The 1,038,695-nt window shown below is 40.9% G+C and overlaps 8 protein-coding genes, 1 long non-coding RNA gene and 1 pseudogene across 16 annotated transcripts in view; 5 read left to right on the top strand and 5 right to left on the bottom strand.

Annotated features, from left to right (window-relative positions):
• Positions 1-9,300, top strand: part of robo4 (roundabout, axon guidance receptor, homolog 4 (Drosophila)) — a 42,117-nt gene extending 32,817 nt beyond the window's left edge. For both annotated transcript variants that reach the window (XM_049591490.1, XM_049591491.1), the window contains exons 17-19: positions 764-988; positions 1,219-1,568; positions 8,321-9,300. In XM_049591490.1, the coding sequence (XP_049447447.1) occupies positions 764-988; positions 1,219-1,568; positions 8,321-8,502 (757 nt within the window). In that variant the 3' untranslated portion in view covers positions 8,503-9,300. The remainder of the gene's footprint in view (positions 1-763; positions 989-1,218; positions 1,569-8,320) is intronic.
• A 14,012-nt stretch (positions 9,301-23,312) lies between these two features.
• On the bottom strand, positions 23,313-143,578 carry robo3 (roundabout, axon guidance receptor, homolog 3 (Drosophila)). Of its 2 annotated transcripts, none has more exons than XM_049591472.1 (27): positions 143,002-143,578; positions 122,668-122,994; positions 89,522-89,679; positions 87,756-87,876; positions 86,483-86,621; positions 84,595-84,722; positions 67,280-67,404; positions 62,187-62,358; positions 57,122-57,327; positions 48,301-48,382; positions 45,922-46,090; positions 42,728-42,894; positions 42,474-42,595; positions 42,116-42,332; positions 41,379-41,503; positions 40,578-40,761; positions 38,579-38,827; positions 38,182-38,221; positions 37,837-37,976; positions 37,380-37,661; positions 35,496-35,643; positions 34,739-34,957; positions 33,111-33,310; positions 32,794-32,901; positions 31,791-31,958; positions 30,922-31,064; positions 23,313-24,162 (listed from the first exon to the last, which is right to left on the bottom strand). In XM_049591472.1, exons 1-27 carry the CDS (start codon positions 143,063-143,065, stop codon positions 24,151-24,153), a joined length of 4,215 nt encoding a protein of 1,404 aa, XP_049447429.1. In that variant the 5' UTR covers positions 143,066-143,578; the 3' UTR covers positions 23,313-24,150. The 2 variants fall into 2 exon arrangements, with proteins under 2 accessions (XP_049447429.1, XP_049447430.1); XM_049591473.1 differs by having other exon boundaries at positions 23,314-24,162; positions 33,111-33,307.
• Positions 143,579-277,780: 134,202 nt separating this feature from the next.
• Positions 277,781-289,395, top strand: LOC125897974 (myb/SANT-like DNA-binding domain-containing protein 2). The gene is made up of 4 exons (XM_049591540.1): positions 277,781-278,464; positions 282,669-282,924; positions 283,014-283,077; positions 284,979-289,395. Exons 1-4 carry the CDS (start codon positions 278,033-278,035, stop codon positions 285,901-285,903), a joined length of 1,677 nt encoding a protein of 558 aa, XP_049447497.1. The 5' UTR covers positions 277,781-278,032; the 3' UTR covers positions 285,904-289,395.
• Positions 289,396-303,276: 13,881 nt separating this feature from the next.
• On the top strand, positions 303,277-395,307 carry esama (endothelial cell adhesion molecule a). The gene is made up of 7 exons (XM_049591564.1): positions 303,277-303,724; positions 382,120-382,271; positions 384,657-384,858; positions 385,016-385,171; positions 388,713-388,835; positions 389,074-389,212; positions 390,693-395,307. Exons 1-7 carry the CDS (start codon positions 303,655-303,657, stop codon positions 391,228-391,230), a joined length of 1,380 nt encoding a protein of 459 aa, XP_049447521.1. The 5' UTR covers positions 303,277-303,654; the 3' UTR covers positions 391,231-395,307.
• Positions 395,308-398,220: 2,913 nt separating this feature from the next.
• Positions 398,221-419,373, bottom strand: fez1 (fasciculation and elongation protein zeta 1 (zygin I)). Its single transcript, XM_049591576.1, has 10 exons — positions 419,104-419,373; positions 415,369-415,723; positions 410,445-410,532; positions 409,602-409,688; positions 408,424-408,589; positions 404,555-404,859; positions 403,744-403,824; positions 399,796-399,871; positions 399,625-399,690; positions 398,221-399,277 (listed from the first exon to the last, which is right to left on the bottom strand). The coding sequence occupies exons 2-10, from the start codon at positions 415,692-415,694 to the stop codon at positions 399,261-399,263; spliced, it is 1,212 nt and encodes a 403-aa protein (XP_049447533.1). The 5' UTR covers positions 415,695-415,723; positions 419,104-419,373; the 3' UTR covers positions 398,221-399,260.
• An 8,709-nt stretch (positions 419,374-428,082) lies between these two features.
• cfap58 (cilia and flagella associated protein 58) lies at positions 428,083-455,943 on the bottom strand. 2 transcript variants are annotated; one of them, XM_049591508.1, is made up of 18 exons: positions 455,850-455,943; positions 455,076-455,345; positions 454,734-454,882; positions 454,494-454,644; positions 453,947-454,141; positions 452,902-453,039; positions 451,115-451,274; positions 447,876-447,958; positions 444,391-444,582; positions 444,074-444,235; positions 442,250-442,396; positions 439,827-439,967; positions 439,518-439,741; positions 437,366-437,474; positions 437,053-437,157; positions 433,541-433,660; positions 432,364-432,488; positions 428,083-432,197 (listed from the first exon to the last, which is right to left on the bottom strand). In XM_049591508.1, exons 1-18 carry the CDS (start codon positions 455,853-455,855, stop codon positions 432,086-432,088), a joined length of 2,589 nt encoding a protein of 862 aa, XP_049447465.1. In that variant the 5' UTR covers positions 455,856-455,943; the 3' UTR covers positions 428,083-432,085. The 2 variants fall into 2 exon arrangements, with proteins under 2 accessions (XP_049447465.1, XP_049447466.1); XM_049591509.1 differs by having other exon boundaries at positions 432,182-432,272.
• Positions 455,944-462,871: 6,928 nt separating this feature from the next.
• LOC125897946 (protein turtle homolog B-like) lies at positions 462,872-753,776 on the bottom strand. Of its 4 annotated transcripts, none has more exons than XM_049591468.1 (21): positions 753,507-753,776; positions 662,523-662,714; positions 631,427-631,573; positions 609,345-609,496; positions 602,696-602,813; positions 568,931-569,072; positions 558,342-558,487; positions 538,827-538,969; positions 538,449-538,589; positions 538,200-538,316; positions 537,486-537,636; positions 526,740-526,863; positions 519,981-520,156; positions 514,406-514,632; positions 509,619-509,703; positions 501,985-502,149; positions 501,141-501,186; positions 494,372-494,458; positions 486,077-487,714; positions 480,815-480,942; positions 462,872-475,023 (listed from the first exon to the last, which is right to left on the bottom strand). In XM_049591468.1, exons 1-21 carry the CDS (start codon positions 753,568-753,570, stop codon positions 474,809-474,811), a joined length of 4,404 nt encoding a protein of 1,467 aa, XP_049447425.1. In that variant the 5' UTR covers positions 753,571-753,776; the 3' UTR covers positions 462,872-474,808. The 4 variants fall into 4 exon arrangements, with proteins under 4 accessions (XP_049447425.1, XP_049447426.1, XP_049447427.1 ...); XM_049591469.1 differs by having other exon boundaries at positions 526,752-526,863; XM_049591470.1 differs by lacking the exon at positions 494,372-494,458.
• A 67,974-nt stretch (positions 753,777-821,750) lies between these two features.
• Positions 821,751-878,204, top strand: LOC125898584 (uncharacterized; annotated as a pseudogene).
• Positions 878,205-931,531: 53,327 nt separating this feature from the next.
• On the bottom strand, positions 931,532-946,104 carry LOC125898038 (uncharacterized). 2 transcript variants are annotated; one of them, XR_007450560.1, is made up of 6 exons: positions 945,411-946,104; positions 944,071-944,103; positions 943,918-943,966; positions 942,949-943,120; positions 932,923-933,112; positions 931,532-932,496 (listed from the first exon to the last, which is right to left on the bottom strand). It is a non-coding gene; the product is annotated as an uncharacterized LOC125898038 (long non-coding RNA). The 2 variants fall into 2 exon arrangements; XR_007450559.1 differs by lacking the exon at positions 943,918-943,966.
• Positions 946,105-958,579: 12,475 nt separating this feature from the next.
• Positions 958,580-1,014,748, top strand: LOC125897999 (junctional adhesion molecule 3B-like). The gene is made up of 9 exons (XM_049591586.1): positions 958,580-958,777; positions 1,001,122-1,001,190; positions 1,001,284-1,001,397; positions 1,001,489-1,001,641; positions 1,002,227-1,002,429; positions 1,004,519-1,004,618; positions 1,006,736-1,006,865; positions 1,006,976-1,007,030; positions 1,008,588-1,014,748. The coding sequence occupies exons 1-9, from the start codon at positions 958,582-958,584 to the stop codon at positions 1,008,621-1,008,623; spliced, it is 1,056 nt and encodes a 351-aa protein (XP_049447543.1). The 5' UTR covers positions 958,580-958,581; the 3' UTR covers positions 1,008,624-1,014,748.
• The last annotated feature ends 23,947 nt before the right edge of the window (positions 1,014,749-1,038,695 follow it).

Here is a 1,038,695-nt window from a genome sequence, read left to right as displayed (position 1 = left end):
TTTTTGTTAAGTACATAACTCCACATGTAGTTTGTTTATAGCTTAACATTAGCTTTTGACTTCTGGAGATTATATTTACGCTTCAATAATCATGAAAGTGGTGTTCATTTGTGAAGATTGTGCAGAACAAAACATTTAAGTATCATAAACGTTTGTATGCCACAGAGCTTATTTTCCACAATAAATCAAAATCCGATGGAAAAATCCCATAGGCTTTTTGATGAGGGAACCAGGGCAATGCTAACTTCTGTGTTGGCCTACAGAGAAACATCATGCCTTGTGTCTGCATGTTAAGCATAGAGCTAGAGCCAGGAGGTGATTAGCTTAGCTTAACATAAAGACTGGAAGCAGCTAGCCGAGCTCTGTCTAAAGGTAATGAAAGCTCCTGATGACTGATAATAAACTTGTAAAACCACAACTTGTGTTGACATTTGTGTACAGAATAAACAAATAAGATATGATATATCTATTCATGAGCTTTGGGGGTGCTGGTAGACTTGATCACCTTAAAACAGAGCCAGTCTTCAGTTAGGTTGGGCATAAAATCCTTGTAAAAGGTCTTTATGTTAAGCTCAGTTAACTAGCTGCTGTCTGAAGCTTTTTATTTCGACTAGGCAAGTAAACAGCTAAGTGTATTTCCAGAATTTTGTTCCATGCCTAAATGCTGGCATGAAAGGGGACACATTCATGATTCTCATCATTTAAGAGAAAAAAAAAGAAGACAGAAAAAGTCTTACATACCTTTCTCTTTAATTTTCCTCAGCTCCAGTCGTTCTACAAAGTTAACAGTGGACATGGGCTCTCTGCAGTCAGTGTGTGCTGCGTCAGGCCACCGTGGGAAACCAGGACCCTCCACTAACAACAGCAGTTTCCCTTCCTACAGCCACCTGTCTACATCATATTCAATGAATGATGAACAGGGTGGCACATTGACAGCACAGGAAGCCACCCAGTATCTGGAGCTCAGCCCTAAACCTGAGAGATGCAGGTGAGGATACAGGGGGGACAGGTCCAGCCAGTACAGCTGGCTTTTATTCAGTTGATCCTAGTTGATCCTGGATCTTGGTACATTTTTGTAGAAAATGTCTGGTGTTTTAGAAGGAACATCAGTCATTATTGTACAGATGTTAACGTTAATACAACATATTGTGCTTCCCTAGCCAGTTTAGTTGATGCTGTATGTAGTCATGTGATCATGCCACCGCTGTCTGTCAGCAGCGCCCTGCCTCAACAGCATCCGTCCCTGCCAAACCCGTTCTCCCCCACCCTGGGCTATATCTGTGGGACTGGCCTCTCCACTCAGCTGGAGGATGACTCCACCATCGATGACCCTGAGGTGCCACCAATCGGCTTGCGACATGCCCGCCTCCAGAGCACACCTTCCTCCTGCTACAGTGAATGGGACAGCTCACTGTGGAACACCTGGAGCTCAGCAATGGACAGCAACATGGCCAGCGCTCGCACCAGCCTCATCAGCTCGGTGGACAGCTGCTATACTAATGACAGCGCCAACTTTGCCTGCTTGCTGGCTGCGGCAGCAGATACCATGAGTGGGGCCTCTTTGTCAGGTAAGAAGAGGAGGAAATGTTTTGGATTACTGACTGATGCTCATTGCAAACACACAGTGGTTCCACAACAAAGCAAGTTAAACATTATTTGGGTTGGGAGAAATATGTTTTTTCTGCTTTTCTATTCTGGTTATCATGTTGTGGCCCCTTAGATTGGTCTTGCAGTAGTTGGGGGCCACTGCTTTTAGACAGTGTGTAACTTGAAAGTGTCAAAAACAACACAAAAGAATGGCTTAGAAAAAGATAAAGTCGACAGATTGCTCTCTATTTTCAAACGTAGATCAAAATCTTGTGTTGGGTGTTCATGGAGAATGGGAAAGAACAGGGTACACAGGAAGGCAATCCAGGCACTCCAAAAATTACAGAAATCAAGGAAGGAAGGAAGTATTAAAAAGCCTTTATTGTGGTGGCTGAACCAGCATGTTATGACCACTGCAGGTCTTTGCCAGTGCTTTAAAAACATACAACAAAGGTATGGCCCCGCCTATACGGTAGCAAGAGCCAATAGTAGGCCTTTACATGACTCAGATAAGGACATGACAGATGAAACAAATAGAAAATAATGAAAAAATTACTTACTTACTTACTTACTTACTCCTCTTCGTCCCCAATGGGACATAAGGCTTCAATGAGCACTCTCCATTGCATTCGGTCCCTGGCAGCATGTTGGGCCTCTCCCCATGACAGGTTCATCTGTTCCAGCTCTTGTGTCACAGTTCTGCGCCAGGTGGTTTTGGGCCTCCCAGGTTTTCTTTTGCCTGGTGGTGTCCTATCTTAAGGCAACTTTTGTGATGTGGTCCTGCTCCATCCTCAACACATGTCCTAGCCTTCTCAGGTGTCTGTGCGTAATCTCCTTGGTGATGTTCTGGCTTCTCGTTTTCTTGTACAGTTCATTGTTGGAGATCTTATTAGGCCAAAAGATCTGGCATATTTGTCGGAGGCATCCATTATGGAACACTTTCATTCTCCTCATGTCTGTTTTGACAACTCGCCAGCTCTCTGAACTGTACAGCAGAACAGACTTTACATAGCTGTTATATAGGAGCATCTTCGTTTTAAGGCTGTATTTTTTTGATCTCCAGATGGGACGGAGTTGGGAGAAGGTACCCTGAGCCTTTGCCAGCCTTGCTTTGATGTCTTTTGATGCCCTGCTGTCCTTGAAAAAATAACCAGTTAATAAAGAACACAGAGTACCCTGACATAAGATACCCAGAAAACATATATATAAATATATACACACACATCTTTATGTATAGGCTGTGAGAAAAATGGTGAAGCCTACAGCAAACAGAGGCAAATCACAAAAACTCATTTGAAGTCTATATCCTCATTATGACCTGTTAAAGAATTATTAGAGCTGATGATTTAATAGCTAACGAAGACCTCAGGAGACTTTGGTAGATCACACACAGTATTAAATGAAGATTCTGTCGAGAAGAATCACAGCTCAACATACAGTTACATACAGAGTGTAACACAGTGAATGCCATCCAGAGATTCTGAGGGTGTCCTTGCCCAGTTCTTGCATTTAACCCAAACAGAATCCCCTTTGTTGCTCCACGTTCCCAAATATGGTTATTCTGTACTGATCTATGGCTTTGTGAAGTTTTCTATTGGTTACTTACTTTAAAGGGAAATTTCGTTTTATTTCAACCTGTCTCCTATCGTCCTAAATTTGTTTCAAGTGACTAGTGACATAAAAATAATAGTTAGCATGTTAGCCGTTAGCCTGGATACAGCCGGGGCGCATAGTAGCGTCAGACCTGTTAAAACGTATGTGAATGGGCATACTTGTCAGAGAGCACATATAGAAAACGACATGTAAACATGTTGTCTTACCTTACCGGTGTGCTGCCATGTTTGTTTACCATTTAGCTCTGCTTTCCAAAGCGCGACCGAAATATCGGGAGAACAAGCAGCAATCTCATACCGTGCCTGAAATCTCGGGAGAACAGGCAGCAACAGCTGGAAGGCAGAACCGGACAATAGCCTGAAAAGTTCATTCATTTATTTTATGAACGATTTATAGAATAATGGCTGACTTTTTGCCAGACTTCGACTTTGTGGAGGAGGAATTTGATTTTGCAGAGTTTGATGGCTGCCCTTATTTATTTGAGCCAAAATACACTGACGAAGAGCTTTGTGAAATTGAAGAACGGAGGAGGAGAGAGAGAGAGGCGCAACAGGTAGAGGACGAGAGAGGAGGAATGGCTCCTGCAAGGCTGCGTAGCTGTGGAGATTGGTGGTGTACCTGTGAATGCTGTGCCCCAGTGCCCACAGAAGAGGAATGCCTCTGTTGCAAGGAATGGGACCGGTTGCAGCCTTATTTTCAAGGTCTGGATTTGACCGAGGACGAGACACCTCCACCTGGAGTAGTATCCAGCTGGGCTTTATCTAGAGCTCGTGAGATATATTTCGGCTGTGCTTTGGAAAGCAGAGCTAAATGGTAAACAAACATGGCAGCACACCGGTAAGGTAAGACAACACGTTTACGTGTCGTTTTCTATATGTTCTCTGACATTTATCCTAACGATATGAGGCGGTCTTTGTGGAAAAAAAGCTTGTTTAGTGGACTAACTTTGCACTTGAAGTATGCCCGTTCACTTACTTTCAACAGGTCGCTACTGACGCTACTATGTGCTGTATCTAGGCTAACAGCTAACATGCTAACTATTATTTTTATGTCACTAGTCACTTAGTCTCGTTCAGCAGATCTTTCTCAAGAAAAGAAAGGTCTGGCAGGGCCAACTCTCACTTTGAGATTGGAGAAAAAAACGCCCTGGATGCTTGTATTTCTTAACTTTCTTTTGCCCTTGCAAAAATATCGCTGGGGGGAAACAGATTTTGGTGTAACACGGCCACAAAAATATCGCCTACAGGACGCGAACCATGGCAGAAAAATGGCTACATCCCCGCAAGATCAAACACAGCAAAATTAGTAAAGGACGTGTTGAAAACGGTTTAAAACTGCTACACAACCGGAGGTGGAAGGGCGGGATTTCAGCGGGTGGCTCGTTCCGCCCAATGAGAGGCTGATCTATGCAGTGAACTTCCGCTGTTTCAAGTGACTATTAATCACTTGAAACAAATTTAGGACGATAGGAGACAGGTTGAAATAAACCGAAATTTCCCTTTAAACAACAAGCCTGCTCACCTGGCTGGCTCTTAATCCCCTTGACTGTTTCTTACGAAATGCACATATTTAAAAAGAGACTCTTGTCTGTTGAGCCTTGAGCATAGGGCAGTCTCCTTTACCCTTAACCTTGGGAGCTATGGCAACAAAGCCGACTAGACACCCTTATCTGGGCAGCTATACCCCTTCTGCCACAACTGGGAGGCGACGGATGGTGTGCATTCATAACAAAGGTCAATATCCTGACCTCGACCGCTGTTACCTGAAGCATAGCTGTCATCCATTTCCAATCGCATATTTATGCTCAGCAATGTAATCTCTCCAGCATCTTTTTGTACAGCCCATGTAGAGAAAGCCTTCCACACATGGACAAGTGAGGTGGTTTATAACAAAAGTAGTGCTGCAATTAATAAAATCAGTTAGTTTATAAATTCTGTTTGTATTATCATCAACAAAATGTTCAGTTTACACAATGTTGTCACAGTGACAGCAATGCATACATTTTAAAGTGCCATACGGTTTGGATAACCAAGAGCCTTTTTTGTCTGCTGGAAGATGCAAATGCATAAGCCTGTCCCTAAGTGTCGGGGCGCATCTTAACAAAAATATAGGGAGTTCAGGAAAGACTCTACTCAACAAAGTATCACTCTCAATAATGGGATAATTATTTATAACAATGCATTTGATTTGTTCAGAATGTGTATTGTATGTGGTGATAAAGAATGGACAAGACTGACTTGTAGGCTTCTGTCTGATGTTTTTTTTTGAAGAAGTGTATCACACTCAGGCGACTGTGCTCTGTCAAAAGCATACTGAACCACTCTGGGTTTGTAAGATATGTTTGAAAACCTATTGGGCATAGCCTCAGCCTTTTCAATGAAAGTCTTCACCACAAATACGTCATACGCTTTGGAACTGGCCATATGGGATGTTTTGTCTGAGTTGCATGTCACTGTCCCTCAGCCCCCTTAAAGATAGTCAGGTCCAAATATATTAATACGGTGCTTGAGAGTATTCAACAACACAAATGAATGGCTAATGATAAACATCCTCCTCAGACTGATGATCCCAGGCTGTTGTGTTTATTGCATTTCTCCACTAGATGGCGTCCTCTGTTTATGAACGATCACGTGGTAATATGCAGTCCTGTAGTCAGACTAGTGACATCCAGGAAATCTGTCAAATATGAAACTCATGACACAAGTTAATTTTGATGTTTTAGATTCTAAATCTGTAAAGAAGAAAAATAATATCTTTTTGGAGGTTAGAGACAGAGAGTGTGTCCACATATATGCCACTGTGTGTCAGTGGTTGTGCATGTGGCTGTTGCTGTGAGACACAAAGACATTAAGTCTAATTTCTTAGGTGTCACCAGGCAATTACTTAGGACCTTTCAGCAGATTAAACCCCCCCCCCCCCCCCCAATCACCTCATCAGTCACTCTGCTGTCCCTCTCAGCTCTATTCCATTTGCTAAACTCACTTTTGGCTGTTTTCAGTCTCAGCTTTGTTCACACGTACAACTGTGTGATGTAAAAAACAGACTTGTGTTTTCTGTGCAGTTTATAATGCAGTCTCACAGTGGCTGATAATAAACTTTAATAATATTGGAAGCCTCAGATCAGGTGAAACTACACCAAACTTGCTAACCGAGAGCTTTGCTCATTTTTCGTCTTTAAGATTTGGAGAATCATGTGTATCAAATAGAAAATTAGGTCAGTCAAACATGTGATTCTATGTCAAGAGGGCCTTTGAGGCAAATATGTTTTTCAGGGCTCCTATGGATCCTTACAAAGTCTGAAAAGGCATTGAATTTATTAATCTAAAAGTAAGGCCTTGAATAGTATTAAGATATCTTAAATCCATCTTTCATAAGTCTTAAAAATACTTCAGCTTAGGAGGTAGGATTTTATCGATGAACTTATTTCTAACGTTGTATTGTAAAATTTCAAAATCATTGGTGGAATCTATTTATTTTATATATAACATATCAAATGCCATTCACATTAACGTAATGCTGATCAGGATAGTGAACCAACAACAATCGTATTTTGCCTCTGGCCGGGATGCTCAGTGCACAGAATGCACTGTCTGCTAGCTAGCTGTCGCTGTATTTAATAAAAATTGCCTATTTGTAGTCTGTTCATTGTTTTTTTTAAGTTAACATCCAGTAAATGCTGCATACAGATTATATGAAAATTACAAAAACAGTACAGAATTCTCAAATACAGGCACATAAAGAACAATAGTACATGAACACCAGACGTTACGTTACCTTATGTGCTGTGCAAATGTGGTATTTTGCTGTAATAACACTGAAATTTCCTGGGGAATGTCCTCACAAGAAGCAGAAGATCATTTTTGCCTAATCCTGTATATATCAACCTAAAATAAAACACGTAATAGCTAGAACATCCATTCTTCTTACAGCAGAAAGCTGCAAGGCTTCTGTCTTCTGTGTCATCACATCATAGTGATGTCATTGTGCCACGTTGTGAGTCATGCGTTTTCATGTGGTTTTGCACCACTTGTAACATGGCATCAGAGGAACAAGGTTCACCTTTTCACTCTGCTCATGTAAATGAGCATGTCTCAAAAACCCAATAATGTACATAGTTCAAATAACTTTTGGAGTATTAAGAAATATTTTGTTTATGCCTCTACCTTTAAAAATCTTTTGGATCAATATGCTTTGTGTTTTTATTTTGTAAAATCTTGTGAAAAATGTCAGATTTTTGTGTTTTTTATGACACAATTTTAATACTTTTAGCAATTAATATGGTTTATTGACTGACATAATCTTTTGTCTTAGGTTGTACAGATTTTAGGGATATAAAGCATTTGAAGATACTCCAAGAAGGGACTTCACAAAAAGCAAAAATAACAATGTAGCCACAGATGGACTATCTCTGTCGCAGAGTTCAAAGGGTCAAATCTAACTTGTCTAACTCTAACTAAGCTGTAGGTACTCTGTTGTTTTTCTTCTCAGGGTGTGTTCACAATGGCCTCTGATATTCTCATTGAATACAAGTTGCTTCATCAGCAAAGGGGCAGTCAGAAAAATATTCAGCTTCTCATTTACCATTTAGCTCTCCACACTAAGGCTTATTGTGGTCATGTAAAGACCTGGCTTGAAGGACAGAAACAGTGTGGACTAATCATGTGAAAACAGTGGAGCAGCAGGGACAGGCTTGTTTTAGATTTGGGCACAGTGCAATATGCACTTTCACACTCTCACATGAATTGGCAGAGCCTCTATAGCATGATCCCTTCAGCTTGGAATAAACTGTTATTATTCCTGGACTGCTACACTTTCTGAGGTCTTTGAAATATAATAGTACCTTTAGAATCCAGAATGTGGCTGCAGTGAATTGGCAATGTTTGTTTTGGTGCCTCAAACATATTAGAATAGTTTTATTTTCAGTGACAGACAGCTGCTTCAAAGAAGCTTCTAAATTTGCTTTTCCTCAGAGAATCAGCGTGAAAGGTGTTCCTCAGAGGTCTTGAAATGTTTACTTCTTCTGTTAGCTTCTCCACAGGCAAAAAGGTTTCTGTTTTAATATAATCCCTCCACTTGATATTGAAATACATGTCAACATGTCGTCCTCTCTTGTGTTTAGACTTCTCTCCACCGGCCTCCCCCCTCAGCACCTTGTATCCGTCATTTCGTGCAGACGGCGACTCGTACGGCGAGCTGGAGCCTGTTCCTGCATGGGACTGGAGCATGGCGTGGGTGGAAGAAATGGAGGCTCAGTACAGAGCTCACTATCCTGGCAGAAACACCAAACCCTTTGACACTTAGGGGACTCTGCCAGGAAGGTAAAAGATACAACGTAACTAAATTTTTAAAAACTTCAGAAACACCTCTCAGCAGTGCCAGATCTGCAGGACAAGACGGGACAGACATGACACTGAAACAGTTACTGGTGTTGGAGAGTTCTGGAATTTTGAGGTCTGAATAATTCAGGGTTTGATGTGTAGCGATTTCCCTGTCAGGAAAAGGTAAATATCTGGATCTGAAAAATAATTGGAGCCAACGCCTTGATGTTTCAGATGCCTCTGCTCGTAGATGCATGCCTGTTGTTTGTCTGTAATAGTTTTCCCAGTTTACCTCAGGGCCGTCCAGCTACTATTTTGCATCCTTCAAATGACTTCCATTGAGATTCTAAAGTTTTCTTCCCTCTCTGTATCCTTCCCGCTCATTAGAGAATAGGATAATGAGATACTTCCCTCGGGATCTTCTCACCCAGTGTATTTTGAAAAGGCCAGAGAGACACAGAGACAGGATTCGAGACAGTGAGAAAGCAGTCATTAGGCAGAAGAAATACAGCACCAGGGTTTTCCTCACAGCACATGTTTGTTTCTTATTTTTTCATGTTTGTTGCAAAATTTTATTAGGGCTGAAGTCCTACCAAATAGAGCTTCACTTAGGGATTCTGTACAGACTGTTTTACTGATCAAGTGTATATATACAGCATATTCAACAAATGTTATTTAAAGAATTTAAAACATTCCAAATCATTTACTGTCTTCCTAATTGTTTGGTGATTTCTTTTATATTTTGGGAATTTTTTTAGATTTTTTTTTTTTTTTTTTTAAACTTGATACACTCGTTCATTTTTCAAGGTGAGACACCCCAGGTGAAAACATAGTTCACCCATACACTGATCAATTTTGAGTTGAGATTTTTGGCTATTTTGCTTCTTTAAGATGTTGTCTTGTAGACTTGTGAAAAGAAAATGTCCAAAATACACATTTAGATGTTTATATTAGTTCAAGACTGTGTTCTGTCATGCAAAAAGCATATATTTAATTAGATAATGCCCCATTTAAAGCATATTTAAACATAAAATTTCTGAAAACTTGTAAAATAAAAAAAATATATATTTTTATATAGATAATTAACTGGGGAAGATTAATGGTGAAATCTTTGTTATAATTTTGACTCTTACATCCACCAAGCTCTCCAGTTTGATTCCTGTTTACATTCTGAAGGTCTTTATGGAGGGGTTTGTTCACATATCATTCACAGCCTGATTTACAACATTTTATTCCTAAAAACATGGCAAAAATAGATTTTTTTATGGATGTTGACAGTATTTTCTGCTGAATAATGTAAAAATTAAGATATCCAAAATTCTCTCTGTATAAACCTTGAATCTGTGTCAACAATAATTTTACACCTGGCTCTATCCAATGTTCAGATTTTTGTTTTGAAAATATGTGAACATAACGTTTCTGAAAAACCTTTCTTACAAGAATTGTCTTAATGGAAGTAACCAACTGGGGAAGATTTATGTACATATCTTAGTTAAAATTCTACTTGTTTTATTTTTGTCTAAAAATGTATGAAATTTTATAGTCTTCTCCAAGCCCAAAATCTCCACTTCAGAAACACTTACATACACAAAATTTTCCAATTTTATTCCTATCTATATTCTTTTTACAGAGAGGCTTGTTCAAATATCATTCATAACCTGATGTAAAGATCATTTTATTCCTAAAAGCATGTGGATTTATTTATGGCTGTTGGCAGTAGTTTCTGATTTATGAATTGATAAAAAGAGATATCAAAAATTCCCTCTGTAAAAACCTTAAAATGTAATAGAGGGGGGGATGACATGCAGCAAAGGGTGGCAAGCCAGAGTCAAACTCGCAACCGCTGCAGCGAGGCATCATCTCTGTACATGGGGTGCGGCACTATCCACTAAGCTACCGACGCCCCAAATTTGAGACAACTTGATATACAAATAATAATTGTCCTATTGCAAGTAATCAGCAGGTGGGGTTTCATGAGGGTATCTATTCGTTAAAAATGTTAGCCTATTTGCCTGGGGTGTCTCCCTTTAATGTTACAAAAAAGTTTGCATCAGACAAAACATTATTTTTAAAAAGTTGTTTGGTTCACAGTTAATTGAACTAACGTGAGGTTTGCCCTCTAAATAACTTAAATTTTAGTAAAAGAGTATTTCAAAAGTTAAAGTGTTGTATGCATGGTGATGATTTTATATATATATATATACATATATATATATATATATATATATATTTAGAAAATCGCTAATTGTAGTGTAATCAAGGTTTTTCTTTTTATATACGAATTTGCATTTTATTATGTCCACATTAAAGTTGTGTTTTATAGTTTTTAATAAATTCTTTGAATTAATTGAAATCTTTTACAGAAAGTTTTACATTTTGCAAGAACTTTACATTTGGAATGTGTCCCAGCTGATCTGTGAAGTCAAAGTTGCTGCCATGTTTCACATTGTACTCAAAAATGTTTGACTGAAGCTAAAATTATTATTTTCCCTTGTGACACTGATGTCGTCTTTTATGTTATCCTCTCAAATTAAAAATATCTTCATACATACTTCCGATGATAGCTGGACCAAGTTTTATTTTGAAAGATCTACCATGCAGGATGTATTTGCAGTTTCTCGTGGAGGGTTTTTCACCTTGCAATTTTAATTCAGTTCAATTTAATTTTATATATGAAGCCCCATATCACAAATCACAATTTGCCTTAGAGGGCTTTACAGCATATTACATCTCTCTGTCTTCGGACCCTCACAGCAGATAAGGAAAAACTCCCCCAAAAAACCCTTTAATAGGGAAAAATGGTAGAAACCTAAAAAAAGAGCAACTGAGGAGGGATCCCTCTTCCAGGATGGACAGACGTGCAATAGATGTCGTACAGAATAGGTCAACATCGTAAAATTGCAGTAATTCATATGACAAAGTGATACATAGAAGGAGAGAGACAGATACACAGCTATGACAGTAATATCAGCAACTATAATGATAATAGAAATATGAATAAAAATATCAGTTTCAGTATATAATAGTATATTATATGTATATATTACTATATGATAGTTTATGTGTGTGACAGTAATAGTAGTAGTTGACGTATGACTAATAATAACAGCAGTAGGCTAGTAGTAGGCATCAGGCAGGACTACGGCAGCAGCACAACCACAATCCATGATTCAGGTGCAACCTCGATCTGAGGGAACCTCTGAAACATTGGAGCACAAAGACTCCGGGGTAAAAGCTGAGTTAGTGACATGCAGAATAGAACATGAATAGAGAGAACTCAGTGTATCATAAGAAGACTCTCTGCAGACAAGACCTATATCAGAGTACCTAGGGGCTGGTCCAAGGCAAGCCTGAGCCAGCCCTAACTATAAGCTTTATCAAAGAGAAAAGTCTTAAATCTACTCTCAAATCTGGATATGGTGTCTGCCTCCTGGACCAAACTGGAAGATGGTTCTACAGAAGAGGAGCCTGATTTAGTGCTTCAATATTTGAGTTTGCCAGTAGTTTACAGTAGTCACTGTGGATGAAGTGAAGTTAAGGAAGTGAAGTATCTTTGCATTACACACTGTCCCTCTGTGGCCTGTGGGCAGGATTTCCATCGACCCCTGCTGTTTTTAATGGCTATGTGGAGCAGGGAAGTGATGTTTAGAACTCATCTGTTTAGCTTGATTAACCAAGACAAACAATGCTGCTGTACCTGATAATGGCTGCTAATTACAAACCCATTGGAGAGAATAATTAAACCTTAATCTATGTTTATACAGAAACAGGAAGTGGGATTTTTAACTCTGTAACTCAATGTTACCTCATTAAAAGAAAACCTAAGATTCCATGCTGTTTCTCCCTGTTTAAAGTAGATTATTGCAAACACTTCTGACTTTTTATCTCAGTCAAACTTTGCCTGAGTTGAGTATTAAGAAGAAAATGCTGTAAGGCCTGGTAGATATTCTAATATGTATCTAATCTAATATGATTTCCTCAATGGCTTTATGTTCAGGATGAGTGTTTGTCATGCGGCCGCAAAGCACAACACGCTCTTTTCAAAGTAATCCATGTCTTGTCTCTAGGTTGCCGGGTTCAAATGAGAGTGGGAATGTTGAGCTAAGAAGTGCTTTGCTGTCTGTTTCATTTATAAGCTGCACAGGAGCAGTCGTGCCGGGATCACAATCTATGTGTGGAGTATTAAAAAAAGAAAAGAAAAAACAGCCCATAATTACCAGAGCTGAAACAACAAAACACACACAAAAAAACACATCGGGATGTGAGTTACCAGGGTCAGTTATTTTTTCTTTTCAAAGGAGCAGCAGGTTTGTTTCTCTGCAAAAACATGAAAGAAGGAAGGCAGAGCTTTTTTCATGTCTCTCCTCTTTTTGAATTCCATTTTGAAGATTAATCAGCCACTATTCATTTGCAGTTATTGTCAGATAAAGTCAAGCAGACTGCAATTAGAAGAAGAGTCAATGCAGGCTAAAAACAAATAATGTTTTTAATACAAAACAGCTTTTCTAGCACAAAAAATAAGCATTAAACTGTGTTGAACTATCACACCATGTCACATTTACAATCTATAAGCAATGCAGCAAGTACTATTTCTGTGTGTGTGTGTGTGTGTGTGTGTGTGTGTGTGTGTGTGTGTGTGTGTGCATACTGGACTGCCAAAGAGATTATCCATCATCTGTCTCCTCCACTAAAGGCCATATGTTTCTACACGAAGCCTCCAGCTCCTCTGAGCAGCACACACATTCTCACTGATGGACTAGACCACACGCTACGAGGCTCACACAGTAATGAATCAAACACTACTGTATGTCTGCTTGTCTTATTAGTTCATGTGTGCACACACACATGCTCACACACCACCCGTGGGATTTGTGCATCACAGAATTTGGTGTATGCCAAAATACCAGCTTTATATAGCATGTCAGCAAACCAATGACCCATATTAGACATGGCCTGAAACCATGGACACACTGCGCACACACACATGGACACATACAAATGTAGATTAACTGTCTTCTCTGTAGTCTGTTATGTTACCATGCTAAGTCCAGACACAGGCAGCAGTGAGTGAGTATAATTAGCTGAATTTCTTGCTTTATAATATACCTGCCAGTCCAACATCAAGGGACATGATCGGGTCATCAAAGTAGACCCTTATTGGCTCTTTCTACATCATTTATGTGTGACCTGTTTGTGTTAAATCATGTAGCAGTTTTACAGGATTACATTTCCATCGTCAGGTTGTCATAGTTCAAACCTCCAGCAATTAATTTCAATTCAGTTACTTTACAGGCACCACTATTTATCCAACACGGTGAAACTTTATTGATCTGTGGGGAAATGAGGTTAGTTTTGCAACCACAAAAGTGATAGGATTCTACAGGGAATCAAAGCAAATAGAATATAAGAACACAAATAGAATATAACACAAGGAGGAACTAGATGGAGATGCAGTAGCACCACATCAGTTAGTGTGATTACAGGAGCTGACAGTTCAGGTGGCAGTGATGCGCTCACATTGATTGACAGCAGTGTTTTACTATGGTGTCGCATACTAAAGTGGTAATCATTCAGTTAACTGGAAATCAATAGCACCCGTATGGGTGATCTGTTTCAATATTGCTCTGTCAGTCACACAAGGCCAGTTGACTGCTCCAACACACACACACACACACTTGTGTGTCTTGCACATTAGCACATTTATTGGGAGACATGACTACTGGTCATCTTGGCCAATAAGATGTTAAGCATTTTGTTTCAGCCTATTGTCACTGTCCTGTGAAAACCATTTATGTCCAAAATGTCAACTTTTCACAAGGTATGGAAATCAGATCATTAGATAATGTGTAGATTTTTTTTTATGTTATGACTGCTCCTTTGTTTCACCCTAATCTTGTAGTTTTTAACTAGGGACTACTTGTTTCTCCACTTGTTCCTGGATAAACTGATGCTATTTATTCCCACTCAAGCAGACCCCAGATCCACTTTGTTTGAACTAATCCAACAGCATCCAAAAAAGTTGCATGAGAGAACCAGAAAGACCTACCCTTTTGTCACTGAGCACCAGTTGGAAAAAAATGATTTCCAAAAATTAATTTTAGTCATGTCAAAAACTATGCAGTGGTCAAATTAAAGGCAGAGACGCAACAACCTCCAACTTTGTTTAACATTTGAAGGTGCACAAAGAATGGCAGTTGAGGCTAATATTACATTGTCAGTGAACTAATGCTTAGTCAGTGTTATTACATCATGGTTAAAATGGCTTTATATTTGGTAAAGAGCACATTTTGACTCAAAACCCAGAACATTAGGGCACTTAACTTGGGACCTGTCAGTCTTGACTTTAGACTTGAATTGGGACTTGTGTGCAAAGACTTTAGACTTACTTGTGACCTGCATTACAGCCCTTTTTACACAGAGATTGTACAATAGATCCGCTACGAAGTCCCTTCTTTATGCCGCCTCTGTATTTTTACAGGGAACCAAATGACCGCAGCAACTTGCTGTTCCCTTGTGTGATTATGGACAGCATCCCGGCATCGCCTAGTCAATAAATGTGTGATGGGCATGACGTGTAATACAACGATGTCAGCCTCTAGTGTGATATATATCACACACGCCAGCAGTGCTTTGTACCTGTTATATGGTGGCTGATCTCGTCCTCTGTTCGGAGGGTAAGGAGCTCCCAGACTTCACTGTTATTTCAGTTTGCTACATTTATGGCTACTGTTATGGCTCTGAGTTAGCCGCTAGCTGCTATCAGCTACTCTTTTAATCTCCTGCAGTGGGTCGCCCTCATAACACATTGGCTAAACTTCACATCAGTGCCGCCCACAATCCCGTTCTGCTGACTTTCCCTTTTATACAGTCAAGGATGTATAAAAGAAGGATCTCAAAGTCAAGGATGCTTCCTTAGTAGGACAGGTCCTTCCAAGTCAGGTTCCACAAAGGCTAGGCAAGACTCCTTCCTAACATTTGGTGAATGCGCATTGGAACAGACTGGCAAGTGCCCAGGTTTGTGTCATTGAAGAGGCCCTCCCTTAAAGTCTTCTGCAAATGCTTGTTGGCATTTCATGCCTGCTGAGGATACACACATACATCCTTGAAAATTCTCTGAGGGAAGAATTCGGTCCTTGGTAGATTTTGAAGGATCCTGACACTGAAACAGTCCTTTGGCAGGATTTGATCACATAGCCTTTTTGAAATTTAGCTGTTTGAGGAGCTTTTTTGACTTTGAGAAGAACCAGGTGTTTCAGCACTGTTACCACGTCCATTTCTGGCTCAGGGGCAAGACAAGACTGTCCCCCCACAATTGTGCGTTATAGAGATTGGCGATGCAGCATAACTGCAATATTCAGGCAGTAAAGGACTCGTGACTCGGTCCCACCTCTGCTATTTGCTGTCTGGATAAAGCTAATGCCTCACTGTCAGTCGACATGCTAAAGTATTAGCATGGAGTAATATTTAAGCTGACCTGGTCTGTTCACCCAATGTTGTACATGAAACATGCTGTCTGTTGAACAATTACATCTTTAAAAATATATGTTAATACAAAATAGATGAGTTCAGTATTGATCATTTTATAACATCACTTGAAGGTTGAATGTTTTTTTTTATCCTGCAAGCAACTAAATCATTTACCTTCTACACTCTCTGACCCTGCTGCCTACATAATGGCTTCATTTAAGCTTCTCTATGTATGCATCACATCAGCCAAAAAGTCACCAACATCCATCTCAGCTGTCACAGGGAAAATTAACATGGAAATTGGTGTGTTGCATTTTGGAATGAGGGAACAGGGCTTTAAATGACACCATCCCCTCCCTTTCATCCTTCCTTTTCTGTCTCTGTCTCTTTTCTCTCCTCTCAGGCTGGCGGCCTTCTTCCTTTAGCCCCGGTGGGCGTTATGGCCCTGACACTAGCCTAATGAATGAGCGAGGTGATTTATAGCTGAGGGAGAGGGAGGAGAAGGGAGGGATGGAGGGGCGAGGGAAGTTGAGGGGGGTGTGGAAAGGGTAAGGGGTTTTGGGTCACGCTGTAGAAGGTCAGTAACGTAAATCTTCTCATCGCCTTCTCTGCTGTCCTTTGCTCTTGTTTGTTTTTTAATTCCACAGGCTCATAAAAGCTAACAACCTGTTAACATAATATGCATAATAATCTCTGTAAGGACATGTAAGGACATGTGACGTCCTTGCCAAGACAGAAACTACTTAGTGATGGGAAAATAGTTTAAAAAAAAAACTTTTAGGTTCTGCAAGTAACAAACAGAACAAGAAAACTACGTTCACATTAGTGGAAGATGCAGTCTATCTGAACATCTTAAATATGGCCTACCCAAAATGTTTTTCACCTCCTGGGATGATTGTAGCAGCAGTTCCAATCAACCCATTCACTGGATGTCTGATAAGCCATCTTTAGTCCTTTTAGAAAATAAATTGGTGCTTTTCAAAATCCATCCAATTTCTATCTTTTGGCCTAAAATCAATTCAATGAACAGATAAGTCATTCAGTAGTGATCATTTATTAGAAATGTCTGTCCATGCAATGAATTAATGAAGTGAACATCTGTCAGGGGCTCAAGGATATAGCTGTGATACACTGGAATAATTAATCTTTACTCAACTAAAGGTGCATAACAACAATGTGAAAGAACACTCAAATACTACCAGTAAAAATCCTGCCTTCAGGTAAAAGCACATGCTGATAACAGAAAAGTATTATCAGCAAAGTGAAAGCAGTGGTTCTGCGGGCAAAATGTCCTCTGTGAGTGATATATTATAAAATAAGATGTTATTAAATTTTATATACTGATGCATCAATACATAAGCAGCATTTTACTGTTTATAACTGCTCAAGGTGAAGCTAGTTGGAACTACTTTATATGCAGTTAGCTGTAATCCAGGTGTGGTCAGATTATGAGACAGTGGGCACCTGGGCACAGACAAGAAAAAGGCCCCACCACATCTCCTACACAGGAGCAAGACACACAGACTCTGTGATGGTTGTGTGTCTCTTTGAGGTAATTTTGTCTTTTTTGGTCATTTTATGTTGCTTTGTAGACAGTTAGGTTTTTTTTTTAACTCTTTCATGTCTGATTAATTTTGTGTCTTTTTTGTCTCACTTTATAGTAATTTTGTGTCTCTTTCTAGATGTTTTGTGGAGCTTTGTAGTCATTGTGTGTCTTTTCGTAGTCTTTTGTGTCTCTTTGAGGCAATTTTGTGTATTTTTTGGTTGTTTTGTTTCACTGTTTAGTCATTTTGTGCCTCTTTGTGGTTGTTTTGTGTTGCTTTGTAGTCATTATGTATCTTTCTGTAGTCTTTTGAGTCTCTTTGAGGTCGTTTTGTATGTGTTTTGGTCATTACAAGCTGCTTTGTGCCCCTTTATGTTAATTTTGTGCCTTTTAGTTGTTTTTGTGTATGTTTATAGTCATTTCATGTCTCTTTGTGGTTTTGTCTTTTATTGTAGTAATTTTGTGTCTTTTTGTAGTCTTGTGTGTCTCTAAGGTAATTTTGTGCCTCTTTGTGGTTGTTTTGTGTTTCACTGTAGTAAGTTTGTGTTGCTTTTTAGTCACTGTGTGTCTTTTTGTGCTCTTTTATGTCTCTGAGTTATTTTGTGTCTTTTTTGTCTCACTTTGTATTAATTTTGTGTCTCTTTCTAGATGTTTTGTGTTGCTTTGTATTAATTGTGCATCTTTTTGTTGTCTTTTGTGTCTCCTTGACGCAATTTTGTCTTTTTTGGTCATTTTGTGTGGCTTCGAAGTAATTTTGTGTCACTCTGTGTCTGTTTTTGATCGTTTTTGTGTTCATGTGTAGTCGTTTTGTGTCTTTTTGAGTTAGTTTGTGTCTTCTTTTTCTTTTTTTTTTCCCTTTGTAGTCATTTTGTGTCTCTTTTCGGACACACTGTTATTTTGTATCTGCTGTCAAATTGCTCACCTAAGCACAAACAATGTTTTCTGATCCGACACCCTGAAGTGACTGCTGCCACACCTATTGATCAACAATATACATGCTCTCTCATGCAAATACTGTATTGTAATGCATGTTAACATGTATTAATGGATAAAGCTTGAAATATTCCATATTTTTCTTACTGTCAAGTAATCCCATTTATAGACCAAAAGCAATGATATTTTACTTCTGAAATCCAGTTTACAAGTCATTTCATTTCAAATGTACCTCATCTGCCGTGGTTCTCTAATATATTTAATTTATTAAGTTCTTTGAAATCAGCTCTGAGCAGTTCTCCATCAAAGTCAGGTTGTGGAACTTGATTTTATTAAAATCCTCACATACAATGGCATTAATTTAAAAGAGCATTTTTCCCCACTCTGTACCTCGTTCAATTGAATCCAAATTATATGTCTTTTTAGTGCTGGTTAGACTATAAATGGTAGTATCAGACCTTAAAAAAACATGCCATTCAAATACCGCTACATTCATCAGGGTTCTCTCTACATCTTACATGTCTTTTGATTTGTTTTTTTATGTGTTTATGCTGCCACCTCCACCGTCTCCATCTGCGGACTGCCACAGAGCTGTGCTGCAGCATCTTATCATGCTCCTTTCAGTTGATCACAGAGCACTGAGAGGAGAAATACACCCTGGGCTATTCATGTATCTGTGTAGCTGAGTGTGTTGTCTGGGCCTGAGAGTTAGTGACTTTGTGGATGCCAAGACACAGCGAGCATCTGTAGAGCACCAGAGGGTAATGCATGCCTTGTCTCAGGTGGACAGCGGGAGGGAGTGTGTGTTGCACTTTCAGAGTAGAGAGCCTGGCAATTTCATGCTCCTTGGCGCGTACAGCACTCACCCAGGTGCAATGCACTGTGAAGCTGGAGGAAGAATGGGGCATTAGGAGATTAAGAAGCAAACACAACTTCTCCAATAAGGCAGCTTTTTATTTATTTATTTAGGGGTGACATGAAAGTATGGTCAAGGAGTTGAAGGTTTTAAGAAGTTTAGATGCTGAATGTTTTAGATTTGGTTCAGCAGTTTGCACCAACACACACGCGAACACAGTTAAGAGCCCTCATCTTACGGATAAGTTATATGACTTCCTGTGTATCAGAAGAATCTCAGATTTGATTCTACCACATAGATTTGGACAAATATCCCAAGAATGGACAGAGAACCAAAGACATTAGTGTTTTAAATTCCGCTGTTTATGCATGCATGTCTTTCAAATTTACACCTAAATTCATGAGACTGATGATTCTCATATGACTGCCATTTGTCTTGGTCCAGACCTTGGAATCTGCCCAGACCACTGAGTTGACTTATTCGTCTGGCATTGTGACATAAAACAGTGGTTTCTCAGTCGAAATTAAAAAACGCCTAGTGAGTGCTACAGGGGGCCTAATGATGTTGTCATGCAACCAGTGAGGGGTAAAAACAACAATGGCGAGTGCTATAGACAAGATAGACGCTGCTAATGAGGCTGGTCTAAACCAATGGGCCTAATTCACCAATATACTGTATGTGTAGAAACATTCTTACTCTGCACATAAAATAATTATGCCCACAAAATTACCATCGGATTCATGATGTTATCACCATGCATATGTTGGTGAATCAGGATCATTCTAAACTGACAGGAGCATACCCGCAATCTGCCATCAGCTTAATGCCAAGCACCCATTTCTCTCTATCAGGAAATAAGTTTGCCTAGATATGTGTCATGGAGAAAATGGTGAAGTTGTTTCTATGCACATATGAATGCCCTGACACACCAACATCAGACTGACAGCTAGTGTCTGACAGTGCTGTCTGCTGAAGGTATGGACTGTAATATCTTCCAGCAAGGTTAGATGTGCCACCTTAACAGCTGCTTTAATATTTTTAATATACCCTTCATACCTATTAATAGCCTACCAATTAACAAGTTGGCTACCAATGAACATTTGCGCAATTTCTACGCAATAAAAACTGAGAGACTCCATCCAGCTCTGATGTTGATGTCGCCATGTTGTTACCGGCTTCTTCTTCTGTTATGCATTTTTATGCTATTCGACATGTGCAGAGCACCTAGGCCAATTTGGGTACGATTGACTGTATAAATGCAGGAGTAATTTGACTTCCAATTGCATTATCTGGTTGTGATCGTCTGAATGTGAGAAATTTAATTTGGTGCAATTTCAGTCATACTTACATGTTCACATGTATTTTAAAAATCCAGTTTTAGTCAGACTAACACAATAATTCGATTTTCTCTAATGTCATGTAAACGTTATTAGTGTCATTGTCAACAAGGTCAGAGAGATGAAAACGTGAGAAGATGGAGGTGGTGATAATAAAGATGATGATAGCAAAAGGTGAATATAAGGTGGTCTCTCGTGACGTCAGGCAGGCAGAAAAGGGGAGGGAGAAGCCAGGCTCTGTGCTGGGCTCTCTGTCCTTTCTCTTGGCTGTAGCGGGGGGCTTTTCTGGCAGAGAATTACAGTGTGGAGAGTCAAGGAGCTGGTACATTTTCCAGGGGAGATGCGTGTGGCTTGTGTCGCCACACAGCTGGTGTGTCCCGGCTGTCAGAAGCTGACTAGTGCTCTGTTGGGGGCTCGGGCTTGGTCAGGCTTGGGCTCCATATTTTATGTGATGATCTTGGACAGGCTAGGTCGGGCTTAACCTTAACTGGGTTAGTTTGGTTCAGTTTGTAATTTCTTTGGCCCGTTGAGAACTTAAATATTTGTGTGTACACACTGGTTGTGAATAAGGCCCAATGTCTCCAGGGGGATAAACTGGCAGGAACTGAAAATAATATAATAATTATGTTGTTTGTAGAATCTTTGTGTTTTCATTACCTTCGAATGAGCTGGAGTCTGCCGTGTTACACTGCCATGTTTCTACAATAGCCCAGATCAGACAAGCCAAACACTGGCTCTAGAAAGGACTGTTTGCGTTGTTGTGTTGTCATGTTGGCCAACATAGTTAGTATCCCCTTTGCAATGAGCAGTGTAGGCAAAACATCTATTTCTTAACATGAAACTACTCAGTGTTTTTATGTGCTAGTAGCTGCGGATAGCTTAGCTACCCTGAAAAACCTCTTGAATGTCTGGATCTTAAGTTATCAGAGAAAAAAGGTGAGCACACATCAGCAGGTGCTAGATTAGCTCTACTTTGATGAGTCTAGCAGTGTTGGAAAAACACTGATTTGTAACCTGAAACTATTCTGTATTTTTACCTATTTTGATCACCTGGTCCATTTGTTTTAGAGAGGAAGAGACCTCTGTAGATAATTTGACTCCTGGTGAAAACCTCTCGAAACTAGAATAAATTTCAGCTGGTTGCAATCTGCACTCTTCGCTGCTAGAATACACTAAATCCCCTTAAATCTTTCACACTGGACATTTAAAACGTCTGGGAAACAGGTATGTTGGCATGTATGGACTTAAAATGATGTTAGATTCAGACAGATACACTGGTCTCTAGTCTAGTCTAGTTAGAATAAATCAAATCCCCCTCTACCAAATCAGTTAGACTGCATGCATGTCCTAACTGTGTCCTCCTCTGGAAAACTGCTTTCCAAATGACAGTTTCTGAAGTCCCTTCAGGAGCTGATGGCAAATTATATCCGTCTATTTTTCTAAAAGTAAATTGGCTGTGAAACAAAAAACACTAATCTAATGTTAGGATTACAAGACTAATGTTTATCAAACTTCAAACTTCTGACCATACTCCAAATTCTCCATGCAACACCCAATTTCAAAAATATACTGTAGTGTCCTTGAATTGAAAACAGCAGCAGACTGTTTATGGCCTCCATCCTGTTGCTTCAAGTAGAGCAGCCCACAATGCATTGCTGACTACAATACCAAACCGTTCCACATGTATCCGGTATTCAGACTCATCTCGCGTGACCTTGAATTTGTTAATAAGCCTTTGTTTATCTCTCATACCGCCACAGTAAACAAATAATCTAAAAAAAAAAACAACCATTCTTGATGATCTGAAGAAATCAGGGTCAACATTCAACAACAGCAAAACTATATCAATATATCCTTTTATGAACCCTCACACAACTCATGCAGTATAATCCAAGTCTCCTTTATCCAATGCACATGCATTTTCATTATAACCTCACTATATAAAACACTTCTGTCTGACTAGTGCGCCCTGAGCATGCCTGTGCACGTGTGTGTGCGAACTTCGCATGAGCAGAGTTCAAATGCACATCGGTCATGTGCCAGACTGCTTGTACTGATGTGTTTTAAATTGTAAGATTTTAGTGGAAATGCATGTGTTTGGGAAGTACTAGTCCTACGACTGGATAATACTGGAAAAATATCAGAAACTGTAATATCCTTTGATTCACTGAAACCTGGCTAAATCCTGGACAGCACCATTCAACCAGGAAGCTCTTTATCTATCTGCAAATCTGACAGAGCAGAGGAATCTAGCGAGACAAGAGGAGGAGGCATGTTCTTTACAGTGAATAAGGACTGGTGTGACGGTGAGAATATGAGGGTGCTGTCTTGTTCCTGCCATGGATCACTGCTATACGCTGTTCAGAGGTGGCTGTAGTGCAGTGCCATGTTCAGGAACATGTGGCCATATTGTTGAGCTGATGGGATCACCTTTCACTGGAGTTGTGCCTTGTATAACTCTGTGTTACAAATAATTGATTGATTGATTGACTGATTGATTGAAAGTCACAGAAGGAAACAGACATGACTGACAAAACATGGAGTAAATTGAAAATTCACAGCCCAGAGACCAAGCAGCATATCTGTCAAACTACACTTCTAAAAGCTGCTTCAGGAAATGAGTGAAGGCTTAGATCAGCAAATGTATTTTATTGTACATTTACAAAACAACAAGAGTACAAAAAGTCAGTCCACAGACATTTTTTTGTTTGTTTTGGAAGGAGTATATGCAAATTTTATCTCACAACTGCAGCAAACAGTCCCTCAGACGATGAGTGGAGGGGACGAGGGAAGAGCGGGGGGGTTACAATCAAACTTTTATAAAGCCTGTCTGTCTGCTGGCACAACGTTTTGCTGCAGAGAAACCAAAGGAAACATAGAAAAGTATGACATTCTTAGCGGACTAGATGGGTGCAGGGATCCCGGTGGGAAAGCGCTCAGGCTGGGGCGTCCTTCCGGGAGCGAGAACCCACTCATTTTGGCTTTTCTGACCGCCCCTCTCGACCAGCAAACACACTTTGTGCTTCATATTTTCTGTTGTTTTGCCATCACAACAAGAGAGTGCAACAGTAGTTAATGCTTTTTCCAAAAAGTATACATTTTGACAAAAAGGTTGGCACATTCAAGAAGACATGAGCTTTTTTATAATAACAGACTTTTTTTTACATTTTTTTTTTTTTTTTTTTTTTTTTTTTTTTTTAATCCTCATAAATACAATATACGTCTCTTTCCCTGTATCCAGAGCCCACAAAAGAACAGTACAGACACAGGTATTTACAAATCAAGGGAGAGGAATGAACTCGATTGCTCATAAATAATCATAGTAATACCAAAAAACATGATGTAAAGTCCGTTGTTGCTTTCTTTCACAGCAATGACACAGAGTCAAATGTCCTGAAACACAAAACTTTTTCTCTTGTCCGGCTCAGTGTGTCCATGGTGGAAGGATGGTGGTTGATGGAGGCATCGAAGGTACACTGACAGTCACTGGTCTTCTTATCTCATTTCCTGCGGAGAGTGAAATATTTTAACACCAATAAAAAGTCAAACTGTTACATAAAACATGGTGTGATAAGTTTTGATTTTGATCAGTCAAGGCAGTTGTCAGCTCATCATAGTTATTATATGACAGGTAGCAATAAGCTGGGAGCAGATAGCAATAGAAGACTCATTCTGGGCATGGTTTTGAATCACAATTGGTCAGTTTTGTCAAGAGTGAGTCAAGACTGCTTTGTCATCAGGTGAGGACTTCAATCACCATTTCCCAATGACGATAATACACTTTGTCTCCCAAAACAGCATTTATAGGCTTTGACACACCAAGCCGACTGTCGGCCATTGGTCAGTATCAGGCTGTCAGTGAGCACCTGTTGCCCTAGATTTTGCAGTCTGACCTGCACCGTTGGCCCTCGTTGGCCCATGTCTGTTTTTTTTTTTTTTTTTTTTTTTTTGCCCGATACCTAATGTTGAATCTGCTTTAGAGCTGATGGAGCCTGTCGGTGAATAAAATCATTCTGATTGGCAGTTCAGCTCAGAGCACGAGAAAAGAAATGGAAATGAGGAAAGTAAACAAAAGGTTAAAGTCAAGACGGAGTGAAATTGAATCAAACTTGTCACATAAGGTAACATTATTTTTTTTTGTCGCTGAAGTTTTCAGCAGAAACAGTTCGTAATTGTTTGCGCTATTGTTTACTAGCACACAGTAAGTATAATTTCTTCTTTCAATGTCATGTTGAGTTTTTAATGTGCTAACTGGCTAACTAGTGTCCGGATTCAGTCCTGTCAGTCCTCTGATTTCCCCTTTTCAATGACCAAGACTACCGCCCCCTGCTGGTGTGGAGAGTTATTTCCTCTCTTAAGGGGTAGAAGGTACGTGCTGGTAGGCAGTTGGCTGTAGTCTTTGCAGTGTGTTCATGTGCAACTTTTTGGGCGAGACACAGGTGATGTAAAAATGACTGAATGATGACTTGATGTTGATTTTGCATTTTTGGACTTTAAGATTAACTGCACGCTGTTTACTGCTTCTTAACAGTAGCTTTTCACGGTGTTCCTGGGATGCTCAAATAATTTAAAGTAATGTGGTGTATTTCTGTAAGCTATGCTATATATCAAATAAACCTGAATTACTAATTTTAAATGTCAAAAAGAAATGCTTTATACTTGGAATCAATCAATGTGAAACTAAAGTTGTGGAGTAAACAGTCTCTCTGCCTTTTATAATTCATGTTCCTTGAGTATATAAACCGATATTTTGATATGGGAGCTGTTGTTAAATGCAGACCCCTATGAATTCAATTCTTCAAGAATTTCTTTGTTTTTTGATTCTTTGTTTACTGTGGAGGCATGTGAGAACAACAAAGTTTTGTATTGCCTACCAGTGATTCTATATTTGATATGCCCCCTCTGTACACATGTGTATTATGTCCCCAGCCTCAGAGCTGATGTAACAGAGCCATGGATGCAACAACCGCCTGGTTGTCCGCCTGGGTCAAAGGGCAAAGATAGCAGTCAGCAGCACCACAGGAAGACGGGGTAACCTAATCCAGGCTTCCTGTAGAAACACCTAAACTTTACTGCAGAGCTTTCATGTCCCCAGCAAGGCGTGAAAAGGCCAGTAAGGGTCAGTTGGGGGGTGAGGTGTTCCTTACTGCTCCACAGGGGGGTGACCCAAGAGGCACGAGATATAAGGGAGCTCTATGTGTGTATGTGTTGAGAGCAAGTGAAAAGAGCAATTGTGTCTGAGTGTGTCACTTTTACAATATGCCTTGCTACATTCCCATGTCAGATGTGTGTTGAGGTCAGCGTGGATTGACCCGTGACAGGGCCATCCTTTCTCTCTCTCCACACACAGGCAGCTTTATGATGACGCCTCAGGTTACATGCATTAAACTTAACAACTCCAGCACTAAAGGAAAGCATCAAAGCTTCTACACTGTCCATTTCTCATAAACCCACCCTTATGAAGGCCAACTTAGTTTAGTTTCCTTACCTCTCAAAGTAAAGTCTAATGGTTTGCTTATAACCTCTTTGGTAGTTGCTCTGTGGCAATTTAACTTTGGAGGATCCTCTTGCCCAAAAGTAAACTAAAAGCAGTGGTGCAAGTAACTACATTTATTAACTAACTAGTAACTAATAAACTCTGATTTTTATACTACTATAACTTTTTATACTACTTCTGTCCAGTGAAAACCATGTCCCAGTTTGGAGATTCTGAATTTGATATTTTGTGATAAACTGAGGGATTAAGTCTTCTTTATGGGTTTAAATCTTCCTATTTCTGAAGATCAGTAAAATATTTTAAAAGGCTTCCCAGCTGGCCACCAATGCTGTTAGATGTTGAAATTTGATTGTATTTAGGTTTCTTTATATTAAATTCAGACAAGTTATTGTTCTTGGCCCCAAACACCTCAGAAACTCTCGATGTAAAGATATAGTTTCTCTAGATGGCACTGCTTTGGACTCTAGTCTTCGGAGTAATATTCAATCAAGATTTGTCTTTTACTTTTCATTTAAAACAAACCTCACGGACTGCACTTTTTCATCTGCATAATATTGTGAAAATTAGGCCTATCCTGACCCGAAAAGATGCAGAAAAATTGGTCCACGCTTTTGTTACCTCAAGGCTGGATTACTGTAACTCTCTATTATCAGGTAGCTCTAGTAAGTCCTTAAAAACTCTCCAGCTAATTCAGAATGCAGCAGCACGTGTACTAACAGGAACTAAGAAACGAGATCATATTTCTCCTGTTTTAGCTTCTCTGCACTGGCTCCCTGTAAAATCCAGAATTGAATTTAAAATCCTACTGTTAACTTATAAAGCTCTAAATGGTCAAGCTCCGTCATATCTTAGTGAGCTCATAGTGCCATATTATCCCACCAGAACACTGCGCTCTGAGAACGCAGGGTTACTCGTGGTCCCTAAAGTCTCCAAAAGTAGATCAGGAGCCAGAGCCTTCAGCTATCAGGTTCCTCTCCTGTGGAATCATCTTCCTGTTATGGTCCGGGAGCCAGACACCGTCTCCACATTTAAGACTAGACTTAAGACTTTCCTCTTTGATAAAGGTTATAGTTAGGGCTGGCTCAGGCTTGCCTTGTACCAGCCCCTAGTTAGGCTGACTTAGGCCTAGTCTGCCGGAGGACCCCTCTATAATACACCGGGCACCTTCTCTCCTTTTCTCTCTCTCTCTCTCTCTCTCTCATGTCCTGTTACTGCATCTTGCTAACTCGGCCATACTGCATGTCACTAACTCGGCTTCTTCTCCGGAGCCTTTGTGCTCCACTGTCTCTCAGGTTAACTTGTATCACAGCGGTGCCTGGATAGTGTGACGTGTGTGGTTATGCTGCTGCCGTGGTCCTGCCAGATGCCTCCTGCTGCTGCTGTTATCATTAGTCATACTTCTACTGTTATTATACACATATGATGATTGTCACATATGTATACTATCAGATATTAATATATACTTTCAACATATTGTACCACAGTAGCAGAATCATAATTATAATATTATTACTTTCATTAATGTTGTTGTAAGGTACTGTCATTACCATCTGTCCTGCATCTCTCTCTGTCTCTGTCTCTCTTTCTGTCTCATTGTGTCATATGGATTACTGTTAGTTCATTATGTTGATCTGTTCTGTACGACATCTATTGCACGTCTGTCCGTCCTGGAAGAGGGATCCCTCCTCAGTTGCTCTTCCTGAGGTTTCTAGCATTTTTTTTCCCCCCGTTAAAGGTTTTTTTTTGGTGAGTTTTTCCTTATCCACTGTGAGGGTCCTAAGGACAGAGGGATGTCGTATGCTGTAAAGCCCTGTGAGGCAAATTGTGATTTGTGATATTGGGCTTTATAAATAAAACTGATTGACTGAATTGATACTACTGTAAGGAACCTTGGTGTAATATTTGATAAAAATTTTACTTTTAACTCCCATATAAAACAAACTTCAAGGTCTGCGTTTTTTCACCTGTGTAATATTGCAAAAAACAGGCATATCCTTTCTTGAAAAAAGACACAAAAAAATTGGTCCTGCATTTGTTATCTCTAGGTTAGATTACTACAATGCCCAATAATCAAGTTGTTCGAACAAGTCTTTAAAAAGTCAATCAATCTCAACTTATCTGATCCAGAATGCTACAGCACGTGTACTGATGGGAACAAGTAAAGAGATCATAATTCTCTTGTTTTAGGTTCTCTGCACTGGCTCCCTGTAAAATCCTGATTTGAATTTGATTAATTTAATTTTTCCTTCTCCTCACTTACAATGCTCTACATGGGCAGGCTCCGTCATCTCTTAGAGAGCACTGCACTCTAAGAATGCAGGGTTCCTACAGTGTCCAAAAGTAGAACGGGAGCCAGAGGCTTCAGCTATCAGGTTCCTCTTCTGTGGAATCATCTTCCTGTTTTGGTTCAGGAGGCAGACACTTAGGCAGAATTTATACTTCTGCGTTGAATCGATGCCGTAGCCACAGCGTAAGCTCTGAAAAATGGGTAACAGTCTCCACATTTAAGACTAGACTTAAGACTGTCCTTTTTGATAACGATTATAGTTAGCGCTGGCTCAGGCTTGCCTTGAACCAGCCCCTAGTTAGGCTGATACAGGCCTGGTCTGCCAGGGGACCTCCTATGATTCACTGAGCCCCTCCTCTCTTTCTCTCGCTCTCAGATTCTGAAAAGTTGGTTCTTTTTTATTTGCTAACATTAATGTCCCATTACTGCATGTCACTAACTCGGCTTCTTCTCTGGAGCCTTTTTGGTCCCCTGTCTTGCAGGTTTCCTCGTATCACAGCGACGCCTGGATCGTGGGTCGTGGTTGCACTGCTGCCGTGGTCCTGCCTGATGCCTCCTTCTACTGCTGTCATTATTAGTCATATATCAACTATTTATACACATGTGATTATTATTGTCACATACATTTACTGTCATATATTAATATATACATATCACATACATACTACCAAAATACTATCATTATTATAATAATACTACTATCATTATAATAATATTATTACTAAAATTAATGTTATTGTAGCTATTGTCCGCTGTGCATCTCTCTCTCTCTCTCTCTCTCTCTCTCTCTCTCTCAATGTATCACTTTGTCATACGGATTACTGCAGTTTTATTATGTTGATCTGTTCTGTACACACCACATCTATTGCACGTCTGTCCATCCTGGAGGAGGGATCCCTCCTCAGTTGCTCTTCACTTGCTACCATTTTTCCCTATTAAAGGGTTTTTTGGGGGAGATTTTCCTTATCAGCTGTGAGGGTCAGAAGACAGAGGGATGTCGTATGGTGTAAAGCCCTGTGAGGCAAATTGTGATTTGTGATATTGGGCTTTATGGATAAGATTGAATTAAACTGAATTGAATTGAATTGAATTAAATTGATTTGAATTGAATAGAATAGAATTGAATTGAATTTGGATGACTAAATTCAATGTCGGTACATCTAATGCCAATGTAATTTTGATGTAGAATACTGACAAAAGGTGATGTTGATATTTTTTAGTGTTAAATTGTGTTGCTATGTAACCAAAATGAATGTCTTTCAAATGCCAACATCATCTTGATGAAGAACTACATTAAGTCAAAAGATATGGAGAATGAAATCAAACATCTGCAAAACTTTATGCTGCTAATGTCCACACAACCTGAAATTCTAATGCATTATACATTTAAGATATTGTCAGCCCGATTTTCATCCCAACCAAAATTTGTCTGTCTGATGTAAACATCTGTCTTACATCATAAAGACGTCTGGTGCCAGACGGTTTTTGAATTATTACTTGTGATAGGGTATTTTCAGTGTGGTGTTGATACTTTTACTTTGTAAAAGCTCTGAATAAAATGAGTAAATCTAATTAAAAGATGGATAATCATGAATAAATGCTAAAAACAAAAAATGGGACATTGACATTGAAATAACATTACAGAGATAATATGCAATAAAGCAACTATAAAATGGAATGAAAATTGAAACATGAAACAGAAAATGTAAAAGCTTAAACAGAGAATTTCCTTTCCCAGTTTTCTTCTTTGTTAAAATTTAATAATAGCCTGATTATCATTAAAAGCAGGATAAGATACTACCCTCTGAGCCATAGTTGCACAAAGTAATTTGGACAACTTTCTATGCTTTCTATCAGCTACTACCTCTGTCTACCTACAGTAATGCTGAGGGACATGTCAAATACATGTACGTTTTTCCTCGCTCGTGTGAAATACCCACAGAGCTTTCCATTCGGCTGGCACAGCTTGCTCTGCCATAAAAGACACCAGCTCCTCACTAGGGAGCCTGCAGGGGGTGCATTTAAAGGAGCGCTCCCACAGTGAAGTGAGGCCTCAGAAGTACACTCTAGAGAAAGCGGTGGGCGTGCACGCTTAACATTGTTTCTTACTGTAAAGCCTATCCTGGGTAGACAGTAATGGTAGATCTGTATGTATGAACCTAAGAGCATGTTGCTGTGAATGTGTGTGTGTGTGTGTGTGTGTGTGTGGGGGGGGGGGGGGGGGGGGCAACAAGGGAATGTAGAAGCTCTTTTCATGCGCCTGCACGTATAAGATTATGTGTGTTTTATGGAGCGCGAGTAATGATATGTAGATAAAACTAAACCACAGGAACCTCTCCATGGCAGGAACAGTCTTTGTTCCAGCACTCATAAATATCTAAAAGCATCAATTATTAAAACCATTTGAGGTGAAAAGAGAACATTTTTCCCATGCATAAAACCGCAGTGAAATTATAAAATCATTAGTGTCGCTGTATCTTACCTCGTTGTGTTTCCTGGCCGAGTTGAGCCCTCGGGAGCCTGTGGAGCCTCTGGACGAGGAGCTTCCTGTGGTCGAACAGTTACTGGACATCTGACTCCTGGAGAGGTAACCGGCCTTACTGCTGTATGGCATCATCTCCTCATCTGAGGAGGCAATAGTAACAGAGACAAGATGGGGTTAAAAGAGAGGGATTTTAGTTTATAAGGCAGTACAGTCTCTTAGTAGGAAAAGAAAGGTTAATAAATATCTTATCCAGTGATATATCTGCTGGAGAAATGACCATTTAAAACTGCTCTAGGCAAGATTTTTCTTTGCTAAAACCCCTATAAATTCCTTCCATTTGTCCATATTTAACTCTGGTGTTTAGTATGGTTATTAGCTGTAACTGTTCTTCACAGAAGGAGGTAAATCAAAAGCCAAAATTTAGAATTTTCTCTTAAAGACCTGTGATTTCCTGCACCAGGGAGGCATCATGTTGCAGGATTTCTGGATTTCTAGACCACTGCATGTGTTTTATTTATGGCACCACAGCTGCATGTTATAAATGTTATAAAGTCATTCATAAGGAATGACCTGGCAACCAGTCATGGACACAAGTCTTTGTCCCGTTTACTCTACTGTGTAGCACTGGAGGAGAGAATACTGCAGTGCAGTAGGAGGGCATGAATGTGGAAAATGCTACATATGAGCACAGTTACAACACTGCAGAATATTACTCAACTTCAGTGAAATATAAATGTGTTGTCTATTTACTCCATTTCTGATTTCTAGTGAAATATTTCAGGATGAACATTCACTCCTTGTGCTAAATTAGCTTTTGCTATCCTTAAACTAAAGTCTGACTGAAATACTGCAAAATATTGTCTCACTGTCAATGTGTCTTTGTCCCGAGCCTTTCCGTTGGTGGCTGCTGCTGCTGTATTCAGTCCTCTCCAGGGAGGACAGAGCGCTGTTCACCACATTGCTGGCCTCCATGCACTCCTGGGGCCCCTGCAACCTGTCCTCTCCTGGGGGCGGCTCTGGAGGTGGGGGAAGGTCTAAACAGAGAGAAGAGGAGGGAAAAACACCCATAATGAATATCTGAGTTAAGGATATAAGGAAAAGATTTTGTGCTTCTTTTTCATTCAATGCAAGTTCATCTTAATGTCAGGTTCATGTTATGTAATAGCCTTACATGGCTTTCAGAAGGAGAATGAGAGCATTTTGTTTTTGTTTTCCTGTGCATAACTGAGTGAACCCGAGAGGCTCATATCAGCCCAGTTTTCCTTTAAAAGCACAGGGGCACGTTTAAGTTAACGCTGACTTCCTGCTTGTTAAAATGTATGATGCACGTGCAGCCATGTGCTGGTGAACTGGTTTCAAGGTTACTTTATTCATAATGCAACGCAATGTAAGATCATTATCATTCCCAATCTGTTTGTAAAGGGGGTTATCTGGTACACATATGGTGTGTGAAGTCAGTGTATCTGAAAGCTAAGATTTTAAATCAAATCCATGTATATAACCAGGGCCGGTAGTTTCACATTACATCTTTGCACCAGTATTCAATGACAGATAGTATCATAGAATATCTGTTTATGTGCTGGATTATTATTGACAAACTGACTAAGAGCATTAAATAGTTACAGAAAATAACTGTGGACTTGATTTTGTAATTGGTAGTATAGCTGCATATTCAGATACTGGAACTATTTGATACCCTGCGACAGTGTCATTGTCACATTCATGCAAAATAATACCTTTATTTCTGAACTCTTTTGTGTATGTTCAGTAACACTGAACATTTGAGAAAATGTCAAAAATGAAAAACAGAAATGCAGCTGTTATTGTTCCCCTGTCCATGAAGTGGAATCCAAACTAAAATCCACTCACCTCCTTGTACATCTCTTCTGTAAGCTGAACTCTTAGAGACCTTTTTCTTCACTCGTGATTTTTGGTTGGGAGGAGTGCATGTATCTGCTGGGGATGAGCGACTGTGCACTGTATGAGGGAAGGGAAAAACAATCAGACAGTGTTTTTTGATCCATACTCAGACACTGAGCTTTTGATATACTCAATGCATATGGATTAGTGAGTCAACACAGTTGCATACATGAATGTTCAGCTTTAATAATCTTGTTTGCTAATGTGCCTTTGTGTGTTACGTGCAGGCTGGTATGTGGAGCACATGGCGCTGCCAGTCACTTTACCGGGTGTAGTTGCACTGCCGCTGTCTTCATTCAGAGCTGGCCCCTGGCTGTGGAGGCAGCGATGGGCAGGACTTTGGCACTGCAGCGTGCCAACCTCTGATGAGCCGTGATGCTGTTGGCCAGAGAGGTTGGGGTTGGACTGGGTGAGCAGTGGGCTTGGCGCCTGGGGAACTGGCACTGGACCGCAGGGTAACCTTCTGCTATGGGAAGTAAGGGCAACGTGTTACTGGAGAGAACAAATCCATGGAGTCTGAAGCTCAATCATTGGGTTTAGAGGTGAGGGTTATGAAAAAAAAAGCAAATTGTGTCTGTTAATGTTTTGCCTGTCTTCTCCTGTTATGAGTTTATCTGCATCATTGTTTTTTATTTGGATAACTGAAGGTCTGACAAGGGATTAGCCATTTGGCTAACAATGGGCAATGTGCATTATTGCTGTTAAAACATTCAATTACTGGCAGTGATATAGTATTTGTTGAATATGTAAAAATGGTTGTGGTTGATGTGTGAAAATGTGACAGTCATGTTTTATGAAAAAAAGGTTTTCAGCTTAATTCAAGTGCATTTGTTCCTGCTCCAGGCTAAAGTTGTCTAAAGTTCATTTTTTCTTCGCATGAGCTGACCCTGTTCTTCAAGAGCACCTGCATTTTTCTTGAGTTTCATATGATAAAGACAGTCCTCAAATACCACTACCTCGTTCACGATAAATAAAAGTATGTTTTGGACACATAGGTTTGTCTGCATTCAGTGAGGTTAAGTTAGCGACCCTGTTCTTCTTGACCTTCATGCAATTCTCTTACTACAGATTGTGGTGTATTCTGAGGACGCTGGACAAGTTAGTTGCATTGCTTTGCAGCACAGACACGTCTCATACACTCTCAATCCAAATAATTCCAAACAAAAGATGATGCTCTGTAGAGCAGGGCTGGCTTTTCGCCTTCTGCTCCAGACATCTAATTTAAGTTTTTCCCGTCTGCTATACAGTTGATTGCATACTACTCTTCTACGCTACAACTGGAATGCAGCCGTAACACTCTCGCTGTTAGTTTAGGAAGTGCTTGATTTGATATGCAGCAGAGTTTTAAATGAGTGGAGAACGCATTTAAATTACAATATTGCAGTCAATCACGTTCATTCAGTTGTAGGAAGCCAAATTCTGGATCGAGATTAATATTCGGTTAACTGAACAGCCGTAGCAGCTACAGTGTCAAAATATATTGCTAAAGTGAGACATATTACTATACACTTAGTATCTACAATTTGCTTATATTAGCCCCTAAGCTACTGGTCATACCAGACCAAGGAAGGGTGTAGTGGCAAAACCGCTGAGTGTATTGAGGTGTTGACTGATTGATCTGAACTAAATAACAATAATTGTCATGCTGTTGCATTATATTGTTAGTAAAGAAAGTGTCCTTCTGTTAACTGAGCAGTGGACAGTAAAAACTCAAAGGAAAAACATGAGGATTATCAACAACATAAATTTCCTTCAACAAAGCAGAAAAGGAGGTTTGTATTCAGTAAAGCAGATGATAGTGTGTTTGTTCAGGAGCTCAGGGTCATGAGTTGTTGTGGATTCATGTATGAACACGGCCATTAGCTACCAGTCAACACCAAGCCCGTTCAAATACCGTGACAGCTGCTGGCCGTCTGCTTGGTTAAGGCGGGGGAGGTCATGGGGTGCTCGGGTCTCCTCGTGAGGCGACGGGGTGAGCGTAGCCGTCGACTGGTGACTGTATGAGGTGGCTGGAGAGGAAGCGTTGTTTCTCTGTGGGGGAGAGGGTCCACCTTCACAGCCCTCCATCAGGTAGGTCCTCTCTGGGAGAGGAGGACACCACTCCTCATCCGAGCTACACAGACAAAGAGGAGTGTTACAGCCAAATGATACAGTGTAAGACATGTAGCTGGGTTTTATCTTCATGGGCTCTTAAAAGACATTGTTAAGGGACCTGTTGTCTCACTGGTGCCTTCAGTTCCAGCAATCTATGAGGCTACTTAAACATTAATACTGTTCTTTCAGGCTCGACTGAAGTAAGAAGGCCTTGCCGTTGGCAAAACTGCAGGAGGCTAAGTTTCCACTTGGGTGGGATGCTGCTATGAGCGTCATACTGAATGATAGTTTGCTCTGAGGTTGCAGAGAGCAACTGTTAAAGAGGAACACAGCAAATTGTGTTTTAAGGGTGGGGAAAACAGCTTAATCACTAAAGCAATTGACCAAGGCCAAGGTAATTGAGTTGTTAAAGCCAGAGGCATAAGAGCCACGTTGGGTTCGATACTTAATGTGCCTGTTAAAGCTGACGGTAAGTCTAAATGATGGTGAAGCAGTGTAATACTAATTTATAGAGATGTGTGTGGGTGTGAAAGAGAGTGTGTGGGAGTCTGACTCACCCTATGTCCATGTCCTCGTGCTCTGGGGGCTGCTCGTCCGTCTCACACTGTTCAAGCTCTCCAATTGGGGGAGGTGGTGGCAACGCCTCCATCCAGGTAAGAGACGGGGTCTTGACAGCTTTACCCATGGCCTTCTGCTTGGGCTTACCTATAAAACCAACAGACAAACACAATGATTCACTTGAAAAAGATACTTTGTCACATTGGGATGATATGTCATGAGCAGAACTGACAGATGGCACACACATGACACATATCCCAGAAGGCCTGTGGTTGAAAGATATTAATAGAGGTATGAGAGTAGAGCATGGGACACTAAATTTGTAAAAGAGCTTTTGTCTTTGACACTTCACAAAGATTTTTTTTCCCTGAGGTGCAGCAGTGGTGCTAAGTCAAGTTAAGTTTAGGTCAGAATACAATCAGATTGATGGAATATTTTCGTATAAAAAAGAAAAAACAAACAAACAAAAAAAAGTCCAGTAATAAAAAAAATCAGACCTGACTGATTATTTTATCTTTGGGTGGAAAAATTCACCATTTCATGAAGCCCAAGATGCCATCTTCAAACTGCTTGTTTATTCTAACAACAACTGAGAACCTTAAAATATTCAGTTTAATATCACACACAACAAAGAAAAGCAGTAAGTCCTCATAACTGAAATACTGAAACTATGTAAATATTGGTGTTTTTGCTTGAAAAATGAGTTGAAAATAGTCGCATGATAATTTTTTTGTTGCTTGACAAAAATATATCATAACCCTTTCCTTCACAAATTTGTTTAAATCTCTGTTAGTGAGTGCTTTGCCAACATAATCCATAATCCATCCACCCGACAGGAGTGGCAAATAAAGATGCTGATTACTACACAGGTGTGCCTTGGCATGGTCACAATAAAAGACTATATAAAATGTTCAGTTATATCACCAAACACAATGCTACAGTTTTTAGGGAGCATTTAATTGACATGCTGACTGCAGGACTGCCCTGAGCTGTTGCAACTGAACTGAACTCAACTGAACTGAACTGAACTGAATGTTCATTTCACTATCATTAGCTGTCTTTAATGTAGTTTTTCAGAAATTTGGCAGTACATCCCACCAACCTTACAACCACAGAACACACCAACCCAGGATCTCTACATTTAGTTTGTTCAAACCAACTGTAGCATCAGATGTCCAAGTGGCTTGCTTTAGGCAATATTACAGCTGAAGAAGCCAAATGTGGAGGACCTGGGCTGTAGTTATACATGGCTTGTGGTAAGTGAGGACAGTTGGATGTACTGCCAAATCTCTGAAACATCACTGGAGACATCTTATGGTTGTGAAATTAACATTCAGTTTGCAGGCTGCAGCTCTGGTGGACACCCCTGCAGTCATATAAAATCTATAACAGATATCTGCATGTGAATGTAGAATCCATAGGCAACAATACAGATTTTGGTACTGGAGGTGGGGCTGTTTCCGTTTGTAGTCAGAGTGGTAATGATCAATCATGTTTGAGTGGCAGGTAAACAGTCCCCGTTGAGAGGCGGCACACATTGGCCTATTGTTTGATGATGATTTAGCTTTATATTAGCTTTATATTCATTCATTTTCATTCATATGCATATATCTACTCGTAGAGATTAGCTGAAATAAGTGGCAAGCAGAAGAGGAAGCCTTGGCCTAGATATCTGCTTGCTACAATAGATCTCCTGAAATATTGGCCATTGCTATGATTGGTCAGTAGAGCTGATGCGTCTAGAGGTAGAATGGGGATGGAGAGGATTGGGAATGCAAACTGGTACCAATCAATGCATTGCTTTACAAACAAGCACTGCTGGTAAGAAATGCTGCAAGAAATGTCTATACTGAACAAAGACAGAGAGGAGTCGCCTTCCTCACCGTTGCAGCGGTCTGGCTGGGCGTACTGAGCTCCAGAGGGCCCTGGCTGGGTGATCCAGTGTCCATCATCCTGCTGCTCGCCACTGTGGGCCGGCGCCTGCATCTGGTTGGTAAAAGGCATGATGGAGGTGGAGGCATAGGGAGCTGTAGAGTTGTGCTGGGCGTAGGTAAAGCTGTGCAGGTCTTCACTGGTCGCATCAATGGTGCTGTAGATGGGACCTTCAGTGGAGCCACCCATGCTGTACTTCTCTGTCTGATTCAGGTAGTTGGAGATACCAGCTTCTACACAAGCATGGAGGTAATATTTAGCACAGCTTTCTTGCTTTGTTGTGAGTCTATCAGCTCTCTTTTGTCATAGTAAATACCACTACTTATCACTGTACTCAATGATGCCTTAACTTAATAAGAAAATCTGCCACAACAGCTATTATATAAGCACAATAGAACACAAGCCTACCATTGTAATATCTCTCAGCTGTGTCGTGATTGGTGGTGCAGCAGTTAACTGCCTCTTTACCACTGTGGACCAAGTTGGTAGTGGGCCAAGAGTCTGCCAGCCATGGATAGTTGCCCATGTTGCCTCCCAGCACGCCGGGTCTACAGAGACATTCTGGCATTAATTTAGGACATGGTGGAACACAGTGCAACAGCAACAACTGCCTAGATGGAAAAACAGCATGAACAGTAAATAGAAAGCTGGATATACAGTAAGAAACATTTGCAAAAATCAGTCCAGCTTAAAAAAGAGGAGAACACAGCTTCACAGAGGATAAAAATATCTTGTGGGGTATAATTTAATTACCTTCCATTGATCCCTGTTCCCTCGCCATGAGGGAAACCAACTGCAGAAGACAGAGAGAAAGAGAGAGTGATGAGAGGGGCGTACTTTTTGTGGCCTACTTTGCTTTCGCTTTGTCTTTTTGTTGAGTCAAGACAATGCTTATATTATCTGAGATCAGCTGTTCTCATTTCCACAGAAATGTGCAAATGTAAATGGCAACTATTTTTGCTGGTCATTTTTCCTTTTCAAATTTAATCCAACTTCCCTCAAATTTATTTAAATAAATGCCTTTGGCTGCAGTCTAAATGCCATTTTAGGTCATTCCCATGACTTCTGCCATAAGTGCAAGGTATCATACCAGAGAGCAGACACAGAGAGCCTCAGGTCAACATTTTACATCTTAATCATTCTCCCTGACCTGCTGGAGTATAGGCGAAGGAGGCAGTGTAGTGGCTCAGCTCCTTCCTCTTCTTGCGTCGGCAGTAGATCCAGACGCTGAAGCCCATAAGGATGACCCAGCAGGCTCCGCCGATGCCCGCGATGAACGCTGGCTGCTTGACCACATCGGTGATCTGCTCAGCCAGACTCACGCTGCTCTCCTCACCGCTGTCGCTGGGGCCACTGCCGCCTCCACTGCTTGGCACGGAGGGCTGTTCAGCAGGCAGCTCTGGGTTAAAACAGATAGGAGGAGGGCAAAATAAGATATCATAATAAAAACTGATTGTTGCCCTGTTGTTTCCATCCAATGTATTTCATACTGTAAAGCTTAAATGTTTTTAAAGCCAAACAGAGAACCCAATAAAAACCTAACTATGTATATACAGTAATAGCAGCCTTATAATACATGGAGGAGGCTAGAGCTGTTGGGAAATGATACAAAGCCTACAGTACTTAGCACAGAGGTGCTTTGAGCCACATGCTAATGTCAGCATGACAACACAGTCAAAATGCCAATGTAATGTCATGTAATGACAACTGTGAGCATAGTAATGATTGCTGATTAGCACTATGCTCAAAGTACAGCCGAGGCTGATGGGAATGATATTACCTGTGCAGGGATTTGGTCATAAACCAAAGTATTGGACAAACTCAAATTTTGACCTGATGATGATATTATAGCAATTAGTTTAGACTCCTAAAATGAAAAGTCCAGATGTGTGTACAAAATTTCATGGTAATCCATCAGATAGTTGAGATATTACAGTCTGGACCAAAGTGTTGGACCAACTGGCCAACGGGCAGACAAACCCATCCATTGGGCTACACTGTGAGCATTGCTAAAAACTGAACCAGTCTGTCTCCCAACTCATCAAATACTGAAGCTTGGTCTGCGGCACTCTGCATTGCATACCAACACACACAAGGTACCTATTAACAGCAGCACAAGACACACTGGGTGGCATTTTTGACACTCAGAACAACTGCTGTATTATAAAGAGCAAAAAAAAAAAAAAAAAATCCACATAGGGTGGGCGGGTTAAACAACCTCAGGACTTTCACCTGGGAGATTGCTGTTCCTGTCCCATGTGAAACCAAAAGTCAATTGAGTTATTTAATAACAACGTAGTGTGCTAGTATGTGCAGCATACTATGCTTGTGACATATTTAGAGACGTATGTGACGTATGACATGTTAAGTTACATTACAATAGTAACAAACATACTTATTTGAAGCCCAACCATGATGTTTTTTTTTATCAAACCTTACTATGTGCTTTGTTGCCTTAACTTAAGAAAGTAAACCTAACAACTATTTTTTTGTCCACATTCAAATTGTATCTTGAAAATAGCCTGTGGATTTAACAAGCTGTACATTTCCTGTGAAAAGATTTTAAAAGATATTTATTTTTAATAGCCACAACACATGTAACAAGTATAAACTGATGCTCAAGGGCATCATGTGTTTGACATGTGGGCCAAGCATCAGTATTTGACAAGTAAAAATAAAAATACAAAAATTAAAAAAATGTTGCCATAATTTTTAAAGTACCAGGATTTCCACACAATTTCATGGCCAAAATCTCAAAACTTCTCCATGACGTTTTAAGGACCTACAGTATTTTTTTCTTGCCAAATTTGTTCGGCATTTTTCAGACATATCAGATTCAGTCTGATATGTGCGATGGTACACAAGTCATCCGCATCAAAGCATATTAAAGCTATGCTACATTGTCAGCTACAGAAAATAAATGTGCCATTGTGTTATTTTACGTAGAAAGTTATCCATGGAAAATCCACGCTAAAATTCCACGACTTTCCAAAACCTTAAATGATTTTTAATAATTCTATGACGTTTCCAGGCAATGAAGTAAATAATCTGCCCGTTCTAACTTTCTTGCAAAAATAAAGTTTGTCTCTAGTACATCTCCATCTTGACCTAATCTTATTTTACAGCTATTTTTGTCATGGTGGACTTACTGATGAGGACAGACACTGGCTGACTGCGGGCGCCCACGCCAGCGCTGGTCACCGCCGCCACCTCCACCTGGTAAAGCACACCAGGCATCAGACCTTTCAGTGCTGTAGACAAGGTGTTCCCATCCACTGTCCTGTTGATGTAGTAGCGTGTCTGGTTGTCACTGCCGCTGCCCACACACCAAATCTGTTGGGATACACAAAGTTGGTAGTGAATTTGATATACAGCTCAGTTCAGTTTCTGCTTTGTTTTTGTGACACTTGGATTCTTATCAGTCTTTTCCGGACAGCTAAGAGTGTACTGGCATTTTCATTTACTGATGAAATAGCCAATCATAGGCTGTAATACTTCAGCAGTTGAATCAGTTGATATTCCTGTGTTGAATGTACAGTAGTCACTGAACTTGACCACTATCCAGTGCGCTCTACTCTACGTTTGAAGTCTTAAAAACAGCCTGAGGATTTTTCTTTCCCCTTGACAAGGTTTTATCTCTGCAAGTTCACTGAATGAACAAAATATAAGGGTCATCTAGAGACTGAAGTGCAACCTCTTGTGACTTTCCAGAATCCTCCAATAACCCACAGCTTTCTTATTTCTGATTAGTACAAATTTAATTAAGGAATTCTTAGCATTCTTAACATTTTGTACGTGAAGTGCAAGATTTGTATGAAATGAAGCTCCTTGCGTGCTGTAGCAGGAGTGTTTTTTTCCTATGTGTTTTGGTGCTTGTTGCCTTCAGCTAAGACACAGTGACATTGCTTGCATGTCACACATGTGGCATGACTCAGCTGAGGTGTGTTTACCCTGTACTCCTGGATGATGCCGTTCTGCATCTCACTGGGTGGAGGCTCCCAGGAGACGCTGATGCTGGAGCTGTTGCTTAGCTTCACTGTTACCACTGTAACTGCTCTGGGTGGGGCGCTGGGGACTGTGAGAGGTGGGAAAAAGCATTCATGTTATTTCATCAACATAATTATAGACTGGAGTGATCATTAACAAGGGAGACCAAAACATTTAAACTGAAAAATCAAATAGCTAAAGGCGATAAAAGTGAGGATGCATAAAACACAAGTCAAGAAACATAAAAGTGAGCTGTAGCAGGAGGAGAAATTAAGTTCTGAATGCTTTAAAAAGTTCATAATGTAATTTTTTTTTTTGCCAGACTAAGCTCTTCACGCAGGTCGATCCGAAGTCTACAAGTGCTGATGGCAAAAAAAGTCTTCTCTCTTGTTTTTAATCTAGAGTTTGGATCAACTAATATAAACCTGCTGAGAACCTCAGGCTGCAAAAATTGCAGTGTGCAGCGGCTGAATTTAATGAAAATAGGGATCAATATAAACGAACCCAAATTGTGGAGGATATAAAATTAACCTCAAAATGAGATAACATTAGGAGATTCATGTGGTGTCAGACAGGCTAATGAACAGCTATTTTCAAGGCCCCACAATGTCAAAGCAAACCTAGATTAGTTTATTAAAAGAAGTTTTCTTTGAATCTTTTTGAGGTGCAGACGTGTTTCAGAAGTCACCAGATTTATTACCCTCTTCTGGGGTTCGAACCAGTAACGTTCGGCTGTCCTTGCCCTGGAATTCATCGAAATAGGGACGGATCTTTATCTCGTACTCGGTTCCTTTGAGCAGGCTGGTGAGTACAGTGCTGCGTTCGGAGGGGGAGTTGATGTCCTGGAGGAGCCAATTTCCCCCACTGGGTCGGTAGAAGAGACGGTAGCCCTGGACGTACTGAGACTGACGGTCAACCTTGATGAATTGAGGGTGACATAGGGGAAAATTAGAAAATTGTGGGAGAGAGGAGAGATGGAGATAGGGTGAAAGAGTTAATTTCTCCATTCCCTTAGTCTGCTTCCCTAAAAAAACAAAGATCCACAAAGAGCCACTCACAGTCCAGGACACTCGGATGGAAGCTGTTGTTAGCGTGACAGGCTCTTGCAGCTGGACGGCCACCTCTCCCAGCTCTCTCTGCACTTGCCTGTGGTCCACTCCCTGACCCGTAGGACTCACATCTAAGAGAAACACAAGTATTCACTTCTCTTCAGAGTGCTGCTGCCAATGCATTAGCACACACAGCTGTGGTGTTTTTCACCATTCCAGATAAGAGTCATGTTTTATTTGGTGTGAGAGAGATGCAGACTGACCTTGCGTTCTGACAGGCTCAGAGATGGGGCTGGGGTCGCTCAGGCCATAGGCGTTGACAGCTCGGACAATGAACAGGTAGATGGTGTTGGGGAGAAGGCCGGTAATTGTGTGTGTTTCCATCTTGACCATGTCGGCTACAGTCTGCCATGTGCTGCCTGCTGATTGGCTGTGAAAGGATAGAAGGAAAAACTGATGTTCAGTTTCAGATGCAGTATGATATTGTGAGCTGTAATCTATGATGACACAGGTACTAACTTGGCATGTCAGCTTTCATTGTGCCTTACATGGAGTTTCACAGCTGCTGCTCGCTGGTACAATGAAACCTCCTGCACATCAAAATGTTTCCTGTGACAGAATCTATGTACATGTCAATTACAGTATGTCATGTACAATTGTTACAATAGTTTCCAATTTGCTGGAGAGTTAAAGCGTATAGCCTATACCTATCCTTACAGTATAATCAGGAAGAGGATACTTCACCAATTTTCAACCAGCTGTTTATCATAACAGTGTGGGTATTTTGGGAACCTTTAAATAAAGACAGGTGTGCTGAAGTGAGTTTGGAGCACGTGGTAACAGTCTTTCACCACTGTGTATTTAGGTCATCTTAGCTTTACTGTTTGGTGAAGTCGTTTAACACCCTATTGATAAAACTAAGCAGTGTTGATCGAATATATACCAAGGTTCTGAAAAGAAAATGTTTTCAAACACATATTCTAGTGTTCGTTTAGTTGCAAGAGTTTGCGAACAGGAATTGGGCATCATACTCTTTTCTAAACTGTGAAAACAGAGGCTGAAAAATCTGGGATCAAACGGTAAAACTAAGCAGCGCTGATCAAATATAAACCAAGAATCTGTTACTGCCTTGCTGATTTCTCACCTCAGATGTTTCCAAAAAGATATTTTAGTCCACTGTTTAACTGTAATAAGAGATCATTTGTTATAGTGGCCGAAACATTGGTTTTGGATGGGCAACTTGCATTACATCATTCATCAACAGGAGTGTTAATTGGCCCCGGTGCAGCACAGTGCATTTTGGTAGTTGTATGTTTTCTACCTCAAAGGCGAATGCCACAGCCCTTTTTCTCTGTTTCTCTGGTCATGTGTGTTTCTACAGCAGAGACCCAGTTTTATGAAAAGACCATCTTTCCTGCAGTGAAAAGTTTCTTTAGTATCAAGAGTAAAAGTATTTAATGCAGATATGAGACTGTTATGCTAGTAGATAGTATAGTATGATATAATTATTATATCATTATCATATCGTTATTATTACTTATGCATTACTGTGTAAGCAGAATTTTAGTCTTGTAGTTGGTTGAGGTGGAGAACAATATTTGCCTCTGAGATAGCACAAACAGAAAATACTATAAGTGATACAAGTACCTCAAATTTGAACTTAGTAGCAGAAGTAAATGCACTTAGTGACATTTCACCACTGACAGAGAGCACACTACAGACTGAGTGTGTCTGCACAAGTTCCTTACTGCATCGAGGACTGCCTCGCGATGCTGATTTGATGTGAAGCTACCAATGCATGAGAAGATCTCCAGGCAATAGCGCGATCTATTTTTGGCTTCCTCTAATATGTCTTATCTGGTAAACAAAAGCAGATGTGAGCAAAGTCACTCAGTACAGAGAAGTTTGTGCTCACTAGAAGATCTCCAAATGATACAATTTGCTGTCCTGATGAATAATGTAATGAGGCTTGTAAGAAGGCACAGCTGCCAGCAGGAAATGAGGGCATGTTCTTAGCCTTGTGGCACTCCCCCAGATGCATTATCCCACCACCCCTCAACCCCGTTCCTCCGTCTTCCTGTCTCTCCCCTTCTTTTTGTGAATTTACTGTCACCTTGGCAGAGCAGCAGTCACAAAGGCCTCCCCAACCATTTGTTTGACACTTTTAGATTTTCCCCAAGGGTATTGTGGGGGGTGTGAGGTGAACTAGCTCCAGTGCTGAACTGCACAATTAGACCAAAGAGGAAAACTCATGAATACTCATCTCTTGTGTGTATGAGTGCATGCTGCCCTGTGCCAGGGCTACATTCAAGGTAACTTTGTGGAGGAGATGCTCAGAGGGAGTTCACACAATCACATACAAGGCTGTGGCCCCCGAAAAGAGAAAATGAATGCGGTCTCACCAAGAGACTGGAAAGTCTGCCTTTGTACATTAAATGAACACTATTACACATTGCATATGCGCGCGCACACACACACACACACACACACACACACACGCACACACACACACATGCACACCCCGACTCTTACTCTTCCCTGTGCTCCTACAAACAAACCTTAGCACCTCAGGCAAGGAAATGTTATTGCAAACATCCCAGCGGCCCCCTTCAGCAGCTTTATAAAGAATCAGTTTGCGTTACTTGGAAACGCTCTGCCGCTGCCATGGGCCACGGTGGACGTCTGGATCTGATTAAGCTCTGCCGGTGCTCCCTTCTTTATCGAATTGGAAGGACACATTTCCCCATAACGCTGCCTATCTTCATCTGGAGGCCTCCTTCCATCAGTGGAGCCACCCATCCTGCTCGGCTAAATCTACTTTTCCCCTAATTAATCCAAGGTGGATTTCCTCTCAAGTGGCAGTACCTGAAAGTTTTTGCTTAGGTGCATTCAGGCTCATGAGTGTGCAGACTAGCCATGAAGGACAAGAAATAGTCCTTCCACATGTCTGTCACTATGAACTGTGTGCACAATTTGACTAGTTATGTTATCCACTGACAAGCTGCTATACCTGGCTAAAAAAACTGAAATGAAATGGTACATTCCTTGTGCATATCCATTAAATTGCTCTGTTTGAGTTTTTCTTCTTCCCAAGGTCTAATCATAATTAATAAATGCTGTAGCTCGACTTTAAAGGACTGCAAACCATTAAAGAATTTCATTAGTCTGGAATTCAGTGGAGGGTTCTTAGTGTCCCAAAATGGAAAGGTTTTCTGTTCTGCCAAGACCAATACTTTGACGTTAAATTGTCAAATTTTAGGATACTCAATACATGAAGAATACAGCCTTGACTTCTAAATTAAGAAGAGGAATGATTTGTGACAAAATGATTTGCAGAAAAAGCAGCAAAGGGTCCCTGACTGATACAGCGTCAATGACCGTGAAAATGAGGGAAAGTGTGTGTCCGTACATGTCATTGCACCTGCCTTTGATGGAGCTTAGATTCTGTGAAACTCACCTGAAGGCCTCAATGATGTAGGAGGTGACGGCGGCTCCTCCCTCATGGGCGTTGGGCTGCCAGGTCAGAGAGACACTGTTCTTGGACACGTCTGTGACTATGGGTTTGTGTGGTGGACCTGGTAACTGGAAGGGCTCAGTGGCCTGAGCTACTGATGGGTCTGCACTCTCTGGGTGGTGAGGGAGCAGAGGAGGAGACAGAGACGGAGGCAGGAGAGAGGTGGAAGAGAAATAAAAGCGGAGGGAGGAGGGGAGTGCACATTTGATTAGAACTGCAACATCCGCCTTTATCATTAACGTTTCAGAATGTCCTCTGTGTAATCCCACTAATGTTGACTGAACATTTGCATCAGTGCTGCTGCAGGCTGACTTCCTCACTTCTAACAGACTTTACAATTTTGCTTTTCACTACAACTATTGGATCTTAATTAACCATTATGACGCTAATAGTCAAATAACAAATAAAGGTGTCATCAGAGCAGCTTGTTAAGTCTTTACGCCTTCATTTAATGCCACTAATGAATTCTCTACCGCCTGAAATATTTTATGTACTAATGCCTGATGGGTTGTGGAAGAAATATAAACGTACATAGCCCCACAAAGCAGTGTGTGCTTTGAGGTGCAGCAGCAGCTGACTGTATCTTACAATGATATCTTGAGTGAGGGCATCAGCATGTTTTAACCTTTATTTATCCCCAAAAGGTGCTCTTTGTCAACAACGTGCTTCATGTTTATGCATACATTCATATAGAGAGCTGCAGGAATGAGTCCTAAAACTTGCATATTGGTTAGAATTTTCGCAGTCCTAGTTCCCTCGTCCCTAAGTATATGGGTTTTTTGAGTACATGAGCATTTGGTGAGATGCCTGAAATAGGGTCTGTGGTGAACACAAGCTTACAGTTGCTTAGATTTTGTTCTACAATGTAAAATATGTCAGTAAATACCCCACCCCTCCTGAATTTTGAAGCTTTTACAGGTCTTTAAAGAGGCTGTTGCTAATGAGTGGCTAAATGAGACCACAGAGCGTGATCACACTGAACACGGCTTTACTGCCTTGTTGTGGTGGTGACATTATGGCCCTGACATCCAAAGCCAATGGTCGGCCATCCTATCAGTGTCAGACTGTCAGTGAGTGATGTGTACGGCAGGGTTCACCCTCGTCGGCCATTGTCTGTTTTTTTTTTTTTTAAGCCAATTCAGTGTATTGAATCAGCAGCAGAACCGGCAAAGCCCAGCGGTGAGAGAAAGCACTCTGATGAGTAGTTCAGTTCAGTTTACGTGAAGAGAAAAGGAAGTGGGGAAAGCAAACAAACGGCTAAAGTCAAGAAGGTGTGAAATTGAAACTAACTTGTTGCATATGGTAACATTTTTTTGTTTAGCCATGGAGCTCTTTAGCAGAAACAGATCATAATTGGTTGTGTTGTTGTTTATTAACGTACAGTAAATATCATTTGTTTTTTCAGCATGTGTTGTTAATGTGCTAACTGATTTCCTGTTTTCAGTGATGAATACAGTCTACCACCACCTGTTGATATAGATTATTTTCTCTCACTCAGGTGCAGAATGTATGTGCTGGTTGGCTGTAGTCTTTGCGGTGTGTTCAAGTGCAAGTTTTTGCTGAGACAGAGGCAACATGAAATGACAGCTGACCTCCGTCGCCACTAGTTGGTTTGATGGGTCTGGGCTTTTAAAGTCATGCGACTATAGTGTAGTTTGTTTATAGCCAAAAGTTAATTTTTTATATCCAGCGACTGCATTTATACTTCAAAAATCATAAAAATGATGTTAATTTATGAAGATTTTCTTGACGACCAAAGCATGTAAGTATCATAAACTTTTTGCTTGTGACAGAGCTTATTTTCTGCAATAATCAAAAATGGGCAATGCTAACTTCCTGGTCAAACTTCCTCCCCATAGCACTCCATCTGCTGCCTGCCAGCAACATCCTCAGGACTGACAGGGGTTAAGTGTTTTCATTACGCTCTTTTACTTATTTCATTTAAGGTGGTATAAAAAGATTTCTGCACACTTGGACCTATGCAGTGTTTCACTTCACTTATTTCATTTAAGCAAGTCTATGGTCACATGGATCCTTGTTACTTAGACTTTTTAAGGAAAAATCACACACTAAGAAAGATTTCAAAATGTGTATATGTTCTTCACTGCAGTCACACTTAAATCTACAACTGATAATTTCACTGCTGTTAATTAAAACAGAAGAGTGTTACACAGGAATGGTTCTAAGGTTAGCCAAATGAATAACAGTGCGGATACAGCAGTGATAATCAGGATTCTGTTTTTTTTAATAATTTATCTCTGTTTTGTTATTCTTCATACAGCTTTCATTTGCATGCATTTAAATCACGCAGAGACAATTTACCTTTGACTGTGAGCACTCCACTCCAACTCGTCTCTCCACTGGAGCTGGAAGCCAGGCAGGTGTAAACCCCAGAGTCCGTTTCCTGGCAACAGTAAAATGTGTATCATTAGTTTAGTGTGTGAGCGTGTGTGTGTGTGTGTGTGTGTGTGTGTGTGTGTGTGTGTGTGACAGTGATACTATGTTAATGTACCCATTACCAGTGATTGAGACTAAATGTCATATCTCTCAAACCAGAATGTTTGTACTCTGAATACTGAGCAGAGGGAAGTTGGCGTGGATGACGAGCTGGCAGAACAGAGAGCTGTTATTCACACAGAGCCGACCAGGTGACTCTTTACCCTTTCACATCAAAGTAAGACTGGCTTTTTGCTATCAGTTCAGAGCAGCTCGTAGCTCCCACTGGTGCCAATATGTTTAAAAAGTGCATCTTTAACACTGTCAACAGCCATCACCTTTTGTCTTTCTGACTTTCTGTTATGATTATAGCATGAAGAGGGTTGAAAAAAGCCTCTCACCTCCACAGGCATGGAAGTCACATCATATAAGTATCTAAGATGGAAGCTAAGCACACATTGCTGGCAGTAAGGACAGAATTACCAATGCATGGACAGATATAATGACACATTTTAGTCCAAATGTGAGAAGACATCATGGCTGTGAATAATTCTGACATATCTTTATCTATACATCAGTAACACTGTGATAATATTTAAATGTAATCAAATTTCAGCCAATATTTTTAAGCAAACTACATCATTCAGCTGACAAATTGGGCATGTTTATCTGAATCTTCTTTTATATTAAAAAACAGCCTCTCTTGGGCATCAATTATCGTTAACTGCATATGAATATTTGCATTCTCATTAGACATGCCTTAACATCTGCTTTAATTAACTGCTTTTACTTTAGACATTTTGTCAATTGTAGTTATTTAATTTTTTTTAAATAAATGATATATTCTCAGTGGACCTATTTGAAGTCAAGCTGATGGCTTTTATGTTCCCTGTCTGATTCCTACACGGCACAGGAGGAGAGTTAAAGGAAGGATCAAAGGACAGAATTTTAATGACCAGCTAGAGGTCTAGAAATTTCTGAGGCGCCAGTCTTTATACTCAACAGCCACTACTTAGCATTCTGGACAGGCTAGGAGCAGATGTAATTAAGAGGTATGTGTGTGTGTGTGTGTGTGTGTGTGTGTGTGTGTGTGTGTGTGTGTGTGTGTGAATGCTGGCTATCAAATTTTTGGGGAGGCAAGCCAAAAGCTAGACGGTCTGTGAAATTGCTTACAACAGAGGGAGATGTTGGGGGTCTCTACACTGGGGAATGTGACAGTGAGGTAGTAAAAGCTAACAGGAGCAGTGCCTCTGAACATGTTTCTGTTGCTCCACCGCTCCACATCATTCTTTTTGTCTTTCTTTGTTTCTGTCTTTTCACTCTCTTTCATTTTCAGTTTCAGTTTATCCACAATTTAGGATGTTGTGTAACTATAAATGGGCGTTGGAAGACAAAGGACATCAGAAGATTATCAAGCAGTCCAATTGCCAAGGCAGATGTGAAAAAAACTGTAGTGCTTACCCTGTTCTGGATTGAATAAATGTAGGCAATCTTTCGATGGCATGTTGAATAGGTTGGCGTCTTATTTAAAGCTACCCTGCGGCTTTTTGACAACTAGGACTACCATGAAGCAATATTTTATTGGGCGGGTTCAGAAAGACAACAGCACTGTGTGAAAAAACATAGCCCTCCTCATTCATTTTAAAATTATTATGGGCAAAACTGAACAAACCAATCTTTTTGAACAATTCTTTTTAGTGTCCAGTGTGTACTGGTCAGCCAGTCAAACATCTGAGTGCTCATCAAGCCCAGACTTTTCTCACTCGGTGTTCTTGCAGGGGAGTGCTCAGGCTACCTGCTCCAGGGAGTGAACAAGAAGCAACTGAATGCCTGTCAAGTCTAGACCTGCAACAGCCAAGGCCAATGGTGCATTCATGTGCTCCTTGGAAGGTCGTTCTTCTGACTTCTGAGGTGTGCATGAGCTTTTAAGTTGTAATGTGGAATCAACATGGACACAAAAAGACAATGTGTTGTATTTTACTGCTCAGTAGGAGTGGGCAATATGGCCCTATAATAATATCACGATATCTCATGTTATTTTTGCAACAAGGATATTCTTAATGATATGACAAATTATCAAAAAAGAAAAAAAGAAGAAAAATGATTCAAGAATACAGAATTGTAACAAAATTTACATGTCAACCTAACAGTTTGCCTTCAAATATTCAGTAAAATTTAAACAAAAATGAGTTTCCAAATACAAAAAAAAAAAAAAAAAAAAAAATGTACCCTTGGATCTATTTATGTAAATCAACAGGTGATTTCCTTCTTTTAGCAAAATCCTAAATGAATGAGTTGGGGTTTTTTTTCAACCTGGACCTATATGCCCTGCCATGTATCTTCTAATGATCATGCTGTAACCCTTGACAGGCTGTTATGTTACCATGACTATTGCGCATTCACATGTATGTAGTTTTTTGTCAAGCTGTGAACATCACATTTGTTAGCATTACCAAAGGCTTATGACAAAATCACCAACTCTCATTTACAATGGCAAAAGAGGAGAGGGAGATGCTGTGCTGCTGCCAGAGGAGCTGCTGAATGAGTTCCCTCTGAGCGGTAAGTCACTAAAAGAGTCTTAGAAGTCCAGGGCTGTTGATAAAACATTCAGGATGCCACAGTTTATTCCACACTACTGAAGCTGCTCCTCGTTTTGGAACCACCGCAGAGTCACTAATAATTTCGCTTTCAGCCATGCTTGTTGCTGTGCATAACAGTATGACATCATTATGTCTACAAGTCAAAATACTGCGAGAATCCTGATATAAATTTTTCATGCTCTATTAAAAATTATACCGGTATAATCGTGAATGAGATATATGGCACACCCCTACTGCTCAGAGCGTTTAAACAACACTTTGATAACAAAGAGCAAAGGGAACGGATCAGGTGAGCCATGAAATATGATTAGGTACTTATTTTTCTTAGTATTCCGACACCACATGAATGCAGCACGAGGGCACAAAGGTAACCAGGATGTCTGCTACTTGCAGATTCAAAGAATGGCAGTTTGCCAGTGATATTTCTGGTCCTTTGTACTGACCTTACATGGCCTGCCTACATACAAGTGGTATGCTGTATCAGTACATTAAAATGAATATTTTATCTGTAAATATGTAAACATATACATGATGACTGGTGATGTATTTAGGATATTTTTTGTGGGGCTGGGTAGCCCTCGCTGTCAAACATGCATGTACTATAACAGTGTCAAGAAGACAGTGACACCATACTTTCAGAAAGTATCAAAACTCAAAACGTTCAATATGTTTACATGCATCAACTTCAATAAACTGATACTGTAAAAAAAAAAAATTGGTCCATCCTTAACTACTCAAATGTGTGCCGACAGAGAATGTCCTGGCAAAAAAGGCTGGGTTGACCCACAAGAAAGTTGATCCAGGCCCATGTGTATTTTGGTGCAATGCAATGCAAAGTCGTCCATCAAATATGTGCAGGTGTTCATTCCTTCTACATTACTTAAAGTGAATGCTTCATTTCAACTGTTTGCCTCATGAGGATAAAATTAAAAGATACAAACAGCTGTTTAAAACTCATCTATTGCTCCAGCTGGATTATTATTTCATCACCTCACTGTTACCCAACACAAAACGCCACCACCAAATCCCCTTGCATTTTTGTTCAAAGCAGGACTGCTTTTAGTCTGACGCCAACTAACATGCCAAGAAATGTAGCAATGCACAAGCATTGTCTTCTGTGATGTACTCCTTTGACTGACTGATTCTCTTCTATTTTTTGATAAGTGAAAAAATATGATTGATTGAGAGGAAATAGATTTAACATGTTTGGTTAGCCTCAAAGAGTGTTTGGGTGAGAAACTGACTGTCTTACTGACTAAAATTTCTTAAATTACTTTTAATGTATTTAATGAATTTCACCTTTAAGTCCTAAATGTAAATGTAAATGCAGAATTTTTGACCATTAGTGGTGCTGTAGCATTGTTTAAATGGAGGTGCCCTTGTATTATTGACCAGCTCTCGCACAAGGACGCACATTCATGCCACAAGTCTGTGACTGCAAATTCATGTTGAGTGTAAAGGGCAGTTGTGCATGTCAGCTACTGGTGGCCTTAATGCACCAAACAAGAGTAAAAGAGGCAGTAAAGACGAAAAAGACGGCAAGACGTGAACAATGCGAGTTTCCAAACATTCACAGATAAAGGCTTTGCAAAGGTTTTATGAAGTATGAAATGCGTTCAACAATTTGCCAAGGTCTTAGGGACTACACTGTGTTCTGGTGAGAAACAAAAAACATGTTTGTTTACGTTATAAACTCCAGAGAGCAGCTGTAAAACTAGATAAATTATGAATTGGGCTACATTTACAGTCACACTGTGAGAGCAAAGGACCAACTGTATTTTAATGTTAAGTGCACCTGGGAGGGCTGCTAGCTCTCTAAATTGTTCTCCTGTTGCACTGTGTATGTGTGTGTGTACAGGTATGTGTGTGGGAGTGTTGGGGAATTTTAATTAGTTTTTCATCTGTTTTGCTGCAAGAGGTTTCAGTCCTCTGTAGTTCATCAATTTACATGCAGACCCAATCCACCGCAAACACAATCAGCCTTCCCTTATTCACTTATTCTGTGAACACAGCCCATATTACTCCAATTGAAAACCTTATACATTATGCAGGGGATGTGCCAGGCAGAGCCTATCATGACTAATGCCTAGCTGAGTGGTGTGCACGTACACGTACACGTCTGGGCTGTCTCATCAGTAAAGCTGACAGAAGAATTACTCAAGCCTAAGTGGCTTGTCAGAGCGTCCGGCAGGACCCGGGACAGGAGACTCTCCATCCTATACAACATCCTTCGCTGCTCCTCCTCTCTTTCTATAGGCCCTGACCTTGAGTTGACCTGTAGGCCAGCTGATGGTTTGACTGTCTGAGGGGGTAAAAAGCGAGTCCCCAGATGGTGGCGTTTGATCGGTGGATGGGGAGTCGGCACGGAGGGCGGGTGGGGTAAACAGCCGGGACACCTGACTATTAATCAAGGCAGGCAGCTCTGGGCGCTGTGCGAAACAGATTGCTGAAAAAATGGATTAGCCGAGAAAAAAAGAGAAGAGGAGGGAGGGAGGCAGGAGAGAGGAGCTCTACACTTAAGAGGAACTATCATTTATTTATCATAGTTTGATTTTATCTTCAAATCTGGGATATTTCTTCACTGCACATCCCTGAAATGATCTGCCAATCAAACAGTGATCTGAGCTTTTTTTTCCATCTTTGTCCATCACCTGCTAACCACCCAGTTAGCATGGGTATCAGCCTGCTGCACAAGAGCAGACAGAAGGTTGATAATGATATCAGACCTTTTTTTAGGAGGGTGCAGAAGGGAAATGTAATTACAGTCTATAACACGTGTACACTGGGATTTAAAGTCAACACATGAACTCGATTTCCTGCTTTAACCTGATTATTCCCAGTAATCTGTTTTCACTTGTCCATGTAGTCTTTCTCACACTCCTCAGGCTTTGTTTGGGTTCCTCTGTTTCCCAACTGTCCCACTCCCTTCTTGTCTTTACTTTGCCATACCCGTACACAGCCCCCACCCCATGCCCACATCAACCATTTAGCAGGATGGCAGCACAAACCTCTTTTAACCCCCCCACCAGCACCACACACAGACACAGACACACTTCCCGTCTGTCCGGGACGTCTTGGCAGCGGTGAGGGACCGTGGTGGTGTGTGTCTGGCAGAGGTCCCAGGGTAATGGCATCTCCTCACTGCCAGGGTACGAGGAACAAACGGACCATCTGTCCCCCTCCAGGGGCCCTGATGAAATTGACTTATTTATACTGATTATTTCAGGGTTACATGTGTTTTATCAATGCTGATTTTGTTTTTTTCTCAGAGTGAGATTGTGCTCAATGATAAAAGTTTGTGTTTTACACTCTCTTTTGATTTTAACTTTGGGGTTCATTCATAGCAGAACTAACATTTAGAGATTAATAAATATGTTAAATGTTAAAGTATCTCGGGAAAAATGAAAGATTTTCACTTACGAGAATTTGGGAAACATTTCATTATAATCAATTTGTCACGACACCAGCCAGACTGACTGATATCATTAGATAATCAATAAACTCATATGAAAATAAGTGTCTACATTTACGATTTCAGGCATTATTACCATAGTACATTAGGTCTCCTAGTTTTAAATAAATTTTCAGTTTATTTCTACATTTGTAGCTTTGGCACCAGTTGCAGTTACCATGTTTCAAGTCTGCCTGGTTGTCTGACTGTCCCTGTTTTTTCACCCAATAGACTGCATTTTAGCAATGTTGCCAGATGTCAACAATTCACTCAGTGTGCACATTATTATAACTGATAAAAAAAAAAACTACAAAACTAAGATCAAAGTTGTGATAAACCAAGATTATCTTTCAAAACAAAAACAGAAACATTCATCTTTTTAGAATAAGTCAGAAAAATTTGGTTTATGACCACAGTCTGTAAAAAAAATAATGGATGTAGCCACAGTGACATTACATATCATCTATTTTTACCTGTTTTTGTTGTTATTTATGCATCAACATCGACACATCAATATAGAGGTACAGAAGAAAGCCCACGAAAGATGAACCCACAATGAAGCCAAGACCTTGTTAAGCAATTATGCCAAAGATGAAATCAAGTGGGAGTTGGAAATGTTGACCTGAAATGACAAGGTGTCGCGAAAATCTTCTGCAAGTTAAGTGAGCTTAACATATGTCACACTGTGAAACAGTGCTGAGAAAAGCTACATAAAAAAACCAGTATCATTTAGGAAATTACAATCCATAACAACAGAAGCCGCTCAGATGGGCTGACCAACAAATGGTTTGAACGCCCGGATGCTTTGCTGGGTCACAGGCCAGACTTCTCTGGTGCAGCTGGAACAAAAGACTCTGCTGCCGGAAGCATAGTCTGTAAAAACAATGGATGTAGCTACCACACATCTTACTTTACCTATTGGTTCGTGGACTCCTGACTTTAACCCTATTGTTTGGCAGTATGGCTGTCGAAATCTTGGATTTTTGAGGCCAGAGGAGATCATATTTGGACGGAGCTGTGGAGGAGCGAGGGGTAGACAATGGTGATGCCTCGCAGACAGCCAGACACCCAATGGAATGGGGTGGCACACTGACATTTTCACAACATAAAAGAACAAGTTGGAATGTTAAGAGTCTCTGCCACAATCGATGGGATATTTAAAAATAGCAGGTTTGGGGTTTATTTGAGTTTTTGGTAAGCAAGAATGATGAATTTTGCTTGACCAATCAACAGACTACAGCGTTACTAGCTTCACCTTTTAGTGTTGGATCAGTATATTAGGTACCTCAACAGAGGGGTAGTGGAAAAACAGGATGGAATGAAATGGTTCTGTAGGTAACATGGCCAAATTTTTACAATGGAAACACAAAAATAACTCTTCTAATGCACAACGAACTAAACTGAACTGAATGGATTGCTTGGTAGAAACAAAGCCATACTTGTGTTTTCTACCATCAATACAGCCTAAGGTAAATGGAGAGAAACAGTTCATGACTTGTCTTGACTATCTGAAATGCAATGCAACTGTAGTGTTAGTGTGGGACTTGATTCTTTGTTTTAGTGATGGACTCTAGTGTCCAACCCCCGACATCAATGACAAGACAGAAACTAAACAACAACTAAACAAACAAATGATTTCTACAAGTAATTTTGTGATCTCACCTCTGAAATCCAAAGCCATAAATACCATGTGCTGTTATGTCTGCTGTAAAACAATAAAATCAAAAACACCACCATCACTGAGGGCATGTCTCCTCACCGTGTAGAGTCTGATCAAACGGAGCCAAAGTCTACAGAGAACTTCAACGCAGAGTGTGACAACTTCAAATGGGTTCCAAAGCATGAGCACTTCCAAGTTTGTGTTCTTAGCTGTCAACTCACTCTCTTTTATTCCTACATGACATGAATGCAGCATAAAAATGTACTTTAGGCTTCTGACTCCCTCTGAGTATATTTCCGTCTATCCTCTCCTCTCACTCTACCGTGTGCTCCTCCATCTCTATCTCCCTCTCTCATTCATCCACTCCTCACACACAGTGATGTATTGAGGATTTAATTACAAGTCTCAGCGATCGTTAATCATTGAGAACCCACAATCAATTAATGTGTGAGCCTCCTCGAGTCTCACAGAGGCTGCGGTGACCTCAGGTGCTGCTTCATACCCAGGAGGGAATTCTGGGCAGAATGGATTTCATTAGCATGGAGTAAGACGATGCTAACGACTGCTAATGGCCTCGTACGCTCATTATCATGATGATCACGCCTCACAGATGCGGTTTTGCTACATTCCCCGCCTCTCCTACTCTCATAAAAACTCATCATTTGAGTCAACGGTAGAAATGTCCTCTGTTTAAGTGCTTCCTTCTTTCCCTGTAATTAAAACTGGTGTTTTATCATGTGGAATATCTTTATCTCGTGTGAACGGCGTCATGTTTGATGTGCAAATAGTAATACACGAAGACTGTGAATACATTTTAATGAGTTCACTGTGGTGTGATGGAATGAGAAGTAGTAATAAATATACAATGAATTAAAATTAGTTGAAGGTCATCACAGAAAGCTGTGAATTTAAAGGCAAAATGACAAATTAAAAGTTTTCCATTTCCTGTTCATAATCTGTGTCTGCAGTTTATTTGTTTATGTGGAAAACAAATACCTGGAGATTGGTGATTTGGAAGGTGCCATTTTCCATCAAGCTGATTCGACCATCGTTTCCCAGGATCCTCTGTCCGTCTTTCTCCCATTGGATGCTGGGGATGGGGTTGCCCATGATGTGGCAGTGCAACTGAGTGGTGGACCCTGGAGCTAAAGTGGAATTGGCTGGTCCCTGGCGGATGATGGGAGGGACGCGGTCCGAAGGTGCTGTTGGGACAGAGAATTAAGTGGTTTGAGATACAAGGCCATAACTGAAATCCCCTCTTGTGCTCAGAGAATTCAGATTATTTTTTTTTACTTAAATCTTATGATCCTTTTGTTCTGAAAGCGTTTAAGCTCCAGTATTTAGAGTGTTTGTACCTCACAGTGTTAAGGGAATGCTATCCATCCATATTATCCAAACAATCATGGTGGTATTTTATTCCCTGCTAAAACAAAGTCATGTCCAAATATCGTGAACAACAGCATTAATATAAAATAAGATGCTGAGGCTACGCTGAAACTTGTAGAATGTTATAAACACTGTGCAGACATTTTGGCTTATACAAAATCCGCAACATCCTTTCCAGTCCACTTAACACTTCAGGAACTAAATTTTAATCATGAGCTAAATGGAAATATTACATCTCAGTCTTACATTTAAATCCATTACATGTTCAACAATCAGACCTGGTTAATATGTTTGATGTGTTTTGGGCATTTTCATAACTGGTAATTTGTAATTTTTGTTATCATTGTCCTGGAGACCATATTTACAGGGAAAGACACAGAAAGTCAACAGTTTACTTTTAGCGTTACAAATCTTAATGTTTGCTTGTAAAATCCCAGCCTGCCCTGCCAAGTGAGTTGTAAGATGTCACTATAAGAGGACATCCACTCCCAGAAGCTCTCAACTCCACCTCTCTCTGGTCCTAACCCAGTTTAGCATGCAAATTGATGACATAGATTTATCTCCGTCAGGAATATGTTGATACTTTTACCTTCTGTCAGAGTGATGGATCTCGTGACAGAAAATTGAACAGCACCTCCATGAATACAGTATTTAATATTATACTTGAAAGTGCATTTTCAACAAAATTTACACCTCTGAGTAACATAAATTATTTGGAATATAGTCTTGGTGGACAATTGAGTCATCTGTGTGTTTGTGGGGTACAATCATGACCAGAAACCAAAACATGTACTCCCTATCACCACAGCAACCTCCTGGGGTGAATACTGAAGCCAACAGAAGTGCCAAAAACTACAGTTCCTCTAATGGCCACTTGACGCTGCCTTCAGGAGCGAGTTAATCCCCATGGACTCTCATGTTAAAATGCCCAACTTTACAGCGGAAATATAAATGTTTACTTACTACTTACTTACTTACTTACTACTTTAAAAAATGGTTTCAGTGACTATAGCTAATTTCAACATCCATGACAACTGTACTTGGATAAAATTTATGTAACTCAGCAGTATTAATGTATACTAAGGCTTAAAGTTATGCATAATGAAGGGCGTGGCTGCTTTGAGTGACAGGTTGGGTGCTTTCCATTGACAAGTCCCTACCATGGTGACAACACTAGTTAAGCACGTGATAATGGCGTAACCCCAGATTCACAGAGTACACTCCTCGCCGTAAGCTAGCTGTTGCTGTTTCAGTGTGTTTTCAGTTCATGAAAGTTCATTTTAACATTTTGATCGCCTAAAAATGTCTTGTTCAGCATTTGGTTGTAATAAAAAAAAAAACACCCTCTACGGGCCAATTCATAGCTTCTGCATCCTCGTGTCCTTGAGTGTTTGCTTTGGTCCGCAAAATGTAAAATTTCATCATCCACCAATGTCTGCAAGGGTGTGCACAGACCCCGAGGCAGACATCCATGTGCAGCCTAATTTTTGTGAGCCCACAGACTGGATGCATAGCAAATGTAAATGCACTGTGCTAACTAAGTTAGCGGCTAGCGACAGGGTTATTTCCATCCTTTTGTCCAAATATGGTAACTTTTGGCTCCAAAAATCCAAGATGGTGACGGCCAGCATACCAAACTCCAGGCTACAAAATGGGAGTCCACAAGACAATGGGTGATATTATGTTGGCTACATCCATTTCTTTATACAGTCTATGTCTATCATGTGTAGTTAATAAGCTATTAATGGCTTTAATACCTTAATTACCTGGTTATTAACCATTTAAATATCTATCTATCTTCAAGTTGTATCTGATACTTCGACATGGGACTGCAGTGAGTGTGTGTGTGTGTGTGTGCCAGGATACAACACAATACACACATTTTGGTACCAGACAAATTAATGCTAATGCTAATCCTTGGCAAAACACTGAGGGTGTATTTGCACTCACCTTAGCTGGGCTGTTATTAAGTTGACTGTAAGAAATTTTACGAGTTCTTTTATTAGCTTGAGAAAATGTAAAAATAAATGAATATATGTTGCATGCTTTGTTAGCTGCACCACTGGGCTTCACATCAAGGGGATAAAAACTGGAATGGACACTTTTATTCACATGCACATCCCTATTTTCCATACAGCTACAATTACAGCTTGTAAATCATCTAGGCATAGCCACTGAATAAATCTCCTATAGAGGAAGCCTGCTTTCACTTGACCCTTGCGCGTCTGCAGCCTTTACAGTCATCACAAAGAAACTCATGAACATATAAGGCTGTGCTTCATGTCTATATGTCTGTAAGTTGAATCTTAAATGTAAACACAGTGATGTAAGTGTTGCCAACTCGCAGAGTTATACTCAGTTTGGACAAGTAAAGTGAATTCCTGCACATTCATAACTGCCTGTGGAAAGAAGACTCTAACTCAAACTTTTCCTTTCTTTTCTTTCCTGCGATGGCAACTGGTGCTCACAAAGCCCTGGCCATGCAATGACTGAGCAAAAAACAGAATGTTTCACTCAACCTACCGTTTGACATTTGCCTGCAGATGTGGAGCAAACGCTCATCAGTATTCAGTGCTGTGGAAAGCTCTGATAGCATCAGCTAACTGAAGCTAACTGAAAGTGTGAAAAGTCAATACAGGAGTTGGTGTAGACAGAGCTGAACAAAATCCCTGTTTAGTCTCTGAATGGGGATGCAGGGAGGGAGCATATGTTGCAGTGGGGTTATTTACATACAACTATCACCAGTTGTCCGTTTTGATTACATCAGGCTCATTTATGGGAAGAATATTTTAATTTGAGACAGGTTTGAAGAGTTTCTGGGTTTTTATCAGTGCATATATGAGGAGGAGATGGAGGTTAAATCAGCAGACTGTAAGAAATTATTGATCAAATATGAAGCTGAAAATGTTACACTTAAAAAGTTGGTGTTGATGCTTAGATAAGGAATGTATTTTTTTCAACATTAAACACTCTCATTAAAAACTCTTATTTGTCTCTGACTTCATCCAGTTTACAGCAGAGAGTTGACACTTGAAAGAAATGCTGCCAGCTGAGGGTACCTACATTGCAGCAGCAAATGCTAATATTATTTTTTATTGATTTAAGTTTTAACAGAAATATTTCTCCCACACAAATACCAAAAAATGTCAGTATCAATGTGTCATTTAGTTCAGTACTGTCTTCTTAAGACCAATGAAAAATTATGACTGCTGTGTCGGGGCTGAGCAGTCTGAGGAGGAAGAAGGAGGAGGAAAAGCAGAAAGATGAAAAAGGAAAAGGAGAAATATAAATGAGAGCACAGGAGGGTCCGTCAGCAGAACTGCCCAGACATAAACTATAAAAAAAACTCTTAAAATATCTTAGAAATCATGTGTCTCTAATTTGTTTTTACAAAAAAATGATTGCTCCTGAAGTGATAAACTGATGCTTGAAGATGCTCTAATTTTCATCGACTGCAATAGTTTACATGAGGATAGAATTCAAATATTTGTCAAATATTCAGTTTTAAGATATAATTCTGACATTTACCACACTTCTATCATGACATCTTTTTTTCAAAGAAGAAGAAGAACACTGGATATTTGCGTAGCTAGAATCTGCAGTAGCTATTAACAATGTTAACTAGTGAAAAGAATTTGATGCACTGTGGACTGTGTGGAAACTGTGTGCTTTTGATATTTTAAAAATCTGGCTGGATCTTGACAGTCTGAGGAGGAGTATAGTAAGTTTGGTGTCAAAAGAGCAAAAAATATGAAAGGAGATAGGAGGTGTAATGACTTCAGATGTTTGCTGCGGTGGCACCATCAGGACTATTAGCTCGAAGGAGAAGAAGAGGCAGAGAAAGAAGGAGGAGGAGGCGGAGGAGCGATAGCAGAAAAAGACAAAACAGGAAAGAAGAGGAGAAAAGGAAGAAGTAGAGGCAGCAGAAGGAGGAGGAGAAGGATGAAAAGAAAAAGAAGGTGCAAAAAAGAAGAAGAAAGAGAAGAAGAAGAAGAAGAAGGAGAAGGAGAAGAAAAAGAAGAAGAAGAAGAAGAAGAAGAAGGAGAAGAAAAAGAAGAAGAAGAAGAAGAAGGAGGAGGAGGAGGAGGAGGAGGTGCAGGAGAAAAATAAGGAGAAGGAGTGTGGAGGAGGAGGAGGAGGAGGAGGCGATTACCAGCCCGGCCCCTAACAATCTGCCTAATAGAGGCCATATTGTATATTTCGATACAGTTTAAAGATGCACATTTGTTGGCAATTTTCAGACAGGGTCTGCAAGAAAATTACTCGCAAGGAGTGTCATTTTGGCAGTGCAGCTGATCGACAGAAAGACAAGGGCAGACTTATGGTGTCAAGAAGTAACTGCAGTCTTGGTCTAGACACTCCTAAATAAAAAGACACTCTCAGTCTCTGTGAGGCACTTCGCATTTGAACCAACCTGCATTCAGATCTTGAGGAAATTTTTAACAGCTGTTTGAAATTTAACAGTGGACGCCAAAAGCCAAGTGACATCGACTCCAGGTAAAGACAGACCACAAACAGAGAGAAAACATAAACGCAGTGAAGTATGTTCTTACTCTCCATAAATATTGTAGCTAATTGAATCTTTAATGTGATCGCTGTTTATTTCTCTTGCAGTCACTCTTTATTTTGTGTAATCAAGTTACTGTAATGCCACACTCTGTCTGTGTACACTCACCACTTTCCACCTCCAGCAGGGCTTTAGTGAGGATGCTGCCGGCCACACTGATAGCCTGGCAAATGTAATAGCCGGAGTCTTCGACTTGGACATTGGCGATGGTCAGCTCGCCACTCAGTGACACAGAGAAACGACCTGACTGTGATGGCTCCTGGATGGGGAACAGCAAGATCTGGAGAAGACAAACATTATGCAGATTAGTCTCTTCATTTGGTTTCCTCTTGATCAGTGACTCACTCTATACCTCACAATTAAGTTTGTTATTCATCACTGATTTATGTGAACTTGAGGCATTCATTTCTTGTGCTTTTACTCAGTAAGATGATACTGAAAGAACAGAACCCTCAAGCTTCTTTACAAAACTCAATGCCAGAATGAAGCTGTTCCACTTACAGCTTTATTAAGAATTTGAATTTTGCAGCCATACACAGAATTAACTCATAAATGTGGCTCTTGAATGTTCAAGGATAAGAGCTTTTGTTAGCCAGACAAAACTTGTGGGAGCAGCAATAGACCATGAACAAATGAACTATGGCCTGTCGTTCAAATGGCAGACCTTGAAACTGCATATGACTCTGTGTGTCCTCAAACTAAGAAGGGCACAATAAGCACACAAAATGGAAAAAAAGCATAATCAAGGGCAGGGAAAAGAGATAGGATGTTGGGGAAATAATGGAGCACAAGCAGCAGAGAGGATGACCAGATGCATGTTTATATGACATTAGAGAAAATCATTTACTTGTGCTAGTCCGACTGAAACCAGACTTTTACTTGAATTTCTCCAAGTCGGACTAACACACCCAGATGTGATTGGAAGTCAAATTCCTCCAGCATGTATACAGTCAATTGGACCCAAACTGGTCTAGACACCCCGCACATGCTCCACAGTTTCCACCCCTGGGCTTTGACCTTGAAGTTGAATAGCATTAAATAAGTAACAGAAGAAGAAGAAGCCTGTAACATCATGCCGAAATCTACATCCAGAGCTGTGCATTTTTGGACGGACAAAATGTACAGAGCTATGAACTATCCACCATGGTACCAGTTTGCCACTAACTAACTGTAGCTAACTTGTGTGATGTAATAGGTCAACCAGAAAAAGGTCCAATTCAATTCCCTCCTGTGCTTGTATACTGGGACAAGAACAGTCATCCAATTAAATGGTCATTGATGCCAGCTGTAAGCTGTAATTCAGCAGTAAATAATCAGCCATGGATGGTGGAGATGTTGAATGGATTTGTGTAGTTTGTTAGTTGCAGCGGTGGCTGTTGGCTCCGCTTGTTAGCCGCTGAATGGCAGCGGAGCAAGCAGCCTTTTAAGCACGCTTTAATTATTTCTCTGCTTCTTAACAGTGAGATTGATGAGTCAGCGTTTACAGTGAACCTGGGTACAAATCCTGGTTGTCTCAGATTATTTTTTTGTGGTGTCAAAGTTTTTGAGAGCATAAACAGAGAGATGTTGAACTTTTCAAATGATAATCAGTAAGCGTGTGCTCATAAATTACCAATTAAACCTGTCAAAAACTGCTGGAGAAATGACAGCTTGTTAGTGTGCAGAAAAGTTCGTAGTTGTGGGAAGAAATATCTCAATATAAATTTTATACAACCTGTCACCTTGATTCTAGTTTCTGATACATAAATTAGCCTAACTAGATCATTTTTAAAGATTAAATAAAATATAATGAAAACATAATGACTAAAAGTTGACTAAAATGGAACTAAAACATTTTGAACTTCTGTCTACTAAAACTACAGTAGACTGAAACTATGAAGGATAAAATGACTAAAATGTGACTAAAACTAAAAAGCATTTCCGTCTCAAGACTAAGACTAAATATAAAATACCTGTCAAAATCAGCACTAGTATGTAAACGTACTGAGTGTTTTTTTCCACTAAAAGACAAGGGCAGCAAAGGATCTACTGTATATAACACAACATTGAAAAAATTATTTTCGCTAAAAAATAATATTCGGTCTTGGTTATCAGTGTGCACTTTGCATTAAGAAACCAAAAATAACAATTGGTGTGTTGTGCCTGTTACTCTTTTCTTTACTTACTTCTACATAATGCAGAGACTCAGCTGTTACAGAAGAATGTCACCAAAAGTGTTGTCTCCCCGATTTTTATCCCTGATCTTCTCCACTTTCCCCTTTTTCATTTGTTAGTATGAAAATGACTATATTCCCTTGGTATTTCACTAAAAGGCAGCCAACATTCCCAACATGCTACCCACATACTTCCTCTCCTCCCCCTCTTTCTCCATGCTTTCTCCTCTTTATCTCTCTCCTCCACTCTTGTTCTCCCTCTCCCACACACACATTCTGCAGGCCTCCTCCAATCTAAATCTTCCCCCTCTAATCTGTACCTGGGAGCCATGCTGCAGGCACCCACGCTCTCTCATCGGGCCTTTCAGTGCATTCCAACAGGCTGCAATGCTTATCATACACTTGCCTTTCTCACACTCATACTTATGCACGTACACACACACACACACACACACACCACACACACACACACACACACACACACACACACACACACACACACACACAGAAGCCTGTGCAGACTCACGCTTTGGTGAATAATAGCCCATGTGGATGATGGGAAAATGAAGTGCGTATGAATGCGTGGTTGTGCGAGTGTGTGTGGGTGTGTGTGTGTGTGTGTGTGTGTGTGTGTGTGTATGAGTCACCCGGCACTAAACTACAACACAGAGTGATACAAGCGAAGGATGATAGTCAAGAACATGACAGAAGAGATGCAGGCTCTCTTTCTCTCAAGTATGTGTGTCAGATTGGCATGTGGAGAAACTAGCTTGAACCAGCATCATAACATCATAAGAAGTTTTCTGTAGGGCTCTTTTTGTTTGGGTAAATGTGGGGATTTGATTGAATTATTAAAAGTGGGTGGAATCAGCTAAAATAGTTATATACAATACATTACATTACTTTGTAGCAAAAGTTGAAGCTTGGTTTTAGAATTATTGCTGGACAAATCCTGCTTTTTGTTTCTTTTCACTTGAGTGCTTGAGTCAGCACTCCCTTGTGATGATGCAGCGGTCCCATAGAAATAAATAAAAGGGATGTGCTTTCTCATGCTGTGCTGTTAATGTTGACCTGAACACCATCCATCCATCCATTCATCCATCCATCTTCTAAACGCTTCATCCTCTTGAGGGTAGCGGGGGGGCTGGAGCCTATCCCAGCTGACATCGGGCGAGAGGCAGGGTACACCCTGGACAGGTCGCCAGACTATCACAGGGCTGACACATAGAGACAAACAACCATTCACGCTCACATTCACACCTACGGACAATTTAGAGTTATCAATTAACCTAGTCCCCAATCTGCATGTCTTTGGACTGTGGGAGGAGTGCCCAAAGAGAACGCACAGAAGGGCTCCCACACCTGGGATCGAACCGGGAACCCTCTTGCTGTGAGGCGACAGTGCTAACCACCACACCACCGTGCCGCCCGACCTGAACACCGCCTTTATCTATTTTAGTGGAAGCAGATTTTGAGCTCTGCTTGTTTCCTTCAAACTAAACTGAACAGGAAACACAACACCTCTCTCCGGATGGGTAACTTTAAACTTTCAAGATGGATCTGAACTTGTTTTGAGCTGTATTTTGGTACAGTGCACCCCGGGCTTAGAATCATTTCCAAGGCAAACTTCATTTGGAAAAACTGCTTTCAAACCAGGCACTGGAGCCCATGTTTTTCATGACGCATGTGATGTATGAAGCATGTCACATATCATATCTAGAAGAATGTCACACACACATTATTTTCACAGATATATTTATTTTCTTCCGAACTACACCCGCCAACCGCATCACCGTGCAAAAGAAAGTATGCATCTACTGCTAGCTCACCTAGCACCACTGAGCTAGCTAATATTACAGCTAACGATTGAGACATGAAAGAGACACTGCTATTGAGTCTTTCAAATGTTGTTTTTGGCGCTTTGAGCACCACAAGCCGAGTGCCTTCTAGCTCCATTATACTGGAGAGAAGGCAGAAATAACAATGGCCGACATCTCCAACACTCAACAACTCACATCAAAACAGACTGATAAACAGAGTAGCATTCCCAACACTGAAAAGGAATATCTCTGCATGGTAAGCTGTTTATAAACATAGTGAATATTGGCATTATGATAATACTGAAAGAGAGCTCTTGGAAATATTTCTCTTTGAGCTGGTTGACTTCAGTCCAATGTGAGAAATAAAACCTCAAAACAGTGTTTATAAATAGAAACTATATTTTTGTTCCAAATCAGTCTGTAAAACTGCCAGTAAGGAAACTCACATTCCTGACAATACAGTATGTAACATATCTACGATTTTTACATTTTTACATGTATTAATATTACCAACTTAAAGCTTTGATGATCTAAATGGTACAGGTATTTCCAACCAAACACATCTAAATAGAATAAATATGAAAGGAACATAAAACAATGACATATGAACAATGATAAACACAGAAGCCAATTGGTGAATCATGAAGGAGTTTAGTATATGATCATGTGGTTTTAGACCAATCAAATTTCTGTACTGGCCGTGAGGTAAGGGTTGTGTCTAATGTTGGATGTATTTTTTGTGTTGAGGTTCAAACACTTAAATAATAAAGGTGTTCTACACTATAGTGTTGCTTGAGCTTTGATGCTTCTATGACTCCTTTCTTCATGCACCATGTCAGTAGGTGAAGAGGTATCAGAGCCCCAATATTACCTTAACTAAACTTTGAAAAACACAACTGGAACAGCTGACAACCACCATCTAATCTATTAAAAGTTGAACAATATATATGGCTATATGCAGTATATTCCTGTGATGTGCCCATTTGTAAAATTTCCTCATTCCCCATGGCTTCACCATTCTAACTCCTATTTATGTGATAGTACAGAACCTCCTATCACCAGTGGAAGCCGCGTTAACCACCAGGCCACCCTGCCACTCAAACTGCTTGCTCCAATACACCAACTGTCAGTCGCAAATTGACCATGAGACCTTGATGGATGCCTCAGAGGGCAGAAGCTGTGTCAGTTCCAGAGCTGACTTTAATACACGTCACAAGAAGCGTCTTACCTGACTGCCTTCTTTTTGCCAAAAGACAGCTGGCGGAGGATTTCCTTTGGTGCCACAGAGGAAGGTGACGGTGCGACCCGGAGCTGTGATCTGGTCCCGTGGCCGAACTACTATCTGAGGGGGCACTGCAACACAGAGAATGGATAGAAATCGTAATCAGAGCACAATAGAATTTAAGTCTTTGTGTGTATGTTGAAGGGGCTTAATACAGTGACAATATGCCAGCAGTGGCATTAGCCTTTTTACACAGAGATCACACTATATGGGCGCTACAAAGTCCCTTCTTTACACCTCCTATGCATTTTTACACATAACCAAATGACAGCAACAACATTCTGCTCCAGCGTGTGATTACAGACTGGATCACCAATCAAACAAAGCGTGACATGCATGACATGTAACACAGCAGTGTCAGCCTCTTGTATGACATAAAACAGCAGCAGCACTTTATAAATATAACAATGGCATAACATGGCAATAACAATCATTTACCCTCTCTGTTATATGGCAGCTGATCTCGTCCTCTGCTCGATAGGTAAGGAGCTCCCAAATCTAATTGTTTTCCCGATTTCCAGACATTTATGGTCGCTCTTCTTCTTCTTCTTGAGCTAGCCGCTAACAGCTACTTTTTAAATCTCCCACGGTGGGTTGCATGCGCAACACATTGTCAAAATGTCATAGCTGTCCTGCCCATGGTCCTGTTTATACAGACACTGTTGCAGTGCTGTTACTACCTCCTGCGGCAGCCTAAAGGCGAGACCACTCTGTCTCCCATTCTGCAATTATACCTTGTATACAGCACAGCAAGATGGCATAACGACGGGACAGTCCCGCTTTGAACAGGCAGGGTAAAAGGGGGTATTGACTGTATTAACAGTACAGTTGGTAACATTTATAAAAATAGCTTTGTGTCATATTTGCTGAAATTGTCACTTTATTCCTAAATAAATACATGAACCACATAATCATGTCCCTCCTCCCCCCAATGCCTTTAATGGCTTTTGCTAGAAGCAGACTGCAGTGCAGTCAGCAACAACTAGTCAGAGCCGAGGAGTCTCTAAGGCAGCTGCCAATCATGTCAATCAATGTTTGGAAACTGCGGTTGAACTGTCAAATGAGGCACTGCTGATCAAATATAAATAACAGCATTGTCTATTTTTCACTTGAAATGTTTTCAGAAACACATTTTAGTGACTGTTTAGCTGTAAAATGAGAATGTTTGTCTGGCTGGTGGGCAGTGCTTGGTACTGAAGTTCAGTTGTATCTAACATGGCACCCAGGTCACAAACTGTGCGCTGCCTTGTCTGAAAGATTGATCACAGTTTTTGAGAAGTGATTTAAATGATTGACAGCTGATTTAGAGACTCCTGGGCTCTGATTGGCTGTTTTTGTTCACAAGCTGTAAGGCTATTAGGAATGTTTCAAGGCAATAGAGCAGGCAGGGGATTTTTATAATTTAGTATTATTTAGTACAGTGTGAATATAGTGACAGTGGGTCCACTCCATTTCAGTGCATCAATGCACTGCATAACGTGTAATGGCTTGGGTCAGGAAAGCTGTTAGAATGGAGTGTAATCTGTCAGCCAGTGACAGTAACCATGTAATTGTCAGCTGACAAAACATACAACAATGTCGACCTTCAGGGCAAAAGCTATGGTAGCTTTCCTTGTTGACAAATAATTGCCTGCATGGATGGTAATGTTCACAACATGATTTTATGTAATCCTGTGTGCCATTCATTAGTTCTCTGTCTTATCAATCTCCTTTGACTTGTTTGTGTTTGTAGATGCCATGTGGTTGTGGTGACGTATACGCCACTCTTACTGTTGAAATCTGCTGCCTCCAGTAACTGTTGAATGGTGTGCAGACTCTGCCTACTTGGCGTGCTAATGGTGCGGACCCAGTTTCAGCAAATGTGAAAAAAAGTAGCCGTGACTTACCATCTGTAGCTTTAAAGGGGAACTTGTTATACGTTTTCTAATGTTCTATCATATATATACTATAATGTTACAGTGTCAGATGTTCAGTACTTTACTTTTCTCAAGTCATTACCCTGGCTACAAAGACAATGCAGAGATGTAGAGATTACAGATATAGTACTGAAGACCTGAAAAAGCTGACCAATCAGAGCAGACAGGGCTTTTTCAAGATGGTGGCTTACAGAGAGTGCTAAAAGACAGTCTCAGTCAAAAGGTGAGAACAGTGGTTTCAGCACAGACAGTATGAGGCAGAAAAAGTGTTTTGTGAACATCAAAGCATGTACACATGTTCTAGTAGAAACCCAAAATACAAATATGAACGTAAAAGTGAGGATAACAGGTCCCATTTAAGCCGTGACAGCCAGGCCACCAGTGATGACAGCAACTCGTAACTGACAACTCTCTCACTCGCGCTCTCTCTGTCTCTTTATCTGTTTCTCACACACACACACACACACACACACACACACACACACACACACACACACACACACACACACACACACTATGAGGTGTTCCTCTGATGGCCTCATCACTTCAAACACCGACACTAAAGGCCACACGTGGGACGGAGGTTTAAAAGAAAGTATAAATATGTAAATATGAAGGTTTTTTGATGCAGAGGCAACAAAGTCAAGAGAAGTTTCTCTATCAAACACAGCAACTTCACATTTTTCAATTAGCATAGTTCATAAACATACTTCACTGAGGAGAATGTAAGCCAGCACCCTTGTGGCAGCTGATAAATCACTCTGCTGTTACTCTATTATCAGCTGCTACTTGCTTTTAACACTCACTATGTTCAAATGCACATTATGCCCAAATATTCAATCAAGGCTGCCAGTGATTAAATATTTTAACATAAGAGGATTTTATGTCAAATAGTTGTACACCATGTCAAGGCAAGAGAGGGGAAAAGGCCAAAGCAGACAATGACAGTAATGATGTTTAATAATGAACCAGTCTTTTTAAATTCATATATAAAATGTTCTTATTTGAAGTTACTTGAGAAAAAAAAGAATCCATTAAGTGACACACAGTTTTAGCAGCAACTACTGACCTTCACACGCTTACACACAGTGGGTACTGCCTGTGAATACTTAGTTCAAAAAATGATTCTAATGGTGGCATGTTATCATCACTGATGATTCAAAACAGGCTAATTACGTCAAACAAGGCTCAGAACAGATGCAACTCTACAGCATTAAAGCAAAAAACAACATTAACTTAACCTTTCCTTTACTATAAAATTAATAATTTAGTCTCCAAAGCCAGGGCAGTGTTTGCTTTTTGCTCCCACTTTCAGAGTTCTAGACACTCAGGAACAGTAATTGCATTTCACCAGGAGAAACCAGGGACCTAGTTCCTCTAGGACAGTTACAGGTGGAAAAAAAAACAACCTTTATGACCGCAGAAACTTCCCCCGCGAACTAGGAGCCTGTCGAGGAACTAATGTTGTTTTGACCACAGGGACTAAGCTCCAAATTCAATTCCGGGGACATTCTTTTGCCCCCAAAAAGTCCCTCATCAGAGGGTAGTACTTACTGAAAGTACAGGAACTTTGGGGGTGGGGCTTGCAGTGCTGAACATTTCTGATTGGCCGATTACTTGCAGGAAACATTCATGGGATAGTTTTGTTGTTCTTTATGCATCGACATCAACACATCAACATAGAGCCTATGAAAGATATACCGATAATGAAATCCAGGCCTTATTAAGCATTTATGTCAGAGATGAAATCAAATGGGAAAAACAGGACTTCTCACTAAAAATAGGCTATAGACTCCTTTCTTTCCCATTGCCATTAGTCCAGAGCTGTGTCCACGGCTCTGCAGCAGATGAGTCCACTTTTCTATTTTGTTTTTTGTTTGTTTGTTTTTGCTGGCGTGTCACATTCAACATCATAGACAGGTTGGAAAACAGGATAGTAAACAGTAGAAAGTAGCATGGGGGCCAGTGAAAATGTTACAGTGGTTACTTTTTTTTAATATATCGCTTACTTATTCAGTCTCTCTTTCAAATTCAGAGCAGACTAATTTGGATTGTTGTTTGAGCGCTGCTTGGGCAGAGATGGCAAGTATTTTGTGACAGTGTGTCACCGCTTATCGACTGGGCTAAAATTAGCGCAGTCTCTAGTAGTATTTCCATCACTGCCAATTGGAGCCGTAGCCGATAAATACCTGTGACTACTGCCGAATTATTTGACTGGGAGTGAATGCAGATTGTAACATTTCCTATTACATACAAAAGCCAGATTTTAGCAAATGTTAGTGGGTTTTTTTTTTAGTAGGAAAAGGACTTCACTGTATGTTGCAGGGTAGTATGGACTTGCATCGACATTTGAAGCGGAGTGTAAAGTATATTGAACGTAAAAACAATGTTGTTTGCCTCTTGATAAGTCAAAAAAGGAGAAAATGTGTAAGAACATGCTGAGACCACCAGTGAGCGAGAGCAACAGAGGGAGCCGTGATTGGGAGAAGTAGCAGGTGAACTACAGAGAGGGAGAAGCAATGAGAGAACAAAGCAAGAGAGGAAGAAAAACAAAGCTTAATTTGATAATTATTTTACCATGGATACTTAACAGAAATATGTTAACACAAAGCCTCAACAAGTGTTGGATTTGGATGCAGGCATTCTGGAGTCTTCAGGCTCCCTTTCCTCTCCTGCGTGTCTCATTTGCCTCCATTCATTACATTTATCAGAGTCACGCAACAAACATGCCTAACAAACATGCACATACCTCAGTCACTTGTAATGCATTTTCACACTTATTTTTCTAATATTCACAAGCCCTCGGATGCCAACAGGAATGTGCAAATGGGACTTTGAGCTGCTGGCCGCATTCCTAAATTTAGTGCCTCCTACCTGGAACTACTATTACAAAGATAAGGATACAACATAGATCATCTGTGTCCTTGATTTGTTTGGCTTTGATTGATGCCTATTGGTTAAGCTATATGCTAAGATAATCAATCTCCAATGCTTGGGTGGAAAGCCTATCAAGAAGGCAACCACACAGGAACCTAAATCCGGGTTTGTGGGTCACCTTTTTGATCCCAGGCACCAGGCTAATCAGATGTCTGTGAGCATAGATGGAGGGCAGGGGTGGGAAGTCTGTGTTTGTGTCCTCAAACACACACACACACACACACACACACACACACACACACACACACACACACACACACACACCTCTTTGATTTCTATTGATTCTGTAGCAAGTGACAGGCCTTCCTCCACAGGGGATGTGAATGCATAATGATGCCCTCCACCAGTCCTAATTGATTTCTCATCTTCCCACCTGATCTCCTGCTTCTCTTTCATTCTCTGTCTCAATTAGCATTGAGAGAAACTGAGAGAAAGAGAAAGACGGGGAGGAGGAGAAGCTTCCCAAAGAATAAAAAGACAAATAACAGAAAAAAAAACACTCACCAGCTAAAGAGAAAGAATAAAAGGCGAGTTTCCATCCACATTCTTTATGTGATAGTTAAATTTGCACAAAGGAAAAACAAAAATTTCAGAACACTGAAAAGTCATAATGCACCCTGACATTTGCTGCAGAGCTTCAGGAATACCCCAACCATTGCAGTTTTTAAATCCAAACTGTAAACTATAGTGTTCTCAAGCACTTCTGGTGTTAGTTAATTGTTACGCCTTTTCCACTAAAATTAGTGCGTGTACACTTTTTTTTTTGTTAAACATGAGTAAACCTGCTAACAAGGCCATATTTCCATTGCCAGTAGACCAGAAATGTGAACACTTCTCTGCGGCAAACAAGTATGCCTCTGGGTGAGTGTGCTGGGTTTTTTGGTGTTTCACATACTAAGTAACAGACAGGCCAGAAAACAGGATAGTAAACAGTAAAAAGCAGCATTGAGGCCTGTGAAACCTTTACAGAGGTTACTTTTTGGATATATCTTCATATAGATTTATATAGATATATCTTATTCAGTCTCCCTTTCAAACTTTGTGCAGACTGATCTGGATCGATGTTTGAGCGCTGCTTGGAAGGAGACAGACAGTATTTCGTGGTGGCGCATCATTGCATCTCGCTGGTAGAGGGGCAGACTCAGCACGTACTAATTTTTTTTTTGTGCAGTGGAAAAGGGGCTAGAGACAAGGATTTTTTTTGGTGAGATTTATTTTGCTTATATCAAAGTTTGAATGAAAATGAGAAAAAAAGAAAAAAAGAAAAAGTTTGGTGAAAGAGAGAAATGTTGTTTGTGGTTGTATTTTTTTTTCTCACTAAGGAAAATATGTGCAAGATTATTCTCATTGTCCTATGACTTTATTTTTTATTTTATTTTATTATTTATTTTACGTAACATACGTATAAAAGTAGTGAAGTCTCTGCCCGAACACATCTCCCAGCTGAAACTATGGGCAGTAATGCAAAACATTTCTCAGTAGCTAATACTGTCACAATCCTCAGTTCCTCTCAAGCAGCAAGGCTCTCTCTCTGTGCTTCTTTCTACTCTACTACTCGTTGGGTTGTTTTTGCCAAACCTCACCTCAGTTAGTTTGTGACTTGCAGCTGTTTGGTTTATTTTTACTAAAGTTTATACAGAACTTAGCCCACTACAACTGTTGCAGTGGTAAAGGTACACACGCTCTGACCATCCTGCTATGTTGATTTGAATGGCAGTGTCTACTTTCATTCTATTCTAACTTCTCACAGCACCATGAACCTCTCTGTGTGTAAAATGTGCTTTCTGAATAAAACTGCCTTGCTTTGGGTTTTCTTGCATACAGTTGGCCTATGTCATGTTGTTGTATGCGCTCCTTACAATATACTCTAGTTGACACACACGCAAACATGCAACAACTTGCCTTTCCTTTCAATTTGCAAAGCCAATGATGGATTAAACGAGTGATGGAAAGATACCTAGTGAGAGAAAAACAACTGACCATGACAGGTATTATGATGTGTAACTTTGCTTCAATTTATCAGCCCGAAGCAATTACACCTTGAGGAATGATTGCTGACATTAGTTAGCTCAGAGGAGGATGTTGTCTCTTACATTTTGTTGAGAGGGTTAGAGTTTGATTAAATCCTTATAGGGAGAGAAAGCAGCAGGCAGGATAAAAAAACAAGATAAACAGAGCAAAAATTAAGGGTCGAGCCAGAAAAGCTAGCATTGAAAGCAGGTGAGTATCAAGTATTGAAAATTTGTTTTACGTGAAATGTTGTCTCTACCCAGCCCCCCCTCTTTGTGACTTGTCTGTTTCCTGTAATCACTAACCTCAGATGAGTATTCAAGCTTCATTTAATAACCCTGCATAAACGTTTTGATCCCTGCCTTGGGAATTGCCCTGCCCTTTGCCGTCCTTAAGACTGCTTCCACCACTGGCCCCATCACACAGCAGGAGGAGATCCATGTGTCAACCTCAAGATAAATCACAGCTAAGGGGGCCTTGGCCACAGTGGGCAGGGTCATGTCATGGGATTGAAGACGCAGCCCCCCAGTAACCCTAAAGGTCAAAGCCCAACGATGCTCCCTATGTTTCGGATGTGAACCACAATAGTGCAATACAGGCTGGTGGCACTGAACCCCTGCCTTCACGTCCCAGCTACCGTAAGGACAGGCTTCCTGTCAAGACTGATGCAAGGCCTGAAATATTAAAGAAATGCAGTGTAATACATATTTCTTATGTAATGCAACTCCGGGCTTGTGCACATACAGATGTGATAAACACACAAGAGAAAAGACATTGTATAAGAACATCATGCTAAACAGGTCATTTTACAAAAACTTGTCAACACCTGAACATTTTCCCCTCGCGCCTGACACATCGCCATAACTTTGACCCAAATACAGTGACAGCTTGGAATATTCAGGCTATTAAAATGCCGTTTTTGGTGCACTACGTAGCCCTGTCTGGAGAATAACAATGTTTGATTTGAGGAGGCAAGCCGGCACATTGCCTGAGGCTGTAATAAATAATTAGCAATAATGGGTGCACTCGGCGCGACACTGAGCTTTAGATTTAGGGCAGAGAGAGACATTAGCATTCTCACATGGGGTAGAAGCAGGGAGATGGATTGTAACAGAGCAGCTGAAATATACATGACAAAAATCAGCAAACAATGCCTGCATGTCATGGAAGCTATTTGCACAGCACGTTGCTTGTACAGTAGTTTGGTATTCTGGGTTGCTAGCTTTAAGGTATGACAGCTTTTATTGTTCAAAGTGCCGTTAAAAAGGACAGAAAGAATGTCACTGCTTATCAAACACCACCGAACCTTAACTTTCCAATTTCATAAAGTATATAACCAGATCTGCAAAAATGATGGCACATAAACTGATAACTGAGAGAGGCTGTGTCAGGGAGGTAAACTGGGGAACATCTAAATAAAGAATGAAACGCTTGAGATAGGAATTTAAAGGAGCCTGGAGGCTTCTTTTATATGCTGGATATTGCCGGAACTGGAGAACACATAACAAGGCTAACATGCCAAGAGGAAGCAAAAATAAACAAGACCTTCAAGTTAAACTTCCACAGCTTTTACGATAAAAGAGTCAAACTGCAGAAGGAAAGTATTGTCTGAGTGTGAAGTGCGTGGGAATTAAACATTCTCTTAAATCCTGCAAAAGTGAAGTCATTTTGGCCAATCCTTACTTTTTACATTGGCCATTTAAAGTTAACTCTTTAAACGTAGTGTTAGAAAAGGTGGTGAACGTTAGAATTACTTTATGATGGCATCAGATGACACATAATTTAGAGGGTTCTATAGCAGATGATGTAATCAGGTTCTGCCACATCTTGGCAGAACACCATATCAGACTGCAAATTTTATCTTAAGGAATATTAGCTTGTAGCGTTCTTCATGCATGGCATCCATTGGTGCTCAGGCAGGAGCAGCCAGAGAAACTCCCAGGATGAAGTATGTCAACATCTGTGGTGCAGGTTTGAGGCTACCTATACATATGTTATATGTCACACTAGAGACTGACAGTGTTGTGTTACTTGCCATGCCCATAATACCTCTTGTGCTTTCGTAATGGCGGCATGTTGTCTAATATCACACAGTGGTGCGGCACTATGCCCCCATTTTTTGTTCTTTGGAAAAAAAGCAAAGGGACTTAGGAGCGGCCCTATCACGTGATCTCTATGAAAAAGGGTGTCTGTCATGCTAGCCAACAGAAGGCGCAGCAAATGTGACCTGCTAGGTGTCCAAGACCAAGAAATGGTTTTTCATTTTGACACCATTTTTGTGCCCTGCACTCATTCTCAATTCGGACATCCCATGTCTGCTGCATCTGGCCATTTTAGGGATATGTCATGTACTTTGATCCCGAAGCAGTATCTGGGAATCATGCTCATATTCCATGCGAACGGAGGTAGCGTGCCCTTTATGGAGCGAGGCAGAAAGTAAGGGTGTGGAGGTTGGAGTGTTAGATGGGAGTGTAGTGAATTTGATTTAAATGCAGGAGGCAGGAGATGGTGTCATATAATGTTTTAGTTTCCTAACCTTACCATACCTTATTTGCCATAAGCACAATCTTTCCTAACCTAGTATACTTTAACCTAGTATAGCCAAAATTTTGGCATTGATGGGTATTGGGGGGTTTGGGTTGTCCAATATTGAAGTTCTTGTCTGCTGACAGGGTTGCTGATCCCAGCTTTAGAAGTTTGGGAGGGAACATAATTAATGGAAGATACTCATGAACTAAATACAACAGACAAATGTTTCAGCCAACTCAGCTGCTCACCACATACTGTGTTCCCACTAAGACAGATCAGAGTGTGCCATTTGTTCCACTGCTGTTGTATGAACACCGTGTGTATTGCTCAATCACATAGCAAAGGCAGACAAAGTGTTTACAACCAAAAGCATCTTACCTCCCCCAACCCCCCTAAATGCACAATTGACGTGCGATTTGCACCAACATACTGAAGCTATCACACACAGGGGAACACAAATACACACACACACTCCCAGCAGGAGTTCCTCAGGGGCTTCGATGTGACAGGCAGCTGTCACAGTCCCACGCTGATGCAGACAGCCTGTTTCACACACATACGCTTGAGTAAACACACTCTCACGCTGCTGCTGCTGCACGAGTCTTCAGCTTCATCATTTATACAACACTCTCTCTCTTTCTCAGACGCATACACATTTTTCCTGATGCTGTTTCCATTCTGAAGTGATGATTGAGGAGGTGGTTATTTCGTAACGAATTCTATCAGGACCATAATTCATCTATGCTTTTATTTAATTTGGAGTGGGACCTTTGTTCCCAGAACTCCTCCTTGTTTATCCAACATCAATATATGAATTGGAGGGCTGGTACAGCTTTTAATAGGCTAAGTGTAAGTTACAGAAGCAGCTATGCAATTCTTTGTTTTTATAATGTCTTAGCTCCCACAAGTTAACCCTCTGTACGAGGTACATGATATAGAAATTCTATTGCATAAAATTCATGGGAAGGTCATCCTGACTCCTGTCTGTACATGTGCTTTACAAAGCATGATTTATCAACATGTGTGCTACAACCTGCAGTTGTTTTCCTTTTATGTACGATTTTCTTCTTTTTTCCTTCCCCTATCCTTGCCTCTTCATTCCCCAAAGCTGGCTGCACATTTAATGCCCAGACACACCAAACCAACATCAAAGAACTAGTTGTGCCGAACGCCTGCTGTTGCGTCACCTCACCTAGCCTGTGTTTCGGCCAAAAAGTTGCACATGAACACACCACAAACATTACAATCAACAGCCAACTAGCACATACACTCTGTGCCTGCGTGAGAGGAAATCAGTCATCATACTAGCAGGCAGCGATAGTCTTTATTCTTCATTCAAGATTGAAAACCGGGAGACTGATCTTGTCAGTCCTTTCACTAGTTAGCCAATTAGCACATTAAAAACACAACTAGATGCTGAAAGAATAAATTATGTCTACCGTGAGCCAGTAAACAATAACACAAACAACTATGAATAGTTTCTGTAAAGAGCTCAACTTATCTAATCTTAACTAATCTTAACTTATATAATAAGTTTGTTTTGATCTCCCTCCTTCTTGACTTTAGTTATTTGTTTACTTTCCTTTACTTTTATTTCTCTTTCGTCCACTGAGCTGAACTGACAATTAGAGTGATTTCTCTCACTGACAGGCTTTGCCATCTCTGACAACGATTCAACATGCTGGATCAGCTGGAAAAAAACAAACAACTACAGCCAACTAGTACCCAATGCTGCAGGACACACCAAAAGACTCGGGTGACAGAGGCTCCTTGACATCCCAACACTGACCAACAGCCGACCATCAGCTCGGTGTGTCTGGGCCTTTACAGACAGGACTGACTCAAGTTGACAGGACACACAGCCAGTCCTGAGGCCTGTTTAAAGAAACTTCATAAGTCTAAAATCCTATCTGCTCTCAGTTACACATGACATTGAGGATTTTTGGTATTACAAAGACTTAGGGTAGGAATTTCGCTATTACAGAGCTGTCCTAAGTTAGGGATTTACCATGTTAGGAATCCTAAGTTAGGATAGAGTAGACCCTGTCCTAAACTCAAAACAACTAACAAAAATGGCACAGGTACTGTTGTTAGGTCTGTATGTTAATGACAGTGAAGATGGGGACCATCATGAACACTGAAATATGGCTGAAGGGCTGCTGTGACCATATGACAACACTTTAATTTCAATAAATAGCTCTAATCAAATAATTAAAATAAATAATTAATTCATTTAAGTAATTGAGAAGAAAACTTCCTGAAAAGGTGGGATGTCTTTTCCAACATGATAACTGCCTTTGACATTTTGTGGCTAAAACTGAACGCCCGTCTTTTTGTTGTCCATTTTAGCGAACTAGCTAGTCAGTGACAAGAGAGCCGATGATATTATGTCTGTCCATCTTGAGCCTACCGGTACACTATCAAAGCTACAGCCATGACAGGACGAGTGCAGACTGAAAAATCAAATTTACACTTTTACGATTTAGGAGTTAGGATTTCTTAAGTTAAGATAGGAGGTCTGAGACAGGGTAGGACACAGCCATGAATCTGGGAATTCCTTGTATAATGGGAAGATAGGATTTTTTTTTTTTAACTTTGAAACGTCAGTTAAGATAGGACAAGCATATATTTTTTTCTGTAATGAGGCTCCTGTTTGTACTTTTTATTTAGTAAGCAATCCCAATGTAATATATAGCAAATAAAGGGTTGCACTCAATCAGTACGTTTACATGCACAGTTAAGTAGAGCGACGATTATAACTTGGCTAGGCCCTTTAATTGGACTGCTGTCCTTGTCCCAGTATACAAGCATGGGAGGGGAATTGATTTGTTGACCAAAGTATTTAAGACTCAACTATGATAGGTGGCGATATACCCCCTTTCAGCTTGTTAGCACTGGACCTTTTTCTGGTTGACCTATTACGTCACAGACCAAACAATCAACAAACAAGTTAGCTATGGTTAGCTGGAGGCAAACTGTTACCATAGTGGACAACTTTCCAGCTATGTACATTTCAGATGACACAGCAGGAACTGTGTCTCCTTGTCTGTCCAAAAATGCACAGAACTGGATGATTTGGCCATGTTGTTACTGGCTTCTTCTTCTGTTATGCATTTAATGCTATTCAATTTCCAGGTCAAAGCCTGGGTCAGAAACTGCGGTGCATGCACAGAGCGACTGTACACGCAAGAGTAATTTGACTCCCAATCACATTATCTGGGTGTGTTAGTCTGACTTCTGAGAAATTCAATTCAGTACGATTGAAGTCAGTCTAACATATTCACATGTATTTTAAAAGACTGCTTTTAGTCGGACTAACACAACAAATCTATTTTCTTTTGTGTCATGTAAACATACTGAGTCACTCCAAGAGGCAATAGGGCACACTTGAAAGCAAATGGGAAACTAGACCAAATTACTGTTTTGGATCATCATTTCAGCTAGGTCTCTCTGGAGTCTTGTGCCCCCTGCAGTGAGAGGACTGACGTGTTCCAGTTCATTTGTCGCTGTTGCCCTCAGCCCTCTTCAGAGTTTCCTGATGGCTATCAGGCATGTTTAGTAGCACACAGTCTTGTAGTGGAAACAATCAAATGAGCCACTTTTTTTCTGACGAGCTTCAACATGGAAATCATGGCTAGGTAATGTGAGATGTTACTGATGCCATCTAACATGCATCAAGCCTGATGAAGGATTTGTGCTACAGAAAAAAAGAGTGCATCAGATGAAAAGAAAAAATACTCACATTCTCCTCTCTGCACTCCACACCAACCTGTCCCATTTATTCACATTGACCTTTGCCCTTGTCTGAAGAAAATATTCTATTGCTATTGCAATCTATTTAGCTGATTCTTTGTTGTTAACAGATGCAGGGCTTAATGTTAGAGTCACACAGGTTAAGACAGGTTTATTTCATGTAGTGTGGACTGATGCGGGATTATTCACACCATTTGCTCTTATTTGTTCGTCCTCTGCTACAGAGATGTGTTTCTGTAATAGACATAAATCTGTTGTTGCTCTCTGCCAGTGCGTGTCATAGCTTAAAAGTGTTATTTCATCCTCTCAATTGCCCCTGCCTACGCATTATGTGAAGTGACTGAGAGGCGAGAAAGATGAAAAGTTAGAGTGGTGTCAACCTTTAAAGCATCAAGGCCCTTTCAGATATGGAAATGTACAGTGAAGAGTCAAAACCCACGGACATACACAAAGACGACACGTCCTCTAAACACACACTCCCCTTTGTTGTGTAACCTAAACTGTTCCTGAAACCCATCATTTACACTCCCTACTCTTTATTCCATTTCTGTTGATGCGAAGGTAGTAAGAGGGCCCGTCTGACAGCCCATTTCTCAGACACCTGTGGAAAAATTGCAACTCCTTTCCTCAATTTCATGTTTGTCTTCCAGGAATGCCAATGAAAAGCTCCTGCACTGTAATACATTGCTGTGAAGAAACAATATTTTCCCTTCCAGGGTAAAAAGGTCTACTTTTGCAGCTTTGGTACTTCTCCATTTCACGACACACATAAGAAGCATCTTGTGCCTCAATTCAACTCACAGCTTTTTGCAATTTAATCAACATAAGTACACACACAATTAGAAATGATATCATGCCCAAGCAGATGGTGTTATATGATGAGTTTGTCAGCTTCCAACGCTGCTCTGTTAGCTGTAAAATGACTATTTTTCAGAGTACAGAGGCCCTGTTTTTCCAGCGAGAAAATTAAATTGTCAGCACATACATGATTAATCAGCATGTTAGTGCAGCACTACAAATTATTTTAAATTATTTTATAGTGTGTGGGATATTGTTTGGATTTTGTTTGGTGTCATTCCCTTTTTATTCTATATATTCAGGAGCTGAGAGCTAAACTTAATACGGTATTGATGGAATCTTTTTCTTTGTAGTAACGGAAGCTCTACCTAGATGCTTTAAAGCATGACTGGAGTGCAGTTGTGCAAAATCAAAAGCCTACTTCCAGCGCCTCCAAAGGTACTTAATACTAACTGACTATTCTCTATTACTAATTGGCCAAAAGAAAAAAGTAAGAGTGGTAGTGGCTGTCTCCAACATGGCAACATGGTCTGTATCTGTATTCCTCTCTCTCTCATATTACGTCTCTTTCTCTCTCTCTCTCACACACACACACACACACACACACACACACAGGTATAAGATGGGATGAAATGGAATACTCACTGGATGGGCCGACTGCGATGGAGTGATGCAGAAAGGGATGGAAAAGAAAAGAGGAAAAGAAGAAATGAATGAGAATGAGATGATGAGTTCATGATGAACAGTGGTAATGGATGAAATATTTCAACAAGACAGAGCAAAACTTTGGAGCACCACAGCCGCTCAGGTCTATTCAACATGAATAATCACTGAATGTGAATGGACTGAAGTGAAACTGTCTGCTATTTAAATGAAGTGGTCCCAAAAGAAAGGAACAGTGGGCGAGTGGGAAGAGGAATGATGAGCTGAATGTGGACATACACATGGAGATAAGAGGCAGCGTTCTGATTGATCCATGGTTTTAAACCGGGGGGGGGGGGGCTAATACTGCAGCTGCATGCACCAACCCACAATCAATCTCCATTTGCCTAACAGCTGCTGCTGGAAATGACTTCTTCATTCTGCTGCAAAATTCTATTAATAAAGTGCATTTCTGCATGTGCAGGAGTGTGTACATGTGTGTTTTGTGTGTTTGTCAGTGCACGCATGTGGACGTAGTACGTCAGCATTAATGTCCTGACAGATGTTAGGAATGTAAGTACATACTGGAGGGCCGGCCCACTGAATTAACTGTTACAGAATAAAACTCTAAATATTCTCTTTTATCATCACAAATGACAGATTTCTCTTCCGAGTGCCTCTCTTCAAGGGACTGACTTTATTCTAATGCAATTTCAGGGCTTTTTGATCTTAGCTCTCTCTCCAGAGGGATGACGAGTCGGCGCTTGAAAGAAACTTAAAAATCCATTTTTCTTTTTTTTTCTTGCATTGAGTTTCAGTTAAGAGCATGTTAGCAGTGGCATTATGGGGAGTTTTAACCAGAGACACTGTCTATCTGGCTGTCTCTTCAATGATTTTTCTTCTTAAAGGCTATATCGTATGAACATTGTGGACATTGAGGACACCATTCAACATGATCTTAAAGCTATAGTAGGTCATTTTTATTAAAGTAACTTTTTGCTGAAAATGTCACTACATCCAGACTCAGGGTGTAACGGTTCACAAAATTCACGGTTCTGTGCGTTTTCAATACAGCAAAAAGTATAAATGCCAGAGAACATTCTTAGAGTCTTAACATTTTTATATCATTAACACTAACTTCACAAAGTAGGATGTTTTTTTTTTTACTTTGAGCAGTGAAGGAGCTATACATGAGTGACAGAAACAGCTCCTTATAAAATATAAAATGTGGCATTATAGTTACAAACAAATACAAAAGAAGAAGCAATTCTGTTCTACTAACCAGGCACCTTGCGACAAGCTATCTTAACGTAGCTGCCTCCCAGTGTGTCTCACTGGAGTAGAATGTTCTGGGGGAGACAGACAGCATGGTGCCTGTCCTGTGGCACTGAGAACATTCTATGAAACACTGTTTAAGCTGTATATCTTATTTTCCAAAATGTAATAGGATACTTTAATTCGGTTCGGTTTGTAATGTGTACCGAACCGAAAGCCTCGTACTGACAGCTTCAATATGTGTATTGTTACACCCCTAATCCAAATATAAGACAGACAGTCTGTTAAAAAAACAAGACCCCTCCACTTGTTTTGCCTCTAATGGTATTTGCTCAAATCTACAGTGGCTTACAGAAAGCAACCAATCAGAGCTGAAGAGTCTCTGTCGCAGCAATCACCTCAATCACTGCTTGCGAACTGCAGTTAACTGTCAAACTAGGCAGCACTGATCAAATATAAATCAGGATTCTGTTACTGCATTGCCTATTTCTCACCTTAAATGATATCAGGAACATATTTTGGTTACTGTTAAGCTGTTAAATGAGAAAGTTTGCACCAGCCAGTTGATGTCCTGTTGTTTCAGCTTGGCTGCTTTTAACAAGGCAGTCAGGTCACAAACTTAATTTCATGTTTGTTCATGTGCCATAAGGCCATTAGAAGCCCTATGAGGCAATAGAGTAGGCAGAGGTGTCGGATTTTTTTCCACAGATTATCTATCTCATGTTCTACAGTTTGGACATAGTGACAGCAAAGCTTCGTTTTTTGGTTTTTGTTTTTTTTTTATAAAAGGTACCAACTACAGCTTTAGAGAAAACTGACCTGATGGCAAATTTTCCATGAAAGCTACCAAACGTAATTCACTGAAAAAAATCAGAATCAGACTCTGGAAGAACAGTTAAATAAGAGCATGCTGGTAGGTGAGATGTTTTGTGATGCATCATAGCAAGGCTGTCCATCTGTGCAAATAATTTACTCATCTATTCAGTGTTAAAATCAAATTTTCTGCCAGTGCAGAACTGCCTCCACAGAAATTCCACTTGTTGGATGATGTGTATTGAAATAAAGCAAGTTAAGACCTTTTGTAGTTGGTGGCAGATTTCTACCTTTCTGTTATTGAGAAAATGATACCATCAAATTTATCAGCATATTGGGAAAAAGTAAAAACATTGTGTCATTTTTTTTTATACTTCTCACACATAATATTAAATGAAATGAGTTGCTATGACGATTTGTTTTTGTGATTTACACATTTTGCAAATCCACTTGTATTCATTCTCAAAATTTAACAACTCCATCATGACTGAGCAGCCAGCTGGCACTGTCAGTAACTGCAGCTGGGATCTCAGTAGCTTGAACAACAAACTTTTACTAAAACATTTCTGATGCATGCTCATGTCTCACCGTGGACTTGCAGGGTGCCCGATGCTTCGGCTTTGCCCACGCTGTTCTCTGACACGCAGGTGTAAGTGCCCTCGTCCTCACCTCGAACCTGGGTCAGACGCAGACTGTTGTCGCTGCGGATCTCAAATCTGGAAAGACAGTGATGCACGAGACTTTTTTGAAAACTCCCATTGTTTCAACATTCAAGCTCATTTTATATGTCCCTTCGAGCAAACTGCAAAGTTATCTGCTCCATTAAACCTTTAAAAAATGCAAGAGAGCAAAACGTAGAGCTGTCAGGCTAAGAACTAAGCTGTTTTTTGTACTATATGAAAAGTTGATATAATGCACTTGGCAGTATGAGATTTGGTTTGGTAAATCTCGGATTATTGTCCTGTACAGCTTTCAGCACCCTGTGTAGATGTGAATCCTGCTGACAACAAGGGAACATTGACTGCATTTTCCCCGAGGGATCATTAAAGTTTCATCCAGTCAGATCCACAAAGGCTCTCACAGTACCTTAGTAACTGTGTTACCCTGCAATACTACCATGACTGTTATCACTTACTATCACTGGTATTATTACTATTACTGTCTAACAACTATATGACAAGTTCAACAGCTGTTTAATGAATATGTCGCTTAGCATTCTGATGATTGTCTCTGTACTTCCTGTACAAGCTGCTATGCAATATGAGGCAAACATTTTGATTCCTGGAATAACCGCTTATCCTGTTAGGGGTTGCTGGTGCGCTGAAGCCTATCCCAGCTGGGCAAGAGGCGGGGTACACTCTGGACAGGTCGCCAGACTATCACAAGGCTGTGAACGCTGCAGTCTGTTGATTGGTCAGTAGCAGACGGTCACTCTTGCTCAGTGCTGAGTTGTGGCTGGTTTTGAGGCTTAGTAGTGAGAAAAAAATCATTTAATTTACTAAGGTTACTGCTGGCAAATTTTACGGTGGAACACTTAATTGTAATGTTACTCAACACATGAACTGCTTATGTGCATCCATCAGCACACCTTAAATGGCAATACGACAACTTTGACCATCCCATTAGTTTTTATTGTGTCTCTGTGATGACAGGCACTTTGAGCAATGAGTGGATCTTCAATCATTTAAGAAATATATATTCATTTCGACTAGATTATGTGAATTGCATATATTATAATCCTCACTCAGAGAAAAAAAAAGCATCATGGTGCATTGTTCCTGTGGGCTACAGCAACACTAAACCCCTGCTGAGAAGGACTAAATATACAAACCTGCTATTTTCGAGACAGACTCTCACTACAGGCTGTTTTATTTTTTGTTCTGAAAATTTTGGCATATGACCCCGTTTTGTGGATTATAAATAAGGTGCAGATTTTCCTCTGTGTCACCATTGATAAGGAAAGACAGTGAGTGTTGGATGGAGCAGTGAGTGACAACAACCCTGCCCACATTTAAGAATACAGATGGTAGTGGAAACGCTAAATGGACCTAGGGTCTAGTTGCCATGACTGAAGGGTTACTTTTGGTTCCAAAGTTACTGTACCAGAAGTGTTTGGTGGAAATGGGGCTATAGAGACAGACCATTCAAATTATTATGGCTCCATCGGAGCTAGGATTTGTTTCAGTTTGGTGTCCTCCATCATACCTCCAAAACAGGAGATAAGAACTTTTCTTTTCTTCTTCTTTTCAATCAATCATTTAATATTTCCTCATTGTGCCTATCTTTGCACAGAACATGCCTGCAGTTGCTCTTTAATTAGAAATGGTTATATCATCAGTGAAATGATAACTACACTACAAGTATTACCAGAAATGTAACATGTTGCTGAGTTTTACCCTGGCAACCAGCATGTATCGTTGGTATGCTGAATCAAGCAGTTCTAACAGACAACATAAGAGTGTTGTTTCCGCTGTACCTGCCCCGGGGCAACTCTCCCTCCTCTCTCCGCCAGCGGACAGTCGGAGTTGGGTCTCCGTGCACCTCGCAGAAGAAGTCCACTGTATCTTCTGCCAACACCACCTGGTTCACCGGCTGTTTGGTGAACACTGGCCTCTCTGAAATTAAACAGAGACAGAGGATGGAAAGAGGATTAAAATGTTGTACTAAATTGACCCCTCCAGGGTAATTAGATTTTTACAGCAGCAGTGACGGTGATATAGATTGGAAGAAGACAAATAGTGACCAGTGAGGAAATGAAATGTGAAAACTAAAACCAAATCACCACAACTAAACATGGTAACATTATCAAACAAGAGGGAATGTGCCTAACATTGAGATACACAGGTGAGAGAATCAATCCACCAGAGACATATGTCTGGAGAGACAAATATGCACTGTAAGCTCTTCTCAAGATCATAATCAGTTTTAAAAATGGTGATACCCTAAAGAAATTAGCGCAGGTGTGTCTTTGCAAATTTGACAGATGGCAGTAATAAATATAAGAAAAAGTGTCAGGCCATGCACTTTGAAGGCAACATAAATTGATAATTTGGTTATGGTTTACTGTTGCACCACAGTGTGCAAAAGGAGCAGCATCTGGGTGGTGGTGCGGAGGAGGTCTGGTGGGACTAAAAAGAAAATATCAATCTTCTATCTGTTTCCTGGGATCAATACACACTTTGAGAACGCTTATGCTGCTGCTCTGCTGAGAGCAAAGCAGAGAATCAGAGAGAAGGAAAGCGGCAGAGAGGTCAAGAGAGCAAAGCAAAGGGCAGCTGGGAGGGAGACATTCATCTTCTGCTCCAACAACATCAGCTGAGGAAACAAAGTGCAGCCCAAGAGAAAATAAATCCAGAGAAAGGCGAAAAAAGACCATACTTGTGTCTTGTGAAGCTTACTTTAAGAACCATTACAAATTTATCATTGGAGTAATTTACTTTACAAGATTAATAAATGTCCTTTGCTAAGTTATAACAAAGGGCATTTATCTAAGTCAAATTAATTTACAAAATTAAACAGATGAACCATTAACTCTAATTTAGACTATTTACACTGTAATCTTTTATCCAACTATATCCAACTTCACTATAGAACCTCAACAATTTTGAAGATATAGATATTTGCATCTGTTTGCATCTATTTAAAAAACTAATCACGCTTTTGTTTGCTATAATTCCCATATGTTTCATTTCCCATGCAGTACTTGCACATTGCCCATAATTTAATGAGATGTTTTAATAATGACTCACCAAACACCACCAGTTCAGCAGGATCACTGTCTTTCTCTCCAACCATGTTGGTTCCAACACACACATACATGCCAGCATCACTTTTCCTGGTGTTGGAAATCATCAACTTGCCTCCTCGGATCTGAAACAAAAGGATCAGGAGAGGGAAAGTAGAGAGGCAAGGAAGGAAATGGATGAAAAGGTAAGCAGAGGAGGACAGCGAAGAAGACGAGGAGGAGGAGAAGTGGTGGTGATGGAGGAGGGGGGAGAAAGAAGACAAATGGAGAGAGGTTGGAAACAGGATATTGAAGCATGTTAGTCTAGAGAGAGGCCGTGCCGTCATGTTCAGTGTGTGTCATGACAGATGGCTCCTCTGCTGGTTCTTACGCTGTTTGACAATGGGTCTAGCTCCGGGCCAATTTCCATAGACACATCTTCCATGGCTCAGTTTGCAATACGTGATGCATTGATTGATGCTGGCATATAGTGCGCACACAAATGCATCACAAATAGCAGGTTTACATGTCTGGCTTTATTGTATTCTGCAGTTTGTGTGGCAGATTATTTCAAGAAGGTATTCTACTGATGAACACTCTTGTAAGATTCAATTAAACAAGAATCAATGCAGTTCAATAGCAATGCTGTTTTTTATTGACCTGATTGATTCTTAATCAGGGGCTTCTCATCAATAATCAAAACTCCAAATTATTGATTGCTCAGTGGATAAGGAAAAAGAATTGGAAGAACACCTGAAAAATTAGGTGGTTTAGCTTGTGCACCCTAACACACACAATGCACAATGCACAAACCTAATGGCTTGCAAGCAGCAAATTATCTGTAAAACACCCATTCTTTGGGAATTGGGACAACCAAAAAACCCTTAAAAATGTAAATTATCAACACACTTGTTCCATTTCTAGGGGAAAACATTATTTTCAAAGAATTTATATGTATGAAATGAATATGATTTATAAATTATTTTGATCTGCTGTCATTTTTTTTTTACTTCCAAACTTGCCCTGTGCAAGAAACAGCCTTGTCCCAGTCAAGAATTCACAACCTCAATTAAAAAATGAGTTAAAAGCTGTACAAATCTAAAATTAACAGTATGCAGTGATAACATCGCTGTAAAAATGTACAGCTCAGATCATCTTTGTTCTGAAATGTATGTTTGTGGAAATGTTGGCTTTTTAAAGATGTGCCTCAGATTGTCATCTCCGTCAGATTTCTACAAAAACATAATTTAATCAGGCATAAAAGGAGTTGGCTATATACTTGGAACTCCCGTCTCACTTCCAAAAAGGCAGTAATGTACTGGTAAACTTTCTATTTTTTGATAAATTAAATAAATTAATGGATTAATAACATTGCTATCATGTGTGTCTCAACCATAACAGGTCAACTCTGTACCCCTTTTAATTTCAAACAAATAAGAATTAAGGTTTAAAAAGTAGTATTTTGATTAGCATTAACTGCTGTGAAATTAGCATTAACTGCTGTGAAATTAATAAATATGTAACTTTTTGCGTACTCTGTGAGACGTAAACTCTATCAGATCCTACCTCTAACATCCAAGAAATCAAATCACTGGCAGGTTGGCCAATTACAAGGTTATATAGTCAATACGGTTCATCTTTTCCAATTCTCGAGAATGAGTGACAAACTAAAATTTCAGACACACAAATTAACAGGTCTTAGTCTTAATTATAATTAAGTCTAATAAGTCTTAATTATTATAGTCTCAATAAGTCTTATTATGTTTTCCTTAAATGGAAAGAAAAACTTACAGTGATCCTCTCATCTCGGTCATTGACCCGGATGTTGTTTCTCTTCCAAGAGATGGTGGGCTCAGGATGGCCTCTGGGAGGGATGCACTCCATAACAGCCGGCTCGCCTGCTGCTACCACCACATCACTGGGCGTCTGACGGAAATCGTCTCTCAGAACTGGAGAAAGGACAGAGAGGAAGAGTGACATGGTTAGTTAGAGTGTGTTGGAACTTCTTCATTGATCCTATGTTTTATCTGGATCGGCTGGATAAATGGAGTTCTGCCAACCTGCTGAGAGTCAGCCTGTTGTTGATACTTTCTGACTATGCATACATGGAGTCCTGTTGACTCTATACTGACATTTGGCATTGAAAAATAAACAACATGACTGCAAATCAAAAATTAGGATAATCTCTGTGTTTGACTGAGCTGAATAACACAGAGAGTGACAGGACATTGCTACTGATACTGTAGGACTGTGAATTTAACATGGTGTCCCTATGGTCTTCATCGACTCTGTGTCATGTGTGCCGCATCACACCACATCAATAATGAAGGCTCTTACACACAAAGTTGATGAATTATTCATCTGACCCTCACACACACACACACTCCCTTGGCAAATGCACACATATAAATAGATTAAGATAGGTGGAAAACAAAACAAGTTACTATTCAAACAACGGCCACAGATAAATCAATGATATCAATTGCAGGAGGCCACTTAAAATATGTTATCCAGAAAATATTGTTATAATTTTGCTTTTCAGGAGACTATTCATAAACCAGAGACTGGACGTTGTCTTTCAGTCAGCCTGCCAGCTTTACCTCCAGATTCATCACTCTGTAGTCAACATCTTGTGCCTGTTACCCGGAGGCATTGGACCTTTTCTTATTTCAGTCTCTAAGGCTCAGTGACGTCTCATATTACACGTGTGGAGGATGGTTTTGTAATCTAGAATGATGTACTGACAGCACCAGTCTACCAGGAAGAGGCCAAAGCCATTCAGGCCTGCAGGCTCAGTCTGGCCTTAGCCACTCCAGGGACTTCCAAAGGGGATAAACCAATGAGATGGTTTCTATGGCATTCCTACCTGGAATACACCCTCCAGAAAGACGCCATAACCTATCTGAAAAGCAGCTCCCCCCAAAATACCATTTCACATCACAATCTCTCCTAGGCATCTATTAAGAACTGTCCGAAGTTGAGCAGCAGCTCTTTCAAAATTGCTCTTGGGGGGCATCACATTTCTACCCTCAAATATCCACAAAGTTCTCTTTGAAGGGAAGATATGAGATTTGGACATCAAGGAGTTGCTGGATGATTAATTGATGCAAGAGAAGAGCATGATGGATTTGCATACTCTCTTACATTATATTGATATATCTCATTGAGGATATCAATAAGTTATATCAATATAATGACATTCCGCTCATGTCCTGACTCAAACTTCTCCTGAGTGTTTCAAGATCTGCAGGGCTGTTGAGGCTGTCATAAAGATTAGCAGAGAGAACTCAGTTGCTTCACCTTAAAAAGTGCAAGTCATGTCCTGGTTTACACTAAAATAAAGAGTACCACTAAGATAATAAGAACAAATAAAGGCTGATTTTTAGTTTAGTATAGTTTATAGCTCTACGCAAGTGGCCTACATCATTGTGAAGATATATACTTGTGCAGTGGTCTGTCTGTGTCACTCTGCAATTACACACTCAAATGCTTTTTTTTTTAAAGTGCTATAAAGTTTGGTTGATTTAAAACACACCTAAAACACAAATTAAACATGGCTTGGCAGCGACAATTTCAAACACAAGTACAAAATTTAACTCCATTATAACTCACAAGGTTCACAGAAAAAACACTTGTCTTCTGCCAGACACGTTTTCCCCACAAATACAAAATGTTGGCATTACTAGCATATGCATATGACATTTTACATTGCCTAAATTAGCCTAGCAGAGTTTTCCTCTACTCATGCAAAGTCAGGAACAACAGCAACCTTTAACAAAGGTACAATACAAAATTTGGCTTCATTACAACTCACAATGTTCACCAAAAATAAAACTGTCTTACACCGCATTTTCCCCACATATAAAACACGCTAACATTATTAGCATGTCCCTACATCGTTTTACATTGCATAAATTTGCCTAGTAGCTAGAAGAATATTCCTCTACGAATACGGAGTCAGGAACAACAACAACATTTAACAATGGTAACGTTACAAAATTCGTCTTTATTGTTATTAAAGGAGCAATAAGCGAAATTCATCATTTCTAGATTGAAGGAATTAAAAAATTGCTATGTGAAGAACTAGAGGTGTAATTTCATCTGGAGTATAGCATGACCTCACACAGCCTCTCTCTGTGTTGATCTCCAGCCCACTGTTTACAAGCCGGTCCGGCTGCGTGTTCATGTACGTTCATGTGAATCCATCCATCGTTGTTAGCACTAGCCGACCCGGCTAGTGCTAACAACGGGAGCTAACGCTAACGTTCCTACTCTTCTCCGTGAGTGAGAGCGATGTTTTAGCCTAGCAGGCAGCTCGTGAGCCAGGCGGGCAGCCTGGTGGGCTCTAGCCGACTTGGATCCTGGCTAGTGCTAACACCGGGAGCTAACACTAACGTTCCTCCTCTCCTCTGCTGCTCAAGCTCCGGACATTAACCCAGACAGAGAGAGCAGAGGTAGAGGGAGGAGTGGCTCATGACACACTTTGTTTTGGTCTACAGGCAGTGCACAACAGCAAACCTAGCGGTGAAACGATTTCGCTTATTGCTCCTTTAACAAGGTTCAGTAACAAAACAACTGTTTTATGCTTGACACATTTTCCCCACATATACAACATGCTAACATTATTAGCATGAGCATGAGACATTTTACATTGCATTAATTAGCCTAGTGGCTAGTGAGTTTTCCTCTACTCTTACGAAGTCAGGATAAATCACACACAAGTCTTAAAATGCTATTTTGTGGGGACTTTATTGTCTTCACAATTTATTGTTTCTTATTGGTAAAATAAAAGTAAATAAAAGCTTCATTTCCACTGAGGGAAATTGTTTTCATCTTACAAAAGTAAAAGGTCTGCATTGCCACGACATGTAGCTACATTAGTTACAGGTGCAAGTCAGGCTACAGCATAGGCAGCAATGGCACACGTGTATGCAGAGCCTACGCCATAGATGCGGCATGACTCAAGGCATAAGTATTAATCATGTTTAAGAACAAATTACAAGCTGCACTGACAAGGTTATGGTTCAGTCATGAGGCTATTCCATTAACATTTAATCTGAGACTTGGCCCTCACTGGGGAATCTTTGAGAAAGTCCAATAAGAACAAGTTGGAGCAAGCTGCATTCAACAGTATCACTCTTACTGCACTCATATTGAATTTGTATCATCCTTACACTATATGCAAGTAAGTTCTGTGCTTATTGTTAGGTGAATTAAACACAAGTTATTTCATTTTAACGTGAGCAATATGTGTACTGTAAATTAAGTACGAGTACATCTTGTTAAAGCAAATGTTCTATTACTCATTTAAACCCCATTCAGCCCTGAGAAAAAAAGATCAGTCCCTCTGTAATTCCCTGTAAAACCTGATTTATTTGCCATGTATCTGGTCCAAAGGGTGGTCCTTCTGAAATGTGTCTTCAGTAGCATATAAAAGTGTTCTGTTTGCATTTACCTTGAGAATAAATAGAATAGGGCATAGTTTTCAAAGCTCTCTTAGACATATTCACCGATATATGAAGCCTCGAGGACCACATAAGCAAACAGAGTGGAATATATGGTATGTTATTGCAGTGGGAAATTAAAGTTTAACATTTTTGGATGCTCTGAGTCATCTTCCACTGGTGCCAGTGGCTTAAAACAAATATTTACCTCAGCCCATCCACAAGATTTATGTTCATGTAATGCAGTGACTTGCACATGTTATTGTTTGTCATTAAATGTCTCCTCCGGGCATTTTGGAAGCATTTATTGTTATAGATAGATCTCTATTGTGCATGTCTGCCTCGATACATGGGTGTGTACGCACACAAAAGTGAGTGCATGTATGTGCAAATTTGTGAGAAACAGAGCAGATGTCTGGTAATGTCCCAGGCCAACAGGGGAGACACCACCTCATCTTATGAATGATACACCTCCCCTAATGACAGCACAGGACATTACCATTATCAACAACATCCATATATCTATATGTCCATCCATCCATCCATATAAACCCTCTTATGCTCTCAGAATTCTGACGTTTCTTTATCTGAAATACCTGGGTTTGTCTGGAAAATGCATTGTGTCTCAATGTCAGGCTGTACACAGCGATGGCTAATTTCTCTTCATGTCAAGATAGCGCGGCGTCCTCTCTGAATGAGTGTGAGTGTGGGTGTGTATCTGAAGAGATAAATCAGCCTGTTTTGTTTGTAATCAAGGTCATGTCAGTGTTAAAGGAGGTTATTTTTCATTTCCTCATTAGCTAACGGTGCCTGTGCTTGCCTTTGCCCTGATAAAATACAGGTCTACACAATCCACTGCGGGCTTCTGAACCACTATGTTGCTGTCTTTTTTATCTGTGTCTCTTCGAGAGATCAAATTGCCACTTATGGCTTTAGTCAGACCCATATCCTGATGGCCAATTACTATCCACAGACCATTTGGGGCACTCTAAATCCCATTGGCCCTTCCAATCCTGGAATGATATGCCAAACCACACCCCTGACCTTATCTGTACCTACTGCTGACAGTTCTCCCAATCACTATTCACAGCAGATTACAGAGCCCTGGCTAAATTGTTCAGTAACCTGTCCCATCATGCAGAGTGAGGAGGGAAATAGGGCAATATGTTGCACCCCAGGTCTGAATTACCATGCCGCAGGGTTAAAGGACTGCTGCAATGACCTGACACACACCATTCTGAGATCATGGCTCCAGGGGCCCCTGATCTTTCCCACTCTGCCCTCCACTCTCTCCAGATCTGAGCAAAAAAGAGGGTGTCTAGAAGTTTATTAGGCACTGGCAATTACCCATAAGGCCCTTTGGGGCCCATATTAAGTGGGTGCACTTTGACCTTTTCTTTAAACCCCTTCAACAAAGCCAGAGTAATCCCCACCACTGGGCCAGAACGGTGTGCTTTAATCAGAGCACAGACACACAGTAACACACACAGGGTGAGAGATAAGGACCATGGGTGCATATATTTGAGACAGAGATGTCTGATTGGAACTGAAACCCTGAAAATGTATAACATACATGCTTCCCCTGCTCTGATTGTAACTGGAGTCAGACATGTGGCAATATATGCTACAACACAATATCTGTCTGCCAGTACTGATTTTACCTGTGCATTCTGGTATTTGTAGGTTTTCTACCTCTTGAGCAAAGCAGATGCCACGGTCATTTTTTCTCTGTTTTATCTGGTCATGTACCACCAATTTAAAAAAATATTTGCATCTTAGTACTGCATGGACAGCCCAGTTTTACACAGACAATCCTTCCAGGAGTGAAATACTTCTTTAATTGTTTTGAGAGCTGCAACAATCAATGAGTCAATGAATTGATTAGTCAATCGAAAGAAGATTAATCAACTATTTCGATAATTGTTTGTGGTCATTTTTCAAGTAAAAATCCCAAACATTCTCTGGTTCCAGCTTCTCAAATGAGAGGATTCGATGCTTTTCATTGTTGTATGATACTTCACCACATACGTTTACAACTGCTGGTCAAATAAAACATGCTGTACAAATAGTTTTTATTAATCTTTTTCATCAAGGATTTTTCACCTTTATAGACAAAACAATTCTTTGGGAAAAGAACTGTTGCAGCCCTCACTGTTTCTTGATTCAATTTTTTTGAAAACTATTTCACATCACGCACAGATCTACGTTAACGTATGCGGTCACGATTTCATCATCCACTTCTAAGCACAACCGCATCTAAGTATCGACAATCATCAAAATCAGATGTGTGAGGCTTTTTGTTTCACTGTCTGTGATAGATTGATTGTCAGGCTTTCACAATGACAAACACATTAGTCACACATAAACAATGACACCCGTCTGCATGTAGCATTTATATGCTTGTGTACATTGATGGATATGCGAATTGCAAATTACGCTTAATCATTACAAAAATCAAAAACCACCAGAGAGACTAATCTATTCTTGGCCAAACAATGTGTGTTATTATATGGAAGTCATATGTGACCGTTAGACTTCTGTGATTTACCACATGTGCGAAGTATCACGACCCTGCTGTATATCAGGGCATCATTTGAGCATTTAATTGGACATAAAAAACACCTTTGGGGCGAGCTCAGGCTTACTTTTAATTAAATGGCTTTATCGCTGTCGTTAATGTTCCAGGGACTGCAAGTGTGTGTGTGTGTGTGTGTGTGTGTGTGTGTGTGTGTGTGTGAGACAGCACCCCCTCAAGAATAAATATTCAGATGGAGGAGAGAGAATGACGGATAGTCCCTTGGCAGGCAGAGCAGAGTGAGGGATGGACAGACGGAATCAAGAAAAGCGTCCTCAGGTTCAGGCTCTGTTGTGGGGGATTGAGCTGGTCATCCGTCAGCTTACTGCTTGTCCCGACATGAAGCAATCTGCTTTGGTGTGAGCACACGCAAATACACACACGTTTTTGTTCTTCACCCAAGTACATACATCATTCTTATCCCTTTATCAAGACCGCTTAGACGCACACATAAATGTCTTTTCTGTTCTCTCTATAGGTGTAGCCTGGTCCCCAAGGCAATATCTGTCCAGGCCCTTGGGCCCAACAGGGGCCCCCATCAGAAGCCACCTTCTATCAGCCACTCTCATTATCCAGAGTGGACCCCCTCTGATCCCTATCAACTATTACACCATGATGGAACGGCCCACACAGGATATTGTGTATGTGTGTGTGTGTGTGTGTGTGTGTGTGTGTGTGTGTGTGTGTGTGTGTGTGTGTGTGTGTGTGTGTGTTGAAGTGTGTGTGTGTGTGTGTGGTGATGGGAGGGTCTGGAGACGATGGAGGGGAGGCAGGGGTCTCACAGTTGGAGACAGATGTCCATGCTGCCTCTAAGCACCCACCGCCTCCCCACCCCACCCAATACAAACACAGACACTCGCACAGATATGCTGCACGGCAGCTGCAGCAGCAAGTACAGCGAAACACTGTCTGCATCCAATATTACCAGCTCAGTCCAATATACAGGCTGACTGGAGATTGTAACTCCCCTGCAGTGCAGACACACACACACACACACACACACACACACACACACACACACACACACACACACACACACACACACACACACACACACACACACACTGTCAAGAAGCCTTTACCATTTCTCTATCAACACTTTCTGACAGCTGACCTGAAATGTCCCCTCTTTTAAAAAACAACTTAGTTTGAAGTGTTATTCCATTTTTCTCATGGTGCTGTCATTTGGCTCTTTGGGCCTGAGGGTATTTTATGGCCTTGAGTAAATGACATAACATAGTTTAGCTCTCTGGAAATGCTCATATAGCCAGCAGCAAAATTGAGCCAGCACTAAAGCTAAATGAATGGGAATCACAGCGACAGGGCATTTCAATTACTCCTTCCATGAGTCCAGAAGGTCACCTTCTCGGCCCATGTGTTACCGCCTGCCTACTCTTCAAGCACGCGCGCACACACACACACACACGCACACACACACATAACCTGTTCATCAATGTCTGATGCATTTTCCCCCCTCAAATTTGCTCCCTCCATTTTCTTTTGTCCCTTGGCGTGTCTGCTGGCGTAGCCATTTAGGCCACCGTCACTGCTGCTTAGTCCTGTCAGCTGAGTCCATTTAGCAGCCACAAAAGCTGCACCGACCCCACCCACCCAATCCCCAGCACCCTCACCGAGAGCCCTCCCACCCATGCTGCCACCAAACCCGGGCTGATGGTTGGAGAGCAGCTGGTCCCACTACTCATGATGACAAGAGCATGAAAAATGATTTCCGTACATCAATACAAAAAGTGAGACTCTACAAGTTGAGGTGAATGTTCAGAAGTTCTTTTTGTGTGTGTGTGTGTGTGTGTGTGTGTGTGTGTGTGTGTGTGTGTATATGTGTGATTAGTGAGGGGATGTGGCATGAAAATGAAAACAAATCATCAGTTTGATAAAGCACTGGAGGGTTTACCAAATTAATCCTGACCAGAAGTTGACAGAAGATCTCTGCAGTACAAATTACCAATACATGGAAGTCCTGGCATTTCTCATGGCAAACCTCAGGAAAACCAATTATTAGCCACGGCACTCAGATAACACTGAAATGAAATCCACAACTCACCGTGATGCATTACAGGCAGATTATAAACCTATTAAATAAACCTCTTACAACATAATCATCAGGCGAACCCAAGAAAATTACATTAAATTAATATGGTCTGATACGGTGTATGATGCTTTATGTGTTATCACCATCACTGTATTATGTAAAATACTGCCCAAAATGGAATTAGGAGATAAAATACGAGAAACCACCATCACCCACCCAGCCCCCAGCACTGCTGAGAAGAAAATAGATGAGATTATCTGTCAAGGTGCGACGTTTCATGGCTTTTTAAGAGCTCGTAAATGCCGGGCTGGGCCCCTCCACACTGTCTTATCACCCACTAGACGTGTTGACAGGGGGGCTGGGTAAGGGTGGATGAGGAGCGGGAAGGGACGCTAATAGTTGGCAGTGGTGTCGTCTGCAGCCAATATGACTGTGGGCCCCACATGTAGCAGTGGGACAGCACAGGAGGCCCTCATTATCAGCCACACACATAATGGGTGTGTGTGTGTGTGTGTGTGTGTGTGTTATAATGAACCACATGGCCCACAACATGCTGCAGACCAGAGGTTGAGGATGATCAGGCCAATTTATGGGCACCCTGTTAGCACGGAGCCACAATCATGTGACAGTAAGATTATATGTTTAAGCTGGCTCATGCTTTACATGGGAGTGCAAGCTACACTGTACACGTGGTTAATATTATGTAAGTCCTGCAAAAATGAATGGGAGCTAGGGAGTCTCACAAGGTATGTTATAAACGCAGATGTCACTGTGCTGCCCCAAACCAGGAAGAGAAAACCAGGACCAATGGATTCAGATGAGTGTTTTATTCTTGGTGAGGGATGTCCACATCTGAACTTTTCTAACTAACTCAGCTGGAGTCATTAATCACGCAGGTGTCATGTGTAATCGTCAAATGTACACGTCTCTGTTCATGCACCAGATACACAAAAGTTTCAATGTAAGCATTCCCCTTTCCCTAAAACTACAATCAGTAATATCATGCAAAACTACAGCCGCAGCTCACAGTATATCCCATGTAAGCGACCCTACGAGTCAATATTCAACATCACAACTGCCATAAAACATGTCCTTCCACAGCACCAAGCTCTCCACCAGATTTATGGTGTTGCATTAAGAGAATACAGAGTAGCTACAAAGCCTACACATATAGCTACGCTGTAAGCTGCTCCATCACTGACCTACGCCTCCTCAAAAATGTGCACTACACAAAACCACATGAAAACAACACAAAGGAAGTTGACAAAAGGCTCAGCTATCTTCTTCTTTTCAGTAACACACATGTACTTAAAACCCTCTGCTCACTGTGGTCACCACTATCTATCACAGTAAAGAAAACAACAACAGCAACTGCACAGAGTAGTCTCATATTTAGTAATTGGGAGTGCCATTTCCAGGAGGGGGTTCCCAATTGAACAATGCATTGTAACAAGATTATCAAACTTATTCACTTCACCAGTCAGTGGTTTTAATGTTTTGGCTGATCGTGTATAACTATGGCTGGATTCCTGTTAACCCTTTGTTTTAAGCATAAACCCATCTAAAGGGCACATTACTGTCTGAACTGGCTCAATGTGTGGCACTAGATGTCTATCATGCCCTGGAGAATCATCCAATAAAACCAGAATTCCTATGGATACTGAGCTGCACCCAAATATTTTAAATTAATGCATGTAGGATCATCTGGTTCATCCAGGTAGTTCCATCCAGACAAAGATACAATAAAAGATAGTTACAGATGAAATATTATTGGTACTTCTGAAATGATTAATGATCAATGAGGAGTACATGACTTTTCCAGTAATGAGCCTCACACTGTATGTGTGTGTGTCTAGAAAGCTTTTAAAGGCCTTTGCTAACCTCCCATCCATCCTGCTGGATCTTCACCCCTCTTTTTTCCTTCCCCCATCACACATGCACGCACACTGACACACACGCATGCACACACTCAAACAGAGCAGAACAGGCCTGAGGCATGCCAAGCCCATTTGATTGAAATAGCCATATTTCAAGTCAAGATGGTGGCAGTATTAAAATACTACTTGCAGGCAAAATCTTCTCGCATCAAAACCCCTACCTCTACCCAACCCCTCCCATTAACCTGCTACTACAGAATATGACCCACACGTGTGCACAGACACGGATAAAGCCAGTCTACTGTAAACACAAACTTGTGTAAATTCATACACACACCAACACTCACACAGACAAACTTCTCCACATTTGCGTGTAAATCCTTCAAATCTCCTGGCATGGAGAGTGTTCACCTATGTGTGGCTCAGCAGCAGGTTCCCATCCCAATTCTGAGCTGGTGCTGCTGCTCCGGCTGTGCTCACCCACCCAACAACCTTGAGGTTAATCCACCGCAAACCTCCCCTGGCATGCTATGTTGGCCCTGTGTGTGTGTATGTATGTGTATGTGTATGTGTGTGTGTGTGTGTGTTTTTCTGCCAATTTTTCATCTATGTGTTTCATCTCTGCAATTCCTGATGGGATACACATGACTCCCCCGACCCCTGACAACTTGTAGACCAAACTCAGCAGAGTATGGACTCTGTAATTCTCTGGGAATTAAAGTAACACTATGGCTCCCTGGCTCTTGGGTTTTCCTCCGGGAAAGTGAAAAGACCCCATATAGGGCAGAATGTAGGTAAGAGAGACATCCTTCAAATAGAGAGCCCAGGTTAGCGCTGCAAGCATCCACCCTGCTGAAGTGTCCTTGGGCAATACAATGATTTGTTTCCTACTGCAGGGTACTGTTGAGCAGCTGACCCCGACTTCTGACCTCCTGCAGTGAGGAGAAAAAAAAACAATTTCCTGGCATGGATCAATAATATCACATTATCAAAAAGATGTGTTTAAGATTTATTTCTCCCTCTCTTTAGTCTCTTAATGGGAACTGATGATCAACAGTGAATGCCCCTGACCTCTGAGGAGGAAAGATATGTCAGATGGAGTACAGTCAAGGTGAATGGTTTTTCCATGTCCAGTCCCTGTCAAATCTATCAACTTAATGAAGCTGTGTATTTATTGGCTTATTTTTTGCTGGTGGAGGATTTCATTCCAAAAATTTATTGTTTTATGATAAAAGAAAATAACTGAAGATTATTGGGGGTTCAAGTCCAAAGTGCTGAAACTCTATTGTTGTGTGCTGATTTATTATTTTTCTTTTTAAGAAATGTTTTCACAAATTCCTGTGAGATGGTACATCAGAGACACATAAAATTTTCACCAATGATTGGATGTTGTGTGCAAATGCTGCTAAACAAATATAATGCCAGTTGACCTGATGGGAGCGCTGCTATTAAGGCCCTCACACCCTAACACCATACGTTAGACTGAATATACACGTCCATTGGACCAAGCTGATCAAATGCTGTCCAAAGCTTTTTAATATCTCACTGTGTTTTGAAGATGTTGTCCAATGAACTTTAGAGGGGGTGTGGCTCAGCACATAAATGGAACTAACTCCATAACTGTTGAGCCAAGCAACACAAAATTTGCAGGAAATGTCTAAAGAGGTCTCAGCAACATACCCTTAGAGTGTCATTTAAATCGACCACTAGGGGGCGCCACAAATGTAGATCTGATTTGTACCAAATTTTCTGTGTATTATCATTTGACAAGTCCTGTCTAAAGTTATGAAAAGCTTGTTGATATCTCACATTTTGATGATACTGTCCAATGAATTTAGAGGGGCGTAGCTCAGCACATAAATAGTCCTAACTCCATAACCATTGAGTCAATCCTCACAAAACTGGCAAGAGTTGCCTATATAAGTACTAGCAAAATAACATGAAAGTGTCATTCAAATCGACTACTGGGGCAGTACATGTGCAAAAAATGGTTATGACATAACACAAATCTGCTATGACTCTATAAATCTATACTATAAATCAGAAATTGTGTCCAATCGTTACAAAACGTGCAGGGTATGTTCATTTCTAATGTTGAACCACATGTGTAGAATTATTTTGAAATCAGTCAACAGGGTTGTCACCTGTTCAAAACAAGTACACTGGCATAATTTGGCCATAAATCAATGACAGTTTGTTCAAACATCCCCAAACTTGGTGGATTTTTTTCACTAAGCCATTGATGCATGTCCCCAAAATCTTTCTGTAACTGACCAATAGGAAACAACAGTGTTTCCAAAGAAGAGTACAGTCTGGTAGAGATTTGTTCGTAATGATGAGCATCTGTCCGATCGTCATAAAACCTATTGGAAATCTTTAATGCAGACATCCTTAATTGTCAAAGGTCTTTATCCTACCCAGCTTTCAAGTTTTAAAATTCCATGCTGGCTTGAACCTCGACATTGACGCTAGCTGCTATATTTTTGGATTGATATCTTAAATTCCCCGATGCAGATGTTATGAACTTGCCGTGCATGAGTCCTCTCTTTAATTGAAACTGGCACATATCCTATCGGGAGTGTGCAGAGATGCATCCCGAAGCCCTGCAACTCTGTTAAAAAAGCCAATGTAAGCGTCTCTCATGGACACTATGATGTAAATGGCATAGATAGAAATGCACCACGTCCCTTCAAATTATCCCAGCTATTCATGAAATATTCAAACTGTTTGACAATACTTAATTCAGCTTGAGTGGCTCCCCACTCTTCATAAAGCTGAATAAATTATCATGTGAAGCCGTTCACGCCTGATTGACAGGCTCATAAAAACAGATCATGCCCTTTTAAAAGAGAAAAACCTGTCAGCAAAAACACACATTCTGGAGTGGATTTTAAAGGAAAATTTTTGCTTTAGTTGGAAATGCACCATGCCTTTAGAAACTGAGGAATAGAGGAGATGAAACAGCATTTTGATGGGATTTTTTTGGCAGGGACAAGCCAGTGGAGAGATTCAGAGAAAAAAATCTGGCCCGCATGCTAACAAGGGAGGAGGAAAAGGAGGGGGGATTTGCAAACATGCACATCCATACCCTCAATTAAACTGATTGTTATTCAAACAATATGTCCACCGATATGTGATATAGAATACGAGGTGTGGAGGGTGTTGTGTGTCCATTTGCAATTTGCACATTGTACCATAAAAAAGAACCTGCCCTCTGCAAACACATACATGCAGAACACAGACAAATGCAGCTGCTGTGAAGGGTTTAACAAGAAGCAGTAATGCATATGTAATATATGCATCACATTGATAAAAAGGGCCAAAACAACAGTGATAAACCTCCACTCCCCCATGACCCCCCTTCCCCAATAACACCCACCCCGGGACCCCAAGGGCCCCCCACAACAATACCATTACAGAGGTGGTCGGGCTCCTGTGTGTGGTCAGCTAATAAAGCAATTGTCTGGCCCTGAAAAGAGGATTACTTTAATCTAGTAATGGCCGACGTCGTGCAGCCTATAGCAGCGGGGTAAGAGGGTCACCAAGAACTGCTGAGAAGCCCATTGTAAGACAAACCACCCCTCCTTCACCCCCACAGCCCGCCTGCCCCGAACTGCCCTCAGCTGACCCGCCAGCCCAATCAAGGCTACTGTAGTTCACCCATCTGGAAAACCAGAAACACTCTTTAACTCGACCTCGAGGGGAACAGGATGGACAATGGGTGCCCCCACCCAACACTCACACACAACCCATTAATTATTGACCACTGCAGTGACCACTCCAACAATGTGAAGTGAAATTTTAACAGTGTGATTCAGGCCATGTTCAGACTGACTATAGCATTAGGTCATGAAGCACATCCAACTCTTTTAGTTAAATGAGTCCACTACGCTGGTAAATACAAAAAAAAAAGGGAGACGCAACATAATTTCAAGTTTTTGCAGCAAGTGTTGATAAAAGCCTGTAAAACACCCAGACATGTTTGCCTGGAGATGTATGACTGAGAGCTAAATACAGAGCGGGAGAATGCTCACAAAGCCCCTTTGTCACTGGATGAAAAAGCCACTAACACCCACCAACACTTGGATCTTTTCCTTGAGTAGAAAAGGTTACAATCAGCATTCATCCCCAGGACAAATGACTCTCCAAGTTTTTATCGGCTCCAGCTGCAATCAACTTCCATCAGCGGAGATGGGAAAATGACACCAGGGTGGATGTGCTAATTCGTGCCACTTTTCCAGCGTGATACAATGACGCGCCTACACAAATTCTGTCTGTCTCTGCCCAAGCAGTGCTCAATATGGTTCCAAATTATTATGCACTGAGTTTAAAGGTGAGACTAAGGATGTAACAGAAATAAAAGAAATAACCACTTTAACATTTTCACTGGTCTCCATGCTGCTTTCTACTGTTTACTAACCGGCGTGTTCGTGAGATCAAACCTGGCACACCAGTAAAAAAACAGACACAAAGGTTAACTCATCTAATGCAAAGCTGTGTACACAACTCTGGTCTACTGTCAATATCTAGGGCATTTGCAGCAAAAAGCTTAGGCTTTTTTCTTCCCCCTCATCACGTCATGATCTTACGTTGCCTTGCCTCACGTGTAGTGCAAGCTAGGCATGTCCCGATCCGATCACGTGATCGGAAATCGGGGCCGATCACGTGGTTTCAGACTCGATCGGAATCGGAAGTTACATCCCGATCAGGGATCGGATATAGGCCTATGACATATCAGATACATGTCAGGGTTTTCCCTATTTGTCTAAAGCAAGACGGGCCGCATGGGGGGCGTTCAGATGTAGCTCTTTTGCACTCTCAAACATAAAGAGAAAGAGGCTGGTGATTGAGAAAGGCATGATAAGCTATTTTATTTTTGACCAAATGTTCTTGTTGTTGACTAATGGATAATGGAATTAATATTATACTGTGGAGCTACTGTACTATTATCATACAGTGAGGTTTTGATATCATGACTTACAATACTGCAATAAATGTCATGGGCTTGTTATTGGGGTACAGTATTGTAATATTGTGAGACTGTGATATTGTTACATCCCTAGTAGAGCACAAAGAACAGAAAAATAGTGGGATGATACAGTTAATCTACAGTAAAAAATTTTACTGCATTGCCAAAGTATCGGATCGGGACTCGGTATCGGCAGATACTCAAAATCAAATGACTCGGACTCGGACTCGGGGGCAAAAAAATGTGATCGGGACATCCCTAGTGCAAGCATAATATTTCTCCACCTTTATGGCAGAATTCCCCGAGAACTGTCTGGTAATGGTGGTACAAAATCATTGCTTGCATAATCCTGTATATATCAATCTAAAATAAAAAGCATAATAACTAGAACATTTATTTCTTTTGAAGCAGAAAGCTAAGGCTTCTGTCTTCCATGTCATCGTGTTGTATGTTCGCAATGAACAAATCTCAAAAAACTAATGGGGTGTTAATGTTTCTACATTTAAAAATATTTTGGATCATTATGTTTTGTGTTTTTATTTTGTCAAATCTGATGAAAATTCAATTTTTTTTCAATGACACAATTTCAGTGCTTTCATCAGTTATTATAGGTTAGTGACTTACAGAACCTTTTAGCTTATGTTGTACAGATTTTAAGGATATGAAGCATTTAAAGATCAAAGGGTTATATATATGCACTGATTTTGGTTGATAAAGGTATACGTCTGTGCAGTTTTCTATGCTGTTTCACCATCATGTAAGTCCTGTCAACATTCTCAGCAGTGCCTCTCCTTTTTCTCACACACACGTTCACACATAGCCCTGTCATTTTCTGCATGTGTGCTGTTTCATTGTTAGGTCGCTGACTCAGTGTCCACTCTCCTTGCCCGTGCCTGAGAGGTGAAAAAGGTGAAACGTCTTTCTGACATCAGCGTCTTTCTGTTGGAGGAGTCTACCCGTGTCAGATGACCCCCCCCTGTCAGCTGTCCCCGTCTGCTAACGCAACTAATGGCCAAAGCCCAACTAACGCCACGGTTCTCCCTGTCAAACGTACACAAATGTGTTCACATAACTGGAGCAGATGGTCAGGTCTTGTATCCTGCCTCGTGCCCAGCACACTTTTTACCCAACAGTGTGCCATGCCTGTTCATACCCCTGCACTGAAAGGGGAGGAGGTGATGGTGGTGCAACTGGGGGAGGGAAGAGCAACAGTTCCAATTTTCCACCCTGTCAACAAACTCCAAAAACAGATGGATCTTGGAGCAGAAATCCATTTAGCTCCACTTGAATGACTTAAGCCCCCATTCGCTGACCTTTCATAACTCGGAGGTGGGAGCTGCGTCTTAAGGAGAAATGAATCTTGTACAAATACACACGAGTAGAAATCAATAAGCATTTCCACAGCTGTTTGCCCTCCTATTTACCATTTGCAGACAGGTCGAATATACCTAAATCCCCCTGAAATGCCTTTTTGACCACAAAGAGCTAGCGATCAGTATTAATGCGGCCATGCCAAATACTCAAAGGTGAATGCTTCTGTCCAAAGAAAAGTCCCAACGGTTATTTTTAAGCGAGAGACTGCTTTTAAAAGACTCTCTATGCTTTTACCAGTCAGGGCATTGGAAAGGTGAGACATGAAAAACTGTGACAAAAGTGAACAAACATGTACATAATACGTACATCCAATGAGGCTGACATTAAAGATTAAGCAATCTCTACTGTTAACACATACTCTCACTGCGAGATGCTATTGACATGTCAGTAGCAAACAGTCCTAAACATACAAAGAAGAACATAAGCCTCTTATTCATATGCAGAAGGGGAACCATTTCAATTTACATAATGCTAATTTAACATTTACCACCAGTGATTCGGAATAGACTGACATTTTCTGCCACTCAAATATTAATTTTCCAAGTGTTTACAAGATGCTGCATCAGAGCTGAAGATATTGCTTAAAATGTCTCTTGATAGAAACCATATCCTTCATCAAATTAAAGCACACACAAAGGATTTAGCTTGACGGTGTATCAAGGTGGCACCAATGAGAAGATGTCCAATTACTGGTTTGAGCTGTCCACTTCTTGGAATGAGTTATCCCGCGAGTAGAATAAATTGCCAGATAACCAGAAATAGTAGTCTCCAACTTTGAATGATTCATCCAATCATGAAAATAAATTGTCTGACAATTAAAATGAGCTGGCAAAACCTAGCACTAGTAATAAAACAATCAGAATGAGTTTCCCACCAAGTAGAATTTGTCCTCTAATGACTTAACTAAGTTTTCCAATTACCAGAATAAGTTGACACATAATAATGACACTGGATTGTACCACAACTGAGTAAAGTTGTCCAGTGATAAGAATGAAATGTCCAATTACTGCTGTCCAATGTCCTTCAGCTGCTGTACACTGAGCTGTCCTTTGAATAGGATTAGCTCATAAATAGCCACAATACGTAATTCAATAAACACAATGATTTTTCCAATAACTCCACTGATTGGTTCAATAACTACAATGTGCTGTCAAAGGACCACAACAAGTTGAGTAAAGATCATTTTAAAACAACATTTACTCTTACACTGATCTTGGTAACCAGCAACCAGGTGCCTCTCCCTCTGATGCTATAATGTGCTCTCTTTTCATCCGCTTTGTAATGATGCGCTGCTTGCGTCGACTGATTTGTTTGAACCGTGTATTGATTGTGTTGGCCTCTCGTGCTCACTGTCTGTCATTAATGATGCCTGAAACTCCCCAGATGTATCCTGCTTCTCGTGCTACTTGTGATGAATTGATGGATTTCTTTAGAGCTACCCCCTCTGTACGTCTGCATTGCTCATGCCCAACTGTCTGCCATTTGCTTGTGCTGTCTTGTCTATTTTTGTGTTAGGTTCAGTTTATTTCCCACCTCATCTTAATTTTGTTGTCTTTTGTTCTTATTTCACTTCTGATTCCGTGCTGACTGTTTTACAATGATGCCCCCTCATGCCCTCCTGCGAGCACATTCAGCCCGACATTAGCAGTACATTAAAAGCACACGCTTCTCAATAATTTCAATGAAGCCGCTGCACTGGTGCAGCAGGGGTGCTGCTGCAGAGGGTTCCGGCTCAAAAATGCAGTCTAGGGGAAAGATTTACTGTGGTTCAATGTTTGCCCCTACACAAATCAACTCCATGCAAGTACAAATGACATAATGAATACCTCATAGCATGAGACAAACAAACAAATAACTGCTGATAACTTTCCGTTTCTGATTCTGCACATTAGTGCTATAAACTGCTGTGCGGTGTCTTTGTGTCTGATCAGGCTTACAACTGGACTTCCTGGCTTGTTTTTCTTTCTCTTAATCTGTACCCTGAAGCAACACATTCACACCACACAGCCCCTTGTGTAGTTTTGCCTGAGGGCTATTGTTGGCCTCAATGAGCCCAAACAGGCGGTCATTTGCATTCTGTAAGACTATGACTAATGACTCGCAATTAATTACATTCTTAATCAAGACACCTCAGCAAAAAAAGAAAAATACATGCAAATATTCATAAAATATATGAGGGCTCATTTGGGGTATAAAAGAATATGCAAGTTTAAAGTTCTATTGTCCTTAAAATATGACAATTAGTTAGCTAATTACACGTTTTCACTTGCCTTTGTCCACAATAAAATCAGCAAAAACAAAACTTATTAGCTTACTTATTAGCAAAAATGTTTAAATACTAAATGCAGCAAGTATGGGTAATAGGGCTGATGGAAGTATGTGTAAGAAGTTGCCCCCTCCTGGTTTTTTTTTTTTTTTTTTTTTTACAATATCATAGATAACCAAATGAACACAGTATGAGAACTGTCAACTTTTACATCATGGTATACCTTGAAATCAGTATGTTGCTTACCCTAATTGGTAATGAGTGTCGTTTTTGAAATCATCCATACTATATGTATTCACAAGAGTTGCTGCTTTTCATGTGTACACCCCCAATACTTACATACTTGTATGAGTATATGAATAGAAATACACAATCATACATTAATTCACACACAGTTCATGGGAGGAAACCTAGGAAACGACCAATGAGGAAAGTCATTTAGCATAGACGAACTGGTGAGTCTGGCAGTGTAGCGCCTGTGATGAGCAGCTCCGAGAGATAATGGGGTGTGATTGGACACAACAGTTGGAGCAAGGGGGCTTTATATTGTTCTCCACAGCCCCCATGGCCCCTGAGCTACACTGTCGTTATAGGGGGGAGGAGGTTAAAGTCTTCCTCACACCACCTGTTGTCACCGCCTCCCCCCCAGCCCCCAAACCACCTTCAATCCAACCCCCCATCCTTCTGCTTTTGTCCTGCTGACCCTTTATGACTCACACACACACACACACACACACACACACACACACACACACACACGCTGGTCACTGGTCGCACTCGCCTTTAGTATGGTTTAATTAATTCATGGCTATCCTCTGGAGGAGGGTTTGGCTGGTGGGCCTGGCTCAATGACCGGCAGACGGCCGGATCATACAGAGGGGGATAAGCCAGAGGCCTGTGGCCTCACTCCGGCCATCTGATCCCCTTCTTTTAAGACCAGAATGGCCACCGGCTCTGTCCTCCACAAGGCTGGGACCTGCAATCCCATTAGTGAAGCATGAACACACCTCAGTGCTCACACAGACAGACAGATACAAACACAAAAACACAAGAGAGGAGAGCTTGTTATCGTCAAGCAACTAAGAAGGTCAGTGCTGAAGAGCTTACTACGAGAGCTGCTAGTGATGGTGTTACTGTATCACTTCCTCTTGACTCAGTGTGCTGAATACCAATCCACACAGACTGATCTGTGGTAAGTAAATGGATACAATGAAGCAAGATGATGCACATATCATGATGTCAACAAAATATCTCAACTGGTATAAGCAGATGAGAGGGAGGTAATTGGGAAATAAGACTTGACAGTAGCTCGTTTTGACAAATGGATCTGAATGGACAAAGTGCCTCAGACAGCTGGTGGAAAACATTGTTATGCTCCTGTGGATGTGAAGGAAGATGCAGGGAGGGCTGAATGTGACACTCCTATCAGTGGGATGTGTTCTACACACCAGTCACAGAATCAAATAAAAAAAAAACATTATTGTTCTTTTTATTATCATCATTTTGTCATGGTGTTAGCAATGCAGGGTTCCTACAGCTTAAGGTAGAATGGATTTAAGACTTTTCAGAATTTTTTTAATGCCACTCAGAGTGATATTTAACAGCCATTTCTCAATAACCAAAACTGAAAAGAAACAAACAACCAAAAATGAACAATTACTTAGCATTAAGAACAAATTTGCCAAAATGCTTTTTAAAGCATGTCTTCACAAGTTTGTGGGGGTTTTTTTCACTCTAAATTGGGGATTTAACTGCCTTTATTATCAATATGCCAAATGTTATAAGGTTTTTCCATAAAGTACACTGAGCCTCATATGCATTGCCTTGTACTGGTTTCCACCATGCTGCAAAATCTTGGTTAAATAGCCACCTTTCATTGAATTTGCACGTCCCCATGTCGTCCAGGTCACTATAGCCCTTTTTAGCCAGAGATTGCGCTGTAGGGGTGCTATAAAGTCCCTTCTTCATGCCACATTTGCATTTTTACACAGAACTAAACAACAGTGGTATCTTGCTGCTTCAGTGTGTGATTATAGACAGTGTCCCAGCATCATGGAATCAAAAGAGGCACGATGAACGTGACATGTAACACAACAGCATCGGCCTCTACTGTGACATATAACATACGCATTGGCAGTGCTTTATAAATAATACCAACGGCATAACATGGCAATGACAATCTCTGTTATATGGTGGCTGATCTCGTCCTCTGCTCAGGGGGTAAGGAGTTCCCGCACCTCATTTTTTTCCCCAATCTGCAGACATTTTCACACACTGTTCTTCTTCTCTGAGTTAGCTGCTAACTGCTATAAGCTGCTTTGTAAATCTTCCGTGGTGGGTTGCATGCATAACATGTCCTCAAAACATCACACCTGTCCTACCCATGGTTCCAATCTGCCGGCTGTGCTGTTTATACAGGCACTGTTTCATTGTTGTTACTAGATCACTTTGCCCCCCCCCCCTCCCCCATTCTGTAATTGCACATTATACACAGCAGAGTGAGACAGCATAACGGCGTGATATTCCCACCTTGAACAGACTGTGTGAAAGAGGCTAGTAACATTTGGCTAGCAGACAGTGGATCTTCTGCTCTGAGCATCCCAGCCCGAAACAAAACTATGAGTGTAGTTGGTTCCGCTGTCCTAATCTGCCTGATGTATATGCAAGAGGTATTCAGTAAATTATTTAAAAACAAATGGATGTTGAGATTTTGCAATGCAACATCAGAAAAACAAAAATATCAATAACATTTTACATTTCATGTCTTCGAATTTTTAAGACTTCTTGAAGAATGATTTAAGACATTTAAATAAAAATTAAAGCCTTATTTCTATATTAATAATGTCAGTGCCTTTTAAGACTTTGTAAGAATCTACAGGAACCCTGGAATGATATTTTTGATTCTAATGTTGGTAAAGGACTATATTAAGGGAGGATCATTACAAAAAGAGCCCTTTTTACAACCAATATGAACCTGAGCAGCTTTCCTTACCTGCCAGAACTCATCAAGTTGGCAAATACAAATAATAATGCAAGGAGGATTACTCATTGGTGCCATCTAAAATTGACTCATTATACAACTGCAAGAAAAAGATCCGTATGCACTGACACACATAACACTGCAGATTTGAGTTTCAATTTTGGGCTACAGCAGGTCAACAGCCTCTCTTTCTTCTAACACTTGACTGACAGCCTCTCAGGAACAGCTCGTCCTTAATAGGTCAAAAGACAAACAGATCAAATGAGCTGTCTCATAATAGCTGAACAGATAATATCAGCTCATGCAAAGTAGGCTAACGGCTAATGCTGCTCATTCAGAACAGGTTTAATGATTACGAAACAGTTTTCAGTTTAGGAAAATAGGAAGAGTCTAAAGGGGAAAGGCTTTATTTCTACATTAATACATACATCCTTGCCGCTATGTGATCCAGGATATGTTGACCTGATTTCTTGGTATACTGTGTTTTTTTTATTTTCTGTAACTGTTCTATGTTGTTTGTCTGCAACTTTGATTAATATGCTGCTTCCTGTCCTGACCAGGACTCTCTTGTAAAGGAGATTTTAAATCTCAATGATGCTTTTTCTTGTTAATTATTTTTGAAATAAAATAAATAAAAACCTTCCCTATCCAGTCTGTATGTGTTTTGTGGACTTGGAGAAAGCCTACTACCATGTCCCTCGCACAGTCCTGCGGGGGATACTGCAGGAATACTGGACACTGGGGTCGTTGATACAAGCTATCCGGTCCCTGTATAACCAAAGTGAGAGCTGTGTCTGCATACTGGGCATAAAGTCAAACGCTTTCTCAGTGGGTATTGGTCTCCGCCAGGGTTGTCCCTTGTCACTGATTCTGTTTGTGATTTTCATGGACAGGATCTGAAGGAGCCAGCTGGGGGGAGGAAAGGGTCCGCTTTGGGGACCTCAGAATTGCATCTCTGCTTTTGGCAGATTATATGGTACTGTTGGCTCGTATCACACCATGACCTCCAGCATGCACTGGGGCAGTTGAAGCGGTCGGGGCAAGAGTCAGCACCTTCAAGTCTGAGGCTATGGTTCCCTAGCCGGAAACCAGTGGATTGCCCCCTCTGGGTTGGGAGAGAGCTCAAGTATCTTGGGTCTTGTTGACGAGGGAGGGTAAGATGAATAGGTGGTTTGGCTCTGTGTCTGCAGTGATGGGAGCGCTGCATTGGACTGTCTGGAAAGCTGGAAAGTGTTGTTGGAGAGAGGATTGTCTGGGGCTGGGCGATATGACAACTATGTACGATATATCGATATATTATCAAGCAAGATGTAGACTTAGATAATATTGCTTATATTAATATAGGGTCAGGTTGCATTACATAATAGTGCTCTTTGGCAAAGCCATGCCGGTGTGCATCTCTCCTCTCTCACACTCTGCGCACAGCTCTGCCCCACCCACTAACATATTCTCCAGGAACAGTAAGAGAGACACAGAGCTGCTACTCTGTTTAATCTGTCTTTTAATTAGCCTACAGTGCAACATCGCTCTATATGTTGCACATGCTACACTAAACCAGTCAGTGAGATGAATAAAAAGACCGCAGCAGCACCCGGGAGACAGAGCTGCTTGGTTGTTTCAGGTGAGCATTTGTTTGCTAGTTTGTGAGGTGGATTATAGCGCATCACCGTTTTTCTTGGTAGATGTAGTTTATTGTGTAACACTGAGACAGTGCCTGGATGCAGGCAACAGATGGGTTTAGGCCTACTTGATATTTTTATACTCATGTTACGGTTTTGCGGCCTGTGCTGCAAACTTTAAATGCCTGCATCTTAAGTGCTATGTGCAAAATGTTAATGTACAGCCCTTCTGTTTATTTTATATCATTTCTCATTGACATGTTGTGCAGCTGTATATTTTCAAACAGGGAAAAAATCCCTGTCTTTGAATTTTATGTTGATCACAGTCTGTTTTTATAAATGTGCTCGTGGCATCTCAAATGCAGTCTGACTTGCAACTGAACATGTAGCCCATTTCTTAGAAAATACCCAGATCAGACGTGCCAACCTTGAAGAAAGGTTAGAAAGGTACCACCGTACCCGACACTCGCATAGACTAAAACCGGCAAAATGCGAGATCAAGTGATACGCGTACTTTTAGAGCATCAAATCGTACCAGCGTACTTTGATGTCAAAATGCGTGCCTGATACGCAAAATGCGTACAGGTTGGCAGGTCTGCCAGATATCATATGTACCGCCATTCAGCCTGACAGTATCAAGATATGAATTTTTGTCCGTATCGCCCAGCCCTACAGTTGTCTGGAGTACTTTGCTCAGTCTACTGCCCCCACAATCCCCATGTAAGTTGATGAAAATGGATGGATGGATGGATGGATGGATGGATGGATGGATGGATGGATGGACAGACGGACGGATAGACGGGCGGATGGACGGATGGATGGATGGATGGATGGATGGATGGATGGATGGATGGATGGATGGGACATTTTTCCAGCCACAATAAAAATCATTTAAACCATGCCATGGGGCGTTAGAGCAGCACAGACCTCACTTAAACTCCTGTGATTGATAATGCTAACAGGTGTCTACAGAAATGGACAGCAGGTCAGTGCTCACTTAGTTGTAGCCTGCAGGTACACGTACAGATCAGTGTGACTGCACTCCACTGTGTATGACAGCATGCACCATGGAGCTCCAATCACAACCCATATGGCTCCAGACCACTGAGGTTAATAACAAGGACAGAGGGCAGCTCCAGGAGAGCAGGGACAGCAGAGGGAGTGGGGCAGAGGGGAGCGGGTTGGGGGGGGTGGAGGTTTACTTTATCTCTTCTATCAAAGCCTACCAACCTACACTTCTCCCTACTATAACTCCTTCCTAACACCACCTCCCACCTAAATCCTTTTCCCATTCCCAAATCCCTAAACCCTGAAATCCATTTTTCTGCACAGGGGTCTCAGTGATCAAAAACAGTATGACAGGTGTGTGTATGTGTGTGTGTGTGTGTGTGTGTGTGAGACAGAAAGAGAAAGGAGGATCCAAGTGGTGACAGTGCTGTTCAGCTGTTGCTCCCACACTGGTGTCTAGGATTACTACGGCTGAGAAAGTTGGCCCAGACTACCGCTACAAAGACTTAAGGATGTACACACCCACACACACACACACAAGAAGAAATTCACACAAAGGCAGAGGAAGACGGGAGTTTCATCTCATCTTCACCTGTTTATTCCCCAAATTCCACATGGCAGCTGCCATCATTAACACTGAAGGCTTGACCTCCAAACAACCTTTTTTTTTTTTTTTTTTTTTAAAAAAAAGAAGGTGGTAGACCCCCCAAACCCCTGGAGGTTACCCCAGTCAGCTTTATTTGAAATGCCTCTGACTCCGCCCTCAGTGCCTTCGAAAGAGCACCTCTTCCCCTCCCCTGTTTGTGTGAATATTCATGAGCCATAAAGCCAGGCGGTAGAGACGTAGCAGGCATAATAAAAACGTCAGAGGTATAAAACACTCAAAGAAACAGCCGCCAGGAGCTTGGGCAAGTCACTCTGAATGTCAAATCCCCACCCAGGGGTGTCTGGCCCGTTAGGTCTATTGTGCTTGACTGACTTTTATGCATCTGACACGAATTGGCCTCTGCTCCTGGCACATAACATTTTCAGGATCAAAGAATCTCTTTTAATGCGTGAAATCGTATAGGACTGAGGTGCAAAACACACTTTTTGGAAAGAAATATTCAGTAACATGGTACAGGATCTGTTCTTAATGCAAGATAATGGAATGTACCGTTTGAAAAAGGATTTTTAAAGCTTAGTGCTGGGTGACAGCCACACTTACAGCACATATGTGAATTTAGGTAACTCATCAAACTGTGCGTTTCTTCGTTTGATCCTGCATCTGTGACACATCTTTTGTAGCTCTTTAATACAGAGTGCTGTGCAAAGACACCGAGGCAATGTTTGTTTAAAAAATGCACAACTACTTCAACCGCCAGCTACATCATATCTACGGTTAAGCGCCACCTACTGAAGCGCAAAAAAGACCCTCATAGTTCATGCATCAAACATCCATTTATCAAACATGTCATTAATGATAACTGGAAACTGTTACTGATGTAACTGAGCAGAACCTTTCCTAATGAGTTATTGAGTACCTAATTGTCAGTATGAATGCTTGCAAAGGAAAAATGGTCTGCACATACCTCTAGTGGGAGAACTGTCATGTCAATAGCAAAAACTAGCTATGTCACTGTTAATCATCTGTGCTGTAGAAAGGCACTGTGATCTTGTGACGTAAGGCAAGTTTTAGAAAACACTGGAGTGTCTCCCTGAAGATGTGCTTGTGTCAGACTGGAATTTGTTGTCGTAAGAGAGGAGAGGTCTTTATGACATTGGTCGGTTTGCTATCTTAAGTATATCTAGGCTTGTTGGAGAAGTATTTCACCCATGAAAGGACAGTCTTTTAACAAAACTAGGCTGTCTATGCAGTAGAAAGATGCCAATACTTTAAAAATTGGTACTACATGATCAATGAAAACAGAGGAAAAGGGCTCTGGCATTCACTTTTGCTTAAGAGGCAGAAAACCTACAACTACCACAATGCATTGTGCCGCACTGGACCAATAAATACTCCTGCTGATAGGTGACGTAATATTAAGTGGTCTGTTTAGCTGAGACAAAGGTAGCCAGCTAGTAACAAAGGACCTCTTATTACAATTTAACAATAAGCTAAACATGTTTCTGAAAACATTTTAGGCGAGAAATATTCATCATCACCTGTGGAGTGCCACTTGGTTCTACTTGGGTTCAGTCCTCTGCTCAAACATAACATAACTTTGGAGCCATCAAATTATTTCCAAATACTATGAGTTTATGCACATCTGTGTTGGCTTGTGGTGAAGTCCGCTGGTCAAGTCAAAATGAACGCAGGCGACGTCTCCGCCAAGCTTTCTGTTTTGGTGTCGGAAGGGTCTCTGCTGCTGCTCGCTGAATGTGCTTATGCCCCCCATACACACACGCGTTTTCATTGACTGAAAATTGGCACTGGTTATTTACAGTATTGTGGCATAATTCTTATGAATACAGTCCATCTGATGCTTGTTTTTTTATTTTTTTGCTGTTTCATCACTACTACAAATGCAACTGTCCCCAGTATTTCACTATCACTATCCTCATCCATATTTTAAGAAGCTACAAATAAGCCTGAAAAGCTGTAAATCAGAGCCAAAGTACAGAGGGTTGTTGAATAGAGATGATACACTGGCTTATCTAGTTGCATTGGTGTGAACCAACAGGTTTTTAAAACATTGCAGAATGGCACATTGTAAGTAGCTGCCTGTTTCAACTCGTCTCGTCGCCAATTTTGGTCTGAACTGGACTGAATGGGGCATATCTTTTTGGGAGGAACTTTTTTAATCACACTAGTGCCAAGGTTTAGGAATAGCTATGTTTGTCAGTCCAACACTGTGTAGACTCTAATGTTACAACAGCTATTTAATTAATTGCCCAGCGGATGAATCCTAACATGGTAATCCCTTGACATTTTATAAAGCACCCCCAACAAGTCAAAGTTTCCCATTGACCCAACCGTCCAATCCTGACGAGGTACAGAACCTGTGTGTTCACATTCTGATGACAACAGCTATTCCAATGAAGGGTGTGAGACATATGAGTCTAATTTTACTTCAGGGGTTGTGTGAAATACTTTTATGATATTCTTTTTCACTATTAGAATACAGTGTGATGGACTGAATTTAAGCTGACTCCAGCAGATGTTCTCTGTCGGTGAGGAATCTGCAAACATTTTACAGTCACCTTTAAGCCTGCACAGGGTGTTTGATCTTCAAAAGATAGATTTCGGCTGGGGTATCACTTTAAAGCTGAAATCTATAACTTTGTGCACTTTCAGACTACAGCTAAGATGATGGACTGTCTAGTGTTACATTTGTTTGACCTCTAAGAACTCATTTATCAACTGCTGCTTCAGTTCTACATGAGAAAATGTCTAGACAAGCTGTCTGTAGTGAAAGCTCTACTTCAAAAAGATCTGTGCTCTTGGGCCCTTTGGTACATGCACAAAGAGATTATGATATGAAACACAACAAAACAAACAAGTTCCAGACAAACTCTTGAGTCAGGTATTTTTGTCAGCGCTTGCAAAATTCTGCCAGTTCATCCATGCTGCAGCTCAGTTGCCTCCATTGCCTCTCAGCCTGCGGCAGATGGACTGTGAAGGGTTAAACCTCCTGAACCTTCTACCCTTCCCACTGTGTTGGCTTCCACTCTGATACCAAATATACACACCAACACACAATGCAGCTCCCTCTCAGTTTGCCCCCAGTGCTTCCAAGTCACAGGCTGGGGAGTAAAGTGACACCATGCCACAAAGTGCCATCTTGCGCCTTCTCTGGTGCCACGCCGAGCCCCCTGGCAGCCCCAGGCGAGCTTATGCGCCTGTGGCCTTATCTCCAACCCCATTGGTGCCATGCGGAGGGGGCTGGCAGGAGCTGGCACTGGCTTGGCTTTGGCACTGGCCACTGTTTGTTCTATATAACCTCTCTCCCTCGCTCTCTGGAGGCAATACTCCAAAAGTGTGTTTGTCGGTTTGTGTGGTTGTGCAGGCAGACGAACACATAAGAAGACACAAGTAAAACACACACTTGCAGTTTTCCCTATACCACTGTTTCTCAGAACAACTGCTGTACGCCAAGTTGTGTCCCTGCGCATGTGTCTGTTTGTAGACAGCTGCAGAGAATGTCACCTCCCAATGGACCACAGCATTAAGAGAGAAAGCAACAGAGAGCTTGATGTAGAGACAAACAGATGAACTGATCAGCTGCGTGGCCTCACAGAATGAGAGGTTCAGAATACACACCAAACACTTTCGACTGCAAACGTGATGCTCTGCAACATTATACAGCCTTGTTGAGTTCTTAAGGCCCAGACACACCAAACTGACAAAGAAAATTAGAGCAGGGCCGATTGCTGTGTCGCCTCATATTGCCTTTGTCTCTGCCAAAAAGTGGCACTTAAACACACTGCAGGAACTATAGCCAACAACCAACGAGCACAGGCATTCTGCGCCTGCGTGAGAGGAAACAACTCTCTGTAGCAGCAGGCGTTCGTTGTCTTTATTTTTCATTCAAAAATGGAAACTGGCAGGACCGATTCAAGATGCTGGTTAGCCAGTTAGCGCATTAACAATGCTGAGAGAACAAATGATATTTACCATGCCCTAACGAACAATTAAGAATTACATACCATTTCTGCCATAGAGCTCAATGACTAAAGCAGTTATTTTACCTAATGTAAGAAGATTATTTTCAACTCACACCCTCTTGACCTTTAGTCATGTGTTTGCTTTCCTCACGTCGTTTCGCTTCTCACGCGCTGAACTAAACTGTCAATCAGAGTGATTTCTCTTACCTCTGGGCTTCGCTAGCTCCACCACAAATTCAACACACTGAAGCGGCTGAAAAGCCACTAACAATATCCAACTTGCTTGAGTGGTGCAGGACACACTGCAAAAACTAGGAGTGACAGACACTCACTGACGGCCCAACATTAATCAACAGCCGACTGTCAGCCTGGTGGGTCTGGGCCCAGACCCATTTCTTATTATTACCCCTTGCTATCATTTTCGAGTGACACCTTAACCCTCAGAACAAAGTGACAAGGGGTAGTGGTTGAAATCTTCAGCCACTAACCCTTGTAACATGAAATCAGACAATTCTTCAAGACCCTGATACGTCATCAGTTGTTGTTCATGCTGGTGTTCACGTAAACAGACATGAGTGTTGCCAGACACTGCAAATATCAATCAATCAATCAATTTTATTTATAAAGCCCAACATCACAAATCACAATTTGCCTCAGAGGGCTTCACAGCATACAACATCCCTCTGTCCTCTGGACCCTCACAGCAGATATGCCATCATCTTCTGTGGGGATTTCTCTTATTTGGGCTATAGGCAGCCTTTGCAGTTGTCAGGATGCTCGCAATTTATTTAAAACTTCCCGCTATCAATCGATCAAACAAGTCATCAAATAAAACAGAACACTGCTTCATTACCAGGCCACTGGTGTGCTCTGTAGGCTAACATTAGCAGCTCATGCTCCTATTCTGCAAGTCTGTACTGATTAGAGGAGCACTAACAAGTGCAACAATTTCATCGCTGGACTTAAATTAAATTTCAGGTACCATATGCCATCAAAGGGCAAATGCAACATGTAGGTAGGTTAAAATGAGGGACTGTCATGCACAAATCAGCAATAACAATGTCTTTTTACTCTTTTTACTTTTTATTTCCCTTCTTTTTAATCTAATTTTTAGTTGTTTTTTTTTAAATTGAGCCCTTACTATTTCCTTTGTTTTATTTATTATGATATTTGTATATGATTATTTTTATATTTCAATAACTGTACAGCACTTTGGTCAACTGAGGTTGTTTTTAAATGTGCTTTATAAATAAAGTTTGACTTGACTTGACTTTGACTAATGCTAGCTAGCTAGCTAGCTACCAAAACATCGGCATACTAGCAATTTCTTTTGATATGCTTTTTATAAAGAATAGGACCATAATACATTGAAACAGCATTCTACTTCATGTCTCTATCTGCTGGCGGGCCATCGCTATAAGAGCATGAATGCATAATATGATGTTAATTCTACTAGAGAAGAGATTTGACGATCACTAAAATAAGGTGGGGGAAAAAAGAGGATATATCAATATTGGTATCAGTTATCAGCCAAATAAGTTGTTCTCGGATATCGCCAAAAAATCCAATATGCATCCCTAATACTAACGATAATTAATACAATAATCATGTGTCTTTGGTTTTGAGAGAGCACTATCCTTATGTCATGAACTTAAAAAAGCAAAGACAATTTTGGAACTCAAAAAGAGAGCTCAAAACTAGTACAGTGCACAGAAACAGTGGAGGAACACATTAGGAATTATTCATGGGGAGTAAGAACATTCTAGCATCTGTCACTACTCTACTCCTTTGCTCTTTTTCATAACCAGTTCAGCATCAAGTGATTCACAACACCTCCACCTACTTTATCTGCTGGGTTTCAATATACGGCTTATATCACAAACATCCTGCAGCTTCTGATGCTGATACCTAAACAGAGCAATAGCAAGGTGAAAGGTAGTTCTTCATGCTGCTTTTAGGAAAGGTGACGGGCACACCGCACAGATCCCAGCTGTTTATAAAGAATAGAGGATGATTCATGAGCTGTATTTCTGTGGAGGCACGCAGGGGAAATTCAGCCTGATTATTAAGTTAGGGGCTGGAGCCTTTCAGGAAAATATGATGCCTGGCCTTAAGGTGTTTGAGGCTAGAGTTTCACAGGTTTTTACTGGGAATGGAGTTTATTTTACCGCTTTCAGCTGGTTTGTGTTAACGCGGTGAGAAATTCCTGGGATGGTTTCTGTTTTAAAGGGTCGATGATGAGGCTGGAGTGGCTGGAGTGAAGGGATTAGAGGAAATGTTTAAATCTTCACTGGGATTTCTGCAAAAGCTGCTGTCAGAACTCATTTTTGATAACTTAGTTGATAAGTGAGGATGACAGAGTCGAAAGTTCATTCTGAGTTTAACATTTCAATCATCTGTCAATATCTGTGACTATACTTTCAATCATTTTGTCCATAAATGATTCTGCAGCACCTAATTTGTAGTCAATATTGACAATAGTCAGATTATTTACTGTAACACTGACATAACAAAACCTAAATGTAGCAACAACATAGTCCTCTATGTACTGTATTTTGCTTCATATAAACTGCCTACATTTCTTTAAATTACTTTCTGCTGCTGTCAAATGCCCTATCTGCATTTCATTAAAGTGCCACTGATCACAAGCAGCCTTGTTGTGGGGAGTAAAAAAAAATCGAGGTGTCTGTTGAAAAACCATCTGACAGGAGTTTGTTGTATTTTAAGGAACTAACATCTGCTAGAGAGAAGCTGCCAACCAACAGTGGCCTCTCCTCCCCTCCCTGCAAGAGGTTTTTTTTTTTTTTTAGCTTTCCTGTCCAGTGGCGACAACTGTTATCTCTATGCAGGAGCTAGCTGTCATCCATCTACATTAACAGGCCTGGTCGCAGAGGCCTGGTCACAACACGACAGAGGCCAGGCTCTCCGGAGCGGGAGAAGATATGATGCGATGTTGGAGGCCGGGGGGGGGGTAGTAGAGATCTGACACCAAGGTCAGGGGTGGCGTCTTAAGTTAACTCAGCCGAGTGATGGTGATGATAAGAGAGCAGAGAGTCCTTTGAGGCTGCCTCTACATTCCTCTGCTGTTATAGCATGGCTAACGTTACCTGTGAAATCTATCTGTGATTTAATTTGTTTCTTATTACTGGAGCTACACAATCCATGACATGATGTTTGACACCTGATATGTGGACAAGCACAAAGCTATCACAGCTATCTTTCCTTGCCTATACACAGACTTGTGTTGCACTTACACACTATGTTACTTTTGGTTTGTGATGCTCTCTGCAACTCTAAATTTCCTCCATAACAGTCGTGTGTATTTCAGTCTACCTCCATAAACTTTAATAGACATTATTAGAAGTGTAAATTGAGTCATCAGCATGAAAATGGGAATCCCCAAACACCCCTTGCCCCTACCACTACACCTCCATTTTATGTATTCACTTCTAGGGGTAGTGTGTCCTGATTCTTCTCAGGTCCATGGGGTGGTGCAAAGTGTTGGAGCCACATGACCCTCCAAATTGAGGTTTTTCCACTTCAAACCAAATGTTTAAAAGAAACCAAAAGAAATCACTGGAAAGATGGCTGCACAGGCAACCAAAGACCCATGAATGTATTTTCTCAGTTAATTAAGGTTTAAAAATTACATCGGCCATCGTTTTATCTTAGTTTGACATCGTTTCAATGTATTGTGGTCCTTTTCATGCTAACAGGCAAAACAAAAAAATAGTATGCCAATGTTTCAGTAGCAAGCTAGCTCACATTACATTGTTATTGCTGATTTGTGCATGGCAGTCCCAGATTTATGGTATTATCATATTTATATGATAATACCATTATTGCCCTAGTCCTGTCTGCTTACGTAAACACCATCAACAACTACTGATGACATATCAGGGTCATGAAAGGTTGTTGAGTGGTAGGAGTAAAAACAAGAAATGGTATTGTGCCTGAGTATCATTGTAGAGTCACATATAATACTGTATGTCCTTTACATCCATCTCCCATGTGTTAGCCCTGCATTAGTACATAACAGCATTCATTTTCTGTCTTTTGGCTGCATCGCACCCACAAACACACACAGACACAGACACAGACACACACACACACACACACACACACACACACACACACACACACACATCTGAGCACCCAAGCCTTAACAGCTAAAAATCAAAGACTTACTTGCCACCTCCAGCGAAGCATTACGACTGACTGCCTCGCCCAGGTAGTTGCGTGCCACGCACACATAGATGCCTTCGTCAGGTTTGCTCCGCCTCCCGTGTACAATTCGCAGGAAAAAGAGGGAGCCACTGGGTAAGAGCATCCGGTGGGATCGAGGGTCCTCTCGATCTGTCTCCACACGCTCCCCATCTTTGTACCATTCCACCATCGGAGTCGGTCGACCTTCTGCCTTACAGTTGAGGGTGGCTGGCTCACCCTTGGACACGATCAGATCAGACGGGTGTTCTACGATCCGTGGAGGTGCATCCTCTAACCTGGGTCGGGATCCTGGACATAAGTAGACAACAAGGGGAAGAGAAAGGGTTAAGATTTAGATTTTAGACTATCAGTGTTCAGACAATAGACAATAAATAGAAAAGAAAGGCACAGAAGTAACAGTCCGTGTTGCTGAGAGTTGTTAAGGGTATTTAAAGAACACAAGTGAAAACATGGTACACTTAGATTGTTCACAGACTCAGGATCTAAAGAGCGTGGTTGCAACAGTGTAGGAAGAGTAAGGACTATAATAAACACAGAACATAAAAAACTGCAGCTTTTTTTACATTCACGCCACTGCACACAAGAGGCAAGCGGGCGGCACAACTTATAAAAGCACACTCAGCTGCCATCTCTCCAAACCTCTCGAGCTTGGCGTGTGAACGGCTGCAGAAAAACACACAGTTTTATCACAGACAACATGGCTGTGTGAAGCGAGCATGTAATGTAATTGCTCAACGCTTACATTGAAAATATAAATCAAGAGGACGTGTGAAATTACATGCTCTAAATTCTGCATCTATCAAGCCAAAACAAAATTCTCCAGCAGTGGAGGGGAAACAGGAGAGAAGTAAACATGGCAGAGCTGTGTTAATCATAAGCTCATGGGAAAGAAGGCTGACTGAACTACAGAAATATTCAAAAATATACAACCAACCCCAATATATATATCCCATATGATTTCCAAGTGAAAATACTTAAGACATTTGAACTGGTGTTTTCTACTTAATTGAATAATTTGCAAAGCTCTGCATGGTGTAAGTTTCTATAAATGACTTAATTTAAATGTATAGTGTTTCTGGTCAGTGGTTATGCAGTCTGCAGACTCTATAACTTTCTTCTGAAAGTCTGATTGAAAGAAATAAATTAAGACAGAGACAGAAGCAGACAGAGCCGAGGTAATTCCCACAGGGTTTTTTTGCAAGCTTTTGAAATTGCTTTTTTTCTCCTCTATCTTTCCTCTTCCTCCTTCGATTTGAATGACAGCATGTTGGCGGTACAATTATGTATGAAAAGCAATAACACAAACTCAAGCACCATGAGGCACAAGTGAAATTTTCCCCTGGAGAGCATATGAAAGAATGACAACAGGAGGTGCGTCTCGCCAGTTTTTTCTGAATAACCAGGTTTTGTTCCAGTGATGATTGTTGCAGCATTCATGACTTTGCAATGGGGGAATTCTGTGCTGCTTTTAAACTAAACCCATTTTTCACTGTCACAGTATTGCACACTTTAGCCATGCCATAAAGCGGCATATTATGCAACTTTGTGTTTTCAGAACATTCACAGCAGGAGATTGGCGGGAGCGGCTATGCATATAACAGGAAGACAGAAAACACGAATTACTTTTGTTCAGCGTTTCAGAGTTTTGTTGCTCCTGCATCACACAGAGGTCTGTTTCACTTGTGTTTTGTTTCGCTACTTTGATGCTGTTCTTGTGGAGTAAGTCATTGCTTAGTTGAAGTATAAACAAGTTTTGTTTAAATAGAAATTAAACATAACTCGAGGTGATTTTGTGGTGCTGTAGGGTTTTAGTTTGTGAACAAAGAACGGTGAAAGAAGAAAAAAAGAAGATGGAGCCACAACTGATGCAGCAGAGACAGACGCACGAGTTCAAACCTTCAAGAGGTGAGCAAAATAGCAGCCTGTTTCCTGTGTTCTTCCTCTCCTACAGTATGGAAAGATAGCTGAGAATGTGCCCACAGCTCCAGTATATACTATTTGAAACACTGTAATAAGAAAAAGGGATGTAATGGTTCTTCCCACAGGTGCATGAATGAGAAGGAGTTCAAAGGTTCAGACTCTCCTGATAACACCTGATAAGAAAAGCAGTCAAAATTCTTGCCCTCAAAGTGACAAATCCTCTAGAAGGTTTTGGGCGGATTAAGAACTCAGCTAAAGTTCCTGTCGCTGATGGGAATACAGAGTAACATCTAATGGCCCTGCTCTCAATGCAATTACATTCACAAAGATGGAAAAAAGGAAGTTCTGAAAACGAGGAAATGGTATTGAGGCTTTGAAGTCTAGCTAGAATCAAATTGCAGCTGGATTTATGTCTGACATCTACTTCCAAGCACACACTAGAATGAGTTCAGATATACCTTTTAGGGTTATATTTCACTGCCATTAATGGAAGAAAAAAAAAAAACATAACTGCAAATTTCTTTCTTTGCCTCTTTATTTCTTAGACTGGAACACTATATTGTCTTGCGTTTATAGGCTGTATGTGTTGAATAGCAGTTATGTCATACCAACTTTGAGGGAGGAAAAACAGCTAAAGTGTTTCAAAAGCAGTGGGCTACATATGTTTAATCAAATCTTAAAACCGTCTGAAATAGGTTTGATTAGGACCTGAGTTTAAATTAAAGTGTAAAGTTATGATACCAGTACCAAGATCAGTACCCCTAAAGTGATACCAACACCTATAGAACATTTCATTTGATACCCATACTATGAATGGAAGCATTCGGTTGTGTAAAATGACAACACAACCAATAAGCTTGTTGCATAGCCAAACTTTCAAAAGTTTTGGTGGCTTCTCTCTCTCTTAAATACACCATGCTCGATTTCACCACATCATAGACTGTATGGGTTGTAGCTGCTATGGTAGTTGGCCAATCACACATTGCATAAAATCAGAGAACACTTGAGTTCATTGGCTGTCAGCAAAACTACACATACAGTCATGTTTTTCTAGATCTGGGCCCAAAAAGGGTTGAATGCAGGTATCAATTGACTGAAGCAGTTTTGTTGCTATTTGGTACTAGGTTATTTAGGTTCATACCTTAAAAGTATCAAGTACTGATACACTGCTCTATCACCAACTATTTATTTCTGGTAACCATACCAAATTTCCTGACTATTACAGATGTATACTATTTCACAACACATTCTCACTCCGACCTCGTCACATATTAAGGTCTGGTCATGGACTTTCGATGTCAAGATATGTGATGCAAAGTTCCCTGGGTGCCTTGGTTGTTGACGTTCTGGGACACCATGTGAACCTCCGCCTGTTACATGCATTGTCTGATTTCAAAACACACTTCAATTTTCACAGGAAATGTAGAGTTTCTTTCAAAATAAACGCACTACATCAGTACAACACCGTGAAATGATGGGGTTTTTTTCTTGCCTGTAAGCCAGCATCGGAGGTAGTAACAGCACCAAAATAGCGTCTGTATAAACAGGACAGTCAGCAGAACAGGATCGCAAGAGGTACAGGTGTGACATCTTGACAACATGTTAAGAGTAGCTCTTGACAACATGTTAAAAGTAGCTCTTGGCAGTTAGCAGCTAACTCAAAAAGAAGACCAGCAGCCGAAAATGTCCAAAAATTGGAAAAACAATGAGGTCTGGGAGCTCCTTACCCTTCAAGCAGAGGATGAGATCAGCCGCCATATAACAGGTGGTAAATGACTGTTATGGTCAAGTTTATGCCATTGTTATTGTTCATGAAGCACTGTCGATGCATATGTTATATGTCACACCAGAGGCTGTCGCTGTTGTGTTACATGTCATGCCCGTCATGCTTCTTTTGCTTCAGCAATGCCAGCATGCTGTCTAAAATCACACCCTGGAGCGGCATGATACCACTCGTTTGATTTTGTGTAAAAAATGCAAAGGTGGCATAAAGAAGAGACTTTGTAGCAGCTTTATAGCACCATATCTGTGAAAAAAGGACTTTTGAGTGTCATTTTGTGATTCTTGTGTGTGATTTGGCTGCTCTAACAGTGCAATTATCCTTTGGGATTAAGCACTGTTTATATGAATTCAATGACAAAAACTATCAGGATGCAAAACAAATCATCGCTATGCTGGACAGCTGCCACTGGTTATATTAAGTAGTCATGTTGATGGTGCTTGAGTCTTCACTAATGAACTGTACATGAACTGCTTATCAGGAGTCTTCTGGCATTCTCCCATAGTTAGGCCTATCACGATAACTACTTTTTAACTACTACTATTAATAATTAATTGTTTTAATAATTGTGATAAACAATATTATTGTCATTTAAACATTTTTATGCCACTGATTGAAAATATTGCAACATAACAGTGCAAGTACATCCTTCCAAAGATCAGTGAACTATTTATTCAACCAGAAAGGATACAAAAATAAGTCTAAGCATAGTATTTTTCTGTTCTTTCAGCCTTATAATGACTGGGAAAGTCCTGTTTATCAGGCATCATGTACCATATGGACATGACATGACCTCAATCATTTTTGCTGACCTTGATAAGTCGATAAAGTAACTACTGTGACAGGCTTACCCGTAGTGCCATTTTTGGAAGTTATCTGTGCTCTCCCTAATACACTTTTTTGCGAAGGCAGCAATCACGTGGAATAAAAACCAACAACAGTCATTATTGTGCTAACTGCCTCTCCTCCCTCAAGCTCTCTGAGCAGCAGAGTCTGACCATTCATCTCATAGCTTTAAGGCAGCATATGTATCATGGCTGGACTAAGTTTGTCTGATGGGGGGGATGGTGGATGTGTTGGGGGGGTCTGTGGGAAGAGCTCAGCGGGGCAGAGGCTTTAAGAGCTGACTCATAAATTTTGCAGTCCAAGCTGGTTGGAACAAGCCATGTGGAAATGTAAAGGGAAGGCTTTTAAAGAGGACAAGACCACCGTGTTGACTGAGCAAAATATCGTCAAGAGAACGTCCAAGTACTGAAGAGCAGCTCTTAAAGATGATATGCCTATCATCCAAGGAAATTAAGACTTGATAGAACAATCTCTCAACTACTGTCTTCTACAAATAGAAAAACACTGGCAACTTACTCTGGGATGTTACACAGATGGACAGTTTAACTTGGGAAGACAGATAAAAGTAACTGTGAATGCATCCAAGATGATTTTCTTAGGATGATGAGAGGATGATGATGTAGCTGCAGACTGTACATTAGTATGACTGTACAACTGTTCGGATCTGTATGTTGATAGAGATTGACTGCGCTGCAACACAACTTTAGGACATTTGAATTTTTAAGCAGCATATTCCCCAGCGACGCAGCTCACACTGTGTGTAAACATATGTAACAGATAAGGACGAGGCTGGAGAAGATGAACTCAAATTGGGTTAAATGGACAGCTGGAGTCCGGAGAGGATGACTGGTTGTCTCTAGAAGGATGTCTAATAGGAAAGTCCGGACCCTCTAAGGACCTATTAGCTCAAGCCGGTGGTGTACTACAGCAGGATGGCAGCAGCTCTCAAAGCTACATGTGAGCTAATGAAACCACAGGGATGCTGTAAGAGTACAGCCTGTGAGAGTGTTTGACAAGAATGGTGCGTGGAAAAAAGATGACTTAGTGTCTAAATTCCCAAGCCAAAAGAGAGGTGAAGCACACTTGAAGGATATATGTGTGATTTCCCTTGTAGATCTGAGAGCTGTCAGTCATCAGTGGTAGCCAAAATGTTTTTATATCTTGCCTTTAGAGGCACAAAGTGTAATTTTTGACAATGGAAATTTACAGACGGGTGACAAATTAGAGCTACAGATGGTAACCTTTCTGAAGATGACTTTTTATCATATTTGCTAAAACTGCCACAACATCTTCAATCAATCAATCAATCAATCAATCAATCAATCAATGTTCCTGAGATATCACGTTCACAAGAATGACACAGGCAAGGTTGCAGTGGCCTCCACCTTTGATCTATGACCATCAAAATCGAATCATTTCATCGTTGAGTCCCAGTGGACATTGCAAAATTAGTGCAAAATCTGAAGAAATTCCCCCAACAAGGAAGATTGTGTTCATGAGAATTGGACATACATACAGATGGACGGACAAGCCAAAGACATAATGCCTCCAGCCATCGCCAGTTGCTGAGGCATAAAAATCATGTCCCCTCCCCTCCTCCTATTGCCTCTAATGGCATTTGCTAGAAACCACCGCGGCTCACAGAAAACAACCAGCCAGAGTCTTTAATGTAGCTGTCAATTAAGCCAATCACTGCTCATGAACTGTGATTTAACTGTCAACCTACGCAGTGATGATCAAATAGGAATCAATTTTGTGTTACTGCATTGCCTATTTCTCACTTCAAATTGTTTTAGAAACATATTTTAGTGACTGTTTTTGCAAAGCACTATGACTGGCAGTTACCAAATCTCAGCCCAAATAAACACCTCTGGGAGACCCATTGACATCAATGGCAAACAACTGGCCCTTGCTTCAGTTGAAAATGTAAGCTGCAGGCCTATCTTAATACAACATAGCTAAATTTCTCTTGCAGTGTTATTATATGGCTGGTTAATCCAGCAGAGAAAAACAGAGCACTGCTTTTTCTTTAATTAACTCAGCAACTACCTGACGTGTCCAAACTGACAGACTTTAAATCAAAAAAGGCTCACATGGTGCATTTGTATAAAGATTATATTCAAACACCAAGACAAATGCACACACAGAGTGAATTACTGTCAAACTACTTTAAAGTTATTTTAACTGGAGAAATGGGAGGAGGAGAGAATAAGAGACTGAGAGGGTGACAGAAAAATAGTGAAAGAGACAAAAGTGCACAAAAACAAATGAGAAAAACTGGACTCAAACAGCCACGGGGGGCACAAACTCCTGCTGCAATGTCCTTTCTATAATGGAGGATGGCAAAGTGCTGAGGCAGAACTTTTTCTCATCTAGTACAAGAACAAGTGGCTCGGTGTGTCCTGCTGATATAAATCAAAAACAGAGGACCACTGCCAAAGATCTTCAGTGGATCCCCCTCCTCCCTTCCCCCTCTGCCAACTCCCCAGCTTTATTTCACTACAAACACAAGTGGGCTTTCATCCCTAAGCAGATTTACTTCCTCTAAGAAGGCAAAAACATCAGAACAACAACCAGCAACTCACACATATCGCTCCAGTAGTCTTGACTTGCACTGAAATGCTGCTTGCATGGGGGAGATGCTTTATTTGTATGTGGGGAGGGGTTGGACTGTAAAGACCAACTTAAAAATGTCTAGCAGAGAAATCTCAAAAAAATACTTTTCTCTATTTTAATACCAAATTAGAAGAGCATTAAATGCTACTGTGACTGACAATGTGATGATAATGTAGCGTCTTCCGACATGGAAATAATTCCGCTCCAATTATCCAAAAATAATCCCCTGCCAAGAAGTCACAGGTCAAATGAGTGACTGTCAGCTTGTTTCCAGCATGTGATTAGAGATGTGCTCACTATGCTGCTGTCGACTAAAGGCCCTGACAGTTAATCACTGTAAAAGGAAAACTGAGGCTAAAAGAAAAAGAAAACAATTTAAGAAAAAGTTGTAGGTAGATGGAGATTATTTTCTAGTGCAGATCTCCTGATGTGAAATATGGAAAGCTGTGAAAAGTTCATCTCAACATAATTTTACTTGACAAGCTATTCGCTTTAGGTGACAGGCTGTTAAACCATTTTCTGCACTTCAACAGCTTTGTATGTAAATATGCTCATCCCCCTGTATCTTTCCCAAACTGCATTTCACAGACCCTATTTTCCAAACACAGATGGTATAACGCTGAGATGACAGTCTGACTCATACAATAAAGCCACAGAGGCTGATCATTTTGTCTGATACAACTAGAATTACCGCTTTACAGTTGTATGCCTCCATGCAATCATCAAGTTTCTCTTACAGTTAACATCCATGTCTGTGAAAACATGGATGCTTCACACACATCTTGCCCCCAGCAGCACAGAAGATCTATACAATCAGCCTAGTTTCAAGGTGGACACCCAAGATTAGTGTCAGCATTTCAGTGTCTGACCAAATGTCTCCTCTTCTGCTCCTCAGTTATGACGTTGACTAATGGCCAGAAAGGTTTTTTATGCAGAACATATTGATGTCACAGTAAAGGTGACCTTTGACCTTGGACCATCAAATTTGAATCAGTTTATTCTTGAGTCGAAGTGGACATTCGCGCCAAATTTGAGGAAATTCTCTCAAGGCCTTCTTGAGATATTGAGTACATGAGAATAAGACAACCACAAGGTCACAATGACCTTGACCTTTGACCAGCAAAATCTAATCAGTTCATTGTAGAGTCCAAGTGAAAAAAAATCTCTCAAGGCCTTCTTGAGATACAGTATTCTGTTCACGACAATAAGATGGACACAAGGTCACAGTGACTTTGACCTTTGACAACCAAAATCTGCTCAATTCATCTTTGAGTCAAAGTGGACATTTGTGCCAAATGTAAAGGGACGGACAACCTGAAAACATAATGCCTCTGGCCACAGCTATAGCTGGCGCAAAGACATAAAAACGACTCAAGCTTGAGGTTGACAAAAATCTTCACGCCTACTTACCACCCTACCTACCCACCCCTAAGCCACCCCTCCCAGCTCATAGAAGGTGTATGTGCCATCACACACAGGATCAAAAATATTCTGTTTACTACGGCCCTGCAGGGAAAAGGACATAAAACATGGATGGCACTTCATTCAGCCCCATCAAGCCTTCCACCCTGACAGGGTGAGAAATGCCTTTCATTTTGGCATGAAGGACTTGAAAATAAATCAGAACACTGCAGTATATCAAAACCCTGCACTCCTTATCACTCTGTGGTGAGTTGTGGTATAAAGAAAGATTAAACCATGCTCTGGCTTAGCAACTAAAATTAAGGCTAAGCTGAGCTAACCCTCGCCCTTCACTCAAGATAACCACCCTCCCCTCCCTGTTCTACTTAAAAAAGACATAGCTGTTAATGGCCAAGAAAAGTCTTTTTAAGCTGAACTTCCAGTTGCCTACAATAAAATGACCTTCCACTGGTGAACAGAAGGGGCTTTATAATCTTTAAAGAGGGAACAGAGGAGAGAGGTGAAGGGCGAAACATGACGATCACAGACAATTCAACAACTTTCCTTTTCCCATCGCTCCCTCATCTGCAATTCTTTTTAGAGGGCTGGCTTCCCTCTCACAGAACTTGTTGTTTTACAGCTTTGTTACCTCCTCCTTCACCTCTCCATTTTTTCACCAAAGCCACAGGAATTGATTTGCAAATGAGCATTCAAAGTTAAATTGGCAGCAGTGAGGAAGGCAGGCTGGAGTGCTTTCTCTGTAGCCTCCTAGTCTTTGACCCTGTGGGGACAACAAAATGAGGCACTTGCATGAGAATACAATGTGCCAGCCATGAAGAGACAACCCCTCTTAATTGAGCCTGTGTTGATGCTAAGCGTCTAAATGGGCAGGGTCAACTTTGCAAAAGGAAATTGGGTGTTTTTATCATGTCCCTCTTGGGGCCGTGAACAGATTCATGAGGAGGGGCTAAAGCTACTCCTTTTTGCTCTTCCTTTAGAAGAGGGGATTGTGGAAATTGGGAGCAAAAAGATCCAAACTCCCGCGGCAGTTCCACAAAATGCCCTTTCCACTAACAACTCTGTTTCATGCTCCCTCTGAGTATGGCCTCTTGTGCTGGCGAAGCAGCTGAAATGAGTTTGGCTTGATGTTTGGGCAAGTTGACAAGGCAGAAGCAGCTTGCTGTAGATAGAGAGCAAATAGTGGCATTTTTTCTGGTCCAACAGGAACAGACAGTTGAGCTTAACGGACCATTTTTACACAAAAAGTTACTCATAGTAAAACATGGCTGAAAGGCATGGGAGTTGATTAAGCTTTGATTAAGTTCCAAATACAACCCCCCCCCCCCCCCCCCCACCTCTTTTACATGGACATTTCAGCTGTTTACTTTGACTTTGAAATGCACTTTCCTCAAGTTTCTGCAGCACATTCTGGTATAACATCAGATATCAACATCAATAATGTGGAGGATGGTTCGTCAAAGCTATTCTCATACTTAAACACTCTGAACAGAGGAGCATTCGTAAAAAAGCAGTCCCGAGGACTTAAATATAACCAGTCCAGCATTCTTCAAGTTATCACAAATCCTGCCAAGAGATGTCAGTTTGAGTTCTAGTAGCCTGCCAGTAACAAGCATCGATTTTCTCCACTGATTCCACTGAGGGGGTTTTTGGATTACGCTCTGAAAGAACAGCAGAACAGTAACTGTATGTGGCGACTAGACTTTCACTATTCACTCCATTTTGCTGTAAGTGTTCTATGTGATGAGAGCAAGAGGAGACAAGAGGAAGAAGAGGAGAAAATACTGGAGCGAGGGAAGTAAGAATAGACTGGCTGTAGTGATGCTTGACAAGAGAACAACCAAGCAAAAACACTAAGATGGAAAACTATTGAATCCTAGTTACTTTACAGGATTTCTTATTACATATTATCGGCCCATTAAGGTCCTGCACCAATGGCAATAGTTGACTGTTGTTGGCTGTTTTTTGGCCGATGAAACATGCTGAATCAGCAGAAGAGCCAATGGAGCCCATTGGTGAGAGAAATCACTCCAAGAATCACGAGAAGAGAAACCAAAGTGAGGAAAGGGATGATTAAAAAAAAAGAGGATGTGAGATCAAAACAACCTTGTCACATTAGCTAATTTTTCTTCGTGTTCTTTTGTCATTGAGCTCTTTAGCAGAAACAGTTCATAACTTCATACCTTCCTGACATTTCACAATGTCATACAATATATGACAGTATTTGTGCAAAAAAAAATCAAACAAACAAAAACAATGGCTAATGTGACTAATAAACTGCTTTTGTAGCTGGAAAAGTCGTCTTCAGATAAAGTTATCTGTGGCAATACTACCTAACAGGGGCAGAGGCATTTTTCTTTTTTACTAGTCCTGTAACATTATTCTCACTACTCGCAGCCGCCATCTTTCTCTGCTCAGTTACCTGGTGAATGCTGTGCACTACAATACATCTCCTTATTACAGCATCTCCATATCAGTTTAACAGAAAGAGGGATATCTGTATTTTTGATGGTGTTGAAAATCATATCAGGAACACCCCAGTATACCATAATACCTTGATACCGCCCAAGCCTACTAACTAGCATCTTAATCCCATCCAGTGTTCCATTTTCTGATTTTTAATAATGAACCTTCGCCTGCTGGTAAAAGAGTTATTTCCTCCCACACAGTGGCAGAATTTACATGCTGTTGGCTGTAGTCTTTGTGATGTATTCAAGTACAACTTTTTTTGCTAAGACACAGGCAACATAAGGCAACGCAACAGTCGGCCTTCATTGCAAATTGTTCTCTGACGTCGGCTCTGTGTCAGTGGCCTTAGGGGGGAAATCCTCAAGGGGCTCCAGGACAGGCACACCACTGGTTGCGGGTGGCCTAACACAGCTGCAGGGAAATGCCATTGGTTTCCTGTCCCACAGCAGCATATTTCAAGATTAGCTCCTATTAGATGTTGACCACTTGCACACACATACAGACAGACTGGCTGCTATCAGCCCCTTTCCGTCTAACCACATAGATCACACAAGTCACTGGAAGGGAGGAAAGGGTCCAGACAGGGACTTCCTGAGTCTATAACTCTAAGGAAAAACAAGTGTGATACCATGAAAAATAAACATATTATTATTTTTTGCATTAACCCATAGCCATGAAAGTTGCTAACCTGTGTCTGAGTCTACAAAAGGCAGAGTAACACCTAGTCTGATTTGGAGTTTTAGCTATTTTTTTTTAGATAATCTACATGAGGAGACATAATTTGGGCGTCAGGGTTAAACAGGGAAGTATGATGGGAGCAAGAACGAACGATTAAGCTTACTGACATGCTGCTCTGTCCTTTTTCTAGTTAGACCAATCACTACAGTGTGCTTGTACTGAATGTACAGTTTCATTGAACATGATGACACGCTGCTGGCACTGTAAGAAGACTAGACTATCATGCTATTATATACATGAGCCATAATCACAAATGAAACACTTAGAATGTGTCACTGTAGAAAGGAACGATCCCTTATTTATAAGTGGGATAACATTACCATGACAGAAATAAGTGAATGAATGCCCCCTTCACATATGAGACTTGGAGAAACACTGGTTCTGAGGTATAATTAAGACATGAGTTGAGAAACTGATGGAAGTTTAAGAAGAGCGAGAGATGGATTCAAATCCAGCCACCTTTCACTTCTCTGAATGCTACAAATGCTTCTGATTTCTGCAGCAAGTTGCACTTAAGAGATAACAAGTAGAGGAGGCACTCTAATTGCCTCGTCACCCAAGTCACATTTCTTTAATAAGCATTTCCCTTCAGGACATCATGCATAGCTGTCAATCATCAAACTGCTGCTATAGAGAACAAATAGCCAGAGACACTCTGCCTCCCATCCCAGAGTCACTTTTTGTGTATCAACACTCCCATCACAAAATAACAGGTACCCAGCGACTGTCACTTCTCTAAAAGAGCTGTCTCAGTCAGTTCCAAAACCAGCCATTAAATAATCGACAGCGGCTGTCAAAATCCCTCCACTGCAGCATCACCTTGATACACCGGTGCTGAAAATGATCCATTATCAGTTGGCTCTTTCCCACACCAAGCTTTCAAGTGGCAGTCTCTCACAAATATATCCAACCCGTCGACAAAGTCACGGCGGTGACAGCTGCAGCTATGCCCCTGGGCTTTCCTTTTGACTCTGCCACAGAGTTTGGTCGGGCTTCAAACTGTCAGAAAAGTCTGTGGACAATAAAAACTGGTAAACATGGAAATCTGACCAACTGTCTTGCCAGCCAAACTTGATGAAAACCATGTGTTCTTGTTAGACGATTGGTCAGACAGTAAAGACACAAAAGTGCGGGCTGTTAGAGCTGTGTAAGAACAATGCAAAACAACACAGTTGCTCAGCTATGCCAATTTAATTCCTCTGCAAATTAAACATTTAAAGGCAAAGGGTGTAGTTTTCACTAAGGATGGGCAAACATGCTCCACATTTCAAAAATTATATTCGTCCCCAGGTTCGGTTTGATTCATCCACTGAAATAGTGTCCTTTTGCTGTCCAGCTGCCAAAATCCAGATAGAAGAGGATCTGAGCTGATCAAAATGTTTAAATGCTCATTTGAATTACCCTCAGTAGTTAACAAGTTATAACTTTGAGCTTTATAAGCAGTAGCAATTGACTTCTAAACGGTTTTGCCCCGGATTTTGAGTCTCAGCAACCCTGTCTCCCAGAAATTCCGATTGTATATTTTTAACAAATTACATTTATAATTACATTTCGGTGACGTTATGTTGGTGGATTATGTTCAGAGACATTTCCTTGGGTTAATGAAACACTATATTTATGTTTTATGGGGGCGGCTGTGGCTCAGGAGGTACATGTGCAGGTCTATTAATCGGAAGGTTGGTGATTGGATTCCTGGAAAACCATGAAGTATACATACTGAAGTGTCCTTGGTCAAGATACTTAACCCCAAACTGGTGTTTGACTGTGGTTTTGAATGTTTATCACTTCTAATGAACAGGTGGCACCTTTTATGGCCACCAGTGTGTGAATGGGTGAATGGTGTTTGAGTTGTAAAGTGCTTTGAGGATTCATAGGGAGATGGTTGGGGTACATGGTGGATGTGATAATGGTTGTTAGGTTTGGGCAACAAAAGCATTTTGGTTAAGGTTAGGGGAAGATTAAAATTAGACGTTTATAAAATGTATGGTACCTTGCAGCATGTCGTCATGATGTTAATAGAAACTGTAATCCACTCTGCATTACATTTCTTTTAAAAATATATTTGCTTTTTCAAATTAGTTTTATATGAACGTTTCTTGGAGAAAGGGCTGAACTGAGGCAACATACAAGCTCTACCTTGTTGGTGGAGGTTGTTGGGGCTGGAGCCTGTGAGATCGACTGCAGACGCTGCTCAGGGCTGAAAAAGTCTCCCAACCTCTCTGCATTTTGAGGTTAAAAAATCACAGAGCTGTTTTAATTTGCAGAAGATTTTTTCTTTGCATAATGACTTCAAAGATTCTTCGTGGACACTGAAAATGGGACTTTGAATGAATGTATAACATAATAGCATTACTAAATATATTTTTAATCATTTAATCATGCGTTATTATTTGCTAGATGGCATATAGGTATATAGATGAAGAATATAACATTTATATTACTTACACATCTGGTGTTTTGATTGTTTTTAATGTACCTTGACTTCAATACAAATACATCCTCATATAATGTGAATATATGATGTAATAGAATGTAAATGGTGTGTGCGTAGGTCAGCTCCCTTGTATGATTTTATCTGTGTTGTGACACACACATTTTCCCGTACATTGACACCATATCTCTCTCCTACACACACATATGCACATGAAAGAAGGCCTCTTTGAAGACATTTTGGATGTGTCCCATATTTGTGGGCAAAGAGAATGCAGGGAAGGAAGACGCCTCTCTGGAGATGAAGTTGGCAGATTGTCGCAGTCAGTGTTTGATGGGGACGTTTTGACACGGCGTGCGAATTCATGCACATCACTCTTTTTTTCAGTCACTTTAATCCTTCGCCAGAGACAGGAAGGAAAACTTCTCCACTTGGAGAGCAAAACGATTTTGTTTTTCATACCGTGCATGAAACACAAAATGACACCTATGTCACCTGTATTGTCCAATTAGTAGCTGTATTATCCCCCACTGTTATGCAGTGCAATAGCCTCATCAAAGCCCTGTGCTCTATGACTGACACCTTATTATAGTCAGATGGCAGTGGCCCCTGGTTTGCCTCACTCCATGTCTATTTCAGTATCATGAGCAGCAATATAGAGGTCAGACCTCCTAAAACCACTGGAACTAATGCTGGGGGCCATCCATCTGCCTACAGCCTGAGGTGGGGAGCTCAGGCGGTATTGTGTTAGGCACCTCAGGCGGTCGCACTTGAGCCCTTTAAGGAGAGGGAGTAGCTGACTTGTCCTGTCAGCACCCGCTGCTAAAGAGTTCCTGTTCAGTTTCTTCCCTTTCCTTTGATGCCCAATGCAGAAGTCTCTGGTGTCCCATGATGTGTTTATTTTGGCCCTCAGTGGTAGGAATGTACAGGGTAGATATTAAGCATTGCCATTAAGAGAGGGAGTGCAACCCTGCGGTTACATTTGGAAAAAAGAAGTGACTGGGCGTGCTCTTTTTTCTTAGCTTTTTTTTTCATTTGTTACAGTCAAATGGGCAAATAACTTGTTAATAATGCATCACGAGCCGTCGTCAAGCTGTTGTGTAATGAATATTTGGGACGGTGAAATTCTATTATCATGGGTATACATAATGAGTGGCTGCTCAGTGACAAGCATACCCAAGTACAGCTCAACTCCCAAGCTTTTTGATTACTCATTTCTTATTTCTAAATTTAGCAAGCCAGGAGCTGTGTTTGAAAAAAAAAAAAAAAAGCCGGAAATAGGCAACTAAGCTTCAAACATCAATTTCAGCGTGTGGTTAACGCCGCTGATTCTCTGATGACAGGAAGAGGATGTTTAGTTCCTTGCCCTACCTTTTCAGTGAGCGTAAATGAGGATTCACTTGTACCTCAACGATTTTCACAAGATATAGCTCATTTGTCATGTATATTACCAAAGCTTGCTGAGCTATTGACAGGCTAATTGATGTGTAAAGAACAGATGGGCAGGCAAGTGGGGGAGGAGGTAGGTACACTGAGTGTGTGAGTGTGTATTAGTCCTCAAAAATGACTACAAAGCTTTCTCTGTCTCCTTTTTTCTCTGCAGAAGAAAAGTAGACATGTTGTCAATAAGCCAACTGCAAAAACCTGAGCTACTGGATGTTGTCTTGCTGTGCTGTTATGACTCATCCACAGTTATATTGTAACAAGCCAGTCACATTAACAATGTGGTAATGACAACAAGACTGAGACTGTTAAGTGCCACTAACAATAGCGTAAAAGGTACGCTTGTAAAATAACAAACTGGATCTGGGTTAACCCTTTGTAAAGACTCCAACTGATGACCTGAACAGTAAGATCAACTGTGCACTGCCGGGGTGCCCTTGAGCAAGGCACTGAAAACCCCAACTGCTCGGGGCGCCTCACCAAGGCAGCCCCCTCATTCTGACATGTGCATGTATAGGTCCTGTTTGTGCATGTGTGTGTATTTCGGACCTGTGTGTTAATGACAACGGAGTGAAAAAACTGAATTTCCCCACAGGGGGATTAATAAAGTATATAAAATTATACTGATACTGTTCTCATTTACCGCTAGTGATATCTAGCCATGCATGCAAATAATTTTGGTGATTTTTGGTTTAAAGGTCCAGTGTGAAGAATTTAGGGAGTTATTTTGGCAAAAATGGAATATGATATAATAACTATGTTTTCTTTAGTGTATAATCACCTGCAAATAAGGACTGTTGTATTTTTGTTACCTCAGAAGGAGCCATTTATATCTACAAAGGTAGTGGATTCTCATCTCTCCATGTTGCACTGCCATGTTTCTACAGTAGCCCAAAACGGACAAACCAAACACTGGCTCTAGATGGGGCCTTTCATGTTTTCAAGTTGGCCACTATAGTTAGCAGCCCCTCAAGGACAAGCAGCACAAATTTTTTTAATGTGCAACTGTTTTATTCAGCATTTTTACCAGTTTAAATCACTGAGTCCATTTGTTTTGGAGAGGAAGAGACTTTTGCGGATAATTCAGCTCCTGGTAAAAACCTCCTGAACAACCAACACCGAAGGGATTCTAATGGTAGAAGTTTCAGCTGGTTGCAATCTGCAATTCTCAACACTAGATGCCACTAAATTCCCTTTAAATCTTAGACGCTGTTCCTTTATACTTCAAGCAAAAATGTCAAACATTGACAGGTTCCAGTCCCTAAAATGTGTGGTTTTATGACAGTAAACTTTGGATTTGAGACCGCTGGTCCGATAACACATGTGATTTGAAGACATCAACTCTGGCTCTGGGAAATTATGATTAGCATTTTTTCACTTTTTTGTGGCATTTCATGAACAGAACAAGGAATCTGTTAATCAAGGAAAATAACTGACAGATTAATCTATGATGAAATTAATCCTCACCTGCAGCACTGTTCTGTACAACTGCCTGTCAACACCTTCTCCCAAAGAGACAGTCCTTGTTAGGGCTGAACAATTAATCAAAATTTTAATTTTAAAACACATATGACCTACAACATTTGTTGAAGGTGAAATATGTGTTTAAATCAAATACTGTCACAATGCAGGGATGACCTGGCCTACACATCACATTCTCCAGACTTCAGAAACTCTTTGTTTGCCACAGATTCCCGGAAGAATCACACCATAATCATTTTAATATGTTTTTCAATGAAAATAAGAATAATGATGTGGCAAATATGATTCCTATCCGTATTTAAAATCATATCACAATTGCAAAATCTGTCAAAATAATAACAATTAGGCCTACGTTGTGGATATTTTTCAAAATCATTCAGCCCTAGTCCCCACTAAACCTGCTGGCAATTAAGCCTATTGATTATCCAGTGTAACAGGGACTTTGTTTCTGGAAAGAAATGCTGCTGTTGATTTTTTTTCTTATGTCATTTGGTGAATTGAACCTTTAACTGACTGGTTTTTAGGGTTTAAGTGATGTATGTGTATCCCAAGTTTAAAAAGACCGTACTGCTACTGGAATTTCGCAGATTAAATCACAGCAACAGCTATAACTCCTGTCAAACTGTCCTTGACCAATCCATTACAGCCCTCCCAACCTCCTCCACTGTGAGTCACTGTGGATGACAGCATGTCTTATATGCCTCATGTGAGAACGCACAACTGCCAGGAACGAAAGAAAGGAATGTGAACAATGAGACGTCTTGTTAATTGTGCTATTTCAGCCACATTACAGCCCACCACACTTCCCTCGCTTAAGGAAACGGAGTTGTACGCTCAGACTGTAATTACAGTGTGGGTATCAAGGTTTGGTGCCGGCTACTTGATCTGGTTAGTGGTTTGTTTGGGGACAGTCATGAGACAACAAGGCAGCTGTCTTCGAGCCCTGCCTCCCAATCACTTCAGTGAGAGCAAGGCAAACACATGGCCCGTTGACAGTCTTTGGGGAGAGCTGACAGAGACCACTGTGTTGACTGATGGTGACAGAGATGACTGACAATAACAGTGCAGACTCCAGTATCACCTTACTGGCCAAACAGTCTGAAGACCCGGCCCCTGAAATGTGACTCTGGCTCCACATGAAGGGCCCTTCAGATATGAAAAGGAAAACAGAGACAGGCAGCCAGGATGATTCTTAAGGTCCTCTTATCATATTGTATAAAGCTAATTTTGTCAAATATATCTGCCTAACATATCCATGCTGGTGCTGAACCGAAGCTTATTCTCCCTTTAATCTTAGTCGCTTTGGATAACAGTGTCAGAATGTGACACAAATGCCTATTCAAATGTAAATTTCAATGAAATGTAAAAAGGTCCCATGTCTAAAAACAGTACAGACTTTTTTCTAAAAAGTCACTGTGTGTTTTGCTAAAGTGAAAATAAGAAGCTTTAATCCAGCCTTTGTAGTCCCAGAGGAGCATCTGGAGTCACTGAAGGAGCACTTTCACAGATGCTGAGTTCATATGCTCTGGGTTCATAGCCAATGTTTACAGCCTTGTAAAAGGGAGCCTCAGCTGTAGGTCCAGGCCCAAAGACACCACGCTGTCACAAACTATAACATCCCTCTCCTGTTGAAAAAAAATGCTTTTGTATATCACAGTCAGGGGTGTGTCTGTGCAGAACACAAAGACTTAGGTATGTTGACAAAGAGCCTGTAGCCCACTGGCAGCAATTTACCAGTCATTCATCTGTGATTGATGGAGGATCTGTGGATGCAGCATCCACTCTCAATTAAGCAGGTTTTCATCATCCCAGAGGTGACTCAGTCTACAAGTGAGAGTCGTACTCTGGTTGATGGTGTGCCTGCAGTGGCAGCTTTCTCTCCACATAGCTTAGTGTGAGGGAAACTTAAATTCAAGGCACTGTCACTATAAAAAGAATCCACTGGTTAAACTTAAAAAAGGGTAGCAATTTGAATGCATCTTTATTAGTTGTTCCTTATTGAGTAAGTCCTATGCGCCCTTTATAATCTGACAAACCCAAATTGTTTCGTACAATCAACACAATTTGATTTGACCTCAAAAAGCTTAATTTATTGAACCAACTTAACCTATCCAAAAGTTGTGGCAATGTTTAGTGGTCTTTTTTTTAATTTAAGATATGATTAAAAGGCTTTAACTTAACAAACATACTTTTTTATGCTGAAAAACTATTTGATTCTAAGCATTATCCACAAACCCCATTAATTATTTTTAGAGTGAGCATATCTTTGAATATAGAGTGATAAAAAAAAAACACAAACAAAAAGGCCAATATGCTGCTTTGGACGTGTATCTAGGGATTTAGTGGAGGCTAAATCCAAGGAAACTAAGCTTTGCACTACAAACTACATCTTTATCCATCCTCACTGCATGTATTATCTGTCTGCTAAATGCAACTTGGAATCCAAAATCTACACAACACAATACAAGGGTGCAATCAGATGGAAATAGATGAATAGTTTAACATTTTACATGCAGCATCTGCCGAAAGCTTTTATCTCCAACGCATTATAGAAAAGGGAAAAAACAATGCATTTTTAAGCACTGCTATCCACAGGGGAAAATCGCACTCTCAACCCTGCCATGCTCACTTACAGTACTCTGCATCAGTAAATGGAAACTGTCTCTATCATGCTGTTTCTGTTTCACACTTGCATTGTGCAGAGGATATGTCTTCATCTAATGGACCTAATAATAGAGATAAATGAGCAGGCTCAAATCACAGCAAAGTCCGCTTTCAGTGGGGAGCAGATGCTGGTGTGAATCCAAAGTCCCTTGGGCAAGACACACAGTAAAGCTGCATATGGGCTGCTCTTGTGTCTGCTGGTTTAAGTGGCCTTTTAAATGACATCATCCAAGAGGATTACTCACTTTTGCACAAATACTGACATATATGTAAAGGTTCATGGCAAGGATCCATGAATTGGTACAAGGAAAGGAGGCATGAAATGTTAACTTTGCAGGAGTAAAACTGTCATTTTTGATGTGGGACCCCCTTCAGAGCCCTGGGGAGTGTGAGACCTAGTTGGGAGCCACTGATATGGAGCATATAAGCTCCATCTGTGCAAACATAACCCAAAAACAAGCAGCCAACCATGCCAATTCAAACTTACCATATGCCAAAGTTCTGAGTGCAAATAAAACCAGTAGCGAAACCAAAGTCTGGCGGTACTCCATTATACACTCATATGTTTCATAGGTAGATAAGGTTGGTCACAGTCTTCAGGAAGAGCAGTTTGTGAGACAGGCTGTCCAGCAGCAGTGATAGATCCAAAGTGGTTTCCAGTCTATGGGATGAAAACAGCATCAAACTCCACAGGCAGCATCTCAGCCGCTGCAGAATTACATCTGAAGTTCAAACATGAAACACAGCAACTTTTTCAACTCCTCCAAAAGTCTGCGTGTAAACCCACGGAGAGTCCGTGAAAGGCAAGCCGCAGGTGATGAGAGGAGAGGCGGCTGTGAGCGGCAAGCAGCGCCCGGTCAGTCAGTCCCGTTCTCAAATTAATGTCACAGAGGAAAAAGATTCATAACGCCTTCCTCTTACACGGAATAAGTCCCAAAGTACATGAAGTCATTGCGCTGACAGGAAAACTCCACTTTGTTACACACGCAGCTCCATTTCTTCTTTCTGTCTGCTGTCCTCCCTGTGCTCCGCTACTAGGACTGAATTACTACAGCCTCATCACAAACAACACGGTCCCGGAGCCGAAAAACACTTCAGTCAGATAACCCGTAGCAGGATATGTAGCTTCCGGTCCTGCTTTCAAAATAAGACTAGGATTTACCATCGCGTTGTATCGCCTTACGTAGGCTACATTTAGAGAATAAACTGCGGTAAGTAGCCTACGTTGTGTAATTTCCCAGATAGTTGATTTCCATAACAGGCAGTTTGCACAGAGCCGGCAAAAGAATGGACCTAGTGAAATGTGTTGAATGAGATGAATAATTAATGATATTATTGTCATTATAATTACGACTAGATACTACTAGTGGGCCTAGCAGTGGTAGTATTTCAAGATATCGATATCATCAACCCAGGATGTTATACACGTCATTTATACCTTCAAATTCTCCATAGTTTTAAGTTATATTGTAAATGATCTTTACGTTTATCATATATTTCCAGACACTCATTAGCTAATACTTCATAAAGGCAGCAATGGATTTACTAGATATTTGTAGACTGATTTGGTGTTATGGTGATTACATACTGTCGAGTTTTTTAATATAATGAATTTCTCTTTTGTGATTCTGTGGTCCTCCACTCAATCCACATTTGATATTATTTCAATTGTGACACGTTGTCGCTTACTGTGATATTATGTTGAAGGCACATAAAACAAGCTTCCGGTTTGCTCCCGGTTCATTCTGTCTGACTTCATCCGAGCACCACTCTCTTAAAGGGCCAGCGCACTCGACCAAATCTGGTTAGGCATCTGAAAGATTTTTCTTCACTTTGTAAGATAGACCTCAAAATGCTGACTACAATTAAAACTCAAAATACGATGGTTGACGTATGCTAACTCATCAGATTCGGTTGCACTGTGTGCTCTCTTAATTTAAAAAAATGTTTAGGTTGGAGCACAACTTCATAGCTGTACATTCACAAACATTTCAAACATAAATACAAGCTTATGTTTTTCAGCCTCCATTTTAATCAGGTAGTCTATATTGCTCTTTCCTTTCTTTCTTTCTTTCTTTCTTTCTTTCTTTCTTTCTTTCTGTCTTTCTTTCTGTCTTTCTTTCTTTCTTCAGTTAGTTAGTTATTTATTTCAATTAAGCAACATGTTTACAACTGTTTAATGGTCAGTTGGGGTTGAATAATCACCTAGGTCATACTGGGCTAGACGTTCACATCTCTTAAATGCTGCAAATGTTTTCCATCTTCAGGAGGTGAGACATGGATGATATGACAACTGTTTTCATCATCAAAGGCTACAGCAGCATTTTGTTTTAATCTTGAATCATTTAGAATGTGAATATTAATATTTCTTACTTTCATAACACAACACATAATCCTATTTAGAATGAGGAAATGGGAAAGGCACCTTAGGCTCTTAATAATCCTGCAGATGTTACTTGGATTAAATCTATTTAGAAACAACCTTATTTAATTGAAGTCCCACTATTCAATGTGGTGCAAATGTCAACATTTATCTCAAAGCTGTTATCTAACCACAGAGGCATAAATTATGTTGGCAGTAGTATGAATCCAAATGCAAATTTGTCTTACATGTGAAAGACCTTTGATCGTGCCGACTGTGGTGCTATGTATACAAATCAGGCGATGGAAATGACTCAGGCACTAAGAGATACAAACAAACCCCACACACTACTGCAAAATGTCACTATTTATCTGAGCCCAGGCTTTGCCTACACTTGATGGAAAGCGAAAAGCAATATTACATGTGCCAGGAGATATGGCAAACTGCATCCAATGAGACTTGACACAGCAAGAGCCACGCTTCTGCAATGAAGCAATAAGGAATGATTGGGTAGAGTGCTGTTGAGCTGAATAAATATTAGGGGTCAGACAGACCTAGTAAACACACAGCTCTTGACATTTATAGAAATGCATTGGGTGGTGGTATGCATCAAGGAGCGCATACTAAGATGAGATTTTACACATTCTGTCACACACAACTCCTGACATTGGGTGAAAAAGGAATAATTCCACATCACTAAAGTCACAGAGGTTGTTGTAGAGGGCACAGAATAAATACTCTCTTTTTGGGTTAACAGGAGCACTGAGAACCAAGCAGTGCTTAAACACCCCTGATATTTCTTTCATGTTTTATGCATGTACATGTTTAATTTAATTGCAGAAACTGATTAATTGAGCATCGCTCTGTGATTGAATAAAACATGATGAGGCCCTCCACTAAATGCATTTCCGTTCGCCTGTGACTGATGCTGCTACTATGGTGTCTTCGTCAAACATTTGGCGTAGCTGTCAGTGGAATCAAGCACTCCATGAATTTAGACTAATTATCCACATTAGGGACTGAATTACAATGACAGCCCATCAGTGGGGTTTGGTGCTGCGTTGCACACTTGCAGCTGAGCCATAGATCATAAAATTATGCCCTCTCCACACACACAAAGGCTCGGTTTTATGAGGTGATTTTTGCCATTCATCTGAATGTATTGTAAAGGCCTTCGGAGTCAGCTTCTGGGAAATGCCAGCATTAAAACATTTCCTGGCAGCATTATGAAAAGACCACCTCTATGATCTATAGAGTCTAATTCATTGGAGAGGTTTAGGTGGCCAGCGAGTTTTCATGTCCTTAGCTCTCGTATGATTAAGTTGGTTCTGAAACAGTGAGAGGAACATCTGTGTTTGAAAGCTTTACCAGCTGATAAAAATGCTCTAACATTAGATTATTAATAATTATCACAGATCCATAGAGACAGCTGAAATTTAGCATGAATCAAGCAAAGATCAAGATGTGTGTATCATCGTCTTCAGCAAAGACGTGTGTTCTCTTCATAATGCGTTGGGCACCTGGGCTTCTGTTCATGAATAAACTAATGACTTTAATGGAATTGAGACTATGATATATTCCTGACCTCTGGAATGCTTATTTATTTTGGCTGAGCCTGTGCTGCTACTACAAGTAATTTCATTATTCCACACTATTCAGAGTTGATTAAGTGCTTCATAAAAAAAGAGCAATATTAAGAGTCTATAATTTCCTCAGAAATCAAATTCAATTGCCAATGAGACCAAATGAGAAGTCATTTGAATACACAACTCACAAAAAACTGAGTGATTGCAAAAGTGATTTAAGATGAGACATGTAGCTAAATGCTAACGTCAGGGAAACACGTGAGCTTGGTTGCTGCTGTTTCTCCCAGTTTCGGATCATATTCTTGCTGGAACGTGTTTTTTGTTATAGTCATTCCTTGGCTGTGCTGATGCTGCAGAGACCATGAATGTATTGAGAGACCTGGATACAACATTGACGACAGGACCACATTCATTCCTATGAAAGTTGCTCAGTGGTGCATGAAGCCAAAAAAGCTCTATTTCTGTGGTATGATCTGCGTTGCTTCCGCATCATTGGGCCCATAGAGCAGGCTCACGAGAGACTTCCTCCGGCTGAGTCAGCTACTTTACTAATGGGAATAAAATTATTCAATCTTGTGGCTCTCCTAAATTTTCCAAATGTTATCAGACCGAATCGATTAAATCTCGATAAGTGAAACAAGTTCACAAGGGCTGTGGCACTCAAAAGATATGTAAGCACTTATTTCCAGACTTTCCCAATATAAGTCTATGGAGAAAAGTCTTTTCAGGCCAAAGGGCATCACCTGACAGACTTGGGAGTTGTAATTTCAATTCCTAGTCACTATAAAATTTGACTTCAAAGCCTAACGCACTTCCTAGGGGCCTGGCAGAGACACAGAGAAACGAAAGACCCAGAAACACTGACCAATCAGAGCTGGCTGGGCTTTTTCGGAAGAGGAGGCTTCAAGAGATACTAAATCACTTAAAAATGCAAGTACAAACCTGAAAACAAGCATAACCTGTTGCCTTTAACCATTATCTATCTATAATATTTACTTAATTGAATGTAGAATGCCTGAAATGAGCAGTGTTATGTGACAAATGAACCCTTAACATAAATCAGCAAAGCAAGTATCATGTAAATTCGTGGTGTAAAGAGGGAATATGGATACTGCATGGTCCAAAGAGCCTCAAGTCTCCCAAAACAATGGTCGTCTTGTCGCTGGAAGGCGAACAAGCTTCTTTTGTCTTCAGAACACCACATAAAATTATTCTGCCCACGAAGAAATGGCCAACACCCCTTACAAGAAACACTTCCTTCCTGAGTATAAATCACGTTTAACATGTATGAACAACAGTGATGGCAGCTCTGATATTGTTGGGAGTATTCAAGAGGTAATTTTGTATGGTAACAATTAGAGCTGATAATGTTGAGGGGGGAAAAGTCCCACCAATATGTGTGCCCACAGCTGTTGATGTCAAAGATTAGCTTTCTGTGACTTCATTTGGTAAATGTGCACAATAACATGCGTAAAATCTTGTTTTTTAGTTGCACTGACCTTGAGCTCTGATTTACACCTCAAACACTGCTTGTTCAACAGTAAATGGTCATCTCTGAAGTACCTTCACAATCCCCGCATGGCTGACCATGATGGAACGTTTATTATGTGGTTATAGCCTCTGCAACACCATTGCCAAAGCTTGAAGCAGAAATGTGTATTAAGATAGCATCACCAGCATATTGCAGTGAACACCCTGCACAGTTTGAGAGTCACTTGCAGTCTAATGTGTGTGTCCCTAAATCTGATGATGCAGCAGAGCATGGTTAATAACTCATTAGGAGTACATTTTAGTAGGCTGACCTATTCTTGGTCAAAACATGAGCACTGTTCCATAGCAGTGCCATTAAATGTGTATCACCTGTATCTATGGCCAGGCATTTGAGCCTATCCCAGTCCCCTCCTCATTACTAGTAATGAGACCCCTATATGTCTGCACCTTTTCTGACCCATAGCTGGTAATGGGAGGACGGGCCCTTTAAGAGGCTCCAGTGAATGGATTCTATTATAGATTAATTGATTAAGAGGGTGGCGCTCTGAGATGACAATATATCTCTTTATTGATCTGCTTTTCAATGGGATTGGCTGTTACCCAACCTCCCTGAGGGATGGAGGGAGAAAAAAAAGAGGAAAAAAATTTGAGGGGGAGAAGGTAAAGCAAGGCTATTAAGGGGGCAGCTAATTTCCTGTTTCTCTCGCTGGCTTCTCTCAGCTTGGATTCAGTCCCACAGTATGAGCACAAGGAAATATGAGTGATCCAGTGGGCTGCATTCAGGCTAGAGTTCTCTTTCACAAATATCATCTCATTTCTCCCCTTTTCCTTCACACTCTCTCCTCTTCTCCCATTATATAAGAATCCGCCTCTCTATGTCCCACTCCGTCCCCGAGACCTCTTTGTCTTTGTCTTTCCTTTTTCTCCGTAATGAGGGGGCCCCCTATTAATTTCGGGGCTCTGAAGCGAGACGTGCCCTCTGTTCCCCCCCTAACCACTCTCTGCAAATCTACCAACTGATATGACTGTATGAAGACAGATTGGGCTGGGGCGTCCTCGTCTGTTTGCCACCACGCATCATGATGAGAAAGGGCAGATTGGAGTGTCAAAGGCAACATTAACCTCTTGTCTATCTACCAGGGTTTAACCATTCAACTGGTTTCATATACTGATTGTATTTTGTAATGAGTGGGGATTACATTTGGCACGCTCACCGTGAGCTCTATGGATCTCTCTCTGAAGACAACAGTTGAGTGGGTTGCCAATAATGGAAATCGGTTACAATGGGACTGAATTGGGTGATGAAAGTGGTTATTTTGAGTGTCTAACCACAATTTTGCATTTTATGACTTGGCTGTCTTTTGAGTTTGCAAGATGATGAGGACAGGAAGTAATCCTGAATGTGTTTTCTTTGGTTCTGAGCCAGAGTAGCTTCAGTGCACCTTGGAATACATTTCAGCAATGTATTCACTCTACCATTTCTCTTAATTGTTCACTTGGGTTTGTATCTAGGAACAGAAATGGCCATGTTAACACAGATGGCATGAGCTTTCCATGGCTTTTTTAAACCACTAATTTCTTGACCAGCAGTGCTCTGTGAGTTGAAATATTGTCATCACTAATGTACCAGTGCTCATAAGGATAGAAATGCTTCCTCTGAAAGTCTGTAAACACACTCCTTTATAAGATCTGAAGTGGACGTGAGGGCCTTGGGACACCAGGCCAACAGTTGGCTGCCGGTCAGTGTCAGGCTGTTGGTGAGCTTCTGTCGCTCACTTTTTTTGCAGTGTGTCCTGCACCGCTGGCGCTGGTCGGCTCCTGTCAGCTGTTTTTGGCTAATTCAGCATGTTAAATCGGCGTTGAAGATGGCAGTGCCTGTCGACAAACGAAATCACTCTGAGAGAAGAGAAACAGAAAATATCCTTAGGCTACTTCTTTTAACGTCGGGTTGTGTTGTTAATGTCCTAACTGGCTAACTATTCATCCTCTCAGTTTTCCAGTTTGCCTTTTTTGATGACGAATACATACATACTGGTACAAAGACTTACTTCCTCTCATATCATGACAATAACAATCATGTACTGTGACTGATCTTGTCCTCTGCTCAGAGGGCAAGGAGTTCCCCAACCTCATTGTTTTTCCAGTTTGTTTTAAATGTGGTTCACATGCATAAAGGGCCCTACATATGCCGTGTCCTTAACCACCTGGAAAATGTGAAGTCCGAGATTGGGGGCTATACTTTTGTGCCCCGCCAGCTTTCAAGAGCGCGGCGGGTTGCGTCTGAGGTTGCTAAGTTGTAAGCCCAACAAGCCCATTTCAGTCTATCTGAGTGCAGAGCTGATCATCGTCCCTGATCCTGTCCTGCCAGCTGTCCCTTTTAGACAGACTTCATTTTGGTGCTGTTACTACTTCCGATGGTGGCTTAAAGGCGAGACAACTCTGTTCCCCCCATTCTGTGAATGTATCTTTTATACAGAGCAGTGAGGCGGAATAATGGCATGAAATTCCCGCCTTGAAGAAGCAGTGTAAAAGTAGCTTATGATGTCAGTTTGGTGTGTCTGGGCCTTAGGAAGACAATGCACTCTTCCATTGACAAAATGATGTAATTTATTACCATGTCTTTGATTTTGGAGGCTATTCTCATTACAGAAACAAAAGCAGTGTTTATTACACTTAAAACAACCAACCTATGTGCATGTTCACCTCAGAAAGGCTGTCCTTCTAATTAAAAGGAATATTTCCACTTCAGTTGCTACTGAATGTCTGACTAAAAATCTTTATTTGAATGTCACTATCACAGACTTACATCTAAACAGAAGAGAGCAGTGAAGGTTTGTGCAGTAATATTAATCCCAGCCCTCATGCAGCCCAGCAGCAAATAACACTTTTGTAACACATACAGTCCAGTTTTTGTTGAGGCAGTGAAGAGAGGTGTTGATTTTACTCTCTGGTCATGTTTATAGCCACAGGTTATAGCTTCATTGTTTTAAACTGTTGGACATCTTAACAGCATTTGGAACACAAGAAAATTGGGGCAAAATTGTCTCTGTCTTATCACCTGACAACGTAATCTCTACAAAGGTAACATTTATTGCATGGCTGTCGAATTGGATTGCATGATATTGCACAGGATATCATGTTATTGTGTCCACCCCATGTAGTTTCTGGCAGAAGATGTGCATCTTCTTCGAAATAGCCTTCTTCTCAGGCTCCAAGTGGTGTCAGGACAGAGGGTCAGAGTACACAACCGGCTGCCACACTGTGCTGCTCTGTAATTTAGCCTCCTCTGCTTCCCCTCCCCACAGAGCTCCCATCCGTTCGTTTCCTCCGAGATGAAATGACTCTTCCAATTCTCCCAGTCTGCTCTAGGGAGGAGGGGTGGCGACAGCAATTACGGCCCTCCCTCCAACACACACACACACACACACACACACACACACACACACACACACACACACACACACACTCTGGCGAAGCTGCTGGAGAGCCAGAGCAAAATTGTCTGTGCTCCACAGACAAGCTCCTCCGGCTCCATCCCTGCTCTCACCTGGTATTAACAGGCAGCCCTGGCCTTTCACACAAGCTATTATGGTGTGTGACAGGAGCCATTCAAGCCTAACAGTTAGTTGCCCTGCCTGAGATGCCTTATTTTCGGTAAGAATACATGAAATGCCACGGGCAAGAGGGAGAGAAAAGGTGTTGATCAGTTAACGTGCATAGTTTTTCAACTAGTGAAGCATGTGCAGCATGCAGAGAGTTTGTTCACCTAAAGCCTGGCCATCTAAAACATGCAAAACCTGTTTTCCTATCACAGGATCTGCAGCAGGCTTTCTCAGAATGTGATGGGAAAGCCACGTGAAATACAAAAATAAAAATACTATCTGTAAGATTGAAGTCGAAAGGGAGATGGCAGCCAGATATGTTTTGAACCCTTGTTTCATCATATCCACTTCCAGGGAGCAATTATCACACACATACACAGATCAGACAATGCTATGTTTTCCACACTGATTGCGAACAGAAAATGCCAGAAGCTTTTGTCTCCTGCATTGAAGTTGACCCCATCTCATTGGGCTCCTGCTGAGAGGTAAGCTAATATTCTGTTATTACTTTAGCTGTGTTTGATGTAAAATAGCCCATTATATTTCCAGGACAGAGCTGTTGTGTCTGGCAAATTGGAAAGGGAAAGTAATTACACCATGAATATACACAGCCAGCTCATTTGTAGTATTGAGAATGGATCTAATAAAGCAAAATAACACTCACAGCAGAGATGTTCCCATTTTAATGGGAGATGGCAATAAATAGTGAGATACTGACTGCGCATACGATATTGCGGTCGTTTGTTGAAAGCATAGACCTTTACCAGACAGATCTTATGTAAATGTGACAAGGGCCACTGTGGGATGAAGAGGAGTGAAATTCATGAGAGCGTATCTGGTCTTGACTCTTGTTTTTAGTCAATTTCTTTTATTGCTAGTTAAATTTAATTTGTTGTTTGAAACAAAACCTTGGTTGGTTTGGCCTTAATTCTGGGTAAAATTAAATTGGAAAATGTTTTAGCTTTTTATTTTCTGGCGATTGCAATGTCCTAGCTAGTCAGGTAGGTAGGTAACTAGGTAGGTTGGTGGGTAGGTAGGTAGGTAGGTAGGTAGCTCCATTAGGTACCAGGGAAGCTGAGCCTCCTTGGAAGTGACGATTTCGTCGCATTTATCCAATGACTGTCTCGCTTTGCTGCATGAAAAAAACCTGTTCAGTGCTGTCTCATAGGAATGCCTGGAGGCTACACGTCCACCGTGCTGACATGATAATGTAGGCTATGTCAGGGGAGGTCGCGTTTGAAAACTGGTGATAAACAGCTGACGTTTGAACATCAAAGTCATGATGTTAAACGTATCCTAGCACACGTTTAATGCAATGTAAATTCAATAGTGCATATTTGACTATTTCTTTCTATGAAATTTTAGGGGAAGTTCAGCCTCCCTTGTTATTTCAGAGCAATCGCCCCTGATAGGTAGGTATTGGGCACTTTTAGTCTTTGGCCTAACATGCTTCACTTCTCAACCAGCATGTCAGGGAGGTGAATTTGTAGGACAGTAAAGGCATGACCCACCCTACTTACATCCTCCTCACTCTGCCTCTGATTGGCTCACCCTGGAATCACCCTACATTGGAAAAGAAAATTGCCAAAAGATAGTGTAGGGGCATGACATCTATAATAGTGGTGATGATATGGAACAGTGGGTACCAAAGTAGGTGTCACAGCACACTGGGGTGCCATAAGGAGGGCCGGGGTACTGCAAGATTTTATTGCATATTTCTTAATAATGTTATTTCCACCATATTAATGTAAATATTAGTAACATTTGCATTAACTATGTTTATATAACATTTTGAAATAGTAAACAGAACTCAAAGAAAAGCCCTCAACACCCACCAAAAGAACTACAGTCACACTGGACCCTGCTCAGCTAACGGCATAACGGCCAGATTTTGGCTGCTGGTGGAAGAGGGATATCTATTATTGTCCACACTGACTGTGGTGCTGCGTGTTTCTTACATCATGTATGCGTAATCTCATCCTCTCATCTCTGATAATGCCAGCAACCTAATATTAAATTGAAAATTGCTCAAACCGATAAGCCTCTGTGTACATGTATGCATATTCTATTAGAGGGTTGGCAGGTTGCCATGACAAAAAATGTCCTTTGAAGGTAAAAAGTTTGTGAACCATGATGTAGAATATACCCTGGCAACTGAACAATAAGCGGTTGTGTAGAGTAGTGTTTGATTTTTTTGTGTTTCCTGATTGGCTTTGTTCCATTTGTCACATGGGAGTTTCACCTCAACACAAAAAGGCACAAAATCCATGAGAAATCATAACTACTGAGGTGGACTGCTGTTTCACTTAAGTTTGACATAAAATCACAGCATTACTGTTATGCCATGACCTAAATAGTCATTGTCATCTGGTAACAGCCAGTAATATGTGATATTTGGATTAAAACAGTTTAATTTGGTTGTTTTGTAATTATTTTATTGGTATCCACTATTTATGCTCTTTGAGTGAAAGCTAAGAAGTTAGAGCCATCAAAGTCCTGCACAGGTCCATTTTTGAAAACCCACACCTGTTCATACCTGTACAGCTCAGTACCAGAACTGAGCCGTTACCCGTTGTTATGTCTACGTCAAAGTTGCACCCATTAATAAAAGTCCTGCAACCTGACCTGCGGCCGTGATGAAACACACACAGGCTACAGCCACTCACATTACGCTGGGTTCTCTGTTCTTGAATTACAAATACAGCGGAGGAGGCGTCTCTTTTACTGACTGCGGGGAAGGCGAAAACATTCCACACAATCACTGCTAGGTTAGGAAACATTTTAGCATGCACCATAAAACCACAAAAAGGGTCCTCTTTGGTTGTCTTGAACTCAGTGTAGGCTGCCACCTCATTCATGGGCTGCAAAGTTTCATTGCTGGAGTCCTCCACGTCGGTGATAAATATGACGTCAGGGTCAAAGATTTAACTTGTTTCATTGGCTTTCAAAAAAAAGGAGTTGCAGTTTAATAATAGTGATTTAGATGTCAAAATAATACACGTATACTGCACATCGTTTTCAGTTCTTTTATTCTGAAAAACAAATATATTTTTGTTGTCACTCCCTGCCCACCCACATGTAGTTTATTTTTGCCTGTACCTGTGAATATATAAATATATATTGCTTGAGTTTTGAACCTTGCATTCATTCACATAAACCTGACTTATAGTAGAGGACTGATGGTATATTTCTCACAGTCTGGCATAGAAAACGTGCACTGAAAATTATGTACAATCAATTATGGATAGTTGTTGTGCTTCAATTTGTTATTGGCTCTGCTAATTGCATTACATTCTCTTTCCACTGCATGAAGTACAGCCTTACAGTAGGAAGCCACACTGTAATAATGAGAGTCAACTGTTTCACCTAATTAGCTGAAATCAAACCTGTGAAACCTTGAGCTTGATGCACTTTCACACAACAAATCCATAAAACAAGTGTTGACCACCAAAGTAGCGTGATTTCTCACCAGCAGCTCCTCTACAGCTCTACCTTAAATAAGCCCTAAAGGTCCCTCAGGGGACGCAGAGTTAGATTCCATGCCTCTCAGCGTTCTTCTTCATAACTCCCCTCCCTTGTGTAGTGAGGAAATGTAAAGAGTCCAGTGAAAAGTGGCACTAGCTTTTCTCCTCGACCCTCTTCATAGGCTGTCAGGGTTAAGCCTCACTACCTCAAGGGCAAAATGTGAGATGATGGGTGAGAGCCAAGTCCAAACACTTGCAGAGGTCGGGGAGAGGGGCACGAAACATTCCACAGGGCTTAGTTACCTCTCAGAGAGAGAGAGAGACATATAGAGAGAGATACCTGGGGCAAGAGGGACAGTGATCAATGTCAGCGAGAGCGAGGTAGCACTCAGTAAACCTATCTTGACAGCCTTAGTAAACAGTAGAGAAAGGAGAGAACATATATCAACCAGGACTGATTTGGGGCTGTATCAGGGAAGGTAGGCTAAATGTGAAGGTTTTGGTGCTTATTCATTCTGTATTTGTTTTAATCTTGCTTTCCTTTAACAGTGAAGTTATAATTTTAAGGTCAAGATCATTAAATTTCTGTGGCGCTTTTACTCATAGAGACATCTTTTTTGTGATTTGTTATTGTGATTGTGGTTGGTGTGAAAATGGCAGTATGGTGAGTCACACAAAGGCACAAATACACAAAGGTACAACCATACAGAATTCTCTCTCTCTCTCTCTCTCTCTCTCTCTCTCTCTCTCTCACACACACACACACACACACACACACACACACTGTCTTATCCCTTTCATCACTGCCTCACTTCAGCCTCTTCCCTCTCCATCAGCAATTCTTTTTCTTCCACCATTGTCAGAGATGGCTTTATCCCCATGAATGCAAGGACATTACTTGGCTGAAGGCTAGGCAGTGCTGCACTGAAAGAAAGCCCTTCGCAGATGATTTTGGCTTTCTCCCTCCTGGCAGGGTAGAAATCAAAATCCCTTGTTCCCTGAAAATTATTGCCGGATTACCTTTGTCTCCCAGCGGCAGTGCCGTCAGAGCTAAACCTAGCCAACCTGGATTTATGACCTGTGCAAGTACGCGAGTGACACAGAAAGCATGAGAGGGACTACACATGTATTTGTGTTTGCTGTTTTCATTTTATATGTCCACCTAAGAGTGTGTATCCTAGCCCCCCTCTCCATCCATCCCATGGCTCATCATCATCTCTTCCTGCCTTTGTCTCCCACGCTCCCTAATGATGACAGGAATGGCTACGCTCCCAGAGAGCCAGGTTCCCACTTTAATGTCTCCTTGCCTTACTCCCTTGCTCTCGGCTCAGGTTTCTCCCCACCCCTGCCCTCTGATTTACAATGTCCCCGGTGGCTGACGGGGGAAGAGAGGCAGTGCTGGAAGCAGGGAAAGGGGGGATTCATTGTTCTCTTTCTCTTTCCACTGTCTCTCTTTATTTATGATATCTCCAGCCTGACCGGGGACATGGCATGACCCCAGGGAGAACGTGCAGCACGCAATACACTGGTGACGGTGACTCCCGAGGCAGATCAAGCCGTGTGTTGTGGCTCTCTGGCTGATCACAAGACAATAGCCCCCCTGCCCATCACTCTGAGGGAGTCAGCTGGGTTGAAGTTTAGGTGAATGAGAGCTATCACAGGATCACACGCAAGGTTGGACCATGAGGGGTGAATAATGGCTATGTTTGGGAGTGCGGGGGGGAGTGGGAGGTTTAACGCATTAAGTGTAACAATGAGTGTTGCCGCCGTCATCTGACATCGTCCCTCGGGGAGGTGTCACATGTTTTGTATTGTTGTCCAGTGTTGTTGATAGAAAACAGCAACCTTGATGCGCCTATAATCCAAACCAGACAATGTGAAGGACAGAGAAGGGATCACCCTGACATTTTCTTTACACCATCAGTTGGGTCCATATTTGTGGGATGTCTTTTCCTGATTTAACCTTTACATTTAACAGTTTAACACATGTACAGGCCAGTATTGCAGCATTGGATTTCACTTGCCTCACGGCTCCCTTTGACCTTATTCAATACAGTAGTGACTTATATATCTGTCCAGTCAATACTGACTGGACAGATATAGACATACTGACTGAAAAAACGTACCCCCCAAACTTTTTCCAATCCCCATTTGAGCAATTTTTTATTTATTTATTTATTTATTTTTTTAACTTTTTTAAAATATTACAAACATATTACAAAAACCATATTGATAAGTGACTTTGGAATAATTGGAAGTAATGATTCAAGTTCAGTTTTCTACAACTGTTTGGTCATGCAAGAAGATGGAGTTGAAAAGAGTTAGGTTAGGATCGAAGACATCTGAAGAACTACATACCTATTCCGTTACCATCACATTCACTTTGGCGAGTCACTATCATGTTGTATTTCCACCATCACATATTTGCTCAGTAAAACCTGGACTTGACTGTCTGTCCATTTGTCCGTGTTTTCTTTCCCTTTTGTGTAACGGGCTGTTTGACTTTTGTGTTGTGAGCATGGCTTACAGCAAATATAATGTTTACCATGTTCACCATCTTAGTTTAGTGTGATAGCATGCTAACATTTGCTAATGAGCACTGATCACAAAGTACCACTGAGGTTGATGTTTTGTGGGTATTTGGTCATAAATCAAAGCTTTGGACAAATTAAAAATCTGAACTGATAATGTTGCTAGATGTAAAGTCAGAAGACTGTTAAAGTTCTTAAATTTATCCCAAGGAGTTCATGCATGTGTGCACCAAATGCTTGGTCAGTGACTTCCAGCGTCAGACACTGACAAAAAAAGCCATCATTTCACACCGGCATGGTATGTGGCTGGTCGCTGTAAGGCTAAGGTGGCAGAAGTCCTAGTAGTAAAGCTACACCCTGTTCTTTTTTTCTAAACCTTACCATGTGCGTGTGTTGGCTTAACGTAATCATGTGTCTGTTGTTGAAGGAAAAAATCATCAATTTGTGGTGTTGTACCAACGTGGTACGTTAACTTTGAACGAGACTGTATGCAAACTGTACATTTCCTGTGAAAACGGAAGTGTATTTTGAAAACAGACAATGCATGCAACAGGCTGAAGTTGACACAGAGTCCAAGAACATCAACAACCTTGCACGGTATATGTGGACATGAAAAGTCTATCACCAAATGTCAGGTTGGAGTGAGAATGTGTTGAATGTCATGACAGTCCATCGAATAACTGTTCAGACACTTCACTCAAAGCACAATTGTGGACCTCATGGTAGTGCAATAGGAAAAGTCAGGGTGGGCCACCAAAGTCAGTAGGACACATTATCTGTGGGCCATGAATTTCTGTGGTCCACAGATGATCATGGCAATCCATCAGTGATTTGTTTGCCACATTTCAGTCTGGACCAAAGAGGTGGACAGACTGACTGAACAACATTGCCATCCGTGGAGCCATGATGCTAGCCAAACACTTGTCCTGAACAACTGCCTTTTATAGGTATGCCTAAGTAACACAACAGCTCTGACTCAGCAACTCATGCCAAGACATGATTCCACACAGAGCTAATGCAGGTAATGACCTATTTGCAGTTGTTAAACAGACTGTGGAATAGGTTGTCAGAGCATGAACACCTGTTTGACTGAGTTTTAGAGCAGGTGGACAGGCCAAAGAGCAAAGGCCTGAGTATGTCAGGAAGCAGTTTGCAGAAGAGAATGACTGTTGTGTGCAGCTTTGGAAGTATCTGAGAATAGCATCTTCAATAAACACAACAACTGATATGAATCAACCTTACAGCTGTTCAGGCAACTGTTGTTGCACATTATTTACACTCCATTACCTCTTCCTGAGTCCTGTGGCTATGGTCATGACAGTGTTTACACATCCAGTCTGTGTTCCAAAGGACGGACAGGGTTCACCAGAGCAGCAGACAGACACTCTGCTACAATAATCCCCATGCATATTAAAAACTTAAATTAAATTTTATGATTCAAAACATAATTTGGTCAAAATTTTATGTAAAAACATTCTCTGTACTTTTAACCTCCTGGGTGTAAAGAGGGCTTACTTTCCAATAGAGAGGGCATGCACTGTCTGTATATTCAGTTCCTTACTGAGTCTGGTTAACATTTATGAGGCAGAGCGCACGCTGAGTTACAAAAATCTGCATGGTGGATCCCATAAATTAGACTTTCAAGGGGGTGGAGACATACTGCGCTGATCATTTAGGAAACAAAATGAATGTAGATCAGGATGGATATACACTGAGATGAGAATTTTGATGAGGACACTCCAATTAAATCTTTCCTCATTCTGATGCATACCCTCAAACTGCTTCATAATGAGGATGTTTTTCATAAAAGCCATTACAAGATGAGCTCAAGAGAGAAAATAATTTTAAAAAGTTTCTGGGGACTTATCAGAAGCATCACACATTTCCTCTTCATCAATAAAGCCATATGTAGGCTTCAGTAGACATTTCACCTTACTTTATGAATTGTATGCACTTAAAGCGCTTTGTGGGCCTGGGTGACACTTGAGAATCGAAAGTCTTTACTAAGGAAAACAAGCACTGTTTGTTAGACACTAATGGAGGGAAAAGAAGCCCTCAGTGTGCATCCGTTTAAGGTCAGTGTCAACAACAGCTTATACATGGATGCACATAAAGATCACATTTTTGAATGCCAGCATGCGTCAACTGCAATTCCCATCCTTATCATTTCCACTTCACACTGTAGCAGGAAGGAATAAAAATGGCAGGGTGAACTGTGAACAAGTCATGAGAGCATTAGTTGCACTGAGGCCAAGTTGTGTGGGCGCAGAGAAGTGCAAATGCACCTTCAATGTGTGTTTGCTTCGTCGGATGGTCTGTGCTGAGAGGAGATGCATCTTGAGAGCTGTTTTTTCACTCCAGCATTGAAAAGAAACGGAGCAGTGGGAGTTTAAAAAGCTGACCTGATGCGAGTGAAACGTGGAATAATCAGAAATTATTCAATGGATTTTGCACTGTGTATTTTTTTGCTTTACAATTCTCCAGGTCTGCTGTAAATCATGCTTCCAAATCATTTCTAAAAAACTGCTCCTATACACAGACTTTTTGAGAATGCTCACATCCAGTGAATACACTAATCAGTGCTGCAAATTGTGATTTAAGGTAAATTGTTTTTCAAGTCTGCGGACTAGACAGTGGGGAAGACATTTCTTGAATGTAATGCATGAAGTGTGAAGAAAAGGGGTGCCTTGGGATTTGCAGGATGAAAGACTGTAACATTCAGCTGGCTGATCTCTTTGACCTTGTGTCGTTCATGCTGAAGCGTCAAGTCCACTTAGTCAGTGAACTATTGAGCACCAGCTGCCCAGTGCCCATCACTAACACTGCCTATTCACACCAGTGGCATTGAAGAACAGTGTGAAACATTCCAAACATTTTGCAGAGGTAGCCTTGTATGGCAGTTACAAAAAGGAGTTTGCACTTTCACACATGACCTAGAGCAACTCTGAAGCCCTAATCTGATCTTCAGACAGTAGACATACAGAATCAAACACAGCAAATACATAAGTAATCATCACAAACCAGTGGAAGTATAAAACCTCATGTGTTGTCAAAAGATAAAACGGTCTCTTTCATCGCATAAAATCATTGATTTATGTCAGAGCCAACATTCATTTGTAACTCTTACTGTCAGTCCTCAGCTACTCACTGAAACAAAGCCCACACACAGCTGCAAGGCTGCTAAAGGAACCATCAAACCATTACCAGAGGGTTTTTTTGTTTTTGTTTTTGTTTTTTTGTAATACAATTTCCTTAGTAGTAAAACATTTTTAAAATTGTATTATAGTCAAAAATAGAGAATAGTAACAAGTTACACCTCATCCCAGGTGACACTTTGTCAGTGGACTTCCACATCTACATATTACACACTAGTTATCCTTCTCTGCCTGCTGTTGACATTCTGGGATGCCACAACTAACAGCACAATGTCAACAAAAGCATGTGGTTAGGTTTACAAAATACATGATGGTTTGGCTCTACATTCATACGAGAAGTGAACAGCGGCTCCTATGTGAAAGTCTGGGGACTTCGGTATGATTCTGGACTACTTTGTGAGTATATACTGAAGAGATGTTCACAGCGACTCTATCTTCTTAGCAAACTCAGTGGCCAGAACAGCCCTTGACCCAACTCTTCATAGAAAGGATGAGGAAGAAAGCAAGGAGTATCCTGGCAGATAGTGCCCACCCTCTCTTTAGCCAGTTTGAGCTCTTAAGCTCCGGGAGGTGTTACAGAGTCCCTCTGGCAACTAAAAATGCTTTCAAGAAGTCCCTCAAGTGACTGATGAGTTTTAAACCATAGACAAACAATGAGCTGATTTAATGTGTTTAGTGTTTTGCAATTACTTTGTACATTTGTTTTACTGACTGTCTGCTACTTATAATATCGTCTTTTGTGTCTGCTCCTTATCTGACATCATTATCTGCAGCGTTTCAAACTGATGCCATCCAGTGGTGTACCATACTGCCACGACAGGTGCCGTCCAGCTGCGTTATGAACTAATGCCACTTGGCCGCATATCACACTGCTGTGACATATGCCGTCCAGCTGACCAGCAGTATATCATAACACCACAAAAGGTGGATTTTGGCATCCGTGTCTTAGACCAAAGTGATGGTTTCAGAATAAGAAGATTCTCTCATCCTGTTCATTTGCATTTCTTAGGATAGAGAAGGTATAACCTGCCTTACTCTGCCTCTGACTGGCTTGCCCTAACATTCTTAATTTAACTCTAACCAATCCCACCATGACTCTTGCCTAAACATAACCAGTAGAAACAACAAAGGCAACAAGTACTAGCCAATCAGAGGGCGAGTAGGGCAGAATTCACTAATTTGCATCGTGTATAGAGTGCTGCAGGAATGAGTCCTAAAATTCGGAAATTAGTTAGGATTTTAGCGCTCCTGGCTCCCTCATCTTGAAGACAATGGGCTTTTGGTCAGTTGCCTGGAATAAGGTCTGTGGTTAACACAAATTCAAGAGACTTTCACATTTTGTTCTCCAACCTAAAATGCATCAATAAATAGCCCCCAGTGATTTTGAAGCTTTTATGTGTCTTAAAAAAAGGCAGTTGCCAACAACAAGCTAAATGAGACTACAGATCGTCATCACACCAAACATGGCTTTACAACCTCACTGTGGTGCCGATATTAAGTCACTGTGGGGTAGTTTTTTTAGCCTAACGTTAGTATTTTACTTCTGGTAATTGTATTTAGGCGTCAAAAATCATAAAAATGGTGTTCATTTCTGAAGATTATCCTTCTGAACAAAATGTGTACGTATCATTCTCTGTAATAATCCAAAATCCAATGGAAAAATTCTAGTGGCTTTTTGACAAGGAAAACCAGGATGAGGCTATCTAAAATGTCATCCTGCAGCAGTACATTGTCAACAAACTTTATCTTCTGGCAGTGTATCAAATATTCTGAGCCCTTCATATTCTCAGTGTTGATATTATGCATGTGTTTCGTAGTTATGAGACACACTAACAGCCTCTCACTTGACTAACCCCAGGTGACTCGTGATGCAATCAAAACAGCCAGCGCAGCTCCTGTCGGACACCGTCAAAGCTGACTGTGACAATGCAAAGCTCCCACTGCTAATGGCAGGCATCATTAGCTTTGTAGAGCATCATCACTTTCTGTCTTTGTTTTTTTTTCTTCATTGGAAATGACCCGTGATATTGTGATGGTCAGCTCGTTAATTCACAGTCTCATGCCAGAGGAAACATCCCAGCTATGAAATTGGCCAATTATCTGCCAGTGTTTTCTTTCTGGACAGGCGAAGCAGGGCTGGCCTGCCAACAACTCATTAGGATATGACTGGCTGTGTCTCCTGAGCTGGGCTCCATTTTGATTTCCAAAATGAGGCTGGGTGAGAAAACTCAAACCACAGTGTTGGATGTGGCATCTCAGATTGCAAACAATGATAACTGATAAAGCCACTGGAATTCAATACCTATGAATGAGCTAAGCCAGAGGTTTCCATCCACCCAAGGGTCATAACATATAGTCACAAAGTCACAAAGACATAAAAACTATACAACATTCTGCTTACTTGTCACACTAGACAGTGTGTTTCAGGACTCTACAGGATTAAAACTTTGGGTCACAAGTGGACACTCTTTTATATAAAGCAGCTACAATTAATCATTTTATATGAACAATGGATCACATGTATGTGAAAGGTGTCGTTCATAGTGACAAAGAGACTTATCACCCAACCTTGCAGTTCCTCTCAGCTCTACGGAGCTCTGTCACAGCTTTCAGCTCATTCAGCTCATGCTGTTTTGGTTTACTCTAACCACTCTTATAGCATTGGTTTGGCCACGACAAGCAGTTGTTTCAAGCCAAACCCAACACCAAAGGGCAGACAGACACAGTCAAAGCCGAGCAGATGAACACAGTGGAAGATTTGGCATCTACACTGTAAACCCCTATCCATCCATGACAACGCTTTAATGTAGTCAACACAAATGCTGCAAATGAGAGAAAAACTTTATGTTGGCATAAAGTTATAGGTCAAACAGAAACTCATCCCTTGTACATTTTCCATATTTGTTATGCTTATGGCAAAACCAAAAGTTTTGAGTGCAAGCTGTTTCCAAAAGAAAAAAAAAATAAGTTGAGTAAGTGAGTTTACAGTGGAAATGTTTCCAGATATTTTCCTCAGGAGTTGGTGAAGACCAAAAACTGAGCTAAAACAGAGTCACTATTCATCAGATGGACACAAACACAACTCCACATCAGTGATAACACTGCTCTGTATCTAATGAATATGTACACAGGCAACTGTTTACCAGGAGGTTAAAAGGTGATGATGTGTTAATATTGTGTAGACATTGACATGTAACTGTGGGATCTGCTGTTTGGTGCTGAGCAGGTAGTGTGCAGTGGATTTTAAAGCTTTTTCTCTGAAAACTGCTGCCTGATGCAGCTGAAGACTATGAGAGCGACGAGAACAGATAAGGTGTGGGTCGAACAGATAAACAATAAGCTGAAGCTCCATAAAGCCGCGGGAAGTTGCAGACTCAGGTGATAATCCTCTATAGGTTCGCTGCTACAAGCCACCCCTCTCGCATTATCAGATTGTTATCAGTTTTCATGTTGTCATTTGCTATATTCTTATTATAAAAAAATATTGATCATTTACTGCCACTTGGAGCATTATTAGTGAGAAGCAAGTGGAATAAGCAATATGTTATGAAGAACTAATGTTGTGGCCAGTAAACCTTTTTTTCTCACACACATAGATATTAAAAAGTAAAAACTAGAAAGAAATGTCAACGGAACAGTTCACCCCAAAATGAGAAATACATTTTCCTCTTACTGTAGTGCTACTCTTCAGTCTAGGCTGTTTTACTGTGAGTTGCAGGGTGTTGGAGATATCAGCGGTAGAGATGTCTGTCTTCTCTCAAATATAATGAAACTAGATTGTGCTCAGCTTGTGGTGCTCAAAGCACCCAAAAAAAAGAAAAGAAAAAAAAAATAATAAGTAGTTTAGTTTTAGTAGTATAGTTTGATGTAGGAACTATTTTCTGTCTACCAAACTACAACCGCCAACCATATCACCACAAAGAAGTGTGCATGTACTGCTAGCTCACCAGTGCCATCATGAGCATGAGCCTCTGATCCATGAGTAAAAGCATGCGTCCTTCTGTGCCGTGATACAGCTGGTAGGTGTAGTTTGGTAGAAAGAAAACAGTTCCTACATGAAACTGCTCACAACAAGGGCTGTGGGTTAGTTTGAGTAAGCGGGTCATGATTTCTGGAAAAAGACATTGCTGTTGAGCACCAAAAGGTGAGTACCATCTAGTTCCATTGTATTGGAGAGAAGGCAGACATCTCTAGGGCCAATATATCCAACACTCGACAAGTCACATCGAAACACTCTAGAGAAAAATATGTATTTTTGATTGTGGGATGAACTGTACCTTTAACTTTGACCTCTAGAAACAAACCAACACTGCCAACAAAAATCAACAATCTTCTAAGAAAAGAATTCATTAATTTTAAAATAGATTAGATCCATCGGTTCTTGAAACAGTTTCCTTGAGTCAAAGGTGACATCTTCAAATGTCTTGTTTTGTCGGACCACCAGTAAGAAACCCATAGTCATCCATTTTATAATGATATAAAACAAAGAAAGCAGCAAATCCACACTAGAGAAGCTGGAAATTATAAATGATGATAAATTATTATCAAAATTGTTAGCAATTCATTTTCTGTCAGTCACCTAATCATTGAATAATTTTAAATTATTTCACCACAAATGTCAGCCCTAAAAGAGACTGGTGAGCTTACCTTCACTAGATAAAATAATACAGCGGCAAAAAATAATTCATGAGTGTTGAATTATTTCAGTTACTTTAGATATTGCTGTCAGGCTCCTGACTTTAGAGGCTTTATGATAATAATTTCCCCAGTGTTCCAGGACACAGCAAGAATGCAGAATGAGACCAGGGCTGTAAAATGTCTAAATTAACTGGGATACTGCTGTTTATTCATTCATTGGTATTGATTCCAGGAATGCATCCAGGTAAGGCATTGTGCGTGACACTTTCTCTAATAGAGACATCCACACATGCAATCATCAAGCCAAAGGAATGAGCAAATTATTTATCTCATAATTTCTCAGTAAAATAAGTTGCAAAAACAAGAGATTGGGTTCATGTGTGACAATCAGCTGGGCCTTGTGAACTGTCACATCATGCATCTAATTCACCTGCAACATGCCGAAGTAAATTTCATTAATGACAGCCACACATTCCACATAGCCCCCAGTACTGACAGAGAACTGTGCTTAAGCCAACAGGAGCATGCCTCTGACTGAGCCTCGCTACTCTCAGCCCAATTATATGAAGCTCATAAATAACATAAACATTGGACTACTCCCTTCAGGCATTGTAGTAATCAGCCTAAAGACGCTGGGGCACTGAGGCAACAACACACACCAAACACAGAAATACACATGCAAACACACACATAAGGACAAGTAGAGTACACAAGTGATGCAAGTGATGGAGATAAAAGTGGAAAAATATGATAAGCATTTGAAATACTTTCTGAAGACATGGAAGTATGTGTGTGATGATCACCATGGGGGTTGGGTATCGTTAAGAAAATTACAATAGCAGTACCAATATCTATAGCTTTCAAGTGTTAACAATACCAAAAGATTACTTCGTTCAGTACCCGTACTGTGAAGTGATGTGTGGTGTAGCAATACTTTCAAACATTTTGGTGGCATCCCAGCATGCTGAACTGCCATCTCTGTAAAATATAGCCTACCTCACTCGACTTCACCACAGACTGTATGGGATGTAGCTGCTGCTGCCGGGGACAGTTTTAGTGTCCACCTGGCCACACACACAGTGACAGATCTCACTGCATCACATGGCAGTTGCTCAGACTGCCATGCTCAGACACACCAAACCGACTTCAGAAAACTAGTAGCAACGAGAGACGATTGTTGCGTTGCCTCACATCACCTGTTTCTTGGCTAAGAAGATGCTCTTGAATATACTGTTGTTGTCTTTTTAACTTTTCTGTTAAAGAGCTCAATGGCTAAAGAAAATTTTATTCTTTAAAAATCTTATGTTATGGGTTTCACTCCCTCTTGACTTTAGCAATTTGTTTACTTTCCTCACTTGCATAACTGCCAATCCGAGTGATTTCATTCCACGATGAGCTCTGCTGTCGCTGATTTAACATCTTTATTGGCCAAAAAAAAAAAAAAGGCAACAGGGGCTAACAAGAGGCAACAGACCATAGGGCAACAGATGCTCACCGACACTGACTGACGGTTGACCATCCACTTGGTGTATCAGGGCCTTAACATATATTAACAGGTTTGAGGAAAGGGTTGAGCCATTCATTGTTGGTGTGAGTTTGTTGGGACCGCTTAATAGCTCAATATTGGATTTTAGCTGCTATATTAGCGTTTGACAATTGGGCAGAAATTAAAACGACTGATGCTAGGAGGAGAATAGCCCCAGTGATGGCAGCAACAGAAAGTTTGCTGATGTGTCAGGGAGTTGGGGTGGTCCCGGATTAAACCCTGGTGAAAAAATGATTTTGACTGGAGATGTTTTAATACTTCTTGGTTCTGGGCTATTCCAGTCGAAAGCTTAAATGTATCAAGTACTGATACCCAGCCCCTAGCCAAGATTTGTATGTGGGACCCATTTGGTTACTAAATGGACTGAAAAAAAAACAAACAAAAAAAAAAAAACGGGCCCTTTATGGGATTGTCCATGAGTTCTGTATTGACACCATGCCAATTGCCCACATACAGTACAGGCCAAAAGTTTGGACACACCTTCTCATTCAATGCGTTTTCTTTATTTTCATGACTATTTACATTGTAGATTCTCACTGAAGGCATCAAAACTATGAATGAACACATGTGGAGTTATGTACTTAACAAAAAAGGTGAAATAACTGAAAACATGTTTTATATTCTAGTTTCTTCAAAATAGCCACCCTTTGCTCTGATTACTGCTTTGCACACTCTTGGCATTCTCTCCATGAGCTTCAAGAGGTAGTCACCTGAAATGGTTTCCACTTCACAGGTGTGCCTTATCAGGGTTAATTAGTGGAATTTCTTGCTTTATCAATGGGGTTGGGACCATCAGTTGTGTTGTGCACACAGCCGACAGCCCTATTGGACAACTGTTAAAATTCATATTATGGCAAGAACCAATCAGCTAACTAAAGAAAAATGAGTGGCCATCATTACTTTAAGAAAAGAAGGTCAGTCAGTCCGGAAAATTGCAAAAACTTTAAATGTGTCCCCAAGTGGAGTCGCAAAAATCATCAAGCGCTACAACGAAACTGGCACACATGAGGACCGACCCAGGAAAGGAAGACCAAGAGTCACCTCTGCTTCTGAGGATAAGTTCATCCGAGTCACCAGCCTCAGAAATCGCAAGTTAACAGCAGCTCAGATCAGAGATTACTGCTTTGCACACTCTTGGCATTCTTTTGATGAGCTTCAAGAGGTAGTCACCTGAAATGGTTTTCCAACAGTCTTGAAGGAGTTCCCAGAGGTGTTTAGCACTTGTTGGCCCCTTTGCCTTCACTCTGCGGTCCAGCTCACCCCAAACCATCTCAAGTGGGTTCAGGTCCGGTGACTGTGGAGGCCAGGTCATCTGCCGCAGCACTCCATCACTCTCCTTCTTGGTCAAATAGCCCTTACACAGCCTGGAGGTGTGTTTGGGGTCATTGTCCTGTTGAAAAATAAATGATCATCCAACTAAACGCAAACCGGATGGGAACTTATCCTCAGAAGCAGAGGTGACTCTTGGTCTTCCTTTCCTGGGTCGGTCCTCATGTGTGCCAGTTTCATTGTAGCGCTTGATGGTTTTTGCGACTCCACTTGGGGACACATTTAAAGTTTTTGCAATTTTCCGGACTGACTGACCTTCATTTCTTAAAGTAATGATGGCCACTCGTTTTTCTTTAGTTAGCTGATTGGTTCTTGCCATAATATGAATTTTAACAGGTGTCCAATAGGGCTGTCGGCTGTGTATTAACCTGACTTCTGCACAACACAACTGATGGTCCCAACCCCATTGATAAAGCAAGAAATTCCACTAATTAACCCTGATAAGGCACACCTGTGAAGTGGAAACCATTTCAGGTGACTACCTCTTGAAGCTCATGGAGAGAATGCCAAGAGTGTGCAAAGCAGTAATCAGAGCAAAGGGTGGCTATTTTGAAGAAACTAGAATATAAAACATGTTTTCAGTTATTTCACCTTTTTTGTTAAGTACATAACTCCACATGTGTTCATTCATAGTTTTGATGCCTTCAGTGAGAATCTACAATATAAATAGTCATGAAAATAAAGAAAACGCATTGAATGAGAAGGTGTGTCCAAACTTTTGGTCTGTACTGTAGGTGGGTTTACCCAAGTGGGCTTTACATTGGATATGCTAGGGCTTTTTGGGTGGCAACTGTGATGGGCTCAAAATAGGCACCTTATCTAGAGCTCACTTGGGTGTACCCACGCATGTAGGCAGTTGGCAGGGGGCCATCATGAAACCTGTAAACAGTTCCATATAGGGGCTATTTTTCAGCCCATTTACTACCCACGTGGGCTCTACATACAAATGTTGGCTGGGCCTAAATCATCAGTAAATTATGTGTGAGGTGATGTGCTGTCTGGTCTCAAGCGACAACAAATAAATTACAAAAAAGTGATAGCCTAAAATGCATGATATTCAACAGTCTAAATGTAAAATTTGATGCTATATAAGTAAATACATACCCAACCCTGCTCACTAACTGAGTGGGGACTGAATATATTCTCTTCCTAGAATAGCTAATGAATCATTTGGGATTGAAGTTCTCTGGAGCCTGCATACAGTGGCTAGTTCTTGTAGCTTTGTTTGACTCAGTCTCCCCATCGTTGTGCATAGCTAATGCTTACTCACAGCCAAGCCCAAACACATTGCATATTGAAACCTTGTACTTTCACAAGGCTCCCCGGATAAATTGGCGGAGGCTTATGCATACAGATTGCAGTAATTTTAATTGGCTGTTGTTTTCCAACAAGATTATGAGGGATTTCTATGAAAATAGACGACGGGAGACACACATACACGTGTGATGCACACACACACACACACACACACACACACTTACACAGACACACACACATTCTTTGACAGCAGCAAAGGGAATGTGCCTGTGGCCACAGTGCCCCATGTAATTGTCAAATTCGGAGCCCCAGATGGCTGTCCGCGGCCCTGGGCCCTCTACTCTCACATCAGTGGCACGTAAACACGTTCACATCATTCACTCCTGACTCATTAGATACAGCCTCCCTTTTATGATTTTCCTTGGCTGCTTAATTCCCCACACCGCTCACTTTAAATCTGTGTATGACTGCGATTAAATTTTAATATACTGCCTCTGCTGTGACCTTGAGGCAGAGTCTGTCCCTCGTCAGCTTTAAAAAGGGAAATTAGCAAAAATGTATTGTTAATTATGGATATAGGGAAAGTGGCAGGCTTTGTTTGGGTGAGGTTATGGCATGCAAGAATTTATTTGAAGCTTTATAAGCACAAGTTACGACTACCTAACTAAATAACTACAATAAACTGTGAAATATGTTTGTAGAATTCAACTGCCAGACTCATTCCTCAGCTAAATTCCTCTGAGCCAGCGTAAAGCACACTGTTAAGTTCACAAAAATACTACAGAATAAACAAAGGATGGATTATGCAGCCAAATGTGAATCATCACATGTCAGCTTCAAAGCTTCATCGTCATGCAGTTTTTTAATAACCGCTCTTTGAGGTTTGATAACCATACAATAAATTCAATCACAGGTAGACCATTTTGCAATACCTCCACAAATTTGCACTGCAACCACTGAACCAATGTGCCAGTGTGTTTATAGTAACAGTTATGGACTATTAATAGTAAATCCATGCATGTTAACAGCTGATACAGACATGAATTGAAGTCATATGCAATGTAATATGTTATGTCATGGATAGTATGTGCATGAATTATAAGTTGTGTGTGCAGTTAAAAGCTGGTTATTTGCCAAGAACAAAGGTGTGGGTGCATGCAGTGAGTATCTGTTTGCTAAGCAGGTTCTACACATAACCCTTTGACACCCCACTCTGCATGCATGTGCACACACAGAAACACACACATACACACACACACTCATGTGTCGTCAATCTAGGCTGCTGCCTCTTGCGCTCCCATGAGGGGGGTTTATTGATCAGAGATGAATCTCGCTAATTAGGCCTGAACTGGAGGGAGAGAGAGTGAAGCTGGGGTGAAGAAACACCGGGAAGACAAAAAGGAAATGACAAGAAAAAAACTGGAGAAGAGAATCTGAAGAGGCACTTCGACTTGTTGCTTCGGGATGGATTGGGACATGACAATGCAGATGAGCGAACAACAAAAGGATGCATACACGTGGAGAGACTAAAGGAAGAAGGAGAGAGAATGACAGAGGAGAACTCATGGGAGAAAGGAGTTGTGAACAAACGTATGAACTGAGGAAGATCACAATGCAGAGGGCAAAGCAAAAAGACAGAAATACATTGGGGGTATGGATCTGAATTTACTACACAAGATCTTAGAGGATATCCCACAATGCTTTGCTCTAGCTTATGGAAGAGGAGAGAAACAAAGGCTGAGGGTAGTTTGATTCCAATCACCCTTCGAGCATTTCAATGCTCCAGGGATTTAATTAAAAAGAAGCAATTATCTTTTTCAAAACACACCCCACCTCCCCTTTGTTTTCCCCCCTACAACTGTACCTCCACCACTTATTTTACTTCTAGCTGGGGGTTTGATGTGTGCTTACCCAGTGTTGTCTCAGCATGAAGCTTGAATATAATATATGCCAAGGGGCGAATGCTTTCATCCAAAGCACCGCACATCACCATAAGTGCATTTTCAGTTTGGGCACTGCTTAGAATAGTTGCACCTGTGGTTCGAAAAGAGGGGCAAAACTCATTTTCAAGCTGCACACAAGCACAGAAGTCAACAGCAGAGAGCAAGACTGAAGCCTCCCATCTTGTCTGTCTAGTGACTGAAAGTTTCCCTTCAGCAATTTTTACTTGTTGAGGATTTGAGGTAAGCATTTGATCAAATTTAAACCCCTCCAATCTATATTGGTTGATTTAAGTGAGAGGGAATTCTTTAAATTATTGTACATGAAATATCATATTTCAGGAGAAGTTGTTAATACTGCCAAGTTTGATGTCCTGCTCTTGGAAATCAGCAGTCAGAAACATAGTAGGCACAGGGGACTTGAAACACTTATTAAGATCACGCTGTGTGAACGGTGCTACAGTGTAAGAGAAATACAAAAGACAATGGTTTGATATTAATTCAGATGATAGAGAAACTGAAAGAGAAGCCTTCCTCGATTGGATGGCAGGCAGTCATGATGGATGGGAGAATATTATACAGCAACCCAATCACTGAGAAAAGGTTGGCATTATATGTTTCTGCAAACCACAGGTACGTTACATTTGTATGTTATTATGTAATGGATTTGTTGAAACTTTCAACAGTGCTGTGGTTAACATGTGGTGAGGTTTAAGGTGGAGTGATCCTTGTGAACATTTATACTTTTGTGTGTGTCTGTGTTGCTCTGCAATTACACCTCTAAACACTCATCAGCATTTGATAGAGTTTGATTTATTCAATGCACCTAAAACACACATTAAACGTTGCTTCATAGAAATAATTTCAAACACAAGTACACAAATCAGCTTTGTTATAACTCCCAAGATTCAGATAAAAAAACACTTTTTTTTTGCTGGACACATTTTCCCCACAAATACAACATGCTAAAATTATTAGCACAAGCCTATTGTTTTTACATTGTTTAAATTAGCCTCGCAGCTAACAGTGTTTTCCTCTGCTCTTCAAATGTCAGGGACAACAGCAACATTTAACAAAGGTTATGCTTCAAAATCTGGCTCCATTACAAGTCACAAGGTTCACCGATAAAACAATTGTCTTATTTTTTTGCCCCACAAATACAACATGCTAATATTATTAGCATGAGCCTATGACATTTAACATTGCATTAATTCATTTTTCTGTACTCATATGAAGTCAGAATAAATCACACACAGGTCAAGATCATGTTTTGGCTTATGATACCCAGTTTTTGAGGCACAATCCCTGCTGTAAAAGCAGCTATGTCTTGGAATAAAACAGCCACTTCTCATGGCACTATCATGGTAGGAAACATAGCCAGGTCTCTGTAACAAAAAACAACTAGGCTTACTTTTCATGCCTCTATACCCTGTGGAAAAACAGCAATGGGTTGCCAAAAAAAAAACAAAAAACAAAATGTAATGAGTAATAAGCCGCTGGAAACAAAGCAATGATTCACTAAAACACAACTATGTTTATTGTTTGTCAGTCTTGAACAGTGTTCTGCAGCTTGGCAGGTATCAATCCGTCCACCATCCCTACTCTTCCTGATGACTAAGTCAGCTGACATAGTACGTCAGTTTAGACATGTTTATATGCCCTGTAGGAACTGTGCAAATGTTACGTATTTGTGGTTTGCAGACACACATACTGTACGTAATTGCAAGGCAGTTGGGCTACATACAGTCAGTCATGTTTGTGACTTACATGAAGATCATGAGGGAGCTGTTTCTGAGCAACTGTGCAAATTGCCAAAACATGCCAATAATGAAAAGAAAGCAGGCTCATGGTATTTGCATTAAGTCATTTTTATGTATGAATTGTGACTGATGGCTCTGGATAGGTGTGATCACCATTGCCTCTTTATATCTTTATAGTATAGAATATAGTATATAGTATGTAATAATATATATAATATAGTATAGTTATTACTATTGTATTGTTCTCCAGGAACCAGAGGAGCCTGTGTGTTATCACTGATGTTTAACAGATATGAAGCCTGGAGCTGCTGCGGTGATAATAAATCAGGAAATGGGCAGTAATGGGGTAAAACAGGGTGGTCTAGTGGTTAAAGAATTATCATTCAACCTGATAACCTGTGCTCAACCCCTATGTCAGCAAACATCCACTGTGCTGAAATGACCTTGAGCTCTTCCTCACTAGCTCCTGTTCTGCGGTAGGTCCAGTCAGTAATATACAGTGTCTCTTTGCTGTGTTGACTACATTGCAACATATATTTGTACTGCTTTATTTCAGATCTTCACACTTGTACAGCAGATTCTGAGACATTAGAGATGTGGAATGGATGGATAGTTTAGCTAAATTAGCATAATCCTAATTGTGTGGGCCACTAATGCAGTTAGACTGACTCATAAACCAGGCAGTTACTGCAATTATATTCACTTAAATATGCTTGTCAACCACATCATTTAAATTCTGGCATTTGTGTGAGTGGGTCCATCTGTGTTTGTGGCTGCTGTCCTAAATGTCCTTGTGTGTATCATCTATACACAGAAATTTCTACCTCTGAGGAAATTCAAATGTCTTTTGATTCCACCAGGCAACACCTCAGACAGCTCACAGTAGACTCAGCTCATGCTGTCATGTGTAACAGCGAGGGATTGTGCCTTCTAATTTTGGGTTCTGTCACCAAAGAATTTCACTCCTCTTCAGCTAATTGCTCAAAACATTAGTAGAAAAAATGCCAGATAATTAACAAGATCTAACAAAATAAACGTCCGACGAGAAATGTCAAGTACAGTGGGGGGCCGATTGTTGAGGCGAGATTGAGATGTTCCAAGACGAGGCGGATGTCATGCTTGCTGGGGGAGGCGGGTACCGACGTTGAGCTCATCAAGCGGCCCATTTTCACACAGTCTGTACACTCCGACTAAATCTAATAAAGCTCGGCAAAACGCTCTGCAGTACATCAGAGAGCTGTCTCACAAAGCTCTTCCCTTCACCGCCTCCGCTCGCGTCGGTCTAAAATTGCATGGGCACATTGCCTGAAGTGGTTTGGAATGTTGAAGGCTAGTGCGGTAAAAATGTGTTAATTACGTGGGAGTGGAAGTAAGCTTTTGAGTATCATTTGTCTGGAAATGTGGAAAACTGAAGAGCTCAGTGGCATGAAAGGCCACAGATGTGATTGTAAACTAGAAAAAAGGCTCGTAGCTGTCGCCTCATCTGATGTGCACAGCTTTGTTTTCTCTACTGTTTGTCTTCGAATGACTCAGTCTAACAAAATGAACTCAATCTGCACTTCAACTAATGCATGCAGAAACATATTGGAGCCATTCTGAATCACACAGCAGTGTGGCACTCTGAATGTGATTTTTAGAGATGCCATTGCAGGAAGTCATTGATTATTTTATCAAGTCAAAACATTAGTTTCTTCATGTGCCAAATGTAATGTAGCTCATGCTTTTTCAGGACAGAGATCTCTCTTTCATCTTTTGATCGAAATGAATATTGTGGTCGATAGCAGTTCAACTTGTGAATTATTCAAGCTATGATGATGAGCAAAGGTGCTGCATAATATTTTTAATTCTCTTTTTTTTCAGACGGAGGTCCGTGTTGTTTCTGTTTTCCAACCTTAAGTGAATAAATAGTTTGAGAGGACTGTGTCTTGATTTGAAGAAGCAGACTGGTGTTATGACATGTCTGTCTCATCTAGTGTGCTCATCCTCCTGCACTAACCCCTGCTGTTTACAGCCCATTTCCATGTTGGTGGGTGTTATTATTGTTTGGTGTTTACAGCTCAGCTCCAGTCTGCACATGACATTCACACGTGCATCTGAAGGCCAGTTTAGACTAATAAGTCAAATAACACTGTTTCTGAATATGAAAGAGAAAAGACTCACCAGTGTGATCTACAGTGACCGGAGTGTTTCTTTGCTGGCGTGAAGAGGTTCAGAATGTAACATGCAGCAGGTACTGATACAGGTTTTATAACCCCCTCAGATGAACATGGTGATGTTGGAACCAAACAGCTAACTCCAGGGCTGAAAAATGCTGCAAAAAAACTGCAGTTCTTCAATTGGCCACTCGAGGCTGTCTCCAGAAGGCAGTCATTCCCCAAAGACCCCCATGTAAAAATGCCCAAATTAGGAAGAAATAAACATGTTTACAGCCTGGTACAGAAAACATTTTTGTCTCTATAGCTAATTTCCCCAACTGACTGCTGTATAAGGAGTGAATTTTTATATAACTCACCCGTATACATTTTATTAAGGGTTAAAGTTACACATAATTAAGGTTGAGCTGCCTTGAGTGAAAGGCTGTCTGTTGATCAGTCAGATCCACCCCTCGCTCCTCCACAGCTCCACCCTCTCTCCCAAATATGGTCACTTGAAATGCCGAACTCCATAAACCAATGAGCGACATTACAGATGAGTTGATTATTTTTACAGCCTATAGCTGGAACAGAAGCACAGAGCAGTGAGTCAGTCATTCATGAAAAATAAATAAACTCATGCTTTTTATTGAAAAAAGGTCTGTTAAGACCACTTATTGTCATGTTTACTATTAGGCAGCTTCTGCGTTAAGATTCGTTATTCATTGAAATGGACAGAAAAAATAAATGTGTTTGGAAATTGGGTTCTGAACGGATGAAATTCTTTACCAAAAAGGACCAAAAAAGGAGCAAAAACAAAAACTAGTAAGCTGTGGGGCCCTCAGACACCTGTGGCCCCTAGGCCTGTGTCTAGTAGGTCCATTCAGTAATCCATCTAAGCTGTCACTTCCTGCTACTGCTGCCACTGCTAATGTTCCCACATCATTTTGTGATGTCTACCTCCAGACTCTGAGACTATATTCCCCCTGGAAGGGAAATTATTAACATCGCCTCCTCACTTCCTGCTGGGATGAGCCTGGTGTTTCCTCATGGGGACGTGACGAGTCAGAGGCTGGACACTGAACATCAATGCTGTACATTTTACATTCACATAATCATCCATTCCATGTCAGTTGGCTGACTAAAATGCAGCTAAATAACTAAAAAGCAGCAAGCTGCAGTACTCAGTCTCACTGCATGATCACTTTTACTCTGCAAAATCCAGCAATCCAGATAGTTGAAATGTTTTCTACTCTGAAACAGAAACCAGACCACTAACAGGGAAGTAACAATGTGTAGAAAAGGGGGACATGAGATGGAAAAAGGAAACAGCATCTCTGCTTGTCTCTTTGATGAAGTGGGCAGTTACAAAAGGTTTAACACATTTCATAAATTTGTCTTTATCATCTTCAGTAAGTTTTGCAGAAATGAAATTCATATGCTTGATATTTAATGAAGCATTGTGTGACAGAATTGTGGCAACAATCTTTACTTTGCCTGCTTGTTATGCTGTCAGCTGCCTCAGTGCTGCACAGATCACAGTGAGTGAAGCAGCGAGTACAGTAACCAGCAGAACAGTAATCCATGTTCCCTCTCTGCTGTAATCAGCTGTTGGCTTTGGGTTATCTGTCTGCAGGCACACAGGTAGGGGAGTTGAAAGGCATCATGGGAGAGAAATGAAAGGAAACGGATGTGCTTAGATACAAAGGCAAATGCAAGCGTCCTCACAATGACGTGCTGCCATAGATGTGTATGAAGAACAGATGTTTGTGTACACAGACACCACTGACTGAGCTGCTTTGGACCCTGGGATACGTTACTGTAAGTGTATGTGTGTGTGTAGTACAGCAGACCTCAGAACTGTCTTCCCTCAAGCCTTCATGCAACATTGATTGCTTCTATTGATTGTGTCTGTCCTTCAACACAGGGGAGACGACTCACATAAAACACCCCAACACACAAAACGCCACATACAAAAGCACACACACACCTCATAACACAACACCCTTGTATGACAGCCATGCTGCAGACACACAGCAAATAAATGAAGGTAAAGCTCTCGTCTGTCTCACAAGCAAATCTCTACCTCCCTCCTTCCATCCACATCCGTCCCTTCCCCTCCCTCCATTCCTGCAGGTAACAATGTGGACCGAGGTCACGTAACAAAGAGTCATGGTTTCCTTGGTTTAATTTGTGTGAGGACAAGGTGGAAATCTCTTCAGTTTCAATTGCCTCAGCCGTCAGGCTGTTTTCAAACAATGAAAAGTGAGCAGATGACCTTGTAAGGCCAGGGACCAAGAGAAAAGGTATTAATATTTCATTCTTATATGGCCTCCTCTTCCTCTGTCTTCTGTCTGTCTGTCCTGATGGGGGACGAGTTTGGATGAAAAACATAAGAGTGTGTGTCCTGTATATGCATTTGTTTCTGCAGTATCTGTCCATATGTGCACAGAATTATCTATTTTTCATTTAAAATATTTGGCCAAAATGAGCATGTGCACAATGATAAGTACCAATCACAGCACATTTATGAATATGCACCAAAATATCAGCAGCCTTGATGTATAAATACTGATCTTACTTGATCTATGCAAACTGTTTTTTTTTTCTGTTTTATAGTGCCCATGTTCATGCACGTCAGCAGATGCAACAAAGGCATAACACACACAAAGCTGCCATATGTGAGACCACACGCTCATATACACAGGACTGCCGTTTATGTCATTCAATTACCAAAAACAGGTTGTAATTGTATTTAATTGAAATTTAGCCAATAAAAGCCCATAGCTTTGCCAAATCACTTCCCACAAAGATGTCCTCAGGGGGCTGCTGGAGAACTGTACGGTAACACGCTACAAGCATGTCAAAGAATGACCTTTGGGAAAGAATTGGATTTAGCAGCAAACCAGTTAGAAATTAGCATATCCAGATGTAGCCGCCTTGATTTGATGTCATTGCCTTAATTGGATTTCATGTGCTGTGCAGCAATGGCCATAAAACCAGAGGCCTGGACCATACAGCGGCTGCGTGTGGATCGCCATCACAGCTCTGGGATGATATTAAACCAATATGAGCTGGGAATGTTAATGAAGAGAACAGTTGTCACATGAGGCCCATTGGTATGCTTGCCAATTATGAAGCATCATGGCAAGTGTGGTGAAGCTAGTGCGGAATAGTAATTTCTTTATTTAGACACTCAAGGACTGATGGCAGATTGCAAGGAAACTTTAAGTGTTGGGTCCTTTTTTTTCCTTCATTTTCAGAATTCCTTCCTGCCTCTGATTCACACAGTGTGTGAGCTCGCACCTTTGTATGACATGCTCGTTAAGGTTGTAGCTCTCACACAGCAATCAGAATCAAAATGTCAGAATGTATGTATAGGTCAAATGATGAATGTTTGCAATTATGTTCTGCCATATGCTGTGTACTGTGGTTTTGTATGGAAATCAGGGTTGAAAGGCTAGATGATCTACAAGCTGATCGCTCATATACTTCACATGCTATGCCTGCCTACTCATTCTACAGATCAGTGGTACTCAAAGTGATACCACAGGGTCTACAGACCTAGACCTCTGCAAAATATGTAAGATGCAAACCTCCAATCTGTAAAAAATCCAATAGACTTTATCACAAAAAAAAAATAAATAAATAACAATTCTGTCACATTACTGGTTTGCATTTGGAAATATAAAATTCAAATCAAAAGAATATGTTTCAATTTTTTTCAAGTTTGTCTTGATACAACTCTCCTATTTCCTACAATACAATATCACAATACATGCCCACATATACATTAGAAGATTTATTGCTGGCTCTATAGTAAATGGATACTGGCCCTGGGAAAAAAAAAAGTCCTAATGTGATTCCAATGGAATCAGCTGGACTTCAGAATGTATTTTCAGACAGAATGAGGGTTGTGGGTTTTATCTTCCATCTCCAAAGACCCTGACACACCAGGCTGCTGGTCGGCAGTCGGTCAGACGTTCAGGAAAAAGAACCTCCAAAACCAACATCAAATGAACAGTTTCTCTTTATTAGATACAAACTCTTTTACACAAAACACACTGACAGCATAAGTTAAATTTAAGTAACAAAAGCACATGGTTAGGTTTAGAAAAAAAAACCTCATCATGGTTTTGTAAATAAGTATGATTGTTACCAACGTAATGTCACATCGCATGACATTTGTCATGTGACATACATCACTAGTGGAGCATGCTACACATACTAGTACACTACTATGTTATTAACGTACCTCATTGACTTTTGGTTTCACACAAAAACCAGTGGGCTCCCGGGTGAGTGTCTGGAGTTTGTTTAACCCTGCCACCTCCCCTCCCACCCGCCCTACGGAGACTACGGCAACAGAAAAAGCCACCGCCTGGAGCGTATTAAACCACCACAAAGAGTGCCTCTGTGTCTGTCCCCGAGGTCTTCTGACAAGGCAGCGGTATTTGGGAACATACTGAACTGGCTAACTTGCATGTTGTATCCATCCTTTCAGTCTTCAGGTCTCCTTCTTTGAATAATGAATTCAGGCTTCCAAGACTTATTACCTCCCACGCAGGTGCAGAACATATGTGTTAGCTGTAGTCTTTGCAGAATGCTCAAGTGCAACATTTTGCCTAAAACAGTTTTCTGATGTCGGTTTGGTGTATTTGGGCCTTTACATTAGATCTGGGTTAGGAAGAATCTCTGCAAAGCCAGTAGGGACTGAAAGAATGATTGCAGCAAACTAGGTTTAAGTTGTACATAACTTAAACTTGCGTACGGGCCCCTTACATCTCCCAATATTATGGACTCTTGGACAGAAATGGACACCTTACTGAACAATATTGTACATTTCTTTTATTTCAGGTAACTACATAAAGATTCTGCTCTCTCTCACCCTCTCATAGACACACATGCATGTGCAGTGGCTGTAGATCTCACAGAGGAGCCTTGCATACACCATTCTTCACTTCAAGGCCCAGCAGGTAGCTTTTCATTTGCGTCCCCTTGACAGTGCCTAAAAACCTGTGGTCAGCTGCCTGTGGAGCCCCTCTCCAATCATTACCATGTTAATATCTGCAAAATACTCTTTTGTAGCAGGAGCAGGGGAGCACAGGACAGCAGGGCGTGCAGGGATGAGAGAGGTCTTCTATAAACCAACAGCAAAAGGGGAAAATATGGATGCTGGAAACATAAACGTGGAGAGAGAGCTGTGAGGTTGACCCAGAGAGCGCTGCTGTTTTTAATTCCAGATGATTTCCTCCAGTTTTAGCCGACCCAGGCCAGAGATATACTGATGGGGATAGTAACCCCTGCTAGCCTCATTAGCCCTCTCCAGCTGCTTTGGTGACATTCTGCACTTCATCCAAACCCCCAGCGTCCCTCCAAACTACCATCGCTGCCAGAACACTTCAAACACACGAACAGTAATTTAGTCCAATCTTGGGCCCTTCTGAAGCGTAATGGAGGCCTCCTTCCAACACACACATCAATAAAATTGCTATGTGTGTGTCCATGTGTGTACGCGTACGTTTGTTTTCTTTACCTTTTTACCTCCCACACACTCCCACCGCCATCACCTCCGCCAGCGCCAATATGGCCGCTGTGAACAAAGAGATGGTCTTCCATTAGCGTAATTGGGCAATTTAGGTGCTGCTGCAGCCGAGGGCGGCTTTATACAAGTGGCTTTTCATGAATAACAAATTAGCTGTTACCTGGTGACTGCAGGTCCAACAAGTGAGTCTGTCTACTGCAGAAAAAACTAGCACTTATCAACAATTTAATGTGAATAGAAATCTGCTGTTTAACTTTTCAAATATGTACATGGATGAGCAGCAAAGTAGTACCATGTGTACTCTGTGTTTTATAGTTTCATGTAAACACAAAGGCTTCTCTGAAAATATAATTTTTCATTATGGGAAGCTCCTCGTCTTGAAAGTATTATTTTTCTTTATGTACATTTGCATTATAGCACAGTGCATTAGATCAACACAGGTGAATTAGTAAGAACAAACAGGTTGTTGCCTCCCTTAACATCCATCTCTTTACAGCAATGTACATGGACACTCTTGGTTATCTCTGCTTTAGATTTAAAGCTGTGTAGGACTATATATGGGCATATATATGGGCAGAAATGAAATATAATATTAATAACATAATAATAATAATAACAAAGTGTGTCATGAGCCACACCTCCCTCTACCTCTGCTCTCCACCCCCACCCCACTCACCTCGTCTGTACAGCCGAGCACCGCAGCATCTCCATGGACTATTACATCCAGACGGTCCCGGTGTTTCTTCCACAGGCTCCACAACACCTGACCCATTGCTGGGACCGAGCCACTAATAACTCAAGCTCCGGACATTAACCCATGCTACGATTGTAACATTAAATTTAATTGAATTGACATAGTGTCATGTGCCTAACGTTACTGTAACACAAATTTAAACAGACATTTGACTCCGCCATTTCACTTCGAAAATACATGCTGCCATTGCTCACTGGCTGTAGCCTTTTATAGGGAGGGAGGGCCAAGGGCTCCGAGGGGGGGGATTCACATGAACGTACATTGACGCGCAGCCAGACTGGCTTGTAAACAATGGGCTGGAGATCAACACGGAGAGAGGTTGTGTAAGGTCATGCTATACTCCAGATGAAATTACACCTCTAGTTCTTCACATAGCAATTTTTTTAATTCTTTCAATCTAGAAATGATGAATTTTGCTTATTGCTCCTTTAAACTAAGAATTAATGTGTCGTCATCACTGGAAAAGAATGGACTGAGAGGTTAAAAACCTTTGTTCTTGGAAGACAAACAGGACTTCAGAACAATGGGGGTTTGTTTTTGGGATAACTGGCAGTCAGAGAAATGGGCTTCCAATCCAATGAGACATTTTTTGGACTAATGGTGCTTTAGAATTTTGGGCAGTCAGAACAATGGCATGGCACCATACTGAATGGGTCCTCTTCCATGATGTCACCATGTTGCTCTACAGTGGCCAAGAATGGACAAACCAAAGACTGGCTCTAGATGGGGTCATTTGCATTTTCACATCGGCTACCTTAGTTTTCCTGCAGGCTTGGCACACAGAAGAAGTTTTAATTGGTTCCAATCTGCAACCTCACGGCTCAATGCCACTAAATCCTGCACACCAGAACTTAAATTAAATATAATTGTTATTTTTAGACTGACATCCACATTTTGGCTATTTGTGAATATTTTGACAAAGGTGAAAATTTAGCTTTTTCAACACATTCACGTCCAAAGTCGCTACACAGCATTCCAACCTGATGCTGTCCAGCAGCGTATCATACCACTGTGAGAGGTGTTATTATGAACTGATGTCACCTGCCACGACAAGTGCTGTCTGGCCAAAAGGCAGTGTATCATAACGCCACAAAAGGTGGGTTTTGGCATTGGTGTCTAATGCCATTACTGACAAATAATGTGGTGGTATTTGATGACTTTGGAATGAGAATGGGCTGGCTTTTACATGTTAGATATCCCCATGTAAAAAATAAATTAAATTTTTCCTCAGAACATGTAAAAATCCACAGCTCACTTATATCTGATAAATACTGTCCCTCCCTTTACAAATCTCTACAGTCAATAATAGCAGAGGGACAATGTTTGAGCACATTTATTCTGGTTCTGTCTGCTGTTAGTGTACTTTATGTTTGTGTGTGTGACCCATGTGTGTTTTCCTGCAGGGCCAGCTGATGAGCTGCCACCAAAAAGGAATGACCTTTCTCCACCTCTCCTTTGGCCATCATGTGCGAAAGGCATTAACCCTTCAGGCTCCTTCAAACAAGCCACAATCAAAGCCTGCAGGGAGCCTTGTGTCTGTATTTATGGCTGTGGCAATGTGGTTCATTTCAATTCAATGCAGCCCTGATAAGCAACTTGTGATAGCCAGTCAACAGCCATTCTCCACCGCTTTTCTCCAAGCAGACTATCAGGCAGGCAGATAAGAGAAATAACAGAATGGGACCTCTAACTGTCTTGATTCACACAAAAGAATTACAATGAATGCGTGTAATGACTGTGCTCTTAAAATGACCTGAGCAATAAATGTGTTCACTTAAATGTGGCTTTTTAGCACTATTTCACATTTATTGCAACTGACCACTTTTTTTTTTTTACTATTTCCAAAGCTAAAGATAATTATCATTTATACTGACATTCTGTCAATTTGCATTATTTCTTTCCTCATTACAAGTTTAATCTTTTGGAAAACAGACATAGAAAATCATCCAACCTGCCACTGGCAGTAACAGATTCATCCTGTTACATGTTCTGTCTTTTCTAAGACATTTTTGAATATCTTTCTTCAACCTATCATTAGCTGTTTTGGTAGGCAAACCCCAAGTAGACTGTCATCAGCGTCATGGGTCACATAGTGCTGTAACCCTACCGTTAAGCCTATAGCCAATCAGAAGTAATGTATTCACATAGGAATCAATCGTGGCTCAGCTGGCTCAATACATGATGGCAGAGCACCAGAGAAAACAAGTTAATCATGAAACACTATTATTTAATAGAGACAGTGGAATATAAAAGCCCAGACAGGATCAAATCTGTCTGTTCCTGTACTGTAATGATCTCATTTCCATTTCACTGCTACTCCCCTCCTCTAAACACATAAATCAGAATTGTTTGTTCGTCCATGTGTAGCCATCTTGTGTAAACTACATCCTGACTGTTGTGCTTTGAGACCACCTGGCACCTGGTTTGGCTAATAGCAATGAGAAAAGATAGTGGCTCATTAGGCTGGAAAAGAAAACGAGTCACAGTCTTTGCATCCACCCACCATCCAACATTTCATTTTTTTCATTTCCACACTGGGAGATAGACAGGGTGACAGGATGGGGGGAAAATAAGAGAGACTTTGATTGATTGCCTCATAGAGAGATCAATCTCTGTGATCAGTTCTTAGATAATCCATCAGTTCTCATACAGGAGGGTGAGTGCTGGAATGCAGGAGAGTCAAGCTACTGAAAACAGGTGATCCGAGTCTGCATCAAGCTATTATATTTCCCATTCACTGATTTAAATGTCATTTGTTATCAGTATGTGTGTGTGGCCATACCTCTTGCAGGCGGCTGTTTCTATACCTGATTTAGTATATCAGTTCAGTAAATTCAGAACCCAGAGGTGAGATAAAGTCATTGTTCAGAAAGTAACAAGTCTTAAAGTCCCGCCACCAAAGTCTAAAGTTAAAACAGTAACCTAAAAGGGAACACCACTAAATTATACACATCAGTGTGTTGCATACTGTATGACAGTGGTATAAAGCCAGAGCTGTGTGAAGTCTGATAAATTTGCTCATGTGATGTAACTTGAGGTAAGTGTAGCATCAGCTGGGGCTAAGGACTACAAGTTTAAAAATGGAAAAATCTGGGCATGTTAAGTTATACCCTTTTCTCATTAAAATTAGCACATATATGTAGGTTTATAAACACAGGAAAACCCACAAAAAATAGGTGATAGACTCTTTCTCAGTGCCAGTAGACAAGTATGCCTTTCTGTTTTTTTCTTTCTTTCTATTGTTTGGTGTGTCACGTTCAATGTCACCAATGTGCTGAAAAACAGATATGTTAACTGTTAGAAAGTGGATTTTGGATGTTTCTGCCCTATTATTGATAGTAAAAAAAAAAAAAAATACGTCACACTTGTAATGTTATATGAATGCAATTTTAAATATTCTGAGGCAGTTGACTGATATATGTATTTCTTTATTTACATGAAAATATTTTAAGGAAAATCATGGATGTAAAGGTCATGTCAGCCTTCAAAAGTTTATAGACTTAAAGGTGGCTGGTGATAGCTGGCTGTATGCTTCTGTCCTCCAATTTCCTCCGGCCAGTTAAAATGAATTCCATTTCCAGGTAGTCACTTTTTCATGGTGGAAACAACTACGAAAGAGTCCATAGAAACATATTTCTATAAAGTACTTCAATATATCTACATCTTTTGGGTGTGTTACTGTGTTTGGTTTAGTAAAATATGTCCCATATTGTCAAGCTATTCTCATTCCCAGGTCATCAAATACAGATGCTTTTTCATGCCCCTCGATGTCTCATAGGCCACCCTGTGGCGTATCTATGTAATGCACAGCTGAAATAGCTGTGATTAGCTTTAGGCAACCCAGTCTCACTCCGAAGTCATCGAAAACCAGCAACTGGCCAGTGACTTTTAACCCTTCACGTCGGCATGATGCATGGCCCAGCGGCGTCAGGGGCAACAGTTAAGGTGGATGAAGTCTGAGTTGGACAGGCGAGAGGAGTGGTGGCTGGATCCAACGACCATCGACTTTCACCCAGGAGGCCATGTTCACTTACCATAAGATTGTAAAGCCAAACCCTGTTCTTTTTTTTCTCAACCCAACCACATGGTTTTGATGTCTAAACCCAACCACCAAAACGTCAATTGGTGGTGTTGTACTGATGTTGTGCCTTTATTTTGAAAGAGGCTGTATGCAAACTGTACTGTGTCCCAGAATGTCAACAACCAACACACCCAGGGTACCTTGCACATCATATCCTAATGTGGAAAGTCCATCCATGACCAAACATTGATATGTGTCGAGGTTGGAGTGAGAATGGGTTGGTTTAGGCATAAAAACCTGGTTAGAAAAAACTAAAAACTTGGTTAGGTTCAGAAAAAAGATAATGTTTCAGTTTAGATGAGTACATTTGTTATGTAACCTAATGTAACATAAATATCATGTCGGTATGGGCACTGTGCAATGATGCTACGTGAATTGTGTATTGTTTCAAAAACAACACTGACCTTTGGTTTCATACAGGACACACACAGTGGTCTCTGGTTGAAAGTCTTGTTTGACCCATCCACCTTCCCTCCCTCCCGCCTATGTGGACTTGCTTTTTTATTTCTCGTCAGTTGCTTTCAGTGTGAAGTATTGCCGTTGATGGGTTTACATTGGAGTTAGCTGAAAGGCCAGACCATGACCATGTCACTGTCTCAACAATAAGCCTTTCTTGTATGGGCTATCTATGATTCATGCAATTTATTATCTGATAACTTTGTTGGATATAATGCTAATAGATTCACTTTGATAAGAGCATATCTTAAAGTGCATATCTCACTTGACCCGCACTGAGCTGTTTAAACTACAGTGAGACACAGTCCTCTCTGTGGCTCTATTAACTTCTTATCTAATCTCACCATATCTCCAGCGCCCAAAGAAAACCCCTCCCTTTGCTCCAATACACTGTTAGTTTTTTTTTTACATGGGCAGTGAGACCACCAAGAACATGGACCACAAATTGGTGCAATTAAAATTCTTCACAAATTCTATGTTGGGGTAAGATTTATATACTGAGGAAATCCCTCATTAAGGCTTAGAAATTACCTTCAATTACATGAAATCCCCTTTTTTAATATCCGCCACCATAACTGTGTACACTGCATTGAGTCATAAAATGTAGTTTGCCCTAAAGCAATTTGAGACAAAATGAAGTGAGATAATTTCTCTCGACTCCTTTAAGGGATCATTATTGGTTTTTGAAAGAAATTGGTTTGCATACACACAACTGAAATCATCTCACCCCATTGGCTGATTTTTTACCTGATTTGTGAAAAACACAAAGTGGATAAAACATGAATTGACTTGTTAAGATGGATAGGCAGTGTGGTCTGTTAAATACAATTAATTTCCTGACATGACTAGAAATGAAAGTGAAGTGACCCTGGCTCGGCCATAACTGTGACCCAGACAGCAATGAAGACAGAGACAGAGATGAGAAAGAGTGAAAGGGATAAAAAGCAGAGTGGTTCAGGGTGGGGAGGGGTGATGGAGTGTGACCCCTGTTTGCACCGGCCCCTGTTGTATATAGTGCATGTCTTGCCTTGTCAGATGAGACCTATCATTTCAAATGCTATCCATGCTATCAGTCAAATCATGGTGCTGTGTGGCTGTGGATCCCGGCCAGATGGACCAACACATGGCCTCAGCTTTGTCATTCAGATGCAGCGTGTGCTGCGTCACTCTCAATAAAGCAAAGTGCATAAACTCAAAAGCTTTAAAGGGGCAATATGTAAATTTGTATCATCTGTTACCGTGGGATTTGGGATTTGAAAATGTGTTTGCCTAACTTTATACCATGTTTTCCAAAAGGGTTTGTGGAGTAGCTTTATCATGTCTGATATTGTAGACAAATGATGTTCATTACTTACAATCCTTTACAACACTGTCTCCAGGAAATTATGTTTATTTTGCTCATTTGTATTGCCAAATACATTTTGCAGGAAATGTAATCACTGCTGGGTTATGCTCAGTAGCAATGTTATTTTCTAATGACGGAAGTGTTTTTTCGCAGAACTCTACAGAACTGTAGTGTGTGTTAGATAAGGCAACAAAAGCACTTTGGTTAGGAAAGACTGTGATTTCTGTATAATGTTATTAAAGTACAGCCGGTCCTATCTTTTGTTTGAAAGTCACTTATGACTTTTTGTAGAGGAGGGAATCACTAGAGGCCCCACCACGATACCATATTATCATATTACATAAGTCACGATAAAATTTGCGATAAAATAAATTGTGATACATTGTGATTTCTCACTATTTTTAACTGCAAATTATGTCCTCAAAGGAAAACTTAAAATATGTATTATCTAATAAAATTAAAATTTTAATCTGTTCAGCTCAATTCAGTGTTTTTTATCGCAACAAAATGTATCTAGTGATCTGAAAAAGCAATTGATTTTGTTATTCTAGTAGGCTACCAAAGGTTTAAAAAAAATCTGTATTTGCATTATACAACTACAGATTATTATACAGATTTAGAAAAAACAATACTCTGCATCTATGTATCGATACTATATAGCCACACAAAAATATTGTGATACTAGCTGTATCGATTGCTGTATTCTATTGTTTTGGCCACTTAGGGGCAAGGGAAACAAGTTGTGAACACAACATGAACATAACAAGTTGATATGGTGAACTTGTTAGCAAACAGTTGCTCACTTTCATATTAAGCATTATCCTTCACTTTAAATGGTCCTTCTAACCACCTGTAAAATAAAAATCTGTCTAACCTGATCTTACAGTAACGTATTACACTTACGCACCACAAATACAGTGTCAATTGAAAGTCAATTAGGGTCCTTCAGTGAGGTGGACACATGAATTCCCTGGTTCAAAAACATCACGGAATGTGCATTGGTATATGTAATAACCCCATAGGAAGTATAAAGACTGAGAAAGTCCATGCAGGCAGGAGGTTGTGGTGGTGGATGGGTCAAACAAACACAGGACTTTCCAATGTTCACTTCTTTTAACATACTAACTTCCTTTACGTAGTTACATCAAGCTATGTGACACACTTAACTTTAGGACGTACTTATGTCGGAACATAAAAAGCAAAGTTATTTGAACCAAAAACATAATCTTTTTCTAAACATAACCAAGTAGCTGGTGCCTAAATACAACTGTGGGTGTTCTCATGCACTGTTTGTATATTTTCCTACGAAAAGTAATACACCAAAATTTATTTATATCCCACGTAATCATGAGCCAGTAATACATGCATAACCCACATTTTTTGAGGCTGCCATCACGTGAACAATGGGCTAATGGGAGTAAAGAAGGAAGCAATCCTGAGTGGTCTGTTAGGAGGCATTTGTGAATTGTTCACAAATCATTGAACTTTCCAGCAGGACCTTCCCTACGTCGTCATCAGGTTTGTTTTTCTAAACCTAACTACAACAACTTTACATTAAATTATTTAATTACACTGAGGACTTAACATCATTTGTGGGGCAGTAATTTGTAGGATATCATATGAACTGTTACATGGTGTTGCACTACCTTGTAGTGTGATGTTAAGAGGTCATGGTCGTTTCATGTATGTCTGTGACATCATGTTGGTCTGTGTCTGTTTTTTGTCTCCACCAACTCCTGAAGGAAATAACCATAATTGCTGCACATTATTTAATAGCTCAGCTCTAAAATACAGAACCACGGTTTAGGGAAAACAATATTTCCATCATTCCACTGAATCAGAAAGAAATTGCCCAATGGCTGGATGCACCAACACACAGACACACAGACACACACACACACACACACACACACTTGGTCTTGCTTGCAAGTTCTGGGACCTGTGTCTGTTTGTGACCCAACTTGTAACAAATCTGTAAGCTGGCGAAGCGGTGGCTGTGAATCCACAATGACCATTTCAAACCAATGAAAGTCACAGTGTCCTGAGTTTTGTCAATCAAGCCCTTTTTGAATAAAATCAAATGAGCTCTGTGCAGAAAGACACAACTGTGATTGGCTCTGTATTAATCTAAACACACTGCATTCCCCAGAAAATACAAGTCATGTAGAACAAGTTTCACTGTTCTGAGAATTGATGATGCCAGCGTCAGCACCAGTGACATCAAACATCTGAGTCAGACATCTCTGACGCTTTCATCTTGGAGCGTGAAGCCCTGATAACACCAACCTCTCATCACTGAGCTCCACAATAGTGTTTCATCCTCTCAGGAGACCATTATTACATTATTATTATCATCATTAACATTATTATTTGACTTGATTTTAAGCTTTGACTGATTTTCTTAGAATATTGATGAAGCCATGAGTGATATTTTTGGCCGTCACGTCACAGTCAAAAAATACTCTTTTTGTAAATATTTGAATATCAATTGAAAATCTGTTTTGCTTGATCTCACTCACTGTGTTTGTGTATATCGTATTCCTGGCATTGCTTTGTTTGCAACATACGTGCACCACACTACAAAACATCCATCTTCTGTTTAAAAAATAAACAATCTGATATTTGTGCAATTTTCTTGATAGTATGCACTGGTCATTTTTCAGTTTACTTCAAGGTGTTAACATTTACTTTATTGGAAGGACAATGTAGAAAACAAATGAAAGTGGTTTATATTCAAGTAAAGACAATGCTCTCAAGCCCGATCATTGTTCACATGATTACAGTTAGATCTTAGCAGTTCTTCTTCCCTGCGTCTCATCCAGACTATTGTGACATGCTTGTTTTCAGAAAATTCTTTGTCAAACAAAATGTTTTGAACACATTCTGTCCTATCTTTACTGGCTCCCTGTGTCATCTGCAGGTCAGACTACAAAGTGTTGCTTGTTACCAACAGAACTCATCATTAAATAGCAACTCCTTATTTGACAGAACTCCTTTACTAGACCTTACACTCCACCATGTACACTCAGAACACTGAATGCAGGTTACCGTTATTCCAAAGATTAATATGCATATAGTCACACTGGAACAAGCTGAACCGCAGCAAAGTTACTCTGGGGAGAAATCTAGTTTGGTCAACTAAAGCTACTTACAAAAAGAAGATCAAACTACTTTGTAACAAAATGCTGATTTTTTTTTTTACCTAAAGATTCCAATGTCAGGAAATACATGGTTGTATTGTATGTTGATATATAAAAGAAGCCAAATGTTTGCGTGTATATTATTGACTGTGACAGATGTAGAAAAAGTAGCAGCTGATGAGGGATGAGGTAAGATACTGTCTTTGCAAACAACTGACTGGTTGTGTACTGGGACATATTAAAAGAAGCATGTAAGGAAGGCTTATACAATGTGGGGATCTATAAATCCAAGTTAAACCAGGGTCCATGTTCATGTGCAGGCTCACACACAGAAGAAGAAGAAAATGGATTTCAGGAGTGCAGTCACAAATCCTGCCGTAGTGTAGTATGAGCATCATATGGGTGTAAATCCAGGGGATGAGCTTTCTCCCTGACCTCAGCAACAACGCTACCCTACAATCACCCTCCTGTGAATGAGGCCACTGCCATCTCATCTCATCTCAGTGTCGCTCTCCTTCTCCTTCACCTTCAATCTCGCTGTGCAATCTAACTTTACAGGACCAACTCCAGCATTCAGGTGCTCTCAGAAGAGCTGTGTCGGCACTACCTGTAGCTGGGGATTTCCAAAGTCATTATCAAGGCAGGGACTGGGTGGGATGAAGAGGGGCAGAAGGGGAAGAAAAGAAGATAGCATATCTCTGTGAGGAGGAGGGACATGAGCAGGTGACATGCACCAAGATTCTGTCGGACACAGACGGTGCCCATACTCACTGAAACTATCTTTCTGAAAATTATACTCAAGGTCTTCAAAGTACACTTCCAGTGTGATGTGAGTGCTGCTTATTCTTTCCATTTGCATTTTGAAGAAGTACAGTCATTTCTTTACAAGTTTGGCATCCAGGAACACCGGAGACTTAAAACAAAACAGAAAGCGGTGTTTCACTTTGACTTCTATGATTTTTCACCATAATAAAACAGTTACAGTAGGATTAAGCATCTTTCAGTCACAAAGTGATTAGATTTTTTGAAGTGGGATTGTATGGGGTAATTGTATTACCTACAGCAGATGTCTGTCAGTACACGCCTGGTTTGGATAAGCAGGCAGGAGTGCCAAAACAGAAGTTGAGCAATGTACTGCTGTGGATGGGGGTCCACAGCAGTACATTGATAAAAGCATATTTTTGCCACTGAAGTCCCACTGAAAAATATCTCTGACAAATAAGTGTATGCCACATTTAGAGCACTTTCACTACTTTACCTTCCTGTTAGACAGCCCCTTTCAACAGGGGAGCCATTCCCTATCCATGCTGTCCTCAAAGCCACTAGACCCCATTGTTTGTGTTGTGTTATGGATTTTGATGAATCTGACCTAACCATTTCAGACATTAAAATCAATCAAAATAAAAAACAAAACAAACACACAAAAAAAACTCAAGGTAGTGGTAGACCAGCAGCTCCTGTGTTCTTTTTCTCAATGGAGTCTAGCTGTGAAGAGAGCGATATAATGGCTTCAGTTCTCTGTCAGAAATTGCTGTATGACTGAAAGGTAAAGCAGTGAAAATACTTTTAATACAGCATACACTTAAACTGATATTGATGGAGTGCCCACTAGCTCACCTAGTGGAGCAGGCACCCCATGTGCAAGGGCTGTGTCCATACCGCAGCAGTCACAGGTTCAATTCCAACCCATGCCCCCTTTTTGCAAGTAATTCCCCCTCTCTTTCTCCCCCTCTCACACTATAGCTGTCCTATCAAATAAAGGCAAAAAGCCGAAAAATATCTTTAATAAAAACTGATATTGGTTGTTTAAGGTGGGATTTTGCAGGTAGCTAGAATATGTTTTATTGCTGACCCCCATCCACAGCAGTACATTGCTTAGCTTCTGTGCTGGACTCCAGCCTGCCTCCCCAAACTGGGGGTGTGATGTGTAATTTCACCCAAAATGCCATGAAAATTAACTTAGTAAATATATCCAGACAAGAAAAGTACTGGAAAGCATGTTTTAAGTGGTGGAAGAAGAGCTCCTCTGAATGATACACTTAACTCTTAAATTGTCCTGTCACAAAGACTTAAGTCTCAGATTCTATTCTAATTGGCTTTGAAAAATCTTAAAAACGTGTTTTATCTAGCTTGATGCAACATTCGGACACCCCGAGCAGCAGAATAAAAGATGAAATGCGACTGAAGAAGAAAGGGGGGGAACAAGAAAGACTGTGAAAGCAAGAAATGGAAAGTCAGCAACAGCAGATGCAAAACAAAGTTCATGGCGCAGTGAAAAATTTCGAAGAGGAGAGATTATAAAGGAAAGATGTGCGAACAAAGAAGTGTGTGAGGAAGTGTGTCTTCCATCCAGTGCCTGAGGGGAACAGAGAAAAATAACTTGAGCAAATGCAGCCTGTTTGGAAGTCTGCATTCTCCTCTCTCTCTCGTACAGTCGCTGATCGATACCAATGGCTTCTCAATTTTGCCGTGCAATGAGTTCTCAATAAAAACGGTGAATGGGCATTACACCCCCCTCCCTCTTGTTACAGAATCCAATTCCACAGACAACGCCAGCCTTGCCCATAATGGATTCTCTATTTCATAGGCTTTGGCTTGTGTTCCTATGGTGCTTGGTTAATATTTCAGCCCGCTGTCTCTCTCCCCTGCACAGCCCACTTTGTTGTATTGATTTATTTGTGCATCCCCCTACATACCACCTCTGTGGTGGGAAGACGATCTATTATGGAATTTAATACCTTTCAAAGAGCTCATTTTATTCTTTTTTCCTTCCTTTTTCTCTAGAAAATGATGGGGAGATACAGTATGTTCCAGGCTGAATAGGAGCTGAAAAGGTGATGTCTTTTATTCAGCATTATCCTCCAACTAACAAACATGAAGTGTCTTGTTTGGCTGTTGTTTGACAGTGAAAGGCCTCCTTCAATCCATATATAGATAAGAACTGCATTAGTCGGAGTTAAATTAATGGACGCAGACAATGGCTGAAAAGAAGGACTTCCGTTCCCTGCTTGGTGTTGGAAGGGTGGGAGTTGCACCAGACGATACGTTAGGATGTTGAAGAAGGATGCATGGTGTGCATATGTGGAGGAGGAGGAAGCCTGAACCCAGGACAAACGACTGCTATCCTTCCTGTATCCTGCATCCTACGCCAAACACCTGGTCAGTTCATTAGAATTTCCCCACTTGCACACAGTGATTCTCAAAGCTGTGTAAACACTGTGGACTAAAGATGAGGGGATGGAATTTTAAATGTAGTCAGTGGAAACCAGTGGGAAGACCATCTGTTATTAAACTGTGTAGTCCCATTCTTTACACCAGTCTGCGCTTGTGTCTATGCTGTATATTACAGTGCAACAAGCTAGTGAACTGCTGGAGAGATGCAGACAAATGAGAAATTTGATGAAATCTGTAGCTGAGAAACAGAAAAGCAGAGGCTTTCCAACAGGTGTGTGACATGATACAGTTAAACAAGTAACACTGCATCATGCTTTGTGTCATGCAGGGTTCATTTCATTGATAGTCATTGACAACTTCTATGTCATGACAAAAACTCAAATCAACAAATTAAAAAAACAGTATCCTCCACTACCCACAATTACCTACTTCTCAGAAACTGATTTAGTTGCTTGACCCCGTTGCACTGTCAGGATGACGTCTCTGCCAGTATTGTTAGAATGATTTCCCAAAGCAAAAATTAGTTCTCACAGAGTGTGCATTGTGTGTGTCTCCAGAACAAACATACATTTATGTACTACAGCAAAGCCTACAGCATTGCTAATGAAATAGGTCTGAGGAGAAAAAGTAAACCATTTGTGGAGAACTGCAACCACAGTCCCACTGAAATTACAAAAGAAGCTGCTCCAAAAGAGTTGGGGAGACACCATGGAGACATGCAGGCCAGCATGCCAACATTTACAAAAGTGAAGCCTACGCTAACAACATTACAAAGAGCTGCGGATTGTGTGTAAAGCTACAGTTGGTAACTTTTATGAAAATAACAGACATTATATTCTGAAAGAAGCACGAGACATATGGTCTATGAAAAAAAAGTCATGTCTCGCCTCCTCCCCCTACTGCCTCTAATGGCATTTGCTAGAATCAGACTGCAGCAACCAATCAGAGCTGAGGAGTCTCTAACACAGCTGTCAATCATGTAAAATGATCTGTAAACTGCTTCAAACTATCAAACTATACAGCGCAGATCAAATATGAATCAAGATCCTGTTAATGCACTGCCTATTTCTCTCCTTAGATGTCTTCAGAAACACATTTTAGTGCGCTGTTTAGCTGTAGAATGAGGAAGTGGGGTGCGCTGGTGGGCGGTGCTTGGTACTCCCGTTTATCTGTATCCAATATGTTAAAGTTTTTCAAGATGGCCAACACATAAGATCAAAGTGACTTATTACAAGGACAAGACTATCTTTGGGGCATATTTGCCTTTATTGGACAGGACAGTGTCAGAAAGGAGGATAGAGGAGCGAGAGGAATGAAACCTACAGCCACTACAGCAATAACATAGCCTATGACCATGGGGTACCTGCTCTGTCAGGTGAGCTAGTGGGTACCGCAGACATCTGAGTGTTCACTGGTGAGATACTGGTCTATAGAGAGGTGGGGCAAAAAACTTTTGAGATGGGTCATCCATGTTCTCACACAGTAGGGAGGTGTCCTGTATTACGAAGCAGGATTTGGAGTTAGCAAGGTAACTTTAGGGTTAACTCTGGGTTTTCAGTGCTATGAAGCTGGTTCTCTTTTTAGATAAATCATTCTGGTAACTTATGCTGAATAGCTGACCTGCTCTGGAGCATGTTGTGTTCAGAGTATCGGATCACAGCCTGTCAACACCCTGACCTCTGACTAGTCAGATCACTGAAGAAAAAAGTATCCATGGACCAAAGTCTAGAGTCTTAGGGAAAAGAGAGAAGAGTAAAAGAGGAAAAGAGCCTATATATAGTTATAGGTCAGTAGAATAATTTAATTGGTCAAGGGCACTATTTCAACTGGTAGCTTCTAACAAACCAGCGATGTTTACAACTCTGAACACACGCTTTTAGCAGGATTTTAACATAGGCAAAATGTATTTAAGCCTATACATACATGCGTATATATATTATATGTATATATATATATATATATATATATATATATATATACACATACATGTATATATGTATGTATGTATACATATGTAGCCTGGCGAAATTGAACTGGCACACTATACACAGAAATATCTTTTGGGGTCTTTATTCTGAACAAAATAATGTGGTGTTCAGTTACAATAAAAATAAATAATAAAAGTTTCAAAATAAAACTAGCAGACTGTTCTCTGCTGTATCTGCAGGCCCCATAGATAAACAAAAAACAGTAACCCCTAATACTCTGCTCTGTTCACTGTAACCCTTAAGACCTGCCTAAATTAATCTGTTACATTCACACAGTAGCAATATTGATAACCCTGAGCTGCTGGTGCTTAAACCCTCTCCAAAGTAGACAACTGAAATCACAATGCTAGTACACAAGTGTGCAAGATGAGTCTTTCAGTCTAGTGCAAAAGAATACAAAAAAATATCTCTGCAGACTACTATCAAAAACAAAACAGAATATTTCAGGCTGGCAACAGAGTGCAAAAATAACTACTGGAGGCTAATAACAAGTGCAAAAATAACTATAGTGGTTCTTTTGACCTTGTGCCTCTGTTCCAGAGCACAAACAGTGTTAACGGCGGGAGGTTAACTACATGACATCCATCGGGTTTTTCTCAAAACTATCTCAAAACACTATCGTGAGACACAGCCCGTTTATCTGTCAGCATCTAACACATACAGACTCGTTAGCGTACAACATTTCACAGTCTGTAGACATACATTACTTTTGAATGTGTATCACTTCATATTTCGTGTCACAGTCACATCTTATAATATATTTACCTTCCAAACAGTCCATAAACATCGGAAAACGTAGCGTGTCTGCACCGCAGTAAACAAGATGGTGACTTCTGTTTTCCGGACCGCGCTCTAAACAGTTCCCCAAATGAGACAGTGCCCTCTGGTGGCGTTAGTAACCAGTTACATTTTCCCACCCGGCTACATACGTATATACACAGCCTAGTGATACCTACACGCAGCTAGCTTAAGGTGAATTTTGGATAGTATTTTCAATGATGTGACATTTTGTAAGACTACAGAGTATTGTTTATCCCACACAATTGACATTTATTTTCTCACAGTACCAGACACCTTCGGCACTTTTGTTTCATCTCATATGACATGAAGCAGCCTACTACTACTCATTCATGGTTCAGATGATGTCGCTCGTAATTAACATCCCTACCTCTTCCACATGAATGCACTCGTGGCTGGATAGGAAAACCAAGAACTGACTGAAATAGCTGATAACCAGCTTTGAAATACGGGTTATCTAGACAGCCAATGTTTGGGTTAGTCAAGCCAGGTAACGAAAAGATATCCGGGGTAAGCTGAACTGCCTTCATAGTGCAGGCCTCTGGAGCACTGAAGCTTTGAGAGAGGGTTTTGGTGAAACAACACCTTGCAAAGAGACTCCTTCTTATTTCTTTTAATTTGTCACCTGTATCCCCACAGGTTGAGATAACATCACAGCGTTATCTTCAAGGTTGTATTATCTATTCTGATTAATGAGATTTATTCTTCTTAGATATAAGGATGACAGGAGAGATGAATGACACCACAAAAACTGGGTCAGTCAGAGTCAACATTTTGTGCACAGCTTTGGGTCTGTCAAGAATTCAAGTTTAGTGTTTAATCCAGTAACAGCCGCATTTACAAAGTGACAGGTTGGAATTATTTAATTACCCAAAAGGAAACTCCAATTTGTCTCAATTACTGCAAAAATGATAATCAAATTACAGAAGAAACAGGCTATCACCAAAACCCGACTGAAGAGACAATGACAGATAGATTTGCAATTAGGACCATTCCATTGTAAAATTATAGACCATACGAAGATTCACCTCGTCCTGACATAATGGTTGATGATGGCTGCACGTGATAATTGCATTCTGCAAATTGCAGTCTTTGTCAATTAACTTACAATAGATTATTTAAGCGTGTGCTATATAGATTTTGGAGTCAAACTGGAAGTAATCAGATTGTGAGCGCAAAGCAGAGGATTTCAGTTAAGTGTGGTCTGTATTGCAAATTCCAGTGGAAAACTACAGGCAAATAAAATGTGAATATTGGATGACTGCAGTGCTGCTGTACTGTATATACAGATTTGATGATACACACTGTGTCATTAACTAAACATTAAGAGCAACTTTCAGGCAATCATGTCATACAGTACCTCTTCATACCTGCTGCGAAGAATGAATAAGTCTGCTTTATTTAACTGGCAGCCATTAGTGAGCCATTATGGCTTGCAGGTCAGTGCTTGACTGCTTTATAATATATACTTAGTGATGAAAAGGATGGTAATAACACACAATGGTGGACTTTCCATTTAATTCAGTTGTAAAAGTTCAAGGAAGAAAATGTAGGAAATACTCTCATTATTTGACACATACTTGCTTGTGTACTTGCACAAACCTTCCAAACTCAACCCTCTCACTGCATGCTAACCTCAGAGGAGAACATTGGTGACATTTAGAATTATGTTCTATTTGCTGTTTTTCCAGTTCATTTTTCAGCTCATGCTGGGCTGTGTTGTCATTTATGCATGCTGTATTGATTATTTGACATTTTAATTGCAATCTTTTCAGTGTCAAAGCCAGCTTGAAATTAAAAGCAAACAAAGACACCATCAATAAAATATACATGCATCAATAAGGTTTGTAGCAGGTTTTTGAAAGATTATTTCCACAATTTATAGCACAAAATTTGGTTTTGATCCAATGCAAAGCAATACAGGGCCTAAATCACAGATATTAATGCAGACACCAATATATTTTTTTTTTACTTATCTATTTCATGAAGGGGAGATTCATAAGGTGAATAATCAATCTGCTAAAGTAAAAGCTAATGATGACCCATTACACTTTGAAGATGTAACATTAACCACTGCTAAATGCTATTTGACTATTAATTAAATACTGAAATATTAATTTTAGTACCATAAACCTGGATAGACTGTGTCTGGGGCCTGCGTACCAAGGCATTTCCATCCTCCTCTGTTTTTTTCTGTTGCAGGTCCAAGTTCTCTTGTTTTTCTCCTCTTTTGTTCACCTGTGGCAGGCATGTCCAAGTGTGGCATACAAGCCATTTGTGGCCTGTAAACCGATTTATAAATGGCCTACAACTTGTTTTTGAAACTATACTATCTGTGGCCTGCCACACAATGCTGGTTAATTAAACAAGATCACTTTGCAGTTTTTCTGTTCACCTCACGATGGCAGGACTATCATAGAGTTTGTAGACATGCGCGAAGTAGGAACTACATAGGCAGAACTTTTGTGTTTTCATAAACAGATGGTAAAGATGCAAACAAATATCTAACAGCAGATAATTCTTGCTGGGTATCAGACATGGCCACAGCAAAGAAGCATCAATAGCAATGGCCACTGCTTTCAGAAGTGGTGCAAAGTTGAATGTTTTTTTCACTGAAAGATAAAACAATTGTTTTTGTCTTTTTTAACCACCTGAATGATGTGAGAAGAAGCTGGACGCCAGAAGCCGTATTCACAAACATTCTGAGAATACTCTCAGAGAGCTCCTAACTTAGCCCTAAAAATGTAGGAAGGAGTCCTAGCTTAGGAGTGATTAAGTGAAGTTCTCAGAGCAACTCTGAGTCAGGAAGGGACAGAAACTTTTACCTTAGTAAGGAGGTGTGTTTGACCCTGTTGCTAGTTATGATGCATTCTTTTAACAGATGTGGTTGGTTGTCACAGACACACCCTTTTGTGAGCCTGCAAGGTGTGGACACCCAGTGGAAATGAAATGAACTGCTGACTGAAAGTGTTAGTGTGATCACTCTGCTGATGGAAGGTTGAGACAGACTCAAGTCATCACTGCTGCACTGTTGTGTTTTTTCCAGTTTTCCAAATATGTTAGTATTGTGATCATTTTATTTCTCACTTTATGGCATTATTGCGTTGGGTAGGAAATAAACATTATCACTGTGATCTAATTCATTCAGTATTTAAAGAGTATATTTCTCCTACCTCTCTATGTTTCCACTGTTTTGTCCTCTACTTAAGAAACTCTTAAGCCTCTTAAAAGTCCTTCTCCCTGCTCCTAACAGTTTTTTACCTTAAGAGCTCTCCTTAGGGCTAAGAGATTTACCAGGACCTTGTCTTAACTTTAAGGGGAAATTCTAAGAAAATGTCATAATACTAAGAATTTTCTTAGAATTTCATTTGGAGCAACTCTTTATACTAGGAACTAGCTTTGTGAATACGGCCCCAGGTATTTTCAAATTATCTTATCTGGGCCCCATTGAAAAAGTGGGCCCCTGATTCAAAAGACACCCCTGGTTTAAGTGTCAGATTAAACTAGTCAAGATGCGCCTGCACAATGCCTACATTGTTTGAGTGCATACAACACAACAACAGCAGTGGAGAGGCAAAGACTGATCTCATTTTTGGTATCAATCCTATTGACCCTAGAATTGATCGTCAAAACAAAAATGTAGTATCTGTAGTATTGATATTTTGGTATTGATCTGCCTAACCCTACTTCCTGTAGCTGTCACGCAACTGACACCAAGCAGCAGCTCAGACACCACAACAAACACCAGCCTCGTCTTACCATGACTTGGCTGTTGTTCAGTAAGAAGACTGACAGTTGGTAAATTCTGCAGAGAGGAACCTGAGCCCTGATGTTTCCAGCTATGCTGAGACACCATGAGATGTATTAGAAACAGGAAGGGATAGCAAACATTGAACAATACCTGCAGTGTTTTATCATTCAATATGAACCCTGGCACTAATCGAATGGAGCCGGAATTTAGCTCCTAACTCTACTCTACTACCTCAGCATCAGCCTAACAATCTGCATGTTGGATTGATTTCTCTAATCACTTTTATTGTTTGTGAGGAAATTTGGCACAAGTTTAAGTGCACACAGCATGTCCACAGTACAGCAGACATAAATCACATCCCATTGGCAGCAGCATATATCAGAACTATACTGCCGGGCATCGATCGAAGATTGTGATGAGGATTGTGGAAAGTGAAAAATGAATTTCAGCCTTTGGCGTCTCGTCTTGATATTCCCAACTGGGGGGAACTAGCTGAAATCTTCCCTTCTCCCATACTGTATTATTATTTCATTAGGTAGCCTAACCTGGACAGAGTAATGAAAATAATTGTGATACATATATAAATTAAACCTGTGCTCCAAAAATAGGCCTCATATTATATTCATTTTTTTCTGTTCCCTATATGAACACCAGAGTGGAATCATTTCATATCTTGGTAAACCTACACACAGACATTCTCTCTGTGCCTCACATGACAAATATTATAATTAAAACAGGAGGAGATGTGAGATTTGACTGTAAGATAAAAGGCGTTTTGGCTCCAGCAGCTCTTTTCATGTGAAAGCAAGAGGAGCCATTGTGTTTTGAGAGGCTCACATTTAAAATACTCACATTGATTCAAAGCAGAGTCGTGCTAAAATAAAAAAAATAAGACTCCAGCAGTCAGAGTGTAAAGACTCTCTCAGGGTTTATATTCAGGAATCTGAGCTTGAGAGCAGAACCAAAGGGATAAGAGGATGGCAAACAAAATCTATCTAGTAAATAAACCTGAAACACACACACATGCTAGTTTGTGTCCACACATACACACCTACATTAAACCAGAGAGGTGCATATATATACTCTGGAACGCAACCCCACACAATCACACACTCAGACAGTGGATTTCAGATCAATGCCGGAGGAGAATCAATGCATGGTGGGGGTTGGGAAGGCAAAAGCGCTCATGGCAAAGATATATTTAGAAAGGTAAAAGACCTGCAAGTGGGACGGCTGTGGAAGAGAGAGAGTGGGAGGAAATGAAAGAGAAAAAGGGAAGAGGAAAGATTGTGTGGAGTTAATTGATTAAGTGAGGTTGAGGAAGGGTACGCTGCTGGAATGCGCCCAGTCTCCCCGAGGTGCTCATTGATGCCAGATGCTGCTCACCTATAGCAATTACCTGCACATCTGATATCAGCGTCCCACATTAACAAAGCAAACCATATGTGGGCTCTTACAAGCCAACAAGCTGCCACTTCACTCACGCCTTCTATAGTTCCCATCACTGGGACGCCACCTTAAAAAAATATGTGAAGAAACGTGCTTCTTAAGAGCATCTGCACAGAACATGTTCACATGTTGACATGTGATTGTGATTGCATGGTCAATTAAAACACACAGCTGTTCATTTATCCTCATATTCTATAGGCTATAGCATTGTTTGAGAAGATGGGTTTATCTGTGGGGGATTCATTTGAGTTTTTAGTGTCATCTCCGTTGCCATATGAACATATGGTGTGTTTATCTGCCAGCCCTCCATCTTTGTGTTTTATAGTTTTGAGCTGTAGCTTTAGGATGCAGCAGCAACTCCAGAATGAGAAATTAGAGTCCAAACAAGTTTTTTAACCCCAGCATATAGAGAGTCATAGCAAAAGGAGAGTTTGAATTCTTTTGACTTTTCTTTCTTTAATTTTAATGATGAATACCTGCAAGGAGCCCAGAGTAATGGACGAGAAATGTAAAACATTTTTCCCCACAGTGTGATAAAAACTAGAACTTGAACTCAAAATGTCAAGACATCCTTTCCAGGATACATTTATTTTTCCTCAGTGCCGGCAATAGCCGTGACCGGAGGCATCATGTTTTTGGGTAGTCTGTTCATCCATCTGTACGTACGTAAATATGAACATACATCTGTCCATCCCATTCTCGTGAATATCTCAACAACAGCTTGAGGGAAGTTCTTCAAATCTGGGGATTTTTTTTTTTTTTTTTTTTTTTTGGCACAAACAATCGCAGTCATTCGGGCTTCCATAGTCGAGCACACTTCTGCATTGTAGTTTCCTGTAAAAATGTCCGTGAAAAATCCCCGCGATTTGAAAAATACATGCTGAGCAGTCTTTTGTGTACACTGGTGCGTGGAGCAGAGTCCGCGCGGTCGTAAAATCTGAGATTTGCGCACACAGGGCTTGTGGACGTCCGTTTTTGTCCGGGCGGACCTCCGCGGAGTCCGCTCCGCGTACGTTCCGCCCGAGCACATTTGGGCCTTAATAGTATATAATAAAGAAATGATAACATTCTATATCCAAAAGGTCAAAGGTCAGCTGCACTGTGACATCAAAATGTTCTGAAAAAGCACTTTTCTGGGCATTATGCAATGTCAAAACTCAGGAACAGAAGGGGAGATGCTTGGTCAGATACTAAATTGGGTGTCCACCCTGAAACAGTGCTGATTGTACAGATCTCCTGTGCTGCTCAGGGTACGATGTGTGTGAAGCATCCATGATTTCGCAGACATAGATGTAAACTGTAACCAGCGTGTTCATGGAGGCATACAACTGCAAAGTGGTAATTCTAGTTCTGCCTTAATTTTCATTAAACTGTCACGCTATCTTTTTTTTAAAACATTTTTTAAATTAGATGCACACTCTTTAAATGAAAAAACATAATCAGTGAGAATGACTGAAAGATATTCATAACAGACTGGATTCACACACTCAAAGCTGCCATTATGCCTTGTCCTTCACTTAATTTTAACTTTGCATAAAACATGAACACAGTGTTTAGGGTCCATACATATACATTTATACTTTTAGACCTCCACTAGAAAAGGACAGTGGGCCCACCCACACACATACACATATCCATAATTGATGGAGAGTGGGCGTGTCAGTGTGCCAGGGAGTGTGATGGATGAAGGTATGTCTGAAGGCGGGACGGGCCAACAGGGAGGGTGTTTCAGATCAGTGACGCCCACTCACCTGCCACAGCCACCCAACAAAACCAATCAAACCACAAAACCCCACCAAATCATAGACAAATTAATGAGGAAACTACCATCTGATATGCACAAATAGGTGAGTGGAGGATACAAAATGTGAAGCTGCAAAATCTTCTAAATACTGTGAAAGCTTTAAAAGACACGTAACACAATGACATAAGCCAACATCTCAAGTAGGTAATTCTGAGGTGAAAACCCTGAACTTTAATTTTGTTCCCCCCTGCCCATGAATCTATCGTATTCTGACAACACCACCAGTAAAGATCTCTGTCGCCCTCTGGTGGTGTAACATGAACACAACACTCATTCATGCTTTCAAGGGTACAACAAAGACATACATCTATCATCATTTCCCCCAAAACTCTAAACATTCTCACAGGAAATCAGTTTTTATGACAATTTAATGTCATTTCATTTTTAGTTAACATGGATTATGGATTTTTTAGTTAATGTGGATTAAAGACAAGACATGTCTCCATCTTCAAGTAAACAAAGTGGTTTCAGGCCTCCTCTTGTCTCAACTACACTAAGGTGGTGAGGATGGTACCATTTACAGATGAACTTGTTCCTCTACTTTAGCCAAACTTGACCCACTTTAACATGCTGCTTCAAGATACATTTAAAACTTAGGCTACAGGTCTAATCACTACACACTGTACAGCCTGGTTGGATGGTCCTCACCTTCTACGCTCAGGATGCAGCACCTGTATATTTAATGTACAATGCCTCTCTAGAGAGGTTACCCATGTAAATATGCTCTAGGTTTGTATTCGTACAAAATAGCTACAATCCTGGCTACAGTAATTGTCTATGCTTAAAGCCCTGTCTGTGTGGACTGAGGCTGGAAAAGTATTACTGGATCTTTTATATATATATATAGGCCCTTGGTCTCATATTGATCTGCAGACTAGACTCAATTTTGAGTCCTTATCTTTCTAACCATTTTCAAACAAATCTGAAAAGAAGTCCTGGCCACAAACTGTTCTTTTTACAAGGCATAACAATTTAAGCATATGTTTTTGGTATGTACTGTGACATTATCTGTGTACATTCATCATCTTATTTTGAAGATTATAATTATTCATTGATTATTCTTTTCTTGTATTTTTCTGTATAATGTTAGTTTAGTTCTTTCGTTTACCTTTTCTCTACCTTTTCTCCTTTTTTTTTGTCATTGTCTGTTTTTCTCCTTAAGATGAGGTCCCCTTGTATAAGCCTGTGACCTCCCCTGACACATTTCTTATTCACTATTTGGATTTTATGCAATTTTATGTGTATGCAAATAAAAAAAAAATAGAAAATAAATAATTGATGTATACTTCTGCTTTCTTAGCCAGGTCACCACTGAAAGACAGATTTTTATCTCATTTTTATCTGGTTAAGTGAAGAAAAAAAAAAGTAAAATAAAAGAAAGACATATGTAATGTGAAAGGCAACTAAATGCAAATTTAGATTAAATTTGGAACAGTTTTTGTACCCCTTGTCATATTATATGACTTTATAAAATGTATAGCAATGGATTTTAATGTTATACACACTCATCGAATTCAGTGAGTGAATGCTAAAGAGGGGAAATTGATCTTTCTTTCATTTTGTAATAATTCTATACACAACTTTATTTCATTTTTTTATGTTCCAGTACAGTCATGGAGCACTGAGCAGCTCACTGTGATGTCTTGCTGACATCTGGTGTTTCATTCAGGCATTACAGTGACAGCATGGAATGGCTGTGTGATATCCCCATGGGAATTCTCAAGGGACCTTTTCTCCTTTGCTTACTCAGTATTCATGAATGAACCCAGCAGCTGTTTCGGAAGCTTCTCATCAAGCACAGTGAACATGTTCAAGAGAACAATCTTCAAACAATATAATAGTTAACATCTTAGAAGTTTTCGAGGCAGAGATGAACACTTAAGCTAGGAAACAGTTCGATACCTACAAAACAGGAAACATCATGTATTTTACTGCCAGTCTGATGAGGCTGAGCTTTGCCTAGCAGGCCACTAGAGGGAACCATAGCTTAACATATTGATTTATGTTGCGCATATGACAGCAAAGTATGGAGCTTTCTGTGAGGCAAAAGTAATAAGAGAATGTGTGCCATCTAATAGGTTGAAGACAGTTTGTCCTGTTTTGTCTTATTTGCCATGTCTAATGCAGTTAGTGATGGAGGACATAAATATTTATCTTCATTTGGAAGGGCTCTAGTGCAGAGCAATCATAATTGAGGCAGCATGTCAGAGGCTTCTGTGATCCACTAGAGGTCGCCGTCGTTCTCATCTATTGCATCTCGACAGTGTTTTCTACCAGTGTTTCAGAAGTGATGAGTTTTTATTGTATATTCATGACATCAACTCAAGCAGTGAGTTGGGGAGACCAGGTATACTTATAACAATAGGATAGTTGTAACAGCACCACTTTTACCAAGAAGGGATGACCTATGGCCCCATTTCCACCAAACATTTTTGGTATGGTACCTTTGGAACCAAAAGTAACCCTTTAGACATGGTACCTAGACCTTAGGTCCATTTACTGTTTCCACCACAAACAGTACTCTTAAATGTAGGCAGAGTTGTTGTCACTCACTGCTCCATCCAGCACTTTCTGTATTTCCTCCTTTATCAGTCTGCACCTTATTTATTGTCTGCAGAATGAGGTTGCATGCTGACATGGCTGCAGTGAGAGTTTATCTCGATGGAATATTTAAAAATAGTGGGTTTGTTGATTTACTTCTTCTCAGGCAAGTGCAGTGATTTATTTTTTGAGTGAGGATTAGAATATATGCAGTTCACATAATCCAGCTGAAATTTATATATATTTTAAAACGCTTGAAGATCCACTCATCACTAAAAGTCTATGTCATCCAAGAGAAACAATAAATCTAATGGAATGGTCAAAGTTGTCATATTGAAATTTAAGGTGTGCTGATGGATTCATGTTGTCGACTCGTGCATTGAGGAACATCCTTTCATTTTATTGTTATAGTTTACTAATGTATGTAAGACTTGCCACAGTATGAACAGAGATTACATAAGCCTCAAAACCAGCAACAACTCAGCCCTGAGCAAGAGTGACGGTTATCTATTTACCAATCAGCGGACTGCAGTGATTCTGGCTTCACCAGATCTGTGTGCTAGGTACCCCAACAGAGGGGTGACCAAAACCTGGAGATTGTTAGGATTAGTTCCATTGGTACCATCCACAGCTTTTCACAGTGGAAACGGAAAAAATACCAAAGTGAACTGAACAGTACCACACTGCTTCGTGGAAATGAGGCCTACGACTCATGTAATAGTTTTTTCTGGATGATCACTTCCTTCCTAAACTTGCATGTGAAATTTCATAGTTGTGTGAGGAAGTGTGCAGATTTTACAGCCAAAACACTGATTTCCAAGTGTGAAAGTAATTTCTAGGACCAAGTCTGTAGCCTTATTAATACTGATACTGTTAAAATTAGAATTATGTAGCTTGTATTACATTAGAGAGTAGTCTCCTAGGTAAAGTGTGAGGCATTTCATCTGTGCTCATTTTAAACTGCCATGCTGCTACAGCTGCTAAACACTGGCCGACAGGGTGGTTGTAACACCTTTTATGAGCAACTAACCCCAATGACAACTAAACACATTTTACCTACCTATCTTAGTACTTTTCTTCAGCAGGCCAGGAGAGTTGGTGATAGGTGTGTGGTTGCACATCTACTTAAACTCAGCATCAGATGTGGTGAGGCAGGGAGAGACAGTAAGGTCTGTCCCCAAATAATACTCTTTGGGCCATGTGACACTGAGCAGACAGTGCAAGAAATTACAAAACCTCAGAGAAATAGGATAAACACAGCTGCCCAGTGTAGAGGATCACAGCAGTCTCTAATTTGCAGGAAGAGGATGTCTTGACTGGTTACTTCACTGAGGCAGCAGAGGCACTAAATGTCTGACACAGGTGCAGTTTAGCAACATTAGACCTTAGCAGGAATTGGATGTCAGCTTTTTGGATTTTTGTAATTGTGTTGTTTTTAATTTTTCATTCTCGGTGTTACAACCTACCCCAGGTTGGGTTGTAACTCACCCCAGCTGAAGGGCAGGTTGTAATAGTGAAACTCCTTGTATTGGACACCAGTTAATAAGTTCTGTGATATATTTGGAGACATTTGAAACATTGCAATTTGTAGTAGGCAAAAAAGGGTATTTGTGTCAAAATTTGACAGCTCTAACACAAAAATTCAGCAAGTTATAGGTGCTGAGACAAAAAGTGTTAGAATCATACCCGGTCTCCCCTAGAGTGATTGTAAACATCAAGAATCCTTTTTTTCATTTTGTTCACTACTTATCCAACAAGTTTAATTTCATTTAAGCTAATAATTGCTGTCATGTTTTAATCTCCAAATTAAATAGTTGTCTTTTAAAATCAGAATAGTCCTCTGCCTTTGATGAAGCTCCGTCAGAAACGCCCTTTGGCCCTGACATTTGCTTTCATGTCTGGGGGGCTTTTTTGACTGGCAGAGCTCTTTCAAATGCAAAGCTGCACTGAGCTGAAAGAGTGGATAGAGAGATAGAAAGAGGGTATGAAAGGGCAGAGAGAGGAATGGAGAGACACACCCTGTCCCCTGCCACCTCCCTAACACTCCCTTTGTCCATCGGCTTGCTCACCAGGTAGGGAGGCGGCTGCTAATTGGTGGGGTAAATGCTGCGGCACGCATCCTAATTGTGCTTCCTCTGGAGGAGGCGCTCCGGAGAGACGATAACGTGACTTCCTACGCCTCCTCTCTCTTCACTCCATATTTCTAATCTTTACTGTTTTCTCTTTTTCTTCTCTGTTTCCTCATATCACCAAAACATGCTCCATGAGGCCACAATACCAGGTTTTTCATTATTTTATTACTAAAAAGAAACTAATGAACTTGCTTTAAGTGAAATTACATTTGTACATGTATGTACATTTCCATTCAGTTTAATGTAAAAGGATTGTCAGAGATGTAGCCATTTTATGTATTGTCGAATTGTTATGTTGCTTCCATTGCAACCGTTGTGCGTATTAATTTCAGTGTAAGAAAACGACTTGCAGCAAGTCGCAAACTCAGAGAGGTGAGGTTTTGAAGTAACAATCAAATAAGCAGAAAACATTTCGTTTAAACTGTACTTTTCTTTTGCTGCCATTAAGTGCATGTTTGTTGAAACATGTAAAATCAATGCAGTTGCAACTGAAGAACAAGCAAGAGCTGCTGCTCAGTGGACAGCTGAGAGGCATAGTAAGGCTACGGGGATAAACAGCAAGCAGATCAGTTTATTCTCACATCTAGTTTGATTTTGTTTGTGTCCAGTTTGAATGAAGAGTGTTTTTTGATGAGGTCACAAGGTAAGTTAGTTCAGTGAAATAGAAAAACTTGAATTGGTGAATGGTTGTATTTCTCTGTTTAATAAGGAAAACACATGCAAGAATAGGTCAAATCTCAAACATGTGTTGTCACAGTAAACAATTGCAGTTTTCTTTTTTTTCCAGTCAAATGACCACTGCGAACAGTTCACTGCCCATTCTACACCTTGTTGGTCACACATGAGCATTACTTTGTACATGATAGAATATATTTATATCCCTGCCTTCTATTGGCTACAATTTAGCAGACTTGCCGTTTTATTTCAGGTCAGTTTCCAACTGCTTCTGTTTTTTTGAGGGCCTTACAATCTTTTATTTGATAAATCCACCTTAAAATAAAATAACTGTGTCTGCAGCACAGCAAACATCCAAAAAATGCTTTACTTTGATGCCAGAATGTCAAAGCAAACCTCCCCTCATTTTTCAAATTCAGTAAATATTTAAATTTGGCACAAAATGCCAGGAAAGGTTTCTCTCTTTGTTCTGCAACAGATCAGAGCGAGAGGGCCAGGTGATTGTGTTTGTGTTAATCAGAGGTGATGTCATGACGCACTGACTCACGCCTTGTGCAGCCTCATTCTTCTTTCCCACCTACAGTCTTTACAAAGACAGCTCATTCCTTTGTGTCAAGGTGAGCACAGCTGCAGCACAAGGTCAGATGATGTGATACCAGGCTATGATATCACTCCTGTCAGGACGTCAGGATACACAGCTCCAAACCAGTGAGGTCAGCCTCACCCAGCTGCTTAGTCTGCTGTTCTCACCTATTTTATTTGCATATAAGATCATAGTTTATAAAGACGTATGCTCTGAGCTGTCCCTGTCAGACATGAATGTTGATATGTGCATATTCTAGGCAGGGGATCTGAAATGAAGTCATGAACTTGGTGTATATGTATCTGGGTCATTAGTCTTCTTTGTTAAAACTTCAGGTAACATGCAGCCTTTCCTTGCAACCATTCATTTTCAAAGCATGATCTCACACAAATATGTGAGTAACTCAGAGCTGTAAGTCAAATAAGTCACTGTTTTTTTCGTCATTGGTGGTATTGATACAATTGTAAGTATGGGAGCCCTGATAATTTCAGTGATGTAATGAATTCCTTTAGCATGTAATTTTAAAGGATTATATGGAGCATGTGATGTCGGACAGTTTTATGTAAGTGAATTCAAACCTGAGCAACAAACATGAGATGGTTTTAGAATGTGTAAGCGAATGTGATGTTGAATGATAATGTATGCCTGGCCCAGCCAAATAATGCATTAACTGTACTTATGACACAGTAATAGTGACTTGTTGCAAGGCAACACACACACACACACACACGACACACATGCAAACCTCCAGCCAGGAGGCCAGCTGCCTCAGCAACACACTTAACACAAAGATCCACTGGCATCCATTTGTATAAATAAGTTATGAGCCTAACAGGGCCGGTGGGAGAGAGGGATGTAAACAAAGTGACCTGCCTGTTAACTCTGAGGATGTGGCACATGCTCAGCTTGGTGTATGGAGATTTCCGAAGCACACTATATCTATATCTGTGCTTATTAGGGGTGGTAATCACCAGGGGACCTACGATTTAGGAAGAGGACCAACAATGCCACTAGGTGAATTACACCCCAGGAAATACTTTCTCAAGAAACTTTAACTGAGTTGAAAATCAGGAATAGGGCCCACAGGCTTGTTACTGACACAGTGAAAGAGACGTAAAGTCAAAATAACTGAAATGCTTTATTGAATTTAGCAAAAACAAGCAAATAAACAGGGACTGGAACTGCTGGGAGAAAGGTAAAAAATGTTAATAGTCAAACAAACACAAATGCCAGCTAGAGGGGATTTCAAATACTGTTTATTACAGTTAGCTTAAAAACGTCTTTACCCAAAACCTAAAACCACAAGTTAGATAAAATACCCAGTCCAACACAAACTAAATTAACCACAACTAGGGGAAGTGAGCAGAGGCCACACGTGGTGAGGCAGACTACATTCAGTACGTTTACATGCACAGCTTAATCGAGCTATGCTCAAAATTCGATTTTGGCGTCTAATCGGACTTCTGTCCTTGTCCCAGTTTACATGCAACTCAGAAAATCGAATTACTGATGGGAACGTGTCCTCCTCCTCAACACTAGGTGGTGATATGCGTCGTTTCAGCGGGTTAATACAGCCCCCTTTCCGGTTGACCTATTACGTCACTTAATAATAAACAACTGGAGTCAGGCGGCAGACCAGCATTTTCAAACAACAGCAAGATGAATAATCGTACAGCTTTGTTCATCTCGTATGTAATGTATGAGTTACTGATTTTGCAGATAAGGTCCACGCTATCCCTCGTGGCCATGGTGATTTTGAGAGGCAGACAAGAACGCTGTATGCTGTTGGAGGGCTACAACAATAGCATGTCTTGTCTGTTCTGGGGTCATACGCCAGTGCGAGGGCTGTGGAGCATGCGCACATGCATTGTCTAGTTTACCTCCAATTACGGTGTATACATGTTGGAGAAAATCGAATTCCAATCGCATTATCTGGGTGTCTTAATCGGAGTTGGAGAACTCCGATATTAGTCGGAGTAGCGCGTTTACATGAGGTGTGCCCAGGGATGCCACCACTTCACCTCAAGTTCAACACAGCAATACTCACTGCAAAAATGGTGCAATCTACACTCGTGTCTTGGTGCTTTCACTCACATGCATTAAGTGCAGGGACCTCACCATAGGTGCCTAGCCTCCTAACAAGTTGGCACTCTGCTTCACTGAAAGAAAAGAAAAAACAAACAAACAAACATGCCAGTTGGTAATATAACAAAAATGAAATCGGCAAAACCAAGACAGCAAAACAACGAAAGGCAACAGAGTAAATTGGCAGAACAGCAGCACAGCAGCAGGTTAATCTCCTTGGATAGACAGGAGCCAAAAGAATGAGCCCAGCCACCAAGGGCCTTATACACTATAATCTGGCAATAACTAGGGGTGTGGTTGGGAAAGGAGGCAGGCCTGTGGCGGCACTCACTAGCACTAAATGCCTGAAACACACTGCATAAGGTGAGCACCCCACCACAAAAACAACACATTGAAATGTATCACTTAAAAGATCTGGATTGAACAGGTGGCGGAGTAAAAGAGGAAATACCAGATGGAGCCTGAGGAAGTTCTTTGTTAGATTAAAATCATGTTTTTTTATCATTTTAATGTAAAAACATACGCTAAGAGAACTCTTTTTCTTCTACTATGCCTAATGGAAATTAAAAAACAATGATGATAATAATATAATTATCATTATTTTATGACATAATATAATTATTGTTGAGATAACATCATTTTCAGACATTGCAGCTCTCTCTTCAGAACCACAGATGACAATATTAATCTATTTTCACAGGCTAAGGTGGAACAGTACTCCTCATGACAATTAAACTGATCCATGAAAATTTGCCTTGTCAGCTCTCCCTGGACCAACAGTGTTCAGCCCTCACACTCTGTGGATGTGTATATATTTTTGCTCAATAACAACCTATTTACACTTCATGTCACTGTATACAACACTTAAGTGGATTATAGTAGCTGCCCTGCAAAGAATGGCTGGAGCGTGTTACACACGAACATACTTATCACTGTGCTCTTTCTTGCCTCAGCATAATGTGAGCAGTATTAGAGCAGCATGGACACTCAAAAAGGTGTCAGTGGCCCCCACTGTGGGAAGCAGCAAGACCCTGATTAGTGCTAATGAAGACTTGCAGGAAGTGTTCATGCATGTAAGGGGTGTGCATAGATTAGAGCTGCAACTGTGTGCAATTTAAGCTGCTGTAGTAAGACTAATTGCATGTAAAATGTGTGCATGAATGGTGAGTTGGGGGTTTTGGGAGCCCCACCTGAAAGAGTCACAGAATATTTGCTTTTCATAAACCTCCAGGAATGCCACCATGAGCTCCCTGTAGCGATGTAAAAGTCTGCATAGTGGAATTGATAGTCATCTCTGACCTCTAACCCTGTGCTCTGTGCCTCGCCTCCACCTGTAAATGGACATCCACTATTCCCAATCACTTCCTGCTACCCTCCCAGTCTGTTTCCATGGTGACTTGCCCTTAACCTTCTGCCAGCCTTCCCCCATGGTGTCTACCCCCTCCACTCCTTTCCCCGGTCTCTGTTGCTCTCAGCCTGGGAAATCAGCCTAATAAATAGCTTTATGGTAATCAGGCTAGTGAGCAGCAAGTAGAGCTGCCAATCTTCATTCACTTTTTAAAGTGCCTGAAAATGTCAGTCTCTCTTGTTGCCCTGTGGCCCTCGCCACACCCTCTCTTCACTTTTTACTCCCAGTGCTGGTAGTCTCTGTGTCTCTGCCCCTCTGTTCTGCTGTCACTGTCATTCTGCCTCTGTTCATCTCTCTTTCAGTTCATGTCGTGATGATTTGTATGCTTTGTCAGTATGTGAAGCCAGAGGTTTCCAATTCTTTTCATGTCAGGGTTACCAAAGACATTCAAATTCAGCCCCAGGTTTGGCCTATAGCATCCACATCCATGAGGATGAAGATTTCTTTGGTTTTGATTTTACTGATAACATTTAAAGCAATTGTTCAGATTTTTTGTTGTCAGGTTGTACGGAGTACTTATCCATAGACAGTGTATTTCAGATGTCATTTAGCGCGCCCTAAGCAATGTACTGCTGTGGATGGGGGCAGCAGCAAAACATGTTTTAGCCACTGTACATTATATTTAATTTATTTTTTTTTGCCGCTTTACCAGTTAATGGCTTCAGTTCCCCATCCATGCCTTTGGCCACCTGTCTCCATTGAGAAAAATAGTTATTTTACAAACAAACAAAATAAGTGATCGAGGCAGTGGTAGACCAGCAGCTCCTGTGTTCAGCGGTGATTGTTACCTGACATAGTTATTGTTATGGACATTGTGTAACACGCTGCTCGCACAGCAGCGCAGCACGGCACTGTACACACGGTCTATGGAGCGGAGCCTGTGTTGCATTCAGGCGTTGTCACGTAAATAACAAATTCCAGCACTTAAATAGGCCATAGCACAACACAGTAGCATGTCAAGTGGGCCAAACCCGCTCCTGCCACCCCCCCCCCCCCACACACACACACACACACCTCATGGGCAAAAGCCCATTCAGCCCATATCAGGATCCCCTACTGGTTACACACCAACAAATAATGACATCCTCCGCCAGATGGCATCAGTTTGAAACATCACTGGAAAACAATGTAAGTTAAGGAGCTGGAAAAGCGGAAGGGGAGGTGGATTCGTCCAACAAACACTGGACTTACACCCAGGAGCCCAGTGTTAACTGTCTGTATTTCAAATATAAACCTAACCACATGCTTTTGTTGCACAAGGAAATAATTCCAGGTGTTTTACAGACATTGTAAGTTTATTTTCAAAAAGACTATATGCATCCTACAAGCAGAAACTGTACAGTTCCTGTGAAAACAAAAGTGTATTGTGAAAAGACACAATGCATGTACCATGTCAACTGACAGGACCCAGGATGCCTAGCGCATCATCATATGAAGACATCAAAAGTCTTTTGGACAAGTGGCGATATATGACGAGTTGGAAGTAAGAATATATGTTCAGTTCAGAGTTCAGAAAACTTTATTTATCCCATGTGGGCAATTTAGTTTATATGTTTGATATAACAGTTTCAGTTCCCCATCAGGAATCCCTGTCTAAGTATAATGTAAAGCGGTGAAAATATTCTAAATACAGTGTACAGTACAACATTTTTAGGTGGCTAAATTGTGCTTTGCTAACCCCTCCTCAGCAGTACATTGTTTGGCTTCCATGACTCCAGCCTGCTTCCCCAAACTGGGAGTGTGCCAACAGACATCTACTGTAAGTAATCCTTTGATTATGGATAAGTACCTCATATAAACTCGCTTCAAAGGATTGGAACTATCCCTTTAAGGTGCTGCATAGCCAGGCTCCAAGTTACATTTTCGGTAAGGTCATCTCCTATGATCCACAGCACAGCCTGAGCTCCTCAGCCAGGTGTCTCCTGGTTGTTCCAAACACACCTCATCTTACCAGGAGTGATCGATTATAGCTTTGGAATATGCTTCAACATCTCAGACAGATAAAAACACCTGTACCCTTTTGTTTTCTATGTTTTTGTTGTTTATAATGTTTGATTCTGCCACCTGCTTTTTCTGTTTCCCTTTGGAACTGCTTTACAAAAAAAGAGCACCGTAAATAAAGTTGATTGCGATTATTATTATGAATTTATTGTAATGTGGCATTTTGATGACATTCCACAAAGCTCTGCAAGTTGATGAATGAATAGTTATTTTATACTAATGATAATCTTCATCATTATCCTGAGATTTAAAGAATATATGTTTTTGTATGAGAAGTTGACATTTCAAAGTGTAATTTTTCCTCTATTTGTTGTGTTGATAGCAGCGTAACTCAAAACAACATAATGAGTTATTGTGAACATGATCATGATGGACACGATTTTTTTTTTTTTTTTTTTTACAGATAGCTTAGTCACAAGTTAAAAACAAAGATCAAATGATGGTTAATAAAATCATTAGTGATTGGAAAAAAAAGGATGCAGAATTTAGTAGTATGAATATGAAATATTTCAACTGACAGCTTTATATGCCTCCATCTCTATTAAAACTGCTCAGCCTCTTAAACCCCCAGAAAGACTGCTTGAGACCCTCTGTGTTTGTTCCTTTTAAACGGCCTCTACTCTTCTCTCACAGAAGTGTAATCTTGCTGTTTGAAATTGGAGTCATCATGACTTCCGCTCCTCGAGAGAATTGGCTCCGTGGTATCAATCCACAATGTAAGCTGACAGTGCAGCTGCTCCCCCTCTGCTCCTCCAACCTCATCTGCTCTTATATGATCTGAATCACAAGGTGAGTGTGTTTACTGACCCCTTCTGTAAAATACAAACTGGCATCACTGTTCAAGTGTATCCCTCATTGTCTTGTTTTAGCTTTCCTTTTGGCTTTTCATGTTTGACATAGTGTTTTCTCCCACTATCACTTTCTCAGGCATTTCTTCCACCTTCAGCCATCCATCATTCATCAGTCTGTGACACTTTGAAGTCATTTTTCAGGCTTCCCATCACCTGCCCTGCTCTGTCACAGGGGCTTTTTACTGAGGTATAACTTCTTCCACTGGCACCTCTGAATGGGGTCACTGAGCCAGCAGCAGCAGTTTGGTGCTGAATACCAGATTAGGTTAATCAATGAGTTGGACCTGCAGTTTTAAAGGAATATGCTAGGTTTTTGAGAGATGGGCTCAATTAACCAAAGTGTGACAAAATGAAAACACAAACACAACAATCAGCTTCTTTCCAACAAAAAAATCGACTATTAACTCTTGACTAACTTGATTCAGCATACTGTATTAGCATGAAATCCTATGAGTCTTTAACCAACTTAATATTTATTTAAAAATTGTGGTGATTTGGTGTTTTGAAAAACTTCCTAAAATAAGTTGTCAACTGATTAAAATACTTAAATGTAACAAATGTGTATTTTTAATTCTAAAAAAGTCTTTATTTAAACAATATCTACAAATTATTTTTAGAGTGTATGTTCTGATCACTTAACAGGAAAGTTGAGCAATGGGCTTGTCGTCCTACGTTTTCTTTATCTCTTTAACAACACGGTGACCATTGTAAGAGTTCATAGTTTTCATTTTGAGCGACACACAGCCTGAAGCTGATGGAAGCCAGCCTCTGACAGGACGGCTGCTGGTTTGAGTCACCGGACTCTTTCGGGAAGAATGAGTGAGTTTGCCATCTGCTCCCCACTTGGCCCACACTGGTAGACTGGTCATACTGGGATGCTCAGGTGTGAATGTGTGTATCCCAGCTCACATGATGAGGGTGGGGCTGAAAAGAACAAAGGCAAACTCTACTCATACTGTAAATAAACCTCTATCCATGTTCTGCCTGTCCATTACATTACATTTTCACAAACCAAGGAATGATTTGTTGATTGTTGTTGATATTTTGATTTTCATACTGACTGAGCTCATCAAAGGCACTTACAGTGATTGTTTACTTGGAACTGATAACTATTGATGTGTTTTATTTCTTACAGTGTGTGAATCATTTTGTCAGTAGTCAAGAATGAAGGTAAAGATATTCAGAGTTGCATGCTAATACGCTGATGCATTATACACTGATTAATAATATATCTGACTAAAAAAAGATTTCTTATCACAGAACACCATACAGCCAACAAATATGTCATCTTGTTATGTAAAATGTATGTCTGTGTTATGTTTAAATGCAGTTAAATCAAATGCCATCAAAGTGGCATTTCCTTTACAGTCTACAGTCACTTTAATCCCAAAGTCAGACTTTCACATTTAATTGACTGAATGTGGCTTCGGCCCACACAGGCAACATTATCATAAATGTCAAAATTAGAATATTCTGCAAATATTACTCCGAGCACATAATTACATTTATATGACGGCAATTAAAAGTTAACTTCCGTCACGATTACTCTGCTGGTTCATTTGGAGACAGATGGAGGAGAGTAAATGGACAAAGAGGGGAAGTGAATATTTTCTCAAGTCAACTCACTTAGGGCCCTTTGTTTGCCTTGTGCGCACATGTCTGTTAATGTGTGTGTGAATGGCTGAAGGGATGTCAGGGTGGGTCACAGACTGACTCTATTGATTAATTAGTGTTGATTCAGTAATTGCCTAGTGATTGTTTCAGCTACAGCCCATGGGTAGTATCCTCTTGACACACAGACACATTTACAGTCTCAGCTAATGAATCAATATTGGCATGTGGCATGACGGATACACTGAATCATAAATTGAGATCATGAATCAAATAATAATGAACAAATCATATCATGAGTGGGTTATTGCTGTGGCATACTGAATCACTTTTATTGACCAAGTATTTGTACACAGACAAGGCATTTGGGTGTTTTTTTTTTTTTGCATTGCTCTTAATGTCCATACAGAGAAATAGACAAAACATCTTGGAAGAAGGAGAACAAAGCTGAATGAATAACGGTAAGGAACAGATAGGACTATTATGTACTCAAGCATGTGGAAAAAAATAGGTAAATATTACATAAATAGATATATATAAAAGCAATACAAACAATGCAAATATATAGTCTATACCCCTTTAATGTTCTTTAACATTTTGAGTCACTGTATCTTAATGAAATGTGTTGAACTTACTCTTAACTCAGCCTGATTGAGCTATCTCTACCACTCGGTTTAGGTAGGTTATGCTAAAAAAAATCCACTGGATGTTGCTGTGTCTTTTCAGTTCACCTCCTGCAAGAAGTTAGTGACAAAAAAAGTCACTACAGACATAAGGGCTCTGTGTGGTAGACCTTTCAATATATATGTCTGTGTAGTCTAATAAAAGTCAAATAATTTTTTTTTAAAAACACGCTCTTCCAAATGGTTCATTTGTTCTTTTATGGTAAAGGTGGTGAGGCTAAGCTACTGTAACTAAAATTGACTATTTGCCACAAAATAAAACACTTCAAAACAACATCATTCATTGTTGTTAAGTGATACATGTATATTATCCATTATATCATTTCTGAAATAAGTTTGTAAGCATGATTTTTTCTGTCTCAAGCCATGCTCAACCAAACATTTGAATTGTCCTTTCATGGTAGGTAGTGATGCTAAGATAATAAATTTACATTTTTTCTGAAATAAAAAAGGATGAATATTTAGTGTTGTTAATACCATTTATTTAATGTTATTCCATTATATATTTAAAGAAAAAAATATATCATTTTTTTTTAACATATTTGAGATGAGATTTAGAAGTACTGTAACGTTAAACACAGAGTATAAACACACAAAAATAATACTAGTAATGGTAATAGTACTAATTCCAAAGTCACAAAGTGGTACACGTTGGTACTAACATATTACAAGCCTTAAAACAGTACTTGGTTGGTTATTTTAATTTTTGATTTCTGTTGTACATGTACCATGAAGTGACGTCTCAGTTTTGTCTCATTTTAAAAATTGGGGTCTGTTAGAAAAAATAAAAAATAAACATTAATTTTTGTTATTATAGCTCCAAAGAAAAAAAAGAAAAGACAAAAATATTATATTGCCCTTTTGCTTAGTTTGGACATTAAAGGTCCAAATCATGTATTCATCTACGTGAAGTGAGTTTATTCACTGATCATTTTAACAGTAACAACTGTTAAAATAGCATTTTTCTTTCTAGTTATATTCACAAGACCTCATTAATTCTGGATAGTCCCACTGAAATCAAGGGTCTCATTTCCATTGGAAATTTAAACAAGACAGGAGTCTACAGTTAGATGAACAGAGAAAAAAAGGGGAACAAAGGAAGCAGGAAACAGTGACACAGTCCAAAAAAAAAAAAAAAAATCTCATTATGAAAGCAATCTGACAGTTTCCAGTACACTCATATTCTATGGTGTCATCCGTTCTGACCTTACAAATAATAGAAACAAGAATCCTGCAGAGAGCCATGCTTTCATCTCCCTCAGGAGAAATGACCTCAGACTACACTGAGGTCAATTAAAATAAAAACCAAAAAAAAAAAAAAAAATGCAAAACAAACTTCTTAATATTATTATTTTGATCATTTATTGAAATAATTTTGCAGAACACTCACATCTGTGCATGATCACCAATAATTAGTATGCTGAAAACATTCAAAGTAACAGTAGGAGAACATATTATGGTATAGGACACAAAGCCACCGTGGTCCGCACTCATCACACTGTTTCTAAATCTTGGTATTCATAGGCATGCATGACCAATTGTGTTGACACTGCAGGGTTGTCATCGCATGTTTCTTTCCCACCAATGGATTCACAAGATAATTGAGAACAGGATTGTGATGTGAAATGGATTTTGGAGATAGCTATATGTATTACAGTGTGTGTGTGTGTGTGTGTGTGTGTAAAAGAAAGAAAAATAGAGAAGGGGAGATTTGTCATGCTTACACTGATGGCTTTTGTGGTTTCACCTGTGTGTGTATTTGTATATTGACACTGGCATGTTTAGGTATGCATGTGTATTTTTTGTGTGTATCAAGGACAATATAACCAAGTCCCTTTATTCCAGTGTTATCTTTTTACTGCACCAGCAGCTCAATCACTTGAACAACCACCGTTAGATGCTAAAATCAGTTTACATAAAGAAAACACACTTCACACCTTCAGTCCACTCAGGCTGTAATTCAAAGCGTGCGGCAGTCTGTTTAAACTCCATTTTTCTAACATAGGCAAAAACCGATTACTTTGAAGAGAAAAATACTACGCATACAAATTTAGTCATTAGTCCATAATCATGATGCAACATCTGCCTTCTGGCAAGCAATGTTTTAGCAATGACACGAGTACTTTATATCAAGTACATCAGTGCTTTTACTTCAAACTCAATTCTGGAATCTGACTCAAACTACGCACATGTCCACACTTAAAGCAACGATGTGCTGTGGAGTGGACAGCGTTGACACTTACTCATAACTAATCGCACTGATTGGAATAACAATGGTGCGGGGCAGATGTGATGAACAAAAGGGCCGTGTCATCACACTCAATATATCCAGGCAGCTCCCTCAGTGAAGATGTGTAAGGGGTTATGGGGGTTTGTAGATGGGTTAAGGGTTACGACCTCTCATGGTGACCCCTGTGTCATCAGCACACTTAACCCCTCATTTTGATTGACCTCCTCCTTGTACGTGAGCACCAGATGAATGGAGCAGCCAGCCTCTTTAATAAACTGAAGCAGGAGTTGTTGAAAATTGAAAGTGTGGATCATTTATGGAGGCACTGACTGAGAAAAGAGCTCTGGTTTTTTTTGTCTTGTGTGTTTGCAGTGTGCACGCATTGTGTGACCTCACTGATGTGATTGATTTAAACATTGTGTATCTTAAGGTATTTAAAACATTAAGACATTTGTATAACTGCTGTTAATAAAAATCCCCTTTGTGGAGGAAAAATAAAAGCCCCAAGGCTCTGGAACGACCTGCCTGAGGATATGAGGCTGTCTAAGTCATTGTCTTTGTTTAAGGCTCTCCTATCAATGTACCTCTATGGGACAGCATATCCTGATTTTATCTGAGCAGTCTGTCTATTTTATTGCTATATTATTGAATTTAATTATCGTTTATTATCTTGAATTTAGTTTTGACCTTCTTGTATTTGTTTTACTTTGGTGACATTTTATGACATTTTAGTTTATTTGGTTTTATTTTCTTATTCTCCTTGTGTTTTACATGTGTTTAGTTTTATTGTGAAGTACTTTTAAAAGGTGCTATATAATAAAGTTTATTATTATCATTATTATTATAATTATTGTCTTCATTTTGACAAACACTAGCACTAATAACATAATCAGAATAAGAAAGAGGCATCACCACAGTCTTTTTCTGTTACTCTGTGTGTTTTAATGTTTAATAATGTTATATGTCGTTTTCAAGAATCTTGGCTAAAGTCACAAAAATCAACAATTTGTTTGAGATAAATCCAAATTTGTTGCTTTACAGCCTCACAACAGAAAGTGTGACCGCAAAATCATACATGGCTTTTTTTTTAGGACATTTTCAAACAACTACTTTTATTTCATAATGCCCGAAATATGTTAAAATTAAATAAAATTTAACATTTAATTAAGATACATACAGCATGTTACATCTTAAACCAAACTGGGGTCAGTAACCCTTACTATCAAAATAGCCTATTTTGAAGCCAATATAGGCTGATAATGATGACATCCCTACTATTTATCATTATCAATACTAAAACTTTGCACTTTGGCGGGGAAAGTCAACTATCTGTCCAGGGACTATTAAGTTTTCTACTTTCCTCTGAGACTTTCCCTTTTTGGATTTGGAATCCATAGACAGCAGCTATCCCTGCTAGGTAGACCAAAGACTAGTCACCACTATTTAGGTTCAGCACAATTTAGAGGAAAAGGTCGTACTTTATTACGCACACTATAGTTGCTGAAATGTTAAAACATTTTTTATTCTGTGTATAGACTACACATCTTCACAAGAGGAGAATGTAAGATTCACTTAAGGCCTACAACAATGTTAAATGAAAACTAAAAAGTTAAAAAATAAATATTATTCGTTTCTATGTAATTTAGCCGTGGAAAACAGATGAATATTGACTGAAATACAAAGTAAAACATTTTTTTCAGTATTTGGAGTAGGTTTTTTTAAACAGAGGAAATGAGCAAATACTGTACGGCTAAAAACTACAGGTTCTGAACTTCATTGTGATATAGTTTGTGGGTGTTTGAAATAAATCCAGCTGTCATGCCAGCATTTGTCTCACAACTCATACGCACACGACAACTCCTCTTCTCTGTGATGCGAGAGTGACTGATACATATCCAGATTCGGGTACATCCCTAATACCCAGAGTAGATTTTGTAAAAGACGATGGTGAAATACAGCTAATAAGCGAAGACAGCTTCCTCTGCTCTTAACTCTATGGCTCCAAGTTCCATCAAGGTCAGCACTTCAGTGATGGCCTCCTATTGGCTAATGGCATGAATTTGCATGTCAAAGTTCATCAAAGTTGAACTTGAAATAAATATTTACTTCACCCGAATGTGAGCAGGCTTTTATCCTCCAAGCCTCTGGAGTTTATTTAATGAGAGGTAGTCCCAAGGGTGTAGCTTGTGGTGCATTGTCACAGGAAAGTTAATATAAAACTCGTCTAAATATAAAACATTCTCAGGGGCATGAAGGCCTGCTCACACAAGTAGATTTGATTGACAGGTCAGCTGGCAGAGGCACCGAACCAAAATGTCAATAAATGTACTTTTAACTGTGACTTACAGGTTAAAGACAGAAAGCATTTTGTTGATATTTGTAGGTACGGTATTTCTTTTGTGTGCTACTGATGATAGGCTCAACTGCTTGTCTGCAAAATGATGTTAACACTGCACATTTCCTGGTAGACGTTAAGTAGCCTGTTCAGCAAGCCGAGCTGCAAAACACTCATAAATAAGAGGTTATTAACTAGAGAGTTGTGTTGTTGATGGCTGCAAGGCAGTTAATCGTTACCGACAGCCAATAATACTGTCCAATGGTGGCACTTAATGCTTTGTGCAATGATTTCATTGGCTATATGCATAGAATACTCTTAAGACAGGGAGACGCTGTCACACTATGCACTTCCTGCCATGGAACAGGAGCATTTTAATTATTTTTCTCACTTTCATCGTTGATTTATGTCACTAGAGAGTACAGGACGCCATTTAGAGAACAGACCTGTATGCTGTAGACGTAGATGCAGACATTTCCGAACGCCTCTCTGTCAGCTCCACTAAATTTGTGTTAAATTTATGTTGTTATTGTATTGTGTAAATCTTGGTGGTGCTTTTTGTGGTTGGTGTTGGACAGTGGTGGTGTGTGGCTGTGAGTCACTCAACAGGATGCGGAAATCAATTCACCAGTCTGTCACCAGAAGTCTCCTCCTGCAAACTTCTAGCTAGCAAGATGCTAGCTAACCATGCTGAAGTTTTAATGTAAATCAGTACACATTGAGTAAAATGGGGGAGTTGGGCACCAGCTGAACTGGCATACTTATAGCCATTGTAAAGGCACTGGAACAAAAACTGGACAACCTCTGTGCTGCATCAGTTTCCAACAGGATATCAGGAACTGTGATTCACTAAAAGTCGACTCAATCTTGGAGAGTGCCATTCAACCAGGTGACTTTTTCTGTCGATCTGACAGAGCAGAGAAGGAGAGGAGGTATGTGCTTTCTGGTGAAAAAGGACTGGTGTGACAGTGGCAATGTGAGTTCCTGCTGTGAATCACTGCTATACGCTGCTCAGAGGCAACTGCAGTGCGGCATGGCCCATGTTTGGGGAGTGACCATGCAGCTGTCTTGTTGAGGTCTGAATGTGTGGACAGTTAAATCATTCCACAACCAGATACTATGGATTACCAGAAACATGGACAATTATAAAGCAGCAGCCAACAGGAGCTGATGGGATCACATTTCACTGGAGTTGTACCATATATAATTCCATGGACAAAATAAATTATTTATTAAATGACTGATTGATTAAAAGAAAGAAAACATGCTGTAGGAGAACAAAACAAAAATAAAAGAAAGATGGCAATAAATCAGAATATTGATTCTCCAGCATTTGTGAAAAGGCCATTAAGTGCAAAATGAGATGAAGACACTCTCTGAAGTTAAAAGGACATAATTCTCATTCACTCCAATAACTCTGTCAACTGCATGCCCACCCCAGGAACAAAGCTGCATTATCATTCTCTCATCTCCGTGGCTTATCACAACTCTTCCTCCCACAAACAGTCTGGAAATTGAACAAGCCACGCTGACAATTATAATTCCAGGGAGTTATCATCTCCTCTGATCCACACTTTTTCTTTTTTTTTCCCTTTTTGCAAATACATCACACTAATACCTGCCCCCACACTGCACCTTATGAGTACATCTAACCACGGTTTTATATCTTCATCACCATCCAATCTGCCTGTGCTCATCACCTGGAAAAATCCTTGCCGTGATGGAGGAAGTTGTCCAAGCCACTATTAGCATACGCAGAAGTCTCTCCTGCTTACAAAGTAGCATCTCTTGCCCTTCCCTCTCTCTCCCCCTTCCCCTTCAGTGTTCATCGTCGCCACAGATGCTGCCTAATTTCCATTCCTGCTCGGTTATGTACATAATTCTGCATATTATCTCAGACACAGGGGGCTAAGCATTGAACGCACTGCAAACACTGGCCATCTCAACAGGTCTGAAAGTGAAAGCTAAAATTGTGTTTTGCTTGGAACAAAAGCACAGTAGTTTGTTTCTAATGCTGAATCTTTATTTTTGTGATAAATGAGTGTTTTTGGCAACAGTCTACAACATATATATATTAGCATAGAGATTTTTGGAAAAATCTTAAATTGTAGATCCAAATGTACTCAATCTATGTGAACTTTTAAAGGAGGAACTTACATTTGGATAACAAAATCTCAAATGTTCCAAGATGTTGTTTCACGTTAGTAGATGAGGGGCAATGATTCAAAAGAAGACCCCATGCTGTAGTTACAAATAGGTACGTTAAAGTGAAATTGTGGATGATAAGCACATCAGGGATGCAGCCGGCCGGTGCTTGATGGAAACCGTGATGGGGAGGCTCAAGCTGATAGTGGCTGAAAATACGTCAAGACGATGTAGCGATAATTGGGCTCCTAGCTGGACTGCTGAGCCGTCATCGTGCTGCCGAGGACCGCCTGATGTTATTCATCCTCTACTGGAAGAGACTGAGCAGGCTTCTTAATGGGGAAGATGGGTGGTGCAGATGGAGGGATAAGGTGAAGCAGCACAGAATGGGTGGAGAAGGAGGAGAGGTGAATATGCAGTGACTCAGAATCTTTTTTAAGAAGATGCTGTCATACGCAAATACGACACACAGATATAAAATTCAAAAGGCTTTTTTTCTTCTTCTTTTGGTTATGTATTCACACAATGTGGCGATGCTGTTTATGCAACCGCCGTGCAGATAAATCAAGGTGAATTGGAACAAAATTGAAGTGAGTGAGACAGAGGGGGTGTGCAAATAGAGAGTGAGATGGAGGGAGGATAACAGCACACAGGATAAAAAACAGATGAGGTACAGCACAGGGGATGAAGAAGACAAGAGAGGATTTCTGAAAGTGTCCAATAAGAACAGCATGATGTCATCTTTGTTTGACCAAATTTGAATGAGAATATGAGTGACGGTTTATTTCACCCTGCTTTGATTTACTGTTGGCTGTTCGCCTTATAATGACAGTAATGACCAACTCAGAGCACAGCCATCTTTTTACTTATAACACTACATCACTGAATTAATCCCCTCATTTAGTGCGACATAATTATTTCTGCTGTGAGGAGCAAGAGGTCAGACTGCAGACTACAATGAGGCAATACTATTAATGCCTGTTTGTTGCAGACGATACTCAGATCTACCTCCCCCTAGAGCCTAACAACCATAACAAACTCACAGACCTCAATAACTGTCTTGCAGATATCAAGTCCTGGATGTCCACAAACTTTCTCCAGCTCAATGAAAATGAAACTGAGGTTATTTTATTTGGTCCACAGCATCTAACAAACAGTATTTCACCCTATCTTGGTCCATTAGCCCCATCTGTCAAATCACATACAAAAAATCTTGGAATCATATTCGACCCAGTATTGAAATTTGATAAACAAATCAACCAAGGAGTAAAATTAAGCTTCATGCAGCTCCGCACCATCTCCAAATTCAAATCATTTCTCAGTTCCGCCGACCTGGAGAAAGTCATCCATGCCTTCATATCATCCCGTCTTGATTACTGCAACTCACTATATCTTGGTATACCTCAATCATCCTTATCCCGTCTTCAAGTAGTTCAAAATGCAGCAGCAAGGATACTAACAAGGTCAAAAAAGTCAGATCACATCCTATTCTTGCCGCCCTACACTGGTTGCCTGTCACCTACAGGGTTAATTTTAAAAATTTGTTGTTTGTTTTTAAGGCATTAAATGGTCTCGCCCCCCCTTATATCACCAAACTCCTATCCCCTTATCACACTGCCAGAGCACTGAGGTCTTCTGACCAACAACTACTGTCCCTGTCCCCATAGCACTTTGTAGGACAAAGTGCTATGGGGACAGGGTCTTCTCAATAGCTGCCCCAAAGCTGTGGAATTCCCTTCCTCCTCCTATCCGTTTCTCCCCCACTATAGACACTTTCAAGAGTAACCTTAAAACATTTTTCTTTTCTTTAGCTTTTAACTGTATATAGTGTTTACTTGTTTGTTTGTTTATTTGTTTATATGTTTTTCCTTGGTATGTGGTGTAAAGCACTTTGAATCAACCTTGTTGTGTGTAAGGTGCTATATAAATAAAGCTGAACTTGGACTTGAACTTGTTTTGGTGAAAGACATGAAGGTCTTTAGTGACTAGGAGTGTATTACAAAGGTACTATCTATATCTGCTTATTTCACAAAAATACCTTAACTCAGATCAGGCTGTTCTCGCAAATTTTTTGTATGTTTTCCTAAGAAGAGCACCCAAATTCATACATATCCCACATATTTTGAAAGTCTGCGATCACATGGCCAATGAACTTAGGGCATTTTTACAGTCTATGGCTGAATCCAAATGTACGCACTTTACCGCACTTGCAGACTTGCAGACTTTGCAGGCGCATTCCCGCGAAGTCTAGGACTGCTTAGGGCTGTCCAAATCCCCAATTCATCCAGTCCACAAGGGGCCTCAAGTGGACTTCCTGCAGACTTCCCGAGAGTTGTTGGTCTACCGTGGTGTTGATTGGTTAGTGTGTTTAGTGTGTTTAAGGTAAGTAGTGTATATTTAAACTAATATTGATTTTTTTTAAGGGTCGAAGATACGTTTTGCTACAACCCCATCCACAGCAGTACATTGTTAAGCTTCTGTGCTGGTAGATTTGGTTTATCATAGACTCTCGCAAAGCAACACAGTACATAAAATAATCACAGCAGGAACATCAGATAGGTCAGGCCCACTGTTTTTACCTATATATGTATAAGCATTACAGATACAGCTGAAAATGACAACAGAAATACCAAAAAATGCAGATTTCACATGTCTCCACAATTCAAATCAATTGCTAAGTGTCATGGGGTACAAATAACAGCCGTCAGTCAAGCAGACAAGCTTTGAGGACAAGCATTGCTGAACACCTGAATATTGAACTTGAGCCTGAGAACACCTCTGTGTTTTCAGCCTAGTTATTTACATTAGACATAGATGGATAATCCTGCTGCTGTGGCTGCTCACAGTTCCTGTTTACACTGTACAGGCTGCCACCTGTATGACTTTGATACTGGAGATTAGATTTCTAAAAAGATTTTTAGACATTTATCCTGAATGTACATCAGAAATCCTGTCGCAACTGTAAAGAGTGACTTGCAGTGTGTGTGCCGTATGGTGGACGCCATGTGTTTTGATTAGTCTGATTTATGACTCTGAGAAGAAGTGGTGTGACTGTTCTGTTCATATCTAGAAATGTATTCATATCAATTTACATCCCAAATAAAGATGATAATCATGATGATAATCTAAATCATTTAATTATCCAAACGGTCCCTAGATTTAGCTGCAGAATGAGCGCTCCTCGCTTTCACACTGCTCTACAGCACAGGCAGCCACAGACCCAGATCCAGGATAAGTCTGAGTGAGATGGAGGCAGCTGCATGGAGGAAGAGAGGTTTAGCTTGCTCTCTGAGATAATGTCATCTTCTGCCTCCTGCTTAATAGTGGTTTTTAAGAATCTGCAGCTCACAGCAACCTAATACGACACAGTGTCTGGTTTTGATTGATGTCTAGTGTCCATTGCAACAAATAGTTAGCATGCATTAGCTTGGAGGGGTAACTTGGATTGTTTACTATATTACATAAACGTTGCTGTCACCCTGAACATCCTGCAGAACCCCGTTCAAACTGTCTCTATATGGAAAAAATAATACATTCTTACTCTGACCTCATCACAAATTTGGTCACGGACTTTTCCATGTCTTTTTTCATGTGGACTTATGACATTCTGGGATGCCATGTCAACTTTAGCCTTTTACATGCATTGTGTGTTTTCAAAATATGCTTTGGTTTTCACAGGAAATGTTTTTTTCACACAGTCTCTTTCAAAATAAATGCACTACGTTGGTACAGCACCATGAATTGACTTTTTTTTTTTTTTTTTTTTACTTAAACAACAAACGCACATGGTTACTTTTGCCAACACACACAAGGTGTAAGTTTAGGAAACAAAAGCATGTGGTTTGATTTAGGACAAAAGAACATGGCTTGGCTTTACATGTATAGGGGAAGCGAACATCAGCCTCCCGGGTGAATGTCAGTGATTGTTGGACCCATCCATTACTCCTCCCACACGCCCTACTCAGACTTTTGCCCCCTTAACTTCCGCCCCCTAAAAATGCTGGTATTCGACAACTTCGGAGTGAGACTGGGTTCGGATAAAAAAACAAAACAATGAATACTCAAATATTTGTGCCAGATCCCTTCAAATGACATAAAGTCAGGTACATATCTACATCTCAGAAGCATTACATTTACAATAACTATAATGTATGAGCTTCACTGTCATGAAATATCATAGAATAAAAAAAATATTTTTTCTGACATGTGCTACAAATAATCCAGCATATACTGTGTAACTGCCATCTGAAAACTTTCACAGCATGTTCATGCAGTAGCTGTGCCAACATGATTACATTTGACCAAGAGAGGCATCTGTAAGCACACTTGCATTGGCTGATGACCTGTTTGAGTATTCTGGACCATGTGGAGCAGATAGTTTGCACCAGAGTTGCGCTATCAGTTTGTTTTCATTCCTGTCAGGGATGATACAGATACAGAGGTTGTTCATTTCCACTTCCTTTGTCAGCATCAGGTGGAATGATTTGGATTCAGATGTCAACATGTTTATGATTAATGTCATAAATGTGAACTGCTCAGCGACCAAGCATTGATTTATATCTGATCTGGTAATCAACAATGAGGAGTACTGCTACAAAAACAGGTCCATCATTGGCGAGGACATTTCCAGGCTTGTGTGTAAAAAGTCCTGACCCTCCCCTACCCTCCTCAGAATAATGGGTTTGTTTTGGCTGGATGCCATCAGTGCGGGGGGTTGAAATCCCTCCACCTCCTGCTCTCCACCATAGTTTGTCTGGCCAGCCGCTGCTGAGCCCTCCCTGGTCATCACACATTCTCTTTCTAGCCGACTACAAAGTCCCAGCCATGGCCACACCGCCAGCATCAGCAGCAGCGCAATGAGAAAGGTCACATCTAATGATCCAGACGTCACGCTGGAGCAGGAACCCGCTTTGACAGGAAGTACAGGGTCCAGAGGTGAAACTGTGTTTGTGTCTGCATTTCTGGTGACTTTGAATTAGTGTGCATCTCAGTGCATTTGTGCATGCACACCTTACGTGTGTGTGATGTGAGTTACTGAGAGAGACAGTTGGCTAATGGTTGGCTTTCAGTGATGGCAGAGCAAAGCTGAGGTGAGCACGAGGGAAGACAACTGGTGGTTCCCAGTGCTTGGCTTGGGCTATGAATAAAGATGTTTGGCTTCCCAAATGCTCCCTAGAAATCTATTAATAATGCATCTCTACTAGCCAGCTAGTCCCACTGAATAAATGAGCAATACAGCAGCAAGGATGTAGTAGATCTGGTGGGAAGCAATAAAAACTATTGTTCCCATTTTTCTCTATCTCTTGCTCTAGTCATCTTCTCTCCATCTTTACATTTGATGCCATAGGTGCCATAGATTCATGCAACTTCAGATCAACAGCACCATAAGCACCAAACAGCCAATACACTTTACAACCAGCACAGTTTACAGTGCCAGTAAAGGAAGTTTAATCCTCCTTTCTGAGCTCCTGGTGGGCATCAGGGTGTCATGATGATTGCCCCCCGTCTGTAGTTTGAATTCAATGTGTAGACTTGATTGTACGAAATGCTGATTTACACTGATAAGGATTCTACAGGCAGCTCTGCTTCCGCACAAAATAAGTTGTGGAGGCTGTGGTGGTGAGGATTTGCATATTGAAATATTTAGAAGTAATTAGCTAGGAAATATATACACACACACACACACACACACACACAGAGAGACACACACAGACAGCGTTAATGACTCCCTGGCAGATTTATGGTGAACAGAGCAAAGGGTAGTCTACTTGACCTCCATGAAGGGACAAATGGCTGCATTAGCGCCCATAAATTACAATACATACACACGTACAATTACACAGCACAGCAGCAGACATCACTAGCTGCCTAAATGCAAAGATGCCTATATGTATTTATACACACATACACACACGAACACACGTGAATGGGCTTGCAGCATCAGATCTACAACTTTATCTGAAAATCACCTCTTACGCACTTCAGATACAACAATATCAAATGATATGATAGACTGAAAAGCTTAAAATAGTTCTCTGTCTTCTCTGTTTCCATCCTGAGCCTCATAAAGACAGACTTGACCCAGGGTTTATTGATTCCACAGTGGCCACTCTAATGAGGGCTTTAACATCTTCATAGCAACTCAGGGAAAAAAAGGAAGTTCTCTTTGTGCCATGACTCCTATGCACTTCATTTAAAAATGTTGACATCTATTCACAATCCAAACGTTGCCCTCGAAGCTCTGTTCCTGTGCACCTGTTCCCCAAGGGGAATGTGTCTTAACGCCTATTGATTCTGAGGTCTCTTATGGATTACCAATTTATCTCCACAGTCAGAAGTTGCATCCAGAGCACAAATGAGTGTGTAAGAGGAGGATGTGTGGGTGGAGACTGAGAGAGAGAGAGAGAGAGAGAGAGAGAGGGAGGCTAATTCAGCTGTCATTTCTACTCCAGCTGTATTTAGAATGCTTTAAAATTTAGACAAAAAGAGTCTAAATAGAACTCAAAGAAATTTACTTAAATAACCGAACTTTTTGAGGAAGGGCGCTGACTGAAAGCTTGCTTTGTTATTACATTTTTTGCACAGATTTGAGTGTGCAGATACTTTTTTCATTCATTTTATTTTGTTTTATAGCTCCAGCACCTCAGACAGGTGCACAGTTCGGTACTAGGTGAGCAGTGTTCACTATTTTTTATTTGCATCACCTTTAAAAAAAATTCCCTTCTTATGCATTCCCTTAATCTGTTCTTTTTTTCTCTGAAGTAATGATGTCAATAACATAACTGACTCAGGGTCAGTGTCTAAAAACAGGCTGTTCTCATGCACTATTTGTACGTATCTACTAAAAGTAATGCACTGCAATTTGTTTATAAACACATAATTGGGAAAGCTGTGATGACATGACCAACGCACTGATGGGAGTAAAGAAGCAAGTAGTCTGTTTAAGGATGTAGGTTTGGGTGGTGGATGGGTCACAAAACACAGGACTTTCCCCCAGGAGACCAGAAGCTTGTGAAAACATTTGAACTTTGAGTTACTTTAAGGTACATTGTCACTAGAGTTGGGTCGAGTTCAGGTTTTGCTGGTCCTATCTGGTTTGACTTTATGGAAACCGGCTGAACCATTTGTCATAATTACACATTCTGGCAAAGTAGTTTGCAACTTGTGCTGACAGCGTCACCGTATTAATTTCAGCATGTATTGCATTAATGATAAGCAATATGACAATGTGATCAACATAATATTATGTTTAGAAATGGACCAATGGAGCCACTAGCGCCTGACCGGCTGTGAGCCCAGGCCAGTGCTGGCACCAGGGAGATCAAACTACAGATGGTAGGAGGAGCAGAGGGACACGTGGTGTTTGTTTACAACAAAGTTTGTGTGTTTTAGGGTAACAGGAGGAGACATGGCAACAAAAACAAAACTTCACCAATATGGCAACATTTTGGATTTAAAGATGACATAAGAGGTGGAATAAGCAAGAGCTTAACTTTTGTCTGATGCTGTGTTTCTATTAATATTTGTCGCTGGCTTTGAAAGCACCACAGTGGATACAGAATGGCTGATTAATTTAGTTAAGATGAGGAATTATCTACATGATACCTTCTTATTTCCCTACAAATACTTGGAGGCTGGCTGGAGAAGGATCGCCTGGGAGCTAAAGTTTCTGGTGAGCTAAATCACCCTTGCTAAAATCAAGCAAGTCTACCTGCTGTTGGCTATACTATATGTCATTTACAGAAAATATCACAATATAAAACGTGTTTTCTGTTTTCAGTGTAGCGTTACAAATGTAGGAATACCGCAAGTTGACTCAGAGCTCCTATGTTACATGATGGGATGCAATAGTCTGCCCCTTGTTTACTGTTAGGACTCGGTGTCATGTTCCGCTTGGGAGCAGTGACACTTGGTAAAATTCGGTATACCATTCCGGTCCAGTGTTAGGCCTAATATCACACTGGTTGAAAATGTTTACACCGGCCCTACCCTAGTTGCCATCACATTTTCTTTTCTAAACCTAACCCACCTAACTTTACATGAAGCATGTAACGTTATTGGTGGGCTGCTTATTCATTAGATAATATACAAACCGTTGTACGAGGATACATTGCCATAAATGGGGAAGTTAAAGCTGTAAAGCAGTTCAGTTCATAGACAGAAATGCTGAATACTAGCATACTTCATACAGTATAATTACATTTCTACTCATTTGGATAATTTCCTTCTCAAAATTCAGGCACTTATTAATCAACCTAAATTTGTGACTAACTTGGCTGTCACTTAGAATCAGGTAATAGCCAGCACCCATTCATCAGTCACAAATCCCTAAAGAAACGAGAGAAGGTGCGATAAAGGAAGAGAGAGGTTGCACAACTGAAAGAACTAATAGATAAACTCGCCAGGCCCCAGCAGTCCACTATAGCGCTGTGTTTGAGTGAATTGTCCATTATTTCCCAAATTGGTTATTGGGCCGCATTGATTTTCCCATTGAGCCTCCCTCTGAGCTCTAGGTTGACCCACACAAACTGTCCGCCCACTGCCTTGCTATTGAGCTTCTCGCCTGGATACCCACGGTTTGATCAGCAGCCCCCAGCAACCCCCCACTGATGAATCAGCACATAATGGCCAGCGTAATACATCTCTGTTATGGCAAAGAATAAAAATATGTGGGGTATCAATCCATATCAGGGCAATGATGACAAAGGACGTTTGTATGAGTAAAATAGCTGGACACAGTTTTTGTTAAGAAACAACAATATTGATCTCTGAAGCAGGTGGGTTTTCAGATATCAGGGTTTGCCTTTTACTCTCTCCAGGTGGTCAATCGGTTTCCTTAACACCAGTTTACAATGGAGAAAGCTTATACACTTTATCTCATTGATCACTGATTGGTACAACTATTCTATCCACCCCCTGTCTTCAGTTAGACTCCCTGAATGTATCGATACTACCTAAAGATTGTAGGGAGGAGACTCAGTCTGTGGGAGCTCTGGGGAGCGCTCCAGCTGAATATGAAGCCAGGTGCACACGAGGCACGGCATTCTATCAGCCTATCAGTCCATGTTACTCTGCATCAGATAAATTCCTCTCAATAGATTCATTGTTCCTCCTCACCTCTCATGCTTACTTTCTCATCGGACTACTATAGATCGCTCAATCTACACTCCATTAGAGCTTATGGATGAGAGGAGGGATGAAAAGAGAGAAAGAAATAGAAGTGTGAGGGCAATGAAAGAGAAGCTATAAACTCAGCATTATACAGACAACACCACTGCTGCTGTGAGCTGGTTACATGGAGGGAGGGATGGAGGGAGGGAGGAAGGGAGGGAGGGAGGGTTGGGGCTCAGAAACAAATCTACCCCTCACACCAATGTCCACGCATCAAAAGGCAAACCTCACTCCCCTCTGTGGCAAAAAAATACACACCAATTACCTACATACATACATACATCCACACCCACACAGTAACCCTCTCACTGGCTCTTAACCATCAGCCAATGGACACAAGCTGGGAAGCAGCTGGATGTTTTAGAAAGGAGCTCGGAATTGAAATATAAAAGTAAGACAGGATGGATGGAGGGGAGGAAGGATGGAAGGGAGAAAGAAAGAAAGAAAGAAAGAAAGAAAGAAAGAAAGAAAGAAAGAAAGAAAGTAAGGAGAATTAGGTGGCATGGAAAGTAACATATGGTGAATATGGTACATACACTTGACAGTTTTGTGTGTGTGTGTGTGTGTGTGTGTGTGTGTGTGTGTGTGTGTGTGTGTGTGTGTGTGTGTGTGTGTGTGTGAATGCAGCTTTCATTGGTATGCACTGACATGGAGACAAAGCTGGGGGGCTCATTATAGCAGACATCAAGGTGATCTGTTGACTTAACTCTACCCTATACTACACATCGACACACACACACGTACACACACTTATATGTACACATATATACAGCCTTGCCATTAGAGCAAAGCACAGCAGGGACAGATCATTACACCATGTTAATAAGCCTGCGCAGAAACACAGTAAAAACAAAATTCCCTCCACAGCCATAAAAACCTAGGCTTTATGAATCCCTTCTGGAGCAAGACGGAGACGAGTGCTGCGAGATTGAGCTCCATCACTGATGGAGAGCCCAGTGGCAAAAGTTAAGGAGATGTGACAGCTCCGGTCCATCGCGCCTGACAGCAGACAGCTTCATTTAACAGAGTGAGCAGGCTGCCACTCACGCTTCTGTAAAATAGATCGTGTTATTGGGTAATACTGTCTCTCTGTCACATTTTACTCACAGCCCACAAAACACTCTGACAGGCGTGTGATCCCAGTGTGCTGCAATCATCCACTGACCCCCTTTTTTTGGGGAGGGGGCTATTTTCTGACAGAAATCTTCAGAGGGACTTAGACTGAGGCAAGTATTGGTTCAGTATTTTGCTTAGGGACACAAGTCATGGCTGTATTTAAGGACCTGATTAAGAACTTTATCCAATGGCTACATCACCCTGCCCAATTTAAAAGGGTTGCATTCTCTGTGTAATTCATCTTAACTAAAAAAATATTAATTCAGACTCATTATTGTGAGATCAGGAAGCACAGGACTTTTCTTAAACACAGGAGATTTATCTAGTTATCAGCTTTTAGTAATGAAACTGTATAATTATCAACCTCCATCATAAAAGTTATTATTCTCATAATACATATTATATCTGATCTAGAGCAGAAGATCTTACATTTGGAACAATAATCTGTCATAAGCACCTCATTTCATTTCAAACATCCATTCATCTCCAATCACCTCATATGAGATTAACTCTCATGACAACTCCTTCCACTTTCCCTTTTCAAGTCTCTTGTCGGCTCAACTCCACATTATCATCACAAAGGACACCCCCGTGTAAGTGTTCTCAGTCTTTTTCAAGAAACCCTATGTGTCCTCTTGCATCAGATGAGAAAAGAGTGCAAAGGAGACAAACCAAAGGGAGGTTAAACAGGGAGGACAGAGGAGAGCATGCAAAGGCAAATTCCCTGTGCTTACCGTTGAAGCCGGTGAAGTTTCCCCAGTCTAGCAGGGAGCCGTTGAAGGAGGACAGGGAGCTGTTGAAGAACAGATCAGTGCCATTGTTCGGGTTTCGGATGGTGTCGGTGAACAGGTTCATCTGCAGCAGAGTCTTGATCAGATAGCGCAGCATCTTGCCGCGCAAAGAGACCTGCGCTCCTCTGTAGGTTTCACTGTCTCTCTTTCTATCTGTCCTTTTAAAAGTGGGAGTCTGTCCACTTTTTATTCTCCTTTCCTGGTTGTTAAGAGTTAAAGAAAAATGTCCTTCTGATCCCACCCAAATATTTCAAAATATTTTTTTAAAAAAATTGGAGGAAAATAGATCACTTTTGATGAAAAAGTGGATACAAAGAAACCAAGTTTAGTTGATTGGTTGGTTGTAGATGTCAGAGTGGCTTCAGGGGGCCCCTCACTGTGATTCCCTCCAGTTCCTCCCCAGCATCGGATTGCTCCTTCCTCCTTGTTTCTTTTGTTCTGGGATCACATAACTTCACACGCTGTCTGCCACCACACAAAAAAACAGCCTCTCGCCGGTGTAAAAGAATCCAGCAATGTGATGATGACCCCTTCGGATTTGCTGCTCTCCGCTCTCCAACCCCTCCCTCTGGCTCCTCCTGTGTCCCTCCCTCCCTCTCCTGCTCTCCTCCTCTCTCCCTCTCTGTGATGGGGTCCCGGGGGGTCCAGAGGAGAGAGAGAGAGCAGGTGCTGTTGGCAATAAATGTTTAATTATTAGATTAATAATCATCCCAGGAGGCTCTGAATCGGGGCGGCGGAGAAAAGGGGGAGAAAAGACTTACTGTCACTGTCTTACCCATAAACTACCCACAGCCTCATATACATAAATGCAGGCATACAGTACGTGTTAGACAAACAAACATGGGACAAATCAAACTCCAGCTATGTCATTTGAGGCTGTGTTTGTTTTCCTGCTGTTCTGAAACAAATTGCATGCCGACATCTTCGTAGGAAGAGAGTTTCATATTCTCTTTGTTAGCATGACAAACTGGACTTTGCAGCAAAAACATCAGAGTTGATCAGAGTTGATATGTCTATAGAGACTATGCATGCAAGTATAAGGTCAGAAAACAGCTTGATATGCTGCATACTGAAAAAAAGCAACATATTTTGCATTTCACTTCCTGCTTTCACAGCAAAAACAACTTTGTGTTTTAGACTAAGTAATGGCAAAGAAATGTATTTTGAATTCTTTTTGTAGTCCAAGAAAAAAACTCCAATCTTGAAATGGGTTATAAAAAAGTCAAGAATAGTTACTTTTTAAAGTCACAGTATTCATTTCCCATATGGATAATAGCAGGGACACAGTAGCTGTGCATTAAGTATTAATTTGCTCCCAATTTTCCAATAAAGTCACAACTATGAGCTTTACCAAACTGCTGGGCTGCAGTGTTGTAATGTGTTTGACTACTTTCCATATTTTTAGGAGATTGCTTAAGTGTGTGCATGTATGTGCATATGGGTGAAACAAATTTACCCACATACCTTCAATCATGCTCAAGCATGCTACAGCCCTAATGCATAGTCTACATATCATCATTGACATGCATGTGAGATCATAGCAGTATGGTCGCATGTGGCGCCCGGACGCCCCGCTGACAGCCTCAGTGTGACTCCTATTAACGATGCCCGTCCCCCATCAGGACCCTGTCCTCCTGCTTCATCACTGTGACAATGGGAGCCATCCCGCGGACAAAGTTGCCGTGACGACCCCCGTCCTATGCCCTGTTCCTAGAGTCCTTTCCGGTCCCCCCTCATTTCACAGGGTCTTCTATTCATGGGGCATCTGTGCCAGCTACATCCTCACATACGGCACTAATGGGCACACAATACTGGCATGTTATGGAAGGAGGGTGAGTGGTGTAAGATCGATAGCTGCTGACAGACTTCTTTGTGTGTGGGAGTCAATGTTATCTTGTCAGTCTGTTCAGGCCATTTCACATAGATGTGCTTTAAGTGTTTCAGTAAGAAGATGTAAAAGTTTTGCATGTCCCATGTAGATGAACAACTATGTCAAACAGCACAATTGCAGCTGTACTTCTTCAGTGACTCAAAAGCTCTCACACATTTATTGTGTGCACACTCACACTCAGTAATTCCTCAATCAATCTCCTCAAGAGCAGACTTTCAATCTCCACAGTCAGGTCTTCAGCAAGCTAATTAACAGTCTGAGGGAGGAATGCCTTGCTCCACACTCTACCCATTTTCTAGCCAGGTTACATTGTGTGGGAGAGTTTATGTGTATTACAGGTTAGACAGTGATAGAAGTTGTACTTTACTGTCTGTTGTTGCTTTATGGCTTTTTTTTCTTTTAAGCTGTACTGTGTTCTTTTATTCATGTGCACAGGTTATACATACATACATATTATACATACATACATACATACATACATACATACATACATATTATACATACACCTGTGCATCTGTTTTCCAAAATCATTTCAATAACCATAGTATTGCAGTATATCAGTGAGAGGAACAGTACTAACAATAGGAGTATTAGCTGGGTTAAAATTAATGTTGATAAATGTCATTAGGTAAGAAGTGATTTGCTAACTGAGTGTGACCATAGTTTAGAATAGCGGGAAGCTGCATGGTGACCTTTAGTCAGGGGAGCTTTTGTCAGTGGCATGAGGACCTGTGTTTGAAGCATGAAACCAAATTTCATGCAAATCCATCAAACAGAAGGATGGGTGGTGGCACAATGAGTGTTTGGCCTTTCATACAAATGGTAATGCAGAGATGGATGCAGATGGGTCATTAATGTCAACATCAAGTTGGATGGATGTCTTTGTCTCGCTATGACAGTTATTACAAGTCTAAATCCTTTCAACATTCCCACACAGATCTTACAAAAGCAAATAGAAAATACTGAAATTCAGTATGCAGTATCAGTATGATTTCTTGAATCACTATGTATACCCAATTTTGTGACTCACATTTATATCTAATCTGGATGGATACAGAATCAGATGGTTGTCGAAGCAAGCATTATGAAAAATTATAACAGAAATTTTTATTTTGTCCTCATAGTTAATCCAACTTTATTATTATTATTATTATTATTATTATTATTACACTTTATAGCCCCGTTTCCATCTAGCAGTCTGGTACGGTTCAGTTGTGGATGGTACCAATGGAACCGTTCCAACCTATCCCCATTTTCCGTCACCTCTCTGTTGGGGTACCTAGCACACAGATCTGGTTCTAGGTGGTGGAGCTAGAAACACTGCAGTCCATTGATTGGTCAATAGAGGACAGTCACTGAGTTGTGGCTGGTTTTGAGGCTATATAAGCACTGTTCATACCGTGATAAGTCTTACATATGTTTGTAAACTGTAACTATAAAATCAAAGGATGCTTTGCTGCCTCCAGCAGCAGCTACTGAGAGAAAATAACTTTTTTCACTGGGCCAGCTGCCAGCAACTTTTAAGGTGGAACGTTTACTTGTAATGTTACTTTATAAAACGTGAAGTATGCATATATTCTAATCCTCACTTGGAAAAAAAAGGCACTGCGGAGAATCGCTCCTTTGGGCTCCGGCAACACTAAACCCCTGAGCTTGCCTGAGAAGGACTAAATGTACAAACCAGCTAAAACCAGTTAAATATCCCATGGAGAGAGAATCCCACTGCAGTCTGTTCTGTTTTGTTCTGAAATAACGGTGAGCAACCCTGTTCTTTGGACGATAAATGAGGTGCAGACTTCCATCTGTGTCAGCAGTGATAAGGATACGTGTGAAATTGGACAGAACAGTGAGTGAAACCAACCCGCCGACATTTAAGAATACTGTTTGTGGTGGAAACGCTAAACAGACCAAGGATCTAGGTACCATGTCTGAAGGGTTACTTTTGCAGCAGTGCTTTGAGCTATGTGCTAACATCAGCATGCTAACATTCTCACAGTGACCATGCTGACATGCTGATGATACAATGTTTACTATGTTTGCCATCCCGGTTTGTAGTAATTAGCAGTAGCAGAAAGTACAGCTGAGGCTGATGGGAAAGTCATTAGTTCTGCAGTTATTTGATCATGAAGCACAGTTTCGGATAAATGGTCAGTCTGACCTGATGATTGTGCGGGTGTAAAGGCACAGCACACTCACAGAAGAGTGCAACCATTATTGGCAACTCAGGCTGTTCAAGTTTTTCCTATGTTTTCTTACAAAAAGCAGTGCATCCAAATTTGTACATATCCCATGTATTTTGAAAGGTTGAAAAAAACTAGATTTTCATCTGGAACTTGGAACCCTTGGAGTCGTATGTTTGGATCCATGTAAACTTTTAGTGAACTTTGAGTCATTTTAAGGTACATCCTCACCATGTTTCTTTTCCAAAACCAAACCACAGGTAACCTTTATTGCCTAAACGTAACCTCCGTAACTTTATGTTAATTACATAACCGTACGTCAAGGATGTAATGTCATTTATGGGGTGCAAAGTTGTAGGATATCATTTGTGTATGCATTTTTCGTAAGATATCATACGAACCATTTTATGACAATATATTGTAGCAACTGAAACTGCTACACTGACCATGGAGGCTGCGCTTGCCCACACAGGCATGGCAATGCTCAACACAATTTTTAAAACTAATAGTTAAAAACTACATAGAACTGTGTAAAAAAAAAAAAAAAAAGAAGTATAATTTGTGCTAAAATAATGTTAAAATGTGTACCTCATTGTGCTAGAGGTAATGTGATGCAGCAGAGCAACCTTGTGGGTGTTTTTACATTTCACATTAAAATTAGGCTAATCAAGCTAAGCAATGCACCCTGTGGGTAAAAGAGTCCAGTTAATGAATTCAGTGCAAGCTAATATGGCCCATTTATCATTTGGCAAAACTCAATATGTACACAGGGTGGCTGGCAGCAACCACACAGTTTTGTCATGTCCGTGCTCCATGTACTTAAGCCGCAACACACCACAGTCCAGGCTACTAGTTGGAGCCTTATCGTATTTGAGTACCAACTTTTATTTTAGGATTAACTGAGTTACCATAACTTAAAATGACTCAAAGTTCACACGGCTCCAAACAAGCGGCTCCAGAGGAAAGTCCTGGACTAAAGTCTTTTTTTTTGCTTGTGACCCATCCACCACCCAGACCTGCCACCTTACAAGTGCTCAGGACTGTCACTTGTTTCATGCCATCTGCTCATTGGTCACGTGATCGCAGCCTTTTAAAATACGTGGGATATGTATTAATTTGGGTTTATTACTTCTAATAGGAAAACATATGAACAGTGTATGTGAATAGTCTGAACTGAATAATCCAGTACCAAGCAGAATCTGATTGTCTCCAGTCAAAGAATACCTGTATTCGACACTTTTGTCCCTACTGTCTTGACCTCCAATCAGATCAGCAAATAAATTTGTTAGAACAGCCTGCTTACCATCATAAGCATAAGCATCACTACCATGATTTGCACAAACTTGAAAGCCATCAGCTATCGGTCTGACAACAACTAAGTATCTGGGGTCAGTGGCTGATATTTCAGAAGATCCAGTGTAGCCAGTGGATATCCAGATCCATTCTTTTTAGATACACATTTTGGCCAGTCTGTAAGAACGGATATCTGCATATGAATACAAATACATACAAAAAAGCTAACATAAAGCTAACTCATCATCAGATTATAGCCGCTATAGCCGATGGGTTCAGAGATTGCATTTCAGCCAAAGCATTCTGCCTCTCGACATTAGCCGCTCACCTGCCACTGTAACTGCATATCCTGTTGGGGGTCGCAGGGGGCTGGAGCCTATCCCAGCTGACATTGGGCAAAAGGCAGGGTACACCCTGGACAGGTCAACAGACTATCACAGGACTAATAATAGAGACAGACCCTAACCTGCATGTTTTTGGACAGCAGGAGGAAGCCGGAGTAACCAAACAAAACCCACGCTGTCACATGGAGAACATGCAAACTCCGCACAAAAGGGCTCCCTCACCCTGGGTCCGAGCCCCCCACGCTGAGTTCGAATCAGGAACCCTTCTGCTGTGAGGTGACAGTGCTAACCACTGCATCACCGTGCCACCCATCTTTTACATCATTTACAGCAAAATGAATCTTAAAAATAGAAAAAAAGCATCAACTGTCCTCTGGAAAGTTTATGGAGGAAAACAATCATGCCCAAACCCCAAAAGTGTGTAAGATAAACATGGATAATTTGTATACTAAGCAAACCTGTAATTTTAAAGGAGTTGCTCAAAGTACTTTACCCTCAAGAATTATCACCACCTCTGCAGCACCACGTGTCACCACTGGTCAGTACTACTTGGACTACAAATGGACCACTAATGGAAACCAGAATGTTTCCAATACCAAAAGCTCATCCTGTTGCCTACAGTTATTACATACATATGCAGGTAAGTGTTTATAGAGATTATGATTTGCACATCCATTCAGGTGAGTTAATGGGTTCATACAGTACACAGTTTGGGAGCACCTGTATATCCAGCACATTGTTCCAACACGTTCCTAAATCATCCCGATGCAGTATTAGAAGGTAAAACCAGTTGATCAGAAAAAACAGAGAAATCCTGACCCTCCTTTGGGTCAATACATTATAACATCCTGAGGTGGGAATCATAGCAGATCACACAGAGTCAAGGTGGATAGGAGGTTGATGGCTAACTGTATCTCATAGGTGAGAAACTGTTTTGAGAACATTACATTGAACTCTCATTATCCACTCTCCTTTCCCACAGTGTTTCTGATGGTGAGAAATGTAAAGGCACACAGCCCAAACCTATCGACAGGACCTTGCATGTTGAAAAGCTGCCAGACAGGAGTATTAAATCGATTTGTTGTGTAAGCAGAATTAATGGAAGAATTTTACAGTTTCCATGAAGCACCGTGGTTTACAGAGATAGATTTGGTCTACAACAATGAGAGAGCTGAGCAGCCCCACATATTTTCTTTAAGTCTGCAGCACTTGCATGCATTTTCCACAACTGTTTCATAGTACATTCATACATATTAATACCTTGGAGCTGCCCTGTTCACCCATAGATTTCTGTAAACAACTGGGCATTTGTGCAGTTTCAAAGTTAAGTCCTTTGCTCCGAGGCGCCCCAACATATAAGACACATCTGATTATCAACTATGGGAAAATGTATTTCATTTACTGATCACACAGGCACATTAATATTGCAGTGATAAAACTGCTTAAAATGTTTGAAACTTTAATGAAAGAGCTGTATCATATCATGCTAAAGCTGTGACCATTTTAGAGTCATTAAATTTGAATTAGAACCAGCTCCCCGGCTCATGCATGTTTCATGAATTTCACTGTGTTTTTTGCAAATTTCATCAAGGATTTTTTTTTTCTAAAAACTACAAACATGTTGATGCATCAGAAAAATGTTTCCTTCCAGTGTGAAAATTGATATGTAGGCTTGTGCTACAGCCTGAGGAGCTTTGCCTTTTGTTCACAATATAGTATTAAAGGTAAAGGTTCCTGAATGCCCACTGAAAACTCTGGCCTCATTGCAGCAGCTTATTGTCATGTCATCTGCTTTGTCTGTCAGAGTAATGACAGGGTGTGAGTCCTATTCCCCTGGATGAGTGTCAGCTGAGATGAAGTGTGGTTAACGTCTGACTTGTCCTGAGCAGTGAGACGCGATTGCTGCCAGCACCTGCAGTCAGACAGGCATCAGAAAGGTAGAGATGTGCCACTAGATGCCACACGGCACCAGGGTGGAACATCTGTGCCCCGGTCTGGCTGTGTGCACTTCTGGGGTCTGCTGCTGCAGTTTGCTCCCTTGGGAACCTCAGAGCTGGGGCAGAGACAGCCGGGTGTATTACCCACCCCTCTCTCCCAGCTGGATAGGGAAGGGCTAAAAGCGGGCAAGCAGCCAGATCCAGCATCCCAACCAGGCTGCAGGTGTATGATACTCCCCCCTTGTCATTGCCCCCTGCACTGATACATCTGATACACTGATACACAACTGCCATCAGGAGAGGAGGTGGCAGTAATTGGGGGGTGTTTTTTTTCTTTGAGGGGGGGTCAATAACCTGGAGCAGTTGGCAGGGTCCATCAATAGAGCTGGGTGCTAGCCACTGTCCATATGCCAAAGTGCCATAATTGGTGTCTCTGTCCTATACATTTAGCGTGCAGGCCAGAAGGACAGGCCCCCTGAGCAAAGTGGCCGCTGTCTCCCTCTGGGCCACTGTGTCCAATCATGCCTCTCACAAACTGGCTCTCCAGGAAACCCTGCGGCCAATTCCCTCATTTCCTCCAATTGCCTCATAACATCAAAGCCAACTTCAAAGCGTTCGGACTGCCCACACTATCACGGCTGAAACTTAGACATCCGTGCCTCTTTAAAAGCAAGAGGAATCTTTGTGTGTCATCTATATCTATTTCTTCTCAGCCACAGTCACATAGCAGGCGGCGTAACCAGGAGTGACAGAGCCAATATGCTTTAGTCAGGGGATTATCCAATCTCCAGAGGCCTAAGTTACATGCGGGGCCACAAGGGGAGGAAGTTAAACAAAGCACTAGCCGCACCCCACGGCCCCGACTATCTAAACCTTGAGCAAACTCTGAGTAATTGCACAACAAAAGCACAATTAGCCGCGACCCCACGGATATTAAGTAGGAAAAGATGGACCTGTCATTTATCCTATCACACATTTGCATCTCATGAATTCCCCTCCACACACCTTATCATATCAATTTCATTCTATTCTTATTTTCATACTATTTTATTTTCAGATGAATGCAGATAAATGCAAAGTAGTCATTTAAATATGCATTAGCATTATTTCCAGCCCCACCTCCCCAAATCGTAGGTGGTAATTTAAGTGAGCCCCAGACCGTTTCAGCTCCCTCGAGTTAAACCCCTCCAGTCCTACGGCAGAGCGCTACCATTTTCAAGTGCTTCTTGGAGACTGACCCTCTGCACCAAGCTGCAGCGAGACTTTGATGTGACTTGCCTGAAAGAAGACCTCGCGCTATTTAACGAGATTGGTTCACATTCTCACAATCAGCGTGTGCGGACCTTCGAAACACTGGAGTTCATTCCAATCAGGGTTGGAGAGAGAAAATATTGAGGTGCAAGAGTGAAGAGGTCTGCGTCATATTGATTGGAGCTAAAAAAGATGAGTTATTTGTCAGCCTCAGAATTTGAAGGAGGAGAAAACTTTTGAGCTTGATTGCTTTCCCACAGTGCTGTGCGCAGCGGACAGCCAACTTCAAACAAAGCACGCGTTCCAGGAGAAAATCAATGGCAAGCGGCAGTCACAGCTTACTAAGTGCTTTAAACAGGACTCACCTGGAGAGATTAGCCACCTTTGTTGTCATTCTCCCCTACATGCTATCAGATGACTCTGAAATTTCATGAAAATCACTTCATCCATTTAAAGGTATAAAAATGGTGCAGAGAATCTTATCATATTCCCAATTCTCTCTCACTGACCATTCATCTTGTCAGTGAGAAAAAATAAGAATAAAATTGATTTGACAGTGGTGGCAAATGTTTTGACTATTTTAGCCTTCCTAAAGTCCATTTAAGCAACTTAATTAAACCTCTTTAAGGTCCTATAAAATTCACCGAAATTCACCTAAAACAGGATCAGGTCACTGAGTTATTTAAGTTTCAGTACACTGAAATAAATGGTTTATTATCTTTTCCCGAATATTTTCTTGAAATAAGATGCTGCAGATAACTAGAAGTGTGAAGTATTAGCTGGAAAACACATACAAATTCAAATGAGAAATTTACAGTAAAAAGTAAAATAAACATTTTACAGGTTTTTCTCCAGGTGTTTTTCAAAAAAGAGGATACATCAATAAACTAAATGTGTAAATGTGAGTGGAAAAACAAATCAACATAGACAGAAATGTCTATTTAGGAGCTTACAAAAACACTTCTAGAAAACGTAAATTAATAAGAAAGGCTGTTTGTTTATCATTTATGCACATTTATGACAGTCTATGATGAGGGGGGTTAAAAACGGCTGTGGAGCACGACCCATAAGCCTTGAGAACATTTAGCCAATCGCTGGCCTTTTAACTAGCTTGAAACTCAGTGACGTACATTTCTTCAGCTCAGGCCCTGTGTAGTTATCAAGGCCAAAGCACCAGCACTGGGAGCTTAAACTGGCTCAAGTGAGATGTCAGTGGAAGGCCAAACCTTGCCTCCATTTTAAGGCCCCGTTCAGTCGGTTTGTTTACATGCAGGACAGAGAAATAATGTGGAGAAATATGAAGGAGTAAATATTTCACTGGATTTAGATCATGGACTGCTGACAGTGTGTGAGAATTAAATTTTAGCTGTGTAAACTGTGATTTGGTCTGGGTAATATGGATCTGTGGGTTATGTCATAGTTTCATAGGTCGTTTGTTTTTTGTCTGATCGAAGTGTTTATTGAGCCTGCTGTGGTGGTTGTATCCTGAAATGGTCAGCATTAATGGCACCACGAAGAGTTTATAGCTTTCAAACAATAGGTTGTATAATTACACCATTTTAACAACAACAACAACAAATAAAGCGGTTGTTTTACATATCATAATCACCAAAAATCACCTTAAGAGGCCTGTGAACGGGCTGTCAGATTTCTGTTTTTAAACAAAGTGGGCACACTAGAGATTGAAAACCTCTGTACTATTACATGCATACCCACTGAGGTGCATCTTGCATAAAATGCCCTCAAGGCTGCTAAAACAACTGCATCATGCACCAGTGGCTACCATCCCACCTCTTTTCTAAGTGCCACTGCAGGCCAGCCAGCTGGGCCCCCCACCAACCCCTCCTGCCTCTCCTTCTCTGTGAGGCTGATGAGCCAGGAACAGTAACAGGTAGACTCCCCAGGTGCTGGGACGTCCTCCCAGCTCACTAAGCTATTGCGCCCTAGCTCAACAAAGCTGAGCTTAATTAACCAAGGGGGTGGGCTACTACTGGCCAATAATGAGCCATGGCGAGAGTAATGTCATAGCATGAAAGGGTGTGGAAGTGGGGGTCCAGGGGTCTTTTTTTGGGCGGTGAATTATGGATTTTAACCATCTGGCCATGCAGGAGGGGTGGGGAGAGGAAAATGATATGGCTGACAGACGACTTTAACAAAGATGTGGCAAGAGAGAGGGGCGTGTCTGAGATCACAAGCTGAATTATAGCAAGCGTGACTGGGCTATTGTTTGGTGTGATGGGTTGGTTATTCACAGCTGGGGCAGCCCAAATTGTTCTTTTATATTCTTTTATTCTGCTTTATTGAAGCCAGAGGGGTTTGGAAAATGATTAACAGACAGCCACAACAAGACAGGCCCATTGTCAACCTTTCCCTCTCAATTTAGTCTCTATCCATTTATTTTCACCGCTGTCTCTGTGATGCAAATTCACAGGCTTGCTTGGTTAACTGTGCCATCACTGGTCAGGCCCCAGAAAATTGGCTGGAATAACACAGCGGGTGCAGCGTGAGTGCCAAAATCAAGGTTTGTCTTTGCCTCTGTTTTCATACAAAACTTGATAATGCACTGAAAACTTTTTGGGGAAAACTTTGTAACTTTACAAAACTCTCTCTTAGCAAGGTGTTTACAACACACTCTTCTTCGCATCCACAGTCATCTCAGATAATACTTTGACATATGCCTATACAACACAGAACAACAAGGCTCATGCAGCCAGCCAAGTCACCCACCATGCTTCATGCTCGCCCCCCCCCCCCTCCTCCTGCTCTGCTCCTCTGTTATGCTTCTTCCATCTGGTGTCCATTTTGCACCTCTTCTGGCCCTCAGGGGGGTCGGGAGCAAGAGAAAACAGGGCCAGCTTAACAAAACCTCTCAAAGTTCACCTCTCCCTGCTGCCACTCCATAAACCCAGCTAGATGGAGTTTTCATGGCAATTAGGGTGGAGAGAGGAGTGGCTCTTTTCCAGGCACCCACTGCTCTTCCTCTGCCACTGGTACCAACACTCTCACATCTTTTACACTGAAGCCATTAGCACGGCTGGCCCGCTGGCAAGGACTAATTGTTGCCCTCTCAGGAAATGACAGTGGCTCTAATGGTCATGCCGTCATTGAGGGCTCCATGAGATCAGAGACATTTGGTTTACTATGACTGGAGGTGTTCAAACCTGAGGAGACATGCTTTTTACTGGACAAGTTTCAGATGCTGTCACTGGATATTTGTGCCACTAAACTTGCTAAGCACTTTGATCTTGTCTTAACTAGTTTAAACAACCCAATTTTGGACAAAATTAAGTTCCATTATCACTGTACATCACAGTTACAGTTTAGTTTTAAGAACATTTTATTTAGGGTTTTAGAGTTTCTGTCATCGTTCAAGAAGAAGGAAGGCTGTATTGTGTGTGTTTGGGGATGTGTTTGTATGTGATTGCAGTGTCTGCCTGATCATTAAGTTGGGTGAGGAGTGTGTACTCGCTGCAGTTTCTTGACAACACCTGAGTTTGAATGGCATTGTCCTCTCATGGACAAATGTGGCTAAAGGACTTTATTCAAGACATCAAATCGCATAAAACTAATTTTTCTAGCTTAATGAAAAAGACCAATCTTTAACTTTTATTGTACAAATACAAAATATGTATATATACACACAAATACCAAGAGGAAGAATTTATCCTGCATTGGGGAAATCTAATTTTTAAATTATGATGCTATTATTCATTGCACACACACATAGACCTGAAATACACACATGGCCTATAGACATGCATTATTGGAGAGATGTCAGAGTGAGGGTGCTGCCTCATAGTCGGAACTCCAAGCAGTTAGGGATATTTATTAACTCTGCCAAGGAGCTTATCTTTTTGGTTTGTTTGTCCATCAGCAGGATTACGGTAAAAACCATTTTAATGGAACTTGGTGAAAGTGTGTAGGATGGGCCAAGGAGGAGCCTGTTAAAGTTTGGAGTGGGTCAGAATCCCAGTGCACAAATTAGTTTTTACTTTAGTTTATACTGCAAGATAGGGCATTTGGCCTCAGCGGAATAAATGTCATGCATATCCAACCGGTGGCAGTAAAGTTCAGTGGTGACACAGCAGCCAATTGTAGAAATATATTGTGTCCATATCACAATTCACATTCACATTCACAGGTACCAGTAATCCCCTGGGGTAGCCTGTACAATTAGCTTCTCAAACTTTAGACAGAATGTAACATATTAGGCTACAAGCTATCTTCATTTGTAAGTGATAAGTTGCTTTACAATATTATTCTCTGTGAAGAGTAATAAGTTACTTATTAGCAGAGCTGGGTATAACAAAGTAACGCGTTAGAGTACTTTGATTACTTTTTGCAGTAACAAGTAACGCGTTAGTTTGCTGTTTGAGTAATCAAATACTTGAGTATATTTTCAAACAAGACATCAGTTACTTCCGTTACTTTTAGAACGCTGGTCCTTCAGCTCTGAAACAGCAACAACTGTCTTTTGGTTCTAATAACAGAGATAACGTTAAACCTATCAGTCTGAAAGAAGCCACGGAGCTTGTGGCTCGCTACGTGGTCGGAGAAATGCTGCCGTTATCTAGGGTGGAGTCTAAAAAAAAGGTGGAGGAGGACTCGCTGACAGACAGGTCAGACTCAGGAGGACTTGCATTATGTCTGGTACACGCTACACTTCTTTTCTGCCCATTCTGAAAGTCACTATGTCACATTACATGATTGTGGAGTCATAAAATCGTGCCGTGACTTGACCGACAGACATGACACACTACATGGTACTCAACAATTATCCCCGGTCGTCTTTCAGACGTGTGTGATGTCATCGGGTTATTCTTGTCCTATTTTTATTACGATCATCTGAGTCACTGTGTCTGTTCACGTGCCAGCCGACATGTTGTTGTAGTCACCAAAAAGCGTCAGCTGATGGCAGGAGCTACATTTGAAGCACCGTACGTAAACATTCAAGCTACTGTATCCTCCACAACCACGTTCTTAAAAATGTTTCACAATAAAAGCCTATTTAGAAAATGGAGGGATTCTCTAGCTGAGGTTATAAGGGGCTTTTATTTTGAAAGGAATTAAGGAAGTGTTGAGTTTGAAATGACGACGCGATATGTTAACTTTACAAAGACAATGGCGCGATAAAAAGTAAATATATAAACACACAGAGGGATTAATAAATAACGGACCGTCTATAAAGTAGTCTGTTTCAAATGAAGCTGGGAGCCTCTGCAGTTGTGGTGAGTAAAAGCCCCGCCGCTATTTGTTAATGTTATTGCTTTATGTCCGACTGTGAGGATGTAACATTGTTTGCTAGCTTGATGCTAATGACAGTAATGGTAACTCAGCGGGTTGACAAAGTGCCTCTGCTGTTTCACACCATCATTTCCCCCTTTTACTCTGTGTGGTAACATCCCTAGAGGAAATACTAAAAACACTGGGGTGTTGTTGTCATACAGTTGTCTACGGCAGCAGATCGTTCTGTGTTTCTACTGATCAAAGTGACAGCTGTGATGGGAGAATTGGATCTCAGTGAAGGGCAAGTGGTCCATAACTTTAATTTTGGAGACAAAAAAATGTAGGCTTAGCGCCCTATGGTCCATTGCCCAATAGGAAATGTAGAATATTCACAAGTGCTTTAAAAGTACTTGAGTTACTTTTCTGAGGGAGTAATGCAGTAAAGTAACGGGTTACTTTAAAAAAAGTAATGCAGTAAAGTACTTTGATTACTTTTAAAGTAACCCTTATCCAACTCTGCTTATTACACTACTTTTGCATTCTTTTGACCAAAATGAGCTCAGAGGAACTAATGTTCGTTTGTAATGGATGAGGGTCATGTTCATGGTCATGCTCCAGTTTATTACAGTTCATTTCAAATCCAGTCCTGCGCAGGTCTGACCCATTCATGCACTCACATACAGTGGTTACCACTTTGTATTAAAATTCCCTTTTTATATTAATAATAGTGTGATGATAAAGAACTGTCCATAAGAATGGGATGGCATGCCAGTGTTGCTCTGCAGTTGTAGGGGATGTGAATGGAAAGACATCTAACAAATACTAACATCACCCAGATGTGCCAATCACTGGGAAGAGGAAAAAACAAACCAGAGGCCAACTCCTTATCCCTGCTACTTTCTAGAAGTCTCAGTATGCAAAAGCAGAACGGGATATGTTGTAGACAGTGCAGGTATATTAATGGAAACACACTGAACATGAAAATTCCGCACAGTACAGCATGACCCAGATGTGCAGATCACTGGCACCCTTCTATAATGTCTGTAATGACATTACAAGACACAACAACCTTCAGAGGAAATGTTTCATTTGGCGTAGTGGCAGAAGTGGATCAGTGTGGACGAATGTAAAATGAAAACAATAAACAGTTTATTACAGGCGGTAACGCATTACGTGACATTATAAATGTGTTAATATTATCCAAAATCCTGTTGTTAATGTGTTATATTACTTTCTGACTGTTAAAGAGTAATATATACTGAAACGAATTACTTACGTAATGCATTACCTCCAACACTGGTAACACCACGTGTGTGACAATTAAATATCAAAGATTTTCATTTTGGTCTGTTAAGTCTCTTCTATGGTGGAATGAGGTAATACAATGGTGACTGAGCATGTGGCCCACTGATGAAAGTATTACAATCTTTATATAGCAGTATTATAAACTGGGTGTTTGTAGACAAAATGCTGTATTAAATTACTGCTAATGAAAATGCAACATTTCCTCCTGCTGCAGCTTCACATGAAAAGTGTTTAACTTTTAGAGTTGACTTTTATTATGAAGTAATTACAGGACATGCGATGTTTGTCACATAGACATGTTTATTTCTGCTGTAAAGTTGGGCATTTTAACAGTTTTTGGCACTTCTGCATTAGCTTCATTTTTCAGCCCCAGAGGTTGCTGCTTGGTTTTTCATTGAGCTGAGCACTAAATGCTATTGTTCATCAAAAATGCAACTACAAGATAAGACAATGCTAATTTTCAACATTTTCTGACAGTGGATCATTTGGTATATTGCAGGACATAATGGAACAGAAGCAGCCACAGTGAGTTGTTAGATGAAGAGCTGCGGGGCGACAGGCTGCAGACCTCCAACTTAGCCAAGTAACCAACTCTTTCACTGTGCCCTGCTGGCTGCAGACTCAGGCCATGTTTACACAAAAACGATCCACTGAAAACAGAATCGTTTCTCATTTACGTTTTGTTTTTCAAGTTCTGCATTTTGATGACAACGTTTTGAGAACAATCGCTGTGCACACTGATCCACAAAAATGACCCGCAAAAAACGCTGCAGTATACATGCCAGGCCAGTAGTTGGCGGTGTGACACTTACGCTTCCTTCTACAGAGCGGCGATGTATAAACAAACAAAATGGCAACCGCACGAACGTTTGTCTGGAAGAACGACGAGGTGGAGTTGCTACAGTAAATCTACACTATGATGGTGAAGCGTTGATAAATTCAATAGGGTGAGCAGCACAAGCAGCTTGGGAGTCCGCCATTGTTGTTGTGATGGTCGACTTTCTCACGCATGCCTAGTGACTGGAAGCATAATGCGCATGTGCGAAAAGTCTCCGTTTTCAGAGGAACTGCATATTGCAAGTTTACATGACAATGGAGACGCTGCTGTTTCCAAAAAGTTGCACTCTGGAACCCGTTTTCAAATTGTTGCGTTTTCAGGCACCCAAAATGGCGCTGTCGTGTAAACGATCGGCCAAAACGCAACTAAAGTTTACCGTTTTCAGTTGAAATCATTGTCGTATAAACAGGACCTCATGGTGTGAGCAGCATAAAATCCAAATATGGTTAGTCACAGAGTGATGGAAAAAGGCAGATGAGATGATGCTGCTTGGCCCTGTGAATGAAACATTTACATTTAAAAAAACACCCAGATGGAACTGTTGATAGGAACACTGTTCTCTGCAGTTTATGCAGTAAGGAATTTTCGTACCATTGGAGTACCTCAAGCCTGAAATATCACCTCAATGCAAAGCTTTAGCAGCGCACCCAAGGTCTGAGCTAGCACAGCCTCTGATGCTAACAGTAGTCACAGAGCATGTAATTAATTAATTTTTCTTTTAATTGGTTGACAGACCAATAAAAATGCAATATATTCTGAAATTCTGTTAATGTATCATTCTGTAGCAGTATGGGACATGCATACCACTAAGATTCATTCAAAGTTCTATGTGACACACACACATACACACACACACACAAACAAACAAACAAACAAACAAACACACACACAGGAAAAAACCTTTTCAACTCTTGCTGCAGTGCAATACATCGTCAAGCAGACAAAGACAAAAGACAAAAATGTTGCTGCTGTTTTAACTTTCCAGAGTTGTAAAATCCTGTGATTGAGTGCTTCGGGGCAGTACATTGGCATCTGATTAGCCTTTAAATTTAACTGGACTTACTGGATTGTATCACCAGTAACTGAATCACCATGCCCCCACACAGAGCTGTCAGTGTGAATGACAGCTTAGTAGTGTATGGGGTTCTAAGGATGGTGTATACAGCAAAATGGCCTCTAGGGCCCGCTATGAAGGATTTTTAATTTATTGAAAAAATATATAGTTCTGTGCAATACGTTTGGCCAGTTGACGAAAGTGATGAAATAAAATATTTCTACCAAATTCTTACATCACTTTAGAGAATAAATCAAAACATATTCATTTGATCTCATGCTCAAGACACATGATAAAAGCATCTTCTACATATATTAGAATACAAAGAAATCCAGACTTTATCTTGATTTTACCCCCCCACCCGCCCCACCCCATCCCCTCTGTTCCCCTGAACACACACACACACACACACACACACACACATTAACACACAGACCAATCCTCTAATGCACAGCACACCATCTAATTAAGTCACTGAGCATTTCATTGAGATCATTAAGAGAGTCTTGTTAAGATTTGATGCTCAATCAGCTCTGAGGTTACAGTCTGGTGGTGACAGCATTCTCACAGTAAGATACAATCTGCCAAATATATTACAGTCCAACATAAAGAATGTGTTTAGGCAAAAAGACTTTCTGGTCATTTTTTTGTGTAGTACTTTTGGTTGACCACAACTGTGTCTCAGTTTGTACTAACTCACAAGGCACATGTCATCTTAAAGAATTAAAATAGTACCGTGAACAATTATGACTTACTTATTAATGACAAATATATTTGTTTGTTTGTTTGTTTGTTTTCATCTGGCTCTGACTAAAGTGCTGTTAAATGTCATTAAGATCTCTGCCCCTTTCAGTCCTTATGTTCCATTGTTCATTCCTTTCAACATGCAAATAATGGCCCAATTACAGCAACAACACAAACATCACTGTATGAGTAAAGCCTATTTTATTCATCCAACCACAGCAGGTACTACCCAAACAGACAGAATCACATATTGGTTAAGGATGACTCATTAAATTACAGTTTGTTTTCCCAAGAAAATTAACAGATTATTTGGACTGTACCCTGCTGTTACAATGATTTTAGCGATGTTGGCATTTGAACAAGATCCCATGGCAGACCTTAGTTCAGTCCAATAGCCGCTGCTAAACCTGCAGCAAAGCTCCAGCACGATATCAGGCTTTTTTATGTATAAAATGCTATACATTATATTTTAATTATTACAGATGAATAATTTGCTTTCCTTGATATTTGATCTAACTAAATCTGTAAACCTCTTGCATTGTTTATGCAGAGATGATGACACTGACAATGAACAAGCTCTTTGAAAAAAAGTATATAAAAGTTACTGAAATTCATAACTAGACTGCTGTCAGTGTTCATTCATTCATTCATCTTCTAACCGCTTCATCCTTTTGAGGGTCGCGGGGGGGCTGGAGCCTATCCCAGCTGACATTGGGCGAGAGGCAGGGTACACCCTGGACAGGTCGCCAGACTGACACATAGAGACAAACAACCATTCACACCTATGTTAAAGTTACCAATTAACCTAGTCCCCAATCTGCATGTCTTTGGACTGTGGGAGGAAGCCGGAGTGCCCGGAGAGAACCCACGCTGACACGGGGAGAACATGCAAACTCTGCACAGAAGGGCTCCCACGCCCGGGATCGAACCGGCAACCCTCTTGCTGTGAGGCGAGAGTGCTAACCACCATACCACCGTGCCGCCCCTGCAGTGTTGTAGTATAAAAAGTTTTATTGTGAATGCACTTTAAAAACAAAGTTACAGAATATTCACTCAGTGCATCAATTACTACTTTTAGATATGAGCTTTTACACTGTCCCATCATAACTGTTAAAAGTTAAAAACCCTTCTCCAAGCCACTTCCCTTTATCTACACTGACTTCATTGTGATTATATTTCATAGATAAAATCAGTGGATAATGGCTACAACCTGAATTCATATGATCAAGGTACTTGATTATCAGGGTGCAGTCCCCCTGATGATGTTCGCCATAGAGATGTAAGAATTTTTTTCACAACAAAAGAAAGCTTTGGTGCAGACCCTTTTTATCGACCTTCATCTCTTAAACTCTCATCCCTGTTTGTTCGTTCACAGAGGCTCATGTGTTTGTCTACCCAAAGCTGTGAGTGATTACTGTTCATTGGAAGGGGCAGCCCTTTAATTAGTCAGGGGTCTCTGGGGAGCCATTACCACAGGGGAATCTTGCCCCTCTTTATTAGCCCATTTTAATATTGACTATGCAAAGAGGTACACAGGGTGGGGCAATTTGGTTTCCTCAGACGGGACACCAGCTCCTGTGAATATGCATGCTGGGACGTGGGCTGTGGAGTAGTTGGGGGTTGCAGGGACACGTGACAGGGGTGATGGATGACCTGGGTCGGGCATCATCTGGGGTCCCTCACACCGTAACAAAAGGGGTTGCAAGTTCCATCGGACTTAATAAAGACACTATGGAAATGTAGCAGCAGAAAATGAGAGGTAAGAAACATTTCTGATGAAAGGGCTGTAAAGGGTTACGAACGTCATGTAGATAGGGAAAATATGAACAAAATATCTGGACCTTGAGTCTCAAAGTGAGACAGATGAGTTGTCCTGGACCTCATAAGGATTTGGTGTCTTGCCCAAAAGCATATTGGTTGAATGCCTGCCAACACTGGAGTTTGAATCAGGAGCCCCGCAGTTAAAGGAGGACATGCCATGATAGAAAATAACCATAAAGTACAGTGTCATACATAGATCTGCAAACAATAATGGCATTAGAATAAACTTTGATAGTAACAACCATTTTTTTCCAAAAATGAAGTCATTCCAGTCAAAGTGACCTTTTTCTCTTGTACTAAAGTTACATAAGGGTGAACCCATCACCGTGTGCACACTAATTCCTGCCAAGGACAGACTTGATCTCTTCCAATTTCATCCCTACACCTCTTTGTAAGCTACTTTAATTAAAAGTCAAAGAGGAAAACGAACATATTTCACTCCACAAGTCTCTCTTTCGCTTACTTTCCTTTTTTCTCTCTCTCTCTCTCATTGAGTCAATTTTCATAGGTCTTCTACTGTTCCCCAACTCAGCTGCTTATTTCAAATGATGTAAAATCAAGTGGCGCATCACAGGGGCAGACTAATTACCAGCCCTGATGCATGTATTTTAGCCTTCTTGTTTGGGAATAGAGAGATTAAGGACTTGAGAGACATATGTTGTCAAGCACCGACCTTGGAGAGACCTGAGACGCATCTTTCACCGCTAAAGTGGCTTCAGCGGTGTATCAAGCCTCTCAGAAACCCCCCGAATGTAATTACAGCAGGGGATTATGTCCCTTACTCTACACAAGGATAAACTCAAATTGGCCACAGTGTGTGTTTAAGTGTATGTTTTTTTGTGCATGTGGAAGTGGAAGGGCTTGTTATTGGCAGCTGATCCCCCCTCAAGGCCTCTGTTTCATCATGCAGGCCTGGCATCCTGTTTGGGCTGGAGCAGCCTGGTCGTCAAAACGATTTCCCGACTCTGTTTGAGTGATGACAGTCAGGGTGTTTCTGATGTTTATGAGATGTGACTTCAAACAGTTTTTCTGCAGCAGTAGTGGAGGTATTGTGGTATTTCCGCATGGCAGAACGACACACCCTTTGCCCCTTTTGGTGATTTGAGAGCTGAAATGAAAGGATTATTTTACTAAAAAACCAACAACCCCACTTTTTTACCTTAAAAATTACAGCTAGCTGTGATTCAGGGAACGGCTGAGTCTACATTCACACAAAAAGCATATCTGAAATATTTCATTGCAGTCTGTAAATACAAATCTGAATATTTATCCATCCATTATCTGTAAATGCTTATCTTAATCTGTGTTGCAGGGGGGCGGTAGTCAATCAGCTGTCATCAGGCGAAAGGCTGGATGCAAAATTTTAAGAAATAAGTTTCCAAATTAAATATGGAAAGTTGGAAAGTAATAGAAACTATTATTGTACATTTGTCATGTGTACATCACTTGCAGACATGCAATTTAAAAGTAGTTTTAAGCAACGAAAGAAAAGTGATTAGGTTTGGAAAAAAGTAAGTACAGTTATAACTGTTACGTGACATACATCACTACCGTAGCATGCCACACATACTAACTTTACTTTGTTAAAAAATGACAAAATAACTCTAACTAAAGTCCAGAGTTTGTTTGACCCAGCCACCAACACTCTCATCCGTCCTACAGAGACTTTCTCGCTCATTATACAGCTGCAAAAGGTGCTTCTCTGCATTGGTATCTGACGCTGAGATCAGTAACAAATTGACGGTATTTGATGAACTGCAGGCTGATTTGTCAGATGCCAGCTTTTATTTGCTGCAGTGTGTAGTTACAGATATTCAAACAAGTCTTCTAACCCATATGACCACATCATTTGTATGTTCATACCCTTTGCATATGACCCATAGGAACGTTTCTTAAATTAGCACCCCTACTGATGGACAAAAGAATAACTCATACATGACGCAGGCATAAGCATGTGGGTTATGTTGTGAGTTAGGTTTCGACAACAAAACTGCCCAAAGTATCTTCATTGAACAGTTTGTAAGATATCCTGGAAAAATGCAGTCACAGTGGTTCGCATGATATCCTATGAAGTATTGCCTCACAAATGACTTCACGTCTTTAAGGTGAAGTTATGTTATTAATGTAAAGTTATGGTGGTTAGGTTTAGGAAAAGAAACGTAGTGAGGATGTACCTTAAAATGACTCAGAGGTAGCCCAAAGTTCACACAGTTCCAAACACACATCTCCGGGGGAAAGACCTGGGGGAAAGTTAAGGTTTTTGTGATCGTTTCCCCTCGCAACCTGCCTCTTCACAAGGGACTGCGTCCTTGTTTTGGCTTCACTTTTATAAATAGATTTTAATAATAACTAGGTAGTGGACACCAAGATGCCGCCCAGCCATTCCAGTGGAGTTGATTGCCTGGCACATATGCCAAAAACGGTTTCTAGCTTTTGGGTTCACTCTAGCAGTATGCAGCCCACTGAATATGCGCAGTGGTGTTTTTCCCACTGGCTCTGCCTGCAGGTTCCAGCTAGCTTCAGAGACTGCACATTGTGATGATGTCACAGAATTTTAAATCAATTTCCTCTGCACCAGGAAAGTTTTACAAATATTAAACCTCCATGGCTAAAAAATTCAGAATAGAAAGAGTCATAATTAACCTAGTCTTGCCACCAGACAATCGGAGATCTCTGCCTTCTGAGAGTCTGGGGACACTCCTTTCTAAAGTGTGTTTAACGCACCGGTGAAAACGGCCGGCAACAAAGCAACGCCTCTTGCATTTTTGAAAAGGACATGCCTTCTCGGAAATGTGTGCTCCCCCTTTTCTCGTCCACAAGGAAACAAACACACAGCTTGAAAATGGATGCCGAGAGATTAAACTCCGTTTTATCAAACGTGTGCTCATCCGTGAAGAAAATATTTTTTCCTGTGGATGTCTTAGTTACAACATGATTGAGCTAACTGGAGTAGTTTCATGTCGTATCCGACAATGGGAGGCTTTTAACAGATGACGTCCTGATGTTAGCTTTGCTGCTGCTGTTAGCTGTCCCTGTAACTGATGCTTTCTAGACATCGTGATTTCCCAAAACTGAATAAATACCACACATAGCAACACAAAACTGCTTTGCTAGCTCAATCATGTTGTAACTAAGATATCCGCTGGATAAGATATTTTTTCACGGACCGTTTAATGAGTTATTACCTATTACAGACACCGCTAACGGCTAACAGGGCTAACAGCTAACGGCTAGCCCAGCTAAAGTAAACGTGCACACAGAAATAGTAATGTTTGTTCAATCATTGTGTTTATAGACTTTACAAACATCAGATTAGTCTAAACGGTGATACAGTGACGTGAAAAAAAAAAAATATATATATATATATACATATAAAAAAAAGCTCTGCTGGTTTTCTACCCGGAAGTATTTGTAAACAACAAGGCGACTGCCTCTATAGTCCGGCCGGACGGATGAGTCATGGCCTTGTAAAGGATTATGTTTGTTTCTTTTAGTTGGCGAGAATGTGTCACCGCAAACGCGACAAACATCCACTAACTTTGACGGCGTTTTCTGCGAGCACGGCTGAGCTATTTTGTACCGCTACACGTTTCTAGTCGGACTATGTTTACAAGCACAAGAGTTCAGGGAGCCACCGAAGGACCGCCCTGCAGATTTACTATTGGTTCTGCAACGTAGGGAGTTTTTTTAAACTCTGAAATTGTATCCGCCCATCTAAACACAAAATCAGGGAGAAAGTCATCAGTCTTTAGTTAAGCCTATGAGGGAAACACTGCAAAGCTGATTGTCTTTCCTGGGGGTAATGTCATTCATCTTTATATATAGTCTGTCAACCAAACTAATGCTGACTCAAGTGATTAAAATAGATTATCAGACTGTCATACAGCTTTTTTTTTTTTCGAGAAAAGAAAATACAAAAAAAACTTTGTACACCTTTTTTTCCCCACAAATCTGATAGTACTTGCCAACACCTGTAAACACACCTTGATGTGTAAAATTAATGGTGTTCCCCTTTTAAGATATGAAAAGGCAAAAGTATCAGTTTCCATGAGGACTGTAAAGAAGCCACGAGCTCTCTTGTGGGTCAACTACAAATAATCAGGTAAATTTGCATTTCATGTTTTTGAGAACCAATAAAAAGAGTGTTTCACCCAGAATGAGTAAGCAGGCTGGGTTTTCTTTAAATGAAATGTGGCAGCCCAGAGGGAAAATATGAACATGTCAGACACCTGGGTTACCAAATGAATCCCTCCTGATGCATTTAACAGTGTCTTATAACTCAATTTTTAAAGTCTTTTTTTTTGTCAGATTTCCCTTCAACTTGAGAAACATTTGAGCCAAATGGGACTTTCCACCCCTGAGCAGTCACAATAAAGCCATGGGGAAAGGTGCTCTCCGTGATTCTCCTCTCCTCCTCTCAGCCACAGAGAGGTCACATGTGCACCAGAGATTGAGGGGCATTAGTGCTCCATGGCAATCAAAGGCAGAGGATAGAGAGGGAGGGAAGCAGGGATATAAAGGGACTCGGTTGGGCGCCAAAGCAGCCCCTCTGCACCCAGTGCCTTTTAATTAGGCTCACAGCAGGGATGCTGCACAGACACACACACTGCTCATCACTCACACACAGATGCATGCACATGCTCATATAAACTGACAGTCATATACCTTTTTCTGCTTCATTATTCCAAAATACGTGTCATCTCTGATTTCTGTTAATTTGGGGGTTTCCTGTCCTAGAGTTGTCAAGGGAGCAAAGAGGTCATGTTAAGATGTTCTGTGACACTTTTATTTCAGGTAATCCTGTTATGTCATGGACTTTTTGTCCAACAAAGGGATTATAGATGTCGTATATGTTCAGTCACATTAATTTATGACCTCTGAAGCATTGCAAGTCCCTGTATCCAATGTCTATCTCCAAAATGTACAAATTCATTTTTAATGAAATTCTTCATTTTCATTTCTTCATTTTCTTCATTTACTACATGGCAAAAAGATATTTTTATTTGATAGAGATGTTAAAATGATCACGTTGGTGACTGAAGTGGGCATTGTTTTCTAAGTTCATGCATTTAATTCCCCGAAGTTGTATATTATACTTGTTTAATAATTGATTATGAAAAATTGCAGATCAAATCTTAACCCAGTTTTTTTCCCAAACAGAGGCACTGAAACACAGTTCACCATCTGCCTGTACTCCTCTGTTTGCTGACATTTGGTCAGCGACCTATAACCTTGCAGGGAAATGTCATGACACTAAAAGTCACGCTTATACAACAGAGCCTATGAAACCTTGCTAGGTAGAACCACTCAACAGCGTTGAGATAGTGTTGAATCTAAATGTCTTGTAACGCACAAGCAGGAAACTAGAAAAATCATCTCATGACTATGAACAAGCACCTTTGAGAGCTTGATTTGTGACTTGGAACTGTGATAAGTTAGGGTGGTGCTGTGATTTTTCAACCCAGTCTTACTCCAAAGTTGTCAAATACCGGTGATGGCCAGTGACTTACTTCGTCGGTAACCGACGAAAAAAAGCTGTGCTTTCATGTCAGCATGACACGTTGCCAGTCACTGTTAGTCTGTAAAGGCATCTGGCAATGCCAGCGGGAAACGCTGCCACACAACAACCTAAGTTAAGGGGCAAAAGTTCAAGTGGGGTGGTTGGAAGGGGTGGTGAATGGGTCCAGCAACTACTGACCCAGGAGGCCAGTGTTCACTTCCTGTACGAATGTTAAGCCAAACCTTTTTCCCTTGTCCTAAATCCAACCACATGCGTGTTGGCTTAACGTAACCACGTACCTTTGTTGCTGAAAAAAAAAAAAAGTGATTGCAATGATGTAGTAGGTTTTTTTGGAAGAGGCTGTATGCAAACTGATATTTCCTGTGAAAACAAAAGTGTATTTTGACACAGAAAATGTGAATGTGAAAACAGGCAGTAGTTGACACAGCATCCCGGGACATCAACAACGCACCCAGTGTACCTTGCACGTCATATATTGACGTGGAAAGTCCATGACCAAACTTCAATATGTGACGAGGTCAGAGTGAGAATGTGTTGGATTTTTTAACACCAGGTTCACACTTTATATGAGTTCATTTAAGTTAAAAAGAGCTGATCATGAAGTATGATGCAGGAGAGGGAGGTAGGAGCGCCTTTGATACATGAAGGTCAAAAATGATACACTCTTAACAGTTTAATTTTAGTCACATTAAGGGAAGATTTAGTATGAACGCTTAGGATATCATCAGCATTTTTTTTACATGGTGCTGCTGTGTCTGAAAATAGTCCCCAGGGGAGAGGTGGGAGGAATATAATTTTTGAAAGTATATGATATTCGCTCATCTGTGCAATTATTGAGAAAAGGCCATTTCAAGGCCATGTTAGTTACTCAGTGATTGCATCTCTTTATACTTGTAAGTGAATCACTGGTGCAGAATGGTCTCTGAGCTGTTGAAGCCCACTAATAGTTTGACTTTGGTATTTATTTATTCAGGCACAGTTATTCTTGTCTGGAATAACTGACAGCTTTAAACAAAAGCTCAGTTAAATATGATATAGAACAAGTAGAATTCATGTGTGTTCACTTCCAGTTTTTCACCTTTGTCAGGTAATATTAATTCTGTAGTATTTAAACATTGGCACATTTTGAGTTAGTTAGTTTGGACATCAGCATCTTTTTGAATACAAGAGAGAAAAACAATCTTGAAGACATTCTTGGCTGTTCAGAATTGACAGACCTCCCGAAAGTCCATGATAACCTGAATTCTCTTTGTTGCACGCGCAGTCGTTACAACAACACAACCTGCACCGAAGAGTTCAGGCATTAATGCTGATTTCTATACATAAAATCATTAGGAGAAATGATCCAACTCATCCTGTAGTAAAACATGATGTAGAACGCTGCCACCCAATGTCTACTCTACACTTCCAAGGCGTTGAGAAAATGCATTGCAATAAGCGAGGAGGCAATCTGGATGTCTGGCTGGAGCCTATCCCAGCTGACATTGGGCAACAGGCAGGGTACATCCTGGACAAGTCGCCAGACTGACTGCCATTCACACCTATGGACAATTTAGAGGAGGAAGGAAGGAGGAAGCTGGAGTACCCGGAGAAAACCCACACTGACACAAGGAGAACATGCAAACTCCGCACAGATGGGCTCCCGCACCTGGGATCGAACCAGGAAACCTCTTGCTGTGAGGCAACAGTGCTAACCACCACACCACCGTGCCGCCTGCAAGGGAGGATGTTAAGTTTTATTATTGTTAAGGTTAGGAATAGGGTAACAGTCAGGGTTACATCTCTTTACTTATAAGGTAAATCACATCTTAATGTATAATGAATACAGTAAATGGATGAAGCGGATTATCTCTACCCCATATTTAGGCCCTGTTTAGACGACGACAGTTTCTCTAAAAATGGAAAAGTCTGTCCTTTGCGTTTTTAAAAACTTCTGCGTTTATATGATGACGTTATTGAAACGATCTCCGTTCACACGGAGCCGCAAAATCTACTGGAAACACTGCAGTATGCACGCCAGGCCAATGGATGGCAGTGTAAATTTGCAAAGCAACACCACGGCATGACGCCATGCACCTGCGCTGAAGCGCCTTCCTCTACAACGCGGTGATTACAAACCAAAACAAAGAAGACACAATGGCGAAAGCATGCACAGATAACTTTGTCTGGATGGATGACGAGGTGGAGTTGCTACAGTAACATATCTACACTTCACTTCAAATCAAAAGGGTGAGCAGCACAAACAGAGCTCGGCATTGTTGTTGTGACAGTCGGCATGCCTAGTGACTGGAACCGTAATGCGCATGTGTGAAAAGTCTCCGTTTTCAGAGGAACTGCATATTGCAAGTTTACATGACAATGGAGACGCTGCTGTTTCCAAAAAGTTGCACTCTGGAACCCGTTTTCAAATTGTTGCGTTTTCAGGCACCCAAAATGCCGCTGTCGTGTAAACTAAAGTTTACCATTTTCAGTTGAAATCATTGTCGTATAAACGGGGCCTTAGTCATTTCCCAGTTGTCGAATAGTGGCGTTGAGGCAGTGACTTCTGACTACAAACACAGATGAATAAAGCATGTTGGCATGATACACGGCAGGTTACTATTATTCTGTAACGGTGCCCTGAGGTATCAGGAGGAAATGCAGTAGGACAACAATGTCACTTAAGGGGGCATTTGAGTAGCATGGGTGGGAGGCAACCACCAACTTTCACCCAGGAAGCCAGTGTTCACTTCCTGTATGAATGTTAAGCCAAACCTTGTTCTTTTTTCTCTAAACCCAACCACATGCTTTTGTTGTTTAAGTAAGAAAAAAACCCATCTTATTTGTTTTTGTAAACCTAACCAAGTAGTTTTGAGTTTTGTTTCCTAAGCCATAACCACAGCCATTTCATAACATCAACAATAAGTTACAATGTGTCTCAGCTGCACAACACATAGGATGCCCTGTGCATCTGTAAGAGAGGGGCGTGACAAAGCAATGGAAATAAGTGGACACCCTGGAAATAATAAGGGGTTGAGATTTCAGCAGGAAGCACAAAAATTTTCTTCAGCAAATTTAGTCTTAGCAGTAGGTGTTCAATTGTTTGCTTAGCTGTAGACATATTTCACTTATATGTTTAGCTGACCTGTTGTGCACTTACTTAAAGACTCTTGGTTATGCTATCAATATATTACAGTTAATAAAACTGTGTGGAACAATTGAGTTCTATTTCTACTGCAGTTAGTACCAAATGATGTAGTCTTTTCCAGGAAAATTGATGGAAATTACTGGGAAAATATTCAGAAATTACAGACTCCTAAAATTAAGTCTTACCCATTAAACAGTTGATACACTACCCCAGTGTCAAACTTTGTCCCAGTAGCAGACACCAATTATTGCATCTTGAAGAGTGGACAGTAGACGGTAAGGTGGCCTCACTGGTCACGTCAGCTGCAGGGGCTAATGGAGTATTGAGCTGTGGACAGGCTGTGGGTCAAGAGGCCTGGGTGGTTCAGCTGCTCCACACCTGAGGTCCAGCAGAGATGGGATGGGGGGTGCAGGTAGGTGGGTAGTGGATCTCAGCAGTCCTCTCCACCATGAGGAGGTACCATCATCCCTCATCAAGTCCATCTCTCCAACCTCCAAACACCTCATGAATCAACCCCCACCACATACCCCCCTCTCTGAGAGGACTGCGGATCAACAGACAGCGATGACCATTAGCAGTCCTTCATTCATTTCTGTCAGCTGTTTTCCTTTGTCTTTCCACTGATGCCTGACATTTGGGGAATTGCAAACCAACACAGTCTCATATTGCTGACTGCGGGAACACCTAATGGGGGGTGTCTGATTTGAAACTGTGCATAACCAAAGCACTTTCTAACATCAGGTACATCTATTCGCCATGTTAACGCTCAGAAAATATCACAATGTGCTGTCTTGCAATGTAAATCTACAACGAAAGTACCACACTTAGATTGTGATTTATGAATATCATTTGTGATGACACTGCAAACTATATCATCACCAAGCAATTATTTGCTTCTTGATTTAACATTCATGAGATGGTAATGAGCTGAGAAATGTCCCTAATTCAAAAAGCTTTTTGTGATATTTAGATTTAATTGGGTAATGGTGCCCAGCTGCTGACCATTTTGGGCAGCATTAAAAACTTTTAGATGCACTGGTTAGAACATCATATGAAACTGCTTCACAAACAAGTCAACATCTGCAGAGAGGGCTGAGTTTGAAAGACATGATGCAGATTATTTTAACTTTTGATTAATATCAATGTCAAGGAGCTGAAATCATCCAGTAACCATTGAACATGGAGGCCAAGGAGGACACCTTTAATTTAGACCCAATTCAGATCCCCTAAAAAGCAGGGATGGATTATTTTTGAGGCATCCAGAAGACAAAGAGCAGCTCTTCACTCAAGTATGCAGCATTGTCACTCACCAAGCTTCTTAGGGTGCTTGAACTTGGATTCCCTCACTCCGTCTCACCCCTCCCACTCCCCTCAGAGGCAGGGAGGCGTGACATGGCTTTGGCCCTGACCCTGGGCCCTACCTGGATGTTTTGTTTGGAGCGGGTGGAGATCAGATGTTTTTGGTCATTACACCGCCTCTCATTAGGTCTCCCGTCTCTTCCAAATAAACCTAATGAGACAGTGTTTAATGTCCACAGTCCCTGTCTGCCCCTGATGTAAGGAGGGTGTGTGTGTTAGGGTGCGTCGAGCCAAATTACCCCGATGCCTCGTTCAGTGATGGCACCTGGGCCCCCTTGTCGCTCGGGGGAGGTTTGCTCAGGGTAGGGGAATCCACGGGGGGGGGGGGCGCGAGACTGGACCCAGCTGGAGGAAGTTAAAGAGCTAAATGCTGATTGGGGTGGCTTGGATAAGAAAGGTGTTTGAGTTTCAGCAGGAGAGTCAATGGGGGACTCATGGGAGTTCTTTTGTTTGAGGACATGTAGGAGAATCCAACATAGCTGTCCTATGGAAAATTCCAGAGTTGAACATTAATTCAGTGTTTGCTGTAAAGGTATAGCAATAGAACACAGGAGACTCAGTGCTAGACCCATGAGATGTCAAATATTGTATGTCAGTGAAGTGCAAGTACGCCAAAATAAAATGGAAAATAAACCTATTGTTTTTATTCCCCACAATACCTTGATTTCAAAATATATTATATTAGTTTTCTATGTATGAAATGTCCCAAAATGATCACTTTTAACATGCTGGTTAACCAAATTATTTGAACAGGGCATGGTTATTATATTATTTCTGATTTCAGGTTGGGCCACAGGCAGGGTTGTGGAACTAATTAGTCATATGTGCAGGTGCAAGGCAGGTGTGGTATTAAACATTACAGTGGCCGTTCAGGAGCAAATCTTGAAAATCCAACACGTGCGAATGATTCAGACTGCAACAGCAGACCTACACCTGTGTTTAAAAAAAGGACTCATATTTAATTAAAAATGGTGACATTTGCTATGCACTCTTCACTCCTCTCTTTTATTTTTTATTTTTAAATAGTCAGTAGCAATTCATAACAAATTATATGCTTATTCTACATAATCTATAAAAACTATGAATAAACTATTTTTAAGAATATGTTTAATTATATAAAAAATCTATTATTTTCTTTGATATTTTTGTTAGATACAGGTATGTATGTTATCTAATGTCAAGTCTGTTTGATCATGACACAAGATGATACAATACAGTAGCTAGTTCAGGCACAAAATCTGTCAAGACTGACAAGCTGAGCACATCACATCACGACATAAAAGCAGCAGTAAGAAAGGACATGAGAGAAACGGACAGGAGAAAAAAGTAGTAAAGCTCCCTAAATTAGATTCCTTTGGCTTTTTTTGCCATTGGTGTGCGTGTGTGTGTGTGCACTTTATAAGTAGTAACCAAGACCTGTCACAAAAGCGTCCACTGGGGCCCGTGGTAACTACCTTATGCCACTGCACAAGAGTGCACAGTAACAGGATGTGCTTATTATCCTCTTCTATCTGCTGATAGTGTCCTTGGCTTCTCAGCGAGATCCACCCCTTGCTCCTCCTTAGCTCCAACCTCTCATCCAAATATGGTCACTTCTGGTTCCAAAAACCAAGATAGTGACTGCTGAAATGCTGAACTCGAGGCTTTAAAACAGGAGTCCACAAACCAATGGGTGACATCAGGGTAGCTACGTCCATACAGTCTTTGATATTTTTACAATTAATAAAAATTTACCAACTCTACTGTCTGACTCTGGTACATGAATGAATCCAGCGAGCCACGAAGCCCCCAGAAAGTCTGTACTCTTCGTTGTACAGGCAGTGAACTGCTGTTGGGCATGTACAGGAAGTGTGGAGAGCAGCGAGCCTGCATGAGAGCTGGTATCAGAGTCATTCAGTGGGGGTTTGTGGTACTGAACGGTCTCAGCAGCAAGCATCCTGTGGGGAAAACATGTTAAAGCAAGCTTAAAGATTAAACTGATACAAAAGATTAGTACATCCATGCTTTGACAGCACTACAGCAGAGGTCCTCGGCCAAAGTCCAGCTGGAGTACATTAAACCTCTCAGCCACCAGGGTACAGCAATGAAGTAAAAATGTGAATATGTGCTGGTTTTCTAGTCTTTTATGCAGTACGAAGTTACAGCAAAAGAGTAAAGTTCAAAAACACAAAGTGCTCAACTACTTCAACTGCATTCTCTTCTGATTTGGTTGTCTGCTTCTGTAAAAAGGCAGAGGGCACAGACATGATTTCCACCATCACTGCTCTTTATCAGCCTGGTGAGCTTAAGGTGACATGTCTACTGCAATCAGTATCAGGAGGCAGCCCACGTAATGGTCATTTCACACCTATCTGATAATGATCCAGTAGCAGCACTGTGATGATGGGAATGACATGGCATTGAAAATTGATGTAGGATGTGAAAAACCTTTTCTAAAACTGATGGCTCATTCTCAAAGACAAAACACTGTGCAGGGTAAAGTCTAAAAGACTGAATATGGATTAGCAATTATGATATTTTACCGCATGATCTTTTTTTTTTTTTTTTTACTGCTTTTAGCACCATTTTGATGCTGGATGAATGTTTAATGCAATGATACCAGAGCACATTGGGCTGCAGGGATGATGGGAAGTGTAGCTGAATGGATCAATTAATCAATAAATCAATAACTTAAATTGTGTGCAATCTATCCACTTTACTAACAATTAAGTTTGTCATTTTTTCAAGTCATTTCTATAGCACATTGCATTCAAGGAACAGGATCCATTATGGAATCAGTGTGCCTGAACAGGTTAAATGCAGTAAAAACAGACAGAAGCCACCTTGAAGATGTTTGATATCTGAGAACTTTTAGCAATTTAGTCATACAAGTTGAGTATTTCATGTTGCTTTAATTCATTGCCAAGTGCAGCTGAAGCTGAATCCTTACAGAGACACAAAGAAATGCATAAATGGTGAGGACACCTGAAACTCAGTACGATGAGTGTAGGTATAGTCAGCCATTCCTGATATATGAATATGACATTCCACTATAGCACTAATAGGGACATGTTGGGCAGCTGCAGTGGGGAAATCATTCCATGTTGAAACTTTCAGGCATACATGAGAACAGGCTGCTGTATGCAATGTTACTTTAATGTGTCTGTCAATTGACTTTTACCACCCTGGACTAAACAAAAGACCTGCAAGTGCTTCTCTTGTCACCTGATGGGTGAAAACACCATCAAATTTAAGCTGACAGACCTCACTTTAACTTTATAATCATTGTGTCACTTCATACATTTAAAGTAATGAGTTTGGAGCCATAAGTAGGACTGCACTCAGATATGCTTAAACGAAAACACTTGAGGGCATTCCTGGCACTGTCATTAATACTGAGGCTTATGGGTAACAGATGTGACCCAATCAAAGATGAGCATGAAGACAGAAATAAATCCATCACCCGAATGAAGGGGAAAATTAATCTTGCAGCCTTCAGCAATACAAAGGTTGATTTTTAGACCTCCTATCACATAAGCCTAGATTCCAACTTATGAATAAGGCCATTTTAGAAGATTTGTTTCAGCTGGAAGATGTGTTTGAGTGGCAAAGCTCTATTAGTTTTTTTAGTCTAATAAACATATGAAATGACGAGAAAGGAAATAGTCTTGCACCTATTTTTCTCATTAAACAGAAAAACACAGCCAAACACCTTCTGAATTCAAGTTTCACTCTTTCACCAAACAAAGACTGGCTTAATTGCCTTGTTTAGTCATCATCAACACACTTCATTCAAACTCGACAGAAATAACTCACCAAAACTGTCTTGGTTAGTGCTACTACTGTCCCAGCAATCACCAACAGGCCTACCTTCAGGCAGCCCAAGTCCAAGGAAGGGGGCATGAAAAGATCTATGCACCTCTGGTGGTGCTGGAGTGAGTGTAGCTGAGGGGTCCAATTTGTAACATTTTGGGCTCTAGTTTCGCAGACCGGGCGAGGCGGGGGCGCAGTGCACCTGAGCTTCGCCAGCTGGGTGTGGCCAGGCGGATTTTGTAAGTTTGGCACACCGTGCGCCCTGGCGCAGCTACTCCTCTTTCCCACCTCCGTCCCTCCTACCGGCGCAAGTTGGAAAGAAGGAGGAGAGAAGGCACGGAGTGGGTTTTACACAGCCCATTCACATCACACCAATCAAATGAGCCCCTCTCCAAGCTCGCAGTGTCCGAATATATGGAACTGCGAGCAGACCTCCATGGGCTGATGATGTAAAGGTAGCCTGGGAGGAGGTCACCACAATTGTAAATCAATGTTGCGTTTCTCTCATGCGTGCGCGCTCTCTCTTTCTCTCTCGCAGTCTCACTCTGTTTCTTTTCTTTTGACTTTTCTAAGATGACAGATGCTGAATATATACTCCCCATCTGATGCTGTGGCTGTTTGTGGTTGGCTGAGAGGGGTGTGAACTCATTAGTTTGCAGCTGTGTTAATCAAATCAGGTTGGGTTTCCATTACGCGTGCCAAACGTGCCAAACGGTGCCAATCCCCTTTGATCCGACATCAGATGTGACGGGACAGTCGATATAGAGATACATTTATGTGCTGATTGCAGATAGTTGCATTGAATAGTGGTTTGTGGCTATTTATTGCATCGTTAATGTGCCTGATATTCTGGAAACCTGCCTGTGAGGTTTTGGTGATGTATGCGCACTGTCCGCCGGTCAGCCAAACTTCGGCTTACACCGGCTGCGCTCCACCTGCGCTGACAGTAGACCTGGTTTCAGTTGGCGAGCTTTTAGCACACTTTTGGCGAAGCCTTTTGGCACAAAACTGTCACTGCGCCAAGCTGGATCTGTCGACACCTCCCCCTGCTGCGCCGCCACACCCATCTCAGCGCGCCTTGGTCTGCCAAACTACCAAACTGAGCGCGCCTCGGGTTGTGCTGCTCAAAACTAGCTCTGCGCGGGGTTCGCCACCCTGCACTGCGCCGGGAAACTAGAGCGCCTTGTGTCCTTGTCCAAAATTCCAAATGACTGGCCACATCACTAACTCTGGTTTGGACAAAATAAACCCTTAATTCATAGAGTTAAATGTGAGAACCTTTCTCTACATGCTGTTTTACTTGCCATCTCCAGTGCAAACCTCTGAAACCTCTGAAAAGGGTGGAGCCACTAAAAATCTTGGGGTTGCACACCAAAACCAAAAGCCATAACTGAATTTTAGGGATTCAGTTATGCTGTTGTAGTATATAGGCTAGTTGAAAACTGTCAATATGGAAGTTGAGGAATTGCATATACTTTGGTCTCTCATTTTATAGTTAATGTTACAAATTATCAAATGTGCATAGAGATAGACCAGGTAACATCTTGAGTTCTGCAAAAATCCTGGTTCTGTATCTGTACTTGTGAGGCAATTCATTGTTCTTCAAATAGATAGGTTGTCCTTTTCCTTAAAAAAGACAAATATGTAGCTTTAATTTGAAGAAGTACATTGATTTTAAGAATCAAAACACATACTGGGAACAAGTAGTCTCAAGTTTAGGGGAGATTAGTGGGTACTCATAAAACCCATTTCCATTTAGGTATCTTGAGGTAAGAGTTCAAGGGACCCCTTTGAAATTGGCCATGCCCGTTGTCCCTTCACCAAAATTTAGCCTAATTTTGGAGAGTTATTTAGCCCCCTTCCTGACGAGATATGCCAACATGGTTGGTACTGATGGCTGCCTTAGGCTGTCTAGTTTTAATAGATACCACTAACTCCGTGCTAGCTTAAAATGAATGCGCCACAGCCTCTTTAAGGCAGTAATTAGGCTTCATTTTAGCAGTACACCAGTTGCCTGTTTCGCAGCGGCTCTCAATGGTTCTTCGGAGGCAGACTATTAAATTAGAATGACATGACATGACAGAGCCCTCTGTCCAGGTTCAAGCGAGATACAGAAATTTGAAAAATGGTGAGACAGAACGAATTGGTATAGTGAAAAAAATCCCAATCCACATGTTGCAGTGTATTTAATGGCCTCACAGACTACTGCCTCTTATAATGTGGCCTCTGTTAAAAGGTACAATATTATGACTTCCTCCACCGTTACTTCATTTGTTGTTGTGTGAAAGTTTTGACTCCACCCTCTAGTGACATCTATTGGCTGTATCTATGCCATTATAAAGGACACATGGAAGTAAAAGGGCAGTGACGTTTGAAATAGACGTATCTAATTTTGTATGTAGAGGGAGTATAAATGAGCTTTGAAAATAACCCTTAAAAACCAACCTCCAATGTACTCAGCCAATCACTAACCACTAGCTGAGATATTCCTCCAATCGGCCGATCCTAGTTGCAGACAATGAAAAGCATCCTTCTCATGAAATTAAGCAACACAAACACTATTAAGTGTACAGTCCACCAACAGAAAATCATCATTTAGCAAACACAGAACATTGTGGTTCACAGTGATATCCTCCCTCCATCTCAGTCAAATTCAATCTCTCAGCAATCAATTGCAGTTTGAAAAAAAACCCTTCATCCCTCTGATGATAAGCCCAGGATTATGTCACAACCATTCTCTAATTACAAAAAAAAGCTATTCTCAAACTTCAAATTCATGAGGCGTCAGCAAAGCTGACGGTACTAAAAGGTGAAGCCAGTGTCTTGAACATGTGCAAATAAAGTCCCATCTCATTAACTTTAAGTTATGTCTGTACATGTCCCTAGAATATAACAGCCATCTCTTGATGGTACATAGATTAACACAGATCCTCACTATTTTGTTCAGATGTGCTTTCAGGAATATTAAAACACAAATGAGACCACAGAAGACTTGACCCTACAGATTTATGCGCCAGTCAAGGCAAGACACACTCTTCTAATATGTTCAGTATTTCTCAATGAGATCTCAGCTAATATAAGCATTAAATAATTGTGGAAAAATAAGCCATCTTAAAGAGGTGATTGTGCACTGAACATTTGGATGAAATGAAATTATTTCTCATGACTTTGGTCAGAAACACAAATTGACAGGGGAGTGCTAAGGAAAACCACATAAGTGATCAGACAAGTTTTCAGCAGCTCACACTTGAATTGATCTACATTGCTAATTATTAAAGTTATTATCCAAACTTTCATTTGATTTGTAGAGTCACTTGCTGATTAGTGGTGTGCACATAGTTTTATGATGTAATGGAGGACTGCATTCACTCTCAGATTAAACATTTATTATTAATCTTTAACGGGATTTCACTGCAATGACTATTCAGGTTGCAGTGATATACTGGTTTTAAGGTTTACTGTAATATAAAAGGTGACAGTTATACTGTGTACATTTGCTTACCTGGGATATTAAAAAAAATGCAACTGAACAGAGAATTTTCCCTTTATTTTAGTTATTTTCAAAAGGGAGACTTTTTACATGTAATTCAATTAACAAAACGGTTTCAAATTTCAATTATAGTAATATAACAGTTGTTCAACCAAAAATAACCCACTATTTTCATTCCTTTAAGGGTTATTCTGGCTGATAATAATATAAATTCTGCACTTTCGTGATACCATTAAACTGCAATATTTTCTGAGACAGTTATTGTACCATGAAAATCTCATACCGTTGCAACCCTAATGACTACAAACTAATTATGTGCAGAATATCGAGAGCATTCTTGGGACTTATCAGCTTTTGGTGTGATGACGATAAAGCCTCTGGGGGCGAGCGCCAATATTTCGGCTGATACAGAGTAGCCAGGGGATATCCAAGCCAAGACTGTATTTTCCATGCGCTGGTCATTTTCCCTAATCATTATAAACAGATACTTGCATATGAATGCAGTTAAATTTTCAAAAAGCTTATATAAAGCTAACTTGGCGTCAGACAATAGTTGTTGGGTTTGACATTGCATTTCAGCCAATGCATTCTGCCTCTCAACACTGACTGTTTATCTGCCCATCAAACAGATTGGTCAATACTAAACAGACTACAAATGGAAATCAGAGCACTTCCAATACCAAAATCTTATTGCTGCTTCTAACCCCATCTATGCTTCCTGCAAAGTGTTTTTTTTTTTTTTTTTTGCAGATTTCTAAAAATGTCTCGCCCTACATTGTCATTGTGTTTAAAAGGCTAATATTGGCTACTTCATGGCAGCGTTATACTGCTGTGTTATCACAGATTTTCATTTTACAGCCACACCAGTAGCTCTGTAAGGCTCTCCTCACACAGCTAGTACTTTGAGCTGAATGCTAACATTAGCATGCAACCTGCTCGTAATGACAGAACCAGCCTGCTGACATTTAGAAAGTAGGCTAATGTTTGCCATTTTTAACATCTTCCATGTCAGCATGCTCAGTTAGCCATTGAGATATTCTACTCTGAGCCAAAAATATCAACCTCATAATGGCACGAGAAAGAATCACTTTAGTCTATAAGATTCATCCTCTGGGAACAATGAATAACCATACCAAATTTTGTGCCAATCCATGTGGTAGATATCAAGATATTTAATCAAATGACAACTTTTACCTGCTGCTTCAGGAAAGGCTGAGTGATCACCAAAGTTGGAAAATGTATCTTCTGGGCACCATGAATATCTGTGCATAATGTCACCACAGTCTACCCAGTACAATAGTTGTAGTATTTCAAGACAAACCAAAAATGTCAATCTCATAGTGGCATTAAAGGTAAAGACTAAGGATGACTTAATCAGCAGAAATCTCATACGATTCAACGCATACTGATATATTTGCTGTCATATTTCAATCTCAATCAATAACACTCAGACTACTTTTCCATGTCCTGTGTCCTGTAGTTTTTATCTACAACTACAGTGTGTGCATTCTTGGTAATGAGACAGCATGTCATGAAGTGCAGCAGTGTGGTTCAATGACAATGGAGCTCTTTGGCACAGAGGTATAGGATATATGAGGCTCTGGATACACACACACACACACACACACACACACACACACACACACACTAGTTAGTAGATACATTCATTGTTGGTTTTGGTCGTTCAGGGGACTCTGACATTGGCAATAAGAAAAATATTGAATATCATCTGAATTATCATTTGATTTCAATCCCAACTCTCGTCCTGACAGCAGACATGACAACTCATTGACAGCTGCAGTTTTGACATGTAAAGGTTAGACTGTCCACTGTTTCCTGTCTTTGACTTATATTGGACAGCTACCTCACCCAGAAAGGATCCTACTGTCCCTTTGGCCAGGTCAGGACCTCATTGACCACTCATACACAGACACAGCCAAACAGCAGACAGATGGCAGAGCAGGCTGGAACGACTAGTAATCCCTGAGGGAAGCCAATCAAACATTGTCATGAAAAGATGAAGTAAACAATGACACAATCCATCAATCGGGCCATCAAATGACCAATTATACACTCAAAATCCAATAAAAGGTCTCATTCACTGCCCAGTGATGACAGTGACTTGTTGGACAACACATCACTGAGTGATACAGATTCTACTCTAGTGACCTTTTTTGTCATTTGACATCTTTCAAAACAAATAAAACAAACATTAGAATAGTAACATGCTAAACTTAGATCCCACAATGCCATTCTTCTTATTTCATAGATGCTAAAATTATAGTTTTGTTACCTACATCAGTAAGAGATGATATAAAGTAACGATGATCCATAAGTGTCTGATCAATTTAAGCTACTGCTCTTACTATAGAGTGTATAGAGTGACTGTTGTGGCTTACAAGGACATTTTAATAAAACGGAGCCATTGTCATTGTTATGAGTGTTCAGATCCTAAACTAGAAGTACTAATACCATTCAAAATGTTATCTAACTGTAAAGCAAGGAATCTCTGTCTGTCTTTCTGAGTGTCCATATCTTTGGAACCGTTCATCCAGTGTACTTGACACTTGGTGGGTGTATTGGTGGGGACACAAGGATGAACCTTGTTGAATTTGGTGCAATGTGGACACTCAACACATTTAATATTAATAAACTTTGAAAAAGCAGCGCTCTGTGACTCCGTGGGGGCAGATCCTCTGGGCTCTGCAGAGAGCAGACTGTGAGTCAAGCATGGCATGTCTCTCCATGTATATTAAATCGAGTTTCTGACCGCAAGTAGATCTTAGGTGTATTCCTTTCCATATCAAATTGTAACCAGGGAGGAAAAGAGGCTGGTACAGTCAGGTACTGCTGTGTACAAAGGGTGAAAAGAGAAATATTCAATAAAATGTACCCATAGACTTCAGTGTCACCAAATATTAACATCACTCTGTGCCTAATGTTTTAAAAGTCAATAACAGACGAACTGTTGTCAATGAATTACATCCTAGCATTGGTCTATTTTTTTTTTAATGTTATGATTTTAACAGGTTTGTCATCTCTAAAAAAGGGTCCTTACACCCTTTAAATAAATTGTTTGCTGTACATGATGTCAAGTGTTTCTAATTTCTTTTTACACCATACAAGTATGAAAAAATAAATGCCTGTGTGGTGGAATAGATGAAGCAGGGGGCTGGAGGAGAATAATAAGAAGCGAAGGAAGAAGGCACAACATTCTTACATTTTTTTCTGTTTGAGGTGGAGCTTTCAATTCGAATATAATTTTGGGCAGTTTAAGAAATAATAAAACATCATATTGTGATGTTATATTTAGTGAGTAAAATCTGAACCTGCAGTGTAACCAGCAACATGTCTCTGTCAGGTAAATGTAGTGGTATAATGTTATCTTCCGTAGAAGTACGCTGTAGTATACCATTGAGTTGCATATTTTTAAGTGCTTTGGTGGCTCTTTGTAACTTATTTTGGGGTACAATGAGTAAAAACAACAACATAATTCAATTTTTCATAGCTAAACATCATAACGCTTCTATAGCTGTTTGGGCCCAAGTGTGTTGCTCAGGACTCAAAGAAGCAGTGTTGAGTATGAAGTTGTTTGGATGAGCATTTTTGAGAAAGCTGCAAGGAGCGACACCACAGGTCAAGCAATTATAGTTCTTGCTCTGAACAGACAGGTTTTGAACATGCATGCACTAGTCTGAATAAAAGTACGTAAGTATTCATTTTGGGTGAAGTCAGTTCATTTGTGACACTTTTTGGTAGATTACCAAGAAAACCACCTAAAATTCTGAAGACTATACCTTAGGCGTTACTTTTAGAACTTGTTATGGTTCTCTGCTATATTTCTATAAAGAAAATACACTTTAGACTTTCATGTTTGTTTATTTTTTAAATGACTAGATCCATATATCAGATCACTCGTTATTGAATTAAAACATTTATGTAACCTGCGGCTATTTGATTAAAAATATTGTCCAACTTTTCTGCCATGCTGTTCTGTTGTGGCTCACATGGACTGACCACATCATCTTCAATATTTTTGGAATGACATAAACACTAAAATGTCTTTGATATTACAGGGCAGCATACAATAGTATAACTCATGATTTTATAGTACCCGGTAGCCCAAAGACATGCTGATTTGACTTGTTGTCACACTTCACCTGAATGCACTAACAACTCACACAAAATATTTTGATTGTAAGTCAAAGATTCAATAAAGCACAACCTCCTACAACTATTTTTTGTTATACTCTTATTGTTTCAGCTGCAGTATTCAAAAGGTGAAAATTAAGATGTCATGTGGCTTACCTTGCAAGTGATCTTTTCATTCTTTGTTCTGCCCATCCTAATCATCCCAAAACAAATAAAAGTGATTGTTTGATATTAACAATGCAAAAATATGTTTGGTGACAGGCTGCTCATATTTAAAGATACCAAGATGTTAAATCTGTGAAAGAGGTAAACCCACCTCCTGTGTCTGCATGGAATGATCTCAGAGAAAGTCAAAACTATATGATTAAATGCGCATGATTAAAAACGACATGCAGTGCCATCACTTGGTTCACACATAAAAGCAATGACTATATGCTATTATCTGTAGCAGGGTTACAGTATATTTAATTAGGATTTATTTTATTTTTCAAAAACAGGCGGAGGGGACATTCTCTGAGACGGTCCCACTGCACGCCTCCGTCTCTGTCTCACTGTTAGGGCGCACATATTACTAGGTCGGGAGACGTTTGTGTGTGTGTTTGTTTGTTGTTTATTTGTTTACCTGAGAGTCAAACTCTGACAGGATGCTCCGTTGCGTCTCTCCCTGGATCCACGCCGTATTTTTCTCCATGCCTTGCAGCGTAAAGCCCCGGAACGTCAACCCCTTCCTCCCCCTCCCCTTAGCAACAGAGGCAACATGGCGGCGTCCAGTACCGCGGAGCATTCTCCAGAGATATCGACGCCGTTAAAAATACCGAAAACCGAGGTGCCATCCCCTGAGTCGGAGGATTTGAGTGACAGTAATCAATACCACTCCAATCCCTCGACACCGAACCGCTTCTCGCCTTTGAACGTGGGCTCAGGGACCGCGGGCCGGACGGCGGCCTCATCCTCCTCCAACAGCTTCACGGCTTGCCGAGGGATGTCGTGGACCCCGTCCGAGACGAACGCCCTCATTGCGGTCTGGGGCAATGAGAGGCTGACGGAGGCGAGGATGCAGCAGCTGGAGGTCGCAGGCACCGTGTTCTCCGGTAAGGCCCCCGGTCCTGCCATGTACGAGCGGGTGTCCAGAGCCCTGTCGGAGCTGGGATATGAAAGGACTCCGTCCCAGTGCAGGGAGAGGATGAAGGTAAATAAGGTTATGAGGACACACTAATGGCTGTACATGTCCACCCTCCATCATCAGAACCTTCACCTGTGTTTTTGAGCTCCAGGTGCTAGCAGGTGCTGTCATGCAGTTGATGGGGATTCAAATGAAGGTTATAGAAACGTAGGGCCGGGAGATGCTGACAGAAATCAGTGCAGTCACAGGTTGTTGACCTTACATTAAACACACTGACAACACTAGCTAATAGCCCTGTTGAAGACTCAGATACACTGACATTATATTTCATGTGTTTTCAGACCATAATATACTAAATTGTGGTGGAATATTGCAATTGATGTGTTACCTCAATGGATAATATATTTTTTTATTTGATGATCACCAATATCTTTGGTAACATTATGTTTTATTTGGAACCACATCTCTCCCTCCAAGACCCAGGCTCTGTTAGGGTGAAATGTTCACTTAAGTAAAGCTTGTATTTCATTCATTCATTCATTTATTCATTCACCTCCCTGCATGCAGACAAATTAAGTAGATGATACAAATATTTTGTACACCCATCATCAGAAAGTACAGCCATAGGTTGTGTCAGTACTCTATTTTGATGTGAGGTTTCCATGCATTTGCAACCTTATCAGCAACAGTAAGTCTGTCTTTTAAATGACATGTTTGTCAGAATGAATTGAATTGAATGTCATCAGGTTGCTAAAAATGAGGAATAACAAAATAATCATTATGTCTCGCAGGAGATTGGGTTTTCTGTCTCATAAAATTAGGGATGCATGGTAATATCAACACGTCATGGTTATCAGCCAGTAATTGCTTTAAAATGAATTGGCCAACATGCTGATAATATCGGTACATCATTAGTATCGGCCAGAATGTTTTTTTCTTATTTTGCACTAGGGCTGCCACTAACAATTATTTTCATTGTCGACTAATCTGTCGATTATTTCTTCGGTTAGTCGGCTAATCATTTCATCGAAAAATGTGTTAAAATGTTGAAAAATGTCGGTCTGTCTCGCCCAAACCCCAAAATTATATCATCTAATGTCTTGTTTCGTACTCACGCCAAAGGGCTTTAGTTCACTGTCACAGGAGAGTGTGTAAAGCTGCCACTATCTGAATGTAAGAAGCTGCAATAAGAGTATTTTGGGTACTTTTATAGTACTTTTCTATGAAAAATGACTCAAACCGATTAGGCGACTACTAAAATAGTCACTGATTGTTTGAATAGTCGATTAGTCAACTAATCGTGGCAGCCCTATTTTGCACAATGAATGAATATTATATTCATTGAAAAGTATTGTATTTCATGTTTCCATTTGTTGGTGGTGGAAGCATGCATGCATAATATGATGTTAATTCCACTACAGAAGACATTTGATGATCACTAAAATTAGGTGGGGGGAAAAAAGTGGATATATCAATATCCGTAACCGTTATAGGCCAAATTGTTATATTTCAGCATGTTGGATGTCGACAGAAAATCCAATATTGTGCATCCCTACATGATACACTCAATACCACAGACACAGTGTTTCATTCTACAGTGAAAAACTGCACCAGCTGCAATGGCAAAGCTTAACTGCTGATGCTGATGCCATTTCTTTCTTTTTTCCTTCAAATGTATGTTAACATGAGGCTGTAGCTGTAAATCATGCCATCAGAATTGTTAGTGCACACACCATCATGTTCAACTCTAACACACATAACTACGGTACTACAAAGCTGGTTATCAACTAGTTCAGTCAGCTCTGGGTTTTCTTATCGATCAAGAGCATGTTCATGTGGAAGAGGCGAGGTGTTAATTATGAGTGATATTATCAAAACCATGAATGAAGTAGGCTGCTTCATGTCATATGAGATGAAACAAAAGGGCCCAAAGTGTCTGGTACTGTGAGACAGTAAAATGTCACTGACGTGGGACGTAAACAATACTACTACTACTACTAATAATAATAATAATAACAATACATTTTATTTGTATTGCACTTTACATTTTAGCAATCTCAAAGTGCTACAGAGCAGATAAAAAACAAAACAAACAAACAAACCAAAAAACAAAAAAAGCAATTGAAACAGAATTAATACAATTTAAAAGAAGTATTAAAAATGATCAGAAACGATAAATAGTTAAAAGGAGAACCTATAAAAGACATTTAGTAGAATGCTTTTGTGAAAAGATAGGTTTTTAGGTCTCGTTTAAAAACATCAGTAGTCTGTGGGGCCTTGAGGTGGTCAGGGAGGGCGTTCCACAGCCTCGGAGCAGCAGAGGAAAAGGCCCGGTCACCCATGGTGCGGAGCTTGGTTCTGGGGGCTTGGAGGGTGTTTGTGGTTGCTGAATGGAGGGTGCGTGAGGAGGTCTGGTAAATACTCTGTAATCTTATAGCGGAAATTGTAGAAACATTTAAAATACTATCCAAAAATTCACTGGTGGCCCAAAATTTAAATTACATGAAGGTATCACTAGGCTATATGTGACATAAACATTTAGTATTTAGTGCTATTTAGTTGGATGATGATGAAACTACTCAGAATGTGTCACATAACATCCTTTAAAGAAATGCCAGACTGTTTCTGCTACTGAAGTTAAGGATGGAAAAGTAGTTAATGACTGATGAGGGCTATCTGACCAAAATATTGCATTTATAATAATAGGAGCTAATTTACAGTGTGTTTATTATTTTTATAATAAAATATTAGATCTTATTTTTCCACTTCTCATCACATAAATAAATGATTCTACAGACCTGTACCACTTTATAGGCTTCTCTTTACCTGAGTGGACTTTTGCCCATGGATAATTTTTTCTTCAGTGATCTGATCAGTCAGTGGTCGGGCAGTGACAGGCTGTGATCCGATACCTCTAACATAACCTGCTTAGGAGCAGATTAGCTGTTAAGCACAAGTTACCATGCTGATTTATCCTGATAAAAAGAGAACCAGTGTCCTGATTACTGAAAACCCAGAGTAAACCCTGAAGTTGCCATGCTAACTCCAAATCCTGCTTCATAGTACAGCCTCTGGTGTTGTGAACAGGTTCAGATTTGACAAACAGCACCAAGGTGCTGTGATAATACTGTAGGTGCTAAGAGCCGATACCGCACTGCTGTTCTCTTTGTGTCTAAAGGACATGGCAGCTGAAGAAAGGTCCTTCTTCACTCAGAAATGTGTTTTGCATCTTGTTCCTGTGACATCTGAGCTATGCAAGCTGTGGTCTGGTTTTGCACATCTGCTGTAGAGAGTATGCTAACTTAATCAAACTTTGGTTTGGTAGTCTGACCACTACTAAATCAAATCAAATCAAATGAGAAATAGAGTAAAAGAAGGCATCTAAAACCACTGGCCACTCTACCATCCTATTCCTCAATTTCTGAAGTTCGGATTCAACAAAGGGCTGTGAATATTGTCAGAGATTCTCTCCCAGCTGCTTCTCTCTTTGAGGAAATGTCCTTTGAGAGGAGGTTCAGACAACTCTGTTTCAAGTCTGAGCAGTTTAAAAGAAACACATTCCTTCAGGCAATTCGACTCTTGAATGGTAAACTAGAACTCCAAGATTCAATTTTTTTTTTGGTTTATTATAGTCTTTGTAATTTTTCATGGTGTTTTACCATGTTGAAGTTATTTGACTTATGGATTGCAAAAATCTCTTGTACTTTAAAGGTTCTGTATGTGACAATTAGAGCATTAATAAAACAGCAAACCACTATTTGCTACTGTATGTGAAGATATGGTGGAGTAATGACGCCTAGAGCAGAGAATGAAGTCTATCTCCCTTGGTGGAGTATCATCCATGTTTCTCTTTGGTTTGTTGTGTTAAGCCAATTCGGTCACGCATGCATGTTTGTTCATGTATGTGGCACTGGTGAGCTCATTATCACTGCTTTGCATTGTGCTCATACAGTATACTGCTGATAACATGATGGTGCTTTCATGGAAGCGTAGCACCCACTCCTGGGTCCCCCTGGCTAACACCATTAGCTCTGTCAGCACTGATGCCGTTGCACTGTTTATGGCATCAGCACTGTTAGCCGCCAGCTAAGCCACCTCCATGTTGAGAACTGTGCCAGTACCTGCTCTGCGTAATACGGTCAGTCTTAGTCAGATTGGTGCATCCCAACTTTTATTGCAGTCACCATACTGTAGAACAGTCCCAACAGAGTTTACAGTTACTAGAACAACAGCTGAGTGAATTCTTTATTTATCCTACCACCACATACAGACGCTGCGGCGCTGCTACAGCCGTGTGAAGGAGCATGGCATTGGCAAAAGGAAGAGCAGCTACACTATAGAGCAGCTGGAGAAGGTGTTTGGTCAGGGAGGCTGGGACTCCCAGAGTTGCGCCCCGGTCCTGATCAACAGCAGTGGGCTGTATCAGGAGATGGAGTCTGATGGCAGCACCATGGAAGACTTCTCCCAGGAGGACTGGTGCAACCAGGTGCTGGACTCGGCCTTCCAGGAGGGAGACATGGAGACTGGTGAGTGTGTGTTAGTAAGGAGGGCACAGATAGCAATGACAGACACGAAACAGTGGGTTTAGACTAACATGTTTGTTTTTTTTCTCCAGAAGAAATCCAGGTGCCTAAAAACAGAGCGCTACAGATTCAAATAGAGCTGTCAGAACAAACCCAGTAAGTGAACTAAAACCAACGCTGACTTCACTTTATCTTTATAAAATGAATATGTTTGATATAAAGCTTTTTGTTGTAAGTGCTGAATTAGCCTAATGATGCTTGAAAATTAGGGATGCACGATATATTTCAGGCCAATAGATTATAGGCAGATAATGGGAAATTTAAGGAGAGCAAGTGCAGCATGCTAACTAGAGAGCCAACATGATGTCACCAGTGTGGATGTTTTTCACAGATTTAGAGGAAGACAGCACGATTGTGCCAGGGGTCTGATCCTTGGTTATATTCAGCGCTGAAAAACAGCGGTTAGCTCGGGCTAGCACAGCAAAAGTTACCCATTTTAGATAATAATAAAAAAAACACCTGTAAAATCGAAATTTGGCAGGTCAGTATTGATATAATGGCTGGCCATCACAAATAAATCAATGTATGGGAAACACAAAGCTTTTGTCTTTGTTTTGAGAGATGCACTTACTTTAATTACTTGTGCATAACACGTTGACATGTCTGATTTGACAGAATATGTCAAAGCATTTAATTTGAAATCTTGGTCAAAATGCTGTATAAAAGACAAAGTATGTTTGTCAAGTTTTTTTATGTACTTTGCAAAAAAGAAAAAAAATTGAGAGATTAAAGACTGTTTTTGTTGTGTTAGCAATAGTAATGTCAGTTATACCCCCTGTCCACCAAAATTAGCACAGGTATACAGTTTTTTTTAAAAATATTGTTAAATTTGCTAATAAAAGGCTATAGACTAGTGCAGACTAATTTGGAATGATGTTTGATCACTGCTTGTGCGGAGATGGATAGTATTTTATAGTGGCGTGTCACTGCATCGTGCTGGTAAAGGGTATTAGATTAGCGCATTGACCTGGGTTGTTGTATTTCCATCAATGCCAATCATAGCCAGAACCAATAAATACCATAGACTGTATATATAAAGATGGATGACATAACAGTTCCCCAGAAGTGAAGCAAAAACATCTGGATCAACCCCTGGTGGCTGGCTGCAGTAGAGGTCATAAAGCCCACCTTCTCCATGTTAGTGGATGGGACATAGGCCAAACTAAAAACTCAAAGTACACATCAAATAAATTTTTCTCAAAGATGGATTTAAGGCAGTTTTTGTCACGCTGCTGTATGTTCAAGTGTTTTTTTTGTTTAATAAGTTTGGTTTTAATTAGTTGTTTAAAGCTATAAAACTGGGCTTTTACAACATGATTGACAACTGTGTGAGCCAATCCGTGGGCTCTCATTCAGGGGGGCTGCTTGCAATTGGTCAGATGGATGTATGCGCGGCAAACTTGCTACTGGCGGAGATCACTACTGCTTAGACTCTTTCTCTGAACAACTTTACCAGAGCAAGATGGCAGCGGTCGTATCCGAGATTTTTTAGCTTCACTTCTGTTGAGTGGGGGTAAGTGGAGATATGTTGTCCATCTTTATATACAGTCTGTTATTAATACCCGTGACTACTGCAAAGTCATTTGACCCAGATGTGAATGCCAATTGTAACCTTTCACATTAAATTGAAAAGTCAGATGCTGGCAGATGTTTTTGTGCAGTGGAAAAGCGGCTTTAGATATGGTTAGGTCAGGGCTATAGAAAATTAAATCATCCACCTTTGCTCACTACATCTTAGCCTTTCTTACCCTCAGTCTTGCATTAACTACAGATTAGGAACTTCTATTTAAAATACACAACTGTGAAATGATTGGGTTATCTTATTGGTATCAGCCATGAGAAGTAGGTAATTATTGGTTATTAGTATCGGCTGAAAAAAATCCATATTGTGCATCCCTATATAAAAGCCCACACTATGTGTCTGACATTACTCTGAATGGAATGTACTCCAGTGTTTGTTTAGTTTGTCATTATTATGTATCTTGGGTTCTCTGCAGAAAAAGGGACATGATGCAGACTGTGATGCGTATCCTTGAGTCAGTGCAGCTGAAATGGGAGCACTTCCAAACATGGACTGAGTTCTCACGGCTGCACCTCTCCAACAAACTAGCCATCTTTGGCGTGGGCTACAACACACGCTGGCGCGAGGACGTGCGTTATCATTACGCCGAAATCAGCTCGCAGGTGCCTCTGGGCAAGAGGCTTCGTGAGTACTTCAACCCAGAAAAGCCAGAGGGTCGCATTATTATGACCAAAGTTCAGAAGATGAACTGGAAGAATGTTTACTACAAGTTCCTGGACATTACTATCAGCGAGGCGCGTTGCTTGGAGCTGCACATGGAGGTGGACTGGATCCCTGTATCCCAGTCCAGGCCAGCAGGCTGCAGCAAAGGCACATCCCACTACCTCCTGCCTGGGGAAATCCCCAAGGCGTATGGACTCTACGCTATTGGCTACGAGGCAGTGTCGTCATCCTCTCATGACACCACTCACACCTCTGCACAGGGTGATGGTGAAGACCATAGCTTACCTCAGTGCGAGTCAGAGAATGGGGAACAAAGTCAGGCTGATGGAGATGGTGCAGAGACATGTGACAGGACTGGGGCTAAAGTCACTTACTGCTACCTAGGCATAGCTGAGGATAGGACCATACAGCAGAGTCTCTTCCAGCACTTCCAGGGCTCTGGCAAACACCATGTCCACGGGGAACCCTCTGCTGTGACGCGTTTCCTGCAGGAGAACTGCCGCGGTGCTGTCACAAATCAGAACGGTGAGGGAGGTGAAGACTCAGCTCAGTGTTATGCCATTTACATTAAATTCATTGAGGTGGAGCTGGACTTCCTCTCAGCAGGCTCCCTGGTGGAGTGCCTTGAAACTGCTATCGGTTGTTCCTTGAAATTCAACAACAGAGAAACATTGTAACTACACTCAGTGTTTCAGATTTGTATTGACTAATGATATAATTAACAAGTGTTACAGCCAGCAAGGCAACAAGAAAGGTGACCAATTCTCTCTGTTATAAAGCATGGATGTGTGCAAGAATCTGGTATATTTTTGCAGCCTTTTCAGCTCTATTGAACTGATTTTTCATTAGACCCTTGTTAAGTCTTAAAAGAACGATGATGCACAATATGACAAATGTATTGTGTAGAAAAATTGGAACATTAGCTTAAGTATCGCAGAGCTGCAACATCCAAGAAACATGTACTTATTATTTAATGCTAATGTGCACTACAAAGGTTTTTGCTGCTTGTTTAGTGTAGATAAATATTGCCTCATCAGGGAGCGTGGGGTTGGCAAGGTGACTACTGCAGTATGCATCTGTCTACCTCAGTAGGATGTAGCAAACAAGGCAGCGAGGGGACCATAAGAGTGTATTCATTGTAAAACTGCCTTTACTTTGACTGTTGAGGTCTGGACCTGAATTCACAAAGCATCGAAGAGTAACGGCTGATTTTTGAATTATGTTTTGCACATGTAACTGGGCTGCAGCTAGAGATGCTTCCATGCAAACTAGGGAGACAAAGCAAAGAACTAGTATTGGTCAATTCGGAGATCACCTGTTTATCCAGCAGTGTGAACACTGCACACACAAACCTGACCAAAGGTTGGGTGTGGTTCCACTCCATTTTAACTTAGCACACTATAGGGGCACCTATATCAATGGCTCTGTGCAGCAAGTAAACAAAATAAGCATGGTAAATAATATAGACTAGTGGTGCAATGGCTCAATAAATTTACGGCTCGATTCGATACACTACAGTGGTCACAGTTCGGTTAAATGTATGAAAACTAACACAGTTTGGGCTTTTGTTGTCTTTGTACAAAGCAGGAATCACTGGCTGACAAGGGCTCATTAAAGTCTGGTTAAGAGCTCTCAGAGCTCTTTCAGTCTAATAAATACATGAATAAATAAATGCCACAGTCATATCAACACAAGCTGAACAGCCATCGTACCTTTAAGTCGTTATGGCTGAATCATGTACCTGGCCTGCCAGCAGTTACAGCTCACTGCTGTGGGTTTGCGCTTTGTGCTAATGTTAGCTGCTGTTAGCTGCTGAACAAGAGACAATAACTACACAGTGTCTCTCATTCCCTGGTTCAGGGGTGTTTGTGCTGCTGGCTTAGCTGCTAAAGAGAGTCTGTTGCTGCACAGCAGCATGTTCTTTGGCTCAGGGGTTGTTTGTTATTGTACTACTGTGTTAGCTGCTAAGGGGAGTCTGTAGCTGTGCGGTGGCTTGTTCTTTGGCTCAGTGTGTTTTATCCACCACTCTCTCTCACCATCGTCCTTACAATTTTACAGCAAAACTTAAGTGGCTTTGAACACCAGACCTGTATCGAAGGTTCTTCTGTTGCTGGTCTGGTAATGGTGATTCTAACCATATTGCAACGAGCTACCCTGGCGTAGCTGCCACCCAGTTTGTCTCACTGGAGTAGAATGTTCTGGGAGAGACAGACAGCATGTTGCCTGTCCTGTGTGCTGCCTTGTTAAGTGCAGTGGCACTGAGAACATTCAATGAAACACTGTTTAAGCTGTATATTTTATTTTCCAGATGTAATAGGATAGTTTAATTTAGCACTCAAATTGTAATGTGTACCGAACAGAAAGCCTCATAGCAGGGGCGCCAGTGGCTTAGTGGTAGAGCAGGCGCCCCGTGTACAAGGCTGTTGCCGCAGCGGCCCGGGTTCGACTCCGGCCTGTGGCCCCTTGCTGCATGTCACTCCCTCTCTCTCTCCCCCCCTTCACACTTGTCTGTCCTATACATTAAAGGCTAAAAAGCCCAAAAAAAAATCTTAAAAAAAAAAAAAAAGAAAGCCTCGTAGCAAACACTTTGAATATGCATATTGTTACACTCCTGATACAGACACATGAAAACGTCTTTCACACTTGAAAAGGTTCTGTAGTGTTCTTGAAACACTTACAAGCTGCAAAAAGATGAAATTAAACTTAATCATAGCATCTCTACCACCTGCTGCTGTTTGGTTATCAGCTGATAGAGATTCGGTGTCATGCTTACCACCTGCACACCATGTAACCGAGGTTCCCACCATTGCCCCACGACTAAATGAAGTGTACTTTTTAAGCTGTCCCATTATCTGTTCAGCCTTCTTGCTGACTTTGTTGCATAGTCTTTTGAAGCTCTATACAAAACATACAAAATCTTCCCTAGGTTGGTGGTATTCAGAGCACAAGAAAATTCGGTTAACAACATTGAGTCTTGTTGCACCACCATACCATCTCTTGCATTGTTGCCTCACAGCAAGAAGATTCCTGGTTGCATGTCGGTGAAGATGCAACCAGGGCCTTGCTTGAGCAAGTCCAGTTGCCTACAATATAGCACTTATGAAGGTTCCTGGTCTGAACCCAGGGTGGGGGGGTTTGAACCCTGGAGTGGGGGAGCCCTTTAGTGTGAAGTTTGTATGTTCTCCCCGTGTCAGCATGGGTTTTCTCCGGGTACTCCGGCTTCCGCCCACAGTCCCAAGACATGCAGGCTAAGTTAATTGGTGACTCTAAATTGTTCATAAGTATGAATGTAAGCGTGAATGCTTGTCTGTCTCTATATGTCAACCCTGTGATAGCCTGGTAATCTGTCCAGGGCGTAGCCCGCCTCTCGTCCACTGTCAGCTGGGATAGGCTTCAGCTCCTGCGTGACCGCTAACAGGATAAACAGTTATGGAAAATGAATGAATGAACAAACATTGAGTCTTGTCTTGGCTAGAAATTCTGAAATACTGCCAGATCCGTGCAGATATTAATTTGTGTTTTTGTGCCATGGTATCTGCCAAAATAGAAATTCCTGATTTTACACTGGAGTCTAAGTATACCGTAACCCATATGTATTGGTGATCAGTACTTGGAGCATCTTTAGCTGCAGCTGTGGGGCTGTGGGTTATCAGTTGACCATTACAGAAGCTGTGTTGACCTCCCACATACTGGCGTTTTAAATGCACCACTCTTGCAGTTGACACACAATCATGCTTACAGGTGTAAACCAGGCCTACAAGCACTGATCTATGACTTCAAGCCAGGTTAAGACATTAAGCTGCAGGGGATAGCTCATCCTTGACCAATAATTAAACTGAATTCTTATGAACATGATTCCTGAGGTTATGTGCAATGTGCCAGGAGAGACTGTGTAGAGAAGAATCAAACAGTGAATAAGTCCATATTGAATCTATGTATATGAAAGCTACCTTATATATCTATAATATATATTTAAAAATATTGATGTTCTTGAGCATTCCGGCTTTTGCAAACTTGCAATGTTTATTTGTTTGGGTATACAGTATATAAAAATAAATATGATATTTTATATTTTATTGGTTGACACATGTCTTGTATGTGATTGTTTTGAAGTCACCGTCTTGTATGTTTACATGTTTGAAAAACAATAAATGGGGCACTCACTGTCATTTGCCACACAGTGAAAATGGACTTGCATGTGTTTTACTGGCTTAAGTACAGTACTGTACCTAGACACTGTCAGATGTTACATGTGCCTTCAGAAAATTCAGAAAAATTATTTGCAGAAGAATCATGCTGTCCTCAGTAATGTTAACTACCAGAATGTGTATATTAAACTTTAAAAGTGTAGTGGTGCTTCATCGGTGTACAGGTTCAAGTTAATGGACTGTGTAGAAATGTAGAAATTATGTTTTATGTCTGAAAAACGCAGAGGACCATGGCTAAATAATCACCTCTTTTGGTGTATTTTTGGTTGATTTCATTTACAGTAGGCTGAGAAATCCCTGACTTTCCTGTGGTTCCACCAGCATGGCAAAATTTGTGGTTTTGATTGAAATGACTCGACAACTATTGGATGGATTGCCATGAAAGGTGGTGCAGATGTTAAAGGGTGCCTTCACACCTGTAGTCGGTTTCATTTTGTCGCTCCAGAAGGAATAAAGGATGCATTGTTGCATTTTAGTTTTGGTTTAGTTCCTGTTCATACTGACTTTGTTGCAAACAAACCAAGAGGAGTAAACATGTTCTAGCGACTGATGGGTAACTCGTTGATTGGACAGTTTTGGTGTGTGTCATCCTGCATCATCAGGACCCACGTGGGGAAATCAAATTCTGGTGACTGACAGAAGTTTATGTAGCAGCACTGTAATGCTTCTAAAGTGTTTATATTTATGTTCTTTGGTTTCACAAAGAGCTCAAAGAGAAATAACTGATGGTAAGCATCAATAGGAGGCTATTATTAGACTGCATATCAAAGGCATGTTATGAATAATAACTAACATAGAGACAGGATGAAAAGAAGGCATCTTGTGTTATCACTGTCACATACTTTAATAGATATTATTAACAGACAAAGTAATCAGTCAGATACAATGCTAGCAGTTTTAACAGCTTTTTAATCAGGGAAAAAAGCCACACTGATGCATATGTGTTACTATGGTTTCATGTATCCATTATGAGATTGTGGACAGATTTAACAATCAGCAGATGGATTTATTATTGATTTAGCTACTGCTGTAATCACATCTCTGCTATCATAAAATCCTGTAGTTTGTTAGTTTTCTTCACAAATGGACTGCACCAGAGTCTGTTTAGAAGCGGACTGAGACTCACCTTTTCAAGTGGTCTTGATTTGGATGTTTGATCCACACCAGGTTTCGATTGATGGCTTTCACACCACTCCAAATGAACAGCGCTAACCGCGCAAACGGACCTAAGTTCGTTTTAACCGAACCAAACAGGTTAGATATGAAAGCACCCTAAGATGAATCATAATCACTTTGATGATCCTCTGATTTTTCAAGATTCAAGGTTCGTTTGTCATTATATAACACTGGGTTGCACTATGAAATGGAGCTGTAGTCCCTTTTTTACCTTACAGAAGGAAAACAACAAAACAAAAGAACATCTTTTTTTTTATGGTGGAGTATGGAGGATGAGTTGGCAAACTAGCAGCCTGAGGAGAGAAGCTGCTCTGTAATCTAGTGGTACTGCAGCGGATACTACTGTATGGCTTGCCTGATGGCAGCTGGGTGAACAGGCTGTGGCTGAGATGGGTATTGTCTATTAGTATCGTTTGGGCTCTGCAAGCACCTCACCTTACTGTGTTGTTCTCTGAGTTCCCCTTTTTTCATCTAGCACCGTCATCAGGTCACGCTGTTTGTTGTTTATGACCAAATACCTGCAAAAGTAATGTCCCATCAGCCATAGCTGTACTTTGTGTTTAGTGCTAATAATCAAATGTTAGCATGTTGACATGATTAACTAAAATAGTAAACATGGTAAACATTATACCTCTCAAAGGTAGAGGAAGTTCTACTGTATATGTGGAAAAAAAAGTTGTACTAGTGGCACAAGGGGAGGCAACACATTCTCATTACAAAGTTGTCACATTTCACTTCTTTGTCAGTCGCCTTTTGACGTCTACATATACAGTAACGCACTAGGTATCCTTCTGTGTCTGCTGTTGATGTTCCAGGATGCCACAACCAACGGCAGGATGTAAACAAAAGCACATACTTAGGTTTAGGAAAAAAACATCATGATGTGGCTCGACATTCATAACGAAAGCGAACACCGGCCTCCAGGGTGAAAGTAAATATTATATATTATATATAATATATAATATATATAAAAAAGATATTATAAGCCTCAAAAATAAAAAGATATGAATCAATAAAAAGAAAATAAATCAATGAAGAAACATAAGAATAAACAAAAGAAATAAATTAAGGTAAAAACTAACAATCAAAACTTAAATTAAAAAGCCAGATTAGACGATAGGACTAAAAACAGAAAGCACTCTTACCAGGACTTTTATGGGAATCATAAGGGACATCTAAAAGTAAAGCAGTGGAGGACTTGAGTGATCTGGTTGGAATATAAAATGAAAGAAAATCTCTGATGTACATAGGGGGGAGGTCATTTAAAGCTTTATAAACAAGGAAAAGAACTTTAAAGTCAATTCTAAAAGATACAGGTAGCCAGTGTAGTGACTTATGCAGTGGGAATATGATCCATTTCTCTTCTTTTACTCAACACTAGCTGGTATCGCTGTAGTTTTCTTTCGGGTCATCAGGTGAAAAGGGAATTGCAATAGTCTAAACATCTGGTAACGAAAGCATTAGTCAGTCTTTGAGCATCTTTCTGGATTAGAAAAGGTTTAATATAAGTAATGATCCAAAGATGCAAAAGGGATGTTTTAATGACCTTGTTAAAATTTAAATGTGTTTGCAAAGGCCATCAAACACTGTGTGCAGTTTTTCTCTTGATGCTTTGGGTCCAGTTGAAAGAATCTCAGTTTTTTTTTTGTCATTAAGCTTTCAAAAGTTTTTACCGTAGACTGTAAAAATAATGGACAAAGATACTGTGAAGTCACCCATTGGTTTGTGGACTTTGGAGCCAGAAGTGACCAAATTTTGATGAGAGGCTTGAGCTGTGGAGGCCCACCATTAAATATGTGAAACTTCAGGTCCCAATGAAATGGCAAATAGGTGAGTTATACAAAAATTCACCTCCACACAGTTGACATTGATGTTGCAATTAGCTATAGAGAACAAAGCTGTTTTTTGTACCAGGCTGTTATTTCAGGGGTAAAGTTGAACATTTTAACTACGGCGATTTACTCTGCTGTGGAGCCAGCCTCAAGTGGCCATTTAATGAACTGCAGTTTTTGGGTCTTGGGCATTGGTTTCATTTTTCATCCTTGGAGGTTGCTGCTTGGTTTTTTAGTTTATAACGCTACCAGACGGCGTCAGTTTGAAACACCGCCAGTAACAACCCAATATGAATTGTTGGACAGTCTCTATAGGGCGGGTGGGGGTAAAGGTGAATGGATCCATCAGACCCCAGACTTTTTACTGGGAGGCTGTGGTAAACTTCCTACGTGAATGTTGAGCCAAACCATGGTGTTTTTTTCTAGACTTAACCACGTGCTGTTGTTACACAAGGAAATAAATGTAAATATGAGGTGTTTTTATAAGACGGTGTGCATCAAATGAGCAGAAACTCTATATTTCCTGTGAAAAGCGTCTTGTCCAAAGACACAATGCCTGTAACAAGCATAAATTTGCTAGCTGACCCAGAACGTCAACAGCAGACACAGGAGGATACCTAGTGCATATTATGTAGATGTGAAAGTTCACTACAAAAAGGCGATAATTGATGACGTGGGATGAGAATATGCTGGAATACCATTCAATACCATGAGCCTGCTATACATTAGCACCCAGGCTGACAGAAATCTGTCTGTCAGTCATTTAAATATGACTGAAACCATGCTAAAATACTGCCAGAGAGACCAACCCATTTCTTAAGTCTGTCTATTAGAATAGTGTGGTAGACTATAGTGAGGGACCCTTGGTGGTCCCTAATATCGGCTGATTGACAGATCAGCTGATAAAGACCGTCACAACCACCACCAAGTGACACTTCTTAACACTGGGGGGTTAAACGAAAAAGTGCCTCTAGCTGTTATTTTTTGCGAGTCAGTGTGAATTAAATATTAGCTTAGCTAAATATAACATTGATGTAGTGAGTAAAGGAGGTGAGATGAGGATGTCATTTTAGAGTTTGAGCTAGAGTTAATGTTACATAATACTAAGGAAGAAGATTATTGCGTGATACATCACTATTGATATGGACTGACAGTGCATATTTGAGACATCTAAACAATAGACTAAATCATTACTATAAAAAAAATAATAAAATGTAAACAAAAACAATAACTTATGGGTGAATCTTTTTTAGGCTTTGTGATTCTGTGACTACACCTGTTTATAATATGTTACAGCTCAGCTGATTTTGCATTGATGGTGAAGGGAGAGGGAGCCTGGAGGACCATTTAAAACACAGGGTAAGTCATTTTGAAAAAATGAAACATACTAAGGGAATTATTCTAAATACCAAATGTGTTATACTATTGTATTATCCAAGTTATAGTTAGGCAAGTACGATATTAGATATGTAATGTTGTTAGTGTATATTTTGCAGTGTTGCACAAGTTACTCTCAAAATGTAATATATTACATAATAATAGTTTATTACAGTTCATTTCAAATCCAGTGCTGCACAGGTCTGACCCATTCATGCATTCATATTCAGTGGTTACTACTTTGTATCAAAATCCCCTGCTTATATTAATAATAGTGTGATGATATAGAACAATTATATAATCTAGACCTTTTAAAATAAATTAATATCCTTGGACACAGAGAGGCTCAGGCAGAGGATCAAACTCTGATAATCATGAGATATGGATAAATATTTGTTGGCCTATGATATGAAACACAATAAACAAATATTGAGGTTAGCACAACAAACGGAATGGCGTGCGAGTCAATCACTATGATGAGCTCAAATTAATACACCGAAGCTGGAAGACCACCTGCCAGTTCCTGGTGTGCTGGTCAGCTACAACATGAACCGGAGAGAGTTATGCATAAGAACAGGACTGTGTGCTAGCGTTGCTCTGCAGTTGTAGGAGATGTGAATGGAAACACATCCAACATATACTAACATCACCCAGATGTGCCGATCACCGGGACAAAATAAAAAACAAACCAGATGCCAGCTCTTTGTCCCTGCTGCTTTCAGGTCGCCTTAGGACACAAAAGCAGAAGGGCATGTGTTGCAGACATTGCAGGTCTATCAATGGAAACACAGTGAACATGATAACACATAGTACGGCATGATCCAGATGTGCTGGTTACAGGCACCCCTCTATAATGTAGCATAAAATGATATCACAACACATGACAACCGTTGGATGTTATTTTTTTTCTGGTGGCACACTGGCGTGAGTGGGGCGATGTGGATCAGTGTGGATGAGTGAAACAATACAGTTTATTTTGGGTGGTAACGTGTTACCAGACATTGTAAATGTAATGATATAACCTGAAATCCTATTGTAATGCATTATATTACTTTGTTACTGCCACAGCATAATAAAGTAATTTATTACACGGTAAATGCTGTATTCTGATTGGTCAGTCATGGCATTCGTTGCTATGTAGCCCAGCGTTGCTAGGGACGCTGTCTTGCAACACTGCAGCTGTCAAACAACTTCGGAGGGAAAAAACAAACAGAAATGGCTGATTTTAACATTTCTTTTAACTTATTTGGAGAGTAGCTACAAGGATTTTGAGGAATGGGATGCCGCTGAAGAAAAAGAAATGGAGAAGGAAAGAAAAAAATCAAGCGAAAAACGGCACAAGGAACTGACACCTGAAGAGCTTCAAGTGATAGAGGAGGAGAAAGATGAGATAAATACAAAAAAGACAAGAAAATGGTGTACTGTACTATACTGTACAGTACTACTACTATACTGACGGACTTTCTCTGCCAAAAACAAAAGAACACGGATTTGAATACACACTCGGCAGTCATGCTTAATGACATTTTACGCGAGTTTTATGCCTCGGTTCAGTCCACTAAGCCTGGGTGAGTACAAAACTTTCACCAAAAGTTGTCGAATCCGGTCGGTTTTAATGCACTTCGCGGAGGCAGACAACATTATTTATTAAATTAGCCGTGTAATAAGCAGGATAATGTGCGTGTCGGGGTTCTATTCCCCTGTCGGGAGTTATTTTCCCATTATAAAACGGAAAGGTGAAATCCTGCAATCTGATTGGTTGTTAACTGTGACATAATGAGCGTGTACCACAGCTACTATTCTAAAGCCTTATCACAGCATATCATTCCGCGTCAGGGAAACAACAATGTATCCATGACAACAACCGTTACAGCAGGTAGCAAAAAGTAGCTGGTTTTTACGTTTATTTTTTGACAGCATTAACAATTAACAATTAAGCATGTTCACGATTAACTTTGATCTCCGGGGAGGGCTAACGATGGATGAATGGATTGAGGAGTGCCTGTCTCTGAAAAAAAAAAAGCCGAGCAAAAGACGACATGCAGAGCTGACATCTGGAGAGGTTGACCAACTGGAGAAGGAGAGAAGCGAGGCCAATACAGTTAATACAATACAGTTACTGCCAAGTGGGCAGTGAAGTGCTTTGAAGACTGGTGCCAAGATAAAGGTGCGGCCGTAGACTTTCAGACAGTGTCTAAACAACAATTCAATGACATTTTAAGAGAATTTTATGGCACTGTCAGAAACTGCAAAAGTGAACTACACAGATTGAGCAGCTACATCGGTCTCAACAGATACGTTAACGACCCCCCACTCAGCCTCTCCTGGTGCCTCCTCAAAGACACAGAGTTCACAACGTCTAATAATGTGTTCACTGGCGTTGTGAAAATGTTGAGGAAGAAAGGACTTGACACTACAGTACATCACACATCAATTACAGATGCTGACTTCAACGCCATAAAGCGGGTCCTGAATCCAAACACTCCAGTGGGCTTGGTTAATAAAGTTTGATTTGATACGCAGCTGCACTTTGGGTGCAGAGGAAATGAAGGAAATTGTTGGCTCAAACCCTCGTCATTTATAATCAAAGTGGATGAAAACGGTTTGAAATATACAACGCTGACGTTCAACGGGCATACTAAAAACCACAACGACCCACAAGGAAGGAACAGAGAGAGCACAAGGTGATTTATGTACGAACTGCCTGGTGATCCTCTCTGCCCTGTGTCCTCGTTGGCAAAGTACCTCTCCCTCCTGCCTCCTGACGCACCAGCATTTTATCTACATCCAAGAAAAAATGTGAACTGCGAGTTTGACAAAGTTTGGTAAGTGTATCATGCGTAGTGCATATTTAGATGAAAGGTAAATTTATATGACAACTAAAATATGTGTGGTAACATTCAGGTTTACACAAGAGCCGATGGGCGTTAATCACCTCGCCACAATGTTGCCCCGACTCTGCAAGCAAGCTGGCACACAGCAGAGACACACCAACCACTGCCTCTGCAGCACCACCATACAAAAGCTGTCTGATGCAGGCCTCGACACCAGACAGATCATGACTGTGAGCGGTCACAAATGTGAAACGTCTCTACAGAGCTACTGGAGACCAAATCAGGAAGACCGCAGAAAGTGGAGCAACATCCTCGCCACACACACACACTACACAACTGCTCCACCTGAAAGTACAAGTGGTCTACCTGACACTACACAGTTTTTTAGTGGATGCACAATCCACGGAAATATTGAAATTAATGTAAATAAAATCTAAGTCTAATGTTATGGAGTAAAAACTACAGAAATGAATGTAAATAAACTGTAAGTCTAATGTTATGGAGTAAAAGCTGTAATTTTTCATTTATTTATTTATTTATTTATTTATTTGAAAAGGTTAAAATATTTATTTATTTATAATAGGCTATGTATTTCTCATTGAATAAAAACTACATTAAATTGATTGTGTATTCCTCTTCAGTATTGTCATTATTGTCAGAGAAGCAACTATGTTTCCATGACAACAACCAACTGTTACAGTACATAGCAAAACTTAGCGGTGGTGTTTTGACGACATTAACAAGTAGACTAAATTAGTTGAATTCACATGTTAAAGGTTAACTTTCACCTCCAGGGAGGGTTGACAACGGTAGAGTGGACTGAACAGTGACTTTCTCCTGAGAAAAAGCCGAGGAAAAGACGACATACAGAGCTAACGTCAGGAGAGGTGGGACTATTTTTTTCCACAGTGGGGCTATTTTTATTGGGTAATATGTATTTCTGATTAAATAAAAACTACATGAAATAGATTGTGTATTCCTTTTTCATATTTCCATTATTGGTAACTGTTTTATAAAAGCATTTCGCGTCGGGCCGAAGAACACCCCTCAGCTGTGGTATAATGAGCGTATACCACGGCCTGTCGTGATGTATTGCTTAAACCGGCTCATTATACATTATCCCTTACGTATTGCGTTACATTTATAATGTGTTACCCCCAACACTGTAAATTAGTAACCTACCGTAGGAGCACTGGGTGGTGGAGGAACAGTGATGCTGCAGGACTGTGTGATAGAGGATGTTCCAAATCAGTGCTGAGTGGACCTTGGTGAGACTTAAGACTTAACAAGTTATGTTTCAAATAGTTCCAGCGACAATGAATCACACTTAATATGTACTGCACTGCATTTAGTGTTAGTTACACAAGTAACTATACTAACTAATGCACTGCATATTACTAGTTAACTTCATTTGAAAGTAATGTTACTTTGCAATATGTCTATTCTGCAGCTCTGCACTAGGTAAAATGCTTCCCTTGTCACTGTCACCAGCCGTCCAATCACAGTGGAGAAGGGGTGGGACAAACACAGCAAAGACCCAATCACCACAGAGGACAAATACAAGTGCTGAACATCAACAGCTGTCATTTTTCAATTGGGTAAAGAAACCTTTGGCGACCACACGGCCTTATTAAAGTGATGACCACACAATTAACCAACTGGCCAGAGGTTTACAGCCCTATTAGTAATGTCCCTGTTTTAACTGCAGGGCTGCCAGCACTTACTCATTGACTGTGAGACTCATGGAATTGACTCTTCACATTTTGCACACCACATGTCCCTTTTCTCACACAGTGAAAAACAAATTTCTAACAGATAGTTAGGCCTAACTGCATGTGCATGTAAATGTCTAAAAACAGTTGGGACTGATTATCACACTTACATCATGGTGATTTCTTTAACAAGTAATTAACGATACATCATGTTTTAGGTATCCATCCTGTCAGTCCTCAGAATCAGCAGCTGTCAGTACTTTCTCTGCACAGAGTTTGTTTTCATCTCTTGACCTCCACAAGTAGATAGTTAGTTGCTGCTCTGTGCGCCCAGGGGATATATTATATATAGGGGAAATATATAGGGATATATGTTTTTATTTTGACTAAGCGGTGGGGCATACAAATTTAAATGGCTGTATTTTGATTACTTTTCAAAATTAAAAAAATCGCCAAATCTACACCATTAATCACAACCAGGGTCTGTAAAAACAGAAATTATCACTGGATTTTCATGTTTCTGATGGTCCTTGGTCAAAGAATGTGAAAGCTTCTGTCAGAGGACAAATATAACCAAATCTGAGATTTAAATAGTGACGTTTCATCAAAAATAACTTATTACTATGTGTCATTTAAAATGTGGCCAAAAATAAACCGTTTGCACCAGCTAACCAGCATGAATGACAAGAGTAAAAACCTGAGGCTTTTTTCATGTCTCAGGAGAAGTCATACCCCAACCACCCCTCTCCTCTGATAAGCAAAGAACAGTCCCTTAAAGGTGCTCTGTCCCGCCCTGCACCAGGGCGGGACACAGCTCTCTAAACACAGCTGGGGCTGAGTGAGTGGCTGCTAATGCTGCTGGGGCACCAACGTACACTGTCATGTTTTTACCCAACAATCAGAGTGCAAGAAAGAAAGAAAGAAAGCATTGTAACTGCCTTTCCTGAGTATATATTTTGGGGAAAAACCTATTTTGAATGCATAGACCACTGTGTGATTGTGTTGTGTATTGTGTGTGTGATTCATTGTAGTTGATGTAACTGCAGTAGCTGTGTGTGGAGACCTAGAATATGTAATTCTCCCATGTGGCCAGGAGATGGCCATAGATAGCTTTTTCTGAAAATTCCCACATGGTAGGAATTACTTTAGTTACTTTCCATTAATTTACTTCAATTAAATCAGATCTTTTGCTTTAGAAGGCATGAATACCTCATTAAATAAGAAATAAAACAGGGTGACAGATGTGGAGAGCTTACTAATAATTCAAAGGTGCCTCTGAGGGAGGCAAACCCACAACCGACACAGTGTGTGGCTGTGATGTATGTGCAGAGACACAATGCCACTGACCTTTTAAAAACTAGCCTTTAGAACTGGAACAAATATCTGTTTTCCCCAGACATCCAGGAACAGTATCATAAGACTTTAACTTGAACAAATATGTGACATTTTAGCAAGTGAACAGAATGAACAAATCTATTTTTTAGATGCTACACAGTTTATTCACTGAGACACCAAATCCAATAGAGAGGCATGTACTGTATACTGCCCTTTTGTTATGAATTAAACGTCTGGCTCTCCCAGTTAGTTAATAATTAATGTTACATTTTGCCTTTCACTGTTTTATTTACACTGTACAAGCACAATATTTCTGACTCAACGACAGAAATTACACATACATAATGTAAATACACATTCCATTATACCTCGCTGTTGCATATTTGATAGGCCTGTGTGCTTTTGTTCACAATTAATGTGTAATAGGTTTTCATTCATGCTGTGCTGTACGTGGGGAACACAAAGAATTTAGGAATGTAAGCGTACAATATGTCCAGAGGAAGGCCAGTATCAGTACAGAATCTAGGGCTGTGATGATAACTGCCATAAGATGGTGATACTTTTATGCAGGTTTTTACATTTCACACATCTACCCCATAGAGTATAATCCGCTCTATCCTAATATGTCATTGAAGCAATAACTCCTTTCCAAATTGTTCTTGTTGATTTTTAGCGAAGGCAAATTCTTCCAAAAAATTTTACTGTCTGAATACAGGATGCGCAGGTTAAAGTGATACAGGAAGACACATTAGTCACAATATTTTCTACAGGCAGGTCCAGCTCCAATTCAAAACATCTTGTCCTGGATGACCAAACATCTTTACATGACCAGTGAAATTCCACTGCACAACCTTTCTACAGCCTGTAGGGAGTGCCAGCCTTGATTCCCATGAGTAGAAATGGCAAACACTGTTAGCATATTCATGCTTTCTTCCATTGTACTTGAGACCTCTTCTCTTCTGTGCAATAATACTGTTCCTCAATGTATGATTTCTAATATAGTTAGCTCCAAGAGTGTACCATAATAACTTTACAATAACTATATGCACTGTGGGCTGCAGACCCTTTGAGAAAATATGTTGAATGTTTAACAATAACCTACTATTCCCGTGATTGCAACAGCCGTACAGCTTGTTATTTAGTTTTATTTCTGTATTATATTAATTACAACTATTATTTAGTTTTGTTGTCCTCTGTTGGGGTTTGATAAAGAGGATTTGGACAGGTAACAGCAGATACTGGGAAAAGGGGGAGACGTGTCATACATATTGCTGCTACTTTGCACTTTTTTGTTAATTATTCTCCTTTCTTTTGCGAAAAAAAAACAAAGATTAAAGAAGATAAAAGTATCTTTAATGTATCCATAAATACTGTAGATAATGAACAGGAACAAGCTATAAATTTGGTCTCCAGGTGTCGGGTTTGCTCATCCTTTGACCACACTTGTCTGTTTGGATTAGCAGTCTAGTCCAGAATCCAGTATTAGCCTCTCTGCCCTGCTCAAATTATTTTTGCAACAAAAATAAAAACAGGCCTGTTTTGACAGCTTCCCCCCAGAATGCTGCAGATTTCAGCTGGAGGCCCAGATGCATTTTACAACAACACAACAAAATCTCATCCCCATAAGGCTTGGACCCTGCTTCTTTGGATTTAATCACAGGAATAACCCTTGTTCACCTCTCATAATTGAGCAGTCCCCCCGCATTAGCCTCACCCTTGTTGCTGAGGCAACTGGGCAACCTTAGAAAATGAAATAAAGGGGTCTGACCACCTCGGAGAGCACAGGTCAGTCCATATTTTTACATCAGGGGGTGAGCTCACCTTGGGAATTCACGTCAAGCTGAGTCCAGTCTGTTTCTCTGCTTTCAGACCCACACCTCTTCACACATGATAGAACAGGAGCTGAAGATTTTCAAGGGGGAGACTGGGGAAAAGGATGGAGCTTTAGTCGTGTGGGTCTGGAAATAGGCTTATTGTTGAAAAAGCTTGAGACAGCTTGAAATTGGCAAATTGCACACAAGTACGCCTGCCTAGAATTTGATGAAACACAATTTTTTTGCCTCTTATTTTTAATAGAAAAATTCAGGTCATAACAGGTCAGGTGTAAGACATTTGCAGCATGATGTTTTTTTATAGACTTGAAGACATAATTTCATAATCAGTTCATTTATTTTCTGCTGTTTGTGACAAGTATTTTTGAGAGACATGAAGACTGACTGAGACCTTTACAATGAATTTTCTCACACATTCTTGTCCATTCACAAGGAGATGTCATAATCCATGTTCCTAATTAAGAGGGTGGTTAGGGTGTGACTTATTTACTTATTTAGACCCTCCCTGAAGCTACAGACATTTTTTCTTGAGCCTCCCTGAAAATGCATGACCCTCCCTCCATCATAAATTAGTTATTAGTTATTAGATTATTAGAAGTTACCCTTTGGTGTTTGAAATTTAAAAGTTGAAAGTTGAAGACGAAATGAAAAAAACTTAGGTTTTGTCACTTTTGTCGTGCATGTGGTTAGTTAGTGTCGACGGTATCTTTTTTGCCAAATTATTAATAACATGTAGGACAAAGTGATTAAGATGAAATGTCACAATTTCAAGCTCAGATTTATTTTTGTTTTTTCTCCGAAGAAACGTTTGTCACACACATTGTATCCAATGACCATCAGAAATTTGAAAATACAATGATAACTTCTGTTTTTACAGTATCTGGCTTTGATAAATGGTGTGGTTTTTGGCAATTTTTCAAAGAAAACATGAAAATTTGCGGTAAAATGAATCAAAATACAACCATTTAAATTTGTATGCCCCACTCCTAAGCCAAAATAATAAAAACATAAGTCCCTCCCCAGTGCTTTAAAATGTATTTGGCATGCCTCCCACTTTTTGACATGCCTCTGACATGCCTTTGACATGCCTTCCCCTTTTTGCACCACCTCCTCCCCTCAGAATTAAATAATGCCATTAGGAGGGCATGTTTAAAAAAAATCAAAACAATCAAAATACAACAATTCAAATGTATATACCACCCATCCCAAGCCAAAATATAGAAAAAACTTAGTCCCCTCCCATTGCTTAAACAATTATGTTACATGCCCCCCTCTCTTTGTAACACCCCCCTCCCCCTCGTCAGTAACGAACAGTCCCTTACCCTATTACACCCAGTGTTTTACACTGTTAATTTGTGTCAATGGGTTTGCGGAACATTTAATCGTATTTTACATTTTACAGTCTCTGCATCACATGATATGTACTGTTGTTAATGGTTCATTTTGTGAAAAAGATTCAGAATTATATTCAAAACCTTACATGAAAAGTAGCTTTTCCACCTGCACAAAGGCTGCGAGCCAGAGGACAGGTGTACCTTCGTCAAGATGGAAAACACAGGTGGCGATTTAAGGAATGTCAGTCAACCTTTCTTTCAAAATAAGAGCGGATTGTTACGCAAAGCATTCAGTTAAACCGCGTCCGTAAATAGCGGGTTTTATTTTGAAGCACCAAACCGGAAGTTATCTTTGATATTGCAGTAATCTTGATGCCTTTTCGCTCACTGAGGTGGTACGGCTCTCCTGTCTCGCTCTCGGCTCTCTCTCTCTCTCTCCGGATGACAAAGGACAACTTGCAGAGTTGGACTCGCTGCTGTCTCCATAAGGACGGACCTGCTGATGCAGACGAGCGTTAACAGGAGAACAAGAGTCGCGCAAGACCGTGATCCTATTTACACTTTACTACAACCTCACCGCAAAGTCAGAAAAGAGGATTCCTGCGGCTCTCACATTCACTCACCCGAAGTGTCCCTTACCTTCCCCGGCTCACGGCTCTGCTGGGAGATCGAAGGGAAACCACTTGACAGACTTGAAGAGCTTTGCCTGAGGCCAAACAGAGCTCATATATAAAGCTGGGTGAAGGACGTTAACACACCGAGAAGTGGAAGCTGTGGCTGCATCAACCATGGAGGTCTACACCAGTACTTCGAGGAAACTTACTTTGCTCTCATTCACCTTCCTGTGGGGGCTCTCAGGTCAGTCAAGAGCTTATTTTCACACATTTATTCACAGTGGTTGTTTTTCTTTCATATACTAAACAGCCTTATACACCTCACACACCACATGTATTAGATATATTTTTTAAATAGTGCAAATACTGGACCTAAAATCAGACTCATGATGTGTCCCAAGGTGACATTCATTCAACACAAATTTTGACATTTTCATCCAGATTATCATCAAACCAAAGCAAGTCTATCTCCTGCTCATTGTCAACATTAAGTACATTTTACAAAATATTTCCAGACATTCTATTCCTCAAGATGTGAGGTCTATTTATGGGATGAATGGTGTTAAAACCATCCTGGCATTATTCACCATATTCTAATAACTAATTGGGAAATACCAGAAAAGGTCTGTTTCTGGGGGTTCTGTCCTGTCTGTGTGCCAGAGGATGAAGGGCTGGATTTAAAGCTGAAACACCTGTTTGTTTTTCACAGGATTTGAAACAAGTGTGTTACACATGATTATGTCTTCCAGGGAAGAATAATCCCTTTATGGCTGCTGCAACATTGGCTCAGCCGTCACTCTCTCTAGCAATGTATTAAACTCCTACTTTCACTGATAGCTGTACAGTACACACAGCCTACTTTCCCCCCCTGCCATCTCTTTGATTTAGAAATTGGGGCACGGTACAGCTGCACAAGTATTTTGCAAAATGTTTTAAGGAATGAGATGTTTTAAATGATTAAACAGATAAAAATTTCAACAGTGTTTTCAAGAGGGGAGCATCAGTTTACACTTTACAGGAAAACATTATCACAGTTCGTCGTGATTTTTCAGAAGATAGGAGAGTCAGACAGTTGTTTTCTTGTGAGAAGTTACACGTGGCTCCTTCCGAAGAGGAAGAAACCTCAGGTAAAATTGAGTCTTCATCAGACACAGTGTTTGACTTAGGTCACATAAAGGCAAATGCTTCTGACTTGACAGAAAATCATCCTCTTTAAACAGCAACAGAGGATTGCTGTAAGTTCAAATTTATCTTGTCATGAATTTTCAATCATCATTTTATCATTCCTCCTGTCTCAATGTAACTCTCAGTACTTTTTCCATCTGGCGGTCTAACATTCAGTTTTAACTTGGATGTGGACTCCTCTCACGAACTATCCTGCTCTCATATGGAAAAACAGGAGATATCCATTTAAGTTAGGGAGCTCCATCTGCTTCAGGTGAGTGCGTATTAGTTCCAACAGACAGGCTGGTGACTTTCATTTGGCCTGTGAGACATGAAAGCAAGCAGGAGCTTCACATTTTGCTTGAATTTGCTCTCAGCTGCCCAAAGCCCGTGTGTGCTTTTCAACGCTGTTGCCAAAACAATCACATGCGCTGACACAGACAATCTCAGGCTTGCTTGTTTCACCCAGCGGGAGGGGTTTTACCTGAGAAAAGCTACTGTACCATTTTACCACACAGATCCCTAAGATGACTTCATGGTTTAGACTCCTTTAAGGCATTTCCAGGAGTGATTGTTAGTAATGTCTCCTAGTGACTAACATGGAGTTTTAACAGCAGGCTGTGATTCATTGTCACAGTACATCAGGACAATATAACCACAGTGGCTGACCTTGACCTCAGTGTTTGACTCACCATCAATCGCCCTGCAGGTGTGTCCTGAAAACACCAAGCAGTCAAGATACAGAGAGGAAATGTTCATGAATAGCAGCCTGTGGCAACAGGAAGGCTGAGCACTCCTTGAGTCCCTGATGTAGCTGAGCGCGTTAGAGCCGGTAGTGAGTGAACGTCCTCCAACAAACAAGACAAGACCTTATTTGGTATTTCAGGTTGTTCATCAATATTTCTAAAGTGACGTAGTATATGAGCTGACTCGATCATTGAGAGGTGGTAGGGATGGTGAATTGCGAATCACCTAGGCAAGACACCTGCCAAGCTGCAGATGACTGCAGACCACTGTCCAGACCAACAAACAGCAACACCAATTGTTTTTCAGGGACCATCACGTTTTTTTCCCACTGAGACAGTCCAAGAACAGCGGTAGATTTTTACCGAGACATGGCTGCATTTCCTGCCCGGATAGTGCCACAAGAGCAGTTTTTAAAGCCAAACATGATCTTTTCCCAGCCATAACCAAATGTTTTTTATTTCCCAAACCTTACTATAGTAACCACAGCATTGTTGAAATGTAAAGTTTCAGCGTATCTGCTACATAGTAATGTACAAATGTAATACATCTGTGGTTTGCAGAAACGTACAATGCTAACATTTTTTGTGGTGATTGGGTTGTCACCCTCGTCCTCCGTGTCTGCCCAGATTACATTTCCTTGCGGGGAAGCTAGATTCCTGAGATCATGTAAGTATCCAGCCATGATTTGCCAGCCTGTTCTCATTCCGAAGTCGTCAAAAACCACCACTTAGTCAATGATTTCGGCGTCAGACACCGATGCTGGGGCATCAGTTTGTAATGGGGCTGGACAGAACCTTTCACAGTGTTATGATACGCCGCTAGCTGGCCAGATGGTACTTTTCACGGTGGTACGATGCAGGCATTGGTGTCATCAGTTCATAACACAGCCGGATGGCACCTGTTGCAGCGGTATAAATTGCCACAGGATGACATCAGTTTTGAACGCTGCCAATAACAATGTAATATAAGGAGCTGGAAAGTCCCTATGGGGCAGGCGGGAGGGGTGGTGGACGGGTCCAACAGACCCTGGACTTTTTACCCTTGGAGCCTGGTGTTTGCTTCCTGTATGAATGTAGGGTCAAACCATGATGTTTTTTCCAAACCTAACCACGTGCTTTCGTTGACATTCTGTTGTTGCTTGTGGTGTCCTGGAACATCAATCGCAGACGCATGAGGATACCTAGTGCGTAATAGGGCTGTCAACGAATATTCTAAATTCGAATTTAAATTCGAATTTGAAAAAAAAAAAGGACCTTCGAATGTGAAAATTGATATTCGATTGTGGAGGGAAAAAAAAAACACCACCGCAGCTGTCCTCATTGAGAGTGGGAGGTGGGAGCAGCCACGGAGCTGCGTGGCGCGGCGCAACCGGTGTGGATGACACAATCACTTAACATGGGCGCCGAAAGGAAACTGGCTTCGCTTCTCGGCACTTCGAGGCTATCCGCAGCGCTTCCGCGGGCGGTGTGGCCTGACGGGTCAGAGAGGGGGTGCGAGCAAGAGGTCCGCAGTTGTTTATAACGTAATGTTATAGATAATTGTTTTATGTGTTTTAATGTGTAGGTATGTAAATGTTTTCAAAGACATTTATGTTGAAATAAAAATACCTACAAGTAGTTATGTTTCCTTGTATTAATACATATACAAGTATGTTTCCTTATATTAGTTTGCCCTCTTGTGGACATAATGTGCAAAAAAATAAAATTCGAATGGTTCGAACCTATGAGTTATTTTTAGGAGGAATATTCGAACGTCATTTGTCCGCCTACAAAGCAGCGATATGTGATGACTTGGGATGAGAACGTGTTGGATTTGCTACATAGCCTGCCCCAAATGCCTTCTGCAGTAGAAATATCTACTGCCTATTGGTGGACACATTTCCACCACTGCATGGTATGTATTAGTATAGACAGGTAGACATAGACATAAACTGTATCCTGATACAATGTTCAGGTAGAAACAAGTTACACACACACCTTGGTTCAAGCAAGAGCAGCTGATAAAAACAATATTCAAAAGTTCAAGTTCAAGTTTACTGATGAAGTGCGCCACTGAACTTGAATGTTCAATTTATTATTACTTTAATTAAAGTTGGCAATAAACCTCTGTGCTTTTCTAGCAGTTGTATGTCTTTGAATTAAGCTTTCATTGCATGATAGTTAACTGTGCTTCTCAATCACATTGAACCACTTAGATTAAGATCTGGATTAGTCTTAGTGAAGTCATGTTTGGATCAGCTAATTTGATTACATTAGCCAAGGTTCAATAGGCAGTGTGGCTAATTACGCACTGTATTCTGATAGCGTAAATGAATTTGCCCTCTTGTGATTTGTTTTAAGGCACGTCAACTCAGGGATCACATACAGAGAGAACTGAATCTTTTTTCTAGCATATTTTCACACTGGCCAGTAATTGTGTATAAGACGTCCTTACTGTACATTATGTACAGTATTTTAACTGTGCAAGTGTGCCAAGGCCTCTTGTAATCCAGTGTATTTACACCCACTGACACTGTGTACAAGGCCCAGAAGAACAAGTACCTGAGGGAAGATTAGTGCAGGTTCAACCTCACAATGATGTGCAGAGGGACAGCATTACAGTGCTATTGTGAAAACTCCGACCATAAATTTCCATATCCTGTGAAACCTCCACAGTTTTCATATGTTATTTGCCTGTAACCATACACTGTTTAAAAGCCACAAATCTCTAAGTGTCCAAATATGTGGATCTTGTAGGACAAAACAACATTAAGAGACACAAAATGACGGCATGGCTGTGTCTCGTTGTGTCTTTTTGCATTTCTTTCTGATCAATGTGCAACTATTGTAGTCATTTTGTGTTTCTTTGTCGTTATCTTGCGTCTTTTTGTTATTTTACTTCTCTGTGTGAATTTTTAACTCTTTTTTTGTAGTTTTGCACCTGTTGTAGTCATTTTGTGTTTCTTAGTGGGTATTTGCATCTCTTTGTGGATGTGTGACTTTTTGTTGTCTTATTGTGCATCTCATTTTAGTTGTTTTGCATCTCTTTTTAGTCATTTTGTGTTTCCTTGTAGTTGTTTTGTGTTTCTTTGAGGTCATTCGCATCTTTTTGTGGTCATATTGTATTTCTTTGAAGTTAGTTTCTGTGTCTTTGTGTTCATTTTGCTTTTGTTTGTGGCTCTTTGTAGTTCTGTGTTTCTTTGTAGTTATTTTGCATTTCTGTTGTCATTTTACTTCTTTAAATGTTATTTGACAACTCTTTTTACTAGTGTTGCACCTATTTGTAGTCATTTTCCATCTCTTTGTAGTAATTTTGTGTTTGATTGTAGTTATTTTGTCTCATTGTGGATGTTTTGCTTCTTTTTGTGTTTTGTGTTTCTTTTTTTGCACCTGTTTGTAGACATTTTGTGTTTCTTTGATGTTTTTTTCCATCTCTTTTCACACTTTCCAGTCATTGTGTGTAAGACATACTTGCCAATTGTACAGTATGTAAGCTTTAATTCTCCTCTCATACATGTTATATAGACTGCCTGGTTAGGAACACAGAAATACTAATCTCAAAGCCAAGTGAAATTGTTCGTTGGTATGTTTGTCAGGGTATAGTAGATTGGTTTGAGCGATTGCATCAACACTTGGTCCCCCCAAGTGGAAATCTGGACAACCCAGTTTGTCCTATTTTTAGATGTTCCCAGTTCCAATAAAATGGACAGTGTGCAGTGGAAATAGCTACTTCTGTATTCTTGGCATTAGCCCATGTGTTTTAGTGGTGTGTGTGTGTGTGTGTGTGTGTGTGTGTTTGTTTGTGTGGCTGTGTCTGTGTGTGTATGCGTGTGTCTGTGCACGTGCGCGACATGAATGCATTTACATGAGCACACAGTAATCTTTGAGCTAGACGTCCCTTATCGAAAGCCAGTTGTTCATGGCAGCGGTGTATAAGCCAAGCCTTATCACTTGACCAGCAGTTGTGCTCTTCTATTCTGGACACGCCATCTAGGAAAAGAACGTCTTCATTTGTTTTCCAGGTGGGTCCCACAATGGACTTAACTTATTTAACAAGGTCAATCCATACAAGCTTCAAAGGCTCCATTGGGATAGGGGAGAAGAAAGCTCTGCTGCCACTGCTGATTTTCTATAGTAACTCTCAGTGATGTCGTGTAGTGAATAAGAAGGTTGCATGTGTTATTTTTAGCCACAAGTATTATTCTAACACGGGGCCATTTAGGGCCCTGATCTCTCCCCCATTACAGCACAACATGCTTTAAAGCTCGGCATTCTGATATACTCTATATATGACAATATGACAACATTGGTTTGTTTCCTGTTTAACTCCCTATTGTTACCCTGACAACACTTCCCAAAATATGTTATATGTCCCCTGAGACAACAAAAGGGAGGGGTCATGGAATGCTGTTCGCCCAATTTACTACTATGGCCTTATCTCTAATTGCCTGTTTCTTAGAATAATACCAAATGGATGTGCAGCAAAGCCCCTTTCCACTTTGAGCCGGGATTATTGCAGTTTGAAGCCTGCAGTCCTCATGTATGTGTCCCCAGCAACTGGTGCAATTTTGATTTGAGGAGGGAGATTGAGGGATTTATCAGTACATACATAATGACACGGAAATACAACAGCTCACTTTTTCCTCTCAGGCAAGGCAGTTTGCTGTCCAATCGTCGACCGTGCAAGTGTGCCAAGACCTCTTGTAATCCAGTGTATTTACACCCACTGACACTGTACAAGGCCCAGAAGAACAAGAACCTGAAGGGAGATTAGTGCAGGTTCAACCTCCCAGTGATGCACAAAGGGAGAGCATTACTGCGCTATAGTGAAAAATCTTATCATGCATTTCCATATCCCGGTTTGTCAATATGTTATTGGCCTAAAATCATACACCATTTTAAAGCCACAAATCTCCAAGTATCCAAGTGTTTGGCTCTTGTAGGACAAAACAACGCAAAGAGACACAAATGATGGCATGGTTGTGTCTCTCTGTATCTTTCTGCATTTCTTTCTGGTAATTGTGCAACTCTAGTCATTTTGTGTTTGTAGTCATTTTCCATCTTTTTGTAGTCATTTTGTGTTTCTTTTTCTCTGCGGTCATTTTGCATTTCTCTGTCGTATTTTGTGTCTATTTTTAGTCATTTTTCATTTTCTCATATTTACTTTTCTGTTCTCTCAGGTCAGTAAAGAGCTTATTTTCGCACTTTTATTCACAGTACATTTGTTATACAATGAATAGTCCTTACGTACCACATGTATCAGATATATGTTGAAATAATGCAAATGTTGGACCTAAAATTGGACTAATGATGTGTTCCAAGGTTGTTTTGCATTTCCTTGTGGTTGTTTGATCGAATTTCCAACAAGAAATATTAACAGTCTCTTCAATCAGAGGCTCAGGCATTTACATCAATACCTCAATCTTCATTTAATTCTAAAAATACTGCAGTTAGGCCTGGGGTCATGTAAACACCTTAATCTCATTATATTACCTTAATTAAAGTCACATTCACAGGATTAATGTGTGATTAAAGAATGTGGAGCACTGCAGTATTAGCTGCGTATTTTAAAGGCTGCTTTGACCTCTACACTCCATGTTCAGGCTAACCATTAGAGGGCTGACAAGTTACAACTCCTGCCCCACATTCAGTGAGTGACTACTATTTTTAAATATACACAACATTATATACCCAGCATTAATTTTCAAATGTGGCAAAGAGGCATAGGCACCACATAACTGGTAGCTTTGTGCTTGGAGACATGGTGACGTATTGTTGTCACTTGTAAATTGAAATGAAAATGATAATAAAACAGTCAAGAGCAGCAATTAGATGATGGTGTGCAGGCAAACATAGATGCTGAGTGTCTTAGTGCCAGCTGTGTTGGTTGTCCCTTTCCTGGGCTTACTCTGATGTCCCATCTCCATTCTCCATCATGGACGCAGAAGGAAGAAGGCCTCCTCTCAGGGGTCATGAGAAAGGCACTGGGCGACTTTCCCAACATTCAGCCCTGGCCTGGGGACTCTTAAAGGCACAGACACACATACTTCCATAGTTCATCATTCTCTTCCTTTTCCCTCTGTCTCTCCTTCTGTCCCCCCCCATCCTCCTCTCATGACATAGAAGAATCCAACACCCTACTCACATGGGCATAGTGGCTGAATATGGGTGTTTCTGTTTTACCCCCACAAGATTGATGCATGGAGAGATGCCTGCAAGTTGATAGAAATCTCTAGTGGATAGTAAAACATGGTTTTGTGTATTGTTTTGCATATGGGCTACATAAACAGAGTTATTCCCAGCTGATGTTTGCTTTAAACCACTTTCGTGCAATAATAGTTTCCTTCAACAAGGCATTATATTTGTTAAATAAATAAATACAAGACAAAGTATATTTTTAGAGACATTATCCTCATGTCTCTAGGGTTTGTCCCAAGTCATAATAATGGCATGTGCTGTTGAATTGCACTCACATTGAATTGCTGCAATGTCAGCCTCATACCTAACACTTAATTTAGGGTTGCCTGTGACACCCAGGCTTTGACAATATACCTTCTAATGACTATTTACAGCCAAGAGAGCCACAGAAGGCTTATCAGGTGGTTCTTACAGCCAGTTTGGTTGCTCTGCTGGGTATTCTCCCTCTACTCTTAGCCTCACACCACAATGCTGAATATAAGAACCACCACTAATGACTAATAAGAGGTCACTGACTTGGTGCTCAGCACAGCTACTGCTGACTTCAAGCACTGTAGAAAGATCCCAATTATAGGATAAAGCTTTATGTGATGGTCATAATTTGCAATTGCAGTCTGTTACACCTGACTTTTAAGCACTGCTGCCCAGCAGATAACAGTGAAAACACAAGCTGTTGGAAGGTTTCTGAAATCTGAATTTGTGAGAAGGAGGAACAGTAACCCAAGATGCTGCTGTAATGGGACTAACTCAGTATTGTGTAGTGGACCGTCTTTCAGCACTTTATTCCAAGGCACCACAGATGGCATCAGTATAAATCCTTTGCCGTCTTAGAGAAACAAAACATTCATAGGGTCTCTCTTGCTTAAATGTTCTCTGTTCCTTCTTAAGGAAAGTCTAGAATGAAACAGAGAAGAGAGCATAATATGCACACTGCTATTTCAAAAATAAGTGGAGCAGCTGTGGCTCAGAAGGTAGAGGGAGTTATCTACTAATCGGGAGATCAGAGATTGATCCCCAGGTCTTCCAGACCGCATGTCGTAGTAGGTTTTGAAGAACCACCAAGTCCTCCTAAAGGCTGTGCCATTGATAGTGAGCGCATGTGGTTTAACTGATGAGCAGGTGGCATCTTCTACGGTCGTCTTAGCATGTAGTATAAAAGTGCTTTGAGTGATTGGAAGACTAGAAAGGCACCAGTGTTAATTTTAACAGCTGTTTTATATTTAGTATTTGTTTTGAGATGAAAATGCTTATTGCTTTTGGTAACATTTTAGTCATATTTATCCATGATAGTTTTAGACAACAAAAATTCATGACACTTTTAGTCATTATGTTGTCTATATGTTTTAAATCTTTAAACCAATCCAGTTAGGCTAATTCATGCATCAGAAATAAGAATCAAGGTGACAGGTGGTATAAAAATCTCATTTGGACAATTTCTTTTTAAGACTACAAATAAAGACTGAGCCTCCTGCCTGTCAGACAGCATTAACCCATAAAAGAGTCTGCATCTGAGTAGAGTCCTGTGGAGGTCAGCTGTGAAGTGCGGCGGCCAGTGGCTGCTTGCTCTGCTGCTGTTTAGCAGCTAACGAGCGGAGCTAACTGCTAACAGCCACTGCTGCCACTAACAGTTTCCACAAATCCATTCAGCAGCTACACCATCCACAGTCAGACACACAGAGCTGCTTATTTACTGCTGAATAGCAGCTCACATCCTGGACCAACGTCTGACACTGCTCCAGTGTGAGTGTTTTTGCTGGCTAGCGAAACATCCTATTTACAGGAGTTTGCCTGTCGCTTGTGCAGCATTTGAAGATAACTACAAACAAGGCTGTTTTTGGCTTTCAGTGTCTGAAAGTCCACCACTAACATTTTTGTCCCGTCTTGTCAACGAAAATGAAAAAAAGATTTCGTCTTAGTTTTCATTATTAATTTCTAATGTTAGCTTGTCATCGTCTCGTTTTCGTCATGGAAAAATTTCATAATGAAAAATTTTTGATATAGTTTTAGTCAAGGAAATTAACACTGAAAGGTGCTGTACAAGAAAGCCAATTCACATAAAATGATCATACAAAAACAGCCAGGAATAAACCAACATACCTGCAACACAAAATACTCACATAATGCTCTCTGTGCCTATGTGGCACTGTAAACAGAGTCACTTAATGGTATAGCCACCATGGGTTCAATCATACACTCTAGAAAAGTTAAAGTAATTAGTTGGCAACTATTTTAATAAGCAAAGAATCATTAAAATCATTCTTAAGGAAAAAATACCAAAATTCTCTTCATATCACAGCTGCAGGATTTTCTGTTTTTTTCTATTTTCTATGTAAATTACTGTATGTGTGACGTTGTAAATTGAGCCTATTTGGGCTTTGGACATCTGAAGAAGTCCCCTTAGATTTTGGAAAAGCGACTGACATTTTTCAGATGTATTTTGATATACAAAACGATGAATCATTTAATTGTGCAGATTAATCAATAATGTAATTACAGTAACTGTTAGTTACAACCTTACATGTTGTAAGCTATACAGATACTCAGATACTTTGACAAACCTCTCTTTTATGAAATTTATGCATGAACAGACAAAACTTGAAAACAAAGGAACTAAAGACTTTCACTTTACACTTGTATAAAGATAAGAAAACCCTTTAATGATCCCTGGAGGGAAAATTCAGCTGTTGTAGCATCACAAACACACAAATAAAATGATACATAAAGTCATAGTAAAATAGATGTGGCTGTTCAGAGTAGTAAAGCAGCCAGAAGTGATCATTTTTATGCTAAAATGTATCAAATGACAATATGAAAGTGTGAAAGGGCTTGCTTGTAGTAATGAACCCACAGTGCTCTTTGTCACATCCACAAGTTACTGTTCTGGTTCACTCTCATAGAGCTGTTTTCAGTCGCAGCCGGCAGCTATTTACAGAGAGAAAGTGTCACAGTTAGGAAAGCGGGCAGCAGGAACAGGACCCAAACACAGATGAAACAGGCATTAATCTGGTGCAGCTCAATGATTTATTTAGGGTAAGGGCAAACAGGTAACAGACACAACAACAGCCAACTATGAACCCACAAAGGATTAAAGGAAGTAGACCGGTATAAATAGTGGGAAACTAATGAGGGACAGGTAAAACTAATGAGGGATGGGCAGACAGTCACACAGGCTGGAAACACACAAGGTCAGGAAGTAAAGTCTGCAATGAGAGGAGAGATGAGTATATCAAAATAAAACAGGAAATGATGAATGTAACAAAGAAAAACATAACCCAGAGCATGCAAGGAGGAACATGACAGAAAGCTCTACAAAGCCTCTGTAGTCTACCTGCTCAGCAGCAAACAGCAGACAAACACAGCCTGTTTTTTACTGGTGTGTCACATTTGATATCACGGACAGGCTGGAAAACTGGTTAGTAAAGAGTAGAAAGCAGCATGAAAATATTACGGTGGTCGATTATTTATTTATCTCTTACTTATACAGTCTCTCCTCACATGGGGCAGACTACTTTGGAATAATGCTTGAGCGCTGCTTGGGCAGAGATGGAAGATATGTTGTGGTGGTGCATTATTGCATCTCCCAGGTAAAGGGGCCAAAATTAGGGCATCCACGAGGCTGTTGTGTTTCCATCAATGCCAATTGAACCGATACATATGCGTGTCTACTGCAGAGTCATTTAACCCGTGTGTGAATGCCAATTATAACCTCTCCCATTACATTTAAAAGCCAGATGTTAGCAGGTTTTAGTGACTTTTCTGGGCTTAAAGCCCTGTTTCCACCAAGCACTTTAGGTATGGTACCTTTGGAACCAAAAGTAACCCTTCAGACATGGTAAGACTGTAGCTCCATTTAGCATTTCCACTGCAGACAGTTCTTTAAAATGTGGGTGGGGCTGTTGTCACTCACTGCTCCACCCACCAATCAAAGTATTTCCTGTATTTGATGGCTGGGGTTTAGTGTTGCTGTAGCCCACAGGAAGGACGCTCCGCGATGCCTTGTAAGTCCTCTAAGTGAGGATTGGAATATATGCAGTTCACATAATCCGGTTGATATTAATATATATTTTTAAACACTTGAAGATCCACTCATTACTCAAAGTGTATGTCATCTGAGAAAGAACTAATGGAGAGGCCTAAGTTGTCATATTGAAATTTAAGGTTTGTTTATGGATTCACGTCAACTCATGCATTGAGTAACATTACAAGTAAACGTTCCACCATAAAAGTTGTGAGCAGTTGGCCCAGTGATTTAAATTATATTTTACCAGACTATAGCTGCTGCGAGAGGCAGCAAAGCATCATTATATCTTTTAGTTATTGTTTACTAAGGTATGTAAGACTTGCCATGGTATGACTGCAGTGTTCACAGCTCCACCTTTTAATATCAGATCTGTGCGCTAGGTACCCCAAACGGGGGTGACCAAAAATTGTGAGGGTTAGGAACGGTTCCATTGGTACCATCCTTGTCTTTTCACAGTGGAAATGGACAAAATGCGCATTGAACTGAACTGAACCGTACTGGACTGCTTGGTGGAAAAGGGGCTTTGAACTAGCTGGTTAACACAGAGGGGCATTTAGTTGTAAAAGAGAGATATTTTCCTTGGGAGTTGGTGGAGACCAAAAACAGAGCCTAAGCAGTAAATACTGACATTCACCAAGTGGCCACAAACACACCCTTAAGAACAAACGTATTCACAATTCAGCAATTTCACAGTAATTTAGAATGCTCTGTCCATAATTTAGTGCAACAATATACTCAGCACTACACTGAGATGAGTCATTTGGAGGCAGAAGTCACCCTTTTTTTTCTCATTAACTACAATAACAACATGCTCAGTGCACATGTGATTACATCATTTAACACACATTGCATTCATTAACATTTATTTATTACACAGTTTTGTCTAAAGTGACTCCGATTTTCTACTCTTCATTATGCCGCTCTAGCAGAAATTGTCTCTGTGCTGTTTGATGGCAAAAAAACAGCCATTTTACAAACATAGTTGGTTCAGGGTCCATGTTGTTATTGAAAGTTATTTTAATTAGTGTATGACTGATTTCCATAACCCTTAGGAGAACAGGAAGAAGAAGGAATATTGCCTGTTTCTTCAAAGCTTTGTAATTTCAAAATGTCTGTTTCTGAAAAAACAAAGTTGTTTTTCGTTTAACACCCGTTACTGTTATCTAATAGGTTTTGAAAGGGTCCCTGAAGGTCAAGGTTTGCAGGATTTTATCCACCCACAAGGGACCACAGTTACTAAAACAAGGGTTATAAGAGCCCTGCTATCGCTAAAGGCTACATGGCAGTCTTGTCTCCCAGTTAGCCAAGACGACACCACTGCTGTGAGCAAACGCAGCTTTCTTCCAACGCTGCTGACAGATGTTGCAAGCAGAGGTCAACAACAACCGCAGCCACATATCCTTCTAAACGTGTCCTTCAAAAAAAAAGTTAATAAAGCTGTGGACAGACGGGAATTGAGGGCAGGGGCTTAGACAAGATAGGCTGTGTTAAATTATTCTTACTTTGAGGTACTTAGGTGGGGGTGGGGGTTAGAGCCTGATGCACTCACGACTTCAGGGACACTGACATAATCCTGGGTTTCGTCTTCAAGTGTTTGGGCAGCTCATAATCACACTCTGCCTATCAAATATCCATTTGTTGTACTGTTTTATTCCCATTTTATCTCCTTGATTTCTTTCTTGTGGAGCTGTTCTTTAATGAACTGTTCCAGCTGATCAATGAGATGTCAGATTTTCAACCAGCTTTGTATCATAATAAGGTGGGTAGTTTGTTTAAATGAACCCCCTTGGCTTCAGAAACATTTTAGCTTACCATTTAACTGTAATATGAGATCATTTGTCTCCTGCCCTTGTGTCAAACGGACGAGCTTGTGACCTAACAGCAATAGCATTAATTGGTCCACTGCATTCTGGTAGTTGTAGGTTTTCTACCTCTTGAGCAAAAGTAAATGCCACAGTCCTTTTTCTCTGTTTTCTCTGATCATGTAGCACCAATTTGTAGCACCAATTTTAAAGGACCACTGTGTGGGATTTAGGGAGAGATATTGGCAGAAATTGAATGTAATATAATAAGTATGTTTCATTAGTGTATAATAACCTGAAAATAGAAATTTTTTTCTTCGTTACCTTAGAATGAGCCGTTTATATTTCCATAGGGAGCGGGTCTTTGTATATGGAGGTTGCCATGTTGCATTGCCAAGTTTCTATCGTAGCTCCGAATGGACAAACCAAACACTAGCTCCAAATATGGCCATTTGCGTTTTGGCATCAGCCACAATAGTAAAAAGCCCAACTGCAATGTGCAGCGCTGGAGTGCCACTGATATGTGACGTGAAACTGCTGCATTCAGTGTTTTTAGAGATTCTAATTGCCTGGTCCATTTGTTTTGGACAAGGAGAGACCTTTGTGGATAATTCAGCTCCCAATAAAAACTTCCTGAACAATGAATAGTGACGGAATTCTGGCAGGCAGAAGTTTTTATCTGGTTGCAATCTGCAATTCAGCGCTCGACACCACCACATCCCCCTAAATCTTACACACTTCAGCTTTAAAAGTATTTGCATCTTTATACTGCACAGACAGCCTAGTTTTATGGAAAGACCATCTTTCCAGTGGTGAAATACTTCTTTAACCTTAGTGAAAGCTGATATGACCTGCTGCTGGGTGTCAGAACCCATTCGCACCCATAGATAATTTGAGCACATTTGCACACTCTAGTCTTTACTTACACTAAACATCAGAAGCATATATTTCATAAAGAACAGCAGCTTTGCACCAGCAGGCTGAAGTGGACAAACACAGTAGAACAGTAAAGACAGGGTCTGGTTTATTTTAGCTGATACCAACTCCTTAAACTATGCCAGACTGGTCCTATAGCCTACTGATACCTAAGATTGACCTAGGAAGTACCACCGCTCATTGTCTATTAAGCTTAATCAGTCTGTTACATAGCTGAGAAGAGTTTCTTCTTAAATTATTTGCAACAAAGTAGGCAATGTCGGGACAAGGGTCATAAAAATACCTTCTATACTGGTTTTAATGTCTCCCAATGTATCAGGCTAATAAAGGAAGTCTTCATGCACACATATACTATGTGGAAACACAAAGAGCCAGCAACTGACACCTGTGTGCTGAGAAGAAGGTATTTGACATAAGCAAAAGTATAATTACAGTAGCCCAATGAAAGCCAGATGGAGTAATTGTGTATGAGGTGACACCGGCAGCGGGCAGCTATGTGGAAAAAGTCATTATAGTCACGCTATTAAGCAGAGGCCTTTAGGGCATCAGAGCTGTATTAATGTTCTCAGCGAGGCAGAACGAGTGTAGAAGTGCTGTTAGAGAGACAGCAGGAGGCACAAGTAAGGTTTATGCCACTTGTCTCCTTCAGACATCGCTAAGGGAAAAATATTCAGACACTCTTAAATATCATTCATCTCCAGTGTGATGTTCACTGCCCTCCAGGAGAGCACATTTTTGACTTTTCTTATTCTCCCTGTGCTTACGCTACGTTCCCATTACAAGCAAATGTGGCCCAAATCAGATTTTTTTTTTTTTTTTTTGCTTTCATGTAACACATATCTGATTTTTCTCTAATCAGATCGTGGCCACTTTCATATGTGGTCTTAAATCTGAAACATATTTGATCACTGGCCCTGTGACCGCTGTGAGAATGGTTATATTGGAATTCATGTGTGTTTTTCTCATATATCCATAATTTTTCTGGGTCATACTTCACCGAGCAGGCGCAGGCGCAGGCACAGGCGCAGGCGCACTTTATAGTCTGACTTACAGGATGCAGGTTGTTGCTATAAGTCTGCAACTGGACAGCTATTTCGGCTGGCGTTCTCCCTTCCTTCAGCTACCTGCATGTTAACTGTTTTCAAAATCTTGCTCTCTACAGGAAACAACAAAGTTCGAGCTAACAACTAAACACTGAAAATGGCAAGTTTTGGCAAAGATTTGGATCATGCAATGGCACGTCTGTTTTGTTCTTTGTGTAAATTGTTGTAAAGATAAATGGCGAATAAAACAACTTGCGAACACAGCTTGGAATAGCCCAGGCCCTGTCTCACAAGACTAATGCCTGATGATGATCTGTTTTCTGACATGGCCGGTCAGAGTTGATTTGCCGCATCTTTCGAAACTTCTCCAGTCAAACGATACCTAAATATGATGCTTTTTGCACCGGGGGCTTGATTTCAGACTGACTCCCTGCTGGATCAGCAAATGTTTCTGTCGCCACTGTCAACGGGTCCACTCTGCTCTCAAGAGAGTCTGCCTAGTTATTAGGAGCTAACATAGCATAGCATAGTGTTAATACCCAACACTGAGCCAATAAACATTCCTAACAAACTAACACCAAACACCAAAACAGCTCAACTCTGTCTTTAACACCAATAATTACCATTATGTAACATTAGCTGTGTGATGCTAACAGACACTAGTTTGCAAGGGCACCACTGCTGCATCCCTATCTTAGCACTGTCCATGATGATTGTGATTGGTTTACAGGAACAAAAACAAGCCAGAGCATTTCCCCCCTACAGCTGAATGGTAATATGGTTATTCCAGAACTTTCTGAAGCGCTCTCACACAGCGCTATGGAGGTAGGTCTGTCACAACGGTCTGTTGAAACTACAGAGGTGTGTCATAATGCTGTTGCAGTAGGCTGCCCCTTGAATGTGAACGTAGCCTTAGTGCTTTCCTACATCTTTTATGTATCATTTATCAAGAATGGCTTTGAGCTTGTTGCATTTACATAGCTTATACACACACATTGTTTTACTCACATGAAAAGAGACTTGCTCTTAAGTAAGAGGAAGAGACCCTCAGTCTTGGTCAACATGAGAAGCAGGACTGTCACATACTATAACATGTGACTCAATTAATCCTGTAGTTGGGTTCATTTAGAGGGAAAAAATGATACATTATATTTAAGTTTTTGTTTGGTTCATACTGTCTTTTTGCAAATTAACCAAGAGGGGCAAGCATGAAGTTCTAGCGACTGACGGGTAACTCGTTGGTTGGACAGTTTGGGTGTGTGTCATCCTGCATTGTCAGGAGCCACATTGGGAAATCAGTTCTGGTGACTGACAGAAGTTTATGCAGCAGCACTTTAATGCGTCTAAAGTGTTTATATTTCTGTTATTTGGTTTCACAAAGAGCTCATAGAGAAATAACTGATGGTAAGCTATTATTAGACTGCAAATCAATCACATGTTATGAATGATGACTAACATAGAGACAGGATGAAAAAAGGCGTCTTGTACAGTAATGATTCAGGACTTATAGTAACACTTACCTTTCTGGAAACTTTACACTTTTCTTTGTTTAGGTTAAAATGCTATTAATAAGCTGATGGCACACTAAAATGTAAGTGAATTCCACCAGAAATAATTATACCATTCTCATATGGTTCTAAGAAAACTCCGACCAATCATTGCATCAGACTGAATGCAATGATTGGTCGGAGTTTTCTCCTCTCCTGTCTGTCTTCCCCATGTGGAGGCCTCCGACTGATGTAACCGCTTGCATGACATCCAAAATTAACTGCACCAGAGTCCGTTTGGAAGTGGACCACAACCCACCTTTTCAAGCTGTCTCGGTTTGGTAATTTGATTCGCACCAGGGTTCAGTTTACAGCTTCCACACCAGCCCAGACAAGCTCTACTAACCGCACAAACAGACCCGAGTTTGGTTGAACCGAACTAAACAGGTTAGGTGTGAAGGCACCCCAAGCACAGTTTGATCAGAAGCATGGTTAAGGGGAGTGAACAAGAGGCCTTCTTGTGAGAAAGTAGACCCCACTGTCACACTTGATGCTGCATGGTGATGCTTTCTACCAGTGCCATAGCATGTCTACTGTTTGTGTATTTTTCTGAAATAGGTGTGAACTTGACTGCTGACAGTGGAAGGGAAGGTGCAACAAGAAGGATTTTCAAGGCATAAACAAGCACATTCAGTTTGCTTAATAGACAGATGCAGGCCTCCACTCATGCAGCACCCGCTGTTCACAGATGGATCGCAAGTCAGACAAAACACACGCAGAGGCAGTCAAGGATAGAGGAAGCACATCCATTATAACCAATATATACATGATATTAGCATAACAGAACATAAATTACAATAGATATCTCTCTGTGTAACCAGACAAAAGCTGCTATGGAGCATATGAATTATATTGTAATTTATTTATAAAAAGACACTCAAAGATTTGAGCATAAATCCCTTAAGCCTTTCTAGTTCTTGTTCCCCAGTTCTGTCCCTCCTGCACAAGGACATCCATTTCCCCTTGGGAGAAAGTCTTGTAGTGGAACTGCTTCAGAGTGTTCTCCCCATCACCAAATTTCCAGAGCAGCATGACAATTATAAGCACACAGGCCTAAAGGAGAGCAGGTGATTTACTGTAATTGTCATGAGTAAAGCTCTATTGAAAATATTTTCTTGCTCACTTTGAAATGCAACAAAGGCCATGAAATTACCAAAACTCATTCCCCTTACTCTGAGCGCTCCCCCTGCATGCAGTGCACTAGTTACTGTAGAAAATAAAGCTGCTGCTGCCGTTGTTAGGTATGTCATTGTGTCCCACAAACAACAAACAACAAAGGTGTCATTCACACGGTCCAGGATGACAGTCACCATCTGCCTGCATGATAATGATTGCACTATTGATCCAGCCAATTTAAAAGTACAGTTTCAAGGTAGTTAGTTCAAGGAGAAAGACCTCTACAAGAGAGTGTAACTGTCTTTAGATTAACTGCCAGATACTCCACAAACTGTATCAAGGTCTCAGCCTTTCCAGAGCTCACCTAATTTGAGATATGAATGATCCTGGAGGCTGTCATGAAGGACTAGTGTAAGCCAGGGTTTCAAGCAGTCTCAGTCCTGTGCCCACCAGCACGAAAAAGTAGCATCGATCACGTTATTTCACTAGCTTGTGTCTGGGATGTTCCAGAGGGCAGGACCTCCTGTCATCTCAGCGCTCACTGCATTAAATGTTCCTCTGCTCCTTCCTGCACCGCAAGCCATTTCATTAATAACATTTGTTGTCACCATTTATTGATTGAGAGAGCAGAATTATTTGCTAAAATGTTTCTCCTTTTCATTCATACAGTATACCTCCTCTTCCATTCTTCTCTGCTCACAGACATCTGTTTTTCATTGACATTGAAAAACACATGTCTACCTCCCTAGTAGACATGCGACTCCTCTTCCTCCATGACCTCTTCTTTTCCTCTTCATCTTGCCGCCCAACCCAACTCCTCTTCCTCTCCTTCATTCCATCCCTCCTGAGGGCTGCAGCTCCAGCATGTCATCAGCATCAGTGTCTCAGGTCAGCCAGGAGGGTTAGAGCAAGAGGGCTTTGTTACACCAGCTTGTGTTTGTGTCTGTAATTTCTGTACATTTTGTGTGTGTGTGTGTGTGTGTGTGTGTGTGTGTGTGTGAGATCCTTCATCCATCTCTTTACTTGGTGTCTGATGTGTTTTTGAATGTGCATATGTGTGCTGGTATCTGTGTGTGTGTGTGTCCTTCAGCGTTCACTCCTCAGCCCCACACTTTTATGTGTTTATAGTTCATTCCTTCACATCATTTCTCCTTCCATCCCTCCTTCTATCTCTCTCCTCTGTTCACTGGTCCTTTCCTCCCTGGGTGGTGTATGTAATTATAAGCTCTTATCTATTTTTCTGTCACACACAACTACACTCCGGAGAGAGCTCGGTTGATGTCATTATCTCCGATAATGGCTCAGAGGTGCAGTCCCCCCACCCATCCTCACCACGCTCCATCATATACAGTATAATTGCTATTTATTGAAAATATCTCCCACATCATCGCCCTCTCCTGTCCTCTCCCTTGGCTAATGCAGCCTCTCCCAAAGACAATCATGAGAGGGGATGTGTTTTAATGTGCTGCTAATATGATCCTTTTTTCAATATGCAGAGGGATCTCTGCCAACACTCATAATTGGATTTCTCTTTCTTCATTTTCAGTCCAAGTGACAACAGCCCTCAGAGAAAACATGTTTGCTGTCATCAGATTAAGTGCCAGAGTGCTATCTATCTATCTATCTATCTATCTATCTATCTATCTATCTATCTATCTATCTATCTATCTATCTATCTATCTATCCATCCATCCATCCATCCATCCATCCATCCATTTATCCAATCATCCATCCATCCATCCCACAGCCCCTTTTTCACAACATTTCCTCCATAGTAGACTGAATTGTTTGTCCATGCGCTCTAGAAAGACCGTAGACCGTATAAAATAATGGATGTAGCCACCATGATGTCACCCATTGGTTTGTGGACTCCTTCTTTAAAGTGGCGACCTCCGGGGCTGAAAAATGAAGCTAATATGGAGGTGCTAAAGAAAAAAAAAGAAGAAGAACTGCAATCCCTCTAATGTCCACTTGAGGCTGGCTCCGGAAGTAAGTCAGTCCCTGTAGACTCCCATGTTAAAATGCCCGACTTCACAGCAGAAAAAATATGTTTACATCCTGGTACAAAAAGCTGTTTTTGGTCTCTATAGCTGACTTCCCAGTTCATGACAACAACACGCGCATGAATTTTTATATATGTTAACTGTTTACGTTTTATTAAGGCTTAAAGATACACAGGATTAAGGACAAGTTGCTTTGGGTGACAGGCCATCTGCTGAACGTATACATGGCTTCTCAGTCAGATCCAACCCTCTCCTCCACAGCTCCAGCCTTTCATTCAAATATGATCACTTCTGGCTCCAAAAAACCAAGATGGCGACAAACAACATGCTGAATTCAAGGTCCACAAACCAATGGGTGTTGTCACAGTAGCAGCGTCTATTTGTTTTTTGTTTTTTTACAGTCTATGATTTGGACAAGAGCATAGACTTTGGTGACACCTCGCAGACAACCTGTCACTCCAAGTGGCCATTCCCTTAAATAGGTGTACCTTTAAGCCTCAATTAAATGTAAACAGGTGAGTTATATAGAAGTCAAATCCCATACAGTTGTCCTAAAGGGGGGACAGGGAAATTAGCTTTCGAGACCAAAAGCAGTTTTTGTACCAGGCTGTAAACATGTTTATTTCTGCTGTTAAGTTGGACATTTTAACATGGGGTTCTATGGGGATTGACTCATTCTTGGAGCCAGCGTCAAGTGGCCATGAGAGGAACTGCAGTGTTTGGCACTTCAGTGTTAGCTTAATTTTTCAGCATCAGAGGTTACAGTTTGGGAACAACAACAAAAAAATAAGAAAATTGATTAGAAGCATAAGATTATGCCTTTGGTCATGTTTACACGCATATTGTGTCAGCTGTTACGCAACCTGTGTAGACAGCTGGATTGATTAAAATAGCCAGCCTGTCAGTCAAACATGAGACAGATGACTGTAATACTCCTATTGTAGCTCTTGTTACAAAGAGATTGTGCTATAGGAACACTACAAAGACCCTTCTTTATGCCTTCTTTTCATCACAGTGGCATCATACCACTCCAGTGTATGGTTTTAAACACCATGTTGGCATGGCGTAAGCAATAGAGGTGTGACCAACCTGATCTTATTCCGAAGTCACCAAAAACCACCACACACAGAGATTTTAGTGTCAGACATCTATGACAAAAGGCATCCTTTTCGCAGCAGAGTGATATGCAATCAGTGTATAATGCAGTGCATAATGGCGCCAGATGGTATCAGTGTAAAACGCCACCAGGTAACAACATGATTTAAGGAGATTCAAAGTCCTTATAGAGTGGGCATGAGGGGTGGTGGATGGGTCCATCAAACACTGGACTTTCACCCAGGAGCCCTGTGTTTGCTTCCTGAATGAATGTTGAGCCAAATGATGATGGTTTTTTCTCAACCCAAACATAAAAATGAGGTGTTTTACCACCATTCTAAGTTTATTTTGAAAAAGACTGTATGCATCTAACGAGCAGAAACTGTACAGAAAGAACTGTACAAAAGACAAAATGCATGTAACAGGATTTAATTGATGCGGTGTCCTGGAATGTCAACAACAGACCAGGATACCAAGCATGTCATATGAAGTCCGTGAAGTCCGCTGACCAAACAAAAATATTTGGTGAGCTAGGAGTGAGAACATGTTGGCATGATGTGTCATGTTACACAATAGTGTCAGTCCCTAGTGTGACATATAACATGCACTTTAGAAACAATGATAATAATATAACATGACAATAACAATCATTTACCGTCTCTGTTATATGGCAGCTGATCTCGTCCTCTGCTCAGATGGTAAGGAGCTCCTGGACCTCATTGTTTTTCCAATCTGTGGACATTTTTGGCTGCTGTCTTCCTTCTTTAGATTAGCAGCTAACTGCTACCAGCTACTTTTTAAATCTTGGGCAGTGGGTTGCACAATGACACACCGTCCAGCAGAATGGGTCTGACTGTGATCCCAGCTGTCCCTTTGATACAGACGTTGTTAGCCCTGTTACTACCTCCACTGCCCCCTTAAAGGTGAGACAACTCTGTCACCCATTTTGAGATTGTACCATTTATACAGAACGACGATGCGGCATAATGTTCTGAAATTCCTGCCTTGAGGAAGAAGTATAAAAGGAGTTTGTGATAAGCCATTAGGTTTAGGCCCAAAAATGACTTACATTACCCAGTCTGGATTTAGGGAGACATTGTGTTTTGTGTTAAAATGACTGTTTTGTCAAGGTTAGGGGACCTTCATTGTCATGGTTATAGTTAGGAAACAATCGTGGTAATGCTTAAAAGAATTTAGCGTTGACTGTTATTTGGAAATGAACAACAGTTTACCTTGTTTAAGGCCAGTGTTTTGTTGGCCCATCCTTTATAATAATGTCACCTGACTTCCTCCTTTGCTGCTGTCAAAATTACTGTGGCCCCTGGAGGACTTTGTCACTTGTTAACAGAAACAAATATCATTTTGGGCACTTGCTGAAATGACTTATTCTGTTTTACTTCTTAGGAGGACGGCCTCCTTTTGGAGGGGGTCTGTTTCATTTGCGTCGTATTTCTGTCCTCGCAGGGGCGCTTCCCATCTCTTTGCAGTAAATCCCTTCACAAGGCATTGATATCTGCTGCTCAGGTCCAGCTGTCCTCACATGCAACCATTGTTAATTGTGAAAGTCACCAAGGATCTGTGGCCCACGGAAAGGCTAGATCAGTTTCCTTTCAGTGAAGTCTGACGCAAGCTCTATTTTCTGACTCTCCAGCCAAGAACAATGGCAAATACACCGCCATGTAACTACAAGACAGGAAAGCACAAAGGAAATACCAACTTAAACAGAGTGCCTTGTGCTGTGTAGAGTGCTAGCCTCCTCCTAAATGTCACTGTTGCCTTTGCTGTGTCCCCTACTGCCAGAAAAAAACACATTACCCCTCCTTCATTCATCTCTCTTGTCATGTATCTATATGCAGCAGCACTACTGTACATGGGCTGTGCAGTACAGTACAGCAGAGGTACAGAAAGCCCCCATAATCTCCCCTGCACATGTGTCTGAAGAGGTGGAAGTCTCTCAACTGAATGCTAAACAGGATCTGTAAGGATTAAGTCCGGGTATGAGGCAGTTTAGCTTATTGCTGACTCTGTTTCAGGACTGGAAATACTTGCTACTTGAACCACAAAGCGACAGATTTCTGTCATGTCGCATGCAGAGTCTCACTGAGCCTCTCTAGCAAACCTGAGTATTTTTTAGAAACTAACAGACAGAAAGCTTTCAGTTGAGTATCATCATTGATGTTTTAAGCGTTCATTAGTGACTGGTCATTACGTTCAGTGATTCCCTGAGGCCAACCATCCATGAGAGCCCATTAACCTCAGACATTAAGAGTAATTAGGCAAAGTGCTCACTTTTTGTGCAGATATTTTCGCTCGGCGGATTGTTTATGTGGATGTGTGCATGACATCCTCGAGGCAACTGGCAATCTACATTAGGTAGGAAATTGACCTCTTGGTGCTCTATTTCTGTATTTCCATGGAAGTTGAATTCCTCTGTGCAGTGATGTAGACTTGACTCAGTGAAGAAAAGGATATTAAAAGATGAAACATCGGGGGTTGTGGTAATGCTAGGAGGGATCCTGTCAGAAAGTGTAGGCCACTTTTGCATACACATATATACTATATGTACATACATGCAGACAAAGGCCTTATTAAATGTCTTCATCACACTGTCATATGAGATAAAAATCCTCATTTAGATGCAACATGTTTTTTGTCCCTTTCTGAGACCCTGCGCTGCACTGACTTTATTCTCTCTTATTCTTGTCGTACACCCCCACACCGTTTCTACGATACTCCCGCCAATTGCCTCGATGGAAACACTTTAATCATGATGGCAGATCCATATATCCCCACCCCCTCCATCAGCATGCTCACACACATTCACTTATTTTAACTCTCATCCTCTGGGAGGACGAGAGGCAAGCCTTGTCTGATCCGTAATCGCTCTCTGGAGTGTCCCCCCCTCCCCCGACCTCCTCCGCTATCACAATCATCAGGAAAATAACTCTACACATTCCGTTTAATAACAGCGTTGGCATGCACATGGAACCCACAGAGGAATACTAGTTTCTGTCTCATCTCGCCTCCTGACACTACCTGTCAGTGAGCAAGACATCACACAGCGAGGCACAGGAGAAGCGATCAGAACTCCCCTTAACCGCTGAAACTTGTCGCTCATCTGTCTTTTACCTCCTTCTTGTGTTAAAAATAGACCCAGGCTGTCAAGTGCCAACCACGTTTTTTTCCCGATCTTTCTCTCCCCCTCTTTTCCACTTTCACTCACTTTCTTTAGTCATAATTCGCTGGCTGCAGCACATTCCTTGGTCATTACAAGTCATGTGACAGAATCGTGCTTGAGTCGTCATTTTTAACTGTTTTCCCATTTCTCTCCATGTCAATCACTGCTGATATGTTCGCTTGTCATGGCAGTGTACAAAACAAGATGAAAAACTGCTTAAATTAACTAAGGCTCCCTTACAAAGGCAGCAGCATGGCCACATCTGTGACACTGAATGTCAGCAGTGTCAGCTTTAAACACGGTCTTTTATATGTGAGTCATCAAGGCTACATGAGGCAACTAAAAAAGCTTAATAGAAGTCAGTGCTGAGGTTCATTAGGGGAAGCTGTGGAGCTGAGAGTGTGATGTCATTTCCACCTACTTGATTTAAAAAAAAAAAATACTGTTATGCTCTGCAGAAAGTTTTACTGCTTGCTTTGCACATTTCTAAGTGCTGTGAAAGCAGAAGTGATCCCAATGTCATGGTTTGTGCCTCTTTCCCTCCAATTCAGCCTCATTCTCCACCCCCACCCCTCCTTTTCCCATCACCTGACTGCCACACCCACCTACACACCCTCTTCTGTGTCTCCTTATGGGCTCTGCTTGGACTTCCCCACCTTCTTTCTCACCTGCATCACTTGCATCACCCATCTGCCTCCCGTTCTCTCTGATTAGATTCCGCTCTGCAAATACCAGCCCAGTTCCTTTGCTCCTTGCCAGTTTGACAGTGATGCAATGGGATGGTTTTATTGTGTCACACCTCTTTACCTGTTATCTGCCTACCTGTTACTCACCTGCCAGACCTGGGGCCTGTACTATGAAGTTCAACATACCCAAGATATCTTTTTATAATATCTGGCCTAACATTAGCCATCAGAATAACTGGTTCATAAAGCTGGTTATCAATTAGCTCAGTCAACACTAAAGCCTACAGTATATATAGGTGTCTCTGGCTCAGAGGTAGAGTGGGTTGTTCACCAATCAAAGGATAGGCAGCTTAATCCTGCCTCCTCCAGCCCACATGCCAAAGCATCCTTGGGCAAGACACTAAAGCCATGCTTCCAATGGCTGTTCTACTGGTGTGTGTGTGTGTGTGATGGTTACTGAATAGCAAGTGGCATCATATATGCAGCCTCGGCCACCAGTGTGTGAATGGGTGAATGGGTGTGACATGTAGTGTAAAAGGGCTTTGAGTGGTCAGAAGACAAGAATAGCGCTATAGAAGTACAATCCATTCATTATTATGCTTCTGCACCAGCAACAGCCTTGAGGGAGTTTCTTCTGATGTGGCATAAACACATTGGTGACTCGAGTGTCCACCTTGAAACCGCTGATTGTATAGATCTTCTGTGCTGCCTGGGGGAAGATGTGTGTGAAGCATCCACATGTGGCAAAAAAATACACTTAATATCTTTAATTAAATTCCATCAAAGTCTTCACTACATAAACTATGAGTCTGGAGAGATATGGATGTGAACTGCAACTTGACTGGTTGGAGGACACATATAATTTCGAGGTGGTAATTCTAGTTATACTATATGTCTGAAATATAGAGTGAGTATATTTACTGTTTAGTCAGATGAGGAAGAAACTACTCTGAATATGTCACATATAAACACTCTCAAGTAATGCCAGACTGTTTCTGCTACCACAGTAAAGACTTGAGAAGTAGTTAATGACTGATGAGGTCTGTTTGGTTGAAATGTGGCATTTATAATAACATGAGCCAATTACCAGTTTGTGGATTCTAAAGAAAGTCAATATTTTGTTTTTATATCCAGTTCCAATCCCTGTTGCCTGACACACCAGCTGTGACACCTGACGTTATGTGATATTTTTATGTAAATGTGAACTCACTACGACAGTGTAATTGCATCAGAAGTGCATGCACACACGTTTGTACCTTTTTGGCAGTAGTGGACTTGAATGAATTCAGTAAATTGTGTTTAATTTAGCCACTAAAGGATTATATGCTATAAGAAAAAACATGTGAAGAGTTACATTTTTCTCAACTGCAGCTTCAGTTTTTATTTTATTTAGAGTGCACTGACCCCAACAGCGGGAAACATGCAGTTCCTCAAGAATGCAAAGCTGAGAATCAAAAATGAGGAATGAATGTCAGCTGCTTTCATGAGCACAGATGGTGACTGTGTTTCTCTATCACTCTTTTTGTTACTTTTTTCAAAGTTCAGAACGGAAGTTATGCAATGAATTACTGGTACAAGCAACATGCATCACATCTGGTAAGACTGTGACGAAAAGCACTGGTGTACTCGTGAAGAAAATGCAGCTGACTGATTGAGAATGGAGTGACACTGAGTGCACTGAGGTTGATTTGTCCCAGCCTTGTTAAACTTGTACCCAGTGGGGTGATGTCAGCCCAAGGTTATGCACACTGAGGTGGTGCGTGACACCACCCAGTGCTTTTCAATAAATCATAAACCCACAGAGAAGAGAAAGGATGGTGGTGTGATGTAAGAAAAAAGCTTAGAGTATATTCAGTGTTACAGTAGATGACTGGGGGACAAGAGAACAGGTGAAACACAGTGAATGGTTCAGGTTTGTGACTCTAGATTCAGCACGTGGGCTTACAGGTGGAGGTGGAGGTGGCTCACCCTGTTCAATGATAAGCCATTTTAATGCTCTGTTCTGCATTTCAGAAACTATTTCACTTGTAGTACAGTTGCAGTTGCCCATGCATAAACTGCTTCAAGTTGTACATTGGAAAACGAGAATTATTGTTCGACTTATTGTCTTTGAGCTTTTAACAGATTTCATGGACTTCCTCAACAGATTGAGTTTATTCACTTGTCATGGAGATGATTTGATCTTTATCATGCCGCCTAGGTGAATTTTGATACATGATAACAGATGTACGGGCAGACAAAGCTAAACAAAGCTGTTGTCTGGTCTGGTGTTCACAGACAGCTGGGGCCAGATGCATAGGTGATGTGTATACACAAAAACCATACGTACGCCTTTTGTGTGTGTGCACCTCACACATTCCTTAGACCAGGTGTACACACAGTTTTAGCTGAGATAGCTATAAGTGAGATGATAACGATGAGATTAAATAAAAGTTGAAGGATGGATAAGATGGTTTTTAGGTTGTTTGTCAGTTTCACTGATTGTGTTATTACTTTTGCTGCACAGCGTTCTGTAAAATGTCAAAGACACATCTATAAAGTTAATTTTAAATGATTTAGGGGTGAATAATTTCATCATTACTTCTATTTACATTCATCTCCCTGTTAGTGGTCATTAAATGTTATCCTGTAAAGCACTTTGTAAAGTCTGTTTCCACATGAGCTATATGAAAAAAATCATTGGTCATCCTTGTGACGTTTAACAATAATGATGAGAAATGTGATGAATTAGTGGTACGGATGCTACAAATATCCACAGCCATGTGTAATGACAGCTGATCTGGCACTGCTGGAGAACCTTGCCCATTTGACACAATCTGTGAAATTGCTCTTTCTATACCATATTTCACATTGACTGGTCTAATGAGTGGTGGAGGGACACAAGGATCAATATGCAAACAGATGTTTAAGGGTGTTTTTACATCCATTTATGGTCAACTGTGAGTGTGAAAATAAACCTTGAGATTTATAAAACAGAATTGAACGGCTTTATACATCTGATGAAAAGAATGTATATGCACATCTCTGCTTTAGTGTTAACACACTGTTTAAGTCACACATTCTCACTTTGACTTTGTCACATATTGATGTTTGGTCATGGAGCTTCCATGTCAAGATATGATGTGCAAGGTACCCTGGGTGCATTGGTTGTTGATATTCTGGGATGCTGTCAACTTCAACCTGTTACATGCATTGTCTGTTTTCAAAATACACTTCTGTTTTCACAGGAAATGAATGGGTTGCAGTCTCTTTCAAATTAAATATACTACATTGGTACATCGCAAATTGACATTGTTTCCTTCATCAGCAAACATACGTGGTTACGTTTTACCAACACATGCACGCGGTAAGGTTTTGGCAACAAAAGCATGTGGCTGGGATTCAGAAAAAAAGATCAAGGTTTGGCTTTACAGTCGTACGGAAAGTTGAACACCGGCCTCCCAGGTGAAAGTCGGTGGTTCTTGGACCCATCCCCCAACCCTCCTACCCAACCCTGCACGGGGCACTGGTAAACAATAATGACGACCAGCCACATATGCTGACGTAAAAGGACGGGGTTTTTTGTTGCTGTCTTAGGCCGGAATTCACTGACCAAGCGATCAAGGTTGATCTACGCAGAGTTTTATGCATCTGGCCCCTGATGTCTGTCAGCTTCTTGTCCTGGTTTACTTAGTTCTTTTGTATTTCGCAGAGCAAATTACACAACAAAGTATGTTCATATTGAAGTGTTTTTTGATCTGATGCTACTATCAACAGGATGACAGCATTTGTTTGTGCCTTCAAAAACTGTTAAAATCACTCTGTTTTATGATGTGAAAATGCTATAGTTAATGTTTGGTTTGGTTCATACACAAAAATGCTTCTTAGGTTTAGGGAAATAGCATAATTTGGGTTAGAATACGTCATTAAGGTTAAGGGACCTCCATCATCATGCTTACAATAGTGACCATGTGGTTAAGGTTATGTAACAATCATGGTCATGGTTTTTAAAGAAAACATGTTGAAAACCATGTGTAAGCCAACAAATTTGATCTGTTCTGTAAACTAGTGGTCCAAAGAGGTCCTCCTGTGTACATCAATATGAACACCAGTCATCAGTCTCCATGCATGTTGCTTTTACCATTAAATTATTACTCCTCTTCCAAATTGTGATGGGAAAACTCATCATAGCCCCTTTCTTGACTGCATGGCTAATATTTTTATATATTTTGAGGAGACATGACTCACTAAACTCATTGAAAGTCTAAGCTCCAAAACCTATGCAGTAGGATTTTTTTTAAAGAAGATTTTTGGAAAAAAAATGAAGGAATTGAAAATCTACTTCTGGCGATGTGCTCAACAACTTCCATTAAGTAGGACTTTATAAAGGGCCTCTTTTGGACCACCTTAGAACTTAAAACTGCACAACCTAAGAGAGCTATTCTTTTAAGTGTTGGAAAAAACTAGGGTTCATCAAGAGTTTTGGACAGAGTTTTCCAGAAGTATCTGAAGCACCTCTGAAGGTGACCTCATGGTTGAGCTTCTTTGACAGAAACACAGTCCCTGTTTTATCAGAGCCAGAAGACAGATGCAACAGAACTATCTTAAAGGACACTGAGACAAAATGAGTGAGAGTAAGAAAGAACACAGAGGAAAATCGGTGACAGAGAGGCTGGAAGAGAAGGAGGCAGACAACGCAAAGAAGATAAAGAAGATTTTGTTGAGAGTCAAGAGGTGGAGGGGAGGGCATGGAAAGAGAGAGAAAGGAAGGGCCGGGAGAAAGTGGAGGAGAGGGAGTACAAATGAGGAGTGTGGCAGATAGAGCCAGATACTGAGCTGGAGATTTGGCTGTTTAATCGAGTCGGTGAGGATTAGAGCCGGATTATGTAGGAATTGCGACATAGCAGCAAATTAGCCCGGTAGCTTTAATCTGAGAGGCGGACAAAGCCAAAGTACTTGACCAGACAGCAGTGTGTGTGACTGTGTGTGTGTGTTTGTGTCTATGCTATATGTAAGTAATGAGGTGACATGGTTGTTTGTCTATAATGTCTGTAACATACAGTTTCAAAGGATGTGTTGACTCAGACACACACAGGCATACCAATCCATTTGTCTCCAGCTGTAGTTGGAAAAACAGCACAGTAGTCACAACATTACATCTTACTGTTTATTTCTGCTATAACAAAATGTTTTATGCCTCCACACTGGCAATAGCTGTGGCCAGTGGCATTATGTTTTCAGATTGTCTGTCCATACGTCTGTACGTCCATACATCTCTATGTCCATATGTCTGTACATCTGTCTCATTCTTGTGAACATGATATCTCAAGAATACCTTGAGGGAATTTCCTCCATCCATGGATTCAATAATTAACCAATTAGACTTTGGTGGTCTGAGGTCATCATAACCTCATCTGTCTCATTCTTATGAAATTGATATCTCCTAAAGGGCTTGAGGAAGTTTCCCTTAAATTTGGCATAAACTTCTACTTGTACTCAACAATTAACTGATTAGATTTTGGTGGTCAAAGGTCAAGGTCACTGTGATCTGGTCTGTCTCATTCTCGTGAACTCAATACCTCGAACACCTTGAGGAAATTTTTTTCTCAAATTTGGCACAAATGTCCACTTGGACTCAATGGTGATTTGATTAAATATTTGTGGTCAAAGGTCAAGGTCAGTGTGACCTTTCATTCGTCTCACTGTTATGAAAGTGCTACATCAAGAAGTTCACAACAGAGTTTCCTTAAATTTAGCTTGAACGTCTGCTTGTAACCAAAGATAAACTGAGTAGATTTTGGTGGTCACAGGTCAAAGGTCAAGGTCACTGTGACCTCATGTGTCTCATATTTGTGAACGCAATATCTCAAGAACACCTTGAGGGAGTTTCCTCAAATTTGGTACAATCCACTTGGACTCAAAAATAAACTGATCATGATTTGGTGGTCAAAGGTTTTTGGCCATAACTTAAGAATTTGTACACCAATTATGACAAAATTTCACATAAATGTCAAAAGGGATATATTTTTGAAGTGATGACATTTTATACAGAAAAAGTCAAAGGTCAACTTCACTGTGACATCATATGCAAAAACACAGGAGAGGGAAACATTTGGTCAGATACTGAAATGGTGACACTAATCTTGGGTGCCCACCTTCAAACTGTGCTGATTGTAATTGATCTTCTGTGCTGCTGGGGGGAAGATGTGTGTGAAGCATCCATGTTTTCACAGACAGGGATGTAAACTGTTAGAGAAACTTGACTGGTTTGCAGAGGTAAACAGCCACAAAGCAGTAATTCTAGTCATTTTCTTATTGTTTTTTGTATTTAATTTTCCCCCTTTCAGAAACACGAACAAAAGAGATTTCCACACAAAGTCTTTCATTTTTACACATTGACTCTGATTTAGAGCTGCATCATTAGTCAATTAATTGATTAATCAATCCTGGGAAAATAAATCTGCAACTATTTTCATGATTGATTAATAGTTATAGGCATTTTTAACTTGTTTCTCAAGTTAACGTACAAACCATAAATACCTTGTATAAACCTTTAAAGATCAGTAAAACTACAAATTGACAGATATGTTCAGTGAATTCAATCTATTTATCTTCACCTACTATAAAAAAATTTTTTTTAAACTTTTAATTGACCTTAGAATGCAAGTACCTCCTGAAAGAAAGGCTTTTAAAAATATTTTTGTAAATACACCATGGCAGCAGGAATTAGCAGCCAGTAAAGACCTAAGATGAAGCAAGTAGTTCCAGTCCTGTGAGCAGTCCAGCCCCGATGAAACCCGATCAGAGCAGGTCAGGCACCCATGAAGGCAGAGACAGTCCAATGAGTCCCCCATACACAGTGTAATCATCGTTGACATGCCACACACGCATTCGCATAGCTCACACCAACTTACACCTGAGTGTGTGGCATAGGAAACACACACTTTATGTCATACACACACACTTCTGTTACACTGTAGCAGTTTTATTGGTGGTGGAGAGGAAAAAATCGCCTGCCACTCACCTCAGCCTTACCAGCTGCACCTCTGTAAATGAGGATAGATGGGGTGTAGAGGAGAGCAAACCATCTGAGTTATGACTTATTAATGCCTCAAAGATATGTGTAAGTGTGAGTGTGTGCAGAGGGGGGATGGGAATTATAGAGATAGGATGAAGTTGCTTACATAAGAGCTCATTTCCAGCCTACAGTAGCACCTTGGACTGTTTTCTCTTTGCAGTCCAGCTCCTGGCTGCCCCTGAAGTGGCGGCCGCCTTGTGTCCATTTGAATCACAGTCCCTTCATTAGGACCTGGCGTGTTCGTTTGCCACCCCAGCGCTCGGCAGGACTAGCTAACAGGCTGCAGACATCTACTCATATTTGCACACACCATGCCACACACACTTCACCACGGGGCTTGTGGGTAGTTGTTTTCTCAAGACCATGCCAGTGCAACTTATTCACTGCTAGACAAATGCTTGTGTTTGTTTGCTGCTCTTCTAACCCATTTTTCATCTTCTTTGGCTAGTTGGGAACTGACAGGAAAAATTGGCAAAGCTACAAAAACAATCAAAGCAGCTCTTTGTTAGGTTCCCTTTGGGCTCTGAACACTCACAGTATGTTAGGAAATACTGAGTGTGTCAGTTAGTGATGGGATGGAGGCTCCTACCTGACCACAAATATTACACATATTAATTAAATGATTTCTCTCCAGGTTGATTTATCCAGTGATGATTTTTTAAGTGTAGTTCAACAATATAAAACATGTTTTAAAGGACAGGTTCAGATTTTTTCAACTCTCTGTTGTTGTCTGATCAGAGTGTTATTGGTCGATGTAGCTTCAGCTGAATTTTAGAATGCATTACTGCTAGTTTTGGCCAGTAAGGACAGAAGGAATGATTACAGCATAATAACTCTCCCCAGGCACATATGGCAGCTGAGCGTTATATTAAGATAGATGTGAAAAAAAACACCTTTCCTTTAAAGTCATATTGAAATGGCATTTAGTGCGTCTTTAGCATACGTAGTGTTACTCCAAGTGAAACTGAATGTGGTTAGTTGAGGTGTGGGTGTAATTAATTCCAAATCTTCACATTTCATTGGATCACTCAAAAATGAAATAATTGCACAACCACATTTTTTTAAAATGTAAACTGACATTGAACCACACACCTCTGACCCATGACCCTGTTCTGCTAGCTACTGTAACCAACTGCATCCCATGAGCTAAATGTCAAGAGTAGTATTATTTGACAGGCGGATTACCTAGTCGCTCCTAGCCATATTTAATTAGATACGGTCATGCATATGCCCATGACTCAAGATGTGTCAAAAAAAGATATTGTACGGTAGTGTTGGTTAACACTACAATATTTGGTTTTAGTATTAAATATCAGTATAAGCAATCAACAGAACATAGTAAAAAAGTGATAAATATATAATACTGATATTATAAGTAGTAGTAAGAAAGGGCTACTTTACTATACTTACCCTGTGTTACATTGATTTCTTTAAGAAAACTTGTTTTTCTCTTATGCCTCCAGTGAAGAATCCAAAAAATGAGAAGATTCTTGATGAATTGAAGCAAAAGGGGTCTGCATTTAACTACAGCAGATACATCAAAACATCCTTTTACAAACTGTCACACAACTTGTGCAGTATAATCCAACTGTTGTTTGTCCAGTAGTATGTTCAGTACTGCAAATGCTCAGTACTGCTCAGTACAGGCAGCCATTTTTGATGGGGAACTGAACAAAAAGTGAAACGTATAATATTTATCCTCTCTTCAATGCCAGCCTCCAAAAGTTCTGCCCGGACTGCCTGGGTGAATCCCTGAAACCCTAATTGCGTGACCACATGGGAATGCTACCTCAGTTGGTAGTTTGTTTGATGAGCTGTTTATACCTACAGAGTGGGTTCCCAGCTATGGAGTTGGCCATGTTGTTCTCAAGTAATCCAGACACTGGCTCTAGATGGGGCCTTTTGTGTTCTTATGTTTTTGCGTCAGCCACTGTCTCCTACATGCTTGGCACACGAGAAGTTTTAGTTCAGTTCATTGCTAGATGCCACTAAATCTTGTACACAGGGGTCTTCACTGTGTTTCAGGCCAAGGACCCCTGACCTGAAAGAGAGATGGAGCAGTATAAAATTGAGTTGCTCATTAAACTGGGCCTACAGTAACATGTAGGGTGGCCTAACGTGCCATGTGTAAACATACCATTTTCAGGCTTCAGGCTTTCCTTGTATGCACATGGAAGGGCAGAGAGGTGTGCCTTCCCTGCCTTACGCTTTCCATGTAGGCACATGAAAGGTTGGAGTGTGTGCTCTCTCTGCCTTAGGCTCTCTGTGTAGGCACATGGAAAGACAGAATGACAGAACAGAGTTTTCTTTGACTAAAATGGTTCTGACTGAAATATTTAAATTTTTTGAAAAGAAAAGAAAAGCTAGAATTAAAACTTTAACAATATTACCAAACAATTATTTGCTGCCACCTGCAGTAATTCTGAGGTCCTCCTAGGGGTCACAGACCCCTTGTTGAACACCAGGCACTAGACCTTTAACATCCATCCATCCATCCATCTTCTAACCGCTCCATCCTCTTGAGCCTGGAGCCTATCCCAGCTACATCGGGCGAGAGGCAGGGTACACCCTGGACAGGTCACCAGACTATCACAGGGCTGACACATAGAGACAAACAACCATTCACGCTCACATTCACACCTACGGACAATTTAGAGTTATCAATTAACCTAGTCCCCAATCTGCATGTCTTTGGACTGTGGGAGGAAGCCAGAGTGCCCAGAGAGAACACACGCTGACACGGGGAGAACATGCAAACTCCACACAGAAGGGCTCCCACACCCGGGATCGAACCGGGAACTCTCTGGACTTGCTGTGAGGCGAGAGTGCTAACCACCATACCACTGTGCCACCCACCTTTAACATATGTTGTGATATAGTTTTGCTGTTGTTAAAGGAGTTCACCTATGACCTCATCAAGAATTTCTGCATTCTTGGATTCTCAGTTCAACATGGAGGCATGTGAGACAAACAAAGTTTAATTAACAAATTCAATGTAACAACTGGTCAGTAATTAGTATACAAATGATCTTGTGGGGGTGAAGTACTTTTTACATATAGTGGAAAAATAGCACAGGGACACAGGATTTGAACTATTTTTATATTCACTGTGTATAATGAGTTTAGTCACCCAACATAAAGAGCATACTTCTAAAGCACAGGATCCTATCTCCTGGCTGCCATGGCCAAGCCTCTACCTCCTGTCTCTCCTCACAGCTGATTTGTTTGTTTAACAGTTGAACAACATTACAGGATAATTTCTGTAGCCCTTGGGACCCACTGGGCAGATCAAGTGCAAACAACTCACTTCTGAGGCCAGCGTAGGATATCACTATCACCACTGCCCATCACATAATTACAGCCCTGTCTCCCAAAGGATGCTCTCTGCCGTTGGATGATCATTGTCTTTGAGGGGAGATGTACAAACTGTGAAGTCCCTATGGTGAATGGCTTTTTGGGAGGGATGTCCTGGAGAGTCCAGAGTGCTTGGTTCAGTGGAAGGAGAGTGTCTTGCATTATGCATGGTGGTTGTTATTTTCATCACATGGTGCTGTCAGGCGTCATTGTCGTTCCTGCCCCGTCAGCACAAATTGCAGTGTGTTCACAGATTGCTGTTTTGGTGTCTACTTTAACCTCCCCCCCACCCCCCCCACCCCTCATACTCTCTCCATTTTTTTTTTTTTTATCCCACTTTACTTTATTTCTCTGCGTTATGGAAATGGAGGTAGAGCACCCAGTAGGTTCCATTAACTGGTGCTGTCTCCAGAGTGGTGTGGATCCTGGTTTGAGGAGGACTTAAAGTCAGGCTGCTTGTTGTGACAAAGCTGGCCCTCACTCTCAGGCCACTCAGGAGAATGAGAGGGAGAAAGTGGCCCTGCTCTGGAGCCCATGCATTATTTCACACAGCAAGTGACAGCCCAGCACACAGGCACAAATGCCAACAGACGCCGGGGCGTCAGCAAGAGGTGTGTGTGTTGATGTGGGTATGTTTGTGTGTGTGTGTGTGTGTGTGTGTGTGTGCGCGCACAGGCTCCTGAATGTGTGTGTTTTTCCGGCTTTATGCCACTGCTACTGTGAAAGCTTGAAGCATACAGTATCTTTCACAGCCAAATAACCTAGATTAGGGCTGGACAGGATTTAGTGAAGTGGTTAGAAGAAATCTTTTGAGGCCTTGTCTGGTAAAAGATGAGTGTGTCACAAAAAGAGCGGTTGCCAGGTCTCAAAGCACTCTTTAACAAGGTTTAGATAGCTAAAAGCACAACACAGCATGCAAGCTACACTTAATCTTCTACCTCTCATCCTAATCCACTCACCTGCCAAGCACTTGGTCTGTTTTTCCTGTCTTTTCTTGAGTTGTTTCTTTTCTGAAAGGAGGATGTTTTAATGATAAGACCTATTTGTTGTCTGTAAATGACCCTAATACATTTTGGACTCGAGTTGACGGTATTTTAAATGTCTAATGATATTAGAATTTCATGTTGAGTGGATGACATTAACAGATAATGATTTGCAGACATTGAGTTTTGTTCTCCATGTTGGATTTTGGTTACTTAACAACACAACCTAAAACCAAAAAAAAATGTTGTCAGTATCCTAGATCATACTGACATTGACATTAGACGTTGTCCTGACATGGCATGTTGGTCACCTTAGATCACAACCTAAATTCAACCAAATACCGACTAGGGGTGAAAGGATCCATCAGTCTCGATTGATATATCAATTCAATGACCAATGTTCCAGTATCATCAATCTAAAGTTTTTGAAATTCTTTGTCACCATCAAACAGAAGCAGGCAGATGATGGCAAGCAGCCAAGAGAAAGATGATGGCCTAATATTATGTACTCGGAACTATATCATTAGTGTGGTCATTTTTTGGATTTCAGAGAAAATATAGGTCAACAGACAAAGCACATGCTGTATGTAAACAATGCCATTATGAGACAAGATACTCAGGAAACAGGACATACCTGCCTGGCCAGACATCTCACTCCGCTAACTTCTTGCAGTAACACAGTGACATCAGCTGCTCTGTTTCAATAATGTTAGACTGAAAAAACATGCATGCAGGCTGATATTCAACTGAGCTGCTCTGTCGGGAGTTGCAGTGACTTAAACCGATGGTGAGTAAGAAAAGTTTAAATAATACATGTAATCTGTTGAACTATGAGTAGATGAAAACTCTGCTAGCCCCTAGGCTAATTTATGCAATATAACAGTGCTAAAGCAAGTAAGTGCTTACAAGCAAAAGATAATTAACCTTGACAGTTATTATTGAGTCAAATTGCATACTTTTGTTAAACGATCTCATTGGTAGTCCATGTCTTATGGCTGTTGGGAGATGTTTGCTTTTAGGGCACATTGGCTCTAAGTTAGGCCAAAGATGATGGGTACCCCACCTTGTGCAGGACTCTGTTGTACCGTGATCAAACTAGTGATTTACACTCTGAAACACTGGTGGCCAGCTAGGTTTGAGGTTTGACTGGCACTCTTAGAATAACATCATCTTGTTGCACCCTCTTCCTCTGCGATGCCCTCATTCAATGAACCTGAATTCCTACAGTATATAAGAGCAGATATATTCAGATATTATGGAAATTCTGTAAAAATGTGCTCTACATTTGGATGTAAACTTGGTTGGTTGATGGAAAATTGAGTCATCAACACTAGCCATGAGCACCACTGTGTACTATATAGCTATACCATAGGTTTACCTTTTGGACAAATGAAAAGAAATAGCCATGTAAAAACATGGTTTAATGGATGCAAGGAAAGCTTGACTTAGACATAAGGACGTGCAGATATCTGTGCACACAGATTTCACATGAACCCTATTGTATCCAGTCCTGTCAACAAAACAGCCTCCCTTGGTTTGATATTCACAAGACCTTGAACACCCAAATGCTGCAGTTTCCCTATTTGTCCTCCCATTCAAGTTATTCAGTCTAAAACCTGCTGATAAAAAAGCAGGGTAATAGGAAGAGACAGAGAAAGACAGAAAAGAAAAAAAAATGGGAGATTGAGGAAATAAAATTGAAACCACAGAGACAGGAGAAAGATGGGAGTTGTCTATCTCTCTAGAAGTGCCGATTAGGCAGGAAAGACTGTGCTTGTGTGTGTGCTCGCTTGGATGTGTGTATTTGTGCAGGCCTGACTGCATGAGTGTGTTTGCACGTTACATCCTAGCCTACTTCCTCTTTCCCCTCCTGACATTCCACTTCCCGTCACAGCGGCCTGGCGCTCCCAGATAAGGCCTTCCAGTACATTCTTCCTTCCTGTCGTCGTTCTCTCCTCCATCCAGCACCAACTGCAGCCTGCAGCGATCAATCCCACCGATAACTGTTAGCCACCAAAATAAATAAATACATTCTGTCTTCTCCACATCTCAATACAAAAGGCATGCGGCTGTTGGTGAATAACAGCCTCTATTGTAGTAGCAGGGTGGAGGAAAAAATAACCTATCCTGGGGATTTGGTGACATGGAATGACATATAGAGAAGTGAATGTGGAGACTGCAGCTTGTGTCACGTCGAAGTGGAAGAGACCTCACCTGCTCAACAAGCGCAGATCCATATTTTGTAGCTTGTTGTGGGTGATGGGTGTATTGCGGTGCATGAAGGCTTCTGCACTGGACATGAACAGAGATTGTTAGTTTAGCCAGCGTGACGTTAGCACCACTCCTTTACCTCTCGCAACCGGATCCCCTCAGTAGCAGAAGCTGAGAGGGGCAGAGGGGGTCTAAAATCTTGGGTAGAGTGTGCTTGACTTGTCTCCTGTTTCTGTGTATGTGGACGAGTGTACAGGTGCTCAGTAATTTGAGTCAGACCCCATTGTCCATTGTCCTGAGGGATTCTGGGTAGTGGAGCAGACTCTGGCGCATACAATGGCTCAATTTACAAAGCCAAGGCTCTTACCTGGAAAGGCAAAGTATTGAGGTCTTTACTCCTGCTCCAGCACTGGATCAAACACCAACTGCTGTGTCCCTGCTTCTAAGGAAGAGAGCGTCACTGTGTGGGGAAGCAACTCGTGTGATAGCCTGTTCCTTTAAAGAAGAGGAGATGATCATTATCTAGTAGACTACTGAAATGGATAAGGGGGTGTTGGGTTCATTTTGCTCATTACCTGCATGTAGGACATTTCAAGTGATGAAAATACTCGCCTGAACTCAAATTGACATTTTACTTTACTTCATTATTCATCTCACACTTGGTGTGGAGGAGCTTTAATGGTGCATGAATGGATGTTAAACCAGATCTGAGCAATAATTAGATTCTTTTAAGTAAAAAATTAGAAGAATGTTAGGCTTTATCCTTTTTTCTTTTTACTTTTCTTCAGTGACACAGTTGTTCCTCCAACAAGAATCTTGACATCAGAGAGTGAGTGATTATTATATGTAATGTTAGTGTAGATGTACGGCATTGTCAGTATTTAGATGAAGCAACGTGCTGGAAACCAGTGAAATTATCTTTAAGAAAACGGTGGGCACGGACTGTATTAAAATAACAAACTGGCAACACAAAAATTATATCAATGTAAAGTCAAGATGGATCTTTAGTCATGATGGACACATGAATTAAGTTTGACAAGCAAGAAACAAACATGGAGTGTCCACCCAGAGACCACAGTTCCTGTCTAATGTGAAACCAAAAATTTGTTGTAGCTAAGTGACTTTACAGACAATTAACTACACAAAGTACATAAACATAGGTACTTCATGTAACCCAACAAAGTGTGCATATAAACACGTCTATGTCCCATAGTTTTAAGTGTCCTGTAGTTATTTTAACGTAAACCATTTTTTTCCTAAATTTAAACAAGTATATATATTCTCTGGTCTACAACCTAACCAAATAGGGGTGGGCAGCTAGCTCTCATTCCAAAGTCTTCAAATACCACCACTTCGTCTGTGATTTCAGCGTCAGACACCAATACAAAAGCCAGCTTTTCGCACTGGTATGATCTGCTGCTGTTTGTAACACAGTCGAGCAGAACCTTTCGCAGTGGTATGAAACGCTGCCAGTCAGCTGCACAGCACTTTGGAATGCTGTCGAAACTACGTCATATGAGGAGCTGAATGAATGAGTCCAACCCTGGACTTTCACCTGGGAGCCCGATTTTGGCTTCCTGCATGACTGTAAAGCCAAACCATAATGTGTTTTTTCTAGACTTAAACCGATTTAGTGCGCAGTGCTCAGAATCGGGCCGGTTTTCAGGGAATCGGCCAAAATCAGAATCGGTCATCCAAACACTGCAAATCGGAAATTGGTATCAGCCAAAAAAATTGTAATCGGTGCAAGTCTAGTTTTTTCTAAACCTAACCTAGTGCTTTGTTACCTAAGCCTAACCTAACCTTTTGTTGATGTCAAGGAGGTGGAGGATATGTAGCACATAATATGTGGACGTGAAAGGCCACTGACAAAGCGGAGATATGTGACCACCTGGGTGAGAACGTGTCAGGGCGGGTGGGAATCAATACAGCATATTATTGAAATATTTTGTCATTTTGTCATGATATTTCATCATCAATAGACTTCCAGTGAGAAACTGCAGCTACTAGCAGTAAGAAACCTAAGCCAGAATACACAAAGTCAGCTTTTGCTGGTAGTGAGAAATTAACTGAGTGGTTCCAGTGTGATGCAGTTTCCATCTAAAGCCATAAATCTAACACCTCTATCAGCAGTCACGATAAACTCTTGTCAAACTGATCAGCAAAGCATTAATAACAGAGCCTAATCAAGTCTTGCACTATTCATTAAACAGCCTTACACACACACACTAACAGTGTAAGCTGTCTTAAATATATTTTACTCATCCAATTTATCTGTACAACTATCCACCACCTTATTGAAATACGACACTGACTAAATCACTGAATGTTAATAGCCAATTACAGTGTGCACTGTGAACTAACAGGGAGGTTTCCTGAGTCTCTGTCTCAGTAGATGACAACTTGTCTAATTACACACAGTTCCAGATATATTTTTTTCACTAACAAAAAGATAGTCATAATAATAGCATAATGCAAAATAAACCACTAGTAATGCCTGAGCTGCCAGAAATAAAGAATAAATTCAATATCTTACTTTGATGCTAACCTGTTATGATGATTTTAAGGTAAAGACAGTTGTAGAGTCTGTTTCATTCAGAAAATAACCTTCTACATTTTCTTGTGTAGTGATGTGGGAAAAGTCACTCCCATTTTGCCTCTTCCAGCTCTTTATTCTTGCCTCAGCCATCGTCTGTGTGTTCAGGACACAGCAGCCAGGACGTCTGCTCATGCTGACACAACAGATCACATCACACCAAAACTCACATAACCTCATGGGTTACCTGTTGGTTTCATAGTTCACTATGATTTTGAAGCACTGGTTTTATCTCTAAACTTTTAACCCTTTGTGCCAAAGTGTAACCTTGGACATGCTCCCAGCAGGGAAATCAATATTACCATTGATATTTTTTAGAAGGCCTTCCTCCTAATAACATACATTTGTTCAATGTAATGTTTTTTTCCACTGGTGTTTCTGTCTTACAGTGTTCTTTTTGGTGGGTAGCCCAACCATGTTTCTGTTATTTGATTTTAAAGCATGTTGTAACTTAACTTCAGAATAGTGCCGCACAAAAACACTTAAGATTGTCTTAATGTTGTTGACTGATGTAAGGATCACACAGTGATTGCAGTCTACCAAGATGAGTATAAGATAAACTTCATTTCAGCCAGGGTACATGCTGAAGGCTTTGCTATATCTTACTACCAAAATCACTCACTGCAATTAGTGCATGACACTCAGCTCTATGTGCAATCATATCTTTTAAAATTCTTTGAGCGACGCCAGCGGCATGGCTCAGTGGCTGCCAATGTCAATCTGTTCACCACTATCATGAAATTTGGTACAGCCATTCATGTTCCTCTCAGGATGAACAGTAATTTGCCATCTAAGCTGCACTTTATGTTTGGCGTACATTAGCAAGTGATAGCATGCTAATGCACTAAACTAAGCAATGTATCTTCATACAGCGGCTCTATGATATCCTACAAATTTACACTCCATGAATGACATTGTGTACTTAACATGAAGTTATTTAGGTTAGGTTTAGGCAAGTAAAGTTATTGTGATTAAATTTAGGAAAAGAAACATGGTGGCAACACACCGTAAAATGACTCAAAGTTCACACGGTTCTGAACGCGGTCTCCTGGAAAAAGTTATGTGTTTTGTGACCCATCCATCACCCCAACCAGTCTCATTACAGGGACTGCTTCTTTCTTTATTCCTTTCAGCGCACTGGTCACGTGATCACAGCCTTCCCAAATATGTGGGTTATACACTTTTTACTGGCCAATTACTTGGGATATGTACAAATTTTTGTGCATTACTTTCCGTAGGAAAACGTACAAACAGAATCGGGAACGTCCTGAACTAAGATGTTAGCATAGCGAACATTAGCTTACATCTACAAAACATCAGCATGCTAGTATGCTGGGTAAGCCTTTAGCTCAAAGCAGTACAGCCTCAAAGCACTGTTAGCTTGGCTGTGGACTCTTAGTCTTGTTGGGTGTGAATGCCAGAAGCTTTCACAACCTATGTTCTTCTGAGTCTTTGTTATTCCACTGTGTTTTTTGACACGCTACTTCTGCCACATTTTTTAACATTGAAACTTCATTCAAACATCAACATGTTCAGCTCAATTAGGGCATTACTGCATTATTATTTTCATTCGTATCTTAAAGGCGCTGTATGTAAGAATGTGGCCAAAACGGTAACTGCACTCAAATTCAAAATACTGCCGCGAGTCGTGTCCACCCCCCCCTCCCCCACAGATTCGAGGTTGCTGGACAGCGGCACGCTGGAGACTGATTTTTTGCCCACGGGCAGCTGCCGTGGCAGGACCGCGTCGCCACGTCCTTGATCTTCAGTTTTCCAGCGGACCGTTCGAGCAAGTCTGGCTTCTCTGCTGCTAACGCTGCTGCCGGGATACAGCTGAGGAGCCGGCTGCTAATGCTGTGTACCGGGACACCGCTAATGCTGCTTGCAGTGCTGCTGTAGCTCAGTTGTAACTGATGCTGAGACTCTACTGACTGTGTGACTGGTAGATGGCGGTGGGTGGCGCAACAGGCCAAAACACAAATTAAAAACATAAACATGATTTGCGGACTGTAAATTTTTTTTTTAATTGCGAATATTCTGGCTGTACTGTTGTTGTCGGTGAGATTAGTGTGTTATATGAACACAGTCTCTGTGACATATTAGGAGGATTTTATGACTATTTGCTTTAGATTTCTTACATATAGTTCCTTTAAATACTTTATGAAATATTCAGTATTTTTTATTTAGGAAATTTTCCCCATTCAAATCAGTGGAGGAATCTTCAAATCTGACACAAATTGTCAGAGTGCAGAGAGATTCTAAAACATTTCTCTTCAACTCCCTGTCACAATCACAATTTTCACTCTACATTCATCTTTTCTTGTCAAATGGAGTACAATTTGTGTTTTTTCAAACAATGTTGCAAGGGAAGCAATCTGAGGTACACATTTGGCACAGTGACTCTGAAAGTGAAAGAAACTCCATGAACTTCTGCATTGAACTCAATGCTAACTGAGACCCAGAAATCTTAAAATATTCCACAGCATTCATATATTAATGGTATTATTCAACATTTAAAGCCAGCTTTGCAGTGTAGCATCAGTTTTTCAACACACAGCATTCACATCTGGGTTAGTTCTCTAGTTACCATTTAAACCTGTGTTATTTAATGGTAGTGACAACAATCTGTATTTCCTGATGACAGGCTGACAGCTTGTTTGATAATTGATAACACTTGATAACAGTGCAACTAGGCTATTAGTCTACAGTGTGGCAGTAGCAGCTAATATTTCTCACTGTGAGTTTGATTTCCATCAGTGACATGTTTACTGTCACTCACTTTTATTTATAGCTGGTAGCAAAGTTTCATTAGTTACATGTTAGCAGGAGGACGTCAGTGCACAGTTCAGTGTGCTCCCTGTATATATGTGTCTGACTCCCAGTCCGTCTGCTGCTACCATCCCTCCACCCCAGCACCAGATGTGCTTGTCTCTTTGGGGAGCCTTACCTTTAGTACTGCCTTTGAACACTGATAGGATTAGGAGTGTTGAGGCTTAGCACAGAGTCCTCGTCGCTTCGCCATCTAACCCAATCAACTCTGAGTGCAGCAGAGATGAGAGGAAGAGCTACCATGCCAACACCTCTGTCTACACTCTTTTATGTTGTATCCACTCACGTACACACGAGGCTATATGACAAGCTACACACTCAGCATGCTCAGGGCACATCTTAGTGTTTTTCTCTGTGAATTTGCTTCGCCTGGACATACTAATGACGAAAGCAAGACATGTCCGACATGTGTTGAATTCACAGTAGGGTTGGGTACCGTTCATAATTGAACTGATACGGTACCAGTACCGGTATCTGGAATTCGGTACCGGTACCAAACGGTACCTTATTTCGGTACTTTTTAACCCTATGGGCCCTAGGCCTTTTTGGAGTATTTTTACTGCCTTTACTTTTAAACTCATATCACAGTCATTATAAAGGCTACATACAGATGCTATATCTTGTTTTTTTCAGGACAATCTGGGCTAACCAGATTTGCCATCATTTCATGTCCTTCTATGTGCCTGTATTTTATATTAATTTTATATCAATGAAAAAAACAAATCTGTGTGCCTAAATTCTTACATTTTTACATGTATCTCACCATAGCAAGTTGGAAAATGACATATTCTGCCATATATGAAGAGGGGAGACTCTCTGGAATCTGGTAATATAAGAAACATGATGCTGGGACATTCTGTCATTTCACAGTTGTCCAAAACATGTGATTTGTGCCAGGCGGACATGTTTGCCAGTATTTTTTCATTATTGCAAGAAATTCCATTGACTCATTCACAAGTCAAAAATGTGTTTTATCTGAAAGAAACATGCAATATTTACATCTAAGATCATAGAAAAATAGTCAACCAAGTGCAATGATGTCCTCCAAGATAATATTTGTTTTTCAGTTTCAGTTATATATTGGGAAGACATTTTGGGCATTGGAGGGGGGGCACGTGTCCCCCTCAATGTATATGGTGACTACTGCCCTGTCAGCATGCATTAGGCTGCAGTTGTCTGGGTGTGCAAAGGTGAAGTACGCTGGTCTTGTCATACAAAGTTTGATGGAGTGTCAACTGGACAATATGGAGATATTTGCATCTTGAAAGCCGGACTACAAATGTGGATAGACAGGGAGAAACACACGCAAGCCTAAGATGTGGTAAGATACGATATTCAATCAATCAATTCAATTCAATCAATTTTATTTATACAGCCCAATATCACAAATCACAATTTGCCTCACAGGGCTTTACAGCATACGACATCCCTCTGTCCTTATGACCCTCGCAGCGGATAAGGAAAAACTCCCCAAAAAAACCCCTTTAACGGGGAAAAAAAAAACGGTAGAAACCTCAGGAAGAGCAACTGAGGAGGGATCCCTCTTCCAGGACGGACAGACGTGCAATAGATGTCGTACAGAACAGATCAGCATAACAAATTAACAGTAATCCACATGACACAATGAGACAGAGAGAGAGAGAGAGAGAGAGAGAGAGAGAGAGAGAGAGAGAGATGCAGGTAATGACAGTAGCTTACAACAACATTATTGAAAGTAATAATATTATAGTTATAGTTCTGGCTACTGTGGTACAATATGTTGAAAGTATGTATTAATATCTGGCAGTATACATGTGTGACAATAGTCGTGTATAATAACAGTAGAAGTATGACTAATGACTAATGATGGCAGCAGCAGCAGCAGGAGGCATCTGGCAGGACCACGGCAGCAGCATAACTACACACGTCACAGCGTGACGTGTGTGGTTGTGCATTTGATTGTGGTTGTACATTTGATAAGCTTTATCAAAGAGGAAAGTCTTAAGTCTAGTCTTAAATGTGAAGACGGTGTCTGCCTCCCGGACCGTAACAGGAAGATGATTCCACAGGAGAGGAGCCTGATAGCTAAAGGCTCTGGCTCCTGATCTACTTTTGGAGACTTTAGGGACCACGAGTAACCCTGCGTTCTCAGAGCGCAGTGTTCTGGTGGGATAATAAGGCACTATGAGCTCTCTAAGATATGACGGAGCTTGACCATTTAGAGCTTTATAAGTTAACAGTAGGATTTTAAATTCAATTCTGGATTTTACAGGGAGCCAGTGCAGAGAAGCTAAAACAGGAGAAATATGATCTCGTTTCTTAGTTCCTGTTAGTACACGTGCTGCTGCATTCTGAATTAGCTGGAGAGTTTTTAAGGACTTACTAGAGCTACCTGATAACAGAGAGTTACAATAATCCAGCCTAGAGGTAACAAAAGCGTGGACCAATTTTTCTGCATCTTTTCGGGTCAGGATAGGCCTAATTTTCGCAATATTACGCAGATGAAAAAATGCAGTCCGTGAGGTTTGTTTTAAATGAGAATTAAAAGACAAATCTTGATCAAATATTACTCCGAGGTTTCTTACGGTAGTGCTAGAGGCCAGAGCAATGCCATCAAGAGAAACTATGTCATCAAATAAAGAGTCTCTGAGTTATTCCTCACTATATGAAGTGACTGACAACAAGATCTGTATAATGGATTGTAAAGAAATGCGTCAGGTTTTTATTTTGTAGACAATTGATCTGAATGTAGAGCATGATGGGATGACAGCACAATGATGTGTGTGGTCCTGCGCTTTCATGTGATATGCGTGGCATTTCTGTGCGAGCCTGCGTTCGCGAGTAATCCATCCAAGAGTAATGTATGCGCAAAGCTTGTCGGAAAGCTACAATTCTGCTGTGTCCGCTGATATGCGTGGCTTCTCGCTATGACGCACGGTCGCGGAGAAAATCCACAGAGAAGAACGGGTGTGAATTTGGACGCACTATGCGTCGTTCGGGCCCATAGTCTAAACTTCTCAGTTTCAACATTTTATTGAGAACATTTAGGAACAGTGCTGCACGTTAACTTTTGTCTGCACATTGTTTTTGTCGCCATTGTTGCTGAGTCTGAGGTGCGAGTCATGCGCTCCTGCTCCGCCTCCACCTCAGGTACCGAAATTTGGCAGCGTTTCATTTTAAGTGAATCAGTACTCGGTAGTACCAACATGAATCGGTACCAAGTACAAAAAGTTTGAGTTTCGGCACCCAACCCTAATTCACAGTGCCAATGCCAATATTCTGTTACTTGTCTGTGATGGCAAATGTAGAATAATAACCCCCACTTTCTCACTCCCAACTCATCAATTGACTTTTGGTTTTGTATGGGAAATGAACAGCAGTCTCTTGGGTGAAAGTCCGGAGTTTGTTAAACCCATCCCCCTCCCCTCCCCCCACCCTTCTGCAGACTTTCTGACTTCTGTCTTTATAGCCCACTACAGCAGTTGCTTTGAACGTCAAAAAATTATGCCACTCGCTTTGTTTCATAGCACCTCTAAAGGGCAGTATGCCTCTTTGCCTTGGTATCTCATGCCAAGGCCCACCGTCTAAGCATCTGTATTTCATGAGTGGGGGGGTGAGACCAGGTTGTAATAACAGTAATGTCCTGATTAATGATTTGAATTTGTATAGTGTAATTATGTTGGAAAGGAAATTTCCAAAAAAAATACGAGGGCTAAAATTTCACCTGCCTAAAACTTCTTATTTGTTGTTTTACATTTCAGTAATTACATTTTCGATGTTGTCAGTTTTCACACCTTGCTCAAATATTCCCTGTCCAGTCTGACTTGATTAATTCTGTCGGTGAGAACTCAGGCGCGGCAACACTGTGTCTTCAGCAGTGATCTGGCCAAAGTAAAGTGAAAACATATTTCAGAGTTAAACCATTTATGTTTTCCATTTTAGCAGCATTGTTCTCCCTCAGCATCATAAACAAAAGCTACCAAATCCACAGTTTAAACTTATGTAGTGTAGTGTGATTATAATGGCAAATGTGGTCAAAGTACTGTTAAAAATAATATTGCCCTTATGGGAAAACAGACATCCTGTGTTTTAGTTTGGAAGCTGCATTCATGCCAACTGCATGGAAAATTCTGAGTAATGACTCTGGAAGTCCAAGCTACATTTATTTTGGAAAAGTATGACGTACGTGATGACAGTGAGTTTGTACAACAGAACCCTCTATCAGACTGCAGATACCACAGCTCAGCTAACAGGGCAAAAGTAACATGAAGTTTATCTGCAGTCAACCAGTTGTTCTGTATATGTCTGCTACATCTCTTAGATGCTGAGTAGAATATTTAAAAAATACAAATTTGAAAACTAGAGAAACCTGTTCTGAAGAATGTGCGTGTGACTGCTGCATGCATTGTCAACTACTGTCAGCTATTCCTAACTCGTCAAATACCGGCGCTTGGTCCGTGGCCCTCGATATCCAGATATCAAAACACAGAGGCACCCTTAAGCAGTGGTATGAGCCATACCGGCAGCTGCATTGTTTAAAGAGCTCTGAGCAACTGCCGTAGTGTAAGGCCATGCAAGACAAGTGAGAAGGGTAGTGGATTGGTCAAACAAATTCTGGACTTTCACCTGGGAGGACTGCAAACTTGTTACATTTCAGCAAAAATTGCCATTTTGAATAAAGAAATAGGTTATTTGAGAGATTTGTGTTGATCTGATTAGTTTTTGGAAAAAGAGGGTGGAGGTCGGGGAGGTCTCTGAGAAGTCACGGGGTGATGGGGAGTTAAATGAGGTCAGTTTTTCTCTGCCCACATACCTTAAGGGAAAAATCTCTTACAGTAGCATTATGATAACCTTATTTGGTTTATATAACTATGAGTCAAGCTGGGACTGTTAATTAGCCTGATTGGGTTGAGTTGTTTTGATTTAGAGAACACTAGCCAGTGTTTCCCTCGCGCCGCTGCTATAAAATCTCCCTATAGGCAACAAATTCACTATCTCCACTTTAAGCAGCCAGAATCAGGGATGAGCATGGATTATAAATAGAACACCTAATAGTTTAAAGGCTGATCAAAACTCTCTCTGACTCCCTCTGATAATGCTACATTGTGAACAATTTATCAGTGTTGACGTTAGCAGGAGGAGAGCTAGTTAACTCCTGTAAGCAGTCTGCTTAAACTAACTGATGGAGGTTGTACTGAGTTACATTATGATGAGTATTGGGTGAAGGTTATTATAACCTTTTCACAATGTGTTCAAATATAATCTTTAAAATTTAGTTTTGGAAACTAAATGTTGAATAGATACAGCTGTTTCAAGAAGAAATTTGTTGTGTCTTTGTAGCCATATATAATAGATATTATAGGCATATGGCATATTATATATACTAAAAAGGCCTTTGATGCACTTATTAAAAATCATGGTTTTGATGTGAAAGTTTATTATGAAAGCAGTTTCATGAATGTGTGAGATTGAATATGTGCTCATCTGTATCTTTATTGGCCCAGAATTTCATAGTCAGTGCATTCCTAATGTAAATGAAAAATTGCTGATAATCAGCTAAATGAATGAATCTATGTTACTAGTGATGTAGTTAAACAGAAAGTTTGTGACATTAGCCCAATTTTGTTGCTTAAAAAAACGGGCAAACGTCAAGCTCACTGAAGATGACAGAAGCTGAATTGAAATTACCTTGTGACAGTTTTTCTTTTACTTGTAGTGGTTATAAAATCAATTTATAAACTTCATATTTGAGCCCTGAGTCTTTAACTGACCAAACAGCAGCTGCAGTAGCTGTGAAGAGCAAAAACCACATACATTTTTACTTGCTACAATGTAGTAGAATATACTTTAATACAGTGTTGAGCCTGATTCTCTCTCATGCCCTGAACTAATGTTCCCCTTACGTTACTTTTGTAGCGGTAAGGTAACACTAATTATGGGGTGACTTTTTTCCTTTGTCCTTAGGCTGAAATCGAGTGGAAGTCCACATTTTAGAGCTGATATTTTAAAAAAAGAGTTATTTTGATAGCAACATAATGTGCTATTAGCATTCCAAGATAGTGACATATATCACGAGATCCAAGTTACATGTGACTGATGTTACAGTCCTACATTGGTAAAGAAGAGACTAAACAGAAACTGTACGTTTCCTGTGATAATGGCAGTTTATTTTGAAAAGACACAATGCATGTCCCTAAAGATCCAAAAGCGATGCTGGAGGATATCTAGAGCGTCATAATTTGACATTTAGGACCACTGATCACATTGGCATTGATGCTGATTGTCATGATTTTTAGATAACTTTATAGTGTTATGAGAACTTGGGGCTTTAAGTGAAAGCAATGTACAGTTGATAGGTGTGAGATAATAAACATGTTGAGAATTTGAATTTACCACAGACTGTAAAAATAATGAGCGTAGCTACTGTGATGTCAGCCATCAGTTTGTGAACACCTGTTTCAAAGCCTCAAGTTTGGCATTACCGCTATCGCCATCTCAGTTTTTTTGGAGCCAGACGTGACCATATTTGGATGGGAGCGTGGAGCTGTGGAGGAGCGAGAGGTGGATCTGACTGAGAAGCAGAGGACACTATCAGCAGACAGCCTGTCACTCAAGCAGCCCCACCCTTAATTATGCATAACTTTAAGCCTTAATAAAATGTAAATGGGTGAGTTATATAAAAAATTCACAGTACAGTTGTCATAAATGTTGAAATAAGCTATAAAGACCAAAAAAAGTTTTTTGTACCAGGCTGTAAACATGTTCATTTCTACTGCAGAGTTGGGTATTTTAACATGAGGGTCTATGAGGATTTGACTGGCTAATACACACATCAATATGCCAATGGTATAAGTGTTCTACTCAGGAACCAGACTAATGAACACCTCACATCATTTTGTCTAAGCCTGGGCAAAATTCAGACTCAGTTTGTTTCAATTTAGTCAATAAGCATTTTAGTAAGTTTTGCATAAAAATAAGGTCTAATAACTTAGGTCTTTACAGATTTGCAAAAAAAAAAAGTTTCCCACCAAGCACTCTAATTTGAGTTTGGTTGCCCATAAAAGAGTATACATCAAATACAAGTAAAAAGAGTGATACTGTGTCTCTTGGTAGACAAAGAGAAGAATAATATATTAAAAGAATATCTGTCACTCACTCTGCAGCCCTGAGCTTGATGTATGTACTGTCAGTATAATAGCACAGCAGAACTGATCTGCTGTAATATTATTATTGTTGATTGTTAATTATTGAAAACTACTTAGCTAAAGTGACAATGATGGCAGTGAAACATGTAAAGATTTCCATTCACTGAGAGCAGCAAGGAAATAAAAATGGACAATGACATATTGAGACTGTACTGTGATCAGTGTCACTATTTTGTATATCACCATAAGTGTGGTAATGTCTGGCCCTGTGTCACCTAGATAATTATAATCTCTCCAGTAACAGCAATAATTACAGCACGAATATAAGTTTGCTCCCCAGGCGTTCATTCTATTACTGTTTTCACAAACGCCTGTTATAGCCGAGCTGACCCCCCCCACAGACCACACCAATTATAACATACATACAACCATACAATTTTGTGGCACAATTGAATTGCATATACACTATGAGCCACACCTCACTCCCGAACTCCACTCACTGGAAGACAAAAAGTGCTTTGGCTTTTGACTTCAAACACTACACAGTCAATGCAGTAAAGCTTCATGTTTATTGCCAAAATTATTTGTGACAACCACAAAATCCCCTGGACACAGTGATAACAGCAGTTAACTGCAGACAGGCTGAGACAGAGAGCAACAGCAGATATATGATTTAATGAGTCTGATTTACTGTTTCTAGACAAGACTGGCAAGTTTCACATGAAATATCTTTGCTTCATATTATTTACTTGAGTAAAAGTAGTAATGCCACACTATAGAAAATACTCCATACACTCCAGTGCATTTTTATGTTCTTAAGTAAAAGTATGTAGCTCATATCAGACAAAATGTCTGTGAACAAGGTATCTCAAGAACGCCTTGAGGGAATGTATTCAAATTTGACACCAGTGTCCACTTGACTCAACAATGAACTGATTAGATTTTGGTTGTCATAAGTCATAGTTAGTGTGACCAAACATCTATTTCATTCTCGTGAAAGTGATATAATTTAAGAATACCTTGTGGGAATTTCTTTAAATTTGGCACGAACATTCACTTGAACTCAGCAATGAATTAATTAGAATTTGGTTGTCAAAGGTCCAAGTGACTGTGACCTAGCATCTGTCGCATTCTCGTGAATGCAGTATCTCCAGAGGGCCTTGATAGAGTTTTTTCAAATTTGGCACAAACGTCCCCTTGGACTCAACGATGAGCTAATTAGATTTGGTTATCAAATTTCACTGTGACCCCACAACCATGTTTCTGACCATAACTCAAGAATTAATACACTAATTGGGACAACATTTCATGCAAATGTCAACCTCCCTGCGACATAATATTCTGCAAAAACATTTCTGGCCATTATTCAATGTCATATCTTAGGAACAGAGGGGGAGACATTTGGTTTTCACAACTTGTTTCTGTATTTGGTACTTTTTTAAATGGAAACACAAGTACCTCAAATGTACTTAATACTGTACTTAAGTAAATGTATGTAGTTTTTTAATACCTCTGTTAAGCTATGACCTGTCTTTTTATCTGGTAATAGCTGTTATTGGTCATGAAACCTGCATTGTTGTCACTAGTGTACACACAGTATATAAAGTGAACTCGATACGCATGGCTTTAAGGTGAAATTGTTCAAATCCTCTGAATGTCAAGACAGGTTTTCTTTTTGAGCACTTGATGCATCTACTCATAGATTAAAGGCTTCTCCTTTAGCTCTCAACTGTCACTTCCAAAGCCGCAGTTACATTAACATGCAAATAAATAGCACTTTTATCCCAGTCTTAAGGCTTTTGTGAGGCTTGGCAAGTAGGCAGTACAGAAAACACAGACGGCTTCTCACTGATCTTCAAAATCAAGTTATGTTTGAACTTCATGGACACCAATACAATGCCCTCTTTTGCTTTTATGTCTCTTGTTAGAAATCCAATAGGAGTTAAACCATCTTAAACCTGAACCTCAGCTGCAATATAAAAGCAGGAATTTTTGTAGAGATATTTCTGTAATAAAGACCATCCAACGTTTCTATCTTTGGTCTCAGTCGTCACTCTTGGCCCTCTGCCAGCAGATAGCTGACACTGAACAAACTGGTATTTTTCCGTAAACAGTTCTTCACGCTTGAGAGATTTAACTTTATCAGAGACGGATGTCCCTCTGAATAATCCACCCACAAGTAGCTCTTTGATAGTTTGTCATGAATACTCAAGGGACAGTATCTTCTCTGTTTTCTCACTCTCTCTTGAGCCTAATACTCAGCAAATATCCCAGCCACACTGATTTAATAACTCTATCTTTAGGTGTGTTTTTTTTTCTTTTCAGCTTTGTTACTGTAGATCCACTGTGGATGAAAAAAGAGGGCATTTCCATTGTACCGAGGCTGGAGGAGATATCTGTGACCAAACAGCAAAATAACCATTTCCTCTGGGGACAGTGAACTTTGCTTGTCACTTCCCGCCTCCAAGAGCTCTTTTGTTTGTTCTTGATGCCCCTACGCCCACATGCTCTCTTTGGGATCATGAGCTTGCTAATTAGGATATGCAATGTCTTCTGTAAGAAGGAAAGACAGGATGTTATCAGAGGATGCTGAGGGCGCCCTAGTATGGTATGGTGACGTGATAGAAGTACCGTTAAACAACTGATAGAATGTTTATCAGTCAGCTCATCACACTGTGTTAGTAGATTAGCTCTCTTTAGTTTATCCTTGGCCTCAAAGACATAAACCTGACCTAAACCCCTAAAAGAGACCTTTGTCAGGCATGGTCAGTATGTTGTTTTAGAAGGGGTCACCACAGAGGACAAAATGAGCCAATCACTTATTCTTAAACTGTAACAGTTTAAATAATGTCAGAGGTTGATTTTGAAATACAAATGTGGGTTTTGTCATTCAGAATTGAACCTTTCATATCTAATGGGAATTTTTTCTGGATATTAACATTCACTTGAACAGTAACAAAGCTAAGCATTATAGGAACTATGCTAATGTGCTTTCATGCCAAGAGTTAGATAAGAATATTGATACCACTCTATTTGTCAATTAAATATGAAGCTGAAGCCAGTAGCCATTTAGCTTAACTTAGCATAAAAACTGGAGGCACAGGGAAACAGCTAGCTGTTTAGGAAGACCCTGCTCCCATCCACAGGGTTGTCTGTGCACCTATATGTACGTCCATCCGATTCTTGTAAATGCAATATCTTAAGAACACCTTGAGAGAATTTCTGTAAACTTGGCGCAAACGTCCACTTGGACTTAAGGATGGACTGATCAGATTTTGATCAAGGTCACCAAGACCTCGTATCTGGCAATATCTCAAGAACACCTTGATGGAATTTCTTCAAAGGTGACACAGACATGCAGTTGGCCTCAAGAATGAACTGATTAGAATTTGGTGATCAAAGGTCAAGGTGACTGTGACCTCACAAAACATGTTTTTGACTATAACTCAAGAATTCATATACTAATTGCAACTAAATTTTGCACCAATGTTTTATAGAATATAATAATGAAGTGATGACATTTTATATCCAAAAGGTCAAAGGTCAACTTCACATTAGTGCTCCAGGAGTGAGTCGTAAAACTGGAAGAAATGAGTTAGCATTTTTACACTCCTGGCTCCCTCGACTCAAAGTCAATAGGTTTAATGAATGGGTTTTTGGTCAGATGTCTGAAATAATAATCCCTTTGGCTTTTATAAAGTTCTTTCTATTCTATTCTGTTCTATTCTAAGGTCTGTGGTTAACACAACCTGAAGAGACTTTAACATTTTGTTCTACACATAAGTTATGTCAGTTACCTCAATACCTCACTCAACTTTAAAGCTTTTAAAAAAGTGATTGCTAACAAGTGGCAAAATGAGACTACAGAATGTCATCACGCTGAGCACGGCTTTACAGCCTTGTTGTGGTAAAGACGTTAAATCATTCAACCATAGTGTAGGATGTTTACAGGCTAGCATTAGCTTTTTACTTCCAATAAATGTACTTGCATTATAAAAGTAGTGGTCATTTATGAAGATTGCTGATCAAATGTGTAAGGACTTGTATAGCGCTTTTTCAGTCTTCCTACCACTCACACCTAATCACACACTGGTGGCCGAGCCTACCATACAAAGTGCCACCTCCTACTCTGTAACCATTCACACGTGCTCACACACTGATGGAAGAGACATTGGGAGCAATTTGTGGTTCAGTAATGCCCAAGGATACTTTGCCATGTGGACTGGAGGAGCCGGGGATCAAATTATCGATCTTCCAATTAGTGGACAACCTGCTCTACCTTCTGAGCCACAGCCGTTCAGAGTCTTTTTCATTAATGAATGTTTAGTATTTCACACCTAATTGTTGAAAGATTGCAACAGAAACATACTGTATTTGCACTCCGAAGTTCACTGGTAATCCTCTTTAAGAGATCATTCTGTAAAGATGACAGTTTGTGTGTGTTTGTGTGTTTTTCTGGCTGTAGAAATATGTTTACTAAGAGCATCACTAAAGGGTTGTGACATGGTGTGGGAAAGCAACTACACTTTCTGAGAATGTCATGTAATCCAACCCCTGGTGTAGGCCTGTCTCACGCTCTGTGTCACGGTCATTTTAGAATCCATCCAAACTCAGCATCTCTTTTTTTCTAGGCCTCATTATCATTGTCACCATCTGCTGTCCACTACTGTTGTACCAGTGATGATATAATCCAGAAAATACAGCAACACATGATCACATTCCAGCCAAGGAGAGAGTTTCCTCCACATTCTTTCATCACTGGCATTTCGGGTCACATTAGCCTGTAAGTTGTCCGACATCTTCAATTAGCATTACTGCATGGCAGACACCCCCCCCCCCCCCCACCTCCCCACCCCCAATCCCTCCCAACCCAACATGTTATCAGTCTTTGTGTCAAAACAAGATGAATGCCTCTCCCTCTCTCACTGCAGAGCCCTTATCTTTGATTCCAAGCATCGTCCTCCTCTCTCCTTTCCAGCCTGTTTTCAAGGGTGTGCAAGACTAGGCTTGTAATTATGGAGAAACCCATTTTCAACACCAAAGACTTACATCTTAAAAGATATGTAACACCTAATGAGGCACTTAGAATAAGACTGAAGCTATAAATCCTAACAAGAGTTGGCTGTCAGAATTAAATGAACTGAAGAGATAAAGAACAAAATGAAATGAAGAAAAAGTCACTCAGCATATGAGGACAGATTGTCTTTACTGGGCATTCACACACCTAATTCCTGACTCCCTAATAAGGTAGGTGGATTCGTTATACACACACTGAGCTAAGCATCCAAACATCAACATCTGGCCCTGCTAGTTCTGAGACAGAGGAGGAGGACTAAATGCAGCATGTGCATTGCACCACGGGAGGACCAAATGGCGTCATTATGGACCTTGTCCGCTGCTTCAGTGCCAGACAAACTACTTTCATCTCCCCAAAACCAAGTCCTTCTTCCGCTCTTGTGTCTTTAAAGCGTATTGCTCCACAGCTTGCAGTTCCCCGAGGGTCGGTTGAATTCCTGTGCCTCTCTTAGCTTTTTGTGATGAAAGCGTTTTGTCAGAGAATCGGTCGAATTAAAATGAAAGTTAATGTGATGATCACCATATCTAATCAGTTTTACCTCAGCCTGGCTCCATGTTGGCTCAGAGCTCTGTGCTCAGCTGGCAGCAGCACAAATGCATTATGGATCAAGTGTGATGCTTGGATAACAGGGCAGCTAATCACACACACACACACACACACACACACACACACACACACACACATATGCTACACTATACTAGAAATGCCCAGCACCTCAAAGTACACACGGTTGTTGACTAGTCATCGATTTATGTGGTGACACACAGCGAACACATAGCTGTCCTCACAACAGAATCTCATCTCTCCTGGTTTCACTTAACCGCCTGTCAACCTCCAACCGTGCCACCACATCTCTTTAATGGCATCCACTGACAACACGCACACAATCAGCCACTGCAGACAGCACATCGCCACCCATCTTCCTTGACACATCAGAGTCATGTCATACCATAATGTTTCCCATGTTTTGATTAAAGTGGAGAAATTATACCCAGATTTCCAAATTGAAGGCTGGTGGGTTTATAAGTCAACACACTCGTGTGTGTGTGTGTGTGTGTGTGTGTGTGTGTGTGTGTGTGTGTGTGTCTGTCTGTCTGTCTGTCTGTCTGTCTGATGCACAGACACACGTACACTACTCTAGTAGTAGGAGGAGGGGTGTGTGGTAAAATAACCCTGGGCTGTATTCACCATGATTCAGTGGTGTCCTGAGCAGAACATAACACCTGTCATCTGTCCGTATTGTCCAGATTGATCTCCACAGCTGTCAGTGGCTCCCCGGACAAATCAGATGTCTTTACTGTATCTGTTTGTGTTTGTGTGTGTGTGTGTGTGTGTGTGTGTGTGTGTGTGTGTGTGTGTATGCATGACATACTCTTTGGTATGATACTATACTGTCATATCCATCCTTCCCACACTCATGTTTACATTCTTCATGTGCTTTCTGTGTGCTGACGACAATTATGTGTCCTGCAGCTAAGATTTTTTTTTGGCACTTTGCCCTTATTTGATAGAGGACAGTGTAGATATAGGGAGAGAGAGTAGAGGTCTGATCAGGCCCAAAAAATCAGGCCTGATCCAATACAAAACTGCACAGTTTCTGTCCAGTCCCAACCTGAGCCCAACCCATAGCAGCAGTTTTGGGGCCCAAAATTAATTTTAAAAATATTAATTGCAAGCAAAGCGTTGATGTGTTTCCTCAGCCCACCTCTCCTTCCTCTCTTCTTTGTTTCAATAGTCTGTCATCTCGTACAAGACTCGGCAGAGCTGGCTGCATGCCTCAATGCAACTAGTGCACACGGCGATTCATGGCGATGCGATGCACAGATAATAGTCACCACTCTTCGCTGTATGTAACGCACATCTCTCCCACTGCTGGAAAGGCAAAAGGAAACACGTAAAGTTGCCTCACAGCCCTGTCCCTCTCTCTTTATCTCATTTTTCATCCTTTTCTCACTGGCACTCACTCTTTCTCTTTCTTCCCTAGTTCTCCACTATATCACTACAGTATTCTGTCACTTTCCCTCTCCCTCAGTCCCAGTCCCCGCTTCTTTCTCTCTCTTTCACCCTTGATTCAATACCTTAAAACTCCTGCCATTTATGCATGGGAACTGCCAGTGTCTTTAAAAAAATAAATAAATTTAAAAAAAACAAAAAAAAAAACGCGCTAATGTGACAAAAACCTGACCCAATTCAAGCCCCATTGAACCTGGGACATTGTGGTTATGTGCCATGTAGCCTACTGTTCACACACAGCTACCAAGGTGCTCCCCTTGCTGCTCAGATTTTGAATAATCTATACAAAAAATGAAGCATACAGCACATACGAAATGTAGACTGTATGTAGACTGTAGAGCTACTCAGGCACAAAGCCTGCAGAGCAGTACAGAAGAAATCTCCACATGCGTTTGCAGATCTCTGCCATGGCAGAAGTGTAGCAAAAGTGCAGCCATTGTAGAGGCCTGCCTGAGTTGTAGTGACTTGTCTGTATTTTTAGCTCTTTGAGAAAAATACTTAGACTTTTTAGCCATTAATATCTCTGTGCAAATACAGATTTGTCTACACATTTGCAGATCTGTGTACACATTTACAGATGTATCTACACTTACAGAAATTTCATGCTACACTTACTACAAATACTACTACAAACAGATTAACAGAATCACTACAGATTTTGACATGTTCTTATACATTTACAAATATGATTATGCAAAATCTCATTACACATTTAGAGATTCTTTTACAAATGTACACACACAGGAATTGAGATGTGTCTACACAACTCTCCACACACACACACACACACACACACACACACACACACACACACACACACACACACACAGTCATCTGCCAATACTTCTGCTAAAATAATGGCCCCATAAGATGATGTCAGCAAGAGGGCGGTTGCAACAATTATAAACTGAAGTCCTTCTGTTCTCAGGAGTTAGGACTCCTGAATTTAACTTCTGGATTTAATCTTCAAAGGAATGATCCTGGTGTTCTCTGTATTGATTAAGGCTGAAGTAGTTGTGTAATGCAATGGCATTTCTTAGAAATTATCAAATAACAACAGATGTTTAAAAAATAATAAATGTTTAAAAAAAATAAGGAAAAATAAGCTTACATTAATATTACAATTTATTCTTAATAGTTTTAGACTTTTAATCGTTGTTGCTCATAACATTACTACATGTAAGTAAAGGTCAGTGAGTCAGTATTCTAATGTTGGAGTAGTCAGCCACCAGGGAGTGTGTTAAAGTCTGCTGGTGTCTCAGTGTGGGCTACTTCCTGTCTGACTTCTACTACTGGACTTCACTTTGATACTACCTACCAAGGCAAACAGGCTAATCCTGGAATAAAGCTCCATCACAGCGCTATCAGGAAGCCCAGCTTTTTCCTCCCTGCCATCATCCACACAATGCAGAGGAAGTGTGTGTGTATGTGGGTGTATGTATGTGTGTAGTGGAGAGTAAGGCTGTCTTTGAATTTTTCTAGACGATGTGAACTTTTGCTTCTTTTTTTTTCCATAAAGATTGTTCAGTCCCACTTCTAATCAAGGAAAGTCGAACAGTTTTAGACTTTTGCTGTAAGTCAGAGCGATGGCTGCGGGCATGGCTTCTTTTTTTGTCTAAAGCTGGATTTGAATTGAGGTGCCATTGTTTCTGTCACCTGATAAGACCATGTTGGATGGATGAGGTTAGCTTTTTATCAGCAGTATATGTTCAATAAGAGCCTCAAGCTCTTTCAATTGACAGATTTTCAGTAATTTCCTCTCTCCAGCAGTTCCCATGGTGTCTTGATCAGATGGAAGGCAGCTCCAATTAACCAAAGCGTTCTGTTCTTGCCAAAGGCTCAGCTGCTATCAGAAACCTGTACATCACAGTGGCACATGAATACTGCTGCTTAAGAATACGAGAACAGAGATACGAGAGTAAGGATCATGTTATTTGCTAAGCACAAAGAATATTGAGGAATATGTTGCAGGGGTTATAGTATCGTCTTTCTCAGCGCTAATGAGTATGCTTGTTTATAACAGCTAAATCACTGTAATGTAATTATGCCAATATTGCAAGTAAGACAGGGTTCATGTAAACACTATAATATGATTATGTTTATGTGATTATGATCATATAACCAGGCATGTTTACTGCAAATGATGTGTTGATGTGTGTGATTGTGCAGAAGTTCAGATTACATTTGTATACTGGATTTGATGATTTTGTGGAGGGTTTTCAACACGTTCCCATCTCAGCTCGTCAAATAATGATACTTTGTCAGTGGACTTTCACTTGTACATATGACGTGCTAAGTATCATCCTGCTTCTGTTGTTGACTTCCAGGACATCTTGTTAATTTACACTTGTTACATGCATTATTTTCAAAATACATAGCATGTACAGTTTCTGCTTGTTAAATGCATTCAGTCTTTTTCAATATCAACTAACAACTTCAGTAAAACACCCTGTATATATGTCTTTTGTCTATTTTGGAATAAAGGCAAAAAATGGAATATGTTGTACATGTAAACGTAGTCACAGACAGTGCAGCTCAACTAGAGTCTTTCTGAATTGAGCTAAATGGTAATGGCAAGACACTTGTATGTTCACAATGACATTGCTCACAGGTTGATGATTAGCAGGTATGATACCAAGCTTGCCATCTTAGTTTAGCATTACAACATGCATGGGAGGATGTACAGGCTGAGGGATGTGAGGTCAAAGGGACAGCTGCACACTGGTGTTCTAAAAACAACAGGATGTTGGTTATTATGGTCTGGTCTTGTCTGTTATGATCTGCTAAATTAGCCTGCTTACAACAGGTTAGCAGTTGCAGCAACAGTGGCTGTGACACACAGCTAATGGAAGCAATCAAGGCAACTGACTCAGTGTCAGACTTTGAAAACCCCCATGAGTTAGGGGATCGTCAGAGTCAATAGGACACGTTATCTTGGAACCATGAATGTCTGTACAAATGTTGTGTCAGTCTATCTAGTTGATGTTAAGATATTGCCCTGGATAAGTTGAATTTCTGACCTGCTGGTGATACTAGAGGAAAGGTTAAAGTCATTAGGATTCATCCTCTGGGTGTCTTGAATGTCTGTACAAAATTTCATGGCAAACCATCCAACAGTCTTTGAGATATTTCAGTCGGCACAAAGTGATGGACAGATCTGTTGACTGACAGTGTTTGCCAGCACAAATGAAAGAGAGCTGAGAAGCTGTGAATTGCATTCCACTTCTGATCCATTTTTCATTTGCATTTGCAGAAATGTTGTTTATAAACCAAATCATATCAGTAGTGAAACATTGGAGAACAAAAATCTGACTGGCTAGAGGCCAATGGTGATGAAAACCTCCAACTTCCAACATCCACAGCCATTTTTTTCTTCACTGACAAACATGCTGATCATCCACGCCGGAGCCAAGTTCTCCTACCTGATTGCTTCCTCTAGAAATGTACTGATCCTGGTCACTTTGAATACAAATATGTATTTTGAACTAAGTAAACCATGTTTAAAACTTAATTACATTTTTTTGCCTCTGTGTTGGTGATAGCTGAAGCTATTGGCTCTAAGTCTTCAGGTTGTCCTTCCATCCGAACCATTCTTGTGAGTGTGATATCTCAAGAACCCCTTGAGGGAATTTCTTCAAAGTTTGCACCAAGAGCCACTTAGACTCAAGAATGAACTTATAACATTTTGGTGTTTGAGAGTCAAGGTCACTGTGAGGGAATTCATTCAAATTTGACAAATACAAACACTTTGAGTCAAGGTTGAAATGATAAGACTTTGGTGGTCATAGGTCAAAGGTCAAGGTCACTGTGACCTTGCGTCAGTATCATTTTTGTGAATGTGGTATCTCCAGAACAACTTGAGGGAGTTTATTCAAATTTAGCACAAACGCCCACCCTGACTCAACAGTGAACTGCTTAGAATTTGGTTGTCAAAGGTCAAGGTCACTGTAACCTTGCATCTCCATCTCATTCTCTTGGATGTAATATCTCAAGACTGCCTTAAGAGATTTTCCTAAAAATTTGGCACAGACTCAAGAATGAACTGATTAGAATTTGGTGGTCAAAGGTTACTGTGATCTCATAAAACATGTTTTTGGCCAAGAATTCATATGCTAATTATTACAGAATTTCATAAAAATGTCCAGTAGGATAAAATGATAGGTTGATGGCATTATTTATACAAAAGGTCATAACTCAGATGATGAATTAAATTGAATTGGTGACACTAATCTGGGGTGTCCACCTTGAAACTGTGCTGATTGTATAGATTTTCTGTTCTGCAAGTGGGAAGATGTGTGTGAAGCATCTATATTTTCACAGACATGGATGTGAACTGTAACTTGACAGGTTCACAGGTGCATACAACCGCAAAATGGTAATTCTAGTTAAAAATTATTTTATTATTATTATTATATTTTTAATAAAAAAATTTAAAGAAATTCTGATTATTAGTGAATGTCACAAGCAAGCACTAATGAAGGCCACTCATTGCATGGCCATGTAATTATGTGTATGTAAACACAGCTATTGTGACAAGATGGATACTGCATAAACTGTCAGACAATAGTAGAACAGGACCTTCAACACAGTGAATGAAACTGGAGACTCTACAAATCTATATTCAGTGTACAGGATGAATTCATAAGCATGCATCCCAAAACCCATTTGCAACTGAGTCCAGCATTGAGATGTGGATCATAGGGAGATAGGAACATAAAAATAAACTTGTGCATGAACACACACACACACACACACGCACGCACGCACGCACGCACGCACGCACGCACACACACACACACACACACACACACACACTGCTGACCCTCCTGGCCTCACAGTATCTCTGTTCCCCCAATTAAGCAGATGCTTCTCTCCTCCTCTCCTCTCTCTCTCAGTCTATCCAGCTGATGAGTGGCTGGTAGTTTTGCAGCTCGAGGACTGAGACGACACATTCTTCTCTCTAACAGTCCCACCGCTGTGTCTCTCCTTTAATTATACTGGAAAGAACGACCATCGCACAGTTATCAGATGATGAGCTCTGCCTCAGTCTCTAGCCCTGAGCCCTCTGTGAGAACGAGAAGCTGTGTGCATGTTTGTGTGAGAGTGTGTGTTTGAGTACTCTCATGCTTCTATGTTTGTGAGGACCAAATGTCTTCAGACAAGTAATAAGATTCAGAAAAACTAAACTGAGCAACTCTTTGATTCTCATTGTAACGAGATTACTTCTGCAATACTTCTATGTACAGTATGTGAGAAGTGAGTCGAGCATGGCTGTTGTTTGAGATGAAAGGAGGGTCACCAACAGGGAACACAGCTCAGATTTGCCCCAGAGCCCCCTAGTGTTAATCCAACCACGGTCTGTTTCAGGAATGCCTGTACTTAATAGTATACCTGAGCATTTTGATATTGATTTGATTCACATTTTTCCCCAGAGTCTGCATTTTCTTTGCACTTTCCAGGTTTTTTTTTTCAATATTCATCCCTCATTTCCTCTTAAAGTATGACAGTAGATAGATATTTGAACTTTTCCGTAAAATGAATTTCAGGAACTGTTTGCTTCAATAGCCGTAGCCAGAGGCATTATGTTTTTAGAATTTCCATCCCATTCTCATGAGCACAATATCTCAAGAATGCCACAGGGGAATTTCTTGAAATTTGGAACAAATGTTCATCTGGAGTCGCCAATGAACTGATTAGATTTTGGTGGTCAGAGGTCAAGGTCACTGTTTCCTTGCATCCATCTCGTTCTTGTGAACATGTTATCTCTAAAACGTCTTGAGGGAATTTTTTCAAATTTGACACAAACATTCACTTGGACTCAACAATGAACTGGTTCGATTTTGGTGGTCAAAGGTTAAGGTCACTGTGACCTTTCATCTGTCTCATTCTCATCATTACAGTATCTAAAGAAGGCCTTAAGAGATCTTCTTCAAATTTGTCAAGGATTGCCTTGTTAGAATCTGGTGGTTGACTGTCTAAGGGCAAGGTCATCGTTACCTAAGAAAACATATTTTTTGGCCATAGCTCAAGAATAAATTCGCTAATTATGATACAGTTTCACACAAATGTCTAATAGAATAAAATGATGAAGTGATGGCATTATATATCCAAAAGGTCAAAGATCAACTTCACTGTGACATCAAAATGTTCTGCAAAAACACTTTTCTGGCCATTATTCAACATCATATGTCAGGAACACAGGGGGAGACATTTGGGCAGATACTAATCTTGGATGTCCACCTTGACACTGTACTGATTTTCTGTGCTGCTGGGGGGGAAATGTGTGTGTTGCAGGATTGACACAATTTGCCACAAACGTTGTACACCCTATAGCAGAAGTCACGCTGAACTGTGCTGGCAGGATCTCTGATGCCCACTGAGGATAACATCTGTTTAGAAATCATATATTTTAAAAAAAGATGTTTCTTACAACTTCAGATCTTATCTCATAATCACCAGCTTCAGACTTTTTTCAGTATCAGAGTAACCAGGTCATTGTTGCCTGTAAAGTGTGAACAGGAACTGCTAGCAGCCAAAGCAGCAGGACTTTTAATGACACAGACACTCTGGTCCTACTCAGAGCCTCTCTTCCTCCTTCCCTTTATGTCTTCCTGAAACTATGGATGAAAGGACAGTAGGTTTTTGTCTGATTTCAAATAAGCAAAGTCTTGACTTTCACAATATTAAAACCTCTAAAAACCCACCGGCCACTGGTAACCTGCTTGAGTTTATTCTGAGTGGCTCAGCATCATGCTTCAGAATATAATGTTAAATGTTAATACTCTTTGTTAGCGCAATCAGATTCTCCACAATTCAAGCGCTCAGTTCAATTTACAGAAACCATGAGCAACAAAGTATAATTCATCTAGATTTAACGGCATGGCAAACAAGAGAGACAAATTGGGTAATTCCTACCTTTGAAGCAGTCAAAGTCAGAATATGTGTTTGTTTCCTCAACTAACTATTTACAACACATTCCTTTAGTCAGTGAGGGTCCACCAATCAAAAGAAACGCAAGGCCTTTCATAAAAATAATCCAAGTTGTGAATATTGTCATGACTATATTAATCTGTATGTGAACTGCATTTGTCAAATGGATAGTTGTTTTTCTGACATAATTTTCTCATCTTCCTGCACCATGTTGCACACTCTGTCATTAAGTCATGATTTTGTGAAAAAGGCCTTTAGTCATGGTGTAACTTGATGCGTTTTGCTTAATATTTGGAGTACAAAATGTGTTTCAGGGTCAATGTGACTGAAAGTGATATTGCAAATTATATTTTTTTTATCATAGACCAACTCTGCATTCCTGTGGGCCTCATCCCACTGTATGCACCACAGTCACTGTCGTAGTTAATCTCCTCATTTGCATTTGCATTTTTTTGACCTGAAGTCACTCACCATTTTTGCGAAGTCAGGTGAATGTGTATGCCACCTGTGACCCTTTTAAGGAAGAGAGTAGTCTGCAGTTTTGTGACGAGGCAAACTCTTAAACTGTATTTCTGAGATGAGATGAACCTTTTCCATGTGCCTGAAGGCTTCTAAAACATCTCAGTATTGTCAGCATCTTGGCGTATAGCAAACTTGAAACTGCTTAATGCAGATATTCATTTAGATATTAAAAAAGTGGCATGCTTTTATTTGATCTAACTCCTGATAGGCACTCAGACACACATATTTTCTGCCACTTTGATGACAGAAAAACCAAAGTCAGATCTGGGGAAATAGGGATAAGCTGTCCCATGAGTTAGGTCAGTAGTTTGTCTCCATGAGAGACCATGGCATTACATCTCCACCCAGCCCCCAGACATCTCTGCAACACTGAACTACTTCTGACTGCTGATCATACAGATTATATCCTTCCCTCCCCTTCTGTCTTTTATCGCTCTTATTTTCATCCTATCATCTCTTTATTCTCATTCTTTAATGATGCTGTTGTAGAGGTAGATTTTTTTCTGAACCTTCTTCCTCCCATTTAGGATTATGAACAGATGTCTTTCAAATTAGAACGTAGGAAGAAACTTCACAACATTTTACCTATGACCTTTCTCATTTCTCCCCCCCGTTCGCTTCAGCAGTTTGCTCAAAGTGGCTGATAACGCTCTCAGAGGAAGCGACCAAGACACTCCACCCATCTTTTTAGCATGAAAGACACTAGTCAAGTTCACCCCCATCAAAGGCTGCTCAGCTTCTGCTTTATCTACAGTGAGGCCTGTAGAAGTAAACAGGCTCAATCTGAAGTGTTTCCTGTAATTAGGAGATTTGCTCATACAGAAACACACACACAGAAAACTATTTTTCATCAAGGGACAGAACTGGCTCTGTTGTGCCTCCATAGTGCTCAGAGGAATGCCAACCAAGTCATGTGTACAATACACACTTGGCTTTTAGGTTCATACTCTCAATCAAGGCATTAGGTAACAGTTTTAACACTGATATGTGGCCTCATGTCCTACCCATACATTTGCAATTTGTTGAGAGTCCTGAACTACATACAAGATTGAGCTGTTTTGTTTTGTTTTCAAAACACTAAATTTAACATACACTAATGCATAAATAACATGTGGCCGTGCTTTCCAAAGAAACGGCTCAGTTTTACTGTTGCTGTAATGAAACAGCCTGATTACATTGTCAGTGAATTACCAGCCAGTCTTATTGTTTTGCTTCTGGGAAATATCGAACCGCCAAGCCAGACCTCCGCCAAGCAGCTCGGATTTCCCGCCATTTTATTATTTTATCCACTTCGCTTCAACCGATCACCACCAGAATTGTATCTTCTGTTCCTTGTCCCATCAGCCTTTCCTGAAAATTTCCTCAAAATCCGTTCAGAACTTTTTGAGTTATTTTGCAAACAGACAAACGCCGGCGAAAACATAACCTCCTTGGCGGAGGTAATAAGGTCTTGAGCTGCTCTAGAGACAATGAATGGGAGACTGATTTTTGAGGACCCACAGAATGTTGCTGGGAAGCGCCTAATTCCAGTGCTTTTTAATGACGTGCTGCACATAGACAACTAGAAAAGCACTCAGAGAGTGCAGACCTCCGCCAAGTAAGTGATATTCCCTCCCCCTCTACATCAGATTTTGCAGCCTGCATCACAATTAGGTTATTTGCATCACTATCATTATTAGGTTATATATGCCTTCACCATGGAGACACTGTGGTGTATTTATTTCGTTTTTATTTTGTACCAACACAGAATATAATGTTTTTTTGTATTTTTCACTTTCTTTTTTTCCAACACAGAACATTAATTTCAACTTTAGTATTACAACAATATTTAGCAAGTACAACTAGACGTGCTTTCCGGCCACCAGATGGCGCTATTTTCGCCGTCTTTAGAAATTGGAATTGCAGCTGAGGCTGTCAGACGATAGACTTATTTATTATTTTATCCACTTTGCTTCAACCGATCACCACCCAAATTTTTATCATCTGTTCCTTGTCCCATTATCCACCTTTCCTGAAAATTTCATCAAAATCCGTTCATAACTTTTGGAGTTATTTGCAGACAACAAACAGAAGCGAAAACATAACCTCCTTGGCGGAGGTAACAATATCTTGACACTAACATCAGCCAGGTAGCTAACATAAAGCTACATTAACAGCGGGTTGACACAGTCAATTTCAAGCTTACAAAGCAACCGGTTATAAAAGCACAACATTCACCTGCAGCATCCAGTGTCTGCCAGCTGATCTGCTCCCCAAAAAATGAGCTTTTCTGTCCAGACTGTGATGGTACATAGAAGCCTAGCTAAAAAAGTGGCAGTGACATCACTGCCGTTTTTCTAAAAAGTTCAGAGATTTTCAACTTCAACCGCTCAGAGGGGTTGCAAAAAAAAAGGACAGAGTCCTCTAAAAAAAGACACTGGCCGCAGCACTTTTTCTCCTGGCAGACTCATACGCTCTCTCCTCACTGAGAACGACCAGGAAAAAAACTAAAAACGCTGCAGCTGAGAAGAAAACGGTATGTGTACACAGGCGCTTATTCGATTATAGTGTTCTCAGTTCTAAAACAGAAAATGTACCTATATACTCAGAACATTCCCCTGAGTGCTGTCATTGTCATCTACAACATCTTCAACCATTCATTGTCTATGGAGCAGCTCCACACTTTATACTTGATGACATCACAAATTTGAGTTTTACCACTCTAGTTTTTGGATTTGGAATTGCTCATGTTAAATAATATTTTTTGGACTGTCAAAAACATTTTGAAAATGGGTGTAATTCCCTTTGAAAAAAAATAAATGTGGGGCAGGGGCGTAAAGCGGGTGGGCCAGTGACTCCTTCCATACTTCCTGTCCCCCTACTTCCAGTGCCCTTGCTAGGACCACACCCATCTTCTCACTCAGCCTTCACTTTGATCTGAACTACACACCTGTAATGTACATGACTGCATCTTACACAGTTGTTAAGCTATTACATTGACAAAGTCCAGAGACAGACAGACAGACAGACAGACATAACACCTGCTGAGGCACTCAAAACCACTTCTGTGGTAGTTCTTGCTACAATAGAACCACATCTAGCCATGTGGATACACACACATAGACTAACAAGTTGAAAACGATTCCAGCCCGACCGTCACAGCTGGTAATAATCACTGTATTAAAAACACTGTTTAATATACAGCTCTGATAATTCAAGGTTCAGGAGCACAGCAGTCAGAAAAATGGAAGAAATGACAGGACTGTATGTAAGCCCTCAACACAGTCTGACAGGACAACATTAAATCAAAAATTGTTCAAACTGTTATCGATCTGTGTACATATATGCATATTATACTGGGGGTTGGGTGGCGCAGGGCACCATGACAAAAAAATCTTTTGAAGGGGTGCTGTGGTTTAAAAAGTTTGGAAACCACTGCTTTAAGACAATGATGTTTCCAAATATCCACCTCCCTGCCGTTCGTAAAGTCCTGTTACAAGTGCACACTTATGTATAAAGACATAAAGATGAATTAAAGCTGATCCACCTAACCATGAAACACCTTGTTAAATCAGACTTAGTGAAATTCCCTCATTACCTCCAGTGTGAGACATGTAGACCTCATTACTCCCTTCATTCTCTCCACACCGAACGAACTGGCTTCCATCTGCCCTGCCATCAGTCACCATGGAATATTTAAAGCCAATCGTCATGCAGCCTGCAGAGTGGATTTCAGACCTGCCACACTGGGAAAGATTAAGCCTCACTGACCAAATTAAGAGTGAAGAGTGAATGTTATGAGTGTGATTCATGTGGCCTTTTCATTTCTCTATTTATCCCTCCATTTTTCCATCTCTCAATACATTCATTCATCTTTTCCCTGGTGGGGTGCACTCTCATTGGAATCGGGAGGATTTCTGTCAGGAAATCTTCTTAAAGCATCACTTGGCAAGATTTTTATGGAAAAAAAATACACCCGTCTGATCAGGCTAAATCATGAAGAGCAGCCCATCCACACTAATGAGGAGCTGAAGATTTGGCCCATTTTCCGCAATGAAATGTTGGTGTGGGAGGGATCCCTGCTGTGAGGTCTTGTTTGCACACTACAAGTCACCAATTGCAGCTTTAGAGCAAAATACTACATTTTCTTTTTCACAATAGTAGGCACCATATTATTGCAAAGCTGGACTCATCAGCAACAATGGAACCTCTAAGGTCCTCCTGATCCCACATACCCACAAAATTTCCACCGAAGTAGCTCTGGTTCTTCAACCAATTTCGTTCAGGATTCTTGTAGCCATAGTGCTATCTAGCAAACCAGCCCTTATTTCCACCAATTTTGCACTATAATTTAGGGTGTGTCATCAACACAGGATGTTGCACGTGCACAAGGGAAATTAAAAGTAGTAGCAAAATTGCAGATTTACATTGATTACCTGTTATCTTTTTTTCTGTTATACATATATTTGTCTTTACCCACAAAATCAGGCAAAGACCAACTAATAAAGAGACCACTGTACAAGCCTTCTTTACAACTTCTTAATTGGCCCCTCCATCCTCTCTTTCTAACCTTTAGAATATGCCATGCCAACTGATGTCATCATGGTTTGCACATGAAGAAAACCTGCTATTTTTTTTGTTCAAGAACCAGGTTTTTGGGTTCTGAACCAACTATTTGGTAGAGATGAAGGGAACGGGATCTGTGTTGGTGGAAGAGGGATCACTGAAAGAAATATTAAAAATTTTTGGAAATATGCTTATTTACTTTCTCACCAAGAGTTAGATGATAAAATTGATACCACTCTATCTGTCAGTCAATTAGGAAAATACAGTAAGGAGAAAGTTAGTTCAGCACAAAGACAGAGGGCATGTCATGTTATAGTCCAGCATATAACCCCCAGAAAAAAACACAGTTTACCATTTTTGCACTTTGGTTTTTATAAGGATTAAATTAAGTAGATATACCATGTTAGTGAGCTTTAGAGGTGCTGGTAGGTGGATGTTTTTACTTTTTGGTCAGAGCCAGGCTAGCTGTTTCCCCCTGTTCCTTGTCGTTATGCTAAACTAAGCTAATAAGTTGATGGCTGTAGCTTCATGTTTATTCTACAGACAAGTGTGGTTTTGATCTTCTCATTTAACTCTCCACAAGAAATGTACTAGAATGCCTAAAATGTCAAACTCTTTTAGAATTGGATTCATATGAATTAGACAAGTCCAAACATTCAAACCCTACATGCTGTTGCTTAAAGAATCTAAAGAGTCTATGATTGTGCTGTCATTCATGACATGTTCTTTTAGATTTTTATTTTATGTCCGTACATCCATCTGTCCATCCATTCACCCATCCATCCATCCATCCATCCATCCATCCATCCATCCATCCGTCCAACTGTCCATCATCCATCCATCCATCATCCATCCATCCATCCATCCCACCTTCTCCCAGAGACTTCGAGCAGCCTCTCAGTGGAGTCTGTTACAGGCTTCCTGCAATCATCAGAGAGCTGTTCCACAGTTACTCGTTGCATTTATGTTTAAGCCTCTTTCTGCCATCTTTACATGTCCACTGATCCGACCATCCATTCATCAGTCAACACCTCTCCAGACAAGAGGTCTGCTTCTCACTGCTACAGCAAATCTACTTGGGACCTAGAGTGAAATTGACACAATGAATCTATTCTACGTCTTGTCCTTCTTCTCTCCTACTTTTCAACACCTTTCCTTCTTCCAGTGTTCTTTTTTATTTTTTTCAACTATCTCCTGTCTGTTTCCCAATGATTTCAGTGGCATGAATCTTGCACCTATATAACATACACATTCTCTGTGTCTTTCGTCTCTGACACTTACCAGCTCCATCTATATCCACAGTGCCAGAGAAGCTGATACCTACACCTGCTCTCTGTAGAGATCTCTTTACGTGGTGCGTTGTTGCAGTTCTAATTTCAGCTTTGCCACAAAAGCATAAGAGGTGTTCATTAGAAAAGACATTATTTAAAATTGGAGCTTACAGAGGAATTTTCTTAACATCAGGGAGAAACAAGTTTGTAATCTTATTACAGTGAGCTCTAACCAGTATTTTAATGATAATTTATCAGATGACAATGCTGGAACCAGTGTGACAGTGTGAATGTTGTCTCTTGTAGTGATACATGTAGAAAGAATCATCACCTGAATAAGAAGCTCCTCACAACTTTATGGAAATTTAATGGTTTTCATCCCATTGTTTAGCTGTCCAGCCACAACTGTTTCAGTTCACTCTCATCTTAGCAGGCAGCTGTTTTAAGAGGAAAAAGTTCCAAAAACCTGCTGTGCTCAGCAGCACTTACACATGGTGGAGCATTTAGCAGCTAAAGAAACAGATATTTCCCTCAGGAGTTGGTTGAGACCAAAACAGAGTTAAAACTCTGAGCTCTTTAGCAGATACGATTCCTGATGGTTTGTCTTATTGTTCACTGGCACGGTAATTATGCTCTGCTCTTTCAACATTGGATTGTGTTGTTAATGTGTTAACAGTAGCATCAAGACAGTCTTCAGGTTTCTCTTTTTGAATGACAGACTACCGCTGTCTGCTAGTGTGGGGAGTTATTTCCTCTCACGCAGGTGCAGAATGTGTGCTCATGAGCAGTGGTGGCTCCTACCAAATTTCTCAGGGGGGACAATTGTTGTGATGATGGCTGAGGTGACCCGTTCAATGGATAAATTTGAATTAATTTGGCTCTACAATGACTGAACAATCCACTGTGGTCATCAACAGACTAATGTGTTCCCTTCAATGTATATGGTGACTACGGCCCTGTCAGCATGCATAATTAGGTTACAGTTGTCTGGGTGTGCAAAGGTGAAGTGGCTGGTCTTGTCATACAAATTTTAATGGAGTGTCAACTGGACAATATGGAGATATTTGCATCTTGAAAGCTGGACTACAATTGTGGATAGACAGGGAGAAACACACGCAAGCCTAAGACGTGGTAAGATACGATATTCCTCACTATATGAAGTGACTGATAACAACATCTGTATCATGGATTGTAAAGAAATTCGTCAGGTTTTTATTTTGTAGACAATTGATCTGGATTTATAGCGTGATGGGATGACAGCACAATGATGTGTGTGGTATCACTGGAAAGCTCTGCTCCTGCGCTTTCATGTGATATGCGTGGCATTTCTGTGCCAGTCTGCATTCGTGAGTAATCCATCCAAGAGTAATGTGTGTGCAAAGCTGTATGAAAGCTCTGTTATACATCATTTTAGTGTAACTTTATCATTTTTTTCGCTGTGAAAACATTGGACTACGACAAGTGTCCGACAAAGCTGCAGTTCCGCTGTTTCATGTAATATGCGTGGCTTCTCGCCAACGGTCGCGGAGAAAATCCATGGAGAGGAACGAACAGGTGTGAATTTGGGCACACTATGTGTCGTTTCTTTTTAACCTATATGGAAATGTGGAAATGCTGGAAATGTTAGCCATGTTGATCTTGAATGTGACCATTGCGCAGTGGCGCTGCCTCATGTGATGTCGGAATAATCAGGAAAATGAGTTTCCGACCGTAAAGCGGGCAAGCCCTCCCGGAACCCATAGAGATTGCGTTGGAGTGCCTGCATTTAGAAAAAAAAAAAGCATTTTACATGGAAGTCTATGAGAGTGAATGGGGGCGATTTCCAGCCAGGCTGATATCGCCCCAGAGGGCCGGAACGCAACTTCACACTGCATCTGATTGGATATTCAGAGTCAGGATGAGCTGTTTCAAGTGAAAATTATCAGAATAATTAATATATTGTGTGTATATATGACAATAATGATGATGATAATCATACATTTATTATCATCTTTCTTTTCTTTTGTGGCTCGAGGACGGGCGGCGCCCTATCGCCCTCTATTGGCCAGCCGCCTCTGCTCATGAGCAACTTTTTGCTGAGACACGGTGATGCAGCAGGAGGCCTTCCTCACTGAAGACAGTTTGGTGTGTCTGGACCTTTACTTGTGTCCAATTTTGACATATGGACATGATAAGTACTAGCCAATCACAGCACAGTAGGGCAGGGCAAGGCAAAACACTTGCTGTGTCTACAGCTTGTTTCCACTGCCCTCAAGTGGTCAAAATGTAGTTATCAGAGCTTTAATGTGAAAGAAATGTCAAAGGTTTTGCATTGTTATGTGACAAGAGCTTAAAATCTTTCTTAAAAATCACACCACATCAATGTTTTTCTCTCTTTAGCTGATGTCCTACTGGTTCAGTATTTTCTATGTTACCACCCTACTGCACTGGAATAAGCGAGCAGGACACTTCTGAAGTGCTGTTTCATTGTGACTTTGAAGCAACACTAGGGAACTTTGCAAGTTGGTGGCCCCAAATGGCAGTAAGCCAGAGGCAACTATTTGAACACTGAGGACTTCAGTACCCAGATGCCATGTACCATGATATGAGGAGACCAAGTGTCTTCTTTGTAGTGTCTAGCAAGTGCAGATATAGTGAAGAGGTGCAAGTATCACTGATAAGTCTAGACAGAACACTACTTCAGACTTTTTGTGCTTACATTTGATTGCATCACTTCCTGTGCATGGAGAAATATTCTTTTTTGTTACAATGGTAGCACCCGATGGCACCAATTAGTAGGAATGTCTTGCTGTTTATTCCCTGTTGCAGTACAGTGTTGTAGGATACTACAGTATTCAATGCATATGTCTAAAAATCTTGTGTGGCTTTAAAATCACCATTTTGGAGTACAGTGTAGTAGATGGTGTTTATGAGGCTGTCATTAGCCAGATTCCAATCTTTTTGCATTAGTATTCACATGAAGGCCATGCCAGTCACACTGGTTAGCACACACACCATAGAGAAATCTCATCAGTTTTAAAAAATGTGCATGCACCTGCCACATTTCTGCATCGTATGCTTTCAGGTGAACACACATACACACACTGAAGAGCTGGCAGCCATGTGCAGCTGATCACAACTGACCCAGGTTCACCTTTCCTTAGTGTTGAAATTGTTAAAAGGAATATTTATTTCTGGGGAAGGGACTGAAAGACAAAGATACATCCTGCTTAGAGGAGAGGTGGAAAGGTCAGAGATGAGAGAGAAAAAAGAGAAGACCAAGAGAGAGGTGATGTGAGGGTAGTGTGATGGAGAGGTGTGTTTGTTTGTTTGTTGTGTGTGTGTGTGTGTGTGTGTGTTTCAGTCACCATCTTTTATACTATCTCTGTCTGATTATCTCTGTCATGGTTGCTGGGATGGACAGAGAAGTAAAAGTGCAGATGCACGCTCTCTGTTTACTGAAAACATGATCCAAATCTGTGTCATTTTTCACCAAAGGAAGGAGTGGCCGGCAGTTGAGACAATCTCAAAACCCTTTATTGCCGCAAGAAAAAAATATTTACAGGAAGTAATTACATACAGTAAACGAAGTACAGTGATCTTTACTGAGCATTAGCAAACACTGTCTCATTTGAATATGTTGTCACACAGTTACAGTGTACATGAATGAATATAGGTAATTTTACTGACTAGTGACACATGAAGTGGAAATCACCTATGGAATTATTTTCAGCAGAAGGTGTAAATGCAAACATGCAGAGAGCTTGGTGTTTTGGCTCTCTTCTGCCCCTCTCTGGTCTTACATACACACTACAGTTTACTCTGACAGCGAGCCTCAGAGTAGTTCATCACAGGCTGCTCCAGATACATGAACTTTACTTACTTTGTCACTTAACAGCCTCAGGTGGATTCACAAGCACATTTCATTTAGCTCAGAGTTTGAGTCTGTGGTACTGAATGCAGTAATAAACTAAATCGAGTTATTAAAGACACTCCTAATCGGTTTAGCACAGACTGTGAAAACCAAAAAGGAATAATAAGATTTACTTGGATTCATGTCATTATTGGAAAGTTTAAGTATCTGTAAGGGACTGTTTGTTATTTAGAAGGCAGAAGGGGGTGGTGCAAAAACGGGTAGACACGTCAAATAATTTTTGAAGCACTGAGGAGGGAGTATTGTTTTTAATTTTGGCTTAAGGGAGGGGCATACAGCTTTAAATGGCTGTATTTTATTTTATTTTTTTTTTTACTGCCCATTTTCAAAGAAAACAAGGTATGTTTTCTTTAAATGTTGCCAAAATGACACCATTTATCATAGCCAGAAACTGTAAATTAACAGAAATTATCATTTGATTTTCAACACATTACGTGAAACAAATGCTTCCATCAAGAAAAACCATAATCAAATCTGAGCTGAAAATAGTAATATTTCATCAAAATCTCTTTATTCTACATTTAGAATATGACCGAAAAAAAACAAACAAAAAAAAAACGTTTGCACAAACCAAGCGAAATGCACAACAAAAAGGACAAAAAGGAAAAACCAAAGCTTTATTTAACTCCAGGTTTTCAAACATCAAATGGTACATTTTAAAAACTAACAATAATTTATAGTGGAAGGAGGGCTCAAAGTCAAAAATTTTTTGGCTCAAGTTACTCAAAGTAGAACAGTCCCTAATAAGTTGAATATTTAGATATTTATTTGATTATTGCATGTACAAGTGACAAAGAGGATAGCATCAAGAAGCAGATACCAATATGTGTCCTTGCGTATGTTGTGTGCTTTCTAATCAGTTACTACTGTGAAGAGCCATCCCTCTCCTCTGATAAGTAAAGAACAGTCCCTAATAAGTTGAATATTTAGATATTTATTTGATTATTGCATGTACAAGTGACAAAGAGGATAGCATCAAGAAGCAGATACCATATAACTTGTTTAGAAACTGTTGTTCTGAACTTAGTAGCTTGATGACAGACATCAACTTGGAAGATGTGATTTGTGGAATTTTGAAGACTTAACCTCCAAAAGTGCTCACCTGCATGGATATTCTCCCAACTTTGGTTGGTAGGAGCAACATTTGTAATGATCTTTATGATTGCAGAAAGGCTTGGCATGGCCGTTATTATCATTTATAGCATGTCAAATCTCCTCATCACTTTTTTTAGAGATGAAAAATGGTAAGCTCTGTGGACATGCAGCCTGACAGACTGACTTCTTGGACCAACTTGTTTAGAAACTGTTGTTCTGAACTGTGTTTTCACCGAACCACTTAGTAGCTTGATGACAGACATCAACTTGGAAGATGTGATTTGTGGAATTTTGAAGACTTAACCTCCAAAAGTGCTCACCTGCATGGATATTCTCCCAACTTTGGTTGGTAGGAGCAACATTTGTAATGATCTTTATGATTGCAGAAAGGCTTGGCATGGCCGTTATTATCATTTATAGCATGTCAAATCTCCTCATCACTTTTCTGAATAATGTGGGATCAGATCATAACTTGTCAGATGTGTCAAATATGTGTTCTTATGATGTTTTTGCATGACATATGAAGTGTCTAGTTTTATTATGCCTCTGCGTCGGCGAAAGCCGTAGCCAGAGACATAATAAAAGTTGTCTGTCCCTCCATATGTCTGTACATCCATACATCCATCTGTCAGATGTGGCACAAACATCCACATTGAGTTAGTGATGAACTGATTTGAATTAAGTCAAAGTTTAAGGTTACTGTGACCTCATCTGTTGCATTCTCATGAATGTGGTATCTTGAGAAAAGCTACAGGAAATTTCTTCAAATTTGGCACAAACATCTACATGGACTTAGGGATGAACTGATTAGACTTTGGCGGTCAAAGGTCAAAGTTCACTGTGATCTTGGGTCAGTCTCTGTCTCATTTTGTGATATCTCAAGAAGGCATTGAGGGAATTTCCTCAAATTTGGCACAATCATCTGCTTGGACTCAAGAATGAGCTGATTAGAATTTGGTGGTTGACTGTCAAATGTCAAGGTCACTGTGACCTCACAAAACATGTTTTTGGCCATAATTCAGGAATTCATACGCTAACTATTACAAAATTTCACACAAATGTCTAATAGGATAAAATGGTGAAGTGGTGATATTATATATCCAAAAGGTCAAAGGTCAGCTTCACTGTGACATCATAATGTTCTGCAAAAACACTTTCCTGGCCATTATTCAACGTAATAACTCAGGAACAGAAAGGGAGACATTTGGTCAGATACTGAATTGGTGACACTAATCTTGGGTGTCCACCTTGAAACTGTGCTGATTGTATAGATCTTCTGTGCTGCTGGGGGGAAGATGTATGTGAAGCATCCATGTTTTCTCAGACATGGATGTAAACTGTAACTGCAACTTAACTGGTTTGTGGAGGCATACAACCCCAAAGCGGAAATTCTAATTGAAAACCACAGCGGAATGAGTAATGGCATAATATGAAATTCAAAACCTGTTTACAACTGTGTCAGCTTTGCAAGAACTGTTTTTAGTGCTGATATAAATACAGATTTATTAAGCCTTACAATGAATATGGATAAAACCCTGACCCGCTTTGCAGAGGGGTCACACTGACAGTTTTCCTTTCTCTCCCCCTTACTCTTCCTCCATCCAGGGATATGGGCCCAGATCCAGATGCCCCAATCCAGTATGGATGCGATCAAGGGTCAGATGGTGGTGCTGAGGGCCTCGTACATCACAGAGCCAGGCAGTGACCTGAGCACCAACACCATCCTCTGGAATTTTTTCTCTAACAACAGCCAGCTGGTAAGGAAGTGACTGGAAGACCCTACCAACAGTCATACATATGTGGAAAACACTGAAGTGATATTTTTTCATATCTTGCTCTACATTCAGTATACTACAGTATCTACAGCAGCAGCTGTGGCTATACTATCTGGGATTACCAACAATCTTTGCCTGTCTTTACACTGTTAATCTGGCAAAGCTCTTCTTTTGTAAACCCCCAGAAATTAATCCAAGAAAAAGGTTTAGGGTTTTCATACAAACACTATATTATGTCCTTACTGGTTTAGTACATCCTGCTGTAGTTTTTCTGCTTTATGAAAGTAAGAGATGAATGTGTTTTCCAAATCAGAATATTTATGAAATCATCACTCTGGTAAAGCAATAAATAAAGCAGAGAGGTCTTGCATAACAAGTCCCAGCTGAACAACAATTATCTGGAGACCTGGCCGTGGCTCAGCTTACGTATCAGCCCAGGTCAGATTATTGGGCTATGCAGATGGACAACCCAAAAGAGGATCACAATCAAAAAGGAAATAGGAAAAAGAGAACTCTGAGAGCTGGAAAAGACACAGTAGCTCAAAAGTGAAGCTTTTTGTTTTTTCATGTGCCCAGACAGCCATCCAGCATCTCGCTTTGCTTCACTGTCATTTGGAGCCAAAAAGATGAAAAAAAAGAACAAACTGTCACTACCTCAAAGACAAACCTAGATGCCACAGGAGAGTTGTATGTGTATGTTACAGTGATGCACAGCCATCTCCACAGTATGCAGTCCAGCTAATGTGAGGTAATTGCTTTTGCCAAACAGTCAGTTTGTTGAAAATTGAAAAACCAGTTCAGTTTTGATTTTTCCAAACAAGCAAAAATATTTTTTGATTTCTATCCGACTGGATCTTGTAATTCAGTAAAATGGATGAAATTATTCACTAATTTGGCTTTCCTGTATGTCACATGAGGTTTTGGTGTCTCACATCTCACTTAGGTGGCCTCCATGCACTAAGTGGTTACAAACTTACAAACTGTCCAGCAGTTTTTGACAGGTTTTTCTCTGACAGAGGTGAAGTTAAGTTTTAATCAGCAACTATGTGAGAGGACACAAGTTTAAACCTGCAGACTAACATGTTGCAGATAAAAAAGAGGAAAAAAAAGAAATTCAGGCTTTAATGAAGTTATTTCATATTACTGCCTTCATGGAAACCACAACATGAGACAGGAGTCCTCAGGATAAAGCTAACCCAGGCCCCCAGGAAAGCCGCTCAGCCTTGCAGCCAATCTTTCTCACGTCTGTAAAACAAATTCAGTTATGACTCTTTCTATTGTTTTTTTTTTTTTTTAAATCCAAGGAGGTTTCATATTGGTAAAACTTAACTGGAGCTGAGAAAATCCATTTAAAAATCTGTGACGTCATCACAATGTAGAGTTTCTGAGCTGAGCAGGACTCACAGGCGGTGCCAGCAAGAGAAATTCTACTGGGCATATTCAGTGGACCGCATACTGCTGAAGTAAACCCAGAAGCTACAAAACTTTTTTGGCATATGTGTGACTCCTTTGAAATGAATCGGCGCCATCTTGGTGTCCAATATCTAGTTAAAAATTATTAAAAATCTATGAGCTAACCCCCTTTATGCCAGATTAATTGATGTTTTTGTAGAAATCTGATGGAATTGACAAACTTCTGGGACACATCTTTACACGGCCAACATTATCATTAAAAAAATATTTTAAAACAAAGATGATTATGGCAGTAGATTTTTACACCAAAGTTATCAGTATGTACTTTTAGTTTTAGATTTTTGAAACCTTTTAAAACATTTTTTAATTGTTTGAAACTGTGATTTATTTATTTTTTCGTATAAATAAATCCTTTAAAAATAATATTTCACCCCAAAAACAGTATTGGTGTGTTGATATATTAGAATTTTGAATCTTTTTTTTTGTAAGGACAAGATTGGTCACAGTTCTCAAGAATGGGTAAATTCAAATTCAGTAATCACACTAGTTTGGATTTTTTCTCTGAACAGTGTTATGTGTGCCAGCACAGTGAGGGTTGCAGTTAGGGTTGAATTGATTGAAAGGGGCCACAGAGTTGCACCACATGACTCCATAAGAAGATTTTATCAGTGGAGTACAAATTGTGTTCCATGTAACTCAGTTTACTCTGTAATGCATTCAACCAAATGTTTGAAAAAGCCAGTCACAAATTTGTGGGCAGGAGATGTTAGGATTAAAAAATCCTTCTAATTCTTTTGAACCAAGATAACCCCCAAATGCAATCATATTGACATGGATGTCAATGAAACGGGTTCCTCTGTTGTGCACAAATACTTGTTCCCAAACTGCGTACTCACAAGCCTTTTATTTCCTGTTTCTTTAAGTCTGGTGTTGGCTCTCTGTTCTCTTCTCCAGATCATCTCCTACACCAAAGGCTCCATGAGTGTAGGCAGCGCCCAGTTTAAGGGCCGTGTTGGTTTCTTCACTAGCATGCCCTCACGGGACGTGTCGTTGTACATCAACAACACCCAGGAGTCTGACTCAGGACTCTACTTTTGCCAGGTCATCAGGCCTGATAATCCTGGCCTCACTGCTCAGCTCACCCTGGACGTGAAGGGTAAGTACCAGATCCTGCTTGACAAGACATGAATGTGCTTCACCTCTCCTGCACTATAGTTATACTCCTATACTTCTTGTAAACTTGACTGATTGAAAGACATACATCATGTTGTATAATCTAACAAAGTAAATATTGTCTGATCCTCTCATGTCAGTCCCTCCTGCTGTTCCTAAGTGCTCTGTGTCAGGGAAGGCAGTGCTGAAGGGAAATGTGACTCTGAGCTGCACATCCAGCTCTGGGAAGCCCATTCCTCTGTACAGGTGGAAGAAAACCAGCCCCACCTCGGAGGTCTTCTTCTCACCTATGCTCAGTGAGTGGATCCAGCACACTACCTGGTCATTATTTTTCACTCTGCAGCAACATTTACATACCTGCTCCTGTTACTGGAGTGTTCAGCTACAGTAATGTCGGTAGAGTATCCTACCAACTTGTATAAAATATTCATTATTTCTGTTGTTTTTTGTTTTTGTAACTTTGGGACTTACAAATTTGAGGCCAAAGCCTATTTAATGTGATGAAGGCCCTGTGTGTAGAGTTGCTGTGTGGCCCAGTGAAGAATACCGGCCTAGGTTTTCAAGTTGACCAAAAATGTAATTCTTAATTTTATTTATTTGCCTTTATGAAGATGCTATTTACTTAAAACCAAAATCTTACTTTCAAAATATGTGTTTTAAGCATTTTAAATGAGAATCATGTGACAACACCAGACAAAATGTCATCCAGGATAACAGATGACATTATGGTGTAACTGAAAATAACAGTTAACCTTTATAACAAAACTGTTATTCAGTATGACAAAAACTCAGTTTGAACCTTTATCAGGCAGTTGTCTTGGCTACCTATAGAAATCGGCCACCTTGAACTTCAACTTTCAAGTATTAAATTGATATTAGATAAATATATTTGTAGCAAATAAACATTGGTTATATTTTTTTAGTGTTATCACAAATGACACAGGATCTTACTCCTTAGTGTACCAATGAGCAAAAAGGGTGCATTAACCACTAACAGGTCACCATTGTTTGGGAGTCTTACAGGGTCTTCCTGTCTGATAACACGTCAAAATAAAATGCCGCTAAAAGTACGTCCCAATACTTGTTATTCTGGGTGACACTAACTACCAGTTTTCGGACAAAATGCTCCAATGCATAAAATTAACTGAATGTCATATTTTTTGTAATATTTAAATATATTGATATCAACACTTGTACAATAATGCAGAGACTTTAGGTTTTAGGGGGTCAGTCATCTGGTGTGATATTTTATGAATATAATGTCTGCCAAACTAAATCCTTGAAATATATTTTCATTTCACTTGATAAACCGAGATTAATAGATTCAATAAACATGTTTATTATGAACAGTTTCCTTATTTTCTCTTCATAAAGATGCTGACTAGCGGTGTAACATTACACATATTCGTAATGAACTGTTCGGTGTGAGGCTTTTGTTGCAGTACGCAATACAAACAGAACTATCCTTTTGCACTTGGAAAATAAGATATACAGTTTAAACTGTGTTTAATATAATGTTCTCAGAGTCACTGCACTTGACAAGGAAGCCCATATGTTGAAAAAGGCATCAGTTTTTTTTTAATGTTTTTCATGTGAAAGGTTATATTAAAGGTTGTTTCATAAATGTGTACAATTGAATTTGTGCTCATTCAAAGATACATAATGAATGAATGAATGAATGACTTTAAAGCAGTTATATTTTTATTTTATAGATTTCTTTGTTGCCCTGGAAACAAAGGGAAAATAAAAAAAACAACAAAAACTGAATATACAATATAAAAACATCAGTATGAGCTGTTGGCCAAATTATTATTTTAAACATGTTGTTTATAACTACAACTAGTCCAAACCCACTGAGTACAGCATACCATACCATGACTTAGTCATACCAAAAATAACGACAGAAAAAAACAACAACATTCGGCCACAGGGGGAGCCACAGCGATCGGTTGCATTTTAGCCATTTTTAAGCATTTTTCTGTTGTTATAGCGCCACCCAGTTGCCAATTAGAGTTAAATTTCTCCAGTCACCTTGAGGTGTCCTGTTCTACATATCTGCCAAGTTTAGTTAAAATCAATGCGGCGGTTAGGCCTAGATAAGAAATTAGCTCTCTAGCGCCCCCATTTTGTTTGATCAAAAAAAAAAAATAAAACTGATTGATTGATTGATTGATTGATTGATCGATTGATTGAATGATGGAGGGGTCCCCTAAGATTATGTGTGGTAATATGCCTACAAAGTTGCGTGGTGATCGGTGAAACCCTTGAGATGTTATACACCTTTATGTGATGAGCCACGCCCTCCACAGTATTCATTCAATTTCAATCAATTTAAATTTTATTTATAAAGCCCAATATCACAAATCACAGTTTGCCCTAGATTATGTTCACCGAGTTTCATGCAGATCAGTCTTCCTAAGAAGAGATCGATTTTAAGTGTTTTTCAAAAAATTCAAAATGGCAGAAAATCTATATAACCGAAAGTTATAGGTTCAAATTTGTTCCTCATGAGGAGAGGCATCTCTATAAAAGTTTCATGTCAATGCCCATTCAAACTTTGCAATTTGAGTCAGTTGCTATAGCGCCCCCCTTTGGCCAATTTGATGTAATATTGCTTCATTCGCATCCTCCCATGACCCTCTTCCACTGTGCCAAATTTCACATGGATTGACCAAGTCAGTGAGGAGAAAAACGTGGAACACAGACACACACACAGACAGAGTTTTCGTCATTATATAGTAAAGATACTGACACAATACTGAATTTTAGTTTTTATTAGAAGCTGTAGTCATTTATGTTCTGTGACACTTTAGAAGATGGGTCACTCAAGTATACCTCCATCATTGTTACAAGTCAAATAATATAATTTTATAATGTTAGTTTTAATAAATAAATGAATTAAAATAACATTTTTAAAAAAGGACATTTCTCTGGCATTTCTACATTTTCGCTGTATGGAAAACGTACCTTACTGTGACACCAGTGTATCGTACAAAACCAAACAGCAAATTTTGTGAACCATTACATGTGTACTTTTGACTTCAAATTTGCATTCATTGACCAACATACATTTTTTTAAATTATTCATGTGGCATTGCATTTTTGGAAGCTTACAAAATCCCAGTATTGTATTTTAGATGGTGTGGTGATGGTGGTTCTGTTACAGTAGGAGATTCTCTTTTTCTGATTCCGTCCATTCATCTCTTAAAGGGTATGGTTAATTTTAAAGGTAAAGGTCAACTTTTGGGGGAAAGAAGCTTGTTTTCTTCCTTTTGTTTTCTTGCTGAGAGTTCAATAAGCGTATATCTACGTTTGGACAGAAACATGCTGGCTGTGTCCTATCTTAATGCTAAGCCAAGCTAACAACCTGCTGGCTATACTGTAGCTTCAGATTAAAGGGGAAAATATCACAGGGATATCAATCTTCTTAGCTGATCCAACCCTCTCTTTAGGAGAGTGAATACATTTATTTCCCCAAACCAAATTTTATGTTTCAGTACTTATTAGCAGCTTAGTATTATAACACATCTCCTGCTGTGCTCAAGAAATATCTTTGGCATTGTCATTTTCAAAGGATGTATTTAAGTTTGTTGTCATGTGCAAAGGCTGTTGGATATATAGGTGTATATATCAAGGCAAATAAGAAATAAAAATGTATCATCCAAAGAGCACAATAGAATAAACTCTCAAATTAAGCATATTCATAACTGTGCCAAAGCAATGGATTCCTCTCCAGTGCAATCTGATTCTATGCTGTCATGTGCGTGCAAATACACCTCTATTAATGTGTATGCATGCATGCTTGACTCTAATCCTCCATGTTCAATACTGTTTTAGATGAGAAGACTGGCACTCTGAAGCTGAGCAACCTGAGCAGCAACATGTCAGGGAAGTACGTGTGCACAGCCAGCAACTCAGCTGGGTCAGAGAGCTGCGTCATCAACCTGGATATCGTCTCCTGTACGTAGCACACAACAACACAAGCAGTCATTATATGCATAGTATCAGGAAATGATACAAGGAAATGAGGTGTTCATTAGTGTTTACATACTTATAATGTGACAATTCCTGTCTTACTTTCTCATTTGAGACATTTTTTTTAAGAGAAAAAACATTCCCAGAAACAATATGTATTCTTTGTAAACGTATGTGCTTGGGAGACATGTACTCATTGTTTGTTCTGTGATTCTTCCTGTAGCCACTAAAGTGGGGATGATTGTTGGAGCCGTTGTGGGCTCATTGCTCGCCTGCGCCTTCCTTGTCCTCCTCCTCATCTGCCTCTTTTACCAGTTTAAGAGGCGGAGAGACAATGAGGACGACATGGCCAACGAAATCAAGTGAGTTCATGCAACTTACCTCCCAATAGCCTTTATCACAATATTTTATCTTAAAAACACATTTCATACGATGGAAGGCTCAAAAACAGTTATAAAGGCTGGCAGGTTTATATGAAGTAATTAAAAATGTTTCCTGTGGTGCCTGAACTGTTGAATCACAAGAAAAATCCTTTGTCTTGATGCTTCTTACGTCAACTATAAAGTACTGTAAAACTTCAGTGATAAGCCTTTAATTAAACAGTGGGTAATAAGCCTGTCTCAATTAGACACCTGGTCTGGTTGCCAAGCAGTTCATTTTTATAGAAGTTCTTTGGATGCTGAAACTAATGTTAGTTGGCTGCTTCAAGCACACATACAAATATAAATGTTTAAGCTTTTGTCAATATGGAGATGCTACACATTGTTAGCTCAGTTAGATTCTCCACAGCTCAATCATTCAGTTTGTTTTGCTGAAACTACAGTATGAAGACCAAAGAATTCAGTAATTCATTGGTCCTCATACTGGTGAACAAGAGAGATTAAAAAAAGTGGTGACTCCTATATCTGAAGCAGTCATATAATCAGAATATGTGTCCATTCCTCCATTACCTAACAAGTTATTGAAATTCCTTCATATTCTATCAAAATGGTTTTCATAAAAATGTAATCAAAGTTGTGAATATTGTTTTAACAGGATAAAGTGGTGTTGTGTTGACATGCCAGGTGCTGTAAAATGAGTGTCATAACTGTCTCTCTTTCTCTGATGCACTGTCACTTGGTGCAAAATCAAAGCCTAATTTTTATACAAGTAATATTCATACTGGTTTAAATAAATAATTTCATTGTGTTTTTCATCTTTGCTGAGTAAAAGTTTTGTGTAAAGGAATTAAAGGCCTCTCCCATATGGAGACCAGCCCCAAATATACATCTGTTGAGTTCAGTGATTTAAGCAATATTAGCCCGGGGTACTAATTAAAGTTTTACAGTACATAGGTAATGTTCAATAAAAATGAACTCTGGTTTAACAGCATGCACTTGTTGCATTTGCATGTTTTACAGAAAGACAAAATAACAAAAATATTGTACAAGAAAAAGAAAAGAGTAATATTTAAAGAGGAAATGATGTCAGGACTTATTGGTTGACTATATGTCGCCCCACTTTAGGGCTGCAACAAAATATGATTATTTTAATTAATTTGGTGATTGTTTTCTCAATTAAGCAATTTTTTGTCTTTAAAATGTCAGAAACTAGAAAAATGTTTAAGGTGACACTTTCAGATGTCTTGCAGTCTAAAACCACACTGTAGAAGGTGGAGGCAGCAAATGTCTGGTATTTTTGATGAAATTACCACAATTATTGTTATTCGACTATCAAAACAGTAGCTAGTTTATTTTTCTGTCAATGGACTAATCGGTTCTTTTTCTTTCAAATGTTACAAAATGTGGCTTGATGTTGTGTGCGCTGTAAACGGTAACCTGACTGTGTCCTGTCTGTGTCCAGGGAGGACGCTCAGGCTCCCAAGCGTGTGTCCTGGGCTAAAAGCGGCATGGGTTCAGACATCATCTCCAAGAACGGCACCCTGTCCTCCATCGCTTCTAGCCCACACCATAAAGAGCCCTCGCACCACCACAACAACAACCACCACCACCTGCAGCAGTACCCCCAGCGCCCCCCTTCGGACACTGCCTCCATAATTACCGCCACTGGCAGCATGGCCGGCTACCGCCCGTCCCGCCACCACGGAGCCTCCACTCCCACCCACTACAGCTACAACAACGATACCACCCTGCCACGAGGACAGACCATCTCCTCTGAGGCCAGCACCAACGGGAGTTCCCTGCCCAGACCAGAGCGTTACACCCAGCTGCCCCAGGCTCAGGTGCTGCCGCAGACCTACAGCCAGCCTCAGCTGCAGCTCCAGGCTGCTCCCTCCCCGCCACCGCTGCCCACCTCCACAGTCACAGCCTCCAACATCACCCGCATGGGAGGTGTGCCCATAATGGTGCCTGCACAGAACCAGGCCGGGTCTCTGGTCTAATGCTGGCAAAACAGTGCTGTCTACCGAAACAGTGGAATACTGTCCCTTCACACTCTTAGGAAGGGTCAGCTGCTGATTTTTTTTAAAGGGAACGCTTTAACTTCTATTTAGCAAAAAATTACAGTAGATGAAAAGGTCAGATTCACTTAGTGACGCTTGCTTGCGCCGAGAAGATTTCATGGCAAGACTTTCAGACACAGACTGTTACTTGCATTAAGTATACTCAAATCTTTTATACTCTGTAAGCACTGTATACATTGCAAACTATGTACTGATATGATTTTCATACATTCTTGTCCAGTATGCTCTTTTCTACATTATCAATGCATTTTTAATATTGTACTTTATTTGTTGTATTTTATTATTTTCAAAGTAGCTTTTTAATGTCGTATCATATATATATATATATATATATATATATTTTCCCTCCAGCCACACTAATTCCTCAAAGTGAACAGCAAATGGATCATCAGTGGGGGCTGTCATGTGTGTGCAGGAGTCATAGACGACCATACAGATGGAATAAGAAGAGGGTTATGCAGGTCAGCTGTACTTCCATCATCTTTACTTAAAAAATACCAAAAAAACGGTTTTATCTAGACCAAAATAGGTTTAAGCACAATATATCAGTACTGTTCAGAGGAGCTCAAAGTGAAGTTAGTGAGAACTGGGTGTAATATATACAGATCTATGTATTAATGAGCATATTTCTGTAGTGTTCTTGTGGAAAGACAGATAAAACAACATTATACATGTGATTAAGTTTGGCATTGCAAAGTATCCTAATCCTTTTTTTGGCTTTACTTCTGTTGGTGGTTCAGTTTTTTAAATGCTCTCAGATTCAATTCTTTAAACACAGATTAGCAAAAGCTTCTTATAATACTGAGCACTATTTGCAACTGCAGTGTGGTGACTTTGCTAAAACATCGTCGACACTTTAACAGTAATCATTTAAAGTTGGCTACAGAATTGAAGTTGTAAATATGATATTTATTTTCTGATAAATGTGCGACATACATATTGTTGGCCACAGTCTGTATGGAACATATAATACGGGTTATATGTTTTCCTTCAACACTGGATACTGAACCAAAGAAACAATATGTAAGGCTTCATTATTTCAACCTGTTCTCTTTATATGTTTATTCTTTATATGTTTATTTGCTTATTTAAATCAACATGACACTGAAGCATTTTTTTGTCCTGCTGAAAGCTTTTTTAAACAAACTTTCTTTCACATTTGCTTGACATTGTCACATTATGGTAACAGGAAGCTGATATCATTTCTCAAATTTCTCAAAATCAAAAACATTGTAAATTTGTTTTTATAACCCTTTTTCAATGTACAAACACTAACACCTGTTAGCATCTGGCTTTTCTATGTAATTGGAAAGGTTACAAATAGAATTCTCATCTGGGTAGTCACAGGTATTTATCAGCTCCAGCTCTGATCTGCATTGATATAAACACAACACCGGGGTGAACGCGCTAATTTTAGCCCTTTTACCGGTGAGTCTGCACCCAAGCAGCGCTCAAACATCATTCCAAATTAGTCTGCACCCAGTTTGAAAGATAGACTGAGTAAGTTAGATATATACAAAAAGAAGTAACCACTGTAACAGCTGATTTCTACTGTTTTCTAACCTTCTCTGGCCTGTCAAATGAGACACACCAGTGGAAGAAAAAAACAGAAAGGCATACTTGCCTGCTGCAGAGCTGTGTACACAGCTTTGGTCTGCTGGCAGTGGAAAAGGAGTCTATATCCTATTTTTAGTGGGTTTACCCGTGTTTAAAAACCCACATACACAATCTAATTTTGGCTGAAAACGGGTATAAGACTTTAGCAGGTGCCCTGTTTGTGCTTTGCTATCATTTCCTGGTAGAGAAGATTGAGAAGATAAAGTGTTTCTCCTTAAAGTTAGGGGAGTTATTTAGGACATTTAAAGCAACCCACATACTGTGTTAAATACTGCACTGAATTTTGGCTTAGAGTTGCCTGGGTCCAGACCTGCACTGAATTACCGGTTTAATCTGGAAAAACGAATTATGAGCGCTGCAGAGGGACTAGCAATTAGCCAATCAGACTGACACTGCTGTCAGGTTGTCGTCAAGTGGTGCACAAGAACCAATGAGGAGTATTAACAGCAGCGGCGAGTCCTATACACAAGATAGATGCAGGCTGTTCTCAACCATCATGTCTTATTAAGATCACCTGACAACGTTGTTTGTTTTACTTCGCTGCGCTCCACTCTATAAACCCCAGCAAAACAAGTATGTTTGCATGGCTACACATTGGTGTGGACTTAAATAATGTTAGATTCGGGTGGACACTGTGTTTTAGTGATTGATTAGGGAAAATGGAATCCCCGTCCACCACAAAAATCAGCTAGAGAGGACGCAGTGTCAGACTAAAGATAAAAACCAAGTGTTACTGTCTGATATCAGGCAAACCTCAAAGGCTCGGTTCTGTGCATATTTTGAATAAAACACAATTCATGTATTATGCTCCTGTTATTTTTGTTCAGTCAGTAATTATGATTAAGAAGATTAAGATTAAGGGGTATAGGAAAACTTATTCCTAAAAATGTACAGTAGACCTATATCTCAGCACTTCATTTCTATCAAGAAAACTAAACAAAATTATTTTCAAAGTTTAGATTATTATTCAAGATATAAACTTAAAAAAACCTGACAGAATAAGAGCACAGTGAAAACCTGAACAGAGGCTCTATTCACAGAGCCCTCCCTGTCTGCTAAACAGCCCTCTCCTGCAGTCAAAACAATCATAGAGCTAACAGAACAATGGCCAAGTGTCAGGGGGAAGAAAACACTGAATTTGTCAGTCAAAAAGAGGCCTTGTAAGTGTAACTGATAAACATAATACAGACAGAGAATCTTATAATAAAGTTCCTAAAATATCAAGAAAACTCGTCTGTGCAAAATTCGCATGAAATGATCTGCTAAGAACACCCTTACCACCTGTTTCCTTCCTTCAGTTATTGCGTTTACTGTTTGGGTTATTGTACATTTTCTAGGTTGTTCTGTACTGTTATTGTTATGCAATGAATATAATATGAAATATCCATAAAATATGTTACTTAATCAGAGATGGTCAGTTAATGGAATGATAGAGAAGGGGTCCCTTAAGGAAAAAGGTTGGGGACCACTGCAGCAGATGACACGGAGGACCAATTCTCTGAAAACTGCTCCACTGAGTGATTATTGAAATTCTGACATTGTTAAAAAATAAATAAATAAATAAAAATGACATTTAAAACATAATATTGCAAAGTCAGAATGTATTGAAATGGCTAAATGGATCAGGAACGTAACATAAACTTTGGTATCAAATCAATTTTTAACAAGCACTGACATCTAATTGTGGCTTGTGTCTTTCTTTCTCTGGCCACTATCAAGTCACACATTATTAGGATTTTGGGGAAAAAAAGGAAAAACAGATAAATGTATAATGATCATAATATCTATTGTGCTGTATTGTCTTTACACTGGAGCAATGATTGTGCACAGGATGTTAGAACATTCCCAAATGAATCATTTGAAACATGAGAGCATGCTTTACAGAGCATTTCCGAAAATTGACATCTCTTGGACACAAACTTGACAGGACAGTGGGAGTTGAATGTTTGATAGTTTTGCTGAGGTTTGTATTGTTTTTAGAATATTAAAGCAAAATGAAAAGAGTTGATGAGGGAATGGGGAAGTGATGAGCAAATCATTTTGATGAGTAGGACTTAGTCTTTACAGCTACAGTGATACTTTTGAACTTGTGAATGGGTCATTGAAAAAGTGTACATTGTGAACATTAAAATGTATTCAAGACAAGCCTTTATTTTTATACAGTGATGTATAAGAGCACACAAGCAGAGTTTATAAATAGTAAATGTCAGTGATGGATTGTATAACTGCTGTGGACAAACTGGTGGAAAAACCTGTGCTCATGTCTACAGTAGGTCCAAACTATGGACATGGATTTGCAGTGTGCACTTGTATCCTCCATATTTATGTTCATGGAAAATGCTTTGTATGAAATTTTCAATTAAAGAAGAAATGATCAGCTGTCTTGTGATCAGTGTGTATTTTTCCCCAAAGCTTCTAAAATGGCCATTATTTAAAATATAATAGCCTTATTGGCAGGCTTACAGCATTAAGGTGGACTGACATTCAAAAGCCGATTCTAACCTGGGATCTTATTTTTATCCAATGTGAATGAACCCGTATGATTCCATTTGCATTTAGAAAATGAAACTTTGATTTACAGTTAAGTAGGATGGGTTGCATCAGAAATATAACTTTTCGAGCATAAACCTCTGTCTATTAATCAGAAACCAGCTGCAGTGCCTTCATACTATCATCTGCCCTCCACTGGCCATCATGAGCCAGTACAGCTGGGAGATGTAATAAAAATCACCTGTTCATATGTCCTGTGTATATTTGTATATTTGAGTATTTGTAACTTGTAATATTCTCAGAATAATTTAGTTGAACTATTCATTCAACTTATGCTGCATAGGTTGCATAGTTCAACTAGAGAATATGTAATAAATTGTGACATAAATTTTAACATCTGCAGACACAACTGTTTTGATGTGTCTACTGGATTTGTTGAATCTTACCAATAAACTGTTGAAATATTACACATACTTGACAAACTACCAGTAGACAGACTATTTAAATTGTTAGCATAGTTTATATTTTTTAGTGACTATCCTCATTCTAACAGTAGTTTATGTATTTTGGTCAAGTATACCTCAGTATTTGTTGCACATTTCCAGAAGTCATCCTGAGATTTGAAGTGAACCACCAGAGGGCAGCAAATGGACTATCTGGGAAACACTAGAGAAGTTGGAGAAGAAAATTCCTGATGGACACCCTATTATCTAAATGTTAAACCTAAATAGACTGTGTCCTGTAAAGTGCTTTTCTAATCTTCCTATCACTCAAAGGGCTTTCACACTACATCTCACATTCCCCCATTCACACACTGGTGGCTGAGGCTATCATTCAGGGTGTTCGGTATCTTGCAGGGATGCTTCGGCATGTGGACTGGAGGGGCTGGGGACCGAGCCTCCAGTCTCGTGGTTGGTGGACAACCTGCTCTACCTCCTGAGCCACAGTTGCCCCCTCTTTTGTATGTCACTGTCCTGAGGCAACAAAGAGTCCTTAAAACCCTCCTACTGATAAACGTTTTAATAACATTATGTGAAGTATGAATGAAGTTTGTGAAATATTGCATTTCAAGAAACAGAGGCACATGTGGCAAAGTGCCAAAGGGGTAAAACAAATCTGACAGTTTAAATCAAGATATCTTGCTGGGAAAAGGACAGGCATGCAAATCACTTTTAGGAAGCATCATTGATGGTTTAAAGATATGTTTCATGTATTATATTTATTTTTAAATTGTGATTTTCCATTTGTTGCCTCAAGGCAAACTTGTGCAGTTGGGCTACTTGTTAGATGTATTATGACGTACAGTAATGGCTCTGGTCAGTGTTTTTTATGATGTACTAAAACTCACTGTGGCAATAATGGACACAGGGACATCTGGTCCAAACCTGAACCTGACTGAGTGGTTCTGGTCCCGTCCTGCTGAGGACAGTAAGCTTCAGGACAGTGTCAACATGAATGGATCTGACCAATCAGGTTTGAGAGACAGTACTGTAAGTTTCATCAACACACAGAAACCATACAATCTGTGTAGGAATAGATATTCCTGTAACCAGTAATGATCCATACTTGCTATTTATGTCAGGACACAGAGCATTTCATGAAGTGTAAAATGAAGTCAGTTATCTGACAGAATAACATGTAGCCATGCATATGTAATTCTTATGCACTGCAGAGTACAGAAAATGTGATCCTTGTTACAGTAGCTGGTTCCTGAAGTTTCACACAAAATAATAAAAAAATAAATAAGAAAAGAAAGACTTCAGTCCCCCTCCACTCAAACCTGTTCTGCTTATTGTTCCTTCACTGTGATATTCGAAATTCACTGCTGAGAGAAGAAGAGTTTCTTTTTAATAACCTTAAATCACCTGGGAATATCAGCAGGATTTAGTGACATCACAAGTCATTTTTTATACTCATATGGGACATTGTTGCACTAAGACTGGGCAATGAAAATGTATCATTGTTATTGTTATTATTATTATTATTATTATTATTATTATTATTATTATCATGTACTTTGAATGTAAACTAGTTGCCAAAGGGTATATAAACATCAAAATAGGACTTCTTTATACTATCAAAAAAAGAAAAAGGGCCAGGGCCCCTACCCTTGTGTATACCTTACCTGTGCTGGCCTGCTGCAACTGGCCGCTGGCCACCTGTCATTTTACAAAAGTGGCCACTGGGCAATCAAGTTGAGCATCCCTGACTTGAATCGTCCAAAAAATGCTTGAAATACCGCCAAACTTGTGCCAAATTTGAAGACATTCCCTCAAGGAAATATAGCACTCATGAGGTTGAGATGGATGCAAGGTCACAATGATCTTGATCTTTGACAATGAAAATCTAAGCAGTTCATTGTGCAAGTAAGAGAGTCCAAGCAAACGTTTGTGCCAAATTTTTTTAAAAAAAATTCCCTTGTGTTCTTGAGACATTGCTTTCACAAAAATGAGACAGATGCAAGGTCACAGTGACCTTGACCTTTGACCTATGACTACCAAAATCTAATGAATAAACTGTATTGTTGAGTCCAAGTGGACGTTTGTGCCAAATTTGAAGGTATTTCCTAAAGGCTCTCTTGAAATATCGTGTTCACATTAGGAAGGATGGACATGGACCATGGCTACCATGGGCACGGGGGCATAAACAAAAAAAACAAACAAACAAACAAACAAAAAACCATCATGAAGTCAAAGTAACCCAACCTGCTGTGGCTGGTTTTCTTACACCAGCTAATCAGCACTGATCATGTCACCAGCTAAACTCAAAAGGTTAAGACAGAAAAAAGCAGACGCAGTCAACTCTAGGGTAGAATGTTTATTAGAATTTGCGATTAGCGATGTAACATTCACCTACATGGCGCAAAGGAAGTCATAAATATGCTAATATGCAAATATGCACGCCTTTATTGAAATGAGCTCATCTCATCACGGGATGATATATCCAAGGACAACTCAGTGATACACCTCCACATGGCTGAACAGGGTGGAATGAACAGAAGCCTTTCGCTCTGATGACACAGTAAATAAAAGTAGAAAATCAGCAACAGAGTTTATATCAAATATTTAGATATAAATGAAAAGAAATTTCAAAAAAGTCAGAAGAGCACTGGATATTCAGATAGTGAAGCAAAAAAAAGGAAACATTGTAATGCACTGCACTGCACCCGTAATAGTCGTGTGTTTGTTGTCATTCAAATGGAGCTACAGTACTAAGTAGGCAGAAAAAGGTGCATGGCTTTTGTATTCAAATTAATCACTCTTTCCATCTGAAGCAATACAGGGAGATGATCACATGTGGATGCAGTATGGCATTTCACTTATTTTACAGTGTAGTTCCTATGAATCAAAAAATACAACAATCAACAGGACCCAGTGGTTAAGAGGTCAGTTTATGAATAAGTGTCAAAAGTTGGCAACATTGAGATTTTGTTAAAGGGAACAAAGAAAAGAAGAAGAAACTGTAACATAAAAAATAAGGAAAAGAAAGCAACCATAAAGTTGTATCCCTGTACCAAAGTGGTGTTGTGATATTTAATAGCATGTCATGCTCCATTAGTGAAGTCCTTTAAATGTGGAATAGGCTGTCCCACTTGTTTAACTATTCAGACGGCGGCCATTTGGGGTCTGGCCTGAGCTTAATGTGCAGGAAGGGAGAAGGTGAGCTCAGCGAAAGGCAGTAGTCATAGTTGAGGTGAATACAATAATGTTGATGGTGAGGATCCATGGTTGATAATGGTAAAAGATGGAAGGTCATGCAGCTTGGGCCAGAGGCGAGGAGGATTAGAAAAGCCCCCGGGGAAGAATTCTCCATCACAATGTGGCCTCTGGCCTGACGACGCTTTAGGTAGGACACAACACTAGAGAGGAAAAACAGTGCATAATAATGTTAAGCCCCTATGAGAGATATAATGAAGTTACTTTGATGTAGTGATTCTTGTAGCAAAGTGAGAAAGTTCAATTTGGCAATAACTGAATTTACTAGACAATCTTTAAATCGGAGAACACACTGTAATTTTACTTTAAATAAATCAGTGTTTGGGAAACACTGGGTTAGGCTACTGTATGAACTGTGTGCATATGCCCATGTTCATCTGGTGAGAGGGACTTAAAGCGGGGGGGGAGCAGCAGGAGGAAGGTATATATTCAAATTTATTTTCAAGATTTCCTCCCACCTCAACTTTATAACTAACGTTGTTGTATTTACCTTTCAAAATGTAGTCAGTTAGCAGTGTAGGCACCTTCTCACTGTCCTCCTTCATGGCAAAAAGAACTACATGACAAAAATGGACAGTGAATCAACTCTGGTTATACACTTTTATCCAGCCAGTACTTATTATGTACCTTTGATACAAATGTACTGGACAAGTATACTTACTCTTCGTGAGCATCTGCAGGTCATCAACAGATGGAGGGGTGCCTTTCTTCTCATATGGAATAACTGTGTTTAGATACTGAAAACAGACAGGTTCAGTGTTCACAGATGTCAATACAGCATTTGCCAAGAGTTAGATGGAAAGATTGACACCACTCTCATATCTTTCTGTTAAAAATAAATCTGGAACCCTGCTATGTTTAGTTTAACTTCACTCTAGCCTCAGTTCATTATCATTTCTTTTCTGAGGTTAGTCATCTTTAGAAAGCCTACCTCTGAACTGTGTATATGAGCTCAGGATTCTCGGACCCCTGGTGTTGTTTAGCGAACCAGCTTGTGTTTCCACCAGTGTTGAGCAGAACCATTGTAATCCAAGGAAACTATGTCTTTTATCATTTCCTTGTTGTAATCACAGGTGTGTCATCAACAGAAGCTTTTGCACAATGCACAGCAGAAGTAAACAGTAGAAGCAAAACTGCGTATTCATTGTTACCTGCAAACTTATTTTCTGTTAATACAGATATTTGTTTTTACCCCAATTTTAAGCATGAACCAACAATTAATGAAACCACTGCAAACTTGCTTCTGTCTGTCAGTTTCTCCTTTGACCTCTCCATTGTTCCCTTCCCCATCCTCTCTTTGTTGTCACGGTTCGCACTTTATTTATTTATTTATTTAATTTAAGCCTTTATTTGGAAGGGACAATGCATATTGATGAACATCAGTATAAATACATCTGTAAATATGCCAGAGATAGCAGAACTGCTAATTTACATCTCTTGTCCCTTGGCAGGTCACAGACAATTAAAAAACAAAAACTGGGACAGTCTAGTGCATATAGGCAGTGCAGCCGGTGAAACTGTACTTGAGCTCATTTCCTGAAAGGGTTGTGCACTGGCTGCTATACAGCACAGCTCCTTCCTGCTGTTAGGAAGTTACAACTTAAGTTCTAGCTAGTGCTGTATGGTAGTTTGAACAGGCCCCAGTGCACGCTAGTTACCAGTTATAAGGTGCACACACACAAACACCTCTGGCAACTGTTTATAAAAAAAGCCACAGGAACCTAATTTAGGAAGCTTTGCTACTTTTTCCTCCTGTTTGTTTCTCTCTTGTCCTTTCTGACTGCCGATTTTATGTATAAAAGCAATGACTGCTCACTGGGCTTGTAGATGTGCTCAGCTTGTCAGTCTTGACAGATTTTTGCGCCTAAACTAGCAACCAGAAGGTATCATCTTGTCACATGATCAAATAGAGACTTGATATTAGACAATATTAACGTACATGTTATCCAACAATCATCATTGTATACCTGTAAATGACAAATATATCAAAAAAATAAGAAATTAATAGTTTAACACTACACATACATATATATATATACTATATGTATGTATCTATATATATATATATATATAGAGAGAGAGAGAGAGAGAGAGAGAGAGAGAGAGACGTTAAATCTTATGCTGTTGGAAAGCGTGTTTATTTTCCTTTTAAATGGTGCCACATTTGTAAGGATCATGCATTTGTGGGATGAGGAGCAGAGCTGAGAATGTGGGTTGCGCCCATGAAAAATTTGCCAAATCACCTTTTTTTGCAGTTGCTATTGACTCTTGTTTTGAGCTTCTGATACCCCGAGGTGCTGACAATTAGGTGCCCGATTGGCACCTGATTGTCAGCACCTGTGAGCATGGCCCTGCTATAGTAGTCAGTTGGTGTCTCCTCCAAGATTTGGCATGCCATGTTTGACTGATCTGGATAGGGCCCGTGCGATAGGGCAACTTCAAGTTGGTGTTCCGCAAAACCAAGTTGTGGCAAGTTACATATAACGGGGGAAAGACAAGCCGCGAAGTGGGTGTCCCAAGAAGACAGCAACCCAAGAAGACCATTTCCTCATCCTGTCAGCACTTAGGAACCGTAGGCAATCTTTTACAGATTTGCAGTCAAGGTCTGCAGGACGATATGGCCGAAGGCTCTCTGCCCAGACAATCCGGAACAGACTGCACGCAGCCAATCTCCGATCTCAAAGGGCTGCCAGGAGACCTGCCATGACTGTTCTTCACTGTCAGGCCCGTGTGTGCTGGTGTCAGCAACACGTGCATTGGAACCTGAACATGTGGAAGAACGTTATATTCAGCAAGTCCAGATTCTGCCTACGGCAGTTAGATCATAGGGTCAAAGTGTGGAGAAGACACGAAGAACGCTTTGCTGATTGCTGCACCGATGGAGTAACGTCTTTTGGTGGAGGCAGTGTAATGGTGTGGGGCAGCATCACCCTCACTGGAAAAACAAGGCTTGTCATCATTTGATGCAATCTCAATGCAGAGAAATATCGAGATGTAATTCTGCAACCAGTGGCGTTCCCATATCACCACAGTCTGGGATCAAACTCTATTCTCAAAGATGACAACGCTCGCCCCCAGGGAGCAGGGTTTATCAGAGACTACCTCCAGAATTTGGGAGTGGAGAGGATGTAATGGCCTGCCAGCAGTCCTGACCTCAACCCCATTGAACACTGGTGTGATCAGCCTGGGCGTGCTGTTCGTGCCAGAGTGACCAACACAACCACGTTGGCTGACTTGGGACAAATGCTGGTTGAAGAATGTGCGTGGCCAGGCTGGTGACCAGCATGAGGAGGAGGTGCCAGGCTGTTGTGACTTTGTATGGTTCTTCCACACGCTACTGAGACTCCTGTTTGTTAAATGAATAAATTGTGAAATTGCCAATATGTCTTGTTGTTTCAGACTTCAATCATCCAATCCACCAAACAAAACCAAACAAGAGTCAATAGCAAAAAAAAAAGCTGTTTGGCATTGGCAGAGAAGATTTGGCAAATTTTTCATGGGCCAAACCCACGTACTCCGCTTTCCAACAGTATAAGATTTATTGCCAAGAAGCATTGTTACAGCAAAGAAATAATCTACCAAACACAAATTTACTTACTTTTTGTGTTCAGTTTTTAAATATACATATAAATATGTGTATAGTTTATACAATTTTTGTAGGTCATGTAAAATAAGCCTATAATTTTGTTATAGATTGCTACTGACTGTTTTACCCAAAATTAAAATAGAATCAAATAAAAATAAAATAAAACAAAATAAAATCAGATAAAATCATGGAACCATTTTCAATTTATTGTGAGGTTGTTTTTTTTTTATAAACACAGGTGTAGTTCCAAGGTGTCAATCTGAATCATTTGCAGGGCCCCCACCCAATGGGCCCCAGTGCAGCTGCATTGCCTGCACTGTCTACATCTATGCCCCTGGCTCTAACATACATATGAATGGTATCCTCACTGGAATCAAATAGTGCTACCACAGCAGCATATATACTTTCAGTAATTCATGTTTGCTATTACATTTCTAAGGACATGTTACTATAAAACTGCAACCACATATTTTGATATGATACATGTATATACAGTTCTTCATGTAAGTTCATTCATTCATCCTCTTGAGGGTCGCGGGGGGCTGGAGCCTATCCCAGCTGACATCGGGCGAGAGGCAGGGTACACCCTGGACAGGTCGCCAGACTATCGCAGGGCTGACACATAGAGACAAACAACCATTCACTCATTCAACTCATTCACACCTATGGACAATTTAGAGTTATCAATTAACCTAGTCCCCAATCTGCATGTCTTTGGACTGTGGGAGGAAGCCGCACAGAAGGGCTCCCATGCCCGGGATCGAACCGGCAACCCTCTTGCTGTGAGGCGAGAGTGCTAACCACCACACCACCGTGCCGCCCTTCATGTAAGTTATTCAGTTGAATAATTCATGGACATGATTTACTTTATCATAGTAGTGATTGCTTGGAAATACTGCTGTCCAATGTCTAGTGTCAGTTTCATCATTTAACTGTTATGTTCTGTAAAGCAAACTTCATTTCCAGCTTAGTGCAACTATGTCACACTTGATCCTTTAATAAAACATTTGACCTTGACCTTACCTGTTTCTCATTCCCTGTGCTTCCAAATGTCTGTCTGATGCCGGTCTGCAGGATGTTAGACAGTCCCTCCATGCTGAAACGCTGTAGGTCCCAACCGGGACACACACACACACACACACACACACACACACACACACACAGAACATTATTACAAGTTAGTGATCATCATTTCCTCAATTAAGTTGACTGTATGATCCAGAGTATGTTTCATCAGAGTACAGAACTTTTAGCATCTCACACAAACATCATGTCGAAATAAGATTAACATTATTGTTTATATCACATCTACGTCATCAAGCCATCTACATTTATATTACTTTAGTAATGCAGCCTCAGGTACCCAGCAGTCACCACTTAAAAACACTGCTGCTGCATTGCATGGAGGGAAAATCCATTAGGTTGTTTCTCTGTTACTGGACAGGAGTAGACTAGACTGGGCTGTTCCTGTTTGAAGACGACGGGTCACTTTAGGATCTTTCCTGGAAGATACTTAAGAGGCTAATGGACCTGAGATCCATTATGCTAAGAGTCAGAGGGAGGGAAGGGGAAGAGTTGTCAGGCACTGTGGTTTTACCTTTTTCTAATTTAACTCAATGAAAACTGCAGTGCACATTTGCACAATGCCATTTTCTTAGTAAATCCATCCCACTGCAGAGTAATTAACTCTGATGTAATGATACTGATGACAGCACACATTTGCAAAACTCTTGTGTAGAAGGGCCTAAGTTGTGACACACACACACACACACACACACACACACAAACACATTCATATTATATAACTAGTTAAAAGGTGTGTAAAGCTTCCCACCTTGACAGGCATGCTCCCTGTCTTCTCCGTGTGGCCTGTGGGAGCTGTATTCACAGGTGCCGTCCCTCCCCCCTGCAGGCTCAGGGCTTTGTCCCGGCGTCTGCGTTTGCTGCCATCGCGTTGCTCCCGCTGCCTGTTCTGCACCTCCATCAGGGCCGTGATGAACGTGTTCTTTACTTCTTTCTCAAACTCCAGCTCCTCACGCCGAGCAAGCTGGCTGACCAGCTCCTCTGAGTATTCACGGATGGCGGCCTCCACCCTGTGCAACAGTTCAATGAGTGCTGCGCTGGGCATAAGGCTCAGGCCTGCAGAGAAGAGGTTGGAAGGGATAGTTGGGTTTTATCTTGTGCAGGAGTTTTTCTTACCCATAGGTTCAGACATAATGCTAAAACATGGTCAAACTCAGAGCTAAAATTTACTGTAAATGGTTCACTTTGACCAAAAGAGCAAAATTGAGAGTTAATCTTACTGTTAGTCTTTCTTGTAACATTGTTTGGTCTCTGTGACATTGTGACAATATTATTATTTTACAAAAAAGAGAGATTTTAACAGCCGACCCGTTTTGGCTTTTATTTCCCCATCAGTAATTCCCAGCAGCTCTTTGCTGCTTGTGACCCATTGAAAGAAAGCAGTATCTTTGCCACATGAACTGTGGGCGGTTCAGTCACTAGCAACAATTTCTCCAATAGCTGATACCAGTGTTTTTATATTGGTGTTTCTTTTGTTGTTGTTGTTGTTGTTGTTGTTGTTTTATTATTTATTCTTCTTTTGTGCCAGAAAAACACAGGAATCTACACTATAAAAAATAAATGAATAGTTTTAAAGGGCCAGTGTGTAAAATGGGTTGAAAACAGTGACATCAGTGGTCAAATTCTAGATTGCAGGGCTCACTCGCTCACCCCTCCCATCGAGTAAATGATGGTGGCCTCGTAGGGACAAAAAGCCTTGTGCACGAGTTTTTCAGGAGTAGGTCTATCTAGCGACGAGGTGAATGTTTATTTAGAAATCTAAGCCATGTTACGATATTGTAATGAATCCCTCACGAGCAGGAGACCAGAGGAGCGTTCAGGAAAAAGGCCCGTTTATTTGAGCACTCCAAAAACTCCGGTAACACTCCAGGGGGTAAAAGACTCCGTCCCAAACTCTGACTCTTCTAGCGTAACACACACACACTTTATACACACATACTCGTTTACCATTCCGAGTGGGGACCCCCCTCCCCTCTCTGCTCCACCAGTCTCCAGCTCACACACTGACTGACAGCGTAGCCTGTAAACAGAGCTCAGCTGTTTATTTAGCCTAGCAATATCTCCGGACTATAGTAGCTGCAATGGACGACTCTGAACGCGATTTTGAAGATTCTTGTAGTGGACACAGACCCAGAGCCATACCTGTTTGAGCCGGAGCATACAGATGAGGAACTCCATTTGTTTGATGCTGAGCGGGCGAGGAGAGAGGCTGAATGCACAGAATGGGATTCGGTGCTACTGCTGCCATCGTTGGGGAGATATATCATCAGGAGGAAAAGCGCCGCAGAGAGTGCATCACAAGGAGTGAAGTTGTGTCTTCTTTTCCTCTCAGATGACGGTTCGGGTTCATTCTCTCCTGTTGCGTGGTAAGTGTGGTCCATTTGCAAACTTTATAACTAAAAAAACTTTTCACTACTCTCTATCGACGAACTACTAACACTCTCTGCTGTTTCCTCCTCCTTCTTCCTTCCTTCCGCTGTCTTCGTTGGTTCATTTATACGCGCACAACGCATTCTCTGGCTGGCTGGATTGTCCGCTCAGGCTGCCGTACATACATGGCAGCACAAGATGGCGACCTCTCTAAAGCAAGGCCCTTGCTATATATATATATATATATATATATATAAAAGCATAATTATAAGGCTACGAAAACCAAACAAATTTTATTTTATAGCGGTTATACACTTATATAAACATATTAATGGGTAGAGTATTCAGATTCAGATTCAGATTGACAATAAACCATGCCAAATATTACACACTGGCCCTTTAAAGTCATTCAGTCCTTCATTACACTACCTTTGAATGAGCATAAATTCAATAATACAGATTTACGAAACAACCTTTAACATAACCTTCTTTCACATGAAAAACATCTTTAAGAAAATAAGTAAAAAGTCTTTTAACTGTATATGATACATCATAATTCCCTTTCTAATATCTATTTTAAAGTGCTGTGATAAACCATCAACAAATTTCTTCTTCCAACAGCTGTATTTATTCAAGTCTCTCGCCCAAAGCTGCATTTTACAAGATTACACCGAACACATCATGAGAACCTGTTCATTTACCTTCACCTAAAACGTATTTTTACTGAAAAGAGCTTGAACACTTCACAATGTAAATCATGCAGCTTCTGTGAGCTGTTTGTTGCCACTGGTTGCTTAGAGGACACGATAACTAGCTCCTCCCCGGCTGATTTTGACACAGATTTATTGGTTGTTTGTTTCTGTTTTCACTGTCTTTCTCTCCACATACTCTCCTCTCAGTAGTGTAGTGATGGTGAGGTAATGACAGTTTTGCTGCATGTTTCTGGCCCTATTCCAAACTCTATGATAAAATTAAGTTACAATTATGGTTCATTAACAGTACAGAGTATAAAGTACATGGACAATTTGATCATACAATCATTGCTCCTCTACAATGTTGCTGATGATTTATCTGTCCAGCTATCAGACTTAAAAACATTATTACATACCAAAAAGACAAGCCAAACATGTGTAAGAGTAAAAAACAATGCTGTCCTTTCCCTCTGAAGAGATCCAGTTACCCCGCAGCTCATTTTATCATCAAGCAAGTAGTTAAGTCAAGTTATTTCTATATGATCTTTTTAGAACCACAGGTACTTCACAGATACACTAAAGTACAACATGGATTTCAGGGAAGGGTTTTAACATATTGGAGTAAAAGCTAAAAATTCACGTATAAGCAACAGTACATACCTATTATGTAAGTAAGTGTAAAACACTAAACACTAACGAAGTTACACACCAAAAAAATTGGACAAATCAATAATTCACAAGTCTGTGAGAACCCAAAAGATGCTTTCTCTCACATGCGTTCAGCTCCCATTCCCACAGCAGCAAGGACAAATGAATGCAACTCAGACAGAGGCTCCACATAAATCTCCAATGTGTTCAGTGACAGGACACCTTATGGCAGAAAAAAACCTTGTTCACTTGAACTCTCACCTACAGACCTGATGAAATGATAAAGACAAGTGTGTGTAACCATGTGGATTACTACATCAAAACCTGACATGTTGAGGGGGAGTACTGGTGACTTGGCTGGCTGCAGAGAACATGAGTACGATATATATCTCTCCATTCATAACCCAAAAAGAAGATCTGAAGACTGAATATAGGAGAACTTGTTACATACGATGGCTATACTGTATATATTGCAATGTGTACAGGTTTGTCTTTGACCATGGTGTCCATGCACTCATCAAAACTGGCCTTCCTGTTGGCTCTCCTATAAATAGAGATGATGATATTTATGCCCAGCCTATGGCAAGAACTTATTTGAGGATGGTCTCGCCGTTTGGTATTTTATTGATGTTGTGCAGCATGCTTAAAAGAGAAACATTAAATGCCACCTAAAGGATACTGCCATTAGAAAGACTGATCACCCTGCTGCCAATCCAAGTAGTTTCTTGGCCAGGCAAATCTACAAGGAACAATGTTTGACAGCACTGAAGCCTGTTCACATCCCAGACCAGCTGAGAACATCCTGACCAGGAGCAGTTAACAAATTTATCTAACAACTGCTGACCCAGTGTCAGTTAGAAAGTTTCATTTATTAAAAAAAAAACGCAACATGGTTTGTTTTCAGTTTTACCTTCATAGGAGCAGTTGTTGTTGGAGGCTTGTGACAGCTGCCTGATCTCCTCCAGCAGGGAGGGGTTGGTCCTGGAGGAGCAGTGGCTGCCCTCCTCTTCATCCTCCTCCTCAGTTTCGCCGGGATCCGGAGAGTTCTCCATCATCTCAACTATCTCCTCAATGACCTTGAAGAGATAGAGTAAAATGGAAGGATACAGGGAGACAGGTGAATGGACAGGAAAGAGATGAGGAGTCAGGGATAAGTACACACACACATCCATAACCATCCATTTGTCAGTAGGGTGTGGCCACTAAAATGCCAGAAGCCTCTTGTATTAGTGTACATATCATACTTAGATCCATTATTGATGTCTGCACAGGCTACAGCAGTGTAGAGCTGAGGCAGACTTGGATTTGGGCAGGCATCTGTCTAAACTCCTGTGCCAGCATGGTATAAGAACAGTCCAGCACTCCATGACACAAGTAGTTTTATTGGACCTGATTAAGAGCCTGTCCAAAAAAGTATGCAAGCATAAAAGACGAAATCAAAGTAGAAATATCACATCTAGCGATGCAAAGGTTGTGTCTGCGGTTCATCAGGGCTCTGATCATGGTATATACATTTTTCCAGAAGCATTGCCCAAGATTAGATAATGTCTTTACCAGAACTCCTTTTGGCTGGATTGCCCCAGAAATCAATGAACTGCCTCCAGCTTGTGCAAAATACAGCGGCTCTTACAAGACCTGAGCAATTTGAGCACACTGCCACCACTCTGACCTCCCTACACTGGTTACCTGTAGTGTTTGGAATCAATTATAACATTTTTCTGTTTGTCCTGAAAGCACAGCTCGGCCTTGACCCATTCTACATTGTTGACCTGTTCACTCCATAGTTGTAATCTTAGATCTGCTGACCAACAAAAAAGAAATAATCAGAATGAAAAAGGCTCAAATACCTAAAAGATGACGATGGTAATTCCAGCAAACAAAAACAAAAATGCATGTGTGAAAAGTGGCTGGTAAAAGATGAGAGGGACCCAAGCACCATTCTGTGACGAGTCTCATGTTACACCCTGATTTCTTTTTCCCATTATCAAACAGGACACAGACACACCGCTGTTTGATCTTGAACACACAAACATAGCCATTTTCCTCCCTTAAGGAGACACACACACACACACACACACACACACACACCTGATCAGCTGTGATGAGAGGTTCTTCCTTGAGGCAGTTGGCATTGTCATTCTTCTCGTTCATCTCCTCCTCCTCTTTTTCGTGGATCTGCAGAATGTGAGGCCACACACAAGAACACATAATCAAGTAATCTATTATTATTATTTTATTTATTCATTTATTTATTTATTGCTAATGATTATGAGTGCATTAGAGTAGAAATCAACCATTACAATATTTTTTGTGTTTGAAACATAATTGGGTTCTGAAAAGGTTAAACTCTGAGAGAATTCCAACAACTCCACTGAAGGCAGGATCTATCTGAATTTGAGCACTATGATGCATTTTCAAAACAGCCCTCTCCCTCTGGGGTAAAAACATCTGCTCCGGCCTTGACCAGCACGAACATGGCCTGGACTGCTAAGTGCCTGCTGTCCACTTGTATGTGACAGCCAATTAGGGGAGGAGAGGAAGAGGGAGACCTCTGCTGAATGGAACACCAGTCAAGGTTGGGCGAGCATGTCTTCAAGTGTCGGCATGAGCTCAAGCCTCAGAGAGAATGAACTCAGTTTGGCATCTCAAAATGAAAAATAATGACACAGTCTGTTGCTACATTTATTTACATCTAAAAAACTGAATATTTTCCCCTTATAAACTAGTGCAGCAGATAATACTAGTGGACATTTTCTAAAAGGTTTGGTCAGCTGAAGACAGTCCTGTTTACCATATATGTGTGGCTAAAAGGTTGGACAAACCCATTTAAGTTCATTTTTCCAAAGTAAAAAAGACAGTTTACTTATTACTGGGCTTAAAAGCACATTTCCCAGATCTAAACCAAATAGAAAGATATGGAGTTACACATACCTCCTGGTCAGACAGATTACCGTTGAGTCCCTCTGAATCGTTGCCGTCCCAAGTGGAGATGTAGTTATCAGTTAGAGCATCCCATACACTGCAGAACAACACAGAGACACAAACATGTACACATTAGCTTTCAAGTACCTTAAAACTATTAAAACCAAGCATCAAGACTCTATCTTGGCCTTAGCTCTGCTACAGGCTGTCTACCATTTTAGGCTGGTGTATCCACACTCGCTGTAGTCAGACAGTTATATAACAGCATTAGGCCAGAGTTTGGTGTGGTTTTATCTCCCTGCTTATAAGGTGGTCTACTCAGCCCTGTCTTCAGCAGCCTGCAACTCAGTCAGTATTTCAATGTGGCAAGTCAATGATGGTGGTCAATACGTAGAGCTGGAGGCTGCAGAGGAACAATGCACAACAGAAAAAAGCAGCTTACTACTCAGTAAAAGGTATCCTTAGCAGAGATTTAGATAAAGCTCCTCACATCATTGTGCCTGTGGTCTCTGACTGCAACTCGCAGCAAGCGTCTGTCTGAGGAAGAATGACAGAAAACTGGAAGAGAAGTCTCCTTTGTGTTTTTTCCTCCTCCACTGAGAGGTTGGCTCAGGCCTGCTGCCCTGCTCCCAGTGGCACTGCCCACACCCCGACACACAGTGGACACCATTCAGCTAACAGCTTACCTCACCAGCAATGCCTGCATGCCATCACTGTATGCACCAGCACATAAACAGGGTCAGAGTTTCAATACACTTTACTCTACAATGAAGACTGAAGAATAACAAGTGTTGTCCCAAAAAATATGAATTATTTGAAACATGTTCATCATCATTTAATGTTCAGTATTTTGAAATGTTTTCCTGAAATAAAAAACAAACTAACTAGATAACGCACATACAACATAGCTGTTCTAAACTTCTATAATCACATCTTAAAGAACAAAAACAAAAGAAAGCCACCACTCTGTTTGTAAACTTAATATGTACCGACAGCCATTTAGCATGGCTTGTAGGGTAAAAACATCTGCTTACCAGTGCCTTTAATATATCTTGTTACGTCTTGTTTGTTTACCCCATACAAAAACATAAGTGGCAAAATTTTAAACATTTAAGTGGGCCATGCGAGGCTTTTCTTGGCAGGAAGCAGTCCTGTTCAGCAGATTTTTTTAATCTTTGTTCAGAACCATGCTATTATTTATCCCACTGCTTTTACTGGCAAGACCTGCCCTACTGTGCTGTGATTGGCTAGAACTCATCACATCAATGTGAAAGACAGTTAGGGTTAGGAAAGAGACTGCATTGGTTAGGATTAGTTCTAGCAAAGCGGCAACCTCTAGGGAAGAAAAATGAAGCCAACACGGAGATGCCAAAAATTGCAGTCCTTCCAATGGCCACTTGAGGCTGGCTCCAGGAGCCAGTCAATCCCCATTGACCCCCATGTTAAAATGCCCAACTTTACATGAGAAATAAACATGTTTACAGCCTGGTACAAAAGATAGTTTTGGTCTCCATAGTTAACTCTTTCCCCGCCATTGACAAGATATTTTGTCAATCTGTGTTTTCACTGTTTTAAGATAGGGGGCACTGTCACACATCTTGTAAATAGAAATGCACTGCTGTGTCCAAAAACAAATGAAGAAGAAGATGGATGTTTTTATGAAAATGTAGCAGCATGTAAACTGCACAAAAATTCTGGCGCTGACGGAATGGAGATGTTGATGGACTCCGACTCCAGTAATTCCTGTTTTGATCTACATTCTAAATCCAAACAACTTTGGTGGGACAAAATGGGCAGTCCTGGTAGGCAGATTTATTTATTTATTTATTTTTTTAAATCTTTGGTCAGTTTCATGTTATCATGTGTCCCACTGCTTTTCTTGATAAGTTCTGAACTGCTGTGTTTTGATTGGTTAGTACTCATCATGTTGACATGTTGAGGTTGGAGACAGTTAGGGTAAGGGCAAAGAGGTCATGGTTAGGGCTAGTGCTAGCTAATCACACCGCAGTGGGATCCATAATAACGCATCAGAATCAGGCTAACTGTTCCCTCTGTTTCTAGTCTTTATGCTAAGCTAGGATAACAGGCTGCTGGCTGTAGCTTTGTACTGTATACTGTGTAACGGACAACAATGTACAACAACAATCAGACTTTGCCTTTTCCTCTAAATGAAACCAAGCACTTTAAATGAAATTAAACTCACCTCATTAAAAGACATTTTAAAAACCAGAATCTGTAATCACCACAATAACCACAACAACACATCAACAGCTCATACTGCATGCATAACACAAGGACGCGGTTTGGTCATCAGGCCAGCAGGAACTGGAACTCCATGTTACAAAGCTGTCCTGCTGTAACTGGTGGCCCGCAGCCACTGAAGGGAAACCATTTTGTTTAATACTTTAATAATCTCCATCAGCCTGTCGGACTTATATCTGTGATTTTAATGAGGCAACTGCAGGGATTAAGTTCAAATATGCGACAGACTGTTTTCAACTAAACAGCAGATTTTCATTGCTGACCATTATTTATTACCATTATCTTATCACTTCAAATCAGACTACACCCTCCACGGAAAAGAGATATTTTATATGTCATAACACAGGACAAGGTCCTCAGTATTACAAGCATCAGTACTGTCTTTGTTTCTATTAATAGCTGCTTGAGGTGAATAAATATCTAGTGAATGAGACTCAAATCAAGTTTGATTTGAAATCCCAGCATGGATTGTTGCTTGCAAGAATTGTGAAATGGGAGGTGACAAAAACTCCAGAGGATGGTTGGAACGGTTGTTATGTGGACTGTGACAGTACAAATCAGAGTAATGCAGTAGGTTCATGTCTTGCTCATAACATGCAGATTAGTTTAGTGCTGTGGACTTACATCCACCCACAGCCCATGTGTTCTGTGCTAAGTAATCGCTCAAAGCCTTACAGACTCATTTTTAAAATCAATTTAATAGTGTTCGAAACATCATGTGATTCCTTTCCAAAATCTCTCCTCTTACACCTACAGTCAGGCTATTTTTAGCAGAATTCATATCCACCCAGTGTGAGGACGTGTATTTCCGCCTCGGAGCCTGCTAGCAAAAGGAGGAGGATCTGGCAGTCAGCTGGTGGAGAGGCAGAGACAGAGACACACCAACAGAGCCAAAGCTAACTGAGGCGTACAACACTGCACATTGAATAATTCAGCATGCAGCCCCACTGTGGAGCTGGCAAGGGTGGGGTCATGCTGCTGATTGACTGGTTGTTTGGGATGTTGCGGTCTGTGTGTGGAAATATTTTGGCTTTTGTCATGTGTGACATGCTGAGCCACTGTTTAGGCCTTGATGTGTATGGTATTAATGGCAGCATAATGACTATGCTAGTGTGTAATTAGAGAGCTGGAGGAATAGTCTGGCTGTGGTATTTTATTATGTCACTCTATTTGTGGTTATTTGTATACCTGATGGCCAAGTATCACAAAGCCCTAATACACCCAAATATAGGCATTTTGCTGAAAAGTTATTAGTTTATTTGTCTATAATCTGTAAAGACTGTGTCTTCAAGATGGGGTCTAGGACCCCTGAGGGGTACTCAGAGTTACTGTAGAGGGGTTGCCAAATTAGTGTTTGCTCATTTTTGACAACCTTTTTGATACATTTTTTTTCTTTTCAAAATTAAAAATGTTAAAAATACAAATTAACACCAGTCCAACATATTTTGCCTTTTGCAACAACTTATCTCTGTGAAAGTGAAGATTCCTGTAAAGCAACTACAGGTCAGGACTGCAGCCTGAGGCTAATGTGGCCCTCTACCTGGTGACCTCCATCCACCCAGTTAAATATGTGATTCAATTTTATACAATATATGTGGCCGGGGGTCCCTCTCAGCTCAGCTGGCCTGATTTCCAAAAAATCTAAAATTATTTTAAATATTACCTGTATGTCGACATTGTTGTAACTGTATACTGTTGGATGCTGTTTGAAGAGTCAAGTTATTTCTGTTTCTAAGCCAAAAATACTGGTGCAAATACATTTCGATGGACTATAGCAATAACTCTCAACGTGTGGCCCACCAGCCAAATCTTGTGCCAGGTCCCCCAAACCATATTCTAGTTCTAGTAGTTCTAGTTCTAGTTCACAATAAAAATAAACTGATCCACACTGAAAATCTTTTTTGTAGTTATAATGTTAATAAGGTGCCAAAGTGTGTAAAAATACTACATGTAGGAGGAGAAAAGTCCGCTAGCCACTAGGCTAATGTGTACCATAAAATGTTACAGGCTTTTGCTAATAACATTAGCATGCTGAATATGTGGGGGAAACATGTCTAGTATGCAACAATTTATTGGTGAACCTTGTGAGTTGAAATAGAGGCACATTTTGTAATTTCTTTTTGTTAACTGTCACTGTTGTTCCTGGTTTCATATGAGTAGAGGAAAACTCTGTAAGCCACTATGCTAGTTTATGCAATGTAAAATGTCTTATGCTAATAACATTAGCATGTTGTATTTGTAAGGAAAATGTGTTCAGCAAAAGACAAGTGTTTTGTCTGTGAGGGTTGCAATTTAACATGGAGCAAAATTTTGTACTCGTGTTTAATATTTTTTGCTATTAAGTCATGTTTTAGCTGTGTTTCAGGTGTATCTTGTGTAGATAAAACTTTACGGCACTTCCCAAAAACACAGCACAGTGTGGTAGAAACGCCACCGCCAATTAGACTTTTGGAGGTGTAAGTGCAGAGCAAAACAGACATACCACTGCACAAGTCGGCCATAAATTCTCACAACGGTGTAGGGCACTTCTGTAGGCTCTGTGTAGAGCCTATACACAACTATAAATCAGCCTCAAGATCTCAGTTGTACTGAAAGCTCTAGAACATTTGCAGTAAGTGTACCATGTGCATATTTCGACAAACTATATTAACTGACTGTCACTGTCACTCACTCTTCATCCTGCAGCCTCTCCTCGTCTTCCTGGTTGTGTGACTGGTTGCGTATGGGCGCCAGGCCCTCCGTCTTGGTGTTGTAATTGTGGAAGCAGACATTGAGTTTCTCGTCAAACTCATTGACCAGGTCCTCCATCGACTTGAAGCTCATCATCTCAGAGAAGTTCTCCAGCTCAGAGAAGTCTTCTCGGGTGATGGAGGTGAGGGGGACGGTGGTAGTGTTAGAGTAAGAGGAGTGTTTGAGCGATGGGTGGTCCAGCTCATCCATGCGGCAGGGCCGCAGGTCCTCGAACTCCTCATCCAAACACACGAGAGGGGCTTCCATGGTGTCCCCTGTCTGTTAATCTCTGAACCCTGCAAAGAGAGAGTGGGGATCATATAGTGTTTAATGCATCGAGTTTGATAAATCAGCACAGCTTATAAACTGATGTTTTAAGTTTCAAATGTGATTAAAAAAAAGACAAAGCCCAAAATTCTGCATCTGGTCCTCATCTGTCAGATTTACCAAGATGGATCCCTGAGTCCCAGAAGGATTAATCTGGCATCTTCTAAATCATGCCTGCCTTACCTCATGTGGAATCCATGGCACCATGTTGTCTAGACAAAGAGGAGGTAGATGTGCCAGAAGGGGACCAGGTCCCAAAGGGAACCCAACCAGTTGGCGTTACTGGTAAGCCACAGTTAATTAAGTACATCTTCTGATATTTAACTGATGAGATTTTCAAGATTCTGGGACATGAAAAAAGGAAATGCTATGGTATATAATATATAACAGTAAGGCTATTTTTCATGAATGCCAAATTATCCTTCACTAAACTGTATCATTAATTGAGTCAGAATCATAAAGGTGCCCTGAGGATGATTCTGGTTCAGAGAGATCTCATCTTCTTACCTCAGTGTAAGCATGTATATCAGCTATATAAATTATTCTTCCAAAGCTATATTTTTGCAGCACAATGATACCACTCAAGGCACTTTTTAGGCTTTTTGGAGTCTGAAAGACTTCAGAAAATCATTTCAAAATATATTTGGAAAGGTAGTAAACCTAAATATAACACCTTATAGAGGGACAAGGAATCACAAGGCCAGGGAGTTCCATATGTCTTAGCCTGTCAAATAAAGCAGCTTGGCACACCATTGAGGAGAATATAGTTAAACCACTGCAATGTGTGATATATATTAAAATGTTCCCTTAAAAATTATTCAAGCTAAAGGTAGTGCAGTTGTGTCCAATTAACTGTCAACTCATTCTGTCTCAGAAAGATATAAAAACCTTACAAATATATAATTCACAGGTTTTTTTGGTCAGTAATTATAGATCATTAACTGGTGGAAAGCTTTTTCTTACCCTCACTATTTTCCTTGTCAAGAGTAACAAAGGAGCTCATATACTCTGGTGGAATATTCCAAAATCTAAAACTGTCTCTGTTTACAATTATGATCTTCCCTGTGTATATATGCTGTCCCATGGCAGACTGAATTACCAGAAAAACAAATACACATAATTTCTTAACTCCTACTGCAAACAGTTAATACTCGGCACAGTTTGGAGTAAATAAGTGTAATTACTACCTTTTAATACAACACTTAACTGTATTAGAGTCTGGAAAAACTTTCAACTTCAACCCAGAAATACTGATCATCCTTTTAAATATGTCCTCAGAGTATATTCTACTTTGATTCCATACCAAATGAAGTTGTTGACATCTGCATAGTGCAAGTTATGCTCCAGTGGTTCAACTGGGACTATCACAGGCCAATGCCAAGAAGAAGTCTCTATATTTAGGAAAGTTGTAAATAGACAGGGTACACTTAATTTAACAGGTAAGAGTAATGCCTGTTAAAACCTAACTTCCCTAATCCTAAATGATAATTCTTGCTTCAGGTGTTGATACCTTATTCAGCTTCCTTGAAAAATTAATCCAGTTCACCACACCATCCAGAGGTCACAGACATGTGGATACACTAAGAGAAAGCAACTCAGTAACTGCAGCAAATGCAGCTGATGGTCATTTTTACTTGACTGATAATTTGATCATTTGGGCAGCACATAGCCTACAGTATGACATAATGTCCTGAAACACTTTCTTGGAGCTCCTTATGGCCATTAGTAAATAAAGAATGAAATTAATTGTATTAAACAGCAGAAATGACAGAGTGCAAACCTACAAAAAGACACTGCAGTCATTCAGCCAGACTTTTAAGAGAAGTTGTACCTCGGTTAGGTTGTCTGACGCAGCGTAATTACAGTAGTGAGGCCTCAATTTCATCCTGTGTGCTTTGCTGGACCGTGGCCTGGCCTAAGTGGGTGAGTACAGAGGAGCCCATTTAAAAACAAGCTTGTCCAAGCCTCTTCCTCCTCATCACACCACTCAGCAAAGTGCTGCTCCGTCAACAGACGGATAGTGTTTTTCAGGGTCTTGTCTACTCACTCTATAGCTCTCTCTTCTCTGTACTGATGTGTGTTTTTATTGCATCTGCTTCATCTTGACTTAACATTTATTTATAATTTATTCGCTGGGAAGAAATGACTCCATATTGAATCCTTGCAGCAGAGGAATGAATCACCCCCTTTGTGTGACAGTGATTGACAACTTCCGTCTGTCAGTAGATACAATTAAAGTTATTTGATCTACACAAATAAGGAATATTAGTTGCTGACTCTTAACTTGCCACAGAGATTCTTTGCAGGAAGCTCTGATGTGCTGTTGTTTTGAAATTTGGCAAGGTGTAAAATCACAAATTGAATTTTCTCATAGAGCTTCTCAGTCACGCTGTAGCATTTCTATTTACTGCAAGCTTAGGTTTGCTTTGTTCTAGCAAAAAGAGACATGTGAAGTCACAGCATCAACATTAAGGCTGGCTGTAGGATAGATGATGTGGAGGTGTTTGAGATGTGCAGGTACTGAATGTCCGCATAGTGTGTGTTTAGGATGTGTGTCAGCCTTTTTTTGCATGTGACCTTCACAGAGTGGTGATGGTCTCAGGTGCATCTCCACGCTCCACATGCATGCAGGTATAGAAAGAACCAAGAACCAATCACAAGAGCTCATCAGAGGTCATTTAATGCAATGGAGCCAAATCACTCACCTCATTTTACTGTAGGAGGGATGACAACAACTACATGACCAAACAACAAATCAAACACTTATTTACTGCAGATATTGAAAGCTTTTTTCTGCTGACACCATTGTGCTTGTCAAATGCAGAGAGTTCATTTTTCAGGTTTAATTCCAAATTGAGGGATATCATTTAAAAAGGAACAATGTCAGCACATGACTAGTGTTATTAAATCAGTTATTGTGAGCCTGCCAAGCATCAGGAAAATGAAATGAAATTATTGCTCACATCTATTATGACCCTTGGCTAAAAAGAATAATAATTCCAAGCAGGAATGTAATTATATTTGTACTGAAACTGCCAGTTAAATCATTCTGATTTTGTCCCATATAAATATAACAGACATGGATCCCACTTTAAATCAATATTCAGGCGGCCATGGCAGAAATGGAAATCAAGCAAGTGCATGTCATCAGCTCATCAGAGGGAGAAAAAAGATGAGAGTGGGGGAGGGAGAGAGGAGCAGCGAGGAGAGAGGACAGAGAGATGGAGGAAACCATGGTTACAAGGCAAGGATGGAGGGTGGATGATGCTGAACGAGGACCTCGGTGAGGTCAGGACTGGAAGAATGAACAGCTGGATGATACTGTAGGTATAGTAGGAAGACAGATTACCTGCAGTAGATGTGCCACTGTTGTTGTAGCTTGATGTGTAAGCAGGATCTTCCCAGTCAAGGAGAATCTGTGTCTAAACCTCCCTCCACTGCAAAACCATCCGATGAGCAGTGGCAATTACATTTATTCCAGGATGAAAGAGAGAAAAAGAAAATCTGGGAGGTAAAGATGGCAGCGTGGTCTGAGCTTTGGTCTGTATCCCTTCCCTCACCCGTTAGCCCACAGCCACCCTTATCTGTCCTCCCACAGCCCGTTGTTTTCCAATCAATAGGCAGCCAGCCCAGCTCACACAGAGCCTGCGCACTGCCGGGCCTCTGACGATATCAGCTCTCCCCCTCCCTTTCTTCTCTCACTATCCTCGCTTTCTCCCTTTGTCCCTGCCCCCTCCTTCCCTCCTCCCTGCACGCATTAATTCCCTAATATTCATGAGGACAGAAGGAGGAGAAGGGTTGGGGGAAGGAGATGTTTCTGTGGCAAGGTAGCACATTGTTTATCTGTGTACCTTGTACGTTAAATACTGTTCATATGACCAGGTATCTCCCTACTGTACATGCTTGATCATTCTGCAAAGACATGAGAATGTATTATTCTGAACCTGTGTATTTGCACAAAAAACTGCAAGGTGGCAAAAAATGGAAGTCACACAGTAGCTACAGCCCTCAGCTGTGAAAACTGAGTGACAGCAACTTTTAAATAAGAAATCAAGCTTGTATTTGCTTTCGAAACCAATGTTGTTTTTAACTTTCTTTCTTACTTCGAAACAACAAAGCAGAACATTTCAGAAAACAACATTCAATCAAATTAGGTACAAAAATTATTTACTAAATACAAAAAAAGAACAACAAAAAAAAACATTTACAGTAGAGAATATGCATCATTAACTGAATACCCTTCAGAGTAAAAATCTGCTACACTCCAATAAAGCTTAAACATGTGGGAGGAAATCTTAAACAAACTTATCTAAAGTTCATTGCAATACATTTGATAATCTCCAGTTAAGAAACATTCATAGTGATTTTTCATACCACATCGATAAAGTAGGAGGGTATACATCGGGCCAAACATACAGGATTGAAAGGAGCGCAGCATACATTATACAATTTAGAATTTTTGATCAGACAAGGAGCTAACATTAAGCGCTGTTTTGGATCCATTACTTTTTCAATGCCAAACTATTCAATCTCTGTTTGAACAGAAGACCAGGATGTTTGGATCAATGGATGTGACCACAATGAATGAAAATAAATGGATATAGGTCATCACTTACCACATAGGCCAAATTATCACTAACATAATACCCCCCCTCCACTTCTTCACAGTTTGTGTGTAAAAATCTGCATAATCCCTGGTTTCAATCTGAGGTCAGGGTTTAGACCTCCTGCCTGAAAGCCTCGGCTATGTGATCAGAAACACATGCACTCACATAACAGTTCACATGTTATTATCACACCCAGAGTGCACTCAGACTGGGAAATATTATGGTATGGCTATCTTTGAGGCCTGGAACATTCAGCTCTCAGATATGAGCAGATTTGACAGATTATCTTTTTACAGCCTGATGGGTTTGAGAGAGTTGAGAGAGTAAGCAGTGTGTAAGTGAGGATGATGCAGATATTTCTTTAACAGATTTTAAACAGTGACGGTATGATGTTATTTTGGACTTTTGTCTTCAGCCTTAAAACTATGACTGTACTGATAAAAATGCTATATTCTGTGCAGACTCCACCATGTGATTAGGACATAACTGAAAAATTGTCAGTGGAAAAAAAAGTGTTTCTGCCATCCTGAAATAGACACCATAATCTCAGAAACTGGCATCAGATACAACAGGCAAAGACAAAGAGCAAAGCTACAAACTGACGTCAGTACCCAGGAGGTGCTGTGCCGACCTGCTCAGTTAAAGATGCTGCACACTATAAAAAATAAAACCTCTCATCACGTTCACTCTACCTACATATCTAAAAACCAGCATGCACAGTATGCCTGAGCACACAGTATGCAGTGCTTGCCAAATGTGTCATCATTTGTTGTGAAACACAATTTTGGAAGCATCATAACCAACTGGTTAACAAACACCATCTTCAGTAGTGTCTTTAAGCAGCTGCTTTTTCCCTCACATAACAGGAGAAAGAAAAGGGGAGAAAAGGAAGAAAGGAGATCTGGCCTGTTAGAGGCCTCCCATTACTACGGCAACATAGCTCACACAGCTCAGCATTGCACAGACGCTGGTTGCCATGGTTATACCGTAATTACACTGCCAAAAGAATCACCCCACAAGCAACAGAGTGGATGAGTAGCCTTTCTCAACAACTGTAAACGCCATTGGAGCTGGCTGTCACTACACTGGTTTTGTCTGAGGAGCTGGGATACAGTATACAGCCTGATTTTTATTATTTTAGTTTAAAAAGAGCAGACTTTAAGCTACAGTATAAGTACAGTAAATATATAGAAATTGGCATTTTTGTGATTTGTACTAGCATGGTTTGTATGGAAATAGCAAAAACTGCATTTTGATAGAAAGAAAGCAGCTGGATATTCTTCCTCATATTTGCAGAGACTTAACTAACTTACTCATTCTTAGTGTTTTATTTGTTGTGGTGAACATTCAGCCAGTATACATACAACAAATAATTGTTACGCTGTACGATTAAAACCTCTTCAGCATCCTGTAAAATTCACTTTAATTCACCTAAAACGCCCATCCAAGGCAACCCAAAGTCAATTAAAAGCTGTTCTTCCATTTCTAAGTACATGTACGTACATGGTCTCATTCCAAAGGTAACACTCAACATCACTGTTAGTGCTTCTGTCATTGAATTATACGAGTTTCAACATGCTAATAAAAGTTTATTTTTATCTTCTATGCCTAAGTATTTTCTTGAGAAGAGATGCTGCGGATAGGGCGGCACGGTGGTATGGTGGTTAGCACTCTCGCCTCACAGCAAGAGGGTTGCCGGTTCGATCCCGGGCATGGGAGCCCTTCTGTGCAGAGTTTGCATGTTCTCCCCGTGTCAGCGTGGGTTCTCTCCGGGCACTCCGGCTTCCTCCCACAGTCCAAAGACATGCAGATTGGGGACTAGGTTAATTGGTAACTCTAAATTGTCCGTAGGTGTGAATGTGAGCGTGAATGGTTGTTTGTCTCTATGTGTCAGCCCTGCGATAGTCTGGCGACCTGTCCAGGGTGTACCCTGCCTCTCGCCCGATGTAGCTGGGATAGGCTCCAGCCCCCCCGCGACCCTCAAGAGGATGAAGCGGTTAGAAGATGAATGAATGAATGAATGAGATGCTGCGGATGACCCGAGTGATACGCTTTCACTCGGCCATATCATGAAGCCTCACATAGTCCAAAGTCAGAGTAGATACCAATATCACAGAAAATAAACATTTTTCCCAGGTGCTTCTCAAAAAAGAGGGTAAAACAGTGTACTGAATGTGTGAATATAAGTGAAAAACACGTCAACAAAAACAGAAATGTCTATTTAGGAGCTCACTGTTCAGAAGAACACTTCTAGAACACCTAAAATGATAAGAAAGACTGCTTTTCCATTAAGATGACAGATGAATCATTTGTTTATTATTTCTGAACATTTCTAACAGTCTATGATGGAAGGAAGGAGTTCAGACCTCCTGTGGAGGTCCGCAGTGTCACTGACGGAAAAGACCCATCAGCCATCGGGTCAATCTCTGCCCACAATAAATATAAGCCTTTTAATAACATTACACTAGCAGACAGACAAGAGGAGAGAGAGCAGCAGGACTGCAGCCTGTCCTAGTAATGTAAGTAATTTTCCATTTAACCTTTTTTGTGTTGAAGTTTGTTTTGACAGTCATGTCATAATGTGAATTTAATGTATAACGTTATACATCATGCAATTACGACAAAAATCAGAGCTAGTAGCAGCCCAGCTTGCTAACATTAGCAAGCGTTATTAGCCCAACTCTGTATAGCAATGGTAAGCGCAATCGATTGCTGATTTATTTTTATCTCTTCGGGGACTGACTATTCAATAAATTAACAATTTATTACATGGCAAAGACACTGGTAAAACAAACGACAACATGTCATTATAGGTAAAACATGTACAGCAGGTTGTAATCAAGTTGTTCTCTCTCCTTCTCGTCTGTCACAGTGCATTGTGGGTTACTTTGAGTCCCCTGTGGACACTGCCAGAACTCGGTCAAAACACAATGCAGCCAAAGGTTGTGGACATGGATGTTAAAACAGTTTTTAGTTTTCTTTTAAAAGCTCTCTTAGTATTATTGTTGTCAATGCAATTGCCACACTATTATTAAAGCTGATACAAATATTATATATAATCACATTTTACGTGAGTAGAAGTGGTGTGATGAAACGTATCATCTTTCTTTTTTAACTTTGTTTTATAATGAGATTAGAAGGTGATACACGTATTACTACATGCTACTTCTACCTGTGAATGCATTAAATGTATCATCTTGACTTTTTATGTCATGTTATATGAAAGTCTGCCGTGCTGAACTCTTTATAACAAGATATACTATCAAAGTCTAAAGTTTTAGCTGCCAAACTCTGGTTGTGTTGACACAGAATGACCCTTGAGCATCTACAGTACCAAATGACAACACTGAACACGAAAAGTTCAGTAAAACACCATTCCTGATAGCAAGTTATTACCGGCTGGCCTGTGGTGTAGAGGAGGAGGGCTGCAGGCTGGGACTCTGGTGTCATCTCTCTGGAGGCGCCTCGACACCTCTGGAGCTGTGCTCTTCTCTCTCTGCCTCTTACTGGTCCCAGCAACCTCTTAGAACCATGAACAGAGGGACAAAGTAAGGGACCAGATCGAACCAGTTCAGTTATTCAGTTAGTCTTTTCAGACTGCTGCTGGAATGTCACTGGTTTCCATCTGTGTTTCCTGTGGAACTGAATGGATTATTGTATTTCATGAAAAATGCCATCTGTTGCTGACCTGCTTTGCTTTATTACAAAATGGTACCATGAAAGGGTAAACACTTCTTAGCATAATTATTTAGAATTACAATACCAACATTATTTATAGGAATACTTTGATATACACTGGCAGAAAGTCCAGGTCACTCCTTTGATGTAACAAGCTAACTTAAAGCATTTCTTGTGCTGTGCTGAAACAAAATCAGCAGCCCAAATTTCCCATTATTCAGATGGGACATAAACACAGCATTATGACTTCAGTCTAGCCTGAGGAACATTAACTTAGAGCAGAAGAAATAAAAACTCTTCAGGTCAAGTTTAATTTATTTGTAACTAGTGGCCTAGCAACTGCAGGAGCCACTGCAGCACATCCCATGATTATAACTCATTAGTGCCACCTAGTGGAAATTCAACACTTTCAGGGTTTCACGAAGTGTTATATGGAGGTGGTGAGCCACCTCATCTGAATCAAAGACAACGCTTGTTTCATCACTTAAAAAAAACACACACACTTTTATAAACTCAAACATGGAGCTTTGAGGAAAACAAATTCACAGAGCTAGTGCCACACTTTTAATGACCATGACTACTGTTTAGGCCATCCAGATGAACTCAAGTGATCACCTGGTAAGATGTGTCAGGGTCAGGGTGACTAACCACCTCAGCTAAACAATTTCCTGGTGAACTTGCCAGAGGCCCAAACTGCAAGCCTTTGCTCACAACAGTAATATTAGAAATCAGACTTGCAACACTCCAGCACACACTTCCATTCCACACTTTTCATCATACAGCAAATCCCACTGGTCTCTGAGTAGGCAGCGACACATTAAACTTGTGATCACTTATTGTAATGCTGGGACCGCAGTAGAACAAAACTCACAATTTGCAGGAAATTGTCATCCAGACAGTGCATGAAGACCTGCAGGCGGACAAACAACCAGTGGGTCAGCTGGCTGCAGTTCATATAGCCAGAGAAACTGAAGACAGATGTTACAGATGTTACTATAGCTTCCAGGAGAGGGACACAGACCAACATGAGGAACCAAAGGCAAAACCAAATCGCAGCAGCTGAATCTCCTGTACAGATGGACGTCTTGTCCTGGATGGTGCTTGGACTGCAGGGTGACATAAAAGATGGTCCCATTAATGTCATCAATTAATTATTGATGATGACGGTCTTACTTTTACACAATATCGCTGCTGAATGAGGTGCAGGACACCCAGCCAAGATGCCCATCTGTCCCAAACGTCAGCAGAGACTTCTGTTTTCACTGGTGTGGCCTTCCTGGCAGCAGCTGGATTTATTTATTTTGAAATCAGGGGTAGTACATATTAATAAACACTTTCCTGTAAATATGCAGGATTATAGCCAGCGGCTAATTTCCATCCTTTGTCTCTAGGCAGGTTGGTGTAGGCCTCTGTATTGTCCCAGGATAGACACTAACATTCTCCCGCCATGCCCCCAGCAAGGGAAGCCTCACATTTACAGTTTATCATCCAGTAGAATTGAAGGTTAAGGCACTGCTATTTGAGAACTTTCTACTCCCAAATATCTCCACTGACTGCCACACTAATTGCCAATAAGATGTTTTATGTAGAATTACAACAGAAAGATCTCAGCTCACTTTCAAAAGAGCGGAGGTGCTGTCCAGTTCTTACAAAACAAACACAGACTTAATAAATCAAACAAACTAGCCAAACTAAGTAAACTACTAACAACTAACAAGAGGAAATACTCAATATATCTAATCTAAAAAACAAGTGAATATCTATAATAATCAAATCATCAAAACAAATAACAACACAGAGTAATAAATAGCTCCTACACCTTCACTATGCAATCAGAAAAAACAAAACTTCATACTAGGTATGTGCTCATGTCCTTTGATACTGAGTCCATAATAGATCCTGCAATCCACTGTGATCCATTGTGTTTGTATAGAGTACAAATGCAAAATTACGAAAAGCTCTGAGTGCAACACATACAGCTGCACTAATTACAAATTACTTCAACTGTGTTGCTTTTCTCTTTTTGTTTTTTTTCTTTTGTTTGTTGTTTTTTTCTCATTTGATTTACTTCTCACTATTATTGAACTTGTGATTGCAGACTCTGCCTTAATCTTGAACTGAAGAAGTCCACATTTTCATTTTCAAACATTTTGCTGTTCAGGAGAGTGTTAAGGCAGGGGTAACTGTGTGTGGCACACTGTAGATTGTTACAAGATAAGATAAGATACACCTTTATTGATCCCATAATAGAGAAATTCCAGTGTTACAGCAGTCAAGGAGAAAGAGTCAGAATAGGTCATGGTTGTTGCAGTGTCACAAACATCACATGGCAGTGTTAAGTGTTGACTTTGAAACATACAAAGAAATTTTATAACAAATGTAGACAAATGTAGGCAATTACACTTATAATTAACAATTATTAGGTATCAACGTGCTGAGCAACACAATTAAAATATATTTCAAGATATGTCACATAAGCATACACTCATTTTACCTTTATGACACATGAGGAAAACAAACTTGAGAAATATGTCAGATTGAAAGTAGAACCTCTATGGTGTCTTTAGAACAACAATTTGCTGAGTAATATGCATGCTTATATTTCCCTAAAATCTGTAAACAAATAGCATTATACACAGTCACCATTTGCCTAAAAAGCAGAAGTCTGTGTAGGTCGGTAACTCCTATTCTCACATTTCACTTATTTACACCAACAACTTCTCTGTAATATTATGTATTTAATATTTTCTCATATTTTACTGGACCAACCTTGCACTTCATGAGGTCAGCTTTCAATGCCCCAATCCTCAAATTTGGTTTAGGTGTTGAATAAAGTGACTTGAAGTAAGTATTTTATTAAAGGCTTCAACTGAATTAAAGCCATGAAAGTCTGTGGGTCTGTCATGCTCTCTACGCCTCAGTCCTCACCTTTCACTTGGATGTGCTCTAGAGTCTCCTTCCACAAAGTGTCTGGGATCTCAATCTTTATTTTCTTCTCTCATTTTGTTTTTATTACAGTAGGCTCAACTGGACTGATAGATTGTTAGGTGTCATATATGGTATTCATTTTCCTAAGTCTGATGAGAGCTGAAGGCATCTGTCAAGACTGAAGCTTTTAAAGTCTCAAAATTTTGTAGATATTTCCTAAAGTAGTTTCTTATATGTAAGTATCTGAAGAAGTGACTTCCCGGTCATTTGTATTTACTCTGGATTTGTGCAAAAGAAGCAGAGGTGCCCTCAGTGTACAAGTCTCCTATAGTGCAGATACCTGCCTTTTTCCAGATTGTAAAAGTATTGTTTAGATTAGCTGGTGTATTGTGAATCACTACAGCTTTATAAAGATTTTTCAATGGTGTAAGGTGACAGAAGAATGGCACCCACAGTGTAAGGTTTACAAGCTTCCTGTTCCATTTCAAGCCAGCTTGGTGGAATTGCTGCGTCATCTAGCCAGTATGTCCTTGTGAAATTATGAGGGACAGTGGACCCTGCATTAATGAAACTAATAGACATGTCAAATCTGAAGCTATGTAGTGTTTCATAACAAGAGAACAGGTAGGGGTTTTTTTTGCCTTATAGTGCCTTTAGTGGGTTAATCCTGCCATGCTTACTTTGCCCTGATTTTCTTTGCACAATGATAAACTTCTATGGAACATTACAGCCTCATTGGAGATGGAGGTTTTTTTTCATAGTCCTGTCATTGCACTTGATCCTCTTACTGTGCCTTTGTGTGAGATACTTTGGCTGCTGTTAATTCACAGAGTAATGTCACAAATGTATCCTCCTCAATCTGTTGTGCTATACTGAAGCTGAACAACACTGTATTATTTGTTGAAGAGAAGAATAAAAGGAAAATACAATTCCTTGTTTTCTTTATACAAAGGTTCACATGAGACTTTTTCTTTCCCTTTTCCGTGCAAATGGGGATTTTACTACTCAAAAAAAAAAAAAAAAAAAAGTTTAACCTGTAAGAGTCTGATTGTCTTTCTTATGAATTATGGCATTAATATTATGATACCTCTGTATTAATTATATTTATGGTCATATCTTATTTATATGCTGTACCTGTACTTGAGTATTTCTATTTTATGCAGTTTTATACCTATACTATACTAATCTCATAGGCAGATTATACTCCACTTATACTCCACTACAGCTTGAGTTACCAGTTATTTTTTAGATTGCAATTTTTTATAACTTTCCTGCCCAGTGAAAACCATGTATCTCTGAATTTGGTGATTTCCTTTGAATTATTTTTTTTCCTGATAAACTGAAGGATTAGGTGTTCATTTATGGGCTGAGAAAATTCTCCTACTTCATAGTAAACTATTTAATGGTGGCCTAAAACACCTCACAGAGACCATTTACTTAATTTTGCAGATTATCAGTTTAAGTTTATCTTTCCTTTCAGAAATTTCTTTGCGTCTATGGATATGAAGGTCTTGAATGCAAAACCACTTTCCACCACTGGACTGTATCCCTCTCTAATACAAATTATTCTATTTATTTTATTCTTTGTCAGGCTTTTTTTTTTACATAAAGAAAAATTTACGAGAACATTACCAAAGACAGACAGGCATTGGAACATAAGCAAGAACTCTTAGGGTCCTATTTAGATGGTCTAAAACGAGAAGCGCCAGGAGTGCGGCGCATGGGCGTGTCCCAGTCACTTGCTAGTTAGACAACGCGTTTTCAGACTGTGCGCCATGGTGGAGAGTCTGAAAGGGTTGGACTTACTCTGTGAATTATTCATGGGTGTGTTTTGGGCGTATCATTCAATAAGCCAATCAGAGTGTCACCTCTCGTTCCCTTTAAAAGAGGTGCGATTGGAGCGCACGGCGGAGAGCTATTAGATGGCGGACCTACCAACTGGAAAGAGTGAGCGTTTTACAGCTGAGGAGACGGATCTCCTCGTGCGGGAGGTGAAGGCTCGTCAGAACCAGATCTACGGGGACAGCAGACAGGCACCCAAGCTCCCCGAGGTAAAGCAGGCGTGGGATCACTAATACAAGAAAGATCTTACTAAATATATATTATTTAAACCTGTTTTCATCATATAACAGAGCACAGCTGTCAGGACTGCCGCGGAGCTTCCCAAGGTGCTGATCCTGCAACTAGGACCTGTTCAGCGTTTTCTCCCCCACCCATGTTTGGTAATTGTTTTCACATGTTTCCTAGAGCTGTGTTCTGCCTCTTATTTGTTCTCTCTACACTCAGATGTTAATATAATATAATGTAGCCTAGTATAACATGTTAAAATAAATGCAATGTGTGGGCTTTGGTTTTCAATCAAAAAATGATTGATTGGTCAGATAATTTCACAATTGAATTTGTCATTATTACAAATTATGATGATCATTATTACTGCGATGAGATCATTCTGATTAATGACTGACCATTAAGACGTGTTTCTGATAAATATTTTAATGTGCACAATAATAACCTTTCACATTGTAAACATATTTTTATTTGATATCTTTTGCATATGTGTGGCTCCTCCATGTGTGTCTGAGCAGAGTGCACGCGCGTTGTGCACCCGCCTAGAGACGCATATTGCTAACTTGTTTAACAGCGAAATACTGCGCCTTCACTTTAGACCAGGTTTTTGCTGGTCACTGGCGCATTTGCTTTTTACATCATCTAACTAGCAACGCGTCATGACTGCGCCTGGCCACTCCTCATTTTTAGACCAACACACCCAGAGAAGCGCAAGTTCATTTGCTAGTTAGATGACGGGGGCGCAGGGCGTGAAAATGACAACTGCGCCTGCATCTAAATAGCAATGACACTTGCGACATGGATTATGCGCCCTCCGCCGTCCGCTTTAGACCATCTAAATAGGGCCCTTAAAGTGTGAGTGACGACAACTAAACCAAGGAGGGCAGCAACAAGCTAGATGCTACTGCTGCATCTCGTCTGCCAGAACAAGAGAAGAAGAAGAGCTGTTAACTTTACTCTACCGGCCAGGATTATGGATATATCTTCTTGTCCTTTAAAGTGTATAAGTTACAGCAGCTGAAACTCTTTGTCAATGAGCGACTAACATGCTCTTATTAATTTAACTGACATTCTCCTATTTATGACTACTTTTATTTGATCATTCTGGTGTTTTTATCTCTTTCTAAAGCACTTTGGTGAATGCTTGTTATTTTAAAATGTGCTCTATAAATCTTACTTGAATTGGCCACTACAGACTAGGTAATGTTCAGTCCCTTGGTACTGATGGACTGCAGCCACAAGGTGGCCTCATTATCACAGTTTGTGTTTTCTTTAGGCTAAGCTTTTGTGGAGTATATCACTGGGCAGTTGGAGCTCAGGAAATCAGTCTGCTTGTTGAAGTGTATTTGGGCAAAATACTGAACCTCAAACTGAGTGAATTTGAATGTTTATCTGATGAGCAGTTGGGACCTTGTACTGTATGGTAGCCTTGGTCACAAGTGTAGGAATGTGTGTGTGAATGGGTGAATGGTGCTTCGAGACCAGGAAAGCGTTGTATAAATGCAGTCCATTTAATTTACCATTACCACTATTAAGAATAATAACTTACATGCTTAGACCTGTGTACTGTTTATACACTACACTACTGGCTATCAAGGACATAGCAACAGCATTGGAAGCTTCTATTGGCTCATGTGAGTTGTCACTGAAAAGGTCAGGAGTTCATCTCCACTTTGACAGAGAGCAGTAGGCATATTTACAGGCAAACGGAAGAAATCATTGATGATATATGGAGAAATATAAATGTTTGAAATGATGCAATGGCAGCTCATGGATATCTATGGATGTAATGTAAATATTTCACTGGATTTAGATCATCTGGGCCTTAGGGACTGTATCAGAACTCTTCAGGTTTCTGTTGGTATGTTATCGAGCTGTGGATTAAAATAACGCTTATAGGTGAGTTAGTAACTGTTTCTTTGTTTCCTTTTTGTCTGACAGAAGTGTTTATTAAAACTGCTGTGGTTGATGTATCTTGAAATGGTCAGCATTAATCAAACCATGAGGAGTGTATCTTTCAATGGGTTGTATGTGTAACTACATAAACAACGGCAAATACAGCCATTGTTTTACACATCATAATCATCAAATAAAACCTCACTAGGGCCCGCAGACAAGCCATTGGATTTCTAAGAGCAGACTGTGAGCTATGAGTACAGTAAATGTTAAATAACTTGTATCAACATGGTTTGTATGGAAATAGCTAAAACTAAGCTTATATATATTTCTCCTTATATTTGTGGTGACATTTTGATAATTTTAGTGCTAAATTTAGGGATGCACAATACTGGATTTTTTGCTGATGTCCGATATGCTGATATAGAGCAACTTATTTGGCCAATAACTATACCGATATCAATGTATCCACTTACACCTAACTTAAGTGATCATTAAAGTCTCTTCTGTAATGGAATTAACAACATATTATGGATGCATACTCTTATGATGATGGCCCATCAGCAGGTGAAGACATGAAATAGAGTACTTTTCAAAGAATATAATATTGTGCAAAATAAGAAAAAGCATGTTGGTTGATTCTTCATTTTAAGAAAGAGTTGGTGATGTTTACGAGTTTTGAATGTCTTAGACTACAAGAATTACATGTATGAATTTTGAAAATGGGCCTAGTTCCCCTTTAAAAGCAGATAACTACACAAAAGACATGTTTTATATTTTCCTTCTTTGCTTTACCAATTATTGATTGTGATGTTATTATAGTCTCCTTAGGATGAGAGAAAGGTATAAATAACCGATTGCTCAACATAGTGGAACAAAACATCAGACGCAAAGTTGATGTGTTGCTTTACATAGATCAAAAATATATCCTAGAACATGATTAAGTACAGACTGACAGCTGAGCATTGTTTCCTTCCGGAATGTCTGCTATCTTGCATCATCACAGTTAAAGTCTTTTCTCAGATAGGTCATGATAATTAGTGGTAAAAACATTTATTTGCTGATAATGTCAGGTTATGTGGGAATAAATATTGTTCATCTCAAATCATGTAAAAGAGGATGGATGGTTTATATAATATCCACTTATTATAGCCATCATCTTTTCAATGGGTTGTCAATCCTGAAGCCTCCTCCAGTGAAGTGAGGTTTGCTGCTCAGCTGGGGCAGGGACTCCAGCTGCTCCACCTTGGTCTTGGTTCTCTGCTCACTGATAAGACACACAGAACTCCAGGACATCAGAGAGTGAACAAAACTCTAACTGCTGGAGTGTGTGCATGCTCCCCTGCAAAAAATTCACTGTGCATTTTGTACAAATCAATAATATGAAATGTCTGGATAAAGTCGCTAAGGTACAAAACAAAGATCAGCCTCACCTGTGAAGCTTCTTCTCACTGAGGTACTTCTTCTTAACGTTTGCTAGTTCATTAGCTAATCTTTGATTCTCACTTTTATATTCATTCATCTTTGAGTCGAGCATTCTCAGCTCTGCTATCAATGCCTGTGGGTCAGAGGAAAAGAAAACATTTTGTCAGAGAACAAAGACAGGTAAGGTACCATGTTTTACCTGGCATCAGATGCTACACAGGTGTGTAGGTGTGTGTATGTATGTGTTGATGTGTGTTATATATAAAAATATAAGCTTTTACATACACATGGACAGATAAAGAAGTAATTCACCACTGGAAAGATGGTCTTATCATAAACTGATAATACTGTCTGTGCAGTAGAAAGATGCAAATACTTTTGAAATTGGTGCTACAGAGAAAACAGAGGAAAAGGAACGTGGCATTGCTTTGCTCAAGAGGTATAAAACTTACAACTACTGGAAAGTACTGCAATGCACTGGACCAATAAACACTCCCACTGGTGGGTGATGTAATGCAAAATACAATCTCAAATTACATTAAACAGCGAGTTAAAATATGTTTCTGAAAACATTTTAGGCAAGAAATAGGCAACACAGTAACAAAATCTTGGTTGATATTTGATCAGCTCTGCCTAGTCTTGCCATTTGACCTGAGTTTAAAATGAGTTTGAGAAAGAGAGAGAGAGAGAGAGAGAGAGAGAGAGAGAGAGAGGTGGCTCTCTCTCAATCTGTCTATGTTCTGTGTACGTGGGGATGGCAGGCATACAAAAATGAAAAAGCATAATCAGTAGTTCGAGCAACAACCTGAGAGCCAGCTAAAACGGCAAATGAGCAGGGAGATCTGGGTACAGGCAGGATTAAGGGAAGTTTAACACAGTTTATTTGTTTACACATGCTACCCACATCATCATGATAAAAAGCTAGTTGAATAATGGCAAATTATCCCTTTAAATAGAGAGATGTATAAGTAAACAGTGACGGGACTTTGAAAAAATGTGCCACTGAATGGATGAACTGTCGCGACACAGATGATTGTGAGTGACAGAGAAAGAAATGAGAACACCAGTTGAGGTCAAATACAAAAATAAGAAAACTAAGGAGAAGGATACAAAACAAAAAAATGAAACAAGAAAACGAAAACTAAAGAGATATATGCTTAGCAAGAGAAGGATGTGTGGGATGACCTTGAGCTTTTTGGTTTTCTCTCTGATGGTCCACTGGCACTGCTGGAGTTGCTCAGCTGCCTCTGGACCTGGCTGCCGGGCCAGAATGTGCTTCAGCTCAACATACAGCTTCTCCTTTTCCTTGGTGGGGAAACAGAAGGAAGGAAAATTCAACAGATGTGGGAGAGGGAGAATTAGTTAGAATTATGCTATTCTTAGCCAGTGTCATCAGGTGAGATATGTAGAGGGGGACATCTGTACTGTCTGATACTACCACCAAATCATGGCAAAGTGAAACCCTATCAAATCCTACACATAGTGGCTTTAAAGGGCACAATTACAGCATCTGTCATTTTTTAGCCACAATATAAATATGAGATCTAAGCAGCACAGACCATACATCTTTGACTCAATATTTTTCACTTTCATGACAAAATTAATGGATAACCAGTGTCATATGTTTTTCTATAGTAAACAAATCCAATGAAAAGACCAAAACCAACAATGAATGTATCAACTAACAACTAAGTAACAAGTAACTAACAAGTATTGTGTGTATATTAGAGCCTGATACCAACGGCGTTTCTAGCCCATTTTTGTGGGTGCTGAAGCACCCCTAAATTGAATCCCAGCACCCCTAAAATTTGAGGTTTTTATTTATTTATTTATATTTTACTGTATGTCCTTTTTAACAAGCTAGAAAAGTGTCAAAACCATACAGTACTTGGTTGAAACGTAATATTTTAACAACAAAAATACAGCCCCCCCCACCCCATCCCTCCCACCTTTTCCTGTTCCAGGCTCTGAGCGCTCTATCTGCACAGAGCAATGCGCTGCCTTCCAGAGTGGGTGATATGCAGTAGTTGTGTAAGTACCTGGCTGAAACCAGGATATGTGGCACATTTCTTAACTTCTACCACTCAAAACCAACACATCATTACCAGTCCTCATTTTTACTGCATTTAATCGTAGGTCACTGTTTATGTTGTTAGGTAGGAGTTAGCTGAGGACGTTACAGGTGGTCAGTACCACTGTCCTCTGTTTGAATTGGAATGAGAGAAGCTAGCTGTTGTGTCATGTGCATGTGTTAATATTAAAGCCAAGGTGCTACTGACTAGCTAACTGACTGGATGCCCATTAACATCATGGGCTCTAGTTTCGCAGACCGGGTGAGGCGGGGGCGCAGCGCACTTGCGCTTCGCCAACTGGGTGTGGCCAGGCGGATTTTGCAAGTTTGGCACACCGTGCGTGCTGGCGCAGCTACTCCTCTTTCCCACCTCCATCCCTCCTACCTGCGCAAGACAGAAAGAGGGAGGAGAGAAGGCGTGCAAAGGTGTAATGAGAGTTTACTCAATTCGCCATGACAGAAGAGAGCAGCAGCGTCAGACGGCCAAACTTCTCCCAGGAGGAAACTGATGTTTTGGTCCGGGAGGTCCAAGCTCGCAGTGTCCGAATATTCGGAACTGCAAGCAGACCTCCACGGGCTGATGATGCAAAGGTAGCCTGGGAGGAGGTCACCACAATTGTAAATCAATGTTGCGTTTCTCTCGTGCGCGCTCTCTCTCTCTTTCTCTCTCTGCAGTCTCACTCTGTTTCTTTTCTTTTGACTTTTCTAAGATGACAGATGCTAAATATATACTCCCTATCTGATGCTGTGGCTGTTTGTGGTTGGCTGAGAGGGATGTGAACTCATTAGTTTGCAGCTGTGTTAATCAAATCAGGTTGGGTTTCCATTACGCGTGCCAAACGTGCCAAACGGTGCCAATCCCCTTTGATCTGACATCAGATGTGACGGGACAGTCGATATAGATACATTTATGTGCTGATTGCAGATAGTTGCATTGAATAGTGTTTTGGGGTATTTATTGCATTATTAATGTGTCTGATATTCTGGAAACCTGCCTGCGAGGTTTTGGTGATGTGTGACACCTCCCCCTGCTGCGCCACCACACCCATCTCAGCGCACCTCGGTCTGCCAAACTACCAAGCTGAGCATGCCTCGGGTTGCGCTGCTCAAAACTAGCTCTGCGCGGGGTTCACCACCCTGCGCCGCGCCGGGAAACCAGAGCCCTATAACTCCTATTGTGTGTGTGTGTGTGTGTGTGTGTGTGTGTGTGTGTGCGCGTGTGCGTGACAGACAGACAGACAGACAGCCTCATCATGGATATAAGATTGTTTTAAAAAAAAAAAAAAGAAAAAAAAAAAAGGCCGGGTTCAGGTAAGAGTGTAAGATCAAATGGTCTATCTATCTAGAATGATGTTGTAAGTTGGATCAATGTATCAGTTTATCTCATATATATATGTATATATATATATACATACATATGAACACACACAAAAAAAAGTGGACAGGTTGCTCGCTGCTGAAAATGTGGCCCATTGACATTTTCAGGTTTTAAAATCCTGCCCACTTGAATTTGTAATTGAATAGCCCTGCTTTAACCGCTTATTGTGATATATTCCTAAAAATCTGTACAACCTGAGCTAAAAGTTTTTATAAGTCAATAAACTGCGATAATTGATAAAAGTATTGACATTGTCATTAAAGAAATACAAAACTCAGACATGTTTTTTCATCAGATTTTAAAATTGAAACATAAACAAAATATTTTAGAAATCCATAAGTGACTAGACCTATGTGCATCATTTAGTTACTGAGATATGCTCATTTTTATGAGCAGAGTGAAAAGGTGTTTCGCGTTCCAAAACAAGCAATGCAGCGCAATGACATGCTTACAACCAAACAACATGATGACATGGAAGACAGAAGCCTTAGCTGTCTGCTGCAAAAAGGATGATCTGTCTCGCTATTATGGTTTTTATTTTAGATCAGTATAAACAAGGTTATGTAAACAACAATCTCCTGCAGCCATTACAGGGAAATTTAAGCAGAACTACAGCAAAATACTACGTTTTCACTGCCATTACGTAAGGTAACAAGGTAATGACCTGATGATTGGGAAGACGGAAGCTTTAGCTTTCTGCTGTAAAAAGAATGAATGTTTTAGCCATTATTGTTCTTATTTTAGATCTATTTAAACAGGATCATGCAAACAATGATCTCCCGTAGCCGTCTGCGGGATGTCTGTTTTTAAAGGGTTAAGCCCTCGTGAGAAAAATGGGATCAAATATTAAACAATGTTTATCACTAGGTAAATAAAAGCTTAAAAAAAAAGTCAAAGTCAAAGTCCATTATGTTTAAAACAGAGATCATTTCAGCTAAACACTAAAATCAATTCATTATGATAAACTGTTATTGTAATTCTTATATTGTTTCACAAGATACATATGTGAAGGTCAAAAATTAGCTGCCTCATCTCAAAGTGTTGGCGTCTAAACAGTTAGCTGCCACACATTAATGGCTTTCCCATTAATATACATGTAAAGTGACTCAAACCAGTGATAGAGGAAGTAATTTACAAACCAGCTCCTTCCCATCACTCCCTCACAATAACACTAATTTATACAGAGAGATGTGTACAGTGAGAATGTGTAGCCTACTTATATGTACACACTAAGGAGAGACTATTTACCTGTAATAGGAGTTCATGTTCCTCAAGCTCTTGCGTCTTAGCGATCAGGCGTTTTTGTAAGGACTGAACCTTCAGGATGAGTTCATATTTGTCGGGGTCACTGCCCTGCAGGAAAGAGCCATTTACAGAATGTTAATGGCCTGATCTTTTCCTCTTTGAATAATGAAATTTACTCTGCTTGAAGTGTGTGAATCATCTTTTAGATAAGCTAGGAATGGAAATGTTCATGTCACTGATGGGCAGACAAAAACAAAAACAAGTCCGGGTTGTGATAGCTTCAAGGTACACAGACACTAATAAACAAGTACTCCACCTCCAGTCGCCTCCATCGGTGAATATTTATGGGCTTCAGCTGTTCCTCCAGAACGCTGTTCCTCGTCCTCTCTCGAAGCAGCTCCCTCTGCAGTTGGAACAGCTCTCGCCTGCGACACAACAACTCACTGGTATTTCACACAGTTTTCAAATGCAACACTATCTTAACAACTGACACACTAAATTTTCCCAGTAGTTCACTAGAAGGATATTTTAGTCAAATGTAGAAAAACAAAGATATAAGCAGGTATGAGCATGGACAATCTGCCTCTTACCCTTAGGCTGGTTAGGTTACACTCTTAATGCAAAACCATACATTTTACTGAAATAATAAAATGAAGGTAAAAGTTACAACAGGTTGACTGGAGTCTTAAAGGCAACGTTGAAAGCTTTACTATAAAAATGCTGAGTTTTAAAGGTCTGGTGTGTACAACCCGGTATACACTAATTTGGGGCTGTCCCAAACAAAAAATGACCAGCGTGAAAGAAACGTAGTGATATCTCTGGTCGTGGCTCTAAAATGGTGGTCAGACATCACACAGTGAGAGGTTCAAGGATGGCTATTGTCAAAGTCTTGCAATCAAAGACAACCTGGGATAAAACTCTGATAGAGTCAGAAATTTGGAATGACCATCTAACTGTGTGACTTCTGTTATGACCAACGTCTACTAACCAACCAGTGAAAACACAGTATGAAATGAAGCACTGGCCCTAAACCCAAACAGACAGATGGATAGCAGCTTGCCATGGAGACAAAACAAGCTAAAAGAAATGTGTGGGATTCCAGCAAAGAGGAAAAACTGTGGCAGCAGAATCCTTGCCTGTATGATGTGTCCTCCAGCTCTTACCATGATTGCATAAAGTTGCAGAGTTGCAGCTGCCAGGTGAGCAACCTAGCAGCTAGCAAACACACACACAGACACACCGCAGTTATTTAATAATGTGACCCTCTATGTTGTGCTTCACAGTTGGAGAAGTAATAACCAATGCAGCATCCTTGCGCACTCAGTATGGGAAACTATTGCACTGTACATTGTAGCCTGTTATTCAGTAGCCTCTTTCATCGCACTGTCTGCATACATCAAACTTGATGGCGTACTCAAGTTTATTTGATCTATGTCTCACAGTGTAGCTGCACTAAACTTATAAGATTACTAAAATCTCGCAGTCTGTGGGGACTTGAGGGGATTTAGTGGCATCCAGCAATGAGGTCTTCAAATTATAACCAGCTGAAACTTTTTCCTGGTCAGAATGCCTTCTGTGTGGGGCGTCGGTGGCTTAGTGGTAGAGCAGGCGCCCCATGTACAAGGCTGTTGCTGCAGCAGCCCGGGCTCGACTCCAGCCTGTGGCCCTTTGCTGCATGTCACTCCCAGTCTCTCTCCCTCTTTCACGCTTGTCTGTCCTATCAAATAAAGGCTAAAAATGCCCCAAAAAAATATCTTAAAAAAAAAGAATGCCTTGAGTGTTTATTATTCAGGAGGTTTTTTACCAGGAGCCTAACTATACGCAGAGGCCTCATCCTCTCTAAAATAAACAGACCAGGTGATTTAAACCAATAAAAACACTGAATAAAGCAGTTTCACATTAAAATAAACAGTTTTTCTGACACTACTCTTTGTGGAGGGGCTGCTATCTGTGGCAGCTGACTAGAGCCAGGCTAGAGCCAGTGTTTGATATGTCTGTTCTGGAAACATGGTGGTGCAACATGGTGAACTCCATAAATGAGAACCCACTCCCTGTTTAGATATAAACAGCACAAGTCCTATTTTCAGGTGATTATACACTAAAGAGAACATACTTATTATATTATATTATACCATATCATATCATATCATATCATATTATTTATTATATTCCCCCTAAATCCTACACACTGGACCTTTAAAAGAAAACAGCTTACTATTGTTTTAGCTAGAAGTTCAAAGGAAGTCATCCCTACCTCTGACTCTGATCTAATTCAAACTTGCTCTATCCGTCTTTGAATCGTACACTTCTACACTAAACACTGCACTCTGTGGGTCACCTCATTCTTTCTCCACCCTGTCCATCTTCTCTACTGCTAATTCTTTTCTACGAGCAATTTCTTCGCTGATTGTCTTTGTTCAAACACCCCCACTTCATTTTCTCTCTATCCTACTACTTCTCTCTCTTACCTCAGGTCCTCTGTGTTGGGTACGGTCTTGTCCAGGATGCTCTTCTTGCGCTGCAGCCTCTTGATCTCCAGCTTGAGCAGGCGGATGTCATCCATCCTCTGGTTGAAGTGGAAGTCCCCCTTGCTCAGGATTGATTGCTGGATCCTGATCTTCTCATACAGCAGTGCTCGCTCATCGTTGCGGAGTAGCAGCTGTTTGCCCAGGTTGTCTCGCTCTCTGATCACCTTGAAAGAAGTTTTGCCGACAAATGATCAGACACAAGTCTCTGTCTCTCTTCTTCTTGTAGTCTACCTCTTTCTTTTTCTTTACCTGTTCCAGCTGTTTCTTCTGTTGGATCTGCTCAGCATCAGCGTCAGATATAATCTTCTGCAGTTTTTGCTGTTCTGTTTTCTGACTGTCAACATGCTGCTTTGTATCCTCAAGCTGGAGTTTAATCGACTGCAGCTCCCCCTGCAGCAAGACACAGAGATAGGTGCACACATGCACACAAATTAGGCACAAATGGTCCTACCAATACAAAGTGAAGACAGTCCTAAAAAAAAGTGAAAACTTGTCATGTTTAATGGCTGTCTTTTGCTTAGAAGTGGGTCAGAGGTTCACATTGTTAAGTTACTTACCAAGACAACTTTCAGCAAATGAAATTAATTGTCTTTGGGGCAAATAAACATGTATAAACAAACATACATAAACATGTATTCATTTGGCAGAGGCTTTTGACCAAGTGTAAAGGTTACTACAGGGGCTAGGAAATCACAACTTGCACTTAAGAAGTTCACTTAGTATAGTGCAGGGGCCTCATTTATAAAACTCTGCAGAGAATCCACACGAAATGTTTGCATACGGACAAATGAGGAAATGTACTTACACCAAATAATTTCCTGATTTATAAAACTGCCAGTACACAATTTCCTTTTATAAATCCCAAATGAACTTGGAATTGTCCGCGTGTGAATGTGCCCCATATCCTGCCTCTACACGCCCACATTCAACAATAAGTGGTCAGTGGAAAGCACCTCATTATTAATGTTGATGCATAGACATGAGCGGCTGATCAATGGTTCTTTACAGTACATCATGGCAACGACTAAGAGGAAAACCAAGAAAATTAGTATTCTTGTCTCAAAAATCGAGGTGCTTGCTGTTGAGCTGGAGGTTAGAAAGCACATCGCAGGTTGTTTGGTGGGCAGTGGGGTCACAAACTAAAGAAAAGGCAGCAAGTGGGAACATGTTGCTGCTGCTTTTAATACAGTGAGTTAATCAAATAGAACACTACCTGAGGTTTCTTTTTTAAGTGGATGCAAAAAAAAAAAAAAGAATTTCACCTTGACGTATTTCCTAATTTACACAATCCATATGAAGCAGAGTACTGCAGTGTCTCTGGTGCGCTCTGTGCACCTGACAGCACAGTCATGTTCCCGGCAGCCAGTTTGCACACAAAAACTAAAATTGGTTACTTGGTGATATTTGCACAGTATTAGAAGAGATTATTGACAACTGTTGGCGCAGTGTACTGCAACTATTTCATGCTGTTGATGAAATGATGTTATCTTGGATTCCTACAACTGAAAAGATTATTTCATCAGTAAGCCTTAACGTGGTTGAGGTGAAAATGACTCAGTATATTCACGCTTATTATGGGGTAAAGGAAAGCCAAATTTTCCTGAATCCTGTCACCTGCCACAGCCTGACATCATCCAGCTGCGCACGGTGCTCTCCACAGCTGACCACAAGTGTTAGCAACGTACAGTCCCTCTCCTCTCCTCTGCACTCAGTGATGGGGAATGTGATGAGACAGCACTGATGAAATATTGAGCAGGACTTGATTTGAGATTTAAGGTGACATAACTTTTGCAATCAAAAGGCGCTTATGGAAAAGTTCTGGCTCGCTGGCACAAACACCAATAAAACTGCTGCATTTCAATGTTTATGAAGTGGCTCTATAAGAAACTTGGATATTAGGTCAATTAAAATGTGTGAGATTATTACATGTACAATGATTTCTCTCAATTTCCACGATCAGGCTTCAATTCACCACCTCATCATCTGTGTCGCCTATTTCCCCTGTCTCCAAAATGTATGTACGCATAGGTCAGTTTCCCTAAATTTACACACATTTCCTCCTCTAGTTTTTCTTTATAAATCCCAATTCATATGTAGAAAGTGGCGTACGCACATTTCACGCCCTTTTCTTGTGTGTTCGCAATGGTTGTAAATGAGTCAATAGATCTCTGTCAGGCGGCCGCCCGGGTTGATGGCAGCCACTCTAGGCAAACTTTGAATTTCAGCAGATGTGCCGCAGTGCGTTTCAGAAGCCAATAAAAATGAGTGCCTAGTCTGTTTTTGAGTGAGACGCATTACACTGCACATAGCAGATTGCGTTTTCTTGCCAACAGTCACTGTATGTGAAATATGGATTTGATCTGATTATGAGGATACATTTATTTTTAACAACTGAAATACAGCCACAAATCTTTGATTCATGTCGTTCATAACTGAACCCTATTAGTTTGTCTGTAGGCTACAGCACAACTAAGTAAGAAATAACAACAATAAACACAATTAAAATAGACAAAAAAGAAACCATACTTACTTACTTACTTACACACACACACACACACACACACACACACACACACACACACACTTCCAAATGCATGATCCACTCAAAGTTTACACCTGGCGAGTTAATAATGATAATAAGGAATTCAAATCCACATCCCACTATGAAGCACCTTGAGAGCCTCATTATCCTTCTCTAAACGTTTGTGTTCCTGCTGATCTTTGGCGAGGGCAAGCTCCTTCCCAGTGATCTCATCTCTCAGTCGGGTGACCTGGTTGTTCATGGTTTTCATCTTCCTCTTCATCTCTGCAATCTCTTCCTAAGGCAGAGAGACAGACAGTGGAAAAAGGGAAAAGAAGGAAGGCAAAAAAAGGAATTATATATGACTATATATTATACGCATATCGAATAAATGACTGCAACCAGTGATCAAAAAGTTCAGAGAAATTGTAATAAAGTTGCCTGTCCGGTCAGCCAAGGAGAGCACTAGTAACGTGGGCATATTTAGCCTCTGCCATTTTTTCACTGGCAAATACAGAATACAAACACAGGGGCCCTCATTCATCAATCTAAGATAAAGATAAGATAAGATAAACTTTATTGTCCCGCAGGGGAAATTCGTCTTGGGCAGTATAGTGCAAACAGCTGTAATATTCACATACATACATAGCCTACAGACAAGTTACCTATCACAGCGTAGGAACGATCAGGCTGTGACAGCCCTAAAAAAACATCATAATTTAAATATCCCGCTCCAATATATTCTAAGTTTAGAGGCCGCACCCTTAGAGTGAACAACATGGAGAGATGTAATATGGCCAAAAAGAGAAACTTCTCTGAGCTAGAAATGGAAACACTGACCTCCCAGGTCCAGTTTAACCAACTGGTTCTATTTAGCAGCCTGAAAAATGGCATCAAAGGAAATGCTGCGGTCAACAGTGTTACAGTGGTCAGTCTAACTCCAGCTGAGGTTGAAATATATTAAACTTATACGTCCATGATATGTACCGACCGACAGCCTACATATATTAATAATATTTGTCTATATATTTTATAATATTGATATTGTTAAATTATTTATATAAAAGCTTAAAACTGAGCCAGACAAAGGAGCATGTGGCCACACATATCTAGTCTACTTCCATGTTGGGCCTAACAGGTGGCTGAGGAGACAGACGCACCACATGTCTCTCTGAGCCAGACACTGGTAAAAATTTAACCACCGAGGATATCAGTATTTAAATAATGACACTATTGCACAGTTTATAATTTCTTTTTAATCATGGTTTAATGATAACTGAGATGAACATGCTTTGGTTTGTCAGTGTTTAAGAAAAAAATTCAGATAAATTAGAGTCAGGCACCAGTGGTATTCAGCCTTGGTCAGCCTGGAGCCAGTTCCACAGAGCCAGGGAACTACAAACTGAGCGCACATCAATGTAGGCTTCTATTATTCTTCTATATTATTATAAATATAATATTTTGTCATATGCTATACATTTGATTGATATATGGCTGCAAATACTTAGATGCCAGTCTGAATACAGTCTAATAACAATTCTCCGACTTAGTCAGATTTATTCTGCTGCACCACCAGTCCACTCTGACTCAAACTTGCGTACACGAGCTGGGACCTGATGTGAGATTTAACTGTGTCCTCAGCTCACAGTCACATTAATAATAGCTGAGATTTGTGTGGAACTGACGGTATGCCCATTTTTCTGTTGTATGTTCATTTTGTAAATGAGGGCCCTGTCCTACAGATATGAATGAAAAAACATTATGCTCATTCCAGATCCTTAGTGCAATATCTTTTTTTTTAATACACAGTCAAAACTTTTCTATTTCCTGGCACCCTGGTGTAATGCAGGCTGGATTGCCTGCAGATGACACTCTGACTCCTTCACTGGATAATTAAATAATAAACTTAAGATGGTAAATGCTCTGCACTAATCACAGCTGTCTCTACCTCCTGCAATCAGCTGTGCATTTGTACCTGAGCCTCGATGAGGTTTTTGCTGTAGAGGTTTCTCTCAGACACAACACACTCCAGCAGGTTCTCTTGCTGTTTGAGCTTGCACTCTGCCTCAGTCACCTTCTTCTTCCAATCAAATATCTCCCTCTCTCTTACTTCAACGTCACTCATTTTTTGTTGCACCTGTGGAATGGAAAAAAGTTACCCTCAGACAAGAAGACAGAAGTTGATGGCAGGTTTCCCAACATTGTGATGATTAATATCTTGAAACCCTCTTGTGATATTAAAATTAATCCAAATAATGACATGCAACAAGCTAACCCTACTGCAGGACCTGCCTTCTGCATGAGACTGCTGGTCTCGTTTATGTAGCGGTCACGTTCTTTCTCCAGCTGTTGGATGATCTTGCGCTGCTTCTGGGCCTCCTGGCGGTAGCCACTGATCTCGTGTTCCAAGGTCTTCTTGTCCTGCTCGAGGAGCTTCACAAGGTTCTGCTGTTTCTCAGTTGACAGTGATGCTTTGATCATGTTCTGTTGAAAGGAATCACACACAAATACACACTGTCACTGATTCTTGTGATCTGAACAGTATTCAACTGTAATTGTGCAGTAAGATAATGTCAACGGTGCGTACAGTGTGTTACTGTAAATAGCAAAGTATTGTGGGAAAATACTCAGCCACTACTGTAATTCTTCTTTACTGTAAATCTGTTTACAGTGGTATGCTTCCCCACAAGAAGCAGACCTTTATTTCACAGCAGACATTTTGACATGTGTGCACAGGTGTATTCAATAAGATTAATGACAGCTGCATTGAGGCCCTGGGATCATCCAAGCTGGCTCACTGGAATGACTTACAGGGAACCTTAATGGAACTGAGCCATCATTAATGTTATCAGTTTCACCGTGCTTTTCCTGCTATGACAAGTCAAAATGTCTGCTGTGAAAAAGGTCCACGGCAAGGGAGATTTGATTTCAAGGTTTTTAGCTGTTTTGGTGAAGAAGCAGCGGTAAAAAGAAAAAGAAATGAAGTAGTCAGGCATTATGTCAATCTAGTTCAACAAAAACTGTAGGACTATTATTTCTGTTAACATTTTATCTGATACTGAGACATTCTCAAATGTAGTCACTTCTTAACCCAGACATGAATTACCTTTTTATTATTAGCGAAAAAAAAAAGAAAATATATTGTAAAACTTCATTAAAAGCCTAGTGTCATGTCTTGTCAAGTTTTGTTTTCTCATTTCAGTTCTGCATTTCCTGTTTTATTTTGTCCACTCTCCTCTCGTTTCAGATTACTTCCTGTCAAGTTTCCCTCCTGCGTGATTACCTGCCCCGCCCTAATGTGCTGCACCTGTGTCTCATTGTATTCCCTCTCCTCATGTATTTAGTCTCTGTGCCCCCTCCTCTCAGTGCCAGTTCGTCTCAGTAGTTCTACTAGCGTTCCAGCCTTTTGTTTTCTAGTGTCAGGTTCCCAGTTGTTTTGACTTTTGCTGTTTTTGGACTCTGACTCTGCCTTGCCCTTTTTGGTATCTGTTTCACCTTTCCTGCCGTCTTCATTGAGGACTCTATTTTTGAAAAGCCCTTGTGTCCTTTAGTCGTGCGTTTGGGTCTACTCCTTGTGTGAAACCTTGTCACCTAGTCCCAAATAAATGCCCAGTCTCTTTTACTTGCCTGGTATGGCTACACATTTTGACAAATAAAGGCATGTCTCAATTAGATGCCTGGTGTGGTTGCCAAGCACTACATTTTCTTTTTTTTTTATGACCAACTTTTTATTGATTTTTGTTGTTTTACTCCATGGGAGGTGGGGAGACATACGAACAGAAATGTCGCCAATAATTTCCATACAGAGCATCTACATTACATGTTTGCCACAGAAAGGAATTCATACCAAACAAGTATGGTTGTACGGATGCTCAGTAATAATTAAAAAAAAAACAAAAAAAAAACCCAGGTCTCCCAACTCCCATCCACCCTCTACCCAGGGCTGCGACTGAACACCCCACCCCACCCTGCCCACCTCCTTCCTTGTCCCACAGAATGCACTCTGATGTTCTCACTCACTAAAGCTAAGCACTACATTTTCATAGAGGTTCTTTGGATGTATAAAACCGGATTGTTGACTACCCATTTGAGCTAACGTTAGTTAACTGTTTAAACTGTACATACAAATACAAATGTTTAAACTTTTGTCAATATGGAGATACTACACACTGTTCGCTCAGTTCATTTCATGTAACTGAAACCATGAACACCAGAGAGGACCATCATTCATTCAGATTTATTGGCATGATGAAAAACAAGCGGTGAGTCCATACCTCTGATGCTGTCATAAAGTCAGAATATGTGTCCATTCCTCAATCACTCGCTAAGTTATTTATATTTTTTTAGTCAGTAAGGGTCCACCGACCAAAACAATCCAAAGTGTTTTTCATAAAAATGAATCCAAGGTATGAATATTGTGGTGTAAAGTGGTGTTGTGTCGGTATGCCAGGTGCTGCAAAACAAGTTCCATAACATAACACATAATTGAGACATTATTCAAAGCCTAATTTTTATACAAGTAATATTTATACTGGTTTAAAAAAACAAGCCATAAACCATATTAACCATTTTCAGTGGTCTTTTGATCTTGTTAACATTAGTGTTAGTAGGTTGCAATGACTGTGTGTTTCTCTTTTAGTAGCTCAGCACTCTTGGGAGGAGTCAGCTTGGATGTTGGAGCCTTTTTCTGTCTTTGGATACTTGCTCTGGTCCAGACTGAAATATCTCGCCAACTGTAGAATGGATTGTGATGACGTGTGGTTCAGACATTCATGTTCCCCTCAGGATGAATCGATGTATTATTTTTGGTCATTCTCTGACTTTTTATGCTTACATGTTAAATATTAAATAATGATGTGTAATTATAATTTTTTAAGTAAAATCTGAGACTTTGCTGTGCTGTACTGTAGTTGGATTGTTTTTTATTTCTATTTTTTTACAGGAACAGATTGCTAGCAACTTCTCAGTAGAAATTGTGATTTCAGTTATGTATTGTAAATTTGTTGAAAGTTAATGAAGCGGAGTAATTGTAAACTGAAAAAAAAAAAAACCCCAAAACAAAACAGTAAAAGAACTGTAAATGAAAATACTGTATTTATACAGAGAATAAAAATAAAGTCAGCTGAATGCCAGTAAATTACTGTAAAACTTATAACAACATTTTTACAGTGTAGGAACATGAGTAACTAATGAGAAAACAGGATAAATGCCCAATGGGACACTGCCACAATAGATACTGCTGTTCTCCACTGTCCATCATGAACATTTTTTATGACATGAAATGTCAGTATACAGTATGTAGTATATCCTGAACCATAATGCAGACATGTAACCAGAGTGGGCCGCTTCCCTGCAGCACAGAGCAGGCGAATTTTATCATCTTTCACGTCCCATTTCAACACAATCACTGTCTTTACAATCAGGTGGGCCTGTTTCGTCCTTGTCAACCTCACTGTTACCTTCTAAATCTCACTGACTGATGTCAATTACAATAAAGAAAACTTTGGAACAGCAAAGATTTCTTTTAAATATTTGATTTATTTGACAGTTATTGGTCTCTGGAAATGCGTAAGATCATCATTTGTATCCTCTGTCATTGTATTTTTAAAATGAGTAAAATGTTTGTTTTCATACTTATCATAATAGTTGCTGAAAGATGGGGGCAGGGCCCGTTTGGATTGCAGGGCCCCACCACCTCATGGGGGCTGAGGGGTGTACATCACACAACTATCTCTGTTTGCAAGAACACATACACATACACAGACTATAACACATACCTTATTTAGGATGTCTCTCTCTCGGATAAGCTCTTCGATGGCTTTCCTGTCGGTTTCAACCTGCTTTTGGGAAGATTCAAGATCTGTGGAGGGAGAAAGATGGGTACAGTTTGAACTGATGGTCAAAGCCAATAGTGTTGGATGCTTTCATATTAACTTGTTCTCTTTCATGAATGTGCCACTGTTACACTGCCATTTTTGGTAATTTAGTGGACCTTACTCTAGTGAAGACTAAATAAAATGTTACAACAGATAGAAGAAGACTGTTTTCATATCTGAATGAAAGTGATTGCAGGGCAGAATATAGAATAGAACAAAGTACATACAAGATTTTAAAGTACAACAAGAAAATGTCAAGAAATATCAGAGACTATAAGAGGGTGTGAGGCGCTTCAAAAACAAGATAAGAAAAAGACAGATCTAAGATAAGAGATTGACAATGTAAAAATATGGAGGACACATCACTTTGTCAGTGCGTACACACACACATATCTGGACTGTGGTTAGAAATGCTTAGTCCTTGTTTTTCTCTTAATTACCACAGAGAGATGTTGAACCTCGCTGCCAGGTCCCTGACTGTATCCTTCAACCCTGTGACCTCTACTTATGTAACAGTGCATTTTAGCCCATCATGTCAATGTCAACTTGAATTTAAGTATTTCAAGCAGTGGCTCCCAACCATTTTTCCGGGACCCATTTTCTATCACTCAGCAAACTGACGACCCCTAATTAAGGGGCAACATTTGTTGATATTTTATATTATACTGAATGCACAACTGTAACAGAACAGAACAATTGGGCCCTGTTTCAGAAAGCAGATTTAGTGAAAACTCAGAGTTAGTTAACCCTGAGATAAGGGCATAGGCATAGTTTTAGGTATAGACGCTATGGACATGTCCATACCAAAGCCACGTAAACACAAATTGTCCCTACCAAAAATAAGGCTGGGTGAAAACTGCAGCTTATTCACTGGCCTGATTGACAGCTGTGTTCAACAGGGTCCATGTCATTGGTCCGGCATCCCATTAGTCCGACGGTACGCGGTGCTGAACGGCTCCCGGCAGGCGTACAGCAAGGATTTTGATTAGGCAGCAAGTAAGACTGAAGTTATTGAAATTAGGGAATAAAATATTGAATGACTATTGTTTTTCTGTACAGAGTTGTATCAATGCTAATAGTTTAGTTTGCATCCTAAATGCCTATGTAAACTGTAACGTTGCAAGCCGGTGATGCAGCTAGTCAGAGAGCTAGCACTAGCTACTGTAGCTAGCTATTAGCTAATAGGTCTCATAACGTTTGCTGAGGCAGAGCTAAGGTGCTGTCATGTTGTCATAACAGTTGCCTTTAGCTAGTAATAAATCAGTTTTGGTATGTAACGTTAGAAATAACTATTGCAAACTCCTAGGTAAGGTTTAAGCAATGATTAGGTTCACTCGCCCACTGAATTGCGTCTGGTAGACATCTGTTTGTTTATGCAATTCAATTGATGTCTGTGACTGCAGAATAACTAGTCCAGCGTAATTATATTCATATTACATAGGCTTCACAGGATAGGCTGTAGGCTACACAGAAAAGAGTGTTTCTGTCTGCAAGTAGTTTGATATTGTCAATCATTTCCCTTTTATGATAGGTGGTGAGTGGAGGGCAAAATGCCACCAAGTAGAAAGTGGTTTCTGGCACAACTTCACCGATTCACAAAGTGCATGGAGAGTGAGGAAACACTGGAAAATGTCAAAAGAGCTCCACTTGCAGTATGAAAAACAACGATAAGTTGTTTTTCATACCATAAGTGTTGCTGGCACGTATTGTTGTAAAGACGCTTACCTGGCTCGCGCATGTGTTTGTTTTGGGGATGAATCAAACAACAAGATGGGAAAACTTTGCTCCCGCTCCTATCGGGGATCCTAGCTCACCTCTGCCACGCCCCAGCTCCACCTTTCCGGCGTAAGCGCCACCGCCGCCGGGGTAAACGCAGCGGTCGGCTGGTAAAGCTCTTTTCTTTCGCCTCTTTATTTCTCAGCACTCGCTGGACCCTGTCGACGCCTGGCTGGTACCTGTCGTCGGCCGGGATGAGGTGTTCCAGCCCCGCGGCCCCTGCTCTCCTCGTCCCCGCTGGCGCAGGGTGAATCTGCACAACCTGTGGCCTCTGTGTGTGGCTCCCTGGACACCTAACGCCGTGGGCCCACCGGCTCCTGCCAGGATTGGGCTGGTAAATACTAGATCGCTAGCGAACAAAACGTTTATCCTGAAGGATTTCCTGACTTCCCGAGGATTGGGTTTTCTCTGTGTGACTGAGACGTGGCTGACTGTTGGTGAGTCCAGTGCTTTCACAGAACTTTTACCCGATGATTGCTCCCCGTGGACGTCGGGTCGAGGAGGAGGAATAGCGACTATTTATAAGAGTCACTATTAATGTAAGCAGCTGGGTAAGATGACGTGTGCCGTCTGAGTGCTGTAAATCGCTTCGTCCTGGAAGTGACCTGGGGCGGACCCAGAGACAGTTTCCTAAAGGTATGGATATACACTATAAAGAAATAGCTTATCTTCACACCGATGGTCTCATTTGCTATTGTAGGTCACGCACAGACATAAGCAAAAATGAGAGACTTTTGCATATCCAGTTAAAAGTTCCTTGTAGCGGTTTTAAAAAAGGTTCTTACACCTTGAATCAAGAAGGCCACCACTCCTCCATACAGCTCTGGGGACCCCTAGTGGGGGTTGGGAACAACTGATACAGAGAACTGGATGTTAGTGTTAACACATGTTCAGCAAATTGCAGTTTCAGCTCCATTTGCACTGTTTCCACTGAAATTCAAATTATAACACTGATACTATTGAAATACTAATTTGTGTTACACTGATAAATTGATATCCTTTTTTTGTTATTGTTGTCCCTTTCCACTTGCACTTCCACTGTACATGCATGCATACCTACATATGAATGCACTGGTTGGTTCCTTTGTTGCCTCAGACATGCCAGATTGTTTTTGTGTGTGGACAAATCTGTGTGTATATTGTGAAGGCACAAATATTCATATGCTCATATTGGACTCTTATTACTTAGGATGAATGTTTTTGTTTCGTCATCTCATATCAGACATCAGAGCTAATTTGAGGCTGAGACTGATGAGCTCACAGGGACCAAGACAGGACAGCACTGAGGGACATAGAGACGGTGATGGTTCATCTACTGTAAGTGTATGTGTGTGTCCATGATAAAACATAGCAAGCTCCAGTACCTTTCTCCAGACCGGCAATCTGAGCTTTCAGTGTCTCCCTCTGCACGTCCACATCAGCTTTCTGATCCTCTATCTGGTGGAACTTCTTCTGGATGGCTTCTCTCATCTTTGTTTGTTTGACGATCTCCTGTCGCATCTGATTCACCTCCTCTTCTCTCATCTAACAGGTGGGAGGGGAGGAGTTGTGTGAAGCATTACACACAAGCAGCAAGAGGAGAAAGGGTTTTGGAGAACAGATGCTACCGTTCACTAAGGGCTATAAGTCAAATTTGGTCTTTCACTCTTTCCACAGTCCTCACACAACTGTTTCAAAGAGTGATCCTGAATCCAAAAAAGGGGGACGCTGTGTAAATTGTAATTAAAAATCAGAATGCAAAAATTTGCAAATCATTTTTAACACACAATAGGGGAAAATAAATATTCAGCATGTCACAAATGTTTACATTAAGCATCTTTACAATGCAACTATTCACAGTGAACTCAATAAAACTACACAGATAAAGAAATCATAACATTTCAATCCATAAAAAAATGTGCAACAAAGTGGAATGACACGGGAACATGTCTTTCTTTATGCCTACTTTCAGAACCATTCTGTATGGAGAAACTGATATCTCATCTCTAATGGGATTTTGGCCAGTTCTTCCATACAGACCATCTTTAAATCTTAAAGATTTAGGGGGGCCCGCTTGAGAATGTTGAGAGGGAATTTTACGATGAAAAAATTTTGAGTGTTGATAAAAGAAAGGGTGATGTCACATGGTGGTAAACATACTGCTGTCCCATTTTGTTTTGGAATGTGTTGAAGGCAAACTTAGAATGAGTGATATCTTACAAAAACAAACAAACAAAAACCAAAAATAAAGTTTATCAGATTCGACATTAATATCTTCTCTTGGGATTGTATTCAATTGAGTATAGGTTAAAAGAATATGCATATCATTGCATTCTGTTTTTATTTACTTGTTACACAGTGTCACAACTTTTTTGGAATCAGGGTTGCATTTAAGACAAAAATAATAATGCTGTTTTTTGTTTGTTTGTTTATTTTTTGTGGGCTCTTTGTTTATGGTTTTGTTTTGTTTTTTTTGCTCTGTTTGCTTTCTGGGTGTAGAATACAATTGAAAACAGAGTAGACCTGTTTCTTTCATTTTATCTCATTTCAGCTGCTGACAACTATGGATGCATGTGTGTATCCTTAGCAGGTATAACGTACCCACAATTCTTTGCGCACGATTTGCTGGAAGTGAAGGTGGGGCCTCTTCAATGAAAGCTGCCCAGTGGAGATCGGCAGGATTTAGAGAAATATGTCATTATCCGAATTATTATCCCCAGCAGTTTTTAACACCACTGCTCTCCTTTCTGCTCCTGTCAGCCATCATTTTGGGCAGAATCATTGCGGCCTCCCCCATCCACCTCCAGTCACCTTATCCAGAGCACAGGACGAGCTCATCAAAAACCCATTCCTCTTCACATCCAGATCCTCAGCACCCTCTCGTCTCATCTCATCTCCACCACCAGCATCTAGACTCCTTAGGGGGGCATCACTAATCTACTAAATCTTTACCACCCTCCTGGAATAGATGACATCCCAATGGGGTCTAATTACCAAAGACTTTTCACAATTTTCATACTTAGGTGCACATGTAAATAAATATTCTTTTCTCTCAAAACGAGTCTCTCCTGATTGAAATATTAAAAGATCATTGAGGAGTAACTGCGTAAGTCTCACCTGCAGTGAGGCAGAGGTTTATCTCTGTGTACATGTGTAGAGCACCAGTGTGTACCTTAAGCTCATTTGTGTTCTGCTGATTTTCCAAAGAGAGATGTTCTTTGACTGATGAGAGCTGCTCACACTCCTGTAGCAGCTTATTGTTCTTCCCTTGCATCTGCTCCAGCTCCTTAGTGGATCGCTCATTCAAGATCTGTCGCAGTCAGGGAAGGAAGGTTATGTTTATTACACACTGCAGTACAGTAACAGTGTTATCAACCATACAGTTTCATGGATATTGGTTTGACAATGTTACGATTAACCACCTTGAACAATGAAAGATGCACTGACAGTTGCAAGCATGCTTTTTTTCAGTGCATATTGGTTTCATACAACCATTGTGCCCCTGGTTTTACTTAATAGATTTTGCTATGTTGGTTCATATAATGGCTGACTAACCTAGACTTTGACTTTAAAGGTCCAGTGTGTAGGATTTAGGGGGATATACTGGCAGAAATGGAATATGATATACTAAGTATGTTTTCCTTAGTATATAATGACCTGAAAATAAGAACCATTGTGTTTTTTGTTACCTTAAAATAAGCTGTTTATATCTACATAGGGAGCAGGTCCTCATCCTTGGAGTCCATCATGTTGTACCACCATGTTTCTACAGTAGCCCAGAAGGGACAAACCAAACTCCTGATAGACTCTAGATGTGGCCACCATAGCTAGCAGAGAGGAAGAGGAGGAAGAGACCTCTGTGGATAATTTAGTTCCCTGTAAACACCTCCTGAACAAAGAACACTGAGGAAAATCAAAGCAAACCAGTTTCAGCTGGTTGCAGTCTGCAATCCTCACTGCTAGATGCCACTCACCCCCCTAAATCTTAGACACTGATCTTTTAATTAACATATATATATATATATATAGGGCACGAGATGTTGTTTAATAATTTGATGAGTATGAAAGTGATGGGAATCATTTGCTATGGCTTACACAGTCACCAGATATCAACCCAACTATAGGCTATATATTATTTCAACTGAGATGATAAATATTTTAGCAGTTGGTTTTTCACAGGACACCCTATAGAGTACACATCCCACTCAATTGCTCACCTTTAGCTCTTTCACCTGCTGCTCCAGCCTCTGCTGCTCCTCTTTGGCTCTTTGGCCCTGCAGATTCAGAGCCTTTATTTCCCCCATCTTGGCTTCCATGTCAGCATGCAGCTGCTTCACCTCCTTATCCAGCTTCTCCTTCAACCTCATCTCCCGTGAAATCTCATTCTGTTGTACCTGGAGCTCCTGCTGGAGCTGGATTTAGATGCACATAACAGCAACAAGTTGGTACCAAAGCAAGATTTGGCAAAGCAATTTGTATTTCTCCTACATAAATCTGCAGACTCACTGATGTGGAAAACATATTGCAAAGCAAAAGTAATTTAAGTATAAGTTACAAATCTACTTTTCAACTTCTGCTTTGCTGTTGCAAATATGTCGCAATTAGGGCAATTTTCCAGTGACTGAAAGCCTTAAAAGATTTTTTTTTTTTTTGTCCAGAGTTACAGAAACTCCATGTGTCTCCACAAAAGATTTGAAAAGGTAACATAATCACAAGTACATGACAAGTCAGCCTCCTGTCTATGAATATATGCCACTTATTTACCTGAGAAATATTCTCTGAGGCTCTGTCTCGTTGGGCCTCTATATCCTGCTGGGTTGCGGTGGCCTTGCTGAGTTTTTCTCTCAGACCCTCCACAGTTGCCAGCAGGAGATCCCTCTCCTTAGTCAATTCTTCATTTGTTTTTAGTAGATCACTGAAAAAGAGATCAATTAGTTCCATCCACTTCACCTACAGTATTCACTCATCTAAGTATTCAGAGCACAGGGAGGGCACATGGCTCACTTCTGCACTTGGTCCATAGAGAAGCCAGTTTGCTGTTCAGCCATTTTCATTAGGTTGGCAACTTCTTCTTTTAAATTCCTGATGCTCTCTTGGTCCCTCTTCTCTTTCTGATGAGCAGCATCAACCATTTTCCAAGCTTTGTCCAGCTCCTTCAGGGATGATTTAGCAAAATAGGGGGAAAATGATGAAACCACACCCAAATTACATAATTAAATATTACTTTCTTAATCAAACACCATATACCCCATCAATTTGCATTTTTGGCCCTTTACCTTACACAATCCCAAATGTAATACTATAGCCTAACAGTATACTGTAGCCTCTCATGTTCTGGCAATATACCCTCTTTAGTGAAGTGATAGTTGTCTCATCTTCCTGGGACAGTTTCAGGGCAGCTGCGACTTTAGTGGAGGTGGACACAACCTCTGCATTCAGCTCCCTGCATTTGGACATAAGTCTCTTCTCATTCTCTCTGGACTTCTTCAGTGCACGGATCAGCTTCTCGTACTCCACCCGGACTTTGTCCATACTCTTGTCCCCAACCAGCTCACTGAGGACCATGTGGAACTCCTCCAATGACTCAAACATGTCCTCACTTACTGGTCCTGTCTCCTGGAAAGATAGCAGAGCAAAAATGTGTGAAGGCTGGGAGTGAGAGTGATCCTAACAGGCTGGACCTGGCTGCTTGTTCTGTTCTGATGTAACAGGAGATTCCACAGATACTGTAAGTAACAGACACGTATGTGACAGTCACAGCCCCTTAACAGCTATCTTAACTCGTTAGCTTTTGACCTTGTGCGTGATGTAACTTATGGGGGTTCAAGTTATTACAGATAAATAGCAGCACGCTACTAGTGTAAATTTCCACGGGGTCTAATGGCCGTCAGATTGACCAAACTTTACGCGTATTTTGCGTAAAATGCTGCACTTTATTCGGCGTGAAAAGACTTTGTTACCTGGATATCTTAGCTGGTCTTGCTTTATTTTCATACTCATATGTTTTTTTTTTTTTTAACATGTTCGAAAACACCCTATCACTAAATCTAATTTTTGCTTGGTAAACATCAACGTTAAGTTGCCTTGTAAACCGTCCGCGAGGAAACCTTTGGAACTTACCTCCATTTTATGAACCGAAAGGTCTATTATTCGTGAGTCTTCTGTAGCTGGTGTTAATAGAATTGTTGACGTATGTTGCTAAGCAACCGCTGATCTCGCGAGAGCCGGAGTCGCTGGTCGGCAGGAGGCTTGTTCGAGATGAACTGCGCCTCGCCTGGAAAGTAGACGAGAGCAGGCGGCCACAGCAGGGGGCGGTGACAAAAAGCCGCGGTGAAGTCAGACAGTTTCCCGACAGTTTCCAGCAGCCTTCAGTCCGTACAGGAAGTCACAGACACACTAACATCCTGTCTGGAATGATGTCAATTCATTAAAAAAGTGATCAGACCCATATATCAGTTTGTTCTCAGTCTCCAGCTGTTTTTGTTTTGATAGATAATTTATGAAAATGCTTTACAGGTGATCTGTAGTTTATGTTCATGGTATATCCTCCATTTGACATGAACTCTCCTGTAAATCAGCATCATATCAGTTTGACCTGTCCCCTCAACTACACAGGCTACATAAACTGTGTTTGACTATAAGGTTCATATTTTCAGGGGGAAAAAAAATACAAGACAACAGCTTTTATTAAGACTCAGTCAGATACAGTCAGGGCTTCACATCTGTACAGATGTTATTTTGAGAATCCTCACATCCCATTGACTACAAGTCTCTGTGTTGCTTAATACTTCAATAATTAAACCGTCCAATATTAATATGGTACAGTAGACTCTGTATAGTTTATGATGAATGTATTCAGTCTCTGATGACTAAACTTCACCATCAGTCACACAACATGTTTTGTGTTCACAGAATAAACCTTCAGATCAGACAAATACAATCTTAATCTCTAAAATTCAACAAAAATGAATAGTTTATCTAAAACGCCATATTGACATCTGAACCAATCAGCTGTTAGATCAGGTGAGAGCCAGGCGGTGCAGTCGGTGGAGAGCAACTGCAGCACCTGGCTCTAAAAACTGCGGCCGCCTCGCTTTTGCGGTTTTATCGCTGTCCACTTTTGTAATATGTCAGAGCAAGTCGGGATGAAGTCGGACACAAAACTAACCAGCATGCATTGTGCACCGATCGCCGGTGATCGACTCTGCGCATGCCTGGTTCATCTCCAACGAACCTAATGTTGCTGTCAACAATCTACATTTTTCCTGTTAATCTTAACATTTATTTTGAATAAACATATTTTTACTTGTAAGTAGAAAGAATGTATTCTCTCCTCCACTGTCTTCATATTTTCCCAACTGCACTAACTCGCTAAAATACATGTCTAAACTGAATAGTAAAGTTTATAAACTGCATGCATCATGCATCTAGGCCTATATGTAGTAGGTCCTTGCTCTTTCAGTGTGTCTTAGCTTTTGTTTTTTGTGCTCCTCTTTTATTTACCCCATTGTTTCTTTTTTGTTCGTTTGTTTGTTTGTTTTACTTTGATGCATTTTCGTGCTTGAAAAAAAAAACAACCTGTCTTGATTTTCAATGCAATGGTACCTCTCGGGGTTTTTTTTCTTTCTCGTGTGAGCTCAGCTCACACCCCAGCTGCATCAGCTGATCTGTTCTTTTCTATTAAAATGTCTATTGAAAATGGTCGTCAAGACCATGAACACTAGCTATATCATGATATCATGATGGAAAAGTCCCAAAAGGCTACAATGTAGTTATTATATTATATTGGTAAATTACTCAATATGGGTTTGAACTAAGCTGACCAAATGATCTCTTAACTCTTTAGGCGCTGGAGTTTATTTAGGAAAATATTCAATTTTCGCTGCCATCTTGGCTTGTAGTAAAGCTCAGCTGTAATGAATAACAATAACAATAGCTGCGGTCCATTGAAGTGTCCCATTAAGTCATGTCTGTGAGTCAGAACATCAAGCCAGGTCCAAAGCCCTAGTATAGACCATTCAGTATATCAACCTTTTTTTCACAGCAGATATTTTTTGGTATTTATGGTGGAAAAAGTAAAGATGTTAAAATGTCATTTTATTTGGTATTTTGTAAATAAAACTATTGGTAAGCTTACAATGTAAATAATAGTAAAGTAACTGGAGAATTGTCGATGGGCTCTTCACTGTGTAATGGTGCTGGTAAAGTCAATAGGCATATATGCCAGGTGGGGAAGCGCTTGGGAAAGTGAGACAGTGGGGCTGAGGTTGTGTTTGGTGAGACTTTTAGAACTTGGAGTGATGTGTTTGTGATAACAAGTCAAAATCAGAGCTCTGAGAGAAAATCTCATTTCTCCATCATGCTTTGCACCTCAGTGCTGCTGAGTTCATGTTTGTAAGGGTTCTCCAACTTCAAAACCTTACATACCTAAATCATGGTATGACATAGTGTTAGTGCTTTGGTGCAGCCCTCTACCTCATTGTCTTATCTCAACCCATCTAAAGCAAATGATAAACTGACAAATTCTTTCTAAAAATGTATTCCACATGACATCTCCACTTCAGAGCATCTCAGTATACTCAACCCTGTCTTGACTGGCTTGCTGAAAACTCTTTTAGTGATGAAGTAGCTCACGTGATATATGGTGCAATGTACTACTTAAAGTTATCCACCCTCTCCATCCACTTGGAAAGCTGACTACAGCTGTCAGCCTCAGTATGCAGCATTTTATACTGTTGTACTGTACTGTTGCTGTAGCTTACCATACCTGTGACATGCAAGCTGTTTCATCTACACCTGATATAACATTGCTCTATCTACACCACTGATTGTACTTCTAGCCAAACTGATTTGAAGTGAGGTGATGTGCTACTGATTCCTAAACTACAGACAGATTACATTCAGCCACAGAATGATAAAGCTGGCAAGGTTTCAGTCACATGCTCACAGTAGATAATTGTGGACATATGGGACTAAAGGGAAATGTCTCAAATGAATTCCCTTCTTGTCTTCTGTAAAATTCCACCCCTTCTTGATGAAGAACTTTTTCTGTCTTTTCTGCATGTAATGCCATCAGTAATCTGTTTTAAAGAGAGGTTAGTCTCAACACATTCTCACTCCGACCTCATCACATATCGACATTTGGTCATGGACTTCCCATGTCAAGATATGACGTGCAGTGTATCTTGGGTGCCTTGGTTGTCACCACCGGGCACCAGTAAACAATAATAGCAACCGGCCGTGTATCATGCCGACGTGAAAGGTCAGCTTTTTTCATAGGTGTATGACGCTGGAGGTCACTGACCAATTGCCGGTTTTCAACAACTTTGGAGCGAGACCAGGTTGTTATTCCAAAAGGCCACAGCTGCTCAATATACAAGTAGGACCACCTTAGTGAAAGATGGCAAGCCTAGTATATTTTGGAATTTCCTATATGCTGTTTTTATAATAACTGTGTGACCAAAAATTATAGTAGCCTATACACTGGATACTGTAGACTGCATAAAATAATGGATATGACCACCGTGACATCACCCATCGAATTTATGGATTCCCTTTTTAAATATTATAAGTAAGCTGAGGACACTTTTCCAGATAGCCTTTCACTCAAAGTGGCCCACCTTTTGTTATGCATAATTTTCTGCCTTAACAAAATGTAAATGGGTGAGTTATATAAAAAGTCATCCCCTGCACATTTGTCATCAATGTTGAAATTAGCTATACAGACCAAAACTGTTTTGTGTACCAGGCTAGGTCTATAGGGACTAGGGTTGCAGCAATATGCTGGTTTCAAGGTATGATATGATATTTAAAGAGTAACTAAAGCCTAAAACCATTTTTTTCAGCTGATAATCATTGTTTCTGGTTGTATAGTAGTGTTACTCAAAATCTTGATAGTTTAGTGCAAACTGTTGAAAATCTACATTTTATTTTAAAAATGTGCTATGGAGCGCCCTCTACAGCTTGAAACCTGGTTACTACATTTGAATTTACATTACATTACATTGGAGGCGAATGATTCTTTTTCGGGGCGAATGACATCACTAACCGTCCACGCTAAACCTGCCCTCCTCCTTTTATTCCTCCCCTTACTATAAAACCATTCTGTCCGCAGTTATCAAACTGATAGCGAGTAGGTTGGATCAGAGCAGAGAGAGTAGTAGAGCAGAGAGAATAGCTAGTAATTTGTCGAATTCTTTGTAGTATTTAGGTTAGTTGGTCAAGGAGAGGTGCCGAGGCTCGGGAGTATATGTGCAGGGCGGCGAGGGAAGGATGTGGAGGGCTGCTGCGTGGTGAAAGAGAGCCGAGCCTTGGGGGTATATGTGCGGGGCCACGGGGGAGGGAGGGGTGGATGGATGCGGTGGGCTGCTGCGCGGTGAGCCCAGGCTCCCAGAGAGGGAGAAATAGAACCAAGTAGGATAAAATAAGTCAAAGTGTGGAGAAGGGGACCGGCTGAGCTCCGGCCGCCTTCCCTTCTGCCCGAGTGACACAGTTAGGGAGGGTTTTCCAAGCTACCATCGGCACAATGAAAATAAGTCTTAAGTGTGGAGGAGAGGGACCGGATAAAGAGGCTGACCTCCGGGGAAGCCCTCTCCCCGCAGCGAGGGACCATTCTCCAAGGTACCAGTGCTGGGCTGGGTGAAAATAAGCCGAAGTGTGGAGGAGAGGGACCTGGTAAAGAGGCCTGACCTCCAGGGAAGCCCTCTCTCCTCTCCCCGCAGTGAGGGACAATCTTCACTCCGCTCCCTTCCTCAGTCGCTCGCCTGTCTAGAAGTTCTTTTCTAGAGTCAGTTTGAATTTCAATATATGATTTCAAAGTTAGATGGGAGAAATTCCTACACACTGTGGCTTTAAGGGTTATTCTGACTGATAATAACATAAATTCTGTAATACCATGATACAGTGAAGCAACCTCATTTTCTGAGATGCTTATAGTGGTTAGAACACTCATCTTCCAAGCAGAAGGTACAGGGTTCGAATCCTGCTGGGGTCGACGTCAGCAAAGGCATGTGGTCGCAAGAGGTTCCCACTGCTGACTCAAACGGGATCAGATTTTTTTAAGGAGGCTTCAAGATAAGAGAGTAACTCCGGAATCTGAGCCAAGTCCTCAACTAGGGCCAGTTGTGGATGGGAGGTTCCAGATGTAAAAGCGGATTCATTCTTATTGTACCGTGAAAATCTCATACCATTGCAACCCTAACGAGGACTGACTGGCTCCTGGAGCCAGCCTCATGTGGCCGTTCAGAGACCTGCAGTTTTTGTCACTTCCCTGTTGGCTTTATTTTTCAGCCTCGGAGGTTGCTTGCTGTATCCATATAAACTTCTCAATAAAACAATTTTGTGATGAAGCATATGCCTTTCTTCTTTACAGTTACCAGCTAAACTTTGACTTTTGATGCCACCATTACAATACCTCCACAAATAAGATAAAAACAAGGGTTCACAGCTGTGCTAGCAGCTCTGAGATGTTGGGCAGCTGTGCTGTGAGCTAAATGCTATTGTCAGCATGCTAACATGCTCACAATGAGATATTTGGTCATAAACTAAGGAGTTGGACAAACTTAGATTTTGGCCTGATGATAGCGCTAAAACTCAGTCAATTCATGTAACCATATCAGTACTAGTAGCTAACTTTTATTTTCACCTAATTTTTCACTTGTCTATGTGTTGATAGACATCGCCTTAAAGGGGCATTTAAGTTGATTATAAGCTTTCTCACATTTATCTTTATGTAAATCACATTCATCACACAACAGCTTTGCAGATCTTGATGTTGTGTTTCTGATATTTGTATTTTATTTATTGTAGTTTTTCCTACCCCCCTCCGCATCCATTGATTTTCATTCATTTCTGTATAATGACCAATCACTTGATACTTCAGACTTTGTCATAACTGCATTATTCCTACAAGGAAGTCTGATTTTTTTTAATGTACATAAATAAAACAAATGGAGATCAATGGCTGCCTTTAACAGTGGAGAATGTACTTGCAAAAATACTGATATGGCCTTTGACACTAGCCTGGTAAGACTGTCCTGATGACATGAGCTCAAGATTCTGTTTCACTCTCTGTATCAGTCCGGACTTGGTGCTGCCCCAAACACTTTCCACAAATTTTAAATACATTTGGGGCCAATCAGGGATCTTCACCGTAGTTGACGACGTAAATAGCCGATCACGGTCTGCGTTGTAGTTGATGATGTAAAATGCAGGCTGCAGCTTGCAGAACAGTAACAAGCACTAACTCTAAATTAGTAGAGTAAACACAGCAATAAGTGAAATTATTGTAGAAATAGAGTCAATAACAACAACTACACTAGTTGCAAATGTGAGTAAGATGCTCGCACTGTAGAGCTCTGTGGAAAACAAATCACTGTAGCATATATAAACAAATCTAACCTACAAGTAAAAAGAAATAAATAATAACTTTCACTGCTTAAAGATACTCAATAGCTCAGCTAATACATGAAATGTCACTGGATACAAACCACTGCAGCAGCATATTGAGTGCCAGGTTGCCAGCGCGTGCCATTATTGGACGGCGCATGGACACTCACCCTCTTGCGATTGGACTTTGAACTTATCCCACAGTAGTGGTACCGTCAGGCACCGTACTACTACGGTACTCCAACAATGCTAGCGCGGGTGGCAACCAATCATGCAGGACATGGTCTCAATTTGCATGATGCATGAAAAGAGACAGAAATGCTGTGCAGTCCCGTCTGGTCACCCTACTTAGTCACTTGCAAGCAGCAGCTAGTAGGGGGCCTCATTAGGGCGGATTCCAATGTGTTGTCGTTGTTGCAGTGTCTATAGGGGTTCCATCATATTGTCATTGATATGGACCAATGTCAACCTTCTCTGGGGGCCCCCCTTCCAGCTCGGAGCCCTAGGCAATTGCCTAGTTTGCTTGTCCGGTTGCGACGTCCCTGATCAGGATGGTCTTACCAGACTAGTTTAACGCAGTGTAGAGAAAATAACTCGTCACCTTCAAATTTAAATTGCATCAAATAATGACAACCACATTGCTCAAAAAACATGAAAAGTCATCTTAGAAAATTTAAACATTTTAATAAATAAAAACTGATGTAATATACACCATTATGAATATACAACTACAACAAGCATACCAAGACATTTGAAATACAAAAAACTGACAGTTTGCTTTAAAAGCTTCAATTTTAGGAAGAGTGGGAGTGAGCAGGAATTACAATAGCCATACATTCTTGTTAGTGTTTGTGCCAACAAATATAAAAAAGCATCATGAGCACTGACTTGTCAGAGATGGTGAACATAAAAAACTGAATATCTGTACTTAAGATTTCTGTGAAGAGACATTTTGAGGTACTGAGTTGTCTACGCCTGTAACTAACTGTGAACACACTCACATTGTTGTTGTTGTTGTTGTTCTTGTTTTCCAGGTCATGATAACAAAACTTACAATAAAAATGAAGTCTGTAACTTAAACCAGTTTTACACATCTCAGGAAGACTGAACAATAAGGAGGAGAAAATTTCGGTTTGTTCTTCTTCCACTTGTATTGCATTTTGTGATGAGAAAAAAAAACAACAACAAAAAAAACAAAAAACAAAAGAGCTAATCAGTGTAACTTGTACATAACCATGACGTTTTCATGTTTAGAGGCTCCAAAAAGTTGAGTTATGCAGCAAACCTTTTTTTTTTTTTTTTTTTTACTAGTTTTAATAAGCATTTTTATAAGACAATATTTCAGTACTACGGAAGTGTAAATCTGTCAGGCCAGGAAAGAAAAAAATCTTTATCAGGTTATAACATTGTTATTTTGTTATAACAATAAAGTTTTCATGTTATTGTCTCATACTGATCTTTTTTTTTTTTTTTTTCTGTCTCTGGCGTGGCATCAATATGCTTCCATACAGTGCTTCCTCTGGTCTTAAAACATAGTAACACTACAGGCCCCTGCAGTGGTGGGTTTTAGCATAGCTCGGTCCTATTGATCTGAGAGTGAGTGGAAGTCTTAATGTCACTCCCACCTGTCACCAGGTTGATGTTGCTTTTACTATTTAATCAAAGGGCACCTGCAGGGGGGTTAGCATGTTTACTTGACTTGATAGAAAGACTCGAGAGGGATCTAAATGTCTAAGATGAATACCGTATCAAAAGTCATGGTGAGCATATCTGTTCACTCAGCACCAAACACAATGTGTGGATACTATTTGCAACCACCAATACATTAGACTTTGAAGCACTGTGAAGTTCAGACCAAAATTAACTAAAAAAAACAAACTGTAAACTCAATCCCAACAAAATCATCATGACGTGTATTCAAATGAATGTCTTTTTTTAATTTCCTTGCTTTAAAATTTGCCACTCAAAATGTTAGTACTATCTGATCTGTGTATTCCCTGAAACAACAGCAGTCAAAGTAAACCATCTATACACACAGCTGACCCAGGTCAAATGATGACGTACTGGCCAAACAGCAACCTACGGTACAGTACAGTACAGGATTGTGTAGCTACATTTTGTCTGAAGCAAGGAAATATCTAACTTAAAAAAAGCACCACAGATGTTTTTAAATAGCACCAGTTGTCAGAATGTATATGACATGTTTTGTATTTTTTTGGCAATGTACAGCACTGAATGTCATCAATTTCTGGAGTAACTTTTAGCAGCTGCTGCGATGCTCAACCTCCACCTTTGAGCGAAAGGCAACAGAATGTTCGCATTAATTTGCACATGCTTCTGTTTAAAACCAAAAACAAACCAAAAACAAACATTTGGATCCCCTTATGTCAGTTCAAAGCAGCATCATGAAGCACTGTGTCTGTTACATACATACTGTAAATATACACTGTGAAACAGTTCTATCTGCACAGTTTGTGAATTTGATGATTATACATTTATATTTATGTGCTCTGCTGTGATACAGATTGCAAGGGAGCACCATATTAGGGAAAAAAGATTCTCGCCATTCTTTCATGCCAAAACATGTTTTTTAAAAAATGAATGTATGACTGCAGAAGCCAGTCTGGTGATTGACAAAAACAAATAATAATAATGTAGCAAGGAGCTAAATCCCTGTCCCCCAAAAGGACAAATGTGGTAAAATGATGGCGCACAAATAATTCAACAATTACATTTGCTATTCACACCAAATGGACGTTGCTATAATATCTAGTTTGCTGTGTCCTTCTCTGAGAGTCTGTACGGAAGCTTACTGATGCCTTGAAAAAAAAGTATCAGGTAATAACATGAAAAGTTTATTGTTATAACAAGATTTTTTTTACATTTTGACAAGATTTGTTTTTGTTAGAACAAGATATTTTTCTTGTTTTTACAAGATATTTTTATGTCACAACAAGAAACTTTTCTCTTAACAGAAAACATTTCTTGTTAAAATAATATATTTATCTTGTTATAACGAGATGATTTTATGTACTTCTGTCATTTCTTGTTATCATTTTGTTCTATGAAAAGTTTCTTGTCATAACATGAAAAAATCTTATATAAACATGAAAAAAAATGTCTTGCTATAACAAGAAATGTTTCATGTGATAACAAGATAAATAAGTGGTTACCTTTATTTTTAACAAGAAAAGTATGTAAGTAAGTTTTTTGTTGTTGTTTGTTTGCTTTCCTGGCGTGGCATCAACATGCTTCCGTACATCTCTGTGTAATAGACAGTGAGATATACAGTACAGTGACAGCCATTTTGGTGCACCATTCTCTTTTGTTTTGTACACAACATAAAATCTCAGACATATTTCTCTACTCTCTGCATTGCTAAAGTAAAGAGCAACAAATGGATATAAAAATAATAGAATATAGACTTATACATTCTTGAAAACAAGTACTGTCCCCAAATATAGATACTCAAATAACCATTTTGGTTCCATGACAATATATTTATATCTATTTTTATATATATTTTCTTTTCTATATATATTTCCTGGCTCTATAATATTAAATTCTTAAACTAATTTCTAGCATTTAGAAGATTTCCATCACTCACATATAGACATTGGTCTGTTACATCATGTTATAATGTGTCACTGAAGCAGACCCTACACTACTCAGTTCCCACTCAGTCTTCAGTATAGTTGATGTGCATCATATTTTCTTCTACAAAAAATATATATGACAAGGTAAGCTTATTTGAGATATTATTTACACGGTGTAGCAAAACTTTTTTTTTTTTAATCTTAAATGTGTAATGCCTTTTTGTACACTCAAGTTTGGACAAAAGTTGATACATTATATCTCAATACTCCTTCATGTTGCTGTATCGACACACTGATGGTAAGTATCTGCAAGGTTCTGCATTTCACAAAGACTGGATTTCAATATGTCAAATTTAGATTAAGGTCTCTGCCTCAGTGCATCCTTCCTGTCAGTGAGAGATGATAGAAGAGTCTCTGAAAGTCTGATCATATCATTTATTTCATTGTAAGATTTTACTGGCCTGTGAGCTTTTATGTCATTTGAATCATCAGAGTAATATTTTGTGGTGTATAACATTGCACTATATCACTGTGGCAAATTGCACTGTGATTATATTGCGAGTAGTGTGCCAGTTCTGACCATGAGACAAAATGGCAATGTCTATTTATTTACAGAAATCTCTCCGATCTCAGTGATATGAATAAACCCTTTATCACAACACATGTAAAATTCCAACCTGTTCTCATCCCAACTCGTCAAACAAAGCTGCTTTGTCAGTGGACCCAAAATGTCAGAATATGGCATGCTAGGGAGCCTTCCACCATCCTTTTTTTTTCCCCTTTTGTCATTCACTGGCGGCAGCTCAATTGACAATTGTAACATGCATTTTTTTCTTTTCAGAATACATCACTGTTCTCAGGAAATGTACAGTTTCTGTGCAATACATGCATACAGTCTTTTCAAAATAAACTTTCTACATAGGTAAAACAACAAAAGCACATGGTTAGGTTTAGGAAAAAACATCATGGTTGGGTTTAAAATAAGTATGGTTATACTAACATAATGTCACGCAACATGACAAGTCATGTGACATATGTTACTAGCATTGCATGCTACACATACTAGCACACTACAGTGTTATTAAAATAACTCCATTGACTTTTGGTTTCACTCAGGAAACAAACAGTGAGCTCCTAGGTGCTTGTGTCACCAATCCCAATAGGGACTTTCTTGCTCTTTATAATGTAGTAGTTTCTGGCGGTCACATAAACAGCCAGCACCTGGTGTGCATCATACCACCACAAAAGCTGTCTGTACATCTGTATCCGACACCAAAATCATTGACAAAGTGGCAATGTTTGAGGAGTTGGGAGTGAAAACAGACTGCAACTGCTCATTTGGGCTCAAATTTGCCTAAAAATGTGCTCATTTTTTTTTTTTTTTTTTTTTTTTCTTAAAGAAATTAGGAAAATAATATGGCAGTTTTTAGTATTGGATGCAGTGAGGTCAGAGGGCAGAGAAGTGCATTTCAAGAGCAACTAAGTATGGATATAATGTGGTGGCAACAAAAACTTTTCACTGTGCGGCATGTGTTAGCACCAGAGATTCTTCACTCTTAGTGTATGGAATAAAAGCCTGCTCAACACGTCAAAAATGTGAATATACCCAACAATATGATGATAAGTCTCTCTTAATGTCTTACAATATGTAAAGTCAGAGCAGAATGTCTAGTTCTCCTCAGCTCAGGAGTCAAGAGTGATACAGTACTGAGATTTTCTTAATAATTTCTCTTTTTATGTGTGATTAAAAAATGTGTGATGTTTTTTTCTCTTTAGACACCACAAACATTACTAATTGTAAGCATTTCAGAGTCTTGTACAGTACCATCAACTGTAAATCATCCTGTCATCTCAAAATGTTATATATGTGAATCAGAGTGATAATTCTGAGTGAGTGTTTTTCACAAAGAAATTTACATCTGGGTACTGTACTTAACACAAGTCAGACTGCAATTTGACAGCTAGAGCATCAAAACAGACTTGTTTCTTTTCACTCCAGACTACAATTTGTTCATACATACACATACACATTCACCTAATGTGTACTATAAAAAATGATCAGTTGTTAGACATCACAAAAGTAGTAAAGAGCAATTCTATCTGCCCTTATTACCAAATCATCTAGAAACTATTCTGGGTGTTGTAATAGCTTCAGATCCCCTTAATTTATCTAATCGCATGGCATGTGCTTTTATTGCATGTCAACGCTAGTGTGGCAAAACTGCCTTAAGGGTCAAACCTGAATGTTTGAAACATTGGGATTGTGTCTGCCGGTACAGTAGGTGGTTTCACTGTATTCGTTTTTGCCAGGGCACCAATATTCAGGACTAAACAGATCACTCTTGTTTAGCTTTTCTCACATGAAACAACTACAGGATGTCTGCTCTGGTAGCCATTCCCCGTTTTTGTCAGTAGCATTCAAATGTTTATACCATGCAAACAATATCTTTCTCTATACACTATGTACATGGACACATTTCTTAGTGGCACATTGAGAGGTATACAGTACTTCTTTGTTGAGGCAGATCTGACCTCACCCTCAGCCATTTTAAGATGTCTCACCCATCAAGCTCACACTGTCCTCGCTTCACGTAAGTCTCATTAAAGCCCTTGGTGATGAAATTAACTGCACAGTCACACAAAGCTACAATTTCCCACCCCCGCCGGTTTGAAAAGCCGTCCTGGGACTTTGAATTTAAGTTGGTGTAATCAAGTTTTGATGTTATTCATTCTCTCTACATTCAACTAAAACATATAAAAATATAATCATACAACTGAACCATCACTGTGTACACAACAATGTACATTTCAGTGTTTCAGTTCAGTTAGTTTATCATTTTGGACGTGGTTTCCTGCTTATTTCCACTGACTTGGACGTCCACTGTGCTCAGAGGGACACTCTCAAACTCACTCTAACAACAATTTCCATATTGAAATTAAAAAAGGGTATATATTTTGGACTAATTTCTGTAACTGCATGCATATCATTGACCAATTTTAATAAAATATGCAATTTCTTATGTTTACATTTTACAATATATAGACTTATTATATCTACAAATTTCAATAAAGAATCTTATGTATATTTTAGGTCTTCTTCCACATGTGTCAGTGTTTTGGTTTCTTTTAAATGTGGGGTAATTACAACGTGGAACAATGTGTTCTGTGTTAAGTTGGCAGACTGCATCAGTTATGATTTCGCAGATACAATATATGCGATTAATTATAAAATTAATTTCTCAACGGAAACAATATGATAGGTGTGTATATTGGGATGATATGTTTGTACAGTACAGTATGTACATTACATCATTTTTGTTAATACAGTTAGTTTTGTTTTAAACTCTTGATTCAAATTCTTTAAAGTAAGTTGCAGGACTTTTCAATTCCTACTTTACCGATCTAATGTTTCTATCCCAAAACCCTCTATCATGGTAGAATATGGTGATTGCTTTGTCATACCCTTTTTCCATTATCACTTTTGGCTGTGCTGAGTCAAACCATGCCGTCCTGATTTGTCTTTCCATTACTAGTTAAGACTTGCAGAGCCACGCTGAGCTGCACCAGAGATGGACCTTCTACAGAGTAAGACAAAAAGCGTGCCTGCCCAACTCCAGGCGGGTAGTGGTGACATTTTGCTGACCGCAGCCAACCCTCAATGACCCCCCTTCTCCCCCTGAAACAAGCATGTGTGTTGCGAGACTGAACTCATGTCTGTTTGTCTGTCTGTCTGTCTGTGCAGGAGACCAGAAAGAAATATGTTTTTCCCTGTGTCTTTTTGTAGCTTCTAACTGAATCTCTGTGGTTTGAAGTTTAGTTTCTCTCCCGCGTCCTGTTTTACTTTAGATATCTGCTTTATTTTACTGTTTCCTGGGTTCCAGGTTCCAATCCATTGGCCAGCTGGGGCCCTTCTGTTTGGGGTATGTTTGCTGTCTGCGTGTGACTGTGGGTTTTCTCTGGGTTTTCCGGCTTCCTCTCTCCTGCAGGTCAGGGTAATTGGTTACTCTAAAATTGGTTACTCTGGCCATAGGTGTGAATGTGCGTGCGAATGGTCGTCTGTTTCTATGTGTCAGCCCTGTGTCCCCAGTCTGGTGACCTGTCCTGGGTATAACCAGCCTCTTAACCCATGACAGCTGGGATAGGCTCCAGTATACCTGTGACGCTGTACCAGGATAAGCCGTTACAGGAAATGAATGAAAAATTATGAATAAATGTAAATGAATAAATGAATGTAAATGAATAAAACCCAGTATTTCCTTATTTTGCTGCTTCACAATAAAAGCTGTTATGTAACAAAATAACTGGGGACTTTTGCTGTTAAAAATCTATAGGAAATGAAATATGTTTATCACTGAATTAGCAGAACTTTGTTCCTGGGTTTTGTTCAATAAAAAAAAGTCTATTAATACTGCAGGGGGGGTATTTGATGAAGAGCTGCAGATAACAGGCTCTTACTGCCCCTCTGCAGACAGCTCACCTCCAACAGTTAAACTTCTTTTACTTGGCATGCTGTGTGATGGAAAAACATTTGCAGCAAAATAACAATAACCTTTTTAGCTGCGGATCAGCCTGATGCTTTTTAATGTCACCACTCCAGACATGCCATCATTAGTTAAGGACACACCATCAAGCTGGTAGCCCTGTTGTAATGGAGATCCCTGCTGCGCTGGGCTGACGTGCCGAGTCAAACCAAACCAGGCCAGCACATGAGTATGGAAAAAGGGTATAAGACTTTATTAGAAATGCTCTGTCAGTAGTTGGGAATGTCAGATTCCAAAATTGACCTACTTGCAATATTTTGCGAATGTAAATTTAATTATATTCCTAACTGGGGAATTAATTATTCATTGATGGCAATATCACTGTCCCTTTATGTGTTTACCTTGTCTTTTCATACAGTGTTAACATGCAGTGGCCTCTGTCCCCTGTATCATGCAGGCCTGGAAAGTACAAAGCCAAAATCTTTGAACAAAACAAACAGAGTGCCTTCATTCATTCAGTGAATTCCCTCCAGAGCTCTTCTAAGAGGATCCTCAGCAACATCAGAAGGTGTGAAGTGAAACAATCAATGAACCAAAAATGTTCCTTTGAAAGGAAACTATAGGACTCATATCTGAGAAGAACCTTTCTATAAATGACATAAAAACAATGGTATTCAAAAGTAACAAGGTACAATTATATATTTGAATTGGAGAACATTATGCATCAGAGTGTCTGCAATTTTTAAATATCACTGTCAGTATGCCATAATAGCGGCTTTATGGAAAAAGAGGCCCTTGGTTCTCTTTCAGTGTGATTTTGAATCCAACCATCACTCCAACAAGCGCCTTCTAACCATCCATTCTTTCAAACTCAGGCAGCAGTGTAGCCTTTTCACTTTCCTTCTACTGAACAACCAAAACATTACAGCAATTACACAGTTGTTTAAAATGGAAGCAGCATCAGTAATTATTTATATGGAAGGACCACTCGTTAGTGCTGTACAGCATTACTTCATGGTTTGCTTAGCACCTTTAGGCTGCAGTGAAAGCCTGTTTGACACCACTGCTCAAGCACCTATGGTGGGATGGCCTGATATGTCTCAGTCATTACATCAGTTAGTGCCTCACAAAACATGTAAAAACATTGTTGGTGTCATGTGCTAGTTCCTCTAGGCTAGCCAAATTATTGTCAGCACAGTCCTTCAAACACCACCATCTTCAGAGAGATGGGCAGCAGCGTCATTAATATAATGTTGCAGTTGGTTGTCAGTGACCAACGATCAATGATCAAAGGTCTGGGTGTTCTGCGTGCATTTTCATGCCACTTCATTCTCACTGAAATGATTCATGCTGACTTTGTAAGCTTTGGAAGCAGAGATTGTGGTTTTGCTTTAATTGCAGATGTTAACCTTTAATAAATCATATTTCAAAGTTATTTCCACAATAAGTGCATTATGCTGATATGATACCTTTTAGCTAGCAGAAGCTCCAACCTTGGGAACATAATATGTCCACCATAAAGGCATTAGCTTATTTACTAAAATTTGAACTGCTAACAGGGCAGCATGGTGGTGCAGTGGTTAGCGTCGTCGCTTTACAGCAAGGTTCCTGCTTCAAACCCGGGGCGGGGGTTTCGAACACCCAAGGTGGAGGAGCCTTTACGTGCAGAGTTTGCATGTTTGGTCTTTGTCTGCATGGGTTTTCTCTGGGTACCCTGGCTTTCTCCCACAACGAAAGACATGCAGGTTAGGTTAGCTGGTGACTATAAATTGGCCGTAGGTGTGAATGTGAGCATGAATGGTTGTCTGTGATAGACCATGCCCTTTTGCCCAATGTCAGCTGGGATAGGCTCCAGCCCCCCGCCCCCTGTGACCCCCAACAGGATAAGCAGTTACAGAAGATGAATGAATGAACTTCTAACACAACCCCGATGCATCTGTATGAAGCATTTATTAACTTTATTCCAGTATGCTGAATATAGATGTAAGTCAGGACATTTTTTTTTCTCTTTAATTTTGCCTTTCTATTCATGTATGATAATTGCCTACTATTCCCTGTTTTATAAATAGATCAAATCACAACCGTTCACACCCTTCACTCCTCCAGCACTGTAAAAATCAAATATGAGCAGAGGAAGTGTCCGAGCAGATTTTTTTAACCCTTGACATGCCTCATTTTGCAAGCATTTATTGTGGAAATATCTTAATCAAATGACCAAATGTAGTCACTTAAAACATGGCTGATTTTAGAAGACTCTGTTGGAGTTGGAGTTGTATCAGAATCTGTTCAAAATCACAATAAATAATTACACAAATAAATACATACATAAAAACCACTGAACATACCCATGAGCAATGCCACTCTGAACACACTTCATCAGAACGAGGACACTGCTCTCATTTTGTATCAGGAGCCCCAGATATGTTACAGTAACATCTAAGTGAAAACAGCCTCTGAAGAAATTGAGCACCTTTTGACCAAAACTGAAGAAAGAAAGAAAACAAAAACATCAACAAAACTGTTACAGTACACACCCATCCTGTGTTGAATCTAAAATATGACTGAGCTGCAGCATGTGTAATGTGTGATATAATTGAGTTTCTACTGTTATGGCACTTCCTTTACTTACCCAGTAAAAATCATTTTAGCCCCTTTTGTGTCCACATTTTCATGTCAGTTAGACAAATTTCATCATCTCAATCACTGGAATCTTTCAAAGTAAAACAGAGGAACATGTAAACAAAACTGCTTAACAGTGAAGTATACAAGAAAAACGTTTGGCTCACTTTGTGTTACACCCTTAATGCCTCATAAGGGATGACTGTACTCTCTGCATTTTCAATTCAAATGATGAGCACATTAAGAGAAAAAATACAAAGAGGCGGGTACACACACACACACACACAAAAAAAAGAAATAAAAATTAGACACAAGTGAGCACAAGCAAGCAACCAACCAGAAGCTTCATTAAGGCCAAACAAAACCATTGTTTTTATGCCCTCTAACAGGTATATATATATATATATATATATTTATATATGTATAAAAAAAAAACCCTATCGCATACTATGGCACAAAATCTTATCCTCCGCTATGTATAGTTGTTATTTTTTTTTTTTAAATTGAATTTGTTTTTGGCATAACTATAGTTCTTTCTGAACAGGATTTGAAACCCTCTACACTATCTAAAGTAGAAGATTTGGAGGAGATGTAAAAAAAAACAGACACAAATTGAAGGAAATGGACAAGATTTTGCTCCAGTGCAAACTGTTATGAGATATGAAAAGCCAAAGGCAGAGCAGTTTATTGGAGCAATTAAATGACTTTATGAAGAATAAGCAAAAGTAATTGAATTGCCACTTTTCATTGTGCCTATTCATGGTTTGTCATAAGTGTGTGAAATGCAAATGTACATTAAACCCCCGCGTGATTCACTGCTGCTGCTGTTCAATAAGAAATCAGATATAGTGAACATCTATAGAATTCTTTCAGTAGGCCAAGTAAAGTGGTTCAGGGCTGTGTTTTCTGTTTCTGTCAGTCCCGATCATTCCCGACAGAGCAGAGAGGATGAGTAGAATGTGACGGAATTATCATTCTGAAAGATAAATAAATGAATTATCTTAATGTATGGATGTGTAACAGACTAGAAGAAGTTCATATAAGAAAGGAAAACTAGAAAAATCATTTTAAGAAAAGTAAGTGGAACACAATAATGGCTAAAGAGGCGGAAAAGGCTAGTTTGTTCTGCTGGCTGATCCTGGTAGTTGTATGGTCTCGTGTCCTGTGCTCTGAGGTATACTTGGTAGGAAGTGAGAACACCCATATTTGTGAGGCGAGTTTCTCAGCAGATAAGAGACGTTGCTGGCGGAGAGGATCTGGTGGAAAGTGCTGTAAACAGAGACCCGCAGGGCTTTAATGGGGGGATTGGCTCAGCACAAGAAACATGATCTAAGTCTGTAAAAGCCTTTCAAATTAAAAATGGTAACATTGAAGTGTGAAAACTGGAATTTTTTTGATAAATTGGGATAAATTGAAGCTGGTAATCATGTATTGCCTCTTTTTGAATTCATCTTTTTGCACTGGAGTAAAACTTTGGAAAATTGTGGCAGCTATTGTTTTAATTTGAACCACTGAAGGTCTAAACACATTTTTAAAGGGAATACTACTTGATTTAAGCATACGCAGATTATCCATGTGCATTTGGGCATCCCAATCACTAGTAAAAAAAATAATCAAAACTTGTCTTGGAACTAGAACGGCAATCTGTGATGTCATTCCAAAATACCAATGTTGCTTCTTCACTAACTATAAGTTGGGACCTGCATTTAGAAACAATCATTAATCTGTACTTTATGTAGGTTCTTGATCTGATTCTTCCAGGTACATAGAGGTCACCACAGATTGAACATTGCAGAATGCTTACTAATGCGGATTGAACTGACTGAAGGATGTAGCTACAGAATGTATCAAATCTGAACGCTGAAATTTAGTGCTATTCCCCTTTATAGACATTAAATTGCAAACATCTTTGTTTTTTTTCCCCATCTGGTATGTAGCTTGTGTTATTTTGGAATGAGGGTGTATTGCATGGTTGTGACCTTGTCCTCAAGGGCATTTAGAGGAGGGTTGCATGGTCTAGGTCTATGCTGTCCATGCTGGCCAAAATAGCCTTCTGATCCTCACGGGGTGGGCGGCGGTACAGCAGAGCAGAAAAGCGAGTATATGGGTCATGGAGGATGGGCCGTTTCTTCTTCTTGCGGAGGTAGAGAGCTTCTTCGGGCTGGAGTACCTGAGAGGTGTAGGCCTGCTGGGTCTGAGAGGTGGAGACACCTGTCGGAGGAGAGATGAAAGGCAGGTCATTGCCACCTGAACTCCTGGCAACCTCATGGTGACAACAAAGCTCCAGGAAGTCACTGTCCCAACCATGAAAGTTCTAGCAATAAATCCCTGCAAAACCTTTACCAAGACCTTTTTACATTTCTGTTTGTGTACGGATTAAACAAACGAGAAGATACAGTATGTGAAAAGAACATGTTGGCCAGGTTAGCTGTTTCTCCCCGCTTTCTGTTTTTAAGGGTCTAACATCTTTCCAACTGGAGCCTGACCGCCATATTGGACTGCCAATACTAGTGGCCAATATTGGCGAACATGATTACCATGATTTATCAATAATCATGTTGATTATCATTCTGAAATGTTGGCATTTCTAACCCCTATTATGCACAAATAGAATATTTGCATTATAAATTACACAGTTCATGTAAGAATAAAAGGTCTGTGTCTCTTCAATTAGTCCAGCTGGCTGTGTTAACCACAACATATTAGATAAAGGATATAAGTAGATGGTTTTCCAAAGTATCTTTAACTGCTCCCCTTTAAAGGGAAAATACAGCTTCACTCAAGAAATGAAAGACCTCACTCATGGTTGATAAACCAGCACATAAACGACAATTACCAATATAAACCACCATGTTCTGAAGAGACACATTACAAACACTAAAAACTAAACTAACACTACACTAAAGTCATCAATTTGCATTCTGGAGCATAAAACAGAACACTCAACAAACTACTCACTAGACATTAGTCCAGCACTGGACAGGCATGATGGGATATGAGGGCGGTCTTATTGCTACAAGATTCTGCACAGCAGATGAGACGGTGGAGCAGAGTGGTGTCTTCAGGGTTAGCTGCAAACTACTTTGTGAAATTCATTGCTCGAAAGTTAATAAACAATGACTCCTTCTTTTCACAATACCACTAAACTGTGAGGGAAATGTCTCCATCCTTTGATTGGAGCGGCTGTGGCTGAGAAGATAGAGTGGGTCGTTCTCCAATCAGAAGATTGGTAGTTCAATCCCTCGCTCCTCAGACCTCATTTTGAAGTATTCTTAAGCAAGATACTGAACCCTAAATTGCTCCTCATGGCTGCTGGTAGCCTCAGCCACCAGTGTGTAAATGGGTGAGTGAGACATGTAGTGTAAAAAAAAGTGCTTTAAGTGGTAGGAAGACTAGAAAAAGTACAATACAAGTACAGTCCATTTACCGTTAGCCTTTTGGGTTACTGGGAAAACAAAATTGAATAGATAGTCCCTGACATTGACTGATACATTTTAGCCGAGGACATCTGACCAAACACAAGAATTCATAATTTTTACTATATAACTTTAGAAGTATTCCAAAGTAAAAGTCCCACATTTCTACCTTGAAATGAATTCAAATCTGAAACTTGAGGTGCAATAAAGAAAAACATTGCTCTATAGTTCCTGACAATACTTGAAATATTCAAGTACAGTAAATCTCACACTACCCCATATTAAAAATCAAGCATCTTTGCTGTCTCAAAGTTTGTTAAACTGCATTACAAATCTTTGTTTCTAGTATAAATATATATACCAATATTGGCCGATACATCGGTATTGGCATCGGCCCCAAAAGTCCAAATATCATTCGGGCTCTATTTCCAACCCACTTTAGTCATACTCACGTCCCCATTATGAAAGTGGGCTGCAAGATGTCAAGGCCCCATGGCTGGGCGCCAGCCTACGTCTACAATCAGTATTCACTGCAGCAAGCAGAAAGTCAGGTGCTGGCTCAGAGAGACATCTTAAAGCTGGCTGCCCTGTGATTTGGCACAGCTTGAATTCATCAGTGGCTTTGAACACTACCCTTGTAAAAAAAAACACTGAGGAACCCCACCCCCTCTCATCCCTCTTCTTGGAGGCAGGACGTTTTGTTTTGATGCCCCTCCACCTCCTTTATGTATCTATGGCTTAGTCCATGTGGACACAGATATTTTTGAAAATGCAGTTAATTTACTTAATTTCTCCTTCATTCTCAAAACATTCCTGTCCATACAAGCACTCTCATAAAATAAAATAATAACCGTAAGCCCAAAGCCACACAAAGAAGAAGAGAGTAGAAAGAAAAAGAAAACTATAATTACTGCCTTCCGGTTGCATGTCTCCTTGAACCAGTAAAGTTGCAGTTGCAGTTTACATCCTTGTCTGTCCATGTAGCCATGACAGTTGACTATGCTTCAAATAGGATATGGATGTTGCTGGAAAGAAGCTACATATTTTAAAACATGAATGCTTCACATACATCTTCAACCTGGCAGCACAGAAGATGTCCACAATCAGCACAGTTTCCAGGAGGTCACCCGAAATTAGTGTCACCAAGTCAGTGTCTGACCAAATGTTTTCCCATCTGTTCCTGAGATATGACATTGAGTAATGGCCAGAAAAGTGTTTTATTCAGAACATTATAATGTCACAGTTAAGTTGACCTTTGACCTTTTGTATATAAAATGTCATCACTTTTCATCACATTTCCAATTAGACATTTGTGTGAAGTTTTGTCATAATTATCACATGGGTTCTTGAGTTATGGCCAAAAACATATTTTGTGAGGTCACACTGACCTTGACCTTTCACCACAAAATTGTAGCCCACTCATCCTTCATGGGATGCTTAATAAAATTTTATGAAATTCCCTCAAGGTGTTCTTGAGATAATACATTCACAAGAATGAGATGAACAAGGTTACAGTGACCCTTTGCCCATTAAAATCTAATCAATTAATTACTGAGTCCAAACGGACATCTCTGCTAAATTTAAAGAAATTCCCACGAGCTGAATTCAAGTTGCTATAGCTGTTAAAAGGAAGTTTTGCAGATTTTTAACTAGGTCTGTCATCACAGTGATTCAGTGTGTGCAGATAAATGCTATTTGCCTCTCACCTCATGCCACAGTAACTGTCATATTTTGCAGAGACGGACCTATACCCTTCTTCCATTGTCACTCTTGGCCATGCCAAGTAAAGCCATGCTGCACCAGTTTGTGTTCGCATTGTCAGTTTAGACATGCCTCGCCATTTCAAGCCATGCTGAAGATGGACGTTCTCTGGAGTAGGTCAAAAAGCCAGGCCACCTGCCCTCAAGCAGGTAGCCGTGAAGTCTCATCGACCACAGCCAGCCCCCGACAGCCCCTGCCAAGCCCCCCGTCCCCTCCAAACAAGCGTGTGTTACAAGACTCCACTCACCTCTGTCTGCAGGAGTACTTTTGTAGCTTCTAACTGAATCTCTGTGGTTTGGAGTTCAGTTTCTCCTGCGTCCTGTTTTTACTTTAGATATCTGATTTATTTTATTGTTTCATGTTTGCTATCCACCTTGTTAGAAGTTGTATGAAGTTGCTGCTAAAAAACTCAACATTTCCTTATTTAGCTGCTTCACAATAAAAGTTTATACATAACAAAAAACTAAGAGAATTTTATTGTGAAGAATCTATAGGAAATGAAATGCGTTATTACTGAATTTGTGGAACTTTGTTAGCAGCTTCTTCTCAATATTGGCAGTCTAATCATATGGCAGGGACAAAAGTGAAATCAGAAACAGCCACAGTTAGATGTTAGAAAAGTTGCAGACAACAGGCTCTAACTGCACCTCTGCAAACAGCTCACCTCCAACAGGTAAACTTGCTGCTGCAGATAAACATATGCAGCAAAAATAACAGGGGACATCAGCCATGGATCAGCCCCTTATTAAAGCCATTAGTCAAGACAAGACATCATCAGTTTAAGACACCTTCAAGAAGGTAGCCCTGTTGTAATAGAAATGCAAATCCCTGCTATGCTGGGCTGATGGCCCAAACCAAGCCAGGCCATAACCATCGAAAAGGGGTACTACATTACTACCTTTGTAGTGTCAAAGCAGTGGGGAGTGAGGTGGGGTGAGCAGTATATTCCTAGGTGCACTAGGTAACTAGCAGCAGTCACTTTCAATGGTATTGTATTAATGCTACTTTTTGTATTAATGCTGGTTGTGATTATGTTCTTTACTGCACCTGGATTCGTGAATAATGACATTTTGTTCACTGTATGGTGCTGTATATAGAGTATGACAACAATAAATTGAATTATACAACAGTTAGTTACGACCAAGCATTTTGATTGGACAGCAGGCTGTCCATGAGTTCTGATATACAGTATAATAGCACTGGGGACTTTTAACTATGCATGTATCACCCCGCTTTACAGGTGTCCTGAGCCACTAATTATGTTAATCATTAATTAGCCAACATTAAGGGTCATTGTAAAAAAATTTGCACCACAAAATCAAACATATTACCATGAACAATCAAGTTAAATTATGAATGGTCAGAAAATGACAAAGACACAGAAAGAAGCCTGAATACTGTAAATTTCCAGGTACACTCATATGACAACAGAAGACGACGCAACGTACTGAATAAGCTTTCTTTACTGGTTGCAAAATAAATGGAAACACACAGATGTAGCCTACATGATACAAACTAGCTGGTGTTTTGGCTATATCGCGATACGCAATATATGTATATCTCTATTTTGAAATTTCCTCGAAACTACACTACACTACTGAAATACTAAACTACTTAACAAACTACAATTACAATAAAGTTGAATAAAAGTAGCTACAAAACTTTAAGTACTGTTAAAATAAAATTAAATAAAGTATGTTATAATCAAATTAAATAAAATACAGTTATAATAAAGTCAAATAAAGTGTTATTATCAAAAATAACATACTGTTATAATAAAATTAAAGTACTATTATGATAAAGTTAAAAGGCCTTTATTAAATGGCTAGTTCATGACGAACATTAAAGTCAACTGAGTCAAGTGAACTTTAATGTTCATCATAACAATAAAGGCCTTTTAACTTTTGCACCAGAGAAGAGTTGCCTTGGATTTTGTTTTTTCAAGATGAAATGAAGTACTGTTGTAATAAAAGTAAATAAAACACTGTTACCGTAGAGTCACAGTACCAGTGTAATTAAGTTAAATAAAGTACTGTTATAATAAAGGTAAATAAAGTAGTTATAATAAAGTTAAGTAAAGTACTGTTGTGATTAAATAAATCAAAGTGGAACAACTGATGCTTTTATTCTGAAGCACCTGGCTCGTCTTGGCTGGAAGTGTTGATATTTTTGCTGTAAACCTGAAGCTTCTGGTCAACAGTTGTTGTTAGGTTGTTAGCCATTACCAGGAAGTTACACTGTTACCCCCGAATCACTGTGAGCTGGAGACAACAGCTCTCCAGCTCATATATTAATAATATTTGAAGTCATGCTGGTGCTCCATGGTCGCAAAATGTAAAATAATTCAGACAACAGTGGAGCTTTGCTTCTCCTCTTTTACACTGACAGACAATAAATTCTGATGTTTCACAAACCAATTTAGAATCACAGGATAAACATCACATCACATCACATTATTTAAATGTGGACTAACTGCTATACCCTTCTTTGGCAAATGACTGAAAAAGGCTTTTCACTTCCAACCTTTCTGCAAGTGTTGTGTGCAAATCCGTTCCACAGTTTTTGTCATGTTCTGCTTCCAGATACACAGACAGACATGCAGATGGGGAGGAAACATAACAGCTTGCTCACTCTGCCAGTAGAGGTATTACTACAACCCAAATAAATGTGATGCATCCTTTGTACGGCAATAAAAAATTTACATCTTTGAGAAGCAAAAAGCCTGGTGTTCATGAACACCAGTGTTCATAATGAAATAAGTGTAAAAAACAAACAAAAAACAAAACACTGTGTAAAAAGTGAGAACAGAAGAACGAGGTTCACACCTGCTTTCTTTCTGGTCTTGGAGTTATTGTTGTTCATCATCATCTTCTTGGCCTTTTTAATACGTTGGTATCTCAGTGCATCAATCCTCTCAGACCCCGAAAGGGCACTCGGCGCACCTCGACGTTTTCTGGATAAAGAGCAGAGAGAGGGGAAAACGGGTAACTCCAGGCCAAACATACTCAGTGGACTGTGTTTCTGCACTACGGAGTGCAGCAGAACCAGAAACCCACACAATCTCAAAACAGCACTGCTCGTGCTAAGCAAGAGGTGCAGCACATTACCAAAGGATCAATGTGAGACACCTAAAGAGCTGTACTCTTAAATCCAGCAAAAGTTGTGGGGGTTTTTTTCTCCAAAAGTTTGAAGAACAATCTCATGCATCATACGGATTTACTGCCAGTTATGTTCAGGTTAGTAATAATAAAGTTTCACCAATTTAGTTCATAAATCCAGATGGTATATTCAATTGTGCACCTTAAAATTTCATTACCCTTTAGGGACATCTGAGATATTTTGCTCAAATTGATCCAAACAATCTTTATCCAAAGGAAAGCAAAGTATTACACGACCCCTGAAACCATCTGTTTACCTCATGGTGCAGGTTAGAACAATAACATTTTTGAGAGGATATGTTTAAAAAGACTTGCACTGTTGGTTTCAGAGGAAAATTCTCCAAAAATAGAGGAAAAGAATACTTTGAACCAAATATAAGCAAGGCTTCTCAATTGATGATACATTTGCAGACTGTATCATACTTTTTAAAAATGAAGCTATCCCACTCTGAAAATAACAGATGCAAATGTTTCCTTGGTGTGTAGTGTATATTTGTCAGCTGCTCATGATTGCATCTACAGACCTCCCTCCCATTCATGGAGGCACTTATGGCCACAGCCCACAGATTTCTGCCACAAACACACACTCGGTTCTCTCAAGGCACAGAAAACAATTAGCATTACAGAGAGGCCATCTTCCCACCGTGGCTGCAGAGAGAAACCGAAGGTCGTTAGTAGAGGGGGAGAATCACAGCTGAGCAACAAAGCATCATCAATATGTATTCATAGACATGGATACTGTCTACAATGGGCTTCACCATGCTGACAGGGGGAGAGATGGCGGGAGGGGAAAATGACTACTCGGGAACAGTCACATAATGAAAAATAAGCCAAAGAAAAGCGAAGCACTAGGACAACAAATGTAACAAGAATTTATCCATATAATTGTATCTTTTTTTGATACGGAGGAGCAATATTTAGCGATGGCATGCATGGCAGTTTGCACATGGAACACGACTTTAAAGGGGAATACATTCAAAAGCACTTCATTGGGCAGTTCACTCAAACATAAGAGGGTCCTCAAGCCCCCTGTGTGTCCCCCCTCTGCAAGCCCTTGACAATCTATTTGTTCCTTATGATAAAAAGAAGTGCGTAAGCTGTTTTGGTAGGACACTTGCTTCACATGGCAGTGAGAACTGTTCTGCAGTCCAAACTTACAAGTGCAATTGTATACTTACAGCGGATGGTTAAAGTAGTGCTCTATACAGATGCTTAATGCAAGGGATTAAGGCCATGTGTCCACCAGGAATCTGCTTTTAGTTACTGGGGCTAAAGAGATGCTTGTGCGACGTGCAGGTCATGGCTCCTGCTATTGCTCTGTTGCTGTTCAAAACCTGCTTAGAATCTGACGCATTTTTGATAAAAGCTGGAATATGTTTTAACTTGTTTAAACTAGTGCACTGAGAACTTTACACATGCTAAGCTTTCATCACTGCCAGGAACATGCAACAGCATTTCTGCTTCATTGTTAATGCAAAACAAAACCAAACAAAACAAAAAAAGCTGTGAATGATGGCTTCCAGTGGACACACAGCTTAAGTTGACGTCATAACGCCAATCTTACAAAATATTTACTGGATATTGGGGTCCAAAATATTTTAAATTGGTGTCATACAATACAAGCATCTGTAAAATAGAAATGGCAGAATGTGTCACGCTTGAGGAGAATGCTAAGAGTGTTTTAGGAAGTGATCATCTGACAATAAAGAATGTCTATGAGAACGTCAACATAGACCACCTTTTAATAAAAACACAGTAAGCCACACCTTGTATTAATATATAGTACAGAAAAATACAAGACACCAACATAAAGTGGTGACCATACCTGGTGAGATGATCATATTGGTTTTTTATAATGAAAACTCAACAATCCCTGGATGTAACTCCAGTTCTATAACTATGTATGTGACCATGTTATGGACTTTGCTATTATTTATTCTTTTTTTAAATAAAGGAAGTACCGTAAAACTTCAATAAAAAGCCTAGGCCCAATTAAATGCCCGGTCCTTTTTACAAGCCCGGAGAGGCTAAACATTTTGACAAATAAACATCTATCTCAATTAGACGCCTGATCTGGTTGCCAAGCATTTCTTTTTTATATAGGTTCTTTGTATGTACAAAATTAGGTTGTCTACTCACTAATGTTAACTGCTTAGATCGTGCATACAAAAATAAATGTTTAAAGCCTTGTCAATATGGAGATGCTACACATTGTTAGCTTGGTTGGATTCTCCACAATTCAACTGTTCAGTTCATTTTACTGAATTTTACATGAAGCAGCAAGATATCAGTTTCACATCTTGCTGGATGTTGCCTGATCTGTTCAAAGATGTGCGCCCAGTTCTCTCACACTTCATAATAAAGGCCAGAGACATCCCGAGAATGCACTGGCCTCATTGTAATCCTTAACAATCTCCTTGGCAATCAGTTCAGTCTTGTAGTGGCTGAGGCAGGTGAGGGGACCTGCCAAGAAGGCTAGGCTAGAGCTGCGCCCTTAGCAGCATTAGCATATAACAAATCCAACAGGACTGAGCAGCAATTCATTCCTCTCTGAGGAAAATGGCCGAATGGGAGAGATAGCTTACCACTGGGCTACAGGGAAGATGATGGAAGGATGGACTAACTGTATTCTCAACATTTGCAATTATTCTTTTAAATGCCAGGCCTTGACAATGCAATTGGTATCAAAAGCCATTGCTAAGAGATACACAGTTAGCAATGCATTCTGTTCTTTCTTGGTGTAGTAAAACATGGGGACGTATAACCCAGGCCTCGTACTTGATGTCCTGAACCGAGATGGCAGTGGAGAAAAAAGAGCAGGTCTTATCCATGATGATATCTTGCAATGAGTTGGATTCTGACAGTCATGTTTGCTGAAGACTTCTTTATTTTGCATTGATTCTAGATTAACTGAGGCAAACATTATTCTTCACACTCAACTATGGCATACCTAACTGGGTGTAGAGTGCATTGGTCTGTCTCCAGGGTGCAGAGGCAAAGCCTCATTGGGTAAATCAATAGAGAAGTCAGTAGTGGGCTGAGCATGTACAAAGTACCATCAACCTACAGTACACTGTTAAAACTATCAAATTATGGGAGACCTTTTTAGGGGCATGTGTCTATATTGACAATCATTTAACTTTTAGTTGAATTCAAACCCATGGCATATAGGACACAACTTAAGTGTGATTTAATTTCTAGATCAAAGGTGTAGAAAAGAAAAGCTTGTAACCATCTAATTGGAGTATAGTCCAGTTTGGCCATGCACAGATGTGTTCTTTGGCTTTTATATCAAATACTATATTGAAATTATGAGTGCAGTTTGCTGAACTAATCTGAAGAATAGTAAACCAAAAATACTATAAAAAATATTATAAATATTATATATAATATAATATTATATATTATAAATATTTAAATCGATATAAGGCTGATAAGAGAACTATTGTCTTGCCTTTGTGTAGACCTAAGGTACAATTATCTGAGGTGAGGTATTTATACTAAGAGTTTTGCATGTGGATGTGGTCAGTTAGCAAACCACTCAAGCATGAAATCATGTTGGTGATACATCTCTGACCTAATCTATCAGCTAACAGATGGCATATGCATATCAGAATGCATAATGTACTGAAGACTGCAGAACTTAAAATGCATAGCCACTTTAAGAAAAAGGGAAAAAGGAAAGAACTGAAAAGAACTACACGTATTGACTGAAGGAAGGAACAAATCAAACAAAGACTCAAAGTCTTGTATTCCCCTTTAAAGGACGAGGTGATCAAAAAAGTCCCACCTGCTAACCCCCCCCTTTCAGACATGGATCCAACCCTTACCTATTGCGGTGTAGAGGACCTGGTCACAACAACGCTGCCCAGATAGCTGAGATCAATCAAAAACAAAGCAGGTAAGACTCCAGGAGCCATCAAGAACCACCACACTGCCCCTAATTCATAATGATGGAGACATTGCAGTACATGAGAAGCGGACAGGCCCTGTGACACACTTTGCCCAACAACCTTTCCTTGGTAGTCAGACCTGGGGGTGTCCTGGGGATAATTCAAAGGGGTTGGGGAGAGGAGGGTTACAGAAAGGTAAGGGGAAGTAGGGTAGGAAGAAATCTGAGAGGTAAGGGAGAATTGGTCATGCAGTCAGGTTACTAAGGCCGAGGATGGGCCGCAGGGCCTGCCAAGATGAACTCTTCTTAAAGCATCCCTCTGCATGATTAAGGCATCTTCAAAGGCTTGGAGCTAGACATAACAATGGGTGTTTGTTTTGTCTGGGGAATCAATTGGATGAATATTATGGGATTCCTCCTGTTAGGTGAAAGCAGGGTAACGCATGATACAGATGGAAAAACAGGGATCCTGTGGTGATGTCTGCGAATTCCCAGGCTTTTAGGGGCTTGTGCCAGACAAATTACACAATGCAATTGCAAAAGTACTTTTCATCTGGATGGACTGTAGCCCCAAAAGGTCTGAAATGTAATCTGTGAAGCAAATGCATTTTCTCATCAATTCAAGAAATAATTTGTTTCACAATTTTTACTGTTTGGTTTCACTGCAATATATTTTTCAGGGAAATAATTTTTGGAACAATGCTTCACAGATTCAATGGGTGAATACCTCTATCTTGATGTCTGACATGAAAAGCAGCATTGACCAAATTGAAGCTAAACTTCCAGAGCTCATCAAATGAATCATCATAACAAAATGGTTTTCCCTCAACCATACAGTTTTCAAGTGTAAACAAATAAAGAAGCATAAATTAAACTATAAAACTAATTTGCCACAGAGATGATTCAAAAAAAAAAAAGATGGCTACTAGACAGCACTTCCGTGACCAAAATGTCAGAGCAACTTCACACATCAAAGCATTATGGGTTGTGGCAGATGACTCAAATGGTATCCCTCTCTGCATGCCTAATGCACCTACCCTGAAGCTGACAACTGGGGTGGAGAGGGCTCAGATGGAAGGATCTCCTCCTCAGTCCTCCTCTGAGATGGCATCTGCCCAAATATGTTGCTGCTTTCCATGGGGGGTGATGGGGACTGGGAAGCTGGGTAGCTGGTTGCAGAGGTGGCAAAGGCCATGTGGGAACGGTAGCTTGGACTTGCTCTCCTGCTACCCTGGCCTTGGGCAGGTGAGGAAGAGGGGGAAGATCTCCTTGAGAAGCTGGCTGTGGAAGGAGGGAGGAGGGTAATCTCAGACATCTCTGGGGGTATGTGAGGTTGGACAATGCTGGGACGTGGCCGGGGACGTACTACAATCTCTGGGGAGCCCTCATGAGAACTAAGGGGGCTTTGGGTGAGGGGTGAGAGTCGGGAGGGCTGGAGAACCACCTGATGCATGCCAGAATCCATCCTACGAGCCTGTCTGGGACTGAAACGAGGGGTGGTTTCAAACCATCGTGTGTCCAGGCTACTGAATGTGCTAGGGACAATATGGGCCATTGGATCGGTGTAAGGCAAAACCGGCACACCCATACCGTGGCTTGTGTGTCTTAGCTGCCCAAAATGTGCCTCTTGCATAGCTAAATGCTTGGCTGGGGAGCCACGAGGCTTGGCCTTGCTGGGAGACTTGCTTGAGTGGCTCTTTGGGGCCTCCAGTGGCAGGACAGCTGGGTAGGTAGGCATTGGAAGGGAGGAGGGCTGGAAAGCACTCAGGGGAAGTACATGAGGTGGAGGGGGATAGGGGGAGTCGTGGCGAAGGTGCAAAGGATGATGCGGTGGAAAAATGAAGGGGGGCCCCTCCAGACTTGCAAAGGTGAAATCCAGTCCCTGCCAAATCTCAGGAGAATGAGAGGAAGAGGTGAGTGTCAAAGGAAGTGGGAAGCCAGGGACAGCATATTGTGGGAAATCACCCTCCCCCATTTCTTCAGGAATCATGGGGTGACCAAAAGGACCTTCAGCAAGGTATGGAGGGGAGGACATGACAGAGCTGAGTGGGCTAGTATCAGGCATGTAAAAAGGAGGTGGGGGATCATGATCCCCAGGGGGCCCTAGATAGCCATAGAAAGCCCTGTGGTGGAGAGAACCCCGGATCTGCCCTGTGGCCTGGAGCCGACTGCTCTCCATGATGGTCATACCTTCGAAGGGCCTCTGGAAACGAGGGCTGTAGGCTGGAGGTTGCAGGTAGGATTCCTGACTGGAGATGGGGGAAATCTGGTGAGTGCGAAGGGGGGCCATTACAGGTGGCAAAGGCCTGGGATCATCATTCTCTTCATCTGACTGCCGGAATTCAGGATAGAGGTCTGATTCTTCCACAAAGGGAAAGCCCTCAATTCGCCGGGGCTTGACAGACATTTCTGCATCATTGGGGTCTATGACAAATCGTCCATCTGGGCCTCGGCTGATGAGTTCAATGGGTGTTGTTGCTTCAGCTTCATGCTTGGAGATGCTGTGTTTCTTGCTTGTTATTGCTCTTTTGGTCTTCTTGTATAAAGACAACTCCTCCCTCTTTCCTGGGCTTGGAGGTGGTTTCTTTCCCCGCTGATCATGACTATCTTCAGATGATTCTGATGGGGATGCCTTTGAACGAACACTCTCTGGGCTCACCTTTCCTGAAGATGACCTACAAAGAAAATAGAGAGGGAGTAAAGACTCAAAATTATAGAAGCCAGTACTCTGTGCAAAGCAAAGCTTCTCTGGTGGTGCTGAAAACAAATCCAGCTGCAATAAAACAAAAATGACAACACATCTTACACATCTGCTAATTTTAAATTTGCACAATGAAAAATAAAGAAATGTCATAACTAAATAACCTGGGTTCTCATTGCATTCCATTTGCAGTGTCATATTCAGTTGATATAGATATCACAAACCTCCAATGCCTTGAACATGGAATTACCAATGGGAACTTGAGAAGAGTAATGACTCTTTTATCAGCAGTCTCTGCTTTCCCCTTACTACTAAAAGTCATGACCTTTGCCTAACAGCCAGGAATTGATGTGTATTTGCTGCTGCACCATCTAAACCCCAGTCTTTTACATGTTGGCAGAGCTAAGCATGAGGGATAGTGCCTCTATGCCTCACCATTAAACCATCAAAGTGGTAACATAACCTGGACACATACTTCGCTTGAAAAGGGAAGTTTAACAGAGTGAATATGCAGAGGTTTGGTGACACAAGAGAATTGTTGTGGGATTTTCTGTCAAGTAGTGAGGGAGGTGCACACAAGGAGGGGATATCACACAGTAAATGGTACACAAAATGGACCAGTGTGAATCTCATTTAATTTCTCCATAGACGTATATTCATTTCATGCAATTACATAACAAAAAAGACAATGAGAACAACAAACTGGTTCGTTGGCACTCACACAGAGCTTTTCACTCTGGGTATCTGCAGTGTCAAACATTAAATATATGACTTAAGACCCTGACACACTTAGCAGATGGTTAGCCATCAGTGACCGCCTGTTGCCCTAGCCAGTGCAGTGTGTCCTGCACCTTTGCTCGTTGTCTGCTTTTTTCTTTAGTTGATTCAGCACGTTGAATCGGAGTTGGAGTCGGCATTGCCGATGTTGGATTGGCAGTTCAGCTCAGTGCACAAGGAGAGAAACAGAAATGAGTAAAGTAAACTAAGACCTAAAATGAAGAGGGAGTGAGACCATAACAAAGTTGTTCCATAAGGTAAGATTATTTTTCTTTAGCCATTGAGCTTTTTAGCAGAAATGTTTGTGTTTTTATTCACTGTCGCATGTTAAATATACTCTGTTCTTTCAACACTGGATTGTGTTGTCAATGTGCTAACTGGCTAACAATCTTCAAGATGATCTTGCGGTTTCCCTTTTTGAATGGCGATTACAGATAACAGCCGTCTGCTGGTGCAGAGAATTATTTCCTCTCACGTAAGCGCAGACCGTACGTACAACTTTTTGGCTGAGACACGGAATGTCGTGCAACTCAGCAGGGGCCTTTGACACTGCTAGTTCTCTGAACTTAGTTTGGTGTGTCTGGGGCTTTAACAAAGCAAAATCAGGGTTAAAAAATGTGAATCTTTAAATATTATTCGTTGAGAACAGAACACAAATAGTCCCTCATTGGTGTGGGGGTGGTCTAATTAGATTTGACTGAAAGTGAACAAAACACCCACAGTCATCACATTCTGATTCAAAAGTTATCAAATCCTGATTGGTGCGAGGAAGTATGTGACATCATATTTTCTACAACAAGCCCCGCCTATATCAAGGTAGTTAAAGGAGCACAGAAAAAATAAATAAATTATTATAATTATATTATCTGAGTGAAATAACCAAAACTTTTAATGTAGGAATCCATCGCTTACAGTAAGAAGCTGTTAGAGAAAATAGGTTATTGTTGTTGTCTGAGACTGTTGACTCTGCCCTCTAGTGCCATCCACTGGCTGTATCCATCTCACAATAAAGGAAGCATGGAAATATGAGGGCAGTGATGTTTACAACAACATTTGGAATGGACGTATCTATTTTCATATGTAAATGGAGTATAAATGAGCCTCACATACATACTGGTCAGTGTAAGACTTGCAGCCTTTTTTTTTACATAGTTCCCCTAAACTTGTGACAATGTAAAACAATGACATAGGTACTACATATGGATATTAATACCCTAAACTAAAAATTGAAAGCGAGTGATACTCAGTTTTTCCTTGCCTATAAAAATGATAGTTCACATGCACTACTTGATGCTCTAGGACCCAGAACATATAACAACACACACGACCTAGAGTCTAGGCCTGGGAGTCAAGCTTGGGATAAACTGCTTGTTGGACCCCTTCAGGGCCAAAAAGTAAATATCCATGACGATGTCAAAAGAGGGAAGAGCTGGCCTTTGCACTCAATTTGAGTCACAATGTAGCAATAGGTTTGAAGCAGTTGTAATCAACAGCAATGTAACGCTCTGTTATGGCAGACAGGTGTAACTGACAAGTGTGGAAGGAAAAGCTTTGATCCAACACACCTACAGAAGAGTGAGAATATTACCAATCACAATGTGAAGTGATACTGACTGTATGTCAAAATCTGTCAAAACCAGGTCAAAGGTCATTCTAATCATGAAAGCTAGTTGAGTTGGCCCAAGTTCAGGCGATGACAGAGAACTACAGTATATAAAATGAATTTGAGAATAAGACCAGGACATATGATGTGAAACTCTGTACCCATTTAGGGAGATATTTTTGTTAATGACCATAGCATGTCTTCTTATAGGAAGGAGTAAATGAATACCATGATTTGTTTTCAAGCCACAATTTGTTTATTTAGCGTGACATGAAACATAAAGCCAATCCTCATAGAAAGCACTGAGGCTTGTGTGAAAAGCACATCTGCTTTATATAGCTACATAGACAAATAATACTGAAATATCAAATCACTTGTCATAACCTAAGGTAATAATATTTATATAATGAAACAGAAACACATACATCACAACCCATGTGCTTGCATTAATGCTGTGCTGCTTCTTCCATGTTCACATAAAAGACTGCTCATACAATGTAACAACCAACAGTCCATTTAATCATTAATGTTCTGTAACATTTGTAGATTTGGACACCATTCCTAATTGTTACAATAATATTTTCATTAAAAACCACATAAATAGTTTAGACATCACGGTAAAACTGGGCTTGTTTTAAACACAGGATGTATAAAAATAATGGATAGAGCCACTGTGACGTCAGCCATAGGTATGTGGACTCCCGTTTTGAAGCCTCAAATTTGGCATTTCGGCCGTTGCCATTTCTTGGATTTTTGGAGCCAGAAGTGACCATATTTGGATGAGAAGGTGGCGCTGTGGAGGAGTGAGGGGTGGATCTGACTCATAGACTGTAGAAAAACCTTGTCCCCTGTCACTGTAACTTTAAGTCTTAATAAAATGTAAAATGTAAAATGAACCCCTGTACAGTTGTCATGAATGGGTAAATTAGCTTTAGGGACTAAAACCGTTTTTTTGTACTAGGCTGTAAACATGTTTCTGTCTACTGTAAAGTTGTGCATTTTAACATGGGGGTCTATGGGGATTGACTCACTTCTAGAGCCATCCTCAAGTGGCCAATAAATGAACTGCAGTTTTTGGCACTTCTGTCTGGCTTCCCCGCAGGTTGCCACTTGACTTTTAAGCTTTCTACTTTAATTGGTTAAATCTTTAAAACTATGTTGTAAAGTTGTCTCAAAAAATCTATTATGTCCCTGTTTCCTTAAAAATTTGGGTCTACGACCTAAAGGAACAGTGGCCAATTTTTTTTTTTTTTTTTTTTAAATGCAGGCTGTCAGCTGTCTAATCAAAATTTTACTTTCACGTGCTCAAAACACATTACAGAAGAAATAGTGCCAATGCTCTTAAAACTGTCTGCACGATGACACAAAGAAAATTAAGAAAATACAGCTATCACAGCCTCATTAAACAGCCACTGAATGAAGATTCAGTGATTACTACATCACACAATCACATTAAAAACAAGTATGGATAATGTTTTTTATAAGTTTGCACATTTTGTCTTGCAGCAGCTGGCAGGCACTGATGTAATCTTTACAAGCTAAAAATGTAGTCTGACTACTGAAAATACTTTTATTTAACAGAACAAGACAGATTAATGAGCAGAAGAAAAGTCAATCAATCAATTCAGATATGTCAAAAAGACAGTGTTTCAGGTCACCTGGGGGTGAAACTGTGATTAAAGGAGTGAGCAAGGACATAGTCACATATAGCTCAAACCAAAGAAATGGCCACAATGCATAAGCAGAGTGTTGTGAACAATGCAGAAAACAACAATGTTGTTAGAAAGGAATAGTTTGACATTTTGAGAAATAAACAAATTGGCTTTATTGCTGAGAGATAAATGAAAAGACTGATATCACTCTCATATCTGTATGATAAACATAAAGCTAAAGCAAGTAGCTACTAAGCATAGCTTAGCATATAGACTGGACACATGCCAAAACAGCCAGGCTAACTCTGTCCAATCGGGGCAGTATCAGCCTTCCAGAACCTCTAAACATTATCTTGTTCTTCAATCCATAAAAAACTTTAGTTTAGTTAGTGTATTAAGATTGTGTTAACTTTGAAAAAAGCCAGGCCAGCTGCCCCCTTTTTCCAGTCTTTGGGCCCTGACACACCAAGCCAACAGTCGGACACTGGTCAACGTTGGGCCATCGGTGAGCATGAGTTGCCCTAGTCTTGGTGGTGCATCTTGCACTGTTGGCCCTGGTCAGCCCTTATCTGATTTTGGTTGGCTGATTTAGCATGTCAGCGTCGGAGACATTGGAGCCCCTCAGTGGATGAAATCACTCTGATTGGCTGTTCAGCTTAGTGCAAGAGAAGAGAAACAAAACTGAGGAAAGCAAACAAATGACTGAAGTCAAGAGAGTGTGAGATTGAAACAAACTTGTCATAATAGGTAAGATTATTTTCTTAGCCATTGAGCTCTTTAGCAGAAATGTTTTTTCTTAAGACAGTTCATCAGTTTGTGTTATCGTTCGCTAGCCCATGGTAAATATCCTTTGTTCTTTCAACATCAAGTTGTGTTTTTAATGTACTAACTGGTGTCTTGACTCTGTCCTGTCAGTCCTTTGTTTCTTAATTTTAATGACAAATACAGACAACGCTGCCTGTTGAAATTGAGAGTTATTTTCTCTCATGCAGGCGCAGAACGTACATGCTGGTTGGCTGTCTTTGCGGCATGTGCAGGTGTAACTTCATGACCGAGACGCAGACATTGTGCTGTGTGATGCAACAGTCCGCTTTCGTCGCCACTAGTTATTTGATGTCAGTTTGGTGTATCTGGGCTTTTTGTGCCAAGCTAAGCTAACCAGCTGCACGCTGTAGCATTAGTCTCCAAGAGAATAAGTGCATTTTTCAAAATGTTAAACTATTCCTTTACAGTGAACTATTTCTTTACAGTACAGTGAAGAAATGTGGTTGAATGACATTTCAAGAATGATTTTGTTGCTCTGGAGAGAAGCCCCTCAAGATTTAGATATTATTTTCAGACAAAAGCAACTGTATATGTGCCTTACATTTAAAATAGCAAGGACATGTCCAATGCAGTGCATGATGTCACTTACCACGATTAAACACTAATCTTCACTTTCATTTCTGATCGGCCCTGGTCTCACTGATGTGTCAACAAATTAATCATACAGTGAATGATCATTATACTGTATGTGGTTGACTAACAGGATCTCAGAGCCTGACAGCACTAGAGTTAGATGAGGAGACTAATACCACTCTGTTGTTCAGGGTTCATTTATCAAAGTAACAAAACAAAACTATTTTATGGTGGAGTATGGAGGATGAGTGAGGACTCTTGCAGCCTGAGGAAAGATGCTGCTCTGTAGTTTAGTGGTATGGCAACAAACACTTCTGTATGGCTTGCCAGATGGCAGCAGGGTGAACAGGCTGTTGCTGCAGGATATTGTCTTTAAGTATTGAGCTCTGCGCAGGCACCTCACCACATCGATCGAAGTGATAGTCAGTTGATGGGCACCAGTGATGATCTGGGTGGTTTTAATCACCCTGCAGAGCCCTCCCGTCCTGGGTTGTGCAAAAACCATGTCAATTTGTAATGTCTGTGAACTGTATATAAATCAAGGGCCAGGGTTTAGGTTAGCTTAGCATTAAGACTGGAAGCAAGGATGCTGAAAGCTTACTAATTAATTTAGGCCTATATAACTAACTATGTTTTCTTCTGCCTTCAGTCTTCATGCTAAACTATCTGTCCCTTGGCCCTAGCTTCATATTTAGCTTACAGGCATAAGAGTGCTATTGATTCTGAATTAATTCTCAGCAAGAAAGAGTGTGTTCCTCAAAATCTCAAATTATTCCTTTAAATAATCAAGATATAATGCTATGATTTAATGCACTAAGATCCTCTTAGTGAACTACATACAACAAATAAAGATGATGAAAGTGAAGATCATGTCTTATTACAGTCTACTTCTGCTGTCCTGAGGTGTGAAGATAAGAGAAACAGACTGATGTCATCCTTCCCTGTGTGCTTGAATCTTGTCTGCATTTTACTTTAAAAAAACCCCCCCCAAAAATCAGGGCCGAACTTAATTTTCTTCTGACGATGAAGATCCTTCATGTTTCGTCAATGAAAGACCCAGACCAGTATTGTTGTTGCCTTGTGGGGACATTTGGCCAGATGCATGCTGCCAGGTCAGGAGTCTGAGGAGCTGGGGTTGAACCAAAGTGCAATGGGAGGTTTACAGTGTGCAAGAACGGGGGACAATGGTTGGCACACTCACTGAGGACTGGAAGGTTGGGGCCTGTACCTGCTTGCGTCCAGCCCCTCCCAGTAGGGTTCAACGCTGGGAATGAGGCTAAGTGGACTCCTGTAGAGGCGGGGAGATCAGACAGTAGGAAGTGGGGAGAATATGGAGGTTAACAGTAAGCTTGTGAATGAAAGGTATGTTTGAAACAGCAACAGAAAATGAGAAAAATAGCTTGATATTATTAGGTGGGTAGAAAAAAACAGAAAAGGGAAACAGGCATTAGTATGTCAGAGAGATCTGAGAGAAAGAAGATTTAGAGAACAAGCCTGAAGACAAGAGAGGCTACCATGGACCAACATGAGGGACATGAAGGAAAGAGAGAGGTAAGAAAAATGAGTCATGATGTGACCACTGCACTTTGAGACAGTTTTCCATTTATTGATTCTAAATGTGCATGGACAAAATCTCATCCCATCCCATCCAAATCCCTTTGTCAGGTCCAGGGAACTAGTTGACTGATGCAAGTCAGATTCCTCTAGGTGTCATTGATCTTTTTTTTTTGTTGTTGTTTTTAAACAGACAAGGAAACGCTCATTTTGTAAAACGAAACATCCTTCCCAGCCATCTGGGGCGCTCTTCAAGCGATATAACTTGCCGATGAAGGCCGCATAGCTGTACCACCACTTTGTACTCATGCTCTGTAGCATCTTGTTGCCTTGGAGTTGTGAAATATTAGCCCATGCATGTTGTCATACAAACATACTTTGGACAGCACCCACTTAAGCACAGCAAATCTGTATTTAGACCATACAGATCAGTCAAACCAATTAAATATATGTTTAGTTAAAGCCCCTATGTGCAGAAATTTTACATGATGCGTAAGATCTTAAAAGTTTCAGATTTTATGTTTTTAGAAAAATGAGAAAATCCAACTGGCCCTTTTTGATGTGAAAGAGCAGCAGTTCCAGTGAGAGCTCCCATCCAGATGTCTGAGCTCCTTACCCTATCTCTCACACTGAGCCCAGCCACCCTACAGGGATATTCATTTTAGACGATTGTATCCACAAGCTCATTCTTTCAGTCACTTCCCAAAGCTCATGACCAAAGGTGAGGGTTGGAACATGGATGGACCGGTAAATTGAAAGCTCTGCCTTCCAGTTCAGCTCCCTCTTCATCACGACAGTCTAGCGCAACACCTGCATCACTGGTGATGCCACACCAAATTGCCAATACATCTGGCAATCCATTTTACCTTCACTCGTGAACAAGACCAAGACAAAACATGACAAGATACTTGAACTCCTTCACTTGGGGAAAGGAGCCAGTTGGGGTGGTTCGGGCATCGGATCAGGATGCCTCCTACAGTAAGTGCCTCCCATTAGAGGTTTCCCAGGCACGTCCAACTAGTAGGAGGCCCTGGGGCATACCCAGAACACGTTACAGGGATTATGTATCTTATCTGACCTGTGAATGCCTCAGGGGTCCCTTAGGATGAGCTGGAAAAAGGTGCTGTGGAGAGGGATGTCTGAAAATGCTTTGATGGATGGATGGAGACAATCCAGATAAAAAATGTATGTTTTTTGTGTTTCTTTCATCCCATTATTCATTGTTTCTACAGAACACATCCACTAGGAGTTTTTTTAATGCTGCAACTGGGAGTTGCCAAAGTCAAAAAAAATTTTTTTTTTGTTAAGTCTTAACATGAGGGGTTTAATCTATTGTAAAAGTTTTTTTGTCATTAAAACCTACACATAAAGGATGAGACTAATTCTTTATATTTTCTACTTGTCAACAAATGCCACTGAAAGACCAAAGTCAACTATGTGTTGGTCTTTCTCTCATTATATTCTGGCTCTCCTGCCCTGTCTGTGGCACTCAGACCACTGGCTCCTGCTGAAGACAAACATTCTGGATACGTTTTTTTTTTTTTTTTTTAAATAAAAAAAGGTAAGTCACCAAAACAGGAGTAAATGGTGCATCAATTCAATTCAATTTTATTCAATTTATGCATCTGGAGTGTGTCCTCCTGAAAAGACTTCTATGATCATATATACTTTCATTTTGGCCTCATTCCTCTTAATGCCTGGAATACGCTACACAACATTGTGGGATTATTGTAGAGTCATAAAATCGTGCCGTGACTTGGCTGACAGACATGACACACTACACGATGGTCCACACCAATCATCCCTGATCGTCTTTCACGACATGTGTGAAGTCATCGGGTTATTCTTGTCCTATTTTTATTATCATTACTATTATTCCAGTCACTGTGTCTGTTCATGTACCAGCCGAAATGTCACTCTACTAATGTAAAAAAAGTGCCACCAGATGGCAGGAGCTACATTTGAAGTACTGTACGCAAACATACAAGTCACTTAATCCTCCACAACAAGTTCCTGCAAATGTTTCACAATAAAAGCATATTTAGAAAATGAAGAGATTCTCTCAGCCGACGTTATAAGGGGCGTATAATTTGAAAGAGATACAGGAAGTGTTGAGTTTGAAATGCATTAACTTTATCAAGGCAAACGGGAGCGGATAAAAAGTAAAAAATATAAAGATACTGAGGGAATAATAAATAACGGCCCGTTTATAATGTAGTTTGCGTCAAATGAAGCTGGTAGCCTCCGCAGTTGGGGAAAGTAAAAGCCCCCCCACTATTTTTTTAATTTAGTCTTACTTTATGTCCGTCTCCATTATGAAGAAATAACATTGTTTGCTAGATAGATGCTAACGGCAGTACTCAGCAGGATGATAAAGTGCCTCTGCTGTTTCACACCATCATTTTTCACTCTGTGTGGTAACGTCCCTAGAGGAAATATCAAACAGCCTGGGCTGTTGTCCTCATACAGTTGTCTACGGCAGCAGATAGCTCTGTGTTCCTATTGGTCGAAGTGACAGCTGTGACGAGAGCAGTCGTGAACAACAAAAAGACAATCAAACATGCTAGACTTTCTGTTTGAATGTTGTGAGGTGTCCCAGACTACAATGACACACTACACGAGATGAAACGATGGATTGTCGCTTACGACGTTCATTGTTGTTTACGATCCATGCCGACACCGTACGTCGCTGCGTGGGGCTAGAATCAGGCTCATATCGAGTAGTGTGAACCTAGTCTGAGTGGGCGGAAGTTCGCTGCATAGATAAGCCTCTCATTGGGCGGAACGAGCCACCCACTGAAGTCCCGCCCTACCACCTTCGGTTGCAGTTTTCAACACGTCCTTTACTAACTTTTGCGGTGTTTCATCTTGCGGGGATGTAGCCATTTTTCTGCCATGGTTCGTGTCCTGTAGGTGATATTTTTGTGGGCGTGTTACACCAAAACCTGTTTACCCCCGGCAATGTTTTTGCAAGTACACCGCTGCTGTGGCACCGCCCAGAACGACTGTGATTGGTTGAAAGAAATACAAGCAGCCGGGGTGTTTTTTTCTCCAATCTTAAAGTAAGAATCGGCCTAGCCAGACCTTTCTTTTCTTGAGAAAGGTCTGGTGAGCGAGACTAGTGTGAACCAGGCATAAGAGAGCAGATCTTTCTCATGGTGGAGAATTTGACCTGTCAAATACAGGTGTAACATAATGATGGACATTAGATTGCCAGTGCCAGGGCTCCAGTCTGTCCATGCTGATAATGTCATGCATGATTCACAAAGCCTACAGATGTCTACCTCCCTTTGTCCCTCCCTCAAAACTGTCTATTTCTATGATTAGTGTGGGAGATGGATACAGCTCCAATGCATCTGTCCCAAAAAAATTAATTGTCCCAAACTTCACATAGTCGACTGGATTATTGATTAAACCTGCAGCAAAGTTTGATTTGTTTTAAGATGATTTTGCTCCACATTTTTCAAACATAATGAGTTTGTTTACTTTTATATGCATGAACACATACTTAGACACAAATGCATAATTACCTCTGGTGTAACTGATTACTTACACTGACATGCATCTTAAAACCATGGAACACATTTAAATCTGGCCTTTTTCACAGAGAAATTAATATAAATTCCAATTTACCAAGAGCGACCATGAATTTATAGGTTTCATATTAAGACATTTATCATTTAGACATCATTTATTGTTATTTGCCCACCAAAAAAGACTCAAAAAATGGGGCATCCAACAATGTGACTTGCAGATTGCAGATTTTGGGAAGACGAAGAGGAGTCAGATCTTCATTTATTTTGGTATTGTAAGGAAGTTGCACTTTTTTGGATTAGAGTAGGATGAGTGAGTGAGGTACAGTGAGTTTGAGTGAAGGCTGGTCTTAATAACAGAAATTGTGGTGACGGAAGGCCTTTGTTTATTTTTGTTTATTTTTGTCTATCTTTTTTGCTATTTATTTATTTATTATTACTACTATTATTATTATTATTATTATTATTATTTTCCTTCTTGAAATCTAATCTCCTTAAAAACTACAACAGGAAGCCAATTTATCTTTGTTCTCTTTTTGATCATTAAGTCTTTAGGCTGCTGTTTGTCCTGTTGATGGTGGTTTCTGTTTTTTGTGTGTTTTTGTGAAGATGTATGTTTTGTTGTTTTAATGCCTTGGTTTTGTAAACTGTGTGCTATGTGTTGTATATCTTTAGATTTGTTTGTGTCTTGTCCCTGTATTTTGTTGCTGTTGTTGTTTTGTGTTTAATTAATTAAAAAATAATAATAATGAATGAATAAGTTTTGTCTCATTACTTTGCCATGAGAAAGATCCCTGAAATGTAACTTCCTTACTTGTGATCTAGAAGCTCCACTGAATTAACTTTTATTTTACTATTTACTTCACCATATCCCTTTTACATTAGTTTTAACTTAGTCTGATGTTGTGATATCAAAAGATTAAGGAGAATCCCTGCTATCTAAGCCAAGAGTCCACACAGAAATCTTGAACTGTAACTTCAGAAATGTTTAAGAGGTTTTATAATAACTGACAATGTTACCCACAGATCTTTCTCCTACTTATCATGGTTTAACTTAAACAGGTTAGCCTGGGGCAAAAGGAACCACGTCCAGTAGCCTTGGGCTTCATGAGGATCCTAAAGGGCCAGAGCTAATGTATTGCAGCACATCCCACAACAATCATGGTTTTCTTTTTTTCTTTCCATGGGTTGGAATTGAACCCACAGCTGCTGAGGCAAGGACAAGGCCTTTTTACATAAGGGCCTCTACCAGGTGAGCTAGTGGGCACTGCAAATCTGGTTTTCAATCATGACTTTTAGAGGTGATGATTTTGTGATATCACTACTACTGCAGCCTTTACTGTTTCAATGGCTCAGTGGCTCTAAACTCTGTCAGTGGCAGAGTGGACAGTATGTCTGCCATGTGTCATGCAAGACTGGGCTTCAATTTCTCAACAGGGGGAGTTGAGTTTTACTCCTTATACTGTGCTGCACAGTGGCAGTTTGGTTAGAGCACATGTACACACCACCTTGTCACGTCAGTGGTTCAACTCCAGCATTCTGCAGTGCATTTGGGCATCAAAATTTTTCAAGCAATTCTCTTCATATTTCTGCATTTCCAGCAATGCTTTGAAATGTATTTCAGCTGTCGGCATTCACACTGCATTTTCTGCAGGTAATGCATTTTCATTGTAATCTTTGCTCTTTATAATTATTTTGCCTTTGTCATAGAAATTTAATTTTTATGTCAAATCAATCAATCAATCATCAAGGAGATGTATGCTACTACTTTTCATCACTGTAATGTGTTTCAGTGATTTTCTAAAATGGCATGTCTCTGGAAATAATGTTTGACAGCTAAAATCTCAACAACTACAAGTGCTATAGTATTTATATTTTATGGACAGCTGCCCAATCTGTAATTGCTAAACATGTTAAAACATGATGCTAATAGCGCCACCATGTGGTGAGTTATTATGTGTTTTACATTTTGGCTAATAATTACAATCTGTGAGGTGTAGCAAAACAATTATTTGCACAGAGCAGTTGTTGCATTATGCTGATTTGACTGATATAGACCACGCACATTTGCACATACAAAATATTTCCACCATTTTGTATTGTTGGGTAAATACATTTTTTGCTTCTTTTGGCACATTTGAATAACCCCAAACAAAACTCATGACTTCCTTTTAGGGTATCACTTACTGTTTGTAAATGGTTATCACACAAGTAAGCAGCTGCGAAATGGTAAATTGTATTGTACAATTTACAAATTGTAAAATAGAAACATTGCTCTTGGCTCTGAGATCCCCTTCTGGCAGGGTGTAAAACCCTTTAGAGTTTTCTAACTTCCAATGAGCAGCTTTAACCGGAATAAATCAGCAGTTTGGATACAATCATCCTTTGGCAAATACATACATTACTCTGTTTGATCCTTGCAACCACAACACACAACTGTTGCTGTGTACCACATGCAAGGTTGTGATTGTACATTTGTTAGGTCACAAATAGAATCTCCCGCCCCCACTCACACAACTCTATAATGATAATAATGTAAAGTTGTCATTAAGGTATCAACAGGATAAGTTAATACACAAGATCTGTTCATTATGCATTTTGTTATGTCAAGTGAATTTACTTAAATCAATAATGTTATTAATTTATATAAATTGGATTCTGTAGTTTTACTTACCGCATTACAAACATACTGTTTACTCACTTTGTAGAAATAAAGTATCTGCATTACTTTGCTGAATACACTTCTATTTGGATCACAGGAAACAATCAGCTGACCAGTGTGCAAAATAAAACATAACTGGTGTACTGTTTGATGAGTTCATTGAAGAGTTCTGTGCAGTGTAGCAGTGAAACAATGTTGCGTGTCATGTGGGGTTCACTTACGGAGTTTCCATGCTTTTTCTGCAGTGGGTTATGGAAAGAGGTGGGTCTGGAAGATTGGAAAAAGACATAAAAGACCATTACTGCCATTTAATATCAGTTTATGTCTATAGTATGTATGTTTGTATGGTCATTACTGCATTTCCTTTCAGAGCTACCCAAATAAAAGAGTTCATTGTAAGTTATAAAATAGAGACAGTTAGAGGCAGTGTAAATGCATGAAAGGTCAACAGAATGAACTACTTTCACATTCAGTGATTAATGTCATTTTCAAGCAGGCCCCAATTTCCCCGCAGCTCATGCTCATAATGTGGCAAATATTTGTTTGGTGTTCTTGATAAAAAACACTATTTCAAGACAGTTACATAAAGGTTTATAAAATCTTAATTCCCCAAAGATGACTTTAGAGTTGCTGCTGCTGAGCCTGAAGCAGGCTTGGAAATAGAGTGAGAGGATAACAGTCAAATGCAAAAGAAACTATAAAATATAACACCTAACTGTAGACATGGCTGTTTTCTGAAATGTCAGTAAGTCAGTTTCAGCTCACATTCTAATTCAAAGAACAGTTTCCAGTCAAAGCTGAGAGGATATGAGACAGATAAAGAAGTATAAGGTTGAAATCTAAGGACATGAATTTGTTAAGTACAAGTTCAGTAATGTGTAACAAATGTGTCACAGTTTAGTTTTACATAATAAATGTATTAATGAATAATAACCATATATATATATATATATATATTCTGTACAACAGGAAAGATTCTTCTCATCTTATTATCTGTAGTATTTTATAAGCTATTTTAAAAGCAATTGTGGAGATAGCTATCAATGACCTGGTCTACCCCCTCACCTCTTTTCCTCTTAAGCTTCCTCCTGCGCTGCTTGTTGACAAAGCAGGCAGCCATCGTACTGAACAGGACGGCTGCTGCCAGGAAACAGATTGTGGCCACAATGCCAGCCACCACAGGCCGTGCCAGTCCACGTTCCTCCACCAACTCTGGAGGGGGGAAGATGTCTGTGGTGTGAGGAGGGAAGAGTCAGGGAAGTAAAGCTAGCTGAAGTCAGTGTAGTAGCAACATAAAGAGAGTGTATAAAAAAAAGAGTGGCATAACAGTTTGCAGCTGTGTGTCAGCACAGACGGGGCCGACCCAGAGGTGGAGGAGATGACACATTAATGGAGAAGCCTAAAAAAAACAAATGTAAATTTTGCTTTGCTCTCTGGACTTCTGACGTTGGTCTCCCCTACATTAACGCTAATGTCAACCAACATGCTGATGTCACCATTTTCTGGCTCTGAAATACAGGGTGATATTTACAATGGGATTACAACGCACATTTGAGTCCACTCTAAAAGAACACACTGTGCTTTGATTAGGCAGCTATTTAACTACATGAGAAACCAAGTCAGGATGTTCTGATGTTTTTTGGGGGGTATGCATATACGTTCCTTTGCTTTTTGCCACCCTTCCAAACAAAAAAGAGACACCTCATGCAATAACATAAAGGTTCCTGAAGATGAGCCTTTGAAAGGAAAAGTCCTGCCTTACCCAATGAGATTCAAATATGCAAGGGCTGACCTTAACGACTGCATGTGTCTTCAAAATGGGCATTTCTGCAGGGAATATATGCTGTGATGACTTAGCAGAAAGTAAACTTGTTTCCCAAATGATCTGCTTTCAGAACTTACAGTGTAGAAGGCTGCAGAGGGAAATGATGTTTCATACACAACATTACCCTGCTGGAAAGATGAAGCTACATGTGCACTATATTGACTGGTTGCTACCTCTTTAGGATAAACATTGACATTATTGTTTGAGATCCCCCCCCGATCCCCTTTTTTACACTCTGAGACACTCATTAAAAAAAAACAAATGAGGACAAAACAAAACAAAGCTAACAGACAGATATGAGATCACAGAGTTATTAAAAAAGGGCAAATTTGCCTAATTTATAAAAAGATATCACACAATGCATGCAGTGATAATGAAAAATGTGTCTTGTTGGCATAAAAAAAATCATCTTAAAATGACACCCAACAATCCAGAATCTATGAACATGCAAGTATTTTCATATTATTTTTATACTTTTTTTTAAAAGTATATTTACTAAAGTACTCAACCTAAGTATAATTATGAGGTGCTTGTACTTAAGTATTTCCATTTTATGCTGCTTTATATTTCTGCTACACATGGTTTCAGGAGGAAATATTGTACATTTTACAACACTACATGTATGTGTAACTACAGCTATGAGTTACTTTTCAGATTCATATGAATAATTATAATATACTGTAATAGAAACATGCACATTATTCTGAAATAGGCCATTCTGCATATAAAGTACATTTACTTTTGGTAGTTCAATTATATTTTGATGCTAAAAATAATTATTCGTTATTATTATTATTATTAGTAGTAGTAGTAGTAGTAGTAGTAGTAGTAGTAATATTTCTACACTATGGTGTTCTTACTTTTACTTAAACGTCCAGTGTGTAGGATTTAATGGCATCTAGCAGAGAAGTTGCAGAATGGAAACTTCTTCGGTGTGCCAAGCATGAAGAACTATGGTGGGCTAAGCGAAAATGCGCAGATGCAAATGGCCTTCTTTCATGTAGAGTTCTGATGAGGCCCAAATAATCAGGCTCGACCATACATGAACCTGCACAGTTTCTGTCCACGTCCCCAAAAATTATTATACTATATTTTATATATCATAATTAAAAAAAATTAAAACATTGATTACAAGCTAAGGGCTGATGTGTTTCCTTGCACCACCTCTGCTTCTTTTCTTCCTTATTTCAATAGTCTGTTGTCTTGTGCGCAACAGGTTCATCAGAACAGCTTGCGCCCCTTAGTGCGTCTCGTGTGCATGGCAATCCATGGCGATGCGGCACACAGATGATGATCACCACTCTTCACTGCATGTTATGCACATCTCTCCCACTGCTGTGGAGGCAGAACAAACAGTGCCAATCTGTGGGGTTCAAGTCATTGGGCCCTGTCAGGCTCGGGCAGAGAATCAAAGCTCTAACCTCGAGCCAGTGCTTGGTTTGTCCCCTCTGGGCTACAGTAGAAGAACATGGCGGACTCTGTGGGAGAGGACCCACTTAGTATGAAAATATAAACAACTCATTCTAAAGTAACAAAAAACACAATGATTCACATTTTTGGATGATTATACATAATCCAAAACATAGTTTTGAATATTATATACCATTTTTACCAATAGATGCCCCTAAATCCTGCATGGGCATTAAACTAAAGGATCTTCGTACTTTTTCCACCAGTGTACCATTCTCAGTGTACGTGCAATTAAAGTATTCATCAACACATCACAACTGATTACTGGACCACGACTGACTCCCCAAGGAACTGTGATGTCATAAATCCTGCTGATACATCTGAGTGTTACACTAAGATTTTCAGTGAAACTTTCGTCCTTCAGTGTGTGAATGTGAAAACAAACTCTGCACATTCATCATTCTATACAGTGAAGCTCAAACATCAAGTGAAATAACTATGTGCAAAACACAGTTTTGAATGGATGGAGACTTAATGGGAAGACACCATGATCTAGAAAAGTAGCTGTAACCCAAACTCCTCACTCCTGCCTTGAACGTGGTATACACTGCGATTTTGGGCCGTCCCAGATGAGAGATGACCAGCATGAATAAACGAGGTGATATCTTTGGTGGTGGCTCTAATAGGTGGTCTTACATTGCTTAGTTAGAGAGGTTCAAGGATGGCCATTGTCTACTAACCAACCAATAGAAATGCAGCATGAAATGACGCACTGGTGCTAAATCCAAACAAACAGAGGGATAGCAGCTTGCCATGGAGGCAAAACATACTTAAAGAAATGTGTGGGATTTCCAGCAAAAAAGAAAACCTTGTGGAGTTGTGGCAGCAGAATCCTTGCCTGTATGTGTCCTCCAGCTCTTACCATGATGGCATAAAGAAGGACGAAGCATGGAAGGAAATAGTGGCGGAGTTGCAGCTGCCAGGTGAGCAACCTAGCAGCTAGCAAACACACACAGACACACCACAGTATACAGTGCACACAAAACTTATAAACGTTATTTAATAATGTGACCCTCTATGTTGTGCTTCACAGTTGGAAAAGTAATAACCCGTGCAGCATCCTTGCGCACTCAGTATGGGAAGCTATTGCATTGCCTGTGATTCAGTAGGCGCTGTCAGCACACAGTCTGCATAAATTAAACTTGATGTCGTAAGTTTATTAGATCCATGTCGCACAGTGTAGCTTGCACTGATTGCTAAAAACTCGCTGTCTGTAGGAGGCTTTACACAAGAACAAAAACACAGTAGTGTGTGAGCAAACACACAGTGTCACCACCATCTCAGGCATACCACAGTGCTTTTTCTCATAAATATCCTCTAGCTTAACTGTATTCCAAATAACACCAAAGGACAGCAGTAGACAAAATACTTGTCCATTCAGATGAGTCAGAACAGTCTGTAAGAGACATGATATGCTAATGATTTGGTTGTAAGAGCTAGCATCTCAGTCAGAAGAGAAAACCAGGATGTTCACTTGTATCAGGCGTATCTGGAATATCTGCAGATAGACATGGCCTAACATGAAAAACAGACATGAATGCTGTTTCTAAATCATCAGTGGCTATTAACAGATGAAACGTTTGGTTTTGTTTGCAATTTTTAAATGATTCATGCCAAAATTAAATAAAATCTGTCTGAATGAAATGGTTGAAAGACTGAACTTTGTATAAAAAACTGTGGAAACTCTCTGAGGTCCCTCTCAAACATTAAAGGTACAAAATGGTTTAATAGAGCCCCTTTCCTACTACACAAAAAACCTGCTAACGCCTGCTAACATCTGGCTTTTTTATGTAATGGGAAAAGTTACAATCAGCATTCACTCCCAGATCAAATGACTTTGCAGTAGTCATGGGTATTTATCTGTTCTGGCTCCAATCAGCAGTGATGGAAACACAACATCCCGGTGAACACACTTATTTAAGCTCCTTAACCACTGAGATGCAATGATGGGCCACCACAAAATACCATCTGTCTCTGTCCAATCAGCACCCAAGCATCGTTCCAATCGCTCCAATCGTTCCAGTGACTGAATAAGTGAGAGATATATTTCTTTATATATATATATATATATATATAAAGAGGTAACCATTGTAACATTTTCACAGGCCTCCATGCTGCTTTCTACTGTTTACTGACCTGTTTTCCGGCCTGCACGTTATGTTGAACATGACACACAGTAAAAAAACAGATAGGCATACTTGTCTACTGCAGAGCTTCGTACATGGCTCCTGCTACTGGCAATGGGAAAGAGGTCTATAGCCAATTCTTAGCAGATTTATCTGTGTATAAGAAGCTTTGTACATGCACTAGCTTTGGTGGAAAAGGGGTATGAGATTGGTCTCTAAATGCAGCAAGAGCCAAATGAATGACTGCTTATGCTGCTGAAGCACCAACGTACACTGTCATGTACACGTACACTTCTTTCCGTAAGAAAGGGAAATTGTGGTTCCAAAAACAGAGAAGACAAGAAAGAAAGAAAACAAATTTTGTAAAAAATAACTTTTAAAGGTGCATGATAGAGACATGGATCAAGAGACGAAGGATGGGGGGCTCACAAAGACTGCTAATCCAAAGGGCCCAGAATTTGGTGCTAAACCCCTGTCTGTATGTCTGCTAGGGGATCTTTCCCCAGCTGAACTGCATGAGTATGAACAACCCATAGTGGTCATCCCAACAATCACTAAAAAGACTAACTTACCAACGTGGAAAAACAGACACAATCTCTCAACATCCCAGTGGCATCTCCTACTATCAAAGTACATTTCAATAGAAAGACAAATAGCATTAGAAATTGATTCATTTCACAGATGCTGGGCTCCATCCATCAACATCACCCATCCACTCGCCTAACACATACACACACACACACACACACACACACACACGGATATATCTTCATTGCGGTAAAAACCATCCCCTACTGCCAGTGACATCAATGCCCCACCTCCACATACCTCAACTACAGAATACACTATAAAATACTACTGTAGAATATATTTTATTAATAAAATTGTAAAATATTTTATCTTAATATTTTAATATCTTAAGTACTAGTGTTAAACCCTGTAGCATAGTGCATATTCTATTTCTATTCCAAAGCACATTTGCATTTTATTTTACTGCTTTATATTCACATACTTTTTTTTCATACTGTTATTCTTACTTCTTATAATTCACTATTCTTTACATAGGAGCCACTGTAACGAGTCACAATTTCCCCTTGGGAATCAGTTAAGTATTTCTGATTCTGATTCTTATTCTGAAAACACAGCCAATATAATAAAGATGACAATGTGCAGAACCTTTTACTCCTTAACCCTTTCTCTTTACACTCATGGTATTCACCTTATTCCTGAGGGCGCTACTGTAGAAATGATTATGGGTAAAACTTCTGGTGTGATAGCGGCAGTAATTAGTCCTATTGACTGTCTATGATTTGTCACAGTGGTAAATCTTGATGACTAACTGCCAACAGTTTTTTTTTTAAAGTATTTCTCCTTAAATTTAGGAAATATTACTTTGTTTTTAACAGATACTTAACTAATGGTTAATTAGCATTAAAAAAAAAAAGTCCTTACAGAGCTCCAGTACCTGTTGCGCTGTCCATGCCTATAACAACCAGACTAAGCGACATTTGCTGCTTTAACAACAGTGTTACAGTAAACATGCACCCAGAACAAAAAGGGATTGCTTCTGTTACCTATCGTACAGCTTCTAAAAGGAATAGGTAGCCACCTGTACTGCACACTGTTAATGCCAGATTGTCCCATTTAAAAAAATAAAACGCACCATTCCTTACTAAATCAAGTGGATCTTCTCATGCACCCACTACTCTTATGTATACTCTATTTTTTTGCCATGCTTGAAATGACATTAGGCATAATAAAACGGAAAGAGTCTGGAGAGCGGATAAGTATTAGATCAGAATTTACAGAATTTGAAAGTGACATCTAGAATAACAGGTCTGTCACTCAACATCACTACATGATATCCCTGTCCCTGTCTGACTACATTCTCAACCTACATTAGTAGGTTTCCTGTTATAAAATAAACTTAGCAGTATACCTTGAATTACGTGCTTAGTCATTTCCACTCAGGATGTGTTACTGATTTACCATACTTATTTCATATCATATAAAAGGAATGCCTAAAGTTATTCATTATACTACTACTTTATAGTATTGATATTACCAAGATGTGCTGCTAAATTCTGTGTCATGTTTCACTCAGCAGCAGTGTTTATGAGTTGTCAGAAATCATTAATCATAAAAACTACCAATGCTTTCAGATGGCTGTCAGAGATGACAGAGGTAACATCACGCTATTCCATCTTAGGTGTAACAGGTGGTGTGTTTCACAGGTTTTATTTCCCAGTCGCTCTAGAAAAAAAAGGATTAGCGTACTGTTACGCACTGGAAAAAGCACTGGAAGTTGCACCTACACCTGCTGCAAGGTATCATGGGGGCTCGGAATAAAGTGGATAGAGTTACCAACCTTTTGAACTGCCCTCTGTTATTAATGTTGGAGCTGGCCTTCATGCTTGTTAGAGTGGTTTATATGCTGCAACGAAGCATGATACAGCAAAATGCAGAGTGTTGTCCCTTGGTGCTTGAAATAACTACTGATCAGCCACTGTTATCTTTGGGAGGACAGGGTGTACCTACATCATGTTTTGAGCATGATGCCGATTGACAATATGCACAGAAAAGGCAGTCATATTTATACTCGATCAACAGAGAAACAAGCAGGAGGCTTTGATCACCACATTGCACAGCTGTCCACCTTCACCAGTAGAGGGAAGCAGAGTACTTCCAGAGATCCAAGGTTTCCTGAGCAAATCTTCTCTAGAAATGTTACCAACAGCTGCTCAAATGATGTGCACTCAGTGACCTCTGCAGGGGAGTGACATCACATTTTAAGGGGTTTCATTTTAGATTTAAAAAGACTCTCAGTGTTGCAACTAAGAAAAGACAGGCTTTAATGGATCCTTTTTAAGCACAAAGCAGCCCAACACAATCCATGGGAGACAGGCAGAACGATGATGTCATACTTTTCAGGATGGTACAAAAGAGTGTGTATGTAAAGACAGCTTAAATTTAATAGTGCTGAGTGGGCAAAATGTAAAGTTGGAGTTGCTGTGTGTGCAATACATCTACAGCCCCTCCTCAGCTCAGAAATGTTCAGATTGCCTGAGGTTAGAGATGCAGGTTCCTGCCAGAGGTTGTTGGGTTGAATCCCAGCATCGACAAGAAAATCTCCATTTCAAGGCAGTGAGCCAAGCTTCTTCTCTCAGCCTTTGATTCATTTTTACATGCATTATAATGCTTATATTTTGTAAAATTTTGTAATTTTGTAAATCATGACCACAAGTGAAATTACAGTGCAGTGTGATGAAATTGCTCACCTGTGCTGGACACTCCTACTACGTTACTAGGCTCGCTGATCATGTCATCCATGACGGCCATGACACGGAACTCATACCACGCCTCCTACAGTAGGAACAGAGAGATCTACTTTTAGAAGTTAAACTCATGTCTGGTGTCAGAAAGATTCAGTCAGTCAGGCTGTAGGATTCAGTTTGTGTCTCCAAAGAGCAGCCAGCTGAGCCACGTTGACTTTGGAAAATAACAGTGCACCTCAGCCAACAGTTCACATTCAGTGTTTAAAAGCCAAAAGTCCTACATGAATGACACAATGGAACCTAGAAGTCATGAAATGAAAACTGAATTCGGCATGATTCCAATTTTTTATTTAAGGGGCACTCCATTAATTTTACACATAAAGATCAGTTTACAAAACACATAGAACTCACAGCTAATGAAAACAGCTGGCTCTGGAGGAAGCCTTCTAAAAACTGACAAAATCACACTCTTGATGTCATATACCTCTTTTCAACCAACATGTTACAGGTTCCATTCTGGTTCCTGTACCACCTAATTTTGAACCGTTCGGAGCATTTTGACAAAAAGTAAACTGGTTTGGAAACCAAAAAAAGAGAGCAGGTTTTCCTTGACCTGAATTGCGAACCATGATGACATCAGTGGGCGTGTCATATTGTGCAGGTTGAAAAGAGATGATGGAGAAGGCAACAGTGGAGAACTCAAGTGAGAAATAATTGACAATAAGTGTTGTACATGGCAATCCATCGTTTCAACTCATGTAGTGTGTCACAGAAGACGACAACCAACGCCACGTCTGGGACACCTCAAGACGTTTCAACAGAAAGTCTAGCATGTTTGATTTTCTTTTTGTCTTTCAGGACTTGTCCCGTCACAGCTGTCACTTTGACCAGTAGGAACACAGAGTGATCTGCTGCCGTGGACAACTGTATGACAACAACACCACAGCTTTTTAGATATTTCCTGTAGGGATGTTACCATACAGAGTAAAAAGGGAAAAATGCCGGCGTGAAACAGCAGAGGCACTTTATCGACCTGGTTAGTACTGCCATTAGCATCAAGCTAGAATGTTCTTTCCACATAATGGAGAGGGACATAATGTAAGAAAATTAAAAAATAGTGGCGGGGCTTTTACTCACCACAACTGCAGAGGGCACCAGCTTCATTTGAAACAGACTACATTATAAACGGCCCGTTATTTATTATTTCCTCTGTATTTTTCTATTTTTACATTTTATCCGCTCCCGTTTGCCTTGATAGAGTTAATGCATTGCGCTGTCATTTCAAACTCAACACTTCCTGTATCTGTATAAAATTAAAATCCTGTTATAACTTCGGTTGAGAGAATCTCTTCATTTTCTAAATAGGCTTTTATTGTGAAACATTTGCAGGAACTTGTTGTGGAGGATTCAGTGACTTGAATATTTGCCTATGGTACTTTAAATGTAGCTCCTGCCATCTGGTAGCACTTTTTAGGTGACTACAACATTTCAACTGGCACATGAACAGACACAGTGACTGAAATAATAGTAAAAGTAATAAGAGGAGGACAAGAATAACCCTATGACATCACACACATTGTGAAAGACGACCAGGGATGATTGGTGTGGACCATCGTGTAGTCTATCATGTCTGTCGGCCAAGTCACAGCATGATTTTATGACTCCACAATCACCTAATGTGACATAGCGACTGTCAGAACAGACAGAAATGTTGTGTTGTGTGAACCTGGCATTATTCTCCCTGCTTCACTGGTGTGTATTTGTCTACATTTGTGTCTTCCTTACTTTGTTGCTAGAATTCACTAATCGTGTCAGGCTGGGTTTAAAGAGTTGTATTATGGGAAAATATTAGTGTTTTTGGAGATTGTTCCACACTAGTGATATCTCACATCTTCCCCTAAATTTTTATTCATAGAAATTTTAGAAAGACTCTCCAATCTGTAAACACCAAATGAAGAGAAGTTTGGATGACATACATGTAGTTTACTAATATAAAATAATCTCAATTATTTTTTTTATTCAGGCAGCAGAATGATGTAAACCATAATTAATAGAAGCTTAATGTGGTTTGTCAAATTGCTTTCAAGTTGATATGATATAATCATATCACAAGGCTGTGTGGTGATGAGATAACACGTTTAAGGAGGAACAAGTAATACTATTTAAAAAGAAAAAGAGGACAAGAATTTCAGCAGAAACTGAATGGGAGCAAAAGCATTGATTATGTGACTCTCATAATGGATGATTAATGTGTCTTAAGATGGATAAATCATCTATGGCTAAGTCATGATGAAAAGACACATTAAACCTTTTAGAACCTGTTTGATTCTCTTGGTGCTGGCTGTGCTCTCCACAGTGTAGGGTCAGCTACAGAACAGCAGCTGTGGAGCTGGCAGAGATTCAGTGTTTTGCTCAAGGACACTTCAGCAGGGTGCAATACCTACTTTACTGTTCTGTTGGCGTAACACTCAAAAACTTCTACCAAATATGCTGTGGACTGAGTTGTCAGCTCACACGTTTCCTACACTGTCAGCAAAGACTGAGAATCTGAATGTGGAGAAAAGCGTGAAACCAAACATCATACCAGTACTTAGGTGGAGACAGCCAAACAGAGCAAACTGGTCAAATTACCACAACCAATGCAGTAAGAAATGTGCAGCAAAAAAGTTATACAAGCTGGATGCATCGTGTGTGTATTGAGAGAGCTAGAGAGAAGTGTGTGTGTGGGTGTTTGCTGTGCAATGGGAGGAGAGATAAAAGCATCTGCATGGAGCTGACAGTGGTAGTTAGATTAAAGAAAGAAGCTCAAGCATGTCATGGGAGGAGAATTAGCCGATATGAGCAAAGATGTGAAATGAAGAAAAAAAGGTGAAAAAAAGAAGAATTGTGTCAGAACTCATAAATCAGTAAAGATATATTGATTTTCCTTTGCTATAGTGAAACTCACTGCCGTCTAAAGCATATTGTATTCTTGATTCAAAGTCACACAGTGTATTATTTTGTAACTTCATGTTTCGGTTGCTATTCTCTCAGTTTGGGATGCTCAGTACAAGCCACCTGCAGACCTGCAGGAGTAAAAGCATGTGTGTGTTCAGCAGGGTAGACACAACATACAGGAGTAAAAACAAGAAATGCCACAATGTAAAACCCAGAGATGGTCAGGAAGTGAAGCTAGTCAGCGTGAGCACACCTGCATTGTTACTATGACAACCAAGGTGGATATGGCAGCACATTATTACACAGTATGTATGCAGAGTCTGATCTGGATTATTTAGAGCATTAACAGTACAATCTGAAAAACAAACTGATTCTGCCTGCAGTCTGAACACAGCCTCAGTGTTGAGCTTTGTTCAAGTATTAAATTAAGTGTCTTCTGCACTGTGAAACAAAGCAGACCTAATCATCAGTTTTTTTGTTCTTACACCTTCACTAGCAAACAGTGTAAAATCATGGATCATGATAACTTGCACTCATCACTCCTGCTGTGGAGATTTGAGAACCCCAACTGAAATAAAACAACATACAGAGACGCAAACAGTGCAGTTGCCTGAAAGAGGCTACAATGGATATTTTTATAATAACAAGGTATCCAATGGCACATTGCTATCACATTGTCCTTTTCATGAAAGTGGTCACTGATGAACCTACAGAGAATTATCAGCTGAGTTTGCAGCTCCCCCCCATTTAAAGCGACACTTACCTTTCTGGACATTTTACACTGTTCTTTGTTTCGGTTAAAATGATATTAATAAACTGATGGCACACTAAAATGTAAGTGAATTCCATTAGAGATACAAACTCATAATTATACCATTCTCATACGATTCTAAGAAAATTCTGACCAATCATTGCATTCGGCCCCAATGCAATGATTGGCCGAGCATCCTGTCTGTCTTCCCCATTCTGGAAGCAAAGGCTTTGTTTGAAAAACCACTGTCCCAGACCCTGTATTGTTCCGATAACTTTAAGACTTTCATTCGTAGTTTCAGAGAGGGAAGGAGAGAGGCTCTGAGAAGGACCAGAGTGTGGTTAAATTGTCTTTGCTGCTAGCTTGTCATCATTCCTTTCAAAATTGTATTTATTGTCAAAATTTGGCAATATGACCTTCTCATTCTAAAAGCCCAGACTTTCATCTCTTTAAAATCAAACTAGAATTACCACCTTGCTGTTGCAAGCTTCCACAAGCCTTTTAAGTTGCACTTATAGCTTACATCCATGTAAAAACATGATTGCTTCACACACATCTTGCCCCCATCAACACAGAAGATCTGTTACAATCAGCACAGTTTCAAGGTGGACACTCAAGATCAGTGTCACCAATTCAGCATCTGGCCAAATGTCTCCCCTTCTGTTTCTGAGATATGACATTCGATAATGGCCAGAAAAGTGTTTTTGCAGAATGTTATGATGTCACAGTGAAGCTGACCTTTGACCTTTTTAGATAAAAAATTTCACCACTTCATTATTAGTATATCCTATATGCTGATGAAGTGGTGTATGAAATTTGTATGATTTTTTTTTCATAATTAGTGTATGAATTTTGGAGTTCAAAAACATGTTTCGTGAGGTCACAGTGACTTTTGACCCTCAATCACCAATTTCTAATTAGTTCATCTTTAAGTCTTAGTGGACATTTGTGCCACACTTGTGGTGCATAACTTTGACCCTGAAAAAATAGAGGTTTATTTAACCCTCCATTACGTCCCAGACATCTCTTAAGCCTGGACCTGGCAGATGTAGGTCTTGTATAATTGTGTATTTAAAGTCTACAGTCTGTATCCTGTCTTTACCTGAATGAGGTCCCGGGCGAGCAACTCCGTCTCCCCAGCAGGAATGCTGTCGTCCAAACTCTCCCATCGTTCCCCCAGGCGAAACTCCATGACATAATGCTGGATAGGTGCTGTATGATTGGCAGGCGGGATCCAGGTGAGCAGGACTCCCTGCTGCGTGCGATTGGCTGTGAGGCACCGTGGTGGGGTAAGCAGCACCAATGGTTCAGGGGTACTTATAGGAAATACTGAAAGAGCACATCAGGTTTAAGAATGTTTGTGTGTGAGTGACTCACTTATATATTCAGTGAACAGTTTCTCCAGCATGATATGAATGATTCAGGCCCCCTTTACACTTTGACACTGACATGTATCAGAACTAGACTGTGACTAAATGTGATTAAGCTTTTCTACCAAATGCATCTCTGACATAAGCATCTCTGACAAACATTCCCATGACTTCATCTTTAAGTCTTTGCATCTCATTTCATCTTGCCAGCTGATTGTCATCTACAGCTGTCCTGACAGTTAATTTAAGGCCAGTATGATGCGATCCAATCCATCTTCCTGGTCGGATCTGTGTACTAAAGTTTATTCTCATTTGCATAGGCATTAAAATCACTCTGCACTCACACCTCACACACAGTTTTTCTCTGACCACCTGTGTCCTTGCTGTTGCCCTCATTTACTAATTCAAATGGTCATGTCCATTACAAACAAATAACTGTACATGGTATCCAACATATTAGTTACTACTTTAGTATTCTGCGTCAATAGAAAGCATTTAGCTTTAATAGATGTGTCAGGATATGTGACAAATGGATGGTGTAAAAGGTTTTTAAAGGGGAGAAAGACAACAAGCAGCCTCTGGGCTGAATGCTTTGTCTTCTTTGTTTCTATTCCTTGGCTGACACAGAAGGTGATGAAGCGTGAATAGTTATCCCAATTTTCAGCATGTCACTTATCTTTAAGTAATAATCTGTGACAGCTTCATTTATACTTAACAAATGTCCTTTCTCTCAATGCTGTAAGAAATGACATAATGATTCAACCACAGCTAAAGCTTCTACACTTTGGCTCTGATAATCTGTTTAATTGGGAAAAAAAAAAAAAAGTTTGAAGCCCACAGATATAACTGAATTGTCTTGTTGTATGTTGTATTTCACAACATTTAACTATGATACATTATAACAGGACATTGTCAGAAAAAAAGTCTTAACAAACTGTAGCAAATGAAAGTTTGAGCTGGTGACGGTCGATTTCACCACCTTCTAATGACAACTGTCACTGGCAAATGTATTCAGCTGTAGTTAAAAAACATTAATTCTGTCAATTGGCGGAACAGCAAAAGAATAAATCTTGGCTGCTGTCTGGTTAAAGGATTCTTTCTTTGCACACTGGTGTCTCCACATTTGGGTCAAAGATGGTTTTGTGGAAGAAGAAACACTTTGTACTGTTTGATGTTTGGGAAAAAAAGGAGTGGGTTGTGTCCGTTTGCTGCTAATATAATACCAACAGAGTGGCGAGTGTTTTTGTACATAAATGATTAAGATAATTACCTCAATTTTAGTCAGGTAGTGAGCAAGTAGCACAGCAGTTGTGATGTTAATTGCCAATCAATAAATATAACACCATTTTAATGTTAATGTAATGCAATAACAGTATTACAGTATATCATGAAAGTAATATCTTAATAAATATGACCTATGCAGCTCTTTTTTGTTGTTGATAACCAGGCAAGTATACTTTGATGACATTCTTCAGTGAGATAGTTCGGATATTTTGAAGTGAGGCTGTATAAGATACTTGTCTATAGTAAGTGTATTACACACAGTAGCTGTATTACATACAGCGCTCCCTGTTTGCAGAAACAGATGGGACTAGCACACCTGAAACATATTTTAGCCACTTAAAAAAAGGCATACCTAAAAATCTTAATGTCAGTCTAAGGGGATGCTATATTTGGAATATTTTCACTGCTTTACCTTGCTGTCAGACAGCCCTTTCCTTTGGCACTACATGTTCTCAACTGTTTAACCTCTGTGTTTCTATGCAAAAATGCCCAACTATGCTATGCGCTGTGTTATGTTGCACGTCAGCTGTTTGGGTTTGAAAGTGCTGTTTTGCGATCCAACTGAAACAAAACTTCTCTTTTCTAAAGATTTCTAAGATGGTGCATGCTTGTGTTTTTCTGGGCTGTTCAAACAAAGAAATTAAAACAGCTGTGGCAAGTTACACTGAATACAGACATCAACACTCCACCTGCAAGACTGACACAACTTGCAGTGAACATTTCTTTCAGGAGGATTATGTAAAACCACTGCCAAATAAGCCAGAGAGACACTTGCTGAGGAGCACAGCTGTACCCAACCATCAGGTAAAGTGACACTAAATACCTATAAATAAATGACACCACTCACCGAAAATCTAGGGGCATAAAGATCCATCATTGTGGATCAATATATTAATTCAGTGATCAACGATCCAGTATCATTGATGCAAAGGAAAAACATTGATTTATATTGTCATCTTTAGGTTATGCCTTTATTTTGAAAGTCTGTGTCACCATCAAACAGCAGCAGGCAAATGGCAAGCGACCAAGAGAAAGACGATGAGGATAAACTTATTTACCCGGGAATAAATCAGTAGTGTGGAAATATTATCAATTATGGAGAAAAAATGGATCAGCAGACAGAACACATGTGGCATGTAAACAATACTGTGACAAGATAAAACATGACGTACCTGCCTCCCAAACTTCCCTCTACAGAAACATTGGCTGCTCTGTTGGGCTATGGGCTAACAATGTTGGGCTAAAAAAATGTGCTTGCAGGCTGAAATTCAGCTAAGCTGTTCTGTTAGGAGATACAGTGACTTAAACCAACAGTGAGTAAGAAAAATAATGACGTTATGAGTAATTTGTTGTAATTTCTATGAGTAGAGGAAAAAAAATCCACTAGCTGCTAGGGTACTTTATGCAATGTAAACATGCTTAAGCTAATAATGGGTGACTAGCATAAAACAATTGTTTGGTCCGTGAACCTTGACAGTTATTACTGAGCTGAATATGATACTTTTGTGAAATGATCTTGTTGTTAATCCATGTTTTCTGGCTGTTTGGAAAAGTTTGCCTTCAGGGCTTTAAGCCAGATAACCCTGAAGTTTTATGAAAAAGATGATGGTTTGGGTTAAAATTAACATTTCTGACAGAAAGCCCTGAAAGCTAACTTATCCCATGTGCTTTTTTTTAATGTGTGTTAGTGGAGACAGTTTAAAGTGAACTTAACTGTACTTATTATTTGTGTGTTGTTTTTATCATTTATGGCCAAAAGTAAAAAAGAAAGGGGTGGCAGCTTCTTTTGTAACAGACATTGTTAAATGGACATATAATATTGTCTCATATGGATCACAGGCCCCTGAATGGCATCAAATCAAAATCGTATCATGGCAGACTTAATTAATAAGTAATATCTTATTGTTATCCAAAGAATTGATATAATTTCATGTTTTGATGAAACTTGTAATTTACACCCCTAGAAAGAACTAGTAAAGTGTAAAGCTCTGGCATCCTGATTCAGAAAGATCCTGAACTTGCGTTGTAACCAGGTCCCACTCAGGGCAGCAGTAGCTCTCTGTGTCTGTGAGCAGGGGTTTGTTTACACAGTTAGTTTGTGCTCTTTCTTGGCCTTCAGTTTCCACAGAAGTTTCCCCTCTTTCCTTTTGGTCTGTTCAGTCTCCCTCCACAAATGTTCATCCTTTGTATACTCTGGTTCAAAAAGGTATTCCTTTGTCTCAATAGTTGTTGTCGCTGTCATTATCACTCATTTTTATAATATTCTATATTTGTTGTTCCATTTCATAAACTGCTGAGAGTCTGACCCAAACAGCTGACCTGTGGCATAACCCATTGCATGGCACAGTTGGGCATTTTTGCGTAGGAATACAGACGTTACATGGCTGAGAAAATACAGCGCCAAAGAAAACTGTCTGATGGCAAGGTAAAGTGGTGAAAATATTCTAAATATAGCGTCCACTTAAACTGATATTGATTATTGTTTTTTAGGTAGGCCTTTGTTGAAGAAGCTAATTTACATTTTGCTGTTAACCTCCATTCACAGTGATGCATTGCTAAACTTGTAGGGTACAAGTGCCATCTGCTTCTCCAAATAAGGAGCACGTCAACCTCCATCTACTATATGTAATAAACTGGCCATCTACCTCATCCAGCCCCACTTCAAAATATCCAAACTATCCCTTTAACAACAAGCACCTATGTTATTTGATCTGGTTTTATAAATGTAGAAACAGTGTTTGTAATATCATCTCATATTGTGTCAACAAAAAAAGGCCTGCATTGTAACTCATTGAAAATAACTGGACTTGAAAAATTGGAAAAGTGCAATTACATATTTCCTTTGAATACTTAGGCCTGACAATATCACAGACTTTTTATTAGAGGCAGAAAATAATTATCTCAGACTTCACTCACTTACTCACTGACTGCCCAACAGTGGCTTGTAGGAGGGTTAAAGGTATACTGCGCAGGGTTTTCGGTTACTGTTTGTAAACATGCTCACTAAAAGCTAACCTGGATTTCATCTGGTTTGGTGTTGCTGTGCCCCTTGGATTCCTGCTGCTTACAGTTCGACACCTGGTTGCCACATTTTCATAATGCCCAATCTGACTTGAGCACTGCAAGTTTACATGCCCACAAATGTCCCGGGCACAGAAGATCTATACAATCAGCACAGCTTAAAGGTGAACACCCTAGATAAGTGTCATCAATCCAGTATCTGACCAAATGTCTCCCCTTCTGTTCCTGAGATATGACAGAAAAATGGAAAAAGGCAGATAAATACAATGCCGCACACTACTTGTGGGTCACAAGTCATGATTGAGAGGGATTACTTCTGTATGAGTCTATGCATGGTTTTATAGGAAAATCCTGCACAGTACATCTTTAACAATGTCTAAATACATTCACTGAACCTGAATTACTTCTGCTTCCTCCCTGAATGTCCCTCAGCTATTTTTTTTTAAGTTTCTGATTAAACACCTGTAAACATAAAGGCAATATGAAAATGATCCTCTGCAGCCGAGATGCCCCTGAATTCTTTAGTCTGTGAAACATGACACAACCAGCACTCAAACAGAGGATGTTGTTTGAATTTCCACATAGTTTCATCTACAGTACACAACTTTCCAAAACTACTGCTCTACCACTGGAGCGCTTATCTTATCTGGAATGATATCTAGAAATGTATCTTGCACCGGCCCACTTTCATATTCATATTGAGCTGAGCACTTTTCATAGTTCTTCACAGTTCTCTTCCTTGATTAGAGACAAATTATTTAAATGAAAGTGTTAGAGTGCAAATCTGAATAAGGTTTGCAAGCCCTCAAAAAGTGAGCATAGTGATTGAAAAAAAAATGTTGTCTTTAACAAAAATACTTAATATAAAAAAGATAAAGAAATAGAAATTATTCTGAGGGTTTCAAGGAACATGCTCTCTGGTTGATCCACAGTATGTGCCTGTCACAGCCATTTTATCATTTGATCCCTTTGTCCCAGTCGAGTAGCAGTGAGTATACTAACCTAGTGTGTTCACAGTGACAACCTCGCTGAAAGGACCTGTGCCAAGCTTGTTTTGGGCCAGGATGCTGAACTGGTATGTTGTCTGTGGCTCCAAGCCGGGCACCACCATCCAGTCATGGCCTCCAGGCACGGGTATGGAAAGCCAATCATGGGGACCTAAATGCTCCCTCTTCAGCCTGTACAGGAGTCAGAATGAGACGTGAGCACGCATACAGGAAAGATATGAAAAGTGATAACAGGCGTACCTTCAATATTTTGTTTAAGTTTGAGGTATACATCAACTTCATGTTGATGCAACCCAATCGCCAGGAAACAACATTGAAATCACACATTTCTGTAAACCACGAATATATTACAAATGCCTGTAACGTATGGTTAGATTTAGGCACAAAAACTCGCTTTTCCTCTTTTTCTGACTTAAAATAAGTGCTGTTGGGGGCACAAACCCCTCTGAAAAAGCAGCAATGTCTCTGTCAAAAAAAAACAACAACCACTTTTCATGCCACTATCACACACCAACATTTGGTGTCTAAAAAGCTGCTGGAAACACTGCAATGACGCTAAACCACAAGCAGTTTCTTTTCTTTCTTTTTTTTTTTTAAAGATATTTTTCTGGGCATTTTAGCCTTTAATTGACAGGACAGGTGAGTGTGAAAGGGGGAGAGAGAGAAAGGGAGTGACATGCAGCAAAGGGCCACGGGTTGGACTCAAACCTGGGCCGCTGCGGCAACAGCCTTGTACATGGGGCGCCTGCTCTATCCACTAAGCCATCAATGCCTCAACCACACCCAGTTTCAAACAGTGGCCTGCAGCTTAACAGGCATCTTACATGGGAAACACACCATCCACCATCCCCTCCACCTGACAAAGTCAACTCATGTACTAATGAAGTTATTACATCATTACATTAAGGTTCAGGAACAAGACCACGCTTCTCTGTCCCACTATTCAAATCACCTGTAGCTCGCTAATTCAGTCACCTGTGTTTCATCAATTCAATCACCTGCCGTGTTCTATATAGTTGTGTCTAACCCTTTGTCCCCCGTTTATCTCAGTTCTCATGACCGTATCCCCCCAAACCCTGTTCTTCTGCTCTCTTCCCTCTCAGCAGGGCAGCAAAGTGGCTCAGCTGCTAGCACTGTTGCCTAACAACACTGTGGTCCTGGATATGAATCCTGGGGGGATTACGCAGCATGGAGCTCAATGAGATGTGTCCCCCCCACCCTGAGTCTCGACTCTGGGGTTCAGAAACGCTTCAGCATCACCACAACTCCATCTGACTCCATCCATACCCAAACTTGATCCCCCTTCATACCTCTCCTTGACCCATCATCCCATCATACACGACCTTGAACAACCTTCAGGTCCTTTTCATCGCCCAGCAAACAACCCCCTTATCATCCTTCCCCTCGACCCCCATCATCCCATCGAACTCGACCCTCTCCCCATCATCCCTGATCTTCCAGAAATCCAAATAAAAATACTTTTATACAGTACTGTGGTTTTTGTTAGTGAATTGCACTTGACGTTGATATGATATGTATTTAACATGCAAATATAATGTATTCGTGGTTTGTAGAAACATACAATACCAACATTTTCTTCTGGTGAATGGGCTGGTATAATTTTATGATATAAAAATGGTTAAGCCCATACAAAGATACAGTAAAGTCCTAAGTCTTTTCTCAGCATCCTTGTCAGCATTCATTTTTTCACATTACAATGTTTTTTTTAATGTAACATTATTTCTGAAACAGTTCTACTTCCAGCATTCATCCAATATGACATCAGTGTAAATTAAGATATTTCATTGACTATTTCTTCCATGGATTTTCATTCACTTCATTCACAACATGACTTTCACTTGAGAGTAAGCCCATGCTGCGCCCAGCTTTGCAGTTTGCTGTTTACCCATGCCATTCACTCAGCACTGACTGCAGCTGATTACCAAATAAAGCAGAAAACTGTACACATGCAGCAGCTGCAACACTCCTACTGCAAATGCCTGCATTAATAGTAAAGCAGATCCTTCATGTTTTCTGTTGCAGGAAATTTAACAACTTTCATGCAACCCTTCACCCACTGATATTGTTACATTTCACCAACAGAGTACGATGAACTGCACAGTGTACAATTCAATGTATGAATTAACATATCAATATTTTCCTTCAGTATGAAGTATCTGGTGAAGTATGTCTCCCTCCATAATGCAGCTGCACAGTGCACCCTTAGTCTTAAGTAGGCCCCCATTGAAATTAGTAATGCTAATCCAATTTAGATATGCTTGACAGCTGAATAGCTTTGTATTAAGAAAATGTAGCATGTGTCACAGCTTACAGATATTTGGAATAGTATGCTGTAGTGTTTTATACAGTAATATCCAAGAGAGTCAGTGAGCATTCTGGCAGGAAGGTTTGGACTGAATGTAGAAGCTACTTATCATTGCTAGAATGAACAATACTGAAGTTTAAATGCACTTTTTAACCAACAGCAGGGCTTTAGAGGGAACAACCGCCTGAGAAATGTCCTAATGTCCTTGAGATGGATGCAACCCAAAGCTGCTCTACTCACATCACTCACTCATGTTTGCTGTCAGTGTGAATATCATTAATTAAAGCTGCTGTCTGCTTTTTTTTTTATATTTGTGCTGCTCTGCGGCTCCCTCACTGTCTTAATAAAGCATGATGGGTTACAAAAGAACAGAGACGGGCTTATTATTTTTGATCCTGTGGATTTGTTAAGGACATCCCAATATGTAACTATCAAATTAAAAGGCGCTGTACTTAACTATTTACTGCATGGTGTGCTGCATCCTACTATGAAGCTAAAGAAGGAGCTTTGGACTAACAGTTCAGATGGCTGAGCTGTTAGTGGTGAAACTTGACTGTAGTCAATACTGCATTTCTCCAGCAGGTTCCAGTTAAGCTGCCTGACAATTAAATTACCTCATTAAAGCGAGATGTCTGCTAAATCTGCACGGGTTTAAATACACAGATACAGTGGTGGAAAAAAGTTTTCGGACACCCTTAAAATTTTACACAATCTCAAATATTATCATGAAATATTTGTAGAAAAATCTTTTTTGTGTTTCAAAAGGTGTGGCTGCATTAGACAGATACAAACAAATACAAATTATATTGTTTTGTTTATTGTTTACAAGAAAAACTAACAAAACTAAATTCTTGACAGTTTCAATATGTCAGTTCTCAACATTGTCGGTATCAAAGTCAACAAATAACAGAGAATGTGTTCAAAACTGAACAAAAAATAAATAAACCATCACATCATCAATTAATATTTAGTAGTCCTGCCATTGGCACGTAGTAGAGCTCTAATCCTGGCTGGCATGTTCCCCACGAGCCTTTCACACTGTTGAGGGGTAATCTTGTCCCATTCTTCTTGAATTACTGCTTTTAATTCTTCTAAATTCTTTGGTTTATGCTTTGAAACAGACCTTTTGATAATCCACCACAGATTTTCAATGGGGCTCATGTCCGGGGATTGAGCTGGCCACTCTAAGACCTGGATACTGTGCTCCTGCAGCCAAGTTCTACTGGTCTTGGATGTGTGGCAAGGGGCATTATCTTGTTGAAACTTCCAGTTTTTACTTCAACGGAACAGTGCACGCACAGAAGGGAGCATGTGGGTTTCGAGAATGGTACAATACTTGGTAGAGTTCAATGTGCCATCACAGACAGTGAGATGACCAACACCAGCAGCACTCATGCATCCCCAAACCATGATACTGCCTCCACCATGCTTGACAGTAGGTACTGTACATGCTGGAGATAATGCTTCGCCTGGCCTTCTGCGTACCCTCACATTAGTAGGAGGAAGATAAAGCTGGAAACTGGACTCATCTAACCACAAAATCTTCTTCCAGTTCCTTGCTGTCCAGTTCTTGTGTGCCTGGGCCCAACAACGCCGGGCTAACCTCTGTCTCTCATTGATCAGGGGCTTCTTGATAGCCTTGTAGGACCTTAGCCATGATCTAAAAGTCAGCCACACACAGTGCGGGTGGAACACTGGACACCAGTTTGGTTTGACCACTGCTGCTGAAGCTCCTGTGATGTCATTCGGCGGTTTTGCCTGCACATGCGGATCAGGATGCGGTCATTTCTTGCTGAAGAAACCCTTGGACGCCCAGATCTTGGTTTGTCTTCCAAGCTGTTGGTTGGTCTGTATTTCTGCAGAGTGTATCCAACTGCTGAAGGGCTGCATCTGCACTTCCTGGCTATCTGGCGGCAGCTGTACCCTTCCTGGCTGAGAATCTTTATCTTCAGGCGTGTTTCCTGCATTAGGTTCCTTGTTTTAGCCATTTTTGTGTCTGAAGAACTTTCAAATGTGCTGGCTTTATGTAGACACGAAGCTTGGCAACAAAAATTGTGTCTTTTAATAAAAAGAATGACCTTTATCACTGGTACCAAAATGACCCAATACTCAAAATTTCTTATGCATTTTTATGGAACCAATCAATTTTAAGTTTTTAATGGCTTTTTAAGGATTTATTTAGTATTTTGGCTGTGACTGTACTAAAAGAAATTGCACTTGAAGACCTAAGAGTGATTCTTAATGTAATATTTCACAAATGCATGGGGTGTCCGAAAACTTTTTTCCACCACTGTATGACAGAGAGGACACTCTTTCTACCAAAATAAAGAATACAACCAACTCCTGAGTTCAAGAACCAGCTGAACAAAAGCATTTTACACAGTCTGCAGCACAATTTACTGCCAGCAGTTACCCCATCATTCATCAGTTACGTGTATTAAACAGATATTAAATTAATGCCTGAATTACTGCATTAGTTGCTACATCTTCAACTGAACTCTAGTGGAAGAGTTTGGAAGTATAAAATCAACCAGCACACACAAATGCATACTCCCTGGCAGGAATGGAGCTCTATACAATATTCAGGGTGTATCTACGATTCAGAGGTTGGCTCACAAAATGGAGATGGCAGAGCTGGTGGCTAACAGCCTACGATGCTAACAGTGCAAACAGTGCTAGAACAACAAATATGCTAACAGAGCAAACGGTATTAGTCGGGGGAGAACTGGTGGGTGTTACACTATTGCTGTTTACATAGCAAATAGCTGTTTGCGGCAATATTAATGCTCTGACCGATGTATACTTTAGGCCCCAATCACACAGAAAGCATTTTGCAGGTTGAAAAACGCCAGGCGCACCTCACTAAATTGAATGCCACTGGTAAAAAAAAAGCTTGCTGTACCTTTTTATTGTTGCCAGGCAACCACCCCATCACCTTCTTACTCTAACCTTCCTGTGAAATCAATCTACCGTTCATTTTGGCCAGCTAAAAATACCAACTTATTTTCACATATAACTAGCAGCTAGCTCCTAAAATGCTCAGGCAGAGGTTTCTTGCTTTAGCTCTGGTTGAGGGTGAGAAACTGTGAACAAATGGTTTGTTGGGCACAGTGAAGGGTCACCAGTTGGTCCAGGAGCTTCACCTCCATGATGGCTGTTTCCAGGCATAATATTAGGATGACTTGGAGGTAGTTTGACAATGTGCTGTCCATGGTTGGGCCTGGCATAACAAAAATGAATTAAGTCATATAGTTCTGGACCTCTAGCAACCACTACCACCAGTTTCTTCTTCATTGTTAACCAACTGTAAACTTATTATCGTGACCACCACAGAACGCCAGCCTCTCAAATCATTTGATTAGACAATGGGAAATGGCAGTCTTGACATGGGGCACTTTTCCGCTTGGAGTTGAAGTTTTTCCAGCTCAATGAGTTCAAACACAAAAACAGCAGGCGCTTGGAGTACAGAAATGTGAGGTGTGTAGCAATGCAAAAACAGTTAGCAAAAAGCTTCATTTTCATTAAAAACAATTACAAAAACAGCCCCCAGCTGCCAAAACGCTTTCTGTGTGATAGGGGCCTAAAATGAACACACAGTTAAAAGTGCTGTGTGTAAAAAAGATAGCTGATTATTACATCTCATTCCCAGGTCATCAAATACCAATGCTTTGGTATTTATAACCCAAAGTGTTGGTATTGGATGCTCTAGGAGTGAGGCAACAATCAACTCTCTTTCTCAAGAGTTGCAGCACTTTTAAATACCATGACAGCACCCTGTCTTGTTTGACTGATTATAATGACATTAGGTATGTTTCCACTTCCCTTCTTGATTATATGTCATAGAGGGCTTTGCTTAAATGCACCAAACCATTTTCTAACTATGTTGTTTGATATTTTGCTCACACACCCATCAGCCAAAAGGTAAATGGCTCCCTTGTAGACCTGGGTTAAAACGGTACTTTGTACTCCTTTAAGACAAAGCACTGTATCTATTTAGACACTGATATGCTCTACTCTTTAGCATTTTACACATCTTGCTTTAGTCAACACGTAAAACATCATGTCAGTGTGATTAAGAATAGACTGTGCCAGTCATGGCTAAAATCTCAAGTCTTTAAATAAATTTAGCATTTCAACCCAGGCCTTTTCCCTTGTCAAGCAGCAGCAAAGCAGCAGCAGCAGCAGCAGCAGCAGCAGCAGGACAGAGAACTTCGGGTCATGTTCAGTTTAGTTGCAACTGTTTTTAATGCGTTCCTCCAGAAAATCCAAGATTAGAGATGAAAACTCACTCATACTGGATCTCCATGTGTTTCCATCTCTACGTTTTCACAACTGTTCTGAACACAACCCTGGAAAAAGACATTTTAAGAAATAACAGAGGATTGGAAGAAGAAAAAGCAGGAAGCAAAGCATGCTGGGATGACTCACACATGGCCATACCAGACTGAGAATGTCTGCTGGAAGCCTCCGTCATAGCTGGCCTCCCAGGACACATTGGCCCAGGTGGAGGATGCCACCACATGGACGCTGGTGGGAGCGTGGGGGCTTGTGCCTGCAGGGAGAGAAAGCATTGAGAAAGGTGTTGTTAAAAGGGCACATTAGTCACTGAGTAGCCTCGCTGTGATACAGTACATTCATTTGACTTGTCAAATACATTTACTGTGAGCTTGACCCAGTAATGTGTTTTTAAGCAGCCAGCAACCCAATGTAACATCTAACTGTACAGAAGAAATAGTTTAGGTTGCATGAATAATGGAATCCTGAAAAACAGTCCAAAATGAGATTTTTTTTGTAGCTGTAACCTGTCAGACATATATCACATAAAGGTGCCCTAAATTCTCAATTAAGCAATATTACAAGAGAGGGTGTGCTTTAACTTATTTTGAGGCACGACATCGATGCAGTTATGACCAAGGCACTTGTGCCGAGGTCTGTAAGCATCATAGTTGTGGTTATAAAACTACTACCAACACATATAGTCCAAATATATTCATATTGAGGAGCAGTTAGTGCTGTTGTTTCTAAGGAAATACATGGGGTCTGACTAATAACTGGAAAATAGAAAGTCACATCAGTAGACTCCTATATGTAATGAAACCTAGTTTACTTCTCCAGCAAAAACCTTAGTGATGACATAGCAACAGACACGTTTTGTAGTTCCTGCTGAGTCTTCCAGGCAACATGAGCTGAATACTTTCTAGAGATAGTGAGCTTTCCCAAACTAAATACATATTCCAGATATAAACACAAAACTTCATAGCTATATCAGGTCTACTACATCCGCAAACTTCACAGCTGATGGAGGTCGCCAGAGGATGCCAAACATTTCCAATAACTCAAGAGCATTATACAGTCCTAGAGTCAAAATTATTGCAAAAAGATGTAAATTTGTATCTAACAAAATATTCTGCTTCAGACCCTATTTGATGGCATTCAGCCTTACAAAAACAACTTTTTCACTGCAATCACACTCTGACTTGCAGCACTCCAGGAAGGCACGCACCTGCACTGACAAACAGCACCAGCAATTATATTAATTAAAGAAAGCTGAATTAATAAAATATATGACTAACTTATTTAATTCAATGAACCTCTTAGTCTATAAATATGTTGGGGATATTCAGCAAATGCAGTGATTAAGTTTGAGTTCTGAAATTGTTTTTTTGAAGTTAATTATATAAAAGTTAGGCTACTGTAACAACTACAAGAAACAGGCCATCATGAACACTCATTAGATTATTTGTTTATAAGATATCCTAACAACCCATATTCAGGTGGCTTTTTGCTAATCAGCCTTTCTCCTCCGAGAACCGTCACCTTATCGTGGTGGAGGAGTTTGAGTGCCCTAATGACCCTAGGAGGTATGCTGTCAGGGGCATTTTGCCCCTGGTAGGGTTTCCCATGGCGGATTAGTTCTGGGCGAAAGGTCAGACGAAGAGCGGTTCAAAAGACCCTTCGCCCATGGGGTCCGGCCGGGCCCAGCCCGAACCGGCTACATGGGCTCATCCCCCTCCAGGCCCACCACCTGCAGAGGGATCCAGAAGGGATCGGTGCTATGTGGATCGGGCAGCAGACCAAGGCATGGGCCTTGGCGGTCCGATCCTCGGCTACAGATTTGGCTCTTGGGACATGGAATGTCACCTCTCTGGCGGGGAAGGACCCGGAGCTTGTGGAAGAGGTTGAGTGCTATCAGCTAGATATAGTCGGCCTCACCTCGACACATAGTTCCGGCTCTGGAACCCAAGTCCCTGAGAGGGGTTGGACTCTCTCCTTCGCTGGAGTTGCTCTGGGTGAGAGGCGGAGGGCCGGGGTGAGCTTTATGATAGCCCCCAGACTCTCTGCCTGTATGTTGGGGTTCACCCCGGTAGACGAAAGGGTTGCTTCCCTGCGCCTTCGGGTTGGGGAACGGGTCCTGACTGTTGTCTGCGCTTATGCGCCGAACAACAGTTCAGTCCCTGGGACAGGTGCTGGACAGTGCTCCTACTGGGGACTCCATTGTTCTGCTGGGGGTCTTCAACGCTCACATGGGCAATGACAGCGGGACCTGGAGGGGTGTGATTGGGAGGAATGGCCTGTCCGATCTGAACCCGAGTGGTGTTCAGTTATTGGACTTCTGTGCGGGTCGCAGTTTGGCTATAACTAACACCATGTTCAACCATAAGGATGTCCGTCGGTGCATGTGGCACCTGGGCAGCCTAGGTCGCAGGTCAATGATCGACTTTGTAGTCGTATGATTTGACCTGCGGCCGGAGCTCCTCAATCCCACCAACACGTATTCCAGTGAGGAAACAGAGACGGGGTCTTGGGGGTGGGTTGTCCAATTTCTGGGGCAGAAGTCGCTGAGGTAGTGAAACAACTCCGAGGCGGCGGAGCCCCGAGGGTGGATGAGATTCGCCCTGGATATCTCAAGGCTCTGGATGTTGTAAGGCTGTCCTGGCTGACACGCCTCTGCAACATTGCGTGGACATCAGGGGCAGTGCCTCTGGAGTGGCAGACCAGGGTGGTGGCCCCCATTTTCAAGAAAGGGGACCAGAGGGTGTGTTGTGTGATTTGTGAGAATCAACACCTCCAAGTCTGAGGCCATGGTCCTCAGGTGGAAAAGGGTGGATTGCCCACTTCAGGTCGGGGGGGAGGTCCTTCCTCAAGTGGAGGAGTTTAAGTATCTCGGGATCTTGTTCATGAGTGAGGGTAGGATGGAGCAGGAGATTGACAGGCGGATGTGGGCGGCGTCAGCAGTGATGCAGGCGGTCCGTTGTGGTGAAAAGGGAGCTTAGCCGAAAAGCGAAGCTCTTGATTTACCAGTTGATCTACGTTCCAACCCTCACCTATGGTCACGAGCTTTGGGTAGAGGGATAGGGTGAGGAGCTCGGACATCCGGGAGGGACTTGGAGTAGAGCCGCTGCTCCTCCACATTGAGAGAAGCCAGTTGAGGTGGTTCGGTCATCTGTTAAGGATGCCTTCCGGACGCCTCCCTTGGGAGGTGTTTTGGGCATGTCCAACCGGGAGGAGACCTCGGGGACCCAGGACACGCTGGAGGGACTACATCACCCGACTGGCCTGGGAACGCCTTGGGGTTCCAGCACAAGAGCTGATGGAAGTGGCTGGGGAGAGGACTGTCTGGGCTTCTTTGCTGAGGCTGCTGCCCCCGCAACCCAGACCCGGATAAGTGGAGGACGACGAGTACGAGTACGAGTACGAGCCTTTCAGGTCATTTGAAATGAAGGAAAAAAAGTTTCAGATTTAGTAGTTTAATAAATGTTGACGTCCAGCATGCCCATGATTATTACGTACATGTTAGGCCAGTGGTTTCCAGCTGGTGGGTCATGGTCCAAATGTGGGTTGCGGATCCATTTTGAATGGATCGCAAGTGACTTGCGAAGGTGTCAAGTTTGAAAAAAACACACTTCATTTTAAAGGTCAGTGAATTTCTGGTGCATAGTTTTTATTTTGAAGTGCCATTTCCTGCTCTTCAGTAAATGACAAGTGGACAGCAACTTGACAGAGACAGCAAACTAACTTGACGACATGGCCAAACATAAGTATGATGCTTAATATATAAGACCAGCGGCGTCATATAACGGCGGCGTAATTGACGCGAGTCAAGTGCCGTCTCCAACACACACACAAAAAGCGTCGCGCTGCAGGGCGTCAACCGGATTTCTATTGCACACTCCGCAAGAGCTGGGAAATACAAAATAGCGCTTTTTCAAGGGTGGTGACGCCGGAAAAATAGGACAATAGTGTAAAGTGCCACGGCGCGGCACGTTGACGCGTGTCAAGCTGCTGCCGGTGTGGGTTTGTAAATAGAAAATAATGGGGGCGGCTGTTTTGACGCGCGTCGTACGGCGTCGGTGTGTTTTGGCCTTAAGGAGAAATATGGACCCCATGGCTGGGCCAGTTGGGAACTACTGTAGTAGGCTATAGATTCTTAGGATTGTGATGAGTTTTTCTATAGATAATATACATACACATATACATGAACACATATAGAGCATGTGAGTGTCAAGTGGCAGTTAAACCCTTGCCATGGAAATGGTGGAGTAATATTTTGAGTGATGAACAAGGTGTGCTGTTATGCTGATTTAAGAACATTCTAAATGTCTTGTTGACCAGTCCGATTGCTTGGTCAGAACTACTTGTTGTATAATATGCATTTTTGCTCATTTACTGAACTATTGTGTAGAAACTGCACAGGAGCCAAAGCAACAGGAAACTAATCAGGAGCAAGCTCAATACAGTCATTGTAATGCTCTGATTTGATTCACATCCACACAGGAAGTATAATGGTCAGCAAGGACAAACATAGTAAACAGCAAAGTTTTTTTTTTTTAATTTTTATTTTTAATCATTTGAGTCTTGGACAGCATGCAGTCTATGTCCTTGTGATTAGTGGATGACTGACTCGAAACTGATAAGAGTTGAAAGGATGTCAAAGTAGAACCACCAATACTAACAACACTGTCTACATAGGTAAGCATCTGTTCCCAACAGCTTTTCAACCTAGAGACATGAAATATTCACATCTTAGCAGCTTCTGAAGAAAACAAACACTACCAAGTCAGAATAACCTTCACCTGCAGAGCTAAAGCTCACTCATTTAGTGAGTTTTGGGAGTTATGTGCTGTAACTATATTCCTTGGTGACCAGCAGCCAGGTGCAGTGTCTTTCTAGCTTCCACTGGTTACATGGCAACCTCACAGAGACGACAAGGCTCCAGGAAGTCAGCAGGCCCAGAGGGAAATGCAGCATGTAACATCTCAGAAGACCACAGCTTGTCTTTTTTACATTGTGATGTGAGTATAAACTCAAATAAACTAATACAACTTGTTGATGACTGAATGTTGGAGATGTGCCTTTAGACAGAGCTCTGGCTAGTTGTCCCCAGTGCTTTCAGTAAGCACAAGCATGACAACGATATCACCCCTTTTCATATAACTCTCAGTATGACGGAAAAAAAGACAAAATGTCAAACTGTTCCTTTAAAAAAACTTTCCCTTTGGTAACAAATTTAAAAAAAGGTGAAGGAAGCATGTATGGGTGTCCCTGACTAAGAATTCACAGTCGAATATAAGTCATCTAGTGTTGCATATCGTCGACTGACAGTACAGTCATTTATTTACTTATTCCTCTTTCTCTCTTTCTTTCTTTTTTTTGCTAATTGATCCATATTCTCCTTTGTTTCCATTTTTTCCTGAAACACAGAATCAAACAATTTGTCTTCTTGACTTGACAAAAATTTATTTTAGAATTGGACATGTTCCATCCAGTGCTGTTTGTTGTGTGTGAGGAGTGTGTGTGTAGGTATATGAGTGTAGGTATGTGTGTGTGTAGCTGCTGCAGCGGCACTGTTCTCAGTCCTGAAAGGGAGCAGAGGAGATCGACAAAAAGACAGACAGACCACGACACTTGTCTAAGTCCCTGTTTACTTGGTTGTAAACTGAACTTTCAACTTTCTTTTAGAAAGAGAGAGAGATGCAAGTCACAAGTCACAAAAAACTGTTAAAATGCGCCTCATCCCACTGATATTGACCAAGAATTGTTTATGAGGTCAAAAAATATTTGCAACCACTACATTCTTATGTGATTGCTCTGATGAATAAATTTATACCAAAATGGGCGTCATACCATGATTTATTGGGAGAAACCAAGCAATTCTATGTAAAAACACACACTCAGCACCCCAATAGCCAGAATAGAATGATCCTTTACTGTATTTCATAACCACTTTTTCCTGCAACTGCAATGATTCAACTGTGAAATTGGCAGTTTAATCGGGCTCCTTGGATCAAATCATCGAATAGTTGACTGCTTGGGGTGACCCCTAGAAGCACGTAACCTCAACTGTGAGAGCATTAGTTGAGTGAGGCCACTCTACATTCCAAAACCATTGAAGCCCAATTGATGCTTGGGCTCGCAACACTTCACTCAACAGACACGACACATTTTTGACACTTTTCTTTCAAGTCGCGCACATGGAAAATTTTCTTATGTCACTGACATCATCATATTTTGTTGCGCAATGTGATTGGTAGTGTTACTATTGTTGCCACGGAGACAGTAGTTTTAAATCAACACTGACTCTGACCTGCACTCAGCATCTCTGTCCACAGAAGCAGCTGTCTGTCAACAGCAGCTGCTGGGAAGCAGAAAGGTCAAAGGTCAGTCAAACTGCCTTCACCAGGCTGACTGACAATAGACATTTACTGGACAAAATATTTTTCATGTCAGCGTCACGGAAAGAAATCAGCAGTGTTTATATTTATTGATCTATTGATTTTATTTCCCTGCATACCATAGAGAGTACGGGGAATCTGCAGCTCACAGACAGACTGGGAGCTAATCAGTTAATGAATATGAAGTTCATAAGGTAAAACCACAAATAAACAGCGGGATATTTGTGTGATTAATACATCTGTCTGTGCAGATTACTCTTTACCAAACAGCAACAGAAACAGACTCGGACTGTAAACAAAAGCAGGAGGTCTTTGGTTACCATGCAGATGGCTTAAAACCTTTGCCAAAGCATAAATTGAAAACGTCTTGCGACTGTTTAATTTCTTTCAAGTGCCACTCTTCAAATGTGTTGTGCCTGAGCATAAATCAGCCTTACGGGTTCTCCCTTTGGCAAAGGCCATGAAGCATCTTTTTTCTTTGAAGCACTAGTGCGTCTCAGTTAAAATGGATCCCCACTGATTTTACACATATACGGGTGTTTACAGATGTTGGGGAGCACTACTTCATATGTGAAACGTTGCACAAGGTATCCATCTTATTTTCAAACACGGAAGTAAATAGTGATCAACTTCTGTTTTTTTGTGCGTGACTTCCGGTCAGCCGCTTTCCCCCATGCTTTCCCTTACCGGAGCTAATGGTGCAAGCTATTTTTTTTTCAATTTTCAGTTGTTTATGTTAGTCAATCAGTTAGTTAGTTAGTCTGTCTGTGTATTTTGTATAGATAACTGTGCCCACGTTTCCGTTATAATGGAAATTTATTCCCTCTAAACGCGAATAAATCGCACGTCAATCATAAACTATGAACCAAAAAAGCACAATCTATCCCGAATGAGAAAAACTGCTTGATCCCCGTCTCCAGTGTACCAGCAGAGAACCTGCAGAACCGAATCAGCGAAAAAACACGCCGGGCTAAGCCTCTCTACCTGAGCAGCTGAAGTTGCGGCTCACACCCTCGACACACAGTGCTTCTGCATGCCAGCCAAACGTGTGCGCAACTGTGAGAAATAAATATGTGAGGTGTACACTGCTTTTCTATCTTTTTTTCCCTTATCATTCTTTCTTTCTGTCAGCGACATACACTCCTAACACAGGACAGGTTGTTTTAATTGACTGAGTTGATCATTAAGCCATAGTGATGCGCGGATCGGCTCTGATAGCACCTGAATCAGCATGTACGCATCAACCATCCAGCCGTTACAACATGATTGAGCTAGCAAAGCAGTTTAGTGTTGCTATGCGTGGTATTTATTCAGTTTTGGGAAATCACGATGTCTAGAAAGCATCAGTGGCTGCAGCTGACAGGGACAGCTAATGTTAACACTAGCAGCAAAGCTAACATCAGGATCGTCATCCGTTAAAAGCCTCCCGTTGTCGGATACGGCATGAAATTACTCCAGTTAGCTCAATCATGTTGTAACTAAGACATCTGCTGGAGAAAATATTTTTTTCACAGACCACTTTGTGAGTTTAGTGAGTTATTACAGACACGGCTAACGGCTAACAGCTAACGGTTAGCCCAGCTAATCTACGATAACCATGTTATTAATTACATACAGAGAAAATACTAATGTTTGTTCAGTCATTGTGTTTATAGACTTTACAAACATCAGATTAGTCTAAACGGTGATATAGTGACGTGAAAAATGTGATATATACATATATATAGCTAAACTCAGCAAGGTAAACAACAAGGCGATTCCCATTTACACAGTGGTAAGAGTGCTGGACTGGAAGTGTCGCACAAAAAAAACGGAAGCTGGCTGCGTTCTGTTTTGCCTCCATGTTTCTGTGAAAAATAAGGTGGATTATGTGGCTCCAGTGGGAACTGTGCAATATCTGTTAACGTCCATTGGGGCTGAAGACTACAAGTTTTGGGGGTTACCACCCTTAGGTGCCACGTTTTGACAAGGGGGGAAGAATGGACAGCATCTGAAAGAAGTTTATCTGTGATTCTGCTGGACAGAATCAATTTTCATATTTTTTCATATTCATAACTTCGCATTGTGAGGTGACTGATTGGCCTTTCCATCTTTGTTCTAACACGAATTATCCACCACTGGACTACCATCATCCATTATGTTGGCATCTAATGACATCATCAAGCCTCAAGCAGTGTCCCATCCAAAGTGATGTTATTTTACCATCAGCACTCATAGCTTTCTTTCTGGAGTGCCTCTCTGAACCAAGGGGGTGTTTCAGAAACAAGCGTCTTGAAATTAAACTTTGGCCTTGTTCTTTAACTTTCTCTGTAACCCTACTTCTTGTTTCAGAGTGCTCTCGATTGGATCCTGCAGAAGTGGTAGGGTCAAAGGGTTGTAGTGGAACAGGGGAAGACATACTTGCCTCTACAGTATACTGTCTCTCTAGTTCTCATCACCTAAACAGCAACTGTCCAATCCAAGCTATCCTCATGCACTGTTTGTACATTTTCCGTCGAAAAGTAATGTACCAAAATTCATACATATCACTTGTAATCATCAGCCAGTAATTCGTGTATAACCCACATATTTGGGAAAGCTGTGATTGTATGACTGATTGGATGGGGTGGTGAATGGATCACAAAACACAGGACTTTCCCCAGCAAACTGTTGTCTGGAAACATGTAAACTTGGTTTCACTTGAGGTACATTGTCAACATCACAGTAATACTGCTTGCCTAATCCTAACCTCCATAACTTTATGTTAAGTTTGTAACTTTATGCTACATACCATCATTCCTGGTACGCAAATTTGTAGGATATCATACAAGCTCTTGTGAGTGCATTTTTTTTAAGAATATCATATAAACCATTTAACAATCATAGCTGAGAAACCTTAACGAGATGCAGCAGGACCACTAAGATTTGGATATCTCTGCATGTTAAACTGGTGTAAATGTAGTAAGAAAGATAATTTGGAGGATGCTGCATTTTTCTGTAGCTTTTGCAAAACATCCAATACAAAAGTAAAATTGTAAATAGATTATGGACTATAATGGATTCAACACTGTGTCTAACTGCACTAACATAAACTGCAATCACTGGCATGTTGGGCCAACTAGCTTACCTACAGAAATAACCTAATCCAGCATTAGTTTGTGGAGTTACACTTCAACAATTCTCGTTAGCACATCCACTTTGTAATATTAGTCCACTGTATAGCAGCTGTCTCTGGATGCTACAGCTATATATCAGAGTGCAGGCTAATGTTAGATGCTCTGTCTTGACAAGTTTTTACTCCAGCATCCTCAGCCAAACTTGTTTTTTGACAGTGCACATATTGGTTGGTCCTCACCCTAAAATCTTTTTCTTTTTAATGTAAAAATGAAATATAATATTTGAGAAACACAGGCTACAATAAAGCATTAATCTAACCTCTGTCCTTGACTAATTATCCGAGCTAAGTAACCAACAGGGTTATTTTGGAAGGAAATACAATCTTATTGTACACATAATGCCAGGATGAACTGTCTCTGTACTGCAAGACAAAGACAGCACTGTTTCTTTACTTCCATATTTTCAACATTGATCATCAACTGGTAAGGATGCTGACTTTTTGCCTGAGTCTTGTAGCTTTAGCGTCAGTCTTTTAGCATGATATCATGTATGTAGCCATTAGGTGAATATTTAAGACCCTTTTCCTGTATGAAAACATGAAAAAGTCAGCCAGGGGACTGTTTTTAAGTGATTTGTGGAGCTAACATTAGGTAAATTAGCTAGCCAGCTAGGCTACAGTTGATAAAATCTACCAGCAACGGTTTTCATTTCAGCTGGCAAAATCGTCATGGGCTAAAAATGAGACGCTGCTTTTGGTCTTTCTTTCTGATATCAATGACCCATTGTTTTAGAAATGACTGAAAATGTTTGAAAGAAGAGTCAATAGCCCTTTATTTTTTACACAGAGATCACACTATAGTGCTGCTACAAAGTCCCTTCTTTACACCACTTTTGCATTTTTAGAGGGCACCAAGAATAGTTGTGATTTTAGACAGCATGGCAGCATCCTGGAAGCAAAAGAGCCGTGATGGGTGTGACATTTAACACAACAGCATTGGCCTCTAGTTTGACATATAACATTTGCCTTGGCATTGCTTTATAAACAATAACAATGGCATAACATAACTCCTTAATCTCGTTGTTTCCCCAATTTACGGACATTTTAAGTTGCTGTTCTTCTTTGAATTAGCTGCTAGCTGCTTTTTAAATCTCCCGAGGTGGGTCGCACATATAACACATGGTCAAAACATCACACGTGTCTCATCCATGGCCCCAAACTGATGGCTGTCCCTTTTAGACAGACATTGTTTTCCTCTGCCGACTCAAAGGCAAGACAACTCTGTTCCCCATTCTGTGATTGTACTTTTTTATAAAGAGAAGCTGAATAAAATTCTGACGTGAAACACATACATGTAGGTTTCTATATGTAAATGTGTATTTGTGAATTTGTGCACATGTTGGGTACCTATGACTTGGACGTGCGTGCTGGCAGTGATGCTCGTGGCAACGTTGGTGGCGACACACTCCCACTCCCCGTGGTCCTCCTTTGTGAGTGACTTGAACTGTAAGCTGCCTCGGGGCAGAACATTGTGCTTGCTTTTACTTGGCTTCCCTACCTACAGTCCAGCCAGCCAATGAAAGACAGTCAGCCAATGAAAGAGAGACAGAGAAAGGGGCACAGTATGTTGGAACAATTCAAAATTCACAACTTTAAAAAAACACATGCAGGTCGGCAGGGACAGTTTACCAGCTATTAAAAATATCAATCCGAAGTCTGACAACAACTACCATAATATTGCTTTCAGTATCTAAGCTAAGTATCAAATTACACAGAATGAGAAAATGCATAAGTGGGAAACAAAAACAATAGCTAATCACACCGTAGTCAAAGAGCGAGATTAAGCATGCCTCATAATCAAGCAAACAATTGAGAAAATCTAATATGCTCCTTTGACTGCATGTTTTATAGACATCATTAAAATGTGATTAAAATGTTAAAATGACAAATAGTAGTTTGACTAATTAAAATCTGACACACTACAGGCACAGGTTTCAAAAAGACAGACTTCTCAGTGGAAAACACTAAATGTGACTTTAAACATCATGAAGTCATGATTAAAAAAACTGCTTTGGTAGCCAAGTTTTCACATAGGCAGGCTGGGTGTGGGTTGTGTCTTACCTTCCTCCATGTGATGTTGGGAAAGGGGTCTCCCTCTGCCTCACAGGGGATGACCAGTTCTCTCCCAGCCTCCTGCCTGTACTCCCCTCCAGGAACCACTGAGAATTTGGGAGGGTCCTGCAGAGGGTGAAGCAGCCGGAACAGGTCAGTCAAATCTGATGTTGCTTTAATGAACTTGCAGCGCCTGAATACATGACAGCTGTGTTGCTATTTTGGAATCATGTAAATGCAAAGTGATCCTGGGCATACCTTTAGCACCAGGGGAGCAGGAGGGGACCATCCCATGGAACCCAGGGCATTGTAAGGCATGCAGGTATAGGTGCCGAGAGAGTCCTCTGTCACCTCTGCCACACGGATGCTCCCATCGTCCATTTGGCTCCAACCAGGGTACTGTAGATGGAGAAGCCATGGACTGTGTTTAGGAAGACCAGTGTTTTGTTATATAGAACAATGAAAATGGTTCCTAACCTATCCTAACTCAGGTTAACAGGAACAAACGGAAAACTAAAGGATAAAGTAAAAAATGGAATCCCATGAAGTTTCAACTGAAGCAATGACACTCTTGTTTCCAGCATGAGGCGAGGTTAAGTTGAGCAGAACCAAAGCTGCAGCACCGCAGCAGCTTACCCTATCTATCCGGAGAGGGAGGCCATCTTTCTTCCATTTAACCAGAGTTACAGGGGGGTTGGCATCTACAGGACAGCGGATGAAGCCGGGCAGACCAATGGCCACGTAGATGACAGATGGCATGTTTACCACACGGGCAGGATCTGGTGAAAAACACAAGAAAACATCTCTTTGTAGCTTGGGAAACCTGGTGTCTGCTGATTGTAATAGCTGTGTAGAGAACACTGGGAAATCAAACAGTTTATGGGAAGTGCGCTCATCATCAAATGATAAATGAGTTTATGTGGAGCACAGCTGGTCTCTGAGCAACATTTGTGCTTGTTTGCAGAGTGTATTTTGCTCAACACTGAACACCCATGCACATCAGTCTGATTCCTGAACTGAAATTAAATGAGCAGGATTGTGTCCATGATGACACATGGAGTACATCAAACAAGATTTTAACAAGGATTTCATGCATGTGTGCTACACTGACTTCCATCACACTTAAAATAGTCCACCCTACCTCCACTCGACTAGTGATAGCCCCAGGTCAAAAAGAGTGGTATAAGGACAATTTTCTGCAGTGTTTTGGGGTATTAAAAACAACAAATTCAAAGGACAAATTCAAAGAGGACAAAGAGGGCAGAGTTTTTTGCAAGTTACATAAACTTTGAAGCATTAGACGCATAAAAAAATCTGCCGAAATAAATTAAACCACTAAATAAGCTCCAGTAGAAGGGACAACTGAGTACTGTAATCTTGACTGCATCTTGCGTAGTCCAACACCTGCCCTCTTAGCACAGATCAACAGCCCAGCACACCAATGTTTCAAAATATTTTGGTCACTTTATTTCATAGAGGCACATCCATGTAGACTTCCCTGAAATTACACAAACACCTTGTTCTTGTCTTGTTCAGCTTTCCAATTTCAAGTTTTTTGACTAGCTGAGAAAAGAGTCAAACTACTTCAAACAAAAAACTTTTACCATTCACCCCAGACGTTTGTTCTGTGCTGATTAATGACGTCTGTTTCATGACTAATGAAACCCCATGACCTAATCATGTACTTTTATTGCCTTAAACTACAGAAGTAAACCTAAAAACAAAATTTTTGCCTACCTTTGTTTTGAAAAAAAAAAGAAGGAAAAAAAAAAGTATACATTAAACAAGCAGAAGGTTTTGAGTTCATTTTGAAAAGACACAATGCATTAACAAGCTGTCCCTGAGCATCCAAATCTGACACTGAATTCATGGGGCCACTGACCAAGTGTCGGTATATTTGCAATTTTTCCACGTTGCTCCGCATTTTCCGGCCGACTGGAAGTCGTCGCGCATGCAACGTCATTTGAAACGTCATCAGACGCGTCATCAAATGCGCTAATGGCATTCCAGTATGGAGAAAAGCTCTGTATTGACATACACTGAACAAAAATATAAAAGCACCACACTTGTTTTTGCTCCCATTTTTCATGAGCTGAACTCAAAGATCTAAAACATTTTCTATACACACAAAAGACCATTTCCCTCACATAATCTGTCTAAATCTGTGTTAGTGAGCACTTCTCCTTTGCTGAGATAATCCATCCCACCTCACAGGTATGGCATATCAAGATGCTGATTAGACAGCATGAATATTGCACAGGTGTGCCTTAGGCCGGCAACAATAAAAGGCCACTCTAAAATGTGCAGTTATGTTTTACTGGGGGGGGGGTCAGAAAATCAGTCAGTATCTGACCACCATTTGCCTCACGCAGTGCAACACATCTCCTTCGCATAGAGTTGATCAGGTTGTTGATTGTGGCCTGTGGAATGTTGGTCCACTCCTCTTCAATGGCTGTGCGAAGTTGCTGGATATTGGCAGGAACTGGAACACGCTGTCGTATACGCTGATCCAGAGCATCCCAAACATGTTCAATGGGTGACATGTCCGGTGAGTATGCTGGCCATGCAAGAACTGGGATGTTTTCAGCTTCCAGGAATTGTGTACAGATCCTTACAACATGAGGCCGTGCATTATCATGCTGCAACATGAGGTGATGGTCGTGGATGAATGGCACAGCAATGGGCCTCAGGATCTCGTCACGGTATCTCTGTGCATTCAAAATGCCATCAATAAAATGCACCTGTGTTTGTTGTCCATAACATACGCCTGGCTATACCATAACCCCACCGCCACCATGGGCCACTCGATCCACAACATTGACATCAGCAAACCGCTCACCCACACGACGCCACACACGCTGACTGCCATCTGCCCTGAACAGTGAAAACCGGGATTCATCCGTGAAGAGAACACCTCTCCAACGTGCCAGACACCATCGAATGTGAGCATTTGCCCACTCAAGTCGGTTACGACGACAAACTGCAGTCAGGTCGAGACCCCAATAAAGACGACGAGCATGCAGATGAGCTTCCCTGAGATGGTTTATGACAGTTTGTGCAGAAATTCTTTTGTTATGCAAAGTGATTGTTGCAGCAGCTGTCTGGGTGGCTGGTCTCAGACGATCTTGGAGGTGAACATGCTGGATGTGGAGGTCCTGGGCTGGCGTGGTTACACGTGGTCTGCAGTTGTGAGGCCAGTTGGATGTACTGCCAAATTGTCTGAAACGCCTTTGGAGACAGCTTATGGTAGAGGATGACAGGCAACAGCTCTGGTGGAGATTCCTGCAGTCAGCATGCCAATTGCATGCTCCCTCAAAACTTGCAACATCTGTGACATAGTGCTGTGTGATAAAACTGAACATTTTAGAGTGGCCTTTTATTGTGGCCAGCCTAAGGCACACCTGTGCAATAATCATGCTGTCTAATCAGCATCTTGATATGCCACACCTGTGAGGTGGGATGGATTATCTCGGCAAAGGAGAAGTGCTAACTAACAGTCAATCAATCAATCAATCAATCAATTTTTTTCAATCAATTTTATTTATAAAGCCCAATATCACAAATCACAATTTGCCTCACAGGGCTTTACAGCATACGACATCCCTCTGTCCTTTGGACCCTCACAGTGGATAAGGAAAAACCCCCTTTAACGGGGAAAAAAACGGTAGAAACCTCAGGAAGAGCAACTGAGGAGGGATCCCTCTTCCAGGACGGACAGACGTGCAATAGATGTCGTACAGAACAGATCAGCATAATAAATTAACAGTAATCCGTATGACACAATGACACAGAAAAACAGAGAGAGAGAGACAGACAGAGAGAGATGCAGGACAGACGGTAATGACAGTACCTTACAACAACATTAATGAAAGTAATAATATTATAATTATAGTTCTGGCTACTGTGATACAATATGTTGAAAGTATATATTAATATATATTAATATCTAATATATTAATCATATGTGTATAATAACAGTAGAAGTATGACCAATGATGACAGCAGCAGCAGGAGGCATCTGGCAGGACCACGGCAGCAGCACAGTCACACACGTCACACTATCCAGGCACCGCTGCAATATGAGTTAACCTGAGAGACAGTGAAGCACAAAGGCTCCGGAGAAGAAGCCGAGTTAGTGACATCCAGAATGGCCGAGTTAGCAAGATGCAGTAATAGGATACGAGCGAGAGAGAGAGAGAGAGAGAGAGAGAGAGAGAGAGAAGGTGCCCGGTGTATTATGGGGAGTCCTCCGGCAGCGGAACTTGACCATTTAGAGCTTTATAAGTTAACAGTAGGATTTTAAATTAAATTCTGGATTTTACAGGGAGACAGTGCAGAGAAGCTAAAACAAGAGAAATATGATCTCGTTTCTTAGTTCCTGTCAGTACACGTGCTGCTGCATTCTGAATTAGCTGGAGAGTTTTTAAGGACTTACTAGAGCTACCTGATAATAGAGAGTTACAGTAATCCAGCCTTGAGGTAACAAAAGGATGGACCAATTTTTCTGCATCTTTTCGGGTCAGGATAGGCCTAATTTTCGCAATATAATGCAGATGAAAAAATGCAGTCTGTGAGGTTTGTTTTAAATGAGAATTAAAAGACAAATCTTGATCAAATATTACTCCGAGGTTTCTTACGGTAGTGCTAGAGGCCAAAGCAATGCCTTCTAGAGAAACTATGTCATCAGATAAAGAGTTGTTTTGGGCCAAGAACAATAACTTCAGTTTTGTCTGAATTTAACATCAGGAAATTGGTGCTCATCCAGGTTTTAATGTCTTTCAGGCAGTTATGAAGTTTAGTTAATTGATTACTTTCTTCTGGCTTCATAGATAAATACAACTGTGTATCATCCACATAACAATGGAAATTTACAGAGTGATTTCTAATGATGTTACCTAAAGGAAGCATATATAGAGTAAATAGGATCGGTCCGAGCACAGAACCTTGCGGAACTCCAAAACAAACTTTAGTACGTAAGGATGATTCATTATGAACGTGAACAAACTGAAAACGATCAGATAAATAAGATTTAAACCAGCTTAGTGCAGAACCTTTTAGGCCAATTAAGTGATCCAGTCTCTGTAGCAGAATTTGATGGTCAATAGTGTCGAACGCTGCACTAAGATCTAATAAAACAAGTACAGAGACGAGTCCTTTGTCTGAAGCAATCAGAAGGTCATTTGTAATTTTAACTAGTGCTGTCTCAGTGCTATGATGCACTCTAAATCCTGACTGAAATTCCTCAAATAAATTATTATCATGGAGAAAATCACACAGCTGGTCTGCGACTACTTTCTCAAGGATCTTTGAAAGAAAGGGAAGATTAGATATTGGTCTATAGTTGGCTAACACCTCTGGATCCAGGATGGGCGTTTTTTAGGAGAGGTTTAACTACAGCTACCTTAAAAGACTGTGGTACATAGCCTGTTAATAAGGATATATTGATCATCTAATATATGAGTGTTAACTAAAGGTAAGACCTCCTTAAGTAGCCTAGTTGGGATGGGGTCTAAGAGGCACATTGATGATTTAGATGAAGAAATCACTGCGGCCAGTTCTTGAAGAGAAATTGGGGAGAAGCAATCTAAATATATATTAGGTCTTACAGCTGTGTTTGAGGGCAGATAGGTACTATCTGAGGACAGGAGGTCATGAATTTTGCCTCTAATACTTAGAATTTTATCATTAAAAAAGTTCATAAAATCATTACTGCTAAGGGCTAAAGGAATACAAGGCTCAACAGACCTCTGACTCTCAGTCAGCCTGGCTACAGTGCTGAAAAGAAACCTGGGGTTGTTCTTGTTTTCTTCTATTAGTGCTGAGTAACAGTTTGCTCTGGTATTGCGGAGGCCCCTCTTATACTCTTAACACAGATTTAGACAGATTTGTGAACAATATTTGAGGGAAATGGTTTTTTGTGTGTATAGAAAATGTTTTAGATCTTTGAGTTCAGCTCATGAAAAATGGGAGCAAAAACAGAAGTGTTGTGTTTATATTTTTGTTCAGTGTAAGAATTTGCACTGTTTAAATGTATACAATATGTGTTGAATGCATTAAAATGTTATGTTTACAGAAGATGTAGCTTACATATTGTTTTACAGTCACATTGTGTGGTTTGAGAGCTACAATATTCACTCAGGATTTTTTGCAACATTATTGGAGTCCATGTTTAACTAATTAAATAAAACTTAAGAAGAGAACTATAAAAAACATTTGCAGCTATTTTTGTAATATTCAGTATGATTATTATAGCAAGTGATTACATGACTTGTCTTTTTGGAGGTAGTAATTTTTAAAAAAAATCAATTTTTTTTCTCCTTTTGTCATTAGCCGCAATTTTTGTCATTTCCCGCAATTTCCTGCAAAAAATCACATAAAAATGCTGCAATTTTCATTGCAATTTCTGACAAAATTGGCTGCAAATTCAAGGGTTTTTTGCCGCGAGATCCTGGAGGGATATGGATACTGTGGAAAATGCATTACTTTCACTACATTGATATATCACTCTTATTGGCCTTTTGCTTGAGAGGCTTTCGTTTCGGCTTTCTGTGTGGTGTTTTGTGGCAGATGGGTGTCAGCTCCAGCTCTTACACACACAATAGAATAGAATAGAATAGTACTTTATTAATCACATCCTCAAGGAGGGTTGAGGAAGGTTGCACTCTGTGTTTGTGCCTGAAAGCTTCACAAGTAAAAGGCTCTATAGCTCAATATAGTGGGTCATGATCAGTTAAAAGTGCCTTGATTGGCCCCGATACTAATGTTTGAGATTGGATCGGGACGTCCATGTTTGAAATTTTAACTCTGGAAAATCAGAGTTCAGAGTCAAATCTGCTTTAGTGGCTCTTAATGTAACACCAAGTAGCAACCTCGAGGGCTGAAAAGTGAAGCTAATGAGCAACTGCCAAAAACTACATTTCCTTGAATGGCCACTTGAGGCTGGCTCCAAAAGCGAGTTAGACTCATAGAACCCGATATTAAAATGGCCAACTTTACAACAGAAATACTCATGTTTACTGCCTGGTACAAAAAAACAAAACAAAAAGGTTTTGATCGCTAATAGCACTGTTCAGGGTAAGGGGCTGAATTTGTATATAACCCAACCATGTACATTTTATTAAGGCTTACAATTATGCATAATTGAGCGTGGAGCTGCTTTGAGTGACAAGCTCTCTGCAAGGCGTCAACCACACTGTATGAGTCAGATCCACCCCTAAGTCCTCCACAGCTTCAACCTCTCATCCAAATATGGTCATTCCTAGCTTACAAAAAAAAAAAAAGATGGCGACGGCTATAATGCTGAACTCGAGGTTTTAAAGGGCCAGTGTGTAAAATGGGTTGAAAACCGTTGAAAACAGTGACATCAGTGGTCAAATTCTAGATTGCAGGGCTCACTTGCTCACCCCTCCCGTCGGGTAAATGACGGTGGCCTCGTAGGGACAAAAAGCCTTGCACAGAAACGAGTTTTTCAGGAGTAGGTCTATCTAGCGACGAGGTGAATGTTTATTTAGAAATCTAAACCATCTTATGATATTGTAATGAATCCCTCACGAGCAGGAGACCAGAGTAGCGTTCGGGAAAAAGGTCAGTTTATTTGAGCACTCCAAAAACTCCGGTAACACTCCAGGGGGTAAAAGACTCTGTCCCAAACTCTGACTCCTCTAGTGTAACACACACACTCCATACACACATTCTCGTTTACGATACCTAGCGGGCACCCCCTCCCCTCTCTGCTCCACCAATCTCCAGCCCGCACACTGACTGACAGCGTAGCCTGTAAACAGAGCTCAGCTGTTTATTTAGCCTAGCAATATCTCCGGACTATAGTAGCTGCAATGGACGACTTTGAACGCGATTTTGAAGAGATTCTTATAGCGGACACAGACCCAGAGCCATACCTGTTTGAGCCGGAGCACACAGATGAGGATCTTGGATGCTGAGTGGGTGAGACGAGAGGCTGAATCCTCCGCTCCCATTTGGCTGCACAGAATGGGATTCGGTGCTACCATCGTTGGGGAGATATATCATCAGGAGGAAAAGCGCTGCAGAGAGTGCATCACAAGGAGTGAAGCTGCGTCTTCTTTTCCTCGCAGATGACAGTTCGGGTTCATTCTCTACTATTGCGTGGTAAGTGTGGTCCATTCGCAAACTTTATAACTAAAAAAACTTTTCACTACTCTCTATCGACGAACTACTAACACTCTCTGCTGTTTCCCCCTCCTTCTTCCTTCCTTCCGCTGTCTTCGTTGGTTTATTTATACACGCGAAACGCGTTCTCTGGCTGGATTGTCCGCTCGGTCTGCCGTACATACAAGATACATACATATATATATATATATATATATATATATCAGGCCAAAAGTTTGGACACACCTTCTCATTCAATGCGTTTTCTTTATTTTCATGACTATTTACATTGTAGATTCTCACTGAAGGCATCAAAACTATGAATGAATACATGTGGAGTTATGTACTTAACAAAAAAAGGTGAAATAACTGAAAACATGTTTTATATTCTAGTTTCTTCAAAATAGCCACCCTTTGCTCTGATTACTGCTTTGCACACTCTTGGCATTCTCTCGATGAGAATATTCAGATTCAGATTCAGATTTGACAATAAACCATGCCAAATATTATACACTGGCCCTTTAAACCTGGAGTCCACAAACCAGTTGGTGAGGTCATGGTAGGTACATCCATTTTTTTGATATAGTTCATGTGTAGCACCCAGGGACTACAAGGGTTTCATTTAACTATTATTGGTATCAGATCAGGAATTATTCCAATTACAGATTCTGTGACACATGTTAAATATAGACACAGTTTCTGTTTGCAAAATTGCTTTCAGGTTTGATAAATCACTTTGCGTGTGCTAAATTAATATATTCACATTTGCTCCTCCCAGCACATGCACAATTGCGTGTAAAAGCCCCATAATGCATATTCATTGCAGCAAAAGTACTAACTGGATGCAGACGCGCTATTTTGCACCTTTGAAAGATGCAACCCTTAATGTGCACTGTTAGTAAATTAGTTTGTACATTTTTTTGCGTGTGCAATGAGTTTGCACACGTTTTTATACACGCAAACCTTTAGTAGATCCGGCCCTCAGTCTTCAATCATTGGGATTTGATATGGTCAAAGACAGGCATATGAGAAAAAGGCAGTCCATCTGGTAGAGGAAAGGGGCTAGGAGGAAAATTAGGGCAAAAAGGAGGAGAAGCTAAAACTTATTTTTCTTAAATCCTGAATTCAAAAGAGGGGAAAGAACAGCATGGTTCCTAAATGAGGTCAAGGAGGAGAGCTTCAAAGTAGGCACTGGGTGATAAGGAGGAGAAATGGTGTGAGTGAGAGGAGGAGGAGGAGGAGGAGGAGGAGTGAGTGCTATCAGCAGAGCAACTGAGGAAGGATGAGTGAGGCTGAGCTCGAGCGTGGGAAACAGGACAGGTGAGAGAGAGAGAGAGAGAGAGAGAGAGAGAGATGTGACTCAATGACGTAAGGTAGAGAGGAGCTGGTGGAGGATGAGGCGATGTGACTGTGAACACAATAAAGCAGGCAAAAGGCAGCAAAAGACAATCATCTGGCATTACAAAGGAGAGTAGACGGGAGTGAGCGCATGAACTAGTGAGCGAATGACTGCATGACATGATGAGATAGGGGCACTGAAACACAGTGAGGGATCGATTGACCGTACTGTTGCCAGAACAACTTTGTACAACAGCTGCTGTCCTCCGAAGTCCTAACCGCTGGCCCAGCAGCGCTCTGCCACAAAGAGCCCAGAGGAGCGCTGCCACCAGCACCACAGACAAGAATATCAGCCAAGTTTCTAAATATAGCCCTCAGACAGCGCTATCGCTCACGACACGCTGGGTCCCACTGCAAGATGCTTTAGGGAAGTTATTCACTGGCAAGCATTTCAGGGAGAAAGACAGAGGGAGGACAGAGAAAGGGAGACTGTGGGAGAGAGATTTAAACAGTATGAGGTAGAAGAGCGAAAAAGGGCATGAAACAAATAGGGAAGAACGAATGTTGTGGATTGAGGGAAACTGATAAAGAGGGGAAGAGGGACCAAAAGGAAAAGATGAGGATAAGAGGAAAGAATCCGACAGAAAGACAAAGAAAGCACTCTGCAGTCTGACAGAGAAAAGTCCCTGGTCTTACAGCAATGATGTAATCCCCCCCACCCCCCTTCTCCCTCCCTCTCACGACTGGTGTTGCCTGCCTCTGTTCCTCACACACACACACTCACACACCACAATCTAATGTACAGCCATCAAAGGAGGCAGGAGAGCAAAGGAATGCAAAATGTCTGTTGCCTTGACTACTGCCAGTGGCCGGCCACTGGTCGACGAGGCAAAAATCTCAGAGCTCGTCCAGTCTGCTCCAAATAAGAGCAACATGCTTCTCCAAAGTGACAAATTCACCAGGCGTCATGATTCCAGACCTCCGAGCGACTGAGTGAGTGTTTTATGGGAGGAGAGAATAAGGAGGCGGCAACCCATGATGAAGACAGAGGGAGGGAGAGACAGAGATGTGTTACTGTGCATATGAATATATATACATAAATGAGTACAAATAAGGAACGAAGAGCGCGAAGGGAGAGGCAGGGGAGAGAGAAAGCGAGATAGCAGGAAGGAGAGGCACAAGGCACATCATGCAAAATAGAAAAGTGTGTTTGAGAAGGCATATGGGTGTTTGGGTGGGATTGGCTGAGAGGTGGAACAGAGTAGAGTGTCCAAATCTATTCCACACTGCAGAGGATGCACCGAGCACATCTCCCACCCAAAGAAGACAGTTTGTGGACGTGCAGCAGAGTCAAAGATATTTGTCCTGCTAGTACTGATCAGAAACTCCCAATCATGGATGAGCCTTTTGTTAAAAATTTGGTCCCTTCTCAACATTGTGTGCAGAGATAATGATTAGTCATCAGGTATCATATTATTCAGCTACTACTCTATTATTTTTCAAGATAGTCATGTTTGATGTAGAAAGAGTCATACCAAAACAAAAGATTTTGAGGTCTTAAATGCTACAGTATGTCCTAGTTTCTTCAGCAGAAGCCTTGTGATGTTGCAACACAGTTATTATTGGACCTGTCTACGATTATTTTGAAGTCTAAGTATTTTATCTTTGATGGCAAGTTTTGTAAACAAGCCCAGCGGCCAGACAGGCTGCACACACATGCTAATTTCTTGAGGAGCCATTTGGAATAATTATACTGATAATCAAGTGACCAATTTCTCTCTCTAAAAATGATTTTCTCAGCCGAGGTCCAAAGTCCAATCCACACAGAGTGTGTTCTGTTTGGGATCTATCAAAATTAAAACAGGTTGCACTATTTGCCTCCATTTGCCTCCGTCAGAGTGGTGCCTGATGCTGTCTCCAGTTTCCTTACATACAACACACTGACCTGTCATGATGCAACATATTCTCATAAATCGGTTCATATGATATCTTGCGAAACTCTGTTTTTTTTGTGACCCATCCACTACCCCAACCTGCCTCCTTAAAGTGCTCAGCACTGCTTTCTACTTTACTGCTGTCAGCACATTGGTCACATGGTAGCAGCCTTTCAAAATACATGGGATATATACGAATTTGGGTGCAAATTTGTACATTTGTGAAATTGAAAATTTGTGAGAACAGCCTGCATGATGTCATCATTATGTCACCAAAGATACCATGTCTAAGAAACTTTACTGTCATTTTTTTCTTCAGAATTACTAATAACACACTCTCACTGTCCTCAGGCTTAAGAAAGATATCTATAACTCTAAATACAGAGTGTTAGATAAAAGTTGACTTTTCACATTATTCTCTTACATGTACACTTTTTCATTTTAATCCATCAGTGGGTGAAAGGTTGATATACATTTTTCAATACAAGTCAGTGTCTTCTATATTCTTTCAAGCTCCTTGTTCAGCTTAATTTTTCTTTAAGGGATAGTTTATATTTTTTAAGTGGGGTTGTATGGGGTACTTATCCATGGTCAGTGTATTACATGCAGTACATATCAGTTGGCACACCCCCAGTTTGGAGAAGCAGGCCCGAGTCTGACTCAGAAGCTAAACAACGTCCTGCTATGGTGGGGTCAGTGAAAAAAAATGTATTTTAGCCTCCTTAAAAAGTCCCTCCTAAAAAATCTTGAACATCGGGTGTATATATTTTTTTCACTGCTTTACCTTTCTGTCTGACAGCCTGTTTCGACAAGGAAGCCGTTATGGCGTCAGTTCCACCATCTATACTCTGGTTAAAGCCACCAGACTCCATTGGTGAAAAAAAGTAACTTTAGCTTGCTAAACTCGGGGGCTGCTGGTCTACTGCTGCTTTGATCAGTTAGTTTGTGTTATTGTGTGACTCTGGTGAATCCAAAGTAACCCATTTAAATGCCAAAGTCACACAGTAACATAAACTAACTAACTGTTCGAGGTCATGGTAGACCAGCAGCTCCTGTGATCAGAGATGTTAAATGACTGTTTTTCTCAATAGAGTCTGGCTTGAAAGAAAGTGATGCCATGGCTTAATTTTTCCTGTTGGAAATCACTGTCTGACATTAAGATAAAGCAGTGAAAATACTCTCAATATAGTGGACACTTAAACTGATATTTCTTTGTTTAGGAAGGACTTTTTTGGTGGTTATAAAACATTTTGTTCTGTTAATGAAGAACACTGTAACCCAACTCTACAGACATTCAGACAGTCTAATTTCTCATTTAATCCTTTTGGGCTTAAAGTGCCCCGTTAAGAAAGGCAAAATGGTTCCCTCCTTAGGAGCAACTTCTCCAATTTTGGCCCCCTCTTTGACACATATACCTTCTGACTTCCCATCTATGTCAGAGAAGAGACTGGATGATACATTTCCATAAAATGTGCTGCAACTGTATAGGTCTCTTTCTTGAGTTTTATGGTGATTTTATGTTCTGCTATTCTCTCTTGTGTTTTTGCTACATATCCTTTTCCACAAATAAATGGCACCCTTTCCATGCATGATGTTACTCCTCTGATTTGTTTTGTTTAACCTGTAGGTGGGTGGCTTAGTCAAATTTGTCTAGGTCTGTTGTTATATTGTCCACAAGCACCGTATTTATAGTTTCCATTGGGGATGGGTGTGATTACAATAGATATTTTAGGGGATGCATTCTGAGTGTACCCACTTGTCCCTTACATTACTTCCTCTTTTGAATATTACTCTTGGCTTTTCCATATATATATATACAGTACAGGCCAAAAGTTTGGACACACCTTCTCATTCAATGCGTTTTCTTTATTTTCATGACTATTTACATTGTAGATTCTCACTGAAGGCATCAAAACTATGAATGAACACATGTGGAGTTATGTACTTAACAAACAAAGGTGAAATAACTGAAAACATGTTTTATATTCTAGTTTCTTCAAAATAGCCACCCTTTGCTCTGATTACTGCTTTGCACACTCTTGGCATTCTCTCCATGAGCTTCAAGAGGTAGTCACCTGAAATGGTTTTCCAACAGTCTTGAAGGAGTTCCCAGAGGTGTTTAGCACTTGTTGGCCCCTTTGCCTTCACTCTGCGGTCCAGCTCACCCCAAACCATCTCGATTGGGTTCAGGTCTGGTGACTGTGGAGGCCAGGTCATCTGCCGCAGCACTCCATCACTCTCCTTCTTGGTCAAATAGCCCTTACACAGCCTGGAGGTGTGTTTGGGGTCATTGTCCTGTTGAAAAATAAATGATTGTCCAACTAAACGCAAACCGGATGGGATGGCATGTTGCTGCAGGATGCTGTGGTAGCCATGCTGGTTCAGTGTGCCTTCAATTTTGAATAAATCCCCAACAGTGTCACCAGCAAAACACCCCCACACCATCACACCTCCTCCTCCATGCTTCACAGTGGGAACCAGGCATGTGGAATCCATCCGTTCACCTTTTCTGCATCTCACAAAGACACGGCGGTTGGAGCCAAAGATCTCAAATTTGGACTCATCAGACCAAAGCACAGATTTCCACTGGTCTAATGTCCATTCCTTGTGTTTCTTGGCCCAAACAAATCTCTTCTGCTTGTTGCCTCTCCTTAGCAGTGGTTTCCTAGCAGCTATTTGACCATGAAGGCCTGATTCGCGCAGTCTCCTCTTAACAGTTGTTCTAGAGATGGGTCTGCTGCTAGAACTCTGTGTGGCATTCATCTGGTCTCTGATCTGAGCTGCTGTGGACGATCATTTATTTTTCAACAGGACAATGACCCCAAACACACCTCCAGGCTGTGTAAGGGCTATTTGACCAAGAAGGAGAGTGATGGAGTGCTGCGGCAGATGACCTGGCCTCCACAGTCACCGGACCTGAACCCAATCGAGATGGTTTGGGGTGAGCTGGACCGCAGAGTGAAGGCAAAGGGGCCAACAAGTGCTAAACACCTCTGGGAACTCCTTCAAGACTGTTGGAAAACCATTTCAGGTGACTATCTCTTGAAGCTCATGGAGAGAATGCCAAGAGTGTGCAAAGCAGTAATCAGAGCAAAGGGTGGCTATTTTGAAGAAACTAGAATATAAAACATGTTTTCAGTTATTTCACCTTTTTTTGTTAAGTACATAACTCCACATGTGTTCATTCATAGTTTTGATGCCTTCAGTGAGAATCTACAATGTAAATAGTCATGAAAATAAAGAAAACGCATTGAATGAGAAGGTGTGTCCAAACTTTTGGCCTGTACTGTATGTATATGTATATATATATATATATATATATATATTTCTTGTTAGTTTGTCTTTCTGTGACATGTGCCACTGTTTGTGAGTGAAGTCTGTAATGCCTTCTAAAACTTGAGTTAATCTAGTAATGAGCAAAGTTAGATCTGATGTCTGTCACTCACCTCTCTCACAGAACTTTCAATATCATCAAATGCATCAATCCACACTGACTCTGAGGATCAGAGGAATAGGAATCGTAGAACCCTGTGTCTCTTTGTCTTTTTTCTTGGTGCACTTGTTGGAGCATAATTTCCAGAGGAAGTTGGTTATCATATAGATTGAACAACACACAAGGACTAATGTGACTCAAGTGGATTGTAAACTTCTACCCCCCACAGGCCATGTACACATTTTGTTGCATTTTGTGTTTTTTGTTTCATGTTTTTTATTTGTTTATCTTCTGCCTGCTTTCTGTAAGCACTGTTTAAAGAAATCAATAAAGACAAAGTTACCCCCCCCCCGAGCCCCCAGAGTGGCTATGAGCTTATTGGTTTCACTATAGGCATATATTAATTGCGTAATGATACAAGTGATGAGAATATAACATAATAGAGTGGTGGAAAAAAGTTTTCGGACACCCTTAAAATTTTACACAATCTCAAATATTATCATGAAATATTTGTGGAAAAATCTTTTTTGTGTTTCAAAAGGTGTGGCTGCATTAGACAGATACAAACAAATACAAATTATATTTTTTTGTTATATATAAATAACAGAGAATGTGTGCAAAACTGAACAAAAAATAAACCATCAAATCATCAAATTATTATTATTATTTATTTATTATTATTTAGTAGTCCTGCCATTGGCACGTAGTAGAGCTCTAATCCTGGCTGGCATGTTCCCCACGAGCCTTTCACACTGTTGAGGGGTAATCTTGTCCCATTCTTCTTGAATTACTGCTTTTAATTCTTCTAAATTCTTTGGTTTATGCTTTGAAACAGACCTTTTGATAATCCACCACAGATTTTCAATGGGGCTCATGTCCGGGGATTGAGCTGGCCACTCTAAGACCTGGATACTGTGCTCCTGCAGCCAAGTTCTACTGGCCTTGGATGTGTGGCAAGGGGCATTACCTTGTTGAAACATCCAGTCTTTACCTCGACGGAACAGTGCACGCGCAGAAGGGAGCATGTGGGTTTCGAGAATGGTACAATACTTGGTAGAGTTCAATGTGCCATCACAGACAGTGGGATGACCAACACCAGCAGCACTCATGCATCCCCAAACCATGATACTGCCTCCACCATGCTTGACAGTAGGTACTGTACATGCTGGAGATAATGCTTCGCCTGGCCTTCTGCGTACCCTCACATTAGTAGGAGGAAGATAAAGCTGGAAACTGGACTCATCTAACCACAAAATCTTCTTCCAGTTCCTGGCTGTCCAGTTCTTGTGTGCCTGGGCCCAACAACGCCGGGCTAACCTCTGTCTCTCATTGATCAGGGGCTTCTTGATAGCCTTGTAGGACCTTAAGCCATGATCTAAAAGTCGGCCACGTACAGTGTGGGTGGAACACTGGACACCAGTTTGGTTTGACCACTGCTGCTGAAGCTCCTGTGATGTCATTCGGCGGTTTTGCCTGCACATGCGGATCAGGATGCGGTCATTTCTTGCTGAAGAAACCCTTGGACGCCCAGATCTTGGTTTGTCTTCCAAGCTGTTGGTTGGTCTGTATTTCTGCAGAGTGTATCCAACTGCTGAAGGACTGCATCTGCACTTCCTGGCTATCTGGCGGCAGCTGTACCCTTCCTGGCTGAGAATCTTTATCTTCAGGCGTGTTTCCTGCATTAGGTTCCTTGTTTTAGCCATTTTTGTGTCTGAAGAACTTTCAAATGTGCTGGCTTTATGTAGACATGAAGCTTGGCAACAAAAATTGTGTCTTTTAATAAAAAGAACGACCTTCATCACTGGTACCAAAATGACCCAATACTCAAAATTTCTTATGTATTTTTATGGAACCAATCAATTTTAAGTTTTTAATGGCTTTTTTAGGATTTATTTAGTATTTTGGCTGTGACTGTACTAAAAGAAATTGCACTTGAAGACCTAAGAGTGATTCTTAATGCAATATTTCACAAATGCATGGGGTGTCTGAAAACTTTTTTCCACCACTGTAATATCAATTGTGTGATTTTACATGGCTTGCGCTCAGGGTTTTACCTGGCACACTTTGTAGACTAAATACACATTTCTATGTTGTGCAATGCAGTATTTATAACTATTGACATCTTACTGAAGTCAGTGCCTTTTCACCGGGTCTTTATGAACCTGATGAATCAATTCAGTCAATCAATAAATCAATCAATCAATCAATAAAGGTCCTCAACAAAGTTCTGTGTTTTCACTGTTTCACAGTTGTTTGGTTCGTTTACTACTATCACACACTGAAGAAGACTTTCTGTCGAAACGTCTGTGTTTCTGGTAACGCCACCCAAGTTGGTTTATTAAATTTACCAAAAGGACATTTGTGAGTGCTGGCTTCTTTTCTTTTTTCGTTTACTACTAGTCCCAGATGAAGTATCTTGTTAACAAGCTTCTTTCTAAGAGTGACAGGATCCTATATAGACACACTAACTTAAGTGAACACACTTCAGCTTGTTTCACATGAGAGATTTCTGTATTTGTATTTTTCTCTGCCCTTTTCCTCCTCATCTGAAGTGGGCAGGGCTCAGGCACAATCTTATTGCACCAATCAGGATTTAGCAACATTTTGATTAGAATCTGGTGAGAGTTGGTGATGGGTTTTTTAGTTACTGTCAATGAAATGTGGCCAAACCACACCCTTAGCCTACTAAAATAATTCCAAAAGATGATTTGATTTTTGCTTATTCAGTAATTTATCTGTAGCGTCTCAGACTTCAAGCCAAGCTTTAAGGGGCTTTAAGTTATCCATGTCTCTTCACCTGTCTCTTTCTCTACACACTGTAAACCCCAATCCATGACACAATATCTTATTGTTAAGTCTCCACAGACTCCCCAGATTGACAAAATGACATAAAAACTTTACGATCACTTCATGTTCACAAAAACTCATCCCTTGTGAGCGTGACATATTTTTTTATGTTAAGTAGACAATTTTTGAGTTTTGAGTTAATCTGACTAAAATTTATAAAGATGATTTTGCCTAATTAGTTTAAGGCCATACACAATATTATAATTGTGCACTTATTGTAACATATTGTGGCATGTTGGGGCTAAATAGGTGGAGTTTCCTAGCAGGCCATGAGACAATGGGTCTCATTCATGAAAAGTTAGTTAATCTGTGAGTAGATTTGCACATAAAAGCCTACACTACTAAAAGCCTACTCCGGATTCAGGAACGCTGCGGGAAACTCAGATTTGATCGTAAACATGTGTGTATGATCATGAATGCCAATCCATCGTAAAGTGACAGCGCACTCCCGGTAATCAGCAATTAGCATAAATCCCAGCCCATGAGCAGCCAATGACCACCATATAAGGAGGTGTAGGTGCATCCAGTTGATCTGTCAGTCATGGTGCAAAGAAAGAAAGAAAAAAGAATTTTTCCAAAGCGGAGATCGAAATAATTTTGGGTGAAGTGGACTTAAGAAAAAACATTTTATTTTCTTCAGTTAGTAGTGGTGTGACAGGGACAGACAAAGCGAAGGCCTGGAGGGAGGTAACAGATGCTGTTAATGTTGTCTCCGTACAAAGAACCATGTCAGAGGTGAAGCGTAAATGGTTTGATATGAAACTGGAGGCAAAGAAACGCATAAGCACACACAAAAATACAGCGGTCACCAAACAAACAGAAGATTCATTTGTGGGGTTTTGAATGAAGTGGGAACGGGAAACCAGAGATGTTTTGTGCGTAATGGATAAACTCTAAATCAGTGATGGCTGTCGGAATGTAGAGCTATTTAACATTTATTTTAACAAATGATATGGATAACATATAGCCTTCAGCAGTTTTGTATGCCTCGTCTTCAAATTATTTGAATCTCAGTAGCCTAAAGCTCTGTTTTATACAACGTAAATTAAACATTTTTCAAATCAGATTTATTCAAGCCACACAAAAAAACAACAACAACAAAAAAAAAAAATGTGTTGTCTCAAATAATTCTTTCAGCTGGCGCGTGCTCCTTTGTGGCTCCACCACCTGCTGCTCCTGCTGCCCCTGCTGAACCCAGGCACCGAGGCCGAAGAGGCTGTGATCCGGCTATCCTTACGGATATTTTTATTATCATCATTCAACATGTAGAAAGAATGTGTAATCTATTGAGTTGATTTACATAGATAATTCACAATCATGAACCTAATCTGGATCTTAAACCTGCTAATTGCCAACTAATTTAACTAAATGTGTTATATTTTTAATATTTTGTCATGTTTAGATTACGTGCTTCAAAGGCATCTGTGTATTGTGTACATAACAGAGCAAATGCGAGTTAAAATTGCAATTTCCAACAGTGACAAGCAATATTTATGTGCTTTACTAAATTTACACAAGCACTACGAGTGGTCAGGAGCAGGAGTAGATTTTGTTAGTAGCTACAAAAAGATTGGAACTACTAAAATATTGATGAATGTGGACATGCATTTAAATTTCCATCTGCAAACAGTTTACACACAAATTCCTTCTGCTGACATTTCATGAATGAGACCCACTGTGTTTAAGGCCATAAGCTGAAGAAAAGTGTGTTAAATGTGTTCTAAATCACTATGGTTACCCATTACACAGTGATTAACGTTCACGTATTTCACAATGGCTCTAACAGGTTACAGTTAATGTGGCAAAAGACATGAGTTACGTTGTATACACAGTTAATGACCTTCTACCTGAGTGGATATTAGAGTGTCTAACAGAAAGTTGTGCTGAGGTGAAATAAAGAGCAATTCTTGGTTCAGAGATCATCCCTTTGCCTTATTTTTACACTCAAGAAACCTAAGCCCACCACAATAATTTTTTATAGGTCAATGAAATTTTAAGAACTTGTTATAAAATGTATAGTCAGTGTTTCTATGTTGATATGACATAAAATTAAATGCTCAAACAACAACAACAACAACAACAACAACAAAACCAACAACAATAACAACAACAAAAAAGTGATGTTAACTGACATACAATTCCTGTCAGACAAGGGCCATGTGACACATTTATTTTGTGTCTGGTGTACTCAAAACTTTTATGTTACTGTATTGTACTAAACTAGAAGTGTGAATGCAAGCTGTTTCCAAAAAAGTAAGTTGAGTGAGCATATTGGGGTTTACATGCATTGCCATGTTTCCCTCCTTTGAATCTCCACTATGATTAGCCCTTGGTATTAATAGTACAGAGCTGAGGTGTCCGTGGCTTTGACCCAAACAAACAAAAAGGACAAAGAGAAGACAGGGAGGGACTCGTGATATAAACCAGGACAGACTTTCAGCTTAGTACGTGTAAAAACAGCAGGACACTCACATTGCACTGTTAGGTAGGCAGAGGCAGTGGGTGGTCGGCCCAGGCTGTTGCTAGGAGCACAGGTGTATTTCCCAGCATCCTCTGGCTTGACTTGGGCAATGATGAGAGATCCGTCGATGAGAATACTGACTCTGCGCTTTAGGTCGCTATGAAAATAAAGAGAATAGAAATGTCAATGTCAGGATCTATGTGCGTTTTATCTGACATAATGTCATATGGAACAATATAGAGTAGAGAAAAATAAGACAGAAATTTGGCAAACATCTAAGTCGAGTTTCAATATAAGACTCAAAATTTACCAAACGTACAACAAATTGTAACTACTTCCACACTGCAGCTTCAATTTTGTGTAACAAACTTTTCCTAGTACTGACATCTACATCAATCAATCAATCAATCAATCAATCAATCAATCAAGAATCGAGAATCAATCATGATAAGCATTTACCTGAGAATATTTATCAATAGATGCAAATGTAACATAAGATAAGCTTTTATTGTTTCCCTGAGGAAAATTTGTCTTAGACATTTGAGAGAACACAGGCAACACGAGCACACGTGCAAGCAAACTGTACTTAACATACAGTATCACCCCCAGAGCCATGTACCCAAGAGTACTGCACAGATGCCCTACCTAAAGTAACTGCAAAGAAGTCCTATACACAATTACTACACAAATGCCCCTCACCACCCCACTCACAAACAAATGCATACTGTCACTGATGTATGATGAAGGCTTCTTCAGTATGATGACGAAGCCTTTGGTCTATTTGAATGGTGCCAGCTTATTTTGGGTTTTTTGCTCATGTCTCAGAGGATGTGTAGCTCTGACGTTCACATAAATGATGTTCTGCACACCGCTTGTTTCATGACTCACAGCAGAATGGCTGGTTGCAGAGGAGCTGTAAGTTACAGGCTACAGTGATACCTGGAAAACACAGGTAAACGTATATCCCCTGCTTATTAGTTACTGCCCTTTAGCACAAACTCATTAGAATATACCAGTGTGAGGTTGATGGATATAGTGATAGCAATACCAATGATAACTTTCCCAGAAGCAGAGATTTCAGACTTTGAAAGTCTCTATAAACCACCCAGCTTGTAGACTTTGTGTTGAAACTAAAGAAGGGGATCACAGAGAACTTGGCTCATGCTTGACTTAACGTCACACACAGTGCCTGCAGATTTTTCAGCAGCACATTTATACGCCAAGAATCCTTTTTTTCCATCTAAGAAGGTGCTATATATATATATACTATATGTATGTATATATATATATATATATATATATATATATATAAAATGTATTATTTACAGGATAAGCTTCTTGGCACTTTATGAACTACTGGGTGGTGCGTACAAAACAACATTGTTATTATCATTATTTTACTGTTTCATATCAAACAGAGAATAAAGACCGGAGAACCTCAAACCCTCTCTGAATACAAATCTGTTCCCCAGACCCCGCTGAACAGACCCCTCCTGTAAGGGTAGAGCTGATCTACTGCTCCAAAAGGAATGTGACGTGCACAGGCCAGCCACCTCCTGCTGATGACCTAAAGCAGGCGAGAACAGAAATTCAGAATTGAATTTAAAATCCTCCAGATGCCTCCTGCTGCTGTCGTTATCATTAGTCATACTTCTACTGTTAAGTTTAAGTTTATTCACTTTATTAATCCCCCTGAGGGGAAATGGGGAAATTCAATGTTTTCACTCTTGCTTGTCAATTACACACAGGTCTGAAAGACACACACATGTACAAACAGGACCTATACATGCACAAAGTGGAGAGATGTCAGAGTGAGGGGGCTGCCCTTTGGTCAGCAGTTGGGGGGTTCGGTGCCTTGCTCAAGGGCACCTCAGCAGTGCCCAGGAGGTGAATTGGCACCTCTCCAGCCACCAGTCCACAATCCATATTTTTGGTCCGGACAGGGACTCGAACAGGCGACCCTCCGGTTCCCAACCCAAGTCCCTATGGACTGAGCTACTGCCGCCTGTATGCCGTATTATGTTATAATACACATATGATCATTCGCACATATGTATACTATCAGATATTAATATATACTTTCAAGATATTGTACCACAGTAGTCAGAATTATAATTATAATATTATTACTTTCATTAATGTTGTTTTAAGTTATTACCGTTACCGTCTGTCCTGCATCTCTCTCTGTCTCTCACTCTGTCTCTCTCTCTGTCTCATTGTGTCATACGGATTACTGTTAATTTATTATGTTGATCTGTTCTGTACAACAACTATTGCACGTCTGTCCGTCCTGGAAGAGGGATCCCTCCTCCTTCCTGAGGTTTCTAATGTTTTTTTCCTCCCCCGTTAAAGGTTTTTTTTTGGGGGGGAGGGAGTTTTTCCTTATCCACTGTGAGGGTCATAAGGACAGAGGAATGTTGTATGCTGTAAAGCCCTGTGAGGCAAATTGTGATTTGTGATATTGGGCTTTATAAATAAAATTGATTGATTGATTGAACAGAAATCAAGACAGAGAAGGGAAAAGAACTCAAAAAACAACAACAGAAAAACTCTGAAACTCTGCCCTGACCAGCTGTCCAACCTGTCCCACCCCAGCCCGGCCCAGCCCCTCTCTACCCTCTATCCTCGGGCCCAACCAGAGATGCCCTTCAAAAGCATTGTAGCTAGGTTCTCCCTCTCTCTCCTTCCTTCTTCCTGATATTGTCTCCCCCTTTGGCTCACTCTCCCCTCGATGTTTTTTTTTCTTTTACATAAGAAACCCAGCCACACCTACACGCAGCAGCTCCTTCACTCCGTATGTTGAAGTATTCTTGGGCAAGATACTGAACCCCAAATTGCTCCCAGTGGATTCTCCATCAATGTGTGAGTGTTTGTGAATGGTTACTGAGTCGCAGGTGGTACCATGTATGGTAGTGCATGCATGGTGGTGCATGCATGTAGGTGCATGGTGTGAATGGGTGAATGTGACATGTAGTGTGTAGACAGTGTTTTGAGTGGTCAGCAGGCTAGGAAAGTGCTATACAAGTGCAATCCATTTATTTTTACCATTGTGCCTGCTTTTTGGGGCTCTATTGTTTTTTTTGTGCATCCTATCTATCTTCTTGTTGATCATTTGCATTGCACAAAAAAAGAGAAAAACAAGAACAGTCCTGAGTAAATGTAAAAAGAAGACAAATAAAAAAACAAAAAGGCTAGTTTTCAAAAACCCATGCAGGTAATGGTTTGTAACTGGGTTTGCAACTGTAAATCACTCCACCCATATGGAGCACTAAAGGAAAACCCCAGGAGTACATTACCCACAGTAATGTAGTATTGTCCTTGTATAAAGTTGGGAAGTTTATGAGAGACAGATTAAAAAAAGAAATGAACTAAATCAGTCAGTCAGCAGAAGCTGAGATTTCCTCATTTAGGGCCCTTGTATGGGTCATGCTCCGAAAAACCCTGGATACTACATTTCCCATAATGCAATGTGATAGTGTTGTTTGTTAGACTGTGCTTGTTATGCACCCACATCTTCCAAACTATGCACTACTAGATGGAAAGCAAGCTTTTTTTGTAAGGCTGAAACTGAGATAACTCTGGTGACATCACTATTACATCTTATCACACCGACCTGTGTACAAATAGACCATTCAAAACAAATTTACATAAATAACTACAAAGAACATTTTATGATGAATGATGGCACTAGTTTCTGACATGAAAAAAAGAAAAACATTGTGGACCTGTCTAGATCTTGGTTTTCATTTTTTTGTATGGTGGCAATAATGTGGAGGATGAATGCCAGAATCAAGAATAACTGTAAAAAAAATCTATAAATAATTTAAAATTAACTTGTAATAAAAAGACCATCACTGCATGTAACTGAATGAATATTGAAAAACTGAAAAACTCCAGAGTCACAGTGGACATTATATATAGCTGTTTTCATATGCTGAGTAGTTCTCCCCATGATGAGCAATCTGACCTTAATGTGTAAAATACAACATTAAAGGACTAAAGAAAAGGCACAGTATAGTTTATTCAGTACACTAAACCTATCTCTCTCTTTTCTACTTAAGACATACATTTTTATTTGGAGAGAGTGAGCTGGAATGAGTTTGAAGCCAATACTGAGATTTGGGTGTGCTGACGAGTGACCAGCCACTTGCAGTAGTCAAGGCAACAGATATTTTGCATTTGCTCCCTTTACTCTCTCCACTGTCCATTACAAATCAGACTGTAAGAGTGCAGAGGTGAACAATATGAGTCTTGAGAGAGAAACAAGTGAAAAGAAATTACATCATTCCAGATGGTGACAACACATATGGTAATCACTGTTGTGGTGTCTGTTTCTGCTGATCAATCAATCAATCAATCAATCAATCAATTTTATTTCTAAAGCCCACAAATCACAATTTGCCTCACAGGGCTTTACAGCATAAGACATCCCTCTGTCCTTAGGTCCCTCGCAGTGGATAAGGATAAGGCAAAAAAACATTAACATTGAAGGTCTTAAAAGCCAAACATCTAAGCAGAGCATGTTTGCAAATTGGTCATGATTGCGGCTTTTCAAAAGGTTCTAGGTGTAAAAAAAAATGTACCTTACATTTCAGAGAGCTGATAACAGTGCTGACTGGAACATGAAAGGGAAACACATGTCAGATTTAAGGTTGGTTTTTTTGGCAGATGCAACCATTTATCAAACTACATTAAGTCCTTAGTCAGTCAGTCATTAAAAAAAATGAAACTGCCAGGCGTAACAGAATCTGCATCACCCGCCCTGTCTGGAGCTGCTGACACTTGAGCAAATCCTGTGTGGAATTATTCATTTTAATACCCCATTCTTTAAAAAAAAAAACTACCAGTCTCTGGCCAACATATAACAAAGTTGTGTAGTATGAGCCATTATTTGGACAGGGAGGCTTGGCAAGCAATGGTTCAGGCTACGAGTGACTTAAGAACTCAGAGCCTGTAGCCATGGGTCAAACTGGGACAAGCCATGCTGATTGCCAGGCTGATCTACTGTCTCTGCAAGCAATCTGAAATACAATTTGGAGGCATTACTGACTGCCTGAGCCTTGTTTCAGTTCTCTCACAATATGCATGGTCGTGCAGTAATTCACCGGCGTAGGACAATAGTTGACTGTGTTCACCACCTCCACTCACAGAGACCGATAAGCATTAAGAATGAATTACTCGGCTGGCAAAATATGCAACTGGCGGGTCTCTTCTCCACAGGATATCAGCTGTACCATGTCAGTGAGCAACTAAAACACATCTTGCTATTTTATCTTCCCATTGCCTTTGTTACGGCCACCGCCACTGTACCTCTGCCTCATAGTTTAACTTTGTGTATAGTTGTGTGTTTCATGCTGAGCAGGCTGTGTGATCCCCTGCACCTGATTGGCTCATGCTGAGGAGGTGTGCCTTCCCTCCACCTGCCATCTCCTGGCCGCGTCTCCTTCATTTGGACTGGTACGGTACCACATCAGCTCCACCAATCCCCAGGCTGCAGCTGAGGAGCAAGGCTATATGAGCCTCAGCCAGATCATCAATCGGGCGGCTGTAGAGCAGCTTGTCTCCAGAATTATGTAAATGTTAATGTTGCATTAACTTGAATGTAAGTATCTGAGGCACTTGATAGATAGGACTGTGCTAGGGAACATAAGTTTCAATAACTGATTGCACTAACGATACTGGCAGGCATTTCTTCTGTTTAGACACCCTAGGTTAAGGGGTGCTGTTCTAATTGTGTTATGTTTTAAACCAGTCAAGAGTTAATTAGCGATTTTGTTTCTTGCTTTTGATTTACTTAGTCTCCTTATTAGTACTCTAGTTTTGGTTCTATTTGTTTCTTTAATTTGAGCAGCATCCATCAGCCCTTTTTCCTTTAGCTTTGCCTCACAATTTCTGTTTGCCAAACCTTGTTTAATAAATAATTTTACTTTTACCAATTACAACTGGTTTATGTTGCTTCCCTTTTCCCACCACGAGCTAGGGGTCGTAACAGCCTTTTAGATAATATGCTTATATGTTATCTTTTTCCTGGTGTCAATGTTTAACAGTTTTTATACCATAAGATCTCATAATTAGGAGATCTTATGGCATGATTATCAGACAATGTGTCATTTTCTTTTTTAATTCAGTGAATGCAATGCTCTTCTGTACTCTGCAGCCAACAAATCCCTTACTGAATGCTTAATTCACCATCTCTAATAGATAGCCTCCCTCTTTCTGACACTACAGGCATCTGCAAAAAAAGATGACTGGTGTTGTATACAAACACACACTAACTCAGCGACACAGTTGTTAATAACACTGACTGACTGAACATGGTGGACTGCCTTAACATAAATGTTCCAACGTGTGGATACACTTCACCTAACTTAACCAAACAAAGTGCCAAAGGTAATAGTTGTTGGAGAGTACTCACTAAAAAGAGGGGAACAAGTCACATTATTTTAAAGTGACATCTTGTCACTGCTAAGTCCAAGACCGAAATGTAATCATTTTGACATCTGGTAATTGCTAATGCATAATGCATTTTTTTGTTGATATTTGTTGAATGATAGATTTAATAATATTTCCATTGTGTTCTTTTGTCTTTTGCAGCTGTAGCACTGTGAAGAGCAAACACTGTTTACCATTGCAGCAAAAGGAAAAGAAGTGAGCACAGGGTAAATGAATGTCACAGAGCAGTGACTAAATCTGTAGTGAAAGCCTGTTAACTAAGAGTAGCTCACTCATAGCTTTAAAAAATGGTAAATAAATTAGAAGGTTTCAGATTTGATGAGCGGATCCAAAATTTAGATTAAGTAAAATGTAATGACCATCCACCCTGATGATACTGCAGACCTGAGAAGTGATGAAGCAGCCTCCAGATGAACAGGGTGTAGAGCCAAAGCAGTAGCTTCATTCCAGCCTGTCTTTCTGTCTCTCTGTTCTAGAGATGACAATCTCAGATATCTGGACAAAAATTTCCTCTTTTTCCGTAAAGAAAACCCCAGTTCTTTATTTTAATTGATCATATACAGTATAAGTAGGCTACTTCACACCACAAATATTTTCTTAAATATATTTTTGTTGAGGAAGTAAATTCATTACTGTATTAGATTTTCTTGAGCAAATGATCATGTTAAGGCTGTTACTTTAAACATTTTATCTATATATCAGTTCTTGAAAATATCAGTCAATTTTACTGTCATTTCCTTATCTTAGTTTTCAAAGGGCAGGGAACCTGTTTTTGAAATTAACTTACGCTTTTTTGTCATAACACAGTGGCATGAAATGGCCACACTAATAAAAAAGAGAAAAGCTCCCCTTTTTGTTCAGCTTTATTGCACAGATGCATCAGAGCAGGGTTCTTCCCTGCCTACTGTGTCTCCTTTACAAACAGTGCATTGAAGCAGATGTTGATGTAATATGATGCATTGTGAATGTGCATTAGAAACCTAACGTAACTTCAAGCTTTGGTGGTTGTGGGGCACTTTCTGGGTAAGCAGAATGAACAAGTGCATTGTCTCTGTCCAAACAGCTTCCAAACATCAGCAGCGGAAACGTTATCGCTTGTGGCAACAGTGGGAGACGTGCCTACTAACTGACAAATCTAGAGATTTATCATAAAAAAATCAGTGAAACGCCCTTTTTTTTAAGTTTATCTTCTTTAAAATTAATGATTTGGATCTTCAAGAGATGTCTGTCAGTCTGTCTGTTTAAAAACTCATCATACTGAACTGGCTCAGCATCATGTCAGCTCAATCTTTTTTCTACAGGGCAGAATTTTTTTTACAAAGACCTGCATGTTGTGCAGAAACAAACAGCCTGCATATTACATAAACTCTTATCTTATCTAAAGCCATTTTTGGACATAGAATAGCTAATGTCTCTGGCTTCATCAAGCTGTTAAAGTTACAGCTTTTTGTGATAGATATAGGTGATTATTACCACTTTATTAGAGACAGGGCTATGTGCACAGTATTTGGCACCTGTTGTGTGAGAGGAAGTGGTATCCCTGCTAGGAATCAGAAATGAGTTGAAACATTTCATGCTCTCTCACAGGCTGCATCACTGATTGACTTGAACTTATTTTGCCACTGAAGCCTTAATAATTGACCAACAAGAGGGACACTCTTGCTCTCCTCTCTGTGTTGAATGTCTTTACAAATGTTCTCTTTAATGTCATAGTTTATTAGATGATTCTGCTGCAGGACCACAGACAGACCACAAACACAGGATGTCAGGATGTTAGGTTGGGACTAACCTGCTGTTTGTAAAGCTATGTTTTGCTGGAAGGAGAAGGTGCTGGTCCGATTATCATTGTGGTTATACAAAGATGTTTTTAACCTCCAACCCTGCACCATGTAGGGGAAAATGGTTACAGATTAATCTAATATGAGGAAGAATCTTATGACGTAAAATCAGACAAGACCTGCATTTAATCTCTCTGTGTAATCGTCACATTGTTAAAAGAACGGACGTAGCTTCCAGGTTTAAAAAGTGAAGCCAATGCTTTTAACCTGCATTCTTTCTAATGGCCCACAGAGGGCGACTCTACTGGTTCATCAATCAATGAGAAAATTAGCTTACTTCTCACTTGATTGATTGCCTCAGTAAACATTTTCCTCATGAATTTAGAGTCTCGAACACTAGTTTCAAGTTTTCTTTAATACAGCATGATGTTCATTTTGTAACTTCTAGTCCCATTATGAGTAAAGTAGACGATACTGACAAGTTACTACCACAGCAACATGACTATCAAGATAGCGGCATAGCCAGGGTTTAGGTTAGCTGGCATATGCTTGTTTTTTGTTGATATTACATGTAGCTGTCAGATGAAGATACCAACGACCAACATGTCCAGTGGAAAATATGTGAAATCAATAAATAAATAGCATATTAAATAGCCTAATATTGTGTGACCCATATGATTTGTTGCCAAGACAACTTAAATATAGTGCCAATATTCCCATGTTTCCTCCGTATTTATTCTGCGACAGAGCACCACAGTGAGTCCATGAATGAAGCAAGTGTCTGTGGTTAGTTCACATTTCTCTGATAACAGCAGGACAGATGGCAGTCCTTTTTCTAAACTGCTGAAGTCAGTTAAACAGGTCAAGTGAAGATACTGTTGGCAGTCTACCAGTCACAAACAGGCACAGCAGTAAACGACAAGCTTATGTGCTGACAGATTCTGTGTCTTTGTGTTTTTTTGCTGAGCTATACCAGAGAATATTTCTGGTTATCAAAGATTGGTGATGCTGTTTTGCTCTACTGTTCTATGTGAAGTTTGCTGGAAGTGATGTATTGTAGGGATTTTATGAGTGATCACTGCTATAAAAAATGATTTTTAAAGGCTACATTGCTTGTTAGCAACCGATCAAATGGTAATTTAGGAGGCAATCTGACCTGCACTGATTATACAGTCATATTGACCGTGAAATTTTTTTTTTTAAATACTGCCGTATCCTAGAGACCCAAGTCCTATCTAGCTTCACCCGCGCTAACCCAAAAATAGTCACTTCTGGCTCCAGAAAAACAAGGTGGCCATGGCCAAAATGCCAAACTCAAGGCTTGAGTCCACAAACCAATGGGTGGTGTCATGGTGGATATGTCCACTTTTTTTATATAGTCTTTAACCTCATAAAAATGATTAAGGAATGCTTCATTAAATTTATGAAGACAGGGATATTTTTTTACATTGAATATCCAGTGCGTTCTCAGTCTAAGCTCATCAAATATCTCCTCTTAATTGGTGATTTTGGCGTTAGACTGATGCCAAAAGCAACCTTTAGCGGTGGTATAATACACTGCTGGGCGGTGTCAGTTTGTAACATGGCCAGACAGAACCTTTCATTGTGTTACGTTATGCTGCTGGTTAGTTTGAAACACTGCCGGTAATGATGTGATATAAAGAGCTGGAAAGCCCCACACAGGATGGGCAGGAGGGGTGGTGTGTAGGTCGCACAAACTCCAGACTTTCATCGCTGAGGCTGGTGTTCGCTTCCTATATGAATGTAGAGCCAAACCATGATGGGGTTTTTCTAAACCTAACCACATGCTTTTTTTTTAAAAAAAAAAAAAAAGACTGTGTCTAATGCATCTAATGAGCATGAGACATTTCCTGTGAAAATGTAAGTGTATTTAGAAAAGACACAATGCATGAAACAAGCGTAATTTGACACACCGTCCTAGAATGTTAACAACAATGCAAGAGCATAATTAGCACGTAATGTGTAGACGTGAATGGCACTAACGAAGCGGCGATATGTGACGAATTGGGATGAGAAGGGGTTGGAAGATCATTGTCATGTAAAAAATGACTAGTTTAAATACTTTTACATTGCAAATACTACAGTTTTTAAGCAAGCATTTTTTCATATTTAGTCAGGTAAATAACTGCAACACCAAAGGGCATATTTTGATCTGCATACTATTTGCCTGATCATTATTGCAAAGTCGTGTGTACTTGTTTATTTATTAAAGTGACATCATTCCTCTCTAGTGAATATCCACCACAGAAACAACATGAAAACACAGGACTGTTGACAGTGGCTGGTGAACAGTACAGAGACAGGTGAAGTGATATGGTGGACAATAATGAAACCGATCATAACTTTACTTCTTGAAGAAGACGTTGTCCTCCTCCCAGAACCAGGTGTAGGTCAGGTTGCGAGGGTAGGCCTCAGCCTGGCAGGTGAAGAAGGCGTCTTGCGAGATGTTTACTGTAATGTTCACTGGTGGTGTTACGATAAAAGGAGGGCCTGGTGGGGAAAAAAAAGGCAGAAAACATTCCTGACAAACGCATATTAAGTAGGACATTTTGCCTAGAAATGCATGATGCCAAATGGAATTCGTCAAAAAGGGACTGAAAGAATTCTCATCATAACATCAAATGTAATATTTTGCTAAGCAGGAAATCCATTTTTGCTGGGATAGAACCTAAAATTGGAAAAATAGGAAACAGAGCCGTCACATTGTATTCAAAATTCAAAGTACTATTTAAATGTGGGAGAAAAAAAGGAATATTCAATCTACAATCATAAGTTCAAATTCAATACAATTGGATTTCACAGCTTTGCGGCTGCTAAACCTGCACATATGACACAAGAGACTATGTAATTCACAAAGCACCCACAAAGGGTGTTATGCACCCATAATAGTAGCCACTGAGACTTCATCCATTAGTTTGTGGACTCACATATTGAAGCCTCGTGTTTTGCATTTTGGCTGTCTCCATCTTGGATTTTTGGAGCAGAAGTGGCCATATTTGGACAAGAGGGTGGAGCTTTAGAAGAGCTAGGGGGGATCTGACTTATAGGGCTCTAGTTTTGCAGACCGGGCGAGGCGGAGGCGCAGCGCACCTGGGCTTCGTCAACTGGGTGTGGCCAGGTGGATTTTGCAAGTTTGGCACACGGTGCGCACTGGCGCAGCTACTCCTCTTTCCCACCTCCGTCCCTCCTACCTGCGCAAGTCGGAAAGAGGGAGGAGAGAAAGCGTGGAGTGGGTTTTACACTCATCACACCAATCAAATGAGCCCCTCTCCTCGCCCTTAAATGCGCTGCGTGAAGGTGTAATGAGAGTTTACTCAATTCACCATGACAGAAGAGAGCAGCAGCGTCAGACGGTCAAACTTCTCCCAGGAGGAAACTGATGTTTTGGTCCGGGAGGTCCAAGCTTGCAGTGTCCGAATATACAGAACTGCAAGCAGACCTCCACGGGCTGATGATGCAAAGGTAGCCTGGGAGGAGGTCACCACAATTGTAAATCAATGTTGCGTTTCTCTCGTACGCGCACGCTATCTCTTTCTCTCTCGCAGTCTCACTCTGTTTCTTTTCTTTTGACTTTTCTAAGATGACAGATGCTAAATATATACTCCCTATCTGATGCTGTGGCTGTTTGTGGTTGGCTGAGAGGGATGTGAACTCATTAGTTTGCAGCTGTGTGTTGGGTTTCCATTACGCGTGCCAAACGGTGCCAGTCCCCTTTGATCTGACATCAGACGTGACAGGACAGTCGATATAGAGATACATTTTAGGGATGCACCGAATATTCGGTAACCGAATATATTCGGCTGAATATTGCAAAAAAACACACATTCGGTATTCGGTGAAATAAGTTAAAAGCAAGGCCGAATAATAGCGGCGTGTTTTGATAATGCAATCAAACAGCGTGCCATGACGGGCTGAGTAAAATGTCGGCAGTGTGGCGATCCGCCTATCACGGCACTCGGCATTTGCAACTGAAAATAGTTTTGAGCGAGCAAAATAGGCTTAAATCATTCAGCACGCTGTGCGAGCAGCCTACAGATTTCAACCACCAGCATAAACGAAAGGCGAATCCCATTGGTTGTGGGTTGAACGGGGGTCACAGACACAGACAGTAATGTATTCCTGTCAAACACGGCGGCCATCGGCTTACCGGCAACGGGAAGTCGGCTCCAATAATATCCTCTTCTTGGCGTCATGACTGCCCAGAAGTACCTGAACAGCTGAGCCAGCCGAACACAGACCGTACGTGACGTGTCAGAGGAGAAATGAGCCCTTCACGGCCCACAAACCTCACCGCACTTTAGGGACTGTTCTTTACTTGTCAGAGGAGGAGGGTGGCTGGTTGATTCTTATTTTATTTATTTATTTTATTTTGATCCCCCCGTATGTTAATCACTTACTGAGGCTGTTTTTGAAGTATGAATAAGTCAGTAAGTAATTTATTCCATTGAAATATCATTGATGTATTATAGAAAAGTGATTTATCTTTTCATAAATGACAAAAGGCACATCTGCCTCATTTTCGCTGTGGTATCGTGATACTACTCAGAACCATGATATTTACATTGGTATCGTACAGTGGGATCCAATTTTGGTACCATGACAACACTAATCTGGAGGGGGTTCATCTGCAAAAAATAATGAAAAACTGAACAACGATATTCGGTATTCGGTACTTGGTATTCGGCCAAGCGCTTAATATTATTAGGCTTCAGCTTCGGACACAAATTTTCATTTCGGTGCATCCCTAATACATTTATGTGCTGATTGCAGATAATTGCATTGAATAGTGGTTTTTGGGTATTTATTGCATCATTAATGTGTCTGATATTCTGGAAACCTGCCTGTGAGGTTTTGGTGACGTGTGTGCACTGTCCGCCGGTCAGCCAAACTTCCACTTACACTGGCTGCACTCCGCCTGTGCTGACAGTAGACCTGGTTTCAGCGGGCGAGCTTTTAGCGCACATTCGGCGAAGCCTTTTGGCACGAAACTGTCACTGCACAAAGTTGGATCTGTCGACACCTCCCCCTGCTGCGCCACCACACCCATCTCAGTGCGCCTCAGTCTGCCAAACTACCAAACTGAGCGTGCCTCGGGTTGCGCTGCTCGAAACTAGCTCTGCGCAGGGTCATCCTGCGCCACTCTGCGCTGCGCCGGGAAACTAGAGCCCATAGACTGTGTTGATGTCTCGCAGACAGCCATGCCCTTAATTATACATAACTTTAAGCCTAATGATAAAATGTAAATGGGTGCGATATATAAAGAGTCATTCCCTTCACAGGTGTCCTGAATGCTGAAATTAACTGTAGAAACAAAAACACCTTTTTGTACCAGGCTGTAAACATGTTTATTTCTGGTATAAAGATGGGCATTTTAACACTAGTGTCTACGGGTAATGACTAACTTTTGGAGCCAGCCTCAGGAGGCCATTTGAGGAACTGCAGTTTCTGGCACTTCTGCATTGGCTTCATTTTTCAGCCATAGAGGATGCAGCATAGGCGCCCCCCTCACTGCACTGCAAAGCAAATACTGTCTCAGAGCTCCTGTGCTATTGTTACATATTTAAATGGATGTGCATACATGCAGTGCAAAAATGGCCATTTTCTGTACAAATCAGAGTCCTGCACTAGGTCGGGTACCCGCGGGTGGTTTTTAAAAAAACATTTTTTCCCGAGTTCGGATCTGGGTGGAAAAAATAACATGTGGGTCGGATTGCAGGTTTTAGATAAACACATCAGTCATTAGTTGGGTAAACTACAGATAACTATCTTGGTCATTATTTACTCTCTGAGGATCGCCTCTGCTATTTTGCAACGGTCATTGGTTCAGCTGTTTACACGCGTTTCACCATCTAATAACACAATTTGTGATTGGACGACAGATTCAACATGGCTGCCACGGTCTAGTAAGTGCCGCTTCCAAAACTCTAAATAATTATTTAGGTATTTGAGAAATAAGTGGATAAAACGTACAACTATCTCTTTATAATGTTTCTGAAGTGTTTCCCTGATGGATTACTTCTCTCCTCGATGGATTCTAAAAACACGTGACGGCTTGTAACTGCTGAACGCCGCTCTGGACAGAAAGTAAGTCTATTATTACACATGTAAAGTTCCTTTATATAGATTAAAAGTTTAAAAGCATTAAACGTAACAAACGAGTGCTTTTACACTCGTATGGGAGAAGAACATAGAGGGGTGATGATGGAGCTGAAGTCAGATTTTTAATTGTGAGAGCTGCTTCATTCAGGTCGTTGTTTACTTACTGGCACCTTAACTGTGGCGATATGCTGTTCAATATTCAGCCAATATGACCCAAAATGACTACTTTAAATCCGGGTTACGGGTCGGGCTGCGGGTCGTGTTTCAACGGGTCAGACCGGGTTGCGGTACTAATTAGCCTGATGCGTGGGTTTGTGGTTCGGGTGCGGGTTTGTACGTCGCCGGGTCGGGGCAGGGTGGATCTTGAAAACTGGACCCGTGCAGGACTCTGGTACAAATCAGCCTCATTGCAAAAAATGTACAAAGAGCAGCAATAATAGCCACATGCAAATCATTAGAGTCTTCAGAGAGTTGGTGGAAACTGAAGCACTTTTTAGAGGCTGTTCTCGAAGTGGCCCTCTGCCCATTACTGGCCTGAAATTTTGAGGAATGCCTCTGCACCTGGCTGGTCAGGACCTGCAGCTTGCTTTCTGTTCTGCCTCCTGTGCTCTTGGCACAAAGTACAGGTGGGGGAAATGCATCACAAATGTCAATAATCAGTTATCTAAATGTTTGTAAATAATGTGATGTTGATGTAATGAAGAGGCAGACTTCAAACCTTGAGGACAGTGCAACACTTGGACAGTCTACAGCGCAGAGAAGCTAGAGTTAACCTGTTATTCATCTTCACAAAAGGCAGCTGTGGCAAGCATGTTTTAATTTAATGTCTAAACTAGAAAAGCACTCAGAGAGTGCAGACCTCCGCCAAGTAAGTGATATTCCCTCCCCCTCTGCATCAGATTTTGCAGCCTGCATCACAATTAGATTATTTGCATCACTATCATTATTAGGTTATATATGCCTTCACCATGGAGACACTGTGGTGTATTTATTTTGTTTTTTTTGTATTTTTCACTTTCTTTTTTCCAACACAGAACATTAATTTCAACTTTAGAATTACAACAATATTTAGCAAGACATGCTTTCCGGCCACCAGATGGCGCTATTTTCACCGCCTTAATTGCTGCTGAGGCTGTCAGACCATAGACTTTATTTATTAATTTATCCACTTTGCTTCAACCGATCACCACCAAAATTTTATCATCTGTTCCTTGTCCCAATATCCACCTTTCCTGAAAATTTCAATAACTTTTATTTTGCAGACAACAAACAGACAAACAGACCAATGCCAGCGAAAACATAACCTCCTTGGCGGAGGTAATAATTAGATTTGCAAGGTGGACCTGAAGTATAATGTGTATAAATACCAGCGTTTCTCACACATTTTGGAGCTTGACTGTTCATTAGGAGAGGAGCACTGTTGGGATACATATACTATTTGCTTTATGCGTCGCACCACAATATTGCAGTACAGAGCATACTTGGAGTCTGCTTACAGACGGAGACGCAGAACATGAGGCGCAGTGAAAACAAAACCTAACCATTAATTGAGCTGGGTTTAAAAGTTTGCTTTCAGTCACAAACAGCTGCTCCTCTCATCCATCAATCTGATCTGATCAGCTCTGATCACTTTGGATCAGCTGATCAGTTATCCAGCCTGTGACTCAAAACTCCACAAATTGCTGCTGCTGAGGAAGAAAAATAATTCATGAGGAGCTCAATCTGTGCTGCATTCACAGACCCGCAAATAACTCCAAATTTGGTTGGGTGAAACAGACGGATACACAACAACACACAAGCAAGAAAAACAAACAAAAAAAAGAAACAGAGTTAGTGACCCCCAAACCACCACCACTCCCATTTTGACTTATATACAGACCTGAAACAGGAAGACAGACCTGAACAAGAACAAGATCAACACTAAATGAAAAGTAAATTTATCTGTTTATGTCATCTGAGGTCTATGTTATGTTTTAAAAATAGCAATAGCAAATAGTCACACACTGAGAGAAATAAGTCAAATCAGATAGAGGTTGCAATTGATGTACAATTCATCATGCCGCAATCCATTCTTTGTAAATTTCCTCCTCAGTGTGTAAGTGCACCATATCAACAGTTTGTTCTTAAACACAGAACATACAGGACATATATTGAGCATGGGTCATGTGGCAGATTTATGGCCATGTACACATACTGTGAAGACAAACAGGGATTAACGTCGATGCATTGACTCTAAATTCTGTTAAGTGTCATGGCAGACCCCATATCTGTCATATACTTATGTTGCACTCATGTCAAGGATTATGAGAATTTATTGAGTGATCCTTGCTGTGTCAGATGGATCATTCCCCTTACACGCATGAATCTATTTATAACACGACACTTGATTTGCAGTTATTTCCTAGCTGTGACCAAAACTACATCATCCATAGCCACTGAAGCTAAAATCAGCCTATTCTACCTTTATCTATTTTCAGCTACTTACCACTACTATGTGGTTGAATTTATATGAGAGTGACACTTAACACTTTAGTATGTGAGTGTATTTGGCAATACCACCCAAAACAGGATATACTACACATAAGTACTGCTTAGGAGGACTGAACCATTGTGTGTGAAAGATTAGATTTGAACATGTCAGTTCTCCAGGCATTGCATGCATGACAAGACAAAGACTTAAAAGTGTGGATTTAATTATTTTGAACTGAAGATCAAAATGTATACATAACAGGAAAAGTGGCATAAACTTAAAAGTCAAATTAGGTAGAGGATTTAGACAAATATGTGTAAAGACAAAAGAAGGGTTAGGAGATGGACAGGTCGATGGTCCAAGAACATCTCAGAGACTCTGCTGGAGTGAGAGCAGGTATCAGTGGACCGAGTGCCAAAAAGATCTTTCTCTGAGCTCCTACACTTGCTTGAAGAGCACAAAGAGGCACCCAAGGGATAAAATAAGAGTGATGAGAAGACTGATGAAATGAAGAAATAGCTGAGGTCCTCAGGTAGGTTAGCAGTTAAATCTAGTTGCTCCAGGAGCAGCTGAAGATGCAGCCAGTGGAGAAAAGACCAGGGAGTGAAAGCAAGAGAACAACTGACATTCAGGAACTGCTGAATGTTCTGTAAGTGCTTTTTTCAGTTTTATTATCATTTTTTCAATAAGATTGATAGAGTGAAAAACATGGAATGTGCACTCTTAAAGTGACACATTTGGCCTCATTCAAGAAAAATGTTTTTACTCTTGTCTGAAATTGCTCATATTTGTGTCTGAGTCTTATTTTTCTTAGTTCTACATTCCCGGTCACCTACTCTTTTCTGCATGCCCAATCACCCAGGTCCCAGTCAGTAATTGTCCATTCACCCTGATTTTCCCGCACCTCAGCTCTAATAATGCCTACCTCATAAGAGCAACTCAGTTCACCTGTTACTCACTACTCACAACCTGTATATCTACCCCTGCCTCACAGGCTCTCTTTGCCAGATTGTTCTTCACCACTCATACAAGACTCTACAGCACTTTATGTCAGACTGATTTCTTGATGCCAAGTCTGCCTGCCTCTGATCTACCTACCTCATCTGATTCAAAGTAAATGCGCCAGTCTTCTGTCCCTGACTTTGAGACTTGTTTCTACAAACTTGGGCCCTGTTCACCTGTGGCTGTTTGGCGTTACTGTACGACAACAACGCTATAGTGTGAGTGTTCTTGTCTGCTTACCAGTGGTTTCCTCTTGTCCAAAGACTTCCACTGTGTCACCATATTCGCCATTATGTGTGCATCCTGTGACTACTCCCTTGCTGGCTTCTCAACCCTCTTCCTGGCCTCGTTTGTGTGCTTAGACTGTGTACTTACCTGGTTCCAGATATTCTGCCTCCCAAACTACAGCTCCTACCTTCTACGCAGTACTGTTGCCTGTTATTAAACTGAACTGTGTTTGTGGTTGGGCTAATGCCACCACTTACTTGCCTGCCTCACGGCCCGGTTCTGCCTGCCAAACCAGCCAAGCTGCCAAGGACTTTGTGGAGAGGCTTAACTGACGTTTAATTAGTGACATTAAATGTCATTACAACCTGTTCCTGGCTTCTTGTGTGATGCCAATGGGTTCTAATAAAACCCATTACATTATATTTACATTACATTATTTATATGGGTGTTCAAAGTCTGATTCACTCAAGCCTATTTACACTTCCCACTTCAAGGCCCTGTATCTGTGTAAAATCCAGCTGAGATTTGAGACATTTTCATTTCCACTTTGCCTCGTATTGGTCAGATCACAAATTTGAATTCATCCACCCTTGGAAATCAGGATTGGCCCTCCTCAAGTCCAGATGGAGGTGGTAATGATGTTTGATAGAAACACAACAAGGATAACTTATGCACTTTAAGCCAGCTGAAATGACGAGTTGTGAATGGGATCTAAACTCTCTCAACTGCATAAACTGTCATAAATTGCTCATCTCAACTTATGAATGCCACCTGTTATTGAGTAATTTCATTAATCAGTGAGTAAAGACTTCATTCACAAAACTGTACCCCAGGAGTTAAAAAAAGGACTTAACACTGCAGCACTTCAAGTCCTTACAATCTGAGCAGAGGGGGACATAACAGTTACAAATGATTTTACAGTAGGTGTTGCTACAATGTTGGGCAAAAGGGAGGATGCTCCTCTAAACAGGGTCTTGTTTAAAGACCCAGGGCAGATGTTGGAGTCTGAGAAGTCTGGGGCTGTTCATAAAATATTAAGGACACCCAGGCCTCACAACGCACTTTATTCCACACAACTGAAGCTGTTCCTCTTTATGGAACCACCGCGGAGTCGCGGAGTATACACTCAGTCTGAATTTGATGCCTGCAACAGGTTTCAAAAAAGTTGGGACCGGGACAATTGAACACTGGTAAAGTTGTGGAATGCTCAAAAAGCACCTGGAACATTCCACAAAAGGTTATTTGGTAAAAGATGATAGTGTCACGACTGGGTATGAAAGGGGCATCCTCGAAAGCTCTGGTTTTAAAATATGTGGCGCATTTCGAAGAGAAAAATACAACAATGGAAACCCCACACTGTTGAGCAACTGAAGCTGTATATCAAGCAAGAATTGGAAAGAATTTCACTTTCCAAACACTTACTGAGTGTTGTTAAAAGAAAAGGTGATGTAACGCAGTAGTAAACATGCCCCTGTCTCAACTTTTTTGGAAGGTGCTGCAGGCAACAAATTCAGACAGAGTGTATATTTACAAAAAACAAAAAAGTTTATCGGTTTGACCATTGAATATCTTGTCTCTGGATTGTATTTATTGAATATAGGTTGAAAGGGATTCACAAATGGTTGCATTCTGTTTTGATTGACATTTTACAGTGTGCTAACCTTTTTTTTTTTTTTAGAATGGGGGTCAGAAAATATTGTCTTAATCTTTTTTAAATTTGGAATGAACCATCTTGATTACAGATGGTTGTTGTGATGGACTATGAAAATGTTTCATTAAGTCTAAACCTTTATGATTATTTCAAATTTATAAGGGTCACAAAGAACATTAATACATGGATAATTTTGATTAAGTTATGCTTTTTCAGCATAACTTAATCATAATTATACATTTTATACACATTATTATATAAAGAACATTAATAAATGGCCAACTATGGTTAAGTAAACACAGCTGTAAGATGTAATACATATATTTAGATTGCTTCTCCCCAATTTCTCTTCAAGAACTGACCGCAGTGATTTCTTCATCTAAATCATCGTGTCCCTTAGACCCCATCCCAACTAGGCTACTTAAGGAGGTCTTACCTTTAGTTAACACTCACATATTAGATATGATCAATATATCCTTATTAACAGGCTATGTACCACAGTCTTTTAAGGTAGCTGTAATTAAACCTCTGCTAAAAAAGCCCTCCTTCTCTCCTTCTCTCTCTCTCTCTCTCTCTCTCTCTCGTGTCCTATTACTGCATCTTGCTAACTCGGCCATTCTGGATGTCACTAACTCGGCTTCTTCTCCAGAGCCTTTATGCTCCACTGTCTCTCAGGTCAACTTCTATCACAGCGGTGCCTGGATAGTGTGACGTGTGTGGTTGTGCTGCTGCCGTGGTCCTGCCAGATGCCTCCTGCTGCTGCTGTTATCATTAGTCATACTTCTACTGTCATTATACACATGATTATTGTCACACATTTATACTATCAGATATTAATATATTATTATTAATTATAATATTATTACTTTCATTAATGTTGTTGTAAGCTGCTGTCATTACCATCTGTCCTGCATCTCTCTCTGTCTTTGTCTCTGTCTCTGTCTCTCTCTCTGACTCATTGTGTCATACGGTTTACTGTTAATTTATTATGTTGATCTGTTCTGTACGACATCTATTGCACGTCTGTCCGTCCTGGAAGAGGGATCCCTCCTCAGTTGCTCTTCCTGAGGTTTCTACCATTTTTTTTCCCCGTTAAAGGGTTTTTTTTTGGGGAGTTTTTCCTTATCCACTGTGAGGGTCCAAAGGACAGAGGGATGTCGTATGCTGTAAAGCCCTGTGAGGCAAATTGTGATTTGTGATATTGGGCTTTATGGATAAAATTGATTGATTGACTAAAGTAATTTTTACTCAATATATGAATGCTCTTATGAAGTATTGCCTAAAGGATATATGTTTTCAGCTTTACAATGAGGGTCCCAAAGAGCATTAATATATGGCCGATGATGGTTAGGTAATGCTCATATAAACGTGCAGAATAATGTATAGCTATTAAGTTAAGGAACATCTACATGAAGATAAAGAAATGTGCAAAACTCTACATGAAGACCATGGAGTGTGTCCACTTATCTAAAGCTTTACCATAAATAACGTCATAAGTTGGAGGAAGAACAAGTGACAACAATTATCCATACATAAACGCTGATAAAACAAAATGTTTTCCCTTAATGAAATGGCTTAGCTGTGAACTTCATGACAGACATGATAATTAACATCTTTATTAACCGTTTAATGTTTAGTGTTATAAACATTTATACCTGTTTAACAACAACTTAATGCTTATTTCTGTAATAATTATAACTATTAAAAATGTACAAATTAAGACCTTACCTAACATGACCACTATTTGAAAATAATTTCCACACATTAATAAACTGTTATTAATGTACCCTATTAAATATTATAGAGCTATGAAATATAAATAATGACAGTCATAACTGTGGAAGTGTACTAGCTAACTAACTTTTTCCTGATGATGTGTACACACACACACGCATGCACGCACGCACGCACGCACGCACACACACACACACACACACACAGCTGAGTTGAGCCAGTTTTGCAACTAAAAACTGCTAGTCCCATATGTTAGTACTGATCTGTAGCCCACAGCCTGATCCTGTAACAGGCAGAGCATTTCCATCTGCCAGCCCCTTAGCAGGACAACCAGGACTAGGCCTGTGCTGGATGACTGTGTTGTTGGCGTGTGTGTGTGTGTGTGTGTGTGTGTGTGTGTGTTGTGTGTATGTCTGTTTGTGTGCGTGTCTGTGTGCCAACCCGCCCTATTTGGAACAAGCTGAGTGCTGGAGATTTGTTGGCACTGTAGTCTCTTAGCTGATCTGCTGCTCAGTGGCTTTCCAGGAGGGCCTCTATTAATCCGTCTCTCCCGTAAATTATACAGGACGGGTCAAACAAGTGCTCTGGCTCAGCCCTGGCATTGTGCTCAGTCGCTAAAGGAAATATCTGATCTCTGTAAATGTGTTCACTGCCTGGTCTCTGATGAATGAAAAACAACTGAAAACAAATACATAAACCACAGAAACTTCTTTCATCTAGCATTGATTTAATGCAAGCAGCCTCATATTCATACTTAGGATTAACATTAAAGCCAAGCTAATAAGCTGTTTTGTTTAAGTCTATAATTCCTATCTACCTATCTATCTATTATTCTATCTATCTATCTATCTATCTATCTATCTATCTATCTATCTATCTATCTGTGTAGTATGCAAATCATGCAAATGTGTTAGACCAGGTTTCTAAATGTCCCACTGAATCCAAGTAACTAAAATATCCACAGAACTGATCATCTTCAATGATCATCAGTGTAGCCAGCTATTGCTGGAGTAACTAACTGTCATTACCACTGCTGTATGCAGAGATCACTCTCACCCTCTGGTCAGTTGGTCGATTGTCTGGTCAATATACTCTTGTCTGACCAAATTCTCACTGGTCAGACCATTGCTGGTGTTATTTTAATATGGTTGTGTGTCCACTAAAGTCTTTCTTTTCTCAGCTGCTGAAAACATTGATTGTTGTTGTTCAGCACTTTCATTTGTCCTCTGAGACAATTAGTCTTTGTGGCATTTGTGATTGGACAGCTGGTGACGCTTAAAGTTAAACATTCTTCAAATGTCATTTTTAATGGGAAAACAGATAGTCATCAAAGACATTCAGTGCGGAATTTATCATTATGGATTTATTTTACTAAGTCTCCAAATGACACTGCAGTTTATGGCTGGATTACAAAGCTTCTGAAGGAATATGATTACACCAGAGCCCTTTTTGATGCGGCAGGATGGCTAATGCTGGGTAAAAACAGTAAGTCTCTTTCTTGCCTGCAGCGTTACAGAGATATTTGACGTTAGTAACGTCAAGTTGTACATGACATTTTGAAACCCAAAGTTGCTGCCTATGGTGTCCAGTATTTCAGATTTTATCTCATCAGTCTTGTTCAACGCTTGGCGGTGAAACAGACCCGTAAACTTTAAACTGTTCTTGACACGAGATAAAATGTCAGGGTCAACAATGCCAGTAAGATTTATCCTCTGGGGAACACTAGTGCCTGTAATAGAGCTACACTGATTTTGAAATTCTGGGCAGTTACAGATACTTATGTTTAAAATAACATTGTGGCTGATAACTGATAGCCTGTACTGATACTGATGTTTTTATATTGTTGTTTATTTTGTTTTGTTGTTATTTATTGCCCCTTTTGTAACAGGGAAACAAAGAAATATACACTATCAAAAAATAACTGTTTTTAAGTAATTGAGCCCTTCACTATCTTTAAGTAAGAACAAATTCAATCATACCCATTTATGAAACAACCTTCAGCGTAAGCTTTCACATGAAATACATCTTTAAAACTGCTTCAAATGTCTTTTTACTCAACATAATATGTAAAAATTCCCTTTCTAATGTCTAATTTACAGTGCAATTAAAACATCAACACATTTCTCCTTTAAACAGCTGCATTTAATTAAGTACCTTGCCAAAAACAACATTTTACAAGATTACACTGAACACATCATTAGGACATTTATCCTTCACCCAATGCTTTATTCTTAATAGAGCTGGGCGCATCATGATGTAACTCAATGCAACCTCCTTGAGATGTTACTTGTGGCTACCAGCTGCTAATAGCTAATGTCACTTAGCACTCCTACAGCTGATGTCAACATGGATTCATTGTTCACAATGTAGCATTATCAGGTAAACATTAGGGTGTGTCCCCTGATGTGTCGACAGTGAGTTTACTGCGTTCTTTTGACCAGGAGTCCTTGGGAACCTCTCTGTTCATCCCAAACATGTTTTCCATTGTCCCAGGAGGCCACAGCGCCAGTTGCTACTAGCCATCTCATTACACAGCAGTGAGATCACAGAGCCCGTTTGCCAAACAGCCATTGTATTCTTCTTGCAAATGCTAATTAATTTAAGTTTGTCACCATTATTCTTGAGCCCTGCTTTTTAGCCTGTTCAAAACTGATGTGACAACAGATAAACATCGGCCACTGCCCTCAGCGAATGTCATGTTTTTTACTACGATGATATATAAAACAATGGCAGTATATTGCCTAATACCGATGTTCGGTTGCATCCCTAATCTGTACAAAATTTCACATCAATCCAGCTAACAGTTGTTGAGATTTTTCACTCTGTAACAAAATGGTGGACCACACTGCTGGCAGGCATCGCCATCCATAGAGTTAGCATGGCTAAAAAAAAAACTGTATGATCGATGAATATGCAAGTATTTTCACATCGTACTTGTGTAAGTTGCATACTGGACAATGATTGGCTTCCGAACCAGCTGTGTTGTCACAGAATCCTGCTGGTTTCTCCAGGTGTTTGACTGAGATTTAGGGTGACCACAGAGAAACTTTCCTCCTTCAGCAAACAAATGTGAAAACTCTGCACAATGTTCTGAACAGTGAAACTTAAACATTACAGTGAAGGAAGGAACTATAAGTAGTTATTTAGTGTTTTTCTCTGGTTTGTCAGTGCATAATATGGCTGTCATCAAGCTTTAGGTCTCACAGTCTCACTCTAGCTTAGTCCTTGTTCTGGTATCTAACTTATTCTAGACACGCAGCTGGCATGTATTATGATGTATATATGTCTTTGCTACTTTGTTGCCTTTCCACTAAAATGATAGCAATCAATCTGGTGAAAACTCAGTGAAAATGTTTCGGTTACAGATTGAGCCCCAATTCCCTCAGTTCACACGAGGTCATGACTGCTCAGCTGTGTTCATCTGTGGTCGCAATCTTTAAATGAGATGACCTGGACTGCCATGTTTGCTGCTTTATCATTTATCTGCTTTGGTGAGGCGTATCAAATCTAAGCTTGCTGCAGAGACACACATTTGATACTGTGTTTACTTTGAATTTCTGGGAGAAATAAGAGTAACTTTGAGCACTGATGTGTGCATGATGTGGCACATTGTTGACAATAAATGATTAATTTGCTAAATGTGTCTGTATGTTGTGGCGGAGCGTGGACTGATACAAACAGATTGTTATGGTTACAGCAGCTGACATTTCATTTAGAGCTGCAGGCAAAAAGCCCTCTTGTTCTCTGATTCTATTTCTCTGTATGCCTCTATAAATAATAAACTGCTCAAATGTATGAATACAATTGTTAAGCTTCATCTAGTCTTTAATGTTCCTGTTGTAAAATGCAGCTGTTAGCTGTCACCAAACTAATTTCAGTGTAGTCTAGTCCCACTCCTAAACATACTACTGCATCATACACTATTTAACTTCCACTCAGCCTGTTGTGTTCACATGGATGTGATAGCACGCTTGAGGGATCAGCTAGCTGATAACAACAAGGTTGTGACCATTTTACACCAGCAGGGAAGAGATATATTTAGCTTTAATAATTTCAAATGGGGAGAAACTGTTTACTTTATAGTTAGTCTTGCTAGGGGCGTGGCTCAAGGTCCAGCAGCCTGATCCAGAATGAAATACCTCAGCAACTTTTGCACATATTTTTATTGGTTTTAACACCATATAAACTGCTATACAGCATTACAAAAGAAAATGAAAAATAAAGTGTACATAGAACCTCCAAAGGAACAGGCAGTTGCAGAAGATAGAGACTTAATCAGGGCCCATCCTAAATAAATAAATAAATAAATAAAATAAATCAATCAATATGTGAATATGACTTACTTCACATGGAGTTATCAATCAAGTGGGGGTTTAGAGTCTAGCTTTTATGTATTCCAAAAAATTGATTCCAAATTCTCATAAATTTATCAGAAGAACCATTGAATGAGAGTTTGAGATGTTGCATCACTTCCCTCAACCACTGAGTCAAGCTCAGCCCCAGTACAGAGTGCAGGCGAAAGGCTGCAGGATGATAATGAAAGTACTGTTAACGTCGGAGCTTATCAATACTACGGTCTTTGGTCATTTTGCCCCGGGGCTCGTTTATTACCAGGTTTCAGTACCCATCTCTAATGTTCAGGTTATTTGGTGAACTTGTTAGCACCTTTCTAGTCTTCCCACCACTCAAAACGCTTTACCCACTACATGTCACATTCACTCATTTAAACACTGATGGCCGAGGCTACTGTACAAGGTGCCGTCTGCTAGTTAGCATAACCGCATTCACACACTAATGTAACAGCCATCGGTAGCAATATGGGTGTCAGGTCAGTATCATGCCCAAGGATACTTTGACATTACTTTGACTTTGAGCTAGGGATCAAACCACAGATATTCCTTTTAGTGGACAACCCACTCTACCTCCTGGGCCACAGCTGCCCCAGCTTTCTATATTTATTTAACAAGAAACTTGATGTAACTAAGACAGCTTTGGAGGTGTTGCATCTCTAGTGTGTAACTGCTTCTTTAAACCACTATGTCTTATTTTAAAATATCTAGATGTACCTTTGGTACCAAGAGTAAAAATTATACCCAGGGTCCGAAATTAACCCACACCAAGTGCCAGATGCAGGTAGATTTGGCATGTTTATCACGTAAGGTTATTGGCTGAACTGGCGGGTAAATATTAGAAGAAAACTCCTGCACAAAAAAAACTGATTTTTTAAAAAATGATTTTAATCATCAAAACCTGGTAGCATTAAAATCACATGAATGCTGATTGTCACCTTTCCCATTATATACAAAAGCCAGATGTTAGCAGGTGTTAGCAGGTTTTTTGTGCAATAGGAAAGTGGCTAAACTGGGGTTGTATCACTGACTTGTTCAATATTTTAAAATAACTTTGCTTTCAGATTTTGTTCTGCCTTCTTATTTATGGTAGGAAGTCAAAGGTTAGACCATTAAAATCATTATTTTTTAAATAAAATACTTATTAGGTATTCAAACTAATATCTTTTTATCTCAATGAAATGAAGTGAACCAAATATATATGTGACACAAAAAGGCAGAATATTATTATGGTCAGTAAAAAATATGCTTGGCCAGTGGATTTTTTCATCTTACAGTCCCCTTGGTTGATGAATAAAAAAAAGTCAATTGCACTAGTTATACCATCATGTTAAAATAATGAAATTTATATTAAGCTAGCTCAAAGCACCACTGTGCCTACAGCCACAGAACTGCTAACGTAGCTATGGACTCTTAGACTTGTTGAGTGGACATTAACACTTTCAATATCTTTTTCCCATAAGATGAACTTGATTAAGTACAAAAAAGAATAGCACTGGTTTGATGGCTCACATAGTTTCTGTTGTTGTTGTTGTTGTTGTTGTTGTTGTTGTTGTGGATCAATAGATCATGATCTGTGTCCTTGCTGGTGTGCAGGTCTGGTAGCTTGCTGTGTACTTTATCGATTAGTTTGAAACAACATTTCAGTTGGATAATAGTAAACCCACAAATCTGCTCCATCTTTCTTGATAAAAGAAACAATTGCTTTCTGTTTTCTCTCCCTGTACTGCTACTCTTCCAAACCACTCTATCCCCCTCCCTCTTCTTTACTTTACCTGCTCTGCTCTCTTTAAATGTACTCAGATACACTGAACTGAATGCAAACTTACAGTAAGAAAAGAATCATGGAAATACTTCGTACTCAACAAATAATTGTAGTAACCTAAATGCAGATATTATTGTCGTGTTAATTAGCTTCAAATCATTTATATGTACGCAAAAATAGACTTTTCTGCCTGTCATCATATGTTGTATATTACATTTGGAGTGTTGTGTAGTTGTCTTGCGAGTGTTCCTTCCTGCTCTTTAACCTGTCTGCTGTAGTTTAAAGGTGATAAGAATGCCCCCCTGGTGGCTGACTGCAGTGTAGGTCGAAGAAGCCACCCTCTCCATGTTAGCGGATGGGACATGGGCAAACTAAAAACTCAAAGTACACATCAAATACATTTTTCCCAAACATGGTTTATGTCATTTTAGGTAGTTTGTTTGTTTTCTGTTAATTTGGGTTTTTAGTTAGTAACTTAATGCTATAAAACAGGAATTTTTACAAAATGATTGACAACTGTGTGTGCCAATCCCTTGGCTTGCATGCAGTGGTGCTGCTCGCAATTGGTTGGCAGTGTGTATAGGCAGGAAACTTGGGTAACGCTTTAGATTACAGCCCGCAATTTACACTGTAAGTATCGGGTAGTTACGGTGTAATCTGTTGTACTAACGGTGTACCAGTGTAGTACGTACCAATACATATATGTAGGTACAGGGGAACAAGATGTTAAGTTATGGAATAAGGGGCTAACAATTCGTGAATTTACAGAGAATTTATATTATAGGTATTTTTAACTACTGGGTACCTATTCTATTATAACAGGGTATGTGCGACCTGCTGATCAATAATATGGAAGTTTGGAGGGAATTTACAGAGAACTTATACAGTAGGTATTTTTAACTACTGGCTACCTATTCTATTATAACAGGGTATGTGCGACCTGCTGATCAATAATATGGACGTTTGGAGGGAATTTACAGAGAACTTATACAGTAGGTATTTTTAACTACTGGCTACCTATTCTATTATAACAGGGTATGTGCGACCTGCTGACCAATAATATGGACGTTTGGAGGGAATTCACAGAGAACTTATACAGTAGGTATTTTTAACTACTGGGTACCTATTCTATTATAACAGGGTATGTGCGACCTACTGATCAATAATATGGACGTTTGGAGGGAATTTACAGAGAACTTATACAGTAGGTATTTTTTAGCTACTGGCTACATATTCTATTATAACAGGGTATGTGCGACCTGCTGATCAATAATATGGACGTTTGGGGGGAATTTACAGAGAACTTATACAGTAGGTATTTTTTAGCTACTGGCTACATATTCTATTATAACAGGGTATGTGCGACCTGCTGACCAATAATATGGACGTTTGGGGGGAATTTACAGAGAACTTATACAGTAGGTATTTTTAACTACTGGGTACCTATTCTATTATAACAGGGTATGTGAGACAGACTGATCAATAATATGGACGTTTGGAGGGAATTTACAGAGAACTTATACAGTAGGTATTTTTAACTACTGGGTACCTATTCTATTATAACAGGGTATGTGCGACCTACTGATCAATAATATGGACGTTTGGAGGGAATTTACAGAGAACTTATACAGTAGGTATTTTTTAGCTACTGGCTACATATTCTATTATAACAGGGTATGTGCGACCTACTGATCAATAATATGGACGTTTGGAGGGAATTTACAGAGAACTTATACAGTAGGTATTTTTTAGCTACTGGCTACCTATTCTATTATAACAGGGTATGTGCGACCTGCTGATCAATAATATGGACGTTTGGAGGGAATTTACAGAGAACTTATACAGTAGGTATTTTTAACTACTGGGTACCTATTCTATTATAACAGGGTATGTGCGACCTGCTGATCAATAATATGGACGTTTGGGGGGAATTTACAGAGAACTTATACAGTAGGTATTTTTAACTACTGGGTACCTATTCTATTATAACAGGGTATGTGCCTGCTGATCAATAATATGGACGTTTGGAGGAATTTACAGAGAACTTATACAGTAGGTATTTTTAACTACTGGGTACCTATTCTATTATAACAGGGTATGTTCGACCTGCTGATCAATAATATGGACGTTTGGAGGGAATTTACAGAGAACTTATACAGTAGGTATTTTTAACTACTGGGTACCTATTCTATTATAACAGGGTATGTTCGACCTGCTGATCAATAATATGGACGTTTGGGGGGAATTCACAGAGAACTTATACAGTAGGTATTTTTTAGCTACTGGCTACATATTCTATTATAACAGGGTATGTGCGACCTGCTGACCAATAATATGGACGTTTGGGGGGAATTTACAGAGAACTTATACAGTAGGTATTTTTTAGCTACTGGCTACCTATTCTATTATAACAGGGTATGTGCGACCTGCTGATCAATAATATGGGCGTTTGGGGGGAATTTACAGAGAATTTATACAGAAGGTATTTTTAACTACTGGGTACCTATTCTATTATAACAGGGTATGTGCGACCTGCTGATCAATAATATGGACGTTTGGGGGGAATTTACAGAGAATTTATACAGAAGGTATTTTTAACTACTGGCTACCTATTCTATTATAACAGGGTATGTGCGACCTGCTGATCAATAATATGGACGTTTGGGGGGAATTTACAGAGAACTTATACAGAAGGTATTTTTAACTACTGGCTACCTATTCTATTATAACAAGGTATATTATACCTGCTGATAAATAATATGGCGTTTGGGGAATTTACAGAGAATTTATACAGAAGGTATTTTTAACTACTGGGTACCTATTCTATTATAACAGGGTATGTGCGACCTGCTGATCAATAATATGGACGTTTGGAGGGAATTTACAGAGAATTTATACAGATGGTATTTTTAACTACTGGGTACCTATTCTATTATAACAGGGTATGTGCGACCTGGTGATTAATAATATGGACGTTTGGAGGAATATACAGACAACTTATACAGAAGGTATTTTAAACTACTTGGTACCTATTCTATTATAACAGGGTATGTGCGACCTGCTGATCAATAATATGGACGTTTGGGGGGAATTTACAGAGAACTTATACAGTAGGTATTTTTAACTACTGGGTACCTATTCTATTATAACAGGGTATGTGCGACCTGCTGATCAATAATATGGACGTTTGGGGGGAATTCACAGAGAACTTATACAGTAGGTATTTTTTAGCTACTGGCTACATATTCTATTATAACAGGGTATGTGCGACCTGCTGACCAATAATATGGACGTTTGGGGGGAATTTACAGAGAACTTATACAGTAGGTATTTTTAAGATACTGGCTACCTATTCTATTATAACAGGGTATGTGCGACCTGCTGATCAATAATATGGATGTTTGGGGGGAATTTACAGAGAATTTATACAGAAGGTATTTTTAACTACTGGCTACCTATTCTATTATAACAGGGTATGTGCGACCTGCTGATCAATAATATGGACGTTTGGAGGGAATTTACAGAGAATTTATACAGATGGTATTTTTAACTACTGGGTAGGTATTCTATTATAACAGGGTATGTGCGACCTGCTGATCAATAATATGGACGTTTGGAGGGAATTTACAGAGAATTTATACAGATGGTATTTTTAACTACTGGGTACCTATTCTATTATAACAGGGTATGTGCGACCTGTTGATTAATAATATGGACGTTTGGGGGGAATTTACAGAGAACTTATACAGAAGGTATTTTTAACTACTGGCTACCTATTCTATTATAACAGGGTATGTGCGACCTGCTGATCAATAATATGGACGTTTGGGGGGAATTTACAGAGAACTTATACAGTAGGTATTTTTAACTACTGGGTACCTATTCTATTATAACAGGGTATGTGCGACCTGCTGATCAATAATATGGACGTTTGGAGGGAATTTACAGAGAACTTATACAGTAGGTATTTTTAACTACTGGCTACCTATTCTAGTATAACAGGGTATGTGCGACCTACTGATCAATAATATGGACGTTTGGAGGGAATTTACAGAGAACTTATACAGTAGGTATTTTTAACTACTGGCTACCTATTCTATTATAACAGGGTATGTGCGACCTGCTGATCAATAATATGGACGTTTGGAGGGAATTTACAGAGAACTTATACAGTAGGTATTTTTAACTACTGGGTACCTATTCTATTATAACAGGGTATGTGCAACCTGCTGATCAATAATATGGACGTTTGGGGGGAATTCACAGAGAACTTATACAGTAGGTATTTTTTAGCTACTGGCTACATATTCTATTATAACAGGGTATGTGCGACCTGCTGACCAATAATATGGACGTTTGGGGGGAATTTACAGAGAAGTTATACAGAAGGTATTTTTAACTACGGGGTACCTATTCTATTATAACAGGGTATGTGCGACCTGCTGATCAATAATATGGGCGTTTGGGGGGAATTTACAGAGAATTTATACAGAAGGTATTTTTAACTACTGGGTACCTATTCTATTATAACAGGGTATGTGCGACCTGCTGATCAATAATATGGACGTTTGGGGGGAATTTACAGAGAATTTATACAGATGGTATTTTTAACTACTGGGTACCTATTCTATTATAACAGGGTATGTGCGACCTGCTGATCAATAATATGGACGTTTGGGGGGAATTTACAGAGAATTTATACAGTAGGTATTTTTAACTACTGGGTACCTATTCTATTATAACAGGGTATGTGCGACCTGTTGATTAATAATATGGACGTTTGGGGGGAATTTACAGAGAATTTATACAGAAGGTATTTTTAACTACTGGCTACCTATTCTATTATAACAGGGTATGTGCGACCTGCTGATCAATAATATGGACGTTTGGGGGGAATTTACAGAGAACTTATACAGTAGGTATTTTTAACTACTGGGTACCTATTCTATTATAACAGGGTATGTGCAACCTGCTGATCAATAATATGGACGTTTGGGGGGAATTCACAGAGAACTTATACAGTAGGTATTTTTTAGCTACTGGCTACATATTCTATTATAACAGGGTATGTGCGACCTGCTGACCAATAATATGGACGTTTGGAGGGAATTAACAGAGAACTTATACAGTAGGTATTTTTAACTACTGGCTACCTATTCTATTATAACAGGGTATGTGCGACCTGCTGATCAATAATATGGACGTTTGGGGGGAATTTACAGAGAATTTATACAGAAGGTATTTTTAACTACTGGCTACCTATTCTATTATAACAGGGTATGTGCGACCTGCTGATCAATAATATGGACGTTTGGAGGGAATTTACAGAGAATTTATACAGATGGTATTTTTAACTACTGGGTACCTATTCTATTATAACAGGGTATGTGCGACCTGCTGATCAATAATATGGACGTTTGGGGGGAATTTACAGAGAAGTTATACAGTAGGTATTTTTAACTACTGGTACCTATTCTATTATAACAGGGTATGTGTGACCTGTTGATTAATAATATGGACGTTTGGGGGGAATTTACAGAGAATTTATACAGAAGGTATTTTTAACTACTGGGTACCTATTCTATTATAACAGGGTATGTGCGACCTGTTGATTAATAATATGGACGTTTGGGGGGAATATACAGAGAACTTATACAGAAGGTATTTTTAACTACTGGGTACCTATTCTATTATAACAGGGTATGTGCGACCTGTTGATTAATAATATGGACGTTTGGGGGGAATATACAGAGAACTTATACAGAAGGTATTTTTAACTACTGGGTACCTATTCTATTATAACAGGGTATGTGCGACCTGCTGATCAATAATATGGACGTTTGGAGGGACTTTACAGAGAACTTATACAGTAGGTATTTTTAACTACTGGGTACCTATTCTATTATAACAGGGTATGTGCGACCTGCTGATCAATAATATGGACGTTTGGGGGGAATTTACAGAGAATTTATACAGAAGGTATTTTTAACTACTGGCTACCTATTCTATTATAACAGGGTATGTGCGACCTGCTGATCAATAATATGGACGTTTGGGGGGAATTTACAGAGAACTTATACAGAAGGTATTTTTAACTACTGGGTACCTATTCTATTATAACAGGGTATGTGCGACCTGTTGATCAATAATATGGGCGTTTAGGGGGAATTTACAGAGAATTTATACAGAAGGTATTTTTAACTACTGGGTACCTATTCTATTATAACAGGGTATGTGCGACCTGTTGATCAATAATATGGGCGTTTGGGGGGAATTTACAGAGAATTTATACAGAAGGTATTTTTAACTACTGGGTACCTATTCTATTATAACAGGGTATGTGCGACCTGCTGATCAATAATATGGACGTTTGGGGGGAATTTACAGAGAATTTATACAGAAGGTATTTTTAACTACTGGCTACCTATTCTATTATAACAGGGTATGTGCGACCTGCTGATCAATAATATGGCGTTTGGAGGGAATTTACAGAGAATTTATACAGAAGGTATTTTTAACTACTGGGTACCTATTCTATTATAACAGGGTATGTGCGACCTGCTGATCAATAATATGGACGTTTGGGGGGAATTTACAGAGAACTTATACAGAAGGTATTTTTAACTACTGGGTACCTATTCTATTATAACAGGGTATGTGCGACCTGCTGATCAATAATATGGACGTTTGGGGGGAATTTACAGAGAACTTATACAGTAGGTATTTTTAACTACTGGGTACCTATTCTATTATAACAGGGTATGTGCGACCTGCTGATCAATAATATGGACGTTTGGGGGTAATTCACAGAGAACTTATACAGTAGGTATTTTTAACTACTGGGTACTTATTCTATTATCACAAGGTACAGTATGACAATAAAACTGAAAATTCAGAGGGAAGATGGAGGGAAGACTTCAGCAGTAAGTAATAAATCAGATGTGATTTTATTTCAAAATGACCTAATTACAAACAAACAGTCAATCTACATTGTTCCCTTATATTTTCAGTTTGAAAACAAAACCATTCATACGGTCAATAAAAAAACATTTTGTTAATAATAAAAAACGAATGTAGCCTAATCTCAACAGTGACTGCGCTAGCCGGTGGGACCGCGGCTGAACCGCTTCCAATGTTCATTCATTCATTCAATCTCAAGTTCAATGTGTGTGTGTGTGTGTGTGTGTGTGTGTGTGTTTAGCAAAGCCACTTATAACTGGCGACACAGTGCAGCAGCAGCAGTGCAGCAAAAAAAAAAAAGGCATTATGAAAAGCCGACAAATAGGCTAGTGTTAATTAACTGACATGAGACACTGGAGAGGTTGTCAGTCCTATTCTATAGTTTGTAATATTTTTTTTAATTTTATCATAACTTCTCAGAAATTACTCAAATGCATTTTTGTGTGCTTCTGAGCACACGGGCAGCATAAACAATGAAGTTACATATAACGGTCTGGCCGTTGAGGCGTTTGGAGGGGCGCTGTAATCTGGCGGTCCTAGTGATACAGCGTTCCTTTGTGAGACAGTCAGGTGTCTTTCCTGTAGCTCATTTAAGTGTTTATTGGCCTCATCTACCAACAACTCTAATTCCATCAGGTTGAATTTCACTTTGCGCTTTCTCTCCAAACTCGCCATGCTGCAAACCATAAAACACGCAAAACCCTCATTTAAATAGGGTGTCTCCAACACGTTTGCACCTGTTGTCATTTGCGCAAGCACTCTTAGTAAATCACCCGCAAACCGTGGTTCAGCCCCACACGCAAAATTCTAGATTGCACAGGCAAATTTATACACGCAAATTGGGATCTGAGTAGATCCGGCCCATAGTGTTTTGTTTTGGGATTTTTTCACCCCCTTCTTCCTCTTCTAAGAAAGAAGGTGGAAGAAGGCCATTTTTCTATTAATTCAGAATTATTAAAACATTGTATAATTTAAATCTGTCCTGCAAATATTGTCATTATTTATTTATTTATTTTAATTTATTGGCAGCAGGCCAAGCAAAAAACCCCAGGCAGCCCTCTCCCCGGCAATACTTTCCAGCTCCTCCTGGGGGACCCCAAGGCGTTCCCAGGCCAGATGAAGACGAGATGTTGTGTATAAGGAAATAGAAAAAGCTCTCCGCTCGCCCACACTTTGGCGTACGCTGGTAAGATGAGGCAGCGAACCTAACCTGTATCCTGCTAACCAGAGAGATGTAGATGGCACTGCTGTTAACCTACTTTACAGCAAACATACAGTGGGTAATAATGTGAATATATTTACTGGCACAAAACAGTTTGGTTTGTGGCTCATGTCAAATGTAGCGTTAACTAAACAAATGAAAGGTGTTGGAGTGTTAGCTCGCTAATCATTTACTAGCTACCCGACGTTCACACACCCACGCTGTGCGTCCAGCTAAAAGAGCAAAGCGTTAACGTTACCCTGCAGCTTTTACAACCTGACACATGATTGCTCTAATAGAATTTAAAGTGTCATTACATTCAATGCAATAGGATATAATGCATGTGGGTTTGTATCTTACAGACACAGAAACATGTTCAGCTGATTTTATTCACATAGGAACTCTCAGTAAGCTAATCTGCTAACGTTACTGTCCTGTCATGCACTACAGCACTGAAGTTAGCTTGCGACTCGTCGCATCCAATTCAGGATGAAAGGAAAAGTTTAGGGCAACATAAATAATGATATTTAGCGGTGGATTCTCCATTTTTGCACCACTTATACTTATTAAAGTGTTAGTGTTATACATCGTAGCAAAGGTCTTAACGCTGTTAAACACAGTTTAAGAATTTTGAAACCTTTATTTTGCTTATGAAAAAAGGGTGATTTCACTGATATTTATGAATCAAAAACCACTAACGTTATACTTGTCAAATCTAGACTAAATTACTAAGGACACTTACTAAGACTCACTAAATCACAGTTTAAAATTTGTGAAACCTTTATTCTTTTGAACCATTAATAATGTTTCCCAGAACTTTCACTTAATTAGGAATCGGAAGCTACAAATCAGAAGCTAACTTTAGTGTTGATACTGCGCTGGCTAAACTTTCCTCCTTTGAACTTATATACACTTATTATTGCTTTGCTGCTGATTAGCAGCATATCAAACATGTCCTATGCTGCATTTAGGTTTTGTCAGTAAAATAAAATTAAAGGGAAAGTTACTCATGCTGCTGGTTTCATGGCTTATTGCTAGATGACTACTGTTGTTGCAAGCTTGTTCCACACGGTAATTGGAAATTAACTGCAACTTTTCCATTATTAATGTGCTACATATTTGTAATGGCCTGTTGACAAACTAGAAACTAGGCGCTGATTTTAGTTAGTGATACAGTATTTCTTGTATAGCCTTACGTAGACCATTAATATTGTATTTATTCACATCTAGAGTGCCAGCGATGATGGCTTTGCGGCTGTGCGACCAACAGTCTGATGGCTTCTCACCAACTGGGAGACATCATCGCTGTCTGAAATCCAGATATCTCAGACTATAAATTATGGTTAAGAGACTGAAACTAACAGTTTTTCTCTATAGGTTCAACATATGGCCAAGGTGCACCAGCTTCTTTCCCCTCATCTCAACCTCAACCCTGTCATCTTCATCAGGAGTGGAAAGGAAGATGAAAAAGAAGGACAAAATGAAGCAATGCAAGAAAAACTAAGAAATAAAGAATTAAATGCTATCAGTTTACTTATTTTGAAATAAGAAGTATGTTAACTAAAGGCTTTAAGTTAAGGGTGTAATATTTTGTTTTTTATATGATATACAATGTACAACTGACATTTAGTATTATAGCCCACATACCCTGTACTTACCCCGTAACTAAATGTAACTATGGGGAACTATTAGCGCTTTAGAATACAGCCCGCATACCCTGTACTTACCCTATAACTTAATGTAACTACGGGGAACTATTTTAGTGCTTTGGCATACAGCCCACATACCCTGTACTTACCCTGTAACTAAATGTAACTACGGGGAACAATTAGCACTTTTATAGCTGTATTTACCCTGTAACTAAATGTAAACAAGAGGAAAACTACCACTGCATATATCACTTGTTCTGGAAATACAGAGAACAATGTGAGATGTTTGTTTTGATTTTACTTGCCTCAAAACATGGAAGAACAAACTGTAAATTAACTGCACAGTAAGCTGTCAGTAAAGTATATCAACCATATGCATTGTGTTTTATCTTGCTATATTTGTATGTATTTCCTGGGATGAAAGGAGAGCGTGCACAGAGCTGGAAAAAGGTGAGCTTGCATGTTGAGGAGCCGTAATGCTGGACGAACACAACTGCCAGGGAGCAGACCTTCAACATTTTAATGACTTCAAAATTGTCAGTGTGTTTACACCAAAACACAAGTGAGTCACATCTAGGGTGGGTGAATTCTGTCTGCCGACGGCAAGCGGCGTCAGAAGTCAAGTAATGTAATGCTGGTGAGGTGAGCGACAGCTGAGACGGTCTTCAGACGCCAACAGTATCCATGACAACATACTGTCACCTGGACCTTTGTTCCAAAGTAAACGCACAAATGTACCCTGTAGTTGTATAGGCTACCCGCTGAAAATATAAGGGAACAATGTAGATTGACTGTTTGTTTGTAATTAGGTCATTTTGAAATAAAATCACATCTGATATATTACTTGCTGCAGAAGTCATCACTCCATCTTCCCTCCGAATTTTCAGTTTTATTGTCATACTGTACCCTGTGATAATAGAATAAGTACCCAGTAGTTAAAAATACCTACTGTATAAGTTCTCTGTGAATTACCCCCAAACGTCCATATTATTGATCAGCAGGTCGCACATACCCTGTTATAATAGAATAGGTACCCAGTAGTTAAAAATACCTACTGTATAAGTTCTCTGTAAATTCCCCCCAAACGTCCATATTATTGATCAGCAGGTCGCACATACCCTGTTATAATAGAATAGGTACCCAGTAGTTAAAAATACCTACTGTATAAATTCTCTGTAAATTCCCCCCAAAATTCCATATTATTGATCAGGAGGTCGCACATACCCTGTTATAATAGAATAGGTACCCAGTAGTTAAAAATACCTACTGTATAAATTCTCTGTAAATTCCCCCCAAAATTCCATATTATTGATCAGCAGGTCGCACATACCCTGTTATACTAGAATAGGCACCCAGTAGTTAAAAATACCTACTGTATAAGTTCTCTGTAAATTCCCCCCAAACTTCCATATTATTGATCAGCAGGTCGCACATATCCTGTTATAATAGAATAGGTACCCAGTAGTTAAAAATACCTACTGTATAAATTCTCTGTAAATTCCCCCCAAACTTCCATATTATTGATCAGCAGGTCGCACATACCCTGTTATAATAGAATAGGTAGCCAGTAGTTAAAAATACCTACTGTATAAATTCTCTGTAAATTCCCCCCAAACTTCCATATTATTGATCAGCAGGTCGCACATACCCTGTTATAATAGAATAGGTACCCAGTAGTTAAAAATACCTACTGTATAAGTTCTCTGTAAATTCCCCCCAAACGTCCATATTATTGATCAGGAGGTCGCACATACCCTGTTATACTAGAATAGGCACCCAGTAGTTAAAAATACCTACTGTATAAGTTCTCTGTAAATTCCCTCCAAACGTCCATATTATTGATCAGTAGGTCGCACATACCCTGTTATAATAGAATAGGTACCCAGTAGTTAAAAATACCTACTGTATAAGTTCTCTGTAAATTCCCCCCAAACGTCCATATTATTGATCAGCAGGTCACACATACCCTGTTATAATAGAATAGGTACCCAGTAGTTAAAAATACCTACTGTATAAGTTCTCTGTAAGTTAGCTCAAAACGTCCATATTATTGATCAGCAGGTCACACATACCCTGTTATAATAGAATAGGTACCCAGTAGTTAAAAATACCTACTGTATAAGTTCTCTGTAAATTCCCCCCAAACGTCCATATTATTGATCAGCAGGTCGCACATACCCTGTTATAATAGAATAGGTACCCAGTAGTTAAAAATACCTACTGTATAAGTTCTCTGTAAATTCCCCCCAAACGTCCATATTATTGATCAGCAGGTCGCACATACCCTGTTATAATAGAATAGGTAGCCAGTAGTTAAAAATACCTACTGTATAAGTTCTCTGTAAATTCCCCCCAAACGTCCATATTATTGATCAGCAGGTCCCACATCCCCTGTTATAATAGAATATGTAACGTGTCGTTAAAAATACCTACTGTATAAGTTCTCTGTAAATTCCCCCCAAACGTCCATATTATTGATCAGCAGGTCGCACATACCCTGTTATAATAGAATAGGTACCCAGTAGTTAAAAATACCTACTGTATAAGTTCTCTGTAAATTCCCCCCAAACGTCCATATTATTGATCAGCAGGTCACACATACCCTGTTATAATAGAATAGGTACCCAGTAGTTAAAAATACCTACTGTATAAGTTCTCTGTAAATTCCCTCCAAACGTCCATATTATTGATCAGCAGGTCGCACATACCCTGTTATAATAGAATAGGTAGCCAGTAGTTAAAAATACCTACTGTATAAGTTCTCTGTAAATTCCCCCCAAACGTCCATATTATTGGTCAGTAGGTCGCACATACCCTGTTATAATAGAATAGGTAGCCAGTAGTTAAAAATACCTTCTGTATAAGTTCTCTGTAAATTCCCCCCAAACGTCCATATTATTGGTCAGCAGGTCGCACATACCCTGTTATAATAGAATAGGTAGCCAGTAGTTAAAAATACCTACTGTATAAGTTCTCTGTAAATTCCCTCCAAACGTCCATATTATTGATCAGCAGGTCGCACATACCCTGTTATAATAGAATAAGTACCCAGTAGTTAAAAATACCTACTGTATAAATTCTCTGTAAATTCCCTCCAAACGTCCATATTATTGATCAGCAGGTCGCACATACCCTGTTATAATAGAATAGGTAACCAGTAGTTAAAAAAACATACTGTATAAATTCTCTGTAAATTCACCACAAACGTCCATATTATTGATCAGCAGGTCGCACATATCCTGTTATAATAGAATAAGTACCCAGTAGTTAAAAATACCTACTGTATAAATTCTCTGTAAATTCCCTCCAAACGTCCATATTATTGATCAGCAGGTCGCACATATCCTGTTATAATAGAATAAGTACCCAGTAGTTAAAAATACCTACTGTATAAATTCTCTGTAAATTCCCTCCAAACGTCCATATTATTGATCAGCAGGTCGCACATATCCTGTTATAATAGAATAAGTACCCAGTAGTTAAAAATACCTACTGTATAAATTCTCTGTAAATTCCCTCCAAACGTCCATATTATTGATCAGCAGGTCGCACATACCCTGTTATAATAGAATAGGTACCCAGTAGTTAAAAATACCTACTGTATAAATTCTCTGTAAATTCCCTCCAAACGTCCATATTATTGATCAGCAGGTCGCACATATCCTGTTATAATAGAATAAGTACCCAGTAGTTAAAAATACCTACTGTATAAATTCTCTGTAAATTCCCTCCAAACGTCCATATTATTGATCAGCAGGTCGCACATACCCTGTTATAATAGAATAAGTACCCAGTAGTTAAAAATACCTACTGTATAAATTCTCTGTAAATTCCCTCCAAACGTCCATATTATTGATCAGCAGGTCGCACATACCCTGTTATAATAGAATAGGTACCCAGTAGTTAAAAATACCTACTGTATAAATTCTCTGTAAATTCCCCCCAAACGTCCATATTATTGATCAGCAGGTCGCACATACCCTGTTATAATAGAATAGGTAGTAGTTAAAAATACCTACTGTATAAATTCTCTGTAAATTCCTCCAAACGTCCATATTATTGATCAGCAGGTCGCACATACCCTGTTATAATAGAATAGGTACCAGTAGTTAAAAATACCTACTGTATAAATTCTCTGTAAATTCCTCAAACGTCCATATTATTGATCAGCAGGTCGCACATACCCTGTTATAATAGAATAGGTACCCAGTAGTTAAAAATACCTACTGTATAAATTCTCTGTAAATTCCCTCCAAACGTCCATATTATTGATCAGCAGGTCGCACATACCCTGTTATAATAGAATAGGTACCCAGTAGTTAAAAATACCTACTGTATAAATTCTCTGTAAATTCCCTCCAAACTTCCATATTATTGATCAGCAGGTCACACATACCCTGTTATAATAGAATAAGTACCCAGTAGTTAAAAATACCTACTGTATAAATTCTCTGTAAATTCCCTCCAAACGTCCATATTATTGATCAGCAGGTCGCACATACCCTGTTATACTAGAATAGGTACCCAGTAGTTAAAAATACCTACTGTATAAGTTCTCTGTAAATTCCCCCCAAACGTCCATATTATTGATCAGTAGGTCGCACATACCCTGTTATAATAGAATAGGTACCCAGTAGTTAAAAATACCTACTGTATAAATTCTCTGTAAATTCCCCCCAAACGTCCATATTATTGATCAGTAGGTCGCACATACCCTGTTATAATAGAATAGGTACCCAGTAGTTAAAAATACCTACTGTATAAGTTCTCTGTAAATTCCCCCCAAACGTCCATATTATTGATCAGCAGGTCGCACATACCCTGTTATAATAGAATAGGTACCCAGTAGTTAAAAATACCTACTGTATAAATTCTCTGTAAATTCCCCCCAAACGTCCATATTATTGATCAGCAGGTCGCACATACCCTGTTATAATAGAATAGGTAGCCAGTAGTTAAAAATACCTACTGTATAAGTTCTCTGTAAATTCCCCCCAAACGTCCATATTATTGATCAGCAGGTCGCACATACCCTGTTATAATAGAATAGGTACCCAGTAGTTAAAAATACCTACTGTATAAATTCTCTGTAAATTCCCCCCAAACGTCCATATTATTGATCAGCAGGTCGCACATACCCTGTTATAATAGAATAGGTACCCAGTAGTTAAAAATACCTACTGTATAAGTTCTCTGTAAATTCCCCCCAAACGTCCATATTATTGATCAGCAGGTCGCACATACCCTGTTATAATAGAATAGGTACCCAGTAGTTAAAAATACCTACTGTATAAATTCTCTGTAAATTCCCCCCAAACGTCCATATTATTGATCAGCAGGTCGCACATACCCTGTTATAATAGAATAGGTAGCCAGTAGTTAAAAATACCTACTGTATAAGTTCTCTGTAAATTCCCCCCAAACGTCCATATTATTGATCAGTAGGTCGCACATACCCTGTTATAATAGAATAGGTACCCAGTAGTTAAAAATACCTACTGTATAAGTTCTCTGTAAATTCCCCCCAAACGTCCATATTATTGATCAGCAGGTCGCACATACCCTGTTATAATAGAATAGGTACCCAGTAGTTAAAAATACCTACTGTATAAATTCTCTGTAAATTCACAAATTGTTAGCCCCTTATTCCATAACTTAACATCTTGTTCCCCTGTACCTACATATATGTATTGGTACGTACTACACTGGTACACCGTTAGTACAACAGATTACACCGTAACTACCCGATAGTTACGGTGTAAATTGCGGGCTGTAATCTAAAGCGTTACCGAAACTTGATACCACTAAGATCACTACTGCACAGACTCTGGCTCCAAATGACGTCAACAGAGCAAGATGGCAGCAGCCGTATCAGGGATATTTTAGCTTCCCTTCTGTACAGTGAGGGTAAGTGGAGACGTGTTATCCATCTTTATATACAGTCTATGAGGCAGCACAGTGTCCAGAGTGATACGTAGAGTGAAATAGAATGCTGAGCTGATATCATCAAGATAGTCTTACCAGACTACATTTCTCCCACGTACCAAAAGAATGTAGTCATTCTGCTCGATCTATCCTAACACATTGCATTGTGGGATTTTGGTGTACTTGTTTTTGACAAGTTTTCGAGGAAAGTCATATTTTTTTATGCATGGGACAGCAAACAACCCAGAATTACTAGAAGCGAAAGAGAACATCAACATTAAGTTATATTTGTGCCATAAACTGCACAAATTAGGAAAGTACTGTATGGAAAATGTTCTGTATCCCAAGAGGGAAGCCTCCCTCAAAATAGTCAAAATAGATCAACATCCTGTTATCTGGGTGGACCCCTGGTGGACAGTTTTGAACACTGGTTCAAAAGCTTATCTTCATATTTATTATCTATTGATTTATTTCTTTATTGTCCAGCTCTGTCATAAATTAGGGGTCAGTTTGATGTGTGCTTAGTTTTAGTATGAGACTTGGTGGCGGAGCTGCAGACTGAAGAAAACTGCAATACAGTAAACACCATAATCTTTCAGAGGAAGAATTCATAAACAAATGTACAGTCTCTTTTCATGATCCCGTGCAGCTGATGAATAACACTTATTAAATCCTGCATTGACACAGTCTTGCCTTTATACTGCACAGACATCTGACATTACTAGTTACAAGAGATAACTTTGCGTAGCATGGCTTTGTGTTATACCGCTGGTAGCTGCTAGTAGTTTCTGCCTGGAATGTCATGTGTTATGTTCTCTTGCTGGAGATGACAGATGTCTATCAACAGTTCCAACAACACTATTTCACTAAAATATATTCACATTTCTTGAAAGGTACTCCATATCACATTCATACCCCTCTAAAAAAGGTTAAATGTTGCTTCCCTTTATCCACTTTATCTTTTTCCTTTATCCTTTAACCGCTTTATCAAATACCGTCATGTGTGTGGCCAATAACAACATGTATACATATACTGCACTTCTATGGACAAAGCTACACATACAGTTCACATGTACCCACCTTGCACTAGCAGCCGTGTAGTGTGAATGACCTCTCCCTGGGGGCTGAAGGCTCGACACGTGTAGGCCCCACGGTCCTCCCGGGTGATGGATAGCACCGTCAAACTCCCATCAGACACCTTAACACACACAAACACACACATACACATAAACATTTACATATTTGAAGTCTAATTTTTCGGTGGACATCTGTAACAACAGATCTTAAACTTTGGTCTTCCAAAGAACGTTCTTTTAATCTGCTGAGTCACTGTGTGGCCACCTGCATTTACATACAATACAGACACAGACACAGACACACGCACACGTTAAATAAAGAAATAATAAAGTTGTAAAAAATTAAACAAATAAATGGGTCTGCAGGCAATTTTATGTGTACTGCACATTTCAGGTACAGATGCAGTTCAAAGTGCTTTATACCAGTGGTTCCCAACTGGTGGGTCACAGTCGCAGCTCCATTCTGAATTGACCGCAAGTGACGTGTGAAGTTTCTTACTCTAGAGTTAGTGACTAACAGACAGACAGATACTTTACAGAGACAGCAAACTAACTCGACGGCATGGCCAAATGCAAGTATGATGCTAAATATATTAAACTGTGCAGACTGTGTGACAAATCTGGACCTTGTGGCTTGACCAGTTGAAAACCACTGCTTTATACAATACAAGATGAAGTAAGGAATCAGATCAACATTTTATTTTATTTTCTATCTAACCACAAAGCAAGGAATATCTGTCTATCTGTATGTATGTGTATGGGCCCTTTGTATATCTGGAGATTCCTTCATCCTATCTACTTCACACTTTGTGGCTGCATCGCTGGGGACCCAAGAACATGCATACACTGTTGAATTTGGTGCAATTTGGACATGTGACATGTTCAATATTAATAAACTTTGAATGAACTAACAAGCAGCAGTCTGTGGCTCTGTACAACAAGAGAGTTGAGCATGTTGTCTGCAGTTCAGTATTGCTGCTCGATGCTGGATATACTCATGCTATAACCAATCTCTGCCTCACTTACCTGGAGTCAACGAGCACAGGAACGGGGACAGCCCCACTCTGCCATTGCAGCTCAAAGTGTGTAAGTTTGTCATACTAACTCAAAACAATAATAATGTTACTGCTAGCAAAATGCTTTCTTCAAAGACAGCTACTAATATGCCTATTTCAGAATTAACACCTCTGCTAAGTACAGTATATTTCACCAGTGTTTCTGGCTACCAGTAGCTTTGACTTTTGTGTATTTTTCAAGGGCAAATTTAGTGTTACAGGGGCTCCAGACACAAGGCATTTTGCTTTACTTTGTCACCCTTTGTGTAACTGGGAATGTTGGTGTTGGCAGTGGTAGAAGAAAAAGGGAATTCCAGCACACTGTCCTATGGACCTTTTTTCACAGCAGACATTTTGACTTGTGTCAGTAGAAAAAGCACAGGTGAAATTGATAACATTAAGGATGGCTGAGTTCCATTCAGTGTCCCAGTAAGCTAGTAACATTTAACCAACATGGACAATACCAGGGTCTCCCCTAAGTGGAACGCAGCTGTCATTAGTGTCATTGAACACACCTGTGTTGCTCCTACTCTGACGTGTCAAAATGTCTGCCGTGAAAAAGGTCTATTAATTGCAATAAACTTCATTAAGCACGCAGGTACTGGCAGATGTAGAAGACAGTGTTTCCTATACATTGACGAGACCATGGCGGCCGCGGAGCTGTGGAAACATCCTGAAGTCCAGGCCTGGAGTGGCTGGTCTGACGTTTGGGCCATGAGGGCCGGTGTTCAGTTTTTTTTTTTTTTTCTTTTTTATTGGGCCGGTGTTCAGTCACGTATGTATGCTGCTACCGCTGTCCCTGGGCCGGCTCTCGCAGCGCTTCTTCTTTTTTTTTTTTTTTTTTTTTACTTTTGCACCCTGACGTGTGTGTGCATGGGGAGCATTCAGACATAGCGTCTTTTGCGCGCACAAACTCATTACTTTCAATGTAGACGTGCGTCATACGCGTTCACAACCCAAAGCGACCCCGTTGCACCGCGCATTCGGTGCGACGCACTTGTTTATTCATCCGGCGCACAGCTCCACGGACCTGCTTCTCCCTCCAGTGTTGTTGTCAGATCCCGGTTCCACCTTGGGCAGTGTCTCTCCTACTGTTTCCCACGGAGCTCAGCCTCGTTTGAAAGGCGAAGGAAGCCCATATGTGGAAATCGTCGCCCCCGAGATGTAGAATGTGTATTATAGAAGAGAAACACACATTTCAGGACCGCTGACTTGTATCATCAGAACAGACATGTCCTGTGATTTTCAGCCTCCTTTCATAGAGGCGGGACAATACCTGACAGTGATATTCTCAGTTGTCAGGATGTGCTTGCTGTAAAGGGTAAATATAATCATAGAAGGCTGAAAATCACAGGACATGTCTGTTCTGATTATACAAGTCAGCAGTGTAAAGCTATATATTTAATATTTTTATTCATTCTTTTATTTCATTTTTAAGGTTTGGATATCTGTGAACAGTTGTTTGAACGGAATATAGATTCTGATATTGTTGAAAAGGATGTTGTGTTAGAATAATGCTGGAGATGTGCACTCATGTTGAAATAAATCTACATTGTGAAGCAACCCTTTCTTGCACTGAATTGGAAATATTTTAGAAAAATACACTTACAATTTATTACAAGGCTTTAGAGAACAGTGCGCTATTGTAGACTTAACATGGAAGGTTATAATAGGTCCTGATCGTGAAGTGGGCCGGTCTGAGGCATGAAACTCCAGGGTTGAAAATGAGTCCAACTCCGGCCCTGCTGCAGTCCGACATACTATCATGCATTTAAATAACTTACTAGACGGGTATATATAGAGAGAAAGGTGACGCTTAGAGAGCAAGCACAAATAAGCAACTCCACTTTAGAAACAAGCCCAAAAAAACGCAACCCACGACTACCAATATTTGTAAGTGACTTTACAGAAAACAAGCCCAAAGTCACGGCTAATGAGCGGACCTGACAACCCTGCCCTACGTGTAGTGCTCTATGATCTTTGATCCAGGAGCACATCATCCAAATGAATACAAGTGGTTTACGCTTGCGTGCGCACTACACAGTTGTTTTGTGCACAGTATTGTCATCTGCTCATTTCATTGGTGTTAGTGGAATTATTAACCAGACTCTTCCACGTCCACATCCAACCCCCTGCCAAATCCTGCAGGAAACACTGGAAGAAGTACTGCTTTTAACTTATGTATCGTTTTAAGTGTTCTCGGGGCCTTTTGTTATTTTGGGGTATGATGAGTAACAATAGTAACATAAGTTGGTATTTTTCATATCTAAACATCAAAATAAGTATATAGCTGTTTGGAGCCCTTTTAGCTTGGGGCCCTGGGTAGCTGCCTATCTTGCCTAACAATTAAGGTTGCCCCTGGTGTTTTTTTTCCTACCAGAGTGTAATTCCTCTGTGTTTCTGACTGTGAGTAGCCAGGACATGGCTGCATGACAAAACTATGTCATAGCAGGTGTTTTGCTCAGAACCCAAAGAAGTGCAGCAGTTCTCAAGAAAGCTGACAGCAGCAATACCACAGGCCAGGCAATCAAACAGTTCTGATGAATAGGCACTGCACTAGCTTCAAATATTAATAATAATAATAATAATAATAATAATAATAATAACAATGGACTATAAATTAGGGCTGCACAATGCATCGTTTAAACATCATCATTGCTATGTGTGCATGTGCGATAGTCGCATTGCATGACATGCGATGTTTTCTCTCTATCTTTTTTTTTAGAACATGTCAACTTTTCTTTTGTTTCAGAAAAGCATCTCTGAAGCAGCTCCTTGCTCTGCACTCTCTCTCTCTCTCTCTGAGCAGTCAGCTCACACTCAGCCCCTCCCCATATGCACATGCAGTACATCACACGGCACACACCAAGCTGAGCAGAAGAAGCAGAAGATGAGCGATAAACAAGAGGAAGAGACTGCGAAGGATGAATTAAGTGCAACACATACCGATGGTGCCGCTGTACGCCGCTGCCAATGTGTGTGGGGGGTGGCACTTGACGGCCACAGAGCCGCGCCGGCGGCAGTGTGTGTTGCACTTTAGTCCCCAAAAGAAGGTCAACGTCCGAAATACGGGAATATTTCGGATATAAAAAAGATGATGTCGACCAAAAGAGTGTACTGTGCCGACAGTGCCTCGCCATTGTTGCCACAACACGAGGTAACACAGCGAATCTTTTTGATCACCTGAGTCACCATCACAGAGCCCTATATGATGAGTGCAAAGCAAGAACTCAAACAAACGTTACGGCACAAAAAACTAAAAGATGTTTACTACTACTAGGCCTACTTTCACTTGTGTTAATTCCACTTGTGTGAATCAACATAATTCCTTCCAAACAGAGCTACTCAAGTCATCTGGTGAGAATTCTTGTATTTTTCAACATTGCAATATACATCGCAAAAAGAAAAAATTCGCATTGTCAGTTTTTTCCAACATCGTGCAGCCCTACTCTGAACCAAGTTTGTTCCACCTGCCCAAGACCCGCCCCCACTCTACTTCTGATTGGCTAGTAGCCTAACTTTGGTCTGGTTGGGAGCAAAAGCCATAGGCTGAGAGCAAGAGGTCTCAGTTTAAAGCTACTACTACTTAAGCTACTGTCTGCAACGCATGCATGTATCCCGCATCAACTTTTTTTTTTTTTTTTTCCCTCGCCTATCGCCATACGCTGGAAATCTGGCACAGTGCTGGATTCCCATCACCCCTGCTCAAGGATCAACAATCAGATGGGCGGATGAACAACAACCTGACAACATAATGCCTCTGGCTATGACTATTACTGGCGCAGAGGCACAAAAACTAAAAGCTTGAGAAAGAGATAAGAGGGCAGCCTTTCATATAATACCAAATTATTATTTAGATCATAGCATTTCCTAAATCTTCAGTCAGTACCTATAGAGCACATCTGTATGTTAGTTTTGTAGTAAGTTTTACTTGCTCACAAGTCTAGGGAACTATACAGTATAGTCTAGTGACTTTGGGAAAGCTGCTGACTGTGACAAATTTAGATGTATAACTCTCCAATGAACGAGGTTTGAATAATTGAACTATTGTGGGGGTGTCATTTTCTTTCTTACGTGCAGTATTAAATGGTAGATACCGTACAGCATACACTATTATCAAAAAGGCTTCTTTCTTCTCATTACACGCAAATTCTAAAACTAAAACCAATCTGTAAGTTTAAAATGATTAAAGATGACTGAGACTGAGCAATTCCAACTGCAATGACAATATATTCACTGAGCTGATACACTTACAGTACGATCCACTTACAGTAAATCCCACATGGATCATACTCACTAATAGATTCACAAACTCTCCAGGAGATTCAGCCTCTCCTCTCCTCTCTGTCTCCCTTGTGTGCATGATGCCCTTGTCTCTCTCTCTCCCTCTGTGTGAATAGTGTACTTGGGTTTTGCTCCTTGTGTGTTGTGTGTAGTAATAGTTTCTCCCGAGCGACAGTTTGTGGGCTGGGTGAAATATGTTTCTCATCTGCAGGGCTCCAGACTGCTAACGTTACTGTTTGGTCGCATTTTGCAACCACAGAGCACCACTGCAACTTGCAAATATCATCATATACTATATGAACTGGAGAGCTGTTAGTTTGTTTCCAGCCTACTATGAATAAATCATCATGCATAACAGCACCGCACTAACAGATGAACTTAATGAGATTAACAATAGTGTGAGCAGAGGAGCCGTGTGTCTTTGTACCTATAGGGCTCCAGACCAAGAGTATTTAGTCACATTTTACAACCATGGAGCACCCGTGCAACTTGCAAATGCTATTAATATATGAAGTGGAGAGCTGTTGTGTGTGTTTCCAGCAGTCAACAGTGAATTATTTCTCACATTTAACGGCACCGCAGCAACAGTTAAACTTTGTGCTAACTGCTAACAACAACTGGTTCCACTTGATTTATTTCAACAGTTCTTATTCAACATTCATATAACAGTCCTTGATTTATCTTAATTAAAACAGTATTTAATTTAACTTCATTATAACAGTACTTCATACAACTTTGTAGGTCATTTAATAATTTCTTTCTTTTTGTTTAGTTTTACTAGTCTACAGTACTTTAGAGGACATTTTAAAATGTTGTGTTAAATATATTGTGTATCGCAGTAAAGCCTAAAAATATCACAATATTATTTTAAGCTACATCGCCCAGCCCTAATTAGTGATGAACACATGGTGAGAGGATGGAATCCTACTAAAAGTCCAATTTGAGGTCATTAGATACCAAACAATCAAACAAGGGTTTATAAGGGTATGAAACAGAATTTTACATCTCTGCAAAGTTATCACTATGATCATGACATACACAGTAAAATGAAACCATTCATTTGTGCTTTCATATATTTCATTGAGCAATGCAGCACCTTTACCAGATGACGATGTATTGGGTTGCAACTAAAGATGACATAGGTAGGTTCAACTTTTAGGCAGATGACCCCTGCCTCTTTTTGCCTTGCTGTGCCCATGCAGTAGTCTCATTGAAATAAATGAAAAGGCTGCCTCTTTACACACAGCACTACTGTCAGAGGGAACAACTAGTCAATATTCAGATAAGACATAAAGACATCATATAGTTATGTACCTTATACTTGGCACTGCTGACCATGAGGCTGCCTTCCCGAAGCCAGCTAACCGAGGGTTTGGGGTTTCCGAAGGCCGTGCAGGTCAAAGTGATGCTACCCCCCTCCTTGGCCTCTACATACTGAGGTGGCGTATCCGTGAATGTGGGGGGGGCTGAGGAGTCAGATGATAGGTGTGGAGAAAAAGAATAAAAAAGGACATGTAAAATTCAGACACAGGTAGAACAAAGAACAAAGTTACAGACTTTCTGTAGACTTGCTCTTTTGATCCAATATAAACTGTTGCATACTCTTAGCAGCAACCAATCACATTCATCAGACAAGAACAACTTTTACTAAAACAGTATACTTCTGACTACACAGATTCCTTTGGAGTACACATTTTTGGCAGTAAGGTTTGAACAGTCATTGCAGATCTCAGCTAACCCAACAGTCACTGAGCCCATACAGAATATTCCCTCAATGTATCTCACTCAGTATATGATAATATAGTATACTTGCTGTAAACATGAAACCAATACACAATTGGCTGAATCAGTTCTTGTGTGTTGCTCTGTGTGTGAATCAGATTTGTCCCAGTATATTCCAAAGAGTGTGCAGATGTGACCCACAACAAAAAGGAAGAGCTTCAACCGAAACATGAGGAAGACTGCTTCAGTACACTTTGTGGCAAGCAAACACAAACACAGAGCAGTCCAGATGCTGTGCAATCCCATGGCTACTACATGACTGTGTAAGACACATTTTTGGATGGGGAAAATATGAGAACATCACGAAAGGCCAGCTGTATTTAATAAGTAAATTCTTTGGTTTTCAGTGGTGGGCAAATATTGTAAATTGTACAACTGCTCTGCTGGCTCAGCTTTGTTTAAAGTTCAAAACTGTCAGGTACTTTCTTGAACTCTCTTGTTTATTGTTAAGCATTGATTGCCCACACTGCAACCATACTGCACAGTGAGTGAGCAGTGCTTTATAAGCACTGGGCAAAATTCCATAGATGTAGACAAAAGTGCACTGGTAGCTAAATCTTGCTGTATAAATATATGTAACATAATGTGATGGTTGCCAGGAGACTGTGAAGGAGACTGGTTAACTGTCATAAGTTTGGTTCTTGATTAACTCGCATGGCAACGTGAGGGAAAAAACACAGCCTCCTTTAGGCTGAAGAGAGTTCCATCATCAGGTTTTTATTACATCATTTTCATGCCTTGTCTCCAGAATGCATAATGTATTTATCTCGTCTTAATCAAGTGTTGACGTGTCTCTGCAGAGAGGGGCCAGGAACAGGTTTTAAATCATAATGGTGGCAGCTAATGACCTTACTGACTGTGTCACAAAACAGCCCCTACAGGATCATTATGGACTGTTTTTGGGATTGTTGCAGCCTGATATGCGAGGTCTGACAGAATTTACAGGGGGTGGCTAAATTTGCATTCATTGTTGTTGCAACATCGCAACATCCTAGAGAAACTGAAGTGATTGTGATCTTTCAATATGCTAGTATTTATGGAAAAATCTTTTTTTTTTTTTTTTAGCACATATGTGTATTGTTATTTTACAGACTCTGGCATTTCACACTATATAATGGGACTCAGTGATATGATTTATTTCACTGTTTGCCTGTCATTTTCTATAAATTCCTGACAGGTCCAGTGTGTATGATTTAGGGGGATATTTTGACAGAAATGGAATATAATAACTATGTTATCTTTATTGTATAATCACCTGCAAATAAGAATTGTTGTGTTTTCCTTACCTTAGAAGAAACTGTTTATATCTACTTTTTATAAAGATTGCCAGGTTGCACAACTATGTTTCTACAGGAGCCCAGACCAGACAAACTAAACACTGGCTCTAGAAAGGGACATTTGCTTTTTTGCGTTGCCCATGGTAGTTAGAAATCCACCTGCAACGAGCAGAGTCAGAGTTTCACTGGTTTGTTACATGAAGCTACTTAATTCAGTGTTTTTAGTGGTTTAAATCACCTGGTCTGTTTTGAAAAGGAAGAGACCTCTGTGGATCATTAAGTTCACGGTAGTGCACGAACCGCCTGCACCAACATGCCAAACTGTGTAAGAAATACATTGATTTTTAATGTGTAGGGCTGTCCAGCGATTAAAAATGTGTGTAAATCTTTACCTGGCTTTGCCTCTGCTATCTGGGTAGGTGCACATGTCTCACGATTGACAATTTTAGATATGAACCAGCACAAAAAAATAAGACTATAGAAGCCAGGTAGCAATGGAGTACTTGTCACAAAACTGAGGAATAAACATGACTGACTTTTACCTCTGGTGCTGTGAGTGCACAAACACCAACAGAGCATGCTTGTGCATTTATATGCAAAACACACACTCACAAGCAGTTCATGAAAGCTTTAATGTTTGAATCTACATCTGTCTGGAAAAAACCTGTCACACAGAGAGCGGCAGGTCTGACATTTTCTGCAGCAGAAACAGCGTTTTCTTTAATAAACAGTAACATTTGTTCTTGTCCTTCTTCAAGGACATGAGTTCCCTGAATTCAGAGTTGATTTTTTTTGTCTGAATTTGTATTCCAAATGTCTGCAACTACAATGAGACCTTTATTGCCTAAATTAAATACACACAGTATAGTAAGAGGTTGAGAGATTGATCTAATGACAAACTCAACTGAACAAGATAAACAGCAACAAAGAAAATGTTTTTCACCTTGCCTGTCAGGGCTTTCACACTTCAATCCAGCATGCTTCTTTAGCAGTAACATGCCAGGCCTGCTTCATTTTGTAAAACCATTTTTCAAAATCCTCTTTAGCTCAAAAGCCTTCTAGATTATGAGGAGGGATGATCATACAAGACAGTTGGCATGTCTTACCAAATATACTTAAGCTGTGTTTTCTAACCACCCCACCTCCACTAACCTAAACCAACCCCATCGATGCACACACACGTCGATATCAGTGTCAGTGATTCCATGCAGATTTTGTTCAGTCATAATTCCTGTTTTGATATTCTCAATCTAATCACCTTAGGACTGAAGCTGATCTGCTTACACGTGTAATCCTGTAGCCTCTCAATTGCTAACATGTCATTCCATCTGCAACCATAAACCGGGCCATAGTGCTAATTTCACACCACACACTTTGCCAATCAACGGAGGTGGTGATAATAAAAGCAATTCAATCATGCAACTTCTTAGAGACGTGTATCTTTGTACATTCTTTTAATATTTCAAAGAAAAATAAGAAAACAGCAAATGCAGGAATTTCCATCTTATTTTTGGATTATCTGAAGGATGGAGCATATAAATGGCTTTTATTAAAAGACTGATGTGTTTGAAAACATCAATATCTCTTATTTTTGAAAAAGAAAGGCTCCATGAGACAGTAGAGCTGAGCTGAGATATATTGATATGTATTCGTATCTATATTACCATGTAGGAATATGGCAGATATCTTCTGGAACAACTTTTTATTGTAATATGATGATTAGATGATAGTTTAAACTGTTCATCATTTCCTTAACTTGGCTACAGATGTTTTCCATTTTTTAGTGCATTAACTACAAACTTCATACACTAAACAATATTTCAGAGCATTCACCTTTGCCATTTACCAAAGTTACATTATTGTCATGTGAACTGCAGTAGTGAGCAGGAACTATTAATATAACTCCCCTCTGTGGTGCATTCAAGGGCAATTTGAGTCCCAGTAATTGATAGCCAGCTTTCCTAAGCACTACATTCAGAGGCTATACTCTTATTTAATCACATTGAAATGACAAATAGTGGGCAAAAATGAAGTTGTGAAAATTTCCTTTTTTTTCTGCTGTTTTGGTGAGTGACTCCCAAGTTTCAGATACTGGAGGTTTACTTGAGGTATGTACAGTCACAACTTGCAACAAATTGTTTAAACTGTGTGATGGAATACTGTTTCCATTCCATTTCCAAATTGTAAGTCTCTGCATGTTTAATTCTAGTGTACATTTATAAGTGTTATATGTAGCTCTGGAGAAAGACAGTTGCTTGTTGAGTGTCATTAGCAGGTAATCAAAAAATGATGCTTTGGGTTAGTGGTTCAGTCCAATCACCAACCCAACTTGTCAGTATTTGACACTTAGGATTGAGACTTGAAAATCATAAATGTAAACTAATGGTACCCAGGAAAACTGTTGAAAATAATGCAAAATATAGTCAAATTGTAGTGTGTCATGTACAGTGTTTGGGGTAACGCGCTACAGTAATATCTTATGTTTCAGCAGTAACAATGTAATATAACACGTTACCGACAATATTTTGGGTAATGGTATTACATTTACAATGTCAATGCGTTACTACCTGAAATAAACTCCGAGCAAAAAAGCTTCAATCTCACTAAAAACAATCACAAAAGGTGCCTCCAGCTGCTAAAACCCTTTCTGTGTGATCAGGACCTAAGGCTACTAGAAAGGAGCGGGGATAATGAGCTCGCCTCAGGCTCATTTTTCCTTGTCTTATTTTTCCTTGTGTTTTCACATGCCCTACAACTGCAGAGTTATGCATAACTATCTCTCCAGTGCTGCTGTTGCTCACTGGCACACCCGGAATCGGCGGGTGGGTCTTTTAGCTCTGGCGTTTTGATTTGCGCTCATCATAGTAACTGATTCATACACATTGTTTGTTGTGCAAACCTCAATATTTGTTTATTGTGTTTCATATCATAGGTCCACAAATATTTGTCAGTATCTCATAATTATCAGACTTTGATCCTCTGCCTGACCCTCCCTGTGTCCAAGGCTATACATTTATTTTAAAAGGTTCTACATCATCACGGTATTATTAATATAAGCAGGGAATTGTAATACAAGGTAGTAACCACTGTATGTGAGTGCATGAATGGGTCAGACCTGTGCAGCACTGGATTTGAAATGAACTGTAATAAACTGGAGCTTCTGTGCTTTGATTACCTGCTGTGAAACAACATGACCCTCATCCATTTAAAATCAACATTAGTTCCTCTGAGCTCATTTTGGTCAAAGGAATGCAAAAGTAGTGTAATAGGTGACTCAGTGACTCTACACAGAGAGAGTCACTGACATCTCCCGACATCTTACCTTGGCCACTATATCCTCATACAACGGTTCATATGACAACTAACAAATTAGTGCCCCGTGAATGGTGTTGTTACATTACGTACTAAACATAAAATTGCATACTGTAGGTTAGGTTTAGGCATGTGAAGTTACATAGGTTGGGTATAGGAAAGGAAACATGGTTGGGCTTTGTGATGTTACGTACTTAATGTGAAGTGTAGCATAGCATGTAGTTAACGTAATGTTACAAACTTAACGTAACTTTCTTAACCTGAAGTAACAAAGATTAGGTTTGAGCAAGTGAATTCATTAAGTTTAGGTTAGGAAAATAATCACATTTGGGCACCCTCATTCTTTTTTTTTTTAATATATATATTTTTTAGGGCATTTTTTTTTACCTTTAATTGATAGGATAGTGAAGTGTGAAGGGGGGGGGGGGAGACATGCAGCAAAGGGCCACAGGATGGAGTCAAACCCGGGCCTGTGGCGGCAACAGCCTTGTACATGGGGCTCCTGCTCTACCACTAAGCCACCAATGCCCCAGGGCATCCTCATTCTTAACTTGAGGTTATGGTTGGGCATCGTCACATTACATACTTAAGGTAAAGTAACATAGGTTAGATTTAGGAAAAGAATCATGTTTGGGCGTCCTCACGTTTCGTACTTAACGTTAAGTTATATAAGTAAGGTTTAGGAAATGAATCATGGTTGGGCGTCCTCACATTATGCACCAAACATAAGGTTATGTTGGTTACATTTCGGAGAAGAATCACTGTTGGGTGTCATCACCTTACATACTTAACGTAAAGAAAAAAATCACTGTATGGTACCCTCACATTACGTACTTAATGTAAAGCTATGTAGGTTAGGTTTAGGAAAAGAATTATGTTTGGGCATCCTCACATTACATATTTAAATTTAAGTTATGTAAGTAAGGGATAGGAATGTGAAGTTTTGTAGGATAGGTTTAGCAAAAGAATCATGGGTTCGGCATTGTCACGTTACGTATCTAATGTAAAGCATAGTGTAATAAGTAGTTAACAGTAAGTTAAACAGTTAAGGTAACATACTTTACTTACAGTGCTTTCAGACCTAGAGTTCGCTTGCTCTGATCCAAATCAGGCACTAATTTTGTTACAAAGTTGCGTAATTGCCTAGAGTGGGTTCTTGTTCTCACAGCAGCATTTACAAGCAGACCAGATCAAATCCCTTGTGCGAGAAAGCTGCTCTTGACTGGTCAGAATTTCCATGCAGGAAAAACCCAGGAAGTGAAAAAAATGTTGAATAAGTGTAGACTTGCAAGATAAATGCAACACTTTCTGTCTTCTCACACTGGGGGGACAACTACGAGGGTTGATTTAGCACTTCATGGTGTACTATATTGCTTGCATTGTTCATTTTAGGCAAACCATACAGTTTGAAAACGAGGTGCATGCATTGGATGTGCCGAATGCGCATATTAAGGCAGTACAGGAGGAGGCACACATTGATAATCCTCCAGGACTGTAACATGCTCGTGCTTGTTTGACCCAAACAATAAGTAAGCAAATGCATTTGGTTCAGATTGAGGTCGGAACACGTTCTCACCACAAACGAACCACACTAGAGTTTGTCTGTAACCGGACCAAGACCTCCTTGAAGTGGTGGTCTCAGTCTGGTTACAGACAAACTCTGGTCCGGTTGTTTTGGTGCACACCCAAGTGTGATTGCTGTGTTCACACCTGCCCAAACACACTTAGGAGGCAAAGTTTGATTGAACCGAAACACGGCAGGTATGAAAGCACCCTTAAAGTAATGTAGATTAGGTTTAGGCAAGTGAAGTTATGTAGGTTAGGTTTAGGAAAAGAATCATGGTTGGAAGAAATTCTTGTCTTTGTTTGACCCATTCACCACCCAAACCTGCCTCCACAGACTTTTGCCCTTTAAACTACTTACTTCTTTACTCCCGTCAGCGCATTGGTCTTGTAATTGCAGCATGATTCCATAGGTTCTAGATGAAGTTTGGTGCACTACTTTTCAAAGATATATGTATGAACAGTGCATTATTATTAATGTCACTGTAGATATAAGTGGCATATTGATATTCTCACTATTTCAACATCATATTTAGTTCTCATACAGAGCAGAGGCTGAGGCACTGCTCCTGGAACATGTGTTTTAGCAGACTGATACGATACCATATTGTACCTCTATTTCCATATCACCACAGTCACTCAAAACAGGCCACCCAACTAAAGACAAGTGCAAGTGAGGTCAACACAATGCATCATAATGACTACAGGGCAAAATATGATTCTGTAATATGTAACTGGGTTCATTATACTCTGAAATAAGTTCTAGTGAAGGCTGAATGTAAAATCCTCTTAGAAAAACAGATCTATTAACTTTTTAGATTTTGATCATTCTCTTCACGCAGCATTTTGTCTTGGGGGTTTGGATACTCCATTCTACTTGTTAATCCAACAGTATATGGGATAAGCAGTGCCCAGTGGTCAAATCTAAATCCGTTTTTAGACCATGACATGGAGGGGGCACAATGACATTTTTATCCCCATTTACTCAATGACCTCAACCTGTGCTTGAAGTTTTTGTATGTGTGTGTTTGCAAGTGCCTAGCAGCTCACAAGAGAGAAAAGGGGGAGGAGGTGGGTAAAGAGGGGGAAAAGAATGAGAAAGAAAGAAAGACACCAACAGAGAGGAACGACAGAGAAAAAGGCTGTTGTGCAGCATGCAAGCACTGCAGAGTTCTGCTGCAGAATACAGGGATGGCAAACGGGAGGATGTGCTGAAGCTATTTTAGGGGGAGCAGTTGAAGACTAACCCTGGGAGATATGAACCTTGCTTCTTTGGCATCACCTCATGTTGGATTGGGGCCTGATCTGTGAGGGAGAGCGAGGAAAACAGCGGGAGTCTAAATCATTTTAGAAGGCAAAAAGAGGAGAGAGAAATGCCCCAAGAAGCCAGAAACTGGGATGCTGCCCACAGGACTGTGTGAAGTCACAGTGATCCTCTTCATCCATCCATAAATCCATATATCTGTTTTATAAACCGCTTAATGGGTAACACTGCATGTATGTCTAACAACAGCAATAACTTGCATACTAAAAAACAGAAGAATAGGAGTTAAACCTCATTCCACACAATAAATGGCCTGGTATTTCTTTCATTCAAGCAAACAGCGTGCAAAATAATTACATCATTCTTACAAATATCCTCTCTTCCTGCTCATCCTGCTTTCCACTCACACACTGTCTGGAAGGAGTTTGAGGGTGGTATAAGTTCACAGGAATGAAGCATCTGTGTCAATTTGCAGAGGGAAAGCATCAGTGCGATGTAGCACTCTCACCCACAATCTATATGCATCTCACCCGGAATCTATATGCATCGCTTACTTCTTCAATGCCAACAAGGCTGAGAGCTAAAGTGCGAAGAGTAATCACTGAAAACCACTGATGTTTGACAATGATAGGGAGAGGTGGATTGCAAATGGGGGTCTATAAATAGCAACACTGCTGAAGCTTCATGCAGCATGGATATGTAGCAGGGCCCTGAACCTTAAAATTTCTGTCACTGTGACTCCTAAAAATATTAGCCACACTTAAACATGATGCTGGTACATGTAGTAAAGAATTAAGCACACACATACAATTAATGCCCAGGTGATGGAAGGTAGGTATTCAAAAATATGATGGGAGTCACAGGTAGTACAGCTTTACCACTGAAGGATGAACACCAATGCTTTAAGAACCAACTGGTTCTCTGTGACTGCGTACAGTAATATCTACAGCCTGCCGGCACTGCATTATTGACTGTATTGAAAAAAATCTGGATGTGAGGATGTAAAGCTTGGGTAGATTCATCTACATGGGATGACATCTCATAGATCATATCAACCCCCATAAAATTAACCCAAAAATATTTTATTTATCATTACTTTCAGCTCAGCATATACAGGCTTCACAGACGATGGAGCTCTTAAGGCTTGACCATTCACTCTCAATTCTATGGTCAAAAAAATTGCATGTACTCAGTCCAGCACTGACACCCTGGGCCCGCATATATCAACCAGTTAAAAGTAAAATTTTGGACTTAAAAGATAAAAATAAGAGTTACTTTTCATTTTTATTCCTACTCACAAACTTATGAGTAAAAGCTTATCACACATTTCTTAGGACCTCAATACTTATTAAAAGAGCTGTAGTGATACAAATATATATTTGGTCATGATCAGTGTTGGGGATAATGTGTTACAACAGTAATGTGTTACAGTCATATACTACATTTTAGCAGTAACAAAGTAATATAATGTATTACCAACTGGAATTCGGGTAATAATAATATTACCCAAATTTTGCAATGTCACATAACGTGTTACCACCTAAAATAAACTGTTTATTGTTTTTATTTTCCATTCATCCACACCATTCCACACAGCTCCACTTCCACCAGAGCGCCACCAGAAAAAACATATCCCCTGAAGGTTGTTGTCATGTCATGTCATTACAGACCACATTATAGAAGGGAGCCGATGATCGGCACATCCGGGTGATACTGTGCTGTGTCTTATTATGTTCAGTGTGTTTCCATTAATGCACCTGCAACATCTACTGTAAGGCTCAAATCACACAGAAAGGCGCACTGACTGCCTTTTTTTTTTTTTTTTTTTAAACTGAATGCCACTAGTGAAAAAAAAAAGCTTGCTGTGCCTTTTCATTGTTTCAAGGCAACCACGGACTCACCCTCTTATTCTAACCTTCCCATGTAATCCATTTACCGTTTATTTATTTTAGCTATTTGACAGTAATTAATAGCTAGTTCCTATTAAAAACAATGCTTCTTGGCAATAAATCGTATACTGCTGGAAAGCATGTTTATTTTCCTTTTAAAAGGTGCCACATTTGTAAGGAACATGCATTTGTTGGATGAGCAGCAGAGATGTGTATGTGGGTTGCACCCATGAAAAATTTGCAAAATCTTCTCTGCCCATGCCAAACAGCTTTTTTTTTTTTTTTGCTGTTGCTATTGACTCTTGTTTTGAGCTTCTGGTACCCCCAGGTGCTGACAATCAGGTGCCTACGACCAATTAGCAGACACCAATTAACCACCTACGCACCAATCAGGTGCCTACGACCAATTAGCAGACACCAATTAACCACCTACGCACCAATCAGGTGCCTACGACCAATTAGCAGACACCAATTAACCACCTATGGACAACAATTAACCAATTAACCAATTAACCACCTACGGTGGTTAATTGTTGTCTGCTCCAAGAATCGGCATGCCACGTTTGACTGATCTAGATAGGGCCCGTGCGATAGGGCAACTTCAAGCTGGTGGAGACACTGAATTAAAACAAGCTTACAACCACTGCCTTTTCTCAAGATAAGTTACAAATTCAAAGTTACAAACAACCATCAGGGTGGTGCACTGCTCTCGTGGTTAAGTACCACCTCTTTTGTTCAGTCAGCATCATGTTATTAATAAACATTTAGATGACTGATTATCGAAATTTGTCAATCAATGCTAAAATGTCCATGTCCAGTTGGTGATGCATTTATGAATTGATTATTTTTCCCACCACCTATCTTACATGTGAAATCACGATGCATTCCAATGCCCAGCCAGGGGATTCATTTAACTGCTCGTTCAGGGAAATACTGATACTTCATTCATTCATCTTCTAACCGCTTCATCCTCTTGAGGGTCGCGAGCCTATCCCAGCTGACATCGGGCGAGAGGCAGGGTACACCCTGGACAGGTCGCCAGACTATCGCAGGGCTGACACATAGAGACAAACAACCATTCACGCTCACATTCACACCTACGGACAATTTAGAGTTATCAATTAACCTAGTCCCCAATCTGCATGTCTTTGGACTGTGGGAGGAAGCCGGAGTGCCCGGAGAGAACCCACGCTGACACGGGGAGAACATGCAAACTCTGCACAGAAGGGCTCCCACGCCCGGGATCGAACCGGCAACCCTCTTGCTGTGAGGCGACAGTGCTAACCACCACACCACCGTGCCGCCGTACTGATACTTCAATTCTTGTTTATGAAACACAACAGTGACAAGCAGCAGAGAAGAAAGGAAGCAAGGCTAGACTACAGAGGTTAATTACAATAATGTGTGACAAGACACTGTATAATTTACAACTTTGAGGACTGCTATTGCTAGCCCGCGAGCTATACTAGCTCACTTTATATTTTCAGCTGTGCCCTCACCATTTTTCTGTTCCTTCTTTATGTAAATCGCAAAGTTAAATAGGACGTAAACAGGACATTTCAAACAACTCGTACCATTGCTCTCAAACATTGCTCTTGCACTTTGCTGTAAGTAAGGCACTTAATAAAATGTGTTTACTTGGATTTCGCAACTTAAGGGATTCCTTTCGTTCTGGGAAGCCATGTCAACTACAGCCTGTTACATGCATCATTTTCAAAATACATTTCCTTATTTCCTTTTTCCCAGGAAATGTACAGTTTACATACAGTGTCTTTCAAAATAAATGCACTAGGGCAGTACAACACAGAGAAGTGATTTTTTTTTTTCCTTCATCAACAAATGCATGTGGTTACATTTTGCCAACAAACACATGGTTGGGTTTAGGAAAAAAGAACAGGATCTGGCTCTACAATCTTACGGGGTGAGAATACCTGCATCCAGATTGAAAGTCGGTGGTTGTCGGACCCATCCACCACCTCCATTTTGGGCTACTGTAAAGGCAACATGGTGAACTCCATGGACAAGGACTTGCTCCATATGTAGCTATAAACAGCAGACAGATGGGTGGATTCGTACACACAGTACATACATCTGCCACAGTGCAGAACACTGCTGCCGTCAAAGATTGGACATCCTGCCTGAGCCCCTTCTTCTCTCCAGCCAAGCAGAGGTGAGCATTTCTTACTGTGGAGCTTCATGTAGATGACATTAGCAAACAGCAAAGTGGCGGGGACTCCCCAGAGCCCCGGTCCCCCCGACCCTGCCTCTGCGTCACTGCTGTATGTCTCCCCATCAAAGGACCTTTATTTCACTGAGCATTTCACAGAGCAATCATCCCTAGCTTCAGCATCACTGCTTTGCTTTTGAGTGAATCAGGACATTGCTACAGCACTCAAAGCAGCTGCTGTCATACAGGGCACTATCATGCCATCTCCTGCCCCCCATGTAAACTTTCATCGTGACGGAGATGCTTAAAATTTGATGATGAAGGAGAAATAAATTCTGTGAAATCTTTTTGGCATGTATCATATGGTGCACATTTATTCATTTACTCACCACCAACTCCCATTGGCTACCTGCATACACGAAAATATTCAGTGCACCTATCAGTAACGATGAGTCTTTGTCTGCCTGTGTTTAGAAAGTAACAGGGTGCAACCATCTTTTCCAGTGGCCAGTTCCACAGCACACAAATCAGCCAAAACATTAAAACCACTGAGAGGCTAAGTGATTAATACTGATTATCACGTTATAATGCAGTTGTTCTGCTGGGAAACCTTTGGTCCTGGAATTCATGTGGATGCTAACTGACATACTCTACCCACCCAAACATTATTACAGACCAAGTACAACCCTCTATGGCAACAGCACTCCCTGACGGCAGTGGTCCCCCAGCAGGACAATGCACCATACAACACTGTAGAAACTGTTCAGGAATGGCCCAAGGAACATGACAAAGAGGTCGAGACATTGATCTGGCCTTTAAATTTCCCAGATCCCAATCTGATCAAGTATCCATAGGACATGTCAGTACCCTAGAAGTCCTGTGTCCGTATCTTGAAAGGTCTGCGGCCCCACCGTGAATCGGACTTGGCTCTGACCTGTCGAGGCATGGACACAGGACCTCTGGGGGTCTCCTGTGGTGTCTGGCACCAGGGCCTATGAGTCCTGTGGGTTACGAGGTGATGTACCATCACAGCCCATGGATGTTCAATCAGATTGGGATTTGGGGATCCGTGTCAAGTAGCCTTCACATGAACGTCAGGACCTAAGGATCCCCAACTCAACATTCAATTGTAATAAGATTATCAGTTATTCACTTCACCTGTCAGTGGTTTTAATGTTTTGGCTGATCGATGAACAGTAACATGTTATAGGTAGTATTTTTTTAACCAGGCTAGCTTTCAGTTTTACTGGTATACTGTCAATTTTGTCTCGTATTGACTTCCCACCTACACTGGCTATTTTCTACACCTTCACTGGCATCTAGCTTTGTCTTTCTCTTCTTAGTGAAAAACTGGAAACACCTAGCCACAAATACAGTAAAGAGTGTCTTTAATTTCATGACTATCTCCTCACTTCCTTTCAACACATTTCCTATTCAACAAAAGCCCTCGGGAGAACATACTGATTACAGTAAGATGTACAGTCAATCAAATTTGTAAAGCCTTGTAGCGGGATCATGTTTCAAAACTGGACTCACAATGTAAGCTTGCAGTTAGAGATGGTTACAAATACATGAAAAACTATCTTCTTCCAAATTACAAACACTTGCTAATCAAATGTATCAAAATAAAATACAAAATACTGTTATGAGAAAATATATTTAATCAAAATATAAGTCAATTGTAATTTGAAAATACAAATATACACATTATACAAACTGACATTATCACATTTTAGGCATTGAGTAATCTCTGAATCCATCAGCTATCAGTCTGACGTCAATTTAGCCTCTGGGGGCAACAATATTTTGGGGGTTTCGGTGTAGCTGGCGGATATCTGGGCCAAGACCTTTCTATAAGCTGATCATTGTTTGCTAATCTCTGCAAACTGATGTCTGCATATGAATGCAGACAAATGTAATAAAAAGCTAATAAAGCTAGCATGTTGGAGATGCATTTTGGCCAATGCGGTCTCTTTTACCTGCATGTGACTGAAGCCTGCTTAAATGAGATAGGTTAATACCAGAATGTTTCCGATATCAAGTTTTGTCCAGCTGCCTCAAGATTCTGCACTCGTATGCAGAGATCTGTTTATAGAGGTTATATGGATCTTACCTTAACCTCGCTACATTGAAAAGATGAGCTCTGCCAATATCCCACATCAGAGATTTGAAGTGGCCAATCAGGATGTCTTGGAGGTGAGGAGACTATGAATTTAGGTGCGCATGCTGGGTGCTTTCTGTCAGTCAGAGGGACCACTTATTGACTGACAGTACTGAACAGCCAATTGAAATTTAACTGGGGACATTGAACATGAGGACATGGTGATGGACTGTTTTTTTTAGCTAAGACTGAGCATTCAGCAGATGCCTTTTCCACGATAAATGTGAGTGCAGTGGAGGAGGTAACATTTCAGGATCTCAAACTTTACAAGCAACCACCTGAAAAAGTGCAAAAGACACAAAACTGAGCCGTTACGACAGAGTATGACACTGTATAAAATGGTAGACAAGACTGAGAAGCACACCCACTACTTCATTATTAAATACATTGTCTATGATTTTAAATGATAGACTGATAAACTCTTCTCATTTTATTCCCATCAGAGTTCACATAAAATCATCCCCTTGGGCTTGGGGTGAGAGAAAAAATTGATACAACATAATATTGTGATATTTTATCTTTTATCTTTTATTTTTTACATTATTAATTTTCACAAATACACATTTTAATACAACTTTTGGAACTAGAATAATAAAATCAATTGCTTTTTTGGTCCACTAGATAGTGCTTATGTTTTTTCTATGTTTTTTTTATGTTCAGAAATGCGCCGTTGGCGTTTAAATCAAAAGTCTTATTTTGGATTTTTGAACACAGACAGAAAGAAGACCTTGGATATGGCACATGCTATTTGCAAGTAGTGTCATATGAGAATAAAATACTCTGGAAATACTACGAACATAAGGGCTCACCTCACACTCCACCATCAAAAGATAGCGTTAGCCATCAGCCATACTGATGCAAAACCTGCTTTGCCAAAAACATCAACCAACACTTGACACACTTGGCTTGATAAAATTAACATCCAAACCTGAGAGAGCTCAGAAAATAAAACAGTCCATCAACCACTTCATGCGCAAAGATCTGTGTGTATACAGTGTTGCTGAAAACGAAGGCTGTTGTTACATGCTAAACATACTAGAACCCAGGTATGTGACTCCGTCCCGACGTTCTTTCACCAAGATGTTCTTTCTACAGAGAAGTGGAGCATAAAGTTGAAGAATCTGAGTACAGCAGGACAGGTGGCATTAACTCATGACGCCTGGACATCAAGGTCAGTGGATTCATAAGCGACTGTAACGGCACATTATCTCACAGAGAACTGGCGGCTGCTGTCTCACATTCTCCAAACTAGAGCAGTACATTAAAGTCACACCGGAGCAAACATTGCAGACCCCTTGCAGCACAAGAATGGGGGATAGATGTTGTAACAGACAACACATGATGAGTTGCCATTCAGTTAGCAGGTTACCTGCATGTAAAGTGCTTCACTCACGCACTTAATCTGGCCTCGCAGAAGCTTGCTTAATCTGGCGTTAAATCCGCCAACAGTTCAGTTTGTCAGATGTATGCAGCATTTCTGTCAGGTTTTATGACGGTGTTGGTCAGTCTGTCTAGGAAATTATTTGCAGCTGAAAAATAAGGTAAGAATAAATATGCAATGTATCGCAATATATTTTATCGCAATACTCAGCATATCGTGATACATTTATTATCGCAATAATATTGTATCATGACCTATGTATTGTGATAATATCATATTGTGGGCCTAGTGATTCCCACCCCTATTTTTGGCACATTTCTGACCAAAGATAACCTCAGTATTTTTGGTAGACCTAGCACCAAGTCAGCTGTGGTTTGTACAACACCACTGACTGTCTGACTACCACAACTGATGAAAGTGCAGTGGCTCATGTCTTATAAAGCAACATGACACTAAAGGACAACAGCTGAGTGATAGATATGAAGAGAAAAGAGGCAGAGCAGGAAGCCTGAGGCCTTTAAACATCTCTGTGAGAGAGAAAAGAGGCAAAGGGAAGTCAAACAGAACCAGAGCAACACTGATGAAATTGAGCTAATGTGCCGTGACCACGAGAGGGTTGGGGAGTGTGCAGGACCATATCTGGTGTGTCTGTTACCACAGCAACTAGCATCATCATATGCTGTCTGATTAAGTGTTTTGATGAATGCTTGAGCTACCAAGTGAAGGCGAGAATATTCACACAGTAGTTTATGTGAGACAGTCCCATGAGTGTTTTAACTTGTGTGGGTACTTATTTTACACTCAGGTGTTTGTCTGGTGCTTGTCTCCAGAGACAGTATCAGTGACAGGGCATGTAGGGGGCCTCACTGTTTTTTGCTCAAAGACAACTCTGACAATCCTGATATGACACAGCAACCATCAAGCCAGTGAGACACCACACAGAATGAGCAGTAATCAATGTCAAGGATATTTTGGACCTCTTTCTATGGGGACTTGACCTTTGACTGTATGGTTCCTGGACAATGTCTATACCCAGAGTATGGGTGCTCCGCCAATCACATACTTTTTCTTTTTACTTTTAGTAGGTACAACAGCTGCCCTTAAAGGGATAGTGCACCCAAAAATGAAAATTCAGCCATTTTCTACTCACCCATATGCTGAGGGAGGCCCTGGTGAAGTTTTAGAGCTCTCACAACACTTGCGGAGATCCCAGGGGAGACAGGGTAGCAACACAACTCCACCTAATGGAGGCTGACGGCGCCCCAGATTCAAACGTCCAAAAACACATAATTGAAACCACAAAATATCTCCATACTGCTCGTCCATACTGATCCAAGTGTCCTGAAGCACGTGAACACACATGAACGCAGTGCCAATGTCTCACGGTCTCGTGCAAGCCACAAATGTAAGCACAGTGTACAGAGAGGCAGTTAGAGCTACAGTCTACAACGAGGGTAAAAACTAGGGATGGGTCACGATTTTTGAATTTTCGAATAGTCGTTTTATTTTGAAAAATCGATTTTTTTAATGTGACTATTACTATTTGCCGTCTTATTTCCCCCTTTGACATGCAATTCAGCTCCTAACCGCACGAGGGCAGTATAGGATTGCTACAGCGGTGTGAGATGTGCTAGCAGCTAGTTTGATGCTCTTCTACAAACGAGAAATATGCAGAGACTACTACAGACATCAGAAAGTTCCGTGTGGAACAACTTAGACAAAATAAACGAAAATGAGGTGCAGTGCAAATTCTGTGAGGCAAAGCTTGTGTATCACAAGTCTACAACAAGTATGCACTGTCATTTGAGAGCGAGGCACGCAGGAGGCGGCAAGGGACCATACAGCCGGGCTCGGTGGCGCAACACGTCTGCAGCTCGAGTCCCGTAGCAGCTCGCCCCTGTTAATCAATTACAGCGGCTCTACCAGCAACGGGAGCAGCGCGACAACCCCCATCTGTCATGCGACAACTCTCTATTTTACGCGGCTATTTTTGTCGTGCTACGCTCCCCTACGTGACCCTCCAACAGATAAAAACTACATGAAATAGTGTGCTAAACGAGCACAATGTGTTTTTAAATGAATAAACCATTATCAGAGGTGATATGTGATGACTTTTGTTTCATGCATTTACCCATGTTTATCCGTGACATTGTGTAAATGTCCGTGGCGGACATTTGAAAGCGAGTAGATGACAAACAGTACAGTAAACTTGTAGATAACTCAAATATATGTAATAACTTGGGTGGAAAATGCTTTAACATTTTGAAAAATTGTTGAATAGTTGCCATGATTTTCAAATAGTGTTTTTGCTTGTGCTGCCCATCCCTAGTAAAAACAGAGTTCAAATGGCGTTTTTCCAAACAACTTTTTATGTCGGGGCTTCAGGACACTTGGATCACTACGGACGAGCAGTATGGAGATATTTTGTGGTTTCAATTATGTGTTTTTGGACGTTTGAATCTGGGGTGCAGTAAGCCTACATTAGGTGGAGTTGTGCTGCTACCCACTCTCCCCTTGGATCTCCGCAAGTGATGTGAGGATTATAAAACTTCTCCTGAGCCTCCCTCAGCATATGCATGAGTAGATAATGGCTGAATTTTCATTTTTGGGTGCACTAACCCTTTAAAAAGGGTACTGTTGCGCGAGTGTGCACAGTCAGGACATACTAAAGTCTCATAAAATTGCGCCCTGAACTTTCACCCTCTTGGTTATATACACTGAACAAAAATATAAACGCAACACTTTTGTTTTTGCTCCCATTTTTCATGAGCTGAACTCAAAGATCTAAAACATTTTCTATACACACAAAAGACCATTTCCCTCAAATATTGTTCACAAATCTGTCTAAATCTGTGTGAGTGAACACTTCTCCTTTGCCGAGATAATCCATCCCACCTCACAGGTGTGGCTTATCAAGATGCTGATTAGACAGCATGATTATTGCACAGGTGTGCCTTAGGCTGGCCACAATAAAAGGCCACACTAAAATGTTCAGTTTTATCACACAGCACAATCCCACAGATGTCACAAGTTTTGAGGGAGCGTGTAATTGGCATGCTGACTACAGGAATGTCCACCAGAACTGTTGCCCGTCATCCTCTACCATAAGCTGTCTCCAAAGGCGTTTCAGACAATTTGGCAGTACATCCAACCGGCCTCACAACCGCAGACCACGTGTAACCACACCAGCCCAGGACCTCCACATCCAGCATGTTCACCTCCAACATCGTCTGAGACCAGCCACCCAGACAGCAGCTTTCTGCACAAACTGTCAGAAACCATCTCAGGGAAGCTCATCTGCATGCTCGTCGTCCTCATTGGGGTCTCGACCTGACTGCACTTTGTCGTCGTAACCGACTTGAGTGGGCAAATGCTCACGTTCGATGGTGTCTGGCACGTTGGAGAGGTGTTCTCTTCATGGATGAATCCCAGTTTTCACTGTTCAGGGCAGATGGCAGACAGCGTGTGTGGCGTTGTGTGGGTGAGCGGTTTGCTGATGTCAATGTTGTGGATCGGGTGGCCCATGGTGGCAGTGGGGTTATGGTATGGGCAGGTGTATGTTATGGACAACGAACACAGGTACATTTTATTGATGGCATTTTGAATGCACAGAGATACCGTGACGAGATCCTGAGGCCACTGCTGTGCCATTCATCCATGACCATCACCTCATGTTGCAGCATGATAATGCACGGCCCCATGTTGCAAGGATCTGTACACAATTCCTGGAAGCTGAAAACATCCCAGTTCTTGCATGGCCAGCATACTCACTGGACATGTCACCCATTGAGCATGTTTGGGATGCTCTAGATCGGCGTATACGACAGCGTGTTCCAGTTCCTGCCAATATCCAGCAACTTTGCACAGCCACTGAAGAGGAGTGGACCAACATTCCACAGACCACAATCAACAACCTGATCAACTCTATACGAAGGAGATGTGTTGCACTGCGTGAGGCAAATGGTGGTCAGACCAGATACTGACTGGTTTTCTGACCCCCCCCCCCCAGACCCCCCCAATAAAGCAAAACTGCACATTTCAGAGTGGCCTTTTATTGTGGCCAGCCTAAGGCACACCTGTGCAATATTCATGCTGTCTAATCAGCATCTCGATATGCCACACCTGTGAGGTGGGATGGATTATCTCAGCAAAGGAGAAGTGCTCACTAACACAGATTTAGACAGATTTGTGAACAATATTTGTGAGAAATGGTCTTTTGTGTATATAGAAAATGTTTTAGATCTTTGAGTTCAGCTCATGAAAAATGGGAGCAAAAACAAAAGTGTTGCATTTATATTTTTGTTCAGTGTATCTCTTACCATGAAGATAAAACAAAAACACAGTTAACTGAGCTGCTAGAGACGAAGGACAACCTGGAGAGCTCTGCAGCTGTTACTTTGCATTTTTCTGTCATTGTTATTCTCATCGTTATGTCCTTTTGTTGTTGCTAATCTTTATGATTATTTTGTTCATTTAAGCAATAAATGTCCCTTTTATTACTATTTGACTGATCACCAGTTACTTAAATGCACTGTCATTTGTCATTGTGACTTCTGATAGCTGTCAGTGAGCTGTCAGTCAGCTGATGATGAGCTGTCAATCAGCTGACATTGGTTTGTGGTTCAATCGATGTGACATATCTTCTGCTGTACAGAAGATCGTGAGTCAGAATAGCCAGAAAAGCATGCTCGCTAGCATACTGCAGAATATGACTGGATGCAATAGAACATCCTAGTATTTTTGGTATACTGCATTTGACACACTAGTAATAGTATGGTAGTATGGGTACTGGAATGCACAGTGTGTGAAAATTTGACAAACATGCCCAGAAACACAGAATGTAGCCTTATATTTTTGTGTTATGACTACAGCTGAATTATGTTCAATAATTTTGGTCATTTTATTGTAGTAAAAAATCCAAACATGTTGGGTCAAGCCATTGAAATGTGAGGATTTGCTGTGTTTCTATGTTTTATATCACTGCAAACTTAGTATATTCAGGATAGGACTGTTGGACAGGACAAGTTATTTGATGTCATGACCTTGGATCATTTTCAAGTACCTTTGAGACATGCCATGGCCATTGCCATTTAAAAAAAATCCATCTTCAAAACAACCAAAAAACTTACATATCTTACATCTGTAATCTGGTTTATTTAAAGTATTACAGTAGTTTATCTAAGTTTATCTCCAGGCTGTTCTAATTCACCATTCATACGTTTTCCTTCAGAAAGTAATGCACCACAATTACCACATATCTACATTGTTATCTCATGTTCATCTCAGTTTATTAAGATGAGGTGTTGTAAAAGGCTGACCTATGGAAACCCAGTTATGTGCAAAAGTGTGTATGTGTTTGCAATGATTGTGTTCATGTCTTGAACTGAATAGGGCCTTTAACTCTCTGAAAGCAGACCTCCCGCGGGCGGCTGCAGGGAACTGTTGTTTATATGATGCTGTTTAAAATAAATCTAAGATAAAAAACTATAAGAGCTACAGCAATCATTTTTGTTGCAGCAGAAAGCTAAGACTTCTGTCTTTTGCACCACACGTTGTCTGCTTGTAATGACATCATTATGCTATCCTATAAGCGGGCCAAAAGATGGTGAAAATGCACAGTGACGCCACTGTATTGTCCTGTCATGGCTGCCGATACTTTGTTTACATGAGCCATTTAAAATCAATTTAAAATAACAACTATAACAGCTAGCCTACATCATTCATTTTTTTGCAGCAGAAAGTTAACTTCTGTCTTATGCGCCATCATGCTGTCAGCTTGCGATGATGTCATTCCGTTATGCTACAAGTGGCCATAAGATGGTGAAAACATGTGGTGGTGCCAGAGGAGCAGAGAAGCAGGTCAATAGGAATGTCTGTTTTACTCTTTTTATTATGATACAATTTCAATACTTTTATCAATTGTTATGGTTTATTGACTTACATAAACTTTTAGCTTTTATGTTGTACAGATTTTAGGGATATGAAATACCATGTAGGCACTGGGGAAATATTTCTGCTGCAAATGAAACTATCAAAACGACTTTGCACCTTGCTCATTAAAATAAGCATTTCTCAAAAACAAACAAAAAAAGTGCAAAATTCAAATAACTTATGGAGTGTTAGGAAATATGTTTATCATGTTTCTACATTAAAAATTTTTTGGATCAATATATTTTGTGTGTTTATTTTTACAAATTTGATGAAAAGAATTCAGATTTTTGTATTTTTTAAATTCATGACATAATTTTGATACATTTTATCATTTATTATGGTTTATTGACATCTATAACCTTTTAGCTTTGGTTGTATAGATTTTAGGGATAAGAAGCATTTGAAAATACTTCAAGAAATAACATCAAAATAAGCAAAAATGCTAAAATATGGTTTCAAGAGTTCAAATTTCTCACACCAGGCCCATCACCCATCATTTCTTGCTGATGCCACTAGCCACTAATAATTACAATAATAACACTAATAATGTCTATATAGTCTATATAGTATGTACAGTATAAATAACTGTTTTTCCACCACTGTCTTTCCATCATCTAAGTCTCATGCTTGTATCAAACAGTATGAATAAAGCATGCTTGTGGTTCTTACCGTTGACAGTTAGATGCACCCAGCTGCCATTGTGGAAGGTGTCATACTGCTGCTCCAGCATCAGCACCTTACACTCATACCAGCCCTGGTCGTCTGAACGCACATTTTCTATCCGTAGGGAGGACTTGCCGTGCAGACTTGCCCGGCCTGGTGAAGAATGACGGAGATGAGGTGTCAGCAGACAGGGACAGAGAGAGGTGGGGAGGATAGGTGGATTGAATTTAATGAGGGAAATGAAGGGAAGAAAGGAACAGGTATGAGGTGAACAAATAAAGAGAAGAGAGAAGAGAAACACCAGGTGAATGTTAAAGAGAAAATCAACCTCTGAATGTTTCGGATATAAATATGCAGGAATCACAGAGTACACTGCAGTGTGTTAGTGCAGGTGTCTCTGGGTAACATCACAGTGCAGACCTGTTTCTAAACAGAGTCACTGATGCACTGTTAATGTGCAACACTACATCAAAGAAAGAAAGTCACTGCAGTTGTATATATGCAGTGAAATCTGTCACTTAAGCCTCAGTGCGGCTGAGATGTCCTCATCTCCATGTGTGTGGCGGTCTATTTTGGAGATGCACTGAGGCAAGGACAGGTCATTACTTCCTTTGAGGAGTGGGAAGTGGCCAACATGACAACGGAGAACCCTCGGGGTTACACAGGAATCACAATCCGTCAGGACAGATATCAGATTTTGACTTGGTGAGTACAGAGACAGGAATAGCTGTATTTTACTTTAACAGATCAAAAGCTAAGAGAGGGGGATTGATGATGTTGCTCCGGGCAATCTGGCAACTGGATCATAACAGATGGCGACTGGCAATAAAGGCTAAACAAAGGGCTTTCAGGGAGCACATGCTGGCTCAAAACGTCAGCAATATCAAAGCCTGGATATCCCTCATTAATCCCCCCCACTCTACCCTATCCTCTCCACTTTGTGGGTATTCCTGACTAATTTTTGTTTGCCTTTCTAAATCCCCTCTGCAGTATGACACACCAGGTAAATATATCAGCTGCACTGGCGGCTGCATCACTGAGTTAAGGTAGACAGTCAAAGTGATGTTTGTTCCCTAGCCTGTGTGTGTGTGTGTGTGTTTGTGTAAGAGGGATTGGGTGAATGCGTGCGTGCATGTGTGTGTTTCAGTGTGTGTGTGTGTCCTGGTTAGACTATTTATATATCAGATTATATTTGTCCAGTTTCTAACCAAGTCAGTCTCCTCTCTTGGCTGACCGAAGAGAACTGAGGAAAAGCCTCCATGTTACTTACTGAGTGTGACATATGCATTTTATGTACTGTATACAGTATCCATGGATCCTTCACTATCCCTTACTGTGTACTTGCCCTTTGACTCTTCTTCCATTTCTCTTTGTCTGAGGATAAACAATCTATCCAAACAGTAGTGGATGTCCTTTTTGGATCTGATGTATTCAGGCATAAGAGGTAATGAACAAAACATCATGCATGAGTGTGTCTGTATAAACATAGAGTGCTATCTGACTGTCCTTACTGTATGAAAGCATAGTGGTGCTTTATTTTCAGAGGTGGCCCTCACTTTTTGAACGCTAGTGATGTGTGGGTCAGGGTTTTTTTAAGCCTGCCCCTACCCGGCCCGTTATGAGAACCAATCAGCCTCGCTGCATCCATAAACATATGTGTTAATCAATGACCCAAACCACAAACCTGCAAACCAGAAGTGAAAGTTTCTGGTAATAACAACCTACTTGCTGTATATCATTTCCAGTAAATATCACAATATCAAATGTGTTTTCTTGTTTAAAAGGTAGTCTACAAACATAGGAAGACAGCAAGCACTCACCCATTTTTTAGGTGGTTACAGCTTAAGGCTACATTGAGCACACAACTGATATCCTACATAGTTTGTTAACATGTGCACACAGCTGACAGATAGTGGTTTGTTTACACCACGTTACAGAAATGCATATTTGACAGATTTAGTTTAAACAGAGAGGCACTTGCTGGCTCTTAGGACACGGTCTGAGGCCAACATATTTGCAGAGAGGAATATATTTACCGGACATTATGACAGGGAGAAACTGAAATATGTCAGACCTCAACAAAGTTTCCTGGTTCAAAGCCAAATAAGGAAAAGTCTGAATGCAGCAGTGCTGATGTGGGTCAACTCACTAGTGCAAGCTAATACTGGAATTACCCTGTGAATGTTTATGTAATTTAACATGGGTTTAACAAAAAAGAAAATCTGCAGAAAAGTACATTTCAAACTTGACTAAAGACACACAAAATCTCTGAAGACTGTGCTCTCATCATAGACTGTATATAAAGATGAATGACATGACAGCTCCACTTTCTGGATTGCTCCCTGGTGGCTGGCTGCAGTCTTGGTAAAAAAAAAACAAAAAAAAAACAACAAAAAAAAAAACACCCTCTCCATGTCAGTAGATGGGACTAAACTAAAAACTCAAATACAACATCAAATACATTTTTCCCAAAGATGGTTTCTGGCATTTAAGGTAGTTCTTATCACACTCCTGCATATTCAAGTGTTTGTTTTTCTGATAATTTTGGTTTTAATTAGGTATCTAATGCTTTAAAACTGGGATTTTACAATATGATTGACAACTGTGTATTCAGTGGCACTGCTTGCAACTGGTCAGAGGTGTGTATGTGTGGAAAAATTGATACTGTGAGGATCACTACTGTGCAGACTCTGGCTCCAAATGACGTCACTAGAGCACAATGGCAGCAGCTGTATCAGGGATATTTTAGCTTCACTTCCTTACAATGAGGGAAGCGGAGACGCACTGTCCATCTTTACAAACAGTCTATGATTCATACTGAAGAGTTTTTAAAGTAGGGGTGTAATGTAAAACTAGTAACTGAACCTGTAGGTGTTTATTTCACAAAAAAATATCCCACAAAGGACTTTCTAGTTGTCTAGAATGCCTGACTTTCTTTCAAGTTAAGACCAAGTCCAAATAAAAACTGTGTAACTATTAATGGTCCTTAATGAATAGTAGGAACAGAACTGGAGGTTTTCACTAGGGAAAAATACAACATAGCTCATGAGTCTATATTGCATTATTTAACTTAATAGGTCGGGCGGCACGGTGGTGTGGTGGTTAGCACTCTCGCCTCACAGCAAGAGGGTTGCCAGTTCGATCCCGGGCGTGGGAGCCCTTCTGTGTGGAGTTTGCATGGTCTCCCCGTGTCAGCGTGGGTTCTCTCTGGGCACTCCGGCTTCCTCCCACAGTCCAAAGACATGCAGATTGGGGACTAGGTTAATTGATAACTCTAAATTGTCCGTAGGTGTGAATGTGAGCGTGAATGGTTGTTTGTCTCTATGTGTCAGCCCTGTGATAGTCTGGCGACCTGTCCAGGGTGTACCCTGCCTCTTGCCCGATGTAGCTGGGATAGGCTCCAGCCCCCCCGCGACCCTCAAGAGGATGAAGCGGTTAGAAGATGAATGAATGAATGAATGAACTTAATAGGTCAAGCATAGGAGTGGTACTCTGTCTGGTTAAACCTCTGCTCAGGTGGAAGATTGGCAGAGCTATGCTGGGAATTACCTGATGTCACCAAGCTGTATGGACTAATAAGAATGGCAGAGGTGTGTGTATGCACAAAAGTAGAACACATCTTTTTCACATCATCATATGGAGAGCACAGGCTTATTTAAAAACATTAATAATAGCTACATTCCACTTAATGGAGGTCCTGGTTTTGTCCCCAATGGTGCCCCAGAAAAGCTTTCAGTGTAAACCCCAATCCATCCATGACACAAAATTTTAATGTAAAGTCAAAACATATGTCCTAGATTGTCAAAATGACATAAAAACTTTACGTTCACTTGACACAAAAGCTCCCCTGTGAGCGTGACATCATTTTGTTTATGTTGAGTCAACAATTTTTGAGTTTTGAATTAATCTGAACAAAATTTCTAAAGCCGATTCTGCCTAATTAGTTTAAGGCCAATAAACAACACTATCATTGTGCATTTAACATAATGTGTTTAAATATGTTCTAAATCACTCACATTACCCAGGACGCAGTAATTAATGTTGTATTTCACAATGATTCAAATGGATTACAGTTCATGTTGTGGTAAAAGACATAGTGCACCATGAGTTAAGTTGTACAGTTGCCTACTGCCTGTGAGGATATTGGAATGTAATACAAAGTTGGGCTGATATGATGATGATGATATGAGGTGAAATAAAGAACTCTTCCTGGATCAGAATGCATCCCTTCAATCTTGCAAATTGTGTACTCAATGTTTTTGTACTCATATGATACAGAATTAAATGCTCAAACAACAACAACAACAAAAAGTTATGTTAAACTGACATAAAATTTCTGTCAGGAAAGGGTCATGTGAGACAATTATTTTGGGTCTGGTGTACTCAAAACTTCTATGTTACTGTATTGTACTAAACTAAAAGTTCAAGTGCAAGATGTTTCCAAAAAAACACAGTTGAGTGAGCGAACTAGGGTTTACAGTGTACTGGGACACTTTGTAGAGCTGAGCCATTAGAAATGTTATCAGTTTCACCTGTGCTTTTCCTGCTATGACTTGTCAAAATGTCTGCTGTGAAAAGGCTCTATAGAAGAGGTTAGAAAGTAGAAAAGTCACATAGTCATATTGCATCATATCACTGGGATACGACACATGCACAGTAAAATCTGGTCTGCGCTTTCCAAAAGGCTCAATAGATGACACACTATCATAGAACATGGGGACAAATGATTTCTTTTACTCAGACATCCACAGTCTGAAATATATTTACAAAGATATGGGTGAGGATTACAATTCTGGGATAACTAGAAAAGTCCATTAATAATAGCAAATACCAAAAACAAATGCTTTTATATAAAAACGCTCTGTTGTGTCTCGTCCATCATCCACTCAGCATACCCAGAAAGTTCTGTCAGGCCAAGCACACCCAAAGAGGCTAAAGAAGAGTACACCCAAAGAGCACCTAAGCAGACAACATCCCTTTATTCATAGTGAAGTCTGCTGTAACCCACCAACAACACAGTTTCAGGTACACTGTACCCAAATCCCGATGGGACACATCGGGATTTGGGTACTTTGAGTCCATACTGGATACAGATGTTCCTGTACACTATCCCAGCCACTTGGTTGTGCCTCTCCTTGAATACTCATCCTGCTTGCATCTTACACCCTGCCACTATGTGTTGGACCGCCTCAGGGGCATCTTTGCACAGCCTGCACCTTGGGTCTGATCTGCTGTGGTAGACCCTGGCCTCTATGGCCCTTGTGCTTCGGACCTGTTCTTGTGCTGCGATGATTAGTGCCTCCGAGCTGTCTGTCTGTCCAGCATTCTCCAGCCATTGGTAGGTCTTCTTGATATCAGCCACTTCCTCTATCTGACGGTGGTATGCACCATGTAGGGGCTTGTCCCTCTGTGTAGTTTGCTCCTCCACCTCTTTGCCCTCATCAGGTTTCTGTTGTCTGAAGCATTCACTTAGCAGCTCATCCTTCTTCTTGATGTACTCCTGGATTTTGAATGTTTCATTGTGGATAGTGGCTCTGATGCTCACTAGACCTCAGCTTCCCTATTTCCACTTAGTGTATAGACTCAGGGTGCTGGACTTGGGGTGGAAACCTTCATGCATGGTGAGGAGCTTTCTTGTCTTGATATCAGTGGCTTCTATCTCCTCTTTTGGCCAGCTTATGATCCCAGCTGGCTATCTGATGACTGGCAGTGCATACATGTTGATGGCTCGGACCTTGTTGTGACCATTCAGCTGACTTCTCAGGACTTGCCTTATTCTCTGGAGGTATTTAGTTGTGGTCACCTTCCTTGTGGCCTCCTCATGATTTCCATTAGCCTGCGGGATCGCAAAGTACTACCTGGATATCTCCTATGTTGCCCTCTGGTAGGTCAGTTCCCTCAGTTCTGATCATCTTGCCTCTCTTTGATACCATCCAGCCACACTTGTCTAATCCGAATAGCATCCCTATGTCCTTGCTGTAGATCCTGGTGATGTGGATCAGTGAGTCAATTTCTTGCTCATTCTCGGCGTACAGCTTGATGTCATCCATGCAGAGCAGGTGGCTGATTGTTGCCCCACTTTGGAATCGGTATCCATAGCCAGTCTTCTTGATGATCTGACTGAGGGGATTCAGGTGAATCCCCAGTGGTGTCCCTCAGTGGTGACAGTGCATCCCCTTGGTATATGCTGCATTTGATGTTGACCTGGACACGCGTACAGATGGCACTGGGGACGGGGGGGGACATGGCCCCCCCAGATTTGTAGTGACCCTGATCCGTCCGCCCTGCTGTCCACACTGCACAGCTGATCCATTGATAGCCTGGTGTTTGTGCTATGACTAATGGTGCGTTCAGTTGTACTCGTTGGTCGGAGTTTTGAAGTCGGAAAAGCATTGAAATCTAGCATCTACAAGCATAAACGTTGGGGTTTTTGTTTCATTTCATTAACTGTCCATTTTTTTTCGAATTCCATGTTCCATGTCCCTGTTTTTAAACTGGGAAGAGCTCAGTTCGGAGGTTACGTTGTTCAGAGTTGGTAGCTGTGCCTGGGCCTGTAGCAGTAACCATAGTGATCATATACAACTGTCTAATGACTGAGCTGGTGATTTTTCTGCCACATGAAGCCAGAGAAGGAAGAAAAATAATCACAGCATTTTTTTCAAGAACCAAAAGATATATATCCTATGCCTGTTGCCTTTCCCAGATGTGGCAAATATTTGTTTTGTAATGTTGAGTAGCTACTCTGACAATAATAAGAAGGCAAAAGGCTAAATGTAAAATAACAGCATTCTAGGCTGTAGGTGAATATCTTTAAAGTTGTTATGTTTATGTATAATGTTATTTTAGTAAGCAGCAACAGTTTGATCATGTATTGCTAGTGTTGGTCAGGTAGGCCTTTGTTTACCAATGTTCATTCAGTCAGAAAACTCATGATCCTAATGTTTATTGCAGCTTCAGTATGTACATATATATATATATATATATATGTATATATATATATGTGTGTGTGTGTGTGTGTGTGTGTGTGTGTGTGTGTGTGTGTATATGTATTTACACAAAATACTAACTACTACTAACTAATTGAGTTGGAATCATTTGCTGACAGCCCAGTTCAAAAATCCCATCTGCGCCCCTGGACTTGGGCAATAGGCTTTGAGTTGGCCTCTAGAGTCGTCTTCCACATACCCATGGAGTACTTCATGAAGGCCGTTAGTGTCCAGTTGATCTTATATAATTCCTGACATTCCAGTATCCATGTGTGTGTCATTGAGTTGTACGCTTTCTTGTAGTCAATCCAGGCGTTGCACATGTAGGTCTTCCTGCTCTTGCAGTCTTGCACAATTGCTCTGTCTATAGTAGTAGTTCGCCCAGGCCGGAATTCAAACTCCGACCTCCCATGTGAAAGTGAGTAGCACTAACCACTACACTATCCAACTATGCATGTATTGAATTCATGGATATGGGCATGGCTAAAAATGAACTACACGGGCAGCCAACTGGTGAGAACAAAAATATCTTTTCTAGTTTTCAGAATAAAACAAAGTATATGTGTTATATTTTGACATCTTAATCACTATTGTCAAGATACATTTTTTTTTTTTTGAAAGTCAATGACACAAGTCATACCTTTGACCCTGTCGACACATTTGTCACTAACGTGGAGGACTCCCACAATGAAACTTAGCAGCCCAATGATCAGCTGGCAGCCTACATGGAGTTCAAGACACCCAAGGAGGATCCTTTTGAGGTTTTGAGGAAGGAGCGTGCTAAAATGTTTCCTAACCTGGCAGTGATTGTGCGGAATGTTTTCGCCATCCCGGCATCGAGCGCAGCCTGTGAAAGAGACTTTTCCTCTGCTGGATTTCCAATTCAAGAATGGAGAATCCAGCTTAATGTGAGTGACTGTACACTACATGTGTTAAATCATGGGTGCGGGTCTGGTCGCGGGACTTTTATCAATGGTTGCGGGCGGGTGCGGCTTTGACTTAGACATAGTGATGGGTAACAGTTCGGTTCTGGTACTGAGCTATGTGGGTATGGGCAGGTGTTTGGACCATGGGTGAGGAACTGGAGGCTGTGAAAAGTAATGGGAGGAAGCCAAGATAATCCCAAACTTCAGCTCATTACCCTCATGTCTACTGTGAACTCACTAAGGCACTGGACTTCAATATCTGACCATGAAGTTAAAATAACAGCTGTGGAACATTACCCAGGCTTTATCCTGGATGAACCTGCTGAATGTCTGATTAGTGAACTCCAAACTATCAGCTCTGTGTGTTTTGTTTGTGTACACACTAGCCAAACTGCATTATTTGTAGTGTGTGTTTAATGTCTGTGTGTTTGAGAAGAAGTGGTGTGGCATTTTTTGGCAAATTGTGGTGACAGGTCTGCAGGGAAATAATTGCTACAAAAATCTGGATGCAATTCATATCTGTTCAGAGTGCATTATCTATTCATATCTAAATAATGTATTTGTATGTGTTTACTTTTGTTACATGAAACACATTATTTCTTTGTAAGTAATGGGTCACATTGAAGAAGCCTTTCATCTTGCCAGTCGAAGATATCTTGTTCGGTTACAGAACGATTCATCCTGCCAATTAAATGGTTGACAAATTGCCAATTCTGAGTAATTATAAGAAAAGCAGATGTCTAAACAATCTGCTACATGATTTTTGGGATCACCAGGTATAATTAGAGAGCTTAGAAAATCAATTAGTTGATGCTATTTAACAATCACTGAGCCACAGTCCTATGTGCCCACTGCTCACACTGGGTTTGGGTGCACTGTGAGCTGGGTGGCAGGCTAATGCAGGGGGACCTATGGATACTGACCCAAAGTATTACAGTATGGTCTTAGGGAGGTGGAACATCATCTCTCTGGCGGGAAAGGTATCAGAGCTGGTGCCAGATGTGGAACGCTTCCAACGAGATATGTACAGCACTAGTTCTGGAAACAAAACTCCTGGAAAGGGGATGGACTCTAGCCCTTTGTGGAGTTGCGAAGAATGAGAGGCACTGGGCAGGTGTGGGGAGACTCAGCCCCTGGCTGAGTATCGCTGTGTTGGAGACTTCCCCAGGCAATGAGAGGGTTGCCTTTTGTGACTGTGTAGGTGTGGATGTCTTAGTCACATCTCTGTCAGCTCTGCTAAATATGTGTCAAATTGAGGCTCTTATGTCTATTTTCCAAGTGTTGGTGGCGCTTTTTGTGGTTGGTGTTGGACGACGGTGGCTTGTGGCTTTTTGGGAAGAATAACTTGGAATAAACTCACTAGTCTGTAAACTCTCCTCCAGGTCAAGGTTTTCAAACATAACCATCAACTGACATTGAGGAAAGATTTAGAAGTTGGACATTAACCAAACTAGCATCCTGCTGGCCACTACACAGGCATTGGATAATAAACTGGACGACCTCCATGCCGCATAAGTTTTCAATGGGATATCAGGAACTGTTCCTTGTTCAAATTTGCTAAATCCTGGAGAGTGCAATTTCACCAGATGAGTCTTTTTCTACATGCTGGTCTGACAGAAAAGGGGACTCTCGCCAAAGAACAAAAGGAGGCTTGTGCTTTACAGTGAATAGCTTGCCTCCCTGAGCAGAGTTGCCGCTGTGGAGACAGAAAAGTGAAGATAACTTGAGCTGACAACAGCCATGTTGTTATTGTAAGTAAAATAAAAACTTCAACATAGAAAAAGTCAGTACTTCAACATACACCTATTTAGCAACATGCAAACATGTAGAAATGCAATATTTCAGTCTGCTCTTTCCACAGTCTCTCATCCATCACAGCTAATATCATGTTTTAAACAAGCACAGAGCACTTTCCAGCTAACAGCCAACTGTTAGTAATGAGCTGAAACAACAACTGTTTATGTCTAACAGTTTAGCTCAGTTTGTCATGAATCTTAACACTTACCAACGGTAATGTTACCTGCAGGCAGTGGATCTCCTCAGCAGTGAAGGGAGGAGCAGAGGGGACAGGAGGACTGATACTGACTGATGTCTGTGTTCTTTATTCTCTCTAAATTTCACTCAGTATTGTGGTGTCAGGAATATGATTTATTGTATTGACAACTCTTCTGACCTATAACCAATATCAATATATTCACTTTTTTCCCCACCTAATTTCGGTGATCACCAAGTCCATCTGTCGTGGAAGCAACATTATATTATGTGTGCGTACTCTTATCGTGATGGCCTACCAGCAGATAGAGACATGGAATACAATACATTTCAATGTATGTAATATTCATTCATGTACAAAATAAGAAAAAGCATGCTGGCCAATTCTGATAGTTCTTTTAAAGCCAGTTTCAGCTGATGCCAATATTATGGTGCACCCCTAATTCTTTTTTAAAAAAAACAATCCCATGTAAAATTATTGAGCAAGAATTGGTATTGTAACTGAATTATCCCCAATCGAATCGATTCAAGAAATCAGTAGCTATATCCAGCCCTAATTGGTTTTAAAACTGTCACCTGGGGGGAGGGGGGGTCACGTGACTATGGCTGTCACGTGTCTTCGCAGAGCTCCTACTCCTGTCCTGTTACTTTTAGCTAAATGTGGTGTTTTTTAAGATTCAAGTCGTACCGGTATATATATATATATATATATATTACTGTATATACACACACACACACACACATATATATATATATATATATATATATATATATATATATACATACACACATATTTAATATCATAACATTTATTACAAGCTAAGGGCTGGCGTGTTTCCTCAGCCCCACTTTTCTTTTACAGTAGGATTTCCATGTTTAATCAGGTTGCCATAGGTCAGGCTTGGACTGAAACTGTATAGGTTCATGTAGAGGCAGGCCAAATTTTATGGACTCAAGCTCTAATGTGACGGTTGGTCTTCATCACTTTACATATCACTATGCAAATTATGAAACTTCCTGCAATTATAATCCAGTTAAAAACTTCTCACCTTCAGTTCTGCCTGTCATACCAGCTGCTTCTTCACATTTTTTTTGTGTCAGATATTTGTCCATCACCTTTCTGCTCCTCTCATTTTCTTGTTCTGTCTGTACTCTGACTTTTTCTTAAGGAGTCCTTGATTTTTGGTGAAGCACTTTGACTTAGCCAGTCAGGCTGTAGTTCACCTGACATCTTAACATTAGCGGTGCTTATGAGCTCTGCACATCTGACCCCCTCTGTCATATGGACCGCACCATTTCACAATACCTGCGGCGGGGTGGGGGGGTGGTATTATATGGCACCTTGAAATGTGTTCTAATGATAAAAATAAATTTATTTATCATGTAAATACATATAGATTGTATTGTCAGTGATTTAAGTCAGTAATTAAATTGTTCTATTTGATCCAATTTAAAGACCAGCCATAGACCTACTGTATTCATGGGCCTCCCCTTGGCCTTGGTCTAAGGGTCACGGGATGTCATCTGTTACAGAGAAAACAAGGGAAGTCCCTGAAAAGGTCGTTGCATGCATCCCTTTGTGTTCTACATTATACTCTCTTCAGACACAGTAAGTGGCATCTCCTCAACTTTCCACCTTACGCCATCCTCTTTAACGCTGTTCCTCCTCATCTGCTTTTATGTGAAGCCTAATTGGAATAGAGACCAAATCACTGACTTTGATCTGATTTGATCTGCTACTTATTGACATCTCAACTTCAACTACTAAACTCAAGACCTCTCTTAAGCACACATTAGTACAGAAATAAACATTTCTGAGAATGGAGATTAACAGAAACATGCATGGGAATGTCATTTCAAACAGTGTCTCACATGCATCTTCACTGTCTTCCTTTGTTATAATTCTGCATATGGCAATACAGGATTTGCTGTTTTACATGCCAGAGATGCACAGGCCATTCGAACAGAATGACTACGTTATGGCAGCAGGAATCCCCTCTGTAAAACACTAAGTCCAAATAGAAAGGAATAAAGCTTTCACACAGATGGGTTTAGAATGGCTGAACAGTAGATTCTCATCAAAACTGTCCTTATTGTGCCAACCCTTTAGATTTTAAGCATGGACAATGTTGTCACCATGCAACCCAACACTGAAAGATTATCTTCTGAAACTATAGCAAGAAGAAGCCTACAGGGAGCCGTATGTGCCTGTCTGTAATGTAACCCTTGGCTGTGCATCAAAAGTTCTGTCCACTGAGAAAAACGTGTTCACAAGCTTTCAGTAGTAACTATGCCAGAGTGGCTACCAGGTAAAAGGTGAGGTTTTCCAATCGTTTTCCTATAAATACATCACAGCTGCAATTTAAGGGTCACTTTTACTGTCAAAAGGTTTCTTCTGTTGTCCGTTAACCAGCAAAATGATTCTGTGAACTGGAGCAATCATCTTTTAGATGTTAATTCTTCATATGCCCAGAAAAGGAAAACCCTAAAGACACTTATCATTCTGCCATGATGATGGAAACAGGTCAGGCACTTAAATGTAGTCATGTGATAATATGACTAATGCCAGGTTCACAGTGAACGTGGAAGCGTTGCAAAGTGCACCAATTTTCCATGGAGCACTGTCCGCTTGCTTTTGGCACACATGTTAAACGAATGGGCAGTTCACACAGGATACAGCGCAGAGCACCCTGGCCGGCTTGCAATCCCCAGTGATAGTTTGGGCGTATGGTCTATTTTTCTGCAAGCCATGATTGAATCTGGCAAGAGAACAAACTGAAAATGTGTTGTAAACTATATAAAGTGTATACTGAATATGATATAAATGATCTGTGAATATGCATCCCATCCTGTCACAAATTTGCCAATTACGTATAAACAGAGAGCAAGACGAGTGGAGCCACACACACCCACACTCACACAATCATACACAGACACACACACAAGCAGACAGAGACAAAACTCTACATATGATTTAAGCAGAACAGAACAGCAGAAGTGCTTGTTGGCCAGCGTGGAGAAATGCGCCTCTGGTGTGAACAGCAAGGCAACTGCTGAATTAACAAATCGGGGCACCTCTGCTTCCAGAGTGAACCCGGCATAAGAGTCTACAGCAATACTAGCAGCTCTGTGAGGCTGCATTTAAATGGACAGTGGTGTTTAGACGCTAAATGCTAAAGTGCTGCTAACATGAGAAATGCTGCTTAGTAAGTACAGTAATATACAAGGTTTGCCATCTATGTGTATCATTGATATCAGCACCAAAATTTCATTGTGGTTCAGGAATGTGTTCTGAACGCCGGAATTTAGTTATGTACGTTTTTACACTCCCTAACCTTCCTGTTGGTCTTAAAATAAAAAAAAAACAAAAAAAAAACACAAAAGTCAACCTCATGGTTGTGCTTGAGGGAAAGTTAGTAGCATAGGCTACATCATCGAGGGACCATGAATGTCCGAAAATAATTTCAAGGCAATCCATAGGTAGCTGTTGAGATGTTACAGTCTGGACAACCTACCAACTGCCAGGCTGAAATTGCCATTCAACTAGCATGGCTTACAATGGTGAAAATAAGACATAAGCCATTGGAATACAACTGCTACAGTACACATGTAAGACACAGCTGTTTACAACAACACAAACTAGGTTAGATCTGGTCAAGGTCAGCCAGGAAGCTTTGGTTGGGCAATCGCAGCTGCAATGTACAGCCAGGTTTACACAAAAATGGCTGTAAAGCTTACTGCTCATATCTCGTTATTGCTGGTAATTTAAATCCATGAAGATTTAATGGTGCACTGCATGATACAAATAGTTACATGTACATGTGCTATACTGTAAGTAAGTATAGTCTCACCTATTCCTTTGTTTTAGGATGCAAAAATCTCAGAAAAAATGACACAGAAAACCTTATGCATTTTGACAGTAAAGAAAGAGCTACTATTGACTGAGGTGAGAAGGCACTATGGCCTTGGGTGGCATTTTAAAGAACACTCCACGCTCTCTCTGGTCTTGTTTTGTATTCATTCTTCATTAACTACTTTCCGCAGCAATTATATCATTATTACACTCAAAGCCCAGTGTGGGCAAACTTCATGGAAGTCACAGGTCCACTGGTGAATTAAGCAGAGCAAAACCCTACAACAGTAGGCTAATTAATCATTTCAAACAGCAAACAGTTTTGTCTTTTTGTGAGTAAAGTGTACCTTTCCAAACTAACAACCAAGCTAAGAGAGAGCTCCTTACATGTAACAGAAATGTGAAACTCATCAGAAACCACAGTTACTTATTTACGGTGCTTTCACACCTGTAGGTGGGTTCATTTGGTTGCACCAGAGGGAAAAAAATGATACAGACATTCACTGCATTGTAGTTTTGGTTTGGTCCCTGTTCACATTGTCTTTTGAACCAAGCAGAGTAAACATGAAGTTCCACTGACTGACAGGTAACTCTTTGATTGGACAGTGCTGGTGTTAGTCATCCTGCATCATCAGAACCCATGTGGGGAAATTCAGGTGACTGACAGAAGTTTATGCCACAGCACTTTAATGCTTCTACAGTGTTTATAATTACTTGTTTGGTTTCACAAAGAGCTCATAGAGAAATAACTGATTGTAAGCATTAATAGGAGGCTATTATTAGACTACATATCAAAGGCATGTTACTGTCACTGTCAGACGCGTTTTAATAGGCTTAATGAACTGTCAAAGTACATGGGGTCAAATAGAATTATGGCAGTTTTAACAACATGTTAATAGGGAAAGTACACACACTGACGTACGTATGTGTTACCATGATTACATGTGCATTAGCATAAATAGGTTACGGGATATATGTGGCCTTTATCAAGATCAATTATGAGATGGCAGACAGATTTCAAAATCAGAATTCAGAAAAAAAAATATTATTGGTTTAGCTGTTGAAATCCTGCTACAATCACATATCTATTATCATAAAATCCTGTGGTTGGTTCATTTTCTTTCACACCACAAACAAACCACACCAGAGTCCATTTGAAAGTAGACCGAGACCCACCTTTTTGGGCGATTGACAGCTTTCACACCAGCCCATACAAACCGTACTAACTGCTCAAATGGACCTGAGTTTGTATGTTTTTGTTTGATTATTTTTTGTGGCTTTTTGCCTTTAATGGACAGGACAGATTGAAAGGCGGTGAGAGAGAGTGTGGGGGTTGACATGCAGCAAAGGGTTGCAAGCCAGAGTCAAACCTGCGACTGCTGCAGCTGCAGCAAGGCATCTCTGTACATGGGGCGCCGGCACTATCCACTACCCTACCGACGCCCCAGACCTGAGTTTGTATAACCACACCAAACAGGTTAGGGTGTGAAAGCACCCTTAAAGACTATACACTGACAATGACAAATTGGACTTTTGATAGTCACTAGTCAGCCTCCACGGTGACAACTCAAATCTTAAGAGATCTCACAAGGCTCACAACTACTGAGTCGTGACGTTACAGCTGACCTATGTATCAGCTAAAATGTTTGACTACACATTCTGCTATGAGCCACACTGGGATGTCTTCATGTTTTGCTACATTCAGTGCTTGCATACAGCATCTAACAATGCCAGTGCCATTAGCATTCTTCCTGAAAGGTCCAATCCATGAACCAAATACAAACCAACAGCAAAAAAAGACTATAAATTTAATCCCCCTGTAGGCCATTATTTGGCTGGTAAACACTCCTCTGTATGTATCGAATAAAAGGTCAAAACAACACCAGTGCAAAATTTATGTGAAGATCATACTTACACGTAAATACCGGTGTACAGTCACATTAATGGCTCTACCTTTTTAAACAAACAATTTCTGCTTTTTCATTGATTCTGGATTTTTCAGTGTGGGAGACAGAGCAGAATTTTTAACAAGGTAACTGAAGTTTTGGTGGGAAAAACACTGCAGACACATAATGATTCCATATTTTTGTCATGAAACACGTCTGAAGGGTGGATAGTAATGGCAGAACAACATTGGCTAAGCATGTTAAAGATATAATATGTAACATTTCTGCATCAAAATGTCTAAAAATGACTTGACATTTGTAATATATTTTGTTGAGTTGTGTACTTACATTATCCCACATGTTTCCAACAATGTCCAAATCCAGTGTATTCAATCAACAGTGCGTTTCATTTGGTTGCCTGTCAATGGCGTCATATTCCCTTTACACCTTCTAGTTGCATTAACTACTTGGAAACACCAGATGATGTGTCACTGAAAATCATGCAGTGTCATAAAACTTTACCCAATAACAGTAATACAGTATTTTCTATGCCATGAAACACATTTTTCACAAATTTGACTTGATATTTTGCAACACAGTGATCCATTAGAAACCCAATTTATTGATATGATAATTCAAAATCATCCAGTCTGTATCACTATGACAGGTGGCTCATGCTAGCCACCAAGCTAATGTGTACAGACCACATACCACATATTAATTTTCTTTGTTTTACTATTTAAAATAACTAAATTTTTATTTCACTGTAGCGCTGTGCACAGTGCATTTAATAACTTGCCTCCCCCCCCCCCCCCTTGCCCCATTTCTCTTTCTGTTTGTCAGAACACAGTGAGACAGGCCAAATGAGAGCCTAATGTTAGCTGGCTAGTGCACCCACAGTTCAGCCTCTTCACTCCCGCCGAGGACACTACTTTGCAGAGAGGAGAGCGGACTACAGATATGGACCTTCAGTTCAGCTGTAGCCTAGTAACTCTAATTGAGCCAGCACAAACCCCAGCGCAGAGGGTCACAGCAGGCTGGCCACCAGCGGCAACACTGGGTCTAACCTTTCTAACAGAAGCAACGGAAAGTTTGCTGATCCAGAGCTGGAATGGTCTGGGGCGAGATGCCTGGATGCTGTACTGTCTAGCTAAATTCGAGTTGCTACAGGGCGCTAACTGAAGTCATCACCACAAATAGAATCTAATTTAACACACTCATAAAATTATCTTTAGTATTACTATATCGATCACAGATAACAGCACCCCACAACTGAATTTGTCACATAATGTTAGCTACAGTAGCTCTATGGGTTGTCAACCCATCCATTGCTAATGGTAAGTTAACAAGTGAACATTATCTAAGGTACAACTGTTTTATCAAAATGATATGAAATAATATGAATAAAGGTAAATAAACAAAGGTAACGTGAATAAAACATGAGAAGATTTCTGCCCAGGTTAAGTTAGACAGATTAAAAATGAAGACAACAACTCCAATGATCCAGTGCTACTTCACAACAACATTAAAGTCAACCTTTTGATCGAGAGACCCCTAGCAGCAGAGATTCCACATTGAGCGTTTCATGAAGGAACGTATCGACCAAATCACTGTGACTTTGCACAAACAGCAACAATCACTTCCAGGGAGACAACTGGCAGTTGATTTCAATATGTAAAATCCTGTAGTATGTAGTTAGACATGGTGGTCCAACCTATCTGTGCTTCTTTTATGTACTGTGTTGCTTTGTTATCATCTTTGATAAACCAAAGCTATCAGCAGAGAAGCTCAGGAATGTACTGCTGTGTACAGGGCCACAGCAAAATGTATTGTAGCCACCTTAAAAAAAATTAATATCTTTGTAAGTGGACGCTATATTTAAATATTTGCTCTACTTTACCTTACACACTAATCAATCAAGTAGTGGTAGATGAGCAAGTCTGGTATTCTGCTAAATTAAAATTAAGTAAAAGTAAGTAAAAGTTTTGTCAATGGAGTCTGGTGGCTTCCAGATAACAGCCTCAACTCCCCGTCGGAAAGGTTGTCTTATCGTAAAGCGGTGAAATATTTTAAATATAACCTACACTTAAACTGGCATTGATTTTTTTGGTAGGCTTTTTTTGGTGGCTAACAACTAATTAATTAAGGCAGGGTTTGCTCAGCACCATTTGATTTTATTCAAGGTATTGTAAATAAACATTGTGATTTGGTCTACTGGCTAGTGTTAAGAATTCAGTTTTTTTTTTTTAAAAATGCTGTCTTGGAGGATAAATAATTCATGAAGCGATGCAAAGTCTCATTTAACTCCCTGTTTAAGTTATATTTAGTATATACATTATGGAACTTTGCAGCCTGAATTGTGTTGATAGAATAATGTAGTAAGTGAAAAGAAGCAAGCAGCAAGAGCAGCAGTCAATAGGACTTTCATTCACTGAACTAATTATGACACAAGTCCAGCTGTTCCCCCAATCCTGTTCGATTCAGTCATTCTAGCCCCACTTCTTGTCTCTCCTATCAGCTTTCTGCAGTCAACACATGGCAGTCTGTCAAAGAGCTCCAATCTTCATGATTGGCGTTAACTGTGATAACATAAGAGGACTCGCCTTAGGTCCACACTTTCAACTTCGCAAGAGGTTGCCTCTGGTGCTGTGGGTTGACTTGTTACCATTTCAATGTTTCTCATCAAAGACACTGTTATTTATAGCCTATACTGTAGCTTGCACATATTTTCATACATATCATACTTAATTATCCAGCATAAGTATGAACCCCACAGAACAATGTCCATTTGATTCTACTGTTCTGTTCTACTGAGCGAACTAGTTAAAATCTGAGCCCAAAATATTCTGCATAACTTTAGAAAAGGGTTAGTAGATGTATTAGCTTCAGGGAAAGTCTACTGGGGCAAGTCATTTTAAAATGTCACCATTCTTCTGGACCAGCTTTGAGATCTTCCATGATGATAGGGGACATTCAACAATGTAATCTAGGACCACTTCCTGCTATTTCTTTATTTTTTTTCTCTTTCCCTCCATTTCCAGTTTAATCATCAATTTCTATTGCTTTCTTCCTGCCCGGCTATCAATCAATGTCCATCTCTTCTATCTACACTTTCTCATGGATTTTTTTTTATATTTGGGTCTGCCTCCTCTTCTCTCACGGATGTTTTCTTCCTCTTCCTCTCAATAAAAAAATAAGACAATGGCTTGTTTGAGACCAAGGGCAGATGGGTGTCGAGGAAACAGTGCCCCTATGGTAGGCTCAGCTCATTAACCCTAAAGAGGGTACAATGTGAGCCTGTATCTCAGCAGCTTTGACTGTGACCAGTGTCTTCGTTCCATGATGCAATATGATGGTCACACTGAAGCACAGTGGGAGGTTGGTGTTCGCATGCATCCGGCTACAGAACTTCAGATATTTCACTGCTGCACTTTGAAACAACAAGATGAATCATTGCCTTGCTAAAGGCTAAAGCCAGTGTTGTGTCTCTCAGGACAGAAAAACACAGCAAGAGGAATTTTAAATCAGCACACAGACCCAGAAGAGGTGGTGCACGCAGTCTCGCGAAACCAGCCCAATGTATGTTATTGATATATTGAAGACAGCAGTCTTTTTTTTTTTTTTTAAAAAAAAGATATTTTTTGGGCATTTTAGCCTTTAATTGATAGGACATCTTAAGTGTGAAGGGGGGAGAGACAGAGAGGGAAGGACATGCAGCAAAGGGCCACAGGCTAGAGTGGAACCCGGGCCGTTGCGGCAACAGCCTTGTACATGGGGCGTCTGCTCTACCACGAAGCCACCGACACCCCGAAGACAGCAGTCTTTACTGAATATTATAATTTAAAATCTTCAGTGCCATCCAGCAATGTATGATTTACAAAAACATTATTTACTATAACCAAAGAATGCCTCTGAGGGAGAGTCCTGTGCTAAATGCAGGTTGTGGTCTTCAGATAACCCTAGGGTGCCTTACGATGGCTGGTCAAATTTGGGGATCTGGTTATGGATGGCAAAATACACTGATTTGTTCAGCTTCAATGATAGCAGATAATAATAATGTTCTCTTATCTACGCTTTTGAAATTTTACAAGACCAACACAGTTAAAAGAGCTGGGGTAGAGGGGTAAAGAACTATTTGTATCTGTTGTATCTGTCATCTGAGAGAGAAATTACGATGCTGTTCAACCATTTAACAAGTAGACCAATTATTGGCCCATGAGTCTTCTCTAGAGAACAGACCAACAGTAGGAGAATTTCCAAGTTACACTTCCATCCATAGTATAACAACATTCTCATCTTGATATACATATATGCTTAGGGATCAAAACTGTGGAGCAAGTAGTAAGTAAGCAGTAGCAAGTAGCTATCATTTCAATGTGTCAGATACATTTAGTCAGCATTTCATTTATGCTGTTCATCTCACTTTGGTGTTGTACTGTAGCTGCAGGTTGTGAACATTATGAGGGCTACCACCGAAACTGTTTTTGGCCTTTCAGCTTACAAAACATGATTGCAGATTTAAACTGAATCTTTGACTTTTAGTTCTGTATAACTTGAGTTATAATTACATTCTTATCAGGGACTCTAAAGGACTTGGATTTGACAAGATAATTCTGTACTGAATGGAATAAAATGCTGAGTGAAAATTTAAAGTGGACTGGCAAACAGTCATGATATGAACATGTTGTGCTCAGTCTGGGGGCCCAGTCTTATCTTCAGGTCTACTATACAGACTTCATGTTAAGTTTCATGACTGAATATTGTCACACCTAATGGTGCCATCTTCAGGGACTTTAGGTTACATTCATATCCTACAGCTCTTTTTGCTGTGGTCAGGATTCTGTAACTCTAACCATAGGTTATGAAACTCAGCAGGCTTTTTCTGTCAGGTATTTGTGCTTACTGATCTAATCAATGAAGACAAAGTGTGTGAGGATGCAGAAAGATTATACAAAGCTTGAGAGTTTTTGCCACAATCTTCCAGTCTGACAGACAATTTTTCTTCCTGCTGCAGCAGGCAGGTGGGATGTTGAGGACACTTTAAAAATAAACCTCTTCCTGTATCCAACGCAGACAGTGGCCAATCAATCATCTGCCTCTCAAGCAGATCTGTTGATTAGTTTCTGCAATGTTAAAGCTGTGATGTTTATAATTAGAGTAAATCTGTGATACATTGTTACGACAAAATATTTTACTTTACACAACATGGACTCTAATTTCCACTTTTTTTAAACAGATAATTAGAGTCTAGCAAATATTTTACTATATTTGAGACAATGGGACCCAACAGAGCGAACTGTAAGAGCTAAGCCTTGCTAAAAAATTAACATTTTTCAGACTAACTAATAGAAATTGATGACAATATGTCTACTCAACAAACTTGCAAAATTGTTAAGTATCTTTTGCTGTGATGGCATTCTGTGATATCAATCTGAACATATCTTCTAATCACAGCAAAGACACATGATAATCCAACAACTATTTTCCCAGAACAATCACAGCAATGCCTTTATGAAACATACAGAATCTCTACCTTTACACCTGCTTTAAACCTTGAGCCAACAACCATTTTAGTTTCCAGTTTCCCAAATCTTAAAAAAATAAAAATCCTTCACAGTTCAAGATATTTGCCAATGAGAAAAAGTCTGGCCTGCCGATTACAATTTTGGAAGATTCTGTTTTTCTTTTTTTTTTTGAAGAACTACAATTTATAGTATAGAGGAATATTTATGAAACTTTTCTTTAAAGTCACTAGAAACGGCTTAAAATCCTAAAAATGCATGTTATATTAAAGATGGCTGTCGCATTAAGCATAAACAAAAATCAGAGTGAAAATAAATGTTCAGAACTATCAGAAAACCTGCTTCAAAAACAGCTCATTGGGCTGCTCACATAATTTCCCAGCATGCAGGGGCATGATGAGATCACACTTGATTGACAGCTCCCTTTCAGCTTAAGTTATGTTGCCATTTTATTTCCAGTCACTTGGTGTTAATTTCATTGACAAAAAATATGACAAAAAAAAATTCGTTAACGGCCTTTTTTCCATGATGAAAACAAGAAGATGACAAGCTGAAAACAAATCTTGATAATAAAAACTATGAAGACGTGATGAAAATGTTAGTGGAGGACTATCGGACACTGAAAGCTGAGAACAGCCGTGCTTTCAGTTATCTTCAAATGTTACTTGAGCAACAGACTAGTAAACTCCAGTTAATAGTCTGCACCAGGATGTTTTGGTAGCCAGCAAAAACAGTCATACCAGCAGTGTTAGCTGTTAGTGCCAGTTGTGAGCTGTAATTCAGCAATAAATAATCAACAGTGTGTGTGTCTGACTGTGGATAGTGGAGCTGTTGAATAGATTTGTTGAGTGTGTTAGTTGCAGTGGTGGCTGTTAGCAGCTCAGCTTGTTAGCCAATGAACTGCAAGCAGCCACAAGCGGCCCGACTTCACAACTGTTGATCCCTGAAGGACTCCACTCAGATCCAGACTGCCTCGAAAAGGTTTGTGGGTGATGACCTATCCTGGTATCCCTGCACTGGCAACTCGTTGCTTATCAAATTCCTTACTGTACAAAATCTTAAATTATTACTTGGACTGAGGGGACAGCCAGAAGGTTCTTTTCTGACCTGTTTGTTGCCGTGTGTTCCCCCTAATTCCCTAAGATCCTGCTTCTCTCATTGTTCTGAGATCTAGACTTAAGCCCACTTTAGACCAAACATCCTCGACGAGACACCAATGCAACCAGATGAGACGGTGTATCATCTCTATGCAACAACTCTCTGTCCTCCTATTCTTAATTCCAGCTTTTCAGGCTTATTTTGTGGCTGAATAAAATTTGTAGCTCCTTAAAATATGAATGAGGATAGTGAGGTAGCAAGCAGTAGCAGTAGCAACCCAGCATCCGACACCGGCAAATCGTGAGGACAGAAACAGAGGGCTTAAGCAAACACGCCGCCTGCAGTCATTTTGACTTGACCGGCAGACTTCACTACAAGCCGATTGGCTGTCGAAACAGGTGATATGCTTTAGATTCTGAAACCAGCCGCCGGTGATTTGACCAGCTGAGCTGCAGGTGACACCATCAGCCGGCTTGAGTTGACCTCAGACCAGCCAGTTAACACTGCTGCAACTTTTCTCTACAATGTTCTGAAACGGTTTGTCTCCTTGCAAATCCTTGAGGACCATTTCACCTTAAAGACCACCTTTTTACAATTAGCTCCAGTGATTCATTTATAAGTCCATTTTTTTCAACTAAGTTTAATCTGTTGTTCTCTTTTTTTTCTTTGTTTTATAGGTAGTATCTTATTTGTCAGCATCAGTGTGGAGTTTGGCCACTGAAATCTGAAGTGGATTCCTGTATGTTGATCTGAAGCTGTATTTATGTGATGGTTACCACACCAGAAAAAACAAAAAAGCATAATCTCTTCTGATCATGACACTGGGATTATGATATAACGCTCAGGGGGGAAATGCAGTTTAACTCTTGAGACGGTCCAAAACACTTGTGGATTTTTGTTGCATTGACTCCTCATCACGCAGTGGCAACTCATATTTCTAGGGATGTCCCGATCCAGCTTTTTCACTTCCGATCCGATACCGATATTACAGCCTTGGTTTTTGGCCGAAACCAATACCAATCCGATCCAAGCTCGTATTATACATATTCACTTATTTTGTTGTCAGTCATGTTAGAAAAGGTTTGATCAAGCGATATTACTCTAACAAGAACAACTACTTAATCAGGTTAGTTAGAATGATCCACAATAGTTGGTATGAGAAACTGACCCATTTATTGTTAACAGGGTTAAATAAACAAACTTTAAACTTGAACATTAACATTAAATAAAAAATATAGCTGGTTTGCTTTGGCTGCTTTGGCCCCTTAATAAATAGATCAATAAATAATCAACACAAGAAATCTTTAAAATGTCTAACAATGAAATTAAAATAGCAGCAAGACTCCACACACTTGTGCATTGGCCCCCTAATAAATATAAAATAGATTAACACCACAAGACATTGTTGACATTTAACAAACAATGCAGCCTTTCCTTTTCAGTTATTTTAATAGTGTCAGTGCCAGCCTGGTGCTGCTGTTTCCTGTGTGCCTGCATGCTGGCCTGGTGGATTGACAGTAAGTGCTGGAGCGGATCACTGGAATGGACTGCTTGAATCATGGAGCGCTGGGCTGGCCGGAAAACCTGGATTGGATTCCATGAAAAACTGGATCGGAGCTCTTGGATCGGTAGTTATATAGCTGCGTTCTCCTCCAGAGCCGGTAATATGACTGTGCGACTACATTCCCCATAGTCCTTTGCATGCAACTGCACGCGCAGGTGAGAGCAGACTCGTGCAGCTCAGTCTCTCAGCCTCCGACTCTGACCCGTGCATGACCGGAGGAAACAGTGAATAAAAGTAAGGAGATTGATTGTGCTTCTCTGTAGATTTTCTCCGCGACCGTGCATCATAGCAAAAAGCCACACATATCACGTGAAACAGCGGAATCGTGGCTTTCCGACAACATCAAGCACTTGTCGGTAGTCCAACGTTTTCACAGCGAAAAAAAATGATAAAGTTACACTAAAATAATGTATAACAGAGCTTTCACACAGCTTTGCACACACATTACTTTTGGATGGATTACTCGCGAATGCAGGGTCGCACAGAAATCTCACGCATATCACATGAAAGCGCAGGAGCAGAGCTTTCCTCTCCTCATCTCCTGTTCTGAGAAAATGTTAGGGTCTCCTTGATGTCAAGATTGTCGACCTGGCGTGAACAAACTGAGTGAATGAGTGTTTTTGAGTTTTTCTATGACTTTCAGGGAAATGGCTGGGCTTTATTTATTTTGGTTTTCTTTTACACACATCTCTACCCACCTCTCCCTCTCTCTCTCTCTCTCTCTGTGTCTCTCTGTGTATCTGTGAGTGAGGGATTGTGTGTTATTGAGTTTACATTATTTCTAATTTGTTAATTTTGTTGTTGTTGCAGGGTCTGATTGTTCTAAGTTCTGTATATTTGATGAATATTAAGACTACTCTATCCTCATAAGTTGATGTCATTCAGATGACTTTCTAGTAATAGTACTACACTACTTTTGTTCAGAGTAGGTTAAAAATACTGAATGTTTCCATTTTCATATTCTGTCACTATAGTTTTAATTGACATGACTTTGTTATGGCACTTTAATGTCTGCCTGCCTAGCAGTAATAGGGGGGAAATGAAAGCGCATATTCAACTGTGTTTATGCATTTATGATACGCTTCCAAGTTAAAAATAACATGCTGTACAGTGTACATGCACTATTTTTGAATAAAATAGCTATTTTTAACAATAAATTTTCTCTTTTTTATCCCTTGTATAAATATCGTGATATATATCATATCATGAGTTTCTGGTATCATTACATCCCTATTAGTTAGTAAACATATTTTTATCAGTCTACACTAGCAAGCACACCACTGATCAAAGAAAGCACTGTCAAGAAGGTGACAGTTTAATGCCTTTGTATAAACCCTTCTACCAAAACAGAGGGGGAAAAAAAAGTTTAGTTTAGTTAGCTAAAATCTAATAATTATAATCATTTGAGTTGTTGCAACAATTGTACACATTGTAGCATTAAATGGAAAAATAGCTGTATTTGGTAGGTCTGGTTATAATGACAGTTCCTAAATGAATCCAAGCAGCAGGTGAGAAATCATGTGAGGTGCAGAATAAAATCCCTAAACAATGAGAAGCACAAAACAGAGCGCAGCAGACACATATTACTGAGATCAAGCATGTACATAGTACACACAGCAGGAGATACCACTGTAATGTATGATTAAGGGGGAGAATTAAGTATGGCCAAAGCTGTGTGTGGCTGTGGGGAGTGATGGGCTAAGAGTTTGGGGCCAGTTGCATAAAGCACTTTAAATTAAGATTTTCTTTTAAATCCAAATTGAGGTTTCCTTTACATAAAATTGCTTGCACAAATCATCCTTAAGTTTTTCTCCTTATCTTGGTGTTATACTTAAGGAATTGTTTAAAGCTTGTTAAACGGCTGCACAAAGGGTGTGAGGAAATAAGGTAAAGTTTTACAAGGTACCTCTAATTGCATCTTATGGCTGAGTTATGGTGATAAACAAGGAAATGAAGGCATCCTGAGAAGAGTGTTCTGCAGCTGGGAGAACCTGTTCTTTCCAATGAGTTTTCGGGGAGGCATTTCATGCATACAGGTTAACAATGGGCCGTGTCATTCACTGGGTTTCAAATGCCCTCACCCATCTGTGACCACCGTAGTAAGTTCCCGCCACAACAAGAGAAGGATGCGCTAGCTGCGCATTTTTTTGATGTTGTCGGCTTTCCAAAAGTGATAGACAGGACCCAAATCAGGATACAAGCGTCCCCATTTGTCAACAAAAAAATCAATACTCAATCAATGTCCAGTTAGTTTGCAATCATGAAAATAAAATAACCAATGTTGTAGCACAATGCCCTGGCAGTAGACTACCCATGACACTCGGATACTGAATGAGAGCATCCTCACAAGTAAGTCTGAGGAGGGGAAGCATAAAGGCATCCTTCTTGGGGACAGCGGTTATCCATGTCGTTTGTGGTTAATGACACCATGCAAAAATTCTGCCAACAGATCTTAGGCAAGTGTTCTCTCCAAGTTTTTACTACTGATATATCTGTAGGTTATAATCACCTCTTTTTTACTTACTATGTTTTTAGTTACTTGTCTTATCACTTTACAGCTGTCACAGTCACAGTCAAACAGAAGCAGGAGCTGTGAAGGACTGTCTTCATACTTACTCTTCTAACCTCAGTTGTTAGACTAGGAGGAGGAAGATAAAGGTGAAATGAAGTAAACACACCTAAACTGCATTCTTTGGAAATGATTAAGTTTTTACCAGCAGAAATACAGACACACCTCCAACTAAGATATTGCTCTGTCCCTCTGTCCTGTGGATTTATAGCATGGATAGGGTTGTAGTCATCCCAAATCACATATGATGGAAAAAAAGTCTGTAACTGCCCCCAATTTCAGAATCATTTCAGTCATCAAAAATATTTTTCTTCTTTCCAGGAAAAGGAAAGAAAGGGATTTTATAACCATACCAACCAACATTTTTTTGACACATTTAGCATGTAACAAGCGATGACTAAATAGTAACCACAAAGGCACAGAATTAGAATTTGAATTAGTTTTTCATTTCATTGTGTATTATAAAGAAATATTTAAAGATCACCTCCAAACATGTTTTAGGAAATATAATAATAATATAAAATACTTTGAATAGTAATTAAGTCTGATATGGTTTCTTAAATCGTTAAGAAAAACTGAATCTATGAATATGCAAATATTTTCACATACAAGATGTCCTCCCCACTGGAAAGTCCATTCAAAGTGTATGTGCACTGGAAACTAGGGCTGCACAATATATCAAAAATTTACCTTCATTGCGATATCAACATAAAGGTATTGCAAAAAGACTGCTTGAACTGCAATAAATCGTAATTTACATGTGCAATGCATTCAAGCACTGCATGTTAATATATCTGACCAATCAGATGGAGCTTAACTTCCCTTAGTGCCTGGATGTACAGAGGGAGTGACTGTGAACAACCATTCTGTGTTGAATCAGTGGCATGGGGTGACTAGTTTTGAAAGTATTTCTTAGGATGTCACAGAGACCACCAAGAGTGAAACTTGTGTTTTGGATGTTATTATCATACTGTCTGTCATGTGTCAGTGTTTCTGATTTGGTGCTGTGCACAGATCTGACACTGGTCCGCCTGCCCACCTGCTCTCTTCCCCGGCTCACTGAAGTTTGGTGCGCTACCATTTCTTAGTTAAGACAGCAGGGCGGCACAGAGGGAACCAGGAACAGCCAGTAGACAATAACATATAATACACCTGAATTCAAGAATGTGTAGGATAATACTACAGACATTCCTGTTATCTTACATCACAACATCTGCTGTGACAGTAGATGCTGTATTCACTCATGTCAGTCACTATGGTGCTTTGCCGTCCAGGGGGCACGCTGTGTTTTTGTTCCCCGATAAGGCTACATTGTAACAATGTGATTGTGCTGCTGATCGAAACTGTATTGACTTATTTCGACGATGACCCAATGATGTTAACTGTTCACAGAATGTGGCCTGTTGAAAAAACATTTTTAACAGCGGCCACCATTTTCTTATCGTACATATCTATGTTGTGCAAAACCTGATTTTTTATTGTTTTATGTTTTCTTCATAGTCTCAATGAGTGAAAGGAAATTATAAAAAACTCGTCTCAAGAGAATAAGCATATTTTTCAAAATGCGTTAATATAAAATTTATTTAGTAATTTATCTAAATTCAAATCTAAATTTTTATGAATTATCCAGAGAAATTCTTTTTCTGTGGGATTATCATCGCCATCATCATCATTATCTATTCATGGAAAACTGACTGAGCATTAAGCTCTTTTACAGCAGTTCCCTGAGTTCACATTCAATGGACTAGAGGGATATAAATATATAACTGCAATAAAGTGATGACAAAAAGTTCATAAAAATGAATAAGTAGCAGCAATGTCTATCAAGTATTATAAACAGCAATAAAAACAGTAAAAGATGTCAAACAGTAAAACATCTAGCCAGATGCCAAGGTATTTGTAATATGTAACATGATCAATGTGGGTGCTATTCAAGGAATGGAAGGAATAGGCGTCAAGATCACACTTTCTTGACCTTGCGAATAACATGAACATGATTATCACAAATCATATATCACATCTGATTGACCTTATAATGGGTAGATGATGTTGGTGCTCCCTAAAATAACAACATGTGACATTTCTATCATGTTTTGTACACTGACTGTACACAAAGATAAACTACATTTCCATTGTTTTTATGTGTGTATAATAGGGATGCACCGAAATGAAAATTTGTGGCCGAAGCCGAAGCCAAATAATATTAAACGCTTGGCCGAATACCGTTTTTTTAGTTTTTCATTAGTTTTTGCAGATGAACCCCCTCCAGATTAGTGTTGTCACGGTACCAAAATTGGGACCCACGGTACGATACCAGTGAAAGTATCACGGTTCTGAGTAGTATCAGGATACCACAGCGAAAATGAGGCAGATGTGCCTTTTGTCATTTATAAAAAGATAAATCTCTTTTCTATAATACATCAATGATATTTCAATGGAATAAATTACTTACTGACTTATTCATACTTCAAAAACAGCATCAATAAGTGATTAACATAGGGGGGATCAAAATAAAATAAATAAATGAAATAAAAATCAACCAGCCACCCTCCTCCCCTGACGGCCCCTTCATAAGTAAAGAACAGTCCCTAAAGTGCGGTGAGGTTTGTGGCCCGTTACCTGCCACATAGAGAGAAATGTGAACGGCTTGTTTCTCCTCTGATACGCCACATTCTGTGTGCCGCCACGGCTCAGCTGTTCAGGTACTTTTGGGCAGTCATGACAACAAGTTATTCACCTGGAGCCGGACTTCTCCGTCGCCGGTAAGCCGTTATCAAGCCGTATTTGACAGGAATACGTATTCCTGTCCGTGTCTGTCCGGGCGTGTCTGTCCGGACGTGTCTGTTCATTCAACCCACAACAGGCGGGATTCGCTGTTTCGTTTCTGCTGCTGGTTGAAATCTGTACTCACACAGCGTGCTGAATGATTTATTTTGCTCGCTCAAAACTATTTTTAGTCGCAAATGCGAGTGCGGTGAGGGACGGAGTAAAATATTGCCACATTGCCGACATTTTACTCCGTCCGTCACCGCAAGCTGTTTGATTGCGTTATCAAAACACGCCGCTATTATTCGGCCTTGCTTTTCACTTATTCCACCGAATACTGAATGTGTGTTTTTTTGCAATATTCGGCGGAATATATTCGGTTACCGAATATTTGGTGCATCCCTAGTGTATAAGCTATTCAGTGATTGGGGTCTACAGTATATTAGCAGAGCAAACCTCAAACAGAAAGACATTAAAACATTAAACAAACCTAAATTAAAATGCGATTTTATTGCTCATTTATTGTGAGTCATATCATCATTGCAATATTCAACAATGTTATTACATATCGCATGTACAGCTGGGCAATTAATCAGATTTTATTGTCCGTTACGATTTTTGCTTCCCTCGATCTTCAAAATAAGATCATCAAGATAAAACGATTTTGTGCCCCACGACGAGTCTACCAATCTTGTTTCCAGTATGTCTCTTATTTTATAAATCAAGTGCACCCTTTCCCAGTGGAAGTGCTCGGCCCCTCCCCCCAAAGTTCAAACAGAAGTTTAAGTGCGAGCTGAAAACAGCCAGTCAAGATGCATCGCCTCTACCATTGTTATGAAACTTTGTCTGCAGAGCTTGTAAGAAGACGGGAGAAAGAGAGATGTTGGTTCCAGAAGAAAGGAATAACAAACTTTGAGGTGTGGAAACACTTTGATTTCGTGGAGTTGAACTTGGAACAAACTACAATCATGCAAGATGTGTAACATGGCCATGGCTGTACCTCAAAGCAACACAACCAATTTGTTCCAGCACTTGAAGTGGTGTATGACCCAGTAATAAAAGCACAAAAAGGTAAAGTCCCCTCTACTCCTTACACTGCATCACAGTCTATCACTTTTATTTATTTATTCTCATTTATTTCATAGTTTTTCAGTTCAATTAGATTTAAGTTAAAAGACATTCAGTGTTGAAAAGAAACACCAGAATTAATGCTCAATAAGTGCAAGATGTTCTCAATGAGTAATCATGTTAAATAATCATTACATAATTGTGATTTCTATATCAATGAAAATGATTGTGAGTATTATTTTTTGCCATAATCAAGCAGCCCTAATCGCATGTTTTTCTTATATCGTTCAGCCCAACTAGAAGCTTCAAATTCACACAGAACATGTGTAAGTTTCATGCTGGACCACAATTGGCTTCCAAACTCTGATATCATAAATCCTGCTAGTATGTCCAGGTTAAGATCTAAGGTGAGCTCAGAGAAACTTTCTTCCCTCAGCAGATGACTGTGAAAACCCCTAAAAACAACCTAACATCTCAGCTCAGCTCAACTCAACTCAACTCAACTCAACTCAACTCAACTCATCTCATCTCATCTCATCTCATCTCATCTCATCTCATCTCAACTCAACTCAACTCAACTCTTAAACCTACTGTCAGCTAAAACATTTGTTTCTACTGGTGGTTTAACCTCTCACCTCCCTGCAGTGACGTAGAGGTGTACTCAAGGGTGTGCACATACACTGTGAGCTCACTACTGAATGTAATAATAGGTGCAAAAGGACACAGTTCCAACCGCACCCATCAGTGATGCTGACTGTGGTCAGAGATTCAACAGGTGTAAAAGTTTCAACCAGAGCAGGCAGTAAAAGTTTGGTTTTCACCCTATCAAGTCACTGTTTACAGTGTGAATGCGACTGCTTTCACCATCTTACCAGCATATTCCGGGTCCACATGAGGAGGGTAGAAGCGAAAGTTGATAAAGAAGGGAATGGGCATTCCATACTTGAACCACTCCACCACATAGGGCTGGCCGTTCAGGGGGTGGGACACGTCGCATCCCAGGATGACGCTCTCTCCTGCACGTGCCGTCACAAACTGGGGCTCCTCTCGCACTCCGTGGGCACCTGCGGTAACAGCCATCACTAGTTAGTCACGTCAGTTATTAATCTACATCTTTATGTGTAGGTTTATTTTAAACCCACACATTTCAGCTAGATTCCAGTGTAAAGAAAAACAACGCTTCAAGATTTAATTTCAATTTTCCATACTCCAAAGTGCAACTGCTATTCAGCATTTTCACACAATTACAATCTTCACACATTCAGTGATTACATTAGTGCCTTTATGATGATCCCCAGGGTTCCCACACATTTTCATGGACAAAAATTTCCAAACTTTTCCCATGACTGTTCAAGAACCCATAATAAAGTGTTTTTTTTTTCTTTCCCCCCTTGCCTGGCATTTTTCAAACAAATCAGATTCAAACTCTATTCAAACATAACTGGCAGACAGGAAAAAAGAGATAAACTGAGAGAGAAAATGACAAAGCGTGCATGACAATAAACAAACCAAAATAAAAGTCACACTTTGACACATATTAGAACAAAGTTAAGTTGACAGCAAAAGAAAACCAATTTGCCATTATGTAACATTACGTGAAAGATTACTGAAGATTACTGTAACACACACTACCAAATTCCATGACTTTTCCAAGAGTTTCAATGATTTTGACTAACTCTGACGTTTCCAGGTGTTTCACGACCGTGGTAACCACAGAACATTAAGGAAAGAGAAGAAAAGACATATAGGCAGACTAGGGATGTCAGTGGTTAACCATTAATTACTTAACTGTTGAGAATATTTGTGACCCGTTACACATGTCAGTCTATAGGGCTAATTTTGCTACTCTTCAGTTTACTGCACTGTGCACCATCCCGGTTGAATAGGAGCTAGCTAGCTAGCAGCACTTATTCGGCCATTACCGCTAACAACTTAACACAGGCCCAACCCAAAAGTGTTGCTGTGAAAAAACTGTGCCCTTGCCCCAGTGAGTAAGCGGCTCAATTTTGTGTAAAAAAAAAAACCCCTTTAGCATTGTTGACTATGCTGAAAGGGTTTTGCAGCTCAAACTGAAGCCACTAACCAGGGTTGCCAACTCTCACGCATCTGGCGTGACTGTCACTCATTCACCATCAATGTCACTCTCTCACGCCCGTTTAAGAAATCTCACTCCACCGTTGCCGAGTCCTTTTTTTTTTTGCCTCAGCTGGATTGTGCACGCAACGGCTCCAGTGGACATCCAGCTTCAGGTAAATAGCGTGGGAAGTCGCCTGACGTCGATACACTGCTGGTCGAAATTGTACCAAGGTAAGCAAATTGCCGACGAATTTAAATTTAACTGTGTTATGAAACCATGTGCCCTCCCTGAATAACTAAAACACACTTATGATAAAAAAAAAACCCTTTTTGTTAGATGAGTCTGCTGAATTTCTTTATGCATAAATGTACACAGGTCATTGAAAGTCCTTGAATTAAAAAAAACTGAAAAAATGAAATTAACTAAAACTGACATACCTAAGAAGCCAAGTGTGATTTTCTACTTTTTTGTACAGTGGCGGTGTAGTGGTTAGCATTGTTGTCCACAGTTGTAGCACGGTTGGAAACCAGGTGCGGGGGAGCCCTTTTGTGTGGAGCTCCAGTCACTTCAGCCTCCTCCCACAGTCCAAAGACATGCAGGTCAACTGGTGACTCTAAATTGAGTGTAGGTGTGAATGTGAGTGTGGATGGTTGTCTGTCTCTGTGTGTCAGCCCTGTGATAGTCTGGTGACCTGTCCAGGGTGTACCCCACCTCTCGCCCAGTGTCAGCTGGGATAGGGTCTAACCCACCAAGACCCCCAACAAGATTGCCGGTTACGGAAAATGAATGAATGAATGAATGAATGAAGTTAGTAGTGTGAATAGAGAAAAAAAATTACTATTTACAGTTATTTGTTAGGGATTTGAAAATAACTAATGACAACCACAAGACCTACAACAGCTTTCCTTTATTGCTCAGTCAACAACAGCAACGAATAAGTTCTTTGCTTAAAGGGATCATTCAGCATTGTTGGAAATATGCTTATTCACTTTCTAGCAGAGTTAGATGCGAAGATCAACAACATTCTCATGTCTGAGACTGTTATCTATCTTCTTATCTGACTCTCTGTCGGAAGGTAAATAAGTGGTTTTCCCAAAAAGATTAACTTTTCCTCTAGGGGCACTTAACAGAGGTCTAGTATTTGAGGCAGGGGGGGTAAAGCCACCTGTTCAAGTCCAGCTTTGTATTTGTTTGAGCCACTGCTGACACTCCATTCCTCACCTTTCACTGACAAGCATGCTTCTCTAATCTTTAGGCTATCATGACATCAGTCAATTTAAAGTAAACAAGGCAGGAGTGGTAAGCTGATTCCTCTCGTTTAACAGAAATGCCACAATGCACATTGGAGATGGTTCAGATTAGAAAGAAATACAGCAAGAGGGTCTTTAGAAAGCAACTGAGTTTCACCCAGGAAGTGAGTGTTTGTGTGTGATAACACCAACATGTGCTAAGCTACAAGTTCCATCACTCAGGACAGCAAAGACAGCCAGTAACAAATCCAATACAGAGCCAAGGCCAATGGGTGGGAAAGGAAAGATTAACAGCCCTTGCAGACACATAAATCTGATTTATCTTGACAAAGTCTTTTTCATTTAATTCGTCTGACAGAATGTGGTCAGATGAAAACATGAGAGAGGTCATTTGACAGTTATGCACCTGATGCTTAATAAGACCTCAACCTTTAACCTTCAACAAAAAGAATCCACTCTGTTAGCTCAGTGATGAAGCAGTCCCAATGCAACTGTGTGTCTGTGGACTAGCTGCAGGATTGCCACATCGATCCCCAGCTAATTACTATGTAGCTTGGCTTTATGAGCGGAAACCCGGCGTGGTAGCATTTTACCAGTCGATACAGCTAATCAGATGTACTCACTGCTCGTCCCTCTGTGGCCTGTAAGAAAGCTATGCAGGCAGCTAGTTTCTCCTGCACACAGAAGATGGTCTGCTGCCTGCACTGCCTCTCATTAGTAAGAGTCAAACAGGGGAAGGCTTTGTGTGCACAAGGGACCAACAGGATTTTATTACACCTGCAAATAACTAAGACAAGGGCAAATCACTAGTCTTGGTGTTACAGCATAAATGTGAGTCTGCAGAAACATTTTCAGAGACTAACCAAAAAAAATGGAGTCATTTATTAATATCGGTTCTTCCAACACACAAGCGAAGATGGCTGTAGAAAACTTTTATAAACCTGTGCTATGAAAAATAATAAGCAGTAGTGTGCAGCATCATTTATACTAAAGGAGCAGTTCGTAGGATTTAGTGGTATCAAGCAATAAGGACTGCACATTGCAACCAGCTGAAACTTGTCCCATGTGCAAAGTGTGAACACCCGGTTAGGATTCCTATAGTGTTTATTGCTCAGGAGGTTTTAACCTGGAGCCAAATTTTCCACATTGGTCCCCTCCTCTCCAAAACAAAGAGATGAGAAAATTAAAACTGGTAAAAACACTAAATAAAGCAGATCAAAATAACTCTGTGGAAGAATGTCTGAGAAGCACCGACCTCCCTTGTGGAAGGGCTGAAGCGCAAGAGATTCCCTCGAACTAAATAAAGCAGTTTCATGTTACAAATCACTGTATTTTTTAATGGTGTTTGGCTCATCGCAGATACGTCACCGAAGCTACTGCTAATGTGTGCTCAGCTGTTTTCTCTGATAACTTAGACACTAACCACACAGAAAGCGGTTTGCAGATTTCAAAATGTGAGGTGCCCCATCATCGCCTTGCCCTAAGCTTCCCATGTAATCAGTCTACTGTTTATTTATTTATCTATTTATTTCACAGTTATTAGTAGCTAGTTCATAAAATGCTCAGGCAGAGGGTACTTGCTCTTGCTCTGGTTGAGGGTGAGAGGCTGTCAGCAAATACTTTGTTGAGCACAGTAAAGTGGAGATCTGTGTGGGTGCATGAGACCCTTAAAAAGAGGGCGGATCACGGGGAGCACCACGAGTTGTTCCAGGAGCTTCGCCTCTATGATGGCCGATTCAACTACTGTGCTTATATGCTTCCACGCCTGCTGTTTTCTGTTGAGATCATGGTAACTGCTGTTTGTAAACTTACATAGCTCTGGATATCCAGCAACCACTACCACCAGTTTGTCCTCTGTTGTTTACCAACTGTAAGCTTGTCATGACCACCACAGAAAGCCCTCCTCTCAAATCATCTGATTGGCAAAAACCAGGTGGCTAGAGTTCAGAAACGGGAGGCACACAGCAACGCAAAAACAGCGAGCAAAAAGCTTCATTCTCATTAAAAACAATTACAAAAAGCTTCATTCTCATTAAAAACAATTACAAAAAGCTTCATTCTCAATAAAAACAATTACAAAAAGCTTCATTCTCATTAAAAACAATTACAAAAAGCTTCATTCTCAATAAAAACAATTACACAAAGCCGCCTCCAGCTGATAAAACACTTTGTGTGTGATCGGGCCCTTAAGATCCAGATGCTACCAAATTACCCACAGAGGTTGCTTCCTCCTGAAAACAAATGGACCGTGGAATTTTAACTGGTAAAAACATTGAATAAAGCAGTTTCACGTTAAAAATCAGTGTTTTTCCAACACTATTTGGCTTGCCTTGGATGGGCTGCTAATTACAGTGGCCAATGTGAAAAAGCAAATGACCCTATCTAGAGCCAGTGTTTGGTTTGTCCATTCTTAGCTACCGTAGAAACATGACGGTGCAACATGGCGGACTCCATGGAAAAGGACCCGCTCCCTGTGTAGATATAAGTGGCTCATTCTACGATAATGAAAACTCAACAATTTTAATTTTTTATATTGTATTCAATTTCTGCCATTATATCCTCCTAAATCCTACACACCGGACCTTAAAGGGTGATGTGGGAAGCAAAGCCTGTCCAATACCGGATCAATACTGATATCAGTATTTGGGAATTTAGTTTGATTCATATCACTTTGCTGTCTGTGGACATACCAAGTGGGGGCCGTTTGGACTGCTTGCGTTTTGTGTGTCCAGTGCAAGCAGAGATTGTTAAGAGTATGGCTGTAGTGATAACCACAATATTGCAATACCAGACTATGTTTTCTTTTTCTTTTTTTAATGGAAGCACTGTGTATTTACTAGGGATGGGGGAAAAATCGATACAGCATAGTACTGCGATATTTTGCGTGGCGATATTGTATCGATACACTGACACCAAGTATCTTTTATTATATATATATATATATATATATATATATATACATATATATATAATTAATTTTTGCATATACACATTTTAAACTTTTTAACTTTTTAACTTTTGGTACCAGAATAATAAAATTGCTTTTCAGCCCACTAAATGGTGCTAATGCTTTTTTTCTTAGTGAGGTCAGCAGAGGTCTCAGTCAGAGGCATTTGGCAGGAAGTTCATCAAAATTAACATGGAGGCACCACACAAAGATATCAGAAATATGCCATTGGCGTTTATATCAAACATCTGGGCTTATTTTGGATTTTTTAACAAGGAAGGAAAGGAGAACTTGGATATGACACATGCGATTTGCAAGCAGTGTCACATAAGCATAAAATACTGGGAATACTACGAACATGAGGGCTCACCTCACACTCCACCATCCAGAAATGTGTTAGCCGCTGACGGCCAAGCTAACAATAAACATGCTCTGCCGAAAAATCAACCAACACTAAACACACTTGGCTTGACCATTTAACTCTGAGAGCGCTAAGAATATAACACAGTCCATCACCCCCTTCACGTGCAAAGATCTGTGTCCATACATGAGTCTGATTTGACTGGCATAATTCTGAGTCTGGTAGAGCCCCATGCATTTCCATATGTTTTAAACAAAACCCTTTCTAAAAATGGAGACAGCAGCATGAAATACTCCATGTACTAAACACACTTAGTGGGGGATATAAGCATGGTGTAACCTGATCGGCTGTCTTGAAGCTTTTCTCAATCTGTCTGAATAATCTGCATTGCCAAAAGAGTCAAAGACCTGTAAATGTACAGTAACTAATGGACATCAGCATTTAAAATGCAACATCAACAATAAAAGATAAGTAAGTAAGTAAGTAAGTAAGTAAATAAGTAAGTAAGAAATCAAACTTGCTCAATCTGAGGGTTTAGGATTACCAGAAAGATGCTTCAGTTTTGTTTTGTTTTAGACGGTAAAAAATAAGGATAGACCGATACATCGGCCGGCTGATATATCGGGCCGATATTTGAGTTTTTTACTTGTATTGGCATCAGCCGATACACGCTTGAGTTCGCGGATTTATTTTTCCCTGGCACTTTTATTCATTTGAAAGTATGTGGTTAAGTTGAACAAAACTGTTGAATCCTACTGTGTACAGTAGTTGTTGTTTTATTTATGCTTCAGTTTAAATATTTGTTTATTTTATAAAGACATTGCTGGAAGATTTAAGAGCACTGAACTCTGTTTTTTATTTGAATGTATAATAATAATAATAATATTCTACCTGTTCTACCTCAACTTTCCATCTTGTTTTAGTATTTTTTACTGTTCGATAAATGTTTCTTATTTTAAACTTGAGACCTGTAATATTTGTTATCATTGTGTCATTTTTTTATGTAAATTGAGGGAGCAAAAGCAGTATCGACCCCGAATATCGGCTCAAGAAACTCGGCAGTCCATAATCGGTCATCGGCTAAGGGTGATGGAAAAAAAAAAATCCATATCAGTCTATCCCTAGTAAAAAAGGCTAACATTAGGAGGCAATGGCAGACAAACTAACAGTATTTTCAAAGTCAAACATGAACATAAATAATGGAGGAATAACAAAACTACTCCAAAAGACAATCATTTATCAATGTCTCCTTACTGCAGCACAATGTAGGGACCTGAAACCACAGGCACCTTGGGTTGGGGGCAAATTTTAAATGCCTGTGTTTCTGTTTGTATCATTCTGTGTCCCCTCTCTGAATTCGGAGATTCAGAGAGGAACAGCTGTTGCAAATGAATGTAAACTTTTAGAACCAGCAGGATGAACAGCTCATTTTCACTTTCAATACAAATGGAGCAACGCCTGTGAGCTAGTTCAGGCAGTGAACTTATATATATATATATATATACACCATTTTTGTAACATGTAATACATAAATAGTGTCTTTTCTTAATTTGTAAAACATGCATTAACACATGGTCTAGAAGTGCTTCAGCAGACAGGAGGAGGAAGATAAACACAAGAATCATTTAAGGCAGAATGGGACTGTGAGGCAGTAATGCTTGTGGCTATCTTAGTCTACATGTCTTTCAGCAGAGGTGCTGTGTGCAACATCAGAAAAAAGGGTTGGGGAGAACAGCTTGCTAAAAGGACAAACACTTAAAGGATAACAATCTACTGAGATTCAATCCCAGCACCTGTTTCTCTATTTTGCAATTACCAGAATGTGCCTGTTGTGGAACAGACCAAACTAATTGCATTGCTGTAATAAATGAATATCCATTTGAGGCCAGCCAAGAAGGGTTAACTCAATTAATTAATTCAAATGCTTATGAAGGATTTATTATTATTATTATTATTGTTATTATTATCATCTTACATTTATTTAGTGAAGAATAATGAACAATTATAACATGAGTAAGTGTCACTTATCAGTACAGAGAAATCATCAATTCACCAACACATCCTAAAGTCTCCTCCTGCTAACTCTGAGACCTGAGCTCTGTTTCAGAAAGCAGGTTAAGTGAAAACTCAGAGTTAGTTAACCCTGAGATAAGGGGTGAAGGTCACTTAAACTCTGAGTGAGTTACCGTGAAAACTGACTCTGTGAACCTAACTTGCTTGCTGGCTGGTTTTCTCTAACAAACCCTGAGTGTCTCTCTGTCTCCTGCCTCTGACAGAGCCAAACAACGTTTCATTTTGTCATTGATTCAGCCTGTATCAAATCATGTAATGAAGCACATTAATTAGTAGAGATTTTCTGTATGTCAGAATCTAAATCTCGATTAAATGTCAGTTTGTTACTAAGGATGATCTAAAGTTACCACTTTTATGCGCCATCAGTAGTTTCTTAGAGCAGCAATTTTTGCACTCATTCAAATATTACGCAGCATCAGGTCACCCTCAGCTCAGAATCAAACCTCTGCATGTCCTTTTAAAATGCTGAGGACAGCTGTCAGTTTGTTACAGCAGTCCCACTACAATGTTTATGGCACATCATGTGTAATCTTACTTTAAACTGAAGCTTTAGATACTTTGGATTAACGAATAATTATCCCCATAATTTATGATCTGATTGGTTGCACTGAGGAAACATTAATTCCTTTAATATTTGAGATTATATGTGCCAGCAAATGGTGGATTGCCCCCTCCATGTTAGGAGTGAGTTACTGCCCCAACTGAAGGAGTTCAAGTGTCTTGGGGTCTTTATCACGAGTGATAAAGACTGTTACTCGTGGTCCCCAAAGTCTCCAAAAGTAGATCAGGAGCCAGAGCCTTTAGCTATCACGCTCCTCTCCTGTGGAATCATCTTCCTGTTACGGTCCGGGAGCCAGACACCATCTTCACATTTAAGACTAGACTTAAGACTTTCCTCTTTGATAAAGCTTATAGTTAGGGCTGGCTCAGGCTTTCTCTGTACCAGCCCCTAGTTAGGCTGACTTAGGCCTAGTCTGCCAGAGGACCCCCTATAATACACCTTCTCTCCTTCTCTCTCTCTCTCTCTCTCTGGTATTCTATTACTGCATCTTGCTAACTCGGCCATTCTGGATGTCACTAACTCGGCTTCTTCTCCGGAGCCTTTGTGCTCCACTGTCTCTCAGATTAACTCATATCGCAGCGGTGCCTGGACAGCGTGACGTGTGTGGTTGTGCTGCTGTCATGGTCCTGCCAGATGCCTCCTGCTGCTGCTGCCATCATTAGTCATTAGTCATACTTCTACTGTTATTATACACATCACATACACATCAAAAATAAGATTTGGGAGCAAAAGTACCAATATTGCAATCAAAAAATGTTTTATTGCAAGTAAAAATGATTGATTAAAAATTGCAAATCCAAAAGTTTTGTTTGCAAATCCAAAAGTTTTGTTTGCAAATTCTAAAGTTTTGTTTGCGAGTCATTTTTTTTCGTTTGCAAGTCAAAAAGCTTTGCGAGTAAAAAGTTGAACCTGGTGGGCGGTGCCTAAACTGAAAGCTGTAAGACACATCTCTGTTGGCCAGTCTCAATAGGAATGACAACTTGCAAAGCATTTTTTTTCTCTTCTTCTCTTGGTTGGCGGATTGCAAAAAATTCAAAGGTGCATACCGCCACCTACTGTACAAGAGTGTGCAACATCATGTCATTTAGTCTGTTTCTTAAATTTTACTCATCAGCCTAGTACGCTTGCAAAGCAACATGGGAGTTCTATGGTTCACAGGGGAGCTGTGGCGAAAATAAATTCTGAAACCGAAGGTTTTTGGCCTCCAGTTTCCAAAAAAACATTTGTCTACATGAGTGGTGTGATAAAAAAAATATGATATCCACACGAAACCACAAAACCCGCTACCAAGTGATGTAATACACGTCAAAGCAGTAGGTGGCGATGCCCACTCAATTGTGACATTAATGTATGCATATGATATTGATTTTGTATCTACAGATACCATACAGATACCCCCCATTCAATTTAAAGCAGAGCTGATTTGAGTAAAGGCACATGAGCAAATCTGGGTATATGAACGGTTGGTTCTTCAGTTGGCAGTTACACCTAGAGTAAAGCTACTGAAGACCAGCAAAACCAGAGTTTGTTTTCATTTATTCTTTCAGGTGGGTAAATGTCACCTGAGCACCTTCAGATTTTATCAGTAGTGTACCCTTAATAGATAACTTGTTTATATAGTTTGTATTGTGCTTCGTGATATTGTTTGAACTGTAACGTAAGGTAACTGCATACGAGTGGATGCAACCTTCACTAATGCTAGCATAGTTCCTCAGGGATTTACGCTGTTATTGCTTTAATTTTGACACTCTGACCTATGACAACACATTAGCTATGGTTGTAAGGACTGTACTGTAACTGTTGGTAGCTGTTGTTGATTTTGTTTAAATATGTTGAATTATAATTTTATAGGTTATTGTTCGTTGGACGATTGAGATAAGCTAACTAACACTAACGTCAGCTGTCACTGATTGCCATAGCAACGGTAAACATTCACATACAGGCTAAGTGCAGAGTGCAGAATCAAGCTTCATTGTAAATATAGTTAAGATACATTGTATTTAACACAGGATGTGGGATTTTAGTAGTTAGTAAACTTTTAGAAAAAAGCTATTTACCATCGCTCTGACGTCAAACAATGGAGACAGATAATAAAATACTGTGGTAATCCCATCTACAACAACAAACAGCCAAATCGCATAGACTAATACATGGTATCAGAAGTACATGGGTCCGTGTGCCTAATAATAGCAAGAATGTTTTATTTAAACTGGTGCATGTAGATTGCTTTTGTTTAGCCAGGGCACAACTATACGACGGTCTAACAGTCACTACCATCGTTGCCCCGGGGTGTAGCAGTAATGCCGACTGTCAAGCGTTTCCAGTGGGAGAGAGGGAATTGTGGGTGTAGCCCGCTCTGTATGGAGCCACATCAAACTCACCAATAGAAACTCTTCTCTCATCCATCAGCGTAGGCCCAGCCCATTAAGTGCAGTTGAACTTGCAAGCAAAACTTTAACTTGCAAGCAAAGAGAACTGATCTGCAAGCAAAAGTTTTTAACTCGCAAGCAAAGAGGACTGATTTACAAGAAAAAGGATCATACATTTTTACTAACAAACTTGATTTTTGATTGCAGTTCAAGAAATATCCTCTCAAAACAGTTTTATATGATTGCAACAAAAAGACACAAAAATACCTCCATAGAAGAGAGGCTTGGTGTATGAGGGGAAAAGACCATCTGGACCATGATTACTCTCCAGAGGTATTGAGAAAGCGGAAGGAATATACAGAGGCAAAAAAAGTTTTGAGAGAGGAGAAAATAAGCTTCCAAACACCGTTTCCAGTGAGATTACGGGTGTTCTACGAGGGTGAGATCTGTGTTTACAACATGGCTGAGGAGGTGACTACGGACATGGCGAGGAGAGGGCTTCAGGTGACAGTGGTGAAACCTAAGGAGAGCGGACTGGAGAGGATCAAGCGCCTAACCTGGCAGGCCAGTCATGCAAAGAAGGGTCAGACACCCACAGAGACAGATCCAGGATTTAAACAAAAACTGCAAGCCTTTAGGAGGAACTAAGACAAGATTTGCTGGACATGGGATTTATGGATGAGAACTAAATAGGTTCTATATACTTAGACTGTGTACTTCAAAAGATTAAGGTGAGAATCGGGCCCCTTCATGTTTAAGTTTGTTTCGGTCTATATAACTTGGGTAATTTCGCCAAGGTTATCTCCTCTACATATACATAAATATATATATATATATATATATATATATATATACACAGAAAAGTCGTTTTGTCGACGTGTCGACATCAGTGGCACAAGTCGACATCCCCCAGGGAGGAGTCGACAAGTCGTGTTTTTTTTCCCTCTCTCTCTCTCTCTGTGCTTGTGTACGGAATGCAATCACTGCCTCTGATTACGCTGATACTTTATCCTTGACGGCGTACTATAAGCAGAGTGGACTCCACGAGGAATGTCCGCAGTCATTCGGGCTTTCATAATCGAGCGCACTTCCGCGTTGTAGTTTCCTGTAAAAATGTCCGTAAAAAATCCCCGCGATGTGAAAAATACATGCCGAGCAGTCACTGGTGTGCGGAGTGGAGTCCGCGCAGTCGTAAAATCTGAGCTTTGCGCGCACAGGGCTTGCGGACTTCCGGTTTGAGTCCGCGCGGACCTCCGCAGAGTCCATTCCGCGTACGTTCCGCCCGAGTATGTTCGGGCCTTGACAGACACACATCACATGTGTGGAGATACTTCACTTTCCTTCGCCATGTCAATGTGATGACGTCATCAAATGACTTGTCGACCCGACTCGACTTTATTGACAGATAAGTCGACCTGAAAAAAATCGAAGTCGTTAATGTCCTAATATATACAAAGTCGGGGTTCCATTTATTTTGGCTTTGCTTTTTTTCTTCTTTCTATTTTTCTGGGAGCTATTGGACACATATGGACAAAGCATTGAGGGCCCACTTCCCCTGGAGGAAGAGCTCATCCCTCAGAGCAGACTTACCATCAGGACTCATTCAGGGTCAAAACGCAGACCCCACACAAGGAAATTTTCTTTAAGATCACTAGTTCTTTGGTAAATGTTGATGTTTTTGGTTCTGTATTGTTCAAGGCAGTTTGCCAATTTTATACCATAAGGGGTAAGTATGGAGTGGACGAAGGGGGAAAATAGTGAATAAGGCAACCCAGAAAAAATTGAAAATAGCTTCATATAATGTGAATGGGATACTTAATTCAATTAAAAGGTCCAAGATATCAGGTAAGATGAGAAAGGAGGGGGTGGGAGTGGCTATGTTGCAGGAGACACACCTATCAGAGAGGGAGCATGAAAAACTTCAGACAACAGGGAAGGTATATATTGATCAAGGGGAGACTAGAAGGTGAGTTGGTCACTATTCTTAATGTATATCCCCCCCCAGGGTCAGACTGGATATTTTACAGGCAGTTATTTGATTTGGTGGTATCAGAGGGGGAAGGTGTTATGATATGGGGCGGACACCCAAATCTCAGACTAAACCCACAACTTGACTGTTCTGTCAGTGTAATACAAAAATCTACAATTAGTAAGAAGTTTGTAGGATTAATGGCAGAATCAGGGCTAATAGACATATGGAGAGAATGAAATCCTAAAGAAAAAGACTATACATATTTCTCGGCACCTCATTCAATATACTCCAGAATAGACTATTTTTTAATGTAAAATAAGGACAGTTACAGGATTGAAAAATGTGAAATTGGAATAAGAGACATATCAGACCATAGTCCAGTATATATAATTCTTACTATGTCAAAAAAAAAAAACAACACTTTGGAGGATAAATATAAATGTACTAAAAGGACAAATGAAGGAGGAATATATTAAAGAAATTCAGACATATGTAAGGGGAAATGATAATGGTGAGGTGTCTCCATCTGTGCTGTGGGATGCGTGTAAAGAAGTGATTAGCGGGAAACTAATAGCTAAATCAGCGTATTTGAAAAGGCAAAAACAGGAAAAACTCAATAAGTTAGAATCAGAACTTAGAAAACTAGAAAAAGAAGACAAAAATAAGGTGGATGAGAAAATAAACCAAGATATCAAAAGGATTAAAACTGAGATAAATGATATTTTAGCACAGGAGATTAAAAAAAAGCTGATGTACATGAAACAGAGGTATTACCAGGGATGTATACCGAGAACCAGTACTTTCTGGTACCAGTTCCTAATTGTGTCGGTCCTTTAGAACCGCAAAGCTTTCTGACAAACGATGCTGCTATCGGTAATTTTGTAGTGCATGCATCAAAGGGTTAATGATGCAACCGCCTCGTCAGGTAATGACACTTCGTCTCCTGCTTCATCTCCACTCCAGTCAATATGTCGGTCATCAGATGCAATATTTGTCAGAAACTAGTTTTGCGCAAGAGAGGAAACACAAGCAACACCATGAAACACTTGCAAGTCACTCATAATATTAAGGTGAAGGAGTGCAGCGTGTTTGACTGCCTAAGCAGAGCGTCAAGCGTTCCTAGCCCAGCAGCTAGGAACACGGTGTCGTCCTCAAAGCAGCTTCCCTTCTCCGACCCCGAGACTGCCTCAGCAACGTCAAGTCAAGGTATGAAATGTAGCTAGCTAATGCATTTAAGAAGGAAGTATTACAAGTTTATGTGTGTTGTTAGTTCAGTAATCTAATGACATTTAATACACTATTATTATCCTCGGCCGTCTAGACGGCATAGGCGCTAATGATGGTGAAATGTAACGTCAAACATTTCTATCTGGCAGCAGCCACTACAGCTCAGCCACCGCCAACACCCCCAACAACCCCAACAACCCCATTCACCATCGCCAGCAAACGGAAGATGACTGCCAAAAAGACTGAAGAATGCCACAGGGCTGTTACTAAATTTATTGTCAAAGATCTACAGCCCTTTAATACAGTTCAGTCCAAGTGGTTTAGGTACAGTAGGCATAGCAAAACCATATAGCTTGGCTAGCTAGTAATGTTAGCACAAGTTAAAAAATAAATAAATAAAAATTTTGCACAAGTTAAACTACACTCATCCTCAACAGGGCTTATGACAGTTGTTAGAGACAAGATTTGCTCGCTGATTTTGAATTAAAAAGCTGAATCTCCTTAACATCTTTTCACATCATTATTTTTTTACACTAAATTATGTATAGTAGTATCGATAAGAGTATCTTTAAGTATTGGTATTGATAAGCAGTATCGATATCACTATCGGTATCGATAAAATCCTAATGATATACATCCCTAGGTATTACAAAGCAGAAAGTAAGTCTACAAAGCTGCTGGCCTATAGATTAAAAAAGCAAATGGCAATTAATAACATTTACAAAATTAGGGATTCATTTACTAATTTGAAAAAATATAAGACAGAAGAGATACATAAATGTTTTGAAACATATTACAAGAATATATATTCTCAACCAAAGATAAGTAATAAAAATCAGATATTCCAATTGTTAGATTCATCAAATTTAACAAGAGTGACAAAGGACCAAAACTCAGCTCTGATTAAGGAAATCACATCAGAAGAAATAAAGTCGGTGATTTCAAAGCTGAAGACAAACAAGGCTCCTGGCACAGATGGATACACCTCAGAGATTTATAAAGTGCCCAGGGAACCATTGATCCCCCTCTTAAAAAATGCACTTAACTGGGTGCTAAAAGAGGGAGAAATTCCAAACTCTTGGAGGGAAGCCTTCATTTCCTTTATTCCGAAAGAAGTAAAGGACAAAATGGAGTGCTCTAATTATAGACCAGTTAGTGTTCTTAATCAAGACTACAGATTATTCACTGCTATCCTAGCCAGATTCTTAGAAACAATTTTGCCAGATATAATTTTCTATACATGGTGCTGGAGCGATTCAGTTTTCATGAAACATTTGTCAAGACCATACAATCTATATACGATAAACCCAAAGCCAAGATTAAAATGAATGGAAATCTCTCAAACTCTTTCACACTAGAACGTGGGTTCAATTAGCCCTCTTCTATTTGCTATTTATTTGGAACCTCTGAGCCAATGGATAAAACAAATTGAAAATATAAAAGGTATAGACATTGAAGGAGATGAACAGAAAATAGCATTATTTGCAGATGATGTGTTCATATATTTAACACAACCCATTGCGTCCCTTACAGCACTCATGACAACACTTCAAGAATTTGGTATATTATCAGGCTATAAATTAAATGTGAAAAAAACCCAGGTTCTCACATTTAACTATGTTTTGGACCGAACTGTTAGAGAAAGGTTCAGATTTAATTGGCATTCAAAATCCATGAAATATTTAGGAGTAAACCTACCTCAAGACTTATCTCGATTGAAATCTATAAATTATGATTAATTAATTTCAAGAATAAAATCAGATATGGTCAGGTGGAATTTAATCCCATTCACAAGTTTAGTTTAAAGAGTAGAGGGGGTTAAAATGAACGTTCTTCCGAGGCTGCTGTATATATTCCAAACTTTGCCAGTAGAAGTAACAGACAAAGACTTTGAAGAGTGGGATAAATCCATCTCAAGATACATTTGGCAGGGGAAAAACCCACACATAAGATTTAGAACTCTACAGTTGCCCAGAGTTAAAGGGGGGCTAGCTCTGACATGTCTCAAGAGCTATTATCAGGCTAGACAACTAAAAACTTTGTGGAGCCTGTGCAATCCTTCCTGCAGGGCAAGATGGAAGGACACTGAGTGTCATACATCAAATACTATTCCAATACAGGCCATGATAAATGATGAAAATTTGAGGGAACATCTTAATGATGAGTTAAATCCATGGCTGGGTGTATCCTTTAACATATGGTTTGAGATTATATCAAAGAATAGCTTGACAGAGCAAAGTAGGGTATTGTGATGGATTGCACATGATTCAAATTTTACACCCAACACAACTGAGAGGAGGTTCAGTAGATTGGGCGGGGGACCAACAATATTTTGGGAGCTTTTTAAAATGACGGTTATTAAAAGTTTTCAAGATCTAAAAAATCAATATGGCTTAAACAATCAGGATTTATACAGATATCCACAGACGAGGCATTATACGGAACAAACTATAAAAAAGTTCAGCATATGAATCGGACCCGGGCAAGAAATTAATCACAAAATTGTATAAAAAAGTGGAAATTTTTAAATGTAACAATACAACATATATAAAAGAAAAGTGGGAGAAAGAGGCTGGAAGGACTTTATTCCAGCACGCCATAGCACAACACAGCAGCATGTCAAGTGGGCCGAAACCGAGCAAAATTGCTCAATTTTTCATTAGTTATGGAGTCCATGATTTCCCTGTGACACTTACAAATGTTTGCTTAACTGTGCTTGGATGTTGTTTTATGAGGCTCTGGCGGCTTTCAGTTGTCTCTTTGTCTTTAACGTTACACGGCTCGGCTTTCTCTCGCATGCACTCTTCCTACTTTTGCCTGTGCTGTCTCAAGTGTTGATATAGATTGGTTGTGTTACCGCGGGACGTGGCGACTTTAACTTTTAAACTTTTACACAGCACGTCTTTCAGGTACGGCGACATTGGACAGAAAGACGTGGTGTGTAAAAGTTTAAAAGTTAAAGTCGCCACGTCCCGTCTCAAGTGCTGATATTGATTGGTTGTGTTGCCGCAGAACGTGGCGACTTTAACTTTTACGCTTAAACAGCACATCTTTCTGTTCAACGTCGCCGTACCTGAATCCAAAGTATCGCCATGTAACAGACGTTTTTTCGCCACCAACTCAGCCTGTTCATGGTCGAGCTCATGCTCTTCTTCAGCGTCTGTGTTGGTCACTGCTGCACACCGGCTGCACGCACCAGGATAGCTTGTGGGCGTGAAGTCAACAAACTCCACACACTACAGGAGAGGCAGTCACGTTCACAGGCACACACTTAACATTTATTTAGCCTACATTAAATCACAAATCGCAGCCTTTTATGCGGTTATGTAATCGCACAGCCTGACATCACGATTGCAATTGTGATTAGATTAATTGTTCAGCACTATTGGAGACTATGTGGTGAAAATAAAGCCAATCATTTTCGTGTATTTTGGAAATGCCCCCAGATTATACCGTATTGGCAGGGTTTAAAGAAAAGCATGGAGAAAATTTAGAAAGTGAAACTTCCATTTACATTTGAGGTTATGCACTTAGGAAAAGAGAGCCAGGGAATTACAAGTTCAGGGGATAAAAATATATTCAGAATAATGTTGGTGGCAGGTAAAAAAGCCATCACCAAGAAGTGGCTAAAAAAGGATGCACCTAAAATGGAGTATTGGGTAGAGGTAATGCATAATATTTATAGGATAGAGAAGCTGACTTTCTCGGTTAGACTAGAATCTGATAAATTTACCAATTTCTGGAAAAACTGGGTGGATTTTATATCACCATTGAGAGCAGACCTTCTCCAGTAAGTATAGATCCCCTTGCTTTGTGCTTCAAGTATTTTTTTGTTTTGTTTGTTTTCTTCATGGTTCACGTGTTTATTCTCATTGTTACCCTCCAACAGGGAACAAAAGGACTCTACAAGAAGGGAATGAAAATCAGGATTGGAGTGACAAAAGTACTCCATATTATTACAGGTCTACTCGACTTTGGCCTCTAGTTTAGCAGACTGGGCGAGGCGGAGGCGCAGCGCACCTGCGCTTCACCAACTGGGTGTGGCCAGGCGGATTTTGCAAGTTTGGCACACCATCCGCGCTGGCGCAGCTACTCCTCTTTCCCAGGAGAGAAGGTGTGGAGTGGGTTTTACACAGCCGATTCACATCACACCAATCAAATGAGCCCCTCTCCTCGCCCTTAAATGCACCGCGCAAAGGCGTAATGAGAGTTTACTCAATTCGCCATGGCGGAAGAGAGCAGCAGCGTCAGATGGCCAAACTTCTCCCAGGAGGAAACTGATGTTTTGGTCCGGTTTTGGTTTTGCTTCACGGGCTGATGATGCAAAGGTAGCCTGGGAGGAGGTCACCACAATTGTAAATCAATGTTGCGTTTCTCTTGTGCACATGCACTCTCTCTTTCTCTCTCGCAGTCTCACTCTGTTTCTTTTCTTTTGACTTTTCTAAGATGACAGATGCTGAATATATACTCCCTATCTGATGCTGTGGCTGTTTGTGGTTGGCTGAGAGGGGTGTGAACTCATTAGTTTGCAGGCTGTGTTAATCAAATCAGGTTGGGTTTCCATTACGTGTGCCAAACGTGCCAAACGGTGCCAATCCCCTTTGATCTGACATCAGATGTGACGGGACAGTCGATACAGAGATACATTTATGTGCTGATTGCAGATAGTTGCATTGAATAGTGTTTTTTTGGGTATTTATTGCATTATTAATGTGCCTGACATTCCTGTGAGGTTTTGGTGACGTGTGCGCACTGTCCGCCGGTCACCCAAACTTCCGCTACACCGGCTGCGCTCCGCCTGTGCTGACAATAGACCTGGTTTCAGCTGGCGAGCTTTTAGCACACCTTCGGCGAAGCCTTTCGGCACGAAACTGCGCCAAGCTGCATCTGTCGACACCTCCCCCTGCTGCGCTGCCACACCCATCTCAGCGCACCTCGGTCTGCCAAACTACCAAACTGAGCGCGCCTTGGGTTGTGCTGCTTGAAACTAGCTCTGCGCGGGGTTCGCCACCCTGCACCACCCTGTGCCGCGCCGGGAAACTAGAGGCCTTTAACTTAAACTGTGTTTATGCCTATTCATGTTTTCATTCCCCTGTATAGAGCATTAGTTTGTTTTGTATATCTGGAAAACATGTATACAAGATGTAAGATGTGGATGGGATGACGCTGTCTGGAATCAATAAAAAAATTACAAAAAAAAAAAAAAAAAAAAGAATGGAGTGTGACATGGATTGGCAACCAGACTGTCAGGGAGGTGAGCCAGAAGGCAAAGTTTTTGATTAAACCCTAAGCCTATTTTATGGGCCTCTGCTCGAAAATTGCATACCCATAATGAAATGAAATATCTCTGCAACCACAAGAATACTTTTGTGTGAAGAGTAAATGAAGATGGCACACAGCACAAATGAAACATTTTGAGGTTCACCTAAAAATAAAAAGCATTTTCAGGATGAGTATCCCTTTGGAATGATGCAGCTGCAGCTCTAAACCGCTATCAAATCATAGTACAATATGTGAACATTAACTCTGCAAAGGCTGATTCTGAAGCAGAAGAATATTAGAGAGGTTTTAGTACAGAAATTTCATGCGAGCTCTCCAAAACTGCACCATGTTTGCATGTGATTTTTGTCATGTACAATCCTTTATCTTTCATTTTTTTGTTTCTGTAAATCCCTAATGTTGTTTAGGATATACACATACAACTGTCTGTTTCGTTTTTTCATCTATTTCCCACTCCAAACTGACCAATACACACCTACTACATTTGAAACTGATTTCCTGTTCTGTGTTTGTAGGCCCGTATCTCCCTGACGGCTTGGTCAATCTGAGTGACTGACACCTCGTTTGATTCGTTAGAGCCAATAGAATGAGATTGACAGCACTGTAAGCCAATCAGAGTCAGCAGAACACATTGTGGGGGAGATGTCGGCTGCTGTGAGTGGTCATTGTTATGCTTATCCCCAGAACCTGAAGGCTGTCATTTTTCGCCCGGATTCATTTGAATGACAGAAAACATGTCAGGCAATGGGAATGAAGCGTGATTGAGCTTTTCACGGCAAAAACAACAAGGTAAGAGAAATATTACAACTATAGTTAAACGATCTCAAAATGAAACGATTTCTGTTGTTGTTGTTCTTTGGCCTCTATCTCTCTGCTTCTTTGGTGTAGCGTGCTTTGGTGCACATGTGTGAAAACAGCAAAGTCTCAGTTTTCATTTGAGATCAAAGGCGTGTGTTTTTATAACGTGTGGTTGAGTCAGAGCCCAAAATATCCCGAGTGGGTCGGGATATCGGTGCCGTATGGAGTTGGATTTGTTGTTCTTTATTTAGTTGTTGTTTGAGATGTGTTTGGGGCATGTAAAAAGGGTTTTTACAGCCTTGTAGCCCAGGTTCTGCTGTTAAATTTGATGTGCAACATCACTACATTCTTTGTGATCAGTGCATTGTTTCACACAGTGTTTGCAAAGTCGCTCTCAAAGTCCCCCAGTTGGAGAACTTTCGGTTTTAACAGTTAACGGGCCCATGTACAACCCAACCCTTACCTATGGTCATAAGCTATGGGTAATCACCAAAAGAACCAGACTACAGATACAAGCAGCCGAAATAAGTTTCCTCTGAAGGGCAGCTAGAGATAGGGTGAAGAGCTCAGACATCCGAAAATTGCTCGGTGTAAAATCACTGCTCCTTCGCAGGGGCCAGTTGAGGAGGTTCGGGCATCTGATCAGGATGCCTCCTGAATGCCTCCTATTAGACGTGTTCCAAGGCATGTCCGACTGGTAGGAAGTAGGTACGTAGACTGGTAGTGCTGACCCAGAACATGCTGCAGGGATTATACGTCTCATCTGGCCTTTGAATGCCTGAGGATCCCCCAGGAGGAGCTGGGAAGCGTGGCTGTGGAGAGAGGCATTTGATGTTCTTTTCTCAGTCTGCTGCCCCCACAACCCCGCCTTGAATAAGCAGTTGAAAATAATGGATGGATGGATGGATGGACGGACAGACGGACGGACGGATGGATGATAATATTTGAGTGAGCGAGATGGTGGACCCACTGCAGAATGTGAACATGGGTTTTCTTAACAGACTGCGTTTGGTCAAAACATTTTAACAGTATTTCAGTAACAATGTTTAAATTTATTAGATTTGTTAAAGTAGCTGAATGCTCACCTGTAGCCTATTAGTCTTCTCTACTCAAGTGCAAATCACCAACCACATTATTACTAGATCCGATTACTGTCATGTCTCAAGTCCTATGATGTCAATTTATGTTTTGAAATCTTCAACTCTATTTTTCATTTTCATGACTCCTGTGTTTTGTCTCTGTCTCTGAAAGTCTCCATATAGGCCTTCAAATATATAACAAATTTATCATAATCCTGCTGAGCGCTGGCAGCAGAGCTCACAATCCCAATTATTAATATTTCTACATCCATTGCATTAGAATGGAGGCTTTGCCGATATTTGCCTGTTGCCATGGTGAATTGTAGTATTGGAGCTCCATTGATGATGGATTTTTTCATTCATCGTCTACAAGCTTAACTCCATCTCAGCGTTCATCATCTTAGGAGTTCAGGGTCAGACTCAGAGTTTGTTAAACCTGCTTTCCGGAACAGTCCTTTGGTTTGTCGCGGTTTTCTAATGTAAACCTCAAGGAAAAGGTGAAGGGGATAAACACCAGCTAGGATCCCAACCATATCAACAAGCAAGACCATCTCTGCATCCAGCTCAGAATTCATTTCAACATGGAAGGAAAGGCCAAGGTAAACACTGAGGGAACAAACAACAGCTACATTCCTGGCCACATGGATACTCTCTGCCAAGCATTGTGCTTTCCAATGTACAGTTGTTGGCTAATAAACTGGACTACTTCTGTTGCCACATCAGTTTCCAATGGGCTATCAGAAACTGTAATGTCCTTTGTTTCACAGAAACGTTGCTAAATTGTAGAATACCAGACAGCACCACTCAAACAGGTGACTCTTAAAATATACCCATCCAACAGAAAAGAAAATTCTGGAGAAAAAAAAAGGACAAGATGTGGGCTGGTGTGATCATGAAAATATTAAATTGCTCTCCCACCACTGCTAGTGCTGCACAATAAATTGAAATACTACAAAATTGCAATATGGCCAAGTGTAGTGTCAAAATCACAAGAGCTTTGATTATTTGATAAAGATAAAATTTGTCAAAGGGCGGCACGGTGATGTGGTGGTTAGCACTCTCGCTTCACAGCAAGAGGGTTGCCGGTTCGATCCCGGGCGTGGGAGCCCTTCTGTGTGGAGTTTGCATGTTCTCCCCGTGTCAGCGTGGGTTCTCTCCGGGCACTCCGGCTTCCTCCCACAGTCCAAAGACATGCAGATTGGGGACTAGGTTAATTGGTGACTCTGAATTGTCCGTAGGTGTGAATGTGAGCGTGAATGGTTGTTTGTCTCTATGTGTCAGCCCTGCGATAGTCTGGCGACCTGTCCAGGGTGTACCCTGCCTCTCGCCCGATGTAGCTGGGATAGGCTCCAGCCCCCCCGCGACCCTCAAGAGGATGAAGCGGTTAGAAGATGAAGATGAAAATTTGTCAAACAAGCATTACAAATGAAGCAATATGGCGTTACAGGGAGTACCCCAGCCTACAAATCCTATTCCAGACTTTAGGGAACATGTTTGTACAAACCCCAGCAAAAATCACATTATCATTATTTTTCTATTTTTTTCAATGAAAATTCAAAAATTTTTATTCCCACAAAGACTGCACCTCATATTGCAACAGCAATACCTGTTAAAATAATTGCAATATGATTTTTTCTGCATATCATGCAGCACTGATTCCCGCTCACCTGGTCTGCAGTTAGTGGCAATCAAATGCAGACTGTTTGACCTTTGCAAAAACTTGAACTGCTCACAGAACAATAATCTTGATGATGCTCTAATTAACGTAGACTTTGACAAGGCTAATCTTGAGAAGGTTATGCCTGACTTCCATCAACATATTGACTGCACCACAAGGGGAATAAACAAGATGGATCGCTGCTATAGACTATTCAGAAACAACTACAGTGTAGAATCACCACCCTGCCATCTTACAGGGGTGAAAGTAGAGGTGGGCGATATTGATTATACTCAATGTGTCGCTTGTTCCAAGTTGGATGTGTAAAATGACTATATCACAAACATTGAGAATAAATCATCACATAATTTTTTTCAAGCCACAGGCACAAATATGATACATCATGCCCCCATTCAGATCAGAGTCCTGCACTGGGTCGGGTACCAACGGGTACCCGCAAAAACAGCTGATTTGCGGGTGGTTTTTAAAAAAACATTTTTTCCCGGGTTCGGATCTGGGTGGAAAAAATAACATGCAGGTCGGATTGTGGGTTTTAGATAAACACATCAGTCATTAGTTCGGTAAACTACAGGTAACTATCTTGGTCATTATTTACTCTCTGAGGATCGCCTCCACTATTTCGCAACGGTCATTGGTGTTTACACGTGAACATGGAGCACAGAGAAGCAGTCAGAGCTACAGGCTACAGTGAGGCTAAAAACAGAGTTCATATGACATTTTTCTAAACAACTTTTTTTGTCGCGGCTGCAGCACACTTGGATCACTATGGATGACCAGTATGAAGATACTTTGTGGATTCAATTTTGTGTTCTTGGAAGGGATGTGAGGACTCTAAAACTTCACCAGGGCCTCTGTCGGCATATGGGTGAGTAGATAATGGCTGAATTTTAATTTTTGGGTGCACTATCCCTTTAATACAGGAACACCCCAGGGCTGTGTTTCAAGTGCCCTGCTGTACTCCCTGTACACACACGACTGTGAAGCCACTTAACACCATCATCAAGTTTGCTGCTGAAACAGGTGTGTTAAGCCTGATCACAAGTACCAATGAAAAGGTCTACCTGAAAAAAGCATAAGATCTGACCTGGTGTCAGGGCAACAACCTACTCCTGAATTTCCGCAAAACTAAGTAGATAATAGTGGACTTTGGGAAGAAGCATGGAGGAACTACGGCCCTCTTAATATCAATGGGTCCTCAGTAAGGGCCTGACCTGGGTGCTGCATACTTACTCAATAGTAAGTAAGGCAAAGCAAAGACTGTTTCAACTCACACATATAAGGACATTCCAGGTATCTCCTCATATACTCAGGAATTTCTACTCCACAACACCGAACAGGACCGCAATGCTCTTCAAACAGTGGTTTGTTCAGTTGAACATTCTATTGGCAGGGCTTTCCTAAAGGATATTTACAACAGGTACTGCAAGGATAAGGCCAGGAGAAAGTATCCCAACCATCCGCATAACTGCTACCTTTAAACCCTATTAAGGTTGCGGTACCGGATACACCAGACCAGCACTGAGAGTCTTAGGAAGAAATTCTGCCCTCAGGACACTGGGTTCCTAAATGCTGCCTAAAGCTATTTTTTACTCCCTTTACATATGAAAAAAAGTCTTTATTAAACATTGTAAATGACACTGCCCTTATGCATCCATGCATCCTTTATGATCACATGGATATAGCCAATAGATGGAACTAGAAGGCAGAGTTTAAAGTTTTACACAACAAGCAACAAAGCAACCATGGCAGAGGTTGTCATATTGTATCCAACAACCACCACCAACTTTCACCTGGGAGGCCGGTGTTCACTTCCCGCAAGACCGTAAAGCCAAATCCTGTCCTTTTTTCCTAAACCCATCACTTACATCATTTCCTTTCTTTGGTTCACTTCCTCTCTTTGGTTTGCTGGATAGTCCGTTTGCATTTCTCACTGTAAGCGAACCGCACCAGAGTTCACTTGCAAGTGAACCGAGACCCCTAGTTTTCAAGCGGGCCAGGGTTTGGACACAAGAGTTCAAATGAGAGTTCACACCACTCCAAACGAAACGAACTATCCCTGGAAGCGTACCAAGGTTCGTTTGAAGTGGACCTAATTGCACCAGTGTGAATGTGTCCTAACTGTCTCGGTTTTGCACTAAACAGAGGATGCTTATCTTATAATGATGTGTACTTGGGAATGTCAGACTAATGGAATTAAAGTATTTGCAGATTCAAAGGTAAATGTAAATCAACAAATACAAGTAGAGCTGTGTTTCCCCAAACACAAGGCTGTGAGGTACAGCGCAAATTAACTATGTCAACAGGGCATTACAATCACCTTGTGAATTACAATGCACAATGTGAGATATCTCTGAATCATTACATCATTACCATTACAGACCTACCATTTCTACACGGTGTAACATATATAGAGTATATTACATCACTGAGAGGCTGTGTGTGTATCAGAAGAAGCCTGTGGATTGATGATTTGATGTGCATATGTGCTCTAATGCTTGCCGGCAGAACCAGATAATAACTGAGCAAGTGTGCTTTTCCCAGTGGTGAAACCCCCTTGCCTCGCCACCCCCACCTCTTCACTCACACACACAGACACACACACACACACACAAGAGAACATACACTACCTCAAGCGGCGCTATGATTTGATTGGCTGCTGGTGACATCATGGCAGATAGCACAAAAACAGGCCCCTTGGAAGGTATGACTTCACTGTTTATAACTGATGTAACTGATGAGACGGAGAGGGAGCGGGAGAGCAGAACGCAGCGAGGAGAGGCAGAGCTGATTTGCCCATCCCCACCCATAAGGGTTTAGCTCATTTACAATCAAAGACCCAGGGGAGGGCACCATAGCAAGGTATAACCACTGAGGTGCACGCACACACAGACACACAGACACACAATGAAGGGGAGGGTATGTTTGCTGGTTATTTGTGATTGTTGCCAGGAGTACTGTAACACTTGTGTATTCACGCTACTCTGAAGCCATCATCTGAGTAAAAATATAATGCGCTGCAATCGGTGTCTGAATTTAACTTTTTGACTCATCAGTGAAGGGGGCCAGTAAATGAAAAAATCCACCAGCCAAGCATATTTTTTACAGGCCAAAAAAAGACACTGCCTTTTTGTGTCATATATATACATTTGTGTCAGAACATTTCTTTGAAATAATTATGTATTATGTTGAGTACAAACTTAGAGAAGAGACAGAGCAAAATTTCAATCAAAATTATTGTAATATATTGAACAACTCATCATCACAGCCTCAACATGTGAATAAGTTCCCTCTGGTTAGCAGTGATGCAGTGTGTATGCCTAGGACTTTTATTGTGAAAGGTAAGAACAGAAGAAGTAAAGCTGTAATGTGCTGCTGCTGACCAAGTGGGAGGCAATCAAGAGTTCACTGTCTTGGTTCAAACTAAGAGGCCTCCTTGTTATTATTTATGGGCGCAATACTAGCTAGCAGCAAGCTGGCGGCAAGTGATAGTTAAGCAGATCAGCTGATTTCTCACAAAACTAGGAGTGCTTGAGACGGTCAGTTTTGCAGCACCATTTTGAGGCGCATACATCTATGTGTTATCAAAAGCCATATGACTCTATACGTCTATTTAGATGTTCATATTGGGAAGTCAAATTTGTTCTTCTCAACAGGGAAAATCTAACCTCTTAACATGTCAAATGCAGAACAAGACGACAGAAAATACCCTGTTTACAAGTACATTTCTGACATCTTAAGACATTTAATATTGGTTGAAACCATTTCATCAGTTTCCTCTCCGCAACTGGTGAAATGGTTGAATGGTTGACTGTTTGGTATACATTTCTTTAATGAAGCAGGTGGTTTCCACACAAAGTCAGTAATAGGTTAATCTCTCAAGACAGATTCTGCAATTTACACTGTACTGTAGAATCTGTCGGCAGCCCTGTGTGAAAGACGACTAGAGAGGAGGGGAGGGCGGGGCCTGCGCTTTAGCCAATCACAGTGGAGGGGGCGTGGCCGAGACATGCAGGTGTCCCCAGGAAATGTGTACCTACAGAAACAGCAAGCTCCGCGTTCATAGCGACCGCTCCACCCAAAACGTTGTCTCGTCAACGTGAAAAAAAAATATTTTTTTCCAGCGGATGTCTTAGTTACAAAATGATGGAGCTAACTGGAGTAGTTTCATGTCGTATCCAACAACGGGAGGCTTTTAGCAGATGACGTCCTGATGTTAGCTTTGCTGCTGCTGTTAGCTGTCCCTGTCAGCTGCAGTCTGATGCTTTCTAGACATCGTGATTTCCCATAACTGAATAAATACCAAACATAGCAACACAATACTGCTTTGCTAGCTCAATCATGATGTAACTAAGATATCTGCTGGAAAAAATATTTTAATCATGGACCATTTATTGAGTTACTACCTTATTTTTATACAGTCTATGGTTATTACAGACACCACTAACGGCTAACGTTAACAGCTAACAGTTAGCCCAGCTAATCTACGATGTTATTATTGTTATTATTTACAAAACGTACACACAGAAATAGTAACGTTTGTTCAGTCATTGTGTTTATAGACTTAACAAACATCAGATTAGTCTACACGGTGATATAGTGACGTGAAAAATGTGATATATAGCTAAACTCTGCTGGTTTTCTACCCAAAGTATTTGTAAACAAAACAGCGATTCCCTGGGGGCACCGCCGGAAGTGAAGGGTGTGAGCGATCACCGAGGCCCCTGCACTTCTGTTAGTCGAAAAACTCCGGGCTGTGCCTCCAGAGGTAAAGGAAGGGAAAAAAAAAAAAGTTTTTTTTTTTATTTTTTTTTTTTAACCGATGGATTTCCAGATTGGTAATAGGTTGATAACCTTAAAGAAAAGACCATAAAATCATGTCAATTCAGTCAGTCAACTCAATCAGTATAATCAGTTAACTGAAATCTCTTGTGTTCATCACTTTAATTAAATCAATAAAGTTACGTTATTTACCTATATTAAACAATCATAAAATTACTTTTAATCTCACCTTTAATCTCAATTTCCTAAATATGGAAATTCTCTTTTATTACTTCCATTTTTTTTAACAAAAATCAATCTGATTCAAATCAATCACTAAATTATTATCAATCACTAAAATTAATGAAATTCCATCCAGCAAACGAACTCAAAATTGAATCATATCAACTTAAACCTTTAAATGTTTAATCTTTAAACATTGCCTAGTTTCACATTTTGACTGAAGTTAACAGAGCATTTGACATGACTGACAGGTAAGTTAGAGACTCCTTGGCTCTAATTGGTGGTTGCTGATTGGTTGGTCTGATTGTAGCTAATGCCACTAGAGGCAGTAGGGGGGAGGAGGGACATGATGTTTTTTCCACAGACGATCTGTCTCTTGTACTTCTTTCAGAATATAGTGACAGTTCCAGCAAATATGACACAAAGTTATTTTCATAAAAGTTAATAACAGTTTGTTTAATGTTTCATCTGCTGCTGTCTTTCTTAAGTGGATGCTTAAGTCACATGTTTAATGTATGGAGCTTTATCCCTATCTTTATTCAAGAGAGTGGTCTATCAGTTTGAGAGCATTATTTATTGATTTCATGTTCAAAAACCCTGCCCTCGCACTCAAATAGCCTCTGCTTGCACTTGGATCTAATCTGTTTCTGCTCAAACTGTGTGCTCGCACTCAGATACCATGTTGCACGCACTCAGATACCATTTGCTCGCACAGATTTCCTGCTCGAGCTTCGGCTTTTCTCCTCGCGCTCAAACTGTTTTTGTGTGCTTGTGGAATTTCTGCTCTCAGATTTCTGCCCTGCGCTTGGATTTTTTTGTGTAACAACCCTGTCAAAATCCCCCAACCAATAGAATGCCAGATTTACTGTTGACCATGAAATGATCCCTGCCTCCTTGTGGGCGCGCTCGACTTAGTTTTAGAGCATCCCGTCCGGGCAGTTACTCTTTAACCGGGTTCATCCACTCCCACCCTCCAGGGAAAGCCCTGTAAATTAAATGTTCTTCTCTTGCTTTCTTTACCACTTTTGGAATAAAGGGACTGTTAATTTACACATATGATATATGATATTTTTAAATTTAATGCTGTTTTGTCCCAGCTCATCAAACGTCTCTGTTACGTCGGCTTTGGGTTGGCCCAGTGCCGTAGAATATACCCGCCCATATACAGAAGTCGCCACAGAAGGCAGAATTTCATCTCCGCAGTGTTTGTTTGGAGCTGAACTCGCAGGACACAGTATCTCATCACAGTTGGTTTCAGGTAAGCTAAATTGGCAGAAAATAGCTTTGTTGTTTATTCTGTGACTGTTAAAAGAGGTTCCTGGTGAGCGGTGAGGCACAACTGGGTATAGCACAAGTCCCCACCAGCTAACGTTATCTTTCATTAGCTGTTAGCTAGTTTAGCTCATGTTAGCTAACAGGCTAAAACTGTGGTGTTTTCATTTTATTTTCCCTAGCTAACATTATCTGCTTATCTGGTTATCGTGAGCGCTCGTTTTGGGTTAAAGTGGAAGTGCCTGGAGCTGCCACCCTTGGTCCCGGGCAGGGCTTGAGAGTTGGGATCCACTCACCTATGGTCCTGCCCGGGCCTGACCTCCGCGGCCTGAACGGATGCTCAAGTGCGGCTTAAAGGAGCGGAGAGGAGCACAGAGGTCAGGCCGGGCGGGCCGACACTGTGTATCCTAGAACAGGTGCTCAAGTGTGGGTGAGAGGAACGGAGAGGACCACGGTCAAATAGTGAAATTTAAGGATGCCTTCGGTATGTTGTTAATGTGATTTTATGGGCAATTTATCAGTCGAGGTCTCCTCCTCTGCAAAGCAAACTGACCCGGTGGCTACAGGTAATAGCGCAGTTTTGAAACCACTGTTTTTCCGAGATGGAGGACTGATTGTTGAGCTGCTGTTAACAGTTAATAGAGTTAACACCGGATCCCATTATTACACACACACATCACACTATCCAGGCACCGCTGCAATATGAGTTAACCTGAGAGACAGTGGAGCACAAAGGCTCCGGAGAAGAAGCCATCATCACATCATCATCTCCGCTGCACTTGCTTGCTGGTCTGTTTACAGTGGCGTTGTGCTAGCCTACGTCACACGTTTCGTTTACTCTGATTGGTTGTCCGTCTTTCCAGTTGCTTGAAAGGGCACTCTGAGTGACAGCCGTTGATATCACCCCTCGGGAACAGAGGAAATATACAGTCCGATTCCAGACCCATTAGCGTTTTGCGAATTGGGTCTGGAAACGCCAGGCTATTAGGACTCCATCTTATTGGCCAAAGATACTGACGTACAGCGTATGAATGCATGGCACATGTAAAAATACCATTTATCGCAGTTCAAGCAGTCTTTTGTGATACCTTTAACCTGCATGTTTATTTCACAATGAAGGTTAATATTTACACAAACCTAGTGGATGGAAACGCACTTATAAAGAGGCCAACACTGTTGGCAGTAGAGTTGTGCCAGTGTGTGTGCAATGTTATTACATACCATGGTGAAACATACTGACTATGACGACACATAAAATCAAAAAACATTTTTTAGAGGACCACAAACACAGCACACTTTTTTCCTTTGCCATTAGTAAGCAGCGTTCAAGTGTTCAAACAGAGGCAGAGCAGCCACAGCAGGACCAAAAAGCCAGGCTCCTTATCTGTCCATTATTGGCTACTGTGGTAATGCTGACATTAGCTAATTAAACATAAAATGCAGTTTAAATGTGGTACATCCTATGCACAACGCTTAGTTTCTCCTTTTTACTAACATTAGCAAGACGATATAATTAGTTTGTGGGTCTAAGCTGTAACGTCAAAAAACAGAGAGCATGTATTTCAAGTGATTTACAAAAGGAAAACTTGCTGCCTAAAGCGCTATGTTCTTCCTCTCTGGTTGTGTTTACGTCTGAATGTGGCAAAGTTTGATTTCAACACTGCTCACATCACCCACACATTTGTCGAATGTGGAGATGGTGTGCAGAGGCACGGCTATGCTAGAGGTTTGTAAGATACAAATGTAACCCTGCCACAGTTTGTCTCTGCTCTGTGCAACACATGTTTCTGCTATTTCAAGAATCCAAACAAACAGAAACTGCATTTAAAGTCAATCCAGGTCAACTGTCCTGAACTTTTAAAAAATACCTTGTTCAGTCCTTTGTTGGTCTATCCCTAACCCTGACCAGTGCCCAAATCTAATCCCACCCTTACCCCAGTAACTGACCTCAACCTGCCTGGAGATTCCCAGGCACCTCATGATTCGATTCGATTCGATTCTGATTCAGAGGTGCCTGGAGATTTCCACCCCTAACATGGGAATGAGATTAAATGGATTATATTCACACGAAGTATAAAACATGCAATCTGTGTCCCATATAAATTAAGAAATCCCATGGAATTGAAACTACTAATTATAAACTATTATAAACTACTATTTTTTTTTTATTTATTTTGCAGGCAAAGAAATCCTGAAATAAGATTTATATTAATAAAAGACAAAACAGACTACACACTGTAAAATAATAAACTGTGCATTTACAGTAAATTACTGGCTATTAGTTGCATTACTTTCACAATAAATTGCTGTGCAATTTCACAGCAAATTGTTGTAAAATGGCAGCTGTATTCCATGATCTCACATTAGTAATATTGTGATTTAGCAGTATGCTCCTGTAAAATTACTATAATTACATTCATTCATTCATTCATCTTCTAACCGCTTCATCCTCTTGAGGGTCGCGGGGGGCTGGAGCCTATCCCAGCTACATCGGGCGAGAGGCAGGGTACACCCTGGACAGGTCGCCAGACTATCGCAGGGCTGACACATAGAGACAAACAACCATTCACGCTCACATTCACACCTATGGACAATTTAGAGTTACCAATTAACCTAGTCCCCAATCTGCATGTCTTTGGACTGTGGGAGGAAGCCGGAGTGCCCGGAGAGAACCCACGCTGACACGGGGAGAACATGCAAACTCCGCACAGAAGGGCTCCCACGCCTGGGATCAAACCGGCAACCCTCTTGCTGTGAGGCGAGAGTGCTAACCACCACACCACCGTGCTGCCCATAATTACATTCATGAATTTCGCAATAAAATTCTCAATTTAATTAATTATCACAGTAAAAGCCTGTGAGGTGAAATGAAAATCCCAATGTTACATCTTGAAAAACAATATTTCTAAAACTTGAGGTGCTCTAAACCAGTGGTTCCCGACTAATGAGTCGCGGTCCAAAAGTGTGTGGCAGGCCCATTCTTAAATGGACTGCAAGTGACTCACAAACATTATTATTATTATATTATCATTATTTTGCCGTTTCCTGCTATAGAGTAAGTGACTAACAGAATATTCAGTTAGTATGACGCTGAATGAACTGCGTGGACCTTAAACTAACGGAGAAATCTGGACCTCAAGGCTGGACCAGTTGTGAACCACTGCTCTAATCATTGGTAATGTCAGCTATGTTCCCATCTAACATCTTCAAACATTTTCTTCAAGCTATGTTGCTAACATCCAACTTTATTCAGAAATTTTAGCAAATCTCTTTATTTATCTCACTTATTAGTTGTTAAATAATAAAAATGTGTACCCTATTCATCTTTTCCCCCATTTGAGTTACATTCTTAATATTATGTAACAGACACATTTCCATCTTGAGGGCATTTTTAATCAATTTTCTTCCCATTGTTTTCTCATATTGCAAAGAAAACAGAGAGCATCTAAATATGACATGTATTTATCCTCTGCTTCATAATGCTCCAGTACACTGCAATTCTAAAATCCTGTGTGATTTACGAGTGATATTTGATTCCAGGTCCTGGTGCGTCAAAGATAAACTGTTCTTCCTGTGTTATATGACAGTATAACAGAGGACCGATGACAGTATAATATTGTGTGACAGTACAGACAGGCTTATTTTCACCCTGAGGCCTCACAGAAAACTGCTTTTCTATATTTATTCAAGGTGTCAAACGAGACCGTGCATGAAAATTCAGTGAGATGCAATGAATAAACAATACAAATATGTCACATTACCACACACACACAACACACTCTAGAGTACTATTTCAGTTGAGACTCTGTGTTGGCACTTAAAACACTAAATATACTCAAGCTTCCCCCGTCCCTGTCTCAGCTGGTCCCCTGGCTCCATCATGGCGCTGTCTAGCAGTGACAACTGGCCCACTCTGCTAAGTGCCAACAAAAATGAAAAATAAATGAGATTTTTACACAATACAACATGAATTATTGATGACTATAGCAAGGTCAGTGCATTATCATACAGCCTATTATTCTTGCACCTGCACTTAGTCTTCCTGTATCTTATTCCTAAGTTGAACTCAGCGGTGGCAAGAAAAATAAAACAACTGTGAAATGAATGGATGCATTAATAATGCTGCCAGCCAGCCCGCTAAACCAAGGGGATACACAATGAATTGGGGGCATGCAACTCATGTGCTTTATATGTCACTGCTCAACACAACATAGGAGAGGTCAGCCTGAGCAGCCTGTTTGGAGCAGGGTCACCTTAATCAGTTTTCAAAAACTAGTTAAAGTTTGTGAGTAATGCACTGAGAATGTGTACTGTAGTGGAACATTTCCTCTTTCTTATCACTTGGCCCTTAAACTCCATCACCATCTGCTACCAAAATCTGGAGGCTTAGATCTCGTGGCTAAAAGTTATGCAGTGGCTATGAAGGCAGTCACTCATAGCATAAGTTGCAAATGTCAAATAGCAAACACTGGTGCAGTTTTAGCTAAAACTTTTGCTTTGTTTGAATACTGACGTTTGCACGTGTAGCTTAGAGCTGTCCCCTGAGAGTCAGTGAATCAAATTGCCAGTCGGAGACCCCTCAGTCGACTAAGAATGCCTCAAGTCGAGCATTTGTTTTTTTTGCTGGTCAGTGTGCTATGCAGTGTACTTCTGAGGACGTTCTGGCCCCCAGATTTCACTGCAAAGTGAGCGCTCTTGACTTTGACTCTACTCTTTGAGAGAGACAGCTGCAGATGTGATGCAGTGGCACAGAGTAGGAGAAACTTTCCACCATAAGACTCTAAGATAACATTATCTTCTCTCTTCTGCTTGGAAGTGGTGTATTTACAGCTCACAGATACTTAATACAATACAGTCTCCGTTTTTTGTGTTTTTGCACATTCCTATCCATTGTTAGTGCCATCACCTCGTTAACTATATTATGTGATTGCTGCTGGCACGCTGAACATCTTGTTGAGCCACATTCAAACTTTAAAACTTTATATGAAAAAGAAGAAAAAAAGAAAAACGGATCTTGGAATATTCATAGTAAACGGCTGAATCTGGTTCCACTGATAATTCTGACACCAAAGGTGGCAATCAAAACAATGGGTGACATCACTGTGATCCCCTCATTCATCCACCTCCGTAGCCTCCGCCTCAGGAGCTTGGGTAGAATAAGAGCACAGGGGAACATGAGAAAAACTGCAAGAACAGAGCCAATAGTAAGTGAATAGTGAATAAAGAAATAACATCAGTTTTGGTATTATACTTTTTAGTCATTGTGCTCTTTTTTATCTGCTCAATGTAATTGCCTCTGTTTGAAATGTGCTACATCAGAGGTTCCTCAACCTTTCAGACCATGTATCACTTTGTACCAAACCAAATTTCCAAAGTGCAACTTTCTACTGCAGATATGATTTCTTCATACAATAAAAATAACTGTATCACCCATGCAACAGCATCAGTAAGGCTAAACAATATCAACAAAATGCTACTTTACTAAATTCAAAGAATAGCCTACATTTATAAAGTAGTGCTGCATGATTTGATAAAAATGTGCGATTGCGATTATGGTCGACAATGTTGTGATTTGTGATTGCGATTGTGATTACAATATACAATATAATAAATAAATTGTATCATGAGTCTTTTTGCTTGATTTAGTGTTTCCCCTACCTTATATTAGGGGGGCACTGACCTGACCTGACATAGTTATTATTATGGACAGACAGTGTGTAAATGATCAACAGACTGAGCACAGTCAAACACGCTGCTCACACAGCAGCGCAGCACGTAAAACTGTACACACAGCGGAGCGAGCCTGTGTTGCGTTCAGGCGTTGTCACGTAAATGACAAATTCCAGCACGCCATAGCACAACACAGCAGCATGTCAAGTGGGCCGAAACCGAGCAAAATTGCTCAATTTTTCATTAGTTATGGAGTCCATGATTTCCCTGTGACACTTACAAATGTTTGCTTAACTGTGCTGGGATGTTGTTTTATGAGGCTCTGGCGGCTTTCAGTTGTCTCTTTGTCTTTAACGTTACACGGCTCGGCTTTCTCTCGCATGCACTCTTCCTACTTTTGCCTGTGCTGTCTCAAGTGCTGATATAGATTGGTCGTGTTGCCGCAGGACATGGCGACTTTAACTTTACACAGCACATCTTTCAGGTACGGCGACATTGGACAGAAAGACGTGCTGTGTAAAAGTTTAAAAGTTAAAGTCGCCACGTCCCGTCTCAAGTGCTGATACAGGATTGGTCGTGTTGCCGCAGAACGTGGCGACTTTAACTTTTAAACTTTTACACAGCACGTCTTTCTATTCCATGTCGCCGTACCTGAATCCAAAGTATCGCCATGTAACAGACATTTTTTTCGCCACCAACTCAGCCTGTTCATGGTCGAGCTCATGCTCTTCTTCAGCATCTGTGTTGGTCACTGCTGCACGCCGGCTGCACGTACCAGGATAGCTTGTGGGTGTGATGTCAACAAACTCCACACACTACAGGAGAGGCAGTCACGTTCACAGGCACACACGTTAACATTTATTTACATTAAATCGCAGCCTTTTATGCAGTTATGTAATCGCACAGCCTGACATTGCGACTGCGATTAGATTATTCGTGCAGCACTATATAAAGTGCACTCACAAAAGTCACTCATCAGGGGGACAGACTACATTAAGCCAGTTTCTCCTTCTATCTCTTCTCCTGCATGTTACGCACTGCATGTTACAATCATACTTAGCCTACTTTACCTCACTTCACACACACACAGTCAAGTCTACTGCCAGCTCACACAAAATAAATAAGTTCATACACAACATACCATTTAATACGGCCACTGGTCTCCTTTTCTCTCCTTTTTGCTGCCTCTAGATTGGTGTTGTTAATGCTCCAGCGTCTGGTCGTGCTTCCTGATAACATCTGTAAGTCATACAACGTCTTCTCTGGCGATGCGTTTACTGACTACCTTAATAACTGGTGTTTGAGTCTGCGCGCATTTTCCCCCCATTCAGTGTCAAAATCGGGGACATTTTCGGGGACAGCTTTTACCAGGGACAGGTCACCCAAATCGGGGCTGTCCCCCGAAATCAGGGACATCTGGTCACCGTAAAATAACTATCAAATAATAAATAACAACTATTGTTTTTAATGTATGTATATATTTCATGCTTGCTGTGCCCTTTTTATTGTTTGCTGTAGTTATGTTACATTGCAGGGTTTTACATATTGTTTTAAATTATTCTATTCCAGTGTTTGGTTTTATCTGCATGCTTTTATTGTGAAATTGCATTTGTTTGTTTTTTATGTGTTTTTACTTCCTGCCTGCAGAAGTGAACTGATTAGTGTGAATACCTGCACCAGTGAGCTTGTAAGTTTTTGTATACACCCTTTGTTTTTGGCAGAACATTTAGGGTCATAGTAATGTTTGTGTAATACAGCCTAGATAACAAACCAATTAAGCCCTCCAAGCTAATGCATGCCTACTACGCTCACAATGGATTGGAAATGTGCAACAACAACTGCTGTAAATTCACCACTTCTAAGGAGAAGGCAGAAGATAATGTTATCTCAGAGCTTGACCAGGCAAAGCCTCTCTTCCCCCAGCTGAAAGCAGCATGGAAGTGAGGAGTGCTCACCCTGCACAGTGTATTCTGGGGCCCAAAATTTCCCCAGAAGTACACTGTGCACCAGTCACATTCAACGTCCAGCCTGGGGCCAATAGAGTCCCACAGACTGATTTTAGCCCTGGGCTTGTCTTTCAAAATTTAATACATAGCCCCTATTACACTACTTGTTCAAGAAGGGAATATCTCACTGTTATGCCACTTCACTATTCTGTATGTGAGGTTCAACCGTGGAATGGAGGGACAGAGTGGTCTCACCTTTAACCACCTTGCAAAGTTGTAACAGCGACAAAATGATGTCTGAACAGGGCATCTGGCAGGACAGGATAATGTGCAAGATGGATGTGCCATTTTAATGACGTGTGCGACCCACTGCAGGAGATTTAAAAAGCCGCTGGTAGCAGTTAGCAGCAAACTCAAAGAAGAACAACAGTGGCTGAAAATGTCCGCAAACTGGGAAAACAATGAGGTCGAGGAGCTTCTTACCCTCCCAGCAGAGAACGAGTGATGTCTGTTAATGCCACTGTTATTATTCATAAAGCGCTGCCAACCCATATGTTATATGTCACACTAGAGGCCAACGCTGTTGTGTTACATGTCACACCTCTTTTAATTCTGTGATGCCAGCATGTTGTCTAAAATCACACACTTGAGCGGCATGATGCTGCCATCATTTGATTCTGTGTAAAAATGTAAAGAGTGTAAAAAAGGGACTTAGTAGCGGCCCTCCACGATTCCTGTGTAAAAAAGGGTTTGATTCATCAAGCAAGATCACTTTGCATTTTTTTTTCATTCACCTCACTATGGCAGGAAAATCACAGTTTGTAGACATGCACCAAGTAAGAATTACACAGGCAGAACTAATGTGTTTTCATAAACAGACAATAAACAGGCAAATGAACAGTTAACTAACGCCAGATATTTCTTGCCAAATAGCAGCCAAGGCCACAGCAAAGAAGCATAAAGTCAAGTGCGAGGGCCACAGCTTTCAGGAGCGCAGAAAGGTTGAATACTTTTTCAACTAAAGATGAAACAGTTGAGTGTGTCTCATTTATATGTGTTTTTTTTTTAATAAGACATATAATGTGAAAAGCAGCTGGGCCCCAGGTATTCTCACATTATCTGGCCCCCATTCCAAAAAGTGTGGACAAACCTGCTGTTTACTGACAAAGAGAAGAAAGACTGCTGGACATGAAGAATCTCAGCTGGCTGAGGGGTCTGCGATTGATGATTCGAGTCTTTCACTTTCAGGGGGCAGCCCTACTGTAGAGCAGGTGTAAGTAAAATCCACCCTGTTACTACATACAGTATTAATAAATAATATCCTTCCCCAAATAAATTGGTATTCAAAACAAACCACTAATAAGATGAACAAAATCTCTGCACAAGTCCAAAGAGAGAATTTTAGAAAACAGAATCAAAATAGTTTCCTAAACCAAAAAAGGACTAGAAGAGTCCATTAAGGGCTTCTATTCCCCTGCGTGAGATCAAAGACGAGTACAGTTTTAGATCAATAAAGGAAATGTGAAAAACTATGTGAACTAAAGTGTATTCATTGTGCAAATACTTCTTGCAGGAAGAAATAATCTATCTGAGAAGCGCAGTGAGTGAGTAAGAATATACGAAAACTGGTGTTTGAAGCTCTGGCTCATTTTAAAGAGAAAGAAAACCAGAAATCTGTATCCAGAAAGTCAAAACATTTTGCCTATAAGCTTAGGGAAACACATTACTCATTTGTGTTTGTCAGCTTATGCTACAGCCCTTAGATATATCAGGGTGGCTTAATACACTAATGCTACACCAAAGGGTGGGATACTTGACCTAATTCTGGTCTCCTACTCTCAAATAAGCATCCCTCATCATTTGGAATTCACAGGAGATCTTCCCAGGGTGCAGAGGCATCTGATCCCGCAAAGAAAAGCCTGAGCGATGTTGGTGGCAGCTTTGATATCATAACACTGAATAGGTTTGTGAATAGTCAGGAGAGCAAAACAACAAGTTTGATTTTCAAACGTATTCAATCCTGTGTGCAATTATCATTGTTGTTAGTCCATGCAAACAGCCAAAGCCACCGGTCAAGGTGACTGTCTGGTGTCTGTCAGACATCAAGTTTTAAACACAGACTTAAGGTCAGCCAGTTAAATCATGGTGATGCGGTCTACAAAATGTCCACTAAGTATTTTGTCCATTAATCCTGTCCTTCTCCATGACCCACTTTTCCTGGTGCTGATGCTCATCACCTGTGTCCAGACAAATTCCTGAGTGAAATTCAGATTTCAGCGTTCTCTACCACAAGGCACAACATTCCAAAGATCCTGTCAATGGCCAAGAAAAGCCTGCTGGTCTTTAGCGTTTAACAGTTACTGTACAGAGTGGGGCTGGGCGATATCATCCTGGAAATCCAGACCCAAATCTAGAAAGATTTAGGGTCTGGCTATGAGTAATGCAAATGGCCCAACTCGAGGGGCAGCACCAAGCATGCATTTGTAAATATCACTGCACGCAATTGGATAACACTACGACCAATCAGAACAATACATGGGGTGACGTATCCAGAGCACTACCAGCGGAGCTAACTGGTAGATTAGACTCTTGCCGTATCCGGTCGGCATAACCATATATGTATGGGCAAAACAGCAAAAATGTCCTTCTTGCAAAGGAAAGATTTGAGCGCCGTCTTCTGTTCCTCTTTTAGAGAAAAAGCCAAGTCTAACTCGTTCATTGTAGCGGCCAAAGCCGTTTCAAACAACTGGTGTTCATCCATAGCCATCTTGCAATGTTTACTGACTGATTCTGGACTTCGTCATCGCAACGCTGATGTCATCTGTTTAGCTCGCCTCTGGCCCGCCTATATTAGATACACTGATGTGATTGGTGCAGCCCAGCTCCAAGGGCATGGGTAATGAGCATCATTACTGATTGCCAGTGTGACTCACTGAGCAAATTTAAATTCTGCTCTCACGAGAACTCTGGATTTCCAGGGTAGGGCGATATGGACAAACATTTATATCTCTGTATTTTCAGGCTGAATGGCGATACATGATATGTATCTCGTAGGGGTGTAACGGTACACAAAAATCTCGGTTCGGTACGTACCTCGGTACACAAGTCATGGTTCGTTTTTTTTCGGTACAGTAATGAAAAAAATAGACAACTATTAAATATCTTTTACTTATTGGTAACCTTATTAAAACATACCACCACAGCAGTAAACTCTTTTTACACAATTTTTGAATGAAACAAATATATATAAAATCCTGCTTTTCGCATTGTTTGAATGAAAATAGAAATATAAAAGTGAAAAATAAAATCCTGCTGTTTTTTTAACACATTTTTTGACTGAAAAATATAATTATACATTTCTGCTTTAACAGTTTTACTCAATTAAAATAAAAAGTATAGTGCAGCTGGCCAGCTTTAAAGCCTGCTCAGATTCAGTTTTACTAGGAACTTACTTAGCTTTCCCACTTTGTTAAAGTGCAGTAAACAAAACATGCTTATATCTTAAGTGCAGCTTAAACAATTTTACTCAACTCCAATGGCGTTGGTTATTTCTGTAGCGCGATGGTCAGGGAAACGCTCTTTCTTTTTAAAGGACGACGACATCGTAGTTTGCACCAGATTGCTTTTTCTAGTCGTGCCGGTTACTGTTCAAACTCGGGTGGTGTCGCTTTAGATGCGTTAGCATGTTAGACTTGTTTCCAAGTACATACCCGACCGCTGTTCTGCAGTGTCAGCACACTGCTTTTGTCTTGTCCACTTGTTTATTTCCATCTTCGTATTTTACCCTGAAACCAAAGTGTTCCCAAACGGAGGACTTAAGGTTTGCGGGTGGGTCTTCAGGTTCGTCAGGCTCACTTGCCATGTTGTCAAAATGAGAGAATGCGCTGCACAAAGTGAAAGTGGAGATTTACGGTTGGACTCGGTCCGTCACTCAATTATGTCCGTCGGGGAACTAGATATTTTAAATGGTTCGACTTGCAAAAACAGAATTTAAATAAAACAAAATAAAATAAAATAATATCCTGCGCCTAATAATTCAGTACAGGGTCGTACCTAACCGAAAGTCGCATACCGAATGGTTTGACACAAATACATGTACCGTTACGGCCCTATTTTCTCTAGATTCTTCACAATAAAAGCCCCCCATTAATTTGTAATGTAAAAACTTTTATTTTGGAGCATCAAAATGAAGAAATGTTGAGTTTTTGAGCAGAAACGTCACACAACTTCTGATATGGCAGGTAGCAAATATGAAACAGCAAAATAAAGCAGATATGTAAAATAAAAACAGGACGCAAGAGAAACTGAACTCCAAACCACAGAGATTCAGTTAGAAGCTACAAAAGTACTCAGAGCTGAACACACAGAGACTTAGATAAAATGCCTTTCTCTCTGGTTTACTGCAGACAGAGGTGAGTTCAGTGTCACAACCCACAGGCTTATTTGAGGGGGAGAAGCTGGGTCATTGGGGGTCAAGATCTATCTCTGGCACAGCTTGGCGTGGCACAGCGCGTCTAAACTGGAAACTGAAATCAGCGCGGCCAAAAGTGGAAAACCCTATATTAATATAAATGGTATTATCTAAATCTATATCTTGCTTGAAAATATATTGATATATCCTACGTAGTCGTTATAATGCCCAGCCCGAGTGCAGAGGAGGGCTGGTAATGCTAGCTAATGTTAGGGAGTTGCTGCTTGCTCTGATTTGTGCCGAAATAGCGTAATGCAAAACATTACACATTAAATTCACAAGTTATTACATGACTGACTGTCAAAACAAACTTCAACACAGCTAAGGTTAAACAGAAAATTAGTAGGACAGGTTGCAATCATGCTGCTCTCTCTCCTCTTGTCTGTCTGCCAGTGTAATGTTATTAATAGGCCAATGTTTAATGTGAGCAGAGCAGCGCATCTCAACACAACACAAACAGCCACAAAGTACTTCGTAACATGATTTATTAATTTAGGGAAAATATGTTCAGGATAATTTCACGTTTTTGTCTCAAATATGCATGTCAGTGTTTGTTATGGATGGTTGACCAGTCAATGTTAATCTGACACGTTTTAATGACAGCAATGATGTAATTAACGGCACTGAGACAATGACCTGAGTAGTGTCTGAAAGTGTTTTTTTTTCATGTTGCAGATGAGCTAACTATATAGTCCTCCACATAGAACTCCCTATATAGTGAGTAGGGAGTAGTGAAAAAGCCTTTAATTCTACCAGGAGTAAGTGCAAGAATTTGTAAAATCCAATATTAGAAAGAAGAATACCTGTATCCATCTCTGCTTTAAAAAAAACTTTTGTATCACTCTAACAAAAAATGTCCAAAATAAAAGGTATTAGTCAGGATATCATTAAATTTGTTTGGAAAAGTTGTGCTTCAACTTTTGAACCTGTTGCAGGATTGTACCTAAGAGTCTTAGTTTCTGCCATGTGTGTGTGTGTGTGAAGGGGACAAAGAAGTGTTTTTGAGCCTCTTAGCTTACTTACTGTTGACTTGTTGGAATTAAGGGCAGATGGCTGAGGGAGGATCAGTGGACACTCCAGTTTAGGAATGCTCACAAATGAGCAAGGGTAACTCAGAGACTGAGACAAAACCAATATTTGACTCTGCACACTGGGTATTTGATTAAGAAGCCTCTATATTACTGCATCTGACTTGTAAAACAATAAATTATTTTATTTTGTATTACAGTCAGCTGCATTATGCATCTTTTTTTAAACTTGCTTGGGTGTTGTTTGTTGCACTGAGTGTGCTACAAACACCTTTTAAACCTGGAGACTGTTGCTGCTGTGTTCAGCTTTAACTGACATTCTTGCTGCTGTTTTGATGAAGGCTCTGTGTTCCCTTCTTGCAGCATGGCAGGTGTGAAAGCACCTGCCATGCTGCAGTCGAATCAAACTCTGCCGCATCTACACCTTCAGTACAATTCGCTTGGGAAGGTGAGAACGCCCTAATCAAACTCTGGACTACTACATAAACCCAGTGTTGGACCCCTTCCAACTGAAGCCTGGAACATTATGTGGAGGAAAACTAATTGGACACATTATAGGCTGACTTTGTAGAGATGCATTCTTGTCGGGAATGGTGTACACAGACATTTTGCATCTGTGCAGCTGTCAGCATGCATTACAAGCTCCAGCCTGCCTCACTTGTTTCCCTGTAAAGAAACTGGGAACAAGTAATGGTAACATTCCATCACTTCCAGTGTTCCTTATATATTCTGGTATGTGAAAGCAGCACACCATTTTTTGGAACATAGGTATAAACTAGTCCATACCCAGGGATGTGTTATGTATAGAGGAATAAGAAATCAAAAACAGTATATTAGAGGAGATGCAAAATCAGAGCACTGTAAATGTACTGTGTAATAAATATTAATGTAAGACAAACAATGCACACTGTATTTAGAAACAAGCTTTATGGCAAAATACATGGAGCATAGTTTTGGCTGACGGCACGGAGGCACGCGTGTGCGTGGGGCCGTGCGCAGGCACACAGGTACACACATACAGGTTTCGATGCGCAAGTGTTGGAGATAAAGGCTTCCCAGCCAAACTGTGGTCCCAAGCGCAGGTGTTTTCGAAGTGGTCTCCGTGCATGCGCAGCTCGTGCTGCTAATGGTGTTCACAGTATGAATGGGTAATGGACAAAAACGCGAATATAAACAGTAGAAATGTGGGAAAAATGCAAAAACAGCACCATGACTGTCCGCACATGACCAAGATGAAAGCCTGTGTGTAAGTTCAGAAAAGTAGGTCAAAGCAGCGAGGAGGAAAACAGATGATGACAGACAGACAGACAGACAGACAGACAAAGGGACGGACGGACGGACAGACGGATGGATGGAGGGACAGAGGTTTCTCCAATTAATAGTAAGATACACACTGGCATTCTAACTTGCAGCATCAAGCACAGTAGTTCTCAACAAAGGGTCCTTGAGGGAGTTACAGGGGGTCCCCATAAAAGATGGGAAATAGATTATTTTTACTATGTATTTAAACAACCAAAGCCTTTTCAGATGGAGGTGCCTGAAGTGAAATCTTATCAAATGAGTGTTCATGACCTAATGTGTATTAATTTAGAGGTCCTTGACACAGAAGGGTGGAGAACCACCGATCTAGCAGATGCTCTTAGCCAGTAAGACTAACAATAGTGTCCTGACAACAAAGATCACACATGTTGATGTAAGATTCAACTCGTTCTCACAAGAGATTTTAAAATTCCCATGACCAACTGTGTCCCTGTCAAACAGTGCCAGGCAAACAATGGCAAACGGCCAAGAAAAAGACAATGAGGATATTTACTCCCCTCTCCAAAATACATCAGCAGTGTGGTAATATTTTGGTTTTCAGGGAAAAGATTGGTCAACAGATAAAGCACATACGCAAACAATGCTATTATGAGATAAATACTCAGGAATATGATGACACATCTCACTCCACTAACTTGTTTCTCTTGCAATGACAATATTAACTGCTGTGTTTCAACTATGTTAGGCTGAACAAATGTACCCTGGAAATCCAGAGTTCTCGCGAGAGCACAATTTGAATTTGCTCAGCGAGTCCCTCTGGCAATCAGTAATGATGCTCATTACCTATGCCCATGAAACCGAGCTGCACCAATCACATTGGTGTATCTGATATAGGCGGGCCTGAGGCGAGCTAAACAGATGACGACAGCGCTGCGACTACGAAGTCCAGAATCAGTCAGTAAACACTGCAAGATGGCTACGGATGAACACCAGTTGTTTGAAACGGCTTTGGCCGCTACAATGAACGAGTTAGACTTGGCGTTTTCTCTAAAAGAGGAACAGAAGACGGCGCTTGAATCTTTCCTTTGCAAGAAGGACATTTTTGTTGTTTTGCAGACTGGATACGGCAAGAGCCTAATCTACCAGTTAGCTCCACTGGTAGCTAAGTGTATACGTCACCCCGTGTATTGTTCTGATTGGTCGTAGTGTTATCCAATTGCCTGCAGTGATATTTACAAATGCATGCTTGGTGTTGCCCCTCGAGTTGGGCCATTTTCATTACTCATAGCCAGACCCTAAATCTTTCTAGATTTGGGTCTGGATTTCCAGGCTAGAGCAAATGTGCATTCAGGCTGAAATTCAACCATGCTGTTTTGTGGAGAGATGCAGTGAGTTAAACCAGAGACAGCTGATGAACCTAAACAGCCCACTTCAGATTCATTTCCTGTATCTGTGTCACATGGGTTTCACCACTGCCGCATCCCTTTAGGAGACTAGCAGCAGCCCTGAGTTTTCATTCCAATGGGAAAAGTAGACGTCACTACAGACTATGATTGACTCTTTTACCCCATAGTCAGTGAAGTAAATTCTGGACCCAGTTTTCACAGTTCACCACCCTTCTAAACATTCTGACCCTGAAATGGCATTTTTTTTAAAAGCAGACAAATCGGGAAAAAATTAACTTTGTTCAAGACATGTCTCTATTTTTTTTTCTTTAAATTTTTTATTTAACAACACAGAAGTACATACATCAAACAACAGCAGCCACAACACAAAAACGAAAAACAAACAAACCAAAAACAACCCAAACATCTGCAAAAATCAAAAGATTATCTCCATATAAACACAAATGATGCCGCTCTATATTATGGTAGTGGACATGTACACATGCAAACACGCACAAAACACAACAAAGACAACCTAACAAACACCACCCGACGAACAGCCAGACAATTATCTCCCATTTACAACAACAGCCTATCAAGTAAGGAACATAGCAATGAGCAAAGAATATACTTATATACCGTATACATAAAAAAAAACATGTCTCTATTTTAGCAACACACTATCACAGATCTGGCAACAACTGATTAGGGGTATAACGACCCATCGATCTGGATTGATTTAATGATCAACGATCCAATCACATTGATGCAAAGTGAAAACATCGATCCATATCATCATCTTTAGCATAGGCTTTTATTTTGAAAGTCTGTGTCGCTGTCAAACAGCGACAGGCAGATGGCCAGTAGCCAAGAGAAAGAGAATGAGGATAAAGTTATTTACTCGGGAATAAATCAGCAGAGTGGAAATATTTTGGATTTTGGAGAAAATACAGGTCAACAGACAGAGTACATGCCGTATGTAAACACGATGTTACGAGATAAAACACGGCGCAACGTTACCTGCCTGGACAAGCATCTCTCTCCACTAACTTCATGATTTAGCAACATCAGCTGCTCTGTTTTAACAATGTCCAGCTGAAAAAACGTGCATGCAGGCTGAAATTCAACCATGCTGGGCCCCATTTCCCAGAGCCTCTGTGGCGCTATGTGCATCCAAAGTTGTATGTTAAGGTCTCCCTTAAGCTTACAGGCTGTTTCCCAGAGTTTCCTTAGTGAAGATATATCTTCTGAAAGGTATATCTTAAGAAGGGCGGTCTGAACCACTCGTAAGCTGTCCTTTAGTGATGCGCTCTGGTTATCCTGTCACAGTTTGAACTTTATTAGGCCAAAATTATGCTTTTTAAATGGACAGCTGCATATAATTCACATCTAGACTCCTTACGAAATTACATCATTAGGTTAAAATTAACTTAATGAAAAATAATAATGAATATTGAATATTATGAATATATAGGTTTATTTATTAATTTATTTATTCATTCATTCATTTATTTAATGGAGCTAATTAACTGAGGATATGTTTTTTCTGATGGGGCTACAGGCTGTACCCTACCACTATATACTGAATATCTGAAAGACACTTGACAAATTGATCAAATTGAAGTCTAATAAGGCCGGTTGGAAACTAATCAAGTAGGCAGCACCAGCTATATAGGCGATCAAGCGCGTTGCCTCTGCTTGCTTCATTGTAGTCGAGATTATGACTGCATTACAGCGTATCACTGCACTCAGTCAACTGAACCAAAGGCGTCGCCGTCCGCGTAGCCATTCTGTTCATGTTACTTGTGAGCTTATATAGTCTACATGAACCAATCCCAGTGCGCAATACATTAAATTGGTAAGTGCATGCCCCTGCAATTAATTACGGCACACACACACACACACACACACACACACATACAGAGCAATGAAACGTGGATATGCTACAGGTGTCTTTTGTGTGACAGCAATAGATTTGCAGTCTTTACATTGACAGAACTGATGTTAGAAAACTTATATGTCAGATACAAACTGGCATTGGACTGCAATGATGGAAAAAGAGAGTCAAACACGCATGCTGTTATAAATGTTTCAATAACAAATGCATTATTGGTGAGCAGCAATCAAGTTTTTTTTTTTTTTTTTTGAGCATTTTGCCTTTAATGGACAGGACAGGTAAGTGTGAAGGGGGGAGAGAGAGAGAGAGAGAGAGAAGGGGGGATGACATGCAGCAAAGGGCCACAGGCTGGATTCGAACTCGGGCTGCTGCGGCAACAGCCTTGTACATGGGACGCCTGCTCTACCACTAAGCCACTGATGCCCCAGCAATCAAGTTTCTCTGCTTCATCATTAGTCTCCTTGTTTATAACAGGATGCGCATGTAAGTCATTTTTTAATGTGATATGCTTCAGGTGTATTAGGATGGGGATTATTCCTGAAACAGTGCAAAAACGCTTGTCTGGATGGAAATTTAGTTTTAAACACTGTTTTTAAAAATACCTGTGTATGTGTGGACTAGGCTTCAAATAGATGAGCAGATGTTCTGTAAAAGGCATAGCCTCATTTATGATATGATATTTGATGGCGGTAAAATTATTATGACAATACTTTTTATATTACAATGTCATTTATTTACCTTTAAATGAGATAAAACACTTTCAGCACCGTGGTGAAGGACAGCTCTAACTAACGATGTATCTTAGCAGCTGTCCTTACGAGCGCCCGCTTAGGGACAGTTTGGGAAACACTCGTAGGAAAAGAAGTCCCTTAGCTAAGGTATATCTTAGAGACCTTCGTACAGCGCTAAGATACATCGAAACAGGGTCCTATTCTGTCAGGAGATGCAGTGACTTCAACCAACAGTGAGTAAGAAAAATAATAACGTTAAATGTAAATAGTTAAGCTATGAGAAGAGGAAAAATGTCTGCAAATTGCTAGGCTAATTTATGCAGTGTAAACATGCTAAAGCTAATGATGAGGGATTAGCAAAAACACTATTAATTACATTAACTAAAAAGTTATTTGCACAGTTCCTCAGCATTGCCAGTGGTACAGTCTGTCTTTCCAGATGAAACTTGCCCTGGAACTACCTCTAGAATTGACAGTATATAAAGAAATAATAAAATGTATAATTTAAAAAACTACATTTGAATAAGATTCCCCAATGCATCACATCTTTGTGCATGGGACTGTTATTTATACAGTCTGATTTGCCTGTCATTAATCCATGTACTATATCTGTATCTTTATCATTATATCAGAGATGCACTGACCAAACAACTGGAGCATTTTGAATTTCAGCATCTTGCTAAAAAACATGCCAACATGTGAACAGAAGGAACAGGGGATCGAAACACCAACCCTACAATTAATGGATGCCCTGCTCTGCCTCCTAAGCCATTAAATCTTGTTGTGCCTTTTAGATTCATTGGGCTTTCACTTTGTCATCACAGTTTGCATGTTCTCCCTGTGTCAGCGTTGGTTTTCTGCGGGTAATCCAGCTTTCTCCCACAGTCCAAAAACATGCAGGTCAGGTTAACTGGTGACTCTAAATTGCCCATAGGTGTGAATGCCGGTGTAACTGGTTGTCTGGGTTCATCCCAATACCGAATCTCGTTTCCATGTTTCCATTGGCAGCGGCAGCTGATTACTGCTGGATCAGTTGTCAGGAGGCTTTATTAACAGCTATAGAAACTTTTAATGGAGTTTGTGTCTGCACACACATAATGTTATATATACATATGTAATGATAAAGATACAGATATAGTTATTAGTAACATAGCAGCAGTGTTTTCTCTCTAACAATCACCTGCACATGACCAACAGCCTGCATTCTGTATTTATAATCTGTCCTGTGTCCTGCTCAGTCACAGAATGTGTTCATATGATTTATTCATTATTTGCCTCTATTTATTGATATTGTGACTGTAATTTATTAGGTCAAATGTTTCACGGAAAATTAAAATTCTGTAACTCATCAACCCAACACTCAGGAATAATCAGCCTCAGTGTGACTAAATGGAAATAACAATCACTGATGTTAAAGCTCTTTTTATCCATAATAAAAGTTGATGACGGAAATAACAGATCGTGAAGAGAAAAATCTGTCTAACAAATCAAGAAAGTCGTTTGTTTCCTTTTCTTGCATAGTGAACACTTTATCTCTACACCCATCTGTTGTTATACATTATTAAAGCATGAATGAGTACTAAGCTAAACAGAATGATTATGGGAAATACATGTAGCACAGAAATAGTTAGCAATGATCTACTAGCATGTTTTGCTAGTTTTCCTGCAGACATGCGATTTTGATACATTATTATGCAACTGTGTAATCCTGCTGCTTCTGTCTCCCCAGCTCCTTGTGTGTTTTGAATACATTTCTGAGTTTTCTTCTCCACAGTTTATAAATATAAGAAATATCATAACCCATAACTAACTTGTTCAAATTTCATGTCACACTTCTCCGTGATTATTCTACATAATATATTGGATACTGTAGCTCCCCAGCTCCTCTATTTGCACTATGCTCCATATTGCTCAAAGACATTAGAGGGACCAATGCTCCCAGCTTTCTCTCTATTATGAATGAGTCTTTGATGTCTGGCTTTTAATAAGCCTTTTTTTTCTCCCTGTAAATTGCAGGCTAATCTCTACATTGGCCTTTGCTGTGGAAGTCTTTGTGGTTGCCTTTAAACTGAGAATTATTTTCAGTTAAGAAAGACATAGTGACATTTTATGGAAAATGAATCACGTTGTTTACCATGAGAATCATATCAGAGAAATGACAAATGTTTTTCTATATGTGTTAGCCACATGGTTTTTATGCCCACACTGGGATTAGAGGTTCAGTGTGTGGGATTTCAGGAGATATTGGCAGAAATGGAATAAAAGTATAAGACAAATATAATTTCTTAACTGTATAATCACCTGAAAGTGAGAATCATGTTTTTTGATACCTTAGAATGAGCCCTTTATATCTACACAGGGAGCAGGTCCTCATCTATCACAGCTGGGAGAAATTTCTGGGCTTTCTACCAGAAAGGGATCTCTTTGTTAAGGTTCAGAAAAACGTTGTGGTCTGGGTAAACATGAAAAGATTTCTGTCAGAAAAGGAATTCTGGGAGAAAGCCAACAGGGAAAACTTCTCCCATGTGCTCATCTACGGAGATCACTATGTTGCACTGCCATGTTTCTACAGTAGCCCAGAATGGAAAAAAAACCCACTGGCTTTAGATGAGGCCATTAATGTTTTCGTGTCAGCCACTACAGTTAGAAGCCCATCAGAGACGAGCAACATCAGAAAAACCCTAATTTTTAATGTAAAACTACTTTATTTTGTTTTTTACCGGCTTAAATCAGCAAGTCCGTTTGTTTCTGAAAGGAAGAGACCTCTGCAAATAATTCGGATGCCTATAAAACTCTCCCAAACAATGAACACTGGTTGCAATCTGCAATTCCCACTGCTAGATGCCACTAAATCCCCCAAAATCTTACACACTGAACTGTTACAACAAGACCTCTAACAAAGTAAATCCGTATTTGCACCTTAAGTGTAATGAATGGGGAATGGTGGCACAGCTGCATTTTAACTGTGTCAGGAATACTGTCCAGAACAAAAGAAACTTTGCAGTGTAGCTAACTTTTACTCTTATCCAATAAACAAATTTGAGTTCCATTCGATTCAGGGGCCTTAGGGGCTACTTGCCACTACTTGACTTGCACTTTCAGGCAGTGACACAGGTCATGGTAATTTCAAATTAAGATGTATCTTAAAGATACAATGTATCAGTGTTTTCACTTTACATGGATGATATCGCATCCTTGATCATTAAATCAATATACTGATCCAGATCAATGGATCCTTCCACCCCTATTAATATTATAACCTTATTTGCAATATTTAGATATTATTCCTATTATTTCTACTAGGGCTGTACCTGACTCATGATTTAGTCAGTCAGATTAGATTTGACCATTCAATACCAATATTCAACTATTCATCTCTTTTATTCCATTTAGAGTTTGAGAGTTTGAACGGGCTCAGCAAGACGTCCAAACTCACATAACATCGCAAACAAGCTGACGATGGAATGGAAATGTGCAACAACATTTTTTGCGGACACTAGATGTCAAACAAAAGTCAGACTGTACTGTATTAAGTTGCTGTGAGCTGTAAATTCACAACCTCTAAGCAGGAGGCAGGAGATAATGTTATCTCAGAGCCTGACCAGGCAAAGCCTCTCTACTCCTACTCAGAGCAGCTGCCTCTGTGTCTGCAGCTATTTGTACCAAAGAGCAGCACGAAAGCCAAGAGCGCTAACTCTGCAGCTAAATGTGGGAACCAAAACATCTCCAGAAGTACACTGCACACTGACTAACACGCTGACAACAACAACAACAACAACAACAACAAAAAACAACTGCTCAACTTGAAGGGATCTCAAAGGGATCGCCAACTGATGATTCAAATCTTTGACTTTCAGCAGGTAGCCCTAATGTTTACAGCTTCTTATTAACGGTATCAGTTTATGTTAATGTCATATTAAGTACTCCACTCATGGATCTAACAATGTCACTTATATTTAAGAACTCCCTCAAAGTACATACTTATCACCAGGCTGGAAACAGTTAACAACCAGCTGCATGACAGCCGAAAGGCAGGATCCCTAAGATCAGTGAAGCCATGTCGTCCAAAGAAATCCAGACAAAATTAAACTTGCTGCGTGATACAGGCACCTAAGTTAGAGAGAAACACTTCTGTCTTTGGATTGTTCAGTACACATAAAAGCTGCACTCTCTGTGGTGCTATTTACTAGTGCAGGGGTAGGCAACCTGTGGCTCCGGAGCCACATGTGGCTCTTTAGCCCCTGTCCAGTGGCTCCTTTAGCCTTTGAGAAAAGAATTCTATGGAAATTCATTCTATGAATCCAAATGTTGCTGAACCTCGATAGCAGTGGCTGGTTAGCTATGGATGCCAAATCCAAAAAAGTAAATTGAATAAAATAGAGAATGTAGTAGTGCGTGGACAGATTTGTTTGCTCTCACTGCCAGCTCTGCAAAATTTAAGTACCAAATAATCATAGATAGTGCCCTGCACAGTGTCCACCTTGTGGTTAAACATATTAACAAATGCTTATTTAGACCATAAGTATACGCTAATTTAGACTTAATAGGCTATTTACCTTGATTATAAAGCTCAAACATGTTTTGCGGCTCCACACAGATTTTTTCAAATTATTCTTGGTCAAAAATGGCTCTTTTAATGGCAAAGGTTGCAGACCCCTGTACTAGTGTATTTTCTAATCTTACAACATGTTAGCAGCAACAGGCTTAAAAACAGATGACAGCTGTAGTTAATGACAGACAAATGACCAATGCAGAAAGCACACTGTAACAATAGACTTTCAATATCTGAGTGATGTTGACTGTACCTATTAGGACTGAGTGATATGGGAAAATAATTACTAATTAAGATTTCTTTTAGACTACTATTGCAACTGGAATTAAGTACGCATTTTTTTTTTTAAAGTTTCCTACTTTCTGTATAATTCACTGTACACAAGCAATAAATCATTTCATAGTATGACCAAGACATTGGATACAGTCAACATATAAACTGATCTCTATGTAGGTCAGGCCAATGTGTTAGGATGAAATGAGATGAATCAATGCATCTTCCCTAAATGTGGTGGATAAAGTACATTTTTGAGGCCAAAATGTAAACATTGTAAAAACAAGAGCCTGTAGAAAACACAATGTAGGCCTAACACAACACAACGCAACACAACAAAGCCCTCCTTAACTGTGACAGTTCAAAAAATGGAAAGACATGAACAGAATGAAAATATCTTTGTAAATATGGTATATTCTCTTACATTCTCTTCAATGTCTGTTTATTTTGTTATTATGATCTATACTTGTTGGTGGCATAATAATAACACCATTAAAATGTTAAGGAATTACATAATATATGCAAAAAGGGGGAGGCACGTCAAATATTTTGTAAGCACTGGGGAAGGACATACGTTTTTTATTTTGGCTTAGGGGAGGGGCATACAAATGTAAATGGTTGTATTTTGTATCTATTTTACTGCAGTAAACATTACATGCAACAAATGCTTGTCAGGAAAAAAAAAAAACATAGCCACATCTGAGCTTAAAATAGTGATGTTTCATTTAAATCACTTTTTTCTGTGTCAAATTTAAAATTTGGCCTAAAATAAACTGTTTGCAGAAACTAAGCAACATGCATGATGAGAGTGAAAAACTGAGGGTTTTTTCAATGCCATGATTTTGTCTTCAACTTTTAACTTTTAAACATCAAAGGGTGAGTTTTAAATCTAGTGACTAATTTATGGTGGAGGGAGGGAGGGAGTCACTCAACACACACCAGCTGCCCCGCTTCTCTGATACATAAAGAACAGTCCCTAAGGGGAATTAAAAAAATGTATATATTTTATGTTTATTTCGACTGGTTAAGACACTCAGGGCCGAATTCACAAAAGGATTGCGTGGCTTTTGCGGCCGCTAAACCGGTAAAAATGGAGCAAACAGATAGCGTCTAATTCACAAAGCATGCGCAGAGGGTGAAATGCTCCACTAACTGCGCTGCCAAGCAGATTGCGTCTCGGTGCTCCGGTGTTATTTCCACGTATTTAAATGAGGTAATATGCATATATTTGGCGCAAAAATTGCCCCTTTCTATGCAAATGAGCCTCATTGATAAACAACGTCTAATTCACTAACACCAGTGCTAATAGCCACATGCAGTTTGAGTGAAGTAAATAACGTCTTTAGAAAGCTGGGGCAAACTGGGCGCTCCTCTGTGGAAGCCTCAGACTTTCCAGTGATCGTGGCAGCAGTGATCGTCTGTTAAATCAGTCTGTGAATAATATTTTGACATTATTATTTAATCATTATTACTTTAATGGCATCCGAAGATATTGATGCGTTTAACAGGTGACAGTCTGCGGTCATTCTCAAAACGCACTTCTGTCACGCACTTCAAAAGCAACTTTCAATAATTTATTTTACGAAACGGGGAAACAAACGTGAACAAAAACAGTTCCATAATTCATATTAAATTCAAAAGATAATGAAAAAACAGCTACAAGTGAGATGGAGTAGTGATAAAGTGGTCAAACTTGGTCAAATCCACAGCCTCAACCCATCCGACACTGTTAGACTGACTCACCAGCAGACAGCACTACGTGAGGGTTTACAGTATTCAGTACTTTGCCAAACAAAGTCTGCCATTGTTCTGCCACGGTGTTCTTGGTGCAAAGCCAGCATTTATACTTTGCCATGTGGCTTATTGCAATCAGGGGGAAATCAGGGGCAAACTGCACTCAGCTGCCAAACTTTGTGGTCGTGTTTGCGCTGGTATATCATTAGCGCAATATCCTTTGTGAATAGGACGTTAAGACAGAGCAAACTGTGGGTGCAAGTGAAGTGCAATTCAAGGTGCTATCAGCGGCCGCAGCTCATCCTTTGTGAATTCGGCCCTCAATCTTTTTCTTAAAACAGACCTGATAAAACTTGGTGGCCGCATGGGGGCCATGTACAGGCATTATTTGGTGGCCACAGAGTAACTCTGTTGCCACAGGCCATCGGGCCTGCTGAGTTAAAACCTTCAATCACAGCAAAATATTGTATCTTATAACGTCAAGCCTTGTTAACATGTAAAGTGCAACACACACCGCCGCCATACGCCACGCGTCAAAACACCCGCCTCCATTATATTCTATAAACCAACCCACATTGGCGCCGGCCGACGCGGCAGCCCACTGCTCTATTTCCAGCGCGGCCGGCGCTCATGGCGGCGCTGCGAGAAAAGCCTTTTATGTACATTTTGGCCGCCGTAGCATCAACTCCGGTTGTTTCAAATTTTTAATAAGACGACTTTGATGAGAAACTCACCCGTGAAATCCAAATTGTTGTTGCCTCAAAGTTTTTCCTCTTCTTCTTCCGTTACTAGCAATTGGCAACCGTTGGCAACTAGTGTAGGTACAGCCACCTAGCGGGCTGGGGTGGGAAATACACGTCGACGGTGCCGTTGCGCGCCGCTGCCAGTGTGTGTTGGGGGGCGGCACTTGACGGCCGCAGCGTCACGCCGGCAGCGGTGTGTGTTGCACTTAATATGGCTATCATGACTTAAATTATCTGTGAAAAAAGAACAAACAACAGGCCTAAAGTGGACGTTAATACATAAAAAAATATATGTGAACCTTACTGATCTCCGGTCAGTTACAGTAACAAATCGCACAACTAAAGTGCAAACTGAGGACCGAATTCACAAAGAATGAACTGCGGCCACTGATAGCACCTTGAATTGCACTTCACTTGCACCCGCAGTTTGCTCCGTCTTAACGTCCTATTCACAAAGAATATTACGCTAATGATATACCAGCGCAAACACGCCCACAAAGTTTGGCAGCTGAGTGCAGTTTGCCCCTGATTTCCCCCTGATTGCAATAAGCCACACATGGCAAAGTATAAATGCTGGCTTTGCACCAAGAACACCGTGGCAGAACAGTGGCAGACTTTGTTTGGCAAAGTACTGAATACTGTATACCCTCATGTAGTGATGTCTGCTGGTGAGTCAGTCTAAAGCTGCGTTCACACCAAACGCGAATTCGCAAATTCGCGCGTCAAGATTAAATACAAAGTCAAAATTCGCGTCCAACGCCTCATCGCTCGAGTTGAAAATATTGAACTTTTGAGGCGAATTCGCGTGACGCTGTGCCGCGAAAGCCAATCAGCGTTGAGATTCTCCCGACGTCACTGGCGTGTGTCAACAACAATAAACTGCTACTCACAGGAGACAGATGGACAGACGCTCCGCAGCTGAAATGGAGCGGCTGTAGTTGGTGTCCTGCCGGGAGATCCTGGCGCCAACCCTTGCCAACAGGTCCTCAAACTGGGCCCCAGTCAGCCTGAAGTACCGCTGAAAGCGGCTATCATCCAGACGGAGTTCCTGGAGGAGGTGGTGAAACTCGCCGAGCTGGATGTGCTTCTGCAGGATAGGGTGAACCCAAAAACGACGGCGGAGCTATATGATACTACGTGTCTACTCTGCAGAGACCGCAACAAAAAGGAGCAGGCTTGGGTGAAAGTTGCTGAGGAAACTGGTCTACTTGGTAAGTTCTGTAAATATGTGTGTTTAATTAGTTTGCAGAATGGTTGTACTATGAACGTTAGCACTAGCTTAGCTCCGGTTAGCACAGCCGGCTTCCCCGCTACTCGCGCGAATGACGCGATGACGCGAATGAACAAAATGGTCAGGCGTCCAAACTCGGGCGTGACGGGCAGTGCGTTACTCACGTCACGCGCGTGCAATTCGCTTCACTCGCGTCTGGTGTGAACACACAGTAACAGTGTCGGATGGGTTGAGGCTGTGAATTTGACCAAGTTTGACCACTTTATCACTATTCCATCTCACTTGTAGCTGTTTTTCCGTTATCTTTTGAATTTAATATGAATTATGGAACCGTTTTTGTTCACGTTTGTTTCCCCCGTTTCGTAAAATAAATTATTGAAAGTTGCTTTTGAAGTGCGTGACAGAAGTGCATTTTGAGAACGACCGCAGACTGTCACCTGTTCAACGCATCAGTATCTTCGGATGTCATTAAAGTAATAATGATTATAATAATAATGTCAAAATATTATTCACAGACTGTTTTTTTTTTTTTTTTTTTGTTAAAGATATTTTTAAGGGCAGAGAGCGAGTGACATGCAGCAAAGGGCCACAATTCAAAGACTGATTTAACAGACGATCACTGCTGCCACGATCACTGGAAAGTCTGGGCAAGAGGCTTCCACAGAGGAGCGCCCAGTTTGCACCAGCTTTCTAAAGACGTTATTTACTTCACTCAAAATGCATGTGGCTATTAGCGCTGGTGTTAGTGAATTAGACGTTGTTTATCAATGAGGCTCATTTGCATAGAAAGGTAAAAGAAAGAAAGGTAATATATGCATATTACCTCATTTCAATACATGCAAATAACACCGGAGCACTGAGACACAATCTGCTTGGCAGTGCAGTTAGCGGAGCATTTCACCCTCTGCGCATGCTTTGTGAATTAGACCATATCTGTTTGCTCCATTTTTACCGGTTTAGCGGCCGCAAAAGCCACGCAATCCTTTTGTGAATTCGGCCCTGAGTACGGTACTCTAAAAATATTTAAATAACTCAAAGCCTCATTGCAAATCTGTTGTTATCAGTTACTGCTTTAGCCGTGGTCAGGGAACACATGGACTCTCTGCTCTGAGACAACACCTGTCTGCTGTCAGCGCATCCAGCTTAACTCACGTTCAACCACACACTCACTATAGCAAACCATGTTATTTGTAAATGTGTGGATTGCACTTTAACCTGACCTTAGCCATTTTCACACTGTAGTACTGTGGGCATTAGAGCTTGTGCGTGGCATTTTATAAGTTGTTTTTTACTCTCATTTGCATATGTCACATAGAGCTTGTGAAGCCCACGGTGCCCGGTGTTTCCAACATGGTTAGGTTTTGTTTTTTTGTTTTGTGTTATTTTAATAGCAGCTTTTGCAGTTTGCAGTCTGTATATTTGCGCTCATTGGCCTCTTTGATCCAGTCCTCCCAGGGGACAGTCAGTTCCAGCAGAACCACTTGTTTTGTAGACTCTGATGTTAACACCAAATCTGGGCAGAGTGAAGTGGTTACGATGTTAGTAGGGAACTTAAGCTGCCTACCTAGGTTGACTCAGAGCTGCCAGTCATGGGCGGTGGCCAGGGGTCCTCCTGAAGAGCTAGACTGATGTCTAGCTTTCTGTCCCTCACTAATGAAGGTGATTGACTGTTTGGGGCTGGCCTGGGTCTTGCTGAACTGGACCGCTTGGCAGAAAGAATCCACCAAAGAAAGGATTTGATCGTGGCGCCAGAGGTATCGCCCATCCCCTAATGCCTTTGGGCAGCAGCTAAGGATGTGTTCCATAGTGCCCCTCCTCGGCACAACCTGCACTTAGGAGAGTCTGCCAAGCCCCAGGTGTTCAGGTTGGCAGGGCTTGAGAGGACATCGTAAACTGATTGGCACTCCAGAGCTCCGCCCAGGTGATTTTGCAAGGTTCTGCGTGCTCCCCCGTCATCCACGCCCCTTGCTTTGCCATGCCCACCATCTTGCTGCAGCGTTCTTCCTCCACTTCTGCTCGAATCTCATCCTGGACCAGCTGGCGCCTTTCCCTTCTGCGGGCCCAGTTAAAGCGTGGCTTGGGAAAGCAGCCCAGCCCTGCTCGCCCTAGAGCCACTGTGCTCACCAGAGTTCTGTGCCTCAGCCGCACCTCAGCTCTGCTGACAGCCTCCTGCGCCTGCCACTTCCTCCCGGTCTTAACAAGGATTCCTGCTGAAGTGATCTTCTCATCTGTGGAGTCCTTGTACATCATCACCTCTCTGGAGTGGGTGACTTTGAACTCCTCAGTTAGTCTAGTGAAACGGAGGTGCAACTTGGTGGAATGTCCGTACAGGGCAAGGCTATTCAAGGACCGAGGGAGCCCCAGCCATCTCCTGAGGACCTGACTGATGGTCCTCTCTAGTGCCTCTACCATTGTCACTGGTACCTCGTGGACTAACAGGGGCCAGAGTATTCTTGGCAGGACTCAATGTTGGTACATCCAGGCCTTGAACTTTCCTGGGAGACCAGATTTGTCGATAGATGTGAGCCAGGTAGTCAAGTCGCTCTTGGTTTGCTGTATTGCCACAGTGTCTTTCAGGGAGCTGTCAAAGATGTTGCCCAGGCTTTTGACTGGTCTTTCAGTCATTGTTGGAGTCTTGGTCCCTCCCAGGGCAAAGCGGAATTGGTCAGCCACCTTGCCTTTCTTCAGGACCAAAGACCTGGTCTTGGCTGGCTTGAAGCTCATCCTAGTCCATGAGATGAGTGATTCAAGGCCCTGAAGGAGCCATCTGCACCTGAAGAACCAATGTAATCATTACTGTCAAGTCATCCATGAAGGCTTTTATGGGGGGCTGCCGGGTCCAAGATCTTGTCTTGGGACCTATGCACTCCACTTCAGCCGACTTGACAAGCATGTTCATGGCCAATGAGAAGAGTGACACTGAGATTGTGCAGCCAGTGATTATGCCCTTCTCTAGGCCATGCCAGGCAGATGTAACTTGGCCTGAGGAGACTCTCTTGCTGAACTCATTATAACAGTCCATGATGATGTTGCAGATCTTACCAGGAACATGGTGTCTTGTAAGTGCTGTTTTGACGAGTTTGTGTGGGATAGATCCATAGGCATTGGTTAAATCCAGCCAGAGAACTGCAAGGTCTCCTTTACTCTCTCTTGCCTTCCGGATCAGCTGTGTCACCACTCCCATGTGCTCTAGGCATCCGGGTACTGCTGGAACTTCCCCCTTCTGGACCGAGGTGTCGATGTATGAGTTCATCAAGAAGAACTCCATTAGTCATTGGGACAAGATCTTGAAGAAAATCTTGTTCTCGACACTAAGCAGTGAGATGATGTGAAACTGCTCGATATTACTGGAGTCCTCTTCTTTTGGAATCCATATACCTTCGGCGTGCCTCCACTGAGCAGCGACTTTCCCTCTGCGCCAAATCACCTTCAAAATCTTCCACAGGCATGTTAGGAGCTGTGGACACTGCTTATAGACCTTGTAGGGTACGTCACTGGTCCCAGGGGCCGAACCAGATCTTGCGGTTCTAACAGCTTCTTTTACCTCAAGGGTGGGCTCAGCACTCTTGAATGGGACCCCTGGTTCAGGAGGTGTCACCAGCTCTTTGCACGGGCCAAGTTCTTGGTCTCTCCAGGTGTCACTGAAGGTGGTGCTGAGATGACGGTTGTTCTCTTCTGGAGAGCAAGCAAGGTGACCACTTTGTTTCTGGCCCAGTAGCTTCTTCGTGAAACCAAAGGGGTTGCCAATGAATACGCTCCGCTTGCGAGCTCTTTCTTTGCCCTTCCTTCGGTGCCACTCAGCCCTCCTCAACGTAGTGAGCCTCTTCTCAGCTTCCTTGGCCACCTTGAACTGGTGCCTCAAGGATTTCAGTTCGTGTCTCAGTTGGCTGATGTTGGCTTCTCAACGGTTAAGCTTTGCAGGGTTGCTTGCGCCTCCCTTTTCTTCCACACCAAACCTCTCTGCTCCGAAGCTTATTATGAGAGTGCACATGGTTTGGAGTCAGCATTGCCCTTCGAAATAGCTTCCAGGCTCTTATCCACATCTTCATCCAGCTTAACCCACTCCTTGCTGTTGGCGGTGGGCCACTTCACCCGGCGGTCTTGTGATTTCCTGCTTGATGGGGAGACTGGTGTTGCTTGGAGGTTCCGTGCACTATGGGGGGCCTATGGACCTGGCTCCTCCTCTGTCTGACCAGGTCCTGCAGCCAGCACAACACAGTCTGATGTGTCAGCTGCCGTTCCTGAGCATCACTTCACTTGTTCCCAATTTGGCCTGGTGGATCTTCAGACCTCTTGGGTTCTTGCAGACCTTGCCGCAAATGCAGACTGCACTCGTGTTCCATTGTCCATTAGCTCGGGTTATTGCCAGTAAATCCATCCAGTTGGGGGGTGGGGGGGGCCTGACATAAATTTTGATCAAAATCCTTCATTAGACTGGTTGTTAATGTGAATACAAATTAAGAGCATTCTGCATACTTCAGTGATAATTCTGTGTCTCTGCATTTTCCTCTTCATCATTAATATACCTCATCTACTGTGTCTTCTCATGGCAGTTAGAGTTCTCTAATGTAAGCAAATCATTTAGTGGAGGACTCAAGTTACAGGTCAGACCTGAAGCAGGCCTAACTGTCTATGTGGACATAATCCCCAGCCTCCATTTGGGAGAAATCATTAGAGTAGTTTTTCTGCAGCACCAGCGGGCCATGCGCCACACACACACACACACACACACACACACACACACACACAGAGTTAAGTTGCATTAGATATTCGACTCTACTCCTATTAACAATGGTAGTTTTACTCACATTTCACTAAAAAAGGAACTGCACTGCACTTTTAACGAAGGTGGGGCAGTTAACCAGGCATACATTTGCTAAAACAACCAGTTATTCCTCATCCTTGAAGTATTTAGTACCTCAATTACAAATTACAAAATATAAAATACTTAAGATAAAGTTTAAGCTTTGTGTTGCTTGGTGAGACGCAGACTTCATCTGCATTGTTTCTGTAGATACCCGTAATGCTCACACACCCAAGCATTCAGTACATTGTATCAGTGTTGCTGGCTGGTGACTTACCAGACGAAAGAGACTTACAAATAGGGCTGGGCAATATGGTTTTAAAAAAATCACCTTTTAAGTATTGTAGACCACTAAAATACAAAATTATTTAATGAACAACAGTTACAATAAAGTTAAATAAAGTAGTTTCTGTCATGATAAACCTAAAGCACTCATAATGAAGTTAAATAAAATACCGTTATAATGAAGTTAAATAAAGTTTTGTTATAATTAAATAAATTAAAGTGGAACCACTGGTGCTATTATTTTGAAGTACTCGGCTCGTCTCGGGCTGGAAGTGTTAATGTTTTTGCTGTGCACTTGAAGCTTTCACTCAACAGTCAGATGTTAGCAGTTAGCAGAAAGTTAAACTGTTGCCACTGTACCTTTAAATGTGATGATTTATTAACTGTAAGATGGAAACAAACCAACAGCTCTCCAGTTTACATATTAATAATACTTGCAAGTTGCAGTGGTGCTCCATGGCAAAATGCAATTAAATAGAAGCGGTCTGGAGCCCTTCAGATGAGAAACTTTTGCTAGGGGTAAAGTGGTCTGGATGGGCGGAGAAGTGCGGCTTAAAAAAAAACAGCGTGACCATTTATATTCCATGTTCCACATAAAGTCATTTTATACATCCCACATGGAACAAACTGCAATACATAGATTATATTCGATATACTGCCCACCCCTAACAAAAATTATGTCCCATTCAGAGTAATAATCTGCACATTAACTTGCTTTTACTGAGTTGCCACAAAAGGAATATGGGGAGGCAGCGGGTGATTTGTTAATATTTGAAAGGGAGGGGCGGGGGGGTGAGGGCATTATTTTTTCTTGTCTGTGCCCTCAGTTCAGATTTGAGTGGGTTTGTTTGCTTAAAACATGTTTTGTGCTTTGTCTCATAGGGGTGCTTCACATTACTGCTTTTAATAATCACTTTAGTCTCAGAACATACAGTACGATGAGACATACTGGTTTTGAACTGCCCAAGGGAAGAATGAATATGTGAGAGTCTGTCCGTTCTTGATTAAAAGCTCTGTTGTCCTGTCTACTTTCCTCTCTTAAAAACACTCCATGTGAAATGACTCACCTATTTCTCTGACTGTTGTCTCTCATCCCTCCCCTGTGTGTAGCTCGCTAAGTTAATTTCACCATGCTCATCAGAATGCACAGATTTGATTGGCTGAGTAGCATTACATAAAACCAGTGCATAAATGCTGCACTGTTTAACCCTATGGGCCCTAGGCCTCTTTGGGGTATTTTTACTGCCTTTACTTTTAAGCTCATATCACAGTCATTATAAAGGCTACATACACATGCTATATCTTGGTTTTTTTTTTGGTTTTTTTCAGGGCAATCTGGGCTAACCAGATTTGCCATCATTCTATGTCCTTCTATGTGCCTGTATTTTATATTAATTTTTATATCAATGAAAAAAAACAAATCTGTGTGCCTAAATTCTTACAGTTTTACATGTATCTCACCATAGCAAGTCGGAAGTTGACATATTCTGCCATATATGAAGAGGGGAGACTCTCTGGAATCTGGCAACATAAGAACCATGATGCTGGGACATTCTGTCCTTTCACAGTTGTCCAAAACATGTGGTTTGTGCCAGGCGGACATGATTGCCAGTATTTTTTCATTATTGCAAGAAATTCCATTGACTCATTCACAAGTCAAAAATGTGTTTTATCTGAAAGAAACATGCAATATTTACATCTAAGATCAGAGAAAAATAGTCAACCAAGTGCAATGATGTCCTGTTTTTCAGTTTCAGTTATATATTGGGGGGACATTTTGGGCATTGGTGGGGGGGCACATGTTCCCCTCAATGTATATGGTGACTACGGCCCTGTCAGCATGCATAATTAGGCTACAGTTCTCTGGGTGTGCAAAGGTGAAGTGCGTTTGTCTTGTCATACAAAGTTTGATGGAGTGTCAACTGGACAATATGGAGATATTTGCATCTTGAAAGCCGGACTACAAATGTGGATAGACAGGGAGAAACACATGCAAGCCTAAGACGTGGTAAGATACGAGATTCCTCACTATATGAAGTGACTGACAACAAGATCTGTATCATGGATTGTAAAGAAATTCGTCAGGTTTTTATTTTGTAGACAATTGATCTGGATTTATAGTGTGATGGGATGACAGCACAATGATGTGTGTGGTATCACTGGAAAGCTCTGCTCCTGCTCTTTCATGTGTGTTCACGAGTAATCCATCCAACAGTAATGTGTGTGCAAAGCTGTATGAAAGCTCTGTTATACGTCATTTTATTGTAACTTTATCAATTTTTTTCGCTGTGAAAACACTAGATTACCGACAAAGCTACAGTTCCACTGTTTCACGTGATATGCGTGGCTTCTCGCTATGACGAACGGTCGCAGAGAAAATCCACAGAGAAGAACAGGTGTAATTTTGGACACACTATGCGTCGTTCAGGCCCATAGGGTTAAAATAAAAACAAAATTTAATGATTCTCAATTATTTAGCGGTTACAGGTCTGAGCCCAGGTAGGATGGTGTCTAGGTTCAGACTCGGGATGGAGAGAAATGGCATATTAACTAGGGGAATGCATTTTGCTAATAAGGGTGATGGCATCTAGCCTGGCGTTGCCAGACCCAATTCGCAAAACGTGAATCGGCCTGGGCACGGAGTGTACATTTCCTCTTTTCCCAAGGGGTGGTATCAACGGCTGTCACTCAAAGTGCCCCTTCAATTGGAAAGACGGAAAACCAATCAGAGTAAACGAAACGTGTGGCGTAGGCTAGCACAACGCCACTGTAAACAGACCAGCAAACTGCAGCGAAGATGAGCTGTGGTGATGTCTGGGAAAGTGTGTTGCTGTCTTTGCGGATTTCATGCTCACTGTGGACTTGCATGGCTGTGATTCCCCTGACCTGCTCCTCTATGAGAGCCACTAGCAGAGAAACAACAACAGCCGCTGGGTTTTCACTGAGTCCCATCTTTTTCTGGATCAACGGAGCCAGTTGGTAAATTAAACTTTTACCAAACCCCATAGGAAGGACGGCAAACACGCCCTTTTTTTTTTTAATAAAAGCTTTCAGTGCAGCCGTTTGTTCTGCTTTTAAAGAAAATGTACATTCCAGTTCGTTCAACACATTTACCGTCGTAGTTTCAAAATCAGTAGCCATGTTGGTTGTTTATGAAATGCATTCACTCCACTCCTTGTCCCTTCTATTCTGATGACGTGCCCGCCCCAAAATAATAAATGGCTGTGATTGGCCCGGTAAGCTTGAACTGATGCCAGAATGCACCTTTATGATTGCATGGCCAGACTGATCTGTGGAGCGAAATAGAATATGAGCTCGCGAGATTAGGATGATTTCACCAGGCTAGATGGCATCCCCCCTCGTCCCTCCTCAAATCACCTTCTCTGGGGAGGTTTAAACACAACAGGCAGGGCTGGTTCCTGTTGATGTAAACTGTTCCTCTATGTCTGTGAAAACATGGATGCTTTACACATCTCCCCCCTGCAGCACAGAAGATCTATACAATCAGCACAGTTTCAAGGTGGACACCCAAGATTTGTGTCACTAATTCAGTGTCTGACCAAATGTCTCCCCTTCTGTTCCTGAGATATGACGCTGAGTAATGGCCAGAAAAGTGTTTTTGTGGAACATTTTAATGTCACAGTTAGTTTACCTTTGCCCTTTTGGATATAAAATGTCATCACTTCGTCATTTTATCCTATTAGACATTTGTGTGAAAGTTTGTCATGATTAGCACATGAATTCCTGAATTATGGCCAAAAACATGTTTTGTAAGGTCGAGGTGACCTTTGACCACCAAATTCTGATAAATTAATTCTTGAGTTCAAGTGGACATTTGTGTCAAATTTAAGGAAATTCACTCAAGAACTTCTTGAGATAATCACGTTCACGAAATAAGATGGACCCGAGGTCACATTGAATTTTGATTGGGGATGTTCCTGGTGACTAATTTCCCTGTCGACTAAACGAAAAATTAAGACGAGTCAACTACTCTAAAAAAGGGAAAACACTCAAAAAACAGCCAAAATTTAGGCAGATATTGATCTTGTGCTGATATTAAGTCTTTGAAACATTGTTCCAAAAAATATTGTGTGCATTAAGAGCCCTTTGATGCCTTTAATCACAATCTTCAACAACCATGTCAGATTTTAAATGCCGCTGTAGTACGAGACATTTTGCACCATGCAGTATGAATGTGAACATCATGGCAACTCAGTCAATAGTTAATCACTAAAATAACCTCTAAAATAAGTAAATTACCTCTGAAATGTGGGGCACAATTAGTCTCACTCACCAGACCTTTCTCAAGAAAAGAAAGGTCTGGTTGGAAAAAAACGCCCCGGCTGTTTTTATTTCTTTCAACCAATCACAATCGTTCTTGGCGGTGCCAGCAATGGTGCGCTTGCAAAAATATTGCTGGGGGGAAACAGGTTTTGGTGTAACACACCCACAAAAATATCGCCTACAGGATGTGAACCATGGCAGAAAAATGGCTACATCCCTGCAAGATCAAACACTGCAAAAGTGAGTAAAGGACGTGTTGAAAACTGCTACACAACCGCAGATGGTAGGGCGGGACTTCAGCAGGTGGCTCGTTCCGCCCAATGAGAGGCTGATCTATGCCGCGAACTTCTGCCCACTCAGACTAGGGCACAATGAACCTTGCAGGTTATCCTACAGGAATTCACTTTAAAATTCGTAAAACAACATCTAATTTATAATTACATCTCAGCTAAAATGAGGGGCATTTTGTGCCATGCAGTATGAATGTAAACCCTGCACATTATCTGACCACAACTCACTTAAAGTTTACAAATAATATAGCATCTCAAAAAAGATTAATTATTGCTGAATTCATTTTCTAGATCAAAGTACTGCCAAACCATGCTGGTTTTGTAAGAGGACATCTCTCCAGTTTCCCACCGTGCTGTTTTAAAACTCCCGTCTACTCGAGTATTACGGCAGGGAGGGGGACTGCTGTCTGATGGCTCTGTAGCACCTACTAGTGGCTGGCGACTGCATGACAATTAAGCGGCCTTGTACATGAATAAAACACTAATAGGTTTAACGAGCAAAGGAGCAGACGCTTAGTCTTTTAGACGTCTAATCACGCGCATCCCTTATTTTGATCATGCAATTCTAATCAGTTCATCCTTCACAGAAAGTAATAATAAATAACAGGGTTCAACACTAAGGTTTTTTTTCACTTGCCCGGTTGGGCAAGTTGGTCAGAGATCTACTTGCCCGAAGTCAGTTTTTACTTGCCCTATAAAAACTGTTTAATTTAAGCGGCTATCAAATAACAAAGACTGCAGTTATTTTTATGTTTTGTAATCTTTATTCACACTGTATTTATTAATTAAAACAACATATGTCAGGTATTGTAGCTTCCTACACAAATATGACAGTGTCAGGGCTTAAAGTGAAAAATTTGTCAATCATTCTCCGTCTATAATTTTGCGCCCTACTTGAGCCATGCCCACCTCTATTTATTTTTCACCCCTCTCTCCAGTTCTGCTGTATTAACACCGGGTTTAATATACTTTGCTTCCATCTCTCTGCCCTGCTCTACTCTACTTCAACACTACTTAGCTCTCTCTCTCTACTCTACCAGTAGACTACCACATCCACCTGTTGCACAAAACGCATACAGCAGTGTTTCCCCTAGGATGGAGACAAACTGCACCGGGCTCGGGGTCAGGTTTGGTCAGGAAAATGCGGCCCGAGCCGCTCTAGCGTGCTCACCTGTGTGTGTGGCGGAACTCTGCTGTGCACGATACAGAGAGCAGAGGAGAATTGTTAACGCGTGACCATGTAGAAACAGAAATGATACGATGGCATAACACCATAAATAGTAAATTGTTACACAAAATAATATCAATGGGGGCTGTGGGCAGGACATTGTTACACAGCTGTGCCTGTGACTTCAGGCAGAGAGACCGCTGCATGAGAGCAGAAAAGCACGTTTTAAAATACATTTATTTTATCAATTAGTTATTAACTTTTACTATTTTTAGCAACTTGCCCGATCAGGCAAGTCAGTTGTTAGTTTACATGCCCGACCTTGAGTTTTACTTGCCCTGGGCAACCGGGCAATCCTTATTGTTAAGCCCTGAATAATAATACATTTTATTTATAATGCCCTTTTCATCAAAAGATCTCAAAGTGCTACAAATTAAAGTGAATGTTTGTGCCAAATTTGAAGAAATTCCCTCAAGCTGCTTTTTGAGATATTGCATTCATGACAATCAGACAGATGCAAGGTCACCTTGTGACCTTGACCTTTGACCACAAAATTCTAAGCAGTTCAACCTTGAGTCCAACTGGACATTTGTGCCAAATTTGAAGAAAGTCCCTAAAGTGTTCTTAAGATATTGACATGACATGAGACATGAGAATGAGGTGTGGACCGACAGATGGACTGACAAACGAACTGACGGATAGTCGGACAGACAACCTGAAAGCATAATGCAGCTATTGCTGGCACAGACGCATAAAAATCATATCATGCTAAATGATGCCATGTGATTCCTCCTTACTGTACTGACCCAAAAGGAACATTTTGTAAATGTTTTTCTTACTCAACAGTGGCCTAGAAGCAGGACAGATTTCAGTATTAGCATGGTTACTGTACACTTGTAAAATCCAGAATTAAAAGGGAACACTCATTATTAATTTGGTTTAAAAAATCTCATACACATCATGATTATATGTCTTTTGATACCCAATCTAAACAACATGAAATACAATATTTCTCTCAACAGGCACAGCTCACGCACAGCTGCTAACATGCCAACCCTCTGCTCTTGAACCCACAATTTAGCAGCAGTTTCCCTCAAAAGACATATTTAAATAATCCAGACATAGAGCCTGTGTGGTGAGAAGCTGACATCTGGCAGAAACCAGAGAGAACGCTTGCTTTGAAATAAAGCTCTCTAGTTATATGAGCTATCACTCCGATTAGTCACCATCTGTCTCCACAGACCTGACTTGTGTTTGCCAACCACAATCAATAAACAAATGTCCAATCCAGATTTGACAATGGAAAAGGCACAGAAGCCACTCGCCATCTTCAAGGCTCTGACTGTTCCAAGGATTCTCCTGTGTGTACGGCTGCTTATTAGGAAGTAATGTGTGGCTGTCATTGCTCTGACAAGGTCATGGCATCACACTAGGTAAGGGGACATGGCATCAGATCACACAATCTAAGGCAGCACCATTAAACCACAGCACAGGAACCCACATACTGAAATTGGCAACAACATACCCTGATGAGATTACTTCTCCTCCATTCTGTCTTGGTACAAATAGACTTTTTCATAAGTCCAGCAGTTTTTTTCACAAAAAACATGAATGGATGCCTCATTTAAGAAAAGAGGCCAGAAAAATAAAGGGAGGAAGTGCATACATTACAACTGTAGCAGATACTCAACAGCATACCCTGATGAGATTCTAAAATAGGATTCATGGCAGATATGTAGGACACAAATCCTGTATTGTTTGCAAAATGCTGTTGTCCAATTCTCACAGTAAGCACATTTTACGTGGTGGTAGAGGAGATACAATGCTAGCTCCTCTAATATGTCTCCATTTAGACATGACAGCTCTTCCCTGCTCACCTCATGTCCACAGTGCACTCTGCCTGCTCTGAACACAGACAGTTTTTCTCTGCTTCTTTCTAGAAAGCTTAGTTTTCTATTCCTCTCTGCACTTTTCCTTCATCATTCATATCTGAAACCATACATTGTTACTTCTTACACATTCTCCTCAGGCTGCTTTGTGATATTCACCATATTTTAGCTCTTCATTGATGCCTTATGTGTCTGCATTGTTTTCTTAGCTGGACAAGAGTGATCTGACCTTTTAATGGAAAGACTGCAAACAGTTCATGTCAGCAATACCCTAAGTAAGTTGTTACTTGACACCTTGGATCCAGTCATAGAGGCTAGCAGGCCGTTCCATCTGCCTCACCTTTTAGGGGTGATGGAGAGTCATGGATACTACCATGGGCACGGAGATGAAACTATTTAACACACAGCTGTTTGACTGAGAAACTATAGCTACTTTAAAGGCCCTGGAAATGTATTCTCGCAATCAGCTTTTTAGCAGGAGCAATCTAAGAACTCAGCAGCTATCGTCTGACAACGATAAGCTTCTGGGGGCCACGGCCAATATGTTGGGAGACAGAATGTGGCCAACAGATATCCAGGCCAAGACATACTCTTCTATGTGCCACTCAGTTACAGTTCAATTGGCAACTTGAGACAGCTTCAAACATTTTGGCTAATCTCTAAACACATATCTGCTTATGTATGCAGATTATCTAGAAAAAAAGCTAATAAAAAGCTGAATGATATACCGATATATCATGCATTCCTAGCTAAATCATCCTGAGATGGTTCCGGCGGGTTGCGAGATTGCATTTCAGCCAATGTGTTCTGCCATTTTTGCAAACAGACTGTTTACCTGCCACTGAGACATGACTGGTCAGTACCACTGGGACTACAAGGGAAAACCAGAACACTTCTGATACCAAAACCTTGTACTGTTGCCTACAGATTCTGCATATACATGCAGATATCTGTTTATGGAGATTATACCATGAGTAACATGATCCTGAATTGACATAATAGATTTTATTGACAACGTTTTAGTCATTTCACATTAGAGATGAACTGAGTTGTGGTTTGATGTAAAATTCAGAGTTTTATAAAACTGAGTTAGAAGTCTGGTTCTCTACTAGCATAAAAAGCTTGTGTCTGTTACAGCAATAAGCAAAGCAAATTCAGACAAAACTGAAGTTATTGTTCTTGGCCCCAAACAACTCAGAAACTCTTTATCTGATCATATAGTTTCTCTGAATGGCATTGCTCTGGCCTCTAGTACTACCGTATGAAACTTTGGAGTATTATTTGATCAAGATTTGTCTTTTCACACTGGATTAATGTAATTCCTACTCTAATAACCTCTACCTCTAATAAGTCTTTGAAAACTCTCCAGCTAATCCAGAATGCGGCAGCACATGTGCTGACAGGAACTAAGAAACGTGATCATATTTCTCCTGTTTTAGCTTGTCTGCACTGGCTCCCTCTAAAATCCAGAATTCAAAATCCTACTCCTAATTTACAAAGCTTTAAATGGTCAGGCTCCATCATATCTTAGAGAGCTCATAGTACCCTATTATCCTACCAGAACACTGCGCTCTGAGAATGCAGGGTTACTCATGGTTCCTAAAGTTGCCAAAAGTAGATCAGGAGCCAGAGCCTTCAGCTATCAGGCTCCTCTTCTGTGGAATCATCTTCCTGTTTCAGTCCGGGAGGCAGACACTGTCTCCACATTTAGGACTAGACTTAAGACTTTCCTCTTTGATAAAGCTTATAGTAAGGACTGGCTCAGGCTTGTTTTAGACCAGCCCCTAGTTAGGCTGACATCATTCTCAGAACCCGTCTGACTTCCGGCAGACGGCGATACAGCCTCTGGGGGCAGACCCCCGATTTTTTTGGCATTCCGGTTTGATTTGGGCGGAGGAGGCAAATTTCTGTTTCCAACTTCTGTTTACATATAAGTAAATATGCTGAACCATTGTGATGGATTCAGAGTTTGCAGTGACGCCAATTATGTTCCGCCTCGTTAGTTCACCACATGGAGCATTTAACCTGGCAACAACTGCAGCCGGCTCAAACGTGATTGGTCAATATCACACAGACTACAAACAGCCTACAACTGGAAACCAGGGCTCTTCCAATCTCTGGGGTTTGACTACAGACTCTACATTTACTAAATGTAGAGTCTGTATATAGAGACTAGACTGACATAGGCCGTCTGCTAGGGGACCTCCTATAATAAACTGAGCACCTTCTCCCCTTCTCTCTCTCTCTCTCTCTCTCTCTCTCCTTTGCTAACACTCATGTCCTGTTACTGCATCTTGCAAACTCAGCTCTACTGCATGTCACTAACTTGGCTTCTCCTCCGGAGCCTTTGTGCTCCACTGTCTCGCAGGTTAACTCATATCGCAGCGGTGCCTGGATGGTGTGACGTGTGTGATTGTGCTGCTGCCGTAGTCCTGCTCTTCCTGAAGTTTCTACCATTTTTTTCCCCGTTAAAGGTTTTCTGGGGGGACTTTCTCCTCATCCACTGTAAGGCCCCAAAGGACAGAGAGATGTCATATGCTGTAAAGCCCTGTGAGGCAAATTGTGATTTGTGATATTGGGCTTTATAAATAAAACTGATTGATTGATTGATTGATTGATTGATTGATTGATAAAGACTGGCTAATAATAAAAATATGACTAAAAATATTTTCCACATACAGCAATGTGGTTATGAGCTACAATATGAATAGAATTACTTTGCTCTTAATGAGGACACTTGTCTTGTGTGTTGTCTCAAAGGTCGTTACATGTTGGATTTGTTTTTATGTGTTCTTGCACACCTTCATTGAGAGTACAGATAAATGAAAATCAAACAACCTGTTAGTAATTAGCTGCTCTTAATATTACTACTATTCACAACAGTCATTTGTCTGTGGTATCCAATAAGCTTCTTACGGTACACCAGGGTCTTTAGAAATTTCAATGGTATCATTTTCAATACAGTAAAATTTACAAATGCTCCTCTTTTATTAAACTGATACGGAGATGCTGTATTGAGGTGATGTATTGTAGTGCACACCATTTGCCACCAGAGATAAGTCTCTACTGTTGGAACAGGCAACTGAGCTGAGAAAGATGGTGACTGTGAGTGGTGGGAATACCGTTACTGGACTGGTAAAAAGCTGGCAAGCAGGCAAAGAGAGGCAGCAAGGAAAAACAACATATTTTCACATCTAACTCGATTAATTCAGGGATTATTTCATTTTTCTCTACCTATAGCTTAACAAATTACACGATACATTATTATTATTATTTTTTACTTACTGTTGGTTTAAGTCACTGTATTTCCAGACAGAGCAGCATGGTTAAATATCAGTCTGCATTAAAGCTGTGCAATTAATCGTGATCGCGATTATGATTTTGAGGTCAAACGATGTCAAAATTTGCGAAATCGAGGATTAACGAGTTTGGTCAAGGACACCTAGAGATGTTATTTTGTCTTCTACGGAAGCCGTGCATGCGCAATACCGCCCCCCTATTCATTCCACGAGCCAGTCACGATACAGAGAGCAGAGGTGAATTGTAAACGTCCGACCATGTAGAGACAGAAATTACATGCCGTCGTGTAAACAATATAAGTCATCACATGTGCCACATAATCGTTTGCATAATCGTGGTTTAAATTTTGTCCAAAATAATCCTGATTATTATTTTTTCCATAATCGAGCAGCCCTAGTCTACATGCACATTTCGTCGGTCGAACATTGTTGAAACTGAGCAGCTTGCTGTAGTGAGAGAAGTTAGCAGGATGAGATGGACGTCCAGGTGGGTAATGTTATGTTGTGTTTTATATAGTAACAGCATTGTTTACGTACAGCATGTGTTCTGTCCGTTAACCACTATTTTCTCCAATATCCAAATTATTTCCACACTGCTGATTTATTCCTGAGTAAATAAACATTATCCTCATCGTCTTTCTCTTGGCTGCTTGCCGTCTGGCTGCCGCTGTTTGACAGTGACACAGACTTTCAAAATAAAAGCCTGTGTTAAAGAAGATGATATAGATAGATGTCTTCACTTTGCATCAATGACATTGGATCGTTGAGCACTGAATCGATATATTGATCCACTACCATATATGAAGAAAATAGACATCATCTAAGCCTAGTATCTGCTGCAAGTTGTATCAGTCCATTAACTTCAACAGTGCTGCCACAGAGAAGCAAGGGATCATGTGTCATATTCTGTGCCATGCCAACATAATCAATCAGTTCGTCTAATACATGCATTTTCTACAGCTTCTCTCAAAGAGGCCCATATGCAGTCATACCTACAGAATGTGGCTCTTGGTTTGCAGTACCAGGGTTAGGATGTGAAGCTAGGATCTTGGGCTGAATTTAGAGTAGCAGAGCTGAGGCTATGGTGGGGTATCTTATGGCCCTATCCAATGAATGTTTAATGGGTCTCGAGAAGTCGGTGTAGAGGAAGCTGACTGTGCTGCATCAGTGGGCCAGGCTGTAAAATGAGACAGGGCAGGAAGCCAGCCAGCTCAGGATGGCGGGAGGAGAGGGGAGAGGAGGGGAGGAAGCATGGAGTGCGGTATTCAGAGAAAGTATACTGACAGGACAGGACTGCAACCAAGACTCTTGTAAGCAATAAACCCAAAATAAAATTAAAAAAAAAAATTAGAAAACCCTCCAAATGAATATGGTATGGATATGACTCATATTCAAAAATGCTCAGTTTAAAACCTGCACCGATATCATCTCAGAAAGAAACTACACACAGTATCAACTCCAGCATCTTTACGCTACCAACTGCAAGTGAGCCTCAGTGCTCTTTCTGCTAAATTGAATATGTCTTCCACACATCTATCTACTTGCTTGTTCTGCCTGACAGAGCCAGTGCAGATGTGCCCATGTCTGTAAAACTGGTAGTGGCTGAGCAGTAAAGAAGCACCATACTGTGGACACTGGGATCTCTAAGCAGATTAGGAGTACGCGGTCAAATCAAGAGAAGCACTTCAGCTGAATTTGACTGTAGACACAAACTGGAGGAAGGATGCATTACCATTGTCAATAAAAAATGTCAGTATTACTTAAAAGGCTTACTGCCATGTCATAATATTAAAGTTACAAGGCCGAAGGATAAGGCAAGCCTCGTGAGATACCACAGATTTGACACGCAATAGCTCCATGATCTCAGGGTTGTTGGAGGCTGAACGTGGAGAACCAGAGAGCTGACAGACAGCATCAGAGCAGAGTCAAATCTCCACCAAAACTTTACATCAGCAACAGCAGTTCTTATCAAACACTGCGGCCAGGTGTCTCCACTTCATTGCTTTAAGTCTCAGACACACCAAACTGATATTGGAGAACTAGCGGCAACGACAGCCCCCTTCTGCGTTGCTTCTCGTCGCCATTTCTCCACCAAAAGTTGCACATGAATACACCAAACTGATGGCCAAAAAGCTAGTATGCTCTGTGCCTGTGTCAGATGACATAACCCTCCACACCAGAAGACAGATGATGGTAGCCGTCAGTCGTTGACGTCATCGACTACATAAATGCGTCGACATGAATTATTCGCATCAACACATCGATTCAAACTAAAATATGGCGGCGTGCAGCAGCAGCAGTGTTGTGCTATTGTGCTATGTCCTATTCAAGTGCTGGAATTTGTTATTCACAGGACAACGCCTGAACGCAACACAAGATCAATCCATTGATTGTGTGTCAGGAAAATGCAGACGAAACGCACCTCTAGTGTGCTCACCTCACCTATGTGTGTGTGTGTGTGTGTGTGTGTGTGTGTGTGTGTGTGTGTGTGTGTGTGTGTGTGTGTGCGCACGTGTTTGTGTGTGTTTGTGCGCGCATCCAGGCCGACCTCCACCGTGCGCGTTAGAGAAAGCAGAGAAGAATTGTAAATGTGCGACAATGTAGAGACAGAAATGACATAAGATAAATAACATAAGGCTATTTAGTTTGTTTAATAAAAGGACAAGGTATAGACCTGTTCTATAGGAAAGGTAACCTTAAATTACTTCTGTTGTGATCTGGTGCTATATAGAAAATAAATTTAAATAAAATTAACTGCTAATATAATGGTAGGGGAAACACTGATGTTTCAATAAATGTTAATGTTAATAAGAAATGTTTTGGTTTTCATATTGTTTAAATTTCCTCCTTAATCAAATAATGGAAAAATAATCGGTAATCGAAAATTAATTGTTAAACTAATCCAAAAATGAATCGTTAGATTCGTCGATTAATAGAAAAACTAATCACTAGATTAATCGCTAGAAAAGTAATCATTTGGGACAGCCCTACAATCCACTGTTGAAAGAACAGAACATATTTACCATGCACCAGTGAACAATAACACAAACCATCACAAAACATTTCTGCTGAAGAGATCACTGACTAAGTAAAACAATCTTACCTCACTCCCTCTCCACTTTAGCTCTTTGTTTGCATTCCTCACTTCCATTTATCCTCTCATGTGCTGAACTGAACTGCCAATCAGAGTGATTTCATTCGCCGACGGGCTCCACTGTGCCAATACTGATTCAACACGATGAATCGGCCAAAAAAAGGCCAACTAGTGTCAACAAGGGCCAACGGTGAGGGACACACTGCACTGACGAGAGCGGCAGGTGCTCATCAATGGCCCAACTTTGGCCCAACTGACAGCCAACCGTCACCTTTGTGCATCAGGGCCTTTAGAGGCTCTCTAAGTCATCCTAAGCTTGAAAAGTTTTTGTCACATACAGCAAACATCTCCTCACGATCCGCTAGCTACATGTCCTCTGAATATGTTGCAAGCTAGCTCCGTTGTTTGATAACATTGTTGTACACAAACAGAAGTGACGCCTAACATGCTTAGCGTGCCTTTAAACTGGCAATATGTAAACCAAGGAGTTAGGCCATGAGACCAGCAGGAAGCTCCATTAAAATTTCTCATGCACTTGAATTGTGACCTTTACAGTCCCTCCCTACTCACTCATTGGAATAAAGCTTCATCTGCCCATCAGGGACCCCCTTACTGTGTACATCTGTCTATCCATATGCACAACTACAAACCCCACGTAGCTGTAAACGATGTGCTAATCAAGCATATAATCTATAGGACATATGAGGAAAAAGAAAATTATTTCAACAAATGTCTCCCTCCCACAACTTCAAGAAAGAATCCAATAGTTCTGCACAGATTATAGTGAGCAGCAAACATGTTTCACCTTACAACCCATTAACAAGAACGCAAAATTCACAGGAGGGATGAGCGGAATTAAGTTTAATCTGATCAATCAGCACAAGTAGCATTTTTCCCCCACTTCCTAATAATAATGCAAAAATATCTGCACATTTATCACTGTGCTCCAATCAGAAAATGTTCAAATCAATCCACTGGACTGGTAAATGCAACACATTCTCACTCCCAACTCATCACATATTGCTGCTTGGTCAGTGGACTATCACATCTACATATTACGCACTTGATGGGTGTGTCTGTTGTTGATGTTCTAGGACGCAATGTCAATTCACGCCTGTTACATGCGTTGTATCTTTTCAAAATACACTTCCATTTTCACAGAGAATGTACAGTCTTTCAAAATAAACTTACAATGTTTGTAAAACATGAAAGACTGCTGTAAAACACTGTGTTTTTCATTTATTTCCTTGTGCAACAAAAGCACGTGGTTAGGGTTTAGAAAAAACATGGTTTGGCTCTATATTCCTACAAGAAGCGAACACTGGCCTCTTAGGTGAAAGTCCAGTATTGTTGGACCCATTCCCCAGCCATCCTGTCTGCCCTACAGGGACTTTGCAGGTCCTTTGACAATGTTGTTGTCCAGTAGCATTTCAAACTGATGTCATCCAGTGGCATTAGGAACTTCGCCACCTGAAAGGATGCCTGTATGCCGTCAGTGTCTGACACGGCAATCAATGACCAAGTGGCCATATTTGATGACTTTGGAATGAAAACATGTTGGTTAATGAGTAGCACAGGATGGTTGAGGGTGTTTTGTACGTCATCTGAGAGGCTTCATCGGTTCTACTATCAAGTGTTGAAATCCAGCATAAAGATGGCAGTGGATTGATTCAAGCATCGTTTGACAAAATGATGTGTGTGCCCACATCAGCCTGTGTCAACAGTTTTTTTTTTGGTTTTTTTTTTTATTTGAGAAAAGGTATTTCCCATTTGTGAAGCAGAAGCACTACCAACATCACAGATGATGGAACACTGAAAATTAGGGTTGCACCGAAATGAAAATTTGTGGCCGAAGCCGAATAAAATTAAGCGCTTGGCCGAATACCGAGTACTGAATATCGTTGTTTAGTTTTTCATTAGTTATTGCAGATGAACCCCCTCCAGATTAGTGTTGTCACGGTACCAAAATTGGGACCCACGGTACGATACCAGTGAAAATATCATGGTTCTGAGTAGTATCACGATACCACAGCAAAAATGAAGCAGATGTGCCTTTTGTCATTTCTAAAAAAAATAAATCACTTTTCTATAATACATCAATGATATTTCAATGGAATAAATTACTTATTGACTTATTCATACTTCAAAAACAGCATCAGTAAGTGATTAACATAGGGGGGATCAAAATAAAATAAATAAATAAAATAAAAATCAACCAGCCACCCTCCTCCCCTGACAAGTAAAGAACAGTCCCTTCATAAGTAAAGAACAGTCCCTAAAGTGCGGTGAGGTTTGTGGACCGTTACCTGCCACAAAGAGAGAAATGTGAACGGCCCGTTTCTCCTCTGACACACCACATACCTGTGTGCCACCACGGCTCGGCTGTCCAGGTACTACTGGGCAGTCATGACACCAAGAAGAGGACATTATTGGAGCCGGGCTTCTCCGTTGCCGGTAAGCCATTATCTTGCGCCGCAGAGCACTATGGCCACTGCATTTGACAGGAATACGTATTCCTGTCTGTGTCTGTGACCCCTGTTCAACCCTCAACTGGTGAGATTTGCCCTTTGTTTCTGCTGCTGGTTGAAATCTGTATTCGCACAAAGTGCTGAATGATTTATTTTTAGTCGCAAATGCGAGTGTGACGGACGGAGTAAACTATTGCCATACTGCCGACATTTTACGCTGTTTGATTGCGTTATCAAAACACGCCACTATTATTCGGCCTTGCTTTTCACTTATTCCACCGAATACCGAATGTGGGTTTTTTTGGCAATATTCGGCCGAATATATTAGGTTACCGAATATTCGGTGCATCCCTACTGAAGATGAAGTCAGAATTATCAATTTACTGCATAAAAAAGTATGCAGACTGCCTTAACTACATATTTGAGTGCTCCTTTGGTCTTTTGAAAATGCAGAAGACTGCAATACCTGGGAAGGAGTATTATTGATGAATCAAGCCCTTAGACAAATTGTCAGAGGTTTTGCTAATCTCATGTGAATCACCTGTTAGGTGTAATCAATGTGAAGCTGTGTATATCTCAATTTGAAAAAACTGCATATGGAAAAGGACTTAAAAATAGAGCTGTCATATGTCACATAGTCATATTTGAGCTGGCATAGTGTGTTTTATCATTTAGTAGTGACATGCAAGCGGTTACTATGTACTTAGATTTTTTTTTTTTTTTTTTACAAAGTTCTGTTTGAACTATCAGGCCTGACACCATCATCACATGCCACTGCAAATAACACTCAACACAGCATCTCTAATCAAGGGGTTCTTAGCCTGTCTGTTTTATGGAACACAAATGAAAGGGTAGTATTGGCTGTAGCTGATTTCTTACAGTAAGCCATCAGGCCAGGGGCAGCCATATCTACAGAAAAAATCTCTGGGAATCTCTGGAAAATACGACTATCAATCAATCAATCAATCAATCATTTGTCACATGGAATCATATAAGGTACAACTCCAGTGAAATGTGATCCCATGAGCTCCTTCAATCTGTGCACTGTAATTTTGTCTTTTTTACCTCCTTCTATTGTTGGCTGCTGTTTTTATCTATGTTTCCAGATGATCCCGGTAATCCACAATTTCTGGCTGTGGAATGATTTAACTGTAGTTTTTCACAAAACAAATCCACCACAGACTCAGTGAATTTATGATGTTATCAGTGATGCTGATTGTAGTAGGGTTTCATGATATGCAAAATAGTCATATTGTGATTAATTTGATGGATATTGCAATTGCAACATGCTTTGTGATTTTAGTAGGAAAAGTAACTTTTGGTCATTTTAACCAAAACAAAATATATATAAAATGATGATAATGTAATTTTTGCTAAGGTCTGTACCAAACAAGCATGTTCCCTTATGTTTTGGATTCATAGACTGTAAAAATAATGGATGTAGCTACCGTGGCATCACCCATTAGTTTTAAGACCATCGTTTTGAAGTCTCGAGTTTGGCATTTCAGCCATTGCCCTCTCAGTGTTTTGGAGCCAGAAGTTAGATGCCTGTCCAGAAGTGACAGTGTAGCTCTGGGTATCCTGCAAATGCTACTGTCAGTTTCTCCTCCATTGTTTACCAACTGTAAACTTGTTGTGGTGACCACCACAGAAGAACCACCTTTCAAATCATCTGATTGGACAATGGCAAAAAAGCACAGATGATGTGGGGCACTTTTCCGCTCTGAGTTAAAGTTTTTTCAACTGGAGGAGTTGAGAGCGCTCCAGCAAAAATACCAGTCGTCTAGAGCACAGACACGCGAGGCACCTAGCAATGCAAAAACAGCAAGCAAAGCTCATTAAAAACAATTACAAAAAGCTGCCTCCAGCTGCTAAAATGCTTTCTGTGATCTGGGCCTGACAGAGCCTCTATTATGGCTGTAGACTCTTACTGCTGTTTCTCCTCTGCTGACTGGGATTTTTTTAAATGACACTTGGACAGTGTTACTGTGTTACATGCACCCTTCTGTAATCTAAATGGTTGAATTACACACATCGACAGAAATATGTGCACTAAAAATGAAATATCACTTTGCTTTGACTTGTGGTTCAGCATTTAACAAGGGAATCAGACTAAAACAGAATCTTCCCTTCTCTGCAATGTAAACTCCACAGTTTCACTTCAAGTGGTCAATGCAAGTAGGCAATGCTTTGATGATGTGCCCATTCTGTATATCCTGACTGCTGCAGAAGGGCTACAGCAAGTAATAGCTGGATGGCTTTAAGATGAGTCAGCTAAAGGACACTGGTACATTATATTCAGATCAAATACCCGAGAGCAATACCTTCCTGAGGTGCTGTGCTGCAAGGGCTGCTCCAAGTCAAATACTTTATCATGATCAGTATACCATACACACACTTATCTCTAACTACCACAATCTATTATAGTCCCTCACAGATGTGTGGAGTCGCTGTGTGGGATTTAGGAGGGAGTATGTTTTGGATTTTAAAAGAAGAGCAGTTGTCTTTATGTGAGCCAGGAGACACCTACAAAGATAGTGTTTTTATCCATATGAAACTACACCAGAGGACCCAAAGACTCCTCTCTGTTAGCTCCCTGCTCTTTTCAGAAGAGATATATAATCGAGGTTACACATGTAAGCAATACTAGATAAGCAACCCCATCCTCCCCCACATAGAATTAGGTGACAATCCCAAATGAATAAAACGAAATGCACAACACTTGCATCTACTAACTGAAAGCTTGAGGCAAAATCAGCTGCTGTGTTTACAGTTTCTGGGCTATAAAAACAATTCCAAGCTTATTAAAGTTACTTACAGGGTGTGAAGTTAACAAAGGTGCATTAAGTTTAGTCACAGCATCTAATCTTATCTATGATCCTAACACCTCGGCAAGCATATAAAATAGAAACATCCCTCTGAGAAAACCTGAAACAAGCAGAAGATAGCAGCTACAGGTAAAGCTGTCTTAAACATGACAGCATTATTACTCCTGTTGTAAACATGAATCAGGTGTGTTTCTGCGTTACCTGGACTGAAATAGAAACACACTGACCTTAGTCAAACATCAACACTCTGAGGACTGCTCATACATATTTGACAGGGATCTGCAACAATCTAAAACACATGAAGCATCTCTTGCCAACAATCTCTTCCATCAGTCAGCCAAGCAACCCCATCAGACTAGTTCACTGAACCAAAATGGAGGCTGCTGGGAGCTTGGGGGCCTGACAGCAGCCGCAAGTCACTGCTCTTTGGCCCAAATACCAGGTTGATTGCCATCTAAAGGTTGGTGACTTTTATGAAGTGTGCCATTTGCCCCAGGCAACAGGGGTGCTACTTTTCATTAAGCTCAGTGGGAGTGAAGGCTGCTGTACGTGGAGCACTAACTGTACAGCAGATTATACTGCTCAGCCATACATGAACCTTAGAAAGTAAAACAGTTATCTGAAATCATGCTGTAACATCATTTTAACTGATCCCACTTCAGCTTTCTGTACAGGAAAATCAACTTTTAATGACACACTATTAGGCCATTAGTGGGGGTGTAACAATCCATGGATCTGGATTGATATAACTCAATGACTCAATGATGAACGATCCAATATTACTGATGCAAAAGTGAAAACATCGATCCATATCGTCATGTGAAGTTCACTCTTTGTAATTCTATTAAATTCAAAAAGCAGCAGACAGACTTTGAGGGTAACGTTATTTACTCGGGAATAAATCTTCAGTGTGGAAATATTAGCAATTTTGGAGAAAATATGGGTCAACCGACAAAGTACATGCTGTATGCAAACAATGCAGTTACGAGATAAGACACAACGCAACGTGACCTGCCTGGACAGGCATCTCACCCAGCTAACTTCTCACTACAGCAACATTAACAGCACTGTTTCAGCAATGTCTGGCTGAAAAACGTGCAGGCTGATATTCAACCGAGCTGTTCTGTCAGTAGATGCAGTGACAAAAAACCACCGGTGAGTTAGAAAAACTACAAACAATACATGTAATTTATTAGTAGAGTCTGCTAGCCACTAGGCTAATTCATGCAATGAAAACATGCTTAAGCTAATAATGGGTGACTTGCAAAACAGTTAGTTTTGTCTATTTAACAGTTATTATATATCCCTAAATTTTATGAAACAGACCATGGTTTGGGTTAAAATATTATTATAACAGGACTTTCTGTCAGAAAGCCGTGAAAGCTAACTTGTCCCATGTGCTGTTTAATGTGTGTTAGTGGAGTCAATTAAAAGTAAACTTTATGGGCGTCGGTGGCTTAGTGGATAGAGCAGGCGCCCCATGTACAAGGCTGTTGCCACAGCAGCCCGGGTTTGACTCCAGCCTGTGGCCCTTTGCTGCATGTCACTCCCTCTCTCTCTCCCCCTTTCACACTTGTCTGTCCTGAGAATTAAAAGCTAAAATGCCCAAAAACATATCTTTAAAAAAAAAAAAAAGTAAACTTTACTGCATTTAAGCAGTTACAATTATTTACATTATTTATGTGTTGTTTTTACCTTACGTGGCCAAAAGTAAAAAACGGTTACTCTTCCTGTCTCCTAAGTGGGCGTGGTTAGCTCTCCCTCCAATCAGAGCCTGTTCTCCCTCAACCCCCCCCTCCCCACTACCCTGTTGAACAGAGGCTCTGTGGATGTCTGTGTATGCGGATCAAGAAGCAGGTGGAATGAAAATACATTCTTCCTATTATTGCAGCCTATTGTTACACAAAGCTTGGGCATTTTTTATTTATTACTAGCGGTAAATAACTGTTTGTAAGCCAACTGTGATTTTACCGCCTGTTTATCAAGGTCACGAGATCTCGCGAGAACTTGTTTTCTGAGACAGGGCTCAAACAAAGTTAACTTTCTCTTGATCTGTGGGGATAAAAAATGAAGCTTTAGTGTCAGAATGTTGGTAAGATGTGTGGCTTGTGGAAAATGAACCCAATATTTACTTTAGTGACTACACGGCGAAAGAATTGACCATAAATTGTGATCACGTTCATTTTCCTCATTGACGATAATACATTCAGAGCTGCCGCAAGTCTCCTATGGGGGCGTGGCACTGACGTCACTGAATCAGGAAGTGAGCTGAGTTGGGTATCTCGCTTCATCCAATATCTCTGCTATTGTCTTGTGTTTCCAGTTGAGGACATCTGGCATGGGACTGGACCTTTATGAAAAGTTTGGGTAGATTTCTCATATGAAAATGTTGCATGAGCTGAGGCTTGAACTCACAATCTTCAACACCAAGAACCATTCTCTATCTCACTGAGCTAACAGGCAAACAGAAATGTCACATGTAGCTTCACAAACTGACTAAGCCAGTCACCTGTGTGCAAGACAGCAGCTGTTAGTGTGTAAAAGCAGATTTCCAACAATCAAAAATTCAGTTTTTAAGACAAAAATCCAAAAATACACAAATTGCATCTAGACAGCATGGAGATGTTGGTAATTTGTTTTTAACAATGATTTACTGGCTCCATAAGTGAAAAACTGATGTTTAAAAATGCCATTTTTGCATTGACTTCAATTGTTCGCATGAGAGTGAAATTCAAAATGCTGTAAATTCAGTTTTTGAGATAAAATTCTGATATTTTCTAAACATCATCTACCATGACTCCAAAATTTTGTAATTTTTTTTAATGAACATTGAAAATGTATTTAGCAAGAATTTGCAAGTATATGTTTACAATACCGTTTACAGTCAAACATTTTGATGCACTGTAGGCTCAATTTTCGATAAATCAAAAATCTGTGTGGATCGTTTGTGTAGGACAGTCTGAAGATGCTCTGTAGCAAGTTTGGTGTCAATTGAGCAAAAATTGTGGGAGGAGATAGGTTTATTAAGTTTTATGGATTTTGAAAAAAACAGAGTGACGGACTTCATAATTTGCAATAAGTTTAAATGTACAAAAGTTTCTTCAGTATTTAGAGGCTTGCTGTAGCGCCACCATCAGGACTATTGGCCTGTTTTTGCAGGTGAGGCAATCTGGCATGAGACTGGACCTTTGTGCAAAGTTTGGTGATTTTTCGCGCATGGGAAGTATGATTTCCTCGGAAGAAGAAGAAGAAGAAGAAGAAGATGCAGCAAAACAATAGGGTCCTGGCAGCTTAGGCTGCTCAGCCCCTAATAACTTCTGGTTGGGTCCCACCTGATTCTGATTTAAACTCAACCCACTTCCAGGTACAGATACAGAAAATTTAGTAGACTGAACAGATACAGACATTTATGCAGATAATGGTGCACTTGCTCATCCCTAGTATTTTGGCTACTTGAGGCCCTGTTTGGCCACACAGTGGAAAAAACAGGGCTCAGTAACTTAAAGTCTGACACAAAATATGGAGGTTATGTGTGAAAACCTGTGCCAATAAAGATGGAAAACACCCACTGGTTTTGAATCTACCTCAAGGGAATTTTGAGCTTGGGAAATGCTTTAAACTCAACAGAAATAGCAACGTCATTTTTATTGTGAAATATATCAGTACTGGCTGAAAAAAAGTAAAAAAAAAAGTTATCCATGATCACCCAGGTCACTCAACGTTTCCCTGCAAAATGGAGCATCCACTGGGAAAAAAGGGAGCTTATTGTAATCATATCCAAAAATTCTTATTGCAGACCAAATGAATGAAAGATTTACTAACAAAAAACTAGTGGGTAGATCTGTATATTAGTGTTGACAGTCAGAACATCAAGTCTAAAAATAACAACCAACAACTGCCAACTTAAAAAAATGTTGGTGTTTTTTTTTTTTTTTTATTCTTTGCAGAGCATTGGCTCAGTGTACGAGGGGCTTTAAGCTGAGATGCATCCTCATGATTTTAACAGGATGTGTGACCTCAATCCAGGAAGTTGTATGTTGGAATTAGAGATAACACTTTATCTGAAGCCACAGGGCTCAGTTTAGGCTCTAATTCAAGCTTCAACACTGGTCTGAAACGAGCAGCAATGACAAGCAATGCGTACCTTCACCCACACACACAAACCCTCACACAGGGACTGAAGTTATGCAGATGAGATGCAGCTTCTCCCAACTGGGCCTCAAGTCCTGAGTCATTTAGTTGTTAATAGAAGTGATCGGTATCAGATCAATAAAAATAATGCGTCTCAAGCCACATAGAACACCCAACACAAATGAGTCCTTCAGTGAGAAAATGCTGAACACCCACAGGATTTAAAACCATGCTGTGAATGAGACATGAGTCTCCCTTTTCTTGGTCAGCAGCTTTGTTTTTGCCAAGCAGCCACCCACTAACTGGGAGAACACTCATTAAGTGATCATACTGTAGGGATCATCAAAAAACAGGGATACCAGGGAAGTTTCTGGGAATAAAATTAATTAGGCATCAGCGCTCCTTTGCCAGCTCCATTTACACACACAGTTTACCCAAAAATACACACCCTCTGACTTGGGAGACAGCATCACTGAATCACTAACATAAGTTCAAAAGTTTTCTGGGAGCTTCAGAGCTCCACATGAATCTCATTTAACTCAGGTAAACACAGCCTTAATGATATGCACCATGAAGCATCACTTTGTAATCAGTCAGAGCAAAAATATATAAACAGATGCAGGTATAAAGACAGCCAAGGGGCATTCAACATCCAATCGTTCACCTGCACAGTTGGTCAGAGGTGCAAATGCAATACTTTTCCTATCAGCTTAGAGGAAACTTGCTGTTTCATCACACCATCTTGGAAACAGGCAAGGGCCAATATTTCAGGCTGATCAGGTGTAGCCAGCAGCTATGCAGGCCAAGGCTTCCTCCTCTGTGGACTAGTCATTTCAGCTGATCTCTGTAACAGATGTCTGTATATGAATTCACAGAAAACTGACAAATTTGACAATTCATCATTAGACAAATTGTCAACATCTTCCAAGATTGTCTTCCATCTCTACATATGGAGACATATATGCAGAATCTGTTTACAGAGACAGGACGACATGGAAAGTGCATGTTTGACTGGTGTCTCTGTAACATTCTTGTCAAAGACACTATAGTTCGTCATGGATAGTCATGGGCATAGCAGAAGAAGAAGTCACTGGCACAAATGTAGGGCTAATTTATTTTCATTAGCCACCACCAATCAGTTAATTGTTCATCTCAATATTATGTCTTGGTCAAATAAATGTCAGGAAATAGTATTTACCAAAGTGCAAGGTGCTATCTTCTGAAGTCTCAAAAAGTCCAAAACCCAAATTTATTCACTTTACTATCACAGATATTTTTTTAAAAAAACAACAAACAAACTATCCCCATGTAAGAAACTGAAACCGAGAATTTGGTATTTTTCTTTAAAAAATAACTTATCAATTATCAATTATCACTATATATATATATATATATATACATATATATATGTATGTATGTATGTATGTATAGGGACTGTTTGTTATTTATGAAGGTTGAAGGGGTGATTCAAAAAGGGGAGGCATGTCAAATAATTCTAAGCACTTATGCTTTTTTTTGGCTTACAGGGGCATACAACTTTAAATGGTTGTAATTTGTACTTATTTTACTGTTGATCTTTAATCACCAAAATTACACTATTCATCATAACCAGAAACTGTAAAAACAGAAATAATCATTGGATTTTAATTTTCCAACAGTCCTTGGACAAATCATGTGCGACAAACCCTTCCCTCTGAGAAAAACATAACCAAATCTGAGTTTAAAATAGTGACATTTCACAAAATTAACTTTATTCTACGTCTCATTTAAAATTTGACCAAAAATAAATTGTTTGCACAAACTCACCAGCATGCATGACAAGAGTGAAAAAAACAAGGCTTTTTTTCAACTCCAGGATATGGTCTTGAATTCTGAACTTTCAAGGATTAAAGATTAAGTTTTAAACATATAATTACTAATTTATGGTGGAGAGAGGCTCATGCATTTTTTGTCAGTCACTCAGAGGCTCAAGAAAAAAAGTTTGTAGCTTCCAGAAGGGTTAAGAAAAATAAAGTCACAGCCCAGCCACCCCCCTCCTATTAAATTAAGAACAGTCCCTAACTACTATCTGCCTGCTATTCACCTCTTTAATGTTTTTTAAAACTGTCTTAGAGCAACACTGTCAAAATTGGATTATCTTCCCTGGGCCAACAATGTTTATTGGTTACCTAAACTTGTTATATTATTGCTGCTGAGATTTTAAAAAAAAGTGTAGATAGTCACAATCTGTAGGTCTTTAAGAAAATGACTAAGTGACATCATTTGACTCAATCCAGTCTTACCAGACATGAGAAAAGCTCTTCCAAAGCCACCAAAGACATACAGCTATTTACACAGGTTGAGAGAAATCTTCTCAGGGTCTTTTCTCCTACAGGCTAACAGGTAAGTCATTGATGGCTGTCCAGTTTTTCCAGTGAGTGCATTTAGTTTGAATGGTTTTAAGGCTTTGCTAGTAAAAAATAGCATTAGCACTGTCAGACTTAACCATAGTCCAAAAACCAATGGGCGATGTCATGGTGGCTACATCCATTGTTTTATACAGTGTATAGTTCAAACTTGACCCAGGGGTCAATATAATGGTAAAGCAATAACGGGTAAATGTTACAAAGTGTATCAATAAAAAATCCTTGCACACACCTGATGAAGCATGTATTACCAAAGTTACTAAATGATCCTATATGGTCTATACATCACTTGTAGCCTACCGACTGGGAGAACAATTTCTTAACAGCTGACAATCAGCAGATAGATTTAGCAGCAGATTTGTTTTTGATTTCATCATAATATCACATTTGTGCTCTCACACAAGTTGATCTGTTTTGCTATCACATGACAAACAAACCACGCCAGAGTTTGCTTGTAAGTGGACTGAGACCGTCCCTCTCAGACGGTCTCAGTCCACTTGTTCAGTCTGCACCAGAGCAAGACTGATGGTTTTGATATCAGCTCAAATAAACCAAAATAATGGGCAAACACAAGTTCAACTGAACCAACCAAACAAGAAAGCACTCAAAATCCAAAGGTATCAATACCAAAACTTTAAAAAAGAAAAAGCTCTTCATTTTTTTTCCTACTGTTTCTGTCAACTATACCCAAAATTCTCCAGTATCATCCCTCCTCTTTTGTCCCCATCGGTCCCCAGCCCTCTTGGCATGTTGTGGCGTATGTATTTACTGAGCAACCAAGTGGCATTTATCTCACAGCTTAATCATAATTAGTCCAACTTAGTCCAGGGCAGACAGCCTGTTAGTGGGCATATGTTCAGATCCTGGTTAAAGACACACTGCTCCCCCAGGGGATGCCTGCATGTTGACATGTGTGTGTATGTTGGGTGTGTGTGGGCAGGGGTAACAAGTGTGTGTGTCTGCGTATGGCAGCAGACTGTTGCTGTGGAGCGCGCTCTGAACCTCCATTAACACAACCCACCATGTTTCCTTCCCTCAGCTACCCAGCCATGCTGAGAGAGGCCACTTGAAACCTGGAGGGAAAAGAGTTCACCGGAGTGTACGGAAGAGGAAGACAACAGGATGGGGCAGGAGAGAAGTGAGACGGGAAGAGGATGGGAGGGCGACGAGGACCTGAGTCAGACGGTAAAAATGAGAGGAGGGAGAGAGGGAGGATAAGGTGAGGAAGAGAGGAAACCAGAGAGGAGGGTAGAACAGAGAGAGAAAGAGACGGTCTGGCAAAGGTCCAGGGTTATCACTGGCAGAAGTCGAGGCATTTGCCAGCTGCCAGCTGGAGACAGCAGCACTCGGCCAGAAGGATGCTGCCCTGCGCAGCTTCTAACGGCTAGTGTGTTCATCTGTGTTTGTGTGTCTGTGTGCACAGCATGGATGCTGCGGAGCGCTGAGAGCTCCAGCGATGTGTTAAAGCACGGTACAAAGACCATATGCATAACCAGTTACACTGACTGAAGGCACAGTTTTTACAAAACACATACAAGTCCAGTCATAGTTGCTCCTCCTTTTAAGTTTGTGCTCATTTTTGCCAAGTTGCCTACTCTCCCAGCAGCCGTGGAAGAGACAAGGGAAGCTGCTTAAAAACATCTCCCCAAGTCTCCCTCTTTTGGCAGACCATGCTTAAGTGTATCCTCTTTAGGCAGGGCATTACATAACTGTTTGCCGTGCCCAGCCCAGTTGCACGCCAGGAGGATGTCAACAAAAATAAACATACATAAACCTGCAAGATTTAGTGTCAAAAGTTTAACACGCAGTGATGGAAAGCTTGTTTATATCTCCTTTCTCCTTCGTCTAATCAGTGATGCTGAAGCGCAGACGTTGTCCCAATTTCCTCCTCTCTCTTGAAGTTGAGTGGTAGGGAGGAAAGGAAGGAGGGGAGGAAGAGTAGCGGGGATTCCTTTGTTTTTAAAGGTGCTATTCTGCTGCAGCTTAAGTTACTCGCCACACATGGTCTTCGATGTGAGACAAGCTCACATGTACACAGTACACACTGTCAAGCTGTCAAATTACACATGGCTCCACTGACTAGAGGATGATGTCATTTAGAATTAGAGCTGGAACATGAGTTGATTAATAGATAACTAATCATCAGAAATTTAAGAGTTGATTATTATTTTAAAGTTTATTAAGTCATTTTGAAGCACAGATCAGAGTTCCCACACATTTTCATGGACAAAATTTCAAAACTTTTCCATGATTTGCCCATCTTGCCGGACCAATCAGATTCAAACTGTATTTAAACAGAATTTCAGCTGGCTGGCATACATGAAGGGAGAGACGGAATGCTGGGAGAAAATTAGGAATTGTACATGATAGTAAATAAAATGTCACACATTAAAGCATATTAGAGCTACAGTATTAGATTAATGTGCTGTTATATTACATTACGTTGAAGGTTACCCATGGAAGATTAGCCTACCTTAACAACTTCATTACACACTAAAAAATTATATGATTTTTCCAAAACTTACTATGATTTTAACTAATTCCATGAATTTTCCAGATCTGGAAAATGTGATTGTGAAATGCCATGACCTATCCAGGTTTTCCATGAATGTGGGAACACTGACAGATCCCCAAAATACACTGATTTCAGCTTCTCAAGTGTGAAAATCTCCTGGTTTTGTTATTATTTTAGGAATCTGAACCTTTAGGTTTTGGTTGGACAAAAGAAGCAATATGAATATTTCAATTTGGGCTTTGGTAGACTGTGATTGGCAGTTTTACTATTATCTGACAGAAGTGGTTCCCAATTGGTGAGTCGCAGGTCCATTCTGAATTGACTGAAAGTGGCTTATTCATGTCTGAAGTTTGTAAAAAAAACACACTTTATTTTGAAGTACGCTGACTTTTGGGCGCAGAGTTTTCATTTTGAAGTGCTGTGTCCTGCTGTCAAGTGACTGACAAGCAAACAGCTACTTAACAGAGACAGCGAACTAGTTCAATGACATGGGCAGTATGATGCTAAATATATTCAGCTGTGTGGACCTTGAATTAATGACTAAGGAGAAATCTGGCCCCCGTGGCCAGACCAGTTGGGAGCCACTGACCAAAGCAACGCTGTACTTAAGTGACACCACTCAGACACAACAATAAACTCTACACAGGGAGGTCAGCTGCAGGTTGCTCAGTTCAATCTCTTACCCATGAAGAGATCTCGTCTGCTCTCTTCCACAAGAAAGTACATTAACATCTATTAAAAAAAAAAAAAAAAAAAGTTCACATGAAGCCATACATGTGGTGAAAGTTGCATCACATGTCTGAGAAGCAGCCTCTGTGTGCTGTTGAAATCCACCTTACTGCGGTGCTGGCTCAGAAAGCGCTCCCTCTAACGGGCAAAGCTGGTCATACTCAGATTTAGCAGAAACAGCTCCCTAGGAAGAGGTTAATCCACTCATAGCATTTTAATGACATCTACACCAGCGCACCATGCTAATCACATTTGCCTTCACATCTCACGAAACGCTGGCAGCTAGTATGCAGCTCAGTGTAAGCGGCTGCTGCAGTCCAGCGGCTCCCCGCAAAATGTCCTGGAGCTCCAGCAGAGCAGACTCACACATCCTAGGAGGAATATGTCAGCCCAAACACACCGCAGAATCTATCACTCTCCAGCCAGAAACGTCACAACTCCGATAGTGCCATATAAAACGCATGTCCACGATGCATTACAGCAGGAATAAGCAGGTCGTCCCCTTTTATAAACGTTTAACTAGAGAAGTTCCCTGTCCTGCGTGCTAAAGCTCCCTTATGTTATATTTAACGGTTAACCGGTCCGGTTCCCTCATCATTTGCCGGCCCGGCTCCACTCAGGTGCGGTGATGAACACACGTATGAACTTCATGACGTAAAGTGTGACATTTTTAACATGCAAGCGACATATTCAAAGTTAGCAAACAGACAAGCGGGAAAACGCCCATTTTAAAGAAAAGAAGCGAAGTGAAAACTTGAGCAATAAGCGCCGGTGGATACAGATACTGCACTTCGACTCACCTTGAGCGGCCGTTCCTCGGGTGCTGAATACACTTGCTATCAAAGTGGCCACATACCAAATCATAGTACTATTGCCGACCAGAAATAAACCTCATCATATCTCAAAGTGCCCCTTTCGGTGAATCCCTCATCGCCGAGTGTCCCAGGATGAATTGAAGCGGGCCGGTATCCTGTTTTCCTGTTAACCGAGCCCTGGACACTTTTCCATCGGCGCTTTCCCCTCTCTCTTCCCCTCTCCTCCGCTCTCCTCTCGCATCCTGAGACGGATCACCTGCGCCAATGGGACGAGAGCAGACGATGCAGTGAAACCAAGCACGAGCTTCTAGATAACCGGGGCCCCACCCCCGCACTCGTTTCATTGATGGGAGTGGGAAGAAGTCCGGCCGCTGATTGGTCACCTGCGCTGTCGGTTTCCCAGCTGGAAGTGTTATGTTCATGGGACATGAGAATACTCGGAGATTTACATTTCCGTTCAAAGAAATCACCTCAGTGTACTCATGGCGGCTAGAAAGAGAGGCTGCTTTTTGATTCTTGGCTTTTTCACCCTTAACGCATTTAAATATACAATGATAGTAATAATACCATAATAGCAGGGGGCTCGAAAAGCCTGTAATGAAATGGTTGAATAAATCGGTTTAAAGACTGAACTGAAAAAAAAAGTAGAAGATCTCTGGGGCCCCTCTCTCACCCCTTAAAGTCCCTAAATGGTTTAGGCCATTCCTACACTAGGATTCATTTATAAATGCAGCTAGAACTGAGTGAGTGACTGCTCATGCTGCTAGAGCATCAACGAACACTGTCATGAATTTCCCCAAGAACAGGAAACTGGCATTACAAACAAAAAAAGGAACTAAAGGCAAGGGAAAGAGAGCCAACTGACTTGATAAAAGAAGGAAAAATCAAAAGGTGCGTGACAGAGACATGGATCAAGAGAGAAAGGGCGGGGGACCCATTGACACTACTTATGTATAAGGCTTAGAATACGCTGCTATGCCCCTGCCTGGATAGACAACTTTCAAAGTTGAAATAAATATCTTAAGGATTGGGTAAGAACTTTCTTTTAGCCTACATAGACAAATGCCTGCTTTTTAATGAATGAGTTCATCATCAGTGTAGTAAACTATGGCTATGCCTACACAATATCTTAATCTGAATCACACTTGACAAAATCCAACAGGTGGTTACCCTGTATTGTGGATGTGATGAAAATCTTCCATGTTTTTTTTTTTCTTTTTTTTCTGAATGGTGGTCATACTGCCATTGCTTGACTCTAGTCAAGTCTGCAGGACTCAACATTTTGTGTGGGCCTGAGGAATTAAGATCTACGGACAAAATTGACATCTGTGTCGTAAAAGCATTATTATTTGTTCCCGCTTTTCAAGGTGAACTTGAATGCAGCACTAAAGGGAACCACTTTAAGGTGGGTTGGAGTGTGAAGCTGTAGCGGAGCTGCGATATCATCCTGCGCAATTAGACAAGAAGAATCTTTCAGCCTGTGAGACCTCTGCCATCCATACATTCAAATTCATTTTGAAAAATCTTCGCTATGTTTGAATGAAATGATCATGGTCAGATTGTTGTATAGTGTTTGGCCTACATCAAAAACGCGTTGCCAGTGAAGACCACTGTGAGCTTGGCACACTGACTAAAACAGTTTGCAACAAATAACTTGTCTGAGTTCAGCATGATTCATTTTCATTGATACAGTGATTCAGTCAAGGACAGTTAAAAAAATTCAGCTGACTCAGTGTGCCTTGCTCATAGAGCATCCTCTGCCTCAGAGCCAATTATCTTCCACCTCCAAGTCTACAGACTCCCCCTTAGACTGCTCCTGCAGGAAGAGGTCCCAGGAACAGCCTCCAGCATAGCTGTTTAATCCACACATTTTTTTTCCCATAGACTTATCTCACTCTCACTCTCTCTTTTTTTAAATTCAGTAACAGTAAGTTCCTGCTTACAGAAGTAGTGTGTAAGACTTAGAGTGATTTAGTGTCATCTAGTGGTGAGGATTGCTGAATGCAACCAGCTGAAACTTCTAACAGATTTCCTAGTGTTCTTGCTATATTGTAGGCAACTGGACTTGCTTGAGTTTCTTGAAGACGTTTCACCTCTCATCCAAGTGGCTTCTTCAGTTTTCAGCCTCATGTTACATGTCAGTGTTGTTGGCTAGCCCTAATGTGTGCTCACATTTTTTTGCTGATCCAGAAGTTTAGGAGGTTTTGCCAGGAACTAAATTATCCAGATAGATCCCTTTCTCACCAAAATATAATACAGCAGATGATTGAAACCAGTACAAACACTGAATAAAGCAGTTTCATGTTACAAATCAGTGTTTCTATGATGCTGTTTGGCACATGGGATGCAAACCTAACCCTAACCCAAGTGGACCCCATGATTTAAACCAGTAAAAATACTGAATGAAGCAGATTCCTTTTAAAAATCAGTCTTTCTCTAACATTGCAGAATGCTGTTCACCAAGGTTACTCAAACTGAATCTTTCAATATTCATTCTGCTAATGGCGTCCCACAGTATAAATACCTTGGTATTTGGCTGGATGACAATCTTAATTTTAAGCAACATACTGACATTGTGGCTACTAATAATTGGCTTTCTGTACAGAAATTTCCTTTTCTACATCAATAAAGAATTGTAGAAACTGTATTTTGGATTATGGGGATGTCGTATATGGCAAAACTGCCACCTCTACACTGAAATCAGTGGATGCTGTCTACCACTCAGCCCTAAGGTTCATAATAGCTGATTCTTACAGCACCCATCACTGCTATCTTTAAGGTCGACTGGCCACATTTGGCTGCGTGATGGGAACAGCATTGGTATTTTTTCATTTATAAAGCTTTGATGCAGATGCTTAATTCGTCCCTTTTAACCCTGACCTCACATAACCTTGGTACTCGCTCACAGAATAGGTTATTGCTTCACATTCCCTTAGTCAGAGCTGAACTTGGAAGAATGTCATTCTCTTACAGTGCTCCTTATACATGGAACATTCTGCAAAAGACCTTTAACGTGGACACTGTCATCCTTATGGCTGTTTAAATGCCTTAATTCAGATCTTCTTCTAATTGAGTGTAAATGCTTTTAACTATACATCTACACCATGTTTATTATCCTGTATTTCTACTTTTAGCGATCATCTATTGCTTTTATTGCTTGTTGTTTTGTATGATTTCATTTCTGTTTTAATTGGTATGCCCAGTGGTTCTTGTTGATTGTTTTTAATGTATTTGATCATGCTCGGCATCATTGATTATTATTATTATTCTCTTATTCATAATGACTGATGGAGATGTTAATCACTCATTTCTGAGAACTGGAACAAAACCTTTTCTTTTTTTTGTCCTCTTCAATTAGGCTGGGGAATTTATCTTCAAATCTGAACATCTTGACTAATAAACATTGTAATGGGCCAACCTCCCAGTGATTTAGTGATTTATTTTTTTTCTTGAATATCAGAGGTAAAATCTGACAGAGTGGACGTCTTACAGAATTGACAAAAACTTATATAGGCTATTTATTAATTTCACAGCAGCCATAGTGAGCAGCCATTTTATTTTTTTAAAGTTGCTCAGAGTTCTCTTTATGCTAATCAAAATAATGTTTTTTAAACCATAATTCGAATTTAGTTTGGATTTAGAAGGGCTATGGAGCTGATCTGTTATGTTCAGACACACCCAATAGCAATATTATTAATGCATTTATCATATAATAGAAAGCTTACCAGTACTTTAGCAGCATTCACACCCTTTTGGCAACCAAGAGGTGAGACAGGAGTCCTTGTCTTATAGCTAACCCCTTTTATGCCTGATTAAACAATGTTTTTGTAGAAATCTGACAGAGCTGACAAAAATCCAGGACACATGTCTAAACGGTCAAGATTTTGGCTTTTAACCAATTTTTTACTTGTCTGAATTTGTGAATTTTGGGACTGCTGTGTTTTTTGGCACAGGACAAGTTTAGAAGTTAAAAAATGAAACCCAAACAAAATATTTTTTAAAACCACATGTATGTATTTTATTTATATAAATCCTTAAAAATAATGTTTCACCCAAGAAATGGCGTGCGTCGGTCAGAATGGATGTAATATAAAGCAGCATTTAGAGGCAAACATTCAGATATTAAATATCTGCTGTCATTCTCTGTCACAGTCTGCCTCCCTTTTCTGGGGCTACTTTGATGTCCCTCTCTCCTCTGTCTCATAAAGCCTGTGTGGCCTCAGTTACTCACATTGGCTCTTCTACAAGAAACAGCCAGGAGACTTTGGCATGTCAAGCCCCAGCATGTCAGCATCTCTGACAGAGACATCATTGGCTACAGATGCAGCTGAAGGCCCTTCTCCTGATGCTCAACAGCCAATTCAGCCACTGTGATGATGGAACTATAGCCATGTCTCACAGCTAACTGTCACACTGAGTAGTTTGCTTTAAAAGAGCTGTGTGAAGTGCAAATAGTATATTCAAATTCAGCTTTCATCAGTTCTGTGATCTACTCCAACACACTCTGCTCCAGTCATGTTTTTGTTTCTCCTCCTTTAATGAGCCAGGTGTGACTCATTAAATGTTGGTTGTGGCTACTGACTGCGAAAAAAAATATATATAGCTTTGCTTTCCAGCTCCTCCTGGGGAACCCCAAGGCGTCCCCAGGCCAGATGATATATGTAATCCCTCTAGCATGTTATGGTTCTGCCTCAGGGCTTGCTACCAATAAGCGGTGCCCAGAACACCACTAACAAGAGGCATCCAGGAGGCATCCTAATCAGATACCCAAACCAGCCCAACTGGCCCCTTTCGACGCAAAGGAGCAGTGGCTCTACTCCAAGCTCTCTACAGGTGTCTGTGCGCCTTACCCTAACACCAAAGCTGAGCCCAGACATCCCACAGAGGAAACTCATTTTGGCTGCTTGTATCCGCGACCTCATCTTTCAGTCACTGCCCAAAGCTCATGACCATAGGTGAGGGTTGGGACGCAGATGGACTGGTAAATCTAACGTTTCACCTTCCCACAGGATCTTAGCTTGGTCATTCTCAACCACCTTCAGAGGTGTCTTCCATTCTGACCTTGGGACTTCAAGCCCATACTCAGTGCAAATGTACCTGTACACTATGCCAGCCACTTGGTTGTGGTGTTCCATGTACGCTGTTCCTGCCTGCATCTTACACCCTATAGCTATTATGTGCTGGACTGTCTCAGGAGCATCTTTGCATAGCCTGCACCTAAGGTCCTGTCTGGTGTGGTAGACCCCTTCTTCTATTGATCTTGTACTAAGTGCCTGTTCCTGTGCTGCCATGATAGTGCTTTTGTGCCGTGTTGTATTCCAGACTTGTCCAGCCACTGGAGGTTTGCCTGACTTTTCAGGACGTGCCTCACTCTTTGTAGGTATTTAGCTGTGGCTGACTTTCTTGCAGCCTCCTCATAGTTCCCATTTGCCTGCAGGACCCCAGCCAACTCATCACAAAGAGTGGCTACAAATACCGGTTCCGAAGTGGAGCAACCATCAGTCAACTCCTCTACATGGATGACATCAAGCTTTATGCCAGGAGTGAGCAAGACATTGATTCACTGATCCACCTCACCAGGATTTATAGCAATGACAAAAGAATGTAATTCGGACTAGATAAGTGTGGTCAGACAATGTCCAAGAGAGGGAAGATGATCAGAACCGGGGAGGTTAAACTACAAGGGGGCAGCATTGTAGGTGTTCAGGACAGCTACAAATACCTTGGGGTCCCACATCAAATGGGAACCATAAGAGGGCCACAAGAAAGTCAGCTACAGCCAAATACCTTTGAACAGTAAAGGCCTCTACACATGATCAGCTGTAAAACCGCTTTGTGCTGGCTGTCCCATCGTTTTTCTATGGAGAGGGCGGCAACGCCTGACAAAGCGGCACCGCTACCCTTGGCGTCGCACACCACTCGGATTTTCTGCCCGAGTGCTGCGCTCAGAGTTGAAATTATTTGAACTTTGACCGTGCCGCTGCACCGCACCTGGCGGTGAGCGAAGCACGTTGTTCTTATCACATGAAGGCCGCTTAAGACAGGTCCTGAAAAGTCAGCTGAATGGACAGAACAAGGTCTGAGCCATCAACACGTATGCCCTGCCAGTCATCAGATTCCCCGCTGTGATAAGGAAGCTTATCACAACACATGGAGGGTTTCATCCCAAGACCATGTTTGTTTAGGGTGAAAACATCTACAAGTGAACAATTCCAATTAAAGGGAGGTTGGTGCGATATAATGTCCAAGTGCCCATGCACTGTAATCATATCAGGAATAAAAGAACACAGATATCTCGCAAAGTTCCCAACGACAAAAAGCACAAGTACTGCATCCATTAAGTATACTGAATGAGAGGAAACATATTATTATATGTATCATATTATATTATTATAACATAACATACAAATTCAACTCTTAATTTAGACCAAAACGGTGAACTGTGATAATACTATGAATCCAGAATGCCTCTCTGCAGAGCAGTGTGTTGATAAGAACTACAGTGATGTTGCAGAGGTGCAAATATTATGCAGTGTCTTAGTGCTCTATTGTAGTACACTGAATATTCCTGGATTTTGGACCATTGGTTGAAGATAGATTTATTTGACAATCATAAATTCATATAAATCTGCTTCATCTGCAGACAGTTATCCCATACATCTACAGCTGTCAAGGATTAAATTACACAAGAAAGCTACAGGCTTATTTCCATTGTGATCCTCTGGGGGGCAAGATGTCAGATATGGCAGGACCAACAGATGCAAATACAACATCCATATAATTACAGACAGGAATAAAAGAGACATAAAAGGACAGCACTGTATTAGTTTCTGCAAGGTCACTATTCTGAAAGACTATTTGCTAACTATTTAAGTTTGCTTAAATTTCTCTCTTCTTCATCATGTTTAGAGATACTGGCAATTACAGCCTTATATAAAAAGGTATTTTTGCCTATTTAACTTTTAAATCTTAAAAGAATAAAATCTGTCGGGCTGCATTTTGTTGAATAGTTGTGATTGTCTCTGAAGCAATTAAAGTAGTTGGATAGATATTTGGGGGCCTCATTATAAACAATTTTATGTGTAACTCCCAGCTGAATTTGTATGACTCTTTTGACAGGAAGCCAATTAAGCTGAAGAAAATGTGCTGAATCAAGATAGGTAGGTGGAAGTAAATTTGACTTTTCACTATTTTCTGACATTTTGTAGACCAAATAATTGACCAGAATCAGCTTTATTGGCCAAGTATGAGTGCACATTCAAGGAATTGGACTCAGGTTTTTGTTGCTCTCAGTGTACATACACAGATTAGACATACAGCTGAAACAGGTACAATCAAGCTGAATGAGGTGAACATTATTCTTGATTACTATGAATGAATAATATAAAGTAATTAATAGAAAAATTACCTATCAGATTATATATAATCTATAATGAAAAAAATATTTAGTTGCCGCCTTAGTGGTCAATATAGTGATGGCCTATTGGGTGAAAACGAGCGGATGTGCCCTTCTGGCTGCCCTCTTGTCCCATATATCATGCAGTAGGTGCCCTTTTTTCCTTTTCGCCCCTGCCCTTCAAACATCCTGAGTCCATCACTGTTTACTAGAAATGCTAACGCCTTCAGTTATATTCTTGTGACTGTAGCTTTCAGCTAAAACCAGAACCACTGGGGCAGATGCTGTGGAGCATTAAATGTGTGGAACATGCGCAGAGCGCCGAGGCCAGTTTGGGTCTGATTGACTGTTTACATGCAGGACTAATTCGACTCCCAGTTGCATTATCTGGGTTTGTTAGTCCAATTTTGAGAAATTAGATTCAGTACAATTTCAGCTGGACTAACATGTTTACATGTATTTTAAAAGTCTGGTTTTAGTCGGACTAACACTATAAATTATTTTTCTCTGATGTCATATAAATGTACTTAGTGTGACAGTGAGCCAGCATGCACAAGACAGCACCCTGAAACTGAAGCAGCTAATGGAATTCAGCCATCATTCAATTTTTTTAGTCGCACCTGTGATTTTCCTACTGTGACAAGTCAAAATGTCTTCTGTGAAAAGCTCCTATTCACCAGTTTCTAAGTTCATAAACAGCCAATTTCGAGCTTTGATTAGTTGGTTTACTAATGGAAAGCATTTAATACCTATTCCTGAAATCTCATGTGCCATTACCTGTCTGTCACTGTACAATGTAGAGATGACACATACCAAACCAGACTGGATACAAATCAAATATCATCATGACATTTATGATTTTGTTAAAATAAAAAAGTGTGACAATTTGCTGTAGCTGAAATAAATAAAGTGTGCAGAGAGTCAGGAGCATGTTGCTGTCTGAAATGTGCAGACCTCCAGATCTTTGAAAACTGAACACAGAAGTAATATCACACATCATGTTGCATCAAGTCATGTGGCTGCTCATTTCTTTGAAGCCCAACATAACATCTCAACACTCAGATATATTGGCATTGAAGCTCCTTGCTCCTTAAACAATAACTTTTCTGGATCTACACTCTGGGTACCATGGCTCCTAAGGGCCTTAACTAAGACTTTGACATCAGACCATACCTTCGACCCTGTTGTTTGTTATGCTGATATGTATACTTTATGCTGCTTCTGTGTGTATACTTACTGAATCATCCAGTGTTGATGTTGCTATGCAGTTTACTTTCGTATTAAGGTACAATGTACCTTGCTATATTTTTCATATGTACTTTTCAAATGTATTTTTCAAATGTATTTGCTTGATATTTTTCTATATATTTTTCTATGTACTTTTCCAAACTGATTGATACCAGTTGACACCAGGTGTGTTAAATCACATGTCTTGTATGAGCGGGTATCTTCTTAAGCTACCAACTCTCTGTCTATCCATGTAACAGCAGTTTGAGAAAGAGCCTTGTGCTTGAAACATCACAGCGCAAATGAAAAAGCCTTCAATGGGAGCTGAGACGTGGTGTGCGATACATTTTCTCCGTTTTTGCTGTCTGAAATGTGTCCCATACTGACACAATAAGGTTAGACACATGGCCATTACTTATACACCATTTTCAGTGGCCTGGCGTATTGTCAGTGGTCCTCATATAAGGGCTTTCCACAAATCTGTGTGTCCTGCTGAGGGAGCTGGCTAATATAGAGACAGGTTTAGCATGTGCCTTAGAGCACTAAATCTGGACCCCCCCCGGTATCGGTCCAGTAGTACAGTGGGACTCCCCCTTTTTTTTTTTCCACCTTTGTGGTGCCCCAATAGTTGATTATGTTGGATCATGGTCAGATTTTTTAGCCTGACAAGGATTACCATGTTTTATTGGATTTGCATTTAATAAGCCATATAACATGAAAATTTCCCCTCTTGAATATCCCCTCTGGGGGATCAAGAAAGTATATCTTATCTTATCTTCAAAATAAGAACTACTTGAGGATATGTTATAGTCATAATAGTTTGAACTTTCCATGGTTGCAGTGTGGCTATTGATGGCAATGTCAGTCAGTCTGTCTGTTGGTCCACCACTTTGGTCCAGACTGAAATACAGTGGAAACAGTTTGTAGTGATCATGATTACAGTGATTGATTGCTTACATGGATCAGTAGCTTGAGACAGAATTATTCCTATACAAGTACTGTTTAAATCAGTAATTCCCAACTAGTGGGTCACGGTCAGGAGCATTCTGAATGGACCGCAAGTGACTTGCAAACTTGTCAAGTTTGTAAAAAAACACACTTTATTTTGAAGTGCCATTTTCTGCTGTTGAGGGACTGACTAACAGAGAGCTATTTGTGACAGAGACAGCAAACCAGCTTGAAGACATGGCCAAACATAAGTATGACGCTGAATGTATTAAACTGTATGGGCCTTGATCTACTGGCTAAGGAGAAATTTGGACCCTGTGGCTGCACCAATTGGGAACCACTGGTTTAAATAATTAGCTTAGAATGATCAAGCAATCCACTTACAGCGTTCATTTGGGGTTTTTTTCATACATAGCAGTGTTTGAAAAACTAGAAGTACCAGTGTGAAAACATGGCTGCTTCCCACAGATCTTACCCCCAGCAGCAAAGATGATCTGTGCAATCAGCACAGTTTAAAGGTGGACACTCCAAATTACTGTCACCAATCTGACCAAACATCCACTTTTCATTGAGTGATGGCCAGAAAAGTGTTTTTGCAGAGCATTATGATGTCACAGTAAAGTTGACCTGTGACCTTTTGAATAAAAAATGTCATAATTTTATCTTATTAGGCATTTGTGTGAAACTTTGTCATAATTACATACAATTCTTGAGTTAGGCCCAAAACATGACCTTTGTCCTTCAACTATCAAATTTTAATCAGTTCATTCTGTGGATGCTTGTGCCAAATTTGAAAGTCCCTCAAGACCTTTTCGAGATATTGCATTCATGAGAATAAGACAGACGCAAGGTCATAGTGATCTTGACCTTTGACCACCAAATTCTAATCAGTTCATGGTTAAGTCCAAGTTGGCATTTGTGCTTTTGACCTTCCACCAAATTTTAATCAGTTCATCCTGTGGACATCTGTGTCAAATCTGAAGAAATTCCCTTAAGGTGTTTGTGAAATATTGCGTTCACCATAATGAGACGGAAGCAAGGTCACAATGACCTTTGACCACCAAAGTCTAATCAGCTCATTGTTGAGTCAAGGTGAACTTTTGTGCCAAATTTGAAGAAATCCCTCAAGGTGTCCGTGAGATATTGCATTCACGAGAATGGGAGGGATGCGAGGTCACAGTGACCTTAGACCACCAAAGTCCAATCAGTTCATTCTTGAGTCCAAATGAATGTTTGTGCCAAAATTGAGGAAATTTCCTCCAGGCCTTTTTGACACATCATTTCATTTTATTATATTTTTATTTAAAAGGGACAATGTACAGCTCAAACAAAAATGTCATCATTTGATGCACCGTACCAGGTTATAGCTTCAAGCTAATTCGCATCTGTAGTCTCATCATGTTCACAAGAATGAAATGTTCACAAGGTAACAATGACCCTGACCTTTGACCACCAAAGTCCAATCAGTTCATTGTTGAGTCCAAGAGGTTGTTGCGCCAAATTTGAAGAAATTCCCACAAGGTGTACAGACAACCTAATTGCTGCTATTTACAGCTAATTTTACTCCCATGATAGGCTACTTTGCCTCCTGTTAACTTGTCTGCTTCCTACTGGCTACCTGAGGCTGGTGCTGCATGCACAATTACATCATGACGAGAAAAAGAAACTAATTTTTCAACCAATGAAAAACGTAGTGTCCTCAAAGATTATGACAAATGGGCAAAAACAAGCCAATGAGAAGGAGCAGCAAAACTTGTTATTTCTCATGCTGAATTGTGTAGTCTTTACAAACAGCTGCTAGTGATTGAGACAGAAGCACCTATGGTTGAAACCACTGTCAAGTGTCAAGTGGATTGATAATGCAGCTGTCCTGTATTTTGAAACAATCAGTAAAATTCAGTCAATAGTGAAGCTGCCGGTTCATTCATGTCTACTAATGTTATAATATGCAAATGTCAGTTGGATGGTATTCTGCAATACAAATAAAGAAAAAGAAAACAAATGCATCTGTGTAAGTGCATCATCTTACCTGCCTAGAGAATTTGAGGCAACACGACTGAAACTCATAATTGTGAAATTAAATGATTGATTTATTTTTAATTTTTGAATGTGAAAGCATGTCATGGTCAGTGAATGCCAGCAACAAAGGGAGGAGGACTTAAATGCAGACACAGCTGAGGCAAGCAGGTAAGATAAAGGGGAATTGACTGAAGGCTATGTGCAGGAAGAGGCTTACAAGTAGGGAACTTGATGGCAGTGTGAATAGTCAAACAAATCCAAAGGGCATGGTTGGTGAGCAGGTCAGGAACGGGCAACAGGGAGAAACAGGAATAGATCAGGTTTAAGTTCAGATAGCTTGAAAGCAAAGGCATAAGCAACACTGAAAATCTGGCATAGAATGAGTGGAAAAGGGCAGATATATTCCGTAGGGCTAATGAGGAAAGTGGTAACAGGTGAGCAAGTGAACAGGTGAGGGGAACAGGTGGGAGAGTCCGACACCGTGTCCTAACTGGATGCATGCTTAGAATATCGCGCAACATCAGATGCTCTCTGTTCACACTGGATCTGTTAAATATGGAATGCCATCACGTCATGTAAACAAACCACTTACCCAGCAGCTGTGGTTTCAGAGTAACCACTGAAAAGATGGAGGAGTAGGTAATTCTTTGTTATTCATACTCACAACAGTACTATTGTGGGTAACTTATAGATATCATTGTTGAAGCTACCATACTATATCATACCACCATCTCGACTTTGTAAAACAAGCTAACTTGCTAGCATCCCACACAATTCTTACCAGAAACATTCATCTTCCTGGTGATCTCCCTGCAACCAGATGACAACTTATTTAGGTCTTTGCAGTGAAATAAGGAGGTGTCCAGTAGGGAATTCCTCATTAAACCTTGTGAATCAGTCATTCCTTGTCCATTGTGGCACCTCCAACACAAGCGACACAGTAAACAAAGTAAACGGAGTGTCCGACAAAAGTTCAGCTCAAAATGGCATGCCGCTTTGTGCTGCATTACTCATAGGCGGTGAGGATGGTCCAATTGAAAACACTGCAATAAAACTGATTTAGTCGCTGACACTCGAACTGCATCCAGTTAGGAATGTGTGAGAGCATCTGGTAGATGGCTGGAGGCAATGCAGGGGGCTAAGAGAGTGAGAAAAAAAGGGTGAGGTGGTGGGGGTAACTGAAAAAAAAACTGTAAAATGAAAACACTCTCTTTCTCATATGGTTTCCAAAAGCAGCACTTGAAGCATTTTAGTATATTTGCTGAAGTTGATATACTTGCACAATTGTTGCAATTTGCTGGTTGTATCCACATGGTTGAATGCACTTATTGTAAGTCGCTTTGGATAAAAATGTCAGCTGTATGAATGCAATATAATGCAACAGAAGGAATGCAAAAAATCCGAATGAATATGTTGGACTCAATCCAGGACAGTCTACAATGAGAGCTTGACAGCAGGTGGTAGGATGATGTGTAGAGCCTGATTCAGAGAATGGATGTGGGTCTGTTTACAGGCATTGGTGATGAACTGCTCTGGGAGGGAGACTTGATATTCCCCCAAACTGCTTGAAATTGTATTTTCATCCTCCGCAAAAATCTTCCTTTTTTGTTTTTATACCTGTTTTTGTTTTTGACACGATCGTTTCAAGACCAGCAAATGCCCTCGAAGGACTGTTCCTGTCAACTCAGAGGCACAGCAGCTTTATAAAGCAGAACAGCTGCAGGTAGGTCCTGGAGAAGGTGTCAGCTCACCACTTTGACGGTGCTGAGGTGGTGGAGAGACAAAAATGGCTACCACTTTGTGATAAAGCATTCATTCTGAAAAAATGTTATTGGTGTACAATAATTATACATTTACAAGTATGATTACAATTTGAGGTCACTTACAACTTTATCATTTTATGTGTGTGTCCTTCTGGAATGTGTTCTTGGACTTTTTACTTGGCTACATTTCTTTGACAGCTACAGTTCTATTTGTCTTTCAGTTGATAATTTCATATAGTTACACCAAAGAAACACTACCCCCCTGGTTATTTGCTTGAGGCACGAATATGTAAATTTATCCAATATTTCACAAAATGCAAATAATACAGAAAATTGGTTCTTTTACTTTACTAAGAGAGGGAGATAATCATTCCACCACTGATAAATACCTTATTAATATTTTAAAATCAGTAGTTCAGATGGATTGCTTCTGGGATTCAGGGTTGTGAAAACTCCATTTTGCTGGTGTATAACTCCCGCAGTGATCAAGGAAATCCAGATTTTTTTGGATCAAGGGTATCCCAATCCTACCAAAAAGTTTTGAACAACACATCCTAAAGGTTTGGTGCAGATGCTTTTTGTCTTTTGAACAACCCCTTTTCAGGATTTGATCCGGTCCGACAGCCGAAATCCGATCAGATCCATTCTGAACAATTTGGCCCTGTCTGCTCAATGAGGACCAAGCTTTCTGATTGCTGTGGGTCAGCCACATGCAGCTCACCTAGCTGTGTGTGAGGCTGTAACCAAACATCTTCAGTACCAACATTGACCACAGGAATTTAAACACTGCCCTGGTGGACAGAGAAAATGGTTGAAGACACAAGAACGCCTGCCAGGAGATGATTTCCTCTCACTAGGTGGTCAAGAAGCACTCAGGGCAGGGTGATTTTGGCATTGGAGAGAAAGGCAGTGTGATTCCACTTCAAGGACCTGGCAGGAACATGAACAGCTCAATCATAAACTTTGGCTTAACCCGAATACCCTTGTGTGTTCAAAGCTTCCATGCATGAACACATGGACAAAATTCCCTTTAACTCCTTAGTGGGAGCTTGAAGGACAGATGACTCAAAAAGACTAGGTCCAAACTGTTTAAAGAGCAGATTGTGACAACAGGCAATGGTGTTCATTCCTATGAGACCAGACATGCCTTTCTTTGGTTGGTTTGGCTCATCCTGGGAGTCCTCTACAATGTTAGCCTGGAAATCCAGACCCAAATCTAGAAAGATTTAGGGTCTGGCCATGAGTAATGAAAATGGCCCAACTCGAGGGGCGGCACTAAGCATGCATGCATGACCCCTAGCTCCAAGACAAATTTCTCTAAGGAGACCAATAAATGAACTGAACTGAACTGAACTGTATTCAGTCAGCAAAACAGCAAAAACATCCTTCTTGCAAAGGAAAGACTCGAGCGCCGAGAAAACGCCAAGTCTAACTCGTTCTTTGTAGCAGCCAAAGCCGTTTCAAACAACTGGTGTTCATCTGTAGCCATCTTGCAGTGTTTACTGACTGATTCCGGACTTTGTCGTCACAGCGCTGTCGTCATCTGTTTAGCTCGCCTCTGGCCCGCCTATATCAGATACACCGATGTGATTGGTGCAGCTCGGTTTCATGGGCGTAGATAATCAGCATCATTACTGATTGCCAGAGTGACTCGCTGAGCAAATTCAAATTGTGCTCTCGCGAGAACTCTGGATTTCCAGGGTACTACAATGTGTTCTCCAAATTGTAAATAACTGTACTCCCTGAAGAAATATCATCACATTTTTGGAAAAACTGAATAGCGGTTCCAGAGAGAAGCAGACAGAGGGGTCTACAAAATGCGCTTGAAGGATAAATCCAAGATGTCAAACTAACTCAGCAGCAAAAATAAGTTAAAAAAAACAAAGTTTAGAAGCTAAAGTCGAAATATAGGCCACAGTGGTATTTGGCTCTGCCCCTGTGCTGCGGGAGCATATCTATGTTTCCAGGGCTCTATGTTTCCTGGGTTCTATGTTCCCCACTTACTCGTACTCGTACTGGCCGTCCTCTGCTTATCCGGGTCCGGGTCGTGGGGGCAGCAGCCTCAGCAAAGAAGCCCAGACAGTCCTCTCCCCAGCCACTTCCGTCAGCTCTTCCGCGGGAACCCCGAGGTGTTCTCAGGCCAGCTGGGTGATGTAGTCCCTCCAGCGTGTTCTGGGGCGGCCCCGAGGTCTCCTCCCGGTTGGACATGCCCAAAACACCTCCCAAGGGAGGCGTCCGGAAGGCATCCTTGCCAGATGCCCGAACCACCTCAACTGGCTCCTCTCGATGTGGAGGAGCAGCGGCTCTACTCCGAGTCCCTCCCGGATGTCTGAGCTCCTCACCCTATCCCTAAGGCTGAGCCCAGCCACCCTGCAGAGGAAGCTCATTTCGGCTGCTTGTACTCGCAATCTCATTCTTTCGGTCACTACCCAGAGCTTGTGACCATAGGTGAGGGTTGGAACATAGATCGGCCAGTAAATCGAGAGCCTCGCTTTCTGGCTAAGCTCCCTCTTCACCACAACGGACCGGTTAAGCACCTGCATCACTGCTGACGCCGCCCCAATCCGCCTGTCAATCTCCCGCTCTATCCTACCCTCACTCGTGAACAAGACCCCGAGATACTTAAACTCCTCCACCTGAGGAAGGACCTCCCCCCTGACCTGGAGTGGGCAATCCACCCTTTTCCGGCTGAGGACCATGGCCTCAGACTTGGAGGTGCTGATTCTCATCCCAGCCGCTTCACACTCGGCTGCAAACCGTCCCAGCAAGAGCTGGAGGTCACTGTTCGATGGAGCTAGGAGGACCACGTCATCCGCAAAAAGCAGGGACGAGATCCTCCCGTCACCAAACCTGACACCCTCCATCACTTGGCTGCGCCTAGAAATTCTGTCCATAAGAGTTATGAACAGAACTTACTGCCAGCCATGCAAACCAGACTCATGCTCCTTCGGTACAGGGACTGGATGGCCCTTAGCAAAGGGCCACCAACCCCATACTCCCGGAGCACCCCCCACAGGATGCCCCTGGGGACACGGTCGTAAGCCTTCTCCAAATCCCCAAAACACATGTGGACTGGTTGGACAAACTCCAAGGCCCCCTCCAGCACCCTGGCGAGGGTAAAGAGCTGGTCCATGGTTCCGCGTCCGAGACGAAAACCACATTGCTCCTCCTCAATCTGAGGTTCAACTATCGACCGGACCCTCTTCTCCAGCACCCTGGAGTAGACCTTACTGGGTAGGCTGAGGAGTGTGATCCCCCTGTAGTTGGAACACACCCTCTGGTCCCCTTTCTTGAAGATGGGGACCACCACCCCGGTCTGCCACTCCAGAGGCACTGCCCCTGATGTCCTCGCAATGTTGCAGAGGCGTGTCAGCCAGGACAGCCCTACAATATCCAGAGCCTTGAGATATCCAGGACTAATCTCATCCACCCCCGGGGCTCCGCCGCCTCGGAGTTGTTTCACTACCTCAGCAACTTCTGCCCCAGAAATTGGATGACCCGCCCCCGAGACCCCCATCTCTGCTTCCTCACTGGAATACGTGTTGGTGGGATTGAGGAGCTCCTCAAAGTATTCCTTCCACCACCCGACAATGTCCCCAGTTGACGTCAGTAGCTCCCCGCCCCCACTGTAAACAGTGTGAGCAAGTTGCCGCCTTCCCCCCCTGAGGCACCGGACGGTTTGCCAGAACCTCTTTGGAGCTGATCGATAGTTTTCCTCTATGGCCTCACCGAACTCCTCCCACGCCTGAGTTTTTGCCTCCACGACTGCCGCTGCTGCACTCCGCTTGGCCCGCCGGTACCCGTCAGCTGCTTCCGGAGACCCACAGACCAACCATGCCCTGTAGGCCTCCTTCTTCAGCCTGATGGCTCCCCTCACCTCTGGTGTCCACCAGCGGGTTCGGGGATTACCGCCACGACTGGCCCCAGCGGCCTTGTGGCCACAGCTCGCAACTGCCGCCTCGACAATGGCAGAGCGGAACAAGGCCCATGCGGACTCAATGTCCCTCTCTGCCCTCGGGACGCGGTCGAAGCTCTCCCGGAGGTGGGAGTTGAAGATCATCAGGACAGGTTCTTCCGCCAGGTGTTCCCAGCAGACCCTCACTGTTCGTTTGGGCCTGCCAGGTCTGCGCGGCGTCTTCCCCCACCATCTGATCCAACTCACCACCAGGTGGTGATCAGTTGACAGCTCTGCTCCACTCTTCACCCAAGTGTCCAGAACATATGGCCGCAGGTCAAATGATACGACTACAAAGTCAATCACTGACCTGAGACCTAGGCTGTCCTGGTGCCATGTGCACTGATGGACATCCTTATGCTTGAACATGGTGTTAGTTATGGTCAAACTGCGACCCGCACAGAAGTCCAGTAACTGAACACCACTCGGGGTCAGATCGGGCAGGCTGTTCCTCCCAATCACGGCCCTCCAGGTCCCGCTGTCAGTCCCCCAGCAGAACAATGGAGTCCCCGGTCGGGGCACTGTCCAGCACCCGTCCCAGGGACTCCAAAAAGGGTGGGTACTCTGAACTGTTGTTTGGAGCATAAGCACAGACAACAGTCAGGACCCGTTCCCCGACCCGAAGGGGCAGGGAAGCAACCCTTTCGTCTACCGGGGTAAACCCCAACGTACAGGCAGAGAGTCTGGGGGCTATCAGAAAGCCTACCCCGGCCCGCCGCCTCTCACCCGGAGCAACTCCAGCGAAGGAGAGAGTCCAACTCCTCTCGAGGACTAGGGTTCCAGAGCCGGAACTATGTGTCAAGTTGAGGCCGACTATATCTAGCCGGTAGCGCTTAACCTCTTCCACAAGCTCCAGTTCCTTCCCCACCAGAGAGGTGACATTTCAGTAACACTTCTGTAACCGAGGATCGGACCGCCAAGGCCCCTGCCTTGGTCTGCTGCCCAATCCACAATGCACCGAACCCTTCTGGATCCCTCTGCGGGTGGTGGACCTGCAGGGGGATGAGCCCATGTAGCCGGTTCGGGCTGGGCCCGGCCGGACCCCATAGGCGAAGGCCCGACCACCAGGCGCTCGCCCACGGGCCCCAACCCCAGGCCTGGCTCCAGGGCGGGGCCCCGGTAACCCTCCGGGCCGGGTACATGTGTCCTTGTTTGTATCCATCGTGAAGGGTCTTCTGAACCGTTCTTCATCTGACCCTTTGCCCAGAACCAATCCTGTTGCCCGCTCAACCAAGCGGGAAACATAGAACCCTTTTTGAGTAAGTGGGGAACATAAAAGCTTTTTTTGCAGGGTTAAGTGGGGAACATAGAACCCGGGAAACACAGAACCCTAGAAACATAGGGATGACCCTGTGCGCAATGCAATGACACACAGCTGGTTGAATATCAGAAAAGTTTCCCTGCTTACCGTCCCTGGTTCCTGTACAGCAGGGTATGTCTTTTTTCAGTGTTATAATCATTTAAAAGCAAAAAAACAGCATCTGTATACATTCAGTAGGCTATATCTAACCAACTCTACACCTTTCAGGGTTTGATTTTGGTTTTGGAACAGGGAAGAAATGTGTATCTTTTTCCAACCTCTCCAGGTAACAAGTGTCATTAATACACATGCCCCAGGCACAACATTTAGCTTGAAATCCACAAATCCAGCCTAAAGATGGACGAAATCTGAAAGGATTGCATCAGAGTCAATGAAGCACAACTTTGTTATTGTCAGACCCTTGTCTGAGCCAGCCTGAAGCTACGTTATGGTTGGCCAGTCTGCATCCGGGAGCAGGACTTAGCGAAGGGTCAATTTGACCAGGCATACTCAACATCAGATCAGTGGGCCAGTACAGTGCTCTGGGTACTGACAGAAAAGTAGATCTACATCTATAGTGTACCAAAATGCGTTACAGCAATCAAGGAAAGAGTTTTGAAGGGGGGCTATGAAAATCATTAGGCAGCCTGTATGGAACTGAAAAAAGCTGAACCACACTTTACCATCCAGAGGGCAATGGCCAAAGTGAAAGATTTATTTGAACACTGCATGAATTGTTTTACACCTTCCCCCAGGAGAAGAAACGAAAATGGCCCAAATACTTACCTCAGGGGTTCTGTGCCTATAACACAATGGGAAACCAATCCACAGGTAATTCACCATACAAATTCATTGCTTGGTCAGTGGGCCCAACTGCCTGTGGATTTTCTGTTGAGTGTATGAAAGGAGAAACCCATGCTCAGGTAAGCACAGGATTGGATGGATGAACGTCCAAGAGTTCAGTCTATCTTTGTGTGAGGGGGGAGCAACTCAAGCAGGCACCAGACCACAGAAATTTACATGAACAAGCAACAGCCACTTCCCTTCTTGCTCCTAGAACTCCTGGAATAATCTCCCCATAGGGTGGTACAGTCAAAGATTGATCAGTGGAAGATGCAACTCATACTCACCATGGAGCCAGAGCAGCAAAGGCCCTCTCCCCAACCTTCCTTGAGCAAGCTAGTCATACCAGGAGCAGAAATTTATATCACCCTGGTAACCTGATCTTCTGCCTGTGGGCACAAGATGCAAACCTTGAGTGATAATTATGGAGTTTTGGTCAACCAATACATTCTCATTCCAACTCGTCAAATATTGTTGTTTTGTCAGTGGACTTTCACATCTACATATGACGTGCTAGGTATCCTCCTGCATCTGTCATTTATGTGTTGGGATGCCGTGTCAATGTTTGCTTGTTACATGCATTGTGTCTTTTCAAAATACACTTCTGTTTTCACAGGAAATGTACATTTTCTGCTCCCTTGACCCATACAGTCCTTTTCAAAATAAACTTACAACCTAGGTAAAACATGAGCGACTACTGTAAAACACCTCATATTAGTATTTATTTCCTAGTGCAACAAAACCATGTGGTAAGGTTTAGGGGAAAAAAACATCATGGATTGGCTTGATAGTCAAATGGGAAGCGAATAGCTGGCTCCTGGGTGAAAGTCCAGGGTTTGTTGAGCCCATCCACCTCCCCTCCTGCCAACCCTAGAGGGACTTCCTAGTTTTAAACTGATGCCACCGGGCGGCGTATCACACCGCTTTGACTTGATTTCACATGGGACGCAAACAGCACATTCCTGGGTAAAAGTCCTGTGCTTGTTTGACCAATCCACAACCCTTCCCAATGCTTACTTTCTCACACTTTATTCTCCCCATTGTATCACATTGTTCACGAAATTTGTTTGTCCACCACAAACAAGGATACTAATTGACTTTCCTTTAGCTTGGTTTTTGTGGAGCTGGCACTTAATTTTAACCCCTTACATGCCACTGCCATGCAAGGCAGTGATAAAGGGTCGTGGCCATTTCATGTATTTCTGTTCGGGCAGGCTGATAAGCATCACATTGAGCTTATGGATTCTCACAGCAACAAAACCTCAGCAAGTCCACATAAGTTTCTCTATAAATGCAATACAACATGTACAAATACATATACACAGATATCTACATACATACAAAACATACATAGGAATGATAAAGAGTTAGATACAGTTAAGGTCTGTACAGTGGGAAAATAATCACCCTTTCTCTGCCATCGTCAATGGCGTAGGAACCGTGGGGGATTGAGGGGACGTGTCCCACCCAGAAATTATACCGCGGAGGAGAAAAATATGTTAATCTGAAATCTCTAACTCACTTACTTTTATTGTGAAGGCGCAACACAGCGTCACATCACTGCCCTGCCCTGTCACGTTGTGATTCAACATCTAGGCTAACTTGTACACTCTTGCTACGTAAACTTTAACGTTGTTACTATTAACATTAGAAGCTAAAGTTGGCTGGCGAAAATATGACGGAGAAAAATGGAGAAAAGCGATTTGACACTAAATATTTAAAGAGGCAACAGATAGGATTTGTTTTTTTTTTCTTTGCTTTGTTTTTTATCTTGGTGTCACCTAGCGTCAGTGGTGTTGCGTCGCACTGTTGCAATGGCCAAATTGACCGTGGGGATCAGAGATAATCAATAATATGACTCTGTTAGACTCTCTAAATTAAATAAAATGTAGGCTGTAAAGCCACAAGTATACCGATATATACGTGCAACAATTACCAGATTTATCTGAAGAAAAAACAAATAGTAATGCAAATAATTATACCAGAATGCACAGGACCAGTACAAACAACTCACAGTAAATTATACCAATATGCAAATATAAACAGTCCCAATTCTAGAATGAACAGTACCGTATGGAAATGATGCAGCCGGGTTGGAGCTCAAATTGAATGGGAAACAAAGTTCAGTGTTCACTTAGCTGGGCGTAACTTAGCTGGGCGATGTCCGTCGATAGCTGCCTCCGTGAGAAGAGAACAGAAGGAAGGGACCAACACTCGCTACCCAGACCCTGGTTGCGGCGATTTGCGATGCTGGCCAGCTAGGAATTAACTAGAAGCCAGTACAGTACAGTCCTCTCTCGTGTAGCTAACATTTAGCCGTGTTACTTACTGATCCATTAGAAAGAAAGCTAGCTGGACATCGGTGTTAAAGCCTCTGTGGTCACGGAGCTCCCTCCATCTCTTGAACGCCTGACTGAGGATTACTCTTGTTTTTCCTCTTCTTTTATCACTCTCCTTTTTGCTCTTCTTTGCCTCCTCAGACAGAGGAGCTCGTTTTCTTTTGCTAGGCCTTTTTGCACTTGTATTTGAATACATGCATGCATGCTTATAGATCTGTGAATGTTTTTAGTGTCAGTCTTTCTAGTATTCAGCACTGATTTGCACCTGTATCAGATTATAAGATCTGTGGTACTTTATATATATGTCTGTATACTAAGAAAATACATAGGAAACACATGTAAATCATGTGATATGTTGTCTGTTTATGATGAGAACATAAAGCTGTTGTTACAATAGAATAATATAAATTTGAAGTTAACTTTGTTGGTAAAATGACACATTCTGACCACATCAGGGCTAAATTGAGCTTTTCTTTGTTTAGAAAAAAATATGATGCTAAATATTTTTTAAAAAAGCAGCCTTTTCACCACTTGGGGCATTTTGTTTTTGAAAGCAGATTGTTTTATATGCCATTCAGTGACATTTCCCAACCCTGATTATGGCAGACATATTTCTGCTCAAACCATTTATGAATCTGTCAGGTTTCCAACATGTTTCCCAATGTTAAACTCATTCCTATGCCCTTGGCCATGGTCACCTTAAATGCTAATGTAGTCTCATACCTCTTAGAGTTATGGCTATATTTCCTTTTTTTGCATTGGCCTGTCAGAATGTGGCTGTCACTAACGATGTGTGTTAAAGCTATAGTTGGTAATGTTGGAGAGCTAGCAAGATTTGAAAGCGACACCTCCTCTAAGCTCCACCCCTCCTCCCCCTCTCATCTGTGCTCTGTCCAAAGCCACGGCTCCACAAACTTGAACGCGCATCCCGCAGTAGAAGTCAGCAGGGCAGAGGAGAGCCGAGTAAAATAACAAATCCCCCCGAAGCAAACAAATAATTACCTGTCCAACAGAAAGACAGGAACCTCTGCATCCCTTTTCAGGCCCTTCAGCTCCCTCAGTTGTCTCCACCGTTCAAAAGCTTCACCAATGTTGACGTCTAGTCAGGGGCGAAAATCCCATTTCATAGTTTGGGGGGACAATAAACAGTAAAATTTCAGAGAATAATTCCAGGGGGGGACAAGGAAAAAAAGTTGTAGCCTGTCTTTTATACAACACCTTTTACCGCAATTTGACGCTTTAATCTTTTCTCTATCTCTCCAACAGGCAGGCATAGGACTTCTCCTAGCACTGGCTGAGTCCACCTGCACATGTCCAGATTTAAAACAAAATGATTGAAATCAAATTAACATGTACACAACGACAACAGTCAGGTGCGCCGTGTTGTCCAAGGTGCTGAGTGTGTCTGGAGCAGAGCAGGTCTCTGTCTCCCCGTGCGCAGTAGTGTGAATATTTATGCTATTAAGTAAACAGAGAAAACATGTCTCTCATTGTTTAATAGCAACAAAATGATAAGGCTTCATTCATCAAAGACAAAGGGCTCTAGTTTCGCAGACCGGGCGCAGCGGGGGCGCAGCGCACCTACGCTTTGCCAACTGGGTGTGGCCAGGCGGATTTTGTAAGTTTGGCACACCGTGCGCCTAGTGCAGCTACTCCTCTATCCCACCTCTGTCCCTCCTACTGGCGCAAGTCGGAAAGAGGGAGGAGAGAAGGCGTGGAGTGGGTTTTACACACATCACACCAATCAAATGAGCCCCTCTTCTCGCCCTTAAATGCGCCGCGCGAAGGTGTAATGAGAGTTTACTCAATTCGCCATTGCAGAAGAGAGCAGCAGTGTCAGACAGCCAAACTCCTCCCAGGAGGAAACTTATGTTTTGGTACAGGAGATCCAAGCTCGCAGTGTCCGAATATACAGAACTGCGAGCAGACCTCCACGGGCTGATGATGCAAAGGTAGCCTGGGAGGAGGTCACCACAATTGTAAATCAATGTTGCGTTTCTCTCGTGCACACACGCGCTCTCTCTCTTTATCTCTCTCAGTCTCACTCTGTTTCTTTCCTTTTGACTTTTCTAAGATGACAGATGCTGAATATATACTCCCTATCTGGCTGTTTGTGGTTGGCTGAGAGGGATGTGAACTCATTAGTTTGCAGCTGTGTTAATCAAATCAGGTTGGGTTTCCATTACGTGTGCCAAACGTGCCAAATGGTGCCAATCCCCTTTGATCTGACATCAGATGTGACGGGACAGTCAATACAGAGATACATTTATGTGCTGATTGCAGATAGTTGCATTGAATAGTGGTTTTGTGGGTATTTATTGCATCGTCAATGTGCCTGACATTCTGGAAACCTGCCTGTGAGGTTTTGGTGACGTGTGTGCACTGTCCGCCGGTCAGCCAAACTTCGGCTTACACCGGCTGCGCTCCACCTGCGCTGACAGTAGACCTGGTTTCAGATGGCGAGCTTTTAGCGCACCTCGGCAAAGCCTTTTGACACGAAACTGTCACTGCGCCGAGCTGGATCTGTCGACACCTCCCCCTGCTGTGCCGCCACACCCATCTCAGCGCACCTTGGTCTGCCAAACTACCAAACTGAGCGCGCCTCGGGTTGCGCTGCTCGAAACTAGCTCTGCACGGGGTTCGCCACCCTGCGCCACCTGCGCTGTGCCGGGAAACTAGAGCCCAGAAACTTGATCTCTCTCCTTCTCTCCCTCTTTTTCATCTGGCTCAGGTGTGTGGAATGGATCCTTCTCTCTGGCTGGCTGCAGCAGCAAACCGTTTTGTTTGGTTTTTTTTGTTTTTTTTACCGGCAGTGAGATAAACATTTCATGCAATTAAACTGGTGAACTGGTTTATAAACAGTGTGCTGTGAGATCTGCCGCTGCGCACCTCAAAACTGTGCGTAATAATCATGCATAATGGCGGCTCCTCGTCAGTTAAACTGCACGTCTGTCATGTTTGTCTCACTGACAGGTGGAGAGCCTACAGATATTAACTACGAGCCGCTCTGTCACTGACTGCTCTTGTCCTGTCCTCTCCCTCTTCTTTCTCTCCTGTCCTCTCTGACTATCACTAAACTCTGGCTTTTGAACAATGCAGGAGAAATGTTGCAGACAGTTTATATTATCAGCCTGGACCTGGGGCTTGTTGTAACAGTAAATGGGATGTGTTGTAACTTGTGTAAGTTAAACTGTATCTGCGAGTGTACATCTTACCCCGCGCAATGTGGGCAGCCGGGTCCAGCCACACGCTGCAACTGCTGCCAAGTACTAACGGCTGCTAGCCCCGCCTGTTGGAAAGAGTGTGGGATATACCACTACTAGGAATGTGAGGGGGGGACTAAATCTTTTAAGATTTAAATAGCACATTATTGCGTTTTTATAATGAGCACTGCTTACATTGCACTTTTAATAAATACCACTGCATTGTTCAACACGAGACCAGGTTGTTCACACATATGATGCCATTCCATCAAGTTCGGAGTGATTCTGAAAAATGTTTCACGCAAGCCCTGTTGATAATGCTCTGCTTTCTAAGGACAACCAAACAGAGCTGATGACCCAAGCATTTACTTAAATTAGTACATGCACCAGTCCCCACTGGGTACTGAAACCAGTGGGCCTACAGAGTTACTGTAGAGGCAAGTCCACCCCACTGGGGCTGAGAAGTAATGACAGAAAGAGAAGCTGGGCGCTGGGGAGCCTTGATTGTGTTTCTGGTTCTGGCGGATGTTTTCGTGTTCCCTTGAGGTGCCAGAGAGTGCAAACCCAGGAGAGCTGTGATAGGGAAATTATGGAGAGCTTCAGGAGCAGAAGCAACAGAGCATGATGAGCTGAAAGAATGAGGGATAGTGAAGCTGTCTGATGCTTAGATCATTTTAAGCACTACAGTTTTGCACAGTGCACATATAAGCATTTTCCTGGGATTTATTCTTTTCCATGAGCTTGTTTTGAACTTTATATTTTTGTAAAGTCCCGTTAAGCCTCTGTCTTTTCTTGTAGTGCCACTAAATGCCACTATGCACAAGCATAATCCTGTGTGCAAGAATCTAGAACCACGCAAGGCTTGGTTAAAATGAGTCTTTCCTTTACAGAGTAAGAGCACTTTCTCTGCCTTGATTCAAAGTTTTACTGTATGAACATATGACAAGTAGGGCCGTAACGGTATATGTATTTGTGTCGAACTGTTCGGTATGCGACTTTCGGTTCGGCACGACCCTGTACCGAATTATTGGGTGCAGGATATTATTTTATTTTATTTTGTTTCATTTTAATTCCGTTTTTGCGAGCTGAACCATTTAAAATATCTAGTTAACCGGTAACCGAATATATTCGGCCGAATATTGCAAAAAAACACACATTCGGAATTTGGTGGAATAAGTTAAAAGCAAGGCTGAATAGCAGCGTTTTGATAACGCAATCAAACGGCGTGCCGTGACAGGCGGAATAAAATGTTGGCAGTGTGGCAAACCGTCCGTCACGGCATTCGCATTTGCAACTAAAAATAGTTTTGAGCGAGCAAAATAGGCTTAAATCATTCAGCACACTGTGCGAGCAGCCTACAGATTTCAACCAGCAGCAGAAACGAAAGGCGAATCCCATCGGTTGTGGGTTGAACGCGGGTCACAGACACAGACAGTAACGTTAATGTATTCCTGTCAAATACTGCGGCCATCGGCTTACCGGGCGACGGAGAAGTTGGTTCCAATAATATCCTCTTCTTGGTGTCATGACTGCCCAGAAGTACCTGAACAGCTGAGCCAGCCGAACACAGGTATGTGATGTGTCAGAGGAGAAACGAGCCTTTCACATTTCTCTCTTTCCGGCAGTAACGGCCCACAAACCTCACTGCACTTTACTGTTCATTACTTATGAAGGGACTGTCAGGGGAGGAGGGTGGCTGGTTGATTTTTATTTTATTTATCTATTTTATTTTGATCCCCCCTATGTTAATCACTTATTGATGCTGTTTTTGAAGTATGAATAAGTCAGTAAGTAATTTATTCCATTGAAATATCATAGATGTATTATAGAAAAGTGATTAATCTTTTCATAAATGACAAAAGGCACATCTGCCTCATTTTCGTTGTGGTATCGTGATACTACTCAGAACCAAGATATTTTCATTGGTATCGCACAGTGGGATCCAATTTTGGTACCGTGACAACACTAATCTGGAGGGGGTTCATCTGCAAAAACTAATGAAAAACTAAACAATGATATTTGGTATTCGGTACTAGGTATTCGGCCAAGCGTTTAATAATATTTGTCTTCGGCTTCGGCCACAAATTTTCATTTCGGAGCATCCCTACTTTGGTTTCAGGGTAAAATACGAAGATGGAAATAAACAAGTGGACAAGACAAAAGCAGTGTGCTGACACTGCAGAACAGTGGTCAGGTATGTACTTGGAAACACGTCTAACATGCTAATGCATCTAAAGCGACACCACAAGAGTTTGAACGTTAACCGGCACGACTAGAAAAAGCAATCTGGTGCAAACTACGATATCGTCGTCCTTTAAAAAGAAAGTGTTTCCCTGACCATTGCGCTAAAGAAATAACCAACGCCATTGGAGTTGAGTAAAATTGTTTAAGCTGCACTTTAGATATAAGCATGTTTTGTTTACTGCACTTTAACAAAGTGGGAAAGCTAGGTAAGTTCCTATTAAAACTCAATCTGAGCAGGCTTTAAAGCTGACCAGCTGCACTATATGTTTTATTTTAATTGAGTAAAACTGTTTAAGCAGAAATGTATATTTATATTTTTCAGTCAAAAAATGTGTTAAAAAACAGCAGGATTTTATTTTTCACTTTTATATTTCTATTTTCATTCAAACAATGTGAAAAAGCAGGATTTTATATATATTTGTTTCATTCAAAAACTGGGTAAAAAGAGTTAACTGCTGTGGTGGTATGTTTTAATAAGGTTACCAATAAGTAAAAGATATTTAATAGTTGTCTATTTTTTTCATTACTGTACCGAAAAAAACCAAACCTTGACTTGTATGTACTGAACCGTGATTTTTGTGTACCGTTACACCCCTAATGACAAGTGTTTGATTCTCTTAGAGGCTGAGTCATGTAAATGCTGATGAGCTTGATGATACTATGCACTACCTTGGATACCTAATTGACTTTGTCATTGAAAGCCACAACCTCCACCTGGGACTGATAGCAATAGCTCAGAATACATCCAAGCAGGGGATTTAGCTTCCAAAAAAGTTTTACCAGTTTATTATAGTACTTAAATACTTTGTCAGGTGCCCAAAAAGTCACCACCATTCTGAACATTCATTACATTTCAGTCATTCAGTCACTTTCATGAATACAGACATCACATTCTCTCTTTCCTCTGGGTCTGCCATGCACATGACTGCATGATACAGCTGGCACTGGGGTGGAGGAGATCAATTAGGGTTGTCCCCCCATCTCTCTCTCTCACACACACACACACACACACACACACACACACACACACACACACACACACACAGTGTGTCTCTTCCTCACCCAACCTTTCCCTGAAAACCAGGAGAGCTGAAGGTCCAGCTGGCATGCAGCCCAGGCCATGCCTCCTCCCCCTCAGACCACTATCGTGGGGAGTGAACCAAAAACCACAAACACAATGATATCCAGGTCACCACACAGTGTGGCAAGATATGAAAGAAACACACTGATGCATATAATGAAAGCGTCATTCTAATCACAAATTGGGACTTTATTTGACCTTACTGACCCTCTGCTAATGTTTGGCCAAAAACAGGCGAGGACAGTAGGCTAATAAAATCACATGGGGTTAGTTATCTGTCTGTACTCATGATATTGACAAAATAAAGTCTTACAACTCAGACAACAATACGATTGCAGCAGTCAGTGACAGAACTCAAAGAAAGTTAGATTATCAGACCAGGAACAGTATATCACCAATAACTCAGGGAGATGCACGTAGCTAGAAATGAGACAAGGACCCAGGATGGATCCTTGAAGAAATCCACAAGTAGGTCTGTCAAAATAACTACTTTTGTTGAACAATATATTGTTCAAGAAATATTGAGATAAACAATATTTTTTATTAAGTCTAAGGAATATTAAGACATTGGAATTATTTTTTTTTTTTATATATATATATTTTTCAAATATGTTCTTCCCATGTCAGTGTGGGTTTTCTCCAGATGCTCCAGCTACTTCCGACAGTCCATAAACATGCAGGTTAATTGGTGACTCTAAATTGGCCATAGGTGTGAATGTCAGCATGAATGGTTGTCTCCCTCTATGTGTCACCCCTGTGATAGTCTGGCAACCAGTCCAAGTTGCATTCTGCCTCTTGCCCAGTAGGCTCTAGTACCCACACAACCCTGTACCAGGACAAACGATTGCGAAAAAATTTATGAATAATTGCACTTATTAATATATACAAGAAAGTATATGTATAATTATTGTACCTTTCCAATGCGTTCTCTGTCGAATATGGTCTAAGGTCTAAATATGCAATGCTAGGTATCCTCCTGCGTCTGCTGTTGACATTCCCGGATGGTATGTCAATTTATGCTTGCTAACAGCCTCCCCTCCCACCTGCCCTATAGTGATTTCCAGCTCTTTTTAGTATGTTGTTGGTAGTGGCATTACAAACTGACACTGTCCAGTGGCTTATTATACTGCCACAAAAGGTGCCTTTTTGATGCTGAAATCACTGACAAAGTGGTGCTATTTGACAAGGTAGGCGTGAGAATAGGCTGACCTTTCTAGGAGTAGCCCTAAAGTACTCAGTTTGAGGTTAGATACAAAATTTGGCTAACACAAACAACCAAACTATGCCTCTTCCTACTAATAGACAAACTTTAAACAATTTCCCTACGGAATTAATAAAGTACCTATCTATCTATCCAACTATAATGAAGTTTATTTTGGAGGGTAAAACTACAAATGACAGACTTTTAGGCTCATTGCCACGGGTTGGCAAGCTAATTACAGTCAGGACTGTACCTCTTCTACAGCTTTAGGCTACCAGTAAGCTTGTCTGTTGTCTTATTTTTCTTCTGACTTGCTGGAGATGGAGAGAAAGGGAGAATTCCCAAGTCTTATTATGGTCAGCAAAACCCTGCTGTATATTCTAACATCACGTTGGCTAAAATGTTGCTGACATTTTTATGTTAACAAACACGCAAGTAAACACAACAGGTAATATTGAGGTCAGCAAAATGACTGAGGTGATCTCCATATAGTCTACCATAAGCTGATTCACTAGTTTTAACCTAACATAACTGAACCTAAGCCAGAAAAGTTTTAGACAATGAAAACATTAAAAGTGCCATGAGAGGAGATCAGAGTGTCCAGAATACAAGGAAACAAAGCCACTCTTCAAAGAAATGATTTTGATGTGAGGAATAGGTGGGCCAGTTGTTTTTTTTGTACCTCTAATTCAAATATATTAGAAAAATAGAGAAAAGATTAGGGCTGGGTGATATGGAGAAAATGACCAAATACCAATATTGGGATGGTATTGTAGGGTTGAGTATTGCTAAATATTTAAGCAATGATATCATCACTCTGGTCTTTAATAATTTAGCCTCAGGGCCTGTACTTCACGTTACTTCACATTTAGGCTTAATACTAGTCGCTATTTTATCAATAAATCCATAGCATAAATATGTGAACACATAGAAAGTAACTCTTCATTCTGCTCTGTCTGCAATCTCACATCCCCTACTATGATTTACACAAGCACAGCTTGCAAGTTCAGCTAACAGCATGTTGTTACAAACAAGCTGAAACTAAACCTGTCTGAATGTAGTCTAACTGTTTGGCTTTCTGTGCCCTGTATCTTGAAATTTGGTAAATTCTTGTGAAGTTTGAGCTGCTGGCTGAGACAAGCTAGACCCTCCTTCCACTGCCAGTGGCACCTCCAGGCAGTGATTCACATCAGCAGACAGAGGAGGACAGAGGACAGATAGAATGATAAATACTGACTGATATCTATGTTTTTCATTCTATATAAACTTCACTCAGTATTGTGATGTCCGGGATACGATTTATTTATTGATATTTTAGATTTGTTTCAAGTGAGATATTATTAAGTTTATGGAGTTTATGTATACATTCTTTCATCACCCTTTTAGGGTCACTACCATACTAAGGACGAAAACATCAGATCACAGGCACAGGCCAAATGTTTGAACTGTCAGAACAAACTATTTGGTAAATTTGGAAGAAGCAAGACAGAGGAGGCAGGAATCCTGAATTTAAACCTTTTTAAGAACTTTTTAAAGAAACTTTTCATAGGCTACTCATTAAGACCTCATCATCACTTTGAGTTCTAACTGGTTGCATCAGCGACACAATTTAACTTATGTTTATTACAGCTAACCATACACTGACTGTAAGAAAGCACAACTAAACAGACTAAACAGTAGTTCCTAAACTTCTTTGACCACTGTGTCCATGCAACATAACTCAGATAGACAGAGTGGGAATAATGGATACTCTTTGTGAACAGCGGACCATCAGTCTGCAGGATCTTACAGGATCAATCACATGCTGTTATTTGTTTGAGTGTACATATTAAATACATCCAATATCTATCATTAATCTTCTAACTGGTCAATGACTGCAGTCTAAGGTCTGTTTTTTTTTTTTCAGGCTGTGTCCCCGTAGCCTTTAAATATGCTGCAAATCCTCATCCTCTCAAACTTTAGGCCCATATGTCAGCTCCCCTATTTATCCAAGGTTCTAGAGAGAGCAGTATATAACCAATTGCAGTCTTTTTTTAGCCCAGCACAACATTCATGAAAAGTTCCTGGCTTCAAACCTAGACACAGCACCAAAACTGCCCTGCTGAGAGTCTTTAATGATTTGATTTTAGCTGCCGACTCAGGTAACTCTGTCATCCTGATGCTTTTAGACCTGTCAGCCGCCTTTGATACAGTTGACCACGCAATCCTGCTACACTGCCTCAAGCAGTCCATGGGCATTACAGGCTCCGCCCCTAGCTGGTTCAGATCTTATCTGACAGATCAGACTTTTTCTGTGCAGTTAGGTCACTTTTCCTCTACTGCAGCCCCACTGACCCGCGGAGTCCCCCAAGACTCCATCTCAGGCCCTGTTCTTTTCTTGTTGTATATGCTGCCCCTAGGTGATGTTTTTAGAAAGCACAAGATTTAACTCCATTGTTTTGCAGACGATTTCCAGATTTACCTGCCACTAGGGTCTTTAAGCAAGGATGCAATGCAACCTCTACTGGACTGTTTGAGTGATGTCAAATCTTGGTTGAGCTCTTAAATCCTAATGAGTCCAAGACAGAGGTTATCCTGTTTGGAGGCCACATGTCCCCACACAGCTCCGCAGATTTCCTGGGCCCCCTGAACCCCAACATTCGTTCCTCTGTAAAGAATCTTGGGGTGGTTTTTGATAGCTAATTCAAATTTGACAAACAGATCAGTGCTCTTGTCAAAGCTAGCTTTTTCCAGCTACGTCTTCTAGCCAAAACCAAGCCCTATTTCTCAGCTGCAGACTTTGAAAGGGTGATCCATGCCTTCATAACCACCAGATTAGACTATTGTAACTCCCTTTTTGTTGGCCTGGATTAGTCCTCCATCAACCGCCAACAGCTCGTTCAGAACACTGCTGCTTGCCTCCTCACAGGCAAGAAAAAGCGCATTTTAGCCTCCCTCCACTGGCTCCCGGTCCATTTTTGTATTGATTTTAAACTTCTTTTAAGTGTTTTTAAAGCTCTCAACAGTCTGGCCCATCTGTACCTCTCTGAGCTCCTTTTGCGCCACACCCCAACCAGAACCTTAAGGTCTTCGGACCAACTACTGTTGGTGGTGCCAAAAATCAGACTAAAGTCTGGAAGTGACAGAGCCTTTGCAGCGGCTGCCCCCCAGGCTCTGGATCAGCCTCCCCCTTCACATTCAGTCTTTTTTTTTTAAATTGCTATTTTAATGTTTGCACTGTTTGCTCTGTTTTCTTATCGTTGTTTTCTACATCTATTCTATTTTTATTATTGATGTTGTTTTAACTCTGTACCCACCTATGTGCAGCACTTTGGTCGACTGCCGTCGTTTTAAATGTGCTCTAGAAATAAATCCTGACTTGACTGACTTGACTTGACTCAAATTAGTTATTTCACTAGTAAGCAGCTGTGTAATATGTGGGACTGTCTGCTGAAAACATTAAGTAGAATTTGTATTTGGGTAGTAAAACTGGCATTTTTAAAATATTCAAGCATCCTGTGTCATAGCTATGTGTGACGTTTTTAACAAATCAAACCATTTGGAAATCGATTGAAAATTCAGTGAATAATTCTACACTGAGATTGTGGAGTACCTCTTACCTCCGTGGATGTACATGCACTAGCGCCTCTGCTAACCCTGTACCAAGCTTTAGGCACACCCCTTCACAGTTAATGCGGCGTCTATGTATATATGTCTATGCTATTCATAACCAAAGCCATGCGTAATGGCCTCAGTAACAGCTGTTCTGTTGGAGAGAGTCTGTAAAACTGCACTTCTTCTCTGCCATATTTGTAACTGACAGGTCTAATGAGTGGTGGAGCAGGCACAAATATAGATATGCAAACTGTTGAGGGTGTTTCTGCTTCAATCTATGTCTCACTCTGGGAGAGTAAACAAAGCTTGAGCATGTGCGCCCAGCTCCACTATGACTGAGATATATAAAACAAAATCAAGCGCTTGTGACATTCTCCTCTGAAAATTCTGATTTAATTTTTCCCTGCTATGCCTCATGAAAGTCTTTTAGTTTAATATTTCTCATTTCTTTCCAAGCATGTGAAAACATAGTTTAGACAGTAGAGCGGGGTGTTCACAGAAATACAGGACAAATTGCATCCCATATTGAATCAGTAAGGGTGATTGGTGACACTAATCTCGGGTGTCCACCTTGAAACTGTGCTAATTGTATAGATTTTCTGTGGTGCCGGTCAAAGGGTGGGTGTGAAGCACCCATGTTTTCACAGAAATGGATGTTCATTGTAACTACAACTTGACTGGTGTGCAGAGGCATATAACTGCAAAGCAGTGATTCTAGTTTCTTTCGTTCTTTTTTTTCTCTTTTGATTGTGGCATGTATGTATGTATTTTCTATTCACTTATGACTTTACATAAAAGAGCAAAGGTGAATTTTCAGTTTACATTACATGTTACACGTTGCTACACATATAAATTTGCTGTGTACATACAGATGTGTATACCATCTTTCTGTGTGCCAAAGTATGGTACACTATTGACTTTTGCCACTAAACTTTTACCAGCAGCTGAATCTAAAAAGCTCACTTTGATACCCAGTAGGATTCAGCTTGACAAAAGTGACATTTTTTTTTTGTACAGTCAATGTTAAACTTGTTGAACGAAACAGATATGTGCATATAAGAAGCATTTTGGGGGTTGACTTCCATGGTGATAAAATATCTAAACATTTTGAACAGTATGGCTCACACAATGACAAAACTATGTCATATTACAGCAACACTGGCCAATTTATTGACGCAATAACTGAATAAAATGTTTTGAGTGAAACAATCATAACAATTGCCCTTACAGTGTACATAATGTTCTGTACGACATCTATTGCACGTCTGTCCGTCCTGGAAGAGGGATCCCTCCTCGGTTGCTCTTCTTGAGGTTTCTATCACTTTTTTTTCCCCGTTAAAGTTTTTTTGGGGGGTTTTTCCTTATCCGCTGTGAGGGTCCAAAGGACAGAGAGATGTTGTATGCTGTAAAGCCCTGTGAGGCAAATTGTTGTTTGTGATATTGGGCTTTATAAATAAAAATAAAATTGAAAATTGATAATGTTAGGAGTGTTTTAAGCCAAGGTGATTAAGAAATACTGTAAGACATTGAGTCTTGATCCGTCTCCAATAAAAGCAACAGAATGTAACTATACACCATGTTTATTCATCATGTATACAGGCTGATTTGCTTGTAGAAATGTCTTAATCGCATAGAGCAGGTGTGTTTTATGTCTACAGAGCAGCAGCAGCAGCCAAGACTATAATCCTGTGTTGATGGCATTAGAATAACTTCAGCTGACAAGTGGGGAAAAAAATGTACAACATTGTGCTATTTGTTAAAGGTATAGACACAGGGAGGTAAGAGAGCTCCTGGTCCCGCTTCTTTACAGGTTAACATCATTGACTGGTTTTATTACATGATTTTATATGGAGTTTACCACAGTGAAAAGACTAGCAGAGCAAGATAGTACATAAGTACTGTTCTAGGACAAATAAGGTCAGGTCATCTTAAGTTAATTCAAGATTCAAGAGGTTTATTATCATGTACACAGCAAACGTAAAGGTGGTGACAGGCAATGAAATTCTTACTTTGCAAGTGGCCCTGACACCACTAAAATATACACTGACTAAACTAAAATAAATAAACATAAATAATAAAAAGAGAGCAAGTATTATGTACAGTCAGATTTGTTGTGCAAATACTGTTGTGCAAATAGTATCAAAATATTATCACATTGTCCAATATGTCTATATACAGAGAGACGGATAATCACCGGTTAAGTTAGGTAAGGTTAGATAAGGCTACCTGGGATAATATTAGATTAGTTAAAATTTGGATAGATTCATGTGCATGGGAACAAATTTTCTCTCAGGGGTGCTGCCATAAATGTGTGTGCATGACTACATATGTGCACATGCTTGGGCAAGGCAGCTGCCAGCTGCAGCCCATTGCAGACGACTGAGACAAACAAACGACAAAGTTAGTGAGACATTGGCGGTTCCACCAAAAGAGGGCATTTTAAGTCAAAACAAAATCTTTTCCTAACCATAATCAAGTGGTTTTGTGCCTAAACATGACCAGATGTCAACCACAGCATTACTGGAATGTAACGTAACATATGTGCTATATAATGACAATTGTTGCATATCCATCATCGGCAGAAACTTACAATTCAAACATTTATTCTAATGATGGGGTTGAAAAGTAACAGGAAAAAGTCTCAGACATATGCTACGTACAGCAGTGGTTCTGTTAGTCCAAAAAATGTGCGCCCCCTTCCCTCAGACACAATTTCTCTCTGCAAGTGTCAAAATTTCAAATATTTTCCTTTGAATGGTGCTAGAAATCTAGTTGTTTATCTGCTGAGGCCACTCATGTCCCCGTGGGCAGATCATAACATTATGTCTGCTCGCTGTGAGCTCCATCATCATCCATTAGCTGCTATAAAAGTCTATCCCAGCGGATGTGTCCCCACAGTGGAGGTGCCTCAAAATGCAGCTCCAAAACTTTCCTGGCAAATTTCTGGTCTTTCTAAGCCTAAGACAGGCACCTCTTGATATGCTATCAAACATTTAAAACCAATATCCACATATTTCATGAGTTATGGTAAAATAGCCAACTATTTCCAGACTTGTTCCACCTCTTGTAAGTAGGGGGGCTGCAGCACCTTCAGCACCCACATTCCCAGGCCCATGGTTAGGTTAGGTTCATAAAACATAGCTGAATCCATTATGTCCACCCTGTGGACCTTCAGGCTGAGCCTTTGTGTACTTCAGTACGTAGTGTGATGTGGTCACTGTCATCACATAAAGTCAGTCATAAAGACAGCCCTCGAAATTGTTTCACTCGTTTCCATGGAAGCGTTTGAGCATCATCTACAGTGATGTACACAGTGATCGCTGCTGTCATCAGCAGATAATAAGATATAAATCCCATGTATAGGCTTTTATTGTGAGTGAACAAAGTACATTTCTGTATGGCATATAGGCTATATACATTCAAATACGGATATGATTGTAAATAAGGACTGGACAATGACTAATTAGATTGGCAGGTCTATTACTCAGAGTAGAAGACCTTCTACTGTTGTTTTTTTGCCCAATTTTCTAGCTTATATATTTGGCATTACACTTGTAGTGTAATGTACTCATTTAATGTAGAAGTTGACCTTTAAAGATACCTGTTAAAGCAATGTACTCTGTGCACAGTCACACACTGGTTTATTATTTCATGTATTTCTATGACACACACATACACTCATTGAGCACTTAAGCATTGTGGTGGAAAGTACCTAGGATTCACTGTACATCATTTAAAAAAAAAAAAAAAAAATAGCATGAGGATGAGCTCAGACATATTGGTGGAAAGTTAGGGGAATTCCAGCTTAGCCTGATATGGCCTGGAAATAGGAGGCGGGCCCAGATTACCCGAGAAAAGCCTTACATGGTTAAAACTGGCTTCAGCAGAAAAGGGAAAAACCATGACACTATTATGTTCGGGCTCAAGTGGGTAGGATTAAAAGAAAAAAGGTGGAGACTCAACAGAATCTTCACCAGCTTTAAAAGGGGATGCACAGAGAAAAGAAACTTCAGTCCTGCTCCGGAGCTTGACTCTTGAGTTGTATGTGCTGTTGCCTGCGTGCACGTTAAACTCAGTTGCACCTGATTCTACGTGTCTCCAGTGATTCTTTGACCTCTGAGTATTTGAATTATAGACACTTAATAGAAAACAAAGTAAGTTTGTTTGGGAAGTAGAGAACGAGGTCGGGAGCCTTCTGGCCCAGCTATGGCCCATATTGTTTTTTTTTTTTTTTTTTTTAAGTCAGCAGTTGAAAAAAGTCAGCAAGTCTGCAAGTGCAGTAAAGTCTAGAAATTTGGATTCAGCCCATGTCATGTCAAATTAAGTAAGGTATAGGTAATATTAGATTAGGTGAGGTTAGATTAGGTTGGGTTGGGTTGGGATAGTTAGGTTAGTTTAGTTTAAATTAGGTTAGGTTAGGTTAGGTTAGGTTAGGTCAGGTCAGGTTAGATAAGATTAGGTTAGGTTAGGATTGGGAAAAGTTATTTTGATGACTCCCCCACCTTGTCCGTTGACTTGGCAGTTGAACTGCATTGCCAAAAGCAGTACACAGACCCACACATTTCACCCGCAGCTTTCCATTCCCACGTCCATTATTCATCCATACCCAATAAGGAGTATTAGCTGAAACTGTTTTGGTGTCTTATGGTATAATTCTTCCAATAAGAGATTTTAAGCTTCTGACTTCTCTTTCTTAGAGGTTAAGATCAGGATTTTTTGATTAGTTTCTGACCAAACTTGGATTGTATTTATCTGGCTTTTAATTTTTTTTTCTTCCATATTTAGATTATATCTGCTTTTATGGGTGTCTGGATTTTACATATTTGGATTTTGAGTTGAATGGTTAAGTGAGGTTAGTTGTGGTTTTATTGAGACAAAAAGCAAAAGTCAGTTACTAAAATGTGATGGATTTTTAACATGTTTCAAGCGTCACTGTGTCATATTGCAACTGTCCTCAGGTTGGGGTCAGCTGCATCATCTGACTTTTTCTATTCAAATAAATATTGTGAAGAATATGTCATGTAATCATATTTATATCACATGGGTAATTAGCGGATGGATGTAAGTTACAGTGATATTTCATCACTGTCTAAAAACAAATGGTGGTCTTTTTAGGATGAAATTATGTTTTTAAAAGTAACACAGTGGGACATGTCTATAAATCAAAGATGTTGTGGCTGTAAAATATCAGCCATTCACTACAAAGTTGTTTCAGAATGCATTATGTCCCATATCATAAATTATTGAAGGTGGTTGCAGGGTACGTAGTGGTCAATGCCTGCTTTGTGTTTTTCCATTCAGTCTCAGACAAAACTGTTGCCACATCCGTTCATTCATACAAAGGCCCCACTTAGTGGTAAACAGACATGCTCCTCACGTTCCCATTGCCAGTCAAGTCTCCCTCTTCAAAGAGTGTCACAGCATTATCAATGCTTGGAATGCAGATATAAAAAAAGGATTTTGCAGTAAGAGCAAAATCAGATTAATACTCACTCTGGGTTATACAGAAGTAAAGGTGTAAACCCTCCACTGTAGGCAAAAGGTGTGAGCGAATGGAAAATCCATATCTCTATCTTTCTCTGAGGACATGCTTACAAATGCTGAACATACTACAATAACAGGTTCAGTTTATGCTGTTTTGTGTGTGCAAACACATGCACTTACAAAAAATGCACAGACATAGCCACACACCTGTTTACCAAACTAGCACCTTATTTAAATAATTTTGTGTTGAAAGAAGTCATGATGTCTGCAGTCATGTCACTGTGGTTCTCTACTGCCAAGCAAAGCTCTTATATTTTTGGTCTGTGTTGTTTTGGTTAAATGCGAGGCTAATGTTCTTCCCATTTATAGGAGGCTTGTGGGAGAGGCAAATCCTTCCAAATGTCTGAGCATAACTCATCCTCCAAATAGCTCAATTTAACTCCAGTTTCCAACTTAAAGAAGGCGTTCTGTTTCCACACACACCTCTGAGTCAACCTGCTCAGAATGACGCCACAGCTCAACATGTACTCCTTTAGTTCCCAGACTACATCATCTGTAAGTTTAGGTACAAATAGTTGCCTGGACTCTAATTTGATGGGATCAATGCAACATGTTCTCATCTCAAGGTGTCACATTTCTCCTTTGTTGGTGAACTTTCATAACTCATATTATGTGCTAGGCATCCTCCTGCATCTGCTGTAGACATTCCAGGAGGCCACACTAATACTGGGATGCCAACAAAAGCACATGCTTAGATTTAGAAAAATCCAGCGTGAAAGTCCAGGATTTATTGGGACTAGGGTGACCATATTTTGATTTCCAAAAAAGAGGACACTTGGCCAGCCACGACATAGCCTATTTAAATGATACTCGCAGTTTACTCAAAGATGCCTTATAATTTTAATATATTTAAAATTTATATGTATGGATAGAAAATTCAGTTATATTACAAAATAATATCTCTCAAAGATAGAAATTCAGATAGGCCCCAATAGGGGACACATACACACAGTGTAAAAATAAATAAAATCCTATTGTCTGTCCTGTTTATTGCTTGGGCACTGTTATTTACGTGACAACACCTGAACACAACACACACACACAGACACACATTGGCTCTTTGTTTCTACCTCTCCCCTCTCTGGAAGTCTTGGACCTCCAGCTGCCCGCCTCCGCCTTGATTAAACGCTGAAAATAAAATAAAAGAGGGAGACAGGTTTTTCCTATTTTGTCTTATTTTGTTTTATTTCTCCCTCTCCGCAGCTGAGCACCCACGGCGCACGCCCGGCCTGTTAAATAGCCTGTAACCACTATGTGACACAAACTCAGTGCTTTGGTCATTAAATAATGTCGAGCTCGGTTCGGGTTCGTACAGAAATATGCGGCCTGTGCCGCATTCTAACACACACACACAAACACACGGAAAACCGGACATTATCATCAGTTTATAAACATCCCCCGGATGCCCCGGACGGGACGTGAAAAGTGGACACGTCCGGGCAAAAGAGGAAGTTTGGTCAGCCTAATTGGGACCATCCACCACCCCTTTCACTGACCCCATAGGGACTTTACAGCTCCTTACATTATGTTGTTAGTGGTGGCGTTTCAAATCGACACTGTTCAGCGGCGCATCATACTGCCACAACAAGTGCCAACTGGCTGACTGGTGGTGTATGAAAACACAGTCGAGCTGCATTACAAACTGACACCACCTGGCAGTGTATCACAATGCCACACAATGTGGCTTTTGGCGTCGGTGCCTGATGCTCAATCACTGACAAAGCAGCAGTATTTGATGACTCTGGGATGAGAACTGGCTCGGACGGAACGGAGTGTTGTGGAATGTCATTACCAATAATATGTCTGGCACATGTCCTTTTTCAACGTATCCTCATAGAGCAGCTCATATGATACCCTACAAAAATGCACACACAACAGTTTGTATGATATCCTACAAATTAGCGCCCTATGAATAATGTTATCTCTCCACGTACAGTAACATAATTAATGTGAAGTTACAGCATGGTGAGGAAGTCCCTGTAATTACTCTAAGTTCCTTAAAATTACTCAAAAGTCAAAAACATACCAGCAACAAACGCAGAGTGTCAAAAAAACCCAAAACAACAACACAGAATTAAATGCATTTTCCCCCCACTCACTCTCTGTGACAACGCTTTTTCTCTGCTCCTATGACAGTTCAGTTCTCCTCACCATGGAAATACGTGAAATGACCACGACCTCTTAACACTGCATTCCGTGGTGGCAGCATGTAATGGGTTGAAATTACAGGCCGGTACCACGGAAACAATGCCAATGTAAAGTCAATTAGGATCCACTGTTGTGGTGTCCACACGGATTGTGTCCTGTATACACACAAAAACACGAAAGTGTTCTTGATATTAAAACGGCAAATATATTCATCTGTTATAATTTCCCACCAAGAATAATAATAATAATAATAACATGCTAGTTCGGCTGTACTAGATATTTGATATAGGCCTATTCAAATATTCAGTCCCAAAAACACCATTTCTACAGTGCTAGCTAAATTATCTGAAATTAACCATCATCCTTACTTTTTCTTAACATAGTTCATCCAGGTGCAGTGTCATTACTAGTTCAGCTTTACTAGACATTTGATATATTCAGTAGATGTATCTTTTTACAACTTTTTACAACTCTATTTACCGTCCCAAAAATGCCGTTTTAAGAGTACTATCTAAAATAGATAGAGAACCGTCACCTTATCGTAGTGGAGGAGTCTGAGTGCCCTAATGACCCTAGGAGCTATGTTGTCAGGGGCATTTTGCCCCTGGTAGGGTTTCCCATGGCAGATTGGTTCTGGGCGAAGGGTCAGATGAAGAGTGGTTCAAAAGACCCTTCACAATGGAAAACAACAGGAGATCGTGTACCTGGCCCGGAGGGTTACCAGGGCCGCGCCCTGGAGCCAGGCCTGGGGTCGGGGCACGTGGGCGAGTGCCTGGTGGCCGGGCCTTTGCCCATGGGGTCCGGCCGGGCCCAGCCCGAACCGGCTACATGGGCTCGCCCCACTGCAGGCCCACCACCCGCAGAGGGATCCAGAAGGGAGTGGTGCAGTGTGGATCGGACAGCAGAACAAGGCGAGGGCCTTGGCGGTCCGATCCTCGGCTATGGAAGTTGGCTCTTGGGACATGGAATGTCACCTCTCTGGCGGGGATGGAGCCGGAACTTGTGGAAGAGGTTGAGCGTTACCAGCTAGATATAGTCGACCTCACCTTGACACATAGTTCCAGCTCTGGAACCCGAGTCCTTGAGAGGGGTTGGACTCTCCCCTTTGCTGGAGTTGCTCCGGGTGGGAGGCGGCGGGCCGGGATGGGCTTTCTGATAGCCCCCAGACTCTCTGCCTGTACGCTGGGGTTCACCCCAGTAGACAAAAGGGTTGCACAGCAGCGGCAGTCGCAGAGGCAAAAAGTTGGGCGTGGGAGGAGTTTGGTGAGGCCACAGAAAAAGTCTATCGATCGGCTCCAAAGAGGTTCTGGCAAACCATCCAGCGCCTCGGGGGGGAAGGCGGCAACTTGCTCACACGGTTTACAGTGGGGGCAGGGAGCTGCTGACGTCAACTGGGGACATTGTCGGGTGTTGGAAGGAATACTTTGAGGAGCTCCTCAATCCCACCAACACGTATTCCAGTGAGGAAACAGAGCCGGGGGTCTCGGGGGCGGGTTGTCCAATTGCTGGGGCAGAAGTTGCCGAGGTAGTGAAGCAACTCCGCGGCGGCGGAGCCCTGGGGGTGGAAAAGATTCGCCCTGGATATCTCAAGGCTCTGGATGTTGTAGGGCTGTCCTGGTTGACACGCCTCTGCAACATTGCGTGGACATCTTTCTTCAAGAAAGGGGACCAGAGGGTGTGTTCCAACTACAGGGGGATCACACTCCTCAGCCTACCTGGTAAGGTCTACTCCAGGGTGCTGGAGAAGAGGATCCGGTCGATAGTTGAACCTCAGATTGAGGAGGAGCAATGTGGTTTTCATCCCGGACGCGGAACCGTGGACCAGCTCTTTACCCTCGCCAGGGTGCTGGAGGGTGCATGGGAGTTCGCCCAACCAGTTCACATGTGTTTTGTGGATTTGGAGAAGGCTTACGACCATGTCCCCAGGGGCATCCTGTGGGGGGTGCTCCGGGAGTATAGGGTTGGTGGCCCTCTGCTAAGGGCCATCCAGTCCCTATACTGAAGGAGCGCGAGTCTGGTTCGTCTGGCCGGCATTAAGTCGGACCTGTTCCCGGTGAGAGTTGGACTCCATCAGGGCTGCCCTTTGTCACTGGTTCTGTTCATCACTTTCATGAACAGAATTTCTAGGCGCAGCCAAGTGGTGGAGGATGTCAGGTTCGGTGGCAGGAGGATCTCGTCCCTGCTTTTTGCAGATGACGTGGTCCTCCTAGCCCCATCGAACAGTGACCTCCGGCTCTTGCTGGGACGGTTTGCAGCCGAGTGTCAAGCGGCTGGGATGAGAATCAGCACCTCCAAGTCTGAGGCCATGGTCCTCAGCCGGAAAAGGGTGGATTGCCTACTCCAGGTCGGGGGGGAGGTCCTGCCTCAGGTGGAGGAGTTTAAGTATCTTGGGATCTTGCTCATGAGTGAGGGTAGGATGGAGCGGGAGATTGACAGGCGGATTGGGGTGGCATCAGCAGTGATGCAGGCGCTTAACCGGTCCGTTGTGGTGAAGAGGGAGCTTAGCCAGAAAGCGAGGCTCTCGATTTACTGGCCGATCTATGTTCCAACCCTCACCAATGGTCACGAGCTCTGGGTAGTGACCGAAAGAATGAGATCGCAAGTACAAGCTGCCGAAATGAGTTTCCTCTGCAGGGTGGCTGGGCTCAGCCTTAGAGATAGGGTGAGGAGCTCGGACATCCAGGAGGGACTCAGAGTAGAGCCACTGCTCCTCCACATCGAGAGGAGCCAGTTGAGGTGGTTCGGGCATCTGGTAAGGATGCTTTCTGGACGCCTCCCTTGGGAGGTGTTTCGGGCATGTCCATCCAGGAGGAGACCTCAAGGCCACCCCAGGACACGCTGGAAGGATTACATCACCCGGCTGGCCTGGGAACGCCTCAGGGTTCCCTCGGAAGAGCTGATGGAAGTGGCTCGGGAGAGGACTGTCTAGGCTTCTTTGCTGAGGCTGCTGCCCCTGCGACCCGGACCCGGATAAGCGGAGGATGGCCAGTACGAGTACGAGTACGAGTACAAGTATCTAAAATATCTGAAATTAGCCAACATCCTTGCTTTTTTTTCCCTTAACGTAGTTCATCTAGGTGCAGTGTCATTACTAGTTCGGCTTTACTAGATATTAGATATATTCAGGAGATCTATCTTTTTATGACCCTATTTTACAACTCTATTTTACAAGCCGCAAACAAACCTACCGTCCCAAAAATACTGTTTCTATCGTATTAGCTAAAATATCAAAAATTAACCGACATCTTTACTTTTTCTTAACATAGTTCATCTAGGTGCAGTGTAATAACTAGTTCGGCTTTACTAGATATTAGATATTTTGGGTAGATATATCTTTTTACAACCCTATTCAGAACAGAGAGCACTTTGAAAGCCCAGTGTATAAAATGATTTTTGTTTGTTTGTTTGTTTGATTGTTTTTTTCTTTTTTACTATAGATAGTTACTAAAATGAGTCATCCTCAGACAATACTACTAAAAAGTAAACCAATAATAACAATCATGAAATAAGCAAAAATAATATTAAAATTATATTGAAATGTTAAAATCTATTTACAGAGTGGAATGGTAGCATAATAGATAACTTAGATACAATTTATTATTGTTTAGACACTATTTAGCCTATTACTGTATTTACTTTTAGCATGTTCTACTTTTATCTACTGTTGGCTATATGTTTTAATTTATTTAATAACGAATTTATTTCATGTTAGGTCTTCATCTTACCATTTTATGTCATTTAGGTCTGCTCTCTGCCTCCCGATGCAACTCCTCCCTGGTTCTTCTGTGCTCAGCCTTATTTTTTTCTTCTTATTTATTTATTTATTTGTTAGTGGCGTTTGGATTCGGTTATGGCAGACGGACGGCAATCTGAAATGGAATGAAGCCCATACACAGCCGACAGTAGCTACAAAACAGTAGTGGAATGCGCCCCATCGGCCCACAGCACAATGCTCTTAAAGCTCTACACTATCAAAAGCTGGCAAAATACATTTATTTTATTTTATGGCCTTTACATTAACCTGTCATATTGTTGAGTTATCAAGGACACTTCCGTGTTTTTGTGTGTATACAGGAATGTTAAAGATATCATTGAGGAAAACGAGGTTGACGTGACGTTATTGAATCAGAGAATCCGTATGTCCACCACGAAAAGGATCCTAATTGACTTTACATTGGCATTGTTTTCGTGGTGGCAGCACGTAATTTCAACCCATTACGTGCTGCCACCACGGAATGCGGTGTTAAGAAGTCGTGGTCATTTCATGTATTTCTGTGAGATCAGGTTGCTATGGATGTACTAAGAGAACTTGAACTTGCTGTTGCTGTGTCTCACTGAATGAGGAGAGACTCGTCTCTGACTGTGCATTCACACCAGACGCGAGTGAAGCGAATTGCACGCGCGTGACGCGATTAACGCGCCGCCCGTCACGCCCGAGTTTGGACGCCTGACCATTTTGTTCATTCGCGTCATCGCGTCATTCGCGCGAGTAGCGGGGAAGCCGGCTGTGCTAACCGGAACTAAGCTAGTGCTAACGTTCATAGTACAGCCATTCTGCAAACTAATTAAACACACATATTTACAGAACTTACCAAGTAGACCAGTTTCCTCGGCAACTTTCACCCAAGCCTGCTCCTTTTTGTTGCGGTCTCTGCAGAGTAGACACATAGTATCATATAGCTCCGGGTAGCCGCACACAGCAATGATAAGTTTCTCCTTCATCTCGGCATCAACAACTGGACATCGGGGCGTCAAGACGTCACTGACGACCATGGCGGAGATAACCACCATCGCTGCTTTGTTGTTTACCTCCTCTGGAAGTCCCAGATGTGTCGGAGGGCCAAACGCCGTCGTTTTTGGGTTCACCCTATCCTGCAGAAGCGCATCCAGCTCGGCGAGTTTCACCACCTCCTCCAGGAATTCCGTCTGGATGATAGCCGCTTTCAGCGGTACTTCAGGCTGACTGGGGCCCAGTTTGAGGACCTGTTGGCGAGGGTTGGCGCCAGGATCTCCTGGCAGGACACCAACTACAGCCGCTCCATTTCAGCTGCGGAGCGCCTGTCCATCTGTCTCCTGAGAGTAGCAGTTTATTGTTGTTGTCACACGCCAGTGACGTCGGGAGAATCTCAAAGCTGATTGGCTTTCGCGGCACAGCGTCACGCGAATTCGCCTCAAAAGTTCAATATTTTCAACTCGAGCGATGAGGCGTTGGACGCGAATTTCGCGTCTATCGCGCCGCGCTGAACGCCTCTATCGCATCCATCGCGTCTAATCGCGTCTTTGCATTGACTTTGTATGTAATCTTATCGCGCGAATTCGCGTTTGGTGTGAACACAGCTTTAGGCTGAGAAATATCCCAAAAAAAAGATAGTCTGACTAATCATAGTTCTGGAGATCGGCTCTGAGGGTGAGAAATCAACTTTAATCACTGGATGTCCACATATTATTTTAAGCTAATTCAAAGTTGGAAGAAGTAAAGCTCTTTAAGTAAAAGTAATAACTTTGCATGGTCTTTATTTGACGAGCTGCAGCGTGATGCATCCAGTGTGTGTTAGGGGCAGCACTTGGGACGTGTCACATGACACTTCGTGCCACAGCGACGCCAGTGTGTTTGCAGCTAAGGTTCATTCAGAGTTCTCACAATTCCAAACAGTCTCCAGGAAAGTCCTAGGAGGAATTCTGCATTTTTTGGGCTATCTTCCACCCCAACATGCCTCCTAACTGTGCGTTCACACTGGACGCGAATTCGCAAATTCGCGCGTCAAGATTACATACAAAGACGCGATTAGACGCGAATTCACGCTGGGTGGCGCGATGGACGCGTTTAGCGCGACGCGATAGACGCGATGGACGCGGGGCAATAGACGCGAAATTCGCGTCCAACGCCTCATCGCTCGAGTTGAAAATATTGAACTTTTGAGGCGAATTCGCGTGACTCTGTACCGCGAAAGCCAATCAGCATTGAGATTCTCCCGACGTCACTGGCGTGTGTCAACAACAATAAACTGCTACTCACCAGAGACAGATGGACAGGCGCTCCGCAGCTGAAATGGAGCGGCTGTAATTGGTGTCCTGCCCGGAGATCCTGGCGCCAACCCTCACCAACAGGTCCTCAAACTGGGCCCCAGTCAGCCTGAAGTACCGCTGAAAGCGGCTATCATCCAGACGGAGTTCCTGGAGGAGGTGGATCCGCTTCTGCAGGATAGGGTGAACCCAAAAACGACGGCGTTTGGCCCTCCGACGCTTCTGGGACTTCCAGAGGAGGTAAACAACAAAGCAGCGATGGTGGTTATCTTGCCATGGTCGTCAGTGACGTCCTGACGCCCCGACGTCCCGTTGTTGATGCCGAGATGAAGGAGAAACTTATCATTGCGGTGTGCGGCTACCCGGAGCTATATGATACTACGTGTCTACTCTACAGAGACCGCAACAAAAAGGAGCAGGCTTGGGTGAAAGTTGCCGAGGAAACTGGTCGACTTGGTAAGTTCTGTAAATATGTGTGTTTAATTAGTTTGCAGAATGGTTTTACTATGAACGTTAGCACTAGCTTAGCTCCGGTTAGCTTAGCTCCGTCATTCCCACTACTCGCGCGAATGACGCGATGACGCGAATGAACAAAATGGTCAGGCGTCGAAACTCGGGCGTTACGGGCGGCGCGTTACTCGCGTCACGCACGTGCAATTCGCTTCACTCGCGTCCGGTGTGAACGCACAGTTACAAGACTGCTTGTGACTGCTTCCTTGTTTATGCCTGTCAGCGCATTGGTCATGTGATCTCAGCCTTTCACAATACATGGGGTATGCACAAATTCAGATGCATTACTTTTCATAGGAAAATGTACATTTTATGAAAACAGCCTGCCTTTCTTTAGTCAACATTTAATAGTCCAGTAAATGGTGTTTATTTAAACAATGTTTCTTCTCATGTGAGCCATTCTCTGAAGATCTACTCTGAACAGAGCTTTGACTGCCTCTGCGTGACTACCTGACAGGTCATCTATGATATGCTGTCATATTTCAACATGGTCAGTGTAGAAGATGTAGAAATGAATTCAAAATTAATTTCTGAGTTGGTTTTACACTCAGAAAAGATCACAGGAGATCTCATGCTTCAAGTAGCTTTCAAGCCTCAGTAATCCTTAAGTAATGCGAGGCATGGAGTTTCATATGTTCACATTTCTTCATGGGAGTAATTCATGATATCGTGCCTTTACAAAAGTCTCTTTATTTTTCATAAAGCTCATGTATTTATTAGGAGGATGGTGCTATACACTCAGCCTCTTTAAAGTTTTCCTTTGAAAGCTTGAGTAGAGGAGAACAACCATCTTTCATATTCTTCAAATTACAATTGTATTTAACATCTGCATTATTTATTAGCTGCCAAAGTCCATTTCAATCTTGGTGAAGAACAAGGCTGGCCAGACCACACTGGGAAACAACACTCAATGGCAATTTAAATTTACCCACAAACATAAATAATCTGGAGAAAAAAATAATTCATTCATAAAGGTCAGCTACAATAAGTGTTGGAAATGTGACAACACTATATATCAGGTCCTTGACTATACTTATTTTTATTATTGAAATTTCCTATATTGATATGTGTGCATTTTGTTAGAGTATGATACAGCTGCATAATTTGTTTCCCTAATTACACAGAAGAAAGAAGAGGATAGATATGAGAGGAGAAACTGTTTGAGGGTGGCAATGTGAAGAGTGCAGGGTGCAGAGAGAGCTGCTGTGTCATGAGTTGCTTGGAAACACAACCTGTTTGCTTCTGCTTTTAACTGATATGAAGTTCAGCAAGGTGTAGTAATGACTGTGATTAAGCCTTGGTTAAATAGATACTTCCAAAGAGAAAACACAGAAATTATTTTTAATCATTTGCTTTTCAAAGAGTGGTTCAGAATTCAGTCTTAATTCATGTATGATCAACAAGTTTATAGTTAATGTTGGAGAATCAAGGCTTTTTAGGTCTGGTACTGTATTTATCAAACCTCTAACAATTACACATAAATTTGAGCTTAACAACCAACTGAGAACTAGAAAAAATCTTTATACACCTACAACCTACAATGAAATTTACCTACAATGAAATTAAGTGTAACCCCTGGGTAACAAAGCCCCAGAGTTACTATGTGCATAATCATGATGGAGTGTGTGTTTTTGTAGCTGCTCGCTACGAACATGAGTTGAAGTAAATAAGTGCCGTCACTGAAGTAGCTGTACGCCTTTGTAAGAAGTGTGTTATAGGGCTAAAAATTGTTTAGACGTGTATAGTGGGTTGTAACGCTAGTTTCAGCCCTATTTGCTGTTATTCTGCTGAGTAGTTGCCTGTTGGCCTCACAGCTAATGTTTGGCTAATGCTGCCTGCACGGACCTGGAGGCCTGCCTAGATCGTCACCAGATAGCGCACCGTGTGACCGGCAAAGCACGGTTGCACCTCTGGCATCGAGGGAGACTAAGAGTAGCCTTTCATCATCGCCTGTGAGGACGGATGTGGACTTTTCTTCTTTAATCCATTATAAGACCGGGAGCGGACCACTACGGGACATTAAAGCCAGGAGACCTCTGACTCTTCGGCCTGGGTGAGACACCCACAGTTGCATCGCTCAGTGCACGGACTGTAGACAGTTACCGGCTCGGTGAGGAGAAACACACCTTGACATTGACACTTCATTCAGGCCTGCAACGAGTTTATTTGTTTTTTTTCTGCCGGCTTTTTGTTTACTTTTGTGAGTGGGCCCACACAAATAATATCTGAATTATTGTGTAGATTGTGGTTATTGTTATCTCTTGTAGTTTATTCTCGCCAAAGTGTTCAAAGGGGTTTTATTAAGTAATGATGTGGAGTACCCTTGCCAGTTATAGTTAAAAGGTCAGTTCGTGGAGTTTTGAGGGCATGGTCATAAGCTTTGTGATTAAAAGGGGTAATATGTGAATCAGTAAGGTTTAAAGGATACTATCCGACAAGGGCAGAGGAGACTCATCTGTAATTTCATTTTCATTGCTGTGCTAAAAAAGGACTAGTGCCTATATTTTCTTTTTGTACAAAATATTTCATGCCATAAAAGAACACTGAAACAAGGGTGATTTATTTTAATTTTTTTTTTGTTGTTTAAAAACTTTTTGTTAATAAATAAGAGCATTTCATATAAAGTCAGTTCATTCCCCTCATTGGTTGTAGTAACAAATAAGCAATAAATAGAAGGGAACACAAGGGTTTACAGTAATAAATCAAAGCCTTAAAGGTACCCATTTTCATTTGAATACTCTTAGTTAGCAGAAGTCTAATACCTATTTTAATACTAAAGGGTAACCAAAGTCAAAGTAATGCGTGATTAAGTTAAAGAACCCAGGGCGCTGTATCTCTAGCTAGGTGATACAAAGAAAGCGCTACATGAGGAAGAACTTTCAAGTGCAGCTCTCAAGTGACCACATGATATATCGTGTGTGTGTGCAGATCAAGATCAGCCAATGAGCAACAAGGATTCTGCTCAAGTTTTGCATTTTTTCCTGCACCTCACACTGAAAAGTGGTGCAGAAAAACTAATTGAAGCAGATGATTCAACAGAGACTGCTTGTTTCAAGATTGATGGGTGTTTCCCCACCGACCGCGACTTTTATCACAAAGCAATACTTATGCAATGGAATACAACAGTGATGGCAGATTGTCTCATTTGAAATTAATGAACTGCCACTGGAGAGCAATGCAATCAAGGCATGAAGTGTTATCCTGGTGTAAGAGCCACTCCAGTCCTCCAGAGGGACCACTGGCTTCCCATGTTGAACCTTATATCTCTTAGCACTAAGGAGGAACTGTGTAATAAACCTACAGCAGCTATTAATTAGCTGGCCCTCTCCTGCATGGCCTTATTCCATAGCTGCTGGCACTTCCATGAGGGCTGTCATATATGTTTAATCTATAACTTTCAAAAGAACTGATAGCTTTACTTAACCAAAAACATAGTTAGCATGGCATGTGCTGCACCTATCTATCTGAACAGAGGAAGCGGAAGCTAATTTTCTTAATATAGAGCGTGCAGCCCTGCAGGTTCTGAAAAGACACCACACAGTAGGAGAAGTAGGATTTCTGGGCCTGCCACAGGAATTAATTCAAGAGGGTTGGGGCTTGAAAGGAAAGCATAAAGCCAAGTTGCTTCCAAATGTGTCTGTTCTGGCCCAAACCACTCAGCTGAGAGCAGCACTGACCTATGCCCTCTAGTGGTTGTTTTACTATCAAGAAGAGGCAACTAAATCAACTGACCACACCTTTCCATAAAAAATGGTTTCCTGTTTTTTAATACAATACTATCACAACACATTAAGTCATCACATATTGTCGTCACATAACCTAGTCACATATTATACACTAGGTATTTTCCCGCATCTGCCGTTAATCAATACACTCATACACTTCTATTGAGGAAACAATCTAAATTTTCATCAAGTAAACCCAACTCTTCAGAAACAGACAAGCTAATGAATGACCTCAACCTTCTTTGCACATTCACTTTAGATGCTGTTGCACCTTTTAAGATGAGAATTAAATGTAGTATAAGATTGGAACCCTGAAAGAATAATGACATTTGCACTTAAAAAAGAGAATGTTGAAGGCTGGAACAGAGGTGAAGAAAGACAAAACTTCAGGTACATTATCAACAAAAGAAAGAACTGATGATTTCTTTTCATTAACAGGTTAGGAATGCAAAGGCCAAATATTTCTCTGTTTTAATTCATTCTAATAGTATCAGAGGTATTTTTAATACTGTGGACTGTCTTTTAAATCCTGTACACTATGATCAGTAGTCATCTGGTCTTCATGGAAGTCATTATGTCCATTGGTTTGAGGATTAATTTCAAGATTTTACTAATTCCTTTTAAAGCCCTTCAAGGTCAGGCCCGAGAATACAGTGTATCTGATCTGCTGTCACCCTACCAACCAGTGCACAACCTGAGATCCTCAAGCAGGAACCTACTGACTGTTCCCACCTCATGCCTTAAGACTAAAGGGGATTGAACGTTTGATGTTAGGGCCCCTCAGCTGTGGAAAAAAACTGCCTCCAGTTTGCTATGTCAATATTTTCTCTTATATCACCTTTGAAGACTGATCTTTATCTATCAGGCTTTTCTTTGTTCTTTCTTTGTTTTAACTTCCTTCTCACATTTAAATGTACCCATTCTTTTTACATTTTCCTTTGTGTTTTATTTATAGTTTATGCTATCCATTGTTCTTATGTTTGTTTGTTTGTTTTTCAAAGATTATTCTTTGGCTTTTTTCCTTTATTTGACAGGACAGACTTAAGCATGAAAGGCAGAGAGAGAGGGGATGACATGCAGCAAAGGGCTGTGGGCTAGAATGGGACTCACAGCCGCTGCAGCAAGGACATTGGCTTTGTACATGGGATGCCAGCTCTAACCACTGAGCTACACAGTGCCCCGTTTACATTTTATTTTTTTGTTCTTTTGTTGTGATTTGGCACTACATGAATTCAAACTGATTTGACTTTACTCTTCTTCGTAATTGGCATGACTGTGCTGTAAGAAATGAATGATAAAATCCAGTCCTTGTGCTGTGCAAAAGTGCATTCTTAATTTCAGCTGAAGCTAATATGAGGCATGAGCAGTCTGAGTTAGACTAAAAACTATAGACTAAATGAGCATCTTCCAATGTGAGACTTTTTAGTATAGAAGTACCCATTTGTTTTTCCCTGTACTGTGCTGAGCTGAAGCAGAGGGATAACTCCTGTGAGCCCAACCCTTTCTCCTAGATATTATGATTATGTGTCATTTATTATTTTTTGCAAAATACATTTTAAGGGAAAATTCACTGGCAGCAAGTTTTATGCTTCATTTTTTTTTAGCACAGAAGGGAAGGGAAACCATGTTAAGTGGATCGACCTGCAGAAATTCAGGACTTTGACACCAGAGAACAGGGTTTGCATCCTGCGTGCTATGTGTGGTTAGAAATAGGCAACAGAAGCACTTTATCAGATATATATGCAATTCATTTATAGTACAACTGAGGGTCCATGTCAGCTCCAGCAGTAAATGGGACGGAGGCAGTAGCGGCTGCTGGTCTTTCAAGGAGGGGAAGCTCATTTTCGGCCTACATCATAAAATGTGTCCGTTTATTTATACGTAAATTTTACCCTCTGGGGCTGCTGCGCGAGGCTAGTGTGACCGCCTGTGAGTGCTTTGGGACAGTGGAGGTGCTCACAGCAGCACCCGCTGCTCGCTGGGGACAGTAACTGCAGAGCGACAAAAGTCAGAGTCTCCAAACACGAGTACAGTCTCCAATAACACCAGAAAAAGAAGCTAGATTTGTCACTAGTCGTTTTTAACAAAGAAAAAGTCACTAAGAGGATTGGAAAAGTCTCCAGATCAACTTGGAACAACAGAATGAAACTTGAAAAATGCTCCGGTGGTGGTTTATATTTCAAGATCGCTGATTCGCTCATTTTGCTGTCAATCAAAAAGGGATTCAGCCTCAGACAGATCATCCAATCATCATGCAGAAGCCCAGCGTCTCAGCGTCCAGGCCAGCCAAGGCCAGCCCACTGCCCCATAGACCCCCAGAGATGCTGAGTGTCTGATGGGCAGGACAAAACCGAGCATTTATCCAATGACTGTCTAGTTTCGTTGCAGTGGAACAACCCACTCTGTGCTTCCCCATTGAAGTCTTTGGACGCTGAGCTTTGTAACACTGTTTAATACACTGTGACGCTACGGGAATGAATGAGAAGAAAGTCGCGTCAGTGACCTGTGATAAGTAGCTGATTCTGAACAAAAGTTGAACGCGTTCTAGCGCATATTTAGTCAATGAAATGTAAACACAACAGTACATATTTGACCACTTATTTTTTGACATTTTAGGGAAAGCTGAGCTTCCCTTGCAGTCTTAGAGCAATCGCCACTGGATGGAGGTGAGCTTACTGCCCCCCTACTGTCATCATTGCGTGAAACTGAAACTAAGAAGGCACTGCTGGGTCTGCAGGTAATGTTTGTCAAATATCCAACTTAAAACTAAGTTCACGCAGTGTTTTGGACATGACTGGAGTGTAGAACAGGAGATCGGATCATGCACAGTTGGCTCTCTTACTATGCATACAGTCCACAAAGTCACAAAAGATGAGCTGTATGTGGAACATAAGGGTCTGTGCATGGGTGGATGGCGATATTTACGTCACCCGGACCAAAGCAGATCCTCGCAGACATATGGGGCTCTAGTTTCGCAGACCGGGTGAGGCGGGGCCCAGCGCACCTGCGCTTCGCCAACTGGGTGTGGCCAGACGGATTTTGCAAGTTTGGTACACCGTGCGCCTGGCGCAGTTACTCCTCTTTACCACCTCCGTCCCTCATACCTGCGCAAGTCGGAAAGGGGGAGGAGAGAAGGCGTGTAGTGGGTTTTACACACATCACACCAATCAAATGAGCCCCTCTCCTCGCCCTTAAATGCGCTGTGTGAAGGCGTAATGAGAGTTTACTCAATTCACCATGGCAGAAGAGAGCAGCAGCGTCAGACGGCCAAACTTCTCCCAGGAAGAAACTGATGTTTTGGTCCGGGAGGTCCAAGCTCGCAGTGTCCGAATATACGGAACTGCAAGCAGACCTCCATGGGCTGATGATGCAAAGGTAGCCTGGGAGGAGGTCACCACAATTGTAAATTTATGTTGTGTTTCTCTCGTGCATGCACGCGCTATCTCTTTCTCTCTCGCAGCCTCACTCTGTTTCTTTTCTTTTGACTTTTCTAAGATGACAGATGCTGAATATATACTCCCTATCTGATGCTGTGGCTGTTTGTGGTTGGCTGAGAGGGATGTGAACTCATTAGTTTGCAACTGTGTTAATCAAATCAGTTTGCGCTGCCAAACGTGCCAAACGGTGCCAGTCCCCTTTGATCTGACATCAGATGTGACGGGACAGTCGATACAGAGATACATTTATGTGCTGATTGCAGATAGTTGCATTGAATAGTGGGTTTTTTTTGGGTATTTATTGCATCGTTAATGTGCCTGATATTCTGGAAACCTGCCTGTGAGGTTTTGGTGACGTGTGCGCACTGCCGCCGGTCAGCCAAACTTCGGCTTACACCGGCTGCGCTCCACCTACGCTGACAGTAGACCTGGTTTCAGATGGCGAGGTTTTAGTGCACCTTCAGCAAAGCCTTTTGGCACGAAACTGTCATTGCGCCAAGCTGGATCTGTCGACACCTCCCCCTGCTGCGCCGCCACACCCATCTCAGCGCACCTCAGTCTGCCAAACTACCAAACTGAGCGCGCCTTGGGTTGCACTGCTTGAAACTAGCTCTGTGCGGGGTTCGACACCCTGCGCCACCCTGCGCTACGCTGGGACACTAGAGCCCAAGGACACTGCAACTATGACTTTAACTTTATTGGTATGGACATGGGTTGATTATTTGCAAAAACATTATAAATAAATACATTTACCCATGACTGCCAGGGCATTTCCTTGATTTGGAAGTAAATCTACTGAAGTCTTATATTTGTTTTGACTTAAATTAAGAGGGCATTCCTGCACTGAGCAGGGATGTCTTTCTTACATTATAGTCAGACCACGAAATGCAGGGAAGCCACATGTCAGATCAGCACATGAATCCAGTCGCATCCTCGGAAAAGGACTGATAAATCAATGCCATAAGTTGTTTAATTTGATTATATACATGTTTAAGTTAATATATTAAGGATTATTTGATTAAAATGTAGCTAATAAGTTAAGGTTAAAAACGTATTTACAAGTCAACTGTTTGCAAGATAGGGCTAGTTCATGGCTTTGTATACAGTACAATGATAAGTTTGTAAAACAATGACACAAGATTTGCTTTTGTATTTTATTTTTATTGCAGTTTTCACTAAATGTCATTGTGAAGGAGTCACCAGTAAAAAACGGTCTTCAATTACAACGACAACTCATTTCTTCATTTTGAGTGGAGCTTAGCTTAATGTTTAGTCTGCAACTCTTATGCTTTGATGAGAACACTAAAGAGAGTAAGATGAGAAGATTGTTACCACTCTCTGTTACCCCTTTTCGACATGGGTTGGCTTAGATTGGTTTGGTTTGGTTTAGCTTGGCCTGTAAGCCCAGCGTGGCAGGGATTTCCATTTCCATTACAACAGGGCTACCTTCTTGAAGGTGTGTCTTTAGCTGATAATCGCATGTCTTGAGTGATGATGTTTAAAAGCAGTGGGCTGATACACAGCTAAAGTCCCCTGTTATTTTTGCTGTATGAGTTTTTCCACAGCAGGGCAGTTAAAAAAAGTTTACCTGTTGATGTGAGCTGTTTACAGGAGTGCAGTAAGAGCCTGTTGTCTGCAGCTCCTCATCAACATCTCACAGCTATTTCTTCTTTCACTTCCTCCCTGTGGTATTATTAGACTTGCCTTCATGGAAGAAAAGCTGCTAATAAAGCTTCACTAATTTAATGATAAACCCATTTCATTTCCTATAGATTCTTTACAGTAAAGGTCCCCTTAGCTACAACTGGAAGCAGAGAGACCTAGCCTGGCTCTGTCAGAAGTTAACAGAATCAACCTACCAGCACGTATAAAGCTCAATAATAAACACATTATGTCTTCTGCTAACTGTAATCCAAACAGAGACCCACATTAAGCCAGTGCAATTAATCGTCTGGTTTTTACTGGCAATTATGATTTTGAGGTCAAACGATTTCAAAATTAATGAAATCAAGGGTAAATGATTTTTGGTCACGGATGCCTGAAGATGTTATTTTGTCTTCTACGGAAGCTACGCATGCAGAATACCGCTCCCTCCCCTCCTCTGCTCTATTCACTCCATGAGCTAGTCAAGTAGGTGAACTACAAATAATGCAAGGGGCAGATGATCACAAAAGATTTCAAAAACAGCACGTGGAAAATGACAGGGGGAGAGCGAGAGAGGTTGGTCTGTGTGTGTGTGTTGTGTGTGTGTGTGTGTGTGTGTGTGCGTGTGTGCGTGTGTGTGTGCGCGCGCATTAGGGCCAAACTCCGCCGTGCATGATACAGAGAGCAGAGAATTGTAAACACGCAACCATGTAGAGACAGAAATGACATGCTGTCGTGTAAACAATATAAGTCATCACGTGCATTGCATCTTTTGCATAATCGTGATTTAAATTTTAACCAAAATAATCGTGATTATGATTTTTTTCCATAATCGAGCAGCCCTAACCTACGTTGAGGTTTCACACGTGCTTGACTATTTCTTTCTCACTTTCAGAGGTCCTAACTTCACCTAAAAACTGTACTGTGAGAGTATAGTTGGTGTAATGTTCCTTTACAGTGAGGTTACTTCCTTTCTACCAGGTTGTCAATAAACAAACGTTTGCGTTGAGACCAGAAAGCACCACATGTGTCTAATACAAAGTAATAAGTTAGGGGCCGTTCAGATGTAGCGTCTTTTGTACGCACAAATCCATTAGTGTCAATGTAGACGCGCGTCAAGTGCGCTCACAATCCAAAGCGACGGCGTAGCATTCAGTGCGACGGGTCTGTTTTTTGTGCGCATCCGCGGCGCAGAGAGATGGAAAAATCGCAACTTTTTCAATTGCAGCAAGCGCACTGCATGTCATGTGATAAGAATTAACCAATCAGCTCCACAGACCTGCTTCTTACTTTCCGTCCAACGGACTTCACAACATACGGTGTTGTGAAAGGCAGCAAGTAATGGAGGAGCAACTGATCATTCTTGTCCAGGGATACCCAGAGTTATATGACCTGTCTTCGTCATACTACTTTGACTCCAACAGAAGGAACAATGCCTGGAGAATTATCAGCTCGGAGCTTGGGATGATTGGTGAGCATGATGATACACTATTTTTATGGCTTTTTTTTTATGGTTGTGCTAAGCTAACAGCTGAGTAGTTTGTTATGACGTTAATGTTTGCTCATAACATTTTCTTGCTAGGATAAACATTTCCAATGTCCTTCAAATGTTAAGCACGTTTCCTCATTATAAGAGACAACAATAAATATTAAAACTATCCAACAGTCACGTCCTGTCAGTAAATAACTCCTTCAACCCTAACTCACAGAAATCCAGCAGTAAAGCTGCTGTGAGGGATTTACGGTGCTGGAAATCCATTTAACTTTTTTGTAAACTTTGTAACTTTTTTTACTCCCCCTGTGAATGACAGGTGGTTTTGGTTGCTTAGTAACGGCAGGCGCGACAGTAGTGCAACTTCCGAAGCGCCTTGGATAAAAGGATGGAAACGGCACAGCTGGCATTTTCCACACGCTTTTAGACGCTACATCTGAACGGGGCCTTACTATAACATGGTGTCAGAAGTGCTCCGCAGCGTGTAAACTAATGAACAAGATGAGTGACTCAACTGGAGAGATCTCATGGAGCGTTAATTTCCAACTGACCGTTTTGCCAGTAAGAGGCTAGGCTAACAAGTTAATTAGCGTTAGCGCCTCACCCGTCCAGCAATATGGATCCCAAAATCCCTACAAAAAGACATCTTAGAAAGATTACACCCTGATCACCAGGGTATAGCAAAATGTAGAGAGCAGTCTATATGGTGGCCTGGGCTGAGCGCACAACTTCTTCAGAGGGTGGAGGAGTCAGAGGTGTGCGAAAGAAAGACTGAATCACAGAGAAACACTCCTGCCCACAGAATTTCCAGCCAGACCCTGGGAAATGGTTGTCACAGATTTATTTGACTGGAATAATGGCCAGTATCTGGTTGTAATCAATTACTTCTCAAGGTACATTGAAATCGCCAAATTGAACATCACGACAGCAGCCACAGTAATTGAACAGTTCAAGTCAATATTTGCACAGCACGGCATATCTGCTGAGGTCAGGACGGATAATGAGCCTCAGTTTTCAGCAGCCATGTTTCACCAGTTCGCCTCTGAGTGGGGTTTTGTTCATACCACTTCCAGCCCCAGATATCCTCAGAGCAATGGAGAGGCAGAACGGGCGGTGAGAACAGTGAAGAGGCTTATGCAAAAGAGTAAAGACCCATATCTCTCATGGCATATCGTACTACACCACTGACCGATGGACATAGCCCCTCAGAGGTGCTGATAGGGAGAAAACTTCGTACCACTGTGCCTGTCCTCCCCTCTTGCCTTGACCTGGGATAGACAGATGTCACAAAACTGAGAGAGAAAGAACAGAGGGAGAGAGAGAAACAGTGGAGAAGGTTCAACACCAGACACAGAGCTCGCGACCTGGCCATACTGAACCCTGGAGACCATGTCTAGGTGACGGATATAAAGGAGAAAGGGATGGTGACAGCCGTAGCAGAGTCACCATGGTCTTACTTTATCGAGACCCCCAGAGGGACCCTCCATTTCAACCGTAGCCATCTTATCACCTTTCCAGAAGCTGGGGCTGAACTTGTAGGCCCACCAAGCCCTGTCCCGCCAGAGGACACCGCACCTGTCCATGTTCCAGCTCCACAAGGTTCTACACCTCCAAGGAGGTGTGCTGCAGAAATGGCGCTATCCTACCAGAGAGAGAAATCCCCTGAGATACCTTAAAGACTTTGAATTGAAATAGATAGACGGTACTCGGGTGTCTGAGTGAACAGCATGGGGCAGAATAGATCCCTTCACTCAGCGGAGGGAATGGGTAGTCCACCCCACCTTCCTAGTTAGGGAAAGAAAAAAAGTTGAACATAATAAATGTTAAATGTTCAGTTAAATGTTTGGTAGAACTGAAGAAAATGTTGTCAGTGCTATCACTGCTGATGGAAGGATTAGACAGACCCAAGTCATTAGTGCTGCATGATTGCATTTTTGCACTTTCCCAAATATCTTAGTGTTGTGACCATTTTATTTTTGGCATTATAATGATATTGTTAGGTGGGAAAGGCGTGCATACCCCTAATTAGATTGACCACAGATCCCTGCACAGTCTAATCTATTGCATTTCATTTCCTCACTGTCATTCAGTGTTTGGAGTATATTTCTCCGACCTCTTTGTGTTTGCACCATTTTCTCCTCTGATTAAGAAATTCTTGGATGGAAACAGGGGTCACCGGTGTCTTGGTCCTCCTCAGATCCACAGCCAGTTCCTTTGTCTTTGCCACGTTGAGAAAAAAGGAACTGGCTGTGGATCTGAGGAGGACCAAGACACCGGTGACCCCTGTTTCCATCCAGGGGGTCAGTGTGGACATTGTAGAGGACTATAAGTACCTGGGGGTACACAGTACAATAAACTGGACTGGGTTAAGAACACTAACGCTCTCTACAGGAAGGGCCAGAGCCGTCTCTATTTTCTGAGGCGACTGAGGTCCTTCAACATCTGCCGGACTATGCTCAGGATTTTCTATGAGTCTGTGGTGGCCAGTGCTATCCTCTATGCTGTTGTGTGCTGGGGCAGCAGGCTGAGGGTGGCGGACGCCAACAGACTCAACAAACTGATCCGCAAGGCCAGTGATGTCGTGGGAACGGAGTGTGACTCTCTGATGGTGGTGTCAGAGAGGGGGATAGTGTCTAAGCTAGGAACTATCTTGGACAATGTCTCACACCCACTCCACCATGTGCTGGTCAGGCACAAGAGTACTTTCAGTGGGAGACTCATACCACCAAGATGTACCACTGAGCACCACAGGAAATCATTCCTGCCTGTGGCCATCAAACTGTACAACTCCTCCCTCTGAGTGGCCCTGAGACTTTTTCACCCACTGCAATAATTTAATTTAACTTGTGCAATAACCCCATTCACCCTGACTGTATATATTCTGTTTGTGTAAACAATCTTGTTCAGTTTGCAATATATATATATATATATATATATATATATATATATATATATATATATATATATATATATATATATATATATATATATATTTACATTTATGTTTGTTAATAATTCCTGTTTATTTAACTATATATTTGTTAATACTATTGTTTAAATTTCTTATATTTTCACGTATCTTTCCTCTCTTGCAAGGAAATAAATAATTTCCCCTCGGAGATCAATAAAGTATTTCTGATTCTGATTCTGATTCTGATTCAGCCTCTTAAAAGTCCTCCTCCCTTTTAAGGGCTAAGTCGGTTTGTGAATAACTTTTATCTTTACAAGGACCTTGTCTTAACTTTAAGGGGAAATTCGAAGAAAACGTCACAATTCTAAGAACATTCTTAGAATTTCATCACTAGGAGAAACTTTTAGCACTAGGAAGCTTTGTGGATACGGCCCCTGGTGTTTATCTCTCTGAACCTGCTCAGTGGTTATAGCAAGCAGCCATGGTCAAGAACCAGTAGTTCAAGGTCCACACAGTTTAATACATTCAGGGTCACACTTGTGTTTGGCAATGTCATCGAGCTAGTTTACTGTCTTTGTCAAATAACCGTCCATTAGCCATTCATTCTACAGGAAACAGCACTTTAAAATGAAAACTCTGTGCCAGAAATTCAGTGTACAGTGTTTTTTGTTTGTTTTTGTGTGTTTTTTTTGTTTTGTTTTGTTTTGTTTTGTTTTTTTTTACAAATTTTAGACGTTTGTGAGTCACTTGCGGTCCATTAAGAATGGGCCCATGACCCACCTTTGGACCGTGACCCACCAGTTGGGAAACACTCATTCTGGAAATCCATCGGTTAAAAAAAAAAAAAAAACAAAAAAAAACTTTCGACTAACGGAAGTGCAGGGGCCTCGGCGATCACTCACGCCTTTCACTTCCAGCGGTGCCCCCAGGGAATCGCTGTGTTGTTTACAAATACCTCGAGTAGAAAACCAGCAGAGTTTAGCTATATATCACATTTTTCAAGTCACTATATCACCGTTTAGACTAATCTGATGTTTGTTAAGTCTATAAACACAATGATTGAACAAACGTTAATATTCTGTGTGTACGTTTTGTAATTAATAACATGGTTATTGTAGATTAGCTGGGCTAACCGTTAGCTGTTAATGTTAGCCGTTAGCGGTGTCTGTAATAACCACAGACTGTATAAAAATAAGGTAATAACTCAATAAACGGTCCGTGAATAAAATATTTTTTCCAGCAGATATCTTAGTTACAACATGATTGAGCTAGCAAAGCAGTTTTGTGTTGCTATGTGTGGTATTTATTCAGTTATGGGAAATCACGATGTCTAGAAAGCATCAGTGGCTGCAGCTGACAGGGACAGTTAGCAAAGCTAACATCAGGACGTCATCTGCTAAAAGCCTCCTGTTGTCGGATACGACATGAAACTACTCCAGTTAGCTCAATCATGTTATAACTAAGACATCCACTGGGTTAGGGTTAGGGTTAGGGTCCTGGGGACACCTGCATGTCTCTGCCACGCCCCCTCCATTGTGATTGACTAAAGCACAGCATCGTTCAAATTCAAAGCCCTGCCCCCCCTGCCCCCCCTCTAGTCGTCTTTCACACAGGGCTGCCGACAGATTCTCTTCTCTGTCTTGAGAGATTAGGAAACACTGATCTAGGGGTAACTGCAAGTAAAGTCCCCACCACCTATTTTAAAGGAAATTCAAGATTTTTCAGTCCCTTTCTCCTTCTGTTTCAGCCGCAAACATGGCTTATGCTTTGTTCGTTATGGCCACTGCCTGTGTTTTTACAAAGTGATGCAGTGGGCAGTGGAGCTCAAACTGCTTGCAGTGTTATCCTTTAAGGAAAGTATCATGTCATGGTCAAATTAGAAGGACCTTAGCTATAACTTCAACCCATAAGAGAAATCCTCATGGATTTAGTGAATGGAAATAGGATCTGAATGCTCAGGGTTGGAGACAGATGTTCATCATCTTTCTTTCTCTAAAGCTTTTGAAAAAAAAATTGGTGGAAAATATGTATTACTCCCTCTTTGCATGCACAGATAACTGACTTGCCTTTTAAGACACTATCATGCTCATTTTAATACGTTTCAAGAGACAAGGTACAAATTTCCCCAGAGTACTTTAACAACGACACATTCAATCACGCCCTGATGATCCTGGCTGACTAAGAAAAAAAAAGGGTTAAATCTATCTGACCCCACTTGGGGCCACTTGAATAGCAATGAGATGATTAAATCTCAAAAGCTGTTAAGTGGAGTCAAATTGGGTGCAGAGCAGATATCCTTCAATAATATCACTTTAGACAATGCCCACAGGACAGGTATTTTCTTGTGGGATGAGAGGAACAGTAGTAGAAGTAATCATCCACCTTTGTAGAATAAGCTTCAGAGAAAGCTTCTATAATCCAAGAGGACTGGCCTAGCTTGTCCTCTGAGTTGGCAGAACACGCAAACACCTGGTTGCATGTCAGAAAAGCCTGAGTTTGTGCCAAAGACCTACACAAGCTATATTCAGAGGAACAATGATTGCTTTGTTGATAATAAAAAAGAGGAAAAGAATCAAATGCAAATGTCTAGAGTTATGAATTAAAATCTGGGTATCTAAAGTCTTTAGGCCATATCGAGTCAACAAGTAACCTTAATTGGTGAAACAAGTCCATTCATACCCTCAGGGGTCACTTTATTGAATACATGTACAATCTAATGCAATCAAATATACATACAAATCCATGAAGCTAATCGTTAAAAATGTCTCAGATCAGTTAAATGTTTAATATTGAGGTCATAGATACAGGTGGTGTTGTGTCACAATTCGGAAAAAACAGATATGGACCCAAACGCAGAATGAATAGATGAGGCAGCATGATGATTGGAAAAAATAAACTTACAGCAAGCAGTCCAAAAACAGCAAGGTAACAAAGACACATCCAAAAATCAAACAAACAAACAAAAAAAACGAACAACACGAAAACACCGGGAAACAAACTCTGGAAACAGGCAGGACTTCTTAGCACAAGGTGTGACGGTCCACTGACAAAAAAAAAGGGGAGTATGAGGATTAAATACACAAGGAGAGCAGGTTGATTGGACACAGGTGGCAGTGAGCGACACCTCCAAATATATTCCACTCCAGCACAACACCATCACTAATTATGACCTTAACGTTAAAAGATAATTTAATTATCACCTCTGTGAAAGTTTAAAAAACAAAAACTAAACATCATAGGCATCATAAAAGTAGACTTTATTGTAGAATTGTTGAATTGGATTGATTGATTGGTTGATTGATTGATCATTTATCTATTTATCATTCATTCATCTTCTAACTGCTTCATCCTCTTGAGGGTCGCGGGGGGGCTGGAGCCTATCCCAGCTGACATCGGGCGAGAGGCAGGGTACACCCTGGACCAGACTATCACAGGGCTGACACATAGAGACAAACAACCATTCACGCTTACATTCACACCTATGGACAATTTAGAGTTATCAGTTAACCTAGTCCCCAATCTGCATGTCTTTGGACTGTGGGAGGAAGCCGGAGTGCCCGGAGAGAACCCACGCTGACACGGGAAGAACATGCAAACTCCACACAGAAGGGCTCCCACGCCTGGGATCGAACCGGCAACCCTCTTGCTGTGAGGCGAGAGTGCTAACCACCACACCACCGTGCCGCCCTATTTATCTATTTTGAACATGTAAAACAAACAAAACAAATAAGATAAAAACAAAACAAAATAACAATAATTGAAATGGATGATAAAATGTACACCAAACTCATTGGTTAGATTCCAATAAACAAGAAAACTTCATATATATGTAGCCTGGTCATAAAATGAGGAGACCTGACACAGATAAACTACTTTTTGTGGGTCTTTACTCCCTGACTGCCAGAAATCAGCTTTAATTTATTTAATTTTGAGACAACAAACAAAACAAAAAAGCTTTAGGCTTGCTTTTCAAAAATAAAGCAAATATGTCTCACAACACTTTCCCTTACAAGAGCTTAATACTGTCTCTTAACTCTTAACAGCATTAGCAACAGTGTCAGCATCTTCAACAATGGTATCTAAAGACAACAGTAGTGGCTCAGTCCTGAGTAAAAATAAATTAAAAAATAAACTCAAATAAATACACTTCTTGAGCCACATAACACACAGTTACTTTAGATGACAAAGTGTTAATTCAAAGAGAATTTACATTCATGAACAACTGGAATATTTTTTACTTGAACTCCTAATAGTTGTTCAAATCATGAAATCAAAACTCTCTCTCTCTCTCACTCCAGTGTGCTGCTTGCACACCAAACACACCCGGACGTAAATCACAGCTTTCTTTTTGTACCTTTTCTCCCCTCTAATTTAGTCAGGAACATACAAAATGCACAGTTGGTTGAAATAATCAGCATACTATGACATGACCTCATCTACCGTATATGTGTACATTATCAGCACTCACGCTGTCCAGCTATTCAGTATTCCCTCAGCGAAGTGGGGTTCACACACATTCAGAACACATTCGACAGACCTAGATATTTTCTTATAAAAGTGCAGGAACACACACATCGAAATACCGAACCTCCCGGCAAACACTGTCTGCCTATAGTTCACCTGGCTACATATATATATATATATATATATATATATATATATATACATATATATATATATATATATATATATATATATGATATATATAGAAGAAGTTGTGCTTAGATTACACACCTTCTCATTCAATGCGTTTTCTTTATTTTCATGACTATTTACATTGTAGATTCTCACTGAAGGCATCAAAACTATGAATGAACACATGTGGAGTTATGTACTTAACAAAAAAAGGTTAAATAACTGAAAACATGTTTTATATTCTAGTTTCTTCAAAATAGCCACCCTTTGCTCTGATTACTGCTTTGCACACTCTTGGCATTCTCTCCATGAGCTTCAAGAGGTAGTCACCTGAAATGGTTTTCCAACAGTCTTGAAGGAGTTCCCAGAGGTGTTTAGCACTTGTTGGCCCCTTTGCCTTCACTCTGCGGTCCAGCTCACCCCAAACCATCTCGATTGGGTGCAGGTCCGGTGACTGTGGAGGCCAGGTCATCTGCCGCAGCACTCCATCACTCTCCTTCTTGGTCAAATAGCCCTTACACAGCCTGGAGGTGTGTTTGGGGTCATTGTCCTGTTGAAAAATAAATGATGGTCCAACTAAACGCAAACCGGATGGGATGGCATGTCGCTGCAGGATGCTGTGGTAGCCATGCTGGTTCAGTGTGCCTTCAATTTTGAATACATCCCCAACAGTGTCACCAGCAAAACACCCCCACACCATCACACCTCCTCCTCCATGCTTCACAGTGGGAACCAGGCATGTGGAATCCATCCGTCACCTTTTCTGCCTCACAAAGACACGGCGGTTGGAACCAAAGATCTCAAATTTGGACTCATCAGACCAAAGCACAGATTTCCACTGGTCTAATGTCCATTCCTTGTGTTTCTTGGCCCAAACAAATCTCTTCTGCTTGTTGCCTCTCCTTAGCAGTGGTTTCCTAGCAGCTATTTGACCACGAAGGCCTGATTCGCGCAGTCTCCTCTTAACAGTTGTTCTAGAGATGGGTCTGCTGCTAGAACTCTGTGTGGCATTCATCTGGTCTCTGATCTGAGCTGCTGTTAACTTGCGATTTCTGAGGCTGGTGACTCGGATGAACTTATCCTCAGAAGCAGAGGTGACTCTTGGTCTTCCTTTCCTGTGTCGGTCCTCATGTGTTCCAGTTTCCTTGTAGCGCTTGATGGTTTTTGCGACTCCACTTGGGGACACATTTAAAGTTTTTGCAATTTTCCGGACTGACTGACCTTCATTTCTTAAAGTAATGATGGCCACTCGTTTTTCTTTAGTTAGCTGATTGGTTCTTGCCATAATATGAATTTTAACAGTTGTCCAATAGGGCTGTCGGCTGTGTATTAACCTGACTTCTGCACAACACAACTGATGGTCCCAACCCCATTGATAAAGCAAGAAATTCCACTAATTAACCCTGATAAGGCACACCTGTGAAGTGGAAACCATTTCAGGTGACTACCTCTTGAAGCTCATCGAGAGAATGCCAAGAGTGTGCAAAGCAGTAATCAGAGCAAAGGGTGGCTATTTTGAAGAAACTAGAATCTAAAACATGTTTTCAGTTATTTCACCTTTTTTTGTTAAGTACATAACTCCACATGTGTTCATTCATAGTTTTGATGCCTTCAGTGAGAATCTACAATGTAAATAGTCATGAAAATAAAGAAAACGCATTGAATGAGAAGGTGTGTCCAAACTTTTGGCCTGTACTGTATATATATATATATATATATATATATATATAAATTCTACTAGATCCATGAACTTCAAGGCATTTGACTTTAAATTACTGAGGTTAGGTTGGCACTGAGAGGAAACATGCAAACTTCATTAAAAAAAAAAAGGACCACGGTGATGACTGAGAACGCAGAGTTATAAAACAGCTGTAATATAATAAAGAGGATTCAAAAGCAAAAAATTATAGCTGCTGTGCAGCGATGGGTCAGGTCCAGGCATTTTTAGGCAATTCTGAGCAACCTGGAACCTAAGATGGTCATCTACCACTCTGAGCTAATTGGCAAGTAGCAACTCAGCAGTGGCTTCTCAAATTGAGTAAGCCATTCACTGTTGTGAAGGAAAGCAGCCATCCGTGCATGGGAAGGCAGATTTGAAACCACTGTAAAAAATTCAGTTATTAAGACAAAAATCTGAAAATAGACATATTACATCTAGACAGCATGGAGATGTTGGTAATTTGTTTGTAACAATGATTGATTTGCTCCATAAGTGAAAAACCGATGTTTAAAATTGCCATTTTTACATTGACTCCAATTGTTCACATTAGAGCAAAATTCAAAATGCTGTCAAAAATTCAGTTTTTGAGATAAAATTCTGAAATTTTTCACACATCATCTACCATGACTCTAGAATTTTGTCATTTTTTTCATGAACACTGAAGATATATTTAGCAAGAATTTGCATGTATATTTTTGCAGTACTGTTTACAGTCAAACATTTTGATGCACTGTAGGCTCAATTTTTAATAAATCAAAAATCTGAGAAACATAGTTTTTGTAGGACAGTCTGAAGATGCAATTTTTTATGGGAGGAGCTAGGTTTAAGAAGTTTTACAGTTTTTGAAAAAAAAAAAAACAGAGTGATGAACTTAATAAGTTTTAATAGGTTTAAATGTACAAAAGTATGGTATCTTCAGTATTGGGGCTACAGTTTGATGAAAGTTGTGAAGTTGTAGCACGTATGGTTGATTTGTTATGAATTTTCAAAGTTTTGAACTTTAGAGGCTTGCTGTAGTACCACCATCAGGACTATTGGCTTGAGTTTACAGCTGAGGATATCTGGCATGAGACTGGACCTTTGTGCAAAGTTTGGTGAGTTTTCAGTCATGGGAAGTATGATTTCCTTGGAAGAAGAAAGAAGAAGAAGAAGAAGAAGAAGAAGAAGAAGAAGAAGAAGAAGAAGAAGAAGAATACCTAGGATTACAATAGTGACCCTAACAAAGCAGGTAAGATGAAAGGAGGTTTACTTTCTTACTTACAACAGGTAAGAAGTCAGTGAGGCAAACTGTTCAAAAAGAGAGCAGGAAAAAGACACAAACTAGGTATGGGCTGGAATGCTAAGGTGAGGACATAGTAGATGATTAGGCAAAGGGGAAGGGCAGGTGAGCAGATCTACTTAATGAGAGGATGATGAGGGGCAGGTGTCTGTGCATAGGGTAATAAGGTGAGGTGGCAGGGACCACCTTGTGGAATGATAAGGTTTAATACATGAGCTGGTAAAGGGAAAACATGATGAATGGGATGAAAATGAACAAAAGTTCAACAGAGTCTGAGCTTAGAATGTTGACCAGTAAACTGTCAGTAAAAAAAAGTCAGTAAAAAGAGATGCCCACACACCATTTACCCATCAAATTTTTGTAAACAATTGTTTATTGATTTCTTCCAATTGCAACTGTCTACTACATACTTACATTTAACACTATTCATATTTTTTGCCAAATACTTTTTGAGAGAATCGAGGTACCTTTTTGTACCACACAAACCTGAGACATGCAGTGAATTTTAGCAAATACATTTTAATACATTTAATACATACGATGCAGATGCATTTATTAAATGTTTTCTAATTTGTTTTTATTAAAATGTCTTTATTACATTTCCCATGTATTAAATGTATTTGCTGTTACAAATTAGTAGAATTGAAATATCATTTCTTGGAGGGAGGGTTGTACACTTAAAGATGTATTTCAGCACTGGACAGATGGTCTTTTCATAAAACTGTGCTGTCTGTGCAGCTGAAAGAGAAAGCACAGAAAAGGAGTTTGGTATTTGCTTTTGCCTAAGAGATAAAATATCAGTGCTGTTTAAACCTAGTTCACATTACACGATTTCACCACACTTTTGACGTCGCAGAGGATCTTGAGAGCCACCTTGGGTTGGAGGTGAGTCGGCAGATAGTCTGCCATGACAAGTCTTCATGTGTGAACAGCCTACGAGCAAGTCGCCCCCTTGTCTGTGACTGGGACTGGATATCGGGGATGCTAGAAAACTGGAGTCTGACACAACTGACAAAGAGCATCAGCCAATGACAGGCGGGATACGCAGGAGGATGGAAGAAATGTGAGGAGGACAAGCCGCAGGGTTGCCACTCGCTAGGTCTGCTTATTAGCCACGACTTTGGGCTTGTTTCGCGAATGGATTTGGGCTTGCTCTCTAGACGTCACCTTTCTCTATATATATCCGTCTAATAAGTTATTTAAACGCATGATAGTATGTGGCACTGCAGTCGCTTCTTTTGGGCTTGTTTCCATAGCCCTGGTTGCTTGTTTCTCTCCCAAGATCTGGCAACACTGACAAGCCGGACAAGCAACAACAACAATGGCGGCGTCCACAGGATCACAGGGAGAGCGTTGTGTTTGGACCCAGGATAATAAAGAATATCCATGTCTTTATGATGTGTCGTCTCCAAGTTTGATGACGTGTTGTCACCGCGTTATCTGGGTCTCTGTCAGAGAGGGCTCGGTGGAGAAATCTTGTGGTGTGCACACACAGGTCGTAATGCAGTTGGCGAGACTCCCACTGACAGAAACACACTTCGCCAGGTATGAACACTCAAAAGATTACGATAGTCTCCGCGATGCAAAATCAGGGTGAAAATCATGTAATGTGAACTAGGCTTTAGTGTAACCACTTGATCTCAGTTTTTTCTTCCTCAGTTTTCACTGTGCAGGAAACAATATGGTGCCTACTTCCTGTTCACAAACTCTCACTATTACAGATAAACAGGGGACTAAAATATGCCTGTGATAGCTGTGGCCAGTGGCATTATGTTTTCGGGTTGTCCGTTTATCCATACATACATCCTTTTTGTCTCATTCCTGTTAACACGATATCTCAAGAATACCTCAAGGGAATTTCTTCAAATTTGGCTCAGTGATAAACTGATTAGTTTTGGGTAGTCGTAGGTCAAAGGTCAAGGTCACTGTGACCTTATCTATCTGACACAAATGTCCACTTGGACTGAAGAATGAACTGATTAGAATTTTGTGGTCAAAGGTCAGTGTGACCTCACAAAATATGTTTTTGGCCATTTCTCAAGAACTCATACCTTAATTATGACAAACTTCACACAAATGTCTAATAGGATAAAATAATGAAACTGTGACATTTTATGTCAAAAGGTTAAAGGTCATCTTCACTGTGACATCATAATGTTCTGCACAGAACACTTTTCTGGCCATTATTCAGTGTCATATCTCAGAAACAGAAGGGGAATTTTTTGGTCAAATACTTGTGTAGCAAAACAGTAATATATTGTATTCCTGTTCAGCCTAAGTGGGCCTGTATGGTTTGCTGTCTGTATTACTCTGCAATTTTAGCCAATCAGCATGTGTGGGTGTCATCCGAGCTGTCTCTCTCTGACGCTGAATGCACACTGCACTTTTGGTTCGCCGAGCTTCTGCAATTGCTGCAGATTGTCCTGGCTGGTTCCCACCTCTCCTTCAGGAGTGATTCTGTCGGGGACCTCTATCGGTAATGGCTGCTAGCTGAAGGAGTGCCATAGGCTCCCTCCTCTTCCTCCTGTGGGCCCAAGTGCTGCATGATCAGGACTGTGTGCTGGTGTTGATTATTGGCTGTGACTGGGATCGGTGACAGCTGCTCTCGCTCACGCTGCTGCTTTGCTTAACGTTGCTTTGCTAAACGTTGCTTTGCTAAATGTTGTTTTGCTAATCGCTGCTTTGTTAACTTAGCTTTGCTTACTGCTACTGTGTTTCACCTACAGCATGTGTATGTACTGCATACTTGGTCGACAGCTTGCCTTGTCTACAGCTGGCTCTGCTGATAGTTGGTGTGCACTATTCTTGGTTTTCCTTGTGATGTACTAACAAAATTGTCCTATTTAACATCTTTTATCCTTGGCCATTTTAACGGAGTGACTATGTATTGTTGTATTGTTGTTGACTGTGTATTCTATTTTTGGAAGGGTTTTTGGTTAAATGCCTAAAATAAGGCCTGCGATTGAGACAAGCTGAAGAGACTTTCCCATTTTAACAACACAAAATACATCATTAAGTACCCCACTCATGAGTTTTGAAGCTTTTAAGTGTCTTTAAAAAGGTGGGAACTAATAAGTGGCTAATTGACAGTACAGAATGTCATCACCCTGAGCACAGTTTTACAGCCTCACTGTGGTTGTGCAACCGATGTGTTGATAGCCTAACTAGCTGTTTACTTCTGGTGATTGCATTTATGCTTCAAAAATCATAAAAGTGGTGTTCACTTGTGAAGATTGTCTCACTTAACAAAATGTGTAAGAAACTTAATGTATCATAAACTTTTGTTTGCCACAGAGCTTATTTTCTGCAGTTATCAAAAATCCAACGTGGAAATTTGGCCTATGGAATAAGGTTATCTCTGGAGCTCTGGGTTTGCTTGACATCTGGCCCACTGAAGGAGCACAGTGGTGTTTCTGCAGCTGGCTATGCCCAGCAGCTCCGACTTGGCTCATCCACTTTACATTGTGATGACATCACAGGGTTTTAAATCTCTCCTCTCACAAGGAGAGTTTTGCAAATATAAAATGTCCATGGATCAAAAATTCATAATAGAAAGAGTCATAATCGACCTTGTTTGCAGTTTGAGGTGTCGTGTCAACAGTTTTACAGATGTCTCTTTTTTAATGGCGATCTATGGGGAAAAAGCTCTTTGGGCCATATGGGATTTTTTTTCACTGGATTACCTTGAATGGCACATGAGAAAAATTAGAATTAAAATTAAGGCTGAGCAGCGCTCCTGGGGGTCTGGGGGCCGGGTAGCAGCAGTGAGTTTCTCTCGGAAGGGAGCAGGGAAATCTAAGCACTGGTTAGAAGGAGGAAGGTTGACCATAGCTCATTTACACATACTTACCCACATTGTTATGATACAAAGTTGGTTGGAAATCAGTGAAGTATCCTTTAAAATAACAAGTTAAATATTACAAGGTGATCAGTATCAGATCAGTATCCTAGCAGTGGCACACAGCTCTTTTCTGTGCCACTGCTTTTGTGTGAAAGAGGCATAAAGAACAGGAGTCTTCACTGTACATGCCACTTCTGCTATCTGAATATAGTTGCATGACTAGTATTTAGTCTTGACATGACATGCACTGCATGCCCATCTGCCAATGAAATCATAGGGCTCTCCTGGTGCTGCTGCTGCTCTGGTGACATGAGAATCAAGTCACTGTCATGTGTACGTTGTATGTGATTTGACATTGTTACTGCTAACATGCAAACTTTTTTGTCCATTACAGTTTGTCGCCCCTATTTGTCACTGAAGCAGCAGCACTCCAGCAGCACACCTCAACAAGAGCAGATGGGCTGGAGAAAATGGTTTTCCACCAAAAATAAACTTAGCGAAGTGAAGCTTGTACAATTTCAAAAATCAATAAACAACTCAGTTTTTATGTCCAACGCCAGCTTTTTTTTTTAAAAAAAATTCTTATTTTTGAACATAATTATGCATGGTACTGCAAGGTTGGGCAGGCTAATGTTGATCCTTCAAATCACCACTAACGCACATTACTTAGATCCTTTACTCAGCTAAGGGTGCTTTCACACCTGAAGTTGGGTTCATTTGGTCACACCAGAGGGAAAAAACAATACATTGTATTTTAATTTTGGTTTGGTTCATGTTCAATCTGATTTTTTGCAAATGAACCAAGAGGAGTAAACATGAAGTTCTAGTGACTGACAGGTAACTTGTTGACTGGCCAGGTTTTGTATTTGCCATCCTGCATCATCAGGACCCATGTGGGGAATCAAATTCCAGTGACTTACAGAAGTTTATGCAGCAGCATTGTAAAGCTTCCAAAGTGTTTTTATTTCTGTTCTTTGGTTTCACAAAGAGCTCATAGAGAAATAACTGATGGTAAGCATTTTTAGTGGGCTATTATTAGACTGAAAATCAGTAGCATGTTATGAATAATGACAAACACAGAGAACAACCAAACCAAGATCCACCTTTCACACCCACCCAAATGAACCTGAGTTTGTTTTTAACAAACCAAACAGGTTAGGTGTAAAAGCACCCTAAAAGGACCAATACCACATTGTAAAAATACTGCATTGCGAGTAAAGTCCTGAATTTAAAATCCTGCCTAAGAGAAGCACAGAAGTATTATCATCTAAATTTACTTGCATTGCAGCAAAGTAAAAGAACTGACTCTGAAGAAAAAATGTCCCCTTAGACTGATATATGTAGGTCTACTTTACCAGTGTAGTAAGTGCATAATCCTCCATTTCTATGGCTCAAAGTCAAAGTTATGCTTGTGTATTGGATACGATGCAACTGCTTCATCATTTCTGTAGGTGGGATAAATTTAGCCACGTAGATATTTACCATGTAACTTCATGGAGTGATATTTCAGTGCAATAAGGAGCCCAAACAGCATCAAGCTCTCACACAAACACTGCCAAACACACTTAGAAAGCAGATGTCTGTTGTTGCGCTCCTTGTAGCAGCACTCCTTTGTCACTTCCATGTGAAGAGCTGCACTGCATCCTGTTATCCCACCTCTCAATCTGAAAGCACAACTTTGCATATCAACGAGAGAGCAAAAAACTGCATAGTCATCCTGTAGAATAGAAGGCGCTGGAGCATGTTCAAATGAGGTGTAGAGGTGAGTGAAGAGAAGAAAAGACAGAAGAGCTAGTCCATAAGAGAACAAGGCAAGTGACAGATGTCCTGTAAAAAGACTGTGGTGCTATAACAGAGAGAGGGAAGAGGTGTTAAATGTAATCTGTGACCTGAAAATGTGTTCTGGCTTTGTGATGGAGCGAGTGAAAACTGATGTGCAGACGTGTGGATGGTATGGGAAATTGTGTGGAAAAGATGCCATTGTGATATCTGAATGGTCTGAAAGATGATTATTTTATGCATCTTCTCTGGAACCCATGGCTCTCACAGGCCACTGTTTAAACAGTGTGGATCCACATATGAAAGATTGCACTTTGTGGTAAAACAACTCCACTTTTATTGTTATACTCAACATTTAGTTTAATGACTGTACTCTGCAGGTGGTTGACACTGCTGAATATACAGTGTCTATAATGAGGATTTACCTTAAAGTTTCCACGTTTCATGTTTACAAAGTGGTCTAAAAGAATAGCCACAAATTCTTGATTGAACTGAGATCTTAGCTAATAATAAATAATAATAATAATAATAATTATTATTATTATTATTATTCAAAAACACAGGACTTTCCCCAGCAGACTGGTGTTCAGAATCATGTGAAATTTGAGTCATTTTAAGGTCTATCATTAAACCTAACCATAGTAATTTTACTTTTTTAACCTCACCTCCATAACCTTATGTTAAGTGGCTGACTTTATGTTGAAGTGTGAAATGTCATTTGTGGAGCGCTTATTCGTAGGATATCATACGAACAGTTGTATGAGGATATACTGAATGTTTACATACACACACATACCACTCTCCCACATCCATATCATTACACACACATTATTTTAGTTGCAATCATTGGCCTAGAGTGCTCTATAATACAGGGAATACATAACACAGGGATTCATAGCAAGATCAGCTGTCTCGCTCCTGGGGGAACTCAGAGTGCGGGGACAGAGTTTGAGGAAGACAGTGAAGGAAATGTCAGATGAAGCAGCCAGAGCTAGTCAGTGGATTTGGATGAGGAGGAATAATGTCAGTTGGGGCCCAGCAGGGGGAACTACTAAGCAGGGTACATAACTCCTTGAGATCAGTTGGAGACATCCACCAATCAGTCCTCTCAGGAGAAAATCCAGGAAGAAGAAGGTTATTTAAGTGTGGGAGTGACCTATTTGAATCCCTTTTGTTTGAGACCATGCTGTGAGATGAGTGTGTTTGCTGATCCTGTGAGTTTATCTTCTCTATCTCCTTTAACTTTAGCTTATATTGGAGTTATGCTATGTAACTGGAAAGGAAAATTAGGTTGTTAGGTTGGTGTGCCAGAGATCACTGTCTAGCCTCCTGGAGGTGTTGTGGGACCAACTAGACGAAACACTGGTGAAAGGAGGTTCCCACCTGATAACCCCAAAGACATGATAGTCATCACTGCTCACTGGTCTGCATAGTTAAGCCTTGCCATCATAGCTTATCATAGGGCTTAAGAGGTTATTCACTGAGTGCTGATCCTTTCTCTAGAGCACAAACTTCTTGTGTTTATTTGAATGTGAACATATGAATGAAAATGGAGAAAGTCTTTGGCGAATAGACCCCGTAGAGATGGTATGATTTAAGGAGGGTGATGAATCCATAGTCAAATAAGGAACCCCCCAAAAAGAAGAATAAGAAGGGAGAGGGACAGCAGACCATTTGACATGAGGTGATCTTTACCTTACCAGGAGGCAACAGGCTTCTAATAAATAAGTAAAGAGAAAATTAAGGGGAGATGTGTAGCTAGAGAAACACTGCATAAAGCAACAGGTGAAAAACTACGGAAGTCTTGATACGAGGAGGCAGGATAAGAGGAACACACTGGCTTAGCCCAGCCGATGTGTATCCTATGAAAGAAGATCAGGGTCCTCCGTCGGGAGGAGGGGCATCGGAGGCGGTGACGTAAGAGGGCTCGCAAACATGCTGCTTTTATCGCCAACCCCTTCAAGTTCACCAAGGTCTTGCTGGGGCAGAAACAAAGCGGAAAACTTGTCTGCTCGCAGGAAGACCTAGACCAACATCTCAAGCAGAGATACAGCGATCCAGAGAGAGAGCGGGAGTTGGGAGAATGCAGAATCCTAATAGACCCCCCTGAAGCAGAAGAGAAGTTCAGCATGTCAGAACTGCAGCTTAAGGAAGTCAGAGAGGTCATCCACAAAGAAAGGGCAAGCTCTGCTCCAAGACCAAGCGGCACTTCGTACAAAGTGTACAAGAACTGTCCCAAACTCCTGCTGCATCTGTGGAGAATCCTGCAAGTCTTCTGGAGAAGGGGGAAGATCCCAGAACAGTGGAGAGTGGCCGAAGGGGTGTTGATCCCGAAGGAGGAAAACTCCACTCAGATTGACCAGTTCCGCATCATTTCCCTGTTGAGTGTTGAGGCAAAAATCTTCTTCAGTGCTGTTTCCCGCTGGCTGTGCACCTACCTGGCAAAGAACACCTATATATGTCACAACACACCAAATTCTAAAAACTGGACCAGTTGGAAGCCACATCAGACCAAAAACCAGATACAGAGAACCACAGATTAAAAGAAGTAAAGCACAATTTATTTAAAATAGTGAAAAGCACTTTCAGACTGGACTGCAGATGGCGACAGCAAAGCCTTCAGTCACCAGCCGGTTGGCTCTACAAAGACATACAAAAAGTTAAAAACAGGTCCAGGCAAGTGGGTCACCATAAAATCAAAAGAGGTTAAAAGAGGGTCTGTTACCTCAGCGCTTTGGGTGAGAACTTGTGGTCCAGACCTTTGTGGCAATCCAGGGGCTGGTCATTAGATTCCTTCTGTTCAGCATGTCAATTCAGGTTCCATAGCCTGCTGATCATAATGTGGAAATCCAAGGTGAGAGGAGGGAGGGAGAGCACACATGCAGCAGCTTACTTTCTGTTGGCTGGTTAGCCTGAGCTCCTTTTTTAGAGGGTTTTTCCAGGTGAGGAGAGGGTTTTCCAGGTGAGAAGAGGGTTCTTTTTGTCTTTCACAGCAGTGTCTTGTCCTTTGCCCAGCTCTGTCCTCTGTGAGCTCTGAAACACAGCTTATACACACACACACACACACACACACACACACACACACACACACACACTCAGTCCACACTAATTAGTCAATGCCCTTCAGGTGTCACCTCACAGGGTGCATTCAAGTGCACTGCAAACTATAGGGAAATCCAAAGTTAAGGCTGGTACAGGCTGTGGGCATTCCACACTGTTTTAAGTCCAATTTCTTGACATATAGACACATCAGTCCAGAAGGGAGGCATTTCAGGGATTCCGGGCTGTCAGGAACACACAGGTGTGGTGACAAAGCTTATCAGAGAGGCCAGAGAGAACAAGGGCAATTTGTCAGTGCTATGGCTTGACCTGGCAAACACATACGGTTCCATTCCACACAAGCTGGTCCAGCTCACTCTGACGAAACATCACGTCCCAAGCAGGATCAGAGAAGTGAAAGAAAGTGCCGATTACTACAGCAACTTCAGAAAGAGAGTCTCATCCGGAGCAACATAATCAAGCTGGCACAAGGTGGAGATTGGCATCATCACAGGGTGCACTATCTTTGTGACGCTGTTCTCACTCGCCATGAACATGCTCACCAAGTCTGCTGAACCAGAGTGCAGAGGGCCCAGAACGACTTCCAGTCAATGGCAACCATCCATCAGGGCATTCATGGATGACCTCACAGTCACCACAGAGTCAGTACCAGGCTGCCGGTGGATTCTGCAGGAGCTCGAAATGCTGGTGGGGTGGACCAGGATGCATTTTAAACCAGCTTAGGCAAGGTTTTTGACAGCTCTCTTAGGGATAAAACATCCATTCAGTCAACCTGTGCTGAGTTGGATGGCTGGCTGAAATACTCAGACAAGTCAGGCCTACCCATAAAGTTCAAAGCCTGGATCTGCCAGCGTGGTATCCTTCCTAGGATCCTGTGGCCCCTCCTTGTCTATGCAGTCTCAATCTCAACAGTTGAGACCTTAGAGAGGAGGGTCAGCAGCCATCTCAGGAGATGAGAGGCTGGGTCTGCCAAAGAGCCTGAGCAACATTGCACTCTATGGACACAACAACAAACTGCAACTGCCCTTCAAATCTTTGGAGGAAGAGTTCAAAGTGACAAGAGCCAGGGAAGTGGTTCGGCATAGGGACTCAACCAATCCAAAGGTGGCCAAGGCAGGGATCCAAGTAAGGACTGGCAGGAAATGGAGGGCAGAGGATGCTGTTCAGGAAGCAGAGGCGAGGGAAAGGAGGGCGCTGTCTGGTTCAGGACGAGGTGAGGACTGCAATGGTGGAGACAAGAGCCTGCAAGGCTGTGGGGATGAAGCAGCAGGGAGCTTGGATTAGATAGGAGAATGCAGTGGAGAGAAAAGTGACCTGGGCCGAGCTTTGGAAAGCTGAGCCTCACCACATTAAATCTCTCATCCAGGTAGTATATGACATGCTGGACTTGAGATGGACGGTACCGATGGAAACATGACCAAATCCTGAAGACCATTGTTGAAGGCATCAGCATAGGACTGGAGTGGGCAAAGCGGCACCAACCCTCCAAGAAATCCATTGCCTTTGTCAGGGTAGGGAAGCAGCCAGCTCCCACCAAGTGAACATCTGCACGCATTATGACCTTGGCAAGGAACTGGCAGTTGTTGGCCGATCTCAAGTGCCAGCTAAAGTTCCCCAGCCATATATTGCCCTTGTGTCTGAGTCCACCAAGCAGGCTGTGCTACTGGAGTTGACAGTCCCATGGGAAGACCGCTTGGAAGAGGCCTTTGAAAGGAAGCTCTCCAAGTATGCGGGACTGGTCAACGACTGCCAGCAGGCTGGATGGAGCGTGAGGTGCCTCCCGGTTGGATGTAGGGGATTTGCAGCCCGATCCTTAGCCAGAACCTACAGCAGTTTGGGAATCGCTGGACAAAGGAGCTATCCTAAATACCATCAATGCGGCAGAGAGAGCCTCAAGTTGGCTATGGCATAAAAGAGAAGACCCATGGAGTCATGGTAGCTAGCCATCTGGACACAAGCTGGGGTCTGATCAGCCCCAGCTGGGTCACCTGGGGGAGGGTGTATGATGTTGAAAGACCCAAAGCACCCGATGATTCCAGGAACATCGCGGATGATGTGTCCAGATTAGGCATCTGCAGATGTATGTACACAGTGAAATGGATAAATAAAAAATAATAAAAGGGTCAAATGCTTACTTGTTTTCTTCTTATTCTTGAAATTGTTCCAAAAGAGAGAGCAGTGGGAGACAACCATCTTACAGTCGCAAGGTGCAGGCCCACTGTCCCAACCGACGCCAAAGTTGGCAGGTGATGTTTAGTCGCCTACAGAATTTGGCCCTTTTCTGTATTTTTCTTTTTTGTTTGTCCCCCTCCCTCCCAGAAATAGTCAGTGTGGTTTGAAATGTTATTAGTAGGCTAGGCCTACCCATTTTATTGAATTCCTTGAGTCTGAATTGTATAGAAGCACGTTTACTTTAAAAGCAAAGCTATTTTCAATTTCTTCAGGTTCATGATAGTATAAACTGTTAAAAATAACCCCCAAGGGACATTAGCATATATTTTAGTCTGCTATGTATAATTTTAAAACAGACACTTAAATAGTTAAGGAAAAAAAGGTAGTGGGGAAAAAAAATCACTCTATGCGCATGAAAATAGGAAAATATAGTTGTCAAATGTACATTTTTTTGCTGTTTTTGTCCAGAAATACAGTTGTCAAATGTCAAAAATAATCATTCCACTGAATTCCCTGTGTCAGAATTGTATGGAAAAATGTGTTCATTTGTCTCTTTGTGTTGTTTACTCCAAAAGCTAAGCTATTTTCAATTTCTTTGGATTCTGTATAGGTGTAATAAACTGTTAAAAATAAATGGGACATTATTTCAGTTTGCTAGCTAGTATAATCTTAGAAAATAGACACTTAAATGATAAAAAAAAAAAAAAAACAGGTGGTGAAATTTTTTTCACCCCAGGTGCATGGAAAAAGGAAAATATAGTTGTGAAATTAACATATTTTTTTTTGCCATTTTTTGTAGTTTTTGTCGAGATATAGACTCAGGATGTTGTCAAATGTCAAAAATAATCATTCCATTGAATTCCTTGGAGTTGTATGGAAAAGTGTGTTTATTTGTCTCTGTATGTTGTTTACTTCAAAAGTTACACCACTTTCTATATCTTGTTTTTCTTTTTCTGGTTGGGGATAGGTACAATAAAGGGTTAAAAATGAAGCCTTTGGGACGTTATTTCAGCTTGGTAGCTGGCAAAATCTGAAAAAAGACATTTTAAGGATTAAAAAACATTAGGTGCCACAAAAAAATCCGGGGGGTGTGCATGGACCCCTATTTCCATCTAGACTAATATGTGCACGGTTAAGTATATGACAGAAAAAAGCCCTGAATGAGATAGTACAACTCTGATGAGAAATGTGTGGTAGGAATATGCCTGGAAAGACAGCTAGGGTCCCACTAACTAGTAGATGATAATAGATTCAAAATAAGTGTTGAAAGGGAAAGCAGTAAGGAAACATGTTGAGGTCTAACCACCAAATAATATAAAAGCCAGAGATGAAGTAAGCTGTGACAACAGAAATGATAGTGATATGCCAGAAAGGAAGACTGAAAAGTGCATGGTTCTGCAGGCCGTGGGTGTCTATATGTTGAACATAATAAAAGGTCAGCAAGGACCAACTGAAATAAAAGGTCATGATACCAAACAGAAATTAAGGTCAGAAGACCAACTTAAATAAAATGTTAAAAAAAAACCCCAAACATTATTATCCAGTTTGTTAGGTGCAGGTTTTGTTTGGACCCCAAAGCAGATACTGAAGCAGGTCAGTTCACAAAAAAGGTTTATTAACAGTAAGAAAAAACAAGAGCAGGCGGTGGAGGCAGGGGGCTGGCTGGCTCGTAGTATATTCACCGACGGATGGATTGGAAAAACTCAGGCACACGGTGAGGCACAAAGGACGACCTGAGTACAACGGGAAAAAAAACACAGGTAAGTACAAAAACCTCTAGCAACACTAAAAGAATAGGCAACAAAGTATGGCTATGCAGCTAGATGAGCACAAGATACAAAATGTAAGAACACAGAGCGCTACCGAACATGATGGAATTATCTGGCAGCGTAGTGGAGTGAAGACCAGGCTTTTGTAGACAGGAAGATGAGGTGATTGAAGACAGGTGTGCCTCATCTGCTGCTGCAGGAGAAAGCCAGCCACGCCCCCTGACACACACATGCACTGCAGAACAGGAGAAAGAGGGAGGGAGAGAGAGAACAAACACAAAAACATACCACAAGAACCAAAATCATCACACAGTTACCAAACATAAATTAATGTCAGCAATTTTCAGCGTGACAGATATTAAGGGTCTGATGACCAAACTAAAAATATCGTGAGTGGTGCGAGGTCCTAGTGACCTGGAGTGTCTTTATGTTGAACATAATAAAAGGTCAATGAGGACCAAGTGAAATAAAAGGTCATAAGACCAAACAGATATTAAGGTCAGAGGACCAACTGAAATAAAATGATGAAAGTAAAATAAGGTCCGGTGACCAAACAAAAATTAAAGTCAGCATTGACGAACCGAAATTATGGTCTGACAACCGAACAAAAAATACCATGCACAGCTTGGGGCCCTAAAGACCATGTGTAGAATAAAATAAAACACCAGAGAAGACTAACTGAAATAAAAAGGTCATAGACTGAACAGAAACTAAGGTCATAAGACCAACTCAAATAACAGAAATTAAGTCATCATGACAAACAGAAATTAATGGTCACGTGACCAACATAAAATAAGTGTTGAGTGGTCCTGCGGACCACCTATGAGTATACAGAAACTTCCAAGGTCCTTAAGACCATGTAAATGAGTGAGCAGCATGATAAATGCAAGCTAGGTAAAAATAATTGAACCAATAGAATTATGTTAATTTATGACCAACTTGAATAAATGAGTACAACAGAATAGGTCTCAAGACCAGCAGATAATAAATCAGCAAGACAGAAATTGTAATAAGATAACCAAGAGGAAATAATAATGGGTGATGCATGATTGTGAATCATGCAAAATTATTAAAGTGATAAAGGTGAGCAATTAGCAGAAAAGTTAATGTTAGTACATGCAGCATGCAGTTAGAGGACCATGGATGATTATGCATACAGGATGAGATCATATTGACCATGGGTGTTGTGGGAACATGTGACAAATGACAGCAAGCCAAACTGAATTGAGGCAGACACAATTGGAATCAATCAATTGTTGTGTGTGTGTATGCAGCAGAGGGCCACAGACTGGAGAGGAACCTGGGCTGCTGCAGCAACGGCCTCTTACATGGGGCGCCTGCTCTATCCACTAAGCCACCAACGCCCCTGGAATCATAAACATGTGCAAGGCAAAGAAGTCTGCACAGCAAGCAAATATCAGGTCGACGATGACAAAGAGCAATATGACAACCAAACAGAAATGGCAAATGGCTGAAACGTGAAGCAAAAGACCACTGCCAGCTATATGAATGACTTAGCAAGAAACTAGGGCACAGAAACTTGATTTAAGAAACATTGCTAATATCAGTGCTAATATCCATAATTGGCTCCCCCCAAAAACCCACTGTGGGTACTTTGCTAATCTGCTAATAGCAGAAAAATTCTGCCCTGGCAATTATTGTGACAGTTGAGATTTATGATGATTGAGATAGGTCGTCAATGGCCAAACAGCTTGAAAAAGGTCAGATGGCCATGCTGCTAGTTTTATTTGTTGCTGTTGGCCCTGGCTTCATGTGAGTAGAAGAGAGTCACAGTCTGTTTTTTAAAAACTGCTTGTGACATCTCAAATGTGGCTCAACTTACAACTGAAAATACAGAGATAGGTATGGTGTATCGCCAGGTGTATTGCCCATTTAGATTTATGATAAATGCCCTACCACTGTACTGGACAAGTGTCACAAAGAGGATTGGAGATTACATGGGCATCTTCGAGAGTATACTGACCAGCTGCATTTCCCCTGTAGGCAGTAGACGAATGATGCTCTGGATCAAGCAACATCTATGGCGCAGTGATTCCATCAGCATACAAGAAGGCAACTACACAGCCATCTCGCTGAGCTCAAATGAGTTATAATGCTTTTTGTCTGTCTCCAACCAGGAAATACCACAGCAGCCAGCCACTACATTCACCATGGCTCCACTCACCTCTCCATCCGGCTGCGTCAACTGTACTGTCCTCACCGAGAAGGTCACCGAGGTGGAATGTATCTCCACACTTTACAAGATCTGTGAAGCCGAACTGCAAATGGATAACAGTTCAGTTCCACACCACCAGAGTCTGAATCAGCCACCAGTCCTGCCTCTGTTGCTGCCCCTGCCGATAGCACCTCTCCCCTGGTGCATGATGTCACCGCTCCCGATCAGGTAGCTGTTATCCCTGCTATCCCTCCGCTGAACTCCAACACCAACCCCATCTGGATCAGGCAGGGGGCTAAGCCCAGGACCTTGGCCCCCTCCACTCGTCGATAGCCTGCATCATGGTCCCAGATCACTACTTGCAGCAGGAGAGGCAAGCAGCCCCCTCATGCACTCCACCACACCACCCAGCTTGACAATAGATTTGATATCCTCGCCCTGCAAGATTTCCCTCCCCTACCAGCTGAACCCTAACCTTCACCACTGCATTCCCCACAGTCCAAGAACGCGCCATCACTTCAGTCCCCCCCTCGGTGCCCTGCTCTCCCCAGAGCTTGCCGCCTCTCCATCCCTCACTTCACACCGGCTCCGCAGCATTCTCCTGCCTCATCCTCCACCTGTGCCTCTTCACCCACTCTGTCACCGCCACCCAGATCTCTATCAGAACCCTCTCTGCCTTCATCACCACTACCTCCTCGTCCCCTTTCTCCCCCGGCTTCTCTAATAACTGGAGACTCCATGACAAGAAATGTCCACTTCTTCAATGCAGTTACGCACTGTTTCCATGGAGCAACCGCCCCCGTCTTTCTTATTAAACTCCCCGGCATACTCCAGACATTCCCGTCATCTGTCCACAGAGTAATCATTCACGTTGGCTGTGTGGACGCCACACAGAGTGTGCAAAACACACTCTGTGAGCTTCATAGACAATTTCAATCTGCTCTGGGACTGAAAATCCTTTTTTAAACCTGACAGTTTCCACCCGAACAAACTGGGATCCCATCCCATCCTCCTTTGTTAAACACTGCTTCCCCACCGTCACCCCAATTATCTCAGGGATTATCAACTCCTCCCTCAACTTTTCCACTGTTCCCCCATCACTGAAACTGGCTGCTGTAACCCTCATCATTGAGAAATCTGGACTCAACCCAGACAGCATCAATAACTTCCAGCCCATTTCCAACCTCCCATTCCTGTCTAAAATCCTGGAACGTGTTGTCGCCTCACAAATCAAAGCCCATCTCACGAATAATGACCTCTACGAACAATTTCAATCTGGATTCCGTACCCACCACAGCACTGAAACTGCCCTCCTCAAAGTAACAAATGACTCTGGCCAACTCTCTATCCTCATCTTCCTGGACCTCACTGCTGCCATTGATACCATTAACCACTCCATCTTACTCTCCCCCCTACAATCTCTTCTCAGCATCACAGATGATGCCCTCATCTGGCTCCATTCATACCTTACTGAAAAGAAGCAATTCATCTTCATCAACAATTGCTCCTCCTCGACTGCCCCCCTGTCCCAAGGTGTCCCCCAGGGTTCGATGCTTGGTCCTCTCCTCTTCATTCTCTACCTCCTCCCCTTCGGTCAGATCATCCATTGTCACAGCCTCCGTTTCCACTGTTATGCTGATGACATCCAGCTCTACATCTCCACCAAGTCCATCACCTCTCAGACCTACTCCACCCTCTCAAACTGTCTCTCTGATATCAGACACCGGATGCAAACAAATCTCCTCAAACTCAACTACGACAAATCAGACTTAGTCATAATTGGTCCAAATTCCCTCAACCCGACAGCCAAAGACTTCCATCTCTCTATCAACAACTCCACCCTCTCCCCCTCCCCCCACTGCCACAACCTTGAAGTCATCTTTGACAGCAATCTCTCCTTCAACCAACACATCAAGCAAGTCACCAAATCAGCATTCCACCATCTCAAAAACACTGCCTGCCTTCGCCCCTCTCTCTCCTTCCCTTCCTGCTTTTGTCACAGACTGTTTTTATATACTTGATCCACTTTGCATGTTTTAACCCTTTTTTCAGTGTGGTTTTATTATATTTGTGTTTAACTTGGTTTTATTGAGTTGTGCTATGTTTTAGTTATTTATATTTGAATTATTTATTGCATGGTTTGTGTATTTTACGGGGTTTGTTTTTACTTCCTGGGTTGTGGATAAAGTGATGAGACTAATGAGAGACACCTGAGACACACCACCACTGCTGAAGATTGGTGGATGGGAAACTGGGTACTTGTTTTTAAGAGGAGCATGGACAGGTGAAGGCAGACGGGGAAAGGCAGAGGAAAAGAGACGCACGGGAGCCAGGACAGCGACCAACACACACTGACCACAGAAGGACAGGTCCGACCGACGCGGCAACACTTGATTCAACACCCATCATACGATATGTAAAGGAAAGCGAACCAAGTTAGCCTTCCTCTGTGTGTGTGTGCGCTGCCCATTGTTGAAAAGTCAAACACTGAAAGTAGATTACTGTTGTCTTCCCACAGCGCTCAGGTCAGGAGGATTCAGCGGGATTGGCAGGGCCAGAGCAGAAGACTCGACGGCCACAGGAGCCCCTTTCCCCCTTGTAGACTCTCAGATTTTAAGTACTCTGTTCCCCTTTCTTTTACTACTTATTTCCCTCCAACATAGACACCCCCATCGAAGGACACCTATTGTGTGATTTTACCCTTGGTTTTAATTCCTCTATTATTAAACCTGATTTTTATACTGGTTTTTAGTATTTTAAATAAATCATTTAAACTGACTGACTGTGGCTGTTTTCATGTCATCTTTTAACAGTGGTAATAGTTGCTGGTATATTCAAGAACCCCACACCTTTGTGTGACATTTTAATTTGCCGTTGTTGGCAGGATACCAGTTCCACTGTTAAAAAATGGACATGGCCCAGCAGAGTACTGCTAATGTACCCATAAATGCAGTTTGTTATGCCATGGTTTATGGGGACTGCATGGATTCCTAAATTTGATGGTAAAAAAGCTAAATTTGTAGAATGGAGGGCTCAGGTGGAAGCCATGCTGAGGGCACAAGGGATGAGCCAGCAACAGCAAGCCGATTTTGTCCTGGGTGCTCTAGAAGGAGAGGCTAAGTGTGAGCTGCAGCTAATTGCTCCACGGGACAAAGACACAGGTAAAAATGTACTGGACATTTTACTAAGACTTTATGCTAAACCAGCCACAAAAGCACAGCTGCGAGCTATTTTTTTTTAAACTGCAAACAGAGGCCTGAAGGTGTGAGTACTTTTATATTGCGGCTGCGAGAAATGTTTTTCAAATGGCAAGAGCGAGATGGAAACGGCACATAAGAGGATGAAGATCTTCTGTTGGACCAGCTGATGGTCGGGCTACAACCAGGACCGGTGAAGCAGGAACTGAGTAGGCAACTGCGATGTAATGAGAACATGACCTTCGCTGATGCCTGTGAGGAGGCACGGGCCCTGGACCAGGAGCTGCAAGATGGTGAGTCGGCCATTTCGTCTCAGAGAGTCGCAGTCCCAGCCTCACGGAGTACATCTACTGTAGACCTGGAGAAACTGAAAGACCATATACAGGCTGAGCTGCAAACAGAGCTGATGGGAGAAATGAGGAAGGAGCTTGTGGGACAGATGAAAGCCCTCTCAGCTGATCTAATAGAGGAAGTGTGAGCGCAGCAGTCAAGCAGGGAAGTGTTTCCAGCCTCCAGTGCCCCAGTCATGGACCATCAGGCTGGCACAGCACAGACAACTCAGGTGAGGGGACAACAAGCAGGCACAACAGCACCAGCCTACCAATGGGATGCACAGGGCTGACCAGTCTGTAGGAAGTGTGGGTCTACAGGGCATGTTCAGCGACGGTGCCCCAAGAGGCCATTGAGGCAGCAGGATTTTTGATCTCCCCTACAGCTGAAGGCCACGCAGTGAGGGCGGTCACAGAGGATGGAGAGCCCGCAAAACTAGCAACCCAGCCGAAATCTGCCTTGGTTGGTGAGTGCCTTGATGTTGTTGTAAAGATGAAAGGATGTTTTGTACCTTTTGTGCTTGATACAGGCTCTCAAGTCACCCTGCTAAGCCAAAGCTTTTTTGCAAAATGTCTGGGAGGAACCAGTGTGACCAGTGCTGATACAGTCCCTTGGCTGACACGTCGCGCTGCCAATGACCTTAAGATTCCCTACATTGGCTATACTCTGGTCGACTGCCTGGTAGGAAGAGTTCATGTCCCTGGAAAGGGTGTAATAATTGTCAGGGATGAATGCTTTGGTCCAAACAAAGGCATACTTGGCATGAACATTAATTAAGCTGTGTGGTCTGCTCTCACTCAGGGGAATCACCCAGGGCTGTCAGCTTTCAAAACCACCATGCCTGCTTTAGAAGGGCGCATCTGGGCCCAAGCTTTTGCAAAATGCCAGTGAGTTGCCACCAGTGTACCTCCCCCACCTTGCCAGGGCATGGCAAAACTACCACGACAACAACCAGTCATCATCCCTCCACACTCTGAGATGATTGTTTGGACACAGGTAACTGAAGGTGTGACTAACCAGTCTTGTGATATGATTGTGGAATCTCTCCCTGACAGTGACACTAAATGGTGTGTGGGTCGGTCGCTAGCCACACTAAATGGAGGACGCGTGCCCTGTAGGATCTGCAATCCCAACCCTTACCTGGTATAAGTCCCACAGTGGCGCCCATTGGTGCAGGTGTTCGAGGTGGCGAAGACTGACATACAAGGAGAATAGGAGTTGGTCCTCAACAGTGTGGAGCCAGACGTTGTGGAAATATCGGTAAGGCGGGTAGAAGTTACAGAGGGAGAAAATGACCCTGGATCTCATCCTGTAATGTCCCTGCAGGGAGATGGGCTGACCCCCCACCAACAGAATGAAATGACCAGCCTGCTGCAGAGGTGGAAGAAAGCGTTTTCAAGTCACGATGAGGACTTAGGCTGCACTGGCATTGTGAAACATCAGATACCTACTGGTACAGCACCACCAAGCCGTGAGAGGTATCGACCCATTCCTCCAAGCCTCTATGTTGAGCTGTGAACCCTGCTGCAAAATATGCTTGACAGTGATGTGGTGAGAGAGAGTGCGAGTCCCTGGGCAGCTCCCATTGTGCTTACTTGAAAAAGGATGGGAGCGAGAGGTTCTGTGTTGACTACAGAAAGCTGAATGCGCTGACTCACAAAGATGCATATCTCTTGCCTCATATTGAGGAGTCACTGACTGGGCTTAAAGCTGCAAAATAGTACTCCACAATGGATCTCGCAAGTGGCTACTGGCAGGTGGAGATGGACCCCCCTGATAGAGAGAAGACTGCCTTCACCACCCCCTTTGGCCTTTATGATTTTGAACGGATGCCATTTGGTCTGTGTAACGCCCCTGCCACGTTCCAACGGTTGATGCAGCGCTGCTTGGGGAACATGGTAAATGAATCATTTTTGATTTACTTGGATGGTGTGGTTGTGTTTTCCCCTGATTTCAGCAGTCATGTGCGCCACCTGGAAGAGGTGTTCAGTTGGCTCCATCAGCATGGATTGCAGTTACAGCTGAAAAAGTGCCGCCTGTTCCAACGAGAGGTCACTTACCTGGGACATGTCATCAGTGAAAGGGGAGTGGGTACTGACTCCAGCAAAAACAACTGCAGTGCGAGACTGGCCAGTGCCCCTGATGGTAAAGCAGGTAAAATCCTTTCTCGGTTTTGCTGGTTATTACCACCCTGATAAATGCACCTATCCTGGCATACGTTGACTTCTCCCTCCCATTCAGGCTGTACACGGATGCCAGTTTTGATGGTCTGGGGGCAGTACTGGCACAGGTACAAGGGGGCAAAGAGAGGGTAATTGCCTATGCCAGCCGTAGCCTCCACCCATCCGAACGCAACAACCAGAACTACAGCTCCTTCAAATTGGAGCTGTTGGTCTTGAAATGGGCGGTTACAGAGAAGTTCAAAGACTATCTCAAAGGTGTAGAATTCACTGTCTTTACAGATAACAACTCCACTGGTCCACCTTGACACAGCCAGTGGAACAGTGATGGGTGGCCCAGCTGGCAAACTTCAGGTATGCCATCAAATACGGCCCAGGTACCCAAAACAGAAATGCTGATGCTTTGTCCAGGTTACAGGAGCAGAGGGAGGAAGTGGTGCATGCAGATCAGGTCACAGTGGAGGGTGATGACACATGGGGGGAACGTCAGGCCCGGGACCCAGATCTCACTCAGATCCAGCAATGGAAGGAGCTGCAATTGCCATGGCCAGAGGTACAGTATGTGACTCTTCATCACCATATATGAGGCAGCTGCTCAGGGAATGGGACAAAATCCTACTGAAAAATGGTGTACTTGGAAGACTGGGGACTGAGAGTGGTTTTGACCTGGCATCTTTCCAAGTGATTGTTCCCAGGCAAGAAGCCATTGATGTGTGGAGACAATACCACAGTGTAATGGGTCACCCCAGCAGTGAGAGGACTCTGGCAGCTTTGCGGCAGCGCTGCTACTGGCCCAGAATGACTGAGGACATAAAAGAGTGGACAGAGACCTGCTCACAGTGTGTGTGTGTGTGTGTGTGTGTGTGTGTGTGTGCAGTAGTACCCATTTCTACTTTGTATCCTTTTGAAGTTGTTGGAGTAGATTACTTGTCTCTGAAGCGCCCAAGTGACCAGTTCCCCTGTATCCTTGTGATGACTGACTTTTTTTCAAAGTATGCCTTTGCAGTACCAACTAAGGACCAGTCTGCCAACACCACAGCCCGAGCCCTGTACAGCAGTCTTATCCAGACTTTTGGCTGCCCTGAACACATCTTGACGGACAGAGGGACTGCCTTTGAATCTTCACTAATGCATGAGCTGTGTCAGCTGTATGGATGTCAAAAGAGCTGCACCACTGCATACCATCCACAGGGGAATGGTGCTTGTGAAAGGTTTAACCAGACCCTGTTGAGGCTGCTGAGTTCCCTGACAGAGACCGAACAAGCACAGTGGCCCAGCCGGCTGCCAGCTCTTCTCCAAGCCTACAACAGCACCATCCACAGTACAACAAAGATGACTCCACACTATGTCATTTTCAGGAGGCACGCCAGGCTCCCTATCAACTGGGTAACCGGCCTGAATCCCACAGTAAGGCCCCACACCCTGCAAGGCTGGGTGGGACAGCATCAAAAAGCCCTGAACCATGCATATGAGACGCTGAGGAAACACACCCAACGACGACAAGAACACAATCAGGCCCGTTATAATCACAGGCCAAGATGGCACCCCTGCTTCCAGGTGAGCATGTCCTGATTCGTAACTTCTGCAGGAGAGCCGGAGGGAAGCTGACTCCAAGGTGGACACCAGAGCTGTTTGTGGTGGTGGCGCAGCTACGGGAGGGCCACCCAGTTTATGAACTGTGACCGGAGGGTAAGGAGACACCCACACATACTGCCCATCGCAATAACCTCAGACCATGTCCCTTGAATGTGTGGCCAGAGAATGCTGTGCCATCTGAGCAAGAATCTCCAGCAGTGGAGTAGCAAGCACTGCCGCCACCCCCTACCTGATGGCTTCCCAGGTTGATTATGAGCTCTGCACAGACAGGTGTCATTTTTACCCCCCTGCCATTTTCAAATGCTTATAACTTTGTCACAACAAAACTCTAACATGTCTTTGTGAAAGTGCACTTATTGTGCCCCTTACTGCTGATGCCTGAGCAGCTTCATGGAAAACTAACGAATTCGTTAGTTTTGAATATGAAGAATTGTAAAATGTCACTCTGATGAGGCTGTCAGTCAGTCAGTGAGAGATCACAGGCTCAGTGTTTCCCCTATATGTAACTAGCAGCGGTGCACCGCCGCTGAAGAAATATGATCACCGCTGCTGATTTTTATTTTTCATTTTTCTCCGTCTTAGCTCTTTAGAAACTGCCGTTTATTATTTGGCGTTATATCCAGGTCAATTCATACACTTGTGCTGTGAGTAAAGCATATAAGAAGAGAGGAGGGGGCTCAGTCTTATCTCTTTATAAACTAAAGTTATATTAATTTGTGCGACAGATGCTTCTTATATTAACATAACAATATACTATTTATTGGGTTATGTCATCGTGTCATTTCTGTCTCTACATGGTCACGCGTCAACAATTCTCCTATGCTCTCTGTGCGCACACAGACACGTGCGCACACACACCTGACCCGAGCCCAGTGCAGTTTGTTACCTGACAGTTATTATTATTATTGTTATGGACAGTGTGTAAATAACCATCAACAGGCTGCTGTTATGTACAGACAAACAGCAGCGCAGCACAGTAGCGCAGCACGGCACTGTATGCACTTGGAGCATGTATTGTGTTCAGGTGTTGTCACGTAAATAACAACATCCAGCACTTAAGTGACTTTTTTGGTATTTAGCTGGGAGTTGGCTGGCTGATGGCTGGCTTCTGACTGGCGTGGCAAATTTGTAGTGGCTGACATCTGTAGTGTATGCAGTTCAGCGTACCCAGGAATGCACAGATTTATACACTGGGGAGGCAAAACAACCACTCCACAAGTGCATGGCACAACACAGGAGAGCCAGCTCCTTGGGTCAAGACTCGGCTGTCCACTTACATCTACAGGAGAAGGGACACTCCTTTGCGGAAAGCAATGTGCACATCTTGGCCGAGGAGGAAAGATGGTTTGAAAGAGGAGTAAAAGAAGCCATTTACATCAAGCTGGAATGACCATCATTAAACAGAGGGGGTGGCTTACAACACTACTTATTCCCCAACTACAATGCAGGGATCCCTCCCCAGACGACTTCACACCCATTCACCACTGGTCCCACCTGACCCTCACGACTCACATGGTGGCCAGGTGGGTCAACGACTCACATTGTGACCCCAGGACTCTGCAAGGGTTCCCACCCACACAAGGTTTATAGCCTGCAACTTCATACCAGTCATTTAGAACTGAAGAAGCTTCTTGGATGAGAGGTGAAATGTCCTAAAGAAATGCAAGCAAGTCCAGTTGCCTACGATATAGCACTTACGATTACCATGACCTGGATGATTGAGAATCTTCACCGACAGAGGGAATAATGTGCCTGCTTAATATGTTTACTTTAATGAAACCAAAATCAACCTTGCTCGTCTTGGAAAAAACATGATGTGGAGATTCTTTTTTAAGAAGATGAGCATTTCGGCAGCCATCAGCCTGCTCCTACTACCGGCACACGTTGTTGTTTTGAGACATGCCTCTATATGCTGGTAGACTGATAGAAGTGCTAGAGCGGGCCGCTGGAATGGAATGCTTGAATTGTGGAGCGCTGGGCACAATTATAACAGAAGTTGCATTCATACTGTCAATGCTTTAGCTTAACATACATAAATACACTTAACTGTTACTCTAAAAAATACATTTGGAGGGTTTGACAAAGTGTTTACTGCACACATAGGCATACCGAGTGTCAGGATCCCACAATTTCTTCCCTGTTGAAGCCTCACGTTTTATTGCCTGTATCCACTTTTGTCTTCTACAAGGTTCCGATTTTCTGGTCGGCAGCTGATAAAAGTTAAGCTCTGGGGTTTTTTTGGCCGTACAGCCCACCACACAGCAACTTTTTGGCATTTGGACTTAGGGAAAATTTAACAGGCTGGAAACGGAGGGGGAAAGTCTGAGGGGAAAGGGGGCCTCGTTTCCCCTTTGGGGATGTGGCTTTCAGAATATGACGCATTGTGCTCTGTCTCTATAGGAGCTGAGGTTGACCTTCCAAAATTGATAAAAAAACAACTCATATCCTTGCCAAACGGTTTGCTACACGCATTAACTCAATCAAAATGATTGAAAAATGAAAAAGCCCTAAATGTTCAAGTGAGGGACAAGGGTTAAGTGGACTCCAAAGGATGCCCAAGGACTCGGAAATGTTCATGCCCTATCTTAGCTTTTCAGTCACCTTTTCGCACAGTTGCATACAGCTTTCCTCTGTTTTCGTGGTGTAGATGGGCTGTGATACTGACTGTGGAAGCAACGGCCATAAAGATTAGAATTGTACAGCTAATGGAACTTATAAGCAACTTATTGTGAAATTCTATGGTGGCTTAATACTCAGCATTAAATTAATACCACTGACCTTATAGCACTGAAATCTATTACTTTGAAGGGCTTAATTTATGCAGGTTTTTTTCCAGGATGTCTGTTGTTGCCTGTTGTCATATACACACATTCACAAACAGCACCTATGCATACTGCCCATGGACAGGCACCTCAAGCAGTTGGGGGCTGGGGGTTTGGTGCCTTTCAAGACGCTAGCTATGTTTCAATCCAAAAGTGATTCGAATCATTGGGAAATGTGTATTAAAAGAAATACGAATCCTGTGTGTTTCCATGTACGGACTTTGGTGGAAACTACAAACTCGCGCGAGTTTTCCGCAGAACCGGAAACAACTCTTCTACGTTTTCTGGAGGTTGGCAACCAGCTTATAAATGCATTACTGCCTGCCCGACCCGGAGTGTGGATATCACCATAGAGAGAAGTGCGCTATGTCAGACTTAATTTGAACATAATTGTTTCCATCCCCCGTCTTGTGAATCAACATTTTTTCGAATCAACCAAAACCTGGCTAAAGCGAGCATATTTTAGTTTGTGCAAATCAGGGTATTTTAATTTGAATTTTGGCGTTTCCATCATAATTTTCCGATGCGATATTCTAGATGCACATCTAAACAGGCTGATGGAAACATGGCTACTGAGGAGGTGAGCAAGAGGAGAACTGGCACCTCTCCATATTTGGTCAGGCTTGGGGACTTGAGCTGGCGACCTTCCGTCCCTATGGACTGAGCTGCTGCCGCCTACATACAAGTACCCAGTTAAAAATACTGTATGTAAATTGCTCAAATTCAATAAGCTCCATTTAAATCCAAAAATTCAATTCCAGTCAAAACATCCAGATGCTTAAATTGGCTTGGTCGAATTTAGAAACTAAAATTCAACAATGTATAAATCCTTATCCAAACAAATGGATACCAACAAAAAGCAATCATGTCTGAATGGATTTGGTCATTCTGTATAAAGCTGGACCTTCCTACTGTCATATTTAAACTACAATATAAACTCCTTTGCTACCCACAATGTTCTCCATTTAACTAATTAAGTGACTTCTAAAAACCCTTTACTATGTCCTAGTTAAGGGGGTGAATACACTGTGGATTTCATATGTGCAATTGATTTAGATCACTTTGTAGAAATTTGTTTTCAATCTGACATTATAGAATATTTTTCTCTTAATTGGTTTCAAAAAAGCCACAGTAAATCTCCTTTAATTCAATGTTGTAAAACAGACTAAATTAAAATTCCCATGGGGTTGATACTTTTTAAAAGTACTGTAATTACAGGAAAATTATTGGGATAAGTGTAATAGTCAGTGACTCTGTAATGCACTAATGAGCATAATGGTCCATTTCACAATAAAAATAATTTGCTCATAGATGTATTAGATAAAGCCTGTAAACATATCAGCTGAATATGCTTTCAAAACACAGCAGCTTGAGCACAGGGTGCAGCATACACTGAAGCCAGATGGCAACTGCTGGTTAATTGCTAAATAATCTTCCCAAACACTGGATTGTGTTTTTTTTAGGTGTAAGCCAGTATTTCCAGACTGCATGCTGGGAGATCAGAATTTAAGTCTCATCTGCAGGGGAAATTTCTCAGTGGGGCCTCTACTATTTTAAAGCAGATTATAGCTGTGAGACTCTGTCAGTCTGGTGCTGTTGAGGGCTGCTTTGTCACCCGTGTTTTTGCTATCACTTACAAAAGAGCGATATGGATGAAACAGTGGTGGAAAGTAACCCAGTACCCATATATTTATTTCACTACATTTGAGAGAGAAATATTGTATGTTTTCATGCACCCTTGTACCCTTTTGCAGTTTCAATTACAGCTATTGTTACTTGACTTTGATTTTACATACAAAGTAAATAATAACTGGGAAATTATGATGTACTATTTATAAACTAAAAAAGGCTATACATGCCCACACAGGTGTTTGCAGTTATAGCTGCTGATTCAATTTGTTGGTGGTGGATGGTGCAATTTTCAGTGCTGGTGTTTGTGTGACATCACCCAAGCCTACATACCAATAAGAATGATAGTCATGCTAGGAAAGTGACAGAGATATTAATCAGACCCAGTCTGTACACATCCACACAGTAAGACAAAGTCAAATCAGGCAAAATGAGTGAAAATACCTGCAATAATAATAATAATAATAGTATATTTTATTTGTATTGCACTTTACGTTTTAGCAATCTCAAAGTGCTATGGAGCAGGATAAAAAAAAAAAAATTAAAACAGTGGAAGTGGACCACGGGTGTGGAGGAGCTTAAAGGCCCTGACACACAAAGCCAACAGTTGGCCGTCAGTCAATGTTAATGTTGAGCACTGACAACCCGCATCGTTGAACGTAGAGAGTACTATTAGATGCAAAAACATGAATTATCCAGTAGCAGCACAGTTTGTTGAATTTAATCACCCTATTTCCTCTCTAAGATGTAGAGAGGAACCCCAAGAGGAGGTCATTTGGATGTGTTACTGTCCAGGAGAGAACACTGGATCCACTGTCTGAGTGCCCTGTCATCCCATGGATTGAATATAGACCATGATTTCAAGTTTTCTGTAATGTACTTCTATTTATTGGATGTCTAGCTACAGTTGTTCATGATGTTCATTTACAGCTAATGTTTTAACTTTTTTCCTATTTATTTATTAGTAATCCATTTATACTACTGAATTTTAACATATTTGAGTATGCTGAATTAAAAAATGTATGTATAACTGAAATGCGGTAGAATACACAGATCAGCCAAAACATTAAAACCACTGACAGGTGAAGTGAATAACTTTGATTATTTTGTTCCAAGGCATTGTTCTGCTGGGAAACCTTTGGTTCTGGCATTCATGTGGATATCACCTGACATGTTCCACCCACTCAAACACCGTTGTAGACCAAATACCTCTCCTTATGGCAACAGTACTCCCCAATGGCAGTGGCCCCCCAGCAGGATAATGCACCATGCCACACTGCAAAAACTGTTTAGAAATGGCCTGTGGAGCGTGACAAAAAGCTCAAGGTGTCAACCTGGCTTCTAAATTTCCCAGGTCCCAGTCTGCTCAAGGATTCCTCTGATGTGCAGGTACCTCAGATGTACCCCTAATCCAAGGTGGGGCTTCCTTGGACTTGGCTCTGACCTGTTAAGGCATGGACATAGGATCTCTGGGAGTGTCCTGCGGTGTCTGGCACCAGTGTGTTGGCAGCAGATCCATGTAGTCCAGTGGGTTGTGAGGTGGGTTAATGGCACGTGCCACAGATGCTCATTCAGATTGGGATCTGTGGAATTTGGAGGCCAGGTTGACAATTTGAGGTCTTTGTCACACTTACGAGGTCAGTCTCCATCACTCTTTTTCATGACCACACTGAGTCTGATACAAATATCATTTAGCTCTGGTGCTGACAGTGTTAGTAACTTTTCTTCTCCCCGATTACACTCTTCCAAGCGGGTGACATTCTTTGTGCCTTGGACATGATAGAGGGCTTTTACCTTAACTGACTCTTTTGGTGCACGGTAGTCTGTGGATGTTACCATGCTATGCTAGCAGCTACCATGTCTGTTGCTTTGTAGTCATCATTGGCATCTGATTTTTGCTCAGTGATGGACAAACTAGTCCTAACCGGGTGGAAATGCCACGGCTGGACTGTAGCTGTCACTGGGTATTTTAACTGAAAACACGCTGAACAGTAAACTGTATGGGGGGGGGGGATATATTGAATGGACATATGGAGAGGTGCATTGTGACTTTGGGGAGGGAGCATTGAACTGGGACTTGGCTGCCAATTATGCGGGGATGGGTGTGTTTTTCCCTTGTTGTGCTTCTTTTCACAGGTGAATGGAGTCTGGTAATTAAGGCTCTCCTGTGGAGAGGCCGAGCTGATAAAAGGGGGAAACAGACGCTGCGCACAGGTTGAACGCAAGGCTTACACAAATGCGCTGGAGAGTGAATGGACACGGAGATATCTGCTCGCCTTCCCTGACATAGAGAGATATGGGGTGCCGTTTATAAAGTGGCTCACACTGAAAATAACATCAACATTTTGCCACATTTACCTTCAAACAATGTTTAAAAAAGTGTTGTCAATTTTTTAACGTCACCTTTTACCACATTTACAGCAATATTTGCTAACTTAGAAATATATTAAATAGTTAAATCTAAATATTAAATGTGCTACCTAAATGTTAAATGTTAAATCTAAATCTAAATCTAAATCTAAATGTTAAATCTAAATGCTAAATGCCACTTTACAAATGGCACCCCATAGAGAGAACCCCCCCGCCTGGCCACTTCACTTGTTGGAGAACATCGCTTGCTATTTCCCCGAGTAGAGGGACGGTCTACCCCTAGATGATCTATGAATGAGTGAGTTGAATTCCATACCATTCAGTCCACTGATCGCACTCTCTGCCTTTCAGCCTGGCTTGATTTGCCGACGCCCTCTCCTGACAGGTGGAACTCGGTCGGACCCCCACCCCCTCACTCGCTGGGCTGATTCTGCTGCTGCTCTCCCGGCGTGTCACGCCAAGGCACCCCCAGTTCATGCAGGCCTTGAGGCAGACGCACAGACAGGCTCTGGGCGGGACTGTAAACCTGAGTGAGAATATTATCCTTCTTTATTGTAATTGATGACTTTCATTGCTGAATTTTATTAATTGTCTTTTTTAATCATTTTGCCTCTGTCCTGGTAACTTTGACTGACATTTTTATTTCTAGATGCCACTGACTGTTTTTTTTTTTTTTTTACAGTTCGTAATTTGGGAAATAAGTAATTTGATGTGGGGAGGGGTTTAAAAGGGTCTGGAGTCACAATAGACGTTTTCTTAAGACCTGCTCTATTATGTTCTGCATGCATGTGTGTAGTGGATTTGTCCTTAAGTTTGTTTTGGTTGATGCTTTAATTTTTGCTGCGACCCTTATTGGTTTTATGGATTGCTTTGTTGTAGTGCAGTGATATACCCAGGTCTCATCATCTGTCTATTTTAAGTCCCCCTCCTCTCCTCGTTTATTCACTAATATTATTGGTTGAAAATCTTAAGTCCCAGACTACTTCATTCTAGTGAGCCGCAAGATTTGATTGTGTCTGTATATTATTGTTTCCTGTAATAAAGTGTTGTAACTTTTTACCTTCTTCTGTGGTCTATAGGAGATTGAAAAGAACCTACTTATTGTGACAGAAACACCAAGTTTATGTTGCATTCTTAAGACGAACAGACTTGGGCCGCTAGTTTCGCAGCCCGGGTAAGGCGGAGGTGCAGCGCTTCGCCAACTGGGTGTGGCCAGGCAGATTTTGCGAGTTTGGCACATCGTGCGCGCTGGCGCAGCTACTCCTTTTTCCCACCTCCGTCCCTCCTTCCTGCGCAAGTCGGAAGGAGGGAGGAGAGAAGGCGTGGAGTGGGTTTTACAAAGCCGATTCATATCACACCAATCAAATGAGCCCCTCTCCTCGCCCTTGAATGCGCCACGCGAAGGCATAATGAGAGTTTACTCAATTCGCTATGGCAGAACAGAGCAGCAGCGTCAGACGGCCAAACTTCTCCTAGGAGGAAAGTGATGTTTTGGTCCGGGAGGTCCAAGCAGCCTCCACGGGCTGATGATGCAAAGGTAGCCTGGGAGGAGGTCACCACAATTGTAAATCAATGTTGCGTTTCTCTCGTGCGCGCCGCTCTCTCTTTCTCTCTCGCAGTCTAAACTCGAGGCTCTAGGGTCTTCTGTTTGGCAGCCTTATTTTCCTGGGTACTACTTATATTTTTTCTAATAGTTCGCTCACATGACAATACAACACAATATGTCCACCAAGTGAGGAAGAGGAAGGAAAAAAATCAAACAAAAAGGTGCTCCCTCATGATGTTTGTCACCCACAGATTATCACACACTGTTTATAAACTGGTATAAACAGTGCACTAAGGCAAAATAATAAACAAAATATTTAATCAAGGGACAAAAAAGAGAAAATAAAATGTGTTCTCCTGGAGATGCCTAATGCATGACATTTTCATTGAGTTAATAGTACTGAATATTTCTCAGACGCAACAAGTCAGCAACAACCAATCACAGCTGTCAATCATGTCAATCACTGCTTGAATAAAACTGTAACATCTGGTGTATGTAAGCACTACTGAAGTGGAGATTTTTGGCCCAGAGCATTAAAGAAAACTAAATTTGAGAAAACACCCTTTGAAATTATGTTTTGTAAGATTCCATACATTTTTAGATAAAAATAAGACACTGGGCCAAAAATTTTAACAAACACATATCACCATGAAACCTCCTCAGTTGATTACTTACATTAACACAATTATTTTTTTAACAGAAATCTTAACTAAAACAAACACCTAAATATATTTTTTGGATGTTTTCTTTCCACTTGTCTAAAGAGGACATGTTATGGAAACAAAATAGCCCAAAAAAACTTCACCTGGGGTGTCTTTAGCTGTAAAATCAGCAGGCTGTTCTCACAATTTTTTGAATGCTTCTCCATGAAAAGCACCTTGCCTTCTGGTAAACTCACCTGCCTTACGTCTCTGACCATGTGTTCTGCCTCTGCGGACTGCTCACCTGGCTTCGACCCCCTCGCCTGTCTCCAGCTGCTCCTCTGCTCTCTCTTCATCAGCACCTCTGCATGATCGGCTGGTTCTTCAGGCTACGGTTCCCACACCCTTGCCACCTTCATTGACTCTGGCTTCGCCGCCATAACCCCCACATTGACTGTTCTACAGGGTCTATTCTGGGGTGGAGCTCCTCCTGTCATCAGCTCTACCTCTGACAGGCGGTTGCACCCACGCCGCCTGCCAGTCCCTGTTCGGCCTCCGACCTTTCCAAGATACCCCCCGACTACTACGACTTCCGAGAGGTGTTCAGCAAGGCGAGGGCCACCTCTCTGCCCACCCATCGGCCCTACGACTGCACCATCAATCTCCTGCCCGGCACCACACCTCCCAAGGGTCGCCTCTACTCCCTTTCTGCACCTGAAAGGGAGGCCATGGAGGCTTACATCAGCGACGTCTTGGCTGCCAGGATCATCCGTCCTTCCTCATCTCCTGCCGGTGCGGGGTTCTTCTTCGTCGACAAGAAGGACAGCTCCCTGAGACCTTGCATCGACTACAGAGGTCTGAACGACATCACAGTTAAGAACCATTATCCTCTCCCCCTCATCGCCTCAGCTTTCAAGCTGCTCCAAGGGGCCACCATCTCCACCAAGCTGGACCTCCGCAACGGCTCTCATCTGGTTTGCATTCGTGAGGATGACAAGTGGAAGACGGCCTTTAACACACCCACTGGACACTATGTTGTACCTGGTGATGCCATTCGGCCTCACCAATGCCCCGGCCGTTTTCCAGGCCCTCATCAACAATGTTTTAAGGGACATGCTCAATAAGTATGTGTTCGTCTACCTAGACGACAATCTGATCTTCTCCTGGTCAAAGAACACATACACCATGTCCAGACTGTCTTGCAACGCCTGCTAGAGAACTCCCTGTTTGTTAAAGCAGAGAAGTGCGAATTCCACGTCTCTTCCGTCTCCTTCCTGGGGTACATCATCGGCCAGAACTGCATGGAGATGGACCCCGCCAAGGGCTCCGCCGTCGCTTCCTGGCCCATTCCCGATTCTCCTAAGCAGTTGCAACGGTTCCTGGGGTTCACCAACTTCTACCAAAGGTTCATCCGGGGATACAACACTGTGGCCGCACCATTCACTGCTCTCACCTCCTCCAAGGTGCCTTTTCGGTGGACCCAGGCCGCCGAGGAGGCGTTTCAGCACCTGAAGAGTCGGTTCAGCTCAGCTCCCATTCTCCTGGTTCCCGACCCCAATAGACAGTTCGTAGTGGAGGTGGACGCTTCTGATGTGGGGGTGGGGGCCGTCCTCTCCCAACGCTCTGCAGAGGACCAGAAACTGCACCCCTGCGCCTTCTTCTCCAGGCTTCTGTCCCCGGCAGAGAGGAACTACGACATCGGCAACTGAGAACTGTTGGCAGTGAAGCTGGCGTTGGAGGAGTGGCGCCACTGGTTGGAAGGAACCAAGTCCCCCTTCCTCGTATGGACAGATCATAAGAACCTGGAATATATCCGCTCAGCTAAGAGACTGAACTCTTGTCAGGCCAGGTGGGCACTGTTCTTCGCCAGGTTCAATTTCTCCCTCTCCTACCGGCCAGGCTCCCGCAACATCAAACCGGACACCCTGTCACGCCAGTTCATGGTCGGAGAGAACACCTCTAGACTGGACACTATCCTTCCTGCTTCCCGCCTGATGGCTGCACTTACCTGGGAGGTGGAGGAGTGGGTGAAGGCTGCCATGGAGGACCAGCTGGGGCCCAGTTCTTGTTCTCAAGACCGGTTGTTCATCCCTCAGGACTTGAGGTCGGGCGTCCTGCAGTGGGCCCACGGTTCCCAGCTCACCTGCCACCCTGGGATTCAGCGAACTAAGGAGGTCCTGCAATGACGGTTCTGGTGGGCCACGCTGGAGGAGGACACCAGGGACTTCGTTAACGCCTGCCCGGTCTGCAACCACAATAAGGCTCCCCGACGGGCCCCTGCCGGTTACCTGCAACCTCTGCCTGTGCCTCATCGACCCTGGTCCCACATCTCATTGGACTTTGTTACCGGGCTGCCACTGTCAGGGGTTTACACCGCCATCTTGACATTGGTGGACCGGTTCAGTAAGATGGCTCACTTCGTGCCCCTCCCCAAGGATGGAAGGAGGATGAGGAGGTGGAGATGGAGGCTGAGTGGCCAGAGTTTTAAGTAAGACTCGTTTTCAGAGGAGAAATCTCCGTTTACGTGTAAACGAAGGGCACAAACGAAGGAAGATGTCTCCGTTTATCAAAATCACTGTGTACATGTAAACAGCCTCTCTGTCTCCCATTCCCCTCCTGTCACTCTGCGGCAGTGATTTTCCACTCTCCCTCCCTCTGCTTCACTCTCCTGATCAGCCACACCTGCAGCTCATCCCCAGCAATCAAGCCAGCATAAAAGCCTTAGTCCCACACTCACCAGTTGCCAGATTGTTCTTCAGCATTATGCAAGACTTTCCAGCGGTCTTCTCCTGCCTGATCACCCGTTGCCGACTCTGCCTGTCCCCAACCTGCTCTTCTTGCCTGCCTTCTGGTAAACTCACCTGCCTTCCGTCTCTGACCACGTGTTCTGCCTCCGCGGACTACTCGCCTGTCTCCAACTGCTCCTCTGCTCCTCTTCATCGGCACCTCTGCACGATCGGCTGGTTCTTCAGGCTACGGACTCCTTCATCCAACTCCGTCATCAGCGGCTGAAGTAAGCTCTTTCCCTTCATGTCACGCTGTGAGAAAACTGAACTGTTCGGGCCCGGGGGCTCTGGTGCTTCCCCTCGGTTCTGCGGCCGGATTCGGCCTCATCCCCTCCCCCACATTTGAGCCTCAGATACTGTGTGAGGGCACTCAGCCCAAAGAACAAACTGTGCACTGAACTGACTCATTCTGCTCCACTCCCTGTTGGCTGTGGTGACAATAAAAGTCATTACCAACTGTTCCTGTTCTCTGTTGTACTGCTTTTGGGTCCAAACCATACCCGTTACACAACGGCCCGTTTCTCCTCTGACACATCACATACTGATGTGGCTCTGCTGTTCAGGTATTTCTGGGCAGTCATGAAATCAACAAATAGGAAATTATTGGACCTGGAGCCGGACTTCTCTGTCGCCGGTAAGCCCTTATCTTGCGCCGTATTTGACAGGAATATGGCGTCTGTGACCCCAGTTCAACCCACAACCGGCAGGATTCGCCTTTCATTTCTGCTGCTGGTTGAAATCTGTACTCACACAGCGTGCTCCTGAATGATTTGTTTTGCTTGCACAAAACTATTTTTAGTCGCAAAGAGCTCTGTGGAAAACAAATCACTGTAGCATATATAAACAAATCTAACCTCCAAGTAAAAAAGAAATAACACTGCTTAAAGATACTCAATACTCAAACCTGAAATGACACTGGATACAAACCACTGCAGCAGCATATTACCGGTGGCCAGCACGCGCCGTTATTGGATGGCGCATGAACACTCACCCTCTTGTGATTGGACTTTGAACTTATCCCACAGTAGTGGTACTGTGAGGTACCGTAGTATTACAGTACTCCAACAATGCTAGCGCAGGTGACAACCAATCATGCGGGACATGGTCTCAATTTGACGCGTGAAAAGAGACAGAAATGCTGTGCAGTCTGGTCACCCTTCTTAGCCACTCACAAGCAGCAGCTAGTAGGGGGCCCCATTAGGGGGCAGTGTCTATAGGGTTCCATCGTATTGTCATTGATATCCCAATGTCAGCCGTCTCTGGGGGCCTACTTGCAGCTCAGGGCCCTAGGCAATTGCCTAGTTTTCCTGTCCAGTTGCAACAGCCCTGGTAAGGAGGCAGGTTGGGATGTTGATGTAACTAAGGGATCTAATTTCATAGTAAAGTGATTATAAGGGCAGTAGCCATAAATAGAATAAAAACATTTGCAAATTAGAGATAACATTGACTTATCGACTACCTTTGCTTTCCCCCCACATACAAATGATCTCAGCTGGATTGAATCTTGAAGGACACTGATGAGTAGCAAGTTGGGTGGGAGAAATACGTCAACCTGACCCACTACCACCCAGCACTGTGACTCACTACTATGACTGTACTCCTCCCATTCATTCAGGCCTGCTATTACATCTTGAACCTGCGTAAGGAAGCTGCTCATTCAGTGTAATCCTGGTACCTTGCTGAGTAGGTGAGAGGAAAGCATGAGTGATAAACACTGTGGGCAAGTGGTGGATTATGATGCAGGTTAAAGAGTTCTCTTAACTCTTTTCATTTTACAGTAGTATGTTCTCTAAAACTTTCACCATACAATAAACTTTAAATTGAGAGATACTGTGGGTGACTTATATTCATACTACTGTACGTATATTTTAAAGTGCTCCGCATGGTGGATGGTGCTATAACATATTGACATTATAACTACAAAGGCTAAATGCTTTGGTTTCACAGAACAGTGTCATAGTGAAATTATGTAAAATAACTGTAACACTAGTTACAGTAGGTCAGTTGGATATCTGCTCTCATTAGCTACCTTAACCGAGGCTAACAGACAGACAGAAACTTAAACTGGGAAAGTAATTCCCTCAATATTATTTCTGGATTATTACCATAATCATGATAAATCTGCTGTAGTCCCTCTCACCTCACTGAAATGTAGTTGTTACCTAATGGTTATTTACGTGTTTAACGTTATCACAAGGCTAACATTACCTAACTGTTATTATTGTGTTTAATGTCATCACACGGCTAACGTTACCTGACTGTTATTACGGGGTTTAACGTCATCACATAGCTAATGTTACCCAACAGTTATAAACAGGTTTAACATCACCATGGGGCAAATGTTACCTAACAGTTATTAATCAGTTTAATATCACCACATGGCTAACATTGCCTAACTGTTATTACCAGGTTCAACATCATCACATGGCTAACATTTCTTAATGATTATTAAAGGGTTTAACGACATCACACAGCTAATGTTACTTAATGATCATTACTAGGTTTAACGTCATCACATGGCTAACATAACCTAATCGTTATTCATGGGTTTAACAATGTCACATGGTATCTAGCTGTGAGGACTTGCAGTTGCAGCCAGCTTAAACTTCTCCTGATCAGGATTCCTTCATATTTGATTGGTCAAGAGGTTTTTACTGGGAGCTGAATTATCTGTGGGTCTCTTCTCTTCCAAACAAAAAAACCTGGTGATTTAAACTGGTAAAACACTGAATGAAGCAGTTCAGTGTTAAAAGATAACAACTCTGCTCATCACAAAGGGGCGCTAACTACAGTGGCCAATGCAAAAGAAAGTGAAAAGATCAAAGAGTCAGTGTTTGGTTTGGCGGTATAATATGGCACGGTTCATTCTAAGGTGACGAAAACACAATGATTCTTATTTTCAGGTGATTATACACTAAAGAAAACAAACTTATGTTATATTCCATCTTTGCTAATACATCCCTCTAAATCCTACACTCTGGATCTTTAAACCCACCACCCACCAGGAAAACCCCCTCTTGCACCTGCAGTATCACATTGCATTTGCTGAACACATGCCATTCACTGATAAATTACAAGTTAGAAAAACCCTAGTGTGGTCTTTCAATGAGCAAAAATAGAATTTATTTCTAATAAATCTGCTTCACTGCAACCTAATCAATTTAAAGCAACAATATTTAAATCTTGTGCTTTCACCTTTTAGTGTATAACTTTACTAAGTGTCCAGGACTCATGCGTATGTCCATCCCTTACACTGACTCGTAGCCAGCATGAAACTAACATGAGTCAGTAGCTGATATTTCCATGTGTGGGCTCTAACTGTGAATAATCATGACTAATGTTAATGACCTTTCTGGTCCAGCCAACGCCACGTTCCATACGGTCTGAGCAGGCATTGTTCCCTCTGACATCATCTGTTCAGCAGCCACCCACCAGCACCTGATGCAAGCAAGCGGCCTGTCACTGTGTTGTCCTTCAAACACTGTCATCACAATATCAAGATATTGCCTCTCATCAGCCGCTCACATGCCTCAAATCAGTGTGCCTGCCATGTGTGTGGCCAACAGGGGAGAACATGAATGAGTCATCCACCTCTCTGCCCCCCTCATCTGCTCCTACATGTTTTTTTCTCACATGTCATTGACAGTGTGAGTGAAAGGGAACTGGGTTTTCTCTGGGTGACTCACTGAAACTCCAGGTTCAGATTCCCACTGAGGTTCTGAGTGAACAGGAATACAGTCAGTCAGCATTTGTGACTATCATCCAAGGCTCATTTAACTTCACATGAAGTAACGTTCACACTTGAAATATGTGTTGATTTAATTCTCACCCTTTAAAACATATGTAATATTAAAGCTATGCTAACATCAGTATTTTGAGGGAAAAATATTATGATGTACCTGTTTTTCTGCATCAGTCCTTTTTCCTTCCTTTTGTCCCTAAAAACCAATCCATCAATGAGATGTTGTTTTCATGTTGTACATAATAGTAGATTTTTGCTAACATTTTGGTAATGTGAACTAAGAGAAATGCGTTAAGAATAATGTTTATGCCACCTGGTGTTGCTATGGTTTCCTGCCTTATTCTAACATGGTGATGTTAAGGACTCCAGAAATTCAGTTCCTCTGCCTCTGTGTGTTTCACCACATTATAGTCAATAGCAGGGGTGTAACGGTTCACTAAATTCTCAGTTCGGTGTGATACGATACAGTGGTGTCATGGTACGTTTTCGATACAGCAAAAAAGTAGAAATGCCAGAGAAATTATCTTGAATTTTAAAAGTTTAAATGTATATTAACTGATGTCATTTGAAATCTCCAGGTTAAGCAAAATCAGTGATTTCTTTCTAAGTGTGTCCAGGCCAGCTCGAAAATAAGTGGAGCCCTTCTCCACTATCAGGGGCGGACTGGGACTAAGAAACAGCCCTGGACTTTGACTCGGCCCAGCCCACAACAACCGGTGTGCATACGGCATGCGCTTCCTTCTTCTTCAATTTGATTGGTGGCCGGCCGGCATCCAATTTAAAGGCTGCCACCTAGCGGACTGGACGTGGAACAGTAGATTATCAGGGAGAAACAGGAAAAAAACCCCAAAAACAAACAAAAAAAAAGGCTGCTGGTCGTCCTGGAGTACCAGCCATTCTGCGATTCTCCAGAACCTCCAGATGGCCAGTCCGCCCCTGCCCACTATGTACGAACTACGTTACCACTGATATTAGAGGGCATAGTATCCCACAGTGGGCCAGCTCCCTCCTATATAGACCTTGGGGCAACCCAAAGCTTGACAGATTAGTAAAAATAAAGAATAACAACCAACCTAGAAAAAATAAAAAATAGAAATAATAATCAATACATAATAAGTAGACAAAACATTATGGAAACCACAGTTGTAACAACACAAAGTTTTAGCCCAAACTTCATATCAATAACTAAAAAAAACCAATAACCTGGTTCAGCCTGCTGGACTCTCCCTGCTGACCCATCCTGGGGTTCCTTGATGGTGCCCCCATCCTGCTCTGCTGCCACCCATGCATGTGCTGCAGGCTCCAGGTAAACCTGCAGTGACAGCAGATGGTGCTTCAGGGATTCCAGCAGCTCTGCCACAAACAAGTTCAGTCAAGATTGTCAGTATATTGGAATTTAAAATGTTTTCATATTCTACAAAAAAGACTTTAGGTAGATGTGCAGCACTGATGCCCAGCTGTGAGATATTGCATTTAGGAGATATGTATCAAATAAAATTGGCTGTAACTGTGGCCTCAACTCTCAACTCAGTGGAGGTGTGTTGCAGCCAGGCCAGAACCAACACACACTGACGTAAAAGTGCAAATTAGTGAATTAATTAGCATGGGTTTAGTTTTTTTTTTAAGTTAGCCCCTATTCATTATCAAATCTAATGAATGCATTTACAATTCATTGTCTGAAACAATTTACTGGTTCATAATTGAACAGTGGAGCATAATTTAGTGTTGTAATACTATTTTGGACTGAGCCAGCTGAGCTTGGATTGACCCTCATGTTAATTCATTAGTTCTTATTGGCGGCGCTGACGGCAGGCTCCCTGCATGCCCGAGAGGCATAGACTATTTGCAGTTGAAAGGCTGTAAAAACACACAGGATCATTTTCAAGCTTCACATTAGAAATGAAGCAGCGGCTGCATTTTTTATATTTCGGTCAATGTATAGTTATCAGGTGGCCACAGTCAGTGTTTTGACATCAAGGTAAAGGTGGTGCCCATGTGAGCACATGTTCACAGCTTCAGTACCTTCGCACTTCAGTTCATGGTGAGTGAGAAATGATGCAGAGAGCACTCACTCTGTCATGATGTTACGATTTTCAGAGCTATTTGGTCTGACGTCCTTTCAGTGTAGGTTTTTTTTTTTCATCTCTGGAGTCTCAGACCCAAATCATTTTGCTGTGGGCTGTGTCAGAGGTTTGAGATAAAACCAAGAAGTGGGCATAAACGAGGATATGCTGGTAATAGAGCTACAACGGTAAATTGCTCAGGATAATGTATCGGTCTATCTTACAGTACCTATAGCAAATATATTGTATCAGTGTGTATATCGGTTAAGTAACAAGAAATTGCAGTGCAAAAATACCATACTAGGTTTAAGGTAAATTAATAACAGTGTCAGCATTACAGAGTTACCCCACCAGACAGCGATGACAGTTTTTTAAACTGTAAAATGTCCTTCTCAGCATATATTCTAGTCAAAAAACAAACAAAAAAACAGAACAAATCTCAGGAATAGGTATCAAGGATGTTTTTTATATGTTATGTTTATGTTAAAGAAATGTATTTTCAGCTGATGTATTGTTACCTGTTTTTGTAGACTCCCAAATATGTTATTGGTAGCGTTACAGCATAGTAGCAGCTATAGTGGTATCTGATCAAAACCGAATTTTGTGGTATCGGCCACCCCTAGTAATGATATGCACGAGGCAGCAGCAGCTGATGCAGCAGGCAACAATCTACTAAACCTGTGGCAATTTGTCAGTCGACCTTGATGCACAGAGGCACCCTTCACGACGGCATGATATGCACTGGGCCGCCGGCAGCTATCATAGAATAGAGAGCAAGAAAGTCCGTTTAGAAAGGGTGTGAGGGGAGGTGGATGGGTCAAACAGTCAGACTTTTTTACCCAGGAGCCTGCTGCCAGTTTCAGAAGTCAGTGGTTACTCTACAAGCAATGTAGTATGCCAGAATGTGTAGTAAGCTATGCCAGTGATGTATGTCACAGGATGTCATTTGACGTGACATTACATTAGTAACAACCATACTTATTTTAAGTCAATGATGTTTTTTTTCTAACTTGACAATGTGCTTTTGTGGCCCAAAGGTAGGAAATAAACATCAAAATAAAGTGTTTTACTTACATTGTACGTTTATTTTGAGAAAGACAGAATGCAAAAAAATGTAAGCAGAGACTGAACATTTCTTGTAAAAAAAACCCAAAAACAAATGTATATTTAAAAATGACACAATGCATGTAAATAGCATAAATTGACACACTGACGCTGAACATCCAGAACTGACACGGGAGGGTACGTAGCGTGTTGTATTTTGACATGTACTGACAAAGCAGCAGTATTTGACGATTTGGGATGAGAATGCATTGACAGTATAGGTATAGTAGAGCAATAATGGATTTTATTTGGCCACTTGGGGGCAGCAGAAACAAGATGTGAACATAACACTGCTAAGGCGTTTAATGAAACTGGGATCCTCATCATCATCATCACCTCCTTAGCACAGCAGAACTCTCATCTTGTGTTAACACTTGTTAAAATGGGTAAACACTTTTTCCTTGGTTAGTAATTGGATAAAACTGTAATGTACCTTTAAAAGAAGAAGTGCTTGGAAGCTGTCCTGTGTCACACAGACTGTTCCACCTACTGCAGTCATTCAGTCTGAAAACAAAATCACCTGTTTTACATGATTACACTGAGAGCCATGAGAAGGATGTTGTCAGATGACCTAATAAAAGCAATGCTGGTGCAGAAGAAGAAACATAGTAATTCCAGTGAGTCCATAAAGTCAATCTCAAATTGTTTTACAGTGGAGCAGAGCTTAGCATCTAATTAGCTGTGGGAGGACAGTTGTTGAATGAAGGACTGGACTGTCTGAGGTTCTAAGACGAGCAGGTGAATCTGTTGTGCTCTGTGCTGTTTTAATGCAAAAAAAATGTCTCTTCAGCAAGCTCAAATGGCTGAGAGAGAGGGAAAAAAACTAAAATGAATTTTAATTTAGTTTCATCAAAGTTCTTTAGTTTTTTCTTGGAGATCTACAACATGAATAAACTAAACTGTCTGGCTCATACTTATTAATATTTAAAACAGTCTGCTTTGGAAATGCTTATTTCATGAAGTTTCTATCAGCAGTCTCATGATTAACACAGTGCTGCAAATAATTTATTTAAACAATCCATATCAGACGTGGAGTTAGTCAGAGAGGGATGTTTTTCATTTGCAAACTGTCTAAACTTATCAAGATATGGATCTGTGTGTGTTCATAAGTTGATTGGACAAGACGTACACATTTACATGGTTTACGATATGAAGACTGTTATTATGATCAACTCATACTTTCCAACACATAGTCATAATCACAAACCACTGGTCGCCGTCCAAGGCAAAGGGAATAAAAGTTTAATCAGTAGCAAAGCACAGCCCAAAGATGGACACAAAATGTATGATTCATCATACCTGCCACAGTACCAGCAGTTCATGTACTGATCCTTTGTCAAAGTAAGTGTGGTTTATATACCCACAAAACCAAAACTTTAAATAGTGTTAAAATAAAACAGTCTATCTGTTCTGTTTAACCTGCACACATAACCATTTACCAAAAATTAAAATATCTGTCTGGGAACAAATTGTGACTATGACACACTTAAAAATCATCCATCCCTCAGGCAAACTGAACTAATGCAGTGTTTGTTGTCACAGGGGCACTGATGCCTCACTTCTGTTCATTAAACCAAAGCTGAAAAGAATGACATGAAGAGACACTGTGATGAAAAGTTACCAGTGCTGCAAAGACAGAATTTACCTTGATCATTTAATACCAACATACAACATGAATATGAGTTTGGAAGAGTGGGTAACAAGACTAAACAAGCACATGCAATGAAAGTCACTATACAAGTACCATCAAAGTGAGTGGATGCAAATATGTTTGTCATAAAGTTCAGCAACATATTGGATAATAACACAGTCCTTTAGGTTAGGAGTGATTTATTGTCTTGACTGTTTCTGTCAGTTGTCAGTGGCAAATGAAAAAGAAACAACTGATTAAATAATATAGGAAAACTTGAGATAAGACAAGACAAGACAGAGCTGTATTTATTTCAGGGGAAATTACTGTGCAACAGTTGCAATACAAAGCTGGACAGATACAAGTGCAGATACAAAGCATGCAACAATAAAGGACTATCATAACAAAGTAGAAAAGCTATGTATAGCAAATATAAGAATAGCAAATGTACACACAGTAAGGTTCAAATATAAAATAAATAACTAGCTAACAGTAGATAAGAATAATAATAGTAATAATCATCTATTGTGGACAGTGGTTATAAAATGTTTTATATTTTGAGGTTCATATACATCATAAAAAGCACCTTCATAGCTTGAGTATCATACAGAAAGTAGAACAGCATTCAGCTAAACAGATTTTAAAATCTGTTCCTGAGTCTAACAGAGGATTAAGTGCTGTCAACACTGATGCAGTTCCATCTGCTCACCAACAGAGGTTGACAGAGGTCACAGATAACTTCATTACCATGTAGAGTAAGTGCAAAGTTCCCACTGGGTGAACTGAAAGCCTGATGGTGTCATGATCCACCGTGAACAGACGTACATTTTTAAAACACTTAAGTGTAGCCATCAGTCAGTCTGGATCTGGAAGTCCCACAGAATATATATATATATATATATATATATATATATATATATATATATATATATACACATATATACATGTATACATACATCTGCAGGGAGAGTTTAAAATTGATGATTGGCTGCAATCTGCTGTCCCTCCAGGACCTGGATGCCCAGTATACTGGAAAGAAGAATCAATTCAGCTGCTACAGAAAGAGACCATGATGATTATGGAGTATACAAAGTTTGTGTTTCCGCAGATATGATGGATTAACAGTAAAGACAGCAACATCAGGGTTTAATCCCTGTCTCCTTGAGTGCTGAGCTCCTGTATGTCTATCAACACTCTATCAACATGCTAAGTGTGCATGCATTACATCAATAATTATTGCACGTTTAACAGAGAGAATGTAATCTGTGAGTATTTTCAAGCAAGCTAACAGCATTACTACTCTGTTACAGTAGCTTACAGGGTTGCACAGCTTAGAGAATGAATGTTTAGTGGACATTATATAGTTTAATTAACTATTCGACAGCTTGTCTGCAGATCCTCATAAGGTTTTAATTGATTATGATATGTTAACAACTGTTGAACTTGTGTTTTTGTGTGTGTGGTTTACTCATACAACCCATTGTTTGGTGAGGACCAGATAAAACCACCACAACAGGTTTAATAAATACTTCTGTCAAGCAACAAAAAAAAACAGTTATAACTCATCTTTGTAGCATTATCATAATCCACAGATCAATTATATTCCAACAAAAATGCTGCTCATGCAGGCTTCATACACTTCCAAAGGTCCACATGATCTAAACCCAATAAGATATTCAATCAATCAATCAATTTTATCTATAAAGCCCAATATCACAAATCACAATTTGCCCTCTTGGGAGGCAAAACGCGCACTAAAGTGCCCTCCTGGGAGCCAAAACGCATGCTAAAGTGCCCTCTTGGGAGCCAAAACGGGCGCTAAAGTGCCCTCTTGGCAGCCAAAATGCCCTCTTGGGAGCCAAAGCGCATGCTCAAGTGCCCTCTTGGGAGCCAAAACGTGCACAAAATGGTCCTCCTGGGAGCCAAAAGGTGCGCTAAAGTGCTCTCTTGGCAGCCAAAATGCCCTCCTGGGAGCCAAAACGCGCACTAAAGTGCCCTCTTGGCAGCCAAAAAACACACTAAACTGCCCTCTTGGGTGGTAAAACGCATGCTAAAGTGCCCTCCTGGTTGGCAAAACACACTAAACTGCCTTCTTGGGTGGAAAAAACACACTAAACTGCCCTCTTGGCTGGTTAAAACATGATAAACTGCCCTCTTGGGTGGTAAAAATATTACTGTTGCAATGACTTTTATGTTGGGCCCTTTTTTGATCTATATTGAGCCAGAACTATATCTCACAGAACCAGTTTGGATTATCTGGTGCTAATATGGTGTTAAAATGCACTAGAATACAGGAAATGGCATCAACTTAATTGAAAATGTTCTGGGGGAGGACCCCCAGACCCCCCCAGGGATTTATTTCCTTTATACATCCATGTCTCCGTGTGTTCTTCACAGTCCAACGTTGAATCTACACAGTTCTCGTGGATGCTGATCCTAACTACAAACTAACTTGAGTAGTCTGTCTAGTTAGTCTGTTTTAAGGCTATATAATGTGCCATTTGTATAACATATAAACATGTTGAAAGTGCCCTTGAAAACACGTGGAACATAGTGCCCTCTTCAGTGGCAAGAACATGCTGTATGTGCCCTTTTTTTTTCTTTTCACCCCTGCCCTTCAAAAAGTCTGTGCACACCACTGTTTGCAGTACAATAGCTAATGAGGGCCTGTGCTGATAGAAGGGGCCAACCTCACTTTCTCAGGTTACAGATCCAATCACTCGCCAGCAATTGGCTCAATGGCTCATGGGTCTTGTAGTCAATAAAACTCCTGACCTCAAGCGCACTTTGTAACAGGTTGCTGGCACCACAGACTGTTATAAATGTAGAGAAATGATAAACAAATGGTGCTTCTATTGTCTTAAGGCCCAGACACACCAAACCAAAGTCAAAGAACTAGCAGCATCTAAAGCTAACTATTACTTCACCTCACGTCATCTGTGTGTTGGACAATAATTGCACATGAACACAACACAAAGACAGCAGCCAACCTGCACATACATTCTGCACCTGCATGAGAGGAAATAACTCTCCACACCAGCAGATGGTAGTCATCTGTGATAGTCAATCAAAAAGGGAAACTGGAAGACCGTCTTGATGCTAGTTAGGCAGTTAGCACATTAACAACACAATCTAATGTTGAAAGAACAGAGCATATTTACTGTGCGCCAGTGAACAATAACACAAACACAAATCTGACCTTATGGAACAAGTTTGTTTTTGTCTTGCTCCCTCTTGACTTTAGCCCTTTGTTTACTTACCTCCCTTCCATTTATCTTCTCGTACGCTGAGCTCAATTGCCAGTCAGAGTGATTTTATTCACTGACTGGCTCTGCTGTCACCATTGCTGATCCAACATGATGAATCGGCCAAAAAACAAAGCCAGTGGGCTGACAAGGGGCAATGGTGCAGGACACACTGCTCCTACTAAGGCAACAGACGCTCACCAATGGCCCAACATTGACTGATGGCCGACCATCAGCTTGGGCCGTAAAGGGTAAAAAGAAAAAGTCTTTCTTATCAATTTAGGTGTCCTAGAAATGTTTTTATATATAGTAACCTCCTAAATAGACATTTCTGTCTGTGCCTTGTTTTTCATTCATATTCAAACATTCAGTATATTGTTTAAAGGGATAGTGCACCCAAAAATGAAAATTCAGCCATTTTCTACTCACCCATATGCTGAGGGAGGCTCAGGTGAAGTTTTAGAGTCCTCACAACACTTGCGGAGATCCCAGGGGAGAGGGGGTAGCAACACAACTCCACCTAATGGAGGCTTACGGCGCCCAAATTCAAACATCCAAAAACACATAATTGAAACCACAAAATATCTCCATACTGCTCGTCCGTAGTGATCCAAGTGTCCTGAAGCCCCAATGTAAAAAGTTGTTTGGAAAAACGTCATTTGAACTCTGTTTTTAGCCTCACCTGAGCCTCCCGCGGCATATGGGTGAGTAGATAATGGCTGAATTTTCATTTTTGGGTGCACTATCCCTTTAACCCTCTTTCTTTAAAGCACCTGGACAAAACCTTAGAAAAACACGTAATTTTGTGATATCTGCTTTGAATTTGGACTACATGAGGCTTCATGCCATGGTTCCATTTTGTGTTCCAGCTAATGTCTCCCAGTTCTAGCCATCTGCATTATCTTCTGTCAAGAAAATACTCAAAGATAAAAATGAAAATAAAAATAAACACCTTTATTTCAGTGTGTTGAAATAAGTGTTGAATAAGACAGTGATTCTGACTGATTGGGAACAACCTTCAGTGTTACCTTTCAATGAGACCATGCAAGTACATGTGCTAAAAATGGAACAAGAAGGGTTTTCAATTTACTATGGGTTTGTCTTGGATGGTCTTTTTAGATGAACTTAAGTAAATGTGACAGGAATGGTAAGAGGTTTTTAATATCACAAACCTCTTGCTGGTTTCTTGTGTTCAGTGGTTCAATTGCAGATGTTGACTGACCAGCAGAGAGCAGCATTTCACCACAGACAAGATTTGACTCCTGCATCCTGTGCTCAGCTGTAACCATGCTGTATGAGTGGAACATACATCTTTGGAAGGTTCTGCTTTGCTGTTGTTTTAGAGTTACATTCTAAAGAACATATGTCATTAGAGAAAATAATCAGGATATATGATGACAGTAATTAAATTCTGTGTTAATGAGTTAAGCATGGTTGCCCAGAGGGAGACAGGTTTTCTTTATTTCAAGTGTCACTCAAAGCCTTACAAACGAATGATCATTACATTCTTGTCCTTTTATTTAAATGGACACACACAACATTGCAGGGTATGTGAGGGATCCTAACGATACATTTGGTTCACCTGCAGCTTTAGAGTGGGATACTACTTTATAGGACCAGGAGCAATAACACTAAAAAGGCCAAAAGGAAAGAGAGGCAGTAAATCTGGAAGGATATTACACGGTGTCAAATGCTGGCTGCCAGTAAACTGCAGCCTGGCTTTTTTCTTCGATGATTCTTCCCACTGTCAGGGTCAATTTACACGGACCCTAGCGTCCCCGTTTCATTTCATTGAGGACTGACTGTCAGTGATTTGGCTGTGGGCAGGTGTATTACAGGTAGCCTGTGAGCTTCCACTGACCTGACAGAGCAATTAAATCACTTTCACAGGGGTTGCTGTGTGCACCCCGTTGGCTATGACTGTCATTTGAGCATTTAGCAAAAGGAGAGTGTGTATTCTGTGCTGAGAGTGGAGGGGAGGGGGGGAGCGGCGGCATGGTTTTGCTCTCTGGCGTTCAGGCTGCGAGTGGCTGAAAACAGTGGATTAAGGGAAGGGTCATGGCCTTGCTGATGGGATTTCTCTGAAAATATATCCATGCCCCTCAGCAGTGTTTTCCTTAAAAATATATAAATAATGTTTGACTTTATGAGTGCATTATTAACAGAGGAGGAAGGCACTGTTTGAAACACATTATAACCCATTTAAAAGGAAATGTTTTTTCTGTTCCATCAGACCTCCTAGTGTGTTTAGATTTTTGTCAGGATAAGATTTAAAGCCTTGGTCCACCAATAAAAAAACAAGATACAAATTAAAAACAAATGGATTACATTGTAACATAACCTAAATGACAACAGAAAAATCAGGGCAGAAATCATGACATGGAAAATATGTCTGTAATACAGGAACATAATCATAATCACTGGGATCAGCGTGATAATGAGTCTTTCCCCAATAACTGCAGAAGAATGAGTGTGTGTGTGTGTGTGTGTGTGTGTGTGTGTGTGCAGCAACAAAAATCAGTCCTACATTCAGGACAACACTAGCTTCCCTAAATCTCAAATTTTCAGTTTTCTAACAGCATTTGGGCACAGAGCTTCAGGTCAGCCTGAAAAAGGAGAAAAACTTGACTCTGAAAAAACAGAGGAAGGTAAGCTGAGCTTATAGTTTCAGTTCAGTGGATCCAGTGGAGCTTTAGCCTCACATCACATCCCCTCACCTCTTGATCTATAGCCTATATTTAATACTGTTGTGAGATGTAAAGCTGAAGCATTGCACCACGTGACAGCAGATAATCCATGGATCCTACAGATACTGTATGTTGTGTTGACATGGAAACTACAGAGCTAACTGAGTTGTCTTTGTTTCCTTATATTAAACATTGATTTAATGATACAGACATCAGAAAGCTGACTTAAATTGTGAAACAAACAAACAAAAAAAACTTTGCATGTTTTATGTAAAACAATTCTGTACATACAGTGTATTGTGTTAGGGCCAAAATGGCGAAAATGTGGTGGTGAAATGTGACCATGTACTCAGGTACTGTACTAAAGTTCTGAGGTTCTTGCACTTCAATTTTATGGAACCTTATATGTTACTATACATTGCTAAGGGAAATATTTGACATGTAATTGTACTATATTTATCTGACAGCAGTAGTTACTTTGCAGATGAGGATATTGCTGATTAATCATGATCCACTACTATACACTAAACAGTATAGGCACTAGTTAATATCTACTCCATCTTCACATTAAAATGCTACATAAAAAAATCATGCTTCATAAATAACATTTAAACCATATATATGATAGATATGAAGATTTGTGGTTTTGCAATTATTGGTGGGTAGTGGATTTGAGGGAGAAAGCATGTGGTGAGTTCTACTTCATCCGCAGCGCCACAACTGGGTGGTATATTCTGGGGCAGCTAAGGGCTGTACCCAGCACAGACAATATCATCAAGTATAGTGAATACCAGTGAGGTTAATTCTTAGGAAAACATTGTGCAGTAAGCTAAGAGACACTTATTTTGCTTTATCAGTATCCGTTGTGAATTATGGGATCTGATTTTTGCTGACATTAGAGGTGTAAAGGTGCCAGAATAAATTATGTACACAAGAAGATTTCCTGATTAATTGAATTGAATAATAGGATCTCAGATCACTGCCACTTTTAAATTAAATTGTTGAATCACTTATTTTTGTTTTAACCTGTTTTACACTGAATTGCCTTGTTTGCCTGTTTTATGTTCATTCTATTTTTTTCTGTCTATTGTCTATTTTCAGTACTCAGTGCTGATAATGCCCTTATTGTAAAACACTTGTGCTGGATGTCTTGCATGAAAGGTCCTCTCTGAATTAACTTCATAAATTAAGTTTATTATCATTATTGTTATTATTATTATTATATCTGACTCTGAATGGGGACAAATTTACAAATTATATAGACATATATGTATATATACATATCACGCAACCTTGCAGGTGAAGACACTGGATGTGGAAATCCTGGTCTGTGATTGTAATTCCAAAAATGGCATTGAAGACATCTTATGGTAGGGAAAGGAACATTAAATTGATTAGATAACAGCTCTGGCGGACATTCCTGCATTCCTGCAGTCAGCATGCCAATGGCGTGCTCCCTCATAACTAGTGATATCTGTTGTATTGTAATGTGTAATCAAATTGCACATTTTTGAGTGACCTTTTATTGTGATAATCCCAAGGCACACCTGTGTAGTAATGATACTGTTTGATTAGTGTCTTGATATGACACAGCTGTCAGGTGGATGGGTAATCTTGAAAAAGAAGAAGTGCTTGCTAACATGGACTTTAACAAATTTGCAACCAAAATTTGAGAGAAATAAATGTGTTGACTGCATGAAAAAAGTCTTAAATCTTCAATTTAAACCTGTGAAAAATGGGAGCAAAAGCAAAAGTGTTGCATTTAAAGATTTCTCTTTCAGTATATATATCTTTATTTTATCTGCCTTTAAAATACATTGTCTAGAATACATTATTTAACAGGAGATGAAATATATGTAATTAGCTCAACCATTATCGGATACAAAATTAAAATGCTGCTTACATGTTGATGCATCAGTAATAACACTAATACAATATCCATCTATCCATTGTTATAGTATTAAATGGCCTAACGCTAACAGGTGCCAGTCTGCATATTGTGTTCTTCTTTTCTTAAGTAAAATCTTTAATACTGAACGGTTACTTTTGTAATGGCGTATTTTTGAATTATAATATTACATTTACCTAAGTCAAGTTTCCACTATCAGAGGAAGCTAGGAAGCTGCCCCTCTTGTTTCAGGAAATGTCAGATGGTATGGAATATAGCAGCTGTTAGAATGTTTGTCCAAACTATGTCGAATGAGCTCAAGAAAAACATCACCCTCATAAAACTAGAAGATAGAAAGTAGAAAACCCCAGTGAACCAGGAGGGTGTCAAGAACAATGTTTGATAGGCAAAATCACAGAGGAATGTGCTCGTCATGTGATGGCCAGAATAATAGAAAATTATTACCTTTATGGCCTTTTCGTCCAAGTTTATTCAAATGTGCTCGACATTATCTGAGAGTGAATTTGAAATGTTTTAATTGGGCCAAAAGCCACACTGTAAAATATTTGATAGTAAATTTACAGTAAATTACTGGCTACTAGTTGTATCACATTCAGAGTAAATCATTGTTCATTTTAACAGTAGATTGTTGTGAAATGTCTGCTGTGTACTGCGATCTCACGGTAGTCATGCCTGTATATTACTGTGATTTAGCAGTGTGCTCCTGTAGAATTACTGTATTTCATTGTAATCTCACAATTAACCTCCATATATTACTGTGATTTAGCAGTGTAATTCTGTAAAATTACTATATTGACCTGCATTAATTCCAGAAAAAAATCCAATACAGATATAACAGTTGTAGCCTTTAGAGTGATAATAATGCAATTTATTGTGAAATATTACAGTTACATATTGTAACTTCCTGGAAACAGTCTGCATTGCATTGTTACTAACTCATATTCTTACAGGTGCTTCTAGGGCTTTTTTACGCTAACCGTACACTACATTACAGTAAAATCTTAATATGATACAAATATAGTATTCCTACTGAAAAGGTCTCTGTCAATATAAGCCATGTTCAAAAATATTGGTTTTATAAACCCCAAACTCAAGACACACTGTTTTCTTTATGAGCATGATAAATTAAATAAAAAAAATAAGATGAATCATCTCAGACATGTGCAGTTTATGATACCTGTTGGACACTGCTTTAAACAGAAGAAAAGACAGCAAATGTGTGGTTACTTGTTGATCATAGAGCCTCTGTTCGAATTGTCTGGAGCTAAAAATTGTGCGCAAAATCCTCTCAAAATCCACAATGGAGACTGGCCTGGACCGCTGGCATTCCTCCATAATCTCAGCCCTGCACACACCCTCAACATTTGTTCACATTCACTCTTCCTTTCTTAGCCAACTCACATCTCTATCCTCACTGTCCTCTCCAGTAATATTCAGCCAAATAAAACATAAGCTGGTCAGTGTCTCTGCTGTAGGTTACTGCTCCCTTACAGATGGTAAATGTTGTGATAGATATCTTAACTAAGCAAGAGGAGTTTTTGCTGTCATTGTGGAGAGGGCAAATATCTGTAGACAGAAATAGAAAGGAATGGGGGAGGTTGGTGTTTAATAGGAAAAAGCCTTCGGGGATGACACATTCACAAACAGGATGAGATATCAATTTAAGGAAACATAATAATTCAGGGTAAAGCATCATGGGATGTTCTCTGGAGCTACTCAGCTAAAAAAACAATGATAGGCTACACTGATTTAACAAGATTCTGTACACACAAATATGTTCCCTCTCTATTTGCTGTTTAGTTTTCTAGCACAAGTTTTAACTGAATTTAGTGTGAGGATCTCAGCAGGCCTGACAAGGTAAGCTACTACTATGAAAATTCAGTGTTCACACAATTCTTTACATATAAATTAGTTTAAAGCTGAAAGAATGAGCAGATAAAGGCTGGTTAGTTAGCTAACTAGCTAGCATAACAAGCTAACATAAGTTCTGATAGGGTTAGGGATTTACCATTTCCAAATCTTATTTAAACCGATCCATACATATATACTTATAGGTTTTATTTATTTATTTATTTTTTGTTTAAGTTAGAAGGGACAGTGCACATTAATGAACATTTGTATGTAAATATGCCGGATTATAGGCCCAGGCTAATTTTCATCTGTAGTCCCTTGGCAGGTTGATTTTACAGAGTAGTAAAAAAACATTAGAAGAAAGGGAAAGAAGAAAAACATGTGACAGTGGATACATTAGTTCACCGAGGACAGAAGGAGAAAAAATACATACCGTACAAGATAAAACATAACAACATGGAGTACAAACATCAAAAACCGGGGCCATTGAGGTGAATGTCTGTCCAGTCCAGTGTATGAAATTGAGTCCAAATAAAGTGCTATGTGCTGTGGTTATTGCATGATGCCCTTAATGACGTATGTGGATATATTAAAAAAATAAAATAAAAAAATACAATAAACAACAACGACAGTAATTGAGTCCACATAGAATTCAATGTCAGAGTTATTGCACAATGCCCATAGACCACATGTTTCAAGTAGTTCCGCTATAAGTGATAGTGCTGATAGATAAATATAAATATAGACCTATGATTACATTTCACAAAGTGCTAAGTGCAGGTGATATTGCACAATGCCCAGGAAGTGCTACATGCTGATATTTAAGTGAAGAATATACTACCCATGATTACACATTTGATTGTTTCTGAGCCACACTTTTAAGTGACCCTTGAAAATAGCAAGGCTGGAGCTTTCTCTGATTGAGGGTGGTAATGAGTTCCATAGGGTGCTTCCTCTGGTTTGAGTTGAGGAGTTATCGATTGTCATTTGTATAATGTGTTCGGACAGTGGCGGTGGAGCCAACCCATGTAAGACTTTATATATATGAAACAAGCCACTCTGAAATTTTTGAAATTTTCAAAGTTCAGTAGCTTGTACTTTGGAAGGATGGCACAATGATGATATGTTAATTGCTTTTTGTCAAGGGTTTTTTATCGCTTTTTTATAGAAACTCAATTGGCTTGAGTGCCATAGCTCCAGTTAGGGACCAACTAGTTACACAGTAGTTTATATGAGAGAGTATCATAGAGTGGAGGAAAGCCACTGCAGCACCATCAGTCAAAGAAGTCCTAATCTGTTTAAAATTATGAAGATTAAATTTAATAGTATTGGAAACTTTTTTGATGTGGCTCTTAAAACAAAGTGTGGAGTCTAAAATGACTCCAAGGTATTTGAACTCTGTGACAAGTAATTCATCCTTACCCAGAAATACATTAGAGTGAGACATTTTCAGTGTGTTTTTAGAGAACATCATGCACACGTTTTTGTTTTTTTTTTTATATTTAGTAGTAGGCAGGATCTTAAGAGCCAATCCTGGATATGGGTCATTGTAGATGTGAGAATACAAGCAGCTTCATCAGCGTCTTTTGCTGCAGTAAAAATTACTGCATTGTCAGCGTACATTTGAATATTAATATTATTATATATATTTGGTAGGTTGTTAATAAATAAAGAAAACAAAATTGGGCCATGTACAGAGCCTTGTTGGACCCCACTGGACAGTCCAAGTAAGGGGATTTGATTCCGTCGACCACTACACACTGTCTTCTCCCAGAGAGGTAAGATGACATCCACCTGAGAACTTGAGTGGAGAAACTGAAGTGCGTCAGCTTAGCCAGTAAAACGTGGTGGTCGACTGTGTCGAATGCTTCCCGTAAATCTAAAAAAACAGCACCACCACAATTGTTTTTGTCTAAATAATGTTTTGTTTTTTTCCATGAGCATGGCCACTGCTGTTTCTGTGGAATGATGGAGGCGAAAACCAAATTGCATGGGATGTAGAGAATTATGGCAGATTTGTAAGTGGTCTCGCAATTGTTTAGCGACCCATTTTTCCATTATTTTGGATATGACGGGCAAAATGCTGATTGGTCTGTAGTTTCTCACATCTGTTTTTACCCCAGATTTAAAAATAGGACTGACATTAGCTACCTTCCAAGATGTAGGAACAACACGTGTAGCAATGGATAAATTAATCAGTTTGTAATTGGACGTATTAAGGAGCCTTTGTGCATTTTTAAAAAGTTGGTGTCAAGTCCAAAGTCATCCTTGGCTTTACAGTTATTTAGTTCACATATGATATTGTTTACTTCAGATTCTGGTATTGCACTTAGAGTGAACACAGGTTGGGTGGTGTCAATAAATTTGTGCTCACAGTCTGGTGGTGTAAAAAGCTGTGTTATCTCTAATACTGATTCAATGAAGAAATTATTAAATTCTGTGGCAAGGATGGCAGGACTTGTCACCAACTGATTGTTCACATAGAGCTCTAGTTCTTTATTATTAGCATTGTGTTTGCCCATTAGTTTGTTTATGTTCTGCCAGATTTTTCTACCATTTCCTTTAGCTTCTTCTATGATTGATATAAAAAAGTTTGCTTTTGCCTTCCGTATAGCATGAGTAGCTTTATTCCTTATGTATGTAAAATTTTGTCGATCAGTAATAAGATCAGGACTTTTTAAGAAGTGTTTTTTTTTTTTCATTAATTTACGACAGTCAGTATTTATCCATGGTAGAGAGTGAGATTTTCATTGTCTTTTGCTCCCTCTTCTGGTGAAGGCAGTCATGACATTTTCAAGCTGGGACATGAAGGAATCTACACATAAATTAACATCTTCACTGGTGAATGCTTCATCCCAGTTTAGTCGTTTTAAGGCAGTCTCAAGTTGTTGTTGTTGACTCTTCGGAATACAATATGAGGAGTTTTTGTGACCTTTAGGGAAAGAGTATGTAGAGTGACTTTTGGTTAATTTCCTAGTAAAGAAAATGGCATTGTAGTCAGAGAGACCAGTCAATAGGTTATAAGTTCTTGTAATTCTTTCTGATTTGTTAGTGAATAGTAGATCAATTTTAGTTTTAGAGCGATCTGTAATTCTGGTAGATTGTTCTGTTAGTTGTGATAAGCTAAAGTGATCAGTAATAGATTTAAGTTTTTTCCTGGCTGCCTTATCGTCCGAATTTACGTTAAAATCTCCTGTCAAAGTTCTCTCTCTTTTGTGATTACATGATTTGAGGAGATCTTGAAGATGTTCATAGAAATCCACTTTGGCTGACGGTTTCCTATAGATAACACTAAAGGACATTTCAGTACAGAGAGAAATATTAACACCAATACATTCCAGTTTCATATTTGCGGGCCATTCAATTAGATTACATTTTAAGGTGTTCTTAACATAAAGTGGTAACCCCCCCTCCTTTACTTTGATCCCTGTCTTTCCTAAAAACAATGAAACCTGGCATTGTGATGGCAGCTTCTGGAGATGAATGGAACCAAGTTTCCATGAGACCTAGATAGTCAATGTTTGAGTTAATTATTAAGTGTTCTAACTGTACTCGTTTGGGGATCATAGGTTATAGGCAATGTTTCAACAGTCTACAGTCTACTAGTAGCTAAGGTTCGCAGTCTACCAAGCCAGGGGTCAATAAAGCGCTCCAGGAGTGATCTTTTTCTGTAGGGTGATGCAAAAGTTAGCATCACCCAAGTCCCAAGTCCCAAGTTCCCTAGTTGAGAATCCAATGGAATTTTGATATTGGATTTTGGAATATTGTGGAAATAAGCTCTGTGGCAAACACACATTTATGATACTTACATGTTTTGTTTTGCAAGATAATCCCCACAAATAATCATCACTTTTATGATTTGAAGCCTAAATGCAGTTGACAGAAGTTAAAAGCTAACGTTGGGCTATAACTGAACTACAGTGTGGTCACATGACATTCACTAGTCACCACCTCTAGACACCTTATACAGACACACTCAGGCCAGGCTTGGTTTTAACATCTGACTCCTCCAAACAAGTTGTGCTTCTGGAACTCACAGTCCCCTGGGAAGACTGAATTCAGGAGGTCCACAAGCGTAAGAAGGAAAATACCAGTAGCTTGTGGAGATCTGCAGAGGGAATGGGTGGAGGGCCCGCTGTGAACCCATTGAGGTGGGCTGCAGGGGATTCCCAGGGCAGTCTCTGCATCGTGCACTCAGGCTCCTTGGCGTCAGAAGGTTGCAGGAAAGGAAAGCCACTAAGAAACTCAGTGAAGCTGCATGGTGCACTTCCAGGTGGCTGTGGATCAAAAGGGGGGTCCCTTGGTGTAGCATGCTGCTTGGACGCAAGCCAGGGGCTGATCATCCCCGGCTGGGTCACCCAGGTGAGGGTGTCTGAACATCAAAGAACCGAAACACCCAAGGACCATGGGTTCTTCACTGAGGATGTGTCCAAGCTGCCCATCTATGTGGATGGTGTTTCCAATAAACATAGCTTCAGAATTCACAATGGGGTATTTACTGACGTATTTTAACACATTCTCACTCCAACCTTGTCACATATTGACGTTTGGTCATGGACTTTAAACGTTGACGTACAATGTGCAGGGTGCATGGGTTGTTTATGTTCTGGGACGTCATGTCAATTTATGCCTGTTACATGAATTGTCGGTTTTTAAAATACACTTCTGTTTTCAAAGGAAATGTACAGTTTGCATACAGTCTCTGTCAAAATAAACACACTATGTCAGTACAGCACTGGGAATTGACGTTTTTTTCCTTCAACAACAAATGCACATGGTTAAGTTTCGGCAACAAAAGCACATAGTTTGGTTTAGGAAAAAAGAACAGGGTTTGGCTTTAAAATCTTACAGGAAGTGAGCACCGGCCTCCTTTTCTCTATGGGGTGAGGGGTTGGGGATGGTGGGCATTTTGCCCACCCAGATGGCACTCTCAGCAACTGCTTATGTCACCTATAGGAAGATCCTCTAATGAACCAGATGCTGTGTTACAAAATTCACACTCACTATTTGCCTTGCATATATCAAGGAGCAATCAGCCCCTAAGGAAGCCCAATCAGCCTTTAAGGTGGATTGAACCAACTACATAACAGTGTCCAAGCTACATTTATCAGTAACTTTCAACTTGTAATTAGCGTGCAAATCAGTTTGTGGGCAGGCCAGCTGTTAGGAAATGTGGGCAGGAGGACAACATTTTTTAGAGTGGGCCCTTCACCCACACTCAATGGGGGGAAGGAGCCCCTATACATTTTTATACTTCCTACATATAAAATCCAATTAATCATATTTCCACATGTATATTGTGTATATTGTATCTACTTGTACTTGAATCTACTGTTAAGACCTTTTTTTCTTGTTTTGAAAAGCATAGGTAATCACATGTGTGTCCTGGGCCAAAAAAAAAATGCTCCATTGAATGATTAGAGAAAAGTCAAACCAAACATTGATTTCGGAAATTACTGTTAAATCATAAGATCAAAGCAAAGTGAACAAATTATTATGTTTTCTCCATTTATTTGTTCATTCTTGAGGCTACTTTCATCAAATATTGGTCAAATTGTGTGCAGAACTGAAATAGTATAAAGAGTATATAGTTATCAGCTCTCCGGTTTCCAGTCATACTCAATTTATACATTTTCAAGACTGCTCAGGGACCACTGTATTGTCAGAGCTGGCTCAATTCTCTGACAAACAAACGCAAGAGGGAATGTAACTGCAAATGATATTTATTTAACAAACGTAATCAACAGAAACTAAGGCTAACAAAACACAACAATCTATATCTGTAATGTGGAATGTCAGCAGTGACTGCGGGTGCGTGGCTGTGGGTGTGTGTTGGATGCAAGCTAAAATGAAAAGGGACAATAGGTGAGCTGCAGGGTCAAGCCGGGAATGGGAAGCCAAGAGCGAGACCGGGCGGATTCCACAGGTGTTCATGGCCGCAGCCCCGCCCACTAAGGCACACACCGGAGGCCCATGATCAATCATGCTCTGAAACAGAAAGGAGAGAGGGCGAGCAAGACATCACATACGCACACATACAGATCCACACAACCCCACCCCACTTGGGGTTGTCACAGTATGCAGAAATATTTAAATACACCATTTATAAAAATGGAAATATTCCTTTTTCCCTTGCCAAAATTTAGAATAACTCTGGAGCATTACTTGACCCCCTTTCGACAAAATAGCAGAACATGTTTGGTACCAATGGATTCCTTAGGTCCCTTAGTTTAATGTGATACCTGTGTCTTCACTGTAACTTTAAAAATGAGCCCGATACAGCAGGTTTAATTTACTAAAAATTACTCTGCCTCATTCCTCACCTTCAGCTCTGCTTGTCATATGTACTGCTTCTTCACAATTTTTTTCCAGACGTTCGTCCATCACCACTCTGGTCCTTTCATTTTCTTGTTGTCTCTGTACCCTGACTTTTCCTTTAGGAGCCCCTGATTTTTGGTAAGGCATTCTGACTTAACTAAAAATGCAGCAGTCCGCCTCACATGTTTACATTAGCGGCACTTGTGAGTTCTGGGCATCACCCACCTGACCCATGTCAGATGGACTTCACCATTTCACAATACCTGCAGGGGGTGGGAGTATCACATGACACGTTGAAATGTGTTTAATGATAAAAATTACATTTATTTATCATGTAAATCCATATAACTTGTATTGTCAGTGATTTAAGTCAGTAAGTAAATTGTTGTACTTCACCATTATTGGTCAAGTGTATTTGTTGCATGTCACATTTCAGAGTCATCCATTTGTTGGACAGAAGAAAGCTGCCCAGCGGTGTTATTTTCAAGGTAGATTGAACATGCTTCTATTTCACTTCAGATATATAAATATCTTCATCTTCTAACTGCTTCATCCTCTTGAGGGTCGCGGGGGGGCTGGAGCCTATCCCAGCTACATCGGGCGAGAGGCGGGGTACACCCTGGACAGGTCGCCAGACTATCACAGGGCTGACACATAGAGACAGACAACCATTCACGCTCACATTCACACCTACGGACAATTTAGAGTTACCAATTAACCTAGTCCCCAATCTGCATGTCTTTGGACTGTGGGAGGAAGCCGGAGTGCCTGGAGAGAACCCACGCTGACACGGGGAGAACATGCAAACTCCACACAGAAGGGCTCCCACGCCCGGGATCAAACCGGCAACCCTCTTGCTGTGAGGCGAGAGTGCTAACCACCAAACCACCGTGCCGCCCATATATAAATATATACAGTATATACATATATATCTATTTCAATCAGGAGAGAGTGGTTTTTATGGTAAAAGAATATTTATTAACATGTGAACATGTGAATATACTAAATGTGGAAAGTCTTTGGCGATTAGACCCCGTAGAGATTTAAGGAGAGTGATGAATCCATAGTTGAACAGGAAGCCAATCTACCAAACACAGATTTCCTTACTTTTTGTGCTTAGTTTAGTTAACAGGTTATGTAACCAGCAGTTTTAATGAATGCAGTCTGACTAGTTTTCTCTTTGTCAGCACCATATGTACAGGTGGACCAGGAGTTCGGGGTTCACATTGCAATGCTGAAACCATGCCTGTCACTTAGCTGCTTTGTAATACAATTGATGACTTGGATTCATGCTGACATTTTATAGTGCACTAATGCAAATTATCTAAAACTTGACAAAGCAAGCAGTAGTTTTGATAGGGTGTCCTTTTTTACTGCTTCACTCAAAAAAAGTAACTGCAGAAAGAATGATGTTATTCTCTTAAGGTCACAAGAATCATATGCGATGTTCCAGAAAACTTGAAAATAAAGAAATAAATGTAATGCAAATGTGACATTTCACACTCATGTCTGTGTCATAAGATACAGCTCAGAGAAATTAAATATCCAACAGATGGTGTGCAGAATATTTGAAAATTTGAAAAGTCCTTAAGGAGTAATTCAAAAGGAAGCATTAATTCCACTCTCTGCAGAACACTTGATTGAACAGCAGAGTAGCTTTTATTGGTCTAAAAACACATGGGTAGCTCTTGTATACTCACAATATTTACCCTTACAGAGCTAGAGTTTGTGTGCATGTAAAATGTAAATATGCCTCTGAAGTGACTTGGTCTTGTGATCCTAAATAACCTGATTAAATATGTTCTTTCATGATGGTTCATCTCCATGAGAGAAATACAGTTCAGAGTCTTCAGGCCTTAAGAATTAATGACATTTGAACACATGCATGCAGACAGACAGAGAGAGAGAGCCAGCCTGTTTTCACTTCAAGCATTTCAAATATATCTGCGTCTTTTAATTAGGCTGCAGATTACTTGTGCTGCTTATTTTGTTTAATTCATTTCTTTTTACACATGGGCATATATCATTTTCATCTTTAGTAAACATGTGTTCATAAGTGATGAGGTACACACTCTCAAGTTACTCTTTTGCATATCACCTTGGATAGCTTTATATAAATGATAACCCTTGTCTCATTGTTGTTAACATTCATACAGTCTCTGTCTTGCAAAAATATCTCTGCTCTGCTTTTATCGAATGGAATGTTGAGATTCATCAGCTGGCATTTGCAGCGACAATCGTCCCCAAGAACCAAGCAGATGATGAGAGAAGAGAGAAGCTCTGTCAAAATACCTCCTATATTACTGTAACACCTGTAACACCAAACCTGTTATTTACAGTTGTGGAAGGAGTACTGACATTGTTATACTGATGCATAATAAGCAATACTGCAGTGTAAAAATACAGGAATATTATTTCTGATGTATTAACATGCAAGCAGCATTTTAATACTATCAAGGTAGAGTTGATTTTACCTTCTCTATAAACTGTTGGGTGGTTTAATCTTACAGTGTGTTTTATAAGCTGATCATATCTTATATTTTATATGCAATATAATTATCTACATAGTAACCAACTATAGCTATCAAATAAATGTAGTGAAGTATTAAGTACAGGATTTTTATCTAAAATGTCGTGGAGCTGAAGTTTGATGGGAAAATGGAAATACTCCAGAAAAGTACAAGTACCTCAGAATTGTACTGCAGTGCAGTTCATGAGTAAATGTAGGCTACCAAGGGGCTGTATACATGCCGCGCAGTGGTGTAGTGGTAGTTGATGAGGTGGGTGTACTACTAGGTAGGTAGGTTACTGATGAGGAAGTGGGCATACTCTATATTACAATGGCTGTTTTACTGATAGGTGGGTATACTGTCACTGGATAGAAAAATAAGTGGGTATACCCCGTATACCTGAGTATAACATCCACTACACCACTGATGCCACATCTTAAACTGCCTGGAAAACATGAGGTCGGCACTGGGTGCTATACTTGTGAATTTTCTGTGCCAGCTTTCAAGAGCAAGGCAGCAGGTTGCATCTGAGGTTGCTAAGCAACCTCAACAAGCACCACATCATAGCCTATTTACCTGAAATTCTGAGTGCAGAGCTGATCTTTTTCCAGATGGGGTTTGTGTGTAGGCCTATTGTCTGTGGGACAGATGTAAATCACTGGCAGCCCTGCATTAAAACAATCTTCTCCATATTTATCACGGACTTATATTTACAGAAAAAAAGACAAGATATCTGTTGGCTGTGACTAGTTGGCCCAATGACATGCAGTGTCCACTGCTGCATTCCAAAAGTTGAACTGAGTTTATCTCAGGGCACAGCCGTCACGCCCTAAAAAACATATGCTCAGGAACATGGGCTCGTCGCGACAGCGTCACTCTGGCATTTAAGTGCACCTGCTGCATGTCTACATTGAAAACAATAAATTTGAGGGCGCAAAAAATGCAGCATGTGTACAACCCCTTATAGTGTCTAAAGGTACCTCAATTATTTCATTTACAATGACTGAAAAATATAGTGGACTTTGAATTAATGCTGTTTAAATGTATAACAATGCATCCATTTTCTGAACTGCTTATCCTTCACAGGGTCAGGGGCCTAGCTGTCACTGGGCAAGAGGTGGGGTACATCCTGGACAGGTTGCCAGACTATCACAGGGCTGACACATAGAGACAAACACCATTTCCACTCACATTCATATGGGCAATTTAACATTACTAAATAACTAATTAACATGCATATCTTTGGACTGTGGGAGGAAGCTGGTGAACCTGGAGAAAACCCTAACCCTTACCTAATATGAGGAGAACAAACAGACACAGAAGGGCCCCAAGGCCAGGTTCAAACCCTGAACCTATACCTGCATTCCCTGAACCCTGTTTCCTAACACTGAATATTGTTCTTAAACTTTGAATTATGGACAGTCACCTTTGTTTCAAAGTCTCTCTGAAAGTATTCTGATGTTGAACATAAACTACTGAGAGACAGAGACAGATAGACAGAGATCAAACACATTGCCCACAAAACCACTTTGCAGATCACTATCAGCTCCCATATCAGCACATCACATCTGATTTATTACTAAAACAGCATAATGAGATTGCACGAGAATTCAAGAAATGCCTCAAAGCATTATCTGCTTGGATCACCTTGGTGGAGAAGGTGAGCTTGCTTGATGAAATCAAGAACAGCAGCACAAGCCAGATGTAATCGAGTCCCAATCCATGTTAATTAGCATTAGCTCAGTGAGCATCTCGCCTCATCAGTGGTAAACAGAGAGGGGCAGAGCTGAGGCAGTGAGGCACATCGAGGTGGTACTGAGCCTAGCATGCTGTGGCAAAGCATCTGGAAGCATGGCACAGGGCCAATCAGTCGTTTTCTTTTTCTATGTTTGAAGCTGACTCGTGTTTCTGTACAGATGTTGGCACATTGGGAGCACATAAGTGAGATCAACAGGCAGGACTAAGGGACCAAATCAGTCCTGATTCTGGCCTTGAGCCACAATGGAGGTGCCAAGGCAGCACTCCATCGCTGAGACGGGCTCCCTTCAACCCAACCAAGCGGGCAATTTGTTGGCCTGCGTGTCCTGTGTACCATGCATGCCAGGCATGCTGGGATTTGTGACAGCTGTGGGCAGAGAGTAGAGACATTCGGTCAGTCTTGGCAACTGGAAAGGAGGGACAGGTGGAGCAGAGCTCATCCGATTGAGTCTTGCATGCGTGAGGGGGTTGAGTCAGCCAAAGCCTCATATTATCATCATAATGCAGAAATCCAGTACATGACCCCTCTCAGGACTGCATGTTGATGCCTGAAAAGAGTAAACGCACTGGAAAAACACCAGCCATGATATGACACAGTTTACTGCCGACCCTAGCCCTCACGCTTTAGTAATGAGCTCCATTTTTTTTATTAATTAGGAGAGAAAATAAAAGCTTTAAAGGACTGATTACAAGTCTTTTTATGAAAGACCGATTATTAGTACCACCTAAGCACTAAACCTCTTTCACTTAAATCACACGTACAAAGTACATGTGCAATATATCTGTATTAAAATGTGCTGCACATCTGATTAATTATGACCTTGGGCAGTGCATCAAGTATTTACTTAATCCATTTCCATTCCATTAAACCCTCAGGGTGTCAGGTCTCATCTTGACAAAGGCTGAGAAACAGTTAGTCTTTTCATGTCTTTCCTCCATCCCCCCATTTTATTCTAACTTAACTGAACTTGCTTTTAGGGATCTTGCAGTTTTCACTCAAATAAAAAAGATTACCAAAATCCTATTTTATATACATATTAAAATTATTCAATGAATGGATTCTATAAAGGCAAAATATCATGTAAATGTTTTTCAGACGCATTAATAAGAGTGGATCCACCAGTGTTTTTTGTGTCTGTGTTATTTCGTTGCTGAATTTTTTTTTTTTTTTTGTCAAGGATCTTTTTTCCATGATAAAAACAATGAGCTAAAAACAGATCTTGATAAAAACACTAAGAGGAAATCTATGTTTCATTTTCATTGATGAGACAAAAAATGTTAGTTGTAGACTAATAGGAGACTGAAAGCCAAGAACGGCCATGTTTGCAATTATCTTCAAATGCCTCATAAGCGACAGGCTGGCAAACTCTAGCATATAGTCAGTGCCACAGTGTGTTGCTAGCTGGCAAAAACACTCACATCAGAGCAGCGTCAGCTGTTGGTGAGAGTTGTAAGATGTAATTTGGCATGATGGAGCTGTTAAATGGATTTGTGGAGTTTGTTAGTTGCAGCTGTGGCTGTTAGCAGTTAGCTCCACTTGTTAGCCGCTGAACGGCAGCAGAGCAAGCAGCCGCCGGCCACTGGACTTAACATCTGATCTCCCGCAGAACTCCACTCAATGCAGACTCTCTGGTGAAGGTTAACAGGATGATTGCTGTTTGACAGGCAGTTAGAGGCTCAGTTACCTGTAAGTGTAGCTGTGTTGTAAGTAAACAGTCTGAGCTCAAATCAGTTTTCTCTGACAGTTCAAAGTTTAGTTCATCAACTCAGACAGATAAAAAAGAATTCAGGCTTTACTTAAGTTATTTTTCTGCTTCTTAACAGTGGTATGGATAAGTCAGAGTTTACAATGAACCTGGGTACAAATCCTAGTTGTCTCAGATTAGTTATTTGTGGTGTCAAAGTTTTTGAGAGCATGAATAGAGAGATATTGAGCTTTTCAAATGATAAGTGTGTGCTCGTAAATTGCCCCTTGAACCTGTCAAAAAATGCTAGAGAAATGACAGTTTGTTAGTGTGCAGAAATTATTTGTAGTTGTGGAAAAAATGTCTAAATGACATTCACCTTGATTCTGATTTCTGATACATGAATTAGATAAAAAACATATTGACAACATAATGACTAGAAGTTGACTAAAATGTCATGAATTTTGATCAGCTAAAATGCTTTGAGTTGTTGTTGACTAATGTGTCTAATGTGACTAACACTAAGCATTTTTGTACAAGACTAAGTCCAATAGCTGCCAAAATTAACACCAGTTTGCCATTATAAGATTAGAAATTTAAGGTTAGGCTGTGTAAAATGTTACATTTTACCAGTGTTTTTTTTTTAATCTAATATGCATGGCGTTTGTGGTGGTGTCTGGCCATATGACCTCCTCATTCATGTGGATGTGTTCCCAGCTTTAAGAAATGTACACACAACTTTTTTTACTTGTATTTACAACAGGCCACAAGACAAATGAAAGCTGGGGGACAAAATCAAAAATGGAGCAAACGAACTGTAATGTATTGCCAGCGAATATTTTACAGTGACTTTCAGAGGCTGTAGCCTTGCTAATAATGATGAGGACTTTGCATGTTGGGTTGACAGAATGTACAATGACTGTAGAGTTAACTGCATTGACGCTGAACAACAGAAGAATAGTTACAGTATCCCAACATCATGCAAGCAGATTGGACAAGATGTGGAGATGACAGATGTGCAAAATTCAGCTAGCCACAATGACTTAAATTATGAGCAGATTAGCCGGGTGCATTCAGTCTGGCAGTTCAGGGTTAGCCTCTGTGTGTGCGTGTGTGTGTGTGTGTGTGTGTGTGTGTGTGTGTGTGAGAGAGAGAGAGAGAGAACAAGAGAGAGAGAGAGAGAGAGAGAGAGAGAGAGAGAGAGAGAGCTTGGTAGGCTGGTTGTACAGGATGACTGACATTTTATCTGTGCCACTAAATTTTAAACATATAGCAGCCTGTTTACAGCTGGTGTTGTTTTGACACCTTTATGAATTGAAGCCACTGCACTGCAGCCACATTCTTCCTTAACTAGACCTGAATGGAACTTTGTTGGCGTGTGTCCTTCTTTGTTTGAATAAAAGATGCACAAAGAGACACCTTGCCTCACCATCCTTGTGCTGACAATCAATCACCCTCCAGCCTCTTTCTGATTTCACACACCTTGTTTGTTGCCACCTTTTATTCACACCAGCGTAATTTTTATTGCATGCCTTTCTACATGCTTCTCCCTCAATTCCTCTGATTCTACTTGCCACTATCAATTTTTGATTGTAGTGTAACCACCTGCCTTCATTTCCCAGAGACCCTGAGTCAAGGAGCCTTTCAAATGCAGCTTGTAAAGATCCATCCAGCCCTCCGCTCTGACTCTGAGTCCACGTGTCGCTCGCTCATGCCTGCTGTCAGCTCCCATTACCTAATTGGAATTGAGATGCATCTGGCCTGCGTTTTTGTCCGCACTGCACTCCTACCACAGATACTCTCCCACCCCCACCCCCAACCCCACCCCACTCACTAGAACTCTTATTCATGCCATCCCGTTGAGAGAGGCTTTCTTTCCCCTGATGTGTGGTCAAACAGTCATTTACATGAATAACAAAAAAAGAAAAAAAAAGAGAGAGAGATGGCACCAAGCAGATCACAGCCGACTGCAGGAAGGCAACTCCTGCGGTTCACTACAGTTAATAAGAGCACTGTTTAATTCATGAGATCTGTCATGCTACAGTGGCTTCATCTTCACTGTGAGTAAAAATTACAGCAGCTCCACTACTTCAAACTCTTTATCTGTCAGGATCAGTGACCTTGCATCTCCAGGTCCAAAATCCATGATGACAAATCTGCTGCCGCGTTTACATAAATGCATGATAAAGCTGGATGTGCTGTATCACCATGCATGAAGCTGGGCTCACATTCTTGATAGTAATTTTCTCTTCACCATCGCCAAGGATGGATGAATCCTTCTTCCGTGGGGGGAAATATAAGTAGCCTGTCACATCAAATGGATTATAGCTCATTAATAACCATTAACATAGCAGAGAAACTACTCGCAAATGACCCAAATTTCAAAGTGTTTGAGGACAGCTTTTATGAGGAAATGAGTACTCCGAAACAAAAGCAAGAGTGTTAATTGTAAGAGATAGCTTTGTTTCACTCTTCAGCTTGTCCCTCATATTCAGTATACTGCTGCTTTTGTTACTGTAATCTGCATGATTTCACTCAAATGCAAATGATGGTAAATGTGAGAGAGATTCATTAAGAGCTTAAAGGAAATAATGTAGTAGCTTAAAGTCCTTGGTACTTTAGAAAAGATGCAGGAGTTGTGATTGGAAGCGTTGTGATTAGAGGTTATAGAGTTTGTCATCTTCCATCATTTTTCTTCATTACACTCATTAGCTTTCCTAAACACGTAGGTCCTTCTAGCCTTATGTTATAGTAGTTCACAGTAAAGGTTATGTAAAAGCAGTTACATTTTTACATTTTTCCACACCCCTTAGCTAGTGGGTTTTAGCTATTTCTCGCAACATAAAGGAGTCTGAAATAGTTTCACAATGAACAAGCACTATACGGGCAGCTGCAGAGAGATTTACAGCCCTGTCTTAAACACTGAACGCCATAGTCTTCAGTCCTGGAAGTGATATGCTGAAGGAGCAGAGAGGGATAGCAAATATCTGACTTTCATTTTCACTGAGAATGAATGTGCAGCCCTTGTGTGATAACACCAAAAGACCAAAGCAATTTATCCGACACAAAAGGCTGAATGGCGTTCAGTCCGGACCATTAGAAAAGCTCAACACTTCCCAGTTCACAGCAGCAGTGGCATGATTTTTGGACTAATCTGTAGAGATAATACACATTAAAGCTGGACTATGGCCATGATGTACATTACAGTACCTCAGCAGCACCACATTGTTTTAAAATGGCCAGTGTTAGGGAGTAGTTAATGACATGTAGTTCAATCACTAGTTTGACTGCAATTTGCAGCAGTTGGGCGTCAGTATAACTACATCCAGATATGGCCTTTTCAGTCCTTAACTACTTTGGGTCATTTAGTTTATGTAGTTCATTACCAATTGGATATCAAGCAGCAACCTCTGAGACTAAAAGATTAAGTCAGTATGGAAGTGCCAAAAACTGCAGTTCATTGAATAATCACTTGAGGCTGGCTCCATAACAGTGTAAATCCCTAATGACCCCCATGTTAAAACACCCAACTGTACAACAGAAAACGTATGCAGCATACAGGTATAGCTAATTTCAACATTCATAACAACTGTACGGGAGGTGAATTTTTTTTTTTTTAGTTCTAAATCACCATAGCATTTACAAGCTACACAGAAAATCACACTGTGAGTCCAAAGTGTGATTTTATATGTGAATCATCGCAAACACAGCTACGTTTCATTTCTATGGTGACTGATTAATTAAAAAACGTTTATGTTTTATCTAAATCACGTTATTTTAAAAATCAATGGACACATTGGACACCGTAAATAATGAGGTTTTGGTCCATTTTTTTCATGCTTTTATAATAAAAACTGGAGACATTAATTTAAATAAATGACATATTTATCTAAATCCTGTCCAGCTCTGCCAGCACAGTTTTCATTAAGGAGGCCTCGCCTTCACTTCCAGCAAATCACGTGCAAAGAATTGTAGGTACTTAATTCAAAGGATCCTTGACAGTGGAACAGAATATGAGGAAGTTGTTCCAGCTAGTGGTCTGTGGTCACAAACTTTCTCATGTTACAAGTAAACATTGCACTAAAATTATTTTCAGAAAACATCTGAGGTAATAAATAGGCAATGCAGTAACTGAATCTTTATTCATATTTTATCAGTGTTGCCTAGTTTGACAGTTTGACCACAGTTAATGAGCAGTGACTGACATGATTGACAGCTGCATTAGAGACTCCTCAGCTCTGATTGGTTGTTTTGGTTCACATGTAGTAAGGCCATTTGAAATGCTACAAGGCAACAGAGTAGGCAGAGGAGTATGACTTTTACACAAATTATCTGTGTCATTTAGTGATGTTTGAATATATTGACAGATGTGGAAACATTTTTTTTTTGTAAAAGGTACCAACTACAGCTTTAATATAAGCAGGAACTACTACCAGAAACAGTTACAGATTGAACTCTGTGATCTGTCACCCCTTTATGTTTTGCATAAAATAGTCACTTTGTAACCTTTACTCTTTTATCTCACTCTCTAATCTCACTCTCTATTTTTAATTTAAGTAGATTTGGTCAAAAACAGTTGAGGAAGTGAGTGAGTTAAACTTCAGCAGAGCGCTTCAACTTGTGCAGGTTATTTTAGGACTCTCTCCACCTCTGGTTCCTGTCAGAGCAATCCATTTATCCAGAGGCCAGGCCTAAGTTTCCATTTTCTCACCAGTTATCACTGTGGACTGTTGGAGTGTGTGGACAGCAGCAGCAGCACATCATTACCTGATGCCTGACTGTGAGCAGAGTTACTGTGAGCTATACTGTATAAGATATAGAGAGCCTTGACTTTGAGGCGTACGTTACAGCAGCACTGAGCTTGACACGGATGTTTGATTAATGTAGACTCAGTGTTGTAAACATTCACAGCCTGCTCACAATGCTGCAAGTGCGTTCCCTGAAAGGGCAAGTAAAACATTTATTGGATTACTTTTAATCTGAGTAGACTTTTACCTAAATCCAACAGCATGTCCGCAGGCCATCCTAAGGTGATTTGTGATGATTCTGATATGTAAACAACTGCTGTATTTGTTGTTGTTTAGGTTGTTTGCTCATATGACCTATAGTTTGAAAGCAACGTGGTAGCACATAAACAGCGGTGACATTAATACTTACTGTTTCAAGATACAACCACCAAAGCAGGCTCAGTAAACACTTATATCAGACAAACAACAAACAAACAGCTACAACTCCCCTATGAAGCAGCATCATAATCCATCCATATAATCCAGACCAAATCACATTTTACACAGTTCCCATTTTATTTCTCACGCACTGACAGAAGTCCAGATGATCAAAAGCAATCAAAATATTTAGTCCGACATATTATTACATCCATACATATCCACAAACTGCCCTTGCATTGTTTCAAATGTTAATATCTCTCCACATATTAGCCATAATTTCTCCCATTCTGCATGTAAACAAATCGACTGGCATGTCTCAAAATGGAGGCAAGCTCCTGGCTTTTCCATCAACACATTCTCACTCCAACCTCGTCACATATCAACGCTGGCCATGGACTTTCCACGTTGAGATACGATGTGCAAGGTATCCTGGGTGTGTTGACTGTTCATGTTCTGGGATGCCGTGTCAATTTCAGCCTGTTACATGCATTGCCTCGTCTCTCGTCTTGTCGTCCTCCCCTTATCCGGGTCTGGGTCGTGGGGGCAGCAGCCTCAGCAAAGAAGCCTAGACAGTCCTTTTCCCAGCCACCTCCATCAGCTCTTCCGAGGGAACCCCGAGGCGTTCCCAGGCCAGCCGGGCGATGTAATCTCTCCAGCATGTCCTGGGGCTGCCCCAAGGTCTCCTCCTGGTTAGACATGCCCGAAACACCTCCCAGGGGAGGCGTCCGGAAGGCATCCTTACCAGATGCCCAGACTACCTCAACTGGCTCCTCTCGATGTGGAGGAGCAGCGGCTCTATTCCGAGTCCCTCCCAGATGTCCGAGCTCCTCACCCTATCTCTAAGGCTGAGCCCAGCCACCCTGAGGAGGAAACTCATTTCGGCTGCTTGTACTCGTGATCTCGTTCTTTCGGTCACTACCCAGAGCTTGTGACCATAGGTGAGGGTTGGAACATAGATCGACCAATAAATTGAGAGCTTCGCTTTCTGGCTAAGCTCCCTCTTCACCACAATGGACCGGTTAATCATCTGCATCACTGCTGACGCCGCCCCAATCCACCTGTCAATCTCCTGCTCTATCTTACCCCCACTGTGAACAAGATCCCAAGATACTTAAACTCCTCCACCTGAGGCAGGACCTCCCCCCCCAACCTGGAGTGGGCAATCCACCCTTTTCCGGCTGAGGACCATGGCCTCAGACTTGGAGGTGCTGATTCTCAGCTGTGAACCGTCCCAGCGAGAGCTGGAGGTCACTGCTCGATGAAGCTAGAAGGACCACGTCATCCGCAAATAGCAGGGACGAGATCCTCCCGTCACCGAACCTGACACCCTCCACCACTCGGCTGCGCCTAGAAATTCTGTCCATGAAAGTTATGAACAGAACCGGTGACAAAGGGCAGCCCTGGCAGAGTCCAATCCTCACCGGGAACAGGTCCGACTTACTGCCAGCCACGTGAACCAGACTCGTGCTCCTTCGGTACAGGGACTGGATGTCCCTTAGCAGAGGGCCACCAACCCCATACTCCCGGAGCACCCCCCACAGGATACCCCTGGGGACATGGTCGTAAGCCTTCTCCAAATCCACAAAACACATGTGGACTGGTTGGGCGAACTCCCATGCCCCATCCAGCACCCAGGCGAGGGTAAAGAGCTGGTCCATGGTTCCGTGTCCGGGACGAAAACTACATTGCTCCTCCTCAATCTGAGGTTCAACTATCAACCAGACCCTCTTCTCCAGCACCCTGGCGTAGACCTTACCGGGTAGGCTGAGGAGTGTGATCTCCCTGTAGTTGGAACACACCCTCTGGTCCCCTTTCTTGAAGATGGGGACCACCACACCGGTCTGCCATTCCACAGGCACTGCCCCCGATGTCCACGCAATACTGCAGAGGCGTGTCAGCCAGGACAGCCCTACAACATCTAGAGCCTTGAGATATCCAGGGCAAATCTCGTCCACCCCCGGGGCTCCACCACCGTGTAGTTCCTTCACTACCTCAGTGACTTCTGCCCCCGAAATTGGACGACCTGTCCCCGAGACCCCCGGCTCTGTTTCCTCACTGGAATACGTGTTGGTGGGATTGAGGAGCTCCTCAAAATATTGCTTCTACCGCCCGACAATGTCCCCAGTTGACGTCAGCAGCTCCCTGCCCCCACTGTAAACAGTGTGAGCAAGTTGCCGCCTTCCCACCCTGAGGCGCCGGACAGTTTGCCAGAACCTCTTTGGAGCCGATCGATAGTCTTCCTCCATGGCCTCACCGAACTCCTCCCATGCCCGAGTTTTTGCCTCCGGGACTGCCGCTGCTGCGCTCCACTTGGCCCGCCGGTACCCGTCAGCTGCTTCTGGGGACCCACAAGACCAACCATGCCCTGTAGGCCTCCTTCTTCAGCCTGATGGCTCCCCTCACCTCTGGTGTTCACCAACGGGTTCGGGGGTTACCGCCGCGACTGGCCCCCGCAGCCTTGTGGCCACAGCTCGCAACAGCCACCTCGACAATAGCAGAGCTGAACAAGGCCCATTCGGATTCAATGTCCCCCTCCTCCCTCGGGACGTGGTCGAAAGCTCTCCCGGAGGTGGGAGTTGAAGATCATCTTGACAGGACAGGTGTTCCCAGCAGACCCTCACTGCTCGTTTGGGCCTGCCAGGTCTGCGCAGTGTCCTCCCCTGCCACCTGATCCAACTCACCACCAGGTGGTGATCAGTTGACAGCTCTGCTCCTCTCTTCACCCGAGTGTCCAGAACATATGGTCGCAGGTCAAATGATATGACTACAAAGTCAATCATTGACCTGCGACCTAGGCTGTCCTGGTGCCACGTGCACCGATGGACATCCTTATGCTTGAACATGGTGTTAGTTATAGCCAAACTGCGACCCGCACAGAAGTCCAATAAATGCACACCACTCGGGTTCAGATCAGGCAGGCCGTTCCTCCCAATCACGTCCCTCCAGGTCCTGCTGTCATTGCCCACGTGAGCGTTGAAGTCCCCCAGCAGAACAATGGAGTCCCCGGTCGGGGCACTGTCCAGCACCCATCCCAGGGACTCCAAAAAGGGTGGGTACTCCGAGCTGCTCTGAGCTGCTGCGCATAAGCGCAGACAACAGTCAGAACCCGTTCCCCGACCCGAAGGCGCAGGGATGCAACCCTTTCGTCCACTGGGGTGAACCCCAACGTACAGGCAGAGAGTCTGGGGGCTATCAGAAAGCCCACCCCGGCCCTCCACCTCTCACCCGGAGCAACTCCAGCAAAGGAGAGAGTCCAACCCCTCTCAAGGACTTGGGTTCCAGAGCCGGAACTATGTGTCGAGGTGAGGCCGACTATATCTAGCCGGTAGCGCTCAACCTCTTCCACAAGCTCCGGCTCCTTCCCCGCCAGAGAGGTGACATTCCATGTCCCAAGAGCCAACTTCCGTAGCCGAGGATCGGACCGCCAAGGCCCCCGCCTTGGTCTGCTGCCCGATCCACACTGCACTGAACCCTTCTGGATCCCTCTGTGGGTGGTGGGCCTGCAGGGGGACAAGCCCATGTAGCCGGTTCAGGCTGGGCCCGGCCGGACCCCATGGGCAAAGGCTCGGCCACCAGACGCTTGTCCACGGGCCCCAGCCCCAGGCCTGGCTCCAGGGCGGGGCCCCAGTAACCCTCTGGGCCAGGTACGCCAACTCTTGCTGTTTTCCATCATGAAGGGTCTTTTGAACCGTTCTTCATCTGACCCTTCGCCCAGAACCAATCTGCCATGGGAAACCCTACCAGGGGCGAAATGCCCCCGACAGCACAGCTCCTAGGGTCATTAGGGCACTCAAACTCCTCCACCACGATAAGGTGACGGTTCTCGGAGTTGTCTGTTTTAAAAATACACTTCTGTTTTCACAGGAAATGTACAGTTTGCATACAGTCTCTTTCAAAAATAAATGCACCATGCCAGTACAACACAGCAAATTGACATTTTTTTCCGTCACCAACAAACGCACGTGGTTACGTTTATCCAACACACACACGTGGTTGGGTTTATGACAAAAGAGCAGAGTTTGGCTTTAAAATCTTACTGGAGGCAAACACTGGCCCCCCAGGTGAAAGTCAGTGGTTGTTGCACCCATCTACTAGCCTGAGTGTCAGACTGAAGCTCCCAGAACCTTCAGTCTGACATGGCTTCCATTGAAGGTGATTTACAAGGGGGAGGGAATTTGATTTTTTCCCTAACCAATCAGTAGAGATAAACGACTCACCCAGAATCTGACGTCATTAGTATCCATGCCTCGGGGGTGCCGAAAACAAGCAAGCATTGCCAATTTAAAATGTCTCCGTTGTCGTGTATGCCCAGCTGCATCGCCGTTAAATCCAGTTTAGCAGCTTCCTTAATTTGGTCCGCTATTAACGCGAGTAGTGGCGAAATACCTTGATTACATCATTAATGTGGTCTGTAGGATCTGTAGCGGACGCCATTGTTGCTATCCTCACCAGTTACCCACCAGCGTACAGCTTGACATCAGCGTGGCGCTGATTGGCTAATCGCTAGACCCCCGGCGTTCATTGGTCCGTCCATCATTTAGACAAGATAAATCACAGATTCATTGAAGTATACCAGACCAGTAATGCAAGCCTACTCAGTTGAGTGGGCGGGGTCTATGGTCTGGAACCAGGCTACCCATCTACCACAATACTGGGACTCCCACCTCCTTGACATTCATTGTTGTCCTGTTATGTTTCCCCCATGTTTCCTGTTAAACAATAACAACTAGTCGTGTATCATACTGATGTAAAAGGACAGCTTTTTTTGTCAGTGTCTGACGCCGGAAGTCACTATCCAAGCTCTGGTTTTCAAAACACTCTGGAGTGAGACCAGGTTGTTTTTCTAGTAACACCTCACTTGAGCCAATAAGAGCCTCCAGTGCTGTTGCTATGGCCTCAATAGCCAACCAGGGCCTGAGCTGGAGGAATGAATCTCCTGTAATTTAGAAGTAACTATAGAGCCAGCAATTGGCCCACCTTACCGGAGGCTTATCGGTCTTGTAGTCCATGACTACTCCGAAGCTCCACAGCAATTTGTAACCTATTAATGTCATCATAGACTGTTGTAAGTATACAGAAATGATAAACAAATAGCTCCTCTGTTGTCTTACAAAGAAAAAACAGTCCTTCTTATCGATTTAGGTTTTTATTGATTTAGGTGTTTTTATACACAGTAAGCTCCTACATAGACATTTCTGTCTGTATTGAGTACTCATAATCACAAATTAAATAAATTGTTTTACCCTCTTCTTTTGAAAAGCGGCAGGTTAAAACCTTGGGAAAATACGCTTTAAAAGTTTATTTTCTGTGATATTGTTGTCTACTTGAATGTTGACCATGTGAGGCTTTATGGTCCCATTGTGTTTTCCAGAAAATACCTCCCAGTATCATTTATCTGCAGCAGAACTTGGTGAATTTTACAGGATGCATATTATACATGTGTAAAATGTAGCCATGTTTGTTACCATTGTAATGGGTTCCTGTGGTGTGTGGTGAGTGGGGAAGGTACATACATGCAGGGTGATAAAGAATGAGGACCTACATGGTAATGTCTGATGATTAAGTTTTGGTTAAAGCCAGTGTAATCTGCAGTATTTTCCCTTTTATACTGTCTGTCCACCTGGACTTATCTGTTGTCTCACATGGACATGCTGCAGTATTGTATGAGGGTCTTAGAGACTAAAACCTGATTTAAAGACTTAGATTTAAGTACCCGGCATTTCCTGAAAAGGCAGCTGTGCCTCTTGAACATGCTCCTTCGTCTTCTTCTACAGTAATGACTTGTCTTGTGCGAGAGTGTAAATGTCTGTACGCATGGATGATCCCAAGTAAGCTCACCGAGGGGCTGCACCCGCTTCATCCTCACTGACCACCTCCCACAGAGCCATCTGGCACCCTTTTTCAGATGACAGAGACCTACTCTCTCTCTCGCTCCCTCTGCTTGCTTGTTTATTTGAGTGTGTGTGTGTGTGTGTGTGTGTGTGTGTGTGTCTGTGTCTGTGTGTCTGTGAATGCGTGACTCTGTCTGTGTGTGCACTGATCCGAGCAGCAGATCTCCAGTATTATACATGTAAACACTGCAGTGCTGTGATTTACTGATCTCACCTTTTATCTCACAGTGCAACCTGGACCCTCCAGTGATCCAGGGTGCACATTTTTCACCACCCTCCGTTATTCATTTGTTGATGTATTTTGACAGGTAAACAAGCCCCCAGATGCATGGAAGTGGTTTCTATTTGTTTGCAATGTAATCAAATCATACACTCACAGATGTGTGTTACTGAATTTTTTATAGGCCTATAAATATTCACTCATGATTATCCTGGATTGGTTCTTGATAATAAATTAGAAAATAAAATAAAAAAAACCAATGTTTGTGTCACAATAAATATTTCGACTAATAACCTCTGATATGTTTTGGTTTGTGGGTGTAGTGTCAATCCAGGATGAAAATAACCTTTACACAATACAGGCATGGTTGTTGTGTTAAGGTCTACCTCCTAACACTCTGTTTGCAGGTCTAATTTTAGCCTTGACTTGCTTTTCCCTCTTGAGGATCAAGGTTTTGCCTTGGGGGTGATGGTAGTATAAATATAGTGCTAAATACAGTAGTTAAGGGACTGTATGATAACAGCATGGCAGCATCGGACTTGATGTTTCCATGACAGATTTGCAAAACATGAGAAATGATTACTTGAGACATATTGTGTCCCCCTGAGAAATAATGCCCAGTTTCTTTGATCTGCGTTTATTTTATACTTTCTATTTATTTCCCCAGCCCAAGTTTCTGATTCCCCCGAGCCTGACATTACAGTCCTGAGTTGGAATTACTAAGACTGGAGAAAAGCTATTATTAACCCATAGAAATCCAAGGCTCCCCTCTACGCTGCAGATTATTTTTCTGTTTTTTACTCTGGGGGAAGGGGGACACAGGGCAAGAAGCTGCCATGGAGAATTTTGTGTGACAGAAGCTTTCAGTTTGCCTGTCTATCACTTTGTTAGACGTGAGACATGAGGGATATAAATACACTGCCTAGATACCCTTGTCTCCATCTTTCGCCAATCTTCTCTCATGTGGTCCCTGTGATTACACACCGCCTGCCTCCCATGGCCTCTCATGGAGGCTGGAGGTCCGTCGGAGTGCTGGGAGTGTTTCGCCCTCCCTGACTCTGATAAGGACCTCAAAATAGCGAAAGCCTCCATCATTCTCAAACTGGCCAACCACAGATCCAGCACTGTTACTGCAACACTTTTAAGCTTGTGTTCTTTTCTGTCTTCATTTCTGTGAGGGGATGAATGCTGAGACAACATGATGAGTCTGTAAAATGGCAGGCCAGTGGGCACCTCGGCAGGTTAATTTGATTGATTATAGGAATTATACCTTTCAGGAGAGATCTGACCTTGCAGCACTAAGTTGTTCATTTCAGTCTCTGCATCCATGCCTAGTTTGCTGGTCAAACAAATGTCTTGGCTGTGTAGACAAACAAGCTGAGCTACACACACTGATGCAGTGACCCAGATCACACACCTGGAGCCACAGGGGAAGAGACTGCACACAAAAATACCTATCCTATCAGGAGTGAGGAAAATATATTATGTATTGACAGTTTTACATTTTCATATAACAGGTGGGGGATTTGATTTTCTTTTTGTGATTACTCATTTTTCAAAGTAAAACCAAGGATTGGAGGATACTGGTAATTTTATATATCTACATGAAGTGCGTTTAAAGGTGGCATTATTGCTAATTATTTTTGGCTATATATTTTCATGGCTTTTCCTGATAATCACTGTCACCTGCCTTCATGTGCACAGTTCTGCATATTTCTAATACAGTGACCAAAGTTTGATGAGTAATACATAATTCTGTAATCAAGGCCAATCTCACTCACTGTTCAACCGTCAGCTACTTTTTCAGTGAAGGTTGTATGAGCAGTTGTTTCCTGTTCTATTTGTAAATGAGCAGAATTGAATAACAGAGCAGGTCACTGTAGTGTAATGAACAAATACAGGCTGACTGTAGGTGAATGTAGGGGATGTATGGCTGCTGTTAAAGTTTCCAACAGCACATCCAGACAAATATGGAGAAAATCAGCACACACCAGCCACAATCACAAAAAATAGAGAATATGTCAACTCGCTCTCATCTCAACTCGTCACATATCGCAGCTTGGTCAGTGGACTTTAATGTATACATATGATGTCCTAGGTATCCTACTGTGTCTGTTCCGGGACGCCATGTAAATTCACACTCACATGCGTTGTGTCATTTCAAAATACACTTCTATTTTAAAAGAAAATGTACTGTTTCTGCTTGTTAGATGCATACAGTCTTTATCAAAATACACTCACAATGTCGCAAACCACTTAAGGTTTACGTTTATTTCGTTACGTTCTATGTTCTTTTATTTCGTTCACAAAGGAAGCGAACAGCAGGCCCCCAGATGAAAGCCCCCAGGGTTTGTTGGACCCATCCACCACCCCTCTTGCCTATAGAGAAACTTTCCAGCCTCTTACATTACATAGTCAACATCGGCGTTACAAACTGCCACTGGCTGGTGCATTTCATAACATACGACTGGTGCCTTTGTGCGTTGGTATCTTATGCAGACATCCACTGACATGGCCACTGCATCAGCAACTACCACCACCTACCACCACCTACCACCACACATTATCAATATACCAAATGAGAAAAAACATGGAATTGTGTTAATTAGTTTTTCAGCTGGTCTGTTGGTTTTGGAGAAGAATAGACCTCTGTGGATAATGAAGCTCATGGTAAAAACCCTCTAAAAAATGAACACCAGAAGAAGTTTTAACTGGTTACAATTTGCAATCCTCACCGCAAGATGCAAGTAAATCTCCGTTAATCTTACACACACACAAGTCTATGTCAGCCACAGCTGATTAGCCTCTGCTAATGGGACTGACATTACTACTAGTGGTAATTAACAAATACTAGCGTACTAACATGCTAAAATGCTTGGGCCGGCAGTAGCTCAGTCCATATGGACCTGGCTTAGGTAACTGGAAGGTGCCGGCTAAAGTCCCCGTACACACGCCTGGGCACTGCCAAGATGCCTTGAGCAATGCACTGAACCCCCAACTACTTGGGGTGCCTGTCCAAGATATCTCTGACATCTCTCCATTTAATGCATGTATAGGTCCTGTTTGTGCATGTGTGTGTACTTGGAGGCCTGTGTGCAGTGCTTGATTTGAGCTGGAACGCAGTGGAAGGCATACCAGAATCTTTTCAGAAAAGGCCCTGGTGCATTCCGGAACTAATCTGCATGGGTCTAGAACTTTTCACATCTAAAAACTACATACAGTATTGACTGATGTCACTAGTGTTGCAGGGTGGAGTACTGTAGTACTACGGTGCCTCACATACCACTACTGTGGGATAAGTTCAAACTCCAATCGCAAGAGGGTGAGTGTCCATTCGCCGTCCAATAACGGCGCGTGCTGGCCACCTGGCACTCAATGTGCTGCTGTAGTGGTTTGTTTTCCAGACATGTGAGTATCTTTGAGCAGTGAAAGTTATTATTTATTTCATTTTACTTGTTGGCATTGACTTGTTTTCCACAGAGCTCTACGTGCGAGCATTTTACTCGCATTTACGACTTAAAATAGTTTTGTGCCAGCAAAATAAATCATTCAGCACGCTGTGTGAGTACAGATTTCAACCAGCAGCAGAAACGAAAGGCGAATCCTGCTGGTTGTGGGTTGAACAGGGGTCACAGACAGGAATACGGCGGTCAAATAGCCTACGGCGGCTCCGCGGCGCAGGATAATGGCTTACCGGCGACAGAGAAGTCTGACTCCAGGTCCAGTAGCCTAATTTACTCTTTCGTTGGCGTCATGACTGCCCAGTAGAACATTGACAGCCGAGCCGTGGTGGCACACAGGTATGTGGCGTGTCAGAGGAGAAACGAGCCGTTCACATTTCTCTCTTTGTGACAGGTAACAGTCCACAAACCTCACCGCACTTTAGGGACTGTTCTTTACTTATGAAGGGACTGTTCTTTACTTGTCAGGGGAGGAGGGTGGCTGGTTGATTTTTATTTTATTTATTTATTTTATTTTGATCCCCCCTATGTTAATCACTTATTGATGCTGTTTTTGAAGTATGAATAAGACAATAAATAATTTATTCCACTGAAATATCATTGATGTATTATAGAAAAGTGATTTATGTTTTTATAAATGACAAAAGGCACATCTGCCTCATTTTTGCTGTGGTATCGTGATACTACTCAGAACCGTGATACTTTCACTGGTATCGTACTGGGAGTCCCAATTTTGGTACCGTGACAACACTAGATGTCACAACCATTCCATTCAGAGTTGCGCAGTGAGGCGGCTCGGGTCCCGCTTAAAAAAGTGTTCCCCCACTTTTGGGAGTGGGGGAGCACTGCTCTCTCAGAGGCCAAAAGTGTTCCCCTACTTCTAATTTTACAAATTAAGAACTGCCTGTGTGTATATGACAACTGAATGAAAAAAAATGAATTTCCACTCAGGGATTAATAAAGTTTCTTCTTCTTAATGCTCACTAACTAAGGTAGTGAACATCAGTATGTTTGCATAATCATTGTGAGTGTGTTCACATGTTGATGTGAGCATTAAGCTCAAAGCCCCACTGTGCCTAAGTTCCACCTCACAGAGCCGTAGGTACGGCTTTAGACTCTCATTCTTGTTCAACAAGTGTTTGTACCACTGTAAAGGTTGGGGTGATTTTACTACATGAACTCAACACCTTTAAATAATGTTCCATGCTCTCTTTTGGCATGTCGTCCTGGCCCAAAGGGCAGGTTAAGTATATCCAAATCTGGCCACTGAAGCTGATTTTATCCACGGAGCTAAATGTTTTCACTTGTTGTGGCTCTCCCTCTACTGTCTTGTGAGCTGAAACCACTCAAGTGGCTCCCTTTGCTGCATTATGCACCCGCCTGGTCCCACCCTTAGTCAAATTACTTCAAAACATCATGACACAATACAAGTAAGAAGAAGAGACACTATCATTTTTTCAATATGCCTTGCAACACAATCCTCAACAAACCACAAGAGAAGCAATAAATTACATGAAATTGAGATCTGGCAGACACACGCCTGGATAACTGACAACTTTGCTCCCTCAGGCATAAACCTAGAGAAAAGGTTTAACTTTTCACAAAAATATGCTTGCTGCATGCAAAAAGTCCTGAAGTATTAATGTGTGCTGCAAAAATGACAGTATGCTTTCTGAGTCAGAACAGTAAGCCAAACATTTACTAAATGAATCAGGCCATTGAGTTCGTTGACTGGCACATTTAGTGTAAGACCATGGAGTACACAATCATATATTATACCTCTGAGGGTTAGAGAGATGGAGTGAGGCTGCATCATGTGAGAAAGCATGTCACCCTGAGTTACCATATGACTGAATCACTCAGTTGCTGAATCTTTATCAATCAGGGGGCTCTCTGGCTGTGTGAGGAGCTAAATCAGCAAAGTCCACTGGACTCTGACAGCTGGCACTGCTGTCTGCTCCTTTACTAGTGCGGCAATGGCTTCGCAGCAAAACCGATCAATAATAGCTCAACTAGGGGCAGGTATTACTGTTTCAGCCTCCTCTCATTGTTGCAGTGTTGCTTTTATCTGTAGAAATATGTTTTCCACATACATTTACTCTCTTCAAGAGACACTGGTGCTTCTACTATACAGTCAGAAATTTTTACAAAGACCGTTAAATGGATGCACACTTCAGAGACATCTTTGCAATCATCTTTATCTGTATGCATGTTTCAGAGCACACTGTGATGTCATGACAGAGGTTGCTTTAAAATATGCAGACTGATAAAGATGACTTCATGAGTCATGTGGGTATCCTGCACCTTTCTTTACCATTTACTGCTTTAACAGGTGTTTCAACATTAATGAAAACCGTAGACTGTATAAATAATGGACATAGCTACTGTGACGTTACCCATTTGTCAGAAATTGCAAGTTAATTCACCTCATATACCAAAGGGGACATCACAAGGTGGTTCAGTTTGACCTAGTTTTGGTAGCTCCTCCCACATCTAAGTATATAAGTAGGAGGCAGGACCTCACTTCCTCCTCTATGTCTTCCAACATTTCCATGCTGCCTGAGTGTTTGATGATGTTTTACCATGTGTCTTTGAGAATCTATCAATCTAAGTAACATTTCATTTTATATTATGACATGTACATAATTGGATTGAAGTTAAGGATAATGTTTAATTTGATCAAGTTTGAGGAAGTTAAATACTTGGGCACATGTCCAGCTAATTATTATCCAACATATATTGTACTTTAAAATGAAACACTTCAGAGACTATATTTATGTACATATATACAGTACAGGCCAAAAGTTTGGACACACCTTCTCATTCAATGCGTTTTCTTTATTTTCATGACTATTAACATTGTAGATTCTCACTGAAGGCATCAAAACTATGAATGAACACATGTGGAGTTATGTACTTAACAAAAAAAGGTGAAATAACTGAAAACATGTTTTATATTCTAGTTTCTTCAAAATAGCCACCCTTTGCTCTGATTACTGCTTTGCACACTCTTGGCATTCTCTCCATGAGCTTCAAGAGGTAGTCACCTGAAATGGTTTCCACTTCACAGGTGTGCCTTATCAGGGTTAATTAGTGGAATTTCTTGCTTTATCAATGGGGTTGGGACCATCAGTTGTGTTGTGCAGAAGTCAGGTTAATACACAGCCGACAGCCCTATTGGACAACTGTTAAAATTCATATTATGGCAAGAACCAATCAGCTAACTAAAGAAAAACAAGTGGCCATCATTACTTTAAGAAATGAAGGTCAGTCAGTCCGGAAAATTGCAAAAACTTTAAATGTGTCCCCAAGTGGAGTCGCAAAAACCATCAAGCGCTACAACGAAACTGGCACACATGAGGACCGAACCAGGAAAGGAAGACCAAGAGTCACCTCTGCTTCTGAGGATAAGTTCATCCGAGTCACCAGCCTCAGAAATCGCAAGTTAACAGCAGCTCAGATCAGAGAGCAGATGAATGCCACACAGAGTTCTAGCAGCAGACCCATCTCTAGAACAACTGTTAAGAGGAGACTGCGCGAATCAGGCCTTCATGGTCAAATAGCTGCTAGGAAACCACTGCTAAGGAGAGGCAACAAGCAGAAGAGATTTGTTTGGGCCAAGAAACACAAGGAATGGACATTAGACCAGTGGAAATCTGTGCTTTGGTCTGATGAGTCCAAATTTGAGATCTTTGGTTCCAACCGCCGTGTCTTTGTGAGACGCAGAAAAGGTGAACGGATGGATTCCACATGCCTGGTTCCCACTGTGAAGCATGGAGGAGGAGGTGTGATGGTGTGGGGGTGTTTTGCTGGTGACACTGTTGGGGATTTATTCAAAATTGAAGGCACACTGAACCAGCATGGCTACCACAGCATCCTGCAGCGACATGCCATCCCATCCGGTTTGCGTTTAGTTGGACGATCATTTATTTTTCAACAGGACAATGACCCCAAACACACCTCCAGGCTGTGTAAGGGCTATTTGACCAAGAAGGAGAGTGATGGAGTGCTGCGGCAGATGACCTGGCCTCCACAGTCACCGGACCTGAACCCAATCGAGATGGTTTGGGGTGAGCTGGACCGCAGAGTGAAGGCAAAGGGGCCAACAAGTGCTAAACACCTCTGGGAACTCCTTCAAGACTGTTGGAAAACCATTTCAGGTGACTACCTCTTGAAGCTCATGGAGAGAATGCCAAGAGTGTGCAAAGCAGTAATCAGAGCAAAGGGTGGCTATTTTGAAGAAACTAGAATATAAAACATGTTTTCAGTTATTTCACCTTTTTTTGTTAAGTACATAACTCCACATGTGTTCATTCATAGTTTTGATGCCTTCAGTGAGAATCTACAATGTTAATAGTCATGAAAATAAAGAAAACGCATTGAATGAGAAGGTGTGTCCAAACTTTTGGCCTGTACTGTATATTTATTTATTTACAAATATTATAACTTATTTCTCTTTATTTAGAACCATGGCTAACATCATGACAAGCATCTAATCAGCATTCATCATTTCTGCACAACAATAAATGACAATTGAATGCAGCAGTTGTCTCCTGGTGGTTTGTGGCTCCACTTAGAACCTTATATCCTCAACAAATGGTCCTTCGAGCTGGAGACTGAGCCACACTCCACACAGTGAACTACTATGGCTGATTCAAAGACTGATGATACCAAGCCTATTGATAAGCCCCCTAATGAAAGTCATGCTCTTCCTACTGAGCTTATGGATGAATCACAAGGTGTAGTAGACCCAACTCAGCGGTGTGTCAAGGGACTATATTCAACTTATCTTGCATTGAAACATGGATTATGACAACTTAATAAGGTTTATGTATGTTTTTAAATGAAGTGGAGGAGCCTACAAGTGTTTTGTTTAGTTTGTCTCAGAGGCTCCATGGACTGCGGACTCCGCAGCTCCGCTCAGCTGCCTGCTGCTGCTGCTGCTGCAAGAGAAGCGTCCTCAAAGAGCATGGATACCAAGAGGCGAAGCTCAGTAGAACACCCATAGCAACAAATTCCCCCATGGTTTCGTCCTACCGCCGCCATTTTGGACTGTCAGCAGACCGCAGCAGACCCGCTTGCATACAAAAACACACAGACAAACTGAAGTATATCGCTATTAATTATGCTTACAGTGCTACTCACCTCGTGATAGCTTGGTCACAGCTACTTTTTCACGTTTTTGTAAAGCAAAATATAGACTTTAAAAAAAACAAAATGAAGAAAAACGGCCTAGATGGCATCTCTACATATTACATCCACTTAGGAGAAGATTAACTTAATTACTCCTTCAAATCACCCCATAAGCCAATCTACAAAAAAATTAAAAAAATTAAAAAAAAAAAATCAATATTTTAACTAGAAACACATTAATGGTGATGTCATATAGTCAGGAATAAAGATTTATTTACAGTTTGTACAGTAAGGGGACAGTAATAATAATAATAATAATAATAATATATAGGCTATTTTAATATGATACATTTTAATGCTAAAGCAGTAATCAGTTCTGATATAAATGGTCCAAGAGGCCATACATATATATATATATATATATACATAGATAGATAGATAGATAGATAGATATGTATGTATGTATATATATATATATATACATACATATTGATAGATTGGCTTATGGGGTGATTTTGAAGGAGTAATCAAGTTAATCTTCTATCAGTGTTATCTTCCCTCCAACACTGGCATATTAAATTGATATTAAAACCCTTTAAAACTTACACCTCAGGAGTTCTTACCTGTCGGGATCCTTCGGCGCAACAGTCCAAGCTCAACAGTCCTAAATGGCGTTAGCGCCTCTAGTGGCTGTTGGCAAAAATTCAACGGAGCTTTGCCTCTTGGGGTACGTCCCAAGTCCCTTAAAATTACTGCTAACCACCTAACCTAGCCACCTTACCTAACTGTTTAGTCCCTCCCACTTAGGAAAACATTTAAGGAGTCAGGAGTTAGGAGCGAGGAGCGAGGATTGCTGATAAGAGATATGAGACGGCCTTACTCTGAAGTGTCATGTAAAGCGACGTCCTATTCTGGTGACGGCGGCACCTATGGGCGACACAGCTGGATCTGCTGCATAACGGAGCCAGCGTTTGGCGTACATCCCAAGTCACGTTATATTTGCTGATCAAAGCCTGAATAAGACATTAGACCTGTCAGTCTACCTCAGTCAATTCAATTTTATTTATAAAGCCCAATATTACAAATCACAATTTGCCTCACAGGGCTTTACAGCATACAACATCCCTCTGTCCTTTGGACCCTCACAGTGGATAAGGAAAAACTCCCTAAAAAAAAAACCTTTAACAGGGGAAAAAACGGTAGAAACCTCAGGAAGAGCAACTGAGGAGGGATCCCTCTTCCAGGACAGACAGACGTGCAATAGATGTCGTACAGAACAGATCAACATAATAAATTAACAGTAATCCGTATGACACAATGAGACAGAGAGAGAGACAGAGACAGAGAGAGAGACAGACAGAGAGAGAGACAGAGACAGACAGAGAGATAGAGAGACAGAGAGAGATGCAGGACAGACGGTAATGACAGTAGCTTACAACAACATTAATGAAAGTAATAATAATAATTAATATTAATATTACCTATAGCCTATTAAACATTATTCCACTCACATGACATGCAGGACAATTAATGATGGGCAAATGTGTTTGTCTATGTGTGTGTGTGTGTGTGTGGTGTTATATCACTCAAGCAGCTGCACATTTAACAGCCACACATCACAGTCCGCTGAACAACGCAACAGGTTGTGAATGAAATAAACTTAATAACAACATGCAGGAAATATCATTAATGTTACTCTTTGTAGTCACGTAGGCATGTGAATTACAGCATTTCATTGCAAAGAATGCATGTAACGGGTACACTTGCGCTGTTTCTCCGCCATCTCGTTCAAATGAGACAGACGTAGGGGGCGGGTATTTATATGTCATGACCTCAAGCTGAAAAAGACTTCCTGTTAGGAACCTCTCGTGTCACCTTACTCATCGCACCTAGCAGATTCCTCCTAACGCCTAACGCTAACTCCTTACTGGCAGGAATAAGAGATATGAGACGGCCTTAAAGATAGCAGACCCGAACGACTTCCGGTTCAAGTAAGGAGTTAGGAGTTAGCAGTATAAAATAAGATACTTGTGGCGTACCCTTGGTATCCATGCTCTTTGGCGTCCTTCTGCTTCTTCTTCTTCTTGTGTAACTTTGTGTGTATTGGCGGTTAATACAGCATTATCGCCACCTAGTGGACTGGAACCGCATTACACCTATAATGGGCTCTTACTGGGAAAAATAGCTCAAATGCGACCCCCCAGTGGTAAAATTAGATATATAATTAGATATATCGATTCGGTTAGATATTTGGCTTTAAATCACAAATTTTCAGTCAGAAAATTTTCAAACTGGCACAAGCCTAGTCTAGACCTAAAGGAATATATGCCCCCCTGACTATTATGGGACTCAGTCACAGCCACAGCACAGGCCATCCACACAGTCCCATGGCTCGTCGAGTTACCACAGCAAGAAGACTTATCGCACTAAGTCAGCCTCTCATCTTCCAATAAGATCTCAAATTAGTAGGCATTCCAGGAGCAGCCATGCCTCTAATTTGAGTGATCTCCAAACCAGCATTCTTGAGGAAAAGAGAATGAGAGATGAGCTGGAGGAACTTAAAAGACAAAGAGCGGAGGAGAAGGAACTTGATGAATCATGTAAATTTATTGATAAAAAGGCCAGGGCTGCCCAGTATATAAGATAAGATAAGATAAGATAAGATAAAATAAGATAAGATAAGAAGCTTTATGGTCATTGTACAAAAATACACAATGAAATTTCACTTGGCAGCAATCTCTTGTAGCAGCTATAATATCAATAAAGTGCATCACAGTCAAATAAAATAAAAATGTATTAAAATGTAAAATACATATATATAAATATAGCTAAAAATACTGTGCACTGTAACGTATGTGTAAGATGATGCACACACACCAGGAGATAGACAGAGAGGTTAACATGAACCAATGCATTTGTATTAAAGAACAACAGCTCGAGTTAGCCTAGCTTGTTTCTACTTTTATTAGACAGAACCTCTCTGAAGATGCTGAAGATGATCACCTCAAGGGAGCCTCTGCTTTTACTCCCTCATCTAATAATTTTTAGATTCATAATTTAGCTAACTCATCTTTCATTGACCTGCCTCATTCCAGGGTGTTCACTCCTGCCCCCACAAATTTGGTTTATGCTGACTCTGACTCTCATTCAGCTTTGAGTCCCCTGTTCTCAAAACTTGGCTTCCCCAAAGGGGAGCCAAGAAACAAATGTCTTCCCAGGCCTCAACCAAATCAGCAAAGCATAGTTACTGCCCAAGCTGCGCCCACCTTGCCCTCCATAGCTGGTGCTCAAACAGCATCCACTTTGCCCTCCATAGCTAGTGCTCAGGCAGCGTCCACTTTGCCCTGGATAGCTAGTGCCCAGGCTGCACCCACCTTGCTCTCCAAAGCCAGCGTTCAAGTTGCACTTAGTTTGCCCTCCATAGTCATTGTCCAAGCCCCAAATTATATTGCAACCAAAACTGTTCCTAAACAGCCCACTTTCACTGGTGGTCAGTTACCGATGTAAGCCATGTCATTCCAGCAGCCACATTCTGCTTACACACATATTCAAACCCCCAATGTTGTGGATCTGTTCATAGCTTCTGCCTCTGGAAAACCAAGGCCCTCACCTCCTGTGTTCAAGAGTGGTCGAGAGAGTGATTTTGCCCTCCTGAAAATGGCTTTGGATAACCTCCTTGACAATCATCCTTATCTAATTGAGCAGTATAAATATCAGATCCTTTTGGAACATCTTGAACAGCCAGGTGCTCAGCAATTAGCCAAATCCAGCATGCATGATGCAAGACCATATTCCACCACCCTCCAAGCACTACAAGAGAGGTATGCTCAGCCAAGGCTGCTAGTTTAGAGTGAAATTGGAGCAATATTGAATTCTCCCATTGTTCGCTTAGGTGATGTAGAGGCCTTTGATGATTTTTCCCTTTCTGTCCATGCTCTTGTGTCCCTAGGGGGCCCTGATGGGTCTGAATTAAGATATGGCTCTCATGTTGACTGGCTCCTCAGTAAACTCCCTGTGCCATACAGAGATGGATTTGTTGAGCACTGTATCAATCGCAGCATTCTGACTGGGCAAGCAAACCAGACGTACTCCCTCCATGACCTTTCAACCTGGCTACAGTCAAAGTCAAGAGCCAAACATATATCAGAGAGAGCAATTGAGCTCTACAAACAGGACAGAACACAAACCGGAAAGGAATGCAAGCCCTCCAGGCAAGTTTCCTCAGTCTACTTGTCGACCACATCTGAGATGGATAGCACGACATGAGCCTACGCCAAAGAAAAGGCAAATGCTAACAAGCCTAAATCTTACTGTCCCTACTGTGATATCAGAGACCATTTCCTTTGGTTCATGCACAGAGTTAAAAAAAAACCTCTAAAATGACATTGTGAAATGGATCAAAGAGAAGGAGAGATGTCGTAAATGTGGGAGGATACACAAAATGGACAAATGCACCTTAAGGAGGCCATGTAACATCTGTAAGGAACTTCATTTCACTGTTCTCCATGACGTCAGTGTCAACAAATCTGCCACAGTGATGTTAACAACCTTTCCCTCAGAGCTCCTTTACATGGACAAACCCAACTGCTCCAATAAAGTCATGTTGAAAGTTGTCAATGTACAGTATGTCTTCACAATGGAGAAAGTACCCTCACAACTTATGCAGTTCTTGATGATGGTGCAAACAGATCTATCCTGCTTCCCCAAGCTGCCCAGTGTTTGGGCCTCACAATACAACCTGAAACTATCTCACTATGCACTGTGAGACAAGATGTAGTGCAACTGAATGAAGCGTCTATATCCTTTGAAATCTCCTGCATTGACCAGCCAACTAAGAGACATGTCATCACTGGAGCAGATAATCTTGGATTGTCCAAACAGCTACAAGAGCAGTATCAACATCTCAGAGGTATTCTATTACAGCCTATCAATCATGTGTGCCCTCTGGTCCTCATCGGCTCAGACTGTGCCCATCTGATTACAGCCACGGAGCCAGTGCTCAGTATGTACAGAGCAGTATGTACTGCTAATGCCCTGGTGGCCCATGATCAGTACATACCAGGTTAGGATGGGCTCTCCAAGGGCCAGCCTGCTTAATCCAAACCTAGCATACCTTCTTATTCACTCTTACCTGCTTTAAAAATGAACTGCTGAGGAATGTGGAAAGAATCTGGCAGACTGACACTCTGCCCTATGTGAATGAAAAGACAGCCACTAGGTCAAAACAAGACAAGTTCGCCCTTGATCTACTCCATTCCAAGACAGTCAGAGTAGAAATAGATGGTGTAATCCATTATGCCACTCCATTGCTAAGAGCTCCCCAACATTCCTGTTTTTAAAGCACCTAAGGAAGCTGTCCTGCCCTGTCTCTGTGCTACAGAAAGATGCCTGTCCAAGGACCCTGATTTGTCTGATAAATATCAAGATGAACTGAATAAGCTTGTGCAGTCTGGCTATGTTCGGAGGATCCCCAGGGAGGAGGAAGACCAACCACAGGAAACCTGGTATTTCCCACATCACATTGTTGAACACAGCAAACACAGGATTGTATTTGACTGCTCCTTTGAATACATGGGACACAATCTGAACAGATGTCTTCTGCATGGCCCAACACTGGGTCCCTCTCTCCTTGGAGTTCTACTCAGGTTTTGCCAACACACCATAGCCATCTGTGGAGATATCAAAGGTATGCCTTTTGAATGACGACAAACCCCTACTACGTTTTATATGCAGAGGGATGCAGCCAGGTCAGGAGCCCAGTGTTTATGAATTGCAAGTTTTGCCATTTGGAACAACCTGCAGCCCATGTTGTGCCACCTATGCAGTCCACAAACATGTCCAAGATCATTGTGATGGAAATGAGGATGTCCTTCAGTCTGTCCAACATTGTTTTTACATTGATAAATGTCTCCAAAGTTTTCCTTCCTCCCTTGCAGCCAAGTCCTTGATTGACGAAATGAGACCTCTACTCACTGATGGTGGGTTTGACATCAGACAATGGGTTAGCAAGGATCCAGCTTTCATACAACATCTCCCCCCAGATGCAAAATCTAAAATCTGTGAACTGTGGCTCTCAGAAAATGGTGATCCCAAAGAACTGACACTTGGCCTCACAGACATGCTGAGTTACAAGAACAGGTCCATCACCAACCATCAACCCCCAATGAGGAATATATATAAAGTGCTGGCAAGTCAATATGATCATCTGGGATATTTGACTTCTTTCATAACGCTGCTAATATCCTTGTACAGGATTTTTGGAAGAAAGAGAAAGAGTGGGATAACAAGATAAGATAAGATAAGATAAGATACACCTTTATTGATCCCACAATTGAGAAATTCCAGTGTTACAGCAGTCAAGGGGAAAGAGTCAGTTTAAAGATTCAATATTTAAAAACTTAAAAAAAACTAGGCATGCAAAAAAAAAGTACAAAAAATACAAGAAACAGCAATAAATAATAATAATAATGATAATAATAATAATAATAATAATAATAATAATGAGCAGTGGATAAAAAGTGAGCAATGGATTAAAGTGAGCATATTTTGTGCAAAGTGAATATTGTATATGCAAATAAACAACGACAAGGGGGACAGCAATGCTTATAGTGGTGTTTATAAAGTGTCCATAGTGTCCCTAAAGTGTCCATGGTGCAGTTTACTGTGAGCAGTGCTGGTTATGTAGCCTGACAGCAGCAGACAGGAAGGACTTGCAATAGCGTTCCTTCACACACTTTGGATGAATCAGTCTATTGCTGAAGGAGCTCTCCAGAGCTTTTATCTCCTCCTGCAGAGGATGGGAGTCGTTAGTCTTCAGAGATGACAGCTTGGCTGTCATCCTCCTTTCTCCCACCACCTGCACAGAGTCCAGAGAGCATCCCAGGACAGAGCTGGCCTTCTTGATCAGCTTGTCCAGTCTCTTCCTATCTGCAACCGAGACATTGCCGCCCTAGCAAACCACTCCGTGAAAGATGGCTGATGCCACCACAGTGTCAAAGAAGGTCTTCAGGAGCACCCCCTGTACTCCAAAAGAGCTGAGCCGCCTCAGCAGGTAGAGTCTGCTTTGACCTTTCCTGTATAGTGCATCATCAAAACGAACAGTATGTTGGAGAAATGGAAGGCATGGGAGTTGGAACTGCAAAATCTCCCAGATATTCACTTTCCTCACTGTTATCTGCCCCACTGTGCCAATGCAGCTACCTTAGAGTCCCCTACGCATGTATTCTGTGATGCCTCTGAATGTGTATATGGTGTTGTGGCCTACCTTCACACCAAAGATGAGCACATTTAGTCCATGTCAGCTTCATCATGGCCGATTCCATATAGCCCCTAAACGCCAGCTATCTATCCCTTGCCTGGAACAATGTGCAGCCCTATCTGATGCTCAGCTTTTAACCTTCTCTCTATAGAACTCTTCCATTAATATCAGTGACCCTCTGGACAGATTCCACAACACTGCTATCATGGATAACATCAGACTCCTGTCAGCGAACTCATCTGGTAATTTCATTAAAAGTCATGGCCCACAGTAGCTTATTATTATTATTATTATTATTATTATTGTGTCTTATAAGAGTGGGCTACAATGAGTACCGGGCCATCAAATCACAGCATCCGCAGTGAGAGGACACGGAATTGTGTGCGCTTTTACGCAAGCGGGTGTAGGTGATCACGGATATTTGATGCGGGAGAGATGTAGCCAGATGTATTACCTGTTTTAGATACATGGTTGTGTAGTGTAAGATTTAATCTTTAATCAGGTAAAGGTGTTATACTGCATAAGTTGATCAAGAGTAAAGGTTATATAACCATGTTTTACGTATAAGTTCCTATAAAACTGTTTGTTATGCATCTATGTGATCTATGTGAAAAAACACTGTAATACAAGTTCATGTATTCATAACACAATGTTATGTAGTCACATTGAAGAGCACACATATACCACACCATGTACTGTTTTAAAAATAACACACACACACTAACGTTTGTATTGCATGACACACACTCTAAAGTTCACAGTGGATGAAAGCACAGGGGACAGTATAAAGAAAGTCCCCAGGTTTCATATGTTTTTAAAAAATAAAGTGAAACCAGCTTCGAATCTAATCGTGGGAGAATATGGGGATTTCCAGGCCCAGGGATTACACCATTAGGTCATGTTTGGACAAGGGCCCAAGGGGCCTGCCACCAATATGTTTGGACCAGATAGAAAAGGGCTAAAAAGAAAACGACCTGCCACTAATAGATTTGAACACAGGTGGGAAGGATTAAAGAAAAAGGGTGGAGATTCTGTCGAATCTTCACCAGCATAAAAGGGAGAGCGTAGAAACTGAAACTTTAGTCTTGTTCCGGAGCCTGACTCAATGAGTTGTATATGTTGTTGCTTGTGAACACATTAAACTTGATTGCACCTGATTCTACTTGACTCCAGTGTTTCTCTAAGTGTCAGCCTACTGAACCTAAGATACTAAATCAAGTAGGAGACGAGGTTGGGAGCCATCTGGCCCACTTCCAGGCACCTGATTTTCGCTTCTACAGTTGTCCGTCCGTCCATAGCACGAGTCATGTGCGCCACTTCACCACTGACCCGTGCGTAAAAGCACACTCGCCCTCGCGAGCTGTTCTTTCCCTGCCGTTTAATCGTACCAGTGTTTAATACGCAAAATGAGGTCAAACCCCCGGCGGCTATTAGGTGCCCGGCAGCTATATGCCACCATGCAACTATTTGGAAATATACGGTATGTGACAATAATCATATGTGTATAGTAACAGTAGAAGTGTGACTAATGATAACAGCAGCAGCAGCAGCAGCAGGAGGCATCTAGCAGGACCACGGCAGCTCTTGTAGGCTGAAATCAAGACGATCACATTAACCAGTGCGCAATCATCAGACTTGACAATTAGCACGGGAAAACAATTTTTGTTATATCGAGATAACAAGATAATTAATTCGTTATCATGAGAAAACAATCTTTGTTATAGATAGCGAAATAATAAGTTGTTATCACAAGATAACAGTGCACAAACAAAAACAAAAAAAAAAACATGGCCGTTCTCGTATTCCGTACTGAACAGTTGTCTATGTAGGCTAATAATACGTCGGTTATGCCCAGGTATTGAATCAAATGTGTTTTAAGACATTTTTGCTTAGTTCACCTTATTGTCTATTTGTCTCATCGTGTTTCATGGACATGGCGATGTGAATAGTGCTGTTTCAGCTCATTTCTGCTCACTTTTGAGGACTTCCGGGTCTGTTTTCCTCTGCTGAATGAAACCATGGCGACACGAAATGCGGGTACCTTATTGGTGTAGCGCAATCACGTGACGGCCGTGCCACCACTTGCATACCAAATCTCATTACGCTCAGGCGGAACAGATCATTACACTCAGACGGAACAAGTGCCGAATTACGACCCCGATCACAGGAGTCTTGCGGGGTTATGAGCTATGAACTCCCGCTGATTAGCTGAACATGTATCGATCTTTTTTATGAAGTAAAGATCGTGTAGTCCCCAGATGTCGGAACGAGATGAAACGATAACTGTATTCACTTCATTTTATGGCATGTGGACAAAAGCGGTAGCGTTTTGCCAGAATGAAGCCTACATTTCCCATGAACTCTAGCACGTATTGTCGTAAAGACGCTTACCTGGCTCGCGCATGTGTTTGTTTTGGGGATGAATCAAACAACAAGACGGGAAAACTTTGCCCCCACTTCTATCGGGGATCCCAGCTCACCTCTGCCGCGCCCCAGCTCCACCTCTCCGGCGTAAGCGGCACTGCCGCCGGGGTAAACGCAGCGGTCGGCTGGTAAGGCTAAAGGCCTGTTTGGCAAGCACTTCCACGGTTTCTTGGACTGAGTATGGAGTGGTGCCTCGCCTCTTTATTTCTCGGCACTCGCTGGACCCTGTCAATGCCTGGCTGGTACCTGTTGTCGGCCCGGATGAGGTGTTCCAGCCCCGCGGCCCCTGCTCTCCTCGTCCCCGCTGGCGCAGGGTGAATCTGCACAACCTGCGGCCTCTGTGTGTGGCTCCCTGGACAGCTAACGCCGTGGGCCCACCGGCTCCTGCCAGGATTGGGCTGGTAAATGCTAGATCGCTAGTGAACAAAACGTTTATCCTGAAGGATTTCCTGACTTCCCGAGGATTGGATTTTCTCTGTGTGACTGAGACGAGGCTGACTGTTGGTGAGTCCAGTGCTTTCACAGAACATTTACCCGATGATTGCTGCTATTTTAACTCCCCGCGGACGTCGGGTCGAGGAGGAGGAATAGCGACTATTTATAAGAGTCACTATTAATGTAAGCAGCTGGGTAAGATGACGTGTGCCGTCTAAGTGCCGTAAATCGTTTTGTCCTGGAAGCAACCTGGGGCGGACCCGGAGACAGTTTCCTAAAGGTATGGATATACACTATATAGAAATAGCTTATCTTCACACCAATGGTCTCATTTGTTGTTGTAGGTCACGCACAGACATCAGCAGAAACGAGAGACTTTTGCATATCAGTTAAAAGTTCCTTGTAGCGGCTTTAATATAACATACTGATCTCACCGACAACAGTACAGCCAGAATATTCAATCAATCAATCAATTTTATTTATAAAGCCCAATATCACAAATCACAATTTGCCTCACAGGGCTTTACAGCATACGACATCCCTCTGTCCTTAAGACCCTCACAGCGGATAAGGAAAAACTCCCCAAAAAAACCCCTTTAACGGGGAAAAAAAACGGTAGAAACCTCAGGAAAAGCAACTGAGGAGGGATCCCTCTTCCAGGACGGACAGACGTGCAATAGATGTCGTACAGAACAGATCAGCATAACAAATTAACAGTAATCCACATGACACAATGAGACACACAGAGAGAGAGAGAGAGAGAGAGAGAGAGAGAGAGAGAGAGAGAGAGAGAGAGAGATGCAGGTAATGACAGTAGCTTACAACAACATTATTGAAAGTAATAATATTATAGTTATAGTTCTGGCTACTGCGGTACAATATGTTGAAAGTATGTATTAATATCTGGCAGTATACATGTGTGACAATAGTCATATGTGTATAATAACAGTAGAAGTATGACTAATGACTAATGATGGCAGCAGCAGCAGGAGGCATCTGGCAGGACCACGACAGCAGCACAACCACACACGTCACGCTGTCCAGGCACCGCTGCAATATGAGTTAATCTGAGAGACAGTGGAGCACAAAGGCTCCGGAGAAGAAGCCAAGTTAGTGATATCCAGAATGGCTGAGTTAGCAAGATGCAGTAATAGAATACGAGAGAGAGAGAGAGAGAGAGAGAGAGAGAAGGAGAGAAGGTGCCCGGTGTATTCTAGGGGGGTCCTCCGGCAGACTAGGCCTAAGTCAGCCTAACTAGGGGCTGGTACAGGGCAAGCCTGAGCCAGCCCTAACTATAAGCTTTATCAAAGAGGAAAGTCTTAAGTCTAGTCTTAAATGTGAAGACGGTGTCTGCCTCCCGGACAGGTATAGCCTACATGTGATAAATACCAATCTTCTGTGGCAACACTTCTATATAGCTTTGCTTTATGTCCAAAGGTTACATTTTTTTTGAGCTGATATCTGCGGCATTATGTTTGAAGTCATGTACATCATGATCAAGCCAGAGCCTCTGCTCATTATCCTTGGAATATCTTTCAGAAAGCTAAATGCAACACAGCAGCGTTTTCTCTCTTATTGCCTGATAACGTCAAAGAAATTAATTCTTGTTCTATGGAAAAGCACAACTGTCCCTACCTCTAGGATGTGGCTAGAGTATTTAACTAATACACCCCATTCAGAAAGGATAAGATGTACCCTGAAAGACAGGCTCCAACAATTCAATAAAATCTGGAAACTCCTCATATCATATCTTGCAACCATAAATCTAGCACAACAGTTGGAACCATAGCACATACTGTACAAAAACTAAGATTACTGAAGAGAGATGGGTCTCTGTGGGTAGAGGGAGGTGGGAGGAGTGGAGAAGTCATGGGAATGGGAGGGTAGGCCTGTGATTATAGGGATAACGGTCAGTTTGTTATTGTTTTTTTATTATTTTATGTTGATGTAATTGTACTTTATTTTTTACTACCTTGCTCAGTTTTACCCTTGTGCAAACTACAACATTTGATTTTATTTATCTCAGCATATCATACACAACTGTAACGTCCAGAAAAAATTGCTTTAAATGTAGATGTGGACTATATGTGGAAACCATCTGCTCAATAAAAGAAAAAGAAAAAAAAGGAGCTGTCAGCAGTTATCACCTAACTCCATAACAGCCATATATGTCTGCATATTGGGAAAACAATTTGATTTGAGAGCCCCTTACCCTCCAAGCAGAAGACGTGGTCAGCTGCCATAGAACAGAGATGGTGATGACTGTCATCGCCATGTTCTGCCATCTTTATTGTTTAGAAAGTGCTGCTGATGCGTATGTCATACGTCACACCAGAGGCTGAGGCTGTAATATTATGCTCATCACAATTTTGTTTCTGTGATGCCAGCAAGCTTTCTAAAGGCATTTTTATAGTTTGCACTATGGGGCCATATTTTAGCTTCTGGATAGTGCAAACTCTGAAATATGCTCATGAAGGCATTCTCCACCATGACCTGAGGGTTACTCTAAACTCCCTGATCTTCTGGAAACATAAATGTTTGCTGCACATACTAACAGTGCTGTGAATGTTGACTTTCACTGAAACCAAGCAAGCTGAGGGGATTTCTCTTGTTCAAATGAGCCAGCATGTCCATCTGTTATTTGAAAAGCTGCACATCCAAGCCGCAGGTCCAATCATCATTTTGCAATGCGTTCGATTACTGTGGGAACATGAGATGTAGGCTAGTGTGAGGGGAGAAACAAATGGCTTGCCTGGGGTGAGAGAGCAGCAGAAGGTTTTGCTTGTGTGCAGTCTGGTGGTACACGTGTCTGGGTTTGGTTGTAATGAGGACATGACAGAGTCACAGTTTGTAGTGTTTACAAAGCTGGGTGCACCTCAATGTCACCAAGAGCTAAAGCAGGCAACTGAAGTTCATCCACAAATAAATATTTTGTCTTTATCTTCTCATATTTACATTAGTGAAGACACCAGTGAGGTTGGGCTGACGTAGGCGTGGATGTTTCCAGTTGTCTCTCTGTCAGCTGTACTAAATTTGTGCTAAATTTATGCTCCTGTGTCTATTTTGCAAGTGTTGGTGGTGCTTTTTGTTACTGGCTTCGGACAGTGGTGGGGTGTGGCTGTGAGTCACTCATTAGGATGAAGAAATCAACTCACCAGTCTGTAAACTCTCATCTTGTCGGCCTCTTCTAGCTAGCTGTTGGCTAGCCAAATTAAGGTTTTCAAATGTAAACATCAATAAACACTAACGAGAAGATGGACCCCAGCTGAACTAGCATCCTGCCTGCTGTTGTACAGGCCTTGGAAAATAAATTGGACAACCTCTGTGCCACATCAATTTCCAGTGAAATTTCAGAAACTGTAATATCCTTTGTTTTACTGAAACTAGCTACATCTTGGACAGCTCCATTCAACCAGGTGACTCTTTTTCTATGTGCCAATCTGACAAACCAGGGGACTCTGACAAGAGAAGGAGAGGAGGCATGTGCTTTGCAGTGATTAAGGACTGAGGGAATGTGAGGTGCTGTCCTGTTCCTGCTGTGGATCATTGCTATATGCTAATCAGAGGTGGCTGCAGTGTGGCATTGCCCATGTTCAGGAGAAGTGGCCATACAGCTGTTTTGTCATTCTTTCACTTCAGCATTATCCACCTTATTTTCAAACACGGAAGTAAATAGTGATCAACTTCCGTTTTTTTGTGCGTGACTTCCAGTCAGCCGCTTTCCCTCATGCTTTCCCTTACCGGAGCTAACGGTGCACGCTATTTTTTTTTTTCAATTTTCAGTTGTTTATGTTAGTCAATCAGTTAGTTAGTCTGTCTGTGTATTTTGTATAGATAACTGTGCCCACGTTTCCGTTATAACGGAAATTTATTCCCTCTAAATGCAAATAAATCGCACGTCAATCATAAACTATGAACCTAAAAAGAACAATCTATCCCGAGTGAGACAAACTGCTTGATCCCCGTCTCCAGTGTACCAGCAGAGAACCTGCAGAACCCAATCAGCGAAAAAACACACCGGGCTAAGCCTCTCTACCTGAGCAGCTGAAGCTGCGGCTCACACCCTCGACACACAGTGCTTCTGCATGCCAGCCAAACGTGTGCACAACTGTGACAAATAAATATGTGAGGTGTACACTGCTTTTCTATCTTTTTTCCCTTTTCTTTCTTTCTTTCTGTCAGCGACATACACTCCTAACACAGGACGGGTTGTTTTAATTGACTGAGTTGATCATGAAGCCATAGTGATGCGCGGATCGGCACTGATAGCACCCGAATCAGCATGTACGCATCAACCATCCAGCCGTTACAACATGATTGAGCTAGCAAAGCAGTTTAGTGTTGCTATGTGTGGTATTTATTCAGTTTTGGTAAATCACGATGTCTAGAAAGCATCAGTGGCTGCAGCTGACAGGGACAGCTAACACTAGCAGCAAAGCTAACATCAGGATCGTCATCCGTTAAAAGCCTCCCGTTGTCGGATACGACATGAAACTACTCCAGTTAGCTCAATCATGTTGTAACTAAGACATCCGCTGGAGAAAATATTTTTTTCACGGGCCACTTTGTGAGTTTAGTGAGTTATTACAGACACGGCTAACGGCTAACAGCTAACGGATAGCCCAGCTAATCTACAATAACCATGTTATTAATTACATACAGAGAAAATACTAATGTTTGTTCAGTCATTGTGTTTATAGATTTTACAAACATCAGATTAGTCTAAACGGTGATATAGTGACGTGAAAAATGTGATATATACATATATATAGCTAAACTCAGCAAGGTAAACAACAAGGCGATTCCCATTTACACAGTGGTAAGAGTGCTGGACTGGAAGTGTCGCACAAAAAAACGGAAGCTGGCTGCGTTCTGTCTTGCCTCCATGTTTCCGTGAAAAATAAGGTGGATACATGGCCGGTCGCCGTAATTGTGTTATGCCTCCCAGCGGCATCAGGGGAAAATGTGGCTGGACAGCAGTGTAAGTTGAGGGGGCCAAAAGTCCGACTAGGGTGTGCAGGAGTTGTGGTGGATGGGTCCACCTGAAGGGCTGGTGTTCATTGCCAGTGTGATTGTAAAGCCAAACCCTGTTCTTTTTTCCCTAAACCCAACTACATGCTTTTGTTGCTTAAACACAACTGCGTGCATGTGTTGGCTAAACGTAACTACGTGTGTTTGTTGTTGAAGGTAAAAAACGTCAATTTGCGGTGTTGTACTGACATCATGCGTTTATTTTTAAAGAGACTGGACTGTAAGCAAACTGTACATTTCCTGTGAAAATGAAAGTGTATTTTGAAAACAGACAATGCATGTAACATACTGAAGTTGACACAGCACCCAAGAACATTAACAACCAATGCAGCCAGGGTACTTTGCAAGTCATATCTTGATGTGGAAAGTCCTTGACCAAACGTCAATATTTGACGAGGTCGGAGTGAAAATGTGTTGGTCTTGTTGAGTTTGGGATGTGCGGACAGTTAAATCATTCCACAACAAGAAATCCTGGATTACCAGAACCATCCAGAAATATGAACAATTACAAGCAGAAGCCAACTATGTAAGAAGACACAAAAAGGACTAAATTACAGTGCACAAGTTAAAGGAACTGATGGGATCAAATGAATATACTGAGTATTTTAAATAGGGAAAATCAGTAAAATATCACTGTACATTACAGTAAATTACTGGCTACCAGTTGCATCACTTTCACAGTAAATTAGTGTGTCATTTTTACAGTAAATTGTTGTGAAATGACAGCTGCATACTGTGATCTCACAGTAAATATGCCTGCATATTACCGTGATTTAGCAGTATGCAATCTTACACCTAAAGTCCATTACATGACTGTGATACTGTGATACATAACAGTATGTAACCTCACAGTTAATGTGCATTAGATTACTGTGATTTAACAATATGCTCCCATAGAATATCTGTATTTCACTGTAATCTCCCAGTTAAACTCCATTACTGTGATTTAGCAGTGTATTTCTGTAAAATTACTGTATGAATTTCACAATACAATTTGAATACGGTTTAATAGCACAGTTGTAACCTTTAAGGTGATTACTGTGAAATATTATTGTTACATATTGTAACTTTAGGATATAATTGACACTGTAGTTCAGTATTTTACTTGATGTCGAATATCCTCATTTTGAAATGTTTTGATAGAGTGCTTTGGTGCAACATATATTTACTATATGTTTTTTGAAAAGATGCAAGAGGTGATCCTCAAATACCCTCACTGCTGTTTTATTTAATCCAGGGTTTATGCACCGCTCGACATCTCTTACTCCCCGTCTGCCCGATTTTCGGCAAGTGCCGTAAGAGAGTAAGCTCGGATAAGTAAGAAGGAAAAAAAAGATTTCAGATACAATGTGGGCTTAGTGCCAGCAGCTTGAATTTTGAGTGAATGGAGAAAGGGGGAGTGTTGTTCTAAGTGCTGGAAGTAAATCAGAGAATTCAATAAGTCTCCAGCCACTTCCATTATTCAAAAGACACAAGGAACACAATGAAAACAATAGAGGCAATGTAGTGTCTATGGACATGCGCGTATGTGTGTGTGTGTGTGTGTGTGTGTGTGTGTGTGTGTGTGTGTGTGTGTGTGTGTGTGTGTGTGTTGCAGGGTTCGACTTCTTCCCATCCACATCATGCTGGAAAGCTTGATGCATCTGGTGCATAATTTAGCTGTGTTGTATCTGTCTACACTCTGCGGGACATGACTTCATTGTTCTATGGAGATAACTGAACTGTAAGAAGTACATGTGCAGTTATGTTACTCACTGGGTAGATGTCTCATGGTCTACCTGTTCCCACAACTCCACAGACTATTTAAGTCATCCATCAACTTTGTTAAGCCATAAAATTAGCTCAAAAGATGCTTTGTTGGAATTTATTTGCTAGACTTAATTATTTCTTGTTAATGCAAAAAGGTAAATCCACGATTATTTGAGTAATGACTTGAGTGTTGTTTTAACTTGAAGCAAGTTCATGAAAGTTTTAACTTTGCGTTTTTAGCCACAGTATCAGCAGTGGCACTCAAGAAGTGATCCAACTGATTTTGGTTTGGAGAAATTCCCAAACTGAAATATCTCAGCACCTATTTTGTGGATGGATATGATTATTTTTTACTGACATTCATAGTCCCCATTGGATGAATCCTACCAACTTTAATGTAGCGCCACAGGCTGTTCTCCTTAAAAGTCCCAAGCGCTTGTAAGGAGGCTGGCTGGGGTGGTGAATGGGTCACTAAATAATAGACTTTCACCAAGGACTTTCGCCTGGAGTCCCATGTTCGGATCCATGTGTGAGAGGCCCTTTGAGACATAATTCATACTTGGTTTCACATCTAACATCATACTCTCATACATACACCACTATACTCTTACACAAACACTACTATAGCCTCTTACATGCACAATCATACTTTCATGCATACACCACTATACTCTCACACAAACACTACTATACCCTCTTACATGCACAATCATACTCTCATACATACACCACTATACTCTCACACAAACACTACTATACCCTCTTACAAATGCACAATCATACTCTCATACATACACCACTATACTCTCACACAAACACTACTATACTCTCTTACATGCACAATCATACTCTCATACATACACCACTATACTCTAACACAAACACTACTATACCCTCTTACATGCACAATCATACTCTCATACATACACCACTATACTCTTACACAAACACTACTATACCCTCTTACATGCACAATCATACTCTCATACATACACCACTATACTCTTACACAAACACTACTATACCCTCTTACATGCACAATCATACTCTCATACATACACCACTATACTCTTACACAAACACTACTATACCCTCTTACATGCACAATCATACTCTCATACATACACCACTATACTCTCACACAAACACTACTATACTCTCTTACATGCACAATCATACTCTCATACATACACCACTATACTCTAACACAAACACTACTATACCCTCTTACATGCACAATCATACTCTCATACATACACCACTATACTCTTACACAAACACTACTATACCCTCTTACATGCACAATCATACTCTCATACATACACCACTATACTCTCACACAAACACTACTATACCCTCTTATATGCACAATCATACTCTCATACATACACCACTATACTCTTACACAAACACTACTATACCCTCTTACATGCACAATCATACTCTCATACATACACCACTATACTCTAACACAAACACTACTATACCCTCTTACATGCACAATCATACTCTCATACATACACCACTATACTCTTACACAAACACTACTATACCCTCTTATATGCACAATCATACTCTCATACATACACCACTATACTCTTACACAAACACTATTATACTCTCTTATATTTATCATCATGTTTTCTTTTATTTACTGTCATAGTCTTAGTGTAAGAGGATAATATTATATGTATGTACGTAGTATGTACCTGAAAGCAACAGTATATGTAAAACAAAGTTCTAATATATGTATGGGAGAATAATATTATATTTGAAACACAATAATAGCATATGTAAGAGAAATTAGTTGTACATGTGAATGCAAATAATCATGTGTAAGGAAAAAAATGACAGTGAATGTAAGACAGAACGATAGGGTATGTGAATGAGAATAGTTGTTTGTGTGAGAGAGTTTGATTGAAACGGAAATAGTACTGAATTCTCAGTTCCTGATTGGTTATTTTTGATGAAGCGAGAAGAAGCAGGATTGGACGGACTTGGCCCGCCTTCCCAATCATAATATGAGAAGATGGCAGACCGGGAGCGACTCAGTGAAGCTGTTTAATCATCCTGCCTCAGTAGACATGCATGCATTAGGCAGCGCGGCTCCACCTGGGCAAGATGGCGGCTGCGTTGACGTATTGCTCCAATGAGGAGCGCCATTGAATGCGGCATCTACGTATATATATCTATGGCTTCACTGAGTCGCTCCCGGTCCGCCATCTTCTCACATGATTATTTGCATTCACATGTACAACTAATTTCTCTTACATATGCTATTATTCTGTTTCAAATATAATATTATTCTCTCATACATATATTAGAACTTTGTTTTACATATACTGTTACTTTCATGTACATACTATCATACTTGCATACATATAATATTATCCTCTGTTACACTAAGAGTATGACAGTAAATAAAAGAAAACATGATGATAAATATAAGAGAGTATAGTAGTGTTTGTGTGAGAGTATAGTGGTGTATGTATGAGAGTATGATTGTGCATGTAAGAGGGTATAGTAGTGTTTGTGTAAGAGTATAGTGGTGTATGTATGAGAGTATGATTGTGCATGTAAGAGGGTATAGTAGTGTTTGTGTAAGAGTATAGTGGTGTATGTATGAGAGTATGATTGTGCATGTAAGAAGGTAGACAGTAGTGGTGTTTGTGTGAGAGTATAGTGGTGTATGTATGAGAGTATGATGTTACTTGTGAAACCAAGTATGAAATATGTCTCATGGGGCCTCTCATATCCATGTGCACTTTGAGTCATTTTAAGGTACATCCTTACCATGTTTCTCTATCTAAACCTAACCTCAGTAACTTTTACTTTACGTAAATTACATAACTGTCATTCATGGGGTGCAAATTTGTAAACATCATGTGAACTGTTGTGCATGCATTTTTCATGGGGTATCATACGAACCATTCTATGAGAATACATTGAGCACCACCAGCAGGTCAAACTTTTCACCCATCTAGTGAATCATTTCAACACCTACTGAATAAACTGCCACGATACCTTGTACGTTTCATTCAAATAAACACAAGAAATTTGTGCTCTAGAGAAAGGATCAGCGTCCTATCGTCCTAAATTTGTTTCAAGTTACTAGTGACATAAAAATAATAGTTAGCATGTTAGCCATTAGCCTAGATACAGCCGGGGCGCATAGTAGCGTCAGACCTGTTAAAACGTAAGCGATCGGTTATACTTCAAGTGCAAAGTTAGTCCACTAAACAAGCTTTTTTTCCACAAAGACCGCCTCATATCGTTTGGATAAATGTCAGAGAACATATAGAAAGCGAAATATAAACGTGTTGTCTTACCTTACCGGTGTGCTGCCATGTTTGTTTACCATCTAGCTGTGCTTTCCAAAGCGCGGCTGAAATATATCTCGCGAGCTCTAGATAACGCCTAGCTGGATACTACTCCAGGTGGAAGTGTCTCGTCCTCGGTCACATCCAGACCTTGAAAATAAGGCTGCATAAGGCTCCCTTTAACTATACAGACCAGTGATCAGTGATAACTAACACGTCTTTGGGGTCATCAGGTGGGAACCTCCTTTCCCCAGTGTTTCATCTAATTGGTCCCACGACACCTCCAGGAGGCTAGACAGTGATCTATGGCGTCCAAGAGGCACTCCCCTAATGCCAGCTCTCACTGCTCCCCGCATCGACCCAACAACCTCCTTTACCTAACCTTACACATGGCTTTCTCAGCCCAAACAGCACTGCCACCTTCAACAAACCCAGGCTCCGTTTGTACGAGCTCCGGGCAGTGACCGTGCCGATACTACCTTTCCTAGTTCATTCACCATACTCTATTTCACACGCTACATAGCATAACTCCAGTCAGGGGCGGACTGGGACTAAGAAACAGCCCTGGACTTTGACTCGGCCCAGCCCACAACAACCAGTGTGCATACGGTATGCGCTTCCCTCTTCTTCAATTTGATTGCCGGCCGGCATCCAATTTAAAGGCTGCCACCCAGTGGACAGGACGTGGAACGGTAGATTATCAGGGAGAAAAAGAAAAAAAAAAAAAAAAAAAAAGGGTGATGACTGCGTGGCGGCCACTGGCCGTCCTGGAGTACCGGCCGTTCTGTGATTCTCCAGAACCTCCAGATGGCCAGTCCGCCCCTGACTCCAGTATAAGCTAAAGTTAAAGAAGATAGAGAAGATAAACTCACAGGATCAGCAAACACACTCACCTTGCAGCACGGTCTCAAACAAAAGGGATTCAGATAGGCCACTCCCACACTTAAATAACCTTCCTCTTCCTGGATTTTCTTCTGAGAGGACCAATTGGTGGATCTCTCCACCTGATCTCAAGGAGTTATGTACCCTGCCTAGTAGGTCCACCTGCTGGCCCCCAACTGACATTATTCTTCTTCATCCAAATCCACTGACTAGATCTAGCTGCTTCATCTGACATTTCCTTCACTGTCTTCCTCAAACTGTGTCCCTGCACTCCCAGGAGCGAGACAGCTGATCTTGCTTTGAACCCCCTACACCCCACTTCCACTGGACAAATCCTAGTTTTCTACCCTCGCTGCTCAGCTTCTGCTCCTAAGTCTGCATACCTAAGCTTTTGGCCCAATCCCAATTCCTATCTGAACCCTCAATCTTAACCCTCAGTCTCAAAAATCCGTGCTCCCGCAAAGTGCTAGTGCTGTCCCGATTCTCAGAGTGTTGAGTTGAGGGTCAAGAATAAGGGCTGTATGGCCCTCACTTTTAAGATTTTCCAGGACCACCCTTGGCAGTAAGTGCTATCCCAGAATCCTTTGTGTATGATCCGCCGAGCTCAGCCGAACCCAGCCGAGTACAGACGATTCAGTCAATGCAAGATGGCGGCGACAAGCGTAAGGAAGCAGAGTTATAAATGTGAGTATTTTCCTCGTTAATAGTTGTTTTAAAATTATGATAACCATTGCATTATCTTAGTTTAACGTCATTTTATGGACTATAGACCTCTTTGTAGCGTAACACACATATTTTTGGTCGCGGGCGACGGCTTGTCTGCCTCGCCGCACGTAACCCCGGTTCTCTGATAACCGAGTATGCTGTCATTCAGTTACAAAAGTCATTTTTCTCAGTGATAATGTAGTTGTTAAGTTGTTTTAATATACGCGAAATGTTTGTAAGATGACCGGACGGTGTCCTGTAGCCGTAGAGTCTGCAGCTGGTAACGTTACAGCTGCAGGTTAACGTTAGTGATCGTATTATCTGGTGACTTTCCGCTGAATAAGTTACATCGGTTGTTGTGGTACAGGTTATTTGGTTGAATATCAACTTATAACCCAAAGACTGAAATGTTAACGTGGATGAAAGTCACCAGATAACACTTGTGTGACTGTGTAAACAGCCTCACCAGTTCTGCTGGATGTTGACTACAGTATTCATTGTGATAATACTTGCAATACTACATGTAACTTAACTAATAACTTAACGAATATCTGACAGGTAGCCCTAAAAAATAAAAGAAATGTTGTTATCTCTGTTCCATTTCAGGGCCACCAGACAAAACACAAGCCCTGATTCATTTCAGGGCCACCAATGAAGACAAGTTTACAAAAAGCAAGCAGGCTCCAAAAAAACTATAGGAGTGAGTAATTTGTAACTTGTGAACTGTTCATATTCATAACATAATTCTCGTAACTCGTCACAACGGCAACTGTTCCCCTAATGATCAAGCATTCTGTTTCAATATGAAATCAGCACAGCTGCAGACGGCATTGTCGAAGATTGTTGTTTGGTAACTGTACATTTGTTTTGGAGCTGCCCCTATACTGTCACTTTTTGGGAAGATTTTGTCGCGTATATTCGTTGCAACATTTATGTTCTATTAAAGATGTGCTGTTTGGATTTTATGATGTCAGAATTTCAAAACAATAACAATTCTATATTATTAATCTATCTATTATCTTAGCGAAATTCCATATTCATAAGAGAAAATTTTGTAACAGAAAACCCTTGTTCAAAATTTTTATGAATGAAATGCAGCAATACTTAGAAACCATTCAGCACTCCACAAACTCCAAAACTATAAAGACTCTGAAAATATGTAAACAAGTTAATTGTTTGAGCTGCTGAACTTTTTTATTTATTTATTTGTTTATTTTATTTCTTTTTCTTTTCTCTTAACCCTGGCATATTTGTTCTGTTCATGTCTGCCACTGCTTGTTTTGTACAAGAATTGAAATAAAGTGTTGGAAAAAAAACTCATCACGTCTTTTTATCCACGACTACTGATAACTACTACTGATATATTTCTTCTTCTTTGAACTGACAGACTGGACGGAGTTTTGGCATATTGCTGCCCCTGACAGTCTGAAGACGTATTTGCCTTTGAGGGGTGTCCCATTTTAAAGTCACAAGATAGCCCTTAACACTTGGTTTTGAGGGCTAGTGAGATTGAGGGTTGAACTTGAGAATTAAGATTGAGGGTTAAGATAGTAATTGGGATTGGGCCTTTTTCTTTCATAGGCTTCTTCCACTGAGTCTTCCCAGGGAACTGTCAGCTCAGTGAAATAAACTATTTGTTGACTCACTGACCACAACACTAGTTCAGGCCTCTGATTGGTACAAACTATTTCCTGGGGAACAACAAGCTTTCCCCCTAAATGTACTTGCATTTCCCAATCACAAGCACCTTCTAGGCAGCCACGCCCATGCCTCCTTACTAACTTATCACTTCTGTATTTCTCCCCCTCACAGACAAACTGAATTGCTAAACTTCTATTCTTTAAACCTTCTGAATTTGCCTGTCTTCGTTTCCCTTCGATGCCTGCAACTAAACTTTTCAACACCTGGTTATGTCACCATGTATACCAGCCTTGTGACAAGCTAACTTTACTGCCTGACAAAATATGCCTTAATGTTGCGGTACCTGAACACAATGGGCGTGATAGGTCCCCATTTACCCACAGTTTTAGGTTCTGGGGGGTTGGTAACACATCGTATGGAGCCCCTACCAGCAATCTAATACGATTCTCCTCCATATTCCACAGGTCCATCCAACTAAGCTTCCTCTTCTGTACACTTTCCCAATTCAACCACTGTCCCTGCTTGGCCTGGGCCACTACCTTTGCACCCCTTAATATCTCCTCCTGTCTACGTATTTGTTCCACAACCAGCTTTCTTTTATCTTTGAGGCCTGCTGTATTCCATACATGTTTACCTGAGCCAAGCCCCAGACCTCCCCAGCCAAACTGAACATTACCTACAATCTCTGCATGCCCAAGAGTTGCCTCTGCCTCCTGAACTGCCGATCTTGGGTTCCACTTCCTCCCCTTGGTTGGATTTGGAACCACAATCCTAACTACCATGTCCTTACTCCCAGATAATAACAGCTATGTTCTGACCTTGGTACATTTAAATTCCCCTGTTAAACTAGATACTGGCAGATGAAGTATCCCTTTTCCATATAATACAACACTACTTAGACACCTAGGAGCGCCCAACCACTTCCTAATATAGGAGCTAACCAACCAGCTAACCTTTCAATTCTCTCCACAACAGATATTAGAATTTCCTAAATTGACAGTGGCCACATTAACCTAGGATATAACCCAAACTGCAAACACTACAATTTCAACTTTCCTGGAAGTTCTGATTTATCTATTCTATCCAATCCTTTAGCAACATCTTTTCTAAATTTCACCACCTGTTCCTCATCATTCAACTCCACAATGTACAAACTACCAAAGCTCTTCACTGACTTTTCTCTAATTGTTGGGATTTCCTAAACATCTATGACAACTGGAGTTGTGTTGCTAGCCCCTCTCCCCTTGGATGTCTGCAAGTGTTGTGAGGACTCTAAAACGTAACCTGAGCCTCCCTTGGCATATGGGTGAGTAGATAATGGCTGAATTTTCATTTTTGGGTGCACTATCCCTTTAACTTCCCTCCGTATTGAGATGCTTCCAGACTTACTAGGCTTGATCTTCATGCTGACCCACTTGAGGTTCTTATTTACCTTCTCTAGTAGCCTCTTTGTACATGGTATTGTTGTGGTCACCAGTGTCATGTCATCCATGTTAGCCCCAACTGGTGGAAGATGCACCCCGTTCTGCTGTCTCTCCCCACCTAACACCCACTTAGAAGCCCTGATGATTACTTCCATCGTCATAGTAAATGCTAATGGAGAAAACATATGTTTGTCTTTGGATGGCAAAGACAAAACTGGCTTATCAAATTTGAACCACAAAACGGTTTGAATCCAAAAGACTCCTGTGATTTAGCAGGTTGCCATTGATGAAACGTGTTTCTTCCACACAATATTTCATATACAGTGACAAAATATCAACCCAGCTGAGGACAGAACCACGGCAGAGGGAAACAATGAAAAGGACATGTAAGCAACTGGAAATATGTGGAAATTTGTTCTCCACGGCAGTAGCCATTTATTTAGACCAAACAAAATTGTTAGTCAGCATGAGCAGTGTTTGTCAAAAATGTGAAAAATGTGGACAAAGAAAATACATCAAAAGGACCCAAGGAGGAAGAATTACAGTTGCAATTACTGTAACATTGCAGATTTTAACATTTAAGAGAAAAACAACCCAATTGCCAAAATAAATGTTAGCACTGTACGTATCTGGATGGATATGTAACATGTATATGTTATTATGTTGCGGATATGTTGAAACTTTGTTCCTTTATATTTGACAGTGCTGTTGTTAATGTGTGGCAACATATCCTCATACAAGTGTTCGTATGATATCCTACAAATTAGCAGCCCACAAATGACATTACATCCTTGACATAAAATTACATAAATAATGTAAAGTTACAGAGATTAGGTTTAGGAAAGTTGACCAGTCCCAGCGTACGAATGATCAGGCCTTGATAAATGCAGCAGCTGAAATCGATCATCATTAGCATGTCACGCCATTAAATATTGGTGGTTCAGAGGCCTCACTCTTTGAGGTCACAACATGGAGAGGAGAAACATTGCAAAGAAGAGAAACTTTTCCAAGCTGGAAATCGACACCCTCACGTCTGAGGTGGAGGTAAATAGAGACGTGCATTTTGGAAGTTTAAAAACTGGCATTAAAGGAGCCCATAAAAATGCTGTCTGGAAGAAGATCATGGAGGCACTCAACAGCATCGCCGTTGACAAACGGACTCTAGCTGAGGTTTGAATAAAATTCTCAATAAGTAGCCTATGCCTAATGATGATGATAATAAAAAAAAATTATTCTTTGATTCATCCATAGCCTAATAGCCTATGCCCGGTAGTTTATCAAGTCACAATTCTTTACGTTTAGGTCAAGAAAAAGTGGTCAGACTTAAAGCTGGCAACAAAAAGCCCTTAGGCGCAGCAACACGCAGACTGGAGGAGGCCAACCAGATCGCAGCCTGACCCTGACGGGGACTAAAATCAGACAGTTAATTTAACCCTGACAGTACACTATTGTCCAAATAAATAGGCTTACACAGGTTACACAGGTACACATTTTTATTGTTTCGTTTAAATGTTTCAGAGCAAGGCACCAGCGGCATGGTGTCCAGGTCTTCTCCCCAGGGCAGTCCCACCGAGCCAGACCAACCGAGGCAGGCAACCTAGGGTGAGCGCGTGCCCTCCAACTCCCATGCTGGGCCAATCATCACGGCAGAGGTCCTGGAAAGGCAGATAGAAATATGCCATTTACTGGCTTCAGTTGTTAGCACGCTTGAGGCAGTTAATAACACGCTAAAAGAAATGAACGAGAATCTAAAAAAAAAAAAAAAAAAAACTGAATAAAATGTTTAAATGACTAAACGGTTTCCATTGTCTGTATTGAATATCCCTTTAGCCAATAGCCCTATAGGCTATACTTGCATTACATTACTGATTAAATACTGTAGAGCACTTATACAACTTTAAGGTTACATTTTAGGAGCAACGAATGAGGTTCTGTCTCCTTCGTATAGCCCCCAGTGGAGGCTGTGCTGGCCACGGTTCCCTGGGCATTGGTTCATCTGGCTGCGCCGGCACATCAAACGGCACTCCATTGTCTAAAGCAATATTGTGCAAAACTGCACAGGCCAAAATGATGTTACACACCTTTTCTGGGGTATACAGCAGCGTTCCCCCCGCTGGTCCAAGACAGAGCCGCCTGCGCTTGGGCAACCCGAAGCTGCGCTCCACCGTGACCCGTGTGTGTGTGTGCACACTGTTGAACCTGCGCTCCTGCTCTGTGGTGGCAGGGTTTGCCAGCAGGGTTATAAGGTATTGAGGGGATAACCTTTGTCACCTAGAACAAGAACCATACCAAAATGTTAGTCATTTAATAGCCTGCTTTGTTTAGATTTATTTAACGCAGTTTACTTATCGGCCACTTGGCTACCACATGTAGTAGTGATAGCCTGGCATCACAAATTACCTATAAGTTAATAGAGTGGTAATTTTCGCGATTGATTAATGCGCAATCATTCATGGCTATTTTATTTCATTTTGTTTTATTCGTTTTGGGAATACTTTTTTAATATGTAGGCTACTGAATATGTGGCTGCTTATGCTTAGATGACAAGTTTGAGGTTTGTTTAATAATTATTTTCAGACTCAGCCAGATTTTGTTGTGCTGCACCACAAATCCACACTGACTCAAACTTGCGTACACAAGCTGAGACCTGACATGGGATTTGATCGTAGCGTCCGCTCACGTCCAAATTGATAAATGCCAAGCCTTGCGTGGAAATGGTTGTGCGCACAGTTTTCTTTCGTACCCTCGTTTGATAAATGAGGGCCATGGTGAGGACATACATTCATATAAATCAAAGCTCACTTAAAGTACACACGGTTCTGACCACTGCAGGAAAGTCCTGTGTTTTGTGACAAAATCACCACCCTAACCTGCCCCCTAACTAGACTGCTCAGGACTGCTTCCTTCCACTATCCTGTCAGCTCATTGGTTATGCGGTCACAACCTTTCAAAATACATGGTGGCTCATCATTATGTGGGACATGTTAGGATTTTGGTGCATGTTTGTACAAAAATGCATGAACAGTGCTTGAAAACAGCCTGCATGTGGTTATGTGTAGGCACAAAAACCACTTGGTTATGGTTAAGAAAGGATAATGTTTTGGCTTAAAATAACTGGTTTTGGTGCCATGTGCTGCCCGAAATACTGCAATGTCTTCCTAAAAACAACTGCTTAATTGCTTGCTGGTCTCCAGCAGTGATCAGTTGCTTAGTGCTTGGCAACTCAGGTTTCACTCTGTCCACCATCCCCTTCTACAGATGAGAAACTCAGTTTATATATGATGCTTAATCTGAATCATGTCTCATTAAAAATGTCAGTATCACGTATGAAAAGTAACATATCTGTGGGTTTGCAGAACCGTACGTTTTCTTCTGGCCATGGCATAGGGCAGTATAGGCGAATGCTAAAGGCGCAGTCATCCATGGGAGGCACCACAAACGGGGGAAGAAAAACAAAATCAAAATGAAGAACTTTTATTTCTTTTATTACGAATAATATTATTACCATTATTTTTTATGGTAATTATGGTATTATTTATTATTTTAAGGCCACAACAACATAAATACATATCAAAGCCTACTAAATAATATAGAGGGCTTTTTTTCTGGGTTCCTGCTGCCCCCCAGCCCTCCTCCCCAGCTTGTTACACTTTAGCTGCTCTCTGACGGAGATGGGCAAGTTATCTGACATCACAAGAACCCCGAAGCAGACTGTATAGTTATCATGTCAACACGACAAAAGCTCTCTGATGCTCACTCAACTACCAATACACTACTGAGAGGAGAGTATGTGGAGAGACAGAACATGAAATCGGCAGGAGGAGAGCTAGATATCGTTTCCTCTAAGCAGACAGTGGCAGCAGAGGATGAGGACAGTGGATGCATTGATTTACATTGTGGAGCATTCAAGCTCTATTCAGTAAAAAATAGTATTGTACAAAGGTAAATTATTACATTTTTATGATGTGTTCAATGTAATCTTGTAAATGTAGCTTTTGGGGAGTGTCATGTATTGGGTTACGTAGGTCACATGGTTAGAAAAACAGGAAGTTTGGAATCACGGCAGCCCGGAGGCGTGCAATGCGGACTTGTGATGTTACTGTCAGTTTGGACAATAAAGCAAATAAAAGAAGAAGCTTCATGTCATGATTAGATTCGGAATGCCCTGTCTAATCGAGTATTAAGACGGGCACACAACAGGGAGAAACTTGAATAAGCCGTTTGAAGGATATATTTGTTGATGTTTTCACAGCACCAAAAAATAGATATGATGTATCATACTATAGTAAGAGGGCTGTGCAGCTTATTTCTAAAGATGTTTTTCATGTTAAAGAAGGTTATATTAAAGGTTGTTTCATAAATGTGTGTTATTGAATTTGTGCTCCTTCATTACACAGTAGTGTAATGAAGGACTGAATGACTGTAAAACTATCAGCTATTGGCTAAATTGCCTAGGGTGCCTCGGCTCCTCTGAGAATCGCCACCTTAACGCGGTGGAGGAGTTTGAGTGTCCCTGTGAACCTGGGAGCTGTGTTGTCCGGGGCTAATAGCCCCTGGTAGGGTCTCCCAAGGCAAAGTGAGGGATCAGACTAAGAGCGATTCAGAGACCTTCGATGAAGAGGACCACTCAGGAGAAGAGTACCTCGCCTGGTATGGGGAAATCGGGGCCCCCTCCTGGAGCCAGACCCGGGGGGAAAGCTCACCGGCGAGCGTCTGGTGGCCGGGCCTTAGGCCATGGGGCCCGGCTGGGCTCAGCCCAAAGTAATAACATGGAGCCGTCGCCCTGTGGGCCCATCACCCGCAGGGATAGAAATCGGGGTCGGGTGCATTGTGTGCCGGGCGGCAGGCAGGGGTGGGACCCCTGGCATGCCGATTCCTGGCGTCGCGGACTGGCTTTTGGTACGTGGAATGTCACCTATCTGGTGGGGAAGGAACCGGAGCCGGTGCGGGAGGTGGAGTGGTACCGACCAGATATAGTTAGGCTCACCTCCACGCACAGCACTGGTTCTGGAACCAAACTCCTGGAGAGGGGCTGTACTCTTGCTTTTTCTGGAGTTGCTCAGAGTAAGAGGTGCCGGGCGGGTGTGGGGATATTCACAAGACCCCGGCTGAGTGCCACTGTGTTGGGGTTCTCCCCGGAGAACGAGAGGGTTGCCTCGATGCAACTGCACGTTGCAAAGAGAAGGTCTCTGACTGTTCGGACTGTTTGTGCTTATGCACCAAATGGCAGTGGCGGCGTCCTTCAAGGGGTGCCGGCTGGGGACTCCATAGTTCTCCTAGGGGACTTCAACGCTCACGTGGGCAATGACGGAGAAACCTGGAGGGGGGTGATTGGGAAGAATGGCCTGCCTGATGTGAACTCAAGTGGTGCTTTGTTATTGGACTTCTGTGCAAGCCATGGACTGGCCATAACGAACACCATGTTCGAACACAGGGAGGTTCATAAGTGTACCTGGTACCAGAACGCCCTAGGCCTAAGATCAATGATCGACTTTGTGGTCATATCAGCAGATCTGCGGCCGTGTGTCTTGGACACTTGGGAGAATTTCTTGTGCATCCCAGGGGAGGCTGGGGACATGGAGTCTGAGTGGGCCATGTTCAAAGCCTCCATTGTGGAGGTGGCTGCTAGGAGCTGTGGTCAGAAGGTTGTCGGTGCCTGTCGGGACGGCAACCGAAGAACCTGCAAGTGGACACCAGTGGTGAGGGAGGCCGTCAGGCTGAAGAAGGAGGCCTTTCGGGTCTGGCTGGCCCAGGGGTCTCCTGAAGCAGCAGACAGGGTGCAGTTGGCCAGAAGGGCTGCAGCTGTGGCGGTCGCTGAGGCAAAAACCTGGGTGTGGGAGGAGTTCAGGAAGGCTATGGAGAAGGACTTTCGGTTGGTCTCAAGGAAGTTCTGGCAGACCGTTAACTGACTCTGGAAGGGAAAGCAGGGCTTGTCTCAGGCTGTGCTCAGCAGAGAGGGAGAACTGCTGACCCGAACTGGGGATATCGTCGGGCAGTGGAAGGAGCACTTTGAGAACCTCCTGAACCTGGCCATCACGTCCACTGAGAACGAGGCAGAGCCTGAAGACTCGGGGGAACTCTCGCCCATATCCCTGGTGGAGGTCGCTGAGGTAGTTAAAAAGCTCCCCTGTGGGAAGGCGTCGGGGGTGGCTGAGATTCGCCCTGAGATGCTGAAGGCTCTGGGCACTGTTGGGCTGTCTTGGCTGACATGCCTGTTCAGTGTCGCGTGGAGGTCAGGTACAGTGCCTGCAGAGTGGCAGACCGGGGTGGTGGTCCCCATCTTCAAAGAAGGGGACCAGAGGGTGTGCTCCAACTATTGGGGTATCACACTGCTCAGCCTCCCGGGTAAAGTTTACTCCAGAGTGCTGGAAAGGAGACTCCGACCGATTGTCAAACCTCAGATTCAGGAGGAACAATGTGGATTCCGTCCTGGTCGTGGAACAGTGGACCAGCTCTTTACTCTTGCAAGGCTGCTGGAGGGGGCGTGGGAGTTTGCCTATCCAGTCTACATGTGCTTTGTGGACCTGGAGAAGGCTTACGACCGCGTCCCTCGGGGGGTCTTGTGGGGGGTACTATGGGAGTATGGGGTTCCAGACTCGCCGCTACGAGCCATTAGGTCCCTGTATGGCCAAAGTGAGAGTCCTCATACTCAGTGTGAAGTCGACCACGTTCTTGGTGGGTGTTGGCCTCTGCCAAGGTTGTCCCTTGTCACCAATCCTGTTTGCAATCTTCATGGACAGGATCTCGAGTTACAGCCGGGGGGAGGAAGGGGTCCGGTTTGGGGACCTCAGAATTGGATCCCTGCTTTTCGCAGATGATGTGGTTCTGTTGGCTCCATCACACTGTGACCTCCACCATGCACTGGAGCGTTTTGCAGCCAAGTGTGAAGCAGTTGGGATGAGAGTCAGCACCTCCAAGTCTGAGGTCATGGTCCTCTGTCGGAAACCGGTGGTTTGCCCTCTCCTCCTCCGGGTTGGGGCAGAGTTACTGCCACAAGCAAGGGAGTTCAAGTATCTTGGGGTCTTGTTCACAAGTGAGGGTAGAATGGAGTGTGAGATGGATCGGCGGGTCGGTGCGGCTTCTGCAGTGATGCGGGCACTGCACCGGGAGAAGAGGGAGCTGAGCCAGAAAGCAAAGCTTTCAATTTACTGGTCCACCTACGTCCCAACCCTCACCTATGGTCATGAACTCTGGATAGTGACCAAAAGAATGAGATTGCGGATACAAGCGGTGGAAATGAGTTTCCTTTGTGGGGTGGCTGGGCTCAGCCTTAGAGACATCTGGAGGGAGCTCGGAGTAGAGCTGCTGCTCCTTCGCGTCGAAAGGGGTCAGTTGAGGTGGCTTGGGCATCTGATCAGGATGCCTCCTGAGGTGTTCCGGGCACGTCCCACTGGTAGGAGGCCCCAGGCAGACCCAGAACACGCTGGAGGGATTACATAACTCATCTGGCCTGGGAACACCTTGGTCCCCCAGGAGGAGCTGGAAAGTGTTGCTGGGAAGAGGGATGTCTGGGGTGCTTTGCTTGGCCTGCTCCCCCGGATAAGCGGATGAAAATGGATGGATGGATAGGGTGCCTGGGCCAACAAATGTGCTAGAACCACCACTGCTTCTGGCAACTAGCTGTGATAAATTAGTTGCTTTATTAACTAACCATATGAATTACTGTAATGAACTGTTATAGTTAAGAAGTTTTATTCCAGGTTATCTTAATTAGAATGTTAGATGTAAATGTTCTTTCAGTTTCTTTTCCTCCTGAAGTCAGTGAAGAAAGAATGTTGGAGAGTGCATCTGTACTTTCACATTCAGCTCCAGGTTGGAGTATATGGCAGGCACATGTGACAGGAAATCTTCTGCACCGCTGTAGGATGTCACATGCTACAATCCAATTAAGATATATTGAAAGGATGTAGGAAGCAGAACAGTCTTATAAAAGACAACGCATGAAAAAATGGTGTATGCTGATATGTGAAGAATCACTGTTTTATTTCACAGGGATTGGGAAAATGTTAAGCAATGGATAGTGAAGCCTATTTTTCATGTTTTGAATCTGTTAAATAAATATATAATATTTATATAATATATATAAGTAGGCAAACTGTTCATGAGTGTAACCTGCAGTTCATGCTATTGTCAACTCATTTTGTGAAGCTAATGTTTTAATTATTTTGCTGCATGATTATCTAATTCCTGGTTCATATATAAAACAAGGTCCCTGTATGAAAATAGAGAAACATTTTCTGAGGACATGCTCAGCCCTGTAAGCACCTGACTTCATGGCAGGGATGTTTGCATCTGGCAGCAGTGACAGCAGCTATTCTGAATAACAGCACAGAGTCTCTTGACTTTTAGCCATCTTTCATTTACAGAACAATAACCTGGGGGAGTTCATGCTTTGAGCTGATCTTTGTTATAAGTACAGCTGTAGATATTTCTATATGCAGGAGAAAAAAAAAACATTTGCATCCGACAGGCCTGCACACTGCAACGGTTTAAAGACAAACTGTGTATTTATTGTAGACTGAAATGTAATTTGGTCAAACTGAAGGTACTGCCATGTCTTGTTCATAGTGAACGATTAACATGGTATGACAGCAATAAAAGACTAGGGCTAGAATTTCAGGTCCAATGGGATGCCATTAGATATTACCATCTGGCTGGTTGATCCATGCATGATCTTTGCACAGAGAGATATAACAACCATGCAGGAGCTATGACCACCAAACACCCATCTTACAGCTTAATGGGTGAAATAAGAATAGAAAAATGGCTATTCAAAAAGAAACCAAGGCAGCAAATTTAATGACATATTCAATGTGTATGTTTGTTTTTGTATCACTGAGAAACAAATTTATTTATTTAACCTTTATTTTAACAGGGTAGGTCCATTGAGAGCAGGCTCTCTTTTTCAAGGACACCCTGTAGCAAACAGAGCTCAAAACACAGAAATTACAAAAAACAAAAAACAAAAAACAGCAATACAATACAGTAAATACACAGGTATGAAGACAAGGTAATAAAAAATTAAGACATAATAGTAAACAGACTAAATAAAGCAAGAACAAGTCTGTGCACCCAGTACTGTGGTGTGAAAGCCTCAAGTGAGATGAATCTATCAACTTTAAATGAGTCCTGTAATTTGTTCCATCGGTATGGGGCATGAAAGGAGAAGGCAGTTTTTCCTAATTCTGTATTTGTGTAAGGGAGGTGGAGTCTGATATGGGACTGAGAGCGGGTATGGAGACCTGTAGAACGGAAATTTAAAAGTGAAGTTAAATACGGAGGGAGCATTCCAAGTAGTGCTTTATAGATGAATAGTAAACAGTGCTGTTCTCTGTGGGCGGTGAGAGATGGCCAGCCCACTTTGCTATATAAAGTGCAGTGATGTGTTGAATATGGGTTCCCGGTGATAAAGCGTAGGACTTTATGAAAGATAGTATCTAGGGGTTTCAGAGTTGAGACTGAAGCATGCATATATATTACATCACTGAAATCAAGAACAGACATTACTGAGGCATGTGCAATGATCTTCTTACTATGTGATGGCAGACAAGACTTATTTCTATATAAAAAAACAATTCTAGACCTGAGTTTCTTGATAAGGAGATCCACTTGATTACGAAAGGAAAGCTTGAAGTCCAGCCAAATGCCCAAGTATTTGTAAGTGTTGACAGTTTCAATAAGTTGACCATGTAATGTGTGGATGCTAAAACAAGAGTTATTTTCGTTGGACCTTGTGAACAACATACATTTAGTTTTGCCAGAATTCAATACAAGTTTATGTGCTATAAGAGACAATTGGAAATGGTTGAAGGCAGATTGTAAGTTATCAACAGCTGATTTAAGGGTGGGGGCAATGCTGTATAAGATAGTATCATCTGCATAATAATGGACGTTGCAGGTTGGGGAGGGGGGAACAATATTACTGACATAGAGAGAAAATAGAAGAGGGCCAAGAATAGACCCTTGTGGAACACCCGTGTGCAATACAAGAGAGTTGGATCTAGCTCCATCTGCAGAAACTGCTTGCGTTCTCCCGGTGAGATAGTTGGAGAACCAGTTGAGAGAGATGCTATCAAGGCCGATGGACGAGAGTTTGTTTAACAGGATGTTATGGTCTACAGTGTCAAAGGCTTTTGACAAGTCAATAAGAGCTGCACAGTGCTGGTGAGAGTCCATGCCATTTATGATGTTATTAATGACAAGTGCTGTAGCTGTGATAGTGCTATGACCTGGTCTGAAACCTGACTGTTGTGGTTGAAGGATGCTGTTTGATTCCAAGAAAGCCCGCAGTTGAGAATTTACAAGGGATTCTAGAACTTTGGCCAAGCAGCAAAGCTTTGATATTGGGCGATAATTATCTAAAGTATTAGCATTACCGCCTTTGAATAATGGAACAACCTGTGCGACTTTCCACACAGAGGGGATTTTACCAGATAAAAATGTTAGATTTAAGATGTGCGTAAGAGGTGCAGCAATTAAGTGGGCACTCAGGTGCAGAAGATATGGGTCAAGGTCATCTTCACCTTTAGATTTCTTGAGGTCAAGGTGAGTAAGTGCTTTCATTACCTCAGCATGGCTTACAGGTCTCAGCATAAAGACTGCTGGTGGATTGGATGCATTTACGGTTACTGGATCTGGGGCAGAAACAACTGGGACCGTATTATTGTCAAACAAGTGACCAGAGGCTATGAAATGGAGGTTAAAGACATCGCACATGTCTGATTTATTTGGAATGCAGGTATTACCACTAATTATTTGTGAGGAGACAGAGGAGCTAGGTGTAGATTTTAGAGATTTTATGGTCTTCCAGAATTTGGCAGCATCTCCTTGGCGGGTAGCAAGAGAGGATAAGTAGAAGGTGGACTTAGCCCTCCTAATTGAGCTAATGCATTTGTTACACAATTTTCTAAAGAGCAACCAATCAGATGGGCTGTTAGAGTCTAGCCTTTGACCAGGCCAGATCTCTGAAGCAGAGAGCTTCAGATAGGTCAGCAGAGAACCAGGGATTAGAACAATTTGTAATACGGAAATTCTTATAGGGGGCATGTTTATGGGGTTTATGGGTTTCTCACGAATACACATGCTCTGGTTTGCAGTTGTATTTTGGACTCACTAATGCACACGATCTTTTTCGCAAATGCACACGCTCTGGTTCAGAAATATAATGTTTATGCAGACTTGCAGTATAAATTCGGAAATGCACATGATCTGTTTCGCAAATGCACACACTCTGCTTCACAAATATTATTAGATCATGCAAATCGCTGAATGTGCATTTACAAACTGCTTCTCATTTGTGAATGTAGTGTAATGTACTGATTTACTGTAGTGTTTATACTGTACTTTTAAGTTGACCTTTAAAGATATCTGTTGAAGCAATGCACTCTGTGCACTGACTGGTTTATTATTTCATATATTCCTATGGCACACACATACACTCATTGAGCACTTAAGCATTGACCCTGGTAATAGGAGGCAGGCCTAGACTGCCCAGGAAAGCATTACAAGGTGAAATTGGCTCCAAGGGAAAAAGGGAGAGCTGGGATACCATTATGTACAAGCTCCAGTGGGTAGGCTGGCTTCAAGGGATGAAGGGAGAGCCGTGACACCATTATGTTTAGTCCAAGTGGGTAGGATTAAAGAAAAAAGGTGGAGACTCAGCAGAATCTTCACCAGCCTTAAAAAGGGATGCACAGAAGGGAGAACTTCAGTCCTGCTCCGGAGCTTGACTCACTGAGTTGTATTGTGCTGATGCCTGCGTGCACATTAAACTCAGTTGCACTTGATTCTGCGTGTCTCCAGTGATTTTTTTTACCTCTGAGTATTTGAGTTTTGATATTGTGGCAACACGAGGGGGTGATTATTAATTTATATATTAGGGGATCTCTTTACCGACAACGCCACCTTGGGGTAGGGCCCAAGGACCCATATTAAAGGTGAACTATCACCAGAAAGACACTCAGGTTCGTTCACTCAGGGAGGGCAGGAGACGGAGTTCAATGATCATAAAAAAAATATTTTATTAGTTAAAACAACAGGGTTTGGCACAATAACCAAAAAGGAGAAGAGAGCCCAACTAAAGGAAGGGGATACAGACTGAGGCTTACCGGCTGGAGGAGGGGGTGACAAGGGGGAGTGAAGTCCAAAAAGAAAAGGGAGAGCACCCCAAACACACAGCAAAAACGTGAAGTGCACACAAAGCAAATCTGGAACAGAGGTCACACAGCACACAGGGGATCACCACCACCCAGGGAAACCACCACCAGCGTCGGCCTTCAGCTGTAGGGGAAAAAGGAGAGACACAGTCAAGGCTCAAGGATAAGAAAAAAAGAAAACAAACAATATCCCATAACATAAACTAACAAATATGGATTTAGATCAGTAATAAATCAACCAAACAAAAGAAACACAAAGGAGACTAAGGAGTCTCTGGCCAGAGATATCAACTCAACATAACTGATAACTGATATAACACAAATAACTGAGGACTCAAACTGAGGAGTTCCCCTCCCAAATGAAACTTAATTACAATAAATTCCCCAAAACAAAACAAGGAACTAAACTAAGAAATTCAAGAGAATCGACCAATAATTAAATAAGAAAATAAACAAAACAATTAAGCCAAACCTTGATTAACACTCACACATACACACGCACACACACACAGCCCAGTCCAGATGGGTGGCTGAAAGTCCTAATGGAGCTTGTGGCGTCCCACTGATCGGGAGCCCGGTCAGCACGAGCAGCAGTCACACACATCCAGCAGCACCACACTCGCAGAAGCAGGAGAGCAAGGCGACAGCAGGAAGCAGGTTGACACACACGCAGCCAACAGGAAGCCCAGTCCAAGCCGGCAAAGCAGCAGCAGCAGCAGCAGCGAAACAGCGAAGCAGCGGTAGCCGCGGTAACAGTAGTAGCAGCGAAACAGCGAAGCAGTGGTAGCCGCGGTAGCCGTGGTAACAGTAGTAGCAGTGGTAGCAGCGGTAGCAGTAGCCGTGGCTAAGAGTAGTAGCAGCGGTAGCAGCGGTAGCAGTAGCCGTGGCTAAAAGGCCATAATTAAACAGCAATGCTCCTACTTAGCTTAGCATCTGTGTGTTCTGGTGGCCAGCTTGGTAGAACCGGCATCTGCCCAAAGAGGGAGAGGGGTGAAGAGAGTCACTGCGGCAGGGGAAGGCAGCCACTGCCATAAAACGCAGCTGAATGTAAATACAATGCTAAGGTGTGCATACCTGTGTTCTGCAGCGAGCGGCGAGTGCAATGACCTGGAAGTGGGCGGGGCGTAGAGGCAGGAAGTGAGAGATCAGGAGGAGGGACATGGCCTTCCTTTATCCCCTTTGCCTGAATGGTGATAGGCTAATAGCCCAGAGAGGGCGTGGTGAAGCCGCGACTTGTGTTCAGTGTGGCAGTGGTATCTCATACCACTACAATATTTAATAGAAAACAAAGAAAGTTTGTTCGGGAAGTAGGGAACGAGGTCGCGAGCTTTCTGGCCCAGCTCGAGGCCTTGAATTCTGCTTCTTCATGAACCTCTCTACATTTGTTAGAGAAATCTGTGTGGCGAATTTTGAGACTCCCCTGATGTCGCAGGTCAACGAATGTCACCACTGGCTGATAAATCTGTCAATCAAATTTATGATTCTGATTGACAGATTCATCAGTTAATCTGGTGTGTTCGCTTTCAGCCAATCATATGGCATTATTCAAAAATGTAGCCTTGCGGGGAGGCTACATTTTACAATGCTAATTGAAAATGTTAGCTGGACTGCCGGGCTAACTGGCCCATTGCTGGGACCAAGCCGCTAATAACTCAAGCTCCAGACATTAACCCATCCCGGTGTTTCCTCCGCAGCCTCCACTTCACCCAGCTTCACTCAGCTGCCCGATAAACCCACTGCTTCTTCCCACATTAACCTGAATAACAAACCAGGGCTCGGTGCTCCGGTTGGATCCAAACAGAGAGCCGGGACTAGTTGGGAAGCTAGCGGAGGCTAACTGGCTGTGCTTCCCTCCGGTCATGCTGTGGCTAATGCTTCGCCAGCCGCTCCCAGCTAGCTCCGGATTGTTATTGAGGTTAAAGTGGGAGAGGCAGCGGATCTGTGGGGCAGCTGAGTGAAGTGGAGCCTGAGGAGGAAGCACCGGTTAGCCCTGGTTTCGTTCCGCTCTCTGCCATTTCATTTCGAAAATATGCGCTGCCATTGCTCACTGGCTGTAGCCTTCTGGTCCGTCAGCCCATTGGTTCGACATCCCATTGTTCTGACCATATTAAACCCATTGTTCCAAAGTCCGTTCCGAAATCATCATGATGCCCTGTGGTTAAGGTCTGGTTAGGTTTAGGCACAAAAACCACTTGGTTAGGGTCAGGAAAAGATCATGGTGTGAGTTAAAAAGATCATGGTGTGGCTTCTCAGGTGTGGAGTTAGCATAGTTTTTTCTGGCCCTGGGTCTAGCAGTGGTTTTGGGGCTATTGTTTGCATTTTGGATAGCCTTAATACCATGAGTGTGATTGGCCTCCCTGGGTTCAGTGTAGTTGGTATTGTCACACATTTCATTTGGAGCCAGTGTATCGTACCTGTTCTGTAGAGAAAGTTCAAGTGGAGGGGTGAGCGTTGGGGCTCTCTTGACTGATTTCCTGCTGGATTTGCCTTTGCGTCTAATGACATCAGCCCAAGTCCTGGCTGGAGTTGATGCTTTTGGTCGAGCACCAGTCCTGTGCCAGTAGGAAGGGTCGTTAGGGAAGGCCAGTTTGGGAGCCTCTGCAGCTGATCCAGTGGTCACAGGACATAGGACATATCAATGGGATTGTGTCAGCCAAGTCAGCGATGGAATGCTCCATATTTGATGCATTTCCACATATAAAAGTCTGTCCATCAGCACCTTGTATGTTAGCTGCCGCAGAGTCAATGAATTGCTCACTCTCACAAATTTGTTGTAGCGTTTCATTCTTCTTTTGAAGCTCCCTTATCATCTCGTTAGTCGCTCACACTCTGTGCAGCTCACAGATTTTGCCATCTTGTCCTTGTCCTAATCACAGGTTTCCAGTCACAGACACAGCAAAAGGCTTGCACTGTGCCTCAGCCCTGCTCACACAGTAATAAAGTGGTGAAAATAAGGCAGTAGTCCTCTGTATCTTTCACAAGTTAAAGTCCCAGTGCTTTATAAGTATCAAGGATGTACTTTCTGTAGCTTTTAGCAGGAAAAAACAAGTATATCCACAAAAGAATGTAACCAAAGCGGAGCGCAAGCAGCAGAGCGTCTGCACTGTAAGAAAGCCAGAAGCAGCAGCAGAACACATTTTGAGGTACAGCAACTGTTGAGATATCCAGTGTCAGTAATGAACCTCAGTGCTCCATGATACACAGTGCTACACACACCGGGAGGAAGTTTGTGGATGATAAAGAATGTTTTCACTCTTTGATGTCCACACTATGAAAGAAGCAATGTAAGTTTTTTTGTCTTTGCATTTTTTTTATTTCCTTGGGGCAATAATAATAAAGTTGTTTATTTTTGGTGTTTTTTTTTTTTTAACAGACCCCATACTGTTTAAATACAGATCTCTACCAAATGATTGAGATGGCCCTTCATGGTAATGGTTGAAATAGAAAGAAATAATTGGTTGAGTGCTACCGGCTACATATAGTCGGCCTCACCTCAACACATAGTTCCGGCTCTGGAACCCAAGTCTTTGAGAGGGGTTGGACTCTCTCCTTTGCTGGAGTTGCTCCGGGTGAGAGGCGGAGGGCCGGGGTGGGCTTTCTGATATCCCCCAGACTCTCTGTCTGTACGTTGGGGTTCACCCCAGAAAATGAAAATGCTTCCCTGCGCCTTCGGGTCGGGAACGGGTCCTGACTGTTGTCTGCCCTTATGTGCCGAACAGCAGTTCAGAGTACCCGCCCTTTTTGGAGTCCCTGGGACGGGTGCTGGACAGTGCCTGACCGGGGACTCCATTGTTCTGCTGGGGGACTTCAACGCTCACGTGGGCAATGACAGCAGGACCTGGAGGGGCGTGATTGGGAGAAACGGCCTGCCCGATCTGAACCCGAGTGGCGTTCAGTTATTGGACTTGTGTGTGGGTCGCAGTTTGGCCATAACTAACACCATGTTCTAACATAAGGATGTCCATCGGTGCACGTGGCACGTCGTAGGTTAATGATTGACTTTGTAGTCATATCATTTGACCTGCAGCCATATGTTCTGGACACTCGGGTGAAGAGAGAAGCAGAGCTGTCAACTGATCACCACCTGGTGGTGAGTTGGATCAGATGGCAGGGGAGGACGCCGCACAGACCAGGCAGGCCCAAACAAGCAGTGAGGGTCTGCTGGGAACACCCGGTGGAAGAACCTGTCAAGATGATCTTCAACTCCCACCTCCGGGAGAGCTTCAACCGCGTCCCGAGGGCAGAGGGGGACATTGAGTCCGAATGGGCCTTGTTCCGCTCTGCCATTGTCGAGGTGGCTATTGTGAGCTGTGGCCGCAAGGCCGCTGGGGCCAGTCACGGCGGTAATCCCCAAACCTGCTGGTGGACACCAGAGGTGAGGGGAGCCGTCAGGCTGAAGAAGGAGGCCTACAGGGCATGGTTGGTCAGTGGGTCTCCGGAAACAGCTGACGGGTACCGGCAGGCCAAGCGGAGCACAGCATCGGCAGTCGCAGAGGCAAAAACTCAGGCGTGGGAGGAGTTCAGTGAGGCCATGGAGGAAGACTATCAACTGGCTCCAAAGAGGTTCTGGCAAACCATCCAGCGCCTCCGGGGGGGAAGGCCTCAACTTGCTCACATTGTTTACAATGGGGGCAGGGAGCTGCTGACATCAACTGGGGACATTGTCGGGTGGTGGAAGGAATACTTTGAGGAGCTCCTCAATCCCACCAACACGTATTCAAGTGAGGAAACAGAGCTGGGGGTCTCGGGGGCGGGTCGTCCAATTTCTGGGGCAGAAGTCGCCGAGGTAGTGAAGCAACTCCGGAGCCCCGGGGGTGGATGAGATTCGCCCTGAATATCTCAAGGCTCTGGATGTTGTAGGGCTGTCCTGGTTGACATGCCTCTGCAATATTGCGTGGACATCGGGGGCAGTGCCTCTGGAGTGGCAGACCAGGGTGATGGTCCCCATCTTCAAGAAAGGGGACCAGAGGGTGTGTTCCAGCTACAGGGGGATCACACTCCTCAGCCTACCCGGTAAGGTCTACTCCAGGGTGATGGAGAAGAGGGTCCAGTCGATAGTTGAACCTCAGATTGAGGAGGAGCAATGTGGTTTTTGTCCCAGACGTGAAACCGTGGCCCAGCTCTTCACCCTCACCAGGGTGCTTGAATTCGCCCAACCAGTCCACATGTTTTGTGGATTGGGAGAAGGCTTATGACCGTGTCCCCAGGGGCATCCTGTGGGGGGTGCTCCGGGAGTATGGGGTTGGTGGCCCCTTGCTAAGGGCCATCCAGAGCCTGTACCGAAGGAGCGTGAGTCTGGTTTATGTGGCCAGCAGTATGTCGGACCTGTTCCCAGTGAGATTTGGACTCCGCTAGGGCTGCCCTCTGTCACCGGTTCTGTTCATAACTGAAATGAACAGAATTTCTAGGCGTAGCCGAGTGGTGGAGGGTGTCAGGTTCAGTGACAGGAGGATCTCGTCCCTGCTTTTTGCAGATGACGTAGTCCTCCTAGCTCCATCGAACAGTGACCTCCAGTTCTTGCTGGGACAGTTCACAGCCGAATGTGAAGCGGCTGGGATGAGAATCAGCACCTCCAAGTCTGAGGCCATGGTCCTCAGCCGGGAAAGGGTGGATTGCCCACTCCAGGTCTGGGGGGAGGTCCTGTCTCAAGTGGAGGAGTTTAAGTATCTCGGGATCTTGTTCACGAGTGAGGGTAGGATGGAGCGAGAGATTGACAGGCGGCCGAAATGAGTTTCCTCCGCAGGGTGGCTGGGCTCAGCCTTAGAGATAGGGTGAGGAGCTCGGACATCCGGGTCAAAAAATATACTTGCCTTTGAAAATCCCACCACACAGAGCCCTCATGTCTGAAGTGTTTTTAGCATAACGTACTTAAACTGAATGATTGAGATAGCTTAATCAGGCTTAGTCAGTTTAGTGTTTTGTCCACTAACCTTTGTTTAGGTTGGAGAGCTGACCTTTGCGGGTCCCTCTCAAGGATAGCGAAACACAGTTTCTTCTTTATGACAAAAAGGAGAGATGAAACATTTGAGAGGTGTGCCATATCCGTGTGTTGCAGCTGTCTGTTTACGCACAGTGGAGGCATAGCAGCTTGCTGGTGCCTGACTTAGTCAGGGGGCAGCATGCTGCATCCCTCGAGGAGGTTGTTGTTGGCTCAAACCCGACCGGGTTGGGGGCAGTTTGCAACATTCCTTGGGGGGATAAGTTGCCTGCTTGAATCCAACAGAGTGGGGGGGTGGCAAGCGGTGAGTGGCTTACCTCCACAGTTAGTCACTGCGAGGTGTAGCTGGGTTTCCTGTTCGCACCTGCGGAGGCTTCCCATTTCCTCATTACAACAAAAACATCTCCCTCCAGTAGAAGTGTAATCCGTACTGTGGCCACACTAACATCTGTTGGCTCAGGGAAACGAATTAAAGACAGTTAGCAGCACTATTGCTATAGCTAAAGAGTGCACTTTCTGGTCATGCTACAGTGATGTCACTGTGCACAGGCAGCCGTGTCTCCGCCTCTTGGGTCTTATAGCAGCCTTGGTACAGGTGATGCCATTGGCTCTTCTACACATGCGTCCAGTCCAGAAGCATCTCTTCAGCCTGGGGCTCTGTCCATAGAGGCAGCTGCAGGCAGCAGTGCTCATCACCGTGCAGCTTTGTGCGGACATCAGGTATTGGCAGGACCCAACCAACAACTCAAGGGAGAGTATGCTTGGTCCAGTACTGCATTAGTCTCGCCACCAGACCATCAGAGATCTCCGCCTTCTGATAGTCTGGGGACACTCCTTTCTAAAGTGTGTTTAACACACCGGAGAAAACGGCCAGCAACAAAGCAACGCCTCTTGCATTTTTGAAAAGGACACGTCCTCCCAGAAATGTGCGCTCCCCCTTTTTCTCGTCCGCAAGGACACAAACACACAGAGAGACTGAAAATGTATACTGAGAGATTTAACTCCGTTTTATCAAACGTGTGCTCAGTCCACAAGATTGTGGAAATGAAGGACTTACAGCGACTTTGTTTAAAACTTTTAACACAGTCGGACTATGTTTACGAGCACAAGAGCTCAGCGAGCCACCAAAGGACCACCCTGCAAATTTACTATTGGTTCTGCAATGTAGGGAGTTTTTTTAAACTCTGAAATTGTATCTGCCCATCTAAACACAAAAGCAGGGAGAAAGACATCAGTCTTTAGTTAAGCAAAGCATCTAAAGACTGACTTGTGAGTCTAGTACTGCATTGCCAGGTACTTTCTACGGATGTGTCCCTGGAGAAGTGGGGTGCACTGCACAAGGGCATGGGCACCAGTGGGGTGTGGAGTGCCCTCTGGAAGAACCAGCATATCAATGCTTTAGAACTGAGGGCCATTCACCTGGCCCTCCAGCATTTTCTCCCGAGTCTGCAAGGCTGTCACATGCTGGTAAGATCCGACAGCATAGTGGCAGCAGCGTATGTCAACAGGCAAGGGGGGCCTAGGCTTCCCAAACCTCTGCAGAATAGCACACAGGCTGTGGACCTGGGCGTGGACACGGTTCCTGTTCATCAGGGTTATGTATGTGCCGGGATTGTTGAACCAGGGGGCGAAGCTACTCTGCAGGGGAGGCCCAAGTCCAAGGGACTGGAGGCTGCACCCAGAGGTGGTCGGAGAGATCTGGCAGCATTTCGGCAGAGCAGTGGCCGACCTGTTTCGCAACCATGGACAATGCCCATTGCCCACTGTTGGGCAGCTGGCTGGCCAACTGATCGGTCTTCCTGTGCCCAACCTCTGTGTCTGGTGGGGTTGGTTGTGCTTATGGTTGTGGTTCGCCTGGCACCTGGGCATTGGTACAATGGCGCACAGCGTCTGGCGACAGTCTCACCAACCGTTGAATGCACGAGATTTGTTTATAGTTCATTGATGTTTTAAGGTATATACACGCGTATCACTTGTGGACCTGCATCTGCTCTGTCTCCTGGGGCCCCTTGCGGTGTGTCTTAAAGAGTTCCCATAGTTGTGCTATAACTACTGGGTGGGGAGATAATCTTGATACGATAGAGAATGTTTGGTTACATTGTAACCTGGTTCTCTGATTGAGGAGATTATCTCCCAGGCTCAAGGCCATTCTGTACCTGTTCCAATCAATATTAATCAGTTGGTGCATGCGCAAGGTCGGGCTTTTATAGCCTGGCGCATGCTGGCCACGTAAAGTGGTGTGTCTTAAAGATTATTAATTTTCCACGTTGATTACCCCAGATAGGGATAATTATCATAGTTATGATATAACTACTGGGTGGGGAGATAATCTCCTCACTCAAAGAACCAAGGTTACAATGTAACTGAACAATACACAATCGATTGCTATGCATGAATACATCTTGAAGTTTACTCTGAATAAACTGAATTAATAAATTGATCAAGTAGTTAGGCTATATATCTAAATTTTAATGTATTCTTTGTAATCACAGTGTTGGGAGGGTTTAGTTTGCACATTATATCATATTTACCTCAGTAAATTTGTTCTTTGAAAAATAATATGACCTGACTCAATTCTTGTAATTTCTTAAGGTATTAATTACAGCACCTAATGTTTATAAAACATCTCTAAAAAGACTCTTTCAACACTGTAACACATACGACTGCCACAAACTGACTTAAAATGCAAACCTAGAGAGCAGAGCCTTAAGGCAACAGTGTGGTTAGAATGACTACATCTGATTCATATTAGAATCTTGCTTGAATTACAGATTTACATGTGTTATGTAATACAATTCATACGCATGCTACCTTAATTAGACATAGTTCTATATTTAGACGTAATTACCACATTAATGAAGTATGCAGCGAATATTACAATTATCTCAGCTTTTACTTTTTGTAAAAGCAGTAATGATGCAGTATACCCACTGATCATTTCCACCAGTCGTGGATATTATATTTCTGTACAACACAGATGCAGGTTTATAACCTTATTCAGGAAGAGTCTGAAGAGGTTGAATAAAATGTCACAGGCACGGTCTGAGTAGCATTTATATTCCAGGCTGCATCAGCTGTCATCACAGAGTTATAACAGGGTTCAGTGGGACAAAACTTCTTGATGGAAGCAATGCATGTCACCAGAACTGGAGGCCAGGCAGAGCAGACCATTTCCACTACAACAAAAACAGGACTTTACAGGATTCATAAATAGGGTAAGAGAGCTCTAGGCTGACATGGCTGTAGTGCCTGTCACTGGGTTCCGACATATGAGCAGGCCTACAGTCCCTGACAGGGCTATGATTTACAGCTAGTGAAAAAAATGGTAAGTGAATATTTTATTGAAAGCAAGCCATATACAATTGGTCACAGTAGTGACAGGCTGCCAGGCTTAACTTTTTACATAATATACATTTTTATGGAAGTTAAAATACCCTAACATGCATGACAAGAATTACAGATTAATGTTTAGTTTTCTGTGCAAGAACCCTAAATCATTTATGCAATTATCGTTAAGGAGTTAACAGAGTGTCAGTCATTCTTAATTTATAGTGGAAATGTAATGTAAAGGCTTTTATGGCCTATTGTTAGCACTTTTCCCTCCTTAATGGGTTGAGTTTGGACCCAATAGCACAATCAGGGACAGGCGGAACAGAGGGGGGCACACTCAAAAGTGAGGCGTACTGCGGCACAATGACAGTCCACAGCTCAGAGATCACAGGTGACTGGGCTGCTAAACTCACTGGAAAGTTGGGTGACGTTCTTTCCAGAAAGCCGCAGGAAAGAGGCGAAGCAGAATGGTTTACTGGGGAAGCAGGTGAGTCAGAGATGGGCAGGGTCGATACCAAAGGAGCAGTCTGGAAACAAATGCTGGAAAGTCTTGCATGAGGCGAAGAACAATCTGGCAAGGAGTGTTTATAAGTGGGCGTTTTCATAGTGACAGGGTGTAATGATCCACAGGTGAGCAGCATTAGCCTGATGAGGTGGGCATGGAGGACCGGCAGGAGCAGGAAATGAGTGGACAGGCGGTAGGCTGGCAGGCATGTGTGGTGACGAGGTGGGGTGAATGGAAATATACTGAATGGGCTAAGGAGATGGCATGTATGGAGGACAAAATGTGCCCAGTGAAACACTTTTGTTCTTACAGAGCTACCCTATTATCCCACCAGATCATTGCTCTCTGAGAATTCAGAGTTACTGGTGGCTCCTAGAGTCTTCAAAAGTAGAATGGGAGCCTTCAGCTATCAGGCTTCTCTTCTGTGGAGCCATCATCCAGTTTCGCTCTGGGAGGCAGACACCATCTCCACATTTAAGAGTAGATTTATGACTTTCCTTTTCAATAAAGCTCGTAGTTAGGGCTGGCTCATGCTTGCCTTGAACCAGCCCCTAGTTAGACTGATATAGACCTTGTCTGCCAGAGGACTACTTACGATACACTGAACTCCTCTCGCCTTCTCTCTCTCCATTTGCAACATCAATGTCCCATTAATGCATGTTACTAACTTGCCTTCTTCTCTCAAGCCTTTGTGCTCCCTTGTCTCACAGGTTCCCTTCCTGATCGTGGGTCGTGGTTGTGCAGCTGCCGCGGTTCTGCCTGATGCCTATTACTAGGTTACTGCTATTATTATTAGCCCTATCTCTACCATTATACACATATGGTCATGATTGTCACATAATTGGTATTGGCACTTACTATACTACTACTACTACTACTACTACTGTTGCTATTGTTTGGCCCGTGAATATCAAATACAGAAATCAGAGGAGCTGCAGCATAAAAAAGCGCATAAAAACATTACATATCAGCATCTTTACTCCCTGTAAAATCCAGAATTGAATTTAAAATCCTACTGTTAACTTATAAACCTCTAAATGGACAAGTTCCGTCATATCTTAGAGAGCTCATAGTGCCATATTATCCCACCAGAACCCTGCGCTCTGAGAATGCAGGGTTACTCGTGGTCCCTAAAATCTCCAAAAGTAGATCAGGAGCCAGAGCCTTCAGCTATCAGGTTCCTCTCCTGTGGAATCATCTTCCTGTTACGGTCTGGGAGGCAGACACCGTCTCCACATTTAAGACTAGACTTGAGACTTTCCTCTTTGATAAAGCTTATAGTTAGGGCTGGCTCAGGCTTGCCTTGTACCAGTCCCTAGTTAGGCTGACTTAGGCCGAGTCTGCCGGAGGACCCCCTATAATACACCGGGCACCTTCTTTCCTTCTCTCTCTCTCTCTCTCTCTCTCTCTCTGTCTCTCTCGTGTCCTATTACTGCATCTTGCTAACTTGGCCATTCTGGATGTCACTAACTCGGCTTCTTCTCCAGAGCCTTTGTGCTCCACTGTCTCTCAGGTTAACTTGTATCACAGCGGTGCCTGGATAGTGTGACGTGTGTGGTTGTGCTGCTGCCGTGGTCCTGCCAGATGCCTCCTGCTGCTGCTGTTATCATTAGTCATACTTCTGCTGTTTATACTTATTATACACATATGATTATTGTCACATATGTATACTATCAGATATTAATACTTTCAACATATTGTACCACAGTAGCCAGAACTATAATTATAATATTATTACTTTCATTAATGTTGTTGTAAACTACTGTCATTACCGTCTGTCCTGCATCTCTCTCTGTCTCTGTCTCTGTCTCTCCCTCTCCCTCTGTCTCTCTGTCTCTCTCTCTCTTTCTGTCTCATTGTGTCATATGGATTACTGTTAATTTATTATTCGGTTACTACAGGCATTACTATCACTCCTACCCAATACTCAGTGTTGGGCAGTAGCGTCACTACAGTAGCGGATGTTTGGAGTTTAACTACATTTCTCAGTAGCTTGGTGGTAGCGTTGCTGTTTTCTGAATCAAGTAACTTCTCAGTAGTTAAGCTCTTTTATTGATCACTTAGCGGGTAGCATCCACACAAGCTACATTTCCAAAATCATTTCTGAAGCTCAAACAAGGCGGGGATTTCTGTTATGGACTGAAATAAAACTGTCACTGCTACCACACAGAGTTACTTCTGCAAGAACCTGATGGGGGACAGCCCTCCATTCCGAAACCCCGCCTTTCCGAACGACCCCCACTCCAAAATTGATTTTCAAGTCCATATCAATTCTGAAACTCGTTGTACTACAAAAGCTTGAAATGAACGTTCAACTCATTGTTTTTTATTGAAAATATATGACTGTCTTCATTTATTATGTATAATTTCTCTAGCAGCAAACACATTTAAAAGGAGACGCTTGTCAAGTCTTTTTACGCGCGCCGTCCATGGTGCTGAAGTCCCTGCTGCAGCCACCGTTCCTGCTGACAGCAGACCGGGGGAGAAAAAAAAAGACATTTCTTTGCTCTGTGCTTTCAGAAAATAACCAGGGTTAGGGTAAGAAAGACCAACGGTCTGTACAGCAGTCCCACTGTGTTTGCCAGGGCATATCAGGCTGTGTGATTATGCGCAAAGTTTGGTTTAACGCATTGGAGCAATTTCATACAATTTCAAACATTTAACATGATAAACTAATTTCAATTCAACATGGTCATTTGCTTAGAGGATTCAGCTGAAGCATAATGAGTGTTATATGTCATTAAGATGAAGTAGCCTATTTGCTTGTTTTGTGGTTAATTATGCACATAATCCATTTGACCCCATCATGAATGGGATTTTTATTCGTTCCTGCAGACAGAGACAAAAGGATCAATGCTCAGCCTCCGTTTCCTTTGCGTCCATCTCGTTCATTCAAACTTTGTAAACACGGTTGGGATTTGTAGGGGACGTGTATGCTGCTCACTATAAAATGTGTTTACTAAAATGTGTTTACTAGCCTCATTTCTAGTCAAATCAAATCTCGTTACACTTAAAAAATACTTGTTTCAAGCAAATTTTCACTTGAAATAAGTATGAAAATCTGCCCATGGAGCAAGTTTTTTTTTTGCTTGCAATAAGAAAAAAAACTTGCTCCATGGACAGATTTTTTTTTCTACTTATTTCAAGTGAAAATTTTCCTGAAACAAGCGAAAATTGTCTAAAAACAAGTTACTTTTTAGGTGATGAGTATTATTTCAATTGTAATGAGATTTGTTTTGACTAGTAATAAATATTCTATATGTTGTGACTGTTTGAAGCAGGTCTTTACTCTTGCTGTTGTGGTTTGAGTCGTGTTGTGAGTTAGCGCAGCTCACTGTTCAATAAACAATTGAACTTAACTTTTTTACCTGCCTATCTGTTTGACTGACAGTTCTATTGATCAGTAAGATAACACTGACTTGGCATGAAGTTGGTTCAATTTAGTAAAAAGCTTGGATGTAGTTGCACTAGTTACTTTCATTTTGCTGTAGCTTAGCTTGCTACATTTCTGAGGGTGATAGCTTTGATGTAGTGAAGCTTCATTTAATATTAGAGTAACTAGTAGCTTAGCTCGCTACACTTTCCAAGTAGCTTGCCCAACACTGCCAATACTACTAAAACTACTACTACTAATACTACTACTAGTACTGTTGCTCCTTTTTGATATACAAATGTCAGATACTCATCTCTTTTTAACTGAAAACAGTCTTCAAATCTTTACTCTACTGCAAATCTTTACTCTACTGTACTCTAAACTACTACTACTACTACTACTACTAGGTTTACTACTACTACATTATATACTGTGATCTACAGACATCATTTAAGCTTTATACAGGTCAAAAAGTACTTATATTCTCTTATATTATCTAAACATTATGCTCTATAAAGACATTTTTAGTTGTATTCAACTTTTTTACTTGTCATGTCTTAAAATGCAAAGCATTTCTTATTCCAGCCTTTTCAGTAAATTTCAGTACTTTGACAGTATTACAGTTAAGCTTCCACCTTTTGTATGTATTTCACCTCTTAGTTTCTTTTGGGAATGCAGTTCAGCTTCCAATTCCAATACACTGTAGCTTCCAGTTTTCAGCAGTGTAGTGCATTTGAGCTTTTATATTTTTTAGACAAATTGTCTCATGTTTCTGCATTTTCAGCAATGCATTTCAGCTATCAGCATCCACATGCATTTTCAGCAGGAAATACATTTTCTAGTTGTTATTGTTGTTGCTGTGCATCTCTCTCTTCCTCTCTCAATTTAATTTCAATTCAACAGGCTTTATTGACATGACATTTAACATGTGTTGCCAAAGCACAAATACAATTAAAAGGCAGTGAATGAAATTTACAACAGATTACACAAATGACAACCGTCAACAGAGCAATGTAGGTCATTAAATTAGTAAGCAAAATACTGTACACATATTGACATACCCATATACATATCTTGTTTGCCTCATATATGTTTACCTGTGTACAAACACATGTTTTATGTGTTTGTATATGAAAACAAACAAACAAAAAAATGGAGTAGAGGGGTAAAAAAAAAGCGTACTGCGAGATGTAAGGAGATGACCTCCAGCTCTCAATTTAATACAATTCAATTCAATTCAATTTAATTCAATTCAATTCAGTTCAGTTCAGTTCAGTTCAGTTCAATAAGTTTTACTGGCACAGTATTTCTTGTGTGTTGCCAAAGTAAAACCACATTTTAAGACATTGGATTCAGAAACAATTAACAACAATGTATTATTTCAAAATCATAGACATGAATTTTAAAGAAAACACATTAAGTGAAGGCGTAAATGAAAGTGCGAGCTATGAGGAGATGAACTATATGTTGTTGTGTGGGTTGTCTCTTAGGCTGTGACATGCACTGACATATTTTGCTGGTTCTATGGCTCTGACACTATTTTCTCCAAGCAGATGATACATTTTAGTCTGGTCAGAGAGTGAATCAAAATCTTGGAGTTTACATTTAATTTTTGTAAGAACTTTGTTCTGACGTCTTCATGTGTACTACATTGCAGCAGAAAATGTTGCTCTGTCTCCACCTGTCTCTGAGGACAGAGCTGACACAGCCTGTCACAGGTCTGCCTGTGTCTGCCAGTCTCTATGGCCAGACTGTGTTCACTGAGTCTGTACATAGTCAGTATCTTTCTAAGTTACTGACCTGTCACAGCAGTCAGATAGTTTGCCATCGTGCACTGTCTGTTTAGAGCCAAATAGCATTTAAGTTTGGGTTTTGTGGTAGATGTCCAATAGTTAATGTAGTTTTCTTTTTCTTAAGCAATAATTTGGTTGGGCAGAATTGTGTGAGGGTTGTTCTGAGGCTTTGTGCTGTTAGAGGAGGTTTGCCTCTCTCCCTCTATGTGTCATTTTGTCACATGGATTAGTGTAATATCATAATGTTGATCTGCTCTGTACACACCACATGGATTGCAGTCTGTCCATCCTGGAGGAGGGATCTGTGCTCGGTTGCTCTCACCATTAAAGGGTCCAAGGACAGAGGGATGTAATATGTTGTAAAGTCCCCAGAGGCAAATTGTGATTTGGGATATTGGGCTTTTTACATAAAATGTGATTAAATTGGATAAATAAGTTGCAATGTGGTCTTTTAAATATAATTTGCTGTTTATCTCTCTTCCATCTCACAACACATAAGACTGGAAGCTGGTGCTTTCCTGTCTGAGCTCCCAGCTGCCGCCTACCTCCAGTAAGGCCACGGTAGTAAAAAGCCGCCCACATTGAGTCAACTATAAATTCTTGTCTGTGTGAGTGATGCTTTCGGTAGCTATGGAAACCTAATATAATGCACACTCGCCTTCCTCCCCCTCTCTCTGTCTCTCCCTCCTCCCCTCTCACTCTCTGCCTATGTCTCTCTCCCTCCACACCAAAGCTCTTTAGGCTACTTTGCGCATGTACGGCCAGTCAAACCGAGCATTGCATCGACTCCAAGATGGCGAAAACACGTCTGGCTTGCCTCCTGACTCTCCTCTCAACTCACTGTAAGTACAAAAATGACCTGAAATGTCTCTTACTTTGCCGTTTTCTCTTCGGGGAACGTGACCGTCAAATGCTGTTTACTTCTACATCTGTTTGGTCGAGGTTTGACACCAGCGTCAGGCAAACAAAACAGATTGTCCCTCATAAGTAACCCTATGTGGACACAACTAACGTTAAACTCAAGCCACACTGACAGCAAGACCAGTCTCTCTAACGTGAAGTAGGCTAATTGTAGTTATTAGTTCTATTAACGAAATGGCAAATAGAGTCGCCATTTTTGATACAACTTACTGTCAACATGTCTGGCAAATGTAGCGACGTTGCGGCTCAAGCGATGGTTTTAGGCAGCTATTATTTCTCAAATCCATCGCCAACTCTCCCTCGCCGTTTAAAGCGGAATAGTGCAGCTGCGTGTAAAATAACGGTGTGGATGTAGCCTTTTATGAGCACAGCAGGGCAAAGTGAGCGAAATGTTGAGGTCTTGCATCAGTTCAATTAGCGGCGTGTTTCAGAGTGCGGTTAAGCCACCACGTTTGTCGGAAAAAGTTTCACGCTCTCAAGTTTGGAGAAAGACTTGTTTGTGAATTAAATATGAATTAAAGCAGTTTCGTAGCCAGTGCTGTTAACTATTTAAGGCGGGTTTGGAGCCGCGGTGATGGCAGAGATGTTGGAAGTAGTGATGCGAGATAACGGTTTTTCCTGCGGCGGAATAAAGCAGGCTGTCCGCGGGAGGAGCCAGCCAGCCAAGCCAGCGAGTGTCCTTTCCCCCCTCAGCCTCCTCCTCCTCCTCCTCCACCCGCTGCTGCTGCTGCTGGACCCTTTCAAACCGCACCACGATGGAGATGGACAACACAAACAACCGTCGGAAAATCAATTCGTTTCAGTCGCCCACCCTTAAAGAAAATACCCCATAAGCCATGTCTATCAGACCTATAGTTGGAAGTGATAGGCGCACACCTGTAAGATCGCAGCAGCTCAATTTAATTTTAACGCACGAGTCGAAAATAGTACTACGATAGTAGGCCTACGATATTTGGAGCAATTGCAAAGTTGAATTAGTCTACATGCAATTAGATGAAATAAAGGGACAGTTCCTAAGTTATCAGTGGATTGGGTGTCTAGGGTGTGACTTTATTTATTTATTTTTTATTTAATTTTTTTTTACCCTCCCTGATGCTACAATTATTTTTCCTTGAGCCTCCCTGAGTGACTGGGGGAAATACATGACCTCCACCATGAATTCGTTAATAGATTTTTAAAACTTGAAAGTCTGCTTAAGGAAAGTTAAATGTTGAAGAAAAAATCCTGGAGCTGATTAAAAAAAGCCTTGTTTTTTGTTGTTTTTTTTAATCTAGTCCTGTGTGCTGGTAAGTTCCTGCAAACGGTTTATTTTTGGCTAAATTTTAGGCTATATGTAAAATACAATGATTTTGGTGGAATATCTCTATGTTAAGCTCAGATTTGGTTATGTTTTTTTCTGGGACTGTCAAAAATTTTAAAATCCAATGATTATTTCTGTTATAATTTCTGTCTATGATAAATTGTGTAATTTTGGTATTTTTGAAACATGCCTTGGAATGTTTCCTTAAAAAATTGGCAGTAAAATAAGTACAAAATACAGCTATTTCAATCTGTATGCCCTCCTGTAAGCCAAAATGAAAACAAGTCCCTCCACAGTGCTTACATTTTTTTTAATTGCCTCCCCCTTTGGCACCACCCCTCCCCCATCAGAAGTAACAAACAGTCCCAGAGAATCAAATATTTGCTCTGCTGGTGTGATCACACAGTTTTGTCATAGAAAAGTCGCTTGGTGCTGTGCTATGTAGTGATTTTTTTTTTATTTTTTTTTTGATAAATTGAGATTGATTCTTTTCTCAAAACCTGATAAAGGATCTCAGCTGCTCCCAAACTATTACAGTAGGAGAAGGAACATTTAATGCTACAGTTTACAAACTGTTAATTTAGATAGATTTGCTACCCTTCATTCAATCCCCAGTACAGACAATATTTCACATGCCTGCTTTAATTGTACATTTTAGTTGAACATTTTTGGAAGTGTAATAACGGTTTTACTTAAAAAAAAAATGTTACAATTGCGTTTACAAACATTGCCCTCTTTTCCCTTTCTTGCATGAATAACTGTGCACACTTGGGCATGGAATGTGTTGATTTTCTCTGGTTTCTACTTGGACTTAGATTGAGCAAGGTGTGAGAGGACAGACCTACAGATCAAAAAGAAGTACAGACATAAGAACCTCCTGTGATCTCTCACGTGTGTCAACTGGCTTATTCTTCTTGCTTTAATTAGGAATAGCAGCAGAGCTTGTTTGAAATCTGTTGCTGTACTATCAGAACTGTCTCTCTTGACACACCTCGAGGCTGTGTGCTGATTTTTTTTCTCTTCAAGTGATACATTTCAAAGTCAGCACTCTTGATGATGTTCCCCTTAGTAAATCTGTGACATGGCATGGTTGCAGCACAATTGGGGGGGGGGTCAGGTCAGTGAGCTGGTGAAGAATTAAGAATTTCTTTTGTCTTGCCTGGACAGAGCTTCGCCATGTGGCCAACTGGCTCCCAGCCAGCATCACCACTGTCTTCAGAAACAGGACAAATCTGGCTAAACTCAAGCTGGCCACAAGCCGTGTTATGAATTTCCACTTGGTACTGATACTAATAGGAATTGTTTGTTTGTGGAAAGCGTTCCACAAAGTGAGTAAAAAAAAAATTCAGAGGAAGAAATGTGTTATTTGCTTCGCTTCTCGTTCTATAGGTCACACTTTGTGTTCCTCATGTGTCTGTGAGATGTGCTTGTTATTTTCATGACATTCTTTGGTAGCTATCATCTTAATGGGCATGCAACCCCAGCCATTCCAAGTGAAGTCTAAAGCCAGTGCGACTCAACATAGCTGCAAATATCAGCCCAGTCATCTGTCAGCAGAGCGAAAGACGAGGGCCATTGTTATTTTAAGTACACATGCTTACAGCAGACTTTCCAATCTGATCTAATGGAATGCACTGACATTTTCCATTGTTGGCTTCACCTGAGCCATTTCACTTAAAATATTCCAAAGACAGAGGCATGCACTTAAACAAGACATCTGCCAGAACCTTCCTGCCAAGAGCATGGCCAAGATATGTGGGAGCTTGGAAGATGCTCAGAGTGGACTGGTACCATGCAAATATAAACTTTGACATCACTGCTCTCTTATAAGAAACACCTGTGGACATCTATACATTTCAAAACATATTGCTTACTTTTTACTTAATTATCGGGACAGACAACAGAAAACTTTCTAATTAAATAAAATCATGAAAACCTGATTATTTACAATTAATATCTGAAAATTGACATCAAGAATGCAGATATTGTTTCAGGTTCGATTCATCAGCTTTCAACTTATTCAAGTGTTGAAACTGATTTATCTTCCCGGAGAGCTGACATTTTTATGACGTGACATTATCCTTTGTTTTCACACATGGCTGTCAGCCTAATCCAAATTGAGCTCTGTCTTTATCAGAATTGATAAGATAAGGGAGAAAGCTGTCAGCTAGATTGTTGCAGAGTCTCCCCTGTGTGTTCTCTCTCGATAAGTCATTGCATCACTGAGAGAGCTTTGAACATCCGCTAACCCACACATAACTGGGGTGCTCATCGGATGACGTTACTCAACGCACTCTTCAAACATTTGTCTATATTAGAGCCAAGTGTCGACACTTCTCTCATTGTTTTGCATGTGTGGCATAGCCGTTTGGCACGGCAGGAGTCGGTGCGCCCCAAGATAACTGCAGATAGTGGCTCCCCGAGGAGGTGCATGTTGTCAGATGTTTCCCTCCCCACCCAAAGCTTGTGAGCAAATGTTTGGAGCACTCTCTGAATGGCATGTACGGCCCCTGTGGGCAAGTCACATACAGTCTGACATTTTACTGCAGAGACAGTAAATGGCAGAGTAAAACAGGGACAGACAACAGAAAGGAGTCCCCTGCTGCTGAGCATTTGTTTATCACAAGTCAGGAGTTCTTCTCTCCAGACACCCCGAAGTGAGAGGTGTCAGTGGCATAACACAACAGCCCTGTCGCCTGGATATTCCGTTTTTATTCAAATAATTTGAAATAGCCAATATATTTTTCGAGGGAAATGTCATGCAGAGCCCAACCCCATCTTTAGATAAATTATATTATTATTTATTATTATTATTATTATTATATGTTACAGATACGTTACATAGTAGTAGCTCAGGCCATAGGGACTTGGGCTGGGAACCGAAGGGTCGCCTGTTCAAGTCCCTGTCTGGACCAAATATGGAGCATGGACTTGTAGCTGGAGAGGTGTCAGTTCACCTCCTGGGCCCTTGATCAAGGCACCGAACACCCCCAACCGCTCGGGGTTGTCCATGGGCAGTTCCCTCATTCTGACATCTCTCCACTTCGTACATGTATAGGTCCTGTTTGTGCATGTGTGTATTTCGGACCTGTGTGTAATTGATAACAGAGTGAAAACACTAAATTTCCCCTCAGCGGGATTAATAAAGTATATAAAATTAGAAAATTAAATTACTTAAATATGCATGTTATCATGTAGGATATACATCAAAATGTTTCCACAATATTGTGGTTAACTTGGTGAGGCACAAAAAACACATACACACACACAGTTATAGATAAAAAAGGATTTGACTTTAAATACTCAGTGTTGGGGGCACAATACCTGCTGGAAAAGCAGCAATATCTGAGTAAAAACAGCCACTTTTCACAGCACTATCCCCATTGGAAAAACAGTGGCCAATTGCCCACATTTGGAAGTTTGGAGGCAAAAAAAAAGCTGCATGACAGTGACAATCCACCAAAAAACACCCAAGTTTGGAGGCTAAAAAGCTGTGAGAAAAACATGCATGGGTTCCTTAAAGCACCCATGTTTGGGGTTTGAAAATCTCTAGGTAAAAACAGTCAGTAGTCACCAAAAAACAACATTTACTGACTAAAAAGCTGTTCACAGCAGCAGCTTGCAAAAAAAACTGTGTGCTGGTCTCAAACAGTGGTCTCTAGCCTGGCAGGCATCCTAGGTGCCATCCATTATCCCCTCCACCTACCAAACACAAAGTCAGCTCATATTCTACATCCCTTAAAAAAAGTTGATAAGATATGTATAAAACATACAAATCTAACATATTTGTGGTTTGCCAAAATGTACAATACCAACATCACACTCATACATTGTTGCTAATAAATGTTCCTGGCAAGTTGCAAAATTGTTGATACTGAATAAATCAGCCAAGTGTTCAATAACAATATTTTTCATTAGTTTTCCACCAAAATTGGCAATCTTTGGCTCATTGCCCTTTTCATTAGCATTTAACCGAAATTACAAACTTTCCTTAACATTAACCATTGTACTTTTGTTGCTTAAACCTAACCACAGACAGGATTCTGTTGTCACAGTTCTGCACTTTGTCCACCATCAACCCCAACCACCTCGCTGCAATTTTTGCTCGGTACATAAATGTAGTGTTTTATCAACTCGAAGTAACGTCGTCTCTGAACATAATCCAGGCAGCAGTTACGCTGTCAGCAGAACATAATTATGAAAACAGTTTACTGTTATACAAACGTAATTTCTGGAAGATGGGGTTGAACACATTAATCATGGCTGTCATTATGGCCTCAGCTCATATGTAACAGCAGGAAGGAATTCTGCAGTTACCATGGGCTTGTTTATTGCCTAGCTGAGAGTTGTGTAATGACTTTTACACAATCACATGCTTCTGTAATATGTTTCTTTATATTACTTCAGTCAGCCATGTGGCTATCTGTGCAATAACAGCCCCTTCATGGGATCAAGTCAAAGTGGCACATGGCCCTTACTGTGGAATGACCTGAAACAGCTGAGCAGGAGTGGGTGGTGGTGTTTTGAGTAGCGTGCAGGCGTAACCAGAAATATCTGCTGCGTCCCTCCCAAACCTGAGTTAGCAAATGCAGCATTCCAAATAGAAAACACATGGAGGCAGAAACCATCTCATCATATGTGTACTGACTAACAATCATAACCACCTGTTTTCCTAAGAGATAAAAGGGACCCCTGTTGATGAATTGGCTGAGGTCAGAGCAGAAAGGCGGAGATGTGGAGAAAGCCCAGCAGTGTTGCTTGCTGAAGGCGTTCAGAAAACAGGCTGGGTGTGTCGATACATTTCCAAACAAAGAAATTCATTTTAACTGGACATAGAGATGCACCCTGTCCTGCTTTTATAATTGTTTCAATAAGCTACAGCAGATGCCGAGACTGAAAGGCAAACACTGACATGCTAACATATGGGGATGGCATGTGCGTGCTTCACATGTCAATAAGACTATCATGTGAAAGAATCATTGGTTATAAACTAGAACCGGCCTCCAGGCAGTACAAATTGGCCAAAAGCTCCAAATGAACATATTATAAAGGTTCTGATTAGGCTAATGAGGTTTTGTTGATAAAGTATGTAAAAGTAGAGATTTGGACAGGAGAGCGATTCATGAGATGAGAAGTTAATTGTTGCCGTGTTTAGGGGAATGAGCTTTCAGAAATGATTGCTCTCCCTAAAAAGAAGGCTAAATTGGTTGTTTGTTTATACAAGGCATTATTACATTCCATGTTTAGGCTACTCTAGATCAACAGGATAATCTCCAAGATGCTTCTGTGCTGTCTGCCTGAGCTTAGGGCAGCACAAGAGAGGTTTCCTGTTTGATGATCATTATCTGTGGTCACATGGTCCCCGGAGGGAGGAAGCTCCACAGCAGTTCTCCTTGTGTGTTCACTGGATACTGACTGAGTACATCAATAGGTCAAAAGAGACCGCCATTGATCAAACATTGGGATGCTGTCAGCTTAGTGAAATAATTAGGGGTTTCATTAATGACATGGTCGAGGCAATGAACTACATGTGGCTGAGCCGCTGTCGCTCGGAAGGGAAAAAGCTCGAGGCTGCGCTCCCGCTGAGAGTCATAACCAGATAATCGCTCTGGATTCATCTTTTGTTTACCAGGCTGTAACAAAGGGGCAATTACTGTCTAAAAATAGCCACAAGGCAGAGTCATCTGACAACCTCAGGTGTTTGATCACAGTTCATTCCAAACCATCGGGGCCACCATCAAATATATATACTGTAGCTTAACGAGAAAAAAATCTTCCTTTCTACTGTTACTTTTCAGTTCCAGGAAACTTCTTATTCAAATGTAAATAAGTATAAAAACTAGTGGAAATAAAATAACATTACGGCTCAGCCCGATGATGTCAGGCCACACAGGGATTTTTAAGGACTAATAATGGCAGGAACCAGACCCAGGTGAGCCCTAATATCAAACTGAAATATTAAATTCAACTCTAAATGTAGCCAATGTCTGGCTAAAAGCCTTGTTGCCGCATTCTGAAATAGCAGACAGGCTTTCAACTTTCCTTGGAGTCGACAGACAGTAATGAATAGAAATAAAACATAAAGAGTTCAGGAGGACTAAGAACAATTTCTTGGCAAGAGGAAATATGACTGCACAATCTTTTTGACCTGTTCATCAGGAATTAGATCTGCTCCCTGGATTATTAAAGAACCAATGAAATGGTATTTGACTCATTTGATGACACATAGCCACGATAATAAGAAGACATTGGAGGGAGCGTTGGGGTGATGGCAAACACAACTGTGTATGTGTGTTGCCTTGGAGAGAAGACCCCAGCTCTCCACCTACAGCTCCCAGAGATGTTGAACATAATGTTCAGCCTCTCAGTACAGGTTGAGGAAGATGAAGTAAAATGATTGTGTGCAGATTTTTTGGGAGTTTCTAGCTCTGTGTCATCAATCTGTATAACAATGAAAGGGTGGTTCTGGTTTATAGTTTCAAAATTTTTCATGAATGTTTTTAGGGAAATAAGAGACAGGCTGCAGCATGTGGAGATCTCATCTGAGGAGCTGTACCTGTAATCAATAGCAATGCTGCATATAATACTGGTATGCCGCTAGTTATTTTTACCACAACAACTGTTAGGGTGTGTTAATAACAAAAAGAGTGAAAAATTGAAAAAAATTGAATTTCCCCTCAGGGGGATTAATAAAGTATATATAACTCCCTCTGTTAATCAGGAGCAGTTGTACTTGAAGCTCATTTCTTTTTCTTACGTCTGGTAGCCTGTAATTAGGGGTTTCCCACTCTTATATCCGCCACCTTCAGATTCACGTCAGGCCTACAACATGATGCTGTGGGAGTGGTGTCAGACATGTGTCTCAAAAATAATAAAATAACATCTATTTTCTGAAATAATTTTAGGCACATGTTGTAATGTCCATGTTTGAAATAAGGCTGTTTGACAGAAAGTCATGCACTGTTTACGTTAGGTTTAACAGAGACACTAAATGTCAGATACAGGACCTCATGTGAGTTACTGGCATCCTCTGAGAGTCAGTGCAAAATAGGTTCAAAACAGCACAGCACAGAAATGATGGATGGGACTTGGTCAGTGAGCAAGACCTAAACCTTGATGCTGTCAACTTAAAAATAAATAAAATGAGGAAATTATTTATTACATGCAGGCAAGCCTGGCATTTTCAGACTTAACGAGCATTGAATGGTGCAAAATCTGTAGCTTTTCACTGAAAAGGAAAAAATAAACATTTTCTGTGTGATTAGAAATGCATGTCAAAGATTGATCTTAGTCTTCATGTCTTAAACGAGGGGCTCAGTAGCTCCATACTTGGCAGGACAGTCTGCAGAGAGGGGATTTCAGAGTGCTAAGGGTCAGACATGACACAGAAATCTTGGTGCTCATCCAAATGAGTTATTAGTGATGATGAACTTCTCTCTCTCTCTCTCTCTCTCTCTCTCTCTCTCTCTCTCTTTCTCTATTGGCATTGTTGCTTCATCCTTTCAGTGAGACATTTGCTATTGAGGTACATCATCTGCATCATCTACATCATCTGCAGTCATTTTTAACACCAGCTCAAGTTCAGCTTAAAATAATATAGCACATTGCTGATTGTGAAAATAAATCACAAATTAGATTTTGGTTCAAATGAGTTGCCTCAGCCTGCTTGGGAGTTTGATACTTTATTTCCAACCTAATGGAATTCAAATGTCACTCTGACTATTTGTGACAAGTCACAAGACATTACACTTAAGAGCTCAGAAAGCCTTTCCTATCTGGCCCAGAAAATGTATTGTCTTCTAATAAATAAATAGTGTAACACTTTGGAAAATTCACTCATTCACTTTCTGGCAAGGAATTACATGAGCATCCTGTTCTCATACAACGGTTCATATGATTTTCTACAAATTTTGCACCCTACGAAGAACATTATGTCCTTAACGTACAATACTTAATTAACCTAAAGTTAGGTTTAGGCCATAAAAGTTACTCTGGTTAGGTTTAGGAAAAGAATTATGATGAGGACGTACCTTAAAATGACTCAAAAATTCACACGGATCCAAACACATGACTTTCTTTGTGACCCCATCCACTTCCCCTACCTGCCTCCTTGCAAGAGTATGTTTGGGTTTCTTTCAGACTGTTCTCGCAAACGTATGATTTCCTACGAAAAGTAATGCATCCAAATTCATACATATCCCATGTATTTTGAAAGGCTGGGATCACAAATCCAGTGCGTTGACAGGACTATACAAAGAAGCAGTCTCGGATGTTCTTGTTAGGAGGCAGGTTGGGGTCATGGGTGAGTCATAAACACCCTGTCTTTCCCCCGGGACTTTCCATTGGACTTAACTACAAATTTAGCGCCCCATGAATGATATTAAGTCTTTAACATACAGTTATGTATGTAACATATAGTTACTGAGGTTAGGTCTAGGCAAGTAAAGTTGCTGTTGTTACGTTTAGGAAAAGAAACATGGTGAAGACATGCCTTAAGATGATCAACCTACCTCTTTACATGAGTGCTGGGGACTGCCTCCTTGTTTACTCTTGTCAGCGCATTGGTCATGTGGTTGCAGCCTTTCACAATCTGTGGGATATGTACGAATTTGGATGCATTACTTTTCGTAGGAAAACATGTGAACAGGTCATGAGAACAGTCTGAACCAAAATAACCCAGTAACAAGTAGAATCGATACATCTCTTGTCAAATAATACCTGCTTTCAATCCTTTTGTCCCAACTGTCTCAACCTCTGACCGTAACAGGAAACTTTCTGCTGCTGCCATCTCTGGAAGAACTCTCCTCCCAGTGAATGGTCAGTTCAACATCTGCCCACAGCAGCACCTAAGATCAAACACCAAGCCGTTAAACAGTCCCAAAAAACTCACTTGGAAACTGAAACACTTCGACTCTGTTGTTAAACCCATTAATAACCTTTAGGTAACATTAACCCTGGTGTGGCGCTCACACTCCCGCAGCAGCAGCTACAACCCATGCAGTCTGTGGTGTGGTGAAGTCAAACACAATGCATCTGTCCAAGTTGGCAGTTCAGCCTGTGATGCCACCAAATGTTCCAAAGTATGGCTATACTATACGCCACACCATGCACATTATAGGTATTGAATTAAGGACTCTGTTGGCATCACTATCACTTTAACGTTACTGGTATTGGTAGTGGTATCATACTTTCTTAAACAGTAACCAACCCTAATAGACAGACAGACAGAAGTACTATTTTATCATGCAAATTCCAAAAGCTGTATTACAGCTACACTGAAAAGCCATGTGGCTGTAGACTGCCCACCAGTACTGTCAAGAGAACAGTGCAGTTTTCATTCAGCTGAGTGGACAGATAGGGTTGGCAGATTGTAACCAGACCATCTGGCCATATGGTGTGAGGGCTATTCCTTCTGGGCTACTTAGTGATAAATATGCTGACACTGAACTGGAATTGATAGCACTGTTATGCTATTTTAGAGCTTGCCAAAATATCTCTTGGTACAGAGCACTCCAAATGGCATTGATCTGAATAGTATTGATCTGTCAGGCTAATGGCTTCAAGCCAAATAGTGAAAAAAGTCCAGACAGCAAGATGATCACGAAGACCTTCCACTGCGTCCACTAAAACACCCTCATGAGCTTTGTGAGGAAGTGTCTTCGTTCAAAGAGTTGTTGGATGAAACAGGAATAGATACTTAAAAAGAGGTGAAATGGTTGATATCTGGGAGCATTAATGGAATTTCTTGATTCTGTCAGAAAAGATCACGAGTGCCGGAGTCAGCCGTGCTTCTTATTCTTTGCTGTGAATCATGCTAGAGGAAAAGCTCAGCGTGCACAGTGCTGTTGCCACATGTGTGTGAGGGCATACTTGGGGTAAGTAAGTGCCTCAGATATTTGTCAGGATGCCAGACATAGGCGACGAGTTTGTAACACGGTTGCTGGCCCCTGTCTGAGCTCCAATAGAGGGGGCTTTGCATGTGGGTCTGCTTGGTTTCTGTGTCATAGGAAGCAATAGAGAGAGGAGACAGCAATTTGGGTGTATTTCATCATGACTCAGTGGTTTGTCAGGCATTTGTCATCATTGTAACAGGTCACTCAAAATGGCCAGGCTGATGCCTCCAAGCTGATCAGAGACTTAAGTATTAAGTTGTGGCTGTCCTGTAATTTTAGCTACAGAACCTTCATGGAGACTGAACTGACTGTCAACATGGCTGTCCACCAACTGCAGCACCAAGAGGAGCATAGTATTATGAATATATTTTAAAATACTCGACTCTGTTTTGACCTTAGTGATGGAAAATAAAAAAAGGGGAAGACATTACATAAAAACGGAGGATGAGCCAGTAAATATCCCATGCCCATCTGTGTTAAGGGATTTCCTGAATCTTTTGCCATTAAGATTGTAATTAACCTAAATTGTCTGTTTCTCAACATTAAACCTCATATCCTGTAAGAGAGCAGAGTCATTCCCAAAATGCCCATGTTATCTACTCTGCCATTTCCTCTCACAAGACTGCTCCAATTCCAAAGTCAGATTAATGTATTTATACAATGGTCATTATGAGAGCTTAAAAGGTAACCCGAAAGGAACCCATTTGGATTCCCCACAGAGCCATAATACTGTAATCACAGAGCATTATTATATGGGATTTTCAAGACTTACAACTGTCCTTGCTGCGTGAAAAGATACCAAAACAAAACGAATGCAGCCAGAAATATTTTAAAGGAGCTGTTTACAACATCTACAATATATCTGTGATTCAGAGTCTGATTTAGAGGCTGTCTGTACATGGTTCTCAGCATGAATGTGGCTGAGCTGGCAACTAGCAGGGTAAGGGTTAGGTTGAGTTATACAACATTTTTCCACATATGCAACACAGCTGAACAGTTAGTCTAATTGAGATCAATACTGTGATGTAACAGAATGTGATTGTCAAATCACAAAAGCAGCAATTAAGAAAAAAAAAAGCTATACAGTCTAACTAGCCAAAGGATCATAAACACCTGGCCCTGTGGTCTTCACATCTACACAAACTGCAGAGCTGCAAACTGTAGAGTGAGTGACTAATAGACAGCTACTTGACAGAGACAGAAAATCAGCTCAACAACATGGCCAAATGCAAGTATGATGCTGAATATATTAAACTGTGTGGACCTTGAATTGTTGACTGAGGGAAAATCTGGACCCTGCGGCTGGACGAGTTGGGGTCTAAAGTCTCCACTGGTCTAAAGAATCAATGTAATATTGTATTTTGATGAAATCTGTGATTTACACCCCTACCAAAATACACTAATACTGAGCAAGAACTGTTAACAGAGTTAAATTAATGAGTAAAAGCGAGGTTCCCCTTAAAGTGACTTGAGAATCTAAACTTTATCAGCAGATAAGCTGGTTGCACCTAATGCACCTAAAAACCTAACTGTGGAATCTGGATGGAAGTTTGAAAACCATTTGGAATAATACTGTAGAGCCATCTTGCAAGGGAAAACTAACTTTGACATTGCAAAGACAGAATCATACCTTCTTCTTCAGGTGCTTGACTAGTTTCTTAATTAGTTACAGTCTGCGTCTTGACTTGCTCATATATACAAACTAAGCCACATCTCAAAGTCATCCTCTTGAACCCAAGAATACAGAGAGCACAGATGTGCAGTTCCTAAAATATTCAGCATACAAAAGCAAAGAGGCAACAAATAATTTATTGAGAAAATAAAAAACAACAGCAGAAAACACGAGAACAAAAGCCATTTAGTCGGCAGGGGTAAAGTTTACAGAGCGCACACGAAGCCTCAGAATATGTGTGTGCCTTTCATGGGTGGTGAACAAGAGAGAAAACATACAACAGGCCACCAACCCCTGCACTCCACCCCAAAGTTGAACTTGGAGCTCACTCTCAGCCATTTATTCTAGTATGGTCTGTCTGAGCAAGAACAATGATCTTATGGTTTCATAAGCTTCCACCACACTTTCAGAGGGAATCTGCATCTGCATGCTGACGAATGTCTCGAAAAGGCCTCTGTCCAGCCAGAGCTCAGTGTAATGAATCCCCCATCACTCCATCCTTCCCTTCCCTCGCCGAGGATCACTCATGCAGAACTGAGCGACTGTGCAATTTTATCTCAGATCATCAACACTCAAGATCATCAGTGTTCACATCTGTGAGCATCTTCATTTGGGGCAATTGTTAGCATGGTAACGACCAGAGAGAAGCTCAGTTCTGCAGTGAGGGATGAGCCCTGAAGGACTGTAGTGATGTGCTGGTATCCAAGCTAAAGGTTCCCGTCAGATCTGAGTACAACAGGCCTTATGAATGAACTGAAGCACTTGTGCCTGCTCTATTAGACTGTTTTCCTTTCAGTGGTGGGATGGATTTATTTAAGCAGATTGAGTCTGGTGTTTTACCAATCAGTGGTAGTCATGGCTTATCAGGGCTGGGCCTGCTGAGCACACTTCCACTGGATTGACCGCAGTCTGGATATTCCTTACTAGGGGCAACAGGCTGACTAGTGACTCTGGTTTCTAATTGATGGAATATTCTGCTCATTCTGACTCACTTGTAATTAGTTAACAGGAAATTTTTCCTGCACACAGCCTAATCATTCTACATTTGTGCTGCATGCAAAGCAGTGTTTCCCACAGAATAAGAATCTATAGCCCCTTAAACACTGCCTCTTCAAGGGGGGAATGTCATGCCGCAAATCTGCCTCACTGTGCTGTGTAAAAGGTACCATTGTGGCATGGAGGGACAGAGTTGTCTTGCCTTTAAGCTGGCATCGGAGGTAGTAAAAGCACTGAAACAATGTCTAAAAATGAGACAGCAGACAGGACAGGACCATGGCCAGCATGGGTGTGAAGTTTTGATGGCCTGTTACATGTGCAGTCCACTGCAGAAGATTTAAAAAGTAGCTGATAGCAGTTAGCAGCTAACTCAAAGAAGAACAGCATCTGACAATCTCTAAATTCTGTGTTTTTTGCTGGTGTGTGAACACAGTGCAGTCGGAAATTTTCTGCACTGCGAGTGTGGTGTACTGAATAACCGAACAATATACATTTTCCAACAGCGCTCCTAAGTAACAGTCCAGCTCCAAAAATAGAAAATCAAAATGTGTTGGCAGATGTTTTGATTATGGTGAGCCGTCACAAATAAATGAATGTGTGGGAAACCCTGTAAAGCAGCAAAACCTGTCTGGTTTGGGCAGAGGTAAACTCCATAAGGTTAGGATTTCTTTACTGAATTGAGTTCCAGATGTGTGCAGGTTTTTGTTTTCGTAATTGCTTGTTAACACCAGAAAGTGCATTTTATAATGTGTTTCATAAAATATCTCAGCATTCTTAACTATAAGAGAAAGAAAAGGTTCAATGGAAAAAAAAATCAATATTTCCATGTGTATGGAAGCATTAAACTTTGTTTTGATTGTCACAAAAGTCTCTTTTCTGTGTAATCAACAAGGTATTGAACAGGGCAGCACACATACGCCATGCTAAGCCACACAGCAGTCACATTTGACGCAAGCAGAAACAGCAGGTGATGAGGTCGCCAGCTGTCCTTTATTCTTACCATGAAAGCACTTTTGAACCTTGCCATTGTTTCCCAGACCTGTAGGTCGCAGTGTAACTGTGTACAGCACACCTTTACTTCCTGTGTGACTACTCACATGGTGGCATAGTTCACGTTAGAGCCTTGAGACAGAATGGGAGGTATGAAATGTTCAGTTGTTTGGCTGTCTGATGCCTCTGTCTGGTATTTCCCACGGAAACCCATCAAGGATTCCTCTCTTAGCAGGTGATGGAAGTGCAGCTCCAGTGGAGGGGAGGGGGTACTCAGATGGTTTCCCTCCCCAGCTGTTGTTTAAGCAACATTCCCAGTCCCACAGCTCAGCCAGCCTGTGCAAACTATTTGAGTCTGGAGTATGCCTTTATGAACATTTGTTGTTTGAGGGGGCTGTTTGTTGGCAAATTCTTGCTTGGAAATTGCACACTTTGATGTCTTAATATTTATTTTCGTTTTTTTGACATGGAAGGCACAGAATGTTCATAAACAACTGTCTCTTGAAATAAGTAACAGTCATGATTTATTCCCAATCATGTGTCTTGCAAAATGGAAATTCCAACAGCCACATACTGTTTTCAGTATGTGAGACGCCGTCTCCACCCTTTTAATTAGGAGTTATTTCAGAGAATGGAATAAACATGGACAAGATACAAACTTTAATGTTAATGTTGTTTGAATTATGTGAAATGCCATGTAGTTTTAGTAAATGTTAAATCTTTAATTCAAATTTCTTCATGGTTAAAATACCCAAGACAATTGTCTGTCATGTAATGTGACAGTTGTGTGTCTTTTCCTAAGTGCCATTACTTTCTCCATTGAAAGTCTTTTGTAAAACTTGTGGAGGCATGAAGTGACCTCGGTCCCCTCAACCACGCCTGCCTGTCAAAGCTCATTTCACCTGTGACCAGTCATCCCCACACAATCACACACTTTTGGCGACCTCACATTCTGCACTCCTCTTCATGTACTCCACATTAGTGCTTACTACGGAACAATGAAAACAGTCAGAAATGCTTCCCACAGCATTATACAACATGCAGGCCAGTTGCCATAGTTTGTGAGGGACTGCTTTAAAGGAAATCTTTGTCAAAGAGTAAATCTGTGCAGTAGTTATGTGTTTGACCCTTGACTCTCTGCTTGACCACTCTGACTGACCTGCAGATTTTTTTTTCCTCACAAAGTAACCACGCACTCCCTTCTGTCTGGTATGGTACATATTAAAATGTAAGGAGTAATCAGATGGTGAGTAAATTTCCCCAAAACTGTCTTTTACATTGTATTCTCAGAGGAAAATTTTGCTGCCCACAATAGTCTGCCTTCTCCAATTGTGAATCACAACATAGAGGGTCATATAATTAAATAACCTTAAGTTTTGTGGGCACTGTATACTGCGGTGTGTCTCTGTGTATGTTTGCTAGCTGGTAGGCTGCTCACCTGATAGCTGCATCTCCGCTGCTATTTCCTTCCATGCTTTGTCCATCTTTAAGTGATCGTGGTAAGATCTGGAGGACACAGCATTCAGGCAAGGTTTCTGGTGCCCAAACTCCAAAAGGTTTTCCTCTTTGCTGAAATCCCACACATTTCTTTTAGTGCATTTTGCCTCCATTTCATGTGTGTTTAGGTTTAGCGCTGATCAGTACATCAATTCATGCTGCATTTCTGTTGGTTGATTAGTTGGTTAGTAGACGTAGGTCATAACAGCAGTCACACTGTGAGATGGTCATCCCAAATTTCTGACACTGTCAGAATTTGATCCCAGGCTGTCTTTGATTGCAAGACCGTGACAACGGCCATGCTTGAACCTCATTCACTGTGCGCACAGGAACATCATTTTAGAGCCAGGGCCAAAGATATCGCCACATACAGTATCTTTCACATTGGTCATCTTTTGTTTGGGATGGCTCACAGTCGCACAATGTATACAGGGCTTTAGGAAAAATAAGGAGCAAAAGAATAAAGCAGGTGGAGTTCTTTTGCTGTGCTCAAAGGGTTCTCAGCAGTTTCTCAACTCTGTTAACAGATCAAATTCACAGAGTTGAGACTTGAGTGTGATCACTAAAACAATTTGTGAAATTGTGCGGGCTCATTTATAAGCCAAACAAGTTTTCTTTCGGATTTTGCTGTTATCTCAAGAGCTGTTTATTTCAGACAAATAAAGATTACTGCAGGGAGAGAGGAAAAGGGGGCAATTAAAGATCTTAAATAAGGCATGCTGGCATGCTGAGACAAGAGACAGACTGATTCTCAGGAGCTGAATTTAAGAAGTATGAGAAAACAGTCAAAATCTCATACTGATGTTATTCTGAGCTCAGTTATGTGTAGGAGAATTAGACTGGACAAAGAAGATATATTATTTTGAATGTTCCTTTCCTCTAGGATTCTTTAAACAATTTATAACCCTTGATGATGTGCTGTAGTTATACACACTGTAAACCCCAATCCATCCATGACACAAAATCTCAATATAAAGCCTACACAAATGTGACATAAAAAACTTAAAAAACTGTTCACTTGACACAAAAACTCATCCCTTGTGAGCTTGACACATTTTTTATGTTAAGTAGACAATTTTTGAGTTTTGAGTTAATTTGACTTAAACTTCTATAGCTGATTTTACCTAATTAGTTTAAGGCCAATAAAAAAAACACTATCATTGTTAGAGCTGGGTTGAAAAAATCGATTTAATCGATTCCAATCAATTTTCCTTTAAATGGCACAATATCGATTCATTAATTAAAAATTCTATCTTTTACTATAACTGTTTATTTTCCTCTGTGGACGTATTGTACAGCCAGTAACAGACTGCAGCAGCGGTACTATCAACCCAGATAATCTCGTGAGATCAGCATTTAGCACCTGTGGTCATGGCGAGAGATCTCGCGAGAAAGCCAGACACTGAATGAAGGCAGAGCAGCAAACAATGGTGGGAGCATGTCCACTGAAGGCATGGGTCTACGGTGCATTTTTCTCACTCGCATTTTCCTCTAAAAATGTAACGCTAACAATGTACACGTTTATTAAATGCACATCAGTTTCACAGAAAAGATTAAGAAATACCACTAAGCATCAGCACGCTGCTAACTGTCGCCTCAGTTTGTGCCTCATACAGATCTGCTGGTAAAGTTAACTTAGCGTTAGCAAACTTGATAAAAGACAGCAGAGAGGCGACATTGTGCAAATAAACCAATGATTTTTTAATTTTCTGTAGCAGTAAACACATGGGCCGTTAACAAATGTGTTAACTAACTATGCTAAAGGTTTACAAGCTATTCAGGGCTGCTGACGATAACGTTAACATGACAAACAGCAAAGCTAATGTTACGGCTAACAAGCTAACGTACTGACGCTCCTCATACACTCAGACACACACACACACACATACCGAACAGCCTCTCAGTCCTTCCTTAGCCGCTAACATTAGCTCATGTACAACACATGTACCACACAGAAACTTTTACAAAGGGTCATAATGTGCTTCTAGTGACTGTCAAATTGCCAGCAAACTTGTTTACGTTGCGGACACTGAGAACAGCTGCCTGCTCTCATGGGACAAAGATCCTCTGAGAAGAAAAACGGTTCACTCTGCTCTGCCGCCAGGAACAAACTAGGGGGCAAAGATCCTCTCTGAGGAAGAGGGTTCACTTTGCTGCAGGGTTCACCTACATTGTTTCTCTTCTGATACAGTCAATGTGTGCATCACAACCACTGTAGTGTATTATGGAAAAAGCTTTATAAGACGGTTACAGGCAGCAAACTTGTGGATGTCCTTTGTTTACATTTTTTGTTGCCACTTTATTTAAATTGTCTGCCTTGTGATTAGATTTAATTTAAAATATTTATTTTGTATGTGTCAGATAATGTTAAATAAAAGTACATTATGACTAATGTACTGCTTTGGGGTCAATTCTTAATGTAAACAGTATTTTTAATAGTAATGCACCAGGTCAGAGGGTTCCTTGTTAAATATACTTCGTTAGTTCTCAGAAAATATCTTAATATCCAAGCAAATTTTGTATCATAATTGAAATATACTTGACTGAATCGATATTAAACTGAATTAAATCGAATTGAATCGAATCGTGAATCAAATCGAACTGAGTCCTTTAAAATCGAATCGAATCGATCTGAAAAATCTGAATCGATACCCAGCCCTAAATTGTGCACTTAAAATATTGTGGCATGTAAGGGCTCAGTGGGTTTCCCAGTATGCTGAGACAGTGTGTTTAATAGAGCTGTAGTCTCCTGGTCGACTGGTCGATTATTTGGTCGAGAATTTGGTACCAAATTCTCATTGGTCAAATATCGCCGTGTTAATTTCATAAGGAGAAAAGTGCTACGTTGGCAGCTTTCCAGGATTAATCCATTATTTCTTGGGCGGGAGGGACAGGCTAAGTTACCTGTGAAAATGGGGGTGTTTTCAAAACACCCCCTTTGTTTACACAACATTGAACTCGCCCACCCTAACGCTTAGCAGTGTTGCCAACTTAGCGATTTTGTCGCTATATTTAGCGACTTTTCAGACCCCTCTAGCAACTCTTTTTCAAAAAAAGCGACTAGCGACAAATCTAGTGACTTTTTCTGATGTTATTGAAGACTTCTGGAGACTCTGTTGTGAGAGCATGTATCATTCTTCTTCTCAACGAGCAGCGGATGCTGCCGTGGGCTTTTCTCTCGCCCCAAAGCACTCACAGACGGCCCAGTCCTCCCTCCCAGCAGCAGTCAGAACAGGAGATGTTAGCCCCTCCACGTCCAGACTGCAAATGAATCGGGCATGCGCGGAACCGCTGCTGGTTGATCCCGACCTGGTTTACAGTCAGGGCGGGATGTAAATGTAAAATTTTCTTTGTCTAATATAAATCACTGAAAGAAGGTTCATTTGTAGTTCTAAACATGTTCAGGGTGTTTTTTAACTCAGTTTTTGTCTCTCCCACGACGTTATTCCTCTCTCCTACAGCAGCCATTACAATTACATGCATATGTACAATTATGCAAATTAGGCGATGACGTCATTTAGTGACTTCTAGCGACTTTTAGGACAGCCAATAGCTACTTTTCTTACTGAGGAGTTGGCAACAGTGATGCTCAGTTTCTGTATCCTGACACCTTTTCCCTCAGTGGAAATGAAGCTTGTATTTACTTGTATTTCACAGATAAGAAACAATAAATTGTGAAGACAGTAAAACCTCCACTAAAATAGCATTTTAAGTCTTGTGTGTGATATATCATTTAGGGATTTATACATGGGGATTTATCCTGGCTTCATGCAGAGGAAATCTCCACTCATCGCTAGCTAAAATGTAAATTGCCATAGGCTGGCGCTAATAACGTTAGCATGTTGTATTTGTTTGGAAAACATGTTTGGTGTGACAGTTGTTTTGTTGGTGAATGTTGTGAGTTGTAATGCAGCCAAATTATGTGCCGTTACCTTTGTTAAATGTTGCTGTTGTCCCTGGTTTTATATGAGAAGAGGGTAAGATCACTAGTAGCTAGGCTAATTTACACAATGTAAAATGGCATAGACTTGTGCTAATAACATTAGCATGTTGTATTGGTGCGGGAAATGTGTCCAGATAAAGACTGTGTTTGTCTGTCAATCCTGCAATTTATAGTGAAGCCAATTTGCGTACTTGTGTTTGAAATTGTCTCTATTAAGCTATATTTAATGTGTCTTTAGAAGCAACTAAACTTTTCAGCACTTAACAGAGTCCTCCACTGCCGACTAGTGTGTTGGAGTTGTAACTGCAGAGTGACACAGACACACCACCACAGAAGTAAATATAACACTCATCCCCACGACTAATCGATTATTTGAAGATTATGTACGACTTCGGTTGACCAAGATTTTCTTTGGTTGACTACAGCCTTAGGGCACTAGTTTCCCGGTGCAGGGTGGCGAACCCCGCGCAGAACTAGTTTCGAGCAGAGGCCCGCTCAGTTCGGTAGTTTGGCAGACCAAGGTGCGCTGAGATGGGTGTGGCGGCGCAGCAGGGGGAGGTGTCGACAGATCCAGCTTGGCACAGTAACAGTTTCGTGCCAAAAGGCTTCGCCGAAGGTGCACTAAAAGCTCGCCAACTGAAACCACATCTACTGTCAGCGCAGGCGGAGCGCAGCCGGTGTAAGCCGAAGTTTGGCTGACCAGCGGACAGTGCGCACACGTCACCAAAACCTCATAGGCAGGTTTCCAGAATATCAGGCACATTAACGATGCAATAAATACCAAAAAAAAACACTATTCAATGCAACTATCTGCAATCAGCACATAAATGTATCTCTATATCGACTGTCCCGTCACATCTGACGGCAGATCAAAGGGGATTGGCACTCGTTTGGCACGTTTGTGGCATTACCTATTATTAACCTATTGCTCAGGTATTTCACAATGGTTGTGGAATTAAAAAGAGCTCTAGGAACAGATTTTAATTTCTCATAAACCTGGGAAAGAGAGGCTTTCTAAAATGATTGGCTCCATCAGTGATCAGACGTGCATCATGTGAATCACTGCCATGCTTTTCCAGCAGTCAGACTTCTACTACACAAGATGGCTTTTGTTCCAGAGTGAAAACAAAGGCCCGTTAATAAGCTGGTCTGTGGGACGCCACTGTTGTAAGAGTAGACTTTAGAAATAGTGGGATTTGTCCTGGGCCTGCTGTTCCCGAGCTGATAGCATCTTGATGACTGAGCTGAACACTGCTGGGAGGCCCTATTATGAAGACTTTATAAGCTTCCTGCTGCCATCTCACACATTATGCTCCTGAGTGCCACAAATGTGCAACTACATGGCTCAAGACATGAGTGCATTTGGCTTCATTTTGGTTGTGTGTGTTTAATGCACTGTTATATTTGTCTGTTGGCATTCATGCTTAGCTGGTTAGTGTCATTTAGCTACAATGAGTTTATCTGAGATGACTCCCAGTGCAGAGGCATTAAAAAAACACTGAACTTCTGTCCATGCTGCAGAGATGTGCATGTTGGGGGAATATATAACTCATGAAAACAGTTAAAAATAAAAGTCAGCAGAGTTGTATAAAAAGTTAGTGTGTCCCCAAAGGCTGCATCGCAAAAAGCACCCTTTCAGTTCAGCTCTTTTCAGCCCACAGCGGGCATCCTTGGAGCACGCAGGAAGTGAGGCAGATTAAACCTTTTGGACCTGCTAAGTCAACATGTCTCTGCTGTGTGGTGTTGTATTATTGTTCAGTTGTCAGTTGAGCCTTAGCTCATCGTGGTCAGCTACGCTCACTGTCCATGCACTCAACAATGAGCGCTTATCTCTGCAGGCTGTGGCAGAGTGGCTCAGCTTCCCCCTCATCTCTCTCTCTCTGTCAGTGTGCTGGCCAAATGAGCATTATTAGGTAAAGGAACTGCTGGCTGGTCAAAAAAAAGAGCCATGTTAATATTCCAGCATCCAGATTAGCCTGATATCTGCAGATGTGAGTGTTTCCAGATCTTTATGTGTTGTAGAGGAATTATTGGTTAATCCTTTGTGACATGCTGATCGAAAGCTTTAGAAATTGGTGAATACAGAGGACTGAATGTGAGTGTGTGTGTGTAGTGTGTGCAAGTATACTGGGTGGGGGAGGTTTTGGCGTGTCTGGTTGAAAGGACAGGCATCAGAATGTTATCCAGGGATTTACCATCATGTGTTATTATCTGACCAGTTCATTGTTGACTAGCAGAGAGGATATTGGTTAATGCACAGTAGCAATAGCCATTTATAAAACCCAAGTCGTGTGTTTGTTTTAAAATGGTGTCACAATCAGTGGACTCGTGGAATCATGAGATAATACTACCCATAAGCCACCGCCGCAGCCATACAAATGTTTATTTTCATCATGCTTGAAAAAGGCCTGCGTGGAAATTGCATTCCTAATTAGGATTAAGGAAGGGGTCAGGCAGCCTGGACTAGAATGTGAAGCATTTGCAATGAGCGCCGCTGATGCCATCTGTGCAGTGTGTGGTGAGGAGCTAATTCTGGCACTGAGTGTGGCGTGATTTAACACAGATTTTTTTGCGGTAGCAGCTCCAATTCAAGCATAGGATTTGAGTCTGACTGTGGCCCAAAAAAAATGTTGCAGTGAATTGAATTTGCCCCCACCCCCTCCTGTTAGGTCTCCTTTAAGCTGACACCACGGAGCTCCCCAATCCATTTGGACATCCACCATGTGTGGCATGTCAGATTGTTCGCATAACAGAGATGCTACGCCAGGGGAGGCCCGCACACCCTCTTGGCCTTATGCTTCGATCTGTTTTGACAAGGCGTTCTCACTGTCTCCCTCAAGAGGCTGACCTGAGCTAGAAAAATGAGCGGCCAATTATTTGATCCAGAAGTATGGTCAAGGTTTCCCTGAGTGCCTGTGAAAGGCGGGGAGAGCTACCGCTGCTTACACTTCTTACCTAGGGGAGGTCCCAATTAGCAGACAGCAGGGGCTCTGGCTGGTGCTGACAGACACTATAAATAGTGCTTGGGCATTTAAATATTAACCTGTTCTCACTGTCAGGAGGAACAGCTCATGATTGTAGGATATTACCTTTAATTGTACACATCATCATTAAACTGCACTGACATCAGCTTCAGTTTCAGCACTTACATAGAAATGTGTCATGTATCACCACTTAAAGGCTTGTTATGTCCCTTCCATGGTAGTAGTAGTATTTTACAAGTTAAGATTAAAAACACCATATCATTTCACAGTGCATATATAAAAGGGTTGTGGAGGCATTAGATAGTCAAACTGTGTTTAAAGGTCCACTGTGTAAGATTCAGTGGCATCTAGTGGTGAGGTTGCAGAACTGGAACTTCTCGTGTGTGCCAAGCATGTAGGAGAACTATTGTTGCTGACACGCAAATATGAAAACAAGACTGGCCCTATCTAGAGCCAGTATTTGGTTTGTCTGTTCTGGGTAGGGATGTCAGTGGTTAACCATTAAGCTGTTACCTGCCTAGAATATTTTTGACCAGTTACACATGCCAGTCTATAGGTTAATTTTGCTACTTGTCAGTTTACTGCATTGCATACTACCCAGGTTTGGTGGGAGCTACCTAGCATTAGTGGTGCCGCTCATTGGCCCATTACTCTTTGTTCTATTAGTAACATCGTCCTAACCCAACAGCATTCCTGTGGAAACATTGTGCCCACCCTCTGGTCTCCCCCCCCCCAGCTCGCCCCAGTGAGTAAGTGGTTGAATTTTAAACCATAAGTTTACTATGTTACCATAGTCAGCGGTGTCAGCACAGCTAGCAGTGCTAACATAGTTAACAATTCTAAAAGGGTTTTACGGTTCAAAATGAAGCCGCTTATTCACTGGAGCGATCAGGGGGGTGAATGGAGGGTGAGCACAATGTTTCTTCAGGAACAAATATCGCCACAGGGATGGCGTTGCCAGCTGGTGGTGCGCAAGACAGTGTGGCCATGAGACCAGTGGAGATGGACTTTGGGCAGTGGGCATGTTTCCACATGATAATGCTGCTGGTTGGCTGTCTGTCAGCTAAGCCAACAGAAAATAAAATAAAATACATTTCCATCAGTGGATCACCACACTAAAGGGAATGGCTTCTTGTATTTCATGTCTTCTTTTTTTTCTTAAAACTTAACCGGTCGGTCTTTCAAAATCAAAATTAACCAAACTGGCATAGCTAGTTCTGGGCTATGTGGGAGGGGACCCACTCAGTATGTAGATGATGATCTATAAAGTTAATTAGTGGTGCATGAGGTCAAAAAAGTTCAGCTGCTGTATATAAAATTACCAGCATGAAAAGCACTGCTTCCGCACTGTGTGGACCTTAGAGGAGGCATACTAGACTTCTGCCAGCTGAGTCGACTTCTTCCCATTTAGCACTTTGCTAACTTGAATGGGGATAAATTGAGTCAGTGGTGCTGCTCCTCTAGGCTTTCCAAATGTTATTGGACCAAATGTATCAAATCCTGATAGTGACGTCAGTCATTTTTCAGGGTTTGTAAAGCTCAAATAAATTCATCCACTGATTTACAGATGTGTCTTTCAACATGTAGGTCTGTTGGAAAAAGTCTTTTTGGGTCCCAGGGCATCATGTGATGGTGTAATTACACTGTTTGGCCACTATGAAAATTGGCTTCAAAGTCCAGTGCACCTAATGGGGGCTGTGGTGATGTGTGTTTATAGAGCTGACAAAATAGTAGCAGGAGGCCCTGTGTGTATGCTACTGACCAATAGAATTTAAGAATTTTTACTCTATGTGTCATGGGATGTGAAAGGCTAGGACAAAGGAGGCTAGAAAAATAAAGCAGCCACACCTTCGTCACGTAGTTCGGTCTCACTATGTGTTATTTGTGTAAAGAGAACACGACAGGGGCCTCATGTAGATATAAAAGGCCCATTCTAGGATAATGAAAACACAACAATCACTATTTTCAGGTTATTATAAACTAATGAAAATACTGATATGAATAGTATATTCTATGTCCGCATATAGATGCCCCCTAAATCCTACACACTGGACCTTTAAATTCTTACATTTTGGCGCCCAAAAAAAACAAATTTATATCATTACACAGGTGACAGATTTAGTCGTATTGCTAATAATTCATGTTCAGACAACTAGAGGAGGGGGCACAGTGTTTCAGCACAGAGTGCAATACTGGAATTACACTGCATCTCAAATATAACTCTATGGAGTATCATGTTTTCCATGAGCACCTCATGACGGGACATTTGGCCAATAGATTGTCTGAACTTACACAAGGTATGTGGTAAATGGTTATTATGTCCCCACTCACATACAGCAGCCAGGATCTGATTGTCTCACGGCCAAGATGTCTCACATGACTTCGTGAATGAGTAATATTATCATTGAAGATCATTCAGTCAATATCAGTTCAAGAACAACTTGCAGCAACTGGAGGCATGCGAGAGGACATGGCTGAGGAACAGGACCCTGATGTTTTAAAGACTGCACACCAATCATCCACATTTTTTTTATAATGTTAGTAATGTTACAGCAGCTGTAATGCAATACTGAAGGGCATAAAAGAATTGTATTTGTATAATATAAACTGTACCAAATGCAATTTTCTGTTGTTATGTTGTTACAAATAAATGGCCAAAATGGGGAAAATATAAAGTTAATGTTCTCATTTAGGAAATAATGAATTGAGGCCTGGGTCTATTGAGAACAATTTAAAGTTGAGAGAGATTCATGATTATTTAAGTGTTTTTAGATACGTGCACATAACCTTAACAGCTTTTTAGTGTGTGGAATCTGTGAGTCCCCTGATGTGAAGTGACTTCTTTACGCAGTGACTATCATCATGGCAAGCGAAAGGCGCTGCGTGTGAGGTGGAAGAGTAAAAGTTGCTGCTCTTACTCTGTGGTCCAGTCCTGTGAGCTAGTTGTACTTAGCTCGAGGTCAAAGTGAGAGCAGGCCAGATGTAGACGCTAACGCTGACACAAAGTGACAGGTTCCCAGGCATTCAGTGACACCATCGGCTCCTCCCTTACCCCCCCCCTTTCCCCATACTTTCATTGGCTCAGGCCGAGTCTTTGACCCTGCCTAGATCAGAGGGCTCACCAGCAGTAAGGCACATGGGTTGCCCCAGCCTTACTGGGCTCACAGATCAGGGCCTGCAGCAGCCTCATATGTAAATGCAGAATAAATGAATACACAAGGAGCCCTTGTGGGGAAAGCTGAACTGTGTTTGAGTACACCTGGAAAAGATAGGATGCATTTGAATGAACTCCTGATACCAGGATCCAACTTTTAGTCAGACAGAATGGGTTTAACCACCAGGGGTACAATGTGGGGGAAAAAAACTGTTTTGGACAACACAACTGTGAGTCTTCCTAGCCTATAATTCCAATGGGGCCTGTTTGATGATTAAAATTAGCTTTTTGTATTCAGATTACTTTTCATCCATGCTCAGATGAAGTGCAATTACAGTATGTACATATGCAGATGTTCACGTCTCTCTTTACCTCCACCTGCTCTTTGCGTCAAGTCTTTACTTAACTCCTGTGTTTATTAAAGCTGACTATATGCAGACCACTTAGCATTCAGATAACAAATCAAAAATGTTCCTCGGGTTCGGTTCGGGTTCGGCCCACTTGACATGCTGCTGTGTTGTGCTATGGCCTATTCAAGTGCTGGAATTTGTTATTTACGTGACAATGCCTGAACGCAACACAGGCTCTGTTCCATTGAGTGTGTGTACAGTGCTGCGCTGCGGGTTCGGGCAGAGCTCCAATTGTCTCGGACTCAGGTCGGGTTTGGTCAGGAAAATGCGGCCTGAGCCACGTTCTAGTGTGCTCACCTGTGTCTGTGTGTGTGTGTGTGTGTGTGTGTGTGTGTGTGTGTGTGTGTGTGCGCACGCGCGCATCGGGGCCGAACTCCGCTGTGCATGATACAGAGAGCAGAGCAGAATTGTAACTGTGCGACTATGTAGAGACAGAAATGACATGTCGTTGTGTAAATAAGATAAATAACATAAGGCTGTTTCATTTGTTTAATAAAAGGACAAGTTATAGACCTGTTCTATAGGAAAGGTAACCTTAAATGACTTCTGTTTTGATCTGGCGCTATATAGAAAATATAATTAGATAAAATTAACTTGACTTTCAAGAATAATAGTAGAAGGAATAATAGTAGGGTAAACACTGGAAAAATAATCTGACCTTATATAACAAGTTTGATTTGGTCTCACTTCCTCTTTATTTTAGCTCTTTGTTAACTTTCCTCACCTCTGTTTCTCTTTTTGTGCATTGAGCTGAACTGTCAGTCAGAATGAATCCATTCACTGATGGGCTCTTCAGTCGATGATGCTGATGCTGATGCTGAATGAGCCCAAAAAGGGCAGACGGGGGTAGATGAGGGTCAGTGGTGCGGAACACACAACACCGACGAGGGCGACAGATGCTAACTGATGGCCAAACATTGACCTGTGGCTGACCATCAGCTTGGTGTGTCAGGGCCTTAACGTATCAACGTTAATAAAGTGATGTAATATATGATCTGACTTCAAGCTGCAAAGCTGCAGATCACTGTTTGAGACCAACAAACAACAAAACCGGTTGTGATTTAGCAACCCGTCGCTGTTTTTCCAGTGGCTATTTAGGCACCAAATGTGGGTGATTTATAGCAACCTGTCGCTATGTTTCCAGTGGGGACAGTACTGTGAAAAGCAGTTGTTTTTTTACCAAGATATTGCTGCATTTCTGCCAACATAGAGGCATGAAAAAGTGTTTGTTTTTACAGAGACAATTCTTCATTTCATGCCAGGATAGTGGCATGAAAGGATTTATTCTTTACCAAGTCATTGCTGGGTTTCCTGCTTGGATAGCGGTAAGAAAAGCGGTTGTTATTACCTAGACTTTGCCAAGTTTCCTGCCAGGGTAGTGGCATGAAAAGCATTAGATTTTTACTGGGACATTGCTGATTTTCCAGCAGGTACTGTACCCCCAAAACCAAGTATTTGAAGCCCAAACATGATCTTTTCCTAACCATAACCAAGTGGTTTTTGTGCCCACACCTCATCACACATTAACCACAGCAATTGAAAAGTAAAGTTTCAACAAATGAGTTACATGATAATGTGCAAATATAGGGATAGTGGCATGAAAAGAGTTTTTTTACTGAAACACTGCTGTTTTTCTAGCAGTAGGAATTGTGCTCTCTAAACCAGGTATTTTAGGCCAAAACATGATCTTTTCCTAACCATAACCAAGTGGTTTTTGTGCCTAAACCTAACCACGCATTAACCACAGCATTAGCCCCTTTTACACTGTCAGATTTTTGGCGAATGTTGGGACGTTTTGCCGGCAAGCTGTGAGTGTTTAGACACACAGAGCCGGATTGGCGAGTTGATCCAAGGTGCCCAATTTTCGGCCTCGTAGGGTAGACATGTTGGCGAGACCTTTTTGGTTTAAGAAGAATGAGGCGCCCTTTCACCACGGGAGGGGCTGTTGATGACTTGTGGGAGGAGCAGTTGATGACCCCGCATGTGCGACCCACTGGCAGTGGATAAACAGGAAACAGCTGATAGCAGGAATGAGCAGCTAGTGGCAAGAGGGAAACACAAACCTGAAAGACACTGTAAAGATGAGCAACCTCTCGCGCGCCCTCCTTGTCCTCGCAAGTGAAGAGGCCATTAACAGTCAAATGACGGGAACAGTGATGGACGGGCCAACATATGAAAGAACTGCCGAAGTGGAGTATGTCACTGTTTACATCACATGCTGAGCTACACGTTTTGTTACTTGCTCACGCCCCCCATTGCCCCGAAAAAGGCACATTCTATATGAACAAGAGTAGGCAAGCGGCATTTTGCTGCACTCCCCGATTTTGTTTTTATACTGCCAATGCTGAAAGAAGACTGACTGGGCTTTCCTGCAAATTTGCACGACCTCTATTTAAAAAGGGCTATTGTTTCAATGTTTCAGTGTATTCGGTACTTAATATCATGCAAATGAAACATATGCAGTTTGCCGAAATGTACAATACCAACATTTTTTCAAGTGTAAAAGCAACAATTTATATATATATATATATATATATATATATATGTATGTATGTATATATAATAGCTAGGGTGCTAATATTCTATAAAATAATCAATGTTTTTACGTAGTTATTTATATTTACCAGTCAAAGTAAAAGACAGAAATGGGAAGACAAGGAAGCTGTGAACTCTTTTTTTTCTCACCTTTACCAGGGAAAATATATAAAATACTGATATTTTCCTTGGCCTTTACAGGAAACCTGTCAAACTATGACCCAAATACCGACACGCTGAACATTCCAACCCATGAATGTAGTTGACCACTTCACCCCTGTTCAACATGTGATACATTTAAATGTCGGTTTTATATAGCTGCATATTTTACATACACTTGACAAGCTGCTCTGGGTCCATCCATTTATGCACTCAAACGTGGTGACATTTGCTTAGCAGCTGAAGGAGCATCTGATGTATCTATATGGTAGAAATTGTCTTATCTTTCCTTTAACCACTCTACATGCGCGCTTCCCTTGACTTAATCCTTTTGACACAATTTTGGACATTTTCACACAGATTGGCACTTCTCTCAGAGGCTCTTTAAGTCATGTAAGACATAAAGTGAATGTCAACTTCTGAAGTGACAACACCAGAAAAAGGAAAAATGCCTTATGCTTAGATCATTTTGTAGTTCAGCTCAAGCTCAAGAATACAAAAGCCTGTTGTTAAAGTCTTCAGTATGTACTGAAAAAAAGAGCAAAATGGTTTTTCTTTAACCAATAGAGAATGATTTCCCCAGTTGATCAAACAAAGAGTTTACTCAGCCTGAAATCTCACCATGTTTTATTTTATCTCATGAATAGTTTGTCTGTGGTAATCTGAAATGTCTGTGTTGCGACAGAGCTTTCATAACATACAGACACTGGAAAGTTAAACGTAGGTGTGAGTGGGGAGAAGAAAGTTGAAAATACACTTCTGGATGGAAGAGACCGACACTGGTGGATGACCACAGCTGTGACAATACAACCTGGGGTCATTCTCCCTGTCAGCTCAGCCCTAAAACCTCTCCCTCATTGTCATTGTGTCACAAGCTTACTATTTTCATGGAGGAAGACCTCTGGGGTCTGTTTAGTCACTTTCTCCCACAGCTACCAAAACAGGTGGGATCCTGTCTGGCATTGGTCACTGTTGAGGGGGGAGGGAAACAACAAGTAAGACAGAAAAAGAATGTAGTTACTATGGAAATAACACCAATATTGCTATGGGAACTGGAGCACCAGAGCATGCTTTGTCTAGGATCTAGCTGTAATCGTCTCTCAGAAAGAAGCTTATGGTAATATGTGATGCTCTTATGAATTAATTTGTCAGGCTTTGTGTCCCAGCTGACATCATAGACTTTTATCAAATGGAAATTCGCATCTCCTCAGGGTAAAGCATGCAAGACATGAGAGGGCTTCAGCAATACTCGGTTCAACTGTTTCCTTGCTTCCAGTCACCACCCCAGTGCCACAGTGCACAGTTTAAATATCTATTATTAAAGGGGCATTTCACTAATGATACACAAAATTATATTATTTTGTTTATAACTTTGCATAACATCATATTCCACTTAAAGATTTTAGATAGGGACTTGATTGGTGTACATTTGTTCACTGAATAATAATTCACTGAATAATAATTTTAAAATAACAATTATCAGTGACTCAACTGTATTTTTTTGACTCTTAATTCAGTTGTCCTTAGGATTACATCATCATCAATTCTCTTAATCTCACAGAACAATTGGCATAGTTTTATGTTTTGTTCATTCCACTTTACCCTTACAACACTTTAAAAATGGATCTTTCTTGGGCTCTGCTACATTGTGCTTGGGGCTCACGTTGAACTTTTGAGCACTGTGACCAGAAACTTAGGGGTCAGGTGTGCGATGCCAAAATCTCAAACATAGCTTGTGGGAGAACATAAACATTTACACCTCTTAAAAGATGTTTCGTGTGCCCTTGGTATAGAAAAGGGACACAGGAGACGTGGCAACCTCTTAACACATCATGAATTGTGAAGGGCAGATCTTTATCCATCTATCTCGAGTTCCTGAAGGAACAAGACCTTTAGTCTGTATTCTGAGGGACTTTAATCAGTCATCTAGTAATCTAAAATAATTAAATGAGTGTGTCAGTTCCTAGTGGCACACTCCTTCTAAATTTTAAGATTGAGACATTTTGCAGAATCATTCGATTCCTAAACTTTTCAGGTCAGTTTTACTGACTCTGTAAAGAAGTATACCACTGCTGGAAAGATGGTCTTTTTACAAAACTAGACTGTCTATGTAGGAGAAAGATAGAAATAGGATACTTTTAAAACTGGTACTACAAACACTCCTGCTGGTGGGCGACATAATGGCAGCTTGTCCGTTTTGATACAGGAAACAATATGGTGGCTAACTGGTAACAAACAATCTTGAATTACAGTTGAAAATTAAGCTAAAATGTGTTTCTGAAAACATCTGAGGCAAAAAATAGGCAATGCAGTATCAAATCTTGGTTCATATTTGATCAGCACTGCTTAGCTTTACTCTCTGATCTCAGTTGTTTCAGCCTGTTTTATACAATACAGGAAACAAATTTGTGAGTCCTAGGATAGTGAAGGAATGGCTCACCTTACCCCACCTTACTTTGCCTCTGATTGACTTACCCTGACATTCTTACACAAAGCCTAACCAATCTCACTCTTGCCAAAACCTAACCAACCCAACCAACAAAGGCAATAAGCACTAGCCAATCATTTGTTTGCTATCCTAGGATTCGAAAATGGTATGGCACCCACTTCCTCTTCAGAAAATCTTGTATTAAGCCAAACAGTGCACAAAAATGTTAAAAAGACATTTTAGGAGAGAAAAAGTCAATTAAGTAATATAGTCTTATATTATTATGTACTGATCAGCACTGCCTAGATTTAAACATTTGATCTCAGTTTGGTCTGTGCTTTAGAGAGGACAGGGAACAAGGACAAAGGACAAAAAGTGGAAGTACAATCTGTAGTTCAAGTAACAGTCCTTGAGCCAGTGTAAAAAAAAATCTGCTGGATGATGCAAATTAAAAAAAACAACAATAAATATTTATGAAAATGAATTAATCATTTGAGTCATTTTTTAAGGCAAAAATGCCAAACATGCTGTGGTTTCAGCTTTTCAAATGTGAGACTTTGCTGCTTAACCCTCTTATATGTGATTATAAGTTAAACATCTTTGGATTTTGGTCAGACAAAACAACTTAGACACAATTTTAACATCATTTTGGGCTCCAGCAGATTAATGAATATTGACAGTAGCTGCAGCCCTGTATTGAACTGAAGAAGCACCTTTTGTAATGAAGTTTAATTGTGTTTAGAGTAACAGTGGTAGCCAGAGCTGCTTTATATATTGATATTATATCGATACTGTGATATGAGACCAGACATCGTCTATATTTTGGATATCGTAATATCTTAAGTGTTGTGGTTTCCTGATTTTAAAGGCTGCACCACAGTAAAGTGATGTCTTTTTCTGAACTTATAAGACTGCTCTAGCTGTTCTAGCGTCTGCCTTTACCCACATAGTCATTATATCCACATTACTGATGATTGTTCTTACTCAGTAAATATTTTGTGAAAGTATCAATACTCAACCCTCAGTCCATATTCCCCAGCCCTATTTAACCAATTTTCTCAAGTTGTGTTGACATTACCGTTGACATTTAAGGTACTGTTTAAAATGTCCATAAATAGATACATGAAAAATCCAGTGGATTGCTCCTAAAAGTCAATTATTTTTTTAACAATTTCAGATTGATAAAGTCTAAATATTTTTCATTTGATTACTCTTTCATAAGTTTCATAACTTACCTCAATACAGATTTGAATTGCTTGCTTTTGTTTTATTGTTGACTTTGGTTAGCTTTTAATGTGCTGATGAGCACGTTTCTTGCCTTTTCTTCTTTTTTTTCTTTTTTTCTGGTGTAGTCAAGTTCCTTTATTCAGATTTTGTGAAAAGAACAAGCAGTGTAAGTTTATGTTTTAATGAATGATGTGCGCTCAGTTGAGTCTCCCTGATCATTTACAACTTCTTTTTCCCACCACACTCCTCACAGCTATATAGTTGTTTGCTTCCTTGGTTTGCTTGTTTACCTATGTTTAGATTGGAAACATGGTGCTGAATACGTATCAGAGGTATTGAGGACATGTTATTCCTGTAACATTAGCTACACGCAGTGAATATATAGCATGTATGTTCCCATATCAAAGCACCTGGCTCTACACGTGTATAGATGCACATGCTCATTCTGCTAAAGGTGAGATTTCCCTAAAGGGACTGTTGACCCCTAGATCAAAAATACGTATTGTTCCTCTTACCTGTACTGCTGTTTATCAGTCTAGATAGTTTTGGTGTGAGTTGCTGAGTGTTGGAGATATCAGCCATAGAGATGTCTTCTCTCTCTCCAGTGCAATAGAACTAAATGTCACTTGGCTTGTGGTGCTCAAAACACCAAAAATACATTTAAAAAACTCAGCAGCAATGTCTGTTCCCAGAGGTCATAACATGGTTACTCAAGATAATCCACAGACCTTGTTGTGAGCAGCGTTGAGCAGTAATGCATGACTTAACACATTACAGTACTATTCCTTTTTCCAGGAACGTGTAGTGTGAGAAATTACTAATACAATTTCAGTAATAATATAATTACCCCAAAAACAAATAACAATAACAACCTTGTTTTTGTTGTCAACCCCCTACTGATTTAAAATCGAACAATTAATCACATCCTCAGATTTATTTTATGTAATCATCCCTCTGCGCATACATGTCACAAAGCAGCAAGCTTGGATATCAGAACCACTTAGCATACATTCAGCGGCTGGAAATAGTCACAATAATTTGACTTTGTCAAGAGTAAAAATGACAAGAATATAAGGTAGTGGTACTAACCCTGCTGTAACCCTTCTTGACATCAAAATGACATCAGAAAGACATTGGACTCCTACATCGGACAGACATTAAATTTTGGTTGGTATGAAAATCAGGTAAATAATATTTTAAATGTCTAACTATGTTATAATTTAACAGTGTAAATATCTGTATTCTACATCAAGATGACATTGGCATAAGATGTTTGGAAGACATTGGATTTTGGTTACTTAACAACACAACTTGAAACCAACAGAATATCACATATATCAATATAACATCATCTGTCGCCAGTATTCTACATTAAATTTATTTTTTTATTAGTTATTCTGACATTGAATCTTGGTCACCCGACATCACAACCCAAATTCAACCAAATATCATCATTGGAAACACTGGTAGCCAGCTGGGAAGACTTTTTTTTTTTTTTTTTTTTTTGCTGCGAAAAACGTTACCTCAGATCTCCTAAAACACCTACTATGACCAACAGCATAAGAACTTGAAGTACCAGGAAATACACCCCACCAAAGCTGAGCCCTCCTCGGCTGCTGTAGCCCGATTAGGTTTAACAACCCAAACTGGATTTTAATTGTGGTCAACTGTGTGACCACTAAAAACTAATTAAGCTTGTGGCTGGTGGATGAAATGTTTCCATGTTGCCGGTCACAGGCAGAAGACCCAACTGTTTCATGCTGGAACTATTTTCTTTCTACCAAACTACATCTGCCAACAATATTATTGCTCAGAAGGAAGCGTATATCTACTGCTAGTTCACCTAGCATCACTGAACTAGCTAACATTACAGCTCAGCTGTGAAGAACATCATTAATGTTTACTTCTCGCACTGTCATGAACCTTTCATCCATGAGCAGGTCAACGTATCCTCATAAAATGGTTCATATGATAGCCTACGAAAATGCAGTCACAACAGTTCATATGATATATTACAAATTAGCGCCACATTACTGACATTATTTCCTTAACGTGCAGTAACATAAAGTTCCGGAAGTTAAGTTTAAGCAAATAAAGTTACTGTGGTTTAGGAAAAGAAACATGGCGAGTACGTACCTTAAAATTACTCAAAGTTTACACAGAGCTCACATGGTTCTGAACACGCATCTCCAGGGGAAAGACTCAGAGGAAAGACCATGTTTTTGTGATGTACCACTCCAACCTGCCACCTTACAAGATCGCTCGGGACCGCTTTCTTCTTTACTCCCATCAGCTCATTGGTTACATCATTACAGCCTTTCAAAATAATTGGGATATGTATGAATTTAAGTGCATTTTTTTGTAGGAGTTTATGAGAACAGCCTAAGTAGATGCATGCTTCCTTCTGTGTAGTGATACCGTTAGCGGGTGTAATTTGGTATGAAAATAGTCCCACCACTCACAACAAGGTCTGTGGATTATCTTGAGTAAGCGGGTCATGATTTCTACAAAGAGACATTGCTGATTAGTGTTTTAAACATATATCTCTTGGCACTTTGGGCACCAAAAGCAGAGTGCCATCTTGTTCCATTATATTGGAGAGAAGGCAGACATCTCTACGGACGGTATCTCCTACAATCGATAACTCGCAACAAAACTATCTAGATTGATAAATAGCACCACAGTTAAGAGTAAAAATGTTTATTTTTGATTTGGGGGTAAACTGTCAATTTAATGTAGCACAGAAAATGTGTGACATGTACAATATATTCTCACCTGTCATTTTTATAAACTGGTAAAAATCATTTGGAGGTCACAGCCTTGGAGATGGCAGTGGTTGATGTGACTGGCCAGGTGTTTTATTGAGATGAGTAGTCATTTCTGTTGGACAGGGAAGAAATGAATTGCTCAACCTGCTCATATTGAACTGACAGAATTCAGGGAATCAATTGATCAATCAAAACCCGCATTCAGAATGAATGGAATAATGATATAAAAGAATATTAATAGCACTATGGTAGTTCAGGTGAACAGTGTACTGATTCTCTTAAAAAACAGACTTGGCTGAGAGGCTCTGTGCAACTGAAACAGCACTGGAATACAAATACGAGTTTCAGAACAGCAACTGGTTGATAGTAAGTGAAACTGGGTGTGTATACTTTGATGTCTGAGCTTCCAAAGGGGCGTGAGAATATTCTCACAGGCATGAGGCAGAGATGTTCCACAGGGAATATCACTAGGTTGCTTAATTGAACCTTTCTATTTATGGTAGCGGCTTCACCTCTCTGGATTTAGCGAAGAGCGGTACAGGAAACAAGTGTGCTTTCCCAGGAGGAATAACAGAAAAAAGGAGGGATTCATTACACAGTGCACGCATCAGGAAATACCCAGCTTCTCTGTGCCTATTGTATTATTCAGTGATGTAAAACCTGTGGGCTTTATGAGGGCATGACACTAAGATTACAGAGAGAACCCTGCGTCCATCATGAGGACGGCAAGGAAGATTAAAAAAAAAAACAAAAAAAAAAAACTTTGGTGCAGATTTTCAGATTGCGACATCTCACACAGTTGTGTCCAACCAAGAAGGGAAAAACAGAGAATGTAGAAATGAAATTCATGGCATATCTAGGCCACTGAGCACCTGCATCATTTAAAAGCTAATAATCTACATTACACACATCTTACACACAAATCCAGTCATGTATTGTGCTCGGCTCTAGTGTGTCACAATAAGAGTTTTCACAATGACCAAATAAAAAATATGTAGTTATCATGTGTTCCATTGGTACAAGCGATGAGGGCAAGACCTTAGAGGCTATTCAAGGAGACACAAACAGGATGAGTATAACATGATCAGGGAAGGATGTGTCAGACAGACTGGAGGAGAGATGGGAAACACCGCTCTCATAACACACACTCAGCACTTCCTGAGCTTTCATCAGGCTCGGATACTTTACTGGACAGTCCAGCTGTTTCTCGCTGTGATCCAGTTAGAAAAAGATGCAACCTTTGCTGAAAGGCTATCCAGAAGGAGGCAGTTGTTTAATTGATTGCTCAAATATTTAGGAGGGTAGTCAAATTGTCATTATCACTGCTATCAGCATCATTAAAAAACAATTCGTTTGGAGGATTTACACATTGCAAGACTTCTTCTGATACAATGTTACTTCATCTGTTCATCCCACTTTACTTTCTGCCAGTTAATGATTAGGAAGTCAACGCTTGTGCCTAGGAGACTCAGCAAATCACCAGGGCTGCAACTAAAAATTAACTTCATCAATCTGTAATCAATAATAAATTAAGTGACTTTTTCCCCACTCTAGAAATTAATTAATGCTGCATGTTACTTATAAACTACTGTATATATGGATGTTGTAATATTTTGAGTCCTTAAAGGGACAGTTCATCCCAAATCAAAAATACATATTTCCCTCTTACCTGTAGCGCTTTGTATTAATGTAGAGAGTTTTGGTGTGATTTCTTGAGTGTTGAGAATATCGGCTGCAGAGATGTCTGCCTTCTCTCTTATATAATGGAACAAGATGACACTCGGCCTGTTGTGCTCAAAGCGACAAGCTTTTTAAAAAACTCAACAGATATGTCTCTTTCCATCAATCATGACCTGGTTGATTATTCAAGATAATCCACAGACCTTGATGTGTGCAATTTCATGTAGGAACTCTTTTCTTTCTACTGTACGACATTCTCCAAACCCTATCACCATGCATCTACTGCTAGCTCACCTAACACTTCTGAGCTAGCTAACATTTCAGCTCAGCACAAGCCTCTTGTTCATGAGTAGATGCACTTTTCCTTCTGTGCAGTGACACAGTTGGCAGTTATAAAAGAATAAAGTTTTTGCATGAAACTGCTCACAACAAGGTCTGTGGATTATCTCCAGTAACCAGGTCATGAAAATTGCTGTTGAGTTTTTAAATGTATTCTTTGGGTGCTTTGAGCATCACAAGCTGAGTGTCATCTAGTTCCATTATACTGGAGAGTAAGAGAGTATATGAAATGGAAAAGAGGAGTAAGACAGGCGTATAAATATAGACAGTGGAGGCAGAGCGGTTGCACTGGGGCCCCTGGGATGGAGGGGCCTGTAGAGACAGCGGGTCCTTGCAAGTGATTCACCACCGCTCTAAATTATCTCTATAGGTTTTGAGCAAAGTTCTAACCTAATTTTTTTTTTTTTGGTTGGTTGGTTGGTTGGTTGTTGTTTTTTTTCAAAAAGTAAAATGTGTTTGCAAATACACTTTAACATAAATCCAACCAATTATTGGCGAAGAAAAAATTGGCCTTTTCATAAAACCTATTTATTTTACAATACACAACATTAATGATAGGCTAACTGTTACCCATGAATCATTGTGCAATCATGGAAGCTTGCTAGGGCTAAATTACTGTGGGGCACATTTTTGGCCAATTAGCTGTATAAGTACCAGTTTGTCAAGTGTACAGACATTCTTGTGAGCCACAGTGGATCATTTTGTCACTTTTTGAGCAACAGACTCTGACACACCATCCACCTCAGAAACCACAGGTAAAATTTCAGAGGTTGAGGCTAATGCACCTAACTGTGCTACAGCTGCTGCTGACTTAGCAGCTAGAGGTTAGACCAAATGAGAGAGCATCTGAAAATATTCAGGGAATTATCAGTGGTCCAACTCAGTTTTATACAATATATGTAGTAGTGGGTCCCTGCTCCTGCTCAACAAAAGGGGTGAAAAACGCTGAAGACCCTTGATCTAGATTTATATATAGCACTACACATTAGAAGAAAAATTTGTATATTTGATTTGGGGTGAACTGTCCCTTCAGAGTGCTGCTTTTTCGCTGCACCCTCCTTTAAATCAAAGATAACACAAAGAGGGTGACATTTTAATCAGTGAAAAAAAAACAATAATCAATTCTTAAAAAAATATCTTTTCAAAGTACTCACCTATGAGACAGTGCCACTTTGAAGGAGTTGGAAAACAGATGTGCCCTGTTCTGTATCGCTGGAGCAGAGGGTTAGTGATGAAATGATTTATAATTGTTACATTGCTCTGCATCATATACATTCTGAATTATGACGCATGCATTTAATGCTCCTTTCCAAACAAAAAGGTCTCTTTATTCTGTAATACACAAGAATAGTTGTAGTGATTTTTCTTTGTCAGTCAGAAGTGGTTAGTTCTTCCAGTTTAGGAGTTTTGGTTATAATGTAGAGGAAACTCAGTGCCAGTCTTTTTGAGTGGGGGTTTTATGTGTTTTCCTGGACAGCTGTTCTGATGGCAGACCTGTCAAGCTTTTTATGTCTGCGTCAAGCTCACTTAGGCACCTAATCTGCACTAATACTCTACGAATTAAGGAGGAGCACAGGGACTGGGGGTAAACTCCATTAGCTCTGTCAGACCTTCTGAGTGGTGCATTTAATGGAAAGTCATTGTACTAAATTAATCACCTGAAATAATTTATTGTCAACTTTGGATTCTATTTCAGCACAGCGTATTCTGATATTTTAGACTTTTGGCATACTTGGCCTAGATAGATTTGGTATTAAATTACAAAATGCATGCTGTATATTTGAAACGTAAACTCAGAAGTAAGCACTGACATGCCTCACATACACAAGCTTTTGTCAGAAGCAGTAAAAAGCATACTTTAACAAGTACCTGGATGAATTAGGGTTAACTGTCAGGGAGTCTTATTGAAGAGCAGAGATCTGCACCATTGTGTTAACATAGATTTGGTCATATTTCTGCTTTTCAGTGTAAAGAACAGATTACCGTTCAGTCACTTTTCATCAGAGGAAGTTTGATTTGTATAAGAATGTAGCGACAGTGCAAGCAGCTCTCAGAAACACTGGGAGATGAAAAGCATTTCTGTTTTGCACACAGCTTTAAAGTGCCTGTGACTGTGTGTGCTTCTCTGCATGTAGGGCTGTGGAGAGGAAGCTAAATAGGTGACAGGCTTCAACTGGATTGCTGGTGTTTTGACTGTCACACTTTTGAAAAAGAGTGTAGATTCTCATCTGTGCTCCTTTGCAATTCTTTGTTAAAGTTCTCATTTAGAAAACACTACTTTTTTTTAGGTTGTCAAGAACTTTTTCATTTTGTGCTGTAGAGCTAAACCTATTTCAGACTTTGTTGTCTTTGCCGTTGTAGAGCAGTACAGAATAAAATACATGTTAAGATACAAAGCTAAATCAAATATTTATTGAAATTAGCGCTAGCAATCACAATTACTAAAGGTTCATTGTTGTCTACAAGTAGCTTCAAATGATACTAAAATACTTCCATAGAATGAAGGTCAGTGAGGGTGAGCTACAGAGCAGCACCCCGGAGATGGTCATGATACAGAGTTTACTTCTGGATCCTGAATGTTTGTGTGGAGGGCTGCTTGAAACCACATTTTCTAATTGAAGACTTGTCTTCATACTTATTGTCACCAACATAGTCAGTGTCACCAGAAAAAAATTCATCTCCACTTTCATGTAAAATCAATCACAATAAGCGCATAAATAAGGCCTGTGAAAATGAGTTTACAATGTTAAAACCTACATTATACCCGATACAAGAATATTAATAGTCAGAGCATGAGCTTCAACCTTCCAACTTTCCAAGCAGCTTCCTCAGGGTAGATCTTTTATTGTCATACCGAGGTGTGACCTACTTCTGACCTCCATGCAATGTTATTACTGTCAGCAGTGGCTAAAAACAAGCTGTCGTCTTGTCATGATCTCCAGAAAGACTGTGGGCTAATCAGCTTACCCTGTCTGCTTTAGCAGGTGACCCTAGACACTGCTGTTTGTCCAGATGACAGTTGGTGGAGGTCAGGATATCCCCATTTGAGCACTTTTTTTAATGAAAGGCCCATGACCATTTCTACCACTAATGAGTAGCAGACTACACCTACATACTGTATGCACCATTCAGGGTCCCTTTGTGGTCATTCTGCATCCCTTTGTGCTCATTATGTGTCACCTGGTGGTCATTTTGTGTCCCTTTGTAGTCAATTTGCATCCCTTTCTGGTCATTTTCAGGCTCTTTGTCATCATTTTGTGCCACTTTATGCTCATTTTGTGGTCATTCTGTGTCACTTTGTCATCACTTTGAATAATTGTCATCATTTTGTGTTTGATTGTCTTTCCAACAAGAAATGTTAAAACTCACCAGAGATGTATCACAACTCGAGTGGCCTGTATGCTGTAAGCCAGATGTAGTTGACAGGAGTTATGATTCATTTTATAATAAATTATTGCTTCTTTTGAAGATTCAGCCAGGGGTTGGCAGCTAGAGAGGTTGCACAAATGGACATTAGGCATCCCATAGATTTTTCAGTGACAGTCCAATCTGCTCGAGTGACCCTGCATCCAAGAGCCAGACCATCATTTTGTTCATGAGCATGTTCTCAGTTAACATTCATGTGGAATTGACTATGTGTGTATTTGTTTGTGGACCATAGGCTGTCAGGATGATTCAGCAGTGCCCCTTCCCAAGGCCTTAGCCCTCCACCGCATACCAACACAGATCTTTCCGGGGTGCTTTTGCACCATTAGTCCCACATGGGCAATAGCATCAGGCTCACAGAGAGACAGAGAGAGAGAGAGACAGAGACAGAGACAGAGACAGAGAGAGAAAGAAAGAGAGGGAGAGGGGGGGCTCGGCAGGCAGTTAAACTACTGGCATGGTGAGCTTGCCCTGAAAAGGGCACATGCCTCCCTGCACAATTATCCACTGTGCATAGAAACAGCACCCCCACCCTCAACACACACACATACACACACAATGGTTTGACCAACACAACTAAAAATGGAAGATGGATGGTAACAGAGCATGACCAGAGAACACCAGGATGTTTAGATCATCACACTGATGTGGGATCGATGTTTATCTTCATTTTGATTGTGTTTGAGAAATGTAAGATGAGTGAACTTACATCCTGAAGGAGAGTGTTAAAATAAACACAGCACATCAGTGGATGTCAGCTGGTATTGTGCATATAGCATAAGATCATCACCATATCATGAAAATTCATGCTCTGGAGAGTCTCATGTTGTCATGTTGCATTGCCTCTTCTCTCATGTCTTGCAGGCTACTACAGCGTGTTTGCAGTGGTCCTGAAAACAAACAACGAATCACCGTGGACCGATGAGTTTGACAGTAAGAGCCACAAAAAAGCATATAGAGTTCATCTTTTTCATATCAGGCCTAACTTAATTTCCTGTCATGTCTCTTTCTTTCTCTATCTTGAAGAAATCGAGCTATCGTGTTTGATTGAGTCCATTTCTACAACCAGTCCCAGAATTGAATGGAAGAAGATTACAAATGATGGACCAAGTTATGTGTACTTTGACAAGAGGATCTCAGGTAACATATAAAATGCACAAACAATTCTCTTCTGTTACCTACAGTTTTGCACACCTTTAGTGCTGATGTCATACATGTTTTCCTCTGACAGGTGACCTGGAGAACAGAGCAGTGATCAGAGAACCTGCCACATTAGTGATAACCAATGCCACAAGATCAGACACAGCCAAATATCGTTGTGAGGTCACCGCTGCTGACGACCAGAAGTCATTTGATGAGATTGTGATTGACCTTGTTGTAAGAGGTACTCCGACTTACCTGCATAATCAGCTTAAATGCATGTGGTGCCAAAGATATGAGAAAGACGTATGAAAATTTGACCAAGACTCCTCTGGATGCAGAAAAGAAGCCATTATAGTGCCCTTAAAGAGAGACCTTGAGCTTAGTGATTCACACTTTAGATGCTGTAAGATGAAACCGTGTTGTAGGTCGCACCAACCCTTTGGCATACATACGAGGATGTGTTATGACCAGACCTGCCCAGCTGCAAAGGCGTGTTCTGGGCTATAAGAGGAAACCTCTGAAACTGCATCTGCTTTGAGTTGCAGTGCTAAAGAAAGCAAGCGCCGCGTGTTTTGGTTGCGTTTTTTGGCACAGGCCAAAAATCATGTCCCGTCCTGTCAATGCTTTCAGTCCAGTGAACCATAAGTGGTCAGGGTGACACTGATTTTTTAAAGCATCAAAGTCAATCATAGAGCGAGCAGCATCATGGAAGAATGTGTCAGTTTGTTTATCACTGTGATGCTGACAGAACATAACTCATGTCAAGTGTAAAGCTCCTCATGAAGACTCAGGATCGTGACAATGATCGTGTTTTTTCTCACCACAGTAAAGCCAGTGGTGCCAAAATGCAGTGTCCCAAAATCAGTGCCTTTTGGGAAGTCAGCTGAGCTGAGCTGTGTGGAGGACGAGGGCTTCCCCAAGTCTCAGTACCAGTGGTTCAAAAACAGGGAAGAGATTCCAGATGACCCGAAGACCAGCTTCAAGTTCTTCAACTCCTCATACACACTCAATGCAGAAACAGGAACTCTGGTGAGTATGTGTGCGCATGTGTTTGGACAAGGACACACATGAGCAGCAAGGGTGGGGCAGCAGGAACGGTGGCCTGACGCCCAGGGGTGGGGGCAGATATTTTGGGGAGACAGTTGATGGTGCGAGAGGGCTTGAGCCACGAGGGGAATCTACTGTCCTCGTTTGCACATTCCTCAATTCTCGCTTGCTTTCCAGCACAGCTCGATCTGCTCAGCGGCTTGCCTCCAACACTCTGCTGTCAACCTACATGCTGGCCTCTAAGATGTGACGCACCAAAGCACACTGGTGTTTGCCTTTTTATGGAACTCTAGTGCAAGCGTTGCAAGCTCAGTACAAACAATTGAAGTTTACAGTCAAAGCAGTAAACGAATTAGGTTTGGCGGATGTTTTTTCAACTGTACTTATCTGGTTTTGACTGTTATTTTTAGACCGTTCACAGAAACACAGTTATCATTCTACTGCCACTCCCATATGAGGAAGTAATGCCCACCAACCAATTTGGAAATCTATATTTTGCACACGATTAGATTAGATTATTGGGCCAGGAAAGCTTCATCATTTTTGGAAACTTGGAGAAACCCAGACAATTTCCTGACATTTTCATATTTTTTTTTTGCAAGAGGCCACAATCGTCTTTCATTATTCTATAATGCATTATTTCTGCTATAATAATATAGTATTATTAATATAAAATATTATTATTTACAGTATTTATAGATTTGCTTGGCTCAAACTTAAAAAAAAATATATAAAAAAGGTTAATTTTCCCATCATGGTGTACACATATAAAATAGGAGGGAGAATAGAAAAGAAAAAGGAAATGTATACTACAAAGACAACACATTTTCTGAACATTTCTGATAAAACATAATAGTGAGTGCAGTGAGAAGAATGTCATTATAAAGAGCAGCAGACTGCCCACAGTTCTATATTGCTTTTATCACTCCACTCCGGCAATAGCCATGGCCGGAGGCATTGTGTTTTAGGGCTGTCAGGTACATCCATGCATCTGTCCCAGTCTTGTGAACGTGATTTATCAAGAACACCTCGAGGGATTTTTTTTCAAATATGGCACAACTGTCCACTTGGACTTAGGGATAAACTGATTGGATTTTGGTGGTCAAAGGTCAGGGCCACTGTGATCTTCCGTCTGTCTCATTCGGATCAATGCGATATCTCAACAACACCTTCAGGGAATTTCTTCAAATTTGGCACAAGCATTCACTTGGACATAACAATGAACTGATTAGAATTTAGTAGTCAAAGGTCAAGGGCCAATGTCACTGTGACGTTGTCTGTCTCATTCTCGTGAACACAATATCTCAAGAAGGCCTTGGGGGAATTTCCTCAAATTTGGCACAAATGTCCACTTGGACTCAAGGATCAGAATCAATTAGAATTTGGTGGTCGAAGATCAAAGGTCACTGTGACCTCACAAAACATTTTTTTGGCCATAACTCAAGAATTCATTCGCTAAATATGACAAAACTTCCCAAAAATGTCTAATAGGGTAAAACAATGAAGCAATGACCATAGACTGTAAAATGACATTATATATCCAAAAGGTCAAAGGTCAACTTCACTGTGGCATCATAATAATCAAAAACACTTTTCTGGCCATCACTCAATATTATAACTGAGAAGGGGAAACATTTGATCAGATACTGAATTGTTGACACTAATTTTGGATGTCCGCCATGAAGCTGTGATGCAAACTGTAGGTGCGTCTTGATTGGTGCCCAGAGGCATGCAACCACAAGGCCGTAATTCTATTGAAAAGGCTAAAGTCATGAAGCACCACTAGCTTCTTTGGTATGATCCCTTAAAGACTGACAGCATCATGACAGCGTTTATTCTGATATACCGTGTAAAGTAAAGCTGTAGGTGTACCTGTCCAATTCTGTTTCATTCTGTAACATTTTTTTAGCCATTATACTATAAAGAATACGTAAAAATCATCATAATACTGATCACAATCTACTTTGTTCGAAAACATTCAACAAACAACAACTGACTAAACAAACACTGACAGTGTGAGCATTAGGGGTTTGCATTAATCAGATTTATGTTTGTGATTTCTGGCATGCAGAAGTTCATCGCAGTCAGAAAAGAAGATGCAGGCGAGTACTACTGCCGAGCGAAGAACGATGCAGGATACTCTGAGTGTCCACCCCAGAAGATGGAAGTCTGTAAGTTTGCCACACAATATCAGGGATCAGACACACTTTGAAGCTTTGTCATTTAAAGGAACAGTGTGTAGGATTTAGTGGCATGTAGCGGGGAGGATTACAGATTGCGACCAGCTGAAACTTCTCCCATGTGCCAAGCTTAAACTCTCGGTCAGGATTCATTCAGTGTTCATTGTTCAGAGGGTTTTAACCAGGAGCAGAATTATACACAGAGGTCTCTTCCTCTCCAAAACAAACAGACCAGGTGATTTAAACCATTGAAAACACTAAATAACGCAGTTTCATGTCACAAATCAGTGTTTCTCTGACGCTGTTCAGCATGTGGCGGACATGACACTTGCCCAGCACCTGCTAATGTGTGCTCACCTTTTTTGTCCGATAACTTAATGTGTGCTGAGGTCTCCAAAACAAATGGACCTTGTGATATAAACCAGTCAAACCACTGAATAAAGCAGCTTCACATAACATTTGTTTTAAAAAAAAAACAATCTGTGTTTTTTTCTGACGCTGCTTGCGAAAAAGTGAAAATGCAAATGGCTCTATCTAGAGCTAGTGTTTGGTTTGTCTGTTCGGTGCCATAGTATTGTTCCGACCTCTCATTGTTCCGACATTCCATTAGTCCAACGTCCCATTGTTCCCATATGTAATTATACTAGGCTATACTGTATTTGTGTACCACAGAGGATCAGCAACACAACAAAAGTAGGCTACTGGTCGAGATACAAGTGTCATAGGGAGGAGAGAGTGAAACACCATAACCTCCTGTTATTAACTCTGGGGTCCGGATTGTGTGGGGAGCTTTCCGCGGTGCTGAACGTCTTCCGGCGGGCGTATTTCTACCTTGATGGTGTGCCGTGACCGGCTCTGGGTCAGCTGGGAAAGGCTTGAGGTGAAGCAGGCTCACGCCTTATGTGTTTGTCACTTTCTTTTTCATTTTAACCCACACCATGATCTTTTCCTGACCCTAACCAAGTGGTTTTTGTGCCTAAACCTAACCAGACCTTAACCACAGGGCATCATGATGATTTCGGAACAACGGGACTTCGGGACAATGAGTTTAATATGGTCGGAACAATGGGATGTCGGACCAATGGGCTGTCGGACCAATGGGCTGTCGGACCAATGGGCAGACCCCATCTGTTCTGAGCTACTGTAGAAACATTGCAGTGCAACATGGCAATCTCCATGAAAGAGGTCCCACTCCATATACAGATATAAACAGCTCATCCAGGCATGTCCAAAGTCGGGGGCCACTTGTGGCTTGCAGACCAGGCATAGGGCGCCTGCGTTTTGTTTCTCAAACTTTACTTTACATGGCTTACCACGCAACAGTGATAAGTGAAGAAGAATCAGTTTGCATTTTTTCATTCACCTCATAATTGCAGGACTATCAAAGAGTTAGCAGACATGCACCAAGTAGGAACTACACAGGCGGAACTACTTGTTTTCATAAACAGATGGTGAACAAGCAAACAACATAGCAACATCTCAAGGCAATTGAATCGAACGCAACTGGACTTGGTTTTGTCATAGAAGACGTTTCACCTCTTATCCAAGAGGCTTCATCACGGATAAGAGCTGAAACGTCTTCTAAGACAAAACCAAGTCCAGTTGCGTTTGATTCAGTTGCCTTGAGATAACTATGACCTGGATGAATGAGAAGATCCACAGGCAACATAGCAACAGATATTTTCTGCTAGGTAGCTGACAAGGCCACAGTAGAGACATGTAAATTCAAGAATGAGGGTTGGCACATTCAGGAGCGGTGGACAGTTGAATACTTTTTCACTGAAAGACGAAACAGTTGCGTTTATCTGTCTATATGATGCGAGATGCAGCTGGCTGACAGGTATTTTTATATGATCTAAGCTGGCCCACATTTAGAAAAGTTGGGACATGCCTGTTCTAAGGTAATGAAAACACGATAATTCTTTTTTTTTCAGGTGATTATACATGAAAGTCAACATACTTATAATATCATATTTCATTTCTGCCAGTATATTCCCCTAAATCTTACACACTGGACTATACTCCACTATGTTATCCTGCTGTTTAAGATTTTTAAGGTTAATCAAATATTAGTGTTTAATTTTTCAATGCTTTCTTGAACTCCACAGATGATATTGACATTGTGGGGATTATACTGGGAGTGCTGGTGGTGGTCGTAGTGCTCTTATGTATAACAGCGGGGATCTGCTGTGCATACAAGCGAGGCTACTTCTCCAGCCAAAAACAGACAGGGAACAAGTAAGACATCATGTTTTGCTATTTACATGATCAACAAATACATTCATTCCTCTCTACCAGCATTACTCCAACATCATCCATCCAACCATGATGTGCCTTGTGTCTTTCAGTTACAAAGTTCCAGCTAAAGGAGATGGAGTGGACTACGTCAGGACGGAGGATGAGGTCTGTAGATGGCAGTTAGATTCAGATGCCTACGGAATTGCAAATGAAGCTGTTAAAAGAGAATATACTGATTCCCCTGTGTTTATGTTCTTTTAATTTTTTCCTTTAATGTGAAGCATTTTGTAAGGCTGTTTGACATAGGCAGTCTAAACCAAATCATTTATTCTCTCTTTTAATGTTTATTGTAGTAACTGTTCAAGTGCCGATGATTTATCAATCTGATGATGTTGATGATGACGATGCATATGCAAGTGTATATGCATCTTTCTATCTTTGTGCCTAGATTTATAGCGTAAATCTTTACAGAGGTTTATGAATGTGGCTCATCATCAGGCCCAAACAGAATCTGTGGATTTTGTTTTCAGCAGTGATCCAGAATGAAAATCTGTGGAATGGTTGCTCGTAATGTGATTATTAATTCATGATATCAATTGTTTTTGAGCAAAAATAACCTCACACAATACATTAAAACCTACATCAAGCAGGCTATAAGAACTATTTAGTAGATTTTAGGAGAAACTTTGAATCAGAAATTATATTTAATCCTCAATAATTTAAGAAAAAAATGTGAACATTTGTTTGAAGTCAGTCAACAAAATGTGGGACACTTGGCCATTCAAATGGAAGGTTCAATATGGAGCGGAGAGAACAAAAAATAATATGAACAGTAAATCTTATTTTTGATATTTCTTCTCACTACACCACTTACTTTGATTTTAATGCCAAGTGAATACAACACACAGTTGTCACACACATGCACACGGAGGTAGAGGAGACAGTGACAACATTCTGAGTATTACAACTAGCATCTATATTCCTAAAATCATCTGTTCTGCGGGCGCAGATTCTGTATGGGCCTGCATATCACCTACTGTGGTGCATATAAAATGACTGCTTTGTAAGCAGCAGTGATAGCAGGGATCCACAGCAGGAACAGGACAGCACCCTCACATTCTCACCGTCACACCAGTCCATAAAGCACATGCCTCATCTCCCTCTCTCACCAGAGTCCCCTGCTGTACAATGGCTCCCTCCTCTCACCTGTATAGTGGCTAGAAGGATGCTACTTAAGCTGCTGCCATCTTTTAATCCATATTTACTGATGTTTACATTTGAAAACCTTGACCTGGGGTGCCCACTAGCTCACCTGGCAGAGCAGTCGTCCCACGTACAAAGGCTGTGTCTTTGCTGCAGCAGCTGGGGGGTCGATTCTAACCCATGGCCTTTTGCTGCATGTCATCCCCTCTCTCTCTCCCCCTTTCATGCTATATCTGTCCTATCAAATAAAGGCAAAAAGCCCCCAAAAATATCTTTTAAAAAAAAGAAAGAAAAAAATAGACCTGCCTAGCTTACAGAAGTTGCTAATTCCTACTTTGCAGTGCAGTTAACTATCAGATTTGAGTGTGGGAAAAATTTCTTCCAAAATACAATACCTACATACAGTATATTCATTTAAGTGCATGAGGAAAGTGGAAAAAGAATATCTATGTTACTGTTGAATATCTGCAGTATGATGAATTCTTACATTGCTTCTGTTTGGCTATATGTCACCTACAGGGGGATTTCCGACACAAGTCATCATTTGTGATCTGAAAGGGAGAGGATTATGAGGAGAACTGTGCTGAGTGAAAGATGTGACATGTGGGACGGCCTCCATGCTGTCTGACCACGGAGCTGCCACAGTTCATGCTCGGAGCTCTCAACATGACTGAAATCCAACCACTCAAGTTTGCCAAAGGTGACAAGATTTCACAGGACAACAACATGTCAGACCATTACACATGTAGGGACTGAGATTCATTTGTCAACTTTTATCACCCACAGCTGAATTATTTTGCTAAATTATGGAGTTGTTACTTTCCAGTTATTATTGCATGGTTTTAAACACCAACCGAGTTGAAAAAAAGAAACATTTCTTTGTTCTGACAGGTAGAAAGGGAGGAGTCTCTTCCCTCCAAAGTCACTCTATCATGACACCTTTCTACCTTTGCTTCAAACCTTTTGTCATTTGTATACCGTTTCTTTTCTACTGTTGAAATTCGTCAGACTATTTTTGATGGAATATATTTTAAAATGCCTATAGATAAAGGTTTACTTTTTTAAATATTTGTAAAATACTAACATGTGTTGTTTTTTTATTTGGTTGTGGATAAAAAAATATGTAACACTTTAACCACTTTGCATCAAGCTGCAAGAATTTACACCTTGCAATCAGAAGAAAGAAAGACAAATGAAAAAAAAATGACTTGTATCATCATATCAAGATGTGCTTCTTGATCGGCGAGGTTACATATTTAATTTCTTTGCTGGGAACGCCCACTTTCTGTTTGTGAGAGACTTCCATGTTCATGTTTGTAGATAGTCTTAGTATAAGGCTTTGAAGAGTGCCAGTCAAATGCTGTGAAACACTGCACACAATCAGTGCTGCATTTTCTTGATTTTAAGTGTCCTTCTATGCTTGCTGTTGATCTTGTATATATTGAATTCACTGTCGGGGATAGAGTTTTGCTGTCATATGTTCAGTTCAGTATTACACTAATAATGATACAGGGTTTGTAAGTTAACCTTCCAGACCCAAACAAAACTAGAGGATTGTTCACGTGAAAAGTTGTAATACTAGACATGCTACTTTTCACATTTGACTTTGTAAAAGCCTTGATTTGAATTGTGAATAGAAACAAATTGGCTAAGCTGATACAGAGAACAAAGCCTATCTGTTACTGTGAGTTACAGTTCAGATTTTGTTATTTTAATCATGACTCTTACCTATTTTTTAAGCTACAATTACTAAAGGTATCAGCAACATCAGTGAAAATGTCTCAACAGTACATACACAGGCTCTGACAGTCAGGTAAAGCACATTTAACACAATACACAATTTTTTACATAAACCCTGGGGCTGTATTCACAAAGCTCTCCAGTACAAAGAGTTGCTCCTGTGACGAGAACTGCCCATGGGTCCAACAGCCCATTATTCCGACAACCCATTGGTCTGATGACATCCCATTGTTCTGACCATATTAAACCCATTGCTCCGAAGTCCCGTTGTTCTGAAATCATCATGATGCCCTGTGGTTAAGGTCTGGTTAGGTTTAGGCACAAAAAACACTTGGTTAGGGTCAGGAAAAGATCATGGTGTGGGTTAAAATGAAAAAGAAAGTGGCAATCACATATCGGAACAAGGGATGTCGGACTAATGGGATGTTGGACCAATGGGCTGTCGGACCAATGACGTGGACCCTCTGTGACAACATCCTGAAAAAATTCTTAGAATCATGACGTTTATCATTTCCCCTTAAAGTTAAGACTAGATCCTGCCAAAGATAAAAGTTAGTCACAAAAAGGGGCGTCGGTAGTGTAGTGGATAGTGCCGGCGCCCCATGTACAGAGGCGATGCCTCGCTGCAGTGGTCGCAGGTTGGACTTCGGCTCGCAACCCTTTGCTGTATGTCAACCCCCACTCGCTCTCTCTCACCCCATTTCAATCTGTCCTGTCCATTAAAGGCAAAAAGCCCAAAAAAGTAATCTTTAAAAAAAAAAAAGTTAGTCACAAAAAGTAGGAGAGTATTCTCCAAACATGGATGAGGAAACGTAACGCTACAAATTAGATCATGCAGGGATAATGTTTGTAGTCGATGACATTAGTAATATGCTCACATCTCATCCAACGTTGTAACAATATAGCGTCAGAAAAAAAAATTACAACCCTAGCCTGTAAAATAGGGATGTCCCGATCACATTTTTTTGCATCCAGTCTGATCCCGAGTCATTTATTTTGAAACCAAGTCCGATCTGATACTTTGCAAAGCATTAAGAAAGAAAAAAAAAAGAATGCATCCAAATTGTCCCATAAGGTTTGTTTATTTTTTAAATAGTATCCAAAAAGCTTATTGGTGGTTCAGCAGCACAAAATGTAAACAAATTAAATATCTTCTTCTTGTCTTCAACAAACAAAATAGGCCTCTATCTTTTGTAGCAGTTTGACACACGAAACAAATATTTTTCTTTTACTCAGTCAAACCCCACAAAGAAACCATAAAACCTATAAAACAGGTCGCTTAACACCGAAATTAAATTGCTTTTACCTGGTTTCTGGTAGAACAAAAGAATTATGCTCAATTTTAAAAAATACAAATACAGCTGTAAACAGTTTCAAGAAAGTATACACCAAAGAAAAGAGATGCTCTGTTCTGCTCAGTCAGTTCAATCCAGTTCGAACAAAAAAACTCCACTCCAGGATTTCCAAATAGCATATCACAGTTCAATTCAGTTCAATCCACACAGTTTGCTAAACAAAAGAAAACTCCACCCCAGGTTATCTTGTAAACAAGGAAGTAAAGAAAATCCACTGTTCACTCTGACTCGGTTCCAAATAAGGAATAATGAAACGAAAAGTAACCCCCGGCTTTTGCCAACTCACGGGACTGTGGTGGAATGCTGTAACACTCTGGCATTGTTTCGGGCATGGAAGCTCCGTAGAATCCCTTGATATCCATGGCGGGGAATCTGAGGTGAGGCCGGTGGCCGGATGGATGATATTCCACAGGGAAGCGCACCTATTTCGCGGACTTTGAGCAGTGTAAAATGCCATGGTAGGCCGAATACACAGAGGACTTCTGGCTTATTTCTCACTCGCCAGCGACTCTCGCCATACTGCCAGGAGCGGCATAATATAGGGGCCGGTCTAACTGGGCTCAGCTGATTGAGCCATCTGACTAGCCGATATCACCAGTGGGTGTGTCTGGAGGTGAGCAAGTCATCAGCTGATAACCACTGTCTTGTGAAAAAAATATATTTATAAAATATACAGGATCACCAAATTTTATACATTGGGAAGCGGAGGCAACAATGAACAACATAGATGAAAAAACTGGCGATTTTTGTTGTTTTGATTCCTCCAATCTTTTATTACCGATTCCGATTTTGTAAACATAACGTGATTGGCGCCGATACCCAATCGAGACATCCCTACTGTAAAAGTAATGGACGTAGCTACTGTTACATCACCAGTCAGTGTGTCAACTCCTCTTTTGAAGCCTCAAGTTTGGCTTCTTGGTTTTTTGGAGCCAGAAGTGATCATATTTGGTTGAGAGGCTGGCACTGTGGAGGAGCAAGAGGACACGACACTTTCAAAGTCTCATATTGTGACACAGTTCATTTCCTTTTTCGGTGGGGGTCCACACCTTGCAGGTTAACAAAAGGACAACCAATCTGGTAAGAATGCATCATACCCAAGCAGCAGCCTCTGAAAAATGATGCCAACACAGAAGGGCCAAAAACTGCAGTTCATCGATTGGCCCCTTGAGGCCGGCTCCAGAAGCCACTCAGTCCAGATAGAACCCCATGTTCAAATGCCCAACTTTACAGCAAAAAACATGTTTACAGCCTAAAAACGGTTTTGGTCTCTATAGCTAATTTCAGCATTCATGACAACTGAACAGGGGGTGAGTTTTTATATAACTCACCTGTTTACATTTTATCAAGACTTAAAGTTACGTACATTAAGGGGCAGGTCCACTTGAGTGACAGGCTGTCTGCAATGCATCACTGTACCCCTCACTCCTCCACAGCTCCACTCTCTCATTCAAATATGATCACTTCTTGGTCCAAAAAACCAAGACGGCAACGGCCAAAATGCTGAACTTGAGGTCCATAAACCAATGGGTGACGTCACACTGGTTATCTTTTATTTATACAGTTTATGATCATATGTAGCAACAGGGTCAACCACACCTCTGAGAGAATGTTGGTGAATACAGCCCCTGCTTGATATTTACTGGTGTCCAATCTGTTTACAAACTATTTTTGCTAATATTTGTGCTTTTTAGAGAGTAGACCTCATCTAACATCCGAGCCTTTAGTTGTGACTAAATGTTTTAGTTGGAAGGAAAGATCATATTGGGTTTGAGTAAAGCTCATATTGTCTTCATTGCTGTCAGGCAAACGGACATGACCCTACACTTGAGTGTGACAGTGATGAACAGCCGGGGTCTGGAGGGTTAACAGGTGTACTGATTGTAAATAGGTATTTGTTTCTCTCTCTCTCTCTCTCTCTCTCTCTCTCTCTCTCTCTCTCTCCGTCTCTCTCTCTCCATCACTCTCTCTCAAGATTATGTAAAGTGGTGAAAAATGTATAAATGTCCTGTTTGAGGCAATATGAAACTCTTTCCATTTGTAAGACTGAGAAAAGGTAACATTTTATCATATCATTCATAACACATGATGAGCAAAAGCTTCTTGGCAACAGCATGACAAATTCAGTCATGATCCAGCCCCTCTGTTAGTATTCAGAACAAACAGCTCACTGTTTCAGAGTTCCGTTGCTTTTGGCACCTTCTCGTCAGCTTTCTGAGCCCCAACCAGATAAAACAATCACACACCTGATATGTATCGGTACTCATGGAACTTCCATGCAGCTCAGATGAATCACTTGGTCAGCTGTTACGAATGTTTCATAATCGGCAAGTGTGGTAAAATGTTAACTGAATATCAGTCATGGTAGAGACGATCTGCCCAACATTTGCACATAGGAAGAAGAAACACTGCTTGGTCTTTCTCCAAGTTGCATTAAGGAGCAAAGAGAAAACATTTCTGAGTGTATGATTAACCCAATCAGGTTCACAATCAATCCTGTTAAAGGTAACGTTATACAGTGAGATACAAGTCAAGCTGCAGAAAGATGCATACATTTCCTCCTCATTTGTACAAATTTCATTCCTCTTAAGTGCCTTCTGCCTTTAAAGTAGTCCAGTTTCTCTATGGCCATGTTCTCTTCACTTGTAGGTTGCTCTGATACTGTTGCAGGATTCATGTTTTCCATTCATTTAACCAAAAGCACGGCGTTTGAGAGGAATGATGTCAACGCAAATTTCCCTTTCCCTTCTTTACATACGTATCTGCAAATTTGTAAATAGCTTTTTTCATAGAGTTGAAGGTGTAGACATGTTGACATAGCTATAGAAATATATTAGTGCCTAAATATAGTGGGAATTATTTTTGGTAAAGACAAATAGCACTATTAGGCAAAAGAAAAAGATGGATCCCCAAAGCAGGGACATTTATATACAGTAAGAGCTCTGGTTTATAACACATTTCAAAAGACGAGCTGAGGTATATTTTTCATTTATGACCCCGACAATGAGGGGAATTAGATTTTGAAACCCACCACTGCTCCACTGCTTTTAGCAATGAACACAATGTTCAAACCAGGAGTTAACTCAGTATTCATGAAAGTGCCATGCAGCTGGAATGGAGCTCTAATTATACCGTCGTTGTGAGTGTTTTATGAAGCAGAGTTCATGCAAAGTGTCAGCCACAAAAACAAACAGGACTTAATGTGCAGGAAGCTCCATGTCGGCCTACATGTAGTCCGCAGGCAGTCCTGAACAAGTCTGTCTGTGATCTGGTTGGATGTTTGCAAGGCAGCGGGGCTAGAGATTATATTTACATGACAGTGAGAGATGGTTTCCAGGGTGTGTACTGTGTTCAGGGGAAAGTAAAGCCAACTCACCCTTGTCTTTCAACTCTGGGATGGCAGCGCTCCACTGATCCAGGACTGTTAACGTGTTACAGACTGAGGATTGGTACAACATGTCAGATTTTCTGAACCAAACATATAGTACACATACAGTAGAATGTCCATTTGGGGCCTGCTGGGGTTATTTTTGTTCATTTTAGAACCACTCTATTTGTGATTAATAAAACTCACTTCTAATACTACTGGAGACAGTTGTGTTTGCTTTTTTCCTTCTGTGTGTGTGTGTGTGTGTGTCTAAAGTGAGGATTCTGCATCTGTGCCATCAGTCTTGTCATTTAATAATTTCTCTGCTACTTCCAATCCTCCTCGACTACTCTAGAGTGTCCCGCTGTTCACGGAAATCCTATTCACTATGAAAGTCCATCAAATATCCCACTGACAGCATCTTTGTTGATCTAAAGCCGTAATCTATTAGTGGGAGTTAAGCCATTTCCGCTTTCTACACTGAAAACAGCTTTCTTGTTCCTCTTTGGTAACTGTGCCAACTGGCAGCAAGTTCCTGGATAAAGAGCATTATAAACAAAAAGCTCAGCAGGAGGAATATAACTGGAGTTTGGAGAAGAGCCAACACACACTTTCATTTAATACACAGCAAAATCAATTAAAGTAAGGGTCACCTTTTTATATTTATTTATTCATTCATATGTTGTTTGTTTTCATATTTGCACAATTTAGAGTCCACAAAAATACAAGTAATGTAGAGTGCAGGGACAGGCAGAAAATCCTCCACCGTAAAATATTAAAATTTTACAACTTTATGGGGAACTCAAAAATAAACATACAGAAAATAATAATAATAATAATAATAATAATAATGATATTTATTTTATTTTTTATACAAGAAATGCAGCACAAAGTGCTTTACAATAAGGGCTTTATAAACACCAAGTGTTTTACATGAAAATAAAATGAACATAAAAAAGGCACACAAGGCAATTCAATGTAAAACAGTATGACACAGAAATTAAATGATTCCAACATTTTTATTCAGAAGTGGTGGTGATGTGAGATCCTTGTAATAGAAATCTGCCTTGTGTCACCTTTTAGGCTTCCGAAATCATAAACAATCAGAGCCTATAATTTCCAACAGGCACAGACTCACCAACAGACATTGATTAACCGAAAGAAACGTCTGTCAGCTTATCCCAGAACGTCTTCCCAAAAGTTAACCTCACTGCAGGTATTGTCTGTGCCATGTGCAGCCCACAGCTGCTCCGGAATCTACCACCCAGTTGTGGCACTGTGGATCAAATAGAACTCACCACAGTCTTTCTCCTCTAAATCTTAAAATCATTTTTAAAAAATCATAAAATGAAATAAATCATAAAAAGTAATAAAATCATGACATCATAAGGTGAGCTAGCTTCCCTGATATCTACAGGCAGTGTGTTCCATAGCCTTTGGGTGTCACTGACAAAGGCTGTATCCCTGATCTTCCGGCTGTTGCTGGGAACCTCCAATAAACCAGCAGCAGATGATTGCAGTGTTCTTGAAGGCAAATAGTGAACAAGCAGGTTAGCAATGCAGCTTGGTCCGAGCCCATTTAGGGCTCGGTACACAAGGAGGAAGCCCTTGAAATCAGTGCTAAATGTAAAAGGAAGCCAGTGCAGAAACGTTAAGACTGGTCTGATGTGCTCTCACCTCTTGGTTCTGGTTAATAGCCGAGCTGCAGAGTTTTGAATGAGATGAAGTCTCTCAGGGGTGTTTTTTGGGAGGCCAGTAAAAAGTGCATTACAGTAGTCGAGTCGGCTTGAAATAAAGGCATGAATTAATTTCTCAGCATCTATTAATATCGATATTAATATAATATAACAAGGGAAATAAATGAGCAAAAAGCAAAGAAAAGAAATTAAATACAGGAAAGTAAATTTGGCTAAAAGTGGGATGAAAAACACCTTCTTGACTGTGAATCTAATAAATCATAAGGTTTTAGAGTCTGACTCATTGTAGCTGCACACTCCGCTTCTGAATGTCATGCAGCGTCTGTGTCCTAAGTTATGAGGCGTGTACTATGAGATAAAACAAGGAGAGTTACTCACAGTCACTCCTCCTGATAGACAGATCTGTGGTTAATTTTATCGTATGTACTGTCCATAAATTACTGTCAGTCCTGCATCCTCCCACGGTCCAGTTCATCTGTGCTGTAAATTCCAAATCATTTTCTGTAATGAATTCCTTTCTTTTTCAAACCATGTTCTTAACATTCAATTGTTTAAGTGTTTTCCACAAGCAAAACCTTTTATATGTTTTTTAAGTGCAGTTTCACTTTTTGTTTGTATTGTGCACCAGGACATGCTGCAGTGGCACATGTGGAAATTTTTCATAGGGGTGGCCATATGGGGCCACTAAAAATCTTGGGGTACCACTGCTCTGCTCATTGATAGCTGGTTGCAGCAAAAGGCAAAAAGCATAGCCATGTACCCATGAAGGCAGTACAGATTGCAAGCCAACAAACACAGATGTAAACAATACACAATTTAAAGATATCATGTGTAGGCTTCAAGATACACACAAAGTATTCTGGTAAGAAACACTGATTTAACATAAATCTGTTTGCCTCCAAGAGAACTCCTCAGGGTGCCTTTAATGTTGAAATTTAAATACCACTGAATTAATATCAGGGAAATATTTTATTTAAAAACCATCTTTCTGGATTAATATGATTTAAAGGTCCAGTGTGGATGATTTATGGGGCATATTGGCATAAATGGAATATAATATTCAATCATAACAATCAATCAATCATAGTTTGTTTTTTTTTTGTTTTTTTGTCTATCAAAATGATAACAACATCCAGTGTAGACTTCAATATGGTTTTTGACAAAATCATTTAACATATATGGCTCTCCTACAACCTATAGATAAAATCACCACAGGACTAGACAATAATAAATTTGCAATTGGCATATTCTTGGACTTTTCGAAAGTGTTTGATACAGTAGATTATAACATTCTTACTGTATATCCAAACTTCAACATTTTGGCACCCAGGACCCCAGTGGTCATCAGCTGGCTTAGTGATTACCTTAGGAATAGAGATCAGTATGTGTTCATAAATGGTTGTATCTCACATAAAATCGCACTATATTGCGGAGTGCCTCAAGGCTCTATACTTGCGCCTCTTTTATTTCTAATCCATATAAATGACTTTGCATGAATGTCTGACACTGCATTACCCATTGTCTTTGCTGATGATACAAATTTTGTCCTTTCACAAGGAACTTTGGTTCCTTCATCAGAGAAGCCAATTATACTCTATCATGTACTGAAAATGGTTCAGAATAGACAAACTTTCTCAAAATATAAAAGAAATCTGATTTTATAATTTTCATAAGCAAAAATAAAAGTTATCCAAAGGAAGATGCTAAACTCTTAAACAGTAATATTGAAATCAATCAAGTTACTTTTGCAAAATTCTTAGGTGTATTAGTAGATGAACAAATGTCCTGGAAAGACCTCATTGAGTTGGTGTGTAAAAAAAGTTATTTGGCATCATGAGAAAAGTTAGCTCAGTAGTTAATCAGTTCTGTCTACAAACTATTTCCATGCAAAAAAATAATTTTACTCCAACAGTAATTTGTCCGATTAGCAACAGCAGTAAATAGTTGTGAATCGTTGGCTCCTCTGTTTAAAGGAATGAAATCTGCTGCCCATTTTAAATATTAACATTTATAAAGCAAATGTGTCAAATATCCTTATGTATAAATGTATGTTGTATTTCATGTATGAATGTATGTATGTATTTCACAACATCTTTTTAATGACCTCTGCTGTCCAGACAAGCATTGGGTATTTATCTTCCCTACAACACTTGGACAATAGGCTTTGTTATACAGAGCACCATTACCACCATTGTGCCATAGTTAATGTATTAGTTATGTTGTGTGTTATGTGCATATGTCTATGTCATTCATGATTATTATATTTTCTGGTTTTGTCTGTTTTATTTTCATGTTCAGGAGAGAAATGCCATTTGTATTAGAATAGATTTGAAATTCTAGAGGGGGGGGGGTTTACCATAAGCCCCTTCGGGTTTCTTACCTGTCCTGCACAATCCCTGCCATTATTATTTTTATAGACTTGTTTTGATCACATCTTGTGTGCTATTCAAATTCAACTCAAATTCAATCTAAACTAAATTTTTTGTGTATTGTCTCCTGAAAATAAGAATCATTGTGATTTTGTTACCTTAGAATAAACTGTTTATATCTACAAGTGGAGTTAGTCCTCTTCCACAGAGTCCGCCATGTTTCTTCAGTGGCCCAGAACAGATAAACCAAACATTGGCTCTAGATAGGGCTATTCACATTGCGCATATTCAGGTTTTCAGGTTTTCGCATTGGCCGCCAGAGTTCTTTTACATACTTGGCACACATGAAAAGTTTCAATTTTGCAACCTCACCACTAGATGATGATACACACTGGACCTAGTGTCTTCCTTTCTCTGAATTTCCAGAAAATCAGTTCAAGTTGACTTTAAGTGTGTTTCACACACTTGGGTCTTGGGGGTGCTGACCATTACCTGCAATTGTAGAATTTTTTTTTAAAAAAAAAAAAAGATATATTTAAGTTTTTTTAAATTTCGAAGAATATTTTCAGATCTAAAAATTCAAGTCAGTTCAAAAATTGCTCAGGACTGGGGAAATTCAGATGGCAAAATTCAACATGGAAAACTTTAATACAACTTAAATATTTTAAAGTACCCTTAAAATCAAGATTCAATCTTATTCAGATATACAGTAAAATATTTCAATGCAATACATTCAGAAGTGTTTATATTTACAAGACAATGTCATCATGATATTGAATGAAAGCAGATGAATAAATTAACGATCACTGACACTTTGGTGTTACTTCTCAAAGTTTACTATGTCCTACTTAACTCATAAAGCTCTGACACTGAGTGGCTGATTTCTTATATTTCTTTTTTATATTTACTTGGCAGGGTTTCCTATTCAGCATGTTCCACAGACTTACAGTGGTAGAATGTCACTTTATTTTATTGTTGTCACATTTGAAAAGCCAGTAAAAACAGCTGTTAGACTCCATTACATGTGACTTTTAGGACTATAGCAGGGCGCCCTTCTGAGTTTGCAGTGATCCTCTGCAATGCTGCGACATCAGCTGATTAATCACTCTAATATCATAGGTACATTCCAGTTTTTCTGTCAGCAGTAAACAAACAGTCGGAGCAGAGCTTCAAACACAATAAGAGATGGGAGGAAATCATACTTGACAGAAGGATGAAGCCTATTTAGAAAATATCACAGCATGATGTGATGAAGTGACACAATGACAAGATATTTGCCTATTTCAGAGCAGGGCTACAGCTGCACCTACTGCTCCCAACCGCACATGAACAGTTGGTTTCAGCTGGAAGGGCTCAGCTTGTTAAAAGTTTCAAGTCATTTGTCCAAATATGAGAAGATTGTAGAATTTCACCATATGACACTCACATGTTCCTGCAGGCTGCTGAAGTACAATTTAGACTTCTTTTACTGTCTCAGAAGTGAGTCATTGTCATGAAAAAGCAGTTACGACTTGGTTCCTAGAAAATTAAAGCCCTGGGGGAGGCATTTAACTGTTGTCAAGTTTGGTCATAAAACTACTCACAAAGGAGGATCATTATAATCTTTCTTCATAACTCACCAGAACTAATTACGCAGTTAACAGAATCTGTTCCCAGAGGAGCCAAGTAATGAGCTTAAGTCACACACACACACACACACACACACACTGCACAATAACTGTTGTTTCTTCCTCTGTACACATATTTCATACTGCTGTGTAGGTATGTCAGTGGTGTCTGATATGTGAAACATATTTCTGAATGGGGTTGACTCTTTGACTGACATATCAGCTTACTGCCATGTTTGCTTTTTATTAGAAATATGCACTGTTTGTCAGTAGAGACATTTTTAAAGTTTCAGAAGCTTTTCCATCCTATCAAAAATAAAAAGATATTTAAAAAAAAAACAAACAGAAAAAAGAGTATTGCTTATAACATGGGGAGGATTAATTTTGATATGGAAATGTTAAAATACTGAATAATGGCATAAAATATCAGGAATGCAAAACCCTTTACTGAAGTTGCAGTAAGGAGGGAACTCAGGTTGATGTGTCTCCTGTTATTTAACTCTGCCCTCTAGCTGTGGAGAAGTGCCATCACACAACTATTTATTTTGCTCACTCATTGAAATGGCGGTGAGTGATTGCTTAAGGAATAGTGAATGCAGGAGAAACAATAATAATTTGCATGTGAGGGGGACTTCAGGGACCCAGGACATTGGTCTGATTAGGGGAGGGCAGATGAGGAAATAGGGTGTGTCAGTGGGAGGTGCTTAGGTTAGAAAAGGCCAGGCTAGAAATGTGTAGGCATCTTTGTCTTACACCTCTTGTTTGGGGCATACACCAAGATCCATGGTAACAAGCATGCAGTGATTTGATTTTTAAGCATCATTTGTGACGTCAAATTAACAAATTTACATCTTTGTACTCCTCCTAGGAAAGCTGATTTAACACAGGCCTTCCACAGTTGTGGTATAAAGATAAAAAACAAACTTGTGAAAGTCCATGGTACAACCAGGAAGTCCAAAGATGCAAAAATGCACTTTGACTGTAGTTAAAGGTCCTTTATGGATAAACCAACACGGTTCAACCAGAGAGTTTTCATCACAGTATAAAATGCATTGGAAACAGGTATGCAGTTTAAGAATTCATGTAGAAGTCATGTGACACAGGACACATGATATACTGGTGTAACCCTGCTAGACCAAAACCCCAGTGAAAGAAACTGTAAAAGAAAATGAGGCAAATGTATGTTATGAGTGACTCACAGATCGAGTAACAAGAAAAAAAAAAAAGAGGTTCAATCCTGAATATAAAGAAACAAAACAACAGCGAAATAAAGTAAGGATTGTTATCTACTTTGATAAACCTACAGATAAGGTGACAGAAAATGAAAAATATGCAATAAAATATGACACAAGAAAGAACATGTACAACAGTGTGGACAGGCAACAAACTCATGATGCATATTAAGACTGATATATTCATCAAGAGTTAAATTCATATTAACTAACAAAATGACATGACAGTAATGATAGAGTTAAACCTAAACTTTCAAAGGCAAGAAAACTTTGTGGGGCTCACACACACTCACCCTCAGTACTATACATACAAAAACATGTCACCAATAATATTGTACACTTGTGAGAGAGTGTATGAAAACACTTATAAGCGTTCACCCTCACTAATACTAGTTCAAAAGCGTCACAACAATAATCAGATACTGAGAGGAAGGTACTGTATGACGTAAGAAAACCCATAATAGATCACCCTCAATGGTACATGTCCTGAAAAGATGACAAAAAAGCAATAATATATGAAGCCAGAATCTTATATTACTGCCTTTTTGTAATGTTTTCAGGACATCAATCATTAAAGGATTTTCAACTACAGTCAGAGTGCACTGGATGCATTTTTGGACTGCCTGCCTGTATCAGGGACTTCCACACTGAGTGAGCTGGCCATACATTGTTTTTTATCTTTATGTGACTATTTGCCCTCCTCGAAGAGCAACTGATTTTATACAAATAACTACACGGTGCCTTAACTCAGTGCAGCTCTCCCTAATTTTCCTCATACACAGTTGTGGTAGTTCGAAGTACCTAAAGTAAATTATGGTTTTATACTAATGTCAGTCAACAAAATGTCATTATGTTTACTGTGACAACTATGAATAGTTTGGAGATAATAATCTGCCCAGATTAAGTGAAATTGTCCAATTTACAGAACAATTGGGACAACAACTAGGACTGCACCCTTCTGGACAGAGACCTTAGATGTTGTATCTGGAATCTGTTGGAGCCACTCTCCCAGTTTGGGGGTCACAGCCCTGAGTGCTCTGATAACCACTGGCGCTGCTGTTGCCTTTACTCCCCACAGCTTTTCTAGCTCCTCTTTCAGCCCTTGGTATTTTTCGAGCTTCCAGTGTTTCTCTTCCTGATGTTGCTGTCGCTCGGGATTGCCACATCTGTCGCCACTGCCTTTTTCTGTTGTTTGTTGACCAACACGATGTCCAGTTGGTTAGCCATCACCAGTTTGTCAGTCTGGATCTGGAGGTCCCACAGGATCTTAGCTTGGTCATTCTCAGCCACCTTAGGAGGTGTCTTCCATTCCAACCCATACTCAGTGCAGGTGTTCCTGTACACTATGCCAGCCCCTTGGTAATGGTGTTCCATGTACGCTGTTCCTGCCTTCATCTTACACCCTGCTATTATGTGCTGAACTGTCTCAGGATCTTTGCACAGCCTTCACCTGGGGTTCTGTCTGGTGTGGTAGACCCCTGTGTCTATTGATTTTGTATGAAGTGCCTGATCCTGTGCTGCCATGATCAGTGCTTCTGTGCTGTCTTCAGTCCAGACTTTTTCAGCCACTAGTGGGATTTCTTGATGTTGTCCAATTCTTCAGTCTGTCGGTGGCACATGCCATGCAGGGGCTTGTCATTATACATGATAGTTTGTCCTCCTCTTCTGCATTCTAGGGTTTCTGCTTGAGGTTTTCACTTTGCAGCTCATATTTAGGAGCCATCTTCTTGATGTTTCCCTGGATCTTGGTTGTTTTATCCTAGACAGTGGCTCTGACACTCACTCATGTTGCCCTCTGGTAGTTCAACTCCCTTGGTCCTGATCATTTTCCCTCTCAGATACCATCCAACCACATTTATCTAGTCCGAATGACATTCCGATGTCATTGTTGTAGATTGTGGTGAGGTGGATCAGTGAATTGATGTCTCAGTCTATCCGGGAATACAGATTTATGACATCCATGTAGAGGAGGTGACTGATGGTTGGTCCACCTCTCAAGATCGGTATCTGTAGCCACTCTTTCTGATGAGTTGGCCTCCAGAGTTGTTCCACAGCCCCACTGAGTTCTTGATGAAGGCTCTTAGTGTCCTGTTGATGTTGTACATTTCCAAGCATTCCAGTATCCATGTGTGTGGCAATGGGTCATGGGCTTTCTTTTAGTCAATCCAGGTGGTGCACAGGTTGGTCTGCCTGGTCTTCCAATCTTGGGTTAATGCCAGGGCCACTGCTGTACTGCTCTTCAGATCTGCACATCTTTGGTGGATATCTGCCCTTGTAATGGTAACTGGCTCTTGTTCTGGGAGATTGCTGTGGTCTGCTCTTAGATCTACTAGCCACTTAGCATTGGTGTCATGTGATGTGTCCTTCTCCCATATGCTCTTCCAGTATTGTTCAGTTTCAGCCCTGGGTGAATCTATTCTCACGTTATTACCTTACCACTGAGATTACACTTTGGATGGTTCAGTGGAGAGCATCCTATTTATTCTCCTGCATTCTTCTTCTCTTGTGTATCTCTTTAGGCGGGTAGCCAGAACTGTGAGCCTTTGCTTGACAGTCTCCAGTGCATCAGGTATAGACAGTTTATTGTACTTCCTAGGGATCCCTTTCTTCCCCACACCTTTCTGTAGCTCTGAGAGTTGACTAACCTTTCTCCGTGTTGCCTTGATCTTGGCCTCCAGCCACCTTCACCATGGAGGGCTGTAGCATTTTCGTTGTACCTTATCAATGTCTAGTTGTGATAGCAGTTGCCATTTTGTGGATGTTGGAACAGTGGGCTAGGAGTCGTTTCTTTGTCAGCGTATATGTTGGATTTAGAAGCATCCATATATCCCACATCCTCTGCATCTAGCCTCTCTTGCTGGAGTTACTTGTGCAGTAGCATTCCAACACTTCCATATTCTCTGCTCTAGTCCATATATGTCTTGTTCCAGTAGCCCATTTCTTATCAGGTTGCCACAGTTCCCCAACACCTGACGTGGGCCTTGTTGACCTGGGGGACATCCGAGCCTGTATGACTCTTGTTTTTGCGTCTTCAGGGAAGACACACACCCCTGAGGCTGCCTGGGTTGTGTGAACTTAAATTTCTGGTATTTACTGAAAATGTCTGCTCATCAAAGAGGATGAAAATTGAGATCTTTGTGTATTTATCATGAGCTCCAGCTATTTTATCTTTGTCTTTTAATGCCAGTCAAGCGCTGATTATTATCCATCAGATTTTGTTCTTTGTTTATTGCTGCCATTTTTAAAGAATAATTTTTAAAAGAATCAGCTCTGGTCCTCCTGTCTCTCTGGTGGTGTCCTGTGGCAGCCAGCAGGTAAGTTGCGTGTGCTGTAGTGAAGTGGTGTGTGGTGGTAGTTGGGTGTGGCCACGTTTAGATTGGGTGAGTGGTGTATTGTGGTTGTAGCGATTATCCTGTTACTCTCTGTCCTTGGTGCCACACTATGCTGCCCCTTCAGCCTCTCTTTTAGTAGGACAGGGAGATGAATTAGTTCTTATTAATTTTAGGGCAGAAAAATAAATGAATACAACTGCTTGTAACAGCACTTGAACTGGTTATTTTGACTGCTGTGTTTATTCAGAACTAGACATAGCTGTGTTCATTGTCACCAGTTCCAGGCTATACATACACTGAATACTTAAAGACATTTGGTATCCCAGTACCAAACATAGTAACTGATGCACTACCTACTTGCTTTCTGAGACTGTTGCAGAGGATAGTGTGTATCATGAGGCTCTGACATTCATTACAAAATGAGGATCTCTTACTCACCATTGTGTTTTATACTCAAAAGTGCCTGTTTTATGTACACACCACATCAGTCACTGGTATGTTTTTATTTACAAAGCTATTTACCTAAAATTACCACCTACTTATCTTCTCTTTTGAATATGAAATGTGGAAATTACAGTCTCCATTCTTGTGTCTTGTTGTGACCAAAGTCAGAACTAAATTGGGAAAAAGCTTTTAGTTTCTCTGCACCTACAATGTAGAACAATCTGCAGAATGATCTTAAGCTTCAAGACATGGTGACCCTGAATGAGTTTAAAATCAGGGTGAAATCTGTTGAGTCAAGGCTGTCTGTGTTCACCTGTTTTATGTAATCATTTTATGTTATTCACATGTCTGTGCTTTTGTTTATTTTTTGTAGTTGAAACTCTTTGTTGCTGCTATTCTTAGCCAGGTTTTGACCTTGTAAAAGAGATCTTTCATCTCAGTGGAAGTAACCTGGTGAAATAAAGGCTAAAAGAAAATAGGGTTAGGGTTAAAAGAAAAGAAAAGAAAAGAAAAGAAAAGAAAAGAAAAGAAAAGAAAAGAAAACAGAATAGAACAGAACAGAACAAAATAAGGCAGCAGAGTGGATCAGTGGTTATCCCCACAGCAAGAGGGTTACTGGTTTAAAGCTCGGGTGTGGGGTTCAAACCCCAGAGTGGAGAAGCCCTGCTGTGTGGAGTCTGCATGCTCTTCCTGTGTGAGTGTGGGTTTTGCTTCCTCCCACAGTCCAAAGACATGCAGGATAGGTTAACTGGTGACTCTAAACACCTGAAGGTGTGAATGTAAGTGTGAATGGTTGTCTCTTTTTCTCCGTGTCAGGCCTGTGACAGTCTGGTGACTTGTCCAGGGTGTAACCTGCCTCTCACCCAGTGTCAGCTGGGATAGGTTCTTACTGCACATTCTGATACACACACACACACACACACATACATACACACACGCGCACCCACACACACACACACAAAACCATATCAGACCTCATCAGGGATAGAACCACTTATTTTCCCATCACCCTGATTTTTTCAAGGTCCACCAGTCTTTATCAGGATGAGACAGGCATTCACTGGCTGACATCAGAGAGAATAAGAGATTATAAAAACATACCAAGATCTCCACATTCTTTCAGGAAGTGGAAGGTTATTTCAGAGTGGGAGTGGCCTATTTGAATCCCTTTTGTTAGAAACCATGCTGCAAGGTGAGTGTGTTTGCTGATCCTGTGAGTTTATTTATCTCCTTTAACTTTAGCTTATATTGGAGTTATGCTAGGTAGCATGTGAAATAGAGTATGGTGAATGTGCTAGGAAAGGTAGTATCAGCAGCACTGTCTCTACCTGGAGCTCGTATGTATGGAGCCTGGGTTTGTTGAAGGTGGCAGTGCTGTTTGGGCTGAGAAAGCCATGTGTAAGTAAGGTAAGGGAGGTTATTGGGTTGGTGTGGGGAGCAGTGAGACCTGGCATTAGGGGAGTGTCTCTGGGACGCCAGAGATCACTGTCTAGCCTCCTGGAGGTGTCATGGGACCAACTAGACGAAACACTGGTGAAAGGAGGTTCCCACCCGATGACCCCAAAGACATGTTAGTTATCACTGCTCATTGGTCTGTATAGTTAAGCCTTGCCATAATAGCTTATCATAGGGCTTAGGAGGTTATTCACTGAGTGCTGATCCTTTCTCTGGAGCACAAACTTCTTGTGTTTATTAGGGTCTGGGCAGCTAAGCTGCCAGGACACTATTGTAATCCTAGGTATTCTTCTTCTTCTTCTTTCTTCCGAGGAAATCATACTTCCAATGGGTGAAAACTCACCAAACTTTGCACAAAGATCCAGTCTCATGCCAGATATCCTCAGCTGTAAACTCAAGCCAATAGTCCTACAGCAAGTGGCGCTACAGCAAGCCTCTAAAGTTCAAAACTTTGAAAATTCATAACAAATCAACCATACGTGCTACAACTTAACAACTTTCATCAAACTGTAGCCCCAATACTGAAGAAACTTTTGTACACTTAAACCTGTTAAAAATTAATAAATCTTCAATGTTCATGAAAAAAATGACAAAATTCTAGAGTCATGAGTAGATGATGTGTGGAAAATTTCAGAATTTTATCTCAAAAACTGAATTTTTGACAGCATTTTGAATTTTGGAGTGAACCATTGGAGTCAATGTAAAAATGGTAATTTTAAACATCAGTTTTTCACTTATGGAGCAAATCAATCATTGTTACAAACAAATTACCATCATCTCCATGCTGTCTAGATGCAATATGTGTATTTTTAGATTTTTGTCTTAATAACTGAATTTTTTACAGTGGTTTCAAATCTGCCTTCCCATGCACGGATGGCTGCTTTCCTTCACAACAGTGAATGGCTTACTCAATTTGTGAAGCCACTGCTGAGTTGCTACTTGCCAATTAGCTCAGACCGGTAGATGACTGTCTTTAGTTCCAGAGGTTGCAGTTTCACGCCTCAACTGGTGCAGAATCCACATTGTAATGTAAACATCTTCTTGTGCTCCAGCTTATTGCTTAAAATTGTCTGAGCGTGACTGATCACTGTGCAGCATCTTAAAGTCTTTTTTTCTGCTAGAAAATCTGCCTTCTCATGCTTGAAAATAAACCAAATTTTGCACAAAGATCCAGTGTCAATACTTCAGTGTGAAACCATCGGAGGCTTCTCACTTTGCACATAGCTCAACTAGGTAAACATCAGTTTTTCACTTATGTAGCAAATCAATCATTGTTAAAATAAATTATTACCAACATCTCCATGCTGTCTAGATGCAATACGCGTATTTTCAGATTTTTGTTTTGATAACTGAATTTTTTACAGTGGTTTGAAATCTGCTTTTCCATGCATGGACGGCTGCTAAACCTGCACATCTGGCTTAGTCAATTTGTGAAGCTACACATGAATTGTCATTGACTAATTAGCTCAGTGAGATAGAAATTGATTCCTAGCTTCAGAGGTTGAGAGTTCAAGCCTCAGCTGGTGCAAAAGGCAGATTGTGTTGCTAAATTCCTAAATGTCTTCTGCTTGTTGCTCAGAATTGCCTAAAACCGCCTGGACCTGACCCATCACTGCGCAGTAGCTAGAATTTGAATTGAGACACACTATCCAGCAGTCAATGTTGAGCTTTTACTTTCAAAGCAGAAGGATTTTATTCCTCCTTGATTAAAGAAGATAGTTTATTCTTACATGTCATAGATTTAAATCTGTAAAGAATGGGGTTTCCTGCACTGTGTTAGGACTTTAGTGACCCCCCACCATCTTAAAATAATTTAGAAATATGTTTATTTTGTTTTGTGTCACCGTGATGGCACTCGAAAACTGTTTTCCCTTAAATGTGTGTGAATAAGCCCATAAGGGGTGGGCTGTGTTGAAATGGCCAGACATGTAAATAAACCATTCATTAGTACATTGCTCTTAAAATAAGGAGCTGTGAACAATTGCATGATAAATCCTATGAACAACATTTAGTTGAATATGATATGTTTGATCTTCAGGGATGACTCTCACCAGTTTATTCCGTATTACGTTATGTTTCTACTTCAGTGCTTTTGTCTGGGCCCAGTAACATCAATTAGCAGCATAGTCTGCACTGGAGTAAGATGGAAGCTGAAAGTTCCAGACTGCCTTAAAAGGGAACACCACCTAAATTAAGAATTCCAATATGTTATTTCCATGGTCTGGGAACATTCAGTCAATATTTGTGAATATGAGCCACTCTCTCTCAAAGCCACAGGCCTATTGCACAAAACTAGGATAAGGGATTAAGCCGGGATATCTTGGTTATCCTGGCTCAACTTATCCGTGATCCGGTTGCACAAAAGCGGGATAGTGGAAAGTGGAATATGTTATGACATACGTTACCATGGAGATTTATTCTGTGGAGCTAGCCTGCTCTAGACCAGGCTAAGTTCCAGGATCTATTCAATCTCATGCCTTATCTCAGTCAGCAGTCACCACAAACAGAAACCAATAGTTATTCCACTGCCCACTGCACATTGTTATCACATTCAACCAGACCCACTGTCATTATTTAAACATTTGTGATCATTAATTGAAATCATTTTAGATGATTTTGCAATCATTAGATAATTTACAGTTTTCCATAGACTATATATAAAATACACATCCCATATAAATATAAATACACATCAAAGAGTAACATGATGTTCCTTTATTGAATAAGGATAAATCAAATCAAGTAAACCATCAGTTCCTTTCAAAACTGAAGTCACACAGTGACTCTACAAGATCGAAAGCACGGAATCAAAGTATATTATACAACACAAGAATAAATACACATTCAAAGGTCTGTATATGATACACCCCGCATGTCTGCACACTGAAATAAATGCAGGACAAATGAACAGACAAATGAATGGATGCAGTAGCCTCCCTGCAATCTTGTATACACACAGTATACAGCACAAACAACATCAGAGGCCAAATCAGTTTAAATTGAATTTTAAAAAAAAGGCCGTATTTAACTGAAATTGACAGCATGCGTCTCTGCCACTGCAGGACATACTTAACTTAAATTTAAAGCATGCATGTTAACTAAAATAATTTAACACATATTGGTGCCTGACCAGCCGACCACTGTCGTCATCAGGGAAGATGGCAGGATTGTCCCAGTCCATGTGTGATGGGGGCTCTCGCCTTCCTCAGGCAGGTCACATTATGGAGGACAGCACAGGTCACAGTGATGTCACATGCTCTCAAAGGGCTGACCCTTAAGTGGTGAAGACAGTGAAAGCGTGCCTTCAGGAGACCAAAGGTCATTTCGATCCTGGCCCTTGTCCTGGCATGGGCATGATTATAGGTCTGCTGTGCTTTCTGAGGGTCTGTGTATGGTGTGAGGAGAAAAGGCTGGCAGGCATACCCCCTGTCCCCCAGCAACACACCAGAGAATTCACCTGTCAATACAAAACCTCATCATCACAACCTCATAAGTAGAGTGACATTCTTGACACAGCCATGATGTGTGTTGGTATTGGTGGCTCCAACAGTGTGACAGTGCTGCCAGAAACTGCAAGGCAAGCCAAAGTCAGATAGTCCAAATGGATTCGATATGAATGTGGTTATGTCCCATGTAGAGATGGAAGAATGTACCTTGTATGAAGCGGGTGGCATCTTGGGAGGGTCTGTGTGTCTGTGTGTCCCCCCAGGGATCCCCTCCAACACAGGCCTGCCTTTGTTTTGTGTCAAGGCTATGTCCTCTGCTGGGGTGAGGTCAGCTGATGGTGACCCACCACCCGTGCCTTGCTTGTTTTTTGGGGGGGTTTTTGACTGCTAAAACAGTACAGACAATGTGTGAGCAGGCCCTTCTGGGTACAATGTACGCTTGTGCATTGCTAAGTATTAGTCAGGGCACTTACCATTCTGCACCAGGGCCGTGCCTGACCAATTTGGCACCCTAGGCAAAATATTTGCTGGCGCCCCCCGACTCATGGTTCGGTTCAAACCTTGGTTTTCAAAAACTACTGAAGAAACATTTCAAAAACTTCCTGAAAAAATGTCTGGATTTTATTAATTATTAAACAAATGTTGCATTGCAATAAACATGAACATTACTTAAGTTATATTAACTTACAGTTCCCAAAAAATAAAAAAAAAAAGCTTGTTAATCTCTTAACAGTCTACATAGGGGATTGGAGAATGTGATCTTATTTCTCCACTGGCAGTTTGTGTGTGGGAGGGAGATGTACTTGAAGCTGCAATACTTGGTGCTGAGGTGGATGAGGTGGCTGCAGTTACATTAGTAGGCCCAGGATTTGCAGAGGTGGGGCACAAATACTTCAGAAGTGCATCTAAAAAGAGGAGATACATATATTTGACAAACTGGGCTTTTACAATATATTAATCAAATAGCTGTTGATTGTGAAACCATCATGGCATAACCAATATAGCACCTAACATTACAGCCTTCCTTGATCTAATGACATTTTAAACACAGCAAACAGCCAAAATATAAAAAATGCAACTGTAACATCACAAATTGCACAAATCTGAAAATTGGAAACATTAATATACAGTATATGAATATATGCCTGGTTGGTAAACAGTGAGTGGTTTGTGCAGCAGCACACTAAACATTAAAAGATAAGATAGGCCAATATATTCAATTATGTTGCTTATTCATTCATTCATTCATTATTCAAGTACTTAAGTAACTGTAACTTACATTGTGTTTCTGCCATTTTAAATGAAGAGAGAGGCAGAAGGATGCCAGGCAGGCAGAAATTTAAATTAGAAATATTATTTCATTATTTAAAGACATATGACTATATGTACTGTTGTTGTTTTTTAGTGTATTATTGTCTAATTTTTCTGAATGGAATGGGGAAGGAAAAAAAAAAAAAAACACTTCACTCCCTGGCGCCCTCTGGCATGCTGGCGCCTATAGCATTTGCCTAACCTGCCCTATGGGCGGCACGGCCCTGTTCTGCAGGATGCAGGATGTTCTTGTATTTAATCTTGACTTACTGCCATGTCCGTTTTGGCCCAGTCATGTTTAATCTATACACACACACACACACACACACACACACACACATACATATATATATATATACATATATATTCTTATGATCAATCAGCATACACACGCACGCACGTACACACACACACACACACACACACACACACACTTGTATACATATAATGAAACAGCAGAGGAGCATGGAGCATGAGGAGCAAACATAAGATAAGATAAGATAAGATAAGATAAGATAAGATAAGATAAGATAAGATAAGAGGAACTTTATTTATCCCAAAGGGAAATTGAATTACGTCAGTGAGCTCATCTATTTATCAAAGAGTTATACAGTCTGATGGAGTTACATTCACACAGTTTCACTCACATCTGCAGTCAATTTCACTTACAATTTCAAATGATTCATAATCTGAGTACAACTACGTTTTCGGAGATGTTAATTAACTATTTGGATTGTAATTGTGATGGTTTCAGAGGAGCAGTGAGTGTGTATTTATGCACTACTTACACATTCAGGCGGTCTGCAATACTTTGCCACGCTTTCTCTCGTTGTTTTATTACTGTTCTTTATGATTTGATCCTTCACTTCTTCGTAAGCCTCCATGAGGATTTCTGCCTCCGACGGGGAAAAGTATGCTGCTCTTGTTGCCATGGTGAATCGGTGAATCTGTGATTGATGGCATGGTCTATTTGAGGTAGCCTCGCGTCACCAGGCTCTTCAAGCGAAGAGCTGCTGTCTGTTCACTCTGAATTTTGTCTGGATTCTGGTTCCGGTCTAGGGAGCGCATGCGGTATTCACCAAATTCACCAAACTAAAAGTGTTCACCATAGTAAAACTTTAAATTCTGGCGCACCATCGATTTGGGGTGATGAGGGGTGTAAGAAAATCGATTAACTTAATGGCTTGGGGCTTTTCTTGTAAATTATATTCTTTAAATTAAAAGTTTCACCGCATTTTTATTAGCTTGGTGCTTTTATTTTTACGGAAAGGCACATCCATCGAATTCTGGATCCTGTCTCACTCGCCCTGGTTCCGTTTCCTTACCAAAACGGCCACTAACGGCCCCAGACTAATTTGAGGAAGCCGTGTGCGCGCACTGATCCAGGATTGGTTTCACCTGGCTTGATGAATCCGTGTCTGCTCATCCTGGCTTGGTCTTTGTGCAACCAATTAATCCTGGATGCTCTTATTTTGGATTCGTTGAACCCAGCTCAGTCATTTATCCTGGATGTCTGAATCCTACTTTTGTGCAACGGGCCCCAGAAACCACAGAAGGACGTCTCAAACTTGTGATGTCATCAAGGACAAAGTCTGGAGCTGCTCCATAGACAATGAATGGGAGACCAGTTATGTGGACCCACATTATGTTTTAATTTTTATACCCAAATGAGCTTTATTCTATTGTTGTGTTCTTAGTTCTGAAACAGAAAATGTACCTATATACTCAGAACATTCCCCTGGATGCTCTCAGTGTCATCTACAGCATCTTTCCCCATTCATTGTCTATGGAGCGGCTCCACACTTTGTACCCTATGACATCACAAAAGTGAGTTTTACCACTCTTTTGCATTTGGGAGAGAGTTGTTCAGGTTTAATAGTTTTGGACTGTATTAGACCATAGGAATGACATGTATGAATTTTGAAAATGGGTATAGTTCTCCTTTAACAACTGACGAGAGGGATTATTTAGATGGACTTCATAAATTGGTGGTTCCTCCACAGTGTTTGTCGGCAGCAGTGGTTGTATGGTGTGTGTGCTTTCTTGGCACCTGCTGTAAGGACTTGACATACATACAGACAGACAGACAGACAGACAGACAGACATGCCCATTTTTTTTCCTCCTGCACTTTACTTGACGTATATAAATAAAATGCGCATCTGTGGCAACAATTTCTGTCTTTTTGATTTAGCAGATTACATTGATCAAGAGAGTGTTCTGCTCATAAATGCTAATGAGACCAAGGTACTCATCGTCAACATTAGGGGTGAGCAACCAGCGTGTCAGCCAATCACAATTGAGGGCCACGCTGTAGAGACAGTAGGTAATTTTAAATATTTAAGAATGACTTTAGGCAATGCAAAGACCGTTTCTTTTAAGGAAATGACTAGTTTTGATGTGAGCAAAGAAGTCCTGAGGATGATTTACACCAGTCTAGTGGAAAGTATAATTTCCAACAAGATCACATACTGGCACAGAAATTTACATGTAGGGGTTAGGAGCAATGCAAGCTTACAAAAATAGTTAACACTGCCGACAAGATTATGGGGAACTCCCAGAGACAGCCGAGGGACTTGTACACCACACAAACCAGAAGGAAATACAAGACCCTTTACACCCTCTGTTTAATTCATTTGAAAAACTCCCTTAGGGAAGACAACATACGGTAACCACAGCAACAAGAAACAGCTGTAACAAATCCTTTATTCCTTCCTCTGTCATCTTACTGAACAAATTACCCTTTTAGATGAGTGACTGCTGCTGTTTCTTATGATGTCTGCTTAAGATGTGCATTAACTTTTAGCACTTTGATCCCAACTATTTGGCCCACTTATTCATTACTTCCTGGTGAGCACCAACAACATTGATTTCTGGTTAAAAAAACTGGTTGATATTCGGTCTGAACGTCTAAGACCTCTTTTCTCCCTCTCTTCAACCAGCTAAAATGAGGTTACAAAGTCCTGTCACAGAATAAACTTGTTTAATTATGCTGATAATTTGTTACGTTGTATGTTAAAAGAGAGATGGTACTGCTAAGCATGCAGGTATTTCTCCAAATCCATGTTGTACTTGTGGGTGAAATGTAGTTTACATTATGTAATTTCAATGCATATAATGTTTGATATAAAATGTCATAAATATGGAACCATATTGTCAGTGTTTTGTTGCAAGAAGCTTTCAGGGCATTTTTAATATCAGATCTGTACATTCTATATCATTCTGCCCAAGGGGCCATCGCCTTATAAACACCCCATGCATACATACATACATCTGTCAAGCCACACTAGAATTTTTTTCCTTTGGACAAAGGGACTAATATTTGGAATTTGAGCCCAAAACTGTGAGCTGGTCATCATTTGTAACCTGTGATGTGGCGCTCACAGGTAGATTAGGCATTGCTTTTTCTTTTTTTTTTAAATTTTGTATTTATGATTATTGTGTATCTATTTATTTATTTATTTATTTATTTATTTATTTTAATCTCTTCTTTTAGCTGGTATATTCTTCTATCTATCTATTTATTTTAACTTATTTACTGACGGATCTAAAATTGTTTTTTTATTTTGAGTTTTTATGGAAGCACACGCCCCCCTGCTTTCCTCTCTGGTTCATCCCCAACCCACTCCCACATCCATATCCATCCCAGTCAGAATTTCAAATAGATTTAACAGACCAGCTTCACCATGGACCAATAGCAACCCCAAAAACTTAGTTCACCTCACACCTGCTTCACACTCACCACACTGTGATGACGAGTGCACGTTCGGCATGAACATTAACTTGGCCGTGCTGAATGTGCGTTCTCTTTTAAATAAAACTTTTATCATAAATGACCTGATTTCAGATAACAAGTTGGACAGGATTCTTTTAACAGAATCCTGACGCACCAGTTGTTCTCACTGAGGCCTGCCCACCAGGGGGGGTAAAAGCAGAGGCGGAACTGCTTCAGTCACCAAAAATTCACTGCACTGTAGTTTCTTTTAACAGCTACTTATCATTTGAGTACCATGCCTTTGTTTTTAGCAGTCCTCCTATTCTTTGTATCACAGTTTACAGGCCACCCCACCATTCCACCTCTTTTATTACTGATTTTTCAGAACTACAATCATACACACCACCTGTAACAGAATTTTAATAACTGGTGATTTTAATTTACATGTTGATAATACCTTGGGCACAATGTCCAGAGAATTTTTAAACCTTTTAATCTGCATGGATTTTAAACAGCACGTCACACAGCCAACTCACAACAGAGGACACACCCTGGACCTGGTCATAACCTATGGCCTGTCCACTGGTGTGTCCTCTGTTGTTGACCTGGCTGTGTCTGACCACTACTGTGTGTATTTTAACATCACCAGTTTTAGCCATCAGGAGGCCCCGGTGAGAACGGTGAGGAAATGCTACCTAACTTCTGAAGTGGCTGCAAATTTTATCCAGATTTTACAGAGCATTCCTGCTGAAATTTTACCTGCACCCTGTGATTTTATTGTGGACAATTTTAACATTAATTTAAAGTCAACACTTGACTCAGTGGCTCCACTTTTAACAAAAACAATAAAAACAAAACCTACACCCCCGTAGAGAAATGATGATATCAAAAGACTGAAAAGAAAATGCAGGAATGCAGAGAGGAGGTGGAGAAAAACTAAACTGACAGTTCATTTTGAAATACTACGTGAACAACTCAAAACCTACAATAAAACAGTCAAACAGGCAAGAATATCCCACTTTTCAAAACTCATTTCTGATCATAAAATCTATCCTAAATTACTTTTCTCCACCTTTGATCTTTTAACCAACACCAATTTTAATAAACCATCCAACATATCAACAGATGCCCTCTGCGAGGACTTTGCAGACCACTTCAGAAGTAAAATCGATGATATCAGGTCCAGTCTTTTATCTCAACGCAATGTAATTTTTAACACACCTGGATCATTGCTTTTACCTGAGGAAACACTGGAGACTTTTGCCCTGGTTGATGCAAGGACACTTGGTCGAGTTTTCTCCCAGGTAAACCAAACAACCTGCCTTTTAGATCCGATTCCCACATCACTTTTAAAGACATTTTATGGATTCTTTGAGGAACAGATTTTAAATAAAGTAAATTACTCTCTTCAGACGGGTGTCTTCCCCGCTGCCTTCAAAACGGCGGTGGTGAAGCCCCTTCTGAAGAAGAGTAATTTAGATCCCAACATTTTTAATAATTACCAACCTGTACCCAACTTACCATTTTTAAGTAAGATTTTAGAAAAACTGGTTTTTAACCAAGTAAATGATTTTTTAAAAAGAAATAATATTTTAGAGAAATATCAATCTGGTTTTAGGATGAACCACAGTACCGAGACAGCCCTTTTAAAGATTTTAAATGATATCAGGTTGAATGTTGATTCACAAAAACTCACAGTCTTGGTACTACTGGATCTAAGTGCCACCTTTGATACAGTAGATCACCACATTTTATTAAACAGACTCAGAAACCTGGTGGGCCTCTCTGGTACTGTTTTTAACTGGTTCAGCTCTTATCTCACAGATCGTTGTTTCTTTGTAAGTATGGATACATGCTCCTCCAGAACGCATGAAATTAGGTGTGAGGTGCCCCAAGGGTCAATTTTAGGTCAAATACTTTTTAATCTATACATGCTTCCCCTTGGGGACGTCATCAGGAGGCACGGCATCAGCTTCCACAGTTACGCAGATGACACACAGTTGTACATCGCCGTGTCTCCTGATGACACAGGGCCGATTGATACCCTTTAAACTGTATTTTAGATATCAAGTCATGGCTGGCAGTGAATTTCCTACAGCTCAACCAGGACAAAACAGAGGTCTAAGTTATTGGTCCTGAAGGCAAGAGAGAGAAACTTTTACCAAAACTTCAAGATTTTAATCCTTCACAATGTGTGAAGAACCTGGGCGTCATTTTTGACTCTGAGCTTAGTTTTATTCCACACATCAAAAATGTAACAAACATAGGTTTTTATCATCTTAAGAATATAGCCAGAGTCCGCCCGTTTCTCTCTCAGGCTATCACGGAGGTGCTGATGCATGCTTTTATTTCTTGTCGTTTAGATTACTGTAATGCCCTGCTCTCTGGTCTTCCCAAAAAGAGTATCTCTAACCTGCAGTTACTCCAAAACTCAGCCGCATGAGTGCTGACGAGGACCAGAGGGTGGGCGCACATTACACCAGTTTTAAAATCGCTGCATTGGCTCCCCTTGTGTTTCAGGATCGATTTTAAGGTTATTTTATTAGTTTTTAAATGTCTTAATGGCCTTGGGCCATCTTATTTATCTGACCTGCTTTTATCATATCAACCCTCACGGATCCTGAGATCCTCTTTTAATTGTTCCAGAAGTTAGAACTACAACCCACGGGGAGGCTGCATTCAGCCATTATGGCCCACACTTGTGGAACAGCCTGCTGGAGAACATCAGGATTGCAGAGACTGTTGATGTTTTTAAAAGGAGGCTCAAGACTCACCTTTTTAATTTGGCTTTTAACTGATTTCTTTTACTCTTTTAATTCTTCTATTATATGTTCTTTTTACTTTCTAATGTTTTTAAATGATTTATTTTTAATTTTTTATGCATTTTATTATTATTAAGTTTCTAAATCTTCATCTATGTATTTATTATTATTAATATTATTTTAATCTTTACATCTTTAATTCTTTCTAAATCCTTACACTTTTATGCATTTTATCATTATTTTATCTTACTTGTTTTATCTTATCATATTGCCTCTTAGTCTTTTAGTTTTTAGCTCCAGTGTTTCCTCATGGTGGGCCTCCACACTGAGAGGTGTGCCCGGTCTGCCCGCGGGGACGTCATCTTGGAGATCCCTCAGGCCCAGAATATTGGGGGGCTCTGCACCATGTGTGGAGCCTACCTCGGTTTGTCTGGGTCGGAGTGGTCTCTGTGGCCGTAGGCTGTGTGTGTGTGTGTGTGTGTGTTTATGTGTGTGTTTATATGTGGGGGTGGGAGGGGCGGGTTTTCAATATGTATGTAGTATTTTTGTTTGTTTTTTATTCTGTGAAGCACTTTGTGCTGCATTTTTAATGTATGAAAAGTGCTATACAAATAAAGTTTGATTTGATTTGATTTGATTTATCCTGCCTCTGGTGTTTCCCCACTCATGATAGCGTTTCCTCAGTTTCCTCAGTTCCTCTTTTTTTTTTTTTAAATGAGTGCTATTATAATTTTAGCCCTTACAATTACAGCCTCTCTGAATTTATGTGTGTGTGTGTGTGTGTGTGTGTGTGTGTG

The sequence above is a fragment of the Epinephelus fuscoguttatus genome, linkage group LG12, assembly GCF_011397635.1.
Source record: "Epinephelus fuscoguttatus linkage group LG12, E.fuscoguttatus.final_Chr_v1".
Taxonomy (NCBI): domain Eukaryota; kingdom Metazoa; phylum Chordata; class Actinopteri; order Perciformes; family Serranidae; genus Epinephelus; species Epinephelus fuscoguttatus.
This window is presented reverse-complemented; position numbering and strand designations above follow the sequence as displayed.

Bases quoted from the DNA above. Each gene is read 5' to 3' on its own strand.
- robo3 (XM_049591472.1), bottom strand. From the start codon at position 143,065: ATGGAGTACCGCCAGACTTTGGTTTCGCTACTGGTTTTATTTGCACTC. The intron at 84,723-86,482 runs GTACAGCGGAAA...CTGTCTTTCCAG, and splicing joins GGAGAGTTGCCCCGGGGCAG to ATTTGAGATCCGCAGCGACA. The intron at 34,958-35,495 runs GTGAGTCAGACT...TTGTCTGTGTAG, and splicing joins CACGAGGACATGGACATAGG to CTCGGATGAGGAGTGGTGTC.
- LOC125897974 (XM_049591540.1), top strand. From the start codon at position 278,033: ATGGCGGCGTCCAGTACCGCGGAGCATTCTCCAGAGATATCGACGCCG. The intron at 282,925-283,013 runs GTGAGTGTGTGT...TTTTTTCTCCAG, and splicing joins GGAGGGAGACATGGAGACTG to AAGAAATCCAGGTGCCTAAA. The intron at 283,078-284,978 runs GTAAGTGAACTA...GGTTCTCTGCAG, and splicing joins GAGCTGTCAGAACAAACCCA to AAAAAGGGACATGATGCAGA.
- esama (XM_049591564.1), top strand. From the start codon at position 303,655: ATGGAGGTCTACACCAGTACTTCGAGGAAACTTACTTTGCTCTCATTC. The intron at 384,859-385,015 runs GTAAGTACCAGA...CTCTCATGTCAG, and splicing joins GCTCACCCTGGACGTGAAGG to TCCCTCCTGCTGTTCCTAAG. The intron at 389,213-390,692 runs GTGAGTTCATGC...GTCTGTGTCCAG, and splicing joins GACATGGCCAACGAAATCAA to GGAGGACGCTCAGGCTCCCA.
- fez1 (XM_049591576.1), bottom strand. From the start codon at position 415,694: ATGGAAGCCCCTCTCGTGTGTTTGGATGAGGAGTTCGAGGACCTGCGG. The intron at 403,825-404,554 runs GTGGGAAGCTTT...TGGGACCTACAG, and splicing joins CAGGGAGCATGCCTGTCAAG to CGTTTCAGCATGGAGGGACT. The intron at 399,691-399,795 runs GTAAGTATACTT...TTTGTCATGTAG, and splicing joins CCTGCAGATGCTCACGAAGA to TTCTTTTTGCCATGAAGGAG.
- cfap58 (XM_049591508.1), bottom strand. The intron at 454,883-455,075 runs GTATATTGCCAG...TCATCCCTGAAG, and splicing joins CTATCACTTCACTAAAGAGG to GAGCTGGACAAAGCTTGGAA. The intron at 433,661-437,052 runs GTAAATAGTCTC...TTCCCCACCAAG, and splicing joins AACATGAACTCCTATTACAG to GAAAAGGAGAAGCTGTATGT.
- LOC125897946 (XM_049591468.1), bottom strand. From the start codon at position 753,570: ATGATTTGGTATGTGGCCACTTTGATAGCAAGTGTATTCAGCACCCGA. The intron at 502,150-509,618 runs GTGAGCAATTTC...CTCACACCACAG, and splicing joins AGTAGGAGTGTCCAGCACAG to ACATCTTCCCCCCTCCAGAG. The intron at 487,715-494,371 runs GTGAGTGTGCCA...TTTTCTTTGTAG, and splicing joins CCCCAACCTTCCAGTCCTCA to GTCATCTTCAGGAAAGGTGA.
- LOC125897999 (XM_049591586.1), top strand. From the start codon at position 958,582: ATGCACACTCGCCTTCCTCCCCCTCTCTCTGTCTCTCCCTCCTCCCCT. The intron at 1,004,619-1,006,735 runs GTAAGTTTGCCA...TGAACTCCACAG, and splicing joins ACCCCAGAAGATGGAAGTCT to ATGATATTGACATTGTGGGG. The intron at 1,006,866-1,006,975 runs GTAAGACATCAT...TGTGTCTTTCAG, and splicing joins CAAAAACAGACAGGGAACAA to TTACAAAGTTCCAGCTAAAG.